This window comes from Orcinus orca, chromosome 5 (assembly GCF_937001465.1).
Source record: "Orcinus orca chromosome 5, mOrcOrc1.1, whole genome shotgun sequence".
NCBI lineage: Eukaryota > Metazoa > Chordata > Mammalia > Artiodactyla > Delphinidae > Orcinus > Orcinus orca.
Window position 1 is genome coordinate 101,256,858 of NC_064563.1, and position 1,153,433 is coordinate 102,410,290.

General features: G+C 39.2%; 12 protein-coding genes, 1 long non-coding RNA gene, 2 other non-coding genes and 3 pseudogenes across 34 annotated transcripts; 8 read left to right on the forward strand and 10 right to left on the reverse strand.

Moving 5' to 3' along the window:
• Positions 1-353: 353 nt before the first annotated feature.
• Positions 354-106,338, reverse strand: TMEM45A (transmembrane protein 45A). 8 transcript variants are annotated; one of them, XM_049710077.1, is made up of 7 exons: positions 106,029-106,338; positions 75,469-75,675; positions 40,822-41,013; positions 39,455-39,667; positions 37,937-38,121; positions 18,166-18,311; positions 354-783 (listed from the first exon to the last, which is right to left on the reverse strand). In XM_049710077.1, the coding sequence occupies exons 3-7, from the start codon at positions 41,009-41,011 to the stop codon at positions 690-692; spliced, it is 828 nt and encodes a 275-aa protein (XP_049566034.1). In that variant the 5' UTR covers positions 41,012-41,013; positions 75,469-75,675; positions 106,029-106,338; the 3' UTR covers positions 354-689. The 8 variants fall into 8 exon arrangements, with proteins under 8 accessions (XP_049566034.1, XP_004272652.1, XP_033289200.1 ...); XM_004272604.3 differs by lacking the exon at positions 75,469-75,675; XM_033433309.2 differs by lacking the exon at positions 75,469-75,675 and having other exon boundaries at positions 106,018-106,338.
• A 19,089-nt stretch (positions 106,339-125,427) lies between these two features.
• On the forward strand, positions 125,428-125,501 carry TRNAV-UAC (transfer RNA valine (anticodon UAC)). Its single transcript has one exon. It is a non-coding gene; the product is annotated as a tRNA-Val (tRNA).
• A 1,606-nt stretch (positions 125,502-127,107) lies between these two features.
• Positions 127,108-127,221, forward strand: LOC117202433 (uncharacterized; annotated as a pseudogene).
• Positions 127,222-128,272: 1,051 nt separating this feature from the next.
• On the reverse strand, positions 128,273-144,038 carry LNP1 (leukemia NUP98 fusion partner 1). Of its 2 annotated transcripts, XM_049710081.1 has the most exons (4): positions 143,696-144,038; positions 132,024-132,080; positions 131,709-131,939; positions 128,273-128,425 (listed from the first exon to the last, which is right to left on the reverse strand). In XM_049710081.1, the coding sequence occupies exons 1-4, from the start codon at positions 143,849-143,851 to the stop codon at positions 128,276-128,278; spliced, it is 594 nt and encodes a 197-aa protein (XP_049566038.1). In that variant the 5' UTR covers positions 143,852-144,038; the 3' UTR covers positions 128,273-128,275. The 2 variants fall into 2 exon arrangements, with proteins under 2 accessions (XP_049566038.1, XP_004272653.2); XM_004272605.3 differs by lacking the exon at positions 132,024-132,080 and having other exon boundaries at positions 143,696-144,035.
• A 12,153-nt stretch (positions 144,039-156,191) lies between these two features.
• LOC117202430 (small nucleolar RNA SNORA31) lies at positions 156,192-156,322 on the reverse strand. Its single transcript, XR_004484764.1, has one exon. It is a non-coding gene; the product is annotated as a small nucleolar RNA SNORA31 (small nucleolar RNA).
• Positions 156,323-165,213: 8,891 nt separating this feature from the next.
• Positions 165,214-210,378, forward strand: TOMM70 (translocase of outer mitochondrial membrane 70). Of its 2 annotated transcripts, none has more exons than XM_004272606.1 (12): positions 165,214-166,050; positions 179,601-179,774; positions 183,317-183,443; positions 185,061-185,170; positions 188,103-188,251; positions 190,531-190,738; positions 193,438-193,572; positions 194,648-194,755; positions 195,632-195,748; positions 206,692-206,789; positions 207,378-207,500; positions 209,923-210,378. In XM_004272606.1, exons 1-12 carry the CDS (start codon positions 165,724-165,726, stop codon positions 210,074-210,076), a joined length of 1,830 nt encoding a protein of 609 aa, XP_004272654.1. In that variant the 5' UTR covers positions 165,214-165,723; the 3' UTR covers positions 210,077-210,378. The 2 variants fall into 2 exon arrangements, with proteins under 2 accessions (XP_004272654.1, XP_033289205.1); XM_033433314.2 differs by lacking the exon at positions 165,214-166,050 and adding an exon at positions 177,015-178,491.
• On the forward strand, positions 179,979-181,257 carry LOC117202413 (bromodomain-containing protein 7-like). The gene has a single exon (XM_033433315.2). The coding sequence runs from the start codon at positions 180,098-180,100 to the stop codon at positions 180,938-180,940; it is 843 nt and encodes a 280-aa protein (XP_033289206.1). The 5' UTR covers positions 179,979-180,097; the 3' UTR covers positions 180,941-181,257.
• A 13,180-nt stretch (positions 210,379-223,558) lies between the features above and the next one.
• On the reverse strand, positions 223,559-247,906 carry NIT2 (nitrilase family member 2). The gene is made up of 11 exons (XM_049709857.1): positions 247,804-247,906; positions 245,174-245,524; positions 239,953-240,071; positions 238,273-238,393; positions 236,555-236,643; positions 231,909-232,002; positions 231,318-231,392; positions 230,146-230,224; positions 228,304-228,402; positions 225,571-225,626; positions 223,559-225,224 (listed from the first exon to the last, which is right to left on the reverse strand). The coding sequence occupies exons 1-11, from the start codon at positions 247,904-247,906 to the stop codon at positions 225,133-225,135; spliced, it is 1,278 nt and encodes a 425-aa protein (XP_049565814.1). The 3' UTR covers positions 223,559-225,132.
• Positions 247,907-250,004: 2,098 nt separating this feature from the next.
• On the reverse strand, positions 250,005-312,535 carry TBC1D23 (TBC1 domain family member 23). Of its 3 annotated transcripts, XM_049710039.1 has the most exons (20): positions 312,350-312,366; positions 290,509-290,621; positions 287,575-287,686; positions 285,921-286,026; positions 284,665-284,869; positions 279,543-279,666; positions 276,178-276,302; positions 276,040-276,086; positions 275,130-275,233; positions 273,673-273,795; positions 272,429-272,521; positions 269,775-269,945; positions 266,893-266,935; positions 264,884-264,993; positions 261,915-262,054; positions 260,338-260,382; positions 256,926-257,014; positions 254,125-254,260; positions 252,471-252,665; positions 250,005-251,662 (listed from the first exon to the last, which is right to left on the reverse strand). In XM_049710039.1, exons 2-20 carry the CDS (start codon positions 290,616-290,618, stop codon positions 251,581-251,583), a joined length of 2,160 nt encoding a protein of 719 aa, XP_049565996.1. In that variant the 5' UTR covers positions 290,619-290,621; positions 312,350-312,366; the 3' UTR covers positions 250,005-251,580. The 3 variants fall into 3 exon arrangements, with proteins under 3 accessions (XP_049565996.1, XP_049565994.1, XP_049565995.1); XM_049710037.1 differs by lacking the exon at positions 290,509-290,621 and having other exon boundaries at positions 312,350-312,531; XM_049710038.1 differs by lacking the exons at positions 260,338-260,382; positions 290,509-290,621 and having other exon boundaries at positions 312,350-312,535.
• Positions 312,536-354,650: 42,115 nt separating this feature from the next.
• Positions 354,651-383,565, reverse strand: LOC101284250 (cell cycle control protein 50C-like). Its single transcript, XM_033433321.2, has 9 exons — positions 382,427-383,565; positions 381,889-382,029; positions 380,688-380,886; positions 376,657-376,767; positions 369,265-369,366; positions 367,909-367,996; positions 363,911-364,051; positions 358,229-358,438; positions 354,651-355,094 (listed from the first exon to the last, which is right to left on the reverse strand). The coding sequence occupies exons 3-9, from the start codon at positions 380,877-380,879 to the stop codon at positions 354,904-354,906; spliced, it is 1,035 nt and encodes a 344-aa protein (XP_033289212.1). The 5' UTR covers positions 380,880-380,886; positions 381,889-382,029; positions 382,427-383,565; the 3' UTR covers positions 354,651-354,903.
• Positions 383,566-383,714: 149 nt separating this feature from the next.
• CMSS1 (cms1 ribosomal small subunit homolog) lies at positions 383,715-766,524 on the reverse strand. Of its 6 annotated transcripts, XM_033433322.2 has the most exons (11): positions 766,319-766,462; positions 556,232-556,281; positions 418,909-418,997; positions 403,858-403,929; positions 401,659-401,788; positions 398,148-398,207; positions 396,271-396,373; positions 392,718-392,778; positions 392,176-392,263; positions 386,397-386,485; positions 383,715-384,010 (listed from the first exon to the last, which is right to left on the reverse strand). In XM_033433322.2, exons 3-11 carry the CDS (start codon positions 418,960-418,962, stop codon positions 383,927-383,929), a joined length of 741 nt encoding a protein of 246 aa, XP_033289213.1. In that variant the 5' UTR covers positions 418,963-418,997; positions 556,232-556,281; positions 766,319-766,462; the 3' UTR covers positions 383,715-383,926. The 6 variants fall into 6 exon arrangements, with proteins under 6 accessions (XP_033289213.1, XP_004272662.1, XP_049566029.1 ...); XM_004272614.4 differs by lacking the exon at positions 556,232-556,281 and having other exon boundaries at positions 766,319-766,524; XM_049710072.1 differs by lacking the exon at positions 556,232-556,281 and having other exon boundaries at positions 418,909-418,994; positions 766,319-766,510.
• Positions 415,843-416,970, forward strand: LOC101285356 (lysine-rich coiled-coil protein 1-like). The gene has a single exon (XM_012534060.3). It carries the CDS (start codon positions 416,296-416,298, stop codon positions 416,968-416,970), a length of 675 nt encoding a protein of 224 aa, XP_012389514.1. The 5' UTR covers positions 415,843-416,295.
• LOC101284504 (filamin A-interacting protein 1-like) lies at positions 453,958-656,371 on the forward strand. The gene is made up of 6 exons (XM_033433324.2): positions 453,958-454,096; positions 592,419-592,544; positions 636,500-636,752; positions 637,495-637,668; positions 644,236-644,414; positions 654,617-656,371. Exons 3-6 carry the CDS (start codon positions 636,510-636,512, stop codon positions 654,687-654,689), a joined length of 669 nt encoding a protein of 222 aa, XP_033289215.2. The 5' UTR covers positions 453,958-454,096; positions 592,419-592,544; positions 636,500-636,509; the 3' UTR covers positions 654,690-656,371.
• Positions 709,317-759,990, forward strand: LOC117195368 (filamin A-interacting protein 1-like). Of its 3 annotated transcripts, XM_049710035.1 has the most exons (3): positions 709,317-709,474; positions 737,882-740,657; positions 755,588-759,990. In XM_049710035.1, exons 2-3 carry the CDS (start codon positions 737,997-737,999, stop codon positions 755,765-755,767), a joined length of 2,841 nt encoding a protein of 946 aa, XP_049565992.1. In that variant the 5' UTR covers positions 709,317-709,474; positions 737,882-737,996; the 3' UTR covers positions 755,768-759,990. The 3 variants fall into 3 exon arrangements, with proteins under 3 accessions (XP_049565992.1, XP_004272661.1, XP_033289209.1); XM_004272613.4 differs by lacking the exon at positions 755,588-759,990 and having other exon boundaries at positions 737,882-741,023; XM_033433318.2 differs by lacking the exons at positions 709,317-709,474; positions 755,588-759,990 and adding an exon at positions 714,951-716,479 and having other exon boundaries at positions 737,882-741,023.
• Positions 766,525-766,810: 286 nt separating the features above from the next.
• Positions 766,811-819,277, forward strand: LOC117202417 (uncharacterized). The gene is made up of 4 exons (XR_004484750.2): positions 766,811-767,138; positions 797,550-797,600; positions 807,226-807,344; positions 814,846-819,277. It is a non-coding gene; the product is annotated as an uncharacterized LOC117202417 (long non-coding RNA).
• Positions 780,232-939,761, reverse strand: COL8A1 (collagen type VIII alpha 1 chain). 2 transcript variants are annotated; one of them, XM_033433320.2, is made up of 5 exons: positions 939,588-939,761; positions 904,167-904,221; positions 836,034-836,153; positions 787,639-787,969; positions 780,232-784,823 (listed from the first exon to the last, which is right to left on the reverse strand). In XM_033433320.2, the coding sequence occupies exons 4-5, from the start codon at positions 787,964-787,966 to the stop codon at positions 782,917-782,919; spliced, it is 2,235 nt and encodes a 744-aa protein (XP_033289211.1). In that variant the 5' UTR covers positions 787,967-787,969; positions 836,034-836,153; positions 904,167-904,221; positions 939,588-939,761; the 3' UTR covers positions 780,232-782,916. The 2 variants fall into 2 exon arrangements, with proteins under 2 accessions (XP_033289211.1, XP_004272663.1); XM_004272615.3 differs by lacking the exon at positions 904,167-904,221.
• Positions 840,020-841,008, reverse strand: LOC101285863 (mitochondrial fission regulator 1-like; annotated as a pseudogene).
• A 159,318-nt stretch (positions 939,762-1,099,079) lies between the features above and the next one.
• LOC101275349 (high mobility group protein B1-like) lies at positions 1,099,080-1,100,170 on the reverse strand (annotated as a pseudogene).
• Positions 1,100,171-1,153,433: the final 53,263 nt, after the last annotated feature.

Here is a 1,153,433-nt window from a genome sequence, read left to right on the forward strand (position 1 = left end):
AGGTATTCCATTAAAGGATTTTCCTTGTTTTAACCCTTCAATTATTTTAGCAGAGCAGAGGGCATGGTGGCCATACTATGCTGTGATGATTTTTTTACTCTTTGGATAACATCACGACTCTCCTTTCCCAAATTTTCATGGCTTTACCAACCATGTGCCCTTCTGTAACCGTGGATCAGCCTTTTTATCTTCTCTGAGAGAGTACATCATAGGATGACTTCCGGCTTGCTTTTCCCAGGGGAGAACGCAGGTGCTACAGAAAGAGATTTCTCACAAAAAGGAATTTCAGTGTCACACAGCGTCTTCTTCATGACATAAAGGTAGGGTGCAGTTGAATAACAAAAACAAAGATCTGAGGTGTTTGAACGAAGGTCCATGCATTCATTTATTTCTCATTGCAGCAACAAGATAAACAAGTGAAATTCCATCTATAATGAGTTACAAATGGTAGTAAGCCCAGGAACCCTGAGCATATAGATCTATAAGGCAAATAAAACAATATTTTTCAGTGTGGGCATCACACTTTAGATGACCTGGGGAGAGCCATTCCAAGCCCCAAATACCATGACACCAAGAATCATTCTCAACCAGTTGTTCTCCAAACAAAAGGTGAAAAGGCAAAACTGTGATTAAAAATAATAAAATTTAAAAAAAGAGAAATTTCAACTAGAAAGACTGGATGCCCAAAGTCACATCTCTTCTTCTGATTCTTGTTCTCGTTCAGCATTTTTCAGGAGTCCAACTTCTGAGGGGCAGAACCTCTTAAATCGAGATTTAACCAACCTGAGGAGAATGAAAGTCATCTCGTATTATGCTGTTTAAAATTAAAACCCAAAACTATATGTATCTATAATACAGCAAACTCCACATTATCTGTGCAGATGGAAGAGGCACCCCTAGAAGGAAAATCATTTTTATTTGGCTCTGGAGCCACCTGCAAATATTGTGTAGATTAAAGCAGCATATAAGCAAACAGATACCATAAAGCTCTTAAATGTGTAATATGATTGTCTGCATCATATTCAAAATTTATAACTTTAATCATTTCTAAAACAAGCAAGAGAATCTCTGGGCTGTAGTAATCCCAGATGAAACCAAGCTCAGCTGTGTGGTCCAAAAAGGAGCCCTCTCCTAGGAAGGAAGTGCATGAAGGCATCTCCTGCCCCATGTTGAGCCCCACGTCAAGTCTGGTCTGTACTGCAGCCTCTATTCATGTCTTCAGAGGAGTGCTTTTGTGCTGGCCACAGGGTGCTCAACCGCATGTGATGCTCCATGATGAATTAAGAAGTTGAAAGAAGTGACCTCCATTCTTGTAACTGTTTTCATAGATTAAGAGAATCTGTAGGTCAGAAGGAATTACAATTTTTGACATTGGAAGATGTGAAGCTTCTTAGTGGCAGGAACTCAGCAGGCTCTCCACTTTCTCTGATGTAATAAGAACTAGGCAAAGCTTTTCCTGTGCATGATATTTGTGAAGACATTGTGCTGCGACCATGTCAATAAACATAGTTAACTTCCAGAAATACACAGGGATATGCAAACAAACTGATAAACCAAATCATCAAAATCATTCCCGTTTTATGAAAAACGTCACCAGCCTATCTGTAGCTTTACACTTGTTTTCTGCCTTTCTTCTTCCAATGAAGGTCTGGCCCACCCCTCTCAATATACAGTGCTTTCACTTGTGCTCTGGATCCCACTAGAGTATGAACTTCCTAGGAGCAGAGACTTCATCTTATTTACTGCCCTAACTCTGCCAGAGTCTAGAACAATGTCTGGTACACAATAGTGGCTCATGACATATTTGATGATTCAGTGGGCTGTGGAGCAATCTGCCAGGAGTTCATATCACTCACCTCCTCAGAGGTAATTCTTCAGTCACTTCCAACTCAGCATTAATTCCTCCAACATACAACAACTGAGCAGTATCAGTAATAACTATTGACTCGGCAAGAGTCAAGAAAAAGTATTCAAAATCATTTGCCTCGATAATTAGTTGACCATTGACATCGTTCCCAATGTCCTCAACTCTTCAAGGCACTGTTCTCACGAAAGGCTAATAGTGTTAAGTAAGTTGATGACTGGGACAGTGTGTCATTTTTTTAAAATATTTATTTATTTATTTGGCTGCGCTGGGTCTTAGTTGCGGCACATGGGGTCTTCATTGCAGCATGCGGGATCTTTAGTTGCAGCATGTGGGATCTTTAGTTGCAGCATGCAGCATCTAGTTCCCTGACCTGAGATCCAGCCCGGGCCCCCTGAATTGGAAGCATGGAGTCTTAGCCACTGGACCACCAGGGAAGTCCCAATGTGTCATTTTTCAAAGCCACACAGTCATCTCCACATTGCACAACCTGAATATGTGCTAACTGAAAGGGATTAATTAGTTAATTCATTCATTAGGTTCATTCCTGATGACTCTTGTGGAAAATAAAGCAAAGAACTGGCTACTGATTACAAATTAACTGTTAACACAGACCCTAGTGACTCCTGCACTTCCCCACTCCTCCTCTCTGGGTTTTATCTGGTGTTGTTATAAACCACCAAGCTAAGGCAAATTCAGGCTCTATCTGCACCCTGAAGCCCTTGGTATTGGCACATGCAGAAATGGCTACTGGGGACAGATTGAGGGATGGAGGAAAGAGGAAGTGCAAATAACTGCTAGTTCCTGGAATGATGCAAGTCCAGAGAACTAAAGTCAGGGTGTGTCTGGGCTTTTGCTCCCATATGTTCTCTTCAGTTAATACAAGAGCAGAGCTGAGACTTTGGGTATACTTCCAGAGTCAATCTGGAAATCAAACAACCAGAAAGCAAACTACCATATGCCTGGAATTTGGTCATTTCTATTTTGTTCTTCAAAATGGCTCACAAGAATCATTTGCTTGGAAAACCAACCTGAAAATGGGTAATATTTCTCTGTCCATTCAGAGGGGCTTTTGAAATAGTTCTGTACCACAGTGGTGTTTAAATATGAAATACAGTAAAACACATAATAAGATTTCCCAACAGATAGGTGTCTCCTATGAGCTGTCATGATGAGAACAGCAGGCATGGGACCAGATGAAGCAATCTTTAAACCGTGATTCTGGAGAGCTGGGAGGTACAGCTTCATTTTTCAGAGATTTTGGGGGCAGTAGTTCCATAACCCAGTTTTGGTTCCTTGGTGATCTTTGTGCTTTGTCAAATAAATGCGGATAGAATGTCCTCAAAACCCATCACCTGTGACTGAATTACAATCCACTACAATCCACTTGAATTATCCTGCATATGACCTCACTGAAAGTCAGTATTCAATCTTCGTGATATTCTTTAAGCTACTGCTTAAGTTTATAACAAAATATATCAGAACACAAGGTCTTGTTTTTATATTTCAAAAGCAGTATGAGAGCAAAACTTAAAAGCATATAAAACATGATTTCCAAACAACTGAACCCTATTTCCGAGTATTTCTGAAACAGGTCTGTTAAAACAGCAAATTAAGTGTCTTGAGTACCTACTATATGTTTGACAGCATGCCAAGAGCTGTGAGAAATATGAAAAAGGTCTTTTCTTCCAAGTGACACAATCAAGTTAGCAGGTAAGACTAACATGAGCTAATAGTAAATATCACAAGATAGATCACAATTGTTAAGATGTGTGGTAGAGACTAAAGTACTGTAAACACTCATGAAGGGAGATAAGCAAAGGCTAGAACAATCACAGAAGTTTTCAGAGAAGAGATGAGCATTTAATTTGGATATGCCAGGTAGAGGCAACTGCATGGTCAAAAAGTGAAAGGTGCTGGGGAAGGAGAGGCAGTTGAAAAAGTAAACATGGAGTTTCTGGTTTCTAGAAAACTATAGGTAGATAAGAGATTCATTAGGGGTCTGAAGGTTTTTGAAACAGGAAGAGACAATAGCCTTCTTTTGGCTCTGGAAGGGAACTGACATGGGGTAGAGGGTCTCTTTGAATGCTGGCATTATTCTTGGAAGCTGCCCAGCCCCTAAGGAGATGAGGCCCAGAAGTCAGCCTAAAACAGCGGAGGAAGAAGCCAAGTTTCACTCAATGGCTGAGCGAGCCTAAACTACCAGCCCGTGCACGTGCTTTGAGGGAAATGAATAGGACTAATAGAAATCAGTCAATGAGAAAGTAGAATTTCCCAGCACCCATAGCACTTAGACCCCTAGAAGGAGTAACTACAGATCAAAGTGGGCTGACACAAAGCCTACCAGAGACATTTTGGAGCTAGACAAGGAAATAGTTTCCTTATGCAGAGACACAGCACCAAAGCTCCTATAGCAGTGAAGCTCAAAGAAGCACAGAGCAGGAGAGGTAACCTGGGCAAATGTCTACAGAAAGGACTAGAAAGCTAGCTGGGGCAGAAGCTGAGACCCCACTGGGCCTAGAACCAGCTACTGTAATTTAGGGATCTAGAGCACCTGCTAGATGTGTACAATCCAATATGGTAGTCACTATGCATATATGGATATTTAAATTAATTAAACTTAGTGTGGCACTAGGCCCATGTCAAGTGCTCAATAACCACACATAGCTCATGGCTATATAATGAAGGCTGCAGATATACAACATTTCAATCAGTGCTAAAGTCTGAAGGATTGGAGTCTGCATGATTAGTAGTTGGGATCAGCCAGGCCAACTCTGGTTTGGCATTAGCTCTCATGCTAATGGAAATAATAAGGAACCATGTTCACTCCTTTCTACTCCTACTCATCCTTCAAGCTGCAGCTTAATTCTCAATTGTGAGGAGGCCTCCTCTGGGCTCCAATAGTGCTTTGTTCTTACACTGTTTCCATTTATTGTACTGTATTTAAATTGTCTCTCTCTCCCCATAGGGTCTACACATTATACATTTTTTGATACAGAAGAAGGAGAACAAGAACGAGAAGAATAATAAAAAGAACAAGGGTGGGTGGGGGAGGTGGTTCTAGAGAGCAGCCTAGGAAGGTCCTGAATTCACCTCCTCCCATGGACACAGCAAATCTACAGCTATTTAAGGAACAACTCCCTATAAAAAAAAAATACCTGAAAACTAGCCAAACAGCTCCTCCACAGCAAAGGACAAGAGGTCCACACTGAGATGGGTAAAAGAGGCAGAGACACAGTCTCACCGAAAACCCCACCCCTGGTGTGGAGACCCACAATCGGAAGGGATCTCAAAGATACAGAGCTTTTCCCTGAGGAGCAAGAATTTGTGCCCTACATCAGTCACCCCAACACTTGGGACTCGCACTGGTGAGATGAGCCCCCAAAACATCTGGCTTTGAAAACCAACAGGGCTGACGTCCAGAAAAACCAAAGGGCTGTAAGGAATGGAGATTCCACTCTTAAAGGACCTGCATGCAGACTCACCCACCTGGCAATCCAGCACAAAAGCCACAGTTTGAAAAGTGCCTAGACCATATGTGAATGTGATACATTTGTTAATTTTAAAGCATCTGCCAGCAAGGGAGAAATCTGTTAGGACTCTCTCCAGGAATGGAAGCACTGGCAGGTACCATTTTTGCTTTCTGCCCCATCTATTTTGTTAGCACCAGCACTAGCAGTCACCATTTTTGCAGTCGCTTTCTAACCTGCTAGCACCAGTGTTAGAAATTAAAGGAGAAATTTAAAAATACCTGGAGAGGGCTTCCCTGGTGGCGCAGTGGTTGAGAGTCTGCCTACCGATGCAGGGGACATGGGTTCAAGCCCTGGTCCAGAAGGGTCTCACGTGCCGCGGAGCGGCTGGGCCCGTGAGCCGTGGCCGCTGAGCCTGTGCGTCCGGAGCCTGTGCTCCGCAACGGGAGAGGCTGCAACAGTGAGAGGCCCGCGTACCGCAAAAATAAATAAATAAATAAATAATAAATAAATAAAAATACCTGGAGACAAGTGAAAATGGAAATACAACATACCAAAATCTATGCAATGCAACAAAAGCAGTTCTAAGATGGAAGTTTATAGCAATACAGGCCTACCTCAAGACATAAGAAAAATCTCAAATAAACAACCTAAATTTTACACCTAAAGGAACTAAAAAAAGAAGAGTAAACAAAGCCCAAAGTTACTAAAAGGAAGGAAATAATAAAGAACAGAGCAGAAATAAATGAAATAGAGACTAAAAGACAAACAGAAAAGATTGATGAAACAAGGAGATGGTTCTTTGAAAAGATAAACAAAATAGACAAAACTTTAGCTAGACTCACTAAGAGAAACAGAGAGAAGGCTCAAATAAATAAAATCAGAAATAAAAGAGGAGAAATTACAATTATACCAAAAGAGACTACTATGAACTATTATACACCAACAAATTGAATAACCTGGAAGTAATAGATAAATTCCTAGAAACATACAATCTTCTAAGACTGAATCATCAAGAAATAGAAAATCTGAATAGACTAATTACTAGTGAGGAGATTAAAACAGTAATCAAAAAACTCCCAACAAAGAAAAGTCCAGGACCAGATGGCTTCACTGGTAAATTGTACCAAATATTCAAAAAAGATTTAATACCTATCCTTCTCAAACTCTTCCAAAAAACTGAAGAGGAGGGAATCCTCCCACACTCACTTCACAAGGCCAACATTACCCTGATACCAAAATCACACAAAGACATCACACACAAAAAAGAAAATTACAGACCAATATCACTGATGAACATAGGTACAAAAATCTTCAACAAAATATTAGCAAACTGAACTCAAGAATACATTAAAAGGATCATACACCCTGATCAAGTGGGATTTATTCCAGGGATGCAAGGATGGTTCAACAACCACAAATCAATCAATGTGATATGTCACATTAACAAAAAGAAGGATTAAAATCATATGATGGGGGGACCTTGAAGATGGTGGAAGAGTAAGACGCAGAGATCACCTTCCTCCCCACAGATACACCAGAAATACATCTACACGTGGAACAACTCCTACAGAACACCTACTGAAGGCTGGCAGAAGACCTCAGACCTCCCAAAAGGCAAGAAACTCCCCACGTACCTGGGTAGGGCAAAAGAAAAAAAGAAAAAACAGAGACAAAAGAATAGGGACGGCACCTGCACCAGTGGGAGGGAGCTGTGAAGGAGGAAAAGTTTCCACACACTAGGAAGCCCCTTCGCGGGCGGAGACTGCGGGAGGCGGAGGGGGGAGCTCTGGCACCGCGGAGGAGCGCACAGCAACGGGTGCGGAGGGCAAAGCGGGGAGATTCCCGCACAGAGGATCGGTGCCGACCGGCACTCACCAGCCCGAGAGGCTTGTCTGCTCACCCGCCGGGGCGGGCGGGGCTGCGAGCTGAGGCTCTGAGGCTCGGGTTTCGGTTTCGGAAGGAGCGCAGGGAGAGGACTGGGGTTAGCGGCTTGAACATAGCCTGAAGGGGTTAGTGCACCACGGCTAGCCGGGAGGGAGTCCGGGGAAAAGTCTGCACCTGCCGAAGAGGCAAGAGACTTTTTCTTCCCTCTTTGTTTCCTGGTGCGTGAGGAGAGGGGTTTAAGAACGCTGCTTAAAGGAGCTCCAGAGATGGGCGCGAGCCGCGGCTAAAAGCGCGGACCCCAGAGACGGGCAGGAGACGCTAAGGCTGCTGCTGCCGCCACCAAGGGGCCTGTGTGCGAGCACAGGTCACTCTCCACACCCCTCTTCCGTGGAGCCTGTGCAGCCCGCCACTGCCAGGTTCCCGGGATCCAGGAATGACTTCCCCGTTAGAACGCACGGCGGGCCTCAGGCTGGTGCAAAGTCACGCCGGACTTTGCCGCCGCAGGCCCACCCCGCACTCCGTGCCCCTCCCTCCCCGCCGGCCTGAGTGCGCCAGAGCCCCCGAATCAGCGGCTCCTTTAACCCCGTCCTGTCTGAGCAAAAAACAGACGCCCTCCAGCGACCTACACGCAGAGGCAGGGCCAAATCCAAAGCTGAGCCCCTGTGAGCTGTGAGAACAAAGAAGAGAAAGGGAAATCTCTCCCAGCAGCCTCAGAAGCAGCGGATTAAAGCTCCACAATCAACTTGATATACCCTGCATCTGTGGAATACCTGAATAGACAACCAATCATCCCAAATTAAGGAAGTGGACTTTAGGAGCAAGATCTATGATTTTTTTCCCTATTCCTCTTTTTGTGAGTGTGTATGTGTATGCTTCTGTGTGAGATCTTGTCTGTATAGTCTTGCTTCCACCTTTTGTCCTAGGGTTCTATCCGTCCATGGTTTTTTTTTAAAATTTTTTTCTTAATAATCAATTTTAATTTTAATAACCTTATTATACTTTACCTTCGTTCTTTCTTTCTTTCCTTCCTTCCTTCCCTCCTTTAGACAACGAATCATCCCAAATTGAGGAGGTGGTCTCTGACAGCAAGATTTATGATTTTTCCCCCTTTACCTCTTTTAGTGAGGGTGTATGTGCATGCTTCTGTGTAAGATTTTGTCTGTATAGCTTTGCTTCCAACATTTGTCCTAAGGTTCTATCTGTCCCTTTTTTTTTTTCTAAATAAGAATTTTTTAATTCAATAACTTTATTATACTTTATTTTAGTTTTACTGTATCTTCTTTCTTTCTTTTTTCCTTCTTTCCCTCCTTCCTTCCTCCCTCCCTCCCTCCTTTCTTTCCTTCTTGCCTTCTTTCCTTCTTTCTTTCTTTCTTCCTTCCTTCCCTCCTTCCCTTCTTTCCTTCTTTCTTTCCTCATACTTCTACTAATTCCCTCTACTTTTTCTCCCTTTTATTCTGAGCCGTGTGGATGAAAGGCTCTTGGTGCTCCAGCCAGGAGTCAGGGCTCTGCCTCTGAGGTAGGAGAGCCAACTTCAGGACACTGGTCAACAAGAGACCTCCCAGCTCCACATAATATCAAACGGTGAAAATCTCCCAGAGACCTCCATCTTAACACCAGCACCCAGCTTCACTCAACGACCAGCAAGCCACAGTGCTGGACAACCTATGACAAACAAATAGCAAAACAGGAACACAACCCCACCCATTAGCAGAGAGGCTGCCTAAAATCATAATAAGGCCACAGACACCCCAAAACACACCACCAGATGTGAACCTGCCCACTAGAGAGACAAGATCCAGCCTCATCCACCTCAACACAGGCACTAGTCCCCTCCACCAGGAAGCCTACACAACCCACTGAACCAACCTTAGCCACTGGAGACAGACATCAAAAACAGCGGGAACTACGAACCTGCAGTCTGCAAAAAGGAGAGCCCAAACACAGTAAGATAAGCAAAATGAGAAGACAGAAAAACACACAGCAGATAAAGGAGCAAGATAAAAATGCACCAGACCTAACAAATGAAGAGGAAATAGGCAGTCTACCTGAAAAAGAATTCAGAATAATGATAGTAAGGATGATCCGAAATCTTGGAAATAGAATGGACAAAATGCAAGAAACATTTAACAAGGACCTAGAAGAAATAAAGATGAAACAAGCAACGATGAACAACACAATAAATGAAATTAAAAGTACTCTAGATGGGATCAATAGCAGAATAACTGAGGCAGAAGAACGGATAAGTGACCTGGAAGATAGAGTAGTGGAAATAACTACTGCAGAGCAGAATAAAGAAAAAAGAATGAAAAGAACTGAGGACAGTCTTAGAGACCTCTGGGACAACATTAAACGCACCAACATTCGAATTATAGGGGTTCCAGAAGAAGAAGAGAAAAAGAAAGGGACTGAGAAAATATTTGAAGAGATTATAGTTGAAAACTTCCCTGATATGGGAAAGGAAATAGTTAATCAAGTCCAGGAAGCACAGAGAGTCCCATACAGGATAAATCCAAGGAGAAATATGCCAAGACACATATTAATCAAACTGTCAAAAATTAAATACAAAGAAAGCATATTAAAAGCAGCAAGGGAAAAACAACAAATAACACATAAGGGAATCCCCATAAGGTTAACAGCTGATCTCTCAGCAGAAACCCTACAAGCCAGAAGGGAGTGGCAGGACATACTGAAAGTGATGAAGGAGAAAAACCTGCAGCCAAGACTACTCTACCCAGCAAGGATCTCATTCAGATTTGATGGAGAAATTAAAACCTTCACAGACAAGCAAAAGCTGAGAGTTCAGCACCACCAAACCAGCTTTACAACAAATGCTAAAGGAACTTCTCTAGACAAGAAACACAAGAGAAGGAAAAGACCTACAATAACGAACCCAAAACAATTTAGAAAATGGGAATAGGAACATACATATCGATAATTACCTTAAATGTAAATGGACTAAATGCTCCCACCAAAAGACACAGATTGGCTGAATGGATACAAAACAAGACCCTTATATATGCTGTCTACAAGAGACCCACTTCAGACCTAGAGACACATACAGACTGAAAGTAAGGGGATGGAAAAAGATATTCCATGCAAATGGAAACCAAAAGGAAGCTGGAGTAGCAATTCTCATATCAGACAAAATAGACTTTAAAATAAGGACTATTAAAAGAGACAAAGAAGGACACTACATAATGATCAAGGGATCGATCCAAGAAGAAGATATAACAATTGTAAATATTTATGCACCCAACATAGGAGCACCTCAATACATAAGGCAAATACTAACAGCCATAAAAGGGGAAATCGACAGTAACACATTCATAGTAGGGGACTTTAACACCCCACTTTCACCCATGGACAGATCATCCAAAATGAAAATAAATAAGGAAACACAAGCTTTAAATGATACATTAAACAAGATGGACTTAATTGATATTTATAGGACACTCCATCCAAAAACAACAGACTACACATTTTTCTCAAGTGCTCATGGAACATTCTCCAGGATAGATCATATCTTGGGTCACAAATCAAGACATGGTAAATTTAAGAAAATTGAAATTGTATCAAGTATCTTTTCTGACCACAACGCCATGAGACTAGATATCAATTACAGGAAAAGATCTGTAAAAAATACAAACACATGGAGGCTAAACAATACACTACTTAATAATGAAGTGATCACTGAAGAAATCAAAGAGGAAATAAAAAAATACCTAGAAACAAATGACAATGGAGACACAACGACACAAAACCTGTGGGTTGCAGCAAAAGCAGTTCTAAGGGGGAAGTTTATAGCAATACAAGCCCACCTTAAGAAGCAGGAAATATCTCGAATAAACAACCTAACCTTGCACCTCAAGCAATTAGAGAAAGAAGAACAAAAAAACCGCAAAGTTAGCAGAAGGAAAGAAATCATAAAAATCAGATCAGAAATAAATGAAAAAGAAATGAAGGAAACAATAGCAAAGATCAATAAAACTAAAAGCTGGTTCTTTGAGAAGATAAACAAAATTGATAAACCAATAGCCAGACTCATCAAGAAAAAAAGGGAGAAGACTCAAATCAATAGAATTAGAAATGAAAAAGGAGAGGTAACAACTGACACTGCAGAAATAAAAGAGATCACGAGAGATTACTACAAGCAACTCTATGCCAATAAAATGGACAATCTGGAAAAAATGGACAAATTCTTAGAAATGCACAACACGCCAAGACTGAATCAGGAAGAAATAGAAAATATGAAGAGACCAATCACAAGCACTGAAATTGAAACTGTGATTAAAAATCTTCCAACAAACAAAAGCCCAGGACCAGATGGCTTCACAGGCGAATTCTATCAAACATTTAGAGAAGAGCTAACACCTATCCTTCTCAAACTCTTCCAAAATATAGCAGAGGGAGGAAAACTCCCAAACTCCTTCTACGAGGCCACCATCACCTTGATACCAAAACCCGACAAGGATGTCACAAAGAAAGAAAACTACAGGCCAATATCACTGATGAACATACATGCAAAAATCCTCAACAAAATACTGGCAAACAGAATCCAACAGCACATTAAAAGGATCATACACCATGATCAAGTGGGGTTTATCCCAGGAATGCAAGGATACTTCAATATACGCAAATCTATCAATGTGATAAACCATATTGACAAATTGAAAGAGAAAAACCATATGATCATCTCAATAGATGCAGAGAAAGCTTTTGACAAAATTCAACACCCATTTATGATAAAAACCCTGCAGAAAGTAGGCATAGAGGGAACTTTCCTCAACATAATAAAGGCCATATATGACAAACCCACAGCCAACATCATCCTCAATGGTGAAAAACTGAAAGCATTTCCACTAAGGTCAGGAACAAGACAAGGTTGCCCACTCTCACCACTCTTATTCAACATAGTTTTGGAAGTTTTAGCCACAGCAATCAGAGAAGAAAAAGAAATGAAAGGAATCCAAATGGGGAAAGAAGAAGTAAAGCTGTCACTGTTTGCAGATGACGTGATACTGTACATAGAGAATCCTAAAGATGCTACCAGAAAACTGCTAGAGCTAATCAATGAATTTGGTAAAGTGGCAGGATACAAAATTAATGCACAGAAATCTCTGGCATTCCTATATACTAATGATGAAAAATCTGAAAGTGAAATCAAGAAAACACTCCCATTTACCATAGCAACAAAAAGAATAAAATATCTAGGAATAAACCTACCTAAGGAGAAAAAAGACCTGTATGCAGAAAATTATAAGACACTGATGAAAGAAATTAAAGATGATACAAATAGATGGAGAGATATACCATGTTCTTGGATTGGAAGAATCAACATTGTCAAAATGACTCTACTACACAAAGCAATCTATAGATTCAATGCAATCCCTATCAAACTACCACTGGCATTTTTCACAGAACTAGAACAAAAAATTTTGCAATTTGTATGGAAACACAAAAGACCCCGAATAGCCAAAGCAATCTTGAGAACGAAAGAAGGAACTGGAGGAATCAGGCTCCCTGACTTCAGACTATACTACAAAGCTACAGTATTCAAGACAGTATGGTACTGGCACAAAAACAGAAAGATAGATCAACAGAACAGGATAGAAAGCCCAGAGATAAACCCATGCACATATGGACACCTTATCTTTGATAAAGGTGGCAGGAATGTACAGTGGAGAAAGGACAGCCTCTTCAATAAGTGGTGCTGGGAAAACTGGACAGGTATATGTAAAAGTATGAGAGTAGATCACTCCCTAACACCATACACAAAAATAAGCTCAAAATGGATTAAAGACCTAAATGTAAGGTCAGAAACTATCAAACTCTTAGAGGAAAACATAGGCAGAACACTCTATGACATAAATCACAGCAAGATCCTTTTTGACCCACCTCCTAGAGAAATGGAAATAAAAACAAAAATAAACAAATGGGACCTAATGAAACTTCAAAGCTTTTGCACAGCAAAGGAAACCATGAACAAGACGAAAAGACAACCCTCAGAATGGGAGAAAATATTTGCAAATGAAGCAACTGACAAAGGATTAATCTAAAAAATTTACAAGCAGCTCATGCAGCTCAATAACAAAAAAAGAAACAACCCAATCCAAAAATGGGCAGAAGACCTAAATAGACATTTCTCCAAAGAAGATCTACAGACTGCCAACAAACACATGAAAGAATGCTCAACATCATTAATCATTAGAGAAATGCAAATCAAAACTACAATGAGATATCATCTCACACCAGTCAGAATGGCCATCATCAACAAATCTAGAAACAATAAATGCTGGAGAGGGTGTGGAGAAAAGGGAACACTCTTGCACTGCTGGTGGGAATGTGAATTGGTTCAGCCACTATGGAGAACAGTATGGAGGTTCCTTAAAAAACTACAAATAGAACTACCATATGACCCAGCAATCCCACTACTGGGCATATACCCTGAGAAAACCAAAATTCAAAAAGAGTCATGTACCAAAATGTTCATTGCAGCTCTATTTACAATAGCCAGGACATGGAAGCAACCTAAGTGTCCATCATCAGATGAATGGATAAAGAAGATGTGGCACGTATATACAGTGGAATATTACTCAGCCATAAAAAGAAACGAAATTGAGTTATTTTTAGTGAGGTGGATGGACCTAGAGGCTGTCATACAGAGTGAAGTAAGTCAGAAAGAGAAAAACAAATACCGTATGCTAACACATATATATGGAATCTAAGGGGAAAAAAAAAGGGTCATGAAGAACCTAGGGGTAAGACGGGAATAAAGACACAGACCTACTAGAGAATGGACTTGAGGATATGGGGAGGGGGAAGGATAAGCTGTGACAAAGTGAGAGAGTGGCATGGACATATATACACTACCAAATGTAAAATAGATAGCTAGTGGGAAGCAGCCGCATGGCACAGGGAGATCAGCTCAGTGCTTTGTGACCACCTAGAGGGGTGGGATAGGGAGGGTGGGGGAGGGAGGGAGACGCAAGAGGGAAGAGATATGGGAACATATGTATATATATAACTGATTCACTTTGTTATAAAGCAGACACTAACACACCACTATAAAGTAATTATACTCCAATAAAGATGTTAAAAATAAATAAAACATAAAAATAGGCAGAGAATTTGAATAGACATTTTTCCAAAGAAGACATACAGATAACTAAAAGGCACATGAAACAATTTTCAATATCACTAATCATTAGGGAAGTTCAAATCAAAACACCAGTGAGATATCACCTCATACCTGTAGAATGGCTATTATCAAAAGGATAAGAAATAGCAAGTGTTGGCCAGGATATGAAGAAAAGAGAACCCTCATGCACTGTTGGTGGCAATGTAAATTGGTACAGCCACTGTGGAAAACAGCATGGAGCTTCCTCAAAAAATTAAAAATAGGGCATCCCTGGTGGCGCAGTGGTTGAGAGTCTGCCTGCCAATGCAGGGGACATGGGTTTGTGCCCCAGTCCAGGAAGATCCCACATGCCGCGGAGCGGCTAGGCCCATGAGCCATGGCCACTGAGCCTGCGCGTCCAGAGCCTGTGCTCTGCAACGGGAGAGGCCACAACAGTGAGAGGCCCACATACCGCAAAAAAAAAAAAAAAAAAGAAAAAATTAAAAATAGAACTACCATATAAGCCAGCAATTCCACTTCTGGGTATTTATCTGAAGAAAATGAAAACACTAATTCAAAAAGATAAAGGCACCCCTAGGTTCACTGCAGCATATTTATAATAACCAGGATACCGAAACAACTTAAGGGTCTATCAATGGATGAATGGATAAAGGAGATGTTTTTATATATATATGTTTATATATATATATATAATATAAATATTTTATATTTATATGTACATAATGGAATACTAGTCAGCCATAAAAAAGAATGAAATGGACATTGAGGCTATTACATTAAGTGAAATAAGGCAGATAGAGAAAGACAAATACCATATGATTTCACTTACCTGTGAGATCTAACAAACAAATGAACAAACAAAACAAAACACATAGATACAGGGACCAGACTGATGGTTGCCAGAATGGGGGGAGGTGGGCAAAAATGGGTGAAGGGGATAAAGAGGTACAAACCTCCAGTTATAAAATAAATAAGTCTTATAGTTTTCAGAGCACAGGTCTTTTGTCTCCTTAGGTGTGGTTATTCCTAGGTATTTTATTCTTTTTGATGTGATGGTAAATGGGGTTGTTTCTTGAATTTCTCTTTCTGATGTTTTGTTGTTAGTGTATAGAAGTGCAACAGATTTCTGTGTATTAATTTTGTAACCTGCAACTTTACCAAATTCGTTGATGAGCTCTAGTAGTTTTCTGGTAGCATCTTTAGGATTTTCTATGTATAGTAACATGTCATCTGCAAATAGTGAGTTTAACTTCTTTTCCCATTTGGATTCCTTTTATTTCTTTTTATTCTCTGATTGCTATAGCTAGGACTTCCAAAACTATGTTGAATAAAAGTGACAAGAGTGAACATCCTTGTTTTTTTCCTGATCTTAGAGGAAATGTTTTTAGCTTTTCACCATTGAGTATGATGTTAGCTGTAGGTTTGTCATATATGGCCTTTATTATGTTGAGGTATGTTCCCTCTATGCCCACTTTCTGGACAGTTTTTATCATAAATGGGTGTTGAATTTTGTCAAAAGCTTTTCCTGCAAATATTGAGATGATCATATTACCTCACACCAGTCAGAATGGCTATCATCAAAAAATCCACAAACAGGAAATGCTGGAGAGTGTGTGGAGAGAAGGGAATCCTCCTATACTGTTGGTGGGAATGTAAACTGGTGCAGCCACTATGGAGAACAGTATAGAGGTTCCTTAAAAAACTAAAAATAGAGCTACCATATGATTCTGCAATCCCACTCCTGGGCATACACCCAGAGAAAAACATGGTTTGAAAGAATACATGCACCCCAATGTTCATTGCAGCACTGTTTACAATAGCCAAGACATGGAAGCAACCTAAATGTCCATCAAGAAAAGAATGGATAAAGAAGATGTGGACATATATACAATGGAATATTACTCAGCCATTAAAAAGAATGAAATAATGCCATTTGCAGTAACATGGGTGGACTTATAGATTGTCATACTGAGTGAAGTAAGTCAGATAGAGAAAGAGAAATATCATATGACTGCTTCTCTGCAGAATCTAAAAAATGATACAAATGAACTTATATACAAATCAAAAGCAGACTCACAGACTTAGAGAATGAACTTATGGTTACCAGAGGGGAAGGGTAGGAGGGAGAGATATTTAGGGAGCTTGGGATTGACATGTACACACCACTATATTTAAAATGGATAACCAACAAGGACCTACTGTATAGCAGAGGGAACTCTGCTCAATATCCTGTAACAAACTAAATGCAAAAAGAATTTGAAAAAGAATAGACACATGTATATGTATAACTGAATCACTTTGTTGTACACCTGAAACTAATACAACATTGTTAATCAACTGTACTCCAATATAAAATTAAAAGTTTCTTTAAAAAATGAGAAAAATAAATAAAATTAAAAAGTCATGGGGATATTATATACAGCATGGTGACTATAATCAGTAACATTGTATTGCAGATTTGAAAGTCGCTAATAAAGTAAATCTTGAAAGTTCTCATCACAGAAAAAAATTTTGTAACTTTGTATGGTAACAGATGGTATAACTAGACTTATTGTGGCGGTCATTTTGCAATGTATACAAAAGTTGAATCATTATGTTGTACACCTAAAACTAGTATAATGTTGTATGTCAATTGCACTTCAATTTAAAAAGAAATCTATCACAGGAAACTGAAAAAAAAAACCAACAAACAAACACAAGAAGAATCTTCCTTGAGCTCCTATTATGTTGTGGGCAGTTTAAATACATGATCTCATTTAGGTACTATTATTATCTCTGTTTTGTAAATGACAAAACTGATATTTAATGTGGTTAAATAGTTTACCCAAAGTCATACAGCTGACAAGCAGCAGAGCTAGGAACATGGATTCTTAGCAATCTGTTATATCGCTCCTCACCCATCATGAAACACTGTATCAAAGTCCTTGTAAAAACATGTACAGTTCAACTGAATCTTACTGTTAGAAATATTACAGGAAATGTCAAAGTAACCAGATACTCAAATTTAATGGGAGACATACATGTTGGTCAAAAATGACACCAAGCTTGGGAAGTGCTATAACTGATGTAAACATGGGCAAATGGAGGGCTCACTGCAGGTGTGGGGAGGACCATTTGGATAAGAAAACAGCATATGCAAAGACATGGAGGCACAGAAGAGTGTGCTGAAGGGTAATGCATAGGTTAGGAGCATAGCAGAGACACTTTTTAGCTATTCCAACTTTAAACCAGCATTCTTTTTTTTTTTTAAGTTTTCTCATTCGTTCTATTTTTTATTTTCTTTTTTTTTTAACATCTTCATTCGAGTATAATTGCTTTACAATGTTGTATTAGTTTCTGCTGTATAACAAAGTGAATCAGCTATACATATACAGATATCCCCATATCCCCTCCCTCTTGCATCTTCCTCCCACACTCCCTACCCCACCCCTCTAGATGGTCACAAAGCACTGAGCTGATCTCCCTGTGCTATGCAGCTGCTTCCCACTAGCTATCTGCTTTACATTTGGTAGTGTGTATATGTCACTGTTACTCCCTCACTTTGCCCCAGCTTACCCTTCCCCCTCCCCATGTCCTCAAGTCCATTCTCTATGTCTGCGCCTTTATTCCTGTCCTGCCCCTAAAACCAGCATTTATTCTTTTTATTGGAAATGTTTGTGTTTGCAGATAATTTTCTGCTATATTACCCTGTTTTGTGGAATGCTAAGGAATGAAATACCTCTTTGAACTTAAAGTTTGGTAATATCAAGTCTTGATGATCATATACCAAAAAATAGAACTTCCATGAACAAAAATCACTAACTTACCAGGTGACAAAGGCATAAATTGCTCCAATGATGATAATGGCTATTGCATAATGCCAACAAAAGCATATGGTGAGAAACATAACGTTGTCATGATCCACTGAATCCCATGCAGGACCTCCACTGGGGGGATAAAGGACAAACCCAATCTGTAATTTAAAACAAAGAACACACATTAAAAAATACCAGCCATATTCCCAAAGATAGTACATTTCAAAATGTTTCATTTCAAGATTAATGGTAACAGATAACTCCCATTACCTGAGATGCTACAGATAAGATATCTGCTGCCTGTTTTAGTAATATAGACAGTATCTACTCCATCATATTTTTGGAAAAAATGTTAAGGATATTTACAGATCAATTTTCAAAATATGAATAGTAATCATCTCTGGGGATTGGTGGACTTCCAGATGACGTGTTAGGTTTCTAAGCTGTGCAGTTTAACTCAGTTATTTCAAAATCAGAGTTTAAAAAAAAGGTTTTAAAATAAAGCCCACGGGTAACATTATATTCAATGATAAAGACTGAAAGCTTGTCTCCTAAGATCAGGAACAAGACAAGGGTGTCTTGTTTTACAAATTCCATTCAACGTTGTACTAGAAATTCAAGCCAGAGCAATTAGCTAAGAAAAACAGACAAAGAGCATCCAGATTGCAAAGGAAGAAGTAAAACTATATTCACAAATGACATGATCTTATATATACAGAAAATTCTGAAGAATCCACAAAAAAACTATTAGAGCTAATAAATTAATTTAGCATACTTGCAGGATACAAAATCAACACATAAAACATGCAATGAACAATCAAAAAAATTAAGGTAGGAAAACAATTCCACTTACAATAGCATTGAAAAGAATGAAATACTTAGGAATAAATTTAATCAAGGAGGTTCAAGACTTGTACCTTGCAAACTACAAAACATTGTTGAAAGTGATCAAAGAAGATCTAAATAACTGGAAGTATATCTCATGTTCATGAACTGGAGCAGTTAATATTGTTAAGATGGCAATAAAAAGACAGAACATGAATCTGATCAAACCTCTAGATCTAACAAGATCGGGCATGTTGAAAAGTGTTAAATGTGATGGTTAATTTCACATGTCAACTTGACTGGGTCATAGGATGTACAGACACTTGGTTAAACATGATTTTGGGGTGTGTTTGTGAGGGTATTTCCAGATGAGATTAGCACTTGAATCTGTAAAAATCTAAGTAAAGCAGATCCTCCTCCACAGTGCGTGTGGGCATCATACAATCCATTGAGGGCTGGAGAGCAAAAAGCAGAGGGAGGGAGAATTGGCTCTGCCTCACCACTGAGCTGGAACTTTGGTCTTCTCCTGCCTCAAACTAGAACTTGTACCATCAGCTCTCCACTTTCAGGACTGGACCTACAGCACCAGCTTTCCTGGGTCTGTAGAATGCAGGTGGCAGATCATGGGACTTCTCAGCCTCCACAATTATGGGAACCAATTCCTAAAAAAAAATCTCTCTCTCTCTTTCCTCTCTCTATAGATATAGATATATTACAGATATAGATACAATTATATATTATATATAAAATATATATAGTATATATTTGGTTCTGTTTCTCTGGAGAACCCTGACCAATACACTGGATGATAAATTGATAAATATCACTACTTTTGTATATATTTAAGATTTACCATAATAAAAGTTTTTAAAAATTCCTTTTTCATAGGCACGTTAAAAAAAAAAGAGAGAGAGATGGCAATAACACCCAAAGCAATCTACAGATTCAGTATGATCCCTATCAAAATCCCAGTAGTCTTTTTTGCAGAAATAGAAAGCTGATACTAAAATTTATATGGAATTACAAGGGACCCAGAATAGCCAAAACAACCTTGAAAAAGAAAAGCAAAGTTGTAAGACTTACACTTACTGATTTCAAAACTTACTACAAAAACTACGGCAATCAAAACATTGTGGTACTAACATAATGGTAGACATACAGATCAATTAAATAAAATTGAGAGTCCAGAAATAAGCCCATACACCTGTAGTAAATTGGTTTTTGAAAAGAGTGCCAAGGCCATTCAATGGGGAAACAAAAGTCTCTTCAACAAATGGTACTGCGGAAACTGGATATACACATGCAAAAAAAAAAAAAAAAAAAGAATTTGGACTCTTACATTACACCACATTCAAAAATTAATGCAAAATGGATCAAAAACCTAAACATGAGAACTAAAATCCTAACTCTTAGAAGAAAACTAAGGAAAAACCTTCATGACCTGGGATTTAGTGCTGATTTCGTATACATGACACCAAAAACACATCAAAATTAAAAGCTTTGGTGGGGGCTTCCCTGGTGGCACAGTGGTTAAGAATCCGCCTGCCAATGCAGGGGACACGGGTTCGAGCCCTGGTCCAGTAAGATCGCACATGCCACGAAGGAACTAAGCCCGTGTGCCATAACTACTGAGCCTGCGCTGTAGAGCCTGCATGCGACAACTACTGAGCCCATATGGCATAACTACTGAAGCCCCTGTGCCTAGAGCCCGTGCTCCACAACAAGAGAAGCCACCGCAAAGAGAAGTCCACACACCACAACGAAGAGTAGCCCCTGCTCACCGCAACTACAGAAAGCCCGTGCGCAGCAACGAAGACCTGACACAGCCAAAAATAAAGAAAGAAAGAAAAACAAAGCTCAGAGGTTTCCGGGAAGATGGCGGAAGAGTAAGGCGTGGAGATCACCTTTCTCCCCACAGATACTCCAGAAATACATCTACACGTGGACCAACTCCTACAGAACAACCACTGAACGCTGGCAGAAGACCTCAGACCTCCCAAAAGACAAGAAATCCCCCAAGTACCTGGGTAGGGCAAAAGAAAAAAGAATAAACAGAGACATAAGAATAGGGACGGGACCTGCACCAGAGGGAGGGAGCTGTGAAGGAGTAACGGTTTCCACACACTAGGAAGCCCCTTCGCGGGCGGAGACAGCGGGTGGCGGAGGGGGAAAGCTTCAGAGCCGCGGAGGAGAGCACAGCAACAGGGGTGCGGGGGGCAAAGCGGGGAGATTCCCGCACAGAGGATCAGGGCCGAACGGCACTCACCAGCCCGAGAGGCTTGTCTGCTCACCCGCCAGGGCGGGCGGGGCTGGGAGCTGAGGCCTGGGCTTCGGTTGGAGCGCTGGGAAAGGACTGAGTTTGGCAGTGGGAACACAGACTGAAGGGGGTTAGTGCGCCACGGCTGGTCGGGAGGGAGTCCGGGGAAAAGTCTGGACCTGCCGAAGAGGCAAGAGACTTTTTCTTCCCTCTTTGTTTCCTGGTGCGCGAGGAGAGGGGATTAAGAACCCTGCTTAACGGAGCTCCAGAGACGGGCGCAAGCCGCGGCTAAAAGCACGGACCCCAGAGAAGCTAAGGCTGCTGCTGCTGCCGCCACCAAGAAGCCTGTGTGCGAGCACAGGTCACTATCCACACCCCCCTTCCGGGGAGCCTGTGCAGCCCACCACTGCCAGGGCCCCAGGATCCAGGGACAACTTCCCCAGGATAACCCACTGCGTGACTCAGGCTGGTGCAACGTCACGCTGGCCTCTACCGCCGCAGGCTTGCCCCGCATTCCGTGCCCCTCCCTCCCACCTGGCCTGAGTGAGCCACAGTCCCGGAAGCAGCGGCTCCTTTAACCCCGTCCTGTCTGAGCAAAAAACAGACGCCCTCCAGCTACGTACACGCAGAGGTGAGGCCAAATCCAAAGCTGAGGGCCTGGGAGCTGTGAGAACACAGAAGAGAAAGGGAAATCTCTCCCAGCGGCCTCAGAAACAGCGGATTAAATCTCCACAATCAACTTGATATACCCTGCATCTGTGGAATACCTGAATAGACAACGAATCATCCCAAATTGAGGAGGGGACTTTGAGAGCAAGATTTATTATTTTTTCCCCTTTTCCTCTTTTTGTGAGTGTGTATGTGTATGCTTCTGTGTGAGATTTTGTCTGTATAGCTTTGCTTCCACCATTTGTCCTAGGGTTCTATCAGTCCGTTTTTTTTTTTAATCTTTTTTTCTTAATAATTATTTTTTTATTTTAATAACGTTATTATATTTTAACATACTATATTTTATTTTACTTTACCTTCTTTCTTTCTTTTTTTCCTTCCTTCCCTTCCTCCCTCCCTCCCTCCCTCATTTTTCTTTCTTTCTTTCTACTTCTACTAATTCTTTCTTTCTAATTTTTCTCCATTTTATTCTGAGCTGTGTGGATGAAAGGCTCTTGGTGCTGCAGCCAGGAGTCAGTGCTGTGCCTCTGAGGTGGGAAAGCCAACTTCAGGACACTGGTCCACAGGAGACCTCCCAGCTGCACATAATATCAAACGGTGAAAATCTCCCAGAGATCTCCATCTCAACACCAGCACCCAGCTTCACTCAACTACCAGCAAGCTACAATGCTGAACACCCTATGCCAAACAACTAGCAAGACAGGAAAACAACCCCACCCATTAGCAGAGAGGCTGCCTAAAATCATAATAAGTCCACAGACACCCCAAAACACACGACCAGGCGTGAACCTGCCCATCAGAAAGACAAGATCCAGCCTCACCCACCAAAACACAGGCACTAGTTCCCTCCACCAGGAAGCCTACACAACCAACTGAACCACCTTAGCCACTGGGGACAGACAGCAAAAACAATGGGAACTATGAAACTGCAGCCTGCAAAAAGGAGATCCCAGACACAGTAAGTTAAGCAAGAGAGAAGACAGAAAAACACACAGCAGATTAAGGAGCAAGATAAAAACCCACCAGACCTAACACATGAAGAGGAAATAGGCAGTCTACCTGAAAAAGAATTAAGAATAATGATAGTAAAGATGATCCAAAATCTTGGAAATAGAATAGACAAAATGCAAGAAACATTTAACAAGGACCTAGAAGAAATAAAGATGAAACAAGCAACGATGAACAACACAATAAATGAAATTAAAAATACTCTACATGGGATCAATAGCAGAATAACTGAGACAGAAGAACGGATAAGTGACGTGGAAGATAAAATAGTGGAAATAACTACTGCAGAGCAGAATAAAGAAAAAAGAATGAAAAGAACTGAGGACAGTCTCAGAGACTTCTGGGGCAACATTAAATGCACCAACATTCGAATTATAGGGGTTTCAGAAGAAGAAGAGAAAAAGAAAGGGACTGAGAAAATATTTGAAGGATTATAGTTGAAAACTTCCCTAATATGGGAAAGGAAATAGTTAATGAAGTCCAGGAAGCACAGAGAGTCCCATACAGGATAAATCCAAGGAGAAATACCCCAAGACACATATTAATCAAACTTTCAAAAATTAAATACAAAGAAAACATATTAAAAGCAGCAAGGGAAAAACAACAAATAACACATAAGGGAATCCCCATAAGGTTAACAGCTGATCTTTCAGCAGAAACTCTGCAAGCCAGAAGGGACTGGCAGGACATATTTAAAGTGATGAAGGAGAAAAACCTGCAACAAATATTACTCTACCCAGCAAGGATCTCATTCAGATTTGATGGAGAAATTAAAACCTTTACAGACAAGCAAAAGCTGAGAGAGTTCAGCACTACCAAAACAGCTTTACAACAACTGCTAAAGGAACTTCTCTAGGCAAGCAACACAAGAGAAAGAAAAGACCTACAATAACGAACCCAAAACAATTAAGAAAATGGGAATAGGAACATACATATCGATAATTACCTTAAATGTAAATGGACTAAATGCTCCCACCAAAAGACACAGATTGGCTGAATGGATACAAAAACAAGACCCATATATATGCTGCCTACAAGAGACCCACTTCAGACCTAGAGACAAATACAGACTGAAAGTAAGGGGATGGAAAAAGATATTTAATGCAAATGTAAACCAAAAGAAAGCTGGAGTAGCAATTCTCATATCAGACAAAATAGACTTTAAAATAAACACTACTAGAAGAGACAAAGAAGGACACTACATAAAGATCAAGAGATCAATCCAAGAAGAAGATATAAAAATTGTAAATATTTATGCATCACATAGGAACACCTCAGTGCATAAGGCAAATACTAACAGCCATAAAAGGGGAAATGGACAGTAACACATTCATAGTAGGGGACGCTAACACCCCACTTTCACCAATGGACAGATCATCCAAAATGAAAATAAATAAGGAAACACAAGCTTTAAATGATGCATTACACAAGATGGACTTAATTGATATTATAGGACATTCCATCCAAATACAACAGAATACACATTTTCTCAAGTGCTCATGGAACATTCTCCAGGATAGATCATATCTTGGGTCACAAATCAAGCCTTGGTAAATTTAAGAAAATTGAAATTGTATCAAGTATCTTTTCTGACCACAACGCTATGAGACTAGATATCAATTACAGTAAAAGATCTGTAAAAAAATACAAACACATGGAGGCTAAACAATACACTACTTAATAATGAAGTGATCACTGAAGAAATCTAAAAGGAAATTAAAAAATACCTAGAAACAAATGACAATGGAGACACAACAACCCAAAATCTATGGGATGCAGCAAAGCAGTTCTAAGAGGGAAGTTTATAGCAATACAATCCTACCTTAAGAGACAGGAAACACCTCGAATAAACAACGTAACCTTGCACCTAAAGCAATTAGAGAAAGAAGAACCAAAAAACCCCAAAGTTAGCAGAGGAAAGAAATCATAAAAATCAGATCAGAAATAAATGAAAAAGAAATGAAGGAAACGATAGCAAAGATCAATAAAACTAAAAGCTGGTTCTTTGAGAAGATAAGCAAAATAGATAAACCACTAGCCAGACTCATAAAGAAAAAAAGGGAGAAGACTCAAATCAATAGAATTAGAAATGAAAAAGGAGAAGTAACAACTGACACTGCAGAAATAAAAAAGATCATGAGAAATTACTACAAGCAACTCTATGCCAATAAAATGGACAACCTGGAAGAAATGGACAAATTCTTAGAAATGCACCACCTGCCAAGACTGAAGCAGGAAGAAACAGAAAATTTGAACAGACCAATCACAAGCACCGAAATTGAAACTGTGATTAAAAATGTTTCAACAAACAAAAGCCCAGGACCAGATGCCTTCACAGGCAAATTCTATCAAACATTTAGAGAAGAGCTAACACCTATCCTTCTCAAACTCTTCCAAAATATAGCAGAGGGAGGAACACACCCAAACTCATCTACGAGGCCACCATCACCCTGATACCAAAACCAGACAAGGATGTCACAAAGAAAGAAAACTACAGGCCAATATCACTGATGAACATAGATGCAAAAATCCTCAACAAAATACTAGCAAACAGAATCCAACAGCACATTAAAAGGATCATACACCATGATCAAGTGGGGTTTATTCCAAGAATGCAAGGATTCTTCGATATATGCAAACCAAAAATGTGATACATCATATTAAAAACACTGAAGGAGAAAAACCATATGATCATCTCAATAGATGCAGAGAAAGCTTTTGACAAAACTCAACACCCATTTATGATAAAAAACCCTGCAGAAAGTAGGCACAGAGGGAACTTTCCTCAACATAATAAAGGCCATATATGACAAACCCACAGCCAACATCGTCCTCAATGGTGAAAAACTGAAAGCATTTCCACTAAGATCAGGAACAAGACAAGGTTGCCCATTCTCACCACTCTTATTCAACATAGTTTTGGAAGTTTTAGCCACAGCAATCAGAGAAGAAAAGGAAATAAAAGGAATCCAAATCGGAAAAGAAGAAGTAAAGCTGTCACTGTTTGCAGATGATGTGATACTATACATAGAGAATCCTAAAGATGCTACCAGAAAACTACTAGAGCTAATCAATGAATTTGGTAAAGTAGCAGGATATAAAATTAATGCACAGAAATATCTAGCATTCCTATACACCAATGATGAAAAATCTGAAAGTGAAATCAAGAAAACACTCCCATTTACCATTGCAACAAAAAGAATAAAATATCTAGGAATAAACCTACCTAAGGAGAAAAAAGACCTGTATGCAGAAAATTATAAGACACTGATGAAAGAAATTAAAGATGATACAAATAGATGGAGAGATATACCATGTTCTTGGCTTGGAAGAATCAACATTGTGAAATGACTCTACTACCCAAAGCAATCTACAGATTCAATGCAATCCTTATCAAACTACCACCAGTATTTTGTACAGAACTAGAACAAAAACTTTCACAATTTGTATGGAAACACAAAAGACCCCGAATAGCCAAAGCAATCTTGAGAACGAAAAAAGGAACTGGAGGAATCAGGCTCCCTGACTTCAGACTACACTACAAAGCTACAGTATTCACGACAGTATGGTACTGGCACAAAAACAGAAAGATAGATCAATGGAACAGGATAGAAAGCCCAGAGATAAACCCACACACATATAGTCACCTTATTTTTGATAAAGGAGGCAGGAATGTACAGTGGAGAAAGGACAGCCTCTTCAATAAGTGGTGCTGGGAAAACTGGACAGGTATATGTGAAAGCATGAGATTAGATCACTCCCTAACACCATACACAAAAATAAGCTCAAAATGGATTAAAGACCTAAATGTAAGGCCAGAAACTATCAAACTCTTAGAGGAAAACATAGGCAGAACACTCTATGACATAAATCACAGCAAGATCCTTTTTGACCCACCTCCTAGAGAAATGGAAATAAAAACAAAAATTAAAAAATAGGACCTAATGAAACTTCAAAGCTTTTGCACAGCAAAAGAAACCATAAAAAAGACCAAAAGACAACCCTCAGAATGGGGGAAAATATTTGCAAATGAAGCAACCGACAAAGGATTAATCTCCAAAATTTATAAGCAGCTCATGCAGCTCAATAACAAAAAAACATACAACCCAATCCAAAAATGGGCAGAAGACCTAAGTGGACATTTCTCCAAAGATATACAGACTGCCAACAAATACATGAAGGAATGCTCAACATCATTAATCATTAGAGAAATGCAAATCAAAACTACAATGAGATATCATCTCACACCAGTCAGAATGGCCATCATCAAAAAATCTAGAAACAATAAATGCTGGAGAGGGTGTGGAGAAAAGGGAACACTCTTGAACTGTTGGGGGGAATGTAAATTGATACAGCCACTGTGGAGAACAGTATGGAGGTTCCTTAAAAAACTACAAATAGAACTACCATATGACCCAGCAATCCCACTACTGGGCATATACCCTGAGAAAACCATAATTCAAAAAGAGTCATGCACCAAAATATTCATTGCAGCTCTATTTACAATAGCCCGGAGATGGAAACAACCTAAGTGTCCATCATCGGATGAATGGATAAAGAAGATGTGGCACATATATACAATGGAATATTACTCAGCCATAAAAAGAAACAAAATTGAGCTATTTGTAATGATGTGGATAGACCTAGAGTCTGTCATACAGAGTGAAGTAAGTCAGAAAGAGAAAGACAAATACCGTATGCTAACACATATATATGGAATTTAAGAAAAAAATGTCATGAAGAACCTAGGGGTAAGACAGGAATAAAGACACAGACCTACTAGAGAATGGACTTGAGGATATGGGGAGGGGGAAGGGTAAGCTGTGACAAAGCGAGAGAGAGGCATGGACATATATACACTACCAAACGTAAGGTAGATAGCTAGTGGGAAGCAGCCGCATAGCATAGGGAGATCAGCTCGGTGCTTTGTGACCACCTGGAGGGGTGGGATAGGGAGGGTGGGAGGGAGGGGGATGCAAGAGGAAAGAGATATGGGAACATATGTATATGTATAACTGATTCACTTTGTTATAAAGCAGAAACTAACACACCATTGTAAAGCAATTATACTCCAATAAAGATGTAAAAAAATAATAAGAATAAGAAAAAAAAAGCTCAGCTATTAAAAAAAAAGCTTTTGTGCATCAAAGGACACGATCAGGAAAATGAAAAGACAATCACAGCATAGGAGAAAATCCTTGCAAATCATATATCTGGTAAGGAACTAATATCAAGAATATATAAAGAACTAAATCTCAACAAAAAGCTAAAAAAATTTTAATGGGCAAAGGAATAGAAGACTCATTTTCCAAAAGAAAGTGTACAAATGGTCGATAAGCTCAAGAAAAAATTATGAACATCATTAGTTATTAGAGAAATGCAAATCAAAACCACTATGAGATACCACTTCACACCTCCTAGGATGGTAATAATAATAATAAGTAACAAGTGTTGGTAAGGATATGGTGAAATTGGAATCGTAATACATTGCTGGTGGGAATGTAAAATGGTACAGCTATGTGGAAAACAATTTGACAGTGTCTCAAAAAGTTAAATATAGAATTATCACATGACTTGGCAATTTCATTCTAGGTACTATACATACCCAAAATAATTGAAAGCAAACAAAAACTTCTACACAAATGTTCATAGCAGCATTATTCACAAGAGCCAAAAGTTAAAAACAATCCAAATGTCCATCAGCTGATGATGAATTAGCACCATGTGGTATTATGGCAGTATATTATTCAGCCATAAAAAGTGACATATTAATATATAATACAACATGGATGAACCTTGAAAACATGTCAGAGAAAGAAACTAGACACAAAAGGTAACATATTGCATGATTCTGTTTACATGAAATAGCCAGAATAGGTAAATCCATAGCAACAGAAAGCAGAGTGGTAACCAGGGACTGGGAGGAGAGGAAAAGGAAATGACTGGTTAATGGATCCGTGGTTTCCTTTTGGGGTGATGAAAATGTTTTAGAACTAAATAGAGGTGATAGTTGCACAACACTGTGAATGTACTAAATGCTGCTGAATTATACACTTTAAAATGCATAAAATGTTGCCAGAGAGGAGAGAGGTGGGGGGGGATGAGAGAAATCAGTGAGGGAGATTAAGAGGTACAAGCTTCCAGTCACAAAATAAAAGAGTCACAGGTATGAAATGTACAGTGTTGGGAATAGTCAATAATTATGTAATAGCTTTGTATGGTGACAGATGGCAACTAGAGTATTGTGGTGATCATTTTGAAATGTATAGAAATACAAATCACTATGTTGTGCATGAGGGACTAACAAATAAAATTTTTATTTTTCAATTATACTTCAAAAACAAACAAACAAATTCTTAGAAAAAGAGATCAGATTTGTGGTTACCAGAAGTGGAAGGTGGGAGGAAGAGATATTGGATAAAGGCACTCAAAAGGTACAAACTTCCAGTTATACAATAAATAAGTAATATAATGTACAATATGATCAATAGAATTATCACTGCTGTATGTTATATATGAAAGTTAGAGTAAATTCTAAGATTTCTTATCACAGGAAAAAGAATTTTTTTTCTTTGTCTTTAATTTTGTTTCCACATGAGATGATGGATATTCACTAAACTTATTTTGGTAATCATTTCATTAGGTAAGTGAAATCATTATGCCGTACACTGTAAATTTATACTGGGCTGTACATCAATTATTCCTTAATAAAACTGGAAAAGGAAGGGAGGGAGGGAGGCAGGAGGGAAGGAAGGAAGGAAGGAAGGTTAATTCTATGTTATATGAATTTTACTCCAATAAAAATTTAAGATACATAGATGATAGGTAGATAGATAGAGGAACAGATGTCAGGTTTCAAGATCCAAACGAAATAGAAAACCAAGATAATTACTTGGATAATTGTACAAATGTCTATCATATTAGCTAACTATGTGTCAGTTACAGTGCTTAGGAGGTTTCCTTACTATGGCCCTTCAATAATGTGGTCTTTTTTTTTTTTTTTTTTTTTTTAAGGCTGCGTTGGGTCTTCATTGCTGCGTGCAGGCTTTCTCTAGTTGCGGTAAATGGGGGCTACTCTTCATTGAGGTGTGCCGGCTTCTCACTGCGGTGCCTTCTATCGTTGTGGAGCATGGGCTCTAGGCGCGCAGGTTTCAGTAGTTGTGGCTCGTGGGCTCTAGCGCGCAGGCTCAGTAGTTGTGGCGCAGGGGCTTAGTTGCTCCGTGGCATGTAGGATCATCCCGGACCAGGGCTCCAACCCGTGTCCCCTGCATTGGCAGGTGGATTCTTAACCACTGTGCCACCAGGGAAGTCCCCAATAATGTGCTATTATCCCAAGTTAATGTATTGTTATCCTCTTTAACCAGATGAGAAAATTAGGTGGTTTAGTGATTTGCTCCTGATCATACATCTAATAAATGAAATCTTACAGGGGAAAAAAAAGGATTTAGTTTATAATATTGAGTGAAACCATTTCTGTTTGAAATTTCAAGTAATGTGAATAAATCGGGGAAAGCTAAGATTTGTGCCTTAATCACGTGTTCCTGTTTCCCATTTTAAAGGATTCCCTTTAGTTGGAAGGAGAACTGCCATTTGTACCACTTGGTAGATGTACTGCCATGTGTCAGGCACTTTAACCACACTCATACACATAAACTTCACAGTAATTCTCATTCTCACAACAACCCCAGGAAGAAGGTATCATTATCCCCATATTACAGAGGGTAAAACTGGAACTCAGAGACTTCAGTAACTTCCCCAACATTTCAAAATGGCCAAATGACTAAGACAGGGTTCCAAACCATGACCGTCTGGCTGCAAAACTCTGTGTGTTCTTTCTTCTACCCCACACTCTCTTTCATCATTTAGCCTTTCGTGGAGCAGTATGAAGGACAGTGGCCTGGACAACAGGGTCCATGTGAATCATCTCAGCAGTTCTGATACGGTTTGAACAATCAGTACTGAGATGGTAGTTGGTCCCATGAAGACATGGTACTGTCTTACCCTTAAAACACAGATTAGAGACTGGCAGACCCTGGTCCACATCTGCATCACAGACATTCTTTGCCTGGCCTGCACACTTTTTAAAATAATTTGAATTAGTTTTCAACATTTAAAAAATTAGGGAACTTCACACAAAAGTCTGCAGTCTCAGCTTATTTCTAAAAATAGAAATATTTCTATTTTTTTTTCCAAAGCATGAGCCACAACATGTGCTCTCCATCGATTTATCATTCAGGTTGGTAGTTGCCTGACCAAGAGGAGCAATCCAGAGGTCTTTATTTTTACTCTGGTGCTATGCATTTTATTTATTAACCAATGTCACATTCATAAAGTTTTCCAAAATATCATGAGTTGAAATTAGCAAGGTACTGTGTAATAACTCCTTCCTGCCTTCCTCTACATCCCAGGAGACAGAATCCCTTTGTTGTCTCTATTTTAGAGATAAGAAAACTAAGTAACGCACGAGCCTGCCCTTCCATCTCCAAACAGTTACAAAAGTATTTGCGTCATTGCTGCTGTGTCTCACCCGCCAAGGGCTGGGGATTCTGCATTAGGACATGGTAACGTTCTAAAGGAATGAGGAGTTAACACCACTGGCAAAAGATAGATCAGTCATCAGATTAGAGATCTGAACCTACAGCATCCAGAAACTCCAGGAGAAAAATGCCACCCAGCTAGTTTGCCTGCTGTTTGGACATATCCGTGTTTTGCAATACCCCTTTATATACTGTTAGGAAAGCTCACTGTGGAGACCACAGTGACCAGAGCCCAGGTCTCTGAAGGCCCTGTAAGAAAGCGAGACTTGCTGGCTTCTCTGTGCTCACTGTTTGGAAATGACAAGAAGGAAACTGACAAGTTTCCTACAAGAAGTCATGTAGTCAATTCTCAGTTCAGGGGGCCCAGCCATTTTAGCTAGGGTGCCAGGACCATGAGAATCTGCCTCTCATGTCCTCCTCTATCATCAATTCAGGGAGGATGACAGAGAAATTCTGGGTCAAGAAAGGGCCTTTTAGGAAGGTTGAGTTTAATGCACAATGGACTAGCTCTCCAGTTCCCACCTATCAGTGTCACCTATCTTCCTTCAATGCCATCCACACCACCCATCTACCCGATTGCGGAGTGATTTGCTCCAGCTCCCAGAGGGAAGACTTAGCAGTTGTGGGCTAAATGGTGCCCTCTAAAAGGGCATGTTGAAACCCTAACCCCAGATACCTGTGAATGTGACCTCATTTGGAAATAAGTTATTTGTAGATGTCATCCAGATGAGATGAGGTCATATTGGATCAGAACTGGCCCTGCATCTAATGATGGGTGTCCTTACAAGAAGTCCATATGAAGACACAGGCACACAGAGACACACAGGTGTGACTATGGAGGCAGAGATTGGAGTCATGCTGCCAAGTCAAGGATTGCTGGCAACTGACTAGGAGGGTAGCATGGGACAAATTCTCCCTTTGGGCCCCCAAGACAGAATCAACCTGCTGCCACCTTGATTCTTAGTTCCATCTCCCAGAACAGTGAAGCATAAATTTCCATTGTTTTAAGTCTTCCTGCTTGTGGGAATTTGTGACTGCCGCCCTAGGACACTAATACAGGAAGGAGCTAAGCCTGAAATAAGCAGAAGAGTATCAACTGTCCTAAAGCTCAAGCCTGGACACACTGGTGACTCTCAACCATCTTTCAAACCCCAACTCAAGTTTACCTTCTTCTGGAAGCTTTCTCAACACTCTTCCTATGGAATTAACAATATCTCCTCAAGGCATGAGGTATTTTCAGGTTGGAATATTTCATTCAAGCAACAGTCTCATGAGACATCATTTCTATTTTTTATTTGAGGAAACTTAAGCTCACAGAATAGCTAGTCTATGGTCATGTGATTAATATGGTAGATCCAGAATTCAGACCCAGGTCTGCTTGACCTGGAAGCTCACAGACTTCTCCCTCCATGCCATAGTCACAACCCTTTTTTGGAGCTTCCAAAATGAAATCTCTCAGTCATCATCAATTTTACCAAAGCATTTACTGTTTTACACCAGGAAAAGAGAAACTTTGAGCACCCTCTACTGCTAATCTCACTGGGATCCTCATAGCCTAATATACTGAACGCTAAATATTTGACTGAAGGCCACTGTGAAGCCTGTGAACAGAGTTAACAGATGTGATTATACTGAAAGCCATAGAAACGTTTGGAAAGTCACTTCAGCCTAAACCCAAGTAAATTAGGAAAGTTGAAAATTAAGGCCAGATAATGCCACAACCCATTAAATCTTCCTTTAATTGTAAAAGTCACTATTCTTTCATCTGCTGTCCTAATTTCCTTCCTAATATAAAATTCCAAGAAAAAAAAGGTCTGAAAAAGAATTTTTTTCTTGCTGTATCTTGTGTGTCACTCCTGAACATCTGTTTTAGACTAGTTTAAGCTTCATTAGTATCACATTTAAAATGTAAATAATTATCTTCTCTAATAGGCATCCAGCCAGGGCCCATTACCTATATGTTAGTTCGACTTTCCTAGTGTTATCTTTCTTTCTTATTTTCCAGTCACTTATTTCAACACTATAAGCCTAAGCAAGTGTTTGAGCTACCATATCAGACCTCAGACCACTGCTGCTTAGTTGGGTCTTTTTGTCATTTTCAAATGAACTTTTATCATTCTTAAAGGTAAGACAAGGCTGCATTTTAGTTTGGGCTTAGAGATCTGGGGATCATGGGAGTTGCTGGTGCAATTAGTGGAGCTGGGAGGTACAGCTGAAGCAATTGTCCAACATCTTGAGAAGCAAAGGCAGCAAGTGTGTCTTCCTCATTTCCTGATTCTCTCTGAGCCATGGCTCTGACCACGAAGGGTGGGAATTTGAGAATGACAAAGCGAGCTTTCTAAAGTGAGCTTTAGAAATATTGTCCCACACACAGACTCAGAAAACACGATTCATGGAATAAATGGACCCAAGGGATTTTTTTTTCTTTTTTAAATTGCATCGTGGTTAGGTTTTTGAGAAAATATATTTGGCTGTAATGTGGTTTAGGAAAGAGACCATTTTTAATAGGTTGGGAGGAGAATTCCCTCCAGGTTTGTCTACTACCTAATTATTTATAGATGAGTTATTTTAAAAATGGCCACTGTGAGCATTTGCCTCATTCAGTTCACCATACTTATGGTTCCAAGAATCTAGGTGTACCTTTTCTCTAATCTGTCTATATATTGTTTAAGCGCTAGTATTGTGCTTAATATTAACCATGTATTGAGAAGTAGTGAGAGAAAAAAATATGGTGAAAAGGAAATCACAATGTAATAGTATTAGCTTGAGATAGAGTTTGGGGCATAAACATTCATAGCAACAAAACATGGAAGCATAATAAATTCACCTAAGTCCCTGAAACATTTTTGTTTCAGAGGAATCTAACAGGGAGGGGGCGAGGGAGATGTACTATGGCTAAAGCTTCATTTCCTGCCAGTGTGTGTGTTTGCATTGGTACGAAATGTTCATTTTCCTTTAAGTCCCAAACGTTACTTAGTCTGGCTGCCAGGTAAAGAAAGATACTAGTCTAGACATAATGATGGCTGGAAAATTTTTTAAATAATCTCAGATTTATGCCCCAAGACTTTAACCTCATATCTCTTCCTTAGAAAAGCTCCTGGGGAAATGTGAAAAGATTATTTATCTGCCAAAAGGGACAAAATTAAGCCAACCTATTCTCAGTTGTGACACCCCACAGCTTCCTCCCTCAGATATTTAATTAATCATTAATTATTAATGGAACTCAAATTAGTTTCATTAATTCTGCTCTTACCTTTATTATTCCTTTCTTCAACTCTCTTTGGGTTTCCCCTTTTTACTTTTTTTTTAATATAAGTTTATTTTTTAGTTATTCTTGGCTGCATTGGGTCTTTGTTGCTGAGCGTGGCTTTCTCTAGTTGTGGCACGCGGGCTTCTCATTGCAGTGGCTTCTCTTATTGCAGAGCTCGGGCTCTAGGTGCGTGGGCTTCAGTAGTTGTGGCTCGTGGGCTCTAGAGCGCAGGCTCAGTAGTTGTGGCGCACGGGCTTAGTTGCTCCGCGGCATGTGGGATCTTCCCGGATCAGGGTTCAAATCCGTGTCCCCTATATTGGCAGGCAGTTTTTTAACCACTGCACCACCGGGGAAGCCCTCCCCTTTTTTCTTACTTTCTAACTTCTTTATTTGAATATTTAGCTCTTTAAGAAACTTGATTTAGTAAATATATGTAGAATCTTCAACACAGCAAAGACAGAATATACTTTCTTTTCAGATACATGGAACATTTACTACCACTGACATTGGGCTATGTCCCAAAGGAAGTCCCAACACATTTCAAAGAGAACACATACAAAGCAATTGAATTGAAAATAAATAATAAAAAGAAAAAATATTTTTGGAAACTGAAAAGTGCACTCCTAAATAACTCATAAATTAAAAAGGAAAGCACATAGAAAATGCAACATTCAAAATTGCCCAAGAGAATAAAGACACAGACCTACTAGAGAATGGACTTGAGGATATTGGGAGGGGGAAGGGTAAGCTGTGACAAATGAGAGAGTGGCATGAACACATATACACTACCAAACGTAAAATAGATAGCTAGTGGGAAGCAGCTGCATAGCACAGGGAGATCAGCTCTGTGGTTTGTGACCACCTAGAAGGGTGGGATAGGGAAGGTGGGAGGGAGGGAGACGCAATAGGGAAGAGATATGGGAACATATGTATATGTATAACTGATTCACTTTGTTATAAAGCAGAAACTAACACACCATTGTAAAGCAATTGTACTCCAATAAAGATGTTAAAAAAAAAACAAGTTGCCCAAGAGTGAAAGCTACCACACACCAAATCTCACGGGAGGTAGCTACAGTAGTGTATAGAAGAAATTCTATAGCCTTAGGTGTATTTATTTAAAAACAAGAAAAACTGAAAATAAGTGAACATTCAACTCAAAAAACTAGAAGGGCAGAAGCAGAATACAGCAGAATACATGACATTAAAGAAAAAATTGAAAATAAGGAGAAATTAACAAATCCATAACTATAAGATAAAATTTTAACAGACCTCTATCAGAAAGCGAAAGATCAGATGGATGAAAAGCAATTAGGAGTAGAGAATATGTAAACATATAACTAAAAAGAGTTCCAAGAACCTGGTTTTATCCCCACATCAAGAGGAACCCTTCAATTTCCTTTTAGCTCCCCTGGAGCCAAAGAACCAACTGCCATGTCTACCCTAGACCTGGAGCCCTCAGGCCTGCAGCCCAGCTCTACTCTGGCTCTGCATTTCTATTCTGTGTCTGGACCACAGGTGGCTTGCTCTATTTTTGTCTGTTGTTTAATTGCAACTACGTATTTTTTAGTCTCTTACTTTCATTTACTTTTCTCTTCTTTTGATTTCTTTTTTATTTTATAGGTATTTTTGATAGTTTATGTGTCACTGTTATATGTTTGAAGCAGAGGAGATACACTGAAGCATAAACTCACTGTGTCATCTTGACCGGAAGTTATCACTTTTAAATTTTTTTTAATTTATTTTTAGTTTTGAATTGGCAATACACGTACATAGCAAAACATTCCAATCAAGAGATATAGAATACATAATCATGTTTTACATGCCATTCTATTTCGCTTCCCAGCAGATGATAAATAATCTCACAGAACAACTTCTGTATACCAACTGGTTAAATTCACCGATTATCAATTTTATCACATGATAAGGTATTTGTTATTTTTTCTATACCATTTTTCCTTCAAAAATAAGCCCTGGGCTTCCCTGGTGGCGCAGTGGTTGAGAATCTGCCTGCCAATACAGGGGACACGGGTTCGAGCCCTGGCCTGGGAAGATCCCACATGCTGCAGAGCAATTAGGCCCGTGAGCCACAACTACTGAGCCTGCACGTCTGGAGCCTGTGCTCCGCAACAAGAGAGGCCGTGACAGTGAGAGGCCCGCACACTGCGATGAAGAGTGGCCCCCGCTAGCCACAACTAGAAAAAGCCCTCGCACAGAAACGAAGACCCAACACAGCCAAAAATAAATAAATACATTAAATTAAAATAAAAATAAGCCCTGAATCTAGTCCTCTCTTTACTAGCCTCTGTTCCAACAGCCTTTCTAGTCCCCCATAAGCTTAAATATCACATCTTTCCTAGCCATGATGCTTTGACCATGATGTTTCTCTTCCTCTTGCCTACCAGTGCTTTCTTACCACTCCTCGCTGAAATGCAAATCCTTGGAATAACCTCCTCATCCCAAATCGCTGCACTTTAGTGACTAAAAATCTCTAAGAAATCTTCCCTGATTAAACCACATTCACCTTTCATCCCAGACTTTCTTTACATCTATATATGTATGTTGGATTATGATTTATCAGTCTCTATAAAGTATATGTTCACTGATTGGAATACATGTTTTCAACACTCCAACGTCAGGGAGTCAACAGTAAAATGGAAAGTGCCTGGGATTTGGAGTCAGACAGACCCACATTTAGGTGCTAGCTCCATTACTGTGTGATCCTGGGAAAGTAACTTGGTCTCTCTGAGTCTTCTTTGTCAGTAAACTGGGGATGATAATACCTAACGTCCAAATCATCATGAGGACAAAATGAAACAATGTGCGTGTAAAAGTCCCATACAGTGGCCGGCACATAATTGTTTCTCAGTACATAATAATTTCCTCCCTTTCCTGCCTTCCATATGTTTCTAGAGCTTATTACCCATTAGGCTTTAAGCTGCTTTAGCATCAGAAACTGCTTCCAGCTAAAATCACTGGCTCAGAGTTCCTACAAAATGGATACTCAGGTGTGTGATGAAAATGTACACACCCAACCTCCTTCCCTGCTGCTCTATCACCGTTCCCACCAGGGCCACCAGGCCACTCAAAGAAACATCACCTCTCAAAGGTCCACATTCTCACTACCAGCAGCACATCAGAAGGAAGTCTCTGGGTTCTAGAGCAAAACACCCACCAATCAAAGACAGAAGGTTATCAGTGGAGATACCAGGTACATTAATTGGAGGTCCAACTCACCTGCCAGAACCAGCTTCCCTGAAGTAGGAAAAAGCTTATCCGCAGAAGTTCCACAGTTATATTGGTCAGTATGAACAGCTCCAAGAAGGCAATCAGGCCTGTCAAAAAGATGACCAAGACCAGAAGCTTGTGCACAAACATGTCCAGCATCTCCCGACCATGAGTGTGATTGTAGAAGACAAAACCTGATACAGGGAGAAAAAATAGTTTGTCTTTTTCAATGAAATTACCTACTGTTTCTCTCTCTCTCTCTCTCTCTCTCGACACAAAACTTTACAAACACACACATTTCTCTGTCCGAAATATCAGGTGCCCACTGCTTCCCACAATAATGGAAACCTCTACCATTTTTGGAGTCACCGCTACCTCTTTAGGATGGAATCTTTGAAAGCTCCTTTTCCCTTCCCCAACCTTTCTTCTCTCCTCCAATATGTTATGACATTTTCAACCAACTATATTTCAAAGCACCTCTTATGCAAAAGGATGAATAATAAGCATGATATGGGTAGGGCAGCAGGAGTTAGGGTGAATAGGCAGAGGAATGAGACAAAGCCTCGCCTTAAGGAATTCAGTCCACTGGAGGCAGCAGATATACACACAAATCATAAAAGTGCACTTTGATGGGTACGACAAGATTCTCTGGAAGCTTCCAAGAAGTAGTAGCTAGCTACATTTTTTAATCCCATGGACAGATTCCAGCTTCAGCTTCATTCTTTTCATTTGGATGAGGAGGAAAGGATGTTCATTCAAAATATGGTAACATCCTGAGATAATGAGAATCATGCTTAGTTGTTGGTGCCCAACTTTTATCTAGCTCTTGTTTTCAAAGAGCGTTTGGCAAAAGCTCTTACCTTTAGACGTGGGAGGCAAGGTGGACGTTAGGAAATGACTGCCTCCTGATAACTGGGGGCTTTTTCAGTTCTATGATCAATCTATCCTTTACATATGAAATAAATGAAAACAAATCATTAAATACTTGTTTTCAGTGTTTCCTTATACAGTAACAGGGAGGCCAACTGAACAAAAAAATGTTAGGACCTCATTTTTCTGTGACTGAATTTTTTGGACCCTGCTTATCATGTAATGGTGGAGTTTTACTATATCAATATTAAAAAGGCTAGTTTGTAGGTATGGAAGCTACTCTGCTGTGAGTGGTCTCTTCGTTTGAGGATATATATGCTTCACTACTCTGAGCTCAGTTTCACATGTTAAAGATGGAAATAATGATAATCTCCAGGATAAACCAGAGATAAATAACCATGGTAGGTGGTTCTTTAAGACAGATGTGAAATATGAATAAAACACATTGAATGATTGCGCTTGTCCAGCTATACTAAATAAGTCAGTAGGGAAGGAAAAACTTGGGCATACTGTCTAGGACATCTCAATAGCTCACCATGGCCCAAACAGATGGCCCTGTGGGTCAAGGCTGCACCAGGACACTAAAGGAGTATTATTGTAAAGGGCTAGACAAATGTCCAATAATAGTGAAAGGTATATGAAAATACTCATACTTACCCTCCACAAATAAGGCATTTGCTAACATTAACTTGGTAAAGGAGGCAGGAAGTGACCTGATGGTGGAACATAAGATGTTTGTCACACCCAGCAGCCCGAAGAAGAAGTACATGGTAAAATGATGCCAGCCCAGGAGTTGGACCCACTGGCCCTCTTTGTAGTCATATAAGGTCAGGTGCGGTCCTCCAGGAATAAACTGTTCTCCAAGCATGCCTACGGAGGGACATAGCACACTTTAAGCAATCTTTCCATAACTTTATTGAGAAAGCAGGAAGATGCAGAAGGATCAGCCTACTGCTTAGTCCAATATAGTGTCCTTTTATGACATTGATTCATCTTTCGGGGCTGTTCCCTAACAGCTGAGCACTGGTTCTTTAGGCTGGTTTTAGAGCTTCAAATACTGGTTTGGATAATCACTTTTAGTCAAAGATGGCCAATTTAGTCAAACAGCTATTTCAGATCTTCAAAGCTAATGATCTTAGTTCCACTGAGTTCCCCGATCAGTTCCACTGACGGTCTTAGTTCCTATTTTAATTTAATGACTAGATAAATCCTGAGTAATTTTGGATTTAGATTTGTGAGATTAGTTCTATGGCATCTGATTACTTCCTTCTTATACACTATGTCTTTGGGTAGGGAGTTGTGCTTGGTTCAGGATTAAAATGCTAGAGTTCAGCTTCTCCCCAATTAAGGATAACCGAGAAAGCACAGACAGATACAGCATAGAGTCTAGTCAGTTACACATTTAAGCTTTCTTGAAGATGCTGCTTTATTTATTAATCTATAGAATTTGGCAACGAAATCCCTCTCTTTAAAACTTTAAAAACACAGAACATTTTTACAGAATCATGGAGCCAATGGAAAGGCCTTACAATCATCTGGCCCAACCTCCCTCTCTAATTTAGTAATCACACAAAGAGGATGAGCGCAGGAGATAAGTTTTCTTCAGCCTGACCGTCTGGACAGCCTATCGGCAATGATTTATTATTGAAGCCTTCCCATAATCATTTGATTATTTTGGTGTCATTTTGAAAAATGGTTTCTGATAGAGTTTACTCTTTCAGGCATCAGAATAATTGATACAAAATTATTTTAAAGGCTCCAACTAATTCTATAAAGGAAATTCACCTTGAATGCGCAGGCAAGTTAACAGCTATGACTAACTCATTAAGGAATAGCCCTTTGTATAAACATGAAGTATCACCTTCTAGTAAATTATATCAGATAGAAATTACAATTAGAATATGTATTTCGGTATTTTTGAATAAAAATTTTATTTTAGCAATTTCTTGTTTTGATATTGAATCTTCTCTTTGCATGTGAAAATACCCCAAAAAGCAGACAGAACACAGAAAAGGGTCACTCACCAGTTAAAGCCATTCCAGCTATTATGATTCCCTCCAAAATTTCTACTCGATGGAATAATACTTTGGAATCAAGGTAGGAAGTCCGCTTGTGCTTTTTGAAGGCATATTTCAGAATGCACTTTGTTGTCCACCAAATCCCCAAGATAAAGAAGAAGGTTCCAGGGAGAGCATGGCCTTTGAAATCCCCCATGACTATCAAAATAAGAACATATAGAAGATGAAGACATTTCATTTCCAGAATTTGGCCAAAACATCGCTTATTCCTGTAAAGTACACTATCTTCTGATGATGATGGATACACCTCTGAGTCAGAGGATCCAGTATTACTGTCAACAGTGGTAGATCCATTAAATATCAACAATACCAAAAAGAGGAAAAATCCACATTTGTTGAACACTTACCTTGTTCTAGGCACTGTGTCAAGTGTTTTACATGTGATCTCTAATCTAATTTTCACAACATACCCATGAATGAGGGGCTAAGTCACATTTTCAATTGGGATTCAGGTTTAGAGAAGTGAAATGACTTACCTAAATCTCACAACTATTTTTGAAAAGTTTCATTGTTTTTAACAGGGAGCTCAAAAGATCTATTAAAAATGATAGTGTGTACTCAACCAACACTTACACTTTAAGCATATTTGAAAGAAAGTAACAGGAAAGTTTTACCTTTATGCTTAAAACTTGAAATGATATGAAATTGCCTACAAAAAATTTTAAGCAGGTAATTTCAAAGTATCAAGCATCAAGTGTGTGGAAGAGACCATTAGGGCTCATCAAGTATCTGTGTACTCTTCCACGCACTTTTCCCAGCCCCTTCTCCATTTGAGTCAGAACCACGTTTCTAGTTCTGGCCAATGGACTGTGGCATTTGTCACTTCCAGGCTGAGTCAGTTAAGAGACTATATGGCTCCTTTAACTCTCTTTTCCCATGCTTTGGCAACCCTGGCATGGCATATCGGCAACATAGGAGACAGTCAACCAGCCTGCATCAGATTTTTGCAAGAAGCAACCCTTTATTGTGTTAAGTCATTAAAATGTTGAGGTTTAACAGCTTAACCCAGCCTATCCAGAGGGATACCAAGCCAAATCAATTTGTAAATTCTGTTTACACTATTGCTACATGATCGAGCAATAAAAAACAGAAATATCCTCCTTCTTTTTTGGTCAGTGCTATAGAAAACCAGTTTTGAATTATATGAGTTTTGAATTACGTGAGCAGCCCTTTCTTCAAACATATTGTACCATCTACAGAATAACGAAAAGAGAGTTCAGAATCATCCCTGTGGATCAGAGTAGGCCAGCTGCAGGAGAACTCATGAAAGGGGATTTCAGGGTTCCCCCTGGCCCAGAAGAGTTCTTTATCTCCTTGGGTGGGTACTGGACCTCTCAGTTCGGGGCAGATCCCTCTGAGTTACTTCCACATCCCTCTGACACAACTGTGAAGTTTCAAGGGGGAACTATGAAGCTGACTCTAACACTAAAAGTCTGTTAAATCTCCAATTGAGACCCCAGATGGACATTTCAGCACACCCCTGAATCATGCCTACCATCAAGAGACTCTGATTCAATGTGTCACACAGTGCTAAGAGCAGCTTCTTATCCTAACTCTGACTCTGTTAGACGTATGGTTTGGACTATGTCCCTTAAGCTCTCTGAGCCTTGGCTCTTAATTAATAAAGAAAGAGGTGGCCTAGATGACACCTGGAGTTCCTTCCTGCTCTAACAGATTCTGTGATTCATTATCCTAACCACCATCTTTATCACAGTGTTACTGAGTCCTCTTATTTGTCTTGGCTTAGACAACCACGTGAAATTGAAAAACGCTTCTACATGGGATTGAAAAGTACATCTCGACTGTAAATTTTTTGAACTTTTCTGGAAAAGAATTTGATATGTTCTAAGGAACCTTAAAAATTTTGCATTCCTTGGTACAGGAAATCCACTTCCAGGACTTTATCCTAAAGGTCTAACCAGAAATACAGGCACCAAATTAGAAACAATATATATGTCTAAAATTAGGAGATAGGGGATATATTTAGTAAAAATCAAAAATAAAAAGAATAGGATTTTTTAAAAACTGAGGAGAGGGGACTTTGGATTCAGGTTGACTAGATCTGAATCCCAACTTTACCATTTACCAGCTACATGACTTTGGGAAAGTTATTTAACCTCTCATGCCTTAGTTTCCTCTTCTGTAAAATGAGACAAATTTAAAATTAAAATGAGTTATTCCAAAGCAAATAACCCACAGTATTATTAAACAAGCTCATGCTATCCTCAACCCATCTCAAACTATGAAAGTAAAACAAGAGTAAAACCAGATGAGCAATTCTACTTGGATACCAATTGCAGAAAAGCAAGAAGCACCTATACAATTCACTTAGCAATCATTTGTGTACTGCCTATAACATTTCTCCTGCTGTTGTCTTAGAGTGTTACTAGAATCTTCAGGGGTTATTTAACTCCTTGACTGCAATTAAAGAATAAGCTCCTTGGGCTTCCCTGATGGCGCAGTGGTTGAGACTCCGCCTGCCGATGCAGGGGACATGGGTTCGTGCCCCGGTCCAGGAGGATCCCACATGCCGCGGAGTGGCTGGGCCCGTGAGCCATGGCTGCTGAGCCTGCGCGTCCGGAGCCTGTGCTCCGCAATGGGAGAGGCCACAACAGTGAGAGGCCCGCGTACCGCAAAAAAAAAAAGAATAAGCTCCTTGAAAGTAGGAACCATAAATCTATTCTTCTATTTCCCCACTGGACCTATATAGTGCCTTATACACTGTGAAGTTCTAACTTAACAAGAGTAACTAAGCCCTTCTTATAATACAAGATCACATATTTATACAACACCTCCATTGAACTAATCATCTACCCATCCATTACCAGAAAATAATTTTTCCTCCAGTTACCACCATTCACCCACTTGCCCAAACCCAAAATGTGAGAGTCATCCTAAAGTCCACCTATGTCCCTGAAAACTAATTGGTTATTGATACTTACTGCCTCTGCTTCCTTAGGTCAACCCTCTCCTGCCCCAAACTTGGCTGACTTCCCCTAGCCTCTTCAGTTTTATCTGCGTGGGGAAATCCTCCCTGATGGCCCAGATAGGAGAGGACCGCTCTTATACCTTCTCGAAGCACCCAGTTCTTACTTCAATGAATTCTTTGTGTGATTAGTTACTGGAAGTCTGCCTTCTCCATTAGCCTGTGAAATTTCACTATATTGTGAAAGCCTGTGAAGCAGGTGCTTGAGGTTTCTCAGAGGTTAGGAGCCTGGTCCTGTTTTTGTTTGTTTGTTTGTTTGTTTGTTTTTTAAGGCTTCTGGTATATGAAAAAAAGGAAGAAAATTCCAAAACAGAGTTACCAAAACTGTGGTTGCTTTTAAATGTTTACTTTTACCTAATAAATACTTTGAACACACACGTGAAACATACTACCTATCTTGGAGATAACATGAAAATTTCTGAATTGTGCAGCTCTAGGCCAAATCCACCTCTATGACCAGTTAACAGGTTCCTGCTGCCCCAAAGGCTGAATGGACCAATATATCTCAGCACAGCCCATTGGGATGTGATACGGAGGCAATGGGGAACAGTTGAAAGATTTTGAGATGAGCAGAGTGGGATAAGAAATGACTCCTCGGGCTTCCCTGGTGGCGCAGTGGTTAAGAATCCGCCTGCCAGTGCAGGGGACACGGGTTTGAGCCCTGGTCTGGGAGGATGCCACATGCCACGGAGCAGCTAAGCCCATGCACCACAACTGCTGAGCCTGCGCTCTAGAGCCCGTGCTCTGCAACAAGAGAAGGCACTGCAATGAGAGGCCCATGCACTGCAACAAATAAAAGTAAATAAATTTTTTTAAAAAAGAAATGACTCCTTGTTCTTATATCAGTTATAGAACTTCTGTATCTTTAGCCTTTTAATCTGAAACACTCTGATGCTTCCAATCTTTCTCTGTTTAAAAGACCCAAACAAAATGAAGTCAAAGCAGCGTGTTGTATTTGCCTGGCTAAGGGACCAAGCAGACCCAGTTGCTCCTGGCAACAAAATGGCATTCACTTGATTTCACTTCCACTGTGGAGAGAAAAAAATCACTCAAATCCTCAAACAACACTTCACTCAACTTCTAGAAAACCACTCTCTGTATAACTGTCTTTTGTTACCTGTTTTTCTATTGCCTACGGGTACAACTCACTGCTTATGAAAACATAGTAGTCCAGAGTTTAATTAGATCTCAATCAAAAAAGCAGACACATTGCCCTTGGAAGGAGAACACAGGGCTTTCCTCTTCCACAAAGCAGAACACACCTGCCAGAAAGCTAGCAGAAACCCCAGGGAAAATCACCAGGATAGCAAACCAAAAGGTCCTTCCTCAACATCCTCCCTGCTTAATCGCACCATTTGTAATCTCGTGGGGAAAGAGGTTCAGGCAGGCCTAAAATGGTGGGCTTCAAGATTCAATCACTGGCTTCCAGCTGCCATTCATCCTAAAAATGTTTATTCCTCCCCATCTAAAAAAAACCCTCTGCTCCTAATGACACCAACCATCACCCTCTGGGCTAAGACAAGAAGCAACCCCTAAAACCCTCATTGGCTCCTTTTTCCTGACCACTGCCATACACACACACTCACTCACCACCCGAAAATATTTTTAAACTCTAGCACTTGGGGATAATATTGGGCAAATCTCAAGATCTATATCAGGTGTTAGGTGTTAATTCCCATTAACCAAAGTCACTTAAACCAAAAACCAGACCTGTGTACAGAAAGAGGAGAGAACTCAAAATAGCCCAGAGAAAGAAATCCTACAATTTACTTGTTGGAATCTCAACCAAATATCTAACTTCAATATAAAATGAATACCATGGAGAAAAACTTAAACTAAAAATTCATCTTGAGCCAGCACCAAAATAAAGTATCCCTAAATCTTAATTAGTGACTCATATTTCAAGACATTTATATATTCCAGTACACTAAACCAATTAGAGCCATTTCTTGAGCTCACTTTACCGTTTGCCTTAATTCTAAAAGCAAAGTGTATACAAGCATATATAGCTTTAAATTTTTTTGATTCTCCATCATTCCATACCAGTTCTTTCTCTCCAAAATTTCAACTGTTTTGAAAGACTATTCTTAGTTAAATTATCCTTACCGTCACACTTTCCTCAGTATCAAGTCAAATGCAATTCTCTTCTCCCAGAAGAGAATTTATAATCGTTCCAGTCTCAAGAAGGAAAAGTAGATACCGACTGGTCTAAATCTAAAACTGCCCACTCTTCCTCCTTGGAGACTTAACCTATGTGCTCATATATTTCCAGCTTGAACTTGAGCAAATAAGTCTTCAGAATGTCACAATGCCTGCATAAATGTGAATCTAAGGACCACCCCCTTTTGAACATCCTAACTTCCAGTCCAAACGTTGTGCCGTAGAGTACTTCCCGACTCACCTTGACATCTCACCCACATGACCACAGTCATGTCCCACCTGCTGTGAAAACCAAAGCCAATGGAGCATGTCTGATCTTTGCTACCTCTCTTCCAGGCCATCAAGATGGATAGACGACAAAGGGAATGGTTACGGCAGCAGTAACATAATAAAGCATCATTGATAAGATAAACCATTTTGTAACATACAGTGCCTCAAGCAAGGTGCTAAGGTTGGAGTCATTGCTAAGGTACTAAGGTTGAAGTCATTGCCAAAATCAAAGTTATAGGAATAGGAAAAGATGATTGAAAAAAATGCTTTAGGTCAACAGTGAAGCTCACTTGCCCTCAAGGAATACACAGATAGAGAGAAAAGTGAATAAATAAGTTAGAAAAAATTATTCTAAACCAATGTGAGACTTGCACAAAGTGAAATGTGAGCAAGCAAGAAAGAACAGTCTAACTCTAACCTGGAGAGCAAGCAGCTGTTACCCTATCTGCATTCAAGTCTTATTTCCCCCCTCAATGTAAACTCTTGGTGAACAAGGGCCATAACCCCTATATTTCACACCTAGTAAGCACTCAATAAATAGCTAATGAATGATGAGCTCCTGCCTGGGACCCCACCTCCCTGAAACCCTGGCCTCGGTGGCAACCAGGATCAGAAATAGCTGGAGAGGGCTTCCCTGGTGGCGCAGTGGTTGAGAATCTGCCTGCCAATGCAGGCGACATGGGTTCGAGCCCTGGTCTGGGAAGATCCCACATGCCGCAGAGCAACTAGGCCCATGAGCCACAACTACTGAGCCTGCGCGTCTGGAGCTTGTGCTCCACAACAAGAGAGTCTGCGACAGTGAGAGGCCCGCGCACTGCGATGAAGAGTGGCCCCCGCTCGCCACAACTAGAGAAAGCCCTCACACAGAAACGAAGACCCAACACAGCCAAAAATAAAGAAAGAAAGAAGCTTTCATTTAAAAAAAAAAAGAAAGAAAAGAAATAGCTGGAGAGGCTAATTAAATGCAGATTCCTGGGCTCATTCATATCTACTAAATCAATCGGCAGGGGGAGCCCCAGTATTTATTTTTATTATTTACTATTTTATTTTTGGCTGTGTTGGGTCTTTGTTGCTGCGTGCTGGCTTTCTCTAGTTTCGGCAAGCAGGGGCTGCTCTTCGCTGAGGTGCGCAGGCTTCTCATTGCGGTGGCTTCTCTTGTTGTGGAGCACGGGCTCCAGGCGCACAGGTTTCAGTAGTGGTGGCACACGGGCTCTAGAGCACAGGCTCAGTAGTTGTGGCGCACGGGCTTAGTTGCTCCGCGGCATGTGGGATCTTCCCGGACCAGGGCTCGAACCCGTGTCCCCTCCATTGGCAGGCAGATTCGTAATCACTGCGCCACCAGGGAAGCCCCAGAAGTCTGCATTTTTAACAAGCACTCACAAGTTATTCTTTATGTATTCTTGAGTTTTGAGAACCAAGGGCTTAGAGTATGTCGAGACAAGCAAAGGGGCACTAAGACGCTCAGGTTTAAATGTGGCCTCCTCATAGATAAGGGCAGAGACTAGAAAAGGTTTCTGAATAGTCCCATCAAATAGTCTTCATCAAGTACATTTGAGGAGGTTAAACACTACAGGGAAAGGGCTCCTCCTTCTGTGACTGTCTATCATTGAGTTCTTAGCACATGTAAAGGAGGTGAAGCTTTGCCCGTAGCAAGACTATTTATTTACTACTACTGTAGTCAAAGTCAGAATGCACAGGGCTGCCAATAAAGAAGAAAGCTGGCCTGAGTAGCCTGCAATGACTTCATCTGACAAAGGTCTAGTCATCTGTCAAAAATTAAAACTTTTATATGCAACTGGCAAAGAAGCACAGGAAAAGATGTTCAATATCATTATTCATTTGGGAAATGCTAATTAAAATAACAAATACCAATACATATCCACTAGAACAGCAAAAGTTTAAAAGACAATATCACATGTTGGCAACAATGTGGACAACTGGACCTCATACACTGCAGGTGGGAACACAAAATGGTACAGCCCCATTGGAAAGCAGTTTGTAACTTTTTTTTTACATCTTTATTGGAGTATAATTGCTTTACAATGGTGTGTTAGTTTCTGCTTCATAACAAAGTGAATCAGTTATACATATACATATGTTCCCATATCTCTTCCCTCTTGCGTCTCCCTCCCTCCCACACTCGCTAACCCACCCATCCAAGCGGTCACAAAGAACCGAGCTGATCTCCCTGTGCTATGCAGCTGCTTCCCACTAGCTATCTACCTTACGTTTGGTAGTATATATATGTCCATGCCTCTCTCTCGCTTTGTCACAGCTTACCCTTCAGTCTCCCCATATCCTCAAGTCCATTCTCTAGTAGGTCTGTGTCTTTATTCCCGTCTTACCCCTAGGTTCTTCATGACATTTTTTTTTTCTTAAATTCCATATATATGTGTTAGCATACGGTATTTGTCTTTCCCTTTCTGACTTACTTCACTCTGTATGACAGACTCTAGGTCTATCCACCTCATTACAAATAGCTCAATTTCGTTTCTTTTTATGGCTGAGCAATATTCTATTGTATATATGTGCCACATCTTCTTTATCCATTCATCCGATGATGACATTTAGGTTGTTTCCATCTCTGGGCTATTGTAAATAGAGCTGCAATGGATATTTTGGTACATGACTCTTTTTGAATTATGGTTTTCTCAGGGTATATGCCCAGTAGTGGGATTGCTGGGTCATATGGTAGTTCTATTTGTACTTTTTTAAGGAACCTCCATACTGTTCTCCATAGTGGCTGTACCAATTCACATTCCCACCAGCAGTGCAAGAGTGTACCCTTTTCTCCACACCCTCTCCAGCATTTACCGTTTCTAGATTTTTTGATGATGGCCATTCTGACTGGTGTGAGATGATATCTCATTGTAGTTTTGATTTGCATTTCTCTAATGATCAATGATGTTGAGCATTCTTTCATGTGCTTGTTGGCAATCTGTGTATCTTCTTTGGAGAAATGTCTATTTAGGAATTCTGCCCATTTTTGGATTGGGTTGTTTTATTGTTATTGAGCTGCATGAGCTGCTTATAAATTTTGGAGATAAATCCTTTTTCAGTTACTTCATTTGCAAATATTTTCTCCCATTCTGAGGGTTGTCTTTTCGTCTTGTTCATGGTTTCCTTTGCTGTGCAAAAGCTTTGAAGTTTCATTAGGTCCAATTTTTTAATTTTTGTTTTTATTTCCATTTCTCTAGGAGGTGGGTCAAAAAGGATCTAGCTGTGATTTATGTCATAGAGTGTTCTGCCTATGTTTTCCTCTAAGAGTTTCATAGTTTCTGGTCTTACATTTAGGTCTTTAATCCATTTTGAGCTTATTTTTGTGTATGGTGTTAGGGAGTGATCTAATCTCATACTTTTACATGTACATGTCCAGTTTTCCCAGCACCACTTATTGAAGAGGCTGTCCTTTCTCCACTTTACATTCCTGCCTCCTATATCAAAGATAAGGCGACCATATGTGTGTGGGTTTATCTCTGGGCGTTCTATCCTGTTCCATTGATCTATCTTTCTGTTTTTGTGCCAGTACCATACTGTCTTGATTACTGTGGCTTTGTATTATAATCTGAAGTCAGGGAGCCTGATTCCTCCAGCTCCATTTTTTGTTCTCAAGATTGCTTTGGCTATTCGAGGCCTTTTGTGTTTCCATATAAATTGTGAAATTTTTTGTTCTAGTTCTGTGAAAAATGCCAGTGGTAGTTTGATAGGGATTGCATTGAATCTGTAGATTGCTTTGGGTAGTAGAGTCATTTTCACAATGTTGATTCTTCCAATCCAAGAACATGGTATATCTCTCCATCTATTTGTAACATCTTTAATTTCTTTCATCAGTGTCTTATAATTTTCTGCATACAGGTCTTTTGTCTCCTTAGGTAGGTTTATTCCTAGATATTTTATTCTTTTTGTTGCAATGGTAAATGGGCGTGTTTTCTTGATTTCACTTTCAGAGTTTTCATCATTAGTGTATAGGAATGCCAGAGATTTCTGTGCATTAATTTTGTATCCTGCTACTTTACCAAATTCATTGATTAGCTCTAGCAGTTTTCTGGTAGCATCTTTAGGATTCTCTATGTACAGTATCACGTCATCTGCAAACAGTGACAGCTTTACTTCTTCTTTCCCCATTTGGATTCCTTTCATTTCTTTTTCTTCTCTGATTGCTGTGGCTAAAACTTCCAAAACTATGTTGAATAAGAGTGGTGAGAGTGGGCAACCTTGTCTTGTTCCTGACCTTAGTGGAAATGCTTTCAGTTTTTCACCATTGAGGATGATGTTGGCTGTGGGTTTGTCATATATGGCCTTTATTATGTTGAGGAAAGTTCCCTCTATGCCTACTTTCTGCAGGGTTTTTATCATAAATGGGTGTTGAATTTTGTCAAAAGCTTTCTCTGCATCTATTGAGATGATCATATGGTTTTTCTCTTTCAATTTGTTAATATGGTTTATCACATTGATTGATTTGAATATATTGAGGAATCCTTGCATTCCTGGAATAAACCCCACTTGATCATGGTGTATGATCCTTTTAATGTGCTGTTGGATTCTGTTTGCTAGTATTTTGTTGAGGATTTTTGCATCTATGTTCATCAGTGATATTGGCCTGTAGTTTTCTTTCTTTGTGACATCCTTGTCTGGTTTTGGTATCAGGGTGATGGTGGCCTCGTAGAATGAGTTTGGGACTGTTCCTCCCTCTGCTATATTTTGGAAGAGTTTGAGAAGGATAGGTGTTAGCTATTCTCTAAATGTTTGATAGAATTCGCCTGTGAAGCCATCTGATCCTGGGCTTTTGTTTGTTGGAAGATTTTTAATCACAGTTTCAATTTCAGTGCTTGTGATTGGTCTGTTCATATTTCCTATTTCTTACTGATTCAGTCTTGGCAGGTGGTGCATTTCTAAGAATGTGTCCATTTCTTCCAGGTTGTCCATTTTATTGGCATAGAGTTGCTTATAGTAATCTCTCATGATCTTTTGTATTTCTGCAGTGTCAGTTGTTACTTCTCCTTTTTCATTTCTAATTCTATTGATTTGAGTCTTCTCCCTTTTTTTCTTGATGAGTCTGGCTAATGGTTTATCTATTTTGCTTATCTTCTCAAAGAACCAGCTTTTAGTTTTATTGATATTTGCTATCGTTTCCTTCATTTCTTTTTCATTTATTTCTGATCTGATCTTTGAGATTGCTTTCCTTCTGCTAACTTTGGGGATATTTTGATCTTCTTTCTCTAATTGCTTTAGGTGCAAGGTTAGGTTGTTTATTCGAGGTGTTTCCTATTTCTTAAGGTAGGATTGTATTGCTATAAACTTCCCTCTTAGAACTGCTTTTGCTGCATCCCATAGGTTTTGGGTCGTTGTCTCTCCATTGTCACTTGTTTCTAGGTGTTTTTTATTTCTTCTTTGATATCTTCAGTGATCACTTCGTTATTAAGTAGTGTATTGTTTAGCCTCCATGTGTTTGCATTTTTTACAGATATTTTCCTGTAATTTATATCTAGTCTCATAGCGTTGTGGTCGGAAAAGATACTTGATACAATTTCGATTTTCTTAAATTTACCAAGGTTTAATTTGTGACCCAAGATATGATCTATCCTGGAGAATGTTCCATGAGCACTGGAGAAAAATGTGTACTCTATTGTTTTTGGATGGAATGTCTTATAAATATCAATTAAGTCCATCTTGTGTAATGCATAATTTAAAGCTTGTGTTTCCTTATTTATTTTCATTTTGGATGATTTGTCCATTGGTGAAAGTGGGGTGTTAAAGTCCCCTACTATGACTGTGTTACTGTCGATTTCCCCTTTTATGGCTGTTAGTATTTGCCTTATGTATTGAGGTGCTCCTATGTTGGGTGCATAAATATTTACAATTGTTATATCTTCTTCTTGGATCAATCCCTTGATCATTATGTAGTGTCCTTCTTTGTCTCTTCTAATAGTCTTTATTTTAAAGTCTGTTTTGTCTGATATGAGAATTGCTACTCCAGCTTTCTTTTGGCTTCCATTTGCATGGAATATCTTTTTCCATCCCCTTACTTTCAGTCTGTATGTGTCTCTAGGTCTGAAGTGGGTCTCTTGTAGACAGCATACATATGGGTCTTGTTTTTGTATCCATTCAGCCAATCTGTGTCTTTTGGTGGGAGTATTTAGTCCATTTACATTTAAGGTAATTTCGATATGTACGTTCCTATTCCCATTTTCTTAATTGTTTTGGCTTCATTATTGTAGGTCTTTTCCTTCTCTTGTGTTGCTTGCCTAGAGAAGTTCCTTTAGCAGTTGTTGTAAAGCTGTTTTGGTAGTGCTGAACTCTCTCAGCTTTTGCTTGTCTGTAAAGGTTTTAATTTCTCCGTCAAATCTGAATGTGATCCTTGCTGGGTAGAGTAATATTGGTTGCAGGTTTTTCTCCTTCATCACTTTAAATATGTCCTGCCACTCCCTTCTGGCTGGCAGAGTTTCCTCTGAAAGATCAGCCATTAACCTTATGGGGATTCCCTTGTGTGTTATTTGTTGTTTTTCCCTTGCTGCTTTTAGTATGTTTTCTTTGTATTTAATTTTTGACAGTTTGATTAATATGTGTCTTGGCATAACTTGATTAACTATTTACTTTCCCATATTAGGGAAGTTTTCAACTATAATATCTTCAAATATTTTCTCAGTCCCTTTCTTTTTCTCTTCTTCTTCTGGAACCCCTATAATTCGAATGTTGGTGTGTTTAATGTTGTCCCAGAGGTCTCTGAGACTGTCCTCAGTTCTTTTCATTCTTTTTTCTTTATTCTGCTCTGCAGTAGTTATTTCCACTATTTTATCTTCCACGTCACTTATCTGTTCTTCTGCCTCAGTTATTATGCTATTGATCCCATCTAGAGTATTTTTAATTTCATTTATTGTGTTGTTCATCATTGCTTGTTTCATCTTTAGGTCTTCTAAGTCCTTGTTAAATGTTTCTTGCATTTTGTCTATTCTATTTCCAAGATTTTGGATCATCTTTACTATCATTATTCTAAATTCTTTTTCAGGTAGACTGCCTATTTCCTCTTCATTTGTTAGGTCTGGTGGGTTTTTATCTTGCTCCTTCATCTGCTGTTTTTTTGTCTTCTCATTTTGCTTATCTTACTGTGTTTGGGGTCTCCTTTTTGCAGGCTGCAGTTTTGTAGTTCCTGTTGTTTTTGGTGTCTGTCCCCAGTGGCTAAAGCTTTTTCAGTGGGTTGTGTAGGCTTCCTGGTGGAGGGTACTAGTGCCTGTGTTCTGGTGGATGAGGCTGGATCTTGTCTTTCTGGTGGGCAGTTCCACATCTGGTGGTGTGTTTTGGGGTGTCTGTGGACTTATTATGATTTTAGGCAGCCTCTCTGCTAATGGGTGGGGTTGTGTTCCTGTCTTGCCAGTTGTTTGGCATAGGGTGTCCAGCACTGTAGCTTGCTGGTCGTTGAGTGAAGCTGGGTGCTGGTTGAAATGGAGATCTCTGGGAGATTTTCGCCATTTGATATTATGTGGAGCTGGGAGGTCTCTTGTGGACCAGTGTCCTGAAGTTGGCTCTCCCACCTCAGAGGCACAGCCCTGACTCCTGGCTGCAGCACCAAGAGCCTTTCATCCACACAGCTCAGCATAAAAGGGAGAGAAAGTAGAAAGAAAGAAAGAAAGAAGAAAGAAAGGAGGGAGGGAGGAACAAAGGAAAGAAAGAAAGAGAGAAAGAAAATAAAGTAAGATAAAATAAAATAAAGTTATTAAAATAAAAAATATTAAGAAGAAAATTTTTTTCAAAGAAAGAAAAAATAAACGGATGGATAGAACCCTAGGACAAATGGTGGAAGCAAAGCTATACAGACAAAATCTCACACAGAAGCATACACATACACACTCACAAAAAGAGGAAAATGAGAAAAATTAATAAATCTTGCTCTCAAAGTCCACCTCCTCAATTTGGGATGATTCGTTGTCTATTCATGTATTCCACAGATGCAGGGTACATCAAGTTGATTGTGGAGATTTAATCCGCTGCTTCTGAGGCTGCTGGGAGAGATTTCCCTTTCTCTTCTTTGTTCTCACAGCTCCCAGGCGCTCAGCTTTGGATTTGGCCCCACCTCTGCGTGTAGGTCGCCGGAGGGTGTCTGTTCTTCGCTCAGACAGGACGGGGTTAAAGAAACCGTTGATTCGGGGGCTCTGGCTCACTCAGGCCGGGGGGAGGGAGGGGTGCGGATGCGGGGCGAGCCTGCGGCGGCAGAGGCCGGCATGACGTTGCACCAGCCTGAGGCGCCCCGTGCATTCTACCAGGGAAGTTGTCCCTGGATCCCGGGACCCTGGCAGTGGTGGGCTGCACAGGCTCCCCGGAAGGGGGGTGTGGATAGTGACCTGTGCTCGCACACAGGCTTCTTGGTGGCGGCAGCAGCAGCCTTAGCGTCTCCTGCCCGTCTCTGGGGTCCGCGCTTTTAGCTGCGTCTCGCGCCCGTCTCTAGAGCTCCTTTAAGCAGCGCTCTTAATCTCCTCTCCTCACGCACCAGGAAACAAACAGGGAAGAAAAAGTCTCTTGCCTCTTCGGCAGGTCCAGACTTTTCCCCGGACTCCCTCCCGACCAGCCGTGGCACACTAACCCCCTTCAGGCTGTGTTCACACCGCCAACCCCCGTCCTCTCCCGGCACTCTGACCGAAGCCTGAGCCTCAGCTCCCAGCCCCGCCCACCCTGGCAAGTGAGCAGACAAGCCTCTCGGGCTGGTGAGTACTGGTTAGCACTGATCCTCTGTGCGGGAATCTCCCCGCTTTGCCCTCCGCATCCCTGTTGCTGCGCTCTCTTCCTCAGCTCCAAAGCTCCCCCCACCTCCGCCACCTGCAGTCTCCGCCCGTGAAGGGGCTTCCTAGTGTGTGGAAACCTTTCCTCCTTCACAGCTCCCTCCCACTGGTGCAGGTCCCCTCCCTATTCTTTTGTCTCTGTTTATTCTTTTTTTCTTTTGCCCTACCCAGGTCCGTGGGGACTTTCTTGCCTTTTGGGAGGTCTGAGGTCTTCTGCCAGCATTCAGTAGGTGTTCTGTAGGAGTTGTTCCACGTGTAGATGTATTTCTGGTGTATCTTTGGGGAGGAGGGTGATCTCCGCGTCTTACTCTTCCGGCATCTTCCCCTCGTCTCTATCCTGAAGACATAAGAACTGAAAACTTTCATAACCCGGCCCGCCGTCCGCACGACTGTCGCGGCTTCACCACCGGGGCCCCTCCAGAGCCGGCAGCCTCAGTGAGGCTGCCCTCCCCTCGGGCTCCAGGGCAGTTCCGTGACAGCGGAGGGAACAGACCCCGAGCCGGGAGTTTCAGCTCTGTGGAAACGCGGGCTCCGTCCTGAACATATTTTCTTAAACTTGTATTTCTTTTTTCTTTGGTACTAAGGTAAAAAGTGTTATGCTTTTAATTTCAAACTCCAGGTGTTTATTGCTGGCATATAGGAGAACAGTTGACTTCTATATATTAACCTTATATCTTGCAACTATAATCACTTACTAGTTCCAGGAGTTTGTTGTTGTTGTTGATTCTTTGGGATTTTCTACGTAGACAATCATATCATCTGCTAACAAAGACAGTTTTTTTTTCCTTCCCAACCTGTATACTTTGTATTTCTTTTTCTTATATTATTGCATTAGTTAGAACTTCCAGTATAATGTTGAATACTAGTGGTGAAAGGGGACAACCTTGCCTTGTTCCCAGTCTTAATGAGATCACATCCAGTCTTTCACCATTAAGTATGATGTTAACTGCAGGTTTTGCGTAGATATTCTGAATCAAACTGAGGAAGTTCCCCCTCTATTCCTAGGTTGTTACTTTTGAGATTTTTTTTTTTAACTTTTCTTAGAACTACACAAAACAGGGCTTCCCTGGTGGCGCAGTGGTTGAGAGTCTGCCTGCCAATGCAGGGGACACGGGTTCGTGTCCCAGTCCGGGAAGATCCCACATGCCACGGAGAGGCTGGGCCCAAGAGCTATGGCCACTGAGACTGCGCGTCCGGAGCCTGTGCTCCGCAACGGGAGAGGCCACAACAGTGAGAGGCCCGCATACCGCAAAGAAAAAAAAAAAAACTACACAAAACAAAAAAACTAAGAGCCAAGCCAAAAGAAATGAAAGAGACCTGTTTTTGGTTTTGTTTTGTTTGTCACAGGTCTTGATGACAGCACAGCATATGGAAAATCAAGGCTATCCTGAGAAATCTGAGGCTGTGACCCATAAGAGAGAAGTTAAAGCTCGAAGGAGTTGGTCTTGGAGGTGACTCTTCCCTTGACCTTGAACTTCCAGTCTGATTTAGACTGCACACTTCCTGGTCCCACTGCACCTGCACATCCCTTTACCACAGCACTTTTCTTATACTTTTACTCTCAATCTCTTCTCAGTAGCCAGGAGCTCCGTACTCATCCAAGCACCAAGCTTGCACTCAGAAATGTTTGATGCATGAATTAAGCAATGCCCAACTTGGTTTTTGTTTTTGTTTTTTGTTTTTTTTTGCGGTACGCGGGCCTCTCACTGTTGTGGCCTCTCCCGCTGCGGAGCACAGGCTCTGGACGCGCAGGCCCAGCAGCCATGGCCCACGGGCCCAGCCGCTCCACGGCATGTGGGATCCTCCTGGACCGGGGCACGAACCCGTGTCCCCTGCATCGGCAGGTGGACCCTTAACCACTGCGCCACCAGGGAAGCCCAATGCCCAACTTTTAAGCCAACTCATGTGCTACTGTCTTCTAGTCCTTGGTTTCTTCTGTCAACTGTTAGAGCCTACCACTAACTTCTCTGTTTTTTTTTTTTATTTCTTCATACCCTCTGATTCCAAATATTTACCTCCTACCAACCAAACATTTGAGGTCTCACTTTATGGGTAGGGCAGACACTGGCATTCACCATCATAGAACTTTGTAAAATTAACCTTCAAAAGCCCATTTCTGGGCAGAAAACAAAATCTCATCCAACAAGTAGCCTGATTTGCAGAGCTTTCTTTCCAACCTCCTAGAAAAGAAAACCTCTCTGACCCTTAGGGTCTGTTGTGAAAGTCATTCTTTTCACAGGTCTGCCCTTAGGTGACAGGATTTCAATGTGAATAACCATCAAATGAACTGTTTCTTTGGCTTTATCATAGTATTCTGCATGTTTTTGGAATAAATTCACTGATTTTACAATTGGAGTGAAGAAAAACCGTAGGATATCCCATTTTATAAATTAAATTAATGAAAAGAAAAATGGTCCAATGCCAGTTTTTCTTTTGCATCTACTTTATAGAGGGAAAGAAAAATGGTGTGAGGGAAAAATGAGACAGAAATAGGCATCTAAACTCCAGCCTCCTGTAAATTCAAGTTCAGACAAGAAAAAGCAGAGTTTTGTAGCTCGCTATGCTCCATGGGAAATGCTGTGACTCTTGTACAGGAAAATGGGGGGGGTCTGAGTGGCTGAAGTCGCCTACCCTCCTGCCTCCTCCCCTGTCCCCTGATCTTACACTTAAAGCCATTATTTCAGGAAAAAAAAAATCTCCATCTTTGCTTCTGCCCCCACCTCCCAAAAGGTCAGATATGCAAGTTCATGTCAAAATCTCAAGGTAAACGAGAATGAACAAAGGGAATAAAGAGGAATGAGCAGCTGCTGCCTGGGCTGCCAGTGTCTGAGTTGGGTTGCGTGTCTGTGTAGTACAGTAAGCCTCCCTGAGAAAACCATACACGAGCCTTCTTTTGACAGAAATCTGAAAGGTCCCCAGAAAACATGTCAGTAACCAGTGTTGACAGCTTTGCAAGACTGTCACCCAGGTTTTCAGTTCCTGCCCTTCAGCACTTAGGTAGGTAGGTCTACTTGCCACAGTTATCAACAACAATAAAGTATAGGATACCAGTGAAATTTGAATTCCAGATGAACAATTTTTTTAGCCTAAGTATGTTCCATCTATTGCATCCTTATTTGGAATTCAAATTTCAGTGGGTATCCTGTGTTTTATCTGGCAACACATGAAGGTATTTCCATGGAGTCAAGAATATTGCAACAGCTCAGTGTGGAGATTTCTCAAGGAATGCCCATGAAGCTAATGAAGAAATGGTGAAGCACCACATGAAAATAAGAGGAAAAAACCCAAGAATGAAATTTCTGGGTTTTTGTCTCCCCAAGAATGAAATCCATTAGCATGTTTCTCTAAGTAAGAGATCCCAAGTTGATTCGGTTGTGACTTCTGAATATTTCCAGATCTCTTTTTAAACATCCTATGCTTTTCCGAATTACACCTTTTCTATTTCTTAATCAAAAATGCCCTATGCCTCATTTATACAATAAGAAGTTTGGTCTAAAATGTTGGTGGTCCCATCAAGTAAGCTGAGGATCCCTGGGCCAAGGTTCCATTATAAGAGGCCACCTGAATTGGTATGGCTATCTTTTTTTCTCAATCAATAGATTGTAAAAGTATAGCCACAATCAAATTGTGGGATGCAGTTGGGAGGAATGCTAGAAATCCATGATGTTAAAAATGGGTCAGTCTCATATGATAAGTTTGGAACCATTGGTCGGGGAGGATTTCCAGTGCTTCGTCCAACCACTTCATGATTCCCATCATTCTGACATCAGAGCCACTGAATCACTGTTTCTTCTGCAAATTGGTTCTGAGCAAGTAGAATAAGAGAGGAAAGTCTTGGAACCCAAAGTAAATACTGTCATAAAAGTGGTCATATGTGATGGGCACTATATTATTCTTGTTGTTCCTTTCAACAGATTTAGCAAATATAGATTAAGGGCCTAATATACAAGATATTTTCTGAATTTCTGTTGGTGTTTTGTTCTTTTCCTGTAGTCAAATACTACAGTAATTTAGATGGGGTAATTTATAGACATTTTGATCTCCATAAAGGCGTTGCTGAAAACTTACTTCTTTATTAGCTTTCATGTATTCTCACTTTACAAATATTTATGGTGCACTAATTCTGGAATAGATATTATATTCCTTTCTTGTTGACAACCTGCTACACGCTACATACTACATCTTCCAAAGAGATAAATGAAAAGGAAGGTGAAGTCTCTGTTCAGTGATTCCTTGTGTGGATAATACCCCCAAAAGCATATATATACATATATATATATATGCTTTTTGACTAACTCCTCTGGACCTACTTGGACACACTGGGGCACCTCAGAGGTCCCACACTGGATGGTCTCTTGAGGTCCATCCATCTTCTTGACATCACTATTCACTGTCTCCATCCAGTGTTTCCAGCCCACATCACAGCTGCACAGAAGTCGGACCACAGTCCATTACCAGGTGAAAAGAGGCTGCTAACTGGCGCTAGGGATACAGGATGAAAGGAGACATCACTGTTAATCAGCACATCCATGGCTTCAAATGGGGTACAAATTACTATTAGGTTCCTGGTATTAATAGGAGGAAAGTAAGGCTTAGAAAAGATTAATAACTTATTGAAAGGGTTCTCACAGCAAGTTAAATGGCAGAGCTGGGATTTGAACCTGGTCTGGCTGACTCTGGAACCCATGCTCTTACTAATATGCTCCTGGCCTTATGGAATTATGGAAGATGGCCAGAGGTGAGGCTTCAAAATTTACTCAAGACCATCTGAAGAGGCTGCTCTTCCTGCTGTGGGCCCTGCTTCTCTGGGAACTGTCATTACCCGGGGAAGGAAAGATAAAGGGTGAAAAGTGAGAGAGAGGTGCCACAGCTCTGGTCACGCTGCTCCTCTGCCAGTATCAGGAAGCTAGTAAAAGCTTTGAAGCAAGGAAGTTGCATAGTACATAGTATTTCAGGAAGATTAATTTGGCACCAATGCACAGAAGATATTAAAGATATTAAATCAAGAGGCTGGGGGCTTCCCTGGTGGCGCAGTGGTTGAGAATCTGCCTGCTAATGCAGGGGACACGGGTTCAAGCCCTGGTCTGGGAGGATCCCACATGCCGCGGAGCAACTAGGCCCGTGAGCCACAACTACTGAGCCTGTGCGTCTGGAGCCTGTGCTCTGCAACAGGAGAGGCCGCGATAGTGAAAGGCCCGCACACCGCAATGAAGAGTGGCCCCTGCTTGCCACAACTAGAGAAAGCCCTCGCACAGAAACAAAGACCCAACACAGCAAAAATAAATAAATAAATAAACTCCTACCCCCAACATCTTCTTAAAAAAAAAAAGAGTCTGGAGGCAAGGAAACTGGTTAAGAGGTTATTGCAGACATCATTTCTGAGATGAGTCTGAGTCAGGACAGGGCAGTGGGAACAGAGAAAAAGAGCCGAATGTGAGTGTTCCCCACCAAGAAGGAAGAACTGACCGGCCCTACGGACCTGCATAGCCAAGACTATGGTCCACGATGGTCTGAGGCTGGGAGAGAGAGGAGGAAAGACACTACCAGAGCTGGTAGTTGTCCCAGCCCTGTACACTGAGGTACCTGCCTCTTCTGTCTCCTTTCCAGACCACAAGCTCAAAGGAGTCACGGGGTCACCCTGTGTCTGGCAGCCCCGCAGTTTTTCCCCATTGCCGACCACATGCTGGGGGGTTGGTAGACTCGGTAAATACTGACTGGCAGTCTGTTTCCTCTGGCTGGAATGCCGTGTTCCCACCTTTGCCTGGAAATGCCATGTAGGAAGGCCTCCCTGGAGGCCCAGCACAAACATCTCTCCCTCAGAGAGGCCTCCGTGACCAGTCAATCTAAATTCGGTCCTTCAGTTTTCCTTGCATAGAAACTTTTCTTCACCGTATTTATTACAATGTGAAATTTTTTATTTGTTGTTTTTCCATTTAGTTTTTATTTCCTTTTAATGTTTTTGTTGTCGGTGGTGGTTTTCTACTTTCCCCCACTAGACTATAAGTACTGCAAAGTCAGTTTTTCTTTTCACCATTGAGTCCCCAAAAGCCCACACAGTGCTGTCCCATAGAAATAAAATGTAAGCCACATATGTAATTTTAATTTTTCAAAGTAAGAAGAAACTGGTGAAATTAATTTTTCATTACATTTTTATGTAACCACATATATCCAAAATGCTATCATTTAAACATATGATCTATAGAAAAAATTATTAATGAGATCGCTTACATTCCCTTTTTTGTACTAAGTCCTCAACTTCTGTATTTCACACTCACAGCACATCTCAGTTGGGACCAGCCACATGCCAAGTGTTCTGTAACCACGTGTGACTAGTGGCTGCTGTAGTGGACAATATAGATCCTTGCAGGATGCTTGACATGTACTCCTTACTTAATAAAAAGTCAATTCATGAAAAAGGGAGTGTGGGAAGGGCAGAAAGATGGAGAAAAAGGAGAGAGGAAAAGAAAGGGAAGAGAAACGAACCTTTTCGGGTATTTACTACGTTAAGTCCTTTCATGTATCAATAAATTACATAATTTAATTCTCATATCAACCCTGGTGAGGTAGGTATTATGAGAACAGTCTTTATAAATGAGGACATTGGTTTGGAGATGTCATAACTGTCCCAACATCATCTTCTCTTTTGAGTGAAAGAAGCAAGATTCAGAACCAATCTCCCTTCCCCAACTGTGCTGCCGCATTCACAGAAGCCACACCTAACAAGTCTAGTCATGCCACACTGTTGTCTAACCTCTCTCTCCTCCAGGTGAAACATCCCAGGGTTCCTATGAGATATTATTTTGAATCTCATAGACACTCTCATTTCTAAAGTATAGTCTGACCACTGCAGGCTAACATGGGAGTGTCCACTTCCTCCTCCAGATGTATTTTAGCGGGATTCTTATCCCATTGTTGCCTTCCATTAAACTCTATGACCAAGCAAAATGGTGGCATTTAAAGTTCCCCAGATATGTCAAGCTCTCTAACATGCCTCCTTAGCTCTGTACAGTTTTTCTGCTGCCTGGAACCCTTTTTTCCTTCAACCAATAACACACATCCTGCATGACTCAATTCAAGAAAAGAGGAGGAAGAAAGAGATAGAAAAAAACCAACTCAGCCGTCATCTCACCTTGGCCAAGGAAACTCCCTGACCCACTTTCCAAGTGTGAGGGTCCCCTTTTCTGTATTCCCAAGGCACTGTCACGGAGTTTTTCATGTATACCATCATTACACATCTAGGGTCTCCCTCACTGGACTGTGAGCTTCTGGAAAGCAAGAACTATGTCTCTTATCTTTACATCCTCATTGCCCAGCATTTGCTGAGTGGCTTGTTAAATAAGTAAATAAATGAATGGATGGATCGATGAGCATGCTTATAGCCCTCTTTGAGTGTAAGAAGAAATACCTGGTACCACATAGTCCAAAGAACTAAAAGAGAACTAGTGTGCTCTTGCAATATCCACATCCCATCAGACCAGTTGTCAGGATATGGGTCACAGTGACAGGAGCAGACAGCATCAGCAGAGCACCCTGGGATGCCTTCAACCATTTCATAAGAAACAATGTTCTAAGCTGTGCAGAAGATGTAGCAAACCTGGGACTAGCCTCCATGTTAGCTCCCAGGGGGCAGGAATACGTGGAAATTGTAAAATACTTAAGAATGTAGTGTAGGAAGAAGCATGCTAAGCATCAGGATGTGGCCACAGAGCCAAGGAGCCCAGGCTCGCTGACCTGGAAGGGACAGGGGACAGGCAGTATTGGCATCCATCTACCTCCCGGAAGGGCAGATGGTGGCAAACTGCACTGAGAAAAGGGCAGGACCACAGGAACTTAGTTCTCCCTAACTCACAATACCCTGGGCAAGAATGTTCACCCTCTGAGGATACCTTGAAAGATGCTTATAGATGTTGACCACACTGAGACTGTGGTCTATACTAGGTCTTGGGGCAGAGCCTCTAACCTTTGATGCAGCATGCTGGTGTGCCCCTGGTGGGAACAGTTGTGCCAGAGGAAAATATAAATGCACTCAGGCCCAGGAGCAGCCAGGTGAGTGTAAGAGGGACCAAAGCCTATGGAAGCCAGACCTCCTCCGGCCTGTTGCCTAGGAATGAGGACTTTCACCTACATGGTGTCATGTTCTAGGTGTTCTGTGCCATGATAAATGTTGAGAAGCGTTGAGTTAGACTATGTGAGATGAATGAGTAACACTGGAGACTTAAGATGTTTAAAAACTATTTCATTTTGACAGGGCCAAGTGGGTAGAGGGTTGAAGACACGACAGTAGCTAGGACAAGAATTTCAAGCTCTCAAACGTACTGACCAAGATCATCCTATTTGTGTGAGTGTTTCTGTGAGTTCAGATGGAAGACAGAACACTAGGGTGTTGTACCATTAAAAATAACTAAATAACAATAACCCGTAAGAGTAAGGCCCAGGTTCTCAGCAAAGGCACACTCCTGAAAAACAAACAAATCAAGGCAAGTGACACTTTATCCCCCAAATAGCCCATATTTCCTAATCCTGAGAGGCAGGTCAGGGGCCAGAGTCAGCCCTACAACCACTGCCTGGCACCCACCCCCTCCCCTCTTAGCATGGTATGGCCCAGGGAGAAATTAGTTCTTAGGAATCAAAAATCTCATGGAATTTCTCCTGCATACCATTATTATAGCTTCACGGACAAGCTGGAAAGTGAGGGGGAAGAGGGAATGATGGTCAGGGAGCTGGGCGCAATATCTCCATGCCCAACGTGTACCTGACACTGTTTGCCTTTTTTTTTTTTTGGCTGCACCGCGCAGCCTGCAGGATCTCAGTTCCCCCACCAGGGGTTGAACCCGGGCCACAGCAGTGAAAGCCCAGAATCCTAACCACTAGGCCACCAGGGAACTCCCTGCCTTTGTCTTTTCAAGGGTAGATCTGAACACAAGGTTGAACATTGCTGGGCAGGTATATAACCAGAGAACCACAACGCTACCTGAGAGAGGACTAGAGGTGTTAGGAAAGCATGGCTTCTATTGAACTCCTACTCAACCAGAAACAATAAACAATCAACAACAAACACCTCTCCCCACATTACTAAGCTGGTCAGAAATACCCTTCATAGTCATGGTAAATGGGCTTAGGGGTATCCTGGAGCCAGGGTACAGGGGCAAGGCAGGAGCTAAATGTGGCAAGGAGGTTCTGGTCACTCCGAACAGGTGCCACACCAGTCCCGCCTATCAGAGTGGCTCTGGCTGGCAGCACCTTGCTGTGGCCTGAGTGGGCAGGAGAAGGCCAGAACCAGCTGGCAAAAAGTGATATGGAGTCAATAGCCCCAAGGGTCTGTGTGTACGTGCTGAAGTGAGTGTGGTATTCTAACAGCTCTAGCCAAGAGGCAGCTAACGCCCGAAAAAATAAATAAATAAATAAATAAAATAGCGCGCCATTGAGAAGAAGCAGCAGCAGCTAACATCTGAGATCCAAATAAATCATGCCAGGGTGGGGCTGATACCAAAAAGAGGAAACTAAAGCTAATCCCTCCCACACCCAACCTCAGCCAGAGATGCAGATGTCACCCGTACTCCACCTGCATAATATTGCCAGTAGAGAACTAAGCACATGCCAGAGAAATTTAAGCTCTTCTAAATCCCAAGTTAAAACACATCCAAGCCCTTCACAGAGCTCCACTCTCTAAACTTTGCCCCCAGCTTCTAAAGGTATTCTTCAACATTTGGAAATGACTGGAAAACAAATATCTTCCATCCTGAAAGCTAATAAAATGTTCACCCACTCATCATCCACCATGGGCCAAAGAAGAATCAGGAAATCTCCTTGATGTGAATCCCACCCTGATACTGCAAAAGTTGCTTCATGTCCCAGCCTGGCAGTGCCACCATGAAGACCTTAATTTTTTCACTTCCACTTATCCCTCCACCTCTTAGAACAAGACAGGAAAAGTGAGAGGTTTTTCTTAGTGATGATATACTCTGCTCCCACTCTCTTAGAGACAGGGAATGATGAAGACAGAAGCTGCAGTTATCCACAAGGATGAAGCCAGGTTGGCAGCCTGTGTCTGCTTGCTTCTCCAATGGATGCAGGGAAAAAACTAGAACCAGAGGCCCCGCAACAGCTCACATCAAGGTGCACAGAGTTGGAGGTTCCTTTGGAGTGTGTGTGCCACGGGGGCGAAGTGGGGGGAGGAATACAGGTGGTTATGTAAAAAGGCATTACAGGTAAAACCACAAAAGGAAGAGAAAGAGAGAAAGACAAAAATAGGAACAGAGAACAAGGGCAATGAATGGAAAACAGTAACAAATACAGTGGATATTAATCTGACTATATCAATAATCACTTTAAATGTCAATGATCAAAATGCATCAATTAAAAGATAAAATTGTCAGAGTAGATCAGAAATTTTAAAAAGATGCAACTATATGTTGTCTACAAGAAACTCACTTTAAATATAAAGGTACATACAGAGTAAAAGTAAAAGGATGGAGAAAGTCATATTATGTTAACACTGATCAAAAGAGACCAGGAGAGTTTGATCCTTGGTCAGGGAGCTACGATCCCCCAAGCCACGTGGTGTGGCCAAAAAGAGAGAGAGAGAGAAGGAGTACTTATATTAATTTCAGACATAGCAGACTTCAGAGCAAGGAAAATTATCAGGAATAAGGAGGGGCATTGCATAATGATAAAGGGGTCAATTCTCCAAGACGACATAAAAACGTTTAATGAGGGCTTCCCTGGTGGGGCAGTGGTTGGGAGTCCGCCTGCCAATGCAGGGGACACGAGTTCGTGCCCCGGTCCGGGAGGATCCCACATGCCGCGGAGCGGCTGGGCCCGTGAGCCATGGCCGCTGGGCCTGCGCGTCCGGAGCCTGTGCTCTGCAATGGGAGAGGCCACAGCAGTGAGAGGCCCGCGTACCGCAAAAAAAAAAAAAAAAAAAAAAAAAGTTTAATGAATATGCACCTAAAATAGAGCATGAAAATGCATGAGCAAAAACTGATAGAACTGCAAAAAGAAATAGATGAATCCATCTGGAGACTTTAACACCCTCTACCAGAAATGGACAGATTCAGCAGGCAAAATATCAGTAAGGACATAGTTGAACTCAATAGCACCATCAACCAACTGAATATAACTGACATCAATAAACTACTTCCTCCAACAGCATTCTTCTCAAACTCAAATGAAACAATAACCAAGACAGATCACATTCTGGGCCATAAAACACACCTTAACAAATTTAAAACAACAGAAATCATGCAATATATCCTCTCAGACTACAATGAAATTTAACTAGAAATCAGTAAGATAAAGATATCTGGAAAACACCCAAATACATGAAGATTAAACAACATTCTTCTAAATAACACGAGGGAAAAAGAAAAAAACTCATAAGAATTTTTTAATATTAAATTAAAATGAAATGAAAGTGAAAATACAACTTATGAAAATTTGTAGGATGCAGCAAAAGTAGTGCTTAGTGGGAAATTTAAAACATTAAATGCTTATATTTAAAAAGAAGAAAGATCTAAAATGAATAACCCAAGCTTCCACCTTAGGAAACTAGAAAAAAAAAAGAGCAAATTAAATCCAAAGTAAGCAGAAGAAAAGAAATAATAAGAATTAGGACAGAAATTAATAAAGTTGGAAACAAAACCAATACAGAAAATCAACAAAACCAAAAACCTGTTGTTTGAAAAGATCAATAAAATCGATAAGCCTCTAGCCAGGCTAACTAAGGAGAAAAGACAGAAGACATAAATTACTAATATCAGGTATGAAAGAGGGGACATCATTACAGATCCCATGAACATTATAAGGATAATAAAGGAACACTATGAACAACTCTATACCCACAAATTCTAGGATAACCTAGATGAAATGGACCAATTCCTTGAAAGACACAATCTACCAAACTCACATAAGAAGATATAGACAATCTGAATAGCCCAAAATCTATTAAAGAAATTGAATAGAAAATTAGTCATCTTTCAAAACACAAAGCACCAGGCCCACATGGGTTCACTGATGAATTCTATGAAATATATAAGGAAGAAATCATACCAATTCTCTATAATCTCTGCCAGGAGATAGAAGCAAACGGAGTACCCCTAACTTATTTTATGAGGCCAGCAGTATCCTAACATCAAAATGTGACAAAGACATGGCAGGAAAACAAAAATTACAGACCAATATATCTTATAAACATAGATGCAAAACTCCTCAGCAAAAATATTAGCAAATCAAATCCAACAATGTATAAAAAATAATTAGGGCTTCCCTGGTGGCGCAAGTGGTTGAGAGTCTGCCTGCTGATGCAGGGGACATGGGTTCGTGCCCCGGTCCGGGAAGATCCCACATGTTGCGGAGTGGCTGGGCCCGTGAGCCATGGCCGCTGAGCCTGTGCGTCCGGAGCCTGTGCTCCGCAACGGGAGAGGCCACAGCAGTGAGAGGCCCACGTATCACAAAAAAATAATAATAATAATAATTATACATCACAAGCAAGTGGGATTTATCCCAGGTGTGAAAAGCTGTTTCAATATTTGAAAATCAATTAATGTGATCCATCACAACAATAGGCTACAGAAGAAAATTCACATGATCATATCAATGGACACAGAAATAGCATTTGACAAAATCCAACACCGATTCATGTTAAAAAACAAAAAAATCTCTCAGCAAACTAGGAATAGAGGTGACTTCCTCAACTAGACAAAGACTATTTACCAAAATCTATAGCTAACATCATACTTGATGATGGGAAACGAGAAGCTCTCTTGCTAAGATCAGGAAAAGGCAAAGGTACTCCCTCTACTTTTCAACACTGTACTGGAAATCTTAACTAACACAGTAAGATAAGAAAGGGAAATAAAAGAATATACATTGCAAAGGAAGAAACAAAACTGTCTTTGTTCACAGGTGATATGATCATCTATGTAGAAAATCCAAAAAGAATCAACAAAAACTGGAAGTAATAAGCATTTATAGCAAGATTTTAAGATACAAAGTTAATATGCAAAAGTAACTGGAACTATATTAAACTAAAAAACTTCTGTACAGCAAATGAAAACATTAACAGAATAAAAAGGCAACCTATGGAATGGGAGAAAATATATGCAAATCATATATCTGAAAAGGAGTTAACATCAAAAATATATAAAGAACTTATACAATTCAATAACAAAAAAATAGCAATCCAATTTAAAAATGGGCAGAGGAACTGAAATAGGCATTTCTCCAAAGAAAACATACAAATGGCCAACAGTTACATGAAAAGGTACTCAACATCATTAGTCACTGGAAAATGCAAATCAAAACTGTAATGAGATAACACCTTACACCTGTTAGAATGGCTATTATCAAAAAGGCAAGAAATAAGCGTTAGCAAGGATGTGAAGTACAGGAATTCTTGTGCACTGTTCTTGGGAATATAAACTGGTACAGCTACTATGGAAAACAGTATGGAGGTTCCTCAAAAATTTAGAAATAAAATTACCATATGATACAGCAATTCCACTTCTGGGCATTTATCCAAAGGAAACAAAATCACTATCTCAAAATAATATATACACATTCACTGCAGTATTATTTACTGTAGCCAAGATGTGGAAACATCCTAAGTGACAAATGACAGACAAATGGGTAAAGAAAATGTGATACACACACACACACACACACACACACACATATACACACAATGGAATATTATTCAACCATAAAAAAGAAGGAAATCCTGCCATTTGCGACAATATGGATGGACCTTGAGGACATTATACTAAGTGACATAAGTCAGAGAGAGAAAGACAAATATGATTTCAATTACACGTGCAATCTAAAAAACCCCACATTCATAGATACAGAGAACAGATTGGTGGTTGCCACAGGCTGGTGGGAGAGGAGGGATAAAATAAGTAAAGGTGGTCAAAAGGTACAAATTTCCAGTTATAAGATAAATGAGACCTGGAGATGTAATATTCTGCATGATGACTATAGTTAATAATACTATAGCATGTATTAGAAAGTTGCTAAGAGAGTGGATCTTAAAAGTTCTCATTACACACAAAAATTGTAACAGAGTGTGATGATTCATGTTAACGAAACTTATTGTGGTAATCATTTCTCAATATATACATATATCGATATATATACATAATCATTATCTTGTACAACTTAAACTAATACAATGTTATATGTCAATTTTATCTCAATAAAAAAGAAAGGAAAACAAAACAAACACCAAATTTAAACGTGGGTGGGCGGAAGGCCTGAACAGACACCTCATCAAAGAAGATATACAGATGGCAAATAAGCATATGAAAAGAAGCTCAATATCATGTCGTTAGCGAATTGTAAATTAAAACAACAGTGAGGTACCACTACACACCTATTAGAATGGTTAATCTCTGGAACACTGACAATAGCAAATGCTGGTGACAGTGTGGAGCAACAGGAACTCCTATTCATTGCTGATGGGAAAGCACTATGGTACAGATACTTTGGAAGACCATCTGGCAGCTTCTTTAAAAATGAATCATACTCTTGGGACTTCCCTGGTTGTCCAGTGGTTAAGACTCCGTGCTCCCAATGCAGGGGACACGGGTTTGATCCCTAGTCAGGGAACTAAGATCCCGCATGCCACACAACATGGCCAAGAAAGAAAAAAAACCCACAAAAATTAATTATACTCTCACCATATGATCCAGCAATCATGCTCCTTGGTATTTACCCAAAGGAGTTGAAAACATGTTCCCACAAAAACCTGCACATGAATGTTTAGAATAGCTTTACTCATAATTGTCAAAACTTGGAAACAACCAAGATGTCCTTCAGTAGATGAATGGATAATTAAGTATAACACATCCATATAATGGAATATTATTCAGTGATAAAAAGAAATGAGCTATCAGGCCACAAAAAGACATGGAACAAACTTAAATCCATATTACTAAGTGAAAGAAGCCAATCTGAAGAGGATACTTACTATATGGTTCCAATTATGTGATATTCTAGAAAAGACAAAACCATGGAGACAGTAACAGGATCAGTGGTTTGCCGGGGATTAAAAAGGTGGACAGGTTGAACAGGCAGAGCACCAAGGATTTTTAGGGCAGCGAAACTATTACATATGATACTATAATGGTAGATACATGTCATTATACATTTGCCAAAACCCATAGAATGTACACCACCAAGAGTGAACTGCAACATAAACTAGGAACTCTGAGCAATAATAATGTGTCAATGTAGGTGTGTCAAACTGCACCTCTCTGCAGCAGGAAAGCTGTGCATGTATGGAGGGTGGGGGTGTATGGGAACTCACTGGACTTTCTGCTCAATTTTGCTGTGAACCTAAAATTCCTCTACAAAAATAAATCTATCTTTTAAAAAGGCACTGCCAGTAGGTATCCAATGTATAAGGTCACATAAACAGCAGAGCAGACAGTATCACTTTCCAGAACCCAGCAGGGGCAGCAAAGAGGGGGCCCCACCAATTTGTCCCGTGTCTGGCATCTACTAGCATCCTAACACAGTCCTAAAGGAAAACCCCAAAATCATATTCTGTGCTCCCAAAGCATTCTTGTTTTCATAAGCCAAAAATGGTGAAGCCTCAGCAAATCAACAGGGGGGAAGTGGTGGAGTCAGCAGACACTCCTGTTTACTGGGAATTGTGTCCAGTACCCTGCAGGAGAGCTCTCCTGGTACCTCAACAAAAGCCAACTATGTCCAAGCCAGCTGAGTCATCCTCTGGCCCTGGCCCGGAAAAGGAGCCTCCCTGAAACACCTGCCAAACTCCACAGTCACTTCTGAAATGTAGGCCTACAGGAATCTTCATAGCCCTAAAGGGCGACAGCCACAGCTGAGAAGCTTTCTCATGTATACCGATTTTCTTTCCTCCTTTCACCATCATGTTGCTCACTCTGTTGCTCTCCTCTGAAATCCCTCTAGTTTATCCCAAATTCAAGAGTTCTATTTGCCTTTCTCTGAGCCTGTAACAAGACAGGTGCAAAAACACAGTTACTCCTGGGGCCTCACCAACAGGCAATGAGAGCAAGCTCCAACGTACCCCCCACGATCACGCCCCGGATGCATCCTCCTAGAAGGGCCTGTGTAAGGCAGTGTGCACAGGACCAGGCAGGTGGCCACACTTCTACCATCAGACGTGAAGGGAAGTAATAACAAGCCCTGTACCCCAACAGAGGCGGGAGACAAACCTATTTGGGGGGAGCACGCCATCTTGCTTACTTTCCAGCTCATTCCAAAAGAATTTAAGGTCGCTTACGAAGATGAATAGAGGTGACAAAAAAAATAAAGATGAATGAGAAAAATGGGAGGTTGAGGGGTTTGGTTCTTCTGGATTGGGAGTGAGGAAGATTGGCAGCAATTTTATAGTCTCTAACTTCACCTTTCCCCACTTCAATCTGTCCCTTCTTTACTGGTCCTACCTGATTCTAGCTCTTTTGTCAAGGTCACAAAAGACCCCCAATAGCTTATTCTGTCCTCAACTTACTTGAGCCACTAGCAGAAATTCACAGAGCTATCAGTGCCTCCCTGCTGGAAAATATTCTTCCCTTGTTTTTCCTCTTCACTGGTCCCTCCGTCTTTTCTGCTTTCTCCTAATCTCACAGCTCCATAAAATTAGAATGTCCTAGGGCTCAGTTTTTAGAACTCTTTTCTTTTCTATATACCCTCAGTACTGGGGGCTCACATTCTGCTTCATGGTGTTAAATATTATGTCACGTGTCCACCACTCCAAGATTTTTATCTTTAGCCCAGCCTTCCCACCTTCACTCTAGACTCCTATATCCAGCTTCCCGCTCAGCATCTTCACTCAGATGTCTAATATACACCTCAAATCTAAAACCTTCCAAAACAGATCTCTTAACATCCCTGAACAGATCTGCTCTAGTTTTCCTCACTCAGTGACCACTTCATCTTTCTGATTACTCACCCTCCAAAATGTAGAGTCATCCTTGATTCCACTCTTTCTCTCACTTCTCACAACTAATCCATTTGAAAATCCTGTTGGCTCTACCTCCAAAATATGCCCAGGACCTGTCCACTCCTCACCCCCTCCCCTGTGACCACTCTGGTACAGGTCTGGATTATTACAGTGGTCTAACTGGACTCTGCTTCCACCTTGGCCCTTTCAGATAGTTCTCAACATAGGAGCCAGTGTTATTCTATTGAAATGTAGGTTGGGCCCAAGTCTTCACAAGAGCCTTCGTAGCCCTAGGTGATTTAACCCCTGTCATTCCTCCGGCCTCCTCTCCTCATCCTCTCCTCATCCTCTCCTCCACCAGCCACACTGGCCTCCCTGCTTCTCCTTGCACACCAGACTTACCTCCACCTTCCAGCCTTTGCAATTGCTGCTTCTCCTGTTTGAAATGCTCTTCCCCCTTATCTCCTCTAAGCCTTTGCTCAAAAACTTTCTCAATGAGGCCTTCCCTGATCACCCTATTGAAAACCCCAAAGTGCCTCAACACCCCATCCTCTTTTCTTGCTTTACTTTCCCCATAATAATTCCCCATCTAAAATACTACAGACTTTACTGACTTATTCTGTTGATTGCATCACCCCTCACTAGAATAAAAGCTCCATGAATGCAGGATTTTTTTGTTTTTCTTTACTGTTTAATCTCTGGCTCTTAGAACTGTGCTTGGCATATAGTGGTTTGGTACCTAAGTGTTGGATAGATAAATGAATGAATGGATGGATGGATGAATGGCTAGATGGATGGATAGATAGATGGATGGATGGATGGATGGATGGATGGATGGATGGATGGATGGAAAGAGTGGATACCAGGACCTATGCTTTAGCTGTCAGATTCCTATAGATCCCAAAAGGGGAAAATGTCACAAATCAAGTGAAGTAGAATTCAGCATTTAAGACACATTCCTTCACACTTCTACTCTGCCTATCTAACTACAATGCTAGATCCTAACATAAAATGAAATGAAATGTCCATAGAATCATTAGAATTACGTGGTCTTAGCTTTGTCTCAATCAGCCACAACCTACAATAAGCAGGCTGTGGAAACACTATGACTATGGGAGTTGAGAACAGCAGGCCATGACTCCAATGCTAGGGAAGGAGGGTTAGAGGAAGAGTTGATAAACTAAAGGTAACTAACTATTATTGAGTTTCTACCGGGAGACAGATACTGCACTAGGCTCTTTGCTAACATTATTTCATTAAATCCTTACCACTCTAGGAAGCTGGTATTATTAACCCCATTTTACAAACAAGGAAACCAAAGTTCAGAAAGATTAAGTTATTTGCACAATATCACACATACACAGTAGAGTCAAACTAGGTCAACATGAATGAAAAGTTCTTGCTCTTTCACACTAAAAGTTACTCTAGAAATGGTGAACTAACCTTTGACTGTTTCAAACCAATTCTCTATTCCTAGTCACTCATTATCTTTGATCTGAGTAGATCGAGCACCTTAGATTTGAGGCAGAAGGGTTAAGAAATAAGAAGCTAAAACAAAGCCTTCATGTCTTAGTTAATGTTGAAAATTTGCTAACAGAATAAAAAAATCAATAGGCTGTAATCTGACACTTTTCAGTCAGTTTTACACACATACACACATCCATGTGCACACCAAAAGCAACTAGTAGGAAAACACAATATTAAAATTTACCACACTTTTACCTTTACCAGCATTCCCCACGGCTCATGAGTATCAGAGACGTGCTGCTCAGCAGCGGACAATACTGGCAGATGCTGCTTTAATGCTCAAGAAAAATAAGCATCTTTCACCAGCATCAGCCTTGCAACAGCCCCAGAGAAATTACTTTTCTTCCTCCCACTCACATGTTTCTCCCTGGGCATTGTGTACATTGCCAGTGGCCTCCACCTCCACCCAACTTACAGAAACCTGGCCCATAATACCCTGTAATTAATGTCATCAGACATGTAAGGCTGTCAGCCCACTAAGCATGCTCTCTGCTCAGCAAAAGACACTGTCTTTTGCAATCATGGAGGCACTTCCCAGGCACTGTCTGCAGGTGTTTCTCCAGTACCTGAGAGGAGTCACATCCTTTTATTCCCATTCTCACCAAGTCTGCCTCCTGACTAATCATTTCTATGAAACTGTTCAACCATCTAGCTTAGGTGGCCAGGGTGGAAGCACAGTAAAAGTCGAAGGCTTCCTTGGGGATTAGGTCCACCCATGACGCTGCTTCTCTCTCCTGGGTCAACCTACCAAGCCAACCCACTCACACTCATTCCCACCCAAGGGGAGTAGATAAATGCTGCAGTGTGTGTGTACCCCTTACCTGTGCTTAGCTGCACCTATGAAGATTAAGAAAACTTAGGAATGAATATTTACAACCATTGCTGCTGGGTTCAGTATTTGGGCCCACCAGCCAATAAAAATGTTTCTTAGTTCTTACCTAAAAAAATAAGACATACTGGACTGTATGTAAAAAGCACACATGAAATTGAGGTTGTGCTATTTAAGAACCATAAAACAAAGTAAACCAAGGAGATGTAGAAAATGCTTCTTTTCAAAGGACAAGAGTACCACATGTTGCAAAGACCTGAATCATTCTTTTAACTAGAGGTTCTAAATCAGTATGGAAATGGTTCTAGAAGGGGAAAAGAGACCTCTGACAACTCCTCTTAAAGGAGGTTAAATATGCAATCAATTAAGATCAAAGAATGGGCAGCAGTTTCATTAGGTGCTCGTCTGGATACATAAGCTTGGAGAAAGGTGGTGAAACGGGTCCTTGATTTTATTTTCTCACTTGTGTTACACTTGAGTGACCCTGGAGCATACAGGCAGAACGAGCTACACGATTTGTACGGCCAAGAGCAAAATGAAAATGTGGGGTCCCTTGTTTACAAATTTCTGGGACTTCCACAACAGTGACAGTAGAGCATTAAACCAAGAATGAGGCCCTCCCATCTAAACTGGGCCCTGGAGATTGGTTCAAGATGGCAGAGTAGAAGGACGTGTGCTCACTCCCTCTTGTGAGGGCACCGGAATCACAACTAACCGCTGCACAATCATCGATAGGAAGACACTGGAACTCACCAAAACAGATACCCCACATCCAAAGACAAAGGAGAAGCCACAATGAGATGGTAGGAGGGGTGCAATCACAATAAAATCAAATCCCATAACTGCTGGGTGGGTGACTCACAAACTGGAGAACACTCATACCACAGAAGTCCACCCACTGGAGTGAAGGTTGTGAGCCCCACATCAGGCTTCCCAACCTGGGGTCCGGCAGTGGGAGGAGGAATTCCTAGAGAATCAGACTTTGAAGTCTAGTGGTATTTGACTGCAGGACTTCGACAGGACTGGGGGAAACAGAGATTCCACTCTTGGAGGGCACACACAAACTACTGTGCACAGGACCCAGGGGGAGGAGCACTGACCCCATAGGAGGCTGAACCAGACCTACCTGCTAGTGTTGGAGGGTCTCCTACAGAGGTGGGGGGTGGCTGTGGCTCACTGTGGGGACAAGGACACTGGCAGCAGAAGTTCTGGGAAGCACTCCTTGGTGTGGGCTCTCCCAGAGTCCACCATTAGCTCCACCAAAGAGCCAGCTAGGATCCAGTGTTGGGTCACCTCAGGCCAAACAAACAACAGGGAGGGAACCCAGCCCCACCTATAAGCAGACAAGCGGATTAATGTTTTACTGAGCTCTGCTCTCATAGCAACATCCAGCTCTACCCACCACCAGTCCCTCCCATCAGGAAACGTGCACAAACCTGTTAGATAGCATCATCCACCACAGGGCAGACAGCAGAAGCAAGAAGAACTACAATCCTGCAGCCTGTGGAACAAAAGCCACATTCACAGAAAGATAGACAAGATGAAAAGGCAGAGGCCTACGTACCAGATGAAGGAACAAAATAAAACCCCCAAAAGACAACTAAATGAAGTAGTGATAGGCAACCTTCCAGAAAAAGAATTCGGAATAATGATAGTGAAGATGATCCAGGACCTTCGAAAAAGAATGGAGGCAAAGATCGAAAAGATGCAAGAAATGTTTAACAAAGACCTACAAGAATTAAAGAACAAACACCTAGAAGAATTAAAGAACAAACAAACAGAAATGAACAATACAATAGCTGAAATGAAAAATACACTACAAGAAATCAGTAGCAGAATAACTGAGGCAGAAGAACAGATAAGTGACCTGGAAGACAGAAAGGTAGAATTCACTGCTGTGGAACAGAATAAAGAAAAAAGAATGAAAAGAAATGAAGACAGCCTAAGAGACCTCTGGGGCAACATTAAACACAACAACATTTGCATTATAAGGGGCCCAGAGGAGAAGAGAGAGAGAGAAAGGACCTGAGAAAATATTTGAAGAGATTATAGTCGAAAACTTCCCTAACATGGGAAAGGAAATAGCCACCCAAGTCCAGGAAGCACAGAGTCCCAGGCAGGATAAACCCAAGGAGAAACAGGCCGAGACACATAGTAATAAAATTGGCAAAAATTAAAGACAAAGAAAAATTATTGAAAGCAACAAGGGAAAAATGACAAATAACATACAAGGGAACTCCTATAAGGTTAACAGCTGATATCTCAGCAGAAAGTCTACAAGACAAAAGGGAGTGGCATGATATGTATAAAGTGATGAAAGGGAAGAACCGACAACCAAGATTACTCTACCTGGCAAGGATATCATTCAGATTCAATGGAGAAATCAAAAGCTTTATAGACAAGCAAAAGCTAAGAGAATACAGCACCACCGAACCAGCTCTACAACAAATGCTAAAGGAACTTCTCTAAGTGGGAAACACAAGAGAAGAAAAGGACCTACAAATACAAACCCAAAACAACTAAGAAAATGGTAATAGGAACATACATATCAATAATTACCTTAAACATGAATGGATTACATTCTCCAACCAAAAGACACAGGCCCAATGAATGGATAAAAAAACAGGACCCATATATACGCTGTCTACAAGAGACCCACTTCCTACCAAGGGACACTACAGACTGAGAGTGAGGGGATGGAAAAAGATATTCCATGCAAATGGAAATCAAAAGAAGGCTGGAGTAGCAATACTCACATCAGATAAAATAGACTTTAAAATAAAGAATGTTACAAGAGACAAGGAAGGACACTACATAATGATCAAGGGATCAATCCAAGAAGAAGATATAAGAATTATAAATATATGTGCACCCAACATAGGAGCACTTCAATACATAAGGCAACTGCTGACAGCTATAAAAGAAGAAATCAACAGTAACACAAAAATAGTGGGGGACTTTAACACCGCACTTACACCAATGGACAGATCGTCCAAACAGAAAATTAATAAGGAAACACAAACTTTAAATAACACAATAGACCAGATAGATTTAATTGATATTTATAGGACATTCCATCCAAAAACAGCACATTACTGTTTTCTTCTCACGTGTACATGGAATATTCTTCTCAAGTGTACACGGAACATTCTCCAGGATACATCACATCTTGGGTCACAAATCAAGCCTCAGTAAATTTAAGATAATTGAAATCATATCAAGCATCTTTTCTGACCACAACGCTATAAGATTAGAAATCAATTACAGGGGAGAAAACGTAAAATACACAAACACATGGAGGCTAAATAATACTTTACTAAATAACCAAGAGATCACTGCAGAAATCAAAGAAGAAATCAAAAAATACCTAGAGACAAATTACAATGAAAACACGATGATCCAAAACCTATGGGATGCAGCAAAAGCAGTTCTAAGAGGGAAGTTTATAGCAATACAAGCCTACCTCAAGAAACAAGAAAAATCTCTATTAAACAATCTAACCTTACACCTAAAGCAACTAGAGAAAGAAGAACAAACAAAACCCAAAGTTAGTAGAAGGAAAGAAATCATAAAGATCAGAGCAGAAATAAATGAAATAGAAACATAGAAAACAATAGCAAAGATCAATGAAACTAAAAGGTTCTTTGAGAAGATAACCAAAATTGATAAACCATTAGCCAGGCTCATAAAGAAAAAGAGGGAGAGGGCTCAAATCAATAAGATTAGAAATGAAAAGAGAAGTTACAACAGACACCGCTGAAATACAAAGCATCCTGAGAGGTTACTACAAGCAACTCTATGCCAATAAAATGGACAACGTGGAAGAAATGGACAAATTCTTAGAAAAGTATAACCTTCCAAGAATGAACCAGAAAGAAATAGAAAATATGAACAGACCAATCACAAGTAATGAAATTGAAACTGTGATTAAAAGTCTTCCACAAACAAAAGTCTAGGAGCAGATGGCTTCATGGGTGAATTCTATCAAACATTTAGAGAAGAGCTAACACCTATCCTTCTCAAACTCTTCCAAAAAATTGCAGAGGAAGCAACACTCCCAAACTCATTCTATGAGGTTATCATCACCCTGATACCAAAATCAGACAAAGATACTACACAAAAAGAAAATGACAGACCAATATCACTGATGAATATAGATGCAAAAATCCTCAACAAGATACTAGCAAACAATCTAACAACACATTAAAAGAATCATACATCATGATCAATTGGGGTTATCCCAGGGAGGCAAGGATTCTTCACTATATACAAATCAATCAATATGATACACCATATTAACAAACTGAACAATAAAATCCATATGATCATCTCAATAGATGCAGAAAAAGCTTTTGACAAAATTCCACACCATTTATGACAAAAACCCTCCAGAAAGTGAGCATAGAGGGAACCTATCTCAACATAATAAAGGCCATATATGACAAACCCACAGCAAACATCATTCTCAATGGTGAGAAACTGAAGCCATTTCCTCTAAGATCATGAAAAAGAAAAGGATGTCAACTCTCGCCACTATTATTCAACATAGTTTTGTAAGTCCTAGCCACGGCAATCAGGGAAGAAAAAGAAATAAAAGGAATTCAAATTGGAAAAGAAGAAGTAAAACTGTCACTGTTTGCAGATGACGTGATACTATACTCAGAGAATCCTAAAGATGCCACCAGAAAACTACAAGAGCTAATCAATGAATTTGGTAAAGTAGCAGGATACAAAATTAATGCACAGAACTCTCTTGCATTACTGTACACTAATGATGAAAAATCTGAAAGAAATTAAGGAAACACTCCCATTTACCACTGCAACAAAAAGAATCAAATACTAGGGAGACAAAAGACATGTATGCAGAAAACTATAAGATACTGATGAAATAAATTAAAGATGATACAAATAGATGGAGAGATATACCACGTTCTTGGATTGGAAGAATCAATATTGTGAAAATGACTATACTACCCAAAGAAATCTACAGATTCAATGCAATCCCTATCAAATTACCAATGGCATTTTTTACAGAAGTAGAACAAAAACTCTTAAAATTTGTATGGAGACACAAAAGACCTTGAATAGCCAAAGCAGTCTTGAGGGAAAGAAACGGAGCTGGGGGAATCAGACTCCCTGACTTCAGACTGTACTACAAAGCTACAGTAATCAAGACAATATGGTACTGGCACAAAAACAGAAATATAGATCAATGGAACAGGATAGAAAGCCTAGAGATAAACCCACACACCTATGGTCAACTAATCTATGACAAAGGAGGCAAAGATATACAATGGAGAAAAGACAGTCTCTTCAATAAGTTGTGCTGGGAAAACAGGACAGCTACATGTAGAAGAATGAAAGTAGAACACTTCCTAACACCATACACAAAAATAAACTCAAAATGGATTAGAGACCTAAATGTTAAGACTGGACACTATAAAACTCTTAGAGGAAAATATAGGAAGAACACTCTTTGACATAAATCACAGCAAGATCTTTTTGATCCACCTCCTAGAGTAACGGAAATAAAAACAAAAATAAACAAATGGGATCTAATGTAACTTAAAAGGTTTTGCACAGCAAAGGAAAATACAAACAAGACGAAAAGACAACTTTCAGAATGGGGCCAGGGGAGAAAATATTTGCAAATGAATCAACGAACAAAGGATTAATTTCCAAAATATATAAACAGCTCATGCAGCTCAATATGAAAAAACGAACAACCCAATCAAAAAATGGGTAGAAGACCTAAATAGACATTTCTCCAAAGAAGACATACAGATGGCCAAGAAGCACATGAAAAGCTGCTCAACATCACTAATTATTAGAGAAATACAAATCAAAACTACAATGAGGTATCACCTCATATGAGTCAGAATGGGCATCATCAGAAAATCTACAAACAATAAATGCTGGAGAGGGTGTGGAGAAAAGGGAACCCTCTTGCACTGTTGGTGGGAATGTAAATTGATACAGCCACTATGGAGAACAGTATGGAGGTTCCTTAAAAACTAAAAATAGAATTACCATATGCCCCAGCAATTCCACTACTGGGCATATACTCAGAGAAAACCATAATTCAAAAAGACGCATGCACCCCAATGTTCATTTCAGCCGGGTCATGGAAGCAACCTAAATGCCCATCGACAGACAAATGGATAAAGAAGACGTGGTACATATATACGATGGAATATTACTCAGCCGTAAAGAGGAACGAAATTGGGTCATTTGTAGAGACGTGGATGGATCTAGAGACTGTCATACAGAGTGAAGTAAGTCGGAAAGAGAAATACAAATATCGAATATTAACGCATATGTGTGGAACCTAGAAAAATGGTACAGATGAACCGGTTTGCAGGGCAGAAATAGAGACACAGATGTAGAGAACAAACGTATGGACACCAAGGGGGGAAAGTGGCAGGGGGAGGGGTGGTGGTGGGATGAATTGGGAGATTGGGATTGACATATATACACTAATATGTATAAAATGGATAACTAATAAGAACCTGCTGTATAAAAAAATAAATTAAATAAAATTCAAAAATTCAAAAAAATAAAACTGGGCCCTGTACAATTATACAAGGCACAACCATGAAGCTGACCCTGAGATAAAGAATTTGTCTTCTGGTTGTTGAGAGACCTGTAGGGAAGCTATAGTGGAATTAGACGCTCTTGGGCATCATTCATCCTGGGCAGAATGCCCTGGAAAGCTCTATGACTCTACGAAGGGTCACTTTATTCTAATATCACTTAGAGAGAAGAGTAATTCCTGCCATCTGATAAAGTCCTGAACTGGACTTCCACAAACGTGTCTGTTCCCCTGGGAGATTAAAAAGCTTTCTGCCCCTGAGACTAAATACACATTTCTCCAAAGAAGATATTCAGATGGCCAATAGGTACACGAAAAGATGCTCAACATCACTAATTATTAGAGAAATGCAAATCAAAACTACAATGAAGTACCACCTCATACTGGTCAGAATGGCCATCATTAAAAAGTCTACAAATAACTAATGCTGGAGAGGATATGAAGAAAAGGGAACCCTCCTACATTGTTGATGGGAATGTAAATTGGTGCAGCCACTATGGAGAATGGTATGAAGCTTCCGTAAAAAACTAAAAACAGAGTTACCACGTGATCGTGAAATCCCATCCTGAGCATATATCTGGAAAAACCTATAGTTCAACAGGATACATGTACTCCAATGTTCATAGCAGCACATTTTACAATAGCTAAGTCACAGAAGCAGCCTAAATGTCCATCAACAGACGAATGGATAAAGAAGATGTGGTATATATACACAATGGAATACTACTCAGCCATAAAAAAGAATGAAATAATGCCATTTGCCGCAACATGGGTGGACCTAGAAATTATCATACTAAAAGAAATGTCAGAAAAAGAAAGATAAGTACCATATGATATTACTTATATGTGGAATCTAAAATATGACACAAACAAACTTATTTACAAAACAGAAACAGACTCACAGACATAGAAAACAAACTTATGGTTACCAAAGGGGAAAGGGGGAGGAGGTATAAATTAGGAATTGGGGATTAGCAGATACCAACTACAAACTACTATATATAAAATAGATAAACAGCAAGGTCCTATTGTATAGGTATACAGAGATAGAGATATACCTGTATAGGAGTGTGTGTGTGTGTGTGTGTGTGTGTGTATATATATATATATATATATATATGGAATATATATATATATATTTATATATATATATATAAAAATAACTGAATCACTTTGCTGTACACCAGAAACTAACACAACATTGTAAATCAACTTTACTTCAATTTAAAAAAAAGAAAGCTTTCTGCCCCTATAATTGGTATTTACTTATTTAAGATTGACTGGGCCCCAGTTAACCTAACCAACTGGATTGATCTGGAAAAATTGATCTTGCAGGGGTGGACCCAGTAAGAAATCTGAGTGCTTGGTGGCAAAAGATTTTCAGTAATTTTGGTTAAAGAAGAGATCTCTCTACCCTAACAAGTTGGAAGAGAATTCTTTGGTTGGAAAGAATTCCAACCAGCTTGGAAATGGTTGGATTTTATAAGAACTAGTTACAAAAAATATAACTCAACCATATGACTAAGGGCAGTAGTCTTCAAGCAGATTTCCAACAAAGGTTTTTAGAAGATTGGCTCAGTTGCTTCTTTTTTCTCTTTCTGCTTAACTGGCCCTCCCTCTTCATGTTGTTCAGGCCCTCAGTGGAATAATCATCAGATCCTCCCCTTTCCATCTACCACCACCACCACACCCAGTCAAAATCCACTCATCCTGTGAACCAAATGGCCCCTCTAATAAATTAATTTTAGAAATGTGGTTAATGATGAGATGGACTAGAGGTGGAAGTGAGCCCAAAGGAAGGCCAGTGGAGAAGCTCATTTAAACTAGAGTCTTTCTGCCAAGGATGCCACTGCTTTCTCCAATCACTAGTCTAATGGTCCTTTCTATAAGAGTAAGATGCTCAGTGATGTAAGCTAACTTGCTTATCATTTCTCCAATGACTTAGAACACCAGGAAAAAATAATCATTCACCTTTATTCTTGCTTTTTTATTCAACATAGACTCAGAATTGTCCCTGATGGATTGCTTCTCAAATCATATCCACAGGAACAAGACAAAAAGATGGACTTTGGTTTGGAGATGGTGAAGGAGAAGATACTTCTCAATATCATTTGTTAACTAAAACATGGAAAAATAAAGTGATGATGTGCCAAACAATGAAGGAGAGATGATACTCCTGCAGCTTTTCATGAAATTTTACTTTCTCAGGCCTAAGTTCCCTCATTAACAATACTCCATCCCCAAGTCTGGCCATGTGCTTCATGATTCAGCACCATCAGTGACTGATACTGCACCAAAAGGAAAATCCAGAGGCTTCACTGTGCTCAGTGTAAGAGTCAACACTGTTTTCCATAAAACGTAGGACCACTGTACTGTCTGAGTATAGGAGCGGGTGTGTTTTCATGACAGCCCAAACCTTTCGTTTTCACAAGAACTGGTTTCATGCCAGTGTCAGGATACTTCAAAATCCAAACATCCCCTCAGTTGACCTTTCTCCATTTCTAAGTTTTTAAAAGCTCCTTTCAAGACAGGAAAAAAAATGGGTTGTCTTCATTTCAAAAAATAATCTTGAAGAAGGACCTCTAGAGTGGCATGTAAATTAGATTTCCAATCCAAAAAATAAGATCCACAGAAAAGAGGAGGGGAAATATCCCACCATAGCCTCTTCTGAATCCTGTGCAATTTCTGGGAAAATGAGGTTCAGGAGAAAGTTGCCGACAGAAGGGCCATCGTGGGTTTGGGGGGAAGAGGCATGAGAGTAGAGGGCAGAGACAAAAGTGGGGAGATGGAAGCAGGACTGAGACTGAAGCAAAGTCAGAGGCTCCTGCCCCCTTCAAGGGTTTCCCATTGTCAAGCTGATTCTCTTCTCATGGAAAAATAAACTTCCATCTGAGAACCAATCAGAATGTAACTGCTTTTCAGGGCTCAGTTGTTTCATCCACTCATTCCACCCTCTCTTACTCATTAGCACACAAGCAGAAATAATTAAAAATAATGCCAAAACAAAACCAGCGCCGCCTACCACAATTAACAATTGTTAAATTGTATCTAGCTTTTCTGTGCATTTCTCTCCAGAAATCATAACCTTTGTCCTTGATTGCATCTTCCTGGTGGGCTGAAAGTCCCAGATACATGCAGGAATACAGAATGTGGTCCTAAGCTCATCAGGTAAAGGCAGAAAGCCTCAACCATACTCTTTTTTTTTTTTTTTAAGATTTATTTACTTTATTTTTTTTTTGGCTGCATCAGGTCTTAGTTGCGGCATGTGGGATCTTCACTGAGGTATGCAGGATCTTTCGCTGTGGCGTGCGGGCTTCTCTCTAGTTGTGGTAGCGGGTTTTGTCTTCTCTAGCTGTGGTGCACAAGCTCCAGGGCTGATGGGCTCTGTAGTTGTGGCACTCGGGTTCCAGAGCTCATGGGCTCTGTAGTCTGCAGTACGCAGGCTCAGCAGTTGTGGGGCGCAGGCTTAGCTGCCCCGCGGCATGTGGGATCTTAGTTCCCTGACCAGAGATCGAACCCGCATCCCCTGCATTGTAAGGCGGATTCTTTACCACTGGACCACCAGGGAAGTCCCATCACCCATGCTCTCTTAATCTCTTTCATACCTATCTCTCTCACTGGAAAACACCAGAGAGGAACAGAACCTCCTCCAATCAATACTGATTTGAAGGAAATGAAAGTGATAAACTTATTCCATCTACCATCTAGCACTGCTGCTGTTGTTGTTATTATTATCATTATTGAATACTGCAAGTGAATCGTTTCTGCCACAAGAACTATCATAGTGACCATGAGAATACTGACCAGTATGCATCCCTGCACCCCAGCTGCAGTAACCCAATCCATAGTACAGTCGACATTAGGAATAAAAGTAAAGTTTTTGAAGACCTCTGATCAAAAGCCTCTTTTCTAGGTGAAAACGTGACTTTTAAGACCTCTGCTTTAAAAGACAAACTGGGGGGCTTCCCTGGTGGTGCAGTGGTTGAGAATCTGCCTGCCTATGCGGGGGACACAGGTTCGAGCCCTGGTCTGGGAGGATCCCACGTGCCGCGGAGCGGCTGGGCCCGTGAGCCATGGCCGCTGAGCCTGCGCATCTGGAGCCTGTGCTCCACAACGGGAGAGGCCGCGACAGTGAGAGGCCCGCGTAAAAAATATATAAATAAATAAAAATTTTAAAAGACAAACTGACTTGGGACTTCCCTGGCGGTCCAGTGGTTGGGACTTCACCTTCCAATGCAGGGGGTGTGGGTTCAATCCTTGGTCAGGGAGCTAAGGTCCCACATGCCTTGCGGCCAAAAAACCCAAACAAAAAACAGAAGAAATACGGTAACAAATTCAATAAAGACTTTAAAAATGGTCCACGTCAAAAAAAAATCTAAAAAAGACATGACTTCCAATTTTTTCCCAATCCTTCAAAGAAAGTAACATTTCCATCAAATGAGAGTAATGGTATCTTGTTGTCATCTTCAAGTAGGAGCTTTCCTACAAATTGATCTGAGATACAACATTTTAAGAAACATATACTTTTCCAGCATCCAAGAGATTTATAAGTTGTATGAAGAAAAGCCATATATCAGCACCGGCAGAATGGGAGAGGATTGCAAGGTGCTTAGCACCAGCCAAACTGAAGAAAACTTGTTTTTTCAAGCAGCAAAGCATCTAAGAAGAGATATCCAGAAGATATGGTGTCACGCTGAACTTCAGGGCAGTGATGAATCAGAGAAACACACCTGGTGACCAAATTTAAAACTATCTAATTCTCAGAGGAGAACAGACAGCCCAGGTTCAAAGCTTAGAGCCCATTTATGGACCCCCAGAGCATTAAGCTCATGCATGACCCCAGAGTAACCTCTCTGATCCAACCTCAAACTGCTGGTGGTGAAGTACAGGTCTGAATCTTCAGCCTTGCTCACAGTCCTAACACGACATTGGTGACTTCAATCCCTGTACACTCCTGTTGAATTTCAAAGGCTTCTGGTTCTAGACCCTGGCTTAACCCACCCCTTAGACCTGTCAGCAGATCTTGGCCTCCCTGGTTTGGCCCTTACTGCTCTCTAAGGCATTTGATTCCGAGTCATCCATTGGCCTCAGAGAATTAGCCCCACCTCGCCCTCCATTCATTGTCCCCTACTCCCAGCTCCAACCCTTGGGACGGATACATGATGCGCTTGGCTGTTTACCTTACCATAATCCAATGCGGAAGCTGGAGTTATCACACACAGGAAAAGTATTTCAAGAAAACAATAATAGACATCAAAGAGGAACTGCTATCTCAGAAGCCAAGGTAAATATCAACACAGACCATGGTTTGGCAGACTCCGGCTTGTTATGTCCAAAATGTTACTCTGAAGGCCTCGACTATTTGACTTTTCAATGGTACAAAAATGTGTATGGAAATACACCTCTAGGACAGTCAAGGACAGTGTATTTACATTTGAAACACAACTGCTTTACTTTTTTTTTTTTTTTTTTTTTGCAGTACGTGGGCCTCTCACTATTGTGGCCTCTCCCGTTGCGGAGCACAGATTCCGGACGCGCAGGCTCAGCGGCCATGGCTCACGGGCCCAGCCGCTCTGTGGCATGTGGGATCCTCCAGGACCGGGGCACGAACCCGCGTCCCCTGCATCGGCAGGCGGACTCTCAACCACTGCGCCACCAGGGAAGCCCGGGTATTGCTTTTTTATGATTTGTTAGGCACGTCTGGAGCAGTGCTCAGTGTAGGGTTAATTATTCCCCATTACTGAGGCCAGACCTTCCTGAATGTTCTGCCCAATACTTCATGAACTATGAGTTTTCCAGTCTGGTTGGAGGGAATAAGCAATATTCCCGGACTTCTGTGAGTGCAGGGCACTGCTCTCCACCCCCTCCCTGTCCCCTCCCCCATCTTTGCACCCCTTCCCCCTTCCCCCTTCCCCCTTCCCCCTTCCCCCTTCCCTCCAGCCTCCTGCAGTTGCCTCATTTGCTCTGATGAATCCTTGAGGGGCCTTTCTGCAGATCTCCAGTGCCCTCTCTCTGTGCAGCTCTCTTGGTTCTAGAGCTCTGTCCTGAGAACTCCAGCCACCTTGGTTTCCCTGGGCTCTTAGCATCACCTCCTCAACTCAGGGAGTACGAGTTCCACCTGCGGCTCAGCCTGGAACCTCTATCTGGCAGCCAGCTAGAGCAGTCCAAGCACTCACCTCTTTTTTTTTTTTTTTAACATCTTTATTGGAGTATAATTGCTTTACAATGGTGTGTTAGTTTCTGCTGTATAACAAAGTGCATCAGCTATACATATACATATGTCCCCATATCTCTTCCCTCTTGTGTCTCCCTCCCTCCCACATCCCACCCCTCTAGGTGGTCACAAAGCACCGAGCTGATCTCCCTGTGCTATGCTGCTGCTTCCCACTAGCTATCGGTTCATTCTCAAGCCCTCACCTCTTTTGTTTGTGATTTCTTGGGGATCGTTGCCTTCCCACTGCCTGATGGCCAGCATTTCAAAATCCGTATATTGTTTCATATATTTTATCTGATATTATTTCAGGTTATTTCAGGCAAAAGAATAAATCTGGCCCTGTTACTCTATCTTGGGCAAAAACAGAACTTCTTTAAAATTCAGTCAACTTAGCACTAAATACCAGTATTACACAGAAAAGATACTATCAATACTTTAACCCATGTTTTTCAAAATAAGGCCCTTGAGCCGCCTGCCTGAGAATCTCCTGGGATGCTTGATAAAATGAACATTCCTACGTCACATCCCCAGATCTACTGAATATAAATTTCTTGCCGCTAAAATTTGACAGTTGTTTTCATTATCAGGACAATTCATTAACAAAAGACAATAAAATTCCTCTTCTAAAAGTTGGGAAATCATTAGAATTGGCAATGGGTTAAAAAGGCATTGAAATGATAAAGCTTGAAATGATGTTGGCAATGGGTTAAAAAGGCATTGAAATGATAAAGCTTGAAATGATGTTCACACCAGCTTTTATAGCTTTCAGCTACAAAAGCATGCTCTGTATAAACCATGACTCTCCATGGCTACATGAGCAATTTTGGAGCTCCTTCCTACTCATTCATTGCAACAGTAGTGCTCCATTTGGAGACTGGAAAGCAATGGTGAGATGGGGAGAGAATCTTGACTGCCTCTACACAGAGGGCCTCTGGATGGCAAGTGTTCAGGGCCAAAGTCAAACCAACCAAGAAACTGTTTTGCCAGGATGTGTGCTTTCCCTCAGCTCACTGAATAAAGTCATGCTCCCCACCAATGAATTTCCCACCAATGAATTTTCATCAACAGTAACAACAATCACACTATCAATCTTTTATTCTCCAATCTCAAGAGCAATTGGAATGACCCCTGTACAATCCTGACCCGTATCAGTCCCATTTTCTGAGGAAGGAAACAAACAGCCTAACACGCTTGTATAAGGTGTGAACAGAATATGGATATCATGAGGCTGAGTCTATCAGAGGAGCAGTAGGTTACATTACTCGAGCAGAGTTCCTCACAAATCTTCTCTGGGACTTGGTATTGGCCATCTCACTCATTTTGAAGCTAGTGGCAAAGTTCTCGCTCCTGGAGGAAGTGAGGGAAGCACCAGTGCAAGCTTGAGCTTGTAGACGAAAGAACAAAACAAAGCATATCTCACATCTCAAATCATTATGTGTTCTCTACCTGAACCTACTTTTTTATCCAAAGTCTGACTACATTTCATTAGCATTGGGGGAAGAGTGGGCAAGGCGGAGATGGAGATGGGAGAATGTAGGCAGAGCCAGATTACCTTTCAGCCCATGGTAAATATCTGGACTTTATGTTAAATGCAGTGGGAAGCCATTGCAGGGTTTAAGCAGGGGAATGATGGGACCTTATGTGTATTTTTAAAGAATCATCCTGGTTGCTTTGTGGCACATCCTGGTTGTTTTACGGGGGGCAAGAGTGAAAGCAAGGAGAACCTTAGGACAATACTAGTGAAGCCATAGTCTGTGGACCCACGCTAGTAAGCAAACTGTTCACCATCTGCAACAAGATAATCACGGAAACTGACAGTAAACGTTTAGAAACTTTAAAACATTTTAGAGTAATACGACATTGCTGCAACATCCAAATAGGAGTTTTTATATTTTTACAAAAATGTCAAGCTTCACTGGACCGAGGGAAAAAAAATAAAACCAAAACCAAACTGATCCTTTACCACAGATAGTTTAATACACTGTGGCAGTAATTCAGGCCAGGGGTGATGGATGCCGGAACTAGGGTGTATCAGGCACAGAGGATACAAAGTTTTCACCCTCCCAGGATTACAAAGGATGGTAAGAGGAATCTGGCAGATCAGGACAAGGAATCTGGTGCACACAGAAAGACCTCTACCTCTGCTGACCAGCACTAGACTCGACTACTCACCAACCCTCTGAGAAGTTGCCATCAACAGCAGTTGCTTCACTCCTGAGTGTATTACACATAGCATAAATGTTAAGCATTCAGACACTGAAATGAGGTTATCCTATGTTTAAGTCCTGATTTCATCACTGTGTGATCTTGGAAGAGTTACTTAACCTCTCTGGGCCTCAGTTACCTCATCTATAAAATGGGAATAATAAGAGCCTCTATCCCATAAGCTGTCCATGAAGATAAAATGAGAAGAACCCTGAGAAGAGGCTGACACCTCATAAATGGTCACTCAGCCATTAGTTGTTTGTGTATTTTTCTGGGAAGAAAGAGCTTTAAAGCATGATGACGGTTACATAATCTCTATTCTCCGTGGAGCACAATAAAGTTCACAAAACCCTATCACATACAGTACTTCATGACTCCTCTCTTAGAAGTAGGGAGAGACAGGCCTGATTTTCTGATGAGGAAAATGAGGCTTAGTGTCCATACAGAGGTTCCCAACTTGCCCCAGGAGGATGAGGTATTGATTCATCCCTCTTCTCCCCACAGTGGAAACAACCTGTCCGAAAAGTCACACAAGCAGCAAGAAAAAAAACAAGATCACCGTGCTCTTCCAGTCTGTCTTCATGCCCTTAGTGCATACAAACCGAAGGCAGAGCAGGAGGAGGAAAAGCAACACCAGAGATGGAGAAGCTGGGGTTCAGTTCTCCTTCCTGCCGGCTTAAAGGTAAGAAGCATCTAGGTCTCTGACCCCAGTTCCCCCATTCTTCCTAAACACAACTTTCTCTCTCCCCCTTATTACTCTCTCTTCCTCGGACCTTTATCCCCAAGGTTCAGCTGTGACATGATTTTGGTGTGAGTATTTTTCATGATTTTTTTCTTCTTCACTAACATTTTTAATGTTATTGAATTTTCATTATTTATTAAACATACAATGTCCCTAAAACTGTCCTAAATGTGCTCCTTACTACCATACCTCTCTTCCTTTAAGAGTTTTTGACAATCATTTGTCTGAATTATTCCTGGCTTACAGAGAGAGGAAGCAAGAATCAAATAATTGGAGAAAAACTCTCTGAGCTAAAGAAAGACTTGGGTCTTCAAATGGAAAGGACACATCAAGAGAAAACAGGATGTTAAAAAAAAATTTTTTTTAAGATCCATACCTAGACATATCAAAGTGAAATTCAGAACTTTATACTTTTTTAATTTAAAGTGTAAGGATACTAATTTAATATAGGGCTACTTGGATATGAAGGATGCCATTTGAATTTTATAAGAGTAGTTGGTAATCCCAATATTTTGATATTTTAATCTATTGTTTTGTCTGTAGAAGAATATTTTAGGAACTAATATATCTTTTTCTGAAAAAATAGTTACCCAAATTTCAAAAATCCCTTATATTTCACTTTGGTTTCTTTTTCTTCTATTAAATTTATGACAAATGAAATATAATACTTTTTACTGAAAATGTATTTGGTGGTAGACTCTGGGCCAGAGATAAACACAGTGTCTCTACACAAGAAACTGGTTCTATTTGGCCACCTAGTTGTTGACTCAAGTCAGAAAACAGAGTTAAGTAGGATTTCAGGTCATTAGGAGGGAATTCAAATGCCTCCTAAACACCTAAGTTCCTACCAGGAAATGACACAGCCACGGGGGAATTCTGGCTCTGAAAAAAGTGAAGTTAATGGGAGCTCTACATAATTTGGTGAGAAAGAGTTCACCTTTCAGCTTAAAGAAGTGAGTTTTCATGGGAATGAGGCCACAAGGAACAGTGCAAGCAGTCTGATTTGAGAAGCTTAGCCCAATGCCGCTCTTACTTTAAGTGGCTTGGTCTTCTATAGAAAAAGAACATTCTTCCATTTGAGCTTCACCTACTGTTCTCCATGACAAGATATGCCACAAAAATCTACACATCTCAGGTGACAGGTTGAGATTTGTATATTATACATGTATATGCTTATGTATGTGTGGAGCTAAAAAAAAAAAAAACAAAGGCAGAACAATGAATACAATATGGTCTCATTTATATTTTAAAATTATATTTATGTTTAGATCTATACCTGTGAGTGGATTCTTAGAGAAGGTCTAGAAGGATACAGGCCAAACTACTAACAAAGGTACCTCGGGGACAGTAGTGGGATGGGAAGAAAGCAGGTAAGAAAAGGGGAAAACATTACTTTTGACTCTATATACTGTTTCAAGTTTTTCAACTCATATAGATTACTTTTTTAATTCTAAAGCCAAAAGAAATTAGAAGGGTTAGGAAAAAAGAAAGAAACAAAAAAAGAAAGAAGGAAAGAAAGAAAAAGAAAGAAAGAAAGAAGAAAGGAAGGAAGGAAGAGAGAGAGAGAGGGAGGGAGGAAGGAAGAAAGGGAGGAAGGTAGAGAGGAAGGAAAGCTATCAGCAATCAATGCCCTTTAACCATAGGAAAAATCTTTCTTTCTTGGAGAGAGTAAAAGTTATAAGAAGTAGAAATTTTGAGTAATTCTATGAGGAAAAAATTAGCACTTTAGACATAGTTTTAAAAATAAGTCAAGAGGAAGGCGGAAGATGGCGGAAGAGTAAGACGCGGAGATCACCTTCCTCCCCACAGATACACCAGAAATACATCTACACGTGGAACAACTCCTACAGAACACCTACTGAAGGCTGGCAGAAGACCTCAGACCTCCCAAAAGGCAAGAAACTCCCCACGTACCTGGGTAGGGCAAAAGAAAAAAAGAAAAAACAGAGACAAAAGAATAGGGACGGCAACTGCACCAGTGGGAGGGAGCTGTGAAGGAGGAAGTTTCCACACACTAGAAAGCCCCTTCGCGGGCGGAGACTGCGGGAGGCGGAGGGGGGAGCTTCGAAGCCGCGGAGGAGTGCACAGCAACGGGTGCGGAGGGCAAAGCGGGGAGATTCCCGCACAGAGGATCGGTGCCGACCGGCACTCACCAGCCCGAGAGGCTTGTCTGCTCACCCGCCGGGACGGGCGGGGCTGCGAGCGGAGGCTCTGAGGCTCGGGTTTCGGTTTCGGACGGAGCGCAGGGAGAGGACTGGGGTTGGCGGCTTGAACATAGCCTGAAGGGGTTAGTGCACCACAGCTAGCCGGGAGGGAGTCCGGGGAAAAGTCTGCACCTGCCGAAGAGGCAGGAGACTTTTCCTTCCCTCTTTGTTTCCTGGGGCGTGAGGAGAGGGGTTTAAGAACGCTGCTTAAAGGAACTCCAGAGACGGGCGCGAGCCGCGGCTAAAAGCGCGAACCCCAGAGACGGGCGCGAGCCGCGGCTGAAAGCGCGGACCCCAGAGACGGGCGCGAGCCGCGGCTGAAAGCGCGGACCCCAGAGACGGGCGCGAGCCGCGGCTGAAAGCGCCGAATCCAGAGACGGGCGCGAGCCGCGGCTAAAAGCGCGGAACCCAGAGACGGGCGCAAGCCGCGGCTAAAAGCGCAGACCCCAGAGGCGGGCGGGAGACATTAAGGCTGCTGCTGCCGCCACCAAGGGGCCTGTGTGCGAGCACAGGTCACTCTCCACACCCCTCTTCCGCGGAGCCTGTGCAGCCCGCCACTGCCAGGTTCCTGGGATCCAGGGACAACTTCCCCGGGAGAACGCACAGTGCGCCTCAGGCTGGTGCAAAGTCACGCCGGCCTTTGCCACCGCAGGCCCGCCCCGCACTCCGTGCCCCTCCCTCCCCGCCGGCCTGAGTGCGCCAGAGCCCCCGAATCAGCGGCTCCTTTAACCCCGTCCTGTCTGAGCAAAAAACAGACGCCCTCCAGCGACCTACACGCAGTGGCAGGGCCAAATCCAAAGCTGAGCCCTGGGAGCTGTGAGAACAAAGAAGAGAAAGGGAAATCTCTCCCAGCAGCCTCAGAAGCAGCGGATTAAAGCTCCACAATCAACTTGATATACCCTGCATCTGTGGAATACCTGAATAGACAACCAATCATCCCAAATTAAGGAAGTGGACTTTAGGAGCAAGATCTATGATTTTTTCCCTTTTCCTCTTTTTGTGAATGTGTATGTGTATGCTTCTGTGTGAGATCTTGTCTGTATAGTCTTGCTTCCACCATTTGTCCTAGGGTTCTATTCGTCCATGTTTTTTTTTAAATTTTTTTCTTAATAATTAATTTTAATAATGTTATTATACTTTACCTTTGTTCTTTCTTTCTTTCTTTCTCTTTCTTTCCTTCCTTCCTTCCTTCCCTCCTTTAGACAACGAATCATCCCAAATTGAGGAGGTGGTCTCTGACAGCAAGATTTATGATTTTTCCCCATTTACCTCTTTTAGTGAGGGTGTATGTGTATGCTTCTGTGTAAGATTTTGTCTGTATAGCTTTGCTTCCAACATTTGTCCTAAGGTTCTATCCGTCCCTTTTTTTTTTTCCTAAAGAAGAATTTTTTAATTCAATAACTTTCTTATACTTTATTTTATTTTTACTGTATCTTCTTTCTTTCTGTCTTTTTTCCTTCTTTCCCTCCTTCCTTCCTTCCTCCCTCCCTCCCTCCCTCCTTTCTTTCCTTCTTGCCTTCTTTCCTTCTTTGCTTCTTTCTTTCTTTCTTCCTTCCTTCCTACCCTCCTTTCCTTCTTTCTTTCCTCATACTTCTACTAATTCCCTCTACTTTTTCTCCCTTTTATCCTGAGCCGTGTGGATGAAAAGCTCTTGGTGCTCCAGCCAGGAGGCAGGGCTCTGACTCTGAGGTAGGAGAGCCAACTTCAGGACACTGGTCAACAAGAGACCTCCCAGCTCCACATAATATCAAACGGCGAAAATCTCCCAGAGACCTCCATCTTAACACCAGCACCCAGCTTCACTCAACGACCAGCAAGCCACAGTGCTGGAAAACCTATGCCAAACAACTAGCAAAACAGGAACACAACCCCACCCATTAGCAGAGAGGCTGCCTAAAATCATAATAAGGCCACAGACACCCCAAAACACACCACCAGACGTGAACCTGCCCACTAGAGAGACAAGATCCAGCCTCATCCACCACAACTCAGGCACTAGTCCCCTCCACCAGGAAGCCTACACAACGCACTGAACCAACCTTAGCCACTGGAGACAGACATCAAAAACAGGAGGAACTACGAACCTGCAGCCTGCAAAAAGGAGACCCCAAACACAGTAAGATAAGCAAAATGAGAAGACAGGAAAACACACAGCAGATAAAGGAGCAAGATAAAAATGCACCAGACCTAACAAATGAAGAGGAAATAGGCAGTCTACCTGAAAAAGAATTCAGAATAATGATAGTAAGGTTGATCCGAAATCTTGAAGATAGAATGGACAAAAGAATGGACAAAATGCAAGAATCAGTTAACAAGGACCTAGAAGAACTAAAGATGAAACAAGCAACGATGAACAACACAATAAATGAAATTAAAAGTACTCTAGATGGGATCAATAGCAGAATAACTGAGGCAGAAGAACGGATAAGTGACCTGGAAGATAAAATAGTGGAAATAACTACTGCAGAGCAGAATAAAGAAAAAAGAATGAAAAGAACTGAGGACAGTCTCAGAGACCTCTGGGACAACATTAAATGCACCAACATTCGAATTATAGGGGTTCCAGAAGAAGAAGAGAAAAAGAAAGGGACTGAGAAAATATTTGAAGAGATTATAGTTGAAAACTTCCCTAATATGGGTAAGGAAATAGTTAATCAAGTCCAGGAAGCACAGAGAGTCACATACAGGATAAATACAAGGAGAAATACGCCAAGACACATATTAATCAAACTGTCAAAAATTAAATACAAAGAAAGCATATTAAAAGCAGCAAGGGAAAAACAACAAATAACACATAAGGGAATCCCCATAGGTTAACAGCTGATCTCTCAGCAGAAACCCTACAAGCCAGAAGGGAGTGGCAGGACATACTGAAAGTGATGAAGGAGAAAAACCTGCAGCCAAGACTACTCTACCCAGCAAGGATCTCATTCAGATTTGATGGAGAAATTAAAACCTTTACAGACAAGCAAAAGCTGAGAGAGTTCAGCACCACCAAACCAGCTTTACGACAAATGCTAAAGGATCTTCTCTAGGCAAGAAACACAAGAGAAGGAAAAGACCTATAATAACGAACCCAAAACAATTTAGAAAATGGGAATAGGAACATACATATCGATAATTACCTTAAATGTAAATGGACTAAATGCTCCCACCAAAAGACACAGATTAGCTGAATGGATACAAAAACAAGACCCTTATATATGCTGTCTACAAGAGACCCACTTCAGACCTAGAGACACATACAGACTGAAAGTAAGGGGATGGAAAAAGATATTCCATGCAAATGGAAACCAAAAGAAAGCTGGAGTAGCAATTCTCATATCAGACAAAATAGACTTTAAAATAAGGACTATTAAAAGAGACAAAGAAGGACACTACATAATGATCAAGGGATCGATCCAAGAAGAAGATATAACAATTGTAAATATTTATGCACCCAACATAGGAGCACCTCAATACATAAGGCAAATACTAACAGCCATAAAAGGGGAAATTGACAGTAACACATTCATAGTAGGGGACTTAAACACCCCACTTTCACCCATGGACAGATCATCCAAAATGAAAATAAATAAGGAAACACAAGCTTTAAATGATACATTAAACAAGATGGACTTAATTGATATTTATAGGACACTCCATCCAAAAACAACAGAATACACATTTTTCACAAGTGCTCATGGAACATTCTCCAGGATAGATCATATCTTAGGTCACAAATCAAGCCTTGGTAAATTTAAGAAAATTGAAATTGTATCAAGTATCTTTTCTGACCACAACGCCATGAGACTAGATATCAATTACAGGAAAAGATCTGTACAAATACAAACACATGGAGGCTAAACAATACACTACTTAATAATGAAGTGATCAATGAAGAAATCAAAGAGGAAATCAAAAAATACCTAGAAACAAATGACAATGGAGACACAACGACCCAAAACCTGTGGGATGCAGCAAAAGCAGTTCTAAGGGGGAAGTTTATAGCAATACAAGCCCACCTTAAGAAGCAGGAAACATCTCGAATAAACAACCTAACCTTGCACCTCAAGCAATTAGAGAAAGAAGAACAAAAAAACCCCAAAGCTAGCAGAAGGAAAGAAATCATAAAAATCAGATCAGAAATAAATGAAAAAGAAATGAAGGAAACAATAGCAAAGATCAATAAAACTAAAAGCTGGTTCTTTGAGAAGATAAACAAAATAGGTAAACCACTAGCCAGACTCATCAAGAAAAAAAGGGAGAAGACTCAAATCAATAGAATTAGAAATGAAAAAGGAGAGGTAACAACTGACACTGCAGAAATAAAAGAGATCATAAGAGATTACTACAAGCAACTCTATGCCAATAAAATGGACAACCTGGAAGAAATGGACACATTCTTAGAAATGCACAACCTGCCAAGACTGAATCAGGAAGAAATAGAAAATATGAACAGACCAATCACAAGCACTGAAATTGAAACTGTGATTAAAAATCTTCCAACAAAGAAAAGCCCAGGACCAGATGGCTTCACAGGCGAATTCTATCAAACATTTAGAGAAGAGCTAACACCTATCCTTCTCAAACTCTTCCAAAATATAGCAGAGGGAGGAACAGTCCCAAACTCATTCTACGAGGCCACCATCACCTTGATACCAAAACCAGACAAGGATGTCACAAGAAAAGAAAACTACAGGCCAATATCACTGATGAACATAGATGCAAAAATCCTCAACAAAATACTAGCAAACAGAATCCAACAGCACATTAAAAGGATCATACACCATGATCAAGTGGGATTTATTCCAGGAATGCAAGGATTCTTCAATATACGCAAATCTATCAATGTGATAAACCATATTAACAAATTGAAGAAGAAAAACCATATGATCATCTCAATAGATGCAGAGAAAGCTTTCGACAAAATTCAACACCCATTTATGATAAAAACCCTGCAGAAAGTAGGCATAGAGGGAAATTTCCTCAACATAATAAAGGCCATATATGACAAGTCCACAGCAAACATCATCCTCAATGGTGAAAAACTGAAAGCATTTCCACTAAGATCAGGAACAAGACAAGGTTGCCCACTCTCACCACTCTTATTCAACATAGTTTTGGAAGTTTTAGCCACAGCAATCAGAGAAGAAAAGGAAATAAAAGGAATCCAAATCGGAAAAGAAGAAGTAAAGCTGTCACTGTTTGCAGATGACATGATCCTATACATAGAGAACCCTAAAGATGCTACCAGAAAACTACTAGAGCTAATCAATGAATTTGGTAAAGTGGCAGGATACAAAATTAATGCACAGAAATCTCTGGCATTCCTATATACTAATGATGAAAAATCTGAAAGTGAAATCAAGAAAACATGCCCATTTACCATTGCAACAAAAAGAATAAAATATCTAGGCATAAACCTACCTAAGGAGACAAAAGACCTGTATGCAGAAAATTATAAGACACTGATGAAAGAAATTAAAGATGATACAAATAGATGGAGAGATATACCATGTTCTTGGATTGGAAGAATCAACATTGTGAAAATGACTCTACTACCCAAAGCAATCTATAGATTCAATGCAATCCCTATCAAACTACCACTGGCATTTTTCACAGAACTAGAACAAAAAATTTTGCAATTTGTATGGAAACACAAAAGACCCCGAATAGCCAAAGCAATCTTGAGAACGAAAGAAGGAACTGGAGGAATCAGGCTCCCTGACTTCAGACTATACTGCAAAGCTACAGTTATCAAGACGGTATGGTACTGGCACAAAAACAAAAAGATAGATCAATGGAACAGGATAGAAAGCCCAGAGATAAACCCATGCACATATGGACACCTTATCTTTGATAAAGGTGGCAGTAATGTACAGTGGAGAAAGGACAGCCTCTTCAATAAGTGGTGCTGGGATAACTGGACAGGTACATGTAAAACTATGAGATTAGATCACTCCCTAACACCATACACAAAAATAAGCTCAAAATGGATTAAAGACCTAAATGTAAGGACAGAAACTATCAAACTCTTAGAGGAAAACATAGGCAGAACACTCTATGACATAAATCACAGCAAGATCCTTTCTGACCCACCTCCTAGAGAAATGGAAATAAAAACAAAAGTAAACAAATGGGACCTAATGAAACTTAAAAGCTTTTGCACAGCAAAGGAAACCATAAACAAGACCAAAAGACAACCCTCAGAATGGGAGAAAATATTTGCAAATGAAGCAACCGACAAAGAATTAATCTCCAAAATTTACAAGCAGCTCATGCAGCTCAATAACAAGAAAACAAACAACCCAATCCAAAAATGGGCAGAAGACCTAAGTAGACATTTCTCCAAAGAAGATATACAGACTGCCAACAAACACATGAAAGAATGCTCAACATCATTAATCATTAGAGAAATGCAAATCAAAACTACAATGAGATATCATCTCACACCAGTCAGAATGGCCATCATCAAAAAATCTAGAAACAATAAATGCTGGAGAGGGTGTGGAGAAAAGGGAACACTCTTGCACTGCTGGTGGGAATGTGAATTGGTTCAGCCACTATGGAGAACAGTATGGAGGTTCCTTAAAAAACTACAAATAGAACTACCATATGACCCAGCAATCCCACTACTGGGCATATACCCTGAGAAAACCAAAATTCAAAAAGAGTCATGTACCAAAATGTTCATTGCAGCTCTATTTACAATAGCCCGGAGATGGAAACAACCTAAGTGCCCGTCATCGGATGAATGGATAAAGAAGATGTGGCACATATATACAATGGAATATTACTCAGCCATAAAAAGAAACGAAATTGAGCTATTTGTAATGAGGTGGATAGACCTAGAGTCTGTCATACAGAGTGAAGTAAGTCAGAAAGAAAAAGACAAATACCGTATGCTAACACATATATATGGAATTTAAGAAAAAAAATGTCATGAAGAACCTAGGGGTAAAGCAGGAATAAAGACGCAGACCTCCTAGAGAACGGACTTGAGGTTATGGGGAGGTGGAAGGGTGAGCTGTGACAGGGCGAGAGAGAGTCATGGGCATATACACACTAACAAACGTAGTAAGGTAGATAGCTAGTGGGAAGCAGCCGCATGGCACAGGGGTATTGGCTCGGTGCTTTGTGACAGCCTGGAGGGGTGGGATAGGGAGTGTGGGAGGGAGGGAGACACAAGAGGGAAGACATATGGGAACATATGTTTATGTATGACTGATTCACTTTGTTATAAAGCAGAAACTAACACACCATTGTAAAGCAATTATACCCCAATAAAGATGTTAAAAAAAAATAATAAAAAAATAAGTCAAGAATGAATCAGTATTTTAATACTATGTCTATATGTATTCTAATGGTGTTTATATAGAGAAGAGCATTATAATGATTAATAAGTGAATTGCTTAGATATCCACATACAAAACAATAAAGTCGGACCCTTTCCTCCATCATATACAAAAATTAATTCAAAATGTATCAAAGACCCAAACATCAGAACTAAAACTATAAATCTCTTAGAAGAAAACACAGAAGAAAATCTTCATGACACTTGATTTGGCAATGATTCTTGGATATGACACCAAAAGCACAGGCAACAAAAGAAAAAATATCTTAATTGGACTACATCAAACGATGATACCAACAGAGTGAAAAGGCATCCCAGGGAATGGGAGAAAATATCTGCAAATCATATACCTAATAAATAGATAACATCAAGAATACATAAAGAACACCTACAACCCAATAACAAAACAAAACCTGACTTAAAAATGAGCAAAGAACTTAAATAGACATTTCTCCAAAGAAGATATACAAATGGTCAATAAGCAATGAAAGGGTACTCAACATCACTAATCAGAAACACAAATCAAAGACACAATAAGATATCACTTCATATCCATGAGGATGGCTGTTATTAAAAACAAACAAACAAAAAAACCCAGAACAACAAGTGTTAGCAAGGATGTAGAGAAATCGGAATCCTTATGCATTGTTGATAAGAATATAAAATGATGCAGGGCTTCCCTGGTGGCGCAGTGGTTAAGAATCCGCCTGCCAATGCAGGGGACACGGATTCGAGCCCTGGTCCAGGAAGATCCCACATGCCGCGGAGCAACTAAGCGGTGCGCCACAACTACTGAGCCTGCGCTATAGAGCCTGTGAGCCACAACTACTGAAGCCCGCGTACCTAGAGCCCGTGCTCCGCAACAAGAGAAGCCACGACAATGAGAAGCCCACACATCGCAACAAAGAGTAGCCCCCGCACAGCAACAAAGACTAGCCGCAACTAGAGAAAGCCCACGCACAGCAACAAAGACCCAACGCAGCCAAAAATAAATAAATAAAATTTATTTTAAAAAATAAAATAAAATGGTGCAGCTGCTGTGGAAAACAGTACGGCAGGTCCTCAAAAAATAAAAAATTGAATTACTTTATGATCCAGAAGTAATTCCACTTCCGGGTTTATACCCAAAATAATTGAAAGCAGGAACCCCAATAGATATTTCTACACCAATGTTCATAGCAGCATTATTCACAACAGGCAAAAGATGTAGTATTAGTCAGGGTTCTCCAGAGAAATATAACCAATAGGATATAGATATATAGGTAAATATATATGAAGAAAGAGAGAGAGAGATTTATCTCAGGAATTGGCTCACATGACTGTGGAGGCTGGTAAATCCAAAAGCTTCAGGATAAGCTAACAAACTGGAAACCCAGGGAAGAGTTGATGCTGCAGTTCAAGTCTTAAGGCAGTCTACTGGCAGAATTCCCTCTTCAAGGGAGACCAGTCTTATTCTATGAAGGCCTTCAAATGACTGGATGAGACCCACCTACATTATGGAAGCTAATCTGCTTTACTCAAAGTCTACTAATCTAAATGTTAATTTCATCTAAAAATACCTTTACAAAAATATCTAGAATAATGTTTGACCAAATATCTGGATACTGTGGCCTAGAAAAATTGACACAAAAAGTTAACTTCACAGACGGAAATAACCCAAATGCCCATCAACGTTTTGTTTGGGATAAAAAAAATGTGGTATATACATACAATGGAAAATTATTCAGCCTTAAAAAGCAATGAAATTATGACACTTACTACAATATGGATGAACCTTGAAGACATTATGCTAAGTGAAACAAGCCAGTCATAAAAGGACAAATACTGTATAATTCCACTTATAAGAGGTAACTAGAGTAGTCAAATTTATAAACACAGAATACAGAACGGTTGTTCCCAGAGGGTGGGGGGAGGGGAGGGGAAGGTAACAGAGAGTTATTGTTTAATGAATACAGAGTTTCAGTTTGATGAAAAAGTTCTGGAGGGACTTCCCTGGTGGCACAGTGGTTAAGAATCCGCCTGCCAATGCAGGGGACATGGGTTCGAGCCCTGGTCCGGGAAGACCCCACATGCTGCGGAGCAACTAAGCCCGTACACCACAGCTACTGAGCCTGCGCTCTACAGCCCGCATGCCACAACTATTGAAGCCCACGCGTCTAGAGCCCGTGCTCCGCAACAAGAAAAGCCACCACAATGAGAAGCCCGCACACCGCAACGAAGAGTAACCCCTGCTCGCCGCAACTAGGGAAAGCCCCCGCGCAGCAACGAAGACCCAAGGCAGCCAAACTAATTAATTAATTTATTTATTTATTAAAAGTTCTGGTTGCACCATAATGTGAATGTACTTGATGTCACTGAACTATACACTTAGAAATGGTTATAATGCCAAATTTTATGTTATGTTTATTTTACCACAGTAAAAAAAAAATGAATTGCTTACATGTATAGGCTTTACTATGATGCAGGCACCATGCTAAATGCCTTATATTGATTTTCTCATTTAATGCCTTTGATATTCCCATTTTATAAATAATAAAGCCTAGAGAAAGTGACTTGCTCAAGGCACACTAGTAAGAAGCAGATCTAGGGTTGAAACCCTTCATCTGACTCAAATATCCATGTGCTCAGTCAGTGTGCTATACTGAAAAGAGTGACTACATTAAGGTAATGAGACAGAAAGCAAATTAAACTGTTTTTCAAGTAATATTTTAAAGTTGATTAAACATATTAAAAATTTTAAGAATGAATTCCCCCAAAAATATCGAATCCAGACTGGGTATGACTATTAATAAGACACCTAAAATAGTCCTACGTTAACCTTCACCATGAGACATTCCTATCCCCAAACCACAGCATCTCCAGAAATAAGACAAGAAACCAGGCTGCCCAAGAAATAGGAATAGAAAGTGTACCTGGCATCTGCCCCAATCTTCCACAAGCCTTGGAACATTTCATAGTTTCTCTATTTTTTTTAAATAAAACTACTGTAGTTCCATTTATATTTTTAAATTATATTTACGTTTAGATCTACACCTGTGAGTAGATTCTTGGAGAAGGACTGGAAGGATACAGACCAAACTATTAGCAAAGATTACCTCTCGAGAAAGTAGTAAAATGGAAAGAAGGCAGGTAAATAAAGGGGAACCATTACTTTTGACACATACACTCTGTTCCAGTTTCTCAAAGGATACAGTCATTCAGCTGACATTACTGAATGTCTACCATAAGTCCAGGGTCTATGGTGGTTCTGTTCAATCAAGATGAAAAGACAGAATGATTATCTGTAATGAGCTCCATCTAATAAACAAGTAACACATCTCCTGTCTGCATGTGCAATGCATCCCATAGACAAGATTCATGTTGGTATTATAGTCCCTGCAGGGAATTTTTACCAACCCCACTCCTCCAAATGGTCCCTCCCCCTCCAGTGATTCTCCCTCCATGGACTTCTTGACTACCACCGCCACAAACAAGAAGAGCAGCCCTGCTGTATTACACCCAAGGCAGCATAGACTAGTGGTGAAGGCTTGGGCTCTGGAGTTACACCGTCTGGGTCTGCGTCTGTCATTTGTACAGTGTGACCTTGGGCAAGTTTCTTAATCTGCCCGTGCCTCTGTCACCTCAGCTAATAGGTACCAACCCTCACAGGATTACTGAGAGGCTATATGAGTTAAGGCAGGTAAAGCACTCAGAACAATGTCTGTCATATATTAAGTGTTCAGAAAATCCATTACTCATAGATGGATCAAATAGCCTTCTAGAAGCAACAGACTGTCCCAGGGAAAAGAAATAAAAGATCATCCAATGGAAGAGGGATCTTAGAGATCATTTTACAGATGATGGCACAGAGAGGGCCATAATGGCTCAATGTCTTACCCAAGGACATGCAGGTGGTCCACGGCAGCATCAGGACCAGACTCAGGTTCTCTCTGACACAGCACAGTGCTCACGAGGAAGAGAAAGCAGAGCTCTCCAAACTGACTTGTCACTTAGGTGCATACTACAGGTCTCATCTACTTTAATAGTTGTGCATCCTAAAGTTATAAGTATTAGCATGTGAATGCTCGATTCTCTGAGCAGCATGAAAAAGGGCTTTTTGGCACACACACTGTGTGTGTAGGGGTTGGGGAGGGGTGCAGGTGCAACAATCACATCCATGTCAAAGACTTTAGGGCATGACCTGTTTCTGAAATGTAGCCTCGGTAATAGTCCAGGATGCCAGACCACTTCAGCAGAGCTCCAAGACAGCCACCACAGAGTGAGTCCAAAAGGTGGAGCTGAGACTCACTAGTCAGTCCTGCAAGGCCCTGAGGTGGGGGTCACTGAAGCAGTGGAGCAGATCAGGAAGGGTATGCAGGGCAAGGGGGAGAAACTGAGAGATGGATCATTCCAGAAACACCTCCAACTATGTAACTGCTGCAAGTTCAGCTTGTGACCCCCTACCAATCTTACTTCCCAAGCCTCTCCTTCCCCACAGAGAGGCTCTCCATGCCGCCCTCTCCTACCCCTCCCACTTTTCCAACCTTTCCACCTACTAAGCTCTCACAGATTATCCCACATCACAACCCAACATCCCCCCAGGAGAAATTCACACTTTTCAGCCTCAGTGCATTTTTGCCCATGCTTTCCCTTCTTCCTGGAGTGCCTGCCACCTTCTGTTCTATGATCCCTTTCCCCTCAACCAAAGCCATTTGGCAAAATCCTTTTCCAGAAATGCCAACCCTTTCTTGAAACCATCCTCTTTCCCAGAGGGAAAGATCCTCTTTCCCAGAGCCCTCTAGGTCTTTCTAAGGCACTTGATAAATTCTACCTCACTCCCCTCTCCAAACTCTCTCTCCTTTACAGCCATATACAATGCCCAATTAACAAGGGGTCTGCACTCAGTAAACACTAGTTGCTAGTGTAGAAGTCAAAATGCTGGCTGGGAAAACAAGTGTAGCAGGGGAAGCCGAAAAGGACGGCAATGAAGAGTGTGCACAACAGCAAAGACTAACTCTGTGCCAGAACCAAGGGTTTAACGCGTGTTAACTCACCTAGTTTTCAAGACAATCCCATGAGATAGGTGCTATTATCGCCACGTACAAAGGAGGGAACTGAGGTATGATGGACTGAGTAACCTACCCAAGGTCAAACGGCAGGGTTTTAAATTGAACCAGGCCAGCTGGCTCTTGATACTGATTCTCTGCAACACTGTTCCTTCTAACCCTACATCCCTGAAAACCACTTCACCTCTTCCACTCACAGTGTGCAGTGCCTTTCTGAATCAAAAACACACTTTGCAACTTGCAATTATGGCACCTACTGCTTTCTAAGTCAAAAATTAAAGATCAATTCTGGCCACAGTTGCCACAAGAGTAAATAACACATGATAAAGTCTCAAATCTAAAACATTGCTTAAACAGAGACAATTAGAGATGTTTGGGATGGAATGGGCCTCTGGCCATTCACCTAGCTCAGTATTTGCCATCATTTCCATTTTAAAGTCCTGAAATATATACCAGAATTATGTGCAAGCACAAACATCTAACAGCACTCTGAATATTACTCTGATAGAATTATGGGGGTAATAATATAATTATAAGCTTATTGATGCACACAGTGGTCTATCACGTTTAGTATGGTTTTTTAACAATCATCAAGGAATTTGGGCCTACCACTAAGGACAGGAGAATATAGAAAAGAAACTGAGCTACATTCACATGTAAGTGAAACAGTAATTACCTATATAATTCAGGATTTAAATAATTTAATATTAAATATTCCATTAAAGGAAGCAAAAGTTTTGTTAATTCTGAAAGCCAGATAACTTTTCAATCTTCTGACGAAACAGGGGGGGACTTCCGTGGTAGTGCAGTGGTTAAGACCCCATGCTCCCAATGCAGGGGGCCTGGGTTCGATGCCTGCTCAGGGAACTAGATCCCACATGCATGCCATAACTAAGAGTTCGCATGCTGCAACTAAGGAGCCAGCCTCCCAAAACGAAGACCCAGCGCAACCAAATAAATAAATAAATACTTTAAGAAAAACAGGGAGGGGGGATGGATAAAAATTCCGGCTTTACAAATGTATACCTGTTCTCACAGAAAGAAAATAGAAAAATAAATGTATCAATAGATTCAACTTTGAAGTTAGGAGAGGCTTTTTACAGGATAACAGTTAAATTTCTGTTCCCAGAAAATTTTTAAATAGCATACAGATAACCCCAAAATTAAATTTAATTAAATTACATTAAAATGTTAGCAAAGCAGAAGAAAAGGAAACGAGGTTCTGTGCAGTTTGTGGCAGCAAGCGATTTCTCTCCCTGATGAGAAGGCTTAGTGAGAACAGCAAAAAGACGCAGGGTAGAGATCACAGCGGGAGAAATAAGATATCCAGCACGTACCCAAAACTTACCCAACTCGGTCTTACTCAACGCTATTTTTCCCACTTTGCCAGTTTTAAATCAGACAGCGGCTGGGCTTTTGCTGTTGCTGTTTCTGTCCTTTTGATCCCAGAGCCCCATGAAAGTTAAACTGTGTGTTGGATGGGATCTGGCCCCGTCTCGCATTAGGGCGAAAAAAGTTTTAAACTTGGATTCCTGGTTGCTTCTTTGGAAAAGTGAATAAATAAGTGGCTCAAAGGAGAGGACGTGGGGGACGTGCTCAGCTGACGTCGGGCCCGCGAAGGGGCCGCACAGTTCCTCAGCGCAGCTGTCCAGATGTGCCTCATCTGGTTCCCCGGCGGGGCACGAGCCTCGGCGGCCACAGCTAGCAGAAGCTCCAGCTCATTGGTCTCCGGGGCTCCTCGCTTGCCGCCTATTGGCCGGCAGGCCCGCCACTCCCTCGGTCCTTGGGCCCGCCCCCCGCCCGCCGGGCCAGCTCGCTCCATCCTCAAGAGAAACCTGGAAGTGCAGCCCGGGCGCTGATGTGGCACTCGGCGGCCGATGCGGGCGTGGGAGGGGCCCGGCCGGAGAGAGGTCCTCCTCACCCAGGGCTTGCCCCTGTCCTGGCCCCTGTTATACCGATCCTTTCCGGCAGTTAGGCTGGTTTGTTTAAACAGGATGATTTCAATCTGTTCATGGGCTGAAATTAATGCGCGCCCCGCGCTGGCTTAAATCCCCAGCATTTCCGAGTTAAAGGGACTGGGGCTCAGGGATGCCCACGCCCCCAAAGGGCCTTCAGGCCATGTCTCAGAACTTCAGTCTCCCCTCTTTATCCAGGGAGCGAATAATGAAATTCAAGAGCCTGTTTCATGGGGACAGTATTCTTTTGTTGGAAGAAAAAACTTAATGAACCCTTCACCGAAGTCCTCATTAACTAGAAAAGTCGTTCTTTCTGCAGAGAAGCCCAGGGCTGATTAGAGGAGTGACTTGGAAGACTTGGTTTGTTTGGAATTTTTGTTGGGTGGTGGCTGTAGGAAAACAAGAAATGTTGCTTTGTTCTGTGAGAATGTAGACCAAACGATGCTTTGATCCTGGGGAAACCTTTGAAAGATTGATTAGTTGGGAGAGTGTCTGCAAATCAATCACCATTTTAATTTGAGAGTGTTGACAGAAATGTGAGCTCATTGAAACATTAAGACTGCAACAGCTACCTTCATTGAGTCACACACCATGAACTAGGCCAGCCCCTATACTTACAACCACCTTATGAAGTACATATTAAAATTATCTCCACTTTCAGATGAGGCTACCAAGACACAGAGCAGCCTCTCCCAGCATGCCACTGAGGTTTCCAATATTTGTTCGCAACATGGGTACATAAACGTACCTGCCCTTTGCCAGGAATAGGTGAGTCAGAATTTATTGTGAGTGCCTCTACCTTCTGATGTCCAAAGCTTTCACTTCATAGATAATGTCCTCTTGGTCGGTCTATTTGTTATCTATTGCTATGTAACAGATTACCACAAATGTAGTAGCTTGAAACACCACACATTTACTATTGCAGTTTCTAAGGGTCGGAAGTCCAGGCATGGCTTAACTGGATCCTCTGCTCAGGGTCTCACAAGGCTGCACTCACAGTGTCTGTCAGGATGCATCCTCATCTGGAGGCTGGAAGGGGGAAGAATCTACTTCCAAGCTCCCTCAGGTTGTTGGCAGGATTCATTTCTTTGCAGCTGTAGGTCTGTGTCCCCAGTTTCTTTCTAGATGTCAGCTAGCAGCTGCCCTTGCCTCCTAGATTCTAGTCTCATTCTCCTGCAGTTTCTGAAAACCAGGAGGTGGAGGTCATGGGGGTCCGCCTTAGAGTCTGTCTGCCACAATGGGCTAGTCAGACACCTCAGTCTCTATAGCCCTGAATGCCATGTCATCTCACCTCCACAATCCCTCCAAAAATTCAGAGCCCCACTCACCAAGTAAAAAAATACGTAAGTGGATTCACAACACTCAATCCCTCTGGCAGTCAAGGAAACCCACAAAGGAAGTTTGGTCCTTGAAATTAATCATGAGTTTGGCTTTCTGGGACATCCGTAATCTGATAATGGTACACTTTTACCCCAAGAGTTACTCAACAATGGGCTGATAGTCAAGGTACATGATCAAGCTTCTACATTCATTACCATTGACAAGTATCTGATATTGTTGACCATTGGAACTGCTTCCTCAAAAATCTACTAAAAAAAGATTTCTGGAGACTTCTGCTTTCAAGAATATGGAGTAGATATAATTTTCCCTGTTTCTCCTGCTAGTATAATACCACCAAAAATCCTGACTTTACATATAAGCAAACATAAGAAGACTCTGAAAAGTTGAAAGAAGAGGCAGATGGGCTAGGAATCTAGGGACCCAAGGAATGCCATGATGGTGAGTTCCCTGGATTTTCTCTTTGTCTCATTGATCCAGACTTGGAGCCCAGCAAAAGCCTGTTGTCTTTTGTTGTTAGCCAAAAAACCAGGAAGCAGGAGCCCAGAAGGACAAAATAAGTTTAGACAGTAATGGCTATGCTCCAGCCAAACACCCCAGAAGAAACTGTGGCTTCCCCCACATGCACATCAGCAAAGGCCAAATGGGGTCCTAGACTTCCACCCTTGCTATAATAAGGTGAAAATAAAGGGCTAGTTCTTTGAAAAGATCAATATAATAGACAAACTGCTAGCATGACTGACAAAGAAAGTAAAGAGAGAAGACACCAATTACCAGTGTCAGGTACAAAAAACAAGGGATCTCGTTATAGACCTTGCAGGCATCAAAGAGAAAGTAAGGGAATACTCCAAACAACTCTACACACATAAATTTGCCTTAAATGAAAGGGACAAGTTCCTTGAAAAATACAAATTACCACAACTCACCTAATAGGAAATAAATAATTTGAATAGCCCTTTAACTATTAAGGAAATTTAATTCAAATTCAAATACTCCCAAAAAAAGAAATCTCCAGGCCCAGATGGTTTCACTGGAGAGCTCTACCAAACGTTTAAGGAAGAATTAACACCAATTCTACATAATCTCTTCCAGAAAACAGGAGAGAACACTTTCCAATTGACTTTGTGAAGACAGTATTGCTCTGATGCAAAACCAGAGAAACACAGAATAAAAAAGAAAACTACAAACCAATATCCCTTATGAATATAGGTGCAAAACTATCAGCAAATAGAATTCAGCAATATATAAAAATCGTTATACACCATGAGCAAATGGGTTTTTTTCCCCAGGGATGCAGTCCTTGTTTAATATTCAAAAATCAATCAATATAAACCATGACATTAACAAACTAAACAAAAAACACAAACATATAAATCAACATAGAATAAGCACATTCAACAAAATTCAGCGTCGTAAAAATGCTCGGAAAAATAGAAAAAGAGAAGAGAACTTCCACAAGAGCAGGTACAAAAAACCCACAGCTAGCATTATACTTAATGTGAAAAACTAGATGCCTTTCGTACATACTTTGTGATTCTATTTATATAACATCCTTGAAATGACAAAATTATGGAAATGGAAAACAGATTAGTGATTGCCAGGGGTTAAGGAGACGGTGGGAAATGAGTGTGACTATAAAAGGGCAAAATAGAGGATCCTTGTGGTGTTGGAAGAGTTCTGTAGTTTGACTGTATCCATGGGATAAAGTTGGGATATTGTACTATAATATATTTGCAAATAGTAATGCAAAATGTTACCATTGGGGGAAACTGGTTAAAGAGTCCAGGTCTCTCTGTATTATTTCTTACAGCTGTATATGAATCTATAACTATCTCAAAATAAAAATTTTAATTAAAAATGCAGACTCCCCTGAGCAGTCCCAACAGCTGTCAACAACCCTGGTCTTTCCAAGGACACTATGTGCATCCCCAAGACTGTACTTCTTGAACAGGAAGCCAGGCATTAACTTGCCTCTGTCTCCAAAACACAGTTACTTGCATCTTAAGAATGCTCATAAGAGACATACAAGTGTTTAACCAAACACCACCAAGCCGATAGTGTTACTTGTAGACCATGTACATCTCTCAAAAACAAGACTACCTATCCTACTTCGAGAAGCTTCCCCTAGGTATAAATGACTCATTACTAACATTTTTCCCTAAAATAGGAGTTATCCAATTAGAAAAGCTGGTGCAAATTTTACCCCTTACTTTAGAAGAAGTGATCAGTGACTCCACTTTGATCCTCAAAGGCATTCAAGTCAGCTTTAAATCAGTGGTCAGGAATAAAGATGGCCAATAGGCACAGGAAAAGATGCTCATCATCGCTAATTATTAGAGAAATGCAAATCAAAACCACAATGAGGTACCACCTCACACCAGTAAGAATGGCCATCACTAAAAAGTCTACAAATAATAAATGCTGGAGAGGGTGTGGAAAAAGGGAACTCTCTCACACTGTTGGTGGGAATGTAAATTGGTGCATGCAGCCACTATGGAAAACAGGGAAATTCCCTGGTAGTTCAGTGGTTAGGACTCGGCACTTTCGCTGCCAGGGTCTGGGTTCAATCCCTGGTCAGGGAACCAGGATCCCACAAGCTGCACAGCATGGCCAAAAAAATTTTTTTAATTAAAAAACCAAAAACAAACAAACAAAAAAGAAACCTGTATGGAGATTCTTCAAAAAACTAAAAATAGAGTTGCCATATGATCCAGCAGCCCCACTCCTGGTTATAATTATAATTAAATTAAATATAGTTATATTTGTAATTATAATTATATAATATAATAATTAAATTATTATATTATGTAAGTATATAATTATATTATATAAGTATATATAATATAATTATATACTTATATAATATGATAATTATATAATATAATTATAATTAAACTATAATCTGAAAAGATACATGCACTTCTATGTTCAGAGCAGCATTATTTACAATACCCAAGACATGGAAACAACCTAAATGTCCATTGACAGATGAATGGATAAAGAAGATGTGGTACATATATACAGTGGAATATTACTCAGCCATTAAAAAGAATGAAATAATGCCATTTGAAGCTACATGAATGGACCAAGAGATTACATTACTAATAGTTTCATTGTTCTTGTGACACAAATGATTTCAAGAAAAATCGAACAAGTTTTTACTTTTAATATGGTATCTCACCCTCCCCAAGCTCTGAGAATTAATTTTTTTAAACATTTGCAAGTCTGAGTTTTAAATGGCCTCTTATTTTCACTTACATTTTTATTACTATGGATACCATAATTTAAACAGAAAATTTACAACCTAGAGAGGTTCAAGTGAAGGCATTTAGGGTGATGCGGCTGTGGAACTCTGGTTCTGTGAGGAATAATGGATGACACAGAAAGTTCACCTGAGGAACCCCACGGGATGGACCATGGGGCAGAGAAAGTCATGAGCATTCTCCTCTAGGAACTGTAGTGACACCCTTCAGGAGAGGGACTAGACCTATGCTGCAGGGGACTAGAGCGAAAGAAAAAGACCAAGTTCCATGTGGAAGATTGCAGCTTCCAAAAGGAAGATTGCAGCTCAGTATGAGAAAGGACCTTTTTTGCAGGGGAGGGGTGGCAGGCTAACAATATCAGTCACGAGAGCTTTAACACAATGAAATCGGCTGCCTTCCCAGCCCTGGCAGTCATCTGGAAAAGACTGGCTTAAGAAGACGTGGTATGTACATATACAATGGAATATTAGCCATAAAAAATGAAATATTGTCATTTGCAGCAATGTGGATGGACCTAGAGAATATTATGCTTAGTGAAATGTCAGACAGAGAAAGATAAACACTATATGATATCACTTATATGTGGAATCAAAAAATAATACAAATGGAGGGCTTCCGGGAAGATGGCGGAAGAGTAAGACGCGGAGATCACCTTCCTCCCCACAGATACACCAGAAATACAAGTGGAACAACTCCTACAGAACACCTACTGAACGCTGGCAGAAGACCTCAGACCTCCCAAAAGGCAAGAAACCCCCCACGTACCTGGGTAGGGCAAAAGAAAAAAGAATAAACAGAGACAAAAGGATAGGGACGTACCTGCACCAGTGGGAGGGAGCTGTGAAGGAGGAATGGTTTCCACACACTAGGAAGCCCCTTCGTGGGCGGAGACTGCGGGTGGCGGAGGGGGGAGCTTCGGAGCCGCGGAGGAAAGCGAGCAACAGGGTGCGGGGGCAAAGCGGAGAAATTCCCGCACAGAGGATCAGGGCCGACCGGCACTCACCAGCCAAGAGGCTTCTCTGCTCACCCGCCGGGGCTGGCGGGGCTGCGAGCTGAGGCTCGGGCTTCGGTCAGAGCGCAGGGAGAGGACTGGGGTTGGCGGCGTGAACACAGCCTGCAGGGGGTTAGTGCGCCACGGCTGGCCGGGAGGGAGTCCAGGGAAAAGTCTGGACCTGCCGAAGAGGCAAGAGACTTTTTCTTCCCTGTTTGTTTCCTGGTGCGTGAGGAGAGGAGATTAAGAGCGCTGCTTAAAGGAGCTCCAGAGATGGGCGGGAGCCGCGGCTAAAAGCGCGGACCCCAGAGACAGGCATGAGACGCTAAGGCTGCTGCTGCCGCCACCAAGAAGCCTGTGTGCGAGCACAGGTCACTATCCACACCCCGCTTCCAGAGAGCCTGTGCAGCCCGTCTCGGCCAGGGTCCCGGGATCCAGGGACAACTCCCCCGGGAAAATGAACGGCGCGCCTCAGTCAGGTGCAACGTCACGCCGGCCTCTTCCGCCGCAGGCTCGCCCCGCACTCCGTGCCCCTCACTCCCCGCCAGCCTGAGTGAGCCAGAGCCCCCGAATCAGCTGCTCCTTTAACCCCATCCTGTCTGAGCGAAGAACAGACGCGCCCTCCGGTGACCTACACGCAGAGGCGGGGACAAATCCAAAGCTGAGCCCCTTGGAGCTGTGAGAACAAGGAAGAGAAAGGGAAATCTCTCCCAGCGGCCTCAGAAACAGCGGATTAAAGCTCCACAATCAATTTGATGTACCCTGCATCTGTGGAATACATGAATAGACAACCAATCATCCCAAATTAAGGAGGTGGACTTTGAGAGCAAGATTTATGATTTTTCCCCTTTTCCTTTTTTTGTGAGTGTATATGTGTATGCTTCTGTGTGAGATTGTGTCTGTATAGCTTTGCTTCCACCATTTGTCCAAGGGTTCTCTCTGAACGTTTTTTGTTTTTTTTTTTAAATTTTTTTCTTAATAATTACTTTTTATTTTAATTATTTTATTTTACTTTATCTTCATTCTTTCCTTCCTTCCTTCCCTCCTTTAGACAACGAATCATCACAAATTGAGGAGGTGGACTTTGAGAGCAAGATTTATGATGTTTTCCACGTTTCCTCTTTTTCTGAGTGTGTATGTGTATGCTTCTATGTGAGATTTTGTCTGTATAACTTTGCTTCCACCATTTGTCCTAGGGCTCTATCCTTCCATTTTTTTTTTCTCTCTCTTAATTTTTTTTATTTTAATGACTTTATTATATATTATCTTACTTTATTTTATTTTACTTTATCTTCTTTCTTTTTTTCCTTCCTTCCTTCCTCCCTCCCTCCCTTCTTTCTTTCTTTCTTTATACTTCTACTAATTCTTTCTTTCTAATTTTTCTCCCTTTTATTCTGAGCCATGTTGATGAAAGGCTCTTGGTGCTACAGCCAGGACTCAGTGCTGTGCCTCTGAGGTGGGAGAGCCAACTTCAGGACATTGGTCCACAAGAGACCTCCCAGCTCCACATAATATCAAACGGTGAAAATCTCCAAGAGATCTCCATCTCAACACCAGCACCCAGCTTCACTCAACGACCAGCAAGCTACAGTGCTGGACACCCTATGCCAAACAACTAGCAAGACAGGAAAACAACCCCATCCATTAGCAGAGAGGCTGCCTAAAATCATAATAAGTCCACAGACACCCCAAAACACACCACCAGGCGTGGACCTGCCCACCAGAAAGACAAGATCCAGCCTCATCCACCAGAACACAGGCACTAATCCCCTCCACCAGGAAGCCTACACAACCCATTGAACCACCTTAGCCACTGGGGACAGACACCAAAAACAATGGGAACTACGAAACTGCAGCCTGCAAAAAGGAGACCCCAGACACAGTAAGATAAGCAAAATGAGAAGACACAAAAACACACAGCAGATGAAGGAGCAAGATAAAAACCCACCAGACCTAACAATGAAGAGGAAATAGGCAGTCTACCTGTAAAATAATTCAGAATAAAAATAGTAAAGATGATCCAAAATCTTGGAAATAGAATAAACAAAATGCAAGAAACATTTAACAAGGACCTAGAAGAACTAAAGATGAAACAAACAACGATGAACAACACAATAAATGACATTAAAAATACTCTAGATGGGATCAATAGCAGAATAACTGAGGCAGAAGAACGGATAAGTGACCTGGAAGATAAAATAGTGGAAATAACTACTGCAGAGCAGAATAAAGAAAAAAGAATGAAAAGGACTGAGGACAGTCTCAAAGACCTCTGGGACAACATTAAATGCATCAACATTCGAATTATAGGTGTTCCAGAAAAAGAAGAGAAAAAGAAAGGGACTGAGAAAATATTTGAAGAGATTATAGTTGACAACTTCCCCAATATGGAAAAGGAAATAGTTAATCAAGTCCAGGAAGCACAGAGAGTCCCATACAGGATAAATCCAAGGAGAAATATGGCAAGACACATATAAATCAAACTGTCAAAAATTAAATACAAAGAAAACATATTAAAAGCAGCAAGGGAAAAACAACAAATAACACACAAGGCAATCCCCATAACGTTAACAGCTGATCTTTCAGCAGAAACTCTGCAAGCCAGAAGGGACTGGCAGGACATATTTAAAGTGATGAAGGAGAAAAACCTGTAACCAAGATTACCCAGCAAGGATCTCATTCAGATTTGATGGAGAAATTAAAACCTTTACAGACAAGCAAAAGCTGAGAGAGTTCAGCACCACCAAACCACCTCTATAACAACTGCTAAAGGAACTTCTCTAGGCAAGCAACACAAGAGAAGGAAAAGACCTACAATAACGAACCCAAAACAATTTAGAAAATGGGAATAGGAACATACATATCGATAATTACCTTAAATGTAAATGGACTAAATGCTCCCACCAAAAGACAGAGATTTGCTGGATGGATACAAAAACAAGACCCATGCTGTCTACAAGAGACCCACTTCAGACCTAGAGACACATACAGACTGAAAGTAAGGGAATGGAAAAAGATACTTCATGCAAATGGAAACCAAAAGAAAGCTGGAGTAGCAATTCTCATATCAGACAAAATAGACTTTAAAATAAAGACTATTAGAAGAGACAAAGAAGGACACTACATAATGATCAAGGGATCGATCCAAGAAGAAGATATAACAATTGTAAATATTTATGCACCCAACATAGGAGCACCTCAATACATAAGGCAAATACTAACAGCCATAAAAGGGGAAATTGACAGTAACACATTCATAGTAGGGGACTTAAACACCCCACTTTCACCCATGGACAGATCATCCAAAATGAAAATAAATAAGGAAACACAAGCTTTAAATGATACATTAAACAAGATGGACTTAATTGATATTTATAGGACACTCCATCCAAAAACAACAGAATACACATTTTTCACAAGTGCTCATGGAACATTCTCCAGGATAGATCATATCTTAGGTCACAAATCAAGCCTTGGTAAATTTAAGAAAATTGAAATTGTATCAAGTATCTTTTCTGACCACAACGCCATGAGACTAGATATCAATTACAGGAAAAGATCTGTACAAATACAAACACATGGAGGCTAAACAATACACTACTTAATAATGAAGTGATCAATGAAGAAATCAAAGAGGAAATCAAAAAATACCTAGAAACAAATGACAATGGAGACACGATGACCCAAAATCTATGGGATGCAATAAAAGCAGTTCTAAGAGGAAGTTTATAGCAATACAATCCTACCTTAAGAAACAGGAAACATCTCGAATAAACAACCTAACCTTGCACCTCAAGCAATTAGAGAAAGAAGAACAAAAAAACCCCAAAGTTAGCAGAAGGAAAGAAATCATAAAAATCAGATCAGAAATAAATGAAAAAGAAATGAAGGAAACAATAGCAAAGATCAATAAAACTAAAAGCTGGTTCTTTGAGAAGATAAACAAAATTGATAAACCATTAGCCAGACTCACCAAGAAAAATAGGGAGAAGACTCAAATCAATAGAATTAGAAATGAAAAAGGAGAAATAACAACTTACACTGCAGAAATACAAAAGATCATGAGAGATTACTACAAGAAACTCTATGCCAATAAAATGGACAACCTGGAAGAAATGGACACATTCTTAGAAATGCACCACCTGCCAAGACTGAATCAGGAAGAAATAGAAAATATGAACAGACCAATCACAAGCACTGAAATTGAAACTGTGATTTAAAATCTTCCAACAAACAGAAGCCCAGGAACAGATGGCTTCACAGGAGAATTCTATCAAACATTTAGAGAAGAGCTAACACCTATCCTTCTCAAACTCTTCCAAAATATAGCAGAGGGAGGAACAGTCCCAAACTCATTCTACTAGGCCACCATCACCCTGATACCAAAACCAGACAAGGATGTCACAAGAAAAGAAAACTACAGGCCAATATCACTGATGAACATACATGCAAAAATCCTCAACAAAATACTAGCAAACAGAATCCAACAACACATTAAAAGGATCATACACCATGATCAAGTGGGGTTTATTCCAGGAATGCAAGGATTCCTCAGTATATTCAAATCAATCAATGTGATAAACCATATTAACAAATTGAAGGATTAAAACCATATGATCATCTCAATAGATGCAGAGAAAGCTTTTGACAAAATTCAACACCCATTTATGATAAAAACCCTGCAGAAAGTAGGCATAGAGGGAACTTTCCTCAACATAATAAAGGCCATATATGAAAAACCCACAGCCAACATCGTCCTCAATGGTGAAAAACTGAAAGCATTTCCACTAAGATCAGGAACAAGACAAGGTTGCCCACTCTCACCACTCTTATTCAACATAGTTTTGGAAGTTTTAGCCACAGCAATCAGAGAAGAAAAGGAAATAAAAGGAATCCAAATCAGGAAAGAAGAAGTAAAGCTGTCACTGTTTGCAGATGACATGATCCTATACATAGAGAATCCTAAAGATGCTACCAGAAAACTGCTAGAGCTAATCAATGAATTTCGTAAAGTAGCAGGATATAAAATTAATGCACATAAATCTCTGGCATTCCTATACACTAATGATGAAAAATCTGAAAGTGAAATCAAGAAAACACTCCCATTTACCACTGCAACAAAAAGAATAAAATATCTAGGAATAAACCTACCTAAGAAGACAAAAGACCTTTATGCAGAAAATTATAAGACACTGATGAAAGAAATTAAAGATGATACGAATAGATGGAGAGATATACCATGTTCTTAGATTGCAAGAATCAACAATGTGAAAATGACTCTACTACCCAAAGCAATGTACAGATTCAATGCAATCCCTATCAAACTACCACGGGCATTTTTTACAGGACTAGAACAAAAAATTTCACAATTTGTATGGAAACACAAAAGACCCTGAATAGCCAAAGCAATCTTGAGAACGAAAAACGGAGCTGAAGGAATCAGGCCCCCTGACTTCAGACTATACTACAAAGCTAGCTACAGTAATCAAGACAGTATGGTACTGGCACAAAAACAGAAAGATAAATCAATGGAACAGGATAGAAAGCCCAGAGATAAACCCACGCACATATGGTCACCTTATCTTTGATAAAGCAGGCAGGAATGTACAGTGGAGAAAGGACAGCCTCTTCAATAAGTGGTGCTGGGAAAACTGGACAGGTACATGTAAAAGTATTAAATTAGATCACTTCCTAACACCATACACAAAAATAAGCTCAAAATGGATTAAAGACCTAAATGTAAGGCCAGAAACTATGAAACTGTTAGAGGAAAACATAGGCAGGACACTCTATGACATAAATCACAGCAAGATTCTTTTTGACCCACCTCCTAGAGAAATGGAAATGAAAACAAAAATAAACGAATGGGACCTAATGAAACTTCAAAGCTTTTGCACAGCAAAGGAAACCATAAACAAGACCAAAAGACAACCCTCAGAATGGGAGAAAATATTTGCAAATGAAGCAACTGAAAAAGGATTAATCTCCAAAATTTATAAGCAGCTCATGGAGCTTAATAACAAAAAAACAAACAACCCAATCCAAAAATGGGCAGAATTCCTAAATAGACATTTCTCCAAAGAAGATATACAGACTGCCAACAAACACATGAAAGAATGCTCAACATCATTAATCATTAGAGAAATGCAAATCAAAACTACAATGAGATATCATCTCACACCAGTCAGAATGGCCTTCATCAAAACATCTAGAAACAATAAATGCTGGAGGGGATGTGGAGAAAAGGGAACCCTCTTGCACTGTTGGTGGGAATGTAAATTGATACAGCCACTATGGAAAACAGTATGGAGGTTCCTTAAAAAACTACAAATAGAACTACCATATGACCCAGCAATCCCACTACTGGGCATATACCCTGAGAAAACCAAAATTCAAAAAGAGTCATGTACCAAAATGTTCATTGCAGCTCTATTTACAATAGCCAGGACATGGAAGCAACCTAAGTGTCCATCATCAGATGAATGGATAAAGAAGATGTGGCACGTATATACAGTGGAATATTACTCAGCCATAAAAAGAAACAAAATTGAGCTATTTGTAGTGAGGTGGATAGACCTAGAGTCTGTCATACAGAGTGAAGTAAGTCAGAAAGAGAGAGACAAATACCGTATGCTAACACATATATATGGAATTTAAGATTTTTAAAATGTCATGAAGAACCTAGGGGTAAGACAGGAATAAAGACACAGACCTACTAGAGAATGGACTTGAGGATATGGGGAGGGGGAAGGGTAAGCTGTGACAAGGTGAGAGAGAGGCATGGACATATACACACTACCAAACGTAAGGTAGATAGCTAGTGGGAAGCAGCAGCATAGCACAAGGAGATCAGCTCGGTGCTTTGTGATCGCCTGGAGGAGTGGGATAGGGAGGTGGGAGGGAGGGAGACTCAAGAGGGAAGAGATATGGGAACATATGTATATATATAACTGATTCATTTTGTTGTAAAGCAGAAACTAACACACCATTGTAAAACAATTATACTCCAATAAAGATGTTAAAAAAAAGAAAGAAAGAAAATGAAAAACAAGCCATTAAAGAGAAATTCTTCCGAGAGAATTAAAACATATTATATACCTCTGACTTGGCACTCCTTCCATTCTGGAGACCTTTTTCGATAACTGCTTTCATCACAGAATGATCTAGAGTAAAATAAACTGAAATTAGAGTAATTATTTCCCAATGAGTGGCTATTTCCATTTAAAACCAAAAGCCAAGTAATTATTGCTTTTCGCATAAAATTAAATATGAAATCTACATTATGTAATTATACACTTATTTCCCCCTTTGTGTATTCTGATTGCTTCCTCAAAAACCTAAGATGCCATCTTGCAGACTGCCTCCAGTGGCTACTATTTTGGCAGCAGCAAAGGTCAACTTTAAACATTTTCCATCTAAAGCAGCTTTGGACGCCTTTAGATAGAAAGTACAGTCTTAGCACCGTCCAGACACTTAGATACCTAAAGGGCATCCAAGATAACAAACCGAAGTCCTGATATTCCCTCAAAAGCTGCTCCTCCCATCAGCCCCCTTCTTCTAAGTGATACCACCCAGTTGCACACATAATCATCAACGACTTATCTCCTTGTTACTATTTCCTTCATACCCCACATCTAATCCATCGGCAAGCCTTGTTAGCTACACCTTCAAAACACAATCTTCATTAAACTGCTTTTCACTTGGTCCAAACTTCCAACCTAAGCTCGGCCATAAACATCCCCTTATTTGGACCACCATGATAGTCACCTAACTAGTCTCCCTGTTTCTCTTCTTTATCCCCCCAAGTCTGTTCTCTATACCAGGTCATCTTATTCAGATACTATTTGGATCATGCCTTGTCCCACTTCAAAACCCTCTACTCGTTTAGAAGAATCCACAAAAGAAAATAATAATAATAATAATACAAATGAAAATATATACAAAACAGAAACAGACTCACAGACACAGAAAGCAAACTTATGGTTACCAAGGGAGGGGGTGTGGAGAGACAATTAGGGGTATGGGATTAACAGATATAAACTACTATACATCAAATAGATAAGCAACAAGGATTTACTGTATAGCACAAGGACCTGTATTCAATATCTTGTAATAACATGTAATGGAAAAGAATCTGAAAAAAATTCTGAACACTATGCTGTGTAACTGAAACGAACACAATATTATATATCAATTATAAATGAAAGAAAGAAGGAAGGAAGGAAGGAAGGAAAGAAGGAAGGGAGGAAGAGAGGGAGGCAGGAAGGGAGGAGGGAAGGAAGAAAAAGGAAAGGAAGGAGGGGGAAGAAGGAGGGAAGGGAGGGGCAGGAGGAGGGAGGGAAGGAAGCCTGGAAGGCACCTGGCAGACCCACTGCTGAGGGAGTTCTTACATCAATTAGGAATTTGGATGAGACAGTCTTAAATCAGATGACCTTTCCCCGCCCCCAGTTTTATTGAGATATAAATGACATACATCATTGTTTGAGTTTCAGGTATACAGCATAAAGTTTGACTTACGTATATTGTGAAATTATTACCACAATAAGTTTCGTTAACATCCATCATCTCATATAGATACAATAAAAAGAAACGGGAAAAAAAAAACAGGAATAAAAAGTTCTCCTTGTAATGAGAGCTCTTAGGATTTACTCTCTTAAAAGCTATCATGTATAGCATACCTCAGTCGTTCCTATAATCATCATGTTGTTCATTGCATCCCTAGAACTTATTTATCAGACGATCTTTAAAAGTCCTCATATCTTGTTTTTCTCATTCCCCCTTCTTAACATTTTTTTTCTCTTGTTCCTACACTTCCTTGGAAATGGTGACATCATTATCATACTATGTTTGCAAATTCAGGGGTGAGGAAAAAAAGCCACTTGTTTAAAAGAACATAAAGAACAACCTTTAAACACGCATTAGCTACTCACAGGTGATAGATGTATTTCAGAGATAAGAAAAGAGAGTCCTAGGAAAGTACTTGGTTGGCTCCTTGCTCAGGTTAAAATGGCTCCTGGCCAGTACATTATTATTACCCCTTAATGAACAGCTAACCAGTGCCCATCCCAAATGGAAAATCTAAACAAAGAGACACAATAGTCACTATGAAGATTTCATTTGTTTGCATTTATCCCTCCACCAAAACACTTGAAGCGATTTACACAATAGCAATGAAAACATCTGCTGTGAAGAAAGATGTATAGGACACAGAATACTGAGGAGGGAGGAGAAGAGAGGGAAGGAGGTAAGAAGAGTTTGAAATAATACCTTTGTCATTAAAGTGTGAAAACCAGCTACATGGGGTGTTTGATGTCATGCTGAAAGGTTTTGATTTAATTCTATAAATAATGAGGAGCTTGCCAAGGTCTTCAAGCTAGAGAGGCACACAATATTTTTTTTAATTAGTTATCTCTGAGGAAGTGATGAGTAGATTTTTGTTTACTATTTATCTTCCTCACTGGAATGTGAGCTCCTGGAAAACAGGTTTTTATCTCTTTTGCTCACTTTTGTATCCCTAGCACAGGACAGGAAGTCAAAAAATCTTTGTTGAATGAACAAGCAGATCCTGGCAATTAGTGAACAAGCTAGAGACTCAGAGATCATGAGCCAAGGCAAGGGGGGCTATGCTCTGGGGTATAAGTCACTCAAGAGTTGCTAGGCACACATGCATGCACAAGTTGGGGAAAAGAAGCCGGCTTAAATCGAGGAGTTTCACAGTTCATTATTGTTTTTTGTTTGCTTGCTTTTTTTTTTTAATGGAGCTATAATTGACCTGTAACATTATATACATTTCAGGGGACTTCCCTGGTGGCCCAGTGGATAAAACTCCATACTCCCAATGCAGGGAGCCAGGGTTCCAGCCCTGGTCAGGGAAGTAGATCCCACATGCATGCTGCAACTAAGAGTTCGCATGCCACAACTAAGGATCCCACCTGCCACAACGAAGACGCAGCACAACCAAATAAATAAATAAATAATTTTTAAAAACACATTATATTCTTTTCAGGTGTACAATATAATGATTCCATATTTGTATATATTGTGAAATGATGACTACAGTGTCTACAATATCCACTACCACACATAGTTCCAAAATTCTTTTCTTGTGATGAGAACTTTTAAGATCTACTCTCTTAGCAACTTTCAAATATGCAATATAGTATTGTTAACTATAGCCACCATGCTGTACATTACATCCCCAGGACTTATTTATTTTGAAACTGGAAGTTTGTACCTTTTGACCCCCTTCACCCATTTTGCACACAGCCTATCTACACCCCCTCCCCACCTCAGGCAACCACCAATCTGTTCTCTGTTCCTTTGTTTTTTGTTTTCTCTCTTTTTTTGAAGTATAATTGACATATAACATTATATTAGTTTTAGGTGTACAACATAATGATCTGATATTTGTATTTATTGTGAAATGATCACCACAACAAGTCTAGTTAACATCCGTCACCACACATGGTTACAAAATTTGTTTATCTTGTGATGAGAACTTTTAAGATCTACTCTCTTAGCAACTTTCAAACATGCAGTACAGTAGTGTTAACTATAGTCACCATACTGTACATTACATCCCCATGACTGACTTTTTTTTATAGCTGGGAGTTTGTACCTTTCGACTATCTTCACCCATTTCTCACCCCCCATCCTCACCATCCCTCCACCCCCCACCTCTGCCAATCACCAGTTTGTTCTCTGTTATCAATGAGTCTGTTTCTTGTTTTTTTTTTTTTTAAGATTCCACATATAAGTGACATCATACAGTGTTTTTCTTTGTTTGACTTATTTCACTTAGCATAATGCCCTCCAGGTCCATCCAAGTTGTTGTGAATGGCAAGATTTCATTCTTTTTATGGCTGAATAATATTCCATTTGTATATATATATTATATATACACATACATATATATGTACCACATCTTCTTTATCCATTCACTCATCAGTGGAAACTTAGATTGTCTCCACATCTTGGCTGTTGTAAATAATGCTGCAGTGAACATGGGAGTGCAGATATGTTTTTGAGCTACTGTTTTGTTTCCTTCACATCAATACTCAGAAGTGAAATTGCTGGATTATATGGTAGTTCTATTTTTAATTTTTTGAGGAACCTCCACACCCTTGTCCATAGTGGCTGCACCAATTTACGTTCCCATCAACAGTACACTAGGGTTCCCATTCACCGTTGTTTTTTTCCTCACATCTCCATACAAGCAGATGGGGCAGAACTGTTCTCAGTCAACTACTATGATAACTGGCTCCAAAGTTGTAGCAGGAATTCAGCCAAAACAGAATTAGATAATCCAAGGTTACAGTAGGATGTTAAAAACTCCAAAGACAGAGATCATTAGAATTTATAATCCCTCCCTTTGCCAGTTTAAAATTTCTCATTGTGCAAATGTAAATCATCTGCACAAGTATTTTATGCCTCTTTCTTTTTTCATGCCCCATAGAGATAACCAGTTTGTCATCCTCCCTCATGTGTACCTTTAAATACATTAATAAGTCATAAAAATTACTCAACATTTAATTAGTTTAAACCCACCTCCAAGAGTTTCGTTAGGAAATGCTGCAGTTCTCTTTTCTGTCTGAAAGTAATGTTAGTGATTTTGTCATTGGCCCAACAGGGAGACTTCTCTGTGTCCAGCATTATCATCCAAAGGTCGGCTCAAGTCTGCCCCCTAGAGTAATCAGTGTGCCTTGACAGTGGTGCTCAACTGTATTAATTTCATATTTCTGCCACTGGTCTTTTCCAAAGGACAGTCACTTTCTATTTTACATGCGTCTGTATTATTTGAAAGTATGTCAGATACTGTTTATTTTGGGGGGGTTTCTAAACGTAGATTTTATTTATTTATTTATTTTTGGCTGCGTTGGGTCTTCGTTGCTGCACGTGGGCTTTCTCTAGTTGCGGCGAGAGGGGGCTACTCTTCATTGCGGTGCGCAGGCTTCTCATTGCGGTGGCTTCTCTTGTCGCAGAGCACGGGCTCTAGGCGCGTGGGCTTCCATAGTTGTGGCTCGAGGGCTTCAGTAGTTGTGGCTCCCAGGCTCTAGAGCACAGGCTCAGTAGTTGTGGCGCACGGGCTTAGTTGCTCTGCGGCATGTGGCATCTTCCTGAACCAGGGCTCGAACCTGCATCTCCTGGATTGGCAGGTGGATTCTTAACCACTGCGCCACCAGGGAAGTCCGATACTGTTATTTTTATAAGTAAAAAATGTTTCCATTGGGGGGGAATACTATCTACAATTTTTTATTTCAAGAGAGTATCATATGACAGTGTCTTGCCTAAAATAGGCAGGATTAATTCAAGTTCTACAACCCTGGTTGTTCAGAGTCACATTCTCAGACTATATCTATTACGTCATTACTATGTGAAAGGCAAGGGTTCTGGGAATGCAAAGATGATTAAGATATGGTTCCTACTACTAAGAGTTCACAGTCTAGATGGGAAGACAGACGTAAGTAAATCATTACATGATAAAACCGACATGAGTCATACTATAGTACAGAAGAGAATATGAATAAACAGAGATATTTTTATTTGGAGAGAATAGGGAGGAAGGAAGGAAGGAAGGAAGGAAGGGGGAAAGGAAGGAAGGAAGGAAGGGAGGAAAAAAGAATCAGGTTAATAAACTTTAAAATGTTGTAACTAGTATTAGGCCAGTTAACCCAAAATAATACCATGGATTAATTAAATTCCAATTCTTTTTAAGCCTCCTAGAATTTAAAAAATAAAATTCAAGTAATATAAAAAGAGGCTTGAGAGTTAGAGTATAGATAATTGCTGCCCAATAGAAATATGAGACATAGAGGTAATTTAAAATTTTCTAATAGTAGCGACATTAAAATAGGGAAAAAACGGGAAATTAATTTTAATAATATATTCTATTTAACCAAACATATCCAAAATATTATCATTTTTGTTGGAATCAAGGCAAGATATAAAGGGCCTGATGTGGGATGCTGGCAATGAGAATGGAATTTGGTAGGTCCAAGTGATATTTAGAGGCAAAATAAGCAGAAGTTGATAATTATTTGAATGGAGAACAAGAAGAGTACGTGATGGTTTCAAACCCAACCAGGTTCTTTGTTGACAACTGGTAAATTATGCTAACCATTCACTGAGACAGGGAAAACAGATTGGGGGCAGGCAGGGCAAGAAATAATTATTTACTTAAAAAAAATGAGTTTGCAGGAATTCCCTGGCAGTCCAGTGGTTAGGACTTGGTGCTTACACTGCCGAGGGCCCAGGTTCAATTCCTGGTAGGGAAACTAAGAGCTCACAAGCCACGTGGTGTGGCCAAAAAAAAAAAAAAAGTGGTACCTATCGGTATATTATGAGGGAAGGTTTTAAGATGGAAGAGACTTGGGCTTCCGTGGTGGCGCAGTGGTTGAGAGTCCGCCTGCCGATGCAGGGGACACAGGTTCGTGCCCCGGTCGGGGAAGATCCCACATGCCGCGGAGCGGCTAGGCCCGTGAGCCATGGCCGCTGAGCCTGTGCGTCCGGAGCCTGTGCTCAGCAACGGGAGAGGCCACAACAGTGAGAGGCCCGCGTACCGCAAAAAAAAAAAAAAAAAAAAAAAAAAGATGGAAGAGACTTGAGAATGTTTTAAGCAAGGAACCATTAAAATTATGCACTTGACTATTTTAAAAGATGTAAATGATACACTATTAACTGAAATGAACTCATGTTTGGAAAAAAGTTTGTGTGTGTGTGTGTGTGTGTGTGTTTCTGTATACACATAGATAATATTCTGGAAGGACAGACAACAAAGTATTAACCATGTTTATCTCCGAGTAGGTATAATAAGAGTTTTTAATTTTCATTCTTTTTCTTGATCTGTATTTTTATTATGACGACTATCATTTTGCGATATTTAAAAAAGGCAATAAGCTGTCACCTTCATATTCAGAGAGTCCCCCCTCTTCCATTTACTATGGTCCTGAAAGTGTGTTGAAAACAGACTTTCCTCCAATTTGATAAAATATAGTATAAAAGTCCTAATCCTAATTTTCCCAGGTACTGCTATCCTTGAAGGGGAAGAAACTTCACAGACATCCTGGCTGGAGTGGAAGGTGGCTACTGTCTCAGCCAGCCAGCCAATGGGCCCTGGGAACTCCAGGCGTCTCTCCTTTCCATGGGTGGGCCACCTCTCCCCAGACCTTTCTTTTGGGGCCACAGCAGATGAGTAGACCATCCCCAAATCTGAAACTTGGTTAGCAAGACTGAAAAGTACCCAGAGCAAGGGTGTGGAAACAACACATAGTATAACACAGACCTCAAAGGCAGGTCAGGTCCCATCCTCCCCCTTGGCGGTGGCAAATAACAGGCAAACACAGCATGTAATAGCTGAAGACATCTTTTACCTGTGTGAAAAATGATCATTAAAAAGCTGCATGAAACTGTCAATTCAAAATGGTGAAGGTATAAGTCGTATGAATTGAAAGAATGCAAATTAATGATCATCACTATTTTACTTTTCTTTTACTGTTTTCCTCTTCTCTTTTTCTCTCTCCTTTTCCTTCTTTTTATTGTCTATGCCAAAGTTAGTTTGTTCTTACATAAGCAGTAAGTTCCGACATTAGTAATGAGTAGTAGTTTTGGGAGACCTTCTTCTTTACAAAACAGAGATTCTAGCTGCCCTTGGGCATTTGATGATCCAAGACAGAGACAAAGAATAAATAGGGAGAATTCTACTATCTTTTCTTCTAGGGAAGAAAACAGAATATGGCCTCAATATGTTAATTAACCTGATCGTGGTGATGATTTTACAAAGTATGTCAAATACTCATACACATATCAATCATGCTGTGCAATGTAAATATATACAATTTTGTTTGTCAATTATACTTCAATAGAGCCGGGGGGAAAAAAGAAGTGCCTGCTTCAGTAGCACATACACTCAAACGGGAACTTCTCTGGATACAGAGAGGATTAGCACAGCTCCTGTGCAAAGATGACAAGCAAAGTTGGGAGGTGGTCCATACGTTTTAAATAAATCATGATGTGATGTAATGTACAGCATGGTGACTATAGTTGACAATATGGTATTGTATATTTGAAAGTTGCTAAGAGAGTAGATCTTAAAAGTTCTCATCACAAGAAAAAAATGTGTAACTATGTATGGTGATGGATGTTAACTAGATTTACTGTGGCAATCATTTCACAATACATACAAATACTGAATCATTACGTTGGACACCTGAAACTAATATAATGTTACATGTCACTTATACCTCAATAAAAAATAAATAGTCTCATAAAGTTAAAACTCAGAGCATAAAGCTGATCTCGGAGATTCAGTCTCCACCCACGTCATCAAAATTGTAACCCACTCCCAAGTCCTGCTTTTCTCATTCACATCTGCCCGTTCACAAGCAAATCACACACCTACTAAGTCAGGACCCACTGCAAAAGGGAAATGAAGGTCCTGCCTCAAGTTAGCAACATGAGTCAGCATGAACTGGGCTCTGGCCCTAACTCTGCCACCTCCCCAGTGAGTGACTGAACTTTCCTAAACTCCAGTTTCCTCAGCCAGCAAGTGAAAAGAAGACTAGGTCCCACCTCAGAGTGGTGAGGACTATTAGGTAATGCATTCAAACTCCCAGCACAGTACTTGGCACCTTAATTACCAGCTCTCATTAAATGATGGCCTTTAGACATACTTATATAATTACTTCTAATAAGGGAGTAAGCATCGAGTCACACCAATGACTTTTAAGATTATTTGCCAGGGTGATGTGGAAGAAGGGTTGGTGAAGATGTGTGGGTGGCTCTTTAAATATCTCTCTTCACATTTTCAATAATTACTTTATGCTATTAAAATACCTTTTATCCTTTTTATTCCCCTAAAAGGGCAACAGAGCAGATCACACTCTGAAAAGCAGCTGGAGTATGATGCAAGCTGTCTTGGGGAGCAGCTGAATCAACCACCCACTTGAGTCACTCAGCATCTGCAGACTCTACAGCTACCACTCCTGGGCCTGGTGAATTGGGGCTCAGAAAAACACAGCAGCATCAGTAGTCATGGTGTGGAAACAAAGTACTATTTGGGCCCCCTTTCAGACAGGGCGGGCAGGTAAGCTTCTCCACACTCTTCCTTCCCAGAGCTCCTTCTTTCCTCCACTTTCTTGCAAGACCTCATTTCCACTGCCCGGTATTCTCTCTCATTTCTCTCCTTTCTGCTCTCAGGTCCCTGAAAAAGAAGGGTCAGAAAAGGGTAGATATGCCAACATCTGACAACATTCCACATTTTTCCTAATTATCAGAAATGAAGAAAACTCTAATCATTTAGCAGACTTTCACATCTTAGTTTCTAGTAATAAATTAGCATAAGCCTAAGGGTGTTGCTAAAGGTTTAGTCATAAAATAAAGGAATAGGTGGCCTTGGGCATTAACAAGTGGTCTATGGAGGAAACTCAACCTGCACACTACTCTGCCTCTAATGTACAGAGGGATGTGATTCCATGGCACAGTAAAATTAATATCCTTCTGGTGCTTTTTGAAAAGGAATGTGGCAAGGGAATCATACACGGAATGATTCTAACCTTCTTATGTTCACTCCCTTAAATTACAGGGCTTCCCTGGTGGCGCAGTGGTTGAGAGTCCGCCTGCCGATGCAGGAGACACGGGTTCGTGCTCCGATCCGCGAAGATCCCACATGCTGCGGAGCGGCTGGGCCCGTGAGCCATGGCCGCTGAGCCTGCGCGTCCGGAGCCTGTGCTCCGCGACGCGAAAGGCCACAGCAGTGAGAGGCCTGCGTACCAAAAAAAAAATAAATAAATAAGCCAGTTGAGTTTTTCAATATAAAAATGAAAAAATTTAATGTTGTTTGTCATGAGCAGGTCACAAAAGCAGTTTCTGGCTCTTCTTGGTGCTAAAGGATGTAAAATCTAAATCTATGTATTAGTACATACATACATTTGGCCCCCAAATAAAAGGCAATATAGGGCTTCCCTGGTGGTGCAGTGGTTGAGAGTCCACCTGCCGATTCAGGGGACACGGGTTCGTGCCCCGGTCCGGGAAGATCCCACATGCCGCGGAGCGGCTGGGCTCGTGAGCCATGGCGGCTGGGCCTGCGCGTCCGGAGCCTGTGTTCCGCAACGGGAGTAGGCCACAACAGTGAGAGGCCCGCGTACCGCAAGAAACAAAAAACAAAACAAAAAAAACAAAACAAAGAAAAGGCAATATATATTATTTTTTAAATTGCTGAAAAATCACACTTTTTAATGTAGTTAGCTTTAGAAAAGTGTATCAATTGTTAAATAGAAAAGTTTTAAAGTATGCAATGTTCCAAATTTTTTATTTTGCATTAAGATAAACTTTATAATATACTCTTTAAAGACTGATATAAAATAAATACTGAATTTAAAATTATTTATCATGTATATTTATCATATAATATGAAAAATTTTTTAATGATTTTGTAAATTCCTAGCAGGTTTCTAGCTATTATACAGTTGTCCCTTGGTATCCACAAAGGTGTTGGTTCCAGGACCGCCCACAGGTACCAAAATCCACGGATGCTCAAGTTCATGGGTACAGAACCCAAAGACACAAAAGGCCGACTGTACATAACTATGAAAAGAGTTCTTGAGTCAAAAAAGTTGAAAATGCTGCCTTGGTTATCTTGGTACTCAAAAGGAAGAACTTGAGAAATGAATGAAACAAACATTTTTATATTTTAAGGATAATGTAATGAACATCTCTTTAAATAAAAACTGATTTCACATTTACACCCTTATGTAAATATGTGATATGAATGTTTTTCTGAAGCCATCAGAATCAACAAAGAATTGTTCAGATTAAAATTTTTTTCAGAATATATTTATACCCTCCCTTGTTTCAGAAAGAATTTAAAGCAAGTCAGTCCCCTAATTAATATAATTAATGATTTCAACACGTAGTTTTGAAACAGGAATTTTTTCACGCCTGTTTTATTCCTGCCAAAAGTTCATAATGTGAATCTAATCATGAAGAAATATCAGATGAACTCAAACTGAGCTTCATTCTAAAAAATAACTGACCTGTACTCTTCAGATGCCAGTCCCATGAAAAAGACCGAGGCATTGTTCCAGAAATAAAATACCTTAAAGGGACATGAAAATCGGTTGCATTGCATGATCTGGAATCTCGTTTTAAAAAATATTATTGGAACAACTGACAAAATATGAATAAGGTCAATAGATTAGATATAAAAGTTTTGTATTGGTGTTAATTTCCTGAGTTTAATTATTGTACTGTATTATGTCCTTGAGCCCTTGTTTGGGGGTGGGAAGGAGAGAGCGGGTATAGGAAAATGTGATAATATATTCACGTTTAGAGGAAATCTAGATGAAGGGTGTAGTTTTGTACTATTCTTGCAACCTTGCTCTAAGTCTGAAACCATATCTTAAAAAAACAGTATAAAGAAAAGACAAAACAGAAACTTAATAAGGTTTAGATAGAGTAAGTGACAGCTGTTCACTACGCCTCCTTCCTTATTCCTCTTATGATCCAGTAGAGACAGCAGCTTACTGAAGGGGAATCTAGATACACAAGGTCACTGGGACAAAAGTGAGGTGCTGCCTGTGAGGCAAAGATGCACAGTGACAATCCCAACAGCCATCACTGCTAGGCAGAAAGCACCGCACTCAGGTGGACAATGAGGTAGCAAGCACCTGAGTGCCTTCCCCTGGCCATTCACAGAGCATAGCTCAAGACCCAGGTGGCAATACACCTAGGTTTACTTATTTGCTCTGCCTACTACATGGCAGAAACATATCATTATTCTTTTTTCGCAAAATAAAACCAAAACAAAAAACCCACCAAAAAAAAAAAGTATTTTGCTCAAGGCCACTCAGTGAGCACGTTGCAGAGTTGAAAAACTACTCCCCAATTAATTGGTCTCTAGTTTATTACTTTATGTATCAAGTTTGGCATCATCAGTGGTGTTTCAATTCTTTCCCCCATTTCCTGCCTTTGTCTCCCTTGGGCTTCAATTAGACTCTGACGAGGCCACTGTGAATGCCTGGATTGCTCCTCTATTCCTGGATACTCACACCATAGTGTCCAGAGAGTTCCTTCTGTGTGCTTTTTAAAAGTACAGGGGAACACAACACCATCACAAACTATTTCCTACCAGATTAAATATGAGAGAACAAGAGCAGTAGGGGCAGTTTTTTCTTCTTCAGATAGTAGAAGGAGAACGAATCACAATTATTTATAATAAGGGTGATGAAAACAGAGGACCTTGGTAACAAAAACATTCCACATGTGCTCCTTTAGGAATTCTTCCTACACCACATGTCTTCAATAATAATAATTTTAAAATTTTATGTACACCTGGGCTATCTAAAACTGAGTGCCATTTTTCAAAGATCACAACACCAACCTGTAAATGAAGAAGTTAGATTTGTTCTCCTCAAACTAGGGGAGGATGAATCCTTTGGGTTTCCTTTTCTAAAATGGTTTAAATGTTCAATAACTCTGTTACGTACCGAAGAGACAGAGCGTTTGGTTCTAAAGCAGAGTTGCTGTTCAAAGGACTCTGAAAATGCCTGAATTTTGGAATGGGATCTTCTTTTTGATTCCAGGGGCTCCTTGAATGACCCATCCTCTGAGTATTTTCTGTAATCCCTCACGTGAGTACGGCATTGAAATCCCTGGTCCTCATAAGAATGACTTCTAGGATGGCTGTCAGATGACATCATGCTGGGAAGCACAGGAAACTGGGAATACAGAATTTAAAATTTTACAATATAAAGAGACTGCACAATATTAGCACAGAGACAGAATGTCCATAAATTACTAACCAAACAAATCTCATGTTGGACTGAAATTTTATCTTCTTGATCAGTAGGAGCTTTCTCCTGCAATGAAGCAGTGGGGTCAGTTGGTCAAAACAGTAAGTAGAACATCCCAATATTAGCTATGTTGCTCCTCTATCATTAGGGTGGTATAATAAAGTGTTCCAGCCTTAAATTGATATGTAAAAATAAATTTCAAAATGATCAAAATAAATTTTTAATGAAGCCATAAACATTTAAGAAATAATACAAAGGCAAATATCTGTGTGCTTTCTGTATGGAGGAGGAATTTCTAAGCAAAAGAGCAATGGAAGAAGTCATAAGGAAAAAAATTAACTTAACTATATAAAAATAAAGCTAATGTGCATAAAAAACAACATATAATATGGTAGACGAAAAAACTTTAAAAATATTTGCTGCATGTTTAATAAATATTCTGAAAATAAGGGTATTTCACATAATACACACAAACATAGAGGTCATGTACTGCAATGACATCAGTGTTAAAATCACAATTGGAAAATGATGAAAAAAAAGATAGTTCAGATAAACCAAACTTCTGGAAAGAATTGTGACACTTGCTCTGTTAATTTCTCTCACTCCCCAACCCACTCCACTCCAGCTTTTTCACTCACACTTTTTCTTTTTTGTTTGTTTGTTTTTGTTTTTTAAAAAGTATATTTAGTTCCTGTGCAAAGTTTGCTGTAGCAGAGAATGCTGCAATGATATACATTTTGGATGTGTATGAATGTATCTGTAAAAGTGAAACAGGTAGGTTAATAAAGAATAAGTGCATTTTAAATTGTGATATGTATTGTCAAATTATTCTCCAAAGAGGTGATACAAATTAATATTCCAAACCATGAGTGTGCCTGTTTCCCCAAACTGCCAACAAATAGGAAGAGTGAGATAGTATTATTGTTTTAATATGTATTTTTCTTATAATGAATGATGCTGTATAAACTTCATATGATAAAAATTGATGGAGACTTTAGGATTTCTTGGCATCTCATGTGTTACAGAGGATTAGACCCATTTCACAAGCGTGTGGGCAAAGGGGCCCATACTCTGGGATACAAGACACCTAGGTTTGGAGTTTGAGATGAGGTCCCGTTGGTGGAGCACCTACTATGTGCAGACACACTTGCCCCTCACAACAAGCAGAAGCTTGCTTTTCCACAGTGCTATTATTTATCTGAGAAAAGCTGATTAAATGGCTTTTCTAAAGCTACATGGCTGATAAAGGGAAGAGCTAGGATTGCAATCCAAGTCAGTTGTAACCACACTCTGTGCTCTTTCTGCATGCTGGCATTACTAACTGCTAACTTGGAGCAACAAGGCCAGCAGATCTGAAATCAGAAAACCCAGGTATGTCAATCTGCTACTCACTAGCTGTGTGACCTTGGGTAAATGATAACCTCTTTAGGGGCGGGGGAGGTCCTCAGGTTTCTCAAAGAATTTGTCAAAAAGCTGGAGTTGTTACCTTCAAGTCCTTCCAGGCCTCACTCTGTAGTACCTTGTAATATGGCAAAAAATAGCTGTTAGCAGTTCCCTTCTGTATTGAGGTGCTCCTATGTCGGGTGCATATATATGTATAATTATTATATCTTCTTCTTGGATTGATCCCTTGATCATTATGTAGTGTGCTTCCTTGTCTCTTGTAACATTCTTTATTTTAAAGTCTATTTTATCTGATATGAGTACTGCTACTCCAGCTTTCTTTTGATTTCCATTTGCATGGAATATCTTTTTCCATCCCCTCACCTTCAGTCTGTATGTGTCCCTAGGTCTGAAGTGGGTCTCTTGTAGACAGCATATAGATGGGTCTTGTTTTTGTATCCATTCAGCAAGCCTGTGTCTTTTGGTTGGAGCATTTAATCCATTCATGTTTAAGGTAATTATTGATATGTATGTTCCTATGACCATTTTCTTAATTGTTATGGGTTTGTTTTTGTAGGTCCTTTTCTTCTTTTGTGTTTCCCCCTTAGAGAAGTTCCTTTAGCATTTGTTGTAGAGCTGGTTCGGTGGTGCTGTATTCTCTTAGCTTTTGCTTGTCTGTAAAGCTTTTGATTTCTCCATCAAATCTGAATGAGATCCTTGTTGGGTAGAGTAATCTTGGTTGTAGGTTCTTCCCTTTCATCACTTTAAGTATATCATGCCACTCCCTTCTGGCTTGTAGAGTTTCTGCTGAGAAATCAGCTGTTAACCTTATGGGAGTTCCCTTGTATGTTATTTGTCATTTTTCCCTTGCTGCTTTCAATAATTTTTCTTTGTCTTTAATTTTTGCCAATTTGATTACTATGTGTCTCGCCATGTTTCTCCTTGGGTTTATCCTGTCTGGGACTCTCTGTGCTTCCTGGACTTGGGTGGCTATTTCCTTTCCCATGTTAGGGAAGTTTTTGACTATAATCTCTTCAAATATTTTCTCAGGTCCTTTCTCTCTCTCTCTTCTCCTCTGGGCCCCTTATAATGCAAATGTTGTTGTGTTTAATGTTGCCCCAGAGGTCTCTTAGGCTGTCTTCATTTCTTTTCATTCTTTTTTCTTTATTCTGTTCCACAGCAGTGAATTCCACCTTTCTGTCTTCCAGGTCACTTACCCGTTCTTCTGCCTCAGTTATTCTATTATTGATTCCTTCTAGTGTAGTTTTCATTTCAGTTATTGTATTGTTCATTTCTGTTCGTTTGTTCTTTAATTCTTGTAGGTCTTTGTTAAACATTTCTTGCATCTTTTCGATCTTTGCCTCCATTCTTTTTCGAAGGTCCTGGATCATCTTCACTATCATTATTCCGAATTCTTTTTCTGGAAGGTTGCCTATCACTACTTCATTTAGTTGTCTTTTGGGGGTTTTATTTTGTTCCTTCATCTGGTACGTAGGCCTCTGCCTTTTCATCTTGTCTATCTTTCTGTGAATGTGGCTTTTGTTCCACAGGCTGCAGGATTGTAGTTCTTCTTGCTTCTGCTGTCTGCCCTCTGGTGGATGAGGCTATATCACACTTTTTCATCTAACACTAATGTTAGTCAGGATATTGGTCTCCATGTTGCCAAATTCTGGGCACTTAATGGTCTTTAGTCACTCCATAGCATTCAACCCAGTTGCCTATTGAACCCTTCTGGAAACAGCCTTTCCCTTGCCTTCTACCACTGCACCCTCTTGGTTTCCCTTTGATCTTTCTGCCACTGTGTTTTAGACATTTTTGCTCACTTCTCCCTTCTAACTACTCATAACTGTTGGCGTCCCCCGACACTCTAAACTAGTCCTCCTTCCCTTCCTTTGCTTTCTTACTTTACACTGTCTCCCTCAATGTCTCACCCCCAGGCTTCAATTTCCATCTATAACCGAGTTTCTGATTTATTTGTTAGCCCAGACCTCTCTTCTGAGCTTCTGCCCACTCAACTTCTCCTCTTGGTATCCCACAGGCACCCCACCTGACTTGTCCAAATTTGAATTCATCATCTCTCCTTCCCAAGCCTGCTTCTCAAGTGTCCCAGAACTCAGAAACCGGCACCACCATTTGCCCGGTTACTCAGACCAGTAATTCAGAAGCCCCCCTCCACATCCAATTGCCAAGTCAGCAGATTCCACCTCTTAAATGTCTCTCAAAACCATCTACTTTTTTCCAGCACCACTGTTACTACCCTAATCCAAGTCATCATTACCTTTCACCCAGATTCCAGCAGCAGCCTCGTAGTAGTGGATATCCTGCATTCATCCTAACTCACTTTATTTCACTTTTCCCACAGCAGCCAGCATAGTTAAAACAACGTCAAATTCATACCTGATCACATTTCACTTTACACCTCATCTTGCACCACCCTCACCTCTTCAGTGACATAGCCTCACTGGTCTTCTGTCAGTTCCTCCAGCTCACCTGCTCCTGCCCAGCACAGGCACTTTCACATGTGGTCCTCTCTGGCTGTGACTCCGCCCACAACCCCATCGCTTCGCCTCATCCCTGGCTAATCACCCTTCAGTCACCGTGGAAACTGCATTTCCCCAGAAAGCCTTTCCTACCACCCCAATTGGTTCAGGCCCCTGAACCACCATTTAGACACTCTCCTGAGATCTCACACTTCTTTATGACATTTATCATAGCTGTCATCAATAATTTGGTTAATTTTGTTACACATCTCTCTTCTCCATTAGACTGTATACTCCTTCATGTCAGGGGCTACATTTCATTCTCTGCTAGAATCTCAGTATGCAGCACTTTGCCTTCTTCATAGCATGAGTTCATTAAATATATATTGAATGAATAAATGTATAAAGAATGAAAGAAAAAGAAATACCAAACATAAAAATTGTTTATGCTTATTGATAGTCAAAAATTATGTTAAATTATATCACATACAATTTTGCCTTCCAGGTTAACAAAAAATTTTTTTTAATAATACTAACACTAGTAAGAGTGCTGGGGGATAGGCACTGTCATTCCTTGCTGGTAGGACTATAAATGGATACAGCTTTCCTAGAAAGCCGTTGGCAGTATGAGTGAGTCAAAAGGCTTAAAATAATTTCCCTCCTTGGGTCCATACATTGCACGTTATTATGGGCTGAATTGTGTCGTACCTCCCCCCCATTCCCACCCTGCCAAATTCATATGTTGAAGCCCTACGTGAGTAGCTCAGAATATGACAGTATTTGGGATAGGGTCTTTAAAGATTAAGTTAAAATGAGGCCATTAGGGTGGCCCTAATCCAATCTGACTAATGTTCTTACATTAGTAAGGAAATTAGAGACACTAGGGATATACTCACGCAGAGGAAAGACCATGTGAGGACACAGCGAGAAGGTGCCATCTATCAATACAAGCCAAGGGGAGAGGCCTCAGAAGAAACCAAACCTGCTGACACCTTGATCTTGGACTTACAGCCTCCAGAGCTATGAGGAAATAAATGGCTGTTAAAGCCACCCAGCCTGTGGTATTTTGTTATGGCAGCCTGAGCAAACTAATACACATATATAGAAACTTACTCTCAAACAATAATCAGAAATATGGTTAAAGATTTATAAAGTTGGATCTTCCCTGGTGGTGCAGTGGTTAAGAATCCACCTGCCAATGCAGGGGACACAGGTTTGAGCCTTGGTCCAGGAGGATTCCCACATGACGCAGAGCAACTAAGTCCGTGCACCACAACTACTGAGGCTGTGCTCTAGAGCCCGCATGCCACAACTACTGAAGCCCGCGCGCCTAGAGCCCGTGCTCCGCAACAAGAGAAGCCACCGCAATGAGAAGCCTGCACACTGCAACAGAGTAGCCCCCGCTCGCTGCAACTAGAGAAAGCCTGCGCACAGCAACGAAGACCCAACACAGCCAAAAATAAATTAATTAAATAAAATAAATTTTTAAAAAAAGATTTGTAAAGTTGCTAAGATACGTGAGGTAAGTCTGTATAAATTAGTCCATTTACTGCAGGTCAGACGTGGTACTTGGTGCTATGGATAAATTGGGGAGCAAAACAGAGTGGCCCCCTCTTAGAACTTATGTCTGCAATGGAGATAAATAAATGGGGCATATGCCTGCATCCTTGGCCAAATGCTATTAAGGGAATGTTCAAGGTGCAATAACAGGGTATAGCAGAGTAAAACCACATATATTTGGGTGGGTGTTGAGGTGACTGGGAGGATGAGGGAAGACTTCTGTGAAGGTGTGACAAGCTACAATCTGAAGGGTGAGCAGGGTTAATTAGGAAACAGAGAACACTTGTCCGCCTGAGGATGAGACCATACGTGCAGAAGCCCTGCCACAGAAGGAGCTTGCTGTCGTAGAAGGAAGAGAAGTCTGGTAGGGCTGGGAGCGCCTGAGAGGAGGGGGGAGGGCTGGGATGGGTAAGCTGTGGGGACATCATAAGATGGGCAATCTTAAAACATACCCAACTGTGATCAAAGCCTTTGTCTGCAATCTGGGGTTGTTTTCTTCCTACTCCTTTTTAGTATTTTTCATGTCTTCTACAGTGATCATGTATTATATTGTCAGGAAAAATACAATACTTAAAATTTGAGACTGGGACACAGAAGGACAAATATTACATAAGGTATCTGAAATGGTCGAGCTGAAAGAAGCAAGAATAGAATGGTGGCTGCCAAGGGCTGGGAGGAGGGGGATATGGGGAGTTGCTAATCAATGGGTATAAAATTTCAGTTATGCAAAATAAGTTCTAGAGATCTGCTGCACAACATTGTGCCTAAAGATGACAATATTGCCTTGTACACTTAGAGATCTGCCAAAGACAGTAGAGCTCATGTTGCATATTCTCACCACACTAAGATTTTAAAAATAAAACTTAAAAATGTGAGACTGGGAGTGAAATGCAGATGTTTGTACAAATGTCCTGTTCCATTGAGAGACCTGAAAAAAAATGCAAGAGTTTCCATCACAATATAAATAAACAATATCTCCTTATAGCAGATGAAATTTCCAGTTAGTCTCTTTTGGTGTGGGACCTTGTGAGAAACAAGCTTAAAAGAGTTCTCTAATTGGTTACAGGGAGAAAGCTACCACTTTTAAAAATGTTTACTTACTAAGTAAGCTCTACTTTTGGAATTTTATATGCCCTTCTAATGTAAGTTCCCTCACAAAGACTTGAATCAACGTCCTAAATAGCTGACTTTTTCAAGGTCTGGACTTGTCACCTCCATGGTCATGGACCAACCTTATGGATCTATCTCCCATGCCGTGAAGCAGGCCCTAGAACGTGGAATGGGATCCCCACGCTCCGAGCTCGACACCTGGACTCTCCAGCTCCCAGGCTACAAAGCCTGCAGCAGGCATGGATTTTCTGAGCAATAACCACCCAGTGCCCTGACTCTCACTAGAAAACAGGCCTCTGAAAAACAATGCTGTTTCCTACTGTGGTCCCAGAAAAACATTTCTGTCAAAAAATAAATCCTATGCACTCTCTAACCCCAAGCCATAGGTCCTCACTTAAAAAAAAAAAAAAAAGTTATGTAACATCTTCACTTCAAGAACTTAACTACTTGATGTTTTTTATTCTGGGTTTAATTGCAATCACCCTTCAGTTGTACCCCTCCTGCCCTCTGAGTAAATGAAAGCACCTGAGCCACCCATCAACAGCAAGATGAGAAACAAGAGGGAGAAAGATCCAGGTGTTGAGACAGTAAGACCCATGTTGAATCTTAGTGCACCGTGTGTGTCAGGGACTCCGGGGACCATGCCCTTATATCTAACCTCAGAACAAATCCTACAAGGGAGTTATTCTTCCCCTTTTACAGATGAAGAAAATGAATCTTAGTTTGGCTAAGTGACTTGCCTATGACATGTGACTAGTGACTTTACAGGAGAGGTAAAGTGCCATGTCTAAGCGTAAGACATCTCTTCCTTGGCTGAATAATCCCAAACTTCTGTCTTCAACAGCAGCAACAACTTCATTGTATTTCTATGTGAAGCTTCCTGTAAACGTGACTTTTAATAATGTACCAGTTGTAACAGAATTCGATTACGAAAGTAATAATAATTTGTAGGTTTTAGGAATTAGTCTAAAAGAATTTTATGTGAGGAATATTTTATAATGTAGACTAATTGCCTATCAACAGAGCCAAGAGGGTTATAGTCAACTAGCTATATATGGCAACAGCATCAGGAAAAAAAAAAGATTCAAGTGTTCAACTGGTAAAACGGTAGGTCAGGGCTTCCCTGGTGGCGCAGTGGTTGGGAGTCCGCCTGCCGATGCAGGGGACACGGGTTCGTGCCCACGTCCGGGAAGATCCCACATGCCGCGGAGCGGTTGGGCCCGTGAGCCATGGTCGCTGAGCCTGCGCGTCCGGAGCCTGTGCTCCGCAACGGGAGAGGCCACAACAGTGAGAGGCCCGCGTACTGCAAAAAAAAAACAGAAAAACAAAAAACAAACAACATGGTAGGCCAGTTACCATCCACTGGGCATCCTTTAGGGAAACTAAAAGACATTTTAAACTCTAACACATAAGAAGGAGGAGGAGGATGGAGAGGGGAAGGTGCAGGGTAGGAGAGGAGGAGAAGAAGTACTTATTAGGTATCAGGCACTGTCCTAAGCACGCTGTATACATTACTCACTGGATCTTAACAACACCCATATGACGTATGTACTATTATCATCAATTCCATTTACATAGAGGGAATCTCAGAGAGAGGTTAGGTAACTTGCTCAGAGTAATGCTGCCAGAGCCCTCACTCTTACCCACTCCACTCTGCTCCCTTCCCAGCAACTCCTCTATCTCAGCATCTGGTAGAAGAAACAAGTCCATGGAACATTATGATAAAAGCTCCTCTGTAGAAACATCCCTGATGCCTGAAATTCTATTCGTAGTTTCATTTCTTTGGATTAAGGCATTGTCTCCTCTTAAAATTAAATACAAATTTAATCTGAAAAACAAGGAACCACTGTTTGTCATGAAACTTTAGGGCATCCCCTCTCTCTTCGGGTTTGAGAAATCCTCTAAGGGGGCCATGCCCCACCCCATCCCTGTAGTGAGCAACTACAGGAGGACCACCGCTGCAGTGAGATACTACAAGGACGAGAGTGTGTAGCCACCCTTGGGTCAATCAGGGATAAAAATTAAAATTAGATATATCTTCTACAGCTTTAAATTGAGAATATGAGGACAGAATATAAAATTGGTTAAAGGTGATTATTTTTTTAACATCTTTATTGGAGTATAATTGCTTTACAGGGTTGTGTTAGTTTCTACTCTATAACAAAATGAATCAGCTATACGCATACATATATCCCCATATCCCCTCCCTCTTGCATCTCTTTTATATTTTCAAAAAGAAAAAAAAAATCCCTTGTGTGCAGATAGGTAGAGGTTTATTTTGTACCCCTCAAATGATATGATGTAGACCAGCACATGTGCTTATGTGAGCATCAAAGAAGCACCGAGAAAGTCCATGTTGAGTTAGCAAAGCCCCAGGTCAGGGAACTCAGTTCCTCCTTGAAGAGATCTTTCATTCAGCATAATCCTCCCTTCCACCAGGCCCTAACTGTATAGAACAGTGTTAAGAAAACCATGTTAAGCTGAAGGAGAAGATGACTAAAAAGTCAAATAGACTATTTAAAATTCACTTTCAATGAGTAGAATAAATAAGGGATATGGAGATTGTTCTACTTCAAGTTTGTATTCCTGTGATGATGGAGGGAGAGGGTAGATTAGTTCTACCTTCATATGAGAGAGTAATAAGAGAGACTTCATATTACTTACCTTATTTTTTTTCACCAAGCACCTCAGGAGAGTAAAGTTAGATTTTTTAATTTGCTTTAAATCAGCAGTCGCAGATTATAATGAGTCTTGTCAAAAAGTAGTGTTCTCTGAGAAGGACCAAGTTTTACCCCTTGTCTACCTCATTCTTCGTGCCAAATTTGTGTCTTCCACCAGATTAGAAGTGCCACAAGAACAAACACCATATGTCTTCTTTTTCCCTGTAAGCCTATTGTGCCTTGCACAATGCCTGGCACACAGTAGGTGTTCTATAAATATGTTTAATGATTTAATGCTCCATCGCTATGGTTTTGCAAGAATCATGAGGCCGAAGAGCCATATTAGAAACCACATTCAAATAGGAAAGAAGGGGAAAATTCTTCTCTTCCTTTGCATGCAATACTGATGGATGTAGGTTACTAATAGGTTGCAAGAGGGAAGAGCCTTAGAGTGGAGCAGTGGGGAGAGAAGGAAAAAGATAAGGCTAAGAGTAAGCTTTTTTTTTTTTTTTTTTTTGCAGTACGCGGGCCTCTCACCGCTGCGGCCTCTCCCGTTGCGGAGCGCAGGCTCAGTGACCATGGCTCACGGGCCCAGCCGCTTCGCAGCATGCGGGATCCTCCCAGATCGGGGCACGAACCTGCGTCCCCTGCATCGGCAGGCGGACTCCCAACCACTGTGCCACCAGGGAAGCCCAGCTTTTTTTTTTTTTTTAAGGTCTTTTATTGAGCTCAAAGCAAAACACAAAACTTCAAAACCTAATTTTTCTCATATCTCTAAAGTACGAAAAATTTGAGCATATCTTAGAGTTAGGAAAACTTAAGTATCCAACTACAGATTCACTTCACAAATACATGGCATTGTGTGAATAGAGATGAAGAATCAGACCCCCCATTTTCTAGGACTCTGCCCACATCACCCAAGGTCCCCGATCTGTGTTTTCTCAACTCAGTCAGGTTGTCATGTTTATCCCATGCTTTGTCTCCTTAGATAAACACATGCTTTCTGCATGTTAGTCTGATAATTATGGAATTCATTGTCAACTCAGAGAATCTAAACAGGTTAATTCAGGCAAATGTCCAAAGCCAGTACGAGCAGGAAAAGATATATGGACCCCATTTAGAAATGTTATACAAAATAAATTTTGCTATTCCCCAAGAGCTTAAGGCAAACAATATTGTAACCTATAAGTGGATTCTTGAAATAGGGTAGATTATCCCAGTTTTTAAAGTCTAACAGATATTAAAATTTATTCAAGAAACTATATTTTATAAGTCATGTTTCTTTCTTTGATTTCATAGTTTCTGTGGCTCCAAAGGGCTGTTGTGATAAATAGCGAATCTCATTTTTTCTCTTTGTTTCTTCCTGGTTCTCACTGTCTGGCTGAACACTAGTCATACTCCTGGTTCACACATTATGTATACCTCACTCAATGTGGGCATAAGAGATTGAAATGAGAGTGTGATAAGCAGGTGTTTATTTTGTAACAGAATCATGGAAAGCGAAAGCTAGAAGGGATCTTGGAGATCAACCAGTGCAACCTCTCTCCTTTTTTACTTAAAGAACCTGAAGTTCAATGAGGTGTTGAAATGCACCCTTTGTCCCTGATTACGCGTTTGGTAAGAGATCTATTTTCAAATATTTGTGTCTCAGAGAGGTCTTATTCCTCAAACTTGATGATCATTGGGCGTAAAAGATTGCCTTACAAGTTTTAATATACTTCACATGCATTATGCTTCTGGGAACTCTGGAGCTAAAAATAAAATAACATTACCCCAAAACTTATTTGGTTCTGGAGTTAGCAGTAGCAGGGGGTTGGAGAAATATTCTCTGGTAGCTGGAATTCTAAGTGACATGTGTACCCACTGCTGAGTCCACACCTGGTCAGGCCCACCCACTCCCCTCTTGGGAGCTTTCCTGCTCCCCTGACACCGGGTGCTCTGCCTAGCCATGGAAAAATAGTGCTGAGGGTGGTAGAATGTTGGCTTTGTCTCCCACCAGGAAACCAAATGAGAACCAGCAGAAAGAGTGTATCAAATTTATCAGAGGTAGTGATTTATTATGTGGAATCCCCAATTCCTTAGATGTCACCAAATAGTGGAGCTATTTTCAGTATTTCAAAAAGACTATTGGAAATCAAACAGTGATCCACAACAATGCTACACAGACTATAACATCAGGTTTCTTTCCTTTGGCTTGAATTATATTACCACCCAATAGGATTATGCCAGGCTTATCAGGAGCTCTGAATAGCGGTTAAATATATCTTAGGTTGCTAAAAATGAAGGAATCATTACTTAATAGATGAAAATCAGGTCCCTTGGAGGACAAGACAAAATGATAAAAGGGATTTTTGTGAGTATAAAAAAAGGTTTGGAAGTACTCACTTTCAACCAAAGAAAACTTTATACCAAAGGACTCTCAAAAAGATCTAAGAGAAATCCCCTTCCCCTAGTCTAGCTCTCCCCCGGTTCCGTCATAATAACTCACTGGGCAGGGCAGGGAGGTTTTCCTGTAACTGGAGTTCTGTGATCCATGGCGGTCCCGGAGTCCTCTCTCATCCTCCTCTATCCAGCTGTGACCCCAGAAGCTGCTCATCCATTTGGCAAAAGACACATCATCATCGTCATCATCTTTGTGCTCCATGTAAAGGTGATTCAAAATATCGAAGGCCTGTTCCTAAATCTGGCAGAGAGAAATATTACCCAACAGGGCTGACTTGATGAAACCCAGGATCTCCCTCAAAAGACAAAACGAAACTGATGTTTTCAAATGGTCTCTGATAATGGAATCCTTAAAGGAGAAAGATTTACTAAACAACCACTTCACCATCAGGCAGCCTCTGGTAATGTCTATTTATAAATTGTGCAGCCCACATTCCCCTCCCCTCTCCCTGTCTTCTTAAATTGAGATGCTTTTTAATCCTTCCATTGCTGGGGCTTGTGCCTCGCAGCCTAAGGGTGGGAAGCACAGTCCACTGCCTGGTTTTCCCTGTGTTTTGTTGCTGATGGCATGTGATGGCATCTCCAGCTGTTAATGGTGTTGGAGCATGACCTTCATAATATGCCTGTCACCTCCAGGCCAGCTCTGAAATGGGGCCACTTACAAGGACAGACTCAGCCTGCAAGATAGCCAGCTATGGTGTGTCATATCTAGAGCCAGATATTCTCCTAATGAATAAATTCGATATTGATATAAAATCTAACTCCTGGGACAAAAGAAACAGGAGGAATTTTTTGGGGGGTTGATATATTATTTTTATATGTACAAAGGTAAATAATGTACAATGTACAAATCTTAAGTGTACAGTTTGATGAACTTTTACATACATATACCCTTCTAATGACCACAACTATGCAGGTAAAGACATACACTCTTTCCAGTACCCCAGCAGTCTCCTTCTTTCCCCCTTCCAACCTAACCTCCCTCCAAAAGGCTAAGACTTCTGACCTCTGTCACTGTAGATTAATTTTGCCTGTTTTTGAACTTCTTTCAATGGAATTATATAGTATGTATTATTTTGTGTCACTTAACATTATGTTAGTGAGATTTATCCATGCTTTTATAGTAACAGTAGTTCATGCTGTATAGTATTGCATAGTATGATTATCCAACCTTTAAAAATTCAGTCTAATATTGATGGTCATTTCGGGCTATCACTTGGGTTGTTTACAGTTGGGACTATTATAAATAAAGCTTCTATGAGCATTAGAGTCCCTGTCTTTTAATGTTTTTTTTTTCCAAGGTAAGGAGAATATTACATTTATTGAGCCCCTTACTTTGCACCAGATATGGAGTCAAGTATTTTACGTTTGCTATTTTCATTATTAACAAGCCTGTGTCTGGGATATTTTCGTCATATTTTATTGATGAGGAACTTGAGATTCAAATAGATCATCATTTCCCCAAGGTGAAATTACTACTAAGCTTCACAGCCACATTTGAGCAAGGAGTATAACAAAGTCCGGGGTCTCTCCACCATTCTGCCAGTATTCCAAGAAACTTTTGATAAATCTCGCTTTTTTTTTTTTGAATGCTTCAAACAAAATGAATTTTATTTATCTTCCATGAAACAATTCAGATATAAACGGCGAGTCCTCAAAAACATCCAGGACCCAGACTCCTTATATCTTTTCATTTGGCATCCCCTGCAGTGTTGTCTGGCTAGATGGTCAAAACTGAGTCACCAGCAATTTAGTGTTCCAGCCAGCAAGAATGGGGAAAGATAGAAAGTAGAGGGCAAGCAACTTCCTTTCAAAGGAGCAACACTCCGTTTTGCTCACATCAATTTTGCTCACATTCTACTGGCAAAAAAATCATTCACACAGCTGCAACTGGTTATAAAGAAGCTAGAAAATGTAGTGTTTACCTGGAAAGCTATGTACCTCACTGCAATTCAGAGATTCTCTTACTAAAAGGAAAAAGAGAATGGATACAGGGGACAATTACAGCCTCTGCCAGAGGCAGTGTATCCTGAAGTGTGTTAAGGAAACACTAGTTCCATGAATTGTCCAAAAAACAAGTTCTTTATAGCTGTACTTATCAGAGCCTTTAATGCACTAATGGTTAAACTCTATGAGAGAGGAATAGCTTTGCTACATTACCTAGATTTATTTGACCATGGGATCCATTTTTCAAAGGTCAACTCTTAGAGCTAATATGTGGCGGAATACATTTTGGGAAACACTACTCTGGAATACTACTCTCTCTTTTTTTTTGATAGATATTTACTGGATTATAATTGCTTCACAGTACAATTAGTTTCTGTTGTACAACAAAGTGAATCAGCCATATGCATACATATATCCCTACATCCCCTCCCTCTTGAGCCTCCTTCCCACCCTCCCTATCCCACCCCTCTAGGTGGTCACAAAGCACCGAGCTGATCTCCCTGTGCTATGCTGCTGCTTCCCATTGGCTAACTATTTTAAATTTGGTAGTGTATATATGTCGATGCTACTCTCACTTTGCCCCAGCTTCCCCCTGACCACCGTGTCAAGTCCACTCTCTAAGCCTGTGTCTTTATTCCTGCCCTGCAATTAGGTTCATCAGTACCTTTTTTTTTTTTTTAGATTCCATATATATGTGTTAGCATACGGTATTTGTTTTTCTCTTTCTGACTTACTTCACTCTGAATGATAGACTCTAGTTCCATCCACCTCACTACAGATAACTCAATTTCATTTCTTTTTATGGCTGAGTACTTGCCATTGTATATATGTGCCACATCTTCTTTATCCATTCATCTGTCGATGGACATTTAGGTTGGTTCCATGTCCTGGCTATTGTAAATAGTACTGCAATGAACATTGTAGTGAATGTCTCTTTTTGAATTATGGTTTTCTCTCAGGGTATATGCCAAGTAGTGGGATTGCTGGGTCATATGGTAGTTCTATTTTTAGTCTTTTAAGAAACCTCCATACTGTTCTCCATAGTGGCTGTATCAATTTACATTCCCACCAAAAGCGCAGGAGTGTTCCCTTTTCACCACACCCTTTCCAGCATTTATTGTTTCTAGATTTTTTGATAATGGCCATTCTGACCAGTGCGAGGTGATACCTCATTATAGTTTTGATTTGCGTTTCTCTAATAATTAGTGATGTTGAGCATCTTTTCATGTGCCTCTTGGCCATCTGTATGTCTTCTTGGTGAAATGTCTATTTAGGTCTTCCACCCATTTTTTATTTTAATTGCTTGTTTTTTTGATATTGAGCTCCATTAGCTGTTTGTATATTTTGGAGATTAATCCTTTGTCCCTTGTTTCCTTTGCAAATATTTTCTCCCATTCTGAGGGTTGTCTTTTTGTCTTGTTTATGGTTTCCTTTTCTGTGCAAAAGCTTTTAAGTTTAATTGGGTCCCATTTATTTATTTTTGTTTATTTCCATTACTCTAGAAGGTGGGTCAAAAAAGATCTTGCTGTGGTTTATGTCAAAAAGTGTTTTTCCTATGCTTTCCTCTAAGAGTTTTATAGTGTCTGGTCTTATACTTAGGTCTTTAATCCATTTGGAGTTTGTTTTTGTGTATGGTGTTAGGTAGTGTTCTAATTTCATTCTTTTACATGTAGCTGTCCAGTTAAATCTTGCATTTTTAAATAGAGGCATTCTTGGACATTTTCCATATAAAAATTCTTCCTTGAGCTGTAAAAATTGGCTTAACTGTAACCAATGTACCTAGAGCACTATTCTACAACTTGTGTTACTAAGGGAAAGTAACCAAAGCACAAAATGGCTTGCAACATTTTTATTTCTTGCTTTAAATAACATGGTGCATGCTTGTTACTTTGTAATATTTTTATTAAAGAATGGAAGAAGCCTGACTTCTCAATGACCCAGATGAGAAAAGAAAATACATAATTCTATGTCATCACTGTTGGTTGTCTCTGTTATTAAAGAAAGAAATCAAATAATTTTTCTTGGGGAAACAGGACCAGGTCTGTCCACAAAAGTTCACTATGGATGGACCTCTTCTTTTCTATTCCTCCTAAGACAGAAGTGTGTTTTCTTCCAATTTCTGAAACAAAAATAAATCTGTGGGCAGGGGATGGAGAAACCAGAGCGGATAATATCTAATTATTACTTCAAAGTACTTCAGGGAAAAGGAAATAGGACTTTATCTTAAAACCTCTTTGAGTAATACCAGTTTCTCGGACTTCTGTGCCCTCCCCTTAATGCCTTATACACAGAAACAATTTAGGGGGCTTCCCAGATGGCGCAGTGGTTGAGAGTCCGCCTGCCGATGCAGGGGACACGGATTCGTGCCCCGGTCCTGGAAGATCCCACATGCCGCGGAGCGGCTGGGCCCGTGAGCCATGGCCGCTGAGCCTGCGCGGCCGGAGCCTGTGCTCCGCAACGGGAGAGGCCACAACAGTGAGAGGCCCGCGTACCGCAAAGAAAAAAAAAAAACAAGAAACAATTTAGATATTGGAAAATGTGCAGGAAAAGAAGGTAGATATATATATATATATATATATATATATATATATATATGGAGAATTTATTATGAGGAATTGGCTCATACAGTTATGGAGACTGGGAAGCCCCACCGTCTGCCATCTGCTAGCTGGAGACCCAAGATAGCCAGTGGCGTAATTCAGTCTGAGTCCTAAGGCCTCCAGGGAAAGCAGTGATGTATTGATAAGTCCCAGTCCAAGAGCAGGAAAAGATGAGATGAGATCGCCCAGCTCAAGCAGTAAGGCAAGAAAAAAGGGTGAATTTCTCCTTCTTTTGCCTTCTGTTCTATTCCAGCCCTCAACTGATTGTATCATGCCCACCCACATTGGCGTATTTACTTTATTGAGCCCACCAATTCAAATGTTAATCTTATCTAGATACATCCTCACAGATACACCCAGAAATAATGTTTAATCTGGGCACCGCATAGCTAGTCAAATTGACATTTAAACTAACCACACAGGCACTAATCCGATTCTTGATAGCTCCAGCCTCATGACCTATATACCTTCCAAAGGTCCCATCTCCAAATACCACCATATTGGGGATTAGGCTTTAACATATGAACTTTGAAGGCCCACAGATATTCAGTTCACAGTAGGGTACCTACATGACCAGTACCCAGAAAAACCCTGAGCACTAAGTCTTTAATGAACATGTAGAAAACATTTCACACGTGTTGCCACAACTCATTGCTGGTGGAATTAAGCACATCCTATAAGATTTACCTGGAAAAAGGAATTTTGGAAATTTATTCCTGGTATCCTTCAGACTTCACCCAATATGCCTTTCCCTTTTTGATTTTGCTTTGTATCCTGTGTAATAAACCTTACCCACAAATACAACTATATGATGAGTCCTGTGGATTCTTCTAACAAATCTCCAAACTGGGGGTGGCAGTTGGTATCAGAAATGGGATTCACTAAAACAAGCCCAACTCACTGAAATATGGCTAAAGCAGTATTTAGAAAAAGGATGAAGGGGACATAATGATAAACTTTCAATGCCAAGTGGCTACCTAGTCATCTGTGATATGAAATGGCAGCAGAGATGATGTTTGCTATGAAAGGTAGAGATTACCTATGAAATTTTAAAATGATACATCCAACTCCAGAAGGATTGGCTCATTGAATGTGCTGGCTGCTTTTGGCAATGGTGGCTGAAGTGAGGAGATTAAAAATTGCAATTGCAGCCTGGATGATGCCTTAGGGTTTTGTTCTCTCCTCCAGGTGGGAGGGGAAAAGACTGTCAGTGCCAAGACAAACTTTAGATAAATCAGAAATAAAGGAGAAGGGGAAAACAACATTTTATCCACTGGTACAGCAGCCCCTTGCATTCCAGCTGGGATCTCTAAGCAGCTGTAATGTCAATTCTGAAAGCATTGAGTTTACTGCTAGGGGATTGTGTAAACTTGCAATGAAAAAGAGAGAGAGAGAGAGAGAGAGAGACTTTCAGAAAAATGGCTTTTTATTTTGTGGCTATTGCTTCTGGATGTATGATAAAAATAAATGTAAAATACTATATGCTTGTAATTTCATACATGTTAGAGGGATTATCGCAGTCAGGGAAAGCTGCCCAATAAACGGTGTTAGTAGAACGTAAATTCCTTGCTTTTTGCTGGAATGGGTTAAAATTTAAACTCTTTGGGTATCGAAATCTCACAACTGATTATTTTTGCTTAGATTTTTGCCTGTTGGAGTCTATGGGAAAAGGTAGACAACATAAAAGGAGAGAAAATCTCCACAGGAAAATCAACTTTTGCATTTTAAAAGGCAGGTTTTAGTTTGCTAATAAGTTCTTATAAAATCAGATGTCTACTAGAGTTTGTCATACAGAGTGAAGTAAGTCAGAAAGAGAAAAACAAATACCGTATGCTAACTCACATATATGGAATCTAAAAAAACGGTACTGATGAACCTAGTGGCAGGGCAGGAATAAAGATGCAGATGTAGAGAATGGACTTGAGGACACAGTGGGGGAAGGGTAAGCTGGGACAAAGTGAGAGAGTAGCACTGACATACGTACACTACCAAATGCAAAATAGATAGCTAGTGGGAAGCAGCTGCATAGCACAGGGAGATCAGCTCCGTGCTTTGTGACCACCTAGAGGGGTGGGATAGGGAGGGTGGGAGGGAGGCTCAAGAGGGAGGGTATATGGGGATATATGTATACATATAGCTGATTCACTTCGTTGTACAGCAGAAACTAACACAACAATGTAAAGCAATCATACTCCAATAAAGATATTTTTAAAAAAGCAGATGTCTAACCCTTAGAGGCTGATGATTTTCCAGCCTAATGTGCATATTTTTGAGTGGGTCAATTTGGACTTTAAGTCTGACAAGATAAAAGGGGCTTAGAAGGACTTGAAACCTCACTGTCTGGCCCAGTAGTCTCTTGGCTTTGCTGCCGCTAAAGAAGAAAAGTCCTTTTTGGAATCCTGAATTCAGAAATCCTATTTGCCTGGACCTATCAGTAGAATCAAACCTCATAATGATTGTGCTGGTCCATAAGGATTGTGATGGACCTCTAAAAGCAGACATAGGCTCAATGAACAGAACTCAGACTCTGGGACTATTGCAGATTTAAGACCCTCCCCCCTTATGGGGCCATAAACTATAAAAACATTATGGATGCTGACTGGACCACACAGGTATCTTGCAGATGCCCATGGGAAAGTGCTTGTTCTCTGACGGGACCATATGAAACCAAGCTTCTATAGTGGCTCGATCTGTATAATGCAGGAATTAATTGCATCTGAGATGATTAATCACAAGAAACCTAACTTGTGATTCCTGTCGAAAGCTCCAAGTTGGGAGAGAGCACATTACGGGGAGGGGACCTCTGCACCCACTCCTAACAGATAGGGTTCTTATCCCCTTCCCAGGCATGTCTCACTGCTGTTGACTTGTGTTTGGATTTTAAGATTATTTGAAATTTACAATGGACTGATGACCTGATTCTACTTCACTCACATTTCTTCTTAGTTAGGAATTTTGATTATTAAACATAGCTGTCCCCAGACAGAGATTGGTCTTTTCTGGGCTATTTACTGAATAAATGATCAGGATGACAGGCGTCAGAGTTATGTAAACACATTATGAAAACTCTTGAAAATTCAGGATTTTGTCCTACCAGTTCCTGAACATGATGTGTCTTTCTAGCTAAGTTTATTAAAATTGTTTTTCTATGTAAATTTTTCTATTCCTCTGTTTGGATTTGTTAAATTAATACTTATTAAGTGGAGTGCAGGGTATCAGATGGTGAGTTGCAGTTCAACGGTAGATCACAAGAGGAATTAAAATAGAGAAGTTTATTACTCACAGGTCCTGGAGGAAGTACCTGGCATGCTTTGAGGGACCACATGGGGAGGTCAAGGCAGAGTGCAGACAGAGAGAAGCAGGACCTGGGGAACATGTTTTTATTAGAGTCTATGGGTAGAGTGCTTTGTGGTTCCCAGGCTAAGGCCTGATTTGGTCAATTCAAACCAAAAGAGCAGGGTTCTGATAAATCCCACAAAGGTCTTATTGGTCTTATCTAAGGAGCATATAGGGGAAGGCACTGGGAAGCAGGGGAGATTGTTGATCACAAGGGCTGTTGGGGAGGTCATATCAGGAACTTACATTTCCTTGTGATTCTGTGAGCTGCCATCTGGGGCATGGGTTTGCCTGAGGGGACTAGTGTCAGTTTAAGGTCACTGCTGGCTGCTTGGCCAAACAAAATAGATGCTGAGGCAGCAACAGCATGGAGTAGCTTAGCTAAATTCTCAACACTCTCTTTATACCAAACACTTCCTGCTGAAAGGTCTAGATGAGAATAAAAAATGATTGGGAAAAAAATGTAAAGTTAAGATTACTGTATGAGACACACTGATTTTGTAATAACACAGAAAAAACAAAAAGCCAGCACCTGGGAGATGCAGGGAAAGGTGGACATTAATGATTTCTGTTTTTTATAACTGCTGTTTTTCAGAACTGCTCCTGGGGGAATTCCCTGGCAGTCCAGTGGTTAGGACTCGGCGCTTTCACTTCCGGGGTCCCAGTTTCAATCCCTGGTCTGGAAGCTAAGATCCCGCAAGTTGCACAGTACGGCCAAAAAAAAAAAAAAAGAACCACTCCTGAATGCCAATGCTGCCTTCCCAAGATGCTGTAAGGTCTTGAATTCAAACTGACTGCTGAGCCTATGAGCACACCTAACAACACTGACTGTGACACAACAGGGAATGTCCCCAGCTCCTCAATTTCCACGAAGAACACCTGTAGATGTTGTCCCCACTCATGAGGCAAATGAACTGATGTCAAAGACAAGCAAAACTGATTGAAACTGACTGCCTTCTGGAAATCCTTCTAAAACTAGGTACTCAACTGAATTATTTGGACTGGACAGAGAGCCCTAAGGCAGAAGGATCCACAGTGGGAAACCACACTGGAAGCCTCGTTAACCTGTATTGCCTGACTAATGTGTGTCCTTGTTGGGGTGACTTAACAGTTGCACACTTTTTGTTTCCAAGGGTACTCTCTGTGTGTACCTTGACTATCATGGACCATCTCGGTCCTGGAAGGCACGCAGGTCAGCTTCAACTTACCAGTCAGGATTGTGCTGTGCTTGAATCGATGGCTCAGGCCAGGTTAAAAAAAGGTTAATACAAAAACTGAAGGAGAAAGCCACCCAGCTTTCTAAGAATCACCTTTATTTTTAATGGGATTTGTTTAAATTGGCTAAATCCAGGACCCCTAGAGGGCATAACAAAAGTCAATATTACAGGATACTTTCACCCTGCTGCATGGGGTCCTACTGAAAATAATTTTGCTCTAAAAATGCCTTGGCCAAGAAGGTGGACTCGGCAGAAAAGAGGTAACACAGAAGGCTGAGACTGCCTATCCTCAGAAAGGCCTCCTTGCAAGGTTGGCCCTTAACTGGTATCTGGGAACTTGGCTGGTAACCAGTCCCCTGTAGTGATATAAAACTTTCCCTAACTGGAACCCTCCTACACTGTTGGTGGGAATGTTAATTGGCGCAGCCACTATGCAAAACAGTATGGAAGTTCCTCAAAAACCTAAAATTAGAGTTGCCATATGATCCAGCAATCCCACTTCTGGGCATATATCCAGACAAAACTATAATTTAAAAAGATACATGCGCCCCTATGTTCACAGCAGCACTATTTACAATAGCCAAGACACGGAAATGGCCTAAATGTCCATCGACAGTTGAATGGTTAAAGAAGATGTGGTTTATATACACAATGGAATATTACTCAGCCATAAAAAAGAACAAAATTATGCCATTTGCAGCTACACAGATAAACCTAGAGATTATCATACTAAGTGAAGTAAGTCAGAAAGAGAAAGACAAATACCATATGATATCACTTACATGTGGAATCTAAAATATGACACAAATGAACTTATCTACAAAACAGAAACAGACTCACAGATATAGAGATCAGACTTGTGGTTGCCAAGGGGGAGAGAGGGCAGGGGAGAGTTGGACTGGGAGTTTGGGAGTAGCAGATGCAAACTATTACATATATATAGAATGGATAAACAACAAGGTCCTATTGTAAGCACAGGAAACTATAATCAGTATCCTGTAATAAACCATAATGGAAAGAATATATATATATATATATATATACACACACACACACATATATATAACTGAGTCACTTTGCTGTATATACAGCAGTAAATAACCCAACATTGTAATTCAACCATACCTCAATAAATATATATATAACTGAATCACTTTGCTGTACACCAGAAACTAACACAACATTGAATATTAACTGTACTTCAATAAAAAAGAAAGATTAAAAAACTCCCTAACTGATGAGAGTGGCCTATACTGCTTGTACAACCAAGGTGATTTATGCTGAACAACTGCTTTCCTTCTGAAAGTCCGGAGTTTTGGTACCTGCCAGGCAGAGCATGCCTACATGACCAGCATCAAATAAAAGCTTAGGGTTCTGAGGCTCCCTGGTAAACACTTGGCACATGTTGTCACAAAACATTGCTGGAGGAATTAAGCACGTCATGTGTGACTCCACTAGGAAAGGACTCTTGAAAGCTTGAGGCAGGTTTCCTCTGGACTTCACCTAAGGGCTTTTTCTGTTTGCTGATTTTGCTTTGTATCTTTTCACTGTTATAAATCTTAGCTATGAGTACATGTTGAGCCCTGTGAGTTCTTTTAGTGAGCCACCAAACCTGGGGGTGGTCTCTGGGACCCCAATGCAGGAAGGAAAGGGAACTCTTCAAACCTTGGGCCAAAAATTTTCCCAAAGTAACAAGATATAAATTTACCACCAAAAGAAAAAGAATTTGGTCTACATTATATAAAATTAGTCCACCTCCATTTTTTTCCCTAGTTAAGCCCATCTCTTTTAAAGTGTGAGAGAAAGATAGCTCTCCACTTTGCATGTCCTAAAGTTCTTATAACAAATCTAGCACAGCAAAGGAGCAGCAGCAGGTGTCAAGTCTTGGCAGCTGGGGGAGAACTGCTCTTCCATCCTGTCTGGGAAGCCAGGGCGTGATAGGAGGCCATGCCACACCCTGGGAGCCCAGCCGCCAGCTTTCCCTGGCAGGGGCTTGGACACCTGCCTTCAAAGGGAGCTGCCCTTTTGACCCTGCTCTAATGCTCTGCCTTGCCAAGCCACAGTGTTTATGCAAAGTGTCAAGTGGCTGAGATAGCTGCAGTTTTCTAGAGTTTGATTGTCCATTTTCTTATGGTACTTAATATGAAAGGAATTACCTTCTCTTAGAGGGTAGGAAACTAGTGGTGTGTGTTCTCATAAAGTGATCAGACATCAAGGGTGCCCAGGAAATCAGTGACAATGATCCTTGGCCTGTGTAAAAATGAAGTGGCTTTGCAGTGCCCTCTTTCACATTTGCTGCCCCAGAAGACTGCAATAATGCATAGATGATTTTGCCTTTATTTCACTCTCTTTCATTCATTTCCTTTTATTTCATTTCATTCCCTTTATTTCATCCTCCATAGCCCCTATATGTTATAGTAATGTATTTTTTAGTTCATATTTTTTCTTAACAGTTAAAGGGAAGAATTATTCCTCACACTGCTTTCAAGCTTGCCTAAGCCAGTCTCACTCTGGAAAAGAAATGCTATGTACAGAAGAACTACACTGCTACATCTCTTTTTTTTTCCTTTCTTTCTCTTTTTTTTTTTTTGTAGTCAAAATACATCAGTGGTTTTTAGACAGTTTTCACTTGCCAGAAAGCAGTGCTTGAAACTATGTGCTATGTTCTATTTAATGTCTTGACTGTCAGAATGTTCTTTTGCAGGCAACATATCCTAATGTAATCATCCATTTCCATGATGGTTGTCCAGTTACATTGTGAAGTTTGCAAGCCTTTTGAGGTGATTATCAAGACACAGATTGCTTGTTGCTTAACCAAGTGTCCTAAAGCGTGTATGTGAAGGTACATAATTATCATTTTTTATTCTAAAAAGCTATGTAGCTTATATTATGAAAACTATTTTAAAAATATACCACTGTTGATGTAAAAAATATGTGAGGGAAATAAGGTATGTTTTTCGAGGTTTGCCTACTAGAATATTTGTTGTATAAATATCCAGTTACTTTGGCATTAAGCATCATTGAGTTCTGCAGAATTCTGGCTAATGGTAGCCTTCATCAGAGTCAAAGTTTTTAGATACTGTAATAGGTTTTTATAAAACAATACCTCATCTCTTTCACAAGAGACCTTTAAACACAGCATTGATTCTCATCTGCCAGAAACTGGACCAGAGATGGACCCTGTGCAGCTCTGACTCCAGGAGTGTTATTAATTGTACGACCTCTCAAGGTCTTTTTGATCCCTGAGCACCTATTATTCTATAACAGATTGAACGCACTGTTTGTTAAAATTTACCACTATGTAAAAAACTTTATCAGTTCAGCTCATCAGTGTATTGTACTTCAGAAAAGTCTTCCTCCCAGTTATTAATTTCACAGCGCAATTTCAGAGTCTAAGGGTAGTGCCTCAGTACTTTTTTTTTATTTGTGAGTTGCAATTTTTTCCTGTATTCCCCCATTCAATCTGGGCTGCCACAATCAGACAGACGGAAAATGTGAGGACACTTTTTTCTTGCATCTGTAGTGGAAACCTTAGCAAACAGGAACTTCTCCAGGCCCGTCAAATAGATGCATCTCAGCACTTTCTTTTAACTTGAGTCCATAAGCCTCCCCATGAGAAGTGCTCCAGAGAAGAACTGGGCTGGGGGAAATTAGACTCTTCTAATTAGAAGTGAGTCTCACTTCTAATAGGGGCAAAATTTTGCGATGTACAATAAAGGAGTGGATCACCAAACATTTAAAGGGAATTGTGACAAAATACTTATGACATTTAGAAAAATACATTGGAAAAATTAAATTTTGAATCAATAAACAATGGGAAATCTTCAAAGTACTAAAAAGAAAAACGTTAATGAAGCATATATATATAAAACAGTGGGAGTTACACAAATGGGTAGCGACTAGATCAAAATGCTATTGAACTACAAGTACTCCGGGAAGATACTAATGAAGATAGCATAGCTTTTCAATCTCTCTGAATCCCCACATAAAAACCAATAGCACAACTGTAAATGAAAACACCTATGGGGCTTCCCTGGTGGCGCAGTGGTTGAGAATCTGCTTGCCAATGCAGGGGACATGGGTTCGAGCCCTGGTCTGGGAAGATCCCACATGACGCGGAGCAACTAGGCCCGTGAGCCACAACTACCGAGCCTGCGCGTCTGGAGCCTGTGCTCCGCAACAAGAGAGGCCGCAACAGTGAGAGGCCCACGCACCGCGATGAAGAGTAGCCCCCGCTCGCCGCCAACTGGAGAAAGCCCTCGCACAGAAACGAAGACCCAACACAGCCAAAAATTAATTAATTAATTAATTAATTAATTTTAAAAACACCCATGGACAACTCTGCAACGAATATTGGCAACAAGATGTCCTCCACCCCCAAGTGGAAAGTGTGAGGTCACACAACCAACAGCTAAGACCTGATATAGTTGTCCATGCTGAAGGAAGAATGAAGTAAATAAAAGGGCATCCATCAGACCTAAGAACAAGAGGATCACAAAATAGCCAATAGTTTAGAAAGCACAAGGGACCAATTTGAGATTCGTGTTATCCTTCTATCCACAATGTTGCTGAACTATTTTTTTAGAACTAGATTATAGATCTTCTTGGATTTTCTATGGAGACATATTGTCTATAAATAATAAAAAGTTACTTCTTTGTTTCCACTGTCCTTTTATTTCCCTTTTTGTCTTATTAACACTTCAGTAACATGTAATAAACCTGAAAAGCTTGACTGGTTCTTGACTTCAAAAAGAAAACTACTAATATTTCACTTTTAGATATGATGTTTATTTTATCAAGGTTCTATAATGAAAATGTTTTTCTAATTGCATCACAAGTAAATATGGCAAAATACAACTTTGGTTACATCTTGGTAGAAGATCATGGTAGATTAAAACTAATTGCAACTCTTTGCTACTTCTTCCATTGAGAGTTGGAGTCTAATTCACTCCCCCATGAATCTGTCCTGTTCTTACTAACATGTTTGACCCACAGAACATGGTAGAAGTGAAATTTTGGAAAGCTTTGCAGCTTCTGCCTGGGACTCCTAGGACACACTAGCAGGGAACCCTGAGCTGTCACATAAGTCTGACTACCCTGACTGCTATGCTGGAAAGGCCACAAGAAGGTGCTCCACTTGATAGTCTCAAATGATTCCAGTCTCCAAGCTATCTTCACCAAGGTGTAAGACACTGAGTGAAGCCTGAACCCACCAGACCAGCCATCCACCAGGAGAGTAAACTCTGCTGACACCAGCAGAAGAAAAGAGTCAATCAAGCCTTGCCCAAATTCCTCAGCAACAAAATTGTGAGATGTAATAAAATAGTTGTTTTAAACCACTATCATTTGGGACAGTTTGCCAAGCAGCAATAGATAACTGGAAGATAGGTATAGAAACTATTTTTTATGGTTTTATATTTTTTCAAAATTTAACAAAATTGAGTCTCCTCCTCATTATTGGAGTTGAGGCTATATTCCACTGGTTAGGAAAAACAACAAAAGGTAAAGATAGGCAAGCATAGCATAGAGGATCTCAGGTTCAGTGCTAGACCAGTGCAAAGATCAGGTCTGCATGACCAGGGTCACTTAGTGATGGGCCAGCATCTTCATGCAAATCAGAAAAAGGAATACCTTTCTCCTGGCAGGCACAGCCTAACACTAGACTGTGATGAACAAAGTGCAGGCTGAATCTCAGTCCCCACTTCTCCCAGCATCCTTGTGCAGGGCACAATTAGTATAACCTATATGCAATATCTTTATAAATTAAAGTGCAAAGCAATGTTTCTACATTTGCAAATGACATAGATTCTTGTGGGTGGCAATGAACTAAGTTGATGAGGATGGAAAGATCTTATGAATCTGTGTGAGTGGGCAGAAAGGTGGCAAATGAGTGCATAAAGTATACATATGAGCTAACAGTCACAGCTAAGGAGAGGGATCTAGGGTTATTGTAGATTGTTCCCTGAAGATAATACAGAGGCTTCTTCTGACAGCAAAAAGAGCAACTACTTGATTGAATCATTAAAGTGCCATTCCCCCTGAGAAGCAAAGTAGTACCACCTACTCAGCTGATGCTCTGATGGAAGCTGAATAAGGCAGAAACCATTATGAGAAAGACTGGAGAAAAATTAACAGCATGAGGGCTCAGAAGAAACAAATACTTCTATATATGAGTGGAATATGAAGGACAAACCAAGCAGGTCCTGGTGAAAGCAGCTGCAGTGGTGGAGATGGTAGCAGTGACTACAGCATGCTTAGTACTGGGAACAAGTAGCTGTGATGATGGTGGTGATGCAAGCAGACTATTTCTGGTGATGGCAGCAGTAGCAGCAACTGAGTTGATTTCCCAGCTGATACCAGTGATATTGGACGGCAGTGGTGGCACCAGACCATTAATGCTGGCAACAGGAATGGAGATAAAGCAGTAGTCAGGAAACTGTCAAATACTTCATCAACTCTTTATTCAGCATTGACCACATTTCGGGTATCATGTTGGGTAGATAAATAAATGTTAACAAATACCCATTATATGCCCAGCCCCGTAATAGATGTGGGAGTACAAAGATGACTAGAACATGGTCCCTACCCTTCAGACGCTCAAAATTGAGTATGGGGAGCACACATGAGAACAAATAATTATGGCAATGTGGTAACTGTGAAAAAGAAACATAAACTTCTGTATAGTCCAATACAAAGAGAGAAAACATATTCCCTTGTTTTGACATACAGCATTAGAACAGGCACTGTAGAAGACACAAGATAAATCAGACACAGATCCTGACCTGGGATGCTTATAGTCCAGTCGATGAGGTAGGACAAATGTAATTCTATAAAACAAGTAGAAAAGTGATATGCTTTAGAAAGTTCCAGAAAAAGTATTCTAGGTTTTTAAAGGAAAGCCTGCATATAGCAGACACTCAATATTGTTTTAAGGTGCATTCTACCTATTCAATCTTGAATGCCACTTTTTCCTTCTTTGATACCCTTTAATATAGTTTACTTTAAAAAATCTTTATTGAGTGCCTACTATATTGTGTGCCTGCTATACACTGAATATTTTTGATGAGGTCATGAGGGTAGGACCCTGGTCCACTGGGATTAGTGCCCTTATACGAGGAGACCCTAAAGAGCTTGCAGCTCTCTCTCCCCTCTGGTGAGGAAAAAAAAAAAAGAAAATCACCTGAGGACACAGTGAGAAGGCAGCCGTCTGCAAGCCAAGAATAGAGCCCTCACCAGAAAGCTAACTGTCCAGAACCTTGATCTTGGACTTCCCACCTTACAGAACTGTAAGAAATAAATTTCTGTTAGTTAAGCCAACCAGTCTATGGTGTTTGTTTATAGTAGTCCTAGTAGACTAACACAAGTTTTGGTACAGGGAATGAGGCCCCCAGCCCCCACAAATTGATGTCCTTCTCACCCCTAATTCATGTACAACACAATTCAGTCAAGTTTTTTGACACTTTATTACGAGGATTTCTTTCCTCCAATTTCCAATAACCTTTCCCTCATTTCCATCTGAGTTGTCACTGGAATGGCCTTTATCATCCATATTTCTACCAACATTCTGTTCATGACTATTCATGTATTTCTGTAAGGTGGAAGCTTTGTCTCCTGCTTGCCTCTTTTCTTTCTGAGCCCTCACCAGAATCATCTTTAATGTCCTTATACCTATCAACAGTTTCTTCACAGCAATCTCGGCTTTTTCTAGCATGGGCTTCAAAATTCTTCCAGCCTCTACCCATCACACAATTCCAAAGCCACATTCACATTTTTTGGTATTTGTTACAGCAGTACTCTATTCCTAGTACCAAAATGTATTGGTATTACTTAGGGTTCTCCAGAAAAACAGAACCAGAAATTTATACAGAAATTTATAAAAGGAACAGACTCATGCAATTATAGAGGCTGAGAAGTCCCACGATCTGCAGTCTACAACCAGAGACCCAAGAGACCTGATGGTGTAAATACCAGTGTGAAAGCTGGCAAGCTCAAGACCCAAAAAGAGTCAATGCTTCCGTTCAAGTCCAAAGGCAGGAAAAGATCAATGTCCCAGCTCAAAGTAGTCAGACAGTTGAAGTTCCCTCTTACACAAGGAAGGGTCAATCTTTTTGTTCTATTCAGGCCTTCAACTGATTATGGCCACTCACTTTAGGGAAGGCAATCTGCTTCACTCAGTAGGATTGATTCGAATGTTAATCTCATCAGAAAAACATACAAACAAAAAAACAAAACAAAAACAACAACCAACCCTCACAGACACACCCAGAATAATGTTTGACCAAATACCTGGGTTCCTCGTGGCCAAGTTGACACATAAAATCAACCATTACACTGAATACCTTCTGGGCTCTGGGAGTACAAAGTGAACAAAGTTTCTATCCTCATGGAGCTTATGTCCTATTGTGGGGTCACATAAATAAATAATTTCAAACACTGATAACTGCTAAGAATGTGGACCAAGGAAAAAGACAAAGTGTAAGAAAGGATGTGGGGGTGGGCAGAGACATTTATAGGAAGTAGAGTGAGTCTAAAACTCTTTGAGCTCAAAAATGAAATTGGAGGGACTCTGGTGGCACAGTGGATAAGACTCTGCATTCCCAATGAAAGGCCTGGGTTTGATCCCTGGTCCGCAAACTAGATCCCACATGCATGCCTCAACTAAGAGTTCGCATGCCACAACTAAGGAGCCCGCCTGCCGCAACTAAGACCTGGCGTAACCAAATAAAGAAAGAAAGAAAAAAAGAATGAAATTGGAGTTATGCTTTGGGAAGAATAATCTAGTATCAAGGTGCAAAGTGACACATAGAAGAGAGGCACTACAGGTGGGGAAGCTAATACAGCATTCAGGAAAGATGAATGAAATGGAAAAAAGAGAGAAAAGAAGAGAAGAAACTATTTATTGAGCACCTACTATGTGTCAGACATGCTTTTAAGTGTTTTCACATATTTGAACTGGGACGTGGCAGGGGGCATGAAAAGGAAGAAAAATATTAAAAAGATATTACAAAGAATCATCAAGACTTCACAGCTGATTTTGTGTTTATGTATGTGTATATTGGTACATTTACTTGTACTTGGGTAGATAGAGTTGGAAAAAAGAAAGGTTCAAAAAGGTCTAAGGTTTCAAGTATGGGTAACCAGCAAGGTAATAGTGGTATTATGAGAAGAAAGGATTATACAAAGGAAGAGAATGAGGAGGGAGGACAATGTGTTATATATTTTTTAAATGAGGCATCCAGGCAAAGCTGCTCAATAAACAGTAGGAAATTACAGGGCTACAGGTGAAAAGATAAGTCATACCAGGAGATGTGAAGATAAAGATTATCTGCAGAGATATGGTACCTGAAACAATGAGATGTACTTTGGTTACAAATGAAGAGAATGAAGAGAAAGAAGAGGATATATTTTTATGGATTCTCCTACTTGAGGAAGATCTAGAGGTGCACTGTCCAATATGGTAGCCATTAGCCACATGAAGGGACTTAAATCAATTTAAATTAAAATGAAAAATTTAATTAGTCGTACTAGCTATATTTCAAGTGTCTACCATATTGAATATCAGAGTTATAAAACATTTCCAACATCACAGAAAGTTCTATTGGACAGTATGTACCTAGAGATTCATCAGAGTAGAAGAAAGGGGAGAATTTAGTCTCCTGAAAGCCATTCAAGTACAGAATGACCCATGGTATTAAGTGCTCCAATAAAAGCATATGAAAGCTAAAAACAAACAATAACTTGTGACTCTTAAAGCAGTTTCAGACTAGTAAAAAAGTTAGAAACTAGATTATAAGAGATTTTGGATGAAATTGGTGATAAATAGGTAGAGGTAACAAGTATAAACAATTCTTTCAAGTAACTTTTCAGTGAAGAAAAAGAGAAAGAATGTAAACCTAAGGAAGAACTGAAAGAGAATCAAGCTGTGTATGTATGTGCCTAAGATAAGCATGTTTGTGGACTCACTGGAAGGCTTGGCTACCAATCAACCAACCAGCTATCCACTAACTCTACCAATCAAAAAAGGCTTTGATGTAGCGATGACAATTGAGGGGATAGAATCATACAATTTTAAAGCTACGAGAAGCTTTAGGAATCATCTAATCTACTGGTCACATTATAGAGAAAGCAGGTGCCCATTCACACCCATAGCTTAGTAGTATTAAAAGCTAGAATAAGAACTCAGGTGTTCTGCATCCTAGGCCATTAGATGTTCAGCCTCATTCAAATGCCTCCTAAGACACAGACCAGAAAAGTGAAGAAAGCTTATTCTATTGACTTCCATTAATCTAGCAAGAAAATATCTATGTTCACATATATAAAACTTCAACTTAAAAAAAAAGAGACAATTTTTTTACTTCTCTCCTTTAAAATTTAGAAAAACAGAACTAAGCCTTGAGTGTCTACTATTTTGTAACAAACATTACACTAAAAAGACCTTAAATATCATCTAATTAAATCTTTAATATAACCTGTTTTCAGTATTCACAGCTTAGAAATTTATGCATCAGGTCAGTGAGGTCACAGAGGTAGTGACACTTTTACTCAGTTCTATACTATAATCAATTAGAAAATGGTGGAGAAAATGGGAGAAAAAAGATCAATAGACTAGGGAATGGAAATTAGATGTTTAACAAAGTATAAAAGTAACAAGGACAAATTCATATACATGCCAATCTTAAAAATAAAACCAAAGAAAACCAACCCTTTAGATAAATAATTGCTAATTAAACAAAATGTTTCAAGGAACTCTAACATTGCCTTTGGAGGGAACTGGGTGGCTGGGGAACAGGGTTTTAAGGAGACTTTTCACAGTAACTTTTGAATTTTAACAATAACAATCTATTACCTTTTCCAATAAATAAAGTTTCTTTAAAAACTTTATATGTTTCAGTTCCTACCGGTAGTTTGTAATTACTAGCATTCTACAATCCCCTGAGGCTGCAGAAAAATTGAAATTTTTAGAAAGAAAAATCCTAACTCTGTTCTGAAAAGGCAAGGGAAAAATTACATTAAGAACAGCAGATTTGCCTTTGGGGGTTGGGAATCAGGAAGGGAGAGAAGTCATTGCCTGCAACAATCACTATTTGATCAAACCAATTCTATTGCTATTATTTTTAGCTCATCTTTTTAGCCTGTTGCTAAGGAACCCTACAGCCCGAAAGCAATTTACTCATAGGAACCCACATGAAGCAAGAGAAAAGCAATGACGCTGAAGCTTTCTAATTAAGCCATTAAGTCTATTTTAGTGCCGTTTAATAAATTATTTCCTCTCGATTTTTATGCACCGCTATAGTGATGTTGAAAATCCTGTTGTACCCAAAAGCAAAATCATTATTTGTAAATTTTTAATATGAGGGTCTGCAAATCAGTATATCTGAAATGGGGAGCCATAGTTCTGGATTCTGATTTTCTATTAATACTTGTCTTTTATTCCTGAAAATACTAAACAATTTCTTGTTTAGTATTTTCTACCAAGAATTCTAAACAGGGGCTTCCCTGGTGGCGCAGTGGTTGAGAGTCCGCCTGCCAATGCAGGGGACACGGGTTCGTGCTCCGGCCCGGGAAGATACCACGTGCCGCGGAGCGGCTGGGCCCGTGAGCCATGGCCGCTGAGCCTGCGCGTCCGGAGCCTGTGCGTCCGGAGCCTGTGCTCCGCAGCGGGAGAGGCCACAATAGTGAGAGGCCCGCGTACCGCAAAAAAAAAAAAAAAAAAAGAATTCTAAAGAATTTCTTGCAAGGGAAATTTTTGTATTTTAAGAGGTCTGGTGCAGAACATGAGGAAAGGATTTGACAAAGCTATTAGATACATAAAAGCTATGAATTGACATTTCTACTTGAGATGTGGCAAGAGGGCTGAGACATCTAGTGCAAAACGGCATGACAGTGTGCGGAACACAGCACTGGCGAGGCCGCGGATGCTCCAGGGAGCGAGGTGTCAAGCGGAATCCGTACGTACAAGAAAAGTGGGAACTCTAGGTCTTCGCATTTCTACCCACTCAGTTCGAGAACCTCATAACACCACACAGACGTCATCGCTTTCGTAACTGGCGCAGACGGTGAGTCGCAGGGACGCCGTTCAAGCCGTTTCAACTGGAGCCAACCTGTATCTGCCCGTTTCCACCGAGCCTCATTTGTGCCACCTGCTGTTGCCCCCAATAACCTCAAATTCGTCCAAACTAAAATCTGGCCATGGTAGAGCTAAGAAGATCGGTGATACAGCGAGCTATCTTCAGCTTTTGGCTCTTTCCTCCCATATTTTTAAAAGTCCTTCCAATCCGTTGGTTTCCGAGGACACGAGTACAGACAACGGAGCTAACACCGCCGGGCTCTAAGTAGCGTCAACGTGGCAGTAACGAGAAAAACCAGGGGTCCAAATTCCACCAATAAACGAGGCAGCTCGGCCTACGCCCCGCCCACCACTCCTGCCAGCCAATAATCTTCAGAACTCTTCTGCTACTCCCGCCCATTCTTAGCGCAGTTTCAGAGCCTCTTCCTCTGCTCCCCCGAGCACCAAAAACCCGCCGTATGTGCGCCCCTCTTCCGCTTCGCTATACCAGAGAGCCCTCTGCCCTTCTTTATTGAAGGCGTAGGGTACGGCATCGACTACCACCCGAGGCCCAAGATCCCGGAAGCTACTCTCACAAACAGCAGCAGAACGAAAGAAAACAAAAAGGGCTGCCTGGGACTTTCACCGCACGCCCAGTTTACCTTGACCCGGAAGTGATTCACCACTCCTCCTCCCTTCCCACTCCTCCCTCCCTGGTTGAGAAGGGAAAGACGACGGCCAGGTCTGGCCCGGCATGCCTTGGGCTTCCGGTGACCTCTGGCCTTTTTCTGTCGTCCGCTCTTGCTGCCTAGCGTGCTTGTTCGCTCAGTGCTTTCCGTACTTGCCTCCCTCCCGTTTTTCTTCGCACGCTGCCTGGTGACTGTGGCGCCCGTGAACAGCAAGGAGGCGGTGGCGGAGGACCCTCGTCATGGCCGCCTCTAAGCCTGTGGAGGCGGCGGTGGTCGCAGCGGCTATTCCCGGCTCCGGGAGTGGGGTGGGCGGCGGCAGTGCGACTGCGGGCCCGGGCACCGGGGGCCTGCCGCGATGGCAGCTGGCGCTGGCGGTCGGGGCGCCCCTGCTGCTGGGCGCGGGTGCCATGTACCTGTGGAGCCGGCAGCGGCGGCGCCGGGAGACCGGGGGCCGAGGCGACGCCAGCGGCCTGAAGCGCAACAGTGAACGGAAGACTCCGGAGGGCAGGGCCAGTCCGGCCCCGGGCAGCGGACACCCCGAGGGCCCCGGTACTCACCTGGAAATGGTGAGAAGCAGCCCCGAGCCCTGGAGGTAGAACCCGGCAGGTGCAGCCTTTCCTTGACGAGTTGTGCTCGTCAGGGGGCTTCCCATCAGACGGAAGCTGCCAACAGGCAGCGCATGGGTTTAGGGAAACTCAGTTCTGGCTGCCTTTATAGGGAATAGAGTAACCCGAGGGCACAGGTTAGCAACATTCGTTGAGAGCTTCCTTTTGGTTTCAGAAAAATATTTGCTTTTCTTCTCAGTGACACAGCATTTATCCTTAGCGTTGTGGGTACGGGGATATTTGCAAATGTGATGATTGTATTTAACTAACTAATGAAGGAAGCCAAATTCCCTTAACTATCGGTACGTTGTGATGTGAATTGCCTTGGTCATGTCTAAGGCCTAGGACTTAATTAGTAATAATCTTTTAATAACAAGCGAATCCCCTTTTTTGAAGTATTTTAGGGTTGGGGATAGGTAAATACAGTGACTGTTGGTTGACAAGAGTAAAATGGTGTTCAGTGGCATTTATTTCATCTGTGAGCATGAGTTCTTAAACTTTTGGGGTAGAAGCATCTTAAATTCATTTTTAAATTTTACCTGGAAATTTACATGACCAAGCCTGACATACGGTTAAGCCAAGCGTCGGAGTGTCTGGTGAATTAACTGCTTTGTATGGCTTTGTTGAACTATTAAATCCTTCTGGTATCTGACAGCTGTGGGGGGAATTGGCCTGGCTGCATTTAACAATACTGGGGTGAGATGACGTGAGGTGGAGGATTTTATCTGAGTCTGAGATTGTACAATGGCGGTTACGGAGTAAATCAGAGTTCACAATAACCTTTGGTCAAAAAACTCCCAATTATGTACATTTGCAAGTTATTTCCACATTATATTATTCAGACTGAAGACATGTTTTTACTAAGATAGTCAAATTAATTTTAAAGGAAGTTCTGATGTGGAAGCAAACTACCTTAGTTTAGTGCATCCTATATCTCTGGCGTTGTGCTAGGCCCTGAGAGAGCCAAATAGTCTTTCTAATGGGAGAGTAAGATACTGCTTTAAAAAGAAAATGCATGCAGTGCAGGTATGCTGGAAGAACCCATGGATTGTGAGAACCAGGAGAAGTGTGCTTTATATTGGGCTCTCCAACATGGTTACCTTGAGAAAGTCATTTTATCTCTTCGATGTTAGTATCATCCCTGTAGAATAAGAGAATTAAAATATTGGATCTCTTATATTTCTTCCAGCCCTAAAAATTGGTGATTCTGAGTGCTATTAATGAGAGTGGTAATCAAGGTGATTTCTTTGAATTAGTCATCATTTGTCTTGTTGTTTTCATATTTATGAAATTCTCTGGTCATTTCCTATTTCATTTGCTTATTTTAATCACAGAAGAATAGTAGGTGAATGAAAAATACATAAAAGTTCTCTCTTCTATAATAATCAACAAAAATAAAGATAATTTCTATAAAAGAAACAAGGTTTTGATATTTCATTGCAGTTTCAAATACTACCCCACCTCACCTGTTTGGTATTTGATAGAATTCAGCAAACTGTCTTTCAGATTTTAGATTTCCTTAAATCCCATTTTCAGCTTTTCAGCATTGTCTAGGTCAACACTGATAATTTTTAAATTTCATGGTGTATTGTAGTTTTATCAGAACATTTTTTTAAATTGACCTGACTGCCACTAAAAATTAGACTTTAACATTGAATTCTTTGTAACTTGAACTACTTTAAAATGATTCCTTTTGACCCAAAATAAAACTGAGCAGAACACTTGCATATACTGTTCTTGTGGAATTTGTGGGGTGGTACCTGTAGTCTTGCTTTGGGTTACTAGATGATCCTTTAGTAAAGCAACAGTAAGAATGTCTTTGCCATTTTTTTAATGGAAATTTGTATTTTAGCTGATGGTGACCAATAAATACTGAAAGACTTTTTTGTCTTTTTTATAGTCCTCAGAGTTATTATTAGACTACCTAAATATAACTGACCACAAATTGTAATTTATTATTATCTGTGGTTGGAGAAATTGCTTTATATTTGCATAGCACCTTTAAATTGTCAACCTCAGTGGGTTTTGTAAACAAGAAAGCATTTGTTTGAACTGATGGAAAAACTGGCAGAATCCTGATGCTCTGACTGTTCTTTCTCCACCTGAGCAATAGCTATAATTTTTAAGGCAATGAAGGAATGGACAAATATTGTCAGTTCAGGGTTCAATATCAGTGAATAAAGTGGAAAATCAGTGGTTATTGTCTGTTGGCTTATGTTTGCCTTAATGTAAAAATGAACTTATAAAATAACTGGGCTTCTGTCTATTGGGTTTGAGATATTCACGTGCAAGCAGGCTATATCAAACTATTTTTTTTTCTAGGATAGCATATACTTGTAAAGCAAAAGCAAAAATTCATATTTTTGTTTAATTAATGGGGATTTTAGGATTTCACCAGAGAGGCATCTAATCACAGTTGATAGTGTGTGAGATAGAGGTAAAGTATTAAATCATATTCTACTTCGGGCCATTATAAAATCTACCATGATGTGCCATTCTGCTTTAGTAATTTATTTTGAAAACTTGAGAATTACAGATTTTTCAAAGTTGGTAAGGTTCTTTGCCAATCATCTAATCCACAGGACTTCTCAGTCTTTGGACCAGAGTTATCACAGGGGAGCATCATGCCCACATATACACCAAGCATGGTATCTGGTTGCACAAATGTCTTAGGTATTTCTTTTTTCAAGCAACCTGTGATTTTTTTTATTCTAATATATTTTTGGCTGCATTGGTTCTTAGTTGCTGCGCATGGGCTCTCAGTTGCAGCAAGCGGGGGCCACTCTTTGTTGCGGTGTGCGGGCTTCTCACTGCGGTGGCTTCTCTTGTTGCAGAGCACAGGTTCTAGGCACCTGGGCTTCAGTAGTTGTGGCACACAGGCTCAGTAGCTGTGGCTCATGGGCTCTAGAGTGCAAGCGCAGTAGTTGTGGCACATGGGCTTAATTGCTCCACGACATGTGGGATCTTCCCAGAGTAGGGCTCAAACCCATGTCCCCTGAATTGGCAGGCAGATTCTTAACCACTGCGCCACCAGGGAAGTCCCTGTGATTTTTTTTTCTAATGTGCATGTATTTATTATTGACTTTATAGTAGTGTTTTATCCAATTGTTTTTAATTTGATGATTTTAAAAAGCAGTTATTCTAGTGTTCAAGTTTTTTCAATGTTACACAAGAGTTATCCCAACAGGAAATGTTTAGGAACCACTAAGTCAGTCCTTTAGAATAGGAAGGGAGAGATGTACCTAAACATTTTAATAAAGGGGTCAAAAACTGAGTAACCTGCTGTTATCAGTCATGGTTGAAATGAAATAGTTCTTCCCCCTCAATGATCTGTTTCTTTTTTTTTTTTTTAAATCAGGGTCACTAGTGACATTCTTATATAATTAAGTCTAGAGAACACCTTTCAGTCTTTATCTTACTTGATGCTTCGCAATATTTCACATTGTCTTCTCTTAATTTCATAATTTTTCCTTTGGCTTCTGAGGCACTATGTTGTCCTGATTTTCTTTGCTTTTTTTAAAACTTCCTGATACCTCTCTTTGCTGATTCCTCTCAGTCTCCTTTCCAGGCTCTTTTCTCTGCCTCTTTTGGTGACCTTCATTGTTCTGTCATAGGCATTCTTATATTCCATACCTTCACTGGATGCTTGCTTGCCCTCCAGAAGCTTCACTTAACACTTATATACTGATGGCCCCCTAATTTCTTGTTTATAGCCCAGACCTCTCAAAAGGCCCAGATTTAAAGGAAATTAAAGACCTCATTACCTTACAAGTGTTTCACACCAGACTCCTGTTTCTCCTGAGACTATTCCTTATCATTTAATGTGTGTCATCTAACTAGTTTCCCAAGCCAGAAACTTGGATATCATCCCTAACTTTCTATTCTTTCCATGTTCTCCACATCCAATCTAGAAACATGTTGAGAAAATTCTACTTCTTTTTTTTTTTTTTTTGCAGTATGTGGGCCTCTCACTGTTGTGGCCTCTCCTGTTGCGGAGCACGGGCTCCAGACGTGCAGGCTCAGCGGCCATGGCTCACGGGCCCAGCTGCTCCATGGCATGTGGGATCCTCCCGGACCGGGGCATGAACCCATGTCCCCTGCATCAGCAGGCGGACTCCCAACCACTGCACCACCAGGGAAGCCCAGAAAATTCTACTTCTTAAATATCTGACTACTCCTCCATTCCCACTGCTATTTCTTGACTGAATAACTGATACTCTCATTAGTGTCTTCCTCCAATCCATTTTGTCAGTGCTAGAGTAAATCCTAACAGTCCCATGCTTAGAACTGTTAAGTGGTCTGTTCACGGCTCACCGAGGTAAAGTTCAAATTCATCATGATTTAAGACCCTCTGTCATCTTGATCCTGCTTACCTCTTGTCTTCATCTCTTGCCACTTGTTTCTTGCCTTTGGATGTTCTGTAACAATGCCCAATACCCCTACCTTCTCATCCTTCAAGTCACAACATGTAGGTAATTTCACCTTTTCTGAAACACTTCTACCTAAGCATACCGTTATGTGATTACATAACACTGAATTTTTCTCTTCCACAGCACTTACCACATGGTACTAGAGTCATTTATTCATGTCTTTCCTACTAAACTCTTGACTCTGTGAAGGCTGGGACTGGCTCTATCTTTCTCACCGTTTTTCAGAAACTGGCACATAGCAGGTGTTGAGTGAATTAACTGATGAAGCTTCATCATTTGACATTTTTTAAAAATTCCCACAAACTGAATACTTTTTCAAAATTTACAGCTTTTCACTTGTATTCTACCAGTTTATCCTAGAAATTGGTTTAATAGTCGTAAACCTCATTTAGGCATTCTTTTTATAAATCATGTGATTTTTGTATGAACTACAACCATAATCCTTCAGAAGCAGCATTCTTTTTTTTAATATAAATTTATTTTTTTTATTTTTGGCTGCGTTGGGTCTTCGTTGTGGTGCACGGGCTTCTCATTGCGGTGACTTCTCTTGTTGCAGAGCATGGGCTCTAGGCATGCAAGCTTCAGTAGTTGCGGCGCGTGGGCTCAGTAGTTGTGGCTCTCGGGCTCTAGAGCACAGGCTCAACAGTTGTGGTTCAAGGGCTTAGTTGCTCTGCGGCATGTGAGATCTTCCCGGACCAGGGCTTGAACCCGTGTCCCCTGCATTGGCAGGCGGATTCTAAACCACTGCGCCACCTGGGAAGCCCTGGAAGCAGCATTGTTACAAGTAGATTCTTCTTAGGTAAAGAGTTCTCTGTGTTACAATTTAGTAGGTGTGGTGGTTGTAGATTTTTAAATTTCAGGACATAATATGGGAAAGGACTTTTAATATCTTAGGTATCTTTTATCCTAGATTTGATTCTTATAAAAGTAACAATTGGTCAATTAAATACTGAAAGATTGTTTCTCATGAGGTAAGTGTTCCAGAGTTGATTGCTACTTCTGTAAAGTTGGGATCCAAATTTTAAAATATGCCTTTGGAATTTGGTAAGTTTAAGGGAATAAAACCATTTAAGAGAAACATGGAACCACCTCATGTATATTTTAACTGGATGTAAATGTGTAATTATGGTGATAAGTAATATAGTAGTTCCCTCTTACCCGGTCTCAGCTTTCTGTAGTTTCAGTTATCCACAGTAAACGGTGGTCTGAAAATATTAAATGGAAAATTCCAGAAATAAACAACTCATAAATTTTAAATTGTGCACCACTCTGAGTAGCAATACACAGTCCCACTCCATCCTACCCTGGATGTGAATCATCCCTTTGTCCAGCATATCCTGCCCATTAGTCACTTCGTAGCTATCAGATTGACTCTTGTACTAGTAACCCTTATTTTACTTAATACCCAAAGCACAAGAGTAGTGATGCTGGCAATTCAGATACGCTAGAGAGAAGCCGTTAAACTGCTTCTTTTCAGTGAAAAGGTGAATGTGCTTGACTTAAAGGGAAAGGAAAAATAATCATATGGTGAGGTTGCTAAGATCTATGGTGAGAATAAATCTATTTCTGAACTGTGAAGAAGGAAAGAAATCTGTGCTAGTTTTGCTGTCACACTCAAACTGCAAAAGTTACAGCCACAGTGTGTGTTTAGTTAAGATGGAAAAGGCATTAAATTTGTACAATATTTTGAGAAAGAGACCACATTCACATAATTTTATTATAGTGTATTGTTATAATTGTTCGATTTTATTATTAGTTATTGTTATGAATCTCTTATAGTGCCTAATGTATAAATTAAACTTTATCCTTGGTACTTATATATAGGAAAAAATGTATATATAGGTTTCAGTACTATTCACAATTTCAGGCATTCACTGGAGGTCTTTGAATGTATCCCCTATAGATAAAGGGGAGATTACTGTACATATTTTATTTTCTTACACATGGATTAATGTACCTGATTCTAGCTCATTTCCTTTTAGTGACTATATGTGTGTGATCATCAGAGTATTATTTTATAAATACTCGCTAAGAATTTACATTGATTCCTTATTACCAAATTCATGTCATTGAAAGCCGTCTGTAACATAGTCATATTACCATCGCAGGACTTGTTTTAGAGCTCCCTTTCTGGTCTCCTGAATTTCTTCTGTGTCTGTGTGTTGAATAACCCTTTTGGCGTTGTTTTTCCTCCTTGGAATTTTCCTGACTGTCATTTGTTAGTCATTTTCGTTCCAGAGCAGATTGTTCTAAGTAACCTTCACTGAAGTAGCCTTGACTGATGATTCAAACCCTGATTGTTTTCTTACTTTGTATTCTAATAAATTTATGGGGATTGTATCAATACTTTGTTGCTTTGGTGTTTAAATGTAACTTGTTTTCCATAGTAGATTTGCTTCTGCAGGAGGTGGAGGGCAGGTTCCTATGTTTTGTCTCTTTGACAAGTTTCAGCAGTGTTTGTAGTAGAGAGAGAAGACATAGTATTTACTGTGTTTCTCATTGTTTCCTTTTAGATTTATTACTTATTTGTTCCTAATCCTTATGTTTTACCCACATAGTTTGTATGTAAGTGTGTGTATATATGCAGTTGCTACTCTTTGAACTAAAAATTTTCTAGTTATTAGCTACACAAGTTTCTAATCACCTAATGTACATTTTCTTAATGTGAATTGGGGTTTCAGTGTTTGATCAGCAGTAGTTCTTTTGAGAGGCTGCCAGTTCACTTGTTTGTATCCTGCACTATCTCTAGAGTTCCTTCAGGATAAAGACTATCCTGATGATCGTTGTACAGTGGAGTCACATCAAATGTGCTTTTAACTAAAATGAAATCAGTTACACTTGCTTGGCAAAAAGAAAAAGACCTAATTATGCTGATGATTCTCTTTGTCCTTTTGCTCTGGGGTCAATAGTGAGCAAGATATAATACCTGAACTGTTTCCTTTGTTTCAGTTCCAGAGTATGAGTCTGGATGTGATTCTGATGATATTCATTTTTCATAAAGTGTGGATGACAATCCATGCAGTATAGAAGTAAAGTTTAGGCAATGTGGAGTCAGATTGCTTGTTTGAATCTTGCCTTGGGCAAGCTTCTTGATCTCTCTGGGCCTCAGTTGCTTTATGTGTAAAATGGGGATAATAATAGCACCTACCTTGCATTTACAGCATGTTACTCTTCTGAAGAATTTTCAAGAGTAATTTTGACAATTGATTATTGCTTCATGCATTAATGTCAGGATTCTATACAAGTTTCAGCTCCACATATTTTTTGAATTCACTTAGCAGAATCACATGGAGTCATGGAATTGACTCTGCTGGACAGTTATTCATTATGAAGAGATGAAACTTATTCAAATCCTGGATGGAAAAAAAGCTAAGTTATCTAATAGATTGTTTTAAATAATACTTTGATTGTGTGACATACTAGGCAGAAGTGAATGTCTTTTCTTTTTTAAAATCTGTCTGTATTCTTACCAGTATTCACAAAGTTTCAATTTATGCCTGTGGAAATTGAGTACATAGTACCTGATCTTTTCAGTACCTAATCTTTTCAAACTGTTTTCTTTGAGGAAGAGATTAGTACTTTTTGAATCCACCAAAGTTACATGTGGGAAGCTGGAGTGGCAGGAGTGGAGTAACGGGAGTTTGGAGGCTTATGTGTAGGCAATAGCAGTGGGAAGTTACTGGAAAGTTTTAAGCAGGAAATGATATGGTCCAGCTTACTTAAGAAGATCTTTCAGATCAATCAGAAACTAATTTGTTGTAAGAAAAGTAAGAGAAAGATGCATTTTCACAGAATTTTAATGTAAAATATTGTGGAATGTTCGGAACCTTAAAAAGGTTACCAAAACCAAGAGTGATTTCCAGTAACATAATGTCTTGATAGTCTTTTAAATCTCCTTAGTAGCTTTTAGATATGAAAATAGACCACATGAAAAGATAATAGCATTTCAGGGTGTTCCCATTACATTCTAGAGCTGTATGTCTTCATTTCTCATTTATGAAATATGCTTTCAAAATTGTCTTTGGGCTTATTTTCCAACTTCAACCTTTAATTCCAAAAGTTCTTATTATAACTTGAGAAGGTAGACTGAGTGGGGGAGAAAGTGACTGAAAAGCAGTGCAAAGGATTCCTGAGAGTTGGAAATAAAATCCCTTATATTGGGCTTCCCTGGTGGCGCAGTAGTTGAGAGTCTGCCTGCCGATGCAGGGGACACGGGTTCCTGCCCCGGTCCAGGAAGATCCCACATGCCACGGAGCGGCTAGGCCCGTGAGCCATGGCCGCTGAGCCTGGGCGTCTGGAGCCTGTGCTCCGCAACGGGAGAGGCCGCAACAGTGAGAAGCCTGCGTACCGCAAAAAAAAAAAAATCCCTTATATTATAAAGAATTGGTAGTTGTATATTTTCTAATTTAAACTTTTTCCTCCAGTGCATTTATTTTGATTTCTACCTGGTATTGGCCTCAAAGCTTGTGAAAATAATGTCTAATTCCTGACACAGCAGAATGCTGGTGTTGATTGATAAGCTGGCATTGTGCTAAGTAGCTTTTTGTCCTAAATTTTACCGGTGGGCCAAAATAATCAGCTTTTCTGTACTGTCCCTGTTGCAATGCCATTCTTTCTCTGCATTTTTGTTAATGAAGGGAAGCAGTTGGACAGAAAGTAATGTGGTGGTGGGGGCGGGGTGCAATGAGCAGAAGGTGATAGGGAGGTTAACTGAGATATTGTTCTCCCCAAACATGGTTTGGTAGCGCTCTGCAGTGACAGTGGGAGAAAATTTGCCATTTGGTGATTTACCTATGTAATTTGATCCTTTTTCACTCAATGTCATAGCATCTTTTTTTTTTTTTTTCCAGTACAGTAAGGAAAGGAAATTAAGCAGGTTCTGATTTAGGCCTTAGGTGATAATGAATTTATAATAATTTTTTAAATTTTATTTATTTTATTTATTTTTGGCTGCGTTGGGTCTTCGTTACTGCACACGGGCTTTCTCTAGTTGCAGCAAGCGGGGTCTGTTCTTCGTTGTGGTGCATGGGCTTCTCATTGCAGTGGCTTCTCTTGTTATAGAGCATGGGCTCTAGGTGTGTGGGCTCAGTAGTTGTGGCACGCAGGCTCAATCGTTGTGGCTCGCGGGCTCTAGAGCACAGGCTCAGTAGTTGTGGCGCATGGGCTTAGTTGCTCCGCGGCGTGTGAGATCTTCCCGGACCAGGGCTCGAACCCGTGTCTCCTACATTGGCAGGTGGATTCTTAACCACTGTGCCACCAGGAAAGCCCCTAGGAATTTATAATACTTTTTAAAGGGAATCTATTGTAAAACTTGACTGAATGGAGGGAAATGGGTAATTGAAAGATTCTCTTGGTTGGTTTTAGGTTGATTTAGACCTTGCTGAATAAAAATTGAAAGTATCCATCTTTCTAAGGAGAGGAAGCCTTGTATACCTATCCAGTTTTCTCTCTGTTCTTTTAACTTGTCTGCCTTTACCATGACTGCTTCTCCTTGTAGTCTGTGTGACATCCTGTAGCCTTAAACTTCCAGTAGACAGGAAAGAGTTCATTGCCTGTTTGTGTTAATGAAACAAGGTCATTACTCTGTCCAAAGAACGTTCTTTTTATTTAATCTGAAAATCTTTAGTAAAAATACTAAATAGATTTTCAGTATGTTTGTAGCCGAACATACTTCTCACAGGCATTTGATACATTATTTTCTCTATCAGCAGTCCCTAGCTTATTAGATTGTGTATTAGCTATGTTCTCAATGACTTAGAAACATTGTAAACTTTTTACAAGAAATTGAAATAATGTTTTTCTTGTTTTTGTATTTAACATCAAAAGTAATTGTTTCACTATTTTGAAGTTTTATTAGGCATACAAAGGTTTGTGGTAATGATGTTTTCTTGGCAGATTGTATCTTTTATCAATAAAATTGCCCACAGAAGTGCTCCATCTGAGGCATGTGAATGGTATTTTGTCTCATACTGCCTTTTTGTCTGATACTGCCTTCTTCTTTGCAAGTATTTGCATTCTGTAACGTTTTTACATTCTTTTTTACATTCTGTAACTTTTACATTCTTTTTTGACCTGTCATTTTGTTTTAGGTCATGCCTTATAGGTAGCATGTGGTTATTTTTTATTTTAAATAATTTGGGCTTCCCTGGTGGCTCAGTGGTTGAGAATCCGCCTGCCAATGTAGGGGACGTGGGTTCAAGCCCTGGTTCAGGAAGATCCCATATGCCGCGGAGCAACTAAGCCCGCGAGCCACAACTCCTGAGCCCGCGTGCCTAGAGCCCATGCTCTGCAACAAGAGAAGCCACTGCAGTGAGAGGCCCACGCACGGCAGCGAAGAGTAGCCCCTGCTCGCCGCAACCAGAGAAAAGCCTGCCTGCAGCAACAAAGACCCAATGCAGCCAAAAATAATAAATAAATAGGTAGGTAGGTAGATAGATAGTTTATTTATAATAGGGAGATTTAACCTATTCACATTTACTGTTATTATTGACATGTTTAATGATTCCTGCCATATGTACTCCGCTTTTTTGTTTCTTCCTTTACCCTCTCCTTCCTGCTTTTTGTTTTATTAATCATCTCCACTGCTTTGGGGTTTATTTTTAGTGGTAAGGAAGTTGTACACCTCTGTTTCTGTTCTTGTGTTCAACCTTAAATGCTAATTTAGCTAGGTATAAGATTTTAAGTTCAAGATAATATTTCTTCAGGACTTTAAAGTTGTTGCTTCATTGTTTTTAAATACCTAACGTTGGTGACAGTATGACCCCAGTTTGGTTCTTTTTTTCTTTGTAGGTAATCTGGGTTTTTTCCACCTAAAAACTTTAAGGATTTTTACTGTGAAATTTCACCATGATATGTCTAAAAATGTGTGTCTTTGTTTTTCAACTCCAGAAATTTTTCTAATATTTTCTTAAAACACTCCTTTTTATGCCTTTCCTTCTAAAATTCAGATAGATATTGGAACTTTGGTATTTATACTCCATATCATCTAACTTTTCCTCCAAATTTCTCACCTCCCTGTCCTCTGTTCTTGTTGCATTCTGGCAGATTTCCTTGGCTCTGCCTTCTTCTTGTTAATTTGCTCCTCTGTTATGCCCATTCTAATATACAATCCATCCATTGAGTTTATTGTAATAATCCTTTTTAATTTTCAAGATGTCTAATTGGTGCTCTTTAGAAGCAGCCTTTTTAAAAATGTCTGTGATAACCTCTCATGTTAAATTTTCTGTTTGCTTTGTTTATCCCGCTTTCTCAAATACTAGTTTTTTATTTGAATCAGGTGCCTCTCTTTTATGATATTAATTTTCCTTTATGTTAGCAATTCTTGACAGTATGGTCTCTTGGAAGATAGGCAAAGTATGCTTGTCACTTGTCTCTTGGGTGGAGGGGATCCTCACTCCTTCTGAATGATACAGCCCTACTCCAGTCTGACTTCTCTTTCTCTTAGTGGAGTGGGAGGACTGATAAGGTTGCTTCAAGTGCAGTTTTCCAGCAACTAGAATCCACAACTACATAAGAGAGTCCTAGTTGTCTTCTAGTATGAATGTTTTGTGCTGAGGATTTTTACTGTCAAAGTTTTTGGAAGGTGATTAGGCTATTTACAAGTGGAAGATTTCATATTTATCTGTTACTCTGTGTTGTAGTTGGCTCCTTTCATCCTCCCACATCTTATTTTAAAATGAGCATGTTTCTTCTTGACACTAGCTAGCTTAAACTAGCTGTTTTATATTCTGAACTTAAAGTTTCCTACACATCCTTCTTTGCACACTATAAAAAAAACAAAAAACAAGAAAAACAAAAAATTATAGCTACATTCAGACTAAAGGAGAAGGGAAACAAAAGGTAAATGGGGGGGAAAGGTAGCAAAGAAGAATGAAGCAAGAGGAAGGGAGAAAAAAGCAGATACAGAAGGTTGCTATCCCATCGTCTCTTTGTGACTGAGATGCCCTGGGCCCCAAGCAACATAGCCTTCCCTGTAAGTTAGTTGTGGAGGTAGCTACTTCTGCTTTTGCTTTGTCAATGCTTACCTGTTGGAGATAACACGGGTTCTTTCGTAATCACATATTTGTTAAAATTGATGTTGACAAACAATAAAGTTTGGGGTGAAGATGTGCCATGAAGCTCTTGGACCTAGTAGCTGGAACCTAGATAACTGGATTTGTCTACAAAGATGTTTCCCAAACGTTGACTGAAGCTTTTACAACTGTCCTCAGTGGGTATTAACTACCAAATCATGAAGTATGTGAGATGGCTCCTCTAGGAAGCAGATACTGAGACAAAGATAGGAGTCCCCCAAATGTATTTGATTAGCAAACAATAGATTTGGGATAACAATTGTAATGAAGATGGCAAAGTGTTTCTAGTATCTCTTCTACACTGTTGACAAACAGCCTAATAGAAAAACAGCAATACGTGTGAATAAGTGGTTTTCAGAATGAAAAAGTCCAGTGGCCAATAAACAAACATGAACAGATTTTCAAATTCACTGATAGTGAGGAAAATGTGAATTACAATAATATGTGAACTAGAATTATGTTACACTGGGGTTTTTCAGCCTAGGCACTGTTGACATTTTGGATCAAGGTGGTGGTGTGCAGGTGTTGTCCTGTGCATTGTAGAATGTTAGCAGCATTCCTGGTTTCTACCTACTAGATACCAGTCGTGCCTCCTCCTGACCCCTAGCTGTGATAATCAGAATGTCTCCAGACATTGTGAAAGGTACCCTAGAGGGAAAATCATCCCTGATTGAGAACCACTGTTTTATACTCATTAGATTGGCAAAAATTAAACACAGCTATCATATCTCTTGCTGGCAGGAATGGCAGAAAAGTGGTACTTTCAAGCACTACAGCCTTTTCTTGGGAGAAGTCTGAGTGTTTTTCAAGTTAAAAATATATAAACCTTTTGGCTAAGCAATCCTGTTACTAAGACTCTATCCCATGACGATATTTATATGAGTGACTTGCATTGTGAACAGCCATTCTGCCCTCCCATGTTTTCTTCAGTGTTGTCATTTAATCACTGTGATCCAAATCTATTACTGAGTATTGATAACTTTTTCATGATTGTTTCCTCATATTTCAGAACTCTCTTGATAGAGCCCAAGCAGCCAAGAACAAAGGCAACAAATATTTTAAAGCAGGAAAATATGAACAGGCTATTCAGTGCTATACCGAGGCCATCAGTTTGTGCCCTACAGAGAAGAATGTTGACCTTTCCACGTTTTATCAAAACAGAGCTGCTGCCTTTGAGCAGTTGGTATGTATCCTAGGTTGGTTTTTCTGTTCGTTTTGTTTCTCTTTATTTGCATAATGTTTCAGTTAATGCCACTCAAATCTAATAAACTTTTAGAAGTTGTTTTGAAATTACAGGATTTTTGTTTGGTTTTTATATCCTTTAATTACATAGATTTTTAAGAACAAATTTTAGCTCTTCGTGAGAGGCTGCGCGCCGTACCACTGCCTCGAGGCGCGGGGTCTCGTGGGCCCCGCTCCCGCCCTCCGCTCGCCTGGCCCGGACCGGAAACGGCGTCGCACGGCCTGGGCCTGGCGCGGGGGGCGGGCACCGGGGTCCGGTCGGACATGGGCAAGAAGCACAAGAAGCACAAGTCGGACAAACACCTCTACGAGGAGAATGTAGAGAAGCCCTTGAAGCTGGTCCTCAAAGTGGGAGGGAACGAAGTCACCGAGCTCTCCACGGGCAGCTCCGGGCATGACTCCAGCCTCTTAGAAGGCAAAAACGATCATTACAAACACAAGGACCGAAAGCGGAAAAAGAGAAAGAAAGGAGAGAAGCAGGTTCCAGGGGAGGAAAAGGGGAGAAAATGGCGACGAATAAAGGAAGATAAAAAGAAGCGAGATCGGGACGGCATGGACAATGAGGCAGAAAAAGACCTCCAGCGTCTGGCCCCTGTAGGATTAGACTTGCCTCCTGAGAAGCCTCTTGCAAGCTCTTTAGCCAAACAAGAAGAAGTAGAACAGACACCCCTTCAAGAAGCTTTGAATCAACTGATGAGACGACTGCAGAGGAAAGACCCAAGTGCTTTCTTTTCATTTCCTGTGACTGATTTTATTGCTTCCAGCTACTCCATGATCATTAAACACCCAATGGATTTTAGTACCATGAAAGAAAAGATCAAGAACAATGATTACCAGTCCATAGAAGAACTAAAGGATAACTTCAAACTAATGTGTACTAATGCTATGATTTACAACAAACCAGAGACCATTTATTATAAAGCTGCAAAGAAGCTATTGCACTCAGGGATGAAAATTCTTAGCCAGGAGAGAATTCAGAGCCTGAAGCAGAGCATAGACTTCATGGCAGACTTGCAAAAAAGTCGAAAGCAGAAAGATAGACACCTTGCAGAGTGGGGAGGACAGCGGCTGCTGGCCAAGAGAGAGGGAAGACTCTGGAGACACTGAGGCACAAGGCTTCAAGAGTCCCAACAAGGAAAATAAAAAGTAAAGAATCTTTGGAATATTAAGGTTAAGCTGTCTTTTTCACACCAGTATCGGGAGAAAATACTGATTGGGGGCCTGCCTTGGGTCCATGGTTGGTTGGGTTTTGTCCTGAAAGTCCATTTTGATGATTTGATACCCCTCTTCTCATGCAAAGCATTATATGGAATTGTCCAAACACAGTTCAGAAAATAGTTCTGAATGTCTATTCTGTATGAAAGTAGTTTTAAAACCAGTAAATTACCTTTAGGGACTCATAAAAAAATAAATAAAAGAACAAATTTTAGTTTTGCTCATCACACACACAATCCAAAGTTGTATATATCAGATTTTATGAAATTAGATAATACAGAAAGTTAAAGTTTCTGGTGACCCCATCCTCCTCAACAGTTTGAGTTTATTTCTTCAACTTTTGTCCGCATATATGTAATAGTAGCATATGTGGGGGGAAAAAGACCAAAAGATGAATTCCTGTTACATTGTTTGCAACATATTTTTTCAGTTGCCACTGTATCTTGTACAGCTTCTCATAGCACACACAGATCTATTTCATTCTTTTTAAAGGCTATATGTAGTAGCTGTTACATGGTTGTAACATCTCCCTGTTGATGAACATTTGAATCACTTCCTATTTTCCCTATTGCATTCAGTGTTGCAGTAAATATTTTTGTAAGTATTTTTTTGCATACTTTTGGGGGAATAAAATTCTAGAAATGGAAATAAGATAGTATCAATACCTATTATAGTAATATATGAACATGTTTGTTTTCCAGTATCTCACTGACTGTGTGTATTATCAGTCTTAATAATATTTGCCACTCTGGTAGGAGAAAAATTCTCTCTCATTGTTTTAGTTTGCAATTTTTGAGATGTTGGTGAAGTGGACAATCTTTTTCTATGTTTATTCGGTATTTATATTCTCTGCATTTTTTGTTCAACGAAATTTTATTGACTGTTTCGTATATGAAAGGTGTAGTAGGAGCTGGGTCTATAAAAGCAAACAATTATGCATAGAACTCAAGGATCGCAAAACAACTTAAATGACATTTTGATAAATGCTTTGATTCTATGATAGACGAATGAGTGGGGTTGGTGCGTAAAACAGTGCAGAATAGAGTGTTACAAATGGAGGAATGGTGTATGTAATTGCTCTGAGGTAGGCAGGAGTTTGCCATGATTAAAGAAGTATGTATAAAGGATCCTGGGGTATAGAGAGATGAAACTGGAAAGGTAGCAGAGGCCAGATCAGGCAAAGCCTTGCAATGGTAAGAAGGTTGGATTTGATTCTGAGTGTAACGGGAAATATTTAAGTGTTTTAAATAGGGCAGGAACATCGTCTAAAATTGTTCTCACTGTTCTGTCAAGAATATATTGGAGGGAGGCAAGAGTGGAGGCAGGGAGACTAAGGAAGGATGTTGTTGTAGTTGCCTAAGTGGGACATGAAGGAAAGCTGAAGACCAACAGAATTCGCTGTTGTATTGGATGTGAAGCGTGAGAGCAGGAGTTTTAATAATGGTGGATTGAGGAAGGAGTGAGTCAGCTGACAGTTGAATTGAGAAATGTCTCTATTTTAGGAGTGTGGTTTGGGTTAAAGAGATAAAGTTTGGAGTCATCTAATTTTAGATGTTATATACTACGAGGACAATAGATGTGATCACCTAAGAGAGAGAAGGGATGAGTCCTTGAGCATTCCAGCATGTAAAAATCAGATAGAGGGGGAGAAGTCAGCTACAGAAATTGGGAAGGAGCAGCCGGTGAGGTAAATGGAAATCAAGTAGAGTGGCAACTCCTTGGAGGTTTGGCAATAAACAGGAGCTAAGAAATGGGGTAATAACTGCAGGGAATTACAGAATCAAAGGAGTGTTTTTAAAAGGTGGAAAATACTAAAGCAAGTGTTTTTATGCTAATAGGAATGATTCAGTAGAGAAGGAGATTGATGCAGAGGCAGGATAGCTAACAGGGAAGTCCTTGAAGTGGAGAGAATGTGGATCCATACCACAAGTGGAAGGTTGGCCTTTGGTGAAGAGGGGTGTTTCCTCAGTTTTAACAGGAGGGAAGGAGGAGATGATATCACATAGATGCAGGTAGGTTGTAGATTTGGTGGTAGAAAGATGGCTTAAATATGTCTTTTACCTATTTTTAAAAATTAGGTTGCTAATCTTTATTACAGTTATTTATATGAGCTGTTATAATGTATTGTGGATATTAACTCTTTGTATGAATTGGGAATATTTTTTCTGTTGTGGGATTCTTAATACTTGGCCTACTGAGTTTAGAAAACTGATTTCTGTCAAACAGTGCTTCCTTTAGTGTGACTTTTTTTTAATACTTTCATTACAGCAAAAATGGAAAGAGGTGGCACAAGATTGTACAAAGGCTGTTGAACTTAATCCCAAATATGTGAAAGCTCTCTTTAGACGTGCAAAAGCCCACGAGAAGCTAGACAATAAGAAGGAATGTTTAGAAGGTGAGGGTATTTTTGTGTTTATGTATGAAAATTACTAAAGGCTTCATAGTCATTGGTAAATTTATATGAAACTCTGCCTATGAGTAGAGAAATCAATTGTGTTTAAAAGTTTTACTCTTCCCCAATTGAGACTTTGATTTCTAGTTTAAATTGAGATTGCAGATACTTGAGTACTGTCTTGGTTCCCCACTATGGTAAATTAAATGATTTAGAGTTTATATACCACACATTTTAAACTTGGCAATTAATGAGCATCAGTGCAATTTCATGAATAAGAAATCAGAAGAGAGGTTTTAGTGAGCGATAGTGTTTCTAAGATTCTACGTATTTTTCAGTTAATATCCTATATAAATATGAAATAATTTGGAGATGAATCATTAAAGAAAACATTTGTTTTTTGCCCTTGCAATTTTCAGACATTATCTTATACTCAGTTAGAAATTATGTAATTGATACAAAGCAGCAAGTGAATTTGCCATTCTCAGTAAATATTATAAATATTCTTTGGCCTCTAATTGGCCATATCTGTTGCCAAAACTTCAAATTAGGGTATCCGCCACTGGCCTATAAAGTACAGTCTTCTGGGTGATGTAGAGCTAAACCAAAATGCAATTTCTGCAGTCGAAAAGTACTTTCCACTACATAGATTTGCTTTAAAAGCATCAATAATCAGAAATTTAGCTATAATTTTTTTTAAATAACATTATTTAAAAGGGAAAAGCTGTTTTATTTATTTATTTTTTAAAATCAGGATTACCAATTGAGAGTGGTTTAGAGAACATTTTAGAAAAACTTGAGGTTTTGTGGTATCATGTACTTTGATGGTGGGTAGAAGGAGTGTTGCTTTGGAAAAGAGACTTCTGAGCTTTGAACCAAACTTTGAAGTTATTAAGCGATAATTGTAGAGAGGAGTTTAAATGGATTTTAGATGGAGAAATGGGATGGGGAATTGACATTGGCACTAGCCAGATTATCAGGGGAACATACAGCAGATTGACTTGTTTGGAGGAGCAAGGATTTGGAATTGTGAGAAATTGAGTTCAAAAAGAGAGAGACAGCCATTGTTCACTGCTTTGAATGAAAAGTTGAGAGGTTAAGGAAACATTGATCTTCTAAATTTCAGACCACTGTGTGTTGAGCTCTAGCATAGCCAGGTTAAAATGGTATTTTGAAGCAGATTTAATTGAGAGCTCTGTGGCAAGATGGCTTTGGAGACGAGGAGTAACCCTGAGGCCTATAAAAAGACCAGACATAAGAGAGCCACATTATGTTGATTTGGCATATACTTAACCGGCCAGAAAAGAATATTCCTGGATTACTTGTTTTATTTGCTATGTACAATGTTGGAGTGATGAGAAACATCACAAATGGTGTAGTATAGTCCCTTTCATTTCACAGGTGAGGAAAGTGAATTCTAGAGAAGTAGAGTGACTTTCTGAGCTTTGAGTTTGGTCGTAAAGTATGTAAAACTAAAGTGTTAAGAATCAGTTTATTGGAAATGATAGCCACATAAAGCTATGCATGTAGTTTGGCTTTCTGTGGTAACATTGAATCCATTTGATGCTGCTAATCATGTTTGTGATAATTTCATACTTTTGTTTTCTGCATCATTTCTAGATGTCACTGCTGTGTGTATATTAGAAGGGTTCCAAAATCAGCAAAGCATGCTGTTAGCTGATAAAGTTCTTAAACTTCTTGGAAAAGAGAAAGCCAAAGAAAAATATAAGGTAAGTTAATCTGAATTGGTTAATAGAGGGAGTATACATTGTGAAGGCTCATTTCTAATTTATACTGCTTAAACTTGGGCATGATGGTTACAACTGGAATTAGATCCGGATTATATTTCTTTTTCCTGTAATCTTGGGCTTTTGTGGCTTACTTTTTTAAAATAAGAATGTAAACTATGTCCAGTATTGCACCTGGAGGATATTGAAAGAATTCATGTATATTAGAAGTTGCCAAACAATGGCCTACAGGCCAAATCCAGCCTGCCACCTGTTTTTATAAATAATGTGCCAATAGTGTTTTATTGGAACTCAGCCACTCACACATTGTTTTAGATGCTTTTAAGCTACAACAGCAGAGTTGAGTGGTTGTGACAGAGACTGTATGGCACATAAAGCCTAAAATATTTACTATCTGGCCTTTTACAGAAAAAAATTGCCAACTTGTACTCTTTAAAGTTTTTAAAGATATGCTGTATAAATTGGCATTGGTTTTACACAGTTAGTAGATGGTTTAATTCAAGAAATATTTATTGAACAGAGTCCATAATGGGCGTTTTAGGAGGGTAGGTACAAAGACATGGTCCTTGCCCTTACAAAGTCCTTAATGAGAGGGACCATTAGTAAGTATAAAAGGCATGATATTGGTAAAGTGTCATGGAGGGATATAAGTAGAGGGCTGTGGGAGTACCACAGGTATTACTAAACATCGGTAGAGGTTTTCTGCTAAATTTCATAATATCGAGGCAGTTGTTTCTTTTTTCTTTAATAATAACTTGCTTTTCTCTTAAGTTGATTTAATAATCTCTCTGTATTTTTAACTTCACATCTCTGAATATTAGCTGAGTAAAACAGTTAAAACAGGTTTCTTCACTGCAGGACTTTCTTGTGCTAGTATGTGTTGTGAATCTCCAAATACAGCTATACTGGTTCTCAGTCTCTTTAAACTCTGGAACTTATTTCCTTCCCTTCAGCATCTGGTAGAACATGCTGTTTTGAGGAACTAGAACTGGTGCTCCTCAAAATATTTTGCAAAATACCATGTTAGAGTCTCACAAATTGAACTTTGAAGGAACCTCGTTTCCTTGAGTATAATGCTATTGTTGAGTAATTATACTGGTTGGACTGCAGAGTAGTAAGAAAATATGATAACCTACATTTATATAGGTTCCAGATTAGTTTCCACATATATTTTCTAACCTGTTTGTATTCCACTTTGTAAATTCCACTTTGCAAAATACTTTTCATTTTATTATTTTTATTTTTACAATAACCCTATAAGATAAATAAGGATAGTATTTTTATTGCTATTTTAGAGATGAGAAAACTGAGAATGACATGTGTAAGGTCACATAGCTAATAAGTGGCAGAGCTAGAATTTATATCTTGTTCCTTTGATACTTAAGGCCATTACTTATAAAATATTGTTCTCATTTTAAATTTGTAACTCTGAAAGACACGGAAGTGGTAGCTTCATTTCTAAGCTGAAATAGGAAACTACAAGACGACAATGATTTATTCAACTTCAGTAAGGGCTATTTAAATTTCTATTTAAGCTTTTTCCCTGAAGTGGTAGATGATTGCCACTTATATATTCCAACACAGGGTCTTCAGTGAAATACTTAAGTTAGGTGTATTTATCACTTGGTGGTGACCATTTGATTTAAAATGGTAATTAAGACACACTGGGGCTTCCCTGGCGGCACAGTGGTTGAGAATCTGTCTGCTAATGCAGGGGACACGGGTTCAAGCCTTGGTCTGGGAAGATCCCACATGCCGCGGAGCAGCTAGGCCCGTGAGCCACAACTACTGAGCCTGCGTGTCTGGAGCCTGTGCTCCGCAACAAGAGAGGCCGCGATAGTGAGAGGCCCGCGCACCGCGATGAAGAGTGGCCCCCGCTTGCCACAACTAGAGAAAGCCCTCGCACAGAAACGAAGACCCAACACAGTCAAAAGTAAATAAATAAATAAATAAATAAAATTTAAAAAGTAACTGTACCATTTAAAAAAAAAAGACACACTGAGTCTCTCCCCAGAGAGAGCACCAAAAAAAGAGTGTGAATTCCTTAGATTTTTCTATTCAGTTTTCTTATTTACCCCACTCTCATCTATCCTAGATTAGATCATATACTTACAAAGCCAGATTCATTTTTTTCCCCTCCTTCAAATACAAAGACATTAAATCTACCAAAATATTAGAAATGGTATTTGTTATACGTACAATTTAGAATACCGTATTTCCACTCTAAAGTCTTTGGGTTGAATTTTGCAAAGGATCCAAAATATGTTATGAGAGCCCTTTGGTGACATTAGTCCCTTTTCCTTCTTCCTTTAAAACTTTATCATCTTAAGTATAATAAGGAGAAACAAAATACTTCTATGATTATGAATCAGGTTGCCATGGGAAAAAGTAATGATTAAAAGAGGAAATGAGATTTCATTCTGGCTTTCAGTGACACTTACTCCAGTGGAGATCTTCAGATGCAGAATAAGTAGGGGACAAATGAAAGCCCATGGTAGATGGACTTAACATTTTAGCACCTGTGTAAGACATGGTCCTGAGTAGTAAATTGAGTTAATCTTCTAGGACAGGAAGATAATTTTAACTCAGAAGGAGATAATTTTAACTCAGCAGTTATTTACCTCCTTTGTTCCAGATTTCACCTTCTTTTAGTGAGTGGTTCTAAGAGTTCTTGACATTTTACATCTTTGGAGGGGGGAAAGGTTCTCATTTAAAACCTACTTTGAACAGCTGGGACTGGCAGCATTACCAGTTCCACTGTCTATTGCGCTACGGTTTGGAGCCTGATATTCTTCAGTTATCTGAAAATGAGACGCCAGTTTTTACGACAGTGGTTCTCAGTATTCTACAAAGGCATCTGCTTCTTTGGTTAGTGTTTTCTATTTTGATGTGTATAAATATGATTAAATTTCAGAATCGTGAACCTCTGATGCCATCTCCACAGTTTATCAAATCTTACTTCAGTTCTTTCACGGATGATATAATTTCTCAGCCAATGCTTAAAGGAGAGAAGTCTGATGAAGATAAAGACAAGGAAGGGGAGGCTTTAGAAGTAAAAGAAAAGTAAGTGTCTTGAGTATAGTATCTGCTTAATGTTCTGTGTTTTTTTTGGCGGGGGCGTGGTTGTGGGGTTTTTTGCTGCCATAGAGCCAAAGTGGAACTCTGAGTTATCTCCAAAAAATCTGTTTATAAATAGATATAAATATAACAAAATTATAATACATAATAATATTATAATAATAAAAATACTTCTCTTCTCACACATGTCTATTACACCCTAAGAGTTACCTCTCTGGCGACTCAAGGTTTTACTGCCAGAAGTCTGCCCTCCTTTTAAGGTCCTACATGATATTCTCAAGAGAGATCCTAGTGGAGATCAAGTGGTTGATTATATTTGAACAGGGGCACTAACTTAAAAAATGATTGTGTAGCTCAGTATCCAGATATTTTAGTGCAAGAAAGTTTATAATATATAATTTAATTTTTAGGAGTGCCCAAAAGAGTGACTTTCTTCAAGGTTTTTTTGCATGCCTAGGAAAATGCCATTCTTTGGGTTTGTGTTTGCTCCTGTAGAGAGGTGAAACCAAAGTATAAGATACTATGTTTACAACTGGAGGTCAAGTGATATAATGTAGTATATAAGCTATCTAGCCTGCTTATCCATTTATATTTATCAATACTTTTATCTTGCTGTTGAGGCTAGCTCTCCTCTCTAAGAGAAGGTACAACATTATTACCAACATGACATTTTCTAATGAGTTTGGAAGAAAAGAGAATACTGTTCCCAAAGCAAAGCATAATTTTGCATCTATAGCATATTGGAAGGTTTAAGGGAAAAGATTGCTTTTAATTTGTATCTCCCAATTTTTCTACCATTATTGGCCACCTTTTAAGGGAGGATACTATGTATAATTGTGCCAAGATGTTCAAGTTTGAGTTAGTTGGTGAGGAATCTCTTTGAGAAGATTGTAGATGGGAAGTAAATGTTTAAGGTGATGCCAATAATTGCCTCTTCTGATTAGGAAATAGTCCTTATCCCAGAAAAACTACAGTGAAGTTAATACCATTATTCTAAAAACTGTCTTGAGAGGTGGCAGGACATAGCTCTCTCTCACAAGAACACTAATTGGAATTGGTCCTAAGTTTTTGAATTCTATTTTACTCTGAGCCTTAGCTTCATCATTTTTTGAATGGGGAAGTAATAATTACCTTTGAGGCTTATTGTGAGGTTTAGAGGTCATGTTTGTGAGTATCTAGCACTTAGGTTCTCAATAAATAGGAACCGTTATTACTTCCAATCTGATTTAATAATTATTTTGTCTTACCCTGGTGACCTGAGGAATAAAACTAGAGTGCAGGGAATATTAGAATGTAATTATAGGAAAGGTTAGCACAGAGTTTGTAAGACTTTGACTGACATAACTTTTAGGTCACTTGCCAGTTTTCTCTATTCAGAATATGTAGCAAATGAAATAAGAAAATGTAATTTACAGTGCCCCTTAAAGGACATATAGTATAAATTCCTTTTCAGTTCAAAAAATTCCTTCTACAAGCCTTCTCAATAAAAGTCATCATCTTAGAAGACTGATGATATTGTGGTCACTGCTTTTTAAAAAGTAGGGGAAGGTGTTTTCTTTAAGTACTATTTGATGGAAGAGTCTGCTTCTTTGATATTTCCACCTATTCATTCTAGGTCTGTTCTTTTAGGTGAAACAGCACAACTTCTGGATGAGAGCCTTTTATCAATAGACATTTCCCTGCCTCCAGTTCTTGCTCCCTTTCAGTCCATTTCCCACAACACAGCCAGAGTGATCTTTACAAAGTACAACTCAGGTCACACCTCTTCCCTTGGGTTCTGTGACCCTAAACTCACTTGATAACTTTCTATTTCTCTGTTTTTTCTGTTAGTCATAAAATAACTGTTGCGTGCCATCAATGTGCCACAGATAAGAAGGTGAATAAGACAGGATCATTTTCTATGTTGCAGATCAGTCTGTCATTAGCTCATCTTTTCATGTGTCTAAATGTTGAAGCTTGGGCAATAACCCTAGGTTTCTGCCATTTTCTCTGTTGTTTCCTTTTTTAAAACTCTTTCTTCAAGGCAGCAAGAAAATCCCAGTCTGCATCAAAAATCCTAATCTGTTACACACACTGCCCCGCATACCACCACCCACACTCCAGTCTCACATTGACTGGCTAACTTGTTTAAGGGGAGGAGGACAGTTGTTTAACTCAGGTATACTAAATGTGGCAAGTTTTAGCATTTGATGCTTTTTTAGTAATTTTTTATGTTCATTTTATTAGTAATAAATAGTCATTTCCTGTGCTTATTTTATTTTCAGCTCTGGATACTTAAAGGCCAAACAGTATATGGAGGAAGAAAACTATGATAAAATCATAAGTGAATGCTCAAAAGAAATAGATGCCCAAGGCAAATACATGGCAGAAGCATTATTACTACGAGCTACTTTCTACTTGCTTATTGGTAATGCCAACGCGGCCAAACCAGATTTAGATAAGGTCATCAGCTTGAAAGAAGCTAATGTGAAGGTACATTTAAAACTCTGTGTGTGTGCATGTGAAAAAATTAATAATAAATAAAAATAAGACTTTTAGGTATGTTTTGCCAAAGTTTTGGCATTTCAGTTGCCATTCTCCAAAAGATTATTTTTTGTTTTGGAAGGGACTACGCCTAATGATGATTGAGTTGGTGCAGTGAAACTGAATCATAAATGTCAGTGATAGATATCTTTAACTAGGAAAGGACCTTTTTTTTTCCCCTATAATATGTGGTAGCTTCAGCTTCCCCGTATAGCTTCTGCTTACTGTATTGGACTATATTTGGGTAGGGGTAAAGGTGATGTAGCAGTGCTATAGGTAGTATTGTAAATAACATGCAATATGTAGTACAGGGTTATAAAATGCATTTAATAAAAAATAAACACATTTAATATATTCTGAAAGATTTTATTTACATGAGGAAAAAACAAGATCTAAAAATATGATATAGAAATATACTGAAATATACCAAAAGTTTTTGCAGTTGTGTGGTTGGAACAGCTTTTCATTTTCTAAGTGTTCTTGTGTGTATGTAGTTATTTTTATAATTAAGATTCGGTGGGGGGGTCTGTCGAATATGAGCCTTCTACTCAGTGTAACAAGAATAGCGGTTAGCTGCCAAAGTGCTGTACTCATTAGATGGTTAACATCTCTTTTTCCTCATTGAATTAAGTGAACTCTGGCTTTATTCACCTCCAAATGAAAAGTATTTGTTAAAAGTCCTTCTCAAAATAGATTTTCAAGTTGAAGATACCCTAGTAATAATTAATTTTATTTCCTGCTGATTTTCCTGATGATTACAAATATGTTCTGTTATGTGTTTTTGTTATTGTTGTGAGGGCATTCTTATTTGTTTCATTGAGGAAGACATTTGTATGTACTTTTGCCTTGAAAAAAATTTTAGAGAAGAACCCTATTTCTTATTTCATGATCATGATTTTTTGTTTTAATGGCAAGTGATGATGCCTGTCATATGCCATGTACAAAAATGAGCTCAGAACGGATCAGAGACCTGAATGTTAAGAGCCAAAACTATAAAACTCTTAGAAGAAAACATAGGAGGAAATCTTCAATACTTTAGATTAAGCTGTGGTTCCTTAGGCATGACACCAAAAGCACAAGTGACCAAAAAAAGGGAAAACACATTCCACAGGATGGGAGAAAATATTCACAAGTCATATATCTGATAAGGGGCTTGTATCCAGAATATATGAAAGAAGTTTTCTTACAACTCAACAATAAAAAGATAGCCTAATTTAAAACCAGGAAAGGATCTGAATAGACATTTTCCCAAAGAATATGTACAAATAGCCAATAAGGACAAGAAAAGCTGCTTAGCATCATTAGCCCTTAGGGAAATGCAAATCAAAATCACAACGAGGTATCACTTTATACCCACTAGGATGGCTGTAATCAGAAATTTGGACAATTAAAAGTATTAGTATAGATATGGAGAAGATGGAACTCTCATACATTGCTGGTAGGAATATAAAATGGTAAAATCCCTTTGGAAATTAGTTGGGGTTGGGAAGTTCCTCAAAATGTTAAACATAGAGTTACCATGTGACCCAGTAGTTCCTCTCCTAGATATCTATACCCACGAGAATTGAATTCATATGTCAACACAAAAACTTGTACGTGAATGTTCATAGCAGCATTATTCATAAGAGCCAAAAAGTGGAAGCCTTCTTGGGCTTCCCTGGTGGCACAGTGGTTGACAGTCCGCCTGCTGATGCAGGGGACATGGGTTCGTGCCCCGGTCCGGGAATATCCCACATACCACGGAGCGGCTGGGCCCGTGAGCCATGGCCGCTGAGCCTGCGCGTCCGGAATCTGTGCTCCGCAACAGGAGAGGCCACAACGGTGAGAGGCCCGCGTACCGCAAAAAAAAAAAAAAAAGTGGAAGCAACTCAAATGTCCATCAGCTGGGGAACAGATAAATAAAATGTGATATATCTATACAATGGAATATTATTTAACCATTAAAAAAGAATGAGCTGGGATGAAGTGAGAGAGTAGCACTGACATATATACACCACCAAATGTAAAATGGATGGCTAGTGGGAAGCTGCACAGGGAGATCAGCTCCAATGCTTTGTGATGACCTAGAGGGGTGGGGTGGGGTGGGGTGGGGAGGGTGGGAGGGAGGCTCAAGAGGGAGGGGATATGGGGGTATATGTATACATATAGCTGGTTCACTTTGTTATACAGCAGAAACTAACACACCATTGTAAAGCAATTATACTCCAATAAAGATATTTTAAAAAAGAAAAGAATGAAGTACTGATACATGTTACAACATAGACAAACCTTGAAAACATGCTATGTGAAAGAAGCCAGTCACAAAAAGACTGCATTATGTACAATTCCAGTTTGTATGAAATGTCTGGAATATACACATCCATAGAAAGAGAAAAAAAGACTGATGGTTTCTAGGGACTGAGAATTAGGCAGGAAATAGGGAATGCCTGCTAATGTGTATGAGATTTCCTTCGGGAGTGATGAAAACGTTCTAGAATTAGTGGTGACAGTTAAACAACTCTGAAAATACTAAAAATGACTGGCTTATATACTTTTAAAGGGTGAGCTTTATGGTACGTGAATTACATCTCAATACAGCTGTTATTTTAAAAAAACTAAATTAGAATAAAAGTAGTAATGATGAATCTTTCCTCATTTGGGGTATATAGCTTCGAGCAAATGCTCTCATCAAAAGAGGCAGCATGTATATGCAACAGCAGCAGCCTTTGCTGTCTACTCAGGATTTTAACATGGCTGCCGACATCGATCCTCAGAATGCAGATGTTTATCACCACCGAGGACAGGTAAATTAATTTTCTTAAAAAGTTCTGATCTTTGAATTGAGGAATTTGATACCATTTTGAGAATGTCTTTAAAGTTTTCTTGCATCACTTGTGATAGCTGTGAACAAAGTATCAGAGTGGTTTACAGTTTGGGTTGGCATTTATTTAGTCCCATCTTGAACATTTGTCCTGATATTTACTTGCAAAAAAAAAGGAAGAGGAAGGCTATAAATGTTGGCTTTTGCATATCAGGTTTGTTTTTCAGGTGTTTCTGCTTCATAGGTTTTCAACATTAAAAACATGTAAAACATGTTTCAACATTAAAACATTAAAAACATGTAGTGACAAAGAAAGAAAATGTAATGAGCATTTTGAGTTAATGCTAGAATCAACAGAATGATTTTTGTGGGCTTCTTGCTGTAAGGAAATATTAGCCTGAATTATCCAGACAGTATCAAAAAAATCTCTTCTGAATGGAGTTTTATAACATGCATATTTGTTTTTTAGTAAAAATATATAGTGAAGAAAACAGTTCCCAATTTCAGCCTCATCTGGAGAAAACACGGCTTTATAAATCTGCTTGTGTGACGTGGCTTCTTGGAATGCATTAGAGTAGAAAGTATGGGCTAATCCATATAATAACAGAAAAGTCAGGTTCTTTCTAATGGAGAATTTTATCTCATATTTCTGTCTGAAGGGTCTTAAGAAGTGTTGAGATAACCTTAAAATTCTTGGTATTTTGATCCTTACTGGTAGTGTCTTTTAAGATTAATTTGAAATGTAATTATCTACTGTCTGATCTACTTTGACGTTTGAAAGTACAGATACTTCATTTTCTAGAAGAAAAATCACTTAAGAGTGATGAAAAATAGTAGGTTTATAGTGCTTTTTAAAAAAATTGGACACTGGTTTTAAGTTTTAGAATCTTTCCTTTAAAATTATAAGATTTTCTAGTTCACTATTTCTAGAAAGTAATTCTATATTGAATAATTTCATGCATAGCATTATGCAGAGCTGTACTAAGAGGCACGGTACATATTTAACTGGTGTACTTGTTATTTTGAACTGCGTTTATCTATGTACTTTTTTTCCTTAGCTGAAAATACTGCTTGATCAAGTTGAAGAAGCAGTAGCAGATTTTGATGAATGTATTAGATTAAGACCTGAGTCTGCTCTGGCACAAGCTCAGAAATGTTTTGCATTGGTAGGTTTGACTTTCTTTTGTATTTTCCTAAACATCAGTATTTCCCATTGATAACAAAAATGAGTATTATTGTCTACAAAATCATCTACTGACAGGGAGAAAAAAATGTCAGTTTAGGAAAGTAGAAGTGTGTATTACTTGAGGTTCTGCTCCAGTATTTCTCTGGATGCCTTATTTGGTTCATCTTGATAGATGTTTGTCCCTGATTTTATGCCCCCTAAACAGCACTCTTCTCTCTAATTCTCTACCATAAACCAGTATGAAGAACAAAAGCATTTAGAGGAAATACTCTGCAATCATGACACCATATAACTCATCTCTCATTTCGCCTTTGTAGAGCTATTAATATTCAGAAACACAAAGTTGAAAATTAGGTAAAATAAGGCCATTTCTAGTGAAATCAGATACTTCAGTTAACCCCATACCCTGAGTCCTAAAAGGATTTTCCTTTTAAAGAAAGAAATTGGGTCACAAACACATTTATATTACAGATTAAAAATGTTATCAGATGAAGCTTTATAATACTTTTATTATGAAGTAATAATAAAAAATAAATAATAAAGTGATAATATATTGAATTTAAAATTCCCCTACTTATGTACAAAGTTAACCTGTTACAAGTTAGTTTGTCTTCTTCTAGAATACTGAACATCTTGAAATTGTTTAGTGGCAATGAAGTCCTAATTGTACATAGCCTTTGGATCCCTGCTCTAGAGATATTCCCGTGGAACCCTTTTAGATGCAGCAAATTATGTAGCAGATTGCCTGCTTCTCTGGAAATACTTATGTAATTTTGTGTGACTTTTATAATATGTTAACATTTCCTGAGTTTTTGAGTTCTTGATTTGACCGGCCTGTTTTGATTTTTTTACACAGTATCGCCAAGCATATACGGGAAACAATTCTTCACAAATCCAAGCAGCTATGAAAGGTTTTGAAGAGGTCATAAAGAAATTTCCAAGGTGTGCTGAAGGCTATGCATTATATGCCCAGGTAAATGTCATTTTTCATATTTTTTCACTTGCCAGATCTTTTTTAAAGAACTGCATTCATATCTTGAATGCTAGCCTGGAAATCAGAAAATAGTGCTTCTCTTGTTGCAGCTTTTGTGGAAGCAGATGGCTTTGTTCCTGCTTTGTTTCTCCTGGTCCTCAGGATGGTCCTGGATCATCTTAAGAGGGCTTCCTATGTTATACAATTTGAAAACCGTGGCCCTAAACTTGTAACATGGGGAAGCTTAAATAGAGCATTTCCCTCATGTTTTCATTTGGATTGGATTTGCGAAATTTAATTATCTTAGGAAAATCTTCTGTATGCAATTGGTGAGGGAAATGTCCTTGGAAAGGTTTTTCTTTCTATTTGATCACTGTTCTTTTAAATGGTTAGATAGTCTGTAACAGCTCATTTTAATCTCTCTGGTTTGTTTAAAATTCTTGAAGCTTTCCTTGGTTTAGGATTGAAGCTATGGAAAGTAGGATTTAAATTCAGATTATTTTCACTTTTTGGTTTTTTTTTTGGCCGCAGTGGGTCTTCGTTGCTGCACGTGGGCTTTCTCTAGTTGCAGCGAGCAGGGGCTGCTCTTTGTTGCGGTGCGTGGGCTTCTCATTGCAGTGGCTTCTCTTGTTGAGGAGCACAGGCTCTAAGCCTTCAGTAGTTGTGGTGTGTGGGCTCAGTAGTTGTGGCGCACGGGCTTAGTTGCTCTGTGGCATGTGGGATCTTCCAGACTAGGGCTCGAACCTGTGTCTCCTGCATTGGCAGGCAGATTCTTAACCACTGCGCCACCAGGGAAGCCCCACTTTTTAAATTATAGTTTGAAGTCTTTGAAAACTTATTTATTAATTTTAAATTATCCATTTAAATGAAAATGATTAACTTCTTATAGCCACAGTTAAAGAGTTTTTCCCCTAATTAACTGATCTGTGAATGACTGTTTCTTTCTTACTCTTTAAGGTGAAAGCTGCTTTTGGTATCTCAAAACTCTATATATTTTCTCTTATTCTTCTTATTCCAAAGAAATGTTGTTCCCCTCCCTCCTTATCCCCCCAAACATCACAGAAACAGGAAGCATTTAAAAATGACCGTCTGTATTAGACTCCTACCTCCAGACATTTTTAGGGTTGTTTTGTTTTTAATTTCCTTCATGTTATCTTTAGTCCAGTTATAAGAAAAGTTCCACAGGATAAAACTTTCTTTTTGAGGGTTTATTGAGAGGGACTATAGAAGATTGATTGTGTCGGATCTATTATATAAAGTCCTACCATCACTGCATTATTAAGGGTTGAAATTCTGCAGTATGAAGTACAACCCAGGAATTCTTTTTTTGTTTCTTTGTTTTTAATATATTCTTTTCCATTATAGTTTAATCACAGGATATTGAGTATAGTTCCCTGTGCTATACAGTAGGACCTTGTTCTTTATCCATTCTAAATGTAATAGTTTGCATCTACCAACCCCAAACTCCCAGTCCGTCCCTCTCTCTCTCCCGCTCCTGCTTGGCAACCACAAGTCTGTTCTCTATGTCTGTGAGTCTGTTTCCTTTTTATAGATAGGTTCATTTGTGCCATATTTTAGGTTCCACATATAAGTGATATCATATGGTATTTGTCTGTCTCTTTCTGACTTACTTCACTTAGTATGATATTCTCCAGTTGCATCCATGTTGCTGCAAATAGCATTATTTCATTCTTTTTTATGGCTGAGTAGTATTCCATTGTATATATATGTACCACATCTTCTTTATCCATTAATCTGTTGATGGACACCTAGGTTGTTTCCATGTTTTGGCTATTGTGAAGAGTGCTGTTATGAACATAGGGGTACATGCATTTTTTTTTAACATCTTTACTGCAGTATAATTGCTTTACAATGTGTTAGTTTCTCCTGTATAACAAAGGGAATCAGCTGTATGCATATGTATATCTCCATATCTCCTCCCCCTTGTGTCTCCCTCCCACCCTCCTTATCCCACCCCTCTAGGTGCTCACAAAGCACCAAGCTGATCTCCCTGTGCTATGTGGCTGCTTCCCACTAGCTATCTGTTTTACATTTGGTAGTGTATATATGTCCATGCTATTTTCTCACTTCATCCCAGCTTACCCTTCCCCCTCCCCGTGTCCTGAAGTCCATTCTCTATGTCTGCATCTTTATTCCTGTCCTGCCCCTAGGTTCATTAGAACCATTTTTTTTTTAGATTCCATATATATGTGTTAGCATATGGTATTTGTTTTTCTGACTTACTTCACTCTGTATGACAGACTCTAGGTCCATTGACCTCACTACAAATAACTCAATTTCATTTCTTTTTATGGCTGAGTAATATTCCATTGTATATATGTGCCACATCTTATCCATTCATCTGTTGATGGACACTTAGGTTGCTTCTATGTCCTGGCTATTGTAAATAGTGCTGCAGTGAACATTGTGGTACATGACTCTTTTTGAACTATGGTTTTTCTAAGGGTATATGCCCAGTAGTGAGATTGCTAAGTCATATGGTAGTGCTGTTTTTAGTTTTTTAAGGAACCTCCATACTGTTCTATAGTGGCTGTATCAATTCACATTCCCACCAACAGTGCAAGAGGGTTCCCTTTTCTCCACACCCTCTCCAGAATTTACTGTTTGTACGTTTTTAGATGATGGCCATTCTGACCAGTGTGAGGTGATACCGCATTGTAGTTTTGATTTGCATTTCTCTGATGACTAGTGATGTTGAGCATCTTTTCATGTGTTTTTTGGCAATCTGTATATCTTGTTTGGAGAAATGTCTATTTAGGTCTTCTGCCCATTTTTGGATTGGGTTCTTTGTTTTTTTGATACTGAGCTGCATGTGCTGCTTGTATATTTTGGATATTAATCCTTTGTCAGTTGCTTTGTTTGCAGATATTTTCTCCCATTATGAGGGTTGTCTTTTCGTCTTATTTATGGTTTCCTTTGCTGTGCAAAAGCTTTGAAGTTTCATTAGGTCCCATTTGCTTATTTTTGTTTTTATTCCCATCTATCTAGGAGGTGGGTCAAAAAGGAACTTGCTGTGATTTATGTCATAGAGTCTTCTGCCTATATTTTCCCCTAAGAGTTTGATAGTGTCTGGCCTTACATTTAGGTCTTTAATCCATTTTGAGTTTATTTTTGTGTATGGTGTTAGGAAGTGTTCTAATTTCATTCTCTTACATGTAGCTGTCCATTTTTCCCAGCACCACTTATTGAAGAGGCTGTCTTTTCTCCATTGTATAATCTTGCCTCCTTTACCAAAGATAAGGTGACCATATGTACATGGGTTTATCTCTGGGCTTTCTATCCTGTTCCATTGATCTATATCTCTGTTTTTGTGCCAGTACCATACTGTCTTGATTAGTGTAGCTTTGTAGTGTAGTCTGAAGTCCAGGAGCCTGATTCTGATTCCTCCAGCTCCGTTTTTCTTTCTCGCTCTTGCTTTGGCTATTTGGGGTCTTTTGTGTTTCCATACAAATTGTAAAATTGTTTGTTCTAGTTCTGTGAAAAATGCCATTGGTAGTTTGATATGAACTGCATTGAATCTTTAGATTGCTTTTGGGTAGTATAGTCATTTTCACAATGTTGATTCTTCCAATCCAAGAACATAGTATATCTCTCCATCTGTTTGTATCGTCTTTAATTTCTTTCATCAGTGTCTTATAGTTTTCTGCATACAGGTCTTTTGTCTCCTTAGGTAGGTTTATTCCTGGGTATTTAATTCTTTTTGTTGCAGTGGTAAATGGGAGTGTTTCTTTAATATCTCTTTCAGATTTTTCATCCTTAGTGTATAGAAATACAAGAGATTTCTGTGCACTAATTTTGTATCCTGCTACTCTACCATATTGATTGATTAGCTCTAGTAGTTTTCTGGTAGCATCTTTAGGATTATCTCTGTATAGTATCATGTCATCTGCAAACAGTGACAGCTTTACTTCTTCTTTTCCAATTTGGATTCCTTTTATTTCTTTTTCTTCTCTGATTGCTGTGGCTAAAACTTCCAAAACTATGTTGAATAATAGTGGTGAGAATGGACAACCTTGTCTTGTTCCTGATCTTAGAGGAAATGGTTTCGGTTTTTCACCACTGAGATGATGTTGCCTGTGGGTTTGTCATATATGGCCTTTATTATGTTGAGGAAAGTTCCCTCTATGCCTACTTTCTGGAGAGTTTTTATCATAAATGGGTGTTGAATTTTGTCAAAAGCTTTTTCTGCGTCTATTGAGATGATCATATGGTTGTGATCCTTCCATTTGTTAATATGGTGTATCATATTGATTGATTTGCATATATTGAAGAATACTTGCATTCCTGGGATAAACCCGACTTGATCATGGTATATGATCCTTTTAATGTGCTGTTGGATTTTGTTTGCTAGTATTTTGTTGAGGATTTTTGCATCTATGTTCATCAGAGATATTGATCTCTAGTTTTCTTTTTTTTGTGACATCTTTGTTTGGAAGTGTTCCTCCCTCTGCTATATTTTGGAAGAGTTTGAGAAGGATAGGTGTTAGCTCTTCTCTAAATGTTTGATAGAATTTTCCTGTGAAGCCATCTGGTCCTGGGCTTTTGTTTGTTGGAAGATTTTTAATCACAGTCTCAATTTCATTTTTAATCACAGTCTCAATGCTTGTGATTGGTCTGTTTATATTTTCTATTTCTTCCTGGTTCAGTCTTGGAAGGTTGTGCTTTTCTAAGAATTTGTCCATTTTTTTCCAGGTTTTCCATTTTATTGGCATATCATTGCTTGTAGTAATCTCTCGTGATCCTTTGTATTTCTGCAGTGTCAGTTGTTACTTCTCCTTTTTCATTTCTAATTCTATTGATTTGAGTCTTCTCCCTTTTTTTCTTGATGAGTCTGGGTAATGGTTTATCAGTTTTGTTTCTCTTCTCAAAGATCCAGCTTTTAGATTTATTGATCTTTGCTATCTTTTCCTTCATTTCTTTTTCATTGATTTCTGGTCTGATCTTTATGTTTTCTTTCCTTCTGCTAACTTTGGGGTATTTTTGTTCTTCTTCCTCTAATTGTTTAGGTGTAAGGTTAGGTTGTTTTTTTGAGATGTTGCTTATTTTTTGAGGTAGGATTGTATTGCTATAAACTTCCCTCTTAGAACTGCTTTTGCTGCATCCCGTAGGTTTTGGGTCGTCGTGTTTTCATTGTCATTTGTTTCTGGGTACTTTTTGATTTCCTCTTTGATTTTGTCAGTGTTCTCTTGGTTATTTAGTAGCGTATTGTTTAGCCTCCATGTGTTTGTATTTTTTACAGTTTTTTTCCTGTAATTGATATCTAGTCTCATAGCGTTGTGGTCAGAAAAGATACTTGGTACAAATTCAGTTTTCTTAAATTTACCAAGGCTTCATTTGTGACCCAGGATATGATCTATACTGGAGGATATTCCATGAGCACTTGAGGAGAACGTGTATTCTGTTGTTTTTGGATGGAATGTCCTATAAATATCAATTAAGTCCATCTTGTTGAATGTGTCATTTAAAGCTTTTGTTTCCTTATTTATTTTCATTTTGGATGATCTGTCCGTTGGTGAAAGTGGGGTGTTAAAGTCCGCTGCTGTGATTGTGTTACTGTCGATCTCCCCTTTCATGACTGTTAGCATTTGCCTTATGTATTGAGGTGCTCCTATGTTGGGTACATAAATCTTTACAATTGTTATATTTTCTTCTTGGGTTGATCCCTAGATCATTATGCAGTCTCCTTCTTTGTCTCTTTTAATAGTCTTTATTTTAAAGTCTATTCTGTCTGATATAAGAATTGCTACTCCAACTTTCTTTTGATTTCCATTTGCATGGAATATCTTTTTCCATCCCCTCACTTTCAGTCTGTATGTGTCCCTAGGTCTGAAATGGGGCTCTTTTAGACAGCATATGTACGGGTCTTTTTTTTGTATCCATTCAGCCAGTCTGTGTCTTTTGGTTGGAGCATTTAATCCACTTACATTTAAGGTAATTATTGATATGTATGTTCCTATTACCATTTTCTTAATTGTTTTGGGTTTGTTATTGTAGGTCTTTTCCTTCTGTTGTGTTTCCTGCCTAGAGAAGTTCCTTTAGCATTTGTTGTAGAACTGGTTTGGTGGTGCTGAATTCTCTTAAATTTTGCTTATCTGTAAAGGTTTTAATTTCTCCATCGAATCTGAATGAGATCCTTGCTGGGTAGAGTAATCTTGATTGTAGGTTCTTCCCTTTCATCACTTTAAATATGTCCTACCACTCCCTTGTGGCTTGCAGAGTTTCTGCTGAAAAGTCAGCTGTTAACCTGATGGGGATTCCCTTGTATGTTATGTATTGCTTTTTCCTTGTTGCTTCTAATATTTTTTCTTTGTATTTAATTTTTGATAGTTTGATTAATATGTGTCTTGGCGTGTTTCTCTTTGGGTTTATCCTTTATGGTACTGTCTGTGCTTCCTGGACTTGATTGTCTATATCCTTTCCCATGTTAGGGAAGTTTTCGACTATAATCTCTTCAAATATTTTCTCAGACCCTTTCTTTTTCCTTCTTCTTCTGGGACCCATATAATTCGAATGTTGGTGCATTTAATGTTGTCCCAGAGGTCTCTAAGACTGTCCTCAATTCTTTTCGTTCTTTTTTCTTTATCCTGCTTCTTGACAGTTATTTCCAACATTTTATCTTCCAGCTCACTTATCCGTTCTTCTGCCTCAGTTATTCTGTTATTGATTCCTTCTAGAGTATTTTTAATTTCAGTAATTGTGTTGTTCATCTCTGTTTGTTTGCTCTTTAGTTCTTCTAGATCCTTGTTAAATGTTTCTTGTATTTTCTCCATTGTGTTTCCAAAATTTTGGATCATCTTTACTGTCGTTACTCTGAATTCTTTTTCAGGTAGGTTGCCTATTTCGTCTTCATTTAATTGGTCTTGTAGGTTTTTACCTTGCTCCTTTGTTTGTAACGTATTTTTTATAATTTCCTTTTTTTTTTTTTTTTTTGATGGGTGGTGCTGTATTTCTGTCTTACTGGCTGTTTAGCCTGAGACATCCAGCACTGGAGTCTGCAGGCAGTTGGATAGAGCTGGGTCTTGGTGCTGAGATGAGGCCCTCTGGGAGGCCTCACTCTGAATGATATTCCCTGGGGTCCTAAGTTCTCTGTTAGTCCAGCAGTTTGGACTTGGAGTTCCCACCACAGGAGCTCGTTGCCCAACCTCCGGCCTGGGAACCAAGATTCCGCAAACTTTGTGGTGCGGTAAAAAAAAGAAAACAGAAAAAAAAAACAAAACTGTACAGTATCAAAGAAAATAAAATTAGAAAGATAAAAAATGTATTAGGAAAAATAAAACTATAATTGAACCAACTGCAACAATGTAAAATAAAACCACACCAGAAAAAAGAAAACAGAAAAGGGGAAGGGGGAACAAGCCAAAAGGAGAGATCACTAGCAAAGTATAAAGAATAAAATAAAATTAGAAAAATAAAAGATTTATTAGGGAACATAATAATATAAAAGAATCAACAACAGTGAATCAACAAGGTAAAACAGAACCCCAATCTAAAAGAGGAAAAAGGAAAAAAAAAAAAAAAGCCTTGGCCAGTGGTGGCAGAGTTTAGGTGGGGTGGGACTTAGGCAGGGGTGGGGTTTAGGGTGGGGCGGAACCTAGGCAGGTGGGGGGGGGGTGTCGTTTGAGTGTGGGGTGGAGCCTAGGCGGGGTGACTTTCAAGCATGGGGTGGGGCCTCTGCTTAGGACCTGAATGATCAAGGAAGGGGAGAGGCAGTATGTCCAAAGGAGGGTTTCCGGAGTGTGGAGTTCCAGAGTTTGGAGGTCGGGCCCTGAGTGAGGGTGTGTGGGTGGGGTTTAGGCCCAGCGCGTTGGAGGGGTCTCCGAGTGCAGAGGTAGGGCCCTGGGTGGGGGTGTAGGGGCGGGGCTTGGGTTCTGTGGAGCAGGAGAGAGGCTTTAAGGGCAGAGTATTAGGCCTCGGAGCCCAACAGGCTCCCCGGTGCCTAAGTGGACAGGAAAAGCACTGGCCGTGTTCCCTTCTGTTCTTTCGCACCCCTCTCCCAACCGTCTCCCCAGGGTCTTCCCCCATTGCTGCTGGACTCCTAACTTTGGGTAGGTCCCACTGGGTATAGGAACTCCTCCCCTCCCCCAGCTACCCCTCAGGGGTGCCAGTCCCATAGGTCTGGCCTTTACTTTTGCTCCCCCTTCCCTGCCTCCCATTCCCTCAGGACCCTTGTGGCTGGAGGGGTCCTAGGTGGGCAGAGGATCAGGCCCGGTATCTCTTACTGGGGGCCCAAGGGGGCAGGGGAAACCTGGCTACACTCCCTTTTGATCCTCTGCCCTCCCAGTGGTTCCCCAATTTCCCCTTTGGATGTGGGATCCCTTCCCCTCCCCCAGCCACCCCTCAGGGGCGCCAGACCCGTCCCACCTCCACTTCTCCCCCTTCACTCCCCCCACACCCAACATCCTACCCGGTCGCTGGGGGTTCCTCCTGTCCCCTTAGTTGACCATGGTTCCCCACTGGTGCCTGGTAGGTACCCTAGGTGTAAGGAGATGTAAATTCCAAATCCTCCTAGTACGCCATCTTGACTCCACCCCCGCATGTATGTTTTTGAATCATATTTTGTCCAGGTATATTTCCAGGAGTGGCATTGCTGGATCATATGGTAATTCTATTTTTAGTTTTCTGAGAACCTCCATACTGTTTTCCATAGTGGCTGTATCAATTTACATTCCCACCAGCAGTGTAGGAGAGTTTCCTTTTCTCCACACCCTCTGCAGCATTTGTTATTTGTAGACTTTTTAATGATGGCCATTCTGACTGGTGTGAGGTGGTACCTCGTTGTAGGTTTGATTTTCATTTCTCTATTAGTGATGTTGAGCATCTTTTCATGTGCCTGCTGGCCATCTGTATGTCTTCTTTGGAGACATGTCTATTAAGGTCTTCTGCCCATTTTTCAGTTGGGTTGTTTGGGTTTTTTTGTTGTTGATTTGTATGAGCTGTTTGTATATTTTTGAGATTAAGTCCTTGTCTGTCTCATCATTTACAAATATTTTCTCCCATTCTGTAGGTTGTCTTTTCTTTTTGGTTATGGTTTCCTTTGCTGTGCAAAAGCTTGTTAAGTTTGATTCAGTCCCATTTGTTTAGTTTTGTTTTTATTTCTATTGCCTTGGGAGACTGATCTAAGAAAACATTGGTATAATTTATGTCAGAGATGTTTTGCCTATGCTCTCCTCTAGGAGTTTTATGGTGTCATGTCTTATGTTTTAAGTCTTTAAGGCATTTTGACTTTATTTTTGTGCATGGTATGAGGGTGTGTTCTAACTTCATTGATTTACATGCAGCTCTCCAACTTTCCCAGCACAATTTGCTGAAGAGACTGTCTTTTTCCCATTTTATATTCTTGCCTCTTTTGTCGAAGATTAATTGACCATAGGTGTGTGGGTTTACTTCTGCAACCCAGGAATTCATTAACCTCAGTTTAAAATCTTATCTGCTCAGTCTTTGTTCTTATAATTCCTAGACAGAAAACAAAATGATACATTGGTTGCTGACTACATGCTCAATTAATTGTGAAAGCATGTATATATAAAATTTTATAGAATGTATAGAAGTTAAAATAGGACAAACACACATTATAATTGTATGACGTTTGTATTGAATAGTACACTTGGGTTTAGGGCTTATATTTAATTAGGAACAAGCCAGAAGGTGACAGGAGCATCTTCATCACTGAAATGAAATTCAGAAAGGCTTTTTTGGTGCAGATTTCTATAAGCAGCTAAAAGAGCAAAGGCCACTGACTAGCTTTTAAAGAAACCAAATACTAGGAACAACTCTTTTGCAGAGGTTTCATGATTGTACATTTCTCCCTCATTATGTTACCTTCAAAACAGGTTTTGGCTTACTTGAGCATCATCTTTTTTTTTAAAATAAGTTTATTTTATTTTGGCTGTTTTGGGTCTTTGTTGCTGCGCGGGCTTTCTCTAGTGGCGGCAAGCGGGGGCTACTCTTCATTGCGGTGCGAGGGCTTCTCATTGCGGTGGCTTCTCTCGTTGCAGAGCACCAGCTCTAGGCACTTGGGCTTCAGTAGTTGTGGCACACGGGCTCAGTAGTCGTGGTGCACAGGCTTAGTTGCTCCACGGCATGTGGGATCTTCCTGGACCAGGGCTTGAACCTGTGTCCCCTGCATTCGCAGGAGATTCTCAACCCCTGTGCCACCAGGGAAGCCCTACTTGAGCATCATCTTATCAGCACTAGCATTATTACAAGTCTGTTTGCACTAAAGATTCTGTCTTTTGGTCCCTCTTCTGATGTTTGCTTTACTATATATAGCAAATTTTATTTATACATAGAGTTATGTATAGTTACATACAGTTACATAGTATGACTTTTTTCTTTGAACCCTGAAGCTGAGCTTAGATGCTGGCTAACTCTCAGAGTTACAGTTTGATCAGCATGATCTGGTATCCACATAACCAAGCCTTCCATTTCTGCCATGGGATTTGCCTTCAAACAGTTGATTGTAGCTGCTTTCTCTGACCAATCATTTTTAAGGAATGACTCTGATAACAGTTAACATACCTATCTGAACTTATCCTTCCAAATGAGTATTGTTTTTAAAGTAATTCCCTTAGGATATATTATGATAAATTATGAATAAGTGACATGAATGTACCTGTGAGAATCTGATATTAGAACTTGCACCAAGAGTGGGATTTTCTGTATTCTAGAGTTTATTAGATCTTCTCCTATTGCATATTACTAACAAATTTAATAAAGAGAACAGTTAAGATTTCATATTTATAATATTGCTATGTAAAAACCCCAAAATTAAGATGCAACATTTTAAATAAGTTTAATCCCCAAAACAATAATTTGGTAATGAATGGTTACATGAAGTAAATTTTAATAATTAATAAGCAGTATACTTTTAACTGCTTAGGGTGACAGTTACCTAAATTTAACTGAAGTATCTCTTCACATAGGCATTAACAGATCAACAACAGTTTGGTAAAGCTGATGAAATGTATGATAAATGTATTAATTTGGAACCAGACAATGCCACAACATACGTTCATAAAGGGTATGTATTTTTGTGGGTCTGTTTGTTCCAGTAAGAAACTAAATTTCTTGCATAGTAGTAAGATAGATTTCTTTTGGTCGCTGAGAAAGGGGACTGTGGTAGATAGTGTCAGTGTTAACTGAAAAATTTCTTAGTGCTGTGCATGCTTCACTGTTACTTTTTCTTTTACTTATGTTTCATTATTATACAATAATTAGTAAATATGCTATTTTCACCCTAGCTTAAGTATTTCAGTTCTGAACATCCTGTCAGATGTTAACTTGTATCAAAATAGGAAACATGTAAGATAAGTTTTTCCTGTCCTAGTATACTTGAATTGTCATTTTAAAACTTCACTTAAATTTATACAGAGTAAAACATTAAGCTGTGCAAAATAAGTTAATAATAGAGCCTAGACCATTGGACACTCTTTTCATAATAAGGAATTTAGACTACAAAACCATTATAAATTGAGGGCAAAAAACCAATTTGATGCTGATTCTGTACTGTTTTAGAGTTTGTTTTTCCTTGTAAATTAAATTATAAATTCATTGAGAGCCAGTTGATACTGGGCCATGGTCACATCTGACTGCTGTTTTGCATTTGCAGTTTACTTCAGCTTCAGTGGAAGCAAGATCTGGATAGAGGTTTGGAGCTTATCAGCAAGGCTATTGAAATTGACAATAAATGTGATTTTGCATATGAAACCATGGGAACTATTGAAGTACAAAGGTAACTTCTAGAGTCTGTCCTTAGGAAAGTTAGGGCATCTCCATATTTATCTTTTCATTCTTCTCATTATAGACAGGTTATTGTCAATAATCATAAAATTTTTAAGTCTTAACACGTTGTGCCTTTTGAGGCAATATTCCCTTGAAACTATACAACTTTGATTTGCCTTGTTTAATTATTTTTCCTGTTTAAAAGTCACACTTAAAAGTTGTTTAAGTCAGGCATATACATTAGAAAGGGAAACTTGATCTTTCTCCAATACCTGTTGTGTTTTTTCCTCCTTTCACCTGTATTATTTCTCTTAGAGGGAAAACATCTGCAGTGTACTTAGGCAGTGCAGTGTAGCATAAGGATTGGCAGCCACGTTGCCCGGAGACTTAGATCCTGCTACAGCCAAGTGGCTAGGCAAATTGCACCATCACCTCTGAGCCCCCCGAGTTTTCTTTAAAATCAGGGAGTTGGATAAGAACTTTTGCAATTCTTTCATGTAACTTCTTGTTTTCTGTAAATGTTTATCCAGAGTTGCACTTGAGATCCACCATTAATAGGTGATAACTCTTTATGCCATAGAATTTAGTGTAATGTACCATCTTGATACTGGCATTGCTGTCCATTTGAGTATCTACTCTAGGCCAGGTACTGAACTCTAGGAGCTTTCCAAATATTATTTCAATTGATTTTTACCCCAGTCTTTATAAAGGTTGAGGTTATATGATCCTCCATTTAATTGAAGAGTGTAGAAACTGATGCCCAGACTGGTTAAAATAACAAGGTTACATGGTAAGCACGTAGAAAGAGGACATGAGCCCATATTTCACTGATGCCGAAAGTAACAGATCTTGCCACCATTGCTTGTCAGGAATTAGTAGGAGTTGTCTTAATAACCTGTCATGCAGTCACTTCTGGGGTCCTCTGTCTTTCTGCTCCAGAGTAGGCAGAATATATATAGGCTGATGAAAATTTTTGTGATTCTTTTTATCCATCTATACTGACAGTTGCATATAAATATTAAATTATTTCTTAATTGCCAGTTTGTTAATGTGTATAAAATATTCTCATACTAGAATATGATGGGGTAATAGTTCTTAATCTTTTGAGCAAAGCTGTGGATTTTTCCTAAAATAATGCACATACAAAAACTCTTTGCAGATAAGTTGTTCCTAGAGCCTGGGTTAAGGACCCCTGATTTATGGGGTTTGATGAATTTTGTTTGTGTGTTAATTGTACTTTAAGAAATCCATTCTGAATCCTGCTTTACAAATAGATAAGTGAATGTGAATGAATGAAATTGCTGATTATCCTAGGATTTAGCAAATCTGCTGTCTACCTAATATCTGAACATGAACTCTCAAAGCTATTTTCTTTTTAATTAAATCTATTATGTACTGTATCAATATATGTAGTAGGAGATTGAGTACAGTCTCCCCAGAGGTACATTGTACTTCTTAGATTCTAACTGGCATATATATAGTGGGGACTTAATACAGTATTTATTTTAAGATTACATGCATGTATGCATATATACATAGCCAGTACTAGTTACCTTAAAATAGCTCTTGGTTCTTGGCAAGTATATAGAGCCTGATCACAGTTAGACTGTAAGAGATAAATTATATATTTTTTGACCAAGCATATTCATCCATTTATTCAAAAAATGGACACTAGCTACCAAGCATTGTACTAGGTTCTAGGAATTGAAAGGTGTCCCGTAAGGATCTGGTAAGACTGTGGTGTAAACAAATATCAATATATATTCATCTGACTGTGCATAGAATGACAATAGAATCATGGGAACAGTGGGGAGGGAGCGGCCAATTCCTCTAGCGTGGGAAGGGGAGAGTATTTTACTGAGGATATTGTATTTGAACTGGGCCTTAGAAAGGTGAGGATTTGGCTAGAATCAGGCAGAGAAGCAGTAAATAATCTGAGCATTATGAGCATGAGTGAACTCAGGGAGACCTGTGTGTATGGAGTAGTGTTGGGTAAGGGATATGCTGGTAGGGCTCACACAGATCTGTGAAGGTAAGGCCCCTGAATACCTGTAATGTTCTCTGAGGCTATGTCACTGCTTTCTAAAGGAGCCTCATGGTGGAGTAGAAACAAGCAGAATTTAGGAACCAGATATGATTATGATTTTAAATAAGTCATTTAGTTTCTCTAGTCTCACTGTTCTTATCTGTAAACAAAGACCACAAACAAAGACCACAAGTAGCATAATATAAACATATAGTATTTGTAATAGTAGCTAACATTCATTGAGTGTTTTCTATATGCTAGGCATTATTTTGTTATAAAGAAGCATTTTATTAGAGTCATAGTTGAAACTTAAAGGTCAGGCTCCATGTAGCTTCACTTATAAACTTCATTGCATTCTGTGAAGTGCTTGTTGAATCTGAAACATTTAAAATTGTTGTTGTTTTAGAGGAAACATGGAGAAAGCCATTGACATGTTCAACAAAGCTATTAACCTGGCCAAATCAGAAATGGAGATGGCTCATCTATACTCACTCTGTGATGCTGCCCATGCCCAGACAGAAGTTGCAAAGAAATATGGATTAAAACCACCGACATTATAAAATACGGGGGAAGGAAAATGACCCTCTTTTTAGGAGTTTACCCCCTCTTCAACTGAACCCTAAAGACACTGTCGTGAACTACGTTGAATGGTGGAGCTTAGTATTTCTGTCTGTGCTGTTGTCATTTGTTACATCTGTTTCATTTTTAGGTGTTGTGGGAGTGCCTGTTGAAGAGAGTTTGCAGTGTTGCAGCTTTTATGCCCTGTGCAACAAAAGCTTAGAACCTGTTAAAGGGATATTAAAATGAAGTTGCAAAGAGTACAAATGATAATTGGCCATGCAAATAAAAATTTTGATTTGTTGATCTGACTTTTTTTTTTGAGGGGGGTGGAAGGGTGACTGTGTTCTGGATGATCTTGTCTTTGTGTGTGCGTGCGTGTGTGTGTGTATAATATATGAGTATTTTGCAGTTTTACAGCATGTTGGTTTTTAAATTAACATAGTAAGTGCTGTAAAATAAGATTCTTTTAGATTTGATTAATCCCTTTTAGTTAACTTTTTTTTGAAGGAAACAGCTTAAGTGGGGATTTTGTTTTTACGACAGCAAAATTGAGACCCTTTTAACCACTGTCAGCATGCACAATGCCTCTGATTCTGCAGAACGTTAGATGCAGTGGCGACGCTTAAACCTTTGACCCCCTTCAACTATAATGGATAATGTACATCGTTCTTAAAGTCTACAGCAGCTGGTTTTCATAGAGTAAATTATGCAGAAGCAAGATATTCTAATTGATATATGTGCTAGAAGACTGAGAATTAATGGGAGAGCAGACCAGGCAAGAGGTAAGATGAAATGAAAATGTATTTATAATTGCCCATGGCTATTTTCTACAATAGGTATTACTATTTAACAGTGTACTTTTTAAAGAAAATGCAGGTTGGTTGTGTATGTAAAGACAAAGTAAGTGTGATAGTTAATTAGCTTAAAATTTCTAGTGAAGAAAATGTGGCCTACCAGTTCAAAAAGGATGAAAGTCGGGCTTCCCTGGTGGCGCAGTGGTTGAGAGTCCGCCTGCCGATGCAGGAGACGCGGGTTCGTGCCCCTGTCTGGGAAGATCCCACGTGCCGCGGAGCGGCTGGGCCTGTGAGCCATGGCCGCTGAGCCTGCGCTTCCGGAGCCTGCGCTTCCGGAGCCTGCGCTCCGCAACGGGAGAGGCCCCAACAGTGAGAGGCCCGTGTACCACAAAAAAAAAAAAAAAGAAAAAGGAAAAAAAAAGGATGAAAGTCTTAGATCCAGAAGCATAGTATTTCCTGAAGTGACAAGTTTAATGCTTCTTAACTATGGCTACATGTACTTAAGGGATTTTGAGCCAGTATTTTCAAAGATGCTGAGGACACGTGGAGTGCATTTTAGTTTTGAACTAACCTTGGTCTCTAAGGCCTGGCTGACTGACCGTGTCCACACTACACTAAGGTTTCTGACAGCAGATTTTTGTTTGTTTTGTTCATTTTAACTTTACCTCACCCTCTTACTTAGAAATCACTTTGTGTTTTTTCCAATTGTTACTTTTATAGATCATCCTTTTGCTTATATGCTGGATTTTTCTGGTGGGGGTGGAGAGGTGTTCTTAAAGAGTCTCTTGTTTTGAGATATTCAGGGTGGGGAGAGGTTTACTTAAGTCTGAGTATAATAAAAAGAGCAAGCCTTCAGTTGTACTTTTCTGGAAATGGAATCTAATTAGAGTTTACATTGTTGGGAGTAAATGAGCATTTTACCCCTCTTTAAAAGGGTGCTTTATCCTATTGAAACCAAAAGGTTTTGTCAAAATGCTGTCTTTTTAGAAGCTACTAGAAATGACTCCCTTCCAAAGTCAGAGTCTGGAAAATATTGAAGGGGCAATAATTGGTGGGGGGCAGTTAACATAATTTAGGATGGTTTGGATAATGGAATGTTTGAAAGCTCTGCATTTTAGTTTTTAAATTATGCACCTACTATAAGCCCCGAATACAGAAATGTTCTGTATCTCTGAATAACCTCTGACTTTAAAAAGAAGTTTTTATTTGCATGGCTGTATTTACATTAACACTGATATTTTCTTCTCTCTTCTCACTTCCTATCCCTTGGGGTTCAGTAGAAAACACACCAAGGAAACTGAAGCATGTACCATTCAATACTAACATTCCACATCCTCATGGACTATTGCCTGTTCTGAAAAATATTTGAAACTGCACTGAAAGCTGCATCTGTCTGTGTCTTTTCTATTGTAAATGATCTCATGTGTAAATTCACCAAATAAATATTACATTCAAGCTTTTCAATCTATTCTTTAAATAGAAAGATAGGTATTCATTTACCATAGTATTGGGTAAATTCATTATCATTCTCTTTGTGGGCTCAAACTAACTTTGAAAAAAGGGACATACTGGACACGTTAGTATCTGAAGCACAGTAAGTTTTCGGTATTAAAGATGGAGTTTCCCCATCCTTCCTCCTGGTGAAGCAAAGCTCTAAGAACTGCTAGTAGAGCCATTTACTTTATTCCTACCTATACCTTACCCATACTTGCACAACAGCCTAGAAGGTTACTAATCAGACCTGAGGCCTGTGACTAAGTTTATACTCAAAACTGGTTTCACCAGTGAGTTTTGATCAGTTTTCAACCACTTGGAGCCTTTAAGAGAGGATACCTGAAAATATCTACCACCGTTGAGTATTTGTGGTACGAATAGGGAATAGATCTCAAAGCAATAGTAAGCAGCTTTGGCTTTAAAACACAATTCAGATAGAACTTTCTGCCCTGTGGAGACTTAAATGGTAGTTTAAATAGTCCTTTTTCCCAGGAGAGCTCAACTAATTGTCATCTTCTTAAGGCTGTTTATAAACAGGAAGACTATATAATTTACCCAAGAAATTTTTGAGCATAAAGTAATAATTACTCAAGACTGTCCTGGGTAAGTTGGGTTGTATGGTCTTTGTATTTATAAAGAAATAATATGGGAGTGGTGATGGGAGGGGTAATAATTAATCAAGCCTACCTTTAGTTCTCTGCAAAACTGATTGGCAAACAAAGTGACAAGAATTTTAACTTGATCTATTTATAAGCCTTAACACACTGCAATAGAATGAATAATGGTCCTCCAAAAGATATCCAAATCTTGATCCCTGGAACCTGTGAATGTTACCTATTTATGTGGCAAAAATGGACTTTGCAGGTGTTATTCAGTTAAGAATCTTGAGATGGGGAAAATATCCTGGGTTACCTAGGTAGACCCCAAATATAATTACAAATGTCCTTGTAAAAGGGAGATTTCAGGAGAAGAGAAGACAGTGCGACAACAGGCAGAGATCAGAGTGATGTGGCCACAAGCCAAGGAATGCTGGCAGCCACCAGAAGCTGGAAAGGCAAGAAATGGATTCTGCCCTAGAGCAGAGCTCGGCCCTGCTGACACCTTGATTTCGGCCCAGTGAAACTGACTTCGGACTTCTGGCCTTCAGAACTATGAGAGTGAGTTCCTGTTGTTTTAGCCACTAAATACGTGGCGGTTTGTTACAACAGCCACAGGAAGCTAATACTCCTTCGGTTATTGTATACAACACAGCTTACAGTTTAAAGGAATTATTTTGAGTATCGCGGAGTTCAGCATGACTTCACATGCACTTAAGTTTTGGCCAAAGGTGTTTTAGGCCCAGAGTGGAGGTTTAGTCAAGAGCTGGAGCATTTGTGATGTAAAATACATATGAGCGTGGTATAATCACCAGGCCAAAAGCCTGCTCTTCGTGAGGTAAAAATGTTGAGATGCCTCTGCTGATACCTAGAAGAAACATCAGAAGTAAGATGCTCTTTCCAGGTGTTTTGAAACTCTTAAAATTAGGCAGTATGAAAACTACAGTCTGGTTTATTTCAAGCAGACGGTGCATAAATTCTGTTGGGGGTTGAGAGCTAATATTAGACTCTTCTAGATGGCCTACATGCTAGAAGGGATTAAAGAGCCTGCTGATCACTGGGACAGGAATGGTGCTAACCAAAGGAGCGGAGGAAGTTCAAGGTGGGAGGAGGCTGCGGGCCAACATGACAGCTACCGTTAGAGCCCAGAGACACGTGGTTCAATTTCTCCAGCATTTTTTCTAGCACTGGAATATACCATGACTCTGCAAGTGCTGTCCTAGAGGCCATGAGAGGGTTTGGCAGACAGGGCTTCTAGAGCAAATAGAGGGGAGGAAGACCATGACTGAAACAGACTCCTGGACACCATTTTGGGGGCTGGAAAGTTTAAAGCAAGGGGGGGACCAGATAGAGCAGGTGGGATTCTCTGCACAGATGACCCATAGTCTAAATTTCAGTGAACTGCTATATTAAGCAAATTTTACCCAATTTTATTTCTCAGAATATCTACAAGAACACTGAAGGGTCTAAGATTTTACCCTTCTTCAAACAACAGTTTCATGAAGGCTAGCAGAAGATGTGAGATCCTGGGTCAGAGACAATGGATTTAATTACTTAGAGCACGGTAAGCAACATGAGCTTCATGTTTGCTTTGCACCCCACATCCCATGGAGGTAACCTGGAGTAATCTAGGTGGAGGCTGCACATGGAGTGGGTTTCTATCACAGCTGAGGAACTCTGAGTTTAGGAAACCCAAATCTTAATGAGCTGGCCACACGCAAACCTGCCTAACTTTTTCATCAGAGGGAAACATTTTTATTGTACTGGTTAGTAAAGAGACCATCTGTCTTCTAAAGCTGTTCACTTTATACAAACATCTTTGAAATACCAGTCTGGAATAAAAGCTCTCAGTGCCTCTATTTGCAAGACATGCAGAAACTAGAGAGACCTATGGAGAATGGACTACCCATCTCTACATGTTCTTAGCTCTTACTAATTCATCTCAAGCTTAATCTTTCATGAGTTTAGAAGATTACAGTGTCTATTTTGGACCACAGCATAGTGCAGAGAAAAGTCTTATTGGTCTGAGGATCAGTTGACCTTTGTTCTAACTAACACAGCTTTCCACTGGCTGTGTGATCTTAAGTAAATGAAGTTCCCATTCAGCTCTAAATTACATGAAGCTATACCATGTCCTAGATCTCCCCAGATTAGAATCCCTTAGGGTAAGGGAACCATTCCAGAATATACAGAAGTTATTTAAACAGAAAACTGGCACATGTACAAGTACAAACTGTAGGAATGAATTCACTGCAACTCAGCATTTACTGAGCACATATTCATTGGGTGGCTCAAGGAGCTCCAAAACTAGGATGAGTTTCAGTGCCATGAAGTTATATACACTGTGGTATGGAAATACATGACCGTAATAAATTCTGCTAGGCCTTGAGTAATAATTAGGATTTAGGTAAGGAGCTTTCTAGAAGATGGGGACATCACAAAACAACACACACAAAAACTAAGTTAAGGGACATTATGAGTCTGAGCTGAAAATAAGCCATCCAAGTTAGATTCCAGCAAGATGAAGCTGTTTTCTTTAAACTGGTTAGGAGACACCAATAGTGGAACTACCTGTGTGAGGATTATCAGCATATACTTAAGACCATGCATGTAGATGAGATTACATGAGGACAAAAAGGACTAAAAACTGGGAAACATCAACATCTAAGGGACAAAGTTGGCAATGAAAAAGTGGTCAGAGAGATAGTAAGACCTAAGACCAAGGTCACATTGATGGTCTTGCATTTCAAGAGGCCAAATGGACAGGTCTGCAAATAGATCATTAGTAGTCTTTGCCAGAGAAGTGTAACTAGAATGATGAGGGGAGAATCTGTCTAAAAGGGTCCGTAAAGTAACTGAAAAACAAGAATTAACTGGTGAGTAGAAATGACTCCTTTAAGAAACTGGGTGAAAAGAAAAGTTTTTTACAGGATGGCATGGTTTTTGTTTTGAGGGAGAAACTTTCAGAATGATCCTACAGACACAATAGTAGTTAGAATAGTTGCACACAAAGAAATACATTTATAGGGTTTAAAACATTTCAAGAAAAGCTAGGATCACAAACTGCACCTTTACCACCATGCTCCATTCTTCCAGATTCTTATTCATTTGGTGAATTATGAACCAGCTACCAAGTAATCATTGAACAAGAGGTAATGTCCTTGTATGTATGTGTTTTTAGTAATTTGTAGATCTGGGGCTTAATTTTTTACTTCCTTATTTTAACAAGACCGTTTTTTTTTCCTAAAGTGAAGTCTCTTCAACAGCTATATTTTTAATTACCCTCCAGTCTTCACTCAAGAAGAAACAGACCTGAATGAAGATAATAATTTGACAAGAAACTCTTGACACAAAGGTGTTCATAAGGCATAAAGGAGAAAAGCCCATATTAAGCCTGCCACCCTGGCAATATGTTTGGTGAGTGCAGACATCACAGAACACATCATCTTTTCCCTTTCCATCACCTGGCTTTATCAAACCCATTCACCACCAAAACCTATACAGCAGTGCTTAAGGAGCAGCATAAAAGACTTAAAACTAGTGCCAGTGGAGCAGAACATTTGCCCAGAAACCTAAACTTTTAAGAAACAGTAGCTGATAATGTTCTAAATTTGATGAGAACTTAAACCCAAGGATGCAACACTCTCACAGAACCCCAAGCATAAGACACATGAAGAAAACTACACTAAAGCACCTCCTATAATCAAATTTTGTAAAATCAGTGATGAGAAAAATCTTAAGAGCAGAAAGAGAAAAAAAGACATTACAAGAGGAACAACAGGTACAAATGACAGTACACTTCACCTCTGAGAAAGTAAGCCAGAAGACATTAGAGCAAAATACTTTAATTATTCAAAGGGAAAAAAAAAAGGTGAGCCTAGAATTTTATAATCAATAAAAATATATTTTTTAAAATGAAAGCAAAATAAAACTTTTTTTCAGACATACAAAAGCTGAAAGAATTAATCACCAGCAGATCTACAGTACCAGAAATGTAAAAGGATGTCCCTCAAGCAGAAGGAAAATGGATCTACTCTAATGAAGAGTACTGGAGATGATAATGTGTTGGTAAACATAAAAGACACCTACCTACTTTTAAAATCTCTTTAGAAGATTACTGGCTGTTTAAAACAAAATCAGCAATGTGTTGTGGGGTTTATATATATGTTGAAGTACAAAATATGACAATAAAAAAGGAGTGAAATTAAGTACACTGCTGTAAGATCCATACATATCAAGTGTTATACAACTTGAAGGTAGACTGACATGTTAAGGATGCATACTACAAACCCTAAAGGAACAATTAAAATAACACCACAAAGAATCATCATTTATAATCCAACAGAGGAGACAAAGTGAATCAAAGAATGATATTCAGTTAATCCAAGAAGAAGAAGACAAGGAAAAAGGGAACAAAGAATAAGATAAATACAAAATTTTAAAATGGTAGATTTAAATGCAACCATATCAATAATCACATTAAACATAAATGGTCAAAAAACCCTAATTAAAAGGCAGAGATTACCAAACGATAAAAAAATGTATGATCCACCTGTATGGTGCCTAAAAGAAACCCACTTTAAATATGAAGACACAGTAAGTTAAAATTAAAAGAACTGATGGAAAAAGATGTATTGTGATAATACTAATCAAAAGAAAGTTGGACTGGCATTATTACTATCAGACAGAGTCCCTTTAGAGCAAAAATAATAGATAAAGTGTTATTTCATAATGAAAAAAGGGCCAGTTCATCAAGATGACACAGCAGCCCTAAATATGCACTAATAAGAGAGCTTCAACATACCTGAAGCAAAAAATGAGAGAACTGTAATGAGAAACAGACAAATCCATAATTATACTCAGATATCAACACCCCTCTAATAACTGATAGAAAAATTAGAAAATGACTACAGATATAGAACACTTAAAAACACTATCACCCAATATGACTTAATTGATATTTACAGAACACTCCACCCATAACAGCAGAATACACATTCTTTTCAACTGCACATAGAACATTTACTAAGAGCATATTCTGGGCCATAAAATATCTCATTAAACAAATTTAAAAGTATTCAAATTATACAGGTGTGTTATCTGGCCACAATGGAATCAAATTATAAATAACAGAAAGATTTGGAAAATCCCCAAATATTCTGAAATTAACATAAATAATAACCCTTGGATAAAGACGATGTTAAAAGGAAAATAAGACAATATTTTAAACTACGTGAAAATGAAAATACATCAAAGACTGGGGATGCAGCTAAAGCAATACTTAGAGGGAAATTTATAGCATTAAACAACTTTATAAGAAAGGAGGAAAGGTCTTCAATGACCCTAAGCACCCAGTTTAAGAAACTAGAAAAATAAGAGCAAATGAAACCCAAAGTAAACAGAAGAAAGAAAATAAGAGCAGAAATAAGCAAAATCAAATCTGAAAAACAGATAAGTCAATGGGACCAAAAGCTGGTTCTATTGAAAGATCAACAAAATTGATAAATGACCAGAATAATCAAAATTAAGAGACAAGATACAAATTACCACATAGTTCTCAGTCCACTGAAGAGAAAGAAATACATCCTAAGTCATTCTGAGGCCAGCAGACCCTGATTCCTAAACTAGACACAGGTATTACAAGGAAAGAAAATTCTTAAAATGTAAGCAAATCAAACCTAGCAATTTATTTATTTTTTTAAACAAAGCAGAGGGTTTGGGTTTTTTTTAAAAATTTATTTATTTTGGCTGCGTTGGGTCTTCGTTGCTGCTCTAGTTGCAGCGAGCAGGGGCCACTCCTCGTTGCAGTGCACAGGCTTCTCATTCAGGTGGCTTCCCCTGTTGCGGAGCATGGGCTCTAGGCACACGGGCTTCAGTAGTTGTGGCACGTGGGCTTCAGAGTGCAGGCTCAGTAGCTGTAGCGCACAGGCCCAGTTGCTCCGTGGCATGTGGTATCTTCCCAGATCAGGGCTTGAACCCGTGTCCCCTGCATCGGCAGGCGGATTCTTTACCACTGTGCCACCAGGGAAGCCCAAGCAATATATTTTAAAAGAAACTTAATATATTATGGTCAAGTAAAATTTATCCCAGGAATGTAAGTTTGGTTTATCATTCCAAAATCAGTATAATTCACAATATATAAACATAGACTAAAGAAGAAAAAAGATAAGTTTGTCTCAATAAGACAGAAAAGACATCTGGAAAAGAAATCCAACATCCTTTCCAGATAAAAACTCTCAGCACACTAGGAATAGAAGGGAATTTCCCCAACCTCATTGAAGGCATCTTTGAAAGACTTAAGTGCTTTCTTGTAAGATCAGGACCAACACAAATATGTTCACTCACTAGTCTATTCAGAACTGTACTGGAGGTTCTAGCCAGTGCCATAGGCCAGAATAAATAAATAAGTTAATAAAAGAACCAGATTGGAAAGGAAGAAGCTTATTTTGTAAACTGTATTTGCAGACATGATCATCTATGTGAAAAATCATACGGAATACACATATAAAAAGCTGCTAGAGTGAATTTAGCAAGGTTTCAGGATAAAAGACCATATACAGAAATAAATTATACACTAGCAATGAAAAACTAGAAATGTTTCCAAAACAATACTGCAGCATCAAAACAATTGCAGTCTTCAGGGATAAAATGGACAAAAGTTTTGCATTACCTTTATACTGGAACTAACAAACGCTGCTGAGAGAAATTAAGGAAGGCCTAAATAATTGAGATATCTCATGTTCCTGAGTCAGTGATTCAGTATGGATAAGACTTCAACTTTCCACCAAACTGTTCTATAGATTCAATGCAATCCCAGTGAAAACCCTGACAGGCTTTTTTTCTGGGGAAATTTACAACCTGATTCTGAAGTTTGTATGGAAATACAAAGGACTTAGTTTAAACCATTTTGAAAAATAAGTTGGAGGACTAATACTATCTGACTTAAAGACTTACTATAAATTTACAGGGCTTTCCTGGTGGCACAGTTGTTGAGAGTCCCCCTGCCAGTGCAGGGTACACAGGTTTGGGCCCTGGTCCGGGAAGATCCCACATACTGTGGAGCAACTGGGCCCGCGAGCCACAACTACTGGGGCCCATGTGCCTGGAGCCAGTGCTCTGCAGCGGGAGGGGCCGCCACAGTGAGAAGCCCATGCACCACAACTAGAGAAAGGCCCACGCGCAGCAGCGAAGACCCAGCGCAGCCCAAAATAAATAAAATAAATTTTTAAAGAAGAGCCAAACCATTTAAAAAAAAAAAATAAAGTTACAGTAATCAACATAGTAAGTTACTGGTGTAAAGATAAATAGATTAATGAAAAAGAAGAGACGAGTCCAGAAATAGATCAAGATACATATGGCCAATTCATTTTAATAAAGATGCCAAGGCAATTCAGTGGAATGACTGGATAGCTATAAGCCAAAAAAAAAAAAAAAACTTGACTCTTACCTCACACCATATACAAACAATTACCAATTCAAAATGGGTCATACCCTGAACAGCCAAAGCAATCTTGAGAAAGAAAAATGGAGCTGGAGGACTCAGGCTCTCTGACCTCAGGCTATTCTACAAAGCTACAGTAATCAAAACAGTATATTACTGGCACAGAAACAGAAATACACAGATCAATGGAACAGGAGAGAAAGCCCAGAAATAAACCCATGCACCTGTGGTCAATTATTCCATGACAAAGTAGGCAAGAATATACAATGGAGAAAAGACAGTCTTCAATAAGTGGTGCTGGGAAAACTGGAAAGCCACATGTAAAAGAATGAAATTAGAACATTCTCCAACACTATAAACAAAAATAAACTCAAAATGGGTTAAAGGCCTAAATGTAAGACCAGATACTATAAAACTCTTAGAGGAAAATGTAGGCAGAACACTCTTTGACATAAGTCATAGCAATATTTTTTTGAATCTACCACCTAGAGTAATGAAAATAAAAACAAAAATAAATGGGACCTAATTAAACTTAAAACCTTTTGCACAGCAAAGGAAACCATAAACAAAACGAAAAGACAACTCACAGAATGGGAGAAAATATTTGCAAACAATGCAACCAACAAGGGATTAATCTGCAAAGTATATAAAGACCTCATATAACTCAATATCAAAAAACATACAGGGGCTTCCCTGGTGGCGCAGTGGTTGAGAGTCCGCCTGCTGATGCAGAGGACACGGGTTCGTGCCCCGGTCTGGGAAGATCCCACATGCCGTGGAGCGGCTAGGCCCGTGAGCCATGGCCGCTAAGCCTGCACGTCTGGAGCCTGTGCTCCACAATGGGAGAGGCCACAACAGTGAGAGGCCTGCGTACTGGAAAAACAAACAAACAAAAAACATACTAAAACCAAACAACTCAATTAAAACATGAGAAGACCTGAATAGACGTTTTTCCAAAGACATACAGATGGCCAAAAACCACATGAAAAGATGCTCAACACTGCTAATTATTAGGGAAATGCAAATCAAAACTACAATGAGTTGTCACCTCACGTGGGTCAGAATGGCCATCATCAAAAAGTTTGTAAGAGTAGCACTGACATATATACACTACCAAATGTAAAATCGATAGCTAGTGGGAAGCGGCTGTATAGCACAGGGAGATCAGCTCGGTGCTTTGTGACCACCTAGAGGGGTGGGATAGGGAGGGTGGGAGGGTGGGAGGGTGGGAGGGAGGCTCAAGAGGGAGGGGATATGGGGATATATGTATACATATAGCTGATTCACTTTGTTATACAGCAGAAACTAACAACATTGTAAATCAATTATATTCCAATAAAGATGTTAAAAAACCTTAATAAAATAATAATAGTTTTAAAAAAGTTTATAAATAATAAATGCTGGAGAGGGTGTGGAGAAAAGGGAACCCTCCTACACTGTTGGTGGGAATGTAAATTGGTACAGCCACTATGAGAACAGTATGGAGGTTCCTTAAAAAACTAAAAATAGAGCTACCATAATGATCGAGCAATCACAATCCTTAGGCATATATCTGGAAGAAACCATACTCTGAAAAGATACGTACCCCAATGTTCACTGCAGCACTACTTAGAACAGCCAAGACATGGAAGCAACCTAAACGTTTATGGACAGATGAATGGATAAAGATGTAGTAAATATACACAATGCAATATTAGCCATAAAAAAGAATGAAGTAATTAATGGCATTTGCAGCAACGTAGATGGACCTAGAGATTATCATACTAAGTTAAGTCAGCCAAAGACAAATATCATATGATATCACTTATATGTGGAATCTAAAAAACATGATACAAATGAACTTACAAAACAGAAACAGACTCACAGAAGACAAACTTATGGTTACCAAAAGGGAAAGGTGGTGGGGGGGGGATAAATTAGGAAGTTGGGATTAACATATACACACTGCCATATATAAAAGACAATCAACAAGGACCTACTATTTAGCACAAGGAACTCTACTCAATACTCTGTAATCTACGTGGGAAAAGAATCTGAAAAAGAATAGTTATATGTATGTATATGTATAACTGAATCACTTTGCTGTATAACCAAATCACTTCGCTGTATACCTGAAACTAACACAACATTGTAAATCAACTATACTCCAATATAAAATAAAAATTAAAAAATAAAATAAAATGGGTCATAGACCTAAATTCATGACAAACTGTATTTAAAAAAAGCAATTAATTGGCCTTCATGAAAATTTAAAACTTTTACTTTTTAAATAATACGTTTAAGAAAATGAAGACTGGGCTTCCCTGGTGGCGCAGTGGTTGAGAGTCCGCCTGCCGATGCAGGGTTCGTGCCCCGGTCCGGGAAGATCCCACATGCCGTGGAGCGGCTGGGCCCGTGAGCCATGGCCGCTGAGCCTGCGCGTCCGGAGCCTGGGCTCCACAACGGGAGACGCCACAACAGTGAGAGGCCCGCGTACCGGAAAAAAAAAAATAGAAAATGAAGACTTTTTTCCCTCAAACTTAGAGAATATATTTGTAAAAATTAAAACCTAACAAAGAACTTTTATCTAGAATATATAAAGACCGCTTACTAATCAATAAGAGGATAAATAACCCCATAAAAATAGGGGAAAAAGATACGCAAAGACACTTCACCAAAGAGGATATACAGACAGCAAAGGAGCACGTGAAAAGATGCTTCAGCAACCTTAGTCATTAGGAAAATACAAATTAAAGCTATAATGAGGGCTTCCCTGGTGGCGCAGTGGTTGAGAGTCCACCTGCCGATGCAGGGGACACGGGTTCGTGTCCCAGTCTGGGAAGATCCTACATGCCGCAGAGCGGCTGGGCCCATGAGCCATGGCCGCTGAGCCTGCACGTCCGGAGCCTGTGCTCCGCAACGGGAGAGGCCACAACAGTGAGAGGCCCACGTTCCGCCAAAAAAAATAAAAGAAAAAGCTATAATGAAATAACATTACATGCATATTAAAATCGTTAAAATTTTAAAAGCTTATCATACCAAGTGCTGATGAGGATGTGGAGCACCTAGGACTCTGACAGACTGCTAAGTAAAATGGCACTGGCAGTGAAATACATGCAAGACTCCCCCATTCCACTCCTGGACATTACTCAAGAGAAATGAACAACATGTACAAAATGTAGCTAGCAGCTTTATTTGTAATAGCCCAAAACTGGAAACAATTCAAATGTCTATCAACAGGTAAATGGATAAATTCCAGTACATCCATACAATGGACTATTAACTCAATAAAAAAGGAATGAATTACTGAAGCACACACACGGATGAATCTCCAAATAATTATGGTGAGTGAAAGAAGACACAAAAAACTATAGTATGATTCCACTTTTGGGTAATTTTGGAAAATTCAAACTAATCTGTAGTGACAAAGCTGATCAGTGTTTGCCTGAGGATGTGAGGAGTAGCCAGAGAGATTATAAAAGAGCACAAAGAAGCTTTTAGGGGTGGTGGGTATATTCATTATCTTGATTGAAGTGGTTTCATGTACATACATGTCAAATTTTGCCAAATTATACACTTATTTTTAAAAAGTCATTTGCCTTTTTCACTGTACAACACTTCTGCGTATACAGTGCTGGTTAAACTACACATGATAATGTCATCATTCTTATAGATAATGGGATGCGTGTTCATGTATTCTTTTGTTTTAAATTTTATTTTCCACTATGGCAAATATCTATATATATGTAAACAGTGGTGTGCTAGAGTAGAATTGCACCAGCTCACAAGAGCCAATCGAGCACATCTATTCCCAGCTCTGTGTTTAGAAGTGTTACACTGATAGCTTGAATTTGGCAGTAAGTACACCATGGAAATTGGCAAATGCTACTACAAAATCGACTTCTTCTCAGACAGCTGGTCATTAAACATTTACCAACCCACCACTAGCTATAACATACATAAACCTCAATGGAATTCTTAATTTTTAATTATGTAAAAGGATTCTGAAAACCACTGGGCTAAAAACTTACCTTTATCAAGCTATAAGTGTTACTAGGGAGAAAAGAAAAAGACACTCACCCCGATCAAGAAAATCTTTTGCAGAGACTCACACTTTAGTTACCTTGACCAAATTATGCTACTGCCATTCTCCCAGGGGGCTCATTATTGAAACAATGTTTCCCCTAAAACTAAGGGGGTCTTAAATAGTTAGCTCCTTCCTGAATTTGAAGAGCCCAAAGGCTGCTAGGAAAGGTGCTGCCATCTCCTCTAGCCAACACCAAGGATCCATCACCTTGCTTTCCATAGCTACTCACAGACCAAAAATGTAACTTTAAGGTACTGCTCAAAGAACAAGTTTTCTACGTAATGGATTCCAACTCCAACAATCAGATAAGAAGTTCATGACACAGATATATTCATATCTGGTCAATCAACCATTAAGGATACCAAGATCTGATACTTTTACTAATTGCTTTGAGATAACTTGAATATGGAAGACTTACAGCCATTCCCTTGCCTTCTGCTCATCTATGCCAGCCTGAGTCCTTTTTGACTATTTAATATGGTGTGGAGAATACCAGCATCAGTTGATGCTCCACCATCTCAACAGAGAGCTTCCCTATCCAGGAAGGGAAAAGGCTGAAATTAAAAAAAAACAAAAAAGAATCTCCATTAAAGAATTCAGAAGGGAGTTGATTATGTTGTAGAAACATATCTTCCTGTTTCATGACACGTTGGAAACATAAACATTAGGGCTTTTTCGCCTCCACTGCATAGAGGTCTGAGCGCTTCTGGCTAAAAACGGGGATTTGCTGGCGTATTTCAGCCAACTTCTTCAGGTCTGCAAAAACAGAAAAGTGCACTATTAGTAAGATGTAATTCCTTACCGACCGACGGGAATTTCTTCCCCAAACACTATGTAAACAACCAGAGCCTCAGCAAGTAATTTGCTCACAGGCCTTGTCTGGAGGCACAGACAGCCTGGCAATGCCCCTGTAGTCATTTCAAACCAAACCAAGAAAACTCAGGCTGAGATACAGCCCCAGGGCTTGGCCAGAGAACCAAGGATAAATGAGGAGGGTGGGGCATAAAGGAGCCCCTCCAGGTGACAGGGTTTCACAGCTATGGAATCTGGCCTCAGAGAATGGGGACACCAGAGACCTAAACTGTGCCAGAGCTAATCTTACCTATGTCTGAATACACGATCATTTCTTCAGTGCCAGCTTTGACGAGGACCTCCCCCCTGAAAAAGATTCAGGGGAAGAATGAGTGGATTCTCTGATGTTTGCTGATATTCAGGGTCTCTCTGTTTTTCCTCCCCATCTCACAGGCCAAAGGGGAAGGAATCTGAGATTTAAAACAAGAAGGTAGGGGCATAAATTCCTGTTCTACCATTGAAGTAGCTGTGTGGCCTTGTGGCAAGTCATCTGGAATCTCCATTTCCTAATCCATAAAGTGGAAATATGAGCTCTGTGAGGACTTGGTGAGAAAATTATGGAGTGTATTTTGTAACCCACAAACTGCTAGGGAATGGTAATTATTCTAAGATGTGATGGAAGAAATTTCCACATAATGAGGTATGGGGAAGTCATTCTGGCTTATACATCATTTAACTTAAACTTTATGCTAACTGGAACAGCCTGCCTTGTGGCCTATCACACATACATTGTACATCTGCTTTAACTATTAAAGAAAAGGGTGCACTGTCCAGAAGGAAAGAATGTTCGTTCTGAAGATGGAAATAAATGCCTCCCTTCCTGAGACATCAATGCTAATACTCTTTCTATATAAGGCTCCCTTCCCAAGCACCAAGGCCATACTTGCTGATCTTTTTTTTTGAAATCTTGAAAGAATGTACACCTGTTGTGTTTGACATTCCTTGTTCTGACAAGATATAAAACTGTGCCACAAACCATGCTTCTTCAGAATAGTTCTTCAGAGCTATGTGAGAGGCTGTCTCAAAGGCTACAGCCCTCAGTTTGGCTTGAATAAAACTCTTTTCTATTCCTATTATAGATTATTTATTATTTCTGTCGACGGATGTAAACATCTGGGAATAGAGACACCTATAACCAACAGGAAGCTCCATCTGTCTCCTCGTGAGTACATTCAAGACCCCTTTACAAGGGGAGTCTGGCTCTTTTCTTCACACCTCCCAAGGCTGCTACCCAACCATGCGGATGGTGAGACTAGGCCTGGGCAGGGCCCAGATCTGCCTGGATCTCTGGTTTCATGCCTGTGATCCCTGGATCCCTATGTTAATGGCTTTCAGGGTTTGAGGGAAAGGTTTCAACCTATGGGGCCTGGGTAGAAATGGTAGAACCATGCCCTGGCAGGAACCCCACACTGGGAACAGCAACACTCCATAAATCTGAGGAAAAGCTGATTTGGAAAACTCTTTCCTGTGCTGAGGCTCTTGGCCCAAAACAGCTTCAGAAACATATCTGTGAAATGAAATTTCTCCAAAGCACAAAACAAAGTAATCTGATACAACAAACAATCTGACATAATAATTGGTTCCATCTACCAGATGGCCACAAATTTTTGGCACAATGAGCTACAAACACCATCATTAATGCCATTTAACTGAATCCTTTTCTAGTCTCTTCTATTTCTTTCCCATTTGCCCTGGCATTCAAAGATCTCTATGTTAAAAAAAAAAAACAAAAAAAAACCTCTATGTTAACCCCAGGCGCCTATACCAACGCTGATATAAGCCAGAGGGCTCCCAAACCGAACAGGGGGGATTCTAAAAAGGAAGAAATAAAGGTAAATCTTATACAACTACTTTGTGTCAGAGCAGCCAGCTTGATCAGTAACAGAGTTCATTAGGAGAACCAGCTGGGGAGCAGAGCTGCCCAAAAGGTCAGGAAGCTGATCACTAACATCTGCAGAGGAACTTGAGTCAAGTTTAATTCTGAAGCCAACTCAATCCTTCCAGTCTTTCAATGCCTCCCAAATCCTAGCGTGCAAGAGGCTCACTGGGACTCTCGCTGGTCACATCTTCCAAGGCCTTCCCCACCACGCACTTTAATCTGTGGGTCCTGTAAAGTCAGCAGAGAGAAACTTTAGGAACCCCACAGTGACGTTTAAGCCTTTGCAGCCTTGTTACTGGTTTATTTATCCTGAAATTGTAGAAATGCATATCTGTGTGTGTGTGCTTATGTGTCTGTAATCATACAGACATATGAGAAGTAGTATGGAATAAATCTCAGTTCTGAATTCAAAAGTCTTGGATCCAAACACCAGTTCTAGCCACTTTATCCTGTAAACTTCAAGTCTACCATCTATAAACTGGGCTAAATAAAGATAAGTCCCTGAGAGTTCACACTGAGATTATGTGTGTGAAAGTACTATGTAAACTATACAAATGCCAGTAAGATATGTCTATTAACATATGTATATGTATCTGGGCAGACTTCCATGCTGGTTTCGCTAAGTAATAAAATGCTTTTCCCTCTCACAGAGGATAAGTTCACAGCTCCCCTTAATTCATCCCATCCTCCACTCTCCTCTAATCATTATGCAGGGAGCAAATCCTCAACCTGCAACTCATTCCTGCCCTAGGACCATTGACCCAGTCTAAATTTTAACCAAAAGCCAAGAGTTTGGGAGCCTCTTTTACTAAAACCACCCACCCGTGACTGCTGCCTTGTTTCCAAGTTTGGTTGACATTAAAAGTCACTTAGAAACTCAGAAGAGGGCTGAGGCCAAGCACTCAGTCAGGAGAGCAGGACCGTTTCTCTCTCACATGGTTTTCAAGTGGAAGCTTCTCTCACTGAGAGACCTGGAGACCTGGCAGGCATGTGGGGAGATGGGGGTGGAGGGAGGGGCGGGACCAGGCAGGAATCAGACAACCCACTTGCCCAAGTGCCATCTCCCGAGCTCCTCGTGAGCCTGTCCCTGTGTAGCCAACTCACCAAGGACTCACAACGGTGCTGTGTCCCCAGGCAACATAGGAGGCTTTGTCATCCCGGGCAGGAGATGCCGTGGCCACGTACACCTGATTATCAACAGCGCTGTAGTTAATGGACAGAAAAGAGGTAAATTATACAGTGATTACATAGATCTGTGACTTTTTATCCTAAGTGTACAGATCCTTATTTCAAAAACTAGGATAGGACAGGCTGGCTCAGATGTGGAAGAAACATCCAAAGCCACAGAACCCTCTCTTCAAAAAAGATCTTATTGCGTAAGCCAGTTCTCGAGTAGAGCATTCTGCCCACCAGGGGACATGTGCCAGTGTCCGGAGACATTTTTGACTGTCATGACTAAAGGATTGCTATTGGCATCTAGTGGGTAGAGGCCAGGGGTGCTGCTAAACACCCTGCAATGCACAGGGCAGCCCCTACACCAAAGAGTCATCCAGCCCAAGATGTCAGTGCTGCCAAAGCCGAGAAACCCCGGCCTGAGCCAACCTGTAACGTGTAAAGAGCAGAGCTTCTCTGGTTAATGCAGTCAAGGTGGCCAGAGAGAACGGACTGGCCTTGCTCTGGGACAACACACCTTGCAGGGCTGCAGGGCCCTTCCATGCCAATGTGGCAGCCCCATTGTCTCAAATTAGGCAAGAATTTCGGGTGGCAGCCCGGGTGCACCAAAGCCACCTGACCCAGAGCCCTCTGGGCTCAATCAACAGATTCATGCCAGACCATCCCAGTCTCTCCCAAGCTTTTCTTCCTTTCAACAAGGCAGCGTTTATTAATACTCATGGGTATCACGTACCCCTACCCCGCCTTCCATCACGCAACCAGCCAAACACTTCTAGATCCCCTTCCAATAAAAATTACCATCATCTCCAGACATGAGCTAGTGGCTACCCCTGGGCGGAGAGAAGAGAGTATCGACTGGGAAGGAGCAAAAGGGAGCACTGCAAGGCACTAGAAATGTTCAAGATGTTGATCTTGGTCATAGGTGAATACATATGTAAAAACTCACTAACCTGTAAACTTAAAACTAGTACACTTTTCTGTAAGTATATAACACCTCACTTTAAAAATCTTTTAATGAAAAAAACTGTCATCTCTGACCAGCATTTGTTTTGCAGAACACTTTACACAGTCACGCTCCTTTCCCCTTCCATGTTACACGCACCTCTGCCATCTTCCCTTCACCACTCCTCAGCCTCAGGGGACCAGGGAAACAGCAACTGTGACACGCACAACATAGCTGTGCAACGCTCAGGACTTAGAAGTTAGAAGAGCGAGAACTGAGGATGAGTTTCTTGGCACAGTGCCAAGACCAGCAGGACACTATGGAGGATGGAGTAGGATAAACACCCAATCTGAGCAGCACAGGGTCCACAGAGTGCAGACCACAAGTCTCTCCCTAGGGCTGTCAGGCTAAAATAACCCCTGCCTTTTCCTTGGCTTCGGACACATACATTCCGTGGGTCTCCAATTCTCTGTAAAAGTTGCTGGCAACTGTATCAGAGACACCAATCCATGCCTGAACACAGAAGAATGAAATTGCTGCCCACCTGTTTCGAAGAGCAGTGAATGCTCTTCGAAATTCAAAAATCACAGTCCCCAAAATCCATGAGACTGGTGCTGTGGCTTCTGAGGAGAAGGTGCCCTATACTAGAAGCCCTCCTTTTGGGCTGCAAGATGAAAAGAGTCACCTTTTTCAACTGCATTTGGATGCCGGGGCATTCTGAGTCAGAGGCAGCATTCCTTACGGGGAAGGTTGGTGCTTCCACCAAACTGGAAATGTTCCCACAAAGAAACACTGAGACTCCTGAAGGTGTGCTTGAGATGCTTTCTTACCGGCCTCGCTGAAGCAACTCCCAGTGGGCTGGTCCGGTGGTCAAATTAAAAGCTGCAGGATATACCAACAGCTGGCAGCCTTGGGGAGAGAAAGGCCAAAGAGCAGATGCAGGTAGACACCCAACCACACTAGCCCCTCCCTCTATTCCTTACCCAGCAGGGACCAAACTCAAACTTCCCCAAGCATAAAAAGATTCAGCCAAGTCAGACAGGGTCAGCAGCATTAAGTATGGCTCTAAATTCCTCTAGACACACACACACAAAACACATACACACAAGAAAAGTGGTATTGACAACCAAAACCACAACATGTGACTTTGCTTTAAAAAAGTGGAGAACCTGTCATGCGAATTCCTCTCAGCATCATGTGGTCGGCTCCCATGGCCAAGGACCATGTTTTGTGATGCTTGTCAATTGAAACGAGGGGCAGAGTAGCGCTCTACTACTTATTGCTAAGACTCAACTGAGACTGCCAACCCAGAGCCCTTGTGCCTCCACCTTCTGCTGAGCAGGGAGTCGAACCGTTTGCACCCACTTCACTTTCACCGACAGATAAATTGGAATCAGAGTATCTTTGGCAGTCTAGTAGGTATGCTAATATTTGTTGAGTACCATATGAGGAATTCTGTAAGTCCTCTCTCCTTAATCTTCACACTGTTCCTGTGGAGATGCATATTTTTCCAGAGATTAAGTAATTTACCCAAAGTATTGTGCCAATTAAGGGGAAGAGTTGGAACCAGAACCCAAATCTTCTGATCTGACTTGGTGCTTCTCCAGGATGGTAGCATGCTCCTCTGGACCAAAATGTCACTGACGACATTTCAACTACCCAACATCTAGGACTAGTAAGTGGTGAAAGCCATGTGCACGCAGACCATTTCTACTGGGCCCCGAGTGACTCTTTCCAAACACAGTGGCAGGAAGGGCTCAAAGGGTAGAGCAGAGGTTTAGTTTAGGAGTATGGCTCCTCCCTCAGCTATGTGGCGTGTTAAATTACAACCCCCAAAAAACCATACTGTCCATATGCAGGAGAAGTCTGAGAATTCATATGGAGGTAGAGAAATTAAGACCTCTCCTCCAGGTTTTCTGACCAAGGGTTCCCTCTATCCACAAAGACCAGCCCAAATTAAACCTCCAAGCATTTACACAACATAACTGTAGTGCTGCCTTACCTCTCTGTGCATAGATTTGTGCCAGCTCTGCAAAGCGGATGTCGTAGCAGATGCCCAGGCCCACTCTGCAGTAAGCTGTTTTCCAAACAGAAAATATACAAACAAAAAGTTAAGCTCCTCCCTCATGGTGCAGCAGGGGAAAGCCTCCAAGATCTAACGATCACAAAACACTGACGGGAATACATTCATGCAGGGCCCATGGATGGAGAAAATGTATAAGCTTATTCCTGCCTGGACCTCACCTCGTGAAGACATCATTTACAACAGCAAAGCAGAGATGAGAAACTCGTTCTAACTGAATGCTTCTTATATAAGTGGGAGGTGTTCAATCGTGGCCTAATGGGTACAGGCCAGAAGCTATCATACTAATAAAAGGCTGTGACCAAATGGAAGAGCAAAACCATGTCAAACCCTCAGTTCTCCATCCAGCCCCCCCTTTCTAGATCTCTGACCATTCTCTGCCCTTCTCACTTCTGGCCTTTCAGTCAGGTTTTGTAAAGAGGTTGGGAAGGGAGAGAAGTGAAAAACATAGGACTACCTGATCCTTTTCTACAGGGACTGCTAAAAGAGGTGAATTTATCTGGTACGTACGAGTATCAAATGTGGAGAAACTATCACCAGGACTCAACGTTTTAGATTCTTGAAATGTGATTTTCCCAGGAACATCAATGTCAAACAGATGGAGCTGCATCACAAATAATGGATTCGGTTACCTCTTTTCTGCAGGGTTCATGACAATAATAACAAACATCTTTCCATGGCCAGCAATGGGGGTGTTCTAAGATCAACTGTACAAACAGCACCCCCAATCTGCCCACAACCCACCCCACAAGCTGACTGACATCATATCAAAATAATTTCTAACACAGGGAACTGGAAAAATGATGCTGTAGGTCTTAGACCCTTGTTTCCTTAGTGGTGTGCAAATCAACATCTAGATTTCTTATGGAAAGCAATTAATGTGCAGCTTTTTTACTCAATATAAATGCTAAATGAAGACTTCTCAGAATCAGAATCAAACTGATACATTGGCAGAAGAGGTGGAGAGTGGGTGAGCAATCACAAATAGGTAAAATTTGCAAACCCAATGCAGCAATATATTAAAAAGAAACACATCACTTCCAAATTGGATTTATTCAAGGAAAGCCAATGTGATTTAACATTAGAAAACCAATCAATGTGATTTACCACATGAACAAAATAAAGGGGAAAAGTCATATGATCATCCTAAGAGGTGCATAATGAGCATTTGGTAAACTTCTCCATCCATTCTTATTTAAAAAACAGAACAGAAAAACTCTTCTAGGAAGGGAACCTCCTTAATCTGATAAAGAATATCTGCAAAAAAAAAAAATCTAAGGAAACATCATATTTAATGGTGAAACATTAAAACCCTTCTCCTATTGAGATCAAGAACAAGGTAAGTACACCTGCTATTCAACACTGTACCAGAGGTCCTAACAAAAGCAACAAGGCAAAGGAAAGGAATAAAAAGGATAAAGATTAGAAAGAAAAAATTAAAAGCCATTATTCTCAGATGATATATTTGTATACCTAAGAAATGTCAAAGGAAATATACAGATGAATTATTAGAATGAATAAGTTTATGCAAGGGTACTATATACAAGGTCAATATTTTAAAAATTAGTTCTACTTCTGTACACTAGCAAGAAACAGAAAATGAAAGGGCATCAAGAAATGCCAATTAGGAACAAATCTAGTAAATGATATACAAGATTATACCCAAAAAACTATTAAAAAACTTTGAGAGAAATTAAAGAAAGCGTAAGTAAATGGAGAGAGATATATATCATATTCATGGCCTGGAAAACTCAATTCTGAAAACAAGCACTTTAAAGAGTTGGGTTAATAGCTCAATGCTGGGACTTCCCTGGTGGCTCAGTGGTTAAGAAGCCACCTGCCAATGCAGAGGACACGGGTTTGAGCCCTGGTCCAGGAAGACCCCAGGTGCCGCAGAGCAACTAAGCCCATGCACCACAACTACTGAGCACCCCCTTATATTGAGACTGTGACAATATAAGTTCAATCGCCACAACTACTGAAACCCACACACCTAGAGCCCGTGCTCTGCAACAAGAGGAGCCATTGCGATGAGAAGCCTGCACAACGCAACAAAGAGTAAACCCCACGCTCCGCAACTAGAGAAAGACTGCATGGCAACGAAGACCCAACACAGCCAAAAAATTAATTAATTAATTAATTAAAAAGAAATATACTTAACTTAAAAAAAAAAGAAACATAGCTCTATGCTGGGTCCTCTTCCACTAATGGCAGAGTGGCTCCTATCAGACCAGCTTTCTCACAGATAACTATGAACTCTGGACAAAATAAAAAACACAACTACTTAAAAGCACTTGAGAATAATCAAAATCAGGCAGAAACAGAAGAGAAGTCAACACTTGGAAGAAGGGACTAGTGCTGTGTGAGTTTCCCATTTGTTTACAGCTTTTAGTTGGAGGCAAGGCCCCAGCTGTTGCTAGGAGTGGTGGTGACAACTACACACAATCATACCAGCTGAGGAACCAGAGAATAGAGTTTCATGGCAGGTGGAAAGTGAGGGGGAAATGCTGAAAAGGAGAAAGCCAAAGAACAGCCCTAAATTTTACATATAAAATCTGTCCAAATCTCTGACTAACCAATGAACTAAAGATGTGTGGGGCAAACTCCAAGCAGCCCAGCTAAAGCTAAACAACTTTACAGTAGAACAGAGCAGCTGAAGTTGCTACCCACCTCACAAAGGAAAAAGAGTTTGGTGTTTGAGTATGCCCAAATTAACTACTTGCTAAAATTAAAAATTAAACACTTTTCAGGGGAATGTAATAGAAGTTAGAATCTCAACAACATACAATCCAATATACAATCCTAATTACTAGATACACAAAGATATTACCCAAAGTCTTAAAGAAAAAGCAGCAATGGAGCAGACCCCAGTAAGACCCAGATGTGATAATTATCAAAGACTTTAAAGCAGCTATTGAAACTAAGCTCAAGAGAGTAAAGAAAAATAAGCTCTTAATGCATAAACGAACAGAAAATACAGTAGGGAATAAAAGCTATGAAAAAGAATGAAATGAAAAGTTTAGAACTGAAAAATTCAACATCTGAATTTTTTTAAAATTTCACTGGATTGATTTACAGGAGAGTGGAGATTACAGAAGACAGACTCAGTGAATCTGAAGATGGGTCAATGGAAAATGTCCAATCTGAAGAAGACAGAGATAAAGCATTGAAAAACAAAAATAAAAAACAGAGCCTTGGTGACCTGGTTTGGTGAACAGTATCAAAACTGGAGTCCCATAAGAAGAGAATGGGACAGAAAAATATTTAACAAAATAATGCCCCCAAGTTTCCCAAATACAGTGAAAGACTTAAATTTTACAGATTCAAGAAACACAAAGCAGGACAAATACAAAGAAAACCATATCTAGGAATATAAGAGTCAAAATAGAACTAAAGATTATGAAAAGACCTTGAAGGCAGGTAGAGAAAAACATGAATTGCATGCAGAAGAACAATACTAATTATCACTAACTTCATATCGGGGGTAAAAAAAAGAGGCTAGAAGATAACTGAATAATAACATCTTTAAAACTTCTGAGGAAAAAAAGAAAACTGTCAACCCAGAATTCTATTCCACCAAAAATCTTTTTTTTTTTTTTTGCGGTACGCGGGCCTCTCACTGTTGTGGCCTCTCCCGTTGGGGAGCACAGGCTCCGGACGCGCAGGCTCAGTGGCCATGGCTCACGGGCCCAGCCGCTCTGCGGCATGTGGGATCTTCCCAGACAGGGGCACGAACCCGTGTCCCCTGCATCGGCAGGCGGACTCTCAACCACTGCGCCACCAGGGAAGCCCCACCAAAAATCTTTTTTAAGAATAAAGGTGGGACTTCCCTGGTGGTCCAGTGGTTAAGAATCCGCCTTCCAATGCAGGGGACGCGGGTTTGACCCCCGGTCGGGGAAATAAAATCCCACATGCTGTGGGGCAACTAATCCCCGTGCACTCTAGAGCCTGCACACCACAACTAGAGAGGAGCCTGCGTGCCACAACGAAAGATGCTGCAATGAAGATCCCATATGCTGCAACTAAGACCCGACACAGCCAAATAAATATTTAAAAAAAAAAAAGAATAAAGGCAAAGTAAAGGTATATTCATAAATAAAAACTAAGATAATTCATAGCTAGCAGAGCCTCACTACAAAAATGCTAAAGGAGGTCTTTTTGTTTGAAGATAAACATACCAGACAGAACTAAGATCTTCAGGAAGAAAAGAAAAACACTAGAAATGGTAAGTATTTGGGTAAACACAAAATATTTCTCTCTTAATTTCTTTAAAATACACATGACTACTTAAATTAAAAATTAGTGTTTTGGGGGATTCATAATGTATATAGATGCAATATGTATGAAAACCATACCATAAAGAAATGACCTATACAACTGCAAGATTCTTAAATTTCACATGAAGAAATATATTATTAACTAAGTAGACTGTGACAATATAAGCGTGTATATTGTCACAGGGCAACAACTTAGGGAAAAAAAAGCAAACTACTACTCAACCCAAAAGAATGCAGGAAAGAGGAACAAAGGGAAAAAATAATTAAATGTCTATCTGCTTAAAATCCAACCATATCAATAATTACATTAAATATAAATAGAGTAATCACTCCAGTTAAAAGGCAAAGATTGTCAGGATGAAAAAAAAGCAAGACCCAACTACATGCTGTCTGCAAGAGAAGCATTTTAAACATAAAGAGACATGTAGACTGAAAATAAAAGATTAGTAAAAGATGTACCATACAAGCAGTAAGTATAAGAAGGCTAGAGTGGCTATAGTAATATCAGAGCTAAACCTCAAGACAAAGAGTACTACAATGAAAAAAAAAAAAGACATATAATGATAAAAGAATCAACTTACCAAGAAGGCTTAACAATCCTAAATGTATATGCATGCACTTCTACTGCAAAGATGTCAGCTCTCCCCAAAGTTGGATCACTGTATGTTCAATACCATCCTAATCAAAATTCCTGTAGGTTTTTCCTTGGCTGAAATCGATAGGCTGAGGCTACAATTTATATCAAAATGCCAACAGCCAAGAACAGCCACCTGTGCCAACTAATCAAATGCCTGATGTCTGTACCATATGATGAGAGTTACTGGGAACTTCAAAGCAAATTCTCAGGAGGCAATGAGACTTGCCACATTCTCTACTTACCTTTCTGTGCTTTACCAGTAAAGTTCCATCAGGCCCAAACACGGCACAGGTATTATATAATTTCCCAGCATCCTCTTCAGGAATGGAACCTTTCATTGAGAGGAGAAACACACAGACACAGAAAACACTCTGAATAAAGCATTCTTTTATGATAACAGGACAAAGGCTTGATAAAGTTTACTATCTTCTTGGGTCCACAATAAAGTTTACTATCTTCTAAGGGTTATTTAATCATGTTTTTTTCTTCTTGAATATGATTTTTCAGAGACCAACTTCAGAATGTAGGTGAAATATAATTAGGTTAGATGCCAAAGAAAGGTTTCAAAAATAACCAAATTGTTTCTGAATTCAGCTTTGATCTTGAGCAACACTTCATCTGAAGCATTGGTGCAACACGGGGAATTCACTGTTGCTCAACTTAAATTCACCAGGCCCTGCAACATAACTGTATCCAAAAAGGTCTTGAGGTGGGAATGTAAGCCAGTCTTTCCATTGCTGAATATGGTTCCTGCAATTCTATCTCTTCTTGCTTTGCCTTCTTTTCTCCTCCTCTTATTCATTTCTAATTCTTACTATATGATAATAGAGAAATAATTTTGTTTGCTATATTAAACAGTTTTATTGTATTTTTATTTAAACAAACAGAACTTTATTTAAACAAAACCACATAAATAAAGCTACTTTTTTAAAATTGAAGTATACTTGATTTACAATATTATACTAGTTTCAGGTATACAACATTGTGATTCAATGTATTTTTTTAGATTTTACTCCATTTAAAGTTATTACAAAATAATGGCTCTATTTATCCGTGCTGCACAATATATCCTTGTTGCTTATTTATTTTATACATAGTAGTTTATATCTCATAATCCTCCATCCTTATATTCCCCCTCCCCCTTCCCTCTCCCCACTGGTAACCACTAGTTTGTTCTCTCTGTGAGTCTGTTTCCATTTTGTTATACACATTCCTTTGTTTTCCTTTTTTAGATTCCACATGTAAATGATAGCATTCAGTATTTGTCTTTCTCTGTCTGACTTAATTCACTAAGCCTAATACTCTAAGCTACCTTTGATGTATGCAGCCTCTTTATGGGAAAAAAAATAATCTTAACACTATATTAATGAAAGACATTCAGATATGGTTTCTCTTTCCACCTGCCCCTGTACTTCCAACTCCTTCTCCAGAGAAAATCATCATCAGTTTGGTGTGTGTCCTTCTACAGTATTTACTATGTCTTACATACATAAATACATATAAAAATATACAACCTTCTTTTGTGTGGGGCATTCATCTGTATGGAAGTACCTGTTCATTTCATATTAAACTTGCTCTTTTTCCACTGAACAGTGTGTCTCAAAGATCCTTCTGCATTCCTAAATACAGATCTACCTCATTCTTTTTTTTTTTTTGCGGTACGCGGGCCTCTCACTGTTGTGGCCTCTCCCGTTGCAGAGCACAGGCTCTGGACGCGCAGGCTCAGCGGCCATGGCTCACGGGCCTAGCCGCTCCGTGGCATGTGGGATCTTCCCGGACAGGGGCACGAACCCGTGTCCCCTGCATTGGCAGGCGGACCCTCAACCACTGTGCCACCAGGGAAACCCCTACCTCATTCTTTTTGATAGCTAATTTGTATTCCATGATTTAAATGCAACAACAAAAGTTACTCAGATGTTTTTAATGTTTAGGCCATTATACCTTGAGGGTAGGAAGTTACCTCCAATGACATATATGCTGCACTTCTTTGCTACTTCAGAAAGCTTCTGTGTGGAGTCACCAGGAATTTTCTCTGCATATTCAGGAAAATATTTCGTACCATATGGAGAATTAAAGCATTCCTAGAATAATGTTGGAAGAGAAAAAGGGGAAAAAAACACCAAAACACCCAACTCACTTTAAAGTTCTGCTGTAAAAAGACATAGCTCTCAAAGGGGTAAAACACAGCTGATAAGAAAAACATGGACACCTCAGGGCTAAAGAGCCTGTGGACACAGACAGGACTCAGCCCCTGACTCAGGTGGGGCTGGAGGAGACAAGTCAGCATGCTATCCCAGATCCTGGTCACCTTGGCAAAAGACCGCACTTGCCTCTCCCTGAGTCCACAGAACTACGCCTTCCCAGCCTTGGGCACCCAGGCCCCACTACCACTGGGCTTACACATAGGACTTTGGGCGTTAGGATGACTCCATAGTCTCAGTACTATATCATTAACTATGCAAAGTAATAAAGCCTGTGTTTTTTAAAAATACAGAAGCTTTGAAAGCCACAGAGGTTAGGGTGTTTCCTCATGTATAAAATGATCTATTTCTAAGTTCCCTTCCAGCACTGTCATTCTGATCCTGCAAAATCTCTCACTCCCCTGAATATGTCTCAACAGCTCTGTGATAAAAGAAAAGCAAAACTACTAGATTTCGACTCTAGTTCATTCATTTCGTATTTACTGAGATTGCCTGTGCACCAGGCACTGTGCTAGGAAACTCAAGGCCGAGGATCACCAACTTGTACAAAACACGTGTTAGGTAGAGGGGAATTCAAGTGCTTTCACTCCTGGCCTTTAGACTCTTTTACCCCTAGCAACTTAAACCAACAAGAACCCGTTATCAGATGCAAGTACAGGTGAGTCCCATGGTGCAAAATTAAGATCTCGAGCTCCCTTGTTGAAGATTCCTACTCACTGGCCACGTTGTAATGGCCTGGAGCCTAAAATAAAATATAAGGTAGCCCTGAAAATTCTCCAGGGTTTGCAAACGGCTGCCTCCTCCCCATAGTGGGGTAGTGGGTGGTCGGGAATAGTTCTCCCACTGACCCCAGCAGGCCTCTGCCAGTAGATGCATGTCCTGACACGTGCAGGACCTTCTCTGGGGCTGACCCTGTATTTGCTGACAAACAAATGTGGCGCAATCTTCAGCTGATTCTGTTCTAAAAGAGATGACGTAGGAGACAGATGCAGAGTCCTACTGGCTTACCACACTTTGGAAGATACCACAGACTTCCTAAATGTCTCTAACAATTTTCAGTTTTCAACAACTTTCAACAATTTTTTTAAATGCTGGAAGCTTAGCGCTAAAATCAATATGTCCTGGTCCTGTAAAGACTAAAGTACACAAGGAAAGAACGTAAATATCTGAGGCACTGAGTATTTTAGCTTTAGGTTAAGTCCCTCAGCCTACTAGGCTTCTGAACAGAGTAGGTGACCTAAATTAAAAACCTGTAAGCATGCAGGCACATCTTATCACAAAGACTCTTGCTAGGGTCATCTTCCAGACAAGCATGGAGCAATCCTGGGGCCCCACAGGACCTTGCTGGACCCCAGGACACAGAAGGACAACCAGAGCTAGCGGACATTATTCTGCTGGGACAACAGTTCCCAGAAAGGGGTGGCTGCCTCCATACTTACTGGCAGAGAAACTATTTTGGCTCCTTGCTTTGCTGCCTCCCAGATAAGGCCACAGGCTCGAGTGAGGTTATCTGATTTGACAGAAGAAACTTGAAGCTGGATGAGGGCCAAGCGGAAAGCTGAGGATGAAGATAAAAGAAAACAGCTGTCAGAAGATCTGACTGCTGAATCACACAGAGCAGCATTTCTCAATGGAAGGTTAATTTTGCCCCCCAAGGCATCTGGCAATGTCTGGAGACATTGTTGATGGTCACAGCTAATGCAGTACTACTGGCATCTAGTGGGCAGAGGTCAGGGACACTGCCAAACATGCCATAATGCACAGGACAGTCCCTGACAACAAAGAATTATCCAGTCCTAAATGTCAATAACGCTGAGGTTGAGCAACCCTGAGACAGAGCACATCCGTGGGCAAAGCCCATTCCAGGCACAAGAATCTGAAGTGAAGCAGGCAGGGCCAGCTTCTGCCTTACAAGTGAGAATGTGGCTTGAAGAAAGAAGACTAGGTCTGAGTACACGACTATCCCTTATTATGTGACCTCCAGCCTCCAGTCTATCCCCAGTCCAGACGCTGAGCACCTCCCAGCGTAGCAGGTGAAATCCCTTTGGAAGTCTGCTCCACCGTGAGTTCGGGCAGCAGGCCCATGGGAAGTGGACATGCCTGTCTCGAAGTCCCCGTCACCAGCTGGGACACAGTGCACTGGTCCAGCTGCAGGTAGAGGGGGAGCCTGGCAACCAGTGGGCTGCACATGTGCCTAGTCACAGGGCAGGGCCCCTGGGCAGGTCTGCACTCACCCCATGAATATTCCCGTGCCCAAAGGAGCACAACATTAAGTAGCAAATGAAAAAATACCATGAGAGGTTGAGAGAAACACTGTGGAAGGAAAACCGAACAGCGTTTTTTCCTGCTATCTGAACAAGCGGGTCCACATTTTCACTGGAGACTCAGTCCCACGTATTATGTGGCCAGCTCTGCCAACCAGACCTGCTGTCAGCCTTGGGGCAAGCAGGTTAGTGGCTCCTCCAGGCTTACTCCTTCCTTGAGGTAGTAGCCACACCCTACATTTGCTTTTCCTATAGAGTTCTCTTTTAGCTCTTACAGTAATCACCTTTTACTGGTTAATAGTCCTTTATATGAATTCTTTTCCTGTTCAAGTGACTGGTGTGGTTTCTGAGTCCTGCCTGGACCCTGACTGACAGTTTTTGCTTATGGTCTGACGAAAGGCTACATTAAAGGTTCCAAACCATGTCGTAACCCACAAAGTTTTGCAAAACTTCAGGAATTATCAGTAATGGCGTGGCCTCGCTTCCCTACCTGGCCTCTGCTGTGGAGTCTGAAATCCCACCATTAGTGACTTCTCTCTCTGGATCTCTCCTGTAGCTGTAAAAACATCCCCAGAGAGGCAACACTGACAGACCCTAGCCTTTGATGAAGGCCTGTTTGGCTCAGGGTTAACCCCAAAAGTAGGAAAACTCAGATGTTCCATTCCTTGGTTTCTCCTAAATATACTGAGAGGAACTAAATTTAACCCGGAATGCAGTTTGTCAAATAGTTTCAAAGACTGGATGAAAACCAAACAGGAAACAAAAGCTGGGATAATTACTTTGGGGCAAACAGCCTGAGCTGTCACTAAAACATCACAGACCAACTAAAGGTCTCCACTATAACTTAGAAGCTGGGTTTGTCTCTGCTTCTGAAGGAGGGTAAGATGAAGTCCACCATGGTTCTGTTGATGGCTTCCTTTCTCGGCCATCACACCCAGAAAGGCAGCTGTCCTGCACCAGGCTTGGGACTGCCCGACATGCTGCAAGTACCCGCTCCACAGGGGGGCTGAAGCCGGACAATTCCACCACTGGGGAGTTCCCTGAGGCTGAGGACAAGATACTAGTCACTTCATCTCCTCAGCAGTAAAATGAAACTACTTTTCAGTGTCAGGTCCCTGGCTATACTAATATTCATTGTATTCTAAAAATTAAGGACTTACCAAGGGGAACAAAGGATAAAATATCTTAACTGAAGGGACCAACATGGAAACAGCAGAAGGAACAGGCAGGTCCTTTACACATGGAAGCATCTGTGAGGTATCATTAACAGTATCTCGTAGATGAGGAAACAAGAAGCTTGCAGAGGGAAAGCTGCACGAAGCCAGTCAACAAAGTGAGTGGCACAGCCAGAAGCAAGCCAAAATCTGGACTGTAGACAGAATGAGCACCTTGTTTGTTTTTGGGTGGGTGGGGCTGAGGTCATGTAACTTGAAAACATTCCTCAAGGGGGTCAGATCAATACCACCCTCAACCCCACCAAGAACCACAGCTCTCAAGTCCATCAGCCTCTTCTGAAAGAGACAGTCACACTCAGAGGGAGGTGTGTAAAAGGACTTTTTTTTTTTCTTTTTTGACTGCATTGGGTCTTCTTTGCTCTGCACAGGTTTCCTCTAGTTGCAGCGAGCAGGGTCTTCTCTCGTTGCGGAGCATGGGCTCTAGGCAAGGGGGCTTTAGTAGTTGTGGCGCACGGGCTTAGCTGATCCACGGCATGTGGGATCTTCCTGGACCAGGGATCGAATCTGTGTCCCCTGCAATGGCAGGTGGATTCTTAACCACTGCGCCACCAGGCAAGTCCCTAAAAGGACTTCTATACCCTGATCCTGAGGGTTCATTCAGCCACCAACTTGCACTGCGCTCCAGGAGGTTGAAATGAAAAACAGAGAGCACGTCCACAAAACTTACCATCTTGAGGGAGCCTCACTAGCCCTTGGTAGGAACAGTTTATGTCCATTTTATTTCTTTTTTTTTTAAGGGTTTCAAAATAACATTTATTTCTTAAAAATGTCCATTTTAAAGGACAGGAAACTGAGGTCCAGAGAGATCAAATGACTTGTTGACATGGGCTGAGCTAAGGCTGTAATAATCCCGGTCTCCAGACTTTGAGCCTAGAGCACTCCACTGCCTCATGTAAAAGAATCAGGCAAAGATCTGGGAACAAACACAGCTAGAAACTCATCCCTGGGGCTGATCCAGAATGGGGATGTGTAAGTAACATGTAATACCTAACCTGAAAGCTCAAGGTCCAGGTGCAGAAAAAACTTGCCCAGTTTTTTTTTTTTTTTCCCCCAAGAGAAGTGGGCATTCTGCAGTGGGTGTGAGGGGGGCTCACTGTGGAGCAAATTAATCAGTCCTCTTACCACAAAAGCAAAAATCAAAGAAAACAGGTGCTTCATTTTCACCTGACAGGACTCAAATTACAAATAATCAGGGTTGGTGCCTTTGCAAAACTCACGTTCAAAACTAAATCAAACTACCACTGGCATTTTTCACAGAACTAGAACAAAAAATTTCACAATTTGTATGGAAACACAAAAGACCCCAAATAGCCAAAGCAATCTTGAGAATGAAAAACGGAGCTGGAAGAATCAGGCTCCCTGACTTCAGACTATACTACAAAGCTACAGTAATCAAGACAGTATGGTACTGGCACAAAAACAGAAAGATAGATCAATGGAACAGGATAGAAAGCCCAGAGATAAACCCACGCACATATTGTCACCTTATCTTTGATAAAGGAGGCAGGAATGTACAGTGGAGAAAGGACAGCCTCTTCAATAAGTGGTGCTGGGAAAACTGGACAGGTACATGTAAAAGTATGAGATTAGATCACTCCCTAACACCATACACAAAAATAAGCTCAAAATGGATTAAAGACTTAACTGTAAGGCCAGAAACTATCAAACTCTTAGAGGAAAACATAGGCAGAACACTCTATGACATAAATCACAGCAAGATCCTTTTTGACCCACCTCCTAGAGAAACGGAAATAAAGACAAAAATAAACAAATGGGACCTAATGAAACTTCAAAGTTTTGCACAGCAAAGGAAACCATAAACAAGACCAAAAGACAACCCTCAGAATGGGAGAAAATATTTGCAAATGAAGCAACTGACATAGGATTAATCTCCAAAATTTATAAGCAGCTCATGCAGCTCAATAAAAAAACAAAGAACCCAATCCAAAAATGGGCAGAAGACCTAAATAGACATTTCTCCAAAGAAGATATACAGATTGCCAACAAATACATGAAAGAATGCTCAACATCATTAATCATTAGAGAAATGCAAATCAAAACTACAATGAGATATCATCTCACACCAGTCAGAATGGCCATCATCAAAAAATCTAGAAACAATAAATGCTGGAGAGGGTGTGGAGAAAAGGGAACACTCTTGCACTGTTGGTGGGAGCGTGAATCGGTACAGTCACTATGGAGAACAGTATGGAGGTTCCTTAAAAAACTACAAATAGAACTACCATATGACCCAGCAATCCCACTACTGGGCATATACCCTGAGAAAACCAAAATTCAAAAAGAGTCATGTACCAAAATGTTCACTGCAGCTCTATTTACAATAGCCCAGAGATGGAAACAACCTAAGTGTCCATCATCAGATGAATGGATAAAGAAGATGTGGCACATATATACAATAGAATATTACTCAGCCATAAAAAGAAACGAACTTGAGCTATTTGTAATGAGGTGGATGGACCTAGAGTCTGTCATACAGAGTGAAGTAAGTCAGAAAGAGAAAGACAAATACCGTATGCTAACATATATATAGGGAATTTAAGAAAAAAAAAAGTCATGAAGAACCTAGGGGTAAGACAGGAAAAAAGACACCGACCTACTAGAGAATGGACTTGAGGATATGGGGAGGGGGTAGGGTAAGCTGTGACAAAGCGAGAGAGTGGCATGGACATATATACACTACCAAACATAAAATAGATAGCTAGTGGGAAGCAGCCGCATAGCACAGAGAGACCAGCTCCGTGCTTTGTGACCACCTAGAGGGGTGGGATAGGGAGGGTGGGAGGGAGGGAGACGCAAGAGGGACGAGATATGGGAACATATGTATGTGTATAACTGATTCACTTTGTTATAAAGCAGAAACTAACACACCATTGTAAAGCAATTATACTCCAATAAAGATGTAAAAAAAACCTCAGTCTAAAACCTAGCAACAGTCTCCAAGAATCCCACGGGACAAAGTTTCACATTTGAAGAAGTATCATAATTACTGAAAGTGCACAGTCTTCGGGTCGCTGAGCGGGGGCAGCAGTGAGAAACAGGCAAGAACCACAGGGAGGGTGCGGAAGTGGCATTTTAAATGAGCACCCGCCCCCGCCCTTTCCCGCGCAGGTGAATCTGGAGTAGGGGCGCCCGGAACGCACCTGGAATCTCTGCCTTCCGTTTCACACAAGCCCAGTGGGAGGTAACGCGCGGGCCCTTCCGGCACGCAGGCCCAACGCTCCCGCGGCCCCTCCGGCCCTCCCGGAAGCCCGGAATTCCCGACGTGCGCCGCGCCGTGCTCCGCGGCCTCCCCTCCCCGCCCTGCCCGCGCCCACCGGCCTCGCCGCTCGGGCCCCCAGCCCCGCAGCCACTGGAGCAAGGAAGGCCATGGGCGCGGCGGGGACACGACGCGGAGGCTAGGGGCTGAGCCGGCGAGACCGTCCGCCGGCGCCGCGCCCGAAACCTCCCTCCAGCCCGAGCTCGGGCCGCAGCGCTACTTACTGGCCATGGCTCTGCCGGGAAGCACCACTGGCACCGGAGCCTGAGCGGAGGTCTGTGGGCCACCGCGCCGGCGCCGCGAGGGGCGATGCCGCAGCGTCCGAGGATCCGCCCCCGCCCCGCCGCGCCCCGCCGCGCCTCGCCCCGCCCCGCCCCGCCTCGCCTCGCCTCGCCCCGCCTCGCCTCCTGGCCCGCTGTCTCCGCGGAGAGGGTGTTTTCTTTCCAGCAAGCCCCAAACACCTATTAATTGCCCGCTGTTTATGTAACATCCTTGTAGTCAGATCCTCGAAAGGTAAGGGACGACCAAAATCCGGGTGGTGCACTAGTCAATGTTTAACAACCGGCCTCTTCGATTCTCAGCGAAAGAACTGAGCCTCTTGCCAGTTGCATCACCTCTGTGGCCAGGGGAAATACCAGAGGCTGATTGCCTTGGGCTATTTGAACAAGTCGCCGTGACGAGGATAGAATTATCTAGGTTAATTTAGGCACTCAAGACAACAGTGGGATTGGACTACAAGGCTGCTACGTGATTGGGGAGGGGAAAAGAGAAACTGGGTTCAGACAGAATATCCTCAACAACAATTCAGTCCTCTAATATGCTGAAATCTGCTAATGTTTCAGGATACTTGCATTTATTAGTCAGGATTGCTTTCTGATTTTTGTGTTTGTGCTTTTGTCAGGCTTGGGGATCAAAGATCATAAGACGAATAAAGTTTGCTATTCTTAATACTCTGGAATAAACTATATTGAAATGTATCTTAGTTTTTAAAAGGACACTATAAAAAACATTCTGGGGACAATTAGGGACATTTAAATATGAACTGGATATTTGATGCTTTAATGAATTTTGTGTGATAACTGTGATTATGCCAGACATTGTCTTCACTCTGAGGAGATGCGTGCTGAAGTATTTAGGGGTGAAGTGTCAGAATGTCTGACTTGAAAATGTGCTTATATAGAGATAAAACAAATATGGCAAAATGTTAATTATTAAATCTAGGAGGAGGATATATAGCTGTTCATGGTACTATTTTAAGACTTTTTAAAAGTTTAAATTTTAACACTTTCATAGTAAACTCAAGGGGAAATGCATAGCAATTATGGGGTTTTTGAAGCTTTAACAGACTATCTGGACCTGGCTTGGCAGCAGAAAGATCTTTAATAACCTTTTAAATTCTGCTATACTTATAGCCTTTTGAGGTTCCTTATTCAATATTAGCCTCTTACAATCTGTAAAAAAAAAAAAAAAAGTCACCGTTCATTTAGACTTGGAAGTTTATTGGCATAAAGTTGTATCCAACAGTGGTTCCAAACATGGCTGGACATGTTATTGGAACATCCAGGTAGAGATGCCCAGTAGGCGGTTGGACATAAGCCTCAAGCTCAGATGCCCAGCCTGGAGACTGATTTAGGAATCATCAGAAGTTTAGACCAAGATGGAGCTCTGAATGCAAATGACAACAACTCAAGTGGACTGTGAGAGGCACAGGCAGAAGAGGGGCCTGTGAAGCCTGGGAAAGAGCCATCCAAGAGGCAGGAGAAGACCATCAAGCCCAAGAACCGGTGGGTGCTGTGTTCCTTACATCCCATGCAGGGAAACTGCCAACCCGGATTCTAGAGAAGAGGAAAGTAATAAAAATGAAAACTGTTTTTGCACTTTCCCTTAGAAGTTTCTGGGCATAATAGAAAAGCTAGATGCTGGGTTCCAGTTCTGGCTCTGCCACTTATTTTATGTTAACACCTAGGGCAAATCACCTCACTCTCAGGACCTTGTCATCATGTGTAATACAAAAGGATTTAGAGGCAGAAGGAGAGAGGCAGGTGAGCTGAGTTTGTGCAGCCCTTCCACCACTCCACTCCCTGCCCCTTCAACCGCAGCAGCTCTGCCTGTGTGTTTCCATATTCCCTTTCATCAGACATTTGAAAAGCAGCCGAAGAGGAAAATCACTACACTAGATGGATCTCTAAAAACCTAGCTAAAATTCTGCTGTTGCCAACCATGTCTCACCGCTCTAATGTCCATGTCCGGGCTGGTACTGATCAGATTTCCATTTTTACTCCAGAGGACCTATTCCACCATCTCCAGCCATCTCTATTTACATGTCTTGATACCAGTTCAAACTCAACTGTCTGAAACTAAATTTATCCCCTCTAAAAGAGCTTCTCATCCGCACTTTCCTCTTTCACTCACAGGCACCACCCTTTATACTGTTTTCCAGTTCCCTCTGCTCCCCATCCCCTCCTCCCAAAAATCTAGGTCACTTCTGTGTCTTTCAAGTCTTTTACCCCCAACCTCTGGCTAGCGACAGGGCGCTTCTTATTCTCCTGAAGCACCCCTTGATTGCTGCCCCTTTTTCTGTCCCCACGACCACCATCCACAGCAAGGTCTTCCTCATTTTGGGAAGACTACTACAGGCAACTCATAACTGGTCTCCTTTCCACCAGCATCTTACCCTCTAGTCAATCCTTCGTAGTATTAGGGAAGTTAGTCTGGGGGAACATGAGTTCAATTTTGGGGGTGAGGCAGGTATACAAATGACTAAGAGAGATGAAGGACTGAAAATCAGGAGGAAGAATTGGAATCATCTGCACCAGAAAAAGAGAAGAAACTTTAAGAGTGGATGAGATCCTACAAGAATGTTTGATACTACAAAAAACAAAAGACTCAAACTTGGGAATTATCATATTGGGTTTAGAGCTTTGCACAGGGTGAGAGTCGAAGGAGAGGGGTGGTGTGTGTATGTAAATGTATGTATAACTGCTTCTAAATTTCTGATGCAATTGTCTACAAATCAGAAGACCAGAGTTAAAAACTTTGCTTCATCACCGAAAGGCCATGTAACTTTGGGCAAGTTATTAGCAGCATAGGGATAGCAACTTAAAATACCTACATGGACTAGAAAGGTACCTATGGAGTGAAGCTGGTGACCTGAAGAGAGAAAAGTGAGCAGTGACCTGATAGAGGCCCCTAGCTCTGGCCTACTGTTTCCAGACCCCAGCAAAGAAGTCAGGCATAGCCTATCAGTCATGAGCATGAACTCTGGAATTGGATGGTCTGGTTTTAAATCCTGGCTCTAACACTTATTTGCTATATATCTTAGAAATAGTTATCCTCTTTGTGCCTTTATTTCTTCACCCATAATATGGGGTAATATCACACATAGCCTAAGACTGTTGTGAGGATCACACTATGACCAACTGGGATTTACCCCAGGAATAGAAGGTTGGTTTAACATATGAAAACCAATTAATGGAATAAACCTTTAATAAAGGAGAAAAGCCACATGACTATCTCCACAGATGCAAACAACTTTTGACAAAAATCCAACACTGTTCATGATAAAAAATACTGTCACAGGCAATGTTTGTGTACCCCTACAATTCATATGATGAAACCCTAATCACTAGTGTGATTTGGAGACAGGGCCTTGGGGAGGTACTTAGGGTTAGATGAAATCATGAGGATGGGGCCCTCATCATGGGATTAGTGTTCCTGTAGGAAGAAGAAAGAGCAAGAGAGCTCTCTTTGAGAGCACAGAGGAAAAGACATACAAAGACTCAGTGAGAAGGTGCCCATCTCCAAGTCAGGAAGAGAACTCTCTAGAACCTAACCATGCTGGTACCCTGATCTCGGACTTCAGCTTCCAGAACTGTGAGAAAATAAATTTGTTGTTCAGGCCACCCAGTCTATGGTATTTTGTTATGGCGGCCTGAGCCACACTGTCAAATTTTAAACAGAACTGTCAACCTATGGCAGTTAGTTTAGTATGTTAGAATATCATGCTAAGGAGTTTTAATGGTCCTGTATGAAACATACCAGTGGCAAAATGGTTGAGTATGTATCAGTAAAAATTTATCATCTCTACTAGAAAACATGTTTTATTAATGGTGGACAAGTGACATCAAATATTACATAGGGGATTAATTTTACACCTTAATAAGCAATAATAATTCCCAGGGATTGGGGAGAGATGAGGGGTACTTTTTCTTTTCAATTTCTTTGAGCCTTGTTTTTCTCATCTTGAAAATAGAGAAAATACCAACCACATAATGCTGCAACCCCTGCAATCCTTAAAGGTCCACGAGAGGTGGATATCCCAGAGTGAATTCTAGTTCTCTGGTTATCGGGACAGTGAAGGGAGGATAAGCTACATAAGTGCCTAATACAATCAATGAAACATCTTTCCATTTGATATTCATGACTAATAACTGGGCTATTTCAGATGAGAAAACTGAAGTCCAGATGAGTAGTTCAAGGGAGGAATTTACTACATGTAGAATGTAATGTAATTAGTTTTAAACTACCTCTTTCCTCCTCCCCATCTAGAAGAACAGAAATAGGAATCTAATACTTTCAAACCTAAAATCTGAACATTTAAATTCCACTGAAAGGATAGCCCTCAATTTCCTAATTCTGTTGTATCCATAGAGATTTACAAACGGGGGGAAAGGGAGAAAGAGAGAGGGAGAGACACACTGTCCTTAAGAACAAAGTTTTGAGCAAACTGTACTGATTTATTTACAACTGTAATTTATAAAGAGTAACACAAATATCTTTACACTAATATTATGAAAGAAGTCCCATGGCTGAAATGGGCAAAAAATGAGACTTCAAGACATTTCTAAAAGGGCCACCAAAAGAAGGGAAAAAATGCAATACAACAGTTGTGGGGAGAGTTATAAATATCAAGTATTGCACCAGGTGCAATTTCATGCAAATGTCTTCAACCACTCAAACTTTATTATTTAGATATTAGAATAAAATATCTTGAATTATGTTGCCTTTTTTTTCACTTGATTTCCATTAAGTAAATTAAAATAACTGGCTGTAAACAGAATACATCTAAATATTTCTCCTATCAACCCCTTAGAGACAATCCATTACATTTTAGGACATAGCAGGTTGTGAGGATTTGCTACTTCCCAAACAGATTTTATAAGCAGTCATTCCATGGCCCCAAATGTGTTCCTGGATTTCTTTCACCAAATGTGTCTAATATGAACCTCAATGAATTAAACTGAGAAAGCTGCAAAATAAAGCAGACCACTTTTCAGTTTTGTCATATTAAGAGACTAAAAATCTTTTCAAACCACTGGAACTTTAGTAAGAGAAAAAAAACCAAATAGGAAAAAGAAATTTCAGAAAGTGATGATAAAAACTAGTTTAGACAGCTCTCTGGTTATCTGGCTTTTCTTTAGGTGGATAATAGTGTGGTCACAGACATAATCTCACTGAGGATAAATCCATGTGTACTCAACACCTGTTTTGAAACATTCTAAATCAAATATTCCTCTGGTAATAAAGACCAATGACATTTTTAAAGATACAAGTCAGTCCCCCAAGTGTTAATTTTAATCTTAACATGCCTACCTACTTATTATAATGCTTTTAACTGCTCCTTAGAGACAATTAGGATGAAGTTTAGTATCTGAAGCACTAAGTGTTCAAACTATTAGCTAATGGTGCAAAGATGACCTTAGAAACTGATGTTTCAACATTTCACTAGTTGGTCTGCATTTGAGTTGGCTGGAATCTTCATCCATTGCATTAAAAAAGATTTCACTCTTTTTAAGAACAGAAACAGCAAGCTAATTGTTAATCTATGTAATACTTTTTAGTTTCTGATACTGCTCAGTGGGTAAACCTAAATGTAGCAATTAAAGGGGTCTCTTCAACGAATTCTACCTCTAATTTTCAGTGAAGACACTGCAAATATATATGTGTATGGTTGTTTTTAAATCTAAACTGATGCATGTTCCCTTAAAACAGCTCTTCAAAACAGAACTGCATTCTGCACCCTTAGTTCATAAGGGCACACGGTCAGTTACTTCAAAGTCATTTAATAACTGACCTTTATAAGAAATCATTTTACAAAACCAAAAATGCAAAAGAAAATTTTAAAAAAATTTAACTTTCCAGAGATTGATTGTAATAATTTACACCTTCTTAGACTTGCTATTCAAGCACCCCCATAAGCAAATGAAAGTCTCCGGTTAGTATTCAGTCAGGAAAATATGTCCATATTTCTCTTGGTTGCCTTAATTTCTTTTGAAATAATTTTCTTTTATATTAACTTTCCAAAGCATCCAAAACTTTCATGATCTGTTGTTTTATGGCTTTGGTAGCATCTCCTGCATTTGGAATCAAATACCTACGGGGGAAAAATATATATATTAATATAGAGACTTCTGTTCAGGATTCAACTTAGATATCAATTCCAATGTCGAAGTAACCTACAAATCAAGCACAGATGCCCTCCTATGTACTCCCCATCACTTATTTCAACATATACTCAAAAGAGTTATTTTTAAAGAAAGAAAATCCAAATGCAAAAGCAAGGTGATTTTTCATATTGCATAGAGCAAGGTGGAATGAACTGGAGATCAGGAGTCAGGAGGGCTATATTTGGTTCTAACACAAGTGTGAAGACCTGGAAGTCATTCAACCCCTCTGGGCTTCACATTTTTACCTGTAAGATTAAAGATGGTTTAGCTTCGAGAGCAGTGTGGTCTACGGCCCTTGTGCCGGTCCATGAACTGTTTGTCACTGGTACACAATGAGGTAAGGAAGAACTTGTACCAGACTGTAAATTAACTACATCATCCAGCACACTGCTTACTTCGTTGATACGTTTTTAAAACAAGAATTATTTGATGAAGGAAAATAAAAGCTCGTATTTAATTGCAAACCAACATTTAGTGTAGCACTGGTGTAGATTATTCCTAAAGACACTTCTGTCAAAAGGTTTGTGAAATTAGCTACTGCACTTAATGAAATCATGTGCTAATGGCTAAACCATATATTACTACAAATTTGTAAGAAAAAAGATAGCGAGAATACTAATAAAAATGGTTCAAGTATCCTGTTCCACCATCCATTTCCCAAAATAGAGAAACAAACCGTGTTTAATAATGAACTAATTCAGTAATTCAGATAACATCATCCTAAGAAAATCTTACCTTTCGATTGCCAAGATTTCTATTCCTGAAGTGCTGCTGTTTCCATACTTGAAGGTAATTAGCTCAGGATGTTTTTTTTTGGATGTTATTTTAACCACAGAATTTAGTGCTTGTCGAGACTGTATATAAGCCAATCCTTTCCGTGAAAGAATCTCCCTTAAACAGTACATATGTGTTGCAGTAACCAACAGATGACTTGAGAGGGACAAAAGCATTAAAAAAACAAAAAGAATTTAAAGAAATGTCATTTAAAACAACTATTACTTCAACAGCCCCAATTATAAAAAATGTTCAACTCCAGATGAAATTACTTTTGAGTTAAAAAGTGAAGGCAAAGGATCGTCTATAAACAAATAAGCTACCTAGTAACAGCTTTTAATTTTCCTTTAGTTGTATGCAAAATTAATGTTTTATTAACAGATAATCCTGTAACTGTTTAAGAGCAAAAATTATATTTAATATAATAAAAACTATAATACAATTAGAAATCATTAAAATGATAAATTTTTAGAATCTATTCTATATGGTATTTGGAATATACTACCTTTCAGACTTTTAACAGTAAACTATCCTCATTCAACATACCATAACATATACTTTATGTCAAAGACCACTAAGCAATACCTGGACTGCCTTACATATTTAATAATATTCTGTAACTGGATCCTACAGGCAAAATAGGGATAGAATTATTAATACACACACCCTGCTTTGTGTCTCAGCTCACTTTTAGTATAGTGATAATACTCACACACTTTTATGAAATACAACAGGACAAACATCAGATATCCAGAATGTGGGACATTCTGCAGAACAGTTGGCCTAGACTCAAAAAGGATTCATTCAACATGAAGAAAAGGGCGAAGTGTGGTGAGGGAAGCAGTATTGTTCTACACTGGGTGAGACTAAAGAGAGATAACAAGCAAATGCAATGTGTGAAACAGGACTGGATCCTGGACCAGGAAGAAAAAAACAAAGACGATAAAAGATACTTTAGAGACACTGAAAAATTTGAGTGTGTTCTGTATGTTGAATGATGTTTATTAATTTTAAAGTTTTTAAAGATGTGATAGTGTTACTGGAGTTGTGGAGGAGACTGTTCATATTCTTTGGAGATTTATGCTGAAGCATTTAGGGGTAAAGTGTCATACCTATAAGCTTCTTCTGAATGGTATGACAAAAAGAAAGTGTATGTGTATGTGTGTATGTATATACAAACATAACGAGAGAGATGGGGTAGTGTGAAAAAAAGTTAAAAGCTGGTGAGTCTGAGAGAGGCTTATAAAGATATTCAATGTACTCTGTCTTCAACTTTTCTGTTTAAATTTTTCAAAATAAAAAAATTACATTAGAAATATTTTTTAAAACTCAAGACATATAATACAAGTTGACAGAGGGAAATTATATCTCATTGTGTGTTTATTATTTTTTTCTGCACTGCACAGCATGCGGGATCTCAGTTCCCTGACCAGGGATTGAACCCGTGCCCCCTGCAGTGGAAGCTCAGAGTCTTAACCACTGGACCGCCAGGGAAATCCCCAGGAAATTATATCTTACTGTACTTAGATACATAAAATTTCTTCTGCAGCTACCTTTTATATCATTACTTCCCTAAATTCAATTTTACTTCTGAAGAAGGTATTTTAAAAAGTACCTAGGAAATATGTGTCCACTTTCTTTCACTTCTTTACAAGGAAAATGATGCTTGACGTCTGGCTTGTTTATCCAAGTCTGAATGTTTACAACCTCTTTTCTATCATCATCTGACATTGAAGAACTGTCAATTTCATCTATAAAGAATTATAAGATGTTAAAAGTGGGTATCACCAACTTTAAAAATGATACATTTTTTAATAGCCTGAAAAAAATTTCAGTAGTATTTTAAACACACATGTTGGAAAAAACAAAATTCTAACCCAGCAACTGTATTTCCTTATGCCACTGGTACTACTATAAAAGATTATGAAACATCATTCTATATGGTGTGAAAATATTGAGAATATACTTTTAAAATATTAAACTATGAGGAATTTCAACTTTTTTTTTTTTTTTTGCGGTACGCGGGCCTCTCACCGTTGTGGCCTCTCCCGTTGCGGAGTACAGGCTCCGGACGCGCAGGCTCAGCGGCCATGGCTCACAGGCCCAGCCGCTCCGTGGCATGTGGGATCTTCCCAGACCGGGGCACAAACCCGTGTCCCCTGCAGCGGCAGGCGGACTCTCAACCACTGCGCCACCAGGGAAGCCCTCAACTTTTTTGATTTATATAACATAACTCTAATCTATGACTAGTCTGTCGAGAGATGGCAGAATTGTCCAATAATAATATTAGCATCTATCTTGAGGGCAAAGATGGCAGAGTTCTTTTTCTCTTGCTGGTTTCTTTTTTTTTTTAATTGAAGTATAGTAGATTTACAAAATTATACTGGTTTTAGGTGTACAATATAGTGATTCAATATTTTTATAGATTGCACTCCATCTGCAGAGTTGCTGGTTTCTGATTTTAAGGAAAATAACAACAACAAAAAAATCCATGCTGGGATAGATAAGTAAAAATCTATTTAGTGGAATTTTTTGCGAAAGAAGTGTAAGACATTCTAGTTATTTTGTTTTTCTAATTTAACAAAGGGGAATTACATTCCCTAGAGTTAATAATTGTAGATATTCTTCTCTTTGCTTTTTAAGAAATCAAAATATAAAAAGACATAATAAAAAAATGAAATCTCACATATCTATTCACCTCTAGCTTAAATAAAAAAGTGAAGCACTCATGGATTTCTGCCCAGGCACATCTCCCTTTCTTCCCCACTAAGAAACAGTGACTATGTGAATTTGGTGTCTCATCTTTACTTTTAACCCAACATGAAAATTCTTAAATGATATACAGTAGCGTTTTGCATTTTAAGTAAAATTTATATAAATAGTACACTGTTCAATTGTATTCTTCTGCAACTGCTATCCTACTCCCAACATTGTAAAATTTATCCATGTTGACACACATAGCTCTAGTTTTCTTATTTTTCATTACTGTGCAATTTTCCAGAGTGTAAATATATATGTGTATATATACATGTATGATATGTGAAATATACCATCATTTATTCATCCATTTCCCTCCTCCCTTTGTTAATGGAATAACACATATTTAGAGAGCGATAGAGACTGACAGGTAACAGGAAAATGGCAAAAGAGGGGGAGGAAAAAGGAGAAAAGGAAACAATTACAAATAGCACACAGAAGTGCATGAAACAGAAGATAAAGAATAGCTAGAGAAGGTGTTGGGGAAAAATCTGTATAGAAATAAAATACAATGTACTGATTATTTTACTATAATATAAAATAAAAGAAGAAGTATATTTTTGGATTTTATATACAGGAATATAAAAATTTTGTGTAGGAGAAAATAAAAATTCTGCGTATTTGCTTCAAAAAAAAAAGGAAATAACATACAGAAAATTACATTTACCTCAATGCAGTTTTCAGGAAGTTGACTCTGTAATATCCATTAAAACGTCAAATGTGAGTCCCTCTAATCTGGCAATCTTACTGTTAAGAATTTACCCTCTGGATATACTTGCAAAAGTTAACCTAGATATATGCATAAAGATAGCCAGTGCTATTTGAAACAGAAATAAAACTGGAAAACTACCAGTGTCAATTGGGAGAAGAATGATTTAATTATGGTATGTTTGTGTAACAGAAAGAGAACAGAATGATTTAATTATGGTACATTTGTATAACAGAAAGAGAATTGTGAAGGTATACAGGCTGAGGTGGAAAATATGAAACATATATTACTAAGTGGAAAAAGCAAAATGAGATTTGCGAGTATTTTTTTCTTATTTTGTACTTTTACATATAACATACACTTTACATACCATACATATTTTAATATATTTTTTCTAACTCAATACACATTGATATTAATTATGATTACTTAAGCAGGGTAATCTGGGCAGTGGGATTATGAACGAAAGTAATAAATTATTTTTTAAAATATAAAGAAAGACAATCACAGAGGATGACAAGCTTCCCTGGCATAATATCCCCATCTTGTGGCCCTTTAGGCTACTGCCTCCAGTTTCAAAAGGCTCTTTTCAGATGTCTCAATTCCCTCAATCTCCTACCTGGGTGGATCAGGGGGATTTAAATCCAATCCCATGGATTTAAATACTATTTATACACTGATAATTCCCAGATTATCACCAGCTTAGACTTCTCTCCTCAGCTAAAGACTCCTATAATCAACCGCCTACTCAGCATTTCTATGGCATAATTTAAGATGACCAAAACCAAACTCTTAATAGAAAAACCACAGACTCTCCAATCTCCTCTACAGAATTTCACTGTGTCTTTTTTTTTTTTTTTTAAGCAGTTGTTCAGCTACTCCCAGAATTATCTCTATAATCACTCTTGGTGCTTGAAGAAAGCAGTCTGTAAATTAGTGTATTGCCATACCTGTGTCGTATTCTTCTTCATCCCCAATGCTGAAAACAGGCTTTACACCACGGTAAGGCTTTCCCACTCTGTCACTGCTGCTCACATGCCTATATTCAAATAATTTTAGGAGGGAAATCATTACTTAAGTTACCAAAGATTTTCACCAAGTATCATTTGAATATTAAAACAAAATACAAATGTTCTGTGCGCCCACAATGTACCACCCAGTTTCAGGAGAGCTATGTTAAGGAAATTGAAACAAGATAAGGAAATTGTTAGCAAAAGTGGCATAAGGTCTTGGGTATGCGGAATGTTTTCAAATGTGTAAAAATTAAATTTTAAACAATTTTAATGTTCACATAAAACCAATGCATTGTGAAGTTCCTTAACCTCTCTGTGCTTCTGTGTCCTTATCTGTAAAATGGTGGTAACAATATCTAACCTTCCTGGTTACTGTGAAAATTAAATCAGTTAGGACTTCCCTGGTGGCACAGTGGTTAAGAATCTGCCTGCCAATGTAGGGGACACGGGTTCGGGCCCTGGTCCAGGAAGATCCCACATGCGGCGGAGCAACTAAGCCCGTGCGCCACAACTACTAAGCCTGCGCTCTAGAGCCCGCGAGCCACAACTACTGAAGCCCGTGAGCCTAGAGACCATGCTCCGCAACAAGAGAAGCCCGCGCACCGCATGAAGAGTAGCCCCCGCTCCACGCAACTAGAGAAAGCCCGCGCGCAGCAACGAAGACCCAACGCAGCCAAAAATAAACAAAAAAATTTAATCAGTTAATATTTGGTAAAGCTCTTAGAACAATGCCTGGCATACAGCAAGTGCTACATACACGTTTGTTAGACAAAATAGTTTATGAAACCAAATATTCAAATTCCAGTGGGAGTGCCTAATTCTCATATGGGTACAAATGTCTTAAGGTTTTTCCTCTCATTTTTTTTTCATTACTGTTACTTTTGTTTCAACAGAAACTAAGATGCTACTTCTTTTACATAAATAAACCATGAAAATGAATTTGCCTTTCACTTTCAAGTGACAGAAACATAAACATGCAAACTCAAACTTAGTAAGTTCTGCAGGAAGTATGACCTCTCTCTTTTTTAATATAAAAATCAATACCTCATTACTTTTCAGGTAACCTCAAATAAACCAATAAGTAAACTTAAAATATTTCGACAAAATACCACATGTTTCTGGAGAAAGAGTATTGTATTATTTGTAGAATAAGGTTCAGCTAAGATAATCTATGATGAAGGAAAACTGTGGCTTTTTTTTCCTTGTCATGTATCGAGAGTTCAATGTGGAAAAAAAATCAAGTTATGTGTCTTTAGTCTTAGAATTCAATTTTTCCAGAAGACAGAGATCAAATCTGTATTTTAAATGATTTCTTAATACATATCATCAATAAAAATGAAGACCTAATTTTGTTAAAATATGCTTAAATCTTTATTTCTCCCAAAACAACATTCCTCAACAGAAAACCAATGAGAGTTGAGTATATAACAGAATTATAAGTTAATCAATACACTGCTTACAGTTTAAGTTACAAAATCATTTTTTATGTTAAAGCATATCTAATGTAAAATTATCCAATAAATTATCAAACTATGCTCATTAAAGAAAATGAAGGAAATAATTCAAATACCTATGAAACTCAGATTCAGCTTACTTACAAAAGGCAAAGATAATATAGCTTTGTGTAACAATACTTTAGTGCGGTCTAGATTATAAAATTGTATGAGATTAAGTTATTGGTGCTCTCCTGATATTGAAGTATAAACTGCTATAACATAGAAAGTAAGATAATGTTTACAGTAAATGCTTGAACCAGAATATAAATGACATCCAAAAAAAAAAGCTGGACTCTTTTTAAAAAGCAGTATAGGGCTTCCCCGGTGGCGCAGTGGTTGAGAGTCCGCCTGCCAAAGCAGGGGACACGGGTTGGGGACATGGGTTCATGCCCCAGTCCGGGAAGATCCCACATGCCGTGGAGTGGCTGGGCCCGTGAGCCATGGCCACTGAGCCTGCGCGTCCGGAGCCTGTGCTCTGCAACGGGAGAGGCCACAACAGTGAGAGGCCCGCGTACCACGCAAAAAAAAAAAAAAAAAAAAAAAAAAAAGCAGTATATCTATGCTTTTTTAGCAGAAACAAAACCTACAAGAGTTTGACTAGATTTTAACCTGATTTACTGACCTCAAAAACCAACCCAATTTATTCTAACTTTTCACTAAACTCTATTTTCAAAATGGATATATCTGCCTGTGGACTAGAGAAGATAATTTGAATGTTTAAAGAATTATTTGCGATAAAACTTGGGAGTTAAAATTAGACTAATTCAATGGTCCTGTAACAAGAGAAAACAGAAAGATGATTCACAAATAGATTATAATTTTAAAAGAAGCAACCTCCTTTAAAATTATAAAATTATAATAAAAGGTCTGTAACTGGCATTGGCCAACTCTTATCCGTAAGTTGAAAGTAAACTATTGTTAAAAATGCTACTTCTAATTCACTGAAAATATTGAAATGACCTGCTAGAAAAGTGAACTCCATTATTCTGAAGCTTAACTTACATTCCAAGTATGATTAGAATTTCTTTTTAAATGTTCATAGGGATTGCTATAATTGATATTCAAACTCAAATTGCAGAAAAATCATGAGTATAAAAACTGTAAAGCCATACAGTATAATGTTCTCTTGTTTATCCTAATTGAAGATCCAGTAGATTTCTAAACTTTAAACCTATGGAATCTAATGATAAGTACCCCGTTTTATTGGGGTCAGAGAAGAGATGGATTATATTTTAACATGTCCACCATGGCCTAATTTCTTTCAAGGAAAAGCAAAGGTCGAACCCTAGAACTATAGTTTGTTCACACCAATTTATATAATGTTAACTCACCAACTTAAATACATACATCTTATTAAGAAAAACCTAGCAATATTATAAAACTACATAGTGTACATAGTGTACATGAAATAACAAAAAATTTGAACCACAAACTGTGCCTTTTCTCAGATGCTGTAATTTTCCCTACTGTTAGAGCACAAGACAGAAGTAAATGATCTCCAAAGCTAATACCCTCCTAACTCTGAGACTACATATTTTCTTTGTTTCACCTTCCTCTGTCTCAGAATAAAAACTGCAGATTTTATGAAGTTGTTGGGTTTGAATGTACTTGATTTTCATATGAGGAATGGGAGATATAAAGAAGAAGGCAAGGAAAAAAATTAAAATGATCGAGCAAAAAACCAAAAGGAAAACATATCAGCATCACACACTCCTAAAAGCAGAATGAGAAAAGTTTAGCACTTGAAACAGCTGCATGAAATTTTAGCCAAGACAACATGACGCTTATAGACAGCATGAAGCATGCTAAAGGAAAAGGATGGTCCAGTAAAGCTGCTCTACTCATTGGCTTACCGCTCGGTACATGTTCTGTCTGGCCAAGGAAGATTGAAAGACATTCTATAGCAAATTGAGGCAGAGGACAGAACAATATGATTATTAAAAATGCAAAAGCTTTAAAACAAAAATATAATCAGTTTTTCTAACCCAGGGGGTATATTAAAAAAGAATATTTTGATCATCCCAAGTACAAAGAAAAATGAAGAAAAGTCAGTTTCAAGTGATTCTTTAACGAAGAGAAAATAGTCTTTTCAATTTAGAATTATCACTAGTTCATTTTAAAATAAATTTTAAGTGTTCATGCTACAAAATGTACCAATAATAGTACCCTAGGGCTTCCCTGGTGGCGCAGTGGTTGGGAGTCCGCCTGCCGATGCAGGGGACACGGGTTCGTGCCCCGGTCGGGGAAGATCCCACATGCCGTGGAGCGGCTGGGCCCGTGAGCCATGGCCGCTGAGCCTGCGCATCCAGAGCCTGTGCTCCGCAGCGGGAGAGGCCACAACAGTGAGAGGCCCGCGTACCGGAAAAAAAAAAAAAATAGTACCCTAATTGAGAATGCACTCACTAAAAGTAATTTTAAAATTAAGGCTTTTGAAAGCAGACATAATTTTAATGAGCAAAAAAAAAACCTTTCAGCCTTGATAACAACACTTTAACATTAGTCCATTGTAGACAAGGTACAATTTTTTTGGATTAGTGAAAATAATCTATATCTTCTTTGCTATTTACTAAATGGGAAAAAAAATCTCTGTATGCATATGCCCTTCATTTAATAAAGTGAAAATTAGTAAATGCCTTATATTCAGTTCTTAAAATCAAATACTTCAACTCTCCTAGGGTGCTGCAAGTAAGACATGAGAGTGAAATTAAATACTATAACACATTTCCAAGATCAGGCTTGCTTAGAAACAAATTTCACGCTGGGATTATTAGGTTAGCTTTGAACCCTAAGAACAAGAAAGATCAATGAGACCAACATGTGGAGGAAAAAAAACATACTGTGCCCTCACAGTTCCAGTAAGAAACAATATAACAGACATTCTTAAACTTATCATTTGTTAGCTGGATACTTCATTTGTAATTGGGAAAATAGGGGTCACACATGCTATGAACAAAATTCTATGAAGATCTGAATTCTTAAACTTTACAAAAACGGGTTTCTGCTTGCTTTAGTATGACCAAATTTTCTAGGTTTTAAATTCCTGAAGCGGAGAAAGAGATTCCTGCTAAGAGATTACTGCACTTAGCAGATGATTCCCAACCATTTGACATGTGGGAAGCAGATGCTATATGAAGTATCATATACATAATAGCATTGGAATAATTTTTTTCTAATGAATGGCGTGAAGGGGCAGAATTATTACTTGCCTCCTATTCTGAGCAGTGGGAGAAGAGAGAGTAATCTTTACAGTAAAATTTTATAGCAATAAAGAACATCTCTGTGATGACAACAAAAACTGGAATCATCTAATAAAAAATGTAATTTACGATCCTTTTCTAGAGCACATTCTATTCAACTAACATTTACTGTTAAGATACTTTTCTATAGTTTTAATTACTCATCACAAATTCATACTGTATAAGCAACTCACCGGTCCACAGGAGTTGATGTATTCTCAATAAAACTGATAACTTTTTCCCTGACATTAACGGATTTTGTCTTCAAAGCAACAGTCATTTTATTTACTAGTGATTTCATTCCTCTATCATTTGAGCCATTAGAAGATTCACCCTGAAAAAAAGAAAAACAAACAACAACTTACTGATGGATTAACTGCTCTCCAAATGATTAGCAAGATACACTACTGCTAAAGGTTATCTAGATGCTATGTCCTGAACTGGGTGCACCCCCTGACCATAAATTCGTGTGTTACAAGTTCTAATCCCCAGGGTACCTCAGAAAGTGACTGAATGCGGAGACAGGGCCTTTAGAGAGTAAACTAAGGTTAAATGAGGTGGGCCCTAGCCAATATGACTGATACTCTTACAGGAAGAAGGGGATACATCAGGGATTCACATGCACAGAAAAAAGGCCATGTACCAACATCACAGGAAGGTGGTACTCTGAAAGCCAAAGACAGAGGCCTTAGGAGAAATTAAACCTGCTAGCCCTTTGATCCCAGACCTGTAGCCTCTGGAACTATGAGAAAATACATTAAGCCACCTAGTTGGTTGTATTTTGTTATGGCAGCCCCAGCAGACTGATACACTGGGTGAAACCATTTTAGGAATGGAAGGTAGAAATGAAAAATGAGGATATGTATTACACACATAAATGTGTGGAGGCTGAAATTACCTTATTTATTCAATAAGAAATAAAGTTATTGACCTTTTCTTAACTCAGATTACTCTATAAAGATAAGCAAAATTATAATCAGAATACCATTCATATAGCTAAATTTTTAAACATTTATTCCTTGTAAATTTTTGCTGTTTAAAACATTATTACTTAGGCCTTTAATTTCTCAAGAAAAGTCACTCTTATGTACCTAGTGTAATAGATGTGAGTATAATTCTTGAGTTGTATATAATTGCCCTACAGGGGAAGCTGGTAGTAGATGTCAAAAGTTTTAAAATGTGCCTATCTTCTGCTTATTAATTCTTCTTCAGAATTTATGGGGAGGAAATAATCAGAAAATGCCCTAGGATTTAGGAACTATTTGGTGGAAAACTATACTGATACTAAAAAAAAAAAAAAAAAGCATTTAAAAATACTAGAAAATGCTCATATGTTCAATGAGAAAGCAGAAAATAAAACTGTATGTACACTCTGATCACTACTCTGATCACTACTTTTAAAATAAAATACTAAAAAAAATATGCATTATAAAAGATTTAAAGAAAATATTTCAAACTATGAATAGCTGTTATCCATGGTTGGGTTATAAATAATTTTGATTTCTTTATATTTTTCATATTTATATATGATGCTACAATGAACATGTATTATTCTTATTTTTAAGAGAAGTCATTAACTAAATAACACAAAAATCATGTTCCCATTGCCATATCCAAATTCAAAACCAAATTAAACTGACTGTGGAAATTCTTTGGTACTTCTGAATGTAACACATCTTTAAGACAGTTATCTTTAGCCTCAATCATTGTTTTTCAAATCTGAAGATAAAAAGTTCAATACAAGGACCATCCAAAGCTGTGGACAGGAATATAAATTAGAATAATATTTTTTGGAGGGCAATTTGACAATAATGCAGAATTCTAAGGATTTTGACATGTAATCTTCTGATCATGTTATTTCACTTCTAGGATGAAATAATCATGTCATATGCAAATATATTACTACAAAACTTAATTGTAGTAGTGTATATAATAGTAAAAGACTAGAAACAATGTAAATATTCAACAATAAGGGGACTAACTGAACACATTATAATACATCTATACTATTTAGATATTTAAAATGAAAACAGCAAATACTTATTAAATAAATGGCGAGCTCCCAGCTACCTAGATCAAGCTGAAAACCTAATTCTCAGAGAAGACTTATGCACTGATAATTTGGTAATAATTTGCTTTGACTTACATGGCTGAAGATAAGTCTCAATTAATCATCTAATGAGTTACAATTTTATAATAACTACTATAAGATATATAAGTGACAGGTACTACACTTTACATTCACTTGCACATTTAATCCTCATGTCATTATTGTGAAGAAAGCTGTGTTATTATCATCATCCCTATTTGCACAGATGGAGAAACCAGAGTGGAAAAGATCTTGCTAGAGATCATGAAGAAAGTAAACTGTGAAGACAAAAACTGAATACGCAGGTGAGTCAGACTGGTAAGCCCAAGCTTGTAACCATCACCCTGTACTGGAGTTTTCCCTCTATTTCTTTAAAGAATGACCTTTAGGTAGATGAAGACCATTACTTGTTAAGAAAATGATTTAATGACACCTAGTTCAAATGACATGAAATACTGAAAACACACAAGACTTATTGCCCAAATATTTCCAAAGTAGAACAGAATGGATTTACCCACTATTGCAAAACCCTGCAGTAATGTACACCTCAATAACTAAAACTCAAATAAAATGGGATTGGCAACTGGCTCCTGTCTTCCTCTGCCTGGCCCATTCTCAAATATGGGTGGACTGAAGTTTTAATCATGTAGGTATGTGGTGGGGAGGAAAGCTACAGAGACAGTATGCTGGAGATGCAAACATGAGCCTCAGTATTCTCCAGACCCAAACTAATTGGGAGATTCCTAGAACCAGCTCACTTTAGAGTCTTAGCTAGTCACGGGACTCAGAATTATCTCCACTGACATTTAAGCTGGAGTAGAAAATTGTCACTAGGTGATACCAAGCTGCAGCTGGAGAGGGAGAAATCTGAATTCAGCAGGTAGACCACCAGAACTCCTGGCTAGTTTAGCTGTTTAGGCCTGCTCCCACCATTTCATTAACCTCACAATAATATGATTCCTCACTGCATGTGTTTGAATTATTTTTACTCCATTTCTGTTATGGTAGCTGTTTAGTTGTTAATCACCTGGGCATTTATCCAACTCTGGTGACATATTCTACATATACACTTACATCAAGAGAAGAATTGACACTGCTCCTTGAGCCTGAGGTACTAGCAATCCAATGGCCATATCCATTTTCTGGTCCATCCACATTAATGTCTGCTAGGTGCTGCTGCAGTGCTTAAAGATAAATAGGAAGAAGAAAAAAAAATCCTGACGTATCAAACCCTTTGGAAAGATTCAATACCAGAGAAGTACAATAAACATGTCATAGCTGAATGAAAAGGATCCAAGGGCATAATCACAGGTATTTCTTTCAGCACCTCTGTAAAGTACTAAAAGACCCCAGGCTACAGAGAGCCTTCCTTTTCCTCTTCCTTCTAAAGCCCTCTCTCTATACACATATAACTTTTCTTAATTGACCCTAAGGGTAACAGTAACTATATATATAGGCTTGATGTTTTCCTCTTTGGAAGGTAATCCTTAAAGTATTAATAAATAATCTTAGCAATGGTTTTATGACATAAAAGATTAATAGAAAACCTACGGTGGCTTTTGTTTACCATAAGGAGACATCAGTTAATCCTTCCCATAATAAAGAAGCAGTCTTAGGCATTAAGTGCTATGGAAAGAGAGATTATTCTTGGAAAAGAAATAATTCATAGTTTAGAAAAAAGTTCCTAAAACCTAGGATATCTGTGCTATAAAAGAATACTTTTCAGACTCTCAAAAGTGTCTTGTATCACGACGTTTTGTATCATGTTGTCAGAACTTCCAATAAATAACACTGGGCCTTAGGCCAATACTTGCTTAACACTAGTACTTATTTAAATAAGACCTTTTGTTAAATCACTTTGGGTATGAGCTTCAAGGGTAGTTAGTTATCAGGCCATGATATACAGGAGAAATAATTCTTGCTAATATCAACAAAGACCAAGAAGAAATAGACCCTAACCTATCAAAATGTCTAAGTCATAACATAAGAAAATCATATTAAGCCAGAACTTAATCCTTATAAGACTCTTATGATTCAAACTCAGGATTCTATTGCCTCCAACAAATATTAATTTGATTTTATCATTAATTTTCCTAGTAATTATAGTTCAATATTTTTATATCTCTTTTCCTAATGAAAGGCGCCTTATCTTTTAATTGAAATATATTTGACATATAACACTGTGTAAGTTTAAGGTATACAAAATGTTGATTTGATACATTTATATACTGTAATATGACTTACACTGTAGCAACAGCTGCACCTCTATCATGTCACACAATTACCATTTCTTTTTTGTGGTGGGAATAATTAAGATCTAGTCTCTGCAAGTTTGGTGATTATAATACAATATTGTCTATATTCACTATACTGTGTATTAGTATACTGTGCCTTAGTACTCCAGGACTTATTTATCTACTAGTTGTAAATCTGTACCCTTAAATAACATAATTGTAAAAAAAAAAAAAAAAAGAAAAAAAAAAAGATAGTCTTTTTTTAACCTTACTACCCTGACCTACTCCTTCATATATTCTCAAATATTTGCTGGTAGGGATTCTGTCATTTTACTATCCTGAATTACCAGATATTATCTGCAGACTTGAAAATATCAACTTATTTGTTTTATTCTATTCAGTCAACATTTTTTCAGCAGCTAATACTCTCATGTAGTTCAAAACTAAAATGAAAACAGAACAAAGAAAAAAGCAAATAGCACAAAGAGTATACAGTGAAAATTATTCCTCCTACTCTTGTTTCCCAGTCCTATCTATCCTTCCTTCTCCACAGAAACAAATCATGTGGGGCAGTTTTTCACCCATCTTTACAAAAACATTTTCTACAAATATAAGCTAATTAATACACATCCACTTCAACAGTCTTCCACTATATATTCACTCATTGCAATTGTCTATTGTGTTTGTCTTTATCTATATGTCCTGCTGGCCTTGCCTTTTCTGAAAATAGTGAATGACTGAAGAGAAAGTGTACCCATTAACTAATTTGGTCATTCTAAATCAGCTCCAGTGATAGTATAATTTCCTCTGAAAAGTAGGGACAAAGGGATTAATAAATTAAAACCTTACCCATAAATCCTCCACTGGCAATGCTCACATATTCTTTGTTTTTCTGAAATGGAAAATAAAATTTAAAATTATTCCCAAATGCAATTTAATTAAAACTTCTGGGGGCTTCCCTGGCAGCTCAGTGGTTAAGAATCCACCTGCCAATGCAGGGGGCATGGGTTCCATGCCCTGGTCCATGCCACAGAGCAACGAAGTCCGTGTGCCACAACTACTGAGTCTGCGCTCTAGAGCCCGTGCTCTGCAACAAGAGAAGCCACCACAATGAGAAGCCCGCGAACCGCAACGAAGAGTAGCCCCCACTCACTGCAACTAGAGAAAGCCTGCGTGCAGCAACCAAGACCCAACGCAGCCAAAAATAAAATAATTAAATACATTTTTAAAAAATTCTATAAAACTTCTGATAGTTCTATAAGCATTGACAAATGTAATATAAGGTTATATACTAAATTTCTGAATTTCTTCTTTGACATTTTGGACTTTGGCACAGAGAAGTACATACATTTATCGTGTGTACTATAAGGTCTGGTGCTTGAGTGGGAAGAAGTGGACAACTTCATGGCTACTAATGAGACTGTGATTTTACTTGTATTATAGTCCCAATAGTGCGATACAGAGTCAAACCAAAATCAGTTACACTGTATTTTCGGATGTTACTAGAATGGTTTTTAAAAGCTTGCCAAAATATTTTGGGTCTTTTATAAAAAGGAAATACAAAAGCAAATACTACAGCTAATTATGAAGAAATGACAGAACGTTAACATTTTACAAACTACTAAAAATTAATGAATCTAAGCAATGATAAACAAACAAAGACACAAAAAAGAAAGATATCTGGGCAGTATTTACCTCCTGAGGAAGTACACATTACCCAAGACTTCCTATCCCTCCCACCCCCAAAAGTTATCTAACAAGTCCCTAGGTCTAATTACCAGTTTACAGGAAATACCAGGGATAGAACCTGATAAACAACACCGTGTGAATGCAATCTGCAAAATCCAGATTGTGGGAAAATATAGGACAAAGTAACCAGTTTTTCCAGACAAATATGTACAAGGAAAAAAATTAGGAAAGGGAACCTATAAATTAAAAGAGACTTAAAAGATACCAACCAGAGTGCAATGTCTTGTTTTAGATCCTGAGAAAACCAAGGGAACTTGAACACTCGTTACTTTTTTTTATAATAAAGTGTAAGAGTGATAATGTGGTTATGTCTTTACAAAGAATTTATAGAGTTCAATTCTCCCTACTTGTGGATTTGTTTGAAATTTTCCACAATAAAAACTGGGGGGGGGGGATTTCTAAAACCACATTAAGAGCTCGAATTATTAATAGAAGTCCACAATATTCCAAATTCTTGCCATCTGACACCCTTCATAATATACAGCCTATACCAGGCCATTTTTAGAATAGGTCAATTAAATTTATAAGTAAAATGAGTTTGAGAACCTATTTTTGTTATTCTGTATAAACTTCTAAAATCTTTCCCCCAGTAAAGTATAACTTTACCTTATAATCCCTCTCCCAAATACCTTGCTCCTTCTCTGATTTTGTCTTTCAAGGACTGTCCTTTAGACCAGCGGTTCCCAGTCTTTCTTGGGACCAGTTTTGTGGAAGACAATTTTTCCACGGATGGGGGGTGGGGTGGGGGATGATTTCAGAATGACTCAAGCACATTATATTCATTGTGCACTTTATTTCTATTATTATTACTTTGTACTATATAATGAAATAATGATACAACTCACCATAATGCAGAATTAGTGGGAGCCCTGAGCTTCTTTTCCTGCAACAAGATGGACCCATCTGGGGATGGTGGGACCGCCTCAGCTCCACCTCAGATCACCAGGCATTAGATTCTCATAAGGAGCACGCAACCTAGATCCCTCGCATGCGCAGTTCACAGTAGGGTTTGTGCTCTTATGAGAATGTAATGCTACTGCTGATCTGACAGGAGGTGGAGCTCAGGCGGTAATGGGAGCGATGGGGAGCGGCTGTAAATACAGATGAAGCTTCACGGGCTCGCCCACTGCTCACCTCCTGCTCTGCGGCGCAGTTCCTAACAGGCCACCGACTGGTACCCGTCCATTGCCCAGGAGTTGGGGACCCCTGCTTTAGACTAATTTTCTCAAACCAGATTCCCAGTAAAGTGGATGTAAATTGAGTGGCTTGTGTAATAGCATTCCTATTGTCTTCCTGATTCCATAGTTCAGGGCCACACAAAATGAGGACTTTAATGTATAAACTACCAAAGAATACCTAATAAACAACCATTTTTATAAAGAAAGAGCCATCACTGAGTGAGGCTTTGTAGAAAAGGTAGAGGGGACAGGTTGCATAAAATTGCTGATACAAATTAGTCGTGCTGAAGACAACATTTAAACACAAAAAGGAAAGGTGGCTAAGTGTCATGAATACATATACATGTACATTTATTCAATTTCAAAGTGAAGATATTAAAATGAATTATACAGCAACTGTAAAAGGTTGAGGCATGAATAGGCATAGAGAAAAATGCAAAAGAATAATCCAGCAATAGACCCTGATTCATTGAGGAATTCAGTATATTAAAGAGGTAGTATTTCATATTGACAGCACAACTGGTTAGCTATTTGGGGAAAAAATTTTTTTTGATTCCTACCTCACTTCTTACACAAAAATAATTCCAGATGGGCCAAGATTTAAACATAAAAGTATAACACATAAGCATGCAAGAAAAATCTGGGGGAGAAGACCTTTGTTGGCAAGACACAAAACCAATAAAGTGTTAAAAAAAAAAAAACAGATAAATTTGACAAGGTAGACAACAGCACAAAATTACCTAGGAGAATTTCTTAAAGGTGATAGCAGTAACCAAGGAAAACTGAAATAATCTGTCAGCATACCTGTAAAAAGTGTGCCAGGACCATGTTCATATACATGTCTTCTTCCTCTCTGCCACTGCCCATGAAACAGAGGTGTTCCCCACCAGCAATGGAGCCAGACTCAATGGACTGCTTCTGTGCTTCCAGCAGGGATTTTACTGACTGTGCAAACTCAGACGGATTCTGGAGCATCTAGACAATTAAAAATTTTTTTAATGTGGCAAGCCTGTGTTTCTTATACATTTGCAAAACAAAATATTTTCCCAGGGTGGGAAAAAAAAACAATATTTACATTGCCACCATGAAAATAAAGCCTTTTTTTGTTTGTTTTGGTCATGCCACACAGTTTGTGGGATCTTAGTTCCCCCGCCAGGGATCAAACCCAGGCCCTCAACAATGAAAGTGCAGAGTCTTAACCACTGGACTACCAGGGAATTCCCCAAACAAAGGCTCTTATAAATAAAATCCCTGGGATAAAAGAAATGTGTATAAATGTACCTATAATACATCAGAAAACAAAAGTTGAAAATTCACAGAAAGATTAAATTATGCAAAGAAAATACTTTACTAGACAAAAAAAATTGTTTTTGCTGTTTGTTTTCTAAGCTTCAGTGTCTTTAGGTATCATGACAAGAAACGTTTAACACTGAGTGGAAGGGTCCCTGACAAAAACAATACATTGAAACAAGCTATATTTTTTAGTTTCCACTTACATGGCAAACCATGAATTTCTTAGAGGACAGTCAGAAATAGTAGAAGCCATTTATTCATCAGCACTACTCTAGATACTAGAGATACGAGGATGAAAAAATTGATTTCCTACCCTCAAGAAAACAAGTATGCCAATAAATACAAAAATTTGTTCAAAAAACTGTTCATAAAAAGCACAGTGGGGCTTCCACAGTGGTGGCGCAGTGGTTGAGAGTCCGCCTGCCGATGCAGGGGACACGGGTTTGTGCCCCGGGCTGGGAAGATCCCACATGCCGCGGAGCAGCTGGGCCCGTGAGCCATGGCTGTTGAGCCTGCGCGTCCGGAGCCTGTGCTCCACAGCGGGAGAGGCCACAACAGTGAGAGGCCCGTGTACCGCAAAAAAAAAAAAAAAAAAAAAGCACAGTGAAAATCCAATAGAAAAATGGACAAACCATAGAAAAGCAATTTGCATTGATTAAAAAAATACAAATTAACAGCACACTTGAAAAAAGATGCACAACATCACTAGTAATAACAAGAATGACCATCATTCTTGTAAAATAAAAAATTGGTAATGTCCAATAATGCTGATGGTATGAAACAATCATTCTCACTTACAGTTGTAAAGTATCAGTTGATTCAGCCTTTCTAAAGGGCAATACGGCAGATTCTAGTAATGTTGTATATGCCCACAACTCTCAACCCCAAAATTTTACTTGTAGGGGTCTATTTTACAGAAATATTTGCACAAGTCCACAAAATATATATACGGATGTTAACTATAGCATTGTTTTATTACAAGAAAACTGAAAACATTCTAGATGTACATCAATCAGGCAATAAATTACGGTATATCTGTACCATGGACCACTATACAGCCGTTAAAAACAATGTACTGAAATGAAAAGATCTCCAAAAAACTGTTAAGTGAAAATGCGAGTGAACTGTTAAGTGAAAAATCAAGTGGAAAAAAAAAAGTGAATAAGAAATATATAAATACATATTAAAGGTCTGGATGATTAAACAAACAGAGTAATTGTCAACTCTGGAGACATCCTTTGAGTTTTTTAAGAATAATCAAGTTATTAATGATGAATAAATTTTAAAAATAAGCATAAAAGAAGGACCATTTAGGTCTTCCTAGATGAATCAAGGAAGAGAAAGGCACAGAGTTCACTTTTAGGATGCAAACAAGCTAGGACTGCCTTCTTCACCTATAGCACCCCAAACTCTCTGGGTTGTTTCACCTCCGTTTTCCACGAGTTTCCTCTTGATACCACCTGGACCTTTCAACATGCCCTTTCAGCTTCAGTGTCAACTTTTTCAGACAAGTTGGGAAGAAGGGCAGATAGAATAGTCAGCAAAAGAAGTTATTCCTCTTTCTGTCTTCTCCATCCCTGAGGCTCTAATAACCCCAGAAGGGCTTAAATGATGTCAGTCCCAGTCCTACCAAATGCTCTAAGCATCTCTGACAATATTTAATTATCTACTTCATCTAGTCCTTCAATTCAAGTGACCCTAGGACAGCAATTTGAACAACTGAGCCCCTATACACCAGATACCACCCTTATTAAATATTACTTTATTATATGCATAAGTACTCATGATGGAAAAAAAGGCTTATAGACTAATTACCCAATCATAAGAAGAGCTAATATTCACAGAGTACTTACTAAGTGCAAGACACTATGCTGAGTGCTACATCAGGTAGCTCACAGTAAGAAGTTTAGAATTTACTGACATAACAATGGTAAGCAACAGTAAGCCATAGTTAACAGTGCTTTCATCTACCCTTTATGATGCCAAAAGGGTGTCCTAGGTGAAAAGGAAACCTGAGGCAACACTTATAAGGGCAGAGACTCCCTCCTTAAGCAGAAAGAAAAACATCCCCAATCTGGTACATGTGTATTTATTTATGGGCTAAAGAAAAGAAATCCATTTCTTCTCTTACTTTTTAAAAATTTTTAATCAGCATTTATACTAACCAGATCTGAATCTAAGTGGAAAGCAGTTGATAAATGCCCAGCATTATACTGTTCTGCAGGACGGCAATCCACCACAAAGAACCGGACTCCTTCCTAAAAGGGAAACATTTGACAAAATAAAACTTGCCATGAGGGTCACATTTTACACAATATAATATTAACAATTAACCAAAGAAGGGGAAACAGATTAGAAATGGATCTCACATAGGAGGACCCATACAGACTCAAGAAAATAACCTCAAGATCTTAAATAGTTTTAGTCATTTTAAGTAGTTAAAATACTCTGTATATACTGTTCTTGACTAGAAAGTCTTAAAATATGTAGCAGAAGAATGTTAGTTTGAGCTATAAAACTAATTATACTGGAATTTAATAATTTAATGTCTATCATGTTAAACACTTTTAAAAACACCATGTAGTTATAAACACAGATGTAGATACAATTCCTGTTTCTGAAAATAAACACAGATGTAGATACAATTCCTGTTTCTGAAAATAAGCCCACACACTTATCAACAATGCAATTCACATAAGGATTAAATAAATGTCTTTTGGGGGTGAGAGGAGGTTCTCCAGTGCCAGTCTGAACTGAAGAAGTTCACATGGGTCTCTTTAAACTAGATTACATGCTCTGATTTGTTTTTAAGTAATAGTTCTAATAAGAAAAATATGTGAAATGCTTGTTTTAAAAAGATCTACTGTAAAAGGCCTGTCTTTCCATGTCCGTTCCTCTTCTCTCCATCTTCGAAATACATCCTACCTTCCAAACACACAGTTAACTGTTGCACTGTTAGCAAAAAGATTTTCATAAAGACAGCAACAGACAGAAAACCATGGTATATCCTCAATTCTCCTTTGTAACATGCCTTTTGGCATTAAACCATGTAATTCAATTAGCTGTATAAGTATCCAAAATTTAACTGTTAAATGCTAAATCCACCCTTTTAAGTACTTTATATAACATTCAGTTGCTTTGCTAAAATATGAAAAAAGATTTGGCAATTTACAAAAATTGGTGTCAAAATTAATTAGTTGTTGACAAGTAAAATAACACGCAAGCTGGCAGTTTAAAAATGAGCATATGGACAGAAGATTTACCACATTAATCATTCAAAAAAAGCAAAACAACTACATTGTTATAGTAAATTAATTTTGTGAGAATCAACAAACAGGGAGGAAATGTTGATTCCTTGCATTTAAAGGGGATAGTCTTCTGATAAACAGTGGGTTTTTTTTTTACTTACCCCTTGAAGCTGATTTGCTTGAAGGATCTCTGACACGGAGATGGCCAGACAAAGTGCCTGACTCAAATCTGCATCATCATCCTTAATTCCCAACAAAGTACTACCAAAGAGATGGTGATTATCCTGTGTGAAGAGGAAGTTTTGAAACATTATGCAGAAAAAATAAAATCAAACTTTCTTCCTAAAACTATTCTCAACAGACCAAGACAAAAGGTAAAATAATTACATAACATCTTTGAGTCATGTGATTTAACATATCCTCTCCTATCTTACAGGCTAAAAGCTACAAAAAGTCTGCATACAAAGCCCCCATTAGATTTCACACAAAATGAAAGACTAAGAAAAAATAACACATTCTACACAGCTATTTTCTATATTATCACCTATATTTAAATAGTAAATTTTTAAATGGTTACTCACAACTTTTTATATTTTAATAAAATGAAAACAAAAACATGGCATAAATTGTGTAATATGCTGCTAAAACCTGCTCTAATTAGCAACTGCTAGTGCAGATTATTTATGTCTGAAGAATAAAAGCTATTCTCTTAAAAGACTGGAAAGAAAAGGATAAGACTTCTTTTTCATCCAGTATCATAACCACTACCCCACCATCTAACTTAGTCAACACTGTTGGGAAATGAGGTGTTCTACATAAGGCAATTATTAAAATAGCTGAAACTAGTCCCTAGAAATAAATCTCTTTTGTAATTAATTAGTTTTGAGGGAAATGTTCTTACGTCTGCCTCCTGAACACACTATATTGAACATAATTTAATCTCATCTTAATGTTTCAGCGACATGATAACTTCCAACTAGCAATTATGATGCTAGAATGCCTTAAAAAAAAAATAATAATGCTCTCATGAGCACCTGAGGTCACAAATTGTTTATAAATGGTACTCCTGTGCCTCCCCGTTACTAGCTTTTGCTTCTTAGAGTTTTACTTTCTAGGAGCTCACAGCACTTGGGCTTCTAATCTGGTGTCCTTTCTCTTGAAAGCACTTGTCTGATCTGAGAAAGGTTCTAGGTCTCTATGGAGCTAAGTGACCCTTTTCTGTTTAAAAGACAGCTCAGCAGCATTAAAGTTGTGCAAAGCTAAACTCCAGATAAAAAAGGCATAATTACATATCCTCCATCAGATTTTTGTAATATTTATATTTTTTAATGTCAAGGAAGCATTAATTTAAGAAGTACCTTATAGTCAATAGTCTCATGATCAGAAATAATAATCAGAGTAGAGGTGAAATGGTTCCTAGAATATTTGTATAGTATCTTTTTTAATGTCTGTTCCTCCGTTAGGGAGAGTATTTACAGTGCAAAAATTACACAAAACTGTAACACATAAAAAGAAAAGAAGGACAACCTAGAGTATTTTAACTGAAGTGGATACAACATAAACATAAAACAATGCACAAAATGTGAAATACTGAAGTAGGTGATTTCTTGTCTGATACCTTCCTAAATGAAGCTGGTGTTTTACTGCAATAATACTGAGCCAGAGAGAAAAGGTCTTCTATATCTTCTAGATTCAAACTGGATGGAGTATTTTCCAAGAACTCTGAAATATGATTACAAATATAATATTAAAAAGGTTTTTTGTAAAAAGTACAGTAATGAACATTATTTACATATCAAAGTTGGTTTATCTTCAACATCTGAACTATATAAATGGAATCTCAACAGTGATGCACTGAAAACTGCTTGAGAAGTGGATTTTCCCCAAAGGAACTGAAACTGCTCTTAGTGAATGATGGTATCTGGCAATCAAATCAAATTCATTAGCCTCGATTGGAATAGTGTGATTTATTCAATGAACACATAATAAATGTCAGGGTCCCTGGAAATAAAAAATGACCAAGAAATGGTTCCTGACTTAAGGAACTTTGTCTGGTTTGAGAAATGTGACGATAAATCATTATAACATAGTGAGATAAACACTGTAACACACACAGTACAAAGTGCCAGGCACTATAGAGAGCAAGTAACTAAATCTGTGTGGGAGCTAGAGTGGGGAAGGACCCAACGAAGAACCAAGACTTCAACAACGGATACACTTGTAAGAGCTGAGTATTCAAAGGCAAATTAAGGAAGAAGGAAGGGGAGAATGAGAGGAGGGCAGTTTATCTGAACAATGAAACCAAAGAAAGAGTATATGGAAAAGAATTGAAAGAGTGAAAAATACATAGAAGGAATGAATAAGGGTGGCAAATCAGGGGCAACAGTCTTTAAGGTCTGTACGTGGAGAGTGTGTAAGAGTTGAATGGAACCTCAGAGCTCTTCTAGAGTATTCTAAATTTATACATGAGGAAACCGAGTTTCAGAAAACTGACTTGAAATGTTTTCTCCACATTAAATAATACTTACGGATAACTTCTTCTTTGCTGTTAGACTCCTGTGCTAAAATGACTTCTCTGTAAAAAGAGAATCAAATGAATTTGAGTTAAATATCAACAGAGCACCCTGAGAACAGAGAGGAAAAAATCTAGTCAACTTAATACTTACTTTGCATTAACAAGGATTATTAACATTAAGAAATAAATAAAAAATGGATCTGCTTGTTGTAGATATCCATCCCATATTGCCTGAGTGACTTCAATGGAACAGTAACAGGAAAAAAGACTTCCAAGCTGTAATCAGGAAATGAAATGAGAGAGATAAACCACTGGCAACGACTTGTTCTTTTAAAAGTATTCAGGCAAATGCGTAACACTATATCAAACTGTCTGTACCTGATATTTAACTTGTACCTTAACTTTACTCTATGTAATCCAAAGGCAGAACATGTGGATTCAAGGCACAATGAAGCCACTTACTAGCTGTATAACTTAGGGTATGTCACTTAACCTCTAGAGCTTCCATTTCTACTTCTGTTTTAAAAAAAAAAAAAAGGAATACTACTACCCATCCTCTAACCTAGAGTATATACAGTAACTAGCACATATATACAGTAACTAGCACATATCTGCCACAGCATAATAACCCCACGAGCTCTGTGAGGGTAACTATTATAAGTACTTAACTTGCAAGGTAATTGTGAGGATCAAGCATGGTAATTTGAGTTAAGAGCACCAAATGAAACTGTAAGGACAATTTAAAGGCAAATTGTTCCCCAATCTTACTTGTACATCATTTGAAACAGATGAGACAACATTCACGTCCCTCAAAATGTTTCAGGAGCTCTATGGTTTTCTACTTCAAATAAAAGAATTGTTAATGTGTAAGTTCCTCTAGAGCCCAACTGTGTTTTAAATTGCATAAATTCAGTGATATTTTTAGATTATTCCATTTTTATTAGATACAGAAACAATTCCATCTAGAAGTTAAATTTCAAACAGTCTTAATGGCTAAAGGGAGCTAATGAGAACAAATACATTTAGTGAATATTTTGTGCCAGGTACTAAATTACTGCCACATATCTTTTATTATATATCTCTTATTCTAAATATTCTCACAACAGTCCTTCAAAATAGACATTTTCCTCCCCATATTATAGGTAAGAAAACAGACGTCTATTAAATAACCTTCCTAACATCACAGAGCTAGTAAATGGTGATGTTTGGGCTAGAAAAAGCCTGACACTCCACAGCTGATGTAACTGCTATTACAGCTGACCTCAAAGCTTTTAAAGTACATAATGCTTCGAATGCTTTCTGTAACTGTTTAAAAATTACTATTACAAATACAGAAGATGCAAATACAAACAGAATAGCAAGATATGGTCTTCATTAAATTCAGTTAGCTCAACTAAAGCTACCATTGCATCATTCACAGTTATGAGTTCTCAAAGTTTAGGAATTCATTTTGTTTCATCTCATGATTTAAAAAAAAAAAAAAAAAGACTCCATCCCATAGACATGATACTAGTAGCAAGAATGAACTACTTGGGGCATTGACAAAGTGAAACTGGTAGTTTCAGTACTCAGTTACAATCTGCTAGCAGCACTGAGTACTACTTCAGAGTTCTGGTCACAGAAATGGCATTTACCAGGCATAATGTGACAAGAGAGATCCCTATTAACATACCAGAATGCTTAAAAGAAAGTTTCTTACTTCAACACAAATAAGTAGATTTAATAGCAACATATGAATCTCAGAGAAACTACAATTTTATTATTTTTACTCAAAGTGAGAAGACTGCAGCCAAGAAGGAATGAAAGAATAGGCTGCTGCAGTGTGAGATTTAGTATGCCAGAGCTGAAACCAGTTGCGATTCTCTAGTCACCATTTCCTCATTACTCATCTCATCATGTTCTGAGATAGGTACTATTATTAGTTCCATTTTACAGATGAAGAAATCGAAGCTCAGAGGCTAAGTGTATTAAATCACATGGTTAATAAGTGGCAGAAATGGAATCCTTCCTGAAGAAAAGCTAGGTAAGACATGATCAAGGAATACATTAAAAATTTTGAATATATGTATATTCTTCTAGAACCCAATCACTGTTTTAGAAAGATCTTCAAGTTACCCTAGAAGAGCAGTTCTCAAAGTATGGTCTGAGGAGCCCTGGAAGTCCCCAAGAGTATTTACAGGGTATTTGTGATGTCAAAGCTATTTTCATAATAATACTTAGATTTTGCCTTTTTCATATTCATTCTCTCACAAATGAACAACAGAATTTTCCAAAGGCTACATGAAATATGGTATCATCACAGATTCAATAGAGAAGAAGATATGAGAACGTACCTGCCTGTGCCCTAACCAAATATTGAGATTTGCAAAAATATTAAAAAATGTCACTATTCTGATTTTCTTTTTGGAAAATAGTTAATTTTCATTTAAAAATAGGCTATTTATGTTAACATGCAGTGGATTTATCGCTACTTCTAAATGAATTAATAAATGGTTAAAATTTCTTAATTTCTAACCAACATAATCCACATAAATTGTGGCTCCTCAATAAATGTTGAGTGTAAGAGGTCCTGAGACCAAAAGGTTTGAGAACCACTGACCTAGAAATAACAGAACTTCCCATTTAAAAATACAAATATAGGGCTTGCCTGGTGGCACAGTGGTTAAGAATCCACCTGCCAATGCAGGGGACACGGGTTTGAGCTACGGTCCAGGAAGATCCCACATGCTGCAGAACAACTAAGCCCGTGCGCCACAACTACTGAGCCCACGCACCGCAACTACTGAAGCCCGTGCGCCTAGAGCCAGTGCTCCAGTAGCCAGCGGGGGCTACTCTTTGTTGCAGTGCGCAACCTTCTGATTGCAGTGGATTCTTTTGTCACGGAGCACAGGCTCTAGGGCACGTGGGCTTCAGTAGTTGTGGTGCGTGGGATCAGTAGTTGTGCCTCGCAGGCTGTAGAGCGCAGGCTCAGTAGTTGTGGCACACGGGCTTAGTTGCTCTGCGGCACGTGGGATCTTCCCAGCCCAGGGCTCAAACCCGTGTCCCCTGCATTGGCAGGCGGATTCTTAACCACTGCGCCACAAGGAAAGTCCCTGAGATGTACTTTATATTCTTTTATATTAATCATTTGATAATCTTGTTATTTTCCTTGTCATTGGATATCAATTCTTATACATACTATCAACAATTTAATCAGTTTTAAAGTGAACTGATACAGATCATATATTTATATATATTACATATATATATTATACATAAGTAAATATATCACATATATTTACATATATTTGTAAAACAACAAAAGGCTAAACTTCATATTAAATAATTTAAACTAATGTAAGTGAAGAGCAAAAAAAATCATTTTTGAAGTACCAATAATTTTACTCCTTTGGTTTAAATAGTAATAGTCTATAATTTAGTGCTTTTCTTTCTCTTCCTTGGGGGGGAAAAAAACACCTAACTATAGTTTTATAGAAAGCTATTTTTCATTAAGTGTTCCTACTTTCACTTTATTACCCAGTTGAGTGCATAGGAGTCTGGAGTAATTTTCTTTGTATCAAGAAAAGAACAAAGCTCTGGCTCATGGTACTGGATGAGTAATCGGAAAAGATGAAATGGTCTCCCCTTCAGAGAACAATCCCTAAAAAACAAAAGCAGCAAAGTTTCTTGCATTAATAGGTCAGAAATGATCATGTCAGTAACCGATCCTCCTGCAATACCCACCTCCCCTCCCTACCACAGAACATCTGAACACCACAGCACTGACAACAGCAAGCCTGCCTGATACAACCGGGCAGACCTCTCTTGCTAACACCTGATATACCTGACCTGAAAGAAGTCTGTAGAAACATCAGGTCTACAGCCAACTCTAGGCAGAGTCTTTCCAGGTGAACCCAGGCAGCACTCAGGAGAAAGGACTACAAGGACCAATGAAAACAGTGGGACCACTTAGGTTGTTTTGATAAGTTTTGGATCCCAAAAGGATATCTGGAGAGTCCTGAGGAAGTCCAGCTCCCTTCTTCCCTGCCAAATAAGAAGAAACTCCTAGAAAGGCTTCAGGTTAGCTCCACAGTTAATGTACTCAATTAGGAATCCTTCAGCAAAGGTACAAGTCTGAAATGGCCACAGATGAACATTCCAAAATAGTGGACCCAGAGCCTTAGAAGCTGTTGAAGTGGCCTGGGTATCAGGTGCTCAGAGTGAATCCTGGGAGGTGCCAAACACTGACCTTATTGAGTAACTGTACTACTTCTTACCTTGTTCCCCTATGTCTCATAAATCATTAAAAATTTAAAAAAATTTAAACAGCTCAAAGCACAGGCCATCATAATAAAAGTCAGTATTTATTGAGGAAATACCATGTGCCAGACACTATAACAGACACTTTACAAAGTTACCTCATTTTATCTTTACAGGCAACTATGAAAGACACTATTATCATCTTCACTTTACAGATGAGAAAAATGAGGCTTAGCTGCGGTCAAGCAGCCCACCCAAGGTCATGTAGCTAAGAAGTGATGGAACTAAGACTTGTACACAGAAACTGGGCATTAAACCATTATGCATACTACCCTTCCACATATGTAATTTAATATTTCAACAAGTGGTACTTTGGTAGATGTACAGTCTAAAAAAAGCAAACTATAAAAAAGCTGAAGGACTTCCCTGGCAGTCTAGTGGTTGGAACTCCACGCTTCCACTGCAAGGGGCGGGGGTTTGATCCCTGGTTGGGGAACTAGGATCCTGCATGCTGCAGGGCATGGCCAAAGAAAAAAAAACACTGAAACAAGGTAAAAGGCTTCATGCAAAAAAGGTAATGAAATGAATGTCAGTTTTAACATAAAAGCATTGATAAGGAATGTTTCAAAGTGCTATTCCAACGGGAATAATGAAAAATAATTTCTACAAAACTAAGCTCTAAGGTCAATGCCAGGATTTGGTATGACCCTCTATCTACCATTTTCTAATACTGCAGATAACAGGGAAGTTTTGTAGAAAAAGCCCTAAATTGGTAATTCAGATGCCCAAAGACAGAAGTGGATTCATATTGGCAAGATTACCTCCTCCTTAATCTGAATACTTTCCCCACTCTACGTATGCAAGGCAATAGACTGCTAAAACAAAACACATAAACACAGGTTGTAAGCAGAGTAGGGACATACGTTGTAAGGACAATTGCCTAGTTTGCCTCAGAAAAAGTGGAACATCTCAGAGAGTCAGCCATTGCAACAGCATCTATTCATTTAATAGCTGTGTATTACAAAGTTACTCTCCACTGCAAAGCACTGTGCTTGATAGAATTCTACCTATGTTATATCTGAATCTGTAATAAGAAGATACATTATAGTGGAGTTGTTCTAGCAGCATTTTGTGGGGCTGGGCCCTATGCAGGGGTATTAACACTGACCCTGGAGTATTGTGTTACATGTGGAACTCATGGAAACAGTAACTGGAGAACCTGACAAGACGGTATGTTACACAGCTCAATGTAAACCCCAATCCCTCTATTAGTAACTACCACCACCAACATTCTGTAGAGAGAAAGCTGGAATATCATGTCCCTTGCTATTACGAGCTCTGTTACACTGAGAGGTGGTAGAATATAAGCAGTTGAGAGACTTAGTATAACAGAAGACTCCCAAATATGAATTCCAGTCTCAGCTTTACCATGACCTTAGCCCTGTATTCTGGCATCTCTGGGTCTGTTTTCCTAACATGAAGCACTATCGCTTCCAGGTAGCACAGAGGTTCTCCACTCTGGAGTACACTAGAGTCACCTGGGAGTTAAAACAAAAACAAAAAAACCCCTACATGGCTCTACATAGTCTATTTATAGTTGAAACTTCACGAACCAGTATGTTTTAAAAGTTCTTTGGCTGAACAGACATTTCTCCAAAGAAGATATACAAATTGTCACTTAGCACATGAAAAAAAGCAGAAAATCATTAGCTGTCAGGGAAATGCAAATCAAAACCATAATGAGACACCACTTCACACTCAGTCTGGCTATAATTTAAAAAAAAAATGTTAACAAGGATGCAAAGAAACTGGGATCTTCATTCACTGCTGGTGGGAATATAAAATGTTGTTGTAGAAAAATCTGGCAATTCCTCAAAAGGTTAAACACGGATTTACCATATGATTCAACATTTCCACTCCTAGGTACATACCCAAAAGAAATGAAATACATGTCCACATAAAAACTTGTACACAAATGTTCACAAATGCACTATTCATAATAGCTAAAAAGTGAAAACAATCCAAATGTCCAGCAACTGTTGCATGAGTAAATAAAATGTGGTATTTTATATTGTGCATACAATGAGATATTACTTGGCAATAAAAAGAAATAAGTACTGATATATGCCATAATATGGATGAATCCTTAAAACACTATACTAAGTGAAAGAAGGTAGTCATAAAAGACCACATATTATACGATTCCATTTATATAAATTCTCCAGAATAGGCAAATCCATAGAGAAAGATAAGTGGTTGCCTAGGGCTGACAGTATTAGGGGAAAACGGAGAGTTGACTGCTAATGAGTATTGGGGTTTCTTTTGGGGGTGACAGAAACATTCTAAAAGTGATTGTGGCTATGGTTGCACAACTCTGTGAGCATAATAAAAACCACTGAATTGTACCTACTAAAAGGATGAATTTTGTAATATGTGAATGATACTTTAAGCTATAAAAGAAAAAAAAAAGTTCTTCAGTTGATTCTAATAAGCAACGAGGGTGGAGAACCTTATTAGTTAAAGCACAGGTGTCCAATCAAACTTAGGTTCAAATCCTGACTCAGTCATAAAGCAGAAGTGTAATCCTGAATAAGTCATTTAATGTCCTTCTTTGCCTCAGTTTCTGCAGCTGTAAATCAGAGATACATACCTTACAGTGGTCACTGTTTAAATGAGAAAATACACAAAGGACCTACACCTAATATAGTGTGTTACCGCACAGTAAAGCAGAAAAAAATGGTAGTCACTTAACTATCAAGCTCCAGAACAGCTGCACACTGCAATCAAGCGAGAAGCTCTAAACCTAAACAAACATCAGTGCACCAATGTCCTCCTCAGAGATGGGATTTAATTAGTCAGGTATGTAAATGGGCATCAGAATTTTTAAGAACTCCCCCCAATGATTCCAATGTGCATCAAAGGTTCACTGTGCAGCCAAAGCACTCGTCTAGATTATGTCAAAAGTCCCTTTTGGCTCTAAAATCCTGACTACCTGATCCACAGCACTGAGAACTACAAGAATTCTTTCTGGCCTCGTAAGTGCAACACCTGCTACTACCCACCCCCCTTCCCCTGCCCCCCACAACGACCTACACATATGTCTAGACTCAAGTGTCACGTTCCCAGAGGTGACCTCCCTGACCTCCAGGGCAAGTTAGGTCACCCCCATTATACATTCCCATAGCACTCTATATTTCATCTTCCTGACACTCAGCGCACTTCTAATTACTTGTTCAACGCCTGTATTTCTAGGACTACATTCCAAGCTGTAACCCCAGCACCTCATTTAAAGTAGCAGCACTCCAGGGCTTCCCTGGTGGCGCAGTGGTTGAGAGTCCGCCTGCCGATGCAGGGGACACGGGTTTGTGCCCCAGTCCGGGAAGATCCCACATGCCGCAGAGCGGCTGGGCCCGTGAGCCATGACCGCTGGGCCTGCACGTCCAGAGCCTGTGCTCCGCAACAGGAGAAGCCACAACAGTGAGAGGCCGCGTACCACAAAAAAAAAAAAAAAAAAAAAAGTAGCAGCACTCCAAAAATTTTACTTTTTACTTAGACACTATGTTACTGTTTTATAAGTAAAGAAATCAAAAAACTATGAAGAGTTATACTGCATATATAAACCCTAGAAGCATAAATTACTTTTTTTTAAATTGGAGTATAATTGCTTTACAATGTTGTGTTAGCTTCTGCTGTATGACGAAGTGAATCAGCTATATGTATACATATGCCCCCTCCCTCTTGGACCTCCCTCCCACCCCACCCCCATCCCACCCACCTAGGTCATCACAGAGCACCAAGCTGAGCTCCCTGTGCTATACAGCAGGTTCCCATTAGCTATCTATTTTACACGTTAATGTATACACGTCAATCTAAAAGCACTGAGCTGAGCTCCCTGTACTATATAGCAGGTTCCCACTAGCTACCTATTTTACACATGTTAGTGTATATATGTCAATCTAAATCTCCCAATTCATCCCACTCCCCCTTACCCCCCGGTTCTCTACATCTGCGTCTCTATTCCTGCCCTGCAAATAGGTTCATCTGTACCATTTTTCTAGATTCCACATATATGCATTAATATACGATATTTGTTTTTCTCTTTCTGACTTACTTCACTCTGTATGACAGACTCTAGGTCCATCCACGTCTCTACAAATGACCCAATTTCTTTCCTTTTCATGGCTGAGTAATATTCCATTGCATAAATTCTTAACTAAAGAATTCTTTAAAAAATGTTTATAACCACAAAAATAAAGTCAAGTAACAATTATGATTCAAACAACCTTAAAAATTATTTGAACCATTTACTTTACCATCAAAATAAATCTAACAACTTTAGTTCAAAACAAACTAGACCTTTATTCATTTTTAAAAGTGTAATAACTAAATAATATTTTACCTGGGAATGTACTTATTCATGATAGCATAAAAGCAGTTGTATAAATCGCTGCGTGGCAGTTGAAGATGCACCAACGGTTTGAGTAGATGTATCCAGCTAAGGGACGTGCTATATTTAATGTTACGTGATTTACAATAAAAGGTAATTACAGATTCAATATCCAAAAGTAATTCTGCTGCCTTCTCTTCGGGCACTGAAAGCTGGTCTAGAAAATAAGTGTCAAAATAAAGTTACCAAGGGCCTGTTAGATGCTCAGTTATTGGACAAAATACTGGGTTACAAACATATAATACTACCTTACTCTATTTAGAGTATGTCAAGGGCAAAACAGAACTACATAAAAGCATATTTTTCCTTATACTTATTCATATTCACTAGGTATTCAGTATTTACTAAGTTAATAATACTTGACCTATATATATATGTTATATAGATATATATGTATCTTATATGTATCTATATAACATATAGATATATACAAGAATGGACAATCTGAAGCAGGAAAGGTAGGCATAACCCACATTCCTGGAAAGCAAAAAAGTGTTTTCCAAATAACAGATTATCATCTGCCCCATAATGGGCAGCTGCCACTATAGCTTTGTCAAGGGGAGGGAAAGTGATTCATTCTCCACCACCAAATTCCCTTTCCTTTGCCCACATCAGCAATAGTGCTTCTGTTGAGGTTAGCACATAAAAGCTTATTTAGCCAATAATTTAACTAAAATGTGACAGAGAAAGAAACAAAAAGACCAATGGACTATAGATGAATTAAAAAAGAAAAATACAAACCAAATTAATTTAATCTTCAAAAGACCTTGTGGGGTGATTGGAAACCTATTCACCCATGATTTACAATACTTTTTCTATAACAGATCATGACTTACGACTTACAGATAAACTTTTGGAACACAGCCCCCTTAAATCTGAGGACTGTATACAATCATACAGATCTTCAATTATCCAAAAAACAATTTAAAACTGCCACAAAACTGTAAAGGTACTTAAAGAATTAAACATAAGTATGTTAATGTTTAATCAAACATAATGTGAAAGAAACACTAAAAATCAGACTCTCTTAAAATATTAGACATTATTTCGTAAGAATTTCAAAAAAGAAGTTCTAAAGCTATTTATTAGCCCTTTACAAATTCAACATATCCCAAATTATAACAAGTTAATTCTACTAAAGAGCAACTCCTCCATCCAAAAATTATTTGAAATTTTTTTCACTGTTTGAAAACAATTATTAAACTTACCAATAAACTCCAGACAATCTTTGTGAATAGTGTTCTGTTCTGGCAGGTCTAAAATACCATCCCAGGATGCCAAACTATCTCCTTTTCCTGCAACATTTAGAGCAATCTGGAAGAAAGATTAAAAAAAGCAAACAGCTTCATATGTTATTTCTCATTCTTGGAAAATATGCTGTAATAATGGAGGCCTGAATTTAGGAATAATGCACACTTCAAAGATTACAAAGTAATGTATCTATAGCAAATTTTACTATTTCATGTTAATCCAGTGAATAAAATGAATTACACAAAATATTTACATAATTATATATGTAAATTTATTTCAAGCAAACATCATTAATGCTATAGACTGAATGTTTGTGTCCCCTCACCCAAATTCATTTATGTTGAAACCTAATCCCCGATGTTTTGGTAAATACAGGCAGGGTCTTTGAGAGGTGATTAGGACATGAGGGTGGAACACTCATGAATGGGATTAGCCCCCTTATAAAAGAAACCCCAGTTAGCTCCCTTGTCCCTTCAGCCATGTGAGGACACATTAAGGAATTACCATTCTTTTCAATTTAATAGTGTTATGGTTATTTTAAAAGTCTTTATCTTTTAGACTTTCATACTAAAATATTTTAGTGTGCTACCAAGGATCTGCTTTAAAATAGTCCAGTGGGCGGGGTGGGGAGGAAAGGATAGAATACTAATCAAACAAGACTGGCCAAATGTTGGTAACAGTTAAAGCTAAGTGATGGGTAAATGGGGGTTCACTAACAAGTCTCTCTACTTTTGTATGTGTTTTAAATTTCTATAACAAAACATTCAGAATGCTATATACAGTTGTAATTCCATTTCTGTTACATATATATGTGCAGAGTGGAAAAAATAAGATGTGTCACCAAGGCATTATTATGTGTTCTACCTATAAGTGGTAGATAACAGATGGTTTTTTTTTTTTTTGCGGTACGCAGGCCTCTCACCATTGTGGCCTCTCCCGTTGCGGAGCACAGGCTCCGGACGCGCAGGCTCAACGGCCATGGCTCACGGGCCCAGCCGCTCTGCGGCATGTGGGATCTTCCAGGACCGGGGCATGAACCCGTGTCCCCTGCATCGGCAGGCGGACTCTCAACCACTGCGCCACCAGGGAAGCCCAACAGATGGTTTTTTATCTTATCCTTTGCTTACACGTTTTAACAAAGGGAACTACTTCTTTTTTCATCATAAAAAAAATCTTAATTTAAAATTTAAAAATGATAATACACATGTACTAGAGAACAGCTGAAGCGGAAAATAAAGCAAAGGACAATCTCCTGTAATTCTAACACCCAGAGACCTGTTTCTTCTCCCTACCTTTTTTTTTAAAACATAGCTGAGATCATTCCATATCTGCAATTATATATCCTATTTTACTCATTGGTTGCATTTTCCCATTTCAGTGAACAATCTTCATAAACATCATTTCTAATGGCTACAAAAGAAAGCACTGCCTTTCAAAACCTGAATTATTAAATATACCAAACACTACAGAAACACACATTTTAGCAAGCTGCTCTGTTTGATGAATTTTCTAAGTGTGGCATGTACTTCTGCAACTAAGACAACTGAAAATAAAAATTCTAAAATATTATTCTTAAGTCAGTACATTTTATTTGTTTCAGTTTCTAGTTACCTTCCAAACTTTAGCCCTCAGATCAGCAGGCAGTGGTCTCCCTTGAATTATATTTCTCAAAGTTTCAAGATCACAACCTCCTGCTTCCAAAGCTTCTTCAAGATCTTTTTCCCTGAAAGACAAGTCCCATTTATTAAGATAAATTTTATTTGTTTTTCCTTCCTCAGTACTCATTTATAAGTATGACCTATTAAAGGTTATGTCTAAGAAAGAAAGGTTCTTAGACATAATGCCAAGGCATACACTACATTTTGTTTTCTTGAAAGGAAATCTCAGGTTTCATACAGTCAATTTATTCTTATTTTACACTTAGTTCTAGCAAGCTTAGTTATCTGTTTGCTAAGATTAAAGAAATTTAAAAACAGGAAACAGGGCAAACAGCATTGAGAAGTCATAGTAATAGTAATATTCATAGTAGGGATAATGACTAATAACTTTCTATAGCACTAACTTTGTGCCAAGCACAGTTCAAACATTTCACATGCCTTTAAATTCTTGCAATAACCCTATGAAACAGATTATATCACTGGCCCTAGCTTACAGACATAAAAACTGAGGCAAAGGGCGGTTGTATAGCTTATAGTCACACAACTAGTAAGCAGTAGAACTAGGATTCCAATTTTAACAGTCTGGTACCAGAATTTATGCTCTTAACATTAAGCCAGATGGTGGCAAGAAGGAGAAACCATAAAATTGGGCCAAGAATTCAAGGTATGGGAATACTACTACAAAACTATACAGATCTCATGCCTAGAACAATACCTGTCTTACAGTGAATATTCAATAACTGTTAGAGGAACGAAAAAAACTCTAACGTCATCACTGTATTTATTATATATTAAAGCAAAATAATACCACATCATCAAATAAATTATCAAGTAAATCATCAAGCAGTTATGTTTAGTCTACTATGTTTAAGGAGAAAAGTATGAAATAAATTTTATTTTCATTTGTATATGGTTAAAATAATACTTAAAAAAAAAACTTTCACAAAGGTATGAATTGTTTTTTAGCCAGGAAATAACTACTTAAAATAGCTAATTCCCTCAGAATTCTCAAAGGCTAAGGTTCCAGTCATTGTTTACAATTTTAGCATACAATACATAAGAAATCTGTATAAATAAAAATCCCTAACTTAGCCAATTCCTAAAATTCTTTGGAGCAGGCTAAAAGGCAGAGCATCCCACTAGGATCAGAAAACCAGGATTTTGTCATTTTTGTGGTTTTTGAGGAAAATAAATTACTCCCATTACATTCTCTCAATAAGATAATGTAAATCCCTTCCTCTACTCATAGGATTCCAAGAATATTAGTTTAACTGTATAAATTTCCCAAAGTGTTGCCCCCTTAAGGGAAAGGAATTAAACGAAAATATAATCACTTGGGTTCAAATTCAACAGAAAAGCCGTGATCAAATTTGAAAGATTTCTTAACCAAGCTACTACAAACTCATATGTTTAAGAATCTAACTAGTAACCACACAAGAAACATTTCGTTCTTTTGCTATATGGTTACCAAAGTGTTGGACCAGGAAGTGAAAGAAACGTCATGTCTACTGTTGAGACAGTTAATTAAGGTCTATAGTTGATAAAGACTGGGGTTTATCTATTCTATTTCGCCAAAATGTACACGACAGCCTGTTAGAATTCGAAGGATTGTTTGTAATCATTACACAAAGAAAATGTAATGGAATCTTTCTTAATAAATACCATACTTTTAAATGATTAAATGTGTAAATGAACTGAAAACCCCATTTAATGAGATAAAATTCTTTTTACCAAATTAATGAAGAACTAGAATTTTTCCATTTTTCTTTTTTTTTAATATTTATTTATTTATTTGGCTGCGTCAGATCTTAGTTGCGGCACGTGGGATCTTCGTTGCAGCATGTGGGATCTTTCACTTGCCACATGCAGAGTCTTCAGTTGCGACAGGCGGGATCTTTAGTTGTGGCATGTGGGTTCTAGTTCCCTGACCAGGGACTGAACCCGGGCCCCCTGCACTGGAAGCACGGAGTCTTAGCCACTGGACCACCATGGAAGTCCCTAGAATTTCTGCATTTTTCAGTGTAAAATCTTTGGTTTCTTTTTGAACTTTGCCAAATCCCTTACTATTCCAGACAACAAAGTCAGTACTTTGGGGCAAAATGTCCAATCCTCAGTGTACTTGATAATAATGATAATAATATACAAGCACATCTCTGTTGATACAGCTGCTATTGGATTATTTGATGCTGCCCCCAGGGAACCACAAATGTGGTTTCCAGGAACACAACCATGAGCAAGAGACCAGAAAATGCTCCACCTTAAGTAGTCAAAGGTACTTCTCACAAACTAAACAATTAGAAGTAATGTTACCTTCTGAACAAGGTGTTCAAAGGTTTAGTTATCAGACCTTGAACATTACAAATGTGCATGTAAAATTAGTAAAAGAGCTGAAAACAGTGAAGTTAATTCATAAAAGAGTCAATTTCCTAACAAGAGATAGGAACTCTATGGCATTTAGCTCTCAGACAGAACTTTCCTTCCCGGAAAGCAAATTTCTTTTTACTTTTGAACAAGCAATACCTAATAGCCAAAAGAAAAATGTACGTCTGGTGGAGTATGACTGGGTGGGTTGAGATTTTTTAAGTCTTCTCTGATTATGGTGGCTTCTTAATATCCTTACAAGATAAAGTTGATAGAAATGTACTGGATATTCAGACAGGTCTTAAAAATAGAAAAGTACAGGCCTTGTCCATTTATCCTAGTAAATATGAAAAGTAAGTAATTGTCTTCTTTGCTCAAAGATTTAAGGCAAAACAAATCCAAAGTTTTAGGGTTAGAAAGAAGCAGAAAGGCATCTCTTCCTGTACCTGTACCTTGAAACTGTAACATTTGTTTGTATAACAGTATAGCACTTCCCTGGTGGCGCAGTGGTTAAGAATCCACCTACCAATGCAGGGGACACGGGTTCGATCCCTGGCCTGGGAAAATCCCACATGCCGAAGAGCAGCTGGGCAGGCCCGTGCACGGCAGCTGCTGAACCTGTGCTCTGGAGCTCATGCTCTGCAACAAGAGAAGCCACGACAATGAGAAGCCCGCCCACCACAACGAGGAGTAGCTCCCGACTGCGTCAACTAGAGAAAGCCCATGCACAGCAACGAAGACACAACACAGCCAAAAATAAAAACAAATAAATTAATTAATTTTAAAAAAATAGTATAGGTTTCTGTCAATGATCTATCAATGACATATTTTCAAAACTTAAATAAATCCTAATGGAATTTCTCCATACCTGATGTTCTGAGGCAAAATCACCTAATCTAAGCACTGTAACCCGATCTGCTAATCACAGCAAGGCAAACAATGGGACTAAATTTATATGATTTTAATGATTATATTTAAGTTAGCAACTGAATTAGATTTTTCTTCCTCAACCAAATGGTGAGTAACTTCTAGCACACTGAAGCATTTGCACAACGCAAGTTAAGGGGGTGAGGGGACATGAATTTTCAAACACTACCAAATTAAGCATTCATTTCTAAATGCTTCTAGGATTAATATATTCAATTTGAAGTATTGTAATTATTTTCCAAATAAGCTGTACATTGAATCATATTTAAAGTTTTAATTTTTAAAAGCAACTAGATTATACTATACGTTGTGTTCCTAAAACTTAAAAAGTTACAGAAAATCTGCCACTGGGAAAAACTATATATTACACTTTTTTCTAAATTCTGTTTTCTTCCTAATCATGTTCTAAACACTTCTCTTCCCTATAATTTCAAAATGTTTGCAAAGTTTAATTGTACACACTCCAAATAGGAGATGAAAACAAGACAGTCCATTGCCTAAAATTTTTTTACATATCTTTCTGCACTTAAAATCCATATTCATTATCAGCCATTCTGAATTCCCCTATACCCACCTCTCAGAGCCTAGCAACCACTGATTTACTCTCTGTCTCTATACATTTATCTATTCTGGATATTTTATATATAAAACCATACATACATGGTCTTTATGTCTGGTTTCTCTCACTTAGCATAACGTTTTCAATGTTGTAGCATGTATCAGCATATGCTATTTATTGCCAAAAAATATTTCATTGAATGTACTATATTTTATCTATTCATCACTTAATGGACATTTGATTTGTTTCAACTTTGTGGCTATTATGACTGTCTCTTTTTTGTTTTTAATTTTATTTTTTTAAATTTATTTTTGGCTGCGTTGGGTTTCCGTTGCTGTGTGTGGGCTTTCTCTAGTTGTGGTGAGCGGGGGCTACTCTTTGTTGCGGTGCACAGGCTTCTCATTGCGGTGGCTTCTTTTGTTGCCGAGCATGGGCCCTAGAGCACACGGCCTTCAATACCTGTGGCACACAGGCTTAGTTGCTCCGCGGCATGTGGGATCTTCCAGGACCAGGGATCGAACCTGTGTCCCCTGCATTAGCATTGGCAGGCGGATTCTTAACCAGTGCACCACCAGGGAAATCCATGACTGTCTCATAATTTTGAACATTAATATCAATAATTCAATTGGTTAAGTGTATGATGCATACATAATACTTATTAATTATTCATTCTTCCCAAGAAAGTCTGGAAGAATTTAAAAATCAAGTCTATTAAAACTTCACACCCATTAGGATGGCTATTATTTTAAAAAAGAATAAAAAAACAAAATAAATGTTGGTGAGGATGTGGAGAAACTGCAACTCCATGCACTGTTGGTGGGAATGTAAAATGGTGTAGCCACTTTGGAAAATGGTATGGCTATTCCTCAAAAAAATTTAAAAATAGAACTACCATATGCTCCAGCAATTCCACTTCTGGATATATACCCAAGAGAAGTGAAAGCAGAAACTTAAACAGATATCTGTACACTCATGTTCATAACAGCATTATTCATAATAGCCAAAGGTGGATGCAACTTAAATACCCTTTGATGGATAAACAGATAAACAAAATAGGGTGTGTGTGTATACATATACATGTATGTATGTATGCATGTATACATATATATACACACACACACACACAATGGAATATCATACAGCCATAGAAAAGGATATTCTGACACGTGCTACAACATGGATGAATCTTGAGGACATTATGCAAAATGAAATAAGCCAGTCACAAAAAGACAAATGATGTACAATTCCACTTATATGAGCACCTAGAATACTCAAATTCATAGAGAGAAAGCAGAATGGCGGTTGCTGGGGACTGGAGGCAGTGGGGGAATGAGGAGTTTGTGTTTAATGGGTATAGAGTTTCAGTTTTACAAGAGAAGAGTTCTGGAGATTAGCTGCACAACAATGGGAATATAGTTAACACTACTGAACTGTATACTTAAAAGGTTAAAATGATAAGTTTTATGTATCTATTCTACCATAATTTTAAAAATTCAACTATATTCAGTATACCAGAACAGTTCATGGGACTTCCCTGGTGGTCCAGTGGTAAAGAATCCACCTTGCAACACAGGGGACGCGGGTTCAATCCCTGGTCAGGGAACTAAGATCTCATATGATGCAGGGCAACTAAGCCCACGCACCACAACTACAGAGCCCACGCACCCTGGAGCCTGCGCGCCACGACTAGAGAGAGAAAACCTGCACACCACAACTACAGAGAAGCACCACAACAAAAAGCCCGCGCAGCGCAACTAAGACCCGATGCAGCCAAAAATAAAATAAATAAATCTTTAAAAAAAGTTCATGAATCCAGGCTTTAGAGTCAGATCTGAGATCCAATATTGGCCCAACTCAATAGCCATGTAATATTAAGCAAGTAACATATATAGAAGCAGTGCCTATATTAGATCAGTTAACACTTAAACAAATTTCTGAACACAAAGCATTCAGTGCAATACTTGGCACATAATAATTCTTCAATAAATAGAAGCCACGAATACTATTACTGTTGTTATTATTACTGAACAATAGCTGACTTTTTTTTTTTGACAAGCAAGTTCTATTTAATTCTCAAGGAACAGAAAATCCTTGTTCATAAAACTTCTTACAGAACAAAGAAAAAGGCCAAGCCATTAAGTTTAATTTTGAAAACAAAAAACAGGTAAAAAATATTGGCCAACTTGACTTAGGACACTGAAAAACACAAAGAATTCAAATCTAGCAACGTATTAAAAAATAGTACATTGTGACTAAGTTGAATTAATCATAAAAGTGAAAGGAAGTTTCAGTGTTTAAAAAAAATCTTTCACTGTAATTTACCACATTAATGGCAAAGAATGAGAGATTGGGTGATCAATGATAAAGAAAAAGCATTTAATAAAGTTAAGTTTTTTCTTCTCCAGATGGAATCAACTCTTAGAAAACTTGAAATACGGAATTTTTAAAGCTTTTTAAAGGCTTTCTCCTAAAAACCTATTGCAGATGTCATTTTTAATGGAAAAAACAAAACTTGAAACTCATTCCTGTTAAGATTGGGAACAAGACAAGAATGCCTGTGTTGCTTCTACTTACCAACGTTATTACCAGATACCTGACCAATGCAGTAAGACAAACAAATATAAGTAGATTAAATGAAATGAAATATATAATTATAGGACATGCCACAGATTGAGAGAAAAAAATGTAGAATTTCTGATAAAGGACTGTGTCCAAAAAATACACCAAATGCTTACAACTTAATGAAACGGAGCAGGACCTTATGGTCCTTGCCCCCATGTCCTCAGCCAGGCTTTTGTGTGTGGAAAAACTTCAGCCAAAGAATAAGTTTAATCAGAGAAGTGAGAAAATGCAGAAACAAAGGAAAACAGTCCAACAAACTAAATAATAATAATTTAGTCACTAAGCATAGTCAAGGACCTTTAGTTCCTCTTTAAGGGCTACAGATAGTATTCTGAGCCATATCCTGTGAGCTGTCTTATAGATACTAAAACCCCCACCAGGTGGAAGAAGTTAACTACTTGACAACCAGACTGCAGCCATGACATAAGCTGCCACAATTCTGAGAACTGGCCTCAAAGAAACGGGAACAAACCGACCCTGGAACTGAAGATTAATTGTACTTAAAACAAACAAGATAATGCTGATCAGACCACCACATGTCCAATTTCAAGGTGACTGTCAGAGCTGACTATGCTGTTTCTGCATGTAGTCCCCTCTTTTCACCTATAAAAGCTCTTGCCCACTGACTGTCAGTGGGTGGGAGTTGGCCTATGGGCAGGAGTCCACCCCCAACCCCCTTCTGCTGGCCCCCCAAATAAAACAAACCTTCCTTTCCACCATGCCTCTTTATTGGCTTCAGAGCAGGGAGCAGCCACACTCCCACTTTGAGTAACATTAATAGTAAGACAAAAGCCTGATTAACAAAAAATGGGCAAGTAATTTGAACAGACACTTCACAAAAGAAGACATATGAACGGCAAATAAGTACACGAAAAGCAGCTCAACATCATTAGTCATTAGGAAAGTAAAATAAAAATCAAACCCATAATGAGATAGCACTATATTCCCACCAGAAAAACTGAAAGACTAACAGCACCAAATGTTATTTATTGTAGGGTGAAACTGCAACTCTCATACACAGTTGGTGGGCATGAAAAATGGAACTGAACTTGGTATCCAGTTCAGCAGTTTCTTATAAAGTTAAACATAATTTTTTCCATTCAACCCAGCCATTCAACTTCTAGATATTTACCTAAGAAAAACAAAAGCATATATTCACACAAGGACTTATATATGAACATTCATAGCAACTTTGTTTATAACAGCCTCCAAATGGAAAAATACATATGCCCATCACACTCATCATTGGAAAAACAAATTGTAGTATAAAATGGAATACTACTCTGAATTTCAAAGGCAAAAGCTATATGTAACAACATGGATGAATCTCAAAAGCATTATGTTTTTAGTGAAAAAAGCTAGAACAAAAGACTAGTATATACTGAATGGTTCCATTTAACTGAAATTTTACAAAAGGCTGAACTATAGGGATAGAAACAGATTAGTGGTTTCCAGGGCCGGGGGTAGGAAAAGGGACTGACTACGAAGCAGTACAGGGAACTTTTTGGGGTGATGGGAGTGCAGTGCTGGCTACATAATTGTACACGCTGGGTAAAACTCATCAAACTGTACCCTTAAAATTGGTGCATTTTCTTGTATTTAAATTATATTACAAAAAAAGATAACTAAAAACATGTAAGGGACCTTAAGATTCTTACAAATATATTTCATCATTATAAAGTTAATGATGTTATTATTAATAAAGAACTTGGGATAGCATGTTACTATGGGATTTCTTTACATGGAATTTCAAAATAATTTAGGGATCACATAGTCAAATTATTTATTTATTTATTTGCAGTATGCGGGCCTCTCACTGTTGTGGCCTCTCCCGTTGAGGAGCACAGGCTCTGGACGCGCAGGCTCAGCGGCCATGGCTCACGGGCCCAGCCGCTCCCGGGGCATGTGGGATCTTCCCGGACTGGGTCACGAACCCGTGTCCCCTGCATCGGCAGGCGGACTCTCAACCACTGTACCACCAGGGAAGCCCCAAATAATTTATTTCTAAGTTTAAGTTAAACCAAGTAAATAAATGCATTAAAATACTGCCTCTCTTTAAAATGTGAAAATGCTTCTGAGGATAAATTTTCTACTTTTTTTACTATCTTGGTGAGATTTTTGTTCAGTCATTTTCATAAGGAACTGCACTCCTTGTGACCAGTATTTATGAGTGAAGGAGTAAGGCTTGGAGGGAAGTATGTGGCTCTAAAATGGCTTTTTCTAATTCTGAACAGCTAACTGGTCTATATGGCACTTATATTTTCTATTGTGGCCTTTTTCGGTAAAACAGTCAAACAAAAGTCAATACACTATCTTTATATTACTTTATTTTAATGATATTATCCCATTTTTAAAAGTCATTTTAGAGAATTTGGTCAATGTATAAAAAAATTTAAAAACCAACCACAAGTCAGGGGGGGAGGGATAAATTGGGAGGTTGGGATTAACATATACACACTACTATATATAAAATAGATAACTAAAAAGGACCTACTGTAAAGCACAGGGAACTCCACTCAATACTCTGTAATGGCCTATATGGGAAAATAATCTAAAAATGAGTGGATATATCCATATGCGTAACTGATTCACTTTGCTGTACACCTGAAACGAACAAAACATTGTAAATCAACCGTACTCCAATTAAAAGTAAAAAAAAAAAAAAACCAGAAACAACCACAATTCTATTATCATAAGATTAACATTCCGTAAATAACTTTTCAGTTCTTCATATATATGTATGTGTGTAAGTGTATCTGTGTGTGTACAGAAACATATATACACATAAAAACTGTTATATTGAATATATGTATATTTTTAATAAGCGTATTTTTAAAAATATTTATTTATCTATTATGGCTGCGCCAGGTCTTAGTTGTGGCATGCAGGATCTTTAGTTGCGGCATGTGGACTTCTTAGTTGCAGCATGTGTGAGGGATCTAGTTCCCCGACCAGGGATCAAACCCGAGCCCCCTGCATTGGGAGTTTGGAATCTTACTCGCTGGACTACTAGGTAAGTCCTTATATCGAATATATAATTTTATGCTCTGCAGGATTCACTCATTTATATTTTTCAAAAATATCACACACATTTCTCTGAGTCATTCAATACTCTTAAAAAATAAGATTTTTAATGGCTGAGTAATTGATTTGGCTGTCCCCCTACTGTTTGGTATTTATGTACTTTCTAAATTTTCCTTGTGCTAATCTTTTCCCACTTATCCTTAGCACAAATTCCCTCAAGAATTATTCAATAATCAATATTCTTTAATGTTAAAAGTTAGGTAATGCAGACATCAAATATTATTTAGAATTATGATAGTATCCATTTGAACAAAAAACAAAATTGTGAAAGGTGGGTACTTCAGAGAAATGAAATAGGAAGGAAACTTTCACTTCTCACATAGCATCAGTCAGTACAGCTTGAGTATACTTATAATACATATTATATTTGTATGTACTTTTTGAATAATTTAAATAACATTTATGGATTCCTTTTTAACATATATACCTTTCACCAAGCAATAATTAAGAATGAGTAAAGTGAGTCAGCTACAGGCATGTTCAAAGCAGTGCTTATTTTAACTATGAAAAACTACACACAATGTAAGTTGTCCTAAAATGAGGAATTGATTTAAATCAGCAGACAGAATACTAAGCAACAGTTTAAAATGCTAAAAAACAATTAATAAAATGGAAACTGTTTATGATATTAAGGACATGTATTAAGTTTTTAAGAAAAAATTTTAAAATTAACATCCAGGGAGGAACCAAGATGGTGGAGTAGAAGGTATAATGTTATAAGTCATAATTCTAGTTATTACTTTAAAATGTATATCTCAGAAATAACTAAAAAAATAAAATAAAATTAACATCCAAGCATACATGTTTAAAAGAAAAAGTACATTATCCCCACTCCCCACCCAGTCTTTCCCATACACATGGGGAAGAATATTTAAAAAGTTTTTTTCTAGTGATTTACTTACAGGGGAATTTTAATTTATTTTGCTCTGTTTTGTTTTGTTTTAGGGGGGATTATTATCTGTACCCTTGAAAATGCACAAATACTTGCAAGGAGAAAAAAGATGATAATAATTCTCACTTCAAACATATATGTCCTTGCTTAAAGTATTAAGTATCTACTACTTAAGACTATTTCACATAATCAGTAAGAAGAAAACAATGTGGCATATGTAACATACATATATTAATTTATTTTAGTTCTCTCATACTGAAAGTGTAAAAAACAAATAAACAAGTGCAACCCATATTGACATCAAACTTTTCTAAAAGTTTAAATATATGATAAACTTGGAAGGAAGTTAAAAGATGTAAAAATATTTGTTTCTATTTTTGAGCATGGAAGAAAATTAATTTTGGAGAAGGGATATCCTCCCCATGCTTCCTGTGTAAGGAGTTAAAAGTAGAGGGTGGAAGGGTGGCACAGATTTGCTATAAGAACTTTCATGTGGCTTCACTTTATGTCCTCAGTATTAATTCCATGGCCTAAGACTTCAAGCACATTCTTAACACCCTGAACTTCACTCCTCTGTCTTCCTGCCACATTCAGAAAGCTGCAAACTCCTAACAATGGGATAATCTAACCAGTTCCTATACTCTGCTCACTGAGGACTTCATGGGAAAAGAAATTAAGACAACTTCATGATGCTATCATATATTCACCACCATCTATTTCTTCTAGGCATCAATGTTACCTAAAAATCTTCTATTTACCACTTTCTTCAGACTCCCTACCCAGCCCACTTTACCTCAAGTGACATTACTTCTGACTCCAAAGAGAAAATATAGGACAGCAGGCTTCTCTTCCCTTTGATCTCAGCCACTCTCCAAAACCAAACATAAGTAACTTATTATCCCAGACATCATTTCCTTCTTCCCTATATGCACAGATGTCTACGTATCCTTTCTCTAGTCCAAGACTGATAACTTCACCTGGGTCTTATCTCCCTCATCCCTCCCTCCCCCACCCCGCCCCACCCCAACTCCTCTAGAGCCATGTGCCACCATTATCCCTCTCTCTCCTATCTTCCACTTCTCTTTCTCCACTGGCTCTTTCCTCTGAGCCATATACTCAAGTATTGCTATTAGAAACAACATCAATAATGACAACCACAAAAACTCCTCCAAACTTTCCTTTCACGTAGGTAACCAAACTCTTGGTTGTTCCTTTCCCAGCAAAGCTTTCTGAAAGTATTCTTGACAACATATGTCACCACTTCTCCCTCATCTTCCACTCAACTCCTCCTCTTACGCACCCAATCATTCCTCCTCCTTCTCTGACACCCACAACTCCAGAGGGACCACTCTCCCTATGCTCCTTCCTAATAATCAAATATTTACCTTAATTTGACCTTTCCAAAGCATCTGACGACTCTCCTTTCTACAAAATAAAGATACACAGGGGCTTCCCTGGTGGCGCAGTGTTAAGAATCCGCCTGCCAATGCGGGGGACACGGGTTCAATCCCTGGTCCGGGAAGATCCCACATGCCGCAGAGCAACTAAGCCCATGCGCCACAACTACTAAGCCTGTGCTCTGGAGCCCATGAGCCACAACTACTGAGCCCGCGTGCCACAACTACTGAAGCTCTTGTGCCTAGAGCCCGTGTTCCACAACAAGAGAAGCCACTGCAATGAGAAGCCCGGGCACCGTAACAAAGAGTAGCCCCTGCTCGCTGCAACTAGAGAAAGCCCGCGCGCAGCAACAAAAACCCAACGCAGCCTAAGTGAATGAATGAATTAATAAATAAATAAATAAAAACTACTCATGTTTCTTTAAAAAAAAAAGATACACAAATAGCCAATAAGTACATAAAAAGACACACATCATCATTAGCCATTAGGGAAACTCAAATCAAAACCACAATGAGAAAAAGGAAAACCCACAAAGGAGATGCCACTTCACACTCACAAGGATGGCTAATACCAAAAAGTCATAATAGAAACTGGAACCTTCATACATTGCTGGTAGGAATGTAAAATGGTTCAGCTATTTTTGAAATTGGTTTGACAGATCCTCAAAATGTTAAAGTTGCAATATGACACAGCAATTCTACTCCTAGGTATACATACACAGGAGAGAATACAATACATACACCACACAAAAACTTGTACATAAACCACAATGAGATACTATACAACACATCCATTAGGATGGCTAGTATCAAAAAAAAGGGGGGAGGGGGCAAAAATATGGAGAAATTAGAATTCTTGTGCATTGCTAGCTAGTGGGAATGAAAAATGGTACAGCCAACTGTGGAAAAGTTTGGCAGTTCTTTAAAAAGTTGAACGCAGATTTACCATATTACCTAGCAATTCCACTTCAGGGTATATACCCAAAAGAACTGAAAGCAAGGATTCAAACAGGTATTTGTACATCCATGTTCACAGCAGTATTATTCACAACAGCCAAAAAAATAGAAACAACCCAAATATTCATTGATGTATGAATGGATAAACAAAATGTGGTACATATATATATATATACAATGGAATGTTAGCCTTAAAAAGGAAGGAAATTCTGACACATGCTACAACATGAATGAACTCTGAAGACAAATGCTAAGTGGGGAAAAAAAAGTCACAAAAGGGCAAACAGAGTATGATCCCACTTATATGAGGTACCTAAAATAGGTAAATTCATAAAGACAAAAAGTAGAATAGAGGCTGGAGGTAGGGGGCAATGGGGAGCTATTATTTATTAGGTAGAGAGTTTCTGTTTGGGATGATCAAAAATTCTGGAAATAGACAGTGGTGATGGTTGCACAACATTGTAAATGTATTTAATGTCACTTAATTGTACATGTTAAAATGGCAAATTTTATGTTATGTATGTCTTATCACATTAAAAAAGGCAACAACAAAAAACTTCTAAAGAATATTTATAACAGTACTATATTATTCATAATAGCCAAAAAAGTAGAAACAATCCAAATGTCCATCATCTGATGAATAAATAAAATGTGTATTCATACACTGGAATACTAAGCAATAGAAAGGAATGAAGTGTTGATAACATGCAACATGTGTGAACCTTGAAAATTATGCTCAGTGAAAGAAATCAGACACAAAGGCCACATATGTATGATTTCGTTCACATGAAATGTCCAAAACAGGCAAATGTATAGAGATAGAAAGTAGATCATTATGACCTGGGGTGATAGGGGAGTAAGACGGATGCTAATGGGTATGGGGTTTCTTTGGGGGTAATGAAAACACTCTAAACTTAGATCATGGTGATGACTGCGTAACTCTGGGAATATACTAAAACCAGTGAACTGTACACTTTAAATGGATGTATTTTTATGATTCATAAATTACATCTCAAAAAAGTAACTTCATTAGAAATAGTTTACAGACTCTTTAATTTAGGGCTTTAAGAGGAAGCTTTTGTGTCAACCCTCATTTACTACTTCAATGAAGGGAGTGTATCACTATGAAGGGTCCAAGCCTCACCTTAGCGTTGTTAAGGGGATAACAGCTCGCCTTGCCTCTTTAACTTCTCAAATTGATACTACTTGCTAACTACCGGTGTGGGAAAGGAACAGACTCCTCAACAGTTGCCATGGCAGCTCAACAGCAAAAGCATCAAAAATTAAGAATATAAAGGCTTAGAAACAATGTGTTACAGAGAAAATAATATAAAATTTAAAATCAGAAAACATGACATCAGATTCTATACAATTTTAACAGCCGTGTGACCTAAGATACAAACTCGGTTTCTTCACCTGTAAAACAGGGATAGTATCAGATACTATCCAATCAAAAGAGGTGGAGAGTATTTATACAACCCATGAATTATCTCCTGTTCTACTGGACTATCACTCCCACTCTTCTTTCATTCCATCTTAATGACTACACCTTGCCTGAATCTGTCCTTTCCAACTTTCTTTTTCAGGACCGTCTCCATACAAGACTCCACAGGCATTGAAGATTCACTGTTTCCCCAAAAAGAAGTGTGTCAGACAGTGAGTTGCTGTTCACATGAACCACGGCTGGGTACATGTGACACAAATCCTGAGGCACAAATGAGACAACAGTAAAATGTGGAAAAAACTAAAATTAGAAGACAAGCGAAAACATGCGTGTAGGAATACTAAGTAACTCTTCATTTAGTCAAGATTAAATCTTTAAAGGCAAAGTAAGCACTCAATAAGTTTTTTTTAATAGAAAGCATACATATGAAATAGTGAAGTAGCCCTAGAATTAAGCAATTAGCAATCATTCCCAGCAACTTATTAGATGGCCTGTATGACTTCCCATAGCCTATTCAACTTCAAAATAGACTCTTGTCACCCAAAAGCATACTGAGATAAATTGCTAAAACACTTAGGACAGAATGTTTTCTGGGTTGGAAACAAATCGTTTTAATTCATCAAGCTTCTCAGTCTACCAAGTAAGCTAAGTCAACTTCACTAGTTTTCAAAATTCTTTAAAATTCAATCCTTTCCTGTAATTATTTAAAAAATCAAAGATTATAGTAGTTCAAAAAGACCACTTAGGGGCTTCCCTGGTGGCGCAGTGGTTGAGAGTCCGCCTGCCGATGCAGGGAATGCGGGTTCATGCCCCGGTCTGGGAAGATCCCACATGCCGCGGAGTGGCTGGGTCCGTGAGCCATGGCCGCTGAGCCTGCGCGTCCGGAGCCTGTGCTCCGCAACGGGAGAGGCCACAACACTGAGGGGCCCGCGTACCAAAAAAAAAAAAAAAAACACCACTTAGGACCTAGAAATATACATAATCACCTAAGCTTAAATGCAGAGTACAGAGAAACTAGAGAAAACCCAAATTACCAATTTTTTAAAAAATTAATTTTGTGTCTTAAAATGGTCAGGATCTAAGATACATTATTATGTGATTACAAGAAAAATACAAAAACCGCATTACAGGGGAAATCAATAAAAGCCCAACACCTGCTGTGTAAACATCTTAAATGTGTTATTTCTACTGCAAAGGATATTGTTCAAACCTCTGACTGCTAGCAGTAGTATAGTCATCCCTCCGTATCGGTTGGAGATTGATTCCAGGACCCGCTGCAGATACCAAAAACCCAAAGATGCTCAAATCCCTTATATAAAACGCCATAGTACAGTCGGCCTTCTGTATTCCCGGGTTCCAAAACTACAGGTTCTACACTCCTGTATATGGAACTCAAGGATACAGAGGGGTTACTGTATTAAACAGAGCCAAGAGATAAAATGGACTCAGAACTCTTCACTGAAAGTATTCCTAACATTCAAATATATAAAGAACAATATAGCCTATGATTATTCTCCTTTCCCCCAATATTTCCACATTTGCTTATTCAAAAGGTCCTACATGTGACCTCCCTTTCAAAAAGTCATCTCTCTCTTTCCCTTCACGGTTCAACGCCCTGCAAACTGTACTCTCCACTCGCCTCCACGTAGTCTCTTCTCATTCACTCAAACCCTCCATTGCTCTAATAAAACTGCTCCAAGGAGTCATTAGTCATCGTTCCTGGTCCTCATCTTCTTCACATACTCTGCAAAGTTAGACTCTCTCATTAAAACACTCTGCCTTCAGTTTGCAGTACTTCTCCTGTAACTCTCTCTAACCCATGCTCTGAATTCTTTCCTCCCTAACAAAAGTATTCTTTTTTCAAATCTTCAATAAATATGTATTGAAGCACCTACTACATGCTAGCCACTGTGTGAGGCACTGAAGATCTAGCAGTAAACAAAGCCGGTGCTCTCATGTAGCTTACAGTCTAGCTGGCTCCTCCAAGGTTTTAGCCCAGGTCCTATTATCTAATCCCATTGAACAGAGACGGGAGCGGCTCTTTTTGAGCTGTAGTTCATTCCAATTTGTTTAGAATGTAAACTGCTGATGAGCACAGAGTAAACAATGACAGGCCAGCTTGCTCATGTATACACATTATACCCAGGCACAAGCTTCTGATCAATTATTTAAAACTCAAAAATAGCCAGCTAACTAGTCCTGAGCACTAGCAAATTGTGTAACAGTGACAAGTTGCACATGTTGAGTTGTGGTTTCATGACTTAATTTGTGCCATCAGACTTCTGGTTATTTCTTAATGCCCAGGTCATGAGACATCAGCACCAAGCTTTGTCTGAACTTATTTTGCTACTATCCTTAGCACACTTGTTACAAATTACTACCAAACCAAAACTCCTTACTTTGTTCCTGAATATTTTGTGTGACATTTATTCGAAATGGAAATACCAGAACTTTGTTACAGATTTGCTTGTACAGTAGATATGGATGGAGTTGACCATAATATGTATTATGCAACTTATTTTAAAATACCAATCTCAAATTATCAAAGCATTCTAACAGCAAATAGTATTATGGCACATTTGGAAATGACCATGACACCTTACAGTCCATGAGAGCACAATTTGTTAACTGCAAAATCTTGACGTTATCTGGATTCCTGTCAGACACACTGTTACAGTATTTTAACAAAATGTATATTTGAATGCCAAGGGAAAAAACACCCCATCCACCAGCTTGAAAAAAAAAAATAGTGAAACTATGTATCAGGATCAGATCCACAAAAGCAGCTTTGGGAGATTCCCCTATCAAATACTGTAATCCTCTGCAGAATTTGTGTTTAACTAGGATCTTGGCCAAGTAAAGAAGGTGCTAAATCTAGTCCTCTTGGCTTGAGATGACAAACAAACATGATAGCTACAATATTTCAGCACTGTGCAATAGGCAAAGGAGACAGTGATCACAGACTGCTCTGTAAACTACTAAAATTAACTACAGTACAAATGGACCAGATGCTTTAAATTTTCATAAACTTATTTTTGATCCATAATCCACATAGATCAAATTGCACCAATGGTATACCTTCTTCTGCTAAGAAAAAACTCAGGAATTTTTGTGTAAGCATTTAAAAAAAAAGCTGCTTATAACTTTACCATATGTGTAATGTTGCAATGCATTTTCTGTAAGACTTGGCTTACAAAATGGAAGAACATCTCTCTACTAATGAGCAGTTAACTTTAGAGAGTGTTCTAAATCCTTTTCCTCTTCCATGCTTCCTCAAAATAAAAAGTCCCCAACACACTGTTCTTTTCTATACATATAAGGTGACTTTCTACCACTTTTAAGGCAAAAAGAAATGCATCAGCGTCTTTCCCCTCACCCCCCAACCAAAGCACTAGTTTATCTGGAAACTGAAAATAGTGTATACCTTTTGCCTCAAAGAAAGAATGGGATGAAAACAGCACATGTCAACACAAAACAGCAAATTACCTGTTTCTATTACAAATTTCCACTTTACTCAAAATGTAATGAGAAAAGAAATACCCCCAATATTCCTTTTCTTGAAACCATCATTTTGGAAGATAAAGGAACAATTACTGCAAATGAGGTGACAATATTTGCAACATTTGGGCAATTCTTTCCAAAGGTACTTTACCAATGGAGATCATAGTTTGGCAAAGAAATACATAACGGATTTATTTTTTAAACCTGAATTCCAACATTAGTGAGAACTTATTCAATAAAATAGGCTCTCATTTATTTTCATGTCAGTGGTTAAATCTAAATGGAATCTACTAAATAAGCTCAAGAATGTTTGGTATTCAACTGCACACCCATATGAGATAAATACATCCTTCTATGCGTCACTTTTATACTTCAAAACAGAGACCAGAAACTCTGTACAGGGACAATAACCACAAGGAAGCGATTTTAAAAGCAAGTTTCTTATTTCTCCTACATCACTGAATAAAAACAATGAAAAAATTACTGAGGTGAGAGTTATTAAAACTGTGTAATTGTTTACATGTTCTAATTAAATACCACTACTGTGCTCTCACAAACTAAATAAGTAAATCAAAAATTATAATTTTACTTCCATAAATGATACATATAATTGTATTACTTATATATTTACATATATTTAATATATAACTTATTACATAAATACATTTAAATATATAACATATTGTATATATAATCTAGATGATATTTGTAACCATAATAGCTTTTTAAATTTTATTTATTTATTTATTTTTGGCTGGGTTGGGTCTTCGTTGCTGCGCGCGGGCTTTCTCTAGTTGCAGCAAGTGGGGGCTACTCTTCGTTGCGGTGCATGGGCTTCTCCTTGTAGTGGCCCCTCTTGTTGCAGAGCACAGGCTCTAGGGCACGCAGGCTCTAGAGCACAGGCTCAGTAGTTGTGGCGCACGGGCTTAGCTGCCCTGCGGCATGTGGGATCATCCCGGACCAGGGCTCGAACCCGTGTCCCCTGCATTGGCAGGCGGATTCTTAACCACTGCTCCACCAGGGAAGTCCCTGTAACCATAATATCTTAAGATAAAAAACTAATCTATTTATGTGATTTTTGGCAAGAGATATGAGGACACATTATGAAAACCATAGAGATATAAAGTTATAGTATATAATGCTCTGTATATCCCACCATATCACTCATGAATTGTCCCTTCCTGTGGATGCAAGAAAAATAATGTGTTTCACAGCTTATGCATATCCTTAGAGCCTTGTAAAGTGCCACAGAAAATACACACCATATGTTCAACAAAGCACAACTTTGCATATTGTATGTTTCAAAACACATGGTTGATTGGGTATAGGATTAGCATATTTTTAACTGGGTTCTCTCTAGCTGTCTGTTAAAGTATTTGTGAACTATACACTGTACACACAATCAACTTTAGAAAGAGCACAGGGCTTAAAGAGCCATGAGTTTAAGTTCCAGATTTTCCACTCACTGGGTCTATTGTCTAACCTCCCTATGCCTGTTCTCTCATCTCTAACAAGGAAAGGACAATAATTCATAATTTCCCTTCTGCATAGAATTGTTCTAAGAGCCAAAATGAGATAGTATACAAAAGATAAAGCTCTACATAAACATAGTATTTTCTTATATCTTCTTAGTGAAATTATTAAATACCACCATAGCAACTAGCTTTATGTAACAACTACTTTAAAGTAAGGAAAGCACATGCTACAGCGTTCTCACCCAACTACAAAATGCTATGTCTGCTTAGGGATAAGAAAAACCTCCTTTAACCTTGGAGAAGAAGGAAGATGTGAAACAAATTATTTAATTAGTCATCATTTTCTCGACTCAGGTCAAAAGGTAAGACAGACTCTTAAAAACAAATATACATTAAATTTCAGGAAATAGGCGGTTTTTTTTAATTGGCTCTTACTGCTCTTGCATTTCCACAAACAACAATTTGCTCTTATGAACCTAACATATGGGACTGATTTGTTTTCCATGTGTAATTCTCAATATCTAAATAAGTCACTTCAAGCATTGTCCCTTTTCAAGCTGTATAATCCTATACTACTCTGCTAAAGCATGTAATTTCCAACAACACAAGTACTTTAGTATCTTCAGAAGATATCTTCATGTATCTATTCCTAGGGCTAAAATGATGAAAAACTGCAGTGCCCAAGAATGTCAGAACAATGCACAGTTCTGGTTTTAAATGTTTCAAATTTTTTCTACAACACTACATAGCAGCTTGAATATAACCAGTATTTAGTTAATGTTTACTGAATGAATTAGGAATGCTTTGCCTCTATTTTGCTTTTTGATACATGGGGCGGGGCGGGGGGGCACTGTCTTTGGTTTATACCAAGTAGAATCCACATTTCACCGTAAGCAGCAGAAAAGATTTGCCAAGCATACTTTATCAATTCTGTTCAGAAGACACCTACTCATGAGTTGGCTGTGCATCGCAGTACACTTAACTCGTGCTCCAGAATTACCTGAAGTGCCTCACTATACTCAGATAGGGAATGCACCTGTATTCTCAGCAGTGAGTACAAATAAATAGAAATAAATTAATTGAATACATTTCTTTAGCGTGCAAAAACCAATTACTAACTCTTACCTGTGGATATTAAAACATCCACAGGAACAAAATCCTAAAAGTGTGAATTATTATTTAGGAATTACCTCTAAAAACAGTAAAATCTGAATTACAATAATAACATTAATGTAAATACTATAAACAAAATAAGTCTTAATGTCTAATTTTTGTCTACCCTCTACTTACAGTTTACAAAATCTAACAGTTGTCACTTAAAAACTCCTAATTCCAGCCAGTAAGGTTCATTTTCTCTTCATTTTTTGTAAAGTAATATCTAGTCTTGCTATAACTACAAGCTACCAATATTCTTCTTAAGCAATGGGTTACATTCTCTTTCATATTAAATGTATTTCTTTATTGATTTTATCATGTCTGAAATTGCAATCACCTGCTCCCTAAGTGACCCTTTAAATCTCTATTTCAATGCTTATGAAATGGAAAGCACTGAGAGTACTATTCACAAAGTGCACAAAACTTTGAAAAAGACCCCATTATTCTCAAAACAATTCCTATTCGCATTTCAAATTACAACAATAGAGGCTTCTTTATGGAACTGATATTTCTACAATTTTAATAGAAGTTTAGCAACAATTTAAGAAAAGTTGTACAAAAAATTTTAACTAAGCAAACTCAGAATACCAACAGTTGTTGTACAATCAATGTGTACACCAAAGAGAAAAATTTTTTTAATCATGACTTTAGATCTTAAGGAGTTATTTCAGAAAGAAAGCCTCAGAAAATGAAAGCCTCAATTTCAAAGCTGGTTTCTTCAATACCAAGAAGAATAATGACCAATCTTTAGACTGTAATAATTTAACATTTCTTTTATTTTCAAACCTGTAGCTTATACTAACTTTTTAATTAAACTTAAATTATTTCAAACTGTAAACATTTTTACAAGGATTTCTCCATGCCCTCTGAGTTTATATGGCTGCAATTTCAGAAAGTTTGAGAGCTGACACAGTTTCTGATAACCCTGGTTTTCCATAAAAAATGAGCATTACACCAGCAGACAATTACACAGCTCACAAAAACAATGGAGTCAGAAAATTTATATGAATTGACAGCTTGGTATATTACTGCACATGATTTCACAAAAGTCTGTATTCATTCATACACACATTCAGACAATAAACATTTACTGAGCCACCTGCCATCAGCACTGCCCATGAGAAGTTCTCTAGCTAAAGAGCAATGATAAATCATGTAGTCAGATAAATTATAGTATAATTATGTAATATATATAGTATAATGTATTAGGTGATACACTATAACATACAGAGAGATAACATACATACAGATATTCCTCTGACCAACTCATTCGGAGATACACATTATCTAGAACCTTGATAACCAGAGTATGGTTCATGAACCAGAAATGCCATCACCCAGTAGCTGGTCAGTCAGAAATATGCAATCTCGGGTCCCAAGCAAATCTACTGAATCAGAATCTGCATTTTAACACGCTCTCCAGGTAACCCCAATGCAAATTTAAGTTTTGAGAAACACTGATCTAAACATAATTGAAAAACTGTAAATAAGTAAAAGTGACATCTTGTACTTTTAAGCTCTTCAGGCCCCATCCTGAGCCTTTTTACAAATGAATAGATAATTTAACAAGTTCAGTTACTTACCTTCACAGATCAGGAACAAACTGGGAGATACCACTGACAACAAAGAAAGAAAACAGGAAAAACTAATAAAAAGCAATCTCAAAAAGGGATGGCTATAGGGGACCATTTAAACAGCAACAATCTACCCTTTCTGCCTAAATAGGCCCGAAAGGTGTCAGTGTATTACAGAAATATAACAGTTATTGATGTTCTTAAATGTGTCTCCTCTAACTAGTCCACAAATTCCTTGAGGACAGGGACCTAGTTTTATTTATTTATTTATTTATTTATGCGGCACGCGGGCCTCTCGCCACTGTGGCCCCTCCCACCTCGGAGCACAGGCTCCGGACGCTTAGGCCCAGCGGCCATGGCTCACGGGCCCAGCCGCTCCGCGGCATGTGGGATCTTCCCGGACCAGGGCAGGAACCCGTGTCCCCTGCATCGACAGGAGGACTCTCAATCACTGCGCCACCAGGGAAGCCCTAGTTTTATTTTTATACACTTACATTTGTAAACTGAATGACCTTAAATCATTAAGATGAGTTTGGTTAGGCAATGAGATATATATTTCACAAAAATTTCTATCTAAAAAAATTACAATAAAAATGTCACAGCTTTTTTTTTTAAAAAAAGAATAAAGCCTCTCCATTCTATAACAAGCACTCTGAGAACAGAGGCTTCACTGAACTTGTGGCTCCAAATCCGAATCTTTTCTGACTCTATTCAAACTCACTTCTAGGGGACCAGTGCGTGGAGGGAGTAGAGAAAAAGATTAGAAGAGAATGGAGGGAGAATAAAAATCAGAGAACACTCAGGGTTCCTCCACTCGTGAAAATAAAAAGAGAAAAATGGGAAGCCTCACCAAAGATACAGAAATGCCAGACAGAATACTACCTCTAGCAACCATTCACTCCATGGTCCTTGCCCCTGTGAATCAGACACCTGCTCACAATCCTCCTAACCTAAGAACTTAAAGACACCTTAGCTCTAGAAACACTTCCCCTTGTGGCCTTCAATCAGCTATTACAGCCAGTTTATAATACAACAAATTCACTCTTCCAAAACAGCAAATTTCATGATGTTCTAGTCCTTACACTCCAGACAAATCATTAGTTTTCTTGCCTATGTCCTTGCTCATGCTATTACTTCATAGAGAACTTTCTGCTCTGTTAATCTGACCCTGCATGTTAGCCACCAGCCATGTGTGGCTATTTAACATTTGAAATGTGGCTAAACCAGACAGAGATGTATGATAAATGTAAAATACACATCGAATTTTAAGACTTGGTACAAAAAGGATGTAACAGTATTGTTTTTTTAACAATGATTACATGTTGAAATAATATTTTGGATATATTCAATTAAATAAAATAGATAATTAAAATTAATTTCACCTGTTTCTTTTTAATGTGGCTACTAGAAAATTTAAATTACATGTGTGGTACACGTTACACTTCTATTGGACAGTGCTGGTCTAGATCCTACTCATTCTTCAAGGCCTAATTCAAACACCTCCAGCCCCATAAAGCTTTCCCCAATGACTCCAAGTGGACATGGTTTCTGTCTCCCTGAACTTTCATATCACTTTTCTTCACACTCCCAAAGAACCAGAGGAATTTTACCTTCTTACTGAGTGTTCCTATTACAGCTCCCCAACTCCAAGATAAGCAAATCGAGAAAAGAAACTACATCTAGGTCACATAAATTTTCATCCTACACCTTGGAGAGTGCATGTACTAAGGTGATGCGAGATGTCTGCTAATTGAGACTTGAACTTCTCAATTACTATATTATCTATCCCTTTCACCGATTTCCATTTCTTCCTGAGGAATTAAACTCCATGTCTACAAATGTCCTGGATTATAATTAGAGTGCCAGTGAGCTGTACATATATGATGAACAAGCAGATCTAAAACTAATACCGGCAGTCAATACACTTACATCAATTGTAAAAATTCTACAAGCCTCTAAAGGTTCCACTTTTTTTTTTTACACTGCTGTCCCTAAAATTGTATTGTGAAGATCAATTAATTCAAAAGTAGGAGACTTTCCCAGAGATTAACAACACTGGGTGACTAAAGTCTACCAAAAATTGTCCGAGATCCTCCCACAACCCTGAGAATAGACCAGGTAAGCATACAAAGGCTTGAGTAAAGCAAGAACAGTGTCTTATATCGCAACCAAATCTCTGAAATCGAGCTGTGAGGAAAGTGGTAGGAAGGGAAAAGACGACTTGTGTGCAAGAAACGAAGGGTGTTAACTATTGGAACGCGAAACGAGAAATAAAACCTAGCACAAAAAATGTCTGAATTATGTGGGAGGGATCCTCCCTGGGTGTATCTCTCAACCTCTGAATCCTCAGGCAAAGGTCGCGGTGGTCATTTCAAGGGTCTTTTCTTCAAATCGTATTCCAGTGCCTGAGATCTGCATCCGCGAATCTTCCTTCCTCACCAGCCTATTCTGACTCCCCGGGCCAGGAATTCCGGCCAAACCCAACCCTGAAGCCACCCTTCTCCAGCACAGTTTGGAAACCGGCGGATGAACCAGGAGGGCCGAACTGAGACCCAGCAGCTGGACGACACCCCTCTCCCATCGAGTCCGGGCTTAGCCCCTTGGGCAGGACTGGGCTGGCAGAGGAGAGCCAGTAGGCAGAGGGGGCGGGGCAGGGCGTCGGACTTCGAGGATGGGTCTTCCCGTTCCATGCCGGCGCCTGCCGGTGCCGCGGGGACCCGCAAGGTGGTGACAAGGCAGAATAGAAAAGCAGTGCAAAGCAGCCCGGGGCTTTCACTCACCAGCCGTCGCTCCCCGACGTTGGCAGTGGCAGGACCTCTTCTCCTTCCGCCATTGCTGTTGACGTCCACGTCACTTTGCCGAAAAGTGGACCTGGCGCCGAGGCCGACTCAGACCCAACGTCGTAAAAGGTCCTCGGAAGTCTGGGACTGAGCTTCTGGAGAGGGAAAGGAAGAGGGAAGAGGCGACAACGCGAAGAACGCAACGTCACGACGTCCCGAGGGCGAAAGGTAACTTGGAGGAGGAGACGTGGAGAGCCGCTACCCCATCCAAAGACTACATGTCCCAGGATGCCGCGGGGACCGGGCCGGGCGCAGTGGGCGGGGCTTGGCGAGGGCGTGCGTCCCAGTAGGAGGCCCTTGAGAGGGTCGCTTCTTGGCGTGCAGTTAGCGTCTTCTTTGCGTCTTGGCGTCCTGCTTAAAGTCATGTTTGACTGTCTTAAATAGTGGAGAGGCGAGGGGAGGGGGGAATCCTACAGGGAGGGTGGAGATAGGAGCATAGCCACATTTGGGCCATTTCCTAGTGCAACAGCTGTGTTTGAGAAAAGAGTGGGCTGTAAGGAAAAGGCATGCTCACCTCTGTTTGTGGGGCGCGGTCAGAAGTACAAATGGAGGCCACGTACTTTATGTTTGAATACTTTAAAAGTTTTTTTTTTTTAAAGCTAAACAGTAAAGGAAATATGTTCTAGCCTCCCACCTTTATAAACATATCTTTCTAACAACATAGAAGGGCAAGTCCAAATTTAGAATTCTAGAACTCTGGATTTCCAAGCAGGGAGAGCTGCCAAGTTTCTTCTCTTCCCACCCTACTTCCCCTTCACTCCACGTGGGTGGACTCCTCGGCCTCCACATCCAAGCTCGGTGTCTACCATCACCAGCAAAGCGCCGGCTTTTAGTTTCCCCTTGACCATACCTGGGCCTAGGGCTGAGCACAGGGTTCAGGAAGATGGACCTAGGGAAATGCTTTTGTAAGCCCTGGACCTAATGCTGATGAAGTAAAGCCACATGTAACAATATGGATTAATCTGGAAAATATGATGTTAAATGAACAAAACATTGTGGAAGGGTAGGTAAAGTATGGTGTCATTTATATTTGGCTTTAAAAATAGGCAGCACAATATACATTTTTATAGAATGTATGTGCTTTTAAAAAATGCACAAGAATGATATATAGAAAAATTGGAATGGCAGTTCTCAAAGATAAACAAAACCAGACATTAGTTAAGTAGTGAAAACAGATGTTATTCAGAAACTACGGACAGTAGGGGCGTGGGCTGAGCTCCATTCTGATTTGTGCAGAGGTGTTTAGGGGTTTTAAAGGGAGAAAGAGGGAGCAGGGAGAGCGGGACTCAGAGGCAGACAAGTGAAAAATTACAAAGCATTGGTCAGTGTAATTGTGATTAGACCAGCTGTGTCTGCTAGCTGGTAATTTTCGAGGTTAGGATTCTTCCCTGGCACAGAGCCTGAGAGACAGAGACCCTGCCCTTCTTGATGATTACATTTCAAAGGAATGGCTCTCAGGTCCTTGAGAAGGACACGTCTAAGTTGTAATAGATACATATTCACAGATGTAAGCCCTTTGTAGTAAATGCTCCAAGAGACGTCAGTAACCTATCATCAGGTGTTGGCTAGATCAAACAGTAAACTCTGCTGGCAGCCATTGCACTTTCTCAATCAGGCATTTTAATGGGGTTCATTGGAGGCCAGGGTCATCCTAGGGACACAGCCTTAAGTTGCTAAAGACCATGCTAGAGTTTGATCAAGTCTCTTAGTGCAAGAGTTTGGACAGAGTGCCAAAAGTTCTGCAGTTCTCACAGTTACATTTGTGGGAGGAGAGGAAATGGCTTCAATTATATTTTTAATATTTTGTTTCTAAAGAGCTGAGAAATGGCTACATAGGTGTTCAGTATTCTTTATAGAGTCTATACTTTGGTGTCTAAAATGTTTCATAATTTTAAAAACTATTTGATTAAATATGCACAAAGCATAGTACAGCTCTTTCATTTACAACCAAAAACATGTTCATTCTCTTCCCAAAGGGGAAATAATACAGAGCCACATTATTGCACCTACTTCTAAGCCAAGGATCTCTGCATGATGTTCAGTCTTTCTATGGGGAAACATTTTTTTTAATATGGAGTGAGAGTTTAGATAACAGCTATCAAAAAGAATAAAAGACATGAATCTAGGTCAAATTACTATCCTGATATTCAGGACCTCTGCTGGGTCTCTTCAATTGCTGTCAGTGGATTTTCAGAAGTTTTCTAAAATGTTTTGTAAAACTGTTAATTCAGTGACATGACAAGCAGTTGTTCATTGATTAAGGTGATCATAACCCTCAATTGTAATTCATTCTCAGTGTAATTAAAACAGTGACTGCTTAATACTCCATGTGGTAAAAGTATTATTCCATTTAAAATATATCAAGTGTTTGCTTGTGTTTGATATCCAGGCTCCTGAGTTAGCACAGACTCCGTGGTTGATGAGTTTTCTGATAAGTCCTTCCTCTTCATTTGGATCCAGTTTGTCCACATTTTCCCCAACATGCCTCACTTCCTGAGGTGACAAGGATATCACTATGCCCAAAGAACATTTTATAGATGGCTACAAGTTTTTATGGGTGTAACTTTCTGAGTATTTTTGTGCTTTAAAAAAAACCCTCAAAGTCCTGCCTTTTACCTGGATTGTTATGAGCTTTAAAAAATATAAGTATGGGATTACAAGTAGAATTTGTTAAATTCTAGTAGTAAATCTCTGCTTAAAAAAAAAAATTTCAAGAGCTAGAGAAGATTTTATTATGAAATTATCTCCCTGTATTTTCTTTCTTTACTCTTTTCTCCTAATTATGAGAAGATTCCATCAATGACACTAGAAGCTCTCTCTGCTTTTATATATCTTTCTGGAACAGAGGAAGTTGGAATTTCTTTTTTCATAGACCTGGTGATGCTAATAGTGCTGACCATCTGGATCTGTGCACAATGCAGGCATTCCAAGATATATCTTCATGAAAGGCACATCCTATCACCCACATAGGGTGTGTTATCGGCCTGCACTTCTGCAGCTATTTGTACTCCCGTGCCCAAATAGAAAAGTATGGTATTATTCTATATTATCCTTGGATAAAATCAAACTGCATTTTTATAAAGGGAAAATTAAAGTTTCTTGGTTTTGAATGAAACTGTAAAAAAAAAAAGAATATTTTTCATCTATTATTTGGTGTTGCGTGCCATATAACTATGTAATTATGTAGTTCATATTGTATTATATGTACTTAAGTCATATTATGACACAGTCTATTCTCAATAACTATTCGTTAAATGAACTGAAGATTTTTTTTGAAGTATTTTGGAGTAGTTGAAGTCATTCAGCTATATAGAAACAGCTGGTTGGGATTGGGGGCAAGTGTTGAGCAAACAGTGATAACAAAATATTTCTCCCTTATCCTTCTAGTAGTTGTCTTTGCTAATTGAAGTTGACTCTTAATAGGTTATATAGATGGACCCAAAGTAAACATTTGGACAGGGATTGACCCATTCTTGGGTTTGGGGTAGTTATGCTTTAACGTGGGAGCCTGTTTCACTCTTTCCTCATTCCAGATTTGCTCCCAAATGTTCCAGACAAAAGGCTCTTATTAGGGTTGAGTCACTGCTGGTTAGAAACAGAGATTGTAAACAATATGTTAGCTGGAACTAGCCTTCATTTTAAAAACTTAACTTCTTGCCTTTTGTGAGTTCACACACTCACAATATGTAAACAGTATCTTTAGACAATGGCTGTGCTATTCTTTACATATAATCTGTCTCCATTCACCTCATACACTTATACTCACCCTTCCTTTTCGGCATATGTCTTTCCAAATAAAAGAGTTAGCAAGCAACCATCTAAGGTAATTGGATGAAATCGCATGATATATGCTTTTAACGATATGTGTAAGAAATACAGGTATGTATTACAATTTCTATGAATATGTTATTTACAGACTGGTTTCTCTAATACCCATGCTAAATTGTACAGCTTATCCCACTCCTGGGCATATACCTGGACAAAACTATAATTTGAAAAGGTACATGCACCCCTATGTTCATAGCAACACTATTCACAATAGCTAAAACATGGAAACAACCTAAATGTCCATCAATAGGTGAATGGATAAAGAAGATGTGGTACATGTATACTATGGAATACTACACAGCTATAAAAAAGAATGAAATAACACCATTTGCAGCAACATGGATGCAACTAGAGATTATCATACTGAAGTACGTCAGAAAGAGAAAGACAAATACATATGATATCACTTGTATGTGGAATCTAAAATATGGCACAAATGAACCTATCTACAAAACAGAGAGACTCACAGACATAGAGATCAGACTTGTGGTTGCCAAGGCGGAGGCAGGGAGGGAGAGAGATGGACTGGGAGTTTGGGGTTGGTAGATGCAAACTATTACATTTAGAATGGATAAACAACAAGGTCCTACTGTACAGCACAGGGAACTACATCCAATCTCCTGGGATAAACCATAATGGAAAAGAATATTTAAAAAAAGAATGTCCATATGTGTATAAATGAGTCACTTTGTTGTACAGCAGAGATTGACACAACATTGTTAAGTCAACTACACTTCAATTAAAAAAAGAAAAAAAAAGAAATTGTACAGCTTATCACTGTCATTACTACATTCCAAATTCACATAAGAAGAATTAAAAGGGCTTCCCTGGTGGCGCAGTGGTTGAGAGTCCGCCTGCCGATGCAGGGGACACGGGTTCGTGCCCCGGTCCGGGAAGATCCCACATGCTGCGGAGCGGCTGGGCCCGTGAGCCATGGCCGCTGAGCCTGTGTGTCCGGAGCCTGTGCTCCGCAACAGGAGAGGCCGCAACAGTGAGAGGCCCACGTACCACAAAAAAAAGAATTAAAAAATTAAGTAAAAAGAATTCTTAGGATATAATGAATATGAAAATGACCACAGAAACAAAAGCATTTAAAACATTTAGATGAAGAATTTCTTCTCTATAATTTTGCTCACACTTTTCTCTAGACAATATCAACTACTTCCGTGTTGTTAATTGCCATCTGTAACTCCTAAATCTGTATTTCCAACCCTGTTCTTTTATAGTTTGCATCTATGAATCTAGCCATCCGCTGGGAGCTTGCACTTGGATGACCCACAAACACTCCAAACTCAATATTTCTAAAACCAAACTCATTATGTCTACCTGCTCCCCAGTCCATTCCATTTCTATAGAGGTAAATGGTTTTATTATGTATCTAGTCATCTAAGCCAGAAACTTGGGAATTATTCTAGCTTTCTTTCCTTTTTATTTCCCATGGGTCATCATGGACCTATGCATATTTTCCTCCCTAGGTATCTTTCAAGTCAGGTCGTTCTCACCACCCCTGCAGTTTTTATCTTGCTTTTGCTCCTCATTTTGTTTTGCATGAAGGGAGTCTTTAATTAGTCTCCAACCTCCTTCCACTCTCTTCCCCAAAGAGTCAACACAGGCTCTACACTAGGGGTTCAAACTGGCAGCCCTCAGGCTAGATTTACTTAGCAACTTATATTCTCTTGTCATTTTTAATCACTTGAATATCTTTATACACTTTTCAGTTTGTCTCCTCCACCACTCCCCACCACTTGAGACCAGCCCCCAATTTACACATTTTTTATTTGCTTGATCCTCAGAGGTATTTGAATTTGTGACTCTTGTTGCATATTTCTAAAATGGAAGTTTACCTAAAATCCTTCGATTGCCCATTATCCCCTATAAAGAATGTCTAAATTCTTTATCATGGATACAATACTCTCAGAATCTTGAGTACTTTCCCATCTTCCCTTTTAACATATGCTTCAGCCATTCTATATTTTTTTAAGTCAGTTGCTTGATTTTTTAAAAATATTTATTTGGCTGCGCCGGGTCTTAGTTGCAGCACACGGGATCCCTAGTTGTGGCATGCGAAATCTTTCTTCTTTTAGTTGCGGCATGCGGTATTAGTTCCCTCACCAGAGATCAAACCCAGGCCCCCTGCATTGGGATTGTGGAGTCTTAACTGCTAGACCACCAGGGAGGTCCCTCAGCCATTCTATATTTACAGGCCCCAGATATGCCCTGCTGCTCCATGACTTTATGTCTTTGTTAAAACTTGCTTCCTCTGCTTTGTTACATTCTAACTTCCTTCAACTGGTTACACTTAGCCATATGGCTTGAGCAACATTTTCTTTGTAACCCTCTCTCTCAAGCAGAATTATTCATTCCTGCCTTTTGCTATCACTTCCCCTTAAATATTCCTCAAAATTATATGCTTATATATTTGTTTTCTCTACTAGACCCGATATCCTTGGGACCAGCTTAATATGTCTTTACATTTCTAGTGCATAGCATAGTACTTGATACATAGCTGTAATCTGCTGTATGAGTAAATGGATGAATGGACTGTGTGCATGCGTGTGTGTGTGTGTGTGTGTGTGTATGTGTGCGTGTGTAACATTATTACTGCAAACACTTATAGACCATTTATCATGTCCTAGGCATTGTTCTAAGCACTTCTGTTAACTCATTTAATCCTCCCAACAACCCTATAAATTAGTAATGAATAAATATGAAATCTGAAATCAAGTTAGATCAAATAGGCAAGTAGTTTTCTATTATGATTTAAGAAGCATTTCTTTAGAAGTAGAAATGATTGTCATGTTTGTATTAAATTAAAAAAATAAGTTAATGAAGACACACAAAAGGAGAAGAGGGAGGACATTACTTCAGGGTCCTTATGCATCACAAGTAGGTGCAATTGCTCGATTGAGTGTTTCTGCTTCTGCTTAATGAAATCCTTCCTGGGAGAGGCAAAATCTTGTGTCATCCTTTCTAACCTGAAGCAAATTAATTTCTTCCTGCCATAAAAATGTTATTATTTTTTAAATCTTTGATTTGTATAAAGCATTTGGTGATAATCTGTGAGCAGAGACAAAGCCTATATCCACAGATAATGATATCTGCTTCAATTCTGTCTAGTCACAGTCTTTTTTCTTTTTTTTTTTTTTTGCGGTACGCGGGCCTCTCACCGTTGTGGCCTCTCCCGTTGCAGAGCACAGGCTCCAGAGGCACAGGCTCAGCGGCCATGGCTCATGGGCCCAGCTGTTCCGCGGCATGTGGGATCTTCCCGGACCAGGGCACAAACCCGTGTCCCCTGCATCGGCAGGCGGACTCTTAACAACTGCGCCACCAGGGAAGCCCTAGTCACAGTCTTTACAATGTCCTAAGAGGCTCTACATAATCTGCAACCCCAGTGTTCCCTCCATCTGGAAATCTCTTTGCCCAGATATATTTAGGCTCAGTGGGTACATAGTTTTCAGGTAGGCAGAGATAAGGAAAAGAACTTCAGGGAGGGACTGACAAGATCAAATGCAGAAAAGCACCAGGCATGTTGGTGGTTCAGAGAGTAGGCCAGTGATGGAAGAGACAGTTCAGCCAGGATCTGGCAGGGAATGGAGAGCAACTGAAGGTTCTCAAATATTAGAGGACTCTATGACCCAAGGACAGTTTTACAAAGATGAACAGTTGGATTGAAGGTAGAAGAGATCAGAGACAGGGAGGCCAGCCAGGGGCCAGTAAGATCCTAAACTGGGATATTAGCCATAGAGCTAGAAAAAAGTAATAAAAATGAGAAAGATTGTGGGAAGAGAAAGATTATGAGAGACCGAGTTCCTGATCAGATATGAGACAAAAGAAGGGGTATGTGGTCCTGATGATAGTAGCCACAGCAGGAGCAGAGCCCTCAGGAGGGATCAGATAGAGGTTTGATGGAAATGGGATACATTAGGCAGTTGGAAATAGGGCTGTGGCCCAGAAAATGGACTAGGTCTAAGGATACAAATCCTGTAAAATTCTCATTCTGGTTCTTTCTGTAGGATGAGAGGTAACCAATCAGGAGACAGAGACTGGCAATGGGCACTCTCATATGCCACTATGGGAAGTGAATTTGTGCAAATGTTTTTGGATTAGAATTTGGAAATACTCATCAACATCTAAAGTATACGTACCTTTTGAAATATTCTCTGTAGAATTTACCTTACAGAGATATTTGCACAATTGAGGAAGAGCATATACAAGGATGCTCATTGATGTACTGTTTGGCTTCTAATGGCAAAAAAAATTGGAGTCAACTTAATTGTCCATCATTGGATGGTACCTCTATATGATGAAATACTATGTTGCTGTTAAATATAATAGAATGAGGTAAAGCTATATATAATGACACAGAAAGGTGTCTACCATGTATTAAGCAAAAAATAGCAAGTTGTAGATGTGTTAATTAACTAGACTGGAGGAATCTTTTCACAATGAATAAGTATATCAAGTCATCACCATGTACACTTTATTTTTTTCATGTACACTTTAAATATCTTTCCATTTTGTCAATTATACCTCAATAAAGCTGAAAATTTTTCAATTAAAAAAACCTCTTGGGCTTCCCTGGTGGCGCAGTGGTTGAGAGTCCGCCTGCCGATGCAGGGGACACGGGTTCGTGTCCCGGTCCGGGAGGATCCCACATGCCGCGGAGCGTCTGGGCCCGTGAGCCATGGCCGCTGAGCCTGCGCGTCCGGAGCCTGTGCTCCACAACAGGAGAGGCCACAACAGTGAGAGGCCCACGTACCGCAAAAAAATTTTTAAAAATAAATATAATGCAGTCCTTCTCCCAACACTTCCAATATTTAAAAAAAAAAAAAAAAAAAAAAACCTCTTAAAGTTCCCCTCCCACCCCATGACCACTAACAGAAGAGTTCAGTTGGTGTATGTTCTGGTTCTACCTAGCCTTGAAAAGCTGGGTCCAACATGCCCCAGGAATTGTGTTAACCATTTTATTTATTTTTAAATAAAACAGAAGGGTGGGGAGAAAAGCAAGTTGCAAAATGGTGTGTCTAATATAATTCCACTTTTCAAAAAAAGTGAGATATATATTTGGACATTCACACAGAAAGGTCTAAAAGAATATGTGGAATTGTTAACTGTGATAGTTTAGGTTGGGCACGACTTAATGGGACATTGACCTTCTACAGCTATAAATTGTTAGACGTTTTTTCCACTGAGCATGTATTATTTGTAATAAGAATAAAAGTTTGGAATTTTATTTAAAAAAAACTTTCAGACTTTCTTAAGGAGCTCATTCAGTCACTGGTACTAAAGGTGAGATAAAAGTAGGTCAAAGCAAGGCAGGAAAACGTGCGGTGGACTGAGTATGTGAAAGTGGTACATGGTGTGTATGTATTGATATATGAAAACGAGCGGCCGGGCCCTGCCTGGTTTGGCACCTCCTGAACATTCTAGTCCCCTTTCATAGCACCTTCCTCTCCCCCTTACACCGGCCTCCTCTCTGTTCCTTGAATAAGCCTTTCAACACATGGCCTCTGCGCATGCTGTCTCTGCCTGAAAAAATCCCCACCCCAAACACACAGCCTCCGACATGTACACACCTTGCTCTTACTTCACATCTCAGCTCAGTTGTCACTTCCTCAGAGAAGTGAGAGGGCAGCCTTTCAGAATACAGCAGGCCCCTTTGTTACATGTGTTTCTAAATACGCTACACGTGATTTGAATGGGAAAACAAGAAATTTAAAACGGGAAGGGAGAAGGATGGCAGAGAGTGACTAATGCTTTAATGGTATTCATGTTTTGAAACCTTTCTTCTTGATCTATATTGTCTAGTCTACCTGCTTTTCCTACTTTTAAGTTTACTTATGGTTCTTCTTAGATATTTCCTATGCAGGGCGGTAAGAGAAGCCTGAAATCATTAATAGACTGTGAATTCCTGCAGTATCATTGTACAATTTCCCTTTGGACAAATTCCTTTCTGCACTCGTTTACTGAGCGCTAAGTTCTGTTCAAGACCCTGGGTGAAATAACCTTATCTACCGCCCACCTTTCCTACTTTTTCCTCTTCTACTCTCTTATTCAGTGCAAGCTCAGTCCATCACTGTGATTTTCAATCTCATGAGCATTGGAATAACCTGAGGAGCTTTTAAAAAAATGTGGGAATTCACCCTCAGGGATTCTGACTCTGCTGGTCTAGGGTCAGACCCAAGCACAGGGGTGTTCTGAAAGTTCCTTGGGTGATGCTAATGTGCGGGCAGCATTAAGTACCACTGGCTGAGATTAATCCTGAAACAGAAACTCTACTTGGAGAACTGGAGAACACCTGACTTACGGAAATCAAAGCCTGGGTGATTCCAATGGCATCAATCTCTTAGATGGGGTCAGACTTGCTTTGTTCACAAAGGTAGAGGCTGAAGGCCAAAAGCATAAAAGGTGACCGCTGAAGCATCACCCTGAATTAAGGCTGATGACTTTGGACCAGAGCACTTGCTTGTAGGAAATAGTTGGATCACTTGTACCGCTGGATTAGTGGCAGGCGTTCATGGAGGAGAAGAGCAGATTAACTGCCTGTGGGGACCCATATTAGCTTTCAGATTCTGTTCTCTGTTACTCATGTGTCTCAGAGACTTTCAGAACAAGCAAGTATTATTTTAGGAGTTTAATGCATGGGGCACCTGAGGCTCTGGAAGTTTTATGCCTTATTCTTCAGCACAGTTCATCTCCCAGGACTCCTGACTCCCGAACACCAGAGGTTATTACCAGGTGTCCCGTCTGAAGCAGGACATCTGATTCCTAGTCTTGGCTTAGCCACTAATCACCACAGATGTGGCCTGCTTAAGTCACCTCTGCTCTCAGGGCCTCGGTTCCTTCAGATGAGGTAAGTTGAACTATATGGTCTATCCAAACCCCCTTCAGCAGTAGCAAGTGACACTAGGTGGCACTCATGTAACTCCAGTGGGGAACGGTTGGAACATGTTGGCTGCCAGCCTCCTTCTGTCCCTTAAAAGACCCGAGGACATGATAAGTGCAACTTGGGAAATAATACAGTTTTAGGAAGGCTGCTTGGGCCTCCTTTCACCAAGAAGAGTTTTTGAACCTGTGGATGTCTGTTATGTTTTACCAGCTACTTTTACAATGTACTTTTGATTTCATATTCCTCCCCTTTTTATCATCTCAAATTTTAAACTATTGTAGAGAAAGCTATTTCCTATGGCTTAGCTACATTTGTAATCTTGTCCAGACACACAGGCTTGTGTGACATAAGAGCATGTGGTATTACCTTAGCAAGTACCAAGTTCTCCCAGTCACATGCCACTACACGAGTAACTTCTAGGAGAGAAACCCACTGTCCCAGCACTGAACTTCAAGCAAATGGGATTCTTCCCTGCGATGAGTCGCCCCCGAACAGGGTAACCCAGACATGGCTTTTGTTCAAAGTCTTGCTCCCCACAGCTGGTTGGTCCTGATGTTTCCAAGAGGTTCCTTCTGGTCTAGGTTCATTTCAAGAATGCAGTCTGGATCAACCTGGCTTCAGAACTTGACCTTCATGATCAGGATATTATCTCAAAGGTGATACTTTCTTCATCGGCAAAAGTCACCCAAGACACCTTTCAGGTGCTTCTCCCTCAATCAAGGACCACAGTAGTAGTACCCAAGGATTTAGCAACAAAAATAAAAGATAGAGGAACTAAGTTTGGCATCTAAATCTGTGAGATCTAAGAAGAGATTTAAGAAGTTTCATACTGTTAATTCATGTTGGGAGTAATAGGTGGATCGCAATGACTGCATCACCTGTCAATATAAGGGACCCTGGACTTGGGTGAACTTCCTGGGTGGAAGTAGAGTCATGACTTCCAGAGCTAGGGGTGGTGTTAGAGTCAGGGTAAGGGATTGAAGGTACATATATGTATGCACTGGTAGACTACAAAGACCTGAAGCCAAAATACTAACAGCAGTGGCGTTACGGGTGACATTTATTGTCATCTGTATACTTTTCTGTATTTCTCAAATTTTATTTAATGATCATGAATTTGTTTTTGTGTTTCATTATTTCAAAATTCAAAAGGAAAAAGAAGGAAAGAGAAAAGAATGATCAGCAGGTTTCAACAAAGAAACAGTTGTTTGTAAATTACCTTGTTTATGACTTGAAAAAAAGCGAGTATGATTTCAGAAGGGGATTGTACTATTTCCCTTGGATGTGGAAATTACTTGACTCTGGTCTGATCCACTGATGGTGAAGTAACACCTGAAAGACTCACATTAACATTACAATTGTCCTCAACATACACAAAAGGAACCTTGAAAATGAATACAAATAATTTTTTATAATTTATAATTCTCTTGCTGAATCAAAATGTACTACTTTAAGTGTGAGATTGCTTTTTCGACTATGATGTTTTTTACTTTTCAACCTCATGTGAATTCTACAAAGCTTGGCAGATACCCAGTTGTGACTTCCTTTAGGACTTTTTGTTGCCACTCATTATTCTTCTTAACATTGCCCAAGGTAAAGAGCACGAAGCTTGGAAAAGGTTTGGAGAAAGTTTCTAATCCAGCTTTGGTACAACCTAGCAGTGTATAAACATGGTCAGGTTACTTAAGTGTCCTGGGTTTCCGTTTTTCCATTTGTAAAGCAAAGCATGGCTGTTCGTACTATCTCTTCCACCTCAGTTATTATAAGGATAAAATAAGATAATGTTAAGGATAAAATAAGATAATGTATGTGACAGGACTCAAAATTCTATAGGTGAGTTCTTTTGGAAACTGATGGTGAGATAAAGTATGGAGTAAAAAAGGTTTTCTGAGGGAGTGACACCTGTACAAGAAAAGGGGAGTAAACAGGATTGAGCAGGGCAGTGGTCAGAGCGCAGTGCTTTCTCTGCCAGCCCAACAGGGAGCACAGAGCTACGATGGCCAGTTCAAGAAGTCCGTGTTGGATGGGAATGGCCAGTTCCTTATACCACTGCCTTGCTTAGTCATCGGCTGGGGGGCCACTCCATAAACAGAGTGACCTCAGCTCCAACACAGAGCAGGTCTTGAAGGAGCTAATAGCTGGAGGCTGTCAGCTAACCACACTTCTTGAAGCTGAATAGCAAGTCCTTTCTGGAAAGGAGGACATGAGTGGTATATCTCATGTCTGCCACACTGGCCCCTAATATGACTCTACTTGGGGCCACCAGTTGAGATGGGTGTATATTATATCTCAAGATTATGAGTTCCCTTTCTCTGACCGCAGACTTCTGTCCTTTGATATTGTCCACTCCCTCTCTGAGCACTGAGCATGCTCTCCCCACCCTCCGTGACCCCTATCCTTCTCTCCCTATCTTGACAGTCACCTCCTTCTGATTTCCCTGGCCTCTCTAGCAAGGTTCACTAGCTTGGAGTCAAGGGTCTGGGATTTTATGTTGCCTTCTCTTGTTCCTCTAGACCCTTTGATTTTTTCTCATGCTTGTCAGACTGATTTCTGAGTCACCCCATGGTCTTCTTTCCTCTGAAACTTGAGTGATGAACCTTACTGGAAAATTTCATGTGGGGACTTCCCTGGAGGTCCAGTGGTTAGGACTCTGCGCTTCCACTCCCGGGGCCCCAGGTTCCATCCCTGGTTGGGGAACTAAGATCCTGCAAGCTGCACAGTGCGGCCAAAAAAAAAAAAAATCATTCAGTACCATCTACTGAATGGTAAACTACACTTCAATGACAGCCAATTTCATCAACACATTTACTGCAGCAATCCTTTTACCCAGTTCATATTGTCTCCCTGTTCCACTTACATTGTGTCTAACTTGTAAGAGATGATTGACATTTATCCAATTCTGCCTTATGCAGAAGGTATCTATGTACTTGATATATTCCCTTCCACTCTTCTCCCTCCAGCTTTATTTTTTAAAATAAATTTATTTATGTATTTTTGTCTGTGTTGGGTCTTCGTTGGTGCACGCGTGCTTTCTCTCGTTGCAGTGTGCGGGCTTCTCATTATGGTGGCTTCTCTCGTTGCAAAGCACAGGCTCTAGGTGTGCGGGCTTCAGTAGTTGTGGCACTCAGGCTCAGTAGTTGTGGCTCACAGGCTCTAGAGAGCAGGCTCAGTAGTTGTGATGCACAGGCTTAGTTGCTCCGTGGTATGCGGGGTCTTCCCGGACCAGGGTTCGAACCTGTGTCCCCTGCATTGGCAGGAGGATTCTCAACCACTGCACCACCAGGGAAGCCCCTCCCTCCAACTTTTATATGGTAACTCTCTAGGTTACCATAGGAGCTAGGACTTGCACTATCCTGACTCTTGTTCAATACCCAGAACAGTGCCATAAGCTTATCTGGCACTGAAAAAAATTGTTGAGTGAATAAATAGTTGAATGAAGAAGAACAACAAAATTTGTTTTGTTATATGCCTATTACAGGCTAGAGACAATTTCAAGTATATTATATGTCATCTCACTCCTCATAGGACTCCCATTTTGTAGGTTTTAATCTTCTTATTTTATACATTTATTTGTTGCCTGTCTCTTGCCACTAAATATAAGTTCCTTGAGGGCAAATATCATGTCTGATTCGTTTCTGTAGCTTTGTAGCTCCACTTCCCAGGTGATGCCTGACACATAGATGATACTCAATGAAAGTTAGATGAAGGATCAGATAAGTGAGGGAACCACAAATGGAGGGTCAAGTTAAGACTGTGTCCAACACCAAAGCCTGTGCACTTCGTACCATGTCATGTGGCTCTGTCTGTATTGTGCTGTTAACTGCCCAAGGCTTCACAACAATTTAATGACCAAATTTGAATTAGAAGAAAATGATCCTCCGTGCCATACTTCAGTCAAAATGGTGACAGAAATTATAGTTGTCACTTGCTTTATTTACTTCTAAAGAATGTACCTAATATCATACGCAGGATAAATTGGCCAGTTCATGAATTTTCTGTTTCGAACATCTGACTGTAATTGTTTCTTTACCTTGTTCTGATGTTATCCATGACTCAGTATATGTTTGGGTATTATTTGGGACCCATCTGAATTCATAAGCCTTCTATTTCTTACCATGAGAATAAGATTAGCCAATATTTGCATATGCTAACACTAGTGACAAAATTATAAAGAATGAGTTAAACAAAATGTCACTTAGCAGAAAGTGATAATTAAGCTCTTAATTAATCTTTCTTTCTGGCAGAATTTGGCTTTTAGTCAACTGATACCATTTGATAATAGTGTACATAATGTGGCAAGCATCAGAAAGAAGCTTCTAGACAGCTCATGGATACTAAAAGTATGCAAATCTTTGAACCTATAGTTGGAAATTGAACAGCAATAGAGGTGAGATTCTAGAATTTCCATTCCCACCACTACTTATAATGGAACCAAACAACTGTGAATGCATTGCAGAGATTACTGAGGCCTTCATTTATAAAGCATTTTACGAACCTTTTAGTGTAAATGCCAGCTATTTTTAAATCTTATGATTCCCTGATGAAAATATTTTCCTAAACAATTTGGACCACTCCATATAGTTCTAATGGTTTCCCTATTAAGTACCTTTCAAATATAGCCACAACGTATCTTTTTGAAATAGATGGGTATTAACCAAATGGAAGTGTGCATTGAAAGTTTCTGCTAAAGCAATGAAACCAAAATAGTCTATAAAATGAGAGATTTGAACTAATATCTCTAAGTTTGCTTTCAGTCATGGGAAAAAAAAAATCTATGGCTGTAACCCTGAAAAAGTTTAGTCAATGCTAAAACCTGAACACAATTCACATGCCCTGTTATTCATGCCTTACATGATAAATTCTTGCCCATTAATTTAATTCAAATCTGAAGGGAAATTAGCAATTCTATGTGAATTCATCCATTTGTTTTTATTAACTCATCACTCTATCTACATGTTTAATAAAATGTTCACAACGTAACAAGAGCTTCTAATTAAAGGAAGAGGCATTTCAGAAATTTTTTTTTCCTTATTTTTCTGCAAAGGTGATGACAGAGTTTCAACCCCCAGCTTTATGTTCCACCGTTATAATTTTGTGCCATATGTACATATAAAAAAGAGCTGCTATTGCAGCACCTCTCCCGATCATAATATCTTACATTCATACCACACTTTACAGTTTAACAAATTGATTTTTTAGTTTTTTATTTATTTATTTTTTGGCCACGCTGCACAGCTGGCAGAATCTCAGTTCCTTGACCAGGGATTGAACCCGGGCCTCTGTAATGAAAGCCCAGAATCCTAACCACTAGACCACCAGGGAACTCCCCAAATTTATTTTTTCAGTTTTTAAATTTCCTATCACATTCACCTCATTGGCTCCATCACGCATCATTGGTGACATCACACCTTAAGCACCTAGTCTCCTTGACCCCTCATTCTCCACCTTTGATCCCCTTAGTGGCCCTGAGGAGAGAGCTTGGCAGATATTCAGTCAGAAATAAGCAAACCTGGGGCTTCCCTGGTGGCGCAGTGGTTGAGAGTCTGCCTGCTAATGCAGGGGACACAGGTTCGAGCCCTAGTCTGGGAAGTTCCCACATGCCATGGAGCAACTAGGCCCGTGAGCCACAACTACTGAGCCTGCGCGTCTGGAGCCTGTGCTCCACAACAAGAGAGGCCGCGAGATAGTGAGAGGCCCGCGCAGCGCGATGAAGAGTAGCCCCTGCTTGCCACAACTAGAGAAAGCCCTCGCACAGAAATGAAGACCCAACACAGCCATAAATAAATAAATTATTAAACTCCTACCCCCAACATCTTCTTTAAAAAAAAAAAAAGAAATGAGCAAACCAAAGCTCAGGGAAATGAAGAAGCTAGCTGGTGGGTGATGATGCCTCAGATTACAATTTATATTGCATCCGTAAAGTTAATTTGAATAAAATTTTGAATGAAAAGGAATCAATCATTTGGGTAATTCAAAATGGCTGAAACCATTTTAGGAAAGTTGATAATTGATAGATCCATTTCAAGACAATTTGCCCACCCACAAGGATCCACAGTGACTTCTAAACAGAACTTAATGTCTCCCCATGTGTATTCTTCCTGCTACAATGTAGACAGATCACTCAGATGGGTTTGAATTTAGACACTGCTGACTCCCTAACTCTGTGACACGTTGGATGGATTTATTGCCTGGCATATAACTGAACAAATATTTGTTGAGTTAATAAATGGCTTAAAACTTTTAATAGGCGCTCATTTTTTATTAGCTGTTTCTTTGACACAATTCTTTTGGAAAACAATAAAGCAACATATAGCAAGAACCATAGGAATGTCTGTGTGATACTCTTTGATTCAGAAGTTCTACTCCAAAGAATTTTTCATAAAGAAAAAATCTGGTAGGAGTAACAACCTTGAAGGTATTCTCAAGGTTATCAATCATAGGCAAAATACGAAAACAGTCTCAAAGCCCAGGATACAGTGTCTATGACGGGTATGATTTCTGGCTGCTAAGCATGTTTCTTCCCTATCACTTCCTTAAACATAAGGGTAGGCACATGACCTGAAGTGACCAATTAAATTGTCCCATCTCCACAGCCCACAGTGATTGGTTTAGGGATGAGCCAATAAAAGTCCGTTCCTAGGAATTTTCCTTTAGAATTAGTTAGGAAGACATCCTCTTGCATCTATGGTCAAGGACTGGAAAAATACAGCTCTATGTTGCCAGCCACATGAAGAAAGCCTGGCTGCAGCAAAATCAAGTAAGGCCAATACACAAACAGACACAAGAGGTGAAGAGAGACAGAGACTCAGCTGGCACATTCCTGAAAACATAATTTGAGCCCTGTTTCCTAACATCTCTTCCACTCTTGTCTATTCCAGTTACACAGGCCGTTAAGTCTCTATTTTCATTAAGCTAGTTTAAGTTGGGTTTCTGTCACTTACAATTAAGAGCCCTGATTACTACATCCACACAAAGGAATGCTATGTAGCCTTTAAAACAGCAATTTTGCAGAAACATGGGAAAATGTTTACAACAAAATGTTAAGTGGTAGCAACAAAAGACAAAATAGTAGGTGTGTATGTATGAGTATACAAGGAAAAAGGTGTTAACAGTGCTTACTCCTGAGTGAGAGCGAAAAGGAATAGAACGTTTCCCTTTCCTTTATCTACTACTTGAAAATATTTCAGTGAGCATGTATAATATTGCTCTTGTCATTTAGAAAGAAAAAAAGTACATACCTTAAGATTACCATGATGTAAATATACTTAATCACCTGCAAGATAATATAAAAATAGTTATTGTGCTAAAAAGTGAGATTTTAGCTGTTTAAATTTTTTCAAAAACATCTTGAGATGACTTTACTTATTTATTGGCTTTTCAGTAAGAAAAGAAACATTTTAAAGAATAAAATGCATAAACTCTGTCATGTGATAACTTTAACGATTAAAACTAACAAAGGAGAAGAGTAATCTCATCTATTGGGAGCTTGCTTATAAATTATAATTCCATTTTCAAATTAACGTTTTACTTTAACATTATAGTGCTTGTGAGGACATTCAGGGCTAGATTGTTGGTTTTCCTGCCATTGCCTTACCACTCTCTCCCCTAGCTCCTTTTAACGATTGTATGATTGTAAAATTTGTCCAAGTTAATTTATACCAAGACTAGTTGTGAAGGAAATCGTTTCTTTTGCTTTATATTAGTATTAGCCTTGGTAGTTAATTCCATGTAAGATATTTCTGCTCTCTCCTACTCAGTTTTCCTCATATGGAAAACGAGAACTTTAGGTATACCATTTTGTATATAAAATATAGATTTTACCTGAAGATGTGATTGGTTGTTTGGTTTGGTTTACTTGGTTTGGTTTAGAATAAAAATTTACTAGTGAATGATTTTAGATGGTCACTTCTTTTGGTAAATTTAGAATAGTAAACTTCTGTATACTCTATTTTTACTTTTACTAAGAGGAGTGAAATATACCTTTACTCCATTCTTTCTACCTGCATATTGGGATGTATAAATTGTTGGTATATAATTAGTAACATGTGATTCTAAAGCACTACTTCCTACAAAGAGGAAAAAAAAACACAATTAAGACAAGGCACAACATTTCTTCACCTTCAATACAATAAAGCACTGTTTTAGCCCTGATCCACAATGTGAAAAGTAACTTAAGTACTTTAAAAAGGTCATTTATCTTCTCTTTACCTCATTTTTTTCAGCTATAAAAGAGACATAATAATAGTTTCCTTGACAACCTCCTAGGATTTGTGTATCTTTTGAGATTAAAAACAAATATTATTAGAGGATACCAAAGAGAAAAGTGCACAGTTTAGAATTGCATAGCTTGATAAAATTTTACCAACTGAGCATGCTCATGTAATAATAAACATGCCAAGACAAGAAACAGAATGTCACCATACCCCAGAAATATCACTCACACCCCTTCAAAAGAGTGTTCACTACCTTGATCTCTAATACTATAGATTTTGCTTGTGCTCGAACTTTATATAAAAGGACCCACATGGTATGTATTCTTTTACGCCTGACTTGTTTCACTCAGCATTATGTTGACGAGGTTCACCCATACCGTGTGCAGTTTACGGATAATTCCTTTCCCCTGCTGTATAGTACTGTTTTATAAAAGTACCATGATTTATTTATACATTTCCCTGTTGATGGGTATTTGAATAGTGTTTGCTTCTGGCTTTATGAATGGGAGAACAAATATGTTCATTTCTGTTGGGTATATACCTAGAATTGGGATTTCTTGGTCATAGCTTGTATGTATTGGGCTTTAGTAGATACTGCCAAACAATTGTTCAAAATAGTTGATGCAGTTAACACTCCCACAGGTAATGTATGAGGCATCTGCTTGCTACACATCTTTGCCAACAGTTAGGATTTTTCTCTGTTGAGATTTTAATATACATAAAATAATTTCATAAACCATAAATCTCCTTCAAATGCAAGACGTTTCCTAATTTTATTTTACTAGCTTGTCTTGTTCCAGAGTAATTTAAGGTGAGTTGAACGTAAGACTGTGTATGCCATTTCACTACTCACAGCTTCTCTTCAAACGGTTACTGCCCTCTGGGGCAGCCTTAATTAAGCTATGCCTTTGTTAATCCAAATAAAAGCAAGCCCATAAAAAACTAAAAATAGAACTACCATATGACCCAGCAATTCCACTACTGGGCATATACCCTGAGAAAACCATAATTCAAAAAGAGTCATGTACCAAAATGTACATTGCAGCTCTATTTACAATAACCAGGACATGGAAGCAACCTAAGTGTCCATCAAAAGATGAATGGATAAAGAAGATGTGGCACATATATACAATGGAATATTAGTCAGCCATAAAAAGAAACTAAACTGAGTTATTTGTAGTGAGGTGGCTGGACCTAGAGTCTGTCATACAGAGTGAAGTAAGTCAGAAAGAGGAAAACAAATATCATATGCTAACACATATATATGGAATCTAAAAAAAAAAAAACAATGGTCATGAAGAACCTAGGGGCAAGATGGGAATAAAGACACAGACCTACTAGAGAATGGACTTGAGGACGCGGGGAGGGGGATGGGTAACCTGTGACAAAGTGAGAGAGTGGCATGGACATATATACACTAACAAATGTAAAATAGATAACTAGTGGGAAGCAGCTACATAGCACAGGGAGATCAGCTCTGTGCTTTGTGACCACCTAGAGGGGTGGGATAGGGAGGGTGGGAGGGAGGGAGACGCAAGAAGGAAGAGATATGGAGACATATGTATCTATATAACGGATTCACTTTGTTATAAAGCAGAAACTAACACACCACTGTAAAGCAATTATACTCCAATAAAGATGTTAAAAAAAAAAAGCAAGCCCAATAACCAAACTGAATTAAATTTTCCTAATTTTTCTAGAGTGTCTCTCAGAAATGCTAATTATGTCCTTCAGTTCTACAGGCAAGAGACTAATTCCTTCCAATCTGTGAAAACAAGGAGGAGCTCAACTCTATACCACAGGCTAGGAAAATTTAGTACACAGCAAATATACTCATTTAAAATGTAAATCTAATTTCCTATGCAAAGTTAGTAACCCAAACACTAGGACAGAATTCATCTCATTTCTTTAACGTCCACTACCTGACTTCACTACATATGACTTTATGGGCTCTTTTAAGTAGTTCTACCAGAGTTTCTTTTTGAGAATAAGAGTGATGTTGGATAGAGGAGAGGAAGGGAAAAGCCTGTACTTAACAATGGCTATGGTTACTAGCAGACCAAGCTCAATTGTGGGTCTATTCTGTGATCTGACAAAAATGCTCAAGCTCTGGGAAATCTAATGACCAACTGTCATCTTCCTCCTCACGCTTTTCAGTTGTTGACCCTAACCTTCCTTACTGCTGGTCTTCCCCTCCATTTGCTTTAAATAGATGAGGTTTTGCTCAGTTACCCTCGTTTATACAACATAACTTCCAGTGGAGAGTGTGACTCTATCCTGAGCTGCTGTTTTAATTAGTTAATTAACAAAATATATACTTACGGACTACATTCCATGTGCTTGACACTAAGACCCCAGAGGCAAATCAGAACCTTTAAACAGTTCACAGCCTAGTGAAGGAGACAGATTGGTACACATCTGGCTACAAGTACTAAAATAGCAATAATAAAGCAAATGTAAACATGAAAGGACCTTATTTTGTTACACAAGTGTATTTGGGACAAATGAGAAAGATATTTTATGATCCCGCCTACTGCACTTTCATTTATGTTGTTACCTCAGTCTCAGGTTACAGTTACAGTAATTTATTCAAATAGAAAGAAAACCACAATCTGGCAAATATATGAATGTAACATCAATGATGGAAAATGCTCATCTTTCATATTCTTGTTTCTTTGTTTTGGTTTGGGGTTTTGTGTGTGTTTCCTTTTTTTTTTTTATAACAATCTTTTTAAAAAATAAATTTATTTATTTATTTATTTGTCTGTGTTGGGTCTTTGTTGCTGTGCACGGGCTTTCTCTAGTTGTGTCAAGCGGGGGCTACTCTTTGTTGCGGTGCATGGGCTTCTCATTCCGGTGGCTTCTCTTGCTGTGGAGCATGGGCTCTAGTCACGTGGGCTTCAGTAGTTGTGGCATGTGGGCTCAGTAGTTGGGGCTCATGGGCTCTAGAGCGCAGGCTCAGTAGTTGTGGTGCACAGGCTCAGTAGTTGTGGCTCGTGGACTCTAGAGCACAGGCTCAGTAGTCGTGGCGCACAGGATTCATTGCTCCGTGATATGTGGGATCATCCCAGACCAGGGCTCGAACCCATGTCCCCTGAATTGGCGGGCAGATTCTTAACCACTGTACCACCAGGGAAGTCCCTGTTTGTGTTTCTTTTTTGGTGTGCTTTCACAGTTCTTCCTGCAAACCACTTATTACTCCTGGACTTGAAGCTCATGAGCTATATTTCGCTGGTCATTTCTGATTGATGCAGGCTCAGAAGCTTCTCCAAACAACTCGTTCATTGGCCTCAACTTTTATGTGTCCATCCCACGCTTTCTATCTCCAACCCCCGTGTTCACAGGCTTATTACATATATAAGAACTTAGTGGACAAAAATAAAATAAAATAGAAGACCAAGAGATTGGTATAGTGTAGACTGGTACAGTGTACACTAACAGGTCACAAATCTTAAAGTGCATAGGAATCACTGGAGTGTTCTAAATGCAGATTTCCAGATCCCACTCCAAGAAATTTTTTTTTAATTAATTAATTTTTGGCTGCATTGGGTCTTCGTTGCTTCATGCGGGCTTTCTCTAGTTGCGGCAAGCAGGGGCTACTCTTCGTTGTGGTGTGTGGGCTTCTCATTGTGGTGGCTTCTCTTGTTGCAGAGCATGGGCTCTAGGTGCACAGGCTTCAGTAGTTGTGGCACACGCAAGAAACTTTGATTCAATAGTTTTGGTCCAGGAGTCTGCATTTAATAATCAACCCAGTTGATTCTTATGAAGGGGTTCTTAAACCTCATTTTGAGAAACCCCACTTTGGTTTCCGTTTAACAAACACACAAATACTCCACATGATTGAGAAGATGCAGATCTCTGCCTGGCCCTTTTTTTATGCATATAGGCATTACCAGTCCTCTAGTCAGCAGGGTTTTTGAATTAATACAATTTATTTTTTTAGAGACGTTTCAGATTTACAGAAAAATTAAATAAAAAGTACATAGAATTCCCATAGATCCCCTAAAAATCTTGTGTGGTCCACCTATTCATCCTTCCTTCCCTTCTCCAGACCCTTGGCAACCACTGATCTTTTCACTGTGAGCATTTGGTTTTGTCGATGCCTGGATTTTAGCCATTCTAAGAGGTACACAGTGCCATCTCATTGTTGTTTTAATTTGCAGTTCCCTAATGACATATGATGTTGAGCATCCTTTCATATGCATATTTGTCATCTGTATATGTAACTTCTAATACCATCTGACTCCCAGTCTGTTTAAATATCTCCACTGGGCTGATGTCTTTTAATTCTTTCTAATCCCAGGGTGTTGTCAGCTTCAGGCTGTCCATCCCCAATAGACATCTTGTTCCTTACATCCTCTTTATTCCTACACTTCATTGAAACTGAGGGCCCTGGATTTTTCAAACAATATACCAGTTCCTCTAGAGGCTTTGACTTGGGTTGCTGACAGAGAAATCTTTATTAAGTCTTTTTTTTTCACTTTTAAAAGTTGAGATTTATTTCATTTAATACAAAGGGTAAGAAGCTACAATAAGGATTCAATATTGGTAAGCAAATCATATAGGTCAGGGAGAAGCTTATGGATCACATATTCTCATATGTCAGGCAACCATCTTCCAGATTACAGGAAAAAAATAGAGATCATAATAAGATGCATTGGGGATAACTGTCATATGTTTGCACACTCTTGCAATGCATTTTTCCTATACTAAATTTTTCACAGAAATAAATATAAAGCTGCCACTCACATTTGTTCAACAATAATTAGTCATCAGTCATTTTGAATAGATGATAACACTGATTATTCAATAGGCAGTGAGGAGAGATGCCTGCAAGAAATATGTCTAGTTCAGGCTGTGAAATCTCGGTTGCTTCATAAGAGAAGATGGATGCAACTGGGAATTAAGATTTTATTTATCTTATTTCTTGAGGTAGGCTTGTATTGCTATAAACTTCCCTCTTAGAACTGCTTTTGCTGCATCCCATAGGTTTTGGATGGTCATGTTTTCATTGTAATTTGTCTGTAGGTATTTTTTGATTTCCTCAGTGATCTCTTGGTTATTTAGTAACATATTGTTTAGCCTCCATGTGGTTGTGTTTTTTATGTTTTTTTTTTCCCTGTAATTGATTTCTAACCTTATAGTGTTATGGTCAGAAAAGATGCTTGATATGATTTCAATTTTCTTAAATTTACTGAAGCTTGATTTGTGATCCAAGATGTGATCTATCCTGGAGAATGTTCCGTGTGCACTTGAGAAGAAAGTGTAATCTGCTGTTTTTGGATGGAATGTCCTATAAATATCAATTAAATCTATCTGGTCTATTGTGTCATTTAAAACTTGTGTTTCCTTATTAATTTTCAGTTTGGATGATCTGTCCATTGGTGTGAGGTGTTAAAGTCCCCCACTATTATTGTGTTACTGTCGATTTCCTCTTTTATAGCTGTTAGCAATTGCCTTATGTATTGAGGTGCTCCTATGTTGGGTGCATATATATTTATAATTGTTATATCTTCTTCTTGGATTGATCCCTTGATCATTATGTAGTGTCCTTCTTTGTCTCTTGTAACATTCTTTAAAGTCTATTTTATCTGATATAAGTATTGCTACTCCAGCCTTCTTTTGATTTCCATTTGCATGGAATATCTTTTTCCGTCCCCTCACTTTCAGTCTGTATGTGTCCCTAGGTCTGAAGTGGGTCTCTTGTAGACAGCATATATAGGGTCTTGTTTTTGTATCCATTCAGCAAGTCTGTGTCTTTTGCTTGGAGCATAATCCATTCACGTTTAAGGTAATTATCGATATGTATGTTCCTATTACCATTTTCTTAATTGTTATGGGTTTGTTTTTGTAAGTCCTTTTCTTCTCTTGTGTTTCCCACTTAGAGAAGTTCCTTTAGCATTTGTTGTAGAGCTGGTTTGGTGGTGCTGAATTCTCTTAGCTTTTGCTTGTCTGTAAAGCTTTTGATTTCTCTGTTGAATCTGAATGAGATCTTTGCCAGGTAGAGTAATCTTGGTTGTAGGTTCTTCCCTTTCATCACTTTAAATATATCATGCCACTCCCTTCTGGCTTGTAGAGTTTCTGCTGAGAAATCAGCTATTTACCTTATGGCAGTTCCCTTGTATGTTATTTGTCGTTTTTCCCTTGTTGCTTTCAATAATTTTTCTTTAATTTTTTTCAATAATTTTTCTTTGTCTTTAATTTTGTCAATTTATCTTATGGGAGTTCCCTTGTATGTTATTTGTCATTTTTCCCTTGTTGCTTTCAATAATTTTTCTTTGTCTTCAATTTTTGTCTTTAACTATGTGTCTCAGTGTGTTTCTCCTTGGGTTTATCCTGCCTGGGACTCTCTGTGATTCCTGGACTTGGGTGGCTATTTCCTTTCCCATGTTAGGGAAGTTTTCAACTATAATCTCTTCAAATATTTTCTCGGGTCCTTTCTCTCTCTCTTCTCCTTCTGGGACCCCTATAATGCGAATGTTATTGTGTTTAATGTTGTCCCAGAGGTCTCTTAGGCTGTCTTCATTTCTTTTCATTCTTTTTTCTTTATTCTGTTCCACAGCAGTGAATTCCACCATTCTGTCTTCCAGGTCACTTATCTGTTCTTCTGCCTCAGTTATTCTGCTATTGATTCATCCTAGTGTATTTTTCATTTCAGTTATTGTATTGTTCATCTCTGTTTGTTTGTTCTTTAATTCTTCTAGGTGTTTGCTCTTTAATTCTTTTAAGTCTTTGTTAAACATTTCTTGCATCTTCTCAATCTTTGCCTCCATTCTTTTTCCTATGTCCTGTATCATATTTACTATCATTCTTCTGAATTCTTTTTCTGGAAGGTTGCCTATCTCCACTTCATTTAGTTGTTTTTCTGGGGTTTTATTTTGTTCCTTCATCTGCTACATAGCCCTCTGCCTTTTCATCTTGTCTATCTTTCTGCGAATGTGGTTTTTTTTCCACAGGCTGCAGGATTGTAGTTCTTCTTGCTTCTACTCTTTATTAAGTCTTTAAAAATGATATTATTCAAGTGACACAGAAGGGAAATGAGTGATGAGAAGAGGAGGTACTATTACAAAAGTGGTCCCAGGACATTAGATTTATCACAAAATCCTTTCCATGAGTCAGTTCATCTTTTCCATTTTAGTTTCAGGGAGGATATTTGACCCCTTGGAATTAGGAGTCTTCTCCTACTTTCACCAAATTACTAAAACCAATGAATATTCAAGTGAAACCTTATCCAAATTTGGGGCTTGCCTGACTGCAGAGGACCCTCTGCCTGAGTTATTGCTCCTGAAACTCACACAGCTATCTCTGGAGAGCACAGAATGGAGGCTAGGTTTCTTGGATGAGATGCAGTAAGTTTTCCAAGGATGTGGTTGATCCAAGAATATACACAGCTAATTTATAAAAAAGCAGCTACCTTGAGGATAACACATGAAGGATTCCAGAGGTCAAGAATTGACCTCAGTCCATATGGGGAAATCTCACTGGTGTGAACTGAAAAAGCTTACATGAAGCTATAGGCTATCTAAAACCTCTGACAATGGTATTTTATGTTTCAGACAGAAAGAGGTCAAAGATGAAGATCCTGAAATACAGACTCTGTCTCTGCATTAGCAGGGAGACTGATGGTATCTGGGCTGGCTGGAAGGAGGCTGGGGAGTCGGAAATGCCTTCCTTCTGCTGGTGTTAGTCCTGATCCTAGGATTTAAATGTTATTTTCAGTTTAAAAGAGTCCGATAGGTCTATATATTTTAATATATTTTTATAGAAGAGGAGAATTTTTCCACAGTCTTAGAGTCTCTCTAGAAGCCAATAAACCATGTTAAAAGAGGCCCAGATTATCTGTCTTCCTTCATCTTAATGCCTCTGCAACATCATGCATTACCTCATAGGATTGGTATGTGACAGATTCTATTTTGAGTCTTCCGATGACTCCTTCATTTAGTCTTTCTTGAGAAGCAGAGTTCAGAAAAATCTGTGCAACTGGAAGTCGTCTCCCAGTCCCCTGGATCTTGCAGTCCTAGTTTCAAAGAGGTCAGTGTCTTCTTAAGGGTCATGTGGAGGCTCCAGTGTGTTCCCAGGAAAATGCATTCCTTGTGCTAAGAAGTTATCTACAGAGCATCTTAGACGGAGTTCTGTTCGGTGCTGTAGTGACATAAGATGTCTGTGCCTGAAGAACCTTTTGAGTTGTTAAATAATGGGACTGTTTTAGTGAACCCAATAAGCCCTAGTTAATAAAACTCTCCATTGATGTGGACAGTATTCATTTCCAATAAAACTAGCAAGACAGGAACCTCACACAACAAGCCACGCTGTTCTAACTTGTTGGAAGATACTGCAGCTGAAACCTACAGCCATTTTCACTCCATCTTCCTTACTGACATTTGGCTTGATCAAATGCTTAACACCTGTGCAAAAGCCACTCAAAAAGACTTTTTGGTATCTGTCATTCTAAATTCCAAGCATGGCACACTGACCCAGAGATTTTTTGTTTGTTTCGGTGGTAAAATACACATAACATAAAATTGACCCTTTTAACCATTTTTCAGTGTATAGTTCAGAGCCCTTAAGTACATTCATATTGTTGTGCAACCATCACCACCATCCATGTCCAGAACTACTCCATCTTCCCAAAATGAAACTCTGTACTAATTAAACAATAACGTCCCACTCCCCCCTACCCCCAGCCCCTAGCAACCACCATTCTACTTTCTGCCTCTATGAATTTGACACAGGTATATCATATAAGTGGAATCATACAATATGTGTCTTTTTGTGTCTGGCTTATTTCACTTAGCATAATGTCCTCTAGGTTCATCCATGTTGTAGCATGTGTTAGAATTTTATTGCTTTTAAAGGCTCAAATATATACTGCTGTGTATAATACATATAAATATATATATACACACACACATACATATACACACACAGTGGACCCTTGAACAACATGGGTTTGAACTGTGCGGGTCCACCCATATTCAGATTTTTTTCGCTAAATACGTACTGCAATATTACATAATCCATGGTTGATTGTTCCTTGGATCCTGAACTGTGGATATGAGGACAGGTGAAAAGTTATATGCAGGTTTTTTTTTTTTTTTTTTTTCTGTACGCGGGCCTCTCACTGTTGTGGCCTCTCCCGCTGCGGAGCACAGGCTCCGGACACACAGGCTCAACGGCTATGGCTCACGGACCCAGCCGCTCCGCGGCATGTAGGATCTTCCCGGACCAGGGCACGAACCCGTGTCCCCTGCATCGGCAGGTGGACTCTCAACCACTGCGCCACCAGGGAAGCCCTATATGCAGGTTTTTGACTGTGCAGAGGGTCAGCGCCCATAACCCCTGAGACATACAAGGATCAACTGTATGTATATATGTGTGTGTATATATGTGTGTGTGTATATATATATATATATATATATATACACACACACACCAATACCACATTTTGTTTATTCATTCATCTGTCAATGGACACTTGAGTTGCTGCCACCTTTTGGCTATTGTGAATAATGCTACTATGAACATGGGCATACAAATATCTGTTAAGAGTTCCTGCTTCTCTGGGTATATACCCAGACGTGGAACTGCTGGATTGTACTGTAATTCTATTTTTTTTTTTTTTTGGAAAAATCACCATACCATTTCTCACAGTGGCTGCACCATTTTACATTCCTACCAGCAATGGGTTCCACTTTCTTCACATCCTTGTCCACGCTTGTAACTTTCTGCGTTTGTTTTTTGTTTGGTTTTTTTGATAATAGCTATCTTAATGGGTATGAAGTGATATCTCATTGTGGTTTTGAAATGAATTTCCCTAATGATTAGATACTGAGTGTCTTTTCACGTGCTTAGTAGCCACTTGTATATCTTTGGAGATGTGAAGTCTTTTGCCCATTTAAAATTGGATTTGTTGTTGTTGTTGAGTTGTAGTTTAAAAATATATATTCTGGATATCAATCCCTTATAAGACATACAATTTGTGAATATTTTCCCCTATTCTGGGGGTTTCCTTTTCACTCTGTTGATAGTGCCTTTTGATGCACAAAAGTTCTTAATTTTGATGAAGTCCTATTTAACTATTTTTCTTTTCTTGACTGTGCTTTTGGTGTTAGAAAATCATTGCCAAATCCAACGGCCTAAAGCTTTCTCTTTTTTTTTAAAGCTTTTTTACTATGTTTTCTTAGAAGTTTTAGCTCTAACATTTACATCTTTGATCTTTTTTTTGCGGTACGCGGGCCTCTCACTGTTGTGGCCTCTCCCGTTGCGGAGCAACAGGCTCCAGACGCGCAGGCTCAGCGTCCATGGCTCACAGGCACAGCTGCTCCGCTGCAGTGGGATCTTCCCAGACCGGGGCCGAACCCGTGTCCCCTGCATCGGCAGGCGGACTCTCAACCACTGCGCCACCAGGGAAGCCCTTTGATCATTTTTTAATATTTATTTATTTATTTTAAAATATTTATTTATTTAATTAATTTATTTGGCTGAGCTGGCTCTTAGTTTCAGCATGCAGGCTCTTAGTTGTAGCATGCAGGCTCTTAGTTGTGGCATGAGGGATCTAGTTCCCTGACCAGGGATCGAACCTGGGCCCCCTGCATTGGGAGCATGGAGTCTTATCCACTGGACCACGAAGAAAGTCCCACATCTTTGGTCGTTTTGAGTTAATTTTTGTACATAGCGTAAGGTAAGGGTCTAACTTAATTTTTTTTGCATTTGCATTTTTTTGCATTTGGAGATCCAGTTTTCCCAAACCATTTCTTATAAAGACTGCCTTTTCCCATTGAACAATTTTGGCACTCTTACTGAAAATCATTTGACCATATATGTGAGGGTTCACTTCTGGGTTCTCTATTATATTGCATTGGTGTATATATCTGTCTTTATGGCTGTACCACGCTGTTTTTTTTTTGTTTGTTTTTTTTGGTTTTTTTTGCGGTGCGCGGGCCTCTCACTGTTGTGGCCTCTCCCGTTGCGGAGCACGGGCTCCGGACGCGCAGGCTCAGCGGCCACGGCTCACGGGCCCAGCCTCTCCGCGGCATGTGGGATCTTCCCAGACCGGGGCATGAACCCGTGTCCCCTGCATTGGCAGGCGGACTCCCAACCACTGCGCCGCCACGGAAGCCCATACCACGCTGCTTTGATTGTCAAAGAATTATAGTAAGTTTTGAGATCAGGAATGTTAGACCTCCAACATTGTTCTTTATTTTCAAAATTGTTTTGACTATTTGGGGTTACTTGATAAAATTCCATTATAATTTTAGGATGAATTTTCTATTTCTGAAAAAGAAGTGTTGAGATTTTGATGAAGATTGCATTGAATCTGTAGATCATGTTGGGTAGTATTGACATCTTAACAATATTAAACCTTCTAATCCGTGAACATGGGACGTGTTTCCATTTATTGATGTGTTTAATTTCTTTCAGGAATGTTTTGTAGTTTTCAAGTGTAATTAACCTCCTTGGTTAAGTTTATTGCCAAGTATTTCATTCTTCTTGATGCTACTGTAAATTGAATTGTTTTCTTAATCTCCTTTGGACTGTTCATTGTTAGGGTACAGAAGCACAACGGATTTAAAAAAACACACACACACACACAACAGATTTTTGTGTGTTGATTTTGTATCCTGCAACGTTGCTGAATTTTCTTATTGGTTCTAACAGGGTGTGTGTGTGTGTGTGTGTGTGTGTGTGTGTGTGTGTGTGTGTGTGTGTGTGATCTTTAGGATTTCCTACATATAGGATCTTGTTACTTGCAAGCAGAGATAATTTTACTTCTTCCTTTCCAATTTGGATGCCTTTTATTTCTTTTATCTTGCCCAATTGCTCTGAATAGAGCTTCTAGTACCACGTTGAATAGAAGTGGTGAAAGTGAGCATTCTTACCTTATTCCTGGTCTTAGAGGAAAAGCTTTCAGTCATTCACCATTGTATATGTTGGCTGTGGGTTTTTCATATATGGCCTTTATTATGTTGAAGAAACTTTTTTCCAATCCTAGCTTGTTGAGTTTTTTTATTATGAAACGTGTTGAATTTTGTCAAATGTTTTTTTCTATATCAGTTGAGATCATGGACCCTGAGATTTTGTAATGAGAGAAATGGCTTTTATTCTTAGCCCCTAACCCCTGCACACAAATTGGGGGAGGCCTCAGCAGTTAAGAACTTGCAGTTTTATTTCATGAAACTCTGTTCTCTTCCGTGCCTCTTAGTGAAGCCAACCACTGTTGTCAATTACAGCAATCAGATCCAGGTATTTACTTTTCTTGACCTAGCTACTGGTTTTTTTTTAAACGCAACTATAGCTAACTATAGCATCCCCTCTTTCTTGCTAATAATTAGACGAAACAGTAAATCAATTTGGACTTACTGATGAATGACTGGCTAGAAACAATATTTAATGGGATGAATTTAATTTTTAAATGGCCACATAATAAAATGAACTTTTTTGGGCATGTATAGTTCTAGGAGTAAGTGCATGTACAGATTCATGTAACTACCACCACAATCACGATACAGCTCAGTACCATTGCCCTAAAAAGACTCCTGCATTCTATCCTTTTATTATCCTCCCCCTACCTTGAATTCCTGAAAACTAATAATCACTATTTTGTCTTTTTGAGAATGTCATATAGTGTATAACATATATCTGTGAGGGGAAGCTTAAGTGTGACTGATGGCTTTGCTAGCAGTCATTCTGAATAACAGAAGTATTCTAAACCATGAACCTGGTATAATCATCATCATGGTAGGAGAGAATAATCATAGATTCATATGTTGTATCAGCCTCAGAACTTCTATCAGTCTGCTAGGAAGAGTGTTAGCCCAATTATAAGACTAATGGTTGAAGACTGGTGCCAATCTTTGAGCAACTGGATCATAAGAAATAAGAAATAACAGAATGTGGGCTTCCCTGGTGGCGCGGTGGTTAAGAGTCCACCTGCCGATGCAGGGGACGCGGGTTCGTGCATCGGCGTCCACCATGGCCGCTGAGCCTGCGTGTCCAGAGCCTGTGCTCCGCAACGGGAGAGGCCACAACAGTGAGAGGCCTGCGTACTGTAAGGTTAACCTATTCTATAGGTTATCTGTGGTATATGGCCATTTCATGGACTATTACATGTTATCATCCACACATGAAGGACAGTGAGGAGGAAATGTATTAAGCTGAAAACTACAGAACTGCACAAGAGATGATTTCCAATAGCTTATAAAGCAACTATGCTTTGGGACTTTCCCGGTGGCACAGTGGTTAAGAATCTGCCTGCCAATGCAGGGGACATGGGTTCGAGTGCTGGTCCACATGCTGCGGAGCAACTAAGCCCGTGCGCCACAAGTACTGGGCCTGTGCTCTAGAACCAGCGAGCCACAACTACTAAAGCCCATGTGCCTAGAGCCTGTCCTCCGCAACAAGAGAAGACACTGCAATGAGAAGCCCATGCACCGCAACGAAGAGTAACCCCTGCTCGCCGCAACTAGAGAAAGCCCAAGCGCAGCAGCGAAGACCCAACACAGGCAAAATTAACAAATTAATTAATTTTTTAAAAAGGTGAATTATTTTGTTTAAAAAAAATCAACTATGCTTTGTTTCCGATGCAGTGATCAGCGATATAATTTTCTGGTCAGGTGAAACACATCTAGTGCAGTAAAATGGAAATAGTCATATTTCATCTATTAGGATGATTTGGGCTGCAAGTAACAGAATATCCAGCTGAAAGTGGATATCTCACATAAAAAATATCTCATATAGGGCTTCCCTGGTGGCGCAGTTGTTGAGAGTCTGCCTGCCGATGGAGGGGACGCGGGTTCGTGCCCCGGCCCGGGAAGATCCCACATGCCACAGAGCAGCTGGGCCCATGAGCCATGGCCACTGAGCCTGCGCATCCGGAGCCTGTGCTCCACAACGGGAGAGGCCACAACAGTGAGAGGCCTGCATACCGCAACAACAACAACAAAAAATCTCATATAAAAAAGTCTCTAGAAGTAGGTAGTTCCAGAACTGATTGAGTGGTCTCAACAATATCATGAAGAATCCAGCTCTTTCCAAAAACCACATGATCATCTCAATAGATTCAAAAAAGCATTTGACAAAATTCAGCACCCATTCATGATAAAATCTCTCACCAAAGTGGGTATAAAGGGAACAAATCTCAACATAATAAAATCCATTTATGCCTAACCCACAGACAACATAATACTCAATGGTGAAAAACTGAAAGCCTTCCCACTAAATTCAGGAATGAGACAGGGATGCCCATTCCACCACTTCCATTCAACATAGTATTAGAAGTTCTAGCCACAGCAATTATACATGAAAAAGAAATAAAAGGTATCCAAATTGGAAGGGAAGAGGTAAAACTGTCAGTATTTGCAGGTGACATGATACTCTAAATAGAGAATCCTAAAGCCTCCACAAAAAAACTATTAGAATTAATAAATGAAGGTAGCAGGATACAAGATTAATATACAGAAATCTCTTACAGTGAAATATCAAAAAGAGAAAGTAAAGAAAACACTTCCATTTAAAACTGTCAGGGAGTTCCCTGGTGGCCTAGTGGTTAGGATTCTGGGCTTTCACTGCCATGGCCCCTTTTTTAATCCCTGGTTGGGGAACTGAGATCCTGCAAGTCACACGGAGCAGCCAAATCCAAACCAAACCAAAACAAAAAAACCAAAGAAACAAAAACCACTGTGTCAAAAAAAATACCTTGGGGGGCTTCCCTGGTGGCACAGTGGTTGAGAGTCTGCCTGCTAATGCAGGGGACACGGGTTCGAGTCCTGGTCTGGGAGGATCCCACATGCCGCGGAGCAACTAGGCCCGTGAGCCACAACTACTGAGCCTGCGCATCTGGAGCCTGTGCTCCACAACAAGAGAGGCCACGACGGTGAGAGGCCCATGCACCGTGATGAAGAGTGGCCCCCACTTGCGACAACTAGAGAAAGCCCTCACACAGAAACGAAGACCCGACACAGCAAAAATAAATAAATAAACTAATAAACTCCTACCCCCAACATCTTAAAAAAATAAATAAAGTTACACCTATTGTAAAAAAAAAAAAAAAAAATACCTTGGAATAAACTTAACCAAGGAGGTGAAAGACCTATACACTGAAAACTATAAAACGTTGATAAAGGAAACTGAAAATGATTCAAGAAATGGAAAGATATCCCATGCTCTTGGATTGGAAGAATTAATATTGTTTAAATGTCCATACTACCCAAATAAATCTACAGATTTAATGCAATCCCTATCAAAATACCTATGACATTTTTCAAAGAACTAGAACAGATAATCCTAAAATTTATATGGAACCACAAAAGCCAAAGCAATCCTGAGGAAAAAGAACAAAGCTGGGGGCATAAACCTTCCAGACTTCAGACAATACTACAAAGCTATAGTAATCAAAACAGTGTGGTATTGGCACAAAAACAGACATATGGATCAATGGAACAGAATAGAGAGCCCAGAAATAAACCCACACAACTATGGTCATTAATCTACAACAAAAGAGGTAAGAATACACAGTGGAGAAAAGACAGTTTCTTCAACAAGTGGTGTTGGGAAATCTGGACAGTTACATTTAAATCAATGAAATTAGAACACTCCCTCAAACCATATACAAAAATAAACTCAAAATGGTTTAAAGACCTAAATATAAGGCATGACAACCATAAAACTCCTAGAAGAGAACATAGGCAAAACATTCTTTTTTTTTTTTTTTTTTGGCAAAACATTCTTGGACATAAAATCGTAGCAATATTTTCTTAGATCAGTCTCCCAAGCCAAAAGAGATAAAAGCAAAAATAAACAAATGTAAATCTAATCAAACTTAAAAGCTTTTGCACAGCAAAGGAAAACACCAACAAAAAACAAAAAGACAACCTACAGAATGGGAGAAAATATTTGCAAATCATGCAACTAATGAGGAGTTAATATCCAAAATGTACAAACAACTCATACAGCTCAAAAAAACCCAAAAAACAAAACAAAACAAACAATCCAATCAAAAAATGGGCAGAAGACCTAAACAGATATTTCTTCAAAGAAAACATACAGATGGCCAACGGGCACATGAAAAGATGCTCAACACTGCTAATTATTAGAGAAATGCAAATCAAAACTATAATGAGGTATCACCTCACACCAGTCAGAATGGCTATTATCAACAAGTCTACAAATAATAAATGCTGGAGAGGGTATGGAGAAAAGGGAACCCTCCTACACTTTTGGTGGGAATGTAAATTGGTGTAGCCACTATGGAAAACGGTATGGAGGTTCCTTAAAAAACTAAAAACAGAGCTACCATATGATCCAGCAATCCCACTCCTGGACATATATTCAGAAAAGACAAAAACCCTAATTAGAAAAGATACATGCACCCCAATGTTCATCCAGCACTATTTACAATAGCCAAGACTTGGAAACAACCCAAGTGCCCATCAACAGATGACTGACTTAAGAAGATGTGGTATACATACAATGGAATATTAGTCAGCCATTAAAAAGAATGAAATATTGCCATTTCCAGCAACATGAATAGACTTAGAGAATTCTATACTAAGCAAAGTAAGTCAAAGACAAATATTATATGATATCACTTATATGTGGAATCTAAAAAATAATACAAATGAATCTATAAACAAAACAGAAACAGACTTACAGACTTAGAAGATTTACAGACGTAGAAGATAACATATGGTTATCAAAGGGGGGGATTAATTAGGCTGTGAGATTAACACATACAGACTACTATACATAAAATAGATAAGCAACAAGGATTTACTGTAAAGCACAGGGAACTATATTCAATGTCTTGTAATAACCTATAATGGAAAATAAGCAAAAAACAACCACCACCACTATATATATATATATATATAAAACAATCACTTTTCTGTACACCTGAAACTAACACAATATTGTAAATCAACTATACTTCAATTAAAAATAATTAAACAAAAAGAATCCAGCTCTTTCCATCCTCCATTCCACCATCCTCAGTATGAAAACTTTTAACCCTCAGATTTTTTGCCTCTTGGTTGCAAGATGGCTGCTACAGTTCCAGACACCATGTCTTCATACAATTGCATTCATATGTAGGAAGCAGGGGGCAGGTAGATGACAAGAGAGCTCTTCTTTTCCCAATTTTGCCAACAAACTTTCTATTATTAACCATAGTCAGAACCGGGTCCTTTGGCCATTACTACCCACAGGCAAAGTGTATATCTAGCATTTTAACATTTATCATGTGAAGTGGGCTTTGACAGGAGAGAAGAAGGGTAAGGGAAGTGACTCCTGGGAGGGTAACAGACCTGTCTCAACCCATTGTTGTGAAAGATTAAACACAGTAATGTGGGTAGGGCATGTCTAACTGGGCCAGGCACATCCTCATTTCTTTGTTCCATTTCTCTCTTTCTCTCCTTCAGGTTTCCTTCCTTATTTTTCAGCCTTAGAAGAAAGATGGAAATCCAAAAGATTTGCTCACCTTCCCTATACAAAGGCACTGCTTGTCTCTTCCACCCCAACTTACTTTTTGGATTTCTGCAGCTCTAGTTTCCACAAACCATTTTGGAATCTCCCTGACCTCTCAAGAAAGTTCTTGACCTCAAACTGAGGAATATAGTTTTATGGCCAATTCATGGATGTTGATTATGAGAAACAGAGAAATCTTTATAAACAAAAAAGAAAAAAATCAACAGAGTCTAAGTTATTTCTGCCATGTTAGCCTGCACTAAAAATCATCTGTTTCAGTGGAGTGCAGCTCTTTCCATACAGAAAAGGGGCGAAAGGCACCCCGACGCCTGTCTGCAGCGACTGCTGGCTCTGTGGGCGCCACAAGATGTTTCTTGCCATCAGAGCAATGACTTCAGTTTTTCCATTCCAACTGTGGTGAAAATGAATAAGAAAACTGGATCCTGCCTCTGGAAGCAGGATACAGGCTCCACACTAATCAAAAAAGGAAGATTCAGTATAAGACAATATTTCACTCCCCAGACTTTGTCAGAAGTGGCTCTGAGTCATCTCACTGACCGCCACAGGATTAGAATGGGGATATTGTACAAGCCCGACCCTTTGCAGGAAAGGTTTTTTTTTCTTCCGCCTAAATGAGCTTCTCTTGCAACTGAGTCATTGCAATCCAAATCTCATAATTTTACATCCTTTCTTCTAATTGTTTACCAGATAGCTAGCTATTTTAAGGGGGCTGGCAGGGGGAGTGGAGACAAAAAGTGGCTCAGCCTTGAATTCATTTATTTAAGAAGTGTCAAAGAATACTGACACTGTAAACAGGTAAAAGGAGAAGGAAGGTTTTTGAAACCTGGTCAGTAGTGACAAAGACTTCAAAGGCCTGCGCTTATTTGCCAAACCAAGGCTGATTTAGCAACGGACTCCTGAACCAGTCCTGAGGGGAGGGACCCTGGGCTGAGCGCCTGAGTGACTCCTGGCATCGAGAAAGGGGAATGGGCTTCCCTGTGTTGCACCCAGTGGAGAAGCCAGGAGAAATCTGCTCTGCAGTTCTATCACTTAGGAACATCCAGAACAAATAAATGTTGACAACTGCAGGCTGTGGCGCTGTGGGATCCTGCTGGACGTCCTGTGAAGGAAAACCACCAGCAGCTGTCTGAAGCTGGTTTTCGTATATTAACATTTGGTTAATAAAGCCTCTACCGTGAAACAAACCAGATGAAAAACCAGGCTTCATGAGGAAGGCCTTAGGGCAGGCTGGGAAGGATTACGGTTTTATCAACTTCAGAACACCTCTGTGCGCTCAGCATGGACTTGGGTGCTCTGGGATCATACTCGGAGGTGGGGAGCTGGTGCTGTCCTGAGGGAGCATACTCTCTCTTCCATCCTGAAGGCCAGACGGACATTTAAAGAAGCTATGTGAAACCCATGTAAGGCGAGTGTGGGATCCATGCTAAGCTGTGCAAGTGGGATTGGAAGGACACAAAGACCTATGTGAGATGAGTCCCTTGGGAGCAGGACCTCAGCTGGCTCATTTTGGTATCCTTGGCATTGTGAATTTGTCACATAAGGTAGGGGTTTAATTAGTTAAATTTCAAATAAAGGTTAACTCTATACTTTTATTTACCCATAATTTCATCCTACCCAACTTTTTACCTGCTGCCTCTGCGCATGTACTTAGAATATACACCTGAATAAAAGCACCTAAAAACCCCAATAGTGGAACTTCCCTGGTGGTCCAGTGGTTAAGAATCCACCTTCCAATGCAAGGGACGTGGGTTCGATCCCTGGTCGGGGAACAAAGATCCCACATGTTGCAGGGCAACTAAAGCCGTGTGCCACAACTACTGAGCCTGTGCACCGCAACTAGAGAGAAGCCCCCGCGCCGCAAAGAAAGATCCTGTGTGCCGCAACTAAGACCCGACGCAGCCAAAAATAAATATTTTTAAAAACCCCGATAGTTTCCAAACAGTCACACTCACAGTCACACACACTCACACAAATGCCTGAACACACTCACACACACTCACAATCTCTTATTTATTCACATTTTTGTTCTTTGTCTCTCTTGATCTCATGCTCACTTTTTCTTGCTCCGGAATTGTTGCCAGGAGTTGCAGAAAGAAAAGCTAGTTTCACCAACCTATTCACAAAAGCACAAGGATGAAGAGCTAGAAAAGTGGAGGAAGAAGACAAGAGCAAGAGGATGGGAGAAGGAAGACAAAGAATAAGAGAGAAAGAAAGCCAGAAAAGTTCCCCATTGTGGGTGGGGAGTTAATTGTGAATGATGGGGCTCTTCCCCTAACAAGGATTAGAAGGACGGCTCCCATCTTTTATAGCAGGGTAAGAAGGAGTCTTACAAAGATAAACTACTTTGGGCTTGATGACTTGTGGAGAAGCAGAAAAAAGGAACGACACTTCCATTCTGTCATAAATTCCAGTCACTTAACTTTTCTTAAGTAGTTTATTTTCTGGTGTGGATAGACTTGCTTTGTATAGGAGCTTTCCACGGAACCAACTCTAGTGCAAAGTGAAATGAGGAAAAGTCTTGACTACTTGGTGAATGCAGATGCCTTCTGTGATGGTTAATTTTATGGGTGAACTTGACTGGGCCATGGTGCCCAGATATTTGGTCAAACATTATTCTGGATGTTTCTGTAAGGCTGTTTTTGGATCAGATTTAAATCAGTAGACTGCATAAAACAGACTGCCCTCCATAATGTGAGTCAGTCTCATGCAATCAATGGAAAGCCTGAATAGTACAAAATGCTAACTTCCCCTGAACAAGAGGGAATTCTCCAGCTGACAGCCTTCATGCTCCATCTGCAACATCAATTCTTTCAGGTGTTCCAGCAGACTGTCTTTTGGCCAAATTTAAAAAAAAAATTTTTTTTTATTGGAGTGATAGGTGATTTACAATGTTGTATTAGCTTCAGGTGTACAGCGAAGTAAATCGGTTATACATATACATATATCCACTCTTTTTTTTAAGATTCTTTTTCCATATAGGTCATTACAGAGTATTGAGTAGTGTTCCCTGTGCTATATAGTAGGTCCTTATTAGTTATCTATTTTATATATAGCACTGTGTATACGTTAATCACAATCTCCCAATTTATCCTTCCCACCCCTTCCCGCCTGGTAACCATAAGTTAGTTTTCTATATCTGTGGCTCTGTTTCTGTTTTGTAAACAAGTTCATTTGTACCCTTTTTTTTTGGATTCCACATATAAGCTATATCATAGGATATTTGCAACACAGTATTATTAGTATATATTTTTAAAATAAATTTATTTATTTGCGTTGTGGTGCATGGGCTTCTCATTGCAGTGGCTTCTCTTGTTGCGGAGCACGGGTTCTAGGAGCGCAGACTTCAGTAGTTGTGGCACGCAGGCCCAGTAGTTGTGGCTCACGGGCTCTAGAGCGCAGGCTCAGTAGTTGTGGCACACGGGCTTAGTTGCTCCGCGGCATGTGGGATCTTCCCAGATCAGGGCTCGAACCCGTGTCTCCTGCATTGGCAGGCGGACAGGAGGATTCTTTTTTTTTTTTTTTTTAATGAAAGCTTCTTTCTTTCCTTCTTCCTTCCTTCCTTTCTTTCTTTGTTTTTATGGCTGTGTTGGGTCTTCGTTTCTGTGCGAGGGCTTTCTCTAGTTGCGGCAAGCAGGGGCTGCTCTTCATTGCGGTGCGCGGGCCTCTCACTGTCGCGGCCTCTCGTGTTGCGGAGCACAAGCTCCAGACGCACAGGCTCAGTAGTTGTGGCTCACGGGCCTAGTTGCTCCGCGGCATTTGGGATCTTCCCAGACCAGGGCTCGAACCCGTGTCCCCTGCATTGGCAGGCAGATTCTCAACCACTGCGCCACCAGGAAAGCCTCTGCCTTTTGGCTTAAACTGCAACTCCTTCCTGAGATTCCAGTCTGCTAGCCTCCCCTGTCAGATTTTGCACTTGCCAAGTCTCCACAATCATGTGAGCCAATTACTGAAAATAAATCTCTTTACACACACACACACACCCCTCCTATTCGTTCTGTTTCTCCGAGAGCCTTGACTAATACAGCATTTTATAAGCTGACAAAGAGGATTGAAATGTAACAAATGTATTCTTGCCTTTTTCCAATCAACACCATAACTCAGGAGTGTGGACTGAAGGGGCAAGAGCCCAGGATATGAAGTCACAGGGTTTGGTTCCTGTGTGAGCTCTGTTCCTTCCTAGCTCTCTGCCCTGGATAGGTCACCTAAGCTCAAGAAACCACAATTGTTCAGATGACTAGAGCATTGCCAAGTATATTAGTTTTTTATTGCTACTGTAACAAATTACCCTACTCAGTGCTAAAAACAACATAAATTAATTTTCTTACAGTTCTAGAGGTCAGAATTCTCAAAACAAGGTGTCAGCAGGACTTCTAGAGGCTTCAGGGGAGGATGTGTCTCTTGCTTTTTTCAGCCTATAGAGGAGGCTGCCTGCATTCTTTGGATCATGGCCCCTTCTTTGTATCATTCCAACCTCTTGCTTCCATTGCCACATCTCCCCCTATTCTTCTGATCTCCTGCCTCTCTTTTATAAGGACCCTTAGGATTACATTGGGCCCACACAGATAATCCATATCAGTAGCCTTAATTTAATCACAGCTGCAAAGCCTCTTTTGGCATACAAGGTAACATTCACAGGTTCCAGGGATTAAGATGTGGGTATCTTTGGGTGGAGGTGGGCTGGGCGTTATTCAGCCTACCACACCTGGTCACCTGAGGTCAGTGGTTCGTACTTGAAACCATTTTGGTTTTTTGGAAAAGTACTTGACCATTTGGTGAATGCAGAAAGTTGCAACAGAGAAATGCTTTCTTGCCTGCTCAAAAGACAACTATGTATTTGTACTATGTTTCTCTTTAACAATGAAAATTCTGCTGTTAGAGTCATCACAGAGTTAAGCTTTCCCCACCTCAAAAAATAAAATAATATAAACATGTTTTTTAAAGTATAATATTCTGGTTATCTAGTTATACAGATCTATGGAGTCTCTTGCCCTGGCAGCTTTACCAAGTACAGTTGATCCTTGAACAACACGGGTTTGAATTGCAAGTGTCTACTTATACACGGATTTTTTTCAATAAATACTTACTACAGCACTACATGATCCACAGTTGGTTGAATCCGTGGATGTAGAACCACAGATACTAAGGGCCAACTGTAAAGTTATAGACGGATTATTGACTGCATGGGGTCAGCGCCACTAACCCCTGTGTTGTTCTAGGGTCAACGTTGTATGCCATTCAGTCTCCTGTAAAGTGACCTTTAGCAGGAATTAAAACTTTTTAAGATGGACCCTAAGAAGCTTCCTCGACACATATAATTCAAGTATCACAAGTCCATGTCATCACCTGCATTCTAGAGTACATCATCCCAATGTAAGTTTTAGAATTGTGTTGTGCCCTCAAATGCTAAGTACAGTTTGCAAGAGAATCCGTTATTTTCAGTGCTTCCCTCTTGGCTACATGGGTAAATTTAGGGAAATTCCTGGACTTTCTTTTTGGTGTATTGATGTATTTTGGGTGCTCACGGCACTGCCATAACCTTTGCTCGGCTTATTCTTAGTAGAGAAAACTTCATTTTGACTCATATATAATTGAATAAATCAATTTTCAAAAATCATCCTGATTGCTCAATTCAGTGTTCAAAAATTGTTGTTGGTGAGTCTGTAATTTCAACCAGCCAATGAGGACTCATGGTCTGAGCCTGATTGATGGTTAAAAGGATTCGCCTAATCTTGGGGCCCCAGGTTTACTTACTCTTGTCTGGTGATGCCACCCTCCTAGGCATTCACCCACTTTCAGGCACAAGGGCTTCAAATAAATTCCCGAGACTTGGTTTAGAGCTCAAGGATGATTTATCTTCCCCATTCCAAGGACATTTTACTATACCTAATTATGCCTTCTCCTCCTCCTTTTCTTCTTTTTCTTCTTCTTCACTCTGAAGCTCTCATTATTTATCTATCTGGGATTGAACTTGGTCAGTCAGTCCAGTTCCCCTTGATGAAACATCCCAGTCATTTTGAGATCTTTGGCTCCATTACTTCACTGGCCATTTCTGTGTTTTCTGCTCTTCTTTTTAAAGTCTGACTTTACTGATGGAGGAAGAACATTTTCCTTTCTCTCAGCCTCAAGTGAACTGCCAACATGGAAAAGAAGGCTAACCAGGTCACAGCTCCTGTCACCATGTAGGCGAGACCTAAGAAAAGGCTACTGCCTCCACTCCATGTCAGGGTGGAAAGAACAACTGCTTTTTCTCCTTGGAACCTGTTTACAGGAAAGTCTAAGAAAAGAAAACCTGTTAAGGATCTGTCTCAGCACTTCTCAGCTCTACCACTACATATCCTAAATACATTAGGTTGAATTATATATATATATATATATACACACACACACGCACACACACATATATATATACACACACACACATATATATATACACACACGCACACACACATATATACACACACACACACACATATATACACACACACACATATATACACAAACACACATACACACACACACATATATACACACACATATATATACACACACGCACATATATATACACACACACACATATATATACACACACACACACACACACATATATATATATATATATTTTTTTTTCTTTTTTTTGGCTGTGCTTTTTATCACATGGGATCTTAGTTCTCTGACCAGGGATCGAACGTGCGGTGAAAGCACAGAGGCCTAACCACTGGACTGCCAGGGAAGTCCTGAACCGTATAATACTGCTGGTTTTGTTGGTAAAAAATGGTTGACTATTCAATTTCATATAGTCTAATCTTTACCAAGCAGTATGTTGTATTTTGTTGGAATGAAATTAAGTAAAAACAAGTCTTCCCTCTAAATAGTTGTAATCTATGAAAGAAATTCTGACACAGATAGATCTGAATGACTTACAGACAACTCACTAGTGAACAAATATAGTTAATTTCTAAACCCAAGGAAATGAAAAGACTACAGATAGGTTTTGCAGCAAACCTAAATTTGCGTTTAAGGATCAGAATACCCAGGGTAGGCTAAAGTCCTTCATAGGCTAAGGTATGAATTCCTACCTCTTGGAAAATTCTTCAAGAGGAGTGAAGAGCAAAAAAAGTAGTGAGATAGATGGCAAAACGTTTTTGGTGGGAAAACTAAAGGTGGTGCATTCATTTGAGATTTGAAAAGGCCAGCATCCCTCACTGCTGGGGAGAAAGTGTTTAAACTGGCTCTGCTATCGTTAGCATTTGAATGATGTCATTTTGATCATGCATGTGGCCTGAGGTTTTTAAACATCTGGTGCCTTTTGTAAACCAAACTAATAAACAAATAAAGGCTTCTCATAGCAACAGCATTTCCCAGCAAAGCTCTTAAAAGGCCTCAAGTCACTTGGCAACATACTATTTAAAGGCACAAACTTGTTAGGAAAGCTAGTTCTCTTTCTTTTCCATCAAAATTCCTCACTGTCACCAGGTCCTTGGGCGCCATCTCAACTCGGCTGCCTGACTGTTCCATTAAGAGGGTCTTTTCCTCACACAGTGGGTCTTTTCTCCCTTAGAAGTGGTAGCATTTTCTGCAGCTCAGGCTTAGTTCTCCTTGCATATTAGTCAGGCAGTGAGGCTGGACGGAAGGGTTCAACACAGGTGGTGCAAGCATAGGACTCAAGCTCTGGACTGAGGTTTTTTGCTAAAGATTTAGATTTGAGAGTTATCAGCATTAAAATACGACTGTGAACGAAGATGCCCAAGGAAGGCATGTTTCAAGCAGAGAGATAGTGTCTCCTTTGTTCGGAGCATGGACTCTGTCTTCTCCTCAACCCTAAACTCACTGAAATGCATTATGAGGGCAGCAGTACATGATGGGCTTTTTTCCTGTGTCTTGATTGCTACCATAACTGCTTTACTCGTAAGGGCAATCACAGAAAAAGTTGATGGGAACAGAAGGTCCAACTTGACAGACTATTGCCAAGCAATTTTCAATCTCAAATTTTCTAGGAGGGAGAGAGAGGGGTTGCTGAAATCCTATTCAGAAGGTAATATTCTATTGCTTACTCTTTGATCTGTACATACAATGCTGTACAAGACAGAGCAATTTCTGGTTTTCCTTTTCATAGACTAGAATTAGGGACCATGCTAAAGGAATGGCTGAAGGCAAACCATATTCCTGGTCAGTAAACAAAAGGAGGCAATAAGTTGAGAGGTAGAGATGGTGTCACATCAGTGGGGGTATCTCTGCCCAAGGAACGTCCCCACTCCCCTGTCAGAGTGGAGACATTTGCGCTTTGCTCTAGGACAGAAAAGAAGAAAAGATGGAGCGTTGAACTGAAACACACGTTGTTATTCACTGACCCAAGAATCTCTCAGTCAAGCTCCCTGAGAGGTAAAGAAACAAAGGAGGTAGACAGTTTGGTGTACAGATCCTCTAGCCGGCTGGGGGGCCCCGTGAAAAACTCCTAGCCGGTAGCCCTGAGATGCTGCGGGGTTGCTGATGCCTAATCAGGCTGACGTCTCAAAGCTGTGTACAAGTCCTGGAAAGACCTGCCTCTGAGAGAATTCTGCCTCAGGGAGAATCAGAAAGGGACTTCAAAACTAAGTCTGAAGACCAGAGTTAGTATAAATTGTGTTTGAATATATAATTTTTAAAAGATAGTGTTTGGTGTCATTTTGAAGTTAAGTCCTTTTTGTTCTTAAGTCAAGAGTTACATTTGTATTTTTAAATTAAGTGAAAACATTTCAGAATCTCATATTAAAGCATGTCTCCTAATGTGGACCGTATGTCCATAACCAAAGCACTGGCTCCTGCTAGCTGGCTTCGTACCTAATAGAGAAAGAACACAGCATCCTCACTGCAGAGCTTGTAGCATGGCTCATGTGGGTTGGATGAACGTAACCTGCCCTTGATTCCAGGGCTCCCTTGGTCTATGCTACTTTTGTCTAAAATAAAAGGTTCTACAATCTCTCTCAGTTTTCATTGTTTTTAGACCATATTTCAAATTTACTTCTTAGTAAACCTCTCTCTCTTTATTTCCAGGGTCCTCCATGTCATCCCATCCTATACGGCAGGCTTCTCCTCATTGTTTTAGATCTCTAGGCCCAGTGTTACTTAATCTTTCTTCAGGGACAGAAATAGCCCTTCCCTCCTTATCCATACCTACTTACCTGATACTGCTATTGACTGTTGTTCCTTTAAAAACAACAACAACACACATTTAATTATATATAAAGTGGAGACACACTATATGGTGATGGAGTGACAGTACTGCCTATAACATAAATATGTATTTCTTTTACATATATACAGATTCGACTGGTGAATAGAAAGGTATAGAATGAAATAGTTAACAACTAGTATCCAGATGGACACTGATTGTCCTTCATCCCCAGAAAGAAAACTGGAATAAAAGGATACTGTAGGTTATGTTGAAACTATAACTACCAGCAGGCAAGCCTTCAGTAAAATGCTCTATTCGATGGAGTCGGCGGTACAGTTTTTTGAAAGTGGGAAATGCGGCTGTCCTCATCCACACAATGAAGTCGTCATTGATGAAGCCATTGTTTCCTGGATCCTCTTCATCTAGTTCATAGGCAGGCTTAGGCCAGTTCGGAGGTTTTGTGGTTCCTGTGGAAAGTTAACAATGGATGTGGTTGAGTAAAATCATCTATCACCTTTAGTTTTTCTTAAAATGTAGAGAATGAAACAACCTCCGTATTCTTGAGGAAAGAGGAATCAAAATTACAAAATTTTTTTTAAAAGTATGTGTGTGTAAGCTACCTGAGTACACAACCATTAAAAATAATGGTTATGGGCTACCCTGGTGGCACAGTGGTTAAGAATCCGCCTGCCAATTCAGGGAACACGGGTTCAAGCCCTGGTCTGGGAAGATCCCACATGCCATGGAGCAAGTAAGCCTGTGTGCCACAACTACTGAGCCTGCGCTCTAGAGCCGCGAGCCACAACTGCTGAGCCTGCGTGCCGCAACTACTGAAGCCCACGCGCCTAGAGCCCGTGCTCCACAATGAAGAGTAGACCCTGCTCACCACAGCTAGAGAAAGCCCACGCGCAGCAACGAAGACCCAAACAGCCAAAAATAAATAAATAAATAAATTAATTAAAAAAAATAATGGTTATAAGGACTCTAAGGAAATGTGGGGGGAAATGCTGATGATACTGTCATAGGGTTAAAAAAAGCAGAATATCATATGTATATTATGTATTCAAATATATAAAATGTATAATAAAGCATTGAAAAAATAGGTACAGCAAAATTATAATAGTGGTGGTATTTGGTGATAGCATCATGGGGAATGTTTATTTTCTTTAACATCATTAGTAAGGTAAAGAAAGTAAATTAAAACAAGATACCATTTCACCTAAAAATCGGTTTATATTTAAAGAAAAAAAGAATGACAACCATTGATGAGGCAGTGGAAATGGGAACTCTTGTACAGAGCAGATAGATGTGTGGATTAACCACATTTTTGGCAATCTAGGAACATGCAGCAAAAGATTGAGGACTTCCCTGGTGGTCCAGTGGGTAAGACTCCACGCTGCCAATGCAGGGGGCCCGGGTTCGATCTCTGGTCAGGGAACTAGATCCCTCATGCACGTCACAACTAAGAAGTTCACATGCCGCAACTAAGGAGTCCTGCATGCTGCAATGAAGAGCCCGCATGGCACAACGAAGATCCTGCGTGCCACAACTAAGATCTGGCGCAGCCAAAATAAATAAATATTTTTTAAAAAAGATTGAATATATTTTGCATCCATTTTGGCCCAGAAATTCTCCTTCTAGGACTATATTCTAAGGAAATAATTATGGAAGTGCAAGAAGATCGTGTTGCATGGATACTCCCTGCAGACCTGTACCTAAGAGCTCGAAGTTGGAAGCAAGGAAGAAGAACTTGTAGAAGGGAGAAGGTGGAGAACAGAGGTGTTGCAAACCTGGAAGCCTGGTAGGTCTGGGTGTTGTGCTGTAGGAATGCTGGGAGCACTGGGTGAAGTCTGTTGAGTTTACTCTCATCCTCATACTTCCCACTTTACCGCCCTGGGCATGACTGTCTCTCCCACTCAACAGCAGACTCTTAAGTTCAGTGTCTTCCTCATCATTTTTTCACTGGCATTTAGTCCAGTGCCTGGCACATGGTAGGTGTTCAATCAATGCTTGATAAAGGGATGAGCGATTCCAATGAAAGCTGACAGAAGCTGATAATAAACAGCATTTTGAATTTTAAAATAATCAACAAGAGGAAGTTGTCCAGTGAACTTTTTACTTGCATAAAACTGGTTCTACTATTTGTAGGAAACCATTCTTTCTCACCTCTGACAACTGACTATGTTCTCCTCAAAGAAACCCAGTCTTATTTTCTAAGCATGGGCTATAGTGCTTATAAAAGCATGTGCTAAGTTTGGCTGGATTAATCTGAAGTATGTTGGTATACTTATGCTTCCTCTGGAAATAATCCTTTGCTGGAGAAACTTTCCCTCCAAAAACTGTGGCGACGTTGGCCCTTCCCAAGAATTCGATTGCTATTGCTAGAAGAATATTGATCGAAATCAAAATTGCCTTTGGTACCTGCATGGGGACCTCACCCTCTCTCTACTTCAGCCAGAGCTCATGCTCAAGGCAATGTGTCCTATAGACCAGTGATAGCCAAGTCACCCAGGGAGTGAAAAATGCAGGTTCAAGCATGCCTTTCCGTATCAACCCCTAATCCTACCCCATCCCATGTCTCCAGAGAGTATGAGAAGCATGGTGTAAGAAGCATCAACTTCTCTCATTTTCCAAGTTCAGCTGGGTCCTTGGTATTCATCATTCACTTAACAATAAGTATTTCTTGATTGCTCACTTATATCAAGCACCAGGGATATAGCATGAGATCTAATCCCTTTCCTCAAGGTGTTCACATAAAGTGGGGATGACAAGTATTCAAATAGATAATTATAATAAAACATGGTAACTCTTACAATAGAAGTAAGAAAGAGTAGGAGTAGGAGATAAGAGAAAGCCAAGGATGCTTTGTGTTATATGCTTGTGGTTATGGTAAGACAAAACAATAGCATATTGCCAAGTTCCTTTCAAAAACTGGGAATTTAATTACAGATACAGTGACCAGACATGCCAGTTTGCCTAAGACAGTCCCAGTTTATGTCTGTTGTCCATTATCTCATCTGATTTAGCACTTACCCCAAGCAAATAATGTACATATAATTTCATCCTTTCAGCCATGGTCTTAGCTGGTAGTGAGATACCCATGTACAGTGAACAGAGTGCTTACTTTAATTAATGAAAGATAACCAGTGGCCCTTCATAGCAAAACATAACATATCCCTGTGACCCCTGTCACAGTTTGACAGTACAGCCCGTTAGGCCACAGCCTATGTTTTGGTCTGTGAGACATGTGGAGCTGCCAGGCTGCAAGTCAGTGGGGCTGGTGGGAAATGTGGGATATTACAGATTATGTTATAGGCACAAGATGTAGTGTGAAAAATAGATGCTGAGCAGTCTTTCTGAGAGTAGTTTGAACTCTCTTGCAACAGTGTTATTTATTATATGGTGTAAAAATATAACTACCTTATTGTTTGGTATCAGTTTTTTATTTGCTAGTAAATCCTTTTGGCTGTGAAGAGCTAAAACAAGGAACATACATGTTTAATGAAAAATTAAGCACAGTTTTTCTAAAGAAAGTTGATGAATGTGATACTTGCAATGTTGGTTGACATATACCCCCCACCAGGGGAACCATCATGATGCCAATGACCATGGGAAAAATCAAAAGACATAAATCGCTGAAGAACATCAGAGTCTACTTCAAAAGTTTGCACTTATTTCTAAAAGCAATTACACTCCAATAAAGATGTGGGAAAAAAAAGAGTGTATTCAAAGACAGTGCTTTGCCTCAAGGAGCTACAGAAAGTCCACTTGTATACCATTATGTGAGCATGACTTTTCATTTAGATCAAATAAGTTTCCTTCTAGTTGCACTTTTTTACTAATTTTTTTTTTATAATCAAAGGAAAACTTTAATGTTTTGGCTCTATGAGCACAAAAAGAACCTCGTAAACAGTTAAATGAAAGCAGTTTTAAATCAATGTCTTCAGATGTATTCATCCATCTGAATACATTGGTTTGATTTTTTTTAATTTGATTCTTCATGGAATCAAGGCAAAGCTTTTCAATATTCAGTACTGGAAGATAAAACTGACATGATTATAAATATTACTATAAATTCAGTTAAAAAATTCAACAATCAAGTGTAAATATTTTGGTTTTATAGTGACAACATAAATGCAAATTTGGTGGAGCACAACATCAGAGTAAAGATATTTTCTTAGTAAATGGAGAAATTTATGGAGAAATGGGCTTAAAATTGGTTGTGAAACATATATAATTAACAACTGTATCCAAACAAGCTACAACATTTTGTTAATCAAAAAAAGAGTTGTAGTTGTGCAAGTTTAAATATTTTCATATATTCACAGAGGAAATGAACTGCAAAATTTTTACAATGATAAAGATGTTAAAGAAATGCTTTAGCATGAGAGTACATGTGGTCTGTCTTTGCTACAAATCATCAACCAAAATTTTAGAAATGTCTGAGCCTTCAAAGAACTGTTTTCTATACCAAATGATATGTCCTACAATGATCCTGAACTTTTTCTTGGTAAATAAGCCCTCTAAGTTTTTGTGGAATTTTATTCAAAATAGTTGTAAAGTTTTAGACAAAGTATTCTACACATGGAATGCCACAAACCTTAGTTTTTGAGGATATAGTTAATTGTAATTATTGAAAATCAAGTTTGCAAACAAGAAGCTATTGAAATTTACCCCTATAAGCAAGGGAACAATTGAACATATTATATAATGAGAGTTCAAAATGTGTACAAGATTTAATTTTTAAATTCTATAGTTGTGCTTTGAAATATCTCAATTTATGTGAAAACTATTTTGATGGAGCTCCTATTTTAATTGGATAAAATTTTCTTCTTGATGAGAATTAAATGATATCCAGGAAATCTAAGATTTCATAGCATCTAAATTTAGTAAAACATTCAAAAAAATCATAGATAGAAAAATTGTGAAGTCAAAAAAAGACCTTGCCTATAAAAATATTTGGGCTCCAGGTGTGTGGGCCTCAGCAGTTGCAGCACATGGGCTCAGTAGTTGTGGCTCGTGGGCTCTAGAGTGCAGGCTCAGTAATTGTGGCGCACGGGCCTAGCTGCTCCACGGCACGTGGGATCCTCCTGGACCAGGGATAGAACCTGTGTCCCTTGCACTGGCAGGTGGATTCTTAACCACTGCACCACCAGGGAAGTCCTAGATATTTTCTCAGTTAAAAAAAAGTTATGTTCAAAAGAGAAGAATCAATTAAAGGTGCAACAATCTGAAACTGATTAACCACAAAATGCACTTCAAAAAAAGAGTGCAGACAATTTTGTGAAAAAATTAAAAATATTTTAACAAAATATTTTTAAAAATACAAAAACCCAAATTTTTCATTAGAAAAATACAGGCGCATGAAATGAAGACCGAAACTGATTAAAGTGTGTGACTCTGTATCCAGAATAATTATTCTGTTTATGTTATCTTTTAGCATTTAGATAATATTTAAAGTATTTTTTAAGTTGGTTTAATGTACACAGATATATTATTTTAATTTTTGAAATAATTGCATTTTTAAAATAGTTTGTAATAGAATTCTTTTATATGCCCATCAATATGGTAATGTCAATTTACTGATCAATAAATAAAACTTTCGAATTAATATATAACTTTAGTTATTCTAGGGACCCCTTTCACTCTCAAAAGTGCACTAGTTTGAACAGTAAATTAATGATCACATAATTATAGATGAAGGAACAAGTTTCTTAAAACATTGCCTTTTCCTAATGGTAAACTAGAAGGAACTGGGGTACCAATCATTTCATGTTTCTGAAAGATATGTGATGGAGGTGCCCACAGGTAGGAAATATTAAAACCAAAAGCTAGTCAGCAAAGAAGTAAACAAGGCGGAATCATAAACATGCCCCCACACATCAAAACCAAAGTTTCTATAAAGAGAGGAGAATATCGAGCTAATGTATGGATCTTACCTGCAAATGCACTAGAAAGATTTTGGAAACTTGGATTCTGAAACTTGACATACTTGTCTGTCCACCATGTAATTCCACTCCTTATCATTGGTACTTTGATATGGATAGATGAATTAAGGTTGTAAGAAAGAATAATGGTGTCTGTAGGGAAATTAAAAACTGTGTTAGATTCAAGTAAGCATTTTTTGCCACACTTGGAAGTGCACAACCAGACACAGCTTAAAAAGCAGGGTTTGAAGACTCTCCACATGCCTACATGGCATAGATGCTGGAATCAGAAGACTATTCTTTTTCTTGCTAAGGCCCCAATTATTATTTTTTTTTAACATCTTTATTGGGGAGGCCCCATTTATTGAAAAATACTCTTAGACTCCATTTGACTCATGTTTCCTAACTACTTCAAATCTCTGGTAAGGGAGAACTTATTTGCAAATGAAATATCATAAATCAGTGGATAATGTATACGAACAGTATTTTAAAAACTGCCATTCATCCTACACCCAGTGGGACCCACCCACGATTAGGGGTCCAGCAGCGATGCGGGAGACCCTGGGGGAGACGGTGGGGAGGAGCGTGAAGGAACGGAAGCAAATGCGGCCAGCGCATTCCCTGTCCACTTAGGCACCTGGGAGCCTATTGGGCTCCTGGGCCTAATCCTCTGCCCTCAGAGCCTCCTTCCTGCAGCGCAGAGCCAAAGCCTCGCCTCTACACCCCCACCCAGGGCCCTACCTCCAAACTCCGCAACGCCACACGCCAGAGGCCCTCCTTTTCAAGTGCTGCAGCTACCCTTTCCCGCAGGTCCTAAGCAGAGGCCCCGTCCTACACTTGAACGTCACTCCCCCTCCCGCCTAGGGAGACTCATTAGCCAGACTCATCAAGCAAAAAAGGGAGAAGACTCAAATCAACAGAAGTGGAAATGAAAAAGGGGAAGTAACAACTGACACTGCAGAAATACAAAGGATCATGAGACATTACTACAAGCAACTATATGCCAATTAAAATGGATAACCTGGAAGAAAAGGACAAATTCTTTGAAAAGCACAACCTTCTTAGACTGAGCCAGGAAGAAATAGAAAATATAAACAGATCAATCAGAAGCACTGAAATTGAAACTGTGATTAAAAATCTTCCAACAAACCAAAGCCCAGGACCAGATGGCTTCACAGGCAAATTCTATCAAACATTTAGAGAAGAGCTAAGACCTATCCTTCTCAAACTCTTGCAAAATACAGCAGAGGGAGGAACACACCTAAACTCATTCTATGTGGCCACCATCACCCTGATACCAAAACCAGACAAAGATGTCACAAAAAAAGAAAACTACAGGCCAATATCTCTGATGAACATAGATGCAAAAATCCTCAGCAAAATACTAGCAAACAGAATCCAACAGCACAACAAAAGGATCATACACCATGATCAAGTGGGGTTTATCCCAGGAATGCAAGGATTCTTCAATATACGCAAATCAATCAATGTGATACACCATATTAACAAATTGAAGAAGGAAAACCTTATGATCACCTCAATAGATGCAGAAAAAGCTTTTGAGGAAATTCAACACCAATTTATGATAAAAACTCTCCAGAAAGTGGGCATAGAGGGAACCTACCTCAACATAATAAAGGCCATATATGACAAACCCACAGCCAACGTCGTTCTCAGTGGTGAAAAACTGAAACCATTTCCACTAAGATCAGGAACAAGACAAGGTTGCCCACTCTCACCACTATTATTCAACAATAGTTTTGGAAGTTTTAGCCACAGCAATCAGAGAAGAAAAAGAAATAAAAGAAATCCAAATCGGAAAAGAAAAAGTAAAACTGTCACTGTTTGCAGGTGACATGATACTATACATAGAGAATCCTAAAGAAGCTACCAGAAAACTACTAGAGCTAATCAATGAATCTGGTAGAGTAGCAGGATACAAAATTAATGCACAGAAATCTCTTGCATTCCTATACACTAAGGATGAAAAATCTGTAAGGGAAATTAAGGACACACTCCCATTTACCATTGCAACAAAACGAATAAAATACCTAGGAATAAACCTACCTAAGGAGACAAAAGACCTGTATGCAGAAAACTCTAAGACACTGATGAAAGAAATTAAAGATGACATAAATAGATGGAGAGATATACCATGTTCTTGGATTGGAAGAATCAACAGTGTGAAAATGACTCTACTACCCAAAGCAATCTACAGATTCAATGCAATCCCTATCAAACTACCAATGGCATTTTCCACAGAATTAGAACAAAAAATTTCAAAATTTGTATGGAAACATAAAGGACCCCAAATAGCCAAAGCAATCTTGAGAAAGAAAAATGGATCTGGAGGAATCAGGCTCTCAGACTTCAGGGTATACTACAAAGCTATAGTAATCAAGACAGTATGGTACTGGCACAAAAACAGAAATATAGATCAATGGCACAGGATGGAAAGCCCAGAGATAAACCCACGCACATATGGTCACCTTATCTTTGACAAAGGAGGCAAGAATATACAATGGAGAAAAGACAGTCTCTTCAATAAGTGGTGCTGGGTAAACTGGACAGCTACATGTAAAAGAATGAAATTAGAACACTCCGTAACACCATACACAAAAATAAACTCAAAATGGATTAGAGACCTAAATGTAAGGACAAGCACTATAAAACTCTTAGAGGAAAATATAGGCAGAAGACTCTATGACATAAATCACAGCAAGATCCTTTTTGACCCACCTCCTAGAGAAATGGAAATAAAAACAAATGCAAACTATGAAACTTAAAAGCTTTTGAACAGCAAAGGAAACCATAAATAAGATGAAAAGACAACCCTCAGAATGGGAGAAAGTATTTGCAAACGAAGCAACTGACAAAGGATTAATCTCCAAAATATATAAGCAGCTCATGTAGTTTAATATCAAAAAAAGCAAACAACCCAATCCAAAAATGGGCAGAAGACCTAAACAGACATTTCTCCAAAGAAGATATACAGATTGCCAACAAACACATGAAAGGATGCTCAACATCACTAATCATTAGAGAAATGCAAATCAAAACTACAATGAGGTAACACCTCACACCGGTCAGAATGGCCATCATCAAGAAATCTACAAACAATAAATGCTGGAGAGGGTGTGGAGAAAAGGGACCCTCTTGCACTGTTGGTGGCAATGTAAATCAGTACAGCCACTATGGAGAACAGTATGGAGACTCCTTAAAAAACTAAAAATAGAGCTACCATGTGACCCAGCAATCCCACTCCTGGGCATATACCCTGAGAAAACCATAATTCAAAAAGAGTCATGTACCACAATGTTCACTGCAGCACTATTTATAATGGCCAGGACATGGAAGCAACCTAAGTGTCCATCAACAGATGAATGGATAAAGAAGATGTGGCACATATATACAATGGAATATTACTCAGCCATAAATAGAAACGAAATTGAGTTATCTGTAGTGAGTTGGACCTAGAGTCTGTCATACAGAGTGAAGTAAGTCAGAAAGAGAAAAACAAATCCGTATGCTAACACATATATATGGAATCTAAAAAAAAAAAAAAGGCTCTGATGACCCTAGGGGCAGGACAGGAATAAAGACACAGACATAGGTAATGGACTTGAGGATATGGGGAGGGGGAAGGGTAAGCTGGGACGAAGTGAGAGAGTAGCATTGACATATATATACTACCAAATGTAAAATAGCTAATGGGAAGCAGCTGCCTGTCGCAGGGAGTTCAGCTCGTGCTTTGCGACCACGTAGAGGGGTGGGATAGGGAGGGTGGGAGGAAGATGCAAGACAGAGGGGATATGGGGATATATGTATGCATATAGCTGATTCACTTTGTTTTACAGGAGAAACTAACACAACACTATAAAGCAATTATACTCCAATAAAGATGTTAAAAAAAATAAACTGCCACTCAGCTACAGGAGTAATCTTCTGGATATTTAGATTGTTACACACTCATGAAACGGAAGATGATGGAGATAGGAAAAGACACCTACCATTGAACATGCTATTGGCAATAGCACCACAAGGAGCGATGGGGATCCCATTGTGGGAGGTTTTGAATGGAGCACAGTTTCTAACATCCTGGATGAGAAATGATACAGGAAGAAGTGTTTTTGGTAAAATCTCTTAAAATGCTGGAAGTGAAAATACTGGCAGTGTAAATCAACCCATGCTGCTCCACTGGCACAGATCGAGATTATGGGCTGCTACCTGCTGTTCCCAGGCGGCTGGCTGACCTAGACTAGACAATTTTTGTGTTTTGGAGATATGTATGTGTGTACGTGCACGTGTGTGTAGTTTCTTTCCTCATTAACAGTACATAGCATACCAAATATGTCTGCAGGAAGAAATTTTACTTTGCTTGCTGTGCTAAATACCACACTAAGCCCACAATGGAATATATTTTTAAAAGCTTTTTCTTATTGGAGTGTAACTTATATTCTAAAAAGTATATAAATTGTGATTCTACAGTTGGATGACTTATCACAGGGAAATCCACCCACCTAACTACAAGAATACATTTTAAAAAGAGTGGCTGCTAAAAACCATTTGGTTATCCCTTTTATATAATGCCAGTATAGAAAAGGTTTCCTTCTATCTTTTCTTGCCAGCATGCTGAATATCATTTACCAAGAGTTAAATTTTGTAATCTTAGGTCTGAAAGAATATTCATTAAACCAAAGGCTTTTATTCAATCAAGTAGAGCCCAGTTTCCTTAAACTAGGCTGATTGAAGCCCCCAGTTATAAAAAGGACAATGGTGGATATAGAGTGAGCTAGGCTGAAACCAATCACTCAAGGTTACTATCAAAATGGTTGGTACATCCATCAACTAAAATAGGCAACTTTAAAGATAACTACAGAAATTAAGTATGAGAAAATAATGTTGAAATCTAATCGATGTGTCAGTCATTCAAAGAAGCAAAAAACTCTACTGTTTGAAGAAGCTCCAGTATGCCATCAACTTTATTAAGAGAAACATAAATCCTGAATTGTGGTTGAAAGGTACTTGAAGATTTGCCCTTCTGACACATTCATTATTACCAAGACCTGGGCAGTCCAATATGTATCTGGTTTTAATATAAAATGCTGTCAAATAAAAAAATGGTTGGTGCATGAAAGGCTAAACATCTAATTGGACAAGATTCACATTCCTGCTCTGAAGAGGGAAAGCAGCAGTTATCCTGAATACTCAGCCCCTTCAGTTCATGCAAGAATGAAATGAGCATTTCTGTCTTGTAAAAACTTAGCTTTAGAGTTTATTTTCCATACTGTCTTTTAGACTGAAAGATCCATCTGGCTTAAAAAAAAAAAAAAAAGAGTATTATACCAAGTTAAATAAAGCCTTACCTTTACATCTGTACCCACCAGTTGGCTATTACTTCTGGATAGAATATATCGATAGAGGTTCTGATAGAAGCCATACAATTTGTAGTACATATAAATATTACCCTGTAGAGGAGAACAGCAAGATGTAAGAAAAGAGAAAAATAAACTGAAATATTAATAAACACGGACAGGAGTTTTAAAATATAAGAAGTAGTACCAAAAAATATTGATGTGAACTGAAAGTTTCTTTATATCAGATAGAAACCCAAGAAATTATTTTTAAAAATCAGTATTGGAAAATCCTAGTCTATACAGAATTATTAAAATGACTACATAACTTATTTTTAATGTCTTTGTAAGGGCTACCACATTCCTGCCTTGAAAAAATTTTATAACTAGCCTTTGTATTCTCAATATATAAAATCTGATTTCACAAATATTTCCCAGCAATACTAGGAAAGATCCTTTGCCTAGGAGTTGTGGTAAGCATCAAATTCACATGGTCTCAAAGCAAATCCATGAAACACAATTTAAAATTGGAGCCACTGAGCATGTTTAGGCGCATGTTCACAATTGCCCATGTGAAAGACACAAGCCCAGCTCCTTGGTGTCCAGCTCCGGTGTTGTCTTTTTATCACTAGGATCTAGCACAGTACTGTGGCATATTATACTTGGTTAAGAAATGGTGAGCCATTTGTTATGGACAAAAAGATGGAATAGTTCACTGATCTAGAAGAAAGGTGGTTTTCACCTTAGCAATAAGTAGCCTTGTGGCCATGAGAGATGGGCGTTTTCACGGATTTTGCCGAATGAGGCTGCCCAATCACAGGCTACCATTGTGCTTCTACATTCATGGTGAAATACCAAGGCCCTAGAACTTCTCCTTTTTTTTTTTTTTTTTAATTTGTATTTATTTATTTTTGTCTGCATTGGGTCTTCATTATTGCGTGAGGGCTTTTCTCTAGTTGTGGCGAGCGGGGGCTACTCTTCGTAGTGGTGCGCAGCCTTCTCATTGTGGTGGCTTCTCTTGTTGCAGAGCACGGGCTCTAGGAGTGTGGGCTTCAGTAGTTGTGGCATGTGGGCTCAGTAGTTGTGGTTCACGGGCTCTAGAGCACAGGCTCAGTAGTTGTGGCACACGGGCTTAGTTGCTCCGTGGCTTGTGGGATCTTCCCAGACCATGGCTCAAACCCGTGCCCCTGCATTGGCAGGCGGATTCTTAACCACTGCGCCACCAGGGAAGCCCCCTAGAACTTCTCCAAGTGGGCTTGATACAGATTTTACTAACAGCACATATGATGCAAATGTAGATGTCCAAGGTAGCTATTTATAATTAATATTCTACCTACCTCCAAAATAATGAAGGTATGCATCTAAAAATATGAAGGCCTAAATTTTATTAAGTGCCTCCCATATGTCAGGTGCTATGTTCAGTGCTAGAAATACAAAAGTATTACTTTACAGTTCCCTGAGTCAACTGATTCTTTTATGCTATGCAAATTTGGCCTCGCCCTAAGGACCTTTAAGAGGATGAGTATGGAAGATGGGAGCTGGTACCCAGGTTAGGCTGAAAATAAAGGTCATGGTAAGTGTGACCAGTTACAGAAAACAACAAAGGCTGAAGAGCTCAGTCCCTGGTAAAAGAAAAGCCTCTGGAACACTGAGAAAGGGAGAAGCTGGGCCCTAAGAGGCGGGCTGAAACATCGTAAACAGAGAGCACGGATGTGAAGGTGAACAAGCCAGGCATAGCAGGAATGACAGATTATATTTCCTCACTAAAGGAGGGAACCTCTACTGATGACCCATGACTACAGAAAATATGAAATCCATGGAATGGAACTTACCATACATTTTCTTGGAAGCTAAAAAGAGCATTCTACTTACCCAAAGGTATATACTCATATAAACATGACAAAATAAATAGAGAACACTCACATGCTGGGGACAGAAGTGTTTTAATAAACTGTTTTCAATAATTCTTTGTCCAAGATTTTACAAGCCCTCCAAGATCATCATCTTTTGATTAGTCCTAGAGGCACAATGCACTTTATAGTGTTTCTTTTCTTCCATGGTACTTGGTGCAGGATTCCTAGTTTAAGGCAGAGAGCCTTGCGTGGGTCTGTCATCTAGCGTGTGTAATGTGTGTGAACTTGTGGGCAGAAGGCTCTGTGCTTGCCCTGAGTAGTTTGGTTAGATTTTTATGAGAAAGCCTTTGCCTCAAAGGAATGGTTAGCAGCTGGTAACACTTATTTGCCTTTAGGATTTCAAAGGACACAGACAGATGGGAACTTGAAGCCCTTTAAGGTTTTATCTTTAGGATTTTTTTTTCTTCAAAATTTTAAGCACCCTGTGCCTCCCAAGAAGGAACCAATCCTGCTGACACCTTGATTTCAGACTTCCGATTTCTAGAATTGTAAGAAAATAAATATCTAATGTTTAAAGAAAAAAGAAAAAGCAACACTAACTTTTACTTTCGGGGGGCAGCATGGTGAGTTGAGGAAGGCAAGAAAGTACACAATTGTAGAGAACTAGAATTTTGACCTTTAACAAAAGAGCACAGATATAAAACTTCCCTCATGGGACTTTATATAGATATCACTTACAACTCAAGTACTACTCAGTAATTTTCTCATAATTTACATCAGACTTACAAAAATGATTAGAGATACAGATGTATTCAGAATATTACTGATGCCAACATGCTTTCATCTGGGATCAAGGGGGAAATAGGAAAGGGACACATAAAACCAAAGCTTCCTAGAGCATAAAGAAATATAATTTATCACTTTATCTTTTTTTCCATTCATTTAAAATTTCGGCAAACATTGTCTAAGCATCTACCACGTAAAATATAGTGTGCTATGCCCCTGTGAAGGAAGCAAAGATTCTTATGTTCATTCAATAAACATTAATTGGGCAACTACAGGTGTCAGGCATAGTTATAGGTGCTTGGGATACAATAGTGAGAGACAGACAATAAACAATACATATAAAAACTGTTAATTTATATAGTAAGTTGGAAGGTGATAAGTACTATGGAAAAAATGGAAATTACAGTAAGGTAATAAGAATCAGGAGTGCAGGTGTGAGGTGAGCAGACAGGATGAAGTATGAAATAGGATGGCTAGTGTAGGCCTGAGTAGGTGATGGCTGAGCCAAACCGGACCTGAAGGCAGCAGGGGAGTTAGCCGAGTGGATGTCAGGTACAGAGAAGAAGCGAATGCCTGACTTGTCTGAGGAATGAGGGGGCCGGTGTGGGCAGAGAGGGGGTGGGGAAGAGAATGGAGAGAGGAAGTTAGGAGGAAGTAAGAATCCAGATCACATAGGCCTTGTAAGGACTTAGGCTTTTTCACTGAGTAGAAAGAGAAGCCATTGCAGGGATTTTTGAACAAAGGAATAACATGATATGACTTATACTTTAAAATGTTCACTCTGGCTGCTCTATTGAGACATGGATACAACAGGGAGACCTGATAGGAGGCTACTGTAGAAATCCAGGTGAGAGGTGAGGGTGGCATGGAGCTGGGTAGTAGCAGCAGAGGTGGGCAGAGGTGAGCAGACTCTGGATATATTTTGAATGTAGAACCAATAGGATGGATTGGATGCAAGGTGTGAAAGAACGAAAGGAGTCAAGAATGACCCCTGGGCTTTTAGCCTGAGCACCAGAAGGACAGAGTTCTTTTCAACTGAGATCGTCTGCAGGTGGAATAGGGTTTTTCTGGGGATGGGCGTAGAGTAAGTAAGGGGAAGAAGTGGATATTAGTTTGGTTTTTAGAAACATTAAGCTGAGGTAGAAAACAGAGAATTGGTAATCGATAGCATTTAAACCTAGGAGGTAGATGATGTTTCCAAGGAGGTGAGTGCATACGGAGTGGAGATGAAGACTGAAGGCCGTGACTAAAGCCCTGCAGATCTCCACATAAAGAGTTTGGAGAGGGCTTCCCTGGTGGCGCAGTGGTTGGGAGTCTGCCTGCAGATGTGGGGGATGCGGGTTCTTGCCTCGGTCCGGGAAGATCCCACATGCCGCGGAGCGGCTGGGCCTGTGAGCCATGGCCGCTGAGCCTGCGCGTCCGGAGCCTGTGCTCCACATCGGGAGAGGCCACGACAGTGAGAGGCCAGTGTACCGCAAAAAAAAAAAAAAAAAAAAAAAGAAGAAAAATAGTTTGGAGAAAATAGGAGGAACAGCAAAGGAACCAAAGAAGGGCAGTCAGGGGACTTCCCAAGTGGCACAGTGCTTAAGAATCTGCCTGCCAGTGCAGGGCACATGGGTTTGAGCCCTGGTCCGGGAAGATACCACATGCCACGGAGCAACTAAGCCCATGCTCCACAACTACTGAGCCTGTGCTCTAGAGCCCACGAGCCACAACTACTGAGCCCACATGCCACAACTACTGAAGCCCGCACGCCTAGAGCCCATGCTCTGCAACGAGAAGCCCCCACTCGCCACAGCTAAAGAAAGCCAGTGAGCAGCAACGAAGACCCAACGCAGCCAAAAATAAATAAATTAATTAAAAAAAAAAAAAAAAGAAGGGCAGCCAGAGGGCAAGGAGGAAAACCAAGACAGTAAGGTCTCCTGGAAGCCAAGAGAAGAAAGCATGTCAAGGAGGAGGGAGTGATTGCCTGTGTCCAGTGTGTGACAAGGCACTGAGGACGGAGCACTGGATTTATCCACAAGGAAGTCATTGGTAACCTCGCAATTTCACTGAGTGTTAGGGCCATGGGTGGGTCTTTGAGAATGAGAAGAGAGGAATTGGAAATACCCAAGAGAGATGACTCCTCTGAGGAGTTTCCCTGCTAATGCGAGGAAAGAAATAGGCAGATAGCGGGCAGGGAAATTTGGGAGAACAGAAGAGTGCTTGTTTTTGTTTTTTAAAAGATAGGTCAAATAATGTTTGTGTGCTGATGGGAATGATCCAGTAGAGAGAAAATTTGATGATATAGAGAGATGACAACTGCTGAGTTAAGCCCTTATAAAGGCAAGAAAGGCTAGCATCTATCACACAAGTGGAAAGGTGAGCCTTCAGATGAGAGCATGGGTGGTTCACCTGTGGTAACAGGTGGGAAGGTTGAATATGTGGTGCAGATACGTCTGGACGTGTAGTTGTGTGGTGTGGCATGTAAAGCATGGTCCCTTTCCTCAGGGAGCTTCCTGTGAATAGAGGAAATGAGTCTACAGGATATTATATGGGCGATTGTAAGTCCATAAGAAGAGTTGAAACAGCGCTCTCAGGATACAAATGTGGGCAAATTCTTGCTGGAGACATGAGCTAAAAGGAGGCTCAAGGAAGTGTTTGGATATTAGTGGCTTAAAACAAGTGAGATCTTACAGGTGGGAGTGAGAGGGGAGACTTTCTAGGCAAAAGAACAGCAGGAGCATAAAGAGTTGCATCATGGAAAAGCAAGTTGGGCAGTTTGGCAGGAGTACAAGGTCTCCTGCAAAGATAAAGATGAAAAGGTGGCTGGGCCTCAGGTGTTGAAAAGTAATCTGAAAGAGGGCACATTTTGGGGGACAGGGTGTGGTCTGCTGATTTGGCAAATAACAGTTGGCTAAAAGTAGGAGAAGCCAAAGGCTAGATGTGCAGTTAAGGTTGCTGTGATGCTAGATCAGGAGGGACTGAACTGGGGTGATGCCAAGAAAATGGAGTGAGAAAGTGGTTGGGAGAGATAGGGATTGCAGAACAGTAATCATACATCAGAGGTCTGGATGAGAAAGGAGTGGGCAGGGTAAAGTCAAGGAGGAAAATCTTGAGTCTCAGTGATGGGATCTTTCCCAGAAAGGGAAGTAAGGAGGGTTTTTCAGGAGATGACGATGAGTCTGGTATGGGGAGGAAGCAAGGCCTTGAGGATGGGATGTTCAGTGAGAAGCTCAAGAGAAGGCCTGCCTGCACGTGAAACATCACATGCAGAGTCATCTATGCAGGGGAAGGAGGGGAGACGGATCAGGTTAGGGAGGAGGTGCTATGGGAGAGGTGCGGAGTCCAGAGGACAGGACAGGACCTTTGAAAAGTTTCAGGAAATACATTTTCTTTTTTTATAAATTTATTTATTTGGCTGCATTGTGACTTTGTTGCTTGCATGGGCTTTCTCTAGTTGTGGCGAGCGGGGGCTACTCTTCGTTGTGGTGCGTGGGTGTCTCATTGCGGTGGCTTCTCTTGTTGTGGAGCACGGGATCTAGGCTCAAGGGCTTCAGTAGTTGTGGCTCGCGGGCTCTACAGCACAGGCTTAGTAGTTGTGGCGCATGGGCTTAGTTGCTCCGTGGCATGTGGGATCTTCCCAGACCAGGGATTGAACCTGTGTCCCCTGCATTGGCAGGCGGATTCTTAACCACTGCGCCACCAGGGAAGTCTTGAAATACATTTTCATTTGATCAAGTCTTTGCTACCTAGTAAGACTGTGGTGGCCCTGAAAAGGTGCCTCTTGATCTCCTACTGCAGGGAGCGTAATCGAGGGGTGGGCGCGGCTGCTGTGCTCTGAGGTCATCCTATGTTTGCACCAAGGCCATGCTTCCCATTGCTGCTCCCAGACAATGGCTGAGCAACAGGGATACTGAGGTAAGGACTCTCTGTTGGGGTTGCTGAAACTTTCTTAAGAATACTCTGCAGTCTAAGACCTTTCTTCCCTCCTCCCCATCTCTCTACCCTCCTCTCCCTCTGTCCCTCCTTCCTTCCTACTCTGCTTCTGTCTCCTTCCCAGGGGTCAGAGCTGTGCTGTGGTCTGACAGCTCTCCCAGCCTTCTCCAGCTTCCTCCATATTTTCCCTCGCAGGCAGTTCCCCCAGTAAATCTCTGGCATGTCTAATCCTGTCTTGGCATCTGCTTCTCAGAGGACCTGGACTAACACGAGACTTTAATCAGCCCCAAAGCAGGGATGTCTCTTAATATTTCTTTGGCATTTCTCACAGTGCCTGACAGCCAGGCCGAGTCGCCTTAGGGATTAGGCAACTGCATGTGTAGAATGACTAGGAGGGGAGGACACAAGGAGTGTCCCAGGTATGTGACCTTTGACACTAACTCACTGTGTGACCTTGGCCAAGTCACTTAACCTCTCAACCCATTAATCTCACTGTAAAATGAGTGGTTAGATTCAGTAATTTCTATGGTCCCCTCCTGTGTTGACATTTGGCATAGAACCTGTTTGACTGATGTTAAGAATTGTTACAAAGCTGGGTGGGTAAAGCATCCAGAAATTTAGACATAAGGAGAAGAATGAAATTCCAAAGAAAAAAAAGGGGGTGGGGGCAGAAAGTCGAACATGAACTCAATACTTTATAAGATCCCCACCCCCCATTCCCACCCTGCGTTATTTCTTGTATTTTCAGTTTTGGAAAGCATTTGGTGGAGATCATGAATTTACTGCCACATGTTAAATAGGAGGAGAGCAGCGTATAGCCAATTGAAGGCCCTTGAATCTCACTTACCTTCATTGTCTCTGGAAGGACAAAGGGAATAGAACAGTTGCATTCTTTGTCAAAATTAGCAGCATTTTCCCGCAGTTTTGCACAATTTGCACATTTTTCTGTGTAATTAATCTGTCAGGCAGGGAAAATAATAATTATTAATTAAAAAGGGATGTGAGTACATATCTTAAAATTAAAGTCCTGAGTCCATCAAAGTCTCCAAGCTTTCTAGGTCAAGGGCGTGCTATCTGGGACATGAACCAAGGTCAGCTCTGCGGATGTGTGGGACGAGTGGGTCTCCTTACAGCCTTTCATTTTGGGACCCAGCTGCATTTTGCCACTTACTTGGAGTTCAGGGTTTCTACTACATATTTATGTAACCTGCTGTGATGAAGCCTTATGCCTCCATCATAAAAAGTTACCACTAGGAAAATATTAGTCAGTGACTCATGAGAACTGGGCCTGCAGCCTGAGTCTAATCAGCATTATGGGAAAGTCACTTCACTGTTTTTCCATTTTATTGTATGGAAAATATTTATACTAGTGAATTATTCTACATGGTATCTAGAGGAAGTTTTTAAAAATGACCAAACATAGAAAAAAAAATGTTTCCAAAATGTAGAGTTATCTATGTATGTGAAGCAATTGTTTTTAAAATGTTGTTATATTGTTTTTTAAAGTTAAGTTCTGTGCAAAATGGTATAAGTGGACTCTTTAAAAAAGGGTAGTGGGTCCCAAATGGGCAAATCCTGTGAGCTCTGGCTCAAGGACTCAGTTATGTGAAGATGGAGCTGGAAGGAGAGTGGGGAAGGGGGGCTCAGAGAGAGGCCACGAGGCTGTGCATTTCCCTTCCGCTCCAGGAAACACTCATCTCAGGCTCCCAGCGGTGGTTGTGAGGTCCTGCTGGTCGCTGCTGCTTTTTCCTCACTGTGTTGACGAGTCATTAGAAAAGTCTGGGAATGGGAAAGGAACAGGGAAGCAAGGGACTGGCTTTCTCTTCAGTAAATTGCCAATGGGATTTTAGATTCTTTGGGAGAGAAGAGCAACAAGAAAGAAAGAAGGAAGTTTCAATGCTTGCAAAGCCACTGGGTGTTTGGAAGTCAAAGAGGTAAAGTGTGGATACTACATTAAAGATTAGCCAAAAGGCTACTTAATTGTACTTAGATGCTTATATTTACTTAAATCATTCTTTAAGTATGCAGCAAGACTTGAACTTTTTTTTTTTTTTTTTTTTTTTTTTTCAGTACGCGGGCCTCTCACTATTGTGACCTCTCCCGTTGCGGAGCACAGGCTCCAGACGCGCAGGCTCAGTGGCCATGGCTCACGGGCCTAGCCGCTCCGCGGCATGTGGGATCTTCCCGGACCGGGCCACGAACCGGTGTCCCCTGCATCGGCAGGCGGACTCTCAACCACTGCGCCACCAGGGAAACCCTTGAACTGTTTTTTTAAAAAATACTGATGCCTTTTCTGTTAGTGACACTGCATTCTAATTTTTTAAAAGCATTGAAGAACAGGGCTGTACCTAATTGAGACCTACCAATAGCACACTGAACTGTGACTGAGGAAACGGGTGCTAGTTCAGCCAGTCTCTGATCCTGAGTTCCAGGGCCCACATTTTGTTCATCAGCATCATTTTGGCTAGCAATTAATTGATTTGTGAGGTCATTTTAGTAGTATACACACCAATCCATGGATTCTTGAGAGAGTTCTATCAATGCCGAATTAGAAAAAAATGTCTTTCATGATCAAGTAATTTTTGAGTAGATGATATCCAAGGTGCTTTCTAGCTCTAAACATGTTATGAGGGAAACATGCCTTTGATCTACTGTCTACTTTTGCTGCTCAAACCTATAGCTCTAAAATGACAGCAAAGATCATAGTCTGGTCCTCACAGAATTTTGGAAAGGCAGGAATTATCATTCTTGCTTAAAGTAAACTGCAAAAAGGGCACATTCTCGGTGTGCCCCAGGGCTAAGTGAGAAGAGGAAAGCCAGCTCCGAGCTCTTCTACTAGGTGTGTGTTGACCACACTGGCCTGGGATACATCTTATACATCCTGATACATCCTGGAACTCAGGATCAGAGACTGGCTGAACGAGCACCCGTTTCCTCAGTCACAGTTCAGTGTGCTATTGACAGGTCTCAATTAGGTACAGCCCTGTTCTTCAATGCTTTTAAAAAATTAGAATGCAGTGTCACTAACAGAAAAGGCATCAGTATTTTTTAAAATAACCGTTCAAGTCTTGCTGCACACTTATAGAATGATTTAAGTAAATATAAGCATCTAAGTACATTCACCTTACCACCCATTACAACAAAACACTTCCATTGCAAAAGAGGATCGGTCTCTATGGGTGGTTTCTGATTTTCCTGTATAAAAGCAAAGTGTTAGAAACGGTCCTCTCTGAAGTGGCTTAAAAGAAAAGTCAATTGGAAAATCCCCTTAACATCATGATAAAATCATTCTGTTGAAAGCTGTTTGCAGAGTGGCCTTGGCCAACCATGGAGTGAGGTTCTCCTAGCATCCCTAAGGTGACATCATTCAGCAATTGCTGTCTCTTAATGGAGGCTGCACTTCAAAGAGGGTGGGGATGGGTGCCCAGAAGGGAGGAAGCTGGAAGGACATGGGAAGGGGAGGAGAAGAACCAGAAAGAAAGGGGTTGGTGAAGGAGAAAGTAGAACAGTAAACAGGATGAACTTTATGGAAATGAATATCAACCTTGTAAGCCAATTACTTTGCTATCGCCTTCAACAAGGCAAGTTTACTTCCCTCCTGCCATTTTTGCCTTTTTCACTTGGTGGGGCCTGGTGGTTTACATTACCACCCTGGAGGACTCAAGAGGACTTAGGGGCACCTGCCAGGAGCTGGGGGGTGGGGTACAGAACATTTCAGTGGAAAGGCAAGAGAGCAGTGTGTGTTGGTAGGAGGAGTGGGACCTAAAATGCAATTTTCTTCTTTGAAGTCCTCGCTATTTGCCATAATCCATTCTTTGAGTAAGTGTGTGCCTATTATGCACTGGCGACGTGCAAGGAAGGGGTTGTGGATATGGCAAACAAGCCAGCCGTGGCTGAGCTCTCTGTTCTTAGCACACACTACCTTACTTACTCTATCGTTAGGTCATTGAGGATGGAGTTCAACTCTTACAAACCTTACTCATCTACACACCCAGAAGGACTCTGAGCACCTTCAGACACTCATGAACGTTAAATCAGGGTTGACAGACTTGGCCTTCATGGTAATTTTGCCACTCGCCTATGCGGGGAGAGGGAATACATGAGCTTTCCATGGCTGCCTTCAGAGTGGAGGTCATACGGTCTGGGATGTCGCATAACCTGCTGAGCTGATTTACATGAAACATGTACTTAATTTATTAGACCAAATGCGGCATGGCCTCAGACCAGATCTGAGCTCCCCCTCCCCAGACCAGCTACTGGGCTTCTCATCCTCCAACAGCTTGTTGTCAAATCGGCAAAAGGCTTGTAACTGAGGGGTTCACTGCTCAACTTCCACTTTTCTCACTCTGAGTAGAACTTGGTTTATTTTGCTAAGTATCCTTCAGAGGCCAGAAAGATTTGTGTTCTTGCCTTTCCCGGATTAAAGCGATGATCTCAGACGGAATTTATTTGCAAAGGGAAAGACACAATACTTGAAAGTGGGGCAAAATTAAGACCTATATCTTTGGCTCTTCGCTCTTTTTATCGATATGATTCACGGGTCCCTGGCAGTCATTTGGTCTTGCCTCTCCTCCCGCCTCTACCAGTCACTTGCTCGGTACTCTGCCAGCATAAAAAGCTACCGACTTTGCCAGGCCCCTGTAAACAAAGGTGGCTGAACTGACCAGTGTGAGAGTAATTGTCCTCAAGAGGGAGAAGGGATGAACAAAGCCACCACATAGAGGCTCTTTCACCATCTGCACCTGCCAGCTGAAAAAGGGATGATCCAGTCTCATCTGCTTCCCTGTTGGGGGGCTGGGTTCTCAAACTGACCACTCTTTATAGTCCGAAAGCTGAAAATTCTTAGAAATTGCATCCAAAAAGTGAGATGGGACACACCTCTACTTCCTTGATGGTCTTTGCAGACAACAGAAGGATGACGCCCACTCCAAGGCAGAACACGCCTGTGGCAAAAAAGCCGGAGAGGATTTTGTTGGCTGAGAGCTGTAGCCGGTAGGCGGGCAACTGCTGCTGCTTCACGGCACTGTTGTCTGGCAATCTGGACTGGCAGTCCTGGGATTTCCTCTTCATTGTGGTTCTGCGGGTGACCCAGATATACTTTTGAGACATTTATAACATTACTGCTCAGAGTAATACCACATAATGGTAATATTGAGAATTATGTGAATCTTCCTTTGCACTCGCAAAGTCTTTCTGCTTTCTGGAATTATTTCTTAACCAGACCCGATTTCCACAGCTCCCTTCAATCAGCCATTGTTGGGTATGTTTTACGTAGGCTCAAAAAACTTGTTGTGCTAACTGCCATGCCTAGGAGGAAGAGTCTCCAGCAGGTCTGTATAAACCAACATATGGCAACATTGGGAAGCAGTTACAACGGGCTATTTCTGGGACGTGGTGGCTAATTCAGGGCAACCCTTCCTGAAAGGGCGAAAATGGATTTATCCTTAAGAACTTGCCCAAATCCTTCAAGATTAATACAAATAATAGAAGTTAGTGCTGTCAGCTTTTCCCAAATGTGGCTGTCCCTTAACGTGAATATAAACTAAGTTGGGAAAATGCTCTCAGATTACAGCTAACTTTGCTCTTTGTGATAATGAGGAAGGGAGAAGCAAACAGGGATTGCAGAACACAGATGACTAATCTCAGTAGTTTCCAATTTTTTCATCCATAAGAAAGGCTCTGGCAGAAAGCGTGGATGAAAAACATCTCCTCCTAACCTTTCCTCAAGCACACGCTTTGAAGTAGCCCAAATGATGCAAGAGAAAGGAAGAGCAAAATAGATAATCACTTAAATGTTCAATATTCCAATATGGTATTATTGGGTTTTTTTTTCACTTATTAGAAATCCACTAACATCATTTTGATTACGCTATTAATAATCACTTCCTCTTCAAGATGCATTTAAGATGTAGAATTAGGATTTTAAAAAAATTAGGTAGCATGTGAGTTTCTAATTTTCTTTTTTCTATTAACATTCGGCAGAGAAGCCATATGTTGGACTATTTTTGTATTAAAGAAGACAATGACTTTGGCAAATCTACCTAGTTTAAAAGAATACAAAACAAACGCAATTACTTACACTGGGAGGTTTCCAATTCAGAGTCAAAGCTTTCCCTTGCAAAACTGGAAAAAAAGCAGAACACCCTTGGGGACTTTTCAGCAAGCCATTTGAATCTGGCTTGGAGGTGGTGACGAGTATGGCTGTTGGTATCAGACAGATCTGTGTGAGAAGACGGCAGTGAACACTCGGAGTTCATATCTACTGTTTGTTTTATTAAATAAGCATGGTCAAGAACTTGAGTTTAAAAGGCAGTAACAGCCTGTGAGATTAGATTATGTGTGCAGAGTTGGCCTACAAAATATTGGGTATGTTTGCAATCTAGGTACTTGTTCCAACTTTGGGTGTGATTATAGTACATATGTAACACCTACCAGAAGGGTCATTACAGTAACAAATCAAGAACAGTATTTCTTAGGCTTTTTATAAAACAACAAAACCAACCTAACCAAAATCCCAAACTAAAAGGTGCTTCACAGGAGTATATTAGGGTTTTCTGGAGAAACAGAACCAATAGATCTAAATGTATATATAGATCTATCATAAAGAATTGGCTCACGTGATTACGGAGGAGGCCGGCAAGTCCAAAATCTGCAGAGCTGATGTTCCTCCAGTTTGAGTTTGAAGGCCAAAAGCTGCCATAGAACCAGGAAGAGCCGATGTCACAGTTTGAAGGTCATCAGGCAGGATGAGCCGATGTTTCAGTTGGAAGGCAGAATTCTCTCTTAGTTGGGGGAGGGTCAGCCCCCAAAGGGCTAAGTTTAGCTATAGCTTGAATGAATTCTCATGCTGTGGTGGCTTTCTTTCTTTTTCCTTTAACTTGTTGAGCTTGAGCCAGAGTCCTGCAGGATGGAACGTGTTCCCCTATCCTTTGAATCCCCGTGTGTGGCTTCTAGCCCACAGAGGTGCACAAATAGCAAGTCGCTGGTGTGTGGAAGCATGTGATTTGCCAGAGTGTGATGTGCTACACTGCTGGACTCCTTTAACATTTCACAATATTTGAATGTGGAACTTCATATACCAGTAGTGGCAACTGTTTGCTTTATTATCTCCTTTGTTATACATGCCCGACTCCCCAGATAGATAACCATGGTGTCCTGAAGTGAATACAGGAGATCTGGGTTTGACTTCTTCTTCTGCTACTTAAAGTAGTGTGTGTCCTTTCTGAGATTCAGTTTAATCATCTGTAAAATATAAAGACGTTTCCTCCAGAACTATTTTAATGATTAACTGTGACAGACTATATATATTCTTCTTAGGAAATTTATATGCAATGTGGGATCCTTCACTGGATCCTGGAATAGAAAAAGGACATCAGTGGTAAAACTGGTATAATCCAAATAAAGTCTGTAGTTTAGTTAATTGTATTGTACCCATGTTGATTTCTTAGTTTTGATAACTGTACTATAGTTATACAAGATCTTAACATTGGGGGATGCTAGGGGAAGGGAATATGGAAATTCTTTATACTATTTTTGCAACTTTTCTGTAAGTGTGAAATTATCTCAAAACAAAGAATTAAATAAATGAATAAGACAGTTGTAGTTACACTGTTGTCTTTTATTTGTTTACAAAGTGCCACATATCCTTGCAGCTCTTTCCACCAGTAGTACCACTGCCACCCTTCACACTGGGACTAGGCATCACAGTTTCAAATCTGTTCCACACATACCATCTCATGAAATCCTCAGCAATCCTGCAAGATAGTATTGCCATTTCACAGTTGATGAAACAGGCTCAGAGAGGGAAGGGGCTTGCCTGAGGCTGCCCAGATGCTCTTTCCCTTGCTTGTACAGTCACATCAGAAGCCAGTTGGTGAAAGAAAAACTCAGTCTGCTTAACAAAAATCACACACAAGCCAGTGATACTTTATTATACAAGGGAGTTGGCAAAGGACACATTCATTTTGTAAAAGAATCCCCACCTAAGATTCCCAGTGATCCATCTGGTGATACAATCAATTTAATAAAACAATAGCTGATATTTACCAACTGCTTGCAATGGGCCAGAGCCATGCAAATCCCACCACGAAAACAGGAATTTTCATTAGGACCCGGACTTAGAAAAGGCCCAGCTTCAAAGATTCTGACTTGCATAGGCTGAGGACTCCCATTTCCAGAATTTCAAAAACCTCCTTTCTTATCTAAGTGAGAGAAAAGAAAAAAAAGTTTAAGATCAAGAAAAGATGGTCTTGGTGAATAAATTCAACCAGTCTGGAGTCCCTGGTATTTATGCAGCTGTTATGGCCAGAATCAGGAAGAGCAAAACCTGCATTTTATTCAGAGTTGAAATATTTACGTAAGTAAAGGAAGCGGTACTATATAAGACATCAATTTCATTAAGATGTCCTTTTGTTTGTACAACATTCAACATAAAATCTCACAGAAAAATCTTTTTCAAGATATTCAAAGTGTGCCTATAGACTATACACAATATTTTAATGCAGGATAACTGTTAATAATGACATCATCACAATAAAAATAAGTATGGGTTAAAATGTTTTTCTTGAATACTATTTCTCCCTCATTATTATAATTAGAAAACTAGTGATGGTTGTTTACTCAGGTTTAACATTATAACTGAAATAATCAAATATGACCTCATGTGCCTGACATCAAGTTGGTTAAACTAGTTTTAAAAAAACAGTCAGGGGGGCTTCCCTGGTGGTGCAGTGGTTAAGAATCTGCCTGCTGATGCAGGGACATGGGTTCGAGCCCTGGTCCGGGAAGATCCCACATGTTGTGGAGCAACTGGGCCCATGTGCCACAACTACTGAGCCTGCACTCTAGAGCCCGCGAGCCACAACTACTGAGCACTTGTGCCACAACTACTTTAGCCCGTGCGCCTAGAGCCTGTGCTCCACAAGAGAAGCCACCGCAATGAGAAGCCCACGCACCGCAACGAAGAGTAGCCCCTGCTCGCCGCAACTAGAGAAAGCCCGCAGGCAGCAACGAAGACCCAACGCAGCCAAAAATAAATAAATTTATTAAAAAAAAACAACAACAGTTCAGGAGACTGTGTGTGTGTGTGTGTGTGTGTGTGTGTGTGTGTGTGTGTATGTGTGTGTGCAGGGAAGTGAGAAAATGGTTTTTAGCTTAACTCGCCAGTCAATTATAATCAGGTTTGGTCATTCTGAGGATATAGTTTTATACAGTAAATTAATTCATTCAACATGTTTGGAGGAATGATTGCAAGCTTCTTTGATAGTTACTGCCGTGATTTATTTCTGGCTGGTGACTGGCAGCCATGTTTATTACTGCACAACCCTATTCTCTCCAATAGCTACTTCTAAGCATCAGGCTAGATTGAAAGATTAGTCAGATGATAACATGGTAGGTGGCAAATCAATTTTTCTTTCTTTGTTTTTTAAATTTAAATTTAATTTTTTTTGCGGTACGTGGGCCTCTCACTGTTGTGGCCTCTCCCGTTGCGGAGCACAGGCTCCGGACGCGCAGGCTCAGCAGCCATGGCTCACGGGCCTAGCTGCTCCGCGGCCTGTGGGATCTTCCCGGACCGGGGCATGAACCCGTGTCCCCTGCATCAGCAGGCGGACTCTCAACCACTGCGCCACCAGGGAAGCCCTTTAATTATTTTTTAAAATCTATTTTTGGCTGCGTTGGGTCTTTGTTGCTGCATGTGGGCTTTCTCCAGTTGCGGCCAGCGGGGGTACTCTTTGTTGTGGTGCACAGGCTTCTCACTGCTGTGGCTTCTCTTGTTGTGGAGAACGGGCTCTAGGTGCGCGGGCTTCCATAGTTGCAGCATGCGAGCTCAGTAGTTGCAGCACGCGGGCCCTAGAGTGCGTGGGCTTCAGTAGTTGTGGTGCACGGGCTTAGTTGCTCCGCGGCATGTGAGATCTTCCCAGACCAGGGCTCGAACCCGTGTCCCCTGCACTGGCAGGCAGATTCTCAACCACTGTGCCACCAGGGAAGTCCCTCAATTTTTCACATTATGATGATAATGGATTACTTTCATAAATATATAATGAGCTAATGCTGTTCCTATTCAGTATTCAATCGGTTTTAATCCATTGAGACATCAAAAAAATTTCCCCACTCCCCAAAACCAAAATAGCCCTCTAATTTAAGTAAGTGGGTTTTTGGGTACGTGGAGATGAAGGCAATGAGGCAAGTTTGTGCTCCCCCACCTCCAAGTACATATTTATAAGGATGAAAAGGCAAAGACGATTGTGTCTCTAAAACAAGGCACAGGGAAATACACCAAGTCCTCTAGATCTTCCTGTTTCTCAAAGATGCGGTATAGATGTGGTCCCCAGTGGGGCAGAGGCCACTGGTCATTTAATGAAGAAAAAAAGCTGATTCCTATAAAACACATGGAAAGGATACAGTTATGTGTAAGGGGTGAGATGGTCTCTATAATTGTAGTTACTTCAGAGTTAAAAGAAATAATTTCAAAGGCCAGAGTGTGCTGGTTCCCCATGTCAAAGACTTTACTGCTGTGTTTGAACTCAAGTTCAGATTGAAAAAAAAAAAAGATTAAAGGCAATTGCTGGATTGCTAGTTATATGGTACCTCGGGAATGTCCATCATCCTTCTCAACTTCTGATCTCTCCAATTCCAGTCAAAAACCAGAAACTTTAAGGGGTTCAAATTAAGGCCACCTGAAAGAGACAGGGAGAGAGTTGCTACATTAAAGAACTTATGACATAAGCTTATTAAAATGATTTTTTATTCCTCTGGTTGCTTTTTTGCCTCATTTGCTCTTTTTTCCCCCAGTAACTAATCTCTGCACGTTAAGTGCTGTCCCTGTCTGATGGAAAACAAATGCAGCACTCAGAGACTTACTCGCCTTACAATCTTATCACTGATTCTCAGCGAAGCAGGGAAGCTGCTCTTGCTAAGCTCGTGAAATGCTCAAGTTCTGGCAAAGAATCAATCCCAAGCCTCCATTTCATGAAGCCCCAGAGGGTAAAGTGTCATTCCCGACAGGGATTTGATAAGACGTATCCTTGCAATTTGGGATAGTGACCCTTCAGAGGAGTTGAGTCCAGCAGAGTCTGCGTGACTCTGAAGAGGTGAGTCGGCAGAAGGATGTGGACAGGGTTGGGAGGTTAATTTCAGGCAAAAAGGAAAGTTAAGATGAATGGGCTCTATTCAAAGCCTGCTATCCTTTGAGGAGACTGGTAAACCACTTAAGGACTCATTCCTGCTGTCTTCCTGTGTATCTAGAGACAATTATGGAGTGTGGGGCTGGAGGGGACCTCAGGGGTTGTCTGTTCCTCAGAGGTCTCAGAGTTGGGCAGTTAGTTTTTCCCATTCTACACGTTCTGCCCACTGCCCCAAGCTATCACACCTGGAAACATAATGAAGCCTTCTTTTATCCTTCAGCACTTCCCCTCAATATTGGCTATTTCAATAATTTCCCCTCTGCCCTAAAGACTTTTTCATGCTTCTTATAACTACGATGCCTCTTATTTAGAACTCTCTCTGTAAATTAAAAATGATGGAAATTAAGAAAGACAATGGGTTGATAGTGTTCCCTTAAAAATAATTGACTGCTGGGCTCCCCTGGTGGCGCAGTGGTTGAGAGTCCGCCTGCCGATGCAGGGGACACGGGTTCGTGCCCCGGTCCGGGAGGATCCCACATGCCACGCAGCGGCTAGGCCCATGAGCCATGGCCACTAAGCCTGCGCATCCGGAGCCTGTGCTCTGCAGCGGGAGAGGCCACAACAGTGAGAGGCCCGCGTACCGCACAAAAACCCCCAAAAACAAAAACAAACAAACAAAAATAATTGACTGCTGATGGGACAGCAAACAGGTACAGCCTCTCTGGAAGGCAACTGGACATTATATAATAGGAGCTTTAAAATGCTTACTGTTTGATAAAATAATTCTCCTTCTCTGACATATCCCAATAAAACACCAGAAACTTAAGCATAGTTACTTATAAAGATGATCACTGTGTATTACTTATAATAGCAAAACAAATTAGAAACAACCCAAATATCCTACCATAATAGAATTGCTAAACACCAATATAACTTGGGGTCAATATCCAAAATATGTAAAGAACTCATACAACTCAAGGTCAAAAAACCAAATGATTTGGGGCTTCCCTGGTGGCGCAGTGGTTGAGAGTCTGCCTGACGATGCAGGGGACGTGGGTTCGTGCCCCAGTCCGGGAAGATCCCACATGCCGTGGAGCGGCTAGGCCCGTGAGCCATGGCCGCTGAGCCTGCGCGTCCGGAGCCTGTGCTCCGCAACAGAAGAGGCCATAACAGTGAGAGGCCCGCGTACCGCAAAAAACAAAAAAAAACCCCCCCAAAACCCCAAATGATTTGATTTAAAAATGGGTGGAGGAACTGAATATACAGTTTTTCCAAAGGAGACATCCAAATGGCCAATAAGTACATGAAAAGGAGCTCAACATCACTAATCATCAGGGAAACACAAATCAAAACCACAATGAGTTATCACCTCATACCTGTTAGAATGACTGTTATCAAAAAGACAGGAAATAACAAGTACAGGCAAGGTTATAGAGAAAAAGGAACTTGTGTACTGCTGGTGGGATTGTAAATTTGTGCAGTCATTATGGAAAACAGTATAGAGGTTTCTCTAAAAATTAAAAATAGAACTACCCTATGATCCAGCAACTCCACTTCTGGGTATATATCCAAAGGAAATGAAATCACTGTCTTGAAAAGATATCTGTACCTCCCATGTTCACTGCTACATTACTTCCAAAAGCCAAGATTTGGAAACAACCTAAGTGTCCATTGACAAATGAATATATAAAGAATATGTCACACACACACACACACACACACACACACACACAAACACAGCAATATTATTCAGCCATAAAAAAGAAGAAAATCCTGCCACTTGTGACAACGTGGAGGGACCTTGACAGCATTATACTAAGTGAAATAAGTCAGATAGAGAAAGACAAATACTGTATGATCTTACATATATGTGGAATCTAAAAAAAACAAAAAACAAAAATGAACTCATAGGTACAGAGAACAGATTGGTGCTGGGTGCCAGAGGTAAGAGGTGGGAGAAATAGATGAAGGTGGTCAAAAGGTAAAAACTTCCAGTTATAAGATAAATAAGTGCTGGGGATGTAAAGTACAGCATGGTGAGTATAGTTAACAATGCTGTACTGTATATGTGAAAGTTGCTAAGACAGTAGATCCTAAAAGTTCTCATGACAAGAAAAAAAACTGTAATGATATGAAGTGACTGGTGTTAACTAAACGTACTGTAGTAATCACTTTACACATCACATATACCAAATCATGTTGTACACCTTGGCCAATACAATGTTGTATGTCAATTATATCTCAACAAAACTGGAAAAAAACTCAATAGAATATTATGTAGCCATTAAAAATGAAAAATTAAAACTATTTCATGACAAGCAAAGTTCTCATGGGATATATTAAGTAGAGAAGACAGGTTATAAAGTTATGATATGCAATATGATCTCCATTTATAAAAAATATAGATAAATGCATAGAAAAAAGACTGAAAGGAAATATATTTAATATTAACTAACAAGACATTACCTCTAAAGTGACCTATTTTCTTTTCTGTACCTTTTTGCATTTTACAAGGGCTCTTATAATTAGAAAATCCCTTTCCTTATTAAATAAAACAATAGAATTCTGTCTGTAAGTGTACTGATCCCAAGGTTATGGAATATCTTTTGATGTTCGGAAACTCTCCTTAATATATCATATATATAAACATCTTAAGTCATAAACAGCTACATAAAATGAGTTATGTGCCATTTGTCTTGCTTTGTTATACTTTCAGTTTTTGGAGTGCTGGAATTGTTCTCTTTAAACACTTTGTATGTAGCCTAACATCTGTAGTCAATGAATATTAAACCATTCATCCAATCAGAATCAGAAGAGCTATTTTCATTAGTATTATAAATAAATCAACAGCTCCTTAAATGATTTTTCCACTCCTTAGATGAAATAAGCTTTCACAGTGAGTTTTCAAAACTCTGTAGAAATATAATTTCAACAGTCTGGGCAGCTTCGTTCTCTCTCTCTCTCTCTCTTTTAAATATTAAATATGGAGAAGAGTGGCCCTGTTGCCTGGGGGACCTGGCGACACATACAAAACATGTGGAATCCAGGAAGGGGAGAGGTGAGTCTTTGGCTAAGAGCTGTGGGAGAGGGAGGGCGCATCCCTGGCCTCCCAGCTGCCCAGCCAATCTCTCCCACCTCCGCGTCTCATGGATGGACTATAAGCACCTCTCACCTGCGCCTTCGCTTCCAATACCCTCCTAGGGCCACAAGACAAAAATCCAGCCAATCACTGCAAGGGCGTTCCTCCAAAATCTGACTTTCTTTCCAACTGAAGCACAGGCTACCACAGCCCACGAAGTCTCCAACAAAGAAAGGTGGTCTCTTTAATAAAAGTAATAACTAGTATTTGTTGAGTTCTTAAGGTGTAACACTAACTGTGTTTAGCTTTTTATTGGCATAACAATCCTTTGAGGTAGGTGCTATTACTATCTATGTCATTCAGATAAAGAAACAGTTTTAGAAAGGTTAAGAAACTTGCCAAGTCACAGAGCTGGTAAGCTGCTGGACCTGGGATTTGCATCCATAGATTTGAGTCTGTAATAGGGGCTCTTAACCTCAACATGTATTGACTACTTATTGTCTCCTTTGGATATACCCCATGTATCTGCCTGCGTGCTTTTGATTCAGCTGTTGTCCCATTCCTGAATGCTTTTCTCACATCTCCATACTTTAAAGTATATTAAAAAGATCCTATTTTAATCCTACCCACACTTCAAAGATCAGTTAAAGATCCTTTCCTCTGTAAAGACTTCCCTGCAGATTCAGCCACCATAACAATCTCTCCCTCATTTCAACTCCTGTAGGACTTAGAAGTACTTGTTTGGACCTTGGTATTTACTGCTTCATGTCGTCAGTCTCAACTTATGCACATTTATCTCTTCAATTGGATCAGGAGCTCCTGGAGGGGGAAAGGCTCTGGAACCAGGAAGGCCTAGAATGAGAGATCTTGGAAGGGGCTACATGACCCTCCAAGCTTCAGCTTTCTCTCATAAGAAATAAGAATACTAGCCTGCAAGGATGCTATGAGTACTAAATGAGATATGTGAGGGTGTCTAGCACAGCACTGAGTACAAGTAGGAACTCAAAAAATATTTGTTTCCCTTCCTTGCCTGGGGCTACCAAGTTTGCTACTTCCTTGTAATTGCACAGACCTCTGCATATAGTGTTTTCACTTACCCAAGGTTTTCATCTGGAGAGAAACACTAGTATTTTTAGCTCTTGTTTGCTTCCTTGCAAATGACCATCTCTATACTGAGATATTATATTGATGAACACATTACTTTTAGATATGTAAAAATCCAGGAATAGCTCCAGGCAGTTATAAAATAAAGTTGTTAAACAAGTAATTTGGAAATGAGTATTTAAAAGAAATCTTTAATCTGTCTGGCAGGTAAGGTAGAACATGTACTAAGGTAGAACATGTAATTTGGAAATGAGTATTTAAAAGAAATCTTTAATCTGTCTGGCAGGTAAGGTAGAACATGTACATGGCTTTGAGAAGGTCAACAAACTATAAAAACCCACCGGTGGGGCTTCCCTGGTGGTGCAGTGGTTGAGAGTCCGCCTGCCGATGCAGGGGACACGGGTTCGTGCCCCGGTCCGGGAAGATCCCACATGCCGCGGAGCGGCTGGGCCCGTGAGCCATGGCTGCTGAGCCTGCGCGTCCGGAGCCTGTGCTCCGCAACGGGAGAGGCCACAGCAGTGACAGGCCCGCGTACGCCCCCCTCAAAAAAAAAACCCATTGGTGGATGATGTCTGGAACACTTTCTGGGTAAAGCACTAAAAGAAACACATGCGCAAGAAGTGTTCTAGAGTGCTTGTATTTCATCCATAGAAACTGCATTTTTGTTTCAACATATCTTCTATACCAGCCCTCAATTGGAATGGGAGTCTTGGGGAGCCGAGACTCAATTAAGTGAGAGGGAAATATTCAACACATTCAGCTATACAAATTCCAGAGTCTGCAATCGGTGGAATAGATTGTGGACCCACTGAACTGCTTAAAGCAACTGGAATTTGAATGTATTTAGATGGGCATAAGTACCACAGTTTGCCACAGTCCTTATCATTCCCTATTGTACTACACCTGCTGGCTGGCTTTAGGGACTAAAGGCTAAGTTTCCAGCTCCTGAATTAACACAGAGGTCTGATTTCACTACATCACACATGTGGTTTCCCAAACTCACATGGGGGTTAGGCAAACACTCAGCTCTGAGTAGGAGTATCACTACCTCTTTTCATACCTTGTTTAATGAGTTCTTTAATCCTCCCTGGAGTTCCTACACCCAGGTGTACCACACGCTTCTCCAGCAATTTTATCTGCTCCTGGACCTATTCCAAAATGGAAGAGAACAAAGAAAAGAAGAGTCATTGGAAAGTTCAATCATAGTCCAATTTAGAGCATTTAATCTAAAAGTTAAGAAAGTAAAAAAGCAAAAGGGGCTACTCTTGTTTAGGGTCAACTTCCAGGGCAAAGAAGGTTAACATCAAGACAGAAGAGCATCTCCCCGGAAAACTGGTTAAGTCTCCAAAGAGTCCAGGGCTCAAACTTCAGCTTCTGTATGGAAACCTCAGAGCACAGAGGAGTAGTGACTGTTGTGGGAGCAGAGGCAGGAAACACAAAGAAAATCGGAACAGTCGTTCAATATGTTACAAAAGGAAGGCACCAAAGAACATGCTTCTTAAGGAGATACGGAAAAGAGGCTGAAGTGAAACAACTGAGGTCTGGAAGTGGCCCTTAAGGATCACTTCCACCCCCGACTAGGAACCACAGGCCCTTGCTTACCTTTATGTGTTTTGCGAATAATTTCACGACTTTGCTGTCTCCTCTGAATGCGGTCAATGACCTGATGAAAAGCAATAGATTTACGCAGAAGAAAAATCACTCATTCAGGGCCATGTGACATCTTAAGTATTACACCATATTTATTCAAAATAATATGCACATTTATGTGTGTCTATATGTACATATGTATGTGGATAGATACGCACACACAAAATTCTGATTTTCAGGTTAGTCCATCTCTGGAATGAAAGTGGGGTGGCCTTTAATCAGGCATGCATCTGGGTTGGCTTCTAAGTCTCAGGCACATGGTTAACTTTACTTAGGTTTCCTTGATTATTGAAACATGTGGATTTGCCCTTCACTTGTGTTAAAATGAAAACCACAGTCCCAAAATGGTGTCACTCATGCTAAAAGCCCATGATACCGAAACCCAGATTTAATACTTCATCTAATTGCAGTTTCAACTTTTCTGAGAAACGTAATCTTAATCAACCAGTCTGGAATCTCTGGTCAAGCACCAGTAAGGTAATCTGTCCTGTGGGCCCTTTCCATACCAGAGAGGAACATAAAACCCTTGCCATTTCCTTCCCCCGCAAAAGAAGATGTCCTGGCCTAAAAAGTAGTCTTTCTTTTCTTTTGTTAATGGCTCCATTGCTCCACCCTTTTTCCTTTTTTTTCTGGCTGCGCTGTGCCGCATGTGGGATCTTCGTTCCTGACCAGGGATCGAACCTGTGCCCCCTACATTGGGAGTGCAGAGTCTTAACCACTGGACTGCCAGGGAAGTCCCTCCACCCTTTCTCCTATTAAAAACTTTCATTTTGCACAACCCCTCGGAGTGCCCTTCTAGTTGCTGGCTGGGTGCTGCCTGATTCATGAATCATTGAGTTAAGCCAATGTGATCTTCAAATTTACTTGGTTGAAGTTTGTTTTTTAACACCTGTAATACAAAGGTTCTGTATTTTAGGTCCCTGGCAGAGAATTTATCTTCAAACTCTGCAGTATAGTTCTCATAAAAAATTTGTTTGTGAGAAATATCTTAGCAGTGATGTCAGCCTGTGCTCTACAGAGCCCAAGGGCATATATGAAGGTCTGTGTGTGGCTGCCCTGCGGGGACAGGGATAAGCTAGCAGGGAGAAGCAGGAGGGCTTATGTCCTTCATTCACAGCAGCCCCCCTACTTTTATGGACTTTGCAGAGTAAGCTTATTTGTAAAATCTTATATGTGGAAATGCTTCGGGTATAAATGGGTATAAAATGGGTATAAAAGAACAATCTTCTAGTTGATGTTTGGGAATAGAATATGGGAATACTGCTCGGAATATTACTTTCCTTTTTATATCCTTAATATGCTTGAGAAATATTACCAACCAGTAGGAATAAATGAACTTACAAAATAGTGACTCATGCTACACACGTTCTGTTGCACTCAAGTCTGTACTTACACATGAGCTTTCTCCATGGCGAAGCTAACTCAGAAGACAATTTAGGGGACATATTTAACATAACTCATGGTTCTCAAGAGAACAGATATTCTTACAAAAGTTAGAATTATTCAATATTAGCCTTTATGAATAGGGTTTGTTATGCCTGTTCAGAAATCACCTTCTGCAAATCACCTAACCTTGAAATGGATCATAATATTACTGAAGACATAAAGAAACACTGAGAATTGGCAAATGAAGTACGACAGCACAGTCCTTCTATGCCCATCAGAAAGGCATTTATGTACGGTAAAAACTCAAATCAATGTGACAACTTGTTTTTAAGAGGCCACCTCCAGGCCAACTTCTTTGCCATTAGTGTTTGAATCTGAAATGAGTTCTGTGGGTAGTCTTTAAAACACTGAAATGTCAATGTGAATTCTTATGATTTCAGAACCAGCAAGTACGGCTGCCCAGAAAGAGTTGGAGTCTTGAAGATCAATTATGTTTGGAGCAGAAATAGTTAAAAGAAACACTTTCGTTTTACTGAAAGGGTGTGTGATACAATTTAACGCGTGTGCCTAGCAGAAAGGTTCTGAAGGACGATTAACAAAGCTTAAAAAACTACTTTTCTGAATTCATGGTCAGATTAGCTCATTTAGAAAAATAGATGCTAAATAACTACCGAGAGTCTACTTTGCACATTAATCTATTTGATCAAGTTCCTTTTTCTTTAGGACTTGGATTTTCCTGTTTTGTCTCTGGTCAAAGCCCAGTGCAGAGCCTGGCCTTGGGAGAGGGTGAGTCCCAGGAAATCCCATTTTACTCTGACAGCTCTTCTCTGAAAGCTGAACGCTACTACAGATCCAGTGGAAGCCTTTTTGTTTATTCTACAAAAGCTACAGTAAATGAAAAGGTATGTGAAGGCACTTAGTAAAGCACCGACAAACTGTCTTTAAAACATAATTTTTACATATAAATTTTTGGTCCACTTGGCATTTATCTCGGTATAAGGAGTGAGATATGGAACCCAGCTTAATTTTTTTAGATGGCTACCCAGTTGTTCCAATACCAATTATTAAATAATCCATCTTTCCCTGCTGATTTTTCACTTTTGCCATATCCTGTACTTTCATATGCATATGGGTCTATTTCTGAACTTTCAGTTCTGTTCCACTGTTCTGATCTGTCACACATGTGCCAGTTCCATACTCTTAATTATTGAGACTTTGTAATAGGTTTTTTAAAAAAAAAAATCTGATAGATATTATAGGCATAGTATCCTCACTAGCATTCTTTTTTAGAATTTCGCCAGCTATTTTTTCTTCTGTATTTTCTCATGTGAACGTAGAACTAATTTATCTAGTTTAAGAAACAATTCTATAGGAGTTTCATTGGGAATCTGTGAAATTTGTAGATTATTCTAGGTAAAACAGACATCTTTACGTTGAATCTTCCTATTCAACAATATGGTACTCCTTTCTGTTTAAGATCTGCTGCATCCCTTATGCAATATTTTCTTCATCTAAATTTTGGCTAGTTTTTTCCTTGGTGTTCTATTTTTTCTTGTTACTATTTTAAATTAGATCTTTTCTTTCATTTATTTCTCCAACTGGTTATTGCTTGTATGATCTCCCTGCTTTACCCTTGTGTGTTCTCCACACAGCAGCCAAAGTGATCCTTTAGAATGATTATTCAGATCATGTGTCTTCTCTGCTCAAAATCCTCCAATGGCACTCCATGTCAGGGCCTTTTGTACCTATGTCCCCTCTGCCTGGAACACTTTTCTTCCGGATATCTGCTTAGCATTCTCATTCACTTTGTTTAAGTCTCTGCTCATAGGTCAATCTCCTAAGAGGCTTTCTGTGACTACCCTTTTAAAAGTAGCCCCCATCTTTTTCTATCCATTTGCCATGCTTTATTTTTTTTCCTACATAACTTATCACTACTTGACATTATAATGCATATTTATTTGTTTATTGTCTGCCTCCCTTACTGGAAAGTAGGTTCCATGAGCGAGGGGACTCTGTATATTTTATTCATTGCTGCTCTCCAGCATATAGAACTTGTCAGCTCGGCACATATCAGTTACTCAGAAAACAGTTACGAAATGGAACAGGTGAAGCTTCCAACCTAATGAGCTCCAGGGCTCGGATGGCAGAGCCACAGATAATCAGCATCAGGACCGATTTCTTCTCACAGTGGTTTTTCCGAAGTTTCACCCATTTAGGGCAGACTGAAAAAAGACCATGAGAAAAATATTACCCTAAATATAGCAAAATAAAGCCTCCAAAGTTGAATATCCCCCAATTACTTCTTTGTTATTGCTTAAGTAAAATAAAATATGAGCACTGTTTAGATTCTATTCTCTGGTTATTCTAGATATTAAACTAAAATGAAATATCATTAACTTACACCACAAAACATATAATATGCCAAGTAGCTAAATATGACCACTTTTAGGACTAAGTTTGTACAAAAATAAAAGAAAAGGAAAATTTAAAAAGTTTGTAATAATACAACATTTTGTATATTTTAATTTATGTTTGTTGTTTAAAGGCAGTGTTGACTAAACGGGAAAAGAACTGATTTAAAAATGCTACATTTGGGGCCTTCCCTGGTGGCGCAGTTGTTGAGAATCTGCCTGCCGATGCAGGAGACACGGGCTCGTGCCCCGATCTGGGAAGATTCCCCACATGCCGCAGAGCGGCTGGGCCCATGAGCCATGGCCACTGAGCCTGCGCATCTGGAGCCTGTGCTCCGCAACGGGAGAGGCCACAACAGTGAGAGGCCCGTGTACCGCAAAAAAAAATAGATAAATAAAATAAAAATGCTACATTTTAGGGACTTCCCTGGTGGTACAGTGGTTAAAAATCCACCTGCCAATGCAGGGGACACAGGTTCGAGCCCTGGTTCGGGAAGATCCCACATGCCACGGAGCAACTAAGCCCGTGCGCCACAACTACAGAGCCTGCTCTCTAGAGCCTGCGAGCCACAACTACTGGGCTCACGTGCCACAACTATTGAAGCCCACGCGCCCAGAGCCCATGCTCTGCAACAAAGAGAAGCCATCACAATGAGAAGCCCGCGCACCGCAAGGAAGAGTAGCCCCCGCTCACGGCAGCTAGAGAAAGCGTGAGTGCAGCAACAAAGACCCAACGTAGCCAAAAATTAATAAATAAATAAATAATGCTTCGTTTTAAAGGGACACTCAGCATAAGATATAAAATGGAAATGATATTAAAATAGCAAACATTTACTAAACACTGACACTGTGCTATGCACTTTACATAACTTTTTTAGTTCTCATAATCCATTGAGATTGATTCCATTATTACCTACATTTACATTTGCTGAATTTGAGGCTAAGAAAGGTTTATGAACTCAAGCTGAGTGTCATCAGAATTGGTTAGAATTTGAAAAAGGAACGTTAAATCACCATCTCTAAACTATTTCATTGTTGGTCACAATAAATGACTACCTAGCATGAATAATCTAGTTATTACTGCCTACATTCAATCGAAAAGATCAAATTAGATTGTCTGTGCAATAGCCATGGTCTGAATTCTGAACATGGGAACAGAATTTCAGAACCTCAGAGATGGGTTCAAGATCACATAGTCCAACTTCCTTGTCTTTCAGATAACAAAATAGAGTCCTGGAGGAGTCCTCAGTGACTTGTGCCAAGTCAAATAGCAAATTGATGGGGTACCTGCAACTAGAACACTGAGAATTCTCTGGATTCCAGGAGCAATACTTCTAATGTGTTGTAAAACAAAAACAAGACCAAAACCCAAATCCCCAATACCAGAGAGAAACAAGAATAAATTTAAATAAATAAAAATTAATATAAAGATGGACCTAAAAAACCTTCATTTAAAATCCATTTAAGATGGAAACTTGATTTTAAATGAAGTTTTAAAAGTTTTTATTTTAAAGAGATACATCTAATGTTTTAATGGAAATAATAAAACTTGATGAATAATTTTTTAAAAAATGAGTTTACTTACTTTCTTTTAGATATGATGAAAGACTGTGAGTCAAATCATTGGCCTTGAGGAAGCAGGAGTCTAGAAATACGAGAAACATGCTTTGTAGAGGATTTCGCAAACACATACTCAAAATAGATTACATGTGAATGGTGTATTCTTGAATAGGTTGTACAACATTAATGAATTGGGGACTCATATATTTTAAAGTTGTCTAGCATTTAAAACAACAGCAGCAGCAACAATAAGTAAACTTTAAACTATCCATCATTTCTTAGAGTAGTGAAACAGAAGCTTGTATCATTCAATGGACTAATGAAGCATCTTTATTTTCAAATCCATGGAATAGGCAATATACAAAGGCAAAGCTGAAATAGCTAACAAATCTATGTGGAGATGCTCAAACTCGTCATCATAGAAATGCAAATTAATACAAAATGAGATAACACTTTGCACACACTTTAGAATGGCAACTGTTAGAAAGATGTATATACCAAGTGTTGCTGAGAACGTAGGATGATGGAAACTCTTTGTGAACTGTAGGTAGAGGTGTAAAGTGGTATCGCTATCCTGGATGGTAGTAAAATTAAGGTGTTTATACCCTATGACCCCAGGATTACATTCCTGAGTAAATAATGGAAAGAAATTCTTGCGTAGTCTGTAAAGAGACATACTCAAGTATATTCATACTAGCATTATTTGTAATATTGGGGAACTAGAAGCAACCTAAAGGTCCATATCGGAGAAAATGGATGAGCAACATGTGGTCGATGAAATCATTGGAATACTATGTAGCATTTTAGAAGCAATGAAGTAGATGTACTTAAAGCTATACAGGTATCTTGAAAAAGTGCCAAGTGAGGAAAGAAACAGAATGAGAGGTTCAGCACAACATCATTTAAATAAATTGCAAAATGTATGCACACGCAACAATATGATATATTTTAAAAGAACATATGCATATTTAAAAAGGTATAGTAACATTATGCCATGGAGAAAGGAATTTGGAGTGTGGATGGGGAAAAGCGGGAATAATGCATCAAAATACAACATTAACATAACACAGCACAACAACATAATGAAAGAATGGAACGGGCTACAGTAAAACATAGGAGCCTTGCTCAACCAACAATGATCATGGTCTAGCAATTATGTAGTATTATTAACTCTGTACCTAAGATGTATAAAAAAGCAACATAATGTTTAGCATCCTAATTCATTATAGCAGAAGAAGTCTGTCTATAAACATAGCAGTGTGTTAGGGAGTAAACTATTACTAAATTAAATGAAACTTATGCTGTGCCCCAGCATATATAACTCACAATATGTGAGTAACCAACTTCAAAGATGTTGCCCCCTATACTGTTGTTGAGCCTTTGATGGTCTTTAAAACTGTAATCTCCCAAGCCTGGGTATGACCAGACTCACCTGGAGAACTTTACAAAAAATACAGATTCCTGGAATGGACTCCCCCTTGCTCAATGAGTCAGAATTCCTTGGGGCTGGGCCTGGGAATTTACTTTTTAAGTTCCTGGGTGATTCAGTTGCAGCTAGCTTACAGGCATTTAGCACTGATCTAAACCACACTGCAGCTCTCAGGAGGACAGCTGAGTTAGCTCTAAGTGATTCCTGCCTCAAAACTCTAATTAAGTTCCCATGTGTATGACATTAACAATGTACATGCACAGTATTAATTGAAAAGACATGTTGCTGCCCTACAGACACAAACAACTTCAAACCACAACCAAGTTAGACACTCAGCAAACTAAATAGGAACAATATTTTATTACTTATATCCATCTTGTATTTATGCCCCTTCCTGAGACTGTTCCAGATAGCCCATGGCGTGCCCCTCCTCTCAAATAACAGAGACCTCCTCTGTGTCCTTGGTCCTGACAGTGTAGTGATGGGTGTTTTCTCTAAAACCTTCCTATGATGCCTTTGTTCACTGTGGCTCAGAATGGCCTAATTTCTTAACTGAAAATGAAAACCTGTTCCTTTTGGCTATAGCAGTATTTTTAACATATTTTAAACATTTTCCCCTCAGCCAACCATGACCACACATTCTTGCCTAACTATATTACTGCACTCTAATGATGATATAATATAATGTAAACTCAGTATGGAACTCAAATGACTCCTTAAAGGCTTTTTCTTCTGACTTTTGACTAGCAAATTGCAATGTTCCATGAGGTTACAGAGTAGCAGTGGTCCCATTATCTTACAAGTCCTTATTCAGGTGAAGGTAAACTCTAACAAAGAACTAGAAGGGAAAATTGACCACTGAGTCAGAGTAAAATCAAACTTCAGTTAAACACTGAAGAGGCTTTGTTATAATACCTGGTTCCTGAGGATAGAAGAGCCAGGACCTAGCTCTCCTCCTGAGGAGCTGCTGTGCTGAGAAGAGCGGTTTCTAACTGCTGTTGGGCTTTCTGATCTCAGTAAGCAGAAAACTCCAGAACTCGCTCATGTGGAAATGAGTTCCTTCAATTCCCTAAAGAGTATTCCTTTTGGAAAAGGAACAGACAGGGGTACTGATGTCTCCAACCCAACGTGCATTTAAAACACACACACACACACACACACACACACACATCATTTTATGAAAGAATTATAAAAATTCAGGGTATGGGATGTTTTTCAGCTTCTCAAGCCTCTAGAAAGCATAAAGTTGTAATGGAAAAAGGAAATCAAACTACCCTTGACTTTTTCCAAAAGCAGTGTTAGATATCTCTAGTAGTCTATATATAGAGAGCTCATCTGAAGCAGTGGTGCCCAAACCCTCTGCAGTTTGATTTTATGACATCTTTTCTTCAATCTCTGTGCAAAAGAGTTACAGGTTATACCATTATTTTGAAATTAATTAAAATTGGTTTTTAAAATAATTTTCCAATATCTTTTAACTTAATTATACATATCTAAGGCAGTAGATCTCAAATGATAATAGGCTTAAGAATCATACAGGGCTTCCCTGGTGGCGCAGTGGTTGAGGGTCCACCTGCCAATGCAGGGGACACGGGTTCATGCCCCGGTCCGGGAAGATCCCACATGCCGCGGAGCGACTGGGCCCATGAGTCATGGCCGCTGGGCCTGCGCGTCCGGAGCCTGCGCTCTGCGGCGGGAGAGGCCACAGCAGTGAGAGGCCCAAAATACTACCCTAAAAGCAAAACCATGACTAGATATCCATGATAAGGGCAACAACAAAACTAAGATGCTATTAAAGCTAAAGTTTTTATCTATAAAGGATGAGTAAATTAATTATCTATACTTTTGAATGTGTGCTTTATCTTTTTTAAATTTAACTTCTATCCTCGTTAGAATTCTTATTCATTGAAGAATCTGTCCAAAAAAATGTACACCCATTACCTTTTGAATAAAAATTACAAATCCTTCTATTAGACTGAACGAATACCAGTTAGCATCTGAATGAAGAAATCATCCAACAGTTAAAACTATTAGGTTGAGGAAAGGAGTACTAGCACGTGGAAATATATTAATTAGAAGGAATAACAACAAGGAAGCCTGGCTGTACCTGGTAGGGTTAGTTCTTCTAATTCAATCACTGAGCGGTTGCTGCTATAATAGTCTTTCATCAGCTTCTGTAGGTCTTCAGGTGTCCCTGGTTTTGGCTCTGATTTTGCAAGAACATCAGTAATTTTCTTCTGATGAGAAAGAAGTAAAAATGGGAAGACAGATTTTAGGATGGCATTTGGCTTAGGATAGGTTGATTCCTCTGGCATTTAAACTGTAAGTAGGTTCTGTGATAGCCAAGTGTGAATGGGAGTTCTAATAAACACACTTGAGAAAACTTAAAAGATACTTCTTGGACATAACTACTGCTTTGAAAAATGAATGGATGATCTAAAAGACTCCTTGTAACTCTTGGTCTCTGCTAGGAGAACTAAAAATTTTGCAGGAGTCTATAATAGGTTACTATATTCTGTTAAAAGTCAATAAATCTTGTTGCTTGTGGAAACCTCCTTTTAAGCCTCAGAAAATGTGTATTCCTGGGAGAGTAGAATTTTGAGAATTCCTTGTGTAACCTGGTTCTTAAGGCACTGAGTCTCAGTTTGGATTTCTGGCATTAAAGTAAGAGTTGCAGGACTCATCTCAGCAAAGGAGGACACTAAATAGGGGCACCTGAGACCCTCAATTCTCAAGTCTTGGGAGAGACATCTTGAATTGGCCCTATGGAAAGCAGAACAGGATACTTTACAACATCTATTTTGATTTGGACTTATCTGTGTAGCATTTACTGAATGTCTGCAATGTACTAGGAATGCACAATTGTTCATTTAACTTTCATCATAAACTTCCCTTCTTATTTCTTCCTAGTATTTCACCAAAAATCCAGAAAGAGCCCTTCCTTGCCTTCTACCCCAGCTTTTCCCCCCTCCTTCCATACTATCTTCCTTTTCATACCACTGCCAAGAACGGTCAAAGTTCTGTCAAATGAATTAACTTTAAAAGAACACGTCATCCGTGGGCACATTTTAGCATGACCTCAGCCAAGGCTAAACTAGCTAGCTGGAGTTCTGACCTTGAACCCCAAGAACTTAACACTCCTGAAGGCCATTAGTGTCAAACTATCAAAGAGAAGTTAAAAGTCGTTTCTTTAAGGACGTGCCAAAACTCAGCCAATTTGGCATTTCCCATCCTCCTATTTGGCCATGTGCAGGCAAGGAAAACATATGCACACACACTCTGTTTTCTAAAAGCTTGCTGTTAAGTAATTGGTTTGAGTCCATCTTGTTTCCTCTAATCCCAATCGCATTTCCTCTGCTAACTACATCAGTAGACCTTTCTTGGCAGGGAGAGAATTACATTGCTGTTTTGCAACTGTGGTGGAAGGTCAAAGCTAACCACACTTTCGGGCTTCCCTGGTGGTGCAGTGGTTAAGAATCCACCTGCCAATGCAGGGGACACAGGTTCGAACCCTGGTCCACGAAGATCCCACATGCCACGGAGCAACTAAGCCCGTGTGCCACAACTACTGAGCCTGTGCTCTAGAGCCCACGTGCCACAAATACCGAAGCCTGGGTGCCTACAGCCCGTGCTCGAAAGCCCACGCACAGCAACGAACACCGAACGCAGCCAAAAATAAATAAATTAATTAAATAAATTTATTAAAAAAAAGCTAACCACACTTTGTTCAAGGCTGAGCCATAAGAAAGTTTGTATAGGAGCAACAGAGTTTTCCGTATGTTCACAGGCAAGTCTTAAAACGCAAGGGGAGCCTTTTGCTTTAAATTATCGTTTGAAATTAGAGTCAGAAATGCCTTATACTTACACTATTTCATCTGCTTATTATTTTCTTTTTATTAATACTTTAAGACATAAGGCTTTTAAAAAATGAAATGGGTAAGAAAAGAAGGTTGGTAAATTTCTTTTCTTGGACAGAGCCAGAGGGGCCAGAGGGCAGGAGAGCTCTGGGCCCCTTTTAGAATTAGAAATCCCTGTCTGACTTCTAACCACAGTGAAAACACAGGGTGGGTAACAAAGATGTTTGGTATCCACAAGACTGAAATAGGAATTAGAAGAATTTATTTTTAGCTCCAACAGAAACACTTATTACTAGTGACCTTAGGAAAGTCACCAAACCTCAATGAATTTTACAATTTTTGCATATCTAAAGTGGGGATTACAATAATTGCCTCATCAAAGTACACTATATAACAATGTGATAGAAACCATGTGGGGCTGTACCATTGTAAAAAATTATTAATATTACCTTTTTCCTCCTCCTGGTCTTGGTGGCATCTTCATTTGTTTCCTTTGGTTGTATCAAGAAACATTCTTTAGGCTATAAAGAAATGTAAATGAGAGAACTTTCATCTTAGCATGATGAAGTGTCAACTAATGGTATGAATCCCAAAGTATCAATATCTACTGTCATGCATGTATTCTTCAGAGTATCTTAGACAAAGAAATGTTGGAAAATCCACTGAAGGCTATTATGCAGGGGCCAAGCTGAGAGAATTTGTAAAAGTGAGAAAGTGCAGATGACTTAAGACTGGAAAATCTTTGAACAAAGGTCAAAATGTGTGATTAAGTGTATATATGTGTTTGAGGTGGTGGTACAGGGTATTATAGATGGAAGACAGTGGCTAGGTTTGGAAAATACAGGCAGAAAGAGATGTGATTAAAATTAAGATGTAAAGAAGTCTTTGACTAGAATGACTGGTGTTTCCAGGAACTAGCAATGTGCGAGTCTGTATTTCCAAGTCACTGACTTATCATTTTGTTATTCATTCCTTTCCTCTTCTCAATAGGCACAGAAAATCTGAAGTAGGATATATTTACTTATATTTTTATGAAACCAGCTGCACCAAATGTCTTATCTATAGTGACTACAAAATGAATGTTTCTGCTTATGGTCTGACAAAAGCCTCAACACCATGGCATCCTGAGTAATTGATTTTGCCTGTTGCCTTGACCCCTGGAGTACCCTATATAGTTTAGTGCTATTTTTACCCTAAGGATTTGTTTTTTGTTTTGTTTTGTTTTGTTTTAGTGTAGAAAAACAGGAAATTTAGACTAAGACCTTGATTTATAAAATAGAATGCTTCAGATTCCATATTTATTAATCATAGGCAGTTATATAAAATGTTTCCTGTATTAGATCTTTTATGCAACATTTTCAAACAAGTTGCCAAGTAAGACATAAAATATAAGTGAAAACTTATTCTGAGTTTTTTCTTGATTAAGTTTCCATTCCAACTAGAGAGTACTCAGTTTAAGCTGGTAAACTACTAACTAAAGCAATCTTGTCTCTACTGGCTCTGTTTAAAATGATTACAGATGAAGCTTTCTATTAAAGTTTCCAGATAGCCTGCAGATTAAGAATGTCTATGGCCTGAATCCAGAGAGATATAATACTATGTAATTTCTTCAAGACATGGGGCCAGGACCAGCAGTTTCTAGACTCTGTTTCAGTTATAGAGAAGTAGATTCAAAAGGCTCAGGATTAAAGTAATATGGGAATCTTGAAATTTCAGCTGCTTCTCAGTTAAAAGAAAAAACCTGCAAAGTACAATTGCATCATAGCTAAAGAAAATAGATATTAGGACCTCTCTTATTTAGAAAGTTAAGCTGTCTTGTGGATGCAGATACACGCTAATTTGATGCCAATTAGAAACTGGGCCAAGGCCACTAATATGTCACAGAAGCTGCCAGACAGTCATAAGAGTCCAATTACAGATCAAGCCAACATCAGCTCATGCTGCTATGGCAAAGGCCTGGATACAATTAGTATCACCCTAGATCCCTCAAGGCATACTTCAGTATCTTGTCCCCATTATGAAGGTTTTGGGGGGAAGCAGATGTAGAACCTGTTTCATTTTCTTATTTAGCAAATGGGGGTGCTCTCTAAGAGTATGTTCAATGTGCGGGGTTTGTATTTATGCCAGGTTTACAAAGCCAGTTAAACATGACACAAGTTAAATGTGGAAATGAGCTCAGTTATAAGGATATGGACTCCCCAATTCTGGAAGAAAAAATAAAAACACAATTCTGAATCACGCAAAGGAAAAAAGAAACATGCTTGACAACTGCTTTTGTCAAGATACCATAACAGGTTTACATGTTAGGTTCAAATTCTTACATCATCTTAAAGGAAATGCAGTATGATATTTGTTTTCTGGGAGCAGTCATTTTAGCTGGTTGCAGTAGGGTGCTAATGAAGAAGCAAGTTTATGGGGTCAATTTCCATAGAAGTGAGACTACTTTATGAAGAAATACAAAGCCCATAGTATTGAAAATTCCTAAACGTTGCCAGCTGCCTTACAGATGCTGATGTCTACCCTCAGAGAGACTAGGTAAGATGAGGAAGACTCAGGGTAGGCCAACTAACCATTTCTAGAAACTGATTCCAACAGTATCTGACTTTGGCAGTTAATAAGTAATGTCATTTCTTTATGCAGTGATTTTTAAATATGTACCCTGAGTATGAAGTTAAAGATTTAGAAGAATCACACTTGCCCAAAAATATACCAAAAAAAACTTATTAAGCTTTCAGTGAAGCAATGAATTGGGGCATGTTTTCAATTCCTTAAAGTGTCAAAAATTATGAGTCTTCTGGTTTTAACCATGGCAATTCATTTTCAAAACGCTACTAAAATGAAAATAAAGGAGGGACTTCCCTGGTGGCGCAGTGGTTAAGACTCCATGCTCCCAATGCAGGGGGCCCAGGTTCTATCCCTGGTTGGGGAACTAGATCTCACATGCATGCTGCAACTAACAGTTCACATGTCTCTACTAAGGAGCCCGCGAGCTGCAACTAAGGAGCCCACCTGCTGCAACTGAGACCTGGCACAACCAAATAAATAAATAAATATTAAAAAAAATTGAAAATAAAGGAAACTGAAAAAGATATAAGTCTATAAGGACGAAGAAACCAGGAGAAAGGACAACAGTAGTGGAGAGATTTCAACAACATTTTGGAAAATGGAAAGGGTTGAAACTGGATGGAAGCTATTTAGCATAGGGAGAGAGACATCTAGCACCTGGGTTTCTAGAGCGACAGATGCTAACAATAAGTGTGTCTGTTTCACCTGTTGGACTCTGAAAAGGTTCAGCAGTGGGTGGTACAAGGTACTACAGAGGGGAAAGGGTTTGAAAGAAAGAGACTGGTTGAAACTTTACGTTTAAAATGATTAGCCTCCCTCCTACACCCACCTGGCTATATCTTCTGCTCAGGCAGCCAAGCAACTATCCCATTACCGCTTCCTCTCATCTTGTTCTTCCTAACAGAAGACTGGAGATTTATGCTCTGGAGAGAATAAGAAGACCAAGAAGTCTAGCACAAGGAAGGCAGGGTAGAGGTTGAGGTTCATTTCCTTTTCCTGTCCCTGTTTCAGGATATTTCAAGAGAGGCTTATATAGTGTAGGCAGAACACTACTGAATTCTTCTCTGGAAAAATAAAATGGCCTAAGAGAAATGCCACAAGAGAGTGACATTTGGGGGTTCCATAGTAAATGTCCAGCTTTGTTATCATATCACCCTACCAAGAGGTCCACTAATTAACAAGCCCCACTTATGCACAAAAGTTTTCCATTAACTTTTTAGTGTGTCTCTCTTTAATATGAATAGACAGCTAAGGTTCATCAGACATCTAAGGAAAGTCTCCAACATCATAGCAAATAAACAAAAAAAAGAAAAAAGAACACTGAGGAAACAGAGACTGTACTTCAAAACAATTACAATTAATATTCTCAGAGAGAAGAGGGAAGAATTTTCAGCCATGAAACAAGATGCTATAAAACGAGGATGCTATAAAAAAGGAAAAAAAATTAAAAAGACATTTAAACCTTAAAACAAATAAGAAAGTTGGGGGACTTCCTTGGCGGCACAGTGGTTAAGAACCTGCCTGCCAATGCAGAGGACATGGGTTCAATCCCTGGTCGGGGAAGATCCCACATGCTGCAGAGCAACTAAGCCCACGAGCCACAACTACTGAGCCTGCACACTGCAACTACTGAAGCCAGTGCGCTCTAGGGCCCGCGTGCTGCAACTACTGAGCCCATGTGCTGCAACTACTGAAGCCCGCGCGCCTAAAGCCTGTGCTCCACAACAAGAGAAGGCACTGCAATGAGAAGCCTGTGCACTGCAACGAAGAGTAGCCCCCACTTGCCATAACTAGAGAAAGCTTGTGCGCACCAATGAAGACCCAATGCAGCAAAAAATTAAAATAATTAAAATAAAAATTAAAGAAAGTTGGAATAAAAATGTAGGAGGAAGGCTTGAAGATAAAGTAGAAAAAATCTCCCAGAAAGATGAAAAAATGATAAGAAAAAAGTGGAAAGAAAATTAGAGAATCAGCCCAAGAGAATCAACATGCCAATAAAAGGTATTATAGAAAGTAAGAGTCATATAAAACAGTGGGAAAGAAGTGAAAAAAAAATAATGTATGAAAAATTTTCCAGAACTGAAGGAAAATTTCTAGAACATGAAACTCCAAATTGAAAGCCCATTAAGTATACAGTACAATGGATAAGAAAAATAACCATGCTAAGGAAAATCACTGTGAAATTGCAGAACATCCTGGACAAACAAAAGATTCTAAAAACTTATGAAAAGAAAAACAGTAACATACAAAATGTCAAAGAAAAGAATGGTGGCAGACTGTGCAACAGCAGTAATTGATGCTTGAACTCAGTAGAACAAAGCCTTCAAAATTATGGGGAAAATTTATTTGCAAATTAGATTTTTTTTTCAAATTAGATTTTTATACCCAGCAAAATTATCAATCAAGTTAAGAGGAAAATTTTCAGATTTCAGTAAACATTCTCAGATATTTAAGATCTCAAAAAATTTACTTCCTACCCACAGATACTCAAGGCTCTATTCCAGCATAGTAAAGGACTAAATCAAGAAAGAGGATGACATAGGATTCAGTAAGTAGGGAGACCAATCCGGGAGACCACTGAAGGGGCAGTAAAGAGAAGTCTCAGTTGTTCAGCAGGCCTAGAGAATAACCAATTCAGAGTGGAACAAAAGTGTGGGGATCTGTAGGAAAGAACAATAACTGATCAATTTAAGCATATGGAAAATACTGTCCATGGGCATGTGGAAGAGATGTTGGAACATACGGGAGCAATTAACAGTAGGAACATAGCAAGCTAGGCAAGTGAAGAAATGAGGTAATTATTAATACCATAAAAATAAAGAGTTGTATAAGAAAGGAGGGATGATTATAGCTTCTCTTTTTCTCAGCACTGAACAGTGTTTCCATGGTCATAATAATGAAAGAGTGACAACTGTTTTAACCAAAATGTAATATTGTATCGGCAGAGGAAGTAGCAGTTGGAGAGGGAATAGGGCATAGGTGAGAGGACTATGTCCTCCTATGCTACCTCAGGAAGATAATCAGAAAGTGGTAAATCAAGAAACTGCAGTATAAAATATAAGGTAGCAAGTAAGAAAAACAGCTAAAGACTGATGGATTTACATGAAATCCTAGAAAAAGCAAAACAAATTTTGGGGGAGAAAACATCAGAACAGTGGTTGCCTCAGGGGCAAGGAGTTTGGAATGGTGATTAACAGGGAGGTGGCATGAAAGGATTCTGGGGTGATGGTAATGTTCTGTATCCTGTAGGGGTTTGTGTTACGGAGCTATATGAATTTGTCAAAACTCATTGAATGGTACATTTGACATTTGTGTATTTTATTGTATGTTAACTTCACCTCACAAGGAAAAAAAAAAGAACTTTAAAGTAAATATTGAGCTTTTAAAAATAATATGCATGCTGAAGCATCTGAGGGGAGTGTACTGATTTTGCAAATTACTTTGAAATGTGTCAAAAATAAGGTTATTGCTAGATGGATAGTGCCTGAACACACTGTTCAAAAATTTTGGACACAGTCACAGTTACATAAGAAATCCTTAAAGGGAACTCCCTGGCAGTCCAGTGGTTAGGACTCCATGCTTTCACTGCTGAGGGTCCGGGTTTGATACCTGGTTGGGGAACTAGGATCCTGCAAGCCCCACAGTGCAGCCAAATTAAAAAGAAAAAACAAAAGTCTTTAAAGAAATTAAAGGTGTGCCTCGCAGATTCTCTCAAACATGAGTCTAGGAAGCTTAAGGGGTCTTATCTTGTAATTGTCTCAGCTGAAGCCCAAGGTACAGAAGGGTTTATCTGGAAAACATTGTGGGTGTGACTTCTGCCTAATAGAGTAAATCCCCAGAAGAATCATAGGAGACCCACACAATTCTTTTTTTAAAATAATTAATTAATTAATTAAATTTATTTATTATTTTTGGCTGCGTTGGGTCTTCATGGCTGCATGCAGGCTTTCTCTAGTTGTGGTGAGCAGGGGCTACTCTTCATTGTGGTGCGCGGGCTTCTCATTGCAGTGGCTTCTCTTGTTGCAGAGCACGGGCTCTAGGCATGCGGGCTTCAGTAGTTGTGGCATACGGGCTCAGCAGTTGTGGCTCGCGGGCTCTAGAGTGCAGGCTCAGTAGTTGTGGCACATGGGCTTAGCTGCTCTGTGGCATGTGGGATCATCATGGACCAGAGCTCAAACCCATGTTCCCTGTATTGGCAGGTGGATTCTTAACGACTGCATCACCAGGGAAGTCCCCACACAATTCTTAAAGGAGTTATATATTCAGAAGCTGAGAGGGTCAGAGAGGAGCCCTCAGAATTCTATTATCAAGAAGCAAGCTGAAAGAGCTGCTTAGTTGCAAATACATGTTACCTTTCATTTAAAAAAAAAAAGGGAGAATGACTCAGAGGACAGAACAAAAACCCAAACAGCAGTGCCAAGAACCATAAGACCCTGGGCCTTAAGACTTAATCAAGAAACTCCTAACACTTTCTGAATGTTGTGGACCAATGACTCTTTGTTACTCCTATTTGAATAGAAATGCCTATAGACGTTATCCAATGCTTGCCTCACTGCTTGGTGTTGGGTATGTAGGGTGAGACAACTTGTCTCTTTAGTTTCATAAGTTGAGAAAAAATACACTCAAAGAGTTATACTTAAAGGTCTAAACCCGAGGAAACTTAACTGCACCTGGACCTGATCTAGACAATGAAATTCTGGACACCAAGCTCATGCTGTAACGTCATAAGATTTCTGCAAGCCTTGGGAGGGGCAAATATATTCTGCGTATGGGAGGGATGTAAATCACTGAGGCCAGAGGGCAGACTGTGGTAGCCAGATTACAGGATAGCACCAGTGATCACTATCTCCTGGTATTCATCCCCTCCTCTTGAATGTGTACCAGATTTACTGATCTGCTTCTAACAGAATATGGCAGAAGTGATGTGATGTCAGTTCTCAGATTAGGTTATAAAAAGACTGTCGTTTCTCTCTTAGAGGAAAACATAAGAAGAACACTCTTTGACATAAATCACAGCAAGATCCTTTTTGACCCATCTCCTAGAGAAATGGAAATAAAAACAAAAATCAACAAATGGGACCTAATGAAACTTAAAAGCTTTTGAACAGCAAAGGAAACCATAAACAAGATGAAAAGACAACCCTCAGAATGGGAGAAAATATTTGCAAATGAAGGAACTGACAAAGGATTAATCTCCAAAATATACAAACAGCTCATGCAGCTCAATATCAAAAAAACAAACAACCCAATCCAAAAATGGGCAGAAGATCTAAATAGACACTTCTCCAAAGAAGATATACAGATTGCCAACAAACACATGAAAGGATGCTCAACATCACTAATCATTAGAGAAATGCAAATCAAAACTACAGTGAGGTATCACCTCACACCGGTCAGAATGGCCATCATCAAAAAATCTACAAACAATAAATGCTGGAGAGGGTGTGGAGAAAAGGGAACCCTCTTGCACTGTTGGTGGGAATGTAAACTGATACAGCCACTATGGAGAACAATATGGAAGCTCTTTAAAAAACTAAAAATAGAACTACCATATGACCCAGCAATCCCACTACTGGGCATATACACTGAGAAAACCATAATTCAAAAAGAGTCACGTACCATAATGTTCATCGCAGCTCTATTTACAATAGCCAGGACATGGAACCAACCTAAATCTCCATCGACAGATGAATGGATAAGGAAGAAGTGGCACATATATACAATGGAATATTACTCAGCTAAAACAAGAAATGAAATTGAACTATTTGTAGTGGGGTGGATAGACCTAGAGTCTGTCACACAGAGTGAAGTAAGTCAGAAAGAGAAAAACAAATACCATATGCTAACACATATATATGGAATCTAAAAAAAAAAAAAGGGTTCTGAAGAACCTAGGGGCAGGACAGGAATAAAGACGCAGACGTAGAGAATGGACTTGAGGACATGGGGAGGGGGAAGGGTAAGCTGGGACGAAGTGAGAGAGTGTTGTGGACATATATACACTACCAAACGTAAAATAGATAGCTAGTGGGAAGCAGCTGCATCACACGGGGAGATCAGCTCGGTGCTTTGTGACTACCTAGAGGGGTGGGATAGGGAAGGTGGGAAGGAGACACACGAGGGAGGGGATATGAGGATATATGTATACATATAGTTGATTTACTTTGTTATACATTAGAAACTAACACACCATTGTAAAGCAATTATACTCCAATAAAGATGTTAAAAAAAAAAAAAGACTGGTTTTGGTCTTGAGTGCTCTTGTTAGTTCCCTCTTGGGTCACTCACATGGCCTGAAGGAAGCCATGGGCAATGTTGTGAGGCATCCCTGTGGAGAGGCTCACATGATGAGGGACTGAGGCCTGCCATCAGCCACCTGAATGAACTTCAAGAAGGGTTCCTCATGGTGGAGCCCCTAACGTCCAGCTTACAACTTGACTGACAACTGATGAGAGATGTAGAGCCAGAGAGACTGAACTTAGCCATGCCTGTGAGGTAACAGAAACTGAGATAAGGAATCTTTTCTGTTTTAAGCTACTAACTTTGGGGGTAATTTGTTATACAACAATAGATTAATACAAAGAGAAACAGAATTGAGACACCAGCATGGAAAGGAGGAAGGTAAATCAGAGTAAACAGGACACAGTTCTCTTTTCTCTTAATAAAGAATAATCTTGAAGAGTAGGAGAGATATGAAATGATCAATGTGAAAATAAAGAATTAGTAAGAGGGCTTCCCTGATGGCGCAGTGGTTGGGAGTCCGCCTGCCGATGCAGGGGACACGGGTTCGTGCCCCGGTCTGGGAAGATCCCACATGCCGCGGAGTGGCTGGGCCGGTGAGCCATGGACGCTGAGCCTGCGCGTCTGGAGCCTGTGCTCCGAGGCAGGAGGGGCCACAGCAGTGAGAGGCCTGTGTACCGCAAAAAAAAAAAAAAAAAAGAATTGGTAAGAAAATACAGTAGTGAGAGGGGTAAGTAAGGAGGGAAAGGGATAAGTACTCTTGCTGAAGATTCTTTTATGATCCAAGGAGATAACCAAAAGGCTAGCTTAAGAAAAAAAGAAGTCCAGTGTTGTCTCTGACGGGGAGAGGATGGGTCATGGAACCATTAAAAGGCTACTGACATCATGGAGACATCAATGAAAATTCACGAAATCCCTCATAAGGGATTATATTCTGGGAACCATAATTACAAAGTCACTAAGGCTGGCTCTGAAATGAGTGATGTTGAGGAGGGAAAAGGGTGATGCAATCTCTAGGAGTAGGGGAATTCATCATTTATTTTGGAAGCAGTATTTGGAAAAAAAAAAAAAACTACTGGCAAATCTTTATACTCACATTATTAAGGAGGCCAAGGATGATTGTTTAGATGTGAAATGGTTGCTAGAGATGATGTAGTTGCAAGGGTAGAAAACTTGTATAAAGTTATAAACCTGCTGCTTGAAATACTGGACAGATGGGAGGTGTGGACTCAGTAATAAAAATGTGAGGCCCAGCTATGGCAAAGGAGGGAACACCATCTAACTGGACACTCTCACCTGGTGATATGCATATTACAGCTAGCAGCATAATGCCAGGCAGTTCCTATGCAAGCATTAAAAAACAAAGCAAACAGGGGTTTCCCTGGTGGCGCAGTGGTTGGGGGTCCGCCTGCCAATGCAGGGGGTGCGGGTTCATGCCCCGGTCCGGGAGGATCCCGAGTGCCGCGGAGCGACTGGGCCCATGGGCCGGGGCCGTGGCTGCTGGGCCTGCGCGTCCGGAGCCTGTGCTCCGCGGCGGGAGGGGCCGCGGCGGTGAGAGGCCCGCGTACCGCAAGACAAAACAAAACAAAACAAACAAACGAACAAAAAACCCCTTCAAGAACAGCAAACAACTAAGCAAATTTGAAAAAAATTCAAAACTTAAATATAGTAAACAGTAATTTCTTTTCTTTTTTTTGATCCAAGAAAAAAATATGATTACTATTAAAAAACAAATACTTGGTCACATGTGCCAAATGAATCATATGCCTATGGCTGTGCTAGGTACCACAGTGAACACAAAAGAAACACTGTCCTCTGAGGTGCTTATGGGCTAGTTGGAAATGCAACCTCTATGTGCATAAACAACTACAGAAGGACTCAAGAAATGACAGTCGGGGGCTTCCCTGGTGGCGCAGTGGTTAAGAGTCCGCCTGCCGATGCAGGGGACACGGCTTCGTGCCCCGGTCCGGGAGGATCCCACGTGCCGCGGAGCGGCTGGGCCCGTGAGCCATGGCCGCTGAGCCTGCGCGTCCGGAGCCTGTGCTCCGCGGCGGGAGAGGCCACGGCAGTGAGAGGCCCGTGTACCACCAAAAAAAAAAAAAAAAAAAAAAAAAAAAAAAAAAAGAAATGACAGTCGGCCTGACAAAAAGGCTGTCCTTGGGGTGGTGAGATGAGTTCCAGATGGAGAAGAGCAGCGGGAGACAGGATGAGGAGGCCACAGAAGAGCCCAAGGGACTGTATGGTATTCGGGCTGGAGGAGAAGAGACTCCCAGGTCTAATGTCAAGGTGGGGGACCCTTCAAGGAGGGGCTGAAGGAGGGACAATGGTCACGGGGCTCCAAAAGGCGTCTGCGTGCAGCAGTGTCAGGGAGCCAATGGCTCACAGCTGGGACACAAAGGGTTGAGATGGGAAGAGGGGTAAGAAAGCTGGGATACCAGTCTAGTCATCCATTATTCCTTTTCACAAATGAGTGCCAGTTCGGGGAAGGTTCTGTGCCAGATGCAGTGGAGATGCACAGATGTGTACAGCATGGTAGGGAGACCAGAGAGGTAGATGGATAACACTCAAATAAGGCAGAGGGGCACAAGGAGGTTCCTGTGTGAATTCTCTGGCCAGGGCATGAGGATAGGCTTGTAGAGAGTGATAAGGGCACTGTGTCTACCTAGGACTTTGATTCTTTTTTTTTTTTTTTAATTTATATTTATTTATTTATTGGCCACTCAGCATGCAGGATCTTAGTTCCTGGACCAGGGATTGAACCAGTGTCCCTGAAGTGGAAGCATGGAGCCCTAACCACTGGACCACCAGGGAATTCCCAGGACTTTGTTTCCTTAAAGCAATTTGTTAGTGAAAGAAATTAGAGCAAGATGAAGGTGGTTAAAATGAGCAGTAAAATCTTTGCTGATTTTTTTTTCCTTGGCATAAAATAGCAATGGCATGCGACCAAGAAATTACTTGATGGCATGGTAAATCCAATTTTCCCAAGTTGAATGAGGAAGGACAGGTGGAAAGGGAAATGGAAGCAGTGTCATCCTCAGGGTGTGGCTTAAAGACAGTCAAGTGGGTCATCACTCCTGGTACCCATCTCTCTGAGCTTCAGGTTCTTTGTAAAATGGGGTCCCCCCTACTTCACAGGGCACCTGTGACGACTGAGTCATGGTGCCTTACACAGTGCCTGTGGTGAGTGTTCAATAAATCGTCTTATTATTGTTGAAACCAGGGCTGCTGAAAGATAGGTGAATGCTCATGGAAATTAAGAATGCATTTAACTTTCTCTTCCTCGATCTTTCTCCTTTCTTCCTGTGGTTCCCTGCCATTTATCTAACTTGATGGTTGTGGGAAAAGAAGACTCAAGTTGGAAGGAGGTAAAAAATAGGTGGAAATTCAGCAAGGCGAACGCTCTGCCAGTAAAAAGACAGTAAAGATGCAGGCTTGGGTGAGTTTATTGATGCAAATTTATTCTTTCACCAAAGAGTCCAGAAAAAGTGAAGAACAATCAAAAATAAAATCAAGGGATAAAGTAATAAAAAAGAAAGCCAGTGGGCTACAAAGAATATTTGGAGCAAGTGCAGTAGCACTCCTCACCGTTATGGCGGCGGTGCCGTCCAGTTGGCCGCTGGTGGTGGTGGCCACTTCCCCTCGGAAGGCCGGTCTCCGCCTCCTGCTCCCACCCTGCTCGCTCGGCGGCGGCAGCGGTGGTCCCTGCCTCTCTGCCTCCTCCACCTCGGCCTGTCCACTGGCGGGCGGCGTTGGCGCAGAGGGGGCCCCTGTCTCAGAGAAGGTACCACGTTGAATGAGCAAAGACTGAACTTTTTACAGATACCTTTTGTAAAAGGCTTATAAGGAGTAGTGCCGTAATTTGAATCACAATGGATTTCACATTATGAGGTGAATGGGAGCGGAGTATTGGACAAAAATAGATTTTTAAATCTCTGCATCACGGTTTTTAGCTCCTCAGTTGTTGCACAGTCTCACGATTTGGGAAAAGTTCATGCTAAAAAACTGAAGCAATCAATGGGTGAATATGATCAAATTTCTCCACCAAGTTCTCAACCTGTTAAGGAGAACTCCTTGTCAACCTAATGAAGCATTCAAAGACATGTGACTCTTTTCAAGATGAACTTGAAGATTACATCAAAGTGCAGAAAGCCAGAGGCTTAGAGCCAAAGACTTGTTTCAGAAAGATGAGAGAGGATTATTTGGAAACCTGTGGGTGCAAAGAAGAGGTTGATTCTAGACCCAGGTGTAGAATGTTTGATCAAAGACTCCTTTGTGAAACCGTCCAGACCTACCGAAGACCATGCAGTATTTCGCTAACAGTGGAAAAGTGGTTACCTCAGTGGCTAGCAGCTCATGACAGCAGGCTGAGACTGGACTCCCTGAGCTGCTGTCAATTCACCAGGGACTGTTTCTCAGGAAAACCAGTACCCCTGAACTTTAGTCAGCAAGAGTATAACTGTAGCTCATACAGTGTAGAATCTGGAGTTTACAGGCACCTCTCCTCAGAAAACAGTACCAGTGCCCGTCAAGCTAGTTATAAACAGATACATCAGAAGAGAAAAAGGCTCCCAGAGAAAGGCCGGGAAAAACGAGAGGAGGAGCGGCCCAAGCATAAGAGGAAGAAAGCTTGTGAGGAAAAAGATTTAGACAAATACAAGAGCATCCAAAGAAACAAAACAGAGGTGGAAACAGTCAGTACAGAAAAACTTAAGAACCGAAAGGAGAAAGAAAGCCAAGATGTAGCCTCTAAGAAATAGGAACTTAAGGGTAGTAAAGAGAAAAAGGAACAAGTCAAAGAAAGGAAGAAAAGGAGATGCTTTGGGACCAGTCTCTTCTTGGATTTTGAAGCTCTTGCATTGGTTCTCCTGAGGTTAAACTGAAAAAAGAGTTGAGGAGCTTGGTTTTACGATGTTCCTATCGCTCTTTTCACGTGAGAAGGTACAAAGGCTAAGTGAACAGAAAACATTTAGTGTGCTTGCTCTCCAACATGGAAATTACTTTTCCTCTTTTCTAAAATCATTACTACATTTTTCTTATACATAATGTAATTTCCCTTAACGAGAGTGGCTCTGCTTTAATTCATCAAATTGCTATGATGGTGGAAGTATTTTTCCCTTAGGACATCATTTATTTTAAACTGGAGGATTAATAGGCTTTACAGAATCTATTTCTTGACTGGGTTTTAGTTTGGGGTGGGTGTTTTTATATTCATTAGTTTTCTCTGTGAAGCAGTTTAGATTGATTTTTTTTCCTTTGTTAGATCTAACTTGCAGTATATTTTCTATATTGGAAAGTGGAAAATGACATACATTATAATAAGCTTAAGTTACATACAGTTTTAAACGTTTCAAGGAGTCTTGATACAAAATCAGTTTATATTCTGGAAATGTTTATAATATAATAAAGTTCTAATTTCTACAAAAAAAAGAATATTTGGAAACAAGTTCTGCAAGTAGGCACTGATTAGAGGCAGAGGTCAAAGAAGGCATGACTATGGTATGGTCAGTGGAGTTAAGTGAGGTAAAATCAAACCCCATCTTTGTGAAATAAATTGAAAAGCTACAGATGTTAACCTGTAGATCTTAGAAAGAATGGTGCAAACTAAAATTGATACAGGGCCTTGGAGTTAAATATTTAATGTCTAGAGAGAAAACCAAGACTGATTATACATTAAATACGTATATCTTGCTGCATTCCCCACCTCACAAAGAAAAAATAATGAATAAAATAAAAGACTTGAAGTATATTTTACTATAAGAATTATCACTTCAGTGCTTACTCTTTGCCAACCACAGTTCAAAGAGCTTAACAAGTGTTAATCATTTAATCCTCACCCGTAACCCTGTGAAGAAAATACACGTATTATCACCACTTTACCAATACGGAGACTGAGGCACAGAGAGTTTAACTTGCCCAAGGCGTCACAGCTTGTAGGTAACCAAAATGCTAAACTGCTTCCCACAATTATCCTGAGCCTGGTCACAAACTTTGGGTCACAAAACTCTAGTGGAATGTGTTTAGGGCCACCTACAGTAAGAATAAGGCCACATATGTTACTATGAAGAAGATGGTAACTTTGGACTGACAGTTAGATAGTCCTTTAAAAAATCACACATGGTTACCAATTAGGTCTCAGGGACAATAATGTAAGAAAGGTGCAAATGGATGTGAGTGGCCAGCAAGAAGATTAAAAAGGCAATAAAAGGTCCTAAGTCCAAGGAGCAAAGTTTATCAAATGGCCACTTGTGGTAATACAAAGGTGGCAAATCCCCAATAAGAATTCACACAACAGACATGATGCTAGATAGACATGAAGGCCTGGGAGCCTGCTCACAGCATGTCTTGATACTGTAATAATGCATTGGTGTGGGGGTAATCTTGCATATCTATGCTATTTGTCTTCTCCTAGGAACTATACCCAAAGAATAAAACTGGGTCTTTGGTAAAAATGTAATACAAGAATCTAAGATATCATTATTGTAAAATATATTTATATTGTAAAAAAAATATTAGGGGGAAAACTAGACCTTGCTGGTTTGTAATTAATGAAGCATGGCTCTTTCAAAGGCAGAGAAGGTAAAAGCTTCCCTCAAATCCCACCAATAACTGGTATTGAAGCACACGGAATGCTGTAGAGGGGTAGAAGAGGCTGATTTCAGAGCCAACAGCTGTGACTCTCCCACAGTGACTGTCACCTGTTCGGTTTTCTTTGACAGGGCAGGAACTGGAGCTCTCTCCTGCTGCATCATTGCTGGGTCTCCTCCTCCTTCACCATCTGATGCTTCTAGGAAACATAAAGTTTAAAAATGAGAAAAGCACCTCTCTCTTTCTTTCTCCCATTGCTAGTGTAATCTTGGTACCATCTTTTTAGAAGGTTCTATCCCTTGACTCATTAATTTCACCTCTAAGAAGCTGAATTTAAGGAAATGATCCAAAATGAAGACAGAGATTTAAGAACCAAGGTGGCAGTGTTATTTATAAAACTGCAAAAATGAAGATTATTCAGATGTCTAAATTTCAGAATGTTTAATTATGGAACACTCACGCTGATTTTACAGATATTAAACTCCCCATTTTCAGATAAGAAAGTTGCTGCTTAGAGGGATGAAGTAATTTGCCCCAGGTCACACACCTGGGAACCCTATTTGAGTCCAAAGTCTTCCCCACAAGTGATACTGCCTGCACTGAGAACCAGCCAGCTCTTGATGCCAGTGTGCTGGCTCCAGGGGTAATGTTAAGAGAGTGGGACAGCAGGATTATAGATCATGAGAAATTCTTAATTTGAATTTATAAAATCTTTCAACACTGGAAAAAGTAAATATACTCCAAGAACCAGGAAAAATAAAAACTTTAATAATTTTTCTGTTAAAAAGCTCTTTTAAAGAAACATGGCAACCATAAGTTTCTTACTTCCCATAATGCCATACTGTCTTCCAGATTTTAGTGGTTGTTCTCTTTGAGCACATTTTTGAATCTTTGAAAGGCTTTACTCACTCCCTTTGAGTTTTTCGGTATATCTCAAAGCCCAAAATGTGAATTTGTGAGTAATATTGGTCAGAATTCATATTTAGGTACAAATTAACTAGTTTGGTAGTCCTGAGCTTTTCAATGTTTACATACTATGATGGTTAATTTTATGTGTCAACTTGATTGGGCCACAGGGTGCCCAGATATTTGGTCAAACATTATTCTGGATGTTTCTGTGTAGGTGTTTTTGGTTGAGATTAACATTTGAATGGGTAGACTGAATACAGTAGATTTCCCTCCCTAATGTGGGTGGCACTCATCTAATCAGATATGGCTGGAACAGAACTAAAAGCATTAAAGAAGAAGTAACAACTGACACTGCAGAAATACAAAGTATCATGAGAGATTACTACAAGCACCTATATGCCAATAAAATGGACAACCTGGAAGAAATGGACAAATTCTTAGAAAGGCACAGCCTTCCAAGACTGAACCAGGAAGAAAGAGAAACACGAACAGACCAATCACAAGCACTGAAATTGAAACTGTGATTAAAAATCGTCCAACAAACAAAAGCCCAGGGCCAGATGGCTTCACAGGCAAATTCTATCAAACATTTAGAGAAGAGCTAACACCTATCCTTCTCAAGTTCTTCCAAAATATAGCAGAGGGAGGAACACTCCCAAACTCTTTCTATGAGGCCACCATCACCCTGATACCAAAACAAGACAAAGATGTCACAAAAAAAGAAAACTACAGGCCAATATCACTGATGAACATACATGCAAAAATCCTCAACAAAATACTAGCAATTCGAATCCAACAATACATTAAAAGGTTCATACACCATGATCAAGTGGGATTTATCCCAGGGAGGCAAGGATTTTTCAATATCCGCAAATCAATCAGTGTGATACACCACATCAACAAATTGAAGGATAAAAACCATATGATCATCTCAATAGATGCAGAAAAAGCTTCTGACAAAATTCAACACCGATTTATGATAGAGACTCTCCAGAAAGTGGGCATAGAGGGAACCTACCTCAACATAATAAAGGCCATATATGACAAACCCAGAGCAAACATCATTCTCAATGGTGAAAACTGAAAGCATTTCCTCTAAGATGAGGAATAAGACAAGGATGTCCACTCTCACCACTATTCTTCAACATTGTTTTGGAAGTTTTAGCCACAGCAAGCAGAGAAGAAAAAGAAATAAAAGGAATCCAAATCGGAAAAGAAGAAGTAAAACTGTCACTGTTCGCAGATGACATGACAGTATACAAAGAGAATCCTCAAGATGCTACCAGAAAACTACTAGAGCTAATCAATGAATTTGGTAAAGTAGCAGGATACAAAATTAATGCACAGAAATCTCTTGCATTCCTATATACTAACAACGAAAGATCAGAAAGAGAAATTAAGGAAACACTCCCGTTTACTACTGCAACAAAAAGAATAAAATACCTAGGAATAAACCTACCTAAGGGGCAAAAACCCTGTATGCGGAAAACTATAAGACACTGATTAAAGAAATCAAAGACGATACAAACAGATGGAAAGATATACCATGTTCCTGGATTGAAATAATCAACATCGTGAAAATGACTATACTACCCAAAGCAATCTACAGAATCAATGCAATCCCTGTCAAATCACCAATGGCATTTTTCACAGAACTAGAACAAAAAATTTCACAATTTGTATGGAAACACAAAAGACCATGATAGCCAAAGCAATCTTGAGAAAGGAAAATGGACCTGGAGGAATCAGGCGCCCAGACTTCAGACTATACTACAAAGCTACAGTAATCAAGACAGTATGGTACTGACACAAAAACAGAAATATAGATCAATGGAAGAGGATAGAAAGCCCGGAGATAAACTCATGCACATATGGTCACCTTATCTTTGACAAAGGAGGCAAGAATATACAATGGAGAAAAGACAGTCTCTTCAATAAGTGGTGCTGGGAAAACTGGACAGCTACATGTAAAAGAATGAAATTAGAACACTCCCTAACACCATACACAAAAATAAACTCAAAATCGATCAAAGACCTAACTGTAAGGCCAGATACTATAAAACTCTTAGAGGAAAACATAGGCAGAAGACTCTATGACATAAATCACAGCAAGATCCTTTTTGACCCACCTCCTAGAGTAATGGAAATAAAATCAAAAATAAACAAATGCGACCTAATGAAACTTAAAAGCTTTTGAACAGCAAAGGAAACCATAAGTAAGATGAAAAGACAACCCTCAGAATGGGAGAAAGTATTTGCAAACAAAGCAACTGACAAAGGATTAATCTCCAGAATATACAAGCAGCTCATGCAGCTTAATACCAAAAAACAAACAAACAACCCAATCCAAAAATTGGCAGAAGACCTAAATAGACATTTCTCCAAAGAAGAAATACAGATTGCCAACAAACACATGAAAAGATGTTCAACATCACTAATCATTAGAGAAATGCAAATCAAAACTACAGTGAGGTATCACCTCACACTAGTCAGAATGGCCATCATCAAAAAATCTACAGAAAATAAATGCTGGAGAGGGTGTGGAGAAAAGGGAACCCTCTTGCACTGTTGGTGGGAATCTAAATTGATACAGCCACTGTGGAGAACAGTATGGAGGTTCCTTAAAAAAACAGAACTACCATACGACCCAGCAATCCCACTACTGGGCATATACCCTGAGAAAACCATAATTCAAAGAGTCATGTACCCCAATTGCAGCACTATTTACAATAGCCAGGAGATGGAAGCAACCTAAATGTCCATTGACAGATGAATGGATAAAGGAGATGTGGCACATATATACCATGGAATATTACTCAGCCACAGAAAGGAACGAAATTGAGTTATTTCTAATGAGGTGGATGGACCTAGAGTCTGTCATACAGAGTGAAGTAAGTCAGAAAGAGAAAAACAAACACCGGATGCCAACACACATATATGGAGCCTAAAAAATGGTACTGATGAACCTAGTGGCAGGGCAGGAATAAAGACACAGACGTAGAGAATGAACTTGAGGACACAGAGGGGGAATGGGAAGCTAGGATGAAGTGAGAGAGTGGCATGGACATATATACACTACCAAATGTAAAGTAGATAGCTAGTAGGAAGCAGCCCCATAGCACAGGGAGATCAGTTCGATACTTTGTGATGACCTAGAGGGCTGGGAAAGGGAGGGTGGGAGGGAGGCTCACGAGCGAGGGGATATGGGGATATATGTGTACATATAGCTGATTCACTTTGTTCTACAGCAGAAACTAACACAACATTGTAAAGCAATTATACTCCCATAAAGATATTAAAAAAAGAAAAGAAAAGAAGTAAAAGCATGACCTCCCCTGATTAAGATAATTTTTTCTGCCTTTGTACTTGAACTGAAACATGGGCTCTTCCTGGATCTGGAGCCTGCCAGCCTTCAAGCTAGAACTACACCACCAGCTCTCCTGGTTCTCAAGCCTTCTGACTAGGATTGGAACTAGACAATTGGCTCTCCTGGGTCTCCAGCTTGTCAGTCTATCCTGCAGATCTTGGGACTTGACAGTCTCCATAATTGCATGAGCCAATTCCTTTATGTATACACACATAGATACACAGAGAGAGAGAGACAGAGAGAGAGACAGAGAGAGAGAGCGATAAATATAGATAGATATATAGATATCTATTCTGTTGTTTCTGTTTTTCTGGAGAACCCTGATTAATACCCTGACTTTTAACTACGTAGCATGAAAAAAAGGACTCTACCCAATGAAGTAGTAGCAGGTAGAAGATTAACAGGGCTTTTTACTTATTTTTAAAATTTATTTATTTATTTATTTTTGGCTGCATTGGGTCTTTGTTGCTGCACACGGGCTTTCTCCAGCTGTGGCGAGCAGGCACTACTCTTCCTTGCAGTGCACGGGCTTCTTGCTGCGGTGGCTTCTCTTGTTGCAGAACATGGGCTCTAGGCATGCGGGCTTCAGTAGTTGTGGCCCACAGGCTCTAGAGCGTCGGCTCAGCAGTTGTGGTGCATGGGCTTAGTTGCTCCACAGCATGTGGGATCCTCCCAGACCAGGGCTTGAACCCGTGTCCCCTGCATTGGCAGGCGGATTCTCAACCACTGCGCCACCAGGGAAGTCCCTAACAGGGATTTTTAAATGAAGGACTAAGTTGGCATTAAAAGTATTTATAGTGCTGCTTCTGGGAAGAGAGTAGTAGTAGTCATATTTTCCCTTATTCCTCCTGCTAAGTACAGCTAAAAATCCTGACCATTACATATAAAACAAACATTGGAGATCTCTGAAAGGTGGAGAGAAGTCAGACATGCTAGGGACTTTGGGGCCCAAGGAACAACACAGCGGTGAGCTCCCTGGGTTTTCTTTTTGCCTTATTATCTCAGACTTGGAGCTAAAGAAGCTAGTAACTTGGAAATGCCAGTGAGAGCAGACAAAAAACCGCAACAAATGTCTGCTCTGTTTAACAAAATGACCAGGAAAACAACAGCCTAGCAAGACTGAAAACCTTTAGATAATAACTACTTGACTTCAGCCAAACACAACAGAAAAACTGTTTTCTTTGCTGCCTACACCAGCAAAGGCTGAGTGGGGAACCTAGACTTCCACCTTTGTCAGGCTGTAATGAGGCACCCCAACTCCTCCTCCACCTTCCATCAGGGTGGTGTCAGAGGTGATCAAGTAGGGACTGAACCCCTGAAGAGATTTTCATCCCTAAAGGGTGGTAACAGACCCCTGCTCTCTACCACCACCACCAGTGCAGTATCAATGCAGAACACACTGTGAGCCTGGACTTCCATCTCCTCCTGGTAGTAATGAAGGGCACCTTTCCTTCCCCACTGGGGTCAGAGGAACCCTAGTAGAGAATCAGGACTTTACATACTGCCCAGTGGTAATGAGGCCAACACCCACACTAGTGCTTTAGCAAGCACTAAAAGAGCTATGCAAAGAGATGTACTCAAAAATACTACAATAAATCAAAACAGAATTCTAAAAATGTTCAAGTAACGCACAGGAAGGCAGAAAGATAAACAAGAAATAGCAAATAAACAGAAAAGACAAAATAAAATGGCATATTTGAATCCCAACATATCAACAATTACATTAATGTAAATGATCTAAACATACCAATTTAAGGACAGAGATTGGGACTTCCCTGGTGGCGCAGTGGTTAAGAATCTGCCTACCAACGCAGGGGACATGAGTTCGGTCCCTGGTCTGGGAAGATCCTACATGCCGCAGAGCAACTAAGCCCGTGCACCACAACTACTGAAACTGCGCTCTAGAGCCCGCGAGCCATAACTACTGAGCCCACGTGCCACAACTACTGAAGCCCGCGCACCTAAAGCCCGTGCTCCGCAACAAGAGAAGCCACCACAATGAGAAGCCAGCGCATTGCAATGAAGAGTAGTCCCTGCTCGCCGCAACTAGAAAAAGCCTGTATGCAGCAACGAAGACCTGACACAGCCAAACATAAATAAATAAAATAAATACATTTATATTAAAAAAAAGACAGAGATTGACAAAGTGGATTAAAAAAATGACCTAACTATATGCTGTTTACAAGAAACTTACCTCAAATATGACGATATAGCTAAAAGCAAAATGATGGCTGAAATATAACATGTAAATATTGATAAAAAAGCAGGAGTTATATTAATATACTCTATTAATTATATTAATATGATTAATTATATATTTGATATTAATATCAGATAAAGGTTGAATAAATTAGTTCTTTCTTTAGCCTGTGTGTGATGTTTTTTGGTTCCAAAGAAGAAAACTGCTTTTCTGAAGTAAGGATGCTAGTACTGTGATTTCCATTAAGAGAGTATTAAAAGAACAGTAATGGGACCCAACCTAACCAGCCTGGCTCTAGCATCTAGATTTCTCTAGAACTGCTGGCATTTGAGGAAGTTAAGCTAGGCCTGTGCCACTCAGTCCCAGTGGCTGATTTTCAGCCCATGGAGTGGAGTCACCAAGACGGTGCAACCTTATTTTCAACTCCTTGAGGGTCTACTTTAAAAAAAAAAAAAAAAAAAAAAAAGGATACCACCAGATGGGAGTGGAGTCAAGTACACGGTTCTTTTTCAACCCCAGGCAAAAAGAGCAAAAAGTTAAAATTAACAGTTGCACGTATCTTTCTCTTTCCTTCAATCCCTGACTTTGTCCTCTTTATGAAAAGTATCAGAAATCCAATTTCCCAGCAATTTCCTTAAGCTTCTAAGTATTTACTTGCATGAACTCCTTCTAGGCCCTAGGGAGAATACTGGCAATGGATCATACAGTTAATTTTTCTTAAAAAATCTGCAAAAGAAAGATATATGGTGATTAAAATAAATACAATAGACCACTGTCTATTTCTACTCAGAATTCACCTCTGTCCCTATCTCCTAGTGAGTAGTGTTGGAGCTGAAGTGAGCATTTTGGGGATCCAGTTAGAGGGAGCTGGTTGGACAGACATTGAGCTTGAGTTTAATGAGATATTATAAGGTTCATAATCATAAAGTCTATAGTTAAATTATTGCTAGCTCTCCTACTGTAGGAATACTTCCAGGAATATTCCTACCACCCCATGCCAACTCACCAGACATCTGACACAAAGTGTACAGGGCTAGAGGTTGTGGACTGTGACACAAACATACCTGTAGCCTCCTTCCTTAGAAATATGTGGGAAGTGGAGGAGAAAGCAGGTTTGGGATGAATGAAACCAGAAATTAGTCAGTGGAAAATTCTTCCAATCATCAAAAATGTAAAACTGTAAGCAGAAAATTAGGTTCCCATTTTGTCTATTCAAAATGGCAAGTCTCTTTCATAGGAATAGAGTAGATGCTGTATTTTACAGTTATCTGATAGGGATGAGTAAAATAAAACTTTTCAAAATTCCTGTGTTTATAACAGTACTGTTGTGATTTCTTATTTAAAATAATTTCTTTCATACCTAATTTTGTATCAGTAATTTTGTATTCTTTTTCTAAGAGAGGGTCCCCCAAATTACATAAGATTTAGGCCTCACAAAAACCTAGATCTGCCCTGGCTATAGACCTGCTTAACTCTCCTATAGTTCTCACAGTTTCTCAACAGAATAAACTACTGAAACCCATAACCTGGTAAGTTTCAAAAGCACGATGCTAAGCAAAAGAAGCCAGAATCAAGAGGCTATATAATGTGTGATTCCACTTATTTAACACTCTGGAGAAGGCAAAACCATAGGGATAAAAAAACAGATCAGTAGTTACTGGGGACTGGAGATGGGAAACTTCTGGGGATTGTTGGAAATGTTCTATAACTTTATTGTGGTGGTGGTTACACAACTGTATGCTTTAGTAAAACGTCATAGAACCACACTCAAAAAGGGGTTAATTTTACTATGTAAATTATTTACTATATAAATTATTCCTCAGTAAGCCTGACTTTAAAAAAAAATGATAGAAGCTAACTTTCATCAAACAATTTGTTAACACTTGCCCAGTGTCACACAATTAATAGGCAGAGCTGGGATTTGAATCCCAAATATTCTAATGTGGAGTCCACACTACCCTTGCATGAGAAGATGCTGCTTATAGCTAAATGATGTTTCCTTCTATTCTGTTTGCTAAGAGGTTTGTTTATTGTTTTATTTTAAAATCACTAATAGGTGTTAAATTTAATGCAATGCCTTTTGTTTTCACATTTACTGAGATGATTATATGGGTTTCTCCTATAATCTGTTAATGTGGCCAACTGTGAAAATAGGTTGTCTAATGTTAAACCATCCTTGCTATTCCTAGGATAAATCGCAATTGCTCATGACGTATTTCTTTTTTAATAATGTTGGTTTTTATTTTGGTTACCATTTTATTTAGATATTTATTTACATAATTTTCCTTTCTAGTATCGTCCTTGTCTGGTTTAGGTATTTTGGTTATATTAGCTTCATAAAAGAGTTGGGAAATGTCTCCTCATTTTCTGTCCTCTGAAATAGTTGTATACGAATAGCTAAGATGATCTGTTTCTTGACATTTGGTAAAATCTGTTAGTAAAAGAAGCAGAGCGTAGTATTCTTTTTGTGGGTATGTTTTAACAAATGCTTCAATTTCTAACAGTTATATGATTATTCGGGTTTTTCTTTTTTTTCTTTTTTTCCAGTACGCGGCCTCTCACTGATGTGGCCTCTCCCGTTGCGGAGCACAGGCTCCGGACGCGCAGCCTCAGCGGCCATGGCTCATGGGCCCAGCTGCTCCGTGGCATGTGGGATCTTCCCGGACCGGGGCACGAACCTGTGTCCCCTGCATCGGCAGGCGGACTCTCAACCACCTCGCCACCAGGGAAGCCCCCGGGTTTTTCTATTTTTAACTCAATTTTGGTAAGTATTATTTTTCTAGGTAATTGGCTGTTTTATTTAAATTTCTCAAATTTATTGGAGAGGTGTGATCATTATATGTAGCTATGTCTTCTTTTTCTTTTCTCCCATCTTTTATTTGTACCTTTTTTTTTTCTAGTTCTGCCTTGGAGAGGTCTTTCCTTAAAAAACCAACAACAACTAGGTTCTGTATTATAGATGCTTTCTATTGCTTCTTTGGTTTCTAGTACACTAATTAACATTCTTTACTTTCTTTAGGTATACTCTTTTGAGTTCTTAATTTTTGTAGTTGGATATTTAGCCCATTAAGTTTTTCTCTTTCTGATGTAAGCATTAAGGATATATATTTTCTTAAAACTTTATAACAACTGAATACCATACATTTTAATATTATAGCATTTTCATTATCATTTAATTCTAAATATTTTTAAAGACTCTATAATGACTTTTCTTTGATGAGTTATTTAGAAGTGCACTGTTAAATTGTCAAACAGATTTTTTTAAGTTACCTTTTTTTATATTGTGGTTAGAAAAATGGCCTGCAAATCAATTCTTTGATATTTGTTAAGACTTGCTTTATTTTCTAGCACAGGGATCACCACACTTTTTAGGTTTTTAGGGCCACACGGTAAATAAGTGTAGGGTTTGCGGAGCAATAAGGTCTCTGTCAGTAATTACTGGATTCTACTGTTGGGCAAAAGCAGCCTTAAGACAATATGTAAATGATTGGGTGTGGCTGCGTTCTGATAAACTTTATTTACAGAAACACATCCTGGCTGGATTTGGTCCATGGGTCATAGTTTGCCAGCTCCTGACCTAGTATATAACTATTTATTTATTGATTGATTTTTATTGAAAATAGTTGACATAGAATATCATGTTAGTTTCAGGTGTACTACCTAGTAATTTGACATTTGGATACATTATGAAATCATCACCACAGTTAGTCTAGTAACCATTTGTTCCCATACGTAATCAATTAAAAAAAATTTTTTTTTGGACTAGAATGTGCAGTATCTAATTGTTAGGTGCATAGTTCTATACATGATTACAGATAAACTTAACGATGTTTTTCAAATCTGCTATATGTTTATGAATTTTTATGTTTTATCTATCAATAATTGACATATATATTAACATCTTCCACTCTTATTTTGAATTTCTCCATGTTTTCCAATAATTCTGTCAGTTTTTGTTTACACATTTCATAGGTATGTAAGGTGCATGCAAGTTTGGAACTGTTACAACTTCCTGTTGGTTGATTGTTCCTTTTATCATTATGTAGTGACACCGTTTCAAAAATCCATCTTGTTGTAGAGAACAAAGGTATGGACACCAAGTGGGGGAAGTGGTGGGGGGAGGGGTGGTGGTGGGATGAATTGGGAGATTGGGATTGATATGTATACACTGATGTGTATAAAATGGATGACTAATAAGAACCTGCTGTATAAAAAGATAAATAAAATTAAATTAAAAATTTTTTAAAAAAAAAATCCATCTTGTTGGAACTTCCCTGGTGGCGCAGCAGTTGGGAATCCACCTGCCAATGCAGGGGACACGGGTTCAATCCCTGGTCCGGGAACATCCCACATGCCGTGGAGCAACTTAAGCCCGTGCACCACAGCTACTGAGCCTGCCCTCTAGAGCCCGCAAACCACAACTACGGAAGCCCGCGAGCCACAACTACTGAAGCTTGCGCACCTAGAGCCCGTGCTACTCAACAAGAGAAGCCACCGCAATGAGAAGCCTGCGCACCGCAACGAAGAATAGCCCCAGCTGGCCGCAACTAGAGAAAGCCCGTGAGCAGCAACCAAGACCCAACGCAGCCAATAATAAACAAATAAATAAAATAAATCTATTAAAAAAATCCATCTTGTTTAATTTAGTTCAATTTCACTTATTTGGGGAGCGGTTTTCTGTATTTCTAGAGGCGGTCAGCTGTTCTCTGGGAAATCTAACTATACACACTGAAAACTAATGTTGGAGACACAGCTGTACTTCAACAGTCTAAAGTGTTTTGCTAAAATTACTCATCCGTAGAAACCAGAATGTTTTATTTGGCCAGGAGAAGCAGGGCTGGGAACCACTCTTCAAGACCGTGTTCCCAGCTCATTAAGGGACTCCTACCAGCATCACTGAGAAAGAACACAATTCCCACATCCATAGAACAGGGCCCTGTGAAAAGTGAACTCAGTGAAGGCCCTAAGGCCATGCCAGCAAAACAACACAGGGCAGGGGGAGGGCAGAGCGAGGGCACAGCAGAGGAAGGGAGAGGAAGGGAGAAACAGAAGTGTAGCCAGTGAAAGAAAAGCGCTCTCAATTCTGGCTCCACTTGTACTAACAGTGCGCATGCAGTGAAGGAAGCTCCATCCTTTATTGCTTCTGTACACTTTTCAAAATAATGACTACAGGTGTGCCATGACCAAAAAATAAGGGCTTACAATCAATTAGACCATGCCAGAAAAGAATCATACATCTGTAAGTGTACCTCTCATTTATTCGTACTGTTCATAATGCCTGCTTACCCTTTATCTTTGTCATCTCTCCTTTTCTATCAAAATCTTAGTCCCATCCTCCAAAATTCAGCACAAGTTTCCCCCTCTGTAAAGATCTTCCAAAAGTAGAAACAAGACCATCTTAGGGCTATAATCTAGCAAATAGCTGCAACTTTCACTGAGAAAAGAAAATGCTGAGAAACGGGGAACAGGATCTAGTGTACAAATGAAGAATTATGTGATCGGCAGCAGGAGGAACAGTAAACCCGAAGCCATGTCTATCGTGCCCAATCCAGGCACCTGGTTGTATTGAGGGGGCTGCTCGGAGAAGCCTTGGCAGGCTCAACCTTTAATCTCCTAGCCTTTTCTGGCCACACATTCCCTGCTCTGGGTACAGGGACACTTGACCACTCACAGTCTTCTGTAGCCTTGTGGTGGGTCATCAGGGTTTACATTAGCATGGCATATGCCTCTCTGATTTTGTTTCATTTTTCTTAGGTACCATCTTTTCCTTTTTGCTTTTTCACTCTCATAGGCAGCAAGAAACGGGGCATGCTCTACCTTTTCCATCTCTCAGGCTCCTTAACATGTCCTCTCCCTCTCTCTCCAAAAGATTTGACAAAACAAATGTTTCTGAATGTAAGTCCCCTGTGAGTTAGTTCTTGCCATCAGAAGTCTTCCTGTCATTCTGAACTGGAATGGGGAATGGGGATGGGGTGGGGGTGGGGAACCCTTTTCCCATTGAATTTTGCTGTTTCTAGTGGCAACTGCTACAGCCTGGTCTACATTCCAGTAATGCTCCTATTTTCATAGCTGAAGATGTTCCTAGCAACAGATCCAGATTTTGTTTATAAAATATGTTTCCAGTTCCCACAGGAAACTTTAAAGTTAGAAAATTTGGAATAAGATGGCACAACTCTGAACTGTTGTCACTTTATGGGTCCTAAAACTCTGAAAGAAAGTAAAGCACTACGACCAATAACATTGTCTCAAAAATACATGACTAAAGAAAAATGTTTCACCTTCTATCTGTGGGGATCTTAAATGCTACACAATTTGTTGCCAGTAACATGTCAGCAGTTGTAATGTATAGAAATATCTAATCACTATGTTGTATACCAGGAACTAACGTAGTGTTGTAGGTTAATTATACTTCAAAAGCAAACAAACTCATAGAAAAAGAGATCAGATTTGTGGTGACCTGAAGCAGGGCGTGGGGGGAGAGAGAACTGGATGAAGGTCCTCAAAAGGTACGAACTTCCAGTTATAATAAGCAAGTATTAGGGATGCAATGCACAGCACTAGTAATATAATGAACACCACTGTATGTTATCTAGGAAAGTTGTTAAAAGAGTAAATCCTAAGAGCTCTCATCACACGGAAAATGTATTTTCTCTCTTTTTCTTTTAGGTTATATCTATATGAGATAACGGATGCTCACTAAACTTAATTGTGTTAATCATTTCATGATGTACATAAGTCAAACCAGTATGCTGTACACCTTAAACTTACACAGAGCTGTAATGGGGGTCCTCAATTCCTCCCCTCTGCCTGGAAGAGGTGTGGACGTGACCCATCTTTAGCCAAGAGAACCTGAGCTGTGTTCTGATAGCAGAAAAGGTTTACTATCTTCAGGGACACTGTTGGTCTCACGTGACTTTTCCAGTCTCCAAGTCACCACCCTGGATAACTACTTGCCTCATGTTGCTCTGGTCTGCACGATAATAAAGACCTTATTATTAAAAAAAATTAGATCTCAATAAAACTGGAAGAAAGAAAAAATACAAACAGAGTAGCTAAATAGCAAAACAAACAAAAACATACACAGGACAGGCCCCTGAGGAACCACCCACATTGGGTTAAAGCACCCAAAGCCACAGGAGTCTGACCTCTTCTGTGAACGCTCACACTTAAGCCTGGCTGCGGTGGCAGTAAAAAAAAAAGGACTTTTAATGCCAAAACTGAGGGTGCCAGAGGACCTGTCCTATCTTTAAGGTACAAAGATATAGTGGAGATCATGTAAATATCAGAGGACAGCTTTGCAGGCAGAATAGTTGCCTGCCGGCTATCTGTCCAGAATAAGGCATTTTTCCCTTTTATCCTATTTTATTTTTAGCTTAAGGGAAAAAAAAAAAAGGTAACTCAGCTGGGGCAACAGGACCTCAACTGTAGTCTTGAGTGTTACACCTTCACCCTTCTTCCTTTCTAGTTTATTTTAAATGTTGGAACATTTACATATTTAGGGGCAGTTTTCAAACTATGAGTAATTTCAATTTAACCTGTTCTGGTCAATCTTTGTAGTTGGAGTTAGGTGAATAGAGCCATGGATGCTGGCAGTGGCATTTTGGGTCTTATTAGAATTGTTATGTTTATTGGATGAGTGTATTTGTTACATTTGGAAGCACTGCTATATAAATTCTCCATTCCTGGAACAGAAACTAATAACAATGTTAATAACTCTTACATAGTCCTTATTTTGAGTAAGGCAGTGTTCTAAACGCTCTACACATATTAACTCATTTAATTCGCATGTCAGTCTTACGAGATGGGTACTGTTACTATAAGCTCTGTTTTACAGAGGTGGACATGGAAGCACTTGTCCAAGGTTAACGAGAGAGTGCATCAGGATTTGGATCTAGGTGGTTTTGATTCAGTTTGCTCTTAACCATTATGCAATACTGCCCCTCTAACTTAGAAAACTAGGTGGCTCTCAGGTGGTACTAATCATTAAGCTAGGTACTGGAATCCACAGGGCTTGGTATGTAGAGCCCAGTTTAACAATAATGTATGTTCTTACATTTGAATAACACTCATCTAACTGGGGCAGAAGCTGCTGCATGTGGTGAATAGCTCCCCTCCTCCAAAACAGACAAACAAACAAACATATCCAATTAGTCCAGATATCTGTTAGGAACTCTCCCCCACCACCCCTTCCTCCATCCTATATTTTAGCTGGGGAGAAAATATATCCTGGTTTGCCTAGGCTAGTCCTGGTTTTTGCTTGTCACTCCCACATCCCATCTGATTTAGTATCTGTCTTATTGCAGGCATCCTTTAATACATTAATATGCATTACTACTGTCCAAGTGTGAGAATGGAAATGAGATCACCCTCAGGTTTATTTGACCCCTGAACTCTGCTCTTTGCCGCACAACTGTTAACAGCTCCCAGAACAGCACTCTATGCACACCTTTTGGGAAGTGCCAGTATAGAGGAGTGACAAAGGAAGTCCTAGAAGTCTTAGATTCTAGTTCCAACTTTTGTGATCTTGGGCAGATCATTTACTTTATGCCACAGTCTTCCTATTTGTGGAATGATGAAGTCAGACTTCTATGATTTATGATTTTCTGGTTCAGGCCAATTTCTATTAAGAATGCAGTATACCCTGGACAAGTCAAAATTTCCAGAGTGAGGTGAAATGTTGAAGTACAGAGGTATAGGGTAACATTAAAAAAAATATAGGTGAACATGGCCCGTTATATGACTATGTGAGTTACGTCATGTCCCCTGAACAGAAATTTCAAAAGGAAAAGGCCTATGAGGCTGCAGTTAGACCTGCTACCCACTCACTCTTGTTGTAAAGTGTGAGCCCAAGGAAGAGAAATGTTACAATGGAAAAGCACACTGTTTCTGTTGTGACTGCCCTATAGCCTTCACAGAGACTTCAACTACCTATTACATTACTTAATGTATGCCTTTAATGTGCATCTTGTGAATTGTTAAAGGTGGGTGTAATGTTCACAAGCCCTGCTTCAGAATGCTTAACTTTCTTGCCAGGCTTGGCATTGGAAAACCCAGATCTTAACTGCCTTTTTGTGTAGCTTAGGAAAAGGTACTTTATTGCTTTATCCTTAAAGTTTCCTGCTGTTAAACTAGGCTTAAGGATATTAACCAAACAACTAACTGCCAGCTACATAGGAAATATACAGAGAGGGGCTTGTGTTTGGAATCACCTTCAAGAACTGTAACTCTGAGGTCTTACATGATAGAGTGGGATAAAGCTGAGATCTAACAGTCTTAAAGCGGTAAATAAATAAGAGACTGAAACAAAAATTTTGCACTACCATAAAAAGATGGTCCCACTATAATAAGAGATATATTCTTATAATTTTGATACAGTTACTTCTACCTTTTGTTCTGTCTCTCTGTGTATATATGCATACATATCTGGAATTACATGTCATATACAAATACTTTATCTTTTAATATCATATCATGAGTATTTTCCCATGTCAGTAGTCTTGAAAAACATTTTTAATGTCTATGTGACAAACTGTTGTTTGCCTACACTATATTTACTTTGTTCTTCTATCATTACTTAGATTACTTCTAAAAGTTGCCTTTGTAAATTTATTGTCATAGACAGCTTTATAAATTTCATGCATTTCTGATTAGAACAGAATTCTAGAAAATAAATTACATTGTAAGAAGATATGTGTGTTTTTTAAGGGTTTTAACAACTTCTAAACTGTTTTTCAGATGGTTTGGGGTCAGTTTTAAAGTCATCAACATGTATAAAAACACCTGTTTCATCACACTACAGCAAATACTGCATTTTTAAACATTGCTAAGAGGTAAAAATGATACTGCATTTTAATTTGCATTCATTTGATATGACCAAGAGTAAATATTTTGGTTTTTATTAGCTTGTGTATTTCTTATATGAACAGAATGTCTTAACCTTTGTTTGTCAAGAAGGGTTTTAATGTTTTCTTACCAATTTGTATAAATCTTTTAATGTTAAGGTTAATTTAAGAAGTTGTTTTATCTTTTAATTTTTAAAATTATATTTGGGGCCTCCCTGGTGGCGCAGTGGTTGAGAGTCCGCCTGCCAATGCAGGGGACATGGGTTCGTGCCCTGGTCTGGGAAGATCCCACATGCCGCGGAGCGGCTGGGCCTGTGAGCCATGGCTGCTGAGCCTGCGTGTCCGGCGCCTCTGCTCCGCAATGGGAGAGGCCACAACAGTGAGAGGCCCGCGTACCGCAAAAAAAAAAAAAAAAAAAAAAAAAAAAAAAAATATATATATATTTGACCTAGAGATGTTTTAAATTGTAATGAGATCGAATATATCACCTTTTTTCATTGCAGTTATGCTTTGCAAAGTTCACCCTACTCTTAAGTAGATACTTTTATCTAGTTTAAAAAATTTTTTGATCTTTATTTTTAAAAACATTTAACTTAAATCCTATAGAGTAGATTTTTTTGTATGGTATAAAGCTCTAACTTTATTATCTTTTCAAATATTTAATCAGTTGTCCTAACATCCTGCTGAAGGATTCTTCTCTCCCACATTATCTTATTATAGCACTTTCATTTAATCAAAACACAAATCATACATATGCTCGGGTCTGGTTCCATTGATCTGCCTGTGAGTCTTCTATGGGTACCATACCATCATTTATTTTAAAAAACATACTGAACTTTCTTTTTTATTTTTGAAATGGCTATCACATTGGGGTGCAGGGAGTAACAAAAGAGGGAATGCCAGATTCAGGCCAACATCTTTGAGAGAGGTAGAAAGGGCCAGGGATGGATGGAGGTCAGTAAGGATGCTGGGACAGAAGTTAAGCTGTTTCTCTCCGGAATCTCACATCACACCTTTGTCACTCAATAGCTGTTTGGCTTTGGGTAGGTTAATTCACCTTTCTGTGCCATGATTTCCTTATATGTAAAATGAGGTTGTTAAGAGGTTGAGTGAGTTAGTGTGAAACTCTTAGAACAATGCACAGCTCATGGCAAAATTATCAGTTAGTTATTTGAAGCTATCTTCCACTTCCATCATGTCGCTGAAATTACTCTTCTAAGGACATCAATGATTCCTTAATTGTCAATTGGGACAGAGATTAAACTTATAGGCTCTCTAGAATCAGGCTGCCTGGATTAGAATAATACCTCTGCCATTTAATGTTGTGTGACCATGGCAAATTTACTTGGTCTTTCTGTGTCTTAATTTCTTCATCTATAAAATGGGAATATTAATAGTGCCAACCTTATAGGGATATTACATGGAGTCTTGACATAATAAATGTAAATTGCTTAGCACACTGTCTACCACATAAGTAAATTCTCAGGAAATGTTCATTATAACCATCGTCTTACCTGACTGCCTTGGGGCACTTGACACTGATGTTGACCCTCAACTTTTTGATACACTCTCCTCCTTTGTGTTCTGGCATACTATGGTTCTCAACCCATCACTTCATGCACTCTCTTCTTTTACCTATCCTGTAAAATGCTGGCATTCTCCGAGGTGTCCTCCACTTACCTTATTCTTTGGTGACCATACACTTCCCTGGTGTTCCTTCCTCTAAGCCAGGAGTTGGCAAAATTTTTAGTAGAGGACCAGATAGATAATACTTTAGGCTTGTGGACCCTACAATCTCTGTCACAACTACACATTGAATCATGCAAGCATTCACTGAAAATATGTAAATGAGCAGGCATGGTTATGTTACAACAAAACTTTGTACACAAAAACAGGCAGTCAGAAAATGGGCCATAGTTTTCCAACTCTTCTTCTAGGTAGTTGTTACAGCTCAGGTATCCCTGGATTAGACTACTCATCACATTGCATCTGTCCTCCCTTCTGGACTGTGGGCTACCTGACAGCCTGGTGTCCTTCCATCCTTGCATGTTCTGCATGTAGCAGAAAATCTTGCAGATATATTAAATCAACATCTGCAGAAACATTGAATGAGTTGAGCATATAATATCAATCTTAACAGTTAAAAACTTTGTTGTGCTGTAATGAAGAAGGCATTTCTTCCATATGACCCCCTCAGTAGCTCCCAAAACAAACTATAGAGAAGACCTCATGGCCTGTATAACACACTGAAATGCCTAGTAGAATTAATCTTTCTTCCCCAAATGTGAAAAGGAAATTCAGGTCCAGGAAATTCACAATTTCAAGGACCAAGTAATATTGCAGGCATCAAAATAGAGCTGTCCAGCATGATCTATAAAACAGGACGTACTTTATAGGAATTGAGAAACAGCTGTTTCCCCATTTCTGTTTTAAAAAGGGGAATAGGCTACAGGGCTCAGAGGAATAGGCTAAGCATATGGAAAGAATTTATTTGCTTAAAGAAATGTGACATGGAGCTGGCAAAGGGCTCAGTGTGTAAGAGATAATGTCCTGGTGGGTGAAATTAATAGGCTAAGAAGGATATATACAGAGTCATTTCAGCATTGTGATTAATGAAAAAGGAAACACCAATAAACACTGAAGGGAAAAAAAGAAAAGTAAAGTTGAAGCTGGAAAGAACTGAATATGCTCTAGGGAAGACACTAGCTTCAAGAACCAAACATCACTTGCAATAATAATGACTTTAGTAAAATAAATTTTAGATAAAGATGACACTAGTTTAGGGGAAAATATGGAAACCAAAACTTGAGTCACAAGTAACAGTGTGAATATTGAGTTTCTCTAAAAACAGTTAGAGAATACTTACAGACCTAAGAATACCTGGAAAATATATTAAAGACTCCAGGGAAGAATTTTAGACTTCTGGAATATCTTTAGAATAGGTAATAGACAAAGAAGCACGTTTTAACTTTTTCCTTTTAATTTCCATGTTTAAACTTAACCAGTAATAATATTTTTAGTATAATTAAACATTTGCTGAACTCCTTTTATGGGAGCTTACTCATTTTGTGTGACTCAACATATTCTCTCAAGTGGCAATTACCAGGCAGCACTCTTTAGAATTTTGTAAAATTATAAAATCATTATTGCTGTGAAAAAAGGACCTAAGATTTTCTTAAAAAGTAACTCAGTCAGGGCTTCCCTGGTGGCGCAGTGGTTGAGAGTCCGCCTGCCGATGCAGGGGACACGGGTTCGTGCCCCAGTCCGGGAAGATCCCACATGCAGCAGAGCGGCTAGGCCCGTGAGCCATGGCCGCTGAGCTTGCGCATCCGGAGCCTGTGCTCCGCAACGGGAGAGGCCACAACAGTGAGAGGCCCACGTACAGAAAAAAATAAATTAATTAAAAAAAAAAAAAAGACACTCAGTCAATGTTGATTTTCTTCAGTTTTCTACTTCCTCCTGCCTCTTAAGAATTATGAGAGGATTCATTATGTGGCTACATTAATTCATTCATCCTTCAAATATTTAATGAGCACCTACTATGTACCAGGTACTGTGGTAAGCACAGAGGAGGCAAGATGAATAAGATACAATCCTTACTCTGAAAAGCTGACAATATAGTGAGAACAACAGACATGTGTATAAGCAATTAAAATGCAATGTGATGTTATAGTGATAGAGAACAGACATAAAGTGGTCAGGGACTTGGGGTGGGGGGAGGGTGGGACTATAAAGGGCACACTAGGGAATTTTCTAAGGTGACAGGACTGTTTGCATATTGATTGTGGTGGTGGTCATACACATCTGTAAGTGTGTTAAAATTCATACACCTGTATGTCAAAAGAAAAAAAAGGATAATTTTACTGTACAACAATTTAAAAAATAAAATGAAAAACAATGTGATGATGCCCAACAACAGGAGAACAGATAAATAAACTCTGGTATATTCATATGACGGAACACCACTGAGCAATAAAAGGAATGGACCACTGATAAATGCAGCAATATGGATGAGTCTCAAAACCACGATGGAAAGCTGAGTGAAAGAAGCAGGATACAACGAAATACAGCCTGTATGATTCCATTTATATGAAATCTAGAGTAGGCAACATTAACATAGGACGACAGAAATCAGATCAGTGGTGGCTTCTGTATGGGAGGGTGAGGGTGGGGTAGGGATTGACTGGGAAGGGAACTCAGGGAACTTTCAGGTGTGATTGAAATGCTCTAGGTCAAAACTGATCGAACTTAACATTTGAGTACCTCAATACATGTAAATTATATAACTCAATAAATAATATGCATTTAAGCTATCTTGGCTTGTCTTTCACAACACAGAATTTCTAATTGTGTTTAAAGTTGTAAAAAAAACATTAACCTCTCTACCATATGCTACCATTTTCTTTTAAAGTTAAATTAGAATTTCTTTTGATTTCTTAATGAAATAAACATAATATCCAATAATAAATCTCATGGCAAACATAATTAAAATGCAAGTGCAGAGTATGCAGCAGTAGGGGGACAAGGAGGCCAGAACTCTGCATTCTGTTGGGGTGAGGGTCTGTTACCAGGGAAGGCATTCAGAAAGAAATGAATCTCATTGGGATGCTGAAGAAAGAGTAGGCGTTCAATGCAAAGACCAGGAAAGGAATGGCTTTCCAGAACAACATGTGCAAAGTCATGGATGCGAGAGGGCTGGGGCATGTCCTTCTGGGTGAGGTGCACACAGGGGAAATGAAGCTGTAAAGGAGGGCTGGGCCCAGACTGTAAAGATCACCCGTTTCCCTCCCCAACCCTCCAGTGCACCAGTGCTAAGGGCTTTATGTGGACAGTTTAATTTAATCAAAACCATCTCCATTTTTCAGAACTGGGGCTTGCAAGGTGCAGGGCCTCACCCAGGTCCCTTGCCCATTAAGCATTCCCACACAGATAGCTCAGGCTTTCACTCTCATCCTCAACAGTGTGCTGCCTCCTATTTGCCATACTTGAGGAGTCTGGCCTTGATTATGATGCTGATGGGACCTAATGGAAGCTTTTGCCTGTCCAGAATCTGCTTTAAAGAGATAACTGGGCTCTGACAAGAATGGATCAGTTGAATTGTGGTTCAGTCTTTTTTTCCTGCCTCAATTCCCTTGAGAACTACTTTTAATATCATTAGTAATGATGGCTAAGCAGTGATCGTCAAAGGCTGTCTCCATGCCCACCCCATCCCCACTCTACAATTACTCCCCCTGACAAGAGGTTCTAATTTTGGGATTGGGTCAGCAACTAGGTGATCGTTCTATAAGTCTCTAAGTGGGAGATGGTGTACCCTTGGGATCCCCAGATCTAAATGTGAACATGTATGGAGTGGAGGGGCTGGTACTGGGGAATTTTGTACAGATGCCTGAGATCCTGAGGTAAGTGGATTTGCTGATCAGCTAGTTTCCAGGTCTTGGTGATGATCCAGATTTCCTGGCCCCTGGACCACCTGAGGTATGGAACTCTGTCAGGCCTGGAGGTTTTACAGACATCCTCGAAAAGAGGACATTGCCTCTGTGGTGCTCTAAGGATTATGGTTCTCTGCTAGAGGGGACCACAAGAAGGCTCTCAGAAGAACCCAGGCCCTGATTTCAGGACAGACACTTCCTAGGAAGTTCCATCTACTGAACAGAGATGAAGATTGAGCAAAGGGCTTGGCACTGGCATTGGAGAGTTGCCTTAATTGATAATGGATTTAAAATAATCACAACAAAGCAGTGCAGAGCTCTGTAACCTATCAAGTATATTCACATTCGTTATCTAAAAATGATTTTGAGTCCCCCTAAAATGCTGGAGGCCAGATGAAGAAACTGAGGCTTAGGGGGGTTAAACTGTTGACACTTGCATAGTTTGCCCGCCTGCCTGATTTTTTTTCCTTATTTCTCTCCCTCCCTTTCTGCCCAACTTCCTTCCTTCAGTTTTAAAAAATATCCAGCTATTAGAGTTAACTATGGGCCATCTTATTTTAGAAAGGATTTAAGGCAGCTTACAAGGTGACGCACACACAAAAAAGATAGTATAAATTAAAAGTGGGAGTGAATATGAAAGAAAAAGAAAAAGAAAAATTAGAACTGAAATCAATCCAAGAGTTACACTAAAGATGTTATAATGACCTATATATTTGCCAATGTGAAAAAAGGAAACCTTATCACTATTCAGAGTGGCCAGTGGCTAAAAACAATAATAGCAACAACAACAAAACAATCAGTTCCTCAGGAGAAGTATGATTTTGGGTTCTTAATAATTACAACACAAGTCAAGATGCACAGCAACTTCCTTTGATAACTTAACAGCTTTGAACTAGGCCTAAAAGGTAATTCTGGTTTTCACACAAGAGAAACTACCATGTCATGTTTTAAAGAACATGAAGAGTAGACTACCTCTCTGAACTCCTGCAGCAAATTCCATTTACAGAAACCAAAGCGGATGAGACCCAGTGAACTCATTAGTTGTTGAAACAGTTTCAGGACCAAGGGAGACAGGCAGGGTGACTATTTCCGCGTTTGCTGCAGGGGAAGAGACAAAAACCCACCTACCATGCTACAGGAATAAATAGGTCTTCATGGAGATATTTCACCTTATTTTGTAAATTGTTTTAACTTCATGATTAGGACTTGGTGGCAAATATTACACAATCTTTTTACATCTTATGTTTCTACTGAGGACTGTTCCGGAGCGCCACTTTCTATGTTGTACATCTTGCTGCCTTCAGGCCCCAGGGCAGGGTTTATTTATGTTGGCTATTTTATACTTTCTTCACTCAACCCTCCAGTTTCCCTTACTTTTATGCCAAGGAATGAGCACAGAGTTTTTCCTTTTTATAATTTATATATGCAGAAAATACATCCAAGTCAGTAATGCCCCTTTCATCCACAGGAAGAATCTGGGGCTACCTGACTCATCGACATGACAAGCCCAGAAACAGAAAACGCAATCTGGCTGAAAGGCAAAAATGAGTGGAAACTTCTAAGCCAGTATACAGCTAAGGTGCTATGTCATATGAAATTAATTCTCTGAGGTCAACAATTAGAATCAGGTTACAGCCCATACATAATTCTCCCTGCTAATTACGTGACCCAATATTTATTTCATTGAGCGAGATGCCCAGCCATGACTTCCAAGTGTGGGCTTGGGGCAGAGGGAAGGGAGCAGCCAGCCAGAGAAATAGCCACCCCTTTCTTTTACAAGCAGACATGTATCCCACGTCCCCAACTGAGACAATTTCCCTACCTTTCTAAGTGAGAGATCAGATGTGTCGTGCTCCTCCCTTTCCGGCAAAATGAGGCATTTGAGATCACGGAGCTCTTTAGTAAAATGCATAAGATGCCTGAAGAAGCTGAGTCTGTTCTGTCATGAGAACCTGGAGGTGAGATGGTAACAAAACCACCTTGTGTATGGGAAAGAGGAGGAAGCCAGGCAGGAATGGAGTGGCTGGAATGGTGTAGGTATGCATCTTTGGACTTCTGAAGATGTATCCCCCCAATAAAGACATTCAGAGTGGCAATAAGAAGGAATGCCACTTGCCATATGGAAATGTTGGATGAATGAGAGTACCATGAACAGGAATCACTAAAATCCAGGGAATAAATGAGGACAACAGCCCTCACTTAAATGAGGTGTCAAGCAGTGCCCGAGGGGTTGGTGGGGCTGCGGAACAGCAGACACTGGATCTGTAAGCTGGCACCTCCCATGTGAGACTCACCAGTAATAGAAATAATCGCGTCAGCAGATGCTATCACCCTACGGTGAGTGACTGCTCTGTGCCAGGCACCGCACCAAAAGTTTTATGCCTATGACCTCGCTGAGGAGTGCTGCCCCCTCCCTTCCCACACAGCTCCCAGGTGGTCCTTTGCCATTTGGGGACATTTTTCCCCTTATGGGATGTCCTTGATGTTCAAACAAGTCAATGGCACCTGAATAACAAAGCTGGGTGCTGAGGATTTTGAGGATGGGGAGGCATCTACCCCATGACTGGTTTGCTGCTGGCCCTGAATCACGAGGCTGCTGAGAGGGTCAGGGTCACCAGCTGTGTGACCTGGGGGCCGATGGGAAGGTGTGACCTCCCCAACCTCTTGCTTTCTCCCATCATTCTTATTTCTGCCCCAAAATCGACACATGGTGAAAGAAAAGAAGGGAAAGACTGATGCCTATAGCTGAAGTGTGCAGTTTAATGGCCAGAAACCAGACTTGTCTCATGTAATCAAATCATCATAGTGTCGGTGACAGAGTAAAGACAGTTGAAAAAACAGTTACTATTCCAACTCCCAATTTTCAAGTTATTGTTGGGGCTGAAATTTCTCTCACCTCAAGAGTTTTTATTCTGGAAAATATCCAAAGCACACTTTTTAGCCATATTCGGGTAACTGAAACATGAAAAAAATAGCAATGTTTTTCAGCCATATTAAACTCTAACCAGATGCTCTTAAAAACCTTTTTGCATGTACACAGCATCTTTTATTTTAGAGGAGAGTCATTTTATTTGCCCTGAATTATATCCACTGTAGACTGAAAATACTCTTTACGAGCCACAGTAACCCACTGATGCATACAACCTCCAGAGAGGAAGCAAGGAGGACCCCATCGGCCTTTCTAATTCTCCCTCTCTACTCACACCACTGGGAATCCAAGTCAGATCAATTTAACAAACATTTACTGAATACTTTCTGCATACCAGGAACAAAGCTGAAGAACGTGGAAAGTTGGCATGAATTTAACCAACTTGCAAAGTGAAAATGACATGTAGGATTCCTGTAAAAAGTATTAGGGCCAGGACCCTACCTGAATAGCTCACCTGACTGTTTGGCTCACCTAAAAGGCAGTGCTTCTGGCACCTTTTCTTCTATTAACCAGTAGGCAAAGAGAGAAATGGCTTGGGAATTTGGAGGAAAAGCAGCGTGGAGAAAAGCTATGACAGACTATTCTCAGGTCACCACCCTCAGGAAAACCCCAGAGCATGACCCAGCAGTAACTTGCTTGGTCCCCCACCAACCACTTTGACTCCTTCCATCCTCTACGTGAATGCCAGAAAGATCTTTTAAACATGTAAATAAACTATATAAACTTCCAGGTTAAAACTCCATATCAGTTTGCTTTTATACTTAGAATTACACCTGTACTCCCTACCACAAACAAAAGGCCCTGCCATGACTGGGCCTCCACTTACCCCTTCAGCCTCCCGTGTTCTCCTCCTTGGCCCACTATACCCCAGGCACACTGACCTCCTGCGGTTCCTAGAACATGCCACCCCGCTTCTTGCCTCAGAGCATTTATGTTTATTGTTCTCATACCTGGACCACTCCTCCTGGTCTAGCTCCTTCACAATACTCAGGTCCAGCTTAAATGTCACCTCTTCAGAGGTCTCCTCTGACATCCAAAGTGGGCCCTCCCCTCCCTCTCCATTCTCTGCCATGATTTTCTCTTACTTCCTACCATAGCTATATCACAAGTTATAATTAACTGATTTATTTGTTAACTTTTAATTTATTTGATCCCTCCCATAGATTTAAAATTCCAAGATGGCAGGAACCAACAACATCTGTTTTTTTTGTCATATCTTCAGTGTTCACGATAGTCTCTGGACACAGCAGAAAGGCAATAAATAATTGTTGGATGGATGAATAAAGTGAATATAATTGCAAATAGTAAATTAAAAAAAACAATAGAAGTGGGTCAGCTTTTTATTTTATGTTTTTGCTACCATAAATACTATTATACTACTGTAAATCTTGGATTTCTCTTTGAGGTTTTTCATGTATTCATTTTAACCAGGACCACCCTGACTGAACTTAAGAGGCTAAAAGAATGAAGACCTAACTTATGGCTACAATTAGAAAGTTTCAAAATGAATGCTTTATAACACCGGGTTTGGCATATAATACATTTTAAATAAGGGAGGATTAGCCCTTTCTCATTTAAAGATATTTGTGGTTGAAAGCAGAGCTGCTATTATGTATGTAGTGCAGTGTTTCTTAAGAAAAATTACAAAAGAACCTTAAAGTCAAGCACCAGAACACTAAGAATGGAGATTATACGATGCATTCCTGGAAAGCTATTGTGAAGCTGGTCTGAGTGGAACATCCTTGTCACCCCGCCATCTGGCTCTGGCTTAGGATGCCAAACAATGGAGTTGCATGGAAACTCAGAAGTACCCTGGGTACCAGGCCTTCCTCCTCACCCCTGCCCAGCGACTAAAAATTAAGATCTGGAGTCTTCAGACTGTGTTCTGTCTGGTTCTTTGGCCCGTAAGAACCATGACTGGTCTGGCCACACCAGAAAGGGAGGTCTAGAGTCCTCTTCCTGCCTAGGGATGCTCTCTGGAGGGCCCAGAGTGAGCCCTGGCCACTGGTTTACTGGATGCAGAGGAGCCTTTCTCTGATCACGTCCTGACTTGCTCAGCCCTTAGGATCAATCGTTCTCCTTGGTTTCCTCAGTGTATTTACTTTTTCTGCTAGGACTACAGCTGCTCAGCACCTAGTTTATTTGGATGGGGTTCAGCTTCCTTGTATAATTCTTGTCTTTCCATGTCTCCTGCTCCACATTCCCTAACTGCTGCTTGGGTTCTGGCCCCAACTCAGGCAGCTCACTTGGAATCACGCTGTAGCCCCCTACCCAGATTCTCCCTGCAGGGCAGAAATACCCCCTTGCATTTGTAAGGTTGTAATGTATGCTGCTGGTCCCCTTGCTGGGGCCGACTCACCCATTCCCCATCCCCACCCCACAGGGGTCCTAGCATCCTTCATCAGTAAAGTGCATAGAGGTGACACTAGTAGCCCCCTCAGGTCACAGGGATAGCCTTGCTTAAACCCAGGGATGACTTTGGGGAATCTGGGATATAGTGGCTTCCTTAAGGCTTTATGTCAAGTAGAGGGCACCCAGTGGTGTGAAATTTAAACCTGAGTTACACAATTTTCATGAATAAAACATGAGGCTAAAGTTAGATGAGCACTGAGTTTCTTCTCAGGAGAAACATACCAGAGTCCCACAAAGAGGCCTTCTGGTTCCAAATCCTGAAGGTTTCCGACTATACCTCCCTGACTATAATTTTTCTGCTAAAATGCCTCTGGTGGCTCCCCACTGTCTATGGAATACAGTTATAACATCTGGCATCAAAGCATCAAGGCTCTTAACATCTTGGACCCAAATAAAAATTCCACATTACCTAAGACAAAGCTGGACACCTTACTCCTGTCCTTCGGGCATGGGGGCAGCTTGCCACTGCTGAGCCCATCATGTGCTCTCGTGCCAGCGTGCCTGTGCTCACATGGTGCCCTCTGCTGAGAATGCTCTCCTTTACCCTTCCCCTGGCAGAAACCTACTCCTCCTCCCCCAAGGCATCCAGTTCAAATATTTCCACACCCACCTCTACCCCATGCAACCTCTCTGCCCTGCAGTTCACATAGACTCAGACAGCACTATGTTTAGCCCTATGTTATAATGCATAAAGCATTACAATTAGAATTTTGATGTGTGCCTCTCCTACTAGATTCTGAGTTTTGCGTGGTATATTGTGGGCACTCAGTAAGTATCTATTGAAGTGAACTGAAAATTGTGTGCTTATACTTGTATACCTGTCCTTTAGGCTATTAAAGACAAAAGTTACTAAGGCAAGATTTGAGCTGAAAAATTAAACAAGCTTTCTGCTGATATAACATGTCTTTATAAGATGTGTCATTAGAAAGGAAAACAAGATTAGAATGAAACAACATTTTAAAGAGAAGAAGGGCTGATAGGGGAGAAATACTTCTAACTCATGTATTTTCCTGTTCACAAAGGAACTTTCTAGCCAAGAAGAAAACATTGGTCCAATTTGAGATGCTGCTGGAATTATTCCTTCTCTCCTTTTTTCTCTAGTTTTGGGAGAACTAGTACCCATTTGGAAAAGTAATGGAGATGCAAAAGTGAAGAGAGCTATGCAGTGATATATACCAACATGGCTACAGAGTGATGATATAGCTATGCCAAGAGAAAAGCATTACATAATGACATCAAAGTAGGACACTTGAGGAATGTCTCAGAGCTAAAACAGCTGTCACCTGGTATTTTGGCATTCTTGAAGTATATGAAGAAATAGCACCTGGAAACCGAAAAGTACAAATTATTTTTAACAACAAGATTCCGAAGTCAAAAATCTTTTTAAAAAAGTTAACCTGGCGACTTCCCTGGTGGTCCAGTGGTAAAGAATCTGCCTTCCAATGCAGGGGACGTGGGTTCGATTCCTGCTCAGGGAACTAAGATCCCGCAAGCCACACGGCAGCTAAGCCTGCGCGCCACAACTACTGAGCTTGCGTGCCTCAACTAGAGCCTGCGTGCCGCAAACTACAGAGCCCACGCACGCCACAACTTCAGAGCCCATGTGCCCTAGAGCCTGCCCGCCACAACTAGAGAAGAAAAAACCCGTATGCCACAACTAGAGAAGAAAAAACCCGTATGCCACAACTAGAGAGAAGGATGTGTGCTGAAACAAAGAGTACGTGCGCCACAACCAAAGATCCCGCATGCTGCAACTAAGACCCGATGCAGCCAAAAATAAATAAATAAATAAAATCTTTAAAAATAAATAAATAAAAAGTTAACCTGTTAGCATCATTTTCACTTTAGAAAAATGTGAAACCCTAAAATATGTATAATCCCAAAACATTGCCCACAGGTGGGTTTCAAAAGAAGAGAGAGTCACCTCTCATTATACCAGGTTTTCCTAAACAGACCTGTTTCACTGGGAGATACTTTTCTATTTTGCGGCTTATCCAGACCTCTTTTTTAAAAAAAATTTTTATCGGAGTATAGTGGTTTACAATGTTGTGTTAATTTCAGGTGTACAGCAAAGTGAATCAGTTATACATATTATCCAGACTTCTTATTTTTATGTATAAGTCACTAATCCCACCCTTAGGGAAGATGAAAGAGAGGATAATATGTGAAATTTAAATCTGTCAATTTTGCTGCTGGTAAATGTCTGTTAGGAAAAAGTTTAAAAGCCTGGAATTTAAAAGTGACTGAGAGGTTTAATATGTGTGCTTTCTTCTTTCTTGACCTTCCAGCTCATTGAGATGTTGTTTTAAAGTTGCTTTACTCTAGAGTTGCTTCTTTCCTCTGTCCACTTGGTCAAAGTGGTTGGTGATGCTTCCTCCATACAATACATATTTATTGTGCTCTGACTGTGTGCTTGGGGCTGGGGCTACAGTCTTGGAAGGTGCACTCTGCTCTAGGAACTCCCAGTCTACTGGGGGAGAGACAAGTATGTTGGCAGTTGCAATTAAAGTGGGATTGAGGGTAAGGTGCAGTTAAGCTCTGGGTGCCTTGGGAGTACCAGGGAGGAACATAATCCACGTGGGGTGGGGAGAGGACAGTGGAAGGATGGGTCTGGAATCTGAGTCAGGTAAAAGTGAGGCATGCCCAGGAACACTGTCTGTGATAACCTGTGATCCAGCTCTGCTACTGAGACCCCTGTATTTCTTTTCACAATTCACAGAAATAAACAAACAAAAAACGACAGTTTTAAATGAGTTTCAACCTCACTATATTTTTAAGAACTGATACTGATATATCTCCCAACACCTTACAGACATCTGCAGTGATAGCTATTAGTAAGAGTTGAGCAAAAGGCTTAGAGTTAGGTTTTCCTGGATAATTTTCAAGTCATCAATTGACAGACTCACAGAATATTAGTGCTTAAACAGAACCAAGATATCTTTCAGTGCAAAACCTTCACAGAGGAGGAAATTGAAGCTTAGGGTCAGTGAAAAAATAACCACTAGAAGATTAGGAATATTTTTTCCCTGCTATTTTCCTTCTTTACTTGGTTGCTTGGTCACCTGTAAGTAGGTGGAAAATGACCCTTTAGAGAATCTGTTCTGCTTATGTACACGTACACATAATTCCATCAGCTGTCTGTTCTACTACAGAACTACGATTCAGCTCAGCTTTCCTCTTTCCTCCCCTGAAGATATCCATTTGCAGTAGACACTGTGACAGTAAGGCTATAGGAAGGGGAGAGAATGCCTGTCCTTGGGGCTCAGTTTTTGAAATTTAATTGACAGACTAATATTAATCCCATGGATCCAAAGAAATTTTAATCATGATGAAATTTATGATAATTATATTTTAGGATATACACAAGCAGAGACAGTTACGTTAGTTCTGGAAAAGAGGCCCAGTGGATACTGTGCAAATGGAAAATTAAGAATTATTAAAACAACAAATGGATATTATCTCATACAGTTGCTTATATTTCAAAAGTCTATATTATTAGTATAATTTTAAGCGAAAAGCTGTTCTTTAACCCTTTCAAAGCTGACTGAACAAAAAGTGAAAAGTCTGATTTAGGCCCACTGTGGTATGTCAGAATCTCTTCAATATGCCATGTGAAAAGGGGAAGTTTGATAAGGAATTTACTTTTCTGTATTCATAAATACAATACTATAGCAATGCTGTCTAACAGAGATACATTACAAGGCACCTATGTAATGTTAAATTTTCTAGTAGTCTCATTAAAAAGAAAAATGGTAAAAATAAATTTTAAAAATTGTGGTAAAATATAAATAACATGAAACTTATCATCTTAGCCATTTTTGAGTGTATAATTCAGTAGAATTAAGTACATACGTTCACACTGTTGTGCAACCATCATCACTATCCATCTCCAGAATTTTTGTGTCACCCCAAACATAAATTCTATACTCATGAAACAATAACTTCCTATTCTCCCTTCCCCCAGCCCTTGGTAACCTTATTCTACTTTCTGTCTCTATGAATCTCACTATTCTAGGTACCTGATACAAGTGGAATCAGACATTATTTATCCTTTTGTGACTGGCTTATTTCACTTAGCATTTGTCTTCAAGGTTCATCCATGTTGCAGCATATATCAGATTTCCATTCCTTTTTAAAGGTTGAATAATATTCCATTGTAGGTATATACTACATTTTGCTTATCTACTCATCTGTTGTTGGACATCTGAGTTTCCACTTTTTGGCTACTGTGAAGGTAAAAATAATTTTAATGTATTTTATTTAACTCAATATATCCAAAGTATTAATATTTCAATATGTAGTTAAAATAAAAATAATTAATGAGATACCTTATTTTTCTTTGTAGTAAGTCCCTGAAATTAAATGTTTATTTCACAATTATAGCACATCTCAACTTGGATTAGCCAAATTTCTTGTACTAACTAGCCACATTTAGCTAGCAGTTAATATAGGAGGGTTTGCAGTCAAGATTCGGTAAATCATGACTCCTCCTGGAATATACCATAGTGGATAATTCTACTTTATTGGTTCTCATACAGCCCAAGTGTTTAGAACTGGGGCTCTGGAGTCAGAACAATCTAAATTCAAATTTCAGATCTCTCACTAATTAGTTCAATTATGTTAGAAAGGTTGCTTAGTATTTCCAAATGTCAGTTCCTTTACCTGTAAGGTGGAGAAAAAATACAATTTCTCCCATAGGGTTGTTGTGTGGATTAACATTAGGTAACATGGGGCTTCCCTGGTGGTCCAGTGGTTTAGAATCTGCCTTTCAATACAGGGGACGCGGGTTTGATCCCTGGTCAGGGACCTAAGATCCCACATGTGTTGGGGCAACTAAGCCCGTGAGCCACAACTACTGAGCCCGCACTCTCTGGAGCCCGCCTGCCACAACTAGAGAAGCCCACGTGCCTGCAACTAGAGAAGCCCGCACACCGCAACAAAGAATAACCCATGTGCCACAACGAAGACCAAGCACAGCCAAAAAAAAGAGTAACACAAAGTGCTTAACATAGTGCTGCCACAAAATGTTACTAATAAGTAGTAAGTTTAATAAAAATAATCCACTAGATAATATATTCACAAAGGCAAGTACCATGTCTGTCTTTTAATGTGCCTGACACATAGTGGGCACTCATTTAATTAAGTGAATAAATATATGAACTCTTCCTTCAGTCATTATAAACTTTAACTGGTTTCCATGACATCTTTGCAGAAGTAGCATAATGATTTGCCATGAAGATACAGATGGCTTGAGGTACAGAAAAAGTATGAGATTCTTATCTTCTTCTTTTTACCTTCCTTTTCATTAAAAAAACATTATTTCTTTTCCCTCTCCTTGAGGGAGTAGGGCTGATGAGGCTTAAAAGACTGTAAAGGTGGTGGAAGCAGCCGGCAAGGTGGGAAGACTGGTTACACACAGAGGCAATGAGCAAATCAGTAAATACTTTGAGGATAACAGAAACCAAATTATCCTCACTGTTGGGGGAGGGAGTTACAAACATGGAAAGGGTAAAAGTTAGAACGCTCCATGGTGTTAGATCAGAACTGGAGCTACCAATTTGATCTCTCTGGTATTTGATAGAGATAGAGCAACAGACATGGCTGTGAGTATGTGTCTATTTCCTAGCTCTTTTGGCTGAGAGGGTCTAGAGGCAATGAGCACACCCTTGTCCAGTGAGCACACCCAATGCCCAGATCTTGGTTTCCATATACTATTTTCCACAATGGACCCAGGTCACTTTGAAGATGCGGATAATTCCAGGGCTGGGTAGAGAAAGTACAAGATGTACATGGAACATTTTCTTGTGCCAGAAAGTAAGAAAGTACTCAGAAAATGATGAGGACTTCTCAAAAGGACACAAGAGCCAGCTGGAGGAGCTTCCACTTGCCAAATCTGGGATCATTTGGGCATCAAAATAAATAATGATATTAATGGAGTATAAGCCTCTGAATAAAATAGGAATCTATAACTGCATACTGATATAAATAAATACAAAAATAAATAGGGGAGAAGGGAAAGCTCTGCCCTACAGTAGAAAGTTTACTTAGGAACAATATATTTATTTACATAGTCTCAAATTATCTTCCCAGAAAAATATTTATTAATTGCAAAGGGAAAAACTATAACTTTACAGTGGAAAAATCTGGCATATACCACCTTAACAAAGTGGGGCTGGTATGGACCAACTCCATTTATGTGTCTCCTCATATGATTAACTAAGAATAATACAACATTGCTTCCGTGATATTCCTGCCCCCAAATGCACAAACTCAGTCTCATAATAAGGAAATATCACACCAACCTAAGGTGAGGAACATTTTACAAAATGTACCCTTCAAAAATGTCAAGTCACAAAAGACAAGGAAAGACTGAAGAACTGTTCAAGATTGAAGGAGAGCCATGACAACTAAATGCTCTACAAATAATCCTGGACCAAAAGAAAAAACAAATTTTCCCTCAACAAATGATATTATTGAGACACTTGGTGAAAAGTTGAATGGGAACTATGGATTAGAAAGTAATACTGTATCAATATTAATTTACTGAATTTGATAGTAATACTATAGTTATGTAGAAAAGTGTACTTGCTTTTAGGATAACAACACTGAAGCATATAAGTCGATTCAGAAAAATATATACACACACGTATATAAACAAAAGGGGGTGGTTGGGAAGAGGGAGACTGGAGGAAAAAAGGTGGAGGGGAAAGGAAGGAGGGAGGGAGAAAGCAAATGTGGTAAAATGCTAAAAATTGGAGAACTTGAGTGAAGAGTATAAAGGAGTTCTTTATTATTCATGTATATTTTCTGTACGTTTGAAATTATTTAATGATAATAGCTAAAAATAAAGAGCATAGGTTTCGGTGTAACTCAGATCCAAGTTTGAATTCCAAGTCTGATACTTATCATCCATGAGACTCTAGAGAAGTTATTTAATTATTCCGAGCTTTGGTTTTCTTATTTGATCACCAGTACAGGACTAACTGAAAGGGATGCTGTGAGGATTAAATAAAATAATGCACAGATTGAGCACCTGGCTGGTGATGGGTTTGCCTGGTAGAGGGCCTGATACCTAACTGGTGAGGCAGTACATAACTTGCTGAAGAAATGAACACGCTCCTTCCTCCTGCCCCTCCCCCTCCAATCAGAATAACTGATACCACTTAGAGAAAATTAGATTCTTCAAATTTTAGTAATGTAAAGTATGAGATTTTTCTTAACACCTGAATAATATAAAACAAAAATGTTCAATAATCATAATAAATACTATCATACATTTGAATGTTGCTCTGAAGTTTCCTCAGCACTTTGCACCCATGTCTCATGTGACACTAAGTGGAACAGGCAGGCATTCAAGTTAAAGTTCAACACAGCGTTAATAATAGCGAATTTCTGCAGTGCCTTGGGTTATGACTGTCAAAGAAGAGGGCATGCCCTTGTTACTTAAACCTTGAAGGAGGCTTGCATCTGTTCTTGGCTGCAGGGTACAAAATGAGGTGCAGTCTAATGTCCACTGGGGCATCTGTTCTTAAGATGCTGGCACTGCTGTTTGTTTGTGGTTCACCGTGTATCTGGGGCAGTGACAAGGCAGAGAAGGTGAACCAGGTTGTGCCTGGGAGGTTTCTTCTCTCGGCCAAGACGTGCACATGAATTTGATATTATCCAAGAGGGTAGTTTCAGAGTTGCCTGCCAAAGAGTGCTGTCTCCTAATCTGGAGAGCAGCTGCTGGGCACAGGCATGCCAACATACACACAAACACATACACACAGACACACTCATGGAGCCTATACCTGCCTCTACTTGTCTGCTCTGGGCAGATGGCTTCTGGCTTTTGGGTCGCCTCATCCTGCAGCTCAGTACGGTTAGACCCTTTCTTCCGTGGAGACTGGCAAGCTGTGGGGTGAGGGATCCTGCAAGGTCGCCTGTCTTCAGAGTATGAAGGACACTGCCCGGAGAGGGAGGAGGGTTATATTTAGTGTTTGGGCCCAGTCAGTGTTGGGCTCCCCACTGCCTCTCCTCTGCGGAACTCTCAGTGGCCCCTGGTGGCAAGCTCTCCGTGGCTTTGAAGCCTGCAAAACAAAAACTGAGAGGGTGTCCAAAAAAAAAAAGAAGAAAACGTTGTTGGTCCCTGGATGCCACTGTTGGATTTTGGTGGGGATGAGAAGAGAGGACCACTGGGTGTGATCAAGCAAAGGCACCTGCACGGTAAGGTAAGTGTCCCTATTGCTACTGAGAAGCAGCTTTGGGGATGTTTCTGTGTTATCCAACAACCAGGAACTGCCAACACTGCTCTCCAGAAGCAAGAGCTTCTGGGCATTATGCAAAGGAATAGAGTAAATCTCAGGTGTGATTAAGGGCTTATGAAGGATGATGACTTTTAGGCTAATATGAGTAACAGCTGCTTGCAAAATAGAGGAACCATCCTGACAGTAGGTATGTTTTGATATACTGGTAGGTATGAAAGAAGACCAAAATAAAATCTTAAATTGTTATCCTCTTTAGAGTAAGACAACTGGTCAAAAATTTTTAAAAAATGGTTTGGGCAAATGACTTTCCTTGTTAATAGCTTGATTTTGTAAACTGATGTAAATGATTAATACATAATTTCAAAATCATCAAAAATGTGATAAAAATGGAGAAGTATACTGGATAGGCTAGACGGGAGAGGAGGAATTCTCTTTTCATGGAAAGACAGAAGAAACCAGCATCTTAAAATGGCAACTAGAAGTATTCTTTTTTCTTTACTTTTGTTCATGTTTCTTTGATGCTAAGATTTGATGAATGAGGGCCAGAAAACAGAAGCACATTTTTGAGGTAGGGTTTTGGAAGGTCTTGGAAGACACCTATAACCCCAAAGAACATGATTGGATATCTATGGCACAACAAATCTCAGTGTCAATGGGAAATAATGCCAGATTGCTGCCAAATGATACCAGAGAAAGTTCTGCTTGCTGTACTTGCTCAGTGGGAGTATTAGTCAATGTTTAGGGTGAATGCATAGCTTTGAGTAGATCCCCATTCAAGAGAGATATGTGTTCAGCTAAATTTCTTGTGACATATTCAATCACATATCAACTGATGATCACATATCTTCAATATCTATGCAAGTCTCAGGAAGAACTGCAAGAAAAGCAATACATATACTGCTTAGCTACATTCACCATGTTTCATGTGTGTATTAGGTTTGTAATAAGGGAGAGCAGGGGGTAGCGTGGAGAGAACTCTTCCAAACTATGGCAATGTTCTTCTAGCTGCAGCTAAAAATGCTTTTCCTATGATGACACGTTCCAATATATCAATCTTCTATCCCTCAAAACCAAATATTCCAGGTAAATATATCTCTACAGTTATCAGTTGATGCTATTATGAAACTCACATTATACTTAATTAAAAATCAGCATAGGGCTTCCATGGTGGCACAGTGGTTGAGAATCTGCCTGCCAATGCAGGGGACACGGGTTCGAGCCCTGGTCTGGGAAGATCCCACATGCCGCGGAGCAACTGAGCCCGTGAGCCACAACTACTGAGCCTGCGCGTCTAGAGCCTGTGCTCCGCAACGAGAGGCCGCGATAGTGAGAGGCCCGTGCACCGCGATGAAGAGTGGCCCCCACTTGCCACAACTAGAGAAAGCCCTTGCACAGAAACGAAGACCCAACACAGCCAAAAATAAAAATCAGCATAGACACTTCAAGAGCTCTTTGCTATTGAAAAATAGCAGCAATAATATTCATGGGCTATTTCTACTTCTTTAAGACAAATATGTAGGGCAATTAAGACAGGTCTACTCTTGGAAGAGTTTTTCAGGTAATTTCCCAAAGCAATGTAGAGTTTGGGTTCTTATGATAATCAATGCAAAAATACTCTGTAAAAATTCTGCGATGAAGGAAAGTATTGATTATAAGCAAAGAAGTGCAAAAAAATTTTTAAAAAAGAGTTTAGCTTCTGTTAAAGTTCATATGTCGTTGTCTTTTTTGCTTAAACTTTTTTGTAATTGAAGTAAAAACTTTGTTAGCCAAGAATTGATCTCAGGTAGTGGCATTGTCATTGGAGATGGAGATACTTTATTGTGGCTTCAAAATGATGATCCATTTGCCTATTGTATGAGACAGACGTTGCAATGTGCCAAGAGTTTGGCAGGTCCAGGAATAGGGAAAAACAAAAGTAAAGGGCCCTGTATTCTTCAGAATAGAGTCCATGTTATTCCTTGTCTTAACGTAAAGGAAAATTTTCATTACTACTGAAATACATGCCTCGCCTCTTCAGTATGTTACATTAAAAAATATTTAAAGAAAAAAATGTTAATTGCTTTTATTTGCCTTAGGACAGAACTAGTGGCCACCAGCATTTAATAGCCATTCATACTGAGCACAGAATAACTTTTTTTTGTTTCATTATAATTAGGTAGAACACTTCTATAGTAAAAGGGTTTAATTAGTTTGCTCATTTATTCATTCATTCAACAAACGCTTAGAGTGCCTACTACGTGCTGGGTTACCAGGGATACAGCAGTGAGTGGGGCTAACGTGGTTTCTACATGCTCTGAGTGTAGAAATCTTCACGGAAGGGCTGATTATTAGTGATTTGAACCTTTATAATGTTCATGTTGTTTACCATGGTATTTTACCATGGTACCATGTTTAATTATTTCTAATTAAAAGACCAGAAAATTTTTTTTCCTACTTAAAATAGTTTATTTAGTGTCTGCAAGATAGGGGGAAAATTCCAGGGACCAAATAATCGGATTGGAATATACATTTTAGTGCAAATACTTGAGTCTTCTTTGAGGGATGTTGACATTTCTGTTCTAAATACAGATGTCAGGCAATAGGCTCACATACTGATAGTTTGCTCCTTCAGAATTGGGTCGGATAAGAAGTCCCTAAGGAGGACATTAGAGCAAAATTCGTATTATAGCCTCATAGTTATCTGGGTCTCAAATCTGACAAAAGTTCAAGATGTTTCTGTCTAATCTGTCTGACCGGAGGCTACAACTAAAAGAGCAGAATACTGTGTTTCTCATCTTGGTTGAGGAAACCTTGTATAATGGCATCAATCTTAACAACAGTGTCGTTTTACACCGAGGAGGTGTCCTACATTGTTTACAGAATTCGAATACCCGTCACTCACTTGATCCTAAGGTGACCCGGCGTGATAGGAAAGGCAGGTATTATTCCCTGTTCAGAAGATGGAAAAACTAAGTTTTAGACCTTTAAGGGATCAGCCCAGCTAATGTTCTCTCTAATGCACAGTCTCATTAAGTAATTTCTCAAATGAAGGACTAGAAAAATTCTGAGTTTTCAACATAAGTACTCACAGTTCGGACTACTGTTTGGAGGTGGGAGCAGCCAACTGGGAACTGACGCTAGGAGAGTTTCAGGCCTCCCCACACCCTATCCTCTTCCTGCCTCTGTTCCCTTCTACATACTCACCCTACAGTTCTTTCCTCTGGCCCTCAAAAATATCAGTTTAGTTTCTAAAAGAGATATAAGCTACGGCTTTTTTCTTCTTTTTAGGAAGGGAACGGGATAGTATAATAGTATACTCACCTATATGTGAATGCAAATGGAATTTTAAACTGCTGGTTAGTACCAAAAGCCTGGCAACATAAAAAGCTGTCAAATCAGATTAGACCAATTGTCCACCCAGCCCAGATCCTGCTGGGCTGGAAGCATAAGTGGGCCCTTGAGAGAAGCAGTTTATCATGGGTAAGAGAAAATATCACAGGAAAAAAATTTTATATAGGGGAAAATGGTAACCTGAGAGCTATACCAACTGAGATATATCAGTTAACTGAGAGCTATATCAAGATAGGCAGAGCTGAACAGACCAGTCTTGAGTGAGTGAAGAAGGTCTTCCTGGTGGATTTTGAGAGTAAACTGATCTGCTGGCAACTGAGATACTGAAGGTAACAGTGTGTAGGGCGCCACTCATAGCTAGTACTGTCTGTTACTACTAGCTATGATCGATCGAATGCACTTTATTTCTTCCTTACATTTTTTCCTGGAATTTGTTTTGTGCCTATTTAAGGTTTATGGTAATTGTTTGTGGGCTTTTAGCTACTTTTCTCTCACGGCTTGGAAAGAATGTCTTAGATCTCCCTGATAGATTTAGGGCCGATCCTTTGACTAGGAAAGTAGAATTCAGGGGAGGATAGGAGTGTGGATAAAGCAGAGGCTGCTTCTGCGCTTCTTCGAGGAGCTACTGCTCCAGGCCCTGAAACAGAAAGAGACAGAGGCAGCTGCCTCTGAGCCATGGTATTAAACTGCCAGGTTGTGACTAGGGACACCAGCTCCTTAGTTTTCAGCTGCTCCAAACATCTTCACACGTAGCTATTTTAAGAACCTTTGCATTTGATCAGGGAGCATGTGGGGTTGAGCCTTGTGTTTTCCATTTCAGTTTTAGATCTTAAGCAGATGCAGTTAGTAGTTCAGAATTTAAAAACTTATTAGTGTATTTCCCCCCAACCAGTGCAAAAATAACTTCATATTGGGGAGAAAAATCATGGAATCGAGATGGAGACTTGTTTCTTAAATAAAATTAAAAGAATTTAGAACTTGGATTTTTTAAAAAATCACTAATATTTCCCATCACAATTCTTATTTGGGAAATTTTGGCTAAAAGTATGAAAGAATAAATAAAATCATTTGGCTAGACTCAGGCTAATACATAACTATTTGTGCTAGTGCCCATTAATCTAACCCTATATTCTACTTATTATGCTTGGAATATTGCTGACAAGGACATCTTTGTATATTAGGGACATTTAGGATTGCCTGATGATAGCAAATGGTGATTTACCACTTGAACTTTGACAATCAGAGAAAGGTATCCTCTAAGATACCTCACCACCCTCCCTGAAGAGATAGAGTTGAAACAAGAATGAAGGCAACATAAAACAAAAAATTCTTTCTTTTAAAAATCTTTTAATCTAAGTATCTGTAAATTCCCCTAAAATTTATACAGGTCTTCCTTGGTCTGTTGAAATTCTATATCTCTAATGGTCCACCACATATCTATGAATCTGAACCAGAGTTGCCCAATCTCTTAGTTTAAAAGATACATTTGTACTCTTCAGGAGATTCAACAAAGCAGAAGTGCTGGAATCTGCTGCTTGGATCCAGCTCTGGAAAAATAAAGGAAGTATGGTAACCAATTGTCCAGGTGCACCTGGGACTGAGGGATTTCCCAGGCTTCAGGACTTTCAGTGCTAAAATCAGGACTGTCCTGGGAAAACCAGGGTAGTGGATCACCCTAAATGGAGAACACATACCTGAAATGATCCAATTATAGAGGCTTATTGCTGTAGAGGACTGGGGTATAGAAACCAAGTACCCCAATTCTCAGTCTGGTGCGCTGTATACATGGCAGACTCTTTGTTTAGGGAGATGGGGGGAGAAGTTTGGTCACAAGATTCATCTGTTTATGGAGTTTCACCCTTCCTAACACAAGAGGAGACCTGAAGGCACAATAACAAAGTGTCATCTGGAAGCTTGGGAAGTTCAAGTTTCCCAATGAATTGGCCCAGCTTCCCAGGAAAACAACCAAAACCAAGACTACAAGATTATTCAGGTATTCCATAGTTATATCTTTTGTTTAAGATTTTACAAGGGCAACATATATGTGCTCACACAAATTCAAGGGGAAATAGCGCACAAAGCATACAAGTCTGAGGAACCACTAGAACAGAGTAAGAACAGAATAAGGGCTGTCTGAACCGAATATACCAATATCAAACAAAATCCCAGTTAGACCTAAACCACTAAATGGATGTATTCATTATCATAGATTTTCAGTGAAAAAAAATTAAGAAATTTTAGGGTACTAAAATAAACAAAGGAAAAAGAATCCTTAGAAAATAACTGATATGGTCTGCTCCTCTCATTTCACAGATGAAGAATTGAAGCCTGAGGAAGTTTTCCCAAGGTCTTAGAACTAGTTAGTGGCAGAGAAATATGCCTGTTTTTCTGAGATAGTTAAAAATGATCAACCTACAGAAATTCAACTCTCTACTCCTGTGTAACAATGCCTATCAAAATTGCACTGTCTAATGTAAAAAGCCACCAGGCAAAAACCCACTCAGAAAACTTCAAGTAGCTGCCTCCAAATATACATAGTTGCCTGATAAATATACAATTACAAGGGAATATAAGCTGATTTTAGTAACAGAGACATTATTGCACGTTCAATATCTGTCAAAACCAACAAGCACCACTGCCGCCCCACCACAGCCCATACTCAATATGGGAGGGTATCACAAAAGAAGATGACTCAGGCCATATTTGGAAGGAGCATATACTTGTCCATTTGTTTACTTATTTTTGTAACAAGCAAATGCCAGGCAACCCAATTTTGATCTCAGAATTATATAGTAACATCTAGATAAGGAGTCACGCTGAACCACTAGAACAGAGTAAGGGCTCTCTGAATATATCAATATCAAACAAAATCCCAGTTAGTACTAAACCAGTAAATGGATGTACTCATTATCATAATGCATAATGCTTAGGAGCATGGATTTTTTCAGGTGGCATCATGGGTTTTAATTCTAATTCTGTGTGGTCTTCAAAAAGTTACGTAACCTCTCAAAGTTTAAGTTTCCTCAGTCATAAAATGGAGATAATAATTGTACTTGCGTTTTGAGGAACAATAAATGAGAAATATAAAAGGTTAAGTACAGTTAGTGGCAAATAATAAGTGCTCAGTAATCAGGAGATATTATTATCATTATTAATAATACAGAAAACTCCCACCATGGTGTTATAGATTGGGTCTAACAAAATTCAGTCTTGAAAGTGTGGTATGTCAGGTCTTTCTGAGAAGCTGATAAATGTTACAAGACCCAGGATACACACAGACACAAAATTTGGATCCCTTGGACCAAATTAAGAAGTCTTGGGCTAGAAATGTCACCTAGAAACCAAGGGAACTGGCATTTGAATGATGTGTTTTCTTTGGGACGCTAAGAACCACTGCTTTAGACACTATATGCCCCCAGACAGGTGTGAGCTTAAAATGCCAAATTTTGTGGTTTTGGCATAAAAAAAACTCCAGAAAGTTGATTATTAAAGGTAAACCACAAATTTCTTTGACCTATGTTAAATTAAGTAGGAATATCCTTTTCCCTTCCTTGAGATTCTCTAGCCATAAGGAAGTCACTATTATTCTTTTTTTTTGCAATTCTTTTGCTCTCTCCTCCCATAAAATTTAGATCGTGTAATGGAAGTTCCATCAAAATATGATAATTTATGGGCCCACAGCACAAAGGATTTTGAGGAGACAATGAAATTCCTAATGTGTGCAAAATATTCCAGAATGGGAAATGACTCTTCCTGTGTACCAGTAATTATTTATGTAACAGTACCTTGGGAGAATGTTAATGGTAGAGCATTAAATTCCTCCTTTTAAAACAAGGCACTTCCACAGGGTTTTATATCTTCTTTCCTAATTTGGAAAGACAGCATTTGTACACACAAAATAGCAAGTTTTACTATTTTACTGTTAAGTGGTTAGGTCAGGTTTCAGACAGACTGTCCTGATGCATTAATACCTGCCAATTGTGTGGAAGGAAAGCTCCAGTTCAAACCATGACAGAGTTGTGGATCCATCACTATTGAAGTAAGCAAAGTAACCAGCAAATTCCAATAACAAAAAAGTGCCAAAAGAGGCCATAATGCCTACTGAAGGGAGAAAAACTTTAGTTTACCTCAAATTCACATGCACTTAGTAATTTCCCCAGATGGCATCATAAAACTGCAATCATGACCAAAATAATCTAAGTTATTTCAGCACGTAATTCTATTATTATGTTCCCATCCACATCTGGATAGTTCATTTGTAAAAGGCAATTTCAGTTGAGAAAAGAACTCAAAAAGTTCCGCTAGGTCTAGTGGAACTAATCTGTATATAAACAAGGAATTTTTTTCAAGCAGTATGGAAGAAAATAAAGATTTTCACCTGTACTTGCAGCACTAAAACAGTAGTTCAGTGTGAACTGGTAGCTACAAATTTACTTCTCTTGGCTCTGTCACAAAATCCGTAAGAACTTAATGCTTTCAGGGTTAGATCAGATACGCGTTAGTGGCAAAATGCCCGTCACCATTTTAGTGGGACTTTTGCATTTCAATCCATTGCCCTAGTGACCAGAAAACATTTTCCTTGGTGTTTCCTTTAGCATATTTCTGCTATCTTATTAATTTTCAGCAGTTTTTTTTAAACAGCAAAATAACCTCTGGTATTTTAAAATTTCCAAAAATGTGAAAACATACTATAGGGATCAGAGTATCAGCCTGGGATTAGTGGAACAGCCAGTCAAACACCACTTGAGTGAATCAGATGGCATTTAACTCATCTAAAGGACTCCAAAGGGAGTTTGCATTCCTAGCAGGAAGGTGAGCAACATGCCCTAGCACAGGGTAGGGTACAAGCTTCTGAATCTAAAACTCTCACAAGGACACACAGTTACAGAAGATGATGCCCATGCATGAAGGCAGACCTTTTTTTTTTTTTAACTAAGTGATCATTCTCTAGGTCTCAACTGTTCTTTGGGTAAAAAGCCAAAGTAGGGCTTCTTGGAACAATCCTCCACCAGGTAGCTCTAGATCCTCTGCCACTGTTTCTCACTATCTCCACCAGAGTCCTTGCCCCAGAGGTCCTACTGTACCTTGCTTAATCCTGAGATTAATAAATCTGTCCAGATGGGAGGATTGTTGTAACAGATCCAGATTAGCAGATTTGTAGAATGGGTGCAGCCTAGACTGGCCTGGAGGAGGAATGAGATTCCACAAAGTCAGACATCATCAACAAGTGTACACCTCTGGTGGTATTCTGCAGTCTGGAAGCATGCACTTCTGCTTGTAATGGTATCCTGACTGTCCCGACTTGTTTCTGTGTCCTTATGATGAATCAATCTCTTCTGATTTACTGAGGAGGTGTTTAGGTCTGATTGTTCCATTAACCCCAGCCTATCACTGACAGTAATTTCATATTTCCTGCATATCTTATGCCTAGCACACATAGATGTGTTATTTAATTGAAACCATAGGAAGTATATTCTGACTGCCTTGGTTTCTAGACTCCCAAGCACAACTCTGTTCACACCAATAAATGAGTCTGATGGCAAGAAGCTACGTGAAAACAAATGACTTCCAAGATGAGTTTTATATGAGAAAGAGTAAGAAGAGGAAGCTCACTGATTAAAAAGGGTTTTGTTTGTGGAGAAGTGAGTGGTGAGAACAATAGTTAAGTATGGGCTTCTGCAAAGGTAACTAATCTGAAACATCTCCTGGGATTGTATCATCTTGACCTAGCAGTTGTTTTTCTTTCCTACTTTCCAAACTACCTCTGTGTAAGGATTAATGACCTTCCCTCAGCCCATTAACTCAGACCATCATTAATCTCCAGGAAATACCTTGTCAGTATTGCTTAAAGGATACATGAGAAATGCTTTGTTTTACATTAAAAATGGTTAATCATACAGCTCTTTAACTACCCTTTTCAATGATTACTGAGTCTTCTTGGAATTCCCTTTGCCCCAGAATTTGTTAATATTTTACTCACAGTCTTACTTGTAAGCTGTGAAGTTAAATAGAAACTGCAATTGATCCAAAAGAAACGCCTTCCTGGAGGGTAAACTGAGTTTTCAAAAACACATGTAAAAAAGGATGTTACTAAACTAAATTCCTGTAATTCATATGTGTTTTATGTACTTGGAAACTGAATGTTGCCAAACCCAAATCTACATTATTGGTCAGCTCCAATTATGGGCTATTTCAATTTTAATCTTTGGTTGGAGAATACATTATCTACTAAATCAGCTTTGTAAAAAGTCTAGAAAAATTGATATAGGCATAAATATTTGTGTACTTTTAGAGGAATGTTTATGAGACTTAAACAATACTTGTGAAATGTTCTTGTGGACATGTCAAGAAAAGGCTAAAAGAGTAATCGCTATAGCCAATTATAGCAGAAAAAAACCTCATAAATGAGGTTTCCTATAAACACAAATTATCTCATGAGGAAAAAGTTGGGTAAAGGCAGATATTTTAATAGAAATATTAGCGTGAAAGCACAGGTGAGGTTTTGGCTGTGACAGAGAGAAGTGCTGACAGAAGCAGAAAACATGGAAGGGAAGAACCAAGGATGCCAGAGGCTGGGCAGTGAACTAGCTATGCTAAAAACGGTGGCTCAGTCTCTGAGGTAAGGGAAAATAACAGAAATGATTGTTTTCATTCTCAGTTTTCCAGAACTTCTCTTCCACTTGAGGAGAGTTAGCAAGCTGAGGGCATTGATGTAAATCACCAAAGCAACAGGGCCAAACTCACTGCCATTCCTGAAAAGTAGGAAGAGGCCCTCAACGCAGGCCTTGGTCAGCCACCTCTGCACTATATTCTTCTCTACCTTAGTCACTGGCCTCTGGGTCTTGAGAAGACTGGCCTCTGCTCCAAGCCATTGTTCTTTAAACAAAGTTGTGAACCGCTAACAGTTTTGTTTAAAAGTTTATAAAATGGAAACTACATTGCTACATCTCTCTGGAATATCTCAAACAAAATGTGGTTCAAATTTCTTGTTAAAAAAAGAAGTTCAGAGTTCCTGAATAAACAAAGACAGCCGATGTAGTTAACGGGCTTTGTGTGACCACAGCTATGTCATCTTGGTCTTCTGTCTCTTGCTTTGGGCAAAGGTCAGGGTGGGCCATTCAGCGAAGGGGCCTCCAACCAGTCCAGAAGGTCAGAAGCTGCCTGAGCCAGCTTCTATGCAGCGCCCCCCCGCAACTTGGCAGGACTGGTGGTGGGATGGGCAGAGAGGCTACCTTCACCGGAGCCTGCCCTTTCTTACCCAGACACACACAGACAGCAGTGATCTTCATGGCAGGGAAGTGAGAAGCCAGCTCTTCGCAGAGGATGACTGGGAGCCCCAGTTTGGTAACTTGGCCCCTGGGCCTATAAGCAAATAAGGGGTACAAATGGACATTTCTACTAATTGAAAACCTCTGCGTTAATGCAGCTGATTAAACAAACTGTGGGAATCTTGGCAGGGTCCTGCTCATGGCTTTTATTAACAGCGGTTGATCTTTATGTAAAGATCATTGATAATGCCTTGAACACACAGGGTACAAAGATGCTTTTCTTTAGGGTAGAGGAGACAGATCCATTTTAGTGCGACAATTTGTTATCTGGACAAACATGCTATTGCAAAGCCAGGCAGGCCAAACCCAAATGTTTTCCTGTTTAAATTTTCCAGGAGACATTTTGTAATAGCCACTGGAAGTGACCATTCTAGAACTCCTAAGAACAGTCCATGCCGGCAGCCAACACGCATCTCCTCATCCCAACTTTGGTCCTACACTGCTTATGCCTCCTTTTTGCTCGACACTCAGAATGATTGCTGTTACCTGCCCGATCAGTACTTCCAACTTCCCAAGGAAGGTCAGATTCAAGATTTGAGGAAAAAACCCCTAAAGACTCTAGATCTTTGGTTACTCAGAGGGACTCATGCTTAGAGTAGATTTTGCAAACATTAAAATGGCTATCCTGTCACTGATTTGCTTCCCTGTCAATAGCTGCGTAGCAGTTCCCAAAGGAGCGACAGCAGCCTTCAGAAAGGAGCTGCTCTGCTCAGGACTCAGGGTTCCACATGTGTCTTTCTGGCTGGCTCTCCCTGTTCCCTCTGCTCTTGCCGTTTTGAGCTTCTGCCATCTCCATGGTCTAACTGGGCCCCTCTTAAAGGGCCACTTACTCTGCTTATGCAGTGAGATTTCTAACCACCAGCTGCTTTTTGAAGACTCCTAGCCTGGGATCACAGAGTGCACAGGAATATAGAGAGGAATCTACAAAGGTCGGGGAAGGTATTTCACAAAATATAGATCTATGCACCCTGGTCAGTTGGTTGGCTCCATTTTTATAGCACTTAGCATCCCGAACCTCAACCACACACATTTTCCTCATCCACTGGCACCTGCACCACCGTGAGCAGAAGGCATTACATCGCTTTTTCCGTTGAACTACCCTTGCCAATCAGCTCTGCCCTGACAGAGCTTGGACGTAGATGGAAAGGCTATTTTTGATGAGAGGGCTTAGCAACATTCCCTAAAGAGAAAATATCTCTCCTACACACTCAAAGCATTATAGAACACTTTTTATATAATTTAGTCCCTGATCCCAGAAAAAGGAGAAAGCTGGCTTTGTGAAGTGTCATCTTTGGTGGCCAAGTAAAGAGCTAACAAATTCAGAGGAATCACTGTGTCCGGAATCACTGTGTCCTGGGGTTCATTCTTTCAGTCGAACACTGAGTAGCTACTGAATGCAAAGCACTGTGGGGAGTAGAAGTAGAAAAAACCTAAAAACTATAAAACAGTGTAGAATATGAAAAATGTCACAACAGAGGTACAGATAAAGTGCTGGCATGATTCAAGAGAAAAAGAAAACCTTCCACCTGTGAAGAAGCAGAAAGATCCAATCTCTTCTGCAAGCATTCTATGCAAAGCACAGGCTTTTAAGGCTACTTCCACTTCTCTTTCCTTATTATCCCCTTTCTGCGGGCATTTCTTTATTCTCTCACTGTTCCAAACCCTTCTGTGATGAACTGGATCAGACGGCACATGTGTTACTTTGAATGGCATATTTATTTTTACTGCAATCAAGAATTCCAGCGGAAGCACTTAACTGAAAGCAAGGTTGTGAGAGTCATAACTCTTCTTCAGTTACTTACTCATCCTCTGCCTTTTCTTTGCTTCTTCTAACCTGATCTCCCTCACCTGAGGCCACTCTTAACTGGCTGCAGAGCTGGACTGCTACTGCCCTCAAGTACCAAAGCTTGCTTCCAGAAAAGTCTCTGGTCCTGGCCTGTGCCCACAGTCAATGTACTTACTACCTTTCTTCAAGGGGCATGGGGAATTGCTGTTTCAGATGTAGCATTAACTGTCCCCTAGTAAAGGAAAGTAGGACATTTAGCTGTGCCAGGATGGTGAGGAAGGAAAAAATATTTTCTTCCCCAGAATCTGTTAAAAAGCTGTCTTGGACTGTAACTGGTAACTGCTACCTGGGCGAGGCTGATACATGTGTTTGCTTTTCACCATAGTCTAATGAAAATTCCAGCTTGCACCACACAGCTCCAGAGGTCCCCAAGTACAAAGTGGCCAAGGCACCCTAATATCTGATTGGCTCCCACCCTTCATGCAAATGAGAGGTCATCCCACAGTTTCTTCTCTGCTCTCCATTATCTGGGCTAAAAGACTGAGAACTGACACTCAGGAAGCTAAGCCTCTTCAGACTACCCCACCAGGAGCGGAAGAGTCAGGAAAGGCTGACCCTCTTCGCTAATAGCCTGGGAGAATTCTCTTCAAAGACATCAGAACACCTTCACAACAGGGCTCCCCCGGGACCTGCAGCAAGGCAGTCACTAACCTCACTAGGCCTCAACTCTGCCAGAGGTCTCAGTGACTGCAGTCCTCAGAGCCCTGGCATTTTCAGCCCCCAGCAAAAATGCAAGCATCTCTGGCCAATACTCCGCTCATCTGCTGTATTTTCATTCCCGTATGACTCTGGCCAATACTCCGCTCATCTGCTGTATTTTCATTCCCGTATGACTCGGATTCCTCCCTCGGATTCTTCCCTTCTTCTCTGATTTCCCTCCAAATCCCTCCCATGGTGCTCTCTGAATCTTTCTGAAGACATGTGGAGTAGTACAAAAGCACAGCTTTGCAGTCAGGCAGATGTGGGTTCAGAGATTCTAATGTGGACTTTCTGTGTGACCCTAAATGATGCACGTGGCCTCTTTGTACCTTATGCCCTTACTTGTAAAATCCAGATGACAGTAATTAGTTTGTAGCATCCTATGAGGACTAAATGTATAAAACAACCAAGTACAGTACCTGGAACATCCTAGGTGCTCAATAAATGACAGCTATTTCTATTATTGGAAGCCCCACATGCTTAGCCTTTTCACATACTCTTTTTTTTTTTTCCCCTTTTAGTACGCGGGCCTCTCACTGTTGTGGCCTTTCCTGTTGCGGAGCACAGGCTCCGGACGCGCAGGCTCAGCGGCCATGGCTCACAGGCCCAGCTGCTCCGCGGCATGCGGGATCTTCCCGGACCGGGGCACGAACCCACGTCCCCTGAATCGGCAGGCAGAGTCTCTACCACTGCGCCACCAGGGAAGCCCCACTCTCACATACTCTTCTTCCCTCCTCCTGTTCCACCTGTTGTCCAGCTCTTCCCCCAGGACTTACACCCTTTCAGCCCCTCAAGAGAAGTCTGTTCATACTCCCATAGCCCAAGCCCTAAGCCTGGCTCCACAGTGCTGCTTCCAGGCCATTCCTTGCCATTTTCATATCACCAGCCATCCCCCTCCCTGGAGGCTTATGTCATCTGCCCATGCCACACTTGTCCAATCCCCAGTTCTGCCACCTACTGACTTTTCGTCATCATTCCACCTATTTAATAAGGACTTTGGCAACTAGGTCAAACTTTTTTCCTCTTAATTCCCTCCCCATTGCGGGTAGCCTCAACTTGAACATAGATGATCTTTACAACAGTGTGTCTTCAGAGTTTCTCAACTCCAAAAGCAGTTTGCACATTCCACCTCAGCAATCCAGTTCCACAGCTATACCTGGAATGTTCTACCTCTGCACACCTATGATGCTTTACTGTACTTAAGTGGTTCCCAGGTCTGTCTCTCCTTGGTGAACTGTTAGTTCCTCACCAATAGAGATCACATCTTATTTGATTATTTTATCCTTATCCTTATAGGATAGTGTCTGGTACATAGTAGGTGTTTAATAAATATTTATGGAATGAATAACATGGTATATTTGTACAGTTTTTTAGAGCTTATGATATGCTTCTCTATCCATTATCTTATTTGCTTATAGCTTTAGGAAGGCAGAAACATTATACAATTCCCCTGTACAAATATGGAAATGAGGCTCAGAAGAACAAATGACTTACTCAAGGTTACATGGTTAGACCACAATAAATAACTCTATATCACCTAGAGGCCAGCTGGGGCTTTTCCTACTATCTCAGCAATAAGAATAGCCCTGTTCTTCTTTGCCTTCCTTACCCTGTGTATTTGTTTCTTTTGAAAACTTCAGAGAAAATCTGGAAAGATGATAGCTTATTCATCTTGTGTACATATGAATAGATCTGAGAGGAATATGCATCTCTGTGCTCCCGACAGTCTCCTGCCTTCAAACTGTACATTAAACTCTCGGGATCTTCTTAAAAGAATTATGTAATGCTATATTTCATTGCCCCATTGTGAACACTAACATGATAAGTGTTCAGTCTATTACCAACATTATGTAGATTTCAAAACTAGAAAATACAGAAACCCAATCTTGCATTCTCTGATTAATTCAATCCTGGATTTAAGCTTCCCGATAAAGCCCACAAAACGACAACTCAAAACTCCTTTGGGTTACCAATGAAAAATGATCATTGGCAGAAATTTGAAAACTCTCTTTTGATATATAAAGATGAGCTCTGCAACTGGCAAAGCAAAAACGGCTTCCCGAACCACTCTACGCCACATCCCATACACAGCTGAATCCAATAAGTTCTTAACTGAAATCTGATTTACAATCCCAAACTGTGAAGTATCTAGTTTCAGGTAGTGAATGAAAAGTCTTTCTTATCTGGGTCATTTGCTATCTTTAAAGTGTTTTCCTAGTTTAAGGAAGCCATTTTAAAAAAGGGGATTATAGCTAATGGTTTCTTTTCACGGTAAGTTTCCACTCCTGTATATGGCAATGATTTTTATGAAATTCAACCTTCCTTAGGAAGGTACCACTGTGCCAGACACTGAGAGGGATACAAAATATGTACAGTACTTGCACACTGAAAACTACAAAATGCTGATTAAAGACATCAAAGATCTAAATAAATAGAGATACATACTGTGTTCACAGACTGGGATACTTAACAGCAAATATGTCGATTTGCCCCCAGTTGATACACAGGTTTAATGCAATTCTGACCCAAATTTCTGCACATTTTTTTTTTGCGTAGATATAGACCAGATAATTCTAAAATTTACATGGGAAGGTAAAGAAAGTAGAAAGCTAAAACATGTTGAATGAGAAGAAAAAGGTGGGAGGTATCAGTGTACCTAATTTCAAGATTTATATAGCTACAGTAATCAAGACTGTGTGTATTGGTGGAGGGATAGACACATAGATCAATAGAACAGAACAAGGAATCCAGAAATAGACTCATGTAAATATGCCTGAGTGAATTTTTTTTTTTTTTTGCGGTACGCGGGCCTCTCACTGTTGTGGCCTCTCCCGTTGCGGAGCAAAGGCTCCGGACGCGCAGGCTCAGCGGCCATGGCTCACGGGCCCAGCCGCTTCGCGGTATGTGGGATCCTCCCGGACCGGGGCACGAACCCATGTCCCCTGCATCGGCAGGCGGACTCTCAATCACTGCACCACCAGGGAAGCCCGCCTGAGTGATTTTTGACAAAGGTGTAAAAGCAATTCAACAACAACAATAACAAAAAGATAAGCCTTTTCAACAAATGGTCTTGGAGCAATGGGACATCTAGAGGAAAAAAAAATGAACCTCAACCTAAGTCTACCACCTTACACAAAAAATTAATCAAAATGGATCATGGACTTAAAACATCTGTAAAACTCTTAGGAAAAACAATAAGAGAAAATCTTTGGGATCTAGGACTAGGCAAAGAGTTCCTACCCTTGATACCAAAAGCACAGTCCATAAAAGCAAACATGGATACATCAGATTTAATCAAAATGAAAAACTTCTGCTCTCTGAAAAACCCCTTTTAGAGGATGAAAAGAATCTTGAGATTCAAAAAAAAAAAAAAATGTTCAAACCGCACATATAACAAAGGATCACTGTCTAGAATATATAAAGAATCCTCATAATTTAACAGTAAAAAACCATACAATCCAATTAGAAAATGGGTAAAAGACATGAACAGACATTTCATCAAAGTGGATAGACAGATGGCAAATAGGCACATGAAAAGATATTCCACATCATTAACGATTAGGGAAATGCAAATTAAAACCAGAATGAGGTATCACTACACACCAATCAGAATGGCTAAAATTAAAAAATAGTGACAACAACAAATGCTGGTGAGGAATCAGAGAAACTAGATCTCTCCCATTGCTGGTGTGGATGTAAATTGGTACAGCCGCTCCAGAAAACAGCTTGGCAGTTTCTTAACACTAAAATATGGCCCAGCAATTGTACTTCTGGGCATTTATCCCAGAGAAATGAAAACTTAGGTTCATACTACAAGTTATACACAAACGTTTATGGCAGCTTCATTTGCAACAGCCCCAAACTGGAAACAAAGCAAATGTCCTTTAAAGGTGAGTAGTACGGTCATACCCACGCCATAGAATATTACTCGGCAAATAAAAGGAACAAGCTATCTAGACACACAACAACCTAGATAAATCTACAGAAGATTATGCTGGGTGGAAAAGTCAATCTCAAAAGGTTATATACTATATGATTCCATTTATATAACATTCTTGAAATAATAAAATTATAGAAATGGAGAAGAGAATACTGGTTGCTAGGATTTAAGGAGGTGGTGAAGGTGGAAGGGAAATGGTTGTAGCTATAAAAGGTCATCATCCTTGTAGTAAAAGAAATGTTCTGTATGTTGACTGCATCAATGTTGACATCCTGGTTGTGATGCTGTACTACAGTTTTGCAAGATACTACCATTGAGGGAAACCGAGTAGAGGACACATGGGATTTCTCCATATCGCTCTTACAATTGCATGTGAATCTACAATTATCTCAGGGTCAGGAATTTAAGTAAAAAAATCAAAAGTATATATTTTGTTTTTTACATAAAAAGTGACAAGATATGTATCAGAATCTTTACCCGAGGGTAGTAGTGAATCAGTGACTTTTATTTTCTTCTCTTGGATTATCTGACTTTTTCTACAATAAACATTCATTGTTTTGATAATTAAAAAATTAACGAAGACATTGGCTATAAGCACAGAACTCAGCTCTAATGACCTAAGCTGTCCAACTCGGAATACCTGGTAATATGTTAGGCCAGGGGCCCCCGTCTTGATTTTGAGATTTTAAAGGGTCTAGTTTAAAATGAGCTATCTTTTCTTTTTTAAATTTCACATTTCAATTTTTTCAGTTCAGTATTCTATTTCTTCAGTTATCCAGTCTAATCTATTAAGGTACTTATGAAATTGCACAGATTCCCAATTTATGGTATCTTTAGCATTAGGCTGTATCCATACATAGAGAAAATTATGTATATCTAGGAGAATAAAACATTTATGGGTAGCCAAACTAAATGGAATTTGCCCAGAAAGTTCCAGTAGTTATACTTGGAGTGAGTCTGTCTCAGGAGAAGAGTGACACTGTGATTCTAATATTGAGGTAACATTTTTCTAATACTTAGTGGATTAATTCTAAAAGATAATGAATGCAGGCAGATAAGTCCTGAGGAGAAGGTAGGAACTCAAAGTAAGTAGGCATAATTCTTTCTGAAGGAGGAGTCTAAGAATAATAATAGTTATAATAACTTACTTTTGCTCAGGGCTTATTAGATACCAGGAAATGTTCTAAGAGCTTAACATTTATTGACTCGTTTAATCAACTAGTCCTCTTCATACTGAGGTACTCGGCAAGCAAATATTTTACAAGATGTGCACATACAAGGGCATTTTAAGGAAATTAGTCTCCAGATCTTAACTTTCATTTGTACTTTATTTTTTAACTGCTTGAGAATCCACCTTGCATTCATATCAGTCTTTTCTCTTTACTAAAAGGCAAACTCCTCATCTAAGACAAATATTATCGTTCATTGCCTTGGACCCCACTGTCTTTGGAGTACACAAACTTCCTGGAATCTAAAACATGTTGTGATTAGCAAGAGTCCTGTCTTGCTCACACTCATTTTTATTAAGTGTAAAGCTTAGTCAATATTGAGATGTTCTGAATTCTTAACAACAGCCAGAGTAGAATAGGTGAAGGATGTGGATTCTTTCACATGTTATTCTTTCACATGTATGTTCTCTGAGAATGATAAATTACTCAAATACAGATCTAAAAACATATGAATACCTTTTTTCATTTCTTTCCATTTTTTTTTTTAGTTACTCAGCAAGGTAGGTCAAACTTAATTTTTCACATCGTGCTAACTATTTCAGCCACACCAATTCTCATCTTATTTCATGTTATACTCCTTTCTACGTCTTACCAAAAATATGCTTTGAAACCTATGATGAAAAGTTTTAGACTTCAACTTGAAAATGTGTGGGGATGTATACAGTTTTTCTTAATTATTTTGGGAGTACATTTTTCAGTACCTCTATTCATAACAACCTTATGAGGTACATATTAATATCTTCATCCCCACTTTACAGATGTGGCTCAAATGAAGCCCAGAGAGGTTGAGCAACTTGCCCTAGAATACACAGCTATTAAAGAGTTAAGATTCTAACTGGAAGAATCTGGCCCCAGAACCTGAGCTCTTAACCACCACACATACTATCTTCAGAGTTTCAATTAATATTTACTCAGGCCTGACATGGAATCAGAACTATGTACCTCTGATTCATGAGAGGAGATACTGAAAAAAGACTCTGTCTTAAGGAAATGTTGGAAAATGTCCACAGGGAGAAGTTTAGCTTGTACCTAATGATACTGGTAGAAAATTGTTAGTTTTCCAATATTACTTTTATTCTCTTCCAGAGACAGTAAAAACAGGAATTTGGGATACTCAAGTGAGTTCAAATACAAGGATTATCTGGAAAATTGAGGAGCCAGTATGTTTTTCAAACATGTCAGGCTCTGAAATCAGAACATGTTTATACTTCTAGTGACAGAATAACTTATGATCCCAAGTAGTAAACTTGGGAATATGGAAGAAGTTATACACTGCTAAGTATCTTTAAAACTGGATGCTCTTTCCTTGTTACGTAATTTCCCACACTGTGTTTCTTCCCTTACAAAACATGAGACCTTTCCAATCAAATTCCACAGAGTTCATTTATTAAAGCATTTTGTTTTAAGGGAAGTGGACACACATGGACACACACACACACACACATACACACACACACATCCCTCTTAAAGATAGGATTCTGAGAATGGCATTTTCTAAATGACCATGGGTTAAAATTACTTGTAAGCCCAAGTTGCTTTGCAAATGTTTAACCTCTACACTAAGTTCAAGTTTTCTTAAAATATACTTTAGACTACATGGGATGGAATGAAGCAGGCCAGTCTGGGGAGGGTTGGAGACATCACATTCCCAGGGTAAGGGTGACCTATCACACTGGCACACCCGCAAAGAGCCTCTCAGGGAGTGGCGGTGAGACAACTTGTGCTGTTCCTTTAGAGAAGTTTTCCTCAGCATTCAGATGGGCTACTGATGTAGATCTCATTCTTTGCTTTGACAAAACTCATGCTCCTGTTTATAACAGCCAGGACATGGAAGCAATCTAAGTGTCCATCGACAGAGGAATGGTTAAAGATGTGGCACATATATACAATGGAATATTACTCAGCCATAAAAAGAAACGAAATTGAGCTATTTGTAGTGAGGTGGATGGACCTAGAGTCTGTCATACAGAGTGAAGTAACTCAGAAAGAGAAAAACAAATAACATGTGCTAACACATATATATGGAATCTAAAAAAAAAATGGTTCTGATGAACCTAGGGGCAGGACAGGAATACAGACACAGACGTAGAGAATGGACTTGAGGACACGGGGAGGGGGAAGGGTAAGCTGGGATGAAGTGAGAGAGTAGCACTGACATATACACACTACCAAATGTAAAATAGATAGCTAGTGGGAAGCAGCCGCATAGCACAGGGAGATCAGCCTGGTGCTTTGTGACCACCTAGAGGGGTGGGATAGGGAGGATGGGAGGGAGACACAAGAGGGAGGGGATATGGAGATATATGTATACGTACAGCTGATTCACTTTGTTATACAGGAGAAACTAACACAACATTGTAAAGCAATTATATTCCAGTAAAGATATTAAAAAAAAAAAAAGAATAGAAAAAGACCCCAAAAACCCCATGCTCAGGGTGAGGCAGGGAAGGAAATGGGAAATGCTAGAGAGAATATGAGTGCAACCCCCAAATGGTCTGCTGTGGCTTTGAAAAGGCTGAGATTGGTAACATAGGGAAATGGGATCCCTGAAAAGCTTTACAACCTACTGTCCCAGAGGCCCCGGGCAAGTCACCTATCTGTAGGGCCTGTCTTGCTCTCAAAGTCTATGACTCAGAAAATCTGAGGTGGAACTCCTTCCTCTAAATTTATTAGAAAACGTTACAAGGTAGAGAAATAATCTCTTCCCTCAAAAACCACTATGAGCATGACAGAATCTCATGCTTGCATTCTCAGCAGCACTTTTCCAAAAGGTGTTTTCAATTATTTTCAGTGAGCTAATGTTCCCCTGACTATCTTAAAGTCTTAGAAGAGCAGGACAATTATATTTGAATCTTGAAGAAGATGAGCAAATAGCTGTACAGTGGACCTAGGTGGACACAGACACCTGGGGCTGGACTGGAAGTGGTCCTCACAGACTGCTTCCCAGTCCTGGGAGCCACCACTCTGGAGCAAGCCCTCCATGAAAGGAGCTCAAATGGGGCAACCACAATGACAAACCAGAGCAGAAAGGGCTTTGAGAAAATGTGAGGGTCTTCTGTGGCCACATGCACCTGTAGTTCTATTATGAGAAACACTGGCTGGCTTTGGGGTGGGTGTGGGGTAGGGAAGACGGTGTGCGACTTCCAACCTCCTTGAACTTTGTTTAGAACCAGGAGACCTTAGAGATCATTGATTCTAATTCCTACTTTTCACAGTTGAGGAAATATACAATTAAGGACTAGCTGACTTGCTCTAGGTCAGCTAACCAGTTAGTTTGTAGGTAGCAAAATGGAGACTACAATCCAGCTGTTTCTACTGCCCGTGCCACTTAAAAAGCCTGTCCAAATCTTCCTCAGTTATGCACTGAGCATCTTCTCCAGATTAATAAGGAACAACGAAATCTTACTTTATACAAATGAAACTGATATTTATACTCTACATATTACTTCCGTAGGGAGGTATTTTTCCCATGAAAGGTAAGATATCAAGAATATGATTCAGTCATAGAAGACCATCTAAAGAATCACAATGAAGAATGCTTAATTCCACTCTGTTAAACTAAAGCATGATTATTTTAGAAATGTTTCCTGCTTCATATGCTTTTTGGTTGACATAATGCTTTGATCTACAGATGAATGTGGAAGAATCTTTATATCTCCATCTCCTCTTTAAGGCTTTTAATTAGGTTATTTCATTTTTGTATAAAGTTAGTAAAACTAAAAATATTTAATTTTTAAGAAATTAGCCATTATTAAGTAGGAAAGAATTGGAAAGTCATGTAAATTTCTTGGATGGTTTAGCTTGTGCACATGCATGCAGTAGTATGAGGAAAATGCAACTGAAGCCCAATAAGTAAAATAATTCCTGTAGGGCAAGTGTCGTCAGAATATTGGAAAGCAAATCAATAAAATGACTAAGTTTCTTCAAGCCATTGTAAACAACGGCTAGATATTGGAATGTATTAACAAAGTAACTATGTCTAGAGACTGTTAAAAAAAAAAAAGGAACAAAGAGTATCCCTCATCATCCAGATATTCAAAGGGTTAAATCACAACCCACTGCAGTTGCCCACCAACAGGGTAGTGCACCCCAGAAGGGAATTTAGGATGGAAAAAACAGGATAAGGCATTCAGTGCTTTGAATAAATGGGCCCACAGATAGTTAAGATGCATACCTCAGGAAGAACTTCAATGACCCCAGATTTTTGCATCTTCCCATACAAAGAAAAGCACTAAAATCATCAACCAGAGATATCTGTTCTTTGTGAATAGCAGTAATCTTTTACCAAGATACATGCTCGACTACATGTTTTTCCTAGCCAGAAAAATTCATATACATACTGGGGCTCCTCCCCTACTTCTTTGGAACAGTTTACTCTGAGCTACTGAGTGGCTATCTCCCAGGCTACAGTCCTCAGTAAAGACCCTGAATTAAACTTAAACTCACAACTATCATGCTGTGTGTTTTTCTTTAAGTTGACGACACATAATGTTAATTATATCAGACAAATTTTTAATCTGGGATGCTTTACTGGCAGAAAATGGATAAAATGGTTCTTGCTGTGCTTTCTAATACTGATGCTTTGCAGAGCAGAATGGCTACAAAACAAAAACAAAACCCAACCAACTAATCAAGCAAAATAAAGCCCCTCAAAACACTGACAATACCAAGTGCTGGTGAGGATATGGAGCAACTGGAATTCTCATACACTGTGGGAATACAAAATAGTACAGTCCCTTTGGAAAACACTAGGAAGTTCCTTATAAAATGTTAAACGTACATTTACAATAAAATACAGTAATCTTACTCCTAGAGAAACATCCCAGAGAAATAAAAGTTACGTTTACTTAAAAACCTGTTCATCATGGGCTCCCCTGGTGGCGCAGTGGTTGAGAGTCCGCCTGCTGATGCAGGGGACACGGGTTCGTGCCCCGATCTGGGAAGATCCCACATGCCGCAGAGCGGCTGGGCCCCGTGAGCCATGGCCGCTGAGCCTGTGCGTTCGGAGCCTGTGCTCCGCAACGCGAGAGACCACGGCAGTGGGAGGCCCATGTACCGCAAAAAACAAAAACAAAAACAAAAAAACCTGTTCATGAACACTTACAGTGAGTTTGTTCATAATTACTCCAAACAGGAAACAACCCAAATGTCTTTCAGCTGGTGAGTGGATAAGAAAACTGTGGTATGTCTATATAATGGAATATTACACAGTGGCAAAATGGAACAAACTATTGGTATACACAACAACCTGGGTGAATCTCAAGTACGTTATGCTAAGTGAAAGAAATCAGATTAAAAATGTTATTATTCTATTCACATGACATCCAGGAAAAGGTGAAATTAGAGGAAAAAACAAACTGGTTGCCAAGGGTTGAGAGTAGCCGTAGGGGTTGATTTAAAAAGCCAGCAAGAGGGAATTTCTTGGGGTGATGAAAGTGTTCTGTATTTTGATTGTGGTGGAGGTTACATCACTGTATGCATTTGTCTGTATCACAGAACTATACACAAGAAAGTGAAAAAATGGGTTACCCATTGCTGTCAACTCTCCGGTGATTTTTATTAAATATTTTAAGAAGTTCTATACTAAATGGTTGTAATGATCCATAGGAATAGACATCATATTTTAGACTGTAGCCTGCTGGGTAACACATCAAAATTTTTTTCAAAGTTTTTTTAAATTGAAAAAAAAGTACTGAGTGTGTCAACTAGGCGTCAGGTACTGTTATTTAGTGGTAAAAATACAGACATGAATAGGATTTGTTTTGGGCCTTGTACAGTGTACAAATGGGGAAGCTGAGTCAATGGTATTTCTCTGTAGCAGCACTTGCAATGAGACAATCAATGTTGTTGGTATCCAAATAAGCACAGGCAACTTTGGGGCTTTTCCGTTCCTTTCATCTGTGGTGCCAACGATGACTCTGAATTGTTCTGCTAATCAGCTCAACAGGTTAACTATGTGAGACTGAATAAAACAAAGCAGCCTGTGGCAGGTTAAAGATCTCCTATTACTGCCAGTAAAGAAATGCAGCTATGCTATGTGCTTTATGCAGGTTTGCTGCAGAAAGGTATACATGTTTATTTCATTAAGTTATTTTATTACCTAGGGGAACCAAACGTCAAGTTTACCTCTCTAACACGAATCATATTTTATCCAAATGCAGATGTACTTTTGAACTATGGCAGCCATTTAATTAACTCGTCTAATGACTAAACTCATGACCTTCTATATTAAATGTAGTGATCTTTATGCCAAAGAATCTAAGTTATCCATTAAAATTCAACTTGGTAGTATGTTACTCTTCACGAAAAAGTAACCTCCTCTGTTCCTGCTAGTGGAGGTCTCCAGAGAAACACAGAATGAATAAAAGACATATGTAATTTCTTTTATTTGGCCGCTCAGGAAGGGCGTCATCAACTCGCACAGCTCTGATTCTCAGGTGACAGATAAAAATGACAGAACACTGAGGTGGCTGAAGAATACTTCAGAAACATTTCAGTTGGAGGAAAGGTACTTAATTTCCTCATGAGAGCTGGAAAGCCTATGTATGAGGATGTTATTTGCTTGCATCTTAGGGCTGTGCTGACACGCAGGATGGAAGAGGACCACAGAGGGGCCTTGGTGATACGAGAGGAAGGAATAGGAACATTTTTGCTTCTGAGTCAAAAGGGGAAAGAAACTTTGGATTGACATACAGTTTGAGAAATTATAAATGCCTAGAAAATGCATAGCCCCTAATGGGCAACATATGTATAAAAAAGACTGCAAAAATGACTGAGTAAAACTGAGTCATTTTTCCCTAAGTGAGGAAATGTAGTAAGAAATGAATTCTTAGAGAACTCATGACACCATCCGTCTTGGTGTGAAATACTCTCATTAATTTATAGTCACATCAAGTACTACAATAAGCTGTCCCCAAATATCAATGTTCTCTTCAGGCACACAGTTATCAACTCTGCCTGTACAGTAGAATCACCTTAAACACTTAAAAAAATTTTCTGTGATTCTAATTCCATTGATCATGGTTGTGTCCAAGCATCAACAGTTTTAAAAGTTCCTCTTGTGATTCAATTGAGTAGTCAGGGCTATGAACCGCTTTAGGGGATACGACTTGGTTATTAGGAGGATCAGCTGAGACTTTCAACTATACATACATATTTAAAAGGGTGCCAGAATTCAACAAACTTGACAGAAAAATCTGAAGCTAAAGAAATGGGCAGGGAATAAACTTCTACATTATGAAATAATTCCTGGATTCATTCTTTAAAAGTGGTCCTTCATATAGTGGCTATTTTATAATTCACTAACTTGATGCTAAGCTGGGGTTAATTGATGGGGATAGGTGTTTTAGCAGCCATATTCCAGCTAGGCCAGCAAAAGGGAAGATATAGCACCTACAAAATGATAATATCAGCCAACTGAAAACTATGATTTGATTTATAAATATTCTGTTTTCATCTGACTTTTTAGGAATACAGCTAAGTGGAAAAAGTGAGGTCTACCTGTATATCCATATGCTTGTGCTTATATATAACTGATGATTTCTCTAACTTATGATTTTTATAATCAAATCCATTGCAAATATAGAGTAAAACCACAGCAGTTCTTGTTTATAAAGCTTCCCTGAATAGACACAGCCGCCATAAGGTTTTTATTTCCCATAATATCATATTGTCTTCCAGTTTTTAGTGGATGCCCCCTTTAAACAAACCTTTGAATCTTTGAAAAATCTTTACTAATTCTCTGAGTTTTCTCAGAGAATCCTATGTATACATCTCAAAGTGAACGTAAAACGTGAATTTGCAAGCAACCTTGATAAGAATTCATATTTAGGACCAAATTAACCAGGTAGGTTGACCTGAGCTTATCAATGCCAGCATACTTTAGAGTGTAGCATGAAAAACAAATCTCTACCCAATGGGACAGTGAGAAATAGTGGGTGGGAAAGTAACAGGGCCTTTTAAAAACGAGCCATTCAAAAGGTTGGCATTAAAAATATTTATGCAAGTGCCTGAGATAAAAATAAGGAGCTTTTGGTACACATGCAGAATCTGGAAGCCCAGACACGAAGCGAATGAGGTGGGTCTCACGTTCCAAAGTTTTCCTTTAAACCTGAGCACCTTTCTGTTGGCATGAGGTAACTAGAATCTTCATGCAAGCATTATTATTATTACTTTATGAGAGGAAGGAGTAACACAAATTACCTATGACAGTGAAATGAACCTTGTAAACCAGCTGTCAACTTCACAATACATAATTCTTATAATTATGCTCATAACCTTAATACTTTTGTTCAAAAAGCTACTGTAGATCATCTATGGCAAGAATCAAAGAAATGGTGATTAAAATTTTTTTTGTAAAGTTGAAAACAGAACTTAGTTAAGGCCAATTATTCTAGTATCTTTTTAAAATGTGACAGTCAATGAAGACCTCATATTACAAAGGAGATAAAGAAGCATGCTTCTAAGCAAACAATATTTTCTTCTTGGTAAAAATCATCTCCTTTTTTATGGCATCAGAGACAACAACCATCAAAGCAGGCAGGAAAAAAAAGTCTCAATGATTATGACAGTCTAAAATAATGGTTAGCAAATTTTGGCACGCACCAGAATCACCCAGAGCGCTTGCTAAAATACAGATTTCTGGGTCTCACCCGAGTTTCTGGGGTTGGGCCAGAAATGTTCATTTCTAACACGCTCCCAGGTGATGCTAATGCTGCCGCCGCAGGCAGCATACTTCGAGAACTGCTCATCTACAATAATCCTTTTGCAATTAACTAGTTGGTAAAGATTAAAAAAAAAAAGTAGCTACAGGTTCAAGAACTCCTGAGATTCAGTAAAAATCCTTTCCTCGGATCATTTTCTAGACAACTTTGACTCTGTCAGGCACTGACTGCCAGCATGTCTGACCCTGAACAATAAAACCCACACATAATTTTACTTAGAGATTTAAACTGCTGCTAAAGAACTGTGATTTCATAAATGTAGCCAGTCAAATGTACACATTCTAAATTACTAGATTAAACTTGAACTTTTCTAAACATTAAATAAAACCACAGGGCAAGAGTTCTCCATTTCTTCTTCTTTCAAAACCACAGGCAAGCCAATTCTATAGATTATGGAATGTACGATAGGTCATTCTCACAAAATAAACCCCAAGGGGTGAATTATCTCTTCAAACTAGGTGGTGTCTTAAGTCAACAAGGGTTAAGTCTTTGAATATCATGCTGACAAGCAGATTTTGTGACATTTATGGACCTCACAGAAATAGAAACATGTAACAATAAATTTAAGCAAGGGTATAAAAAAATGGGTGTGTTTGTGTGGTGTCTATAAAGAAAATTTGCTGGAGTTTGACTATAACTGAAAAGTGGCTACCCTGAGGGACTCTGTTTCCCAGAGCTGCATTCTTCTGACCAGAAACATGGATACCATGTTGCTGTTAAGGGCTCTCATAGCTGGCTCATGTTTCACCCAGATTTTACAGGCCATCTTCTCCAAGATGTTTCTGGAAATGCGGTATTAATGAATGAGTTTTCTCATCTATAATGATATATTTTTTTTCCCCTCCCTAACAGTACGGCAGAGCTCCTTTAAGTGTCTACTTTACTGTATTTGTAAATTCTTGCCCATGAGTTATATAAGTACTAGGTAGTAGTAACTTTTTTACATGTGCAGTTTTGGTAGGTTAAACAGAATAAATACTAGTTTATGAACTTTATGTGGCATACTTTATTCTATGATATAGGGCTCCACAGTTTAACAATAATGTTCTTGGCTTGTTACAAACAACATAATGAAGAATCAAGAGGTTCTTGTATTTTGTAACCCCATTCTAAAGATTCAGTAGAACCAAAAAAGTCTAGAACATGCCATCCTTAGGTAATTATACTTTCAGAACATTATGTAGCACATTTTTGAAGAAAGAGAGGGAATATCTTAAGTTCTTTCTCAGATAGCCTTAGGTCTAAATATGCCATGCCTCATACTCTAAAAATAGTGGTTCTCAATTGGAGGTGATTTTGCCCCTGGCAGACATTTGGCAATATCTGGAGACATTTTTAATTGTCACAATGGGAGGGTACTACTTGCTTCTGGTGGGTAGAGGCCAGGGATGCAGCTAAACACCCTACAGTGCACAGGACAGCCTCCCACAACTTAGATATATCCAGCACAAAATGCCAATAGTGCTGCTGCTGAGAAACCCTGCTCTAAAACAACTAAGATATTAATAATAAAAATACATGATGTAATATAGTATCAGAACCAGCTTGACCATCCTGCTAAACATTCTATTATTTTCTTGCGTTAATGTATATAAAAAGTTCACTTCCTAGAGAACTTTTGGTGACAGTCACACTAATAAAATCAAACTACACTGGCATTTAGGCTTTAAGGATGCAACAGTTAGGGTGCAGAGGCCAAGCTACAAGAGGATCTCAGTCCCGAACCAAGGAATCTTCGTGAGCTGTTACTCCCTAAGCTACCCACAGAGAGATCTCGCTACACAAATATATATGGAAGATAAGGGGTGCCAAGTACTCTTTCAAGCGGTTGACATTGAGAGATAAGATTAGTCTGAGCAAGAGTATGACATTGGGCTTTCAAAGAATACTGTTAGGTTTACAAGGACATAAATTAACTATCAGCGTATCTGCTGGATGATAATAACTGGATGATCTGCTGGTGGTATATAACTTGCTTTATATGAAAGGTGATCCACTGTTCTCCATTGTTATTGCTGAGAAAAAAAGAGAAAGTCTTCTTTAATTGTGCCACTGTGGATTAAGATTGGTAGAAGACAGGCAGATTGTGAAAAATGTTAGACCATAAATTATTCTAAAGAATCTTCATGTCTTGAAAATGTTAAGAGCAAAAGAAGGACTCTTGGGTGGTTTAGGTAAGATTCATCTTAAGAGCAGATTATGGACCATGGAAGTGGTTTGAAGTCCTGCAACTTTTTTCTAAAATCAAATGAGGGGCTAGAGTATCAGCACGATTAATGAATAAAACACTGGCTGCTGACAGTGCCTAAACAATGCCTTCCACATGTAAGATGCTCAACAGACATTTCTTGAATAAATAAGTGAAGAATGACAGAAATATGTGAATCTGTATTCTAAACTCACATTTTAAGACAGCAATATGAGCCAGTTTCAAGTGGACTGGTTTGGTAACCATGGTAGGAATGCATACATATGTATCCCAAAATAGGACCAAGCAAGAAAATTCAGTCCATGCCTCGTTCAGGTAATAAAGAGTGAAAAATGATAGTGTTCCTTATCTATTCTCACAAGCCTTCCAGCTCCAGTGCAAATAAATAATTAGCTGATTTTGCCTAAGAAATGACATAAATTCTAATTATTCATAAACCCATATACTGTCTTCCTGCCACCTTAACTGCTTCTTGCCAGTGGGGGAACAGCACAAGGCATCTACCTTTCAAACCTCACCAGTTTCAGCCTTTCTAGGATTGGTAAGAGGAAATTTAAGAGGGATTTCTCAAAATGTGGCCCAGATTACCCCAATCTGCATTACCCTCAGTACTAAATTCATATTCCTGGGCTCCACTTCGAACTATAGAATTGGAATTGTCCAGCGGGTCCTTCCAGGAATTTGAATTTTAACGTGCTCCCTGGTGATTTTGATGAAACCCCCTGTAAAAAGAGAGTCTGCTTAGGGAGAGTTAGAACCCTAGAATTATAAAAATATTTTTTTCCCTCTAAGTTAGCTTATGAGAGCTTTAAGAATAGTGGCTAACTTATTTCAGCAGAAGGATGGAGTAAAGGTTAAAAGACTGTGGAAGACCCAAAGCTGAGACTATCAATTTTTTAATGCATTTAATTTCTCACATGGTTGCTTGATCCATCTGCTCCAAGCTTCTACTCTGTTTCTCAACATACCATGGGAATCTTTGATGGAGATTACATTACACCATATGGGAGTTTATTATACTTTAATAAAAGGAAATAAAAAAAGAAAAAAGAAAACCACATCCATGTCCATTTTATTCTGTGTAAGTTCTTTTTAAATAATGGGGATATCGAACCTTGATTTTTTTTTTTTAAGGTTAACATAAGGGTAATGAGCCATAGAAGGTGTAAAATGGCAGTAACCACCCCAATCCAGGCTTCATCAGGGAATTAATTTTTGTTCTGAAATGTGAATACAGATAGCTAATATTTTGGGAATTCACATAAACTCATTTAAAACAATAGAATCCCCAAATGAAGAGAAAATCAGAAAAATTTGGAAGACTGTTCTCATTCCACACCCTTATAAAGAGTTTTAATAACTCAGAAGTGACATTGGCTATATGTATCCAAAAGTTTAAAAAATCTACTTTCTTGTTTATATGATAAAATATTTCTTCTGATTTTTCATGAACTACAAAATAAATGTTTCTACAAAGTGACAACATAAACATCACCTCAAATGCAACCAAGGACATAAAGAACTTCAAACACTATTATCATACAGTCAGTCAACAAATATTTACTAAGCAATCATATGGTAAATTAAAGATGGCCACAAATTCTTTGCCATTCATCCTGTCAAGAAGTGTTGGCTATTTCCTTTCCCCTTGGATCGAGGCTGTCCTTGTAACTGCTTTGACCAACTGAAAGCATCAAAAATGACCCTCAGCCATTTCTGGCTGTAAGTTAGCCTTAAAATGGCTTGTGCTTTCACTCTTGCACTCTTGGAGGCCAGTAACCACACTGTGAAGAAGTCTGCTCCAGATTGCTGGATGCTGAGAAGACCGTGGAGAGAGACCTTGGAGGATGAGGGGCTATTTTGTGTGTTTTCAGCCTCAGCTAAATTCTCAGCTGAATACTGCTTCAAGAGACCATGGCCACACCATGTGGAGAAGAGCCACTTAGCGAAGCCCAGTCAATAAATAAACTGTTGTTCTATACACTTGGAGTGGCTTGCTATGCAGCAATAGAGAACTAGAATAACGACTATGTACTATATTAGCTGCTCTAAGTCTTAGAACTAAAACAGAGAAAAAGGTAGACAAAGTTTCCTTAGTTGCTCTGGATTAATCAACTGTTAGCTAAAATAAAAATACATTAATATGAAAGGCTGTATTTCTGGTGAGCATTTAATTTCAATAAGAACTGTTATTTTCTCTCCAATATACTGAGACTTTGAAAAGTTCATTTACTTTGTTTCTTAGTCGTTCCAACTGAGAAGTGGGACTAAATATATTAACACCAATATAATCTTTATATCCTAAAATGCTGAGATGAAATTGTTATCAAACCAGTATTTATTATTATCTTTTTTAAAAAGCCCAATTCTAAGTTACAGGTAGAATAATACTGCTAGTATAATTAATAATCTTTTAGCTGGCCATTATACTATTGACATTCTCTTTTAGAGTCCAAATAAATGAAACCAGGTTTCCCCAATCTCTATTTTAATAATTCCTTATTGTTAAAAAAATCCATATTCTTCTTAATAAACATTTCATTCTGTGTTATTTACATATCAAGTTAACTCTTGGGGATAAAGGTTATCTTGTAATTCCTCTACCTGGAATGTTATTCTCCCCTCTTCATTTGCCTAAGTCCTCCTTATCTTAAATACACACTGCCTTGCATTAACTTTTTATACAATAAATACCTTGAAGACAGAATCCAGCCATGGTCTAGTAGCTAAACACCTACATGTTTAACCACTTTCATTTTTTGAGTCTGGTTGCTGCCCTGAAACACTCTAGTGATGTGCAGACATTTCTGCTTCTCAGATTGTAACAGAGAGACAATTCTGGTGCTTTCCTAGGGGTCTGCTTCTTAAAAATACCATGCATCACCGTGTGGAAGCTCACAGGATAATGGCAGAGTCTCTGCATGATGGTGTGTTGTCATTTGCTCCCATGAACCTATGAGCAATGTGTGAATGTCTAATTTTCCCAAGGTCTTTGCATGTCAAATAAGAGCTATTCCAGTATCCACTCTTCTTTCAAAGGGCCCAAATTTCAAAACACAGCTGTCTGTGATGTTGGGAGACCTAACCGGAATTTGCAAACAAGCTTATGTAAGCATACCGTGGCCAGCCTTGTACTGAAAGGCCTATGTGAATGAGAGTTTTGATTTCTCATGTGGACAGCTAAGGGTCTTCTGGGAAGAGGCATCTCCTGCCTGAACTGTAATCTGAAGAGTACCCTCTGTATTTTATCCTTAACTGTACAGAACATGGTGCTGGGCAAGAAACAATAGCAGACTTGTAAAACACTAAGTCTGCTTAATGCCCAGGCTGCATAATGGTCTCATTAACAACGTTATTAATGACCTGGAAGCTTGAGTGGACATTACATTAATAAGTTCCTCAGATGGTACTAAATGTGGAGATGGTAGGGGAGACAGAGGTGAGGCCAAATAATATTAATGGACCTGTGGAGATTATGGGCAGTAAAGTACACCATGAGTTCAGTCTGGCAAAATACAACGAAGTACGAGCATCCAGGAAAAATATAACACAGAAGATTGACATTCATTGGGTAGCTGGAACCTCAGACACATGTCAAAAACAACTAGATAGATATTATTACCCAAAGAATAGATAGGATTTTGCTGTGTAACAGAAATAGCAAAGTATAAAGTTTATAACAAGCTGCCCATCAGAGGGCTTCAGCAAATGCTGATGGTGGTAAAAAAAAAAAAAAAAAAAGTCAGTGAAGGAACTGTTCTTGGCTACAAGAGTGTGAGCACCTGGACTTCTGCTTTGGATTTAAATGGTCTTTCAGGAAGATGAAAAGCACCTGAGAGTTTGAGGGAATTTTTTTTTTTCTTTCTTTTTTTTTTTTTAACAGAAATAAGCTTATGATGAGAGATTAAAGAAATCAAACAGACAAAACTCTGCTGAGCAATGACAAAAAGAGGTATTTAACTCTGATCAAAATTACTGTTTATATTTTAAGGGTTTTACAGATAAGATAATTAACAAATATATTGTTTAGTTATACATATGGCAGATGAAAAAGTGAATTTACAGGAAGCATCAGCCTTGACAAAGCCATGTAATTGAAAGAAGACCCAGGATCACAGAATTTTAGAGAAAAAGGGATGTAAGAGATGATCTAGTTTGGTGTCTTCAAAGTGAGGTCTGAAGACTCCCTAATTCAGAACTGCCTGGAGAACTTGTTAAAAATGATTTCTCAGCTCTTACTCAGCCCTCCTGGATCCTAATACTGAAGGGGGATTGGCTTGAGAAGCTTCAAGAGTTTAAGGGCCTCTTCCTATAAATAAGGAAACTGAGGCCCAGAGAGGTAAGCTGCCCAAGGTCAGGCACCAGTTAGTCCTGGTTCCTGGTCCAAGGTTGTTACCACCACTCTGGGATGAAACTTTCCCGAATCTATAAATTGCCTTTATTATCATATTATGTAGTTTTCTGAGAATATAATTTGTAATTCACATTCTAGATGTTGCTTCAAATGATAAGGGAAGGGAGATGAGAGAAAATAGAGAACAAAGATTGGGGTAGGAGGTAGAAAGGAAAAACTCAGCCAGACAGGAGCGGGAGTCACAAATAACTAACTAGTCTCTGATTAAGACGGCATGATGTCTACATGGGTGACGTTAAATCATAGTCTGAATAGAAAGGCCTTCCATCCACTCCATAGCTAACTCCCTCCCCCTGCTCCTCCCACAAAAATATACACTTAGGAGAAAAAAATCTGAGAGAAACTGGCCCTAAAAGGAACCTGAGGTTAATACGTGAGTTTGGCTTAATGCCCTGGGCCTTGTCCAAGTTCATCCTGAAAGAGATGGACATGAGAAGGGTAAATGGAAATGTTCCCTCTGGGCCACCACACAGGGATGGCACTGTGACGACCTACTCTCCAAATCCTAAATTATTTCTAGATACAGAGTGCCATGTGAAACACACAAAGACAGAACCATATGGTGTGCTGTATTCAAAGGTTTTTCTTATAGTTTCTCAACTCTCACAGACTTATTGTTTCCACAACTAAAGAACTACTGGCCAAAGTTTTAATGAAATTAAACCAAACCTCTCATTCTCCTATTCCCATCATCACATGACAGTTTTAGAATTCTACCACCTTTTAGATTCCCTGATTTATACTGGCTTTTAACTTCTGTCTTCTTTTACATTGACTAACAAGAAACAAAAATTATGTTAAAAAGCATAATAAAGCTTCCATGGAAAGAGAACTTAGAAAGGGAAGAAAACCTAAACAAAAGTGAAATCTCTGCCTCATTATCATAAACCTTTTGCTCCTATGGAGTGAAGGTCATAGGGATAAGAAGCAGGTTGTGGCTTGTCCTTGTAACTATTTCTGTGGCAGCGACTGGCATGTTCTGGATAGTTCTCCCGTCTCATTAGGAGCCTGTTATTTGAAAAGCGATCATGTTGCATTGATATGGTGTCTTTAAGCAAAAGTTGGCCAGGGAGAGTTTCCAGGCTGGCCATTTCCTGTTTGACAGTTTCTAATCCTATAAAGGTAATCTGGGTCTTCCCCCAAGGCAAACCAAAACAAAAGAGAACTAACACTGATCAATAAAATGAATCATGAAAAATACAATAGGTTAAAATGGCTTTCGGTAAATATAGCTTTATAAAAAAAATCATTATAAAAGAGACCCTATGTTTGAAATGCATAGAAAATGAGATGATTAAAAAAAAAAGAAATTGGAAACTGAACTTTAAAAGAAAGATGTATTACCAAAGCACAGTTTTTATTAGTTTTCAGAAAAAAGAAAGTTCATTTTATTACAATTTGCCAAACTTACTGGCTATAAAATGGACTTGCGAAAAGATTTCTGGAACATGATAAAAAGATCTATAGAGAAAATAGTGGAAGGAAGATTATGCATTCAAATTATATTTTAGAGTGCAAAAGGCCTCTGAAAAACAGATTTCAAAGAACATATTCATACAAAGGAAGAAGGCCCTTTGATTTCTCATAAAGGCACAACTCTGATATCTTGTCTGCTCCCGGAGCGCAGGGAGCAGATTCAGTAGCAGAAATCTTTGCCTTACATTTTGGAGCAGCCTTGGGAGAGCAGCAGAGAGCTCTCACAGTCTGCCTGGAGGGCCCAGAGGGGCTTTCCAATTTAGAGCTCTGGTACTCTTCTGCAGGATAAACAGCTCCGGATTCTTCTTTAATGACAACAGCATATCAGCTCCTTTTGAGGTTACAGCATACATAAACAGGATCTGCCTCATATTTTCCAGTTGTGGAGGAGGGAAGGCCAAAAAAAAAAAAAAAAAAAAAAGGACCCCACAAACCTTTTCCTGCAGTTAACTGTGGAAGATGACTTGCTTTGACCCATATGCAAGACTGAAAAAAGGAAAGAAAGAATCACAGAATGGAAAATGTTCCCAGAAAGGAAACAGGAAAAGCATTACTTCCTCTGTGTGTGAGAACATCAGTGGACAATCAGAGGGGAGAAAGGTAATGCTTTAAAGGGTTTTAAAAGAAAAGGGATGCAAGCTTAAGAAGAATGAGTAGAAAGGGTTCTTAATAAAGTCTTCTTGGTGCCAAAACCCAGAGACATCAATTGAGAGGTCTTGCCGGGCACATGCCCTGCTCTTCACTTTGAATGCTAAAGTTAACACTGGCTGTCAGGTTAGGTAGACAAGCAGGCTATTTCCCAGGATCCCCTGAGGGATCGGCTTGGCACTGAAAACTTCCTGGCCTTCAGGGAGCCCTAACAAAATGCGCCAAATGAAGATATTTGCTCACAGAATTCACTTTCTTGCACCCTGAGCCCAAATTCCTTACTTGGTTTTGGACTGAAGGTCTAAAGGAAAAACCTCAAGATTTCTGTTTTATTGACCTAGGCCTACCAATCTCCCCCCTCACCTCCCCTACCCCAATATTTTCCAGAAAGCTGCAGAGAAAACTACTTCATCTGTATTTAAATGTGTATTTTAGTGGTGGGTCAGCAAACTTTTCTGCATCATTCAAAACACTGAGCTGACAAAATGAGAGCCACAGAAGAAAATGAGAAACCAGTTAGTTAGGTTCAGAGGTAAAGAAGCAGCCAGCCAGAGACAACTCTGTTATCAGAAACCCAAGCTTGAGTCAAGGGGAGCTCTCAGAGCCATGGTCAAGTTTGAATCTGGATTTGGAAAGGCAGGGAATCATCTAGGACAGGTGGCTACTGAGAAAACCGTCTCCCATTTCTAAGCACATTCCATTCCCAGCTAAATAATCCATGGGCTTGGGGAAATAACAGTTGAAGAAACTTGGCACATGAGATTTGAAGTAGCTAAGGTCAGTGGACCTTTAATTCACAGCTTACTGCCTAGTGCTTTTGTCCTAAAACATGGTTCACACAACACTCAAGAAAGCGTGGTAAGTCCAACTTGCCCATCTAAAAGAATGGTAGTCCTAAGACCATCAGGGATGACAGTTTTATCCTGACACGTGCTGATTAGCTTGCCACAGGACAGACTAGTCCTATGAATCTCTGCAGGTAAGAGTTCTCTGTATTTCAGTTTCAGTCTATGGATCAAGATATCAAATTATAAAAATGCAATTAATTAGCTGATATGGCAAACCTCTCCTGAAGGCACCTGATAGATCATTGGTTCACACCTGGAAAGTTATGCAGTTGGGAACCCAATGAGTATGAATCTTGAGAACCTTAATCACCTCTCCAGAGCAAAAGGTGTAACAGAGACTCTCTTGTGGAGGAAACCAAGAGCCAATGGCAGCTAAGAGAAAAAGAGACCAGGGCAGGAAGAAGAGGACAAGAGTTGAAATCAGGAGGGAAAGCTAGACATGGATCATCTGGGGAGGAACAATCTTGTCCAGGATAGGTGAAGCAGAGTGACAGAAAGGTCTGAGCATGGACCAAGAAAGATATGTTCAGGGTCAGCCTCCAGGGCCACCAGCCCCAGCACATCAAAGATGCGCTTGGCTCTGGCCGGAATCAGGAGTATGAAGACTCACACCCTTGGCGCTTTTCTAAACTTCCTCTACCGCTTCTTCCAGCTAAGTTTTAGTGAATGCTTTGAAACTGGGGAAGGTTTAGGAAGAGGCTGAAACAATATCCACTCTGACTGCTTTGCTCAGGTGGGGGCCCCGGCTACAGCAAGATGGGAGAGGTTGATAGTCTTAGCAGGGACTGAACACCTATTGAGGCAGTTCTTCCCCAGATAACAGGAGGTCATGATCCCTATTTCTGACTTTCTTCTGGGCCTATAAGTTTCTCCATTATATCCAGCTATTTGCGTAGGAAGTGCAGGCTTTTTAGCAAGTGCATCTTTAATTAAAAGATGGAGTGGGTGAGAGAAAATCAGGATAAAATCTATTTTTCCTCTACTTCCTCAACATAAATTGATAGTGATATGTCTGAAATAGGGGCAATTATAAGGACTTGACATAAAAAGGAAGTTTAGAAATGTTAGCCCAACTAGACAAACCAATAAAACGAGTAATTTCTCTTTAAAAACAAAAGTTTCTTAAGTCTAAAAAAGGGCCATTAGGGACTTCCCTGGCAGTCCAGTGGCTAAGACTCCACACTCCCAACGCAGGAGCTGGGGTTTGATCCCTGGTCAGGGAACTGGATCCCACATGCCGCAACTAAGAGTTCTCATGTCACAACTAAAAAAAGATCCCGCATGCTGCAATTAAGACCCGGCACAGCCAAATAAATAACAAAGATAAATAAATAAGTGGGCATTACATAGGAGAGAGTTATATAAGCAAAATCACACAGAGAGAAAACCACAATATTACTGGTATAAAATCCTTTTTCATAGGCAACTTTTTTTTTTTTTTTTTTGCGGTACGCGGGCCTCCCATTGTTGCGGCCTCTCCCGCTGCGGAGCACAGGCTCTGGACGCACAGGCCCAGTGGCCATGGCTCAGCTCCGCGGCATGTAGGATCCTCCCGGACCGGGGCACGAACCCGTGTCCCCTGCATCGGCAGGCGGACTCCCAACCACTTTGCCACCAGGGAAGCCCATAGGCAGCTTTTGATGGGTTTGGAGCATTATCTTACTACAGCCCCATATATTCTCTTAAATCGGCACAGTCTATTTTTAGGTTATATACCTTGCAATGTAGTTAGGTTAAGCTTAAACAGATTAGGAGAGTAAAGCAACATTATTTAAAACTCTAGTCCTAAGAAAAAGCAGAGTATTCAAAATCAGTACTAGTGTTAGAAGAGAGCAGGCAATCTTTTCTGATGACTCTTATTGGTTTTACTCTTATCACATTCTTTTAGTATTATGGTGATCAACTTCCCTCAAAAACCTACGAGGGAAAAGCAATATGCTCCCCCATCCCTACCCCAGCCAAAAACTAATTTCAATCAATGTCCTAGAGCAACATTCAATATTTCTTACATTAATGAGATTCAGATCTGTGCTCTGGCCATAACAGGAGTGAGCAAAGAGCATGTATTACCATTTGGTAATAATTATCCAAAGCTATGGCCTCTTTTATGCATACCTCACGGCAATGCCACGTGTGCATCCATAATCATATGCTCTTAATTTTTAATGCGTGAGTTTTCCTTTTGAGGATCAAATGGGTTCAGAATTGCGTTTGAAATGAGAAGGAAAAGAACGAGAAAAAAATCTCCCAACGTACCATAGACCTGAATTGCCATCTCACATCAGATTTTTTTTTTTAAGTTTGCCAAAATGAGCTGGAATTTCTTTATAGCTTTAGAGCCCTCTACAGCTGACGTCCAGGGCAGACATCACCTCTCAGTCTTCCAGCAATGCACGATTTCTCTGTGCGCACCCACAAGTAGACTGGTTTGCCACTCTCCCACCCCCACCCCCCCACCAATTCTGAAATTTCTAGCAAAAGAGAGATCTGTCAAAACAGGTTACTTGTACTTTTATTGGTTCCTCCAGACCATGACGACATTTCCTGAAAGGCAGTGCCAGGAAACTTAATGTCTGTGAAGAAGAAGTGAAAGTTCTTATGAGCATAAACTGTCTGGTGCCCCAGGAGACTGCAGCCTGAAGGAACCCCTGGTCTTAGACTGCGACACTGTCTCAATTGGCTGATACATTGGAACTCCAAATACCACCATCAGAGGAGAGGAGGAAAGTGTCTTTCCAAAAAGAGAGGTCTGGGAGACACAACAGGCTATTTCGTCCCTTTCTCTTAACCGCTTGTTTACCTAGAGTAGAGCATCTGAGCAGGCAGCTAATGACTGGCTCAGTCAAGGCTGTAACACCAATTAGTTAATCCATTTAAGTAGTTAATGGATCCTTTCCCAAGCAGGAGGGATAATAAGGCCTACACCTGGAAGAGGAGCGTGTGGCCTTCTCCACAAATGGGAAGAATCCATTCTAACATCCAGGTGCAGAAACAGAATTGCACCTTTTTACAGGACCTCAGCAATTTTGCTAAGGCTAGAGTCACATTGTGTGAGCACTTCACATGGCTGAACTTAAAAGAAGCAGGAGCTTTACAGAAGACTGGAAACTAAATAAAAAAAAACTTGTTTGAAGCACCGGACCTTTAGGAGACTTCCAAGTATTTCAACTGATATATTATTAAGTGCCAAAATCATGTGGGTACTTGGTAAGGTTGTAACTGGGTTTGTGGAGCAGAAAGGCGGCTCACTGCACTGCCATATCCCTCTATTTCACAGCGCCACCTGCTGGGTGAGGGTGGAAAGAGCTGAACTTTGTTTCTTGGATTGATAGCCTATGAATTCAAAGAAAGAAGAAAAGTTCCCAAACACTGAGAAACAGTGCTCTTTATGCTGGCATGTTCATAAAGAAGGGGACAGCTCTGCTCATCTTTGCTGCTGTCCTAGCCACCCACAGTCCAGTGATGACTGTTTCCTTTGAAATGTCCGAACAGGAAATAGAAGCATTAAAACCAAGAACATAAAATATGGGCCTTGCATGTTGACTAGCTACATTCCCGTGTTAATAGCCAGGTCATTTGAATCATGACCTTTAAAAGCTGGAGGGTTTTCTCATTATCTTTAATAGAGCATTGTAAGTGTCCTTTACAGATGAAGTTAATTCTATTCTCATAATTAACTCTCTTCAGGAGCACATTTAATATCCGGCCTCAACGTAGTAAACACCTAAACTCAGCGCAGCTAAGAAAAAACTGTAGCTAGAGACACATTCACTGTCACATAAAGCACTAGGTTCCATACCTAGAATGTTAAAAAGAAATTAATCCATATCTTAAGCACTGTTCATTCAACCTTGAATAGATACCTCGATTTCTCCTTGCTGAGGAAGAAGCTATAGGCCCAAAATGCCTCATCAGAAACTTCCAGGCCAAAAGTATTTCAGAATTTTTCAGATTTTACAAAGGTAAAATGGTACATTATGTATTATATAACACCTCCAGTGGGTTCTTGGGCTGGATCCACTAATCAAACAATATTCCTGCAGTAAGGTATATGAATATTCACAGCCAATGATTAAAGACTCTAAATAGACTTGTGACAGTTCAGATCAGGTTTTCTTTTCAAATGAGTTTGTATAAAACTTAACAAGTTGCACTTTGGGGGGCTTTTTGAATTTCAGAATTGAGGATAAAGGATTATGGACCTGCACAAGTCAGTCTTGATTTTAATGAAAAAGAGGCAAAGCAGTGGAAAAGGATTCTTTAGAAGGCTGAAACCCAGGTGTTTATCTTGGTTATTTGACTTTTGGACATTACTTAATATTTTTAGCCTTGGTTTTCTTATTGATTGCATTGTGGGGGGATGGTGGTGGGAGTAGCAGTGGATAGATGTTCCAAGATAGGCAGGAGGGAATCAGTATTCATCCAATGTCTACAGAGTTCCAGTCCTATGCTAACTGCTTCTAGTTCCTCAATATTATAAACAATAGTGTGATAAACAGTAGCTCAATCTTTATACACGTCCCTTATGATTTCTTTGGGATAAATGCCTTACAGTGTAATTACTGGATCAAAAGACAATCTATAACTGTCTGTCTGTCATCTGTTTGTCCATCCATCCATCCATCCATCCATCCATCCATCCGGGTTTATGTCAACATTGCAAAATTGCCTTAAAGGTAATTTACACTCCCAACAGCAGTGTGCAAGAGCACCTATTTCCTGTACCCTTGTCAATGCCAGGTGTGACCATTAACAAAATTCTGCCAACTTGAAAAATGGTATTTCTTCGATTAAACATGCATTTCTCTGATTGCCTTGCATTTTTACATAGGCTCCATGTAATCTTCCACAATTTTATGAAGCAGTTATTCCTAAGTTTCTATCGTTAGTGGTAGATCCAGGTCTGTTTGACTTCAGAGCTTATCCTCCTCCCAGGAGCCCCTGTGAGCTCTGAATTGCATTGTGGAGGGGCTTGAAAGGGACCTTGGAGGTGGACTGGGTCTTTGGAACACAACGGCACAAATGAGTTGTGGTGGCAGCTTTGACTGTATCTGTTGACTATGTTGTGCTTCTACACAGCGCTTCTCTACTGTACTAAGCCTAGAGGCTTCCTAGGTGGCCAACAAAACCTCTTTGAAATAGCAGCCCTCATAGCTTAAGGCTTGGGGAGAGAACACAGGGAACATATTTTAAATTACTATTCATCACCACTCAGAGCACGGTACAGTTTTTAGACCAGCTAATCATTAATCAATTTATTAACCAAAACCAGTATACTATTGACTTGGATAGCCTAGATATTTTGTTAATTCTAGCTGTTCCTCCCTCCCCATATGGGCTTACATTGGTATTAAAATTTAAATAACACATCTGCAAAACTCAGATGATATAACAGCATTTTAGATAAAGTGACTTTAGATCAGACTTTATCTGCAAATCACACACTGTTCTCAGTCATTTATACCCATGGAGGAGTGGGATGAACCAGACCCAGGGATTCAACAGGCATTCTAAAAGCCGTCATCTTTCTTACATATAAAACCCTCACCAGGGTCTTAGCTACCAGCTTTCCAAGGTATGAGTGTCACATTCTTTCTATACTCCTACAGTAACCTGCCTACAATAACCTAACTGCCTACAATAACCTCCCCACAGGAGAGGCACAAATAGCTTGTAAAAATGCTGAGAAAGAGCAACAAGGTAAAGGGTCAGTATAAATCAGTCTGAATAGAAATCCCCCACTTTAGGTCCACTGTCAGCACTGGAAATTTCTCTATTTCACAAATGCACGCAGGCCTACCGAGGTGCAAAGCTCCTATATTTTATGGGACTGGGAATGTGCCTCTTGGTGACCCTGTGATGGATAATCCGATCACAGTCCAGGCTTGCTCTTCTGTATACAAAGCACACTTGAGCAGCAAATCTGTGTGACATACACATTTTCAGGTGTCTCTCTGAAGGAGACGAACAGATTTCTCTTGAAACAGAATATCCTGAGAGAAAACAAAAAACGACTGGTTGTAAATATGTCAAACAAAAATCTTTAACTGTGACTCAGGATTTCAGGAGTTGGTCTGGTCTCAGGTTGTTTAAGGAGCACAGTCTTCTGTATTATCCTTGCTTTAATACCCACTGTCCATGACATCACCATCCAAACCATTTATTTAGTCTGTTTTCAAGCTCACCACATGGCAAATGACTGCCTGAATGAACAAAACAATTCAATTCTACAAGAATTCTTTGCAATTGAGACCCCTGGAGAGAAAAAAAAAAGTGTAATTGCCATCTAAAAACATACTGAAATTTCTGTAAGTGGTTTTATAAATAGTGACTGACTGTCATGAAGAGAGGAAGAAAAAACCCACAAACAGCTGCAGAAGGCATTTCTGAATCTTGCAGACATAGTAAAGCAAAATCATAATACCCCCATGAGTTCTTAGTTATCAGAAATCCCAGTTCGAATTTAGCCATTGACAGGTGGGCAAGGTAAGACAGATGATAATATCTTTCTGAGTAAAGACTAAGTCTCTAACATCTCACACCCCTTACAGTAGTGGTTTCCAAACTTTAGTATGCATCAGAATCATCTGGAAGAATTTAAAAAACAGGCTACTGGGCCCCACCCCCAAGAGTTGCTGACTTAGAAGGCCCAGGTAGGGCCCAATAAATTTGCATATGTAACAAGTTCCCAGGTGATCCTGCTGGTCCAGGGACCGCATTTTGACCACCACTGCCGTATAGCGCAGAGCCCACCATTAGGCAAATGGTAGCTGGTAAATAAATGTATATTGATTAAATCGAATTCATCTTCAAAAATAATGCTTTCTTTCCCGCCCCAAATCTAATATGCTGGTGGATTGCTTTTTACAGGGCATAATAATTACCTGGAGAGTCTTGTTAAAACATTAAAGCTTCTTAAAACACAGATTACAGGGCCAAACCCCCACCCCCCAGATTCAGAATCAGCAGATCTGGAGTTGGTCTGAGAACCTGCATTTCTGATGCTGATGCAGCCAGTTCCCAGATGACACTTTGAGTAGCACTGGGGCAGCAATCCACTTCCAGCTGCCACTAAACATCACACCAAGCAGATTTCTCAACGTATACCTCAATTACATAACTTTCCATATTCTATTTTATCATTTGGGCTCATGGTTTTCAATGCTATCAGACTTACCCTAAAGCAAGAGCTGTGTCTTATTTCTCCTTATATCGAACACGATGCCTATCACAGTGTTTTGCTATGAACACACAGGTGTGTGTGTGTGACATATGTTGGTAGATTGACATATACTGCATCCATGGGTAGCAACAGGAATACATATTTGTTTATTTAGGTTTCTTTTTGCTCAAATCTTCCCCCTACCAATATATTTACTGCATGTAAATCTAATAACCGCTGAATTTCTTAAAAAATTAGTTGTTTGTTATAAAGCAGAAACTAACACACCATTGTAAAGCAATTATACTCCAATAAAAATGTTTAAAAAAACCCCTAAATTTTCATGAAGTATTTTATTGATATGCTAACTTCCATTTATCATCATTGTGGAATCAATGAGAAATTATGTGCAACTGAAAAGAAAAAAAAATTAGTTGTTTGGCAAAATCAGTCTTATGTGGTAGATGCAACACAGAACTTATTAAAAGCATTCTTATGTATGAGTATCATTCGCCAACATGCCCTCAATGAATCTGAGGCTAAAGAAAACCAGCAAGTGGAAATCACAAGTTCCATTAGGACTGTAAGCATTTTCCAAGCCCTCTGCCAGAGTCTCCCTTCCTCCACTCCAGGGCCTTCTATCCCCGAGAGAGCCAAGGGGTCTTTAAGTTCTCTGCATTTAATATTGGGCTGCATGTCAAAACATAAAGAATGAAAACTGGTTTATGCCATAAATTAAGCCAATAAATTACAGCACACTTAATCCAGCATGGTGCTGGCAAACACATATACCAGTCCCACATCTGATGAGTGGCTTTAATGTTAAAAAGAAAAAAGTGTGTGTGTGTTTGTGTGTGTGTGAGTGTGGGTGGGGAGTTGAAAACAGGCAGTGGGCCTGGGGAGCAGGTGACAGACTTGGCCCTTAGATATACAGGAGACAGTCTGAGGTTTTATCTACTTAGTAAGGTAAATTGCAAAGCAGAAGCTCATATAATGTTTACTTTGGTATGTCCTTCATCTTCCCAGTCCGCTACATCCCATACATTCTCAGAAGAAAATCCTGTAACTCTAGAAGAAAGGAGACCCCTGGAAGGTTTAAAGCAGACTAAAACTCACTTTCAAAATCTCCATTCCAAAAAAAAAAAATTCTATTCTTCTGGGATCTCTGAAATCAGAATAAAACAAAACCCAAACAAACAAACAAACAAAAAACAAAGGGGTCTACCACCTGCTTCTAGAAGGTCCAAAAAGTTAAGGTGTGAGAAGAGGACTAGAAGCAAGTTCTCCAGCCTTTGGTGGGAGCAGTCAGTACTGGCAATGGTTATGTTCGACAGCATTGATTTGTGATTTGTGTCTTGGGGGAAACATGTGGAGAGATTTTAACATTTGATTAGGTTTCATCTCCATACTTCAAGTAACAGGACAAATCAGTTTATCTCTTCAACTGGAACCCTCTTTACAGATAGAAGAAATGAGATGCTTTCAAAAATTAATTTTCCCACTCTTCCCTGAAGTCCAGAGTTTTGATGAGGTTTTATGCAGGTTTTGACTTCTTTTCTTATGACCTTGTAAACTAGAAAACAAAAAAACTAGCTAATTAAGTTTTTTAAAATGAAAAGTCAAGCCCCCAAATTAAAATGATCCTTAAAATAACTTGTAAAAGACTGTCAAACTCTGGACAAGAAAGTATTCATCTCTGCATATTAGTTGCTAGTTGTTCAGGGTAGAGTAGAAGCTCAAGAGTCTTTAAAGTTGGTTTAGAAAGTTCCTTAAAAAAAAAACCTATATATATATGTCTGTACATATGTATGTGTGTGTATATATATATATATATATATATATATATAAATTCACCTGGAGAAAACTAAAGCCATCATTCTTTGAATTACAGTAGTAAGCTATTTGGATAATATAATAATAATTATACTCATAGTAATAATACAACTATATGGATATACAGCAATAAGCCATTCAGATCCTTATTGGTTGACCGAAATCATTATTAAGGATGAAGCCAATTTTAAAATTTTCTGTTAAAAAAAATTTTTTTTTAACTGGAAAGACAGGGAAAAAGGAGATGAAATACCAGGGGTTATTTGAGAATAACCAGAACAGAGGTGCAATCTTGAGGTAAAAAGGTTTTAGATGACCAACAAGCAGCAGGGTGCTGGTATTTTGGCAGTAAAGAAAACACGGTACTAAGTGGTAAAATAATGACAAAGAAACATTTAATATAGCTTGAAGTTCTTTTTGACTTCGGCAATAATGCTCTCCAAATTCTATCTTGAAGGTGGCTGAGAACTCCTAGAACCTTAGTCTCATGACTCAAAAGGAAACATCTATTTCTATGTTTCTCTCCTGTTGAACAAACTGCCTACTGGCTCAGAGAGATTAAATGAGGTGCTCAAGGTTACAGGACGAGAACCAGGTTTCATGATGTCCAGTCTGTCCAAGCAACTGAGAATGGGGAGGCCAGTTATGACAGTAATCTAGGCTGGAGGGGATGAGGCTTGGATCAGAGTGGTGGTAGGGGGAATGCTTGAGGAACCAGGACAAAGCTACTTCAAGTGACATCTCAGCCTGGAAGAAGACTGGATTTCCTCAAGCCTAAGAAACATGGCTTTTAAACTTCTTTCATAGTTTAAGAATTTTTGAGATCAAGATGCAGCTTACAGTCAATGTTAAAAGAGAGGTAGAAGAGGTGATGTAGCTGTCAATGCTCGTGCAGGTGCCAACAACACAAATGTCTAGGAAGAGAGAGTAGCATTTTGAAGCTTGGAGAGGCTGGGTGACTGTGTGAGGGGCTGACTGCAACACATGCAGTGGCAGAGAGGACAAGTGGGAAGTAATGGATGCTAAGACTGGAAAGGTATTAAATCTGTGTTAAAAGAAGAGAGAATTACCACAGATAGTGGACAGTTCCAGATCTCTAAGTACTATTAGGGAGGCAACATAGATGGCTAAAGGGAAGTAAAGTAGAAAGAATAAGTAAAATAAGGGCCTCAGAAAATTAACACCATGCGTGATCAGGTCTGGAATAACCAAGAACTGCCTACATCGACCAAACATTTAGATTCTAATCTCTAAGCAAAATGGTGAAGGGTCCTGAACCAGCTAAGATGTTCAAAAGTCCACAAGCTTGGTCCCACCTGAGACTAACCAACTCCGAGTGTCTGAGGTGAGGCCCGGGTAACTGTTCAATGATGTACAGGGAGAGCCCGTTATCTCACAAACACACTGTGTACTTAGGGACAACTAATTTTTAGTACTTTAGGTTTACCTGCAAGGCTGCTATATATTTTAATATCGAAAAATGTGTGCCCCCCCTTTTATAACTGCACCTTTCTGCTTTCTATGTGCACATCTATTAGTCACTCAAGTAAGAAAATTTTGCTAGTAAATGTTACGGCAAAGAGTGTAGTTTCCGACTGTGGCTATTGCTGAGCTATTCCTGATCAACTCATGACTTCATGAGAATGTAGTTCTGCACCCTCCCATACCCATTTTAGAGCCACTTAGGCCTTGCTTATTACATAGATCTGTATGGCTCAAAGAGATATCCTATTTCTTTTTTAAACGGGTTTTTTTTTTCCTCAGCGAGAGGTGGTGGCTAGAGGGTTTTTTTTTCTCTTTTCTTCCTTGGTGGAGGTGCCATTCTAATTTGGTCTGATTTCATTTTCCTGTTCTGGTTTAGGGCACTGGCACAGTGTAAAGCTACCTTGCTAGAGGGAGGCTTCTTCTCTTAGAAGTGCATTAGGTGGGAGGTCTGGGGATGTGTTGCAGAGAGGTGGAACAGGAAGTGGAGTGGAAGATGGAAAAGCACTACAGCAGGAGTCTGCTGATCGTTTCTTCTTGCATGCGACTTTATCCCTTTACTCACCAACATCTTTCATTTTCTAAAACAGCGGATCAACAAATCCTCAGTGGCTCCCTATGACATAGAAAGTAAAGTCCAGTCTCTTCAGCCTGACGTTGGAGGCCTTCCACCACACGGCTTCAGTGGGTCTCCCAAATTCCTCACACGCATTCTCCAGTTACCTCACATCCCCTCACATGCCTGGCATAGCTGAGGCCACAGCACTTGGAGCCCATCTTCCTCCCATCTCCTCAGTCCTCTCCTTTCTCTGAACTCCTCTAGCAGGAACTGTCTGTGTCACTCATTAGGGCTCTTAGTCATACTGGCCACATTTTAAATTAATGATTTCATACATGTATGATTTACCTCACTAACCAGACCAGAACTCCCCAAATTGGAGCCCCATGGGTTGAATTTAGCCCACATACATGTTTTGCTTGGCGCACACAATGTTTTTAAAGAATTTGAATTAGTTGCCAGCATTTTAAAAAAATCAGGAGATGGCACATAATAAAAACCTGGATTTCTGACTTCTCCTGACAAGCTGGAAGCTCTGACAATTCTGGGCCAGCATTCCAGGATGGTTCCAATCAGCTGGAGCTGTGTAATGATGATCCCTTCAGAGTGATGTATCCTTTCCACTTCGGCAGAGCCCCAGTCACCCCTCTGTCCTGTGCCTGGCCTCTTCCTGCTCTCACAGACCTTCCTGTCTCCTGCAGTCGTTTAAACTTGCAACCTCTGAACTTCACCCTATGTCCTCAGAGGGTATGGTCTTTGTCTTCATCTCCTCACCTCCTCAGTGCTTAGCACACTGCTATTTACATAACAGGTGCTGAAAAAATACTTCCTGAATGGAAGCAAGAAAGGCCAGAATCGAAGAAGCAGATGAAAGTGATGGATCAGGGAGATGAGGATTAAAGGAGGCCAAGGCTAAGGACAAATGATGAAGTGTTTTCCAGTGCCTCAAAAAGGATGTGAAATGAAAGACCTTGTTCCTTTATGGCTTCAAATGGCAGTGATTTATAAAGCTCTTTTAGAAAATTAAAAGAGGTATTTCGCTTTCAAAATGATAATTTCCCAGAAGCGGGACAAGAGAAACGATGTAGGTTATCTAATGACGCTCTTCAACTCTGAGTATACTTTACTGTTGTCAATAGTGAAGTGAGTCAGTCTGTCCTTTTTTAAAGAAAAACCACAAAACTTTAAGGCTTACTTTGTGCTGCTGACTAGGTAGAAGAGAAATTACCCTAAAGGCTGCCTTCATTTTACATCTATCTACAAAATCTCAAAAGAAATACACTGTAAGAGAGATGCATGTTACCAAGGATGTTTTCCTGAACTTGCACCAAATCCCTTCTGGGTGTCATCTAAGCTGCCCCTTTCCACTCAAATAAGAGTGAAGTTCAGAAGGTTAGGAAGAGCAGGGCTCTAGAATATTAGACACATGATTCAATGACTGAACTTTAAGTTTAACTTCACAGATGAAACTGTGGCTCCAGAGAAGTCACGCCTTAACTCACAGTTCTAACACTGGAGGTTTTACAGAACCTCCCCCTTCTACCAAAAAGCCTCTGAATTTTATTGCTGAGGGAAAGGAGGGAAAAACTGGTCTTACTGATCTGTTGATACCTCTGGGTTTGAGGGTATGAAGTGAACTGAGTTGGTGCTAAGGTGCTGGGGAATTCAGAGAAGAGGTGGAGAGACTTCAACTTGTCCACTGTGAAAGTTTGTGTTTGAACTAGAAGTTTGAGGAACTAAAGCTGAGCAAAGCTTTAGATTTGGGATGTGAGTATCTCAAGCTTCTGGGACAGCGAGGAGGTCACTAATGGGAAATTTGTAGAGGCATCCAAGAACAGACATCTGCCTCATTTAACTATTTGTCAAGTTTTTTCTGTCTGCCTGCAGAGTTGACCTCATTTTTCATTTCAAGAAATAACTTAAAATCCATACCCACTTATAAGCACCAAATTATGGAATGTTTCATTCTGTAGGTAGTGGCTTATCACAGTTTCTAAAATCCCAAACTCCTCAGTGTCCTGTGCAGTATTCTGAGAGACAGTAGCATGTGGTAGGTAATAGCATGGGTTCTGGGGTCAGACAAGACTTAGGCTGGAGTCCTAACTCTGCCAGTCAGTGGATCTGGAGCCCTAGGAAAGTCAGATAACTTTTTCCAGCCTAGAAAGGAGAATAAAAATGGTACAATTGCATGGGATTATTTTGAGGTGTGAGTGAAAGAGTGCATGCAGACTACTTAGCACAGCACCCTGCAGGGAGTCAGCCCCCAATAACAAGTTATTTTCATCAGGGTCTCTCACAATGTAGGAAAATTCAGATGGTCAGTTGGGTGATAGGTCATCAGGATCTTTGAGGAGTACATAAATTGGCTTGGCATTGTGCTCACAGTTCGTAATTCTAAACAAGGTTGAGGTCAGTAACTCCTGTCAGAAGAACTTGGGCTCTGAATGATTTTTCCAGCAGGAGGGATATTATGCTGAGCCAGCCCTGCTCACACCTCTGCCCTCTGTGATTAAATAAATGCATTTCTGAACCAGCCAGGCAAGCGAAGGCTGCTCTGCATGAAGCCTACTGTCCCATATGGGGCCTGATCCCATAGCCTTGAATTTTAACGAATCGAGCTAACTGGTAACAGATAACCAGACATGCTCCCTACTTGCAGGAGGCCAGCAGACTTTTACGGGGACACATCACGAAAACTTTAATAAGATGCAGAACACAAAATGCATTTCAGTAATATCCAAGAACATGTAATGTTTCAGAGTTTGGAAAAACCACAGCCACTCTGTCCATTCCAATTTATAAGCAGATTCTATAGCCTGAGAGGTCTGGGCTTTTGTTGGCCTTTTTCCCTGATGATGTAATGGGTATCTGAAACTGACAAACCTAAAGCTGGCCGAGAAGCTCAGAACTAGAGATCACATCATCTTTCCTTAAAGTAACATCTAACTTCCTGCTTGCTTTCCTGTAGAAAGACTGGATACTTGGGGAACACAGAATCACAGAATATTAGAACTAGAAGAGTCTTCAGTGTTTATCTAGTCCACTGGAGAAGCAAGGAAACCATGTGATACACAAAGATTATACAGCTAAATGTTGGCTCTGCCAGTACCAGAGTTTCCCTGACTCCAGGTCCAGAACTTTCCATTAAAGTTGCCACCCTGAGCCATCCAACCATCAGTTCCTCTCACAAAGTTATCCTGAAATTGGGGGACAAACCACTTGTTTATTTTTTTAATGGCCTAGTTGTACGGATGTCCAAAGCAAAGAGACAAATCAAATAGCTATAAGCAAAGCTATTTGTTTATAGCTGCCTATAAACTCACATTAGCTGTGTTAATTATATTATGACACACTTGTTAATCTCTAGCATATAAACCAGCAAATGCTAGAAGCACTTCTCACCTAGATGCTAAAATGTTATCTCTATTTAGCTCAAACAGAATATACTATGAACTTGCCTTATCTTTGTATCACCAGCTAGTAAGCATTCGGTAACTGCAATTTATTTATTTTAATATTGAGTTACTTTTGTTTAAAAGGGACATTTCTAGGTTATTAAACAAAAGTTCCTAAAAAGCCTTTCATAAAAATTTAAAGAGTAGATGTGAGGTCTAGAAAATTTAATAGTATTTATGGAATAGTCAGTCGGTGATTCATCAGTTCATCAGCTAGAAATGTTGTGAGGAAATCCCAGAACTGAGATTCACTACAGTAACCAGAGTCTTGCCACACTCTCAGCCAGTAATAATTCTTGGTACCCTAACATTTTTCTATTTAAAATGTACCTAAATAGATTTCCTCTCTGTTCCCTGCCTTTTTCTCTTTAAGCCCCAGCTTAAGATCTTGGTCCACCATAGTTGACATTCATGGCCTACCATTCACCTGGTACCTACATACTACCTTGGGCAAGTATGAATCTTCTTATATTTGTGCCTTATATCCACAACCAGATCAGTCAGGATCTCCTTCTTTGAATACTGTCTTAGTTCAGGCTGCTGTGACAGAATACCATAGATTGAGTGGCTTATAAACAACAGAAATTTATTTCTCACAGTTCTGAAGGCTGGAAGTCCAAGATCAGGGTGTCAGCAAGTCCTGGTGAGGGTTCTCATCTGGATTGCAGATTGCTGACTTCATATCCTCCCACAGTGAAGAGCAGAGAGAGGAAGCAATCTCTCTCATGATTCTTATAAGGGCACTAATTTCATTCATGAGGATGCTGCCCTTATAACCTCATCTAATCCTAATTACCTCCCAAAGGTCCTACCTCCTATTACCATCACATTGCAGGGAGGGAGTAGGGGTTCAACATACAAATTTGGGGTGGGGGAAGCACACAATTCAGTCTATAACAAAGGTCTAAGACCAAGCTAGGGCTCTGCATACATGGGGTATCCATGATACAATCTATTCTATCAGAAAAATGAGGGCACTGTACAGATAATCTTTAGACTCCTTAGGGGTAGTCATGAAAAACCTAATATAATGTTGCAGAAGGGTAAAATAATTTAACATAAACAAGTGAGAATGTATACAATATTTAGAACATTCTGAAATGTTAAGGCTAGAATTTTCTTGAGTTACATAATTCTTTTTTCTAAATTTTTGGGATAATCACAAAAATTATCCTTCTCTCAAGAGTGAGGACTAAAGAAGTGGGAAAGAAAGATATTACAATGTAAAATAGATTAAAATTAAAGTAAAATTAAAGTGAAAACAAACATATCAAAATTCTAGCAGTGGTTATTTCTAGGTGCTACAGTTATGGGTAATTTTGATTTTTTTCTTTGCATCTTTGTATATTTTCCACATTCTCTACAATGAACATGTGACTCTGATAAGCAGAAAGAAACTCCAAGAAGCTTTAAAATAAAGGTAAAGATGAGGTCAAATATTTCCAAATATTTGAGGAGAGACATATCAGAGTGTTTCTAGCATCAGTTGGTGATTGCCATAACATCATATTATATCCTGTGAATTCCCAAGAAGGGCATGTGGTCACACAAATCATATAATAAATATAATTTTCCATGGGCTGAATGGATTGATTATGCCAATGGTGCTGGGGATAATGAATAACTAGGAGAATGTTTAAGTGTTATTGATAATTTGGGGGAATGTGAGAGAGGCATTGTTCAGGATCCCAAGGTCGGTGCTTGAGGTAATAGGCCTCTACTGAAAGGCTGTGAGTACAAAAAGAAACTGATGACAACAGGACAGGGAGAACCGGGAGACTCTAAACCCAGGATAGGGGCTGCCCAGACATGTTCTATAGGGCAAGACCAGTGTCTACAGGGAAGACACTGGTAAGAGTCTGAGGTAAGAGACTTCCAGAAAGAGAGTTCTAACCTAAACTCAAAATACTGTGGGACAAGGGGTAAAGGATGAAGCATAGAAGCAGCAAGGATGAGTAAGAAGGGCCAAAAGAGGCTCCACAGGCTAGGAAAGGGCATTCAGAAGTTTCTAGAAGGGGCTGGGCTGTGATTAATGAAGTCCAAGCTTAAGAGAGAAATATGAGGCTGAATTTGAAATTAACTCCCACTCGTGAAAATTTCAGTTCTTGCATATGAATTCAACTGTAACACCAGAGATGGTGAGAAAAAAAGGGTGGGAAGGCTACGGAGTCCAGAGGCACTGTGATTAAAGGTGTACATCTCACCCCCGAGCTTGAAGGATATTGGTGGAAATCTGCCAAAAGACAGTGCAAAACAGAGGGAAAGGAAACCAATGATCTGCCCTCCTTTGCCCCAGTGTGTTCAATGTAGTTTCTTTGAACCACATTAGGTAAAAAATTAAGGCTGAATTCCTAAGGCTTGGGCCAGGGCTGACAGCTCAAATGCCAACATGGGCCAGACAAGTAACATAAATAAATGAAGTGGTCCAGTCCAGAGAGGTACACAGTGTAGGCAAGAGGCCGTCATGCTCTGTCTGAAGGGACAGCTGCAGAAATGTGGGCCTAGGGTTGCCAAATCTTCTGAGTTTTCAAGAAAAGCCAGATATCTGGATTTCTCTGTGAAATCTGCTATTGTTAGTAACTAATTAAATTTCTTTAAAAAACCATTAAGTAGATCAAAGAAAACATATATGGGGAGGAATGTGGTACCTGGGCTAGTTTGTGATCTTTCCTCTGGACTGCTTCTTCAGTACAATTGCAACTTCAGTTAAGGAATGGATTTAAACATGACATGCTATCTTGAAGGCACGCAAATATCTGATCTTTGGCCAGTCCTGAGAATACTAGGGACACTTGAGTGGCAAAAGAAACGTGTATAATGGAACTCTTCACAGCTAATACCTTGGGGAGAATATTATACAAGTTTAAATAAGCCTAATGTCCAGATGTACAAAGAACAACATATAGAATTTGGGAAGAAGTTAAGTGTGGGCCAGTCAATGCCTGAAAACACTTGTATGCAATTTACTTTGATTCTAGTAGGAAGCTGCATTTGAATACTGCAGAACAAAACCTGGTCCTGAGGGGCAATTTTATTAAATGATACAGACTCAGCATGAGCTACAGCAGTGACCAGAGAATTGATTAGTTAGGGTTTCTGTGACTGGATACATTTCCAGGTAAGAGAGATATTATAGTGAAAACAAATATCCACGTCCCAAGTGGATGGAAAGCTCAAGATTGCTTTGTTTCAGATTAGAAAAATAAAAGTGCTTAAGTGTAGACCCCTAAATGCTCAGGGGAGTGAGAGAATTTAACAGGATTCTTACTATCTGTACCAGGTTGATTAGTGTGTCTCCCCTTCTCCCTCCATTCATGTTCACTGAGAAACTGTGAATATGGCTTTATTTGGAAATATGGTTTTTGCAGATGTAAACAAGATGAGGTCATACTGGATGAGGGTGGGCCCTAATCCAATGATTGGTGTCCTTATAAGAAGAGGGAATTTGGACACAGACACACATTGAGGGAGACCACCATATGAAGACAGAAGCAGATTTTGGAGTTACCACTACCACCCCCAAAGAATGCTGAGGACTACGGGCATCCATCAGATGCTACAAGAGTCAAGGAAGGATTCTTCCCTAGAGCCTTTGGAGGAAGAGGCAAGGCTCTGCTGGCACCGTGATTTTAGCCTTCTAGCCTCCAGAACTGTGAGAGAATAAATTTCTGTTGTTATAAACCACCCAGTTTGTGATAATTTGTTACCAGAGACCTAGAAAACTGTTTTTTTTTTTTTTCAAGCCACTTCTGGAATGGAAGGCTTGCTGTGGTGAATTATACAATGACTTACAATTATGCCCCAAATTGGAGCAATATGTAGGGTGTAAGAGATAAAGGCACAGGAAGCATTCTGTCAACAGAGCATGAAAACCCTCGTTTTTGGAGAGAATGGAAATAAAAAATAATGACCACTAACCAAATGGAGAGCAAGAGAACTTCCAATTCCAGTGGTGTTATACATAGTATTTATCCCAGAGTTGAACTAAATTTAATTTCATTTAGGGGAAATTATACATTACAGATTTTAAAAATTCCAGTCATCTTTTCCTTGCCCAACTTAGTTTCCTTTCTGTGAAATAAAACCAAGCCCTAGAAAATAACTACAAGACACTTTAGGTTCTTCATATATCTAAAGAACAAGATTAAAAAGTAAGTTATTTATAACTTTGTCCCACTCCATGTGCAGAAAGTTTTCCTAATATACACTTACATGATTGTTGGGGGGTGGTGCCTTTCATTTTTGCCTTTGTAAAAATTTAAAATATAGTTATTTTAAAATCTGGTTATAGAAATAAACATAGCATTGATTTATCCATGGGTTCTCGGTGTTAATACTTTTTCTTTGGTTTTATGTCTTCATGTCTTAGACCTCTTTTCTCATACCAGCCTGTAATTGCTAGTCTAAGCCTAGAGAAAGGAAGGAGAGGCTTCATCTGTCTCACTTAGAAGTTCAATTAATAAAGCCACAATAACACAAACAATGCCATAAGGCCTATTGTCCAGCTGGATGCACTCAGTTTTAGACGGATACATACACACATTCACATAACACCACCAACTATCATTACCACCACCACCCAGACCTTGGACCAAAAGCCTCCCCTACAATTTTGTACATATAAATGAATTTCTTTTAAAAGTGCTGTTCATTAGGAAGGGTACTGCTCTATATCATTTTTGGATGATTTCTAGACTATAGATGTCTGCTCATGCAAAACTCCAATGGAGTACATTACTACAGCACACGTGTGCCATACTCAGTTACATACCAAGAAAGTTTAAACACATCTGCTCAATACAAGTGTATATCATATGGTCCTCGTCAGCTCTGTGGGAGCTGAACTCTCAGACCACAAGTTATGCCCATTGGTAGCCTAAATAACATGACAGATAACACATATATCATGATAGCATTATAGGTCATTTAAGGGTGTACACGTAAACTGCGTGTGCTTCCTGTGTGATATATTTTGTATTTATTATATATTTATAATATATATTCATGTATACATACAAAAAATATTTTATATTTCACATTATGAAAATGTCATTAAACACAATTTATATTTATAAGTACATGATATATAAAATGTTAAATTATACATTTTGAATATAGAAAATGTATAATAAAATTATTTTTATTAGTCAATTTTGAAATAAAATTTACTACTCTTGTTTTAAAAGATTCTGGATTAGTCTAATTGCATAGCATACACTGAGATATAAAAATGAGGTTTAAAAAAAATTTTTTTTTTTTTTTTTGCAGTACGCGGGCCTCTCACTGTTGTGGCCTCTCCCGTTGCGGAGCACAGGCTCCGGACGCGCAGGCTCAGCGGCCATGGCTCACGGGTCCAGCCGCTCCGCGGCATGTGGGATCTTCCCGGACCGGGGCACGAACCCACGTCCCCTGCATGAGCAGGCGGACCCTCAACCACTGCGCCACCAGGGAAGCCCCTATCTTTCTTTTAAATTAATTTTTATAGGAGAATAGTTGCTTTATAATGTTGCCTTAGTTTCTGCTATAAAGCAAAATGAATCAGCTATACATATACATATATCCCCTCCCTTTTGGACCTCCTTCCCATTCAGGTTACTGCAGTGCATTAAGTAGAATTCTCTGTGCTATACAGTATGTTCTCATTAGTTATCTACTTTATACATATTATCAATAGTGTATATATGTCAATTCCAATCTCCCAATTCCTCCCACCCCACCTCTTCCCCCTTGGTATCCATATATTTGTTCTCTATGTCTGTGTCTCTATTTCTGCTTTGCAAATAGGATCATGTATACCAAAAATGAGCTTTTAAAGAAGATTCTGGATTATTCTAATTGCATAGCATATACTGAGGTATAAAAATGAGCTTTAAAAAACTGCAACAAAACAGAAGGTGGGGAAAAAAATACTGGGGCTGACAGAACGATTATCCATTCACATTTCTGATTTGTGGAAAGGGTTTCATTGGTCTCAACAACTATTTTGATAATATGTAGATATGTGACAATTTAAAATTAAATTTACACTAATAAAATATCACTTGTGTGTGTTCTCTATATTGAGGGTAGGCATAAGATTGTTTTCAAGAAAGGATCTTGCTGCCTAAAACATTTGAAAACAGCGAGTTTTGTGGAGGGCATTCCAGAGCTGACTTTGGACCAAATTCTGACTTCTGAACACTTTCATCCACAAGGAACCACCTCTATGCTCCAAGAAACGAGTCTCACAGAGGCATCTTCCTGGGTCACAGGTGATAATTTAACAAGACCTGGGTGGGGATAGGATTACAGAGACTTCTCTAAAAAAAAGAAAATCATGAAAACGTGCCTGATCTAATTTGGATTTATCCATAAACAAATAAACATTCCACTTTAGCATTAAAATATGGTTAAAATCAGTTTTAAGAGATACATTTTCATACAGAGCATTTCACACAAATCTAATAAAGATATGACTTTCTCTGAAATTGCCCAAGCTCTCTGTCACTATAAGCTCTTAATGCATTAGAAGGTGCTCAAGAAATGTTGGTAAATGAGTGAACAATTAAAAACCATTTGCTCCTGAACACTGCCCTATGATGCCCTTAATAAATTTATTCCACAGGATGAGTCTGGGTGATTAAAATAGCATGCTCTTTTTCACTTAGGCCAATAGGAAGTTTAGAGCTAAATTTGTGATTTACTTCTAACAACCATAAAGGACCCGAAACTATATATTTCAGTTTCCCACTCTTATCTCTGGCTTTATATTCCAATTACTCCAATTCCCTCAACTAATTATTTTATTCTTCTGTATCTCATGTGCTTTGGAAGTGAGGTAAAAATAGACTAATAAATAAAAAGAAGAATCTTTCTTAAAACCGTTAACACCTTACTAACCTCTCCTATAACACTGGGTGATTTTTTAAAAAGCTCTCCCCAAATTAACCCTTCTATCTTTGGTAAATTCTGGAAAACCCTAGGGTTTCATGGGAAAGTTAGAAAAGCAATGGCCTAACCTCTGATCTTTGTTGGGTCTGCTTGTCCCTCGAAAGGGGGGCTATTCCTCTGAGGCAGTACTAAATGAAACAAGAGACTGGTCTGTTTGCTATTTCCCACTGGATTTAGACATCAACTTTATTTTGGCCTAACGAATTTATGCCTAATTTTTTTTTCCTATGCTCTTTTATTCTCTTCAAGACATAATCCATTTAGGTTTGAAAACAGTCTATTGTGTGTGTGGTAACTTTCATTCCAAGACACAAACAAAAGTGCTTTTCAACAACTGTCCATGTCTATATTTAAGCAATTAGTTTAGACCATCATGTCAAGCCTTATACAATTCTGCACAACAGATCTTCTTTAAAGAGTAAAATACAATTTAAGAAGCTGAAAGTAAGTTTAACTTTTTAGGAGAAAAACCTGGGGCTAGACAGGAAATTCTGGAATCCCAGTCTTTGTCCATGTACAGGAGTTAAGAAACATAAAACCCACCTGGACTTGAAGGCTTCCTTCAGCTGAGGTGTCAACAGAGTGAAATGGATTCCTGACTTGGGTTTTGTTTTCTCTCTCTAAATGGCAGTCCAAAAAAATAGTGTAAGAATAACCTGGCACCTCTTTAGCCATGCGTAGTTTCTCTCCTCACACCGCGTGCTGGGATGTGTCACCATAACTTTGCACCCACAGTTATGTCTTCGGGGTGGCCCCTGAAATGGAGTGAGCTAGCTGTGCTGGCAGCTTGCTCTGGTTAGCTGCGGCTGCCGGCAAGAGTGGGCTCCACTCTCCCTTCCTCCTCTTCTCCCCCTCCTCCCCTCATCCCAAACAAATGCGTCACCTGGCTGCCACACTGGAGTGGTTGCAAGGCGAAGGGTCTGAGGGTGAGGGAAGGGGAGAAATCACAGGGGCCATGTGACTAAAGCATAGCCAAACAGGGATGAATAAGTGAGCTGACTTTAACTCTGCTGCTAGTTTTCCTGGTAAAATCGAGACCATGGAAGAAGGTATGTGGTCCAGACTTGTCTGTCCCCTTCCGTGAGGGCTGTTTAGCAGAGCTTGGGATCCTGTCGTTTGAGAGGAGGACAGGACAAGAATGGAGGAAGACGATGCAAACAAAAGTGGACTTGGACTGTGGCTAGGTGGTCCATACATCCCAGTTTGCCTGAGATAGTTCTGTATTATTGTGTCCCCTTTTACTCTCAAAAGCTCTGACCCAGTGTCTCTTAAGAGGGCATACTTATGCTGCAGGGGGACAATTCTTCCTTTCAGGAGACTGCTTTGCTCACTGTAGACAACTTAGCAGACCTACCTCTGTCTCCTAAACGGCAGCAGCATACCTCCCTCCACCCTATCATTTTTTGCCCACCCTGTCATTCTGACAAGCATAAACGTCCTCCCTCTTTTCAAGGGCCTTCTGGGGACAGTAGTAAAGCCCTGATGCAGAGCCACTGAATGTTCTCTCAGTGAAGAATGAGTAAGGTGAGGCTAAGAGAAGTGAAATGATTTGATTAAGGCCATTGCTAGAAAATGGCCCAGGAATGAATTGTTTCTTGGTTTTATATACTGTGCTCTTTTCAGGACAAAACTCTATTGTCCCATGGCACACCTATAGTTGAATCACTGTCGGCAGAGGCCCAAACTGCAGGGAAAGAATATACATGTGGTAATACTAGTGTTTTATTTGGGACCACTTACTCATATGTAGTCAGTAGCTTCATAACCCTTGCTAGTTACAGAGGTGATCAATAATAATGGTATTTTTCAAGAGGACTTGATACTTTAGATTTTTAAACATATAATATTTGGAGCTAAGTCATAAAAGCTTTCCAGAAAAGGAGAGTAGTGTTGTCATTATTTTTTAAATAAATGAAGCTTAAAGAGGGATTAACAGCTAACAACAGTGGCACCAATAAATATGCTTTTGAAGAATCTATTATTCAAGGAATTAAATATCTTTTTTTTCTTCTAAAAATGTTTAGGATATGGTATTCTCAAATGAAGCCAATAACAACACCTTGCCTCCTATAGTTCTTATTAGTTTAACTTCCTTAATAAGATTTAATCCTGAAAATAACCCGAGGAGGCAGGCAGAGAAGGTATTATTCCCATTCTACTGACTGAGAAATTTTAGTGGCTTGCTAGAGGGTTGGACCTCCAGTCCAGTATTCTTATGTTATGTCTTGGAAACTCAAGTCAGGAGCACTGTTGAGAGTCAACTATTACACTTACTTAAATAATTCTGCCTCTTTCTCCAGCATTTAGGAGAAAAATATTATTTTTTCCTCCACATAATTACTCATGGTCATTTATAGTTGCTAACAGCAGGACTCCTGAACCACGGGGAACGGGCACACTGAGTCACTTGCACACTCACCACTCACTGAGGACTTACTTTGCATCAGGCCCTGGCTGAGGCACTGAGGCTTCAAAGGCTCATCAGACCCGGCCTTGCCTTTGATGGGTTCAGAAATATCTTGAGAGCACCTTTAGTAATTTTGATCAGAGCTGACTCACTTCTATTACCTTGAGCAGATATGGCCAAACGGTTCACTGTGATTGATTGGTTGTGCCCAGGCCAGGATCCTTCCCTGGGATGCCAAAGTGACCCCCTCTTTCACTAAGCCCTCCCCTCACAAAAACCCTCAACAACAACCAACTGTAACATCAACCCCAAACCCTGGGGACACAGCCTTTGTGTTGACAAGTTCTAGAAATAAACCGATGGCGCACCAGTCGGACTACTACTGCTACACTAAAAAAAAAAGGCTGTTTACTTTGGTTTTGGTGATGACACTGAGAAGTACAATCTGACACTTTTATCTACACTGCCAAAGAACAATAATTTTCCATTTCTCTTTTTTAGACACATTTGTGGCAGGAGCAGGAGTGGAGTGCCTAGAACTAGGCTTCTATACAACTCTAAAGTAGCTGCTGGGATCTAAATTGCTGTAATATTCTCTTCGAGCAGTTTCAAATATTCTAGAGATTAGATTCATAGGCTTATGGAGATTTGATTAACTTGTTACTGTGAATACAGACAACTGTGCAGCTTTGGGGGGAAGCCCCCACGTCATAGAGCCTCACCACCCCCTAGCCTCTCCCTTCCCTCTTCTTAATAAATAAACAAATAAAGCAAGCATGTGGCAAATATGTTTCTATTTTTCCACCAAGAACACAGATGTGACAGCTTCTTCCCCTTCTCTTCTCTCATCCTCCCCAGCTCCGTCTTCCCCCCTCCCTACCAAATGACCTCATCCCTGCGCAGAAAGGACACCAGCTGCAGGGAGGGTCTGCTCCACCAAGCGGGATCATTATCACCATTAGTAATGCCAAGAAGCCCAGACGGCCTTGTCCACATGTGCAGTGTGTTATAGCTCTGCGGTCTCCCCACATCCACAACCAGGCTGCTGTCTGGAAATGGAAAGGCTTTGCCTTCCTGAAAATAATGTTATCAAAAGACTGTTTAGATATTTCTTAACAAATCCATCAGTGACTGTAGCAACAATGAGAAGAACCTGCCAAGATGATGAACCTGGTGGCAGCCTCAAAAGTCATTTGAGTACAAAACTCCCATTTAAGAAAAGTGAAGACACGTGATTTTTCAGGGTGAGAATTGTAAGAACTAGTTTGCAAGAGGAGGGCTGCCTAGAAAATAAAAATTAGAAAAAAAAAATTCTAACATACCGGCAAAGTAAAAGCTAATGTTATGATCTCTATTTTTACAGGCGTATCCCTATAGATTCATGTTCATTTCTTCATGCACTCATTCACTCTTCCATTCTCCTGTCTGCCAGTTAGTGCCAACTCATTCCAGAGAACGAGGCTGTGAGGTTTTATCAGACATATTAATAATAGCAATTACCATATACAGAGTGCCTACTATGAGCTGGACACAGGGCTATGTGCTAAATGCATGCCTCTCAACCACTTTGCACAGATAGATCATCACTTCCATGCTACAGATGAGACAACTGAGGCTCAGTCAGAGAGGCTTCCCGGGCCCTCTTCTAGAAGCATGCACTCTTCCTAGGTGGTCTCGTCCATACTAATAGCTTTAAATATCATCTATAAGCTGTTATCCAATTTATATCTCCAGCCTAGACATCTCTTCTGAGCTCTAAATATATTCTTATAATTACCTGCATGACATCTTCATTTGGATGAATCACAAGCATCTTAGATCAAAGAAGTCCAAAACTGAACATGGGATCTACTCTTGCCCCCTACCCCCATCCCACCTCACCCTCAGGCTAGGCTCTTCTTCAAAAGTTTTCACGTCAGGAAGTAGCACCTCATGTCAGAAACTGGAAGTCATCAGTGACACCCTCTTCTTATGCAATGCCACCAAACCAGGGAGCCACCGAGTCTGGTAAACTCTACCACCTAAATCTGTCTTGAATCCATCTATTTCTCCATTGACTGCTACCATCATCTCTCACCTGGAAAATGTCATTAGCCTCACTGGTTTCCTTCTTGCACTCCTCTAATCCACTGTGTGATGAGATAAAAAAATTAAAGTCAAACCTGAATATAATCATGTTTATACCCCACCGCCCCCCCTACAAAAAACCTTTCAATGGTTACTCATTGCTATTAGAAAAGACCAAAACTTTTGTCAGTGCCTACAAGGCCCTGCTTAATCTTGCCGCCCGCCACCCCCACCTACTTCTGTAATTTTCCACTTTCCTCTCATTCACTGGGCTCTAGTTTAGCTTGCCTTCTCTCATCCCTCTTTTGCACCAAGTTCCTTCTTGACTCTGGTCTTGGAGGCCTGGCCTTCAGCCTGTGATGCTCTTACACTTCTTCTTCATCTGGCTAACTCCTACCTACTCTTTGAGCCTCAGGTTAAACATTATTTAACAAAATAGTCTTCTCTGTTCCTTTGATTCAATTAAATTCCACATGTGTTTCTTCTATATTTACTATGGTTGAAATATTTATTTGAATGCTTGTTTTTCTTTGGCTTCCCCAAGTGGAGATAAACTCGATGAGGTAAAGAAAAGCCATGTCTGTCTTGTAAACAACTATATTCATCATGCCTAGCATAATGCCTGGAACATAGATGCTCAATCAATACCTGTTAAATGAATAAATGAGGCAAGTAACCTGCTCAAGGTCACAGGATTTGAACTCAAATCTGTCTGCCCTAAAGCACATTCTCTTTTAAAATCTTGCAAAGCAGAAAAGAGTACTTTATAAATTCAACATATCATAATCAGTTTTAGGGATGTAAATTTCCCAAGTCTCAAAGTTCTGATTGACTGAAATGGATGGATGGATGGATGGATGGTTAGATGGTTGAAAGGAATGGGGTCTGGGAGTATGGTGGGATTGGAAGGAACCTATCTCCCGTAGTATATGTGACATAAAAACATCTACTGGCCTGCATGAGAAGTCATAATAGAGAAATGAGAGTATGGATGAGAGAGAGTAGATATTAGAGATTGCTGAGCTGCTACAAGCCTGAACAAAATAAGATTTAAAAACCAAGGAAACACGGGCTTCCCTGGTGGCGCGGTGGTTAAGAGTCCGCCTGCTGACGCAGGGGACGCGGGTTCGTGCCCTCCGGGAAGATCCCACATGCCGCAGAGCGGCTAGGCCCGTGAGCCATGGCCACTGAGCCTGCGCGTCCAGAGACTGGGCTCCGCAACAGGAGAGGCCGCAACAGTGAGAGGCCCGCGTACCGCAAAAAAAAAAAAAAAAAAAAAAAAACAACGCAAAAAACAAGGAAACTAATCTTTAATCTTTAATATGGCTGAAAAGAGTAAAGGCAAAGAGATTTTGAAAAGCCAAGATATCATCTTTTATGGGGGAAGAAAAATTACTGAAGGTGGTTTTTGCATCTATCTTCTCTCCTTCCTCGTGTGTGTGTGTAGGGTGTGGTACAGATAGTGAAGAATGGGGTGAAGGATGGACTACTGGGAATACCTGAAAAAGGCTTCTTTGAGCTTTGAGGACTGGGGAGTAATTTTTTTCCATCTGAGACCTAGGATATTTGCCTCCATCAGTACTATTCTAAAAACATTCTCTGCTGGGTAGTCTGTCATTGACCCTCAGATGGAGTGAGGAGAGATGAGTACAGAAGAGTCTGATCAGCACAAGCTAAGTTAGGCCCTTATTCCTTGATTCTGTTCATGCTGTCCAGTTTTCTTCTAAAAAAGTGCAGGACTTCACATTTTCCGACAATGAATGTGGACTTGTTACATTTGCCCTAGTTGTCAAGGTCTGGGAACTTTGGCTTTGTTCCTCTCCTTCAATCCATTTATTTTCTTGAACTGTCCCAGCTTCTCACAAGTTCTCAATTATTAGGAACTTTAAAAAGTTTATTTCTCGTGTTTGTGTGGATGAAATGGTGATAACAATTAGGTGATCAGCTTTTCGGCAAAAGAAAAAAAACCCAAAAAAACAAAAGCCACTTTTCCACTTCCCTCTCATGTTCTCCATAAAAGGCAACAAAACTCTTCAGTAAATTCAGTATCATGCAACATGGTTGGAACTGTTCTAAATACATAATCTGGTTAATAGTGCCTGAACCACACACAGAGTACCAATTTTCAAAGAACTGAAATAAAATACACTTAGTAGTAAAATGATACAGGAGTCTAACATCTTTCTTTGATGAATCAGTAGGTGCACAAGGATCTTGTAGTTTTGAACATTTTGATCATTTGATTGCATGATGGTGCTTAGGGGCTGGCTAATGAAACATTAGATAACAGAGTTCACAGTATCTATTATTGGCGGGTCACAGAGCCAACTGTATTTTTTTACTAGCTGGTTTTCTATTAGAATACAAAAAATGAAGCTTTGCATTGAGTTTGACATTTATGGTGCTAAGTTCTGCGATCAGATAATTCTGTTTGTTTGAAAGCTTTGGGGGTGTTTTCTGATTTCAGTTACTAATTTTTTTCCTCCAGTGTCATTAAGTTTTGCCCTTTTCAGCTCCTTTAATATTTAATAGTAACTTTAAAGACAAAGGTCTAGCATTTCTATTGACCTCACAACATTATAGGAAAGGATCAAGATCCTGAACTTAAGGCAAAAGAAAAAGGGACGCAGAAGAGACCTATGTTAGAGGAAGAGGAGTGACAAAGACAATGTAACAGAGAACAGAGGAAGGAATGGCTCATGCCCTCACAGTTCATGAGCAGCAAGCTGTGTGCCTTTCTGTTCAATCTTTCCACGGCCATTATTTTAAAAATCAAATTGTAGTGGGGCCAGCATATGAGCGACTATCATTTTGAAAGAAGAAAAAGCTGAGAGAAACCAAGGCACAAAGTGAATTATTCTTTCCCTGAATTTTACAGTTTAAAAAGATCCCCAGTAGACCTAAAACCATGTCATGTAGCCATAAAATACTCCATTTCACCCCATAGCTGGGCTGTCTGCACTCATTCCCCACTCCCCAAAACGAATGCATACAACAAATTCTATTATTATTTTTTTGTAGGGCAATTGTTGATTAATGAATCATCTTTCCTTTAATTTTTATTTTTTGTAGACTTAGTTTGGCTAGGTTCCCTGGCATTCCTGTTGCAGTACGTAATGGAAAATTTGACCTCACACTCTTTGCTTTTTTGTAACATCGGAAAACACTGATATAAGAGGGTTACAAAAAAGTAGCTTGGAAATGAAGGGATGCACAGAAAAAAAAAAAAAGCTCAGTGTGGAAAGGAACAAAGATACATTAAATCATCTGGAAAGTAAATATTTAGTTTCATAGACATGAAGTTACATTTATCTTCAAGAACAGCTCATTTGTTACAGCTTAGGATGTCACAGTGTTTCCATCATAATTCTGCTTTTCTAAAGAGATTATAAACCAGACACTAAAAAGCCATTCTCAAAATTAATTTGGAACACAGGCAGACCATTTTGTAGATCCTATAAGTTCTTCCCAAAATGGTGATTTAGAGAGAGGCGGACAGAATAAAGGTGTCAGTAAGTGATTTCTTGCATTTACTCATATCTGAGTTGAAATAAAAGCTTGGCAATCACCCTTCTGTGATCACATCCAAGAGTCTATGGAAAATGTAACAGGTCATACAGAGTCAACTTTAGTACTGTGAAACTTGGGGTTTGGCAGTAGAGACATGTTTTAGGACAGGTCTGTCAGCAGAATTCATAGTGGAATGAACAAAATGGTTGTTAAAACTGTCTTTTTACATTTTAAAATAATGAGACTATACTTTCTAAGATGAGACTATACTCTCTTCCCAAAGGCAAAAGAATCATTTCTTTAAATGCATAATCCAGACTCAAGAGGACACTGACCCAGCCACTGACTATGACCTGAGAAATTTATCAACTTGACCACAATGGGAAGAGTCCCATATAGCTCCAGCACCAACCTCTCAAAATGCCACAGTGCCCTGGTATAGGGTATCCAATGAGATGTTTCATGATAACAACATAGGGTGATGTGTATATTGTCAACCCTCACAGTCCCATGGTTGTCAGAATGCATATACAGAGTGTTCAGCTTATTAATCATCTAGATGTGCTGAAAAAAGGAAGAGGGGAAAGAACAGATGCAGGGAAGGCTGTACAAATCACTACTTCATTACTCAGGCTGCTGGAAAATGTGCAGATGTTTCTTGATGTTACCTAAGTTGTTTCCAAAACCACTGTCACATCTATGTACTCTTCCCTATAAAAATGCAGCATTATTAACTGGAACTATACAAATAATTCTCAGTGGAAAAAGCTTTAATATGCCACTTATGGGCTGGATGAGTAGTCTTTATTTGAATAATAATGTTTTGTTGTTGTTGTTGTTGTTTTTTAGAAGAGGGAGTTAAACAGGAGAACCATGAAGTATGCAAATAAGCCACAAGAGAAAAGTTTCTCTTTGTTCAATTTTGTGTTGTAAGTGGTAACAGATGGCTACCTATTCCAAAGACTGTCATAGGTTCCTACTTCTCACTGACTTTGGCAGATACAGGAAAAAAAAAAAAGAAGTATTCAGACAGCTTGGAGTAATTCTATTTATCCACTTATAAAATGCAGGTGGACTGATAAAGAAAGCTTTTAACTACAAAGAGAACCATTAGGGAAAAAATTATTATGTGTCATTTAATATCCTGTTTAAGGGAAGTATGAAATCTTGGTCAAAAATAATTGGTGGGGCTTCCCTGGTGGCGCAGTGGTTGAGAGTCTGCCTGCCGATGCAGGGTACACGGGTTTGTGCCCCGGTCCGGGGGGGATCCCGCATGCCGCAGAGCGGCTGGGCCCGTGAGCCATGGCCGGTTAGCCTGCGCGTCCGGAGCCTGTGCTCCGCAACGGGAGAGGCCACAACAGTGAGAGGCCTGTGTACCGCAAAAAAAAAAAAAAAAAAAAAAAAAAAAAAATTGGTGATATATAAAAATATCAACTCCAGGGAGTATGTTCTTCTAGATTCTTTTGTATTCCTAAAAATTTTCTAGGTCTTATTTGGTTTCTGGCTTCCCTGATTTACTTACACTAATCTTACATTAATTTGAAATAAATTTTACCCTTCTACTTCCCATAGGGTATTAAACCATATTGGTATTCTGGTAGAACTCCATTTAAGTCAGCTTTATACTTTTCAGCTCTTTCTCCTTAGGCAAAAAATTTTGTGTGCATGTGTACCTTTTCAGAGACATTTCATTCATATGCAGGCAAAAACATATACTGTATACATATATTCTTTCCTCCTTTTATTATATGTGAATGGTAGCATTCAATATACACTGTTCTGTACTGTGCTTTTTGGACTTAACAGTATACCTTGGAGATCTTTCCATATCAATACATAGACTTTTCCAGTCTTTGTATATGGAACCATTGTATTCCACCAGTATTAAATGTCCTTACGGAAGTACATTTAGGTTATTTCCGATCTTTTGCTGTTACAGACAATGTCTGTTTTTATTTTTTTGTTTTTTGAATTTCTTGATTTTTTTATACAGCAGGTTCTTATTAGTTATCTATTTTGTACATATTAGTGTATATATATCAATCCCAATCTCCCAATTCATCCCACCACCACCCCTCCCCCTGCCAATTTCCCCACTTGGTGTCCATACGTTTGTTCTCTACATCTGTGTCTCTATTTCTGCAAACCGGTTCATCTGTACCATTTTTCTAGGTTCCACACATATGCGTTAATATTCAATATTTGTTTTTCTCTTTCTGACTTACTTCACTCTCTATGACAGTCTCTAGATCCATCTACATCTCTACATATGACCCAATTTTGTTCCTTTTTATGGCTGAGTAATATTCCATCATATATATGTACCACATCTTCTTTATGCATTCATCTGTCGATGGGTATTTAGGTTGCTTCTGTTGACCTGGCTATTGTAAATAGTGGTGCAATGAACACTGGGGTGCATGTGTCTTTTAGAATTATGGTTTTCTCTGGGTATATGCCCAGTAGTGGGATTGCTGGGTCATATGGTAGTTCTATTTTTAGTTTTTTAAGGAACCTCCATACTGTTCTCCATAGTGGCTGTATCAATTTACATTCCCACCAACAGTGCAAGAGGGTTCCCTTTTCTCCACACTCTCTCCAGAATTTGTTTGTAGATTTTCTGATGATGCCCATTCTGACTGGGGTGAGGTGATATCTCATTGTAGTTTTGATTTGCATTTCTCTAATAATTAGTGATGTTGAGCAGCTTTTCATGTGCTTCTTGGCCATCTGTATGTCTTCTTTGGAGAAACGTCTATTTAGGTCTTCTGCCCATTTTTGGATTGGGTTGTTTGTCTGTTAGTTTTTAAATTAAACCAAACCACTTATAAGAAAATACATTTGACTGACTAGTTTTGCTTGTTTCTACTTCCTACCGCCATTCCCTATAAAATGGTAAAAAAGAAAAAAAAAAAGAAAAGAATAAAAGAAGAATTAGAAGAGGCAAGATGGGGTCTTGGCTAATCGGCTTTTGGATAATTGAAAATCTTACTCTTTTTTAAATTTTATTTATTTTGGCTGTGCTGTGTCTTAGTTGCGGCACACAGGATCTTTGTTGCAGCATGTGGGATCTTTCAATTGCAGCATGCGGACTTTTTGGTTGCGGCATGCATGCAGGATCTAGTTCCCCGACCAGGGATCAAACCTGGGCCCCCTGCATTGGGAGTGTGGAGTCTTACCTACTGGACCACCAGGGAAGTCCCCTTACTTTTTTTTTTTTTGTGGTTATTAGAGCAGTATTTTTAGGATAGGCTCAAAATAATAGACTCATTACTCTCATTACTATTCTTATTATTCCTGTAAAAGTTATATTTTAATGAGAGGAAGATAGAAAAAAGGGAAAACTCAAGAAGTTCAGAGCCAGTTAGTGGAAAGAGCAGCTCTCCTAAAGCCTGGCTTCACATGGCCTGAAAAGCTACTCAGGTAATTGGAAGAGAGAAATCTGAAGTAGAGCCTCAGTTCTGCAAAAGCTTTAATCTGTATTATGGAGCAAGTTATCATCACCCTCATTTTCTTCAAAAACATTTAAGCACATACTCATAAACAGCTCTATGTGAGGAGCTTTGCAAAGCAAGCCAGCCAGGTACAGCAACTCTCAGCGGAACAGCTAAAACAAATGCAGGTATGCCTCTCTTTACAGATTGGTGTTTGGGAAACTATTTTTCTAAATTTTATAATTTTAACAGAAAAATTGTTACTTAAGGGATTTCTGTAGCAAATTTGTTGGGAGAAAAGTTTTTATATTTCTCAGTTCATCTTTGGGTATGACTTTCAGATTTCCATATTTTGAGTTGGCTTTATTTAAAGTGAAGACAACTAACTCTGTCTGTGTCCGTGTGTATGTGTATGCATATGAGTGTAGTTGCTTTGTTTTAGCACTTAAAATTTTTAAATTTTGAAATAACTGTAAACTTAAAAGTTGCAAAAATAACATAAAAAACTCTTTCATGTTCCACCCAGATTCACCAAGTGGTAAAAATCTGCTACTTTTGCAATTTATTCTCTCATATATACGTTATTTGTTTTTCTAAGCCATCTGAGTTGCAGACATCATGTCCTTTTGCCCCTAAATATTTCAATGTATATATTCAATGTATATTTTAAGAACAAAGGTAATCACTGAGTTTAAGACACTACAATAAAAGTTAGGAGACTTACATAGTCACATTATTATTATTTACTCCACAGACCTTATTTGAATTTTACCAACTGTCCCAATAATGTTCTTTCTGCAATTTTTTTCCTAGTCCAGGATCCAAACTGGGATCACACATACACGTAAATTTTCATATCTCTTTGGTTTTCTTTAATCTGAAATAGCTCCTCAGCTTTTCTTTGTGTTTCAGGGCATTGGCAGTTTTGAAGAGTATCTTTTAGTTTGGGTTTGTCTGATATTTCCTTAACGTTAATTCTGCATTTCGGGGGGCAAGAGTATCACGGATGTCTTTCTCAACGCATAACATCAAGAGGCACATGATGTGGGACTTTCCTGGTGGTCCAGTGGGTGAGACTCCGTGCTCTCAATGCAGGGGGTCTGGGTTTGATCCCTGGTTGGGGAACTAGATTCTGTATGCATGCCGCAAATAGGAGTTTGCATGCCGTAACTAAGACTTGGTGCAACCAAAAAAAAAAAAAAAAAAAAAAAAAAAAAGGCACATGATGTCTGTCTATTATTGGTGATTGTAATTTTGATCACTTGGTTAAGGTGTGACTACCAAGCCTCTCCACTCTAAAGCTAATATTCCCCTTGGCTATTAGTAAGTAATTTGTGGAGAGATTCTTTGGGATATGTAAGTATCCTGTTCCTCACTACCTTTTACTTTCTAGTTTTAGTATCCATTGACACTGCTTCTTGCCTGAATCAATGTAACTATTGGTTGCAAAATGGTAATTTTCTAATCTACCATTCATTCCACATTTATTAATTGGCATTCTACTGTAAAAAAAAGCTTTTCCTTCTTATGCATGTAGTATCTTTTAAATTTATTGTTGCTATGGACTCACTCATAGATTCTTTTTTTAAAAAGTGAAGTATAGTTGATTTACAAGAGTGTGTTAGTTTCAGGTATACAGCAAAGTGATTCATACACACACACGCACACACATATATATTATACATATATCACATTATTTTCCATTATAGGTTATTACAAGATATTGAATATAGTTCCCTGTGCTATGCAGTAGGTCCTTGTTGGTAATCTATTTTATATATAGTAGTTTGTATCTGTTAATTCCAAATTCCCAATTTATCCCCCCCCCACCGTTTCCCCTTTGGTAACCATAAGTTTTCTATGTCTGCGACTCTATTTCTGTTTTGTAATTAAGTTCATTAGTATCATTTTTTTAGATGCCACATGTAAGTGACATCGTATGATATTAGTCTTTGTCTGTCTGCCTTACTTCACTTAGCATGATAATCTCTAGGTCCATCCATGTTGCTGCAAATGGCATTATTTCATTTTTTTTATGGCTGAGTAATATTCCTGTGTGTGTGTGTACGTGTGTGTACACTACATCTTCTTTATCCATTCATCTGTTGATGGACACTTAGGTTGCTTCCACGTCTTGGCTATTGTAAATAGTGCTGCTATGAACATTGGGGTGCATATATCCTTTTGAATTAGAGTTTTTATCTTTTCTAGATATGTGACCAGGAGTGGGATTGCTGGATCACATGGTAGCTCCATTTTTAGTTTTTTTAAGGAAACTCCATATTGATTTCCATAGTGGCTGCACCAATTTACATTCCACCAACTGTGTAGGAGGGTTCCCTTCCCTCCACACCTTCTCCCCCACTTATTATTTGTAGATTTTTTGATGATAGCCATTCTGACTGGTGTGAGGTGATACCTCATCATGGTTCTAATTTGCATTTCTCTAATAATTTGAGCTGTTGAGCATCTTTTCATGTGCCTGTTGGCCATCTGTATGTTTTCTTTGGAGAAATATCTTTTTAGGTCTTCTGCCCATTTTTTTTTTATTGGGTTGTTTGTTTTGATATTGAATTGTATGAGCTGTTCACTCATGGATTATTTTATTCAATGGGTTGTATTCCATTATTAGTAGTAATTTTGTTGCTGAAGTTGTTCCAGATTTGGCTAGTAGGAGTCCTTTCAAGGGGTTCCTGTGTCCTTTTGACATGTCCCCATCATTTTTTGAGTACTCCCAGACTTCCTGGCATGAAAAGATGTTCCAAGGCTCATCTTGTTTTATCTCCATCAACCATGCAGTCAGCCATTTATCCAAGGAGCACTGGTTCCTTTTAGTGGGAAAGGAGACTTAGAAGCCAAAAATCTAGGCTCTATGTATGCTCATTGCTACTGGATTTCATTGCTTCAAGACCCTTGTAGTGTGAATGGAACTAAGAAAATTTTCACGCTTTAAAAAGGTCTTCATAAAATTAGTTCTAGAGGCTCATATTATAAAATGTCCCTTTTTTATTAGGTTTTTGCTATGTTGAAAGCTGGTTCAGGAGTTTTATTTATGTTTGGGTCTATGTTACAATGGACATACATTATAATTACAATACATTGACTACTAAACATTATTACCCCAGATGGATTTGATGAGCTCTCTGAGACAAGGACATGTCTCACTCATTTTTCAAATCTCAAAGTCCAACAAAGTTCCAATCACATAATAGATAATCGATAGAAATTATATGATGTCTGGGATTTGCTTCCTAAGAATCCAGTGTGGAGGAAAAAGTATAGATATAGCAAAGTTGACCATAAGTTGATGACTGCTGCAGCTGTCCTGGGGGTTCTTTTTTTCCCACTTTTCTCTATATTTAAAATTTTGCATAATAATGAAACAATTTAAATGGCCATTTGTGACAATGTGGATGGACCTCGAGGGCATTATGCTAAGTGAAATAAGTCAGACAGAAAAAGACAAATATCATATGAGCTCTCTTATATATGAAATCTAAAAACGAACAAACAAAAGAGCCCAAAACCCCAAGCTCTTATACACAAAGAACAGATTGGTGGTTGCCAGAGCTGGGGAGAGGGGAGTGGAAGAAATGGGTGAAGGGGGCCAGTAGGTAATAAATGAATGAATGAATGAAGTTCAAATCTGTAACTTAAACATAATAAGCACATAGAAATTTTAGCTGATGTTTATATTTTAAAATTATTCCCACATACATGGCTTCAGAGCACTGCCCTAGTTCTAGGTAGGGTTTTCCGAGATACCCTTGGCCTCGGGAAGAAAGGAGAACTAATGAACATAATGTCGTGCTGTTCTAAAATCTCTGCTCATAGAAATTCCAGAATCATCCAGGCATTTTTTTTGGAATCCCAACAGAGTGACCCCATATATATGCTGGAATTCCAATCCCTGGAATTCTAAGTACATATGACAGGAACAGGGCAGGTTGTCATTCCAATGTCATTCCCAGAAATACATACCATAATTCCTTTCCATCTTGTATTAGCTAATGGAGTGGGTAAGATGTGTAACCAATTCACACATATTCAGCATGGTCTTTTAATTAAAAGGTTAATAGGTTTTTAGCTTTTGAGTAAAAGGGAGCTCTGCTTTTTGCTGGAAAGTTTTAATGTTTCCCTAAAATATGGGGGCAAGCACTAAAAATTATTCTGAAGAATATGGCCATGATCTTCCCTTGGCATTTTATTTATCTGTTTTTGGTTACACAAAACTCAAGAAGTTCACTTTAATCCCATGAATATAATTGAGGCTTTACAAATGTTGATCACATCATAATACTGTAAGATTTATCCTCGATTTTATGGGTGTTAGAACAAATACTTTTCCAGTTTACCTAGATCTCTCTAAATTTATAAACATGTTTTTCTGAGAAAAGCTAGTAGCATTGAAGGTCCATTATCCTGCCACACAGCTCAGAATATCATGGTCTAGAGCTGTATCATCCATTAGAGTAGCCATTGGTCACATGTGGTACCAAGTACTGGAAATGTTGCTGGCTCACATTAAGATATTCTCTAGGTATAAAACACATAGCAGATTTCAAAGAATTAATAGAAAAAGATCATGTAAATACATCATTAATAGTTGTTTTGAACTGACTACATGTTGAAATTATATGTTGATATAACAGATTAAATAAATATAATATTAAAATGAAAAAAAGGGATGATAAAAAAGTTTTCTCCAAAAGCATTACATGAGAGTGATAGGAAAAAAAATTAATGAAACAATTGAAATGCAATCAATAATACTCCCTTCTCTGAATGGAAAAAGTTTCTGCCTCTTCTACAGCTCAATTTCTTTATCACTTTGGTGTGGTTAAAAAAAAGTCAAGGCATTTGGATTACCAGGCACCAGAGGCAGTATAAGGTTCATGTGAATGCCTCTTCATTTAAAATTTAAGGAAAAAAATACTTATGGAATGCTCATTCATTAAATAATTTAATTTTTTCATTATATTTGGTCTAAAGGACTTGAAAATGCCCATGGTTTTTCCTGTCAAATCACTAGTCTAATCATCTTGGAAAGCACTAACTTGAAACATAAATAATTTGGATGGTCATTCTGAATATGCATTTATGATATCAGACCAACCTCTAAAAAAATAAAATAAAATAAATAGGCCTTAGAACTTTCTAGAGAAAGACAAACCCAAGTATTTTGCTGAAGAAATATATGAAGATGGCTTTTTCTTGACATCCCAAGTTGTTTTCTGATCCTTAAATAACCGATAGTCAAAACATTAAAATGGGAAAGTAGAAAACTGCAATCATTGAGATATCCTACTCTAGGGGGAAAAAAATAAAATGTGTTTATACATTTATATGTATATACTGCTCACTGATCAGAAGGCTGCTTATTTAACAGAAAGCCTTGTCTTGTAAAGCATTCTGCTTCTTCTCATTAGGAAAACTGACACTGATATTCTTTACCAACATTACTTCAAGAAAGTCTCTTTTGAATTATGAGGGTTTCCCCACCATAAATCTGAACTTAGTGACTTATAGTCAATATTTTGTCAAATTTAAAAAAAAATGTGTGTCTGCTTAGTTTTACTGACAAGGAAATATACTAAAGTGACCAAGAATAGTCAATTCAGGGCTTCCCTGGTGGCGCAGTGGTTGAGAGTCCGCCTGCCGAAGCAGGGGACACGGGTTCGTGCCCTGGTCCGGGAAGATCCCACATGCCGCGGAGCGGCTGGGCCCGTGAGCCATGGCCGCTGAGCCTGCGCGTCCGGAGCCTGTGCTCCGCAACGGGAGAGGCCACAACAGTGAGAGGCCCACATACCGCAAAAAAAAAAAAAAAAAAAAAAAAGTCAATTCAGACGGGATTTGAGGCCCCAAATAATTTTCTCCATTATTCAAGCAACAGAAAGAAACTTTTAGGGTTATTGAAACTAAATGACAATTTTTTAACCAATGGTGATTTAAAAGGTGCATTCCTTACAAAAGCTAGTGTGAAAATGCTAGTGAATTCTTTCCATTATGTCTGGGTACAATCAGAATGCTCACATTCTGTAGCCTGCACATTGCAAATAAATACAGACCAAATAACTTCGTATAGCTGCCATGAGCATAGATTTTCTCCAGACAGTTAAGTGGTACATTAGCACATATTTGTCTCCTGGCTGCAGCTTTTTTTCTCCCTGATTTCCCGGACATACTTGGGACAGTCTAGAAAAATCAATGTTGTGATACATACAGATCAGGAAATTATCTCTTGATGGAGTCTTGTGTCTGTAATCATCAGCATCCAGTCTTGCCAATGTCAGTGGATGATGATACAAAATTACTTTTTTTTCTTAAGTGTATTAATGGGTTATTAATGTAAGCAAAATAAAGCATGGCAGGGTGAATAATAGCAACCATATTTCTTCAATAAAATATCCATACTGTATGTCTGGTTGTGGTTTCAAAGAAATCTGGATTAAATAACATGATTCACATATGAAAAGGCTGCTAAAAACTGGATTTTGGTATCATTCAGTCATACATAAAACAGCCACTTTTGCACTATATCTCCATATTTAGGAAAAATGAAATTGTTTCCTCTGAGACAGGTATACTGGATACTTGAATCACGAACACAATTCATGGAAAGAACAAAATTTAGAGGGACAAGAACAGGGCTAAGTCACCTCATATTCTCAATATACCAGGGGTTTTTATTTAATTCTGATCCGTCAAAGAGGCACTATCCAAAATTCATTAAACTTTCCAGTTTTCCTACTGAAGATCTGAAACACTCTCATCATAATATGTGCTTTCCAAGTTACTGGGTAAGAATTCCGGGTACTGCAGTTGAGGGGCAGTAAATGTCTTGGTGTAGGTAAGTTAACAAAGAGCTCAAGTTAAGGAATCCAGGTCTTGCAGACAGTGTTTGCAGTGGAAGTTTTACAATGTTACAAGCCTTAGTCATGACCTTCAAGAAGATAACTGCAAGCTCTAGGAACTGTGATTTTCAAAGGGGATGTGGGAATGAGGGTTTTGATGGAAGCTTTCCAGAGCTGCAGCTGCTGAGCTTGTGGGTTTTTCATTGGTTGCCACTTGACAGAGGTAGGGTGGGAGAATAATTCTTTGAGGGCAAGTTCAGACAGTGAATAGTTCAAGGCTGCAGCCTGCCTAGGAACTGTGAGCAATGAATGGACACAAACCACAAATGTTAAAAGACACAATGGGTTTGATTTTTCAAGGTTTTAAGGGGCTGAAATCATTCTATTACTGTATAATAGCCATGCAGAGCAAAATTAACATGAAGTAATTAATAACAGTCAGCAACAGAGTTGAGGATGGTTTTTCCAAATTCTGTTCTTTTTTGCCACCACTTCTCATCATGGTAATAGTATAGTAGAAACAGCATGAACTTTTGTGTCAGGGAGACATAGATTTGGCCCTGTTACTTTGTGTGTGTGTGGCTGGGCCTCAATTTCACCTTCAACAGGAGACTAATACCTACCTTGCAGGGTTGTGCTTTTTGTTTTTCAGGAATCTTTTTTTTTTTAAATTAATTTTTATTGGAGTATGGTTGCTTTACAATGTTGTGTTAGTGTCCACTGCACAACAAAATGTACAGATATGCCCTCCCTTTTGGACTTCCCTCCCATTTAGGTTACCACAGTGCATTAGGTAGAGTTCCCTGTGCTATACAGTATGTTCCCATCAGTTGTCTATTTTATACATAGTATCAATAATGTATATGTGTCAATCCTAGTCTCCCAATTCCTCCCACCCCACCCCTTTCCCCCTTGGTATCCATACATTTGTTCTCTATGTCTGTGTCTCTATTTCTGCTTTGCAAATAAGATCATCTATGCCATTTTTCTAGATTCCACATGTATGCGTTATTATACGATATTTGCTTTTCTCTTTCTGACTTACTTCACTCTGTATGACACTCTCTAGGTCCATCCACGTCTCTACAAATGACCCAGTTTCATTCCTTTTTATGGGTGAGTAATATTCCATTGTATATATGTACCACATCTTCTTTATCCATTCCTCTGTCGATGGACATTTACATTGCTTTCACATCCTGGCTATTGTAATAGTGCTGCTATGAACATTGGGGTGCATGTTTTTTTTTTTTTTGCGGTACATGGGCCTCTCACTGTTGTGGCCTCTCCTGTTGTGGAGCACAGGGCTCCCGACGTGCAGGCTCAGCGGCCATGGCTCACGGGCCCAGCCACTCTGCAGCATGTGGGATCTTCCCGCACCGGGGCACGAATCCGTGTCCCCTGCATTGGCAGGTGGACTCTCAACCACTGCGCCACCAGGGAAACCCTGCATGTGTTTTTTTGAATTATGGTTTTCTCTGGGTATATGCCCAGTAGTGGGATTGCTGGGTCATATGGCAATTCTATTTTTAGTTTTTTAAGGAAACTGCATACTGTTTTCCATAGTGGCTGTATCAATTTACATTCCCACCAACAGTGTATGAGGGTTACCTTTTCTCCACACCCTCTCCAGCATTTATTGTTTATAGATTTTTTGATGGTGGCCATTCTGACTGGTGTGAGGTGATACCTCATTGTAGTTTTGATTTGCATTTTTCTAATAATTAGTGATGTTGAATATCTTTTCATGTGTTTGTTGGCCACCTGTATGTCTTCTTTGGAGAAATATCTATTTAGGTCTTCTGCCCATTTTTTGATTGGGTTGTTTGTTTGATATTGAGCTGTTTGCAGGGTTGTTGTGGGAATAAATGAGATAATGCATGTTAGGTGGCAGTAGATATAGCAGCAGCTCAGAAAATGGTAATTGCATTACCATTATCATAAAAATTGACACTCCTTTGTTATAAATAACTACACTACCATCTATGCAATTGTTATAGGTGAGCTGACCTACAGAGCAAGAAAAGCTATATTCAACTGCACATAAATCATTCATACTATTTAAAAAAAAAGTTCCTTTATGGTTTTGAGTTTATAGGATTTTTCAATTTAAATTTTATCAGTATAGCTTTTATGTCATTAAAATCTAGACTTTTATGGGTTCTTTCAGCATAGCAGAAAACATACTCTATGAGAGCTTTACAATGTCATGAACTCGTTTTTACTAAAGAGGAATACAGTTAGCTGTTTCCTCCCTGCCTCAGACAGATTTCACAATGATTCACCAATAATGAAAACCACCAGCTGCCATTCCTAATAAAACAGTCTACTGGAACTGCATACCTTATGGCAAACTCTAAGTTACATGCCCTCTTCGTATTTCTGCCTTTCTTCTCTAAGGCCAGTTAAAACCTGCCTTTCATAAATCTTAAGAAAGTAAATCAAAATAACCAATCCTGGAATCTGACCAAATACCAACCAAGATTACCTAAAATAGAATCAAGCAAGGGTCAGGGCATACATATACCCATCAGTCATTTCCCCTTCGACATTTAAATCATCTGTCCTCCAGGTATCATATTTTGTCTCCTCATGTTTTAACACCCATGATCTTCCCTGTATTTCATATATTTCCCTAGGGCAGGGGTTAGCAAACTGTGGCTAGTGGTTCAAAATCTGGTTCACTATCTGTTTTTGTACAGCCCACAAGAATGATTTTACATTTTTAAATAGTTGGGGGAAAAATCAAAATTAGAATAATTTTTCATGACATGTGAGAAATATATAAAATTGAAATTTCAGTGACCATCAATAAAGTTTTATTGGAACACATCCATGCTCATTTGTTCACATTATTATCTGTGGACACTTCTGTGTTCTAATTATAGGGTTGAGTAGTTGCTATAGAGATCATCTGTCTGGCAAAGCCTAAAATATTTACTATCTGACCTTTTACAGCAGAAGTTTGTTGACACTGCCATAGGACGTCTTTCTCTTGGGAGGCAGTGAGGCAAATATACTTAAGCTTGACCTCCCTGTCCAGTCAGCCTTGGAAAGGAAATAGAGCCTAGTCTTACTTTTCAGTAAGGGTGGAAGGGAAGAGTAAAAAAAAATTGGCATAGGAGACAGGAGACATGGGTCTCAGATTTTGTTTTTATGGTGGTTCTAAACAATTATGTACTCAACTTCCCTAGTCCTATAAAATGGCTACACCCTGGTTGCGTTGTTTCTTTCTTCTTTCTTCTTTTTTTTCAAAGTTCTCTTTTCAAACAGGCTTTTATTTATTTATTTATTTTAATTAATTAATTAATTTTTTGGCTGCGTTGGGTCTTCCTTGCTGCACGTGGGCTTTCTCTAGTTGCTGTGAGCGGGAGCTACTCTGTTGCGGTGCGTGGGCTTCTCATTGCGGTGGCTTCTCTTGTTGCAGAGCACAGGCTCTAGGTGCACAGGCTTCAGTAGTTGTGGTTCGCAGGCTCTAGAGCACAGGCTCAGTAGTTGTAGTGCACGGGCTTTGTTGCTCCGTGGCATGCGGGATCTTCCTGGACCAGGGCTCAAACCTGTGTCCCCTGTACCGGCAGGCGGATTCTTAACCACTGTGCCACCAGGGAAGCCCCCTTTCTTCTTCTTCTTTTTCTTTTTTTATACAGCAGGTCAGTTTCTTTTGTTTGAAAAAAAAAGTCAGTCTTTCACTGCCTTATTGGATTACCATGATAATATGTGAAATACTACCCGCATCTCCTCCTTATTCTATTTCCCAAATCAATCCAGGGTCAGTGGAAGCAAAGGGAATAAGGTATTCCCAGAGGACTACAGGATGGAAGTTTAAAACCCAGTTTTAAACCTATGGAGATGAGCCCCCAGTGTGACCACATATCTACAACAATGAATAATTCACCCTGGTCTCTATAATGGCAGTACTTAGGGCATATGAAACTGAATCACTTGTTTTCTGGAAATTCCCTATTATAAGTATGACTGTTAACTACATAGTCTGAGAATGTTGATATTTGGGGAAATACCTTCTAAATTATAGCAGAAAAAAATAAGATCTAAAGCAGAAAAAAATAAGATCTAAAAATAAGATCTAAAGAGATGGTGATGGGATGGACAGAGACACTTTTATATTCAGAATAGAGCAGTATGCAGAAATCTGTATATTCACACAGATACTATCAGATGGCAAATACATTTCTAATCAGAGTTCCTAGCTCATGCATTTTCTACTGCAAAGGGAAATTCCTAAGCCAAGACTAGGTTATACAGTTGCACAGTAATAATTTTATCATAATCTATTTTAAAAATAATTTTTACCTTATTGGATTATGAAATAACTAAAACTTTTTACCATTCCAAGTCCTTGCTGTAGGGTAGGAAAGGTGTTTGATTTCATTGCCATAGATCTCCATTTTGCTAACTATACAGCTGATTTATATTTGTGTGGTAGAAGAAAATTAGCAGTTATTGGATACTGGTCTAATGTAGAAGGTTAAATTAGTTATGGGTACAATGATTACTCATCATTTAAAGTGGTGAACAGAGCTTGGAGTCTTGGCTAGCTTTTTGGTCACACTGCATTACTAAATCACTTTGGAACAGGTGCTCTCAAAGGGAAAGCAGGTTCTAAGAAAACGCTAGAGTGAACGAGACATGCATGAATAAGAATGAACAATGATTTTTGTAAGTTGGGAGGACAAATAATTACTACAAAATGATTAAAATCACCTAAACTCATTAAAATTAGAGTTGGAAAAGCTCTTAGAGGACTTTAAGCCCAAGTTTCCTTCTGGAAAGTCAACATACATGTCAGGTAGCCATTGTCCAGGTTCTGCCTCATCATTTCTGGTGGCAGTCAACTTCCCTTCCTCATCCATACCAACTCACTCCATTTTGGTACAACTCCAGTAATTACACAGTCAAAAATGCACAAGAAAGTAGATAAAAGAATACTGAGATAGAAAACAGGAGTTCCAAATTCCAACTCCAGCCTACATTAACTCTAGTTGTGTGACACTGAGAAAGTTTTTGGTGCTCTCTGGGCGTCAGTTTCCTAACTGTAAAATAGGGTCTTTTCCAGTTCTGAATTTCTCTGTATCTATAATGTCCATCTCATGCTATGGAAATGAAAATCAGTTGTGAGAAAGCTACAAAGACCTGTAGATTTTCTTCTTACATTTCTTATTTATGTCACACCTGGGCTGCCTCTGTATATTCCAACACTTTCTAAACTTCATCCTAACACTTGGTCTTTACCTCAGCTTTCCAGATTACGTAGCTTGATTTTGCTTTGACTGTTGATATCTCAACGTGACCAGGACTCAGAATTTGCCCTTTTATAGTCACTCAATAACAAAGACTGAGCTACAAAACCCACCTTGTGGCTCAGTTTGGCTTGCAGAATTCTGAAGTTAAAAAACAAAACAAAACCCAAACCAAACAAACAAAGGAAAAAACCCTGAGAAATATTTTACTGTTCTTACACATAACTAAAAAAATTCTTAAATCTTCAATAGAATGTTAGGAAGCTGCTCAATATTTGATTTGACTCTTTTTTATGATGAGAGCATATAGGCTGGAATAAACTTTGAGCTCAAGGAAATGCTGTATCTTTTGTAAAAATGACAATGTACATTTGGTCCAGTCTAAGTATATATCGAATTTTTTAGAAGCAAAAATGCTATATATTTTAATGTGATAGTAACTTGGCAAAGGTTGCAAATGCAACCGAAAAATGAATGACTATTTAGCATTTTATTTATGTAACTAAAGTGGATACAGTTAAAAAGACTGAATGTGCCTGGGGAACCTTCCTTTACTAAGCAATCATTATAACCTAAATCTACAGTGTTACATAACTAAAACAAAGTTTATTTTTTGTACAAATAAATACATTTAGTTATTTAAGTAAGATATTTAAAAATTAACTTTAATATCTTAGTTATAAATGTGAAAATAAACAATATTTTTTTTACCTAATTAAGTCCAAAACCAAATTTTTTTTTTTTAAATGAAAGGAATGGAGTCTAGGTGATAAAATGACTGCTAACAATTGACTGACTTGTTTGAAAAACATCATCAGGATATAAATATGTCACACTTCAGTAAAAAGTTGCATTAAAGAAATTACCCTTATGAATAGTTCACAGTAATGAGTTCTGAGTCCTCCCACTGGGCCGAACAGTAACATTGAAACTCCTTACCATGGCCTGCAAGATGTGGTCTTGCCTGCCTCTCCAGCATCTTTTCCTATCACTTTTCTCCTTCACTTCGTACTCTAGTTTCACTTGATCTCTTCCAAAGCATCAAACTTTTTTCTGCCTAAGTGTCTTTATATATGATTTTCCCTCTGTTCATAGTGCTCTTCCTTTTAATCATTGCTTGTCGAACTCTAAACTCTGTGTTGTGAAAAAGCAAGTAAAATTGTTCAAATGCTTCCTGCCTTCAGAGGTTTGGAAGCTCACACAGGAAGCTGAACTAATTCACTTAACATTCTCTAGATTCTAAACAGCGGTGCATCAGGAAAGACAGTGTTGAGGCATGAAATATAAACATGCATTAAAGTTCAGCAGGGGAGGATACCATGTGCAGGGATGGAGTGGAAGAGCTCTTCTGTTGCTTCCTGAGCAGCGCAGGTGTCATGATGCAGTCACGAAGTCTGTCCCCAAGCTACTAGGTGCAGCTGAAGAAGTGCTCACTCTTCTTCTTGACCCTGGGTCAAAGGGGGTGTAGGCTGGGTTTGGCCCACTGAAGAGATTTGTTTGGCGTGAAGTTGAAAAACATTTTTTGTTTTTTTTTTTAAGATTCATTTATTCATCAAACATTTACTGAGTATCTACTATGTGTGAGGCACATTTCTTAAATGCTAAGTATATAGCAGGGAATGGACACACAAAAACATACAAAGTCCCTATGCTTTTGGAACCTATATTCTAATGTGGAAGACAGGTAATAAACAAGAAAAAAATGTAGTATATTAGATCATGATATGTGCTAAAAAACAAAGCCAAGAGGGAAGTGGAAGGGTGTGTGTATGTGTGTGTGCGGCTACAAGTTTAGATAGTGTGGCCAAGGAAGGCCTCATGGAGAAGGTGACATTTGAGAAAAGGTAAGGGATGAATGGGTCATGGAAATACCCAGGAAAGAGCATTCCAGGCAAGGGAACAGCAAGGGTGAAGGTCATGAGCTGGTGTATTTGAGGAACAGGAGGCCACTGTGGCTGCACAGATGCGGTCAGAGAGCCTCACGGGGGCACTGGGAGGCTTCTGGCTTTCACTCTGAGTGAGATGGGAAGCTGGAGGGTTGTGAGCAGAGGAGCAACATGATCTGACTTGTGTTTCAATAAATAGATCCCTCCAGCTGTAAGAGAGAAAGCATGGAAGGAAAACCAGTTGGGAGGCTGCTGCAGTAATCCTGGAGAAAGATGATGGTGGTTTGGGCTACAGTAGTGCAACAGGAAATCACTAACAAGTGATCAGATTCTGCATATATTTTGAGGGTAGAGCCAACAGGATTTCCAGATGGATTAGATGTGGGGTTTGAAAGGAAGAGAGGAGTCAAGGACAACTCCAAAATTTCTGGCTTGAGCAAGTGGAAGAAAGGAGTTGCCAACATTTAAAATCAGAAGATTTAATAATCCACACTTCCATCTTCTCTCAAAACACTAGAAGATGTGGTCAATTATATATCTGCATTTTTCACAAGACAAAAATCAGCTGGAGCTGGGAAGCAGCTGTCCCCTGGAGAGAGGACACTGGCCCTCTGGTGCACTACAGGTCTCACTCCCTGTTGTCTTAAACCTGGCCTTTTGTATAAACAGCTGTTTGGACCTGCCTGACTGCTGCAGGCAGCTTGGGTTTGGGACCCCTGCCCAAAGTTCTCTCATAACTCCACTGTCATAAAAACACAATATAAACTTTCCCATAATTGTGACTGAAGAAAGTGAAGTTTTGACAAAGTATTTATTTAAAAACAGGGTATAAACAGGACATCTCTTATTCTAGTTTCCCCCTCCATAGTAATTTGACAGCAAGCTGGGACAGAGGTCTACCCTCTGTCACTCTTCTCAGTGAAAAGAGAAGCTCCTTGAAGAAAACCCTCTTCCGCATATTCCAACTTCAAGTCTAAATCCCACTCGCTTGACAGTCTATGTCCCCAGTGCCCAGTAGTGAGGTATAGTTCTGAACCATGCCAGGTGGAGTACCACATCTCACTATACCTGTGATTTCTAAATAAGGGTGCTCTGAGGCCTAGGTTGGGTCAGAGGGGTATTGGCTCCAGGCTGGTGCTATCACCAACAAGCCTAGCGACCGGCAAATTACTTATCTTCTCTGAGCTTCTTTTGCTCATCAACAAAGAACAGAGGTGGACCACAGTAGGGCTTCTCCAACTCTAACATATGTATGAATCCCCTGCTGCAGATGGTTATTCAGCTTCACTTACATGAGGGTCACTGGCTTAGAATAAAGTGCCTGGTAACAAAGTCTCTGTGGAAGACCTGATGTTTCCCTTTAGCAAATAAAAATAATGTGAACCCAAATGTCTTGTTTTGCTTTGTTTATCAGGAAGCTCAGAGCTAAATGCAATGTTCAATAATAACAAAAACAATTAACCTAACTCAGGGATTTGAGTACAACATTTTCCCCCTTCCTTCATATTCATCCTAATGGTTGTGATTTTATTTTTATCTGCTCAGTTGTAAATACATTTTGACTCTAGGCAACATCAAATCTTTCCAGATAGGGAGTGGGGCAGGAGGGAAGCACTGGAAGGAAGGGGCGGGGAAAAGGAAAGTGATTAAAAAAAATCTTTCCTACTTGATATTAGAAAAGTCAGCATTTAGGGTTTGTGAAAGAGATCAAATAATATAAACCTTATTGTCCTGCCTCAACCCCAAAGCAGTTTTGTCTCACAAAAGCAGCCATGAACAGTACAGGGCTGTAGACTGTTGAGGAGGATAAGTCCTACCAGGAAAATTCTTCAACGCAGCCTCTCTCTCTCTTACCTAATTATGATCATTTAGACATACAAATGATAAATCTCATGACCTGGATTAACTCCCCATAATAAAGAAGGATCATTTTTGATATCAAGGAGCATTTAAAGAAAAACATATGCTAATCAATAACTCAAAAACCATGGGTAAAATAAGCATCAAGACAGATACTTTGTGGTAATAAATCAAAGCCCACTTTATAAACTTGCATTCAGCCAGCAGCCAGATAAGTACAATGAAGGGCTAGGATATCAATCCTCCTCTGGTGTCACAGGAAAACCCTGGCCTGGGAGTTAGGACACCCAGCTTGGTTTCCACCTAGTTTCATGACCTTGGGTAAGTCCTGTAACCAGCCCAGGTCTCATCTGTAAAATGAAGAGAATGTGGAGAGGACAGATTCAGAAGTTCTCACACCTTAGAGCTCCACTTACCCCATTTTGTCCCTTTGTTTAACTCAGGAGCAAGCCCACACATACTGAATGCTGGAGGCCAGAAGGCTATTCTCCAGTGAGCCCCCTGCAACTTCTTCCAACTGTTTAAGAGTTGTGTTTGCTCCCAAACCTGTTAATATCTTTTGGACTTGAAATTATAATTACATAAATTTAATAAAATATTATGTAAGTCAATGAAATATCACAGTGACAGGCAGGAATTGTTTTCTACGCAAAGTACACTGAATAGTTAGAGAAGACCTGATAAAGGCAAATCACTTAAAATGGCTATCAAGGCAGGTATAGGTCAGACAATTCTAAAAGAATGGACAACAAATTGTAAAAATCTAGGATTCCTTCTAAAGTCTTTTTCTACTTTAACAAAATTGAAATAGGAAACCATAGAAAATGCAATCATTAAGGTATAATTAATGCAAGAAAATGTTAGGAAATTATAATCAGCAGATCTATTGATGTAATCAAAGAAAAGGCCTTGGCCCTACATCAAGGTTTCTATTACAATGGGAAAAGGAATAAGAACCACAGTGAAATGTTACAGAGGCCTCTTGCTCTTATTTAAAACCAGATGCAGTACGCAACAATGACACTGAAACAGCTTTCCAGGAAGTGGCTAGGGAGGGAGAGGGAAAGTGGAGGATGGGGTTAGGGTTGTGGGAGGGATGGGCAGACAGACACACAGACACTACTTTTGACAGTCTGGCATGTCCTTGAATCCACTTCTGCAGAGAGTCATAGGTTCGACTAAGTTCCCAAGTAAGGATTTTTTTAACTACTAGAGCTAGTAGCTAAACTCTGCCCCTGCCTTCTCAGTTTTTAAAAAATATATATATTTGATAAATTAATGAGTAATAATGTTTGTTGAATTTACCTGGGCAATGGGCATTGAGAACAAGAACCCAGGATGCTTTGGTTTTATAAGAGTAAGGCATGCAGAGTGTGAGTAGTCCTAGGTAGAAATAATAGTATTCAAAAGCAAGACCAGCCTATAATTTTCTGCAGCACACCATGACATCATGGTTTATATGAGGCCAACTCCATAAATCAAGCTTTACCTAATTAGAGAGTCTTCTGCAGATCTACATTATTAGAGCAAATAATTAAAACTGCCTAGGCAATAATACAAGCCAGATCTGTTTACAAAAATGTTCTTTTCCCCCAAAAAAACTTAGTCTCACTACCACTTACAGATCTTTCACATTTAGTAAATTATAGACTTAGAGCATTTCTTTTAGTCTGACTTCACTTTCAAGGAATTCTTCAATTAACTTTACGTTGCTTTAAGCTGTTCATCCAACGAGAAAACAATCTGTGGTTTCTGACTCCTTTGCATGCCAATGGCTGCCATCCATGTTTGACTTTCAGACACACTGTCTCTTGAGAACCAGGCTCTGTTTACATAAAACCAGCCAGTTGTCATAGCATTTTGACAAGCACTATAGAAAAACAAGGAACAGTACTCCATAGTGGCTAAACTGGGAGAATTACCACTGCAATGGTGACTGCACTGGGGGCACACATGATATCCACACCCAACCACCTGGCCTGAGCCAGAAGGTAACACATACTCCACTTTCAACTGTGAACTTTCCATTTTCAGGCTCCATCTCTTTACCATCAATTCCTTCTTGTCCCTTCCCCTCTCTTCCTAAATGGCTAAAACACCAGCCACACCATGGAAAGGTGTGGCTTTTCTAACAACAGACAAAAATGCCAGTGGAAATCTAGGAAGCAAGAGATTGCACTGCCATTCCAATGGTTACAATGCATCTAGTGTCAGATCTTTAGCCAAATACAGTGTAATTAAAAAAACATGAGCTCAGAGGTGGGACCTTAGTCTCAAACTTTGAACTTTCTCAGACTCAGGTATAGCACTTCAGTTTTCTTTGCTTCTTAAGGCTCACTCACTGATGTTTTTAAAGAAGTACAAATAATAATTGGGCAGTGGAAAATAACCATGGGGACAAATGATGAAAACAAATGATTATCACAAGAAAAATGATCCTTTGGTTTTCTACCTGTTAGAGCTGAGTCAGGCAGAATGGAATCTCTCTCACTTCCCTTTCCCCTGGGTTTGGCCAGTTTCTAGGTGTCCCTCACCTATGTCTGTCCTATGGAAACACCTGTGAAGCCAACAGAATAATAAACTGGAGTGATGTTTTGAAGGACTCTTGAATATTCAGGCTCAATACAAGGTGTACATGAGATTTTTTTCCCCCAAAATCATGCTCAGTGCTGTTCCTGTAACAGGATGTGCAACTGTTTAAACTGCAGGCCTTTCCAAAGCAATAGAATGAACACTCTGGCAAAGCCAGACCATAACAAGCATGCAGACAGAGGTGGAGGAACAAGAATGAATGCACAGGCTAGGGGAAGGCCAGCGGCTGATAGTGGACTTGGCACTAGTTCAACATGGGCTGGCAATGGATGGGAGGACCTATGAAGGTCTACTCTTTTCTTCAGAATAGAACAGTACCTTGACCCCCTCTTAATGTTACTGCTTCTACACCCGAATCAAGACCTGTAGGATTTCTGAGATACCCAAAGTTATTCTAATACCATTCTTTCCCCCTGGTTTTCCCTCGCTATTTTTATTTAAAATTCCCATGTGAATTTTAAATGTTTTTTAAAATTAATTTTTTATTGGAGTATAGTTGCTTTACAATGTTGTGTTAGTTCTTGCTGTATAGCAAAGTGAATCAGTCATACATATACATATATCCTCTCTTTTTTGGATTTTCTTCCCATTTAGGGCACCACGGACCACTGAGTAGAGTTCCCTGTGCTATACAGTAGGTTCTTGTTAGTTATCTATTTTATACATAGCAGTGTATATATATCAGTCTCAATCTCCCAATTCATCTCACCCCCCCCTTGGTAACCACAAGTTTGTTCTCTACATCTGTGTCTCTGTTTCTGCTTCGCAAATAAGTTGATCTCTACCGTTTTTCTAGATTTGACATATAAGCAATATTATACAATATTGTTTTTCTCTTTCTGACTTACTTCACTCTGTATGACAATCTCTAGGTCCATCCATGTCTCTGCAAATGGCACTATTTCGTTCCTTTTAATGGCTGAGTAATATTCAACTGTCTATATGTACCACATCTTCTTTATCCATTCCTCTGTCGATGGACATTTAGGTAAAAATCCCCATGTGAATTTTATTATGTTTTGTTTCCAAGCTATTACAACTTCTTTATAGAAAAAGAGGATGGGTATAACTATGTCTGTCTCATGTCTGCTCTCTTTCTCTCTCTCTCCCTCTGAAAAACAGACAAACACAGACACACAGACACACAGACACACAGACACACACACACACACACACACACACACACACACACAGAGCTAGCATCCAAGCTATTCTTCCTTCTCCATTGAAAAGATAAGTGTTTTCTGGACAGCTGCATGTAAAAGAATGAAATTAGAACACTCCCTAACACCACACACAAAAATAAACTCAAAATGGATTAAAGAACTAAATGTAAGGCCAGACACTAACAAACTCTTAGAGGAAAACATAGGCAGAACACTCTATGACATAAATCATATGACAGCAAGATCCTTTTTGACCCACCTCCTAGAGAAATGGAAATAAAAACAAACAAAAAAAAACAAATGGGACCTAATGAAACTTAAAAGCTTTTGCACAGCAAAGGAAACCATAAACAAGACGAAAAGACAACCCTCAGAATGGGAGAAAATATTTGCAAATGAAGCAGCTGACAAAGGATTAATCTCCAAAATTTACAAGCAGCTCATGCAGCTCAACATCAAAAAAACAAACAACCCAATCCAAAAATGGGCAGAAGACCAAAATAGACATTTCTCCAAAGAAGATATACAGACTGCCAACAAACACATGAAAGAATGCTCAACATCATTAATCATTAGAGAAATGGAAATAAAAACTACAATGAGATATCATCTCACACCGGTCAGAATGGCCATCATCAAAAAATCTACAAACAATAAATTCTGGAGAGGGTGTGAAGAAAAGGGAACCCTCATACGCTGTTGGTGGGAACGTAAATTGATACAGCCACTATGGAGAACAGTATGGAGGTTCCTTAAAAAGCTAAAAATAGAACTACCATATGACCCAGCAATCCCACTACTGGGCATATACCCTGAGAAAACCATAATTCAAAGAGAGTCATGTACCACAATGTTCATTGCATCTCTATTAACAATAGCTAGGATCGGGAAGCAACCTAAATGTCCATCGACAGATGAATGGATAAAGAAGATGTGGCACATATATACAATGGAATATTACTCAGCCATAAAAAGAAATGAAACTGAGTTATTTATAGTGAGGTGGATGGACCTAGAGTCTGTCATACAGAGTGAAGTAAGTCACAAAGAGAAAAACAAATACTGTATGCTAACACATCTAAAAAAAAAACAGTCATGAAGAACCTAGGGGCAGGACGGGAATAAAGACACAGACCTACTAGAGAATGGACTTGAGGACACGGGGAGGGGGAAGAGTAAGCTGTGACAAAGTGAGAGAGTGGCATGGGCATATATACACTATCAAATATAAAATAGATAGCTAGTGGGAAGCAGCCACATAGCACAGGGAGATCAGCTCAGTGCTTTGTGACCAGCTAGAACGGTGGAATAGGGAGGGTGGGAAGGAGGGAGATGCAAGAGGAAAGAGATATAGGGATATATATATAACTGATTCACTTTGTTATAAAGCAGAAACTAACACACCATTGTAAAGCAATTATACTCCAAAAAAAATGTAAAAAATACCCCCCCAAGAAAACACCCCCCCCAAAAAAAAAACCCCAACGCAGCCAAAATAAATAAATAAATTTATTAAAAAAAAAAAAAAAAAGATAAGAGTTTTGGGCACTTCCTGCCGGTCCAGTGGTTAAGATTCCACGCTCCCAATGCAGGAGGCACGGTTTGATCCCTGGTCAGGGAACTAAGATCCCACATGCTGCATGAAAGTTTTATAAAATATCAGAAATTTTTTCTTTAACTTGCAAATCATTGTTTCTATAGAATTATGTTTATGTCTGTTCTGAGATTTTAAAAACACAAACCAAAGATACCTGTTATAAAATATACTAATTTGTTCAAAGCATTGCTTTATGGACTGCCAGCCCTTTTCTAAAATGGGGTCATAATGCAGATCTTGGCTTCAAAGAGCTCAAGATAACTCCTCTCCTGCCTCTTTGTTCTAATACTTAGATTCTCCAAATAAAACAAAATGTTATAGGAATTTTCTCTGCAGTGAGGCAGTCCTGAAGTTTGAAAAAGGGTTCCTTTTCTTTTGAAGTTTTTTGCCTAATCCTGTGCTCCATTAGCTTACTTCTTGAAGTAAAGGTGGTAAAGATGCCTAACTTGGAAGGAAAAAATGAACCAAGAGGGAATATAGTTGAGGGTATAAAAACATTAAGTCTGGGCTTCCCTGGTGGCGCAGTGGTTGAGAGTCCGCCTGCCGATGCAGGGGACACGGGTTCGTGCCCCGGTCCGGGAAGATCCCACATGCCGCGGAGCGGGTGGGCCCGTGAGCCATGGCCACTGAGCCTGCGCGTCCGGAGCCTGTGCTCCACAACGGGAGAGGCCACAACAGTGAGAGGCCTGTGTACCGCCAAAAAAAAAAAAAAAAAGTAAACATGTTTAAAACACTTTAAAACTATGTGAAAAAAAATGTTATCAGTTACTATTCATTTTCAACCTGATGTTCCTTTTGGTGGGAGTCAGGTGAGAGGTTCCTTCCTTCTAATTATATCTTTATGTGTTTTAGGCTTTGGCAAAAAATACCACCCCATCTGCAGCTCTCAAAAACAGAATGGCCAAAACAATGTTGGGCCTCACGTACTCTATCTCAGGCCTTCAAAATACCCAGAGCTTAATAAATCAATTCCGTTTCTCTGCTGATGGCATCTAACTTCCTTTGGAAATTTAGGGACTAAGGAGAAAATATTCTGGCTTTCTAGTGCAAACTTGTACAGATTTTGAACTTACAGCTTCTGGCTATAAACTTGTCTTCTACCAAGAAGCCACAGTACTGGACCGTAAGTGAGATAATCCAGCTTTTAGAAGATCTGCAAATGATTTACTTGAAGAATAGCAAAGTGAATTGCAAAGAATTATCTAAGAGCAAATAAAATAAATGAAGATACACTGTTTTTAAAAGGTTGCATGGGGAAATGAAGACATCATAGCCACATAATTTTAGAAAATAAAATTACAAGGTACATGATATGCTAGCAAAGTTCTCGATTATAGTAAGGCTTTCCAGGAAATAAGAAAACTTGTATGGCTATTACCCAGGGTGATTACTGAATCAAAGATATTACTCAGAAAGTAAAATTGCACATAATACATAGACATTTCAAGCCAGTTTCCTTGTGCCACATTCCCCCTACCCTTAATCTCATACTAGCCACTTCCTCTAACTGAAAAAAAAACCACTGTAGCTTTCTGGAATTCACCCATAAATTCCAAGTGAATAAAAAAAAAAAAATGAAAATAAGCCATAAAGTCAGATGACAATATGATGAAAATTCTCTTACTCTTTAATGTTGCAATAACAGCTTGAAAGAAAGATTATACTCCTACAGAATGTAAATGATGCTCTTACACAAACACTCATCAGCTTACCTTTATATCATTTAAAAAGAGAAGAATTTTAAATAAAAAAGGGGTGGAAAGATAGTCAAACGTTACACTTAAATCTAGAAATAATTTTAGAGAAAGAACTTTTCATCTTTAAGTAGACCAAAATACCACAAATTAACTTTAAATGGCAGGTAATCCAATATTTCTCAGGTTTCTTTATTAACTAACTCTTCAGAGAAGATCTTAGTATACATGTTGCTGGTAACACAAAGTACATACGGAGGAATTTCATTCTTTGGTTACTATGGTGCTTCTTGCTCTCATATGGTAAGGTGGGTGCCAGGTAGATCTGAGCACATAAAGAGGACAGAGGGTTAAAGAGGATAAAAAGGTGCTGAAAGGATGCGATGAGCTAACAGTTACTAATAATGGGAGCGATAACTGCAGTACAGGTATGATTAACATATGTTACGACCTCATCTAGCTTTACTGCTCCTATCTATATCAGAGCCTCAGAAACCTTTTGCTGGTCTAACATGTTAGTTGTTTCAGCTCTGTATAATGTACAGACTTAGTTGTTCTCTTCTCTTAGTTGCACTTGCTTCATTTTCAGCTTAACTGGTAATCAGAGCCATAAAAATTTTAAAATATTTTGTAAATACTGCTTTTTAATGATAGACATTTTCAGGACACATAATTTTGACAGAGGAGAATATCAAAATGAACTTGCTATAGAAGCCTATTTTAAAAATTAAAGTATATTTGATTTATAATATTATGTTCATTTCACATGTACGGCATAGTAATTCAGTATTTTTGTATATTATACTCCATTATAAGTTATTATAAGATAATAGTTATAATTCTGTGTGCTAAAAAGTATATCCTTGTTGCTTATCTATTTTATACACAGTAGTCTGTATCTGTTAATCCCCTGCCTCTAATTTGTCTCTCCTCCTATAAGTCTTTAAGAACACACACACACACACATACACACTCACAAACTGTGAATTTGAAAAATGAACACAAATTCATTTAAAGGTCTCCACTGTAGCTTAAAATTAAACCAAATCTCAGGTAAATATGAAATGGTTCATAAGGAAGCTGTGGACTATAATTAGATGAGGACACTCAGATTAATGTTTTAGACACAACTAATTCTCACTTGGTCATTGGGTAACAAAGATCGAGGTGTTGTAAAACCTGAATCTGTTCCTAGAAGCACTGTTAAGAAAGGGAATAAAGGACATGTGTGCTTCATAAATTTAGAGCAACATTTCACATAGAACAACTAAAGAGATTCAAGAAATAAGTAAAAGGATAAAATGGAGCCTTGGGCAGCCATAGTCTACAAATTTCATGGACTTTACATATTAAAGAGCCTCTTAGTGTGCTCTTAATTTATATGCATATGTGCATGAATGGTTATTTTAGCTTCACGCTCACAGAAGATTAGAAGTATCACATTAGGGAAGAAGGTTCAGAGAGGTACCCTCACAGGAGTGTGCCAGTCTTCACAGCCAGGAAATCAGAGAGCTATAAAAAGCTGGCCCAGTAGCCCCAAAACACAGCAATCAGAAGCTGTATAGTACAGTGGTAAAAAGACCTATGTATCCAAAAGAGCCTGAGAGGACCATCACACATAGGAGGTGCTAAATAAACACATGCTGAAAAGAAGTAACCTGAATGATGACCTTGAGTCATCAAAAAAAGTTTAAATATGGTTAGCATATGTTCTTTTAAGGCAAATAAATGGAAATGTTTTAGAAAAAATTTTCATCTAAACCAGTTAAAATAATATATATATATATTTAAAGGTCTCTCAATGTGGTTGACATTATTTTACATTTAGGATACCTCCCCTCATTTATCAGATACTTCATGAGTGACTACTGTGTACCTGGCAGTATGACAATGGTCACAGGTACAAAATGAGCAAAAGCAGACAGTCCCTAAATTCATGGGGCTTCAGCCCAGTCAAGGCAATAGATGGGAACACTGAGGCACAGGGCATTTAAGAGCCAATTTCTCTTCTGTAATGTCAGTCATAGCTGTAGCAATTTTTACTTCAATAATCTCAGCATTCAGTTTCAAGGACCATGAGAATTCTAGAAGCAATGAACTTGAGATTGAGAATATTTTAAAAATATTTTTTCAACTGTTTAGAAAGAACTAATTTTAGAAAAGAAACAAAAAGAATATGGTCATTCCATTTTCTATTAAATTTAATTTTAAATATTTTCTATACTTTAGCTAATAAAATTTATTGACCTTGAAATAGGACTGCTGTCAGAATATGCTTAGTGGATACAGAAATCAATTTACCACTGGTGTCTTAGTCTTGATAGCAACTCATTTTGTAAATATCAGCCACATATGTCTGCCTTTTGTGATGGCAGTTTAGCTGAGCTGAAACTGAATTGAGTGTATGAGATTTGGCATTGGGTGGGGAATCTGAATTATTCCTTAAGCATCAGAACTTCTCCCAGTCTTCACAGTATTAGGAAGGATTCTTACCTCCAGATGCTCCTACCCATTACTGAGTGACATATTCCTTTAAAGCCTTCTGATTTTCTCTAAAGCTACAAGATACTACACTAGAATGCTGAAATTTTCTCTGGATGACCAGTTTCTTTGGAGATACAAAGAATATTTTGTTTAGTTTTGGGCTTTTGATGTCATTAATGAGAAACTAGAGATTCTCAGGAAAGAAAAACAGCATTGAAATTAATTTATTTTTATACAAATCATATCTAGCAGACCTCGTGTATGGTTGACAAGAGAGTAATTCTACCAATCTCCTTTCTAATAAAAGGACCAGAAAGAACTTTTGGATATTTTATCCTTTTGGAATATGGAAGACAGATGAAGGTGTTAAAAATCCAACTCAGTATAGAATCAACCAATATTTTGGTTTTCTTAAATTGTTTTTCGAATACTTTGAGTTAAAGGATACTGTTCATTCCTGCTCCCCATTTACCATTCCCCTCACAAAGGTTTTCAAAAGAAATCTAATTTAGGTGAATGATTACTGGTATGGGAATAATCAGAATCTCTGTATGAGAAAGCATCTACACAATATCATATGTTACCACACATAAGGTAGCTATGACTAAAATGGGAAGTTCTCTTCATTAAAAAAAAAACACTCCAATATTAAAATATTCAAACTTGCATTTAAAAGTCTAATGTAAATATATATGTATCCATCCATTCATTCAACCAAAACATGGTGCTTTGCAGAGCATAAATGGTCATCACCCTATGTGTTCTGGGATCTGTGGGGTGAGACCTATCCCTGGGTAGAGATGAGGTAGCCTTCTGATCTAGAAGGAACTTTGCTTCGACCACTAAACTTTTAAAATAGAATGTCAATGTCATCCTCATATGCCAATGTTCCGTGGTCTCAAAAGGATTTATAACTACTAATCACCAGTTATTAAGGTTAAAAAATTAAAACTGAGGAGAGGGAAGAAATAATAGACCAGTAGAGTGAAAGGAATATGGCACCCAACTGGTTCTCCAGGTATTTAAAGTTCTATCTTTTTATCAAGTTAATCTTTAGAAGAAAACATACAAAAAATTCCCAGTCAAGAAGCACTGGGAAAGTCATAATGCTGGGAATGGGGTTTTTAGGCTCTGGTTGTTTGTTACTCAATAGATCAACATGTACCTAGTTCTACAGAAAGAAAAACCTTCCCCCAAGGGAAAAAGAACTGCTAGGATTCATGACCCACCTACCTTTGCAGAAGGTGTACCAAATACAGACATCCATCTTATGAGTGAAAAGATCCAGAACATCAAGGAGAAGTCATTTGATATTATGACGTGCCCCTCTGTCCCTATCATTATGCTCACTTTTGGAGGCTTCAATCTTCTATTATTATGGACTATAAGCTCTGGTACCATCTCTGTGCCACAGACTCCTGGCTTTATACTTCTAAATTTATATATTTTGTTTCTTCTATTTAAAAACTATCTTTTAAAATGAACAAATTCTGAAGACTGAAAACACTGATCCAAAAGAAAAGCTCTCTGATGATACAGAACTCTTTTCTCAAGATGTATTTATTGTCCATCAACATTTTGAGGAATATCAGATTTTCACCAAATACATCAGGAAGCCACTGCTCTAAACTTGGTTGGAGTTTTTGAAGTAAGCCCAATCCTTTCTAAATACAACTAAATATAATAACTCTTCCCTACCAGAGGGCAGACAGCAGAAGCAAGAAGAACTACAATTCTGCAGCCTGTGGAAGGAAAACCACATTCACAGAAAGACAGACAAAATGAAAAGGCAGAGGACTATGTACCAGATGAAGGAACAAGATAAAACCTCAGAAAAACAACTAAATGAAGTGGAGATAGGCAACCTTCCAGAAAAAGAATTCCGAATAATAATAGTGAACATGATCTAGGAACTTGGAAAAAGAATGGAGGCAAAGATCGAGAAGATGCAAGAAATATTTAACAAAGACCTAGAAGAATTAAAGAACAAACACCTAGAAGAACTAAAGAAAAAACAAACAGAGATGAACAATACAATAACTGAAATTAAAAATACACTAGAAGGAATCAATGGCAGAATAAGTGAGGCAGAAGAACGAATAAGTGACTTGGAAGACAGAATGGTGGAACTCACTGCCGTGGAACAGAATAAAGAAAAAAGAATGAAAAGAAATGAAGACAGCCTAAGAGACCTCTGGGACAACATTAAATGCAACAACATTTGCATTATACGGGTCCCTGAAGGAGAAGAGAGAGAGAAAGGACCCGAGAAAATATTTGAAGAGATTATAGTCAAAAACTTCTTAACATGGGAAAGGAAATGAAATAGCCACCCAAGTCCAGAAAGCACAGAGAGTCCCAGGCAGGATAAACCCAAGGAGAAACATGCTGAGACACATAGTAATCAAATTGACAAAAATTAAAGACAAAGAAAAATTATTGAAAGCAGCAAGGGGAAAATGACAAACAACATACAAGGGAACTCCCATAAGGTTAACAGCTGACTTCTCAAAAGAAACTCTACAAGCCAGAAGGGAGTGGCACGATTTATTTAAAGTGATGAAAGGGAAGAACCTACAACCAAGATTACTCTACCCAGCAAGGATCTCATTCAGATTCGATGGAGAAATCAAAAGCTTTACAGACAAGCAAAAGCTGAGAGAACTCAGCACCATCAGACCAGCTCTACAACAAATGCTAAAGGAACTTCTCTAAGACAGAAACACAAGAGAAGAAAAGGACCTACAAAAACAAACCCATCACAATTAAGAAAATGGTAATAGTAACATATATATCAATAATTACCATAAACGCGAATGGATTAAATGCTCCAACCAAAAGACACAGGCTTGCTGAATGGATGGAAAAATAAGACCCATATATATGCTGTCTAGAAGAGACACACTTCAGACCTAAGGACACATACAGACTGAAAGTGAGGGGATGGAAAAAGATACTCCATACAAATGGAAAACAAAAGAAAGCTGGAGTAGCAATACTCATATCAGATAAAATAGACTTTAAAATAAAGAATGTTATAAGAGACAAGGAAGGACACTACATAATGATCAAGGGATCAATCCAAGAAGAAGATATAACAATTATAAATATATATGAACCCAACATAGGAGCACCTCAATACATAAGGCAACTGTTAACAGCAATAAAGGAGGAAATCGACAGTAACACAATCATAGTGGAGAACTTTAACAACCTCACCTACACCAATGGACAGATCATCCAGACAGAAAATTAATAAGGAAACACAAGCTTTAAATGATACAATAGACCAGATAGATTTAATTGATATTTATAGGACATTCCATCCAAAAACAGCAGATTACACTTTCTTCTCAAGTGCTCACAGAACATTCTCCAGGATAGATCACATCGTGGGTGACAAATGAAGCCTCGGTAAATTTAAGAAAACTGAAATCATATCCAGCATCTTTTCCAACCGCAATGCTGAGATTAGAAATCAATTACAGGGAAAAAACTGTAAAAATCACAAACACATGGAGGCTACACAATACATTACTAAATAACCAAGAGATCACTGAAGAAACCAAAGAAGAAATAAAAAAATACCTAGAGACAAATGACAATGAAAACACAATGATCCAAAACCTATGGGATGCAGCAAAAGCAGTTCTAAGAGGCAAGTTTATAGCAATACATGCCTACCTCAAGAAACAAGAAAAATCTCAAATAAACAATCTAACCTTAAACCTAAAGGGACTAGAGAAAGAAGAAAAAACAAAACCTGAAGTTAGTAGAAGGAAATAAATCATAAAGATCAGAGAAGAAATAAATGAAATAGAAACAAAGAAAATAGCAAAGGTCAATAAAACTAAAACCTGGTTCTCTGAGAAGATAAACAAGATTGATAAACCTTTAGCCAGACTCACCAAGAAAAAGATAAAAAAAGATTGATAAACCTTTAGCCAGACTCATCAAGAAAAAGAGGGAGAGGACTCAAATCAATAAAATTAGAAATGAAAAAGGAGAACTTGCAACGGACACCGCAGAAATACAAAGCATCCTAAGAGACTACTACAAGCAACTCTATGCCAATAAAATGGACAACCTGGTAGAAATAGACAAATTCTTCGAAAGGTATAACCTTCCAAGACTGAACCAGGCAGAAAGAGAAAATAGAACAGACCAATCACAAGTAATGAAATTGAAACTGTGATTAAAAGTCTTCCAACAAACAAAAGTCCAGGACCAGATGGCTTCACAGGTTAATTCTATCAAACGTTTAGGGAAGAGCTAACACCCATCCTTCTCAAACTCTTCCAAAAAATTGCAAAGGAAGGAACACTCCCAAACTCATTCTATGAGGCCACCATCACCCTGATACCGAAACAAGACAGAGATACTACAAAAACCGAAAATTACCGACCAATATCAATGATGAATATGGATGCAAAAATCCTTAATAAAATATTAGCAAACAGAATCCAACAACATATTAAAAGGATCTTATACCATAATCAAGTGGGATTTATCCCAGGGATGCAAGAATTCTTCAATATATGCAAATCAATCAATGTGATACACCATATTAACAAATTGAAGAATAAAAACCGTATGATCATCTCAATAGATGCAGAAAAAGCTTTTGACAAAATTCAACACCAATTTATGATAAAAACTCTCCAGAAAGTGGTCATAGAGGGAACCTAACCTACCTCAACATAATAAAGGCCATAGATGACAAACCCACAGTAAAAATCATTCTCAATGGTGAAAAACTGAAAGCATTTCCTCTAAGATCAGGAACAAGACAAGGAGGTCCACTCTCACCACTATTACTTAACATAGTTTTGGAAGTCCTAGCCATGGCACTCAGGGAAGAAAAAGAAATAAAAGGAATACAAATTGGAAAAGAAGAAGTAAAACTGTCACTGTTTGCAGATGACGTGATACTATACAAAGAGAATTCTAAAGATGCCACCAGAAAACTACTAGAGCTAATCAATGAATTTGGTAAAGTTGCAGGATACAAAATTAATGCACAGAAATCTCCTGCATTCCTATACACTAATGATGAGAAATCCGAGAGAGAAATGAAGGAAACACTCCCATTTACCATTGCAACAAAAAGAATAAAATATCTAGGAATAAACCTACCTAGGGAGACAAAAGACCTGTATGCAGAAAAGTATAAGACACTGATGAAAGAAATCAAAGATGACACAAACAGATGGAGAGATATACCATGTTCTTGGATTGGAAGATTCAATATTGTGAAAATGACTATACGACCCAAAGCAACCTACAGATTCAATGCAATCCATATGAAATTACCAGTGGCATTTTTTTTACAGAAGTAGAACAAAAAATCTTAAAATTTGTATGGAGACACAGAAGACCCCGAATAGCCAAAGTGGTCTTGAGGGTAAAAAACGGAGATAGAGGAATCAGGGTCTCTGACTTCAGACTATACTATAAAGCTACAGTAATCAAGACAATATGGTACTGGCACAAAAACAGAAATATAGATCAATGGAACAGGATAGAAAGCCCAGAGATAAACCCACACACCTATGGTCAACTAATCTATGAAAAAGGAGGCAAGGATATACAATGGAGAAAAGACAGTCTCTTCAATAAGTGGTGCTGGGAAAACTGGACAGCTACATGTAAAAGAATGAAATTAGAATACTCCCTAACACCATACCCAAAAATAAACTCAAAGTGGATTAGAGACCTAAATGTAAGGCCAGATACTATAAAACTCTTAGAGGAAAACATAGGCAGAATGCTCTAGGACATAAAGCACAGCAAGATTCTTTTTGACCCACCTCCTAGAGAAATGGAATTAAAAACATAAACAAACAAATGGGACCTAATGAAACGTAAAACCTTTTGCAAAGCAAAGGAACCTACAAACAAGATGAAAAGACAACCCTCAGAATGGGAGAAAATATTTGCAAATGAATTAACGGACAAAGGATTAATCTCTAAAATATATAAACAGCTCATGCAGCTCAATATTAAAAAAACATACAACCCAATGAAAAAATAGGCAGAAGACCTAAATAGACATTTCTCCAAAGACATACAGATGGCCAAGAAGCACATGAGAATCTGCTCAACATCACTAATTATTAGAGAAATGCAAATCAAAACTACAATGAGGTATCACCTCACACCAGTTAAATGGGCATCATCAGAAAATCTACAAACAATAAATGCTGGAGAGGGTGTGGGGAAAAGGGAACCCTCTTGCACTGTTGGTGGGAATGTAAATTGATACAACCACTATGGAGAACAGTATGGAGGTTCCTTAAAAAACTAAAAATAGAATTACCATATGACCCAGCAATCCCACTACTGGCCATATACCCAGAGAAAAGCATAATATAAAAAGACACATGCACTCTAATGTTCATTGCAGCACTATTTACAATAGCCAGGGCATGGAAGCAACCTAAATGCCCACTGACAGATGAATGGATAAAGAAGATGTGGTACATATATACAATGGAATATTACTCAGCCATAAAAAGGAATGGAATTGGGTCATATGTAGAGACGTGGATGGATCTAGAGACTGTCATATAGAGTGAAGTACGTCAGAAAGAGAAAAACAAATATCATATATTAACGCATATATGTGGAACCTAGAAAAATGGTACAAATGAACCAGTTTGCAGGGCAGAAATAGAGACACAGATGCAGAGAACAAACGTATGGACACCAAGCGGGGGAAGTGGCGGGGTGGTTGGTGGTGGGATGAATTGGGAGATTGGGATTGACATATATACACTAATATGTATGAAATAGATAACTAATAAGAACCTGCTTTATAGAAAATAAATAAAATAAAATTCAAAACAAAACAAAACATAAACCAAAAAAAACTCTTCCACTTCCTGAAGTTCTAATAAGCAAAACTGATGGAAATAAAGAGGTAGGTTTCTTTCAATAGTTTTTTTTTTTTTTGTACAGAGAAATATATTTATTTATATGACATTTCCCTTGTTTCCTAGACCTTCTCTCTCTCTCCCTCTCTCTCTCTGTCTCTGGCTCTGGCTCTCTCTCTCTCTCATATTTTTTGTCTTCAAGACAGAGCATACTCCGGAGGTCAATGTTGTGGGAAAATACAAACTCAGAAATCAGAAAAACCAAAGTTTATATCATTTGATAAAAATAGTAATAATACTTTACCAAATGGAAAACTCCATCAAATGAAATGTCACTCCAATCAGACGACTTACCTAAAAACAAGAGTGTTAGAAGAAAGTGAGAACTTAGTATTATATTCAACCCTCAATACATTAGATTTCAAAAGACATGGCATGTATCTTAAATTGATGGACTATCCAAAACGAACAAACTACACCAGGTCAGGAAACACTAATTTCTTCAGAAATGGTAATTAATGTTAGAAAGGAAATAGCAAACAGGGAGCAAAGGCAATGAAGAACGGAAGTGGTATCTACTTTCAAATCACTTGACTCTCATATATATTTTAAGAGGCCAGTTTTGAAAATGTGGACACATATGCATATAAAGTCCATGGCTAAACTGTGGCCATATATGCATGTTACTTTCTCTCCCAAGACCTCTGGTTACTGTCTTAAAGAGAGACTGCCCAAAGCTGCAAACTTTCAAATAATTTCACCTCATATGACTCAAGAAAAAGGTGCCACTGTATCAAGAGCTACTGTAATTTCCTCTGTTGATTTTCCTTCCCCCTTAACACTTAGATGTTTTGGCTGTTTGCTTTTTTTTTTTTCCAAAGTGAACACTGATGTTCATGAAAGGTGCCAGATTAACAACCAGGGGAAATTAAGAGCTTGCTCTATCAAGAGAAAAGCCTCAGTGTAGTGGAGGTGATGAAAGTTTCCCCTATACTGTGCTTGCCTATGTATGTTAGCTCTGACCCATGGTCACCCCAGCTCTCCAGTTTTCACGGTCCATTAATGCCTTTGATTACTCACACTGCTAACAGGGGCAGGCAATCTTGTTCCTGCTTTTAATGCTATCATTATTATTACCACTACTGTGATCTCAAACTTCCTCAGAGAAATTATGTCAGAATTTATATTAGCCATTATTTTGTTTCAGGACAACAGGAAAATAAAATGAACTGAAGATAAATCTTATATTATTTAGTAATATTGCAGGTTTGGTTCAAATCCATTAATTTCTTCAAACAGGAGGCAAAATCTTGAGAGGTCAAATTGAAACAGGCCCTGCTACATTCAGTCACCTGCACCCAATCTGAATTCCCATTCAGGGACATTCTAATATTTAACGGCCACACATCTTTTATTTTTCTTTTGAGTCTACCATAAACCAGTCAACTTTATTATTCATTAGCAACTATGGTAAAGGTTTGGTGGATGTTGAGGCTAAAACTATTATCTATGAGATCTGGAAATCACCGTCAGTCAAACAGAGAAAAAGATCTCTTTCTTGTATTTATAGGTAGGTGTTCCAGGTTTCTGAATTGTCTGAGTATTTTGTAAGTACTGATCATTAATTAATCTCTCCTATATCCAGGGATCTATGAAATCATTTTGCTTCCTCTAGTCAGTTATGCAACAACTATTTCGTGTTGGCACTTTCTGTTCTATGCTGGTTCTTCATGCAAAATGTAAGGGCCAGAGCAAGACAATAATGCTTTTCCTATCTAGAGTTTATAACAATAAGGGAAACAAAGCCAACAAACACATGCAAAATATTAACGTAACAATGAAGTAATACGCTGAATGCTGCTGACTAATAGACCAATAATTACTTGGTAATTATTTGAAATGATCACAGTATTAATCCCACAGTGTTTCCCTGTCTTTGCCTTTTTGTAAAAGACCAAATTCTCTGTAGCTAGAGTATCCATTTTGACATGGCTAGCTTTTTCTATAATTTATAATCTCTAGAAGAGGTGGAGAATGAGAATTGCAGGGTACCAATGACTACAGCAAACACACAGTAACAATTAGATGAAGGGTGCCCTAACTGCATCTCATACGGAAGTCTTGGAAAATTTTTAGTTTGGGAACTTTGACTGTTTTTTCCTTTGCCATGCACAGACTTTATCAAGTGAGTCCGTACAGTATTAAAACATTTGGCACTAGCTCAAGTCTATGCTATTGCTGGCAAGGGATCTAACTGGGAAAGAGGGGTGGAGTAGTTACCTTTATCAGGAAAGACCTTAACTTTATGGAAAAGCTCTTTCCTCCCCACTGCTTAAGTAGCTTTACTGAAAGACTTAAACCCAGATGTGAGAAGAGAGATTATCTCCAAGAGCAGCAGCAATTTATTGTAATTATGTTAGTACAAAGATTAGGAAGGTGGAAAATATTATGCTAACTTAGCAGATGAGAAGGGCAACGCCCTGTATATAGGTCCCACGGCAAGGTTGTGCTAGGAAAATCAACTCTAACCCCTAAGTCCCAAGGAGGCCTCAGTTTCCCAAATTGCAAGAAAATCAGAACCTAACTACTTATAAAACCAATAAACCCATGGTATGTAAATAACCAGTAGGTAGGAGGCCATGAGAATCTGCTCACCAACAGATATCAACCTATATCTGCCACTATTCCCCCAGTGGTCACCTCTTGCCAACTTCCTGTTGCCACCAGACAACTAATACATCTATCCCAATGATTCCTGTCAGCCCTATATAACAAGTCATAACAATGGCAGTCAAAGCAACAAGTTCCGTTATGCCTGTACAACACTCTAGCTCCCCTCAGTGAAGCACTTGTCTGATTTAAAGCACTTTGGAGGTTGGCCTTGTAACTAGAACAAAATCTGTATACATTCTGGACCAATTCTAGGCCTCAGCCACCCAAATGAGAATATATTTTGTCCCTAACTCCTTTCCGCATTGTATAATGGATCTCTTATCAGTTTCTCCTGACTGGACTTTTGCATCCTTCATAATTTGGTTTGTCACATTGCACCATCTTTTTATGGTGGGAGATGTATAAGCATGAATTTTCAGAATTTGATATTTCATACAAAATGGATCAGTGAACACAGCAAAAACTTTTTTGTGGACACAGCACTCTGCTCTACGTGGTCTTCTAGCCAAACGAAAATTTCAGGCAATAAGACATTTTGATCTCTGTAAGCAAAAGATAAAAAGGCTAAATCTGAGAGACTCAACTTATTGACTCTCATGGTCATGAAGAGAAAAACAGGAGAAGTAATAAAGCCTTTAGAACAGAAAACAACAGGTGATTTCTTCTTTTCTTTCCATTACAGAGAGCTGACAGTAGCCTAATGAATGTCAAGGATACAAGAAACATAGCGAGTCAGGGAAAATTATAGGTCATAGATGGTAAAAACCTCATATGAAAAATACTAGCTAAGGTGCTAAGAAAGCCAGTAAATACTGAAAAAGTTATGAAGATGAATATGCTCAGATTCTGGACAAAGGGTACATAAAACAAGAGCAGACAAAAATACTTTAAAAACAGATTTGTTTTTTGGTTTGTTTCTTGCAATGCACATTAGACATAGCTCAATTTTGGGACTTCCCTGGCGGTCCAGTGGTTAAGAATCCATCTTGCAATGCAGGGGATGTTTGTTCGATCCCTGGTCAGGGAACTAAGATCCCACATGTCATGGGGCAACTAAGCTTACACGCCACAACTAATGAGCCTGCGTGCCACAACTAGAGAGAAGCCCGCACACTGCAACGAAGAGCCCATGCACCGCAACGAAAAATCCCACGTGCCACAACAAAGACCCGATGCAGCTAAAAAAATAAATTAAAAAAAAAAAAGATAGCTCAATTTCAAGAGCTTGCAGTGGTTTAGTAATCAAACAGCTCAAGACAATGCATCATGCTTCTACCTATCAAGAATGCTTGCTTACTTTGGCTGACATGCTGCAATTATTAATTTGGTTATCTGATTCAAAACAGAGTCAGTAACATTTGTTCTTAGCTTTGATTTCTTCACTTAAGGAGCAAATTCTAGGAGTTACTATGCTAAGGGCTGAGTGAATCTCAAGTTGGAATTTTCTTATGGGAAGAGAAGTTATAAAATAAACAAGCTGAATTCTCATCGTTCCAAAGCTAAGTTTTAATAATATAAAATTAAAAGGGTAAAACTAAAATGTCTGGAATTTGAATGATGGATTCCATGACTATGTAGAAGAAATATTTTTTTTAAGGAGGCTTTAGAGCAGAAAATTACAGATGATCACCTCCTGAAAAGGGGTGAAAGGAGGGACTCAAATTGATCAATCTGTGGGTAGTAGTGTTGATGATTATGGGGAAGGAGGAAAGAAATATGCCAATGAATATTCTCAAGGGAAGTACATAACTTGAAGAAATTTACAGATTATTTAGGGAAATGAGTTATACAAAGGTAACAATCAAAGACAACAAAAACAAAATTTAAATAAGAGTCAAAGAACAGATGAGGGCTGAGGAAGAGATTAGTTCGGGTTAGTTCCTGAGGTTACCTCAATAGGGGCAGTGGAATTGGAGGCAGCCTCTCTTACTGCCCCTACCCCTAGCACTTCCTCAATATGCCTACATCCCACACAGTTTATAACCACACCAAATGGTTTTACCAAAAGAGCTATGTCTAAGGGCTTTCTGGTTTAAGATTTTAGGTCTTTTTAGAAACTAGGAAACTTGCTTCCCTCTTTTCTATACACTTCAATTCTATTTCATATCAAATTGCTTTTTTCTTTTCTACTATTCTCCATTCTAGTTCTGGTGTGTCAGGGTTGAAAAAGCAGTGGTGAAGGTGGGAATGAATGGAACACAGCTGGCCTGTGGAAAAAGGACTGTGAGTAGGAAGCAGCTGCATTTTGGAGGCAAGAAGAACAAAGAATTAGGATCTTCAAAGCTAAGGAAAGCTTCTCCCTGTGTTCTTCCCTCCTTTCACCTCTTCCCCTTCCTGGGAAATGATAGAAATTTCACAAAACATACAGCCTTTCTGAATTCATAACAATCTCCTTTTCCTCATACCCAAGTGCGTTTAACTTATTACTACTGCTAACATTTTGCATGTACTTTGTATTAAAATTTTTCTCCTAGGAGTTTCAAAGAGGTTTATAAATTTTCATTAAAACAAATATGCCTGGGCATATTTTTATATTAATAAAATTTAACTTTAGCATAATGAGAATTCTGTTTGTTAAAATGTTATTTTTCTAGAATTTGGTTTATTATACCACACACACATTTCCTAGACCGGTGGTTCTTAAATTTTAGGCTTCATAAGAATCCTCAGGTGCACTTATTAATATGCATATTCTTGTGCCACATCTGATCATGGATTTATATTTGGTTGGTCCAGAGTGAGGCCCTGGAATCTACATTTTTAATAAGCACCCAAGGGGATTCTTATACACATACAGTGGGGGTAGAGGGGCCCCACTGAGACCCTGTCCTAATTGGGGCATCCCAGCCTCCCAGCTTCAACTTTCCCAAGGGAGCTTATTTCTTAGGGGCAGTAGTCAAGCATTCTCCTGTAGTCCACACTGAATAGTGAGTCAAAAATACAAAGTGAGCAATCTGAGAGAAAGAAAATGATCAACAAGATTTCACTTTTAACAATGCAAGGTGCTATTAGCTACACAAACACAGGAAAGAAAGGGAGGTGCCCTGGTTTTAACTTCACTTCCTTGAATATGATGAGGTTTGGTATTATGAATGAATTGGTTTTCTATTCATGAGAGTTGAACCTTTACTGGCTCTCCAGTTATGTATGCTGCATTCTGGCACTCTTTTCCCTAACTCAATGAGAGCCTTACAGAGCCAGCTTTGATTTCCCAAACTGCAAGCAAATTGGAACCTAACTACTTAGAAAAGCAATTGTGTGAAATCTATCTGCAACGGGTACGAGGCTATGAGAACCTGTTTGTCAAGAGACACCAATGACTTCCTGCCTCTACTTCCTCAGATGCTGTCTCTTGCCCACCAGCACCACAGGGGGACTCTCAGATAAGCTCAGAAGCCAAAATTCTTCTTGAGGACACTACGTACTTCTGCTTTTAACCTCCAAATCCTACCTTTTAAAAGGTACTACTGTCACCCAGCCCTGGTCCTCAGACCTGAATTCTGTGACCCCATGCCCTGTCTTCCTGTTGAGCCATTCTTGGAATTGTGATATCCTGCTGACTACTCTGACCTAATATTAGATGATGTTTAACTCCTTGTATCTTGCTTCTGACCTTATGGTTTTGATCACAACAGTTCTCTCAAAGGTCACCAGTGGCTAAATTCAGTAGTGTTTTCTTAGTCCTCTCTCTCTCTCCACCAATCTGTTGAGTGACCCCATCACACTTTTCCTTCCACTGATTCTCCTCCCTTGGTGTCAGCGATAACACAATTCTCTTGACAACACAATTCTCTTATGGACATAATGAGCATCTGATCTGCTTGGTATTAATCCTCCCAACCTAGCACAACACACAGAAAATGAAAGATATGCTTAGCCACCAATATGTACAATGTTGTTGAGCCCAAGACAGTTTCAGTTCAACCTAAACAAAAATTCCCTGCCTAATTATACACAAGCCAATGTCAACCTAGAGGAGTTGCATTTTACTTGGGATTTAGGTTTTTTAAAGAATATGTAAGAAAAAAAAATAGTTGTGTCAAAATTACCTTGAAAATCCCCTAGGAAGGCCCCATGCTGGAAGCCAGCATACTGTCTCTCAGTAGGCCCAACCCAGGCAGGTTTTTCTTCCTACATTGCTAAACATGACTATGTCTTTGGAATAGTTGGCTTGTATTTGAGGTGCAGGTTATACAAAACAGGACACTGAGCATGGCAAGATACTCACCCTGAGAGACAACATGGGAACAGACGTGGACTGAGAAAAAACAATATACATTTCAGGTTCAGTCCTGCACATAGACTCATTGACTATAACTTATAACCTGAGTAGACTTGTCTGCACAATGTAAATTATTATTTCTCCTCTTTTTATGTTCATTTGCTGAGCAGGTGTAGTTGAATTCATGCAAATTTAGTGTTTGTATGATACAACTCCACCAAAGAATCTGAGTGGTTGTTTCAATAAATATACACAGGCCTATTCTCTTGACTTATAGTATCCCAAGGATAAAGAACAGAGGCAGATACTAAATCAAGTATGAATATCAACTAGAGAGAACTGGACTTTTTTCTTGCAAAAAACTTTTTGATTACATAAATCAAAGACATTTGTGATGTAGTGGAAAATGTACTGTACTTGGTGCCAAGAGACCAGGATTCCAATCCCAATTCCACCACATATTAGTTAGGTGAACTGGACCAGTGTCCTCACCTCTAAAATGGGTACAAGTAGTAACTGCTTTGAGGTCTACAAGAAAAAGTGTAAAGTATGCATGTGTCACTGACACAGGTAGGCACTTGCTATAGGTTTGTTTGCTGTGAATTTGTTGAACTGAAACTGAGAGACAAAATAAAATAACCACGTAAGGAAGAAAACTATCAGAGTCGACATTATGGTGCACATAGTAAGTACTGTGTCAGTATTTAATGAACCAAGTTGAGAGAGATATCAAGGTGATTTGACCAAGTCAATAAATAATTTTCCTATTCTAACATTCTTTTATTTTCTCCACATGGTCATCGGTACAAAGTCCACTTATGGCTTCATAAACATGGGCTCAAAACAAAAGTGCTTCTAATCAGATTTGGCAAGAAAAGGAGAGAAACATAGGGTGAGATAAGTGTAAGGCTACAGTGCTGAGTAACAAGGATGGCGGTGCCTCAGTACGAGTCACACAGACACGGAGCAGTACACAGCTAGAGATAATTCACAGGTAAATGCTGCATGAGCCATTACATCATTCCTCCCTTGCCCTTTCTTCATCAATCATGCCGCCTGGACTCTGATGCAACCTAGCAAGAATGTCTGATTTGCAGACAGCAGACAGAGCCTTAGAACACACACATACTCATCATAGAGAGCAATATGAACCGAAACTAAAGCTTCTGGCATTTCCTTTTGTTTAAATCATGCTTTAAAGGGGAAGTCTTTTTTTTTTTAATATTTATTTTTTTTGGCTGTGCTGGGTCTTAGTTGCGGCACAGGGGATCTTCGTTGCCTCATTCGGGATCTTCCTCACAGCATGTGGGAACTTTTTTCTTAGTTGTGGCATGCGAACTCTTAGTTGTGCCATGTGGGCTCTTACATGCGGCATGTGGGATCTAGTTCCCTGACCAGGGATCGAACCTGGGCCCCCTGCATTGGGAGTGTGGAGCCTTAGCCACTGGACCACCAGGGAAGTCCCCAAGGGGAAGTCTTATGGGGGGGATGTATAACTATAGGTTATGCCATCTGGTCTGATGCCTCAAGGACTAGGCTTCATCATTTTGGACAAGTCACTCCAGGTCTATAGGCCCTTTCCACATCTGTACAAGTAGATGATCATCAAGGTCCCTTCCAGTTCTGTAATTTCATCATTAAAAATTCAGGCCAATCACACCCATACAATGGGCAGATAAACATTTAGTTGTATAAGTCAGCTTTATTTATTCTCAGCTATACAGGTCATTCAAATATTTGGCTACCTCCATCCCCACACTGCATTACTGAAAGAGTGTGTAGCTATGTACAAATCTTGTTAAAGCAGAAAAAAGTGGCAGGTAGGAAATGTTGGTTCTAGAAAATGTGAATGTTCATAACTGAGGTTATAGGGACACTCTAGTCTAAATCACAGAAGCATAAAAGCAAATACTCGTTAGGGGATATAATGCATTAACACCTATTTTTCTGTAGAGGCAATGAACTGAACAATAAAGAAGAGTCACAAGGGATGCAAAACAAGAAAAATGGGTACAAAAAGGGTACTCTAGCCTCCAAATAATTCAAATTTAAGATGGATGTTGTAACCCTAACTTGAAACCAAATGCAGGGCCAGTATGTACATGATTTAGTCAAGAGTTATCAGTTTGTGAGTTCACATACCACCAGTCCAAACAGACCAATTAGAGACTCATTAGAGACCAATCCAAGGCAAAGAGGAGGTGGCTGGCTCCTGGTAAGCCTGTCCTGCCATAATGCTTTCCACCTGTCATGGCACCATTTCCAAGCTGGCCAATGCAAACATTTAAAGACTCATCACTGCAAGATTTTTGATCGAATCTCCAAAGAGGGGCATTTCCAACAAAACTTGGGATTGGGGAAAATAGGCAAGTCCAGCGGAGATGAAAACCAAAGGCCCTGTAGAGTTTCCCTCACAGCTGACACCGTGAGGGGTCCCTTACCTTGCATGCTGAGTGGCTGGGGCAGGGGGTCACCCCATTGGACCTGGAGCAGCATTCAACAAAGCGCACAGCCCTTTAATTGTTCAGCCAAATAATTTATGAAGCTTGGCTGCAGAGACAGGGCAGACTGGTTTAAATTCAAAGGATCCATCCTACAGGTATTCTGAAAACCCTGGCCACCTCTGTAACAAGTACTGCTCCCCTTGGTAAGGGAGAGAATAGAAAGGAAGAATATGTGACCTGCCTGACAGGAAGACGGGACCCAGCTAGATGCAACGTGCCTCTCCACTCCTTTCCTATCCTATCGCTCACGAATGCTCTGGCAGATTTCCTTGCTAAAAAAGCAAACAGACATAACAGTCCACTCTTTCTTTAGCTAGAAATGTAAAACCCCAGAACAATCAACACATTTTTTTTTAAAGATTTTTTTGATGTGGGCCATTTTTAAAGTCTTTATTGAATTTGTCACAACATTGCCTCCGTCCTACGTCTTTGTCCTCTGGCCCCAAGGTATGTGGCATCCCAGCTCCCCAACCAGGGATCGAAACTGCACTCCCTGCATTGGAGGGAGAAGTCTCAACCACTGGATGGCCAGGGAACTCCCATCATCAACACATTTTTATACACTGGGCTCATGTGGTTTATTCTGATTGCTTACTGATTGTATAATCTTTCTGATCAACTAGGGCAGAAGTCAGCCAACTTTCCCCCCCAAGAACCAGATAGTAAATATTTTAGATTTTGTGGGCTATATGTTTTCTGTCGCAACTGCTCACCTCTACCATTACAGCACAGAAGCAGCTATAGACAATAGGTAAATGAATGAGCATAGCTTGTTATTTATAAACACAGGTGAATGGTTAGCTTTGGCCTGCATAGTTCACTGATCCCTGAACTAGTATGTTTCCAAAGAGCTCAACTGTGATAAAGTGAGAAGGTACTACCAAATGTATCATCCCTTAAAACAATTTAAATCTAAGCCTCAATTTTGGGAGAAATAACTTGTAAAATAATCTTCATTAATAGTAGGTACAATAAGAACCCATTTTCAGGAAGTGTGTATGTGTATGTGTGTGTGTGTGTAAAATACAGGGTGATTCAAAAGCAATTGAACACTTTCAGAAATTTATCACTCAGTAACTAGGATTTTTTACGAAAATGTAGTTTGCACTAAATTGTCAAGTTACCCTTACAGGTGTCTTGCCAAAGGGCAACTCCAAGCTTTAACTGCAAGTTTATATACATCATAGTTACTGAGTAATACGTTTTTGAAAGTGTTCAATTCTGTTTTATTCAGCCTGTATATTATCTGTGTACATACTGTAAAATACTTTAAATGATAAACACTAAACTATAAACAACGGTTACTCCTGGAGAATGGGGGTTAAAAGTTTCACTTTTAGCAGTGTTGCTTGAATTTTTAACAAGGATACAGTAAGTCCCCTACATAAGAACACGTTCCATTCCAAGAGGCGTTCATAAGTCCTATTTGTTCATAAGTCCAACAAAGTTAGCCTAGGTACCCAACTAACACAGTCGGCTATAAAGTACTGCACTGTAATAGGTTTATAATACTTTTCATACAAATAATACATTAAAAACAGACAAACACAAAAAGTAAAGAAAACATTTAAATCTTATAACAGCTTATAACAGCTGGCATACAGGAGCTGGCATCAAGTGAACAGGCAAGAAGAGTTACTGACTGGAGGAGGGAGAGGAGGTGGGAGATGGTAGAGCTAAAGGATCGCCAGCAATAGGAGACCGAGGGCAAGCTGCAATTTCACGCACGTCTGATAGTGATGGCAAACGTTCTGGTTTCTTGCTGGAACCAGATGCACGTTCACAACTTTGAAAGTTCGCAACTTGTAGGTTCGTATACAGGGGACTTACTGTATATTACTTAGTGAATAAAAAGGCGTTTCGTTTTTCTCTTGTAAAGAAGTGGTAAGGTTAGGCAATCTTTGGCACTGCAACTTAAAACATCTACTGAGGGCGAGCTGTGACTCTTCTAATAGTAGATGCCAATAAATATCTCATGAAGTTCCTAACCTAGTAAGAAGACAGATAATAAACAAGAAAATCCATAAATACAGAAGTTATTTTCAGATTATGGTGTAAGTGCTCTGAGCCACAGGGTAATGGGGACGGCCCACTGAAAAGCTGACATTTAGGTAGAGACCTGAAGGATAAGAAGGAGGCAGTCACGTGAAGTAAATTCCAGGCTAAGTGTAAGGTTTTCTGGCCTGAACTGTAGGTCAAATCCTGGTTAAACATTAAAATCAACTTGGGCACTTTGAAAAAATACTGATGACTGGGCCCTGCTGCAGGTCAGTAACTCTCTGGAGGTGGAGCTGGGTATTGCCCTCCCTTTTTTTAAAGCCAGGACTGAGAACCACTGTTCTAGAGTCTAGACACTTTTATGTTAGCATGAACAGAGGCCTTCAGAGATTAGAGGGAATAAGACTATGGGTGAAACTGAACTATTAACTTTTAGAATGGTGTGGGACTTTTTTTTGTTTTAATCTAGTAAGATTAACTGGATGTATTGTTTAGTGATGGGATGACGGCCTGGGGATTCTCCCCTCACCGAGCAAGAGACCACAGAAACACAGAGATCTTTTCATTGGGACCTTTTGCCTGAGCTTCTGGCAAACTGTAAAGCAAATGAACCATCAAGTGACAGACTTCTTGGATGTATTTAGCAAAGGGCTGACTGAAACGGCTGGACCCTGAGCTCCTCCCCGAAGGCTAACAGATTCAAAACTGGCTGAACCACAAAAAGAAGTTCCCATGGCAAGGATTTATCCTATACAGTGTAAGGATATACACATTCTCATATTCATACACCCCCATTCACCCAACTCTAAATAAAGTTGGTAATAGATGACAAAGAGAGTAAGGATCACTGGAATTTGTTGATCATCTTCTAAATAATTTTGGGCAGTTGTTGCAATTTTCTTTCATTCACCTATCCATCCATCCATCCAGCATACACCTACCACTGCACACCTACTCTGTACTTCCCACTGTGGTGCATGGGATATACATGTCTCCCATTCCAGTGGGAAACACAAGTAATAATCACAGAAGATGGTAATATGTGCTACGAGACAGTGTTCCTGTTCTTCCTCCCTGTTACTTCTGTAGCTTGCTTCTCTTCTACAGTGCAGAACTTACCACACTTTCTATAATTTGCTTAAATATGTTTTCTCAACTAGAGGTCCTTAAAAAACAAGGGCTGTCTTACTCTGTATTCTCAATACTAAATATGGCATAAAGTGGCATTCAACAACTGTAAATTGAATCAAATGTATATATATTTGATCAAGTCATATTATTATATAATATAGATATACATTATACATTATACAGTGGAAGAAGGGCCTATGGGAGCCAGGGAAGGCTTCACAGAGGAGTGATATCTGAGAAAAACCTTAAAGGACGAACCAAAAATCTTCTGGTGGAGGTTTCCTCTGGGTGTGTGTTTGGACTTTGTTCCAAAGGCAGTGGAGAACTACTGAAAGTTTCTAAGCTGATGGGAAAGGTTTTGTGTTAGAATCAGATTTGATTTTAAGAATCATTTCTCTGAAAGCATTGTGGGAAGCGAATGGGAGGCTGGGAAAGCAGTAAGTCCGGGGGCAGGGAGGGTGAATAGGGAGGCTGTGATATTGCCTTGCTGGCAAAGAAGAATCCAGAGCAATTCAGGATGTTGAACTAACTGGCAGGATGTAGCTGGCTGGACTCCATGGCATGTGTTTTGTGTACCTATCTCACTTCTGAGTTCATCTATTTTTCTTGTGCTTAGTTCTCTTTTGCCCAGATCCCCTCCTTTGCTAACACTGTGGGGGAAATTATTCTGTCCTGCCCTACTATGTATATTGTTGAGCTAACTTAAATCTTTTGTGAAATATGGTGGAGACATATACATACCAATCAATTAGATGCGGTGGTTTAGGGAGAGAGAAGTTTTGGCTTTCTGCAAGGATGATAGGAGAATGGTGGGGCTGTTAGCCAAAGCATGGACTAGTGCAGGAGAGTGCTGGTTTGGGAGATAATGAATTCCATTTGGGCATTCAAGAGAGCTGGCCAGAAATCAGCTGGAAATAATGGCTAGAGCTCAGAAAGTGTGAGACACAGGTTTGGAAATTGGCAGCATATACATCATTGCTGAAGCCAGTGGTGTGCTATTAAACTAGCTCTCAGAAAATAAAACAAAAATCCCCCCCTGCCCGATTTGTAGCATTTGCCTATTTCTGTGGCATACATACTCCCACCTTAGCCAATTTCAAGCTACCAAGATGATGGTCACTGAACAAAAAGTTGAGAAGAGATGTGCACAACTGGTTCTTAGGAACTGGCTCTAACGTACCACTGGCTGAAGCCAAAGATGAACAAAATTATCCAGGGACAAAATGAAGAGTAAGAGAGTTGGGAATAAAACCCTGGGAAGTATAGACATTTATGAGATGGACAGAAGATGAGCCATCAAAGGGGCTTGAGAAAAAGGAGACATAGGAGTAGGGAGAAAGCAGGAGCAAAAGAAATCACAGAAGGCAAGGGAAGAATTAATTCAAGATGGACAGAGTGGTCTATAGTGTTAAATGTTCTTAAAAGGTGAAGTAAGATAAACAAAGGTAGAAAGTATCCACTGGGTTTGCCTACAAGGATATTGGAGGTGACCTGTGTGGTGAGAGCCCAAGTGTTAAGATGAAAAAGTCAGCAATGGTTTTAGGTTGAGTGGATGTTGGAGAGAAAAGGGGAGGCTGAAGATATATAGGTGAGAAGGCGAACTTGAAGCTGTCTGTTCTAGAGTAAATCAGCTGTTATGGAATTGAGAATACAGATTACAGACGAAATGAACTCACCTTCGGTAGGAGAAAGAATGCTTCTTTTTCTGGAAATACGATACCAAGTAATTATTAGGAAGATTAACAACACTGAGTTTCATCTCTCTTTAATTAGCCCAAAGAGATCTCAATAAGTTATATGATCAAAAGGCATCATGGGGCTTCCCTGGTGGCACAGTGGTTAAGAATCTGCCTGTTAACGCAGGGAACACGGGTTTGAGCCCTGGTCCAGGAAGATCCCATGTGCCGTGGAGCAACTAAGGCTGTGCGCCACAACTACTGAGCCTGTCCTCTAGAGCTGTGAGCCACAACTGCTGAGCCCGCGTGCCACAACTACGGAAGCCCGCATTCCTAGAGCCCATGCTCCGCAACAAGAGAAGCCACCGCAATGAGGAGCCCATGCACCGCAAGGAAAAGTAGCCCCCGCTCGCCACAACTAAAGAAAGACTGTGCACAGCAGCAAAGACCAACACAGCCAAAAATAACTAAATAAATTTATTAAAAAAAAATAAAAGAAATAAAAGAAAAAATTAAATATTAAAAAAAAGGCATCATGAAAGGAATAAGAGGATAACAAAAGGTCTATACAAGCTACAAGAGAACTAAGCTCTACAAAACTGTAAATAGGCTGCACTTTTCCCCTAGAAAAGTAGTACCACCCACAAATCCTACTTCCCTTGGAAACTGTGGTTGGTAAATGCCTAATTAAAAGAAGAACATTCTTTGGATATGTATATAAATATAGCTTCTCTCCTCCATTTTGAGAATACATTTAAAGACTGTGTTGGTACACATACATTTAAACACGTGCAAAATGGATTAAAAGTTATCTAATTTAAAGATGTTTCCAATAGGCTACCATGATAGAAAACATTATTTAAAAAAACCCTTTCAGATCTAAAATAGGACTATCTAGGATAGATTTAAACTTTACAAATAGTATTATTTTATGGAATTAAGTAATTTTTCAGACAGATCTTGCTTAGATTAAATACTCTCACTTTTTTTTTGGATTAAATACTCTTTCTGTAATGTAGTATGACTCTGAATTTCCATACAAGACTAACTGGTTTCAACTCTATGGTCTAGCAAGAGCCTGGAGTGACTGGTCTGAAAAGTTTTATTCAATTCGATCTTGACTCGTGATGTGGAAAGCCTGAGCCTACATTTTCAAAGCAATTTTCTTCAGGATACATTACATTTAATTTACATTTTAACAAGGTTTGTGTAATAAGAGAGTGATTTATGAGTTAGGTTACCAGATATTTGGTATTTATGAGATATCAAAACTCTGTTACCTCTATGCTATTCTTTTTTTAAAAAATTAATTAATTTATTTATTTTGGCTGCGCTGGGTCTTCGTTGTTGCTCACGGGCTTTCTCTAGTTGTGGTGAGCAGGGGCTACTCTTCATTGAGGTGTGCAGGCTTCTCATTGTGGTGGCTTCTCTTGTTGCGGAGTACGGGCTCTAGGTGCACAGGCTTCAGTAGTTGTGGCACTCAGGCTTCAGCATGGCACTCAGGCTTCAGTAGTTGTGGCAGGCGGGCTCTAGAGTGCAGGCTCAGTGGTTGTGGCACACGGGCTTAGTTGCTCCACGGCATGTGGGATCTTCCCGTCCCAGGGCTCGAACCCGTGTCCCCTGCATTGGCAGGCAGATTCTTAACCACTGCACCACCAGGGAAGCCCCCCTCATGCTATTCTTATTTTATCTTTTCATAAAAATTCTCTACTGTCATCGCTATGTACCAAGTTTTTAACTATTGACAAATCTATTCTAATATTCACTGCAGAGGAGGTAACCATAAGGATCACTGAAACGATGTGTATTTTTGAAGCACCTATGGTATTTCCCTGTCACCCTCCCCATCTTCATCTCCCACTGCTCCCTCCACCTACTGTAAGAACTACTGGTGAGCTGGTCCCTGGCAATTTTGAAAAAGTTCCCTGAATATTCTGATGTGTAACTAAGACTGAGAACCACTGGGTATTTGAAAGAACAATGGACTTGGAAGACTTAAGCTCAAAACCTAAATTTGTTACTTAATAGTGGCACGTGATTCATTTTCTCAATAATGTATATTTGTTGAGGATTAAATAAGATAATATATGAAATCACTTCATATATCTTCAACAATGGGAATATTTCTTGAAACAATTATTATTATATTCCTAAATGTATTCCTATTTATTATTATTATATTCTTCAATAAATTCCTATTTATTCCTAAAAACCTCACTTGGGACATTCATTGACTGTTCTCAGCCTTTGGAGAGGCATGTGTCCCTGCAAGTTGATATCACAATTCACAAATTGATGGATCAGCCATTTGAAATGGTTACATTTATTTCTAATGAGAACATCCTCTCTTTAAATAAGACATGGGCTATTTATTTGTAAATGGGAGTTTTCTGCTGCAAAACTAATGTTTTATTGAGCATTAATGTGGGGGTGAATGATTTTCTTGGTTTTGCCTCAGAAGAGCTCTGAACTCTGGAGTGTCCTTTGTCCTTATGGGAACTCATAGACCAGATTATGTGTGCCTTTTGCCATTTGGAGATATTTCTTGAACATTTTCAATTCTCTAGACTCTCTGCCTTTTATTTCTAATCATAATTTAAGCTCCTTGAGGGAAAGGGCATGCTTTATACTTTTTCCAACTCCCCTCCACTCACAGAAGGAGTCAAATATTTATTTATTGGATAAAAATATGCAGGAAAAATAAGTGTTTGCTTCCCCCACATTTATTATGGGATTTCAGAAAGGTACTATCTTTTACAAACATGGGTGGATTTTTCTTATTTTTTTCTTCTATTTTCCCTTTGGGCACCTGATAGGAAATGGGTTCTCAACCCTGGCTGTATAACAGAATCACACCAGGAAGCTTTGGAGAAATACTGATACCAGGATATCATCCCCAAGATTCTGATTTAATTGGTTTTACGTGGAGTATAAAAATTGTTATTTTTAAAAGGTTCTGCTGTAATCCTAATTGTAGCTAGGAGTGAAAACCTACAGGAGCACATAATAGCTGTTCACTAAATATTTGTTGATTTCATTTGCAGTTGAGAGGTGTGGTCGGCATTAGGTGGTAGAATACTCAGTGTTCACCTTGTTATCTCCCCAGCCCTGATGGTAACAGTTCTCAGTGTAACTCTGGTGGGACAGTGAGCAGGTAGGTCAATGGATCAATGTTAAGTTCTCTGACATGCTATGGTTCAGCCGCGGTTGTGGTTTCAAGTCCTGATATGGAAACCCAGTGTTTTTTTCTGTCTTTGCCTTTCTCTCTTCTTTGACCTCCTTCTCCCACCTCCCAGTGGAAATGTCATTAGGGCTGGAACTTTCTGTTTTGTTCATCACTGTATTTCTAGGGCTTAAAACAGTATCTGTCATATAACAGCTACTCAGAAAATATGAGTTCAATATATTTCTCTTTCTCACACATAAACATACAAATGCAAATAAAGAATTGCAAAAATAATCATTTTATGAGATTTTAAGACCCAGCCTTCTTAATATTACATTCAGAAACAAAACACTGGCATTACTGCTCTTGTTGGGCATGATTCATTCTTCTGCTAGCAAGAAGGTACCAGATGCTTTAGAACTAAGGGAAGAACTACTCCAGTTTCTTTATCTACCTGAAATCTTAACACTGACTATGAATAATGTGAGTTTTGCTAAAACCAATTTGAATAAGTAAAAGTTTATTTCCACCTTCCTTTCTATCACTTTAATGCCTAACTTTTAATATTAACATATCAATAACATATTGGTATATTAAAACATGATTACATTACTCTTTGCACCTTAGATGTTTTTCTGCAGGAAAAGTATTAAGGAGAATAAACTGATGAATATTTTTAAAAATCTGCTTTGAATGTAACAATTCCACAATTAAAAAAGTGTTTCATTATAAAGGCAGAGTGCCTTGCAGGAACAGGGAAATGCAGGAACAGGCGGACTAAGAGAACAGGGTCACAGCTTGGACCAAGGAATAGAGGTGAAAGCTGGAGTCAACTGGAGAAACTGGCCAAAACAGAAGTGCTGCAGTACTGGGGCTCCAGAAGAAATAGGTTATTAGATAGGAAGAGATGCTCTTCTTGTCTAGGGAATTTCCCCATTTCTTCCCTCTGGCCCCTCTCCTACCCCAGTTAATTGCCTACAGTCCTAGATACATGGCCAGGAGTCCCTGAGAAAGCAAAGCAGAACTCAGGACTGGAACCCATAAGGCAGGAACCAGAACACCTGGCTGTTAATTTCCAGATGATCACTTTGGACTTTGTGAGCTTCCAAGCCATAAGCCTCACTTAAATTGACAGTTCATTTATCTCCAAGAGTATAAATAATAATACTCACATCATATAGTTGTTGCAAGATCCGAACAAGATAATGTATATGAAAATGCTCTGTAAACTGTGAATCCTTAGGTAAATGTTATTCTCACTGTTAGACTGAAGAATTTGTTGAGAAAAAAAATCACTGCTAATTTTTCCTTCATAGTCCATGAGAAAATGTACCTGGGCTAAAGGTATAATCACAGTTACACCACATTTCTAACAATCCATACAAAAATTTGGAAACACAGAAAGTTCCCAATTACTTGGTACTATGAGACAAGTTTTAATAGAAACAAAGATAGAAGCTTTTAGCCAGGAAAATGAAGGCACCTGTCAGATTTAGGGCTAAGGCACAAATTACTGAGGGGAAGAACTGGTCCCAAGAATGAACAACTGGCCATTAGTGGGAGTTAAAGTGTGTATGTAACAGGTGTTTCTGGAAAAGAGCTAATCTAGACAATTCCACTTTTCCATGTTTCAAGGAAGCAAACAGAAAGGATTATTTTGTTTGTTTGTACCATCTAGCTACCAGGCAGAATTGAACTAAAAAATAGGAATGGCTTTTAAAACAGTTTTTCTTACAAGAGAAACTTGGAAGATTGAAATTTCAGACTTTCTAAAAAGAAAAAAAAAATATGGTTTGGATTAAAATCAAAGACCTCATAACAATGCTTTTAGTTTTTATTCGTTTACTATAGCTGTTGAAATAGAACAACAGTAAAAACAAGCTTATTATGAACATGTATTGACAAACAATGAAATTACCACTCATCTTTGCATTCTGGTGTACCAGCTCTTTTTTACTTTAATTTGATTAGCAAAATATAGATATTCCCCAGAAACAGAATAATGACCTGGAAGAATACGACCCTTGAAATCTTTTAAGAATCCAACAGGATGAGAGATTGGGGGCTATATCTTAAAACTATGTGCATTATTGTTTGCCAAATCAAGTGAATGAAATGTTTACTGCTAGAGTGTTATTTTTAAGTTGACAAAGGCATTTTTGCTGACTTGCTCATTGGTCATATGCATGCAATTTAAAATGGAATTTCAAAATACTTTTATTACCTGTACCCATGAAGAGACTAACCAGGGTCTCAAGACTGTTAAACGAATTCTGACTTTCGGTTCACGTTAATAACAGAATTGTTAGTCTTGTCAAACATGTGGCTTTCTGTTTTAATAAGATTAAGGCCATAGGGTTCAAGCTTCTTTAGCTTAAATCTCTTGCACCTAACATTTCTTTGCTCTCCCAGCCAGATCAGGGTTTCTCAACCTTGGCACTATAGACATCCTGGGCTGGATGACTCTTTGGTGTAGGGCCTGCCCTGGGCATTATAGGATGTTTAGCAGCACCCCTGGCCTCTACCCACTACGTGCCACAGCACCACCCAATCCCAGCTGTGACTTGTCAAACACTGCCAAATGTCCTATGTAGGGCACAAGCGTCCCCCACTGAGAACCAGTGAAGTAGAGGAAGAACCATTCTCCTTCCTCTACTTGAGTTCTAGGGTCCATACCCACCACCACTCCATTTTACTTTAGTCAGTCTCTCTCTCTCTGGGTCTCTCTCCCCATCTGCAATCTGTGATTTCTCTCTTTGACAAACTAACATCTCAATTCTCCCCATTAAAAAAAGGTAAACATACAAATCAGCCAACCTCAAGTAAATTCTACAGCTCACGTAGCTACCGTCCTCTTGTCTTCTTTCACTAGGAATTTTTAGGAAGACTAACCTTCATTAGCACTTAAACTGAGTTGTTAAAAATAATCTATGCCAGTGATATACTTTTCCTTTATTTTTTTTAAGCTACAAACCCCACCAAGCACACATATATCTTTATTCTCTTTATTTTACAATGGTATGTTTATGACCATGAAATGGAGGGCCATATATTTAGTGTAGCAAGCTTCATGAAAGACCACCTGATCCCAAGATATTTCACAATCAGTTTACATACTGATGTATGGGCACCATCCATCAAGCATCCTGTTGATGTAAGCTATCTTTATGTCTTACAATTTCAATATATTTGGTTCTTATTAAAATAAAAATGATTAGCATTTTCTACCTTGTATCCTCTTATAAGACTAAAAAACAGGTATAAAAGAAAATTTAACACCTTATAGCAATGAATTCTTCTGTGACTTTTCTTGCTGTTGACTTTGGTCCACGTGCAGATTGTATCTCATGAATGAGATCCTATCAGAATCAAAGCATTGTGATACACTGTGTTCTGGCCTTAGCCTTCAATATGCTTTATGGATATATGCAACAGGACTTTAGAAATGGCCTTTGAAACAAGCTTTTCTTATGATTATAAGAGACGCTCAGAAGGCTGAAAGGAAATTTCAGACTTATTTTTAAAAGTACGGTTTGGCTAGCTTACTTTCCTGGGACTTATTATCTTACTGGACAACAAATTCCATTTTGGGAGTTCTTTGAATGTTCTGAAACAGTGTTTCTCAACCTTTTTTTTTAAATAAACTATGGCCTCCAGTAGGATTTTTCACTCCATTTGCTCAGTACTCCAATTAACCCAAGTCTTGCTGAGCTTTAATTCTGGTAGTCCATGTTTTATAAAGAAAAAGACCATGTTTTCAATATGCTATTTCTAACTACCTATCCTACACTCCCACTCCCTATACCTTCCTTGTGGCAAACCCTTTAAATATTTATATTTAACAAGATTTATCTTGTTCCCACTAAAGTTTTTCTTCCATGATCAAACTCCTCAGTTTATTTAGCTCTGGAGTCCCTGTTGCACAAATTCCTTATCATTGTGGTCATTTGTTTGTTAATATACCTTTTAAAATATGGCACCCAGATCCAAATGCATTATTTCATATGCACATTGAATTAAGGGACTATTTCAGTTTTTATTCTGTACACTGGGCCTTGGTGTTTGGCAACACAGAATGTCCTCAATAAATAGCTGTATATATGATTTTAACTTAGCTTCTCAATCAGGCAGGATTCTGAGTAAAAAAAAAATAGGTTTTTCTGTTACGACTACAGGAGTCTTTCCTTTCTACACAGAGATCCCTCCTCCATAGTGGTTAAAGTGGTTGGCCAGAGAGGAGGCTCATTCTTTCTAAAAGACACCCAAAGGGGGAAATTCTTGGCAAAGATCCTGAGAGTAGAAGCCCCTTGCAGTGACCAGGGATAGAGGACAATTGACCACATCAGAAATGTATAAGACAGTTAATGCAAGTGATAGAATTTCACAAACCTTTAGAGTTCACAAAAAAGTTATCCAGGGCTTATGAGCTAATGCAGACTAACTGGTGCCTTCTGTTTCTGCTCTGCCATTATCTATCAGTAATAAATGGTTTAATCCTAAAAATATATTATGTGGTTTTCATTCTTGGCTCTAGATTACTCATGGAGAAGACAAAATATAACCTTTAATTTGGTTTGACAAGACATCCTACATAATAAATAAATAAATTGCTACTAGTAAAATTGCACTCAAAGAATACATTTTTGGCTCCCAAACAATCACATTCCAATTTCACTAAAAAAAAAAAAAAATCTGCTTAAGCCAATATATGATGTACTTCCAGAAATATGGATCAATCATACCATACCTGAACATTTGGTAGAACTCAGTTTTATGTTACCCTGTGCTTTATACCTGAACACACACACACACACACACACACACACACACACACATCCCTTTTTCATTCTGATTAACATATCACAGAAAACAAAACAATAAAAGAAAATCTATTAGGTAATTGATGTATATCATGTAGTATAGGATTTTTCTCCTCTTGGCCTTCGTTCAGTCTCTTCAGACAAAATCCACGTTCTTACTTCTTTTGGCAAGTTGTTCTACATTCTGAAATTATTCCATCAGATGGCCTATTCTCCTTTACTTTTATCCTCTGATTTTACTTTTCTCAGTAACTACTGTAGAGTCATATAGCATACTGGTTTGAACAGTTGGGAATGGAGATTCTAGGTGAACAACGGGATGCTTAATTTCTCTACATCAATACTTAGAGAAATCTTTCTTGGCTACTTCAATAATTCAGAGAAGTTACAGAAAAATGTCCTTGAGAAATTATTTTCAAAAGGCTCTAAAGGCAAGTGAGATAATTGCTGTAAAAAGGTTTTGAACCATCTGAAAGGCATTTTTGATAAGTTCATTATTGTGTTTATCATTCCTCATGGACATAGAACAATGAATTCCCTCATATTTGTAGAGTGGGTACAAAAGCTCAGCTAATATGGGGGTACTTCAAAGACGTCCGCCCTACACATTCTCATATGGCACTGCATGTATTACTTTGATGTAAGAGACTAAAAAACATGCTTAACACAGCTGCCTTCAGCTGCAAGCCAACATTACATGGATTTATTTATTTTTTATTGCTGCATAAATTACCATTTCATAGGGCTGGGCTGTTCAATTGTCATCACAAATTTTATAAGCACATTTTTGAAAAACGAGGAAGGAACTTTCTCTGAAATACTACATAAGGCATTAACAGAGTCATACAAACGAATGGTGGTCTGGATAGTTCCATGCTTAAACAATTTAATGGTTCAAAAATAGTTCTAAAAATCACCTGAACAACAATGTGCACTCACTCGTAAACATAAGGCTTCAGAATAAATTGGTAGATGCATAATAATGTATAATAAGCATGGCTGGCATAAGAAAAAAGATGGTACAACAAAGAAAAGGTAGTATTTGTACTTATATATAGTATCATTAAGAACATATACTAGGGACTTCCCTGGTGGCGCAGTGGTTAAGAATCTGTCTGCTAGTGCAGGGGACATGGGTTCAATCTCTTGTCCGGGAGGATCCCACATGCCACGGAGCAACTAAGCCCGCAATCCACAACTACTGAAGCCCGCACACCTAGAGCCTGTGCTCCGCAACAAGAGAAGCCACCGCAATGAGAAGCCCACGCACCTCAACGAAGTGTAGCCCCCACCCACCGCAACTAGAGAAAGCCCACGCGCATCAACGAAGACCCAATGCAGCCAATAAATAAATTAAAAAAACCCCAAAAAACAAAGAACATATACTAAAGTACATATATCAAAATACTTCTATGGGGTACTACCCCAAATTTCTACATGTTTTCATAGGAATAGAAACTTCCCAACTTTCCAATTGACAAATATTATCAATTAGTACTAGAATAAAACATGGAGAATGAATTGCTCTTAAACACCACTGGCCTGAGCACTCATCTCTGAATTCTGATAAAGTGTTCTGGATTCTAGAAAGGATGAAATGTCCACAGAACAAAAGCCTCGATTATCTATGAGGCATTTTAGTGCAGGATATGTTCAGATATGAAATATATTTCATATATTCTCAGGCAAACTCTTTAGTTTCTATGTAGCAATCTCCTAATAGTAGCAGATTCAGAAACATACAGGAATAGCCAGGGCTATTCAGTTGCCTTTTCAGTAAAACTTGAAGGTATTTGCAGCTCTACTTACTGAGCTCTCTAAAGAATTTATTAGCTCACATAAATTTACTAAACAAGGAGATGAGAGAGCCTTGATTAACCAACTACAAAGCTATATTCAGAACTCTTTGTTCTTGTAACATTTTCATTCTTTCAACAAGGATCTATTTGAATGCCTATGTATTGGGCACTACTCTAGGTGTTTCATGTACATCTTTGTACATCATGAACAACATGTACAAGAGACATAAGGGATAGGTCACTGAACAAAAGAGATAAAACCTCCACCTCTATGGAGGTGATATTCTAGTGGGAGAAACAGACAATAATATAATAAGCAAGCAGATAATATTGTATGTAAGAAGGTAGTAAGTGTTGTGGGAAAAAAAGGAAGAGAAGAGCAGTCTAAGAAAGGACTGAAAGTGTACGGGTGGATTGATCAGGTAGACCTCACCAAAAAGCCCAGCTCTGAGCAAAGCTGGAAGGAGTCTAGAACATTAGTTGAGTGGTACTGGGGGACAGCATTCTACAGAGTGGGGAGCAATTGGTCCAGAGGTGGGAATACACATGGCATGTCTGAGGTTTTGTTAAGAGAACAGGATTCCAATAAAAATGTATTGAAGGTAAAAATCTCCCTATTTTATTTCTAGAAATACCATAATATCCAACTTCTGTAAATTATGAACATAGGTCTTTATGCATGGAGAACCATCTAGAATGAAGCTCATTAACATCTTATAGGAGGTTATTTCTGGGTAGTGGATCTTGGGTGGTTTTTACCAATTTCTTTCCATTTCTTTATGTTGTTTTAAACTAATGATCATATTAGATTTACAGAAACAGGATTATTTAACAACTAATGCAGGGACTTCCCTGGTGGTCCAGTGGTTAAAACTCCTGCTTCCACTGCAGGGGGCACGGGTTCAATCCCTGGTCGCGGAACTAAGATCCTGCAAGCCATGTGGAGAGGCCAAAAAAAAAAAAAACAAAAAAAAAGAAAGAAAAACAAAACAACTATTGCAAAGCATAAACTTCTATTTATGTTTATTTACAAATGACTAAAAGGGCATATTGTATTTGTCCAGAAAGTACAATGCGAAAAACATTATACTTGGCTTTGTAATATCCTCTCATGTACCTTCACTAGTATTTACACCTGCACATGCATAAATAAACATCTGTACACATTTTTTCCTCCTTTAGGTGAAGATGAGAAAATAACATGGACTTTAGAATCAGGCATACCTGGTTTAAACCCCAATTCCAACCAAACTGCACAATGTTGGACAAGTTATTGAAATATTCTGACTTTTCCACTTGGAAAGTAGGGATTCAAACATTCATTAAATCTGTTTTAAATGACAGTTATGTATTATTGAGGGTGCTGGGATTACTACTGGGAATGACTGGGGAGACAGAACACACAGACGAGGAGCTAAGGCAACATGCCAAATGCTGTGACAGGTAAGGGTACCACAGAAGTCTGGATGGAGGAAGGAGGGTTTGACTATTCCTAAATCATTTAAGGAAGGCTTCACTGAAGAGGTAACATTCAAGCTTAGTCCTAAGGATTAAGTAGGAGTAGGCCAGGAGGGTAGGGGCAGAGTTAGTGTTGGGGCAGCAGAGGCAGCGTGGTTAAACGTAAGGAGGTGTGAAAGGACTAGGGTCAGGTGTCAAAAAACTACAAGCACCACACATCAGCACAGTGTGCTTGTGAGGCTCACCAAAGAAATGCACGAGACAGCGCTCCGACATGGTACCCATGCAAACACGAGAGGTCAATTGTTTCCCAAACCTGGGGGTCCCTTCTGCCTCCTCCCTCACCCTTATACCTCCTTAGCAAGCCCACTATCTTTTTGGTCTCACTATTCTCCAAAGTTCATGCCTTCATTATGCTTCATTTGGCTGGAAGGGTTGCAACTGTCCAGCAAACATAGTATGTACTTCACCAGTGTCAAATGCTTTCAGCTGCCTGACTCTAGCCTAGCTAGAGACCTTGGAAATGTCACTTACTCTCCCATGTCACTTGTAACTAGTAATGCAGAAAGAGTAACAATGATCACTTACCAAGTACCAGGTAGGGTGCCAAGCCCTACAAATACATTGTCTTATTTGAGTCTTACAACAATCTTAAGAGAATGGTACTGCTACAGGCCCCCAACCCCTTATCCATAATTTTGAGATCTAAAAAGCACTGAAAGCCAGTAGCTTTTCCTTAGTTTGTAACAAATTCATTTGGATAAAACCTGAATTGAATGCATATAAGGCTATGTATCATTTTTATTCCACTTATAAACTCCCATACTGACTGCTGTGAAAACACAAATGTGTTGGTGAGGCACTGCCTGAGACCTTGTTGGGGAAGTTATCTAACACATCTAATTACTATACAATATAATCTTTCTGAAAAATTCTGAATTTCAAAATATCTGATGTAAGAATTTCATCTCTTATCATGGATGAGCAAGCTGAGACACAGAGAGGTTAAGTAACTTGTCCAAAGTCACACAGCTAATATTTAGTAGACCCAGGTCTCAAACTCAGGCAATTTGTCTCTAGCTCCTAGACTCTTAACCTTTTAGTTAAACTTGCTCTGAGTGTCCACTAAATTCCAAAGGTTTCCAAAGACAGCTATAAGGTACTGTAAGTCTCACTTTATTATCCTTACTGCTTCATCTGAAGTAGGCTTCTCGTCATTTCTAAGACATATTCTCTGCTTTCCAATTTCTAAGTAATCTTTGCTCAGAATTCCCTTTCCTCCAATGCTGCTACTTCCTTCCCATCCCTCCATCCCTTCAGGTTCAACTTCAATGCCAAGTTCTTCAAGATAATGTTCTGGTTTCCCTCAACCACAAATGAGTTAACTATTTCACCATTTATAGTACTCTGTATTTCTTTTTTTTTCAGCCTCTAGACAAATTCAACCTTATATAATAGCTATCTGTGAGCCTGTCTCCCAACTAAATTGTACCCTCTTTCAGGGCTGGCATGAACCATGTCCCATTCACCTTTATGTCCCCATAGCACTAGACCAGTGCTATGGATATCATCATTATTCCATAAATGTTGGCTGCAAGAATAAAAAGCTAACAATATTTTAATTAATGAGTTTTGTATTGATGTATATAGGTGATGTTTTAACACACACAATGACAGACTTAATCTTTCCCTTTTTAAAACATTACCATCTTCAAGTGGAATTTCCGGAAGAATTTCCTCTTGTTTCTCATGAGATTGAACTAACAAACAAAACAAAACAAAAAACAGGGAGAGAAAAATAAACCATTTCTACTTATGAACATCTAGACTCTAATGCTGGCTCATCACCTTGAACTTTAGTTCCCACAAAGAAATTATCCTATTAGAAAAGTGAACATGATATAACATCTTTAGCATCTTTCCATTCTGATGAATTTGGTTGGTAGAGGGAATTACTGAAGAGAGAATTTCAAATTTAAATTTTATTCTGAGTATGCAAATTCTAAATGCTTTACTATTAAGAATTTATTTCTAATATTTTCCAGAGGTATGGCCTAAAAATGTGTTTTCTTTTGAAATGTCTATTTCTTATTTTATGTAAAGGATGGCTGCAGGTGGAATTATGAGTGGCTTCAAAATGGAATATTTTAAAGAGGACCAGCTGACATAGTTTGCACGTGGAAAATTTGGCCTATTTCCATTTTTCTTGCATTTTTTTCTTTTAGGTTAATAATGTATATAAGCATATTATGTGCTCTGAACTGGCTTTCTAGCAATGGTAATGGATTCCTCTTATTCCATCCACATTTGTAAACGACTGGCTAGGATTAGGCCATCAAACAAAGTAAGTTAACTGTTCCATAAAGAAACCCACCCAACAGTTCTGATCTCAGCAGTCTCATGCTCCATTCAAAAGATTTCATTCTATTATTTTTCTGATAAAATTTGGAAGTTAAATGAGCTTAGTTAAACTATACCATTTGTGACATACATTTTAGGGCCTCTATGCTAAAATCAACTATTTTTTTTTGTTGTTGAAATGTATTTCATGGAAACACCAAAAATGAATTTTATTCCTTTTAAAGGCAAAATTCCATGAAAACAAATTATTTAGGTATATTTACTATCTTACTTAGCATCTCTCATATTTGATCCATCTACGTCCTCTCTGACTCCACTTCTACTGCCTATAGGCTCTCATCATATCATGCTGAGCCACTGGAATATACCTTTAATTTGCTTCCCCTGCCTTGGATCTCTCTACCCTCTAAGTTGTCCTCCACTTAGATGCTAGAATGACTTTTCTAAAATGTGAAGCCATTAATGTTATTTTCTGGTTTAAATCTCTTCCCTGGCTTCCCATTGTCTCTGGGATGGTCAGCTGCATTGTGTGACATACCTTCTTTCCATGCTATGCTGCCTACTGCTCCTCTAGCCCTATGCTCCTTATTATGAAACCGTGTACAGTTCATGCCAGGTTGCTTCATCCCTCCATGCCAGTGCCCATGCTGTTCTCTCTATCCAGAAAACAAGAAACAGCAGCAAATCTCAACATTTAACTACCTCTCTTGACATTTGTTGACTGGGGTTGGTTGGTGTGGAGCTTCTGGTAAACATTTCATCTCAACTCAAGAGGTCCAATCTCTGGCTTCCCTGGATTCAGGTCATCATCATCGTGGCAACTTCTGTTGGTCCCTACCTCATATGAAACCTCATCAAGATAACTTTCATTAGCGCTCGTAAGCCAGACATTTAATTAGAAATGACTTTCAGGAGAAGCCCACTAGAAGTAACAGATGCTATATACACTGCTCTTATCTAAAACTAACTGAGGTTTTAGTATTTAGCACAAGTAATTCTGAACTGCTCTACAGTAACAAATCACACTATCATAAAAATACTCAATTTTTTCATTCATTTAACAAGGTTTCACAATGTAGCTAGGCTTCTTTATCATTATTTGGGAAAAAATTTCAGCAAAATTTTCCTATGGAAAATGTTAGCCAACAAAGAGGCATGTTTTACAGCAGAAAAAAATTGTCAAATTATGAATGAAGTTTCTCAAAAATGTGCAGAGTGTCTTTAATTTATGCTGTATATACCAAATAATAAGGGCCAATCTTTTGAAAGAAATGATTTTTCTAAGTATATATTTATTTTTATTATTACCATCTAAACCTTATGAACTTTAAGCTTACAAGTCCAGTCTCCTAAAATGGGAAGATTTCAAATGTGCTTTATGCAAAATATAGCTTCCTATGAAAGTGTTCATTTTGACTACTTTGTGATGTTTTATATCAAGGATAAACCACCAGTTGACGTTCAGAATGAAGATGTCTAGAGCTACAAAGGAACACCTGACATCATGAGATGCAATGTGGCTTCCTCTCCTTTCCATTCTACCATGTTTAGCAAAAATAAAACCGATACGCATATTTCAAAAGCAAATAATTTTAAAGTCCTTTCAAGTCCCAGTCATCCACAGTTTAATTTAATATGATTCTCAATGACTTGGCTTTACTGAAATGCTAATTTACTTTAAAAAAAAGCACTTTCCTTAATTTCTTCATCCTGGAAATATTATTTTTCCATTTTAAAAAGCCCAACCCCAAAACTATAACCCTTCAAATTAAATACTATTCCTTAGGGACTTTTCTTCTACAGCAAAGATTTTGACTATCACTTAATAAGCACACCCAATGCCTCAACCGTGAGCACCAAGACCTGTGACCTGGGCAGGGAATGCCTACTAGTAAGGGAACATGTCTTAAGCTACTTAATTTTCCAGGCCTTGCTGCTCAGTGCCTCTGGCAACTAGTGAGTGTTCAGTGAGAATATGTTCAATGAAGAATGAATGGAAATGTCCACAGTAGCAAGTGGAGGTAGTGAAATGAATCAGATTGTTGATACATAAAATATCTTAAATTTACTCAGAAAAAAAAAAAAGGAACGGACCAAAACAACCCTGCTCCCGACAATTATGTTACAGGCGTTTGGCCTTTACTTTCCAACCCCTAAAGCACTTTTAAAAATATTTAATGTATTAAGTCTCATTGCATCCTAAAGGGTAATAAACACAATTATCACTTAATCTACAAGTGGAAAAATGGAAGTATAGCTAGAAAAAAAGAGAGCAATCGAGAGACACACACAGAGAGACATACATCTTATAGGAAAAGAAATAAAATTTCACAATGACTTCAGACTTCCACTCTAACATTCTAACTACCAGTACAGTTCATGGTTCAAGGTTTGAATCCCACACTGGAACGCTGGAACTAGTCTGCCTAGGTTTGAATCCTGGGTTTGCTTTTATTAACTGTGTTATCTCACATATACCATGTGTCTGTTTCCCTCATCTGATTAATAGGGGTGATAACAGTACCTACTTCATAGGATTAATATAAGGATTAAATTAAATAATATATATGTAAAATGCTTAGAAAATTATGTGACTCATTGTAAGTTCTATTTAAGGGTTTGCTAATAAATATTATTATTCTTTCCATTAAAATCAGTGGAAATTAAATTTATTTTTGGGGGCAGGCATATTTTGGCAGTGGAATTATTTCTTGAAAACCAAATATTATGCAGAACTCCAATAAATAAACAGACAAAAGCAGTTCTGACTTAAAAAATTATCTCATACATTTAAATGTATGATGTAGTTTTAAGTTAATTGTGTTCACAATGAGGCTGTTTTGGTATAAAAATTTATAATTTGTAAGATGATAGTTACATACTTCAATTATCCTAAACCTCCATCTTACTTATTTCTGTATTTCATTTTTGTTGCACAGTGTCAAGAAAAGTTTGATTTAAGTAGTTTCAAAGTTTTTTTTTTTTAATCCTTCAATGAAATTGATCCAAAGGCTTGAAACAGGAATAACAAGAATTTTTTTCCAAGTAGAATTATTAGAAATATTTAAACTGCTTACACTCCTTATAATAAATCAAGAAAAGAACAATATGGGCTAATAACATAAAGTCATGATGCATCATGCTAGCCATTCACTTGTTCCTGCATAACTAACTGGTGTACAGTGAACACAGGTGTCATTGACACTGCCTGGCATTTAACTGACTACTGTGTATATGTGCCTGCAATAGTTAGCCCTGCCTTTGCAATTTTACATGTGTAGACAGGAACAGGGCTGAATTTGGATATGCAAAGCCACACCCTCCCTAATCAATGCCATGGGTACCAGACGTTCAAAGATAGTGTGAAGTGGTGGCAGAAGATTTCATGAGGTCTGAAAAAAAAAAAAGTTAACAGAGCAACATAGTTATTTAAGTTGATAGTTCTCCAATGTGACTTTGGTATATAAGACATTTTAGTGTAATTTATTTTATTACAATTTTTAGACAGTTAAAATATTTATAAAATAAAATTTCAATCACATGTTTGTGGAACTCCGGAAGCATATCTGTAGAATAATTTAAAAACCACTGGACTAGGATTCTAATTCCACCTAGCATACAGACAGCTGAAAAACATCACACTCACCCTAAAAAGAAGAAAAAGTAGAATAAAACATAAAAACATAACTTTACTTGAGTCCAGAGAGCTCAGGTAACAGGGTAAACAGCCAGCCTGAAATCCAAGAAGGGACAGGTTCTTCCAAGGCAATTTGGAACCTGTAGACTGGCTCACTTGTGGCAGAACACAGAGCAAGAGACACCCACCAGGCACTATAAGCAGTTAAGAAGTCAGCTAAATATTTAAGAAATTGCTAAAGGACAAGTATAGGCTAGAGTGAGAGTACAGGACTCTTGGGAGCTGCAATCACAAGGGCGTTCAAACACACTCTCCACCAGGTGCTCATGAGAAAGATGGGGGAAGGGTGGGAAACCAGAGAAAATTTCTGAACAGGAGAGAAGACAGAAGAAAATGGTCAGATTTTTCCTCCAAATAATTAAAGGCATAAAACAACAGGTCCAAGAAAGCCAGAGAACCCTGAGTAGGATAAACAACAACAATTACAAAATCATATATTCAAACTACTGAAAATTAAAAATAAAGAAGAGATCTTGAAGGCAGCCAGAAAAAGAAAAGACTATATATGGAGAGGAACAAACATAAGGATTGCACCAAACTTCTTGTCACAAACTATGCAAGCCAGAAGACAATCAAGTGACATCTTTAAAGTGCTGAAAGAAAATCACTGGGCTAAGACTGTTCTCGGAGGCAAGCTTAGGTCCAGCAAGGGTCCTACTAGTAATCTGGCTGCAGTTCCCTTGAGGAGTTACTTTTCCCAAGTTCATGGTGTCTATATATTTGTCTTGGACATGGCTTAATAATTTACCTAAAACATCCAATAAACAGACAACACCACATTACCATCTAATTCTATTCTATATATATGATTTCTGTATGATTGTTGTTTAGTTATAAGCAGAAATGAGTAGGTCACAGTATCTTTTTACTCTCCTCAAACAGACTAACAACAGCACAAACTTATATAGCCTCACTATGTTCTACTTTCTAAGTACTTTATACTTATTAAAAGAGACACTGTATTACTTTTTGCATACCAGCCCAAAGAAAATATGCACTAATGTATGCTGTTGATTTTTCTAACCTTTCTTTCTACAACTCACTGCATATTTGACTTCCACATCTGAGCAAGAATGTTACTTTTGGAATGACTCTGATACTCAAGATTGCTGAAATGTCTCTTTCCCTAGATTATACTATTCAAAATAGAACTTTCTTCCTCCTCCATGCCTCCTGGTATTGCAATCACTTTCTATCTGCTTACTCTATTTTTTTTTTTCATAGCGCTTATTACTACATGACATATAACATTTTAAATATATTTGCCTGTTCATTGGCAGTCTCCTGTGCTAGAATGTACAACAGTAGGGACTTTGTTTCTCTTGGTCACTCATTGCTGTATCTCCAGCACTTAGAATAGTTCCTGGAACTAGATGGAATTCATTATGTATTTGTTGAATAGATGTGCAAATGAAGGGAGAATACATGAACAAATAAGCAAAATCCCTTTTGCCTAAGGAATCTGGTAAACTTGGGGTGGGGAAGAGCAGAAGTAGGTAGAAGTTGAATCCCTGCTATGTGAAAGGGGCTTCACTGGCTTCATCTTAGATGTCCAGCACAGTCCTTGGGAGTATTAGCAGACACTCAATAATATTAATTGTAGTTACTGATTGCTGTTCTTATCTCATGAACTCATCTTAACAAAGCTGTGAGTGTGCTACCATTTTCTGGTTTTGCAAATTCAAAAAAGTCCAACAACACGTCCATGTTACAGGGTTAGGAAGTGGCAGTGCTAAATCCACCCAGGTGTGGCAGGCACCAGAGCCCATACCCAGAAGTGGGAAAGACAACACTGAAATGTTCATTGTCCATTTCCTTGAAGCTCACTTCATGCGCTCATTACTTTGTCTTGCTTCCTGAGGGGCTAAACTGTGATCTTTTGTTGAATAAAATTGAATGAATTTTTATTATATGTCATAAAATAATAGGCTCTTTCCTCCAAATTTGGGGTTTTATTCTTGTTTCTAACTTGTTTGACCTGACACTGATAACTTTAAAGTCAACAAGGTAAAAAAATGGACTTTACTAAAGTTACCAAAAATATTCAGTTTAATAAAGCCCTCTAAAAACTGCAGGTCCACAGCATAATAAATCAACCTGCGCTTGAAAGTGCAAACTGTATATACTGGCACCTGATTCAGCTAAGATAAAAACGACAAGTCCTTCAGTGATAAATTGTCCTCTCCATATTATCCAATGGAAATATTCATATTGTCCAATACCTACAAGCAATTAGAAGGACTGAGTTTAACTTTCAAATTAAAAGGTCATTAAGATGGAGCACAGTCCCCCAATCTGTCTCTGAAAAATATTCACAGAACCTTCTTGGTCTTAAAGCTTGGGAGGAATATAGTACGTTTTCAGATTCCTTTTGTCACAGAGCAATTCAGCCAGCTATTGGAACTATATGTAGACTACAAGAAACTGTGGGATAAAATAAAATGAGAAACTAACTATGCAGGATCTCTTAAAAGTTATTTAACAATTATACATCATCAGTCAAGGAGAGCTAAACTTTGAGCTAATCTGCTCCCTACCTCCACCCCAGACCACAAAACCAGGCCTAAGAAAAGAGGTATTGAACATCGGACAGGATACCTGCATCCCAAATCTCTGTCTCCGTCACTGCTACCAAAACTGGGAAAGATGTATATTTAAAAAGAGGTTTAAGTATAAGTCCATTCATCTCTCATCAAGTGTGTAGTGTGTTCATTATCTCCCTTACCATGGTGGGGTTTTGCTTTTCAGTCTATTAGTTACCTACAGGATGCGAGTATGAATTCTATAAGGCCTGAGAGGAGATTCTGATAAGTCCCATATAATAAAGCAGATATTAGATGTCTACCAAGATCTGGCAATACAATTTAAAATGTCAAAATGAGCAAGACAAAAAAGAAGAATTTACATATGTATTTGTACTTATATATTTTAGATTTGTTTTTATGAATATATTATGGTTTAATATTTAGAAGGAGACTGAATTAGTAAGCATATTGAAATGGGATTTGCAGAATTAAGGCATTAAAGCAGACTAGTTTTTGAAATGTATAACTTTGCACACACATAAAAATGAGTGTCTACCCACTGACCTCTTATTAAAAAGGAATTCTCAAACGAGTATTTAAAATTTATTAACACACCCACTAATTCCTATAGAGACCACAGGAAGAGAGAGAGAGAGAGAACATTTTTATTTCTCTCCTTTATGCTGTGTCTACATAATGCTCCTAAATTCTCATGAAATTCATTGAGTCCTAACACAGATCTCAAAATCCAAACTTCAGCTTTATCTTTCGGGTGGCCTCGTTTTGCCCTTCAACTTTCTTAATAATTGTCATTCCATCCACTACTCCTATAGTTCTGCACCTAATTTTGTGACTAGATAAAAGGGAAGCGTTTAGTGGTCTCTGCCCCAAATTCTTTGGCCTGTTTCTGGCGCTCAGCTTTTATTGCCAAAGGCATGAAGATCAAAAGATGCTCTTTGCTGAAGTGTTTACTGCCTTGTAACATACCCTCTCACAACAAAGGAGTTCTTTATTTACATCTAACATGAAATAGTAAGTTCCAAAGTAAAAGGCCTGCATCAGACAGATGCAAGTGATAGAATTTTCTTGCCCCACACTCAAGAAAATTCACATAATTAACATTAACATCTAAATGTCCTCCAGAGCAAAAAATACCTCTTAGGGAGGGGGTGCACCTCTGGCTTTCTTATGGATTTCCTTGGCTTCACCCATACCTTCAATCTTCCCCAACAGGGTGGTGACATGGGCTCATTTCACTAGCACAGAAACGACTCACGACTGCCCTGGAAACATGAACCATTATTTACACTGGAAAGAATGACTGGGAGCCGCTGTGCCCAGCAGCAGACAGCACTAGAGGCAGAAAATGGGGTTGTGTCTCCAATCTGTTATTACTGTCATAACTAATGGAGAGGAATAAAATGGATTACCAGTGCTAAATCAAACTGGGAGGTTTCTGATGCTGCTGCAGGACATTGGCTTCTCACAGTTTATGGTATCATCAGGCTTCTTGATGAATTTACAGTCTGGTAATCCTGCCTTGGCATTAGTTTTCCACACGCAAATCCCTGGAATATAAGTCAACTCAGCAAATGAACAGGACTAGGGAACTCCATTGGGTCAAGTTTATTTCAACCTCAGGGAAAGCTAAGACTGGTTGTCTTTCTATTCCTTACCACATTTTTTAAGCTAATTAAAAGACTTGTCTGAATGACATCTTTTCCCATGCTTTGCATATTCATTGATGCTTATTATGTCTCTGCAATATTATCCTGTTCCTGTCAGAACCAGGTCCCTTCTCATTAATAACATTTGCACTGATTCACTTACTGCTTAGCTGGACTGTATTATCTATATTTTACCATTTTACCCATTTGTCCACTATATTCCTTGTTGGTGTGCTAGTTATATGCCTAATTCACAGTTTCCATCTAGTCTACATACACCTAGGCCAGGAACTAGGTCTACATAATTAAACTTGTACAAGACCTACCAAAAGAGTATACAGGTGGCTTTTTAGGATGACCAAAATTCAGTGACCCCAATCATTCATTCATTCATGCTAGTGTAAAAAAGGAAACAGTGTTGCTCATCATCCAGATTATGAAGGGTTGAATCTCAACCCACTGCGCCCTGAGGGAAATTCAGGTTGGAAAAAAACAGATTGAGGCATTCTGTGCTATGGTAAAAGGCCCTTAGATAGTTAAGATGCATATCTTAGGGGGAATTTCAATGACCCAAGATTCTTGCATTTTCCCATAGAAAAGTACACAGAAAAGTACTAAAATCATTAACTTCAGATATCTGTTCTTTGTGATTAGCAGTAAACTGTCTCCTCCCCTACGTTTTGGGAGGAGTTCCTTAGAGCTATCTGAGAGGCTGTTTCTCAGGCTACAGTCCTCAGGAAAAACCTGAATAAAACTTAAACTCACAACTTTCATGTTGTATGTTTTTCTTTCAGTGGACACTAGGAAGCTACTCTACCCTCTCTTACGGGAATGATGCTGCAGGGAGAGGGCTGCTCTCAGCAGTTGGAGAGTTACTGGGTGTCCTAGACCCTACCCCAGACCTTTCAATGATTCCACAGGTAAGGCGCTGGTGAAGGCACCTAGCCCAAAGCTACAGCCTACTCAGGTTCCTGTCCCCACACGCTGGTACTAACTTAGATCAAGGAGTGGCCACAGGATAGACACTGACGGGGGAAGTGGCAATTTTGGAAGTGAGTCTCAGAGAGATCAGGGGATGTAACATATTTTCATCTGCATCTTCTGTGAGACCTGGTTCCTGACTCCCAGACCTGTATTTCTACCTGGATTCTAGAGACATCTCGTACTCAACATACAGAAAAAGAGGATTCCTTACAAAGCAACTTCTTTTCTTGCATGGTGATCTTAGTTGCTGATTTCAGCAACCCATACTCTCTTACACACCAAAATCTGCCAGTTCTTGCCATTAAATATCTTGTGAATACACCCTTCCTCTTCAGTCACATAGCTAGGACCATTGCCAAGCCCTATTCCTTCACATGGATAATTATAGCAGCTTCCTAACTCATCTTCCTGCCTCTAGTCTTTCCCCCCTTAATTGCATCCTTACATTTATCTACAGTTGACCCTTGAACAACATGGGGGTTAGGGGAACTGACCCTCCCCATAGTCGAAAATTTGCATTTAACTGATAGTCGGCCCTTCATATTTGCATTTCCTCCATGTCCACATTTCTATGACTGTGGATTCAACCAACTGCAGATCATGTAGTACTGTAGCATTTACTACTGGAAAAAAAAAAATCCATGGATAAGTGGACTGGTGCAGTTCAAACCGTGTTGTTCAAGGGTCACCTGTATGATTTGTTCATGGCATTTTGCTGCTTAAAATCTTTCCAGTGGTTGGCTACAACATGGAGGATAATGTTTAAGTTCTTCAAAATGGTAAAAAGTCCTTCAAGACCCACCCCAGCTTCCGGCTTAACCTCTATCACTCTCTCTTACAAACTCTACCTCTCCCACTATCCTGACTGATGTCTCATATACAGAATGTCTTGTCATTTCCTGAATGAACTGTGTTCATTGCTCTTTCTCAAACTCTAGTGACCCTATACATAAAATGTCTGGAATTCCCTTCCTCGCTTGTCTATTAATAAACTCCTGCAAGGAAACCAGGGACACATTAGGTTTCAGTTAGGCAAGGAGATAGAGAAAGTATTCTGCCATTAAGAAGCCTGAGAGTGAAGGAGAACACAATATAAAGGGTGGGGAAGCACAGAGCATGCTGGTATGAGACTTTGTGAATGACCAGAAAACCATGTTTGTTTCCTTTATGGCATTTATCTCAGTTTATTATACACCTGAGAGGACTTCAGTCTCATACATCTCACACACTGTTAAGGCTTAAAGGGCAGTGGGGGAACAGTGGGCATTCCCTACTCAGAGATAGACTGCAAGCTCTGGGGCTAGACTGCCAAGGTCCAAAACTGGACTCTACTACTTATTTGATGACCTTGGGCAAGTCACTTATTATTCCTGTGGTTCTGCTAAATGTGTTTAGCTGCTAAATGGTAATCTACTTCAGAAGGTGGCTGTGAGAATGAATGAATTAATACATATACAATATGAGGTTGAACAGTATGAAATTACCATTTTTATAGGTCAAAATGCTCAAATAGGGCTTCCCTGGTGGTGCAGTGGTTGAGAGTCCACCTGCCGATGCAGGGGACACAGGATCGTGCCCCGGTCTGGGAAGATCCCACATGCCGCGGAACGGCTGGGCCCGTGAGCCGTGGCCGCTGGGCCTGCGCGTCCGGAGCCTGTGCTCCACAACGGGAGAGGCCACAACAGTGAGAGGCCTGCGTACCGCAAAAAAAAAAAAAAAAAAAAAAAAAAGTAATAAAAAAAAAAAAAAAAGCTCAAATATCAGCAAGTGCATATGGTTCAACCAAACATTTAAAACAATGCCTAATGAATAGTACATACCCAAAAAGTGTTATTGTTTCTTCTCATAGATGCTTCTAAACCATTCGTTGAGGTTTATATCACCCAATGGTGTTTTCTCATTGATGTCCTCTTACTAATCTCCAGGTTCCTTTAAAACAAGACTAGGCCACTTGGGTACAATTTTTAACACAACCCTTGTCCTATCACCATCCTGGATGACTTCAGTATCCATCTTGTTAACCTATCCAATTCTTCACCTTCTTCACCTCCAGGGTCACCCACATCAAGGTCATACCCTGGAATAAATCATCAAGTGGTGCTGCTTCCCATCCCATATCCAAAGATGATGACAATCTCCGATATTTCCAGTCCTCTCCTGCCTGTGCTTTAACTATCTCTCTTCTTTAGTCCCAGGAGAACCCTTGACCCCTCTCCTGGCCTCACTGCTTTACCCAGCTGGTATACCATGGTTCATATCACCCTAACACTCTCTCACCAATAGCTTCAACTACATTGGACCTCTGTCCTTTTGCTTCACTTGTTTAACAAAATCTCAATACAGGATCAATTCAAAAATATACTTTCTATATTTCATGACCCAGCTGTTTAAAACACAGTTGGAGAAAATCAGCTTTCAGACTGATGCCACTATAAATCTGCAGCCCTCAATCTCTGCACAATCTCTCACTCATCCTTGCTTAGCTTGCCTTTATTTTACTAAGCAACATTTCAAAATTCGTTATGCTCAAGACTCCAACCAAAGCCACCTCTCTCAGCAGATGACCTCATCTTCTACTTCAATGAGACAATTACACATACATTATCTCAGCATCCTCCCCTTCCTAGCTATCTCTGGACAAATTCTTACACTCTTTCTTCCTGTTCAGAAGATGATGCATCCCTACTCTGGTTCAAGGCTCTGCTCTCCACATATGGCCCCAATCTTCTTTCATCTCTCTGAGGATCCTGTTCTATCAATTATCCCCCCTTTTCCCTAAATATTCAACTTCTCACTGCCTATTTGCTTTTTCCCCTAAGCCCAGAAGCCAACTTAACTTTGGGCTTAATACGTTAATATTTTCCTCTTCTTGAACCTGGGTTGTCCTCTAGGAACTGTCCCCTTCCTTCTCTTTTAATCCAAGGGATTTGAAAGAGAGGTCTGTGCTCAGTATCTCAACTTTCTGACCCTTCCCATTTACCTTACAGCAAACCACAATCTGACTTTTGCCCTGGCCATTGCACTGAAAACTTCTTTCATGAGCCCACCAACGAAGTCCATAATGCCATCCCGATGGACAAGGATCCAATCTCTGTTTTCTCTGCTTTTTCTTTCCAGTCTCCCTCATTGGTTCCTCTTCTTTTGTTTGCCCTTGAATGCCTGTATTCCTCAAGGCTTCTCCAGTGGTACTCTGCTCATTCTACGTACTCTACTTGTACAATTTCATTAGCTCTTGATTTTAAATATCATTGATAAGGGGTGACTTCAAATCTGTATTTCTAGTCCAGATTCTCTTCCAATGCCTGCCACATTTATTTACTTGGATAGCCCACACAGGGACTTAAACCTAACGTATCATTCATTCAGTTTTTAAAAAAATATTTATTGATGACTCACACTTCAACTAGTATTCAGTAGTAAATAAGACAGCAAGGTAGGCCCTTTATCTTTAGCCTTGTTTCTCATTACCACCTCCAATTAACCTTTAGACCATAATAATACCAAATTTTCTGGCAGTAGTCTGCCTTTGTCTACTGAAAGAAGACTAAACACTGGGGGCCTTTGGACATGCCAATCTTCCAGCCTAGAATTCCCTTTCCATGTTCTTTTCAATTTTAAGACTTTAAGAGAAGTCTTCCCCTCCAAGGAGCCTTCTCTAAATTCCCAAACTGGGCTAAGTGCATTTGATCTCTGCATTGGCTACAATGTGCTAAAACTATGTATTTGCACATGTCTTCCCCACTGGATCTCCAGGGCAGGAACTATGTCTCTCCAATGAACATGACTGGCACATAGGTGATAAATGTTTGGGATTACTCAGCTAAATGTAATCTTTCCCCTCTTCAAACACCTGAAATACTGTGATACTTTTCTAACTTTCCCCAGTATGGCTGCATATATCCACTTGTAAATCTCATTCCCCTCTCCTTGTTAATGCCCGTTTAACTTTCTCGAGCATGCTGTTCCTCTTTCATTCTCTACACTTCTCAAAATCATGAAATGGGCACTCAAGAAACAATGGTTGAATTGAGCTGAAATGAACAGAGAAAATACTCCCATATTATCATCTTCTATCTCTGGAACCCTTTAGTGGCATTGTGTAGTCCAGGGCTAAGATTTCCCAGGTGTCTTTCTGCCACAACCAAGGTCCAAGAGTGTTATCAAACATGTTTTGACTGATCTTCAAGCTTTGGATAAGTCCCAAGAGACCACTCTGATCGCATATAAGGAATCTCCCATGCATGTAAATGGACTCACCATATTTTCTCAATTCACAAAAGAAGGAGGAAAGATGGAACTTTTAGTGGAATAGAAATTCATTTGACTACTGGATCACTATGTACCATACGTCATCCTGCAATGCATTAAATTCAGACTCTTATGACTTAAGTTCATTTCTAAAAAATGAATGCTTACATTTATTTCTCACAAGAAGCTTCATTCTCAATATATAAAAAATGATTTGAGCTCTCTGTGAAAGGAATGATGTAAACATAAGATATTATTACTAACATTCTCCTTTAGATAACCTCATGAGGTAAGTATTAATGTCTGAGGGAATATTTTTTTACAGGTGGATAAGTCAGCTGACTTGCTCAGAGTCAAAGGTAGTGGTAACAGCCAAGAACATACTTATGTGCTTATTTTCATTGCCAGACCTAATCCAAGCTTTTCAGTAAGTGTTTCTTATGGTGTGAAGACAGTCTAAGAACTTTATCCTTTCTTTTTTGGACTGTTTTTGCCCCATCCCTCTTTCTGTCTTATCAATTTTTCCTTCTCAGAAGGGAACCAGAAGAGAATGCAATGGTCACCTAGCAGCCATCCAATCCCCCACCTGTGCAGTATTTGGTATAGTACAGAGGGTCTGTCAGGCATACTCCATTTAACTTCTTATCCAGGGCTCCCAGTCAAGGCAGCTCTCAGAGCTCTGCCAGCATCAGTTAGTTCAGTTCTAGTAAGTCGTTTTGTTGTCCAAGTACGGCATACTCCACTGAATTCATTCTTCAGTTACCTCTCATACAGGTGGCCTGTATAACTTAATAGAGATCTCACTCTCCAAATAGTTTTTCGAATCTGACACACTACATTTATTATGACAATTCTGACTAAGTCTCCAAACTATTTTGATGGGCCCTGCAAAATAGCAATCATTTACGGAGAAGTAGAAGTCTGCTAGACTGAATTATATCTAGTTCCACGCTCTAAAACTTTACATAGTCAAAAAAGTCACTGTTATCTGGAAGGATGCAGGCCTTAGGTTGAGAAGGAGAAAGAATAAGTGAAAAAAATAAAGAAGATGAGGGGAACAAGACTTTTCTCCGTAATAAACAGCAACAAAAACAACAAAAACTGATAACTTGTTTCCAATATTTAAGGAGAGGGGCAGAAATTTGTTAAAGTGCTATAGCTGATCAATGATATGTTTAGATTCTGGAAGAAGGGCATATACACCATTTATTTATAAATTATTAAGGACTGATTGTATACTATGCACTGGGGATACACAGATAAATAGAAATGTAAACTATCACAATTCACTGAGATAATAGCCTTAATTGCCATCAGGCACATGTGTACGCATCGGAAACTGAGAGGAAGGAACTTGAAATGTCATTATGCCTTCGTTTTGTTTTTTTTAACCTCAGTCCAGGTAGGCAGCACAGTCTAAGATGAAGATACGTAACCTAGAGATGACAGACTTGATTTCACTTGGATAAATACCAACCACATCCCTCCTTCCCACTGGTTGGCACATAATCATAACATCCACTGATGTGCTGGTAAATGGTTAACAACTGGCTCTCTGGGGAGAAAAGTCCTGATCTGTTGCATTTGTTGATTTCCATAGTGCAAATATTCCCATGATGACTGATTTCAAGCTGCCAACATGATATTACTGAATACGGAGCTGGGAAGAAAACAGGCATAAATAACCTTGAAAGCACAATGTAGTAAAATTATTAGGAAATGATGAGTTTTGAGCACTTGTTATCCCTCTTTTCAAGAACTTGTCTATTTACTTGCAATTAAAATAATTTAATTTTTAATAATGACCACATTTAACAAACAGCTCACATAGTTCTTAAAAAGTTAATAGTCATGAGCCAGTAAGGACCAGCTGCAACATATCACTGGACTCACACCCTTGGTATGGCAGGGGGCACAGGTAATGATCCAGATCCATGTTTATTAAAAAGCTGTGCCTCGCTTCATTCCCTACTGTCCTCTCCCTGTCCTACCCCAGACGAAGTTAAGAAACCACTATTCCAGGTTCACTGTGCCCTTCTCTTTGCCCTCTTCTCTGCCTCCAATGACCTTCAATAATTTACACCACTCTCCACCAGGAGGACAGACCTTGCATCCCAGTGCTGAAGTCTAACAGACTGGGTTTGCTGATCTCTATTAACTTTATAAACATTCGGCAAACGGGGCTGTTATTATTACTACTATTCAATGCCTTTCCCTCTATATTTACAGTTTAATTCAAGATGCTACCATATTTAAGTGGCATTTTCAAGCTTAAAAGTATTCTTAGTATCAGCAGATTTTCAGTCAAGGTGGGATGGGACGTGCAGACAGGAAGGGCCACTGGTGGGGGAGCCTACTTCACTCCAAGAGATCTGCCCAGAGTTGACCACTTCAACTCCCAGTCCCTTTCAAGCTCCTAAGCCCAGCCTCTGCAGCCTGCTTACGTGCCCTCTCAGTCTACTTCTGAGCTAAGCAATAATTTCTCTAAGGACATATTTACCTATAAATTGTGAAAATTTTATTCAGCTGTTTTAAGAGATATTGTGATGAGGTTAACTCTATAAATAGCCCATTTCTCTGTTAAAATATAAAGGTATCCAGAAAATACCTGAGAGAAACTCAGAGCTACAAATTTATTACTTATCTCAATTCTAAAGGTCTGGAAAATCAGTCATGACCTTCAAAGAACATGGTGTTACATCCACAGAACACACACGATGCTGGAAGGAACACGTGCCACGCACCTGCCTGAGTAATACAGATAAATGCAACAGCCTGCACTGATAAAAACGTATTCCAACCTTGATAAAAAAAATTATAAAGTGCCCTCATATTTGAAGAACACAAGAAAGAAGGTCATGAACTACTTAGCCTCGAAAGAAAAATAACTGACTAATGCATTTGTTGTTTCACAATTTAAGCTTATATCCTGTATCTCACGGTGGGGACTAAGCAATGTATTTGGCTAGTAGGATTTAAATTTCTTCAGAAAACATATTCTCTGGGGCCAATGTAACCTTCTGAGGTATTTACCAGAAAAACTGGGCCCAAGTGATCTAATGTTAACTTAGGGAAGTGGTTTCCAACTGTTGCTAGAAACTCAGTGGATGAGAAATGTATGATCCCCTGGGCAGCCTGGCAGTGCGGGGGCCAAGGGAGACTCCTCAGGGACTCCTCGCTTCAGTTGCCCTCCAAAAGCCTCCGTTGTTTACCCTAATGTCTTAAATAAACATCACCATTTTCTCTGTGAGCTATATTGGGAAATACAGGCTGGGAAGCACTAGCTTAGGGAACATCAACTTCCTATGGGTGCCTGACACAAACAAAGGTCACTGCAAGAACTTGACTCATTGAGCAGCATCAGCCTGATAGGGTGCAAACAGCAGAGGTGGGAATAAAACTTGGGTTGTGGTTCAGGCTTCCTCACTACCTAGCCCTGAACCCTCAGCAGATCACTTTACCTGTCAGGACCTTGACTGCTTCAGCTGTAACATAAGCTGCTTGGCCTAGATCCCTGTGTGAGCACCATAAGCCTCATACTGGTGTAGGTGCTGTACACTGGCCCTAATCTCAAGGAAACTGTAATCCAGCTAGAGATAAGATCACTAATAAAGAAAAAGAGTAACGAGTAAATACAAAATCTAACTGAATTGTAATGAGTTTGGAGGCCTAAGAATTATCACTGCATATAACACCTCAATGGCACTTCCTACTGGGCATATAAATCTATAGAGTAAATTTGCATCACAGACTAGTCTATGACCTCTGATTTTATTTAGTCATGCAACAGTCATGTTCAAATATTCAAACATGTGCTCCAAGATTATAAAGTCATGTGAGCTTAAAAGTTCAGCTTCACCTTGGCTGTACCTAGGAGCTCTGGCCTGGCGTATTTAACACTTTCATTACGACACACTTTAAGTTATTAACAAACTGATACATGTTCAGATAAAATTGACCAAGGCAAGGATGAGTGCTAACAGTCCTCTTCTGAAACAAAATTTAAACATCCTGCTCATTCATCATTCTTTACTCTTTTTCCAGTCCTTTAATGCAGTCGCTCCCGCCTCACTTCTTTTGGACCCACAGAGACCCTAATCCCTTTACTCCTCCACTAGATCCTTATGCATCAGCCCACTTCTACTTTCACTTCTTTTCCTATCCAACATAGGTTCAGTGGATCATCACTTCCACCTCTCTCTTACTTATCTTCATCCCCCCTGTCCCCAGGAAGCACTTGTCTGCACATAGTCAACACTAGATCAATCAATTTAACAAAAAATCACACATTTGAAAACTGGGGCAACTGTACATTTATGGTTACCAGCGCTGCCTGGTCTGGCAGTTCAGTTCTGTTTCCTTCGAAGTAAGGGTGTTTCAAACCTTCTCTGGTTTACTATTACCCTAATTATCCTACCCTCCCTAGGCAGGCTAAACCCTCTTTGAAAGTGGCAGGAGGCAGGAAGATCAACTGAGGTTGCAGGCAGCCGTAACTGCTAGTAAAACGCAGGCCAACCCCTGAAAGCCATCAGGAAAGTGGTCTCCTCCATATAATAATGCCTGTGGGTAAGGTATGAAATGTGGAGTTATGAATACTTGCTTTATTTATTCTGGTCATGATCTCACCAGTGAGTGTGTGGCTGTGACCATCAACAGCGGGCAGGAGCCATTTCTAAAGATGTTTTTAATTTTGCAGGCTCAGTGCACTTCCTTTATCTAGAACTTAAATCTTTCTCCAGATGTTCTTAGGGCCTGGGATCAAATCCTAGCTCCGCCACTTAGCTTTCTAACCTCTGGTTAAGTTACTTAAACTCTCTGTATCTAGGGATAATACCTACCTCACAGAGTTAATGTGGGCATTAAACTTGTTAGTATTAACAAGGCCAAGCCCATAGTGCTATAGAAGTATTTGCTATTGTTGTTGTCCTATGTATAAAAGTCACTCAAATTTTCTCACAGTCATAAGAATGTTAAAACTGTATTATCAGACTTCTGTGGTGGCACAGTGGTTAAGAATCTGCCTGCCAATGCAGCGGACATGGGTTTGATCCCTGGTCTGGGAAGATTCCACATGCTGTGGAGCAACTAAGCCCGTGCACCACAACTACTGAGCCTGCGCTCTAGAGCCTGTGAGCCACAACTACTGGGCCCGCATGCCACAACTACTGAAGCCTGCGTGCTCTAGGGCCTGCATGCCACAACTACTGAGCCCGCGTGCTGCAACTACTGAAGCCCACGTGCCTAGAGCCTGTGTTCCGCAACAGAGAAGATATGGCAATGAGAAGCCCACACACCACAACGAAGAGTAGCCCCCGCTCGCCGCAACTAGAGAAAGCCCACACAGCAAAGAAGACCCAACGCAGCCAAAAAAAAAAAAAAACCCACAAAACTGTATTATCTCGTTCTTCTTCTTTTTCTCCAAATATACTGTGGATAGAGAAATGGTCTTGCTACTGAAAGAGCCATATCTAATCCTAATGACTGACTACATTCTTTCTCTAACAATAAAACATAACATACGAAATATTTCCAAACCCATATGACCTCATACAGAACCTGTTATGTTTCCCACAGTTATTGTGTAACCAAGAGAACAATAAATATTCTTCCGAATCAGGACTATCCATCATTCCCTTCTCTCCTATATTGTCTGACCCATCCCCCCACCCTACCAGCAGTCAACCCTGCTTTCTGCTCCAGCACTTCTGCATCTTTATCCCTACTCACCACCTCCCCATTTAATGCCTCACCTGGACGGAACCACCCTCACTGCCCTGAACTCCCCATGCACTCTCTCACCTTCAGCCATTCCAACAAGCTGGTCCTTCTACCTGGAACACCCTCTTCACAGCATTCATCCTGCTCCCTTGAGTAACTCATAGTACTCTTCTGGACTTTAATTACATGGTGCTTCTCCAGAAAACTTTCCTTGACAACCTCAATATCCAATCACCAAGGCTGGATTTGGTGTCCCTCCTATAGCCCTATCACTTTATTATAAATTAGATCAGAAGTTCCCTAAGGGCAGGGATCACAGCCTATGTTTTCCTCATTGCTTCCCTAGTTTCTACCCGTGTCTAACATATACATAGTTTGTACTCTACAAATGGACAAATGAACTATAACGTAATAGTTTCACAGACCTAGGGATGACTACAAAGGGGCTAGGGCAAGATCACTGTCATTGTCTTCAAACATCTACAAATATCATGAAAGGAGAAGAACGTTTCTTTTATGTAGCTTCAGAAAGAGATATCCAGGGACTTCCTTCGTGATCCAGTGGTTAAGAATCTGCCTTCCAATGCAGGGGACTCGGGTTTGATTCCTGGTCGGGAAACTAAGACCCCACATGCCATGAGGCAACTCAGCCTGTGCGCCACAGCTACTGAGCCTGCGTGCTCTGGAGCCTGTGTGTCACAACTAGAGAGAAGCCCGCGCACTGCAACGAAGAGCCCACGCGTCGCAGCTAAGACCCGACACAGCCAAAAATAATATAAATAAATAAATACATTTTTTTTTTTAAAAAAAAGAAGAAGGGCTCCCCTGGTGGCGCAGTGGTTGAGAGTCCACCTGCCGATGCAGGGGACATGGGTTCGTGCCCCGGTCCGGGAAGATCCCACATGCCGCGGAGCGGCTAGGCCCGTGAGCCATGGCCGCTGAGCCTGCGCATGCGGAGCCTGTGCTCCGCAACGGGAGAGGCCACAGAAGTGAGAGCCCTGCGTACCGCAAAAAAAAAAAAAAAAGAAGAACGCGACATCCAGACCAACAGTGTAGGCTCTGGGGAGCCACATTTCAAATCAATACAACAAAGAACTTTCTAAAATGTAGAGCATGAGATACTTTGGTCAGTATTCAGTTGCATATAGCTGGACAGGATTATACTGGAGCTGGCAAAATGAACTGGGTGATGCCTAGTCTTGCAAAGTTGAGAATGTGACTCATAAAATTCTACTTTGGGCACCTGGGCATGCATGTGTAGGATAAGAGTCATCCTGAATACATGTAAGAGAAGATCAAAGATTATATATTAATGTCACCATTAAGCCTGCCACACCATGGAGTACTGGGCAAAGGAATAGTCAGAGAAGTTTAAATAAAACAAAGTAATCCAACCCAAACCCAGCATTCCAGCACAGGGGACAAGACTGGCAAGGGGCAAAGCCAGGTCCCCTAGGGCATTCTCCACACTACCTCCGTCATCCTGGAGGAGGCAACTTAACTTTACAACTTTCAAGAAACTTCCCATTAGAAGTGGTTTCAACTTTAGATTTATTGCATTTTCCAAGGTTACATCATTTGGGCTGTGCATAATCCAGAGGGACTCAACGGGCTAAACTGTAAAGTGTTACAATAGACATTAACGAATATTGTGCCTGATAAAACCTGCAGTCTGCATGCACGCACAAATGCACCCACACAAGAAGGGACTTTTCACCTTATATGGTTACTTCAAAAACTCGACTCCTTTTACATTCCACTTTGTTGGTCAGCCAAACGTGCAGAGTACATAAACTTTAAAAACACCAATTAAAAATATTAACAACACAAAAAAATATAAACGGTGGATCAGAGCCAAGGGCACATAAATTGACATGGATTCAGACAGTAAGTAAATATAAAATGAGTAACAGAAACTACTACATCATCCAAAAGGAAGCAGAAACAATAGCCCTTAAATGCAGAAGTGATCCTCCCCACACCCCAACTCTCCCACTCCAGAGGGCAAGGTAATGATTAGGAGGCAAGCAAAATGATTGAAAGAGGAAAGGATAGAGGGAGGGGCCCAAGAATGATATGGGCAAGACCTGCAGCAGATGGGGAGAAAAGGGGAGGCAATCTCATTTCACACTGTAACCTCCTCGGATAGCCCCACGGGCATTTTTATTGCTGCATCTCAAGTGCTCAAAACCTCAAACCAGGGTGGCGTAATTGAGAAGCAGGTGTGGAAAGAGGGTGGGCTGGGAGTTACAGTCTTTGGATTGACATTACTATTATTATTATCATCTAGTTCCTGTAATCACTTAACTTTCCTAAACCTTAGTTTCCTCATCTTTAAAATGGGGATCCTAAAACCTACCTCAATACATCCTTGATAGGAATAACTAAAACCAGGTATGCAAAAGTGACGAATCTAGCTAGAAAAACACAGAATCCCTCAATGATTCTGTTTGTTCAAAGAGAAAAGAACTACTTTCCTCTCTGGTACCTGGCAGGTTGAGCTAGCACTATTTTTCCAAAAATGAATCAGCCCAGGTCACGGTGAAGCTCATCAGTATAATACTGAGAAGCATGATGCTATACACACTGCAGACAATTAAAGTATGAAGGAAGGAGGGAGCCAGGAAAAGATGAAAGGTGAAAGAAAGAACCAGGCATAATCCCAACATTTCTTTCTGCAAAAGGAATAGACATGCACCCTTAAGGCCATTCCCTTGTACTTCCTGGGGGTGGTCTGAGTCTTATTCCTACCACAGTGAATGAGCTTGAGGTTTCAGCCAGAGAACCGTGCTCATAATCCTACTGTTGGGTAATTCTAAAAGAAATTATATTAATACAATTCTTTCCTTTAATTGTTCTCTACACAATTATCCCATACCCTCTGGGAGCTAATTTGATAGCTCACTGGAGACTCACTATTACTCTATCTTTGGAGTCTGTTAGAAATAAAGTATCTTTATTAAATCTAATTTTGTTTCTTCCATCTCTAAAGCCTCTTTATGGGCTGTAGCATTTTGATCTACGGATTACTAAATTTAATTTATCAGTCTGGAAAAGAAATTTTACATGTGGAAAACCAAGGCCTAGGAAAGTGCAGAGAATTGATACAACCCCTATAATGAATAGAACTGCCTGAATATTTATACAATATATTTTTTAAAAATTATGATCATATCCTAATATGCTTTCTAATTCTAAAAGATTTATATTATTTTTTAAAAGCACTATTTCTCTTTTTTTATTGAAGTATAGATGATTTACAATGTTGTGTTAGTTTCAGGTATACAGCAGTGGTATACACACATACATACATATCTATATCTATATTCTTTTTCAGAATCTTTTCCATTGTAGGTTTTTATAAGATATTGAATAACATATTTCAGTTATCCCTGTGAATAACATATTTCAGTAATTTATCTGATGGAAAAAAATGAAGGATCGAATGTTTATTAAGGCATGACAATTTGCTATACTATTACTCATAAGATCTCAGTAATGCAGACTTCATTATCTCCATCTTACAGATAAAAAAGACTTGCTTGGGTACATCTCATGACTTCGCACTGCCTAAGCATAAACTAACAACTCCTTAAGATGCTAGGTGAGTCCCACCAAGTATGGCTCTCTCTCCAGTTCCTTCTGACATCTACCCCCGTCCCTCCTCAGCCTCTTCTGCTTCCCTCCTCCGTATCACAAGCCTCGCCATAACCTCTGGCCCCTGATCTGCTCCTCAGTTCCCTGAACAAGCTCTGCTGGTTCCTGCCTCTATGCCTCACTCTGCCCCCAGCTATCTTCTTCCACTGTATAGACACTGAGATTCAAATGAAGCTTCACTTCAAGTATTTTCTGAAATGCTATTTCAGTCTACTAATTGTAGATGTCCCATGACAACTTCCCTTAGGGACCCCTCTTACCCTTCTTTGGCACATACAGCGTGGCACAGTTCTTATTGGAAAACGTCTCCATTCTCTGTTAACTTCTATGAAAGGTAGGATGGAGTCCTTCGGAGGCACTCTTCTGCTGGGTCTCAGTAACACATGCTTCTTTATGTTCAGTGTGACAAGCCCTAATTCTATATATTCATGACTGCCCAAGTGGGGGCAGTGAAAACACACTCAAGAGAGTGATTATTTTCCCCTTTTGTTATTATTCCCAAATTCAAATTAAACGTTCTTCATTCTACTTCAAACAAACAAACATAAATGCCAAACTCATAGAGTATAGAGGCAAATGAGATCAAAGGGGCAGATAACTCAGTTTTGTAAAAGGAAGAGGGAGAGTGACAGGCAGGCTGATTATTGTAGCTTCACTTTCAGGCCAAGGACTGAATAGGTTTGCAGAGGTTCATGGATGGCCCCAAAGGTGGTGTGTGTGTGTGTGTGTGTGTGTGTCTGTGTGTGTAACTCCTAGTATATGGTATGAAAAAGTGATTAAAAGCACTGCTTTGTTCCTTAAAAGACTTCTGATGATACTACAGCACAGAAACATAATGAGGATTTTGTATACATATGTAACTACATAAATTTTGTGTTGGTAGTTCTAAAAAATGTCGTAACTATTTGTGAAAAACCAGTACATTCTGGCCCCAAGTCTTGGTTGGGTTGGCCTTTCTTCAACTAGATTCTTTTAGTTAGTGCTTACAGTGTGTGGAAATCGGAACTTTTAAGAATAGACTACCATGCACACAAATGCATGTGGTTCATTCACTACTTTTACTACTTTCCATACTTTCTCACTGGCTTGGACTTTTCCTTGTATCAACATCTTACTGCCAAATGAGAATACCCTGATGAATATTTTCAAGTCACTCCTCTGCTTTATACATCTTTTATTGTATATCACCTAAAAAACAAACTTACAAATATAAACACAAGTATTTTTATTCTTATAGAGGGGAGTATGTTAAGGGGAGAGGGGTGAGTGGAAAATGATACCAAGATTTCTAGCCTGGAAAGCTGGGAAAAAGGTAGCATAATTAAATCCAGCTAGAAGCTTGGGCTGGAACATGAAGACTAACAGGAGTTTCCTGGATCTAGAAATTAGGAAGCCACTGGTGAGGACAGAAGCTGCATGACAAGTCAGGGGATGGGAAGTTAAGAGACTAACAGAATGAGGTCACACAAGGTGAAGACGGGAGATAAACTGGCAGTTAGCTGTGGGAACAGTGAAAGCAAAGATATTAGAAAAAAGGACAATTGGACATGTTATGAAGTTATAGAAAGATTATCAGCAGTGAGAAAAAATAATAGGTACACAAGGGAAAGGAGGTACCTGAGGGGGCAGGATTCCAGAGGCGATGCCTGTGATTCAAAGCTCAGATGAGGGAAAAGACTTGGAAACTAAGAGGCATATTCTTTTAAGACAGGAAGAGAAGAAAATGTGTAAAGAAGGGGAGAGGCATTGGGAGCAGAGGAACAGGGCAAGGGCGGTGAGGGAATGAGCAGAAGGGAGCCAGTGAGAAGAGTGGAAAAGATTTGGATACATGGTTTAGGAATGAGACAGATTCTAGCAACAAGGAACAAATGAGCCTATTATTGACAGTAAGGGCCTATTGAAGCTGGAAGCTTAAAAACATGTTAAACCAGTCAGTCAGTCAGTCAATGAACATTTACTGAGCAACTCTGAAGGTCCAGGCACCGTGCAGCCCTAGCCAAGAAGAACTCCAGGGTCCAGTCAGGAAGTCAGGCAAGTAAACAAACCATAACACAATGTAACAAGTTTTATGTTAGAGGTCTAGGTAGGATACATGGGAGAAGGGAGAAGATGCATTTAATCCAGGGGTGTAGTCTCCTGGAGCGGGAGTTGAAAATTATTAAAATAGTCCTATCTGTAAACTGTGAGAATGAAGAATGGGCCATTGGGAACTCCATCTCATTACCCTCCTGGATATACTAATGAGGAAGTTATATAACCATACCCCATGTGAAATCAAGTAATTCCACACATCAGCACTGAGGGATCTTGAACATCAATGCTTAAGGATGTAATTTTCGTGATTACCAATAAGTTAGACAGGCAAGACTGACAGAGTTCCTCAGGATTATAATCAAAACAAAAACTTTCACAGACCTTCCCAAGCAACAGAGTGTCTGGCTATGGCTGAATATCTTGTTAGAGTTCTCAAGCTTTGCTGGGAACTATTCTAGGGAACTGGCTTCCTGATTCAACTCGGGCTACTAAATTCCAGTTTAATAAATACTCGTATTCTATTATCCCCTGGAGCCAAGCACGAAACAAATATTTTCTTAAATGCCTTTGCTAAAAAATCAATTATCTGGGTTTTGTTTCCATCTTAAAATGCTGTAGGTATCCTATCTTTCCATGAGAAACAAATACTCCAAAGTCCTCACTGTTTATACTCCTTGTCATTTACAACTCTGAAAATCAGTCTTGCACTCAGCTTTGCTAATGGGCTCTGTTCCATCTTCTGTGGGAGCATACCACATCTTTACTGTGGAGAGGACTTGAGGTCTGACTTAAGATTTCTTAATAGAAAAAATAGCCCTCCATTGCTAGAATGGTACAGTTACAGAATTGGAAGGCATCTCAAAGCCACTTGTGTAATTGCTTAGGTGATGAAGGACAAATTACCCAGTGCTTGATCTAACTTTTTGTTTTAAATGAGAGAAGACACCCTTTCATTTACCATTAACATAATACAATCTTTGTAATAGTGAAATAGATAGAGGAATAGCAGGCTTTTTCTACTCAAAGTGATTCTGCCTTTGCTGTGCTAAACTAATTATAGTTAACATTCATTGAGGGCTTATTATGTGCTGGGCACTATGCTAAGCACTTTACAAGAATTATCTCATTTTGTCCTTACAATAATCCTAAGAGATTGGTGCCATTATTTTTCTTATTTTACAATGAGGAAATTAAGGCTTAGAGAAACTCATAGGGTAGATGGGAGGATTACGTGAGATACTGGCCCAAAGCACATCTGCCATGAATCCATTTTTCTTTCTTCGAGGTACTGTATGGGTACTAGAAAGAACCTGGGCTGTGGAATCAGAAGATCTGGGCTCAAAGCCCAGTTCTGCTTCTTGTTAAGTTATGTGATATTGGGCATGCACTTCACTCCTCTGAGCCTCAGTTTCCTCACTTATGAAATATGAAGACCAATACCTCATGAAGCTACTGAAGCTACTGAAGGATTAAGTGAGATGATCTCTCATAAAGAGTTTACTTAGCCTAAGGCTGCTACAAACTGAGATGCCATCTCCTTTTCCTCTTTGGGGGTCACATAGTAACTCTCTTAAGAGTATAACAAAACTAAGGAATGCGACTTCTAAGAAGACGGCAGGGGAGGTTTAAGAGACCTACTATGTGGGAAAGGATACATTGGTCAACCAAAGAGCAGGTCATGGAAGGTGTGCCTTGTTGCCCTCTTGTTCCAGCATGAGCAGATTATCTGGGCATCAAGGAGGAGACAGGAGTCTCCATAAAAGGGTATAACTGAACAAGCTGGCTAATTGCTTACGTGGACTGCTTGAGGCAGTTCTCTATCAACATCAATGGAATTCCTAGGAAGGCTCTCACTGTGATTTCACATCTACGAAAAACACATTCCAGTAGAAATGATGAGTAAGAAGTGTTTCAAAGATATTTATAGCATCTTCCAATGAGCAGGACAATTGGGACAGTCCTTATAAAGACATGAATAAAGTCACCTTAGAAAAGACTGGTTGGATTTGATTTATTATTTTGAAATGTAGCAATTTTGGACCCTACTCAAAGGTAACATGGTTCATTGTGCCATGAAATAGACACAGATCAACTGCCACTTTTCTGGGACACAATTTTCTTTTAAAAAAATTTATTTTATTTTATTTTTTTAAATTTTATATTATTTATTTTTTAATAGAGCACATTCTTATTAGTTTTCCATTTTATACTTATTAGTGTATATATGTCAATCCCAATCTCCCAATTCACCCCACCACCACCCATCCCCCTGCCACTTTCCCGCCTTGGTGTCCATACGTTTGTTCTCTACATCTGTGTCTCTTTTTCTGCCCTGCAAACCGGTTCATCTGTACCATTTTTAAGGTTCCACATATATGCGTTAATATACGATATTCGTTTTTCTCTGACTTACTTCACTCTGTATGACAGAGTCTAGATCCATCTACGTATCTACAAATGACCTAATTTCATTCCTTTTTATGGTTGAGTAATATTCCATTATATATATGTACCACATCTTCTTTATCAATTCGTCTGTCGATGGGCATTTAGGGTGCTTCCATGCCCTGGCTATTGTAAACAGTGCTGCAATGAACATTGCGGTGCATGTGTCTTTTTGAATTATGGTTTTTTCAGGGTATATGCCCAGTAGTGGGATTGCTGGGTCATATGGTAGTTCTATTTTTAGTTTTTTAAGGAACCTCCATACTGTTCTCCATAGTGGCTGTATCAATTTCCATTCCCACCAACAGTGCAAGAGGGCTTCCTTTTCATCACACCCACTCCAGCATTTGTTGTTTGTAGATTTTCTGATGATGCCCATTCTGACTGGGGTGAGGTGATATCTCATTGTAGTTTTGATTTGCATTTCTCTAATAATTAGTGATGTTGAGCAGCTTTTCATGTGCTTCTTGGCCATCTGTATGTCTTCTTTGCAGAAATGTCTATTTAGGTCTTCTGCCCATTTTTGGATTGGGTTGTTTGTTTTTTTAATACTGAGCTGCATGAGCTGTTTATATATTTTGGAGATTAATCCTTTGTCTGTTGATTCGTTTGCAAATATTTTCTCCCATTCTGAGGGCTGTCTTTTCGTCTTGTTTGTAGTTCTCTTTGCTGTGCAAAAGTTAAGTTTTATTAGGTCCCATTTGTTTTTGTTTTTATTTCCATTACTCTAGGAGGTGGATCAAAAAAGATCTTGCTGTGATTTAAGTCAAAAAGTGTTCTTCCTATGTTTTCCTCTAAGAGTTTTATAGTATCTGCTCTTACATTTAGGTCCCTAATCCATTTTGAGTTTAATTTTGTGTATGGTGTTGGGGAGTGCTCTAATTTCATTCTTTTACATGTAGCTGTCCAGTTTTCCCAGCACCACTTATTGAAGAGACTGTCTCTTCTCCATTGTATATCCTTGCCTCCTTTGTCATAGATTAGTTGACCATAGGTGAGTGGGTTTATCTCTGGGCTTTCTATCCTGTTCCATTGATCTATGTTTCTGTTTTTGTGCCAGTACCATATTGTCTTGATTACTGGAGCTTTGTAGTATAGTCTGAAGTCAGGGAGTCTGATTCCTTCAGCTCCATGTTTTTTCCCTCAAGACCGCTTCGGCTGTTTGGGGTCTTCTGTGTCTCCATACAAATTCTAACATTTTTTGTTCCAGTTCTGTAAAAAATGCCACTGGTAATTTGATAGGGATTGCATTGAATCTGTAGATTGCTTTGGGTAGTATAGTCATTTTCACAATATTGATTCTTCCAATCCAAGAACATGGTATATATTTCCATCTGTTTATACCATCTTTGACTTCTTTCATCAGTGTCTTATACTTTTCTGCATACAGGTCTTTTACCTCCTTAGGTAGGTTTATTCCTAGGTATTTTGTTCTTTTTGTTGCAGTGGTAAATGGGAGTGTTTCCTTAATTTCTCTTTCAGATTTTTCATCATTAATGTATAGGAATGCAAGAGATTTCTGTGCATTAATTTTGTATCCTGCAACTTTACCAAATTCATTGATTAGCTCTAGTAGTTTTCCGGTGGCATCTTTAGGATCCTGTATGTATAGTATCATGTCATCTGCCAACAGTGACAGTTTTACTTCTTTTCCAATTTGGATTCCTTTTATTTCTTTTTCTTCTCTGATTATCGTGGCTAGGACTTCCAAAACTATGTTGAATAATAGTGGTGAGAGTGTACATCCTTGTCTTGTTCCTGATCTTAGAAGAAATGCTTTCAGTTTTTCACCACTGAGAATGATGTTTGCTGTGGGTTTGTCATATATGGCCTTTATTATGTTGAGGTAGGTTCCCTCTATGCCCACTTTCTGGAGAGTTTTTATCATAAATGGGTGTTGAATTTTGTCAAAAGCTTTTTCTGCATCTACTGAGATGATCATATGGTTTTTATTACTCAATTTATTAATATGGTGTATCAGACTGATTGATTTGCGTATATTGAAGAATCCTTGCATCCCTGGCATAAATCACACTTGATCATGGTGTATGATTGTTTTAATGTGTTGTTGGATTCTGTTTGCTAGTATTTTGCTGAGGATTTTTGCATCTATATTCATGAATGATATTGGTCTGTAATTTTCTTTTTTTGTAGTATCTTTGTCTGGTTTTGGTATCAGGGTGATGGTGGCCTCATAGAATGAGTTTGGGAGTGTTCCTTCCTTTGCAATTTTTTGGAAGAGTCTGAGAAGGATGGGTGTTAGCTCTTCTCTAAATGTTTGATAGACTTCACCTGTGAAGCCATCTATCTGGTCCTGGACTTTCGTTTGTTGGAAGATTTTTTTTTTTTTCCCTGTACGTGGGCCTCTCACTGCTGTGGCCTCTCCCGTTGCAGAGCACAGGCTCCAGATGCACAGGCTCAGCGGGCATGGTTCACAGGCCCAGCCGCCCCGTGGCATGTGGGATCTTCCCAGACCGGGGCACGAACCCGTGTCCCCTGCATCGGCAGGCGGACTCTCAACCACTGCGCCACCAGGGAAGCCCTGTTGGAAGATTTTTAATCACAGTTTCCATTTCATTACTTGTGATTGGTCTGTTCATATTTTCTATTTCTTCCTGGTTCAGTCTTGGAAGATTATACCTTTCTAAGAATTTGTCCATTTCTTCCAGGTTGTCCATTTTATTGGCATAGAGTTGCCTATAGTGGTCTCTTAGGATGCTTTGTATTTCTGCGGTGTCTGTTGTAACTTCTCCTTTTTCATTTCTAATTTTATTGATTTGAGTCCTCCTCCTCTTTTTCTTGATGAGTGTGGCTAATGGTTTATCAATTTTGTTTATCTTCTCAAAGAACCAGCTTTTAGTTTTATTGATCTTTGCTATTGTTTTTTTTTTCTATTCCATTTATTTCTGCTCTGATCTTTATGATTTCTTTCCTTCTACTAACTTTGGGTTTTGTTTGTTCTTCTTTTTTTGGTTCCTTTAGGTGTAAGGTTAGATTTTTTATTTGAGATGTTTCTTGTTTCTTGAGGTAGGCTTGTATTGCTATAAACTTCCCTCTTAGAACTGCTTTTGCTGCATCCCATAGGTTTTGGATTGTCGTGTTTTCATTGTCATTTGTCTCTAGGTATTTTTTTATTTCCTCTTTGGTTTCTTCAGTGATCTCTTGGTCATTTAGTAACGTATTGTTTAGCCTCCATGTGTTTGTGTTTTTATATGTTTTTTCCCCTGTAACTGATTTCTAATATCATAGCGTTGTGGTCAGAAAAGATGCTTGATATGATTTCAATTTTCTTAAATTTACTGAGGCTTGATCTGTGACCCAAGATGTGATCTATCCTGGAGAATGTTCTGTGAGCACTTGAAAAGAAAGTGTAAACTGCTGTTTTTGGATGGAATGTCCTATAAATATCAATTAAATCTATCTGGTCTATTGTGTCATTTAAAGCTTGTGTTTCCTTATTAATTTTGTGTCTGGATGATCTGTCCATTGGTGTTAAGTGAGGTGTTAAAGTCCCCCACTATTATTGTGTTACTGTCGATTTCCTCTTTTATAGCTGTTAGCAGTTGCCTTATGTATTGAGGTGCTCCTATGTTGGGTGCATATATATTTATAATTGTTATATCTTCTTCTTGGATTGATCCCTTGATCATTATGTAGTGTCCTTCTTTGCCTCTTGTAACATTCTTTATTTTAAAGTCTATTTTATCTGATATGAGTATTGCTACTCCAGCTTTCTTTTGATTTCCATTTGCATGGAATACCTCTTTCCATCCCCTCACTTTCAGTCTGTATGTGGGCCACAATTTTCATACAACTCCAATCTAGACAAAAGGATGTAAAGACATCTGTATCTCAAATGACTCTCAAAACCTCTACAGCAAAAACACTACTTCACACCTTAGAACCTTGCCAATTACCTGATTTCTCAGTCCATGACAGATCTAAAAGCAAAAACCAGATATAGGTTGCAAAAGTAAAGAAATATATATATATATATATTTTTTTGGTGGTACGTGGGCCTCTCACTGTTGTGGCCTCTCCCGTTGCGGAGCACAGGCTCCGGACGTGCACGCCCAGCAGCCATGGCTCACGGGCCTAGCCGCTCTGTGGCATGTGGGATCTTCCTGGACCAGGGCACGAACCCGTGTCCCCTGCATCGGCAGGTGGACTCTCAACCACTGCGCCACCAGGGAAGCCCAAAGAAATATTATTTAATACTTCAAAACTGTTCATATAACTAACATTGAACTTCAAGTGCTTTTATTTGCAATGAAAAAAAATCACATCTACAGGAGACCATGGTCTATGTAACATCATGGCTCTCACAGCCTGTGGTGGTGATGCCTGTGTCACATCTATGTCTTGTATTTAACAGCTTCAAAGTCGACCCTAGTCTTATGCACAGTCACACATATCTCACACGAATAAATAATTACTTTGTGAATAAATTTCATCTCAGGGGGTGGAGAATCATTCTTTCAGATTTACTTATTCAGAGGTTCCCTCATGATTGCTTCATAATATCATCTAAGGCAGGGGGCAGCAAAATATGGCTGTTTTGGTAAATAAAGTTTTATTGAAACACAGCCATGGCCACTCATTTGTACATTGTTCTGTGGCTGTTTTCTGGCAAGACAGAACTGAGTAGTTGTGGCAGAAACTGTATGGTCTGCAAAGCCTAAAATATTTACTACTTGGTACTTCATAGAAAAAGTTTGCTGGCCACCGGTCTAAGGGCACCTGTTGGACCAATTAGTGACTGAATGTCATTAGGAAAGAGATGTCATGCAGCCAAGCTCAACATGGTGGGGTGTGTCTGTGGTGGGGGAAGTGGTCAGGAGGAAACAGTGCCCTATAAGTACTGGCTTCATTGCTCTTTCCCATCTTTCTCCATTTTATATCCAACAGCTTTGTAAACACATGAACTCTGCTAGGTTAAGTCTATGTGAATTTTGCCAGAGGGACTCGCTCAAAATCTGGTCATTTGATGATGAAACAAACTCATTCATTCATTCATTCATTCAATAGACTGAGTACATACTATGTGCAAAGTACCAGAGACATAATGGTGAGTAAACAGACTATGTCTGTACTCATGGAACTCACAGTCCAGTGGGGGAGGCTGAAATTCTCTAGAGAATATAAATGTATATAAAATTGCTACTGTAATTGGTGTAAGAAAGAGGTCATGGTGACACTAAAGTGTCTAACAGGGTCATGACCTAGTCAAAAAGGCCAGGGAGGGTTTCCTCAGGAAGCGTTACTACAGCTGACAGTTGAGGGCTGAGTGGGAGGAGTTAACTGGGGGAAGAACAGAGGGAAGGTGGCCAAGCAGAGCACAATGCAGGCCTGGAGGTGGGAGAGAGAATGGTGAGTGTGAACTACTAAGAGGAGACCAGCATATTCTATTCGGAGCAGAAAAAGTGAAGAAGGGAGGAGTGTAAGGTGAAACGGTGGGCCAGATCAAGCTGGGCCTTAGAAGTCCTATTAACAAGTTTTGAGTTATTTCAAGGGCAGAGTTAAACCTAGCAATCCCTGGGTGGCAGTCTTTCTCCCATGGGCCACTACTCTCTTCCTGAACAGTTAATGTTTTTCTCCTTTCCTTTCCCCTCTCCTTCTCTCACCTTTCTCCTTTCCTTTCCTTCTTTTTAAACTCCTGAGCCAAAAAACACTCTACTTTGAATATTCACTTAAGTCTTTATCATATTCAATGAGGAAAAAAAAGGCGGGGGAGGGACAAGATAATAAAGAATTTACTTGTACATCTTAAACTAATACAATACTATATATCAACTATACCTCAAAAAAACTGGGAAAAATAAGTTGAAAAGCAAAAACAAAAACAAGAATTTACTAAGCAGCTTTTTGTGAATATATTAAACCTGTATAAAGGGAATTATGTGGGCTGACGCCATCCCTCTTTCTGTCTGGCGAGTGAGTGGGTATTCACCCAGCCATGGGCTGCTTCCCGCTGGGAACAGCAAAATTTTTAACTTCAATTATACTATTTGATGAATAGTACTTTGTAGCTGAAAGGCAAGGAAAGGTGCCAGGGGAGACTCCTGAAAATACGAGGTAATACAGAGAAGTAAAAAAAAATCCCAGAAACAAGACATGTGAACCATGGCTCAGCCACTTAATAATAACTGTGTGATCCTGGGCAAGTTACTTAACTTTTCTGACTTCTGGATTCCCCATTTGTAAAAAAGAGACTAATCAGGTGTCCATCACAGAGTTGTTACAAGGATTAAATAAGAGAATGTAAAGGTATCTAACACCTAGCAGGAGATCAGATATCATTTTCTTCCTTTCCTAATAGTAAAATCTATTTCTATTACTGATATATATTATGGGAGAGAGAAAACAGGGTAAGTGGTAATAGCAGGTATAAATAAGGAAGTAAAGGTGGAAAAAGTCTTATCTGTAGTTATAGTACGTGGCTTCCTTGTTGGTTTATAGTGCTTTGTAAAATTAACCAACTTTTGTTCTTTAACGTAGTAACTCAAAATGACTAATACCTTAAAATGACCTTACCCCCAATCCTCCTAAGCAGGTAAAAAAAAAAAAAACAGAAAAAATACATGAAGTCAAAGGTAGAGAAGTATCTTTGACTATGGAATTAAAAGTTATTATGGATAATATATAATGACATATTTGAGAATATTTATAAATTAAAAAACAGCAACAACAAAACTCAGTCTGACACCTGCTCTTCTCAACATTGCCCATATGCTGCACACCCGGCTGCTAAGAACGTCATTGGTAATCACTGTGATTGGATTTAAGGTAGAGATTAGCAGTATCAAAGGAAATAATTATTTCTACATATGAAATCAGTCTTACTCTGATTCTCAGAACTCAGAAGAACTAAAAAGCAAAAATTATGCTTTAGACATAGAATGGCTTAAAGAACCACTATCAATGTCTTATTGTGCAACTCTAACCATCTTTTAAGTGTTACACTTTTTGATTAGGAAATGCTAATGTAAGCACCATGCAGTTCTTTGTACCTTTTAGGGAAACATTAAGTACTTTGAAATGTAGCCAAGTTAGCGCTCTGAGAAGGAGCCCAATTGCTACTGGATTGTTTGTTTTTCATTCTTCCAACTAATTAAGGGCACAGAGAGTGAAGTGGCCTATTAAAGGTGCTATTATAGGTGGAAGCATGGGCAGTCATAGATCTCTGCCTTCCCCAAATGAAGACTTGAACCGTGCTGTATAGCTGAGCATTTAGATATAGCTGAAGGGCAAAAATCTAAAGCATATTTAAATATTTAAGCAAGAAGCTAGTCGTCAATTATGGAAGGTTCTATTTAAAGTTATCTTATTAAAAACAAATGAACTGAATAGTACTTATATGTCAAAATAGAATTTGGGGAAACAGCCGAAGGCTTCCTTGTAGGCCTAGCCTCAGCATTTTTAGAACCAGAAGCTTACAAAGGCAAAATTTTCTTTAATTATACCCTTAATGATAAATCACTCTAGCCACTTGCTCAGTGCTGGGGAGACTTTTCCTTGCTTTCACGTTTAGGAAATCTTCCTTCCAACTCCTTGAAATTTACTCATCATAATTTATATTATCAGGTGGCGTTCAGCTAATAGCAGTGTCATGGGAAATAAAATGGCACAAGAATTCTGGACACATCTTGAAAGAATTGGCTACATTTTTTAAGACCACAGAGTTGCGAAAAATGAACGCTCACAGAGTGGATGAGTGCTTGTCGGAGAGGCTGTACAGCTAGGGTGCCCTCTCCCCACTGCTTGTTGGGGAAGAGCTGGGCAAACCCATCTCCAAGCTCTTCCCACTCTAATGATGTTTTATGATTCTGAGACTCTTTTCTAGACCAATCTGGTCCTTCTCCGCACATCCTAAGCCATGTAACAATTTAATTTTTGGTGCATTGCTTGGTAACCATGTTTTATGCACAAAGTATTGTCTTTTGGTAACAAAGGAGTATTAAAATGAGGACACACTCACTCCAAAAATCAGAAAAAGAATGTTGCTGTTTTAAAAGGAAAAAATATTTCTTATCTTACTACCACCAGTGTCTAATTAGCTTTGCTTCTACTTTTGTTTGAAATATACTCCCCAAGTCTGATTCTCATCTTTTGAATTCAAGTCTACATAATGAAGTAAACTGTAAATAAAATAGCAGCCTTTTCCATGGAAAGAAAACATTTGAGAAAGTAAACATCCTTCCACTGTTAAAGATGAATTACTTGGATACATATTCCAATTCTTATTTCATTTCCAAACTCTCAACTTTCAGGGTCTGAAAAGGTGGTACAGTGGTCTACTCTAACAGTATCTAATGACTTCTATATATTTTTTTACCTTCTTAAAAATATTCAAACATTTTTCATATTTTTAATTTGGTAAAGGGGAAAGAATTTAGAGGGGAGATAGAATAACAATTATGAGTTGTGATTAAATCCCACAGAGGCCAAAATCATGACTTTAAAACACAAATAGATATTTTTCTGAGCCAAAGACAGTTCTCAAGGATTCCAGCCAGTTTCAAAAAGTCCAGATAGTGGTCAAAGGTTCTTGTTAGCTCTGGATCCCTTCTGGATCCACAGGGTTCATGCCTCTAAAGTGTAAGTTGGGGAGGAGGAAAGGAAGGACTCAAACGAGGATGGTAAACTAAGTATCCAGGAATAGGAGAATGGTTATTAATAATGGCGCCTTCATATAATGAAATTCTATGCAACCATTAATAACTATGGTATGGAAAAATGACAACAAATAATATTCCCCAAACAACATGCACATTATAACAGATACAGAAGACAAGAAAGTGTGGAAAACACTACAGAAAAAGATGAAGAGCATGGTTGGATTAAGGATGAATTTTTTTATTCTTTATGATTGTTCCCCATTTTCAGTGCTTAACATATGCTGCTTTTTAATTAAGACTTTTTTTTCTTATTAAAAAAAGGGAAATGTTGACAGAAAAGGAGAAAGGAAGAAAAACAATACAACACTCACAGCAGAAGGCAGGCATTTGTTAGTGCCTGTGCAATGAACGTGCTACACCCTTCTGAGGGAGAAAAGTGTCTATGCTTGGCAATTTGGTGTTTTATATTATACAGCCAGCAAACTTCTATTTTAAAAACTATAGCCAACATGCTGGAAGAAGCAGTCTCTACTAAAGGCAAAAATAAGAGTACTCTGGATCCAGCCTTCAGCATGTAGCCACCACCAAGTTAAACTGCAATAATTTCTCACCTGAAAGTAATTACAGCATATGGTAACTTGTACTGAAGAGAGTAGGGTGGATGCATGGAGTCTCTTATGACACTACTAACAACACCGAAAAGCATCCTTTATAGTTTTTAAGATCAACAGTTTGAAAGACCAAATGTCTTCAGCCCACTCCTCAGCAGCAAATGCAAACAGGGCGTTCTGATCCAGACATGAAACCATGTAGATCAGGAAACAGCACTAAAAGGTTCCATAACAAGAAAACGGGAGCCTCTTGTTTAGCTGTTACAAAAAAGAAGTTCAGACACTTTTTACTCATCCTTTCCAGGATAACTCTTTTTCCATAACAAAAAAGTTTCTTAATTCCCCACTGATAGTTGTAGCTTTTCCTGTCCATGGACTGAACAAAGATATAGCCACAAAAGCCTACAACAAATTCAGAAAACATTTAAATGGCTTGCATGCTATCAATCACGACAGTCTCCATTCTGGAGACACATCACGCTCAGTTTCTCACAATGCTTTTGGAAGATGACTGGGAGGCCCCTAGGACAACTATGAAAGTTCCTAGGGGTTCCAGGTTCACAGGTTGAGAACCACTACCACAAAGTATATATTATATAAGGGACCAAGGCCATAATCTCAAGAACTTTATCTTTCCAATGGTTATCACTAGAAACACAGCTATTAACCATCTTCATGCACACATTCACAAAAGAAATACAGAATTTCACAGTGCGGTGCTAAGTGCAGGAAATGAAAACAGCCGTGAATGAGTCACTGGCTGTGGGCCCCCAAGTGTGTATGGCACTTCTGAGCCCAAGGGGTTCTTCTGTTGGCTCTGTGACAGAGGTTTAGCAAAGGAGGTAGGGACTGAGAACCCTGACAGGGGGTTTCTTTTCTAAAAAGTAGAGGGTAAAGTTGTCTTCTTTTTCCTTATAAAGCCTTCCTGTGTCAACAGGCTACCCGCCTCCAAACCCCCAGCAAAAACAGGGGCGGCCCCTAAATGCCAAAAGAATAATTGTCTGGGCTTTGCATGCTGAAATTGACTTGGCAAGCTTTCCATCTTGCAAAGAACACAAAGAGCTTAGTTTAGTCTGTGTGTAAATGCTTTATAATCATTACCAAAATATCCAAAGCAACACGCTCAAGGGGGTGTAATGATTCTTTGTCTCTCCCCCAACCCCCCTTAATTGTAAGCTCTGACATCCATTTATTTACTTATACCTCCTAGCAGAAGCCACCTTCCTTGGTCAACATGTACTCTTGGCTGCCATAGGTACTTTCGAACAAACGGTATATATGGAACCACACACAGTGGGTAGAACCCCCAAGCTCAATCTATCCCAGTCCCGTGTACTCTGGAGTGTCCAGATCTATTCAATAGGACTGGGAAGGGATCTGCCCTAATTAAAGAGCACTGGAAATGCACACCTTCGTAAAGATTAATGGGGCTAGGGGCTTGGGAAAGGGCTTGGTGGACCCTTCTTAGAGGACACAAGGAGAGCCCTGATACCAGTTAGAAGAACCCTGATCATTGGTTTGACCCAAATTCATAGGATCTAGCCCGGGCCATACTATCTAGGCCAAGTGTTCACCCTGCTGCATGTGGTTTTCTAGATGCTTTTGGATGCTCCTTGATGTTTTCTGACTTAAGCAGACCTCCTGCTGTATAACTCCCTTGCTACCACCCAGAATGAACTGAATAATGGAGAACAGTGAAGGAGCATGAACTTGACTCACACCGTGCCCTAATCTGAGATTTGACCAAGCCTAGGTATTTTTTCTTACTCCCTGGTGTTCTCTATGTTCTCTTCTCTCACTACTTCATGATGCAGGTCTTTGGTGAAAGGGCTCTGGCCTTCTTTGATTTTGCCAGTGTAGTCAAAGCTATACCATGATTGCTGCAGAGCGTTCTCTCCCACCTTTAAACAAATCATTATTACGAATGAGAAAGAACTCAGGCAGTAGAACATAAGCTTGCGAAGACTGGGTGGGTTCTAAAGGCAGCTGGAGTTCCTGCTCTGCCATAGTGTTCTGTGGCTTGGGCAGACTGACTTTACATCTTTCAATTTAACTTTCCAATAAAGCATAGGTCAGTAGTAGTATTTGCCTGATATATTGTTTTCAGTATCAAAGGGAACAGTATATTTAAAATGCTCCAGTAGAGTACCTGGCCAGGAAGACAGTAAATTTCATGTTGCTGTGGTATTAGAGAAGATTTTTAAAGTCCTGGTTGGTGAAAGAGGCACACCAGTAAGAGCTTGGGTGAGCCTAGCCCTTCGAATCAGCAGCCTTCGTCCTCTAGTTCAGAACAGTTATGGCCCGTTTAGACCGAGAAGCCAGTCACTTCATGTTAAGTCCCTCCAAACTGGCAGGATCATAGTTCCCTATCACCTCTCTGCTAAATAACAGGCACCGGTTCCTGGCCAAATTCCAATTTCTTCAGCTTGCCAATCTCCATCTTGGCAAGGGACAAAATAACACACACTCTGAAAATACAAGTTTAGTACTGACTAAAAGAACTCCCCTTGCCTTCAGTGATGTAAGGCTGAGTAATATATTCTCCTCATGATGCTAACAGGCAAAAATCCATTATTTATTTTCCTATCTCACTTGATGTCCCAAGAGGGAAGGTATGCTTGATGAACAAAGAGATAAAATTGTATCATTATGTCTCCACCAAGATAAGTTATGTGTTCCTATCATATGTCAGGCACTGGGCACAGCATTTTACACATATGATCTCAAATCCTCCCAACAACCCTGCAAAGACAGAGTCCCAAAGAAGTGAAGTAACTTGCCCCAAATTGGACAGCGTGTAGGGATGGAGATAGGACTGTAACTTGGCTGGCCAGCTCCAGAGGCTGCACTCTCTCCCCTGCCATATACCATGCTGTCTCCTACTTTTTTGCTTACATTGGGATTCTAGAAAACAACCAGAAGCTTCAGGACACCAAAGATTTGACATAAAACTGAAGTAGATGGAATATTAAAAACAAAACAAAAGCTCTAAGTTAGAAATCCATTTGTGTCATTTTGTCAAAAGTTTTCCCTGACACATTTTGGAAATGTCTTCAAAATCTATGCAAAGTTCACATACAAAAACCAATCTCATTATTTTAAGGTCACAATTGGTTCTCTGACCAAAAACAGTATTAGCTGACCCAAATCCTGACTTGATTCACTAGCTTTAGTTCCAAGGAACTTTTCCCTGTTGTCAGAAGTCAAATTCACCTTCAATGAACCACATTTTGCCATGGCTGAGGGATATTCCAAAAAACGAAAATTCCAAAAGTAGAGTGCCAAAACTGTTCTGAGCAGTGGCAATGTTGTTAAAATGAAGTTACAGCAGCTCTCTGCCCCTTGAAATCATTTTCTCTCTTGGCTCTTTTTTTTTTAAATAAATTTATTTATTTAATGTATTTATTTTTGGCTGTGTTGGGTCTTTGTTGCTGCACGTGGGCTTTCTCTAGTTGCAGAGAGCGGGGGCTACTCTTCGTTGTGGTGCACGGGCTTCTCATTGTGGTGGCTTCTTTTGTTGCAGAGCACAGACTCTAGGCACACGGGCTCAGTAGTTGTGGCTTGTGGGCTCTAGAGTGCAGGCTCAGTAGTTTTGGTGCACAGGCTTAGTTGATCTGTGGCATGTGGGATCTTCCTGGACCAGGGCTCAAACCCATGTCCCCTGCATTGGCAGGAGGATTCTTAACCGCTGCACCACCAGGGAAGCCCCTCTCTCTTGGCTCTTGAGACACAGCTCAGTTTTCTGCTTTTCTGTCTCTGCCGGACACCCAAAGATTAGTGTCTTCTGTCTCTTTTCTCTACCTCACTCCTTTTGCACCTTTTGTCCCCCCTTTAAAGAGAACACCTTCTTAAAATGTTTATGTATCCAACACTATGTCTCTGGTGCTTTCTATTTAAATCTTTTATCATGAATATTTCCAAATACACAGAAAGTAAAAAGAATATAACAAAGACCATGTACTCACCCACCTTTCAACAACCCTTAATAATTTGCCATACTTATTTCTCCTCTACCCTCTGCCTTCATTTTTTCTGAAATATTTAAAAGTAAAGCCCAGGACATCATGTCATTTCACACTAAGATACTTCATTATGTATCTAGAAAAATAAAAAGGAAAGGACATTCTCTCATGTAAATTCGATGTCATTGATACATTAACAAAATTACCAATAACTTTTTATTATCATCTAATACATAGCATACATGTTCAAATTTCGCTGGTGGTCTTCTCCTTTACTTCAGCCGTAAGGAATAACTCGACATTTGCCACATGCTGTTTTTCATGCACCTTCAACCTGTACATATGAGCCGTATACTCTTATCCTCCATGGCCCAACTTACCTCTGAGGTGCTTTCACTAAGTCCCTTTGGCACAGTTAGACATTTCCTCTCAAATGCTCCCAAAACACTTTGTACATTGGACATTATTTATAGTATTTATTGGTATTTTGTATTTAGTCTTGAACCTATATTTCTACAACACTAAACTGTGAATTCCTCAATATCTGTTTTTTTCATCTGTAAAATAAGGAGAATAATACCAACTCTATGTGTCCGAACTTGTAAAAAAAAGATATAAAGAATAGAAAGCATAAATCATATTATCAGGCAGATAACTGGAGCTTTACAAAAGTTAGTTTCCTTCTTTTCCCTTAGTAAGTATAAATGTATCAGACTAGACTCAAATACCTGGGAGGCCAGGAAGGAATTGTTCCCCAGTACAGGAAGATAGATTGAATACGGGAAGATGTGGGAAAGGAGAAGCAAAATGGCTGCAAGGTCAAGTACTGCCCTGGGACTTCACCAGTTGCAACATTTTTTCTGTAACACACAATCTGTCTATTCCAGTCACAGGTCCTTAGATAAAAGAAGAGAAAGGAAAGCTGTCATTTGGAATTTATAGATGGTAACTCTTGATATCTGAATCTCCTGTTCACCTCTGAGCTCTTTATTATGCTAGGTTGGTCTAGCCAAGAGGAGGCCTGAAGGCACTCAGAGTGACTTATTAGTCAATTAATGGGTGAAGAAGAGGTTGAGAAAGCCAACAAAAATTTGTGGGAGACTTCAGGTTCTCGAAAGTTGCATTTTTCAAAAAATTAATTAATTAATTAGTTTATTTTTGGCTGTGTTGGGTCTTCGCTGCTGCATGCGGGCTTTCTCTAGTTGCGGCGAGCAGGGGCTACTCTTCATTGTGGTGTGTGGGCTTCTCATTGCGGTGGCTTCTCTTGTGGAGCACGGGTTTAGTTGCTCTGTGGCATGTGGGATCTTCGCGGACCAGGGCTCGAACCCATGTCCCCTGCATTGGCAGGCGGCTTCTTAACCACTCTAAAGATGCATTTTTATCTTTTAAGATTCACATCTTTCTAGGGCTAGAAGAAGTAGGGGTTGGCCTATGAACATGTAGTGTTGCTATGGAAACAGCAACAGAGCTGTAGGCAAGAGATGTGGGTTCTGGTGCTGCCTCTGGGCATGACCACGGGCACATCAGTTAACTTCAACAGGCCTCGGTGGCAGAATAAGGGGATTGGAGGAAACTGGTTCCAAGAGCCAAAGAGACAAAAATTCAAAGAGAATAGAAAGGTTAAGTGACTGGCTCAATATCACCGTGCTTGTAAGAAAAAACAGAGAGCAGAGTTGGAAGAAATATGAAAAGTGATGTAGTTTGAAAACTGTTAAAAGAATCATATGATTTTCAAGAGCTCTGTTCTAGTGCTGGGACTGTGGCATTTTAAAATGCATTTAAAGCTAACTTGGACTATATGAAAATAATTTTCTTCTTTGGTTTTATTCCACAAAGATCTGGAAAACATTCCCAGCCCTGTGTCAACCTTAAATGAGAAAAGAATTTTTAAAGAGCCACTGATTTGTAATGGAAAACTCAGATAAATCAACTATTTATACTCTGAGATTTTTATATTTCTTTTTGTCCTTTCTTCAGAACACACAGCTAAGAAAAGCCATGATGTAAGTCTGTACTATTAGACCCCATTGGCAGGCTGTTTATTCTGTATCTACAGCCTAGCAGCTTCTCTGACTATAGCACTTCATGGACAAACAACCAAAGAACACATTCAAGCTTAAAAAAAGTGCAAGTGTTGACTAATCTAGCATGAGCCTGGAGAGAAAGGGGTGTCAGAAGGCCTAAGTTTTCATTTCTGGTCCAAGGTTTATTAGTCAAAGTTATTTAAGCTTTCTGAAGCTCGAATTCCTCCTCTTGAAAAACAGAGTGAATAATTACCTATTTACTGATACAACAATCAATGTACACATGAAAGGTATTACAAGCACTTACCTGATAAGTGAAACTGGAAATAAGTCTTCATTAAATGCCTACTATCAAATGTCTTGATCTATACTTAACATTCCAACTGAGATCCAATATCAGAAGACTTACTGAGCTCTTCCTTAAGTATATACTCTTACCATTTCACTGCTTTAGTTGTGTTTAATATCTGGGAAATCACGCCCAACTCCATGCATTTCTTTAAGAAACACCCGGCCTAATGAAGAGTAGGTCTAAAGGGGTATAATCAAAATGTGTGCATGAGATGGTGTGTTGGGTGAGGGAGACTAGACCACATAGTATGAAGAGTGGTGGTTAAAGAAACTGAGTATTACATCTGGAAAAAAGAATAGAGCCCTTCCCACTGAAGGACCACAGTGTGACAAGAGAAGTAGTCTTGGCTGACTTAGCTCTGGAGGCAGAAGAAGGATAAATGAATAAAGATCCTGGGAGCTGGATTTCAGCTCATAAGGAAGCACTTTCAGACACTGAGAGCTGTATAACAACGGAGTAGATGGGCATAGAAAATGCTTAGTGCCTGATACTATGGGGATAGATGAGATGACTACACTGCCTTCTGAACCTCATACTTGATTTGAAAGAAACCTTGACTTTCTATTAGGACTCAGAATTCTTAAGAATATGGACCTGAATCACAGATCCCCAAGTTCTGTTCCCCTCTCTGAAGCCCTATCCATGCCCTCTCTACAAGTAAAAACACCAGTAAGGGTATGTTACAATGATTTTTTACTGAAAATGGAAGAAAAAGATAAAGGGTGCCATTGCTAAATTAGGTTATCTGGTTTTCAATGTGTCTTTTTTTAGCCATCAGATAGCTTTACTGCAGCTGGCTGAATTTAGTGTCTTCAAATGTGGGTGACTAGGGCAATAAAAGGAAACAAACTTTTTATTTTTTCATTTTAAGAGAAACCAAATAAAATACTCAACAGGATTTTTTTCCCTAATGTGGCCATGCAAGCACAGCATGGCTGATTTGCAACTGAGCACTATTAACATCTATTTATAGCCAGTATTTTCATAGACGAATCACATTTACCATGAGACTGTTAATATTAAGGGCTCAACCAGCTCTGCTGAGCACCCCATATAATCTTACTACATCTCTTTCCATTCCCCTTCCAGGGAACTAAGTTATAGCTTTATGGTTCCATGCAGAGAGAGGGGGAAATCCAAGTGGAAATGTAAAGCTAGCCGGCAGCCTGCTCTCTAAATTCAGCAAGTGTGGGATGTTAAGCACGTTCAAACTTAAGGCACTGAATCCCTTCCAAGTTTGTCCCTTGGTGAAGAGCATCCTGCAGTTAGCACAGACTCACCCTGCATTATGCAGCCATCTTGCCATCAAAACGATTCATCCCTCAAATTTCCTACCAAACAAGTTAAAATAAGACCACTTTATAAAATGTCACATACACTAAAACAGAACTAATGACTGTTCAAGGTGCTGTCAAATAAAAAGGAGGAATGCAGCGGATGTTCACCTCATTTTATGCATGTGAGAGTGTACTCAGGGAGGTGGGGGTGAGAGAGAGCGAAAAGTCAGGGTATATATGATAAAAGTTTTCAAAATTCGGTGACATTAACAAGAATTTTCTAGTTAGTCTTGGGGATCCAGTGTCCCTTCTCCACGCACATGTGTGTGCATGCACGTGTGCACGCGCGTGAGCGCACACACACACACACACACACTGAACTTTGTGTAGGTACCAGCACTACCCTGATTTTGATATTAATTTCCCTGTCTTTGATGTCTCCCATGAGAGTCTCCACGCTTAGCCTACCTTTACCAAGCCCTTTCCTACAATCTTTACTACAGGCTAAAAGTCTTTAAGATTAAATAATATACACAAAGCACTTAAAACAGTGCCGGGCATGTAGTAAGAGGTCCATACACATTAGCTACTTCTGTACACTCCAGCTACTTCTATGAGATTCTCAGTACCATTTTTCTGAATTTCTAGCCAGTGGTTCACAGATGAATCATTTTTACCATGAGGCAGTTCCTACTTACAGCCAGTCAGCTCTGTTGAGGACTGCATGATTCAGTCTTTCAAATGAATCCCTGATGAGTTACAACTCTGTTGAACACTGAGGAGACAGACATGAACAACAGGGGCCCTAAGCTCACAGAGCATGAACAATAAACCCATTACCAGGTATCATTATCTCCATTTTACATTTGAAGGCTCACAGAGGTAGAGTAGGTTGTCCAAGGCCACAGAGCTAACATATGGGAGCAGCAATTAAAGTCCAGATCCATCTGATCCCACAATCTCATAGTCTTTCTGTTATGCTATACCTCCTGCCTTCCCCCAAGATGCCAGCAAAGTGGTTGAGAAAAGCCACTTTGTGGCCTTTAAGGTTTAAGAATAACAATGCATTCAGTTAAGTTTCTGCACATAAATAATGCATGAAAACAAAACATCTTTACTGAATGGACCAATTGCTGAAAGGGCCAGGGAGTTGTGACTTCATATTATTCAGATTTTTGTGTAATTCTGGGTAGCCAGAATTAACTGTACCCATATCAACAAAAGGGACATTAGTCCAGATACAAAAATAAGCTTGCACAAATTGGCTAATATGATAACTGACATAGTAGGTACTTCATAAATATTTGTTGAATAACTTAATGTTGAACCAGGATTTTTTCCTTTACTATGTATGCCTTCTTATAAAACCCTAGGTAGATACAGCATAGTGATTTGCTGGACTCTGGAACCAGACTGTCCAAGTTAGGACCTGGCTCTGCCACTTTCTAGCAGTATGACCTTTGGCAAGTTACTTAACAGCTACAAGCCTCAGTTTCCTCTTTTGCAAAATGGAGATAGACAACAGTTTTTAAGAAGACTAAATGAGTTAATCAAAAGAAAGCATTTAGAACAGACTTGTATTTGGTAAGTACTGAATTTAATGTAAGCTACCATTATTATTACTTTCTTCTTTAAATTGGAGTAGTTTTGATTGGTTACCTCAACATCATAGTAAATGATCAAGACCAAAACCAATTTCTTTAACTGAACCTTTTTGAAGTTCTTTTATACAAACAAAATATCCTCTTTCCACCATTCAAACATGAAAATAAACAGGTACACAGAGACTAAATTATGTTTAGTGCTCAATTATATAGAATAAACAGTTTTTGCTATCTAAAGATTAATAAAGAATGATTAAGAAAATTCAATTTTTATAGTAAAGAGTTGGCTAGGGGCATGTATATTGGGGGAAGGTAGTAGGTAGAATAGGCCTCAGTTGACATTTGGTCATTTTCTGTAACTAGATTAAGTAAATAATTGCAAATTCTCTACTAGTCCTTCTTCTTCATGAACATATCCTTACCAAGATACATCATGATTTTAACCAGCTTAAGCCAAAGAAAAACTGACCGAGGTCACCACACAGGAAAATAAAGTAGAATCCACTTCTCAGGGCCAACTACACTGTATCTGTATCCATAGATACAAGACAACAGAGAAGCAGAGAATTCTAAAGCGGGAAGTCCCGGGACCTCAGAGATCATCTAGTCTCAGGCGTAAATCCTGCAGTCAGGGGGACCCACTGGGGAGTAAGGAACAAGGTACAGGTCAAGGCAAAGAACCCCTCGTCCTTGTTTCATCCTGAATGACCTCACGGGGCCAACCTAGACTAATATCCTCATTTTACAAGTGACAACCAGAGCTTTGCTAATTAAAAGCAGAGTTGAGATCAGAAGCCATGTTTCCTGATTCCCAGTCTATCGCTCTCTTACAGTCCTCAAGGCTGCCATTCTATGGCTCTGAGAGTCACAGATAATCAACACATTAGGCTGTGTTAAATTTGACAACTAAGCAGGTTTTCTCCTTGCAAAACCATCAGGCATTATGTCACTACCGACACTTTATGAAAAGAGTAAGGCATCGTTATTTGGTATAAGCAAAAGCAACTTTCCATTCTGTTTTTTTTTTTCTTTGTAACCTGAAAATCCCAAACCACTGTTGCCATTACAAAATTTTTCTTTTCCTCAGTATGCAAGGCCAAGCACAGATGCATTAAAAATTTGCCAAGAGAAACAATGAAGTCACTGATAATACAAAGCATGAGAGTATCATGAAATTCATGTCTGTGTTTTCTTCCACTCGATACTTAATTACTTCTCATTACTGATCATTTTGTGGTTGTTGGCAGAAGGGCAAGGAAACTCCACCATTGTAAACATGACGAGACACACTCCTCAGTAGACCAGAAGTCTGCACACGATGGGTCTGTTCACAAACTCAGTGTGAGAGCCAGCAAGAATGTTGATGCTATTTTCCCTAGCCCTCAAAGAAGACTGGTGGTTTCAGAAAAACTCTAATCAATTTTAAAAGAACATGGTATAAAAATGTTTCAGGTCATTCCTTTTTTATCGCTTATAAATATCATCATTGGCAAATGATCTGTGCTCTCCTGGCAGATTTCACTCAACTCACTTTAAGAATGAGGTGAGAGGGAATATAGCAAATATTTTATAATAACTATAAATGGACTATAACCTTTAAAAATTATGAATCACTATATTGTACACCTGTAACATATAATACTGTACATCAACTTTAACTCAATTAAAAAAAAAAAGAATGAGGTGAGGGAAGATAGAACATATACAGAGAACCATTCAGTTTTCTGTAGCAGTTCAGGGTTGCCTTAAACTCAAAGAGCACTACTTATGAGCAATGCTTAGCAAGCTACCCTGCTAAATAGAAACTTACATTATCTTGGAATTCTGGAAGGCATACCTTGGATAAGATTAACGGTGGTAGAGGAATCTTTATTGATTAGTAGCAGAATACAAGTTGATTCTTATCAGTAGGCTATTGTTCCACATATGAATATGTGGGTAAGAGGAAAGCACAGGAATGCATCACAGAAATCATAGAAATAAACTTATGCTTCCAGGAAACTAAAAGAAGTAAAGAACCAAATATATTTTACCCCTCTTTTAAACTAGATTTTTATTTGATTTTCACAGAAGTCTGAATCTGTAAGTGTGACAGACCTAGAGTTTTTCAAAGATGGCTGCAGTCAACTAAGTCTTCCCCATCCTCTGCAATGTGACTCTGCAGCTCCTTCCATCAAGAGGCAAATCTATTTCCCCACTTCCTGAATTTGGGCTAGCATGCCATTCTTTCACCAATAAAAATAAGGCCTTGGAGTCTCACACTCTTGAGATGCTGACCTGAGACCACCATAAGGGGAAGCCTGGTCTAGCCTACCAGAGGTTGAAAGCCCATGTGGAGCAGAGATGAGATGATCCAGCTGAGATCTAGCCCAACTAGCTGAAAGTCAGATATGGGAGTGAGCCCATCTTAGACCATTCACACCCAGCTGAGCTGCAAGATGACTGAAAATGCAGAGTGGCCCATACAATTTTGAGCCATTGTTATTTAGCAATGTTATCTAAGTTGTGGGATAGGCCACAAAATAGAAAGAGCAAACCATTCACTCTGTTGAACAGCCATTAGGTATGAAGCATCAGGTCAGAAACCCTATGAGACATATGAATGGAGACTATTAATATTTGGTGGAAGACATGGATGGCCCTGCCCTTCATGTGAGAACATATCTGTAAATAAAGTGGTATGTAATATTTATTTGTTTTAAACATATCTGGTCTACATTAACAACCTTCCATTACTCCTATAGGCCAGAGCAATGATCTTTCTGAGGTGTTTAAGACAATCCAATGGGGTGGGAGAAAAATAATTAGATATCTTATTTTTTTATTAATATTTTTCCTTTTTGAATATGTTTTCATAAGGTACATAGCATATATTAATATGCTAGTGTAGGAATATTATTTATAAACACATAAATACACACATAATGGGGTTTTCCACAGTCATAAATCTTATATATCCTCAACCTTCTATCCCTACATAAAAATGTACTCCTTCTATGTCTTTGCTTTTCTCAAATAAATAAATCCTTCCTTGGCTACGTAGGGGAGAGTCAGTGACAACTACTGCCACAGACCACTGTTCATCTGTATTGTAATTATTGATAAGTAATCTCTTCAGCAAGGCTATAAGCATTTTTCACACACGGTGTCTGTATCCATTTCAGACAGGGTGTCTATAGCCATCTGTCTTTGGCAGTACAGTAGCATGACACATGATTTTTAAGAGCACAGGTTCTGGAGCCAGGTTGCCTGGATTCACATCCCAGTTCTGCCTCTTATTAGCTGTGTAACCTTCATCTGTGCTTCCATTTCTTTGCTGTAGATGGAGATAATAATATTCCCTACCTCACAGGGTTGTTATAAGAATTGAATGAGTTAATAAATGTAAAATGCTTAGAAGAATGCCTGGCATGTAGTAACTGCTCAGTAAGTATTAGCTGTCATCATCATTACCACCACCATCACCACCATCACTGTCTATCTCCAGCGTCTAATAGAGTAAATAAATGTGTGATGGAGGGAAGTAAGAAAGAACATGAGTTGTAGAGAAAACACATTATGTGACTTGTTAAAATTCTGAAAATGAATGTTTTAAATTTCTCCAGATGCACATTGTAACTTCAAGGCAGGGTGTCCCACTAGTATCACTTGATAGTTGGTTTGTTACTGACAAATAAAATATGTAAATAATAAACACGTAAGGCAATAAACACCTTCAAGTTCTGCTTTTACATCCTGATTGTTATGATGAGGCTACTGAAAATTCTCAGTTGAAAATTATTGCTGGGATTATTTCCTTAAGCATTGTCTTTTAACTGTGATCTCTCCTCTGGTGAAAATCAAAAGTCACAGGTCCATATGTAGTCCATATGTAGCATTTAGATTTCTGTGGATTTCCTATAAGATGCAGACCCACAAACCCATGTCTTTTAAATATACTATTGATAATCTATGCTAAAAGAAAGGCACAGTGGCAAGAATCGTTATACATCCTAGGAGAAAGGGGGCCACAGAGATCACCTCCTCACCCCCCCTCACTTCACAATTCAGGGCACTGCCCTCAGAGAGGGTCAGTGTCTTAACTAATCCGATAGCTGATTTGTGACAGAATTCTTTTCACATGACTTCTGTCTAGTTCAGTGCACTTTTCATGATCCCAGATTTACGAACTGTTTCCATAAACCTTACATTTGAAAATATATCACTTGTATTAAGGGAAGTAAGGAAGCCACACCATAAATAACCAATTTAGTGCACGAAACACAGTGGGCCTTCAATAAATGCTTGTTGAAGGATGGGTGGAGAGATGAATGGAGGCTTAGCTGGTTGGCTGTGAAGTCCTCAAGGTTCCTAAACTGTTCTACACTCAGGTTTCTCAAGTGGTGCCAGCAAGCTGGGAGTGGTAAGAGTCACTTCTTAAACAGAGTACCCAAGAAAGACACAAAGCCATTCTTTCAATCTTCTTTTCTTTCTCCCTTTATTCACGGCTCACAACTCATTAGATGAAAGAGGTAATCAAATAAACTTGCTTCAATTCTTGAAAATTTTTTCTAACTATAAAGGTAATAGAGAAACACTATAAAATTGGGGGAATAAAAATAAAGTTAATAATAAAAGCTAATGTTTATTGAGTGACAATTTTGTATGAGGTATGTTGCAAACATTTGACATGTGTTGACTCAGTTAATCCTCACACCAACTTTAGGTTATAAATATACTACTACTATCATCCTCATTTTACAGATGAGAAAGGCACAGAGGTATTAAGTAACTTGTCCAGAGTTTTATAGCCAATAAGTAATGGAGTAGAGATTTGAACTCAGGCAGAGTGGTTCCAGAGTCCATGGTCTTAGCCATTCTTTTATACTGCCACTGTTCAAATTTTGCTTTCCAATGCAAATTATAAAGAAAAGAACTGATTTAAAAATTGATAAACTTGACTAAATTAAAACGTAAAACTTCTATACCACAAAAGACACAAAGTGAAAATGTAAGCTACAGACCAGAAAAGATAACATCAAAACATATAATCAACAAAACAGTTATTTATAGAGTATGTAACGAATTCCTACAAATTCATAAGAAAAAGACAAATAATACAAAAGAAAAATGGGCAAAGACTATGAACAAGCAATTTATGAAGAAATTCAAAGGGGCTCTAAACACATAAAAGGATGCCTGCTCTCATTAGTTATAGAATGCCAATTAAAAAGTCAGATACCATTTCACTTACCATATTGGTAAAAATTATAAATTCCCTAATAGCAAGCGTTGATGAAGATACAGAGCAATGAGAACTCTTACACTCTGCTATAAATTGGTACTCCATTTAGGAGAGCCAAAATCCCATTCCTATGCTGTAAAGAATACTACCTGAAGAAATGGATGTTCACAGGGAAAAAAAAATGCACAAGAATGTTCACAGCTGCATTTTTTCTAATACTAAAAAAAGTAAACTATTTAAACATCCATCAACAGTAAAATGGATAAGTAAATGGTGGCCTATTCATATAATGCAATACTATATAGCAGTTAAATATGTAAAATAAGTAAAATGGAGCAAGCAAGAATCTCCAAAATATAGGATGAAAAAACATTTTCAGAATGATACATTCAATATGCTGTATTTATATTAGGTTTGAAAATCTGCAAAGCAATACTATATATTGCTCAGCAATATATACACATGCATTAAAAGTATAAAGTAAAGTATAAAACATGCGTGGGAATAATAAACACCAAATTGAAGATGGTTACTTCTGGGGTAGGGCGGGTATAGAGTGGGTTAAGGAAGAGGTACACAGGGACTTCTACTATATCTATAATATCAATATTTTACTTAAAAAACTGTTTTCTAATGTATATAGTAAATTAGGATTTTACAAATCTGTGTGCTAGCATGTAGTGATTAATTGTATTTCCATACTTTTCTGTATGCTTGACCTTTCCAGATTTTTTTTTTTGGTCACGCTGTGCACAGCACGTGGGATCCTAGTTCCCAGACCAGGGATCGAATGCGTGCCCCCTGCAGTCGAAGCGCAGAGTCCCAAGCACTGGACCGTCAGGGAATTCCCTCCAGATTTTTAAAGAAATATTATTACAAATGAAAAGCAAGGTACCAATAATGATGAAAGGGACTTCCCTGGTGGTCCAGTGGTAAAGAATCCACCTTCCAATTCAGGGGACACGGGTTCCAACCCTGGTCGGGGAACTAAGATCCAACATACCACGGGGCAACTAAGCCTGAGTGCCGCCACTACAGAGCCCACGTGCCCTGGAGCCTGGGTGCCACAACTAGAGAGAAGCCCTTGCCACAACGAAGAGCCCGCACCACAACCAAGAGCCTGCGCCGCAATAAAAGATCCCCACATGCCATAACTAAGACCTGACACAGCCAAAAAACATAGAAAATAAATAAATAAAATAAATAAATATTTAAAAAAATAATGATGAAAGTTTCATGATTTTTAGTAATGAGTAAAATTAACAATCTGCTTGAACATCACTGAAGCAGACTATAAGTTCACTTGATGTTTTCTCTTTCCATTACAAACCTCAAAGGCGGAAAAAATTATCTTGCTATTGTAAATTAATTTGGATAATTATATAATAAGATGTGGAACTAATATGTCCCTGAAATATTAATTTATTTTATACTGTTTTCATAATGGTTAAATACTATAGGCACTAGTGTTCTTATTTTGTAGATAAGGGTCCTAAATATAAATCCTTGACTTATCTGAGGTCAGCTCTGGAATTTTAGCAGAATGTCAAGGATACAGCCAGGGACCAAGCCTTCATTCCTTTAATATTAGACTTTACTGTCATAACAAAATAACCCAAAGTATTTTGTAATTCTGATGCTTGTCTCTTAAAGCACCAAAGGCTAAGAAATTTAAAAACTCTTTTTAAACTTCCACAAGGAAACACTATAATGTGAATGTGAAGAAAGTTAGAACAATTAGCAAATTTACCATTTTACTATTACGTTAAGTACATCTTATGTAAGCACTTAGGCCTAGGTTGGAGGTATGACCCAGGTCCCTGAGGTAGAATGCTTGGTGGATGAAGTTCAAATACACAGTCTGTTTACCCATGGACATAAGTGGCCTTAATCAAAGCAGAACACATTTTTTAAAATGCTGATTTTAAAAACAGAAGTATAAATAAGACTGTGATTTATGAATCTGCTAATGCCCTTCTCTGCTGTAGACTTCAGAAAGATTGAGTCTTTGGCTGTGGTAAATATAACAAGAGTGCAGACTTGTCAAAGCAGTAATAGGAGCTCTTATTAAAACTCTACTTCCACTAAGAGTTACAAATTGTCTTCCTTCTTTCCAGCCCTTAAAGAATGCGTTCCAGAAGCAGTGACACAGAGGGCTCAGCCCAAAAGCAATTTCCAAGACATAGTGAAGACTACAGTTTCCAAGGTCCTGAGAACATGAAGCAGAGACAGCAAGACAAAGACCCCACCAGTGAGTCGGATGCAATGCTTCCGTATCCTAAGTCACACAGTGGTAATGGCCACCAAGGAGAAGACCTCTCAAGAGACGACTTATTATTTCTTCTCAGCATTCTGGAGGGAGAACTGCAGGTCAGCTGGGTTAGAATTATCCCCCTCATGCTTCAAGGGGAAGGCTGCTTATGAATTTTGTGTGGTGGCTGCCACAGAAATAGGTATTTGTGCTTCATACTTGTATATACATGAAATCAAAGTACACATTCACAGAATTCTCTTCTGGCAGCACGAAGAGCAATTAATCACATCTAAAAGGGCTGTTGTTATGACATGCGATTGGCATGCACATTGTGAAAGGTCACATCCTCTGCCCATGCTGCTCACAAGCTTCAGTGCACAGGCACGTATGGGTAACAATAATAGCAGATGACTTCTGGACTGGTTTAAACAACAATAGGTGGTTTTGTACCTCACATGAACTGGCTCCTAGACTTGCCCTGGCATTATTAACCTATACAAAAAACTAAAAACAGCTGCTACATATATAGAAGAATCTTATTTCCTATCCCTGAAAATGAAAATGCCAGTCCATTGAGGCATATCATGTTATCTGCTTGTCAAACACAATAAAAAATGTAGAGTCTCCCCATGTTGTATACTGATCACTTTTAAAAACATTATTAATGTGTAACTAGACTGTAAGAAGGATGAAGTAAAGGGACATAGTTTTGCTACCTTTTCTAAAAGGTGCTATAACCAAATATGATTTGTTTATATTTGAAGGAGAAGAGAAAAAATACTCAACTACACAAGAAATCACTTGCAGAGACTGCTGGTAGATAAAGTGGGCTTTCTGAAATGCTTTTTGTTCCTGCAGGCTCGAGATGAAGTCATAGGCATTTTAAAGGCTGATAAAATGGACTTGGCTTTGCTGGAAGCTCAGTATGGGTTTGTCACTCCAAAAAAGGTGCTAGAAGCTCTCCAGCGAGATGCTTTTCAGGCAAAATCTGCCCCTTGGCAGGAGGACATCTATGAGAAACCAATGAATGAGGTATGTATCACATCAGGGGTGTGTACCGAGTAAGCTCACCAGCCAGTAAAGCACTAGGCCTGGCAGGTGAGCAGGACATGTAACTCCTTTTTCGATTATTTATAGTTGTATGTTTAAAATCTTCCCCAGGTAGATAAATACTACATGCTCTACAGGAAAGAAAAGGAGAATAAATCATGGATGGGATGTTCCCACTGGGTTTGTTTCTTGACATTAGACTAAAACCTAACAAATGCAAGAGAATTCCTCTCTTTTGCTCTCTCCCCCTCTTTCCCTCTTGTATAAACACATAGACACACAGACACACACAGATACACACAGACATACACACTCAGACCCAGACACACACACACACACACAGAGGAATCTGCACTTCTTTTGGAGATCTGAAGGCAATAATAAAAAACAGATAAAGTTTAACCATAGAAGTTAATTTCTTTGAAAACACTGAAGTATTATGTCATAGAAATTCTGAGCATGAATGGAAACGATCTGAAGAATTATCCAGGAAACAGAGTTTTAGAAAGTATACGTTTTAGATGAACACATAACTTCTTTTTCCTTCAAAAGTTTAATGACAGTAAAGACTTTTCTCCCACCAAGTATGCCCAACAATGACAACAGCAAAGATGAACAGTCTCAACACGGCCACCACTGCACAAAGATACAGCACTGCTTGCTCTTTTACTTGCTGATATTTCTGAAACTCCTTGGCATCCTTACTTTATTCTTCTATTTTCTTCTGAAACCTCAATGGAAAATTTCATAATTTTTCATTTTTATAAAAAGTAAACAACTAGGAGCATAAGTTAAGGCTAGAGAGAGTGAAAGCAAATTTTGGGCAAATTTCCCCCACATACGCTCTGGCAACCTACCTCAGGACTGACCTCTAATGTCCTTGCTATTCTTGTCTTGAGTGTCTCATGACAGAAGCCTACCATCTTGCCAAATTGTGAAAGAGTTTGGTCATATGGATCTGCTTCTCTGAGGGGTGAGGGTGAGGATGAGACCACCCAAAGTCTGTTGATTGCGCTTTAATCCAAATTTTAAACAAGAGGAGCCGAAGCCTCATTCAAGTCAATAGTGTTAAAACTGTATTCTGGCTCCCAACACAGTGACTGTGAAACAGCATTAAGCACAAATTCCCCAACCAGTGTAAGTGCAAATGCAAGTATCACTGAACATATACTCACAAAACTCCACAAATGGCACAACCCCTCAACACTTCAGAGTAAAATGAAACAGAATAATTCCAAACTTATCCTGAAATCAGTAGGAAAAGTTTTAGCTACTTTTGTAAGTAAATAATTCTATTGTACCCAGGCAAAACTGGAAACACCCTCTCTGCAAATGCTTGCAATCCTAACTCTGCAAAGTGTCCCTAAAAGTTACCCATAATTTGGCCCTGCTTTATGAATCCAACCTTCCTTGATTACTCAACCAACAGATACCCCTACACAGACACACACACACACACAGACACACACACACACAGACACACACACACACACACACACACTTCTTACATTCCCATCTCCATGATTTGTCCGTTTTCTTCTCTTGCCTACTTCCGCCTGATAGATTTCTCTCCTCAGCTACCAGTCTCTCCCAGTTCCTTGAAGCCCCTATAATTCTATCTACCCAACAACCCAGTTGCCTACCCTTTTCCTCTATCTAGAAGTAATGGGTGAGGGGGGATATCCAGAAAATAAACAATAAAGGGAAATTCTGACTAGGAGTCCCTAGATAGGGCTGAAGAAAAGAAATAAAGTGGGGTGTTCCCACTAAGACCATACTGGGGGGCACCCTAATTACATCAGGGTAAGGATGTGCACGCTAAAAATTTATTATTTTGTTTTCCTCCATCTTCCTCCTTTTATTTTCCTCATAGTGTTCTTTTAAAAAAATGTGAAAAATCTCAACCATGTCTAGGGTAAACTAAAGGGGATTTATCTAGTCATAAGGCAAAATACCTTAGAAAAACAAACTGTTCTCAGCTATGTCATATGTTAGGAACACTGACTTAAGGTGGAGGCCTGTAAGCTAGAACAAAGGATGTGGATGGGGAGAGAGGGAGGGAAAAACTCAGAGTCCACAACAGTTTTAACCTCCTATTCCTTTCCAACCTAGGCTTCTATACTAAAAGTTACCTTAAAAAAGATACTTGAGTTAATGGCCTAACATATTCTTAGTTCTTCCAAAAAAGATATCAAGAAAAATATAACAACAGTTTGGATTTATCAAGGTACTATAATAAAAGAATCTACATACCTTATTAGCATTACCTTAGGGCAATTCTTAAAGTATTGATACTTATTTTAAGCAACTATATAGTTCAGCTTTTAAATTTCATTTCATAATTTTCATTGTATAAAAATAGTTGTGCTTCCTGTCTTCAGGGTGCTTAATGTCTCTTTTAAGAGTGACAGACAACAAGTGATCACACAATAAGTATATAATACACACTATGTTAATTTTTGTGGTGAAAACCACAAAGCACTATGAGGGAGTATAATGGGGGATCGAATTGAGATAGAAGAATCAGGAAAGCCAAGTTCCAGAGAATGAGTAGGGGTTACTCAAGTAGAACATAAAGAAATTCCATTTTCAGAAACATTGTGGATGACATATCATGAAATCATATCACTAAAAAATACATAAAAACATTAGATAAAATATCTAGCATACTCTTAAGTGCATGGATGAGCTTTACATGCAGCTAGAGAAATCCTGAAGCCAGGAACTAAAAAGGGAAATTTCCTCAGACTAGCTTCTGGCTCCACATATTTTCAATCTTTCTCTTCTGTAATCCACAATCTTCCAGTGCTAGGAACCAAAAGACATATTCATTTTGCAGTATAGCCTCTGGTTTTTCACTTCTGAGCATGGCTGGGTGAGCTGGCACACCCAGAATGCTACCAAGATGGACAGTTGAGAGGTATATTGTGAGAGTGACCTGAAGCTCAGTAGATGACTGAATAAGAATGACACAGGACTATCACCATTCAGGGTGACAGCAAAACAAGGAAGGGCTTTCAGAAGAGTCCGGTAGGGGTCATGCTGAGACAAGAATCATGCCCCCATTTCCAGTATCTGAGATACTGAGGCAGTGTGAGAATGGGCAGTCTCTATTTTAGGATGCTAGCATTATCCAGGAAAACCAGGTTTCAGTAAAGACAGGGAAGAAGATGGAGCATTTTATGAATAGCATATTTGGTTAACTTTGATCTACTAAAACAGCTAAATAATTTCTCTACTGTCTGAACCAGCTTTATCTCTACTAGTATATTCAGGGTAATCAAAGAAAAAGACAATCTTCAAATAGCCAACAAAAAAGAACAAAGAGAACCAAAGCCATAGCTCAGAAAGAAGACAAAGCCCCAAATTAGGGTGGTCTGTGACTCAGGAGCTATTAAAACAAAGGTCATTATTCTTTCCTAAACATATATTAAGCAACCAAAAGCAAAAAGACTGACGATCTCTCTGTCCTTCATTCTTTTTGACCACGGGAGAATCCAACCTATTGGAACACATTGGACTTCCTTCATCCTAGGCAAGGAGTTGGATTGTATTAGCGGTTGCGGGTAGGATATGACATCAGGGAGGCTAAAATGGTAAGCTTGTTATTGCACAGTAAACATTAATGAGTTATCTTTTTAATCTTTCTTCCCCTGACACTCCCTAAAGTGACTGAGTCTTCCTGTTTTCTTCCCCAGGCTTCATTCAATCCACAAGTGGGGCTAGATCAAAAAGGGGCAGTGGTTCTTTGATAGTCCCTTAGTGCTTAATGATACACCACCTTATACTGCTCCTAATTGTTTAGTGTGTATATCTTATCTGCCTAGTAAGAGTATAAGCATTGAGACTTTAAAATTCTCCCATGGCAACTATCATAGTACTAAATGCATATAGCATAATAGACGCTTAATAAATAGTTGTGGCCTTGAGAAAACTGTGGCAATACAATTGATCTTAGAAATCAAGGCCAACCACTACATTTATAATCGAAAAACCTGAAGTACACAACGGTTAAGTGGCTTGGCCAAGCACACACACACAATTGGTGGAAAATGAAATGAGTTCAGACAAGCTCAGGTCCATCATTTGATCTGTAGGAATGAAGAAGAGACTGAATTAAGAATAACTGGCATATTTTCTAAGAGGCATTTTGGGTATGGAGAAACGAAGGCACAGAATAAAACTTCAAGCATAAGCTAAAACATATCTAGAATCACTTACACTTTCTTTGGGAACTTTCCCTCTGCAAGGTCCCTATTTGACACCTTTCCAATTTCTGCTGTTGACAAACATGAGGTCCTTAGCACCAAACAGCATGCAGTAAATATAGGCCATTCTTCAAGAGTCATGGAAGGTGAGAGAAGGAAAACCCAGAGAATTAAACATTTCACTGATATGAAGAAACAAATAATTCTACTCAGGAGTGACCAGAGAAAGCCATAAAGGAAGAACAGGAAAAGTTTTGGGTGGAAGGGGAAAAAGGTTTATATGTCCCGGCACTGAAAAAAGCAGTCTTGAAGCACCACGGTGTGTTCTAAGAACTACCTGAAGTCTGGTGCGGCTAAAGGCTGGGTGAGAAAAACGGGAAGGTATGGAATGAGAATGGGGTGGAAGTGTCAGGAGGCCAGATGGTGAGAAACCTTTCAGCTCTGAATAGGAGAGTAGAGTAATCCCACTGGTGGAAGATTGTGCTGTCACTGATCAGGACAGGCTGGATGGGGGTGAGGCTGAAGGAAGGGAGAGCCCTTAGGAGATTATGTAACAACGGGCAATGATTCTTTCCAACCTTCCTTCCTTTTCCCTACAAACAAACAAACAAGCAAACAAAATAAGGAGGAAAAACACAATGGAAAGCAATCGTAGATTAACTAAACCTTCTCTTTTTGGGCTAAACTAAGTTTAATATTCATATCCATACAACTACAAGAAGCTATCTGAGGAAGTTTCCTTTATGAAGCCTCCCTTAGTCATTCATTTATGCTTTACTAAATACCTATTATAATTATTTATTTATTAATTCTAGGGCCGATCTTGTGATAAATTGAATGTTTCTCTAAGTCAAACGTCAAGCTCCCTAAATTAAGGCTGATTCTATTACTATTTCACTCTCAAATTCTAAAAGCAGTTGATTTGAATTTCCCATATAATGCAGTCTAGTGTTTGGGCAACTGGAAGTTTTCAGAGAACTGTTGTTGCTTGAGACCCAGGACAATTAACACTACAACCTCCCTCTCAGAGGATGGTCATTAGTTAAAAGTGACTCTGCCAGCAAGCAATACAACTTAGCAATTTCAGCTTCCACAAAAGGATTAGTCACATTAATTAAAAATCATCACCTATATGACATAATGAAGTATTTTGTGTGTGTTAAGGCACCATTATAAACCCATATTAGAAAACTAGACAACCAGCCTAAGCGTTCAGAGGTCAGTTGGGTTCTGTATGCTGGGACACCTTTATTCCCTTCTTTTTCTGAAATCATTTGGCCATTTTTGTGCTTTGGATTCCTAGTTAAGTATGTGCTTTTTAAGGATGTATGATTTAAACTGGCTTCAAATTCGGGGTCACAAATTTTCAGTCTTTTACAATAAAGGCAAAGGGCAAAATCAACCAATATTATCAGTTATAGTTTAGTATTTAACTAATCTAGACAGTCACATGCTTTAAAAACCATGTTCTTAAATGGATTTTAATTTATCACTGGTCAAAGATCCTGAAGCACTTTTGTTTTAATCAGTCTACTTCCCTCTTTTCTTTCTTGATTCCTTGCTTGCTTATTTTGTTTTCAATCTGTAAGCATATACTGGGCACCTACTATAAGCAAAGCACTCTATTAGATGTTAAGAATTTAAGAAAAATAGAATGTAGGCCCTGCTTTCAGGGAGTTCACAGTCTAGCAGAGGAGACAATAGTAAATAAGACACGGGGTAATTGTTTTATAATAGAGATATAAGTAGGCCACAGAAACCAGAAAGGACTTGGTGTTTACACCAGGTCTATACCAACACAGAATTGATTAACAAGAATTTGAAAAAAATACACAAACACCTTTATGAATAATGCACTGAAAAACAGACCATGGATCCAAGAGATGTACGTGAGCAGAGTACTTTAGGGAGGGCTGGGCAGCTAGGGAAGTGGCAGAATCAAACACTGTACAAGGATTCCTTTACTTTCCATCATTTCTCTGATATGGTTTCCCTGGAGAGAAAAGGAAGTAGCAAAAAGGGGGTATGGAGAAATTGTTCAGATATTTACAGAGGAACCAATGTTTCTTTCTGGTTAAAAAAAAAAAAATGATGACAGGGGAACTAAGATCCCACAAGCCACGTGGTGCGGCCAAAAAAAAAAAAGACAGTAAGAAAGTTACATTTGTGTTGAAACATCAAAAAGTATCAATTAACAAGAGTAATGATAAAAAACTAAACAAGGAAATCATAAACCCACTGTTGAATTAATTTGTTAAAACTTGGATATTTCTAAAAGAGGGAGAGATGGCAGTATTATGAATGATTTGTACTTAGACTATTAATGTATTTTCTTTTGTAGTTGGACAAAGTCGTGGAAAAACATAAAGAATCTCACAGACGAATCCTGGAACAGCTTTTAATGGTAGAAAAATCTCACAGGCAAACCATATTAGAGTTGGAGGAAGAAAAGAGAAAACATAAAGAATACATGGAGAAGAGTGATGAATTCATAAGCTTGCTAGAACAGGAACGTGAAAGGTAAGGCTACTTTGGACAAGACAGTGACCTATTCTGCAAATTCTTACTAACCTCTCACTATGCGCTGGGCATTATACCAAGGGATACAGGGATACAAGGTAAATATGACAACCTCTGGTCTCAAAAATCTCATGGCCAAGAGTGAGGAAAAGGATATGTTTAAAAACAATATCAATACAATGCAAGAATAACTGGGTGTGACAGGACTGTGGAAACATAAATGCTGGGCAACTGATTCTTCAAGGGAGTGCCCTGTGAAAGTTGCAGAGAGGAGGTAACGGGTCTAGTCCCTGTGCAAACAAGAATGGAGACCACATACAAGGCAGGGGCAGGAATAAGTGCCACAGCATAGAGGTAAGAGAAGAGTATGGGTACTGAGGGAACTAAAGCTTTCCACATGGCTACAGCACAGGGTGTCAGAAAAGGAAAGGCTAGACATGAGCAGCTGGATTTTATACTGTTGGCAAGAAGGAGCAAATGACAAATTATGAGAAGGAGAATGAGTTATCAGGGATGCTTTCTTAAGGAACCATTAAGGAAAGACGGAAGAAAGACAGGGGCAGGTATGTGTTCCAATGGCTATAGGGTTAGGGAGGATGGGGCATAATAAGAATTATTTATGACGTATAGTCAATATGAATTAGTGACTAATGTGACTAGAGAGCAGAGCAAGGAAAACAGGAAGTTATACTCCTAGTTCTTCACCAAGGTACAGAAAGCAGGAATGGGGCACAGCTTTTTGTTGTTGCAGGATTTCTGGTTGGGGAGATAGTTCAAAAGATGGAGGGGGTCCTGTTTTAGATAAGTTGAGCATGAAGTACCTGGTGTATTCCAATGTTCAGTGGGGAGAAGGATGTGTCTAAACAGACAACCCACCGTTAGAAATATAGGTCTGGAAAAGGCTGGGCTGGTGACGTGTATTTGTAGCCAGTGATAGCTGAAGTTATGGGTGTTGGTGTGGTGAGGGGAGAGAATTTTGAGATGGGAACTCTAGAAAACAACACAACAACCCATCAAATTAGGGTTTTCCTCCAGAAAAATGGGTCAAGAAAGGAAGCTGAGAAGGAATGAAGAATGGTGGAGGATTAGAACAACTAGAAGAGAAAGCAAGGAACCAAGCAAGGGAAGACTTTCAAGAAAGAGTGAGCAAACAGCACCAGATAATACAGAAAAGGATGACCAAATGTCCCAAGATGGCAACAAGGAAGATACTGAAGAACTTAATGAGCCCTTTCAATAAAACAGTGAAGGCAGAAGCCAAATTGCAATACTTTGAAGACTAAATAAGAAATGAGAACACAGAAGCTTAAAATGTGAACTAGTATTTAGAGAAGCTTGGCTACAAAAAGGGAGAAAATGGTTGGTAAACATTTTATTACCATATGGAAAGCAGGTTATTTTGCTCAACTTTGACCCTCTGTTCTGAATTACCTTAGAAAGTATTAACATCCATATTAAATTGAAAGAACAATGACTCCTCTCTATTAATACTGCAAAGATAGAAAATAACCAATCTTAGTAATGTCAAATTTTTACTGGACCTTCATGTCGCTTTTGTTATTCCATGTATACTTCTCTTATGAGTTACAGAGCTAATGATGCTAGATTCTAACAATCACAGAAAAATACAGAAAAAAAAATTACTGTGAGTTCCCTTTTCTAAAATACTAGTAGCCTCAACTGTTTTATTTGACTACTTACAATTCATATTTTAACTAGGTAATCAAAGTTACATAATAGCTACGCTAATGGCAAACTTTCATTTCTTTTCAGTGCACTTCATGGTAGTCGTCAGAGCACTAGAGATTCAATGGCCCTCACATCCAGTTTCTTTTTCTACATTCATCAGGGGTTTGTTTTCTACTCATTACATAGAGAGCGGGTCTTGTTACCTTGCCTCTCATGAACCTGAAATATCTTCAGGGCAGATTAAAGGAGCAAAAGAAGTCTGGCACCAAGGGAAGATTTGGCTCAGACCTTACACTATAGGATTTGCTATTCAATGAGACAATGTCATATTAAATATTACTTCGAACCCTTGTGATTTGGCACCTGTGGCCTCATTTGGCCTCCAAAACTTATTTGGCACTAACTTGTTGAACACGGACACTTCCTTTCATCTCTCATTATTATGAACATTTATTGACCATCGTCAGAGTGCTGCCTGCCATAGAACAATGAGGTACTGGAGGTCCCTGCCCCGGGGGCTTAACCACATTAATGGAGAAGGCAAGAGGATACAGATTTAGGGTGGAAATGTGAAAGGCTGTTGGTGGTATAGTTCTAATGTTCACCATTGTCTCTCTACTATCTTCTGGAGGAAGGCTGAGGAGGGCTATCCAGAAGTAACACTGTAAAGCTGGTAGGCAGATGGTGAAGATTATTTAAATCAAGAGAGCAAAGAGGAACAACACTGAGAAATGAGAACAAAAGAGCACTAGGAACAAAGGCCACGGGCTAGAGGAAAAGGAAAATAGTGGGACAAATGTAAATTGTACACCAAGGAATCAGTATATTAAGAACGGTATTTCTACATGTATCAAAGTAGTTTAAGAGGGAGAATTTAAAAGATCACATTTTTTAGCCATATAGGATGCAAAGGTTTTTTGTCTTGAAGAAAAATGAAAGTAAACAAACCATTACCAAAAAATAGGAATGACTGAAGTGATTCTCAATCCCTGTTTAGCCACTCCAGAAGATATGGGAATATTCAGCTATTTCTGTTTGCCCAGGAACAGCTTCCAGATGGAACTCTTCGGGTGTGAGAATGCTAAGGCTCTTCTTGACTCAAATGATACACAGACAATTCTCCGGCTCCATCTGTACATCACAATTCCCATATCTTGGCACTGCTGGTGCACTGGCCCTTCCTGCCCCCCTGCTTGTAGCAGGGAGACTGTGGGCCTCATGAGGCATAACTGACTTCCACTTGCTTTAAGGCCATGTGCATAAAAATACTAAATGAACACCATCTAACAAAGAGGTGGGGGAAACTAATAATTTCAGATAAATATATACAGAGGAGGTGCTTACACAAGAGAGTAAAATACCATTCATGTGTCTCATTCTCTGACAAGAAATGACAGAACACAAACCTAACTTTAGTGAGAGTACTTCCTCTCAAACATGCAGCCACCCTTCACAAAAGCAAGACTAATTTATTCTAAGGAGTCAAAGAATAATGTTTACTTCCTTCCTCAAACAAAGTGATGTAAGCCACTCCCGAATCAGTGACCCTCAGTACAAAGAAAGAAAGAAAGAATATCATAACCCCCATAAACGTGGTTTGAGTAAATATAACTAAAGGACTATCTGATTGAAACTCTGAAAAATACTGTGAAAGTTTAGTGATTGTATTTTTAGTGTTAGATAATATCTACTTGGAAAGAAAATAAAAATTAAGAAATACATGATTGAGATAGTTAATGAGACCTTAGAGGGTGTAATAATGGATTTCAAATTAAGGCTCAATTTCTGTGTTTTCTTCGGAGAATTCATTTTATGTGGAAAACCCTAAAGGAGACTGATGTCACACGTTGAGTTTAGGCCAAAATGTTTGCCAAGTGATGTCGCTGTCGTAATCAGTAAACAATTGGCTTTCCCACTGCAGGAGGGTGGGGGCAGGGAACAGCTCAGGAAACCCTGTTCCCAAGCGTGTTAATGCAAAGTTTCCTTCGCTGTAATCTGTGCAGTTTGGTCTGTCCATAAAATAATTATAGCGACATTTCATGACAACCTTCTGTTCACTGACCAGCTCCAATGTGTGGATGTGTGTGTCACTGATGACCTGAATTATGTACTTGGCTGAATTACAAGTGGCGTCTATGTGAAAGGTTTTATACAAAAGCAATGCCAGTAATTTTTGGCCTTTCTGGATGGCTTCACAGGAAAGCCAAAACAAAAATCACTTTTAGTCAGTGCAATTTTGCAAAATTTTCCCATAAGTGAAATGCCAATTTTGTCTGTACTTTCAAAAAAGCTTGCATAATTTTTTTCCTTTTTCAGTTTCAATGGGGGAAAAGGCTGTGAAGGAAAAAAAAAAAAAAAAGTTTCCTTTTTTTGAAACCATGCTTTCTTTTTTAGAACACTAAAACAAACCATGTATACGAACCATATATATTACTGCATTTCTGGCCTTGAAACCACTGAAGTGGGAAACAAATATTGGTATGGCAACTCTGTCTAAAAATGACTTCAACTATGTATTTTTTTAAAGCTTTAAATTACTTTTCATAATATCTTGGCCAAGTAGGTTAGCACTGTTAATTCTGGTTTCATAAAGCAGGACTTCAAATGGTAGCTTCTCAAGAGCAACATAGGAAGGAAGGAGTCACAGGCAGAATTAATTTCTTGTTCCTGTCCTAAGCAGGTGTGACTAGATAGCATAGTGGCTCAGGGGGCAGAAGGGTCTTTGCAGGAAAGTCAGCAGGGACCCAGCTTCAAGGGTTGTTGCCTTGACCATACCTTGGACTAAGTCCTTAGTAAAGAACAAAGTCTTTCCCCCGTCCCTTTGGCGGAAGCAACTTTATAAAGAAAGATTTCCATCATCAACTCTTTTCTACTATGACAGGCCTGTTTTCTAGATGGGCATCAGGAAAGGTGAGTGAAACACTGAGCTATATTTGACCCTCCTGTTAACTGAGTATATTGGATTACTATCAAAGGCTTCTCTCAAAAAACATCAAATCTTCTTTCTAGAGGCTTTGGATACTCCCCTGAAATATAAATATATAAATTTAAATATATAAATGAATAAGTGTATTAATCTATCTAATTTTTTAGTTAGTTTAACTAACTAGTTAGCTATTTAGTGCTGCTTGCCACTCATTCATTCACTAAAACAAAAAACAAAAAAACCCCAAACTAAAAACAAACAAAAAACCCCCCAATTAACTAAATACCTGCTACATGCCAGGTCCTGTGCTAGATCCTAGGTGAAGTAGGTAGATGTGTTCATCACTGACATAAAACTCCAACTCATTTGTGCATGTGTAAAACAGAGACACCACTGTAGACTTTATGATTTGATACTAATGCTGCCAGGGCACTATGAGATCATGATAGGTAGGAAAAAAAGGCACCAGTATGGTACAAAAATATAATACATGAAATACTTATGAAAATAAAACATTCAGGAGAACTCAATAAACACATTAAACTAGAGTACTTTACTAGAGAATTCAATATCTTGCAACTATTGCCATTAGGATTTTCTATTTCTTTGGTCTTAAACCTCAGCTTTTAAGAATATCCCATGAAGCATAACACAGTGGGCATAAGGTTTTTTAAAAATAAATAAACTAAGTCTACTTTTTAAAAATCATATTTGGAAAGCCAGCAGTTTTAAATTTCATGCACACTAAACTATTGTTGTAGAATGCATTGTACTCAAATGCAATCATTTCCTTTCAGTTTTCTGGCAAGGAGTTATATGTATTACATACTCTCAAGGCTATGTCTTGCAAGTTGTGAAATGGATGCCAGATCTCCATTTGACCTTTGTCATTGGTATCCAGTTCTTTGTTAGAACAAAATGGAGACCACCACAAACACATATTTTGATATTATAATTCTACAGAAAATCACAATGTGATCAGCCTAGTGTTCATATACCTCAGACCTAATAGGGTCTGGGTAGGGATGCAGAGCGATTACCTCACAAGGATACCAAAAAACCCATTTAGGACTGTACATCATAACTTAACTTTCAACAGATGTCACAAAACCATACCCTTGTAACTGCACAATTCAGTGGTTTCTATACAAAACCATTTAATTATAGAGGTTAAAATTTGGATAGAGCGATGATGCTATTTTATTGCTGTTCCTTCCCAGAAAGCTGAACTAAACTTTACAAATAATATTGGGTGTGTATGTGTATATACAATGATTAGTGAATTTACTGCTCACAAAAGAATACTACAAATGTTAAAAAGCAGTCTAAAAGGAAACATAACGAGCACAGTGAAGGATGAACTGGGAACTTGGAGATAGGGGACTCTGGTCTGCAGATTGGATCTGCAGCTCGTGTGTAACCCTGGGTAAATTCCATTTCTCCAATCTTGTATGTAAAAAAAAAATAGGACAGGCTTACATCATTTGTGTCTCTTTCAGATCTAAAAATCTGTGATTATGTGATTGTTACGAATAAGCAACTTTTACTTCAAGCCTATGACTCTAACCCACACTATCAAAAGAGGTCAGTGAGAATGACAGCACCTCAACCACCAGCTTCAAATCCAAGTCTGTAGTATTTCCATTCTTAAAGGATATCTAGATTTAGGTACATCCTATTGTTTCTTGAATGTCACATATTCAAATCTGAACTTATCATCTTTGTAAATGCAGGTAAATTTACAACTTTTCTGTTCCTGTTTATTCCACCACAGTGAATCAATCTATCAGATAATCATAAAGAATTATGGAGATCTCTGAATCCTAAATTTAAATCAGAAAAGACCTCGCAATCTAGACCAACCCTCTAATTTTTGAATTGTGAAAAGTGAGGCCCATCAAGACTCAGCTAGAAACCTCCAAATCTTGCTGCTAAACAGCAGCAGAGCCAGACCAGAAGCTAGCTCCCCTGATAACATATTCGGCACTGTTCTCCCCAGAATCATTACTAGGTGCTCAAGCCTTGTGCTTGGTATTGTGGGAAATCCAAAGAAATTTAAGACATAATTACAATTGAAAAGATAAGACCCTCATAAAGTAATCTACAGATGATTCAGGTGTTCATTCTGTGGTACTGACACTGCCGTTGCAACATTATAAAAGGTCAGTCAAGAAGGATATTAAGGACTGTAATTATCCAACAGCCCGCATAGCCCTAGGAGAATGCAGGACATACAGTAAGCCCTGGATAAATATATCTAACTGGCTCATAGCTACTAGCTTAACAGCCCTATAAAACAGGAAGCCAAAGACTGAATGTGGAAAGGCAACCTCAAACTTCTGTTCCATCTGACTATAAAATGTAAAGAGGGAGAAGAGTCATTAAACCATATCAAAATAGAAAATTTTGCCTCATAAATGGAAATCAAGGTGGAACATTAGAATTAAGCTGTATCCTGAATTTGCAACTTGTAGGTAAACTTTCCTGGCAAATGTATATTATTTCTCATGAGAAGATGAAGCCAAATGGCTTTGGCCAGCCATTACAATGGGAGATGCCTGGCACAAATGATGAGTAAATATCACTGCACAGAAAGGCCTTTCCTTGGAAGGGTGTAGGGTATTGGAGCTAAAAGCATAGACCCTGGAGTCAGAACCAACAAGAGTTTGAAGCATGGTCCCATCCTCTCATCTGGTCCTACTAGCTATTTGACCTTGAACAAAGTATTTAGTTTCTGTAAGTCTCAGTTTCACTATCTGTTAAAAAAAATGATATGGATCTCACAAGTTCTTACAATTACTAAATTATATAATGCCTAAAAAAGTGCTAAGTATGGTGTCTGACACTCAGTAAGCATTAGCATCTTTCTTCAAATTTGCCTTTCTTCAAATTAGTTCATTTGTATACTCTGTGCCACACCACCGGGCATTTTATGGATTGCCAGGAAGGCACCTAACTGGACCCTATGCTGGGTGCTAAGGATGTGATGATGAATAAAAGCTTTCAAGGGACATACCCTTCAGTATGGGGAACAAAGACACAAAAACAAGTGCAATGTTGTGTTACAGATGCAATGACAACTGAGAATACAGAGCAGGCACAAATGAAGGATCATTCTCTAGGCCTGGTTGTATCTTACTTGCTTCAGAGTAGGGGTATTGGCTGAATGTCGTAATGATCTAACACTGTAACACCGAGCTGGACACTATAGTACTCAAAAACTTTTTTTCCCCCTAAACCATGGAGACCTATTTCCCCCTTGGGAAGCATAAACAGAAAGGTTAATGCAATGATATTATGAAAAGCACAGCCTACCACATACTCAAAGTTAAGACTCAACGCAAAATGATGGGTTTTAAGTGCACCAAAAGACTCCACTGTTCCTTGGGCCTGCCAGTGTCACAAGATCCCCACACTAATCACATCTTCTTGCCTAAAGGGATTAAGTGGGTTTTTGATTTGTTTTGTTCACAGTTCCTCTGCAGGGCCAAGAGCATGGAAAAGTATAATAAATATTTGTTGAATAAATGACTAAAATGTAGAAAAAGTTGTTACATTTTAATTTATTATTTTCCATTAATATCTTCTCATAAATTAGCTTCTGGATTAGTTCTTTTCACTTAGCCCAGCTTTGGAGAATAGTATATAAAAGAAGTCAATTTTGATAGGGGAAGCAAAATAAGCTTGAGAGCTTTGGGATTATCCTAGAGAGAGTAGATATAAAACAGGATGGGTCAAGGCACTGGAGGAGAGAATGATTCAAAAATGGATTTTAAAGTTAAAAAACATAAGAAACATTAACCATTTAAAAAGCTAAAAATAACTCTCTCAATTCATACTTTGCATAGTTTTTGTACCCTACATTTTCACTAATAAAAACATCATGAACATTTTCCTAAATCACCAACTACTCCTCAACACCGTAATTTTTAAGTACATGAATGCTACTGTGTCATATAGATGTAATTTATTTAACAAGCTCACTATTGTGGGCATTTAGATTCCTTCTACTTTTTCATTTTTATAAAGTACACTATGATGAATAGCCTCATACTCCAGTTAATTTTTACACCCTCCTGATTGTTGCCTTAGAATAAAGTTTTAGGTGTGGAATTGCTGGGTCAAAAGTTATAAAACTTTTAAGGATTTTGAAAACTGTAGCTAAATTGCCATCTATAAATAGACTATTTATACTATCACTAGTAATGAAGGAGAGTACCCATTTCTTACTTCATAACTTTGCCTGGGACTAAACTTGAATCTGACCTCATTTAAAACATGACGTTAAAAAGTATGTAAAGTGAATGTTCGTAACATGAATCAGACTTTCCCACTGACTTAAGCTTTGGTTTTAGAGATGTGTTACTTCTGACAAAAAAAATTCTAACATATCACCAAAAACATACTCAAACATAACATTTCCTTGAAAGAATATTTTGCCATTGTCAATATAATTTCAGTATATTTCCTCTTTCAGTATATTTCCTCTTCCCCGACAAATTCAGATGGCTTATCATCACTGATGTTCCAAAACACTGCTTCTGTTGCTCTTTCTCTGAAAGGTTTGAAACCTCCTCTCTCTGTATAATCCCACACAAGACTTAAGAGTCCAAATTCAGAATCCTGGCTCACCTTTCCCACCACATGACGAATTTGGCAATAGTTCATAATGCTTAGAGTACTGGCCTTACAAAGACAAGTTTGATTTGTTTAACACTGTGGAATCCAAAGTTCACTTTGTCAAATTCCCCTTTAATAATTTGGTTGGTTAGGAGTACGTGAGAATTCCATAACAATTTCTCCTATTCAACTCAATTTCTACTCGCCAATTCTCACTTCCTCATGTATCCTCCCTATTTATCATGCATAATACATTATGCCCATAGTATTTTCCCATTTATTTCTATGACTTTCCTGATGACAGCGTGAAATATCTGAGATGCCTGGTGAACAGGTAATTTATATCTTCAGAAGATGTTTCAGAAGAAACATATTTGCAGGATTTATGAGGCTGAGTACGTGTTTTCTTCAAAATAATTAATTTCTACCTCACAGTTTGTCACTTTATATTATGCTTTTTTTTTGTTCTGAGTACATATGACATTCAAGGCATTTCATGCCATAACAAACACTGGAATATATATATATATACACATATATATATATATATATACACACACACTCACACACACACACATATGTGTGTGTATATATATATATATATGTAAAGAAAAAAGTTAGGAAAAAAGAGAATCATGTGTGGCTGTCACAACACTGTTTAGTAAACATTTCCTTCAAAGATATCAGAGAGATCTCAAAATGCAATATTTATCAGTAATGCCCGTTAGTGAGGACCAAATATAAGTGGCAATTAAAAAGACCATTTCCCTGTGGGGCACAACTGTCATTTGCTTTATGTCAAATTACTTCTTACTCTAAACAGATTTGTCGATTAATCAAATTCCAGCTAATAATCTACTCAAGAACACTCCAGCTGTTTTATACACATACTTCCAAACATGATAGCATTAAGCCATTAGGACAGCACTTAGATTAAATGAATGGTCTTTTATGTGTTTATTTGCAGAGACAAAGATGGAGAACCCCCGTGGCTTCTTCATGTAGAAGAATTCAGTGGCTTACTCTCAACATTCCTTTGAAAGATAAGATTTTTATCAATAAACAAAGAGGCACAAAATAACAAAAATGTTGGAAGGGGGAAAAAAATCACTCCTTAATTTTCACCTGTGTTGAAATCTAAGTGAGGCATGCCTCAATAACAAAGCAGAGCAAATCAGATAAAACTTCATCCTGAAAAAAACCTCTGGATGGCAAGAAATGAATTCTCTTCTAGACTGGAAGGGTTTAATCTTGAAACATACCTCCTTGTCTCCTCTGAATAAGCCTGTATTTTTCAAATTGATTTTATTTTGTTTGTTAGGGAACATGTGGGGCAGTCACTCAGTTTCCACTTCCAGTTCCAGAAAGAAGCCTCAGGAATCCAAAGAGGTTTGTAGCTTCGGAACGAACTTTTCTTGTACCATGACTGAACGCTCAGAACTCACCAAAGCATGCAAAGAACCCAAAGAAAGTTGGTTAGCTTCTTTGGACTTCAGATATACCATACAAGGGTGAGAGAGGGAAAAAAGGACAAACATACAATCGCAGGCAATTCAGATGAACCCAAATTCCAAAATGTTTCAGAAACAATGTTCAAGTTCTGCTTTTATTAAATGGTGATAGCTAATTCATACTTTCTTGTCGATGGTGTATTTATTAACAATTATTTTCATTTAAAATATATCCAAAACATAAAAGGGCATGTGGCGGGGAGGATGCTGCAGCCTCAAATGCCTTCAGGGGCCAGCAGGGTAAGGTAAATGACAGGAGCAGGCTGGCTGTATACAATAGGGAACGGTGAAGACCTCGAAAACCTGCAAAGCTCAAGCCCATCTGGTTAGCTATCTAAATAATTACTTCAGTATTATCAATAAATAAGAAATAGGCCCTATGACACAGTTGATCCAGAAATGAAGAAGCAAGACTTTAGGAGTCCAGCTCTGAGAACAAGATATGTATGGTGAAGAAAGAGAACCAATGTTCTCTGGAACCTTGTAACAGAAGATGTGTACTGAATCAGGAGGATAAGCACTGGGCACCCACACTAGGAAGTACAGGTGAGGTGGACAAGCCTGTTTATCATGGCTTCTTTTCTGCCTTCTCTTTCCCACTCGTGTATAAGCTCCTCAAGAGCTGAGACATGTTGTTTTGTTTATCTCTGTATCCCTAGCCCCTTGAAGAGAGTGCCCAATGGATATTTATAGAATAAATAAGTGTATTACTCTCTCCAAACACAGTCACTAACATGAGTACTATAACTGGTAGCAGCAGCTACGGGGACTTCAAAGAAGCTGTTGGTTTTAGTGGAGACGGCTGCCCAAAGGTCCCCTGCTTTTTTTTTTTTTTTAACTTAAGTATACTTGATTTATAATGTTGTGTTAGTTTCTGGTATACAACAAAGTGATTCAGATTTTATGTGTGTGTGTGTGTGTGTGTGTGTGTGTGTGTGTGTATAAACACGTATGCATTCTTTTTCAGATTCTTTTCCATTACAGTTTATTATAAGATACTGAAGACAGTTCCCTGTGCTATACAGTATGACCTTGTTGTTTATCCATTTTATATATAGTAATATGTATCTACTAATCCTAAACTCCTAATTTATCCCTCTCCCCCTTCCCCTTTGGTAACTATAAGTTTGTTCTCTGTCTGTGAGTTTGTTTGTTTTGTAAATAAGGTTCCCTGCTTTTTGATGGCAAAAATAAAAATGTGTTATTCTTTGTTACTGCTTCTAAATGTTTTTATACTGACATATATATGTCACACTACTGAATTAATATAAAAACATTAAATTTCGTCAAGTTCTGTGTGTATATATATATATATATGTATATCTCACACATTTGAAAACAAAACAAAATAATAAAATGACAACAAAGGTGCAACCAGCAAAATCAATATTGTGAGAATTCTGTATAACAAACAACTTGCTTTCATTAACGAACAACGTACAGGGGAAATATAGAGGGGAAATTTTAAGCTAAAGGAATTTAAACATTTCCATAAAGTGCAAAGCATGATCTTATTTGAATCTTGATTTGAAGACACTGTAAGAGACAAAAAGAGAGATAGACAGAAAATATGAAAATCAGGGAAATTTGAAAACTGTGATATTTCACAAGATGAAAGAATTATTCCTCATGTTTGGGTATGTTAATCGTATTGTGATGTATATTTTAAAACAAAACCTTATCTTTTAGAGATATATTCTGAGAATATTAAAAAATGAAATAATAGGATGTTTGGGATTTGCTTCAAAATAATCCAGATTGGGGAGCATAGTATAGGGAAGGAAAAGTAATTCCCCCTCTACCCTTTTGAGTTCTTCACTAAGACCACTGAAATAAAAGACAGGTTAGAGGCGCCTTCAAGATGGCAGAGGAGTAAGACATGGAGATCACCTTCCTCCCCACAAATACATCAAAATTACATCTACATGTGGAACAACTCCAACAGAACACCTACTGAACACTGGCAGAAGACCTCAGACTTCCAAAGGAGTTTCTTCCCAAGGCAAGAAACTCCCTGCATACCTGGACGTGTGGCTGACAGGGACTTGGTGCTCTGGCCGGGTGTCAGGCCTGAGCCTCTAAGGTGGGAGAGCCAAGTTCAGGACATTGTTCCACCAGAGACCACCCGGCCCCATGTAATATCAAACGGCGAAAGCCCTGCCAGAGATCTCCATCCTAATGCTATGACTCAGCTCCACTCAACAACCAGCAAGCTACAGTGCTGGACACCCTATGCCAAAAAACTAGCAAGACAGGAACACAACCCCACCCATTAGCAGAGAGGCTGCCTCAAATCATAATAAGGTCACAGACACCCCAAAACACAGCACTGGATGCAATGCTGCCCAGCAGAAAGAAAAGATCCAGCCTCATCCACCAAAACACGGCACCAGTCCCTGCCACCAGGAGGCCTATATAACCCACTGAACCAATCTTACCCACTGGGAGCAGACACCAAAAACAATGGGAACTACGAACCTGCAGCCTGAGAAAAGGAGACCCCAAACACAGTAAGTTAAGCAAAATGAGAAGACAGAGAAACACACAGCAGTTGAAGGAGCAAGCTAAAAACCCATCAGACCAAACAAATGAAGAGGGAATAGGCAGTCTACCTGAAAAAGAATTCAGAATAATGATAGTAAAGATGATCCAAAATCTTGGAATGAGAATGGAGAAAATACAAGAAACGTTTAACAAGGACCTAGAAGAACTAAAGAGCAAACAAACAATGATGAACAACACAATAAATGAAATTAAGAATTCTCTAGAAGGAATCAGTAGCAGAAAAACTGAGGCAGAAGAATGGATAAGTGACCTGGAAGACAAAATACTGGAAATAACTACCACAGAGCAGGATAAAGAAAAAAGAATGAAAAGACTTGAGGACACTCTCAGAGACCTCTGGGACAACATTAAATACACCAAAATTGGAGTTACAGGGGTCCCAGAAGAAGAAGAGAAAAAGAAGGGACTAAAAAAATATTTGAAGAGATTATAGTTGAAAAAATCCCTAATATGGGTAAGGAATAGTCAAGTCCAGGAAGCCCAGACAGCCCCATACAGGATAAATCCAAGGAGAAACACACCAAGACACATATTAATCAAACTATCAAAAATTAAACACAAAGAAAAACATTTAAAAGCAGCAAGGGAAAAACAACAAATAACATACAAGGGAATCCCCATAAGGTTAACAGCTGATCTTTCAGCAGCAACACTGCAAGCCACAAGGGAGTGGCAGGGAGTGGAAGGAAGTGACATATTTAAAGTGATGAAAGGGAAGAACCTACAACCAAGATTACTCTACCCAGCAAGGATCTCATTCAGATTCAACGGAGAAATTAAAACCTTTACAGACGAGCAAAAGCTAAGAGAACTCAGCACCACCAAACCAGCATTACAACAAATGTTAAAGGAACTTCTCTAGGCAAGAAACACAAGAGAAGGAAAAGACCTACAATAACAAACCCAAAACGATTAAGAAAAGGGTAATAAGAACATACATATCGATAACTACGCTAAATGTAAATGGATTAAATGGTCCAACAAAAAGACACAGACTTGCTGAATGGATACAAAAACAAGACCCGTATATATGCTGTCTAAAAGAGACCTACTTCAGACCTAGGGACACATACAGACTGAAAGTAAGGGGATGGAAAAAGATATTCCATGCAAATAGAAATCAGAAGAAAGCTGGAGTAGCAATTCTCATATCAGACTTAATAGACTTTAAAATAAAGACCATTACAAAAGACAAAGAAGGACACTACATAATGATCAAGGGATCAATCCAAGAAGATATAACAATTGTAAATATTTATGCACACAACATAGGAGCACCTCAACACATAAGGCAAATGCTAACAGCCATAAAATGGGAAATCGACAGTAACACAATCATAGTAGGGGACTTTAACACCCCACTTTCACCAATGGACAGATCATCCAAAAAGAAAATAAATAAGGAAACACAAGCTTTAAATGATACATTAAACAAGACGGACGTAATTGATATTTATAGGACATTCCATCCAAAAACAACAGAATACACTTTCTTCTCAAGTGCTCATGTAACATTCTTCAGGATAGATCATATTTTGGGTCAAAAATCAAGCCTTGGTAGATTTAAGAAAATTGAAATCGTATCAAGTATCTTTTCTGACCACAATGCTATGAGACTAGATATCAATTACAGGAAAAAAATCTGTAAAAAATACAAACACATGGAGGCTAAACAATACACTACTAAATAACCAAGAGATCACTGAAGAAATCAAGAGGAAATCAAAAAATATCTGGAAATGACAATGAAAACACGATGATCCAAAGCCTACGTGATGCAGCAAAAGCAGTTCTAAGAGGGAAGTTTATAGCAGTAAAATCCTACCTCAAGAAACAAGAAATATCTCAAATAAACAAACTAACCTTACACCTAAAGCAATTAGAGAAAGAAGAAGAACAACAAAAAAAACCCCAAAGTTAGAAGGAGAGAAATCATAAAGAAATCAAAATCATAAAGATCAGATCAGAAATAAATGAAAAAGAAATGAAGGAAACAGTAGCAAAGATCAATAAATCTAAAAGCTGGTTCTTTGAGAAGATAAACAAAATTGATAAACCATTATCAAACCATTGCTCATCAAGCAAAAAAGGGAGAAGACTCAAATCAACAGAAGTAGAAATGAAAAAGGGGAAGTAACAAGTGACACTGCAGAAATACAAAGGATCATGAGAGATTACTACAAGCAACTATATGCCAATAAAATGGACAACCTGGAAGAAATGGACAAATTCTTAGAAAAGCACAGCCCTCCAAGATTGAACCAGGAAAAAACAGAAAATATAAGCAGACCAATCACAAGCACTGAAATTGAAACTGTGATTAAATACCTTCCAAAAAACAAAAGCCCAGGACCATATGACTTCACAGGGAAATTCTATCAAACATTTAGAGAAGAGCTAACACTTATCATTCTGAAACTCTTTCATAATTTAGCAGAGCGAGGAATACTCCCAAACTCATTCTCGAGGCCACCATCACCCTGATACCAAAACCAGACAAAGATGTCACATAGAAAGAATACTACAGGCCGATATCACTGATGAACATGGATGCAAATATCCTTAACAAAATACTAGCAAACAGAATCCAACAGCACATTAAAAGGATCATACACCATGATCAAGTGGGGTTTAACCCAGGAATGCAAAGATTCTTCAATATACACAAATCAATCAATGTGATACACCATATTAACAAACTGAAGGAGAAAAACCATATGATCATCTCAATAGATGCAGAAAAAGCTTTCAACAAAATTCAACACTGATTTATGATAAAAAACCCTCCAGAAAGTAGTAATAGAGGGAACATACCTCAACATAATAAAGGCCATATATGACAAACCCACAGCCAACATCATTCTCAATGGTGAAAAAGTGAAACCATTTCCACTAAGATCATGAATGAGACAAGGCTGTCCACTCTCACCACTATTATTCAACATAGTTTTGGAAGTTTTAGCCACAGCAATCAGAGAAGAAAAAGAAATAAACGGAATTCAAATTGGAAAAGAAGAAGTAAAACAGTCACTGTTTGCAGATGATATGACACTATATACAGAGAATCCTAAAGATGCTACCAGGAACTACTAGAGCTAATCAATGGATTTGGTAAAGTAGCTGGATACAAAATTAATGCACAGAAATCTCTTGCATTCTTATACACTAAGGATGAAAAATTTGAAAGAGAAATTAAGGAAACACTCCCATTTACCACTGCAACAAAAAGAATAAAATACCTAGGAATAAACCTTCCTAAGGAGGCAAAAGACCTGTATGCAAAAAACTATAAGACACTGATGAAATAAATTAAAGATGATACAAACAGATGGAGAGATATACCATGTTCTTGGATTGGAAGAATCAATTGTGAAAATGACTATAAAACCCAAAGCACTGTACAGATTCAAAGCAATCCCTATTACCAATGGCATTTTTCACAGAACTAGAACAAAATCTTTCACAATTTGTGTGGAAACACAAAAGACCCCAAATAACCAAAGCAATGTGGAGAAAGCAAAATGGAGCTGGAGGAATCGGGCTCCCAGACTTCAGACTATACTACAAAGCTACAGTAATCAAGACAGTATGGTACTGTCACACTGGCACAAAGACAGAAATATAGATCAATGGAACAGGATAGAAAGCCCAGAGATAAACCTACGCACATATTGTCACCTTATTTTTGAGAAAAGAGGCAAGAATATATAATTCAGAAAAGATAGCCTCTTCAATAAGTGGTGCTGGGAAAACTGGACAGCTACATGTAAAAGAATGAAATTAGAACACTCCCTATCACCATACACAAAAATAAACTCAAAATGGATTAAAGACCTAAATGTAAGGCCTGATACTATAAAACTCTGAGAGGAAAACATAGGCAGGACACTCTATGGCATAAAGCACAGCAAGATCCTTTTTGACCCACCTCCTAGAGAAGTGGAAATAAAAACAAAAATAAACAAATGGGACCTATGAAACTTAAAAGCTTTTGCACAGCAAAGGAAACCATAAACAAGACAAAAAGACAACCCTCGGAATGGGAGAAAGTATTTGCTAATGAAGCAACTGACAAAGGATTAATCTCCAAAATATACAAGCAGCTCATGCAGCTCAATATCAAAAAAACAAACAACCCAATCCAAAAATGGGGAGAAGACCTACATAGACATTTCTCCAAAGAAAATATACAGATTGCCAACAAACACATGAAAGGATGCTGAACATCACGAATCATCAGAGAAATGCACATCAAAACTACAATGAGGTATCACCTCACACCAGTCAGAATGGCCATCATCAAAAAATCTACAAACAATAAATGCTGGAGAGGGTGTGGAGAAAAGGGAACCCTCTTGCACTGTTGGTGGGAATGTAAATTGATACAGCCACTGTGGAGAACAGTATGGTCATTCCTTAAGAAACTAAAAATAGAACTACCATATGACCCAGCAAACCCATTACTGGGCATGTACCCTGAGAAAACCATACTTCAAAAAGAGTCATGTACCACAATGTTCATTCCAGCTCTATTTACAACAGCCAGGACATGGAAGCAACCTAAGTGTCCATCGACAGATGAATGGATAAAGAAGATGTGGCACATATATACAATGGCATATTACTCAGCCATAAAAAGAAACGAAATTGAGTTATTTGTAGTGAGGTGGATGGACCTAGAGACTGTCATACAGAGTGAAGTAAGTCAGAAAGAGAAAAACCAATACCATATGCTCACACATATATATGGAATCTAAAAAAAAAAAAAAAAGGTTCTGAAGAACCTAGGGGCAGGACAGGAATAAAGACGCAGACACAGAGAATTGACTTGAGGACATGAGCCGGGGAAAGGGTAAACTGGGACGAAGCGAGAGAGTGGCAATGGACATATGTACGCTACCAAATGTAAGACCAATAGCTAGTGGAAAGCAGCCACATAGCACAGGGAGATCAGCTCAGTGCCTTGTGACCACCTAGAGAGGTGGGATAGGGAGGGTGGGAAGGAGACTGCATGAGGGAGGAGATATGGGGATATATGTATATGTATAGCTGATTCACTTTGTTATACAGCGGAAACTAACACACCATTGTAAAGCAATTATACTCCAATACAGATGTTAAAAAACAACAAAGACAGGTTAATAAGAGAAAACCAAACAGAAGTTTATTAACATGTATAACTCATGTATATATGGGATATACTCGGGGAAAACCATTAACTCTATGAGATGACTTAAACCACAACCTTAAATACTGATACCATCTTCAACTAAAGACAAAAGAATGAAGAGGAGTGGGGAAGGGGGTAGCCAGTTATGGGAAGTTACCAGGAAAAGCAAGGGTAAGATTGGTAGGCAGATTTAAGTCGGTGCCTTCTCTGCTGATAAGATTCTCTTGTGATTTAGTCATCCTTCTCTTTCTGGTACTGAGAGGGAGACACCCTTACAAATAGAGATTTCCTTCATAAAAGTAAATTTCCCTTAAAAAGAGTAACTCTACTCTTGTTTTCAGAACTTCTCCTGTATCTGCTGATTATCAAAATAATCAGCTCAAAATAATTCTTATGCTAAAGAGACATTTTGGGGTGGCATAGTCTGCTACCCTTCAGTAGGGTGGTACAGAAGAAACAAGACTGGCCAAGAGTTAATAATTATTGAAGCTGTAAGAGGGACCCATAGGGGTTCATTATACTATCATCTCTACTTTTATATGTGTTTGAAATAATTAAAAAACAAGTGAACAAATAATAACACAAGAAAATAGTTAGAAAATTTAAATGAACAGAAAAATATAAAATGAAAATTAACACCTTCCTTTGACTTTACCTCACTTCCTACTCTCCAAAAGTAAACTGTAGTTAATAGTTTTCTGTATATATTTCTAAAAATTTACTGTAAGCATATACCAGCAATTTGTAAAGGAGAACTTCCTACCTTATATAAAAAAAAGTGGCTGCATATTATTTCGTTTTAGAGATGCAGTTCATTTGGCCATGCTCCATGTATGGGTTTCAGATTGTATTCTGTTTTTGTTGTATTTGCTACTAAACATTGTCCAGTGAATTGACTCTCAGTAACTTCAGATGCATGTTAATTCCAAGTTTCTTTCAGAAACAAGTTACTCATTGGTAACTTTGTGTTTTTTGCATAATGAAGAACTAAAACCCACAAGAAAAGAAGCCTTTGTGTAGGACCCTAAAGACAACACAGAGACTGTAGTGGGGATGGAGGTAGGGGACAGCACTGAGATAACACTTCCAGAGTGAGGTCCACAGACCCCACTCATGTACTTGTTAGCACCTTCCCTGAGAGTCCTTAAGATCTCCTAGTAGGACAGAGCTGTAAAAGCTACAGAAGCAGGGATCTGATGCAATAGCAGCAGCTCTGGCAGTTCAAACGAAATTTGTACTTATCTGCAGTAGTCACCTGATGAAGTGAACAAAGTGACCACAGAAGAATCAAAGGTAACAGAATTCTAAAAGCAAAGCCTGCATATACTTTCTTTATGCTGCCCCAAACACAAGGGATGATACTTATTTGGATAGTGCACTGCCATTGAGGGGAATAGGACATGATTCATGAACTCCAAATTGTCCCTAGAAATTTTCTGGGGAATCAGAAATAAAGCAAAATAAGAGATAAAACTATTATGAACCTGTGACCCATTGCCATCTCTGGCCACTTTTTTCTTTCAGAGAAAATGATACAGATAATTTTTTTTCTTTTCTAAACTACTCTAAATTTTACAGTAAGACTATAAATCTCATTTCTTTGTGATTTTAATTCACGTATCCTGGATGACAAAATATTGAGCACTTTCTTTGATGAAATTAATGGTGTTTATAGATCATCCTTTGTGAAATGTGAAGTCTTTAACACTTTTTTTTTTTCTTTATAATTAGGTTGATTGTGTTTTTGGTATTGCATCATAGGAGTTATGCTTTCTTCTGGAAGTTTTATAGTTTTAACTTTTATGTTTTGGTCTCAAATAAATTTTTATTTCATGTGAGATAGGGTTTGAGGTTCACATCCTTTTCCTTATGGCCATCTAGTTGTTACTGCAACATTTGTTGATATTTTCCCCATTGAATTGCTTTTACCTCTCCATTTAAAATCAATTAATCATATAAATGTTCATCTATTTCTTTCCATTAAATGGATTTTAAAAAAGAGTATAAATCTCAACAGATAATAGTTTTAATATATGCTAATACAGCTTATAGGTGGAATAAAGTTTCTCTTCAAAATATAAAACTATGATAGATGATATATACATATAAAGTAGCACACAAGATCATCATAAAAACTTAGATCTAGGCACAGATCAAATAAAATCAATGTTTTGCCTTTTAGGAAACATGAACAATCTCAGAACATTTTTACTTTGTAAGTTAAACTAATACAATGATAATAATAGCAGTAACAAATCCTAAGAAATCCACTGAGAAAACTACTAGAACTAATAAGCTCAGCAAGGTTGCAGGATACAAGATAGATCAATATACAAAAATCAATTGTATTTCTACACAGTAGCAGTGAGCAAACCAAAAATGAAATTAAGAAAACAATTCAATTTATGATAGCATCAAAAAGAAATAGATATTTGAGAATAAGTTAAACAAAAGAAGTACAAGATATACTCTGAAAACTACAAAACAATGTTGACAGAAGTTAAAAAAAAAACTAAATAAATGGCAAGACATCCCATGTTCATGGATCAAAAGACTTAATATTTTTAAGCTGCAATACTCCCCAAATTGATCTAGAGATTCAGCACAATCCTTATTAAAATCTCAGATGACTTCTTTGCAGAAATTGATATGCTGATCCTAATTCACATGGAAATTCACAGTGCTCAGAATAACCAAAACAGTCTTGAAAAAGCAGAACAAAGTTGAATGTTTGATACTTCCCAGTTTCAAAACTTGCTACAAAGCTACATTAATCAAGACAGTATGGTACTGGCAAAAGGATGTGGAAATAGATAAATGGGATAGAATTAAGAGTACAGAAATAAATTATCATGTTGCTGGTCAACTGCTTTTCACCAAGTGTGCTAAGGCAATTCAATGGGGGGAAGAACAGTCTTTTCAAAAAGTAGTGCTAGGACAATGGAATATTCACAAGCAAAAAGAATAAAGTTGGATCCTATACCTTACACTACATCCAAAATTTAACTCAAAATGGATCAAAGAGCTAACTAAATATAAGGCCTAAAATGATAAACCTGTTAGAAGAAAACAAAGGCATAAATCTTCATGACATTGATTAGGCAATGGTCTCTTATATACGACACCAAAAGCACAAGCAACAAAAAGAAATAAACTTGATAAACATCATGAAAATTAAAAATGTTTCATCATCAAAGGACACCATCAAGAAAGTGAAAAGTCAGCCCACAGAATGATTGAAAATATCTACAAATCCTACATCTGATAAAGGGTTTGTATCCAGAATACATAAAAGTCACTTACAAATCAACAATAAAAGATAAAAAATCCAATTAAAAATTGGCACAGGATCTAAAATGACAGTTCTCCAAAGAACATATACAAATGGGTGATAAGCACAGGAAAAGATGCTCAGTATCATTAGCCATCAGGGAAGTGGAAATCAAAACTATGAGATATTACTTTACACCCACTAGAATGACTATAATAAAAAAGACAGATCATAACAAGTGTTAGTGCGGATGTAGGGAAATTGGAACTCTCACACACTGCTGAGTAGGAATGTAAAATGGTGAAGTTGCTCTGGAAAGCAGTCTGTCAGTTCCTCAAACAGTCAAATATAACATTAGCATAAGACCAGCAATTCCATTCCCAGGTATATATCCAAGAGAAAGGAAAACATATGTCCACACAATAACTTATACATGAATGTTCATAGCAGTATTATTCAAAATAGCCAAAACAGAAACAACTCAAATGTCCATCAACTGATGAATGATCAACAAAACTGTGGTATATCCATGCAATGGACTACTATTTGGCAATAAAAAGAAACCCTGTGTCCGTTAGTGGTCATTCTCCATTTCCCCTCCCTGCCCCCTGGAAACCATTAATCTGCTTTCTGTCTCTATGGATTGCCTATTCTGGACATTTCATAAAAATGGAATCATACAATATGTAGCCTTTTGTATCTGACTTTTTTCACTTAGCATAATGTTTTCAAGGTTCACCCATGTTGTAACACCTATCAGCACTTCATTCTTTTTTATGGCTCAACAAAACTGAAAGGGTCCATATGGATAAAACTTGACTGATCTAAATGATCAATATGATAGTTACAAAACTATTAATGATAATGGATATTTCTCACGAGATATAGGTTAGCTATTTTCTTAAAATTTTACAAGGAAGACCTTTTAATGCCAGATCACACTCATGAACCAAAGGGCAAAGACTTGAAAATAAGCTAATGGGGATATCCCAAAGGGAAGTGACCAATGGCAAATGATTATTTGCTGGGGAAAAAAAAAGGATAAAGCATTTTTGTTTAATATGGAAGAAAAATAAAAGAGGGACAATGAGGATATTTATCATCCATCCATTCATTCATTTGACATTCATTTAACCTAACACTAAGAATGGAACTAGGAACTAGGGAAAAGATAAAGAATAAGATATGGATGCTGTCTTTGAGGCCGCAGTAGAAAACATAAGTAGGATGAGGTAATTAATTGTGGGCTGCAATGGAAACATGTATAGAGTGCTCAGGGATCCCATCTGAGGGATGGATTACTTAGTTCTGCATGGAGGGAATGGGAAAGCATACCAGCAGGGAGCAGTTAGCTTAAAGGCTATGTGGATTCTTATCAGGCAAAGAGGAGAAATGGTATTCCAGGCAGAAAACCACACCCACAGGTAAAAAGGACTGAAGAAGAGGAGTTTGTGGAATTAACTCTGCTGAAGATGAGTAGCTTAGGGCCAGGGTATAGAGACCCTATGTGCCATTACCCTAGAATTCCCCTTTATCCTGAGCCTAAAAGAAATCAGTCATGCAGAAAAATCTCAACCTGCCATGGGTGATTAGTCAGAGAAGCTATGACATACACAAAGCACTGTGTTAGGTGTGTTCAGAGTGAAATTTGGAAAGAACATATGTAATAACAATATTAACAACACCACCCAGAAAACTACTATAAACAAAACACCAAAGAGCGCAAGGCTCTTCAGAAATGGATTCCATGTTACCCACTGCTGTACAACTTCCTGATAAAGACTTAACAACAAAATGGATTTGGAGAAGTACATGCTCATTTGGCTACATTAAATGGAAAAATAAATCTCATTCCCACCTAAATCCCAAAAAGGAGATGTGGGTGTGTAATATGCTACCTAATCCCTTTTGCCTGGCCTAAAATTGGCTAATTACAGCAACATGTGAATAAATGGCACAAAGATATAACTAACTGGAACAGAGAAAGGAACAAGGGTGTCTATTTATTTTGACTGTACCCTGAGCTCTGCTAAGAAGACAGTCCAATCTCCATCTCTTCATCCTTGAAAAGAGCTATTTAGCTAACCTTACTTAGAGGATATCACTGTCTTTGGCCATCTTTTGAGTTTGGTCCCAACTTTCTTGAGCAAATTTGATAAAAAAAAAATTAACTTGAGTTCTGGGCTGATGTTTCCATCTGCAAAATGGGCAGAAATAGCCTTCCTACCTACTACTTTCCTTGCACAAGGGCTAATGAAGAAAAATATGGGCAACTATTTGGGCAAAGAATTTGAGATCTATGGATCAAAAGTGAAATATAAACCAAGTGAAGTGTTTATTTACATATGGGGATATTTTGAATTACAGAGCATTACTCTTTATCAATCCAAGGGATAACTACTACTATTTCCCAGATAACCTTTAAAAATTACTTCCTTTAGAAACCATAACCAAAATGAAAAGACAACCCACAGCATGGGAGAAAATATTTGCAAATGAAGCAACTGACAAGGGATTAATTCCCAAAATATACAAATAGCTCATGCAGCTCAATATCAAAAAAAACAAGTAACCCAATCAAAAAAATGGGTGGAAGATCTAAATAGACATTTCTCCAAAGAAGACAGATGGCCAAAAAGCACATGAAAAATGCTCAACATTGCTAGTTATTAGAGAAATGCAAATCAAAACTACAATGAAGTATCACCTCACACTGGTCAGAATGGTCATCATCAAAAACTCTACAAACAATAAATGCTGGAGAGGGTGTGGAGAAAAGGGAACCTTCCTACACTGCTGGTGGAAATGTAAATTGGTATAGCCACTATGGAGAACAGTATGGAGGTTCCTTAAAAAAATAAAAATAGAATTAACATATGAATATGGGGATATATATATACATATAACTGATTCACTTTGTTGTATAGCAGAAGCTAACACAACATTGTAAAGCAGTTATACTCCAATAAAGACATAAAAAAATAAAAGAACTTTTTTAAAATGAGAAAAAAAAAAGAATTACCATATGACCCAGCAATCCCACTACTGGACATATACCCAGAGAAAACATATACCCAGAAAATAATTTGAAAAGATATATTCACCCCAATGTTCATTGCAGCACTATTTACAATAGCCAGGACATGGAAGCAACCTAAACGTCCATCAACAGAGGAATGCATAGAGAAGATGTGGTACATATATACAATGGAATATTACTCAGCCATAAAAGAGAACGAAATAATGCCATTTGCAGCAACGTGGATGGACCTACAGATTATCATACTAAGTAAGTCAGACAGAGAAAGACAAGTATCATATGATACCACTTATATGTGGAATCTAAAAAGATGATACAGGGCTTCCCTGGTGGCGCGGTGGTTGAGGGTCCGCCTGCCGATGCAGGGGACACGGGTTCGTGCCCAGGTCCAGGAGGATCCCACATGCCGTGGAGCGGCTGGGCCCGTGAGCCATAGCCGCTGAGCCTGTGCGTCCGGAGCCTGTGCTCCGTAATGGGAGAGGCCACAACAGTGAGAGGCCCACGTACCACAAAAAAAAAAAAAAAAAAAAAAAAAAAAAGAGGTTAAAAAGATGATACAAATGAACTTATTTACAAACAGACTCACAGACTTCAAAAACAAACTTATGGTTACCAAAGAGGAGAGGTGGGGGAGAGGGATAGATTAGGAGGTTGGGATTAACATATATACACTACTATATATAAAATGTATAATCAACAGGGACCTATTATATAGCACAGGGAACTCTACTCAGTATTCTGTAATAACCTATATGGGAAAGGAATCTGAAAAAGAATGGATGTTTGTATATGTATAGCTGAACCACTTTGCTGTACACCTGAAACTAACACACTGTAAATAAACTATACCCCAATATAAAATAGAAATTAAATTTAAAGAATTACTTCCTTTAAGAGTGGTAAAGAGGTACTGGATACGGTAGTATGCCTATGCCACCTCACCTAGCACCTAACAACTGTAAAGACATGTATTTGTTTATTTTGAAAGCTCTTAGTGATAGGAAGATTTATTAGAGAAATGAAACACTTGACCTCTAAAAGCTCAAAGAACTCTGTTTTTGTTGCATTAGTTTCGCCAGGAGAATTCTGAATGTGTTTGCATTCTATCAGTTGACAGTGTGAGTCAGCATGTCCCAAACCGGTTTTCTAACCAGAAAATTGAGAAGTTTGATGACACATTTAGGTAAACATGCTCATTGGATGAAGTTATTTAAAATATTATGGCTTTTTAAATCCTCTCTAAGCCTCTGAAATCCATATAGGTTTTTAGACAAGATTTAAGTTCATATAAGTCAAAGAGTAGAAATTACATATAAACCAACTCTATTAAGAATTCAATGGATTCTGGATAACTAAGAATGTCTAATGCTTGAAAGAGCAATGAAGATAATCTGACCCCAAAATGAAGCCTTTAACTGTTAACTAATCAACCTTATTTCTAGTTAAAATTTCAGCTCTAAATACAGATTTTACCCCAAGAACTGAAATTTCTCATCTGTTCTGGTCAGATGACGACAGCTCTTTGTTGACAGTGATAAATGAACTCTGACTGTGAAAGGTTTACTAAAGTGAGAGTTGTAGACCATGACTCTCATCACCTACTCTCCATGTAATCTGAGGATTCAATAGGCAGTTGAATGCAAATGGAACCAAAATGTGGCAAAATATAAGTCAAAGTTATCTAAATTAACTAGAACTGATAGCAACAGTGTTATTATAAGAGTTAACTAAAATTTTCAGTGTGATGGACTTTTTAATCCACAGAGATCAAAGGCATATAACACACGAGCCACGTGTAGAAAGCGCAGACCATAAACCTATACAGGGATTTTTTTTTTTTTTTTTACTGTGTGGAGGGTTGGTGCCCCTAATGCTGTATTATTCAAGGGTCAACAGTATATTCCTCTTCTGACATCCTATTTTTAGCCATAATATTACTTCTTCATGCAAAGAAGACTCTTCAGGTGAATCCACCCGTTCTCTTGTTCTGGAGAGTTTCTGCTTTACCTAAAAAGAAATCTTGCTCCTGCCATGAAAGAGTGTTTCTGCTCCAACATTTAACTTCTCATTATTCACTGTTACCCTAGGGAGTAAATTCATAACAAATAACTAAGGTACAAGGGAGTGGCTCTACAACCTTTTGATGCTGTGATTCTCACTACTCCTAGTCCTTCCCTCCTGCTCCAAGGGTTCCTCCATTGACATACGAAACACACACACACATACCCCAGAACTCACTGTATCTTGAAGGCAGCACCACCAAACCCTAGGTCAGATTACCTCTGCTCCATTCTCTGATGTTGGGCCAGATAGAGAATTTTATAAACAGAGACCAGAATTTGAAACAGGTGGCCCTCTGCATTTCTTTCACTGACAGCATCAACTTCGAGCTCCTAAATTTTGACACAGTAACTATCTACTTGTGTAAGAAATGCTTCAACAGAACATTCAGTTCTTAAACATTCCAGGAAATCATTTCTTTGTAATACCCCCTTACACACACACACACACACACACACACACACACACACACACGCAGTAATAGTCCCTCAATAATTAAAAAAAAAAGCACAGAATAGATAATTGGTAAATTATTCATGAAGAGGAACTGGGGTCAGAGTGATCCACATAGACCTTTAATTAAATGCCTGAAACTAAGAACTCCATTAAGAGAAAGACCACACACATCCAGATACAACATGAATCCTTTTTTCTGTAGAGACAGTAGATTCTACTTTGTACATTCTATACAAAAACAATACAAAGAAAAATTCTTTATAAACAACTTGATAATTAGTGATAATATTAATAGTAACAATAGTTGTATTTTACTGAATGTTTACCATCACTGTGCCAAGCATATGAGATGAATTATCTCATATAATCCTCATAACAATCTTTTAAAGTAGATACTGCTATTGTCCACATAATATTCAGATAATCAAAGTGAAGCTTAAGGACATTACATAACTTTCCAAAAGTTACAATTGCAAGTAACTGTAGAGAAGAATCAGAACTCAGGTGTCACTGACTCCTGAATCAGAGCTCTTAAACTTTCTCTGCCAGTGGCTCCCAAAATTAAGTAAGTGATCATCAGAGTTGCCAGGGGAACTATTTAAAAATACAGATTTCTGGGCCCAAAGCCAAATATCCTGAATCAGAATCTCCAATTGGGGCATTTGGAAATAGGAATACAATGACATCTCAAACATGGTTTAAACGTTCTTTTAATATGTCAAGAAAACCCGACTGAAGCTAGTTGTCACATAGTTGTCTATGTCAATTCATCGGCTTTTAAAAGAAAATACCATCTTTTTTACCATGTGAACCTCTTCTTACTATATAGCAGACAGAAAGGTCTTGTTTGCTGAAAGGTCAAATGAGGTCATGGTCACACTATGTCAGCAATTATGATCAGATAGCCAGCTGCACAGGCTATGTTATGGAAGGTGAAAGTGATACAGCACAACAAATCTGCTGATTCAGAACTGCTGAGTCAGGTGATGAAAGGGAAAAACCTACAACCAAGATTACTCTACCCAGCAAGGATCTCATTCAGATTTGACGGAGAAATTAAAACCTTTACAGACGAGCAAAAGCTAAGAGAACTCAGCACCACCAAACCAGCATTACAACAAATGTTAAAGGAACTTCTCTAGGCAAGAAACACAAGAGAAGGAAAAGACTTACAATAACAAACCCAAAACGATTAAGAAAAGGGTAATAAGAACATACATATCGATAACTACACTAAATGTAAATGGATTAAATGGTCCAACAAAAAGACACAGACTTGCTGAATGGATACAAAAACAAGACCCATATATATGCTGTCTACAAGAGACCCACTTCAGACCTAGGGACACACACAGACTGAAAGTAAGGGGATGGAAAAAGATATTCCATGCAAATGGAAATCAAAAGAAAGCTGGAGTAGTAATTCTCATATCAGACTTAATAGACTTTAAAATAAAGACCATTACAAAAGACAAAGAAGGACACTACATAATGATCAAGGGATCAATCCAAGAAGATATAACAATTGTAAATATTTATGCACCAAACGTAACAGCACATCAACACATAAGGCAAATGCTAACAGCCATAAAAGGAGAAATCAACAGTAACACAATCATAGTAGGGGACTTTAACACCCCGCTTTCACCAATGAACAGATCATCCAAAATGAAAATAAGGAAACACAAGCTTTAAATGATACATTAAACAAGACGGACGTAATTGATATTTATAGGATATTCCATCCAAAAACAACAGAATACACTTTCTTCTCAAGTGCTCATGCAACATTCTTCAGGATAGATCATATCTTGGGTCACAAATCAGGCCTTGGTAAATTTAAGAAAATTGAAATCATATCAAGTATCTTTTCAGACCACAACGCTATGAGACTAGATATCAATTACAGGAAAACAATCTGTAAAAAATATAAACACATGGAGGCTAAACAATACACTATTAAATAACCAAGAGATCACTGAAGAAATCAAAATATATATAGAAACAAATGACAATGAAAACATGATGACCCAAAATCTATGGGATGCAGCAAAGCAGTTCTAAGAGGGAAGTTTATAGCAATACAATCCTACCTCAAGAAACAACAAACATCTCAAATAAACAACCTAACCTCACACCTAAAGCAATTATAGAAAGAAGAACAAAAAAACCCCAAAGTTAGCAGAAGGAAAGAAATCATGAAGATCAGATCAGAAATAAATGAAAAAGAAGTGAAGAAAACGATACCAAAGATCAATAAAACTAAAAGCTGCTTCTTTGAGAAGATAAACAAAATTGATAAACCATTAGCCAGACTCATCAAGAAAAAAAGGGAGAAGACTCAAGTCAATAGAATTAGAAATGAAAAAGGAGAAGTAACAACTGACACTGCAGAAATACAACGGATCATGAGAGATTACTACAAGCAACTACATGCCAATAAAATGGACAACCTGGAAGAAATGGACAAATTCTTAGAAATGCACAACCTTCTGAGACTGAACCAGGAAGAAATAGGAAATATAAACAGACCAACAACAAGTATTGAAATTGAGACTGTGATTAAAAATCTTCCAACAAACAAAAGCTCAGGACTAGGTGGCTTCACAGGTGAATTCTATCAAACATTTAGAGAAGAGCTAACACCTATCCTTCTCAAAATCTTCCAAAATACAGCAGAGGGAGGAACACTCCCAAATCCATTCTATGAGGCCACCATCACCCTGATACCAAAACCAGACAAAGGTGTCACAAAGAAAGAAAACTACAGGCCAATATCACTGATGAACAGGGATGCAAAAATCCTCAACAAAATATAGCAAACAGAATCCAACAGCACATTAAAAGGATCATACACCATGATCAAGTGGGGTTTATCCCCAGAATGCAGGGATTCTTCAATATATGCAAATCAATCAATGTGATACACCACATTAACAAATTGAACGATAAAAACCATATGATCATCTCAATAGATGCAGAAAAAGCTCTTGACAAAATTCAGCACCCATTTATGATAAAAACCCTTCAGGAAAGTATGCATAGAGGGAACCTACCTCAACATAATAAAGGCCGTATATGACAAATCCACAGCCAACATCATTCTCAATGGTGAAAAAATGAAACCATTTCCTCTAAGAACAGGAACAAGACAAGGCTGCCCACTCTCACCACTATTATTCAACATAGTTTTGGAAGTTTTAGCCACACAAATCAGAGAAGAAAAAGAAATAAAAGGAATCCAAATTGGAAAAGAAGAAGTAAAGCTGTAACTGTTTGCAGATGACATGACACTATACATAGAGAATCCTAAAGATGCTACCAGAAAACTACTAGAGCTAATCAATGGATTTGGTAAAGTAGCAGGATACAAAATTAATGCACTGAAATTTCTTGCATTCCTATACACTAAGGATGAAAATTCTGAAAGAGAAATGAAGGAAACACTCGCATTTACCATTGCAACCAAAAGAATAAAATACCTAGGAATAAACTTTCCCAAGGAGGCAAAAGACCTGTACGCAGAAAACTATAAGACACTGACAAAAGAAATTAAAGATGATACAAACAGATGGAGACACATACTATGTTCTTGGATTGGAAGAATCAACAGTGTGAAAATGACTCTACTACCCAAAGCAATCTACAGATTCAATACAATCCCTATCAAACTACCAATGGCATTTTTCACAGAACTAGAACAGAAAATTTCACAATTTGTATGGAAACACAAAAGACCTCCAATAGCCAAAGCAATCTTGAGAAAGAAAAATGGAGCTGGAGGAATCAGGCTCCCGGACTTCAGACTATACTACAAAGCTACTACAATAATCAAGACGATATGGTACAGGCACAAAAACAGAAATATAGATCAATGGAACAGGATAGGAAGCCCAGAGACAAACCTACGCATATTTTGTCACCTTATTTTTGATAAAGGGGGCAAGAATACATAATTCAGAAAAGATAGCCTGTTCAATAAGTGTTTCTGGGAAAACTGGACAGCTACATGTAAAAGAATGAAATTAGAACACTCCCTACCACCATACACAAAAATAAACTCAAAATGGATTAAAGACCTAAATGTAAGGCCTGATACTATAAAACTCTGAGAGGAAAACATAGGCAGGACACTCTATGGCATAAAGTACAGCAAGATCCTTTTTGACCCACCTCCTAGAGAAATGGAAATAAAAACAAAAATAAACAAATGGGACCTAATGAAACTGCAAAGCTTTTGCACAGCAAAGGAAACTATAAACAAGACCAAAAGACAACCCTCAGAATGGGAGAAAATACTTGCAAATGAAGCAACTGACAAAGGATTAATCTCCAAAATTTATAAGCAGCTCATGCAGCTCAATAACAAAAAACAAACAACCCAATCCAAAAATTGGCAGAAGATATAAATAGACATTTCTCCAAAGAAGATATACAGACTGCCAACAAACACATGAAAGAATGCTCAACATCATTAAACATTAGAGAAATGCAAATCAAAACTACAATGAGATATCATCTCACACCAGTTAGAATGGCAATCATCAAAAAATCTAGAAACAATAAATGCTGGAGAGGGTGTGGAGTAAAGGGAACATTCTTGCACTGCTGGTGGGAATGTGAATTGGTACAGCCACTATGGAGAACAGTATGGAGGTTCCTTAAAAAACTACAAATAGAATTACCATATGACCCAGCAATCCCAGTACTGGGCATACACCCTGAGAAAACCATAATTCAAAGAGTCATGTACCAAAATGTTCATTGCAATTCTATTTACAATAGCCGGAGATGGAAACAACCTAACTGTCCATCATCAGATGAATGGATAAAGAAGATGTGGCACATATATACAATGGAATATTACTCAGCCATAAAAAGAAACGAAATTGAGCTATTTGTAATGAGGTGGATAGACCTAGAGTCTGTCATACAGAGTGAAGTAAGTCAGAAAGAAAAAGATGAATACCGTATGCTAACACATATATATGGAATTTAAGAAAAAAAATGTCACGAAGAACCTAGGGGTAAGACAGGAATAAAGACACAGACCTACTAGAGAATGGACTTGAGGATATGGGGAGGGGGAAGGGTAAGCTGTGACAAAGCGAGAGAGAGGCATGGACATATATACACTACCAAACGTAAAGTAGGTAGCTAGTGGGAAGCAGCCGCATAGCACAGGGAGATCGGCTTGGTGCTCTGTGACCACCTGGAGGGGTGGGATAGGGAGGGTGGGAGGGAGGGAGATGCAAGAAGGAAGAGATATGGGAACATATGTATATGTATAACTGATTCACCTTGTTATAAAGCAGAAACTAACACACCATTGTAAAGCAATTATACACCAATAAAGACGTAAAAAAAAAATAAAAGAAAAAAACCCGAAATATACAAGCAGCTCATGCAGCTCAGTATCAAAAAACAAACAACCCAATCCAAAAATAGGCAGAAGACCTACATAGACTTTCTCCAAAGAAGATACACAGATTGCCAACAAACACATGAAAGGATGCTGAACATCACGAATCATCAGAGAAATGCACATCAAAACTACAATGAGGTATCATCTCACACCAGTCAGAATGGCCATCATCAAAACATCTACAAACAATAAATGCTGGAGAGGGTGTGGAGAAAAGGGAACCCTCTTGCACTGTTGGTGGGAATGGAAATTGATAGAGCCAGTATGGAGAACAGTATGGAGGCTCCTTAAGGAACTAAAAATAGAGCTACCGTATAACCCAGCAATCCCACTACTGGGCATATATCCTGAGAAAACCATAATTCAAAAAGAGTCATGTACCACAATGTTCATTCCAGCTCTATTTACAATAGCCAGGACATGGAAGCAACCTAAGTGTCCATCAACAGATGAATGGATAAAGAAGATGTGGCACATATATACAATGGCATATCACTCAGCCATAAAAAGAAACGAAATTGAGTTATTTGTAGTGAGGTGGATGGACCTAGGGACTGTCATACAGAGTGAAGTAAGTCAGAAAAAAAAAAAAAACCAATACCGTATGCTCACACATATATATGGAATCTAAAAAAAAAAAAAGGTTCTGAAGACCCTAGGGGCAGGACAGGAATAAAGACGCAGACATAGAGAATGGACCTGAGGACATGGGGAGGGAAGGGTAAGCTGGGACGAATTGAGAGAGTGGCATGGACATATGTACACTACTAAACGTAAAATAGATAGCTCGTCTGAAGCAGCCGCGTAGCACAGGGAGATCAGCTCGGTGCTCTGTGTCCACCTAGAGGGGTGGGATAGGGAGGGTGGGAGGGAGACACAAGAGGGAAGAGATATGGGGATTTATGTATGTATATGTATGGCTGATTCTCTTTGTTATAAAGCAGAAACTAACATACCATGGTAGAGCAATTATACTCCAATAAAGATGTTAAAAAAGAAAAAAAAAAGAACTGCTGATTCAGAACCTCACCAAAGAAAAGGCACAGAACCAATGTGGAGAGAGAGCTTAAATTTCCAGCAAAGCTATACTCATTACATGAGCAGATCAACATTTCTTAATATTAAATATACAGTTTTAATTAGCTCCTGAAAAATTCACTTTTTGTCTAGTTTATTTATTCATTTATTTCAAAATACTTATTGAGCGCCTACCATGTGCAAGGCACCAGACCAAAAAAATTACCCTTGCCCTCAGGAGCAGAAAAGCATTCAGGTGGTAGAAAAAGAGGTGAGCACTAATTAGGGGATAGAATTAGGCTTCATGGAAAAAGTAACATTTGAGCTACCTTTATTATTTAAATAACTTGAAATATTATTTAAATAAATGAGCTCTACTCCATGAGATCATTCAGAGTGTTGTGCATAATCAAAGCTGTAACCCTACTATGTCTCTCTTAGAGATGACCATCTCTTCTATTCACATTCCATCAATCCAATCCAAACTCACATAGCCTCTTCTCAATACAGGGAAAGCTAGAAATACTTGGCTGGGCAGCCATATATGCCCAGGAGGAGAAAAAACCAATTGTTGTTTTAAAGATAACTAACAAGTCTGCCACAACCTTAGCACAAACCACTTAACTTCTCTGTGCCTCAGTTTATCTTTATGTTCTTGAAGAGGGTAACAATTTCTTGAAAAGGACATAAGAGCACCAATCATAAAGGATTAATAATTAGACATTATTAAAATGAATAACTTCTGTTAATCAAAATATAACAATAATCAGATGAAAAGGCAAGCCACAGATTGGGAGAAGATACCTGCATATGTATAACCAACAAAAGGCTAACATCCAGAATACATAAAGAACTCCTAAAAATCAATTAAAAAGAAAAAACTGGAAAACCAATAAGAAAAAGGAAAAGACTTAAGGACACTTACTTGGAAATCCAAATAAGCATGTGAAAAGGTAGTTCAACATTATTAATCATCAGAGAAATGCAAACTAAAACTATAATGATACCACTGCAGCCCTACCAGAGGCTAAAATTAAAAGGACAACATCAAGTACTGATGAAGAACTGAAGTAACTAGAACTTGTATATATTTCTGGTGGCAATATAAATTCCACTTATATGAAGCTGAATTTTCATTAATATGAGCATTCACTTGCATGAAGATCAAAATAGCAAACTAAACTATGGTAATAGAGGTCAAAATGGTGGTTAGTTCCTGGGAGGAAAGTGGATATCAAGTGGAAGGTGGCACAAAGGAGGCCTGCTGCAGACATGGACATATTCTACATTTTGATCTGGATAGTGTTTAAACAGGTATATAAATATGTAAAAACTCATCAACCTGCACATTTAATATTTGTGCACATTAATAAATATAAATTATACCTCAGTAAAAGAGAAAATGGAAAAACAGTGTTTATAAGTTGTGAAATGAGGTATGCTACACATTCTGAAGATGCAAGAGGTAGAAATGACTAGACTCTACAACTCTTATCAGCCTTGGTGACAAGAAGATTGTTTCTAATAACAATTGGTTCGAATAACAGCAAAGCAGAAAGATTGGGAGAGGCAGATGAGTTTGGTTTTGGAATGATGTGCTTGAGAAACTGAGAAGACATCTAGGAGTAACTGCACACATGAGACCAGACAGAACTCAGGCCAGCAGTGGCTAAAGACAGAGAGATTTGGGAGTTCTGGCCCAGAGAGGCAAGTTGAAACAGCAGGCATAGATTAAAATACCTAGGAGGAAGTAGTATAGAAAGCAAAGGGCTAAACTGTCCTAGCAAATGCCGACATTCAGAGGAAAAGAAAAGGTGAATAAGCTATCAAGGAAGGTAGAAAGAAGCAGTCTATGATATAGAAACAGAATTTAAAGAGCCCAGTGTCTTAGAAGCCAAAGGGAGAATTTCAAGGAGTGGGTAGGTGGCTAACTGTATTAACTGGCCTAGAGAAGTAGCAGAGGATGAAGCTTGTTGGACCTGATGATGAAATCTCCAATGACCTCTGAGAAAATAATTTCATCAGAATAGCAGGTGCTGAAACCAGATCTGAAGGAAGCAAAGAGTGTGGTGAGGATGTAGACACATTGAGTGTAGTGATATTCTTTCAAGAAATTCATCAGGGATGGGAAGGGAAAAAAGAAACTGTTCACTTGTAGAAATAGTAAAATTGAAGGAAAAGGGCCAATTGAGACTGAAAGATGATGGAGCCAGAGAGGGACGAGTAGAGAGCCAAGTCCCAAAGAAGACAAGTGAGCATGGGAGGCAAGGAAGAGATAGTCACTACAGACACTGATGGGGAGTTAAAATAAGCATGAATCTCGGGTTGACTGAGAAGCCAGGAGCAGTCATAGAAGAAAAGGAAAACAACTGCAAAAGAAACATATGTAAACCTCTAAGCTTCCTAGGTTTGGAATAGGAAGATGTCAAACTAACAAAAATTAATGTTTGGAAGGTTCTTTGACCTCATTTTAATGGAACCACCTATCTTAAAAGAGCATGTTAGGGCTTCCCTGGTGGCGCAGTGGTTGAGAGTCCGCCTGCCGATGCAGGGGAAGCAGGTTCGTGCCCCAGTCCGGGAAGATCCCACATGCCGTGGAGTGGCTGGGCCCGTGAGTCATGGCCGCTGAGCCTGCGTGTCCGGAGCCTGTGCTCCGCAACAGGAGAGGCCACAGCAGTGAGAGGCCCGCATACCGCAAAAAAAAAAAAAAAAAAAGAGCATGTTAAAGATATTTTTAAAAGGTCCTATTTTAATTTGGTCATTGAAAAATACCAGTGCCAAAAAATGAAATAAATTTTTACCAGGCAGGTTCTACTATATACTTAAAGTGGTTATAAATACTTGATTGGAAAGCAATGTTTTTCTCTTCCTCCTGAAAGATCTATTCCAAGATTAGGAACAAAAATACCAGCAAATGATGGAAATAACAAAATAAGCATATTCTAATGGTTAAACAATCTGGTCTATGGTCCTTACAGACCTTTCTTTATAGTGAGAATAAAAACCACACACTTATCATGAAGAGCAACAATAACAAAAACTTTCGTCACACTTACTGCTGCCAGAAATGCAAAGTGCTTCTCTGAAAACTGGGCAACTCAAGCCAGGTAAACAGATTAAAGCCCACTCAGACTCTGAAGTAGGAGCATTTGCTTGGAAAAACAAGATGCATATCTCAATAGTTACTTTTCCTGGCCAAAGATCTTGCTTAACTCAACTAGCTTGGGCTTGTTTCCATTACTTGAAGCCATACTTTTTAAATAACAAATTAAGAGTTTTTCATTTAGGACAAATTAGTACAAGCAAATGAAGCAGCAGGAACAAGAGCTTTATTTCATTATTTCAGCCTGGGAAATAGCTGTGCAGTTCTCTGTGTGAAGCACCTTAGTAAGAACAGAAGCAAATACTTTTTTCGGTCAGGTCACTGATCCAACCCGCCCAGGATCCCTGTCTCTTATGGTAGCTGTCAAGGAAGCCTTGTAGGGGCCTGTGAAGATGCAACCTTAAATGATGAATTACCCTTAATAGCTAATTTGCCAATTTTGGATTTTATCTGTAAGTAACTCTTCTAAACCTACTTCTTTTTTAACCCACCCAACCAATATGGCAAATGCTTTAAAACAAGCACAGGTACACACAAACACACAGTGCTTACTATATGCCAGCTATTGTTTTAAGTGCTTTTCACTTAATCCTTAATCCTCATAACAGCTGTACAAGATAGGTATTATTATTAGTAGCACTTACAGATGAAGAAACTGAAGACTGGGAAGATAAGGTGCCTAAGGACACAGAGTTAGAAATGGGCAAAGGGCTGAACTGAACCCAGCAGTTTGACCATTTGTCTATATTCTTAACCATGAGGCCATATCGCCTCTAGTGCACTGCTCTTTGAGTAAACCCATTTCCTTCAAGACTCCAATTCTAACAATTCTAGGTATGGGTAAACAAGTGTGTTTGCCCTGCCACACTGCTTATGATTTTATATATTTTATACCCTTTTTTTCTTCCAGTGTTATTGAGATATAATTGACATACAGCACTGTATAAATTTAAGGTGTACAGCATAATGATTTGACTTACATACATTATGAAATGATTATCACAGTAACTTTAGTGAACATCCATCATCTCATACAAATATGACATTAAATAAATAAAAAAAGGTTTTTTCCTTGTAATGAGAACTCAGGATTTACTCTCAACAACTTTCATATATAACATACAGTAGTGTTAATTATATTTACAATGTTGTACATCCTTAGTACTTATTTATCTTAAAACTGAAAGTTTGTACCTTTTGACCACCTTCACCCAATTCCCCCTCCTCCTACCCCCACCTTTGGTAACCACAAATCTGGTCTCTTTTTCTATATAGGTGTGTTTGTTTGTTTTTGAAGTATGACTGACCTAAAACTCTATGTTAGTTCCTGGTGCACAACATAGATCTGATATTTCTATATATTTTTAAATGATCACCATGATAAGTCTAGTTGTTATCTGTCACCTTACATAGATATTATGTAATTACTGACTATATTCCCACACTGTACATTTTATACCTGTGACTTTTATTTTGTAACTGAAAGTTTGTATCTCTTAATCTCCCTCACTTATCTCACCTATTTCTCTCCTCCCCCCACCTCCCTCCCCTCTGTTTGTTCTCTGTATCTGTTTCTGTTTAGTTGTATTTGTTCATTTGTTTGTTTGTTTTTTAGATTCCTCATATAAGTGAAATCATACAGTATTTATCTTCCTCTGTTTGACTTATTTTACTTAGCATAATACCCTCTAGGTCCATCCATGTTGTTGCAAATGGGAAGACTTCATTCTTTTTTATGGCTTAGTAATACTCCATCATGTATATATACCACATCTTCTTTATCCATTCATCTATTGATGGGCACTTAGGTTGCTTCCATATCTTGGCTATTGTAAATAATGCTGCAATGAACATATGTGAGTGCATATATCTTCTTGAATTAGTGCTTTCTTTTCCTTTGGATAAATAACCAGGAGTGGAATTGCTAGATCGAATGGTAGTTTACCACTCTGTTTGCACTTATGTGAAACCTCCAACGCTGGTTAAACCTTTTTTCAGGACAGGTAACTAGTATGGCAGAAAACATAACATTTGGATATGCTACATTTTAAATAAAAAATAAGATCATGCTATTAATTTAGTGTGAATCCCTTCCCATTCTGTTGACTTGTTAGCCCTTTCTGGCTGTCCAGTTTCTTCCCTGGTCAAAACTATAGTTTTCAGATGTAGCTTGAATTACCACTCTTCACACCATTTTCCATCTTAGAATGGGCTAACAGCTAGATACCCTTATGCATCAGGATAATTTCCTTAGGAATGATAGTCTATCACCCTGTTATGGAATCACTCTGAAGGTACTTAATTTTCACTACCTTTTCCATGTCTTCTCATGGAACTGCACCTGAAAAATTGACTCTTATCATGTAAGAGATGAGTTCAACAAATACCTTTGAGCACCCACACTTTCCTAGGTGCTGGGTGTGCCACAAACTGTCACGAGTAACCCCATACTTTTGGTTGTCAGGAGACCATGCCTCCAAATGCCTACTCAAAAAATGCCACATACAGTATATGTGCATGCCACATATAGTATATATTTCATCAGTGAATTAAACTGATGAAAGTGCTTCCTAAAAATGTCTAATCTAACATTGTATATATCCTCATTACTTAGGAGGTCGGTGAAAGCAAGCCAATCATTTAAATATTTTGCTCCTAAAAAATAAAATGTAGTTAGCTTAACACTGATTCTTAAAAGACCTCATACAGTATTGAGAGACAGACCACAGGAAATTAATGAAAATGTTTTGTTTTGTTTATTGGTATCATATATTATCAGCAATACATGTATATATACTACATGCAAAACACTACGCTGAGCTCTACTGGGGACAAGATATTTGGGATTACTTACACAGAAACAAATACATAAATCTTTAAAAAAGTATATATATGTATATATGTATACACACACACACATAAAACTATTCTTAAGCTTGTTGGAATCTGTGCTACTTACCAACAAGATAATGTATAGAAAAACACCTTATCCATTAGGTGTATCCTGTCCAGAGTTTAACAAAGGAAAAAAAATCACTTGTATAAGAGTGGAGTTACACAAATTGTTTAAGCAAAAAGACTGAGCTTTGCTTGACTGTTTAGCTTTAGAATACACACCGCTGATATTTAAGCAGCGTAAACTGTGTAGTATCATTGTCAGCGCAAATCATAGGTCTTTATGTGCAATAAGCTTTCCCAAAGAACATCTGGCTAATAGCCAAGCAAAAGTACATAATTTAAAACACTCAATCAGTTTCTTCTGGGGCATTTTTGTTTAGTGTTTAATAGCTTCTCCAGGGACAGGAAAATTACAAAAGTGAATTGTTTTGACATGAGCTAAAATGAGTCACCGCTCGTCACTACATTTTTGAGGATTTGGCATTAATCTTCTGAGACAATAAACCATAAACATTTGAAATAAATATCAATTTTCCTAAACAGTTTAGTAAAGTCAGCCTACTCTTCACATTGGAGCAATAAACTGGTAACCCTAAAGGAAGGCACAAACCTTTTCCCACTTGTAGCCATTTTGTTTTTTCCAAACGTTTCCTGAACATTTCAATGGCCATGTAAGGCCCTGTGACTAAAGCAATGGTAAAGCTTAGTTCATTTTTTTTTTTAAATAGAAAGTTAAAAGAATAGTATATACAGTGTAATCCCTGGGTAACTTCCTAATTCATTGTTACCTACTATTTCCATGCAGTATCCCTTGCATGCAAAAGGAAGGAATTCTTAACAAGAAGCCACCCAAACTGGCTTGAGTTTAGACTTCTGGATGCTCCAAGGTCCAGATCCTACCTGCCCTGCCCCATCAGACATGCTCTTGGGCCTAGACAAATTTCATTTTCCTTTAGATCAATGAACGTAAAATTTTCCTAGATATTAGAATCACCAGAGGAGCTTTAAAAAAATCCCAATGCCCAGGGCATACCAATTAAGCTAGAATCTCTTAGACATAAACATCTATAATGCTGAAAGCTCTCCAGGTAATTCCAATGTGCAGCCCAGTTTGAGTAACAGTGCTTTTAGACTTGTGTGGGAGAGCAGAAAGAGGCAGGGTTAGGCAATGATCAACACCTTTGGTACTTAATGTTTGTTTTGATGAGCATTAAATATGGGAAGAAAGGTTGGACTAAATAACTGTTATGAAATTATAGCTTATTAACAACAGAGTTAAGAGTACAAATTCTGGAGCCAAACTTCCTGGGTTGAATCCTGGTTACTTGTAGCCTCTCAGACACAGTTTCTTCAACTATTCAATGGGAATAATAATAGTACCCACCTTATAGGTTGCTATAAAAATTAAACGAGTTAACCTATGTAAACGTAAAGTCTTTAGAACAGTATTTTACACAGAGTAAGCACGAGGTATGTATCATTTGTTATTAATATTCTCATTATCACTATCTTTGTTATCCACCTCATTAACATAGATGAGAGTTGAATGATCTCTACTAAATCTAAAAGAGATGAATGGCCTTGATTTCCAGAATTTAATCATTACGAATTTCAAGAATGACATCACCCTATGGAAAATAGTATGGAGGTTCCTTAAAAAACTAAAAATATAACTACCATATGACTCAATAATCCCACTACTGGGCATATACCCAGAGAAAACCATAATTCAAAAAAACACATGCACCCCAATGTTCATAGCAGCACTATTTACAATAGCCAGCACATGGAAGCAACCTAAATGCCCATCAACAGAGGAATGGATAAAGAAGATGTGGGACATATATACAATGGAATATTACTCAGCATAAAAAGGAATGAAATCGGGTCATTTGTAGAGACGTGGATAGACCTAGAGAGTGTCATACAGAGTGAAGTAAGTAAGAAAGAGAAAAGCAAACATCATATAATAACGCATATATGTGGAATCTAGAAAAACGGTATAGATGATCTTATTTGCAAAGCAGAAATAGAGACACAGACATAGAGAACAAATGTATGGATACCAAGGGGGAAAGGGGTGGGGTGGGAGGAATTGGGAGACTGGGATTGATACATATACATTATTGATACTATGTATAAAATAGACAACTGATGGGAACATACTGTATAGCACAGGGAACTCTACCTAATGCACTGTGGTAACCTAAATGGGAGGGAATATCTGTATGTGTATGGCTGATTCATTTTGTTGTGCAGTGGAGGCTACACAACATTGTAATGCAACCATACTCCAATAAAAATTAGTAAAAAAAAAAAAGTGACATCACCATTATACGTGTATAATATTTTCAATTTTAATTAATTCTTTAATTTTAATAAATATTTACTGAGCATCTACTATGTGCCAAACACTGTTCTGGATGTCCGTTACTTTATAACTTTTCAAAAACCTTTCATGCATATTTATATTCATTTCATCTTAAAATACTGTCAAGTTGCTTCTGACCTTAGAATTTAATAGGATTTCAAAGATACAAAACAACCAGAACACCACAGATGGCATCTTAGGAATGTATAGTAAGAGCTAACTAGTTGAATACTTACTATGTATATGTGCTACTCTAAGCACTCACAGGCTGTAACTCATTTAATACTCATAACAACCCTATAAGGAAGGTACTCTCACTATCCCCCATTTTATAGAAGAGGAAACAGAGACACAGAGAGGTTACAAAACCAATAAATGAAGAACTTAAGAACTTAATGCAGCGAGTCTGGCTCCAGAGTCTTGCTCATCATCCTTGGGATGTTAATGTACATTGAGGAAAAATGCCCTGAAGGTGAACCATGGTGGAGTCACAGTTAAGATGGAAATGGGAGTCCAAAATGTCCATCATAATAATCTTAGGAACAGTGCACCTTGTATGTTATTCTTCACACTTTATCTTGGAAATATTTTGTTGAAGAATGCAATAGGGGCTTAGAAAACAGCTAGAAAAAAAGCAACAACAGTAATCACAACAGCTACCACACAGATTTCACAAAAACCTAAAATCTTTATATACAATAACTTTTAATTATTTTAATTATATAGTCAATATAATTTACAAAGAACTTCTTTGTAGAAAGAATTACTTGGAATATTTCCTATATGACCTTAAAACATGTGATTTCCATTTTTAACTCTAGTGTGTTTGTAATGCTCATTAAGGCTAAAAAGATATAGCACAGTAAGAAATCACCAAAACACCTGCAAAGTGTAATAACTTGGTATTGGAAACCAGTGATCTGCTTTTGAAAACTATAACCAAATGTTCTGTTCAAAATAAAACTGAACAGACTTTTTATATGATACAAAATAAACATAAACATCAATGAACACCAGAAATTACTTCCTCTAAAAAAGATATTTTTAGATGAGAAGAAATGAGTTCCTAGTTTAGGCCTTTAAATAAATGCACACATAACATCTCCATTTAATATAAACAAAGCACATCTATTGCAGCTGCCTCTAAGGCCCTAAATAAAAAGGAGTGTTTACATTTTTTCTTTACATCTATTCAGCCTTTCTCAGGTGATCTGAAATACCAAGAAAAATCTCATTTGTATTAATAATGATCATCTAATAACAGAATTGCTTGAAATGTACCTAAACTTCTATGAAAGCTTCAGACTCAGTGTTCATGGAATATACCTCATTTAATTGTACCTTATTCTGACATTCTTGTGTAATAGTCCAAGTCATATTAAAACAAAACAAAACTACTAGGATGATGTGAAAAATGCATACGTGTTTATGTGTGAGTGTATGTATGCATGTCAAAAGTCGATCTGTGAGAAATCTGTCACTACAGAAGAAAAATTTTGTTTAGCTGATCTTCCTAGGTTTCTATTTTTAAAGGAAGAAATTTTGAAAAGGATGAGATTGGATGTAAAGAATCAGACAAACATGGCCCCTGGGCATTGTGTAATTCCATATAAAACAATTTATTTGAAATATCTTTCATTCCATATACCCATGACATACCTCTAAAAATAAGGCGATCTACAATATAGAAGTGCACTTTCTTTCTCTAACAACCTTTTTAAAATGTCAAAATATGCAACAAAAATAATGTATCACATCTAAACTCCCAAATAAGCAACCAAGAGTTCTTTTGAATGTTTCCTTCTTTTTTGAGAGTCTGATAAGTTAGATTAAGTCTATTTAGAAATACATTTTGATGGCTATTTCAAGGAATAAAAAACCCAATGTTAGAATAAATATAACATTAGTATGAGGAATCCAAACTGGAATTAGGATATCTTTTATTAATACCATCAGTCCTCAATTATTCATGGTGATTAGACAACAAGGAAAACTTCGTTTAGTCATGAGCACTGGATACTTCCATGGTGGTCTGTTTTGCCACGTACACTTAAGCAGAAAGCTTTGACACACAATAGGGGTGTCTCTTACAGAATTCCCCTATAATCTCCATCTCTCATTCTAGACATCCCCTTTCTGGAAAAGGTAAAATAAGAGAAAGTGATATGACCAGAAAATAGGAAACTAAATATAACCAGTTCAGAACCTCACTGCTTTCCATTAGTCTCAGAAACAAAACTTTGTTCTTCTACTTTCACTGTCCCAGATTTCTACTCAAATATACATCACCTCAGTACTCCACCAAAAGGCATCCATTATCTTGGCAATAATGGATTAATGAATCTTCAGTGAATATAAACGATCCAAGATCTAAAAAACTACTAGTACAGGAAATTCAAAATTTGGTGTCAGGCAAATGAACACAAATTAGTTGAGATATAGAAAGCAAAACTTTCAGTTGCCCCCACCCCTTTTTAAATTTTGTTTCGAACTGTACTTATTGCCAAAGCTATAGAACGGTGGTCAGCAAACTTTTTTTTGTAAAGGACCAGGTAGTAAATATTTTAAGCTTTGTAGGCCACAGTCTTGTTGCCACTATTCAATTCTGCTGTTATAGTAGGAAAGCAGCCAATAATATGTAAACAAATGGGTGTGGCTGTGTTCCAATCAAACTTTATGGACATTAAAATTTGAATTTCATGTAATGTTCACATATCGTGGAATATGATTCTTATTTTGGAATGTTATTCTTATTTTCCAATTATTTAAAAATATAGAAAACATTCTTAACTTGTAGACAGTACAAAAATTGATGGTGGGCAGGCTATAAAACTTAGTCATGTCTTCTCTCTGTCATGTCCTGCTTTATTATACATTTAAATGTATATAGAAATTTCTGACTACAAACAAAACACTTTGTTTACATTACCTTCTTAGGTATCCATTTTAAAGCATGAGAGCAGACAAAAAAAAAAAAAAATGTACCATTGATGCCAATCATAATAAAGCAGGATACTGGGAGAGAGGTACAGAATAATTGAGTTCTATACCACTGACACATGTTTAAATCATATTTACAGATATACACATATTAGTAAGTTCTTTGTTCATGCTAATATTATTCATTGTCGAGGCCCAAATCAATAATAACATCAATGGATTTTTTTCCCCACAACCTGAACAACTAAAATTAAGTCTTATTAAGAAGTTAATTAAACTTAGACACATAAAGGCTGGTAATATCCTTTGCCATAATCATTTCTGAGCAAACAAAGTGAAAAAAAAAATGTTCTGAGAAACAAATTATGTTTCTCTCTAGTACTTTTCTCTAATATAACAATGGACCATAATTAAATTTTAGAGACTTAAAACACAGTTCTTGTTTATTAGCCATGTACGACACACAATTGGAAATGGGCTTCAGTGCACTTCGTATATACTGATTTCTTTTTTGATTTAAGAAAATTATTTTTTCAAAGTAAATCATTGTGCTTTCAGTTTGTTAGAAGGTAAATACTGATTAATACATAGTTTGTAAAACCAAAACAACAAACACTTGCCCTTTAAGGTAATTTGTGAAATCTCAAACTACTGAGCAAAGGTTTAGTTGCTATGGCAACAAATACATCCTAAACATTGTCATTGCAGAATTATTTAAAAGAAGAGCATGCCTGAAGACAGTAATTTGGGTCCCATTCTTCTAGTCTCAGGCCTTCAAAGTGACTGTTTCTAAGTGCTTCCCTACGTTTTTTTGTTACTTTAATAAAAGGTCCTGTTTCCTGACTAAATCCTGTCTTTCCCCTTTGGGAACCTTTGTCTCAAGACCTCTGTATGGAGTGAGAACAGCTTAAGGTGACTGCCATTCATGAAAAAACAAAACAAAAACAAAAACAAAGATAAAACCCCTAGAAAACATAAACATTCCACACACAGAAATGCTGTACTAATGGGGCATGCAGACTTTTTAAAGTAAAACAGCCCCTCTATGGAAGAGCACACCAATTTTGCAGCTAACACTAGTGCAACAAATTTTCCCTTGCCTTCCTATTGCCATATGCCTGCCATTTTCTCCCTATAGTTTCCATTCACTGTTTCAAACATATGTTGCCACTTATTTGCCAGGAAAGGAATCTCTGAACTAACCCCTTTATGTATGATGAAATGGCAGACGGAACGGAGCCAGAGACAGCACCATTAGTAGTTATTCACACTTCTGTTTTCTCTTAACTTCCTTTTCTCTAAAGTTTATTCCTCATGTTAGGAGGGATGTGTAATCATAAAGATATCCTTGACTCATACTTTAGAATATGGAAGCACAGCAATTCCCTGTAGCAGAAAATGGTTCTCTCTTCCACCGAGCTGCATACCTCCGCTACAGAAAGCCTATCTTTACAGCCTAGAGCCTGCCAAACACAGGTAAGAGGCTCCTTTGTCAAACCCTCACCAACTATCAACATTCTTTTCTAGTAATCACTGCTAGAGTTTAACCAACATTTAACCACAGTCATTTAATAAGGCACCTGTTCCATGGGTTCAGGTTGCTAGGTGATTAATTGCCCTGAGTCAAGAGGAGAAAACACCATGGAGATTAGTTAAGAGGAAGGGGTTTTCCACTAAAGATGACGGGAATTTATGGAGATAAAGTGGGGAAGTCTGGTGTTACAAGTACAGCAACAAGAAATGAATGCTATTTCAGTCTGTATTGATTATCCTCTTTTGGCTTACTGAAACCAATCTATAGGCCAAGAAACATCGCCATGGATTAATAGTTATGTTACGGTTGAACTAAGTTCCTTAAACTGTATCTGGCAAACACTACCAGGAACTTGGCCTCTTCTGGAAAAGGAGGCAAAAAATAAGCAGAAAGGAAATACAGTACCGTGAAGAACCCACAAATACTACCATTCACGTGTTATGGGATATGGTAAAAAATAAAGAACAGTCCTGCTGAGCGACAGCCCACTAAATCTATGAAGCCAACTGCAAAGCTGGATGAAGTATGATTTATTCTTTAAAGGGGGATGTTTTCAGCTTTTCCAGTCATGAACATGGGTGACTGCAAGTTGCTTAAAAGAACATGCTGTCATGCTTAAACCTGGGAGAGCTAAGAACAAAATATATTAAGCTTAACCCTCCGGGCCACATAAAATACATACAAGCATTCTCTGGGTTATGAACACCTGACTCGTGAACGTTCCCTCTATATAAAAAGACAATCTACATTCTGCTCAAAAGGATGACACCTGGAGGGCAAGAGTATTTCCAGAGCTACTTAATTTTCCTCAGGCTAGCTAGCCAGGGGCTGCCATGGATATGATAGGGAGGTATTCACCTGGAATCCAAAGTGGGAACCTGGAACACATTTACTAATAAATATCATGTGTTATGTAAAACATAGGCTCCCAGCTAGTCCACAAAAAGCTAGCTGACCCGAAATATAGTTTAAATTCTATACATTTGCAAGAATATTGTTCTCCACTACAGGCTGTAATAATCACATTATATATAAATCTTGTGAGCTATGATATGATTGTGCTACAATATCACCATACTATCACAATTACCTAAATACAGGCTTTCAGCATTATTATGGGTTTAGTAAGTCTCCTTGTGCTAATCTGGGAACCAACTCTCTACTTAATAACTTAATAACATTGTTTCTATTGGGAAATATCTTACAAATGAACCTTTCAAATCTTTTTGCGAGATGGGGAAATTTCTACATTTTGAAGGTTAAAGTATTCACTTTCCTTCTTGCTATAAGAATCCAAATTGCCCTAAAATCTATATAAATTCAGCATTATGCCATGTTTCTTCTATGAGCAAGAGAAACCATAAACAACACAGACTTTAAAAGTATAAAAAACAAAAAAACAAGAAATGGTTATTCACGGAAAGAAGAGACCAGCACACGAGCACACAAGAGTAATGTGGATAGTAAATCTGCCCTCCAGCCCCCTCTGGGGCCAGATCTGGCACCAGACCAGCTCCTCCTTAGTGACTGTACATTTTATGTTGCCCACAACAGAGGATCAAATTGGATGGAACTTTATTTTACCTGAACTCCTAAGTGCCACCTTGTCTCACACCTTTCTAGATGCATAACTTCTTCCTCTACACAGAAAGGGCACTTCATTTATGCACGTTGTGTAATTCACTTAGTTTTTAACCAGTATATCTTTTTCTCCATATTTTTTAAACTAAATTTATTTATTTTTTATTTTTGGCTGCGTTGGGTCTTTGTTGCTGCACACGGGCTTTCTCTAGTTGCGGCGAGCGGGGGCTACTCTGTTGCGGTGCGTGGGCTTCTCATTGCGGTGGCTTCTCTTGTTGCGGAACATGGGCTCTAGGCATGCGGGCTTCAGTAGCTGTGGTGAGCAGGCTTTAGAGCGCAGGCTCAGCAGTTGTGGCGCACAGGCTTAGTTGCTCCGCAGCATGTGGGATCTTCCCGGACCAGGGCTCAAACCCGTGTCCCTACATTGGCAGGCAGATTCTTAACCACTGTGCCACCAGGGAAGCCCTTTTCTTCCATAATAATACCTCCTTAACCAACTCTTAGCTGTAAATTCCCTGAAGCAAGGGATCTGTCTTATTCTTCCATATAGCACTAAACTTTGGATATAATAGCACAGAGAAAAGGAACAAAGTTTACTGGAGCCTAATATATGCTGGTACTATGTTAAATGGCTTTCTTCCCCTCAGATTTGTCTCACTTAACACAGTAGGTATTTAATAAATGAATACTGAATGTTTAGTCACCCGGCTTCAATAAAAAGAAAACTGTAAAGAAACTGATAGAAACATTTGTGGATTCAGTAAAGAGGGAATAAGATTTTTTACCTTCAAAATGCCTTTGGGGTTGGTGGTAAAATCTAACTAAAATATCTATGTATTCTGTGAGGGGTGTTGGTAAACAAAAATTGTTCTCAATTAGCATGGAACTCTATTTTACAGAGATAAATATAAATCAATTATCTATAGAGCATAAAGACTTGTGGAGAGTCTACAAAATGGACAACACTATTTTGGAGCTTACCATCCAAAAATACCTAGATTCTAAAAATATTGTTACTGGAGATGGAGACATGAAGGCAGAAGGATGTGTCTTGAGAGTCCCCAGATTTCCTCATAGGAACACCTTGAGAGGACAGACACAGAGCATGCTGCATTCATCTAAACAAGGCATTGCCATTCCTAGTCACCTTTGCACACCCCACCCACTTGGTCTTCTTTGGGAACAGCCCATATGCTTTGTTGTATGAAGGCTGACCAAGGCCACGAAACATGAAGACCTGACTTGGGATGAGGGCTGAAAACCTATTCACCCAACTTTTATGGACTTTGAGTTGTTCCCTCCTGAAAATCATCTTCAGAATCTCATTCCCCCACTTCTTAGCTGAGGATAAAGCAAATGCAATATAGTGATAAGGAAAACACAGCACAGACACAAGCAGCTACTGAAACAAACACTTGCACACACATGCATGCACTCACATCTATCTAACTAATGATGTGCAAACAGAAATAATGGTTTCTATGATATTTAAAACAAATTTAGCTACTAAATTATCAAAAAAAGCAAGGATCTGGCAACAAAATATGGTAACATTCCAACAAATAGCCTTAGGCAGGTGACTTGTTTCTCCCAACTAGAAAGTTTAGGCTTTATCAAAATCAGAAAACACTGTCAGCAGAACCCTCAATAACATTTCTATCCGTTGAACCTCTTCAATTTTGTTACTACTTTGTTTCTATTCCAAAACTAGTTTCCATTTTTAAGGGTAAAAGAATGATAGTGAATTAAGAGCAAGGGGAGATAGGAAATAAGTAAGCTTATTATATGAACTTTCTCTAAATTAGAAGTATAGTATAGTGTATGGTATAGAAGGTACACGAAGAACCCAAGCCGGCTTTTGCGTTGAGAGCATTTTTTGAATGCTGTGAACTTAATTTTAGTTTTTATGGCACCATAGGGCACAGAGGACAAAGTCCAGGGTCCTCCCTACCCCACATAAAGTTAGGATTACAAACATCTAAACCATCAGTGTTAAAGGTGACTAAGAAACAAAACCAACCTCCAGGAACGATAAGGAAAACTACTTTCCTTGAACTGTGGCATTGGGAGAAAGGGAAGAAATAAACTCCACTGAGAATTTATAATAACAAGCTACCCAACATGAGAATTTGCAGCCCAAATTCACACTACCTGGGTGGTCCAAAAACAAAAAATAAAAAGCCTAGATATTCTGGGCTGACAATACTCCCTGGCACCTGGCAAAAAAAAAAAAAATCCTCTCTAGAGGAAGCCACCTTCAACCCAGGGTTCAAAGAATTCCCACATATAAAGTCTAAGATGTATGAGTTCATATTTAAAAAAATCCAAAACACACTAGAAAATAATGCATAATGATTGAAAGCCGGAGAAATCAGAATCAGAACTGTTGATAAAGACATCAGATATTTAAATTATCAGACAGTGTGTAAAACATACTTAATATATGAAAGATAAAAAAGGGGATTGAAATTTCTAGTTAAAAGAGTAACAGACTATAAAAGGCCAAACAAATTAGGAAAGAAAAAAATTGGAGGGCTTCCCTGGTGGCGCAGTGGTTGAGAGTCCGCCTGCCGATGCAGGGGACAAGAGTTCGTGCCCTGGTCCGGGAAGATCCCACATGCCGTGGAGTGGCTGGGCCCGTGAGCCATGGCCGCTGAGCCTGTGCGTCCGGAGCCTGTGCTCCGCAACGGGAGAGGCCACAACAGTGAGAGGCCCGCGAACCACAGAAAAAAAAAAAAAAAAAAAAAAAAAAAAAAAAAAATTGGAAATGAAAAACTATAACTGTAGATCAGCAATGAGAATTAGTGAACTGGAAGAAAAATCTGAAGAAATAATAAAATGCAGCCTGAAGAGCTAGAGACGGAACAAGCGAAAGAATAGTTGAAGGATATGAAGAACAGAGTAAGAAGGTCTAACATGTGTCTAAGTTTTAAAAGGTAAGGAGACAAAAAATTATTCAGAAGCCATATTTGAGGATTTAACATTGAGAATTTTCTAGAAGTGAGGAAAGAAACCAATTCACACATACAGGAAACTTAATGAAGCCCAGAAAATATAAAATAAAGAACTCTATACTTAAGAATATCATAATGAAATGGCAGAATATCAGAAGACAAAGGAAAAATCACAAAAGCAGCCAGAGAGAAAAGGAATGACAATTAGACTGATGATTGACTTTTCAACATTAACATGGGAAGCCAAAAGTCAGTGGAATATTACTCTCAATGTCCTGACAGAAATGGTGTCAACCTAGAAGTCTATGCACTGTAAAAATCTTCCTAAGAACAAGGGTAAAATATAGACATGTTCAAATAAATAAAAAGAGAGAGTGTGCAAAAAACACACTTCCACTAAAGGAACTTCAAAAGTATGTATTTAGATTGAAGGAAAGTGATCCCAGATGGAAATATGGAATAAAAGAAGGAATGATGAGCAAAGAAAGTGGTAAATATGTTGGTACATCTAAACCAACACTGACTAAAAGAACAATAATAGGTAATGATAATATCTTGGAATTTAAAAAAAGAACTAAAGTATATTTCAACAGTAATATAAAAATTGGGAGGGTATGCTTAAAGTGTTCTGAAGTCCTTAAAGTTTTTGGAGGATTAAAATTGTGATTAGCTTTAGACTTTGAGAATTTAACTTGTGAGGTAGAATGTATAGGCTAATTAATTCCTAATAGAATAGAAATAGTATATGACTTCCAAAGTAGAGAGGGTGAAAATGAATAAAAATAAAATCCAAAAGAAGCCAAGAAATGAGATAAAACAACAGCAAAAAAGGTGGTAAAAAACAGAACCATCAAATAAGTTGACAAAAGTAAAACCAAATACATCAATAATCACTGTAACATAGACTAAATACATTAAAAGACAAAGATTGTCAGACTGGATTAAAACAGTTCTAACAATAATAATAATTCCCAACTGTATGTTGTTCATAAGTGACTCAAACTTAAGAATATAGCAAAACTGAAAGTAAAAGTTTGGAAAAGAGACATCATCAAGCAACCACTAACCAAAAGAAAGGTTATACAACTATGTTAATACGAGACAAAAGGGACCTTAAGGTGGAAAGCGTCTATAAAGAGTCACTATATAATGTGAAAAGATTCCATTTTCTAGGAATAGTTTGAACTTACATGCACATAAAAATATGGTCTCTAATAACTATAGCAAGAATTGACAGAAACACAAGGACAGACTAATCCACCACCACAGCGGAAGAGTCTAACACACCTCTTAAGTCATTAATAAATCAAGCAGACAAAACTCAGCAAGGTTACAGAAGATTTTAACAATATAATAAGCAAGGTTTATTTGTAGTGAGGATGATGTTCTTAACTGCTACAGAATATACATTCTCTTTAAGCAGATAGGGAACTTGTACAAAAACTAAACACAGTGGGACCATAAAGCAAATCATAACAAACTTCGAAAGGCAGATAACAACTGACCATATTTTCTGACTATAACGTAATCAGTGACAAAAAGATCTCTCCCTCCTGCCCCAAATATATGCTTAAAAATTAAGAAGCACAACTTTAAATAACTCATGAGCCAAAGAGAGGGATCAAAGCCCAATAAAACCACGGGGAAAAAAGAAACAAACTAAAGTCCTTAGCAAAGCTATTTTTTGTACTGAAATTTATGAAATCTCAGAACTGACCCAATGAAGACAATCACAGAATTTCTTTTCCCTGGAAGCTGAAAAGTGAAGATAAAAGTGTCTGTCTCAACAAAAAGCATTCTGAGAAGATTCTCTTCTCAACTTTACCTTCCACAATCAGTAAATAAAATTGCTGATAGCTAAGTACTTAAGAAGGTGAACCTAAAACATAAAGAACCTCCTCCAGTGTCAGTAATGGATCAAACAGGTACCTCTGCAAAGGACATTATCAAAACGAACAAACAAACCAATTCATTCGGCAAGTCATTCATTCATATTCAGAGTTTGTGTGTCTGATATGAGCAGCCTTGGGAGATCTTTACCCAGCTACCAACTTTTTCTCTGAGGAGAAGCTTTGATAAATCATAATTACTTATCAAGTAAATGGCTCAAGAGAACCATTCTTTTAATAAAGCTAAAAGAAATTCTCCTGCTTAAGTAAAACATTATACATCTATTTTATTTTGATTCTCAGAAAAGACCTTTAAAACTTTTCATTAGAGGCTACTCCACACCCTCACTTGTCCAAGGATTATACCTAAAAGAAGCATTAACATACGAATGTATAACGAGGCTGGAGGATTCCTAATTCTATTTTATGGATATTGCAGCTCAATATGCAACTGAAAAGAAACTTTCCAACAAAGCCACTTAAAACTGCTTTCAGTATGTTACTCAACTGCTCAAAAGCTGCCAATGGCATCCTACTGTCTACATTAAGTTAAAACCCTTACTGCTTGAATTTTAAGACCCATTTATAGTCTGGCCCCACCCTTTGCGACCACTCTCTCCTCCAGGGCTGCAATGTATACCACTTGTACAACTGTCTGCAGGGGCCCCATACTGCTCAACAAGAGCCAGTCAGTGACTACAGTCAATCCAGGGTCCCTTTGCTCTGCCATTCTCCTTCCTGGAATTACATACTCACCCTTCAAGGTCCAGATGAACCTTATCTTCTGTTATGAAGACCACCCAGATATTTCTAAGTCTAACTGATACTTTTGTAAAAATTCTTACTTCACCAAACTCAGCATCCCAATTTCATATTAATTGGTTTTTGGCTTTTGTTTATTTGTTTCTTCTATCTACCCATCAAAATCTAGGCAGGGTCATGCTTTATACTCTCTACCCCCGTCACCATGAACTTAGCACAGTGATAAGTACTCACAGAAGGTGCTCAACAAATATATGTTGAGTGCTTCTTAAAAGAACATGGCCGATGCAGACTAGGCCTAACTTCTTTATGCCTATAAGTCATCACAAGAGCCCCCCCCCAACAGTATTCCCTTTGATATCCCACATCCTTCAATTTAGAAGGGAAAATGTAATACCTTTTTCATTCGCTCAATTCCATTCCAGTGAGCAAGTATCATGAACAAAGGTTAATTTTTTTCAAGATTTTTCATCATATTTTCTCACTGGCACTACCTAATTGGAGAACACAGGCCCTTTCATCCCATCAGGAGCATACAAATTCTTCAATGTTGTACATGCGAAAGCCATGCATCAGCTGCCAACCCCCCTCCCATCCATCTTGCTACTAACATATTGGCATAAATGACTGATGATAATCCTCATTCACAAAAAGTGCTATTAGTTGTTGAAGGTCACAATGACTGGACAAAAAGAGAACACATATAGCCTTTGGGAAGTAGATTTCCATTCCTGATCTAAAAATTTGAATTTTATTATTGTTCATTTCCCCTTGTAGTTGTTAGTGAGCATACATAAAAGCCTGAATGTGTACTTGTGTAGCATGTAGTGTATGTGCGGTTATGAGCAAAAAGGAGGGAAGAAAGAGGAAGAGAGTTAGACATACGTTCCACAAGGTTTCAGCAAACAACAGCCATAGTTAGAGGATGGATGGATGGATGGAAAGAGTCTAATTTTAACCAAAAGTCAGTCAGCACCTATCAGAGGTGAGGCAACACCTCAGCCATTTTCATATTTTGAGTCTACTGATATACTAGAAAGAGGAAATGAAATGCCAATGTAAGTTCATGAACTCATGCTAATTTTATTTTTTTATTTTAAAAATCATTTATTTATTTATTTATTTTATCTTTGCATTGGGTTTTCGTTGCTGCACGTGGGCTTTCTCTAGTTGCGGTAAGCAGGGGCTACTCTTCATTGCGGTATGTGGGCTTCTCATTGAGGTGGCTTCTCTTGTTCCGGAGCATGGGCTCTAGGTGTGCAGGCTTTAGTAGTTGTGGTGCACAGGCTCAGTAGTTGTGGCTCGCAGGCTCTAGAGCACAGGCTCAGTAGTTGTGGCGCACGGGCTTAGTTGCTCCGTGGCATGTGGGATCTTCTTCCTGGACCAGGGATCAAACCCGTGTCTCCTGCATTGGCAGGCGGATTCTTAACCACTGCACCACCAGGGAAGTCCCGTGCTAATTTTAAATACTTGCATTTAGCAAAGAACTTTGAATTTTTGTATTGAAAGATAAGGTAATGAAATATAATTGAGCTATTCATAGGTTTTGAAAATTAATTTATAGAATACTCTAAGTGGCATAGACTAGTAATGAGACAAATAAGCAATCTTATTATAAACTTATCATTTCTGTCAATCTTATCAGAGTATATCAGCACTTGGAGATAAATCTCAGAGTCCAAATTTGAGGTCACTCAGAGTCGACACCAGTGACGACTCTCCAGATTCTCAGTGTGAATAAGTGAGCTGGAACATGGACATTCTGGCATCACTAGGGCAGGAGCTATTCATGGTAACTGAAAATTGATTCTATGTGTTTCAGAACTAAACTGGATCAGTCTTCATTAGAACTGACTATATTTAAAAAGAAACCAGCTCTATTTTAAGTTATGTTTTGCCAAGAGGCAAGTGTTAGGAAGAAACTCTGCCCCTGCAGTTTTTACTCCTCAAGTCCTCAGGCTGTCAGAGCACTATCATGACAGACTTTTCCCTACTTGCACGATTAAATACACCCCCATGGGGAAATTTCCCTAGCAAATAATATTTGTGATCAAGGAAATTACAGAAACTTGATTAAATGGAAGAAAGAATAGTTTCCACATCAAGACTTAATCAGTATCATGTTGATTTAAAAGTACAAGGCCAAAATCTATCACTGCAAATATCCTGCACACACTATCCTGCACACATACTTGCCTCCATGGATATGAAATAAATGGCACATAAAATGGACCAAAAGCTAACAGTCAATGAGTGGGAGTAGTGTGTACATGATCATCATCTCTTTTTCTTGCTGGATCCAAAGCACTTCTTTGCAGTCATTTCCTCATTCAGCAGGTTTGTGGAATGCCCACTATGTGCAGGGCATTGTGCTTGTCCTCATATAGAATCTCACAGAGAGGGAAGGAGGTTTGAAAGATCAAGGTAGAGGGCTGGGCGGAATAATCACCACATATTAGGCTCTCAATAAATGACAGCAATTCTTTTCCCTTCCCTTCCCACTTCTTAAATCTTCTTTGAACCATGAAACTTAAGTCAGAGGGATTTTAAGAAGATATTTGATAGGATTCTTAAATCTATGTCATAATCTGAAAAGATTAAAGAACATACAGATTCAGAAGCTGGCAATAAATGAAAACAGTTTAAAACACAGTATGGTAGGATTTTTAAGTGATCCTTTCAATATGATTTCTATTACTGTTACTGTTGTTTTGATGCTTATAGTGACGTAAATAATTAGAGAAGGAGAGAAGACAAGAAGGAGGAAAGAGAAGAGGGAAGGGAGGGAGGAGAAGAGAAAAGAGAGAGAAGAAACTGTACAAAGCAGAAACACTTCAGAGTTCTGCAGCAGAAAAGGCATCACACACTGGCCTGAGCTCTGCCCCATCTGTGTGTCCCTGAACAGGCTACTGCACAGCCTGAGTTTCAGTTTCAGTTATAAGATGAGGGAAGCTGACCAGGTGATCTCCAAGATCCATTCTCACTCTACTATCCCACGGTGCAAGCATAATGAAGTAGGTGGCAGATAGGAGAGATACAAAGTTCTATGACTCCAGGCTTAGTACTGTTTACCCCCAAGACCAAATTTTACTACAAGACACTGAGTGTGATTTCTACCAGAGGTTGCTGAAGTCAGTCTGCAATTCAAACCCTGGTGCCACTCTTCACTTCCTCTGTGATCTTTCACAGGTTACTTCACCTCTCTGTTCCTCAGTTATCTATCCCACAGGGTCATTATGTGGATCAAAGTTGATATTATATGTAAAGCATACAGTTCACGGCATCCATTAAACAATAAATGTGTTATATATTATTGTTGTTATTATAACAAAGATATAATATAAACTAAACCAACATAGGATAGAAGTGATTAACCCAGCTTATCACGGGAGCAGTGCATGATGAAAATACTTAGGTGTGTGGTTGTTCATTAGGAGGCTGGTGATCAGTAAGCTCAATGACACAGTAGTTTGATGTGGTTGCCTAAAATGCTAAGAAAAATTAAGGTTTACACACACACTCACACACACACATACACAGAGAGTCTATAAGTCTATAAAGGGGAAGTAACTATACTCGGAAGTAACTTGTTCATTCTGAGCACCAAACCATTAGACACAGGGTGTGAAAGGACTGAAATTATATCAAATAGGAACACCTGATGATTGAGGATCTTCAAATATTTAAAAAACTGTCATGTCAAAGCAATGTATTTGTTCAGTATGGCTCCACAGAAAGATCAGGAATGTCAGTGGAAGTCAGAGGAAGCCAATTTTTAGTTCGGAATGGAATGGACTTGTTGAGGAAGTAACAAATCACTGGAGCTCTTCAGCTCTGACTAATGACAACTTGACTGTGTATGTACCAACTCCCAGAAGAACGGTGAATTTCTCACTGGAGAGATATTTCAATTTAAGGGTGAACACAAGACTTTTGACCTCCCTCCCGAACCTGAACCTGTATTTTATGATGTAAATTGGATGCCTAGTGGCATAAATTATAAAAGGATTTCTCATATACAGAATAACCAATTGGCAAGCATGCAAGACAATGTTGTTAAGTGACAGAATTAATATTAAAAGCTCAGATCTCTCCATTAAATTTTTGACCAGAGTTGTCAACCCATTACCAACCTTGGTGGCTTGAGTTGATTACCAGATCTTTAATTTAAAAGAAATGCAACAGGGCTTCCCTGGTGTTGCAGTGGTTAAGAATCCACCTGCCAATGCAGGGGACATGGGTTTGAGCCCTGGTCCAGGAAGATCCCATATGCCACGGAGCAACTAAGCCTGTGCACCACAACTACTGAGCCTGTGCTCTAGAACCTGCAAGCCACAACTACTGAGCCCATGTGCCACAACTACTGAAGCTCGCACACCTAGAGCCCGTACTCTGCAACAAGAGAAGCCACCTTAATGAGAGGCCTGCGCACCGCAACAAAGAGTAGCCCCAGCTCACTGCAACTAAAATGAAAGCCCGCGCATAGCAACTAAGACCCAACGCAGCCAAAAAAAAAAAAAAAAAAAAAAGATAAATTTTTAAAAATAAATAAAAGAAATGCAACAAAAATATTGCATTTTTAATCCATAAAGTGGATAACTTGCTCATTAATGTTCCAAATTAGTTCCGTGGTTAGTATAAACCTAGGTACATTACACTAATATTAATTAGGATTTCAGACACATTCTTTTTGACAGTTCTAATCACATTGCTTAATTAGCCATTTTTGATTTTTCAAGTTTCCCAGCAGAGACATGCAGACCCATAAAACATAGTGGCTGGATCAGCAATTTACTGTTTGACCTTGGGGCAAGTCCTTTTAACCTCTCCAAGATCCAACTATCTCATCTACTTAAAAAGGGAGAACAAAGAGTGGTAATAAGGAGTGTAGATGTTTTTTAAGGCCTTTTACACTATAAAATGTGATTTTATAAAATGATTATCCTTCGTAATAAAACTCAAAGCACATTTCTTATTTCTTAATTTGTTCGTCATTTTTCCCAGTGGAGACATCTTTAGCCATAATGTAGGGAAGTGAAGCATTTAGTCTATAAAACCATCACTGACTGCTCTGTGAGATAGTTTTATTCTGTCTTTCTGGGGTTTTGAAAAAGTTGCCTGACTGAGGGAAAGGATTTTACAACTAGAAGCCACCTTCACATCAAGTAATAATCAACTATAAATAATGGACAAAGCAGAATCAGGGACAGGAGGGAAGAGCATAAAATGTCTCTTTCATAAAAATAACCTTAGAATGAACCATTTTACTCTCACTTTTTTTTTTTTTACTTCCTAAATGCTTTATTTCCTTAGGCCTTCTAGATCCATTTCAATGAGTTTATATGATTAACAGTTTATCCTCATGCATTGTTATATTTGAGTTTCCAATGATAAAAGAAAACATAAATTCAACTCACCCATCTGTTTCACCCTTAGTTGGCCAACTATTCCAATAACATCCTAAACTGTCCCAATGACTTCCAACTAAAAAAACCTGTTCAATTGTACTTTATTTATTTTATTTTTGGCTGCGTTGGGTCTTTGTCACTGCGCGCAGGCTTTCTCTAGTGGAGGTGAGCGGGGGCTACTCTTTGTTGTGGTGCGCGGGCTTCTCATTGCTGTGGCTTCTCTTGTTGCAGAGCACGGGCTCTAGGCACATGGGCTTCAGCAGTTGTGGCTCGCGGGCTCTAGAGCGCAGACTCAGTAGTTGTGGCGCATGGGCTTAGTTGCTCTGCAGCTTGTGGGATCTTCCCAGACCAGGGATCAAACCCGTGTCGACTGCATTGGCAGGTGGATTCTTAACCACTGCGCCACCACGGAAGTCCCCAATTGTACTTTGAACCCATAGGTCTTCCTCCTTTATATTTAGCCTGAAATCAAGCTCCACAACTATACAGAAAAAGCTGTCAGAGTAGTTTCTTTTAAAACGCATTACTTAAAAAAGACATGGAATACCAACTAGTTTACAAGGTCCCTTTAAAAAAATGGATTGAACAAAGTATTAAGAACAATCTGTACTGGCAAGGGACAAAGAAGATGACCTAATAGGTCTCTTCCATCTAATTTCTGTGATTCAAGGATTTTTTTTTTACTCTTGCAGCAATACTTGTGAGTTCAACAATTTCACAAAACTATTATTAGTTACCAAGGAAACACAAAATGTTTGCAGGAATAAATAAGCAAATGGACTGGACCTAAATAGCAGGCTTTTCCTGCTTCTCATTTAATAATCTTATGGTGATGTCATATTATCAATCCTTCATTCTCCCCAAGTCATTCTGCTCACCTACTGGCATGCTCACTAGAGTCCCATAGTCAACTCATAGCATCCCACGTAAACCAAGAATAGGAGGTCTCTGATCAACAGAAAAGTCTCCATTAAATATGGACTTCCTTGTTTCATTTGTTAAAGAAAAACCATGGTGATGTCAGTGGTTGGCTTTATGACCACCATTTCTAGGGAAATATGCAAATATATGCTTTTAAATGACCCGATAGCTATAGAAAAGCCAGGAACATTAATATAAAAAGGTAAAAAGAAACAATACACAATTATGGCCCAAAGTATGAAAACAATTATGCTTTACAAATGCTTAGAAAAAGACCAAAAGGAAACACAGTACATGGAATTGTTAATAGTTGGCAGTATTCATGTGGTAGAACTAGTTGTAAAATGTCTTTTTGACTTTTCTGCATTTTCCAAATTATGACATGGGCACTGAACTATTTTTAAGTTAATTTTTAAAGCCACAAAATAGCATTCATTTTAATGTTAATAAAGGGCTTCCCATTCCCTAACATTACCACTGACACTGTTGCTATCAGCCCAAGTTAACTCTCAAGGGGATTGGTACCTTTATAAAATCAAAGTCTGCTAAAGTAAGAATAGGAATAGTTGAGGAGCCTCTGGAAACGTCAAGGACTATGGAGGCCTGGGACAGGAGATCTGGGCTGCAGGTAAGAGTGAGACAGTCTGTATGTAAATTCAAATTCACTACAGCCCATTAACTGCTGGTTAAGCTCTCGGTGCACAGTGTAAGTGCTGTGCTGCCTGGGGATGTGGTATATTTCATGCAGGCATTTATGTGTACAGAGCGAGGCAGATATCACCTGGGGAACAGAAAGAAGAGTGAAAGGAAGAGGTAGGTTAGAAAACTGATTGTCCCTGGCATGGAGAGAAGCTGCTTTCACCCTCAGACTTTCCTTTTGGTTCTATGTTCCACAGTTGCCCACCTGTGGTGCTCAGTCTCTTTAGTCTTCCTCCAAAATTGTGTAGAAGCAGAGAAGTGATCAGTTCCACATCTACAGCAGGCTTGCCCAATGCTCAGAGGCAAAGCCATTTTTCAAGAAGTCTGTGCATGAGATGTTAGAATGTTCTGTCAGGAGGAATATCTTAGCACCAAAGGCTCACACTCTGGCCAATCCAACTACTGGCTGATGCAATGAAGGACCACAGCATTCTGCCTCTCCCCATGCCATCCTGGATCTATATCCCCTCTCTGTTCAGCTTCTCATAACAGCACCACGCCCATAATAAGAATTGCTGTTTTTCTTTGCATGTTATAGTGTTTCCACATATACTCTTTTAGAGGCAAAGGAGCAAACATGTCACATGCCAATTGAGTGTTACCATCCCAAAGCTTGCAGCAGAGCTTCCAGAGAGCAGTGCACACTGCCACTTACCTGATGAAAGAACCAATAGTAAAAATTGTGGGCGGCTCTAGAAAAGGTTCAGCTAATTATGCTGCTTCTCTGGCACTTATTCAGATGACCAAAAGACTTTACCAGTCACAAGAAGAAACAGAGGCAGGGAGACAGGACAAGAAAGAAAATAAGAGCAGTCACTTCACAAAGAGAAACTGGCTCTGACATGCTTAGTAACACATTAATGTTATTTTAAAACAGTTAAATAATTGTGGACACTACTACTAACATTGGTTGCTGTGGCCATTGTAATAACCTCCTGGCAATAGCTTAAACCATGGGAAACTGCTGATATTCAACTGTTTTGGGCTATCTAACAAAAGAGACCTCATACCATTCAATCAAATGGATACATCCTAGTTTCCAGCCTTGTCACCTACAAACCCTTCTTCTGCATTAGAAAGCAATTAGCTTGGTAGAAAAATTCCTTTGTGCCATTTCCAAATGATAACTTAAAACTGTTGCTGATTTAGATCATAAATTCAGCTTACTAGTTGTAGAAAGGACTTTTATTTGCAGGTATACTTATTTGTAGGATATTCCTGATTATAAAATGAGAAGAGTCATATAGCAACTGGATAGTAAAATTTTCAGTAAAAAGGGAAGTAAAACTTTTTCAGCCAAGACTGAGGCACAATGGTCATAACTCTATTCTTTTCATAATAAATATATGTCAGAAGCTAAGAGAACAAAAAATGCATTGCAAAGAGAATGTTGATAGGAAAAGGAAAGCAGATAAAAATCTACTCATGTGGCCAGTGGAGCACAATGCCAATGGCTGGCTGGAGTGTTCAATACAAGACCCAGGGTGCCCTTGTGTCAGTTAGATAAAGATTCCGCTTATTCAAGACCTTTGACTTTCATCTGTTGGAAAATTTTTATAATATTCTATCTTTATTAGAACATGTTGCCAACATCCTCAAGAAAACTATCTTAGTAAATATACAAATCCACAATGTCTCCAATGTAAACAACACTCCCTAGGGTTATTCGGCACACAGTCAGGGTGGCTCTGGTGTGTGGCCTACGAAGAGTGTGAGTTTTAGTTCTCCTAGTTCAACATCAGTCTGAAAAATAAAGACACAAACTTCTCAGTTAAATCAGAATATTTCTTTACTAGCAACACCTCTGAGAGATTCTGAGCAAATCCTTAACAGAAGACAAGACTAAGGCTGTATATATAATAACACTGGTTCAATTTTTTGCTTTCATTACTTTACCAGCAGTGTGACCTTGGTCAAGCAATTTTACCCTTCCAAATGTGTTTCATCATCTGAAAAGTATGGATAAAACCACCTCAAAATGTGTTATGCAGATTAAATGATGGAGTGCATGTAGAGCATTAAGCACAGTGACTGGTATGAACTAAAAGCTCAACAAATGAGAGTTATTATTGATTCCTGAAGAGAGTGGCCACATACCATGACCTCAGCTGGAACGCTGAGTCATAGCTGTTTCAGAGGCCAGTGCTTCAGCGAGTTAAGAGCACAGGCAAGGAACTCGGAAGTAGGAGTACTAATCTTCTTTTCTCTTGCTTCGAGAACCCTAGACAAGTCTTTTAGCCATTTAACTTCTCTAGTCTTCAGTTACTTCACCTAAAGAAAAGGAGGAAATAATACTGACATATTTTACAGGGAAACTGGGAAGTCAAAAGCATGAACATAAGTGCAAAGCATGAGTACAAAAGTATAAGAAAGAAATAAACGGTAGTGTCAAATGTTAGGAAGCCTCTGTATCCATCAGAGGGGAAAGGAGGCAGAACAAGTTACAAAAATGCTAGCTTTGGGTAGAGGTGCTTTATGTTACCAGTTTGGAGCTGAGATTCAGGTGTTTATGCTTCATGCAACTTTCATAACAGTCATTTTATCTCACTTGTAATAAATCAAAGCTAGTATAAAAATCTCAAAGGATATTTAATCAGTACAAGGCAAGCATAGGAGACTAAAAATATTTAAATACACTTCATAAGTGTATTTAACCAACCAACAACTAAAATGTTAATACGAAACTGCAAATCAAATATTAAAACTTAAGTTCAGCTGAAGAGTATAATCATTCACTTCTCTTAAAACAGTATATACAAAAAGCAGGGGTTAGTTTAATACGCATCTCAGTAGACAGGTAGAGTGATCTAGAAGAACTGTTAAAGTGAGCCCACAGTTTATTAAAGATGATACATGTTTATTTTTGTGCCCTGCATCTTTTCGCCATGCCATTTTTGCTAACTATAAATTCTCTGCAACCAGTCTTTCTCTACTCTACACTAAAGAAAAGAACAGGCAGACTATTTTCATTATTTCTGTTTGACAAAACATATGGAAACAATAATTCTACAGACATGTACATTATAATAGGAAGCAATCCTATTTTAATGTAATTTTAAAAATTAAATAGACTCAAGTTATTTAAACTACTCAGTTTATTTGAAACTCACAAATGAGGCAGCCACGTCTCTAATTTACTTAGCAGATTCATATAGTTGGCTAGGACTTTAGAGATTACTTCTCTTATTGCTGTGCAAAGCAATTAGGAGGCTAATTCTCATTTACAAAAAAAAGTATTTATACAAGTAAATCTGCCCCCTAGTAAAGGGTAACAGGCTTAATTCAGTCATATTTCGTCAGTTTCTTTTTTCTTCTCAGGTCTTTATTTTGTTTTATTTTGTGTGCTGGTAGAAAAGAACAGATGAATTAAAACTGATTCTAAAGTTCTATTTTTATACTTTGTCTTGAAAGTACTGCACAAAACATTAAATTTCTTTAATAAATATTTTCCCTGCCATATAAACTGATTAGTTTTAACTACTTTCGTTAAAACACAGGCATGCAGAAATGAGGAACAAGGAGGTTCTCTCAGGAAAAACACTGAAAAAATAAGATTTCATCTGGCCTTCCCATCACCACTTGAAGAATTGTTTGGTAGTTACATCATCAGGAAATAAAATACTATCCTCTGAGGACCCCTACTCTTTACAAAGAGGAAAGAGAAGGTTTGAAGTCTAAATCACTCCCGGAGATGTCTCCAAAAAAAAAGAGACTGAGACTTCTGGCTTCCCTCTGCCGCCTTCTTCCCCAGCAACCAAAAAACAAATGTAACAAAAACGTATTTACTAAAGTATAAATAAGAATAACATGATGTGTATTTAAGAATCCCAAGCAATAACAGAAGCTTTAGAGCCCCAGAGGGAGAAAAGTTACAAGCGGATCAACCCTGACCCCCAATGACTCGATTAGCCCGGCAGGAGGGCGCCAGCGTCCCCGGCCCGCTGCCCATTCCCCTCCGCGGGGAGCCGGGACCGACTGTGCGTTCACACGGTCCGAGCGTCGGCGGAGCCGGGGCGCGATGCAGCGCCGCCGCCGCGGATCTGGCTGTCACCGGCGCCCCCGCCGCCCGCGCCGCACACGCGGAGCGCCTTATAAGGCAGCGCAGTGACGTAACGCCCATAGGCCGGGCGCGCTCGGCGCCCCGCTCGCATTGTTCGGGCGACTCCTGGAGCGCGCACAGCCCGCTCGCAGCGCCGCGAGACTGCGGCCCCCGCCCGGCCCCCGCCCGGCCCCAGCGCAGGCGACTCAGGTAAGCCCGGGAGAGCCGCTCAGCTCCAGCAAGGGGATTGCTGTCTGAGAGCTAGGCAGTCTGTAGGTGGCTTTTAAAGTTATCAGCATCACGAACTGGACAGGTTTCGAAAAGCGCGTCCAATGAACTCTAGGTTCAAAACCTTTCCCAACTCACACAAAACCTGAAAAGTTTTCTCCGAAAGAGAAAACAGATTTGGGATTTAATTTTAAATGTAGAGAGGTGAGGGATGCCTATATATTACAGACGCCTTCCAAGTAAGCTATACATGGTATCCTGCCTGTATTGAGAAATCTTTGGGGAAAGGGTGGGGAGAGTATATTGTACTACAACAACTCTATCTCCTGATCTTACCTCTCCTAGGGCTCAAACTGCTTTAAGTCTTATAAGAGCACAGTGCGAAACACTACCACAAGGTAGTGGATTTGTCCCCCCCCCCCCGCAATGCCCTCCCTCTTTTGTAAATCTTCATATAAAAAACTAGAAAACCCCTGTTAGGAATACATCTTGTAATTAGGATGAATCTAACTTAAAAAGTAAAGCACTTTTTAAGCTTCAAAAAATCCTACAAACGCTGTTCTGTCTTAAAAGCAAATGTTAATTAGTACAAGAAAGTAACTCACAGTTTTGAGTTCTAACTTTTTAATTCAACTCCAGTCAGTGGGTAAATGACAAACTGCAATGCAAATTAAAGATAAACCTAGTTCCTCTATAGTAACATGTTAGACAATAGCTTATTATGTAGAAATACTAATTTAAAAGGTAAAGCCTATAGAAGAATTTTGTTAATCAGTGGAGTTTTGATCCATAATTCGTTACATCTAAACCCTGGATAGACTATTGCTATAAACGAACCCTTATAGTATGATAATTGAACCATTGGCAGATGCCGAAAATCTACGTATTTTACTTTACTTTTCAGAATAAAAATCAGCAGAGGAATTAAAAACAAAATATGCTATGTCAAATTTAAAACCCTGGAATAGGAGATGAAAAAATAATTTATCACTCAAACTTTATTTGGTCTGAACATATGTTGTAAAACAAACTTAAGAAAAAAAATGTGTGAAAGAATTATTTCCCTTTTAAAATAGTCCCTATGTTTTACTTATCATTTGAAACATAGTTTTTTACCTGCTCAAAATTCGGGATATATCTGTATTTCTAGTAATTCCTGTGGTTGAGTTTTTTAAAGTATATGACATTAGTGCCTGCCATTTTTGCTTCACAGGAGTTTTATTTGCTAATTTTGTTTGAAGCAATGCAAGGCTTTGGTTTTAGTATTCTAAAAGAAAAATTATATGTTACTTGGCCTGAAGATAGGCTTTATAAACTGCAGGTTAGTACTGAGAAGTAGCATTTCCTCAAAACTATTATTTCAAATATAGGGAAGCCTACCATAATGAGAAGAGGGGGCAACACCCAGGTTACTGTGGAGAAGTACAGAATATGCAATAGAAAAGTTGTTTATTTGATATAGGCTGTAATTGGAAACTGAAAAAATTCCTATCTAGGGAAAAAGGTATTCCAGTCTTTTGAATCTAATAGAGGAGGAGGGAAATAGAAACCATCAATTATTGTTTCAGCTATACCCAAAGTACCATCTGTACCATAAACTATAGCTCAACTGTTGAAAATCATAACCTCTATCAAAGCCCTAACAGCTGTTTCCCAGAGTCTGCATTTTATTTTTGTAAAACAGGCAAGCATCAATTTTAAAACAAAATTTTAAGTGACACACTTCAACAGTCCACACTTTTTTCCATTTATTAACTTTAAAGTGTAGTTCAAAGAACAATCACCCATTAAAACCCCTTTTAAAATTGAAAGTTAAAAAAGATTTATCGTGGATACATTACCTCACAGTGGCCTCTCTTAGTGAGCATTTCTTAGTGCTTGGGATAACTTACATGATGGAAAAAATGTTTTGGATTGAATGAATGTGAATTTTTACATCTCCAGATAAAGCACATATTAATTTTATAATTAATAAATTCATTTACCTTTCTATGGTGATTAACCTTACCCATTAAGCCCTAGTATTTTTGTGATATTTTCCTAATGTTGTGATGGAGTCTATAGTAACAATCAATATGAAAATACAAGTAAGCTTAGAGCTTCTCAATTTTCAAGTCCACTTGCAATTCCCATTAATCTGCCTTCTCAAAATGCTATGAACTTTGCTTTAGGGTTCTCTGCTACCTCTTCCCCTCCAAAAAAGTGCCTTTGATAATAAATGGATTTTGAGGTAAAGAAAGTGAAAATGGGGGAGAAGAGCAAAATTCCATTAATTGTTCTTAGGTCATGTTCTGTCTATATCTAGTGCTTCAGGGCAAAGTGAATGCTTTTACAAGGTGAATAGAGAAAAAAAAATACAGCCTCCTGTTAAAGGGAAAAAGGAAGCGGGGCAGGAAGAGAACTGTTTATAAAAGACTGGATATTGTAAAGTAATAATCAAAGGATGTAAAGCAATATTGGTCTCAACCTGCTTCAAGAACTGAGATCTGTTACCCACACAGCCAGTCATTATCTTTGAAAAATCTAACACACCTTATCCTCTTGGGCATATCATTAATTTTAAATGATTTTTAGAGTTTAGTTAATTTGCATTTGACTGTGAATTTAGCTTCAATATAAACTGATTTAGTTTCTGTAAATTGTTTAAATAAGGATTTAAAGATGAAGAGACTCTGCATATTCAGCAAGCATCACAAACTTTCAAAGAAGTATTTCTATGGCTGCCTTTGCCATCACTAGGGCCACCAACTCAATCACTTATGTTTAATGTGTGCTGCAAAGAATCTTAGAAATTCCTCTGGCCAGTCAGTTTCTACTTCGAGTGTGAGGTACACTAATTCCTAGCAGATCATCACCAACACAGTTCTAAAACCTCCTATATTCCTCTTCTTAAAAACAGAGTTGAGATTTTCTCTCCCTGGCCGCCTTCTGCATTAACATTACCTCCGACTGGGAAAGCTGGGCAAGTAAAAGTGGGAAGGCTCTCCAAGGAAAGTTGCTTGGTTCTTTTTCAGATATGGGAGAAGGACTCCCTTTTCATGCTTGTTCCATGAGATTCTAATTTAGCAGATTAGATAGGACAGCAGCAGTTTTCATTCGGAGCCCAAGAACAGAGGGTAAAACATTAGCAGCATTTTTTCTCCAGTCTGACCATCCTCACATTCCTATGCCCTACTGGTTCCAAAATAAGATTAACTCTTAAAGATACAATTATACTTTTTTAATGACTAGCTTTGGAAATGATACATTTGTGTGAGGGGGGATGGATGAGGAGGTATGTGCAAGAGTAAGTAGGTAAGTGTAGCTATCATTGGGACAGGTAGAAGTGCAAACACCTTGTTTCTGTTTATGGTAACTACTGATTCTAGCCTAGAGCACAGTCATTATCAGTAAGAGTGTATATTTTGTCAGAATAGCAAACACTCAGTCCCACAGATGTGAGTTTGAGAAGTGCCTTGGTAAGTTCTTTATGGACAGTGGGATGCCCCAGGCCCCAGAGAGTGTACACACACACTGACACAGACCTGACAGGAAATGTCCACAGAACTTTATAGCTGGAAGAGGCCTTGGAGGCCATCTGATCCAAATGCCTCACCCTGCAGAAGAAACTGATGTCTACAGTATGACTTACCTCAGAGACACAGAGCTACTCAGAGGCAGAGCCAGGGCCCCCTGCATTCTTGGGCTATAGCCTTTGGTTTCTCCTTAAATTAATGGTAGGAAGAGATGAGAACAGAAGCCCCAGAAGAAGCCTTGGTACTGTAGGTGTTAATTTGGATATAAAACCCATTAAAAAAAAAAGAAAGTAGAAAGGTTCAAAGTTCTTGTTAATAAGTACAAGCAGTAAGAAGACAAAGGGAAAGGAGGGAGGTGAAAATCAATACAGTTCAACCAGGCTACAATGGAAGGGAGGTGATAAAGGGAGGACAAAGAAAACAAATAATAAATGTACTTAAAGGTCCTCTGGATGGCAAAGCTCACTCTCTGCCTAAAAGCTGAGAGGTGCCCTGCAAAGAGTGTATGCTCTACAGTTATAGTTAAAGCCATTTACGTCTGATCCACTAACTTGACAAGTGACCTCTTCGTAGCGTCTTCCAACTACAAGCATTCTGCATTCCCTAGACCTCCCCAGCTAGTAGGTTCCCTTTCAAAACTCAGTGAATCAGTGCCTTTAAAACAACCCTCCCTGTGCTTCCCTGGTGGCGCAGTGGTTGGGAGTCCGCCTGCCGATGCAGGGGACACGGGTTCGTGCCCCGGTCCGGGAGGATCCCACATGCCACAGAGCGGCTGGGCCCGTGAGCCATGGCCGCTGAGCCTGCGTGTCCGGAGCCTGTGCTCCGCAACGGGAGAGGCCACAACAGTGAGAGGCCCATGTAAAAAACAAAAAAAAAAACCAAAAAAACAAAAAAAACCCTCCCAAAAACTTTACAGGAAGTCACTGTGGGCTATAAGCTCCTGGAGATACTTACCTGCTTTACTTTCCTTCATACCATGCATTGCTACATGACATTAAATTATACATTAACTGCTTGTTTATCGTCTGTCTACTGGACTGTAAACTCCTTGAAGGTCAGTTTTGCTACCAACTTTATCCCTAGCACCTGGAAAAACACCTAGCTATAGTTAGTAGGTATGTCACCAGGCCAAGAAGGGTATTGGATAAATATATGAATAAATTATACCCTGGAAGCTTCTTATTTGGTAAGAAAAGAGTATTTCTGGAAACAGTGGGTTAGGAAGGGCCCCTTCTTCTAGATTTTGTTCAGGAGCTCAAAACAAGTCTCTGCCACTATTTGAAGTAACTACATAGAATTGACATATAAAACACAAAAACCAGAAAACGAATTAGGCTCAGATGAAGTCGAGGCAGTGAAATCTGCTTTTACTATACAGTATGTGTTGTGTAGGCAGACCTCAAGTCAGATGCTTCTCTGTCTACCCACCTCCATCTACCTCACTTTAATGTCCTCCCAAAATAATGAGAATAAAGATGGTGAAAGAGTACCAGGTGAATTGCCCTGGGGCAAGAAATGGATGGGAAGCCAAATATGAAAGAACAGAGTGCAGTGTTTTTGTCCTTAATGAAGGGTATTCTTCTGTTTTTCCCTAATTTCTGTGCCTCAGCTGAACGCCTGGGAATTGCACTCATGGGGTCCAAACAGTTTGTCCTTGCAATAACTAGAAGTTAGCAGATTGCCCTTTCCCAAGTATGTATGTATGTGTGTGTGTGTGTATATATATATATATATATATACACACATATATATATATATATATTTTTTTTTTTTTTGCGGTACGCCGGCCTCTCACTGCTGTGGCCTCTCCCATTGCGGAGCACAAGCTCTGGACGCGCAGGCTCAGCAGCCATGGCTCACGGGCCCAGCCGTTCCGTGGCATGTGGGATCGTCCCGGACCGGGGCACGAACCCGTGTCCCCTGCGTCGGCAGGCAGACTCTCAACCACTGCACCACCAGGGAAGCCCCCAAGTATATATTTTGATTCCAAAGTTTCTGTGGGTAGTCAATTCATCTGCTAGGTTTTACAGAAAAGGAATAATTTTTCTATAGTTTCAAAGTTAGGTAACGCCAGTGTCAACCTGTGAAACCAGCCTAGGGCTTGTAACTCCTCATCAGCACCAAACATTTACTGAGTGTCTACCAGACACTGTGCTATAAGTACAAGGCAGGACAACAAGCCCAGCAACTAAGTTCTCCACACACCACACCATGTCACTAACATAGCTACACCTATGTTAGTCATCAACACCTTGTTGATGACAAGGGCTAAGATCATCAGCAGCTCTTGCACAGTGGTTCCAATCATTGATCACTGTCCTGTTCGGGCTCTTTTTTAATGAACTGATAAAGCAATATACATAATACAGGTCAGCTGTACATAAAAATAAAGATAAACAATGTGGGACTGTTTTTAAAAAAATATATAACACATGGGCTTCCTTGGTGGCACAGTGGTTGAGAGTCCGCCTGCCGATGCAGGGGACACGGGTTCGTGCCCCGGTCCAGGAAGATCCCACATGCCGCAGAGCGGCTGCGCCCGTGAGCCATGGCCGCGGAGCCTGCGCGTCCGGAGCCTGTTGCTCCACAACGGGAGAGGCCACAACAGTGAGAGGCCCGCGTACCGCAAAAAAAAAAAATACAACACAAATGTAGTCAGTCTCCAAGCTTGTTTACTACTGACACTAAATTGATATGGACAAATAGTGTTACCTCAATGCTAAGACTAAAGAGTAAGAATAATGGTTCGTAAATCAAGTTCTACTCTTCTTGGCTCTGCCATCCATTCTCTGCGTAAGCCTCCTATAGCCTTGGCTTCCATTAACCTAAAAAATGGGAACAATGTCATCCACTGTAAGTATCTCTCAATACTGGGTAAGGATAGAATAGTGCACAGTAACCCCTGAGGGAACTCTGATCACGTAGAGTCAAAGACTATATAAAAATATAAGCTACTGATCCTATCATTAGAGAGACAAGTCAGCTAAAGAAAATGGGAAGAATGTGAGGAAAAAGTCCACTCTTAAGCCAGAGGCAAAATTCACATAACTATAGCCCTTGAGCCTGTGAGAAAATCCAAATCATCCTACCAAGAGCAGCCGCAAAGATGAGCTCAGAAAAAAAAAAAAAAAGATGAGCTCAGACCTTCAAGATGGGCGACTCTGACAGGAGTAAATCTGCCAGATTTATCATATCTCATGGCCCACCAGTCTTGGAACAAAAGTTTAAAGGTGAACTAAATTTTCTCTCTCTTTTTAAAATTCTCTTTTAAGTGAATCAAAACAAAAACAAATCTCTGAGCAGAAATTATAAGAGGAATGTAAAATATTCATCACATTTGGTCTGACAAGACTTAAGTGACTGCTGCTGTTACATTTGAAGAAAAGGATGGAGCTGCTTAGCCTAAGAGCTTGGGGAGAGCATGAGAAAGTTCCTTCTTGCTGAAGACAAATGGCCTGCAGTGAGATGCTGTGTAAGTCCCTTAGCCTTGGCTTGTCAGTTAATTGGGAATGGCAGAGGAGGTGAATCACTCTGTGGAGTTCTGTATAAAGTAATCCTTTGCTGCAAATGAGAAGATTATCTATTCTTTAAAAATAATTCATTTTTTATCAAGAGAGTTAAACACTCTTTTTATTAAAAGAAACACATTATGTTTGAGGTTCAGTATTATCCTTCAGGCTTTCATACAACTGCCTATATGGGGCAGACTGAGGTCTTTTAGATAAAGATGAGAACAACTTTGTTAAATGACTGGGGTTCTACTCATCTCCCCTAACATTACGCCTCACGAGAGTCTTCTTACAGTCTCATAAAATTCACTGGGCTGAACAAAGATGCAAAGAATCACAGGCAAAGTTAAGATTCTCTGGCTAGTTTACCCCCATCTGGACTTATTTAAATTTGTCTCCAAGTGAATTCACTTCACTGAGTGGTTCTCCCTCCTCCAAAGTGACAAGAACAGGAGGAACAAAACTCTACTTCTCCTTCTTCAGCTCTCATAATAATTAAATTCTGAGAACTGTAGGCATCATTCAGACTAAGAGGGAGTTATATTCCCCTAAGAAATGGGTCTTCTCACCTCTCAAATCATTTGGTCATCAAGTATATACCAATTTCAGACCCATGTGGAGGATACAGAGGTATCAGATTCTTTAAGGAGCTTATAGTTAGTTCAAGAGCAAAACTAATATAACAAATTAGAAAGTGGTATAAAACAATACAGAGTATTTGTGTCACAGAACTGTAAGGGCTGTGGGAACTCAGAAAGGGGAACCAGCCAGGGTTAGACAAGTTAGGGAACATTCATGGAAAAGATGGAAAGTGAAATGTAAATGTAGCATTCCAAAAAATGATGGCAGATTTATCCCTTGGAAGTCTACTGTGAAAAGGGAATATGAGGTAAAAAGAGAAAGAAGGCTTGATCCAGCATCAGAACACCCAAAGTCTGATTTTAAACTCCATTATTTGGCCTTTAGAACAACCTGGACTTCCATAGTTATTTCAATCCTTAAAGTGAAGATTAAAAGTGATGATAAAGCAGTTGGCACAATGCCAGACCCACAGCAGACACTCAGTAAATGGTATCTATTGTTCTTCTAGATATTAAGCCAGTCTGCCCATAAGAATGATGCTCCATCATCATCTGGTGCTATTGGGTTCCTCCAGGCTGAGGCACAAGGGGCTGTCTCAGGGCCAAAGAGGAGGTGCTTTGTAGGATGCAGTCCCAAAGAACTCATGTTTAAGCTTATTGGAGAGTTAAGAACTCAGGATTAAGCTTACTGGAGAAAATCCATGTCTCTAGTACTTAACTTCAGCCACTCTGAAAAGTGAGGTTATCCTTTATCCTGATTTCCCTGCTTGAAAGGAATCCCTCCTATGAGAAACCCACATGAGCTTTCCTAAAGAAGTCTTAGTCACCTGAAATAAAAAACAAGTTACTGAGTAAAGGACCAAGGAGAGCAAAAGGCTTAAAAGCTGGCCTGGAATCTCCTGTTTTACCTGGAAAGTCCTACCATGCTGGAGAGGCACACATATAAAACAAATAGGTGAGACAAATCTTACAACATGGGCTAAATAGCTTATATTAGATCCTACCCACAGACAATGAAGATTTCCTTTCAGAAACTACTAGTCAAATACTAATTCCTAGGTGTTCACTTTTCAGTTTAATTATACTTTCAATTTAGCATAACATTTTAAGTTTCAGACACTAAAAAGATTTACTTCTGTACTTTTACAGCACACTTATAATCTTGAACTATAACAAATGCTTGACATATAAAGAACCAAAAATAAATCTGAATCCCCTGAAATTCCAGTTAAGGTTCCTGTATAGTTATGAACCACTGAGACTTGACGAGTCATAAAATCTCTTCTGATAGAATGGAATATACATTTTTGACATGTGAATTTGTACATAGTGCTATTTAGGAAAGAAGGGAGGGAAAGGACTTTAAAGGTTGGTAGTGGTTTTTATCCTCTGGAACTGAGATCTGAGGATCATTAAAGGCTTTGTAAACCTTAGAGACAAAATTGTATTGCTTTCCCCATGTTGCAGCTGAGGTAACAGGTAGATGAGGCAAGGTCATAGAGTTAAGTCAGTGGCAGATTTTGGTCCAACATTCCCTGTCCATTGAATACATGGGTCTTTTGAAAGTGGCTTTTCTGTTGCTTGAGAATTGGGGTTTTGCTTTTTTTCTTTGTTTTTAGCTGTGAATGAGTAAACTTTAAAAGTGAGGGAGACTGAAGTCAGTGCTTTTTTCAACAATGCTTTTTTCAACTACTGCAAACGTGAAATAGTTTGCCCTCTCTCAAAATTCAAATCTTAAAATTAATTAAAATTCAAAAGTAATATATGGTCAGGGCAAAAATGGATGGGTATTCATATAGCACATACACAAGGTATACTATATAGCCTTTTCATCAATTTTTTTCCAAACAGAATTTCTCATACCGATAAACATAACTAAATGGGTAAAACTTTTGTGCAGGGACAAAATCAGCTGCAGACAGGCCCAGGGCCAAGGGAAGTAAAGTATCAAGTCACTGCTCTCACCACTAGCAGACCTGTTGCAAACCACTGTAACATCTTAAGATGGAATTGCCCCTAACTACACAAGCTAAATATTCTCTAGAACACATTCATCTTACAAGAACCCAACTTAGAGAAAATAGGATCAAACTCTGTGTTCATGCTTTCTATCTTCTCAATGCTCAGAAGTGGCAGAAAAGGAAAATGTAACCCAAATCCTCTGAACTGTTCGTTAGGGAAAATTAAACAAGGTTAGATGACCAAAATAACTTTAATTTTTAAAATGTATGCAAGAGGACATGCAAAGACCACAAGAAAAATGGTCAGTTACATTCCAACAGATTTTAGAATAAAACTTTCCCACCTACCTGTAATTAAGTTTTACATATGGCCCAAACTCTAGTTCTCTAAAACATCATTTAGGAGACAGAAACCAGTCACCCTCAGGAACTAGGAAAAGTGAGTAAAGGTAGATGGAGGATGTTCACTGTGGTTCAGGATCTCACTGTTTGCTCAGCAGGCAGTCAGGCCAAACATCAACCTTCATCTTCCAACTGCCTTGACCTCCAAATACTGTTTAATGGGATTAAATGTTCTACTTCCTTTGCCCTCCTTATTTAGTGATTTACTATAGCTAAAATGGAAGGGGAAAAAGAAGGAAGTTCTCTAGGAATCAAAATGTTTCACATTTTATGCTCTTTGGACTCCTATCTAGCCTGTTTCTCATGGCAAATTGTGTGATTTCAGTAGTCACAATAAAACATAAGCCTCTGTTGTTGTGGTTTCTAAGTTTCTGAAGTCTACATTTCCCACTAACAAGTTAGGAAACGTTTGGTTTCCCAAGCATACTACGTTAGCCGCTGCCTCTGTGCAGGCAGCCAGACTACAGGGAGGTGAAAACCAGTGAACTCATCTACTCTGGCACATGACTGCTCCCTGTTTTGGCCTTTTATGTTAAATCTACAAACTGAACACCAGTGAATTAAAGTATGAATGCCAAATAAAAGAGTTAAGCCTTTTTTAAAAAAAGACTTACAGGAACTAGGGGCTTAAAAAAATTTTTCTTTCCTTTTGGCTCAGAGTAAGATTTGGAAAAGGATATATTCTTTGTAACTTTTTTAAAAAGAGAGAATAAAAGAAAGAAAAACAACCTACCAAAGAATAAGTGTTAAGAGAAAGGAATTATACTAATCCTCCAAAATATCTATTTGCAATATCTGAATGAAAATAACCTGTGATCTGGGAAGAGAAAAAAAAGAATGAAAGGAGATTAAAAACAAAATTGTGTAGCTACATCAGAATGCTTTTCTAAAGAATCTATTTCTGTTTTCCTCAATCCACTAAGATACAAAAGGAACATCTAAATATAAATGGATTTTGCAATAAGAGAAATACATACAGGGCTTCCCTGGTGGCGCAGTGGTTGGAGTCCGCCTGCCAATGCAAGGGACACGGGTTCGAGCCCTGGTCCGGGAAGATCCCACATGCTATGAAGCAACTAAGCCCGCCAAAAAAAAAAAGAGAAATACATACAAATATTCTTAACAAGATAAAACACATACAATACACACTTTTAAGGGTATACAGCATTATGCCCTTGAAGTCTGTCTGAGAAAAGGTTGCCTGCTAAAAATACTTTCCGAGAACTTTAAGTTCCTTGAAATGTTCTATGGAAATGGTATTTATGACAAACCCACCTCCTCTAGGGAACATTAGATGTTATTACTGGCAAAGTCACAATTTTCTAAACCATCCAGAAATAATCATGAATTTATGCCAAATGACTAAACTTGTTTTATTATTACAATGATTAAGAGAATATTTGCTAAGATCTCATGTTCAAGCTCAAAGTAGCCATGAACCTACAGAAAATACAGTGTCAAAACAGCGGATTGCAAGGGGTAGTGATTTTCTGTGCCTTTCACAGGCAGAATATTACAACACACAAATTCACTGGAGACGATGGTATACGAGATATATGAGATAGGAGGTGTGGATGTATGTCACGGTGGTGAGAAACTGCTTTTCTGTAAAATGAGAATAATAATACAGTAAGTCCCCTACATACGAACAAGTTCTTTTCTGAGAGCTTGTTCATAAATCCAGTTGGTTCGTAAGTCCAACAAAGTTAGCCTAGGTAGCCAACTAACACAATCGGCTATATAGTACTGTACTGTAATAGACTGTAATACTTTTCACACAAATAATATGTACATAAAAAACACAAAAAATAAAGAAAACATTTTAAGTCTTACAGTACAGTACCTTGAAAAGTACAGTAGTACAGCACAACAGCTGGCATATAGGGGCTGGCATCGAGTGAACAGGCAAGAAGAGTTACTGACCGGAGGAGGGAGAGGAGGTGGGAGATGGTAGAGCTGAAGGATCGTCAGCAATAGGAGACCGAGGGCAAGCTGCAATTTCACTCACGCCAGACACTGATGGAATGCACATTCATGTCTTTGAAAGTTTGCAACTTGAAGGTTCGTATGTCGGGGACTTGCTGTACTTGCTTCTTATGACTGTTTCTGGGACTAGCGTGGTACATGGCATATAATAATTCCTCAATAAATGATAACTGTTATTCAGTGACTATAGAGGAAAGGAACTATTGAATACTTACAGTCATCCTTCAGTATCCGAGGGGGATTGGTTTCAGGACTCCCACAGATACCAAAATCCACAGATGCTCAAGTCTCCCATATAAAATGATATAGTACAGTCAGCCCTCCCTATCTATGGGTTCTGCATCTGAAGATACAGAGGGTGACTGTACTATGTGTCTTTTGCTTACAGTCACACACTTATACCCTAACATGTTACCTAGTTCAAAAGTAGAATAGGTATTTGTTCAAATATTTAACAAATACTTATCGACTACCAAGCAAATACTGGGCACTGTTCTTGAGCTATAAATCTAGCACTGAATAAAACAGACCACTGCTTGACCCATCACTGAATAAAACACACACACACACACACACACACACACAACACACACACACACACAACACACCCACCCCTACCTCCCTACTCACATGAAGTTTACATTCTAGTAGGAGAGACAGCCAATGATCAAGTAAGTAAAATATAGTATGCCAGGTGTTACTACATGAACTAGGGGAGAGAGTCCAGCGGCTCCCTGGGAAGGCAGCCAGTACAAAAGCCACAGGCTCTGCTGTGCTCAAGGAGCAACAGGGAAACTGGTATGACTGGAGCAGACTGAACAAAGGTAGGGGGGGGTCAGGGAGTCAATGGGATAGGGACCTAGAGTGCAGGAATGAATGAACAAATTAACACTAAAAGCATGAGATGGAAGAAAGAGGAAACTCTTCTGAGGTCAGTACTCTGCCTGGGCTTTCTAGCATGTAGACTGGTTAAGCTAAAAGAACACATGCTTTGTAGACAGTGAGTTTTTATTCTGGTTTGGTTATTTGTGCTATTTGGTAGTTATTTAACCTCTCTAAATTTTAGTGTTTTGGTCCTTACCCTCATCTGTAAAATAGGAATAATACTTACCTCATAAGGTTGTTTTAAGGATTAAGTAAGATCAAGTGGCACAGAGTAGACCCTCAGTATGCTTGTTTCTTTTTTGCTATAAACTAAATCCCACACTGATAGCAACTGGGAATTGGAGTCTGTGTTCTAGTACCAGGGCTACCATAACAATGGTATTATTTTGTCTTCCTGGGCTTCAGTTTTTTAACTAAGAAAATGCACATGCTACACACAGACATTATAAAAACAGATATACATCAGGTAAGGTGTTGTTATAAAATTATAACCAAATAACATTACTATTACAATTTATCTTAATATTAAAAATTCAAAACAGCAAAAGTATGACTCCCTGTTTCTCTATGTTACTTCATCTCAAAAATCGTGTAAATTTTAATTTTTTAAGCATGAAGTTGTAAAGATTTATTTAGCAGCCATGTTGACTTTTATTCCCTTTTTCTGTCCCCGCTTAAGAACACTGATCTAACAGAAAGATCTCTGGGACTTCCTTGGCGGTCCAGCGGTTAAGACTTCGCCTTCCAATGCAGGGGGTGTGGGTTCGATCCCTGGTCGGGGAGCTAAGATTCCACATGCCTTGGGGCCAAAAAACCAGAAAACATAAAACAGAACCAATACTGTAACAATTCAATAAAGACTTTAAAAATGGTCCACATCAAAAAAATCTTAAAAAAAAAAAATCTCCAAGAAAATATTTAACTGCAAAAACCAAGGTGAAGGATAAAGAGAGTTTATAGTAAGTTATTTTTTGTATAAAAAAGGGAGAGACTAAGAATCTTTATTTGTATTTGCTTATTTACTCATAAAGACATTATAGAAGTACATGTAAGAAACTAATATCAGTGGTTTTAAGTTGGGGAAGAGGAACTGGCAGATGAAGGATGAGGTAGGACCCTATACCTTTTAATATACATATTTGGAGACGTATATATTTAGGAATGCTAATCTGAAATCCAAGACTGAAATTCAGACTTTCTTGAAGAGTTAAAACTGAGCAAAGTAAACTTTGTATAATTAAAAACTTAAGTATACAACAGTATGAAAACCTCAAATAACTTCTTTCTCAGATAATCTGAGTATCCCTCAACCTGTTATTTGTATTCTGAAATGTTCAAAAAACATTATAAAATATCCTCAATAGTCCTCTCCACATTTTCCACTATGGAAACTAAGCCCAGCAGTAGCACATACAGAAAGAGACTGCATCCGTCAGCCCACCCCACCTCTGAGTCCCCAGGCAGACAAGTCTAGGAGCGTATTATCTCAGCAGAGAACGTCACTGCACGTTTACACGCAAGGAACGAAGAACAGGAGAAAGAGGAGCAGAACATCAAAGAGGCTTTGGGAGAATCAGCTATTACTATCCGTTGTGATATGCTAGCATTTCACTGGATAATACACATTCAAAGCACGTTCTCTTCCAGGAAGGGAGAAGAGCTGTGGTGCAGATCTGTGAACAAAAGAGAAATGGGGAATACTGATCCCAAATATATTTGAGCAGCAAACAGTGAAGAAGAGTTATGAATGTCAGAGACAACTAACACAAAGAGATCTAACAGAAGTTTTCCAAAAAATCAACTATGCCCTAAAATGGTGGTTACAGCCAGAGGTGACATTTCCCCCCCAGGTTTTCTGCAATGTTGGGAGACGTTGTTTGATTGTCACAACAGAGCTGGGGGTGCTGAGTTACTTCTGGCATCTAGTGGGTAGAGGCCAGGGGTGCTGCTAAACACCCTGCAATGCACAGGCAGTCCCCACACCAAACAGTCATCCAGCCCAAGATGTCAGTACTGCCAAAGCCGAGAAACCCCAGCCTACCAATGATAATCAGTATAGCAAACCATGTGCATGGCTGAAAAGATCCATGAATGGCCTGAAGAGAGATCACAGTAAATAGATTATGGAGTCATATCTTTCATTCTAGTGTGAATTCGGACTCTGTCTCTCCCAGGTGACCGTTACATGAGGCAGCCCATTGTGGCTGAGATGTTCTTCTATACTGTCATCATCAGTACAGTTTCCTACTTCTAGTGGTAACTGATATGTATTGTGCCAGGCAGTATGCTAGGAGCTTTTGTATAGATTGTTTTACTTGATCCTTGGAACAGCACTATTATGAGGGAGGTTCCAGTATTATCCCCATTCTACAGATGAAGAAAATGAGATTTGTAGAGGTTAAATTGCTTGCTCAGTCACACTAGTTAGAGTGGGGAAGCCAAGACTCAGGTCTGAAAACTGAACTCCAAAATCTGAATTTCTCCCCCAGCACTACCCTGCCCCCCACAGTATTCTATTGCCTCTTTCCCATTTGTGCCTTGGTGCTGGTGAGCGTACTTGCTCCCTGTCAGTCATCTTGCCTGGCCCTTGTCACCCACCTGCACTGTTTACTGCCATCTACTGCTGGGGCAGTAGGGAATAGGCAGTAGACAGGACATCATTCCTATCCTAAAGAAGGCTACCATGGTGGAGCAAACAAATATGATCCAGAAGAACACAGATCACAAAGAGTACCAAATCAACCACAGAGAGGGGGAGGAAGGAATGGAAAGACTGATAAACAGTCAAAATGTTAGCAACCTGGGAACAAGCCCAATATCATCATTACCATCAACTTAAACTTAAAGGCAGCTCTGCATGCCATGTACAAGGCAAGGTGCTCTCAGGAATACAGGAGCACACTCAATCTGTGACAGTCCAAGGCACCACATGCTGGGTGGCTTTTTGAATACTTCTCCCAGGCAGCCGGGGAAGGCACCATGGCTGTGGGAGACCTAGGTAGGCCTTGACGGATCAGGGAGATGAAACTTCCAGTCTGCCGAGGACCTTAAGTCTCAATCTGTTGAAAGACAGGCTAGTTTTTTTTCCTTTGTTTGTTTTTTTGGTGTAGTAGCAATCAAAATGAAAAGTCTGGAAAAGAAAAAAATGTTAAAACACTGATCTGAGGGATCTTTTTCAAACCTCATTCAGAGTGGGGAGGCGGGGAGAAGAACATGAAAAGAAAAGTGAGTCGGCTCTTTAGTGTAGTAGTATACTCACAGTAATTTTTTTTTTTAAGTTTCTTCGTGATAGCTATAATATATTCAAAGCAAAGAATCTATTTCAGTAAATGGCAAAAAGACAAATCCATCTGAGTAGATACTTTTTAATATGAAAAATTAAAATGGGGGATGAGGACGCATAAGCTAAGTGGTATTCAATGAACATCCATCATTCAACAGTTCTTTCTAGAAAGTTCCTTAACTGACAATATAGCACTGAAGAACTAACAACACATAATTCAGGCTCTAAGTAATTATCGTGGTACAAATTTACACATGCTGTCCTTATTGTCACTCCCTTGTTAGTTCTGACTTCCTCTCCTGGGCCTAGACTGAGCACCTTTTTAAGTCTCCACCCGGCCCTTCGATTGGAGTGTGCAGAGTCTCCTAGCCTAGATTCCATGGTCTCAAAATGAAAATATTCTCCTTGTAGCCTTACTCCCCAAGCTCTGCGCCTGTGAGCTCTTAGACTGACCTTTTTCTAGTTCTGAAACCTTGCCTTTCAGCAGTTTTTCTTTCTGGGAGACCCTTTGTCTCAGTTTCTTTGCTCTTTTTCCTTCTTTTTAAAAAAAAGATTTGTACCAATCCTGGTCCCTCCGCTCAATCTGAGGATTTCATAAGCTCCTCTTAGGATCCGGTTTCTCTGCTAAAAGCTCCCTCCTTATAATTAGTAGGTCATTGTTGATCTGCATCTTATTAATTCACTTCCTCTGACCGCTGGGGAGCCAAACAAGATTGTTCAGATGTTGAAGAGTTCTGACTCACCCCCATTTTTACTGTATATTCCTCTGACACCAGCTAAAGCCTTCTCCATCACTTCATACCCTAATTCTTATTTCAAACAGTGAAGGAAAACAGCAACCCAGTTTTCTGGATCTGGACCCATTTATGGTGTCTCTAAATGATCTCAATGATGATGACAGTATCTTCAGTAACAAGGACATAAAGCAGACACAGATTTATACTCATACGTGGCTAGCAGATGCCAAAAAGAGTGTTACTGTTCTTCTAGATCTTGCTGACCAAGTCAAATGAATCAAGCATTACATTATGACTATGGTATGCTGTAGCTGTAATTTTTTTAAAAAAACCTTTAACTTGTGAGAGAAATAAAAGGAAGCAGCATACATAGAATAAAAAAGACTAGTCATAGCTACTTTTATGAGTGCTCCTAAAAATTAGACTAAACAGTGAAAAGTCCCATTGAAAAAGCAGAGAGTAGAGCAAGGAAACATAAATTACAGGCCTGATTACCAAGAACCTATCTCAACCTAAGGAAGCTTTCTAACAAATTCCATGTAATTACTCTGCAAACTGCTTAGAATTCTGTGGTTATTTAACCATAAACACGGCCGCTATCAATGCAATGCAACAATTAAAACTACATATTAGATAAAAATTGCTTAAAGATATAGTGGGACATCATTATAATCAGACTATCAAAGTCTAGCCATGAGAGCAGATATAAAAATGAATAAAGCATTATATGTAGTTTTCTGCTTATTAATGAACATGTTAAATCAAGAAGAAAAAATAATGTATTAAACTAGTGCTGGAAGAATGAAAGCAAATATAGGAATTGAGGCCCATCGAGGTGAAGTTACACAGTTAGGACTAGAATGAGAGATACACTATTTCATATATCTTAAGAAAAGACTAAACAGGACTTGGTATCATCACACTGTTTGGTTGTTGATGGGAAACTATTATAAGTTATGACTAGAGTAAGGTCTGCAAGTATACAGGCAGGTTTTAACAGAAAAAGGTAAACTGATAAATAACAGGCACAGTACTTTGCACATAGTAGGTGCTCACTGTAATTGCCTCATAAAAGTCTGAAATGAATTAAATGTCTGCCGACCTGCACAGCACTGTGAATGAACCCATTTAAGAACCAGGTCACTCAGTGGTTTCCATGCCCTTATTTCAAATTGTGGTTTCAAACAAAACACGATGTCTTATGGAGGCAGTTTTGTCACTTAGGATTTTTCTAAAAACTAGGAAAGAGGTATTTGAAGGCAGGGAATCTTCCATCTATCTATGATGGGGAGCAACTAGTTTTATTAACAACGTAAACACTAAAGCAGTGAGTAGGCCAGTGAATCTGGGGACTTCATCAATATGAAGCGAAGGGCTCACTCAGTAACAGCCTGAAGAAGGTGACAGCCTAAACCAGAGACTTTTCCAGAGAAAGACATATTTGCCATTTATGCTTCAACTGTCTATTCTCGAGATGAACAGTGATTCTCAAACTATGGCCCCTTTCAAGAGGTCTGTGAGGTCAAAGCTATTTTCATAATAACGCTATCTTTTTCATTCATTCCCTCACAAGCATAAAAGGAGTTTTCCAAAGGCTACATGACATGTGGTGACGTCACTGCTCTTACAGCTGATGGAATGTGTGAAACAGATTTGAGAATCCAGCTGCCTTCAATTAAGCCAGGCATTAGAGTTTGCAAAAATATAAAACAACCCTTCCCACTAAGTTTTTGGGTTAGAAAAAGTTATTTTTCATAAAAATATCTTATTTATGTTAACATATAGTGGGTTTATTATTTTTAATGAATAAATATATAAATACTTTAAAATATCTTGGTCTGAATTTCTAATACTATAAATATTGACAGACATAACCCACATAATCAAAAGCTCTTTAGAGTCCTCATATCTGCTCATTCTTTCCCAAAAGCCTACAAACTCTGGAGAACAGGAACCCTCCCTGTTCATCTCAGTATAGTCCCAGTATTATATTCTTTGTTGTTTGCAAATTAAATGAACAAAAGTGTTGCCATATACATAACATCAGAAACTGTAAATTCAAGATCCATATAGTAAATACAGTGGGTATTTGTCCTCTAAAAGATGACAGGTGAGAAACTAAGCTGACTCTGAAGTTGTTCACTACTTATGGTTGATTTCTATAGCTACCAGAAACAACACAATGCCATTAATGGCTTGTGGTTTTATTGCTTGATAATCATGCTAAGCTTATTTATATGGGCCGGTTGTATGAAAAACTGGGAAAGGATCTGGAAAAGTAGAAACATAATTGATGTGTTAGGGTGGTCAGACCATAGGTGAATATTTCCTTTTCAGTTTCATTGTTGTTGATGTAATGTTGCTTGTGTAATAAACAAACATATTTGTACAGTAGAGCTCTGGCTCTGAGGAAAAAATAAAAAGGACCACTCCTTTGTTTGCAGAGATGAAATAACCAAAGGAGAGTGGGGGGCTAGGATGTGGACATTTACCACCCATCTCCCTTCTCCTCAAACAAGCAAGCACATACAGTTCTAATGCAGGGATCCGAAGAAGGAAGAACAGTCTCAGTTCTTTCCAGAGGCCAGTATACTTGGAGAACACCAACGGGAAAACCATTTACACCTAGTTTTCTTAAATACCTAAAACCAGGCACATGGTAAACACCAGAGCACCTTCTTTTAAAAATGAATAAAATTAGTTAGGACAATACTACAGTATTTCCCACAGGAAAATGTTCATTCATTCATTCAAAAAGCCATTCATTTGGTACCTTCTACATATAAGGGCTTTGTAGTAGACAATATAGAAGACACAAATGAATCAGACATGTGTCCTGTTCTTAAGAAGCTTATATTTTAGTAGTGTTGATTGTAATGTACATAAATAAAACACAAATCAAAAGTGATGAGAATTATATATAAGTTATTATGGGTATGACTGGCATTATAGCATTTAGACACACCATCTGTTTCATTATGTGTGTTAATATGATGCATATTACTAACTGTCTTACTTAGAGGAGATGAAATACATTCACACATGTGTGCTGACGTGTGTGTAAATAAAAACTGAAAAGATGCTCTGAATGTATACTTTGTAATAAGGAACCAGCATGATGATTAGTACCAAAGAATGCTCAAGATTACATACGTGATTATTTTTGAAAAAACAAGGAGCTGGCATTGCACAGAATAATAGTGATAAACTACAGTAAGTTATGACAGTTCCGAGCCATAATAGAAACTTTAAAGAAGAGCTGTTATAAGCCACTGCTGTAAGCCAGTTTGGATTTAACTACCTCACATTTGTGTACATAAAACCAGCTTCTACAACCTGTTTTTATTGGACAGGATTCAATGAATGTTCCTATAATCCTCTCATGTCAGTACTTGAACATGAATATGAGTACTCCAAGACAATATTCTTCAAACTGGAGTACACAGACTCTTGTGGGTACACAAAGAATTTCCAGAGGTATAAGCATGGAGAACTTTAAGGGAATCAATGTCTACATCCGCAATTCACACACATGCTGTCTGCCAGAAAAAAAGTGCTTGTGCTCTACAAGTTTCCTTTTTTAACAACCCTTTCAAAAGAGTCTTCTTCTTACTTAACAAAATCTTACCAAATTAATGTAAGATCTTCTTACATTGTATCTTCCTGGGTTGGAAACCCCTCTGGGGCACAGACAAAGGGACAATTCTAGAAATACTCCTGATAGAGTCCCATGAGAGCAGAGCAGCAGCAGCTTCAGAACCAACCACTGGATGGATACAGGCAAATAACAGTGCCTGTTATTTCATCTGGGGACAACTCAGGGTAATAAGCTCTTGTTCCTCATCTCTTCTAGAAGTGAAATGGTTGCCAGAGGGATGTGTATTTACACTTGTACTTAAGTTGAAAAATGAAGCCAGACTTTTCCTGAATGTCTGATTTGGTTGACTGGTTTGCCAGTGATGACTTTTAGATTATATGGCAGACATTAATATATATCTTTTGCAATTATTTAAACCTTGAATAAAAAATTCTAGATGCCAGCTTTAAAATGTGTGAAGGTGTACTTAGTTAAAAAAATTCTTTTAGAACAAATTACCGAAAGAGAATTAAGAAAACAATTCCATTTACAATAGCATCAAAATGAATAAAATACTTAGGAATAAATTTAACCAAGGAAGTAAAAGATCTGTATAGTTAAACTATAAGACATTGATGAAATAAAATGAAGAAGACACAGATAAATGGACTGATGTTCCATGTTCATGGATTGGAAGAATTAATATTGTTAAAATGTCCATACTATCCAAATGATCTACAGATTCAATGTAATTCCTATCAAAATTCCAATGTAATTTTTCACAGAAATAGAAAAAACAATCCTAAAATGTACATGGAACCACAAAAGACCCTGAATAGTCAAAGCAATCTTGATAAAGAACAAAGCTGGAGGCATCACATGTCCTGATTTCAAACTATACTAGAAGCCTATAATAATCAAAACAGTTGGTACTGGCATAAAAAAAGACACAGAGACCAGTGAAACACAAAAGAGATCCCAGACATAAACCCATCCATATATAGTCAATTAATTTTCAACAAAGGAGCTAAGAATATACAAGGGGGAAAGGATAGTCTCTTCAAAAACTGCTGCTGGAAAAACAGGATATTCACATGCAAAAGAATGAAATTGGACTCCTGTCCTACATTATACACAAAAATCAACTCAGAATGGATTATGGATTTGAACCTAAGACCTGAAACTAAAAGTCCTAGAAAAAAAATATAGGGGCAAGCTCCCTGACACTGGTCTTGGCAATGATGTTTTGAATTTGACACCAAAAGCAAAGGTAACAGAAGTAAAAATAAGCAGATAGGACTACATCAAACTAAAAAGAGCTTCTGCACAGCAGAGGAAACCATGAACAATGTGAAAAGGTATCCTACGGAATGGGAGAAAATATTTGCAAACCATATATAACTGATAAGGGGTTATTATCCAAAATATACAAAGAACTCATACAACTCAAAGCAGAAAATTCAAATAACCCAACTAAAAAATGGGCAAAGGACCTGAACAGACATTTTTCCAAAGAAGACATACAAATGGCCAACAGGTATATGAAAAGGCACTCCACATCACTAATCATCAGGGAAATGCAGATCAAAACCACAATGAGATATCATCTCACATCTGTGAGGATGTCTATTATCAAAAAGACGAGATAACAAATGCTAGGGAGGATGTGGAGAAAAGGGAACTGCTGCACACTGCAGATGGGAATGTAAACTGGTACAGCCACTATAGAAAACAGTGTAGAGGTTTCTCAAGAAATTAAAAATAGAACTACCATGTGATCCTTTGGTATATATCCCAAGGAAATGAAATCACTATCTTGAAGAGATATCTGTACTCCCATGTTCACTGCAGCATTATTCACAATAGCCAAGGTATGGAAACAGTCTGAGTGTCTGACAACAGATGAATGGGTAAACAAAGTGTGGCGTGTATGGGTGCATATATACAAATGTATTTTACATATATAAATATGTATATGTGTTACATATGTAAATACACATATGTAAATATATGTACAGTATATTTTATACAATGTATGTAAAAGTGTATACTATTTAGATATAATGTATACATATAAGTGTTAATATATAATACATTATATATCTACAGTACATATATACATTTACATGTGTGTACACACGTGTGGGAATATACACTCACGTGTATATATATGTTAGAATATTATTCAGCCTTTAAAAAGAAGGAAATCCTGCCTTGCAATAACATGGATGAACCTAGAGGGCATTATGCAAAGTGAAATAAGCTAGGCAGAGACAGACAAACAGTGCATGGTATTACTTAAATGTGGAATCTAAAAAAAAAGTTGAACTCAGAAAGAGAGTAGAATGGTGGTTGCCAGGGACTGGGGAAATGGGGGAAATAGGGAGGGGCTGGTAAAACTATAGTTATAAGATGAATACTGTCTGAGGTTATCATGTATAACACGGTGGTAACAGTTGATAATACTGTATTTTATAATTGAAATTTGCTGAGAGAACAGAACCTAAGTGTTCTTACACACACAAAAAAGGTGAACATGTGAGGTAATGGAACTATTAACTTGGTGAGAATCCTTTCATAATTCATATATATGTATATCAAATCATCACATTGCATACTTTAAATATCTTATAATTTTATTTTTCAATTATACCTCAATTAGTGAAAAAGACAGCATTTGCTAAAAGAAAGTGCTATAATTACTCTTTACAGGAACAAATTAATTGTACATAATAGAAAATTATTTTAGGAGTTATGAGCAAACACTTGAAAACCACTGCTCTGTGAGATATGAACTAAAAAGAAAGCAAGCACAATGATAAGTGAGAATTTTTCTTTAGGCTGATAAGTTTCTCTAACACACAGAGTGTTCCTGGAGAAAGACACTTCAGATGTGGACCAGGTCCATGAACTAGTTTGTGTTCTTTGTTGGAGAGGCAATGTAGTATGGGGAAAAAGAACAGGCTCTGTCTGCCCCTTCCTGATCTTTCTGACCCTCAGTTTTCATGGCTGTAAAATAGAGAATAATCTCAAACCCTATAGGCTCACCTGAGAATTAGAAGCAATAGCTGTACTACGGACTTAGCTCAGTGCTTGGCAGCACATCACTGGCACTAAAAGAATGGTAGCATTCTTTTACCAGAATTCTTTTACTATGGTATATAGTTTCAAATAATTTTAGTCTTTGGGCTAGAACTAAAGTTATTTACCTTTAGCCTTTTTTTTTTTTTTTTTTTTGCGGTATGCGGGCCTCTCACTGTTGTGGCCTCTCCCGTTGCGGAGCACAGGCTCCGGACGCGGAGGCCCAGCGGCCACGGCTCACAGGCCCAGCCGCTCTGCAGCATGTGGGATCCTCCCGGACCGGGGCACGAACCCGTGTCCCCTGCATCGGCAGGCAGACTCTCAACCACTGCGCCACCAGGGAAGCCCTACTGCCTTTTTTAAGGTGAAAATTAGGTACTGATCGAATATCTATGATATGCATTTTAAGTCATTTTTTCCAGTAATGATGAGAGATTTTAGATTAGTCATTAGTCCTACCTGATGTTCTCTGTGAGAAAAATGGATGGCCCTGTAGGTCAGGAATATATGCTATGCCGACAGTTTGGGGTATTATCAATGATGAACTGAGTTAATATTGAGCCAGAATACCATTTCCATTAAACATCTGACACATACATAGTAAAGCCTTAGTCCTGGCATCACCTGGGAGCATGCTGTAATGCAAATTTTGAGGCCCATCCCCTGCGTACAAAATTGGAATCTGCCATTTAACAAGATTCCCAGGTGATTCAAATGAACCTTAAACTGTGAGAAGCACTGGTAAGGAACAGGCTCTGAGCAGAGAAGATACAATCACCAGGCGTATATGTAACTGAGTCGGGAAAGATGAGTCAGGCAGGACCATAAACAGTCTAACTTATAATGACAGACTGGCATATACACGTGTATAAACACACACACAACACGAACACAGGCTTAGATCAGTGGTTCTCAACTGGGGGTGATGCTGCACCCCCATAAGATACTGGCCAATGTCTGGAGATATTTTTGGTTGTCACAACTGGGGAGATGTTACGAGCATCTACTGAGACCAAAGATGCTGCTAAACATCTTACAAGGCCCTCCACCATAAAGAATCAGTTGGCCCAAAACGTCAATAGTGCTGACGTTGAAGAAACCCTAGCGTAGATTATACAAACATATTAATTGGAAAAGGCACAAAGGCATACTAATTGGAACTATTCATGGGAAAAGGAGCAATAATTTGACCTCACAGTTCTGAGGGGAAGAATTTCATATCTGGACATCCCAAGGTCTATGCTGCTTTCAAGATTATGAGTACCCTGGTTAAAAGCTCTCAAAATCACTTATCTGCTGTTACTAGCAAAACCAGAGTCAATGATAATCTGTATTAGCATATAAAGTCAGTCAGCATCAATGCCTAGAGCCTGTTAATATGCAAAGAAAAATAATGGAGACAGAAAATTGTTACTGTTTGGTTTAAAACCCAATCCTACTGAAGAAGGAAGCTGCCTTAGGACCCTCAAACTCCACACCCTTCTTACCAAAAAGATACCAAGTCTATACCCTCATTGTACACGTCCACAGTCCCTTGTCTGCAATTTCAAAGATCTAAAAACTACATAAAGTTTTTGCTAAATTGTGGCAGCAAAACTTCTTATCTGAACTCATTTGGCAGCAAAACCCGAATGGATGTGAGGTTATTTATTATCTTAATTATCCCAATTAGTGTAACTATTCACATGGTTCACTGTAGAAGTATTCAGAGGTTTGCTTATAGGAGGTGGTGCCACAGGCCTTACTGAAGCTGTTATGTAATATATGGTGGATGCTCCTTACTGCCCTTCTAAAATTTGAAAACTCTATAATTTTGGAAACATTTGGCTTTGGAAATTCTAGATAAGTGATTGTGGACCTCAAATAACTAAAATGCAGTCAACTCTCAGCAAATATTTGCTGAAAGTATTCAAATATATATTTGAAAGAAAAAAAAATAACCTAGTCAACTATATGTGTGTATATACACATAAACACACACACTTGTATTATACACTCACATAAATATATATATATATATATCCCTGCATTAGTAGTTAGCATTGTGGCAATTAGCTTCCTTGTTTAGGGCACTGTGCACAACACGCCAGGCTTGCAGCTTCAAATCTTGTAAGACCAGCTAACTTTACAAAGAAACACCTTTCTTCAAGACTATAAATTAACCTCAAACTTTATCCTTCAAAATGCTTCTGGATATAAGGCAAGAAATAGTGAATGATTTAGGATCAACCCATTCACCATACCAGAAGTGCTGATTACAATTCAGTAGCATAACCAGTGTCTCTGCCTCTCTCTTTTTTTCCTCTCTCTCTCATACATACATCACAACCCTGCAATGTGTAACAGCATTACAAGCACCCAACTGGCTCTGGAAAGGTTCCATCAGGGCCTCCCTCCTATCCTGGATTCACATTGGTTGATGGTTGGGGGTATAACTCTTTCTGCATATAAATTCCTATTTTCCTCCCTGAAAGGCTTTACCTGACTAGCCTGTTGACTGTCCTAAGGTGTGCTTATGGGACTGGTCCAGGGGAATAGCAGGTTGTTAGGAAACAAGTAGTAACGAAATGCTGAGAGCAAATGTATTCGAATTGTCAGTTTCATGTGTCTAACTGTGTAAGATGGGGCTTGGAAACAGATGGGGATACCAACTGATTTTCAGAAACCATGAAAAAGATAAATGAACTTGCACCATGCTGAAAAAGATGCATCATGCTTGCTGCTGAAAACACTGAACACAATGGAAACTGAAGCGTCTTCAAAATCTTTTTTGCCAGTTATGGCAATGCTAAGATTCACTGATGACCATTCAATGTTAATATTCTTTTCATTATACTTCAAACAGTCTTCCCTCCTTTGTATCCTAAGAAAACATACCTTCTTCTCATGAAAATGAAATAGCACATGGTATTATTTAATAAGTTGAAAAATCCTGAAAAGTTTTTGTGAAACTGTTCTCTAATAAAATTCTAAGAACTGTGATGTAGAGAGGGGAAAATATTTCACTGCAGTACTGTTAAATACCATTCTAATGCTAAGGTGGGAGGAAGAAGCACTTTGCCAAAGTTTCTGTAACCACTTCACCACCAAAGCAGTTTCCCATGGACTCTGCCACTGGGTTGTGAAGTCACTACCTTTCGGGAGGGAGCCGCCGTGTTTCTCTTCTCAGGTTCCCATGTGTCTCAAACAGGGAGTGGGACAGAGCCAGAAGCCATGGGCAAGCCTCTTGCCAAGACTGTGGATGAGATCATCAACCACCCCACCCCGGCATCCAGACCAGCTTCTTCAGAATTTCACAGCCCACAGCCCTTGGGCCAGCCTGTCAGGTTCTCAAAACAGGAAAAACTAAAAGTGGATCCTCCCCATAAAAAAGTTTGAAAGTTCTTTCATTATACAATTATTTTAAACATGTTCCTCTTGTGTAGTGTAATTACAGAAGAGTGGATTAGAATCTCAAAAAGGACTCTTATTTCCAAGAAGAACACCCCAAGTTAACTTCCTTGTAAAATGTCCTCTCAAATCCTAAACAACTTTAAAAAGAAAGTTCTGTGGCAAGGAGTAAAGACATGCATTGGATAGTTAACTCATTCCTAGTAGAAAAGATATATTAAAATACTATGAATTCTCTATGCTTGATCAGAAAACAAATATTTATAACTTCTCATCCATGACAAGTCTTTTAGTTCAATTTTTCAGGGATTCCATCCTATTTTAGCTTCTGTACAACAATACTGCAAAGCTGTAATTACATCCTCTCTAATCAGCCCATTACCAGCGTAATTAAGGAGTGCCACAAATTTAAAACTATGACCTCAATACTGAGGGAAAAAATGTGTGGAAGAGACAGTTTATATTGCAGGTAAAATGTCCTCCTGTTTTGTTGGCAAACTTAAGACATAAAGAAAAAAAATAACATGTTATCATAGAGTCATCATTCAAGAGGGACTCATTATGTTCCTGATAAGAATTTTTCCTCCATCATTTCTAACATGTCACTTATCAAGCTCTTTTGTATCAAATCCCATGCTCTTCCCAAGTGTTATGAACACTCTAAACCCCTTTAGGTGCCTGTCAATTACTCTCATTCAACTACCATCCACTGTGGGGACAGAGATATATGTGAATTGATTCCTGACACAATGTCAGGCTAGTGTAAACCAAATTTAAACTGGCAAATAGGTCCATCAGTAAAGTGCCTAACTTCTAAGCAATGTGAATAAATTTTATCTTAACTAAGAATCAGGAAGCTGATCACCAAACATTAATGTATCACATAATGGTTCAAGCCAACCATCTGATAAATATAATAATAACCACATTAATAAAATGGATCAACAATACTTATCAAATGCTTATTATGTGCCAGCACTGTGAGAATCTTAGACAAATTATCTCATTTAATTTTCACAGATGGCCCCTGAGATAATACAATTATTGCCTCCATTTTTCATAGAGGAAACTGAAGCCCTGGGGATATTAAATAACTGCCCAGGTTAATTAGCTGGTAAGAGTAGGGCCAGTCTGGAAGCTTCCTCCAACTGAATCTCAAGCTTGTGTCTGTTTTTACAGCCTTCAGGCTACAATGTCTACTGATTATACGTTACACAAGCAATTTAAACCAAATATTCTTGCCCTCCTGGTGAACTGCAACTGTTACCAATCAATGAGGGGTGGGAGGAAAGCAGGTAGTGAAAACAAAAAAAGCAAGACATCTGTTTAATAAAGATTCTCCTCCCCCATCAAATTCAGGAACTCCTTTCCATATACTGTATGAGTCGATACTGTCTTTCTAAATTACATAAATGTTTACTCACAGCTGACAAGTTACTAAAGCACCAGTTACAAAATAGAATGTGCTCTTGTATTTTTCAGATTAAAAAGGTTAATTGACCAAGAAACGGAGTCCCAGAAGAAGAAGGAGCAAGAAAAAGAGAAGAGGGTCACTGCCCTGAAAGAGGAGCTGACCAAACTGAAGTCTTTTGCTTTGATGGTGGTGGACGAACAACAAAGGCTGACGGCACAGCTTGCCCTTCAAAGACAGAAAATCCAAGACCTAACCACGAGTGCAAAGGAAACACATGCTAAACTAGCCCTTGCTGAAGCCAGAGTTCAGGAAGAAGAGCAGAAGGCAACCAGACTAGAGAACGATCTGCACACGCAGACCACAAAGTTTCACCAGAACCAAGAAACAATTATGGCGAAGCTCACCAATGAGGACAGCCAAAATCGCCAGCTTCGACAAAAGCTGGCAGCACTCAGCCGGCAAATTGATGAGTTAGAAGAGACAAACAGATCTTTACGAAAAGCAGAAGAGGAGCTGCAAGATATAAAAGAAAAAATTAACAAGGGAGAATATGGAAACTCCAGTATCATGGCTGAGGTGGAGGAGCTCAGGAAACGTGTGCTAGAAATGGAAGGGAAGGATGAAGAGCTCATAAAAATGGAGGAGCAGTGCAGAGATCTCAATAAGAGGCTGGAAAAGGAAACATCACAGAGTAAAGACTTTAAACTCGAGGTTGAAAAACTCAATAAAAGAATTATGGCTCTGGAAAAATTAGAAGATGCTTTCAACAAAAGCAAACAAGAATGTTACTCTCTGAAATGTAATTTAGAAAAAGAAAGGATGACCGCAAAGCAGTTATCTCAGGAACTGGAGAGTTTAAAGATAAGGATCAAAGAGCTAGAAGCCATTGAAAGTCGGCTGGAGAAGACAGAATTCACCCTAAAAGAGGACTTAACTAAACTGAAAACATTAACTGTGATGCTGGTAGATGAACGGAAAACAATGAGTGAAAAATTAAAGCAAACTGAAGATAAGTTACAAGCTGCTGCTTCTCAGCTTCAAGTGGAGCAAAATAAAGTGACAACGGTTACTGAGAAGTTAATTGAGGAAACTAAAAGGGCACTGAAGTCCAAAACTGATGTGGAAGAAAAAATGTACAGTGTAACGAAAGAGAGAGATGATCTAAAAAACAAACTGAAAGCAGAAGAAGAGAAAGGAAATGATCTCCTGTCCAAAGTGAACATGTTGAAAAACAGGCTTCAATCATTGGAAGCAACTGAGAAAGATTTCCTAAAAAACAAATTAAATCAAGATTCTGGTAAGTCCACAATAGCATTACACCAAGAGAACAATAAGATTAAAGAGCTCTCTCAAGAAGTGGAAAGACTGAAGCTGAAGTTAAAGGATATGAAATCCATTGAGGATGACCTCATGAAAACTGAAGATGAGTATGAGACTCTAGAACGAAGGTATGCTAATGAACGAGACAAAGCTCAATTTTTATCTGAAGAGCTGGAACATGTTAAAATGGAACTTGCCAAATACAAGTTAGCAGAAAAGACAGACTCCAGTCATGAACAATGGCTTTTCAAAAGGCTTCAGGAAGAAGAAGCTAAATCAGGTCACCTCTCAAGAGAAGTGGATGCACTGAAAGAGAAAATTCATGAATACATGGCAACTGAGGACCTGATATGTCTCCTCCAGGGAGATCATTCAGTTCTGCAAAAGAAACTCAGTCAACAAGAAAACAGGAACAGAGATTTAGGAAGAGAGATCGAAAACCTCACTAAAGAGTTAGAGCGGTACCGTCATTTCAGTAAGAGCCTCCGGCCCAGTCTCAATGGAAGAAGAATCTCTGACCCTCAAGTATTTTCTAAAGAAGTTCAAACAGAAGCAGTAGACAATGAGCCACCTGATTACAAGAGTCTCATTCCTCTGGAACGAGCAGTCATCAACGGTCAGTTATATGAGGAGAGTGAGGACCAGAATGAGGACCCTAATGATGAGGAGTCCGTGCTGTCCTTCAAATGCAACTCATCTACTCCCTGTCCTGTTAACAGGAAGCTATGGATTCCTTGGATGAAGTCCAAGGAGGGCCATCCTCAGAATGGAAAAATACAAACTAAACCCAATGGCAACTTCGTGCAACCTGGAGATCTAGTCCTAAGCCACACACCTGGGCAGCCACTGCATATAAAGGTTACTCCAGACCATGTCCAAAACACAGCCACTCTTGAAATCACAAGTCCGACCACAGAGAGTCCTCACTCTTACACAAGCACTGCAGTGATACCAAACTGTGGCACCCCAAAGCAAAGGATAACCATCCTCCAAAATGCCTCCATAACTCCAGTGAAATCAAAAACCTCTGCTGAAGGCCTTATGAATTTAGAGCAAGGCATGTCCCCAATTACCATGGCAACCTTTGCCAGGGCACAGACCCCAGAGTCTTGTGGTTCCATAACTCCAGAAAGGACAATGTCACCTATTCAGGTTTTGGCTGTTACTGGTTCAGCTAGCTCCCCTGAGCAGGGACGCTCTCCAGAGCCGATAGAAATCAGTGCCAAGCACGCGATTTTCAGAGTCTCCCCTGATCGGCAGTCATCGTGGCAGTTTCAGCGTTCAAACAGTAACAGTTCAAGTGTGATAACTACTGAGGATAATAAAATCCACATTCACTTAGGAAGTCCTTACATGCAAGCCGTAGCTAGCTCCGTGAGACCTGCCAGCCCTTCAGCATCACTGCAGGATAACCGAACTCAAAGCTTAACTAATGGGGCACTAAACAAAACAACCAATAAAGTCACCAGCAGTATTACTATCACACCAACAGCCACACCTCTTCCTCGACAATCACAAATTACAGTAAGTAATATATATAACTGACCACCCTCCCTTATTTGGTTTATACCGATATTATTGCAAGGAACTCAGTCCTTTTTAATTATCCCTCCACATTCCTCAAAAGACTGACTGAACTTGTACTTTGGGAAGGTTTATGCATGAACCGTCCAAGAGTATCTGAAACTAACTGTTGCCTGCATAGTCATATCAAGCGTGCACTTACTGTATATTTTTTCATTTACATACCTGTATGGAAAATATTTAGTCTGCACTTGTATAAATACATCTTTATGTATTTCATTTTCCATAACTCACATTAATTTGACTGCAACTTGTCTTGGTGAAATACTTTAACATTATAAAGCAGTAAATAATTTGTTATTTTTACCATTGCTTGCTGAATTTTCTTTTGGTCATTTTGTGTTCTTTTTTTTGCATGTATAATAGAATTTTATTTCCTGTTCATAATGTCTATTAATTCTTCCTTAAAAACAAACAGGACCTACTTCCCATATACAGTCAACTTCTGGTCACATATTAGAGGAGGAGGAGGAAGTAGTTGAAATAAATGAAATTTTATGGCTCTTTGATTTCAAAGTGAACTATAAGATCTCTCAGGAGCAAACTTCATGCTTGAGATGTATCTCAATATCCCTGGTGCCCAGCACAGTGCTTAGCACGTGTTAGGAATTTAGTTACTTAATAAATGTTTACTGATAATCACTGAATAAAACAATATTAAATAATTTGTTTTTGTGAGCACATATGAGCTGATGGTGAAAGTAAAAAGCTTTGAAATGTGATAGTAAGCCAGAAAAAGCACATTTGGAAATACAAGTTACCTTCACAATCAAGAGTTGACTGTATTTCTACCATAGATGAAAATCCCCTTAAAACATTTATGTCTACATCCAAACCTGGAATCAGCCACTAAGACATATGCTCTTGAACACTGCTTCAAAGCAAAAATGTCTTTCTTGTTACTTTTTCCTAGTAGGTTCCCATAATTTGAATTACTTAAGGTAGGTGCTTCCTACCTTGTTTGTTTGCTAGTGGGCTGCATTCAGAAGCTTAAACTTAACTGTGTGTGTGTGTTTTTTTAACCTCCCAACAAGCAAATAAAAACCAAAGATAATTACAATGTAAGTTATAGAAAAGGCATATTTAAAAAAAAATACAGTATGTTAGTTGAGGGAAGTTTCTCCTGTGATTATTGTTATGCCATTTTCAAGATAGGTGAGAAAAACTCAGTAATCCTTAAAAAAAAAAAAAAGCATCCTAGGAATTCTGGTACTCTGCTAATGGGACTCAGCATAATTTGTACTTCTGTAGCAGAGAACAGCTTTCAGAAGAACATTTTAAATTACAAATCTGGTCCCCAAGCCACATTCAAAAAAGATGATTTCAGACAAAGTAGCTCATTGCCATTTTCCCTTTTCCAACCTCATAACTGTTAATTTAGTGTGGTCAATTTTATTGCCAGTTATTGATTTTAAACACAATTCATTTAGACACCCAGGCAAACTGTGAAGATCTTTAGGAGTAAAAGGAATCTTTCACAATTATCCTCCTTTCCCTGCAAAATCAATTTCATGATAGCAAAGCAAGGATTTGTTGACAGAAACACTTCCATGGTGATGAACTGCAACACCAACGCTGTGGGCTTGCATCATCATTAAATAAATTTGGATGAAAGCTGAGGCTAGTGATGAATGAGAAAGCTTCTGTTTAAACACATTTATCTTGGGAATTGGCAGTGACCCAACTGTATTACAACATACATGATGGTCTAAATGTTTTCCAAAATTGTTTTTATTTTTAAGTCACCTTGGGTTAGAACTTTAGAAGAAACTACATACATCATTTTACATCTTTCAAAGTAGACATTGATAACATTGCTGCATGAGATGTCTTTCTAGATAATAAGATATAATATAATATAATGTTTTGGTGGGTAGTGATCAACTAATCATGAAATAATAAACAGAAACCAGAAAGAATTAAAGGACAAAGTCTTCCCAGCACTTCCCAAATTTTGTCACATAATGACACAAACAGAAAACACACTGGATACACACTGGATACAATGGATAAAGAGGCAGAGATGATCAGGGACTCCTGTCATCCCCAGGTTGCTCCTGTTGTACTGAAGGAAAGATCCATTTTTGGCACACCTGTAACTAATAGAGTTTGAGAGGCTCTGGGCTATTCATTAGTAGAACTGTTTTGTGAGGATTCAATTTCTTATCTTTTGTGAGCCAGAGCAATTTTATACAATAAAGTTAATACCACAAGTCCTGTGCTCCATGATTAGGATGCACAAATCCTCATTTCATCATCTGCTCCAGATATTAACTATAAATAGGCTTCCCAAGTAATTAACATTATTGGAAATTTACTGGACTTTCAAGGAACTGAACCTCTTTTAGAGGTTCCTCTACTAGGACTACTTCAGTGTAATGACTCATATCCACATCAAAATTTAGGAACACTGTCATATTAATAACATATATAGATTACTAAAAGTGCTACTAATTAAAGTTTATGGCAAAGAGAGTATCATCTCTGAAAAAAGTACCTTCCCTTTTCCATAAAATCACACAAAGAATGACACATCCTAGATTTTTGGCCTTTAATTTCAAAAATAATTTTTTATAACTCTGCGTGTGTGCTCGCACGTGTGCATGTGTGTTTGAGAGGTTACAGAATTTTCTTTTTCATTCACATAAAATCATGGAAGAACCTTGAAAACTAGGAAGGAGAGAGGAAGTGACACTGGAAAATCTTCATATGAGATATGTGAAAGTGGAGGGTTGTATTCCTGAAGAAAAGAAAGCCTTTGAGAGGCTCACAGAAGACAAGACTGTTTCTATAAACATCTGAAAAAATACCTTCCTTTCATTTCATTTCATCTGAAGTCCCAGCTTCAGAACCAAGATTCATTTTACTCAGTCCCCCTATCCCTTTAACTTTTTGAGCTGCAGCATTCTATCACAGATTTGAATGATTTTACCACATTCTTCTTCCCTTTTAAGAGCATTTGCAAAGCTTTCCCAAGGATGCCACTGCTCTCTGGGTCACCCCTTCCAGAAGGACAATGTGCATTACTATAGTTAGATCTTTACACACAAAGGAAAGTCTCTATAAGATGATGACAGGATTATATAAACTCTACCTAGAAGGTTTCTACAACTACATTTCACAATGCCAAGACACTAGGCATGGGGTCTTCATGACGCCCAAAGTATAAATTAAGTTGCACTGTGAGATGGCCATAAAAGGGGTAATTAATTTAAAATTCTTAGACTTGTAGCCTAAGCATTCTGTGATCTTTATTGACTAAAATATAACTCCACACAAAAACATATTTTTAATAGCTTTTTTGATTCCAATTCTTTACGAAGTGAGTCTCCTTTGAAACGTGTTAGACAAAGGCAGGAAAAGAGCTTTAATAACAGTACAGTTTCCCTACATTTTGGTTTCTGTTATTGTTTCCTCCTCCAAAATAATCATTTTACTTTGCAATCCTAAGAGAAAAGATAATCAGGGAATAATGCATGCCCGAAACGTTAGGATCAATGTTTCTGAAAGTAAAATCCAAAACACATGTATGAGAATCCCCTGATGCCCCACCCAGAGCTATCAAAAGTCACAATCTCTGAGTGTAGGGCCCCGGAAGCTGCATTTTTTAACAAATTCCTCTGCTGATTAGTACGTACCTAAAGAAGGAATTCCATTGTTTTAGGAATTTCTATACTGATAAACACTAGCAAATATGTTCTGACTCTAGTCTTGCTCTATCAGAATGAATTACACCTGTCTCAGGAAGCGTGCCTATTCCACCCTCTAGTGGCTAGCATGACAAACAGAAGGCTTAGTCTCCAGGGGTTTTTTTTTATTCAAGAGAAAAGCTCAATAAAATCTACTATTTTATAGGTGGGATGTTTCCCAGTTTTATAACTGTAGCAAAGCATAGATGCCTGAATAATTAACTCAGCAGTAGCAGGCTGTCTGACACCTACAAGCTCTGTTTCTCCCTCAGATCCCAGGCCCTCAACATAAACCCTACAGCATTTCTTGGGAATGGTCCAGAACACACATTAAAGAGAGCAGTTTGGATGAGCCAAAACAAAGGACTCCATTCACCTTGGGCCACAGTGAAGCAAATGCAAGAACAAGGAAGATAAGCGGTTCAATAAAATCCCCAAACCTTAAACCCCCTTAAAACTCATTTTCATTTAGATTAAACTTTCCTTTCCAACAGATGGATCCTTCCACTGTGCAGTCAAATATGTCAGAGCAGGCAGCCCCCAAAGGCAACGCTGTAGGGTAAGGAATCCTTAGGGAGTCCAGCAAGTTAACTGGCCAACACACTCCTAAGTACTTTATAATTTGATAATGAATTAACACTGTTCATATGGCAACACATACAAATCTGTCAATATTCTATCAGGACACCAGGTTTTACAACACTTAGAATGGTGCCATAAAAATGTAATCTGGGCTAACCTTTAGCACTGCAGTCAACAATCCTAGAGATAATCCTCTTGTGGCCTCATTTTAAAATTTCACTTATTTTTTCACAAAATTATTGGTCAAGAGAAATAAAAGTTATCTAATTATTTGAGATAATTTTTGAAAGCCTGAAATTAGTTTTATTTTAGTGAGTTCCTTTTTCCTGCATAGCCAAATGGTTCTGTATGATATTTTTGTAAGGTTACCTGAAAGAGACCTTTTTTTTTTTTTTCCCCTATTAGTTTAGTTTTGCTTTTTTAAAGGTTAGTCATCTTTGGATAACCAACAATAGGCCCTACAGACCTACAAAGGCTGTCTCACTCTCTGCCATTCTTTAGGTCCCTGGAAGGGTGGAGTGGGTTTACTAACTTACATAGCACTCCTGTCTCTGTGACATGCACAGTGTCTCAGCATGCAGTGTCTTCTCTTCAAAGCACATGGACACAACTGATCAATCCACTGATCATGACAAACTGAATTGGGTGGCTATTAAGGAGACAAAAGATTCACTGTCCTTCAAGAGCTTCTGTCTGGTATGTAGAGATGAGAATCTTGAATCTGACTAAATATAAGCCTCAAAACAAATTTAAAAACCTGCACTGAAGAGTTTCATTGCATAAGGCTTGTTTCCACTAACTTGACAGATTGGCCCAGAGCACGTGCATATTTGAACATTTATATTTGTATTACTACCTTGTACCTCTGTCTCTTTCAAAGATACCATACTATAAACCAGTGTTTTTAGATGAGCTTTCCATTTCTCACATGCCTTTGGGAGAAATAAACAAGAGATCTAGACAAACAACCAACTTTGCCTTAATGGGGGAAAAATGGGTTTCACCAGGATTCCCAAGAACTTAAGAAATAACCCTTTACTGTTTAGACCTTTCAAAGAGTCCTCTCTGAGGAGTTTCAATCCCATTTGTATTAGCTTATAACCACCACAGGCACAATTGTCAAGCTCTATTCATTCCTCGACAAATCACCTACAGAATGAACCCACAAATATTTATGAAGCACCTAATATTACTCATTGTTGTGCAGGACAGCTATGCAGGTGTTAAGATTTAGAATCTAAGGCAGGAGTTGAGGACTACCTTAAAAGGTAATTAAGAGCACAACACAGAAAGGAATTCTATAGATAGCAAAGCACTTATAGGAGTTTGGAGGAGGAGCAGATTACTCTGGGCAGGGTTCAGGGGTCAGGTTTCAGAAACAGATAAGATTTGACCGGAGGAGGGGTGGTGGGCTGGGAGAGGAGGAAAACTTGGGATAGAGAGAAGACAAAAGGCTTTCCAGGAGATGCTCAGTGCAGAGGTATGGAGGCAGGCAGGAGAGCAGAAAACCAGCATTCAAGGAACAGTGAGCAATGCAGTGTGGCTGATGTTGAGATAGCTGGGGCAGGGCTAAGGTGCAAAGGGCACGTATTGTCAGACCACAAAGGGCCATTAATACCGTGCTAGGGAGCACTCTGTCCTCAAAGGTTTCTGGGCAGTGAGATAAGAGAAAACTAATCCTTTATACACTGTTATTTTATTTCATAATAACCCTATAAAGTGGGTATCATCACAATTTTAAAGATTAAAAAAATTTAAATTCTGAGAGGTAAAGAAAATTGTTCCAGGTGGCTCTGTTTGTATGACAAAAAAGAGACATGAACACAGGTCTAATTCCATTGTCCCATGGCAACATACTGAGAAGTTATCTCAGTGCAAGGAGGGGAGCAAAATAAATTGTACCTAATGCTCTCCACTGCCCAGGGACACAGACAGGGCGCCTAACATTACCTGCCTGCGCTCTGCCTCAGAAGCCTGCCGCTTTGGCCAGAACACTCGGAACACCCCTACGTATGCCTCCTCCCCATTGCTTTACCTGGACAGATTTCTCTTCTCTCATCAAGTGATCTACACTGAAAGGTCTGGCTCAAGCCTTACTTCTTCTGAAGCCTACCATGATCACCACAGACGAGAGTGTCAATCTGCCTCCCCTTTCAACTCCTCCCGTCTCCAGGCCACTGTTAGGTTAACTGAAAGGCCAAGCCCCACACAAATGAGCAGGCATGGGGAAGATTCACCTGGGGATGGTGCAGTGGATAAGAGACAGAAGAAAGCAAGACCAAGGAGAGGTACAAGTCCTCATTGTCAGCGAGCACTAAAGCTGCAGTCCAAGTCCACTCTATCCTAAAGCAGGAGTCTATGAGCAAAGGCACAAATTCTAGGCATGAAGAATGAGTTTGGACAGGCTATCAACATGTGAAGAACAGAGGTACCTGATCGGCCTCAGAGATGGCTGGAGTGAAAAGCATCAGAAGTAAGTGAAAATGATCCATAGAAACAGCATCACAAGCATGCACATCAAAGCTTATAAGTAGGTGGCCACCTTGACAGTCCTGACAGTCATCAAAAACCTCCAGAAAAGGCAATTTAGGGATCAAGGTTTAGCCATCAAAAAGACAAGCACCACCAGCTTAGCCCAGAGGTGGTGGAACTTCTGCCTTTGCAGAACCCTTGAAAATCTTCCTGGGATGGTATACCCTAATTCAGGGTTTCCATTTCTCAAGCAACATCATGACTTATAAGGAAAGACTTATGGTCCCAAAATCACTAAAAAAAAAAAAAAAAAAAAAAGCATTGTATATTTTTTGAGCTCAGAGGGAGAAGTGTTAGGGTTCATCCTTGTCAGTCTCTAAATTCTGCTTCCAATTCAGGATTAAATGACTGTAAACCAAGGGAGCATCACAAATAAAATTGCCATTTTAGAGGAAAATCTTCAAATTGGTCTCCAATTATCTCTCATAACAATTAAGTGCATATAAAAACCGGCTTCAATGCGGCCAGTCAAAGCAATTCCTCAAGAATTACTATCCTTTACCGTTAGAGAGTTGGCTGTTTTTTTCCCTTCTCTTTAAAAAAAAAAGAGCTATTCCTTTTCTGTTCTTTGCCTTTTAATTGTGTTCTTGCCTGAATTCACTGATATCAGTCAGTTTTGAGGCCTCAGAAAAGTATCATTTTATAGAAAGAGGAGTTAACTAAAAACTGCAATAGATCCCCAAAGAGTCCATAACATAAGAAACATTTAAACACCTGACAGTCCCTTCAGGGCAGCGGGGATTACTCTGAGAAGGATAATATCTCTCATAGTGACAGACATAAGCAGCACAATTTTTTTATATAAAACTTTTTATTCTGATTATAACAATAGTACATATTTATTACAAAAATTTCGGAAAATATAAATGCTGCCAGAGCCGCTGACTTCAGCTTCTAAGAAGGGTAATAAGAGGATTAGGGAGAACAATGGACAACTACTACTATTTTTTTAGGTCATCCTATCAACTATGGCCCTATTCCAGGCATTCTCAGACTACCAATGAGGAAGGAAATGTGCTATACGGGGACCATCCTGTAATTACTGATCGCCCCTGTGCTAAGGAGTGGCAGATCCCCCTACAGAGTGTGAGTTTATGTAATCTGTTCATCCCAGACACAATGGCCCAGGGGACAGCCTGGTCACTGCAGGAGAGAGGCAGAATTTCTTTCCCCCCAGCTAGCCAATCAGTGCCTGGAAAATGGTTCAATCACTGTGCATTGTTCAAGTACTGGAAAGAAATGCCTCCTCAGAGGGCTGCTCTCAGAACTAGTTACACTCTTATCAGTTATTAAGATAGGCAGCCTTGTAGAGGGAATGTGGGCACAGGATAGGGCCCAACAAAACTCACCTCTCAGGCTCTGGGAAAAGGATATAGAAGTACCCATGGTGGGAGAAGAAAAAAGGGGCAGATGAGGAGGAATTACGTTTTCTCCCTGGGCTGTCTCAGCTACTTGAATGGTATCAAGAACTTTTCTATGATGATTCTCAAAGCAACAATTCCAAGTTTTCAGTGCCTACCAAACAGTTCCATGTGTGGAAGGTCCAACTACACTTCACACTTGGCATGTGCCCCCACCCCAGTGCACTGTCACTCTTGGATTGCTCTTTGGATTGCTTTGTCTCACTTCTGGTGATGGTCCAGCACCTTCTCTGTCACCCAGGGTCAAAATCTGGGTCCCATTCTCCACTTCTCTTCTCATCCCCCAAATCCAGTCATCCACTCTGCCCCGGTATTTCTTCCTCTGCCCTCCCCCTTTTATTTGTGCTAGTACTCCCCAAATCCACACCTCAGTACAGATGCTACTGTAAAATAGTAGCATCTCTAATCCCTCACCTCTAATCCAACCTTCACTTGTATTGCTGGTGATCCTTCTACAACACTGTCCTGATCATGGCAATTCTTCAGTCCCTCCCCTAAAAGCAGCACTTACATTACCGAGTGCCCCAAATCCAAACCTTCTATCAGACCTCCACCTCCCACCTCATCTCCTTTTGAAACCCTGGACATAATCTGCACCCTCACCAGGACACAGTACTCACCAACCTCTCACACACTAGCAGGGCTTCTAGCCCTATACCTTTACTCATGCTGTTCCTAGGGCAGTAATGCTCTTCTCTCTTTGTCCCTTGTATTGAAATCTTACTCCTACCTCAAGTGCCAATTCCTCTAGAAATCTCTTTATTTTTCTCAATCTTCCTCTGAGTTTCCAAAACACTTCTGTTTGTACTTTTATTACAGCACTTCATTTTGCCTCATTATAATCGTTTGTTACCCCTCCTATACTATAATCTCTTGAGAGCAAGAATCAGCTGTCATTTAGTTTTGAAACTCTTATATCAATGTTTCTCAAAATGCAGTCACTGATCACATTTATCAGAATTACCAAGGACTCCACAGATTTCTACATACCCACACCTATGAAATCTAGTTCAGGGAATCTGCATCTTAACAAGCTGCCTGGGTCATTCTTGGGCTTATGAAGTTTAAGAACCACTGTCCTACCTTATCCAGGACTTAAATACGGCTGGTAATAGGTGCTCAACAAAGGTGCGCAGGTCTAACAACATACCTGGTGGCCACAGTTGGCTCGCATTTGTTCTTTTCATAGAATCATTGAATGTCAAGGTCAAAGGGCTTTATAGTTGGTATAATTGCATTGTTTTTTGAATAATTAAAAGATAGAAAAAGACAGGAAAGACTAGAAAAAAAATGTTTTCAAGTGGACTCTAAAACAGAAAGACAATGAATAGACTAAGTAGGATAAGGAGGGAAAAGGATGTGAAGATACTTTTCTGGGCCAGAGTTGGTTAGAAACACAGCCCAGTAATTGACACTGCTTGGTCAGCTGCCGCAACTGCTATGCTTAGCAACATGTCTCCAATAATTAATTGGAGAGATGGGAGAACAAGGGATAAAGCAGAAAAACAAGAAAGGTAAAATAAACAAGAAGATAAGTTATGATTATGATCAAGAAATAAGCACCTTAAGAACAGATATAAGGAAAAAGACAAAGATAATACTGTTGACATTAGTAACAACAAACACAGACCTGACACTTCAGATGTGCCCGGGACTTTTCTACACAATATCTCTACCAACTAAGGAACTTGCAAGTAGGCAGTCTAATCCCCAAATAAGGGTTACAGATGAGGAAACTAAGGTCTGGACAGGCTAACTGGCTTGCTCAAGGACACACAGCTAGGTGGTGCCAGAACCAGAATGGGGACCCACCCGGGTCTATCTGGCTCCATAGCCAGTGCTCTAGCCACTAATCCAAAGCTGTTGCAAAATATAAGCTGGCGAATGATTTTTAAAAATTACATGGGTGCAAATGAGGGAATGAGAAAGAGAGGAGTGGGTACCAAAACAGAAGAAGAAAAAAAACTGAGGTGAAAAACCTGACAGATGAATAAAAAGAAAGGGAATAAACAAAACCGTTCAAGATTAATATGTTTTAACATTCTATTTCTACATGTGATGCTATGTGCCTGGGCACAAAATGGAAGCAACTAGGTTAGGAAGGATTTTTGAAAACTGTATTTCAATGCTTATTCTTGGATTGCCCTCACTGCCCATGGTGTAATTACTACAGAGAGATTGGGAGGTGACTAGGTACAACTACAAACCATGTTACATTATAAAATACAGGCATCAATTTCCTCTAGCCTTCACCTCAGAAACTGGACAACTCTTAAATACAAATCATAGCACTGTAGCTCTATTTAAAACCAAATGTTCTCTCACAAGAGGTTAGTGAGAATAAGCTAATGAAACTACAGAGTTTCCTTTTGAAGGACCCCCTGCCATATAAAACTGTAAAATCTTTAGTGATAAAGTTTTATTGTATAATGAGGAAGTTCTGAGAAGATCAAGAGAAAAAAGCCAAAGCAGCATATGAAACTCTAGGCTATCTGCCAGATTCATTACCTGTTGTTTCCTTTAAAAAAATAAAAAAATTAATAAATTAGCAGTGATTTACCAAACAATATAAAAGACAAAAGAAGACAATAATATTTCAAAGGTTTTTTTTCTCAATTTAGCATTTCCTCCTTTTCATCACCATATCCATCATCATTACTTATGTACTTTCCCATTAAACAGAGAAAAACAAAAATACAAAGCACTGCTATTCTGATAACACACGGCCTTGACCAAGCATTCCACAGCTGGGTCCCTAAGGGAGTCAGGCAGCCCTGAATCCGCCCCCTCCCTGCACCACCCCAATGACCACAAATGAAAATGACCCACCGTCTTTGGGAGCCTTGAGCCTTTCGACCCCTAGAGCTAAAGGTGTAATGAGAGGCCCTGCAGTCCCTGGAGTCAGGAACATTCCTGAGGGAACACAGCTTTCTTACACAATATGTTGCCAATACATCTCCAAAAAGGTTCAAAGCACTTACAAAATTAATCTCATTTAGAGAAAAGGAAACATCCTGACAGCTTCCTCATTAAATGCTGATATTGTTCTGATGTTTGCCCTCCATGATAACATGAAGGAGCACAAGGATCAAGTAGAAACTGGGTTATAGAATTAAGATTTTGAATAAAACATTTTCACCTCTCTATAATTCTTTTGGTCACTAAGGCTCACTGACATCTAATGACTTGCTATAACCACAGAGTCTCATAGATAGCTCCGCTTCTTTTAAGAACCTATAGACCAAACAAGCCAACATTTAAAGAATTTAATGAATACTCCTTTTCTCTCTATTGTTCCCTAAATAAAAGCAAGGCCTTTGCCTCAATAAACTCATCATCTTTCAGACCTGTAATCCATTCCAAATCCCAATCTCCATGTTGAACTGAGTTAAACATTAAAAACAAAACAAAACAAAACCCCAAAAAACTTTTCTTCTATGAATGAGCTTTCCAACATGCTTAATCTCCTCCAAGACATCTGCTTTCTGATGAAACCCAGGAGCCTCCAACTCTTGAGTAGAACATTCACTGTGTGGTCTTAAAAGAGGCATATGCACGGATTCCTCTTGCAATATGCACTCCAAATTTGGATAAAACTTTCTTGGAGCTATTTGACATAGTGTTCTAAAAAATGATCCAAGAGATGACACATTTTAAAGCTCTATACCTCATTTACTGAAACATGTCCAAGTATAAAATTCATAGAAGAAAACAAATATAGCATCATTTTTTCCCAAAGATTTGAGAATGACATTTAGAGTTGTCCTAATAATATAACTAGCCTTTGCTGCCATCTAGAGGTAAAAACTATGTAGTGACATCAAGAGTTATCAAGAAAAGCAAAATCAACTTGCAGCCATCAATGGTGTAGAAACAATGGGAGCCCAATAACTTTCAGGCAGCTGACCCTACCAATGACCACCATTCCAAGCCATACTGTCTTCACCAACACATATCAGTATAGCTTATAAGAAAAAAGCCCCATCAATATTGTGTTCCATATCAATTAGTTTACTGGACAGATTTCAGTTCTGAATAACCTGTGGTACTCATACCACATTCCTAGACAATCTGAGTCAGTAGATTCTGAGATGGGATCTGGGCATCGCAGTGTTTTAAAAGCCCCACAGGTGGTTCTGATGAGCATCTAGGACCACTGGGCCATGAAACCCTGGCCTTCCACAGTGTTGAAACTCCCACACCCAGGCAGGTCAGAGTTCTGGGTTAGAAAGACCTTAAAGCTTACATCTAAATGAGCTTCAACTATGGCAGTGTTTATCAAAGTATGTCAGGCTGACCACCTGTATCAGATAAACCACCCTGAGGGTTTATTAAAAATGTGAATTCCTGGGTGCATTCATAGACAAATGAATTACAGTTTCTAGAGGTAAGGCCCAGGAATCTACAATTTAAGTAGGATCCCATCATAGGTTTTTGTACACTAAATAGGACAACCAGTCTAAAGCCTGACAAAGTTAAAGGACATCACTGAAACCTATCTTGTAAAGGCTATTATTAATGCTGTGGTTACAAGATCAGCTGACTTGAATTATGATTTCAAGTGCAGCTGCTACTTATTCATGGTTTGCACAATACGCAGATGTTCATAGAAATGTCCTGATCTGTGAAGTATTTCCTTCCTTTTTTATGCCTTAATGTAACTTAGTGTTGCTTTTTTAAATTGTATACTTATTTTAGAAAATGTGGAGAATATAGAAGATATAAGAAAAATAAAAAGCACTATTACTCCATTACCCAGAGTTAAACACTGATAGCACTGGTATATTTTCTCCTAGTATTTTCTCTTCAAATATACATAAAGTATGTATATAGTTTTAAATCCTGCTTTTAACATTTCTGAATAAATACTTTCCCATATCTTGAAAAGCATAATTGTTTAAAGACAGCATGATATTTTCATGTGATTATAGTGTAATTCATTTACTCTATCCTGACTGTTAGAGCCTTAAACTGTGTCCAGTTTTCATTGTTATAAATAATGCTAAAACAAAGAGCCTTGCCTACATCTCTGATTATTTCCTGGCAGGAGAATAATATCAGAGTATCAGTATCTCATTTGCTATGTTTAGGATTAAGTATAAAAAAAAAATATCAGGGCTTCCCTGGTGGCACAGTGGTTGAGAGTCCGCCTGCCGATGCAGGGGATGCGGGTTCGTGCCCCTGTCCGGGAAGATCCCACATGCCGCGGAGCGGCTGGGCCCGTGAGCCATGGCCGCTGAGCCTGTGCGGGAGAGGCCACAACAGTGAGAGGCCCGCGTACCACAAAAAAAAGTCAGTAAGAACACTAAAGCCTAAAACGCTCCTAGTGCCTAGGCATAGAGAAGACTGTACCAAAAGAAAGCATATTCCCCATATAGTCTATCCTTTATTGAAGGACTCACATTTTTTAGCCAATTCTGTGTAGTGTTTATTTGAAAATCTAAATATGATTGCTATAATAGTTAGGGGGCATTTAAAATAAGTGAATGTTTACATAAAGAGACCAAGGGGCTTTACTGTACTTTATCAGTACAAAAAAAATGTGGAAACAAATTTCTATAGAATGAAAAACAATATAAGAAGGGTTTCCACAAGAACAGTATTAGAATCTATGATGAAAACTACACTGCATTTTTAAAAGATTTCTATTTTTGAGCTCACAGCAAGGAAAGGACGATCCAGCAAAAGAGGGGGAAATCATCATCATCATCATCATCATCATCATCATCATCATTGTGGATTATAATGAGAATTACAGTTAGCTGAGACCTTTTCCCATCTCTTTACCAACAAGTATTCTTACCCAAGAATATTTTTCCTAAATAAATGAAAATAAGAGTATATTTCTAAGCAAATATGAAGTAAATCAAGTCTTTACTCTTTCACACTCTACAGCCCACTTTCCCAGTCCAGATCACTCAACCTATCTGTGATTCCTCTCTCAACCCTCATAGGCTAACTGTGGACGAATATTAATACAATTCTACCTCCATAATGTGCCTCCCCCCAACCTAAGTCCTTACTATCCCCCTACTACACACACACTGTCTATAGAATCAGGTACAATTTTCCCTATCTAGCCCCAGTCTACATTCCCATTCTGCTTCTCAAATACAACCTAATTTGAAGTCATTCCATTTCTCAACTGTATCCAACTTCCTACCCCAGGGACACTGCCAAAAGTATTCCTTTACTCTGGAATGCTCTCCCATTCCTGCTGTTAAAAATCCTAAAAGTCTTTGGAGGCCCAAGACAAATGTTACTTTCTCAGCAAAGTTCTCTTAGATCCCTCAGTTGAAATTAACCTTTCTCTGGCAATCTCATTACCCTTTGAGATGAATTTGGGACACTTTCCTTGTTTATCTCCCACTACGCTATGATTGCCAAAAAGCAAGAAACATGACCTATTTATCTTTGTATCTAACATTATCTACACTAGAAGGCCTTGCACACAGCACACACTTAACTCATGTTGGCAGAATTGTTTAACTGAATTTTCTTTCTTCAACCTGACAGTCTGATGTGTCCCTAGAACCTAGTGTTTTCAAAGAAGCCAAAATCTCCAAGCTGACTCTATGTCCCGAACATGTCTGTTTCTCCACCAACTGTACCATTAACCACCTTCTGTTTTTCTGTTTAATTCAAGATCAAGGAGGTATGCAAGCAGAGAATCCCAACACGGATCCCTAAACCAAAATCTACAGGCATTGCTAAGCTTTCCCCTAAAGTTCTCCCAGGGCCTATGGATAAGACTGGCTGTGGGAAGCTACACATCATAAGGACTGTCACCTCTAATACCTTCCTCCACATGGGAGGGAAAAGGTAAGTCATGCAAATGTACTGCCTGGATACATTCACCTACAGAAATATCTGGAAAGCCGGTGTTACTAGTATGGAAGGACAAAGATGAAGGGCCGTCTCTCCGGGAAATGGTGAAACAGCAAACAGACAGACGGTTGGTTCATTCACAGGTTGCTGGACCTGGTGAATATCATCCTGAAAGAGCAGGACATCTGCAATTACTTTAACTATATATGTATATGCATATACACACAATCACAGGCCCAGACACACACCCCAAATCCTCCCAACTCATCATCCTACTTGTAATCCAACCCAAAGTTGGATTATCATTAGCCAGGAATAGGACTGAATTCATTAGAACAGTTCAAAAGTTTTCTGGTGAACCCAGAAGTAATTCATTCCACAGAACTTTGCCAAGAAGATGTGGTATCAAGGATTCCTAATCTGCTTCAAGAAAGTCAGATTATTTCCATCAAAATGGCAGGACAATTAAAATCATACTTTAAGTTCTAAAAATATGACTTCTTTATGACCAGGAGGAAAAAAACAAGTGGTACTTCTTAGTTACAAGGAAGAAAGGAACAACAAAAACGAGTAACAGCCGAACACATCCTCTGTGTGGCCTACCTGATAAATGCTGGTGTAGTGTGCACACTTGGCTGCTGGCACGTAGTCTTCTGTCCCACTTTCCCTAGTAAGTTGCCCCTCCTGTATATACAGGCCATGGAATCTCATTGCTAGGCTTGTAAAGCAAACCATTTTAGATTGGTATCATTGCTTTCTATAGTAATCAGGACATCTGAGAGTCAAAGGTCACTAATACTAAGATCTTTTAGGGAGATATGAACCACGGTCTTGGATGTTTAAAAAAAAAGACAATTTATCATCTCAATGGACATTCTTTAATCACATCTGAATCAACACTATTGAAAACTCAGTTGGTTCAAAAAAAAGCTTGGGATCAGGAGACTCAAATTCCAATTCCAGTTTTTCACTCATTTGACACTGAGCTTGGTGTTCATTAGTCTAAGCCTTGAGTTTCTAGTATGTAAAACAGAAAAGCTGAATAATTCTTCAGGTCCCTCCCAGTTCTCATCATCCATGAGTACGTCAACTACGAAAACTGAATTCAACCAGTCATCTACAAGGCGGGGCTCAGTTCCCTGGCAGTAAACTAAAGTAGTTCTTTTCTTCACACTAAAAACTCACTGAATCAAGGGAAACATGTATCCGTAATTTAGTGTGGATAGAGTAACACAATGATATTTTAAGACAAATAAGGCATTTTTGACATGGGAGACAGTTGTATCTCACAAAACTTCAGTCAGAAAAAATAAATACATTCTACGAAGAGCACGACCCAAGGTTTTCTGTGATTCGGCACTAAGAACTGGATGCATGATCCTGGAGGAAATCCTTCTGGTTAAGGACAGTGCTTTAGCTGGCTGTCCTGGGATGAAGTCAGCAGAGCAGGAGCAAAGGAACTGCCATTCTTTGCATTCATCCAGCCAAGCCCAATTCAATGCATTGATGTCACTATACAAATGTCCCTGGGACCCACTTCAATTTCAAGGAGGAGGAGAAGGAGCTGGTAGCCTGGGGAGCATTGAGCTATACAAGCCAAAGAGAGGGATGATCAGGAAATGGCACAGGGAGAAGGTGAGGAGGTTGGGTGAATTAAAAACCTGAAGTGGAAAAGTCTAAGTTAAATGAAAGCAGTAAGAGAATGGAAGGAGTGGACTACAAAAAAAGATGATGACCCTCTGACAAGAAAATGATACAAGAGAGACAGTTCAGAAGGAAGTGCAGGGCAGTAACGGGTGGATGGTGCAGTGGGAAAATGTGTAGGGGGCTTAGGGCTATGCCTGACATTAACAGGTAATATTCAGCGAACAGAGAAATGAGTGAATGAGGGAGAGAAGGGCCATTCAGTCAAGACATAAGTGAGAAAAGGTGCTAAGAGATCGCAATGGTATATGATAGGGTCAGGAAAAGCAGATATGCTGCACTGATAATTATGCTAATGCAAAGGAAAAACACTGAACCTCCTAGGGTGGAACCCAAATAGACTGAAGAAAACCATGAAACAAAGCAGGAAAAACAAGCACCAACAGTACTAGAAAGACTCAATACCCTGGGAATGTTTTACCTTGAAGATGAACACAAAATATATTTTACATTAGAGGTTTCAAAATTGTTTTCTGCTATGTTAAGAGACTCCCTAAAGTACATTTTCATGCCAAGCTGGCATAAGTTCAAGAGCAAGCAAGATAAGAAAGACAAGATATTGTACAAATAACTAAAAAAAGGATAGGAAAATAGCTACACTTCTATGGAAAGCAGCAGAAACCTATCTTTAAATGGTAACACAGTTCTAATCCCATTGAGACAAAAGTGTTTAAAATAACACAATCTATCCTAACAAAAACTATGCTTATTTTAAAGCAATATGTAATGCAATAAAAATGCATAAACAACTTAGACCTGGGATAAGTTCAACAAAATGGTGTTTGACCTATAACACAACCAAAATATAAAGAATTCTGCCTCCTGAACATAATCCGGTTTCTGCAGAAATGTGATTCCTCCAAAGATGAAAATAAAAGAAGCTATCCTAATAATTCTATAGTGATTTTATTAAGTTAAATTTTTAAAAGGAAGCAGATAAAAATCCAAGTGAGCAAAAACACATTCAAATTGTAACAAAAATTTTAATTTTTGTATGATTTTGTATGCTGGAGTCTTTCCTCAGCTGTTCATTTATTTAGCTTCAATGATTTCTGAACTAATCTCCTTGCAACTTTTTAGAATAAAGTATCTGATTGTAACAGGAAAGTGACTGATCTCAGACATAACTGATAATTCTGGACTGAGTAATGGAGTAACTGATGTAATGGAGTAATTCTCTCTGGGATGTGTTTCAAATTCCTGCTTTTGAGGACATGTGACATAACTCTTGGGGTCTGACACTGAGTCTGGGGCAGGGGTCTATAAATGTAAAGACCCCACAGGCCAAATTCAGCCCACTGTCTTTTTGTATGTCCTGCAAGTTAAGAATAGTTTTTACGTCTTTAAACAGAAAAAAAAAAATCAAAAGAAGAATATTTTGTGAGATGTGAAAATTACATGAAATTCAAATACCATTGTCTATAGATAAAGTTCTATTGGAACACAGCCATATTCATTTGTTTACATATTTATTATCTGATCATTTCTTATGCTACAATAGCAGAGTTGGGTAGCTGTGACATTGGCCAACAAAGCCTAAAATATTTACTACCTGGCCTTTTACAAAAAAAGTATCCTGACCTCTGGTCTAGTGTGAACTAGACTAACAAGGAGCTCAAGAGCTTAAGAGCTTAATCAACTAATTTTTTTTTTTTTTTTGCGGTCCATGGGCCTCTCACTACCGCGGCCTCTCCCGCTGCGGAGCACAGGCTCCGGACGCGCAGGCCCAGCGGCCGTGGCTCACAGGCCCAGCCGCTCCGCGGCATGTGGGATCCTCCCGGACCGGGGCATGAACCCGTGTCCCCTGCATCGGCAGGCAGACTCTCAACCACTGCGCCACCAGGGAAGCCCCTTAATCAACTAATTTTTAAAAGCAATGCTAGCAATTTAAGAATGCAATTAAGAATTCTATGAAAGTTGATGAAAATGGGGAAACTATATTTCAAGCTGTTTGTGAGATATTTAGTAAAATGTATACTTCTATGAAAGCCCTAAAGTGTTCAACTAAAGAACATCAGATGAGTAAGGATTTGTGCCACAAAATAATGTAATGTGTTAATGTTGAATCTGAGGGGGAAATGGAACTATTTCTAGGCCTTCCAAATTCCTGGTATTTTCTAAGACAGCAGAGCTACTGTACATGCTATTTAGAGAAAGATGTATAAATTTGTACCTTTAAACGTTCATAATTGTTGTCAAGAACCACTTGTTTAATGATTTGCAAGAATTATAGAAATTGTATACAGTAAAGTAAAACTTGGTCTTTGTTACACAGTCTTCAAGTACAGAACAAAAATGTTGCACCTATCCCTCTCCTCTTTCCTTCTTCTCACCTTTTAAAATTTATCCTACCCGTTTTTGCCCTTAAGCATCTGTCTTAAAAGAATATCATTTGCATTTTGATGAACCACATCAATGTATAAAGCCCATAAACAGATTATGTTTTTCCCTCTAACTCCATTACAATGTTTAAAAGAGAGCCAAGCATGAGAGTTCAATAAATGATTTTGAAAACAACATGCTCTGAAGTTGATCCTCTGTTGTATGTTATCAACAACTACTGTAAATATTCCAAGTCTGAATTTTATATGTAGAGGCAATGCTTTACAACATCTACTACTCATGGCTGCCTATAGATGTGAGAAAAGGAAACTCTGGTGTGAAAAAAGGAAAAAAAAACCCCAAAACTTAAGTTATTCAGGTTTAAAAAATCCAAGGTGTTCCCCAACTTCACCGTTTCCAGAAGGAATTCAGCATAAAGTGATGTGATTTTTAAGGATAAAATGATATTACAACAAAAATATTTACAATGCTTACATCAGCAATCTCAAACAAAATGAACAATCACACTGATCCTAGGTGACAAAAGCTGTCACCAGTAGGAATTATCAGCTCATTTACAAAGCAAAAGACTGCTGTTCTTTCAAATATATAATTTCAAAACTAAACCCAAATATGGTTAGAATAAAATGATAGTAAACACAGTTATAAAACACAGATTTCTAATGTATTTTTAGAAAAAGAAAAGCAACATCTGCCAAGTCCGTCAAAAGCCTAAGCAGGATTTTGACAACTCTTCCAGTGGACCAAGCTTCTTTAGACGCAGAAGTCCTATGTTAAAGTCTCCAAGATGTGGCTGTGAAATATTAACAATTAATTACTTAATGAACAAATCCTTAATGAGTGCCTTCTAAGTACCCAGATACTACTATAGGCCCAAAGGATACAGCAAAGAACAAGATAAACAAATCTCTGCTCATATGGTGCTTACATATTAGTGTGGGGAGACTGTAATAATTTAATAAGGAAAATAATAGTTGATGATAAGTGCTCTGATGAGAAATACTGCAACATGATAATGTAAGTAGATAGCTACTCTACACTTGCTGAACAGGAACTTAGGTGTGTTTGAACTTAGGTCTTAATGTCAAGAAAAGGCCAACCATTCAAAATTCAGAAGGACAGCCCAGAAAGGAAAAGGAACAGCTATTGCAAAGGGCTAAGACAGAATGAGCTTGGCCTGTTGAGGCACCCAATGAAGGCTGGTGTGGCTGGGACAGCATAAACTAGAGGGGAGTCAGTAAGTTCCAGCAGATACCAACCATGGTAAGCAATCTAGGTTTTATTCTGTGTGTTGGAGGGAAGCCAGTGACAGGTTTAAGCAGGAATGTGATCTGATCGATCAATTTGTCTGCTGACTGAAGCACAGAGGGACAAGATGGAAATTGGGAGCCCTGTTAGAAGTTTACCGCAGAGGTTTAGGCAAGAGGATGGCAGCATGTGCTCTGATGGCGTAAACAAAAAAAAACAAACAAGCAAAAATAAAAAAGGAAAAAAGATTCAGGATATGTTTTGGAGGCAGAGACAAAACTTGATAGATCAGATGTAAAGGGTGAAGGAACTAAATAAATGAATAAATCAGAACATGCCTAGGCCTTTGTGAAATTGGGCAGTTGGTGATTTAATTTACTGAGATAGGGAAGTCTGGAGAAAAAGCAGATTTGGGGAAAAATTCAGGAGTTGGGCCTCATTTACATTTGACATTCTCATCAAATAAGTATAGACATCAAGAAGACAGCCAGGTATGTGAGCCTTGAGCTCTAGGACCAAGTATGAGTTCCTGGGAAGAGATTGTTCTCAAAGTCCAATGGTACAACCTGCTTATTTGTATCTCAGAGTAATCAGCGTTCTTTAGAAGAGTACACTTTGGGAGACTAAGAGTTAATAGACAATTTGATAACAATGATGTATCTAAACAAAAGGTTTATAAAGTATGAGCCTCTTTAAACTGATAAAGGATTATTATTTTAGAGATGAGATGCTTATCATTGATAATTAGAATAATTAACTTTGAGAAATTTAAGTACACAGACTGGTTTCTGACTGCCTGTCTCTGAATCTCAGCCTCTCTACTTACCAACTGAATAACACTGGGCAAATCACTAAACCACTTGGTGCCTCAATTTCCTCATCTAAAAAATGGAGATAACTGTACCTACATCATGGTATACTTATAAAGATTAAATGAACCAGTACATGTAAAGCAATCAAAAAAGTATCTGGCACAGAGTGACCACTTAACAAATGCAAATTCGTATTGTTACCTGCAATTTCCGGGCACTGCACACAGAAGTGTCTTCACACTTCAGTTTTCTAGTTAGATTCTTGGTAAGAGATGGCATCAAAGATTCAGAATAAGCTAGGGGAGCATATGAAAAACCCTCCTCAAAAGAAGTGGAGGCAACGAGTTTTGCAGATTGCTAAAAACATCCTCTTTAAAAGTAAGCTATAGGGACTTCCCTGGTGGCACAGCGTTTAAGAATCCATCTGCCAATGCAGGGGACACGGGAAGATCCCACATGCCGCGGAGCAACTAAGTCCATGCGTCACAACTACTGAGCATGTGCTCTAGAGCCCGCAAGCCACAACTACTGAAGCCCACGCGCCTGGAGCCCGTGCTCCACAGCAAGAGAAGCCACCACAATGGGAAGCCTGCGCACAGCAATGAAGAGTAGCCCCTACTCACCGCAACTAGAGAAAGCCCATGTGCAGCAACGAAGACCCAACGCAGCCAAAAATTTATATATAAAAAAGTAAGCTATATATGTGCCGGTAATTCCTAAATTCGTTATCTCCAGCTCCAACCCTGGAGCTCCAGACTCTATACCCAGCTGCCTACTGGACACTTGACTTGGTAATTTAATAGGCATATTATTGGAATAAAAAGGGAAAACAATCGGTGTTCTCTTTAGTAAGTGAATGACCAACTGACCACTTCCAACAACAGAAACTCTCAGCTCTGCTCCATAAGTCACGAAAACCATGACGTGAATAAACATTCAGCTTCACACTGAGAAAGTGCCCAGTTTGGTCAACTACATGAAATCTCAGGCATTGCACCTGGTGCATTAGCACTAATGTTTTGCAATTATGATTCTACTGCATGTATTGTTTACTACCATACATGCAGTATTATATATTATTATCAAATAATTTCTTAAGGTAGGCAGGGAATAAGGAAATAAGTGAAATGAAGTGAAACGAAATATTAGATATCATTAGATGATTCCTAGGCTCTGTTGCCTGAGGCATACTGTGCTGTACACACCTCAGCAGAGGAAATTCTCAGTTGTCTTACCCTGGGCCATGACTCCAATCACCACCAATGATGATAGCAACAGGGTGACCAGACATCTCAAGTGGACTGCCCCAGCAAAATTCTAAGAGCATGGCCTTCCGCTCTCAAAAATGTCTAGACTGGATGAGAAATTATATATCTACCTGTGTATACTATCACCAAAAGTCCTGTAAAATGCATTCACTAATTCAGTTAATATCTACCAAACACCAACTAAGTGCCAGGTACCATGTTGGACTCCAGTACAATGCAGGATTCTAATACAGGCATACCTCGGAGATACTTAGGTTCGGTTCCAGACACAATAAAGTGAGTATCACAATAAAGCAAGTCATGAATTTTTTGGTTTCCCAGTGCATATAGAAGTTATGTTTTACTATACTGTAGTCTATTAATTGTGCAATAGCATTACATATAAAAAGAGTATATACCTTACTTAAAAAATAATTTATTGCTAAAAAATGCTAACCAATGCAGAGTCACGACAAACCTTTACTTGTTTAAAAAAAAATGCAGTATCTGTGAAACACAATAAAGTGAAGTGCAATAAAATAAGGAATGCCTGTAGAAAAACGACAGGTTTTGAAAAGCCATAAGATATATGCAAAAAGGGTCATATGTAGATCGAGAGCTTTAGTAAGGGTCTCTGAGTTACATACCTCATCTAAGACGTCATGAAAACCGCAAAAACATAGTTCAATTCCTTGACAATAGATAGAGAGCTGGATAAATATCATACACAGTGTGTGTCGGTGTTTGGGCATCTGTGTGTTTGTACAGTTTACTCTTAGAAAACGTGCACAAGAATTCATAACCACAGATGTTAAGCCTTTGTTGTAGATAGATATAGACTGCCGAATAAATGACTAAATGCTCCATCACCTCGCCACCATAAGCACTAACTGGAAACAGGTAATAAGGAAAGATGTTTACTTTTATAGGCAAGTAGCGTAACACACGACAGGAGTAATGGCATTACTACAACTATCTTTCCTTTCTCTGACTTAAGGCACTATTTCTCCTCTGACTTTCAAAACAATATATAATTCACATATTTTAGGCTGATCTTTCTCTATTAACATAGGTAGGATCAGAAAACCTGAATTGGTGCAGCTGTGATTTCTTCTGAATTAGTAACATTATTCAGATTATTTAAACAAATCACTGGTAAATAATCAAGCAGATCTCAAGGAAGCTTATACACTCACCTATCTTCAAAGCAGTTAACAAAGCAAAGGCCATTGATAAATTTAATGTTAGCAATTTTCAAACCTCAATCTTACAGCTAGAAGGAACCTAAGAAGTGGGGTGATCCTAGGGACTCCAACATATCTTGATGGGAATCCTGGCAACTTAGATGAAAGAGGCTGTAGCACTTTATAATTCTAACTAGATTCAACGTTTAAAACTCTTGGTTGGTAAAACCCTTAAAAAGATGATCTCTAAGGATCCCTCACTTCACAGACTATGACACTGAGGACCAGAGAAGCCACACAGTAATAGTGGGAAAAGTGTGACTTTGAAAGTCAGGTACTCTTGACTAACCTCTTCCCAGATCTCTCCCTTGCTGTGTGTTCCTAAGAACAATTAACTTTTCTGCTTCTCATTTAAATATGAAGGTAATGCTTACCTTTTAGGCATGTTATGAAGATTAAATTAAAACGCTTACCCTTTAAGAATGTTATGAAGATTCAATGAATTCATATTTATGAAAACATCTGGCACACAGTAGATACTCAATACATGTTAATTTCTTTGTTTCCAAAGGGTGACTAACTTGAGAGACACATAGCTGGTGAGGGCAAGAAACAGGACTAGAACCAAGAATTAAGATCCCCTTCACCACTCCAAAAAATTCTGACTGTTTCTTAATTGGCGTTTATCCTTGAATCATACCATAAAATATAGTTTTTAACACCTCAGTTATGGGGGGCAGGGGCTATTAAAGGAAACGTGAAATACCACAGCCTGCAAAAAAAGGTATTTGTGCCTTCAAGCACAAGCATACATTTGCTAAAAACAAAGCCTCAAAAGAGTCAGAAGTTTAATCAATGAAGTATTATACTGGCAACCTTTTGAAAAATGCCATCTGCTCTGTTTGTATCTGAAGCCTGCCCTTCTGGAAACAATGCTGTAGTACAGCATTGAAACAATGTTCGTTGTTTTCAATGGCTATTTCTCAACTCACATTTCAATATTAATGATTGCAGCAAATATGTATCAACTGTCAATCATGTGCAGGGTCCTGTGGACTCTACAGACATGAATCAGGCTTTGGTTTTACCATAAAAAAATCTTAGAATCTAGTAAAGAAGAGAGGCAGACTCTGAAGAATGATTTAAAAAAACAATTGTATATTAAGCCATGAGACTTGAAAAGTTCAAGGCCAGCCTGTGGTGAGGAGTTATTTAACACTATCTACTCAAGGATAAAATATTCACTGCATTGGCAGTAGGTACACGTAGCATAATAAACATTGTCTGAACTGTGTTAACTGAATTCCACTCTCGTTTCTGACACCAACTAGCTATGTGAACTTGTCATGTTATTTGATATCTTCAGGTTTCATGTTCCTCATCTGTCAAATGGGTGAATCCAAGCGGATCTCCAAGTCTCCTTCAGGCTCTAAAAGTCCAAACGATATGATGATGATATGATGCTTCAGCCGCTAACGATAGCAAGAAAAACTAAAGCTTTTATTTACTGCTCACATATTATGTACCAAGCACTGTGCTAAAGTGCATCATTTGTATTATCTTCACGACAACCTTATGAAATTGGCATTATTACGCTTCTTTTACAGATGAGGAAAAGGAGGCTAAACAGTATTAAAAGGCTGGAGTCGCGATTTGAACAGAAGCAGTCTGAACCTAACCCAGGAGTTAACCCTTAACCGCTAAGCCCAAACTCCCTGTCTCCGCGAAAACTGTCTTATCTGTTAAGAAATAAGGACAAACAAAATACAGCTTGGAAAAGGGTCCTTCCTGACTAGAGGGCAGGTATGAGTTACTGTCACACTTGTCTGTTTCACGTGTTAGTATATCTCTTGCTTCACTTGCTCCGCGACGCTCGCGTGCACCACACGGCGGTGTGCACTACCGCGAGGCAGAGAGCGGCGACCGCCAGAGGCAGCGCCGGCCCGGGCTGAGGCGCACGGAAGGCTGTGGGGTGGGGGAGGACCCGCAGGAGCGCGGGCAGAGTCGGTACCTGGGCTGCTGGCTGCTCCTGCCGGCTGGGTCTTCCACCACTCGTCTCCAAGATCGTCTGCCATCTCCACGCGGGACTCGACGTGGCCCGACCACCAGGGAGGAGCGGGCGCTGACCGTGACTCGCGCTGCTTCAGAGGAGGGATGCCGGCGTCGCAGCACGCTCAGCCTCTCCTCAGACACTGTCGCCTCCTCCCCGCGGCGATGACGTCATAACCTCCGCCTCGCCTCCCCGGCAGCTGCGTCTAACTGTTCGCAGTTTCTACATCAGTGCGGATGGGCAGGATCAGTCTGGAGACTTAAAGTAAACCCCCACAAAAGCCGAAAGAAAGGAAGACACGTAAGCAGAAAGAGTACATCATTTTTTTAAGTGCTACCTTTAAAACATTTTGTTTAGGTTTTATTTTTGCCGAATAGATATTGTCGAAAGTGGGAGACCAAATGCTAAGACAGTTTTCCTCTGTTCAGTTTCAAAGGCCTTGAGTCGCGGGAGAAGACCATAGCACGTGGGTGTGTTTTCGTCTGTGTGTTAGTGTTTGGGCGTCGGTGTGTTTTTACAGTTTGCTCTATAAAAAATCGTGCACAAGTCATGACCATGAATTTTGGACCTTTCTTGTAGATGAGGGTACTGCTCTTTTTATACGATATGAGGAAAGTAAATGTTGACTGGTCCAGAAGTGCTTGCCAACGGACAGACCCGAGAAGTACGGAGAGTTTATAGTCGACTTCCCCGCACTCTCTTCGACTGCGCACCGCCCCCCCCACACCTGGTTTTGTGAAACAAGGGAAGAAGAAGGGAGCCCGTTGCTGCCCAAGTATAGGTAAGCCACCTACGGTGCTTGTCTCACTCCCTCAAGTGGCAGAGGTGGGCAGGGAAAACCCGCTGGGCGCCTAGGGCTGGGGCCAGCTGTAAACTAAGTGTGTGGACGATACTTTTCAGGAGAGTCATGAGGTGAAAATCATACGAAAATGCATTAAATACACGTGATGTGCCTGTCACTGTAATTGGAATACTGGTTTAAAGATGAGTAGGATACGATCCCGCCTTCCAGATTTCACCAACTCAAGTAGAGGAGCTACAACTTGTAAGGATGAAGGTCTAAACTAATGATGAGGATACATTCTCAGAAACAACCGGGACTCTTAATCTGATGAGGATAAGATTAGCCAAATGTGAAAATTATCCAAAACCCACCCAACTAATAGGTGGCTTATAAATGCATTACTGATAAGACTTTATCAGTATGTCCTAAACGCTCTAAAAGGGAAGATATTAGCTATATAAATATGCCAAATGTAAAATAATCTGTGATCATAGAAAGTAATGTGTCTTTCATGAGGAAATGTAGATGGCAGAAATTATGGTGGTTGACTGAAAAGTTAGATAAGAAATACCAATGAGGAGGAGGAAGTGCCATGACCAATAAGCATATGAAAAGATGTTCTGTCTCATTATTAATCCGAGAAATACAAAAAAGACTACAATGAGATACTGTTTTTCATTCAGTAAATTGACAAAATTAAGAAGTCTGGCCGTACCAAATTCTGGAGAATATGTGTGTCAGTAGGAACTCTTAAACGTTATTGCTGTGAGTGTAAATTGGTATAACCACTTAGAAAAGCAATACGGCAAAATCTTGTAAAGGTCAACATACACACCTTATGATCCAGCAATTTCCACTCCTAACTATATACATTTGGGAAACTGTTGCGTATGTGTACCAGGAAATTATAAAAGAATATTCACAGCAGCACTGTTAATAATAGCAAAAATTTGGAAACAACCCAAATGTTTTATATAGGAAAATGGATAACTAAATTACAATATAACTGCACAATTAAGCAGAGTAAATGAATGAACATACATAATAACATGGATATACTTTGGAAATATAATGGTTAATTTTAAAAAGCCAAGCAAAAAATAAAAAATAAAAAAGCCAAGTCTCAGATACCATTTTGTAAAGTTCAGATACAAAAAAAACTAAAAAAAATTCAGGCAAAAAAATTCATATGTGATTTTAAGGTAAGAGACTGGTAAGCACGAAATTCAGGATGGGGGAATTCTCTGGTCGTCCAGTGATTAGGTCTCCATGCTCTCACTGCGGAGGGCCCAGGTTCAACCCTGGTCGGGGAACTAGAGTCTCACAAGCCTCACAGTGTGGTGAGGCAAAAAAAAAAAAAAAAAAAAAAGGATATGGATTGGTGGGGGAGGGGAGTGGTCAGAGAGATGAGATTAGGAAGAACAAAGGTAAATGTAAATTATTGACAAAGTTCTAATTCAGATAGAGTGGATGTGCATTTAAGTATTATGCTTTATAACTTATAGGTATGTTACATATATTTTTGTGGTATCAAATAACACGTTATTTGTATAATTTAAAATATAAGAAAAGATCCACTTACACAAAAGAGAAATTTTCATTAAAGTGCTGTTCATTAAGAACTCATTAAGAATTCCAAATAATGACCCTTTATCTCAAATGACATTCAAAGCTGCCAGACAGTCTTACTACTTTCCCGTGTGAGTTCACTTTCCCACTGTCCTGATCTTATCCCAGGATCAGTCTTCCTATTGGCCCTGGATTCCAACCACCTCAGATGCCGGTCACAAGTCCCCAGTTGTCACCTATGCTTCTGACCTACCAGCTATAAATCAGAGGTTCTCATGGACTCCCTTCTTGGGTTCAGTCGTTTACTAGAATAGTTTATAGAACTCAGAGAAATACTTATATTTACCAGTTTATTATATAAAGAATACAGATGAACAGCAAGATGAAGAGATGCATAGAGTAAGGTACAGAAGGGTCCCAATCACAGGAACTTCTGTTTCCGTGGAGTTGGAGTGTGGCATTCCTGGCATATGGATCTGTTCACCAGCCTGGAAGCTCTCTGAACCCTATACTTTTGGAATTTTTATGGAGGCTTCAATATATAGGCATGATTCATCATTATCTGTCTCCAGCCCCTCTGCCCTTCTTGGAGGATGGGGAGTGAGCTGAAAGTTCCAAGCTTTTAATCATGGCTTGGTGTTTCTGGTGACCAGCCCCTGTCCAGAAGCCCACCAAGTGACACCTTATTAAAAAAAAAGACTCCTACCACTCAGGAAATTCCAAGGAATTTAGGAGTTCTGCGTCAGGAGCCAGGGGGCAGAGACAATGCCCTTTTAATCATACTGTCGTCTTCTTCCATTATGACTTTGAAGCAATACTATTGATGCCCTGCTCCATTTTCCCTTGGCCCATATCTGAGCTTCTTTGTAGCTGTGGTAGACTATTTCCATCATGCTGACAACTTCCCTCCCTGAGCACCCCTACCGTCTGCTTCTCTGGCACCATGGGAGCTTGCTCAGCCCAAGAATCAATGCAGTTAATGCTCCCAAGGGCAACCCTCAACCAAAAGGGAACAGGTGTTAGTAGATAATGCTCCAGATTCTCTGTCCTTTGGTGGCACAATTCTGAAATATGTTTCACACAGTTTTTTAAAGGGTCCCCAGATGGACACTTTATTGCCTTTTCTGTTTTTCATGTCTCCTTTCCCCAGTCTCTCACTTGTGCTTCCTGAGATCACCTCCCAAATAATATACCTGCACCCAAGTCCTAGTCTCAAGGTCTGCTTTAGAAGCAACCTAAATTAAGAGTTGGTACGGGAAATACCCTAGAAAGCAGACCCTCAAGATAAAACTTGGAAATCAATTTACTCACTGACCAGATGGTAACAAGGACATAATTGGTAGTGATAAGAAGAATGGTAAAAACTTCTGGTGTACTGTAACATCACAGTAACTAAAACACAGTCACTCACCTGTGGTAGATTAGAATGACGTACAGGTGGAAGGGGAAATGCTGGCTTGTGCAATAGCTTTAACACTTGAAAGATATGGGGCAATTGTAATTTTAAAGATTGTGGAGTTGGCTGGTTATTATCAATTCCAAATATGCTGAGAAAACCAGAAGTCCTTCCTAGCAGTGCTTAAAAGAAGCCCTTCTGCAACCAGAGACCATACTGTGCTATAAATTCAGGTCAAAATTTGATCAAAAGGGTAGCAGAGCTACAAAGAGATTGACTGCACAGACCGATATGTTACCTATGGTCAAGTCAAGTCCTCAAAGGGAAGGAGAGACTGAGACTGAGATGGAGACATTTGGGTAGATGTCCTTGAGGTTCCTGAACTTCCAGATTCTTGAGCCTTCTGGGCTGACAGAACTGGCCCTTTCTCCCTTGCTGGAGGAAAATAGCCTCTTATTACCTGGAGACCATTCAAGGCCTCACTGTAGTCAGTTGCCTCACAAAATGATATTTGAGCCCTCACCTCCTCTCATTGCTTCTTCACCAATAACTAGAGTTAGTTCTCAGCATAGACAGAGTGGAAAGTACAGCCCCTATTATAGGAGAAAATTATTTATTTACAAGAAAGACTATAGGTATATATATATATATATATATATATATATGTATATATACACATATATCTGTATGTGTGTGTATGTGTGTGTGTGTATATATATATATATATGATATATTCAGCAGGAACCACGAATTTCTTAAGGTAATGGATCTTGAGAGTATTGGACCAGCAGTGTGTGAAGCTGGGTAGGAGAGAGGATATTGATATGGAGACACTCCCCAGTGGCCAGTGATTTAATGTCCTGTGAAGTCCTAACATCCTGTGGGGATGGCATCTTAAAACTTAGACACAATGGTAACCTATAGTAAATGAGATGGAAACATAGGGACTGCCTTGGCAGATTATTAAGGAAAGGGTCGGGAGACTCAGCGGTGGACTTTAGAATGGATTTATTATGTGAGACCAGAGAACCTACCAGCTGACTCTCTTCCCTGGGAGGGCCCAGAGGACAGTTCTTTCACCATAAGGTTGCAGTAGTGTGTGGCACTGACTTAGTTGAGAGACTCAGTGGTGACTGTCCTGTGTAGGCCAGAGGTGACAGTAGGAGATGCCCGAGTGTCCGTGAATATGATAGAATTCCAGAATAGTGAAAGCAGTTGGCAGCACTGAACCATCAGAAGCAAAGTGAATTTAATCAGTGGTCAGGGATCCTTGAAATGTAGGGGGTTTGTGGTGTTCCACAGACCATGAGTTCCTAGGGGCAAGATAGAAAGCTAATGAGGGTATTGATTGACTTATATAGCAACAACAACAAAATCAAGAGCTGGTAAGCAGAAGGCAGATTTTTAACTGCCAAAATGGAAAAGCATGATCTTTGGACATGTTTCCAGATATGAGCCAATTCTCAAACTCAAGAATCCATCGATTAAAGGGAATCTGGATCCCCCTGAGGAAGTTCTCTGCAACACAACCAGTATATACAATATGTACTCATACCTTTTCCAAAGGAAACTATGGCCATTTTTCAGAGTAATTGTCCACTGTAGAAATGGGAAATACCTAGCTCTTTCAAGGGCTGTTGGATACAGGGTAACTACATTGACACAGGGAATCCAAACTGCCACCATAACCCCCGTTAGAGTGGGGCATACAGGGGCCAGGTGACAGAGTCCTGGCCTAAATCTGTTTCATGGTGGCTTCAATGGGTTCATCAACTTATGGTCATATCTCCAGTTGCTGAGTGCGTAATTGAGATGGATGTACTTAGCAGCTGGTAGGACCATCACATTGATCCTCTGACCAATAAAGTAAGAACCGTTAAGGTAGGAAGGGTCATGTGGAAGCCCCTGAAAGTGCCTTCCCTTTCCCCAGTCCTTTCAAAGATAGTAAATTAGAAGCACTATCTCATTCTAGTGAAGTTGCAGAGATTAATGCCAACCTAAAAGACTTAAAGGCTGCAAGGGGTTTGGTTTACTAGTATGGTCCTCCAAAGCCAGATGGACCATGGCAAATGATGGTGGACTGCTGTAAATTTAATCACATGGTATCTTTAAGCATAGTACCAGGTGTTATATCTTTGGTTGAACCAATCAACACAGCCTCTAGCACTTGCTTTGGCAAATGTGTTGTATTTGATTCCTATCAGGAAAAAATATCAAAAGCAGTTTGCCTTCACTTGGGAAAAATTGAGTTCATATTCACTCAAAGTTGTGAATATTTTCCTATGAACACTCTCAAGGCTGGTTAACTGTCCTGATATTTGTCATAATATTGTTCATAAGGACTATGATTATTTGAACTCTTCCTCAAAACATCACTTTAAACCATTTTATTGGTGATATAGTATTAATTGGATCTGGGGAGCAGGAAATGGCCAGTACTGTGGATGCCCTAGGAAAATACATACATGCCAAAGTGTGAGAGATAAATCATAAATATTCAGGGCCCTGCAACATTGATCATGTTTTTAGAAGTCTGGATATATGAGGCATGCCTGGTATCCCCTTCAAGGGAAAGGAAAAGTTATTGCATCTTTCATCTCCTACCACCTACTACCTGTGCAAGAAATAGAGAACAGTATTTGGTGCACCTGTTTAGATTTTACAGCTAGCCTATGCCACACTTAGAAATACTGCTCTAAGTCACTTATCAGTTGAGTCAAAAGGCTGCCAGTTTTGAGTAGGGTCAAAAGAAGAGAAGCCTTGGCAGTGGGTCCAGGCTGTGACACAAGCTGCTCTTCCCCTTAGTTCATAATGACGTGGCAGATTCCAAGGTGCTAGGTGAGGGTTGATGATGCTCTGTGGAGTCTGGCAGGACCTGAAAGGGGAATCACAGCACAAACTCATAGGGTTTTATTTATTTATTTATTTTGCTTTTTGAAATGGCTGTTTAATAAACCCAGGGCAAAGGGTGTGGTGATGAGATTGCTTCTTGAAAAGTGTCAGGCCAGAAATTGTACTTTGAGAATAATTCACAAATTTCCTTTGACCCAAGTCTTTTCGTTGCTTATTATTGTTCACCATGACCTTCAGAAATTCCTAGGGTTTTAGAGTAAGGCCATACCTTCAGTAGCCGAACCATTCAAAAAGCAGCTACTGGCATGATACTAAGTTCTAGCAGAAACTGAGCATTTGACAATGGAGCATCAAATGATTATATTATCAGAGCTGCCCTTTTAGACCTGGGTTATGTAAGGTTGGGTGCCCACAGCAGCAACCCACTGAAAAATTGAAATGATATATATGGGATCACATCTAAGCAGGTCCAGAAGTCATAAGTAATTTACATGAACAGGAGGTAAAGATCTCTGTGTCTTGTATTCCTCACTCACACCTATGGCTTCATGAGGTGTTCCCTGTGACCAGCTGATGATGTTAGAGGAAATATTCATGAGTGGTTCAGGCTTGATATGTTAGTAGAGCTGAAAATGGACTGCTACTGCACTACAGTCCCACTCAGGGGGGGGCCCTAGAGGACAGTGTGAGGAGAATCCTTCTAGTGGGCAGAGCTTCAAGATGTACATTTAATTATCTCCTTCGAATGGAGAGAGAAATAGTCTGAGCTAAGGATAAATACAGAGTCTTGAGCAATAGTGAATTGTGTGGTTGAGTGGGTCAAGGGCCTGGAAGATATAATATTTAGAGTTCAATAGCAAAGAGATCTGGGAAGAAGCATTTGCAGGGAACTAGGGAGTGAGCAAAAGTGTGTGGATCTTCGTGTCCCATGTCCAGGTCCGCTAGTGAGTATGCACTATGGATGAGACCCTGAATATCCAGGTAGACATATCGCAGGTTGTGTTTTTCAGAGATGGCCACAAATGTCTCCCATCCCACATACTCTTCTTACAATGTGACCTTGACACTCCTTCTGTTGTGTGGTGGGGTCTGCTTCCCTCTCTGTGAATCTGGGCAAGCATTTGTCACCTCCGCTGAAAGAATATGGTAGGAAGGATATTCTGTGACCTCTGAGGCACAATCTTAAAAATTCTATGCATTTCCACCTTGCTCCCTTGGGATGCTCACTTGGAATCCAGGTGTGATACAATGAGAAAGCCCAAGGTAGGCCACACAGAGGAACCACGTGAAAAGGACATATGTAGGTATACTGGCCCACAGCTCAGCTGAGATCCCTGCTGACAGCCAGCATCAACAGGCAGACCCATAAATGAAGATGCTTCCAGATGATTACAGGCCCCAGGTGTTGATTCCCCTCCGGTTGTAGCCCTAGACGTCGTGGAGCAGAGACAAACCATCCACGCTGTATCCTCAGAAGTGAATTCCTGACCCACTTTTCTCATGTAAGAAAAAAACCTGCTTGTGAAGCTGTTGTTTCTCCTCTGGCCACAAGAGGGAGAACTTGTTCTTTGGGAACCTGCAAGTTTTAGAAGCCATGCTTACTTCCTGTCTCCTATGGGCCGCGGGGTACCCTGCCTAGAGTTGCAGTGAATTTTCCATCTTTCTTCCCACAGGGCCTGGTGAGGTCAGGTGGCTAAAGTAAAACTTACTTTAAAAAAAGTTCAAATCTTGAATACGTACGAGCTCTAAAGATCATTTAGAAGAAGAAACACCTGATCTTTAACTTCACCTTTGGAACCAGAAAATTGATATGGTGATTGCATGTTTAGCCTTGAAGAAGAAAGGAAACTCATTCTAGTTTGTCCTTTGGAGTCACTAGGTGAAGGTGGACTGTCTGCCTCAAGCAGCTGGGTCTTAAGCTCCCTAGAAGGTCATATCCACTGAAGTAGAGGAGGTGCAGTAGGTGGCAGCCCCACAGTGGTCTGCAGAACTTCCCTGGGAGAGGCTGGGACTTGCAGTTTCTGGACCACTGCTGTGGTACGGCTTAGACTCCTTACCCATTTGGTGAACACTGGTGAACGTGGAGGTAAGGGTGGCTGCCGGAGGTCATTTTCAGTTACATCCTACATCATGGGTTGGTCCTGTTAACAGATATTTTCCCTCTAGTTTTTTTATTTTTTAGATTATTTTTATAAATTACAGTAAAATACACAAAACATAAAGTTTACCATCTTAACCATTTGTAAGTGTACAGTTCAGTGGCATTAAGTACATTCGCATTACTTTGCAACCATCACCACCATCCATGTCCAGAACTCTTTTCATCTTGCAAATCAAACCCTATACCCATTGAGCAATAATTCCTCATCCCTTCCTCCCCCTGCGCCCAGCACCTGGAAATCACCCTTCTGTTTTCTGTCTTCTATGAATTTGACTTCTCTAGGTGTCTCATATAAGTGGAATCATACAATATTTGTCCTTTTGTTATTGGCTTATTTCTCTTAGCATAATGCCCTCCAGGATCATCCATGTTGTAGCATGTAGCATAATTTCCTTCATTTTTGAAGGCTGAATAGTATTCCATTGTATGTATATACCACATTTTGTTTATCTATTCATCCATCAAAGGACATTTGGGTTGCTTCCACCTTTTAGATATCGTGAATAATGTTGCTATGAACAGGAATGTACAAATAACTGTTTGCATCCCTGCTTTCAGTTCTTTTGGGTATATACTCAGAACTGGAAATGTTGGGTCACACAGTAATTTTATTTTTCAGTTTTCGAGGAGCCTCCATACTGTTTTCCATAGCTGCTGCCCAATTTTACTTTCCCACCAGCAGTGCACAAGGGTTCCAATTTCTCCATATCCTCACCAACACTTGTTATGTTTTGTATTGTACTGTTCTGTGTTGTTTCATAGTAGCCATCCTAATAGGTGTGAGGTGGTACCTTCAGTTTTTAAAGCCAACTGCCTTCATATCTCCTAAGGGGTAAGGATGTCACCATGACATGTCAGTATGTAGTCTTTTGATAGCTGGCTGTTTCCTTGTCTCTGGTAAGGACAGTAACTAAGAAATAACTGAGGTCATCTCTCTCTCTTTTGAGGCAAGCTACTATTCTAAACCTTCACTGACAGTTGTTTGCTCCTCAGGCAGCCGAGAACTTTTATCTCCTGCCTTTAGGCAGTATGGTGTAATAGCTCAGAGCATGGACTATGGAGCCAGATGTGTGGGTTAAAATCTTGGCATTGTCATTAGATCTTGGACAAGTTACTTTGCCTCAGCTGTAATATGGAGCTAATAATAAGAGTCATGATAAGGAGTAACTAAGTTAATACATAAAAACAGTTAAAGCATTTTGGTACATTGTTGTCACTCAGTAAATAGTAGCGGTTGTTGCCCCTCCATAACACCCTCCCAAATGTAGAAGATAGTTACTATTATCACCTACTGTTTTACAGGTGCAAAAGCTGAAGTTTAGAGACGTTAAATAATTGATTCAAGATATCACAGCTGTTAAATAGAGGAGCTGAGATTGGTTCTCTGAGCCTGGCCTCAGAGCCCTCTCCTAACATGTTCTATATTGATGACCCTGGTTTGGCAGAACAAATGACAAGGACAGCATTGGCCTTGGTGAGGAAAGGCAGCTCTTACTAGTAGGCAGTTGGAATCTGGGAAGCATTCCATCAGCTTTCCCCATTGTGTCTGTCACCCACAAATGAAGAGCAGATGTGAATGTTGCTGCCAGCCACTCACTTGTTAGATGAGAACTGACTTGGCCATGCTCATTATAAAATTAATTTTTAGGTCTTGGTGGTTTTAACAAAGCATGTGAATTGTAGGTCTCCACAGGAATCATAAACTTTAATTTAGAAGTGCTTTTGAATCTAATAAAAATCTATTTTTACTTGCATTAAGATAGCAAAGGAAAAAAACCTCTAGAAAGGTTCTGGATGCCTCAAAGGAAAATTCAGTTAGATGGTTCTGTGTTTCAGTAACACACATGAGAAACTTCTGAATAATTTGTTAAAATGGGATGATGTGCCCCACTTTTTAAATTGAAAGTCCAATGCACTTATCTCCAGGAATTAGCAAAAAATATTTTTCTAATAATAAAAATCATTAACATCTATTTGACATCATAAAGAATAACATATTTGAGCATAAAGTTGATCCTGATACAAATATTGGTTTTGAAAATGAAAGCATCAGAAATTCTGTGTAACTCTTTGCTAGAAGAAAGATAACCCTAAGGCTACTCCATAGATATTTTTCTTTTTCATGATATGGAATGAGCATGATATTTTCATTTTAGAGTCACAAGGACCATTAAGGAGAAAAACTTTTCTGAAATATAGGAAAACATGATTGATTTACACTTTTTATTGGCTCTGCGTATTTGGAGTTCACTGTAATTCCATGTGGATTGGGATGCCATTTCCCTTTGCTATATATGTGATGAAAGGATCTGTTAAATAAATTCCTGGAGCAAGTAAGGGAGGAGATTTTAAAGCACTCTAATCATTTTTGTCTGCAAATGGTGCCACTGATTTTGAGTGCCTTTCCTCTCCTTCTTATTACAATAGGCCACCAGGTCTCTCTCCAGGCTCATGGCTTTACCCTCATCTGCCTAGCAAATGCGTGTCTGGTGCACAGGCAGATCCCACAAGTCTATGTATAAACCAAGCGTCTCTTCTTTCCCTGCCTGGAGCAGGCTCCACTGGAGGACTGCCTATTTCTATCAGTGGCACCGTCCCTGTTTTCCAAGCGTATCAGTGAGGAAACCACCTTCAAGTCAAGCTTCCTTCTCCCTCATAAGGCCATCCTGGGATTGTCTCCAGGGTCAGTTCTGTCTTTCAACTGTCTCTTCAGTTTTCAGTTCTTCATTCCGTTTCCTAGCCCTTGAGATAGCTCCATTGTTATGCAGTCCTTAAACCCTAACACCTGACCTGACATGTGACTCTCACTCTTTAGACTTGGTTAGGCTCCCTGAACCATCAACCCATCACCCCATTCCTGGATTAAAGCTGTTCTGATCTCCTCATTGGATTTGCTACTTGTATCATACATTCTCCATAGAATCATCAAAGTAACTTTTCTAAAATACTTATGTTCATACCATTTTCCTGCTTAAGGACCTACAATGTCTTCTTATTGCATATTAGATAAAATATAAATGTATCTTCCCTATATGTAAAGCCCTACATCACTTGATCCTTCTTTGGTTATTAAATGTTTCCTTTACTAGTTTTTGAGTAGTTCTTCTGAACCAGTCAGGTCATTTCCCTTATCTCTGCCCACCCCACTCCACCCCCGCCGCCCCTTCTGACTCTCTCTCTCTCTCTCTTTTACACACACACACACACACACACACACACACACACACACACACACACTGCCCTATGCTCCATTCATCCAAATTCTGTCAAATTAAAGATGATTTCTTTAAAAGTCGTATTCTCCAAAAAACTACCTGAGATTAGCTTTTATCCCACAGTAGACTTCTAAATAATCTTGGGACATATAATCTTCTGTATAATCTTGGAATCCCAGAGCTGGATTCAGTCACACCTCACATCGAGTTTAGCACTAGCTCCCACAGCAACCCTGCGAGATTCATTCTTCCCTCCACCCTGGAGCTGGACCAGCGCTCTGTGATGAGCTGTGGATGCAAAGATGAAACAGGTGCCTGCTCTCAAGAGGCTTACACTCTATCAATAGGGGAGACAGACAAACAGTTCAGTTATAAAGCAGGAAAAGTAAAGGGACAGAAGATTGTACAAGGCAGGGTAGTGACTAAATCTGAGCAGTAGGGAAGGAGAGGTGATGCTTGTGCTGTGTCCTGAGGGGTGAGGAGGGATTATCGAGCAGATAGGTCAGAGAAGGCATTCCCAGGAGGGGAGCAGCATGGAATGGCCTTTCTCTTTCTGAACTTTGCTAGCACCTATGCATCCAGTTGCCTTCATACCACCCTTGTTTGTATATCACCTGGAAGTCAACTTGTTTAACAAACATCTTGATGTCCTCTAAACAAAAGATACTTTTTAAAAGAATGGTCATGTTTTCTATTGCTTATGTGCCCCTCACATTGCCTAGTAATATCAGGTGCAAAGTAGGGGCTACTTTTTGTTTTGTTTTAATGTAAAGGGATACTATAGACCTATTGTAATGATGGATTTGCCCTGCTTGTCCGGCATTCTAAATTCCAACCATTTATTCCTCCTTGCCTCTGTCACTTGTATCTATCCTTCCATTTACTTTTGTGACCAACACTGTGTGCACATGAGATGACTGGTCCATGTTATGGAAGAGCCTTTGGCTGTGGAATGAAATAGAACTAGTTGGGCTATGTGGGAATGGAAGCTATGGCCTTGAATTTCCAGATTGATGCGTTTAAACAAGTGAGTTAACCAGCCACAGACTGGTGCTACATAGTTGCTTGTTGAATGATTTGAGTAATCCCTTTATGATAGTCTAGACATGATAAGCTGTGATCATTCTGAACTTGATAAGTCATCACAAAAGAATTCTTTCCTTATCAGTGATGCTTATTAAGACCTTTAGGTTCTTGAAACAGGTCTGTTTCTGCTCTGAAGCTCCACTCATCACTATCTCCCCTCAAAAATTTTGGCTCTGGTGTGGCAAACTGTAACAGAATTGAGTACATGAAGATTAGTTTTTTTGTGGGAGAAAAGAGATTTGTGGCAGTTTATCCTTTTAGGTTGGATGTGACAGATGCAGCAGCTAATTGTTCCCTAATATCTGTTCTCCTTTCTTCTGTATTAATAGAACCTCTGATTTTTAGCTGGACATGTGCTTGCCTGCAGTAAATATTCCATTTCCCACACTCCCTTGAGCTGGTTGTGCCAGTGTGACTAAATTCAGAGCATGGTATGTGGGAGGGTGATCTAAGCAACCACTAGGTTGAGTTCTTTAAGAAGGAAGCATGCTCTCCCCTTCCTGATTTTTCTTCCTTCCCACTGACTGGAATGTGCCTGTGGTGGTTAGCTCTCCTGGACCCTGGAGATGCAGGCCACGCCCTCTTGGTGGAAAAGCAACAAGATAGAAGGAACCTGGGGCCCTGACTGGGGCTGCCACATGAGCCCCAGCCTGCTTATGCTTGCAGCTGTTATGTCAAAGAGAAAGAATTGTCCCGTTAAGCTAGGATTATGTTAGGTCTCTGTGTCAGCAGCTAATTAACACGTTGGGGGATAAACAGTTACGAAGTTCAAACAGTGTCAGCTGAGTGATATGAACAAGATGAGAAACATACTTTTAAAGGTATTTAATAAGACTTTTTTTTTCAAATCAGTACAAAAATTTAAATACAAAAATGATTTGCTATTGACATGTCTCAAATCTATCATGGAAACTCAAAGTTACCAGTATTCTGTAAAATATTTGAGAACAGTCACCCACTACAGACATTCTTTTCCCCTGTGGGATGTCATCCTGCATTAAAACTCTGTATTTAAATAACAATATTGTCAGTTTGGTCCATTTCACATGGAAAAGTTCTAGTTAATTTTGAATTAAATAGGGATTGTAGCACTATCCCTAGACTTTAGAACATGTGGTTGTTTCATCTGCTTTTACACTAAATGTGTTAACATGATGTGCAACATTCAAAAGGGAAACAAAGATACATAGATAATTATTTAAAACTCTTTTTAAATTAAATGGAGTAATTCATTTAGCTCTGAGATTAGCACCATTGTAGAATATACAGTATCTGGCATAGATTTTTCTCCTCCCCTGTCTAAAAGTTAGAAGCATATGCCTGATAATACACACATGCGCGCATGCACGCGCACACACACGCACACACACATGCAATTGAGTAACAACCAATAAATAAGTTGGAAGGTATTTGAAAAGTGAAATTTGGTTTTGACTAAAGAGCTACTTTCTCTCTTGGTGGAAATAAAAAGCCCATACATGTACAGATAAATACAGTTTTATAAATCAGCTGATCTGACTTGCCTCCAAGCCATTTCAATGCAGCTTTTCAGCAGACAGAGCCCAGTGGATCCATGTGGCTGTCATAGCCATCGGCCCAAAACCAGCATCCTCAAGACCAACCCAAAGGATATTTGGCCACATAAATGCTGTCTGCTTTGAAAATGAAGGTTGGGTGGGATATGTTTTTGATGGGAAAAGTTTGTCATATAATTAGCTGTGAGTAAGAAACCACGTGGTAATGAACTCATTTCTCTTTTTAAGAAATTGAGAAGAAATGGTGCTTGTATACCATATAGGGAAAAGACAGATATTAGGCTGAGGAGAATATTCTTGATGGTTAAAATGATTCAGATTTGACATAGACACGATTCCATGTGTGTTTATACCGTATTTATTTGTGTATCTTCCCATCTGTACCTATCCCCTCATTTCAACACTCTTAACTTTGAGGAGTAGATACAAGACTCCACCACCATAGCCCCACATTATTCCCCCCAGTGGCTTATAGTGTCAGCAGCAGACTCATAGCCAACTTGAAATGCTTTGTCTGTGTTTCGAGACCAGATTTGAATGTGCAAAGCAATTAGTATGTACCTAATTGAAAACCTGGAAAAAAATTTACTTTTCTCTTTAAATTTGTATTGACTCTTGTACTTGTGGGGTGACATAAAAAGCATGGGCTGTCATTGCCCTCTGACATTCCAGGTGGCTCTTCCACAGGTTGCTTCCTGCATTTTTAGTACCTACAGCAGGAAGTAATACATCTATTTTTTAATTTAAAACTTCAGAAATTATTTTTTCAAAACAATTTATTTTCCTATGTAATTCTGAAACTCCCCCCTCTTTCCCCGATCAAAGGACGGCTTGGATTTAGGAAATTCACTTTGGAACTTCAGATGACACACCGATTTGTATGTGTACTACACAGGGAAATTTCTTTGAAATTCAGTAGCTACTAAAAAGTACTGATATCCCCTTTGTGGGTGAAACCTCATTGTAGTCATTTGTGTTTGTAGGCAAAGGAGGGGGATTATTATACGCATGTAAACACAATTAATAACTGCTATTTATAATGAACATTCCGCAAAACTGGAAAGTTATGAGGGGAGAGGGTTACTTTTTTTCTTATGACTTCCAAGTGTTTATATTAGTTGGGTCATAATGGAAATTACATGGAGACAACAAGAAAGAAAAAAAAATCACAGGAAAAAAAAATAACAAGCAAAAAGAACCCGTGAGGAATAAATGAGTTACTTCCTACTCATGTCTCCCAGCTGGTTTGTTAGCTCCCTACGGGGCACTGTCTTAGGCCCCACAGAAGTGTCTCATCCAGTGCTAGGCACACAGAAGGCACGAGTAAATACACTACAGTTGTTCTTCTAGGGACACTAGACACACAATTCTGAGTAGAACTCTTGTTGTGAAAGACACAGCCTCCGACAGGGGAGAAACATCCCTTGGAGCAAAGCTCTACCCTGGTTCTCTGTCCACGCCTCACTGGGGAAAAGCACTGCAGAGCTCTCCCACATCCCATGGCAAAGTATCTGCACAAATACAGAGGAAATTATGCAAGTAAATACGGTATGTAATTGTTATCATTGACATTTCTTTAAGTCATATTTATAAATATTTTAAAGTAAACAGTATGAGCGAGTGACTTTCATTAGCTATGCTCTTTCATACTGAAATACTTTGATCTGAATAAGCAGGTTATCATGGAAGCACATAACATAAACAGCTAATACGATTCCAGTGGGTACAACACAAGTGTCAGTACTTGATACATAAATCTATCCCATCATTTTCAATCACAAGCTGCTGTGCAGAGCACTAAACATGCATCTTAGTTTTTATTTGTACATGATGGTTCAGACTTTCACTTAAATATAACTTTCCAACTATATAAATGTTTTGAAGCAATTATGTTTCCCATTTGGATTTTTTGGTGCATCCTTTTCTTTTCTTCTATTAAATTTCTCTCTTTTTTTCTTTCTTACATGGGATACAATAAATACCCTGAAAAAGAGGAATGGACATACTGCCCGGCATACAGTCCCGCAGCCTGTTCAGAGGGCATCTGGAGGAACACCCGGTCTCCGGGCCGGAGCAGCAGCACCGCGCTCCCGGACGCCTGGTCCAGGAAGCCCTTCTTGTACTCGTCATACGTGTACATCATGGGCTCGTTGTTCTTGAACAGAGCAACCCACACGTTGCCTCCCTTGCAGTGAACGTGGTATGCAAAGTAGTAGACCCCAGGGACCTCACAGGTGAAGATGCCCGTCTGCGGGTTGTAGTTCTGTCTGCCGTTATAGAGCAGTTTGTCAAACTTCACTGGGGCCCCCACAGGTGGGAAAGGCGCAGTCAGCTCAGCGGTAAATGCAGGCATCTCGTAGGCTGGCCCTCCGTTCTTGCCTTTCTTAGCCCCATAGGCGTGGGGGGGTTTCACTCCGTCAATTCCCAGCCCCATATCGGGTAGATACTCTCCATGGGGTGGTGGTGTCGGGGGCATCACAGCTGGGAGTCCTGGGGGTCCTGGAGGGCCTGGGGGCCCTGGAAGGCCAGGCTGGCCTTGGGGACCAAGGGCACCAGGCTTCCCTGGGGCGCCATGAAGTCCTGCCACTCCGGGCTTCCCTACTCCAGGGAACCCAGGGGGCCCTGGGAGACCCGGTTCCCCTTTGGGGCCAGGAATTCCAGGAGGTCCAATGGGGCCACTCGGGCCTGCAATCCCTGGGATACCTGGGGGGCCCTGTAAGCCCTGTTCCCCTGGGATTCCTGGCTCTCCCTTCTGTCCAAGCAGCCCTGGGGCACCAGGGAGCCCTGGCAAACCTTTATACCCAGCTTCCCCCTTGGGCCCTATGGGACCTGGCAAACCCCTCATGCCGGGGGGCCCAGCTTCACCAAGGAAACCTGGCTTTCCTGGGAAGCCTTGAAGCCCTGGCTCACCCTTGGGACCTATTGGCCCCTGTGGTCCCACAGCCCCACCTTCTCCTTTGGGTCCAGGGAAACCGATAGCCCCTGGAGGGCCCATGGGACCTGGGATTCCAGGCAGGCCTGGCTCTCCTGGTGGGCCCCCCAATCCAGGGGCACCTGCTGGTCCTCTCTCCCCTCTTGGTCCCAGAGCCCCAGGAAGACCCGCTATGCCCCTGTCGCCTTTGGGGCCTGGGAAGCCGGGTTTCCCGATCCCTGGAGGGCCTGGGGGTCCTGGCAGTCCTGGCAGTCCTTGTTCCCCTTTGCCACCTGGAAATCCTGGCTGCCCAGGGATCCCATCCTGGCCTGGTTTTCCAATTCCAGGCATCCCAGGAGGTCCTTGAAACCCCGGGACCCCTATAGGGCCTTGTGGCCCAGGTTCGCCTGGAGGGCCTGGCTTTCCCAGGGGGCCCTGGGGCCCAGGGAAGCCTGTCACTCCTGGTTTGCCCACTCCTGGAAGTCCGACAGGGCCGGGAGGGCCATGCATCCCTGGAGGACCCTTCAGGCCTGGCAGACCTGGCATCCCGAAGCCCTTCTCTCCTTTAGGACCCTGAAGGCCTGGAGGTCCTGGTAGTCCTTTGGGTCCTCGCTCACCTTTGGCACCTGGTTGCCCTGGTAACCCTGGCCCACCTGGCTTCCCAATGCCAGGAAGTCCGTGAGGCCCTGGAGGTCCTTGCGGTCCTGGGATCCCCATGGGTCCGATCTCCCCTTTGGGTCCAATTTCACCTTTGGCCCCGGGCATTCCCATGGCTCCTGGCTTTCCTGGCATTCCAGGCATACCTGGCTTTCCAATTCCTGGATATCCCTGTGGCCCTGGTTTTCCTTTGATTCCAGGTATCCCTTGACCTGGTAAGCCAGGGGGCCCAGGTGGTCCTCTTGGGCCAGGCTCTCCACGGGGACCTTGCTCCCCCCTTAAACTGGCTAATGGTATTTCTGCGGGGAGAGGGGGGAGAGAGAGAGAAGGAAGGAGGGAGGGAGGGAGGGAGGGAGAGTGAGAGTGTGAGAGAGAGAGAGAGAGAGAGAGAGAGAGAGATTAATATTGATCATCCCTCACTTCGATCATTATTTACTTCTGACACATTTGCCTATTACTTATCAAGAGGAAAGACTAGGAATAATGTGCTCGTGTTCCAGGACTGTATTATCAGTACTTAATGGACAATCAGGCTGATAATTTCTTTGTCATATTTGAGATACTGTTTTGGGAACTGATATCTGTGGCTGCTTTTATCAGCATTAGTTAAGTAAAACAGCTAAAAAGTAATGAAGAAACATTCTTCCTAGTACAAACTTGGAGATATTATGGTGTATTCACTATAAAGAGTTCAAAGAAGGACAAAGAAAAATCAAAGTTGCCTATAAGCCCACTACTCAGAGATAATCGCTTGACATTTATCTGTATTTCCATCTCATGTGTTCTATATATATGTACATATGTATGTATATATATGTGTGTGTGTGTGTGTATATATATATGTGTGTGTGTATTTCAAACAGTGTTGGAGTCATTTTTATTTTTTCCCTATTTAATGTTATACTCTATTTTTCTATGTCCTTGAATTTTAAATATAATATATGGAAAAATAATATTTCCTCTTGTGCTGAAATATACTATGATGTAGAGGATGACCGTCATTATCATGTAGACTCAGGGAAGAATAGAAGCATTTTATTTTTATTCTGTATGTGGTTTAATAACATCTTAAAATCTGTCCTCTAGAGTCAAATCGATGTGTTTAATTTCTTTAATATGCTGTAGGATTTCCTAAGCCTCAAATATTAATTCTTCAATTTAATAAGTTACTTCTCACTTGCAAATTTGGTTTTTAAACAGGAGTAGTGAATAAGGTATTTTAGGATGATAAACAGTGCGGAAAAGGAGTTAAACTGGATTAGCAGGAAGCTCAGCTTCTCTTTCTGGCCTTGAAATGAGACCTTGACTGGGTCACTTAAGCCATCAGCATCCCTGCTTGCCTGTCTGTACAGCAAGAATAATACACCCACACTACAAGATTAGAAAATAGATGTGAAAGGCGTTATGCTTTCTCGAATTGTTATCGAAATACAAAGCACATGTAATTATATTGATTATGCTATGCCTTGCAGAGAAACACAACTCTGGACCTCTCATGCTACTGAGAGTAAGGAATAACATAAAAAAATGAAATTGATGGTCCCAAAGTCTTATATTAACCATTAGTTGCATCTTAATCCTGACCATTGTATTTTTCACTGAGCTATTGTCAGGGAACAAAATAGAACCACAGAACTCATGTATTTTCCAAATTCCTCAGTTGCAATCTGGTACCCATCTGAATAAGTACAGGAAGTTTCAAAATCCAGGCAGGCCATTCAAGAAAGGAAGGAAAACAAATGACTGAGATAATCCCCTAAGTGGAATATCAGCTCCTAAAGGGAAGAAAACTGGAAATACTTCTTTTATGCTAATAGGATTACTACTGTGTGCTCTTGCTAAGCAGGAACTGTGTAGCTCCTTTGTCAAGAGAGCATCTGGGGCAGGGTCACATCACATTCATCAGGAATCCCTAATGTCTAGCACGTGCCTGGAGTATATTCTGTTCTTCCTTAGGTTTTGTTGAATGACCAACTGCAGCAAAGTTTTTTATGGTACTTTAGCATTTATTTAGTACTTACCTTATGTCATAGACTCTCTCAATAATCCTACTTTACAAATGAAGAAAAGTAGTTTCAAAGAGGTTAAATGACTAGGTTTCTCTCGTTTCTGGCCTCTAGGCACTCAGGCCTATTAGTACCAAATCCAGTAGTTCCCCAGAAGCAGAGCTTCCTGCTTTTGCAGGGACCAGTGGGAATGGCCTCCACCGCCTCAAAGGGAATTGCTACTCTGATTGCAATTCCTTTCCTGCAAGTGCTAGGTTTCCTACGTTTCTTATAACCCAACTGAGTTTATAAGAAAATGTCTCTCGGGAATTCCCTGGTGGCCCAGTTGTTAAAACTCTGTGTTCTCACTGCCAAGGGTCCAGGTTCAATCCCTGGTCGGGGAACTAAGATTCCACAAGCCACGCGGTGTGGCCAAAAAAAAAAAAAGACTTAAAAAAATTTTAAAAAAAGAAAATGTCTCTCACAGTGATAGGCATTTTGCTGGTGTTGAATAACTAATGAATATGCCTAGAAAGTAATGGAGAGATTTTCAGGTATCATCATCTCTAGGTAGGTATATAGTCTGTACTCTTTGGGCTCCTTCTGTAGATTTATTGATTGACATGTGTAACAACTTAATTAGAGCACTCTTAAAAACACATTTGTCTGGCACCTAGTTTACAAAGTGCTTTTATATGATTTTTTTAACACAGCAGGTTCTTATAACATTGCTCTCCTAGTTCTGAAGACTGACATCACTTCTTTTTTCTTTTTTTCCACTGCTATATCCCTTAGCATTTTGGCTTAGAGCCTGACACAAAAAGAGATGCTCATTAGTTGCTGTATGTTTGAATAAAGAAATAATGAGTAAGGGACTAAACTTATTTGTTATGAAGTATGCTTTTTGTCATTTGATGCTGTTGAAATAAGAAAGCACAACTTAAAATAATTTTGTCTTTCTTCAAGACCTGAACTTTTCAAGGATAGGGTTTAGGACACAGGCAGTTAATGAATGTCAGTCACACATGCTAAAAGAAAAATGTCTAAAATTTAGCTCTCCCCCCCCCCGCAGCGTATTTTTTAGGGTTTTGGAAAGCTGCTGTCTTACAGCAGAACCGAAGTATGTTACCTTTGCCTTTCTTGGGTGCTGCTTCCTTGCCCATTCTTGGTGCCGGCTGAATTTCCTTCATATATTGGGGTAGATGTGGATACTCTTTGCCATACTGCATGTGGGGCAGCTCCTTGCCCATGTTAAGGCCATTTTTACCCAAAGGCATGTGAGGTACTTGCTGGCCCAGGGGCTGGTATTGCGGAATTTGCAGTGGAATCTGAGGAGGAATTTGAGGTGGCAGCGGCTTGATGCCATAGTAGGCACCAGCTTGGATGAGCCGGACGGAACCCAGGGAAATGGTAAGCAGTACTCCCAGCAGCTGCAGAAGGGCAGGTGGACCAGCCATCACCTGTGGAGGAAGGTACGCACCAACATGGTGAAAACCAGCAGGCCAGGTGACCGGAGTTTACTTAGAGAAAGAAGGGAGAAAAAAAGAAAAGGAATCATGGTCTTTATTAGCAGAACTTCATGAGTGGAAGACAAATGGAAGGGAAGATACCACCTTTCAATAGAAAACAGACAAAACCCAGGAAAGAATAGGGTCTATCAAATGAAGGCAGCTGGTGGGATTGCAAGCTATGGGGAGACTGCTGGTTGTCCCTGAACATGAACTCTGCCCTCTTCCATAGTATTGGCACCCCTGACTTTCAGCTGGAACAGAGCAAGGCTAGAATTACGGCATTTCATTTAGAAGTGGCCACGTGACAAAGTTCTGGTCTGTTGCATGTAGTTGTAATGGGTGCAACTTCCAAGAATGCTCCTTAAGGGGAGTGAGCATGTTCTTCCTCTTGCTTCTTCCCACTGGCTGGAATGTGGATATATATTACCCGGAAACAGGCCAGACACCATGAACCATGGAGTGAAAGCTGTGCATTGAGGATGGTAGAGCAACAAGCTAGAAGAAACCTGAGCCTTGGTTGAACTTGGAGGCGCCATATATTGATATTCATCCTTAAGTTTGGAATTTGTTTACGCAAGAGAGAAAGATTTACCTTCTTTAAGCCATTGTTATTTTGGGTGCCATACATTTGCACTGAACTTAATCCTAACAGATAGAATAGATTCTCCAAAATGAAGCAAACTTAGTGGCAAGTCATAACTTTGTTAGTAAGTGCTGAAATTCTATTGTAAATGGAAACAGTTAATAATTTATAGACTTTATGCCAGAGGCAGTAGTTTTTCATATGTCAGATGTCCTTTGGCTGCTTTGGTGTGGTCATAAACATATAAAGGTTAAAGAGCAAACAAGAACAACAATAAAAACCGAAGATATCTTCTGAATTGGAAAGAAGGTACTTCATGTGACAGCCCCAAAATGTCATTAAAAAAAAAAAATCATCATAATTATGTACATACAGGGATACCATTTCTTTCTTCTAATTATGTACTATGAAGTCATTTGTTCAGAATTAGGTTAATTGGACCTGGAGATCATTAAAGTTTATCTTTGTACTATTATGAAGAAAGGAGTTTACAAAGCATATTTGTTGTGTAAATAAGATAGAGATGTTTACTCGCAAGAATAAGCTGTTTTAAGCCTTTTAATAGCACCCTTTGCAAATTAGTAATTAGTAGAATAAGTATAAATGAGGTTTATCTGTTTATAAAAAACAGCTCGAGATGGGTGTTTGGAAACGCGCAGGGTTGAAGAACCAACATCCCAGGGAACTGCAGTTTTCACAAATTCCCGCTAGAGGGCAAGTGTGGTACACATTGACGTCTGCTCAGTTACCCGGAGGTCCTAAAACTACACATAAGGCTTTGCTCCCACATCTTATAGAGGGACTTAACGAAAATCTGAATCCTAAATGGAGTGTCATCATAATGCTGCAGAGAGAGAGATGGGACGTGGCGGGGTGGGGGGAGGGGGGAATTGGGGGGATGGAGAAAGAAGTGGCAAGTTTCTCACAATTTTTAATGTAACTGTCTTCTGGAAAACTTCGAGTAAACTTGAGTAAATAATTTAATCCAGTAACTAACTGAGTAAATAATTTAAGTTCGATTCTCCTAAGAGTTTGTTTTCTTTGCTTCTGCCTTAATTCTGGATCATAGTTTTCCACTTCTTAGAAAATGTGGGTTGACTTTGCAACACCGTATTCAAGAGTAATGCCAAGAGTATGAACAGGCTACAGAAGAATTGGTTAATAAAAAGCACCTAAGAAAATATTTAGTAAAAATCTCCACCATGAAATTCACTGCATTACAATTTTTCTAAATATACTAACTAATCATTTTTTCCCCTTTGGGGTGAAAATGAAGAAACATCTGTCAGCAAAATGATTTATACAACTTTCTCTATTTCATAAGTCAGAGTAGTCTTCGAGAACTATTTGTTTCAAGTGTACTCTAAATGGGAGAAGATAGAAAGCTGTTATTTTATGTCCTTATATGAATGATTAATTGTTATAAACCATTTGGAAAGAGCCACAAAATTAATATTGATTTATACTCAATAGTCAAATTTATTTTAAATGGAAAAAGAACATCTGTTGTAAGTACTCAGCAGTGGTTTATTGAGTATTTATGAGACACAATGAGAGACCCACCCAGGGATTACAAAGATGACTATAATATAGTCAATAGGCCCTGCTCTCAAGGAGCTTACACTTCTTTGTAGGAGTGACAGATGTGTAAACTATTAATGAGTAGCAAAGGATATGGGGGGGGAGTAAATTTTCTTCTCACTTCTGTTCTTTAGTATCTAAAATCCTTTCCCTTTGAAGTAACAACATTTCCCATTTTCCTTCATATTTTCCCAGAGATATTCTCTGAATATGCACACCCATTTAAGACAAATTACAGCCTGTTCTACGCACCACTGTTCCTTACTTTTTTTACTCATAAGACCAGAACTTCATCTTAATTTTGTGTATCTGAACAGATCCCTTCAACTTCTTTTGTTAAAAATAAGACTCAGTTGTTCTCTAAGCCCCATCTGACTCTAACATTCGATGTCTAAGGCAGTCACAAGAGAGCTGACAGTGGTAATATCTGGTGATGTGTAGCCTGGGATTTAATTCTATCTTTGGAGGTTAATGAGTTTCACTATTAAACCCTGAACTTGGAGTGATAATAGATAGCATGCTTGGTCCTTCACCCTTCCTTCAGTTCAGTGGCTGTGTTGGATTTACTTAATAATCTTCAAACCAGGACAGTCTAATGAAACACTGGAAAATTGGAAGAGGGTGAAATGCTTGGAAGAAGACCAGTTGAATACCAAAGGCCCACTGGGATTCTGCTCTACTACAATTATTTCCTCTCATAGGCTTGGCCTTTCTCTCCTGAAAACTACCTCTTTCAGTCTGCCATCTGCCGTTTCTCTGGATCTTTATTTAAATAAACTTCATTCAGTTTTAGCTTGAATATTTATGTAGGGGCCCTGGTTAGAATTTACCACTTGACTTATCCTTACTCATTTCCCTCTTGTCCCTGAGGCTATTTTTGGTGATCAAAGTGTGTGGAGATTCTCCCCAAATCACTCAAAAGAACATCAGATTTGTGTAACACTGTACAAACACCTGGTGGGAAGAAGGAACCTCAGAATTCCTGCTGGGGAGAAATGGTGGTAGTGGGTTTTCTTGCCTCTTTTTTCTTTTTCTAAGGATGTAGAACACAATAATGCTGTGAGTTCTGTTTAATGTGTTCTTGGGTTTCTATTTGATAACCGTTATGTGGTGTGTGTGTGCTTGAGTACATGTGAACATAAACATACATACTGTGTGTGAACACTGGATCTTTGCCAGCCAGGCTAGCTTAGTGATGGGTGTCATGTCATACAGGAAGCGCATTGTAGAAGAAACCAAAAGGCAGGAGTTGAGTTGTAGCTCTGCCATTCTCTGTGTTTATGACTTTCTGCAAGTCCCTTATCTTCACTGAGCTTCAGTTTCCTTGCTTATAAAACAGAAATTATAATCTCTGACTCTCCCACAGTGCTGTTCAAGGGCACAAATGATACTATGAATTCTTTGTAAGCCGAAAAGCACTCCTCACGTTTGTTATTATTAATGGAGTGTGACCAAAAAGACAAATCAAAACCAACTGAAATGTCAAAGACTTTCAAAAAAGGATACTAGCCAAAGTAAATGTGAGGTTAACTGCAATAATGATAAACCTAACATGAATAAAACAATAATGGCCATTAAAACGTACTTGTTAAAAATGGCAAGAAAGAACAGTTGAACCAAGGCAGTTATTCATTCTGGGGTCAGAGTCGCCAGTCCTGGTCATTTTTTGAACAGCCCTAAATGGTTCCGTATATTTGGGCAGGGCTGCAGAGAGTTTCAGTTTCCTCATGTGATCTGTAATGTATATAACAGAGTAATGTGATATATATTATTTTAGACGCTCCTCAGCATTTTATTTGTATGTTGATCCTCATGAGATTTTGGCTTACTGTCTGAAAGAATGTTTTCAGTATTTAAACCTTCAATCCTTGCCCTAAATCCAACTTTCCCTTTCATATGGGACAGCTTTCCCTTTCCCTTTCCCAGCATGTCTGTATTTGGGTATGTGTGTGCGTGTGTGTCCGTGCTGTGTGCGGTGTGGACAAGCCTCTCTCATCTGCTGCCGGGTGGCCCTCCTCTGTGCCCCCTACTTGCCCCCTCACACAGAGTTTGTAGTTTCTCAAGGCTTCAGATTCACCACACCTAAAACAAGGGAAAGTCACGCAGTATCCTACTCCTCCAATATTTACCAGAATTGTTTTCTTGGCTTTTCCATGCCTCTCAAAGAAAATTCTCTCCTGATTGATTGCTTTTCTCAGGGAAATTCATTCGCTAGATACAGATATTTATGGTATACCTACTAAGTGTTACAAACTGTTCTGGGGATTAGAGAAAGAGAGGTGAATTAGAGAGGTAAGTCCCTGATCTCATTGAACTCACATTCTAGTGTGGGAAGACATGTAATTAACAAGTTAAAAATAAATTTTGTAATCTCAGATTTAAGTGCTGTGAAGAAAATAAAGCAGGGGAAAGGGCTTGAAAATGGCTTGGGGTGGTAGATGCTGTTTTGGAAGGATGGTGGGGGAAGACCTCTCTGAGGAAGTAAATTTTGGATAGAGGTGCGAAGGTTGAAAGGTTTATTTATCTCTCTTAAGACACAATACTGGAAAAAAGAAAGAGTCTTATTAATGATAACGGTAGCTGTATGTGCCATTCATTAATGTAAACCCCTGTTTCAAGACTCTGTTCCTCATCTATGTCAGTCCTCATTTTGACCTCTTTTTTCATGGTATTCTTTTTTTTCTGGAGGATTCTTATTCTTTTTAAACCCCTCTCCATATTTCAACCCTACTGTATTGGTTTGCTGGGGCTGCAATAAAAAAAGTACCCCAGACTGAGTGGCTCAAACAACAGAAATTTATTTCCTCACAATTCTGGAGGCTAGAAGTCCAAGATAAAGGTATTGGTAGGCTGTGTTTCTTCTGAGGCCTCTCTCCTTGGCTTGTAGATGGCCATCTACTCCCTGCGTCTTCACATGGTCTTTCCTCTGCATGTCTGTGTCCTAATCTCTTCTTATAAGGACACCAGTCATATTAGATTAGGGCCTACCCTTAATTTCCTCCTTAAAGACGCTATCTCCAAATGCAGTCATTCTGAAGTACGGGGAATCGGGACTCCAGCATATGATTTGGGGGGACATAACACCTACCATTCCTCCAACTCAATTCCTACCTCTTCTGTAAAGTCTTCCCTACATACCTCCTCAAACATCATTATTCTGCTAGTACTACTGAAAGTTTAACACAAAGTTAAATATAATTCTAATCAACCTTATGTTTTTTTCCTATTGTTTTTTGTCCATTAGACCTCACCGTAATCGTAGGTTTCCTGAGAACCAGGAAAATGTGTGATATTCTTTTGACTTCCTCAACATTTATTGATGAACCCTTACAGTCAGAACTTGCAGTGTTGATAGGGGCTTTAGAAAATATCAAATTCAGCCTCATTCCCCATTTGGAATCCTTCCTACAACAGTTGTTGACAGAAGGCCTTCATATTTCCTACCTGAATATTAATAATGATGGAAACATTCATAAGGCAACTTACGACCTTCTTGTGCAACTTCTGTTGCTATTTTTATTATCTGAGCAGCTTATAGGGGAGACCCACTTTTTTGATTCATAAATGGCAGTGCACATGTAGGTTACTTTTAATGGGAGGTGGGGAAGTGGGTATTAAGAAATATATCCCCCAACTTGGCTAAGGCAAAAGATAGATGGTCACATGATCTTTTATTGCCATGTAAATAAGCCCACCTTAGGGTAATGGAACTAGGGATATGTAACTTTGTTGCATAATTTATTAGTATTACAGGACATTAACAACTCTGTAAACTATGTTGATTAACCCCACTCAGGTTATGGTTTTATTGCTGTTTAGAATGTTAACCAGTTTTGTATCAAACTTAGCATTATCTCAGCATACTTTTTTATCTGCTCATTACAATGAAAAACCCAGATTTTTAACATTATATTTCAAATTGACTTTGTCATCATTTAAAACTTTGACATGTTCACTTACAAATGAGAATTGTGTTTTTAACATTTTGAGGATTATGGTGGGGACACAAACTAAATAAAATCATAAATGTACGGTGTGTTGGATGATATGGAGAAAAACAAAGGAGAGGGTGGGTAAGGATGTTGAGGTGATGCTCTTTGAAACCCACTTACTGTAGAAACTGAGCCTTCTGCGTTTGGATGGGCTGGCACCTGGGTTTTAAAGGAAGATAGAAACAATTCTAAATAATAGAGGGTATGGAAAGTTGGCCTTCTGGGGGATTCCGGAGGAGATTAAGTGTGATTGCTGCGTGGGAAAGAGTCGGAGAAAAGATTTCCAATGGAGGAGCAGTCAAGAAAGGAAAAAGTCTTTTCAATTGAACTTTTTGTGTTTATAATAGGATACATATTGTAAATTCCCTCCTTCATTTCCTCAGAGATGAAGAAACTCTAACTCTTCTGATGATACCTTCAGAAAACCTAATTCTTTGGGGGGAATGGATTTTTTGGGGGTAGGTAGAAGAATGGTTTAGTGCTGTTTTATATTAGCATTGGGCAAAATCAGTGACTGTATTTAGAAAACCAGAACCAGAGGATGGCTAGGGGAGGAAAGGCAATAAACATCAAAGTTATAATAATATTAGCTACGTTTTTGAGCACTTATTTTATGCCAGCACCATGAACATACTTTAAATACATATGATTAATCCTTTGTCCACTTACCAGGTCTTTTATTTTTATTTTTTTTAACACTAAACTCTCTCAAATGATATCTCCCCATCCTGTATTTATACAGTTGATTATTTTACTGAAATTCAAGACTGTTACATTCCAAGTTAGAAATTTTAAATTCTTATTTGAAAAGACAAACATCATACAATATCACTTATTTGTAGAATCTAAAAACTGATACAAATAAGCTTATTTACAAAACAGAAATAGACTCACAGACATAGAAATCAAACTTATGGCTACCAAAGGGGAAAGGGGGGGAGGGGATAAATTAGGAGTTTGGGATTAAAATATACATACTACTATACATAAAATAGATAACCAACAAGGACCTACTGTATAGCACAGGGAACTATGCTAAATATCTTGTAATAACCTATAATGGAAAAGAATCTGGAAAATAATATATATATAAATATATGTTACATGTGTAAATTTTATATATGTATATAAACTGAATCACTTTGCTGTATCCCTGAAACTAACACAACATTGTAAATCAACTATATTTCAATAAAAATTTTTAAAAAGTAATTCTCATTTGATTATTGTTAGGAGATATCATCAATACATTAGATAACAAGGTGCAGATGTAATTATACATCCACTTTTCTCCATCTTGTCCTCCAAATTCCAAGGCTGCCTTTTTCGTTGAAATAAAGAATTTCCCTGTATATAGGAGAAGATCCTGCACTGGATCCCTTACTTTTTGCTTTGTGGACTAGGGACACAAGCTTGGAAGGTATTAAGGAAGTCAAGGTGAATATGCTGAGATGGATCCCAAAGAAATTAAACCATCAGATATTAGTCAATCAATCAGTGAAGGCAGTGGGCAAAAATATCCAATAAGCATTCATTAGTTTTAGTCAGTCTACCCAGTTACACCTATTAGGACTGATACATGTATAAAACTGAACTTGAACATGTGCTTCACTGATGAATCCTGAATTTTGCTATAGTTAAGAGGAGCGAACAGCCCCACCACCTAGCTATGGGCAGAGCATGACCTCTTGGGACCTACAGAACTTGAGGTGTCAATTAGGTTGTGTCTTTGGCTCTATGGGCCACCCACATAACCCCTCTGAAATGGATGGCCAACTGCCACATTCCAAAAGTTCTCCAGAAGAGGAGATTTCACAACATTCCCTGGTAACCAATTGCAGGATTCACAGACCTACATTTCCTAATATCTAATCTGAATCTTTCTTGCTGAAATTTAAGCTCATTTCCTCTTTTCTATTCTCAAAGGAGGTGGGAAACATCTGGAGAATATTTTACTTAAAATAATAGTTCACATACTTGAAGTCTGCAATTAACTCCTTTTGTTTCTCTAACTGGAATCATGTTAGCTGCCAAAGAGTTTATAAAACACTTGAGAGAACCCCTAAAAGGGAAGTTCTAAAGTGGAACCCTTTTTTCATTTTTAGCTTTTCTTCCCATAATATGAAGGCATCATTGTTTGCAGAGCACAGAGCACCTAAATGCTGGTTCTGACCTAAGCAAGTCACCTACTCTGAGTGGGCATCAGTTTCCTCATCTGCAGGACGGGGACATTGGCTAACTGACCTCAAGGTCCCCTCTAGTTCTAAAACTCTATGGTAGCTGTGAACATGAACAACAAATCCATACTTCATGGACAAATGATTTCATGAATGTACATGCTTAAGCCTTTTGGACGTCATCTCACACTTCTGGTTACTTTTCAGCATTTCACTCCCCCCACCTTCTACAGGTGGAGAGGGAGCGAGAAGGGTCTGAACAGCCCCCCTGCAAGTATCCCTCTGATGAAAGAAGGTGTATCTGACAAGAAACCAAAGAAAGAACCTAAATAAGAAATAAAATTTACAGACAAAAATGTGATTTATAACCTCTTTTATACCATATTCGAAGATTGACTAAAAGTTGAAGCTTATTGAGAAATCTTTAAAAAGTGGCTGCAAATGATAAAACCTCCCTACAATGTATAGGCTCAAAATGTCCCCCAGAGTCATTCAGCAAGTATCGATGCATGCCTCCTGTCATAGGAATGACAAATGAATACAGAGTATGCACCTTGGGAAGGCGAAGTAGGAAGTGAATAGGATGATGTAGTCGTTTTTAGGAGCTATAATGTTCTTTTTTTTTTTTTTTATATTGTTCATTTTTGAAGAAAAATGGAAGATCCAAAATTTAGAGGCAGCTCTATAGTAAAGCAGGCAAAGATGAGGGCTTCTCAAGAATAAGACCCTCCCCATTCCATGGGCCCAGCGATGTGCAGCAAGGCAAATTCCTTCCTGGTGTGACCGAGAAGGGCTGGAGAGAACTCTACTGTTCACATGAGCATCTTTCTGCCTTCTTGGCACTACTACAGCTTGTGTAAATGACACAATGTAAAATAACGGTGTTTTCAGGCCTTCGCAAGGGAGAGACATGTGAGGAAGTCTCATCTAATGTAAATCACTGAACTGGACATTGTAAAAATATTTGTTAAGAGCAACTAACTATAATGTATTTTGTAACATATAAATATCATGGACATGGAAGTACAGACTTCCAGTTATAAGACAAATAAGTGCTCGGGATGTAATGCACAACATGATAAATGCAATTAACACTGCTGTATGGTATCTATGAAAAGTCGTTAAGAGAGTAAATCCTAAGAGTTCTCATCGCAAGGAAAACAATCTTTTCTCTTTCCTTTGTTTTGTATCTATAGGAGAAGATGAATGTTCACTCAGCTTCTTGTGGTCATCATTTCATGATGCATGTAAGTCACATCATTACGCTGTACACCTTAAATTTATACAGTGCCATATGTCAGTTATATCTCGATAAAAGTGGAAGGAAAAAAATATATAAATTTCATGGAACATTTGTTCACTGCAAACACTTTTATTTAATCCTGAACTCTGTGCAGACCAATGGGATTACAAGTGAATTTCAACCAAACAAAATTCAGCAATTTCCTTGTCATATGCATAGTTGAAATTTGGTAGTTGTTGTAGAAGTTGTTCTTAGTAAATAACATGAATGAATTGAATAAAGTAAAATGATAAAATCACACTCATTCCCAAAATATCTAAGGTTGCAGAGACTAGAAAGTTTAAACCAAGTTAGGTAAAAAGACAAAAGCACATAACTTGTTTCCTGAATGACCTTTATCCAGGTCCTGAACTTGAAGAACTTGGGGTCCTAGGGTAGCCTCTAGATGTGGGAGGGAGTCATAAGGAGGAGGAGATGGCCTGCCTTTGGACTCCAACTTTTCCTGAGGAAGGCTGTCATATTAGAAGCTCTTGCCTCTTCTACTTTTCTGCAATTCTCTGTGTCTTCTAGATGCTTCACTATTGCTCAGCATCTTACCCAAGAAAAGTTGAGAGATTAGGTGACACTCAAATGAGTTAGTTCTGGTCAAAGTTTTGAAAATTGAGAAAGTTGAAATATAAAGTACAGCAGGCCCAGTTCCCAGCCAGCCTGGGCACTTCCTGGAAGCAGGATGGAGAGTCCTTTGCCACCAGAGATGTTTCTCTCAATATTTTCCTACGATGGTGGCAAGGAAGGACTGAAAAGCACAGGAAGGTCTCTTTTCTCTGTCCCATTCTGAGTGGCACTTAGTATTTACTCTATCAGTATATCCAGAAGATTAAGCAAGCAAGCCAACTTCCTGTGCTAGCATTTTCTTCTAATTAGCTGGCTATCATGGCGGGTAGACTCTTCATTTTAGTATTTTTATAGGAAACTGTGAAACAAACCAAAATTCCCTAAACCAAGCAAGAAATCCTAGCCTTTTCCGTCTTCCATAATACTAAGATATTTGTTAATGAAATTACCGTATGGATGCATATGTGTCTTTGTGGATTGAAAGGCGAGAGGTAGCGGACGCGAGGCTGCCAACTGACTTTTTTTTCACTTTCGAACTGGTGATTTGGGGGATTCAGGTGTTGAAGTTTTATTTAGCTAAGATTACTTTGAGCCACATAACCTTGAATGACTTGATGTTAAAAGTCAAGCTCTAGAGTTTCTATCACACATGGGCAAAATATTAAATCAAATCAACAGCACTTGGAAATAAAAATAATTAATAAATTTCCTCCATAATTGCTCTCCCCTCCCCCTGCCCACACACACTCATATGGCTAATCTCCAGTCAGAAGAGCAATCCTACTAAAGTTACAATATGTACCCCTGAAAATTTCTGAATTATATAAGAACTAAAAAAAAAAAATCTCAACAATTTCTTGGTCAGTAAAAATGTGAATTTGTTCTTTCTCTGTTGCACGGTTTAAGAGTAGCAGAGATCATTCCACAGGACTGTTCCCAAAAATGAATTTAAATACAAAAAAAATTGAGCTCTCAAGCTGGGGCTAAGCCTAAAATGCCAAGTTGTGATAAACTGTCAGCCACAGAGAGGGCAGTCTCTAAATCCACCACTTTTCAACCATAGCTCCATACAGATAATTAGCCCGCGTGGTAACATCCTGCCCTTTGAACACAGGCAAAGCACTGAAAGCAACCAAACCACAGCTATCTTGGTATTGGAAGTTCTGCTTCTTTCAGGGGTGGAATTTATTTTGAGGGAGAAAGAGATGGATGTGCTGTCTGGGAGGAAAATCATAAGGCTTTCACAGTTAATCCACTGAACATTTTTCAGAGAAAATGGAAGTGGAGAAAGGAAAGGACAAAGAATTATGTAATAAATGCCAGTTCTTGGAGACGCCTAAGTGAAGAAGGCTGGGAGTGTGGAAGAGACCTTCCTTTTTTTCAGCAAACCTTGCTACAGGGTACAAAGAATTCACAAAAATGAGGAATTGCACTGATAACCATGCTTTATAAGTGCTATTTCTTAGGACTTAGTGGGGATAGGAAACTGAATTGGAGATGAGAGACCTGGGGTGTATGTAGCCACCTCTCTGTCATGATATACTCCTGTGCTTTTCAGGGCCTCCTCTTCCTAAACTATAAGATGAGGGGATTGAATTAGAGGGGGAAAGAGCCTAAATACCTGGAGGAAGCAGGGAGACCGGGGAGTGAGTGGAGTCGGCTGGCCAGAGTTTGCAGTGAACTAGGGAGCACTACCCTATCCAATGGGGCAGTAGTTGAACTACTCATTTGTTTGCCTGGTTTGGGCAGGTTTTCCAATTTTTCAAGAGAAGCCACACATTGGGACATTTTGTGAAACCTCTTCATCTTGACACTTGGGGTTGATTTCTTTAAAAATAATGTCTGGTAGAAAAAACAAATGCCTACCTGCGAGCAGAATCCAACATTTAGGCTGCTGGGTGCCTTGGTATCAGATGGTTTCTAACATCTCTCTTGCGCTAAAACATTGTATGGGGGAATTCCCCTGCCTTTATTTGCTTAAATTTCTAACTCCTGGCATTGTTTCTCTCTACTGTGTCACGTTGATTTGTTTAATTATTAAATTCAACAATCTTATATGGAATTTTTAGGCACTACTACGTTAGTGGCTGGCTATATATAAAAATAAGTGAGAAACAAGGACATACTCTCAAGAAGTTTCCAGTCAACTATTGCAAGTTAGATCTTAATCTGGTGTAAGTGCTTCAATAAAGACAAAACAGACTTTAACCTGGACGGGGTGTGTGGGTGGCAGGTTGGTGAGACACAAGGTCCTTGAGGGACAGTGTTAGAACTAAGGTTTGAAGAATAAATGGTAATTGCTCAGCAGAGTAAGGAGGGAAGTGGAGGGTGTTTTCTAGAAGCAGACATTGGCAGCTACAACAGTTAAAGGGCAGCTGTAGGGGATAATGGTTAAGAGCAGCAACTCTGAGCTAACCTGCCTGCATTAAATCCTGATTCTATCATGTACTAGGTCTGTGATCTTAGACCTAGTTAAGGTTAAGTTACTTAACCTCTCTGTTCTTCCATTTCCTCAAGATAAGTTTGGGATGATGGTAACATTGTCTGTCTTGTGAGGTTATGGAGGATGTGAAGGGAATTAATGCAGGTAGAATGCCGAGAACAGTGCTTAGATATAGTAAGCACTGTATAGGTAGGTGTTAGTTATTATTTAAAGAGGGAGAAGGAGGATGACGAGAAGCAATAGCAGTAGAGGGGATTATGGGCACCTGTTCCACCACACTTAATTGCAGTCCTGTTTTTGAAGAATTTGAAAGATAATGATTTTTTGTCTTCACTTTGCTCCAGACCTATTATGAAAACTAGGCTGCCCAATTGTCCCCTTGCCTGAGATACCAAAGACAGGTCACGTATAGATAGCTCCTACTAGGTGGATAACAAGTGTAGCGTCTGAGTTCCTACCCCTCAGCCCTTGCCCCACCTGCTTGTCGCCCGCGAGCACTCGGTTCAAATACTCCATCTCGTCTCGCTCCCCTTTCCGTAGAGAACTGGCCACTGCAGCCTGTCTTTGTATTGACTGTGAAGGGCTTTGGCTTTAACATTCAGAGAACCAAAGACATTTCTAGGCGGTGATGGCAGCAGGTTGGCCTTGTGGGAGCGGCTGCAGGACTTAGGCTATATTTTACTGTTGAAGGAAGTAAGATCCACGAGTAATAATAGCTATACTTTTAGGTCAGAAAAATAATCAGCTTAAGATCACTTTTTTTAGAAGCTTGATCTTTTCGTACTATTTTCAGGAACCTGAGGAATAATAATATTGGATAGTTCACATTTATTTAGTGTTTACCATATTCCAAGACTTGTGTCTGAAAGATTCATGTCCCCCTCCCCCGCACCATAGATCCTTGCTTAATTCAAAACTACATTGAGTTTTGTATCTGAAAAAACAGACTCAATTCAACATATGCTTCTTTTATAGTAAGTGCAAAGCAGTAACCTCAAATCCAAAATACCAAATAAATCCCAAATCTTTTTTAGCCACAAGCATTTATTTAAATAGAAAATATTAATTTTCCCCCAAGTGAAGCAAATTTGTAATGTATTTTATTTTGAACAATGGTCATAAAATCTACCAACTGGCTATGGGGGGCAGGAAGCTCCATATACAAGCTCTCTCAAGTGTCTGGAGCCCTGGGGTCAGACATTTATCTCTGGGGATTCTCTGCACCTGGTTCATAACTGTGTACAAAATAGGCTTTATAATTGCTTGTTGGACAAACATTGGGTTGGCCAAAAAATTCGTTTGGGTTTTTCGTAACATTGCACAGAAAGACCCAAACGAACTTTTTGGCCAAGCCAATAAATGAATGGCACCATATTTTTATCCCATCTTCTCCCGCCTTTTCTAAGTGTTTAAATAAGATCTTGGGTGGTGGGAAGGCTGAGAGTGCATTACAGTTTCTGAATACTGGATCAACCTGCCTCTTCTCTCTGTCTACGGTTTTCATTCTCACTCCTGATTTTGTGTTCTAGTGTCCCCTGCCAACTCACAAGAAGGAGAAATCCTACATAATAAGCTTGCTTCCTTAGAAATCGAGTGCTCTTTTTGCTTTAAAAATAACAAACTTTGTAAAGACAGGGAAGGGTTGATTGAAGGTAACATAATCTTGAGATTGGTGATAATTGTCATTCATCACAGGATGCTTGTAATAGTCTCTATGGCTGCTCTAAAGGTCTTAGACTTGGCCTGAGCTGAATGACAGTATCACGGAGGCATTTTGCTAAATCCCCAGTCTTAATATTCAATTTAGGACTCTAGACCTCAAGTGAAAAATCTCTGAAGTTCTCACCCTCCATAAAGGTAATCTCTGAGACTCCCATTTCCTTATTTGTAAAACCGAGAGTGTCAGATTAAATGATCCTCAATGTTCCTTTCAAGTCTAAAAACTCACTGTCCTTGTCTCTACCCAGTCTAGTCCTTTTTTGTTCTGTCCTAATTATGCCAGACACTGGAAAGAGTCAGGCAATAGGCTGTGGAATCGAGTATTAACATGAAATTGGATGGAGGGTGAGAAGGAGGGGGAGAGATGAACATGTGATGATTTCATACTCATGTGAACTCTTCAACAACACTTTGCAGAGTCCCACAATTCTTTTCTCTGTGATCGCCTGTTTTGTGGGCCACATCCTTGCCATGAATTTCTGTCTCCTCACTGTGGAAACCAGCCAAGGACACATTACGGACCACCTGCTCACTTTCTTACACAAGATGACTCCCCAGACTTATTTTCTTTGCTTTCTCCTCCTGCTGGTTTATGGCTTTCCCTTATGTAGCAATAAAACTCTTGGAGAGTCCTCTTAGGGATGAATTAATGCCACTTAAGTATAGTTCCATTAGCTGCCCTTTGATGGTTCTGCTTAAAAATAAAGGGGGAGTTGGGGCAGCTTGGTTCTTATTGAAATTTTCCTTCCCTTTGATTTAACATTACCACTGCTCTGAAACTCTTAGTTACACTCCAAGGGAGCTTTGCTAACAATAAAAAAGTATGGGAAATACTGTCAGAAGACAAACTCACCATCTTTCAGTATTTTTTTTACCCATTGGAAAGGTATTTACATTATAAAGAGGCCCAGCCTGGCTTGTGTGAGTTTTCCTTGTATTCCTTTAAATATTCAAATTTATAAATAATAAATAGAAAGTATGTCTGAATTCCAGAAAGCAAAGCACTATCTTGTTCTCCACCCTAATAGCAAACAGATTAAGGATTGGGTGTCATGATCCCATTTCAGCTTTGTGTAGTCTACAATTTATTTTTACTTTCCCCACGTTTTGTTTTATATTTTATTAATTCACCTGAATCTTATACTTAATCTGTGTCTGCTCTGGAACAGAACATCCTATGGGGTTCAATTTCCCCTTCTCACAGTCGTAGCCCTGAGAGTTGGAAAACAGGAGTGTCTGTCCTGAGCTCGACACTTGCCTCTGTGTGGCCTTGGGTAAGCCATTCAGCTTTTCTAGGCTTCTAGCTTCTCTGCTGTAAGAGTAATAGAATCTGGATATTGAGGGGAAAAAAAATCTCCAAAGAGATGGGGTTTCAGCTACTGTCATGGAAATTACCATTAAAATAAAATCCTTTCATTTTTTTCCCTTCTTTTGTTCGCTTGAGAAGCGAAGCTGACCAGACAACATGCAGTGAGGATGTTGGGGTAGTGTCACCATGACCCATGACCCATTTCACTGAGCTTATTACCACATACCACTTTAATTTTCTTATTTATCCCATTCAACAAACATTTTGTGAACCGTGCTAGGAACCATGAAGGATTCAAGCACAACTAAGATGTCACTTCCACCTCAATGGCAACCCAAGGCAAAGACAAAGTCTGAAAAAGATGCAAAGAAACTGGTCTTGCTTCCTGTTTTGATCCTGCTTCCTGCTTATCCCCTTTTCTCTTACACTTGCTTCTTCCCTTTCCCTTGTCCTTTCCCAACTCTATCCCTAATTCTTTTTCTCCTTTCCAGGTTTCTGATTCCTACCTAGTGTTTACAACCTCATCAGCCCATTTCGAACCTGAGTCTGAATAAAAGCCAATGTCTTCAAGGGCCAGAGTGGGACACACGAACCAAATCGTTTTCCCTCTTCACTGGATTCAAGGGCAGGGTCTTTATTAGCAAGGAGGAAATGCCATGTGGGATGACTAGGGTGGTGTTAAAAAGCACCCATCCCTACCTGGAACCAAAATACCTCCTCCATAGGTCTGCTAAGTGCCCACAATTTCTGTTAAAGTTCCAGAACCTGAGAAAGCTAATATATTCCAGAGGTTTTTATGACAAATGACTGATCTATAATGTAGAACAGGACCCAACGCACTGGGACTCAGGCAATTGAGAAGAATGGGGCCTGGGGCAGTTTAGGGGCTCTGGGTGCGTTGCCCTGGCTGGGAATCGGTAGATAGTAAGATGGAGGTACAAGGTAATAGGTATCTTAGGGAAGTCAGAGGCATGAGGTGGTGGCATGAAGCTTAGCCTTGCCACAAAGAATCTCTAGCAGCTCCTGGGGAGAAGGGCTGGTCATGATGGCATGATGAATTTTTGTCTGCCGCATCCCCACTGAGAGGCAAGAGCTCATGTATTCAAGAAGGGTCCATCTCCAGTAAAGCTCCATGGAGATTGACTATAGCCCAGCCCTAACGTGCTTGAGACGAACAATCTTGGTCATTTGCAAGACTCAGACCCCAGCCCTCCCTCGCCCCATCATGCCAGGGGAGGGACCGATGCTTCTCAAACATGCACATGGATGGGGCAAATCCTGCCACCAGCTCACTGCATTATTTATCTGGAGGTGCAAGGCTAGCACCCCATCTCCCAGATAGGAGAGGTGCTACTGCTCCCCTCAGTCACAATTGATGAGCATCCAGGAAGGGGATTGGAGCCAAAATTCTGCCACATTGTCGAGCTATTGGATCTCAGCCTCTGATCACACCAGGGGAAGGGCTCGTGCTTCCCGAGTCACACAGTTTAAAAGCCTCACAGGCCAAGGGGCAGCTTCCTCTCCTGAAGTCTGACTTCCAGGCCTGCTGGATATTTGTGCATGACCCTTGCCTGGAATGTGCCAAGGACAAGGGGGAACCCTCACACCTGCTACTGCTCCTCCCTCTAAAATTTCCCTATAAACACTACTTGGCCATTTGCCTTTGTTTGTGCAACAACCTCCAGATCCTCCCCCAGTGCTCCACTTGGGGATTGGAATTCTAAGATATAAGGAAGGCAGAGAAATGCTTTCATCCTTTAATTACTTAATTCATTGATCCATCCATTCAACATTGTTCAGTACTTAGCAAGTGCCAGGTGCTGTAGACACAACACTGAGTGGAGATTGAGGTCCCTGTCCTGGAATGACTCATCGTCTAGAGGGGTTGGCCAGCTGAGCAGTTGACTGCTCAGACTTCTTCCCTGGGTCAGTTTCCATCTCTGCGAAATTAGTCACAGGGAAACATTCAACTCCTGTTCATGTGTGTTGGGCTGACCAACTCACTTGGAGGATAATTGCCAGCATTTTTACAATCTCATGCTGGCTTCCCTCCATCTTCCAGTGTGTGATTGGGCTTTTTCTGCACTCTAGTCCTTGATGTGTATCCACAAAAAACAAACTTATTTTAATATCAGTCTCAACAAGACTTGCAAAGAATGCAAATGGAAGACATTGCATAGTGAACATAACTTTTGAATTATCTCTATGAGCATCTGGCCTTATACAGAAGCATATTTAAAAAATAATGAGTTATCCATGAGAAGTCTGAGTCAGGCAAAGAATTCGTAAACCTACATATTATTTAGCATATGATAATATATTCTGAATTTTTTTAGAGTAATCTGATTCTCACTGCTGAACTCTACTTGTTCCAGCTGCTACCAAAATCAAATGATAAAACATTTTCACAAACATGTGAAGAAAATTCCTTTTTATATATGTTTATCATCTACCCACCTACCTATTCATCTTCCAATCTATCATTTCTCTCTCCATCCACCTGTAGTTTTCGATGTGGACATAGTGGTCCAGAGACACAAAGGCTGGCTATTTGCTTGGTTCTGAGTTCTGATTGGGTAGAAAAATGGGTATTTCCAGGACCTGTTAAAGGAACTTTTGGATTGAACATAAAAAGTGTAATTGTGTATTACAACTTACATGAGAATTTTCCTTCAAAGAGCTCAAGTTACTATAAAGTTAATTTAAAATAAAGATCCTCAAAATAAAGATCTTTTGCAACTAGAAATTATAATAGGTAGCCTGAATTTTAATTTACTTTGTGTCCTGTCAGATTCATGAAACATACAGGTATAGACAATAATCAGAGCAGAAACAATATACTAAAGTTCAGCAGAATCCTGTTAGAGGAGGGTTTGACTCACTCCTGGCTACCACTGACCTTAACATCTGGAATAGTCTCACTGTGAAATGGAAACCAGACATCATTCTTTGCTCCGACACTGGCACTACCAGGGGTTAATTGAAGTCTCGTCATTAATTCATCGAACACATATTTTGTAATGGCTGAGAATGTTCTAGGCACTGCCAATTCTATTATTAATAAAAATATTAAGAGTAAAAAATCTTGAATGAATGTTTACCAAGTGCCAGACACTGTGCTAGGTGCTTTACATAAATTATCCCATTTAATACAATCCCAGCAACTATGGGAGGCAGGTGCTACTATACTCATTTTGCAGGCATGGAAATGAGTGCCCAAAGAGGCAGTGTGTGTGTGTGTGTGTGTGTGTGTGTGTGTGTGATATATATATATGTGTGTGTGTGTGATATATATATATGTGTGTGTATATACACACACATATATGTATATATATAATCTTTTGTATCTTGGCTTTTGTAAATAAGACTGATAGTACATTTCTTTTTAACTGCTGAATACCACAGTTTATTTTTCAGTGTTCTCCTTTTAGAAAAAAATTTTTATTTTATATTGGAATATACTTGATTTACAATGTTGTGCTAGTTTCAGATGTACAGCAATGTGATTTAACTATACATATACATATATCTATTCTTTTTCAGATTCTTTTCCCATATAGGTTGTTAGAGAGTTCAGTGTGCTCCTTTTAAAACCACATTTTTGACTTTCCAAACTTCTCCCCTGACTTAAACTGCAAATGGACTCTGCTAGCAACAACCAGGTAATTTAAGAAACTAGTGTTGGAGGGTATTCATGACTGACAGTGGTGTCACTGGGTTATACTCTTCCTGGATAAGACATTTGTCTTTTAATAAAGTTCCCATCACCTCAAGGAGGAATCCGTGATGAGGAAGTCCAGGGGCGTGAGGATCACTAGGAAGATCTTTGGGGCAAGGTGGCCTCTTGGTGCCTCTTGGATCACACCAGAAGGGCACCTCATCCCCAGAGAGGGGGCAAGCTAAGATTCCTTGAACACCAGCCTAATGCCACACTTTGGACCATTAGCACCTTCACAGTTAGCATGCTGGGATTCATGACTGGAAAACACAGAAGAGGACCTGGCTCACTCTCCACTGTGCAGGATTAACATAAATCACAAACCCAGCTTGATGAGCTAGGAAGGTTACAGCTCAAATATGCCTGTTTTGTAGAATGCACACTAGGCTGAAGGAGTGTTAATTTCAAATAGAGTTTACTTTGCCTGGTATTTATTTGTTCAGAATTTATTAAAGGATGCTTTTTTTTTTTTTGCCTCACCTGGGTAATGATGGTCATTATGGACTCGTGAGCTACTGAATGTTTCTGAACGGCTGAATCATTACATTTAGCCTAGTGATGCTGAAACTATACTTCTAGTTAGAATCAGTGTATTATGTTATAATTATTTTAAAGTTGATGATCATTGTATGTATAATGTGAGAAAGGAATTCTTCTTCTGACTCCATTTAACCTTATTAGAGTGTGATTCTATAAATATTATCATTGAAAAAAATGTAAATCAGGGCACAGTACTCTTCTGCTGAAATCCCTCCAATGTCTTCCTATTATTCTTTGCATAAAATCCAAACTCCTTTCACTGCTTTCAGACCTTGATCTCAACTGGTCCCTGCCTGTCCCTCATTCCACCTCTACCTGTTGATTAAGGGCCAGACACGCTGACTTCCTCCATTCATTGAATTCACCAATTTGCTTCTGCCAGGGCCTATGCACAAGCTGTTCCTTCTGCCTGAATGGTCTTTTCCCAACTCTGCACATGGCTAGCTCCTTTTCGTGTCATGCAAGACTCAGCTAAATGCCATCCCCCAGAAAAGCTTTCCTTGACCACTCTGACCGAGGCAATGTTCAAATCTGGTCATTCTCTGTCACACTGCCGCATTCATAACATTTCTCAATAACTGAAATTATCTTGCTCATTTATTATATTCATTGTCTATTCCTCCTGCTGTGTCTATAAAGTTTGTGAGAGAAGGAACCTGGCCTGACTCATTCAACATGCTGTTTCCCAGCGGCTGGCACGTAGTTCATGCTCAATAAAAATCTGGAGAATGACTAATTGAACGGATGATACCATGGATGGTAATCATTGTTCTCAGGGTATGGTTCTGTGTCTTGTGAGTGTGTGTTCCTGCATGTGTACACCTCTTGGGGGAAGGACTTTGCTGTTCTCTCTTTTGTTGTCACCTCTGCTACCAGGTAGCACATGGCAGGCAGTACATTGGCTACTTTAATTTCTTTATTCCCTAGGGCTTAGCGCAATGTTTGGCACATAGTAGTTATTTCATGTTGTTGAATGAATGGATAAGTTTGTAGGCAATGTTGATGAATCGCTTTACAAAACAGCCTATGGCGTATAATCCAACATCATGAGCATTGGTCTTTAGTGAAGCTGCAGTCTCATTAGCCTTCCAAAGTCCCTGCTGACTCATTCTCCTTCTCCAGTGACCCTAGGAATGGAGGGCAGCCTGCCAAGGAGGCAGATAGCAGGATGGCTGCCCTTACTGAGAAGCCTTGTCGATCCAGCTTCGCTGCCAAAATGATGGCAGTCTATGTCAGGGGTTAGCCCCATGGTTCTACGTTCTGGGAAGTTTTGGAAGAATAGGGTAAAGACTGACAGTTATTGAATGCCCACCATGTGCTAGGCAGTATGTTAGGTGCTAGACATATATCATCTTAATCGTGACAACACTACTGTGAAGAGTTGCTTTTATTTTTTAAAATAGGTGAGGAGCCAGAGATTCAGAATATTGAGTTACTTGCCCAACTTTACATAGGCGATAGTGGCAGAACTAGGATTGCAACTTCTTTCTGACTCCAAATGCTGCGCCTTTTGTACCACAGGCACCATAAAAACTACCAAATAGCAACAAAGTCCCCTACTGCACGATTCATTTGGGTTAATAAAGCCCTCTTCTGAAATGCAAATGCTCTCGGATTGAGTTATCCAATTAAGTCATTCACATATTTGTGTTAATAATTTTGAGAAGATGAAAATACAGGTTGGAATGGAGGGCTGGAGAATTTCTGAGAGGGTGACCCCTCAGGGAGGAACAGACGTGGGTGGGATGAGAGTCTCTGGGCAATGAGAAGGGAAAGGGTGGTGGTCTGAGGACTCTGTCAAGCTGGGTCTACCTGACATTTTGTATCAGGTATTTGGAAGGCAGTTTACTGGGAAGTCTGACTGGTAGGCTGACTGGAGGATGGTAAGTGTGAGACAAAGCATGGCAGGGTGGTTACATGTATGGGATCTAAACCAGATGCTTAGGGTTAAATTCTCCCTCTGCCACTCATGGTCTGGGTGACCTTGGGCAAGTTACTTACCTCTCTGTACCTGCCACTCTTTACCTATAAAAAATGGTGATAACTGGTGTTATATATTACACTTGGGTATTGTAAAGAGTAAGTGAAGTTTTCCCGTATACAGTGCTCTGAACAGTGCCTGGAGTTAGTGATTCATAAATGTCAGCCCTTGGTGTGCAACTGCCCATGCCACCTGAAGGCCTCACTCTGCCATCAGCTGATTATAAACTGTGAGTCTCATGTGGTCATTTTAGTACATGCAGAATCAAACCAGATGGTTTGGTGCTTGATGGTGGAGACAACTGGAGTAAAAAAAAAAAAAAAAAAGGTCTCTTTTGGAGCTGCTTAGCTCTCTAGAGTTTGGGTTTGTGGGGTTCCTTATATCCAGGAATGTAGTACCTTTCTGGCTAAAATTTGCCCTTGCAACTAGTATTAATTTACCTTAATGTCACCAATTACTTTCTCAGTTTGAGAAAAGGAAAAATTTCAACTATTTGAAATAATAATAATAGTTAATCTCATTTGAGATGAAATTAGTTATGTGCCAATTTCAATCAAATTTTAGTTATGTGCAGACGAGTTTCCATTGTATTTTACAAATTATGACAATCTCCTTATATCACAATCAAGAGGAGAATGGGGCAACATTCCTTTCACAGATCCTGGAATTTGAAATTATTCTAGTGTTGGTTTCTCACACTGATTCTGAGATATATGTCTTATTATTATCGTTAATATTATCTTGCTTCTAGCTCCTTTGTTTTGGGACCTCTGCTTTGTCTTTTGTAGTAACTTGCACTTCCATACTTTGCGCGTTGTGACTCGAGATGCAGTGGCAGGATGCATTATACATTGATCTGCTTTTTGATAATCAACTTAAATGGTGATGATGGGCTGCAATGTATTTGGGTTGGAGCAAAACGTTCATCCTAATGAAATGTAACTTTATGAAAGAAACGCTCCTAATCCTCTCAAGGACTGAGCCAGATCATCACAGGTAAATGGGAGGTATTTGAGGTTTCTTTTCTTCTTTCTTTCTCTTTTTTTTTTCCCCCAAAAAACATGTTGGGTCCACCAACTGTTACCAAGAGCATTATTAAAAATCATGTCAGCTCAGAGTTATTGCTGTTTCTGAAGAAAATATAAATGTATTTATTTTTAAATCTGGACATATGAAGTTTTAAAAATATTGTTGTAAAGTTCTCCTGGCTACTTTTCCTTAGCTCTTTTCCAAGTTTTGGGCTGGAGAAACTTAAAAATGTGTCTGTGCCAAAGTTAAATATTAAATGAAAACCTTGTGTCTGAGGAGCTCCAGGATTTATAAACTGTGGCAAAATTGGTAAGATCTCAAATCACCAGAGAAAAAACTTTCTAAAGGGAATGGGGTTGCATTGTAAATGGTGTCAGTTCTGAGCTGTGGGATAAAACCCACAGGGGAAGGATAGACCATGGCTCATTTTAGGCTTGGACGAGGCACCATCTCTTTGAAGTTATCAAGGTCCTTACTTATTGTTGAGCTGGTACACAAAAAAATATTTGAAAGAGTTAAAGAAGTTAGTACTTTACACAAATGTGCAATGTGATATCATAAGAAAGTCTCCCTCCCTAAGAAGACATCATCTTTAACTATCAGTAGCACTGGCTTCCTAAAGTCAAATCCAGTTATTATGGTGAATATTAATTTTAGTAGTACCATATTTTTCCTCAAGATTTATTATCTTCTCTCTCAAGGAAAACACTAGGGGAAATTGAATTATCCACGAAAGATTATACAATGAACCAGGAATATAAAAGTTTAGTTTTCATTTCTTAGTTAATTCTAGTGATAATTTGCTTCGCAGCGATTGGCGGAGATGTTTGAGTTTCAGTTCTTCCTTCCGAAATGTATTGCAGTGAGTGGGGGCCATGTACTGAGAGGGGCCTTCAAGGCAGAGAGAGCCTGTGGGTGAGGGATTCTGAACCACCTGGATTTGGATCCTGGCTCTGCCACTTACCAGCTGTGTAACTGAGGAACCTCCATTTCTTAGCCTGGAAAGTGGGAATAATAATTCTTACTGAGATCATAGTAGATAATAAATGTCTTATAGTGACTTGGTAAGTAGCAGAAACTCAAAAGAGGGTAGCTATCATGATAAGCATTTATATAGCTTTGCACTCTTGCTATTGCCATAGTTCATAATATCCAATAGGATATTAATATATCTTTTATCAACCAATTATGGTATCTTAGGCACATCCATAAATAAAACCGTCCTTAAAAGAAATAATCTGTCCTGGGTCTGTTGAGCTAGCATCTGATATTTACATATGCTTGCATTGAATTGTGTTTGAAACACCTTCCTGAAACAAAAATGTAGTTTTGATGTTTCTGAGTAGGCATCAGAAGAGAAATCTCTTGTGTTGGATTGAGGATATTAAGGTATTGAGGATATCTAGAAGAAATAAAAATGAGATATTAATAAATTAAGGAAAAACTATAAGAGGCCAATGAGACTGTGTGGAGAAATATACAAAAGAAATAAGAGGAAACTATGAAATGTTAACATTCTTAGACTGGAAGCCAAGAACATGGATACAACCAAAAGGAGCTAAAGGGACAACTGAACATTACTCTGGTTACTTTGCCAGCAGGAACCCCTGCCTTATGCTAATGATATTACAATGAGAAGCCCACATGCCAATGAAGTAAACAGTAACTAGAAGTAGTACCATGAGTGCTCCAAGCTTCACTGTGAAGAATGGCCTGGGGAGGAGTCCAGGAAGGGTTCCTACAGCAAAGGTTAAGATCATGAAGGAAGGAATTTAGACTCCAAAAAGGATTTAAACTGGTGTGTATGCTTTGGAACATTTTGGCTATGCAGTCCTGCTGTAATTTCCTCTGGCTTCATTGCGTAAACAAAAAAACACATGCTTGAGGGTTCCCATTGAACTATCAGCAACTACCCGTTGCTGAATGGATATGATGTTGGTCTGGGACTTGTGCAGTTTATTCCCTTGGTGTTTGTTGGTGTGACTTTGATCAATTGTGGCAGACTACAGCTAAGATTGTGGTCCCTGCTCCTTAAATTCTTAGAAGGGTGAAGCCTGCTAAGAGTAGGGAGGAAGATAGTGAGTCAGCTGATTCTGTGAGAGCCAAGACCTTGTCTCTGAACCATATTTTCATGACATAGCTTATTATGTTGCTTACACTTGGTGGCTAATGCAGCAGGTGTTATATTCTATTATTTCTGGTTTTATTTTGTTAACTGTTCTCTTAACCGTAAAGAAAAAATATGGTTAACTACTTTATCAATCCCTAAAAATACAACTATTTTATGTGCTGAAAGAAACCATATTTGTTCTTAAATTATGGGATGGTTTGGCATGACAGCTAACATTCATGGAGAATTTACTATTTGCCAAGCAGTACTGAAAACATTTTATGTTAATTCATTTAACCACCTTGTGTTGATTAACTTATTTAATCCTCAGAAAACTCCCCCTGATACAGAAACTATTATCATAATCACTCCTATTTACCTGTGAGGAAACCGGGGCATAAAGAGTTTAACAAGTAAAAAGCCCCACAGACAATGAGTAGCTGGATTGGGATTTGAACTCAGGGAGGCTGCTTCCAGGGTCTAGGCACTTAACTATTATACCATATCACCTCTTTGAATAGGAATTTTGAATATAGAATAGACTTTGGAATATACATAAACTTTCCACATTAATGCCCGCCCACAATGGTTGAATTTGGAATTTTTATGCAAATGTTATTCTGCTCTTTATATTCATTGAGCTTCCAGATTAAAACTGAGGGTTATTGAAGAATATGGCAAAACTTTATTTATTTAAAAATTTCTGAACACCTCTTATATGTAAGGTACTCTAATAAGAACTGAAAATAAAGAAAAGTAAGACAAACCCCCTAATCTTTTGTGAACCTTAAAGACAAGAGAATAAATAAATTTTCAATATACAAAGTTCCTCTTAAAAAAAAAAGTCCCAATAGCTGTTGAGAGAATTTGGGGCTGTTATGGTTTCCTTGAACTCCTTTTTTTTTTTTTTTTTTTTTTTTTAATGATGCAGTATTCAACAATTTATCTTAAAAATGACTTCAATAATTTTAGCATCAGTAAAAAACCACTGCTAATACACAACTTGAAAAGGGCTTAATACCAAGTCCTTGGTTCCACATTGCACTTCATGGTGACAACTATTGGAAGCTTTTCTCATCCCACAGCAAACAGAAAGTCCCAGGTCAGCCAAAGAGACACCCACTCTTCCAGGTCAAACCTCCAACTACTAGGGACAAATGCATGGTTGCTTGGTGAAGCAGGGCCGAGCAGAGGGTGAGCAATAGCTGAGCTGGCCAGTCCCTAGGTGGTAAACCATCCCAAGAAGTAGTAGAATGTGTTGCTAGTGCACAGACTCTAGTGCCAGTGTTCAAATCCCAGCTCTGAATCTTATTACCTACATGACCTTGGGCAAGGCTTACCTTTTTTCCAAAATCTTTTTATGCCTCACTTTCCTCCTCTATAAAATGAAGATAATAATAATAGCTACTTTGTAGGGCTTTTGTGCAGATTAAATAAGTAAATATAGGTAGAGCTCTTAGAATAACGTCTAGCACAGAGTAAGTGCGATATAAGTATTAGCTGTTTTTATTGTTGTTATTATTACTGACAGAGGCAGGAGTGGATCCAGGGCATTAGACAGGAGGGAGAATCACAGTCTACCTCACTTGAAACAAATGTAAACCCAAGGAACCCACTCTTCCCTCCTTCCCATCTCCCAGAGTACATTTCTCCAGCTCTTGTTTCATCTTCTAAGGAAATTTATGACAATGAAATATGTACTTATACTCCCTCCTTTTAATTAAGTTATTTCCATGTTAGATAATAATCCATTGTTAATGATGTCTCCTTTTGAATATTTAACAGATTCTGTTTCTTCATTGGCTTTGGACCATGGAAACTGGAGCGGGAAATCAGATGACTGTACTTGCAATGCAAAGAGCAAACTGAATAATCCTCAGTGATACTGAGGTGGAGATGCCTCGCCTTATGAGAAACCATGGATCTTGAGCTTCTAGTTCTAAATATCCTTCTGAGATGTCTTTCGCTGTTACTTGGAAATGATGGATAAAACATGGCCAGTATAAGGTTAATTCTTACTTAGCCGTTACAATAAAGGGGACATTAAGTCCAAGTACTACCTGGATCAGGCCAAGAGGGGCCTCTGCTCTGACCTTCCTGAAGCTGTACCTTCTCCACCTGCCATGGGGTAAGGATCCCAGAGATTGTGCTGTCCAGAGCCTGCTTTCTTCTAGACCATGCTCGGGTACACGTACCCTAGAATTCTCTAACCGGATGATCTTGAGTTCTTTCTAGTGACTTCACAGGCTTCTTCTCAGGGCTCAGCCTCCTGAGATGGACTGTCCCCCTGGGCTGTACACCTCTGGGTCCAACATGGGGCCAGGGAGCATCTGTTTGTTAGTGGTTGTGAATGGGGTTGGCTGTGCAGGTGGCGTCTTCACATGCCTGGTTGTGAAACCTCTTGTGGTCGACGGCTGAGCTGGAGATGGGAACAAATGAGCCAGGGGTAGGCTGGCCTCCCTGCACCTCTGCATTCCTGTGCAGCACTTCAAGGAGTCTGAGAATTCCAAATCTGAATGTGGCCTTTCAGGTCGCTATGAATGTATATTTGCCAAGGCAGAGGATAAAACAGAAGCTATTTAACAGTTTGTTAGCTTGACCCACAACTTTATATATACACATATATATTTCTTTTTAATGTGGACCATTTTATTTATTTATTTTAAAACTTTATTTATTTATTTTTGGCTGCATTGGGTCTTCATTGCTGCGCACGGGCTTTCTCTAGTTGTGGTGAGTGGGGGCTACCCTTCGATATGGTGCACAGGCTTCTCATTGCAGTGGCTTCTCAGAGCACGGGCTCTAGGCGTGCGGGCTTCAGTAGTTGTAGCACGTGGGCTCAGTAGTTGTGGCTCGTGGGCTCTAGAGCGCAGGCTCAGTAGTTGTGGCACACGGGCTTAGTTGCTCCGCAGCATGTGGGATCTTCCTGGACCAGGGCTTGAACCCGTGTCCCCTGCATTGGCAGGCGGATTCTTAACCACTGTGCCACCAGGGAAGCCTAATGTGGACCATTTTAAAAGTCTTTATTGAATATGTTACAAAATTGCTTCTGTTTTATGTTTTGGTTTTTCCGCCGTGAGGCTCTTAGCTCCCTGACCGGGGATCAAACGCACACTCCCTGCATTGGAAGGCGAAGTCTTAACCAGTGGACCGCCAGGGAAGTCCCAATCCATAACTTTTAAATACTTAAATGTATGGTATGAGGGCCTCCACTTGTACTTTTGCCCAAAGCATCACAAATGTTAGGAGTGGGCCTGATTAACATGGATACCCATAAAAAATTCCATGCTAAAATGTCCATGATTTTCTTTGCTGACACAGAAGCGCCCAAGAAACAGAGCAGACTGTTCAAAAGCAAAAGCCGAGGAGAACTAACAAAATACCAGGGATGGCTATCCGTTACCATTTTTATTCTTTTTTTTTATCTTGCAAATGAGATTTCTGGAAAGGGAAATATCATAATTAATAAATCAAAACCAATAATGGGACAGTTTCATTGGAAGAAAAAGCAGAGGAAAAATCCCCAGACATCAGTTGTACCAAACATGGTATGTATCTGCTCTCTGTCAGCCAAAGCTTGGTGTCAGAAAATTATTGCTGGAATATTTGGAATCCTTAATTCCAGGAAACCTGGGGGCTTCTGGGCAGCATATGTGAAGTTAAGAGGCAAGAAATATTTCATCTTCTGTGAAAGTCACAAGAACAAAGAACAAGGTATTAGCAAGCTAGTGACTAGGTGTGGCCAAGTGAGTCTGTTTTCTTCTTTTCATGTTTCTTATGTTTTCTCTAAATGTCTGAAGCCAAAGCTTTTTGGAGAAGGAGAGTCCGTCTTCCTTCTCCCCTCTGAGTTCATGGGGGAAGGTTGCCTGTGCCTACTTGGCGTGGTGGTGTTTCTGGCTCAGTAGTTGTGGCTCATGGGCTCTAGAGCGCAGGCAACAGCTGCCAACCACTCCTGACTCATCTTCAACACAGGCTGCTCATTTATTCCTGGGTCACATGGACGACTAGCAAAAGCTAGTATAGAAGAAGCTTAGTCTTAGATTCTTTCCATTTAGATTTCAATCCTGAGGACCACTTGGGGACTCCTTTGATGAGCCTCTTCATTTACAGTCATTGTGGCCTCTGGCAAATCACTGAATCTCAAGAAGCCTCAGTTTCTTAAGTGTATCATGAGAATAATGACAACCTACCTTAGAGGATCATTGTGAAAATTGCCAACCAAGTGCCTAGTTTACAATAGATGCTTCCTAAAATGTTTTGGAGCCTCTTCCAAATAATGTAGTATTTTAAAATTCGTCTACATTTATATCAGACACATATTGTTTCTTTTTGTATTTAAATACAACTCTTATGTAAATAAATTTTAAATTATTATCTAAATAAATTCAAATTATTATTTAGATACACTTCTACCTGTACCCCTCCTGGAGTTTATTCCATCACTGTCTCTACATACATGTCTGGGGTATAGTTCTAGAGGGTAGGTCTAGGAGAAGGGCCAAAATGAAACTAGAGGATGTCGTTTGATTATTTTCTGCCTGTCTTCCGAGGAACTCCTGAGTTAAAAATGCATCTGGCTCCCATTTCCTGCAGAATTTTGCTTATTTGAAATGTTCAAGAAATCAACTGATCCGACTTCAAACAGACTAGGTTCTGCTGGCCTTGGAAAAGCCCAAACCCCTGTTTGTGTCACTCCCAAGTCTGGATTTCACAAGCATCCAGTTCCTTTCATACCTTAGTAAAGGACTTCTTTTTGGCTGTGTACTCTCTGTGCTGAGCCAAGTGTCAGGCTGGGAATTGAGGCAATAAATCTTTGTGAGTCTTCATATTTGGAATTTCTCCTGTTGCTTCTGATAAGGAAATGACAGAGTCTCTCAGCTCTATGCATGAACCTCAGAGAAATTTGTAATCCAAATCATGTTTTGCTCACAAAATGGAAACAAAAAGTGCTAAACCTGGCTTTGAGTTAACCCAGATGGTTTTGAAGGCCTGGGTGGTGGACAAGGAAATTACATTTGTTGATTGAACTTGCAAAATTTAAAAATGAAAACAAATTTCTTTCTATCTTTTTAAAAATTCTGATTAAATCTTTCTCAATGGGTGGGGTGGATGGCAGCAAGATTCTTCCGAGGTGAAGGTCTTTGCAAAGAATCTTCGCCTTCCTGTAGTAAGAAGAGACCTCACTGTTGGTTGCATGACCTCCTCTGCCCCTTCCCACATTTACTTTGGTACTTCCAAGTTTCGTTCTAAGCCTCAAAGACTGACTGAAGTGAATATGATTGGTAATCAGCAATTTCTCAAAAATGGAAAGATTTTCCCATAATCTCTCCACATTCTCTGAGATGACTAATGAAGCCAACCCAGGTCTGGCTAACTCCCTGAGTGATCATGGCAAAAAGATATTCTCAAAATAAAACAAGAAAAACTTTTTTATTAAATGTTTCTAGTTGATTTTGAGTATGTTCTATCCAACAGCATCCCTGACAACATTCATTTCTGGCATTTCAGTGCAAGTGGTAAAAATGACTTGGAACAAAAAACTTCATTCAGCAGCAATCCCTTGGCCCTAGCTATTGTTTGCCTGAGACCCACTACCATAAATGAAGAGGTGGAGGTTGATTTTATCATCCATGGTCAGAATCCTGCCGGAGTTTGGTTGGTATTGATATGACATCAACTAGCTAGTGGCCTTTTTCAAAGGACCCGTGGTTTTGAGCTATACCATGTGAGAAACCCAGTTAAAATGAGTTTCTTTCTCTCTCCTGAGTCTACATTCAGTTCCTGATTTTGATTTTGTTGGCACAGGGTAAAATGGTCAATGATCCTGACACATTCACCATTTGGAGTGAACTGGTCTACCCATTCTTCTTACTACTGATAGGGATAGAATAGCATAGTTATACAGGTAGTTGTAGAAGTCCCAGTAGGGGACTATAGATAGAGAGGGAAACCTAGGAAACTTTGGGAGACCACTGTAAGTTAATGATCGCTCAAGAAAGCTATTGGGGGCTTCCCTGGTGGCGCAGTGGTTGAGAGTCCGCCTGCTGATACAGGGGACGAGCGTTCGTGCCCTGGTCCGAGAAGATCCCACGTGTCGCGGAGCGGCTTGGCCTGTGAGCCATGGCCGCTGAGCCTGCGCGTCCGGAGCCTGTGCTCTGCAACGGGAGAGGCCACAACAGTGAGAGGCCCACGTACCGCAAAAAAAAAAAAAAAAAAGAAAAAGGATAAAGAAAGCTATTGGAACGTCGTGGAACAAAGCAGGCTTGCTTAACTATAAAGCCATAAATAAAAGCACGAGATATGCCCCAGGCCATTAGGTGGAAGAAAAATGTCACCACCCTTCTACTGATTTGAATAAGCGCTATGATAATCCTAGTTTGACCTCATAGGGTCAGACACTCTCCTGCCTGATACGAAGGAGGAACCAGTGATGTAAGCCTCATGTCTACTCGAAGAAGGCAGTCTTTTCCCTTCCCCCTTTCCTTTGACTATAAAATTGTAGCCCACTTAATCCTCAGGGCAGAGCTCCCTTGCCTGCCCGCTTGTGTCTCTTACAAGCATCCTATGTTAATAAATCTACTTCTTGCCTATCACTTTGCCTCTTGCTGAATTCCTTCTGTGCTGAGACACAAAGAACCTGAGCCTCAGTAAGTCCAGACACCAGATGAGTGATTCTAATTAAAGGACCGTGGGTTCGAGCCCCAATCTGGGCTTAGGCTGGTTTTGAGTCCCGGTACAGGGGTTCAAGTCTAAATCTGAGGTGCACGGTGTCACAATTGAAGCATCAGCTTGAGTTTCATTGTTTTAACTAGCTCTTCTGATGTCATGTAGGTACAGCTTTTTAAACTAGTAAAGCAGGCATTATGTGGCTAATAAAAACATTGGTTAATCTAAAAATCATGTACATTTAATCTCGGAATATGATTTTTACTTATGTTTGAACATGGGTGTGTCTGATGTCCTAAGAATTCATTTCAAAGAAAATATTGATGCCCTAGAGTGAAAAATCTTCCAGACTTTCCATTTTAACCCTTACTTGGTTCTCCCTTTTTCTCATGTCCAGTCTCTGACTTGCGACAAGGTAGATCAGGAAAGCAGCTTCAGGACATTTCTGGGTTAGAAGTCTTTCTTTCACTTTTCATACTTATCATAATAAATTTTGGAAGTTCTGAGAGAACGAAGAAATTATATAGCAAACACAACTCCTTTACTTTGCATTTACTATGCGTTTTTAACATACATTCAGTTAAATATTTAAATATTTCCTTGGTGTCTGTTGTGAGTCAGGCATTAAAGATACAGTGACAAATAAGACTTGCAAGATTTCTATTCTAATGGAGCTTAAATGTTAGTGAAGGGAGTCAGACAAAAAAAACAAACCAGATAACTTTAGAGGCAAATACTGTAAAGAAAAGGAACAGGGTCTGGTGATGGGATGGGTGTAAAACTGTTGCTACTTTACATTTGAATGTAACAAAGGAACCAGTCAGGTAACACTTTGGACAGTGTGGGAGCAGAGTGCCCAGCAAGTGCCAAGGCTAATAATAGTCCTTTATTATGAGGATTAAATGAGTTAATATGTGTAGAGTGCTTACAACAGTCCTTGGCATCCATCAATACTCACTGCTTTTCATTCTTTCAATAGTCCTTGAGTATCTACCACGTTCCAGCCTTAGTGCTAGGTGCAGGGAATTGGAGCTGGAGACAGTCCTGACTTTAGGGACCTTGTCCAGACTCCAGGGCAGTGATTCTCAATGTGTGGTGTGCAGAACATCTGCACCTTACTCATTGGCCTTCCTTGTTCCCAATCTCCTTCCCCACGGAGTCTGACTAGATAGGCTTGGGAAGTGGACCAAAAACCCAAATTTTCTACAAGCTTGCTCCAGTTGATGGTTAGGCCCTCTAAAGTTTGAGAACTATGACCCTACTGCATAGATTGTGACTAATTGATTCTCTTCAGTACGATACATGTTACAGCATCAAATATGAGCAATTGCCCCAGTGTAAGGAGTATTTCACAGCGCTCGAGAGTAGCTCTGCCGAGTCTCCGGAGCCATAAATATCACGGGATTATGTTTCACAGTTAACATCCTGTAATCCGTAGACCTAATTTTTTGTTGTTGATCTTGAGCTGGCTGGGGATGTTGTGTGTTTTGGATTAACCTGCTTTTGGCCATGGTTTGGAAGGTTTGCCTGACACTCTTAAGTGTCTTTTAAAACCTGCCAAAGGAAGAAAAAGTCTTTTACCTTTTAGGAAGAATGTGCCAACCAATGTTTGCCAAAGGCTCTTGTATCCTGGAAGAAATTCTATTAGTAAGTAGATTAGCCTAACTGAAATTCCTCCCCTGAGCTCCTCCCCATACCTATTTTTAAAGTATAATGTCACCAAAAAGGGAGATGGGAAAGATTTATTTTCTCTCCTCTTAGCTTCCTAATAGAATGCATCCTATTCATTTTCTCACTTTAGAATGACTTATACACATTTCTAAAAGGTCTTAGAGTCAAGGATCTCAAAGAACATTGGATACAAGAACAGATTCATGCTGATCCACTTGAGGCTGAGTGATAACAGCCTCTAAAATCCAGACCAGATTCCAGGCAAGCCTATGCCTTAGATATGTGAGGCTTCTATTTTCTCATCAAATGCTTTCCTAAAAGGATGTTTCCTTTTTTGTTTCTTATTTTTCTCTCTTTACTAGCTTCAATCCATAGCTACTCAATAGCTACGGCCAGATAGAATGAAAGCAATGGAAAAAAGACTGCCCTTGAGCTTGAGGTCAGAACTGGTAAGGGTGAATGAATTAATGTAAAAAAAAAAATTTTTTTTTAAGAAGACCAAACAGATGTAAATTTAAGGCAAATTAGAATCATAGCACCTTAGAACTGAGTGGGTGGTCAAAAGAAATCAAATTTTGTGGTTGCCAGCCTGTCAATTATTCAATTTTTTCTTTAAGTCTCCAGTTTTATGATGCCCCCTTGACAAAGACTATGAAGACTGGGTGAAATATGTAGGCTACATAAAAACTGGTGAAACTCAAGATAAAGATCTGTTAATGCTCAGTCAGTGCCAATGAATGTTATAAATATGCAGGGCAATGAGAACCCAGTGCTGACACCAGAGAAAAAGAGTGCATTATACAAGAGCTGCTCCCCCGAAAGAAAGTTTTCTCTTGTAATTTTTATTAGATTTCAGCCAACAATATGGCTTTTTACATAAAAACAATTAGAAAGAGAATATTCCTTTCTACTTTCTATTTTTTCCTTTGACTTAGCTATTTGTTCCATCTTTTCTCCATTCATTCAACAAAGATTTGCTGAGTGCTGTGTGCCAGGTAAAGTTCTAATTGCTTGGGACACAGCAATAAAGAAGATGGAAAGGTCCCTGTCTTTATATGCCATGAGAATTTCATGTCTTCATCTATAAAAAATCGTAGCTAATTAGTATCCATCAGACAAACTAAAATATTGAAAAGGAGGCATTCTCTGAAAAAGGGGGACCTGACAAAGGAACCACATTTCCTTGGAATTTGGTGTCCCTTCAGTTTTCTCTACATACAAGTAAAATAATTCCTGTATCCATTTTTAAAATACTGTTTACTTAGTTTTGGTTCTATCCAGATTTACGGCGACTTTGGCTAAGTCTCTGTACCCCCAAAGGGTTTTCTTGCTCTTAGCAATCATATATGGGTGATGCGATGATGGCACTGTCCCCAGATCTTTGCGGCCACACTCAGTACAACACAGCTGCCTGAAAGTTCAAGACTCTGGTTCCCACAAAAGAGCCACTGGCTCACAAACCAAGCACATTTCTTCCCTGTTTCCACTGTAACATTCTTTCCCAAGAGTATAAATCTCAGGCCAGTATTTAACATTCCTTTGAACTGAGCCATGGACTTTTACCTTACTTCTTGAAAGAGTGGAGAGCTAGGCTTCCATTATGCATATTTATAAACATGTCCTAGACAGAAGGCATGATTTTTTAATTCTCCAGTCATGGGTTTTTGAAACTATTTTACAAAAGAATATTTTGAAACATCACACTGGATCAGGCTGATTGTCTGGTTCAGAATTCTATCTCAGAGTGGGAGTCCACATGGTGGTGGAATATCACTGTTGCTAAACATGGCTCAGCCTTAAAAAGGGGGTGACATATCCCAAATCCTCTTGAATTAAAAATTCCTTTCACTTAAAAAAATTAATTCTGAAATGAAATTAACTAACATGATTAGAGGATTATAAGTTTTAAAAAACTAATTCTACCCCAGGCTTCCCTATTTTGGAAAATGATATTACCACTTATCTATCTGGTTGCTCAGGCTCAAAGTTTAGGATATGTTCCCTTTTTTTGGCATCAAAAATTCTGAGACCTTATATAGTCCTTTTAAAATGTAATATTTATTTTGACAAATGCATAATATTTTGAATTTAAGTTTTGGAAAGTTATGGTTATATGACATTGCATAGATCACAAAGAATAATGTTGAAAACTAATCCTATTTCCCTAAAAAATAGTTTCTCAAAGTTACTGCGGTTTTTAAAGTCTGACCTTACTTGGACAGCAACAGTCTTTCCTCCTTCCTTCCTCCCTCCCTTCCTCCCTCCCTCCCTTCTTTCATGGTAGGAACAGATAACGTACGATCTACCCTCTTAAGTTTTTAAAGGTATAGTACAGTATCATTAACCATAAACAAAATGTCCTTCAGCAGATCTCTAGAACTTATTCATCTCGCATAACTGACACTTTTATACCCACTGAACAGCACATCCCATTTCCCCTGCCCCCAGCCCCTCACAACCACCATTCTATTCCTGTTTGTATGAGTTTGACTATTTTATTTTATTATTATTTTTTTTTGTGGTATGCAGGCCTCTCACTGTTATGGCCTCTCTGGTTGCGGAGCACAGGCTCCGGACGCGCAGGCTAAGAGGCCATGGCTCACGGGCCCAGCCGCTCTGCGGCATGTGGGATCTTCCCGGACACCCTGCATCGGCAGGCGGACTCTCAACCACTGCGCCACCAGAGAAGCCCGAGTCTGACTATTTTAAATACTGAGGAAACATTTTTCATATCAGCAAGTTTTAGGATCTCTCTATAAAAACGTATCCTGAGTCACTATTATTTAGGTACCATCACCTTATTTTGAGGATCTTTATTTTAAAAATAACTTTATAGAAACGAGCTCTTTGAAGGAAAATTCTCATGTAAATTGTAATACATAATTACATTCTATGTGTTCAATCCAAAAGATCCTTTAATAGGTACTGGAAATACCGATTTTTTTCTGCTCAATCAGAGCTCAGCACCAAGCAAATAACCAACCTTTGTGTTTCTGTACCACTAGTATTTTGGTTTGATAACCATCCTGTAGTGTTTGGTTTATTGAGGTTAGAAATGGTTTGGTAACTGAGAAGTCTTAGGTTAAAGAGTTAAAAGGCTTAGCAGTGAGCAGGTTTTTAAATCCAAGGAAATCTGATAAAAGAAGTCTGGAGTGAGGGGGGTTGGACCTCAATCCACCAGCAAGGATTCGACTTTTCTGCAGGAGTGCTTTGGTGAGGACTCTTGGAAGGCAGGGGTATACAGGGGTGCAGAGTTCACGTGCACAAGCCAAGTGCAGCACTCAGGAAGAGAAGTGAAACATAGATCTCCCTGATTGAGCTCTACTTCTCTGCATTCACCATGAGTGTTATTATTACCACAAGCACGTCTGCATAATAGACCAGGAGATCTAACCTGCTGTTCTGTCTCCTTTCCCATGTGCAGGACAATTTGAGAACAACAAGTATGGTTACTTTCCATTATCTCCCTATTTGCTCTTGTGACCACATTCACTGGATAACTTGAGCAGTTCTCAAAAATTTAATCTGGCTTTAAAGAACTTTAAACCACGTGAACTCCATTTTAATTTTTTCTACTTTATAGATGAAGAAAGTGGGGCCCAGAGAGGTTAAGCAACCTGTCCAAAGTTGCACAGCAAGTTGGAAGTTGATTCCAAGTTGGTGCTGTTTTTGTTGCATTGTGGTGTCTTTGTGTAGGTAGATACATTTCTTTAGTTTTATACATGAGCTGATTTCATTTGGAAGAATCAGAAAAAATTAATTCTCCAGTATATATTTCATAAAAATTTTCAGACCCATATCTGGGAACTATTCACAGTAGTACCTCTTATCTGTGGGGGATATGGTCCAATACCCCCAGTGGATGCCTGAAACCTTGAATAGTACCAAACCCTATGTATTATGTTTTTTCCTATACCTACATACCTATGATAAAGTTTAATTTATAAATTAGTCACAGTAAGAGATTAACAACAATAACTAATAATAAAATAGAACAATTATATGGTTTAATGAAAGTTATGTGAATGTGGTCTCTCAAAATATCTTATTGTACAAAGTTAATGTCTTTTCCATCTTAATTAAGTACTTATCACACACTGTGGCCATAATTTTTGCAGTTTAAGGTGTGACAGCAAAACTAGCATGGATTTCTTTTTCCTTCTTCACAATTTCACAGATAGAAAATTTGTTCTTTCTGTAAATCTTAGCAACCTCAGCATATGATTTTTTTCTTTCCTTATTAAGTCAAGAACTTCCCCCTTTTCATTTAGAAGAAGCACTTTATGGCTTCTCTTTGGCATATCCGAGTTGCCAGCATCACTACTCTGGGGCTTTGAGGTCATTATTAGGTAAAATAAGGGTGACTTGAACACAAGCACTGAGATACTGCCACGGTCAATCTGATAACTGAACCAGCTACTAAATGACTAACTGATGGGACAAAGAGATGATTAATATCCTGGGTGGGTCGGAGTGAGAGGGCATGAGATTTCATCATGCTACCTCAGAACAGCATGCAATTAAAAAATTATGAATTGTTTATTTCTGGAATTTTCCATTTGATGTTTTCAGATGGTGGTTGACTGTAAAAAACTGCAGAAAAGAAAACCATGGTAAAGGTGGGACTACTGCGCAGGTACCAATTGTTTCCATTACCTATGTATTTAAATTGCTGATATAAGAGAATCTCTCTCCAGGAGCTGTCTAGGTTCAATTCCAGCTCTACCACTCTACCTCAGGCAAGTTTCTTAATTTCTTTGTACATCTGTAGTTGTATTTCCTGTCTATAAAGTGGGCATAATAATTGTATCTGTCTTATGGGGTTGCTGTGAATAACTGAACATAGATACAGTATTAGAACAGTGCCTAGCACATAGTAAGTGATATACGCCTGTTTATTTCTACAGTGCCTAGGTACAAGTGTAGATAAGACCAGCATACTTTAGAGCTTGTTCTCAGAAGTTCTCATCTTGAACAGTTTGGTAAAAAGTAGTAGCTTCCAAATTAAAGCATCATTTCATTCCGCAGTCTCTAGATGCAGTAATTCAAAGCTATCACTAGATGGCAATTGTGATCCATTGTGACTTCAGAAGCAGTAGGCTTTAACAGATGGTTCAAACCCTAGAATTTGTTTTCTGTGCCCTGCAGCATTGTGAACTCGGGCTGTCCCTTGCCCACAACGTGGGTCTTTAACAGAACTGTTACGGTCAGCAAAGTCTGCCTTCTGTGGCCACTCTTGGGACTCACCCAAAAGCACACAGTCTTCCTGATGGCAGCTTCACAGAAGCCTGGGTTTATTTGCCTCCACCCTACTGTGAATTTACTGTCTGCCAGGTGGCAAAAGGACAGTGTCAGGATATCCTGTGTTAAGATTAATCACTGGTTCTCAAAGTCTGGTGCACCATCACCCCCAGCAGCCTCAGCATCACCTGGGAAATTATAAAAAATACAAATTCTTGGGCCCCATCTCAGACCCGCTGACCAGGAATCAGTTTTCACAAGCCCACCTGATGGTTCTGATCCCTGCTGAAGTTTGAGAACCACTGAGATGAACCAATGTTTAGCATCATATAAATGTTAGCACTGAGTGGGTCTTCAGAGAATATTTTGCCCAACTCATTCATTTTGCTAAGAAGGAGAGTGAGTCCAGGCAGTTAAATGACTCACTGAAGACCATAAGGTTAGTCTTGTGGCAGAGCCAGGGCCCAGGGCTGCCAAGTTGTATCCCCAAGCTCTCCCACTATATCCTTCACCCCTTTTCCCCTTCAAAACTGAGGCCACTAGATACACATTCTAGCCTGATAACTACTTATGAAGAAAAAAATCACTTATTTTTTTATATAGGAGTTAGTTCATTCATTTCAATAGGTGTTTCTATAGAGATACAAAAATATGTGTGTGATGCAGAGTGTGATGCACCTTCAGTTCCATGTGTACATGCGTGCATGTGCATGCGTGCATGTGTGTGTTAGATGGGAGAGGGGGGAAATCAAGTAAAAAAAAGTCATGTCTCAATTGCTAGAAGAGGCATATTGCAGGGCACCCTGGGAAATGGGTGAATGCAGCTAAGTCAGGAGCAGGGATGAGGGAAGACAAGTTAGAGGAGGGAATTTCATAGCTGAACCCTGGCTGATGGGTTCACCAGGGGAAGTAGGGAAAGAACATTTGGAAAGGGGTCAGCATGTGCCATGAAACAGTGAGGGGAATCTCAAGAGTTTGGTTTGACTGAGAGGAAGGGTGTGTTTGGAGGAGTCATCGTGTTTTAAATAATAATATCACTACCAGGACTACTATCTGACACTTAGTGAGTGTTAACTATGTGCCAAGCACTGAACTAAGCACTTTACAACTGTTACTGATTTAATCCTTAAACAGCTTTGTGAGAATCTACTCTTCTTCCTATTTTATAGATGACAGTACAAGTACATGCATTGTCCTATTTTCCTTAAAATCAAGTGTTACTATTTCAGTTTCTTAGACAAACTTAGAAAAAGAGTCTTAATATGTACTTGTTCCAGGACAATCTCCATAACGTGTAGTATGTATTTTGGGGGGGATGAGGTATATGTTTTTAATACATATAATTTTATTATAAGCATATTTTTCATAAATGCATAAAATCAGGAGGATTTTGACACCCTTTCTTTTTTAACTCAAGTAATGAATGTCCCATTATTCTTTGGTCTATCAGCAACTGTGGAAGTAGCCAGGATAATAGATGATTTGTGTATGAAAAGTGGCAAAGAAAGCTCCTTTCAATTATTTGACTCACTGAAGAAAGGAAGCTGAGTAATGAGTGAGTGATCTAGTCTGAAATCATTGGCTTTGTTATGCTTTTGGTTTTTACTTTATAGGCATTCACTGTGAATGTGTTTTTCATATATTATATGAATTAGCCAATATTAGTATATTTTCTTCCTTGCCCAGGAGTACCCACAACCAAACTATCAAGTTCTGGTAGGATTTGAAATACCTACTCCTTCCTATGAAAACTTACAGAAATTCCTGGATACTTTGGGATATTTTTCAGTGGTTTCATTTTTTCCTGAGAAAATAATTTATGCTTCTTAGTTTTCTCATCTGTAAAATACTGGTATTGGATGAGATAGTCTAGAAGGTCCCTTTCAGCTCTAATGGTCTGTGGATTTATGATTTAATGATCAAATGACACAAGGAACTCATTTCTGAGTTTTCTTTGTAGTAAAATTTTAGTGTTGTTGTCATAAAAGAAGTTAGCAGACTAAATACTTCTCCATGAATATTTGAAAGAGATGCCTAAAACAGCTCTATATTTCACTTTTTAGCATCACTAAGGCCCTATCCTGCTCAAAGATATGATTATATAATATATTCTCACATGACATTTTATACATCTCAAGGCCTAAGGCCAGTTTTAAGTAGATACCATTAGAAATGATTTATGGTCAGTTTGTTTTACAGTGAAGAGGTACACTTTACATGATGCTCTGCTTTTCTGATTGCTGCAATAACAACTTTGAGCTTTAAGAGCTCATATTACAACCTTGATCTTTATACTCATGTTCACAGCTGAGGGTAAATTGCTTTCTCAAGAAAATCTAGAAAACCCAATCTACCTTTCACCCTCACTGTCTAGAGAAACTGAGTAGTCCACAGGTTGCTTTATCTTGAATCAATGGAAGGGCAATAATGACTGGAAAGAAGAACCTATAAAATATATTATTATTTTAAAATTTTGTGATTGAGAACAAAATTTGCATTTTACGCTCCCCCCAAGATAATTTTTGCCTTTCTCATTTGCAATCAATTTTGGAATTGATTACAATAAATTTTGTATTCACTTATTATAAAAGCAATACCTGCTTATTCTGGAATTATTACAAAAAAGTATAAATAAGTACAGAAATATCTAAAATTCTGCTACCTAGAGTTGGCTATTGTTAATATTTTTTAAAATTTCATTGCAGGTAAGCATGAACATTAAGAAACTGGCAATAAGTTATATATTTTGAAATCTTTAAAAATATTAATATGTGATTAGCTTACATACACAATTTTTAATGTCAGCCTTCAAAGGTAACATATTATTTTTATTGTATAAAAAGTTATATAACTCTTCAGTTTTCACTGTTTTGTGATTTTCAGTGCCATTTTGATTATTTGGCATCATTTCTTCTTTTTCCAGAAAATATTTAAGGTTATTTCAGCCTACTTTCCTCCAAGTGGGTATTATGCATAGAGAAAAACAAAGCTCTGAAACTCATATTATATAGTTTTGTTTTACATTAGACCTTTGCTTTATAAATAATAGGTAAGTTTTAACACACTGGAGAACATTGCTATAAAGATTTCTATCGTAACATAAAGAAACCTTTAGAAAGTGAAGAGTAATTTCTCCTTCATATAATCTTGTTTATAAGCATGTATTTTTCAAAAACATGTTCACAAGTCTGCCAACTTGTGTCCTCTTTGAGGGCAGAGTTCTGCTCTTATTGCCCAATATTCCCTCATATTCTAATACTGTCTCCATAGCTCACATTGTGACTTCAAACAGCACTGACCTAAGAGGCAGTAATGGTTAAGAATTTTTAACCATTAAAAGTTGGTTCTGCTCTCTGTTGCTAATTTTCAAATCCCTAAATGAGATAATCTTGGTCTAACTCTTAGTATAGTGCCTGAGACTGCATAATAAATGCCAAATAGATTTTACTTTTCAGTATTGTGGGCTATTTTTTTTTAACATCTTTATTGGAGTGTAATTGCTTTACAATTGTGTGTTAGTTTCTGCTTTATAACAAAGTGAATCAGCTATATGTATACATATAGCCCCATATCCCCTCCCTCTTGCGTCTCCCTCCCACCCTCCCTATGCCACCCCTCTAGGTGGTCACAAAGCACCGAGCTGATCTCCCTGTGCTATGCGGCTGCTTCCCACTAGCTATCTATTTTACATTTGGTAGTGTACATATGTCCATGCCACTCTTTCACTTCGTCCCAGCTTACCCTTCCCCCTCCCTGTGTCCTCAAGTCCATTCTCTACGTCTGCGTCTTTATTCTTGTCCTGCCCCTAGGTTCATCAGAACCTTTTTTTTTTAGATTCCATATATATGTGTTCCCATATGGTATTTGTTTTTCTCTTTCTGACTTATTTCACTCTGTATGACAGACTCTAGGTCCATCCACCTCACTACAAATAACTCAATTTTGTTTCTTTTTATGGCTGAGTAATATCCCATTGTATATATGTGCCACATCTTCTTTATCCATTCATCTGTTGATGGACACTTAGGGTGCTTCCATGTCCTGGGTATAGTAAATAGAGCTGCAATGAACATTGTGGTACATGACTCTTTATGAAGTATGGTTTTCTCAGGGTGTATGCCCAGTAGTGGGATTGCTGGGTTGTATGGTAGTTCTAGTTTTTTTAAGGAACCTCCACACTGTTCTCCATAGTGGCTGTATCAATTTACATTCCCACCAACAGTGCATGAGGGTTCCGTTTTCTCCACACCCTCTCCAGCATTTATTGTTGTAGGTTTTTTGATGATGGCCATTCTGACTGGTGTGAGGTGATACCTCACTGTAGTTTTGCTACAGTTGCTTCATTTGCAAATATTTTCTCCCATTCTGAGGGTTGTATTTTCATCTTGTTTATGGTTTCCTTTGCTGTGCAAAAGATTTGAAGTTTCATTAGGTCCCATTTGTTTATTTTTGTTTTTATTTCCATTTCTCTAGGAGGTGGGTCAAAAAGGATCTTGCTGTGATTTATGTCATAGAGTGTTCTTCCTATGTTTTCCTCTAAGAGTTTTATAGTGTCTGGCCTTACATTTAGGTCTTTGATCCATTTGGAGTTTATTTTTGTGTATGGTGTTAGGGAGTGTTCTAATTTCATTCTTTTACATATAGCTGTCCAGTTTTCCCAGCACCACTTATTGAAGAGGCTGTCTTTTCTCCATTGTATATTCTTGCCTCCTTTATCAAAGATAAGGTGACCACATGTGCATGGATTTATCTCTGGGCTTTCTATCCTGTTCCATTGATCTGTATTTCTGTTTTTATGCCAGTACCACACTGTCTTGATAACTGTAGCTTTGTCGTATAGTCTGAAGTCAGGGAGCCTGATTATTGTCTTTTGCTATATATTTTTTTTTTCTCCTAAATATGAACCCATTTTTCCTGAGGACTTTCACTTAGATTTTTCAAAGCAGAAATAAGCTACTTATTTAGGGATTATATATAAAATATCTTAAAGAGTTGGTAGGGGGAATAAAATATACTCTATTTTATAATAAATTTATATATAGTTATTATTTTACATTGCCTATATCACCTAATAGTCCAATGTCTCATTCACTCATAATGTTTAATGGGAACACATTTTAAAATAAGGTGTGCTACAGAGTCATAAATATAATTTATAGTTCTTTCCAAGGTATTTTTTTTTTTTTTTTTTTTTTTGTGGTACACGGGCCTCTCACTGCTGTGGCCTCTCCCGTTGCGGAGCACAGGCTCCAGACATGCAGGCTCAGAGGCCATGGCTCACGGGCCCAGCCGCTCCGCGGCATGTGGGATCCTCCCGGACCAGGGCACAAACCCACGTCCCCCGCATCGGCAGGTAGACTCTCAACCACTGCGCCACCAGGGAAGCCCCCCAAGGTACTTTTACTCTAAGATTTTCAATCATTCTACAAGTATAAAATGAGACCTTTTAATGAATGAGGAATTTGAGGCATCAACTAACAAAGTCTGACTTTTCTCCTGCCTATAAAAGATGGGTAAGAATGGCTGAATTATTGTTGCGAATCTACATTGCTCTATATTCGACAGAGTCTTTGGAAATTGGTCTCAGCTACATCAAGACAGGTGTATAAAGAAGTCCAGGACTGTGAAATCCGTACTATGGACTCTGAACAATGGAATCCTCTAGTCCATTTCTGACCAACAGAAACAATGGCCATGTATGTGACTTTACATTTTCTGGTAGTCACATTAAAAAAGTTAAAGAAACAGGTGTAATTAATTTTAATAACATAGTTTATTTAACTCAAGGTATCAAAAATATTATCATTTTGATGTGGAATCAATATAAAAATATTAATGAGATACCTTACATTATTTTTTTTGTTCAAGGTCTTAGAAATTCTGTGTGTAAATTTACAATCAAGTACATGTCAATTGGGACTAGCCACATTTCAAGTGCTATATCTCCCCACGTGGCTCATGGCTACCATATTGGACAGCCCAGCTTTGGAGGTACCATAGCATGGCAGTGTGGCATAGAGAAAAGGCGAAAAAGACCAGCTTGGAATCCTCATATATGTCTGTTCCTTGCTCTGACATTTGATATTGAGATGACTGTGAACAATTGATTTAGTGTCTCTGGGTCTTAGGAGGCTGTGAGGAAGGTTAAATAATATATCATATCTGAAAGTGCTGTGTAAGATCATAAAGCACCAAGCATGTGTAAGGCATTATAACCCCCTTTTATTGTAGATTTACTCTCATGACTTGCACAAGGCCACATTCCCAGTTGGTAGGAGAATCAAGGATAGAATCTGGGGCTTCTGACTTCTAGCCATCTGCTTCAACTATTGGCTGTTCCTAACTTGCTGGCTTAAAAATAAAACCCAAACGTTTTTGTTTTTAAAAAATGAGGAAGGAAGAGAGTGGCAGCAAGAAGTAAATTCCATATTAAATGGTTAGGGTCTTCTTGGCCACTGTCATAATGTTCTGCAGTAAAATTATACATACAGGATATTTATATACTTATATATCAGCATTACAACCATCAAGGATTGGACTTTATTGCTGTCATATAATACAAAACCCTACGTTCTTCAATGTTTCGAACAACTTCTAAATTGAAGTGTGGTTTCCCCACTCTATTTATCTCCAAAATATAGTACAACCACAAGAAAGCCCTTCCACACTGGGCTTGATTAATAAAACAGATATGGATCAATTCAGCAGGTTTTCCATGGATATTTTTGGTTACAGATGTAGCTCATTAATCCACATGTGTGAGACACCATCTCTCTAGTGTGACTCCAAGAGACACATTAATCTCTGAACAGAAAGTGGAAATAATTCAGTTCAATTCAGAATATTATTTAGTGCTTACTGTGTGTAAGACACATCAGGTATTTTAAGGAGCAAATGGAGCTTGTTTCTCTGATAAATGTCACTTAGAAATATGTTATTCAACTTGAGGAAAATATGGAATCTACCAAACTGTCTATGATATATGATTCAGGAATCTATATTTTCAGAAGGTATAAAGATGATCAGAAAGGAAATTCCAGATTATCCAAAAAATAATTTAAAAACTTACATTCTTTACTTTTGGAGGGCATACAGAGGATTACTTATTATGATCTATTTCCCTAAATGTAAGTCTGTCATAGTTTTCATATTTAAATTTTGGGGTTATTTTCTACATTTGTTTCAAATGAATTTCTTCCTAGAACTTAAAAACCACATGAAATATTTAGTTTTATACTATGTGAAATTAAGCATATGCCAAGTTCATTTTCACTGAGAAGACATGCATTCAAGTTCTTTGTTCCCTTTCAGTCAAAATTCCTCCTTAAAAATGACTTTCATCTGGTTATTTTTTACTAGAAAACTATCAGAATATAAGCTTCAGTTCTGCCTGAATTGACTATGTTAAATAAATATAATTTTTATTTTCACTTGCGGAATCATTGCTGTTGACCATTGAATGAAATCGTTTATTGAACAACCTTTACATTTCCTTGCTTTTGCACCCTAGTTTAAAAATAAAGTTTAATTTTTTAAAAGTTCAATAAAATGTATTTTTGATATTTCCATCATAACTTTAAAAGCAGTTCCTTTCCTCTGCCCTATAATAACCACCTTCTGCATTTTTATGATTTACTTTAACATTATTATTGTAATTTTTTACTGGGTGAGTCCATCAGTGCCCTTGGCAGCAAGATTTTGTTACAAGAAATCCAGAAGCAGCTGAGCTTTAGTTGGCTGCAACAGTTATACAGTTTCTCTGGATTGAGTTCAGAATCTTACCCTGACATTATGAATGTAACACACGTCAGGCGTCCTCCTTCAGCTTCTCCAAAATATGTGATTGGCTTGAGTTCTATAACCTGTTGCTTAAATGAGCATATATTTTTTAATTCAGTGGTTTTGCATTATAAATATTTCATTTGGCTAACATCTGGCCTTGATAGAGTTAGTGATGCCCGTAGTAAAATGTGATACATTAGGAAAATGAATAATGTATTTGCATTTCTCCAGGAACTCTGAATGGATTCATTCTAGACAGGATGTGGTCATGTGCATTAACTATAGAGCTAGATACTGTGTTTTTCTTTTTGTTCAAGTGCACCTCCAGCAAGAACACAAAAATCTGAGGAATCTTAACTATTCATTCTTTCAATTACTAAATAAAATTAAGTAGACTATAAAAAGCCATTGTACTATTAAATATTAGGAAACATTGAGTTGTGTGTCCAGAAGTCACACTTAAGACCAGGCAAGGGTAATATGCATAAGATGGCTGTGGATACTATGAGATAATGTCTACTCGTCAGAAATGTATGATATTTTTTTCTGTCGAAGTTCAAAAGTTAATGATGTACTTTACATTTTAATTGCTTCTACTGAGAGATCTGTTAAGAAATAAAAGAAATTCTGGCATGCTGTTATTATTTTTCACTGTTGATATATTCAATATTGTATATAAATGAAACCATATACATTATATCATGCTCTGTTTCACACATCCTAGATTGTCTTTAGGAAAATTTAGTACATGGCACTTCAGTCATCTGAAAGGAATCATTTCTTTTTTAACATCTTTATTGGAGTATAATTGCTTTACAATGGTGTGTTAGTTTCTGATTTATAACAAAGTGAATCAGCTATACGTATACATATATCCCCATATCTCCTCCCTCTTGGTGTCTCCCTCCCACCCTCCCTATCCCACTGCTCTAGGTGGTCACAAAGCACCGAGCTGATCTCCCTGCACTGTGTGGCTGCTTCCCACTAGCTATCTATTTTACATTTGGTAGTATAGGAATCATTTCTTCATTACAACTCATAAAACTGTAAAGTATCAGCCAGAAAAAAAATTGGGCCAATTAAGAGAACTTTGATAATGGTAGAAAAGCACATACAGACATGACTGAGAGATGATAAGATTATTTTAATTTTCCCATTTGCACTGGAATTATTTATTTTACAAATCTCCAGATCTTTTATTACTTAAAACCCTCTGCTGAATCATGAAAAGAAGCTTAAGTTAGCAATTTTCCTTTGCAAAATCTAGCTTCTAGCATCTGGTGAACACTTGGATATCTAGTCAGGTCCTATGGCAATGATTATTTTAAGACTCTATTCAACATGCCTGGGCTTAAAAATCAGCTCGAATCACACTCTGCACATGTATTTTACTCTCAGGGATTTAAAAACCTGGCATTAGTAGCGATGGTCTCAAGGCTTTTGCAGTGGAGATGAAGGTGGGAGATAGGACCTGCAGGCAGGCCGGGTACCCCAGGGTCTGCCAACAGCCCCTGTCTCCCGAACAGCGACAGTGAGTTCCGCCACCGCAGCTGCCGCGCCTGTGGACCACCGGCCCCCAGGCCACCGCGCCCTCCATGGCTTCTCACACTTACATATAGACTCGGCCCGCCTGCGGAATCGAGGACTACCGTCCTTGCTTGTGCCTTCCTGTGGCACGTCTGGGGCTGGTTTCTGTCTCTTCACCCGACGCTACTCCACTTCCGGAACAGCTTCTGAAGTAGAAAAAAAAGAGGATACTTTTACTCAATTGGAAAGACAACAAGAAGCTGGATTTATGATCAAAGTGTATTGTTTTGGGATCATAGGAGAAATTACATTCCAGCAATGTATAAAGACACACTTCAATAAAAGATGCTGTTATTGACCGAAATGTAAGTGCACATTTAGTTGATATTAGAGGTCTTTGTATGCTGATTAGGAGAGAGAATAATTTTTTGTATTTCTGTGTATGCAAATATGCACTTATTTATTTTTACACATATACTATATATAGCTTTTGTCCAAATAAACCTTTTTTTTTAGTATACAGTTATTGCTTTTCATGGTTATATTATGTGCTAGGTTCCCATTAATTTAATTTCCATTAATACAGGTTACAGATAATTTAGAAAGGATGTGGGCAGTTGCTACAGAGGAAGGAAATTTATAAGGAAGTAATACCTCAGGGAGAAAAGTTAGGTTTATTTAAGAGGAGTGATCTCTGCCATCAACACATTTCCATCCAATTTGCATACAGTAGTATTTGAGTTAGAAATTATTCTCTATTATGTATCAAATCAGGTCTGGTAGAGCTTTAATTCAGCAATACTTTCAGGTTTTCGTCTGAGCTTTTGATGTAATTTAGTTGAGTATGCTTTATAAACCATGTGTAATTTAGACTTTTTACGAGTCATATGGGACTTCTCCCCATTTAAACTGAATTTCAGAAATTTAACTCTGTGTTTTGCATAGTAGGTAGTCTCTATTTTGTTTTGGTATATTTCACAGAGACTTGTTTAGGAAATATTATTTATATTTGTTGTTCAAAAAAGATTTAAACAGGGAAGCTTTAGACACTTAGATAAATAAAAAGATTTGAAAGCCAGGATTGGTCGATTAGGAAATAAGTGCAGAATTGGGTATCTAATTTAGAATTTCTGCAATGTGATATAAGTGATGTATTCTAGAACAGTACTATTCAGTAAAACTTTCTGTGATAAAGAAATGTTCTCGTTTTGCACTGTTCAATATGGTAGCCACTAGCCACAAATGGCTATTTAAGCACTTCAAATATGGCTAGTACATTTGAGCAATTGAATTTTTAGTTTTATTTAATTTTAATTAATTTGAATTTAAATATCCACTTGTGGGTAATGGCTACTATATTGGAGAGTATAGTTCTGGACTTTACCTGTATTCTGTGTTCAACACAAAATGAAGAACTACTTGAATGGTTCTAGCTGCTGAATGTCTATAAAACACGAGTGTACGCAAAACACAAGGCCCAACCTCTGACGTGTACTCGTGCCTGACGGGTGGACCCAGCAGCATTCTGAACTTTGGCTCAACTTGTAGATATTCAGACATAAATAAAGTTTGGGCTAACCATAGGTGATTTGAGAACCTTTTGTCTCTGGAAAGCCATGGAATCTCAAATGATCTCTCATAATAAAGTTCAGATGGTAAATGGACTCAAGGGCTTGACTTTTCCAGTCCATTGCTTGTGTGGTATGAATAGCAAGTAGTAGAAACAGATATGGAGGAGATGCTCCACACACATAGCTGCCTCCATGAAAAAGAAACTCTCCAGATTCAGACTAGATCACAGGAACAGGCTGGTAAATACTTTTGTGCCTCTACCCAAATCATTCTTCACTAAATATTCATTGAGCACTACTATGTGCAAGGCACAGTGCTTAGCGCTGCAGGTAAAATGTTGAAAAAAAACAAAAAAGATATGACCCCGCCTTCAGGGTGATTAACTGCATTAGACAATAAGATTTTTTCCAATGTTTTCTTCCTCCAATTTTTTTTTTCTGGATATGGTGAAAATAAAATAGGAGAAAGATACACATGATAAACAGAAACACTGAAGATCACGATTATGTGTGTGTCATACATCTTATTCAATTTAGTTCTTTCTGCACAGCTTTCACAGTTCCATAATCAGAAGACAAAACCAGTTTTTGAAATGCACTATTGGAAACAGAGAAAATAACTGAAAAGATCTCAACTTAAATTTTTAGAGCATGAGATGAGCATCATCATTTAGCATTTATTGAGTTTTTACAATATATGTTTACAGGAGTTCTTTCCTCTCTATTAGCCAGAAGAATGTCCTTTAAAATAATTACTAATTAAGTACTGTTATAGGAGGACACCTTTTTGCTTTGTCATTCAGAACACTGTAAGAAAGAGTGCTACAATCACATTTATGAAATGAATCAAAATTTTCAATATTGGAGCACCATCGCAACACCTGATGGGAACTACTAGCTACACAGACCAAATGTAGCTCATTGCATTTCAGTTCATTTTGGAAGAATGAACCAGAAATGTGGCAAAGTATGAAGCAAGAACTATTTAGTCACACTTCTTTTTTTCCCCCTCCACACAGCAACTATATAATTAAATGTATGGCTAACCTGAATTTTTAGATGAGTTTTCCAATGTATCACTGATGGAAATTTAAAGAGGAAAGGATTAAGAATTATATTAAATGAATGCAGCCAGAATACATAGTACTTAAAGCATCTAAAGACCGTAAAGTCATTTCTCCCAATATAGTAACTGATAATGTCCTTGATTTTGTAGACACACACTTTGAAAATAATTTTAAAAAATGAATTACAAAGCAATGGAAGAAATCACAAAGAAGAAGAAAGAGATTAATGTAAGTACTTAAAAACCGGTTGCTTACTAAAAACATTATAAACAACTTAAAAGGTGAAGTGGAATTTGTTTTATTCTTTGAAATGTTTTGTACCCTATGGAAGTTTGAAAACATGGTCACAAATTCTTTGGCCCTCCTCTGTGTTCCCTCCCATTGAATCTGGAAGGGCTCGTGACTGCTTTGACCCATAGAGCACAGCGGGAGGTGACACTATGTAACTTCTGAGTCTGGGTCATAAAAGGCCAGGAAGTTGCTGCCTTGTTTCTGGAATATTGTCTTTTGTAATTCTGAGCCTCCAATTAAGAAGTCTGAGTACCCTGAGGCCACCGTGCAGAGGCAGCCACATTTAGGTGCTCCAGCTGGCAATTCCAGCCGAGCTCAGCCTTCCTTCTATCCCAGCCATGGCACTAAGCATACAAGTAAAGCCATTTGAGGCCCTTCAGGTCAGCCAATCTACCAGGTGAATAAGCCAGGAGAGAGAAAAAGCTCCCAGCTGAGACCCATAAAATTGTGAGATACAATAAAATGTTGGTTGTTTTAAAGCCACTACATTTTGATGTGGCTTGTTATGCAGCAACAGAAAACTGGAGCATACCTGCTTGTACGTGTGATATTTTTACAATAAAAATTTAAAAATTGAATGTAAAAGTCACTCTGGGAATTTGTCTGCAAAAATTGACAAAGACAGTCTTAATACCCTTCCTAGAGAAAGAGCTCTTGTAAGATCACCAAGAAAAAAATACTAACACCATATTAAAAAATGAGCACTTATATGAACATAAAATTCACAAAAGAATAAAAGGCTAAAAACCATGTAAAAAATGTTCAACCTCATTAGTAAGTAAAGGAAATGTGAATTAAACAATTGAATTAAAATTTTGGTTATCAAATTGGCAAAGATAAAGAAAAATAATATTAAATGTTGGTTTGGGTAAAGTGGGAGTATACATTGCACAAACTTTCTGGAAAATAAATTAATATTTCATGTCCAGAGTTTAATACAATAAAGTTGGTCATTCACTTAGGACCTGTTTTCACCCAGGGACAAGAAAAAACAGAAACTTCTATCTCACCCTTTAAACTGGGACATTCCAACCTATACAAATTAGCTGTAACATGTCTCAGCTCAAAACAGGCCTTAGCTTCTGCTAAGTTTGAAATATGGAAAACATATAATGCAGCTCTTCTCTTTTAGTGCAAGCTTTTGGCAAGACTCTTGCAGAAGATTTCTAATTGAGAGGCAGAAACATCTGCTGTGAGGAAGGCAGCTATTGAAGGAATTCCCGGAGCAGGAGACTGAGTTTGCAGAGCTCAGTGCCATCAGTTTCCTCTTCTACTGATATCTTCTTCCTTCAGAGTAAACTCAGAGATAAGGAAGGCAGGGTGTTCCTCCTTCAATAAACTCGGGTTCAGATCTTGGCTCTGCTTCATCCGGTGAAAGTCCTTCAGGATACCCATCATGTCTGCAAAGCTGCTGGCCTGGGACAGAGAGACACAGTAGCTTTGTGTTCTGGTTTGCAAATATCAGGGCTGGCAGAACAAATCAGGAGGACTGATGGAAGCTCAGGGAGTCTACCTGGGTCTCCTAGGCGATGTCACTAACGGCGAAGGAAGTTGTAGAGTGGAATGAAGATCCAAAACAAGGTAAGCGGGGAGAGACCTTTGAACTTTCTGGAGGTAAGAAATCTGTTGTTAATGAAGCCGAAACTGCATCAGACGCCACGATTTTAGCCATCTGGCTGCGCAGGTGGCGCAGCTCATCCTGCCGCTCCGTAGGCGGCTTAGGGCCGGCAGGGCTTCTTCGAGGCCAGGAGCCTCTTCTCCATCTCCTGCAGGCTGGTCCCTGAGGCATTGCGCTGCATGACAATCAGAGGGCTGGGCTTCCAGGGGCTCCTCAGGGGCCATGTATGCTCCTGACCCGGGCAGAAGGCTCTGCTTCATCTATAGCATCCAGGCGATGTGAGCCAGGGTAGGGACTCGGGGCACAGCCCTCAGACCCAGGTCAGAGATGTTGGGCAGCACCTCCAAGGATTCCGGGGGACATGGCTTCAGACACAGGTTGGTACCCATCCTTCTCACTACGCTTCGAACAGACCCCTGCGGCTTGTTTTGCCAGACTGAGACAGTCACATTGGCTTCCATTCCCCACGTTTCAACTGGCTCCTGCACTTGAAGGACAAGGCAGCCACAGGGCAGCTCTGGGGGCTCGGGTAGGCTGGAGGCTGACTCTTTCACCTCAGGCCGTCTCAAGGAACACCAGGCTTCTCCTCCTCAGAGCCCCGCTCTGGCCTCACTCCCCTCACGGCCCCTCCTACCACAGCGGCGCCTAGACTCAACCGCCCTCACTTCCCCTCCACATTTCCTTATTAACAACTCTTCCATGGTTCCAGTTGCATTAAAAATGTACCTACTGTTGCTCCACTCTCCTCACGGCAGATGCAGTAAACTTTGAAAGACTAAGTCAGATCATGCCATTTACCCACTTAACAGCCCCGCTCTCGCATCCAATAGCGCGCCCCATAGCACTTAGATCGGACCTAAATGTCTTTCCCAGCTTCCAGGCCCCGTATGATTCTTACTTTGCCTACCTCCCGATTTAGCCCCCCTCCCCCTTGCCCTTTATTCTCCAGCCACACTGGCCTTCTCCTTATGGGAAACATCGTGCTCGTCCCCGCTTTCAGGCCTCTGCTCTTCCCGTGCCTGGAATGCTCTTCACTATTTAAATCTCAACTTACATGTCACTTCCTCAGAGAGGTTTTTCTTGACCGTCTGATCTAAAGTCAGCCACTCATTTTCATGTATCTCTAATCTCATTCTCTTTCATCGCACAGTAGCCCTTATACGTTCCCTACTTAATCATACCTTTTATTCATTCGTACATTCATTCAACACCAACCCTTCCTATCTCCCCACTCCTCCTCGAGAGCAGGGAACTTGTTTGTTTTGTTCACTGTAACATCCCTTGCAATTGGAACAAGGATGGGCACGTGGTAGTTGATCCATAAATATTTGCTGGATGCCTTGCGAATACTTTTTGTACTTTTGAAACAAAACCAGACATTGTAAGTTTTGTGGACATTTTCCAAAGCTTTGATGGTTCTGATTAAAGTACATTGCTTCAATTTCAAAAAAAGAAAATCCCACAAACAAAATCACAACAACGTAAAATTATTTCAGGAGTGTGATGAGAGCTCCCCTGTCAAATCAGTTGCTTTCAAAACTAGACCACCAGTCAACAGGCTCTTTGCTTTGAATTGAAGAATGTGCACCTCCCACCAATATTTTTCGTGTTGCTGAACATGTGATTTATTTACTGGGTAAGGAGCAAACCTTAGTGGAAGACTCCCCTTTCAGCTCTGAAAGTGCTGAAGACAGGGTTTCATCTTTTGAGGCTGGTTTAAAACAAACCTCTGGAATGGGGAGATGTCTTAATTGCCCCACTGAGTAGATGAGAGTTAAAGGTGTTCCGCTTGGTGTCATTCACTCTGGAACTGCAGGAACCTTAGTGGCTGGGTCTCAGTGGCCAACTATGACCACAAGATTCTGCAGTAATGAGACCTGTTTCTATAAAATTCATGAGAAAAAGCTGAATTGCTATTTATAGATATACCACACCATTTCAGAAATGATATAACATTCAGACACTCAGGCTCAAGTTTTGATACGTTCCAACACAGCCTATCCCCACCAGTTGTGAACTTCCTCCACAGCCAGGCAGGCCGCATTCTTATGATTCTTGAAGGGATGGGAAATACCCATTTATTAAACACATCCTTTGGGCCAGTCTCTTTGCTAATTGTGTTATCTGTACGGTCTCGTTTAATCCTTAAAACTGTGCAACGAGTGAAGGCCATCAGAAGACAGATCCTATTCTCTCACACAATATTAAAGAAGATCGCTCAATTAGGAATCGGCAAAACAAAGGAACTGTTTATTTTTATCCCACTGACATTATCCCAGGGTTTAGTTTCAGGTTTTTCAAAGGACACTGTATTTTACTGAACTGATTCATGGCAGTTGTCTGGAGCATGGAAAATGTTCATTGATTTAACAATGTTATTAAATTGGGCACAAGATTTCCACAGGAACTGTGCATTTGAGTTGTTTAGAAATGCCAGGGCTTTAGAAGGACAGTTAGGTGAGGTACCTTGAGGTTCCTGGAAGCTATTCTTACAGTCCCATGGAGTGGTGCATCTGATTTGGTTTCATTAATAATGTCTGGAGAGCCGGAGCAAGGGGTGGGCGGGCCATTTCCTTTTCTCCACCCATCCGAAGGAACGCCTTCATCCTTCAGCTGATTTTTATAAAAACTTAAGGTTGTATGTCTCAGATAAAACTAGGATTGTGAAATTCCATATCTACTGAAACAGGGTTAATTCTGAATTAATGACTAAATCCTGATAAACTAGGAGAGAGGAAAAAAATCTCCTAAGGTTGTACTAAGCCACTACTGAGGGTCTGGATTGTGGATAACTGGCCTACTTTCAAGTACATTGCAGTTAGAGAGACACTCATTTTCCTTTAGTTTTTAATTTATTTTTAAAAATTTTTGGCTGTGTTGGGTCTTCGTTGCTGTGTGTGGGCTTTTCTCTAGTTGCGGTGAGCGGGGGCTACTCTTCGTTTTGGTGTGCAGGCTTCTCATTGCGGTGGCTTCTCTTGTTGTGGAGCACCGGCTCTAAGCTACAACTTCAGTAGCTGTAGCACGTGGGCTCAGTAGTTGTGGCTCACGGGCTCTAGAGTGCAGGCTCAGCAGTTGTGGCACACGGGCTTAGTTGTGCCATGGCATGTGGGATCTTCCTGGACCAGGGCTTGAACCCGTGTCCCCTGCATTGGCAAGCAGATTCTTAACCACTGTGCCACTGGGGAAGCCCTCATTTTCCTTTATTTTTAAGACCCATATTATGGTTACACAGTTCAAAGAAGCGAAGTATAAATGAACTGGTAGAAGAAAGGATTGAAAAGATCTAAAGATCTAAAGTATATCTGAAATTCCTACCTGTTTGGAATAAGGAAGGATGAAGTGAGAAATTAATTAACACTTCAATATGCAAATAAATTTGAGAAATGGTGACTTTAGTTTAGAAAACTGGAGAGCAGAATCTTCAATGGTTGGAATCTAAAATTAGGTCTTCATAATGCAAGTTAAGAAGAGATAATTGAGAGGAAGAAGTCAATGAGATTTTCATTCTAGGTACATCCTCCTGACACTTTTCCCATTGCTAGAAATATATCAAACGTTTCCTAGAAGTTCCTCATCCTTGCTGAGAAATTGTAGCCCTTTTCAAATGAAACTGTTAGATAACTTTCAGACAGGATAAAATAGTAAGAATATAATGGTGATTCAAGGTGTGGTCAGAGATCTTCTAAACAACAGAGTTCAGGAAAAAGACTAAGCCTATGCTTTTATATATATTCAAGGAGAATCTTATATGGAGTCTCTTTTCAGTTATCCAGATATTTTGCATTATACAGCAATGTTTAAATTGAACCAACAAGTGCAAAGTAAGTGAATTCCTTTGTTTGGACTGACTATATTTTGACATCCTTGCATTCAATCACCTTAGCATTTGCATTATGATCCATTAGTATATTCATCCATATAATTAAATAATTGAGTAATTGATTAATTAGACACTATACCTCATCTAAGATGACCTGTGAAGCAATTTGTTCTGGGCAAGTTTAAGAAAAATGCTTTGGGTGAGTAAAATTTGATTTGGTTTCACCTCCAGTTAAAAATGGATTTATTCTTATTGAAGACTAATTGATGATACTGATTCAGTAACAGCTAACTAATTAAAATGATGCCCCCAAATAATCATTTTATGTACCTTTGAAATAAGTGTGAAAAACTTCAAGTGTATCTTAGTAGTCACTTGTCTGTGGAATAACTTTGATGCAGAACATGGTAGAAGGAAGCAGGAAGGAGAAAAATTGTGCTGTGTGTGTTTGGGATATGGTCAATGTTCTGAAATACTCCAGAATCTTCACAGAGAAAGACTGCAGCCAGACTCTTGGAATATCAGAACATGGTTGAGCTCCATTTTTGATGGGAAAATATTGACTTCAGTGTTTTTGATGATAGTTGGTTTTTATTTTTGCGCTTGAATGTGATGGTTCCTCTTACCCCCATAACAATCAAACATATTGTCCATAATCCAAGGTCAAGTTGGATTTCCAGGGAGAGCCTTCACAAAAAAACTGCCCTAAATTAAGCCATAACCTAGTAGCAATAGTAATAGTTATTACTTATTGAGGATGTCTTACTTGACAAGTTCTGTGCTAAGTATATTTACATATATATTATTTAATCCTTACCATGATTCTACAATAAAGCAATCTTCTTATATTTAAGATCCTTTAATAAAATTTTAAATTAACTCATACACACATGTATATACATTTTGAAGATAGAGCTTATGTTTTGCTCCCCTTTCTCTCCTCAGCACACAATGAATGGCTCATAATTGGTACCTAGAAAATATTTGTTGAATTAAATGAAATGTCACTTTCTGTGCTTTTCCTGAGGGAGGGGTTTTTATCGATCATTTTGTCCTTTGATGTAACTCTGAAGACACTCAGGGATGAACAGGTACTGGAAATTTTTAACCCAGCTAAGAAATGTGGATCGACTTGTCTCTGTCTTCTTGGGTCACTGAGGAAGGCTGGCATAAAGTAAGGTTGAAGGAGGATTGTGGAGGGATTGGTGGGAAGGGAAAAATATTAATTCTGGTGAAAATATCTGGATTGTAAACATAAAGAAATAAGAAAGTTGAGAGACTGTGAACTTGATAGTTTTCTGTGGAGTGTCTGAAATCTGACAGATGATGCTCTGAAGTGAGAGCACCTGCAAGACTGGGCTTATACACAAGAGAAAGGAGGGTCATGGTGGTGGGCAAACTCCCAAATGAATGCAGTCTTGCTTTCTGTGCATTTCAGATCCTGGTTTATTAGATTTTCCAGTTGCTGGTCAGACCCTTCTCCATACTGCTTTGTTCCTGATGGTCCCTGACAGTTCTTATGGCTTTGGTGTGCTGCATATAGGAGGATCATGGGATGACAGAGTCTAAGAACTGAGTCTTAGTTTTCTACCTCCAGCTTTGATTAATCCGTGGAGTCTATTGATTGAGCATCCAGTCATTCCAGGAACCATCACTGTCAAGCACAGTGTGCACATGTGGTGTCATGCAAAGCAAACTAAACAGACTCCATGCCTCGCCTCCAGGAGCTCACAACAAAAACCAGACAATAGATGGGGTGAACACAATGGGGCAAACAGACACACAGCTGTATAAACAAAGAAGTACAACAAATTAGAGAATTTTGGTATGAACTGTGAGTGCAAGTGCTCTGTCTGTGCACTGGAAATGAGGGGAAATTCTGCAAGTTGCAGAGAACTTGCTGGAGTCTGTGTGAGGGTAAGGAGCAAGCAGGTGATGGCATTGGTGGAATCATCCTCCTTCTTTCAATTAGGAGGGAAACAAAGGTATTACTCTGAAGGGGCATGTATTGCTACTTAAGTCTAGATTCTTCTAAGAGATTTGGTTATAACCAGCCTAAAGAAGGAAAGTAAAAAGTATTAAGCAGGGCATAGCCTGCCAGAGAGGTTTCATAAGCCTTCTTTCCACTGGAAACCAGGCTAAAAAGAAAATAAAAACCAGAGTGTATTATAATTGTACATTCCATTCATAACCAGCTAGCATATGCCAATTGATTTTCCAAGGAAATGATTACTTTGGGTGAGTTTTTTTTTTTAATAAGGGGCAACACTTTTCGCCATTGTCTAGCACTTGCTGTCTTTGACATCTCGAACATTGTCAGGAATTAATCTAGATTTACAGAATTCAGCTGAAAGCTAATTCCCGGCAGGTCTCTACCTCAACCATCCTAGGCTGATAGGTATCTCTCTTCTATTAAATATATCCAGATAGGGAATTTAAAAATCTCCCCAGGAATCTTTTCCAGGGTTTATAAAACCTTCACTGCCAGTAAGATCTTTCGATCTAACTTAAATTCCTTTGGTTGTAATTTAAATTCATTTCCTCTTCTTTCCTCATTAGAGAGGAGAGCACTGCCCCCAATAGCCGTTCTTCTGAATACAGCTGTTAAACACACACCTCAGGCTTATTTCTTTCCTGGACACAAAGGATTTTTCAGATGTCATCTATTTATACTTTTTTTTTTCCCTTTGACTTCTGACTTTTTCTCAAGGTAAGATAGTCTTCTTAGATCCCTTAAAATTGTGAATTTCCATAATTGATTTCATGAGGTTCATTCTACAAATATTGACATGTCAAGATGTCCCATTTCTCTAGTTCCAATCAGGTCTTATTTATTAGGTCATAAAAATATAAAAGAAATTAGAATTTATATTTCATGTTTTCTTGGAATGGGTGAGATGATAGTCTCAGTCTATTAATGGCCACTTCCTAGCTCTTAATCCCTTGGGAAAGAATTTACCTCTAGATATTGCAATGGGTGAGGGGGAATGTCTTGTTTTTCACAACTATAAAGTGAGAAGATAGACAAAATATTTTTAAGGTTTTACGTACCTTTAATGTTCAGCAATTCCATGGCTAAGTTCTAAGTATTCTTTGGCCCAAAAGAGCAGCTATTTTCCCTTAACAACCACTATTCTTACAATAGTGGCAATCCTATGTGTGTCACTGTGTGTCATCCTATGACTGATTTCTAAAGCAAGAATCTCTAAACTCTATTTAACATTTTTCTTTACTGAGGTATTCGTATTTTAATATAAGTCCTCTTGGGTACCTACTTCTGCTTATATGATACCTTAATGCCAAAGGGTATGAGTTTTTGCATACGCTAAATCATTTTTCAGTGTATTATTGCCTGAATGTTTTTGCAAGGCCGCTGATATCATATATGACTGTTTTCATTAAATTGCTTTTAGTCCACTGGAAAGGAGCCTGTAATTCTCCATCTTCTCTATCCACGTGAATATGCTTCCCATCTTTCATTCCCTGGGGTCTTTTAAAGCACATACTAAAGCAAGCATATTGAGAAAATGATGACACATAGGGTTCTCCGTAAAAGACAGTTCTTTTATTTCAAACACTTAAGTAGCATGGAATTTTTTTTTAATTTACATTATTGAAAGAATTTTCAAAAATAGGGCACTGAAAAAAGTCCATGGCAAAAATATTTTTGGGGTGGATCTCTTTCTCCAAGTGATTATATATTGAGTAATCAGTTTACATTTCATTTCCTTTTAAACTTCTGCTGAACTTTGAATTAAGCATCAAAAGGCATATCAGGGCTAGCCACAGCACCTCCCTCACTTAAGAAACCCAGCGCCTGCTGAAATATTCTAAGGGATTTTATAAGAAAGGTGGATACTTTCTTCTGCCCTTTTGTACTTTCATGCATTAGCCTGGTTTTTCCTTGCTTGACTTGAAAACTATTCTTCATCAAACCTCATGGCTAATTAAACAAGGGAAGTCTGATTCATATTCTAGATATCAAAATAGGATGAATATTTGTATAAACTTGAGCCACTTTTCTTCTACTACCAGGTTGTCAGCAATTTATTTTCTGCCTCAAACAGCAGATCTACGTAGATTTGCAGCATTTCCTTTGCCCTCCTGTGAGCATCATCAGGCCCCTTTCTTCTCCCTCTCAGCCCTCTCCATCTAGGCTGTGATGACAGCTTTTATACCAGCTGAGCACAAAGCAAGTGCCCTGGACTCACTGGCTGGCTGACTGGACAGCTTAGCAATCAGCTGACATTTTAAACAGTTCTTTACATGTTTGTCCCATCTTGTACCACATAACTCACATTGCATGTCCCTGAGTAACATTTGCACTTTCCACCCAATAGGCGTACCTCCTGGCTTGGTGTTTGGAGTTGGTGGTACGCAAGGGGCATGGCATGACTGCACTCCCCTATCTTTAGTGCTACTCCCTAATTCTAAATGGCTCTGAGAATGCTCTCCACCATGCCTTTCATCTTTTCATCCCTTTCTTTTCATCCATCTCCCCACTCCTCCTCTCCTGCCTCTTGTTTACCTGTCTTCCCCTCCCTCATCTCTCTCACTACACTGAAATCACAAACAAAGCAGTGCTGGAAAAGTAGGGCTAAGAGAATAATGATGGGGTCTTTCCCCCCATTTGTTTTGGTTCTCTGAAATTCCTCACCATCCTTCTAAGGGTTTGACTTAAATTATCTGCTTTCCTCACCGGTTTTAATTTCAAAAACAACGACTGCCTTTTCTTAGCTTATAGTCTAGTACTAGGTTCCAGTTTTCGAACACAGCCTTTTTTAAAAATTTTCCTAATATCTTAACCACTAAGGAGTTCATTCTTCAATGATAAACCAATTCACACATGGCTCAGTGATGGAAAAGATTGTTTGAATTTAGGTTTTCTCAGGTAATTACACCAACTGACATGACACATTTATATAAAAGGCTGCTTTTTGGTGAATATAAAATTCCCTTGAGATCTCCTGCTGAAGATCTACATATCATTATTATCCTTACGTAATGTTATCACCTTGAATTCTAGAAAGAAAAATTCAGGTTAGCTGGGGGATCACCTAGGAAGTCCAGAGTAATATAGTATACATGCACAGTAAAAACTGGCATTAAGAACATGTTAAATGGAAGGTAAGTAGGATTCTGAAACTTTTTTTGTTCCACATCTTGCCACTTATCTCCTTCACTGAAAATTCTCCGCCTGTCATTTAATATTTGAAAAGAATATAAGATACACTCATTCTGAGATTGGGTCAGCCATGCACAAAAAGTTAACCTGCCTCTTTTGCTATAAGCTTAGCAGAGAGAGATTGACCAGGTGAATCATAGTATGGTACTGGGGAGGTACCCAAATGAGAAGTTCTGGGGCAAAAATAACAGATCCTGTTGGATCCATTCCTGATAATAACTGTCCACCCACGGGCTTTGGGTTCAGAAGGTTCAAGATAGCTTTGGTCTTAGAAACCACTGTCACAAAGATGGTCAAAAACAGGCCTGGATCTGAAAGCCATAAGTGATTATAACTCTAGCAATGTGGACTTGCAAATAAGCAAACGAATACCAAAGTTAATGTAGTTCAGAGCAAATGGTAGAACTCTGAGGACCCAGTGGGATGGAGGAAGCATGGCCCCATTGCCATTAGGATGGAATCCACATCCCTGTTACCGCACTCAGAGCCCCGTCGACCTTGGTGGCTCCTCTCTCCCCATCTCATTTCATCTGTGCTGAATTATACACAGAAAAAGGAATGACCACACTCTCTCACCTGCTGGATTTGCCATATACCCTGACTTCTAATTTGCAGGTGAACAGATCCTTCACGTCTCAGTCTGGATGCCATTTCTTCCGGAAAGCCTTGTTGTTTCCTTGAGTTTGGATTAGGTGTTCCTCATACCTTCTCGCAAATGCCCTGTACTATCTTATCAGAGCAATCAACCTTTATCAGAATTCCCTGTTGACTTGTCTGTCTTCTCTGCATGGCCCCTCTTCCTCCTCACCCAACCTGAAGGTTAGGACATTGTCCTGCTCACTGTGATATTCTGGGTGCCTGCTTCATTGTAAGGCTGTGGCGAAGAGTAAATTATTTACTCAGTGCCTATGTGGGCTAAGAACTCCTCTTGGTGTTTGAAACTTATCAGTGAACACACTCACACATTTTTACAAAATTTATATCTGCTAAAATATATATAAACTGCTTAGCATAGTGCCTGACATAAGTATTTAATAATGATAGTAATAGTAATGGTAAATAGCTAATCTTCACTGAGTGCTTACTATGTGTTTAAAAACACATTCGGGGCTTCCCTGGTGGCGCAGTGGTTGATAGTCCGCCTGCCGATGCAGGGGACACGGGTTCATACCCCGGTCTGGGAAGATCCCATATGCCGCGGAGCGGCTGGGCCCGTGAGCCATGGCCGCTGAGCCTGCGCGTCCGGAGCCTGTGCTCCGCAACGGGAGAGGCCACAACAGTGAGAGGCCCGCGTAAAGCAAAAAAAAAAAATACAATAATAAAATAAAAAAAACACATTCGAAGTGTTTTTTTCATGTATTATCTTGTTTTAATCCTTACAACAAATCTCCAAATGAATACTATTATTTTTCCTACTTAGTGGATGAGGAAAGTGAGGCATAGGAATGTTAAGTGACTTGCCCACATGGTTACCAAGTTGTGAACCCAGAATTCAAACCCAGACTGTTTGACTCTTGAATCTGGTCTTTTACCTTTTTTATGTTTATTTAATATTTAATATTCTGTCAGTATTATCATCATCATTGTCAAGATGCACTCAATAAATACATGCTAAAAGAAAATGAGGGAGGATAAGAAGTCTTTTCCTAAGATGCGCCAGTGTCACTTCATGTTTATATAATGAAGCTGTGCCATTCTGGTACAATTAAGTATGCAATTGATTTTTTAAATGATTTTGGCTCATGGAGGTTCATATTATTCATCTGTCATCACATGGATTCAATAAGACTTTTCTTATCCCCCCCAAATTTTCACTTCTAAGGAGTGGACTTATTGCCGGAAATTGATGCTGCAGAAGTGGAAACCTCATTTAAAAACAGCTGTCAGTCACCTGGGAAGTCTCAAGTTGATTTTCTCCACATTTTGAAGAAAGGATTGTAGGATGGGGTTAGGAGCAGCCTATCTGCTGTCCTTTCCTGTCCTCCCTAATTAGTTCTAATTAGTTCAAAACCTCAATCAAACTTGCTGGTTTGAAGTTTTTGTATTAGCTTTTGTGGATTCACAGAAGTTAATCAAGAATGGTTAAAGAAACAAGAAAATGTTTGTTCTCCTCTCTGCCCCCCGTCCAATCAACTGAGTGTTAACTGAATACTTTCTATGAGTTCATCCATCATAGTGTTCTCCACTGCAACTAGATAAGCCTAAGTCATGGTACTTGTCTTCAAGGGGCCATAAGTCTACTTGGGAAGATGATATACACAAGAAACAGTGGGGAGAACATCATACCAGTAATAATTGTGTTCTCCGCTGTGGGCTAGACTTGGGGACTGTAGGAGTTCCAAAGAAAGGGAGATTCATGACGCCAGACAAGTGAGGGATTACATCACAGAAGAGATGGAAAACTAGGTCTTGCAGAGTGAATAGGAATTGGATAAATAGAGAAGAGAGGGGAGATCATTGTGCATATGGGGAAAGATTTGGCAATGGAATAAATGTTTGTGGGATTGTAAAGAGACTGGTCTGGCTAGAAGAGAAGAAACATTTTGGAGACTGATGAACAATATGTGTCCATGTAGTTAAGGGTCTCCTTGAATAATACGCAGAACAATAATAAAATATTGAGAGCTAGATGAGCTTTTAGAGAATATTTGAATTGGGCAATTCCATCCACACAAAGTGATCTCTCTCAAATTTATCACTGTTTTGTAATGCTGGGCAAGTCAAGCTCTCTGAAAACCCACTGTTAGTTAAAAAGTATCAGAACCATCACTGGAGTAGGAGACGTTTTAAGTTATAAACCTAATTGAGACTTTGTCCTCTTCTGATGTTAGCTCATCACTAAGTTGCATGACCTTGTAAACACTACTTGTCTTAGTTGGGCCTCAGTTTTCACATCGGTAAGGAATGAGCTGAACCATTTCATTTCTATGACACTTTGAGTGTCTAATGACACTTTACGAGTCTTTTTGCATTTTTGCACCCATGTGATCTTTTATGATGGATAAACTAGGATGGATTTTTCAGACTAAACTCAAAACAGCCTGAATTTCTCTTAAATGGATTGTTCTAAGAGGTATCTTGGATGTGTCATACCTTTGTGTGGTCATGAACAGTCCAATCATAAGATCAAAGATTTTAAGCCTTGCCGGGCATAGGCTGAAATGGAAAATAGTGTTCAGTCAGTTCCTACCTTTACATAAATGGAATGATGTTGTCGATGATAATAATATATGCTGCTTACTGAATGCTTATTTTGTGCCAGGAATTTTATATGATATATGTATATTTATATAATAGCCCTTCATGTATCTTCCATTTATTGTGAAAAACACAGAGGTTTGATGACTTTCCCAAAGTCACCTAACTCACCAGTAGCAATGCTGAGATTCAGTTCCAGGGCTGTCCATGGACAAATCTATGCCTTTTTTTTTTTTTTTTAACTAGTAATGTCTTCTTGCTCAGTGAAGGATTCAGGGGCATATATTGCTAAAACTTAACGTAGGTGCTGGCTCCATATACAGCTGGGAAAATTTGGAGCTCATAGGAAAGGTGAAAGAATTAGGCCCCTTAGATAGGATTTTTGTATTCCCTATTATGTTTAGGCCAGAGAGTCAAATACCAAGGCTGGAATTTAAAAGGGACTGAACAATCTTATGACTAGTAATAGCATTTGTAGTCATGAGGATTGAGACAAAAGGGGAACAAACGGTAAGCTTTAAGGTCAAACATTCAGCACCAAGGGGTTAGCAAAATACTTTTCTTCCTAAGTTCAAATGTCACGCAAAGAAACGCTGAGGGTTGACTGCACCTGTGGCTTGTGCCATTGAGAGGGCTTCTGAGGGGAGGATGAGTCATCTGGTATGACAGGAAGACCACCTACTTACTATACATTTTCTGTCTAGGTCTCTATTTTTTTCAGCATTGTTGACAAGATGTGCTGACTGAAATTCTTATTATTTAATAAGCTTTCTTCTTGTGGCACCTTTTAGAGCACGCATAAAAAACTCCACTGTCATTATGATTAGAAGAAGCTATGTGTTATTTTCACAGAGTTAATGAATTTGCATTTTGGTCTAATCATTCTGACGGAATGTTTGTCCTAGAAGTAATTTTTTCAGCGCAGCTCCCTGGGTGCTTATTCAAGAGGCTGGTCTGATGGATAAACTTTCACAGGCTGAAGGAATTCAGATAAACAGGGTGCTTCCCAACCAACATGAGAATTAGAATTCTCAGGGAAGTCTTTTGCATATGTTCATGCACCAATCAGTTGTAGTTAATAAGTCTACTAAGAGGATTATTACCCTACTCTATACCAGGCTACTTCTGGCCCTATAATTCCCAACCTATGTATGCCAGGGTATGGTATACAATGTGACACACCAGGTTTAATTTAGATTCTGAAGGGTATCACCTAATAAATAAGCAGTTTGCTGATTGCAAATTCTTCCACCTTTAGATGAAAGGGTTATACTAGTGTAAAGTGTTTTTATTTTAATAAAGGCAATTTGAGAAGTGCCCCAGAGTGAATGTATAAGACCTTTTAATTCTGTCTCATAGACTCCATGAAATATGGAAATACAATAGGCTGTTCAGAGAAGCAGTCTCTAGGAATCCACTAATCTTTGCAGATTGTTCTAGAGCGTAGACAGTTTAGGTCCCCACCCTAACCCTACTTGTAGCATTCCCATTTACTAATGACTTAATCAAGTTGCTTGTTTCAGGAGCAAAGGAGGACTGCAAAATCAGAATGTAAGCCTTTGTTTATTCTTTCATTTTCTCAGATACCGAGGAGAATTATTTTCTTTTTGCTGACAGTTTACGTATCTCTGGCTCCAACAAATTTTTGCTTGTTTTGAGATACATGCAGAAAAGATTTGCATTGAAAAGCTGTCATTACAGATGCCAAGGGCTGAAAGCATACATAGCCTCTTGCATCTCAAGAAAACAAGGAATAAAATGAGTAACAGTTAACAGAACTCATTCTACCTTCCTGAATTAGGATTATTCAGCCTCAGGAAATGGCTCTACCACCACTGGTGTAAGCCCAGTACTTCAGAGTCATTCTTGATTCTCCTCTTTCCCTTATTTCCCGTACCTAAACCATCATAAGACCTGTCAGCTCTCTCTTTAAAATGTATCACTGATAGGTTCACTTCTCACTGTCTCCACTACTAGTCCAAGCCACCATCATTTCTCATTTGTTTACTGTAACAGTCTCTTAAATGTTCTCCGTGACCACTCTTGAACTTTTGTCTGTCTTGATCTTTGCTGTACTCCCAAGCTTAAGATCATGCTCAAATATTTGTTGACTGGGTGGATGAAAGGAGAGATGAATACTGGATAGATGGATGGAAAGAGATCCCTGGGACTACTGCCAACAAACATAAAGGGAGCTGCTTACAGGTGGCCAGTAGGATGCAGATGTGCCTTTAAGTTGCAATAGCCCCAGAACAAAGGTCAGTTCCTCAGATAGATTCCATTTCCTCATTACGTCTATTGAAATTTTGGGAAGCACTGGACACCTCCGTCTAGATCTCCATGAGTCATTTGTTTTCTTGAGAATCTGGAAAGTTTATGTGATTGACTTTAGAAACTGCCTCCTCTAGTCAGCTGGTCCTAATGCTTATGTTTTACTTCCATGGAGGAGGGTGCCCTTGGGGGAAAAAGAATGTCATTTTACTTTGAGGTAGGTCAGGTTTTAGGAAGTCCAGTAAAACACTAAGTCGAAAACAGATGGTCTGGATACAAAAAAAGACAGCGCCAGTTGCATTACAGCCATGACTCTGGCCCTCTAGTGGTAGATACATGTGTTTTCAGATGTGTCCAGGGAGAGAGTCGTCAGGGACTCCCAGTTAAAATGTGAAAGTCTGAATTTGTCATCCAAATGTATCAGTGGTTAGACTCCCAGTTGGATGTGTTTTCCATTTGCCTGATTTTAAGTGTTAACCTGGAGATACATCCAGACTGCCTTTTTCCCCTCCCCTGTCAGAGCCACAAGCTCCAGCATTCCGTTTTTCTACAGGAAACCAGCTTATGTAAAACAGCTTCTCTCCATAAGATAAATCCTCTAGTGACCAGTCTGGGACAAGTTGTCTCCTCCTGTGCAACTATACACTTTGTATTTCAATGGAACACTGTTAACATTTCTTTTAATTGTAATTTTTTTCCCACAAATCCACTCCCAGAGCCTATAATACTCTTAAGTGGTAAGCCAAACAATGACAGTGGCAACTTTATTCAAACAACACCACTGCTCCTTGAGAGAAGGATTAAACAGGGCTCCTGGGCAGCTGTCTGGCAAGGTGCTTAGCTCACAAGAAGTTGCCCAGTGCCTAGGATCAATGACTGAAATAATGCTTAGAGAGAAGGCACTGAAGGTCTTAAGTCATGCAGGATGCAAGTAATTTTGCTGTAAGAGTTTATAGCTTTATTCCATAGAAGCTTATGGATTCTGTTTTAGGAGGTGCTAAACCAATTGCCATTTAACGAGCGTTAGCTTTACTGTTTTCTCTCTTCCTTAGTCCATTTATTGAGGGAGCATCTGGCATCTAGCAAGTTCCTGGGATAGCAAACAAAGAAAAGATATGTCCTGTTCTAATTCCATCTTAAAGCTTAAAGAGGCTGTGCATGGGGCATGAGAAGATTTTTTTTTTTTTTTTTTTTTTTTTTTTGCGGTACGCGGGCCTCTCACTGCTGTGGCCTCTCCCGCCGCGGAGCACAGGCTCCGGACGCGCAGGCCCAGCGGCCACGGCCCAGGGGCCCAGCCGCTCCGCAGCATGCAGGATCCTCCCGGACCGGGGCACAAACCCGCATCCCCTGCATCGGCAGGTGGACCCTCAACCACTGCGCCACCAGGGAAGCCCCTTGAGAAGATTTTGAATGGTGGAAAGTGGAAGGGATCACTCTTGGTTAAATTCAGTGTACTTTGTGATATTCATTCTGGCTCTATCCTTACTGTTTGTGTGAACTTGGGCAAGTTACTTGAATTTCTCTGTTTCTTAGTTTCTTTATCTGTAAAATGGGGACTATAAGAAGTAACTTTCAAAGCTGTAATTGGGATTAACTGGAATCATGTTTGCAAAACACACAGCAGAGGCCTGGTGCAAAACAAGGGCTCTGTGCATGTCAGCTGCTATTATCAGGGTTTTTATTCCAATTTTCTCCCTTGCTCACGTTGAGCAAATTGTTCTCAGTATTGCTAGGATTTTTCTTTCTCAACATTTGTGCCACGAAGGCATCCAAAGTCTCCTACTGGGGTGACCAGCTGTGCCAGTTTGCATGGAAGGATGGGCTTCCAGAGATGCTGGACCTTCAGGGCCAAAACCAGGAAAGACCTGAGCAAACCAGGCTGGGGAATCACTCTACCTTTGGAAAGATCCCATGTCTGATTCCCAGTTCCATGAGGTCTTTCTTAGGCTAGATAGTCCTTCAAAAAACAGTCAGTCTGATGCTCTTTGAAATCCACCTTGTTTCTGGAAAATCTTTAGATCTTTTCCCTTACGTCATCTCTGCACACATGGGGCAAAAGGCAGTGCCAAGGAGAGTGGGGTTCTCTAGCCATCTTCAGCAGCTTGGTTTTCAAATCAAGACTTATAAATCACGGGCCCGGATGTCCGGCAGGCTGGAGGTGGACCATGGAAAGGAATCAGGATAAACTGAAATGACTTTTGCCATTGGCTTGGCCAGTACACCTTGCCAAGTGGTTTTTCCCTCAACTTCAAACAGATCAGTGTTATAAGGGGAAATGTACTACATATGTTACTCATGCCTTTACCTTCAGTTTGCAAAGATGCCATCTTCTCAGAGAAGTAGAGTTTCCAGGAATTGTTTGGGATCTTTTCCCTCCAAAAAAGTACAAATTGAATCGTCACAAATAACTCAGTTTTTCTTCACGGTTCGTGGTGGGGATAATAAGATCTGATTCTGTTTTTAGCCCCAAATGGTCCTAAGTGCATTCTCTCCTAACCTTTCAAAATTTTTTATTCCAAAGTATAACTTTGTCCCTTTCCAAAGAGTATAGATTTTCTGTTTTGTTCACTTCCACATTTACATGAATTTAATAGAGGTTGACAAAAACCTGACAGGCTCAAGGATTTTTATTAGTGGAAAGAAAGTCACAAACTGAGAGCATTACTTCTATGTATTGATAGCATCAAAATGTTTTTTCTTTTCTTTAAACCAGCCTCAGTTTGGAGACATAAATCATCATTAAGAAGGTAGTTGGGTAGAAAATATTATCCCCACGTTGCTGATTTTTTCCTAAACAACATTCTGTCAAAAAAGAACCATACTACTTATCTTATTCTTACAATTCTCTCTATCCCATAGTCTCTCCCTCTACTCAAAAGTAAAATTCACCTGTTTTTCCATGACCTGATCAATTGCCTCTAAGCTCTGACGTGGTTTAATTTGTCAGGGGTCTAGGACCAGACAGGCCTGAAATTCTCTGTCATTTATCAGTCAGGCCCCCCACCCCCCACCAGGTATTAGGTCACCTCCATTTGTTTGTCTGGTGAGAATTAGCTTCCTTTTCTGAGACTGGAAGCCAGATTGGTTCAACACCAGAATAGGAACCTGGAACTGACATTGGTTTTGCAGATGTGCAAAAAAATCCCAGGAGTTTTGAAAAAAGAAAGAAAAGAGGGAAAAGGTTTTGCGAGGAGAAGAGAAAGTGTTTTCAGAAGGCTGAAAACAAAGCAATTAATCATATGGTGACTATTACACTTGTTTCTATTAAAGTGACTCACTTTCCCTGAATTTTCAGACTGTTAATTCAATTTCATTTTTATGTAACTACTGAATAACTGTCACAATTTTTTTTCTTTGCTTTCTCTTTTTTGTTGTTGTAGTTTCTCAAAGTCAGAAGGCTTTCAGATTGCTTCCTTGTCCTAAACCAGGAAAGGAAGTGATTTCACATGTGAGATAATGAAGTGAAAAATCAACGCTGGATCACTGTAAACATTTGAAATTGGAAAAAAAAGTCCAGAAGAGAGTCTTCTAAATTTCATAATAAATTGTCCAGGGCAGCCAAACTTTCTTGGGGCCCTCCCCTTCATCATTTCTGGTTTGAGGACAGATTTGCCTTTTGGTACCCAGGTAGAGTTCCAAAATGGCAAATTTCATCTCTTAGAAGTAAGGCCCTGGATTGGGGCGATAAATTACATAAGAAAATATAGTATATTTTTTCTACCTCACATTCATTCAGTTTATTAAGAAATTATGACTTAATAGCATAAGTTTCCAGGTTTTTACCAGTGTAGGCAGCTTGGGTCCTGGATGCGTACAGCCCTGATGTTAACTTTACCACTTGCCGTTTGTGACTTGTGTGACTGTGGGCTAGTTACTTAATGTCTCTAACTCTACCGTCTTACCTATAAAATAGGAATAATAATAATAATAATAATAATATCTGTGCTTGGTACAAATGTTATCATACCTGTGCCTGGCACAAACATTATTATTGAAAGTCAACAGACTGACCATTCCTTCTGACAGTAGCTGACCAAGTAGATTAAACTCTTGGAAAGACAGTGAAATGCTTGCATTTCCTTGGCTTCAGTTCATTCAGTGCTTTTTGGAATTTTGTTTATGGGGCACTGAAAACTTAGTTTAACAATGTCCCTTTTATTTGAACATAACTGAATTCCTTACAAGAGTTATAATTTTATTATTTTTCTGTATTAAATCCTCCTAGTGGTGCTTGGAGAACACACGGAGGTAACAGCTGTTTTATTTTATATGTACTGTGGCTTTCCCTTTCTTACAACCTGCTCCTCTCCCATGGATGCCACTGTTCTTTGGGTGGGGTAAGGAGAGAGAATATTTGGGGAGTAGCCCAGCTGAAGTCTGGGAAATATCCCAGTTTCATAGATAACAGTGTTTTACTCTGGGATTCCTAAGTCCTCTTTTTTTTTTAGTTTAACATATAACCCAGAATTTTCTTTCTGGATATAATGTTTTTAGTGAGTTAAATAACCAGGCTTTTCTCACACGACAAGGGAGTTGAGTCTGTGATTAAAAGGGATTTCCTTATGTATCATTGTCTCTCTTTGACTGAATTTTGATATAAAAATTCTTTATGTTTTAAGCTTTGTTCTTGAAAATCTTTCAAAAAACATTACAAAAAAGGCTCATCTTCTGGGCAGTAATTAATTATTCATCACCAACAATGCCTGTGTTTTTATGCAGTACATTCATGGAAATCACACAGTCAAACAGACCAATCTGAGGTCAGATTCAATATGGAAAGACATGTGAACATTCTGTGGGTTCTGGTTTTTGACTAAATTCTTCATATAAACTTGTTTTAATTGCTTTGTCACTTTCTGCTAAAAGTGGAAACAGATTAATTCAAGAAATTGAGTATTCCTTACAAAAAAAAAAGTTCTGAAAAATTGATTTGCTTCAATTCATGTCAATAAATGTTTAATGAGTGCCTACTATAAGCCAGAAAGTGCCAAGGTCTTAAAACTCAGTTATCTCTCTGACCTGATGGAGCTTATGATCCGAGGTAGAGGATAGATATTAAACAAGTTGGTCAGCACTACGATTAGGGGGTGGACAGGGGCTATGGGAGGATAGAGCATGGAATTAACTCAGTATAGAGCAGAGGTTCTCAAACTTTCACGTGCATGTGAATCTCCTGGAACTTTGTTACAATGCAGTTTTCTGGGCCCTGATCATTCCGATGCAAGTGGTCCATAGGTCACACTTTGAGAACACTTGTATAGTGGGTCAGGAAAGTCTGCCTTGTGAATCGAAGCTCAAACAAGGTCTAAAGGATGAAGGGGATTTGCCTTTCTATCTGGTGGTTGGAAGAAGAGCTGTCCAGGCAGACAAGAGAAGAAAGAAATGTTTTAGAGATGGGACAAAAGGGACACAGAATGACGGGCCACGTTCCTCTGGGGGCCCTAAACCCGATGCGTTCAGGGAATGAGTCCTCCTTCCGTCACTTCTGGGTGTGGATCACAGAAAAATAGCATTTCTTTAGGGTTGCTTTCTCAGGTGAGCACGTAGAAAGCAAGGCACAGTTTTCTAGGCAACACTTCCTAATACCAAAAAGGAAAAAAAAAAAAAAAATAGGGAGAAAGAAAAGGAAAGTATATACCCCATGTCTAATTTCACCCTCAGACTATTCTCAGCACTGAAAATGGAGTGGTTGGAAAATGCCTTCCTAAGCAGAATTTGGTGGTATAATTAGAAAATTATCTCTTCCTAGAACATTTTGTGAAATTCTGCCGTGAGGTGTCAACAGTCTTTGTGGCACTCTCTCCAGCAGAGATCAACTGACATGTAAAATACAGCAGAGTTCCAAAAAAGCCACTGTAAAATCTCAAGTATGTGGAAGGAGTTTGGTGTGCTTGCCAGTATGGTTTTTCCAAAAAAGAAAAATTCTGCAGAGATCAAAGATGGGCAGAGGAAGTAGGCTCTAGCTTCAGGAGGAAGGTTTTATCATCAGAATAATTCAAGCTGGTGATTTTCTGGCAAGGCAAGTCAATGGGCCAAGTGAGAGGAGTAAACATTTGAACTTTGGATACGAGGCAGAGCAATGGAGACGCAGCGATGAAGGAGAAATGAGGAATTAGGGACAAGCCACTCCCCCGGAGTTAAGTTCCTGACCGCAGACTGTCTGTCATTAAGGCATTTTTTTTTAGTTTCCAGTTCTAGGACAGAACTTGCTCAGTGCTTCCTCAGATGTCTGCTCACCACACATCACCAGCAGCCGTGTCTTTGAGAAAGAAGTTAAGGGATGACGGACCGGCAGCACAAATAACGCTCCAGGTTTTCCTTTAACTTTTTTTTTTTTTTTTTTTTTATGGAAAGGAGGTCAGGATAACCCAAGGAGAATAGAAGTTCAAAATGGTGAAGGATGAGGTGAGGTGGATGTTGGGGTTCATAGATAAGAGAATAGCTCTGGAGTGAGACCCTTAGGATTCAAATCCTGATGGCACCACTTACTAGCTGTGTGGTTTGGGGAAATAACCTAACCTCTCTGTGCCTCAGTTTCTAGGTCTGCAAAAATGCAGCAGTGTCTACCTCATAGGGTCTTGGGAGGATTAAATGAATTAAATTGTGAAGCTCTTGGAGTGGTATCTACACATAGGAAGTGCTTGATAAATGTTAACTATTATTTTATTAAACATGTATACATGAATGTAGACTATCAGGCTTTTAATTTAATTACTTGTGTGTTTTTATTTATTTTATATTTTTCTTACTTGATGACATTTTTCTCCAATTTTCTCTCTAGGAATAATGCCTCAAGTTAGTCAGGGCCTGGGCGGAATCACACAGATCATTTGACTTTCCTACACCCCTGCCTAAGGCATCAGTACCAGAATAAAACAGAAGCAAGGGACAGCCCAGTGACCTCTTCCTGAACATGCTTACTAGGCTCATCAGGGAGGTAGTTATGCACTTGCCTTCCCTGAAAACTGATGGGTTGTTACAGGCAGAAGAAAGGAGGATAATGTCTAGCTCGCTGAAGTTTTGAAGCTTTTTGGTTTCACCACTAATATAAAGTGAGAGGTGCTCTCCAGTTGGATGTAAAATTGAACTAACACCTGGTGCCGTCTTGGGGCTTGAGGGCCTGGTTATTCTGCCCAGATTGCTGCGTTGTAACCCTTCTTCTCAGGCCTGCACAGCTGGCCTCAGTGTTAACAAGAGTGTGAGCAGTGGGTTCATTTTGTGTGTGTGTGTGTGTGTGTGTGTGTGTGTGTGTGTGTGTGTGACTGATCATGGTTTCCTTTCCCCGTGGCATGATAGAAAGATCTGGGCCCTATCTGTGACCTGCCTGTAGCAACTATACAGCACGTCATGATGCATGTTTAGTGTACACCCTTTCTCCATATTCCATATCACTTTTTTACCCTTAGTTCCTCTTCGATTCATCTTTTTCACTTATTTTTAATCTATTTTTATCTTACTGCATTATCTGTGTCATTATAAGCTGACCCAAATCCTTTTGGAAAAAGGAAAGCTAAACATTTAAAAAACGTGTATTATATAAATCAGTCCAAGGCAGTGATCATTCAGCTAGATTGGTACAGATCCTGGCAGCTGTCTTACTTAAATTTAGCTCTCCTCCTTGATACTTTATATAAGAATATCCCTTTGGCAGTGATCCTAAGAAAACCCGATATTACTTGTGAACAGCAAAATCTATATACCTTCCTTAAGTAGTTTCTGAATCTACCATTGCAGAAGTAAAAAGGTTGGGTCTGAATTAATTATTTAGAAATGACATGAAAATATGCACATTAAGGTATCTGAATTGAGATAACCTGTGTTCTATAGAAAAGGCAGCTGACAAACTCCAGATTTACCAAACCCAACCAGCCAAGGAGTCCGAACTGTTTATCATGGACAAATATAAATGTCATTTGGTAAGAACACAAGGCCATCCGCCTGAAAATGTGTTTAGAGTTTTGGAGTTCTAACCCTGGAATTCCAACAGGGAATTCTATCCGGGGTTCAGCAATTTTTCTCCATTTTTCCTTGGGAAAATGACCATATCAGATACGGTTGAGCACGTTATGTTATGTTTTAGAAAATGACTCAACTTCAAAAAAAACACTGTGGAAACAAAGCTGGTTTTCATTGAGACAATTTCCTCTGCTCTTTCACGTAAGATCATGTTAGGAAAATGGAAGACCTGAACTGGAGATTAACATCCTTTCTGACTGTCAAGAGTTCACATGGTCGCTATTTTCCAGTGCTGAGGAGGGCGAGTGCAAACACCAACCTGTGTGATTTTTGAGGCAGGCGGGGTGGGGCTGTTGGGAGGATAAGACTACGTTGCCCTTTGCTTTTCTGAAGCCAGTACATAATTTTCCTGACCTAACGCTGATTTTACTTGCCACTCAGTTCACTGTAGTTATGATTAAGGACCATACAATTTGGACTTTTTCCTAAAATGCCTAAGACATACATGAAAACGTGGAACAGAAAGAGATAAAAAATATAATGTGTGCTGACAAAAATATATTGACATTTAGAAACAGGTATGACTAATTATTTATCGCCATATTCTATACTGGGAAGATGTTAAAATTGGGCGAATGGAATAAATAACTATTCATTTTATTCATCTTTTACTTTGTTTATTATGCCCCCAAAAGGGTCATACCTGGGGGCAGGAGTTTATTCATCCCACAAATCAAAACAAAGTTTCCCTGCTTCTTAAAAAAAAGTGAGTTTTTGACTTCTTCCAATTTTTGAAACATAAACCATGTTCTTCATCTGCAGACTGTTATGTAAATCAAGTGATCTGCCTTGTATTACGGTTTTCTCAACCACTACAGTGACAGATATCTCTTGGGACTTTTATAAAAATGCCATCGCATGAGTTTTTCCCAGCATGCAAATAATTCAAGTACAAATAAAGGGAGAGAAGTAAATAAAATCTAGCAATGCAGACCTTTCTTCTGAACTTTCACACTGTCCTTAAATTAAGGAAAAGGCAGCATGCAAGTGGAATACAGAAAGAATACAAGAAACCATCTATTTACTACCGGGAAGAGTTCCCAATGGCGTAAATCAGTAGTCACGAACTCAGAACATAGATTGCCTATAGAAACAATGGAGGTTGGGCTCTGGGCTGGTCCTCAGAGGCCCACTTAATTCATAACAGAGGCTCCATAAACTTGTTAAATGAATATATAAACTCTTGCAGTGAGTCAGTACATCAGAACTACCTCGGGATTCTAATGGAAAACCAAGTTTTGGAATCAAATAACTCTACCATTAACATGTCTTGTGGGGGAAAAGCAGAATAACATGTAGATAAAGTTGTCCTCTACTGAGTCCTGCCTGTCAAATCTGAAAGATAGCACCCCTCCTACGTGCCTTGCCGGGAAGCTCTTCCACATTTCAATATCTTCTTTCCCAAACTCTTGCACATCTAGTACCTTGTTGCTGTCCTAAGCTGCCTCTTGGGTCCCTTGCCTTGGACTGTCACTGTATTAATGGGATCCATGTTCAGAATTGCCTGGATCAACCTTTCTTCTCTCAAATCAATCAAAACTCCGGCTCTACGGGTGTAGGGGCCTTCCACTTGGGTGAGAGGAGGAAAGCCCCTTCACACTCCTAAAAGTGTGTGTATGCACTTTACAAGATTCAAATGGGGAGTACAGAAGTGTAATAATATGCAGTGAACTGACCCATGTTGTTGACAGTCTGGAGGGCTCCGAGAGAGAATAGAAGAACTGGCTGGCAGGAGGGAGTGAGAGCTGAGGCAGGCCAAGGCTGCTCGGGAGCTGAGCCCAAGACTGCTCTCAGCTGCCCTGTGGATTCAGCACTGTTATTAACTACTATCTGCATTTTTTCTCCTTCCTGATATAAGATATATAAGCCTTGTCCTTCTGACAAGGTTGTAAATTCTTTGAGTGTAGGAATATCCTATATCTAGTTACTTCTTTACTTTTCCCTTCAAAATGGTAAGGCACTCAGCAGATTCTCTTTGAGCTAAATTGGGTTTTGGTTATTCGGTGGGATTCATTTAATTTATTTGACAATCTCTAAAAAAAATGAATGAGAAAAAACACCATGCCTGAAGTATAATTTTTATTACATAATTACTTATATATATGCCACCACGTTTTTTTTTTTTTTTGCGGTACACTGGCCTCTCACTGTTGTGGCCTCTCGCATTGCAGAGCACAGGCTCCAGACGCGCAGGCTCAGCGGCCATGGCTCACGGGCCCAGCCGCTCCATGGCATGTGTGATCTTCCCGGACCGGGGCACGAACCCGTGTCCCCTGCATCGGCAGGCGGACTCTCAACCACTGTGCCACCAGGGAAACCCAATGCCACCACATTTTTACATAATTATTTATGTAAACATTTTACATAATTTTGTGAAAAGATGGCTTTTTACTAATATTACAAATTCTAATTGTGAAAGTTCTGAAACTCTGGCACATCACAGAAGAAGCTAATTTAGTTATGTTTCTTTGTGTTCAAAGATGGTGTTGAAAATATTTCATGATGATAACTTTCTCTTTGAAGGTTTGGCAACCAGGTGTTTAATTTTTAAAAGAATTGTAGAGGAGAATTGACATGATGATAATAACAATTTTGTGGAGGATTTCTTTACAAGTTTTAAATAATTGGAGAAACCCGAGTTGTCTGGGAATGAAGGTTGAGAATCACTGATGAGTAATATCAACAGAGTGGTTACGAAAGACAATCTCAGTTCTTTTCATGTTCTCCTTGACTGTGTACTATTCGAGCAAGTAAATGTGCAAGGCCCCCTTCCAGTATTGGAGTTGACAGTTTAGGCACCTGCTACAAATTTACTATTATGTTCTGCTAATAACTCCTATATTTCTGGCTTGTAATATACTTTTCTTTTTTTTTTTTAAACAATTGACATAGCCAGGTACTTCTGACTCATTGTCTACAAAGTGCAAGCCAGTCCATGAAATAATAGAAATTGAACGAGGCAAAATGATGCTTCTTCCGCCTAGTGGTCTCCAGCCAATGATATTTGCATAACATTTTCTTGCCTCAGCCTTTGACATCTTTCTTGAGAAATGAGAGTGTAGAGGTTAAAAGGATGAGCTCTGGAGCCAGCTTGCCTGGGCTGTTAACCTGGTTCTTCTATTTACCCTCTGTATGACTTCCCTGTTTGGTCATGCAAAATGGAAAATTGTACAAATCTCATAACTCGTGATGCATAACTGAAGTAATACAGGCATCTGTTTTTGCCTCTTTAAAGTCTAATCTAAACAGAGCAGCCAGAATGATTTTTTAAAAACATGGGTCAGGGGCTTCCCTGGTGGCGCAGTGGTTGGGAATCCGCCTGCCAATGCAGGGGACACAGGTTCGAGCCCTGGTCTGGGAAGATCCCACATGCCACGGAGCAACTAAGCCCGTGCGCCACAACTGCTGAGCTTGTACTCTGGAGACCGTGAGCCACAACGGCTGAAGCCTGCACACCCTAGAGCCTGTTCTCCACAACAAGAGGGGCCACTGCAATGAGAAGCCCGCACACTGCAACTAAGAGTGTCCCCCGCTCACCACAGCTAGAGAGGGCCCACGTGCAGCAACAAAGACCCAACACAGCGAAGAATAAATAAATTAAATAAATATATTTAAAAAACAACAACAAAAAAAACATGAGTCAGATCCTATCACTCTTCTACTCAACACTTCCATAGAATCCCAATCTCCATTAGGGTGAAAGCCAAGGTCCTGATGATGGTTTACAAGGGTCTGCATGGAGCTCTGTGGTTTCAGCTTCTACCAGTCTTCCTCTTGCTTACTAAACTCTAGTCCCACTGGCTTTCTTACCGTTCTTCAAACACACCGATCATACTCCCTGTTTAGGACATTGGCACCCACTGTTCCTTTTGCTTGAAACACTCTTCCCTAGAAATCTTAATAGCTCACTCATTTGTTTCCTTTAGGTCTTTGTTTGAATGTGACTTTCATACTGGGACCTTCCTTGACCATGTCTATAAAAAAGCAACTTCATGTTCTGGTTCAAGATGGTGATGTAAGAAGATCCTGAAATCACCTCCTCCCACAGACACACTGAGTCTACAGCTGCAAATGGAACAATTTCCTCTTAAAAAATCTAAAGACTGGCTGAGTGACAACTACACATTGGGAAAACGAGAAGAAAACCACATCAAAGCAGATAGAAGAGGTTGGGACATATCTTGCCATAAACCCCCCATCCCTGGCATAGTGGCCCACAATTGGAAGGAAACTCAAAACCTGGAGCTTCTCCCTGAGGAGCAAAGGGTTCAGATCCCACATCAGGCACTCAACTTTTAAGACATGCACTTGCGAGATGATCCCCCCAAATATCTAATTTTAAAAACCAACAGGGCTTGTATCCTAAGATTCACAAGATGGTAGTGATCTGGGAGACAGCTCTTAAAGGACGAGTGTACTTGGATTCACCTGTCCCAGGGCCCAGCTCAGAAGTAGCTGATCATACCCAAAGTGAAGGAAGCTCATCTACTATATTAAAACCTCACATTTCTATGAGCCTGCTGGAACACTCTATGTAGACAGAGTCTGGCAGATGCCATCTTCACCCTCTACCTTTGCCATGCTCTAGAGCACCAGTATCTCCCAGAAGGGAGCCTTTACATATGTCTGGTGCCTCAATTTTTGTGGCTGCTGCACAGCGGATGTCTCTTGATCACTTGGCTCTGGAGGCTAGGGGAGCTTATGTTCCTGGTCACATGGGACTATAATAATCAGTGTCACCCAGCAAGGAGTTCATACCCCTGTCTGGCACCCTGAGTTTTGTGACTGCTGCCAGGGGACACCTTTATATCACCTGGCTCTGGTGGCTCCCACAGGATTATAACCTATGGTAGTTCTTAAATAGCTACCACCCACAGGGCACAGCAAGAGGCAACAGACCTAGGAGCTCAGTCTTTCTGTGAAGGAGGTCTATTAGCTAATCTTCATGATGGTGTTCAGAGGGGCAGGCTTCTAATAAAACATGTATCTAGGGGCTAACTGTAATCCTTTCTAGAGATCTTGGAGCGTGGGTGCTATCTTCACTCTCACTCTCTGCTGTGCTCCAGAGGGCCAGTGTTTCCTGGAGGGGAGATTTACATGTGTCTGGTGCCTGGTTTTTGCAGCTGATACCCAGGGGACACCCATTGATTGCCTGGTTCTGATGGCTGGAGGAGCTTGCATTCTGGGGTCCCATGGGACTATGGCAATCACAGGGATGGTTCTTGGCAGGCTTACGATCCCCAGGGCACAGCTCAGACAGCAGACTAAGGCACACCTTTCAGTCTTTCTGTGAAGGACACCACTTTTCTTATCCAGGGGCTTCAGCCTGAGGGGCAAGGTTTAGATTTGGCACATATTTAGTGGCCGATGGAGCTACTTTCAAGGAACGTAGGCTATGAATGCCATCTTGGCACTCTCCTTCTACCATGCTCCAGCTCACCACTATCTTCCAGAAAGAAGCTTACACACTCATCTGGAGTGTGATTTTTGCGACTGCAGCCCAAGGAACACCTTCAGGTCACCTGACTCTGGTGGCCAGCAAGATTTATGCTTGTTGTCCCTCAGAACTGTATATATTTGCATATTCTTAAAAGCAGCTGCCTGAAGGTCTGACTTCCTGGCAGCTTGATCTAGATGTTGAGCTCTTTCCCTTTGGGACACAAAAAGGTCTTGGCATGTCTTCAACCACTGGGAGCTATTAAAAATATATTAGGCTGCTTGAGCATAGCATAGCGAGATCAGCTTGGTACTTTGTGGCCACCTAGAGAGGTGGGATAGGGAGGGTGGGAGGGAGATGCAAGAGGAAAGAGATATGGGGATATATGTATATGTATAGCTGATTCACTTTGTTGTACAGCAGAAACTAACACACCATTGTAAAGCAATTATACTCCAATAAAGATGTTAAGAAAAAAATATATATATATATATTAGGCTGCTTGAGAAGCACAGATGTTTGAGAGATGACAAGAAGCTGGGGCAGGGCTGAATAAAAAAACTCATTTTCAACACGAGGTTACTCTTTCAAAACTGGGAAAGGTGGTTGTTTTATCTACTGTGTAGAAACCAAACAGAGGGTCAAACAGAGGAGTATGTTCCAAATGAAAGAACAAGATAAAACCTCAGAAAAAAACTTAATGAAATGGAGGTAAGTACTTTACCTGATAAGGAGTTATAAGTAACAGTCATAAATATTCTCACCAAACTGGGGAAAAGGATGGATGAACACAGTGAGAACTTCAAGAGAGAGATGGAAAACATAAGAAAGTACCAAATAGAAGTCACAGAGCTGAAGAATACAATAACTGAATTGAAAATACACTAGAGGGGTTCAACAGCAGACTAGATGAAGCAGAAGAAGGGATCAGTCAATCTGAACACAAGACAGTGGAACTCACGCAGAACAACAAAAAGAAAAAGAATGAAAAAAGGTGAAGATAGCTTAAGGGACTCATGGGACAACATCAAATGAACTAACATTCACATTACAGGGTCCCTAGAAAGAGAAGAGAGAGAGAAAGGGGCAGAAATATTATTTGAAAAATTAATGGCTGAATTTTTCCTTCCTTGAATAATTTTATTCCCTAACTTGGAGAAGGAAACAGACATCCAGATCCAGGAAGCCCAGAAAGTGCTAATTAAAATGAACACAAAGAGATCCACAACAAGAAACATTGTAATTATAATGTTAAAAGTTAAAGACAAGGAGAAAATATTAAATGCAGCAAGAGAAAAACAATTTTTATGTACAAGGGAACCCTCATAAGACTATCAACAGATTTATCAGCACAAAATTTGCAGGCCAGAAGCTAATTGCATGATATATTTAAAGTGCTTAAAAAAAAAAAAAAACCCTTAAAATCAAGAATACTCTATGTGGAAAGGTTATCCTTCAGAATTGAAGGAGAGATAAAGAGTTTTCCAGATAAGCATAAGCTAAAGGAGTTCATCACCACTAAACTGTCCTTACAAAAACTATTAAAGGGACTTCTTCAAGCCAAAAACAGATGGTGCCAGTTAGTAACAAGAACACATATGAAAGAATAAATCTCACTGGAAAAGTAAATATATAGTAAAGGCACTGAATTGGTTACTTATAAAAGCTAATATAATTATAGTAAAAAATGACTATGACTGTAATACAGGCATACCTCGTTTTATTGTGCCTCACTTTATTTGCTTCTCAGATACTGCATTTTTTTTTTTTTTTTTTTTTTTTTTTACAAATTAAAGGTTTGTGGCCCTGCATTGAGCAAGTCTATTGGCACCATTCACTTCATGTCTGTGTGTCACATTTTGGTGATTCTTGTGATATTTCAAATGTTTTCATTTTTATAATACTTATTATGGTGATCTTCGATCAGTGATCTTTGATGTTACTATTGAAAAAAGATGACAACTTGCTAAGTCTTAGATGATGGTTAGCATTTTTTTTTCAGCAATAAGACATTTTTAAAGTACAGTATGTACATTGGTTTTTAAAGACATAATGTTATCGCACACTTTATAGACTATAGTATAGTGTAAGCATAACTTTTATATGCACTGGGAAGCCAAAAAATTCATGTGACTCACTGTATCATAATATTTGCTTTATTGTGGTGGTCTAGAACTGACCACGATATCTTCAAAGTATGTCTGAATTAGTTAAGGGACACACAAGATACAAAGATGTAAAATGTGACTTCAAAAACATGAAACATGGGGTGGGGGAGAGTAAAAATGTTGAACATTAGAATGGGATCAGACTTATGTTGTTATCAACTTAAAATAGTTTGCTATTTTATATGTAAGGATAAAACTTGTTTTATGTAAAAATACAACTTGTTATAACTTGTTATATGTAAGCCTCATGATAACCACAAAACAAAAACCTACAGTAAATACATAAGGATAAAGAGAAAGGAATATAAGCATACCACTAAAGAAAGTCATCAAAACACAAAGGAAGAGAGCAAAAGAAAAAGAAAGGAACAGAGAGGAACTACTAAAACAGCTAGAAAACAATTAGCAAAATGGCAATAAGCACATAACTAACAATAATTACTTTACATGTAAATGAACTAAATTCTCCAAAAGACATAGAGCAGCTGAATGGATAAAAAAACAACACTCATCTACATGCTCCTACAAGAGACACAATTTAGATGTAAGGACACACACAGACTGAAAGTGAAGGGATGGAAAAAGATATTTCATGGAAATGGAAACCAAAAGAAAGCTGGAGTAGCTATACTTATATCAGACAAAAAGACTTTAAAAGAAAAATAGTAATATGAGACAAAAGTGATGTTACATAATGATAATGGGGTCAATCTAAAAAGAAGATAAAGCACTTGTAAAAATTTACACACCCAACATAGGAGCACCTAAATATATAAAGCAAATGTTAATAGATTTAAATGGAGAAATAGATACCAATACAATAATAGTAGAGGACTTTAATATCCCACTTACATCAATGGATAGATCATCCAGACAGAAAATCAATAAGGAAACTTTGACCTAATAACACGTTAGATCAGATGGACTTAACAGATATTTACAGACCATTCCATCCAAAAGCAACAGAATATATATACTTAAGGGCACACGGAACGTTTTCCAAGATAGATCATGTGTTAGGCCAAAAAACAACTCTGAATTAATTTCAGAGGATTGAAATCATGTTAAGCATCTTTTCCAATAACAATGGTATGAAACTAGAAAATTTTTATTTATTTATTTATTTTAAAATTTAATTATCCTTTGGTTGATTCCTTTTCTACACAATTTTTAAAGGTTACACTCCATTTACAATTATTACAAAATATTGGCTCTGTTGAAACTAGAAATTAATTATGTGAAGAAAACTGGAAAATTCATAAATATATGGAGATTAACCAACATGTTACTGAACAACAAATGGGTCAAAGAAGAATTCAATGGGAAATCAAAAAATACCTTGAGACAAACAAAAATGGAAATGTAACATACCAAAAGTTATGGGATGCAGAAAAAGTAGTTCTAAGAGGAATATTCATAGCAATAAGTGCCTATTTCAAGAAACAAAAATAGTATTAAACAGATGACCTAACTTTATGCTGCAAGGAACTAGAAAAAGAAAAACAAATGAAGCTCAAAGTTAGTATGTGGAAGGAGATAACAAACATTAGAGCAGAAATAAATGAAATAGAGACTTAAAAGACAATAGCAAAGATAGTGAAACTAAGAGCTGGTTTTTCTAAAAAGATAAACACGATTGACAAACCTTTAGCTAGACTCACCAACAAAAAAAGTATCATCCCTTTTAGAATGTTTGAATTTTAAGCTAGGACACGGAATAGAGTGGTGCCTCGCATGACGCTCAGAATCCCTCATGGTGGAAGCTGTTGGTGTATGGTAGGGCTGGGAGGCAGACAGAGAAGGTCTTTCCATCACACTTGAAATGACACCGTGGGGAAGACTTCCATGCATAGTTAGTGGCTTAGATCACCTCATCATTCACTTACAGGCACACTCCTTCTGAACAACAAAAGTATGAGAGGGCAGAGGACAATAATGGACCCCAGTAATACCAAAGTGCTTTCCAATTAGTGCTTTCATTCTTTCATGTAAAACTGGTATAATGAAAAGAGCATGGGATTGAGAGTTAGAAGACCTGGCCCTGTCTCTAATTAAGAAATATTAATATTTCACTGTGAAGGACCTCAGTCGCGCATGCATGGGATATGATTTCTCACAGTCTTTCAGATCTGAAATTAATGATTTCTAGAGTTCTATAATTAAGTGGAAGTTGATAGCTGAGATTTTTTTTAAGGGAGGGAAGTTAGGGTGGGCATAAGTTTTTGTGAATGTTATTGGTTAACGGTGTGTGGGATTCAGATGTGGACTGTGAAAAGGATCTGGCAGTTCAAGAATAATCATCAAACTTCTATTTAAAGAGGACAAAATTGAGAGGATAATGTGTATCACTTCTGCTTCCTCAATGTGTCCAATTTTCTTTTCTGTACTAGAGCAGGTGGGGTTCCCCAAAATTAAGGAGAATGAAGATCCTTTGGGATATGTGTTGTATCCTACTGGGATATGTGTTGTATCCAAAATACTCTACTGCCAGAGGATATGCTTCTCTTTTTCTGTTAAGAAGAAATCTCACCCATGAAGTCTACGGGTAAAACTTTCTAAGGGAAAGTTTGTACTGTGTCCACCCATATTATGCTTGGCTCTGGTTAGCACCATTATTTTTCTCCTTTTACATTTTAAATGGGGTGAAATTTGCAAGCAGCAAGGAAAACACAAGCACAAGATCTTTCACTATATACGTGTTTTGTGAACGGTAAATTAAAACCAAATTAATTCAAGGCTGATATTTTGCTTAACAGACTAAACTAAAAATGAGTGCTGTTTCCCAGTTCCCTCAGCCAGGGCCTGGCTACGGTTTTAGATGCTCTCCAGTGAGCTTGTCCATTGGTCCTCACAGAGGAAAAGAAACATACTATTATCTGAATGTTCCTCTTGTTTTGTCTTTCTTCTTATAAATGAGTTCCTTCTGTACTTTGGAACCAGAAGCAAAATCATGAAGTTATGGGGAGATGAGGAAGCCTCTACATGGGAAGCTACTAGAACTTTGTAAGTGGAAGACAACCCACATGTCTGTAGACATGGGACTTCCAAGTAAGCAAAATGTGGTCCAGATGCCCAGTCAGTTGAATGCTTACTGTAGATCCTATTCTGTCATCAATTCTGGTGTTTCCCTTAAATGAATATTTGTATTCTGAGCTGGCCAGGTAGCAGTAGTGCTATCAGTATCGGGGCAGGGTGGGGGGAGACATACAGTTGGGTCTAAAGAGGGTTATGTGTTAGGAAGTAAAGAACAAATTGCATAGATGTGTATTCACAAATCCTCCCAAAGAAATTGGCCTCCCAAATGTAAGCAGCTGCAATGACTCTTGCGTATCTCCAATCTCCTTTGACTCTCTGTTGTCAGTGAGAATTTATAACCCTCATTGTTAGAATTCTGTATTTTTCAAGCTAGAGTCACTCCTAGGTGCTGAAAGATTCTCAAACCACCTCTCGTGCCAAAGCCTTTTCAGTTAACTCCCTAAAACATGCTTTCATCTCAGTTTCCCCATCTCTTTAGGGAATGCCAGCATTTAAAACAATTTGCTTGTTTTCCTTTTAACTTCCTAATCTGGCTAATTTAATTGAGTCATAAACCTATAAAGTTTATTATCAGATCTAATTATCCCAAAGGTTTCTTCTTCGCAGCTACTCCTTTAACATCTCCTGTAGTTAACAGGAAGCATTTCATACCTCAAAGAGGCACTCAGGTTTTTTGTGTGTGGTTTTAAATTTTTGTCTATTTCAGGCAGAGAGTATAGCAAACATTAAATTACTACACAGTACATTTTTTAAACGAAGAAAACTTTAAAAAAAAGTGGGATTGAGAGGAGGATGGTGAAAATATGGCACATAGATCTGAAGGAGTTATGCGTAAATCTGTCACATGAATTCCAAAATAAATACCCCTATTTCTACCTTGGTTACCACCTTAAGGTCTAGTAGTAATAATCTGGTGTGAGCATGGCTGGTTTTAGTTTCTGTTATGATGGTGGGGTAACCATGTGACCCTGGGCCGGACGAAAGGCTGCTCAGAGTCTGTGCAGGGGGGCCCTCCAGGTCTAGTCTGTGAGTTGCTGGCCGTGTGCAAACAGGCCTCCAGCCCTTCAGGGTACTGTGCCCCCTGTTTGTTCCCTCAGAAGGATTTTTGGATATTCACTCAGCCTTGCTGTGGATTCCACGTTTAGTTTCCCTCTTTGATCCTGTTTCAGAGGTCCTCCCTGACTGAGCTGCTGTTGGCTACTCTGGGTGAACATACCTCAACTCTCAGAATCTTTCTCCTTGGTCCAGGCTTCTTGTGGTAGGTGCCCCTACCTAGCACAGATCCTTCCTAACCTTGGGGTGGGACTCAGACAAGCTTTAAATCTTGTTAGTCTTGACATTTGGAGGAAGAAGTTATTCTTAAATGCCCAGGAATGTGCTACAGAAGTTGAAACTTTTGATATGTTTACTCTCTCTGCTTTGTTCAATTCAGATGTTAGGATAAACCATGTTTAAAATTCTAGTGTGTGTTATGAATGAAAAAAGACCCTTACTTTTATACTGACCTAGCTGATGTCCCTTAGTTGGTTTTTTAATTCTTTTAACAAATATTGAGTGATTCTCATTGCTAAGCAGGAGGACATGTACTCTGTAAATAAGAGTGAACATAACATGATCTGTGGTTCCTACTCCAACAGAGCTTATATTCTGCTGAACACGTGTGAAAAGGAAGAAAACCAACAAATAAATGAAATGATTACAAATTGTGGTACTGCTTTGATGGAAGCAAATACAAGTATAGGGGGAGGGGGAGAGAGAGGGAACAGCCAGCTGGTCTTATGATTTTAAATTATCTTTATTTTTAATTTTTTTATGGAGAAACTTGAATACTAACTGCAAATCTCACTCATAAAATAAGTAGTGATGAGAGAAACCTTCAGTTTTCTTTTGAGATTTATTGATACAAAAAGTAGGAGGCTATTATAATTCAATTATCTTAGGGCTTATGCTAGTTCATTATTGAAAATAAATAAGGAAACACAAGCTTTAAATGATACATTAAATGAGATGGAGTTAATTGATATTTATAGGACATTCCATCCAAAAACAATAGAATACACATTTTTCTCAAGTGCTCATGGAACATTCTCCAGGATAGATCATATCTTGGGTCACAAATCAAGCCTTGGTAAATTTAAGAAAATTGAAATTGTATCAAGTATCTTTTCCGACCACAACGCTATGAGACTCGATATCAATCACAGGAGAAGATCTGTAAAAAATACAAACACATGGAGGCTAAACAATACACTACTTAATAACGAAGTGATCACTGAAGAAATCAAAGGGGAAATCAAAAAATACCTAGAAACAAATGACAATGGAGACACGACGACTCAAAATCTATGGGATGCAGCAAAAGCAGTTCTAAGAGGGAAGTTTATAGCAATACAATCTTACCTTAAGAAACAGGAAACATCTCGAATAAACAACCTAACCTTGCACCTAAAGCAATTAGAGAAAGAAGAACAAAAAAACCCCAAAGTTAGCAGGAGGAAAGAAATCATAAAAATCAGATCAGAAATAAATGAAAAAGAAATGAAGGAAACGATAACAAAGATCAATAAAACTAAAAGCTGGTTCTTTGAAAGAATAAACAAAATTGATAAACCATTAGCCAGACTCATCAAGAAAAAAAGGGAGAAGACTCAAATCACTAGAATTAGAAATGAAAAAGGAGAAGTAACAACTGACACTGCAGAAATACAAAAGATCATGAGAGATTACTACAAGCAACTCTATGCCAATAAAATGGACAACCTGGAAGAAATGGACAAATTCTTAGAAAGGCACAACCTGCCAAGACTGAATCAGGAAGAAATAGAAAATATGAACAGACCAATCACAAGCACTGAAATTGAAACTGTGATTAAAAATCTTCCAACAAGCAAAAGCCCAGGACCAGATGGCTTCACAGGCAAATTCTCTCAAACATTTAGAGAAGAGCTATCACCTATCCTTCTCAGACTCTTCCAAAATATAGCAGAGGGAGGAACACTCCCCAACTCATTCTACGAGGCCACCATCACCCTGATACCAAAACCAGACAAGGATGTCACAAAGAAAGAAAACTACAGGCCAATATCACTGATGAACATAGATGCAAAGATCCTCAACAAAATACTAGCAAACAGAATCCAACAGCACATTAAACGGATCATACACCATGATCAAGTGGGGTTTATTCCAGGAATGCAAGGATTCTTCAATATACGCAAATCAATCAACGGGATACACCATATTAACAAATTGAAGGAGAAAAACCATATGATCATCTCAATAGATGCAGAGAAAGCTTTTGACAAAATTCAACACCCATTTATGATAAAAACCCTGCAGAAAGTAGGCATAGAGGGAACTTTCCTCAACATAATAAAGGCCATATATGACAAACCCACAGCCAACATCGTCCTCAATGGTGAAAAACTGAAAGCATTTCCACTAAGATCAGGAACAAGACAAGGTTGCCCACTCTCACCACTCTTATTCAACATAGTTTTGGAAGTTTTAGTCACAGCAATCAGAGAAGAAAAGGAAATAAAAGGAATCCAAATCGGAAAAGAAGAAGTAAAGCTGTCACCGTTTGCAGATGACATGATACTATACATACAGAATCCTAAAGATGCTACCAGAAAACTACTAGAGCTAATCAATGAATTTGGTAAAGTAGCAGGATACAAAATTAATGCACAGAAATCTCTGGCATTCCTATACACTAAGGATGAAAAATCTGAAAGTGAAATCAAGAAAACACTCCCATTTACCATTGCAACAAAAAGAATAAAATACCTAGGAATAAACCTACCTAAGGAGACAAAAGACCTGTATGCAGAAAATTATAAGACACTGATGAAAGAAATGAAAAATGATACAAATAGATGGAAAGATATACCATGTTCTTGGATTGGAAGAATCAACATTGTGAAAATGACTCTACTACCCAAAGCAATCTACAGATTCAATGCAATCCCTATCAAACTACCACTGGCATTTTTCACAGAACTAGAACAAAAAATCTCACAATTTGTATGGAAACACAAAAGACCCCGAATAGCCAAAGCAATCTTGAGAACGAAAAATGGAGCTGGAGGAATCAGGCTTCCTGACTTCAGACTATACTACAAAGCTACAGTAATCAAGACAGTATGGTACTGGCACAAAAACAGAAATATAGATCAATGGAACAGGATAGAAAGCCCAGAGATAAACCCACGCACATATGGTCACCTTATCTTTGACAAAGGAGGCAGAAATGTACAGTGGAGAAAGGACAGCCTATTCAATAAGTGGTGCTGGGAAAACTGGACAGCTACATGTAAAAGTATGAGATTAGATCACTCCCTAACACCATACACAAAAATAAGCTCAAAATGGATTAAAGACCTAAATGTAAGGCCAGAAACTATCAAACTCTTAGAGGAAAACATAGGCAGAACACTCTATGACATAAATCACAGCAAGATCCTTTTTGACCCACCTCCTAGAGAAATGGAAATAAAAACAAAAGTAAACAAATGGGACCTAATGAAACTTAAAAGCTTTTGCGCAGCAAAGGAAACCATAAAGAAGACCAAAAGACAACCCTCAGAATGGGAGAAAATATTTGCAAATGAAGCAACTGACAAAGGATTAATCTCCAAAATTTATAAGCAGCTCATGCAGCTTAATAACAAAAGAACAAACAACCCAATCCAAAAATGGGCAGAAGACCTAAATAGACATTTCTCCAAAGAAGATATACAGAGTGCCAACAAACACATGAAAGAATGCTCAACATCACTAATCATTAGAGAAATGCAAATCAAAACTACAATGAGATATCATCTCACACCAGTCAGAATGGCCATCAGCAAAAAATCTAGAAACAATAAATGCTGGAGAGGGTGTGGAGAAAAGGGAACCCTCTTACACTGTTGGTGGGAATGTAAATTGATACAGCCACTGTGGAGAACAGTATGGAGGTTCCTTAAAAAGCTACAAATAGAACTACCATATGACCCAGCAATCCCACTACTGGGCATATACCCTGAGAAAACCATAATTCAAAAAGAGTCATGTACCAAAATGTTCATTGCAGCTCTATTTACAATAGCCCAGAGATGGAAACAACCTAAGTGTCCATCATCAGATGAATGGATAAAGAAGATGTGGCACATATATACAATGGAATATTACTCAGCCATAAAAAGAGACGAAATTGAGCTATTTGTAATGAGGTGGGTAGACCTAGAGTCTGTCATACAGAGTGAAGTAAGTCAGAAAGAGAGAGACAAATACCGTATGCTAACACATATATATGGAATTTAAGAAAAAAAAAATGTCATGAAAAACCTAGGGGTGAAACAGGAATAAAGACACAGACTTACTAGAGAATGGACTTGAGGCTATGGGGAGGGGGAAGGGTAAGCTGTGACAAAGCAATAAAGAGGCATGGACATGTATACACTACCAAATGTAAGGTAGATAGCTAGTGGGAAGCAGCCGCATAGCACAGGGAGATCAGCTCGGTGCTTTGTGACCGCCTGGAGGGGTGGGATAGGGAGGGTGGGAGGGAGGGTGATGCAAGCAGGAAGAGATATGGGAACATATGTATATATATAACTGATTCATTTTGTTGTGAAGCTGAAACTAACATACCATTGTAAAGCAATTATGCTCCAATAAAGATGTTTAAAAAAAATTAAAAAAAAAAAGAGAATACTTTTTCAATAATTTTTCAACGCTTTTGCTTACAAACCATCCTAACTATTTTCTTCTCCTAATCTTTTTAGATTAACATGGAGACTACTACAATTAATGTAAAATATCTCTTTAGTAAAGTTTTACTTTGGTTATATATTGAAATGATAATATTTTAAACACATTGGGTTAAACAAAATATATGACTAAAATTAATTTTATGTATTTAATCTTAAATATGGCTGCCAGAAAATTTATAGTTACTTATGTGGCTCTCATATTTATATTGAAAAGACTGCTACAGAATCTTGGTGTGAAAATTTGTTTATTATTTTGGATGGATTGTGGTTCATGATGTGTGCCCTTAACAATTATTACTAAAAGAAGAAAATATAGAATTTGGTTGGGGAGCTGGTTAATTATATCCCCTAACACCTGTCTTTTATAAAGATCCACAACAGTTTTTACTTCTGCCAACAGTCGAAAATTTCTTGAAAAGAGGGAGTATGCATTTTGATCTATTCTTTGGTCCCCATCCACAAGCTAGATATTTGTATTATTTGGCTAAACTTTGTAAATCACCTAATGTTGTCACACTGAATGCTGCTGATCTATCAAAAAAAAAAAAAATCTTATAATTTTGTATAAGAAAAAGAAACTAAGAACAAGCATTCCCCCAATTTACAAAGATTTACAGACAGCAAGAAACTAAAGAGTGAGGAAGATGCTTGAGATTTATCAAGCATAAAAGAAATACTGAAATTAACTTTTGGTTTGATGCATTTGGATTGACATTTCTCAGATGATAATGCTATGAGGGAGAAGACAAAGAAAAGATCGTTTCCAAAGGGTAAACATGGCACCATGCAGTTATATTTTCCCCATTTTAAACATAGGGGCTTCCCTGGTGGCGCAGTGGTTGAGAGTCCGCCTGCCGATGCAGGGGACGCGGGTTCGTGTCCCGGACCGGGAAGATCCCCACATGCCGCGGAGCGGCTGGGCCTGTGAGCCGTGGCCGCTGAGCCTGCGCGTCCGGAGCCTGTGCTCCGCAACGGGAGAGGCCACAACAGTGAGAGGCCCGCGTACCGCAAAAACAAAAACATAATACCTGGGGCTTTGATTTGAGGCAAAACCCAGAGTAGTCTGGAGGCAAACCCCTTTGACAGTATTTCTACAGCCAAATACAGTGTGCTCGATTGTTCTTTCAGGTGGATTTGCTCTTCTTCTTGACTTTGGAGTCCTAGCTCCCTTGTTTCAAGGTCACCATTCAATGGGAATAGTGAAAAGAGGAGTGGGAACAAAATGGAAAGGAAAGATTGTCCCAAGGTGAAAAGAGACACTCATCACTGGGGAACATACAAATGCCCATTATACTCAATATTGAATTAGTGAAATTTGTTTAATGCGACCATATATTATTTATTCTCTCCACCTATATATATCCATCCATTTCTTTGTGGTTACTTGAGATAGATTTGGTTTTCAAGTGGCAGAAGGTTTCAGTTGTTTTAGACACGGCACAATGCCGGTTGCTAAAGGGGTTATTAATTAAAGCTGGACTTGTGAGCATCCTGGATCGTGGACTCGTGGTTTCTGCTGTCATTCGTAATGGAATTACACATTGTCAGCATTGGGTGTGTGCATGTGTGTGTGTGTGTGTGCGTGTGTACACCGGCGGGGGTGTCAGTGGTGAGAGAGGGAGGAAATGGGAGAGTAAGCATCTGGCTTATGTCTAGAGGTCTTCCTACCACCTGGGAGAGGAATGAGACATCCTGTAACTCGATTCCTCTCTAAGAATCTCCAGAAATAAAATAATTTCATTAAAAAGCAGTCATTTTTAAACTAAAGAAAAAGTCTTTTCCAAGAGAAGAAAAGCATCACTGTTCATTTGTTATAACATTAACACTTGGCAATTTAATCACATCATTTTGGTAACATTCTCGTGAAACAGTACAATCAACTGCACTGGGAAAACTAATAACAAAATCTGTGTTCTGCTACTAATTAGCTGTGTGGTTTCAGAAAATCTGCTTTACCTCCCTGGGCCTCAGTTTCCTTCCCTGTCGAAAGAGAGAGTTTGGAATACCAGAACTGAAGAAAAAAAAAATTAGTCCTTACTGTTAATTCTGCCGTGAGGGTACTTGGGTGGTGGTGAGGATGGGTAGGATGGGCATGGTCTGAGGTGCTAGGAACTGAGTTAGAAAACCAGTGTATAACATTAGTTCATCAAGGAATCTTGTTAAAATGCAGATTCTGACTCAGTAGGTCTGGCGTGAGGCCTAAGTTTCTACATTTCTAACAATATCCAGGTGATACTGATGCTACTGATCCCTACAAGGTGCTGGATGATCATTTTTCCCAACTTTCTCATTCTGTAGATGAAAGTGGGTCATAAACAGGCAGCATGATTTGTCCAAGCTCACCCAACAGTCGAGTAGTGCACCCCATATGAGAATCCCGGGTGTCATGATTGTTGGTTTGATGACGATGTCACTTTCTACATCTCTTGTATTTCTTCCAAAGCTAAAACTCTGATGACATTTGGGCTTTACATTTCTTAGGAGTCACTCTGAGTTCAGTGTTTTGGCTACACTATCTCATTACTTTCACAATTTCATGTCAAACCATATGTAGCAGTTGCTAGGAAAATCAAATTTGACAAATTAACTAATTTCCAGTTCATGGCCTTAGTCTCCATTTAGAGTGGCCCTTGCGTGTTTATGTTCTGTGCATGGAGAGGAAGTAAGAATCCACTAAGGAAAATATCCTGTTTGCTGTGACAGCTGTCCATTAATGCTCTTCAGGTGATACCAGCTTGAACAAAGATTGGTTTTAGATTATCAGGGCCCACATTCTGTGGAGTTTCATGAGTTAAGATAAAAAGAAGTTATTTACTTCTCAAAGCAAAGAAGTAGCCAGTATAAACCATGCTATAGCCCCTAAAAGAATTTCCACGTTGTCTTTTATGTTTATTTGCCATTCGCATCCAGTAATGTTTTTTGAGTCTCTGGAAGTGCAAGGCAGGGATTAACAAAGTTAATCCACAAAAGACAGTCTTGAACCTCTAGATATTAAAAAAAAATAAGATAGCATGCATTTAAAAATATCCATTATCCTAGAGTTTTTTCTTCATCTCAGGAAAATAAAATTTTCTCTAATCCAGAGTAAACAGCCTTTCCCAAAATATGTTCCTTCGAACATCAGTTCCATGAAATGCTCTTAGGGAAAAAAAGGATATCTGTCATTAAATAAATTTAGGACTGCATGCTTAATGTATATTTCTCTTAAGTTTCACAAAGCACAGTAGAATATGAAAGTTTCTAAGAAGTCTTACAATAAAAAATTATTTTAATTTTGTTTAACAGCAGTTCCTCCAATTATTTGACTATAGATCTCTGCCAACCTCCCCCCCTACATTTTTTCCATGTAATGTCTACTGAGATCCTATAGAATTAATGTTCTGTGAAATACACTTTGGGAAATCCTGGTCTGGATTATTTTCCCCAGAGTTTGCTTTTTCTGTGTTTATCTGGCTGATGTCATATATTAAACATATCAGTACAAACTACCTGGTAATGCCGTTTTTTAAGGGCATATATCTTAACTATTATCTATTTTAAAGGAAAATGAAAAGGAAGATGTTTAGGAAAGATTGTGTAAATAGTAGCCTGAGGTTTTCCCTCCGATTGTGAGAGCTTTCAGCATCTGTGAGCAGTTTGGTTTGCTGTACTTTGGAGATGGTCCCTCACCTGTGAGGAACTTGAGTAGATGGGAAAAACCTCTTTAGATCTAGAAATAAATGTGAGGCTTTTGCTGATGTTGGTTGCCTCCAGGACAATGTTTCTAAAAGTCTTGTGTGTGTATTTAATGGTGAGATACTTTTAAATGGCATGTGGATAAACATGAAACTATAGTTACATATTTAATTTAGTGCATTTTAGAAAAATTACAGCATTATAGCATTATAAAACATGATTTCACATACATTATTGTTAAAGTAGTATTTATGTTTGAAAACCACAAGTTGATTTAAAGCTAAATACTGAGTAATTAATGATAAAAAGAAATCGTGAAAGGGGTATTCAAATGAGTAAAGCTTGGGAATCAATGCCTGGGGAATTAGCCAAGAAGTGAGTTCTGGGGCCTGGCCTGTATCCCTTCAGAAACACCATCACCCCTGTGTTTTGAGAACCATCATAGTATAATGGAAAGGTTGCAGGTTGTAGGCTGAGATTATGCTCTGTGGAAAGAAAGATAATAAGATATGGGTCCCACTGCTGAAGAGCTCACAGCTTTTGTAAGACACTGAGTACTAAGGCACCACTCTCAGCCTGATAGCCAAAGCACTGAAAGCCTCATAACCCACACTGGACTCATTACATAGATGAGTTACTGCCATTGAATAAGACAGCTCTGAGTTTTGTGTCTTTTGGACAAATACACTTAGCAGTAAATTTAGCCTACAATGCTGAGATACATGACTCCCGTTTGCCCCCTTAAAATTAGCCATCAGTCTATACCTCCAAACCTTTTGCCTTCTATCAATTACTGCCTGTAAAGGGGCAACTACCATAATTTGGCTGCTTTCTGTTAGATGAGTGGTTCTCCACTAAGGGTAATTTTTTCCCACCCAGGGGACATTTGGCTATGTGTGGACACACTCTTTGTTGTCACAACTATGGGGGCAGTGCTACTGGCATCTAGTGGGTAGAGGCCATGGATGTTTCTAAAATTCCCACAATGCTCAGGACAGCTCCCCACAACAAAGAAATATCTGCCCCAAAATATTAGAAGGGCTGAGGGTGAGAAACCTTGTGTTAGAATGACGTAGGCAGGAAGAATTGGACATAATGACTGCAAAACTCAATCACAAAGCCTCAGTGGGCATATTTAAATGCGTTTTTTTTTTTTTTAATGTGCCCAATGCATTTTTTTTCCCAGAGAAAAAGTATTGATAAAACAGTGAACTATCTGTGGTATGCTGAATACTAGACCCCCCAAAATGTCTAAGTCTTAATCTCTAGAACCTGTGCATATATTATTTTACATAACAAAAAGAATTTTCCAGGTGTGTTTAAGTTAAGGATCTTGAGATGGGGAGATTATCTTGGATTGGCTGAGTGGGCCCGATCTAATCGCAAGGGTTTTTATCTATAAAAAGGGAGGCAGGAGAGTCAGCGTCAGATAGGAGATATAATGATAAAAGCAGAGGTTGGAGTGATATGATTGAAAATTGAAGGAGGGGCCGTGAGCCAAGGAATGCAGGCTGCCTCTGGAAGCTAAAAAAGGCAAGGATATGGATTTTCCCCTCTAATTTCAGAAGGAATGTAATCCTGCTGGCACCTTGATTTTAGCCCTGTAAGACTTTTTTGGACTTCTGACTGCCAGAACTGTAAGATATTAAACTTGTGTTGTTTTATGCCAGTAAATTTGTGGTGATTTGTTACAGCAGCAATAGGAAACGAATACACTATCATTTGGTGTGCTTTGAGAACGGATATGTATTTCCACATATAGTATAAACAGATTTCAGATTTTTACTGTATCAGAACACAAAATATAGTTCAACCTATAGCTATTTGGAACTTGTTTTCTCTAAGAGTGTGGGAGGCCCTCTGGGGATTTGCGTGAGGGTGGATGATCGTACTGGTGAAGAAGTGCTGGTGGTGTAACAGCTGGTTGATAAAATCTTAAATAAGCCGACTTTCTCTATGCTGCCTTCTTTCACAGGCAATTTATGGGTAAAATAATTCATCAAGTGGTTTGGAAGACGCAGAGTGTGAGGAACTATCATGATAGTGACTGTACAATTATTCATGAACTCTCCAAAATTATAAACATTTGTTATGCTCTCATGAGAATGGTTTTATTAAGTTTTACAACAACCGTATTAAATTAGTTGTTATAATAAGATTATGTTTCTCACTGAAGCCTATCTAAAATATTGCTTTACAGTTTGAACCCTGAATAAGAATGGTATTGGGTTTTTTTCTGGCCCATATCCAGTATGTTTGTAAGCAATCAGGTGGCATCATCCAGGGTGCAATGTGAAGTCCTGTAACTGTCAACACCTAGTGTGTGTATTCATTGGTGCGCCTGTGTGCACAGCTGCAACCTCCTGCTCAGGCACAGCTCCCCACATCCAACCTCATCACGCTGAGTGCAGTTCCCTCATCTACCCTCTCCATCTGTGAAATGTGAAAATTTTAGAATTATTTAATGGTACACACATGCACACAGAGACACATGAACAGATAAGGATAACTAACATTTGCAGAGTGCCTAATAGGTCACCAAGTGCTTTTTACCTCTGCTGTCTTACAATCCTTAGCACAGTCATTGTTATTATCAACATTTTGCAGCATAGGAAATGGGAACTGAAGGAGTTTTGGTGATTTGTTTAATGTCAAAAAGGCAGTAGAGGCAGGTGGGACTCAAATTTTCTGGTCCGCCTGCTGCTAGGTGGCTCCATGGCATCTGGACTTTCAGAGATGGGCAGTTATAGAGCTTGGCCGAGGTCACTGTGGTGATCATGCTGAGCACTTATATAGCAGGAGTGCCCTATATGTGGCCCAGTCAGCTGGCACCCAACATTCTCTTGCTTTTAAGACTTTATTTTTCTGCCTGTGGGCCTTGGGAGACCTCCTCTTGAAACTTCACTATTCTTATTAGTCTGGGGGAGGGAAGGTATTTCTCTGGCTCCTGGCTGTATTATAGCCCTCTCCCCAGGGTCCCCTGGCTCTTGCTTCATGGACACTTTTATGCATTTACACTCTCTGAAATCTACTTTTTTTAAATTGAAGTATAGTTGATTTACAAAGTTGTGTTAGTTTTAGGTGTATAGCAAAGTGATTCAGATATATATTCTTCAGATTCTTTTCTTTTCTTTTCTGGGTCATTAGAAGATATTGAATATAATTCCCTGTGCTATACGGTAGGTTCTTGTTGGTTATCTATTTTATGTATAGTAGTATGTACCTGTTAACCCCAAACTCTCAACTTATCCCTCTTGCCCCCCTTTCCTTTTTGGTAACCATAAGTTTGTTTGCGAAGTCTGTGAGCCTATTTCTGTTTTGTAAATAAGTTCATTTGTATCATTTTTTTAGATTCCACATATAAGTGATATCATATGATATTTGTCTTTCTCTGTCTTACTTCACTTAATATTATCATCTCTAGGTCCATCTGAAATCTATTGAATAAACTAACATGAAGTGAAATGAATGATTAACTACTTCATTGTTCTCTTTTCTTAATTTTCACATATTGTAAAAAGGTTAGTACTAAATTGAATAAGGTGCACCACTAATATTACATAATATTGTGGTAAATTCTATTAAAAGTTGAGTGCAGGTCTTTGGTCAAAAACATAACCCTTGATTCTACTATTGTTTTGAGGATGCATTTAAACTATTGTTTTAATTTATTTTTCTTTTTTTGGGAAATTTTAGGCTCCATTTAGGGCTACATGGTTGTGAAATTTTCAAAAGTAACTACCTTTGGGAGATTTCTGTTCCAGGATTTGATAAAGAATAGCAATAATATTAAAATATTTATGAGAGGCAAAATTATTTTCTGTAATATTGAAAACAAAAAGACAAAAATAAAAATGCTTGGGACTTCCCTGGTGGTGCAGTGGTTAAGAATCCGCCTGCCAATGCAGGGGACACAGGTTCGAGCCCTGGTCCAGGAAGATCCCACATGCCGCGGAGCAACTAAGCCTGTGTGCCACAACTACTGAGCCTGCGCTCTAGAGCCCATGAGCCACAACTACTGAGCCCACACACCACAACTACTGAAGTCTAAGGCCTGTGCTTCTCAACAAGAGAAGCCACTGCAATGAGAAGCACACGCACTGCAACAAAGAGTAGCCCACGCTCGCCACAACTAGAGAAAGCCCACGTGCAGCAACGAAGACCCAATGCAGCCAAAAATAAATTAATTAAATAAATAAATTTATATACAAAATAAATGCTTGTATGGTTGAAAAGGTTGCCACGTCCCCGGCTAAGTACCTCACGTGGGTAAGGTAGCCTATTATATCCATATATATATATATATATATATATATATATATATATATATATATTTTTTTTTTTTTTTTTTTTTTTTTGCGGTACGCGGGCCTCTCACTGTTGTGCCCTCTCCCATTGCGGAGCACAGGCTCCGGACGCGCAGGCTCAGAGGCCATGGCTCACAGGCCCAGCTGCTCCGCGACATGTGGGATCCTCCCGGACTGGGGCACAAACCCGTGTCCCCTGTATCGGCAGGCGGACTCTCAACCACTGCGTCACCAGGGAAGCCCTATCCATATTTTTTTAATCACAGAAAATTGCCTTGATGGATGAATTAGCACTCTTATTATGAACTTATTTATTACCATATTACAGACTTAAATAAGCAAAATCAACATGACCTGGCCATAGGCTTTTAGTATCCAGAGATAATTGGATTGAAAATAAAATTTTTTACTCTATGTGGAAAGCCATCAGAAGAATTATAGATGGAAAAACAAGACCGGAGAATTTTTTAAGACTTGAAAATTCTACAACATAGAGAAAAGGGGAGAAAAATGTATAGTGACATAGGGTATGGTATAGACGGTACAGGGAAGGGTTGGTCTCATTTCTTCATACTGATACAGTTTTATTTTGCAGATTTTTAAGTTCATGGGGAAGCGAGAAAGAAAAATTAGCAAAGATGGAAATAATGTACTAATTTCTTATTCAGTAGAATATGACTAAGTATTATTTCATGGTTATGCATATAAAATACAATTCAAAATGAAAGATTGAAATGTGTGGCATTTGAAAGATATTCATATTTTGGACACACCATGGGTATAAAAAATTCTTATTCTTTCTTCTTACCACTTTTGATGATAGTAAGACGGTGTTAAGGTGCATCCCTTTCCGTCAGCCTTTTATGCTGTATTTTGTATTATTTGCATTTGTTTTCTTACTGATTGAGCTTTCAGTGTAGTTGACTGACATCATTTTTTCCTTAGAGTTTTTATTACATTAAGAATAAATGTATTTACTGCTTAGAGTGAGACATTAAACTAGTATATTAACATTTTTTCAAAGATGGTAAAATTTGCAAAATACTCAGAAATATTTTCTTTATGAATAGCATAATTCAACTGTAGGTATTACTGGAGAAACTGGAAAAACAAATTATTGCCTTTTGGTCTTCCCTTCCTTTTGTCTACACCAACAATACAGTCCAAAAATATTTCCATTTCTTTCAAGAGTGAGACCTTGAGGTCTACTTGAATTCTTACACTGTCTCCCCTTCCCAGAACCTTTTTAAATTTTGGCAACTTTTTGCAATTAGGTAATGGAAGCACAATTCCTGTGCAGAAGCTTATTCTACAAGGTGCCAAGTTCAGATATTATAAAGAAAATACCCTACTCTACCTTAGGAAATGTTTCTATCATTAAAATAATACTGACAATTCACAGATAGCAGAGGGAAATGGGTTGATGAGATCTGAAAGCTCTCCATTTCAGTAGGGAAAAGATGTGCAACTGTTTTAAACCAAATGACAAACTCTCATTAACAACAACAACAAAAAACCAAACAAACAACTCCCCATTCAATAATGCTTTAAGTCGACTGGTCTATCTTTTCACAGCTTTTGGGCTCAGATGCTTATAAATCATCAACAGTGTGCCACCCCACTCCTTTAGGAAGGCAAGCAGAGAGAGGCATTTGAATCTGAATCCTGACTCTAACTTAGTAGCTGGACAGTACTGGGCAGTTTGTATAACCTCTCTGAAGCCCTATTTCTACAGATATAAAATGGGAATAATGACCTTTGCCTTCCAGGATTGTTTTTAGGATTACAGATAGTGTATATAAAATGTCTAGTGCAATCGTATTCACCCAGAAGGTGCTCAATGCACAGTGATTAAACTTGAGAAGACAGCACTTCTTGTAAACTCATACTCTAAGTGTGGTCCCCATGGCATGTTTGGCTTACATCACCTGATACTGAAAGCCTGAGTGAATGCAGGACACTCTGAGATTTCAGACCTGATGACATCGTGGTAGGGTCCCAGAACCTGAACCTGTCTGACTGTTCTGAAGAGGTTACTTAGTGAATCCACTTAAATAATTTAGCTCATTTCAGGTCTTGGCCCCCAAACCTGGTTTCATGAAATGTTTGACTTTTCAGCCTACTCTTCTGATCATATAGAGGCAAAGTCACGGACTCTCCTAGTCGACATTCACAGCACTTTAGCTTGGCTGAGAGAAGCCACTGATGTAAAATCAGAATGTTTACAACATGACAATACTGGGTTCAATAGCTGGACTTTTGTATTTTTTTTAAGAAGATGTTGGGGGTAAGAGTTTATTAATTTATTTTTATTTATTTATGCTGTGTTGGGTCTTCGTTTCTGTGTGAGGGCTTTCTCTAGTTGTGGCAAGCGGGGGCCACGCTTCATCGCGGTGCGCGGACCTCTCACTATCGCGGCCTCTCTTATTGTGGAGCACAGGCTCCAGACGCACAGGCTCAGTAGTTGTGGCTCACGGGCCCAGTTGCTCCGCGTCATGTGGGATCCTCCCAGACCAGGGCTCGAACCCGTGTCCCCTGCATTAGCAGGCAGATTCTCAACCACTGCGCCACCAGGGAAGCCCCGGGACTCTTCTTTTTATATGAGTTTATTTGAGGCACAGTCAGGGTAACTGGAATCATATGATTGGAAGGATTCCTAAGGGTTCGTTTGGAATCACTGAAGCTCAGGCTGGAAGATATCATGTGGTCCTATCTACCTGCTTCCCAGCAGCACCACCCACACTCCCTTTCACAAACCAGAATTTGTCCTATCCCTTAAGAGCTGCTGAGAAGGAGTTCTGGAGGTATTAAACAATCATCAAAGATGCTTATGTATTGTGCCTAGTTATAGCTCTTCCCACATCTAAATAAAGCAAAAAAGAATTTCCGTTTTCAATGAATGGTCTATCAATCTTAGTATATGAAGTAAGGTTAAATTTATATTTTCTTTCCTATGATTTTATTCTCCTTTTTCCGACCAGGAATATTTATTTATTTAACAAATATTTTATGAGTGCCTACAATATGCTAGGCTCAGGGCTTGGTATGATTTTGGTAAATATGGAAAGGAGCAAAGGATAAACTTTGTCTTCTAGAATCCAGAGTCTCACTGGGGAGAAAGACATGTGAAAGAATAATTAAAATATGATAAGCACTATAATAGAGGTATGAAAAATTCTATGAAAGTACAAAGGAGAAAACAAATAATTTAAAATCTGGTGCTTTTTCTCTCTGAACTTTTTCTGCAAAACTCATCCTTCATTCAGAAGATAACAATTCTCTATTCTTTCTTTCTGCACTTAGAAGCATATTTCACAAAACTTAACGTCAGAAAGTTCTTCCTCTGTAGCCTGAGTCCCTGGTAGAAGGGAGAGTGGGAGGGGAACTGGTGCTGACTGAGTGGTAACCACGGCCAGCAGGAGGTAGTTAGTATTTTTCTCATTTTCAAGATTTTATTCACCATTGAATTTCTGGTGTAATAGGTGCTCAATGAATAGTGTTAAATAAGTGAAAGAGGAAACAGCATCAGAGAGGTTACGTGACATGCCTTAAATCACAAAACTGGTAAGTTCTTATATGTTCTGTGGCCTTTACACAACTCTAAGCCACTTAAACCTTTTCCAATGATTTCAGAGTGGATGGAGATGGAGAATATCAGATTATATTTCTTTGTATTAAGGGTCTCCCTACACTTGAAGGTCAAATCCAATAGCTTCTCTTTCTTGTTGCATAGCCATTGCATCAATCCTAATGGTGAAAAGAGCTGGCTCTGGAGTCCAACTCTCTGGGTTCAAATCCCAGCTCCTCTGCTTGCTAGCTACTTAACAAACGGTAGTCTTCCCATCCATGAAATGAGAACAACAATAACGTTTCTCTCATAGAGCTGCCGTACTGATGAAAGGAGATAACCAACATACGTGCTTAATGTGGAGCCTGAATATAGAAGCCCTTCATACACATGGGCTAATATCTGTCTCAAGTGTCAAAATATCCTTGAGAGGCAGTGACAGTCTCCCTTAGTGACTTGTTTCAGAGACCCAACCAGGAAATTCTTCTTTGCGTCTAACCCAAAGCACCACTTTCTGCTGTAATTGAAGGCCATTTCCTCGGGTTCTGGTCTCTGAGGAAATTCAGAGCAGCTGGTCTTTCATATTCGTGATGACTTTTATTAAGCCAGCCACACTTTAGAGTTTTTGTTTCTAGACTAAATACACCCCCCAGTCAGAAAGTTTTTCTACATAAATCTTTTCTTTTTTTCCTCCGTCTAATATTTCAGTCTTTTTTGGACCCTTAAGGAACAAGGCCATTGGTGTAAAAATTTTGCAGATGGAAAATATAAGAGATTTTTTCTTTGAAAATAGAGTCTACAATTGCTGACCTAGAGTTACTGGAAACTCTCAGCCAGGGATATGTGATGAAACAGTTGCTAATGAAATAACTCAGGGATGAAAATTTCCCTGGATATTAAAAATACACCCCAATCCATGTTTATGTATATTTTATCCACAGTAATTCATCTTGTAAATGTGTAATGTGTTGGCCTATTTTTCTGACTGTGTCAAATAGAGATTCTGACTTGGCCATTGCCATGCCAGAAACAGATTGAACCTTTTCTACAAATATAAACCAATTTGCAAAAAGAATAGAATAATTCTGGAAAGACCTGTTGAGATAATTTATCTCATGTCTCATGACCATACACCAAGTTAGTGGGAGTGAAGTATTCTGACTTCAAGGCTCTTTATTTGATATCAAGAGCTGCTTTTTATGTTGATTTCAATAAACAAATAGGCTACTATTGATATATGAAATGAAATTGCCTAATAATGACCTGAATCTATGTCATAGAAAGACAGAGGAAGACTTTCCGTAATGTTTTGAACAAATATAATTTTCCCATTTTCTGGGGTTATAAAGAGCAGATAGTAATAAAATCCTACAAAGAATATAGGTGGGAAGGTTTCTCTCTCATTCTCCTTTTCTTTGTTATTATACAAATGTCACTTCCTATGTGTCCAGCTTCTATCTGGATTGAACACAGAAAAGGGCAGTTGGTAGTAATATTATTCCATATTCTTAAACTGATCTCCCTTGGCTTTTACAATTACCTAATGTCTGTCTTTAAGCACGTTTTAGACTTAGAAGATTGCAACCTTGGCTCAGAAAGGAGCAGTCTTATTCCTCAGGCTATTTTCTTAAGCTCTGAAAGCTTTAGTGAAATAATGCATTATTATGTCACATATGGTGCTCATCTCAGATGACTGCTAGAAGCTGCTGAGTTCTATATCCGTAAGAGATATCCATATGTGGTTAGAGTGAGTTTGTGTGTCAACATTTATATGGAGAATGATTTCCTGTGCTTTTCATCCCTCAGTATTTGGAACACTTTATTTGTAGTGGGAGAAAGAAAAATCTAAACATATCTTTAAGTATAGGACACTCCAGTGAGTCCTAAGAAGCTGGTTTTTGAATAAATTATCCTGTTTCCTAATGTGAAAAACACTCTCCAGTGGATTTTTGTTATTAAAATGTTCTCTTTCCCAATGAGCTCTCCTCAAAATTATAATTACTAGTAACTGTTTTGATGGAGAATTTGAACAGTTCTGCCACTTTTTTTTAATATATAGATTTATTTTATTTACTTATTTATTTATTTATTGGCTGCGTTGGGTCTTCGTAGCTGCACGCAGTCTTTCTCTAGTTGCGGCGAGTGGGGGCTACTCTTTGTTGTGGTGTGCGGGCTTCTCATTGCGGTGGCTTCTCTTGTTGAGGAGCACGGGCTCTAGGCTCACAGGCTTCAGTAATTGCAGCACACAGGCTTCAGTAGTTGTGGCTCGCGGGCTCTAGAGCGCAGGCTCATTAGTTGTGGCACACGGACTTATTTGCTCCATGGCATGTGGGATCTTCCCGGACCAGGGCTCAAACCCATGTCCCCTGCATTGGCAGGCACATTCTCAGCCACTGCACCACCAGGGAAGCCCATGCGACATTATTTTTAAGCACACAAAGGGAGGAGTGAAAATAGTCTTGAGAGGCAATCTAGTTGCAAAAACAACAACAAAAAACACCCAGAACATTGGATATCTAGTTTACTATATGAGAAAACTTCTGGATACTCAATGTTCTGACTTTACCTGTTCTCAAATCTTATATTCTAGATGAGCGCAGTGCTGGTAACATATCCTTCTATTGCAAAAGTGTAAAATGACTCCTCTTCCATGTTTACCATTGTCTTCCCTTTCTTAAAAGTCTCCTCTAGGCCAATGAGAAAAATTTCATCACAGGCACTTATGTTACATGATGTATCGAGTCCAAGTCATAATGACAAAACAATGGTTGAGAAACAACCCAGCAGTTGTTTGAGAATATCACTGGCCAGTGACTCAGTCCCCAACATTTCAGACAAATTGTTTTGGGAATTGTATGGCCTCAAGGAGAGAAAGGCAAACTTATTCACCCACATGTTGCAGGGAAGCCAGGAAGGTGATAATTTGTTCCCCTGTATAAAGGTGTTCCACCCACTCCTACCCACAAGTGGGAGTGAGCAATGGGGCTTTTGGCCTGAAGGGTGGAGTCACACTTGTCCCCCTCATTTCCTTGTAAGGATGTTGGGGAGACCAATGAGATCATGTCTGTGAAGTAGGTTGACTGGAATGTGCTCATGTTGTCCAATGTAAATTATGCCAATAAGAATTTTTTTTTTTAATTTCCCATTTCTTTTCTTACAACTCTGACAAACCATTGGCAACCTGTGCAGATTTTCCCCTGTCCTTAAGTTCAAGTCCCTCTGCTAGCATACCCTGGGTAATTCATTTTTGGTCTGTGTGTAAGTGGCCAAATCTTAGCTCTTGGTCCTGCAGAACCTTCCCATAGACAGCTAGATCTGTTCTGAGTGAGGAACTGTACAGAAAAGTACAAAGGAAGACTTGTAGTCGGCCATACTGTCTAGAAAATTTATCATAAAATCACATAATATTGAGTTCTCTAGACCTTGCCTGAGATGGTATTCAGAAATCCTCTATTCAAAACTGCTTCTTTAGACACCTTGTATATTTTCATGTGATATAAGATGTTATGCATGAGGAAGCTATCTGATTACATGATTTTAAGAGAGCCAGAAAAACCTTTGACCATCATGTGTTAATTTTTTTCCTTTTGGTACTCTCCCTCTAAAACATAAAACCAATTTAAAACCAGTGGTTTCAATGGAAATTTTCCTAAAGTCCATTTTTATTTTCTGATGTTATCAGGGAATCACTGGTGAATATTCAAATAGCTGTGATATCCTGCTTTTAAGAAATGTAGGGGCTAACAAAAGAGAGAAAGAGGAAGAAAGATATGAGGATTGGTTTTAGAAAATTACTATCAATTTAGTTATATTTACATGGATTTTTGATCTATTTTTTTAGCACTTGTCCCATCAGATTATTACTCTTAAAACAGTAATTTCTTGAGGTCTATTCTCTAAATTCCTTTTCACATACCTGATAAGCTAATGTTTTAAATGCTATTGTAAATGATGTCTTTTTAAAAGTTTCATTTTCTATTTGTTTAATGTTTGCATATAGAAGTTAATTGCTTTTTGGATATTGGACCTTGTATCCAACAGACTTGATATATGCATTTATTAATTCTAATAATGAATAACAAAAATTATATATTTTCCCTTTCCTATCCTTATGCCTTTTATTTCTTTTTCTTGTCTTGTGCATTGACTGGGACCTCCAGTATAATTAGAACAAAAATGGTGATAGTAGGCATCCTTGCCTTGTTCCAAAAGTCACAAGTAAGGAAAATGTTTGTTGTAGGACTTCTGTAAGTACACTATCAGATTTAAAAAGTCCCCTTGGTTTGCTAAGTACTTTCATTATCAATGGGTGTTGAATTTTATCAAATGCTTTTTGAAACTACTACATTTATTATGTGATTTTCTCTTTTTTTCTGTAAATGTGGTGAATTCATGGATTGATTTTTGAATCATAAACCATCCTTGCATTCCTGAAAAAAGTCCATTTGGTCATGCTAAGGTTGTTTATGATTTTTGCATCTATGTGTCTGCTATTTTTCTCTCTTGTAATGTCCTTGTTCTGCTGGGCTGTTAAATAATAGAAAAGTGTCTCTTGTCCCTTTTTTCTACTGTCTGGAAGTATTTGTTTTAGATTTATGTTATTTATTCTTTAAATTCTGAGATAATTCACTGGCAAAACTATCTGGAAAGTAGAGTTTTCTTTGTGGGAAGGTTTATAAAAATAGTTTTAATTTCTTTCATAATATCAGACAATTCAGGTCTTCTATTTTTTTGGTGTCAGTCTGGTAATAATTTCATATAAATAGTCATATTTACTGGAATAAAGTGTTTCATAATATCTTTTAATAATCTTTTAATTGTTAGCTGATAGTTTACAATGCTATTTCTACAACCAGTAATAATGCCAAATACAATGATCAGTTCTTGAAGTTTGCCAAGCCATTTCCTATTATCACAAAAATTTACACAACTAAATAAGGTGAAATAATACTGACATGAATAGCACACTCTTTTTTATCTCTGTGACATCAAATGTTTACATTTAATATGAAAGTACTTCTTCAGCCACAGGGGGAATCAAATGCTAGTTATACTTGTTTTTGGAGACTTGTGGCTTGTATAACCTGAGGCATACTGCCAATAGCTCATAAATATCACCTTTCAGTTGCCTTTTGTTCTTGAGATTATTCCAAGGATGTGTTGGTAAATGCATAGATTCCCTAAATGAAAACTGTGATGTTCAGTGGGGATGATAAGGGAAGTTTTTACTAAAATATTTCTGGTGTCAGTAATTTCAACTTCAAGTAGCATAGGCTAGTAATTCTGTCACAAAATTAATCATGTTTAGCTTCATTAGTTACTGACTGGGTGACTTGGGTGAGTAACCTAAGTATCTTGTGGTACTCTTTTACAAGATATGAAGTGGAGTTAACATGATTTTCCCTTTGTGTATCATTGATGCTTATAGCAAATAATGAGATATTGTATGTAGTGCCTCCAGGCAACATCCAGAAAGAAGGTCTTAGCCTATGAAGCTGATGGAAGCAGTTCTGATCTTTGATAATTTTTCTCTGGGCCAAAACTAAAGCAGGAAAGGTAGCAATGGAAAGAGATCTCTGAGGAACTTCAAAATGTCAGTTGACCATGGCTATAGCTCTCTATGCCATTGTGAAGCATCAGAAGGAACTGTTCCAGAAACTGATGTTGGGAGCACACTTTCCTTAGACTGTGAATGGAATGATTAAAGCAGAAAGAATAACCAAACAAAAAGACATTTCTATAATTATTCCTAGACTGCCTTTGTAGGAAAGTGAATTTCGGGCTGGGAGAGACTGTAGAGGTCATTGAGTCTGGTGTCCTAACATTCCCCTAAAAAAGAACTGAGCCCTCAAAGATTAAGTGACACCTATAGTAGAGAAACTAATGCTACAGATGTGTCTTGCTTTAAGGAAAACCAGATTCCAAAATTTGAAATGTGAAAACAGATAAACTAAAGGGTAATTATTACTTTACAAAGGACTTTTATTATTCAGTAAGTAACCCGCTGAGCATTTATTAAGTAGCAAATTCCTGGTGAATTCAAGAAGTGATTTAACTTGCAAACACTTGATTTTCATGCAGTTTCAGCAACACATTTGTTGAGGGAAGCAAGGTACACTAATATTCTTTCTGTGACTGGCCAGTGTGAGCTCAGTCATTTACCTGGGTGTTTGCCAGGGCACACATGACTAGGGACAATTTATGGCATTTTCCCAGGTGGTGAGGTATGTGGATGTTGTTGCTTTTACTGAACAAAATGTGGAGCCTGTGCTGTACAAGCCAGAATAGAGAGGGTGGTCCATGAGGTAGGGCTGGAGGGCCTTTCAAGTCTGAGGCATTGGCAGGATATTGCTTTCCTTCTTGTCAGCCACACCTTCAAGACTTTTTTAATGGATACAGTACATTTTATCACAAAGGTATATTAAAAATGGAACAGAAGTTGGGTGGAGTAGCAATACCACAGTTGAAAACCTTCACCTCCAAGTTGACAGGATGGAGTGAGTAAGGCACCCCTTGCCAAGCCTGTTTATCTTGGCTCAAAGCACCAGCAGGGGAGTGTGAGGGCCCCCTCTGGCCACTAAACTGAAGTGTTCTTCTTTTGCCTCAACTCCCTCCATTCCCAAGGGATTTCCTGTCAACAGTCTCAACAAAGGGTTTTGATAGAAAAAAGGAAGGGTTATGTGGGTTCATTACCTTTAAGGCATCCATTCATGAAAAAAAGCAAGTGATCATGAAAAGAGATAGCATTAAGGATAGATTTTTTTTAATATGCTTCAAGATATTGTACCTTGAGACTTTTCCATAAAACTATGAAATCATTAGGCTAGGTTATGGTTAGAAACATTCTCTTAGAGATGCCTGTGCAAAAAGCCACATGGAAATTTGAAATATAACAATAATAATTAATGTACATTGAGGGCTGTTCTAAATGCTCTCTCTATATTAATTCATTTAGTCTTTATAACACCCTATGTGGTAGGCACTATCATCATCATCATCACCACCATCATCATCATCATCATCATCATCATCATCATCATCATCCCTATTGTCCAGACGTGGAAGGTGAGGTACACAGAGGTTAAAAAGCTTACCCACAGTTGCACACTTATTAGTAAGTGGTGGAGACTGGATTCAAACTCAAGCAATCTGACTGGGAATCTCAACACCTATGCTCTGCTACTTCTTTAAAATTGAACATAAGATGGATTTTAAAAGAAATACCTGAAGATCAACAGTTGCCTCAGAATCAGAATAGGAGTGAAACAAAGGCAGGAAAATAAAATTATAATGAAAAACAAAAAAATTTTTTTCTCCTCAAGTGGTGTATAAAATTTACTTTCATGTAAATGTTAAGGACAAATAATAGAGAAACTGTTTAATTTAATGAATAATAAACTCAAGTTATTTGTACCAAAGGCAAAAAATTGTTTTTAAAACTGTTATAAAGAAATATAAAATGATTTAGGCAAATTCATGGGTGGTGGTAGTCTCATAATAGATTTTGAAGGCAACGAGGATGTCTCTAATATCCGAATCTGAAAATTCACTCAGCCTTTTTTTCACTAGAAAATTCAAGGAATTTTACTCTTTAATCAAGGAGGTCCACCAAGCCCTTCTCCCTCAACTTTTGGTGCCAAATTATGTGATACTAAACTATGTGTTGCCCATTCAATAACCACATGTAGTAATTTTGATGGACTTATGACCTTGTACTATTTTTCACTACAAAGCATTTCTTAAATGTTAAAAGAAAAAAAAGTCCACCAGAAATGGAAGCGTCAACAGAAGTGAAAGTTTGTTAATTCAAAGAAGTGAATCTGTTTCTTACTTGTAAAGCACTACCTTAATAAGATATCTAGCTACAAAAATTCCCTGATTTATTTATTGCAGCATCAAAATTGATTTCTGGAAAGGTTGGCTGACTAAGCAGATGTAGGAAGCATATCTTCTAACTCGAACTATGTAGTAATGCCAGCTATAATATAAATTAAAAACTATTAGCTAAGTTCAAAAAGCCAGAAAGGGAAATCTTTTAAGTAGCAAGAAATAGAGGGAACTTAAATCATTGTAATGAGTGGTGGTTGATGCCATGCGGGCCAAGGATATTAGCATGGATATATGCTTTAGAAGCTAATGTCTAAAGGACTTTGTACAATGGGGAAATATATTTGGGAATAGCCTGTCTAATTCATACAAGGACGTAGAAGTCCAGAGGCAGGCTTAGGATATAGCATGGGGATATGGCTTGGAAACAGATCATCTTCCCTGGCCATGGTGGAAATTGGAAGTCCAAATCCAGGCTTCTTGTGGGACCTGAGTTTGAATAACCCAAGTAGTGCAGAAACACAACTAGAGTCTAACCCAAGAGATGGGTTAAACAAAAACCTAGATAAATTGAAGGCATAAGGAAAGCACTCAGAATGAAGACCAGAGAGATAAGGAGATGGAAAATATCAGAGAAGTTAAGAAAACATGGAAGACAGGAAAGAGTAGTTCCAATATACATCTAATGGAAGTACAAAAATCTTCCCTATAAATCAAAGTAATAGTTATTTTTTATATAAAAGAAGAAGCAATGTCACCTACATATAAGAAATTTAGATATTGAAGCTAATTATTAGAAAAATGAAAATCAAAACTATAATGAGGTACCACCTCACACTGGTCAGAATGGCCATCATTAGAAAGTCTACAAATAACATATGCTGGAGAGGGTGTGGAGAAAAGGGAACCCTTCTACACTGTTTGTGGGAATGTAAATTGGTATAGCCACTATGAAGAACAGTATGGAGGTTCCTTAAAAAACTAAAAATACACTTGCCATATGATCCAGCAATCCCACTCCTGGGCATATACTAAGAGAAAACTCCAATTTGAAAAGATACATGCACCCCTATGTTCATCGCAGCACTATTTACAATAGCCAAGATGTCGAAGCAACCTAAATGTCCATTGACAGATGAATGGATAAAGAAGATGTGGGACGTATATACAATGGAATACTATTCAGCCATAAGAAAGAATGAAATAACGCCATGTGCAGTAACATGGATGGACCTAGAGATTATCATATGAAGTGAAGTAAGTCAGAAAGAGAAAGACAAATACCATATGATAATACTTATGTGTGTAATCTAAACTATGACACAAATGAACTTATTTATGAAACAGAAACAGACTCACAGACATAGAAAAAATATTTATGGTTACCAAAGGGGAAAAGGGGTGGGGGAGGGATAAATTAAGAGTTTGGGGTTAGCAGATACAAACTACTATATATAAAATAGATGAACAAAAAGGTCCTACTGTATAGCACAGGGAACTACATTCAATATGCTGTAATAAGCCATAATGGAAAAGAATACGAAAAAAGAATATGTATATATATGTATAACTTAGTCACTTTGCTGTATACCTGCAATGAACATAACATTGTAAATCAACTATGCTTCAATTAGAAAAAAAGAATTTAGATATTGAAATAGAGAATAGGTTTTCTACCTCTCTTTTCAATAGCTCTTCTGGAAATGTGGAAGTTTAATTAATTTTTCCTGCTCTGAGCTGTGGAGGCTCCCTATGGATTAATTTTCTGACTGCCTCTGTGGAGCCCTTCAGGTATCAATAGTTCCAGATTACTTGTGTCTTTTCTCTTTAAAAGATCTCAGGCTCTAAAGTGGATAACTCCATATAATTTAATTAGGATGTTCTATAGAGAAGACAATCAAATGAATAGCCAAAGTTCCCAAAGTCCTGCTTTTTACTTTTGTAGCAGATTTGGGAGAAATGGTCTAGATAATTGAGTACTTACTCCTCTTAAAACTTGGTGTACATAATCAAGAGTTTTAACTTTTCTACTTTAAAACATCCTCTCATCAAAGAAATTAAAAAATGTTTCTGAGCTGTAAAGCATCTGAAGAATTGTCTTTTCTATAATACTCTCAAAGAAGGTTTTGATATCACATACATCTTAATTATTACCTTTACTTTTTCATATTTAAAAAATAATTTTACTCCTATTCCTTTTAAATCATCTTCCTTCCCCCTGATTCATGCTCCATATTCTTTTTTATTTTTTCGTTTTTCTTTTTTTTAGTTTTTTATTTTATATTGGAGTATAGTTGATTAACAATGTTCTGTTAGTTTCAGGTGTTCAGCAAAGTGATTCAGTTATACATATACATGTATCTATTCTTTTCCAAATTCTTTTTCCCATTTAGGTTATTATACAATATTGAGCAGAGTTCCCTGTGCTATGCAGTAGGTCCTTGTTGGTTATCTATTTTAAATATATTAATACATGCTCCATACTCTTTAAAATGTTTTTCCTCAAGGATTTTGTTTGCAGATTTGTAGAGAATTGATAAAAAGGAATTACACGTTTTAAACACTCCCTCCCCACCAGTCACACAGACTCAGACACACAGACACACACAGACAGACAGACACACACACACACACACACACACACACACACACAACAGGAGAGACTGGGTGTGCCACACTGAGAAGTAAAGAAGGCAAACAATCCAGCATCTCCAGAGGCATTGAAAAGAGGGTATCTTCTTCACTGATAGATTTAACAGTCCCCTGCTTTCTCTCCAAAAGCTGGTTCCAAGTGGGTTTACCCATAAGCATGGGACAACAGGATGACTGAATTTGACTAACATTAGGCTAACTTTATATGAATGAAAGAATCATAAATGTGTAGTTCCATTCACCACATTTCAGGCAATCATACCTGACATGCAACAAGATATATGACGATTATTACTCAAATTCCTCTTTGGTTCAAAAACTTCCTAAAATGGTTATGACTTAAAAATATATATATATTTTTAGGTAACTACTGCTAATGTCAGAGTGATAGTACCTTGGCTTTTTTTTAACCTCATTTGGAAAATAAGCTCTTCAGCTGAAATATAAAACATGTGTATATTTCAGACTGAGGAAAAAAATGCTAAGCCTGATATAAATATGTGAAATATAAGCCATCTCTTTTTTGGATCCTAGAGGTGGTGTATTGTGTTTGAGTCAGAAATTGTATAGCAGTTTGGTAAGTTCAAGAAAAAGACTCTGGAAAACTTTTTTTTCCTTTGGAATGAAGTGAAAGAATTAGTTGCAAAAATTTCATTATTACCTATATGTCTGTAAAGCTTTTTTGTTTGTTTGTTTCCCCAAAGAGCTGGCTGGTATCACACCATAGCAATTCTCCTTTTATTTTCACTTCTATGAATAGAAATTAGAATTGAAATCTAACTTTCTGTTTCTTTTCCAGTAGGTTCTGGCTGTCTCTAGAATTCTTTTTACTATAAAACATACTGTTCTTCTATCTATCTCCCAGCACTTCTAATTTTATCTTTCCTATTTTTCTTAAAGATATGGAGGCTGACTTATGTGGTTACTGTTTGGGGTATGAGAGTGGAAGCTCATTTCTAGTGCTACAAAGACATTTCATTAATTTGTTCAACATTTATTAAATATCTACCATGTGCTAGGCTTAATATGTCTGAGCCTTAGTTGTTCCATCTGGAGTCTTCAACTCTAAAATTTGCTGATCCTAAGCAAAAAGCATCCTTCCTAATTATTTAATATTGTGCCATTCCAACTTACCTACAAAGACATGAAAAATGTACTTTTTAATGCCTCTACGTATTTATAGGCCCTACTTCTGCCTGGAATGACCATCTTTCCTTCTTCATTGATCTGATGACTCCTCATCCTTTAAAATTCAACTCAAATGATAGCCCAGCCTCCTTAGTCTGGTTTAGATCCTATCTCCTGTGCTCCCACTACCCCTGTGCCTTTCTCTTTCACAACATTTGTCATGTTTTACTATAAAATTCTGTGGTGGATAAACTTTAAGATGGCCCCCAATTATCCCTGCCTCCATCCTGTTAGCAGATTCTCACTGTTGCCTTTTTGACTTACACACCTTGATAAAAGAAGCAACCATGTTGGGGAGGTCCACGTGGCAAGGTATTGAGGATGGCCTTCAGACAAAAGCCAGCAAGACACTGAGGACCTCAGTCTGACAGACCACAAGGAACTAAATCCTGCCAACAACCACATGGGCTTGAAAATATATCCTTCTCCAGTTGAGCTTTCAGATAAGACCTCAGCTCTGACTGATGCCTTGATTGAAACTTTGTAAGAGACCCTGAAGCAGAGGATCCAGCTAAAATACTCAATTTCTGACCCACTGAATTTGTGAGATAATAAATGTAAATTTGTTAAGCTACTAAGTGTGTAAGTTACTTTTTACACAAAAATTTACTTATCAATTTATTTACTTTACTCTCCCATTGGATTATAAGACTCTTCAGACTGAACACCCTGTCTTTTTCACTTTTGAATCATCAAAACCTAACACTACACCTGGCACAGAATAACTAGTTAAATATTTTTTGAACAGCGTAGTAGTGAAGCAGGCTCATGTCAGCTTTCCACTACTAACTTTGCGATCTACATTTCATTCAAGTTCGAGACTCAGGTTTTCTATGTGAAAAATTAGAGGGTCAGACTTAATATAGCTCAATTCAACTCAAGCAGTTTCCATATCTCAGTTTTTCTCTTTAAAAGTAAGTGTCAATGATATGTGTGAGACCATATTATATTTTAGTAGATGACTTGATCTTCAATGGATTTTTATATTCTGGTATATTTTTAACTGTGATGTGCAAAAAGTAATTATAGCAAGAATAGTGTATCTTTGACTTTTAGAAATGAAGACTCTCATTTAAAAAAACCCTAAAGGATTAAATAGTGAGAACACAAAAACTGGATGAACCCATGAAAAATTGAAATCAGTTTTATAAAGGGCATTTGATGACATGTAGCATGACATTTAGCAGCTTTCTTAATTAAGTGGACTAAAAAACAGATAACACAATTTTAGACAGGAATTGCTTTTTCCATGCTGACAGGAAACCTTTGTTTTGTTTTAGCCAGATGCTCGAAAAAATACTATCTATAATAGCTTTGCCAAAGTGAAAAAAGGTCTACAAATTCTCATTCATTTCTATCTTTTTTTAAATTTGCTGTATTATCTTCTCAAATGTTTCTTTCTTACACTGAGTGTTTAGCTGATAGGAAAATGATGATTCAATTCTTCAAAGACTGATGGACAAGACGTTTTTCATTTTCTAGGCCAGCACATATGGAGAAGATAATTCTTATTAAGCACATTAGATAATTCTTGATGAAATCAGTTAACTATCAGTTGGACCTACCTTTCCTTCCTCTCCACCCTCTTCCTTAAGTGTTATTTCTCCAAGTCCAGAAAACCTAGGCACGGATGATATTGAAATTTTGTTATTTAAAAGAAGAGTAGAAGATGAATACTTTCCTTTTACATGAGACTTGCACTCTTCATCTGTCCATCTATTTTTACTCTGTACAGACACCCCTTAAAACACTGACTGCAAGAAGGAATTAACATTCCTTGTGGTGTCTCAATACAATATTTTTATATCTCCCCTTAAGCACATCCTGTCCTATTATTTCCCACAAGAAGAAAGGGATAAGAAACAATGATCAAATTCACTCTGATGTACGGACAATAAATTAGAATTGAAGGGAGCCACACCAGACAGAGAAAAACTCTTTTTCCCAATATTAAGCAATAGGTGGTCTTCTAAGGAAGGCTGTATCATCTCTATTTGAGGGAGTCTTTAAAAAAAGAAAAAAACATTTGTTTAGGTAGAATATTTTTGGAAGAAAAAGAAGATGAAGCTACCTGATAGTTCTTTTTTCTCCACCATTCACAATACAAAAATAGTTACAAAATATTGAGGTATACTATTTTTTATTCTATATAAAGCCAGGAATAATAATTTACCAATAATGCCTCTTGCAATGACATGAAATAGTTCCATGGCTCAGAACATAGAACCTGAAGGAATAGTTTAGGGCTCTCAGAGCTCATTTAGGTGATAGCATGTTACAGCAATTAGAATTAGGGCTTTAGAACTAAAGAAACGAGGGTTTGGATTCAGGTTCTATCTTCGACTGGCCAAGCCACATGTTATGCAGATTACTTAACCTTCTAAATTTGTTTCTTCATCTACAAAATGCAGATTATAATTCCTTTTATATAGAGTTATTTTGAATACAAAATAAAATAGTAACATGATAAATGCTTTCCATAGAACAGACAGATAATAGACAATAAATGGTACAGAATAGACAATAAATGGACAATACATGAGCCTGGCCTTAAACTGACAGATGAGGAAAATGAAGATTAGAGGTTAAGATCTCCCAGAGGATGTATGGTTAATTACAGAACTTTTGCTGGAAGAAAGGAGATTTCTTCCATAAACTGCAAGTTTTGTTTTACATCTATTCTTCAATTAAATTGCCATAGTATTTGTTTGAGAAAAGTAGATGTCCCTTATTACTGAGAGAGCAAGGAAAGTACAGAGAGGGAAACTGGTTTATATAATGACGGGAAACAAGTTTCAATGGAAAGTTGAAACCAACAAAATTAGATTAATCTACCCTTCCCAATAACTTTCCACATTGATCTGAACTTTTGTTCCCTGAATGCATATATTACAGAGGGATGCAATTAATGTGATAATTGAGGATCCAAGAAAGCTGGTGAAACTGTGAATGTGAAAGCAAAACCATATAGACCACCAACTTTTTCTGAGTTGTGGCAGAGAGAAAACTCAGTGTCAAGGCACACAATATGAATCGAATCTCAAGGAGGAGGATTCCTAAGCATCTGCGATTTGTGGCAAAATATATCTGTTTTGGGACTCTGGTGACATTAGGTTTCAGTAGCCAGTGAGACATTTTGAAGCCCAAGATGCTTGCAGCAAACAGAGATAAAAGACTGCTTCATTATCAGATGTTTCTGTTTTTAATTTCTCCCTAAGCATGTACTTAATTAAAAAAATATTGTCCCTGTTCTTGCTTCATATGGGAGATTTTCTGATGATTGGAGCATTTGGGGAACCCCAGCCCTGAATCCTGTAAACGTTTGGAGCGGGGTTTAGAAATTCCTGCATGGGTCTGAAGTCTCTGTGGTTTCAACAGGATTTGTAACATTGATTCCCATAAGGTATTTTCAGCAGCTTTCAGGTTGAAGTTTAGAATTTCTGGTCAACATCTCAAGTACCTCATCCTGTATTAAGAATTTTATAAATATCTATTGAATGTCTCCGTAACTGCTACAGAACAAGGCATATACCAGGCCTGGAGAGAGGTGTAAGTTTAAAAGATAGACAGTCATTTTTGTAGCAGAAATAACAGGATGTTGATAGGACTTTTCCTGTTGCATTGAAGTCGATGTGTAGGGTCCCAGTGGGAAACAAAAAGGTGGTAAATCTTAAAAGACTCACCAGTTTCTCCTCACACCTCAATGTGGCTTTACTGAGAGAGACCCCCAAAGTGCCAGCCCCAAGGCAACCATACTTAACATTCCTTATTCCTCCCCCCACACCCACCCCACTCTATCTGAGAAAGTATAAGAAGATGGGAAGGGTTGGGAACTGAGAACATCAGCCTGTGAGAGAGAGTGTGTTCATGGTGAGAAGCTCTTCCTGGGGGAGGGAGGGAGATGGTGGGTGCTTTCCACTCCTCAAAGCCAAGTGAGAGGCTGGGTCCAGAAAGGTGGGGGTCTTCACGAACCTCTCTTATAATAAGTTGAGAATCCCTGCAAGAAGGGAAGCCTGGCACCCTGGATTTCTAATCTGAGAGATGGGAATACCAAGGAGGACGAAAGGACATGGAACGGCTCCCATTTCCATTTTTGGTGGTGAGGATGTGTTAGTTTCTTGGGATTCAGGTGGACTTCATAGAAGGTACCTGTTACCCAGCAAAGATGCTTTAATCAATAGAAAAAGTACTTCAACTATAGGAGGTTAAGTTAAAAAAAGCTGGTCCATTTCTTCTCCCTCCTCCTACCCCAAACACTTCAAAAGCTAGGCCTCCATAAAGGGGAGTGAGAAAAGGGTGTTAAAAGGAGAGCTGGGCCATGCCAGCATCCATAGCTGGGAAGAAGAGTGGAAGAGCAGAGACAGAGAAAGAAAGATTTGCACTGGATTTGAGGCTGAAGTTTTAAACTGGATTGAGCCTTTCATTGCTGAAAGTGACCAGAAAGTTACAGAATCTAGCCAAGATGTCATCAAAGGATAAAGATGATTCAGAAGAGCCAGTCTGAGAGCTGCCATTGGAGAAAAATAACCTTGTTATGGTCATTCATTCAATAATAGTATTTGAGGGCCTATGTTGTACCTGGCACTGCTCCAGGCCTTGGGGAGACACCAGGTAGGGAACAAAATAAGGACCCTGCTCTTTGGAGCTTACATTCAAGTGGGGTAAAACAAATAATGAATAAAAAACAGGCAATAGTATAGTGGCACATTGGATTCTACATAACCACATCCTTTCTATGGTGGGAGGATGTACTTATTCATTCAGTGTGATAGAATCCTACATAGATCCCATGGACAGACTGAGGTCTGAGGTTGCTGCTATATGCAGTGAATATTTGGTAATTGGAGGTAGGCCTTTTGATTTTGGAGCCTCCAAATCAAGGAACTGTGATGAAATGTCCATTGTATGCAGAAAATTGTGGTACAGGAATTTATAGAATTGAGGCAGGATTAGGAAAAAACTTAACCAATTGTTTTTTCTTAGATGCAAGAGGAAATTTTTAAAAATTGTCCGTATTTTTAAAAATTCCAAAGAAACCTGGCTTCGATAAGGGATACAGGTATATCCTTGTCTGTGGGGAAAAAAACCTCATCATCTCCATCCCTTTTTTATCAAGCTTGTTTCCTCTAGTGTAGATTTGCCATGGAAAAAAAATGACAGTGGGCATTTCTGGAAAATAAGATGTCAAAGAGTCAGACATCAGCTTACATTGGGATTTAGTAAATTTGTAGAGCTTATTGCAGTGACAAGACAAAACAAAATATTACCACTACCACTTTGATCAGAATTCCTTTTAAAAAATGTTACAAAACACAACTGTATATTTGCTTGAGCTCTGCAGGTCAACGTAGAGAAGCCTTATGGGGACAGGAAACAAGAATTCTGAGGGGACTTAGAGACACCAGAGCCATATCACCTTGTCATGTGCTGTGCCTGAGGAAACTAGCAAACGCGCCCTCCAAAGACTTTCAGAATGTCATATAGACTTTCAAAGAGAAACTGTGTTTGATGTACTGGTTCGTAAAACTGAGGAGTGGGCTGTGATGGATGTTGACTCTGATGAGGAAGGAATAAGTATTTCTCATTATGCTCAGGCCTTGTGATCAAATATCTGACCCCTTTTACACCTGAACTTGGCAGAGTGGATTCTCCTACGTTGAGTGAAAACATGGCACCATCCGGGAAGTTGGAAGAATGCCTCCCAGTCAGAGATGCCATTGTTTCTCTTCACTGGGCAGCTGAACAACAGGGGCTTGGTTACTCCCTTCCTGGGCCTTGCCTCTCCCCAGCAACCACAGACCCAAATGAAAGACAGAATTCTTGGAAAGCCAGTAGTGGGCAAAATTACCTAACTCATGATTTCAAAGCTGAGTTGACGCAATTCTGTGGAAAGAAGTCTTTCGAAAACTTTGTCTGAGTTAGGGGCCCCTAACTCAGAGAACTGGAATCCCTTGAGCACACTGCAATTCCTTTACCAAAACACATTCCACATTGTCTTGTAATTACGTGTTTTCTTGACCTCATTCAGCTGAATAGGGACCTTGTTTATTCTGCTGATCAATGAATCCCCAGGGCCTGCTATTGTCCTGACTCACAGTGGGTACTTAATAATTATTTCCTGATTGAACGGAGGAATGAAGAAAAGCTCTGAAAGACTGACGTAGGTTTGTGGGGTTCAACTCTGTTATATGGGTCTGCAGTGGAAGCTGTCCTTCCCACAGTAATAGCAAAGGGTGGCATAGACATTTTGCAGAGGCAGAGTGGAAGAATCAGGCCACCTGATTATATAACAGATCATCTACATGCTGTCCTCAAGCACACAGTTCAAATCAATGGCCTCTGTGTTCAGATCTTTGTCTGGGAGAAGTGATGGTTGGCTATTTTTAGGCTCGGTCAAATTTTGTTGTGACATAAAACATGCATGTATAAGCCAGATAGGAATAAACATAGACCAAGGGACTGCATATCTGGAATTTACAGAAACATTTAAAGATGAAAGTGCAAATGCCAATGCAGTTAAGAACCTAAGGTCACATAGCCAGCTAGTGGCGGAAATGGAGCTCCTTCTGGCTCTCTGGACTCCAAGTACAGTGCTATTTCCACTCTGCCGCTGACTCATAAGCCCTTTTTGGGGGGAACATATGAAATATTACTGTTTCGCATTTTGATAGCTGAAAAGTACTCCAACAAGTTTGGATCACCTAATTGTTGTAGTTCCCACTTCTCTTCAAGGCAACCTAACTATATACCTTGATGAACACCTATAAGGTGCCTTAAAAACTTATAATTTGCTTGCTTAAATTTGCAATAGTTACACACGCCCGTTGAACATTTTTCAATCAATTCAAAAGTGTGGAGATTAAAAGTATAAATACTGCCCACCCACCCTCCTCACTCCCCACCATTTTCTAGAGGGTAACCCCAGTTAGCAGTTTGATGTGCACCATTCAGTCCTTTATATATTCATATATGCATCTACCCACTTATATACATATATGCATATGTACATGTGTATAGCTTTTCTAGTAAGAAAAAAACAAGGTCCTTTTTATGGGTTGAATTGTGTCCCCCCAAAATTCATATATTGAACTGCTAACCCCCAATACCTTAGAATGTGACCGTATTTAGAAATAAGTTTGCTGCAGATATAATTAGTTAAGGTGAGGTCATACAGGAGTAGGGTGGGCCTCTAATCCAATATGACTGGTGTCCTTATGAAAAAGGGAAATTTGGACATAGAGATAAACCTGCACACAGGGAGAATACTATGTGAAGATGAAGGGAGAGATTCAGGTAACGCATTGTCTAAAAGACAAGGAACACTAAAAATTGCCAGTAAACCATCAGAAACTAGTAGAGAGGCACGAAACATATTCTTCCTCACAGTCCTCTGAAGGAACTAACTTTTCTGACATCTTGGTCTTAGCCTTCTGGCCTCCAGAACTGTGAGACAATACATTTCTACAGTTCTAAGTCATCTAGTTTGTAGTACTTTGTTATGGCAACTCTAGCAAACTAATACAGTCAATATAAGCATGTTGCTCTGAAAATTGCTTTTTGACTCAAAACATAGATCCTGGACATCTTTCCAAGTTAATAACTTTATATATACAACATTTTTCAGTGGTTGCATGGAATTCTATTCAATAGCTGTTTTCCATTTGAAGGATTTGCATGTTTTCTGTTTTTCATGATTACTGTAACACCATTATTCTTTTTTAAAAAAATTGTGATAAAATACACATAACATAAAATATACCATCTTAACCACTTTTAACTGTACAGGTCAGTAGTGTTAAGTACATTCATATTGTTGTGACAATCTCCAGAACTCTTTTCATCTTGCAAAACTCTCATTCTATACCCATTAAATAATAACTCACCATTCTGTCCTCCCCTCAGCCCCTGGCAACCACCATTCTATTTTCTGTCTCTATGAATTTGACTACTTAGGTATCTATTTAGGTACATCAATGGAATCCTACAATATTTGTCTTTTTGTGACTGACTTGTTTCACTTAGCATAATGTCTTCAAGTTTCATCTATGTTGTAGCATGTGTCAGAATTTCCTTCCTTTTTAAGACTGAATAATGTTCCATTGTATATGTATACCACATTTTATTTATCCATTCATCCTTCCATCAGTGGACACTTGGCTTGTTTTCACCTTTTGGCTATTGTGAATAAAGTGCTGCTATGTAGCAAACATGAATGTAAACATTTATATTTGAGACTGTGCTTTCAATTATTCGGGGTATATACTCAGAGGTGGAATTTTCTGGGTCATATGGTAATTCTATTTTTAATTTTTTGAGGAACTGCCATACTGTTTTCCATAGTAGTGACACCATTTTTCATTCTGACCAACAGTTCACAGGGTTCCAATTTCTCCACATCCTCACCAATATTTCTTATTTTCTGTTTTTGTTTTAATAGTTAGCCATGTTAATGAGTGTGAGATGGTATCTCACTGTGGTTTTTCTGCGGTACACGGGCCTGTCACTGTTGTGGCCTCTCCCGTTGCGGAGCACAGGCTCCGGACGCGCAGGCTCAGCGGCCATGGCTCACGGGACCAGCCGCTCCGCGGCATGTGGGATCTTCCCGGGCCGGGGCACGAACCCGTGTCCCCTGCATCGGCAGGCGGACTCTCAACCACTGCGCCACCAGGGAAGCCCCTCACTGTGGTTTTGATTTGCATTTCCTTAATGATTCGTGGCGTTGAGCATCTTTGTCATGTATTTGTTGGCTATTTGGGCATCTTCTTTGGAGAAATGTCTATTCAATCCTATGCCCATTTTAAAATTGGGTTGTTTACTTTTTGTTGTTGAGTTGTAGGAGTTCTCTGGATATTAACCCCTTATCAACCATATGATTTGCAAATACTCTCTCCCGTTCCAAAGGTTGCCTTGTCACTCTGTTGATTTTTGTCCTTTGATGAACATCATCATTCTTATATCTTAAAACAAACATGTGAGTATATCTGTAGGATAGATTCTTGGGGTGGAGTTACTAGTTCAACTTTGAAAAGTTGTAGCAATTTAGACTCTTACCAATAGTGTATGATCATTTCCCTATCTCCATTCCCTTGTCAGCACTGCATAAGAGATCCATTTTTAAAAATTGACATAGACGGGCTTCCCTGGTGGCACAGTGGTTGAGAGTCCGCCTGCCGATGCAGGGGACACAGGTTCATGCCCCGGTCCGGGAAGTTCCCACATGCCGCGGAGCGGCTGGGCCCGTGGGCCATGGCCGCTGAGCCTGTGTGTCCGGAGCCTGTGCTCCACAACGGGAGAGGCCACAATAGTGAGAGGTCCACGTACCACAAAAAAAAAAAAAAAAAAAAAGGAAAGAAATTGACATAGACATAGACAGTGAAAAGGATATTTTTTTACATAGCTATTCTGTTCTTCATAAAGTAAAAGCCTGTTACATCATGCTTAGCTATTAAACAAATTTGGGTCAAATCATGTCCCCTGGAACTTTAACACATACACACAGCAAAAACCTATAGTTCAGAAATTGGTTCTGCCCCCAGCGCTAGGGTAAAAAGCTTTTACTTATTTTTACTAAAAGCTCTATAATTAGTTCTTTTACATCAAGTGATTTACTTTAATGAATCGTGCCATTTTATAAATTGAGTAAATAAATCTGCTCCAATTCATAGCTAGAGAAATTATAGGAAAAGCCAACGTGCCAGAATGATTCAGTGTGTGCCAAGGATTCAATCTCATCATTCAGAATCCTTCCCAGTGCCAGCCCCACTGCACCAGTATAGGATTCCAGTTTCAGGGGCTGGAAAGACCAAGCAGAATGTTTGACATTAGGAAGAAAGATGATGGTATCACACAGATTTAGTGGGAGTTGCGTCACTGCAACTGAGAAAGGGACCTGGCCCACGAGGATATTTCCTTTGTGGTTTTATTTAAAAAATAATTATAGGAAGATAATCATGGTTTTAGATCTTGGGGTCATAGGGGCACAAAGGCAATGAGGTTCTCCCCCTTAATCTTACCACCTGTATAAAGGCATATCAGGTCCGCACACTGACAGGAGGGAGGTTATACAAAGCCTTGGGGCCCTGACATATTTCCTCTTCTTTCCCTGCTAGACTTTCTACCTAGAGCACTTGTGAGAGATGAACCATGCTTGTGGATGAGCATTTGTCCTCCTGTGTGATTCCATGTAGGGACACAATTGCCTCACTGTTCCTAAGGGCCTCTACTGCAGTTTATTAAAAACCAGAGAAGTGGAGCCTGGTGTTTCCATAGAGCTTTTCTAGTTTATTGGCTCTATTTGCTTACAAAAATATGTTTTCAATTACACTTAAAACATTTGATTCAAATGACTTTGGGAAAGTCAAGATGCATTGTTTTTTCTGCCCACATCACATACATGTTGGTTTATTGGGGACTTAAGGTGCTTTGTACTGACGTCAAATGGCTGTGTTAGAACAGAGTCTTGAGAGAAAGGTGAAGAGTAATATTAAGCTATAAATAATAGAATAGTAACAAAAATCAGTGTTTATCCTGGACTCATTGTGAGCATAACAGATTACAGGCATGACCATAAATGACAAAACTATATGTAAAACCCAAAGGAAAAATTGAGACTGCTTGGAGCACAAGTTCAAAACAGGAAATTTTGGTTTGAGGTGAACTTCTTTTCCTCAGATAGAACTTTCTAGATGTTTTTTTCAGTCATCCATATCTAATTATTTTTCTTTGACAATAACGCAGAATTGGAAAGGGTTTTAAAACCACAGGCTTAGTGGGGCTAAAGGGGACATTTTTGTTTTCCTCAGAGGAGTGATAACTTACAATGAGTTCTTCATAGTTATTATTATTATTAGCCCTTTGTCCAGGTCATGGACAAAGCAATATTGTTTTATTGAATGTTGGTTAAATATTCATTCTGTCCAGACAGAATGCAGAGATGGAATATACTAGGCCATGCCCCAAATAGGAGAAGGGAGGCCACAGTGAGAAGCTAAGTGGGAGTTATGACTAAAGTGCCGTGAAAGGACCACCCCCACCCAATGCACATGACCCTTGTTGGAACTTCAAGGGTCAACCATGGACCAGCTGTGCATTAGCTCATTATGGATGGACCAGGGCAAAAGCATCCTTATCCACGAGTCATACACCACACGGAGAGCAACTGGGGGCTCACGATGCTGAGCTAGACACCACCAGGGAAGGGTGTTTGCTTCTCACTCTTGTTCTGTCTACTCAATCAGCTATTGTGATTATGCCCACTTCCAGCCTAGGACCTTAAGGTGCATAAGTATCTCTTGGGATGCTGGTTGAAAGTGAAGATTTACGGCCCCAGCCTGTGAGATTCTGAGTCAGTAAGCCTAGCTGGGGATGTAGACTCATGATGCACATAGTTCCTGTACCACACTCTAATACTCTGGGGAACTTTGCCCAGGATGAGCATGAGAGGGACTGGCTGGGCTTTGTGACTATCAGATTTTGCTTGCTGTTATTGGTAAGGGCCTGTCTTAGACCTTTTCTTCCCCACTTGCACTGTTGGTTGTTAAAGACTTCTTGATTTCTGACTTCTTTGACCAGACTTTTGACCACTCACTTTTTCTAGAACCCTGGTTGATTCTTGAATCTGCTGATTTGTCTCTGATATCTGTGCTTCTCTGATTATCATTTGTGTATCTTTCACTCATTCTTTCATTCAACAAATATTGAATATCTGTGCTTGGTTTTAGGCTCAGTGCTGGGAACACACTGCTTAGTAAGACAGACTCAATTCAGACCATCATGGGATTTATAATGGCGTCAGCAGGAGAGAGAGTCAGTTAATTAAAAAGTTATGGTGAGAGTGTTAGATGCCATAGAAGGATGTTGGGGCAATGTCTGAGCATAGAGCAGGGCCACCTAATCCAGTTCTGGGGTTCAAGGAAGGCTTCTGGGAATGCATAGGGAGTTGGGAAGTGATGAGAAGGAGGAGTGTTCTAGGCAAAAAGACAGAACAGTGTGAATGAACGCCCTAAAAGACAAGAGCTATGGCACTCAACCACTGCGCCACCAGGGAAGCCCCATGACTACTTTTTTATGCAGGAGCAAATTAACCACAACACGGTTAGAAAAAGGCATGAGTCAGAGCGTTTGGCTCTTTGTTTCTTTGTTGTGTTCTTTGGAAAGATTGTGGAGAAAGAAAGACTGACTTCCTTTGCATCTTTTTTTTTGATCAGTGTTTGCTTAAAAAATAATAACCCCAGGGGCCTCCCTGGTGGCGCAGTGGTTGAGAGTCCACCTGCCGATGCAGGGGACACGGGTTCGTGCCCCCGTCCGGGATGTATCGCAAGAAACAACAACAACAACAACAAAACAACAACAACAAAAACAAACCAGGGTATTATTGGGATTTACATTAAACATTTCCAGGTTTTGAAATGGAAACAGTCCACCAGACCCTTGTGAGCTAAGCTTTCGTTTTTCTCATTATACAAATAGATAAATGGAGTCACTGAGCAGTGAAGTAATTTCCCTGATCTCAGTTGTATTACATGAAAAAAAAAAAGAAAGCATGAACCCAAGGTTTTGGATTCCAGGTAACCACTTTGATCATGCTTTTATAGGAAGCTGACAACCAAAAAGTTAATAATCCATTATACTACATGTTAGGAATTCTATCGTAATAGGAATTCTACTTCATATAATTTACATACATGTGTGCATATGTGCGTGCATACACACTCATACGTAGTAGAATAACATCAACTTTCCTGAGTCTTTAGGGAATGAGACATTTTAGATAATTAAAATTTTCCTAATAGCTGATGTTTTAGACCCATCAGGACCAAAATATTCTTGTTTTGATATTATTTTGATATTTTTGATATTATATATTTGAAATATAGAATTTCCTTAATTCTTAAAAGATACTACTCAATATGTCAATATTTATATTCAGCTGTGATTCAGTGGTTCCCCCAGGAACTTCCTAAGGCTTTACAACAATTTATCTCCTCAATGAATGCTATACGCCTTAGAAATTCTTATCATTTTATAGCTTCTTTTCCTCCTCCTGTATTGCTAGGCTTCTACAATTCTATTTCTTCCTGCTGTTAGTGCACTTACTTATTGCATCCCCTTTCCCTTTTCAAATTCGGTACTTCAAGTTTGCTATGTTCTCAGGACTCAGAGAACTAAGTTTGTTAGAATTATTTGCAAAACAGAAGTAAACAGGCTCGATGCGAGGACTTCTTGTAATTGCTTAGGAATATGAACCTTAATGACCACCATCTTTTCACCTCTGAGCACTTTTGACTTACTTTTTTGTCCTCAGTTGCGTTCTGTAGGGTTGAAGTTTTCAGAAATTGGAATGCTAGATAAATGAAAAGTTACCTTAAATATATTTTAATTCTGAAACTCAGCTTGGAATAACTTATTTTTTCCCAGTGATTCAGATAGTATTCATCCAACCAGCATTTATTGGAAAGCAAAGTGCCTGACTCTGTTCCAGGGCCCTAGGATTTCTCACTGTCTTGGGGTCATCCCTAGGACACTCACTATTCATTTTATCTTGTTGGCAACAAAATTAAGAAGATTTCATAACAATTTTAGTTGAAAGAATACCATAAAAAAGATAGTTTACTGTTTTGTACATTTTTATGTATGTGTGTTGAATGTCTGAAGTGTGTCTATTAAGATACTGACTTGTTACATTTTTGGCACCTAGAAAGTGGGATGGGGCTTGAATCCTTGACAGTTGTTGAGTGAAAGCCTTTTGCTGAGTGAGGATGGGTGTGTTGTGAGAGGACACTGGCCCCTAAGAAGGCTCAGAACACATGACCAGCATGAAAAAGGCCCAAAAAGTGGCCTCCCCTTTGAAGAAAAAGAAAAAAGGAGTTCTTATATTCCCTGTGCATTTATGCTCCAAGTGGCTTTTTATTGGTTTCTAGGCCTTTCAGCTGCTAGTCATAAGTGCAGGTGAAACAGTCCTTGATGGTGTCTAGCACAGGACTCGGCACATAATAGGTCCCCAAAAGCTATATGTTGAGTGAATGAGTAAGTAAGGTTGAGATTGAAGTCCTAAACAAACAAAACTAGGGTAATTGAACTTGAGAGACAGTATTTAAAAACTCTTATGGCCCCTTTTCCTTTGTCTTTATGAACTAAAATGCCTTCACTATAGCTTGCAGTTTTTCTTATTCTAACATTGGGCTTCTTAGAGCCATTTATTGAGAGAGACTGGATGGAAAGTTTTCTTGATAATTAAGGCACAGAGATAAGAAGGCTAGGGCTTTTTAAAATAGGAAAATGGGATTCACATAAGACAGGATCCTGATGTGCTGACATTAAACATTGTAGGGAGAGTGGGCATGGCTTAAGAAAGTATATTACTTCTGAAAAAGAATATTTACATTGAATATATATATGAATCACTTTGCCATACACCAGAAACTAACACAACATTGTAAGTTAATTATACTTCAATAAAAAAAGAAGGTATATTACTCCATCAAAGTGAAGGGATCAAAATGCATTTGGGAGGCTAGCAGCCTCAATGGGAGTGTACAGGGCATAGCAGCATAAAGCTCCAGAAGCCCCTGGGATGAGCTAAGACCTTAGATGAGGCACCCAGGATGGCCATCTTTTTTCTGATGATACCACAACTGCCTGTATGTGACATACATTGCCATGGTGAAGGGAGGGATGTGGCCTTGAACTGGAAAGGGATTATGCAATCGCAGAAACCTCCACTGGGGAACTGGTGGGGACAGTGATGTAGTGCCATTTAGTGCAAACAAACAAATAACAACAATAGCAAAACAAAAACAACCCTCTTACACTCCAAAACCAAAAATCCTCAGAAGACCAGAATTACAGATGAGCCTATAAATAGCCCACACTGCCACCATGATGAGCTCAAAGAAGCACCCTGGAGTAGGAGTCCAGAGTTCATCAAATGAATTACAAGGCAAAGAGATCCTTAGTGCCCTTATTTGCATTACGTAGAAAGCAATATTTAAGTAAGCCCTCAATAATTCGTAGTCATTATTATCAAATAACTTTTACTGAGTACCTAATGAGTGCCAACCACTCCTCATATGTTATCTTATTGAACATCGTAACAATCCTGAGAGGTAGACATATTTCAGAGCAAAGAAAATGAACACTGGATGAGACCCACTGTCTCACCCAGGGTGTCTGTGTTGCTAGGTAGCAGAGGCAGTACATGACCCGTGACTTCTTATGCAAAATTTAGTGCTTTTATTTTTGACAGTGGCTTCTCATCGATGATTTAAGATGTTTCATTTTTTTCTCCTGTAAATGACATGCATTTTGGCATTAATTAAAAGGGGGATTTAAAAATACCCTTTACAAATTACAGGTGGGTTTCAAGTGAATTGGGTGTTCTTTAAAATCATAAGCTGTACAGAAAACAACCTACAAAACTATTCCTGATGATTATTAATGGCATTTCCTATGTTGCTGGTCCTTCTACCACTGCAAATCTGTTTGTCCCCAGATTATTAATAGGGTGTTGTGAATGTCACTGATGTCACAAAATGTCAATGATGTCGCAGTTAAAGAGGAGAGCTCAGGAATCTGATCTACTGGTTTCATATTCTGGTTAACTTTACTTCTAGCTATGTGACTTTGAGGAAGTTATTTAACCTCTCTCACATCATTTCCTGTCTCACAGGAAAGTGATCAGGATAAAATGCAATAATACCTAAGAAAAAAAAAGCTTTCATCATTCTGACTGGCACAGAGTAAACCTTCAATACACATTAACTGCTATCATTGTTGGGAGTTTGGGTTCTAACTTCTTGAAAAGCACATTCTCTATCACTGAATCTGATAAGTAACCCTTAAAGATCATTTTGCTTTCCTTTGCTGCAGTTTCTCATTTATGCTGCCAGGACCATTCCTGGATGTGACACCGTTAAGTCTCAGCCTAGGTTAGTAGAAAGAAGAGGACTTCAGGCTCATCTTCCAGCTCCAACACTTAGTATCTAAGTGATGTGAAATTTACTTAATCTTTCTAAGTCTCCACAGCCTCGTGTGTAAAATATAGATAAAAATCTCTAATTCAAATAAAAGAAAGTATATAGAATATATGTCATAAACTGTAAATTTCTCTACAAAGGTTATTATCATATCACTATCTTCATGTTTAAAAGGCCCCAAATTAAGATAATCACTAACACTCTCTTGCTCATGTGGTGATAATGAATTCTAGTTTATAAAAATAAGATACTAAACCTCTCCAGAGTTCTTGCTCTGTTACAAAGGAGTCATGGATTCTTTCTTTAGCCACTGGCTCCTGTCTGCAGATGAGAATTTTATTTATATATATTCAAATGTTATTTAAACACATGGTGATTCTTTTATGACTAAATATAAAAAAATTTACAATTGAAATGTTATTACTATCTTTACCATACTCTAAGGCTTGCTTATCCTAGAGTTTGTAAATATTTTACAAGGCAGAGGAAAATACACACCCATAATTATTTCTTGACGTTGTCTGGCTGATGATCGCAGGGTAAATTCTTTTATTTTATTATTTTAAAAAAAGGTTGGGGGGGCACCTTCAATATGGCGGAGCAGTGAGACGTGGACATCACCTTCCTCCCCACAAATACATCAAAACTACATCTACATGTGGAACAACTCATACAGAACACCTACTGAACGCTGGCAGAAGACTTCAGACCTCCCAAAAGGCAAGAAACTCCCCACGTACCTGGCTAGGGAAAAAGAAAAAAAGAAAAAACAGAGACAAAAGAATAGGGATGGCACCTGCACCAGTGGGAGGCAGCTGTGAAGGAGGAAAGGTTTCCACACACGGGGAAGCCCCTTCACTGGCAGAGATGGGGGTGGTAGAGGGGGGCAGCTTCGGAGCCACGGAGGACAACACAGCAATAGGGGTGCGGAGGGCAAAGCGGAGAGATTCCTGCACAGAGGATCGGTGCTGACCAGCACTCACCAGCCTGAGAGGCTTGTCTGCTCACCTGACGGGGTGGGCGGGGGCTGGGAGCTGAGGCTCAGGCTTCAGAGGTCGGATCCCAGGGAGAGGACTGGGGTTGGCTCTGTGAACACAGCCTGAAGGGGGCTAGTGCACCACGAATAGCTGGGAGTGTGTCCAGGAAAAAGTCTGGACCTACCTAAGAGGCAAGAGACTATGGTTTTGGGGTGTGCGAATTCAGAGCACCACCTAAACAACCTCCAGAGACGGGTGTGAGCTGTGGCTATCAGTACGGACACCAGAGACGGATATGAAACACTAAGGCTGCTGCTGCAGCCACCAAGAAACCTGTGTGCAAGCACAGGTCACTATCCACACCTCCCCTCCCAGGAGCCTGTGCAGCCTGCCACTGCCAGGGTCCCGTGATCCAGGGACAACTTCCCTGGGAGAACGCACAGCGCGCCTCAGGCTGGTGCAATGTCATGCTGGCCTCTGCCGCTGCAGGCTCGCCCTGCATCCATACCCCTCCCTCCCCCTGGCCTGAGTGAGCCAGAGCCCCTGAATCAGCTGCTCCTTTAACCCCGTCCTGTCTGAGTGAAGAAAAGACACCCTCAGGCGACCTACACGCAGAGGCAGGGCCAAATCCAAAGCTGAACCCCAGGAGATGTGCGAACAAAGACGAGAAAGGGAAATTTCTCCCAGCAGCCTCAGGAGCAGTGGATTAAATCTCCACAGTCAACTTGATGTACCCTGCATCTGTGGAATACCTGAATAGACAACGAATCATCCCAAAATTGAGGCGGTGGACTTTGGGAACAACTATAGATTTGGCGTTTGCTTTCTGCATCTAATTTGTTTCTGGTTTTATGTTTATCTTAGTTTAGTATTTAGAGCTTATTATCATTGGTAGATTTGTTTATTGATTTGGTTGCTCTCTTCTCTTTTTATTTTATATATATTTTCTTTTCTTCCTTTTTCTCTTTTTGTGAGTGTGTATGTGTATGCTTCTTTGTGTGATTTTGTCTATATAGCTTTACTTTTGCCATTTGTCCTAGGGTTCTGACTGTCCATGTTTTGTTTTTTTTGTTTGTTATTTTTTTAGTACAGCTTTTAGTGCTTGTTATCATTAGAGGATTTGTTTTTTGGTTTGGTTGCTCTCTTTTTACTTTCTCTTTCGTTTTTCTTATTACTTTTTCATTTTTAATTTTTAATAATTCTTTTCTATTTTAATAACTTCATTTTAAAAATTTATTTATTTTCTTTCTTTTTCTCCCTTTTCTTCTGAGCCATCTGGCTGACAGGGTCTTGGTGCTCTGGCTGGGTGTCAGGCCTGAACCTCTGAGGTGGGAGAGCTGAGTTCAGGACATTGGTCCACCAGAGAGCTCCCGGCCACACAAATATCAAATGGCAAAAGCTCTCCCAGAGATCTCCATCTCAATGCTAAGACCCAACTCCACTCAATGACCAGCAAGCTACAATGCTGGACACTCTATGCCAAACAACTAGCAAGACAGGAACACAAACCCATCCATTAGCAGAAAGGCTGCCTAAAATCATAATAGGGTCACACACACCCCAAAACACACCACTGGACGTGGTCCTGCCCACCAGAAAGACAAGATCCAGCCTCATCCATAAGAACACAGGTACCAGTCCCTTCCACCAGGAAGCCTACACAACCCACTGAACCAATCTTACCCACTGGGAGCAGACACCAAAAAAAAAAAAAAAATGGGAACTGCATACCTGCAGCCTGCAAAACGGAGATCCCAAACACAGTAAGTTAAGCAAGATGAGAAGACAGAGAAATACACAGCAGAGGAAGGAGCAAGGTAAAAACCCACAAGACCAAACAAATGAAGAGGAAATAGGCAGTCTACCTGAAAAAGAATTCAGAGTAATGATAGTAAAGATGATCCAAAATCTTGGAAATAAAATGGAGAAAATACAAGAAACATTTAACAAGGACCTAGAAGAACTAAAGAGCAAACAAGCAATGATGAACAGCACAATAAATGAAATTAAAAATCCTCTAGAAGGAATCAATAGCAGAATAACTGAGGCAGAAAAACGGATAAGTGACCTGGAAGATAAAATCGTGGAAATTACTACCGCAGAGCAGAATAAAGAAAAAAGAATGAAAAGAATTTAGGACAATCTTAGAGACTTCTGGGACAACATTAAATGCACCACCATTCGAATTATAGGGGTTCCAGAAGAAGAAGAGAAAAAAAAAAGAGACTGAGAAAATATTTGAAGAGATTATAGTTGAAAACTTCCCTAATATAGGTAAGGAAGTAGTCAATCAAGTCCAGGAAGCACAGAGAATCCCATACAGTATAAATCCAGGGAGAAACATGCCAAGAAACATATTAATCAAACTATCAAAAATTAAATACAAAGAAAAAATATTAAAAGCAGCAAGGGAAAAGCAACAATTAACATACAAAGGAATCCCCATAAGGTTAACAGCTGATCTTTCAGCAGAAACTCTGCAAGCCAGAAGGGAGTGGCAGGACATATTTAAAGTGATGAAAGGGAAAAACCTACAACCAAGATTACTCTACCTAGCAAGGATGTCATTCAGATTTGACAGAGAAATTAAAACCTTTACAAATAAGCAAAAGCTAAGAGAATTCAGCACCACCAAACCAGCTCTACAACAAATGCTAAAGGAACTTCTCTAGACAGGAAACACAAGAGAAAGAAAAGATTTACAAGAAAACCCAAACCAATTAAGAAAATGGGAATAGGAACATACATATCGATAATTACCTTAAATGTAAATGGATTAAATGCTCCAAACAAAAGACATAGACTGGCTGAATGGATACAAAAACAAGACCCATATATATGCTATCTACAAGAGAGCCACCTCAGACCTAGGGACATATATAGACTGAAAATGAGGGGATGGAAAAAGATATTCCATTCAAATAGAAATCAAAAGAAAGCTGGAGTAGCAATTTTCATATCAGACAAAATAGACTTTATGATAAAGACTATTACAAGAGACAAAGAAGGACACTACATAATGATCAAGGGATCAATCCAAGAAGAAGATATAACAATCGTAAATATTTATGCACCCAACATAGGAGTACCTCAATACATAAGGCAAATGCTAACAGCCATAAAAGGGGAAATTGAGAGCAACACAGTCACAGTAGGGGTCTTTAACACCCCACTTTCACCAATGGACAGATCATCCAAAATGAAAATAAATAAGGAAACACAAGCTTTAAATGATACATTAAACAAGATGGACTTAATTGATATTTATAGGACATTCCATCCAAAAACAACAGAATACACTTTCTTCTGAAGTGCTCATGGAACATTATCCAGGATAGATCATATCCTGGGTTACAAATCAAGCCTTGGTAAATTTAAGAAAATTGAAATCGTATCAAGTATCTTTTCTGACCAAAACACTATGAAACTAGATATCAATTACAGGAAAAAATCTGTAAAAAATTCAAACACATGGAGGCTAAACAATCCACTACTAAATAACCAAGAGATCACTGAAGAAATCAAAGAGAAAGTCAAATAATACCTAGAAACAAATGACATTGAAAACATGATGACCAAAAACCTATGGATGTAGCAAAAGAAGTTCTAAGAAGGAAGTTTATAGCAATTAAATCCTACCTCAAGAAATAACAAACATTTCAAATAAACACCTAGCCTTACACCTAAAGCACTTAGAGAAAGAAGAACAGAAAAACCCCAAGGTTCGCAGAAGGAAAGAAATCATAAACATCAGATCAGAAATAAATGAAGGAAATGATAGCAAAGATCAATAAAACTGAAAGGTGTTTCTTTGAGAAGATAAACAAAATTGATAAACCATTAGCCAGACTCATCAAGAGAAAATCGAGAGAAGACTCAAATCAATAGATATAGAAATGAAAAAGGGGAAGTAACAACTAACACTGCAGAAATACAAAGGATCATGAGAGATTACTACAAGCAAATCTATGCCAATAAAATAGACAACCTGGAAGAAATGTACACGTTCTTAGAAAAGCACAACCTTCTAAGACTGAACAGGAAGAAATAGAAAATATAAACAGACCAATCACAAGCACTGAAATTGAAAATAAAAATCTTCCAACAAACAAAAGCCCAGGACCAGATGGCTTCACAGGCGAATTCTATCAAACATTACGAGAAGAGCTGACAACTATCCTTCACAAACTCTTCCAATATATAGCAGAGGGGGGAACACTCCCAAACTCATTTGACAAGGCCACCATCACCCTGATACCAAAAGCAAAGATGCCACAAAAAAAGAAAACTACAGGCCAATATCACTGATGAACATAGAAACAAAAATCCTCAACAAAATACTAGCAAACAGAATCCAACAGCACATTAAAAACATTATACAACATGATCAAGTGGGGATTATCCCAGGAATGCAAGGATTCCTCAATATATGCAAATCAATCAATGTGATAAACCATATTAACAAATTGAAGGAGAAAAAGCATATGATCATCTCATTAGATGCAGAGAAAGCTTTTGACAAAATTCAACAACCATTTATGATAAAAACCCTCCAGAAAGTAGGCACAGAGGGAACTTACCTCTACATAATAAAGGCCATATATGACAAACCCACAGCCAACATCATTCTCAGTGGTGAAAAACTGAAACCATTTCCACTAAGATCAGAAACAAGACAAGGTTGCCGACTCTCACCACTGTTATTCAACATAGCTTTGGAAGTTTTAGCCACAGCAATCAGAGAAGAAAAAGAAATAAAAAGAATCCAAATAGGAAAAGAAGAAGTAAAGCTGTCACTGTTTGCAGATGACATGATACTATACGTAGAGAACCCTAAAGATGCTTCCAAAAAACTACTAGTGCTAATCAATGAATCTGGTAAAGTAGCAACATACAACAGTATTGCATAGAAATCTCTTGCATTCCTATATAGTAATGATGAAATATCTGAATTAGAAATTAAGGAAACTCTCCCATTTACCATTGCAACAAAAAGAATAAAATACCTAGGAGTAAACCTACCTAAGAAGACAAAAGACCTGTATGCAGAAAACTATAAGATACTGATGAAAGAAATTAAAGATGATACAAACAGATGGAGAGATATACCATGTTCTTAGACTGGAAGAATGAACATAGTGAAAATGACTCTACTACCCAAAGCAATCTACAGATTCAATGCAATCCCTATCAAACTACCAATGACATTTTTCACAGAACTAGAACAAAAATTTTAACAATTTGTATGGAAATACAAAAGACCCCGAATAGTCAAAGCAATCTGGAGAAAGAAAAACAGAGCTGGAGGAATCAGACTCGCAGACTTCAGACTATACTACAAAGCTACAGTAATGAAGAAAGTATGGTGCTGGCACAAAAACAGAACTATAGATCAATGGAACAGGATAGAAAGCCCAGAGATAAACCCATGCACATATGGTCACCTTATCTTTGGTAAAGGAGGCAAGAATATACAGTGGAGAAAAGACAGCCTCTTCAATAAATGATGCTGGGAAAACTAGACAGCTACATGTAAAGGAATGAAATTAGAACTCTCCGTAACACCATACACAAAAATAAACTCCAAATGGATTAAAGACCTAAATGTAAGGCCAGACACTATAAAACTCTTAGAAGACAATATAGAAAGAACACTCTATGACATAAATCACAGATCCTTTTTGACCCACCTCCTAGAGAAATGGAAATAAAAACAAAAATAAACAAATGGGACTTAATGAAACTTCAAATCTTTTGCACAGCAAAGGAGACCATAAATAAGAAGAAAAGACAACCCTCAGAATGGGAGAAAATATTTGCAAATGAAGCAACTGACAAAGGATTAATCTCCAAAATATACAAGCAGCTCATGCAGCTCAATATCAAGAAAACAAACAGCCCAATCCAAAAATGGGCAGAAAACCTAAATAGACATTTCTCCAAAGAAGATATACAGATTGCCAATAAACACATGAAAGGATGCTCAACATCACTAATCATAAGAGAACTGAAAATCACAACTACAATGAGGTATCACCTCACACCTGTCAGAATGGCCATCATCAAAAAATCTACAAACAATAAATGCTGGAGAGGGTGTGGAGAAAAGGGAACCCTCTTGCACTGTTGGTGGGAATGTAAATTGATACAGCCACTATGGAGAGCAGTATGGAGGTTCCTTAAAAAACTAAAAATAGAACTACCATACGACCCGGCAATCCCACTACTGGGCATATACCCTGAGAAAACCATACTTCAAAAAGAGTCATGTACCACAATATTCATTGCAGCTCTATTTACAATAGCCAGGACATGGAAGCAACCTAAGTGTCCATCGACAGATGAATGGATAAAGAAGATGTGGCACATATATACAATGAATATTACTCAGCCATAAAAAGAAATGAATTTGAGTTATTTGTAGCATGGTGGATGGACCTAGAGACTGTCATACAGAGTGAAGTAAGTCAGAAAGAGAAAAACAAATACTGTATGCTAACACATATATATGGAATCTAGAAAAAGAAAGGAACAATGGATCTGAAGAACTCAGGGGTAGGACAGGAATAAAGACACAGACATAGAGAATGGACTTGAGGACACCGGGAGGGAAAAGGCTAAGCTGGGATGAAGTGAGTGAATGGCATGGACATATGTACACTACCAAATGTAAAATAGCTAGCTAGTGGGAAGCAGCCGCATAGCACAGGGAGATCAGCTCAGTGCTTTGTGACCACCTAGAGGGGTGGGATAGTGAGGGTGGGAGGGAGACGCAAGAGGGAGGAGATATGGGGTTGTATGTGTATGTATAGCTGATTCAATTTGTTATACAGCAAAAACTAACACACCATTGTAAAGCAATTATACTCCAATAAAGATGTTAAAGAAAAACAGTTTTCATTGAATGTTTTTCCAGTCACTCCAAATAAACTTAGCTGTGAATGGAAAAGATACAGCGGATTGCCCTGGCTTCGTGCGTCTCTTCTGCCCTTGTCCCAGTCTTCACTGAGTCAGAAGAAAGGCATGTGGTGTGGCCCACCTCTAAAATCATTAAACATCTCCTGTAAACTGTTGCTGTTAGAGACACATTCTGGTTTATCTTCTGAAAGCTTATTAATAAGTCAGAATCTAATCTCAGCCAGACTGTTTGATCACTTTGCTCTTGGCTTTGCCAGGCATGGGATTTTATTGGGTGGTTGGTCTGTTGGCCTGATGATTCCTGAAGGGCCATCGGTGAGCCAGCAAGTGCCAGGGGCACATCATTCAAATTCCAAAGACCTGTGACCTCCACTGACCTGCTGGTAGAGGTTTAGCCTTCTTCAAAGAGGCTCAGGTTGTTCACTAGATATAGAGACAAGAATACCCTGGGAAAATCTATGATGGAGAACCACCTTCCTTCAGAAAGTGATGGGGCTTCAGGGGGAGAGAAAAGCAAAAATCTGGTGGCTGAGCTTGTTTCAGGTCCCTGGGGACAGTCTTTTTCTGTAGAAAAGGTCATATTGAAAATTGAAGCAATTCTATGTCTCAGCAGGTCTGAAACATTAGAAAACATTTAAAACATGTTTCCCCCCAAAGAGGAAAAAAAATGAGATAGTAATGAATAATTGAACTTTCTCTTTCAGAGACTCAGTTCAAATCATTCTTCATCTTATTTCGTTTGTAGAGTGCTAAAGGATCCAGGTAGTGATATAGTGCCATTCTAAGTGAGTTTAAACCATTAAAAAAAAAAAAGCAAATACAATCTGTGCTACTTTATTAAAATTTTATATGTAGGGGAGAGGACTTCTTTAAGAGACTATAGCTATTAGAGATAGACCCAGTAGCCAGTAATGCATTGAACACAATATTTAATGAATACTACTGTGGTCATGGCATTCCCTGGGGATACAAAAAAGCATCTTATTCAATTTTTTTCAATAGTTTATATGCTCATCGAGGATACGAGACATAGCACATGAAAAGTTAAATATTCTGTGTTGTCCGGTACAGTAGCCACTAGCCACATGTGGCTATTTAATTTTAAATTTAAAGAGGTTACAAAAACATAAACTAAAAAGTCAGTACCTCAGTTGCACTAGCCACATGTCAAGTGCTTGGTTGCCATATATGGCTGGTGGCTACCCTAGATATAACACATTTCCATTATTGCAGAAAGTTCTAGTAGACAGCCCCGATTTCTTCAATACAGGGTATAGGCAACACATAGGTGACATTTATAATAACTGCTTGTCAGTTAAGAATAGGGGAAAATCAATGCAGGTGGCAATGTTTAGGAAGACTTTAATAGGACCTTGAATTTATGGTTATTTTAACAAGCGTAAAGGGCAGTAGGGGATATTCAGTAGAGAAAAGAGAAAAGAATGTTTAGGGGAAGAATAGTCCATCTGGCTTAGGTCAAATTCCTGGTGTAGGCTGGGGAGGGATGAAGATGGAAAGCTGGATTGGGGTGAGAGACAGACGGACTGGCTGGCAAGCTAAGGTGTTAGTCCTGTTTTCTAATGCCACTGAATGGTTTTGAGTAGGGTACTGACAGTCCTGGGACAGTGGCACTACCCAGAAAATAATGTTTCCTCATGTAATTTGGTACACAGATGGCTTATAGTTAATATTAGCCTACTAATGGGAGTTCATCCTGTGCTTCACGGTTAGCTACAGAGTTGAGCCTAGTAACACCATGTGTGCATGCGTGCACAGCAGTGTGCGTGAGAATGTATCTCTTGGAAAAATTTATGGGGATAGAGAAAAGCATATTTAGAGCCTTCTCATTTACCATCACTACATTTTGTTCCCACATCCCTTTTTTTCTTTTAACATTTATTAAGCTCCTATTGTGTGCTAAGCATTGTAGGCACCGAGATAAACAAGACATGAATCCTGCAAGGAGCTCACTGTCTCATACAAAAAATTAGCTAATGCCATTACAGCGTGGACATGGCCGTGACACGGCTGTACTAGGTGCCTGGGGAGGTTCACATGCAGACAAGACAGGCCTGGTATAGGCAGGTCTTTTCAGAGGGGGAGTTTCCTGATCTGAATCTTGGAGGAGGAGTACAAATAAATTCAGTAGATCAAATGGGGAATGCTCCAGGCAGAGAGGGAAGATCTAGTACACAAGCAAAGAAGTACATCAGAATGTGACCACGTGGAAAGAGCTAGACCTTGTTTCCTCTTTTGTCTTTGGCACAGCACAAAGGAGGGGCTCGAAGTATATTATTTCTATATACAAGCTTCCCCTGCTCTCTGAAATCAGAGCATTCCTATGAAACCTTTCGTAAGGCAAAATGGCGTAAAGCGAAGAAGCAAGCACCTTGGGACACATCTTGTTAATGGATGCAAAACATAAATCCAGATGAAGCACAGGTGCTCCCAGACACAGTTCAAAGCCATGGTGGCTTGATGCTGAGTGTCGTTCCTGAGGAAGGAGCTTGGCGGTGCTGCAAAAGGGATGCTGGGTGCTATTTTTGCTTTTCGCTTTTTTCCATAAAAGTGAAAATCCTCTTTGGGTTTCATTAGCGAAAACAGGAACTAATGTAGGTCTTTCGTAAAAGTGAAGTGGAATAAAGTGAACTTTAAAAAAGCGGGGGACACCTGTACAAGCTCAGACAGGTTAAGCAGCCGGTGTAGACAACACAGACTTTTGTCTAGGTGACTCACGTGGCTTGGGACCTCAGTTAAGTTGTCTTCACTCTCATCACCTGGGTATGGAATATAGTAAGAGTAACGCCAAAGAGAATGATATGGGGTGCTGGATTCAAGTTTGTTTAACATGCCGTAGTGCCTTTGTCCTCGTCTGTTTCTCATATAATCATGGGAATTTCTCCTGCCCGAGGAATGACATGCTAGCTTGTCACTCTTTTTCCCAGCCTCATGCCAGGCAACTTGGGATCACTTGGGGAGAATTTATGGAGAAACCTTAGCCCTTATAAATCACCCTAGGGAGAATTGATAGCTTTTTTTGTTTATTTTTCTAGTCACACAGCCCTTACTTCTTTGGCTCTGAAATGGCAGCATGCTTTTAGGAAAAAATACAAAAAAAAAAAAAAGAAATTAAAATCACAGTATTAAACAAAAAGCAGAGCCGGTTGGCAGTGTCTAGGAACAGAGCCACTGGAATTCTCTCACTTTCTTTATGAGTCAGAGGTAGTGACAGAGGGAGTCAGTATTTTTTCTTCCTTTCAAGATATGACAAGACCTCACGAGAGGCACCATGAAGAAGCAGGAAAACTATGAGCTTTGGAGCATGACCTGGACGGGAGTCCTGGCTCTGCCACTTCCAGCTGTGTGAGCCTGGGCAAGTTGCTTGACCAAATAGAGGCTCCATTTTTCTCATCTTTAAATTGGGAATGTAATTCCATCCTTGTAGGGTTGATGTAAGGAACAGAGATAATGAGAGCAGTACATTACTAGATAGTATCTATTACTATAACTAGTAATGATGAGTTTGAGTTTCTCCCTTGGATGACTGTGGGCTACTTATTTTCTTAAAGCAGAGGGTGCTATACCACACTGCCTTTGGGATACTGGCCTCCAGGCATTATCTTTGTAAAGGGAAAAGAGAAGTCCCAGAGTAGGGCCCTAAGAGAAATAGTCAATTTGGTGGGGGCAGGAGGTCTGAGTGTCACAGGTAAACAAATAATATCCGATGTAGCAAGATATACTAGAATATCAGTGTGTTCCTATTCCAGGAATTAGCTCCCTACTGATGGTGAAAAAGTAAATGCTCAAGAAAGATGTTTGGTTAATGATCTTGGTTAATTAGTGGTGGTTATGATGAAACAGAATTATCAGCTCAGAGATTGTTGAGCTAATTCATGAAATTATCTGGGCTTCTTGTTTACTGACTTATTGCTCATTCTTGGCCACTTCTCTATTTGTAACAATATCCAGACACAGGGAAAGATGAGGGAAGGAATAGATCATTTCAATCTATCCAATATTCTCCCTCCCTCCTTTCCTCCCTCCCTCCCTTCCTTCCTTTATATTTCTTTCTTCCTATCACTCCCCACCCCGCTTTTTCTCTCTCACCTATTGTAACGAACAAATTATTCTGACATTTCTGCAGTTATTATTATAAAGAACTGAGCCATGGGACCAAGACATAGTCATCTGTTTCTTTTGTTCCCTTTTCCGTTGGGTTTGGAAATCACACTGGGATTGTTTCTTATTTTATGGTTTGACATAGCACGTAATATATACTGACACTCCATGTGTATTACATATTAACTAGCAACACTGAAAATACCATGTCCCAGTAGATCTTGAAATAATGAAATAGGACAGTGATTCCTAAGCTGTTCCCAAGCCGTACCATAGAATACCAGGAAGATGCTCTCAAGTTGGGAAGATTTGTCATCAAACAAGTTGAGAGCACACTATTTACTGTAACGTTTTTGAAGAATGAAAATATACAGAGCATATTAAGCTCTTTGTGAAATCTTGCAGTGAATAAAATTGGTCATATTATTTCATTGAGTATTTCTAAAATTTATTTGCACAGAATCTTTTTCTGCATAAATGCTTTACTATCCCAGGTATTACTATTTTTGAAACACACTTTGGAGAATGTTGAAGCAGTGACATTCAGAGATTTTATACAATGTAACCGTCATTATTAAAAATATCTTTCTCCAGTTAAAATAGAATTTTAAAATCACAAAACCTTTTTTTCTATATGAGGAATTATCTGTTGACTGGTGTCAAATATGGATAAGGGAACATATAGGCCTCTTGAGACTCTTTAAGTCATAGTTTAATTATTGTTTCTTTTCCTTTTCTACTTATCCTTGACCTTATCTGGCCCCTTGAGACATGCAGAATTGTTCTTGGTACTCTAAGAAATAAAAATGCCCTTGGTACATCTTGGCGAGTTGCGAGCTTATTTGGAATTGTATTCCCTTTCGACTTGGTTCTGAATAAATACCAAGAGCCCTCTCCAGGTATCGTGAGTACAATCCGTTTACTATGTATGTATGCTTAAGCAACACCATTCTGTAAAATACTTGGCAAGACCTCTAGTGTCTCTAAATGGTAAAGAGAGTGGTTATTTGAGAATGGTTCTTCTATTTAAGATAAATAAATTAAGGCACACAGATGATCAAGGCCTCAGAATGAGGCAAGGTGTTCTGGGAATTAAAACACTGAAGATTTTCTGAAACGGGATTCTCAGGCCACACGCATACAAACTTCACAGCTTCATTTCTATTGAGATCAGTAATAGTCTTAGAGAGAGGACTGCTCTGTTTTCCTGTGAATGTCATAATTTTTACAAAGCAAGTGGCCCTTCCCTGGTGTGCCAAGGATTTTTTTAAATGGTCCTAATTGATCTCTATCCTCCAGAGGGTTCTGAATTAACGCAATTGTCTCAAGTGTTAACAAGCCATCCCCACACCACTGCGCAATGGAACTGTTCAACTGAAGGGTATTCACTTCGGCCTAGGCAACGCTCTGGCTGCTCCTGGAGAGACCAGGATCCTGGAGTGCAGGTTCTGGGCCATCTCGATTGGAGAAACCTGTTTGGCCCATTTCCGCCTCCATCTTTCTTGCATTTCCCTTCCCCAGTCCTGTTGACCAGGGGCTGGTCCTGGCAGGACACTGGGGCTTCCCTTTGGAACCCATGAGATCTTCTCGGCTCTCTGCTCTCTCTGCACTTGTCTCTCACTGACTCCCAGCTGCTGTGGTTTATTTATTACTGAACTGAGCATTTAGTCTTGGCTGGTGGTGGCCTTGGAAGGAACGTTTTCTAAGATTGCCTTGGTTTTCTTTCAACTAGACTTCTACAAGCCTGGACATTTCTGGCATTGCTGAAATGCAGGTGATTTATTTGTAGAGGCTTAAATTGGGTTTTGTTTTTTTTTTTTTAAAGAAAACCAACAATGTGATATACTCCTGTGGTACATTTTAGCCACTGGTTGAAAAGGACACCTTGTTCTGCCTTTTATCAGAAAAATGCAAATCTAAAGGCTCCCTCTGGGAACAAGTCAGTTTTCTATTCTGAGAACTCAACCCCCTGGCTCCCTCTACTGGTCATAACCTCCCTCCCTGCTCATTTGAACAGCAGGGGACTGGAATCAACTGGGAGCTAGACAAGATGTTAGACTAGGGGCTGTGACTCCAATAGCATATTTTTACTGCAGATCCCTTTTCTTCCCTCATTGTTCCAACCTCAACAGTCTTGGCCGCCTCAGCCACAAATTCTTAGCCCTACCTAGCGTCTCCCTTCATGTAGTCCTTGGCATTACCTTGTGTCTGCCCTTTAACAAGAGGCCACTTGTTTGCGTTTATAGCACTGATGAACACCATGACCTTTGGACTTTAAGACAGGACAATTGTTAAGTACAGATCTTTAAGGAAATATAATAATGTGCAGCCATCACTTTGAATTTACGGACCAAATTTACATTTATCTTTAGCGTGCACGTGGCATGATAGAGGAACAGAGTAAATGGGATGAGAGCTGACAAAACATCTCCCAGCTGTCCTGGACAATGCCCTTCAACCAGCTCTGAAAGTTTGCTGTCCTTCTGTTGAACTGAGGACAGCTGTGGCTTAGCCACTCTGCTACTGGGTAGTGAAATATCTGCATAAACAAGCCATAGTTGCCCTAATACATGAAACCTTAATGATGGCCCAGAATTTCTATTTTATCTCTCTAACAGAGAGGACTGGAGAAGCTCCCCAACAGGCTGATACATTTTATTTCCTGGAGAAACCAACAGCTGACACCCACACCCAGGCCTATTCAGTTAGAGTTGGAAGAGTAGTACATGAAGTGACTAGTTGTCTTTAACCTCAGCACATCAGATGATGCCAACGGCTAAACATCCTGAGATGTAAACACATCAAGAGAGCTTAAGAAAGACAGTCTTCAGGAAAGACTTACTTAAAACTATGTTTTCACAATGATTCAAAATGATAAATTTTAACACACAATAAATCAATTTCAGAAACACAGTGACTGTTTCAAAGATACGCAATTGTCAGGCATGCTTTACAGGAAAGTGAACAAGCATCTGGGGTAACATCTGTCCACAGGGTAAATTCTTTCTAGAAAACATCCAAGAATATTCTTTTCTACCTTTATCATTTTCCACATTGCGGTAACTTTATGTATTCCTAAAAATTGTATTGCTATCTTAGCAGAGAACATTTTGATGACATGACATCCATGGAGTTAGTACTCTGGGTCAGAGTCAGGTCTACAGTGAGGTCTCTTTTCTTTCTTAACTGGAAGTCCAGTTAAGGGTTAAGAAGAGTTTTAATAGATGTAAAGCATATAAAGCTTTCACCAATGTGAGGCAGTCCTTGAATGGTGTTACACCGAAAGAAGCCTGCCCCAAAGAGGATTTCATCTCCCAAAACTTTGAGTAGGTCTTAGCTCAGATGATCGTATTAAAAGTCTCTTTTCTAGCACCTCAAAACTCTCCAGAGTTTCTCCCTCTTCTGTTTCAGAGGAATGGACCCTCTTAACTGCACTGTCCTCTCTCTATACTCTTGGCCCCTTGATGACCCCTCCCCTGTGTCATAACACTTCTCATGCCGACACCCCTCAACCAGTATGTCCCTCAGAGTTTCCTCTGATGGTCCATTATGCATATCTTGCCCTTTCTCTCATTAAAGACCTGGGGAGATGCTAGGTGGTTATATTGGCAACACACTGTCAATGTGGTAGGAGAGGAGGAAGGTTATGCTGTAAATCATCACATAAAAATAATACATTATTTCTGCCACATAGAAATTGGAACTCGATCTTAAGCCTGCTGCAAAAATTAGTACTATTTCTAGAACTCGGGCAAATGTAAGGACTAGTGAAAACACTGCAGGCAGGGAAAGGGCTTAGCCATTGATAAGGCTAAATGAACTCTCCTACATTTCCTAAAGCACAAAGGAATCTTAAATTTGATATACTTGAGATTTGAGTCTCTCTAAGTCCCTATAGACTCATAAGGATTTTTATGGAAGGAGTTAAGAAATATGGATATTTTATACTTTGGCTTTTTGGTTTTTTTTTTTCATTCATTCACCCACTCAACACAGATTTACCAAGCAGCTATTATGTATCAGACCCTGGAATGAAGAAAAACATACAAGGTCCCTGTGATGGTGACAGTGATTTCACTCTTCACAAGGGGCTGTATCAATGTTTCCAAACATTCTGCAGAGGTATAGTTGCAGCCCCAAACCTCTACCAGGTTATGGTTTCTGAGAACCCTATATTTTATGTTCCAACAGAATTCTCGGCATAGTTAGAAACATCTTAGATACACACTATACGGGGAAGACACATTATAGTTACTCCAGATAGAGTGCTGATCAGAGAGTTTGGCTATATGAACTCCAGCCCTGCTTCTCCTACACACATCTGGGTGATCTTAGGCAAGACATCAGCCTCTCTGACATTTCTCATCTGTAAAATTAACTTTAGTTAAAATTAGCTCTGAGGATCCTTCCAGCATTTATACTGTGTGATTCCCTAAATAAATTTTTAAACCCCAAGAAGTTAGAATAGGGCCTAGATAAATAAAGTGCTTAGAAACTTCATTTCAGTTTGGAGGCATGTAGCAAGTTTAAATTACCTCTCTTCTAGGTATATGAATTATGGTTTAGAAAAATGTAAAGCCTTTTTATTTGTTGGAGTGAAAATTTACATCCTGTTTAAGAGAAGTATGAGACTTTTGATAATGAGAAATGACACAACTATGAGTGGTACTCCAGAAACTTGATCTATAAGCATTGAAAAGAGATTTCTTCCACTGAAAGAAAAAAAAGGAGGTAGCACAGAGGGGCATGACCACATCTGCAAACCCTGTGCTGAAGGAGAGAAGGACAGCTTTTGTTTTCCAGGAAGGGCAATAGAAGTGAGCCCAAAATTAATAAAGGAGATTGAAAGTGGACCATCTGTGTGTTTTAACGTTTTACATAGTCAGCTATGGGTGTCCTGAGGTGCTTTTGCTTTTTGTTACATTGAGAAGTTAGAATTCATTATTATTTTAGCTGATTACTCTATGATCAGTTCTTGGGAAAATTTTTGTTTCATTCACTTCAGTCTGATTCCATGCAGTTTCAACTGCTTTGTGTTCACAGGGCCCCCAGATCATAGACATTCCGAACTTGTGTGTGACTCTCTTTAGCCCTCTTGCTGCAAATCCATTTGCTTGAGGATAGACTGTTAAGAACCTCCTTCCTTAAACAGCGAACATAGTTACCAAAGTGATAGTGGAATGTCTAATTAGTGGCTTCTCTCTTGGTGCTGAAATGTGGTTAATATTCTTTCCCAGTTTTCACTCCTTGGGTCTCTGCAAAGGGGAAGTCTAGCAGAGCTCTAATTTGGTACTGTGGGGCATAAACTGATGTCAATGACTACCAGGTCATTGGAAGATCTTTTTCATTATATCCTTAGCATTTTGTAACAACCTGTAATCTGGCCCTTTTTTTTTTTTTTCAATTTAAATTTCTAGATGCTTTGGGTAGTAAGGGGTTCTTTTTACACAATGTTAAAATGAAAGATTCTCTAAATTCCGTAGGGTGTTCATTCTTCTCTTAACTTCCCCTCTCTCTCTCTGTCTCTTTTTTTTTTTTTCTTTTCACTCAACAGCTAGAATAATGAAACTCTCAGAAGAGTGCACTCTAGTCTGGAGATCTATACCTTCTTTGAATTATGCATATGTACGTTTATGGGGGCCTGGTGGAAGAGAAGAAAGCCAAGGCCTGAAGAAAGACCTGATTTTCAGAGGGATACTTGGAGGACCAGAGGTTGGGAAATACGGCTGCATCTCAATAGCGCTGCAAGTTGCCATAACAAAGTGGATGGATAGGAAGGAGTAAACTACTGCCTGTAACTTCTAACTTGTGCGTAGTTACTGAACATGGGGCCCTTTGGGAGAGTTAGGGGTGGATTTGTTGATGTGAACCACCCATTAGTTAAAAATATGTTCTGAGGTTTTTATATTCATAATGTAGCTTTTAAAATTATAACTGGCAAAGTTCTATGGGTTTTCTGCATTTTGTTTTGTTTTGTTTTGTTTTTTGCGGTACGCGGGCCTCTCACTGTTGTGGCCTCTCCTGTTGCGGAGCACAGGCTCCAGACGTGCAGGCTCAGTGGCCATGGCTCACAGGCCCAGCCGCTCCGCGGCATGTGGGATCTTCCCGGACCGGGGCACGAACCCATGTCCCCTGCAACGGCAGGCGGACTCCCAACCACTGCGCCACTAGGGAAGCTCCATTTCTGTGGGTTTTAATGTGGGGCAGACCTGAAATCATTTTGGTCTTTAGAACTGAGCTGTTCTCTTCTGTTAGAGAAGGACATAGTAGAGATGGATCTTAACTTATTACTGGAAATACTCTCACTGATTTATGAAAAAAAAACAAAAGCAGATACGGATTTTTGCTCTTCAGTGTCTCCCCATATTCCACATAAATAAGAGCAAAAAGCAGCTGCATTTGTAACAGAGATTCTGATCTTTCTCTTCTGGGGTACTTCCTAGGAGTGATTCCGCCCAGCTTCTCTCTCAATTCTCTGCTCACCCCCATCCTCCCCTCCTTGATATTTGTTTCACAAATGGAATTAAGGTGGGGTATACTTTCTGATCATTGAAAGAGTATTATTTTATAATTTTGGGAATAGCAGAAGATCTAAAATGTGTGTCTCCCTAAGTGTAGCAGGCCCTCAAAATCAACAGAGCGCTCTCCCCGTGTCTCTAGTGAAACAGGCAGCTGCTTATCTTTTCTTTTATGAGAAACATTAAAAGAGTCACTCAAAGCCTGCTGGAATGGTACTGGGTAGGTATGGCCATGAAGCCAATCCGGGGGCAGCTATATAATGGCATAGATGAGACTCATGCCTCCACATCCTGTGCAAAGGGAGAGACATTGGGGTAACTCCATGAAACCCCACCACTGATTTTTCTATACATTTAAGAAGGAAAGTGTGGAGAAAGCATCACTTTGAGTGTCTGGTAAAGACCCCTGGGAAAGTTAGATCATAAGCAGCCTAGAATGATCTCACCCAGTTATTTAGGGTGTTGAATGTGATGGCACATGGGGAAGGCAGTTACGGTTAAATGGTTCATAGCCGGTAGAGTGGATTAACTGCCAGGAAAAGCAGAAGCAAACCGTGGGAGAACACTTTTCATCCCCAAATTTAGGAATAACAGGGAGCTCTTTTACACTAGCAGCACTTTTTTTTTCCTCCCAGAAAAGATAGCTTTTCTCAAGGGGATCTGGTGAATGAAGCAGTGTGTTTTCACCCTTGTGATGATGGGTGTGAGTCCGGCACTAACATAAAAGAGGAATTAGCTTGGACATACCACATACTTGGTTTGGCCTGGTCCCATACCTGTGCTCTTGTCATGGTTGATTACCCACTTACTGCAAATATGAAGCAAGCAGTCTGCACTGTGGCTCAAGATAAAAGGTATTTTAATATGCTCAGGTCACATATTATCATGGCCAATAGTAATTTTATATCATTTTCTTAAAGGAAACCGCACTCCTAGCAATAATTTTTTTCCAATGAAGCAAAATTTCACATGACAGAAAGTTTTACATATGACTCTTTCATTTGAATAATAGCATTGAATCCTCTCTGTGCCAAATAGGCATTTAAAATACCTTTATTATTTCTTTTGATATGCAAACAACAAGGAGGAAAGGTTTGGAAGACCCTCAGTTAGACTTCTAATGATTCTATTTTCTTTAATAGTGAAGAATTTTTTACATCTTTGGAGTTTTCCGCTTTCAAGTGAAACAATATAAGCAAAAAAAAAATATAAGCAAAAATATAAGCAAAGCAAAAAAAAAAAAAAAAGTAAAACTTTTCCTCTCTTACTTTAAGAACCTTGAGGGCTGAAATAGTGGTTTGGTTTCCTGACTGCCAGCTTTGGTTTGCTGTCTCTAAGCAGCCTTTTGCAATTCCCCAGAGGAAATATTTGAAGAGGGTTTTTCTCCCACATGAAAGAGTTTCATCCCACACAGCCCACAGATTCTGAAGGCAGACTTCATGGACCAAGTGTCTGGTTTTCCAGAAGTAGCTGCGGAAGACGTTTTTCCTTTCACAGGTGCACAACACTCATTCTCAGACTTCAGAAATCAGAAGGTAAAGACTGAAGTCTTTAAAAATTAGAGTAGCTTAAAGATGATACCTCTGCAAGAATCGGGTGCCAATCAGGTCAATTTTTACTAGATGAGGGAAAAGAGGGTGACAAGCAGGGATCAAACTTCCAAAGGCTTCTTAGCTAATCATTCTTTACAACCCTCTGGTGTAAACAGAGGTATTGGATAATCTGGCCTGTATTCTTCTCTGACTGTGAAACACATTGAAACGCTTTATGTTCAGGTGTGTGTATAGAAATTCATGAAGTTCTTTTATACACTTTCTTATTCCAACACAATTCTCATTTTAGGACGTCTTGAAAAGATAGCTATGCGCTCTCACACTGTGCCCCAGCTTGTCAATTTGGATTTGTTCTTTCCTATCTACCAGCCACCTGATTACCGTCTCTGTGCAAAGGGCACCCATTCGCATCATTTTTTCCAAGCACTTAAACCTGGAAAGATATTTTTTTAAAGGACTCACAGAAGCTGTCTTGGGGGTTTGGAAAACATCGCAAAATCGTTAGCAGACCTTTGACTGTGCTATTTTTAGGAAACTCATTGTGTTCTTTTAAAGTACATTTTTGACAATGGGACAAAGTTTTCCTTGCCCCACTGATATGTGAAATATTTACAATGAAAAACGGTCAGGAAAGCACCCCAACAGATACACTTTAACCTCCGCAACAGCCGGCAAAAGGGGAAAAGTGATTTAGAAGGAGAAAAGGTTTTTGCAATATTTATGCTGCTGTTTCTGCCCCAAATGAACTTTTATTCTACCGTTCAAACAGAAGTTTGTTTTCAAACCAGTTGCTGGTTTAAAGGAGCAGCTGATCTGGAATCCGTAAGAATCAGCTCTACCCAAACAGTAAGCATGTTGACCAGAGGAAATTTATTCCCCCCGAAGCAACCCCTAGTAGGTCAGATGCCTGCAGAAGTGTTATCTTACCTTGAGCACGTAAGATCCAGAAGAGAGGCCGGGGGCTCCCACAGGAGAGGACCGGGAAAGTGCTCTGATCCGCTGCTGGTAACATGCACTTGGCTTTTATGCGCAGGTGGGAGGAGCTGCCCCTCACAGTAGGTGGGCAGAGAAGGAGCGGCGGGCGAGCAGCCCCGGGGGGAGCTGGACACTCTTCTCTGGGGAGGGGCGGGGAGGGCAGAGCAAAGAGCCCGAAAGGGGGAGGAGAGACGGGGAGGGAGGGAGAAAGGGGGGGTGCAGGAGTGGAGGAAGCAGTGGAAACGGGAGAGGGAGGGAGAAAGAGAAAGAGAGAGAGAGAGGGAGATAGAGACACAGAGAGAGACAGAGAGAGAAGACGAAGAGAAATAGATATAGACAAAGAGATGTAGCCCACAGACAGGGAGAGGGTTGGGGAGAAAATGAATAGGAGACAGAGACAGTCAAACAAGCAATATATAGAAGGAAAGGGGAAATGGATTATTTTCCATTTTGTATGACTTTTTTTTTTTTTTTTTTTTTTTTTTTGGCGGTACGCAGTCCTCTCACTGTTGTGGCCTCTCCCGCTGCGGAGCACAGGCTCCGGACGCGCAGGCTCAGCGGCCATGGCTCACGGGCCCAGCCGCTCCGCGGCATGTGGGATCCTCCCGGACCGGGGCACGAACCCGTGTTCCCTGCATCGGCAGGCGGACTCTCAACCACTGCGCCACCAGGGAAGCCCCTGTATGACATTTTTGATGATGGTGGGGGGCGGGAGTCGTGGGTGATCGTGATAACAAAAGGTGTTTTCTGCGAATTTGAAAAGCTAAATAACGGTTCAGGGCTACTGAAGAGTTCATAGGCGAGGGAAAGGCGGGGAAGCTGGCCGTCGGAGTGGCACATCCCAGGCGCTGGGGGACGCAGAGCAGGCGGAGCGCGGGGCAGAGGTCTCCCCCGCCGGCCGCGATCCCGCTGCCCGCTGCGCCCCGAAGCCCCTGTCTCCCACCGGCCGCTGGTAAAACCCGGCCCTTCACTCAACACTCCTGGCTGTGCTTTTTGACAAGCAAGTTCTCCTGGTGCTGCCGGTAGTGAGCAGCATCCAGAGGCCCCTCTTGAGACTTCTCTGCAGCATTAAGGCAAATCCAGCAAAGGTTGGAAAGGATCAGCGGAGATTGGCGTTTGGAGAAAGGAACCTCAAAACCAGCCCGGTCCTCCAACATCTGCTTATGTAACAGGATTTCAGGGCTCTCTGCCCTCTGGTTATTTTCGGTATTTCAAAAACTTTCATTCCTAGCAATTGGAAAGCGTCTTGGTGCCATAGCTCTCTCTTTGTGTGTCTTAAACATTAAGAGAGGATTCAACCAACAAGAGGCTGAAGGATCAGGCTGAAATTCTTAAGAAATACATTCAGAGAAAGAAAAACAAACTCCTTTAGCTGCTGAGTGGTGACTCACTTCCTAGTCCAAGCTTGATTTTTGCCACCAAAGGACTTAAGGCATTTAAAAAGAGAGAACCTGAGGGATGAGAACCCTCAGAGAACCTGAGAACCCTAGGGGATGAGGGACACTGACCGTGGGGGGGTGGGCGGGGGGGGGGGGAAGGGAGGGACCGGGAGATGGATAGGTGGGGCTGAAAAGAATAAGGGAAATAACTTTTACTGAAAATATTGATACATAACTATACAATATGTATAGCTATATATATGCATATATAAAACTTGATTCAGTGTTCACCACAACCTTATGAGGTTAGGTATGATTCATATTGTGTAGATTTTTTTTCTCGTTTTTTAAGAAAGGAATTTCAAAGGGTTAAGCAATTAGCTCAGGCTAACAAGAGGGGGAGCCACAGCTGGTGATCTTGCAAAGCATGTGCACTCTGCGCATCAGACCACCGTATAGAACACCTAGCCCGGTCACAGGTTAGGTCCTGATGTCTTTGTGTGTGTGGAGAGGGGGTTTGGGGGGACGGGGTGTTACCAGACTCCAAGAGAAGGAAAAATGATGGCCAAGAGCAGGATTTGTTGAACTGGGTACTATTGACATCTTGGGCCAGATCATTCTTTCTTGTGAGAATCTTTCCTGTGCATTGTAGGATGTTGAGCAGCTTATCTGGCCTCTGCCCACCAGATGCCAGTAGCACCCTTCTCCCTGAGTTATGAAAATTGAAAATGTCCCTACACTTAGCCAAATTGGGGGGGGCAGGGGGCAAAAGTACCCTCCTCCCTTTAAGAACCATTGGTTTTAAAAGGTCCACAACTATGTAAAAGGATTTTAAAGAAATCCATTAAGAAAATACCCCAAAGTGGCATTTGGATAATAGTAATATTAGCTGCCATATGTGTTAAGGTTACACTGGACATAGTTTTTACATATTCATATTTCCATCTGTCTGCCTCTAGACTTCAAAGTCTCAATTGCTTTCTTTGTAACTAAGCTTACTCTCAATTGGTTACACCTGGGAGTCGTAGACTCCCATGTGCCCAGGGTATGAAGGAGGATTAGTGACGTATGAGATGAAAATTTTAAGTTCTTTGTCATAAACACAAATTTGATGTTAGAACAGTTATTCGAATGTTACTCATGATGTTTCATGACATTAATTATTTGCCTTAATAGGTATAATTTTTCATCTCTAGACCCTCTTCAGAAATAGTATGTTGTGTTTTGAGAACGTGGCTAAATCCACTGAAAGAAGTCTATGATATGAACAACCCTTGTAACTGGACCTAGAAATAAAACTGCATTGACTCTTCTGGGGCTGACCCCTGAAACCAAATGGGATTTTACAGGGAAGGTACCACTTCTGGAACTTTATAATTTAGCAAAGAAATGTTTTCTGGGCAAACTAAATAGGACCCAGTTAGAGGCACGTCTGAGTGATAAACGTATTAGTAGATAGCCTCATCAGGTTATAGCAAATCATCTTTTCAGTTCTGATTTAATGCCTCCAAACATTCCAGTTCCATCACATAGTTGTGAAAAAAAGAAACAGAGAAGGCAAGAAAAGCACGTTCAAAGGGAAGGCAATTGATGGCTGTATTTTCTTTTCCTTTTTCCTCCACCACTTCCTCCTTTCAAACCTGAATGTCCAGCCACGGTAACAAAAGAGCTCCTTTCATTTTGTTTGGATGGTGCTAAAGATTAGTTTGTTTCTCCAGTTCACGCTTGCCTGAATCTGATTCAGTAGCAGATCTGGACAACAAGTCAGGAATCCAGGAATGTGATCTCTTTGCTGACTCTTAGAGTGCCCTTCTAGAATCTCTTGAAAGTGGCTTAGGTTTGAAATGACCTAGTTTGGTCTTTTGTAGAAAGAAAGGAATCCAATGACAACATATTAGATGGCTCTGAAGTTTCCATTGTATGAATATAATAACAACTACAGATGATTACCTTATTTTAAAGGGCTTTGAAAATGGAAGCTTTTTTTTTCTTATTTAGAATTATTCAATTAACAAATATTTATTAAGAATGGATACAGGCAGTGTGGGGTATTCAAAGCAGAGGAAAACAAGTATGTAGATTTACTCTCATGGAAGAAAAAAAAGCATGAAATTCCTGAGAGCTGGGTAGCAAAGAGACTTCAGGGAGGAGCTGGCATTTGAGCTAACTGTGGAAAGTAACATTGGGATAGATGAGTGATGAATAGTACAACAAGGGAGGAAATGTATACAACTAGGGAAGGCACAGGAATATTTGGGCGATGGTGAATGGCCGGCATGACTTAAGTGAAGGGTCTGTGTAGCAGAACAATGAAGCTAAGCAGCAGGAAAGGAGAGACGGAGTCAGCCCGGGGGAGGCATTAAATGTCACCTCATAGTCTGAACTGTATACTGTAGGCAATGAGGAGTCATTGAAGACTTTTGAGCAGTAGAATGGCATGATGGAAATGGCATATTATTAAGAATTTACTTTTCTTTGAATAGGCTCTTTATAGTAGCTTTGCATATAAATGCTTGCCAGTATGTCCAGGGCCATTAGCATACTTAGGAACAGAGAAAACAGAGCGTCTGTGTCCTGCAGACTTGGAAGTCTGGGTGAGGTAGCAGAAGCAATGGTGGTCCTCACCCAGAGTGTCCCTACAGTGTCCTGGGTGACTGTAAGAAGGCAGAATGGGAAGGCAGAATTCTCCCAGGGTGTGGCCAGGATGATAGATGGGATTAATGTGAAGGGTGGAGCTGCTCTGTGTGTCAGAGGAACCAGTCTTTTCTTCACCTGTTGTAGCTTTAATGTTGTCAAAAAGTATCAGTCCCGAGATAATAGGTCTGATGTAGAGATCCTTGCGTTTTCAATGTTCCTGGATTAGGAAACAATGGACCCTGGCATTAAAAACTATACCATCACATCTATGGGTTTTTTTTTAATACTTTGAATTATTTCCTGTGTGTTACCCTTGGCAAATTTCAAAGTCCAATTTTTCCTGCCACTCCTGAGGGCATCAAAATGCAAATGAACATGGCTTTGGGGCTAAACAAAAATCACTGATGATTTGAAGTTCGATGTACAGAAATGTATTCACCATCTATCAAATGACCCACGAGTCAGCAGCCTAAGCTTCTGCTAAGTATCACCAAATATGATCTTGGACCACAAGGCACTTACAATTGCCAGCTCTCCTAGGACATATAAAGTAGGGTTTTATTTACAAAAATTGAAAAGGCTCAGAGCACAGAAGAAAGGCACACCTCTCTTGCATTCCAAAGGAACTTTGGATTCTGTGAGTCACTGTTTCCCTGTTGGCCCAGATGGTGGAGAGCTGACTGACTCCGGTGATCCCACAGATGACTGCCTCACAGCTCCCGCTGGCTTTATAAAGAGCACTGGACACAGAGTCAGGAAATATGGGGTTTAGTCCCAGCTGGGTCACTAATGACCCATGAAAACTTGGGGCAGATGTTTTATCCTTTTTGGATTCAGGGTCTGTATGTAAAATAAGGAGGCTTAACTAGGCATTCTCTAAAGTTCTTTTCACCTTTTAGATGCCTGCTCTGTACTAGTTGGTAGATGCTTCTCTTACTCAACATGCCCATGAAGCCAACCTGATATTCAGTGATACACGTGCTCAATTTTAGGCACAGGAGTAAGAACTCATAATACATTAGTCCAGTGTTTGCTACAAGGGGGTCACACCCCAACATTAAACCTGGTCTGTATTCTACATAGAGAATCCCCAAAGGTGGAATATACCGTTGTCACTTAACAGTAACCATTGTCTCTCTAGGTCTAGGACTTGGCAGAAGTCTCCCAGATCTAGCCATCAGCCTCTAAACCTTGAGGCCTTTTAACTTTCTTCTTCTGAATCAAGTAGTAATTCTCCTTTTGATTGATGTAAATGTAACCAGACCACATAGAGCCCCAGATTCTGAAAATTCTATTCCTTGTGCCAGATTTGCTTGATGTCCAAATACATTGATTTGATTTCCTAAGAAGCTCTCTACTCTTCTCCCACTGTGAATTCTTCCCTCTCCCTCGTGCTTCACCTCTTTATTTTTTTAGTTAGGAAAACTTTGATTGCCCTTTTCAATATAGACTAAATTATTATAGTTCTTTGTAGTTTCTCAAACTAATAGACTTTTACTAGGATCTCTGAACCTTTTTCCAGCTCTTACCCTCCCCATAACCAGTGACACCTAAAGTCACTCCATTCTTTTTCTGTTTCTTGAAAAATTTCATTGTAGGAATTCTCTCACGGGGGCAGTGCAATGAAGAGGGAGAAATATAGTCCAGGGATTTTTTTTTTTCTTACTCAAGAGTGGAAAAGTAAAAACTTTCCAAGGTAATAGAGAAATGTAGTTCACTCTTACCATGTGCCATCTTTGATCCTATCTAAAAAATGGGAATGTCTTGACCCTAGACCTCCCTTGCTGAATAATTTGTAATTCTGCTTTATTTTCTATCCTCCACTCTTTCTAATTGTGGTTTACTCTCTTATGCTCTTATTAATATTTACCTCATGTTCAATTTTAATAAATCACATGTTTCCTGCTCTGAATTATATCTTATACAACCAAAGATTTTCACGAAAAACTCCAATTTGACAGGCAAAAATGTTTGTCTGAGATAAGAGGGCTAACAGTTTTCCTGACCTTAGACTGGCACGTCCTATCGCCAAATCACCTGACTGTTGCTCCCACAGCAGTCATCCTAAACCCAGCAATGATTATGTCATGTCTTCGTTCAGATACCTTTAGTGACACCACACTATTTATAAAGAAATCCATATATTATACAGCACAGGGAATATAGCTAATATTTTATGATAACTATAAGCGAAGTGTAACTTTTAAAAATTGTGCATCACTATGTTGTACACCTGAAACTTTCATAATATTGTAAATCACCTATACCTCAATTAAAAAATTCAAATTCATCTTCTGGCATTTAAGACCCCACTCCAAGATTCAAGCCCAATCTTCACTTCCAATTTCATTTATATACCCTGTGCTTCAGCTAGGGGAAAAAATTTGCTTTTCACAATATCCGTGCGCTCAGCTCTTCATCTTCTATGTTATGGTCGATGGAGCGCTGGTTGCCAGATCAATATGGACAATTGCTCAAATTCTTTATTACTTCAGAACCGCCTTCTTTAGGAAATGTTTTCTGATCCTTTTTCTGAACCTCCCAGGGAAATTGGTACTTAAGACATTTTCCACTGTTTACTATTTTATTCCATATACTCACTTATTTTCTCCTCAAATTAATTGCTCCCTCCTTGAAGGCTTAACCTTTTCTTCCGCTGAAAAGAAATATATATTGACTACATCTGCTAGGCCTAGCATAGCATAGGTAGTCAATATATATTTGTGAATTGTAGGACATTTTATTTTTGGCATTTTTGAGTGTTTTATTTACATCAAATTGGATAAAATGTGTGTATTTCTCAGACAGAAAAGACATGTCGAGGTAGAAATGTACCTTTCAACTATTCATGGGTACACAAGTACACTGGGGAGATTGTAAAAGTGCAGACTGTGATTCAGTAGGTCTGGTGGGCCTGAGTTCTATTTTTTTTTTTTTTAATTTGTACATGTAACTCTTCCTTAACGTTTTTTTTTGTTTTTCTTTTACATCTTTATTGGAGTATAATTGCTTTACAATGGTGTGTTAGTTTCTGCTTTATAACAAAGTGAATCAGTTATACATATACATATGTTCCCATATCTCTTCCTTCTTGCATCTCCCTCCCTCCCACCCTCCCTGTCCCACCCTTCTAGGTGGTCACAAAGCACCGAGCTGATCTCCCTGTGCTATGCGGCTGCTTCCCACTAGCTATCTATTTTACATTTGGTAGTGTATATATGTCCATGCCACTCTCTCGCTTTGTCACAGCTTACCCTTCCCCCTCCCCAGTTCCTCAAGTCCATTCTCTAGTAGGTCTGTGTCTTTATTCCTGTCTTACCCCTAGGTTCTTCATGACATTTTTTTTTCTTAAATTCCATATATATGTGTTAGCATACGGTATTTGTCTTTCTCTTTCTGACTTACTTCACTCTGTATGACAGACTCTAGGTCCATCCACCACATTACAAATAGCTCAATTTCATTTCTTTTTATGGCTGAGTAATATTCCATTGTATATATGTGCCACATCTTCTTTATCCATTCATCCGATGATGGACTAAACTTAGGTTGTTTCCATCTCCGGGCTATTGTAAATAGAGCTGCAATGAACATTTTGGTACATGACTCTTTTGAATTATGGTTTTCTCAGGGTATATGCCCAGTAGTGGGATTGTTGGGTCATATGGTAGTTCTATTTGTAGTTTTTTAAGGAACCTCCATACTGTTCTCCATAGTGGCTGTACCAATTCACATTCGCACCAGCAGCGCAAGAGTGTTCCCATTTCTCCACATCCTCTCCAGCATTTATTGTTTCTAGATTTTTTGATGATGGCCATTCTGACTGGTGTGAGATGATATCTCATTGTAGTTTTGATTTGCATTTCTCTAATGATTAATGATGTTGAGCATCCTTTCATGTGTTTGTTGGCAGTCTGTATATCTTCTTTGGAGAAATGTCTATTTAGGTCTTCTGCCCATTTTTGGACTGTGTTGTTTGGTTTTTTGTTATTGAGCTGCATGAGCTGCTTATAAATTTTGGAGATTAATCCTTTGTCAGTTGCTTCATTTGAAAATATTTTCTCCCATTCTGAGGGCTGTCTTTTGATCTGGTTTATGGTTTCCATTGCTGTGCAAAAGCTTTGAAGTTTCATTAGGTCCCATTTGTTTATATTTGTTTTTATTTCCATTTCTCTAGGAGGTGGGTCAAAAAGGATCTTGCTGTGATTTATGTCATAGAGTGTTCTGCCTATGTTTTCCTCTAAGAGTTTGATAGTTTCTGGCCTTACATTTAGGTCTTTAATCCATTTTGAGCTTATTTTTGTGTATGGTGTTAGGGAGTGATCTAATCTCATACTTTTACATGTACCTGTTCAGTTTTCCCAGCACCACTTATTGAAGAGGCTGTCCTTTCTCCACTGTACATTCCTGCCTCCTTTATCAAAGATAAGGTGACCATATGTGCGTGGGTTTATCTCTGGGCTTTCTAACCTATTCCATTGATCTATCTTTCTGTTTTTGTGCCAGTACCATACTGTCTTGATTACTGTAGCTTTTTAGTATAGTCTGAAGTCAGAAAAGAAGAAGTAAAGCTGTCACTGTTTGCAGATGACATGATAGTATACATAGAGAATCCTAAAGATGCTACCAGAAAACTACTAGAGCTAATCAATAAATTTGGTAAAGTAGCAGGATACAAAATTAATGCACAGAAATCTCTGGCATTCCTATACACTAATGATGAAAAATCTGAAAGTGAAATCAAGAAAACACTCCCATTTACCATTGCAACAAAAAATCTAGGAATAAACCTACCTAAGGAGACAAAAAAACTTTATGCAGAAAATTATAAGACACTGATGAAAGAAATTAAAGATGATACAAATAGATGGAAAGATATACCATGTTCTTGGATTGGAAGAATCAACATTGTGAAAATGACTCTACTACCCAAAGCAATCTACAGATTCAATGCAGTCCCTATCAAACTACCACTGGCATTTTTCACAGAACAAGAACAAAAAATTTCACAATTTGTATGGAAACACAAAAGACCCCGAATAACCAAAGCAATCTTGAGAATGAAAAATGGAGCTGTAGGACATTTTTTGAAAATTAATCATTAAATCCTTTCTTATCTTTCTCTATTCCTAGCCCCTTTTACTCCATTTGACTCAAAAAAATTTTAGAGCTGCTAGTATGTTTCTAGCAGGGTCATAGAAACCGGGGTTCAAAAGACCATTATAGCTTGGTTCCCATTTTTGCGGAATTTAAACAGTCTTGTTGGGGAGACAGAGATAACTAGGCAATTTCCATGCAATATGGTCAATACTATGGGTGAGCTAAGTTCTGGGCACCACAGGAGCTCAGAGAAGGTCCTTGCTCATGAGGGCAATCTTTGGTGGTTACTCTAAATGCTAGAATGGCATCAAGAAGCACACAAAAAAGGAAAGCTTGGTCCTTCTCTGTGCCTGCTGGGGGGAAAATGCAGTGATACGCTTTGTGTTTTTGGTGTGGGACCAGGAGGATCAGTCTGCCTGTTGACCTGAACACTGAGCCTTCTTGCCTGGCAATTCAGTCAATGTGCAGTGCTTATTTGAGTAGATGTGTTTCAATATTGCTTTGAAATAAAAGAAAAAGGGGACCTGAATACACTCTCCCGGTATACACCATCACACACTAAGAGTTTAGACTGACTAAATGAAGGAATAATAGGCTGCACCTCATGCTGAATGCACTTAAGAATTGGTGCTGGGCTTCTCTGGTGGCGCAGTGGTTGACAGTCCGCCTGCCGATGCAGGGGACACGGGTTCATGCCCTGGTCTGGGAAGATCCCACATGCTGCGGAGCAGCTAGGCCCGTGAGCCATGGTTGCTGAGCCTGCGTGTCCGGAGCCTGTGCTCCGCAACAGGAGAGGCCACAACAGTGAGAGGCCCGCATACCGCAAAAAAAAAAAAAAGAGTTGGTGCCACTTGTCTTTGGATGCTCTGTGATGGCTGGACACCACCTCAGGGTATCTGGTTCCCATCTATTTCCTTTAAAGGCAAACATCTTCCAAGATAGCCTTAGAGAGTCTCCATGACAACAAAGGCAACAATTTAGAGTTCTATGCTGGCTTCTGTATTATTCATGAATTTATTTCCTAAATGTGGGCATATAATGGTTGGCCACTGTAATTTCTGCTTAGGGCCACCACATGGTTTTGTTAGCACACTCAGTGTGCCAATATGAGATCTCTTCGTATCTGGTAGTCCACTCATTTTCCTAGAAGGAAAGTCACAATCTTGGAGTTTCACTCTATGTATAAGGAAATAGGCAAGTCTATTTGCAAGATAACATTAAAAACATCACAGCTATTGACATGTGGGTAAATGGGCTCTAGATCACTACGTAAGGGAATGGGAAAACAAGTGGCCTGTTAAGAAGTGAGACTTAAATTCCTGTGCAAAAAGTGGCCAGGTCCCATGGAACTCTTGTAACTTGCTACTTATAGTTTTGGTCCTGTTGGATTTTGGAGGTGTCTGTGTCATGCTATCTTGGTTTCATCTTATTTTTCATATCCTCATTTCTTCCATGTTCCAATTTCTTCATTTTCCTAGTTTTCAATTAAATTTAATTTTGTTGTATGTCTTTTGTATCCTTTCTGGAACCTTCATTTTTATTACTTTCTGTGCTGGATTTCTTTCCAGAGAGTTTCAGGTAGGTACTCGGATCACATCTGGCCGTCTGGCACAGGAAGAACACTGTTCAGGATCAGATGGACTTCCCTGATCCCCACTTTCTCTACAGCTAGACCAAGAGGGTTTCGTACTGGACATTTCTGAAGTTAAGCCATGTTTATATCAGCAGACATGGATATTACTTGTTATTTTAATTTGTGTAATCTTTTCTTTACTTCTGCCTTCTAGATTATAAATTTCTCAAACTGAGAAGTCAAAAAGTCTACGAGATCCTTGAAAGCAGAAATCTCTGTTGCTCAAAGTACCAGCATAGGGCTAAGTGCACTAATAAACACGTGTTGATTTGTTGTGTTTTCAGACTTTGAAGATGGCACATCTTTAAAATCCATGAATATATTTGCATCTGACTATTTCTCTTTATGACAAAAGTAGTTATAGGCATATTATTAAAAAATAATGAATTGTAGGTATTTGGGACCCTCTTCTTAGATCCCAACCTGGGTCATAATTTTTGAAGGAGGAACGGTATCACTGACTTTACTCATAAATAAAAAATCCCGCAGAGACCTTCAAGATGGCAGAGGAGTAAGAAATGGAGATCACCTTCCTCCCCACAAATACATCAGAAATACATCTACATGTGGAACCACTCCTACAGAACACCTACTGAACGCTGGCAGAAGACCTCAGACCTCCCAAAAGGCAAGAAACTCCCCACGTACCTGGGTAGGGCAAAAGAAAAAGGAAAAAACAGAGACAAAGAATAGGGACGGGACCTGCACCAGAGGGAGGGAGCTGTGAAGGAGGCAAGGTTTCCACACACTAGGAAGCCCCTTCATGGATGGAGACTGTGGGTGGTGACTGCGGGTGGCGAAGGGGGAGCTTCGGGGCCGCAGAGCAGAGCGCAGCCACAGGGGTGCGGAGGGCAAAGTGGAGAGATTCCCGCACAGAGGATCAGTGCCGATCGGCACTCACCAGGCCAAGAAGCTTGTCTGCTCACCCGCCGGGGCCAGTGGGGGCTGGGAGCTGAGGCTCGGGCTTCGGTCGGATCGCAGGGAGAGGACCTGGGTAGGCGGCGTGAACAGAGTCTGAAGGGGGCTAGTGCACCACAGCTAGCCGGGAGGGACTCCAGGGAAAAGTCTGGAGCTGCTGAAGAGGCAAAAGACCATTGTTTCGGGGTGCACAAGGAGAGGGGATTCAGAGCACCACCTAAATGAGCTTCAGAGATGGGTGCAAGCCACGGCTATCAGGGTGGACCCCAGAGACGGGCATGAGACGCTAAGGCTGCTGCTGCAGCCACCAAGAAGCCTGTGTGCAACCACAGGTCACTGTCCACACCTCCCCTCCCAGGAGCCTGGGCAGCCCAACACTGCCAGGGTCCCGCGATCCAGGGACAACGTCCCTGGGAGAATGCACAGCGTGCCTCAGGCTGGTTCAATGTCACGCTGACCTCTGCCGCTGCAGGCTCGACCTGCATCTATACCCCTCCCTGCCCCCCGGCCTGAGTGAGCCAGAGCCCCCGAATCAGCTGCTCCTGTAACCCCATCCTGTCTGAGCGAAGAACAGACGCCCTCAGGCGACCTACATGCAAAGGCGGGGCCAAATCCAAAGCTCAACCCTGGGAGCTGTGCGAACAAAGAAGAGAAAGGGAAATTTCTCCCAGCAGCCTCAGGAGCAGCGGATTAAATACCCACAATCAACTTGATGTACCCTGCATCTGTGGAATACCTGAATAGACAACGAATCATCCCAAAATTGAGGCGGTGGACTTTGGGAGCAGCTGTAGACTTTGGCCATGTCACTGACAGGATCTTGGTGCTCCAGCTGGGTGTCAGGCCTCTGCCTCTGAGGTGGGAGAGCCGAGTTCAGGACACTGGTCCACCAGAGACCTCGCAGCTCCATGTAATATCAAATGGTGAAAGCTCTCCCAGAGATCTCCATCTCAATGCTAATACCCAGCTCCACTCAACGACCAGCAAGCTACAGTGCTGGACACCCTATGCCAAACAACTAGCAAGATAGGAACACAACCCCACCCATTAGCAGAGAGGCTGCCTAGAATCATAATAGGGTCACAGACACCCCAAAATACACAGCCGGATGAGGTCCTGCCCACCAGAAAGACAAGATCCAGCCTCATCCACCACAGCACAAGCACCAGTCCCCTGTACCAGGAAGCCTACACAACCCACTGAATCAATTTACCCATTGGGGACAGATACCAAAAACAACGGGAACTATGAAGGTGGAGCCTGCGATAAGGAGACCCCAAACACAGTAAGTTAAGCAAAATGAGAAACCAGAGAAACACACAGCAGGTGAAGGAGCAAGGTAAAAACCCACCAGAACAAACAAATGAAGAGGAAATAGGTAGTCTACCTGAAAAAGAATTCAGAGTAATGATAGTAAAGATGATCCAAAATCTTGGAAATATAATGGAGAAAATACAAGAAACATTTAACAAGGACATAGCAGAACTAAAGAGCAAACAAACAATAATGAACAGAACAATAAATTGATATTAAAAATTCTCTAGAAGGAATCAATAGCAGAATAACTGAGGCAGAAAAACGGATAAGTGACCTGGAAGATAAAATAGTGGAAATTACTACTGCAGAGCAGAATAAAGAAAAAAGAATAGAAAGACTTGAGGACAGTCTCACAGATCTCTGCGACAACATTAAACGCACCAACATTCGAATTATAGGGGTCCCGGGAGAAGGGAAAAAGAAAGGGAGTGAGAAAATATTTGCAGAGATTATAGTTGAAAACTTCCCCAATATGGGAAAGGAAATAGTCAATCAAGTCCAGGAAGTGCAGAGAGTCCCATAAAGGATAAATCCAAGGAGAAACACACCAAGACACATATTAATCAAACTATCAAAAATTAAATACAATTAAAAAATGTTAAAAGCAGCAAGGGAAAAACAACAAATAACATACAAGGGAATCCCCCTAAGGTTAACAGCTGATCTTTCAGCAGAAACTCTGCAAGCTAGAAGGGAATGGCAGGACATATTTAAAGTGATGAAAGGGAAAAACCTACAACCAAGATTACTCTACACAGCAAAGATCTCATTCCGATTCGATGGAGAAATTAAAATCTTTACAGACAAGCAAAAGCTAAGAGAATGCAGCACCACCAAACCAGCTTTAAAACAAATGCTAAAGGAACTTCTCTAGGCAAGAAATACAAGAGAAGGAGAAGACTTACAAGAACAAACCCAGAACAATTAAGAAAATGGAACATACATATTGATAAGTACCTTAAATGTAAGTGGATTAAATGTTCCAACCAAAAGACATAGACTAGCTGAATGGTTACAAAAACAAGACCCGTATATATGCTGTCTACAGGAGACCCACTTCAGACCTAGGGACACATACAGACTGAAAGTGAGAGGATGGAAGAAGATATTCCATGCAAATGGAAATCAAAAGGAAGCTGGAGTAGCAATCCTCCTATTAGACAAAATAGGCTTTAAAACAAAGACTATTACAAGAGACAAAGAAGGACACTATATAATGATCAAGGGATCAATCCAAGAAGGAGATATAACAATTGTAAAAATTAATGTACCCAACATAGTAACACCTCAATACATAAGGCAAATACTAACAGCCATAAAAGGGGAAATTGACAGTAACACAATCATAGTAGGGGACTTTAACACCCCACTTTCACCAATGGACAGATCATCCAAAAAAATAAATAAGGAAACATAAGCTTTAAATGCTACATTAAACAAGATGGATTTAATTGATATTTATAGGACATCCCATCCAAGCACAACAGAATACACTTTCTTCCCAAGTGCTCATGGAACATTCTCCAGGGTAGATCATATCTTGGGTCACAAATCAAGCCTTGGTAAATTTAAGAAAATTGAAATCATATCAAGTATCTTCTCTGACCACAATACTATGAGACTAGATGTAAATTACAGGAAAAAATCTGTAAAACATAAAAACACATGGAGCCTAAACAATCCACTACTGAATAATGAAGTGATCGCTGAAGAAATCAAAGAAGAAATCAAAAAATACCTAGAAACAGTAAAACAGAAACTATCACACCATTGTAAAGTAATTATATTCCAATAAAGATGTTTAAAAAAAAAAGAACATGTAAGAAATGCTACCAAAAAAAAAAAAAATTCCTAGAAACAAATGGATACAAAATTAATGCAGAGAAATCTCTTGCATTCCTATACACTAATGATGAAATATCTGAAAGAGAAATTAAGGAAACACTCCCATTTACCAGTGCAATGAAAAGAATAAAATACCTAGGAATAAACCTACCTATGGAGACAAAAGACCTTTATGCAGAAAGCTATAAGACACTGATGAAAGAAATTAAAGATGATACAAACAGATGGAGAGATATACCATGTTCTTGGATTGGAAGAATCAACATTGTGAAAATGACTTTACTACTCAAAGCAATCTACATATTCAGTGCAATCCCTATCAAACTACCAATGACACTTTACACAGAACTAGAACAAAAATTTTCACAATTTGTATGGAAATACAAAAGACCCCGGATAGCCAAAGCAATCTTGAGAAAGAAAAACGGAACTGGAGGAATCAGGCTCCCTGACTTCAGAGTATACTACAAAGCTACAGTAATCAAGAAAGTATGTTGCTGGCACAAAAACAGAAATATAGATCAATGAAACAGGATAGAAAGCCCAGAGATAAACCCATGCACATATGGTCACCTTTTGATAAAGGAGGCAAGAATATACAGTGGAGAAAAGACAGCCTCTTCAATAAGTGGTGCTGGGAAAACTGGACAGCTACATGTAAAAGAATGAAATTAGAACACTCCCTAACACCATACACAAAAATAAACTCAAAATGGATTAAATACCTAAATGTAAGGCCAGACACTATAAAACTCTTAGAGGAAAACCTAGGCAGAACACTCCATGACATAAAGCACAGCAAGATCCTTTTTGACTCATCTCCTAGAGAAATGGAAATAAAAACAAAAATAAACAAATGTGACCTAATGAAACTAAAAAGCTTTTGCACAGCAAAGGAAAACATAAACAAGATGAAAAGACCACCCTCAGAATGGGAGAAAATATTTGCAAATGAAGCAACTGACAAAGGGTTAATCTCCAAAATTTACAAGCAACTCATGCAGCTCAAAATCAAAAAAACAAACAACCCAATCCAAAAATTGACAGAAGACCTAAATAGATATTTCTCCAAAGAAGACATACAGATTGCCAACAAACACACGAAAGGATGCTCAACATCATTAATCGTTAGAGAAATGAACATCAAAACTACAATGAGGTATCACCTCACACCAGTCAGAATGGCCATCATCAAAAAATCTAGAAACAATAAATGCTGGAGAGGGTGTGGAGAAAAGGGAACCCTCTTGCACTGTTGGTGGGAATGTAAATTGATACAGCCACTGTGGAGAACAGTATGGACGTTCCTTAAGAAACTAAAAATAGAACTACCATATGACCCAGCAATCCCACTACTGGGCATATACTCTGAGAAAGCCATAATTCAAAAAGAGTCATGTAACAGAATGTTCATTGCAGCTCTATTTACAATAGCCAGGACATAGAAGCAACCTAAGTGTTCATCGACAGATGAATAGATAAAGAAGATGTGGCACATATATACAATGGAATATTACTCAGCCATAAAAAGAAACGAAATTGAGTTATTTGTAGTGAGGTGAATGGATCTAGAGTATGTCATACAGAGTGAAGTAAGTCAGAAAGAGAACAACAAATACTGTATGCTAACACATATATATGGAATCGAAAAGAAATTAAAAAAAAGATTCTGAAGAAACTAGGGGCAGGAGAGGAATAAAGACACAGAGGTAGAGAATGGACTTGAGGACATGGGGAGGGGGAAGGGTAAGCTGGGACTAAGTGAGAGAGTGGCATGGACATATATACACTACCAAATGTAAAATGGATAGCTAGTGGGAAGCATCCACATAGCACAGGGAGATCCGCCCGGTGCTTTGTGACCACCTAGAGGGGTGGGATAGAGAGGGTGGGAGGGAGATGCAAGAGGGAGGACATATGGTGATACGTGTATATGTATTGCTGATTCAGTTTGATATAAAACAGAAACTAACACACCATGGTAAAGAAATTTTACTCCAATAAAGATGTAAAATAAAAATATCCCTCCTTTCATGCTGTTAGCATACCTTCTCATGAGGGGAAAGAGTTGGCCTGTTACTCATTACCACTTATTTTTGGACCCACAGTGATGACTGGATACCTTAAGCATTTGGTCCAGGTGAGAATCTAATTTTCTTTCCCCTCTGAATAATAATAATTCTCTGTGGGACTCTGGTGCCTTGGAATATTAATAGGTGTTATATGTATGAAAAAATACTTCCAATACATTTATGTTTCAGAAATTCTGGATTATTAAAATTAGATAGAGTTATTTACAGCTGGGCTATTCCAAGCTTCCATGGCTAATGTGTTTTTTTCAAATTCCAGAATGCAGATGTTATACATAGTGTTTTCTAAGACTATTTGAACCTACCCACACTGAGCCACTCTTTCCCCACTCTTTCCAAGGGACTTCTCACAGAACTAGTGCTCTGTGGGCCCTAAATTGGGAAATCCTGTCAGAGAAATTGCCACAGCGGCACCACCAGGACCAACACTCATACCAACATCACCACTCCCTCTTAAGTACAGATAGCACTTGATGCTTTTTGGAGCATTTCCACATGTATTATCTCATGTCATTTTCATTAGCTGTGATTAGGGTAGGGCAAGTATGAATTTATCAACCTAGTAGATGAGAAAGGAGACACATTATCCCAATAGTTGCTGCTGTAGTGTGTCAGAGAATTCCTGAGTTGCTTAGGGGTAAAGAGAACACAGGTCCATGTCTAGAAAATCCTTGGAAGTATAAAGAGTAGGATTTTTCTCTGTTTTTTTATTTTGCAAACATTTTGCTTCCTTTCAGCGCCCTGCCCAGAAGAAACTCTTCTACTGCGTGAGGTGATATCCATATGATTTCAGACACTGTCCCATGTGGAGGGTGATACACTTCAGATGGTTTGACTCACTGTCAGTGTGCCAAGTGCATTTGCCTATGTAAAACAGACCGTAATACAATTGGGAGAAAATTGGAGGAAAAGGTTGAAATTTGACCAAAGCATTTCATTCATAACAGAGAATTTTATACGGATTTGTTAGAAATTCTGAACACAGACCACTCATTGGGATGCTCTAGAAACTTCTCTCTGTCCCCAATTTGTATTTGGAAATTCATATATTTTTGATGTGTGTAGTCTGCACTAAATTTCCATAACTGTTTATGATTTTCTCCATTTGACACTAACATGAAGCTACTTTCAATGGGTGGGTGTAAACAACATGTTGTGGGCAAGCAGAAGTTAAATAGAAATTACCTAAGTCTATAGACTTAGTTTAGTAACCAGAATTTTTTGTTTCTTGTTTTCCTTTGAAAGGACATTTGGAGAGAGACAGAGAGAAAAGGGCTTGTGAGTAATGGGAGTGAGTCTTCCAGACAACATTTCTCTAAAAAGGCATTCCTCCCTATACCTAATCCATTTTTCTCATTTACATCCCTCTTCCTTTGAAGCAAAAGCCATTAGTGTTGTATAAAGGCAGTGAGTGGTATCAAAGAGACTCATTTCCTGATGTCCCTGAATGGCACAGATTTAAGCAAAGCCATTAACAGCAGAAATAAAAAAAATAACCAAAATGAAAAAATACCTAAGAGCAATAGAGTTCTTCCATCATAGTTTAGGCAATGACCTTTGAACACTTGCAGGCTGAGTGCCTACAAATCTTTGTAGAATCTGCCCTGACACCAAAAAGAGACAGTGCAGTGTGGGATGCTGAAGGACCAATCTAGGCCAGGGACCCTGACATTCTATAGATCTCCTCTATGTCCCTGCTGGAGGATCAGGGTCAGCTTGGCTATGATACTTGCACCATAATCAGTGGCAGGATAGTGGGCCAAGGGGCCCTCTTGAACCTTTCAAGACTGAGGGGGCATACCTGGAGAAACCAGGCTAAAGGTTGATCTGTTAGTGAAGCTGTGGGTCAAACATTGGTGTCTTGCTCTCCAATATATTTTCAGTGCCTACCATGGTTCAATAAATATTTATGGGAAAATATGGATTGATGAATGAAAATGACAAGGGCACCAGGTAAAAATACCAAGTCTGATGGGGAAAGGCAAGTTGGAAATCAAGGTGTTGTGCTAAGAGTCTGAAAGGGCATTAAAGATGAAAAGACAAAACCTCATGGTGCCAGGTTTTGGATGGATTAAAAGTGACATAGGGTTGGAAACAGAAACAGAAGGAAACCAAGAGTGTGTTGAGAGTGTGGCTCTAGCCACCCTCACTAAAGGCTAAATGGATTGGTGGTAAACTCCAGATATACATTCTCATGGTTTTATGTTAGACGTATTGCATGCCGGCATATACTTGTTAACTATTCCACAGTGTGGGATCAGTTCTTCCTGACCGATGTTTATAAAATCCCCAATGATGCAAACCCCTTTAGATACTGATAAAAAAAGTAGCAAGATCTAATGGGAATTTCAAATCTTGATTCATTTCCTGTGTAGATAGTGTTCCTAGGTAAGCAGCACTCTCATACACAGATCCACTGTCAGCAAGAATGTATTGCATGGCAGGAAAAACCAGCATACATTTAAAGTTTAACCAGAGACAATTTACATTAGTAGGATATTCATTGTGGATATCTGGAAGAACTCATAATGCAAGTGGCAGGCTGAATTGATTCTTTCTGGTCTTTATCGATGTTTGTCAAGTCCCTAGGGTAAGCTTCAAGAAACAGGAGGTTTAAGACTTGTGTCATTCTCGTCAACTATCATATTGCATTAGTAGTGGTTATAGCTCTGGTTTCTGTTTATACCATGGGACTGATTTTAGCAAATTCAACATGTGGCAATTTGCCCATTATTTACATGTTGCTTTGAAGCACATTGGTAATGGAGAATGAATGGCTTGATTTTCTGGAGATGAGAATAGAAATGTCTGGGTTATCATGGGACTGACCATCTTATCACCATCTTATTAAATCAATTTCCAAAACGGAATTGCCAAACTTCTTGGCGTGCACATCTATCGTCCTTATATGGGAATCATTAGACTATGTAAATTCTGCCTGTTTGTAGTCATCTGTGCTTTACGTTCTTCCATGGAGTTACTCAGTAATATAAATAAGTCACAGACAAAGTCTTAGACAAAAAGTTCTTTGGACTGGGGAATAATAAAAGATTTTTTTAATGTGTTTGTTGCTTCCATATGGCTTTTTGTTTATGTTCTGGATTACAGCCATTGCCACCATTGTGCAAAAGCCAGAAAGAAATTTAATCGGGTGTTGCCCACAGGGGGTGTGATTTATTATAGTTTTCAGTTTCCACCACATCTCACTAAGTCAATGGACCCAGATGCAGCATACCTAACTGGAAAGATCTAGGGCACACACGTTCAAAAACATCGTTTCACAATTAAAACATGGTTCTATCTCTTTAGATCTCTTTGAATATAAAATCTCCTTTAAAAATGATCCTACTCTCCTAATTAGAAGTTCCCCCCCATTCTTTTCCACAAATATTATGTCTAGTTTTTGATTTCCTGAAAAATATCTGCCCAAGAATCCTTTTCTAAACATACATTTAATATAGTTTCTTAAATTTCTCAAGCTTTACATCTATTTGCCAGTATGTTTACTCCTTCAGCTTTGTAACAGAAATTCTGAAAAACAATGAAATTTCAGAGCACAGTTGGGAAAAAAAGCCCATGTAACGCTCTTCCATGTTTTTCCTCAATGTCCAGTCTTGCCCCTCTCCTGGCCGCTTCCTTGGTTGTCAACTTTTTTCATTCTTCTCCTTCTTTATCACCTTTTGCATCCAGACTGTTGTCAAGTCTTGTTTATTTGGGCAACATTTCATTCACCCACCCATTCATTCAGCTTGTATTTATTGGGCCTCTACTTTGTGCATGCAAAGGGTTAATCTCAGGGCATCGTGGGCACTGCTGTCTACAACATCCCCTACCACAAGCAAAGTACAGGCCTAATCATTTCTCATTTAGACCACTGAACTTGCCCTTTAGGGGTCTCAGAACAAGAGCCACTGGACACAGGGCTGGCCCGCTATAGTTCAGAGTACATTAAAATGAAGTCATTGTCCTGCCCAGTCCCACACTCTTGTTTCTTGATACCTTGACTCTTCCTCATTCTTAATAGTTGGCTACTGTGGTAGGCAGAATAATGGCCTTCCAAATATGGCCATGCCTAATCCCCAGATCCTGTGAACATGTTACCTTATGTGGCAAAAGAGATTTTACAGATGTGATGAAGTTAAGAAAGTTGAGATGGGGAGATCATTTTGGATTATCTGAATGAGCCCAGTATAATCACATGAGTCTCTAAAAGCAGAGAACATTTCCTAGCTTGTTTAGAGAAAGAGATGTTACAAAAGAAGGGTCAGAGGGCAGCGACCCTGCTGACTTTGAAGATGGAGGGAGGGGGTCATGTGCCAGGTAATGCAGGTGGCCTCTGGAAGCTGGGAAATGCAAGGAAATGGATCATCCCCTCGAGCCCCCAGAAAGGACCTGCTGATGCTTTGATTTTAGGCAGTGAGGTCCAGGTCAGACTTCTCATTTAAGGTCTGCAGGATAATAAATCTGGGTTATTTCAAGCCACTAAATTTGGGGTAACTTGATATGGCAGCATTGAAAACTAATACAGCTCCCTTCACAGCCATGGGCTTTTGTACTTCTCAGATTGGCTTTTGGCATCTCCTGCCTACTGGCCCCTCTACACTGACCTCAGCTGACTGCCTTCAGCCCTTCTTGGATCTCAGAGTGAGGGCATCATCCATGCCATGATATCTGCTACCAACTGTGCATTGTTCAGCTTTTAGTTTCCTTTCTGACAATAGTTTCTCTGGACTTAACATAACTAGTTTTCCCTCCTATAGTACTTTCCTCCTTCAGTAGACCTTCTACACTAGACTAGGTTTCAAAGCTTTGGATTATCTGACCCCAAACTATCTTTCGGATCCTATCTCCTCCAGTTCCTCATGGTAAAGCCTATTCCAGTTAAACTGTACTTCTCCCTATTTTTTGCATGTAATCTTGACTTTAGAGACTTGAACCAATCAGGACAGGGTAGGTCATGCTATAGAAACAAAAAAACCTCAAAATTTTAGTGACTTATAAAATACCCACGTGCGTGTGTTGAGAGCTCTGCTCCACAGTTCCTCGTGTGCCTGGTGGAACAGCTACCATCTCAGCACTTGCCCGCCACTATGCAGCGGTAAGGAGCTGCCCAAGAGGTCAGCAATTATGCCTAGTCCAGAAGTAACATCTGCCCCTTTGACTTTCAGCCTAGCCATGTGGTCTCACCCAAGAGGGCTATAGAGTATAAGCCTATCATTTATGTGGAAAATGCCCATTGCCATCAGTCTATAATCCTCTACCAGAAGGATTCGGGAATAACTTCACATCTGTTAAGTTTGTCCACAGCTGTGTTCTCCTGCAAAAGAGGTTTCTTGGGTGCACCTGGCCATGGAATTGTAAAGTGGCTATTTTACTGTGTCCTCAGCTTACACCTCCAATGATTATAAGAACTTTAAGGGGAAGAAAATGTTTGTTTACTCAATCACCACAATCATGCCTTGAACCCCACTGAATGCAAAGTACAGTTGAGTGCTTGGGAACTATAACGATGGACTAGACATCCTGCAGGGATACAGTATCCACTGGCTATAGGCAGAAGCTCTGGGGTAAACTGCTCTCCCCAACTTTGGCAGTCATGCAGGAGGTGGCCAGGAAGTCAGGTGGGACAAATCAGGGCATGCATTGGGCTTATTAATTTTGTGCAACATTTGCATAGGCTTTTGAAAATAAGTTTGTTCTAGTTTACTTCACAACTTCTGAAGGAACTTACAAGTATGAATTTTATGGAATTTGAAAACCATCTAAGGAGTTTTGTGCTAGAGTGAAAAAAATATGCTTTGGAATTAGGCTTCTGAACAGGATTCCCAGGTCTGTTCTCTATTACTGTGTGATCTTGGGAAAATTACTTAACTTCTCTGAGACTTGGTTTCTTCATCTTTATAATGAGTAATAGATTCCTCAAAAGATTAATAAGAAAACAGGAAATGCACTTATGCTGGTATCTGGCCCACTGAGGTTCTTAAACACTGGTTTCCTTCAGTCTCCCTCATGAGACTCAATGGGTACTAATATTTCATTTCACTTTGTATTAGGTTATATACAGCACCATTAAAATTTGTTTTTATAAAGATTACTTTGCATAAGTTTGCCATTTTATGTGGTTTGCTTCCTTTTTGTATTTTTCATTGTGGTTTAATTCATGTACCATAAAATTAATGGTTTTAAAGTGTACAGTTCAGTGATTGTTACTGTATTAACAAAGTTTTGCAACCAATACCACTATTTAATTCTATAACACTTTATCACCTCCAAAAGAAAACACATACTCTTAGCAGTCACTACCCATTTTATCCTTCTCCACTTCCCTGAAAACCACTAATTTACTTTCTATCTCTGTGGACTTGCTTGTTCTGGACATTTCATATGAATGTAATCGTACATATGTGACCTTTTGTGTCTGGATCCTTTCACTTATCATAATGTTTTCAAGATTCATCCATGTTTTAGCATATATCTGTACATCATACTACTTTTTTATTGCCAAATAATATTACATTGCATGTATGTACCACTTTTTGTTTACCACTTATCAGTTGATGAACATTTGGGTGGTTTTCACTATTTGGATGTTATGAATAATGCTGCTATGAACATTGATGTACAAGTTTTGTGTAGTAACATGTTTTCATTTCTCTTGGGTATATCCTAGGAGTGGAGTTTCTAGGTCACTTCATAACTCTATGTTAACTGTATGAGGGACTGCCAGACTGTTTTCCAAAGCGGTGGCCCTATTTTACATTCCCACTAATAATGGATGAGAGTTCCAATTTCTCCAAATCCTAGTCAACACTTGTCATTGCCTGTCTTTTTTTATTATAACCTTATTGTCTGTCTTTCTGATTATAGCCATCCTAATGAGTATGAAGTGGTATCTCATTGTGGTTTTGATTTGAATTTCCATAATGACTAATAATGTAGAGCATCTTCTCACTTGCTTGTTAACTTTTGCATATCTTCTTTGGAGAAATGTCTATTTAAAGCAGTTTCCTTGCTTTTTACACCATTTCTTCTTGTTTTAAATTTTCTTTTTTTCTTTATACTGCTAGACTTTCTGATCCCAGCTGGACACAAAGGTAGTGTTTTCTTGTTTTTTTTTTTTTTTTTTTGCGGTACGCGGGCCTCTCACTGTTGTGGCCTCTCCCGTTGTGGAGCACAGGCTCCGGACGCGCAGGCTCAGCAGCCATGGCTCACGGGCCCAGTCGCTCCACGGCATGTGGGGTCTTCCCAGACCGGGGCACGAACCCACGTCCCCTGCATCGGCAGGCGGACTCTCAACCACTGCGCCACCAGGGAAGCCCCCAATATATACTCTTTTTGTATGGCTTTTTTCACTTAGCATAATTATTTTGAGATTCATCCATGTTGACTTGTTGTTGCATGTGTCAATAGTTCATTTCTGTTTTTTTAAATTCACTAGTTCTTATTGCTGAGTAGTATTTGGTTATATGGATATACCAAAATTTGTGTGTTTATTCACCTATTGATGATTTGGGTTGCTCTTAGCATTTGGCTATTACAAATAAAGATACTATGAACAATGTATCTTGTTCACAGTGTACATACTTCAATGAGACTTGAACTACATACAAGTCTCTGTATGGGTCAGTATGCTTTCTTTTCTCTTGGGTAAATACCTAGGAGTAGAATGGCTATATTTTATGGTATGATGTTTAAATATGGTATACTTTTGAATTTTTAAGAAATTTCCAGGGCTTCTCTGGTGGCGCAGTGGTTAAGAACCCGCCTGCCAATGTAGGAGACATGGGTTCGAGCCCTGATCTGGGAAGATCCCACATGCTGCGGAGCAATGAAGCCTGTGTGCCACAACTACCGAGCCTGCACTCTAGAGCCTGTGAGTCACAAATACTGAGCCCGCGTGCTGCAACTACTGAAGCCCACATGCCTAGAGCCCATGCTCCCAACAAGAGAAGCCACCACAATGAGAATCCCATGCACAACAATGAAGAGTAGCCCCCGCTCGCCGAACCAGAGAAAAACCCGCGTGCATCAATGAAGACCCAACGCAGCCAAAAATAAAATAAAATAAAATAAATTTATAAAAAAAAAAAAGAAATTTCCAAACTATTTTCTAAAGTGATTGCACACCATTTTACATTCTCATCAGCAACAGTTTATGGGTATTGCATTTTCTCAATACCTTTACCAACACTTGGTATGGACAATCTTTCTAATTTTAACCATTGTAATAGGTATGTAGTGGTATCTCATTGTGATTATTTTTCACTTCCCTAATGTTTAATTATGGCAAACATCTTTTTATGTGCTTATTTGCCATCCATATATCTCCTTGGTGAAGTATCTGTTCAAATCTTTTGCCTATTTTAAAAAATTTGGTTGTTTTATAAATTGGATCAGAGATCTTTCTATATTCTGGATACAAGTTCTTTATCAGATATATGCTTTATCAATATTCTGTGCAATTTGATTTGTAAAGTTATGAATATAGTCCTAAGCACTTTATAAATACATAAAAGAATAATTAATAATACTTCAAACTAAGCTTATAAAAATAATTCTGAAGACAAATGAAGATTAGTGCTATCTTAAGCAGATAGAGAATCAAGAGGGGGTCAAGTTAGGCTTTCAGGTTCTCATTTGATTACCTTTGGTTTTTCTACTTGCTAAACTTTGCTCATATGTTCCTTCTTAGCATGTTGAGAATTACCTGTATTATCTATACAGGGCAGTTATAAATGTAAAACATATTTTTTGTTATCACAGATTATCTCATTTTCTTAATATAATATTTAAATTTTTATCATGGTAATGCATACACATGGTTAGATAATGCAATATTTATAGACAAGGCTTATAAAGCTCATCAGCAATTCTCTGATCTATCCCTCAATCATCACCACTCTCTGAGACAACAGTTTCAACTCTTAAAAAGATACTTCTTCTGGTAGTTGCTTCTGTGTTCCTAAATAATAATTCTTATATAGGGTTATTTATTTTAGCCTTTATCCATTGATTTTATTTTATGATAAAGGAAAATTTTTAGTTAAATCAGTAGACAGTGGTCATACCAATAATAACACAAAATAACAATAACAGAAAATAATGCAAATATTTCCACTGTTCTGTTACAATGTATTGTGGGTTCATTTACTTTCTTGTGCATCTTCCTATTTTTCCTTAAGTTAATTATGTACCTTTATTTTATACTACACAGTCTTCTTGTACCTATTCTTTCTATTTCTCATTTGTTCTATCAGATAGGTCATATACCCATCAGTATATTTTCTCGAATGGTGACACATTTTGATTAACATATAATTTTTTTTTCTCTTTTGGGACCTTTCTCCTTGAGGTCTCTGTACTTCTGTTCCATTCTAGACTGATTATTCTTCAAGCCTTCTGCATAGCTGTTATGCTGGGTTTTACCTCCATATTAGTTTTTCTATGTTCTATGTCCATGTCCTGCATCTTGTCTTTTCCTGTTTGGCTGGAGCACGTCCCCTAGCAGCTTCCCAAAGAAGGATGCCGGGAAGGCAGAATTTATTTTTCCTCATCCTTAATTGATAGTTCAGCTAGATGTGGAATTCTGGGTTGAAAATAATCTTCCCTCAGGACTCTGAAGGCATTTTCTCACTGTCTTTCAGCATCTGATGTATCGCTTGAGAATTTGAATACAATTCTAATTCTTTTGCATGTACTGCACCTCCCCCCCTTTTATTCTCTGGAAGTTTCTGCACTCTTTATCCTGGATGCTTGTGGATATTTGTGATGATACGTGCCCTATAGATCTATTCATTGTGTGAGCATTTAGTGAATTTTCTTAATCTGTGGACACATGTCTTGCTGGGGAAATTTTCTTGAATTATTTCAGTGATAAATTTTCCCCTAATCTGTTCTGTGTTTCTGGAACTCTCATTTATCAAATATTAGAATATTCTGAACTTGTCATTCTATCTATTCTATTTTTCATTCTTCAATCATTTCATTCTTTTTAACTGAGGTATAATTGACCTGCAACATTATTTTAGTTTCAGGTGTACAACACAATGATTCAATATTCGTGTATATTCCAAAATGATCACTACAGTAAGTCTAGTTAACATCTGTCACCATACATAGTCACAAAATTTTTTTTCTTGTGATGAGAATTTAAGATTTACTCTTAGCAACTTTCAGCCCATTTAATGTTTTTCATTTTATTTTTGAGAAATATCCTTGATTTATCTTCTAATCCTTCCACTGAATCTAAAATTTTGTCTATCACATTTCTACTTTCTCTGAGTTCTTTATTATTTTTGGATTGTTTCTTTTTTAATGCTCCCTCTCTGGTTGAATTAATGCCATTTCTTTCTTACCTTTTTGAGAATTTAAACTTTGTGATGATTCGTTTTTTTGTTCCCTGTGTTACTTGTTTCCTTGGAGTCCTTAGCCTTTTGGGGTTTTTGAAACATGAATCGGCTCAATTTTCAATTCTTATTGATCTTCCCGTAGCAGATGCTGTAGGTGCCTTGCCAGATTCCCTTTAATAGATTGGTGCTTGCATCCCCCAGCTTCAGGGGGTGTTATTTTGTTAATGGCTTACATGTGCAGTCTTCTTCAGATGCTGCTGGCCTGATAGAGCACTGGAATGACCTATTTTATTTTATTTTAATTTTTTGGCTGCATCAGGTCTTAGTTGTGGCACGTGGGATCTTCATTTTGGCATGCAGGATCTTTTGTTGTGGTGCATGGGTTCTTTGTCGTGGTGCTCAGGCTCTCTAGTTGAGGCACGTGGGCTCAGTAGTTGTGGCGCATGGGCTTAGTTGCCCCACGGCATGTGGGATCTTAGTTCCCTGACCAGGAATCGAACCCACATCCCCTGCATTGGGAGGCGGATTCTTAACCATAGACTGCCAGGGAAGTCCCTGGGATGACCTCTTGATGGTACAATTTAGGGACCTGTTGACAGCTGCATATGGTGGACACTGTCCTTCAGGATCCGGTATTTGTCCTAAACCAGTGACCTTTATATGTTGCATTGTCCCTAGCAGGTAGCCTATAAGCATCTGAGACCTACAGGATGTATGGAAAACCCAGCTCACCATCACTATGCAACCCTTGGTTCTGTGGGTCTAGCGATCCTGGTTCCTGGAAGGGGAATTCTTCCACCTGGGAATATAATAAGAATCTAACTTAATTTAAAACTACAGAGGCCACATTATGGCATTCTGGGATCCCCATTCCAGTAGACCAGCAGGCAAAGGAAGGAACTGCCATGCTGGCAGTGGTAATACCTCTACTGATATTTTAGCACATTTTTGGAGAGAAGAGTTATATGCATGTGGCCAAACTTATAAGCAAGTTTAAGCTCTTGGTATATAGAAATTCAGGTTTATTCTTTACTTTCTACTTTGTGTGCTATTTCCACTGAAGATATTAAAGATTTCGTTAAAAACTATTTAGATGAAAAAACAAGATTAGAAATTTTAATCCTCTAAGTTTTCAACAAGATTGTCAGAAATTCCAAGAAACAGTGTGTTGGGGTGGAGTCATCCATTTTGCTCTTAGTTTAGTGTTTCCAAGAAATATTTTATGTAATAGAAGGATACATATGAAATGATTTGAACAGGTTTACAAAGCTCTGCTAAAACAAGTGCCAACACTTTTATTAATGAGATAAAACAGTCATTAGGGTTATAATTATATGCTCACTGAATTTTCACCAAGTTTATCCAGTTCATTATTGTTTTCTTAAAATGTTTAATTACCATGGTCATACTTCTTGACTTGTAACGTGTGTGTGTGTGTGTGTATGTGTGTGTATACATATCATTTATATCTATGTGGTATATGTATCTATTTGTGTATGTCTTATCTCCCCTACAGAGTTGAAGGCAAGAGCTATTTTCTTTATCCTTCTTTCTCTGCAGAGTCTGGGACTTGGTAGATGCTCAAGTGGATATTGGTTTAAAACAAAATAAAACGAAACAGAAAAACCTAGCAAATATTTCTGTTTGAGAAATTTCCTATAGTCACCAATGACTTGCAAGTTAGTTGTGGTATCTCTCAATCTCTAATCTCCTGCAGGTAAATACATTGTCTCCCTTGCATCTCCTAACACTTTCTTGTTGCAAATAAAATTGGATCTGAGATTGTGCATAGCTGGTTTGAGTACCAGGTACAAAAGCTCAACTCAAGTGAAGTCATTCTTGGTGCAGCTGTCTGGTTCACAGTCATTCAGTTTCACTTCACAGAGGCACAGTATTTATGTTCTTCCTTCCATCTGCAGAACTCCTTTTAGAGTCAATGAGAATTACAGGCTTTTATTTAGCACACTGGAGACAATGTATGAGACTTTATTTTGTGCTTATGTTTTTTTTTTTCCTTTTATTGCCAGAGGACAGGATTAATATTTTGGTGATATTTATGATATGACACAGTGTTACAGAATTCACATAATCAAATAACTTTACAGTTGGAAGGAATTAAAAGTGTCATTTAGTTGAACACCTACCAGCCTATTTTACACATGAGAGAATTGAGGCTTAAAGACCTTAAATTACTTAATTAAGTATAGTTACTGATTGATGCAAGATTAGTGATGTCATCTCAGTGCAGGCATATTTTAGGGAACTGACATTCAGCTCTCAGACAAAAACTCATTTAACAAATTAGGTTATACTAGATTTCCACTGTATTCAATATCTTAAAATATTTTAAATATTTAATCAATGTTTACATTAAATATTTTAAAATTTCAGTTAATTGAAATATTAGAAGTTAGTGTTGTCCATTTAATTAGTTTTTGCTGAAAAATTAAGGTGCCAAACTTTTTTTTTTTAACTTTATAGGTTCGTTCCTATTGAGTCATATTTTATTATTTATTTATATATTTGGCCGCATTGTGTCTTCGTTGCAGTGTGTGGGCTTCTCATTGTGGTGGCTTCTCTTGTTGTGGAGCACGGGCTTCAGCAGTTGTGGCACATGGGCTCAGTAGTTGTAGTGCACGGGCTTAGTTGCTCCGCAGCATGTGGGATCTTCTTGGACCAGGCCTCGAACCCGTGTCCCTTGTATTGGCAGGCAGATTCTCAACCACTGTGCCACCAGGGAAGTCCAAGGGGCCAAACTTTTGATATTAAAAATTATTCCAACACTCATCAATGTCTGCTACTACTTTATGTCTGCACAAGGTCATGTGGCCATTTTAATCTTAAATCAATGAAGAAAAGACTATCGTTGCTCTAGGACCGTTGGTGTGAGATTCTGGAATTGAATATATGGAATGCAAGAGCTCATTCTGAATATATACTGAACCCAGGACATACATTTAGGGAGAAAATTTTAAACTAATTCCTTATGTAAGTTTGTTAACTTTTCTAACAATAGGCTGAACATGTTAAAAAAATGTTTGGATTATTTGAAAGTAAGAGTTAAGCAGGTTCTGCTAATTTACTAGCTGTTCTAAATCTTAATAAATAACTTTTGATCACGCTTGTGCCCCAGAGGGTTTTATCCACAGCCTGATATTCTTTAAGACCTTACTCACATCTTCTGTTTGTCAATATTAATCTCTTTCTCAAACATCAGAAATAGAAGATACTGGAAAGTCAGAAAGGCACTAGCAATTACTGTATCAAGAGCATACTATGTCAAATTCAAAGAGAGCAAGAAGGTGTCTTGTGTTAAAGTCAGTAAGAAACGGGGGCTACAGAGACAGGGAACCCAGGCCAGGAAAATGAGAGACGTTTAAGGGCTCAAGGGTCCAGGCAGTATCAGAAGATACAGTATTAATAATACAAGCCAAAGGTTTGTACAAGAGATTAAGGATCTGACTCAATAGATCTGAAAAAGTGGGACTACACATACCAGAAGCAAGAATGAACTTCAGCATAGAATAAGTATTGAAAGGAGCCATTTGAAGTAGAGGCTGCTCTTCATGTGTTTTCTTCTCAGCACCTGGGATATATCTAGTCCAAGTCAAATGATGAGACACCTGGATGAAGGCAGGTGTGTTTGAAGGCTGAGCAAGATGGCTTCAAACACGGGGACTGTGCTCTCATTTCTTCTCTAAGTCCCTCTATTCTGCACATTGTAGTTGTTCTACAAATTCTCACTAAGTGAAAGTTGTGTGGATGAAACACACACACATGTATGCACACACACATGTGCATGCTTGCTTTGAAGGGACCTTGGACCAGACTTAAGGCACATGTGTTTAGCAGTGAATGGATTAGCTTGGATTTGCCTGCATGCTTTATTTGCCTAATTTACCAGAACTGTTATTGATCAGAATAAGAGTTACCATCTTTCAATCCCTGTATACAATTCTGAGGCTTCCTCATCACAGACTTCCTGTCCAATGCAGCTCTGTATTCACTGAGGTCCCTGCTGACTTGTGTGTTACTTTATGACTCTTTTGGGACTGTTGATAGGGAAGATTTCCCAGGACCTATGAGGTGAGTGAGAATTTGAACCATGAAAAATATATAAGAATTCATTAAATTTCTCTTTAGAGTTTGCTTTTGTGGAAAATATTAGGAAGATGAGGCATCGATAAGCATTTTCAAACAGCATAGAAGTTTTTAACTAGAGGGGACTATGTAAGTTCACATGGAAATGTTTTGGGGCTATGATGTTATAGAATTTAAGATGTCATTGCAACTTAGTTGGAAGCCCCATGAACATGTGAAAACTCAGCAGTTGTGATAAGAACTGTTTTCATGTCCTAGTCCTACCACAATATTGTAGGGTGACTTGAAAAAATTATTTTACCTCTCTAGATCTCCATTTCTTTGTATGAGACATGACACTTTTAGACTAAACCTGTAGTGTCTTTCTTAGCTCTGTTCATGATATATATTTTGTTTATCTAACAAAGTTTTGGCAAATAAAGGTAAATACTTACTGACTGATCCTGGCCCTCACAAAGCCATGTGGTTCTAAGAGACAGAAGTGGTCTCATGGGTTGGATAAACAAGAGGAGAAGGATATGGGTGAATAAATCTACAAGTTGAGCATCTTGCTGAAGTGTATCGTAAAGATGATCTGCTGGGCTCTGGACATCTGATTGCATACACAATTGCTTTTTACAAGTAGAATTGCAGGTGACAAAAAGTTATGTCAATATCTGAGTGAGGTGTAGATTAGCAGTACCTAATTTCTCAGGGAGAGCTGATAAATGATACACAATGGAAATAAGGCCAATAGGAAGGGCATCCAAGTAAACTGGAGTAAAGTCCAACCTACAGATTGTTCCCAGCAGAAGTGTAAGAGATTCAATTGTAATTGGCAGAGAAAGTATTTGCTCTCTACATGAGAAGAGCCGGCAAGAACAATGGAAGGGGGCTGACAAAAGAAATGAGACACTCCCAAAGGATGCAAATACTGCTATGGTCATGCAGCACAAACCTACCCCCTCCTATTATGTTTTATATTATCTCACCTCTTTTTTTCTCAGAAACAGTTTTCTTCTTTTTTTTTTTCTCTTCCTTTTGTCTTCCTTTCACCTCTTGAAAGACTTGAGATTTAGTTTATAGCCTCTGTATACCAATGAAAACTGGTACTTGAACCCTTAAGTTGGAAGATTCTTACTCAGAGGCCCCTGAGAGATTCTCACAACAGAGCTGCTTCTGGGGACTTGGGAAATGACCAGTCTCTCTGATTTCCTGGGGAAAGCCACTACAACAAAGTCCTCAAGGTCAAAGCTCAGCTTTACACTGCACAAGAAATTGCAAATTTTGACTTTTAGGTGGGTTCACAGAGAGGTCACCAGGACTAGTTCCTGCACACATTGCCAGTAACAACAGACTTGTCCACAATGAAAAAAAAGAAAAAAAATTGGAATAATGTTGCAAAGTCTCTGTGGATGAATTTAAAAGCTTGATGAAATGATTGATCAAGTGGCTATACAATTTGATTAAATGGATCAAAGAGTGGCTTGGAGTGTAACAGCAAACACATAAACTTAGGTGCAGCAAAGCAAGATTTCTCATTTCTGTGACTTTTGCAACATTAAACTCATAGGCTTCTTGTTGTTTACCAAGGAGATGCACAGTTGTCTGAAGCCTCTCCCTGTGTCCCCTTTGCCCCCAAATGTGATTTGATGTCCTTCTGCTCTCTTGAATCTCTTTTCACTCTTCCCCTCTATTTCAGGCAATAGTCTCAATGAACCTTAGAAACAAGGTCCAAGTCTGCATAGACAGACTGTCTGCAAAGCTCATAATGTTGCTGCCAGTCCAGGTCATCACTGTTAAACACAGGGTCTCTCCAGATCTGGCAAAGCATCACAGCTATCTCTGTGTTTGGAGAACCAAGGTTGTCTGAAAGGAAGCATTGTTCATCGACAGCACTCTGTCCAAAGCATCCTTACTTGGGAAGGCTGTACCAGGGGTCACTAGACCCTTTCCAACTACAACTCTTGGGCAGGTGGGTAGAAGTTTCCTAGGTAAGAAAGTTAACGTTTCACCCTAGAAGAAATTCTTTATCTTCTAAAAATAAGGGGACACGTTGGAAACAAAAGAGACTTTTAATTCAAATACAGCTGGTAAATATAGTTTTACAGTAGTGAGGAGAACTTACCAACACAAAACTAAGTCGAAAACTCTTCTTGGATTGGAAAGCGAGCTACCTATGGAAAAGAGCCTGTGTTCTTTCATGTGGCCTGATCCCCATTGGATAAAAAGCCCTTCGTGCCTCCCAGTCACTTTAATGTAAGTTATGGGGGAAAAAAGTCTTTGCACTTGATCTCAGTTTTCAGCCTTGGTGTTTAACATGTCACTGTTCTTTTTTTTTTGGTACGCGGGCCTCTCACTATTGTGGCCCCTCCCGAGCACAGGCTCTGGATGCGCAGGCTCAGCGGCCATGGCTCACGGGCCCAGCCGCTCCGCGGCATGTGGGGTCTTCCCGGACCGGGGCACGAACCCGTGTCCCCTGCATCGGCAGGCAGACTCTCAACCACTGCACCACCAGGGAAGCTCACATGTCACTGTTCTTAATGCAAACATTTCAAAAAAGTTTGAACCCTGTTTGAGACCCTGGAGCTGTAAGCTCATTTTGCATGGATTAGGGACTGAAGACTATGAGTCCTTGGTTTTGTTTTTCCTTTTGGTGAAGTTGTGGTAAACTGTTCTCCATAGTTTGGACTTTGGGTGTTGGCCCACTGAGCTCATGGCAGATAGCACTGCTGTGGAATGCATGGAACCACTGAGAACCAGGAAGCCTGCAGAGAAGGTCCTTCTAGGGTCAGTTTGGAAGGAGCCACAAGAAAAAAAGGGTGAGGGTTAATGACTCCTTTCACAAGGCTTGCTGGCAATGGTACTTCACCTCAAATGGAAATTTTCAGAAGTTTCTGTACTGCTCACAAGAGCCTTCCTGGAGTTGAGTAGCAGAAAGCTAGGCCAAGCATAATGTAGTGACTCTGCTGAATGCAGCTCTGTCTCTAGGAACTCATCATCATCATCAAACATCATTTATTAATAGCCCACACACATATGGTGCAGAACAGACCACATTAAACAAGCAGGGTTGAGTTGCTGTTCCTCTGGAGGGCCACAATTTAAAACACAAAAAGATCAACTCTTGCTTCTGTTAAGATGTGTTCTGACAACCCAAGAACACCGAGAAAGGAGATTGCTTACACAGTGACTAATAGTAACACAAATAATAGTAATTCGTACACTAAATATAATACTAATTAGTATAGGTATCATTAATTAAGGGCTTTCTTTGTGCCAGGTCCAATGCTATTTGCTTATGCTATTGCAAAATGATCTTTACTGCAACTCAATGAAGTAGGTATCATTAATATATCTAGCTTATGAAAGAGACAAATGAAGTGTAGACAAGTTAAATGATTTGCCCATAAAAACAGAGTTACAGGATAGCAGAGCCAGGACTGAGGTTTATTTAAGTCCAAAGACCAGGCTAGGTCATACTGTTGCAGGAGAATGGGACGTGAGAGGATGGTCACAGCCCCGGTCTCTGTTGACTCCCTGGAATGGGCCGCCAAAGTGGGAATACTTGGCTTCACTTAGGAAAGAATTCAAGAGCAAGCCATAATAAAGTGAAAGCAAGTTTATTTAGAGAGAAACACACTCCATAGATAGTGTGTGCCGTCTCAGAGGGTGAGAGGCGGCCCCGGAATATGGGGTGATTAGTTTTTATGAACTGGGTAATTTCATAGGCTAACTAGTGGGAGGAATATTTTAACTATTTGGGGGGAGGGGTGGAGATTTCCAGGAATTGGGCCACTGCCCACTGTGTTGGCCTTTTATGGTCAGTGTTGGAACTGTCATGGCTCCTGTGAGTGTGTCATTAGCACGCTTACGCGTTACAACAAGCGTATAATGAGGCTCAAGGTCTACTTGAATTTGAATCTTTCACCATCTTGAGCCTAGTAGATTCTAACCAGTTTTTTTTTTTTTTTTAACATCTTTATTGGAGTATAATTGCTTTACAATGGTATGTTAGTTTCAGCTTCACAACAAAATGAATCAGTTATATATATACATATATTCCCATATCTCCTCCCTCCTGCATCTCCCTCCCTCCCACCCTCCCTATCCCACCCCTCCAGGCGGTCACAAAGCACCGAGCTGATCTCCCTGTGCTATGCGGCTGCTTCCCACTAGCTATCTACCTTACGTTTGGTAGTGTATATACGTCCATGCCTCTTTATCGCTTTGTCACCGTTTACCCTTCCCCCTCCCCATAGCCTCAAGTCCATTCTCTAGTAGGTCTGTGTCTTTATTCCTGTTTCACCCCTAGGTTTTTCATGACATTTTTTTTTTTAATTCCATATATATGTGTTAGCATACGGTATTTGTCTCTCCCTTTCTGACTTACTTCACTCTGTATGACAGACTCTAGGTCTATCCACCTCATTACAAATAACTCAATTTCGTTTCTTTTTATGGCTGAGTAATATTCCATTGTATATATGTGCCACATCTTCTTTATCCATTCATCCGATGATGGACACTTAGGTTGTTTCCATCTCTGGGCTATTGTAAATAGAGCTGCAATGAACATTTTGGTACATGACTCTTTTTGAATTATGGTTTTCTCAGGGTATATGCCCAGTAGTGGGATTGCTGGGTCATATGGTAGTTCTATTTGTAGCTTTTTAAGGAACCTCCACACTGTTCTCCACAGTGGCTGTATCAATTTACATTCCCACCAACAGTGTAAGAGGGTTCCCTTTTCTCCACACCCTCTCCAGCATTTATTGTTTCTAGATTTTTTGATGATAGCCATTCTGACTGGTGTGAGATGATATCTCATTGTAGTTTTGATTTGCATTTCTCTCATGATTAGTGATGTTGAGCATTCTTTCATGTGTTTGTTGGCACTCTGTATATCTTCTTTGGAGAAATGTCTATTTAGGTCTTCTGCCCATTTTTGGATTGGGTTGTTTGTTTTTTTGTTATTAAGCTGCATGAGCTGCTTATAAATTTTGGAGATCAATCCTTTGTCAGTTGCTTCATTTGCAAATATTTTCTCCCATTCTGAGGGTTGTCTTTTGGTCTTCTTTATGGTTTCCTTTGCTGCGCAAAAGCTTTTAAGTTTCATTAGGTCCCATTTGTTTACTCTTGTTTTTATTTCCATTACTCTAGGAGGTGGGTCAGAAAGAATCTTGCTGTGATTTATGTCATAGAGTGTTCTGCCTATGTTTTCCTCTAAGAGTTTGATAGTTTCTGGCCTTACATTTAGGTCTTTAATCCATTTTGAGCTTATTTTTGTGTATGGTGTTAGGGAGTGATCTAACTTCATACTTTTACATGTAGCTGTCCAGTTTTCCCAGCACCACTTATTGAATAGGCTGTCCTTTCTCCACGGTACATTTCTGCCTCCTTTGTCAAAGATAAGGTGACCATATGTGCGTGGGTTTATCTCTGGGCTTTCTATCCTGTTCCATTGATCTATCTTTCTGTTTTTGTGCCAGTACCATACCATTTTGATAACTGTAGCTTTGTAGTATAGTCTGAAGTCTGGGAGCCTGATTCCTCCAGTTCCTTCTTTCGTTCTCAAGATTGCTTTGGCTATTCGGGGTCTTTTGTGTTTCCATACAAATTGCAAAATTTTTTGTTCTAGTTCTGTAAAAAATACCAGTGGTAGTTTGATAGGGATTGCATTGAATCTATAGATTGCTTTCGGTAGTAGAGTCATTTTCACAATGTTGATTCTTCCAATCCAAGAACATGGTATATCTCTCCATCTATTTGTATCGTCTTTAATTTCTTTCATCAGTGTCTTATAATTTTCTGCATACAGATCTTTTGTCTCCTTAGGTAGGTTTATTCCTAGATATTTTATTCTTTTTGTTGCAATGGTAAATGGGAGTGTTTTCTTGATTTCACTTTCAGATTTTTCATCATTAGTATATAGGAATGCCAGAGATTTCTGTGCATTAATTTTGTATCCTGCCACTTTACCAAATTCATTGATTAGCTCTAGTAGTTTTCTGGTAGCATCTTTAGGGTTCTCTATGTATAGGATCATGTCATCTGCAAACAGTGACAGCTTTACTTCTTCTTTTCCGATTTGGATTCCTTTTATTTCCTTTTCTTCTCTGATTGCTGTGGCTAAAACTTCCAAAACTATGTTGAATAAGAGTGGTGAGAGTGGGCAACCTTGTCTTGTTCCTGATCTTAGTGGAAATGCTTTCAGTTTTTCACCATTGAGGATGATGTTTGCTGTGGGCTTGTCATATATGGCCTTTATTATGTTGAGGAAAGTTCCTTCTATGCCTACTTTCTGCAGGGTTTTTATCATAAATGGGTGTTGAATTTTGTCAAAAGCTTTCTCTGCATCTATTGAGATGATCATATGGTTTTTCTCCTTCAGTTTGTTAATATGGTTTATCACATTGATAGATTTGCATATATTGAAGAATCCTTGCATTCCTGGAATAAACCCCACTTGATCATGGTGTATGATCCTTTTAATGTGCTGTTGGATTCTGTTTGCTAGTATTTTGTTGAGGATTTTTGCATCTATGTTCATCAGTGATATTGGCCTGTAGTTTTCTTTCTTTGTGACATCCTTGTCTGGTTTGGGTATCAAGGTGATGGTGGCCTCATAGAAGGAGTTTGGGAGTGTTCCTCCCTCTGCTATATTTTGGAAGAGTTTGAGAAGGATAGGTGTTAGCTCTTCTCTAAATGTTTGATAGAATTCGCCTGTGAAGCCATCTGGTCCTGGGCTTTTCTTTGTTGGAAGATTTTTAATCACAGTTTCAATTTCAGTGCTTGTGATTGGTCTGTTCATATTTTCTATTTCTTCCTGATTCAGTCTTGGCAGGTTGTGCATTTCTAAGAATTTGTCCATTTCTTCCAGATTGTCCATTTTATTGGCATAGAGTTGCTTGTAGTAATCTCTCATGATCTCTTTTATTTCTGCAGTGTCAGTTGTTACCTCTCCTTTTTCATTTCTAATTCTATTGATTTGAGTCTTCTCCCTTTTTTTCTTAATGAGTCTGGCTAGTGGTTTATCTATTTTGTTTATCTTCTCAAAGAACCAGCTTTTAGTTTTATTGATCTTTGCTATTGTTTCCTTCATTTCTTTTTCATTTATTTCTGATCTGATTTTTATGATTTCTTTCCTTCTGCTAGCTTTGGGGTTTTTTTGTTCTTCTTTCTCTAATTGCTTGAGGTGCAAGGTTAGGTTGTTTATTCGAGATGTTTCCTGCTTCTTAAGGTGGGCTTGTATTGCTATAAACTTCCCCCTTAGAACTGCTTTTGCTGCATCCCACAGGTTTTGGGTGGTTGTGTCTCCATTGTCATTTGTTTCTAGGTATTTTTTGATTTCCTCTTTGATTTCTTCAGTGATCACTTCATTATTAAGTAGTGTATTGTTTAGCCTCCATGTGTTTGTAGTTTTTACAGATCTTTTCCTGTAATTGATATCTAGTCTCATGGCATTGTGGTCAGAAAAGATACTTGATACAATTTCAATTTTCTTAAATTTACCAAGGCTTGATTTGTGACCCAAGATATGATCTATCCTGGAGAATGTTCCATGAGCACTTGAGAAAAATGTGTATTCTGTTGTTTTTGGATGGAATGTCCTATAAATATCAATTAACTCCATCTCGTTTAATGTATCATTTAAAGCTTGTGTTTCCTTATTTATTTTCATTTTGGATGATCTGTCCATTGGTGAAAGTGGGGTGTTAAAGTCCCCTACTATGAATGTGTTACTGTCGATTTCCCCTTTTATGGTTGTCAGTATTTGCCTTATGTATTGAGGTGCACCTATGTTGGGTGCATAAATATTTACAATTGTTATATCTTCCTCTTGGATCGATCCCTTGATCATTATGTAGTGTCCTTCTTTGTCTCTTCTAATAGTCTTTGTTTTAAAGTCTATTTTGTCTGATATGAGAATTGCTACTCCAGCTTTCTTTTGGTTTCCATTTGCATGAAATACCTTTTTCCATCCCCTTACTTTCAGTCTGTATGTGTCTCTAGGTCTGAAGTGGGTCTCTTGTAGACAGCAAATATATGGGTCTTGTTTTTGTATCCATTCAGCCAATCTGTGTCTTTTGGTGGGAGCATTTAGTCCATTTACATTTAAGGTAATTATCGATATGTGTGTTCCTATTCCCATTTTCTTAATTGTTTTGGGTTCGTTATTGTAGGTCCTTTCCTTCTTTTGTGTTTCTTGCCTAGAGAAGTTCCTTTAGCAGTTGTTGTAGAGCTGGTTTGGTGGTGCTGAACTCTCTCAGCTTTTGCTTGTCTGTAAAGGTTTTAATTTCTCCATCAAATCTGAATGAGATCCTTGCTGGGTAGAGTAATCTTGGTTGCAGGTTTTTCTCCTTCAACACTTTCAATATGTCCTGCCACTCCCTTCTGGCTTGCAGAGTTTCTGCTGAAAGATCAGCTGTTAACCTTATGGGGATTCCCTTGTGTGTTATTTGTTGTTTTTCCCTTGCTGCTTTTAATATGTTTTCTTTGTATTTAATTTTTGACAATTTGATTAATATGTGTCTTGGCGTATTTCTCCTTGGATTTATCCTGTATGGGACTCTCTGTGCTTCCTGGACTTGATTAACGATTTCTTTTCCCATATTAGGGAAGTTTTCAACTATAATCTCTTCAAATATTTTCTCAGTCCCTTTCTTTTTCTCTTCTTCTTCTGGAACCCCTATAATTCGAATGTTGGTGCGTTTAATGTTGTCCCAGAGGTCTCTGAGACTGTCCTCAGTTCTTTTCATTCTTTTTTCTTTATTCTGCTCTGCAGTAGTTATTTCCACTATTTTATCTTCCAGGTCACTTATCCGTTCTTCTGCCTCAGTTATTCTGCTATTGATCCCATCTAGAGTACTTTTAATTTCATTTATTGTGTTGTTCATCGTTGCTTGTTTCATCTTTAGTTCTTCTAGGTCCTTGTTAACCGATTCTTGCAATTTGTCCATTCTATTGTCCATTCTATCTCCAAGATTTCGGATCAACCTTACTATCGTTATTCTGAATTCTTTTTCAGGTAGACTGCCTATTTCCTCTTCATTTGTTAGGTCTGGTGGATTTTTATCTTGCTCCTTCATCTGCTGTGTGTTTTTCTGTCTTTTCATTTTGCTTATCTTACTGTGTTTGGGGTCTCCTTTTTTGCAGGCTGAAGGTTCGTAGTTCCTGTTGTTTTTTGTGTCTGTCCCCAGTGGCTAAGGTTGGTTCAGTGGGTTGTGTAGGCTTCCTGGTGGAGGGTACTAGTGCCTGTGTTCTGGTGTATGAGGCTGGATCTTGTCTTTCTGGTGGGCAGGTCCACGTCTGGTGGTGTGTTTTGGGGTGTCTGTAGACTTACTATGATTTTGGGCAGCCTCTCTGCTAATGGGTGGGGTTGTGTTCCTCTCTTGCTAGTTGTTTGGCATAGGATGTCCAGCACTGTAGCTTGCTGGTCGTTGAGTGAAGCTGGGTGCTGGCGTTGAGATGGAGATCTCTCGGAGATTTTTGCTGTTTGATATTATGTGCAGCTGGGAGGCCTCTTGTGGACCAGTGTCCTGAAGTTGGCTCTCCCACCTCAGAGGCACAGCACTGAGTCCTGGCTGCAGCACCAAGAGCCTTTCATCCACAGGGCTCCTTAATTTGGGATGATTCGTTGTCTATTCAGGTATTCCACAGATGCAGGGTATATCAAGTTGATTGTGGAGCTTTAATCCGCTGCTTCTGAGGCTGCTGGGAGAGATTTCCCTTTCTCTTCTTTGTTCTGACAGTTCCCAGGGGCTCAGCTTTGGATTTGGCCCCGCCTGTGCGTGTAGGTCGCCGGAGGGCGTCTGTTCTTTGCTCAGACAGGACGAGGTTAAAGGAGCCGCTGATTCGGAGGCTCTGGCTCACCCAGGCCGGGGGGTAGGGAGGGTCACGGAGTGCGGGGCGGGCCTGCAGCGGCAGAGGCCGGCGTGACGCTGCAGCCTGAGGCGCGCCGTGCGCTCTCCCGGGGAGCCGTCCCTGATCCCGGGACCCTGGCAGTGGCGGGCTGCACAGGCTCCCCGGAAGGGCGTGTGGCTAGTGACCTGTGTTCGCACACAGGCCTCCTGGCGGCGGCAGCAGCGGCCTTAGCGTCCCATGTCCGTCTCTGGGCTCCGCACTCTTAGCCGCGGCTCGCGCCCGTCCCTGGAGCTCTCTCAAGCAGCGTTCTTAATCCCCTCTCCTCGTGCACCAGGAAACAAAGAGGGACGTAAAAGTCTCTTGCCTCTTCGGCAGGTCCAGACCCCTCCCCGGACTCTCTCCCGGCCAGCCGCGGCGCACCAACGCCCTGCAGGCTGTGTTCACGCCGCCAACCTCAGTCCTCTCCCGGCGCTCCGACAAAAGCCGGAGCCTCAGCTCCCAGTCCCGCCCGCCCCGGCGGGCGAGCAGACAAGCCTCTCGGCTGGTGAGTGCCGGTCGGCCCGATCCTCTGCGCTGGAATCTGTCCGCTTTGCCCTCCGCACCCCTGTTGCTGTGCTCTCCTCCGCGGCTCCCAAGCTCCCCCACTCCGCCTCCCGAAGTCTCCACCCGCGAAGGGGCTTCCTAGTGTGTGGACACTTTTCCTCCTTCACAGCTCTCTCCCGCTGGTGCAGGACCCGTCCCTATCCTTTTGTCTCTGTTTAGTTTTTTCTTTTGCCCTAACCAGGTACGTGGGGGGTTCCTTGCCTTTTGGGAGGTCTGAGGTCTTCTGCCAGCGTTCAGTAGGTGTTCTGTAGGAGTTGTTCCACGCGTAGATGTATTTCTGGTGTATCTGTGGAGAGGAAGGTGATCTCCGCTTCTTACTCTTCTGCCATCTTCCCGGAAGTCCTGGTGGTCCAGCGGTTAAGACTCCATGCTTCCAATGCAAGGGGCACAGGTTCAATCCCCGGTCAGGGAACTAAGATCTCACATGCCTACTGTATGAAGCCCCTCGGATCCCAAATGTCGATTCTTCACTCCAACTGCCAAGCCCTGGGGGAGCCGGTGCCACTTTGGGGAATTTTGAAGAAAAGATCGTTAGGACAAGCGGTCCCAGCAGCTGCTAGGGCCCAACTGGGGTTGGCTAGCCACAAGCAACAAGCCTCCTGGCTGGATGGGCCAAAATGTGTTACTGAGTCCAAGCTCGTACTACTTGCCTCACGGCAGGCCGATAAATGGAGTGATGAGTTGTAGGGGCAAAGGAATAGCAACTTTATTCAGAAACCCCGCAGACTGAGAAAAGTAAAGGCTCCTGTACCAAACAACCAGCTTCTCTAACCAGTTTTTGTTGTGTCCTTTTCTTCTCAATGGATGTGACATTCTTTTAATCGCTGTGCCCTGTCTCCTTCCCTCCTGTCTCAATATTGCCAGTTCTCAGGAGAGTTGAAAGTTGGCCTTGGCAGGATTAGTAGAATATTTATATTTACAATATAATAACTTCTATAATTTTTATAGCATGATAATTTATCTGTGACTTTAATAAAGTTCAGAAACCACCTCATTTGACTCTTTTTATTTAAAATGGTGTTGCTCCTACCATTAATGGGGTTAAGAATGTTGTTTGTCAGGAGAAACAGAAGTGGGACTGGTGGGTCTTAAGAGTCTCTAACTAGAGTAGTTTACATGCCAAATTGGATGAAGAAGGCTGATCTAGATAACTGGTAAGAATAATCCAGGCCACAGAATTTTGAAAAGCATGCTTCTGAAATCAAGCAGGGCCTGTGGGTCCCTCCTGGGTACAAAAGCCTTTCTGTGTCCCCTGTTTCTTGTTTGTAGGGAAAAGGCTTCAGCCCTCCTAGACCTTCCCTGAGTTCCAAAGGGCAGATTCAAACAGTTACTAATCAGGTAAATGAGGGAATGCAGAAACAAAGGAAAAGCAGTCAAATCTAGTTCCTCCTCAAGGAATATACATAAAAGTATATCTTTGAGTTCTTCTGCAGGAACTTAGGCTCCCACCCAAGTAGAGGATGGTAACTTGAGGCTAAGTGCAAGATTCCTGGAGCACCACCCTGTTGCCTCACCACCAACCAATCAGAAGAAAGTCACACACCCTGCAGCTCTCACTCCATATTTTGCCTTTAAAAATTTTTCCCTGTTTGGGTCTTTTTGAGCATGAGCCACCCGTTCTCCTAGCTTGGCCCTTGCAATAAACTTTGCTCTGCTCTGAAGTCTGACGTTTCAGTTTGTTTGGCCTCACTGTGCATCAGGCACATGAGCTTGGTTTGACAACACTTCCTACAATAATCTATGCTGATTAATAACCCTCAGATGGTGGATGTATGTATATGTATAGCTGATTCACTTTGCTGTACATCTGAAACTAACACAACATTGTAAATCAACTATATTCCAATTAAAAAGAAAACCCCTCAGATGGGAGGGAAGAGGACTCAAGTAATTTCAATCTCTTTTCTTTGGTATTGATCCAGCTTGGTATTCTCTGAGCTTCCTAGATCTGTGGTTTGGTATGTGACATTAATTTTGGGGAAATTCTCATCATTATTGTTTCAAACATTTTTTCTGTTCCTTTCTCTCTTTCTTCTCCTTCTAGTATTCCCATTACACATATGTTACACCCTTTGTAATTGCCCTTGGATATTCTGTTCGTTTTTTTAAGTCTTTGTTCTCTTTGCTTTCAGTTTTGGAGGCTTCTATTCAGACATCCTCAAGCTCAGAGATTCTTTCCTTACCTGAATAAACCCATCAAAGGCATTCTTTATTTCTGTTACAGTGGTTTTTTTTTTATCTCTAGCATTTATTTTTGGTCCTTTTTTAGGATTTTGCTTACATTGCCTGTCTGTTCTTGCATGCTGTCTACTTTATTCTTAGAACCCTTAGCATATTAATGATAGTTTTAAATTCCTGGTCTGATAATTCCAACAGCCCTGCCATGTCTGGTTCTGATGCTTGCTCTGTCTCTTCAAAGTGTGTTTCTTGCTGTTTGGTATGCCTTGTTATTTTTTCTTGGTAGCTGAACATGACTGTAACAGGTAAAAGGAACTGCTGTAAATACGCCTGTAGTAACGAGGTGCTGAGGTGTGGAAGAGGGGAAGCATTCTGTAGTCCAATCACTAGGCCTCAGTCTTTTGGTGAGCCTATGCTTCTGGACTGTGAACTTCACAAGCTTTCTGGTTTTTTTCTCCTTAGGTGGGACAGGATGGCTAGAGTGGGCTGGAGTTGGGTATTTCCCTTCCCCCAAGTCAGTTAGGTTTTGTTAATACCCAGCAGGTGAGGCTCTGGTTAACTAGTTTCCCCTGAGGGCAAGCCTATAAAGAACAGAGCATTGTGGGATATTTCAAAATGGTTCCTTATCTCCTTCCCTCTGCTGGAAGCATAAGAGGATTTTTCTCTGATGTTTTATGAGGGAATCTGGTCGGGTTCTTGGGAGGTAAATCCCCCTGTTACTGGATTTCCGTGGAGATTTTTAACTCTCAGACTTGTCCGTGCTGAACCGCCATCAGTTCGTCAATTACAGTTCCCGGCTTCCTGCCCTACACTTGGTTCCCAAAGGTAATTCCTTATATTTGCCTGTCTCTCTAATCTTTGCAGCAGTGGTTTGCCCTGTGTCCTCTCCTCTGTTATGGATACAGGATGAGTTGTTGATTGTTGTCTTTTCAGCTTTTCACTTATTGTTAGAATGGGATTATGGCTTCCAAGCTCCTTAACACGAGGAACCAGAAACCAGACCCCATCCCCCAGGCCCTCATCATCCCACTTAAAGCAGAGAGCTGACTGAATAGTGCTGGTTGGTGTAATTGCACAAAACAATATCCATTTGGAAACCAAAACCTCCCACCATTACTGCTGTTCCTGCCTGTGGGTCTGAGCACAGCTAGTAGTAGCATGGAAGGAAGGCAGATGAACATTTGTGCAGATGCAGCACAGCAACTTTAAGATGGAGATTGATTCAGGGGTGGGGCAGTTGTGCAGCTTCAGAACACATCTTGTGCTTAGGAGAGTTTCTCTCTTAGCCAGTGTTTGTTTGGTCTTATTTTTACTTACTGGTGGCTATCTAATATTAATTTCTCCATTTATAATACAATTAATTCTTCTACCTGTTCATTATGATGATTTTAATGAACATCTTTCCTGATAATTTTAATATTAAAACTCCCCTTTTGCTTGAACTTATTGACTTCCCCATTTGTAACATCATTTTTTCTCCTACCTGATCATTATACTGACCTCCATGAACATCTTTTCCAACTACCACTTTGTTGTTGTTGTGGAAGTATGTAGTGGGTGTTGTAGTGTGTCACCCAGATTCTCCCTGCAGGTCTGTGGCCCCTGTTCCCACACCTGCAGGGAGTAATGGTTGCAAATATTTCACAGCTGAGTATCTCTTTGGAAACTGCTCTAGAATAAAGATAGCTTCTTTGCTCAAGTTTACACCCACTCCCTGGAGACAGCTCACAATTAAGTAATTGGTCTATGTGGGTGTACCTTAAAGACTTGGCCTCCTTGCCTTAATTCTAGAAAACTCTGAAAGACCTTTCTAGACCCAGGGCTTCCTGAAGGATTGGCTAAGACCCCTGTTAGAACTGCACTGCAGAAGTTCATCTTCTCCCTTTGCTCAGTCCTCCTTCCTTACTCCTTTACAGGTGTTGTTCAGCCTTAAAATCTGTTTTCTGGGGAACCCAACTTAAATACTAGTTGGTATCAGGAGTGGTCTGAGGATCCAGACTGTACAATGGAATTTTGGAGCTGGATTACCTGCTATCTGGAGGGCAATGAGAACCCCATCCCTGGTGGAGGGATGCCGTAGCAGTGCATTTAGAACTTTCACAAGTGGTGAACCAGGGTAGTATCCAGTGGAAGAAATGCCCTGCCAGGTGCAATACCTTAGGCATTTGAGAGGTTCTGGTAAAGTAGTAATTATCAGACAAATGCAATCAGATGGCTTTTACTATGTGCAAGCAGTGCATTGGAGAAAGGCAAGGGCTAAGGGGTAATAACTCATAACTTTAAGGTAAAGTATGCAAGCCAGAGGGTCTTCTTGACAGAATACAAATAAAATTTTGTCTCTTACAACTAGAGGAAGAAAAAGTTGAAGATCAAGCCCAGGGGTTGATTATGAGGGTAGTGGAACTTCAGAGAAGGTTGAATTTTCAACCCCAGCAAGTCTGGTATACTGAGATTAAGGCCCTGGTTAGAAAGTAGTAGGATTGGAGACTTGAAATGGGGACATCTGTGTTTGTCTTCCAAATCCTTGAGTCCTCAGATTTCCTAAAACTCTGGACCCACAGAAGGGGCCCACTCCACATTGTTAGATACTAGTCCCCCTTGCTGCTTGAAGATGACACACAGGCTTTGAGAGACAACACACACTCCCTTCAGTGCTATCCTTACCTTCATTTCTGGACACTGGCCCAAGACCTAAGGTTAATTCACAATATAAAGCGGTCAAGGAGTTCTGCACCTGCTAAGGGAGCAAAGAGTCTTAAACCCAAGGAACTATTTGGCCAGGCTAATATGTATTGGCAGGAACCAGGAGGGTGGGTGTGTGTGTATCCTTAGGGTGCTGGATCAAGGCAAAGAGGTAGACCATTAAGCTGGATAAGGGAAAATCTATCTCCATGAGAGCACTCTCCCAGGTTACAGGATTTAACACCCTATCAAGAACGCAGGAGATGGGGCGAATATGCTCCTAAGATGGTTCTTGGAGGCTTAGGGAGGAATCATGGCCCACGTGAAGTGAAGTAGAAATGTCAGGACTTCTATGGCTGATGGAGGAGGTGGGATCAAAAGGCTGGAGAGGACAGGGCCAGCAGGGTGGACATCTAAGTTAAGCTAACCACCAGCTGGCTGTGCTGCATGGGAGAGCCCGAACGACATGTTATTTACCTAGGTGATGAAAAATCTGCTTGTGAGAGGTGTATCTGCATGGTTGAGAAGCTAATTCGTAGCTGTCCTCTTTAAGTGGAGGCTGGTAAAAAGACCAGGTGGTAGCACTAACCATAATAAGCCAGGTGGGTGCAGTTACCATAATGAATATCACAGTCAGCATGGCAGCCAGGGACCTTTACCTGCAGAGGGCTCTGGCCCCGGTTGAAAAACACTCAGCGTTCCCAGGGGCAGAATAGATGGGGAGCCAATGAGGTTATTATTTAATTTACACAAACAATCAAGAATGAGTGATCAAGATGCCAAAGCAGACACCTGAACAAAAGTTGTGCTTCCTGGGCGCACTGACACAGGGAGAGGCCTGGTCTCTACAAGGAAGAACCCTGAAACATCATGGCAAGTGTATATAGCAGTAATTCCCTCAGTCCTTCCCCAAAGGAACTTGACTATTTACTCAGATAACTTCATTGGGAAAAGGGTAATAACCAGACATTCTGAGGGCTAGTGGACACAGGGCCCAAGCTGACTCTGATACAAAAGGGTCTGAAGAATCATCATGGTACCTTGTTAGAATGGGGTTATATAGGGGCTGGTAAGAGCTGGAGTCCTGGCCCCTGTCTTGCTCACATGGACTCACTAGAGCCATGGGCTCACCCTATTGTTAGTTACCCCCATCCCTGAATGAACAGCCATACATGGTAGATGGCAGAATACACATATTGGGTTCTGAGCCTGGGTTTAGAACAGTGAGATAAAACAATACACATCTCAGGTAGAGGGGTGGTGACAGATATGAATGCCATGGTTAGAGATTTAAAGAATGCAGAAGAGGAGTTCCTTATCACATCTTCACTTAATTCACCTGTCTGGCCCCTAAAAGAAAGAACTGGATCCCAGAGGATGGCAGCAAATCAGTCAAGGGGTGGTTCCAATGATAGCTTCTGTATCTTTGCTAGAGCAGATTAACGAAGCACCTCAGGTACAAAGCATGTAACCACGGATCTAAGAAATGCATTATTTCACATACCTATGAAGAAGGATTAGAAGCAAGCCTCATTCACATGATAAAAAACAGTATACATTTGTGGCCTTACCCCAGGGCCCTGTTAGGTCTCCTACCTTCTGTCATGATATGGACCAACAGGATCTGGACCACCTGGATGTTCCATAAAACATCACATTGATCTATTGCTGATACCATGTTAATTGTACCAGACAAACAAGAATGTTGGAGGTCTTGGTAAGATACACGGTAGGAAATAAACTCTGAAGATTCAGTGACCCAGCACATTTTTTTTACCGTTGGACCACCAAGGAAGTCCCAAGAGCAAGTGGTTTTGTATTCACTTGCCATCTAAAACTTTGCACCAGCGCCCCTCATTCAGTTTCCAATCATGGGGGTTCCTTAAAATCAGCCAATAGAGGGAGGAAAAAAGAGTTTTTTTCGTGTAAGTGTAGGCTTGATATATAGGGGCAAGTTAGAAAAGGATTACTGCTGCCCTGAAGCCCCACTTGGGATAACCCTGAAAGACAGTAGTGAGGGAAAATTCAATGAGCAGAGCTTTAGTCATCTACTTTATGTGGAAGGAAAAGCAGCTTGAGGTAAGAATATACATGGACTCCTGAGTTGTTAATGGTTTTGTGGTTGAACTAGGGTGTGGTAGGTGTGGTGAAAGGAGAAACATTGGAATATTAGAAGGAAGTCTGGGGAAGAGGCACATGAATAGATCTATGGGGTGGGAAAAAAGTGCGAAGATCTCTTTATCAGATATTCATTCTTACCAGGGAGCATCGAACACGATGGTCTTCCTAGTGCTGGCCGTTATGTATGAGCCCAAGAGCGTGGGCTGCCACTCATGAAGACTGATAGAGCTCCTATCACTGCTGAATGTCCAAAACCCCAACAGGACACTTCTTTCTTATATCCTCCAAAGGCTTAATTTATGTGGGGTGGGGGGTGGCAGGGAGGAGGGCACTGGTAAAAAGTGTTTGCATCTGGGGGAAGTGAATAGAAAAATATCCTCTATCCCTGAGGGAGGGGCAGGGACACTGAGAATAACACACGCTCCAGATCCAGGGTCAAAGTGCATGTCTAACACTGATTCTTAATCAGAACAGAGGCTTCCACCCTTTTCCACCCCTTCACACACGTACACACACACACACCCACACCCACATCCACATGCCCACCCTAGGCCAGCAAATGTCAAGTAACACATATTAGTGGAAAATTCCTGGGGGAGTTTCAAGAGTGTGGGACCATACTTTCTCTAAGGTTAATGCAAAGGGAAGACCTAAGACTGAGGGCAGATTAGATGTTGAGAAAACCCATCTGGGGAAACTATCCCCACCGTAAACACAAAGTAGTTCTTCAAACCTTGGTTTGAAGCCTGAGGTTCACTGAGGGTAACCATAGCAACAACAACCCTCTGAACCCACTCTTCTCCAAAGAAGATTATGCAGATGGTAAATAAGCACAAGAAAAGACACTCAACTTCATCAGTCATAGGGAGATGCAAATTAAAACCATAATGAGATACTACTTTATCTATTGGAATGACTAAAAAAAAAGTAACAGTACTAGGTGCTCACCAGGATTGGAGCAACTGGAACTCTCAGGCACTGCTGATAGATATGCAAAAATCTATTGTTATTTGGAAAACAGTTTTATATTTTCTTATAAAGTTAAACATATACTTACCACATGATCCAGAATTTATTCTAGATATTTATCCAAGAGAAATGAAAACATGTTTTCTGTATGGAAATGTTTATAGTAGCTTCATATTTGCCTCAAACTAGAATCAACTGAGAGGTCCTTCATCTAGTTAAGGGATAAACAAACTGTAGTACATTCATACCATGAACTACTACTCAACAATGAAAAGAATGAACTATGATTCACAATAACAAGGATGGATCTCAAATTTGCTTTGCTAAGTGAAAGTAGTCAGACCCCAACGGTTACAGCTTGTATGATTTCATCATATGACATCTGGGAAAGGCAACACTACATGGATGGAAAACAGAGCAGTGGCTGCTGGCAATTAGGGCTTAGTGGTTTCTGGGAATTAAGGCTTAGTGGTTGTTGACAATAAAGGGGAGCAGGAGGGAACATTTGCTGTGATGGAACCATTCTCTATCATGATTGTGATGGTATCATAGGGCTCCATTTATTTTTTTAATACCCACAGAACTGTACAACAAGAGTGAGTTTTACTGTATGTAAATTGAAAAATTAAAAAGAAATCCTCAAACTGTAAACAAATAGGAGTGACGAAAGGAAAACTGACAAATCTCATTAGATAAAAATTTTAAACTTTAGTAAAATCTCTAATATTATAAAACCTCATAAAATAAAAAGATGAACAATAAACTGTTAAAATATTTGCAGTAAATACAATAGACAAAGGATTAGTACCATTATTTTAAAGTTGAATATTAATAAAAGGCATGATACAGAACCTGAAAATTTTCAGAAGAGGATAGCGAGTGGCTGTTAAACAGGATAATTTTTTTTTTTTTTTTTTTTTTTTGTGGTACGCGGGCCTCTCACTGTTGTGGCCTCTCCCATTGCGGAGCACAGGCTCTGGACGCGCAGGCTCAGCGGCCACGGCCCACAGGCCCAGCCGCTCCGAGGCATGCGGGATCTTCCCGGACCGGGGCACGAACCCACTTCCCCTGCATCGGCAGGCGGACTCTCAATCACTGCGCCACCAGGGAAGCCCAGGATAAAATATTTTATTCTTACAAGTAATAGAAATGCAAATTATGAGAGCATGTAATATTTCAAACATCAAAGTAAGATAGGTTCACAAAAGATAATATTAAAATCTGGTTAAGGCTGGACTTGTGGAACTGTAAATTGGTGTAAATTTTTTGAAAAGGAATTTTACAAATTATGTCATTAGCCTTAAACGTATTCTTTATGTTTGAGAAATTCTTCTTCTTGGAAATTATTCTAAAGAAGTAATTACATATAATTATTTACATATGACTATATTATATATATATAAAAGAAAGAATCACATATGTATTTATATATACAGAAAAATACCAGTGGAAGAGAGAGAATACGTTTGAAAACAATCTAATTTTTAACAATAGAAAAGTGTCCAGGTAAATTATGGTACATTGTAAAATGGAGAATTATGCAGGTATATAGTGTTAATAAGCAGCACCTTAATGATAATGATGACATGAGGTAGTCAAGATAAACTAAATGTTACATGATGTCATAACACACAGACATAGCCCACCAATATATTAAAAATGCTTATCTCTACTTGGTAGAGTCATAAGTAAATGTTATTTTCCTTCTCTGTTTTATATAGTTCAACCTTTTTCAAAAGAGATTTAAAAATTTTTTTTTTAAAAAGTACCTGGGGGTCTGAAGAATCTTTTATTTCTCTCCCTTAGCAGCATAGACAGAGACAAAGGGCAGGTAAGTAGGAGTAGCTTTCTTCCCTGATTTTCCCAGGAAATGCCTCGTCCTTTAAATTAACCATTTGGCTGCTTTGGCTAGTGCAAAGCAGGGTCCATGGTCTCTTCTTGGAAGTCGGAGAGTTGTTATCTCAAATTGGGGAAGAAATGGGTGTAGAGTCTGGGACTGAATTGTTTTCTCTGAGGATATGAAAATAGAAAATCTCTTAAAATTGTTAAAACTGATTAGGATGCAATCTGACAGTATCTAAAAACCAACATAGGGCACAAATCCTTCAACCCATCAATCTCTGTCTTGGAAATCTAACCCACAGGAATGAAAACACTGGCATCTAAAGATACCTATGCAGTCACTTCTGCTATAACACTTTACTCTGAAAATGTGAATTTGTTCCAATGCAATTGATATATTAGGGAACACTTTGAGCATAACATGAGTTTTGCTTTGGCTTATACACAATTTCCTATGCAAAAAATACTAAGGGATGGCAGGAAACTGCACCCAGCTGAACCCAGCTGCCTGGGAAAACACAAAATACACCTCATACATCTCCAGTTACCTTAGTTCACTGTGTGTGTTAGGAGCTACACCCGTCCACATCTGGCGTTATAACTTTCTATCTGATTCCAGATAACCCTTCTTCCACCACTTCACGATAACTCACAAGCAACAACCCTTCTGATGCCCATTTCCTAAAGCAGATTTCAGGTCTTTTTCAAGGTTGAGTGACATAGCTATTGCAGTATTTATGTATTTCTTAACCATTTATCATGTGTGAAATTGTGCTACCAGTTTTTAGGGTCCTAGTTTTCAATATGTTGCTTTCTTGGGGAAGGTTTTTGTACATTGTGCTCCCAAACCGCATACTTTGCAGAAGCCCTGTGGTTTTTATTGCACAATTTTGCATAGCCAGGTGAGTTTTAGGGATGCGTATATCATGTTATAGCAGAACTTAGTGTGGAAGGCTGTTTATTGCAGGATTTTTTTTTTTCTTTCTGTAGTGACCAAAAACTGGAAACAAAGAACTCTCAATAGGGACATGACTGGATAAAGTGGCTTTATTCATGCTATGGAATACTGCACAGCTTTTAAAAGAATGGATTAGTGTTATAATAGCACCTTAGAAGGATTTCCACAGTATTGTAAAGCTATATTTTTTGAGTACATGCTTTATGCCAGGCATGATGTTATTTTAGTTCTTAATTTCCCTAAGTGTAGGATACAAAAATAAGTGCAATGGGAGCTTTTAAAAACAACAACAATGACAACAAAACAGACAAAATGGTGGAAAATCAGCAGACTTCCTAATTTGTTGCAGGATCCAGATGCATAAGTAATTCACTCTGATACAAATCAGATAGTGACTTCCAAAGGGCTGATGGGCTTCCCCAAAAGACAAATGTATTTTAGGAGTATAACTGAGGGAGAGGCACTGTCCTGACCTAAACTCTAAGTGTTTTAGACACAGCAAGGCAGATGAAATGCATATATGAATAACAGCAATACAAGGAAGTATGTAGCAAATGCTAAATAAGAGGTGTAAGTTAGGTCTCCTAGGGCTTAGAAAGTTCCCTTTCCAGCTGAAGACTGCAGAAAATCATGGAGGAGATTGATTTAAGATACTCTTTAAATTATAGGTGAGACTTTAATTTTTTATTTTAATTTTTTAATTTTATTTTTTATTTTTTATTGAAGTATAGTTGATTTACAATGTTTCAGGTGTACAGCAAAGTGATTCAGTTATACATGTATTCTTTTTTAGATTCTTTTCCGTTATGAGTTGTTACAAGATATAGTTCCCTGTTCTATACAGTAGGTCCTTGTTGTTTATCTATTTTATATACAGTAGTGTGGGGGACTTTTTTTAAATTTTGGTGATGGATGTTAATTTATTGTGGTAATCATTTTGAGATATATATGTCCCATCATTATGTTGTACACCTAAAACTAATAGTGTTATATGTCAATTTTATCTCAATAAAATATAAATTATATATATTTTTTTAAAAAGAAAGAAATCACTATCTATCTGATCAACTCTACGATGGTTTTATATTTCTTGATCCAAACTCATTCCTAGAATAGATACAGTGCCCTACCCAGCACTTAACAAAATGTCTTACAACGAGCAACTTGGAGTCAAAACATAAGAAACCAACTTAATGGCAATCATTCTAAAACATGCTACTCCAACACCAGTTGGCTTCCTGAACTTTAGAACCATGTACCACACTAACTAAGGGGTATCACTCAGCACCTCAAACTCTTTTTGTACCAAACAGAACCCTTTTTATCCTTAAATCTGCCCCTTTGAGTTTCTAATTTCAATTAATGGCACCATAGTCCCCCAGCTGTTGAAGTTAGGATGCAGGCACCATCCGAACTCTGTACTCTGTTGGGCTTAAACAGTTTTAATGTCTTCATCAGAGACTGATAACTCTTCCAGAGTATTTTCTTTTTAAATCTGGAGACCAGTCACATAATAAGCTGAGAAAATATCCACAGTGACTGTGGTTCCCTCATATCCCAGAACCAAAAGGAAGAAGAAAGGAGGAGGAAATGGTCCACACCGTGCCCTCTGGCTCATCCTGGTGCCACCAGATCCTTGACTTTGGTGAGAGGAATCCCTGGAGAGGGCAGAGAGGGGTCAAACCTGCAGAGTTGTCAAAAGGCAAGAAGATGGGAGAAAAACTTTCCTCAGGAAGAAGCTATATGAGGACCCAAATATTAAATATGTGTCATTATGGGTTTTTTTCTCCAAATTATACAGCTTAATTCTACCCACAAGGGCATTAACATAGGTCTCTCCCTTCATTCCTCAACAGTAATTAGGACTCTTTAGTTGGAAGACCCAAACCAACCAGCTAAAGCTAACAAGGAGAATACTTTGGTTCACCTAAACTGCTCATGATAAAGGTGGGAGCAGAGCTGGCCCTAGGGCTGACAGGAACCTGGGATCAAAATACCCAGAACACACTCTCCCCGTCCCCCTTATTCTCTCAAAGCAGTAAGCCTGCTTCACACCACGGCCCTGGACCACCAGCTTCTCAGCTCAAGCCTGGTGGGGAAAGGGAGGCTCTCTCCCTGCCTCAGTTCAAACAAATCCCAAGGAGAAGACAGTAGGAGTTTTCTGGGTCCTTGAGGGCAACCTCTGTGCTCATGAAGGACTGATTGCAATGACTTGGTTTCTAAGATATTCAATATATTGAAGAAATGAAGTATTTTTTTTCTTTAAGCTTTTAAGTTCAGACTACAAATCTTATTCTATCTATAAATCTAATAAATATTTTTTCCACAACTCGTGTCTGGGACTTTTATGTAAAAGTTTTAAGAGCAGGTTTACAGAGTTTGAAGGAACAAGATAAATATTTTTAATAGTAATAGTGTGGAGGATTTGGAGTTTAGGCTTATTTTATAAACATGTGAGTATCAGCTCAACATGATAGTTGAGTACCAACCAAGAATCACAGATGAAAAAGTCAATTCAAGTAAACATATAGGTCACATTCTGATTTCAGGAAGGACAATTAATCACCTGACCTATGTCCTCTCACAGAACTAGTCAGAAGAATGACTAGAGAACTCCAGGAGCTTGGCCTTCAGAGTTCTAGTTAGGAACCACCCTTTATTGTCTGTGACATTGAGCAGGGCACTTCACCTCTCTAGGCTTCTCATCTTTGAAGTGAGGATTTTCAACAAGATGGTCTTGACCTTTAGGATTCTGCAGTTCCTTGACAGATAAGCTTCTGTCTTGTTTCTGAGGATTTGCAGGAATCATGCTGTTTTGTATCTGCCCTTCAACTTTACTGAAAGGTGTGTTTTTCCGATCTGGATTTATTTGGAGTAGAAGAATAGTTATCAAATGGAGTCTCTTCTTTGGGTGAAAGGAACTCCATGAGCTGGCACATTCTAATGTATTGGCTCATGTTTACGAATTTAATACATTCTCTTTGCAGGAAGAGAGCACAATCAGTTGGTGTAATTTATGATACATTCAGTATAACTATTTAGGTATCTGGGGACTTTTTCTCCTTGAAATGTCACAATGAGTTCAGCAGTGAAAATTCTTTACATGCAGCCATGAATACTAGTCATTACTTTCTTCCAATGGCCACAGAGAGACATCTACTCAGATTTCCTTTGTGCTCATGATATTTCTAACCCTCCCCACATTTCCCATACATAACTTTGAAAAAGATCTTCTAAGGGATGAGAAAATAGAAAAAAAATATATGAGAATCAGAATTACAAAGAACTTGCTGAGTGTACACATAACTTCTTATATTAAGGGAGCAAGTTACAAGATGTCAAATCTGAATTCTTTTTTGGAGTTAGTGGGAGAGGAATGGAACGAGCCTTTAATGGAAGAGCAAGATCCTGCAACGTGTTTTAAAAGGTCATTAGCAAGTTGCTGATAGATTTATTTTCTATTTGAGTGTGTCACGTTGAAGGTTAGGATTTGGCTTATTAACCCAGTTTCCTTTTTCTATTGGGGGATTGTAATCAGTGGTCTCCAAACGCTTTAGTTTATCAGGTTTATGAGTCTATGCTCCTAATGGACTGTTTCCTTTCAAAAAGTCAGGAATTTGTAACAGATGGAATACTAGTATATATGTGAACAGATAATTTCTTCGAATAGCTTTCAATTTAGAAATCTAGGAGCTGTATAAAATTTAGTTTTACATATTTTAGTTTGTCTGGAATTCTTTTATATATATATATATATATATATATATATATAATTTATTTATTTATTAATTTATTTGGCTGCATCAGGTCTTAGTTGTGGCGTGTGGGCTCAGTAGTTGTGGTATGTGGGCTTAGTTGCCCCATGGCATGTGGGATCTTAGTTCCCCGACCAGGGACCAAACCTACGTCCCCTGCATTGGAAGGCGTGTTCTTAACCACTGGACCACCAGGGAAGTCGCTGCCCTGAATTCTGCACTTTGCCATTCAAAATATTTTCAAAATGATCCCTCAACTGAGGAAGAATTTATCGTGAAACACATTGCGAAGTAGACATAAAATTACACCTATGCTGTAACAAACGTTGTTGAAAGGGGAGAGCAGTGTGTCTGAGCTAGTGAGTTAGGATTTTTACTTTTATTACTATCAGTTTTAGAGACTTACAATTGATTGCTTTGACATTGTTATTTGTATTTTTTTCTAATTCTTAATTTATTAGGATACTTTTTGAGGGAGAAATAGTATCTCAATTTTAGAATTAAAAGCCAATTTCTAATTATGCAATGTTGCTGTAAGAGTTAATAAAGTTTGAATCAAAACATAAGAGTATGTAGCAGTAGCCGCAAACCAGATAATCCTCAAAATTCTGTCTCCTCTTGTCATTGTACCAACTTCTCATCCCAGGGTAGGAGAATGCTGGGATAGCTTACTTTCCCCCTATGATTTCTCTGGTCCTTTTTGTTTTTCTTGGGCTTTTCCTCAATACAGAAAAATCCGATTTAACACTGTGTTGTCTCTTGTTCTCATTTAAATGGAGGTTGAAGGTTGGCTGCTACTTCCCATGGGACCCAGTGCATGAGGCAGCAGTTCCATTTCAGACTGAGTCAGTTGACTACACTGGTGGGAAAAGTAGAAGACGGAAGGACACATTACCTTGGGGTCTGCTGCCTCATTCAAGGAAGAGGGCTTCTCCTCGAATATTTTATTTTGCAGCTTAGTGATTTGCTCTGTCCAGGCCAGTTTGGAAGCATCTCATGACTCCATTAATGTTTGTTTTGATTTATGTTGGATTGAAAAACATGTTGAAGCTTCTAATTTTTTCTGCTAAATGGTTGCATGTTTGCATTTCAGAGTTTTACTGTCAGAATTGTCATGTAGCCTCGGCCAAGGTTATTTGGTTCTATTGGCTTTTGATTTCACTCATGCCAATTAGAGGGCGTTCCAGTAGCCATTGTCTTGTTTACAAAAGCAGTTAGTTGTGTGTCAGAGTTCTGATCATGCCTGGAGGAAGGTCTTCTAAGGCAGCTCCAGAAAACTCTTGTAAATTTGGAATTTGGAAACAACAATTCTGTCTCAATCACTGAATGTTCTGAATCAGAGTTTCCTTTTTCTGCCTCAGTTTCTCCATCTGGAATATGGAAATGTGGTGAAATATAGGGATGGTGTTATAGTAGACCATAAATTTAAAATAATTAAAAGGCCTTGGCAAATCCTTCATGGTCCTTTTTATAAGATGCACATTTGAAGCTATACTTAAGAAAAAATTATTTAAGAGATTCATCTTGAGAAAGCACCATGGGAATATATAAGCCAACAACCATGCCTGAAACATTATCCTAAAACAGCCAGCAGCAAACTGTATAGAAGACATAGTCAAGTATCATGCACATGAAGAATTCTCATCAGACAAGTGAATTAAATGGCAGATGGATGTATAATTTCTTGGTATGTGGGGAAATTTAAAATCTAGTTGTTCACATTTATTAATTCTAAGGAAGGAATCTTGTGGCTAAAATTTTCATTGATTTGGATTAGTGCAAACATACAATACCTATGTTACTCTGCTTTCCCAATGTTTCTAATACAGATAGGATATTTTGTCTCTGATATGAACAGAAGTATATTAAGTTTGGGACTAGAAGTTTGGGCCTCATGTTATACTGAATTCTTGACAGGAGTTCTGATACTCTTTTGACTATCTCCTTTGCATGTGCTTCAGTTTCATGAGCCTTCCTGCGTCTTGATATGACCTTTTCAGTACCACATTAAACTGTCAGTTTCTAGTGCTTATTTGGAACATTTTCAGAGTGAGCATATGGATTTTATAGTCAGACTTTATAACACCATTTTGGCTCCTTGGTAACTTTTTCTCATCATCATATTATTTGCATTATATTGAATCATGTATATTTTGCTGGGAATGAGATTAGGATGTAATATAGAGAACGTGTTTTAAAACAATTTATGTACAAATGAGAATCTGGATGAATGCCATTGCAGTCTAGCTATTGGCTGGCAGGATATGTAACATACACTGCTGGTGTGGAACATAATTTAAAATGGTTTAAAAGGAAGAATAAAACATCTTTACTGAAATCCAAGGGGCAAAGGAATACTTTTCACAAGAGTTTTCTAGAACTTGAGCAAAGAACATGAATATTTATGTACATTCTTATGAAATACATAAACTTATATAATTTAATTTGGGCTCTCCAAAAATAATTTAATAAAATACATGAAACAGACAGTCCCCTACAGTTTAAGGACCTAAACTGATGTAATTATGACTTCTCTCCCAACACTTATCTTTGAAAACAACTCTAGAATTCTGATTACCAGGAGATCTGTCAGGAACGAGGAGAACACAGATTTTGGTCTCAATTCATTTATACCCTACTCGGTGCTGTATTTAGGCAATGGAAGGTCGGCCCAGGGACTGGATGGTGGTCATGTCAGGACCAATCAACTGTTGAATGGTTGGTGGAACTCAAGTAAAGATCATCAAAGGGCCCCCACCAACAGATAATCCATTTAATACAATTTCTTGCGAAGTGCTTTATAATTGACAAAATGCTTTTCCATCCATTTCTCATTTTGAGCCTTACAAAACCTCTTTTGTCTAATTAAGGCAGATAAACATATTCCAGTTTTGAAGGTGGGGGAATTCAGGCTCAGAGAGACTAAGTAACCTGCCCAAAGTTACAAGGTACTAAGTGGTACTGGAGCTCAGTTACAGTTCTTGGAACTCTAAGTCCAGGGCTTAACCTCTAGAGCAGTGGTCCCCAACCTTTTTGGCAGCAGAGACCGGTTTCGTAGACAGTTTTTCCATGGATGCAGGGAGGATGGTTTTGGGATGATTCAAGCTCATTACATTTATTGTGCACTTTATTTCTATTATTACATTGTAATATATAATGAAATAATTATACAGCTCACCATAATGCAGAATCAGTGGGAGCCCTGAGCTTGTTTTCCTGCAACTGGAGGGTCCCACCTGGGGGTGATGGGAGACAGTGACCCCCAAGGTGTGTTGCTCATATCCAGTCTACTCCGTAATCTCATTTTGTCGCTGGTTGCTGTCATTGCAGAAAATCCTGCTTCACAAAGATAGGATGTTGGAAACGGAAGCAGCCTTTTCAGTGCTTTTGTGGCAATCTCAGGATATTCCGCTTTGACTTTAACCCAGAATGCTTGGAGGTTTGAAGTTGTCTCAAACACACTCTTAAAGCCACCGTCATTTGTGATCTCAAGCAGTTGATCCTTTTCTAGCACAGACAAGTTGATTCACCTGGCTTATTCACAAATGGGTCGTGGATCCATTCCTTCCCAGTTCAGGAGTCTTTTATCATTGGGAAGTAATGCTCAGACTCTTTTGAAAGCTGAGATAGGTGATCATGCACCAGCCGGGAGAAAGAAGGCCCTGGCTCAGTCTCTTTCAAAATCTCCGCCAATGTTTGAAACATGTCAAAAATCCCGGTGTTCACTCATCACCCCCATAATTCCAGTTTGGCTTTGAATGCAGCCACTTTATCTGCTGACTTGAACACAGTTGTCGTTCTCCCCTGAAGTGACAGATTGAGTTCACTGAGCAGGTTGAATATGTCACGCAAGTAAGCAAGTTTTGCCACCCATTCTGTGACACTGAAATGTGCTGCCAGTAGTGATTGTTTTTCTAAAAGAAATCTATGGAGCGGCTCTCATAACTCAAAAACTCTGGCCAGTGATCTACCTTTAGAAAGCCATCTCACTTCTGTGTATAAGAGAAGACATGTGTGCTTTGTGTCCATCTCCTCACAGAGCCGTGCAAACAGACATGAGTTAAGGGCATGTACTTTAATGTGGTTGATAATTTTAGTCACATCCTGCAAAACGTTGTTAAGTTCAGGTTACATTTTTCTGCTAGCCAGCATTTCTCTATGGATGACACAGTGTGTAGATTCACATTCAGAAGTGACCTCTTTGACCTGAGTAGTGAAACCAGAAAGCCGTCCAGTCATGGCTCCGTGTGTGCACATACCGACACAAAATGACCAATTCAGTTTTCCTGAGATGTAATCATTCAAGGACTTGAATAGCTCTGCAGCTGTGGTGTTGGTTGGCAACAAAACTGCACATAACATATCCTCGTGCACATCCTCCTGAAAAATATATCACACAAAAGCAAGCATTGTTGCTTTATTGTCAAAGTTGGTAGACTTGTCAACCTGGATTGTGTACCACGGCGACTCATTAATCCTCTCTAACAATTGTGCTTCAGTATCCTCTGCTACTTCATCAATTCATCTAGTTATGGTGCTAGCCGAAAGAGGAACATGTGCCACCTTTTGAACTGCAGCCTCTCCTAAAAGTTCACGACAAATATCCTTAGCAACTCTTCAATGATAGTAAAGGGCTTCTTAGCTTTAGCAATGCGGTGAGCCATTAAGAATGATGCTCTCAGTGCAGACATATTTGATGAAGTGGTGGCCTTCAATAATTGCTTTTGTTCTTTGTGTTCACGTTTTTTTCTTTTGAAAAACTCCAAAGGCTTGTCTTTTAATGCAGAGTGCTAGGTCTCCAGGGGGCGAAGCAGCTTTGAAGGTTTCATGACTTCCTTGGATAGCCAGTCGCCACATATTACACAAAGCAGGCTTGGAGAAGGTGAATCACCTGTTGCAATGAACTCGTAATTTAAGTAGGACTCTTGGTATTTTTTTAAATGCAGCTTTCTTTTTGTTGGCAGTCTTAGAATCTTCTGCTGTCTCATCATTGGGTCTTTCCCCCTTTTCAAAGAAGCCCTACAGTGACATTTGTTTTTTACTCATTTTGACTAGGGTTAGCTTGTGGGCTTACCAAAACTGTGCCTGAGACAAGTGCACAGTGTGGGAAAGAGGCTCAGGTGGAAGTGGTAAATAAAATAATGGGTGGGCTATGTGAGGACTAAAATAAGTGTCAGATTCTGACTTAAAACCTGCCACCAGATGCAGCTGTACAATTGAAGTACATCAACTCCTTTGCCACTATAAAGCCTGCCACGAGATGCAGCTTAATTGTCACTTGCCACTCACTGATGGGGTTTTGTTATGAACCTTCAAGCAATTGATTTATCATGGTCTCTGTGCAGTCAAACCTCTCTGCTAATGATAATCTGTATTTGCAGCCGCTCCCCAGCGCTAGCATCACTGCCTCAGCTCCACCTCAGATCATCAGGCATTAGATTCTCATAAGGAGCACACAACCTAGATCCCTTGCATGTGCAGTTCACTGTAGGGTTCTCACTCCTATAATGCCGCTGCTGATCTGACAGGAGGTGGAGTTCAGGCAGTAATTCGAGCGATAGGGAGTGGCTGTAAATACAGATGAAGCTTTGCTCACTTGCCTGCCACTCACCTCCTGCTGTGCAGCCCAGTTCCTAACAGGACGAGGACCAGTACTGGTCCACGGCCCAGGTCTAGACCCCTGCTCTAGAGGATACAAGTAAGATAAGAAGGGGAGTGCATCTTCAAATTGTGGAAACTACTTCATTTTTATCTGTGCTTAATAACAGACCGATATATTCTGGGCCATCTTAATTACTTAAATACTGAAGATGCTCAAAATTCTCTTTAGTGCTGCATACTGATGTGGCCACTTTTGCTTTTGTTTGAGGGATTGGAAAAATCTCTCCATATTCCAGGTCATTAGTAACACCATATGTGCTGGGAAAAGACATGGTAGCTTCAGCTATAGAGTGCAACTCTTAGGTGAAAATGGCCACTGTTGTGTTTATCTTTCATACGAATTATGGGTTGTTGCTTAGTTAAGGGAACATATAAGGAAAAGCTTTTGGCATGGCAAGCTTTCTTTAAGCATTTACCCTCTTCCTGCCCTGCCTCTTCTCTTATCATCTCTCCAAAAATTCTGGGCATGAAACAAAATGGGTAGACTGGTAAATGCTGCTTGTGGAGTCAGAATTACTTCCCAGATAGCTCCTTAAATCTTTTTTAAAATACATTTATTTATTTTATTTATTTTTATCTGCGTTGGGTCTTCGTTGCTGTGTGCGGGCTTTCTCTAGTTACGGTGAGCGGGGGCTACTCCTCGTTGTGGTGTGTGGGCTTCTCATTGCAGTGGCTTCTCTTGTTGTGGAGCACGGGCTCTAGGTGCACGGGCTTCAGTAGTTGTAGCACATGGGCTCAGCAGTTGTAGCTCGCGGGCTCTAGAGAGCAGGCTCAGTAGTTGTGGCGCATGGGCTTAGTTGCTCTGCAGCATGTGGGATCTTCCCAGACCAGGGCTCGAACCCGTGTCCCCTGCATTGGCAGGCAGATTCTTAACCACTGTGCCACCAGGGAAGCCCAGCTCCTTAAATCTTGATCATTTCTGCTTCAGCTTTTGACTGCTTTAACCTTCCTACGGTAATCTTGATTCCCTCCCATGACCACAATTCTGACTTAACCATCTCAAAATGTCATTCCATATAACATTGGAGAATAATTCTTAAAGTTCAACTATTCCTCAGAGGAATCTTATCTCTACCCCTCCTGGTCAGTTAGCATCTTTCTCTGGTGGGCTGCCTCACAGAAAGTAGAAAAGCCACAGCCTTCTGACCCAATCTGAAAGGGAAATTTCCCAGGAAGACTTAATGAAGGAAAATGAGCCAGGAAAGAGAAAGAAAATTAAAAAATGACTCTAAATGACAAAAATAACCAGTTAACAATTCTGTGGTCACACAGATAGTTTTGGTCACAGAAATTTAAAGATAAATATTGTTCAGTTTACAAATATTGGTGTATATATATATATATATTATTTTTTACATAAAAGATCTTTATGAATTTTTGAAACTCTTCTCTTTTAATTACTCATGAATCAATAATGCAGAAAGTTAAAATATACGTGAAGGCAAAAGTAATTGATTTATTTTTCTTGGTCATCCAATTTTTATTACCTAATTATTGGTCTACTAAGTGCAAACCACTGTGTACTTTGCTGGGAGAGGTGGTTTAGGGGGAGGGAGGACACAGCCTGGTTCTAACCCTCAAGAAGCTACATTAAAGGAAGATAAGTATAAAACAGATTCATTTAAAACAGATTCAGACTAAATTCTGTGTTAAGGCTGTGAAATTTTACAGACCAAGAGAAGGGAGGCAAGTTTCTATAAAAAGAATAGGCGTTTATTGAACTCTAATGAAGTTTATGAAACTGACCAGAGATGGCCATTTTCCTCATTTCATCTTAAACCCTCCCATATTTTCCTTCTGCTCTGTCAAGAATTATTTTCAAATAAGGGTAATTCTTTGGGGTGTGTGAAAGGGAAGGTAGAGAAGATTCTGCCCCTTCAGCTGAATAGGTGTCTTGAATGCCATGCAGCTGAGGGAGGCTTCTGCTCTGATCTGTGGTCAAGCTGGATGAGATATCACTTGTGATCACAGTTGAGGAGATAACTCCTTAGGACCCATGTTTCATTGAGTTCTTATCCACAATCATGCTGGGATTCTCAGAATCAGCTGGATGCCCCAAGTATAATAACTGAAGACATCTGGCCACATAACTTAGACACCCTTAGGAAAGCAGAGACTTTTTCCGTTAACTTCCTGCTTACATTTTGTAGGCTGTTTTCAGTACAAATGGGTATCCTGGAAATTATGAAGACATATGTCAAGCTTTGGAGGCTCCCTTTTTATTTCAGCCAATAGTTTGACAAAGTTTTTGTTCGGTTTTTCAAAAACATATCAAAGGTGAGAAATCACTTGAATCACTAAGTAAATTAACTTAACATAACTGGAAGTTACTAAAATGGTCTATCTCTAGATACTTCATCCTGTCTCCAGAGTGATTAATTAGTTGTTATAGACTCTATGCATGTTAAAAAGGTGGTAGTTATTTTTAGGACTTTAGGATTCTTTTAAACAAAAAGACTGTGAATTCCCTCAAGTGAGAAAATAATAGAAAATTGGAATTGTCTTTCATTTCTTAATTCTTTGACTTGTGCAAGATATATTTTATACCCAACAACAAAGATAACCAGAATTGTCTTTCTGTGTGTATGTACGTGTGTGTGTGTCTCTCTCTTTGTGTATATCACATACACCCCCAAAATTCATTACGAAGAAAGAGAAGAATGTTGGTCAAATATCTACATAAGAAAATATCAGGGAAAGTTTTTGTTTTCTTTGGGTGGGGGGATGCACGTAGTAGCCTGTTATATAAATAAAAAGAATGCTTAGACCAATGACTTTTTTGCTAATCTTTATCTGTCTCAGAAGAGAAGAGGACTTTCTGAGTGCAAACATATTTTGTGGGGTCTTTGTTGAAAAAACAAAAAAACAGTGGAAAGAACGGGATACTTGGAAAATACATATTTTAAATAGTTGGACAAAGACAGCCGTTCATTTTTTTTCTTCTTGCCAAGCCATTTCCACTTAGGATTCAAAAAACCACAGTTTGATATTGGATTCAGAACCAAATTTTCAAAGAAACATTGCCAGGGAACATGCATGGAATTCCCACTGATAATAGCATAAAACACAAAAGGATGGAATCTGACCATCCAGTGTGATCTCTTCTGTCATATCAGGTAACTAGCTGACAGCTATCTTTGTACATATTAAATGTGTTGCTAGATTGTAAGCTACTTGTGGATAAGTGCTTGATTGATTTCTCTTGTCCTTTCTAGCAACTCAGTAAAGGATACTCAACAGATACTCAATAATCATCTATCAAATACTATATTTAAGACAAATTTCAATGAGACTGCCATGGTCCATGTTAGTAGGGTCTTCCAAGAGGCAGGTCTGCCAAAACGTAGACACCAAGGCAGGATTAAACTTGCAAGAAAAATTTAGGGGAAATGCCTGTGAGCAAAAATGGGGAGAGACATCAGAGTATAATGCAGGTCTGACCCCAAACGAGAGAGAGAATAAGAAGGAAGGAAGGAAGAAATGGAGGGAAGGAGGAAGGAAGGAAGGAAAGAAGAAAGGGAGGGAGGTGGGTGGAAACATGTTAGACTGAATTGCAGTTCTAAGAAAAGTTTGGTGAGGCCACTGGGGAGTTCTGAAGCCAAAGGTGCTTATCAAAGGAATTCTCCATCTTCTAGGAAACGGTGTGACTTAGTATCCTACTTGTACTCAGTCGCTGAGAGTAGCTGGTGGGAAGTGTGATCTCGGAGCAAAGGCAGGGTTGACATTTTAGAGTGTGGCCCCTGGAGCTCTTAGTCAGTTACACTCCCTACACAGGGAAATCCGAGAGGCAGATTCTCATGGTCACCATGTAGTCCTTGGTCAAAATTTGTATATCTCTTCAGTGACAAGGAAAGGTTTTTTTCTTGGATGAGATCTATTGGTGGCTATGAAGATTAACTGAGATTATGTATGTAAAGGGCTTAGCATAGCACATAGTTTTGCATAATAAGAAGCAGCTCTTTTCTTACCATCATTAATAGCATTGGGTTGACCCTAAAGTTCTTTCGGGTTTTCCGTAACTTGGAAAACCTGAAGGAACTTTTGGGTCAACCCAGTATTACCTGCCTGAACTCATTGTGTACTAAGCACAATGATGGGCACTTTATATGTAGTGGGACATCCTAAAAAGAACAGAATGGAGTTCAAAATCAGGGTGGGATACTTATTAGCTGTGTGACCACATTGAGCAAGTTATTGAAAGTCTCTGAGCCTCAGTTTTCACATATGTGAGAAAGAGATAAAATACGCACAGTAGAGGGTGGTAAAGGGATTAGAAGAAATAAAGTAGTAGTGCCTGGTACATACCAGGAATGATTCTTTTTATAATTTCTAATCTTCACAACCCAGCAAAATTATTGATCCTGAGAGGCTGACCTGTATGGATTCAATCAAGAGGGTTCTCCAAGCCCTCAGGCTTTCTTTTGCCTTTGGCCAAAGGAAAGCTCTTGCAGGAAGATGTGTGTGGGGGTTGACAGTGACCTCAAGGATGTATTCCCTTGGCTCCTTCCCTGTGAGACCAAACTGTGTGCTGCTACCAAAAGTCACTGTTCTTCACAAGGTAGACTCCACCCAGCTCTCTCTCCTTCTGGATTCTGATATGGCTTCCTCCCTTTTATCCTCAGTCCCACTGGGGCTAAAATCTCAGCTGCCTCCAGGTCATTGCACTTACCTTTGTAGCTCCCCTAAACCCACACATTTGTGAATCATGCCTCTGGAATACAGCCTTGCTCTGAATTATCCTATTTTGAGTATGTCTCCACTTTCTTGTTGGGACCTCCAATGGATTTTAGTCCCTCTTTCTTCAACCCTATGCCTTTTCTCTGTGAAATATGAGCACTACATGTTATTTCAGTTAAAACAAAAAACCTTTTAAATAGGGAAGATGAAAAAGAAGAGGTGGTGAAGCAGTCCTTTATTTGGTATCTGGCACCAAGATAATTGGTTTGATTTAAGAAAAACAAGCTCTTTCAAAGAAAATTGTGTTTATAAACAACCAACCTGAACCTTAGGGAGGGAACTGTGGACAAGAAACCCTTGATTGCTGAATGCCTGGATGATTTAGGGCGTATCCCTTACCCTCTCTGACCCTTAAATCAGAATGTAGGCAAATGTGTGACTGGGACCATTTTGGCTGTAGCAATACTGGCCAAAAAAATATTGTCTATGGAGAGAGATTTCACCTTTTGATTCTTGGAAGAGGCTTTAAAATTCTTGGTCAAAGGACAAATGTATAGGGGCAGATAATTTTGTCTTCAATGTGTACTTGGATTTCACTTGGAAGGATCATCTGGTTGACATTGAGGACATTGCCAGACAAGATCATGATTGCTGTTGAGCCTGTAGGGGTGGTGGGCGGGCAGCGGAAGCCTGGTGCCAGACAGGAGGGTTTTCCTGTTTTTCCAGCTGGTAGGAAGCCTAACAGCCCTAAAATAAAATGGTTTGAAATCAGCGACCTCAGGTAGAAAAACGTTATTAAAGAAAAGAATGGAAAATCAGACACTATCGGTGTGAGTGTGAAAACTCGTCAGCAGACAGTTTCAGACAGATTTGCAGAGGATTTTTCAAGAGCTACTTAGATGAAATTCTGTGTTTTCTTGGACCTCAAAGACCAGACATGGAGTCCAGATGATACCTATGGATTCAAGACAGATGACCTGTTCTCACTCTCTGCTTTCTGGCATTAAGAACAAGCAAGGAGAGCTTTCTCCCTGGTGGGAGATGTTTTCCTAATGGTTAAAGGGAAAGTTTTGGCTCCTGGTTGGGTGGGAGGTGGCCACACACCACCCTGATTAATTACACTTTAAAGGATGTGAGTGAAACTATGTAACTGAAGAGAAATTGGATTGGCCTTGCTTTTTTTCTTGGGGAAGAAACTCAAAAGTGCTCAGCAGCTGAAACAATAGATGCCAGGAATTAGAGGAGAGTAACAATATAACTTAACCCTGAGAGCTCTGAATGGCATGAGGTCTTCCTTACTCCTTTTTTTCCCTTCTTTTTGCGGTACGCGGGCTTCTCACTGTCTTGGCCTCTCCCGTTGTGGAGCACAGGCTCCGGGACGCGCAGGCTCAGTGGCCATGGCTCACGGGCCCAGCCGCTCCGCGGCATGTGGGATCTTCCCGGACCGGGGCATGAACCCATGTCCCCTGCATCGGCAGGTGGACTCTCAACCACTGCGCCACCAGGGAAGCCCAGATCAGATATTCTTGTTCAGTGCTCACTAGCTATACTATTTTGGGTAAGTCTCTACCTCTCTGAGGCTCATCTGTAAAATGGGCCTGTTGCTAACTCATCTTGCATGATAACTGTAACGAATAACTGAAATGATGAATGTAGACATATTTTGTAAACTGTAATTTACTATGTAAATGTTAGTTGTAATTAATGTGATCCATGTAAGAAAAACACTTCTATTCGTTTTCAGTTTGTCTGTTTCCACTTTGTCTTTTGGATAGTAATCACGGGGGGGGGGGGGATTTACCTTTGTGAGACTGATCCATTCATGTTTATTAAGCATCCGCTTTGTGCAAGGCTTTCTGCTACATGCTGTGGAGGATATAAAGGTTACTAGAACATGGTTCTTGATTTCCTGGATCATACAAATTAGTCAAGGATTTAAGATACTCAGAAGTAACCACTTTTCCCATCGCAACCTTTTTCTCTGCTCCAGGTGGCTTTAGTGCAGTTGTCATTATGGAACACTCTCCCCTTTCCTCCCTTTATCTGTTCTTAGGATATTAGTTGGAGTTCCTAGATTTTAAGCAAAAGAAATGAATTCTTGCTGAGGCGAGCAAAAATTGGGTTTTGGCTGGGGCATTAGGCAATCAGCAGAGTTAATAGGAAGTATCTTAGTATCTGCTTCCCTAAAAGCAGAGCCTGAGATAGAGATTGAGGGTCCCATGATTCATTGAGGGTTTGCTCTTCAGGAAAACTTGTAAGGAAGAAGGAAAACAGTATAGGTAAGTGTGAGGAGCTAAGCAAGGATGTGGTCTCAGGTAAAGTCTACTCTTACTTTTAAAGTGTGTATTTTAAGGCAAGGAGGCTGAACTTTTGCACCTCCCTACCAGTCCATTATTGGCTGCCTTGGGGTAGAGGATACTGAATCCTCCCAGATATCTCTGAGTGAGGTGTCCCAGTCAGCTAAGGGTGACACTGTGGAGAAAGTTGCAGGTAAAAGCTGCTAGATGCAGTACACATAGCAGGTGGATAATGAATACCCTGGCTGGTAAAGGGGATCTGGTTAGGGTACCACAACATCTACTAAAGGAGGGCAAGGAGGTAAGACTCAGAAAAGATCAAAACCCAGAGTGCTCTGGAGGACATAGTGGGTCTCAGTATCAAGAATGAATTATTATGGTTTTGGAATGAAAGAGCACCAGCGATTTCGTCATTATTGGAACACTCTGCTTACATCCAAAGTCCAAAAAGAGGGACTCTGATTGGATATCGGAATAGAGTAGTTCCCTTTTTCTGTGGGTCAGTAATCTGAGAACATACAAAATTGGAACTGATGGAGATCAACCTGCATAGGAGAGAATGAAGCAGTACTTAGGAGGGTACAGAGCTGAGAGATGGAGTCTGAGGTCTAATGTCTTCAGTCATGGATCCATCTATGATGCAGGCAGCATCACTCCTAACTTCCCAGATAGCCAATACATTTCCTTTTGGCTTAAACTACTTGGGGCAGATTTACATCACTTGCAATCAAATGAACTGTGGTAGGCAGAATTTTGGTCCCCCTGATGTTACTCCTGTGAATATGTTATGTTACATGGCATGATGGGTTTTGCAGATGTATTGAGCTTACTCATCAGCTGACCTTAAACTAAGGAGATTATCCTTGATTATGTGGTCAAGCCTAATCTAATTATATAACCCTTGAAAAGCAGAGATCTTTCTCTGGCTGGAGCAGAAGAGGAAGTCATAGATTTGAGGTGTGTTTTTGGCTTGAAGATGAAGAGGCCATCTGTCAAGGAAATGGAGATCCCATTCCTACAACAGCAGTGAACTAAATTCTACCTCGAAGTGGGATCTTCCCCAGAGCTTCCAGATAATATCCCAGCCCAGCTAACACCATGATTTCTCCTTTGTGATCCCTGAATAGAAATACCTTGAGACATGTTGTGCCTGAATTTCTGACCCACAGAACTGCGAGATACTAAGTGGGTATTGTTATAAGCCACTAAGTTTGTGTTTATTTACAAAACAATACATGAGCCAAATTAGTGGTACTTTTTAATTCAGTGACATTTATGGAGCTCTTGCCTTGTGTCCAAATGTCTAGAGCTACATGGACACAAACACTAAATAAATACTAAAAATAAGTAATTATGCAAGGTTCCTCTCAGAGACTTGATGGCCTCTGTATAAAGAATGTTTGCTCCAATGGCTAAGACCATGTCTTATTCATCTCTCTGTCTCATGAAACCTTCCTGGCATACAGTTGGTACTAACTCCTATTTGTCCTACTAAACTGAATAGCTTTAAAATACACTTGGCTGAACAGTACACAGTGCTAGGGAGTAAAGAACTAAAGACTTAAGTGTGGGCTGGAAGTTATGCTTTAGAGAATACTTTCTGATTCGTGGTTTGGCCTTCAATTTATATTGTAAGTGAAGATGAAAAAAATCTTTTAAATGCTTAGGTTTTTTTTTTTTCTCCCTTTAAAATATGTAACTCCTATTTTGGTTCTGGAACTAAGATTAATTATGAGTCTTTGTGGCTCATGGTTCAAATGCCCCAACCATCAACATATGTTCCAGGTTGTAAGGCTGGGAGCAGATACAAAAATCAGCAAACTCAGAAGTTATTTTATATCTGCTTCTCAAAAATTTAATGTAACTATTCTTAACTAGTGCTTTTCCCTTAGTGACTTGTATGAGTGTTCAACATATAGTTACCAAATATTTGTCCCCCTGTAACTGTTTGAGATTGTGCAGGGTGCCCTGGTCCTGCCTTTGCATTTTGATGCTCTAGGGTGAAGTTCCCCCATGTGCCAGGCAGGTGTCTGAAGCCTGCCTCCTCATTCCTTTGATCTCCACTGGTCCTAGTTCTCAGTTTCTCTCCCCAGGCCGGTTCTGGGAACCCACAAATGACTGGTCCTTTATAGTTTGCACTAACTCCAAACTGTCTTCTGACTGGCTTACTTCCCTTCCTTTTACTGCTTATCTCTAGGCTGGGAATGGGGATGCACCCTAAATGACCCCAAGCTTCACATCCATTATGATTCCTGTACTTGTGAGGAAATATCCAAGTACTCTTAAATTTTGATAGGATGGCTAATGACCATTTCACATTTCAGAACTGGGAGAGTTTAGGGTTTCAGTAACTTTGATCCATATAACATATCTGGTCAAAACCAAATAAACAAATAAAAGAACTATTCTATCATGATTGATTCTGTTTCTACAGATGTGCCATTCTTGGAGTACTGCTGTCCTTGGAACCATTGCTTCACATCTGAAAAGGGGCAACAGTATTAAGTAACAGCTTGGGTCTCTCTTTGACATCTTCCCTTGAGAAGTGTTAAATGTTGCCATCATCCTGACAGTTCAAAAGCTAGTCGTGTGGTTGATATTTTACGAATGAGATAAATGTGGAAAAATGTCACTTTTCCTCTAATTTGATTTGTCAGTACAAACTTGGCAAGAGATAATACTAAGAAGATATTGGCATTTAGGCATGTTCATATTTACTTTTGTGATTTAAGATTATGAGGACTTTCATGTATCCTTACAGTGACCCTGTCTGGTTTAGAAGTTCTGAAATTATAGTGTCAAACCTCTTTCCTTTTCCTGCAGACAGAGGCAGCAACACTCACCAAACACTGGAGTTTTGATCAGATGCAGCCACAGAGCAATGAAAAACATTTTATTTTATATTAACCAATTGATGTTAGTGACTTATGTGGAAAAATGGGTCTTTCATTTTCTGTTTTCTGGAAAAGATTTTGCTGCATAATTTGATCTGGTTTTTTTTTTTGCTGTTTTTTTTTTCAGTTCTTAACGGTGTTTTGCATGATCAAAAGTATTGTTTTCAAACCTAAATAAAGGGAGCTGGTTCTCTTTTTCCTGTCTTATGATTAGAGAGCCTTGGAATATATGTATGACCATGGCATTTTACTTTTTTAGTTCAAATTACTCGAATTCAGGACTCAGCCTTGGCATTCTGTTAATAAAAAAACCAATGAAGAATTAGTTCCTTACTGATTTAAAAACATCTAATTTCTTTTCATGTATGATGATTCCATGAGGGGAAGAAGGTAACAGATATGTTGGTTAGGCTCGGAGAATAAGCTATAACAATAATAATAGCTACTGTTTATTGAATGCCTAGTCTATGCCTTATAATTACATGAACAATATCACCTTTTATTTCTGATAATATGGTGGGCCAGACATGCAGTCCAACCCTCCCATTGAAAACTACTAAAAATGTTATGTAATTGTACTTAAAATCATCAATGAGTAAGCAACAAAGAAAGGAATTATCAGGCTAAAATCTTGGTAGGTGAAGACAGAGATCCAGAGTGCTAAGCTAGCTCTAAATTTCACTTTAATTCTGAGGACATTTGTGGGTTTTTTTGTTTTGTTTTTTATACTGCAGGTTCTTATTAGTCATCAATTTTATACACATCAGTGTATACATGTCAATCCCAATCACCCAATTCAGCACACCACCATCCCTACCACACCGCGGTTTTCCCCCCTTGGTGAAAATAAACTTTTTTTTTTTACTTTTTATTATTATTATTATTTGGCCGCACCATAGGGCATGCGGGATCTTAGTTACCCGACCAGGGATCACACCCGTGCCCCCTGCATTGGGAGCTCAGAGACTTAACCACTCGGCCACCAGGGAAGTCCCTCTGAGGACATTTGTTGAACCTAGTAATCTTCAGCTTCGATTTCCTCATTGAGTTATGAGACAGGAAACAAAACTCAGGTGTGGAGTATAATAAAGGAGCCTCCTCCCAGAAGCTGGGATAAGAGCACTCTACCCTCAGCATAAAGATGAACTGTAGATGCTGCCCCTCCACTCAGAGAGATGAATACAGGGAACATATGAAAAAGATTAAGAGACACAAAGGAGAGGATGAGATATTGCACAGAATTGTAATTTTAGTTTCATAAAGAAATAATAAAGAGAACGGGAAGCAATATCCAAAAAGATGATGGCTGAGAATTTTTCAGAATTATTGAAAGACATAAATCCTCAGATGCATAAACCCCAAAGAATCCGAGGCAGATATTAAAAAAGAAATCCTAACCCAAATGCATTAGCTTGAAACTAGAGAACATGAAAAATGAAAAAAAAAAAAACTTTAAAGTAGTCAGAAGGAATAAACTGGCCACCTACAAAGGAATGGTTGACAGCTGGTTTCTTACAGCAGTAATAGAAGCCAGAAGCCAGTATAGTGATATCTTCAGTATGCTAAGCAAAAATAATTGTCAATTAGGAATTCTAAACCCAGTAAAACTATTCTGTAAAATCAAAGGCAAAATGACATTTTCAGGCAAGTCTGAACTGAGTTTACTTCCAAAATATTATCACTAAACTGATTTCTAAAGAATGTATTTCCAAATAATGTATTTCAGAAATGATAAAAGTGATCCTAGATGAAAAAATCTGAGCTTCAGTAAGAAATGGTGGGCAAAAACAATGGTAAATTTAAATAAAGATGGGAATGAAGAGTAGGTTAAAACTGAAATACTGAAATAAAGGGCAAAACTAAAATATTGGAAATCAATAGAACTACAGTTGGGAAGAAAGTAGCTGAAGTTGAAATTGTGTTGTTTGAAGCAGGAGAAAACCAGCCTGGCACTCAACTTTTGGTGTGGATAAAAAATTTTTTTAAATTCTATTAAAATATACATGCAACAAAGTAAAAAAAAAAGAAATTGTACTGTTTGAGAGGGAGGTAAAAATGTTGATTTTTATGGTATACATGCTATAATTTATAGAAAGACAATTATAAGGATAAAAATAGGGTATACAACTTCAAAACTAGCAAAGGAAAATAAGAATGAGGAAAATAATTTTAAAAGGGCAAGAAATGAGAAGAAATAGGAGTATGGAAAAGGTAGAATAAATAGAAAACACCAATTAAGACAGTAAATACAGGGCTTCCCTGGTGGCACAGTGGTTGAGAGTCCGCCTGCCAATGCAGGGGACACAGGTTCGTGCCCTGGTCTGGGAAGATCCCACATGCCGTGGAGTGGCTAGGCCCGTGAGCCATGGCCACTGAGCCTGCATGTCCAGAGCCTGTGCTCTGCAACGAGAGAGGCCACAACAGTGAGAGGCCCGTGTACTGCAAAAAAAATAGTAGATACAATTGTGAAAGTCAATAATTACAAAAAATGTAAATGAAATAAATGCTTCAGCTAAAATATATAGATTGGAAGAGGATTGAAAAATGTATCAGGCAAGTGTAGCCAAAAGAAAAATGCTGTAGCTATTTTAATATCAGCCAAAATATGCTTTAAAGTAAAAAACATAATTAGATAATCTCTTCTTAGTGATAGAATATTTAATTCATGGGGAAAATATAATAATTTAAAATTTGTGTGTACCTCATATATCTCAAAAGGAATAAAACAAAAACTGATAGAACTAAAAGAGAAATGAGTCCACAGTTATAAAAGGAGGTTTTAATGTACCTCTCAGAAACTTAGCGATGGGATGAAAAGAAATCAGTAAAGAAAGTGAAGATTTAAATATTAATAATCACGTCCTAATGGGCATGGATAGTAACATATCCCCACAACAGAATATGCATTCTGTATAAGAACACAAGGGACATTTGAAAAAATTGACCATAGAGCAGTCTCAATAATTTTTAAAGTCCTGTATTGTTCTTTGGACACAGTGCAGTTAAGCTAGAAATCAATAACCAAAGACACTCCACATATTGAGAAATTAAGAAGTATATTTCTAAGAAGATCACAAATCAAAGAAAATATAATAAAAGTAGAAAATATTTAGAATGGAATGATTGTGAAATACTACTATCAAAACTTATGAACTGCAAATAGAACAGCAATTAGAAATTTTAGGTTTTAATGATTATATCAAAACAGAAGCAAAGATTGAAAGTCAATGAGTGATACATTCATCTTCAGAGGATAGGAAAAGAATAGCAAATTAAACCTTAAGAATATGGAAGGAAGGAAATAATGAAGACTTGGGCTAAAATTAACATAATAGAAAATGAGCATTGAATGAAAAGGATGAACAGAAACAAAATTTTGTTGTTTGGAAAGACTAATAAAATTGACAAATCTTTGGCAAGATTAATCAAGAAAAAATGAGCTGTCCCAACCAAACAATGGGGAATGAAAAAGGGGATAAAACTGCAAGCATTAAGGAGATAATAAAAAGGTAGTATGAACAGCTTCGTGCCAGTTAATTGGAAAATTTGTATGAAGTGAACAAATTCCTAGAAAAATATAGCTTACCAAAACGGATTCAAGAAGAAATAAAACACATGCAAAGTCATCGAACCATTAAGAAAATTGACAGATAGTTAAAGATCTTCCCACAGAGAAAACTCCAGGCCTTACATGGTTTCACCATGGAGTCCAACCAAACATTCAAGGAACAAATAATTTCAATTTTACAGAAACTATTCTGAAGTAGAGTAAAAGAGGGAATATTTCTCAACTCATCTTATGAGGGCAGTGTAACCTTGATACCAAAAACCTGATGTGGACAAAACAAGAAAGGAAAATTGCAGGTGAATCTCATTCAGGAGCATATGTACAATAATCTTAAACAAAATATTAGCAGAGCCAATCCAGCAATGTCTAAAAAAAAATACATCACCCCAAGTTGTGTTTATTTTAGAAATGCAAGGTTTTAAAAAGCAGTATAAAAATCAACTTTATTCTCCACATTAACAGATCAAAGAAAAAATATTGTCAATAGATGCTGAAAAATGGTTTGATAGAACTCAACATCCATTCATGAAAAAAACAGCACACCAGAAGTAAAAGGGAGTTTGTTAACTTGATAAAGAGCAACTATAATTTAAAAAAGCCTACAGCAGATATCAAATTTAAATGTGAAACAATGTTTTCTCTTCAATATTAGCAATAAGACAAGTGTGCCTATTTTTACAATTCTATTCAATGTTGTACTGAAGACTCTAGAAAGTAAAGTTAAAAAAAATTAAAAGGTATTAGGGGATTAAAAAGTAGTAAACAAAATTATCAATAGCAGATATGATTTCTTTGCATAGAGAATTTTAAAATATTAACATTAATAAAAACTTAGCAAGTTTGCTATATATAAAGTTAATTGCATTAATTAACAAAAATAAAGTTTATAGGTACCGTTTATAGTAGCATAAAAAATATAACTAAGAATAAGTATAATAAAGATACGAAAGGCCTTTTTGGAGGAAATTATAAGGATATAATTATCATTGATCAAAAAAGTAAAGCAACTTACATAGATATCACATGCTGGAAAGTGGAGATGGATATGTATGAACCTAGCCCTGTCCAACTCCAAGATCTGTGTTTTCCCCAACACAGTGGCCCTGATTTGGGGGCCTCCCACGTGTGCTCAGCTCTACAGGACTCCTGGGCCTTGTCCCACTTCCTGGCTAAAGAACAGTGACAACTTGTGTCCTCTCCAGGGTCTTAAAGACTGGCTGCCATGACCATCCCTTCATCTCAGGTTGTCTCAGGCTCCCTCAAGGATGAGATACGGGCATCGGCATCTGGTCCATGGGCAGGTACCCCACCCAGCTGCCTTAACACCTGGTCTGACCTTACTGGAAGAGGTTCTGCCCAGATGAACTGGGCGACATAATCCAGAAATGTAAGGGAGTTGAAATGGGGTGAATTTTGACCAATGAGAGACTATATATGAGAAGGAGTTTACAGTTAAAGCTTGCCTTCCTCCTCCACCCTCTACAAAGGACTTTTCTATGCAGATATTCTGGAGATGTCCCTCCTTTGTGATCAAGCAACCAGCTGTGTTTTCTTATGAAGCTGTGGCCAAATCAGTAATGTACCACTTTATATGTGTTCCTCCTTTTCCCCTGACTCACTTCCTTTTCCTCTCACTCTTGCTTTCCTGAGATAAAAACTCTCAAAGCACTAAAGCTTTTCTTTGGGGTCTGATTTCCAGGGAACCTGGACTTTGATACCCACTAAGGCTCAACAACTTCTCCAAAATTCAAATAGGGATCACAACCTATTAGTAGGCTATAAAATCGTTTATAATGCATTGCTATCAGCATTTGGAAACAATGAAATAGATGAGAAACAAATCATCAGCGTGTACCATATGTAATGAGAGTTAAGTACCCATTTCCTGAATCTGTTATTTCAGTTTATGTGTGTGTGTTTGAGGATGTGAATATGTGTATTTGAATTGTGATGTTAAATTTGTGTTTTACTGTGTGTCATGGTCAAAAATTTTGAAAGCCAGTGGTCTAGGCAGTGGCTACATGGAGTAATGAGCTTATGTTATAACTGTGACTTCTGTTTGCACATTCACAAATGTCCTATCTGTGGCAATTTTTGGTCATTTAACTCCTTACTTCAACAAGTATTGAAAGGTATAAAGAACCCTCATATGATTTCCTTATGTATGGTCAATTTACATTTGTAACTGCCATGTTGGAGAAAGAGTATTTTGAAATACTACTTCTTTCCTTGGAAGCTAGATGGCATGCCTTATTTAGAAAAATAAAGAGGATTATCTAGTGAATGAAATTTTATTTAATGTTGCTAGATGCCTTTGTGAAACTATGGTTATACAGGCAGATCCATTTTTCTAGTATTGATAATAGTCATTGATTATCCAGGTAACCAACATAATACACATTGTATTTTCCCTTAATGACATTTTTTTTCTTTGAAAACTATACCCACTCTTCCAAGTGCAGTTACCTAATTGATCTCTTTGGAACATCCTGATTTGGAAACTCCTGTGAGGAAAATGCAAGTCTCAAAGCTGTGTATGTACTTTCTGACTTTAAAAACAAACACCCAAAGCAGGTTTTAGTTTACATTTTGTGTACTGACTTAATCTATTAACTGAGAACAGCTGCTGAGTTGTACTTGGTGAAGTATTCTGAGATAAAATTCTCTGGTAAGACACATAAAAGAGAAAAAGAAGAAAGTTTGTGAAGACACAGAACAATCTTTAAGGTATGATCCAAAAATTAAAGAAATGACAAGTTGTGTCTTAATTCCTCTGTGATTCTATGAAATCTGCAGAAAGGCAATTTGAATAGATTCATACTCTGTTCAGAATTCAAGGATATGGTTAGTTGCCAAGACCCAATTGAGCTGATTTTAATTTTATAATAATTCCTGGGTAGCCAACTGATAGACCCAGCTTTCTCCTTTGGCAGTCATAACACAATTATTTTTACAGTTACTGCCAAACCTACTGAGAATTTAATGCATTTGGAAGTCTCTGAAGCGAGATTTTGAAGTTCATTCTCTCCACACCCAGATGATCAGACCGTTAAAGCCTGGCAAAGGCAGAGAGGCTGTTTATTCCTTCTGTGTGTAATTATTGTACAATAAGTAGTAAGCCCCCTCTACATCCAGATAATAACTGATTTGTTATTCAAAGTATTAGTGATATGCTAATTCACAAGTATTAATGATATGCGAAGTGAATTTAAAGAATAACGTTTAAGGGGAAGAATGAACACTAGTTTCATTCTTGTAGAGCTATTTCAGAAGGTATACATTGACCAGAGGAGATTTGATTCAATATTCATTATTCTTGCTCTGGAGTCAGTAGTTAACAAAGGTCAGTATGTGAGGGGAATGTATTTTGCAGAAGCAGCCCGACCTAGGATGACAGGTCTGTTGGTCATCTTCACATCTGTGCAGAAGTCCCATCATGGTCCCCTTTGCATCTGGCATGCTTGTTGATCACCTTTGTGGCAGATCACATTACCTTCCATGCATTCATCTAATTTGCCATATGACTGTTCAGTTTCTCCCATTAAAGGTCTAAAGTTTATTTTCCCACCCCTTGAGCATTGAGACTTGTTTTGGCTGATAGCATCAGGTGCAAGTCCACTGTGCCAGTTCTGAGCTTAGGCCTTAAGAGACTTGCTGTGTATCCACTTGTTCTCTTGTGCTTCTGCTATATTCATGAGAAAAACATTCCCAGACTAATGCTAGTCTCAGGAGAGGATTGATAGACATGCGGAACAGAAACATCCAGCCAAGTTCAATCTGGATTAGCTAACCTCCAGTCAACCAACACTGCATGAGCTAACTAAGTGCTTATTATTGTGTTGCACTGATGTTTTGTAGATGTTTGTTATGCAGCATTATTTTAGTAATAGTTGACTGACAGACCTTCTAAAGCCACTTGTGGTTTTTCGGTAAAACTCTTGGCCCTATCAGATTTTAGAAGTTTATCTTTGCCTTGTGGATTAAATAAGGAATTAAATTGAAGCTCTGGCTTTGTTCTTGAGCTCTCTATACACTCCTGGAGCTTCTAGGGACTTCAACTAGAGGCCAATTCTAGCAGAGTATCACTTGACCTCTACACACTAATAATTCAAAAGTATATGTGTTCAGCTGCTTTGGCCAAGACTTTGTCTGTAGTTAGTCAGTTTCCAAGGATCATACCTCCACTATTTCTTTTGCTCCCTCACCATGCCTGAGGTTACAGGAGGCTTCACTTTGGAATCCAGCCGAGCTATAAGAGCATTCAAAGACACCATTACCTCAAGTAACTTTGACATGTATACGAGTTACTGTTGGGTACGTGGAAAATGTTAAAATTATTAATACAATTCTTGCAGGAGAAACTTTTCCCCTAAGTATTCTTTCTGGAATTATGTAGGAGTTTATTGAGTAAAAATATAGGATCACAATCACTCTGCTGTGCCGTACCTTATAATAAGTTCATGACTTCTCACCAGAGGAACTCACATGTGAATGCATATCTTATCCAGCAATAGATAAGATACTTCAGTAAAAGTGCCTGGAAATGTCCTTCTCCATCTCCTGAGATCTCTGTAGCTGACTGGCTGCTCCTGACATTTTCTAGAACACAGTTCACCTCTGCTCTCCCATCAAACAGAGGTGAGTGAGTTTAGTGGTAGGATAGGATATGTTGTGGAGTCACAATGGCCCCACTTGAATACTTGGGGAATATCTATATCTCAATTTGATTTGGTATATTGGAGCCCAGAACAAGCTCTCATCATCAAGACAATGTAAAGATATGAAACTAGGGTAATTTTATTACTATGGATGCCTGGAAATCATAGAGAAATTTGTTCCTTAGACTCAGGATGGAAAAGGCACTGTCATACTCATCATCCAAATAACATGCCCATAAAAATTCATATTTCCTACTTGTACTTGAAGCAGTCCCTTGAACATAGGTTTTCAAATGTCTTTGGTTGCATTCAGACAAGCTTCTGGGTGTTCTTGGGAGAAGAGTTTGTTCTAGAGATGGCCTAAAGAGACCTAAGCCAATGCCCTGTACTCCTTTCCCAATCTAATCATGCCCCTCACTCTAGGACTGGAGCCCAACTCAGTTACATCTCTGGAGGTTTTAGTGCAGTGGTTATCAAATGACAGACTACTTTAGATTCACCTCATAGGGTGCCTGATATAAAGTTCTAATGCCCCACTCTAAGAGATGTATTGAATCAGAATTTGGGGGTAGAGGCTCTAGAACATGCATATTAACAGGCTACCAGAATGATCTTGATGCACAGAAAATACCCTGAGACACAGGCCTTATTTATCTGGATTTCCTGAAGCCTTAAGCCTCCTTTGACCATATCGGTCAAAGCTTATGGGGCATTTGAATTGTGTTCTGGATTGCCACGTCAATCAGTCAGCAAACATTTCTGGGCATTTACTATGTTCTGGCATGTTCTAGGATCCAGTGATTCAACAGTAAACAGCTGAAGCAAGGACCTTCCCTCAAGGAACTTAAAGATGAACATGTACTGTCCCTGCAAAATGCCTTGATCCACCAGTAGCAGTAATTTCTAAATACAGATCCAGAGATTCCTTGGAGTCCCTGAAATTAATACAATGGACCTCCTCCCTCAACCTAGAGATGGCCAAATAAGGCCCATTCTTTTAGCTGGACTCATATCACTGAGTCCTTGCAACTGTAACTACACACTCACTTATCACTCTTGCACAGATGGACCTAGATTCTAATTTTCTGAATTCCTCTAAACACGCTCACTTAACTGAATCTGCTATTTCACTTGAGGGCAAGTGTCAGTCTGCTCACTTAGCATTGTCTTGCATAGTCTCAGCTAAACACACTGAATCTGAGAAAGCCATTTGTTGTAGAAAGTGTTTTTACCCTAAGGAGTCCATACCAGTTGAGCTCTTGCTTACTTCCCCCTAAAAATATATACAAAGATGTGCTAGACCCAAACAAGAGAGTCAGTGAAGAATCAAGTGTTTTATTATTATGTTAATAAAGGAGAAATATATGCTTAGAATTCCATTTTGACAGGTCCTGAACTTCTCTGTGAGCAAGGACAGGTAGTTTGAAAAATCTAGTGACTGCCCTGCTACAATTCAATACTCTGTGTTATACCTGGAGAAACCAGTGTTCCCAAATAAGAATACTTTTCAGAGTACCTTCTAGTACCTATAGAGTCTTAACTGACTCCTTAAGCTTCCCCACCGCACACAGACTCTGCAAAACGACATTCCAATTCAGTCCTCTGGATGCCCACAGAGGACTTTTGAACCTGAGATGGTAATCCCTGAGACAGTCTAAAATATCTCAGAGAACATGTCCTGAAATATGCTCAAATAACTCTAGAACTGCTAGCTCAAGCTTCTAAGGTTTGTCCACATAGTGCTGGAACAGTCAGTCTGTCCTCTTGGAAGTTTATGGAAGCATCAAGAGAAGTTGGTGAGGACCTAGAGGCAGTGAGGTATTCCAGGAGTCCAGCCTAGCAAGTTCAACTCAGATCAGGATGGACTCTGAAATGCTGATGTGGAGTTGTTATTCCTTTTCCACCCCTTCTGTGATTCTAAGTGTACCCAGCATCTGAGATTTATTAGATTAACAATTGTCAGTGAAGAATCTTTGATTTGCAAATGCTAAGACTGGATGTTTCCTGTGAATCTCTATTGACTCCATTTATCTACCATTGGACCATGAGAGATCTGAAAATATTGCAGAAGACAAATTTAACGGTTCAGCCAGACTCTGATACTAAAAGCCATGATGAGCGTGGGAGATCAGAGAACCTCCTAGGTACCAGCTACAGTCCTGCAGTAAGACCAAAACTGGGAACCAGGCTGGGAAGCCCCAGGGAAAGGAGCTGTCCCTAGTTTTGGTGCTGACTGCCCACAGCTCCTTTGCCCTACAGGGAACAGGAAGAAGTTGTGTGTTAATAGGCTGGTGGTCTTGGTGAGTCCCATCTAGAGACACCTGAGGAGAGAAGAGACCAGGAGGGGACGGGAAGAGAGAAGAAAGGAGTGGAGAGGAACAATATAAAGATATAAATTTGAACTGGGTAAAGATGTCCAGTTTGGCTGCTGTTTTTCAGCCCCTTTGTAGGTAATCAAGAGAGAATCCCAATACTAATTTGACTGTATGAAGGAAACCAGATACAACTTGATCCTGGGATTTTTTGCCATGTATCCAGTAACCCTTTGAAGAAAACAGCCTTTTAGAGAGGTCAGAACCATGGTAAAACTAGTTTAGTTACATTTCCACAACCTCAAGCTACTGCTTTGGTTTAAGAAGAGGGGTGAAGGTTGTACAAAAAGATGCAGACACTCAGAGGTTTAGAAAAAAGAAGCCCCAAACCAGCATAACCTTTTATGTCTTAACTGGAGCCATGAGTCATGCTTCTATTAAGCAAACTCAGCCAAGCACATCCAGACTAATATCTTACATCTGCAATCATCATAAAGTGCTAATCAGTGGAAACAAAGTATAAAATCTTCTGCTGTTGATGGAGAGTGGTCTCAACAAATCCTATGGATGGTGCCCTGGAATGCATGATACCAGTCCTTGCTTTGATTTGTCTTTCTTTAAGGTCTATAGCTGTCTTCTGTGTACCAAGTCACTTTCCCCACCAATCAGACTTAGGATTCAGGGCAATATGGCGGCATCTCTTCCCACATATCTTGTAGTTGAAGCCTTACCTGCATGTCTATTCCCCACTTTGAAACTTCACCTTATGAGCACTGGACACCAGATAGACGTGGGTCCCCCCCCAAAGATTCTTCCAGTCTTTCCTGCCTCTTAGCCTACTTTCTGGTGTCTATCTTTGTACAGACATATCATCCATAAGAGCAAGTACTGCCTATCTGTGTCCTAATGTTGACTTCTGCCTGGCATCATTTTTGCTATATCCTCTTCTTTTCCACCCACTGACTAATACCTGTCACAGATTTACCTCCCATTTCAAACAGACCTTTCAAAACAAAGAACTTTGCAAGGTAGTTTTTTGTAGTGGTTAGGAAGACAGACTCCAGAGCTAGACTGCTTGGGTTTAGATTTTTGTCTGTGGCTTTGATTAGCTGTGTGTCCTTAAGCAAGTTACTCAAGCTCCCTGTGCTTCAATTTATTTGTCTATAAAATAGAGATGGTAATAATAGAGCTTACCTCATAAGACTGTTTTGAGTATTAACTGAGATCCATTTCCTCCTTTATAAACTAGGCCAACAAAAGCATAACACATGTTTGTATATGCTAATTGCCTTATGATATCACCTCTTTTGATGCTCACAACTCTCTGAGGTATGGCCATTTTTATCCCCATTTTATAGTTAAGGTCAGAGAAATTGAATAACATTTTAAAGATTAAACACCCATCAAATTGTATAGCTAGGACTTGAACATAAGTCTCACTTCAAAGACTGAGCTTTTTACTTCATGTTACATGACTTTGTATTGGCTAACTGTCCCAATCCAGGCCCATTTTTGCATCTCAGTTGGACTCTCAAGCCTTTATATCATCTAGTCCTGGTTTGCTCAGATTCCTGATTAGCCCCCATATTGTGTGACTTACTTTGTCGCAGTAGCTTAGATAGAGGGCATTGATCACAGCAGAGTGAACATTATAGAACAATATTCCTTTTGTCTTTCTTTCCTGCTGAATTCAGCTCATTCAAAAGAGTAGTCACCTAGTTGTAGTCTTAACTACATGGGACAAGAGGGCTTCTACTTCACCCAGAGAAATCCAAATGGGTGCATGAAGGTGCCATCTTGTGTGTGCAGTGACGTTCCTCCAGAAACACAATGGGAGTGTGGACCAGCAAAAGGTAAAAGAAATTAAACAGCGGGAATAAAGGAGATTTTGAAAGTCAGAAAAGAGTTTTAACTTAGTAGAATGCATTGAACCACTTTGAAAACATTCTATTAAGACCTGAATGAGCACAAGATGTTTTAAATATAAACTTCATTTTAAGGTCAGAATAAAAACAAAAATAATTATGAGGATACTTCCTTGCAATGAAATCTAAAGGATAGGCAAAGACTTGTCCTAAATCTCTCTGAATTTTTAAAAAAAGCTGTGAGGTGTGTGTGTGTATATGTGTACGTGTTACATGCTGAATGTTTTGTTGTCTCCTGCTCCGCCAATTTGTGTGTTGAAACCCTACCCTCCAATATGATGATATTAAGAGGTAAGGTCTTTGGGAGGTAATTAGGATTAGTGATGAGGTCATGAAGGTGGAACCCTCATGAATGTGATTATGAGACCCCAAAGAACTCCCTCACCCCGTCCACCATGTGAGGGCCCAGCAAGAAGTCAGCAGGTTGTACTAGTCCCTGACAATACTGACACCCTGATATGAGACTTCTCAGTCTCCAGAACTTTGAGAAATAAATGTTTGCTGTTTAAGCCACCCAGTTTATGATATTTTTGTTAAAGCAGCCCCCAAAAACTACGACTGTGTGTGTGGTTTGTTTTTTAATCCCCTCCCTCACAAAGTGGTGTAAGAAGCCAGTTTGAAAATGACAATGCGGTGGTTCCTTTAACCTAGAGGAGGTCCAAAATTGCTAAGCTATTTATTTTGCTTTTTTTGGACCTTACATTGGAACTTAAGTGCTTTAGAAGTGTTGAAGGAAAAAGAAAACCTTCAAACTACTCAAAGATTTGAACTGCTTTGCTATCTAAAACTGTACTTAAGAGAGACATTTATAAAACAGAAAGGAATTAATCAAAACCTTCCACTAAAAAAAGAAGCAGGCAGCTAAAAATAAAACTACCATAGAGAATAAATAGAACTCTTCAGATTAAATGAGTCTTTCCGGTTCCTGCCCACTGAAGCACTCTGAGAGAACGTATAATTCTGTCATTATTACTGTTATTATTAGATAATTGCTTCAACTTAACAAGTTATTAATCTTTTGTCCTGTACAAGATGTATTACTATATAATTAAATGATGTAATACTATGGATACACGGTTGCTGGTTCACAGTGTGGCTTTATATTAATTATTTCATGATGAGTTATTCAAATGAAAGAACTAAAGCTTTTTGGTGAAAAATGTTTTCCTCCTGAATTCACAAAAATAAATTTGTTACTAATTTTTGATATTTGCATCTCCGTGAAGAGCAATGTTGATCTATTCCATCTTAGTGTTTTCTTCCAAATTTTTGAGGTAGGAGAACATTGTCTAAAATACTTCCCGCCTCCTGTTTCTGCACCTATTTCTTATTTGGATTCACCCCCTTCCTCCTTAACTGCCCACACCTGGCTCCTAGAGTGTCCCTCAATTTCTGGCACCTCCGTGACTGTATTTGATTCATCGAGGCTATTCTACTTTATGCAGGTGCTGCATAGAGCGTCTTGCTGGGAATCAGTCTCCTACAGCTGTTTCCTCACCTTCTCTTTCTTTAAATTGCAGACACTCCTTCCTTCTCCATGTTCTCAACAGATGACCTTTCTTGTTATGTCACTGGTAATAAAGAAACAATCAGAGCAGGACTTCCTCTCTTTTCTACCACCACATCATATCTGCCCCAGTGTTTTCTGCCTTTCCTCCCTTCCAGGTTAACTGTGCCAGCTCTGCTCTAAAGCTAAGTCCTCCACTTGCGCATTGGTCCCATTTTCTTTTGTCTAACTCAGACTGTTCTCTTGCAAGTATCCCATTTCTCTCCTACATGAATTCCTCCATTTCTACTGGATCTTCCTATCAGTATACAATCTTGTTGTCATGACTCTCATCTGAAAAACAAACAAAAAAACCCCTCCTTCAACCCCCTCATCCTCTTCCAATTTCTTCCCCATTTCTTTATTCCTTTTGTAGCAAATTTCCTAGAAAATTTGTCTATTTTTGTCTCCCCTTCCTTTTCTCTCCTTTCCTTTGAACTCACTCCAATGAGGGTTTGTCCCCATTATGCCAGTGAAACTGCACTTCTTAGTGTCACCAGTGACCTCAGTGTGGCCAGATCTCATAGGTAATTCTCAGTCCTCACCTTGACCTTTCAGGAACAACTGAAACAGTTCATCACTCCTTCCTTTTGAAACATTTTTATATCACTTAGTTTCTAGGACACCTCAATTTCTGGTTGTCCTCTTTCTTCAGACTTCTTTGCCTGTATTACTTCTTTATGGGAAAAAATTCTCTGCTGATTCTTCTTCTACTGCACACTTTGAAACACTGGAATGCCCTAGGGCTCCCTGGACCCCTTCAGTTCCCCATGTATACTTATCTTTTGGGTGACCTTATGGTGTTCAATGGTTTTAAGTGCATCCACTTCTATCTCCAACCTTAATCTCTTCCCTGAGCTCCAGACACTTTTATTCAACTGCTTACCCAACATTTCCATTTGAAAGACCAATATACAGCTCAAATGTAACATGATGAAGACAGAATTTTTAATCTTCCCTACTGAATCTGTTCTTCCCTGAGAAGTCACCACTATCTACCTGGAGGGCTTAAGACAAAAACCTAGGGGTCATTCTTGAGTTCTTTCTTACTAAGTATACTTATCCAATCTTGAACCTTTTCTTGTCACTTCTACTTTCAAAACATCCCCTAAATCCATCCATTTTTCAACATTTTTCTGTTGCTATTGTCTCAATTCAAGCCACTGTCAACTTTCTCCTTGGTCTTACCTCTCAGGCATCCATTCATTTAGCAAATACCTCTAAAACCCCAATGTGTGCCAGGCACTATTCTTGGTATTGATTTTGCAGCAATGAACAAGCCAAATAAGAATCCCTGTTCTCAAGGAATTTAGTTTCTGTCTTAAGGAGATTCCTCCTTATTGCCTTTCCTGATCTTTTCTTTCTCTCTCCCCTCTCTTTAGTCTTTTCTTCACCTAACAGCCAGAATAACCTGTTTAAAAAAATCTAAGTAAGGGCTTCCCTGGTGGCGCAGTGATTGAAAGTCCACCTGCCGATGCAGGGGACACGGGTTCGTGTCCCGGTCTGGGAAGATCCCACATGCCGCGGAGCGGCTGGGCCCGTGAGCCGTGGCCTCTGAGCCTGCGCGTCCGGAGCCTGTGCTCCGCAACGGGAGAGGCCACAGCAGTGAGAGGCCTGTGTACCGCAAAAAAAAAAAAAATCATCTAAGTAAGATCAGCCCTCTAGTGGCTCCTCTGACCTCACCTCCACTGTTACCCCTCACTTAGTTCATGCAACACCCCCCCTTACCTCCGCCAAAGCACACTAAGTTCATTCAAACTCCCTGGATTTTGTACTCAGTCTTCTCTGCCTGGAAAGTTCTGCCCTCAGCTCTTTGTGTGGTTTGCAGCCTCACTTTATTCAGGCTCTGATCAAATACCACCCTCTCTTAAATAGCTGCCCTTTATCACTCTCTGTCCTTTGACCTTTGTCTATTTTCTTTGGAGCATTGACCATTATCTGACATACTATATATTTATTTCTTTTTCTGAATTTTATTTTCTCCCCCTAGAATGTAAGCTAATTAAGGTCAAGATTTTTGTCTTTCTTGTTTCCTGTTTTTTCCAGCACTCAGAATATTGCTTGCAATATGGTGGGCTTTGAAAAAAAAATTTGATGTATAAATGAATTCATGAATGAAAAAATTATATGCTAAAGTGGAGAAAAAGCCTACTAAACTTGGAATGAGGAGAGCTGGATTAATAACCCTGGTTCTGTCATTGTCTAGTTATGAGGCATTTGGCACGCCATTTTGACCTCCTTGGGTCTTAGTCTCTGTATTACGAGAAGTCTGGTCTGCGAGCCTTAAGATCCCAATTCTAACATTCCAGGTTCTGTGTGCGTGGTGTCTTCACTCTAGAGACCAACTCCCACACCTCATTTGGCCCGAATAGGATTGATGGCATTTTTTCTAGAGCTGCTGGGAAGTGGACATGGGATTTTTCTTTTCCTTGTAGTCTGTCAGGGTTGAGATCCCTGCCAGTAGGGAAGTCACAACATTTGCATCTGCACAAACATTTCAGTCAAGAACGTCCCCAAGTTGCCTACTGAAGGGAAGGAGCCAGAGTGGGGAATATCACAAGGGAAGAGATTCAATGGAGATTTGATCAGAAAATTTATTACATTTGCTTTCGATCACAATGCATACTCAGGTCTGCAATCACTTACTCTGTTGGGCAAAAATCCCACTGGGAAAAAATAGCATATGTGCATGACTCCATCTGTGTGAGCCCCTGCCAGAAACGTTTATGAATCACTTGTCTCCTGATAGACAACTTGCTTTCCTAGTTTGCAATCATATTTCCGACAGATGTTGCCTTTGAATTAACCATTGTCTCATTTTAAATGTTTTCTCCTATCTGAGACCATCATATGGGCAAATCTCCCCTACCATCAAAGCTGGAAGTACTTGCTCAGCATTAAAGGAAGGAGACATTTGGGGCCAGCCAGGGATCTGGAATCCAGAATCAGGGATAGACACTTCTCCACAAGTTTAGAGTTTGGTATTTCTCAAGTTCTGGCGTCAGGGATGTTTACTCTCAGGTTATGCAAAATCCCAGCTTGGGTTCTGGAAAAAATGAGCTGACTACTTTGCCTGAAAGGAGTTTCTTCCTAGTTCCTGGGGACATCTTGCTTTTATTAGGCTGTATCTGTTGTGTTGTCTATGCTGAACAATTAGGGTGTTACTCACTGTATGGAACCTATTGCCATCGTGGCCTTTATTATATGGTGATTTGTATTCTGTTTTACATCAAATCTGCTTATAGCCATCTTGTCTGGATCTCAAATGTTACTGAGAAAATTTGGAAGGTAGATAGATTTTCTTTTGGGCATATTTAGAAGTTAGCACCCTATGTTTACAGAAATTATTATCTTTTGAGTCACTCTACCATTCAGCCTGTTGATTCTTCATGAATTTCAATTAGATTTCTCTTCTCTTTTTTCTTTAGAGATAAAATATTAAACAAAACCCTATAAAGCAAATTTTATTCCTTTTTAAATACCATGTCTGAATGTGCCAATGGTGTGTCCAATTTTGGATAAATGAGCTTGAAGTCAAATGCAAATTTTAATTTCCTTTACAAAGGAGCTGATGAAAATCCATTGTGAAAACGTTATGAGAAAAATCTTATCTTATAATTGCAGCCAAGATTCAAGCCATTATTTAAGACATGAAGCATTTGGCAACAAAAAGATTGTTGTCACTAAAAAGGAAGCCTAACACATTACTCCTGGGCTGAGAAAAAATAATTTAGCTGTCATTGTTACTGAAGGAGCAACACAGGAAGATGGCAGAAATTAGAATGAGCAGCTTTATCTGGAATAATGTAATATATATTTTTTTCACCTAAGAAGCAGAGATAAACATTTGGTGATTGGTTTAAACCTCTCAGAGAGAGAGAGAGAGAGATTCATTTATTGGTTAGTACCTGACATTTAGCTAAGTTTGTATTACCCTAATGCCTATAGCTAAGAGAAAGCCAGTAGAACTTTACCACAGTGGTAGTAAAGAGATAAGAAGTTCTTTTCTCCTTATATTATTAGCAGCCTGAGGTCTGTAACTTAATAAAATTGTTGCCAAATTGTTAGATATTCTTATAAAATATTCATTTTTGGAAAGAAGGGTTAGAAAAAGGCCACTGAGGTCATCCTGGCTGGGCTTACCTTAGCCTGGATGAAGAGGGAAATGGGCACTGGAGATTTGCACAGGTAAGTGTTTGGAAGGCTCTACTATTTTTAGATGCTACAGAAAAGTCCAGTGTACCTCTCATCAACTCTTTCCAAATAGTTCCTCCCATTGTTCCATCCCTTGATGGTTATCCTGAATCACTGTGTAAAATGGTTCTAGCTGTCTCTTTTCTCATCTCCTCCCAATGCAGTGCTATTTCTCTCTCTTCTTGATATGAAAGAAAAATTGATGGACATAACCCCAAAGATGTTTTCAGCTGGGTTTCTTATTCTAACATATTATCTCATGAATGTACTTTTTCCTTGTCAATTATGCTTGCCCTAAACTTGAATTGCACTTCTGGGTAACTAGATTGTCTTTTTCCATTTGGGGGGTGGGGGGTGGGCAGCGTGAAGAAAGGGATGACCCATTGAACTTAGGCCATAAAGGAGCGATTAACGGAGGGGCTATTTTCAACGTTGTGGGCAAAGTTAATAAAAACCAACCAGGGATGGGGAAGCACCTCAGTCTCACTGGTCTCCTATCCTCTGATCTCCTACTGGTACCTCCTGTTGACCACAGTCAGTTGGAAGCCCAAGGGAATGCCTTGATGCAGGTCAACCTCTTAAGCACAGAGCAAGGTAGAAAAGATTGATGTGTGTATCTGGATGGACATATAGAGAATACTTAGCACTTGAATTACCTCTGGAAACTGTCATTTTCCTCCTTTCTTACTACTCTTTGGGGTGCTTTCTTATCCTGTTATCTGGTGTCCTTAACAATCCAAAACTAACACTTATGTGAGTGTTCAGATGAATCAGGGAGCTAACACATGAAGTAAAGGAAAAGAATCAAGGGTTCTAGTGTATCCACTTTTCATTCACAAACTTAACCAGAACATAGGAAAGTAAATCTGCTGCACTGTATAGTCTTCTCTTGTGATACTAAGTATGGTATAAATTGGGAATAATGAATAATGAGTTGTGAATTCTTCAGGCCAGAGGCAGGTAACTGAGAGCTCATCATATTAAAATTTTTATTTTCATTACTGTGGTTCTATTTCATTTAGGGTATTCCTTCCTTTTCTATATTTACATCCCTACCCCAATCATCTTTCCTTTTCTATCTCCATTTTATCTTCTCACATCCATTTAAATGAATACTTTTTTTTTCTGACATTGATAAAATCACTGCTGTAATTAGCTGAAGAACTATCAGTGTGTTTCCTTCAGCTTCCTTCCAGAGTAAAGGAGTTATAGGCTAGTTTCTTAAGCATGTGGGAATTCTTGGCTAAGTAAGGGAAATATTTTAAAGATGGACTATATATATTCATATACATATATTCACATATGTGTGTGTGTGTGTGTGTGTGTGTGTGTGTGTGTAGGTGTGTAGGGTCCTATATAACCACTCCTCTGAAACTTCACCCTGGAGTAGATTATGGAAACCTCGGAAACCCCCTTCATCTCATGGAGGATGTAAATACCCTTCCAAGTTTGTGAATGACCCCCATTTCTGCTCCCTAGATTCTCTCTTCCCTGAGTCCTCATGCCACTTCTTTATCGGATGATCTCTTACATTCTGTCGGGTTTCATCTAAATGTCATTTTTTTTCAGGGAAGCTTCCGCTGATTCCCAAGGCTAGGATGAATCCTTTGTTGTGGAACTTACTATACTATAAATAATCTCTTATATCAGTCTCCGCCTCTGGTTCATAATCTCCAGAAAGGCAGGAACAATAAATGTCCTGTTCACCACCATATCCCTCAGCATCAAACATGCAGTAGGCACTCATTAAATACTTGCTGAGTAGAAATTGAATCTGATATAGCCAAAGACCAACCAAGCTGCAACCAGGGTGGTTTGGAAACAAGAGCTTTGTCAGTCACATTAGGCCACCCCACACTGTCAGGCTTTTCAACAAAGTCTTCTTTCTTTTCTTTTTTCATAGCTTTTTTGTTTGTTTTTTGGTCAGTAGCAGGTTTAAAAGTAGAATTTTGCATTTAGCTGCTAGTATAGTGGAATTGCAACCTTACTGCAATTTACAAAAGCTCCAGAGTCTGGCAAATATTTCTGCCTCCTGCATTTTTGTATTTATTTTGGGAAGAGGCTGAAAATTTAACTTTCTTTTCATGGTCCCTTTCTTGCTTTATTTTTGTCTGAAATGAACTGGAAACTTTAGCATTCTCTTTGTTCTTCTTTAACTATATTATTAAAACAATGTGGAAAGAACACTGGACTTGGACTCAGAAGCCCCAGATTCTAGGCCCCAATCAACCATGTTTTCTCATCTGTAAAACTGAGATAGTAATAATAGCAATTGCGTAGAGTTGTTGTGAGGGTTAAATGAGATGATCCACATAAAACATTTAGTGTAGACCTTGGCAAATAGTAAGTGCTCACTCTACTGATAGTAGAGGTGATGGTGGTGGTGATGATAATGATAATAGATGTTAAATTAACATACCTGAATACTTGTTATTGTATCTACATCAAAGGATTGGGGAGGTCACGTAAGAATGAGAAAAAATATGTGAGAACACTTTGTAAACTACTTTAATGTACAACATTAATAATAGTAGGAATGGTAGTGGTAAATAATGGTAAAAATAAATGTTGTGTGTGTATTTAAGCCCTATTCCAAATAGCATTCAGTTCTGTTCTGAACATACTATTCTGGTTTTCTTTCTGTTTCCTTGGGGAATCAAGAGTAATGATTGGGAATGGAGTTTAAATGAGCTGGCAGAACACTCATCAAATGCTTTATCTTTCTAAATGTTGATGTATCAGTTTCAAAACCTGAAAAGTTAATTTCACAGGCTCTTTTACCTACAGTGTCATGAATGCCAAGAAAATTGTTGATCTAACTTTACATTTGTGAAAAGTAACACTTAATTGGCAAACAAATACTGAACTCTTTCTGAACTGAAGGAGATAAGCTTGCTATAAACTTGCAAGTCATTGCTTCTGGTTTTGTTTTGTTTTTCAAAGAAAAAAATGTTGGTTGCTTTCATTCTTATCACAAATAACACTAGAATTCAGATTGCCAGCTGCAGTGGGGTCCCTAACAAGAGAGGTTCATTGCATTCTAGGCCAGCATTTTCCTTCCCTGATGCTTTCGCAAGGAAGCTTTAGGCTTAATAGAGTTTTAACTATAGCTAACTCATTCTGTTGAAAGCCACTGAAGAAAGAGGTATTTTCAGAGATTTTAAGTATGTGGAAAATTCTGTGGATAATCTCAGAACTTCAGCTTTTGATTTCATCAAATTTGACTTGAGAACTTCTCTTTCTTTCCTCTTTGATTAGCATTATTAATGAGAAATGAGTACACGATAAAAAGAAAAAAAGATAAAAACACAATATGGAGTACTGAGAATTTATAATCAGCCTTTGAAGGATTGTGAACCTCATGTTATTCAGTAGATGCCTTCTGAAAAGTCGTTTGCTAGTCAAAGTCATAAAATATTATATCTAAAAGGTGCCTTGAAGTCCATGAGTTAACTTCCTTTCTCTGCCAAGGAGGAAACAGATACTTCAGTTACTGACAGGTACCCCTTATGTATGAATGTTATATTTACTATGCTTTTCTGCATCTCTCTTGTTTGGTCTTGGTTATCACATAAACATTTACCAGCAATGAATATAATCAGTGTTGGCAAAATATAAATGTTAATGCCTTTTAATCAGCTAGGCTTTTAGAAAACTTGGGTGGAAAGCTTGCAATAATCCTACTTAGCTCTAGAGATGAATGGTGAAGCAAGTTTTAAGAATTTTTTATTCTAATTAATGATGGTGATAGAAATGGCAGTCACGTTCACAGTGATAGAAGAAACTGCAAAGTCATGTGTTGTGTGTGTGTGTGTGTGTGTGTGTCCTGACCTCACCACGTTTCACATTCCCAACTTTCTTGTTACATTTCCTTCTAGCATCTGTATTATTTAGCAATAAACCTGGGTGGAAGGCAATGTGTCGACTACCAAATGTTACTGGAGCAAATCAACCATATCACTGTAAAAACTGATCATATTTCCTTGGTACATGAGGAATTGGGCATCTGTACAACCTACCCTTCCTGGATGCCCTAGTATGGCTTGAAATTGACCAGTTCTGTCTCATAACTAAAGCTTTGGCCATGGGCCTAACTCCGTTCCTTCTATTTCCTTTTACTGCTTTCTGATAACTATGGGATTTGGTGCCCTGAGGACTGAGAGGGTTAGGATACTTCTACTGCTGCAATTTAGATCAAAATAGTTGGAACCTAAACATTTAGTGTTTTTTTTTTTAAAGTTCATTTAGCCATTTAGCCATTGATTTTTTTAAAAAATTATTTAATTAATTATTTATTTATTTTTGTCTGTGTTGGGTCTTCATTACTGCGTGCGGGCTTTCTCTAGTTGCGGCAAGCAGGGACTACTCTTTGTTGAGGTGCGCGGTCTTCTCATTGCAGTCTTCTCTTGTTGCAGAGCAGGGGCTCTAGGTGCGTGGGCTTCAGTAGTTATGGCTCACGGGCCTAGTTGCGCCACGGCATGTGGGATCTTCCTGGACCAGGGCTCAAACCCATGTCCCCCGCACTGTCAGGGGGATTCTTAACCACTGAGCCACCAGGGAAGCCCTAGCCATTTATTTTAGAACAAATTTATCATGAGTAATCAAGGTGAATATTAAAATGGATTTTAATAAATATAAGAAAATACTTGCATTTCAAGAATTATGTTCACATAATATCTACTTTTTGGATTTTAGAGTCTTACACTGGAGCACATACCAGTGATTGCCCTAAAAACCTTTCCACGGACAGATACACGTCTATGATACAATGAGCACTGTAGATACCACTGTCTAGTTTCATCCAGGTTCTTCTGCTGGGGCTTTCCCCTACACCTCCAGAACCTTTCTGCATAACAAGAACTCTACCAGACTCTTTTTGAGGGGAGCTTACAGTATCCTAGGCTACAGAACATAAAAAAGAATATGTGTGGTACCTTTGGGTGGGGGGGCAGTAAACTCCAGGCATGGGTGAGCTTCATTTTGCTGGATATGCCCAGTGTGGCCTACAGCCAGCTCTGGATGGATGGCGTTTTCTAAGAGAGAAGAGTGGCTAGTATGACTCCTCAGCTTAGGCAGCGTGGGGAACTCACTCAAATGACCTTGAGATGTGAGGAAAGGTGTGGTGGGTGGGCTGCTCTGGCCTCTAAGAGGGACGTCTGTACCAGACAAACAGGAAAGGTGTTTTCTAATATGCCTACTCTTTCTGGTCATGTGCCCCTTCTCCACTTCAAGTTTCTCCCCAAGCTTGCTTAATTGCTGTTCTTTGAGAAACATTTTTATTTTTCTGAGATTGTGACCTTTTTCCCATTTTTAGTGTTAAAATGCCTTTCTTTAACAAAATGATGGTGATAATAGATGGTATTTCTAGTTTTTGACGGCCCACTTGGCAAAATCGGCACTTGGCGGCCTTCTGCCAGTTTCCCACATTGTTTTTGTGTTTGTTTAACTTACTGGTCACTGAACTCCCAGTCTGGAGTACAAGGGTGTGCAGGCTCTCAAGGGCAGGGGTGGCCAGGAGAACTCGTGGAGAAGGAGGATCTTTCAGACACTGTAGATAGCATGGTCAAGGATATTGAGGGCCAACGGAAGGGGGAGGAGCGAGCAGGTACTTGACAAGAAGGAGGTTAAGTCAGAGGAAATGAGGTCAGGCAGCAAGGAGTGGGCCTTGCAAACTTCAGAGCATAGCAGGTAGAAGAGAAGCCAGCTTTGAGACAAGGTTACACAGCACAGGTGCATGCCGATCTGGGGGCAGGGCTCTTTCCCTGAAGCACGTGGGTGGTCCCAGACCTTGAATGGATACCACATAGGTCAGAAGCCTGAAATTCCCCCCAGCCTTGTCACAGCAGCAGAGACATGAGTATTGCTAGGGGCTCCTGCTGTGGATAAATCTATGTTTTAGTAGAAAAGGAACTCAGATTCAGTGTTTTCCTTCAACTTAGAACACACATGGAGTGGCAGGCTGTGGGATTTTGTGTATTGACAGACTGAAGGAAATGTGATAACAGCATCCCGGATTGCCAGGACAAGGGGAAGCTGGCACCTTCCCCAAATGTCCTGAGAGTTAAGAGAAAACAGGATGGTTAGAGAAGAATATGGTAAATAAATAGTTACGATTTCAACTGACTGCACCCTCATGATCTACTTTTTAGTCGAAATGTTTTAAATTATACAAGGATAATCTGAGTATACTCTTAATAGAAAAGATTAAGATAACACAAATACATAGAGTAAAAGTGGGAGAGAAAATGCAGGGAAAATAGGTAAACATTTAAAATATTATCCTTCATACTCATTTAAATGTTTTCTTTCTATGCAAAATGTCAAATATCCTTCTAAATGGAAAGTGTCAATTTCCTCTAAAAAGTCTTACCTGGTGTCAGTCACAATTAATAACACCTGTGAGAAAGCTGGTTTACCAGCCTCTTCACCTAAACCAGGTATTGTTACTGTTTGTAACTCTTGCATCCAAAAGTGATGGATGAAAAAATAGATAATACATTGCTGTTTAAATGTGCATTTTAGTGATATTAGTAGGGAGAGATTCAACACATTTTCTCATGTTCAGAGTCATTTGTACTTCTTTTGACATTGCCTATATGAAATTGACCATTTAGTTTTCCGTTGTCTCATGTAGATGTCAGATCCAGGTAATTAAGTTTTATCAAAGAATAGAATATGCCCCCTTTTTTGCCTTTACCTATCTACCTACCTACTCTGAGAGGTCTTGATCTTGGATTCAAAAGCCTAGGTTCAACTCTTGGCTTGCTGCTTACTGTGTGACCTACCTCTTAGAGCTTCTTTAGAACGTATTCCATAGAGTTATTATGAAAATTTAGTGAGGAAATTCCATGTGCAGGGCTCAGTACAAGATTTGGCACATTATACAAATGGTAGTGATGGTATTTCATAAGAGGGATTTCAGATAATTATAAAGACCAACTCCCCCCCTCCACTCCAATCACTACGATTCCTCCTCCTTAGCTTCAAACTCACATCAGGTATAGATACTCTGGGGCTCTTCTTTTGAGTTGGCCTGAATTAGCCGCAATTCCTATTGAGATATTTCTGCATATTAAGTGCTTATTTTGCACTTTTGTAAACAGTTTAGAAATTTGAAACTATACTACGAAGTTAAAAGATTTGGCAATTTTTGCTGTGTGGGATCTTGATAGAAGAAAAGTACAGAATTAACCAAAATCACAATAATTATTCTGGGTTGTAAATTATGAGAGCAATAACTAAAGTGAATGAAGATTTGAGTATATAAAAAAAGAGAGTGAAGTTCTACAATTTTCTGCTAGAATATTCTGGAGAATTATTTGTCATTATTGTCAATAATTTTAATAATGTGGAAATCATATAATTAAATATTACATTTATAGAATGGGTTATGGCTAAGATCATTTCATAAAAATAGAAATTGGTAATTTCTCCTAAGAATTCTATTAAGAAAATATGCTACTCTGCATATTATGAGAGAAAATATGCAGTGTTTCTTCTTTTTCCTCTTATTACTGAATTATAATGTGCAAAACTGTAAAACATTACATAAAGGACCTATAAATGTCACTCAAGTACCTCTTACCAATAATTTGTATTTTATGAAACTTGAATTTCTATTAAAATGCAATAGGTAGAACTAGGAATTTACAATACTAATCTTGATAGCACCATGCTCCAGATACTTTTCTCCCCTTGATCTCCAAAGCTTACATGGGATTTTTGAGAGAAAGCAGATGTTATGTCCTCTTGGCGGATATCCATTGCATGTGCTCATGAAGGGACTTGCGTAAAAGCACACAGAACAGGCTGGTATCATAATCTAAATCCCTCAGTTCCCAGAACTGGACTCCTGGAGCTCAAACAAAACCAAGCATTGAAGCAGTCATGCTGATGATTACCTCAGCTGCCCAGCTTCTTACGTCTCTAAATGGTGCATCCATCATCTCTAGGAAAATAAACAATTATAAAAGTGTTGGGATTCACTTCTACCTCTTGCGGGACTTTCCTCATTATAATCACATATATTATTGTGAATTGTTTAATGCCTATTAATCTTCAAATTATTGTAGTATGAAGGGGAATCAAGTAAACGGACACGTTTGTTCTACAAGGAATTTATTTTCTAGATGGGAATGGGGTGTATCACCCCAATGGAATGATACACATGGACAGGAACATGCCTAGTATTAGGCCAGCAGTAAGGGAAACCAGGCATCTGTGGTTGAGTATGTAAAAAAAAATTTCCTGGGGACAGGAAATTAGTGGAGACAAAGCTTATCTTAGTGGTCTGACACCGTGAGGATCAACCCTCCTGGTTTAGGTGTTGGTGGTTCAATTTGGATCACAGGATGAGGTACACCATGGAAATCAATACAAGCCTTTGCAGCTCCATTGTTGCACCAGAGTTTTGACTTTGCTTCTCATATGTGCTGTTGTATCATAGACTTGACAAGCTCCATGAAAATTAGACGAAATATTATTTATAAATTTATTTATTTATTTATTTTGCCGCATTGGGTCTTGGTTGCCGCGCACGGGCTTTCTCTATTTGCAATGAGCTGGGACTACTCTTCGTTGTGGCACATGGGCTTCTTGCAATGGCTTCTCTTGTTGCAGAGCACGGGCTCTAGGTGTGCAGGCTTCAGTAGTTGTGGTGTACGGGCTTACTTGCTCTGCAGCATATGGGATCTTCCCGGACCAGGGCTCGAACCCGTGTCCCCTGCATTGGCAGGCAGATTCTTAACCACTGTGCCACCAGGGAAGTCCGAGATATTATTTAAAAAGAAAAAAAAAAGAGGATGCAGAAAAAGTATACAGAGGGGAGTGTGTTAAGAGAGGTTTCCTGGACGAATATAGTGAATCTTGCTACTCAGGAAAAATAACAAAACAACACAAAAAGCTGAAATGTTTAATTGAAAGGTGCCTTTTAGGTAAGTGTCTTAGAAAACCCTTTGTATTATATAAGAGCACAAAATAAATATGGTCATGATGTGTGTTTGACCCAGGTGTCACAAGTGAATGACACAACTGTAAGAAAACCAAACTTCCACACATTCATCAAGGTCTCCAGGTGATGGTGCTGGTAACAACTATAAAGAGACTCCAGGACACTTGGTGCCAGGCTTCCAGGGCACTGCATTACATCTTCACTGCAGTCCCAGAACCCTCACCATGGGCTGGGTATAGCAAGCCACTGAACGAGATCTACTTAGGGTGGGACAGTGCAGCATTGTAGCTAGACAGCATGGAACGATAGAAAATGAAGTATGCATAGAAGACCTGAGTCTCAGTCTCAACTCTGTCCTTCAGTAGCTGTGAGATTATGAATCAATCATTGTACCTTTCTTTTTTTTTTTCTTTTTTTTTTTAGTATCCTAGTTTCTTTGCTTATGAGACCAGAAGATGAGACTAGATTATTTCCAAAGTTTTAGCTCTAAAAAATTAATGATTTGCTAGTTTTGACAGGCAAATTTGACAGGCAAATCAAAGTCTTTTTTCTGGAAAGACATCTATGCTGTTCATTTTAAAAGTGGAGGGTTTAAATATATCATGTTTTTTGTTGGTTTATTCATATGTACTTTTATTTCAGCAAATGAAGAGACCCAGTTGGCATTTAAATGTAACATTATTGCAGGTATAGTGTTCACCTTTCTTGAGGCTACAGTTCTGTAAGAATATTTTTAGATATCTGGGATATGACCAAAATTCCTCAGAAATAGGACAGAACTGTGCTTAGCCTAGTTGCCAGAAGATTGGCTTTCATTAAATGCGTAATATTTCTGGTGTTTTTGATCTCAACTCCACCCTGCTACACAAATGAAATTTGGGCCAAATACCACATCCAGGGATGAGGTAAATTTAATCTGTTTTTGTTCTGGATGAAATACAACTGATATATTTTTTACTATTTTGGTATAGTCTTCAATGGGAATCAGTATCCTATTTAATTGACTATATTTTTCAAAACTGTGTTGGCAGTAAAGATGGTATCATAAAAATGATATCTACCAAAGTAAATCTATCTAATAAATAGTTGGCAGGTATAAATTATAATGAGAGCCTCTAATTTATTTTGAGCCCCTAATTTATTAAAAATGCTTTAAAGAGATATCATCTATATTATATTTTACCATTTTCCCTTAAGTCTACAATCTGTATCAGGCTTATTTCAGTTAGATTGAAGCAGAATTCCTTCTTCCCTTAAAAATGTAGTGTTCACAATCTTCTCTGCTCCCATTTAGGCACTTCACCAAGTGTAATATTTATGTTTTCTGTGAACCCACAATCACTGAAAATCCTCTCCATAATAAAATAAAGGTACATGTGCATAATATGGTCACAGATAATCATATATGGACATCACGTGATACATAAACACACATGACTGAATTTACTCACTTATCAAATAGTGACTGAATGTCTGCTCCAGGTCAAGCACTGTACTAGCACTGGAGATACAGCAGTTGTGATGGTTAATTTTATGTGCCACCTTGGCTGTACGACAGGGTGCTCAGATTAAACACTACTTCTGAGGGTCTGTGAGGGTGTTTCTGGATGAGATTAGTGTTTGGGTTGGTGGGCTCAGTAAAGTAGCTTGCCCTCCCCAGTGTGGTGGGCGTCATCCAGTCTGTTGAGGACCTGAGTAGAACAAAAAGGTGGAGGAAGGAGGAATTCACCCCTTTTGCTTTCTGTCTGTCTGATTGAATGGGAATATCAGTCTTCTGCCCTTGGACTGGGATGTGTACCGTTGGCTCCCCTGGTTTTCAGGCCTTTGGACTTGTACTAGAATTACATCACCAACTTTCCTCCAGCTTGCTGAAGGCCGACTGTGGGACTTCTCAGCCTCCATAATTGCATAAGTCAATTCCTCATAATTAATCTCCATATATATGTATACATATTTCAATAGGATATATGTATGTGAACTATACATATGTACATATATACCACATACACGTCTCCTATTGGTTTTGTTTCTCTGAAGAACCTTAATACAGCAGTGAACCAAAGAGACAATTCCTAACTCCCAGAGCTTGTTATCAACAGGAGATTGGTTGCTCCATTGGCATAGTAACTCCTTTCTCCTCTTTCACACAAGCTTGGGAAGCACAGTGAGTATTCTTGCTGCCTGCTGTGGCACAGTGATGCAGAGTCTGTGAAACAGAAGAAGCCCAAAGATGCCTCCTGTACCTTTTAATTGGCCTGTGTGCCCAATTATGGAGTCCAGAAGAGAAACTGGATATTACAGATTCCTGTGGGAGTAATTACCAGTAGACAAAAGTCAGGAGGTTTTTAAACCTCTGAATTTGATGTTTGTTTCTTTGTTTGGCTTTGTAAGCTTTAGTAAGCATGAAAAGCACTATGATCTAATGGCTAAGAATATGAGTGCTGGAACCAGCCTAGATGGGTTCAAGTCTCAGCTCTGCTAGTTTTAGTTCTGGGACCTCAGACATATGACATGCCAGTTCTCTCACCTATAAAATAGAGATGCTACTGATATCTAACAACTGATTGATTGTGGCTTATTGTGGGGATGACATAAATTAATACATATAAAACACTTAGAGTCATTTGGCACATAGCAGGCACTCAGCAAAAATTAGATATTTTGTACAATAAAAAATCTACCTCCCCTAAAAGAGATACATTTGGGAAGTGTTTTTTTTTTTTTTTTTTTTGTGGTACGCGGGCCTCTCACTATTGTGGCCTCTCCCGTTGCGGAGCACAGGCTCTGGACGTACAGGCTCAGCGGCCATGGCTCACGGGCCCAGCCGTTCCACCGCATGTGGGATCTTCCTGGACCGGGTCACGAACCCGTGTCCCCTGCACCGGCAGGTGGACTCTCAACCACTGTGCCACCAGGGAAGCCCGGGAAGTGTTCTCTTTGTCCTTCTGTTATAGTACATTATTTTGGAGTCCTTTTTTTCCCCTCTTTTGGTATTTAGAGGAAATTTTGTCAAGAATGAAAAGCATGACCTAATTTTGGTAAATAGTAAGATGGGGCCTGTATTTTGGGTGCTTCACTCCCTAAAGATTCTTCATGGCTTTGTTCCTGACCTGTCACTTTTCTTCTGAGGGCTTCAGTTTCTCTATGCAGTGAAACCACAGAACAGATGTTAGGAGGCCGAGTTAATGGTGGCCTGTAACACCGAACACCTTGACTGATAGGTTCTAAAGCTTTCTCCTAGCAATTCAAGAGTGCCAGGGATGAGTGAGCCAAAAAGTAGAGTCATGGCCCTTTGCAAATGCATAAGGAGTAGTTCTCAGTCTGCGCTTGACAAATCTGAGGGTTTAGAAGACCGTTTTGTGGTACAGCTGAATCCCAGTGTGCTGTGTTCCCAGGGAAGAAAACCAGTAACAACAGATCGCACAACGCATACCATTTGCTAAATGGGCTTCCTCGCAAGTGGGGCTCTGGGAGGAATCTCACAATTTCCTGCCACTTTGTCTCTGAAGGGTAAGAAAGGAGAATCGTTCTCATTTCAGCTGCTTTCATTTCTTGAGACTGTGGAAATGTCTTTCTTTTCATTTTTGCTTCCAATCCAATGCTTGCTTTTATTAGCTTTAACTTTTTTGTTGCCTAACAGCCTTCAAACTTGACATAAATTTCAAGTCAATTTCTACATTTCACCGGTTTGGGAGTTTTATATGGAAAAATTCTCATAGCTATCTTTCAGTCTCTAAGAATACGGAAGAGTAGAGGAGTCATGATGACAGTGACCAAAATAAGGCAGGACATCTCCACAGCCAATGTGTTGCAGAAATACTGTAGATTCATATGGTTCACGTCAGAGTCTCCAAAGAACGATTTGTTATCTGATTTTTATTAACACTAATAATTTTTTCATGAAATGTGCTTTCATGTGACTCTAGAATAAACAGAGTTTAATAATTCTCTACAGACCAGATTCTGGTTTTTGACAGGATTTTGCAATCAAGTCCTTGAAACAAATTCTGTCTGACAAACACTGGTGTTCTAAAGACCTAACTCACCCCATTTTTGAAGTTTGAGATGGCCCAGTTTCATCATTCAAAATGCAGGAGTTGATATTCAGTAACTTCTTGACCCTAACCAGCTGACCTTTGATGTTAGTTTTAATATTTTGGAGTCCCATTCATAGTTTGAATGAATCCCTGTGGCTTGTCAGTTTACCCAGCAGGGAAAATACTTGGAGTCTGAAAGACCTGAACTAATAACTGTCTTGTCCTTGGGAGTGTAATATTAATACCATGATTTGAGTGTCCTCACTTCTTAGATAGCTAGTGTTCTCTTCCTGATTTAAGAAGTGACTGAGTCACCATTTCTAAGAATTTGGGGTCATTATGTATTGATAACACTGAATTTTAGGGGAATTCTTTTTTCTTAATTGAAATACATTTGACATGTAACATTATGTAAATTTAAGGTGTACAGCATGTTAATTTGATACACTTATGTACAGTAATATGATTGCCATTGTAGTGATAATTACTACCTCTAGCATGTTATATAATTATGCTTTCTTTTTAGCAGTTGGAATAATTAAGTTCTAGTCTCTTTTTAAGTTCGATGATTACAACATTGTTTATATTCACTGTACTGTGCATTAGCTTTTTAGGGCTTATTTACTACTCATTGTAAGTTTGTACCCTTAAACAACATCTCTCATCTCCCCATGCCACCATCCTTTGGTAACCACCATTTTATTCTAAGTGTTTATGAGTTTGGCTTTTTTAGATTCCACAGGTGATATCATACTGTATGTGACTTCCTCTACTGACTTATCTCACTTGGCATAATGTGTTGAAGGTCCATCCATGTTGTTGTAAATGGCAGGATGTTCTCCTTTCTCATGGCTGGATATCTCACATCTTTTTAATCTATTCATCTGTTGATGAGCTTTTAGGTTGTTTCTATATCTAGGCTCTTGTGAACAAGGCTGCAATAAATGTGGGAGCTCATATATTTCTTTGAAATATCACTTTCATTTCCTTTGAGTATATACCCAGAAGTGGAATTGCTGGATCAAATGGTAGATCTATTTTTAATTTTTTGAGAAACCTCCGTACTGTTTTCCACAGTGTTGAACCAATTTACATTTCCACCAACAGTGTACAAGGGTTCCCTTTTATCCTTCTTTTCTTTCTTCTTGATGATAGTCATTCTAACAGGGGTGAGGTGATATCTCACTGTGGTTTTGATTTGCATTTCCTTGATGATTTGTGATATTGAGCATCTTTTCATGTACCTGCTGGCTATTTGTATATTGTCTTTGAAAAAAACATCTATTTCCTTTGCCCATTTTTAAATCTTTTTGTTTTTGTTATTGAGTTGTATAAGTTCCTTACATATTTTGGATACTAACCCTTTATCTGATACGTATATGGTTTGCAAAAATTTTCTCCCATTCTGTAGGTTGCCTTCATTTTGTTGTTTCTTTTTCTGTGAAGAAGCTTTTCAGTTTCATAGTCCCATTTGTTGATTTTGCTTTTGTTGTTTGTGCTTTTGGTGTCATATTTAAAAAAAAAAATTGCCCAGACCAAAGTTAAGGAGCCTCTTCGCTATCTTTTCTTCTAGCAGTTTTATAGTATCAGGTCTTAGTTTAAGTCTTTGAACCATTTTGAGTTTTTTGTGAATGGTGTAAGATAAGGGTCCAATTTCATTATTCTGCATGTATTTATACAGTTTTCCCAACACTTTGTTGAAGAGACTGTCCTTTTCCCATTGGGTGTTCATGGCTCCCTTGTTGAATATTAGTTGGCTGCATATGTGGGAGTTTAATTCTGGGCTCTCTGTACTGTTCCATTGGTTTATATGTCTATTTTTATGCCAATACCATACTGTCTCTATTATTATAGCTTTGTAGGATAGTTTAAAATTAGGAGGTATAATACCTCTGGTTTTGTTCTTTTTCCTCAGGATTTCTTTGGCTATATGGGATCTTTCATGGTTCCATACACATTTTAGGATTGTTCTTCCTATTTCTATAAAGAATACCATTGGTATTTTGATTAAATTGCATTGAATCTATAGATGGTTTTGGGTAGTATGGTCATTTTAACAATATTAATTCTCCTGATTCATGAACACAGGATGTCTTTTTATTTGTTTGTATCTTCTTCAATTTCTCCCAGTAAAGTTCTGTAGTTTTCATTGTATAGATCATTCACTTCCTTGGTTAAATTTATTCTTAGGTATTTTATTGTTTTTGATGCTACTGTGAATGGCTAGTTTTCTCTACTTCTTTTTCAGGTGTTTCACTATTACTGTATAGAAATGCAATTGATTCCTATATGTTGATTTTGTATCCTGAAACTATACTGAATAGTCCCAACAGTTTTCTGGTTGAGTCTTTGGGGTTTTCTATATATTAAATCATATCATCTGCAAATAGTGATAATTTTACTTCCTCCTTCCTGATTTGATGCCTTATATTTCTTTGTTGTGCCAAAAATTCTTATTCTTTATTACCCAATATCTGAGAAGGACTAGAGAAATGATCCTGAAAATTTCTTCTTTCGTTAGGTGAGAAAACCAAGTCAGAAGAGCCTTTGATAATGATGGCAATGATACTTTTTTTTTTTTGTATTCCTTAATTATGTATATTTAGGGCTTTGAGATTACCAGGGGGAAGGTTTGGCATCAGTAAGGGATAAGGAGTATTTGAAGAAAAAAATGTTATAGAGGAAATAAGGAAACATAAGGATATTAATAAATCCAGTGTAAACATAATATTAGGGCTAGGAGAGGAAGAAAACATGGTTGCATGAGACTGAAATCTCTAGACAGGAAAGTGACAGGCATTTGGGTCTAGACTCTAAGCACTGATAGTTCTTGACATAGGATTACATAAAATTATCTGAAACTCTGCCCAGTGATTGGTGTGTTCTAGGTGTTCAATATACATTTGCTACATTCCTCTTGTTTTAACACTGCCATATACCATCAAACACATTTCTTGCTTTTTATACATGCTCAGAAATGCTTGAACTGGGGGAGAGGGAATGGGTAGAATTTGAATGGGCAGATTGGATGAAGAGGATGTTGAGAATGGTATGAGCACAGAAATGGGCAAAAACCAGGATATGTATGGGTAAGAGTAAATATACCAGTAGGGTAGGGAAAGGGAGAAATATATTTGGAGAAACCACAGATTCTAAAAGAAGTCAAAACTTTTTGGTTTCAGAAACTGAGGGGCCTTGGAACTCTGAGAGCTCTGGGATTCTCTGTGTTATCTATGTATTTCATGGTTACTGTGTTATCTATGTATTTCATGGATGCACGTCCATTAACTGTTGTAAATATGTGTAACTCTCCAAGACATGAATTTAGCAAAACCATTTTTATCCCATTAGTTTTCATCCAAGATCTAGTGTTCTTTAGATTCCAGAAGTGTGGAGGTTCTGCTGATTTTAATGTGATGTAAAGAAAGTATACTTCCTGAGGGGTAGAGTGAAGGTAGCAGTGTGGGAAGATGCAGAATTCACATCTCCCCACAACTAGGTCACCTGCTGGATGCTGGTGGGGGAACTTGATGCCTGGGAGGAACCCCCAAGTGACCGGGTAGGACGTTGGGGGACTGAGGTGGGGGAGAAGGGGAGGCCAGACAGGACCAGCACCCCTGAGGGGTGGCTTGGAGAGGGGAGGGGTTCCCATGCTTGGAGGGACCCTCAAGGGCTTGGAGCAGGGGGGAGTGCACCTAGCATTTCCCTTGCCCAATCAGCCCAGGAGGACTGCCTGGTTCCTGGGCCAGGTCCTAAGCCCTTAGAGGCCCCCTCAGAGCTGCGTTTGTCCTAGGGTTGTAGGAGGGAGGGAGGAGGGGGGGAGGAGGAGGAGAGGTGGTTGGTGGGAGGGGAACCCTCCAGGACCGCAGCATCAGGGAAGGTGCGGCAGGCATTTCCCCCACCCACTCAGCCTCAGGAAGCCTGCTGGGCTCCCAGGCCAGGTCCCCACCTTCTAAAGCCCCTCCAGGCCATGTGGGTCCTGGGGTTGTAGAAGGAAGGCTGGGAGAGAACAGGAGAGGCAGGCAGGAGGGACCCTCCAGGACCAGAGGAGCAGGAGAGGCACAGAGGGCATTTGCCCCCTCTACTGGAGCCCGGGAAGCCTGCTGGGCTCCCAGGCTGGGTCCCCTGCCCTCCAAGGCCAGAGGCACGCCCGGACTCCTTACATTGTGTTGAGCCTAAGCCCCATCCCCACCCCCTGCAGGGCCTTTTCCAGCCCTGTGGTCCTAAGCATAGGCCCCACCCACTGCCTAAACCCCACCCCTGCCTAAGCCCCGCCCCCCACAGCCAAGACCTTTTCCGCCCTTTTATTTTCTCCTCTTTTTTACTATGGTGGTCCTGTTTTATCTTCCAGTTGTTTCATCTATATTTTCATTTTTATATTCTTTCTAACATCTGTTAGTTTTCTAGTCTAATTTTATTTTTTACTCTTTCTTATTGTTCTCCTTTTTTTCTTTTTTTTTTTGCCACCACACATGTCTTGTGGGATCTTAGTTCAGGAGCTGGGGGTTGGGCTGGAGCTCCTGCGGTTGGAGCTCTGAGTCCAAACCACTGGACTAACAGAGAACCTCAGACTCCAGGGAATATTCATTGCAGTGAGGTCTCCTGGAGGTCCTCATCTCAGCACCAAGACTCAGCTCTACCCAACAGCCTACCAACTCCAGTGCTGGAAGCCTCAGGCCAAACAACCAGTAAGACAGGAACACAATCCCACCCATCAAAAAAAAAAAAAAAAGAAAATGAGACAGCAAAAAACTATGTTACAGATAAAGGAGCAAGGTAAAAACCTACAAGACCAAATAAATGAAGAGGAAATAGGTAATCTACCTGAAAAAGAATTCAGAGTAATGATAGTAAAGATGATCCAGAATCTCGGAAATAGAATGGAGGTACAGACTGAGAAAATACAAGAAATGTTTAACAGAGATCTAGAAGAACTTAAGAACAAATAAACAGTTGAACAACACTAACTGAAATGAAAAATACACTAGAAGGAATCAATAACAGAATAACTGAGGCAGAAGAATGAATAGGTGAGCTGGAAGACAAAATGGTGAAAATAACTGCCAAGGAGCAGAATAAAGAATGAAAAGAATTGAAGACAATCTCAGAGACCACTGGGACAACAGTAGATGCACCAGCATTTGGATTATATAGGTCCTAGATGAAGAAGAGTAAAAGAAAGGGTCTGAGAAAATATTTGAAGAGATTATAGTGGAAAACTTCCCTAACATTGGAAGGGAAATAGTCACCCAAGTCCAGGAAGAGCAAAGAGTCCCATACAGGAAAAACCCTAGGAGAAACTCATCAAGACACAATTTAATCAAACTAACAAAAATTAAATTCAAAGGAAAAAATATTAAAAGCAGCAAGGGAAAAGCAAAAAATAACATACAAAGTAATCCCCATAAGGTTATAAGCTGATTTCTCAGCAGCAACTCTGCAAGCCAGAAGGGAGTGGCAGGATATATTTAAAGTGATGAAAGGGAAGAACCTACAAACAAGATTACTCTACCCAGCAAGGATCTCATTCAGATTCAATGGAGAAATCAAAAGCTTTACAGACAAGCAAAAGCTAAGAAATTCAGCACCACCAAACCAGCTTTACAACAAATGCTAAAGGAACTTCTCTAGATGGGAAACACAAGAGAAGAAAAAGACACACAAAAACAAACCCAAAACAATTAAGAAAATGGTAATAGGAACATACATATCGATAATAACCTTGAATGTAAATGGATTAAGTGCCCCAACCAAAAGACACAGATGGGCTGAATGGATAAAAAAACAAGACCCATATATATGCTGTCTACAAGAGACCCACTTCAGACCTAGTGACACATACAGGCTGAAAGCAAAGGGATGGAAAAAGATATTCTATGCAAATGGAAATAAAAAGAAAGTTGGAGTAGCAAATCTCATATCACATAAAATAGACTTTAAAATAAAGAATGTCACAAAAGATGAGGAAGGACACTACATAATGATCAAGGTATCAATCCAAGAAGATATAACAATTATAAATATTTATGCACCTGACATAGGTTGGGTAAATGCTAACAACCATGAAAGGGGAAATCAACAGTAACACAATAATAGTAGGGTACATGAACACCCCACTTACACCTATGGACAGATCATCCAGACAGAAAATAAATAAGGAAATACAAGCTTTAAATGACACAATAGACCAGATAGATTTAATTGATATTTATAGAACATTCCACCCAAAAGTGGCAGAATACACTTTTTTCTCAAGTGCACATGGAATATTCTCCAAGATAGATCACATCTTGGGTCACAAATCAAGCCTCGGAAAATTTAAGAAAATCGAAATTGCATCAAGCGTCTTTTCTGACCACAACACTATGAGACTGAAAATCAGTTACAGGAAAAAGACTGTAAAAACACAGACACATGGAGGCTAAACACTGTTCTACTAAATAACGAAGAGATCACTGAAGAAATAAAAAAATACATACAAACAAATGACAGCAAAAACACTACAACCCAAAACTTACGGGGCACAGCAAAAGCAGTTATAAGAGGGAAGTTTATAGCAATACAATCCTACCTTAAGAAACATCTCAAATAACCTAACCTTATACCTAAAGCAACTAGAAAAAGAAGAACAAAGAAAACCCAAAGTTAGTAGAAGGAAAGAAATCATAGAGATCAGAGCAGAAATAAATGAAATAGAAACAAAGAAAACAATAGCAAAGATCAATAAAACTAAAAGTTGGTTCTTTGAGAAGATAAACAAAATTGATAAACCCTTAGCCAGACTCATCAAGAAAAAAAGGGAGAGGACGCAAATCAATAAAATTAGAAATGAAAAAGGGGAAATCACAACAGTCACTGCAGAAATACAAATGATTATAAGAGACTACTACAAACAACTATATGCCAATAAAATGGACAACCATGAAGAAATGGACAAATTCTTGGAAATATACCACATTCCAAGACTGAACCAGGAAGAATTAGAAAATATAAACAGACCTATCACAAGTAATGAAATTGAAACTGTAATTAAAAATCTTCCAGCAAACAAAAGTCCAGGACCTGATGGCTTCACAGGCAAATTCTATCAAACATTTAGAAAAGAGCTAACACTGATCCTTCTCAAAAAACCTCAGAGGGAAAAACACTCCTAAATTCGTTCTATGAAGCCACCCTCACCCTGATACCAAAACCAGACAAAGATATCACAAAAAAAATTATAGACCAATATCACTCATGAACATAGATGCAAAAATCCTGAACAAAATACTAGCAAAGAGAATCCAACAACATATTAAAAGGATCATACACCATGATCAAGTGGGATTTATCCCAGGAATACAAGGATTCTTCAATATATGCAAATCAATCAATGTGATACACCATATTAACAAATTAAGGAATAAAAACCATATGATCATCTGAGTAGATGCAGAAAAAGGTTTTGACAAAATTCAGCACCCATTTATGATAAAAACTTCCAGAAAATGGGTATAGAGGAATCTATCTCAACATAATAAAGGCCATATATGACAAACCCACCACAAACATCATACTCAGTGGTGAAAAACTGAAAGCATCTCCACAAAGATCACGAACAAGACAAGGATGTCCACTCTTGCCACTCTTATTCAACATAGTTTTGGAAGTTCTAGCCATGGCAATCAGAGAAGAAAAAGAAATAAAAGGAATATAAATTGGAAAAGGAGAAGTAAAACTGTCACTGTTTGCAGATGACATGTACTATACGTAGAGAATCCTAAAGATGCCACCAGAAAACTACTAGAACTAATCAATAAATTTGGTAAGGTTGCAGGATACAAAATTAATGCACAGAAATCTCTGGCATTCCTATACACTAACAATGAAAAGTCAGAAAGAGAAATTGAGGAAATAATCCCATTTACCATTGCAACAAAAAGAATAAAATATCTAGGAACAAACCTACCTAAGGAGGTGAAAGACTTGTACTCAGAAAACTATAAAACACTGATGAAAGAAATCAAAGATGACATAAACAGATGGAGAAATATACCATGTTCTTGGATTGGAAGAATCAATATTGTGAAAGTGACTATATTACTCAAAGCAATCTACAGATTCAATGCAATCCCTATCAAACTACCAATGGCATTCTTCACAGAATTAGAACAAAAAATGTTACAATTTGTATAGAAACACAAAAGACCCCAAATAGCCAAAGCAATCTTGAGAAAGAAAAACGGAGCTGGAGGAATCAGGCTCCAGGACTTCAGACTATACTACAAAGCTACAGTATGGTACTGGCACAAAAACAGAAATATAGATCAATGGAACAGGATAGAAAGCCCAGAGATAAACCCATGTACATATGCTCACTTTATCTTTGATAAAGGAGGCAGGAATGTACAATGGAGAAAAGACAGCCTCTTCAATAAGTGTTGTTAGGAAAACTAGACAGCTACATGTAAAAAAATGAAATTAGAACACTACCTAACACTACACAAAAATAATCTCTAAATGTATTAAAAACCTAAATGTAAGAACGGACACTATGAAACTCTTTGAGGAAAACATAGAAAACACACTCTGACATAAACCACAGCAAGATCTTTTTTGACCCACCTCCTAGAGAAATGAAAATAACAACAAAAATAAACAAATGGGACCTAATGAAGCTTAAAAGTTTTTGCACAGCAAAGGAAACCATAAACAAGATGAAAAGACAACCCTCAGAATGGGAGAAAATATTTGCACATGAAACAACAGACAAAGGATTAATTGCCAAAATATACAAACAGCTCATGGAGCTCAATATCAAAAAAACAAACCACCCAAATAAAAAATGAGCAGAAGACCTAAATATACATTTCACCAAAGAAGGTATACAGATGGCCAAGAGGCACATGAAAAGATGCTCAACATCACTAATTATTAGAGAAATGCAAATCAAAAGTACAAGGAGGTATCACCTCACACTGGTCAGAATGGCCATCAAAAAATTTACAAACAATAAATGCTGGAGGGGGTATGATGAAAAGCGAACCCTCCTGCACTGTTGGGAATGTAAATTGATATAGCCACTATGGAGAACAGTATGGAGGTTCCTTAAAAACTAAAAATAGAGTTGTCAAATGACCCAGCAATCTCACTACTGGGCATATACCCTGAGAAAACCATAATTCAAAAATAGACATGTACCACAATGTTCATTGCAACACTATTTACAATAGCCAGAACATGGAAGCAACCTAAATGTCCATTGACAGATGAATGGATAAAGGAGATGTGGCACATATGTACAATGGAATATTACTCAAAAACAAAATTGAGTTATTTGTAGTGAGGTGGATGGACCTAGATTCTGTCATACAGAGTGAAGTAAGTCAGAAAGAGAAAAACAAATACCATATGCTAATACATATATATGGAACCTGAAAAAAAATGGTACTGATGAACCTAGTAACAGGGCAGGAATAAAGACACAGAAATAGAGAATGGACTTGAGGACATGGGGTTGAGGGAAGGGGAAGCTGGGCTGAAGTGAGAGTAGCATGGACATATATACACTACCAAATGTAAACTAGATCGCTGGTGGGAAGCAGCTGCATTGCATGGGGAGGTCAGCTCGATGCTTTGTGACCACCTAGGGGGGTGGGATAGGGAGGGTGGGAGGGAGACTCAAGAGGGAAGGGATATGGGGATATATGTATACATATAGCTGATTCACTTAGTTGTACAACAGAAACTAACACAAGACTGTAAAGCAATTATACTCCAATAAAGGTGTTAAAAAAAAAAAGAAAAAAAGGAAGTATACTTCCTACATGCTGGTCTTCTGCAGACTGAAATTGAGAATGTTTGAGTCATTGCCATAGCTGATGGTTATTTTCCAGTTTCCTCTCTAACATGTGGTCATTAATGTGCTGTATGGGTCTATAGTTTAGCATGGTTGCTTTTTATTAAAGAATGCAGGGTGTATGAGCATACCTCAAACTTCACAGTACATTATGGTCCCACACTACATTGCTGCCTGGTTTCCTCTTACTATCCATGTACGTTACATTCCAGAAATTATACTAATCTTTCCCTTTTTTTCTCCAAACATGGCTCGGTGCCTTTGCACCTGCCATTCTCTCTTTCTGAAATGCCCTTTTCCTCTTCTATGACGGGGTCTACATCTTATTCTTCAAATTTTATTTAAAATTTATCATATTATGTAGAAACTTTCCTGACTTTCATGGTATAAGTTAATGAAATGCTCCTTTGGGATTACCAACTCTATATCCTCACAGTATTTTTCTAGCTTTTCTAGCTCAATAATATGCCATTGGAATGTATCTAAGCTAACTGTCATCTTTCTTTAATGGAGATACTTATTTAATGTGTTATTTCCAGGGAAAACACTGTATTTCAGGTAGACACAATTTCTTTTTTTTTTTTTTTTTTGCGGTATGCAGGCCTCTTACTGTTGTGGCCTCTCCCGTTGTGGAACACAGGCTCCGGACGTGCAGGCCCAGCGGCCATGGCTCACGGGCCCAGCCGCTCCACGGCATGTGGGATCTTCCCGGACCGGGGCACGATCCCGTGTCCCCTGCATCGGCAGGTGGACTCCCAACCACTGCGCCACCAGGGAAGCCCTAGACACAGTTTTTAAACCAAGAATATTTTATTAAAAGCAAATCTACATTACCACTTTTGTTCAACATCTCAAATTGAGTCTTTGCATTTTTCACATTCCTAGTCTAAAGATTCTTCAGGATTACCTTTGTCCTTTGGCAGTGGTGTTTAAGAGCATGACAACGTTGTTTCTCATAATCCATGCTGGTAATTTTGGCAGTTTTACCTTTAGAATTGATAAAAATATTTTGAGATGTGTTGAAGAATACCAGAATTTCATCTTAATTTCCTATTTCATTAAATTTTTGGTTTTATTATTAATTGAATTACGTGTCGCTGGAAATTAAACAACTTCCTTCAGAAGTTGTCTGAAAGCTTTAAAAGGCCAAATGCTCATAATTTTCCTGATAGTCTGTTGAGATCTATGTATTCTCAGTAAACTCTCTTAGCCTTGAAAGTTCTGTGATCTTTTCTGAAATTTGGCAATTTCTACTGTCTTAATCGCATGGTCTGTTGACTACTGTTGACTGCATATAGAACTTTTATTTTAAGGCTGCGTTATAATTTATTCTTTTTGAAGAAGCAACGGCAATCCAAATTTGTGGTGTGACAGTCTCTAGCTTACTTCACTCAGTGTGACGTAAGTCAGGCAGAGAAAGAGAAATATATGATATCGCTTATATGAGGAATCTTAAAAAAAAATGATACAAATGAACTTATTTACAAAACAGAAACAGGCACACAGACTTAGTGAACTTATAGTTACCAGGAGGGAAGTGTAAGGGGGGATAGGGAGTTTGGGATTGACATGTACACACTGCTATATTTAAAATGGATAACCAACAAGTACCTACTGTATAGCATGGGGAACTCTGCTCAATATTCCTAACAACCTAATTTCGAAAAGAATTTGAAAAAGAATAGATATATTTATGTGTATATCTGAATCACTTTGTTGTATACCTGAAACTAACATGACATTGTTAATCAACTTTAATATAGAAGAAAAGGTTTAACCACCCCCCCCAAAAAAAATTATGGTATTGTTCAACAGATTCACCCTCATGCTCTCTGTCCAATATTCTATTCTTTTAATTTCTTTGCTGGGAGGACATTTAAAGAACATATAGTGCTTCACAAGGATCAAAGGGAAAATACAGGGATTACAGAGAGGCCAATGTAAAAATCCTAAAATATTAGGGAATGAGTTCCCAAGGTTTCTTCCCCTTAACTCTGAAACTTATTTAAAAAAAAAAAAAAAGAAGAAGGAAAAGGGGTATTTTTTTTTGTTGTTGTTCTTTGTTCTTGAAAATGTAACAGCAAGAGCTGAGAAGAGTAGAATTTTTAAATTTTTGAGTGGGATAGACACCCTCATTTTAATAAGGAGGAAACTGAGAGCCACAGAGATTGAGGCCTTGTCCAAGGTCATCTAGCCAAGCTATCCACAAAACCTGAAAATTTACAGAGGCAAGTGCATTGGCTTGGCCAAAACAGAGAAGATCAGGTTTTATTTAGTTTTGGGAGCATAAGAACATTGGTATGTGCTATTGCCTTGGGGGTAAAGATATGCATATTGGTTACATCTGCATGTCCTTCTGAACCCTCCCATACATGTGTGTATGAATCACAAGTAACATCCATTGTGAGATATATATGAAATGAGTTCTGTGTTCCAGTGACTTAAGTTTAAATCCCATATCCTACTTAGATTCTACTTTTAGCTGTATTGCCCCTGGCCCAACATGTGCTTACTGAATCAGATACCAGACATGTAAAGACGATAGCCAAGAAGTTTTATCAGCATTCCTTCACCTTTATAATATATTGTCCATAACAACAAAAACCTGGAAACAGCTTATTTCTTCATCAAATGGAGACTTTAAAAAATGAATTATGACAGGCTTCCAATATACATTGTTAAGTAAAAATGAAACCAGAGGAAGAATAATATTTATATTACGCTTGTGGGTATTTAAAAATATTCATATGTATGTATGAAAAATTTCCACAAGTATATACAAAATAATTAAAATGGCCTCTGTGGAGAGAAACTGCAGGTATAAAATGAAAGAGAAACTCATTTTTTATTATATATTATTTATACAATGATTTATATAATATGCCTTTTTTATATTTAAAAATAGTTAAATAAGCACATGCACTGCCTATAACATATTTCCTAGTAAGGGCCTTTAAGTGAAGTACGGGAAATGGAGCTAATTTTTTTTTCTCTTAATCTTTTTTTTTGTAAATATTTTGGTTACTGTGCTTAGTCTTTTGTCTGTTGCCTTTCAGGTCCATTTCTCCCTCTTCCCATGGATTTACCATGACCATGTAAATCTTGCCAGTTGGCTTCCATTTAAGTTTGTCCAGTGAGAGGCATAGCAAAGATAATGAAGGGAAGGAGCGTGTAAGAAGCTAGGGGGATTCTCCCATCCTTGTGTTCCTCCTGGTGGCTTCAGCTACCTTTTTAGTCCTAGCTTCCAATAGGCAGTCCTGTCGGAGTTTCTGTGTCCTTGGGGGGCCCACATCCTGGACTCTAGGAACACCATTCCCTCCCTTTGTTCTTCCAGCCTGGGGTCATTAGCAGCTTTGTGCTATTACTGATTTTTAGGCAACACCATCCCCTGTTTGCTCTTTCAGCTATTCTAATACCTTCACAATTTGTTCTTTATTAAATTATCTGTATTTGATTATATGACAGGACTAAATTTTTGCTAGCTGGGCCCTGACAAAGTTGCTATTGAAAACGAGATTTTCCGTTTCCTATAATTTCAAGTGAGTTGTTATTTGTACATAGGACAGGAGTTAATTTCATATATAAATGTTATTATATGTAACCTTATTTATTTCCTTATTTTATTTTTGAAGCGATTTCTAAAGGCTTTAACCTGGTGGCCTTGCCTTGCATATTGGAACCAAGAACCTTCAAGGTCTCAGTCTCCTGATCTGGCTATGTCAGTTTTGATTTCCTGTTTAAGTGTTTGAAAATATCCTTTCTGTTTGTGTCAGCCTTAATTTATTATTATTATTTTTAATTGAGATATAATTGACATCTAACATTATATAAGTTTAAGGTGTTCAACTTAGATTAATTTTTATTATAAATGTCTAATGTTGTGCATTGTGGTTATAAAACCCTGCCTATGCTATATCACATTGGGGAACTTATTGAGATTTTCTTTTGGGACTATTACACTGCCAACTTTAATATATTTTCCAAGCGCCTTTAAAATTTACTTCCTTCAATTTTATGTGTGTATATATATAACATCCACATTATTATTATATTTTTGTTTTTTCTATATTGGTACTTATTTTAAATCATCTGTCAAGGACTGTGTATACTTTTTTTATTACTATTAATTTATATCTATTTCTTTTTTTTATTTTTTCAGTTTTTGCCTTGTGCATTTTGATACTATATAATTTGATGTTTAAAGATTCAGGATTGTAGATCTTCATTATAGACTGTATACTTCCTCATCATGAAATCCCTTTCTTAGACTAATTTAACACTTTTTACTCCAAATTCAAACTTTATTCTTTATGAACACAACCTAGGAATGTATTTTCCTCTAATAAAACTTTAAATTTTTTCTAATTTGTTTTCTTTTCTTCATAGAGAACATCATTTATGTACATGTGGGGTCTTATTTGTCTTCCGTATCTATTTAATTTATTTAAAATTCTTTTCTCTAATGAGTTCTAATTCTTTATTCTTGTTCATTTTACTTAATTTTCTTGAGTCTGACCTCCGTTAGTCAGTCTGTATTTTTGGTGGTATCTATTATGAACATTTCTGCTTCTGAAGTGGTCTTTACATCTGAATAAGTCATATTTATTTCTTCTAATTTCTTGCTGAATTCTGCCAGCTCACTTGTAATATCCTTCTATTTGCCTATCTTCTTTGAGCCATTCTCTCTTGTTCTAAATACTTCTTTTCAAAAAAACTAACTTTTCTGTGTCACTGAAAAGTATTATTTGAGGAAGTCATCTATTTCTTCTATAATTGTTGCATGTGATTTTTGTGTACCTCTTTTATTTTACTTAAATTTTTTTTCTTAAATTACCTATATATGTTGGTTTTATGCCAGTTCCTTTCTGATATTTTTCTCACCTTTAAATGGGGCCATTCTTTCAGAACTAGTTGCGTGCTGAATGCCAGTCTGAGAAGGAGCTGGAGGAGTAAGCTGGGGCAGCAGATAGTTTCATGATGGTCATGTTGTCTCAATTCTCTTTCTAAAATATCTGCCAGGGAATAGAATTTTGCTTACTTCCCTCAGGGATGTTCAGTTTGCACGTTGTGCAGTGAAGCAATGTTTTGGTAATTTGTGTTTATTAATTTTACTTTGCCAGTGTTGAACAGCATCCAGTTTTCACCCACCATTTCTCTTTGCTGTATTGCCACCCTACTAGTTGCAAACATGGTATGCTTGTCTTATTCTTCATTTGGTCCTGCGTTGCTTGTCACTCTCCACAACTTGCTGTGTCAAATAAGAAATCCCTGGTCAGGTGCCTTAGGGCTGTGTTTCCTTCCTTTGTAGAATTCCATGTCCTGCCTGAGGTCCGTTAAGGTATGCATCTATTATGTTCAGTTGAATCCAAATCTTACTGTATTCCTCATAGTTTTTGGTTTCATATTATAGTAGCTATTATCATTTAAAATGGAATTTCCTTCTTTTTGTTCCTTACTGTTCTTTTCAGCCAGTTTCAGAGAAGACAATAGAGGTAGAAGCACCCTTACTTTGCAATCTCTAAGTGTATGTGTGTAGGCCAGTGGTTGTCAAATATACTGTATGCACAAATTTCTGGGCCTACCTCAGAGCTTCTGATTCAGTAGGTTCAGAGTGAGGCCCTAGAATTTGTATTTCTAACTAGTTCCCAGGCGATGCTGATGCTGGTGGACCATGGACTGCACTTCGTTAACCCTACCTCTAAGCCATTTATTTAGTAGTATGGTCATCCCTGGGCTTACCTAATAACAGACAGATTTAAGTCCCATTTCAGTTGGAATTTTGCTTAATTATTTATGCAAAAAGAGAATCAGTATATGTTTGGTGATATTGCTGTCTAAGGACTTTCTGAAAATGCTTAAGGCTACTGACTCAGTGGGAACACTGAGTTCATTCTCTTTCTAAAATATTTGTTCATTTTTTTCCCTCAGATAACTGGTCAGTTTTAGTCAAGATTGAGCTAGATTGACATATTGCAATGAGCTTTACAATGTAGCTAAATCTATTCCACCTGAATGCTTTTCATTCTGGCCAATATATTTTCAAGTTTGACATTTTGATGGCTCTTTCATCTCTGTCTCAGTTTCCCTCCCTCCCCCAACATAGGATAGAGACTGGCCTAGTAAATGCTCTATCTCATGCAGCAGAAAGCCCAGACACATTTGAATCTCTGTGATTCAGATTCATCTGGAGGAAACTATAGGTTTGATGGGTAATGAGTTTTTTTGGTTACATGTTAGTAATGAAACCTCCGTAGCTGTAATAACCTTAATTGAGTGAATGACTCATTAAAATTTGAAAATTCAGAAATGGCCTCAGGGAACATAATTTAATGTTTGTGGTCCATGGTCACTTCTTTCAATGGTGTCATTTCTGCTGCCAAACTGTAAGCTGCTGTACAGAGTTCAAACCTGAACCTGTGCTGGGAGCTGAAGGATAATTCCGGCGTTTGTTAATCTCCACCAGAAACGCCGGTCTGTAATAATGGGAAGCTTTCATCAAAGCTGGGAAATATTATAATCCCCTTTCAAAAAAAATGTAATGATGGGAGGAGGGCAGAGTGGGTCCTAATTTCATCAGAGGTTCCAGGAGCAGTTTTTGAGTTTAAACTGAGTTCAGAGCCATGTGCCTGGGAAAGCTATTTGAAGGTGTACACGGTTGTCAGAAAGGTCAAAAGAGCAAGGAGGGGGCTTCCCTGGTGGCGCAGTGGTTGAGAGTCCGCCTGCCGATGCAGGGAACACGGGTTTGTGCCCCGGTCCGGGAAGATCCCACATGCCGCGGAGCGGCTGGGCCCGTGAACCATGGCCCCTGAGCCTGCGCTCCACAACGGGAGAGGCCACAACAGAGAGAGGCCCGCGTACCGCAAAAAAAAAAAAAAAAAAAAAAGAGCAAGGAGGTCATAGCACTTTCACACTTTTTTCCTTTTATAATCCTTGTCTAATATACACAGCCCACAACTATGTATATCAATGTAAATGATTTACAGAAATACCCATTAAGATCAAGAAGAAAAAGAAGAATAAAGTAGGAAGGTGGCTTTATCAAAAAAAGTTGATTAAATACCAAGATGACAACTCTCAGTCCTTCCAAAATATTGTTGTTCTTGCGGAGCCTGACCCCCATTTTTAAATTTTTTTTAATTTTTTTTTAATTTTTTCAGCATTAGAGCAGTGGCCTGCCCATTTTTATTTTATTTAAAATTTTTTTAAACATCTTTATTGGAGTATAATTGCTTTACAATGGTGTGTTAGTTTCTGCTTTATAACAAAGTGAATCAGTTATACATATACATATATCCCCATATCTCCTCCCTCTGGCATCTCCCTCCCACCCTCCCTATCCCACCCCCTAGGTGGTCACATAGCACCGAACTCATCTCCCTGTGCTATGCAGCTGCTTCCCACTAGCTATCTATTTTACATTTGGTAGTGTATATATGCCCATGCCACTCTCTCACTTCGTCCCAGCTTACTCTTCCCCCTTCCCGTGTCCTCAAGTCCATTCTCTACATCTGCATCTTTATTCCTGTCCTGCCCCTAGTTTCTTCAGAACCTTTTGTTTTTTTTTTTTTTAGATTCCATATATATGTGTTAGCATATGGTATTTGTTTTTCTCTTTCTGACTTGCTTCACTCTGTATGACAGACTCTAGGTCCACTCACCTCACTACAAATAACTCAGTTTCTTTTCTTTTTATGGCTGAGTAATATTCCATTGTATATATATGCCACATCTTCTTTATCCATTCATATGTCAATGGACACTTAGGTTGCTTCCATGTCCTGGCTATGGTAAATAGAGCTGCAATGAACATTGTGGTACATGACTCTTTGAATTATGGTTTTCTCAGGGTATATGCCCAGTAGTGGGATTGCTGGGTCATATGGTAGTTCTAGTTTTAGTTTTTTAAGGAACCTCCGTACTGTTCTCCATAGTGGCTGTATCAATTTACATTCCCACCAGCAGTGCGAGAGGGTTCCCTTTCACCACACTCTCTCCAGCATTTATTGTTTGTAGATTTTTTGATGATGGCCATTCTGACCAGTGTGAGGTGATACCTCATTGTAGTTTTTATTTGCATTTCTCTAATGATTAGTGATGTTGAGCATCCTTTCATGTGTTTGTTGACAATCTTCTCTGGAGAAATGTCTCTTTAGGTCTTCTGCCCATTTTTGGATTCGGTTGTTTGTTTTTTTGATATTGAGCTTCATGACTGACGCCTGGTTTTGATGTAGCTGGAGTGTAAGTGCTGCCTTGTGTTTCCTTCCTCTCTGTGTCCACACCCTGGCCAGCCCTCACTTCCTCCATCAGTAACATGGGGGATTCTTTTTCCTCTCTTTTAGTGAAAAGCTGCTGTTGTACTTGATCAAATTGGAGGCTAAAGGTATACAGTTACATGATATTCATACCTTCTTCAACTGCAGAGCGTTTTTAAAAATATTTTTACTGAATACAGTTGATTTACAATGTTGTGTTAGTTTCTGGTGTACAGCAAAGTGATTCAGTTGTACATATATATATTCTTTTTTTTTTTTTTTTTACCTTCTCTTCCATTATAGGTTATCACAAGATATTGAGTATAGTTCCCTGGGCTATACAGTAGGTCCTTGTTGGCTATCTATTTTATATATAGTAGTATGTATATTTTAATCCCAAACTCCTTTTTAATGTATCATTTCAGCAGTGTGTCCTTTGCATGTCGTGGGAGGGCTAGAGACTTCCCAAAACATGGCCATAAAGTTTCTGTTGGTACCTGGGTGAAGCCTGAGCATCAAGATTACCTGCTTTAAATTCCCACCTGCATATTTTCTTTTCTCAGTGGTGCCATTATTTAATAGAATTCTGTTTATTTTTCCCACTTGAAGCATAATATATACTACTATTAATGATAATAGCAACGGTTTTACTTCTTATTTATTATGTTTAATTTTCATAACACTGTTAGTAGTACAGGTCTTAATATGAAGAATGGGCTTACTCACTGTCCCAGAGTAGACCCTGGTATGATTTTTCAAACACCCCAGTCCAAGCTGCATGATGGAGGTTGAGCCCACGTGAACCCACTGAACGAAAGAAGTCCAAGGTTTGGGCAGCTAATTTTGTCAAAGTGAGCCTACTTAAGGCTCACGTAGGATAGGAACATCTGACTGCATACAGGGGCTGACCAGTTGAAAAAGTCCACTGTCCTTACAAATCTCAGAGATTTGACCAGGGAAGTAGAAAGCTGATTTAGCTTGGCATGTGAAGCTGCCCATTGAAAACATTTCAAGTATGCAACCTAGACTTGTTTTTTCCCCCAAACAAGGACTAATATGGAAATCTAGGCTCATAGAGACCCCTCCGGAAGTTCCTCACATTACTATGAGTATCATTCTTTCTCATAAGCTAAATGTACATGCAGCTAAGGAGTAAAACATTCTAGCTATGTGTTTGTTAACGATTATGCCTTCAGTGGAATTTTGCAGCATCAATGGGAATAATAATAACAAAAAAGAATTCACTGAATCAAAGTGCAGCTACTAGTCTGTAAGTGCTAAATCTCACAATTAACTGATTAGTGAAAAACTAGGGCCAGTTGGCTTTATAAGGCCTGGGTGTTCACGCTACTGTATCTAATTAACACAGCCAGGAGTAAGCTATAAATATTAATGTCTTCATTTTAAAAAGTGGAAATGCCTACCAGTAAAAAGGAAATCAGAGGATCTTGTAAAAGATCAATATGAAGATAATTATTAGGCCCATGAATCCAGAATCAGCTTCTCTTTTCCCAGATACTCTTTCTACTTTATAGTTCTTCTCACAGCAAGAAATTTGGCAATAAGAGCATTTGCTCACAGTCAATATACTTAGAATTTCTCCATAGAACTTGGGTTTTTATGAAAAATGAACACACGTAAAAACAATGACAACAAAAACCCGATAGAGAACTGAGAAAAATGAAACAGTAATTGAATTCCTTTAATCCCTGTGGCTAAAGTAACTGTGATTTTTACATGAATCTTAGACACACTGATATTCTGCGAACCCTCAGTGTTCACTACAAGTCTGCTGGAGCAGGGGTGAGGACAGAGGTGTGGCCTCTCTGCCTCCCCGCCTCCGCAACTGGCCTGGCTTTTCCCTTCCATGTGGGCCCACCGCTCTCTGTGTGTAGAGCCGTATTAGCATTTACCACTTGTATTTACAAGTTCATCTCTCTCAGTATGCAGGATTACATGGAGGTCAGAGGCTGGATCGTATATAACTTCCCACAGCGTCCCGGCTGCTGAGGAACTTTTTACATTTCTTAATATCCCCTGTCACTGTTGTTTCATTTTGAAGTGGGAGGAAGGTGAGGTAGGTCTGAGGAAGGGAAGAGGGAAGCAATGTTGATGAGCATGACCTACTCCCCTTTGGTTCAGGGGACTGTTTGCAATTCCTATCCTTAGAGAAATGAGCACCAAAGAACTGGCTGTTCAAGCTTTGGAGATTCTGGCTGGTGGAGCTTCCTTGGAGCTCAGGTGGAAAGTGACGTGCAGAGTTGGAGAGGAATTCTCTTGAGCCCTGCAGACAGCAAGCTTGGGGGCTTCTGGAGGCAGCTGCCTTGACAGGCATGCTGGAGTTCTTCGGGTTAGCGGTGCCAGAAGTGAGGCTTCTGAGGCCTGGGGTTGTATCATGCTGCTTTAAGCAATTGAACTTCCCCTTGAAGTTTCTGGGAAGTTCTTAACTACTCCAAGGTCTTCTCCATCTTGGAGGAGAAGGAGGGACAGAGCGGGGATAGCTTTGGGTACAGAACCTCGGATGGGTCAGCCAGCCATGGACTATGCCTATCCTTGCTGTGTTCTGGGGGACCTGGATTGTTCTGATTACAGGAAGAGTGTAGAGAATCTGGCGTGGAAGTGGGGAATATCATGGCCAATATCAGCCAGACTTGCTTCCGTTTGGGAGTAAATGATGAAGAAAGAAAAAGACCTAGATAGTAATCTCTACAGAGAACACCACTGAAGCCAGTAGAGGTGCATGGGGAGAGACTTCTCTCCTTTCTCCTCCTCTCCTCTCTCCTCCTTTCCTCTCTTTTTCTGTCCCCTCTTCTCTTCTCTCTTTCTCTCAGGGTTTTGGTTTCTATGAAGCCTCTGTGAGGGGTTATAGAACATAGTGGGTTATAATTCTTTTCAGCTTTTATTTAAACTATTTATGTTAGTAAGTATCCAACCAGGGAAATAGAAACCACTCAAAGTATTTTAAAAAATGAACATTGAATAGGGCAAATTGATTAATATATGATGGAAGTTCGGAGAAACCAAATAGGAGATAGAGTAGCAACCCAGAGATTAGCAGCAGAGGAAGCCATAACATGAGAGACAAAAGGAGAGTATTCTTTAAAAATTGAGATATAATTGAGATATAACCTGTGTAAGTTTAATGTGTACAACATGTTGATTTGCTATATTTATATAGGGCAGTAGGATTTTTATGGGATCCCAGAGGTTGGGGTCATGCAGTGGAACTTTGAACTGCAGCTGGCATTTCCCGCCATGAAGCTGTGCGGGAGACGTAGCCTGAAGTAGAAATGTCCAGGTTGTTCCTTTTCCCCTACTTTCCAGTCTCCCTGCTCTCCTTGGCTGAAGTGAGAGCCAGCGGAGAACTCTGGGAGAAGCCTGCAGGGGGCAGCACCTCCTTGTTTCAGAGCAGCCTAGGGTAGGAGAAGAATTGATTTGAGAGCAAAAGAGACCAAGAGTCAGCCCACTCTTCTTATAGCAGCCTTCTGGGTAATATGATGGAGGAAAACACGTGTGTGTGCTTGGGGTGGGGTTTGGGGGGGGGGGGTGGTCTGAAACTGAGAGACGTTCTTTACTTTCCTGCCAGAAGACTTGAAGTTTATGCTGGCTTGATATTCAGCTTTCAGACCAAAAAGATCATATTCAACGTGAATTCATTTCACAGACTTTAATAAATATTAGAATATGCCACCAGCTCGAATGAGTTTATCTAAGACTGTATTCCAAATGAGTAGTAGCAGATAAAATTTTATTCTGAAATGTATAAACGGCCAAGCAGTTCAATCAAGTGGTGCTCAGAATTCCCACTGAAATGGTAATAATTATTTCTCATTGTAGTAATCATGGAAGAATTAAACTTAGACGAAGCAGACGTATTTATTTTAATTTATTCATGATGTTGTCACCAGGGATGGTCAAACTTGTTTGGAAAATACAAATTGGATTAGAGGCTTAACATAAAAACTAACTATTTAAAGGCTCAAAATGTTTAATTAACTTTTTTTTCCTCTTTCATTTTCATGTGTCTCTTGCTTTTTCTGTTTTCAGCCAAGAAAGACAGCACTGAAATATCATTAAAAAAAAAAGTTGGTTTTGCAGTATTTCTCTGCCCTTGGGAACAGGAAATACCTAGAATTCTACTAGTAAGATGGTTCTTGTGAAATTTCTCATGTAATTTTTATAATGAAAGGGCTTAAATATGTTTGAGTGAGTATCCAGCAATGGGAACTTTGTCACTCTGATGCTGCAGACCCACTGACATTTTCCCAAAATGTTCCCTCTTCCATATGTTAGGGAATTACTTTTAAGATCAAGTAATGAGGGTAATTTAGTCTGTGCTGGTTTTGGATTTCATATTCCTTATGAATGTGAAATAGATCAAATAGAGGACACTTGAGAAGTAATGAATTCCAAACACAATATCACTGGTGCAATGAAGAGGCTGCTCGAGTGACTTTTCACCAGCATTAAGTGCCATCGGCAGTTTCTTCCCTTCAGGAAGAGACGGGTGGGGGCCAAGCAGTGAGTGACAGTCAGCTCTCCTAAGACCTCCCAGGCTACCTAGACAGCTTTTTGGCTTGGGTGGTGAACTTCTGGTCATCTGAGCCATGGCGTCACTTAGCAATGAAGTTCATGAAATGATGTCACCTAAAGGCCAAAACTGAAAATTTATACTGTTCTCTTACCTTCCTTGAATTATGGGAAAGAATTATGTTTCTTCTTAATATTTAGTTACTTGAGATACGTGTCTTAGGTTTATTTTTACACTACTGTAGATAATTTGATTGGCTTAGTCAAAATTTGAGAGAGAATGAAAGACCAATAGTCACTGAGTGACTATTATGTTCCAGTCTCTGCGTGAGGTGCTTGTCAATGCTTAGGAGGAAGAAAAGACATTATTCAGTCAATAAGTGGGTGGCTTGTCTGTTACAGGCACAGGCTGTACTCAGTGATCAATACTGGATGCAAATAAAGGAGGGCATCAGTCATGTCTTAGTGAAGTCAGCATGGACTTTGGAGTCAGGTAGACTGTTGCCTGATTACTATCAAATCCATTTCCTGTCTTGCCTCTACTCCCTTCTCATCTCTGTTGCAGAGACGCTATTCTTGTTATTTCCAAGACTTGTTCACCAGTCAGCTTCTCCCTGGTAGTGGAACTGGGAGCCACTGGCAGGAGACAGGGGGGTAGAGGAAGGAATAATCCAGGGCACTTATCTCGACCTCTCTGATTCAAGGATATCTTTAGTAGTGACTGTCCCTTGTGAAGCTCCAGCTCCTGATAGCTTGTTCTTCCACAGCCCCAAATTCTTTTGTCTGAGCCAGCTGGCTTCAGCATCTACTGTGTCTTCAGTTCCTGGACTCTGGTTACATCATTCCCTCCTTTTGTCCAGCCAATTCTGGGGATGATAGCAGCCTCTTGTAGCTGGAAATTCCTGGTTGCCTCCCTTCCAATGTTTACTCTTTTGGTCTCTTCTCACACCTTTGTGAAAAATACCCCATGATAAGCTTCCTCTGTTGAATTACCAGGTACAGGCATTGGTCTCCTGGCTGCGTCATGAACGATGCTGAAACGTTGGTAAAGGCTACATTTGCCCCACCATGAGCAACACATTTAGGCAAGTCACTTAACTGTCTGAGGATGTTTCCTCATCCATATTGTGAGACTGATAAAGGCCTCCACAAATTGTAATGGAGCTCAAACAAGAGTCCTATCATGACATCTAGCACAACGCAAGCATCCGATGAATCCTAGCTCTTAAACTTAAAAACCAGGGCACTTCTCTTCAAACCCTCCAACACAGAGAATCTGATGGAAACAAAAGCATCATGATTGTATGAGTAAAACATCCATTTAAGAGGGTGTGTGGGTTGTTGGAAAAGTCACTGGAGTTGTTTGGACATACTGTCTATGGAGAAGAACGGATTATCTAGGAGAAAAAGATGAGACTAGGGTGTATTCCAGGGAAAGAGTCAACTGGGAGGCAAGAGTTGGCTAAAAGACCTTAAGGCGTGACTGTGGAACAAGAAGAGTGGGCAGCAAGTAGTTATAAAAGCTGAGGGCACATAAGGATAGCTTCTGGTGGTGGGAACCATCTGCAGATTAATGCAAATCCAAAGTATCAGGGGAGAAGACTCGCTTGTGTAAAAGAAAGTAGTGTTGCCTATCCCTTTTTGCTATATAGTTTTGCTAATCTACATGGAACATGACATCAGAGCTCTTCTATAACATATTTGGTGATTGAAAATGGGCAGCTACTTCAAGGAGAAAACTTAAGCTTACCCCAGTTTATAGAACCATATCTAGAGAAAATCTTAGTTATCCAAAGCTTGCTTGATTTAGGTATGTTCTTAACCTCCTTCCTTCTACCGAAAATGTTATATAGGGAAGTATAGTTTATTAATGTGATAGACATGAGATTTGTGATATAACGGATCCATTTATCTAAGGTTGTGATGAAAAAACATTTTGGCTCATTGTAGTAAATGTGTTTAGAGTGTGACATGAATTTGGAAGATAATAGCTGTCCAATTAGTGCTTGTTGAATTAAACGTGTATTAAATATAAATATTGGCAACCTGGAATGACACATTTTCCAAATATTTAACAAGACACTCACACAGAAATAACGCACTAGGAAATAATGAATGTGAAATATAAAATGTGATGCAAGTGTAAGATGTTATTGTTATTCTAAAAGTAACTTGTGTATCATTACGAGAGTTGTTGGTATTAAATCATGAGTCCTAGTTTTAGTCTCGTAAAGAAGAGAGTGTCAGGTATTTGTATCTCTGATTTTTAACTTAGTAAACCATTTTACAATATAGCGGGCCTGGAAAATACAAATCCAAAGCAGACTTCAGTCTGCTCTTGATGATACTATCTTTGGGTGGAATACAAATAGCCCAGTTTAAAGGTTTTGTGACAGACTTTTTTATCTGCATAACAAAACGTGTAGATTGAGTCCTGCTCTCCAGAGGGCTGGCCCTTTTTCTGGTCACTGAGAGCAGGAAGATCACCCTGGCCCTCCTGCAAGCTGGTTCTTAATACCTTCAGGCTAAATTTATCCTCAAGTTTTGTCTGGTACCAAGGAGACGCACCAACGTTCTTTGGGTCCAGTGCTTGACAGGGGAAACCCTGTTCTTTGTGTGTAGAAACAAATAGTACTTACTTTTCTCCGATACCGCGAGGTTCACTTGTTACCTTTGCTCTTGGGGAATACTGGAGGAAACATCGTTCAGTATAGTAACCACCATGAGGGTACACTCTTCAAAAATATTGGAATACTTATAAATACAGGTTTGGGGATAAAGACATGGAAACCTGAAGTCGGAAGAAAAATTTCAATGGTTCAGTATTATTTTACACCTTGGTTGAGGTTAATAACATTTAGTTAACCACCGTCTTATGTAATCTTCTTTTAAATGAACTGACGCTTTTTCGTAGGACTCTTGCTAATTCTCCCTACATTACCTTTTTCAATATTCCAAATAAATTTTTCTTGAAAAGGAGGATAATTTAATATGCTGCCTAGATACAGCTTGGGGAAAACAACTCCCAAAGTCTTAAGTGAAAACAGAATGGCATTTCTTTTAAATATACCAATATGCTTGCATTTTCACTTTCAGTAAGATTGCCCTGAAAAATAAATACAGTTTCAAATAGCCCCTCTGAATATCCTAAAATGTTCTAAGACATTTTGGCAGCATTGAGAGAAAATTAATTTGTGGTGTATTCAAATTACTCCACATGAGGAGAAAATAGCTCAGTAAATGAATGGAAACCAATTTTTTAAATGTTTCTTATTTGCCTAATTACCTTCCCAAGGAATAAATAATAAAGAGAAAGTTCATGAAAAATAGAAAACATGCTTATGGCCACAGGGTTTCCTTTCATGCTTTCAAAGCTTTGAAGTTTCTTTTTTGAACCCATCACCTATACTACTACATCGTTATGGACATTGACAAAACACAATAATCCCCCATTCCCCATTCTTTTCACCTTCTCCTACTCTTTCTTCTTATATCTTCCTTTTCTTCCTCCCTCTTCTAAGAGCCTCCTCTGCCTTCTCGTTTTCAGCAAAATAATCTTTATTAAGCATTTTCTGGGCATTGAGTACTGTGGATTCAAAGGTGGGCTGTAAACAGTGCACTGCAAGAATAGAGTGGGTTTTAAACAGAAATTAGGATTCATTGGGGAGAGTCTTTGGGGAGGAGGGATAATGGAGGCATGTTCAAGAAACAGTCCATCAGTCTGGCTGGAATGAAAAAAAGTTGTGGAAATAATGAGGGGAAGGTAGGTGGGGGCCTGATTGTGAAACCCTTGACTGCCAGGCTCAGATATCACTCTGTAGGCAATGGAAAACTGTCAGTGATTTCTAAATATGAGCATATGCTAAAGAGTGATTTGGGAAGATAAACACATTATTTAAAGTACAAGTTCTCCTCGTCTAAGAGAGACCAACAATAAAAGTGGCTTAAATAAGATTAAAGTTTATTTCGCAGTTTATTAACAGTCTAGGGTTAAGCAGTTCGGACTGGCAGGATGGTTCCACAGAATGACATTCCCGGACCCTCCTATCCTGTTGGTCCACCATCCCTAGGCTTGTCCTGGTCCACACGGTCCAGGACAGATTGCCTTCACTTTCATGTGTTGCTGCAGAAAAGGGAAATGGGGAGGGCAGGTGCCCAACTTAAATACAGTTTTATTAGTATGAAAAAGAAAACTAGGGAACAAGTGTCAAACTTGGTAGGCAGCAGTATACAGAATATACTAGAATAGGGTATCTAGCTTTGTCTCTTTAGGCTTACATATCCAGAGTTCTGAACCACATGTTCCCTGGCGCATTGGGGGAAAATTAGACCAATCCTTGGAGAGGTTCTTGTAACAAGGAGTTGTAAAATGGTGCATGGAAGAAGTCGCCAACTCAGTGTCAAAGGACTTAGATTTAAGTCTCAGCTTGTTAGTTGAGTGACTTTGGGCAGGTTACCTAAACCTATTGAATCTCATTTTTATTATCTATATGTGAGGTTACAAATGCTTTCTCTTCTTCTCACATTTATTATAAGAATTAGAAAACAGCCCTCGTCTAACTCAACGTGTACAATGAAGTCTAATGTAAGATCAGTTGATAGAATAAATGATCTCTTATGATCTAAAAAAAAAAATTAGAAAACAGCAAAGTATTATCATTGCCTTGCTGTTAGTATAGGATATAGATAAATCTTTGTATGGGTATGTGTGTGTGACATAGAAACACAGACAGACAGGTATTTTATTTTGTTTTTGTAATTTTTTTTTTTTTTTTTTGCGGTACGCGGGCCTCTCACTGTTGTGGCCTCTCCTGTTGCAGAGCACAGGCTCCAGGCGCGCAGGCCCAGCGGCCATGGCTCACGGGCCCAGCCGCTCCGTGGCATGTGGGATCTTCCTGGACAGGGTCACTAACCCGTGTCCCCTGCATCGGCAGGCAGACTCTCAACCACTGCGCCACCAGGGAAGCCCAGACAGGTATTTTAAAAAGGAATAAGGGAGTAGTATCATCAGGGAACAAGCAAGAAAATGAAAATGATTACGATTGTGATCTTTATTCATTTCTTTATTCTTTCTCCACCGTGTGGCATATAGCAGGCTGCACATATGTCAGTTCGGTTTGTTCGTTTTTTAAACTGTAAGTTTTACTTTATTTATTTATTTTTTTTTTTTTTGCGGTACGCGGGCCTCTCACTGTTGTGGCCTCTCCCGTTGTGGAGCACAGGCTCCGGACGCGCAGGCTCAGCAGCCATGGCTCACGGGCCCAGCCGCTCCGCGGCATGTGGGATCTTCCCGAACCGGGGCACGAACCCGTGTCCCCTGCATCGGCAGGCGGACTCTCAACCACTGCGCCACCAGGGAAGCCCTGTAAGTTTTACTTTAAAACATCACGTCCAAATGCTTTTAGGGAAATTATTTATATTTATTTGGAGTTTGTCATGCCTTTCTTTGTCTCATTTCCTTCGATCAACTCTCTAGAATAGACCACATTGTAGAGACGGTGTGATTTAATATAACACGTCTGTTGTTTCTCATTATCAGAAAAACATCTAAAGGTATATCAATATTTTGAAAATATATAACAGTTGTATTTTTCATTCTTTTTAAAATCATCTTTTCCTGAAGGCTATCTGTCATTAAGACTAGCTATAAAGTTTTTTTGTTTTTTTTTGCCCTGGAATGAGTCTCAAAAATGACTTTTTGAGTCCATAGTAATAGAACGGTTTTGAAATCTAGTTTTCTTGAGAAGGAAGAGAATTTATTAAATTTCTAATTCTCTCTCTCTCTAAATATCAAAAACCAAGCCTGACACACTTGCTTCATAGAGTTTTACTATAAGTCATTGTATAGAAATGTTGAAGTCTGTTGCAAGGAAAGTTCCCACCAGGGTACTTAGATTTTTTGTTTCTGTGTTTTCTTTTGTTTTGTTTTCCCATGGAGACCGGAAGGTAGGAGGAAGAGAGACAAGAAGTCAGATATTATTGTCCTAGTTTTCCTTTCTTGGAGAAAACCCCAAGAAATGGAAGTGAGAAGCAGAAACACCCAGGTAGTTCTGGGAAACTCCCGGTGTAGGAGGGCTTCCTCCTTACTTCCCAGACAAGAAACATTGAAACCAGTTCCTTAGAGAATTTGCTTCTTTCTCCATGCATTGGAACATTATTGTGCCAACCAGGTAAAGTACTGCCTATCAAGGCAGATAGGCTAGACTTGATGTGCTCGTAACCTATAGGCTAGGTGTGGCCTTTAGGAGATCTAAATATTTCTGTATGCCTTGTGGAGGAGACCCCTAAGCACTCAGTCAGGACAAGGAATCAGCAGCAGTTAAAGTGGTGCCATGCCAGGGAGCAGTTTCATCTCAACAGATGTCGTAGGAGGATTCCTAGGGACAAGACAAGATCAAGCACAATGTGCTACAGAGGGAAGAAAAGAGCAATGAGGGACATGTAAGACTCCCCTGCACCTAGATGCCACCTTTGGAAGGTGGAGCCAGGTGGGGGGAACTACAAAAGTGAGAAACTTACCGTTGACTGAATTAACCCAAAGGAAACAATTTTAATTTGGAAGAGAAGGCTTTTTTCCCCCCTACCTTAATCAGGATTCTAGAGAAAGACGAGATGAGTTAGATATAATAGCAAAAGGTGTAGGGTATATCTGGGTTATTGGATATATATTTCAGTCCTACTACATGTACTTAAAATATACAATACTGTCTCAAAACGAACGTTGACATTCACGGGCACTTAACATTTTTGCTGTTTTAATCAGTGATTGCATAAAAAAGAAACCATTGACTCTTTCATAACTTTCATAACTTCTGAATTTATTCTTGACTAGGTAGGGTGGAGAAATTTAAACTCTTCAAGAGAATCCAACTGGCCTCCATGGGCTCTTGTCAAAGAACTTGGAACTTCCACGGGAGGTCGATGAGCATAACGTGGAAGCTAACAGAAGGACGGGGAAGATGCCTGTTGCTAATCATCAAAGGTAGGGCCTGGAGGCTGAGCCAGGGCACCTGTTGCATTTGCCTTTGTGACTTCTGTTTGGCTTGGCAAAGGCAGGCTCCTTTGCAGGAGGGAAATGGTTTCAACATTGGTCCACAGACTAAAAGGATGTGGACTCAAAAGAAAGGAGGATTGAGTTGTTCTGGCTAAACAGGTTTGGTTCATTTCCCTGAGATCTCCCCAAACACACTGATATTTTCACAAGAATGAAATGAAGGCAGTGCTGACAAGACTAAAATTATAACTGTTGTCTGAATTGCCAGTTAATATAATATTTGCTTGTTAATGCTTCTAAAATGGTTCTGTGAAGAAGGAAAATTCCAAATTAGTCATCTAATCTATCTTCCTGGTGGTACAGGATCATCACCTAGTATTTATTAAGGGTTAGGTAACAGATTGAAAATTTTCTAAGTTATGAAGGAAAAATAAGTTCGGGTAATCCAAAAGGAGACACTTGGAAGAAAGCATCGCTGCTGGGCAGCCTTATCCTATAATTAAATGTATTTGCCAAGAAACTCATAGTCTAAAGAGATAGTCAAAGAACATACACTTAAAATGTAGCAAGTCTTTTGGTATTTGAGCATTCCTGTGTGGGAGTGTTCTCAAATGCCATCATTGTGCCAAGTATTGGCCTAGATGCTGGGAATGTAAGAGTTTGCTCTCTAGCTGGGATGATGAATTTAAATGATTCATTTGAGAGAAGGAAGTGCTAAGAGAAGGGCTTACAGAGCCCTAGAAGAGCCTGAAGGTGTGATGATGAGGGAGCAGTGTTGTGGAATCAGAGAAGGCTTCATGGAGGAGGTGGTATTTGTGAGACACTCATACAAAGCCACATAGAGTCACATCTATAATATAGCAGATGCTTTAATGGAGAGGCAGTTTTCAGAATTTTCTTTAGAAACAAATGTATTGATCAACAGGAGGGAATTTCTTTAGTATTCTCCTGAAGATGACCTGAAATGAGGAGATCAAGCCATTTTTTAATGGTTTTTTAAAAAGATTTATTTGCTTATTACTTATTTATTTACTTATTTGGCTGCATTGGGTCTTTGTTGCTGCACGTGGGCTTTCTCTAGTTGCGGCGAGCAGGGGCTACTCTTCTTGGAGGTGTGCAGTCTTCTCATTGCGGTGGCTTCTCTTATTGCAGAGCAAGGGCTCTAGGCGTGTGGGCTTCAGTAGTTGTGGCACATGGGCTCAGTAGTTGTGGCTCACGGGCTCTAGAGTGCAAGCTCAGTAGTTGTGCCACACGGGCTTAGTTGCTCTGCAGCACATGGGATCCCAGCAACTAAGCTGGGATCTTCCCAGCTTAGTTGCTCTGCAGCACATGGGATCTTCCCAGGGATCGAACCTGTGTCCCCTGCATTGGCAGGCGGATTCTTAACAACTGTGCCACCAGGGAAGTCCCTTTTAATGGTTTTTAAAACATTTATTTTGATCATCACTGAGGTAAAATCAGCTCTACCAAGTTGTGTTGTGCTGATCATTATGCGTTGGGAATGGTCATTACGAAAGCCAGGGTCTGGTGGAGCAAAGGTGGAAAGAAAAGTGGAATTTGTGAGAGATGTGGTCTATTGACTTCACTTTCTTGTCCCCTTCCTTTCCTGGCCCCCTCACCTCTTCCCCTTGACCACTGTGGTGTGTATTGAAGGTTCCTCCATTCTTCTTTTGTCCTCTTGCTGGGTAGGAAAGACACAGACAAACTAATTGTCATTCAGCTTTTAGAACTTAATGGCTTACTTCTTCTCTGGGAACTCTGTTTGTTAAAGAAATTTATAGGCAGAATACTGTGCTTAACCAAAAAGAATAATAACATTTCTAATAATGAAAATACTTAGATGTGATTGTCAAAGAAATGAAGAAATGCAATTGTCACAACTGCCTCCTTTGCTTGGGTATCAGACTAATTCTGATTACAACCAAAAAAATTTTCCCCCAAAGGAATTTTAGGATATTTAGTTGAGCTGTACAGACAGAGCCCATATGACTACAGAATCCTAGTCATGGTATTATTTATACTTTAAAAACTCATGAATGAGATTTTCTCACTGCTTGAGACCTACATAGATATGTGAAAATTCTACATTTTTATTCCCAATGTAGACTTGAATGATGAGGGTAAAGGAAAAAGGAATAACAGGAAAAAAGTTTTTGTATCTGTAAACATATACGTCTATAATATGTATGCATGTGTATGTATATGTGTGTTATATATTACACATGTTATGCTAAATGGTGATGATTGTGCTGCCAAGAAGAATACATAAGTCTCAAAAATTTTAATTCAGTTCACTTTTATTTTTTCTTTGGGTCTGGCACTGTCATTTTCCACCCCCAGAACATGTGCACTTTTCAGCTTCTGAACTGATTGATTGTTTTTAGCCATTTAACCACTCTTGATTAAGTGGGATGATTTCCTGAAAGAACTTAGTGCTGATCTGGTTTTAGAGAAGGTATGTGATTAACTGTATTGACAAGATTTCAGTGGTTTTTAGTTTCCCTGCCATGCATGTGTATCCCTATGAATTTTTCTTTGTTATTTCAGCTTATTATCTTGTCTTATATGCAGCCTATCACACCATTTAAGAATTTTTGTTCACCCTAATTCCCCACTGATTGTTCTAGAGAATTATTACTATATTGATCAATATTGAGCCCAGCTATGAAATACACTTTTTTCCCCTTTCACATGTTTATTTTCTCTTTTTTAATTTTGCCAAAGCTCTACACAGCTCTCACTATATCTAATGAAAAATTCTTGCCTTATTTAACATTGTATTTGTTTATTACTTTCCTTTCAGTTGCTTATGATTTCTTATGAATGTCAAGTACAAGCAATCATGTAAAAAATTTAATATCTCTGCAACTCATAAAATCTTAAAATCTAATTTTCAGTTTGACACAAAATTCAAAAGCAACCAAACTGTCCAAATGCAACTTCTTGGAAACATTTCCAGATTGATTCCAAATATTCTTTTGTAGCTATGAGTCCCAGTTCCCACTACATATTTGTTAATTTTCCCTTTTTCCCCAAGTTTCAGAAAAGTGAGAGTTCAAACAAGAATCATATGATCATTGACACACATACTCATTAGGTTGGATAAGACCTTCATAGTTATTTTATTCATCTACTTATTGCATTTTTCAATGTCCTTTATATGCACTCTCCTGGGTATAATCTGGCTTATTTTTGAATGCCTCCTTTTAAAAAAGAAGAATCACGAACTTTCAAAGCAAGCGTTCCATATTTATGCAGCTATTCAGAAGTTTTCTCCTCCCAGGACTTTTCTCCGCTTGGTCTTAGTTCTGGGGTTATAACCCCTCGGGAGTTATGTTGAGCAATTCTGGTTCCTCAGTTACTTGTAAAACTTCCCCTATTTTATGTCAGCAACTATAGTCTCCCAAAGTCTTTATTTCTTCCCTCACAGGTCCATCGTTTGCCATTTTCTGGGTCATTGCTTATATTATATGGACGACTACGGCTCTTAGAACATGTTCCAGTTTGTAATCTTGCCCCAAACTGGACACAAACTCCAGGTGTGCCCCAATAGAATTATCATCCTTCCTCATTCTAAAATAATAAACTTCCATCAATATATCTCAGGATTGCACATTAGGACTTTTGGACATCATACTTCCTTGGTGACTCATATGAGGCTTACTGTTGACTTAAACCATCAGCCATGATCTTTCCTCTTCATGCTAAGTCCTGTATCCTTCACTACCCAGAACTCAAACTGGTTTTTGGGCGTGCAGGACTTTAAATTTATCTCTTTTAAAACTCATCTTATTGTATTCAGCCTGGCTTGGAAATATGTGTTTAGACTTTATTGGATCCTAAATCATTCATAATCACTTGTGAATTTATAATCATTTCCAGCTTTCTACAAATTTAGAATGCCTATCTCCCATATGTTTATATGAATCATTGATAAAATTATTTGGAATGAGAGAATCGCGGCAAACTCTCTAGCTTCCATTGAGCCATTGCATGTATTTCTTCAAAGATTACAAATGTAACTAACTGAAGGATCATCTCATCCCCATTTTCCCATATTATCAACTAAGCTATTTAAAGAATACTTTGTAAAATGCAGACATCACATGTTCTGTATCTGCTACATTTTTTTGGCCTGCCGGAGTAGGAAAAGTAGGTTAATCTAATGTGACCTATTAGTGAACTCATGCTAACTCCTAGTAGAAACTATTAACTGTCCATGTCCTCACCATATCTTCCTATTCTGGAGTCTTGTTGGCTTTGATGTGTGTTCAGGGTCCTTTGATAGGTGCTATTTCCGTCTCTTTCTCTGTTTTGAACTAAGACAGTTTGGTGGGTCTGCAGTCCTCCAGCTCCTCTACTAGTCTTCCCATTTCCTCACTGGCACACCTCACATTTGCACTATTCTTAGCTTCAGGGGATGACATTCCCTCTAACAGATTCTTGTTCAGAGAGCAAGATATTCTATTAAAATTTATTATAACATTGGATGTTTCAACCCCCTCCTGCTAGTGTTTGTAGCATAATATTCATTCTGGAGAACATTTGCAACAGAGAAGATGGAGATCAAATAAGAGGTATGAGCTTTTACCATCTCTCCATTATCTCTCAACCCTAAATTGTGGGCTTCAAAAGTAGGCCTGTAGCTCTTCAAAATTCACTCTTAGGAGAATGAAAAGACAGGATAGGAGAAAATATTTTCAAATCACATATCTGATAAAGGACTTACATCCAGATTATAAAAGAACAAAACAATGAAAAGACAACGATAAGAAAATTACCCAGTTAAAAATGGGCAAAAGATCTGAACAGTCACTTTGCCAAAGAAATATATGGATGGCAAATAAGTATATGAAATTATGGTCAACATCAGTAGTCATTAGGGAAATGCAAATTAAAACCACAAGAGATATCACTGCACATTTATTAGAAATTCTTAAAGAAAAACACTGATCGTACCAAGTGTGGGCAAGATTGTAGAGAAACTTGAATTGTAGTACAAAGATGGTGGAAATGCCAAGTGGTTCAGCCACTTTGGAAAACATTTTGGCAATTTCTTATAAACATACACGTAGTGTGTACAGACCTAGCAATCTCATTCCCCAAGTACTTACTCTAGAGAAATTAAAACCTACATCACACAGAAACCTGTATGGGAATGTTAATAGTGACTTTATTTGTAATTGTCAATAACTGAAAACAACCCAAATGGCTCTCAGCTGTGGTCTAACCATGCAATGGAATACCACACAGCAATAAAAACGAACACACTATTGATACATGTACAACATGGATGAATCTTATATGTATTGTGCTAGTGAAATAAACCAGACTCATAAGGTTGACTCCTATATAATTCCATGTATATGACATTCTTTCAAAGGCAAGCCATAAGAGCAGAATAGATAGGTGGTTGCCAGTAGTTGGACAGTGAGGGAGAGATTGACTACCAAGAGGCAAAAGGGAGAATTCTTTTGGGTGATGAAACTATTCTGTAACTTGATTGTGGTGATGGTTATACATGATCACGTGTGTTTGTCAATTCACAGCATTGTAACTACAAAGCGGGAATTTTCTGGATGTAAATTAAACCTTGATTTTAAAAAGTAGGTGTATAACTTCTTTGTTCTTATTATTTGAATACATTTCGTTTTTGAAAAACAAAGCCATTTTAAGTTTCCTAACATATGGCGAGCCTCAGCCAAAAATATCACAAATAATAGTTGGGCGAAACTTCTAGACTGACCATTCTGAACTATTTCCAAGCTCTTCCCTCAAGGACATTTCTCTCCTCAGAGTTTTCCGGTATAGATCTGATTGTAGCCTTCAGGATTATAGTCACCCGTTAAGAATGGCTCAGAATCTTTACTATTTCTCCCTTAGGTTAATATAACACAAACCCAAGAGCGAGAACCTTTCTGTGATTTTTTTCAAATGCCCCTGAACCCTAGTCCCATTTGAATGTTTGGGAAGGGCTCAGCAATGATGAAATACACACAAATTAAATATGTCTGGAATGACCACATTTTCCTGGTACTTTATGGAATCGTGAGGTTTCAAAAACCACCAGTCCAGATCAGATTTTCCTTGTTTGTCAATGAATATGGAATGTGGGGTGGAATCATAGAATCACAGAATGTTCAAGCTGGAAGACTCCTAAGAGTTCATCTAGTCCAACTCTTTATTTTACAGAATCAAAAGCTTCATTGCCTGCTGGCCATTATCTGGTAACTTCAGGCACTCTCTGATCTCACATGCCTTGGGTTCCATCCAGACCCCGGTCTGAGATCTACTGTGCTCCTAGAGAAATGCATTCCACTTGGATAAAGTAAAACAAAAGCCCAGCCACCTATTCTACCAGCAGACAGGGGTATAAATATGCAGTTCTGAGGGTGCATCAGCGATCAGCTATGCTACGGTTCATTAAAATGAGGCTTATTTAAGTAGCCCTTGGGTTTTCCCCAAAGGTCATGCATTTGGGTTCCTTTAAGGTTTTTGTTGGTCCCAGTAGATAAAGACTCTTGATTTATTTTATTTGTTTGTTGAAATTTAACTGCAGTTCAGGCTGAATATCCTGGATGTAGGGAAGTCTGATCCTCTTAAACACGTATCTTCAAGTCTACTTTACCTCATTTGTCCTCAGAAAATTTCTGTAAAGGGAGTTCAATGCTCTCTCAAAAAAAAAAAAAAAAAATGCACGGTTAGGTTTTCTGCTGCTCTTGGCTTCTCAAAAATAAAGTTTATGGCAAAACTACAGAACCGCCAAGGTTTGGAGTTCTCACTACTGAGGATGATTGGGTGATATTTGAGAAGGTAGAGTCTCAGCTGGAGGGAAACAAGGCCACTCGGCTCAGTTGTTTATTTCCCTTCCTCTCCATGAGTTTATTAGGAGAAGCTTCTGGGTCCTCAGTATATTTATCTGTTTAATTTCCTTGCAATGACGTCTCCCCAACATGAATTGTTGCTTTTAATTTTTCTGTCTCTTAACAGCCAAATGCAGGAGGTTAATCCTGTTCCTGCTGTCCCTCATCTGTCTTTTGGGGACCAGTGAAGTCACTATCTCTGGGCATAAACTTCTCCTTGAACTGAAGTGGCTAAAGCTCCAGTGTATGGGACCTCTGGCTGCTGAGAAAAAATCATGTATTTTGTCACCAGGGTACATGGAAGGGCTAAAGAGTTAGAGCGATTGAGGCTCACTGTTTTTACTGTTTTCTTTCTTTATCTTCCTATTGTGAGACTGTGGAGAGCTTCCTGTCTGTCTTGGTTTACTCCACTCTCGGTAGAGCGTGCATGGGGGCCTGGGCAGGGATTGCCAGAAGAGAGCACTTGTATTTCTCTGGATGCTCTTATGCTGACCATTTACTCTTCTGAGATCCCTTTTGGAATTCTTCCCTGACACACTTCTCTAACACCTCTATTGCGCTCTGGTCCATTGGTCAGAGCCAGGGGGGATGTGAATGTCCTACCAGCAGTTCTCGTGAGTAGTCCCAGCCATTCTCTGTCACCCAGGTTCAAGGCCCCACCTCACTCTCCACAATCATGTTCCCAAGACATGGCCTCATTTTCTGAGTTCTTTTAAGGGGCTGGTTTAATCTGATAGGTAAATGGGAGGTAAGGAACACTTGGAGATTTTAACAGCAGCCATCTAGAGACTGTCAATGTGCTATTGCTCTCTGACTTCAAGGAAAGTCTCTCAGGGCAAATCTGGGAGAGCCGAGGACGGCATTCCACCTGGTGTGACGCTCCCTTGCCTACCTGGCTTGGAGCCGCCTGTACGTAGCCTTGTTCCAGCGCAGTGAGACTTAGACCCTACTCTTGGACCCCGCATGTGGCTTCCTCTTTTTATTCAGCCTTTCATGTCTGCATGGACATCTCATTATCCCCAGGGGGCATCAGCAGTGGTGGGGCTCTTCCGGTTAGTGTTGCTTGTGAATAAGCCTCCCAACTCACAGAAGAGGACAAATTCCCATTAAGAGAACAAGTTTTCAGGCTTCCCTGGTGGCGCAGTGGTTGAGAGTCTGCCTCCCGATGCAGGGGACACGGGTTCGTGCCCCCGTCTGGCAAGATCCTACATGCCGCGGAGCGGCTAAGCCCGTGAGCCATGGCCGCTGAGCCTGCGTGTCTGGAGCCTGTGCTCCGCAGCGGGAGAGGTCACAACAGTGAGAGGCCCACCTACGGCGAAAGAAAGAACAAAAACAAGCTTTTGCAACATGTATCCAATTCCCAAAGCCACTTGGATTATACTTGACTCAACCTTAGGGAAAATGAAAGTAGAGACAAGAAGTTGTTTATTAAACATTAAGAAAGTTAAAAAGTAGCTGTTTATTAGCATGTTTGTCTCCCTTTCCACCTCCTCATGAAGAAAGGAGCAACCTAGATGCAAGGAACTCTATCTAATGAAAATTCTGGGCTCCAGGGTGAGCTGCTGGGAGCATCCTGAGTGGCTCAGATGCAGGCCTTCAAGGCAGGCGACGGACACGGTGGTGCTTACTCTGTGGTGGAAGACCTGGAAAAAAGCATTGGTTGCATATTTGTAACCCTTGGCTAATAAATCCCAGTCAGCAGAGGCTGAACTGAACACCACACAGGCAGCAGACCATCAGCTTGCTTCTCATGAATGCAAAGATGCCAGCAGAATCAGGCCTTGTCTTTTCATGTAAACCAGCAGCTAATTTCCCCCCTTAATTAGTTACAACGTAGCTGATGCAAAACAAAGGATTTTGTTATTTTCTATACAAACTGGTGCTGGAATCCTAGAATTTCTTAGTGTGTCATTAAGCATTTTCTAAAAAACAAGCTCGAAGGTCAGAACATTCAGAGATTTTCTAGTGGAGACTGTTGGTTACCCGTGCTTTCAGATTTCTTGAAAGAAGGCGTGATGACAGAAGGATATGTTCCATTTCCCCCAAGTCCTGTCCCTATGTTGTAATAACTACAATTACATTATAGTTGTTAGTTATTGTTATATTGGTATAATTACTACCAATGCAAAAAGTTGGTGTTTTGGAGTTGGCAGAATTTGGAATATATAGAGTCTTCAATGGAGGTCCTTGCTAGGATTAGAGGAAAGAAAAAAGAGATTCATAAGGTAAAATTTCAGAATATTACCACTTGGAAGGGCTTTCGGGGTCTTTTTGTCTAGCAGTTCCTAAACTGTGCTCAGTAGAATACTAGTTCTGAGAAATGATATTAGAAAATAGGGTTCCAAGATCATATATGCTTGGGAAACATGGCACTCTATTTCTTCTCCTCACAGTGCAACTTAAAATATTTATAGTCCCTGAGGAGTCCTAAAATGAAAAAAAAAAAACAACTTTATTTTAATGCAGAATTTCCCACTTTTGTTTGATCATGCAGTATCTCAATATCTCTTGCCTCTTTTTTTTTTAAAACACTTATGGAGACCAAAGCCATAAAGTTGCACAGCTAATTGGTGGCAAACCCCGCTCTCATGATTCTCAGGCTCCAGATCATTACACAACTTGCTAAGGTTTGTGACTTACTCCCTCCGTGACTCACAACTGAGGACTTGTATCCGGGCTATGTGTCTGTGGTCTGTGCTAAGATTCTGGTTTGCTAAGTTATTCTTCTGAATCTAATGATGTTTGGGTGATTCCCCAGAACATTCTGAGGAGGAGGCGAAAGCAGCCTGTGCATGGAACTCATTGATGAGCTGTTGAAGGTTGCAGTATGTCTGAGCTTCTGCATCTGGGAGGGCTTTGGTCCTGCTGCCCACAGGTGAATGCAGGGAAAGATCACCGGGCTGTAGTCAAGGCCAGGCCAAGGCAAGTCAGTGAAGCGGTAACATGTGCCTTCAGAGAAGTTCTTTTTTCATTTTATTTATTGATCCCTTCACTTCCCCAGTGCGTTTTAATAAAAATTCTGCTCTGGGAGCTTTTATTCATACTAAAGTGTAAATGATTGATAACTATAATTAAAGTGTTACCTATTTCATAGGGACTTACATTCTAACCTAAACCCCATGCTAAAGAAATAAAATTCTGAGAGTGCATCTTGAGATAAGTAAGTAGGTTGGGGAGAATTTATAGGAGGGTACATGGAATCTGAAAACCATGTAAGGTAGATAAATATCTATTCTGTGTTTGAATTTGAATAAGGATAGCCTGGGCTCCAAAAATACACATTTCTAGTCTTATTCAATATAATACACATGCCTTGACATTTTAAGATTTCTGATAAGGTACCTCTTTTCACAGGATAGATTAGCCTTGGTGGGTCCTTAGGCAGCTGGTGCCTTGACTGTTCTACTACTCAAGGAGGTGAGTGAGCATGCTCAGTGCTGCTTGGTCCTACACACCCATCCATTCATTCTGTAATAGTGGGTAGCTGTCATGTATCAGGCCTGGGATGAGGACCCAGGGACACAGAGAGACCTAAGTCATGGCTTTTGACCTCAAGGAGATTTACTTTCAAGAGAGATCCTTAATGTGTTATGTAAACAGATAATGATAACCTAATAATTTCTATCATGGAGGTATGTACCAGCAATGGTGAAAGTGGGTCTCTTTGTCAAGGTGTTTTGAGCTCCCTTGATAAAGTTAATTCTATTTGATAGGCACTTCTGTAGAACTCCAAATTCATGCCATTCTTCACACCCTTAATTTAGGCCAAAGTCATGGGTAGTACTTAAAACATAGATCCTTTGCCTGCATGATGTGTGTGTGCAGTAAAAAAGCAAGGCCCCATCATAAATGGCACAAGCTTTTAAGGTGATGTGTATGTTTAGGTTCGTCTGAAGTCTTTTGTTATTGGAGAGAACTAACACATGAACTTAGGGAAAACTGTGATTTTGAAACATAGTAAGAATTACTTAGCCAGCAACTTCTGAGTAACATGCAATAGGAAAGAAAGCCATTACTATTATTATTATTATTTTAGCAGAAGGGTAGCATTTAGTGAAGTCATTAGGCCCTGACATTTCAGCTTCTTTGAAGCTATCCATGCAACGAAGATACCAACATATTAGCCAAGCACATCAGGAAGTATTGACACAGGAGGAGTCGTCTTAACTTTCTTCACTGGGGCTTTGTGGAGCATCTCAATTATGTAAAATCCTGGATGGGGGATGCCGGTGGTGACCAGTGCCCCCAGGAGTTATGCAATGTGGGGACAGTACCCTGGCTGTGAGTGTCTTGGTTTACTCCATGTCCTTCCTTCCATACAGCACTTTGTGAATTCATAGAGCATTGGGTTAAACAATAGAACTGCAGAGCTATAAATGACATGGACTCTCTCTGAGAAGCAGTAGTGGGACAGTTGAATGCTCAGTCTTAGAAGCAGACACATTTGGTTTTGAACTTTGGCTAGCTGTGTGACCTGTGAAATGTGGAAAGTAACACCCAATGCATTGTGAGATCATGCAGGCGAATTCTATGAATTTTAGAACCTGGCACAGTATAAATGTACAAATAACTGTAAATTTTCGCTGTAACCTTATCTCCGATCCCACCATTTTAAAAAACATTTATGAGTCAGCAATGTGAAATGACTTGTCCAAAGTCTCTTGGCTGGCCAGTAACAGTCAGAAGTAATTTAATGCTGACCTTATCGGAACCCTGGGATTTGCTCAATAGAGTTTTATGTTTTAAGCCACCTTTCAACACATCCATAGAGTAAGGCTTCATTTGGGGTTCTGGTTCTCCTCCTGCTGCCTTTCACTCTTTCACTGTGACACACTTTTTGCAAACATTTCAATAGTTTTGACGTGGAATTTTTTGAACTCTTAGCCTTCATATTCTGTTTTTCACAGCCTGTTGTCCACAGAGCGAAACCCACAGTGCATCGTGTTATTACTCAACCCAGATTCTCTGGAATCCCGTTTTCTATTTCTGTCTGTGAGCTTCCTTCTTCTGTGTGTTGGGTTTTCTTCTAACACTCCTCACTTGCAACTCCCTTCTGGAGTCTTCTATGTGCAGACAGCCTGCAGTGCCCGGGATTGATGTTCCCTGTCCCCACCATTCCCCTGAACCTTCAGCCAGTGGGTGTATCTGCGGGAATAGGAAAACCCGGCCCTTGTGCCTCTGGTTGGCACAAACTCTGAAGTGTAATTTATCTTCCAGAGGTCCCTTTACAGGTCAGGCTGGAGATTGGCTTTGCCTGAAATCCCACTTTGCTTGGCTGCACCCCCTTCCCTGTCCAGCTTCCTCAGGGTCTGCCTCTGGAACCCCAGGCTTGCTTTTACTCACCTACTGTCGATAAAGAAAAGCCTTACTTGAGAACAAGCCATCTTCTGTTTTACATATACATTTTCTCATTCTAGAAACCATTTATAGAGAACGGAGTGACTTGCTGTCTCAATGAGATCACATACGTAAAAGCTCTTTGTACACTGTAGAAGCTATAGAAATGTGGGTTATTATTACTGAAATATGTAATTTTGAGTTAGGGAAGAGAAATCTGACCTGCAAAGTCTATATCACAGTTTCCTTTTCTCAGCTTTCGACTGCATGGGAAGTTTCTATTTCCATTTTGAACCCTGTGGTTCTTCTGATGCCCTGCCTTGCTGCTGACTGTATTGGGCTAGGGTGTAGTTTTCTCAGAGTAAGGGCTGCAGGACCGGATGTCTAGTGCATCTAGGGCTAGGTGTAGAGCGTGTCATGTGAAGGTTGTAGATTATCCATTTTTTCATAATACTTAATATACCTTTATTCTTTAATTTATGCTAGGTCTTAGTATATGAGAGTTTGTAACAGTATATAGTACTTCATTATAATTGTCAATTGTTTTTCTTATCTAACTCCCTTCATGTTCAGGAGAAAGGATAATTTAGTCCTTAAGTTGAAAACAACAAATGAACAAGGAAAAACAAGCTTACTACAAGAAGACTATTTCTCTGCTACATGTATCGATATAAAACTTTGTCCAGTTTTTCTGCTTCATGCCCTCATTTAATGACTGCAATAGCAAATATTTTTCTGTTAAAAAGTTCAAAAGAAATTAAGAAGTTTGTTTTTGCTGTAGATTCTCTGTGGTTTCTGAAGCCCCCCAACACCTCTTCCCATTGTATTTGTAGTGGTTTCATTGGGATGGGGGGTAGGCTGGAAGTTCTCCATTTGCAGGCATTACTGGGCCAGACTCTGTCCTGTATTCCCATAACACGCCACATGCTTTGAATAATAAATGTGCTCTTTAGTAGCGCTTGCAGGAGTAGATGCTGAAACCTCAAGCCAGTCATTTTTCTTCTATATAATAATGGGTTTTTTTGTTTTGTTTTGTTTTTCTTTTTGAGGTACGTGGGCCTCTCACTGTTGTGGCCTCTCCCATTGTGGAGCACAGGCTCCGGACGCGCAGGCTTAGCAGCCATGGCTCACGGGCCTAGCCGCTCCACGGCATGTGGGATCTTCCCGGACCGGGGCACGAACCCATGTCCCCTGCACCAGCAGGCGGACTCTCAATCACTGCGCCACCAGGGAAGCCCCTATAATAATGGTTTTAATACGCGCAACCAGTGACAGAGTTCGAGGTAGGGCCACCTACTCCCAGCCTACCATCCTGCTCTTCCCTGGCCATAACCAAGAACTCCAGATTGCAGAGATTCTGATAAGTGAATTTGAGGGTAACCACTTATTTTCACAGATGGCCCACTTCAAAATTTACCTCTGGTTTAGAGTTGGTTGGGAGAGATTTGCAGACCACAACAAGCTGGGGAACCACGACAAGACACCATTGCCTTGGAGGTCCCAGGCACAAGCCCCAGGGGTGCCTGGCCATGTGGACTTGGGCAGAGGGCCTGTGAAGGCTACAAGTGACACTGAGCACATGAGCGACTCCCAGCCCAGTGCAGTAGGTTTTTCTTTCTTTCCCAGTGTTTATCCGATTGCAAACTCTGTACTTTTTTTTTTTTTTTTTTTTGCGGTACGTGGGCCTCTCACTGCTGTGGCCTCTCCCGCTGCGGAGCACAGGCTCCGGACGCACAGGCTCAGCGGCCATGGCTCCCGGGCCCAGCCGTTCCGCGGCACGTGGGATCCTCCCGGACCAGGGCACGAACCCACGTCCCCTACATCGGCAGGTGGACTCTCAACCACTGCACCACCAGGGAAGCCCCAAACTCTGTACTCTTATTTGAACAATTGCTATACTTACTCTCAGTACACCAAAATGTGAGGTTCCTGAGTAATCCATTTGCACCAATTAAAAAAAAAATCATTGTTGAAATATATAATTGTTATATTGGTGAAAATATGAAGAATAAAATGATTCTATTTCTGACAACCCCAGTTCATCTTTTCTCTCTTTTTGAGCTTATAATTCTGGCTTAAAATCCCAGATCAGGGTTCCCTACCAAAGCGTACTGTCTCTGTTTGTGCCTGAATAGCTCAGAATAGTTTTTTCAGTATAGTGGAGAATTCCCTTATTTCATCCAAAGGATTATAAGAACTAAATGTATATCTTGTTGCTGAACTATAGATCCTTAAAAGCCAGTTTTGGTTTGCTGTGACTTATCTGAGGTTTTTCACTGCTGCCAACTCCACCCTTATTTTCTGCATATTCTCAGAAGTGAATGTTTTAGGAGAGTGCACATGCCATGAACACTCCTTGGATGGGCTTGTCTCACAGCCCCTGGGCATCCTGAAATCCTCAAAGAAAACTGTTTTTGAACTGCATGAGTAGATTTTACTGAATTAGGTTCTGATTTCTTGATGAAGAATCTCATCTGTATTGTATTTGCCATAAGCAAAGCAACTGGTACGATTTCGACACACGCCCAGACTGCAGGCTATGTGATATTGGCTTTTAGGTAAGTCAGGATTGAAATATCACATCTGCCCACAGAGGCATACCTGACTCCAAGCTCTTGGCACAAAGCTTGATTAATCAATTAGAAAGATGGTGGCCAGGGGACTGCAGACACTTGTAGACCATTGTGGGCAACCTGAAGCCATAAGCCAACATGTAGCCATTTCATCCTGGTTTGCACTTTCTCATATGAGTTGATAGAAATTCATGACATGTTTCATCTAGTAGTCCAAAGCCATATGCACATGCCTCAACTCTTACTCATGGTCAGCCTGATGGCCCCAGCTTGCTGCTTGAAAGAAGAGTCAATAGAAGTTTCTGCTCCTACATGTAGGTCTAGGTTTACAGGCTGTAATGGGTTGGCTTCAGAGGGGCCTGCCCCATTTTGGCTCCCTCGCTTTCTTTATAGGTTTATCATGGATTCTGGGGAAAAAATAAGCCTTTCCTCATGCTCAGCAACACCACTAGGTCTTCAACAGCACAGCACTGCTCTCTCTGCTTAGTGAAGTGTTGAGGGAGGCCTAGAGGAAAGATGGAAGGGTGTCCTTGGAGACAGTAGTAAGCCCCATATCTAGTTGGAGGCCTTAGGTGATCTTCCAGTATCGGTGTTTCCCTTGAGAAAAGTGAGCATGCTGGACACCCTCCTGCAAGAGGCAAGATAGACAGTGGAGAAAGATAGATAGATATACTCGGTTCACACTCTGGTTCTACCATTTGCAGCTCTTAGACCTTGTGCCACTTTCCCAGCATCTCTAAAATGAGGCAAGTGATATTTACCTTGTAAAGATATTAGGATTAAAGATAGCATATATAGAGCATGAAATTTTCCAATGTGATGGCTATTATTATTATTACCTACCCCATTGTATTTGTGTTAGAAACTGTGTACATCTAAGTAGCATCATACACTCATTTCTTGGAGTGTCTGTCTTTTGGGTAACTGATGTTTCGTTTACATCAATATCTCCTGTTACCTTTAAAGAGAGAAGTGCATGCAAAAATGAATTTAGATGCAATTCTTTTGCCTATTATTTGGAGTGTGGTTCAGCCAATATTTTTTTGATCTTGAGTTATGTTTGTTAAGTCTATTTTGTGCCAGGCAATGTGCCATGTGCTGGGAATACAGGAATGGTTGGGTGCCTCTGTCTGCCAAGTGCCATTAATTCTGGTGGGAGGGGAGACAGAGACAGACACAGAACACTGCAAAGCAATTTGATCAGTGCTATGCACAGCGTGTGGCAGATACTGTTCGGTGCTTCCCCAGGAACTTCTTCCTCTTTGTAGTTGACAGAAGGCTAATTTTGTTCAGGCTGGTACGGTTTCTAGCTAAATTCTCACCTCCCTAGGTTCCCTTCATGCCAGGTATGGTTGGGTGATGGAGATCTGATGGGTGGGACACAGAGAGGTGTGATGGGGATTCCGATGGAGCTGTTGTCCGGACAAATGGGGATTATCACAGAGGGCACCGGCCTGCCCCCCTTTTCCTACTTTGAACATAAGCATAATGTCCAATGATGCAGCAGCCATCTTAAAAAAATAAAATTGTGTATATTTAAGGGCTACATCACGATGTTTTGATACACATATACATAGTGAAGTGATTATTACAGTCAAGTTAATTATGGGTCAAGTTGTTATGGGTCACCTTACACAGTTAGCATAATTGTTTTTTGCTGTCAGAGCACCTGAAATCTACTCTCTTAGCAAATTTCCAGTGTACAGTACAGTGTTATTAACTATAGTTATCATGTTGGACATTATATCTGTAGACCAGTTCATCCTACATAACTGCAACTTTGTACCCTTTGACCAATGTCTCCTCATCCACCCTTGCTTTCCTGCCCTTGGTAGCCAACATTATACTCTCTGCTTCTATGTGGATGCCACACATAAGTGAGATCATGCAGTATTTTTCTTTCTGTGTCTGCCTTACTTCACTTGGCATAATGTCCTCCAGGTTCATCTATATTGTTGCAAATGACAGGATTTCCTTCCTTTTTAAGGCTGAATAATCTTCTATTGTATATACAGATATACACCACAACTTTTTTTTTAATTTAAATTTTTTTTGTTAGTTTCTGCTTTATAACAAAGTGAATCAGTTATACATACACATATGTTCCCATATCACCACAACTTCTTTATCCATTCTTCCATCGATCAGCAATCATCTTTTTTTCTTTTTTTAAATTTATTTATTTATTTATTTATTTATGGCTGTGTTGGGTCTTCGTTTCTGTGCGAGGGCTTTCTCTAGTTGTGGCAAGCGGGGGCCACTCTTCATCGTGGTGCACGGGCCTCTCACTGTCGTGGCCTCTCTTGTTGCGGATCACAGGCTCCAGACGTGCAGGCTCAGTAGTTGTGGCTCACAGGTCCAGTTGCTCTGCGGCATGTGGGATCTTCCCAGACCAGGGCTCGAACCCATGTCCTCTGCATTGGCAGGCAGATTCTCAACCACTGCACCACCAGGGAAGCCCCAGCAACCATCTTTTGACCATGAAAGAGAAAAGCATGAGGGGAAAGGTAAGAGAATTCCAGAGATGGTAGTCCTGATGTCACTGAGCTTCTGAATCGATCACAGCTGCCATCTAGATCCAAAATCTTATTAGGTGAGAGAAGTACATCTGTATCTGTTGGAGCTGCTATAAAGTAGGTTTTCTGTTACTTGCCACCAAAGACATTCCTAAACAAGACAGCTCCCATTGGTGTGAAGATAAGAGGTGATACTTCTTGCAGATTACTAAGTAGCTGAGAGGAAGTGCTATGGCTCCAGACAGAAAACCTGCCCTCTATTGCCTGGAAAGAGTGCTTGGCAAAAACCTGTCAACATGGAGATTCTCATCTGCCACCTATACTTCAGAACTGTACTCAGGCTGTAATCGAGAGAGACAAAAAACTTGGGCAGACCTTCTTCCTGTGAGATTCCATTCCAATTTGAGGCATGTTCCCCCACAGTCTTCCATGAACTAAAGACAGTCTGTAAGCAAGGGCCAAACTAGTCAGTATGTCACCCGAGTGACCTTGTGTGCTGAGGGACCTAGGTCAGGAACTCACAGTTTCCTCTGATTTAGATCACACCAGAGCCCTCCACAGTCTACATTTCAGGTTAAACCCTTGCCACATTTTTCAGAAACAGGGGCTTAGAAACCCTGACTGTGGCTGGATTCACAGATATGCAGCTGCCGAGACTAACAGACTAGTAGACAGTCTTTTTGCTGCCCTCGCAACTCCCAAAGAGATACCTGCTTTTTCCAGTATTCACTTTTCTCTCTCTGTCTCGCCCTTTTCTTTCTCAGACACAATTTGAGAGTCTCACAGATGGCTTTGCGGAAGATAACTGCTTGTTCTCAAACATGCTGCTGGGAAACACATTCCTGCTCCTTCCCTTCCTCTCTCAGAGTCCTTGGCCGGCCTTGGCCCTGTCTCCAGGAGATCATGACACTGCAGCCTCGCTCTGCAAGTTCCCATACCTTCCAGCAGTCCTACTGACAACCTGAGCTGCTGGCATTTACATTCTTCTTCTAAGTAGCTTGGCAAATAGGAGCCTTTGCCTCTCTGTTTTAGAAGCCCGACTTTTCGTTTCTGGGCTGAAGGGAGCATTCAGTGTTATGCCCATGAACCCACAGACCTCAGGGAATGTTTCCACTCCTTCCTCCCATGCCTACCTGTATCACCAAGGTGTGGCTCAAGGTGCAAAACCAGCCACCATGGAGTAAGCTGGTTTAAACTGGAGTCCCATTTGTGGGGTGTTGAGACAGGACAAGTTGGGTGCCCATAAGGCATGAGCTGGCATGGAAGGGCTAGAAGAGAAGGTTGGGGACCCATGAAGATTCTGTGTCTATGATCCAGAATAAGGTCAGGCACAGTTTGAGTTCCCAGGTTAAGTTTTGATGGATTGGAGGCAGGTGAGGAGACCATAAAGAAATCCATTTAAAGTTAATCTAGATGTCGTCAAAAATTAAAATGAGCATTGGGATTAAAGGCAAGTGACATCTGACATTCAGAAGAGACCAGGGATGTATTAAAACATGGTTTTGTCTTTGGGTTTCCAAAGGCCCCAATATAAGTGGAAACTGCCCCTGATTAAGATTTTTTTCTGCTTTTGCCCTAAATTTTATTTTATGTATCCTTCTGAGTTGTAGTTTCTTCACTGATTACTTGGGGATATATATATATATGTTCTTCTAAGGGTTGTTTTGAAGCTCATATGAATTGATGGTTTTGAAGGAACTTTACAGTCTCACAAGTTAACTTCTATTTTTCTTCTTCCCTCCCTTCCTCCCTTCCTCCCTTCTCTCCTTCCATCTCTCTTTATCTTTCTACCTCTTTGTCTCCTCCTCTTCTTCCCTTCCACTAGAATCAATACCCAGAACCAAATAAGAAAAGTCAGTCATAAAACAAGAGGCAGAAAGGCAAAGCCCAGGGAGACACAAGTCAATACCCCCTTCCAAACATTGCATTATTGGGGTGGAGAGGGAGTAGAGCTGCTTACAGCCTTAGACTGTGATGTATTTTTGGTTACTTTTGCCTTTGCAGACTTTTAGGGAACCAACTCTCTGCTTTCAGACTCCACAGGGTAGACACACTCCATGTATTTCCCTCCTATCTCTTCTTTGGGAGGGAGACTAGAATCCAAATGTGAGAACTCAGACCCCTGGACATCAGAGAATGGACAGGTGCATTCTCTGGGAAGGTGAGGTTACATATACCTAGAACTTAATTTTAGGGCTTTAGAGGATGAGGGCACATGGCGCTAATGTTCATCAATATCCACTTCTGGATACACAAGGACTACAATCCCATGCCCTTGGAAGTCGGGCGTTGCCTAGAAGTGACTAGAGGTGGCCAATGAAACATGAGCAGGAGTGACATGTGTCACTCATAGTCCCTATGACTGGGGTGGGACTCTCCTGCTCTCTCCCGCACTGTGCAAGCCTGGACTGCAGTGTCACCACACGAGGGACAGTTGCCAGACTGCAGAGGATTTTTGGGTAGGCAAGAGGTCAACCTTTGTGGTGTTGGCTGGAGTAGCAGAGCCTACACGGAACAGTATGGGGCACGTGCAGAGAAGACTTTTGCTCTTCCCTTGGTGGCTTTCCTTACACTCTAAGCAGCCAAACGACTGCAGAGTGTCCCACTTCTGTTTTGTTTTTCTTCTGTCCTAAACCCAGAGTAGCGGCTGTGTGGAGGGTTGCAGCTGTTGGAACTGAAGGGGGGAAAATGGCTGCTCCTCTTCCCTTCGGAATTAGTCTTGTCACATAAGTGGTTTACACACTGGCGGTCTCCACAGACGCCAGGCATGTGTTCTCAGGTGCTTCCCCCATTCTCCATGCACCCCACCTCGTCTCCATCCCAACACGTAGACAGGAGCCATGGACACCCCGACAGAGCCAGGAGGTACTGTAATATTTCAGGAGACGCAGGTTCAGTTTGGAAACCGGCAGACCTGATGTGTACCACCCACACACCCAGCTGTTGCAGGACTGATGTAGCCACAAGCAAAGAGAATCTGCAGAGCTATTTCCTGAAAGCGATGATGAATGTGGTTTTCTTTTTCTTTTCTCCCAGAGTATGAAAATAGTATATTTCAAGTGACTTAGAAAGGGATAATATGCCTGAAAGGTAGTTTAAATTATTCCTGTGAGTTTGCTTACCATTATGTCTTCCTTCTGCCTTTTTATCAATTATACACCACCTCTGAGGCTTTTAGAATTTGTATCACTGTCTCAAATGTGGATGTTATTTTGATTTTTATTTAATTGTGTATAGTCATATTTTAATGTAATTTTCCATAGAATTCTTTTAAAAACCTATTGCCATATTTTAAAAATATGTAAAATGTAATAAATGTGTAGACTGATTGAAAGATGTTAGTATTTAAAACTTGACAAGTCTAAAAATGGAGCTTTTAAATATATATTACCAAAACGTACGTTTCCAGGAAAATTTTGGCCCTTTATTACTTTTTTCTGTCTTTACCTGTACAACAGGGTAATGATAAGAAAAAGTGTTAGAGTATGCCAACATATCTAAGCCATTGGCTGTTAAGAAGTATTGATGGTCATTAAATTATCTAAAAATATAGACCGAACTTACTGAAATCATTTTTAATTTTGTATTCATATTTATCTAAGAGATAGGAAAATTTTGTCAGGTTTGTTTTGTTTGAACTTACTCCATATAATAAGTTTTAAGGATTTTTATTTCTTCTTACTAACTAAATTGCATTTCTTTCTTTCTGGAACAAATTCTTAGCTCTACATTTCTGATCTGGAGAAAAAAATCTAAGTGGAAATCAAAGGACAGGGACCATTCTGAACTTGAGTATAACAAATGACAATTTATACTAGGTGTGATAACCCAGTATTGATTGTGGTGTATAAGCACACCCACTGTGGTAGGGTTTGGCTCAATCCTTGTTTATGTAGAATTGGAAGAAGTAAATGTACATCTCTGTGTCCAGTCCTCGTTTACTCAAATTTCATCTTCGGAAATTCAATCCTGATTCTTTAGGGTAAATTCCAGATGAAAATTTAACACAGAAATTAAGTTAAAACACAGATTTTGGCCAAACTCTAACTTAGCTGTGCTCAGTGTTTGTGGCTTTGATAGGAAACCTTGCCGGCACGTGTGTGGACAAGATTTGGCTTGGATCTAAGTGGTTGTCATGTACAGTACTGGAAATTACTTAGTCTATTAATGAACCCTCAAATTATTCACTGCAGGCATCTTTTGACTGGGGCTGCCAGTCGAGACTAAGAAAGCCCAAAGGGACCCTGAAATCTGTGAAATGAAGCACCCAACCACTTAGGCTGGAGGAGAGTCAAAGTGCAATAGTAGCATATGTCTCCACCTCTGTTTACCCTTGGAGAGTTTTCCAAGATTAGTACTTGTCTGAAGACTCTAAAGGAAAGATTGTCTAGCTTGTTTCAGTAGGAAGACTTGGTCTTGAAACTGTGATCTTTGGAGGCAGCTGAGATGGGGGGAGGAGGAAAATTAAAGGTTCTCATAAATGCAGCCATTCCTATCCCTCCTCTTAGGTCTCCTTAGGCAGATGACTATCCATGGAATTATTTCTTCCACTGGTTTATTTTTCAGTGTCATAGACTGCAATACTTAATTGAAAAACTTATTAGCAATAAGCTGACAATGAGCCTTTGAATATTTCAGTAATAGTCTTAATTAAGAGCAGTCCACACCAAAATTTTATAGATTCAAAAAGACTCCACTGACCTATGCCATTCAGCATTACTGCTGAATTGGAATAATGTATTTAAAGTAAGTGTACCAGTTAAGATAGGCTAAGTTATCTAAGTTATGCTTGGTAAGAACTCTACAATTTTAGAAGTTTTAAACATTTGCTCACATTACAGGTCCATTGTAGGTTGGTTTTTGTGGGGGGGTGGGGCAGGGGATGATCTGTTCCTTGTCTTCCATCAGAAAACAGGATAGGAGAGGCTACATGTCTACACTGCCAGATTGTCAAGTCAACGCCCCCACCCGGCAGTTGAGGCAGGGCACAGATCATACACTGATTCTTAAAGCTTCCTCTTGGAAATAACACACCACTTCTGCTCACATTTCTTTGGCCAAAGTTATTTACATAGCTACACCTAAATTCAAGGGTACAGTATAACCCTACAAAAAATTCCCAGGGGAGCTAAAAATATTTGGTGAACACTGTTAATGACCACCAAACTGAACTTTAATTCATGCTAATCCACCTAAACCCAGCAAATGCTGAAGTGCATTTTACTCAGAAGTTCATCCAAGTCCTTGTGTCTCACAGAGACATCTAGAGGACATCTAGACTTCAACCTGTACTTCTGGAAAGTTGGCTTCTTCATAGGCATGAAAATGAGCTTAGATGTAGCAGCAAAGTATAAAGGGGCAGATGATCAGCCAGCACTCAGAGTATCATTCTTTTGGGGGTGGGTATGTTGAGAGGGGGCCAGGGAATAAGCATGAACAAGAAGACAACTATGGTATAGTAAAAAAGAAGACAAACACTTGAAATCAAACCAGTTTTAAGCCCTAACTTGGCAGTTTACTGTCTAATTAGTTATGTGTCCATTATTTATTCTCTAGAAGTCTTGAGTTTCCCTGCCCTGAAAGATAAAGAATCAAATGGATATTACATGTAATGTACTTCATGACTCATAAGTACTATATAACTGTCATAGAGAGAATAAGTTATTTGAGCCCTAGGCACGTCTGAACTATGTCCAGATTTTAATGACTCCTCGACTCTGTCTCAGAAAATAGAAATGGTATTTGGCATGGCATCAACCCATATCATTTTTATATGTCAGCAACTCTAATTCACAATCTACAAAATTTAATGGTAATAAAGATAATACTTTATAATGCTTTACAGAATTATTTCACACCATGACATCCAAAGCCCATTTCAGTTGCCGTCACTGAACAGAGAAAAAGACTCTAAGAAATGATGTGAGTAACAAATAAAGTAAGAGAGCAGGTAGCAAATCCTGCACAGGAAATGAACTGAACAGAAAATGAAGCCTCATTGGAGAAAGGCAAAGTAAAAAATAGACCAAAATGTAAGTCGCTATATCTTTACATTGGTTATGTATAAGCCTGTACAGTATGTACAAACTCCCTTCTTTATTATATCACTATATTTTGAATATTTAAGGACTCGTTGCTCTTCCAAAAAATAGTATTATGGGCTTACTAATTGAAAATTTAGGTTCTAGATATTTTTGGGATCATATTTAAAGCTTAAAGTCTGTCTTTGCTTCCTACCTCCCTCCCTCCCCTCTCTCCCTCCCTTCCTCCCTTCCTTCCTTCCTTCCTTCCTTCCTTCCTTCCTTCCTTCCTTCCTTCCTTCCTTCCTTCCTTCCTTCCTTCCTTCCCTCTCTCCCTCTCTCCCTCTGTCTCTTTGTTTCTTCTACATTAATTAACTGTAGCTTTTATGTTTCAGATAAAGTACTGGTATTAGGGAAGTCAATGTTCTTATAATATTTTCCCTTCCCTAGAAGGATGCAAAAGCTAGAGAGAGTAATGAGGTGGAGGCTATAATACATGTATGAATAGAATGCTACAAGAACAAGAAAATAAAAAGTGTCTGTGTTCAGGAGTTCAGGAAAGAATTCACAGTGAATTTGACATTTCTCACTGTAAGAAAGAAAGGCAGGGAAAGAAATTCTAGGTAGAAGAAGCAATTAGTGCTAAATGAGAATTATCATTATGCACCTTTAATATCAAGTGATTTAGAGTAGCCGAGGGCTTCCCTGGTGGCGCAGTGGTTGAGAGTCCGCCTACTGATGCAGGGGGCACGGGTTCGTGCCCAGGTCCGGGAAGATCCCACATGCCGTGGAGCGGCTGGGCCCGTGAGCCATGGCCGCTGAGCCTGTGCGTCCGGAGCCTGTGCTCCGCGGCGGGAGAGGCCACAGCAGTGAGAGGCCCGCGTACCGCAAAAAAATAAATAAATAAAAATAAAGTAGCCGAAATGCAGGATGTTTGGGGAGAGGTAAAATTACAAAGTAGGCAGGAGCCTGACCCTGGTGGTCTTCATAGGCCATGGCCAAGGAGTTTGTGGTGCATCCTAAGTGGACTTTAAGTAGAGTGATGAAAAAAAGCTAACATTTTTATTTATGGAATATCCACATTATCTACAATTAGAAAAAATATTGTTTATTCTCAAGTTTATGAATTTGTGAATTACCGTGATGATCTATTTATTGGTATCTAAAATAAACTCCCTACTTTGGCTCATGTACGTGATCAAGATTATACCTACATCAAGTAGCAAATCTCCTGTCCTGATCTTAAAGTCACTTCATGAAAGTACCAGTCCCTATTAGGGAACCTCTTCCACATACCCAGTATTTTAACTCCAAAGCATTTGAGTATGATTCATTTCTTAGAGTAGTGCTTGATTTTCATGTAATCATTACAAACACACAGACATAGGAATGTCCTTGAGATTTCTTCATTGTGTAACCCAGTGCTGAAAGCTTTCAAAATAAATAGAGCTGGCATGCAATTTCTTTCCCTTTCTTATGCCATCTCAGTATGGCTAACAGCCTTAACAAGTTAATTTTTGATATTCAAAGAGCCGAAAGCTCTATGGTCTTAACTTTTGTTAAGTGAGTTCAATTTGTCCCACCTTATGATGATAAATACCTGTGCACAAAAGCAAGCGTAAACTAATGACCATGATCCAGAATGTATTAGCAAGCTGGAAACATTTCGGTCATTGTAGCTATATGCTTTAAACAACAACAAAAACAAACAAAAAAACCCCCAACAAACCCTCAGTTAATACATGCTCTCTTTTTTGTAACTGTAACATTTATGCAGGCTTTATAGGCTAGAATATGTTTATGGTATATTTAAATTTAATATAAGCTACAGTAATGGGGCATTTTATTTGGGGATGCAACCACAATCTTAATTATATGACTAAGACTCTAATAGGTAATCTATATTTCACTGAAGATGAATAAGACCAATAAGATAGGTAGTGCCTTCTAAGTGAAAAAGCTAATGATTGTCCTTGGGTTCTGATGTCTCTGGGACACTATATGAGGTTCTGTAGAAGGGTAGATAAAAAGCAAAACTTGAAAAAAGGTCATTAGATTAAATGAGTAGAAAGGAAGCACTTGAGAGTGAAGTTTTAGTTGAGTGTAGGCAGGAGTCAGATAATAATGCTGTAGGATGATGAAGAAAGGATTAATATAATTTATTCTTATCTCTGTATACTCTTTACTGTACCTTTATCCTGTTCATGTTAAACCTTGGTTTCTTCTGGTCACAGCTGAAATACAAAATGGTTAATTCTTAGCATTTGAAATTCTAAGGTCTTGGAGCCTGGTTTACCATAATAGATGTGGAAAAATACTTGGCTAGTCAATTCACTCACTCCCCAACCCTCCTCACTACCCTCTCCTCCCCCGTCCCCCACCCCCACCCCTGCCACCTAGCCATGGGGAAAGAAGATAAAGACTCTAGATTGAAGGGGAATTTTCTGAGGTGAGCTGATTTTTTTTTTCTCCCTTAGGGACATTTGCTGGATCCTGGGAATTTTTCCCTTTGGGGAATTTAACTGATTAATGGCATGGTTGCAGATTGGGCTTAATTTAGGCATTAACCCACTCTAAGCAAAAAAATAAATAAACTAGCAAAGTGTTGTTGTTCTTGTTGTTTTAGCAGTTGTAGGAGGTTAGAGAGACAAATTTGAAACTTTAGGGACTTCTTCAAATCCTTGGCTAATTTACCCCATATGACATTGTGTCAGTTCTAGAGATCTGCAGCAGCATTGGAGATAGTGAAGGAAGTCCAAAAGCTTCAAAAAGGCAAAATGAAATCTAAGCCATACCAGTGAGAGTGGGCCTGCCTTAGTCACTTCATTAAGTCTCTCAATCAAGACATTTGCTAGATCATTAAAAGGCCTAAAGTGGAGGCTGAAGAGCTGGGCTGGAAACTTATGAATGACAGAACTGGAAATCCTAAAGTATTTCATGATCAAGGATAAAGAGAACAATTTGACTATCAGTAAGCTGCAGATGGCCGTTCCCAAGGAAGTGGGCTGAAACAGATGTAAACTGATTCTTATTCTGCAATCCAGCTCTGACCGAAGTTAATTACTGATTAGATAGAATGATCATCATCTTACCTGAGATGCATAACAGAGGAAAAGGGGGGACCCTTTCTGGTTAAAGATAATATCATTCAGATTCTCTTCATTTCTTTTATACTCAATGTCTGACACACAATAAAATATTACTATACATGCAAAAAGACATGAAAATATGATTGACGGTCAAGAAAAAAAATGATGGAATCTAGTGGGAGACCAATAGATGATCCAGCTATCAGAGTTACCAACCAAGATCTTTGAAATAACTATGATTGATGTATTAAATAAATTAGAGAAGAATATGGGAAGAATATATGAAAGTATGGAGAATTTCTTCAGCAAATTATACTCTGTAAAAAAAACCATAAACAATCTAAAATAGAAAAATATAATATCTAAAGTTAAGAACTCAGTGGGTGTTCGTTTTTTTTAATAAAAAAATTGTATTTACTTAGAAGCATTCAGAATGTCAACAAAACAGCTGCAACTTTTCTTTTTTTTGCCATTACAGAGTGGTATTCAGTTAACAGAACAGCAATTATTTCGTATAAGCTGCATCAGAGACAACTGAAGATGAAAAAATTACCATCCCCATATATAACTAATTTGTGCTGTGCACCAACAAGAACCTGCTTTAAATTTCCATGCCAATTTACAACCCCCATACTGTACCAGGCAAGGTTAGTGGCTATTGAAAATACCACCAGGACAGGGCTATCTAGAGACACATTCGGTAGTATGTTAACTATGCAAAAAAAGACACTGTACAGTTTAAAAACAAATCTTACACAGCCTTACATTTCAATTTTTTTCTTTATAAGGAGTGAGTTGTGTACAGGGGGGTTAAATGCTTTATAGACAAGAAAAAAAGACTGTGCTAGAACCAACTGATTCATCATCATCTTCTTCATCTTCCTCCTCCTCCTCTTCATCTTCCTCCTCTTCCTTCTTTTTCTTGCTTCTTTCAGCCTTGACGACTCCCTTTTTTGCTGCATCAGGCTTCCCTTTAGCTCGCTATGCAACAATATCCTTTTTGTGCTTTTCCTTCAGTTTAGCAGCCTTCTTCTCATAAGGCTGCTTGGCATCTGCAGCAGTGTTATTCCACATCTCTCCCAGTTTCTTTGCAACATCACCAATGGATAGGCCAGGATGTTCTCCTTTGATTCTTGGATGATACTCAGAACAAAACAAGAAAAAGGCCGAAGGAGGCCTCTTGGATGCATTGGGATCCTTGAACTTCTTTTTTGTTTCCCCTTTAGGAGGGATATAAGTTTTCATTTCTCTTTCATAACGGGCCTTGTCCGCCTTTGCCATGTCTTCAAACTTTCCTTTCTCTTTAGCAGACATGGTCTTCCACCTCTCTGAGCACTTCTTAGAAAACTCTGAGAAGTTGACAGAAGCATCTGAGTGCTTCTTCTTGTGCTCCTCCCAGCAAGTTTGCACAAAGAATGCATATGATGACATTTTGCCCTCGGCTTCTTAGGATCTCCTTTGCCCATGCTTAATTATTTTTCCTCCATGAGGCACAGAGTCGCCCAGTGCCTGTCCGGCTCTCACTTGCCCTGGCGCTGCCTCTATGGAGCTCAATGTACTGCAATCAGTGGGTGTTCTTAAGAGTAAATTAGTGAGAGAAGTATACAGAACATGTAGATTGAAAGACAAGTCACTAAAAGTATACAAAATTAAGCATGTAGAAAGCAATAAAAAGGTGAATGAAGATATGTAGGATTATCTAAGGTCTAATGTACATATAATAGGAGTCACAAGAGGAAAAAGAGAAAATATGGGAAATCAGTATTTAAATTTTCTAAAACTGATGAAAGATGTCAACTGAAAGATTTAGAAAAGTCTGGGAATCGCAAGTTGAAGATAAACAAGACTATACCTAAGTATATTATAAAATCTGAAAATCAAGTACAAAGAGAAAAAACCTAAAATCAGCGCCTTAAAAAAATTACTGAGAATGACATCTAACTTCTCAACAGAAATTATGGAAGCTAGAAGACAATAAAATGACATCTTTAAAATATTGAAAGAAGATAACTGCCAACTTATCATTTTATACCAAAAAATTATCCTTCAAAAGTGAAGATGATAGTTTTAGTCAAATGAAAAGTGAGGGAATTTGTCACCAGCAAGTCCACTTTTGTAAAACTAAATTGACTTTTTTCAGGTAGAAAAATAATTCCAGATTCAGCATGGAAATATAGGAGGAAATTATGAACTCCAGAGGTGTAAAATATGTGGGCAAATAAAAGTGACTACTGACATATATAAAACAAGAATTGTAATGTCATATATATGTCATATATATATAAATAGGCATGTATATAATATATATCTCAACTGAGTTACAATGGAAATATGTCAAAAATTGTATTGCTGCAGTTAATGGCATACTTAGAGAGAAATTGCAGCAATAAAATTTTTGATATATTTCCAGTATAATTCAGTTCAGAATGGTTTCTAATTTCTAGCCTAATTCCACTGTGGTCAGAATATATTCTCTATATAGTTGACCCTTGAACAACATGGGTTTGAACTGTGCGAGTCCACTTATATGTGGATTGTTTTCAATAAATACATATTGCAGTACTACATGATCTGTGGTTGGTTGAATCTGTAGATGCAGAACTCCAGGTATAGAAAAATTACTCTAAAGTTATACATGGATGTTTGACTGTGTGGGTTGGCAACCCTAGCTTGCACATTGTTTGAGGGTCAACTGCATATTGGAAAAGAAGACTAAAAATCAATTTATTTAAACTTACAACTCAAGAAGCAAGAGAACAAAAAGCAAATAAAAACTAAGAATTACATAAGGACGGAAATAATAAAGAGCAGAAATAAAATTAAAAATGAAAAATCAACAAAGTTAAGGGTTGGTATTTTGATAAAATTCATAAAATTGATAAACATCACAAGATTAATAAAGAAAAAAGAAGACACAAATTTTCAGAAATGAAAATGTACAGATCATAATACATCAAATGAGATGATATTATGAACACTTTCTCCAATAAATTTGATAATTTGGGTGATATGAGTTAATAATTCAAAAACCCAATAACATTAAGTTTTTCATAAGATGAAATAGAAAATTTTAAAAATCGGATATGTATTTTAAAACTTTGATTCTTAATTAGAGCATTCTCATAATCAAATTCCTAGGCAAAGATAGATTCACTGGTGAATTCTTCCAAACATTTGAGAAAGACATAACAACACTGTATAAATTCTTCCAGAGAACAGAAAAAGAGGGAACAGTTTCTTTTCTAATGCTTTTTAAGAGTTCTTTAATTGAGAAAGACATAATAATAAAGAAAAATTATAAATCAAAAATTTTCATTAACACTGATGCAAAATTAAGAAAATGTTAACAAAGTCAACCCAGCAATACATAAAAAGGATGTTATATTTGCCACCAAGAAGAGTTTATTTCAGATATGCAAGGGTGGTTTAATATCACATCAACAGACTACAGAAAAACAACAAGAATTTACAAGAAGATTTAGCAATGCCCCTAAATACAAGGTTAGTATGCATAATTTTATAAATATTTCTATGTACCAGAAGAAAATGGAAAATTAAAACATTACCATTTATAACAACATAAAAAACCATATAACAAGCAACTAATGTAATAAATTGTGCACACTTCTACGATCAAACTACAAAACATTACTGAGAGAAATTACAGAGAATCTAAACAAATGGAGAAGCTATTCCATGTTCACAGATGGAAAACTCAATATTGTTAAGATATTAATTCTGCTCAAATGATTCTACAGATTGTGTAATCCTAATTAAAAACAACATGGTTTTTGTTCAGTGAAAATTGGAAATGCAAGGGCCAAGGATACCCAAAGCATTCTTGGAGAAGAACTTAGTTGAAGGACTTACCTTGCCAGATATTAAAATTTGTTATGAAATTATAGTAACTAAGATAGTTTGGCTTTGGTAAATGGACAGAAAATTGATGACTGGAATAGAATAGAGGGTCCAGAATTATACTCACTCTACTCCTGTATAATAACTTATGATTAAAAAAAAGTATGAAAAAAGTGCAGCAAAGAAAAATAGTCTCTTCAGTAAATGATGCTGTGGGTCAATTGGATATCCATATGAAAAAATAATCAAATTCAGATGGATTATACATCTAAATGTAAAAGGAAAATAATAATGCTTTTCGAGGAAAAGTCAGGCGATGATCTTGAAGCAGGCAAAGACTTTTAAACAGGACACATAAAGAACTATTTCTAAAACATTTTATCCTTATTTTTAATGGTAATTCAGTTTATATCAAAATTAAGAGCCTCTGTAAAAGCCTCAAAGTACTCGTATCCAGAATAAAAAAGAACTCTTACAAATCAATCAGAAAAAGGAAGGTAAACCAATAGAAAGATAAACAAAGCTTAAGAAGAATCTTTAAAATAGAAGATATTCAAATAGACAATAAACTTAGAAAAAGTATCAACCTCATTAGTCGTCAGGGAGGTGCAAACTAGAAGCCACCGTATGACAGTACTACACATCTATTAGAATGTTTAAGGTAGAAGGATGGAGAATACTGAGTGCTGGTGAGGATGTGAAGGAGCAGGCATCACTGCTGTGAGGCACTGCTGGTGGGGGTCCAAATTTACACTGATACACGTGCGTTGGAAAACAGCCTGACGATACATTATACCCCACCTACATATATAACCAACAGAAACGTGTACATAGCTTCATCAAAAGCCATGAACTAGATGATCTTAGTAACCCTAAGTAGTAGTTCATAGTAGTAAAGAACTGAAAACTCTTTGAGTGCCTGCAAGAGTACAATGGACTAATAAATTGTGGTATCATCACAAAACAGAATACAGCATAGTACCACGCTACTGACAAGTCTTCACCTGTGAACTCCCTTCGTAAATATGTGTAGTTGCTTCCAGAGTGTGTCTAATACTGTCAGAACATGCATTTCAGGAAGAACTGGGAGGTCCAGTCTGTGTAACTCCATGGAAGGTTTGGTACACCTCTCTGGTGAGGGGTTTGGCCTGTGAGAGGTGGTGTTCCTGTCATTTGCTAATTCAGCCTTTGTTATTCCCATGTGGTTCACCAGTATCTGAGCAGAGTTTGGCTTCATGTCAGCTGGGGACATAGGTGGTGCATCCCTTTAGTCACAAAGGCCCAAAAGTGATCAGTCAGTCCCTCCAGCCACTTGAATGGTGTTTACTCAATGATTTTATTCAATGAGATAGAATTAAAGTATGTTTAGATCCTGAAACTTTTTTTTTTTGGATGGGGAGATAGGGCTGAAAAACATACTCCATCAGATGTTTGAAGAAAGCAATCTGGTGTGAGGATTCTTGCATTAAAAATCTGTCTCTGAGGCTGAAACTGCTATTTTGGTATGCTTTACTGTGGCATCTAACAGGCAGCGAGGGAAAAAAAAAAAGAAAAAGAAAAAAATAAGGGAGGGTTGTTTGTCTTCTGTGACAATGATTTAGACCCCAAACCTTGATCGTTAACTTCATCTGTAGTCAAACGAAATTTTGTAGTGTCTTTTTAAGGGCCAGGCAATTTTACCACCAAATAAAATATTTGTCTTTTATCCACATTACCATACTACTGACAAGTCCTTGCCTCAGAACTCATCATTTAGCAATGTGTAGTTGTTTCCAGAGTGTGTCTAATACTGTTGGAACAGGCGTTTCAGAAAGAAACGAGAGGCCCAGTCTGGGTGACTCTGAGGGGGGTTCAATACACCTCTCTGGTGCGGGTTTGGCCTGTGAGAGGTGATGTTCCTGTCATTTGTCAATTCAGCCTTCGTTATTCCCACGTGATTCACTGGTATCTGAACAGAGTTTGGCCTCATGTCACCTGGGGACATGGGTGGTGCATCCCTTTAGTCACAGAACGCCCAAAACTCATCAGTCCCTCCAGTTACTTTAATGATGTTTGACACTAAAAAATACTCCGTTTTTAAGAACATTAATCACACTGTCTCTTTTTAAGCATAGTTTTCACAGCCCCTGGCCTAGAATGGAAATGTCACTACCGGGCATCAGCAATCACAGACTTGGCTATTTTAACAAAGTTGGGAGAAAACAGTGCTGGTGGCCAAGTGAGTTGTCCGAGTTATTAAGAGTTGTAGCAAGTCGTGATACAGTCAGGGTTAGGTTCCTGTTACTTACCACTGTTTCTGGCACCACGGCTTGTTGTGGCTGCCCAGGGGGCCTCTGGGACTCGGGAATCTGAGACTATAATGGGAGAGGGGAAGTCCAGGTCCTCCCAGAAAGGAGATGTCTCAGAGTAACCTCATGCGGCCTGCACGTGCCTGGCCCCTGTGCCAGTTTGCACTCAGCTGGAGTACCAGTTAATCCTTCCCAGGTCTGTATGGAGTTCTCGGCTTCCAACAGGGAATGCGCAATCAGGACATTGGGGCTATTTATCATGGTTTCAGGGCAGGCTCAGCTGTCTTCACTTCACATTTATTATATAACTCCTACAGAAGAAAGCAGAAGAAAGTGTCTCCAAATGGAGATGCGGTGGGCAGGGAACACAGAGGAGGAGAATCAGTACTATTTCCAGGTAGAATATTATTGGCTGAGAATCATAGGAGGTCAAAGAATTTTAGAGATGGAAAGATCACAAATATAAAGTCACCTAAATCTTTTAGCTTATATTTGTAGAAACAAAGGCTCAAATAAGGTAGGTGACTTATCTAAGTTCATAGCGATAGTTAGCTATGTCAGGATTAAGGTTTTTTTCAAAAGTTGAGTTTTCTGTTTTTCTCTCACTCTCTACCTACCTGTAATTACAACAAACACCTACCTCTGGATTTCAGCTAAGAAAATTATATTATTCTCAAAATCCCTATAATATAGGGATTACTAAAATTATGTAATATTAAGTAACTTTTATTTTCACGCTTATTTGTTAGGTCCAGGGATTGTTTCCTTTTGGCTATAGCAAATCCATCATTATTGAGTTTCTGCACCTTAAAAATTAAGGAATTTTCTTCTCTTTCCCTCTGTTTGCCTGGCAGCATCCTCAATCAAAAACAAACACGCTGTTAATCGGTGAGAAAAAAGGAGAGAGAAAAATCTTCAAAAATTGTGTTTAGCCCCATCTGGCCTTAGAAAAACATGGGAATTGGTGATCAAGTAAATTCAGCAGGATGGCTGCCTTTCAAGGGAAACAATATCTGGATGTTTCTATGTCTAGACCACAGAGGAAAAATGCTTCCTTGGTAATTAACCCATTGAAAGCAGAACAGGCCCACGTGGCTCTGAGAAACAAATATAGAGAAGAGTTAGAAAGATGCAGTCACTGAAGATTCAGCCTACACTTGGCATTGCTGGTGATAGGCTTATAAAAGCTTGCTCACCAGTTTGTATTTGAGAGTTTTCAATCCAGAATCTAGGTAGTGTGAAGAATGAATAGGGGATGGTAAGAAGTTATTTCTTTTCTTAACCAGCCAATGGTATTTTTCATTTTACTGTCCCCATTTCACTCCCTGTTTGCATGCCACTGCTAAGAGTCTTGTAGAAACCTCCTTCCTCCTGGAGTAAGAAGCAGGGACCCTGTAGTTCAAGCCTTAAGGACATTTTCACTGAGAATTAAAAGATGAGAAGGTTACTTAGACAAGTGGTTTGTCTGGGTGCTGGAGAGGAAATTTATGTGAATCCTGGTAGAATTATGGATCACAGTTCAATTAGATAATCTCAGTCTTTGAGTTCTGCATCATTTGTAAAAGCTGGATGTGAGTTGATGTATCAATACATCATTACCCACATAGATAATTTATATTAAAAAATATTTTGGAGGCAAAGGCCAGATTGCAATCAAATATTTTGAACTTCTTATGTACACATTACACATTAACATTCATAGAAAAGGAAAGGGTTCCTTTTACTTCAAGTTTCCTAAGTATAATTTGCATATCCCTTCCATAAGCATTTATTAAATGCTGATGCATACTCACAGAGATGTTTAAAATCATGGGGATCCAAAGAGATAAACACACAGTGTTTACTCCTGAAATGTAGTCTGTATTTAGAAACAAAATACATACAAAAACCAAATGTACACCTTATCATTAATATATAAATGACATAACAATTTTGAGAAATACACAGTAGAAGCATGGCTAGAATGTGTTGAAGATAGTTGGAAAAGGATTTTTATAAACTTCAGTTAATTGACAAAAGAATGGTATAAGGAATGTTGAAAGAAAAAAGATCACTCAAACTAATCTCCTAGTTTCATTCCCTTGCAAGCCTTTTCTATATTCAGGCATAATTTTAGAAATCTCCAGTGGAGCATGAGTCCATCCCTGATGTAGCTTTGCCTTCCTTTCCAGTCTCTTCCACACCTTGTGCCTTCTTTCCTGCCTCCCTCTTGTGAAAGCCCCCCCCCCCGCCCCTTTCTCTACCATGTAGCTCTTCATTGTGGGACCTTCAGCTTTTGCCTAGGATCCTCTTTTTTCACCACCATATTCCATCTCCCCTCCCTTCACCTCTTTGAAGCTTTGGCACTGCATCTTCCAAGAATCCTTCCTGAAACTTTTACTCCTCCTCCTCCTCTCCTGTTTCTTTGTCTTTTCCTAATCTGACTTCCTCCCTCCTCCCACAGTTTGTATTAAATGAACCTCTTTGGTAAACCTATAAAAATCCTTGACAATTTTAATCTGTGTATTGGCCATATTAGATTTTAATGATCGATTTCTGTGTCTGTCTTTCCAGCTGTGATGTGAGCACTTTGAAAGGAGGAATCATCTCTTATTAATGTTATATTCTTTAGTGTCTGTGTCAATAGAAAGAGTTCCATAAAGTTTGTTGAATGAACCAACAAAAGAACCTCATATATAGTACTGAATTAAAAAATACACAGACTCTGCCCTCAGGGATTTTATAACCTAGTAGAGAAGATAGACAACACACAAACATGACTACAAGTCTGCTAATGCAGTGAAGCAAATAAAATGAGTTTTGAGATAGAGAATAATGGAGCAGATTGCTTTAGTTGAGAGATTATAAATGTTAGGTTGGAATGGAATCCACTGTGGCTGGTTCTAGAAGAAAGGGAATTTATCGACATATAAAACATGGCTCACAGAGTCTTTGGGAAACTTAGGAAGCCAGAAACAATATCCAGTCACATTACACGGGGCTGCTCCAGCAAGAGCAGCTAGCCACCATCACTTGGCTCCCAAAATACAGCTTTAACAACCCCCCACTTCCTCAGTGATGCTCAGGATGGGCTCTCAGGATATCCACAATTACTGCCCTGAAGAGCTTGGCACTTCCGTCACCTGCTTTCAGAAAGGCAAGTTGTAGTGAGACCAATTCCTCATGTTGGTCCCTTCCCAGTGGAAGGCTAACTCTGGTGCAAGTGACTGGCAGATTCTGGGTCACAGATCTGCATTCCAGCTGCCATTACAGCTGGGAGGTTGAATTTTGATATCTGCCTTGAAGAGGCAGGACTTATAATACAGGGATCTCCTACATTATGAGAATTTCCATTAATATAAAAGAAGAGTCAAGAGATGCTAAATAGCAACACATATATCTATTGTCCCTGCAGGTCAATAAAGAGCTATCTGAGAAGGTAGCATGAAGGTTACCTGAAGGATGACAAAGAACTCACCAGGCAAAATAACCAGAGGTTAGAAGAAAATGTAAAATGTTTTATTTATGGCAGGGAAATTCTCATCAGCTTCCAGAAACTGAAAGAATTCTGTATGGCTGAAGAGTGATGAGTAATGGAGAGGGGGGCCTGTGATGAGATTAGAGAGGGGACCAATGAGTAAAAGCATAGTGGTAAGATGTGAAAGAGTTTGTATTCTAAGTTCTATAGGAAGCCCTTAACGGTTTGAAGCCAGGGGCATGAGATGATCCAATGTATACTTTGCAAAGTTTAGACTGACTTGTATGTGGAGATTAGGTTGAAAAGGGGCAAGAGAGGGAATGGGAAGAGTCTAGCAAGGAGTCTAGGGATTCTCCAGGTGAGAGATGAATGTGGCTTAGACTGAGGTGTTGGCAGTGGTTAAAAGACAAGTGGGGAGAATTTGAGATATAACTTGGAGGTTAAAATGTTTGCACTTAATGCTAATCCATATTGTGCGTGGCTGGTAATAAAGAAGATATTAGGAAGGACTCCTAGGTTTCTAATTTTAGAACTGCTGGATGGATTCCTGAAAAGGGGAAGACTGGAGAAGGATCATATTTGGAGGAGGAGGGTGTTGGTTGAGTTTTAAGAGTTTGATTTGGAACATTGTAGTGGATGCTGAGATTGACCACCCAGATCCCCCTTTAATGAAGAACTTGTTGCTCCAGCTGTTAAAGTGCTGACAGAAGACAACCTCCACCTGTCAGTCCCTTTAGGTATCCTTTCAGAAAGCCACATCACACAGTGTCACACAGCTTCTGGGGATGTGGGAGTGTGCACATCAATGACTGATAAAAGGCTGGCCATCTTGATCCAAAAGGGGACAATCTTTAAGGTGCCTCTAGATCCACAGCTCCTCATGGGCTTAGCCAACACTGTTATTGGCCCTGCTTCTCCCTTTTTTCATGCCTGCTTTCTACAAGTATTGATTCCGGAAACTTCTGGTAAGCATCCTGTGTACTAAACACTGTTTTAGACTTTGATAATAATGATCCCATCACTGGTGTTAGGTAGATCACAGAGGTCCCTGGCACAACCATCTAGGTGTTGAAAGTTTTACTGGGGTGCATTGAGATGGCATAGCAGTATAAGGGAATCCATTAGTTAGTTCCATATAACAGACATTTGAAAAACGTGGGAAATGGAAACTAAAATAACATAAAAATTGGGTGGCTATTGCTAAGCTCAATTGATGCAGATAACCAAAAAAAGAGCATTTTAGAGGGCTTCCTTGGAGTCATACAAAGAAGGTCTAACCTCTCGTGAGAGGAGAGTGGAGAAAACAGAAGCTAGCTGAGGGTTTAATTGGCTGAACCCCAAAGGAGGGAAGATTAAACTCCCAATCAAGGTAGTTCTGCTCTGCAGTCAGTGCTCTTGTGAGGAAATAATAGGATCTTGATTCATTGTATGGGAACATCTGGATTTATAGCATGGGGATATAAATTTGTTACTTATGAGCATATAAATAACATTTAAAATCATGGGGGTAGATATTCTCACCCTAGTGAGAGAGGGTAGATATAGAAAAAATGAGCTCAGGACTGACCTCCAGTCTTAAAGTCCAACTGCAAAAGTTCAATATTGAAAGAGGATCTTACAAAGGAGATTGAAACAAGTACTAAGAGATCAGAGGAAAACTGGGGAATGTGTATCATGGAAACCAAGAGAAGAGAGAGTTCCAAAAATATATGAAAAGAAAGGAAGTATATGTAATGTTGCTAAAAGGTGAATGAATTTCAAATACACTGCACTAAGTGAAAGAAATCAAAAGGCTATATACTGTTTGATTTCATTATGACATTCTTACAAAGACAAAACTACAGGAATAGAAAGATTAGTGTACTACAGGTTGAATATGAGGGTGAGTTTACTACAAAGTAGTACAGAGGATTCTGGAGAATGATAGAATTATTCTATATATTAACAGTTGTTTGTGTATGTGTTTCTTAAGACTTGCAGGACTCTGCTACAACTGTACATATTGTGTATATCAGTAATTTGACCTTTTTTAGTGCTGTATTGAAGTCTATTGTGTGGACCCTACTTGACAAATTATGGGTTGTTTCAAATTGTTGGTGATTATAAATAAAATTATTTGTGTATACTTTTCAGTGTGAACATAAGGAGGTTACTTTGTCATATGGTAATTGTACATTTAACTTTATAATAAACTCCTGAACTGTTTTTCATCCTGAACTACTTTACAATCCCATCAACAAGATATGAGATTTCCAGGTGCCTTAAATCATTGTCATCACAGGTTGAAAATTTATTTTAGTCGTTGTAAGAAATGTTTAATGACATCTCATTGTAGTTTGCATTTCCAAAATGACTGTGGGCATAGTTTCATGTGCTTATTTGCCATAAGTTTGCCTTACTTGGTTATGTCTGTTTTGCCCATTTTTTATTGGATTGTTCATTTTCTTAATATTGAGTTTTGAGAGTTATTTACATAATCTAGATCTAAGTCCTTTATCAAAAATGTGATTTGCAATATTTTCTCCCATTAGCTGTTTCATTCTCTTAACTGTGTCCTTTGAGGAGAAGTTGTAATTTTGATAATATTTACCCTGTGTATAAAATTCTTTGTTGATAGTATCTGTCTTTTGCATTCTAAAGATGTCACTCCATTGTTTCCAGCTTTCATAGATTTTAGTGAGAAGTCTGCTGTAATTTTGGTTAAAGTTATTCTGTATATCTTTTTCTCTACTTCCTTCAGGGTTTTCTCTGTATTTGGTTTTCAGCCAAAATCATTCTGTGTAAATTTCTTTTTAAAAAGCCTATTTGGTGTTTTTGAGCTTCTTGGAATTATAGTTTGGTAACTGTCAATAATTTTGGAAAATTTTTGGCATAAGCTCTTTAAATATTTCTGTTCTGTCTTCTCTTTCTGACATTTCTTTTTCAAAAAATTTTATTGAAGTATAGTTGATTTACAATGTTGTGTTTAATTTCTGTTGTACAGCAAGGTGACTCAGTTATACATATATATATTCTTTTTCATATTCTTTTCCATTATTGTTTATCACAGGGTACTGAATATAATTCCCTGTGCTATACAGTAGGACTGTTTCCGACATTTCAGTTTCACTTGTTTAGAATTTTTGGTTTGTGCCACAGCTCTGGGGTGTTCTGTATTTTTCTTTTTTCTTTTAAAATTCACTCTCTTTGGACTTCCCTGGTGGCGCAGTGGTTGAGAGTCTGCCTGCTGACGCAGGGGACGTGGGCTCGTGCCCCGGTCTGGGAGGATCCTGCATGCCGCAGAGCGGCTGGGCCCGTGAGCCATGGCCGCTGAGCCTGCGCGTCCAGATCCTGTGCTCCATGGCGGGAGAGGCCACAACAGTGAGAGGCCCGCATACAGAAAAAAAAAAAAAATCAGTCTCTTTAATAAACTTATGGTTACCAAAGGGGAAGGGGTGTGAGATGAACTGGGAGATTGGGATTTACATACCTACACTACTATGTATAAAGTAGATAACTAATGAGAACCTACTGTATAGCACAGGGAACTCTACTCAATGCTCTGTGGTAACCTAAATGGGAAGGAAATCTAAAAAAGAGCTGGATATATGTATACATATAACTGATTCACTTTGCAGCACAGCAGAAACTAACATAACATTGTAAAGCAACTATACTCCAATAAAAATTAATCAGAAAATTCAGTCTCTTTACTTTTTGTGCTTTAGTTTGGGTAATATTTATTGACTCCTCTTCATGATCATTGATTATTTCCTGAGTTATGTCAGGTTGACTGATGAGACTTTTGAAGAAGTCTTATAGTTCTGATGCAGATTTTTAATTAGTTGGTGTACTGAATCTAGTAATCTTTTCTCTATTAATATATATATTTAAAATGGGATTGTTCTAATAGTTTCTTATCTTGTACTGCCCCATTTGGTGTTTGTTATTAAGCTTTTCCTAGCCTCATAAAATAAATTGGCAGTTTCCTCTTCTTAATCAATGAAGCGGTTTGTATTTTATAGGTATTACTTGTTCCATGGAAGTTTTTTTTCCCTACATCTTTTTTGTAAAGTTATTGTATTCTGATGTTATTGTGGGGAAGAGTTTTTTTAGGTGAAATTTACATAATATAGAGTTAACTGTTTTAAAGTGTACTATTCGGTGGAAATTAGGGTAAAATTCAGTAGTATTTAGTATACTGATAATGTTGTACAACCACCAGCTCTTTGTAGTTTCAAAATTTTTACCTCATTCTATAAAAACACCTCATATACCTTAAGTAATTACTCTCCAATCCCCTCTTTCCATATCGCCTGGGAAACTTTAATATGCCTTATATCTTGATAGATTTGCCTATTCTGTATGTGTCATATAAAAGGAATCATATAATATGTGACCTTTATAATACCTGACTTCTTTTACTTAGCATAATGTTTCTGAGGTTGATCCAACTTATAGCATGTATCAGTACTATGTTTCTTTTTATAGCTGAATAATATTCCATTGTTTGAATATACCAGTATACAACAATTTGTTTAGTCATTTGTCCATTGATGAACATTTGGGTTATTTCTACCTTTCAGCTATGATGAATTATGCTGCTATGAAAATTTGGGCCCAGTTATTGTGTGGATGTATGTTTTCATTTCTCTTGAAATGAAATATATCTAGAGGTGGGATTATTGGATCATGTGGTAATTCTGTGTTTAACTTTTTGAGGAACAGGCAACTGCTTTTCATAGCACCTGTATCATTATATATTCTCATCAGCAATCTATGAGGGTTCCAATTCTTGACATCCTTGCCAGTAATTGTTATTTTACATTTTCTTGATTAAAGTCATCCTAGTGGGTGTGAAATGGTATCTCATTGTGTTTTTTTAAAATAAATTTATTTATTTGCTTATTTATTTATGGCTGCGTTGGATCTTTTTTTTTTTTTTTTTTTTTTTTTTGCGGTACGCGGGCCTCTCACTGCTGTGGCCTCTCCCGTTGCGGAGCACAGGCTCCGGACGCGCAGGCTCAGCGGCCATGGCTCACGGGCCCAGCTGCTCCGCGGCACGTGGGATCTTCCCGGACCGGGGCACGAACCCGTGTTCCCTGCATCGGCAGGCGGACTCTCAACCACTGCGCCACCAGGGAAGCCCTGCGTTGGATCTTTGTTGACGCACACAGGTTTTCTCTAGTTGCGGTGAGCAGGGTTTACTCTTCATTGTGGTGCTTGGGCTTCTCATTGAGGTGACTTCTCTTGTTGCAGAGCATGGGCTCTAGGCACATGGGCTTCAGTAGTTGTGGCATGCAGGATCAGTAGTTATGGCTTGAGGGCTCTAGAGTGCAGGCTCAGTAATTATGGCACACGGACTTAGTTGCTCCGCGGCATGTGAGATCTTCCTGGACCAGGGATCGAACCCATGTCCCCTACATTGGCAGGGGGATTCTTAACCACTGCACCACCAGGGAAGTCCCCTCATTGTGGTTTTGATTTGCATTTACTTAATGATAGATAATGATGGAGACCTTTTCATGTGCCAATGGAGAATTTATAGATCTTTGGAGAAATATCTGTTTAAGTTCTGGCTCATGCTTTTTTGTTTTTAATAATTTATTTTTTTTAATTAAAAAAAATTTAAAACATTGAAGTATACTTGATTTACAATATTATATTAGTTCCAGGTGTACAACGTAGTCATTCAATATTTTTATAGATTATCCTCCATTTAAAGTTATAAAATAATGGCTATTTTTCCCTGTGCTTCACAATATATCCCTGTTACTGATTAATTTTCTACATGGTGATTTTTACCTCAACCCCCTGCACATATCTTGTCCCTACCCCCTTTCCTTTCCCCACTGGTAACCACTAGTTCTATATATCTGTGAATGTGTTTCTGTTTTGTTATATTCATTCATTTGTTTTATTTTTTATATTCCATATATTGGTGATAACATACAGTATTTGTCTTTCTCTGACTTATTTCACTAAGCATAAATACCCTCCAGGTCCATTCATGTTGTTGCAAATGGCAAAATTTCAGTGTTTTATATGGTTGACTAGTATTCCATTATATATGTGTGTGTGTGTATATACACACACATAACATCTTCTTTATGTGTAATGGACACTTAGGTTTCTTCCATATCTTGTGTATTGTAAATAATGCTGCTAAAAACATAGGGGTACATGAATATGAATTAGAGTTTTTGTTTTCTTTGAATATATGCCAGGAATGCAACTGCTGGATCATATAGTAGTTCGATTTTTAGTTTTTTGAAGAACCTTCAGGCTGTTTTCCATAGTGGCTGCACTAATTTACATTCCCACCAACAGTATACTAGGGTTCCCTTTCTCTGCATCCTTGCCAACATTTCTTACTTCTGGTCTTTTTGACAGTAGCCATTCCGAAAGGTGTGAGGTGCTATCTCATGGTGGTTTTGATTTGCATTTCTCTAATGATTAGTGATGTTAAGCATTTTTCATGTGCCTATTGGCCATGTGTATATTCTCTTTGGAAAAATGTCTATTCAGGTCTTCTGCCCATTTTATAATCAGGTGGTTTGGTTTTTTTTTTTTAATATTGAGTTGTATGAACTGTTTATATATTTTGGATATTAACTTATCAGTCATATCACTCACAAATATTTTATCACGTTCAGCAAGTTGTCTTTTCATTTTGTTGATGGGTTCCTTTGTGGTGTAAAAGATTTTAAGCTTAATTAGGTCCCTTTTGTTTATTTTTGCTTATGTTTCTTTTGCCTTAGGAGAGAGCTCCAAAAACTATTGCTGTGACTTATGTCAAAGAGTGTTCTGCTTATGTTCTTGTCTATAAGTTATTTCCAGTCTTAAATTTAGGTCTTAATTCATTTTTAATTTATTTTCACATATGGTATGAGAAAATGTTCTAATTTCATTCTATACATGTAGCTGTCCAGTTTTCACAGCACCACTTATTGAAGGGACTATATTTTCTTCTTGTACATTTTTGCTTCCTTTGTCATAGATTAATTGACCATAAGTTCATGGGTATATTTTTTGGCTTTCTATTCTGTTCCATTGATCTATGTGTCTGTTTTTGTGTCAGTACCATTCTGTTTTGATTACTGTAACTTTGTAGTATAGTCTGAAGTTAGGAAACATGATAACTCCAACTCTGTTCTTTCTGAAGATTGTTTCGCCTATTTGGGATCTTTTGTGTTTCCAAAGAAAGTTTAAAGTTCTTTGTTCTAGATCTGTGAAAAAAGCCATTGATATTTTGATAGGGATTGCACTGAATCTATAGATTGCCTTGGGTAGGATGGTCATTTTAACAATATTCTTCCAGTCCGTGAATATGGTATATCTTTCCATCTGTTTGTGTCATCTTCAGTTGCTTTCACCAGTGTCTTATAGTTTTCCAAGTACAGGTCTTTTATCTCCTTATATTGATTCACAGGAATTTTATTCATTTTGTAAATAAAGAATCCCATATATGATTGTAAATGGGATTGTTTCCTTAATTTCTCCTTCTGATATTTCATTGTCAGTGTATAGGAATACAATATATTTTTGTATATTAATTATTAATTTTGTAAGCTGTAATTTTACCAAATACATTGATCAGCTCTAGTATTTTTTTGGTGGCATCTTTAGGATTTTCTAAGTATAGTATCATGTCATCTGCAAACAGTGACAGTTTAAATTCTTTCATTCTATTTTGGATTCCTTTTATTTCTTTTTCTTGTCTGATTGCTGCAGCTAAGACTTTCAGTACTGTGATGAATAAAAGTGGTGAGAGTGAGCATCCTTGTCTTGTTCCTGATCTTAGAGGAAATACTTTCAGATTTTTCCTGTTGAGTATGATGTTAGCTGTGGGCTTAACATATATAGTCTGTATTATGATGAGGTATGTTCCCTCTATATCCACTTTGTGGAGCGTTTTTATCATAAGTGGATAGTGAATTTTTTAAAAAAATGTTCTACCTCTATTGAGATGACCCTATGATTTTTATTCCTCAGTTTGTTAATGTGGTGTGTCACATTGAGTCATTTGCAGATATTGAATCATCCTTGCATTCTTGGGATAAATCCCACTTGATCATAGTGTATGATCCTTTTAATGTATTGTTGGATTTGGTTTGCTAATATTTTCTTGAGGATTTTTACCTTTGTGTTTAGCAGTGATATTGATTTATAATTTCCTTTTTTAATATCTTTGTCTAGTTTTGGTATCAGGGTGATGCTGACCTTATAGAATGAGCAGAAGCATTCCTTCTCTATTTTTTGGAAAAGTTTGAGAAGGATAGGTGTTAACTCTTATCTAAATGTTTGGTAGAATTCACCTATGAAGCTATCTGGTCCTGGATATTCATTTGTTGGGTTTTTTTTTTCTCCTACTGATTGAATTTTATTACTGGTAATTGGTCTGATCATATTTTTGGTTTTTTCCTGGTTCAAGCTTGGAAGATTGTACATTTCTAGGATTTTTGTTCATTTCTTTTCAGTTATTCATTTTATTAGCATATTATTTTTTGTAGTAATCTCTTATGATCCTTTGTATTTCTGTGTTGTTTTTTGTAACTTCTTTTTCATTTCTGATTTTATTGATTTGCACCCTCTATTTTTCTTAATGACTGTCTTAGATGTTTATTGATTTTATCTTTTTGAAGAACAAGCTCTTAATTCCGTTGATCTTTTTGATTATTTTTTTAGACTCTTTCATTTATTTCTGTTCTATGTTATGATTTCTTTCCTTCTACTAACTTTGGGTTTGTTAGTGTGGAACTAAATCACTAAGCAAGCAGGGCCTGCGTGGGTGCTCAGCTTAGGCTGGGGCATGTGCTGGGGCTGTCACAGGAAACTGACCATAGGTCTGTGCAGTTTCAATCTGCTTTCACTGCCTTGTTTTGGGAGTAAGCAAATGTGTGTGAGCTCTTCACAAGAGGAGTCTAAATTTCTTAAGCCCTCCTGTTAGTTCCACTGGTTTTCTAACCAGCTAAGGAGATTCGTCTTCCCAGTGTTGGACCCCAGAGCTGGGCTGCCCCATACGTGGCTCTAACTTCTCACTCCCTGGGGAGGATCTCTGCCTGTGTAATGTCCCCATCACTATCTTTTTTGTCCCCTCCCAGGGGCACAAGTCCTGACCTGATCTCTTCTTTTCCCTTCCTCCCTGGTTCACATGGATTTTTCTTACAGCCTTGGTTGTACAAGAATTTTTTTGCAGTTCTCTAGTTTGTTTTCAGTGAGAATTGTTCCACATGTAGATGTATTTTTGATGTGTTCATGGGAGGAAGTGAGCTCGCATCCTCCTACTCAGCCATCTTGATCTCTCCTTCCTTTGCTCATTTAAAAACTGTGTTGCTTGCCTTTCTGTTGTTCAGCTGTAAGTCAAGCTCATAAAAAAACAGAACAAAATGGTGGTTATGAGAGTATGGGAAGAGGGGGGATAAAATTGATGTTGTTTAACGGTACAAACTTGCAGTGAGTAGTAAATAAGCCATTGGAATCTAATGCACAATATAGTGAATTTGGACAATAATATGTAATGGGATAAATATTGATACAGTGGCAATCATATTACATATCACAATATATAAATGTATCAAAATAACACATTATACACCTTAAATTTACACATGTGGTGTGTCAAATACATTCAATTAAAAATTATTGCATTTTTATTTAAAAAACATTACCACCATGAACAATAAATACTACACTGAGAGCCAAGAGATTTAGATTTTTGGTCTTGAGTTTGTCACAGATTCTACTCTGGAACAAATGATTTTGCCTGTCTGGTGTTAGAGTTCCCATTTATGAAATAAGGAATGTTGAATATAGAACTTTGAAGATTCCTTACTGCTACAAAATGATGTGGCTCTATATGTATATGTGAACAGCTTTGAAAGGTTTTTTTGTTGTTCTTTTTGTTTTAGTAATATATCTAAATAGCAAAGTCAATGTCATCCTGTGATAAGGGCTTTTCCATCATTCTTTTTTTTTGGTGGGGGGGGACGACACTGAAACTCTGCCCCTTATTTGTTCAGTTGTTTTCTTCTGTTTCCCTCACTAGATACTTCCTTTATTTCCCCCCTTTGCAGCAAAACTTCTTGAAATTTCCTTTATTTTAAGTGTCTCTAGTTCTCCACCTCTCCTTCTCTCTTAAACTCATTCCAATCAAGCTGTCACTGCCCCCAATCCTCTGAAATTGCTCTTACCATTGTCACCAATGAAGTCTGCACTGCTAAAAGCAGTGGTCTACTTGCAGTCCTCATTGTATATGACCTATCACAGTGGTCATACTGTTTTTCTTAATATATTTTCATCTCTCATGTTCCATTCCCAATATATTTTTGGAGTTTTTCCACCTTATTGGTTGTTCTTTCTCAGATTTCATCACCAGTTTCTCCTCATCTCCCAGTCTCTTAGTGCTGGAGTACTTCAGTGTGTGTCCCTGGGCCTCTTCTCTTCATTTACATTGACTCTCTATGTAATCTCATCCAATCTCATGTCTTTAAATACTGTCCATATGCTGAAGACTTCCAAATGTATATCTCTGGACCAAATCCCACTCTAGAATACTAGACTCATACACAACTGCCTACCTGCGCTCTTTACTTGGGTGGCTAATAGGTGTCTCATACTCAACATGTCTAAAACTGAACTCTTGTTTGTTCATCTCATATCTGCTCTATTTGCAGCCTTCCCCATTTTGGTTGATAGCATCTTTCAAATTGCTTAGACTAGAAATGTAGAGGAATCCTTGAGCCTCTCTTTCTCTCATACACAATAGCCATCAGGAAATCCTATTGGGATAAGCCTCAAAATACATGTAGTGTAACTACTAATCACTTTCTTTTCTACTTCTAGGGTCTGAACTATCTCTCACCTGGATTGTTACAGTGGCTTCCTAACTGGTTTCCCTATTTCTATCTTTGTTCCTCTGCAGTCTATTACCAACACTGAATTCAAGGATATCAATTGAAAGTGTAAGTCAGGTCATAGCACTTATTGCTCACAGTCCTCTCATGGATCCCCACTTCCCTCAGACAAAGCCAAAGTCCTTAAAAGTCCTACAAAGCAGCTACATGATCTGGCCTCCCATTACTTCTCTGACCTCATCTTCTGCTACTTTTGCTACTGGTCACTTTGTGATAGTCATACTGACCCTCTTGATTTCCTTCCAACATACCAGCATGCTCTCATCTTTGCAACTTTGCCTTAGCCATTTCTTCCCCTAGAATACTTTCTTACCAGTAATTACATCACTAACATTCACCACTTTTCATGTCACCTGTACATTGAGGCCTGCCATAACTATCCTATTTAAAATTGTAGCCCACCTTTTCGTCCTAGCACTCTTGAGATCCCTTAACCTGGTTTACTTTTTCTTTTCTGCATAGCTCTTACTGCCTTATAAAACACTGTCTGTCATTTACTTACTTGTTTATATTTATGGTCTGTTTTCTGCCTATAGTCTGTAAGAGCCTGATATATTATAAGCAATGAATAAATATTTGTTGAATGAATGAATGAATCAATCAATAAATGATGTTTAAAACAGATATTATGATATCTAATGTCTAAACTAAGGTTTTAAGAGACAAAATAGAACTTTCATAAAGAACTTCAGATATTAGAATATTCTTATCAAAGATTATTTGAAATCAGTCATGGGACCCCCCACACAATTTTTCATTGAGAACAATCATTCCTATTTGTCATATAAATATACTATTTACTCTAACATTCCAGTACCTGAATTGTCCATAATATTGAATTTTCCTTAATGTTATTTGGTAGACTGCTTTTTATTGAATCTTTTATTTTCTTCTGGCTCATTGGCCCATGAAAAGCAGTGTCCCTGCTAAAATGTCTTTTTTTGTAACATATAACAGTTTGGATCATTGGGTATTTAACTCAGTGTTCACTCAGACCTGTATCCAACATCTTTCAGAAACTTCTATGTATTCCCTTTCCTCAGTTATAGTTTCCTAAGAAAAGCCTTTTTTAGGAAAGGACTGGGGAAATTACTAAAGTATACACTTGCTATTGTTTTGCAGTATCCTTCCTCAAGGGACCTGGGTTCTTTCCCCCAACCCCCATTTTAAAACTAGCATGCATCTTCCCTAACCCAGTACTGTAAGATGCAGCCTTGCTCATTCTCCTTCAATACGGTATAGTGCCTAGCTCACTTGGAGCTTTTTATTTGACTTTAATACATAAAAAATGAAAACATTAACATTAAAAGCTTGTCTTAAAGGCCTTGCCCATAAGGCATAAGTTAATTTGTAAAGAGAAATTAAATTAGTGCATAAATACAAATTACCTAATTTTCACTTTATGATGAATTTGTGAGTTGATATATTAAGTTTTAGGTCTTTCTAATGACAGTTGAGAAAATGTAATTTGCATTTGTTCTTCTGTTTCCTGTGACCCCATTCATGCTCTTCACTTTTTTCTCATTTTTTATTTTATAAATATATTAGCACCAAACATGCACTGACTATGGGCTTAGCACAGTGCTAGCCTCAAGGAACACTGCTAGGCCCCGGAATGTTGATACACATCCGGACAAAAACATTCCTTTCCATAAATTCAGCAGGTTGGCAATTAATTCCTGCAGCAGACACTTGTACAAACAGAATTCCCGAAGGAGTGGGTATCACATGTCTGGGAGACTTGTGATATTTTAGATGATGTGCATAATGTTTCGCTATTTCTTTTTGTATTATTGCCTAATGCATGACGATATAACAAACAACCAACAAAGAGAAATACACAGACAGCAAACTGTGAAAGGATATTTTTTAAACAGGCTTCATACCTTTGTATATATGCTTGAGTGGGCAAACATACACAGAGAATTCCATAATTACCAATGAACAATGTTTAAATCTGAATCTGTGAATGAGCCAGCTAAAATTGCAGAAGAAAAACAAAAAGAACAGCAATATAAGAAATATTTTGTTTGTTTCCACCCCTGTTTGGGGCAGAGGAAAAAAATTGATAAATAAATCCAAAATGTGCACTTTTAATTAATATAAAATTAGATTTTTCTTTGCCCCTATAAATAAGTGAACAATAAATATTTTAAAACTATAATTTTGAATTGGCACTGTGTTAGACAGAATGGTGGTTCCCCCATATGTCCGTGTCCTAATCCATAGAACCTGTAAACTTGTTTCTTGTACTACATGGCAAACGGGACTTTGCCGATGCAATGGAGGTTACATACCATAAAATAAAGAGATATCCTGGATTATCCAAGTCTTCCCAGTCTACTTAGATGAGTCCTTAAAACAGATAACCTTCTCTAGTTGGAAGCGGAAGAGACAGGCAGCCCGAGTCAGAAAAGAGAGGCAGCAGAAGGAGTAAACAGAAAAGAATCCAAATGTGGGAAGGATTCAATGTGCTTTTGCTGGTTTTAAACGGCAGGAGCCACTTGCAAAACCTACAGAGGAACTTCTAAAAGCTAAGGGCAGGACTTGGCTGACAGCCAGCAAAGACGAGAGGACCTTAGTCCTAATCTGAAAGAAGCTGAATTCTGTCTACAACCTGAATGAGCTGGAAGGGGTTTGTTCCAGAGTCTTCTTATAACAACCCAGTTGGCTAACATCTTGATTTTGACCTTGTGAGACATGGAACAGAGAAATTAGTGAGATAATAAACTTGTATTGTTTTAAGTTGCTACTATAGACCCCAATTCATTAGTATTGCCAAGGCACCTAGCTAAGTTGAGGTCCAAAAATTCAATTTTATATCACTGTTTTGGGGCTCATATCCATTTACCATAAAGATAAAGGCTTACGGAATGTCAGTCTCTAGACAAGCTCATAAAGCCTCAGTGTAATGTAAATCATGCCTTGAGTGTGGCGCTATTATTTTGACCGTGTCTATCCATTCTATAGACCATAATTTTCTGTCAATAAATTCATATCAAGTCTCACTATGTCTTTTTCTCTCAAGAGCAACAGTTTTTCTGGAAGAGGCATTGGAGAGCACAGTCTCTGTTAGGAGTCTGCTTGGGTAGTAACTCATAGATACAGAAAGAATTTCACCAGAGGATATAATCTTTCAGTGTTCTGAGTTGAACAATAATTACTTTTGTATGAGAAGTTTATTCCCTTGATAGTTTGTTAATCAGGTATTTACTGACTACCTATTGCATACTAGGAATTACCTTAGGGATTGAGGAAACAAAGACATAATAAGATCCTGTTCATGGTCACTGCCTTCATGGAGGTTGCAGTCTGGATGAGATAGACATGCAAAGAATAAAAACTTAAGAGAAAGAATATATGAATCCCTTGGGATGGAAGGCTTCTCAGAGGACATGGCTATCACACTCAGACTGAAAGCCGATAGAGGAATAACCCATGAATAAAGAGGATTTGGATTTGTTCCAGTTAAGATATAGATCATGTACAAAGACAAGCAGAGGAGAGGTGCTACAATCAGTTCAGAATTTCTGGGGTGTAAAGTATGAGAGAAGGAAGTGGAAGAGAAAAGAATAGATTAGTAGGAAGACACCAAATCATGAAGAGTCTTGTGCCTTATGCAAAAGACTTGATAGGAGCTTGGAAATTTATAAGCTGAGTTCTCATAAGTTTAAGATTCTTTATGTTCTTGTGTATGCACATATACACATGTGTCTATTGTCATATGCACGTGTTAGTGTGCAGAACAGATCCTCATTACATTTTTGATTTTTTTCTTTTGTTAACATCTTTACTGGAGTATAATTGCTTTACAATGGTGTGTTAGTTTCTGCTTTATAACAAAGTGAATCAGTTATACAGATACATATATCCCCATATCTCTTCCTCTTGCGTCTCCCTCCCACCCTCCCTATGCCACCCCTCTAGGTGGTCACAAAGCACTGAGCTCATCTCCCTGTGCTATGCAGCTTCTTCCCACTAGCTATCTATTTTACATTTGGTAGTGTACATATGTCCATGCCACTCTCTCACTTTGTCCCAGCTTACCCTTCCCCTTCCCCAGTCCATTCTCTAGTAGGTCTGCGTCTTTATTCCTGTCTTGCCGCAAGGTTCTTCATGACCATTTTTGTTTGTTTGTTTTTAGATTCCATATATATATGTGTTAGCATATGGTATTTGTTTTCCTCTTTCTGACTTACTTCACTCTGTATGACAGACTCTAGGTCCATCCACCTCACTACAAATAACTCAATTTCATTTTTTTTTACATCTTTATTATAGTATAATTGCTTTACAATGGTGTGTTAGTTTCTGCTTTATAACAAAGTGAATCAGTTATACATATACATATGTTCCCATATCTCTTCCCTCTTGCATCTCCCTCCCTCCCACCCTCCCTATCCCACCCCTCCAGGTGGTCACAAAGCACCGAGCTGATCTCCCTGTGCTCTGTGGCTGCTCCCCACTAGCTATCTATTCTATGTTCGGTAGTGCATACTTGTCCATGCCACTCTCTCACCTCGTCACAGCTTACCATTCCCCCTCCCCATATCCTCAAGTCCATTCTCTAGTAGGTCTGTGTCTATTCCTGTCTTACCCCTAGGTTCTTCATGACATTTTTTTCCCTTAAATTCCATATATATGTGTTAGCATGCAGTATTTGTCTTTCTCTTTCTGACTTACTTCACTCTGTATGACAGACTCTAGGTCTATCCACCTCATTACAAATAGCTCAATTTAATTTCTTTTTATGGCTGAGTATAATTCCATTGTATATATGTGCCACATCTTCTTTATCCATTCATCTGTTGATGGACACTTAGGTTGCTTCCATGTCCCGGCTATTGTAAATAGGGCCATAATGAACATTTTGGTACATGATACTTTTTGAATTATGGTTTTCTCAGAGTATATGCCCAGTAGTGGGATTGCTGATTCATATGGTAGTTCTATTTTTAGTTTCTTAAGGAACGTCCATACTGTTCTCCACAGTGGCTGTATCAATTTACATTCCTACCAACAGGGCAAGAGGGTTCCCTTTTCTCCACAGTCTCTCCAGCATTTATTGTTTGTAGATTTTTTGATGATGGCCATTCTGACCAGTGTGAGATGATATCTCATTGTAGTTTTGATTTGCATTTCTCTAATGATTAATGATGTTGAGCATTCTTTCATGTGTTTGTTGGCAGTCTGTATATCTTCTTTGGAGAAATGTCCATTTAGGTCTTCTGCCCATTTTTGGATTGGGTTGTTTGTTTTTTTGATATTGAGCTGCATAAGCTGCTTGTAAATTTTAGAGTTTAATCCTTTGTCAGTTGCTTCATTTGCAAATATTTTCTCCCATTCTGAGGGTTGTCTTTTGGTCTTGTTTATGGTTTCCTTTGCTGAAGCTTTGAAGTTTCATTAGGTCCCATTTATTTATTTTTGTTTTTATTTCCATTTCTCTAGGAGGTGGGTCAAAAAGGATCTTGCTGTGATTTATATCATAGAGTCTTCTGCCTATGTTTTCCTCTAAGAGTTTTATAGTGTCTGGCCTTACATTTCGGTATTTAATCCATTTTGAGTTTATTTTTGTGTATGGTGTTAGGGAGTGTTCTAATTTCATTCTTTTACATGTAGCTGTCCAGTTTTCCCAGCACCATTTATTGAAGAGGCTGTCTTTTCTCCACTGTATATTCTTGCCTCCTTTATCAAAGATAAGGTAACCATATGTGCGTGGATTTATCTCTGGGCTTTCTATCCTGTTCCATTGATCTATCTTTCTGTTTTTGTGCCAGTACCATACTGTCTTGATTACTGTACCTTTGTAGTATAGTCTGAAGTCAGGGAGCCTGATTCCTCCAGCTCTGTTTTTCTTTCCCAAGATTGCTTTGGCTATTCAGGGTCTTTTGTGTTTCCATACAAATTGTGAAATTTTTTTGTTCTAATTCTGTGAAGAATGCCAGTGGTAGTTTGATAGGGATTGCATTGAATCTGTAGATTGCTTTGGGTACTAGAGTCATTTTCACAATGTTGATTCTTCCAATCCAAGAACATGGTATATCTCTCCATCTGTTTGTATCATCTTTAATTTCTGTCATCAGTGTCTTATAGTTTTCTGCATACAGGGCTTTTGTCTCCTTAGGTAGGTTTATTCCTAGATATTTTATTCTTTTTGTTGCAATGGTAAATGGGAGTGTTTTCTTAATTTCACTTTCAGATTTTTCATCATTAGTGTATAGGAATGCAAGAGATTTCTGTGCATTAATTTTGTATCCTGCTACTTTACCAAATTCATTGATTAGCACTAGTAGTTTTCTGGTAGCATCTCATTACATTTTTGAATGAATGATTGGGAACAAAAATAACACAAAGTCTGAAAGCAGGAAGGGGAAAGGAAGAGAACAAAGTTATGAACTGAAATCTGGATTTGAAAGGAAGATATATTTTCTGAATCAGAGAAGCAAGTCAAGGGAAAATGAGATCAGAAGCAGACTTTGATTAAACTCAGTACAAACCAGAAGAGAGAAAAGATCCAAAGTCTGTCATGAGAACTGGCTCTATGTTTATAATTTCCTGACATGTGTACAATAATATATGCTGTATGTATGTAACCTCAGGGAATGACAGCTGCTTGTGACCACACTCAGTAAATTTATATAGTATTATGTATTCGTTTGTTCGTATTAGACTCATTTAATTTCTTTTTTTTTTTTTGAATTTGGCATTAATATAGATGCTACTCTACAGGAAACAGTCAATGAAATCAATACTCAACCTTTTCAAGCTGGTAAGCAACCTTCTTATTTTCAAATATGGTAGAGTTTTATGACTTTGTTTGAATGTAAAGCTTGGCTCCAGTTTATTTTAACACTTTCGTTAGATTTAGTATGCCAGAAAATCAAACTATAGCTGAACACAATTAAACTGTCCAAATATGATTTATACCATCTGACCTAAAACAGAAAACTAAAAACAAAAATTATAGCCAGTCAGGACAGACATGCTTGTGCAGGAGTAACTTCCCTTCTTATTATTCCAGAAGCAATTATTTCTTAGTGGACAACGTGCCATTTCCCCCCACCCCCCTTGGAGAGGGTTCTGTAAATGTGGTGTATTACCTCAGTCTAACATTCCTGGAAAACAAAGGAGCTTTTTGTTTTCCAAACCCAGATCTGACTACCTCTTTTTTGAATTAAGCCCCAAAGCAGCTAGAATTAAGACAATGGCAGAGCAGACCCCAATGGCCTTGATTCAGTGACTTATATATTTAACTTTAAAAAGAGAGTCCATCTAAAGGTTTTTAGATGTTAAAATTGATTTTCCTTCCCAATATGTCCCTCTGTATAGAAGTTTAGAGGAGAATCTTCATCCACTCTTGCTCTAGCACTTCCTAAATACAGCCCCTGCCAGTTCATCTTCTTATTGTGATCTCTGCCAACAAGGATGGGTTACCGATCAGATTGGGTCACTTGGTTCCCTCAGGTTTGGCAACCCAAAGCCATCCCATGTCACTCTTCTTTTTCTGGAGATATATCATTTGTAAAAATATCTCTCTTTTTAAATTTGGAACAAAGGGAAAGTGAGCAGAGGGAAGGACTAGTAAGGGGAAAAACTAGAGGGGTTTTGTTGGCTGGCAAAATTGTAGCTTTCAAAGAATTGGGACTACAAACCATCATCTTGTGAGGCTGTTTTGTTGATATCATGATGCCAACATGTTTTTGGGTATTCTCCCTTTCTAATTGTCATGCTTCTGGAAATGGTATGGAATTTCTTTCTGAGTTTTTAACCATGTTCCATTTCTAGAGTTGGGAACTTGGCTTCCTTTTACACTGAATGAACTTGGAGCTTTACCTTTCTGAGCCTCCATTTCATTAATTGAAAAAAACAAATTGGAAAAAAAACCTGTCATATTTTTCCAGCTCTGTGAGTTTTTGTCTAACTGTAACCCTTAAAACTGAGACCTTCAGGTACTGAACAATATTTCTTAAGAAAGGAATAAGAGTTTATACTAGCCTTCTTTCCTCCCTCCCTCCCTCCCTCCCTCTCTCCCTTCCTTCCTTCCTTCCTTCCTACATATATCTACCAGGTGTCAAATATTTTATCATTTCTTTCCTTCTTCTGCTTTAAAGTTTATACTGCATGGATTAGTTTGCTTAGGGCTGCCATAACAAAGTACCGTAGACTGGGTGGATTAAACAACCAAAATTTATTTTCTCACTGGTGTGGAGGCTGGAAGTCTGAGATCAAGGAGTTGGCAGAGTTGGTTTCTTCTGAGGCCTCTCTCCTTTGCTTGTAGATGGCCATCTTTTCCTAGTGTCTTCACATGGTCTTTCTTCTGAACATCTTTGTGCCCTAATTTTCTCTTCTTATAAATACATGAGTCATATTGGAATAGAGCCCATCCTAATGACCTCTTTTAACCTAATTACCTCTTTAAAGACCTTATGTCCAAATATAGGCATATTGTGAGGTACTTGGGGTTAGGACTTCAACATATAAATTTTGCAGTGACACAATTCAGCCCATAATACCACATTATAGATTCTATACCTTGTCTCCTGTGTAGACAAGGTGTCTTAACTGAGGCCAAACTGAATACTGTTTGTAAAAATAGTTGAGCTGTCAACTCCTAAGAAAATTTGCTTGAGTATGATATGCACAGGGACTTCTGTAAATGGCACTGGCATAGAAAGTGTGTGTGTACAGGAGTGTCTAAGAAGGAGAAAATGTGTGTCAATTGAAAAACAAAATGCACAACGTGAGAGTTGTGAGTTTTTTTATTTGGGGCAAAATGAGGACTATAGCCTGTTTCTCAGAGCATTTCAGTTAGCTCTGAGAAACTGCTCTGTAGTGGTAGGGGGGAAGGTCAGTATATAGATGATTCTGGTGAATGGGGAGTACGTGTAATCAAGCACGCATTTTTGCAAAAGGTTGCTGCTAGTCATGAGGAGCAGACGTCACCATGAAAGAGTTTAGTGCTTTTCTAGATATGAGGAGATGCAAGAACTGGGCTTATAAAATCTTCTCCTGAAAATATCTTAACTATCTGAAGACCTGTTCTGCCATTTTTTCCCCAGGACAGAGTGCCTCATTCCTGATCTCCTGAACTTCTTTCAGGGTGTGTAGAAGGTGAGTGGTCACAGCAGCTTGTGATTTAATCCTCATAGAGGTAGATGGCAAGTGCCAACCTTTAGCTAGCAGGTGGATATAAAAGGAATGCAGGGGGAAAAGGTGAACTTTGTCCTTAACCTATCCTCAGTCCTGACCTAGTATTGTTGAGCCCAGAAATAAGAGTTTCAGGCTAAAACCATGTAAGGCTTAGATAAACTCATTTTATTTTGAAGCCATGGAGACAAAAATTGCAACATAGTCTTAGAGAAATAGTTTCTTCTTCACAACATCTCCCCATATCTAACCTGATCACTTTGTTACCACAGGGCAGCTTTGGTAAACTTGGGGTTTAGTATAGCTACAGGAGCAAATTGCTATGCGTCATTGTGATGGAGAGAGGGAAGTGAAAGAAGAGACAGCATTGAGGCTGCTGGATGAGGAGACCCCAGTGGAAGAAGATGGAAACAGTCTGAAATCTCAGGAAACCTATATGGGGATGAGGTTGAAGTCATGCTTTCAAAATATGGGGTCTGCTAAGAATTATAAAGTGCTGGACATTTATGTAAAAGAAACATCATTTATACCCAACAACTGATGAAGCTGTGGCCATTGGGGTCACATTTGTTAATAATCTCCTGCTCCAACCATTTTTACTCCCTTTTTAAAATATTGAATATTAAGTGAGTATAACTGAATCACTTTGCTGTACAGCAGAAATGAAAACAACATTGTAAATCAACTATACTTCAATAAAAAAATCTTAAAAATATAAGAAAAGAATATTAAGAGAAAGATATATCACCTCCACATTCCATGGAGCTACCAACAAATAGACAATGCCTTGTATAATTTAACTTATCCACTCATTCAGCATTTTCTTTTAGTTATTCATTACACAAGAATAAATTGAAATCTTATCTCATGGTAGACTCTCTGATTGCTAGTTTTCAAAACTTATACTTTTAATGTTAGTAGTTTCCTTTTAGAAAGGGGACAGGTATTTAGATATTTGAGAATTTCTAGAACCTGTCGTTAAATTATTGTTATCAAAGAAAAGTCTAAGTTATTTCATTTCTAGACCCTGAAAATAAGGAGGTAATGTACATAAACCACAGAATTTGTCCCAACATCGTATCTGTCAACTAAATAACAGCAGATCAAGCCTCAGACAGAATTCCAGGCTGGGTTTCATGGCAGACAATTAATTACCTTATGATGTAACAGATGGTACATAGGTATTAAAACTCGGAGTTGGACAGTTCAATAAAGGATGACTTGAAGGGGAAGAAATTTTACTAAATCTCTTTTAAATATCCTAGAATGCCTTCAAGTGAATATTGGATGAATAATATATTTTCTCCCATGTTCTTAGGTGAGTAGGGTTTTTGTGGTCACCTGACACTAATAGAAAGTAAGTGAAAGTAGCTGATTTGAAACAGACAAGCCTTGATATAAAATTTTGCATGTTGCAAATGCATTATTGAGTAGCATAGTTTTAGAAATATGAGGGAAAGTATTTTCTATAAATGACAATTGGTCTCTGTTATTGGAGATGTCAGTGAAACTTCCATAGTTTCCAAATAAGAAAAATGGGGAATAAGGTCCTTTCACATCTTGTTTTGAATAAGATGCCAAAAGAATTGACTGAATATACATAATATGAATATATGGTCCATCTAAAAAAATGATTCAGATACTTCTCAAGAAATGAGAGCTTTTAAGAAAAGAAGCGGGGCTTCCCTGGTGGTGCAGTGGTTGAGAGTCCGCCTGCTGATGCAGGGAACACGGGTTCATGCCCCGGTCCGGGAAGATCCCACATGCCCCGGAGTGGCTGGGGCCGTGAGCCATGGCCGCTGAGCCTGCGCGTCCGGAGCCTGTGATCCACGACGGGAGAGGCCACAACAGTGAGAGGCCCGCATACCACAAAAAAAAAAGAAGCAATTTCAGAAGTCAAAATTCAGTGAGTTTGGGAATTGTAGGAACTTCCCTAAATTGAATATCTGACCACAGAATTAGGATGTTTTAAAATTTGACAACTATCTTATGTTAGAGTGAGTTATGGATGCCAGACCTAAGTAAGTGGATTAGATTTGAGTTTGTTTTGAGTGAGATTCAGCACATTGGACAGGTGGCCAGTATTGTCTGGAAAGGTTTTAAACAGCCAACTCCTTTTTATGGAACAAGAACTAGAGATATGGAACCATTAGGGTAGATAAAGGAATCGTTATCAGTGAAGAAAATTATTTCAGATAAAGGAGGCTTCATTGAGAACAACAGAGGTTTAACTAGTGTATACTCAAGTAACTGACATTTTCATTAGCTAGACTATAATAAAGAACTACATACATACACTAGCATTTTTCCAGATTTTTAATTTTTGTGTGTAGTTCTTTCCATATTCATTGTTTTGAGCATACTTAAATTCTTGAATCTGTAGTTTTATGTCCTTCAATTCTGGATATTTTCTTCTTTTTAAAATAATTTACTCTTCATCATTTTCTCTTTCTCTCAATTACTATTTGTTGATTGCAGATCCTCTAATTTTCATCTTTTTTATTCCAATATTCCTCTTCATTGCATTTTAATCCTACTTTCTTGGTGATCCTCTTACCTTATTTTCTACATATTTTACTTTTTTAAAACAAAAGTTCAGCTGTTTGACTTTAATTTCTGAGAGTTTTCTTGTTTCATTTTTCCTCTTTTTGTAACATATGTCTTTATTTCAAGGTTACAACATCATCTTAACTCTCTGTAGGTATTAAATGTTAATTTATTTAAATATTTTCTCTCTGCATTATCTCTATTTCTTTTGAGTTCCTTTTGTTAGATTTGTTTGGTTTGCTTTGGCCTTTCTCTTCCATGTTGGAGGCTTTCCTTGAATGTGTGTTGATCTTTGTCTTCTGCACAAGTAAGTAGCTAAAAAGGTGATTGGAGTTCTGTATGCATGGATGGGGCATGCCAACTGATGTGCTTCTTTTAAAACAACTGGATGAAAAACTGGTGTTTCCATTTCAGATGCTGCAAATTTCCATGTCTGTATATCAATTTTCTGGCTCCTCTAACCTCTCCTGGGGGCTGTGAGCCCTACCGCTGATGCTCAGGAGGCAGGTGTGACAAAGAGGCTGGCATCTCATTAGTTACTGTGAAGACTTAATCTCCTCATCATCAGTCCAGGACCTCATGCTTGCCCTCTTTTGTGCTTAGAATTTCAGTCTCTGGGGCCTTGCTGACTCAATTTCTCTGTGATAAATTCCTTCTGGCTTTGGAGTTGTAGAAGGGAGGCAGTCATCTGATGCTGCAGGTTGGAGTGGACACCTGGGGCCTAAATACTCCATATACAACCTTTCAGACCCCTATTATCAGGTGCCTACTAGCCTTCCATTTTTTCTCTTCCCCATGCTCCTAATTGCTGAGCCTTTCCTGAAATCCTCTGAGGAGAATTGGATAACTTTTTTTCAGTTATCTCCACCTCCTCCACTACACACAGGTACTTAAATTTGACTTTTCCTCTCTCTGCTAAGATTTTCATAATTCCTTGATTTTTTTCTTTCTTTAGATAATCATAACTTAGGATTGTAGATATCTTTGAATTTGATTAAACATGGGATTTATATCTGTTTCTTTACTCTTGTTGTTTTGGTATGACTTTCAACAGAAAAAGAAAATAGAAAGCTCTCTACTTCACCTTCTTGAAACTGGAAACCTAATGAAATACTTTATAACTCTGAAGATAAAATAATAGAAAAATTGGGGAGAAAGAATATATTAAGAGTAGGATAGTTTAATGTTGCCAGCTCATTTTATTGGCAATAAGACCATAAGTTAATGTGTTTAAATTGTCCTGAAAACCCAAACATGAGTCTTGATTTTTGATCTGACATCACACTTCTCATTATTCTTTATGTTAAAAATGGTAACATACTGATTCTTAATAACAGAACTTCCATATTTCACTAGTCATATCACAAATGTTCCCTGTTCTCCACAAACTTCTATTCTCCTTAAACTTTTGGATTTGCCATGTCCTCACTTTTCCTCAGTAGACGATGCCACTTTGGACTTCCCAAACCATCAAAAGTCTCCACGTGTTCCAACTTCGTGCCACCAAACCTTTGCACCTCCTTTCTCACTATGGTGAAAGAAGGGTCCTTTCTCCTAACTGGAACTAAGGCCTCTGCCTGTATTTCATCCTCTTCTGCTTCCTCAGGACCCTGCTCCTTTTATTATTACTCCTTTTCTTCATTTCACTCTCTATTGCCTACATCTTATCAACATTTTAACATGCTTTAAGTCTCCAACTTAAAGGAAAACCACCTTTCTGAATTTCACATTTCCCTCCAATTACTAACTCATGTTTCCCCTCACTTTCACAGAAAAACTTCTCGAGTTTTCTACAATCACTCTTTCCACTTCCTCACTTCTCACTCCTGAACGTATTGCAGTCTGGTTTCATACTTATCACTCTATAGAGACTATTCTCATTGAAATAAAAAATTTTTAAATGGCTTCCCTGTAGCCAAGTACACTGGACATTCTTTAGCCCTTACAGTAGTTAACTACTCTTCAATATTTAGCACTGTTGATCAGTCCTTTATTCCAGAAACACACTTCCTTTGGTTTTCATGATAACATAATATCAGTCAGGTTGGGTTAGTTTATGCTACAATAAAGAACATCCTCTATATCCATAGCAGGTTGACTTGGGGCTGGGATCTGCCTTGTCCTCCTCATTCTTGGACACAGGCTGATGGAGCAGACATTATCTGGAACATGGCCAATTGTTATGGCAAAGGAAAAGAGAGAGTGTAGTAAGTCAGATACTAACCCTTATATCCTCAATCAGGAATTAACATATGCAATTTCTGTTGACATTCCATCGGCCAAACAAGTTATATGACCCTACCTATCTCCAAGAGAAGTGTAAACTTACTAAGTGCTTACTGGGAATAATTTGAGAAAAGCACTAAAAAGAGAACCATTACCACCTTCTACCACAAAACTGCCTAAAATAATCAAATCTAGGCAAGCAACATAAACCAATATACACAATATTTGTAAATGTCATTTCAGCCATTTTGCCAACTGAATGAATTGATCATGATTGAATGATAGCCACACATATCAGGAAAAAATATGGTTCAAATAACTACATAGATTGTACTGAAATACAAATATATAAATCCATCCACTTATTTGATAAAAACTTACTAAATATTTTATTTTCACTAAGTACTTACTGTCTACTTGGCACAGTGCTAAACGATGGAGATTAAAACAAAGCATGATAAAAATGAAAAATACTGTATAAATCTTGTAATTATTAATTCTGCTCCATCAATGATTTCCTTTACACTTGTAAAAAGCAAATCTAAAAATACAGTTATTGTTGCCTACAAGATAGAAATTTGAATATCTGCAAGCCTAAAACAGCTCGTAAGAAAGTCGAGCTCTTTTAGTTCAACTGCTTCTTGACTACACTAGTTAGTTAAATACATTCTGGCTCTCAGAGATAGGTGAATAGGATGTCTCTCCCAGTTATCACCTAGATCAAAATCTTGCTTCAAATTGGCAAACTTGTATTCTTCAAAAAAATGTTTGCAATTTTCAGGGGGAGTACAATTTTCACTTGAAAAGAAGTTTCTGGTGAAGTTATTAACATTTTAAAATCATTTAATTTAATCATTTTTAATTAACTTTCTTTAATATCTTTATTAGAGTATAATTGCTTTACAATGTTGTGTTAGTTTCTGCTGTACAACAGAGTGAATCAGCTATATGTATACATATATCCCCATAACCCCTCCCTCTTGAGCCTCTCTCCCACCCTCCCTATCCCACCCCTCTAGGAACATTTTTTTTTTTTTTTTTTTTGCGGTACTCGGGCCTCTCACTGCCGCGGCCCCTCCCGCCGTAGAGCACAGGCTCCGGAGGCGCAGACCCAGCGGCCACAGCCCATGGGCCCAGCTGCTCCGTGGCATGTGGGATCCTCCCGGACCGGGGCACGAACCCGTGTCCCCTGCATCAGCAGGCGGACTCTCAACCACTGCGCCACCAGGGAAGCCCTAGGAACATTTTGAATCATTAAAAAAATATATATATCACCAAGTAAACATTCACAAAAGTGGGGCTTCAGAATGACCAGGCTTGCGTCCAGCTAATCCATATTTGGAACCGCTATCAGAAGTTCTAGACCAGTTCCACATAATAAGTAGGGTCTGAAACCATAAACTTAAATGCTGAGACACTACTTCACTTCCACTTCTTTTACACACTTGCTCTTTTTTCTAACAGGAAACGGCATGTGGACAAATGAGATAATAGCTGGAAACGTGGAGCCCTACCCACTAAAGCAGATAGCGCTTCAATTGTAAAAATTCTTCAAAGTTTCTATTTAAAAAAAAAAAATCACAGGGGTTTTCAAGTGCTTCTTGAGAACATGCTGAGATGGAAAGTTAGATGAAGGATAGTGCCTGGGAGCAGACAGTAACTCAGAATTCTAGTTATAAAATTTTTAAGGTGGAAAAACCATGCTAGCACTTCCCAAATCAGGCCAAATTCGTTTTAGATTATGCAGTTGTTTCCTACTGAGTCAGTGTACTATAGAAGGCAGAGACATCCAACACTTCTGTAATAGGTGAAAGACAAAAATGTGTGGCTGGAGGAGAGAACTGAGGCTCACTCTAGCAAGGCAGGGCTGCTCCAAGGATCGTTGCACATGGAGCCCTTAAAGAGTGACTGGTTTTTATCTCAAATGTAGGAAAAATATGTATGACTCAATTTACATGGATATGAATTCATTTAAACAAGTCTGTGTTTGGTTACTTTCTGAAGGTTTATGATTGTTTTGGTTGGATCTTTAGGACTACAGGTGCCCTTCAAATGTAAGACTTTTAAAAAGTGAAACATTGACATTTATTAAATAAAAAGGGTAAATTGAGTTACAGGGTGCACATATATCATGAGGAAATGCAATTGTCTTTAAGATACGGTGTGATTGCAATGTTAAACTATGCCCATCAGCCTCCAATTTGCTTTGTCTGAAAGTTTCTTGAAGGCTCACACAGGCATTCTAGTCAAAAAAAGGCTCGTCTGCTAGAATAAAGAGAGCTCTGGCCGACTTCCCTACCAAGGCAAGTTCGTGGTCACATCTATCCTTTATTCAGAAATATCCCTGGTTCTGTTTTTATACAGCTCTTCCGTAGATCATCACAGCTAGCTCAAGAGAACCAGAGGAAAGTGGCAAATGTCCCACCTAGACCTAGTTCTTTGGTCAGTCCATCTGGGGGAGGAACGTGCAAAGGCATGGTCTCCTGTTGAGACTTGGCCCATGATAAGTAGAATAAAATATCCATATTAGGAAAGGGAAAGTTGTTGCAAAGCCCAAGCTAAATATGACACCCTCCCCTCAGGTTCCCATGTGTGGATACACACGCTTGACAGAGGGATTAAAACATCCCTGGTTTCATCTGGCTTAATTTGGCACATGTGAACACAATTTCTCTTCTCCGTGTGATTGCTTCTCTGACCTGTTTCCAATGATCTCACAGTGGAAATTTTCAACATTAGAATTTTTGTGTGTGAAATTTTTTAGAGATTTAAAAACTTTGTTTGTTTTAAGAAAAAAAGTCACCATGAAATAAAACACTTACTAGCAATTCTATTAACAAGTGGAACTGATATGTACACGTAATATAAATGATACTGAATATCAGCCTACAGAGCCCCTAGCACACAGTTTACACTCAAAACCTCTTTGTATGTGCAAGATGGCTTTTCTGTAGAATGGACATTGAAAACGTGACCAGCCATGCATGCTGTGTACAAACTGAACATTCAAATGAAGTGAATAATATCAAAATGTATTTCCAACAGTTCAAGACAAAAAATGTTCCCAAGAATTCAGTTCAGCAAACCATTGCACAATGGTTAAGAAGACAGATTGCTACTTATTATTTTGGGGACCGTAGGCAAGTTATTTTAACCTTCTATGCCTCGTTGTCCTCTTCTCTAAATAGGGATAATGGAACTACCCAGAGTTATTGTGAGGATTGACTGAGTTAACATATGTAAAAAGTGCTTACAGGAAAGGCCTGGCACATGGTTAAGGTTAAGGTTCCATCACTTTTGGTTGTTGCTGTTATTGGCCTATTGCAAGCACTGCCCCAGGTGCCGTAGGGCAAACAACAGTGAATGAGTGATAGTCCTTACCTTGAACGTACAGAAACCTGAGAGGCGTGCAGTGTTATAATTCAACACAGGCTGCAATAAGAGCTCCAACAGATGCAGTGTGCAATTGGCAGTACCCAGGAAGGGCAGGTTTATGACAAAGTTTATGCAATTTTTTCGGGTCTTAAATAATAAGTAAGATTTTGACAGGTAGAAGGAGAAGTAGAGAAAACCATTGAACATTCTAGGCAGAGGAAACAAAGAGGCCAAACTTATTATGATAGGAGATAAAGGGACAACACCCATTCCAAATTGGCTAGAATGTAGCATGTAGCATCAATGCAACTGACACCCTCTCCTGTGCCCAGTGCCCACCATGGTTAATCTATTTCAGTATTCTTTCCTGCTGAGCCTGATTTGCCACAGAATCCTTCTTAAAATAGGGCTCAAGAAACAACTACCCCTTCACCAGTTGGCTTGGGTAAGGCAATCTGTCTGCCACCTCAGCTACATGTGGTGGAGGGTGGGTATATTAATAGATGAAGTCGGAAAAGTAAAAAGCAATGATGAGTACTGTATATTGAGTATTCACTGTGTACTTTCATATATGTCATCTAATTTGATTCTCAGGACAAATAAGGTATTTTTCTTTCCATTTTGTATGAGACTGAGAAAGGTTAAGAACCATTTCCAAGATCACTTAGTGAGAAAATGTTGAAGTCAGAATTTAAAACCAGGATTTTTAAAATTGAAAAGCTGTGTTCTTAATCACATTATGATATTGGATATCATTTAAAATAACAAGGAGGTAAACTGCAGTTAATCATGAGCCAGCCCTTAATTTTATGTTAAAAAATTAAAAAATCTATTCCTCATGTTTAGGGAAGCTATTAAAGGCTTTTGAGCAGAGGAATAGCTTGATTAGGTTTGTGCTTTACAAACAAAACTCTGGTGGCAGGATGACAAATGTGTTGGCAGTAAGGAGATTAGAGGTGGGACCATCAGTTTTTTGGGGGAGGAATGGGGATATGAGTAGAAGGGAGGTAAGGAATCAAATTAATAGCTTCAAAGTGAAATTCACAGGACTTGACTGTATGGAAAGAGGTGACATTTCTGAAATTTTTAGTGTGGCAATTTGACAACTGTTATGGGCAGGAAGACAGTGAATTAAGTTTGAGATATTGGAATATACAAATGGGGATTTTTTTATCAGATTGATTCTTTCAATACTGTCTTTGTATAGATAAGGTTTAACATGTTTTGTTCTTCTAGTCAAAAAGTAATGGACACTGTGTTAATGAAACTCTGAACATTTTTAGGCCATATCAAGAATGGGCACATTTCTCTATTATTGTGTGTGTGTATGTGTGTGTGAGCGAGAATAGTGTTATAGGACTTAAGTTAAAACAACTGTTTAATATTATGAGACATACTCCAAATTTCTCATTAAATCACTTCTTTATAAGCAACAAGGTAGATTTATTATGTCATTGTCATTCTTCCGTGGTACAGAATCCTTGCCCAGTCAGAAATAAACTCAGTGCCAGGGCTTGTCAGCTGTCTGACCTACTTAGCTAGGATTTTTATTGGGTTTGTAGTTGAATTCTGCTGAGAAGATATCAGAATGTCAGCTCCTGAGGCTGGTAGACCGTAGAATACTCAATGTATTGGAAAGCATGCGGGTTAGTAAAGCTCAATTCCTGCTTTCCCTTAACCATATAGGAATTCCTTTAACTCAGTAGAGCATGGCAAAGTGTGATAGGGGTTTGTGTTTTTATTCCATCTTTAAACATCAGTTAGAGTTTATATTATAGTGGTATCCAGGAACTTTATCATTCTAAATAATATTTCCATGTAGCAGGTAGGTGATGCATGGATTGCCTTGTGAAAGTTACTTTAGTAGTCAACACAGATGAGGAAACATTAAAATGAGAGCAATCATATGCTAAAACAAAGCGTCAATAGACATGAAAATATCAGATTGTAAGAAAACGACACCCACCAATTTTTTTTTTTAACATCTTTATTGGGGTATAATTGCTTTACAATGGTGTGTTAGTTTCTGCTTTATAACAAAGTGAATCAGTTATACATATACATATGTTCCCATATCTCTTCCCTCTTGCATCTCCCTCCCTCCCACCCTCCCTATCCCACCCCTCCAGGCGGTCACAAAGCACCGAGCTGATATCCCTGTGCCATGCGGCTGCTTCCCACTAGCTATCTACCTTACGTTTGTTAGTGTGTATATGTCCATGACTCTCTCTCGCCCTGTCACCCACCAGTTTTTATACTGAAATTAAAGTGTGGTCACTGATAAACTTTATTTTTATATGACAAATACTAGTATTTTCAATAACTAAAGCTAACATTTTTCATTAAAATAATTACAATCTTTCATAATTTAGTGAGACTAAAGAGTGATTTGTTTTTCTCATAGGTAGCCGTTAAACAGCCAGTGGTAAATTACTTACAAAAAGTTTAACATGTTCCTAGGCACTTACGACTCACTATTCTTAAGGAATTTAGAAAGTAATAAAGTCATGGGAGATATATAATAAGCATGAAGGCGTTCTTACAGAATAGCAATTAAAGGGAGTTGGAGACAGAGGCAAATGTTTATTTATGGGTGATGCAAATATTCATTAGAAAGTAAAAGCTCATCTAAAAACAGCAGGTCCTGATTTACAAGCTAAAAGAAGTGTTAAAGAAAGGGGGTAGTCATTCACGTCCTAAAGGACCAAGGTTTGGAAATTGATCAGTGCTTGCTCTTAGTGCCAGTGAATTTCTGTGGAGTATCAGTATAACTTTAACTGAAATATCCTTAGTTTAGAAAATTTAAGCAAATTAATGACTAAAGATTGGGTAAAATGTGGCTGGCAATCATTTTATGAACATCTGTCTTGAGAGGAATATGATTACTGATTCAAAATTGCAGGGAAATAGTGACAAATAATCAGGGTCTTGGCTGTAATTTTCATATTTGGGTTGGGAGCCAGCTTCCTCAGAAATCAGCTTGGTAGTTCCCTCTCCCTCCTCCCTCCGTGTCCTTGGCGCACAGAGCAGCTGCTTGTCCCCGGAGTCCAGCTGTGAAGAATTTAAGGGAGCCTTCTTCAGGGGTGCCAGCCTCAGGAATGTTCTCCATGCAGATTTCTCCCAGAATCTCAATGTGGCCAAGCTCACTATGGGACCATCTTTTTATTTAGACTTTTCAACAAATGTAAAAATATTTGGCATGTTCTTTCCACCTTTGCTACTATTCATTTAGTCTTTGCCTCTGAAAAGTATTGCTAAGAGGAAAGTTTCCTGTGTTTATTTTATTTCTAGAATGACATCTTGCTTTAAAAACTTTGAGTGTGTGTATAAGCAGGGAATTAAAAAAAATAGGCTCCATTTTTTCCTTCTTTGCATTCATACACAGTCTTAAGAGGAAATTCAGGGTAAATGATGAAAATCATGAGCTTATAAGATCTTGTGGAGAGAGTTTACATGCTGTCCCAGCGATAGACGTTTTATTCCACTTTCAAAGACACCTGAATAGCAAACAACCTTGGCAAGAGCCTTAGTAAATCATTAAAACAACAACTAAAACTGAGGTGTGAGTTTTTTCTTTATTCAGAAATTAGAGAGGAGATTAGTATGCATTGTTTTTCATTGTTGTTGGAAGTAGTAAGAGGTGTCAGAGACTTTTTGTTTGTTGGTTTTAAATTTTGGTACCCAAGCGGTTATATTCAATTACAGGTAACAAAAGAAAAGCATCAGATTTAAAGTTGAAAATTTTACGGGAATGAAGGACATGGATATCTTGGTGTGGGGTAAAGGGAGGATATTATCATGAGCTGACTTATCCCTAGCGATTTGACAGAGTAAGTATATCAGAAAAAGGCACTAAATGGATATAAATTTAAACCTGGTGAGACAAAGGCAATAACAAGCCTTCCAACTTCACTCAAAATTGCCCCACAGTGACCAAGGAGCTCTACATTAAAACAGAAATGTTATGATCTCACAAACTGTAAAACCTATACTTGTAGAAAGCTAATGAATTTTAGTGAAGAGAAACTCATAGCTTAAGAATGTGGTAACCGTGATAAGGTACTGAAAAGTCAGTTTCCCTAAGGCAGTTAGCATGGACTCTATAATGAACTAAATTCTGGGAAATTTAATTTGAATTTTCCAAACTGTGTGCCCAGATATATATAACTGAAGCATATTTTCAGAAAGCTATAAAGCAGCCATGTTCCTTGACAAGGACCGATAGTCTGCTTACACATAAAACTTTAAAAAAAAGATCTGACTTCAGAGAATAAAAATAGTGTTAACTTTCATATCACCATTCATAATTAGGGAGAATGAATTGGTGGTAGGGAAATGATTAATCTGGAAGTTACGTTGGGTCAAGGTTCATTTTTTTTCTATTTTTAGTCTAGGATTACTGTATTTTCTTTGTTTAAGATATAATTTCAATTATATCTATCAAAGAATATGCCAATATTTAAAGTCTGATATATTATTTCAAATAATGAAAAAATTATCAAATTGTACTTATTTTGAAAAATTATTGAAATAATAAAATTCTAAGATGGCAAAATAACTCTGCTCACTTTGTAGACATCAAGTCTGTGCCCCCTTGTTACTGAAAGATCTTGTCAATAGAGTAAGGAAAGAGAACAGGACTTAGCCTCAGAGCACTGAATGATTTATAGGAGCAGTAGGTGATATCTCCTCAGAGAACCTGGGGAAAGTAGAAGACAGGTTTGCCAAAGTAGTGTAGATGAAGAGAGGGTTGCCACGTGAAACCCCCATACCAGAAAGAAGGTGTGGAAAAAGCGTTCTGGATATGAAAACTAGTTTTAGAAGGACCAGGACAAGAACATTAAAGACAAGCATTGTCTCCTTTGGAACTTTGTCCAGTCCTGGTATTAGTGGCGTGCCTAGGTTAACAATAAAGGTAGCCAGAATAGACTGATGTCACAGCCTCCATTACCCACACTGTGGTTCCATGTAGAGCTGGAAAATGAAGACACTAATCCCTGCCCTTCCTTTGTGGCTGAAGAGCCTGGACAGCCATCATTCTCTGAGCCCTTAAAGCTGTCAGACATGGTGATGAACCCTTAATCCTCAATCTTACTTGATCCTCTTACCAACTTAAGAGCAGTGAATAGTACCTCTCCCCCAACTGCTCCCCACCCCAACTCCCCACCGCTCCCTGCTCACCAGTTGCTTTTAACAGATGATACCAAGACTCTGATTTGTTAAATGACTTCAAGGCAAGCAAAAAACCAAAAAACAATGAAACTGGGGTTTAACCCTCAAGCTGTTGGACTCTGAAGCTCTTGGTTTATCCTGGGGTCTTGAGACACAGGAACTCCTATCAGAGAAATGTCTGGAGAACTTGATGCTGTTTGGTCTTCAGGCTCTGTGCTCAGTCCAGAGCAGCAGCCCTCTCTAGTGGGGGCAGGAATTGAAGAAAAACTGCTGGAATTTTAGGACTTCCTGCAGCCAGTCTCAGGGCCTTCCCTTCAGTTTTCCCTCATCTGATTCTGAGATGCAAATATCTGATGTATGCTCCAATAGAAGAAAATGAGAGTTGGAAGGAGAATGTAAGTCTTAAAGAGGCAAGGGAATGAATCCCAGTCTAGTTTCTCCATTTCTCCAGCTTCTCACTCACTTCCTAGCTCCCAGCATCAAAGAGCATGTAAAAAAGGGCAAGGTTTGGAGGGACAGGGGTTCTTCAACTGTCTGCTTTGTTTCTGTTGCCCTTGAAATTCACTGTATCTTTCTCTAGCTGTAACATAGCCCTTTAAAAACAGACTACTTGTTCTTGGAGTTTGGGAGGGAAGGCGGCCAGACTTCACTGTCAGGTGCGTTAATTATTGTATCCTATAAGGATGCCTACACTGCAGTCCTGATTGTGACATTCACTGCTTATTAAGTAAGGCTTTTTCTTTTCTTTTCTTTTTTTATCAAGCCCCTGAAATTCTTCAGGGCAAAGATAGTTTAGAAATAGTACTAATTGGAATGAAGTTACCTCTAAAACATGCCTTAACACAGAAGTATTTTTCTTTTTCTAGAGCATCCAGTGCTTTACCCCAGATAGATAGAGTAGTCAATCCTCCCCCCTTATTACTCTCCTGCCCTGTGAACCCTCTGACTAACCTTTCCCTGGGGCCTTGGCACACTCCTCAAGTAGAGAAGGTGACGTGGAAGGATAAAATCATTACTCAGACACACTTTATGAAAGTTTCTAGCAGTTGACAATACTCAGTCTGACCTTTTTGTTCGATTTTGCCATCATTTTAATCACTTTACCATCACCTGCAGGAGAGAAGGTATCTTTGAAAGTGCCCTATTTAGGGAAAGCTTCAGAGCCAAGGCTAAGCATACATTTTCATTATTTCACATGTTGTCAAAGTAACCAGTATAGTGAAATGGCAGGATTTTGAAGAAAATAGGTTTGTGCAAAGCTTTTAATTAAAGTAGGAGGGCATGTTATTGCAATTATTTATATTAGATGTTACCATTTTTTATTGGCTTTTTGTGTTTACACAGCAATAAATAGAATATATGTGAGTTTATTGCATCCAAAATTTTACTTTTAATTTCCTAAGACTGTTTGCAAAAACCCTTGTAAAATTCTGTCTTTTGCAAGAGTTTTTCGCCCAAGAATTTTTGGACCATCTACTGTATTCTTTATGTTTCTGTGTATTTGGCTGATTATTTTACTATAACTTGGGTCTCATTTGCAAAAAGTTAATTCACACATAGTATGCTGAAAGAATTTTCCGTGTATTTATTGATCCAAGGTAAGCTTAACTTTTCTCTGTATGATGCCTAACATCCACAAGGATACAGCATTTGATTTTATACTGATTATTACTACTGTCATTCCTTTTATTTACTTTTTCATTTTTTATTTTGAAAGATATCAAGCCTGTGGAAAAGTTGCAAAAAAAGGAGCCTTCAGTTAGACACATTGTTAACATTCAGCCATTTGAGAGTTAGTTAATTGTAGACATCATAACACTCAGCCCAAAACTTCAACACTTCTCTCCTAAAACAAGAATGTTCTTTCACAAACCACAGTATAATTATCATAAGAAAATTTAATGTTGATATAATGCTTTTATCTAAATACAGTTCATATTCATATTTCTAAAGTTGCCCCAATAAAATCCTTTGTAGCTGTTCATACCCACCTTTCAGGATTTAATAAAGAGTCATCAGCCCACTTATTTGTAGCAGTACTTCAATTCCCTTATCATATTAATTTTTACCTGTGAAAAACATATAATGGCTCATCTTCAACATGTAAAGAGCTTGGAAGCAGTTACTCCCAACTTCACAAGAAAAAAGCTGAACGTACTGAAAACCAGTGCCCTCTCTTGGTCACAGTAGAACAGTACATGAAGGTTGCAGCAGCCGTTCAGAATGCAATACAGTGCTACTGAGTCATCTATGATGAGAAAAAAGGAGCTACTACTCAGACATCACTGGATCGTTTTTATCAAGAGGGTAGATAGAATTGAATCCAGTAAGGAACCAGAACCTGTGCCATCCGTGTCAGGTATGAGTGAAGTTGCAGCTTGCCCTCTGTCTCCCATTGCTGACGATCCTTCAGCTGTACCATCTCCCACCTCCTCTCCCTCCTCCAGTCAGTAATTTTTCTTGCCTGTTCACTCGATACCAGCCCCTATATACCAGCTGTTGTACTGTACTACTGTACTTTTCAAGGTACTGTACTGTAAGATTAAAAATGTTTTACTTTTTGTGTTTGTTTTTACGTATTATTTGTGTGAAAAGTTTTATAAACCTATTACAGTATAGTACTAAATAGCCGATTGTGTTAGGTTGGTACCTAGGCTAACTCTGTTGGACTTAACAAACAAATTGGACTTAACGAATGTGGTCTCGGAATGGAACTCGTTCATATGTAGGGGATTTATTGTATAAGACTTTACCAGAGCCTCATCCCATATGGGGAAGGGCATGTACCCAAATCTGGCTCTTTCTAACCATCTTGTTTCACCTAAGGTGGGAATAAAGCTAAGAAATATTGGTGAAGTTGACATAGGCTGATTAAAAGACTGAGATTTCTATTTAAGATTATTGAATGCTCTTCCTCCTCCACACCTTACACCCCTCCCACTGCCACCCACACCAATAGGGCTCCAGTATAATAACAGTGAGTTACAGCTGAAAGAACTAGAAGACACAGACTGTCTCTGAGGAGTTCTTAGGGAAGCTCAAAGACAACAGGGGAGACAAAAGTAAGGGCAATAGACATATTTGAAGCCTCTAGTATGTATAGTTACATAAAACATTGAACACAGTTCAACTTCTAGATAAACATAAAACCTCACACTAAAGGGCTGTGTATCCCAATTCCTGTTACCCAATACATCATATCTAACTTTCAACAAAAGAATTACAAGGCATGCTAAATGGCAAGAAAAAAATCATATAATGAAAATATCCTCTCTTTAGGAAAACATTTTCACCTTCAATTGAATTAAGATGGAATTGCCCAGAAAATTCCTTTGTTATGTTTGTGTTGTGAAATCCCATAAGTAATATCTGATTTCTGCCTATAAAAATCAGTATGGGGACTCATATAACATGAAGAAAAACTTAATAATTCATCCAGCACTAGAGCAAATAAGAAGTACAATTAAAGAAGTACGATTAAAAAGACATCAATAGACCAGAAAGCTGACTATTTTCCTTAGGAACAGAGAAAATAAAGTGAAATATTGCATTAAAGGGACCTGCTGGTTTTATGGTCACATCTGCTAACCAGTCTGCATCCTTGGCTCACAGAGATCCCCATGACTGCTGAAAAAAAAAGAAAAAAAGTGACTCTTTCAGAAACATTTCCCCTTCATGTAGCCTAGCATATTTCAGCAGTCTGTGTTCCCAAAACTTGTGGTTGGAAAACATTCAGCCTCATGCCTACATTTCCTGAAAAGAAGATCAGTCCAGAGGTGATTCAGTAACACATGAAGCTTGCTCTCCAGACACAAATATGAAATACAAATCAGAAAGAACACTGGCATAAAAATGACAGAAACCTCATCACATTGAGTTGGGAAGTCAATCTTATTATTCGTTAACAGAGATTGAGTGTTCTTTGGCATTTGGTGGTGCCAACAATGGGCTAGGTGCTGTAGAGAACATAGAATTAGGCAAAGTTCTTGCCCAAGGGGCTCGTAATCAAATCAGACAAACCAGACACTAACACAGTCCAGCAGTCTGGAGTGGAGAATGTTGGGTTTATATGGGGAATCTAAGGTCACTCTGTCCATGAGGATACTCGATTTCCCTCCAACAAGCTTGGTCTCTTGTATTATGTAAGTTTGGGAGAAAATCTTGACATACTTTCTTATTACTTCCTTTACAACATCACCCAGGAAGTCTGTTTTGCAGGAGAGTACAATTGGGTTTTCATTGTCATGTGACAGGGTTCAGAATAAATTGTGCAAAGCACATGGCCTGGTTTACTGGAGAAGGAAGGAAAAACTCAAAGGCCAAAGTCACTAGAAGGAGAAATGCAGTTATGTAGGAGAACATCCCACAGAGAGGCCTGTGGGACCAGATTTTGCTGAGCCTGTGATACGTATCAGTCATTTTGTGATGAGTCCATTATCACCTATACTCTGTCACGAGCAAGCTTGACAAGTGAGCAAAGTTGCTTGGCACCAGGCAGTCTGTATTTAAATTGTTAGTTGTTTACAGATTTCTGGGTATACCAGTAGGCCAGCAGTTAAAACCCTTTAGGCCCATGTGATATTCCTAGTGTGGGGCAGTGGATGTCTTTGTTCACATGGGGTTCTGAATTTAAAAAGCAATTGCGTGCGTACAAAAATCAACTCAAGTGGGGGTTAGAAAATTTCCTATATCCTCCACTAGCACTTAATACTTACCTCTATCATAGAACTTATGATCCTTGCCTAGTTTTCTATAAACCATCCTCCATCACCTAGATAGTACTGAGCACATAGTAGGGTTCCAATAAATATTTGTGTATTAATAAATTCCCAAAGTATGTAAACCAGCTCTAACTCTGCATTTTCTTTGAACTTCCAAGGAGAGCTCAAGCAGATCTTCACAGAATCCTCAAACCCATTAAGTTTATTTATTTATTTATTTACAGCCTAGGGACCCCAGCTTTATATTTAAGTATACAGAATGATTTCCATAGTTAATTACTTAGAATCATGAGTGGCCACTCCCAAACCTTCATCTATTCCATAGTTTTGTGTATGTATTACAAGGTGTGCATTATATACACAGAATTATGTCACTCTATTATTTTGTGTATATATTAATACCAATGCAATTTGAACTCGGAATAAGCATTCCTAGTATTTAAGAAAAACTTTTGTGAATTTAAAAGACATGTATGTGTTTTTTAAATAACTTGTTTTCTTTAAAGTTCCTTGAAGACCTTGTAGATTTTAAGAGAGGAAATAACTTAAAAAAAGAAAACACTGTGTGAATATATAATATATTACAGACTAGCTTCTAGCAAGAACAATGGATTCATACCCACACTGTCTTGGAGTCAATAAACTGGTGATAGAAGACCAGAAGAAGCATGCCCCAAATGTCACGTAAACATGTTAGTCCTAATAACTAATCCAAACCCAACATTGCTGAAGCTAGAGTGACTTAAAGGACCTGCCACACACATGTGGGTTATCTCCCCTCCATGTGAAACAGGGTCTGGGAAAAGTTTGGCTTTCTGAAAAAATAAAAATATCTGTAATGGAAATATTTCTTTGGCCCTCTGATAGGCTGAGAAGGTAGAGTTTCTAATTTAACTTTAAACTAGTTTCTCATCTCTAACTTCATGGGGAAATGCTATCTTGGGCTGGGTTGAGAACACTTTAGAAATTTGCCCATTAATGAGCAAGCACTCCATTTTAGTTGTGTAGAGAAGGGAATATTTTATGCAGATACTATTTTCTAGGAAATAACCTATCAAAGATTTATGTAACTGTAACTTGATTTCAGAGGTCAAATGATCTAATCTACACATTGTACAAATTAGAAAACTATGGTTCTGAAAGTTGAAGTGACTCACTCAAGGTCATGGCTCCTGAGTAGTGATACTGAACAAAAACCTAGATCTTATGAATCCAATACTGTGCTCCTTCCTTTAAAGCATTAATGATGTTTTCTAAACTTTTAATTTTTGTGATAATTGTAGATTCACATGTGGTTATAAAATTATATAGGGAGATCTTATGTACCCTTTATTCTCTTTTCCACAATGTAACACCTTGCAAAACTGTAGTGTGATATTACAACCAGGATATTAAAATTGATACGATCAAGATATGGAACATGTACATCATAACACAGATTCCTCATGTTGCCCTTTTATAGCCACAGCCACTTCTCTCTCATCCCCATCCCTTCCTTAATCCCTGACAATTAATTTGTTCTTAATTTCTATAGTTTCATTATTTCAAGAATGCTATATGAATGGAATCATACAGTATGTAACCTACTGGGGCAGATTCTTTTTAACTTAGTGTAATTTTCTGGAGATTCATTGAAGTTGTGTGTATCAATATTGTGTTCCCTCCCCCCCCACCCCGCGTATTCCATGGTATGATTGCACCATGGTTTGTTTAAGCATTCACCTATTGAAGGACATCTATGCTGTTTACAGTTTTTGGTTAATGCAAATAAATCTGCTATAAAAATTCAGGTAGAGATTTTGTGTGAACGTAAGTGTTCATTTCTCTGGAATAAATACCCAAGAGTGCAACTGCTGGGTTGTATGGTAAACGTGTTCTTAGTTTTAGAAGAAACTGCCAAACTGTTTGTCACAGTGGCTGTACCATTTCCTATTTCTACCAACAATATATGAGTGATCCAATTTCTCTGTATCCTTGGCAGCACTTGGTGTTGTCACTGTTCTTTTATTTTAGCTATTCTTATAGGTGTATAGTGATATCACATCGTGGCTTCTTTTACATGTGCTTATTTGCCATCTGTACATTTTCACTGAATGTGTCTTTACCTCCTTTGCCCATGTTCTAACTAGATTATGTACTTGTTTGTTGAACTGCTGAGCTTTGAGGTTCTTTCTCTATCATAGATACTAGGCCTTTGTCATACACGTGGTTTGCAAATGTTTTCTCCTAGTCTTTAGCTTGTTTTTTCATCCTCACAAGATCTTTCACAGAAAAAAAGTTAATTTTAATGAGGTCCAATTTCTTCGTTTTTCCTTTTATAAATTGTGCTTTTGTTGTGAAATCTAAGAACATATCCATAACCTCAGCATTAGCACTTTTGTGTGTATGATGAGAACACTCAAGCTCTACTCTGTTGGCACATTTCAAGTCTGCAATAGAGTACTATTAACTATAGTTACCATGCTACAGTGGTTGCCAGAACTTAATCATCTTTTTTAAAAAATTTATTTATTTATTTATGGCTGTGCTGGGTCCTCATTGCTGCGTGCAGGCTTTCTCTAGTTGCGGTGAGCGGGGGCTACTCTTCTTTGAGGTGTGTGGGCTTCTCATTGTGGTGGCTTCTCTTGTTGTGGAACATGGACTCTAGGCGCATGGGCTTCAGTAGTTTCAACACACGGTCTCAGTAGTTGTGGCTCGTGGGCTCTAGAACACGGGCTCAGTAGTTGTAGCTCACGGGCTTAGCTGCTCCGTGGCATGTGGGATCTTCCCAGACCAGGGATTGAACCCGTCCTCTGCATTGGCAGGCAGATTTTTAACCACTGGACTACCAGGGAAGTCCTTAATCATCTTTCATACTGAAACTTTGTACCCTTTGACCAACATCTCCCTATTTCCCCCATTTTCCCAACCCTTGGCAACCATCATTCTATCCTCTTCTTTTAAGAGTTTGAATTTTTTTTCCACATGTGAGACCATGCAGTACTTGTCTTTGTGTGTTTAGCTTATTTCATTTAACATAATATCCTCCCATTTCATCCCTGTTGATGCAAATAGTGGGATTTCTTTCTCTTTTAAAGCTGAATAATATTCTATTATATACATGTACCTGGGCCTGCAGCACACACAGGAAAGACCACCAGCCACTCCAGATCCTCCAGCTCTGCTCAGGCTCCTTTGAGGAGGCACCATCCCACATCCTGCCCCATCATAAATATTCCACATTTTCTTTATTCATTCATCCACTGACAGACACTTAGATTGTTTCAGTATCTCAGCTATTGTGAATAGTGCTGCAATGAACATGGGAGTGCAGATATCTCTTTGAGATACTGATTTCATTTCTTTTAGATATATACTCAGAGTAGGATTGCTATATAATAAAATAGTCTATTTTTAATTTTGCGAAGAACCTCCATACTGTCTTCCATAATGGCTGTACTGATTTATATTCCCTCTCTCACTGTACCAGAGTTCCCTTTTTCTCCACGTCCTCACCAACACTTGTTTTGTTTTTTTAAATAGTTGCCATCTTGACAGGTGTGAAGTGATATCTTGTTGTGGTTTCTACTTGCATTTCCCTGATGATTAGAGATATTGAACACCTTTTTGTATACCTGATGGCCATTCGTGTGTCTTCTTTTGGGAAATGTCTATTCAGGTCTTTTGCCCATATTTTAATCAGTTTATCTTTTATTTTACATTTTGCTATTCAGTTGTAAGAGTTGCTTATATATTTTGAATATTAATTCCTTGTCAGATATATAATTTACAAATAATTTTTTCCATTCTGTAGGTTGCCTTTTCACTCTGTTGTTTGCTTTGCTATGCAGAAGGGTTTTTTAGTTAGATGTAGTCCCACTTGTCTACTTTTGCTTTTGTTGCCTGTGCTTTTGCGAGCATATCTAAAAAAAATCATTGCACAGACCAATGTCAATGGGTTTTCCCTATGTTTACTTCTAGAGTCTTACAGTATAAGGTCTTAAATTTAAGTCTTGAATCGATTTTGAATTGATTTTTGTATATGGTGTGAGTTATGGGTCAATTTCACTCCTCTGGATGTGGATATCCAGTTTTCCCAACAGTATTTATTGAAGTGTGTTATTCTTGGAACCATGTTGAAGATCAGTTAGCCATAAATATATGGATTTACTTCTAGCCTGTCTTTCCTCTTCCATTGGTCTATTTATCTGTTTTTATTCCAGTACTGTACTGTTTAGATTGCTAGAGCTTTGTAGTATATTTTGAAACCAGGAACTGTGATGCTTCCAGCATTGATCTTCTTGTTCAAAATTCTTGTTCAAGACTTTAGCTATTTGGGATCATTTGCAGTTCCATGTGGATTTTAAGATATTTTTTTCTGTTTCTGTGAAAAATACCATTAGAATTTTGATAGGGATTGTATTAAATCTGTAGATGACTTTGGGTACTATGGATACTTTAATAGTATTGGTTCTTTCAATCCATGAACACGGGATATTTTCCCATTTACTTTTGTCTTCTTCAGTTTCTTTTATAAATATCCTATAGTTTTCAATGTACACATCTTTCACCTTCTTGGTTAAATTTAATCCTAAGTATTTTATTCTTTGTGGTGCTATTGTAAATGTAACTGTTTTCTTCTTTTTTGGATAGTTCATTATTAGTGTATAGAAATGCAACTGATTTTTGTAGGTTGATTATGTATCCTGAAACTTTACTTAATTCATTAGTTCTAAGAGCTTTTTGGTGAAATCTTTATTGTTTTCTATATATAAGATTCTGTCATCTGCAAATAGAGACAGTTCTACTTCTTCCTTTCCAATTTTGATGACTTTTCTTTCTTTTTTCTTTTTGTCTAATTACTCAGGCTAGGACTTCTAGTTCCAAGTTGAACAGAGGTGGTAAGAGTGAGCACCCTTGTTTTGTTCCTGATCTTAGAGGGCAAGCTTTCAACTTTTCATCTTTGTCAGATGTTAGCTGTGGGCTTGTCATATAGGCATTTTTAGGTTTTCTAGGTTTCTGGCTTCTCTAGTTCCAAGTATAGGATATATGTGATACAAAGAAAATTCAAGAAATTCTCTACTGTGTTATTCCTTCTGTTCTGAAGTCCCTAGTCATCTTTTTTCTTTTCTTCACCTTTCAGAGTCTTTTAGTATTATTTTACGTATACTGTATAGGAATTTTAGTTGTACTTAGTGGGAGGAATGAGAAAAAGTATATCTACCTGGAATTAGAAGTCCTGCTCCTTCCTTTCAAAATGAGGCATGGAGTGGCAGTCACCAGGAGTTGTTGGATGAAACACTAATTGTATGACACCTCTATTATTAGCAAACTGACCTTAGGAATATAGGAAATGTGGGTCCATCCTAAAATGGACCAGCCCTTCTCAGTCTATTCTCCCTAGCAAAATGCTTTGCTTTTTTCCAAAAAGCAAATTCCATGGGGGTGGGACCATGTCTTTTACTTCTTTGTGGTTCACTCATTGCCTACCACTGCTATAAGCAGTGTAGTTGTAATGGTTAAAAATGAGGCTCTGAAATCAGTCTGCAAGGGTTCCAATTTGGGGTTAATTATGTACTAGACAGTATGAACTTGGGTGAGTCTCCTAACTTCTCTGTTTTCTCAACTCTAAATAGAGATAATAATGATATCTCTCTCACCAGACTGTGTAGAAGTAAATGGGATAAAGTACTTAGCACAAAGCCTGCCATATCATAAGTGTGCAGGAAACATTAGCTTGTTATTAATATAATATACTAATATATTATGTATAATTAGTATGGAAACATTAATAAACACTTATTGAATAGATCTTATATATTTTCCATTATGCTTTGATTTTAAACACTGCTTTGAAGTATTTAAATCTTGTTTGGTATATCCTCCACAGACAGAGAACTCACATAATCTTGGGTAGTGAAGACTCTTCTGTGATATGTCACCATATTCTCTACTGTGTCATTTTGGTCAACCCATTCCAACTGGATGGTTGGTGGTGAAAATGGATTCAGTTTGTTTCCTGAAAAACAAAGACTTTGTCAGAAAGGAAACTATTTTTATATACAAATGAACACATTCTGATAATTCAGGTAATTATTCCAGACAGGCAAGGCAAATTTTTATACTTAGAAGTTTCCAGAGGAACTATCTGTACTACTCAGATTTATCCAACTTTCTCCCTCACTTTGGCAGCATAGACCTAATTCTAAACATACCATAAAATAAGCTGTACATTTGGCTCAAAGTTTATTCTATTTGGTCCAAAATGGCATCAAAATCATTAACTAAGTACACATTGACTTGGAAGGAAGGAGGAAAAGAACTCAAGTAAAAAGAGATTTTTATTGCCAAAATCTGAGTTCCCTTCCAGTGGCTGCCACAACTTTGCTAACACCCAAGGTAAGAAATAGGCAGGCGTATTTTATGCTCTAGGTGTTAGTGATGACATAAATTATAGTGGGAAACAATACAGCACTTTTTAAAGTTCTGGATGGTTTAAAAAAAGGAGAAATGAATTTTCAATATCAAGTCTTAAAATTGTTCATTTGCTAGTCGTCCTGTTGTTTCTTGCTCCTCTGGTTTTAAATTAAATCTTGTAGTTAAAATGGTAGATTTTCAAAATACTCTTACTACTATTATGTTCCTACTTGTATGCTTCCAGTATATTGGTATCTCACTTTATCATTTACAGGGAAGAAATGGTCCCAGAAGACTAGGTGACTTTCCTTCACAAGCACACTGAAAACAAGACAAGGAGAATCAGTTCCATTCAGTACTGTAACACCATATTCTCTAATGTGTTCTTTTGGTCAAGCCAATATTTTGGTCAAGTAATAATGGATAAGAAAAAAATTATAGTATACCATTATTGTGCTGATAAGACAGAGGAAATTGGATGTGGTATAGGTCAAGCAAGCAAACGTTGATAGTACTGTAAATAGATATCCAAAAACCATTGATATTTTTAGGATGTTAATTTTTTTAATTTTTATTTTTTATTGAAGTATAGTTGATGTACAATGTGTTAGTTTCTGGTGTACAGCAAAGTGATTCATATATATATATTTATATATGAATAT

Bases quoted from the DNA above. Each gene is read 5' to 3' on its own strand.
- LOC117195368 (XM_049710035.1), top strand. From the start codon at position 737,997: ATGGTGGTGGACGAACAACAAAGGCTGACGGCACAGCTTGCCCTTCAA. The intron at 740,658-755,587 runs GTAAGTAATATA...GTTTAATTCAAG, and splicing joins CTCGACAATCACAAATTACA to ATCAAGGAGGTATGCAAGCA.
- LOC117202413 (XM_033433315.2), top strand. From the start codon at position 180,098: ATGGGCAAGAAGCACAAGAAGCACAAGTCGGACAAACACCTCTACGAG.
- TBC1D23 (XM_049710039.1), bottom strand. From the start codon at position 290,618: ATGAGCTCCAGAGCACAGGTTCAGCAGCTGCCGTGCACGGGCCTGCCC. The intron at 276,087-276,177 runs GTAAGTATTAAG...CTCTTTTTACAG, and splicing joins ATAATCCTTGTTAATGCAAA to AGAAGTCATTTTAGCACAGG. The intron at 269,946-272,428 runs GTTAGTATAAAT...TTAATTGTCTAG, and splicing joins TCCACTTAGATTCAGATCTG to ATGCTCCAGAATCCGTCTGA.
- LOC101284504 (XM_033433324.2), top strand. From the start codon at position 636,510: ATGCGTTCCAGAAGCAGTGACACAGAGGGCTCAGCCCAAAAGCAATTT. The intron at 636,753-637,494 runs GTCAGCTGGGTT...TTGTTCCTGCAG, and splicing joins TTCTGGAGGGAGAACTGCAG to GCTCGAGATGAAGTCATAGG. The intron at 637,669-644,235 runs GTATGTATCACA...TTTCTTTTGTAG, and splicing joins ATGAGAAACCAATGAATGAG to TTGGACAAAGTCGTGGAAAA.
- TMEM45A (XM_004272604.3), bottom strand. From the start codon at position 41,011: ATGGGGGATTTCAAAGGCCATGCTCTCCCTGGAACCTTCTTCTTTATC. The intron at 38,122-39,454 runs GTAAGTATGAGT...TCCCTGTATCAG, and splicing joins AAATGCCTTATTTGTGGAGG to GTTTTGTCTTCTACAATCAC. The intron at 18,312-37,936 runs GTGAGTTGGACC...TTTAAATTACAG, and splicing joins AGGGAAGCTGGTTCTGGCAG to ATTGGGTTTGTCCTTTATCC.
- LOC101285356 (XM_012534060.3), top strand. From the start codon at position 416,296: ATGAAGCATTCAAAGACATGTGACTCTTTTCAAGATGAACTTGAAGAT.
- LOC101284250 (XM_033433321.2), bottom strand. From the start codon at position 380,879: ATGAAGAGGAAATCCCAGGACTGCCAGTCCAGATTGCCAGACAACAGT. The intron at 369,367-376,656 runs GTAAGTGAGATT...TCTCCTCTACAG, and splicing joins TCCTTCCAGAGACAATGAAG to GGTAATATTTATATGTACTA. The intron at 358,439-363,910 runs GTAAGATCCATA...AACTTTCCACAG, and splicing joins TCTTTCTAGTGCATTTGCAG to GAACCACAAAACCTCCGAAC.
- TOMM70 (XM_004272606.1), top strand. From the start codon at position 165,724: ATGGCCGCCTCTAAGCCTGTGGAGGCGGCGGTGGTCGCAGCGGCTATT. The intron at 194,756-195,631 runs GTAGGTTTGACT...TTTTTTACACAG, and splicing joins CTCAGAAATGTTTTGCATTG to TATCGCCAAGCATATACGGG. The intron at 207,501-209,922 runs GTAACTTCTAGA...TTGTTGTTTTAG, and splicing joins GGAACTATTGAAGTACAAAG to AGGAAACATGGAGAAAGCCA.
- COL8A1 (XM_004272615.3), bottom strand. From the start codon at position 787,966: ATGGCTGGTCCACCTGCCCTTCTGCAGCTGCTGGGAGTACTGCTTACC. The intron at 784,824-787,638 runs GTAACATACTTC...CTCTCCCCGCAG, and splicing joins AGCACCCAAGAAAGGCAAAG to AAATACCATTAGCCAGTTTA.
- NIT2 (XM_049709857.1), bottom strand. From the start codon at position 247,906: ATGAGGAAGACCTTGCTGTGGATGGTGGTCGTGGGGACAGAAAAAGGG. The intron at 232,003-236,554 runs GTAAGTAGAGAA...TTTGTGATGCAG, and splicing joins TACTGGTAAAGCACAGAAAG to CTCCATCTGTTTGACATTGA. The intron at 225,627-228,303 runs GTGAGTTGGCTA...AATCTTTTTCAG, and splicing joins AGCACCGTTGTGAGTCCTTG to GGGGGAGGTCCTCGTCAAAG.
- LNP1 (XM_049710081.1), bottom strand. From the start codon at position 143,851: ATGGAGCACAAAGATGATGACGATGATGATGTGTCTTTTGCCAAATGG. The intron at 132,081-143,695 runs GTGAGTTATTAT...GCTTCATTGCAG, and splicing joins AAACCTCCCTGCCCTGCCCA to GAGAAAGCTCCTACTGATCA. The intron at 128,426-131,708 runs GTACGTAACAGA...CTTCTTTTTCAG, and splicing joins CCAAACGCTCTGTCTCTTCG to GGACCTGAGAGCAGAAAGGA.
- CMSS1 (XM_004272614.4), bottom strand. From the start codon at position 766,382: ATGGCAGACGATCTTGGAGACGAGTGGTGGAAGACCCAGCCGGCAGGA. The intron at 401,789-403,857 runs GTAATATTAATA...CTTTCTCATCAG, and splicing joins AGACCAGGAGGAGGAAAAAG to AAGAAAATTACTGATGTTCT. The intron at 398,208-401,658 runs GTACAGCCAGGC...TCGTATTTCTAG, and splicing joins AGAAGAACTAACCCTACCAG to ACTCCTGCTTCCTCAAGGCC.